The 1,051,545-nt window shown below is 40.7% G+C and overlaps 1 protein-coding gene across 1 annotated transcript; it reads right to left on the reverse strand.

Moving 5' to 3' along the window:
* Positions 1–16,888: 16,888 nt before the first annotated feature.
* Positions 16,889–776,119, reverse strand: AFF2 (ALF transcription elongation factor 2). The gene is made up of 21 exons (XM_089684953.1): positions 775,844–776,119; positions 569,432–569,552; positions 554,936–555,808; positions 374,789–374,833; positions 357,780–357,866; positions 355,083–355,119; positions 352,258–352,309; positions 264,690–264,741; positions 238,273–238,313; positions 125,268–125,430; positions 114,219–115,226; positions 106,617–106,738; positions 101,238–101,430; positions 97,326–97,465; positions 94,524–94,587; positions 89,558–89,694; positions 63,141–63,212; positions 62,709–62,802; positions 57,436–57,485; positions 47,287–47,501; positions 16,889–30,417 (listed from the first exon to the last, which is right to left on the reverse strand). Exons 1-21 carry the CDS (start codon positions 775,888–775,890, stop codon positions 30,296–30,298), a joined length of 3,735 nt encoding a protein of 1,244 aa, XP_089541079.1. The 5' UTR covers positions 775,891–776,119; the 3' UTR covers positions 16,889–30,295.
* Positions 776,120–1,051,545: the final 275,426 nt, after the last annotated feature.

The raw sequence follows: 1,051,545 nt of genomic DNA on the forward strand, positions 1-1,051,545 counted from the left end.
AGCACAAATTCCCTTCCTTTCCCTCATGACAGGGTTCCAGATGTAATCCCAGACTCCGAACATTCCTTTCACCCCACATCCAATCACCATCCAAATCTTGCCACTTTTACCTCCCTAATATATCCAAAATTAGCCTGTACTTAACCGAAGACAGCACCAACTACTACATCACTGACCCGTTATTTCTCACCTTGACTATTGCAACTCCTTCCTCACTGACCTACCTCTACATAGACTACCTCTTTACCTGGCACTGATGGGTGACACTGAAAGGCAGCTCAAATGGGCACTGATATGTGGCATTGATGTGCACTGGTAGGCACTGATATGTGGCATTGATGTGGCACTGATGGACACTGATGGATAGCTTTAAGTAGTTAATTGAGCTTCATGTCAGAGTGTAACTGCCTGCCCATATCAGAAGCATAGGCAGACGGACACACAGACAGTTTGCAGGACCATGGCATTACAACTATGATCTGCTGATCATGGGTGTTTTGCTTTACAGGTCCCTAACAAAAAAACAAGAAATGCATATTTTTTTTGTCTGCAAAAAATGTGCATTTATTATCTGTTTTGTAAAAGTGAACTTATCCTTTAAGCACATGTGCAAATAAGGCATTTGCATGTGTGCAGTGTGCAACACAGTACCATAGGTACTTTTTTGTCTCCCCCTCTGGGGTCTTCATGGACCCTATCCGATGCCCTAAAAGAGAGGCTAGATGTATCAAAGCTGTGTATTAAACCAACATACCTAGTAATAGAGCTTTTCAGTTTGCCATTAATGACAAATCTAAGAGGAATCTCTGGGGGTAATAAGATTTCAAACAACAAACAGATTAGCTGTCAGGTTAGACATCTTTCCCCATTAGACCAAATCCCCTAACAAAAAACCTTTACAACAGTAGCCAGTGTAAATGCCCCAATCACACTGGTGGTCAGTGGAGATACAGTATGTCCCTGTTACCAGGGACGGACTGACCATTTTGGAACTCGGGCATTGCCCCGGGTGATCGAGTGATAGTGATAGTCAAAGCCAAGCTTCTGGAAAGTTGGATGGGTGGTGGGAAGCGGTCCCATACACGTTGAAGAGGAGGGTAGACCCTGCCATCCCAGTCTATGAGGTAGAGCCAATAAGGACTGGGGGGCCCTCACGAAACTTGCACCGTAACATGTTGAGGCGTTGTAATTTTGATGAATCAGTGTGCATGGAGGGGATGGCTCCTCCTGCTCAGAGTATTGAGGAAATCCCCTTAGAGGAGGGGGAGGAATGGTGGGTTGTCCCTGCCCCAGTACCCACAGAGGCTCCAACCATAGCAAGTTTGCCACCAAGGGAAAGTGTTGAGCAGTCGGCAGCTCCTCTCCCATTAAATGTGCCTGACGTCCCCAGTGCTTCTGAGCCTGTCACTCTATGAAGGTCAACAAGGCCCAATGCCGGTGTGCCCCCACAGCATTTTGCCCAGAATGAGTTTGTATGGGGAGGGTTGCCGAGGACGGCAACCTGTAGTGGGGTGGCATGTGAGATGGGGAAACAGCTCTCATTGTTTGAACACTGTTTGTGTGGAAGTAAATTCATGTTTTGACTGACATTCTGCGGTTTAGCCACAAGATGTCACTATTTTTCTAACACAGGCTCAGACTGCATAGATATTTGTATATTCATTCATGAAGAGGTGGAGTTTTCACACAGAGTTGGAGTTTTGTGAACAGGAAAAGGAGACTGCAGCCATGTTTTGGATGATGCTGAATGAAGGGGCCGTGTGAGCTGAGAATCCGATGACATCCATGTGTGAATGCGTCACTCACTAACCAGAGCTGCAGCTGAGTAAAGCTTATGATATTGCCAGGAGGCTGATAAGATTGCTGCCAGGAATGCTGATGAGATTGCTGCCAGGAAGGCTGATGAGAGCAGGGGAACTAAGCAACATATACGGTGAGACCGCATGATTGTTGGAGAGACATTTGTTCTGTTCAGAGTCACCAGCGGATACAAAGCAGACCCGGGTTGGTAAGATCGTGCACGCACCTCATTTCAGTGTTGGCGCCTTGAGACTGAGTCCAGGCCTATAGTTAGTTAGTTAGGGTCTCTGTTTGTGTCAGGCCACAAGTGTTGTTACTGGTTATTGGAAGGACTCCACAACTTAAAGTGATATTTCACATTGGAGGGCTGATAAAATCCTACAAACTCAAGCCAGACTGGCGTTTTGCTGAGAAGGAATACTCAGGCACGTGCTACAGGACCAGTTATGGGAGAGGGAATACTGTAGATTTGTGTAAGATTGTAAGCTGTTGTGCTGCACCGCAGGCTAGCCCATACCATACACCCATACACTGATTCCTGCTCTTTTAGGGTAATAACAGGTAAGGTGTGGCAGCTTATTTGTGCCAGCCAGTAGGTAAATTACTTCACTTTCTACCTTCATCCATCAGAAGGCACCGTGCTGTTCAGCACAAGGGTCTCAGCCTTTGGGCTGGGTGTATGTAACTTTATTGTATGTTTCCAGCACTTGTGGTTGTGTTTATTTTCCACATAGTAAAATTCTGTTGTGGCAAAAGCTGGTGTTGGGGTTGCTTTCCTCGTTCGTGACTTCACTGTATCCTGGGGAGCCCACCCCAGCACACGGCTTACAAGGGGGGTGTTGGTAAGAGGATTTGTCTTCGGGGCAACTTGGAAGAGGGAGATAATTTGTACTAAAAGTGGGGGTTGGAGGGGGGGGAATAAAGAAGGGGAATTTGGGGGGAGGATTTGTCCTGGAAGGGGAGATTTGGGGGTGAGTTCCAGAGATATGACACAGATTTTTCTACTTTGTAACGTATATAATTTCTCTCTGTATATATAGGTTCAGGTGGAAGGGACACGGGTTTTGGGGCGCAATACTTGCCTTGCCCTCGGTGGTGGCAACTCATGCTCAGAGTCTCTGATGTCTAATTTTCTAAATGTGTACAGCCCAGAACTGGGGAGGAGTTAATATCATATGGCCATCAGACTGGGAAGTCTCAGATGTGTTATGATTCCACTGTTATTTAAAGCATTATGATAGTATTATTTAATAAATAGATAAATAAAGTGCAGCGCTAAAGCATATCAAAAAAGTTATTTGTTGTCAAAACGTTCATAAGATGTCGCGATCAATACAATGGTATACACAGCTAGAAGAATCCAGTGGAAATGACAGAAATGCGCACTCACCGACTGCGCATAGGAAATGCGCATTTGTGTGTTATAATCACATGTATCAAGCTCCCTCAGGACGAGGTGTCATCAGGTGGTGATCTGCCAGGCTCACAGGACCTCCTTAGGATCAGGATTAAAAAGATTTTTTATACTGACCTGTCCTGTTATATGTGTTATCAAATAAACTTTTGAAATACTACACTATGGGCATTTTCCTGTTTTTTACCCCTTATTGAGGGGTTATCAGACTGGCAGACACAGCTATATCTGGAGGAGGGAGCCCTCACCTGGCCGTTTTTAATCCTGATCCTAAGGAGGTCCTGTGAGCCTGGCAGATCACCACCTGATGACACCTCGTCCTGAGGGAGCTTGATACCTGTGATTATAACACACAAATGCGCATTTCCTATGCGCGGTCGGTGAGTGCACATTTCTGTCATTTCCACTGGATTCTTCTAGCTGTGTATACCATTGTATTGATCGCGACATCTTATGAACTTTTTGACAACAAATAACTTTTTTGATATGCTTTAGCGCTGCACTTTATTTATCTATTTATTAAATAATACTATCATAATGCTTTAAATAACAGTGGAATCATAACACATCTGAGACTTCCCAGTCTGATGGCCATATGATATTAACTCCTCCCCAGTTCTGGGCTGTACACATTTAGAAAATTAGACATCAGAGACTCTGAGCATGAGTTGCCACCACCGAGGGCAAGGCAAGTATTGCGCCCCAAAACCCGTGTTTGATATGCTTTAGCGCTGCACTTTATTTATCTATTTATACAGTCAGAGGAGGTTGTGATCCCCTCTTGTGCCACTAGCTGCTTACTCATTGATACTTTCTCTCACTTAATAAGCGCTCACTTTGTTTTATATATATAGTATTATTTAATACCTTTTATTTACACTGTAGCGTGAGTGGATTATACTTGTAGAATGCCATTTTATGTACTGTCTGCTTAAAAAAAAAATTCTCATGTCCCACACGGAAACCTCTTAGACCCTTGAAATACTGGAAAAAGATCTGTGTATTTTAACCCATTCATTGTTCAAGCATTTGACATTTCTTTACAGCGAGATCAGCCCTGAAATAATTATAAAAATCCCTCAAGATTTAACACTCACCAGTAATTCTATCAACTAATTAGCCAAGTATCTTTAGCTTCTCAAGATTTCTATCCCACTATTTTCCATATGAAATGCCACAGTGAAGGTAAATGAAAGTAACAGCACATAATTAGACATTTTTTTCATTAAGCAAATTTTGCACCTGGTACCTGTAGAAATATAGCTGCAGCACTTGAAAAATTACTTCGACGGCATACAGTGCCATGAAAATTTATCTTGGAGATGATTTTATTGCATGGTTACCCGAGGCAATTAAATCAATAAATCTCAGCTGTCAGAGAGGCTGGCCCAGTGCCAGGTGCAAATGAAATGCATGAATATCAGTAAATAAAGCATCCTGACAGCTCATTTCAGGAATTATTTAGCATTTTGGACCTTTCACTTTTGATCTGAAGTGATCTAATTAAACGCTTTTGGGGAATCACTGACTGCAAAATAAACACATAAAATGAAAAGTAATCACACAACTAGATTATAGGTTTTTACATAATGAAGGAAAGAATGGCATCCTTCTGTTCGAGATGATGATAGTTGCACCACAAAGAATAAACATAACCGACAGGTAGTTTATGTTTGCCACTGTGTTCATGAAATTTCAAAACAAAATCACTTCAGAGCACAATTACTGTACATTGTCATCACACTCTAGTTTATGATGGCCATAGATAGAACAATGGGTAAAGAACTATGTCCATTAAGCAAAGCAAAAACACTGGGACAATCACATTCGTTTATTCCTAGCTTGGCTAATGGATACTGTATTTGCAGCATGTACTGTAAAAGGTCAGTTCCCTTCTCTTGTTTGTAATATACTGTGTGCCACTTATGAAGAATGTACTAGCTGTTGTGCAACTCTCCTTTTAATAATAAGCAGGTGGTCATTTTGTAAGACAAGTTAATTTCCCTAAAAGTATGATCTGTATATTTATTAATTATTAGGAATTACCTCTGGGGGACATATATTAGTAGAGCTCTTAGTGTTGAAGTTCATACTGTTTTGTTGATAATGGATATTTACTTTTCATTTAGATCGTGCATGATAAGAGTCTGTACAAAGATGTAAAGTTGTGCAAGATAAATCATAAGGAACAGGAGGGCAATCAGGGATGTGTGAGTTTCAATGGTCATTATGGTCACCAAATTAGTGACAGAACAGAACAGTAGTACATCAGGAAGAGGAGTTGCGTTCCATAGGATCTAGGATTTAAGGGAAAACAAAATAAGCTGCTTTAAGCAACGCATAAGTGACAAATTCTAGTTACTTTTGGGTAGGGGCTTTAAAGTTGTGATGTCCCAGTGAGTCAGCCAGCAGGACCAGGTTAAGAAGACCTCTTTGAACTTGTTTTATCAGCTGCTACCTACATCTTAATGATCATTATATTGTTTAGATCTTTGTCCACTTAGTAAGAAAGCGAAGTTCAGTAGACTTCCAGAGGCAGATTCTCACAATGCCTTTCTTGATTAACTGAGATGGTATCATTGACAGGAGAGCCACCTAGGGGGAAGTCATAGTGCCCGATATGCACATGCTGCTGTAGGTGATGGTATTTCTCTAAGAGGAGGCAGCTAATGGTAGACCCCAAATGAGAAGATGGTTGATAGGTAGATGTGGCTGAACTCTAGAGTAGTCTAGTACAATCAGCATGAGATTTTGTAGCTTTTGTAGCAGTTTTTAAGTAAACACATAGCTATTCCTTCAGAATATGATATAATACTGGTATAGCTCATCCATCAGCACCACATCCCTAGATATAAGTCAACACAGAAGAAAATAAAGAAATACGTGGGATTTTTAAGGTGCTTGTAGTACCCTCAGGAAGAAATATTCAGACAGGCCGGTATATAGAAAATACCAAATTTTATTACAAAAAATGTAGCACATAACAACATAGGAGTAAATCCTCCCTTACAATATTTAAACAAAATAAATGACAACCCTTCGGTACAATGAACCCCAACACCTCTCCTATATTTTGTTCAAAATAATACTCATGATGTCATGTGTTGATACATAATGGAGTAGTCTGAAGTTGGAGAGATGATGTGAAAGTTCCAATGCATTTTGCCGGATATGCTTCTTCAGAGGTGCAAAACACCAGGGGAGAGCACTATAAGTACAGAAGGTGTCAGGATGAAATGCCACACAAAAAACTAGCCAAAGCATGCACAGAGAGCTAGAAGCATCTGAAGTGCTGGGAGGGAGGAGAGATGAGGCAATAAACGGATAACCAGGAGACCAATCTCAAAAAATAGAGCCTACTTTCTAGAAATTATGCTGTTATATGGATACCTTAAAAGATGCTAAGAACGGAGATACTATCCCTTGAAGACAGTATTCTGCCGGCATGTGCGGCCGGTGGGACAGACATGTCTCCCTGAGGCTCCGTCATACACAGATCCCAGCCCGCACAGTCAAATAAGCGTCTCCGGTCTCCGTGGTAATCCCCCTGGCACATACCAGCATGGTCAGGGGAGCACCCTGACATCAAGCTCCACCACCCAGCAAGCCCATCAAGGAGGCCCTGGCTCGAGTCTCCTCCAAGATGGCCACCGCACCCTCTCCTGGCAGCACAGACATATGCAGCCCTGCAAACAGCGCAGCCTAGCCATTCCTGCACAACTGAGGGTGAGTCAGATATTGACCCAGAGACCCTTACACATGCCTCTACTCCTGACCTTACATCTTCTGACCTTCTCATGCGCTTTGAAAAAATGCTACACAAAGCCCTGAAACAAACCTCTGACCGCATCACAGACAAGCTGTCCAGAGAATTCCGCAAACTAGGGCAACGCACTGCTGACTTGGAACAGAGAGTGGATGACCTTGACGCCTCATTTCAGACACATGCAGATGACCTTGGCCTTCTGCGTGACAAAAACCCGACACTGCAAACACGTCTTGAGGACTTTGAAAATCGGACTAGGTGCTCAAATGTGCAAATCCGTGGCCTCCCAGAATTGGTCATCGATGTCCAATCAACCGTCACAGCGTTGGAAGCTCCAGCTACATCCACCAACAACACCGTTAGAAGGCTCCAGATGACGATCTGCATCTTGCTCACCACAGAAATCCCACCCCCCACACCTCGCCAACGGTCAACTCAACACCCACAAATGAGGGTGTTTCTCATCACCTGCTCCATCTCCACAAGATTCCATGGACTGAGTCTCACCAATCAACTTCTACCTTACCGCCTACACATGACAACGCGGAACTCTTCCATCACGGTAGTTGACACCCATGGTGTCTGTTCTCCTTACCTCTCACTCAGATGCAGACGTTAAGTACCCGTATCTTTATGTTAGCCCTCAGGGCCCATTTTGTCATTTTGTCTTTTTTCAATTTTCTTCTTTTTTCTCAATGCATTTACACGTATTGGGAAAACTCATTCTTGTTTTTCCCGCAAGTTAAAGGTTATCTTAACTCTTCTCTCTCCTATGTCGTTGAGAGCTTGTTGTGCCTTACATGCTACTTGTTGAACTATTTTTTAAACGGTTATGTTTGAACATAGGTACGGAGACCTCGGTTCTGGCGGCACAGGAGATCACATCCTCTCATCTATACTGGCCTACCTAGATGGCCAATGCCGCCCAGACCTAGGACCTCCTGACTCCTTCGGGAACCAACTTTACTGTTTTTTCCCAGGATCTCATCACCATATATTTGTCCATATGCTGTCTTCCCCACGGTCCGCGTACCTGCGCACCCACCACTAGCTCCTGTAGTATTGTAATTTTGATACTACTTGGGCTACTACTGTTCCCTAGACCACCCTATTTTTGGGTGACTCCGGGGACCACCTCCTTGGCCTAGTATGGCCGCCTACACCCTCCTCCTGATACTTTCCCCTAACTCTATCCTTCCGCCCTCCATCCTACATGACTCCACAACTCTGTCTGCTCCTTATGCCACCCAACTGCTTCCTAATGTGACTACCAGATTCCCTTCCAGCTGGTAATACCTTATTATCTAGTACGCTATACACTCTCCCCATGGGTTCTTTAAATATTTTCACCCTGAATGTTCAAGGCCTTAACATACCACAGAAACACAACAAGACATTCCACTCCTTTGCATCGCATAAAGCTCATATAGTTTGCCTTCAAGAGACACACTACACTCCTACCTCTACTCCTAAATTCTTTGGCCCCCGCTACCCACAGGTCTACACAGCCTCTGCCACAACCAAACAGAGGGGTACCCATTTCCTTCCATTGCAAGACACCTTTTACACTGCATAATGAGATTAAAGATCCTGAAGGTCGTTATCTCCTGCTAACAGGGCAACTTTTGGACGTAGAAGTCACCATCGCTACATACTACGCCCCGAACCAAGGTCCCTTACCGTTTCTCTCTCACCTATTATCAGTCATTGACCACCATAAACGTGGTACACTATTAGTTTGCGGAGATTCAAACTATACCTTATACCCCTTCCTAGACAAGTCCCCTCAACCCCCCCCCCCCCCCACCTCCAAACAAACCTTCCAAGCCATACAGCCATACTACAATGTTATTCCATGAGAGATACCTGGAGAGAACTCAACCCGATAAAGCGCCAATATACTTTCTATTCTCATCCTCATAAGACATTCTCAAGAATAGACCACATCCTCATGACTGCTAGCTCTTCCCCCCCAATTGGCCTCTGAAATCCTCCCAATTCCCTGGTCGGATCATTGTGCTGTATTTACTTCCATTGACTCTTTGGCTCCATCTCTCCTGACTCCTCCTGGATCATCAACGACAACCTATTATCAAGCCCGACACATTGCTCAGATATCGAAGCTGCTCTCAAAAACTACCTATCTCTAAATCAAACCCCAGACATCTCCCCTCTCCTACTTTGGGAAGCACATAAACCTGTGCTATGTGGGTTCTGCATTAGCAAAGCATCCTTTTTAAATAAAGAGAAAAGACAACAACGCCTTCTCCTTGAACAAACCTACAACCAATCTCCTCAAGCCTTCCAGGTGACCCCTTCCCCAGCCAAACGAGAAGCCCTGGAACGGTCTCGATTGGCCCTTGATCTTCTCCTCACGGATCAGGTGGAGCTCTCACTTCACAGATCCCGGCATAAATATTACACAAAAGCAAATAAACCTGGTACTTTTTAGCTCTTTCGCTCCGTAGGCTTGATCAGATCACCAAACACATTCGATTACGCACATCCTCTGGCAACCCTACTAGTAACCCGGAACGCATCCTACAAGTCTTCCACAAACAACTCTCATGACTTTATTCTTCCTCTACACCCTTTGACCGTTCTCAGGCTGACACCCTCTTGGCCCCCCTCTCTCGAAACTCTTGGAGCACCAACTGACAGCACTGGAGCGTCCCATTACCCCAACTGAAAACTTAAACGCTATCAAATTTTTAAAGCCTCGTAAACACCCAGGACCTGATGGCTTTTCCATCACATACTACAAAACATGTGCCCACCTCCTTACGCCTGTCCTTACTAATGCCTTCAACCCAGAAACAGTGCAAGCCAACATCTCAATGATCCCAAAACCAAACTGGGACGACACACAGTGGTCCAATTATAGGCCAATCTCCCTCCTCAATATAGATATCAAATTACTAGCTAAAATTTTATCCACGAGCCTCAACTGGTGTATAGGATCCCTAATCCAAAATTACCAAGTGGGCTTCATTCCAACCCGACAAGCCGGGGACAACGTCAGACGCGCAACTCTCCTAGCACACATAGCTAAATCCTAACAGTTATTCCTGCCTGTTTCATGTCCTTAGACATCCGGAAGGCATTTGACACAGTCTCGTGGCCATACCTGCACTACATTCTGAGTCGGTGGGGCTTTGGCCCTCACTTTTTAACCTGGATCTTCTCACTCTATCGTGAGCCCTAGGCCAGAATCAGGTATCTAGGACATAGGTCTGCTCAATTTCCAATTTCCCGTGGCACCAGAAAGGGCTGCCCCCTGTCCCCCCTGCTCTTCACCTTGGCCATAGAACCATTGGCCCTTCTGATTAGGGCTAACCCGGATATTCGTGGACTCGAGATAGGTGGCTCCCATCACAAATTATGTCTTTTTCTCACTTCCCCCTTGACTTCTTCTCCTTCTCTCCTCCGGCTCCTTGAGAGGTTTGGCTCACTCTCTGGCCTTTTAATTAATCCCCAGAAATTAATAGCACTCAATATCTCCCTCCCCCCTAGAGATCTGGCCCATTTGTAACTGATACTTCTGTTCTCCTGGTCACAATACTCTATTCCTTTCCTGGGTATAAAACTGACCTCCAATATATCAGATCGATATGCAGCTAACTACCCTCCTATGTTAACCCATCTAACTGGCCTTATGACCAAATGGTCCTCTCTACCACGTGCATGGCTAGGCAGCATAGCAGTCGTTAAGATGTCAATTCTCCCCAAAATTTTATACCTATTCAGAGTTCTCTCAATCTCGGTACCCGCCCATTACCTTCGCACCTTAAAGCACTACATTTTTTCCTACGTCTGGGGCACGGTCCGCCCCCGAGTACCTCACTCAACCCTGTATCACCCCAAACTTATCGACGGTCTAGGTCTTTCAGATATTAGTAAGTATTACCAGGCGGCATACTTAGCACAATTGCCAAAATATTACGTGACCTACGAAATCCCTCAATGAGTTATCCTTGAATCCATAGAATGAGACCCCTTGTCTACTGCTAACCTTCTATGGTTAAGACCTATAGACCGCCGCTCGATAACAAATCCCATAACATCTCACGTTCTGTTGCTTTGGGATAAACTGAAATCCCGCTATCTCTTGCAATCACTACATAATCCCCTGCTCTCATATCTCCGAAACCCAGCCTTTCCCCCAGCATGGTCTTCACCACACACATTCAAACTATGGACCTCAGCCAACCTTCTCCGGGCCCATCACTTCATGCTTAATAATAAATTTAAATCCTTTACCTCACTGCGTGAAACTTATGATCTTCCAGCCTCCGAAATATTCCGATACTTACAATTGCAACATTTTTACACTCCATACACTACAGCAACCAACCAAGCGAACACCATGTCTCCCTTTGAACAGGCTTGTCACAAAGACCCCCATAGATGAGGACTCATTTCATGCCTGTACTCCCTTCTTACAACCTTGGTCACCACATCTCCCTCATACACTCGCAAATGGGAAACGGACCTTGGCCAGCAACTAGACCCTTCTGACTGGGACCATATCTGGTCCAACACCAAGTCATCATCACAAATATTGTAGCTTTAGAACCAATTATAAAGTTCTAAACCGCTGGTACCAAGTCCCAGCAAGAATTGCAAAGTATACACCAAATTATTCCCCCACGTGCTTTAAAGGCTGTGTGGACCTGGGTACATATTTTCATATATGGTGGGATTGCCAATCGCCCAAGCCTTTTGGGCTGATGTCTTTGGTATACTGTCTAAACTTAGCGCAAAAAACGCTCCAGCTGAACCTGGTTACAGCTCTATTCAACCTACGCCCCCCTGGCGTAACTAACTCACAATTCAAACTTATTCTACAAGTTACTATGGCAGCCAAGCAGGTCATAGCTAAGTCTTGGAAATCTCCCTCCCTAAGCATTGCAGTTGTTAAGAATAAAGTTACCCAGGCTATGATTCACGCTAAAGTGGAAGCCACAATCCTAGATACTATCCCTAAATTCTGGAATGTTTGGAACCCCTGGGTAGAGTGTTTTCTCCTGTCAAACTTTGACAACTCACTTCTTAACCCATGATAAATACTTTATACTACTCTGGTATAATTTCCTACCGATTTCACATACTATTCCATTCACTGTTGCCAATTGTGGAGTCATTTACCCCATCTCACCCCTCCCCACTCTCCTTCTGACCTCCCCAGCCTATCCCCCCTTCCCCCCCCCTCTTGTTTTTTTTTGCTTTCTTTCTCCCCCCTGACCCCTTTCCCTCTAACCATCCTGCATAACTCTATACTCCTATGTTATGATTCCCTTATGAAACATTGCGGAGCGCGTTTCTTCACCTGTCAAAATTCTGTATGTACTTAAGCCTATAGATTTACCAACCTTATGTCATATGAAATATCATATTGTTATACCACCATTCCCCTCCCCTTCTTTGTAAAGACATTATTGCCATCGATGCCAATATCTACGATTTCATGTCTGAGAAATGTCTATTATCAATGTCTTTTTTTTCCCTGTTAAAATGCCAATAAAATATTTGAACAAGACGACAATATTCTGCCAGTGGGTAAAGCAATACTGCTCCCTGTATGAATCCAATCACAAAATTCACATTTACCACATGGAAAGGTACCTCTCCATCTAACATTGAACTTATGTTCCTGGAGGGGTAGTGTTGCATTGGTCCCCTTGGAGACATGTGGGTGCACTGACAGAGAAAGGTAAGAGCCAAACTGTATGGACTGTGTGAGAGGTTATTTAACTATATGTCTTTGGTAATGTTGTTGGGACTCCTCATTATGTTATGCTTTTTTGTATTAGATGCCTTTATTCATCTGGCTCTCTTGGCCTTTTGGACATTAAGGATGCATTCTATTTGTGACACTGCTGGGCTATATAATGATTGGAGCTAGATATGTCTTCAAGGGATATTATCTCCATTCCTAGCACATAATTTCTAGAAAGTAAGCTCTATTTTTTGAGATTAGTCACCTGGTTATCCGTTTATTGTATCTATAGGTAGTAGCTATTGGATTTTGCCTCATCTCTCCTCTCTCCCAATGCTTGAGCTGCTTCTAGCTCTCTGGGCATGCTCTGGCTGGCCTGTTTTTTGTGTGGCATTTCATCCTGTACATACCCATTATTCCTCCTTAGGGTTGGTCCGGATGTGCAAATAATCATCAGTATGGGTAATTGTACTTATTTATCACATTTTTCAAGGTTATTGTGTGTATTTTGTTAATTTACAGATACTAGTGCAAGATCATTGTTGATGTTTGAAACAATTGAATTTGTATAACAATATGTACAGACTAGATTTCTGACACCTTCTGTAGTTATAGTGCTCTCCTCTGCTGTTTTGAACCCCTGAGGAAGCCTATCCAGCGAAACACATTGGAACTTTCACATCACCTCCCCAACTTGAGACTACACCATTATGTATGTAGGCGAGGTGTTCGGGTTCACTGTACTGAAGGGTTATCATTTATTTTGTTTAAATATTGTAGGGGATGATTTATTTACTCCTATGTTTTTATGTGCTAATTTTTTTGTAATAAAATTTGATATTTTTTATATACCTGTCTGTTTCAATATTTCTTCCTGAGGGTACTACATGTACCTTAAAAATCCCACATATTTATTTATTTTCTTCTGTATTGACATATCTATTCCTCCAGACATTGTCAGAGTAGTCTGTCCTAGGTAATGTCTCCATTTTGATGCAAAGGAAGGTATACTCTTAGACCCCCCCATACCTCTCAGCAGTCGGTTTAATTGAGAGATTGCATGAGAAGGTGGTGGAATAGAAGAGTCTCTGGATTTGTAACTTCAAGAGAAGGCGCTAGGTGTCCCTTAAGTGTATGTAGAAAACTGATGAGTTGTGTCAAAATCAGTCAGTTAGTGGGTTGGTGAATTGTAGCAGATGTTTCCATAGAGGGTATTGTTTGCTTAGATAAAAACTAGGGCTAATACATTCATTGCACCAGTTTAAGGGCCAAAAGCTGAATTGCCAGATAAGGGAGTGAAGGGGCCTGTGGGAACAATGAAAAACTCTCTCATGTTCTTGGGCTTAGTAAGTAAGGAGTATTTCAATGCAGATATTTTATGGCCTCATATGAACCTAGAAACCCAGGACTTAAAGTAAGGAAAGAAGGTTTTGTGTGAGCAAATTGGGGTATGATTAAAACATTGCTACGGCCAGATCAAGATACTTTCCTAGTGTTCTTTCTATATACAGAGATCTTGAGATAATTAATTTAGGACTTAATAGTAGTTAAGGTACTAGAGGAAGTTCAGATTGGAATGTGTGTATCTGCAGTAAGTTATGAAATACATTTTCCATTAGAAGGGGTAGTTCATTTGTAAGTGTAGTTGAGTATTTTAGATAGCAGCATGGTTAGGAGGAATTTAGGTCTTAAAGTTGCTAAGGCTGCAGAATAGGTTGATTCCCTGTAGAGTGCTGGGAATGAGCTGTTGGGTGATAAACAGCAGCATATTTTCAGCATACAGTCCTAACTTGTGGCTTTCTGTTCCCACCCGTAGGCACTTAATAGACTCAGTGGCCCTCAAGGCTACTGCCAGGTGTTTCACCACCAGTGCATACAATAGAGAGGTAAATTGGGCAGCCCTGGCATATGCAATTCTGGAAACAGAAGGGCTCAGAAAGAACACTATTTGATTCAATTCTTGCTGTCTGGTTCTAATAGAGTACCATTATATTTAAGGAATAGAATTTCCTATATCAACTTGCTGAAGATTAGTTTCTACAAAGGGACAGCTAACTAAGTCAAATGCTTTCTCAGCAATCATAAGAAGGCAAAGAGGGGTCAACAGGGAGTGGGCATGGGCATAAGGGTTGATAACTTGAGATATGTTATCTCTACCTTCCAAATTTTAAATGAAGCCTACCAGTTCACTGATTTACCTAGGGTAGATGGGGCCTTAATCATGAGGCAATCACCTTAGGGAGAATTTTAGCTTCCATATTAATGAGGAAAATAGGTCTATAAATACTGCAGTTAGTCAGGTCCTTTCTGGGTTATGAATAAGGGTAATACAGGCTTCAAGTATTTGAGGTTGAAAAGTTTGGGTATGTAGGAATGCATTCAATATTTTCAGAAAGGACTGTGTTAGGGATTCCTTGAACATTTTGTAAAATCTGGCTATAAAGCCATCTGGAACAGGAAACTTGCATGTTGCTATTTTTATTTTGCCATGAAGAAGGTCCTCTGGGGTGAATGGGGAGTCCAGGCTTTCACAAACTTCAGTGGGAAGTGTGGGGAGGGCTGTAGCTTGCATATACTGTAGGTGGCAAAGTTTGAACATGTTCAGGGCAAGGTTTGAGGATTTGATTTTATTTGTCAGTGTAGAATGTTTTAAAGGCTTAGAGAATGGATATTTCAAAGTAATATGAAGCACACACTCCTTAATTTACATTACCCTTTTTATCTGTATGTGGATGATGGCTCTGTAATTTTAATAAAAAAAAAAATCTAAGTACTTTTTTTTTTAACCAATATACAGCTGTCATATGACCCAGCTCTTTCTCAACCTGTCTGCAGGAAACCATAAGCAGGAGGAGTGTCTGGTCCTCTGCTGCTGTTAATCACATGTTCAAAATAAAAAAAAAATAAAAAAAAGCCTTTGGGATACATAGTAAAAATAAATAATTAAATTGTAATACAAATATATATATTTACTATTTTTGGCAATAACATGGTGTGGGCAGATTTCTGCCAGACACAGGATATGTCACACTCCTCCAGCCTGTGTCTTATAAAAACAGGAAGGTGAAGCCTCCATCAATCAAGATATACTGTAATATCCCACCATATTGTGCTTAGTTGGTTAGTGGACATTTAGGAGGAAGTTGGGTGTGGGCTGTCATGTGGGCTATCTGTGTATACGCCCACATGTGTGACTCTATAGTCAGATGTGATAGGGAGGAAATGCTCAGAAATACACTGAAAACTGCATGCCTAGCTGCTTGATTTTTTTACACCTGTTGCAATGGAGGTGATTGGCATACCTGAATCCAATGATTTGGAGGGGTGTCCGAATACTTTTGGCAATATAGTGTATCTCGCAGTCCTCCTAGTTCTTATCATGAACTCAGAACCTCTTTGTTGTGGAGATAGGGGATATAGTAGCTTAAAGTGTTACTAAACCCACAACAGTAAAATCAGTCTATATTTGCAGTAAGTCATGCTTGTTATACTCACTGTGGAACCTACGGGTCTAATACTCCGCACTGTGTAAAAAGGCTGTTTGTTCCTGTCTTCTCTGACCTTCCCCTTCTACTCTCCCCAATCCATCTGCTGATTGTACAGAACTCTAGGAGTCACTCTGCACATGCTCAGTTTAGTGTGTATGGCTAGAGGTTTGTTTTTTTTCTTTGGAAGAGTGCATGTGATCAGCACAGGGCCAATCAGCACTGTCCAGACAGAGGGTCAGGGGTTATGCAGCCTCATTGTACAGTCAGAGCAGAATGAAAACTCCTCCTACAAGATAAATCAGTGCTCAGCGTGACACTGATAGAAGTCACAAGACTGCTATTTACTACTGATGAGAAAAGGTATTTAGCAGTTTATAGTTACTAAAATAATTGCATTTCCATGTTGTGTGTACTGTGGGAGACCATATATAGTGAATGCAAGGTCATGGGTTTAGTAACACTTTAATAACCATTTTTACACAATTTTCTGTTATTTGCATGCTGCCAGCCTACAACAAAAAATTAGCAACTGAGTGAGTAAACCTTAGAGAAATATGCATCTACCTAAGAGATGTACTGTGTTGTTAGCAAAAGTGCTAACCAGTTAATCACAGTACTACACTTTGGTTTGTGTTATGCAACTTAATAAGATACATATATAAATAGAATGCTGAAAAATGATTGAACACAACATACTATACTTTCTCTTTAATAAAAATTTTATTTGACCATTTTTTTAAATAATTTGTTGCTCCGGCAGCATAATTAATCTCTCTATGAGAGACACAGACATACCAGGTTAGACAACATTATTTATACAATGACATAGTATTTAAAAACATTAGAACTGCACTTAAGCCCCCAGCTGTGAAAGGAACCAGCACTGCTGAATTAAGCAAAGCGTTGCTTTATCCTCTTACAGCCATCAGGTAAAAACCATTTTAGAACATGGGAGTCTTTCGCTCTCACCCTAAAATGGTTACAATTTTATACACTGGAATTACAGGTTTCCTTTGTCTTGAATAAAATAAGAATAAAAAAGCAATTTGTGCAACACATTAAAATACAAAGCAAAAAAAAAAGAAAACAAAAAATAGAAAACAGGCAGGATACATTTTTTACATTCAAAGCAAAATAAAAATAGAAAAGCAAATAAAAAAAAGAAGCTCATACTTCAGTACCACAGCATGGTAATAGTTGTTTAAACATTATAACAGTTAAACTCTGTACAAAACATTTTAACTTACGAAACCTTTACAAAGGATAACATGCTCGTTAAAACAAGGATACCTTGTGGAATTATTAAGAGTATGTATGTATAGGTGGACCCCGTGTAAAAAAATACAAAGTTCTTATCTGAAACAGATAAATGGAAGAAAACAATGGCTGTACAAAATGTGGCAATGACAATGCTTTATTAAAATTAACTAAAAATCAAAAAGAACCCCAACAATCTGTTGGTATTTGTGTTAATACAAAAAGACTTTGAGCAGATTTAAAGTTTTTTTTTGAAGATTATATGCAGATATTTTTGGTATCTGTAAGGGCAATAACCCTTTTGTGTTCACAAGAATCAACTGTGTTTGTCTATTTAGCAAAGGTGGCCATATATGGAAAGTGAAGTTTATGATTTTTATGCCTTTGCACAACCATCATCAGGGTTAGAGGAAATATTTGGATGAAAAGCTCAGTGTCCACAATGAAAGTGTTTGGCCAGGTCTCATCACCATATGCTAAACACATATAAAAAGTGGTGCAGTCCACAGCCTATGGGGTGGTTGTGCAACATCGGTTGAACTGTAGATGTAAATACTGACGATCACAATGGATCATATTAGTAAACTACACCCTCACATGTGGCCAGCTTTAAATTTAAGTTATTTAACCACATTTGATATAAAAATCAAATATACAGTTATGTAACAAGCTGATAGACAATGCCAGAAATGTAACCTGATGATGGATAGAATTATGACTAGACTACTTCTTCGGCAATCATGCACATATGTACATTTTATATTTATACTATGTACAAATGTCACAGACCTTATTATGGCCGCTGGTGTATTCTCTTTCTAAGAACAAGCTTAGAAATTCCTTGCACAGCTAGAGATCACTCACAGCTAGCAGGGAAAATGCATTGTTACATTTGAAATGTGTGTTCATCTGTAAAGAAAAAAAAAAATCTTTGGCATGCAAAACTTAATTTGTCCTTATAAATTCTACAGACACATTTGTGTTGGAAGTTAGAACTAAGTGTCAATCTATTTCTGTGTTCTGCTAATGCTACAACTAGCCCAAGTCAATAATGCTTAGTTGTTTGTATGGAGAACTTGTATTATGTTTAATAGCTTTTCTCACAGTTATATAGGTAACAGCAACTGGAAACTTTGAAATGCTTCTGAAATAGAAAGTACATATTATTCACAATTGCACTGCCACAGTCATGAACGTGAACGGATTTGTTAAGCGTGAGCTAGGTTTACCAGCTACCTGAATAAAGCTCATATTAGCAGACTTAATGGTATACCCAGTAACAATGCTGGTTAGTATTCTCTCTTGGACCTCTAAAAGAAAATGGAGCTTAGCAAAACTGCTAAGTTTTCGCTTAAATATTTATATAATGGGGCAAGTCAGAAAACGTTTAAAAAGATTCAAAGTGGAAGTAAAGGCAAATCCTAACTAACTCAAAACCAACTCTCAGCCACATTTTAAGCACTATTTATTGTACCTAGCCCTGTAAATCGCTATACTTACCTGTTCTGCAGCCGCTTCAGTCTGGTCTCCAGTGGTGCCCTCTGTGTGCTGGAGACAGTTGACAGAGGCTGGGAAATGCCCGGGAACTGACGTCACCCATAGAGTTACTATGGGGCTTCCATTGTCGGCTGCTTCTCCTGAATTCTCCTATATGCTGAAGCCGTTGCTGACAGCGTGAGATCTGACTAGAGTGGCTGCAAAACAGGTAAGTATAGTGATTTTTTTTCTTTACAGGGCTAGATAGATTAGGCTTAGAATAGGTTTAAACTTAGTTAGAATTTGCCTTTACTTCCAGTTTAAGTCAAGCATAATGGTTTTTGATGGTCATGTACTCATATGAAATTGTAACACAGCCCTAGAACATAAATGTATAATAAAGTTTTGTCTTGCTCGCCAACATGCATCTCCTAGCTTAAAATGTGTTACTGATTCCAAGAATTATACTGGAATAACTTTGTTTTATAGTTAAATATTTTGGAATTATTTGATATTGAAAATGTTGCCTTGCATGGTAATTGTACTTAGTCAAGCAGAAGCGGCTATAAGCACATATAATTCTTACGTGTATTTAGGAAAAAACTATCATCAATACATCTGGACTAGACCTAAAAAAGGGGAAAAGGGTATTTTACCAAATTACCAAGCACCTGCAGTAGGAGGAAAATTCGGTCTGGTCATATGAAGCATACTAGCCCATATATGTGCCCAAACCTTGCCAAACCTATTGGAGCAATGCATTGGCACAGAATTAGCTGAACTACCAGCCAAGCATATCATACAATTCCAGAAATACTCTGACACAACAACCCTTCTGGCAAAGGTCAGAATTGTGAGCTTGCCAGTCTCAGCTTGCTGCTGCTGACAAAAAACAAATCTGAAGTATGGAAAAGTGCCCATTTTATGATCAATAAAATACTGGTGTGCACACCGCAATAATGAATGGGTTCATTTCCAAAACACAAACAAATACTGTATACATTCTGAACACTGATCACCAGTTAATAGGTTGTATTTGATTTCAGAAGAGAGGTTTGCCAGTTTCCAAAATATTAACATAAAAGCACATTGTAATATGTTATTAAATGATTAAGCATTCAGTATAACACTATTCCTATGTTATCTGGCTTTCTCTTATGAACGAATACATAATTCATTCCTTTCTTTGCAACAAAATTGAAGCTAATATGAATACTTTTGATGCTTTAAAGGGCCTTGATGATGAATTTGTAACAATTGCGCTTTCATTTTGCACATTTTTACTATTCAATTGCAGTCAAGAACAAAACGTTATTTCATCTGGAAATAATAGACTGCGTTTAATTAAAAATACAGTAAGTTGGATGAAATCAATGGTTGGTAAAACTGCATCAGGAATGAAAAGTATCAGTAAAATATTTGGACAGCCATACGTTATTTATGTTTACTGTAACATGGAAAATGCAAACTGATAACATAGGATTTGCATGCACATTATTTAGATGTAATATCACATCACGATCAAAGCTAGGATTCATGTGACCCTCCTAGACTGACAATAACGATTCCTCAGTACTTTTTTTTTTAAACTCCAGAACAAGTTTCTGGAATATAATGCAAAACCCAGCTTTACAAAAATGGTTTTGCTATCCTGAAGTGGATTTTATGTTCCTTGGCACTTCAGTCGTATTTTTTTTTTACTTTAAACATTGGAGATTATTTACTAAAGGCTGTTCACTTTGCAAAGAAAATTTCCCTTAGTTAGTGAATGTTCACTTTGCAAATAATACTCAATATTGTGCATGGAAAATAAAAAAAAACATTATTGTTACTTGCTCATGTATAGTTGGATAATGGAAGTCCACATAGCTTTATTACTGGGCAATGCTGGAGCAGGGTCATGGAAAGAAGTCACATTACAGGTTTGACTACTCTTGACAATAGTTTTCTTATCAGTACCTGGGTCATTGTTCCATATTTTTGCTTTTACTTTGCTTCATAGGTTTCATCTCTAACTAGTCTCAAAACAGAATTTTACATGAAAACAGGTTGGCGTCATCCTGACCAGCAGGGACGTCTGTTCTGTAACCCAGAAAAGAAGTGAGCAATGTTTTCTGTCCAACCCAAAAAAAAAATTAAAGCAGAACCCTGGCACAATAGAAAAGTGTTTCATGAGCACTGATACTGTGGCAAACCAGTTGCCATAACTTGTTGAGCCCTAGTACTATTACTCAGGACAGTGTAAATTGATAGAAGAAAATGTGCACTATGTGAACTATAATTCCTTTCATAAATCTTCAAGACTCCAAGTTTGTGGTCAACTGTTACCTTATTTCTGCCTGTACAATGAAAATATTACTAAAGAACAAATGTACATTAAATTCTTATATTTTAAAGAACTTATATGACTTATATATAACATTACAGTCAAATAAAAAAAGTCTTAATCCTGTGATCATGAACAGATGAATTGCCTATATTTGTGAGACATTGGGGTTGATTTACGTAAACTAGAGAGTGAAAAATCTGATGCAGCTGTGTATGGTAGCCAATCAGCTTCTAACTTCAGATTGTTCAATTAAACTTTGTCGAAAAACTGGAAGATGATTGGTTTCTATGCAGAGCTGCACCAGACTGTGCGCTCTCCAGATTTGGTAAATCAACACCATTGCATTATGCAGGGCATAGTGTATACCATCTTCAAAACTTCTCTAAAAACCAATCACATTGCTTCTGTAGTTTTTTTGAGTGTTGGCAGAAAATTAAAGCAAGTAATTGATTATTATTGGCAATACTAATTTTCCAAAATGTTCTTATGAACTTCCAGTTTATTTTCCTAATAATTTAACAAGTGCAAAAGAGCAGTTTCCAGTTTATGGGTAACACACATTTAATGTTGCACAATCTGTATTTTTTCATATTAAATACAATATACGTAGCTTGTGTAGCAATTGTATATGATATATTTTTTCCACAAAAGTGGTTTACTCTTTAAGTATAGAATATAATTTAATTTTATTCATGTTACTCTTTTTTCTATGTTCCTATTCTTGCATCACACAGGCAAGACTAGGTTGCCTAATGTAGATACATGGTTTCACTGAACTCTCAGTAACCAGGTTCACCTTATAAGTTGAAATCAGAGATTTTATTGGTTTAAGGGGTCAAAAAAGCAGTGTAGAGAGCTAATCTATCAATGCACACTGCACTATTCAAACTTATTGCACACAGTTATAAGCCAGAAGTTTACAGAATTCTACAAACTGAATAGTAAAGTTTCTCATTTAATCAACCCTACCTAAATATTGCATTTGATACCAGTTCAATCCTTGTGATAGGTTCAATATTAAAAGGCATAACAGTGAAATTAAAAGTATTTATCACCCATTTTGTACTCCTATGCTTGTATGCAGGGATGTATTTATTATTAAGAATTTATAATCTATTGCTTAGAGCAACATGCCTATACTGTTATTTCTGCACTGGCCACCTGTGGCCACCTCTAAACACCTGAGGGTAATTCCATTAGCCCAGCCAGAAACAAGAAATGCCAGGTCTCCTGAGGGGAGACTTAAGGCTTTATATTAAAGTAGACCAAGTACCAGATAAACATTATTTTCTGTTTAAGTATAACTACAGTCAAAACTTTTTTTTTAGTTTTGGATAGAGTGGAGAGATATTAGAACACCTATTAGGTTTGTATTGATGTCTGTGCCCCTGTTAAGGAAATTTACCCTCTCTATTTGTCCTGTTTACCATTAATATCAAAACTAAAAGTAAAGAAACCCCCAAATTTTGGATTGTCCTGAAAAAAGTAATAAAGGGGGATTTTCCAATGGGGACCCCAAGGAATTCCCTTAATATGTATTGATTATCTCTCACTTCCTGTTTTGGCTACAAAACAGGATGTGAAGGAAAATCTCCCCAATAGGACAAAGATGGCAAAAAAGAATCAACTGACAGGGGTTACAACCCTCCCTTACTCTATCCAAATATCCAAAAACATAAAAAAAAAGATTTGTCTATAGTTCTACTTTAAATGCATGTATGTGAAGTAACTCCTATAAAGATCACACTATCCTTGGCAATGCCTTTATTTGCTATTTTCCAGAAGGACATCACTGCATTTGGGCACCATCTAGGGTCAGATTTACTTCTACGACTGCTGGCTCATAGATGACACAGTAGTGTAACTTTCTGGTGCCTTTGCAGTTCTTGGCTGTGTTCAAAGGTCTGACATGTATCACTTCTCTTCCAAAGCCTCTCAGTTTGAGATTTGCTATTAAATGTTTCAATCAGATCACTGGGGAGGAAGAGACTGAAGAAGTGTTTCCTCTGCTGGCAGCAGATTGAGGACACATTACTGGTGTGATATCTTGTGAAATGTCAGCATGCATTTAAGAAAACTAAACTTACTCAAACATCCACTTTAGGAAGCATGCAACCAATGCTCATTCTTTAAAGTGGTTGCAAAGGCAGAAGGTTTTTTACCTTTATGCATTTTTATCCTCTCTCAAACTCCTCATTGGCTTAGATACAGCAGTGGGAATCATTGGCTCCTGTTGCTGTCAATCACAGCCAGTAAATAGGGAGAAGGTGTGGGGCTGAGCTCTGCTCTGTATGTCATATGGATACACAGGGCCAGCTCAGCATCAAGCATGCATGGTTGCCCCCAGAGCAAGCATCTTGCTGTGGGGGCACTCAGCAGGGGGTGGAGGTTGGGGGCAGAGAGTCAGGAGCACCGGAGGGAGACCCGAGAAGAGGAGGATTGGGGCTGCTCTGTGCAAAACCACTGCAGCATTTTTGTTATTTTAAAGAAAAAAACTAACTTTTAGTATCGCTTTAAAATTAAAAGATTTATGAATTGTACAGTTCAATACAAGTACTGTGTATTTACCTCCTGCATGCATAGTCTCCAGTGAAAAATGTGAATTGCTGCCTGTAGGACATTTTGAATATGGTATTGATGGTGTAACTTTTTAGGCTTAGATGTAGATGACATTTTTAACATCAGAAGACAACTCTTACCACGTTCGTTTGCCAGGGGTCCAATTAATTTAGCTCACTGCTTTCATGAAGAATAATATGGACCAGGATTACCTAGCACAATACATCTAGATAGTTTCTTGAGTCATAAAGTCCTATCTGGACATTTATACTCCCATACATTTTCATTAGCTACACCAATACAATGAAGAAATTATCTTCAAGAGTATTAGACTTTCTGAAGAAAAACATGGCATGGGTATATGCCAGCCTGCGTGTTCCAACATTACAAATATGGCACTCTTCAAAAGAACACATTGGGCTTCTTGTGCCATAGTGCATGGAGATAAAATGGCTGTTTACTGCCCATAACAACTTGTTTCAATACTTTACTGGAACGTATAAAAGAAATTATTGGATGTTTCCAACTGGGTACAACTAAAACCCAATATAACCACAAGGAAACAAGATAGGTGATAAACATTATCCAAAAAGGTAATTATTTCACTGCATTGATGTAAAATATACGGTTTTTTTTCACACTGATGAAGTCAGGCTATTAAAGCTTAACTCCAGCCATACTTTCTATCTTATAGAGTTCTATAGGTTCCTCTTCTGTACTGAATATGCTTGCTCTGATTTCACTGTACACTGTGGACTTCTCATTAAAAGCAGCAGCAAATCAGAAAGGGCTCACCTCATTTTCTGACTGAAGAACATCTGCCTCATTTAGTTCTTTCCTCCCAGCCTTACTATCCCTAACCCACCATTTCAATAATTGGATTTCAGTTTTTCAATCGTAGAGGCTCAGCATCATATGTGGGCATTGTCTTGGGCAGTTTGCTTGAATGTACCATTTGCCAGCTCAAAAGGAGTTAATGTAAAAACAGAGAGGATGCATCATACAGGCTAATGTGTAACAGACTCCTAATTTGTTATCACAACCATTCAAAAGGGGATCGTATACATTAAAAAAAAAAGTAAAGAAAATATCATCTGCCTAGGGACACCAATTCTCCAGAATGGCATTCAACCACCAAGACATTTTAGCATTTGAATAGCTCTTCACAAGAGCATCAGGTCTGAGAGCTCTTGAGAGTAGTACTGAGTCAGGGTGCTGTGTGTTTTCAGGAAACTAGGTACAGCACCCTGCTGGTCCCTCCCAACAGCCATGATCTGCCTGCATTTCATAGAGAAGCACAGCAACCCAGCAATGTCATTGCTGGGTCTAAAATAAGTCATGCTATAAAAAAGGAAGGTTTTATTTAATAATTTCATTAGAATGCTAATGAGGTGGGGAAGGAGGAAACAGGGAACGCAAATATAAGCAGATTAATCATCAGCTATTAAATTTGGACCATTTAACTTCACGTTTAACATGGAGAAAAAAAAAACTTTATATGACAATGTGCTGGCAAGATTTTTTTATACTCAACACTAAAATAAATATAATAGATAATAAATAACAACAAGAAAAGACCCCTCATTGCAAATACTGATAAAACAGTTAACAGCATAATACTAAATACAGGGAAGCAGGAACTAAAGTTTGGTGGGTGATTTTGCACATCTGTTGCATTCATGAAAGCAGCAGTAAACCCAGCCACATCATTGCACTATTACTTATTACCTAGCATATTTTATTAATACATTTTACCTTTAATCATAATTTCCCCAATTTAGTCTAAATTTGCTCGTGCATGCACCACTTGTACATCTATGAGGTGAGGTTAGTCAATGACCGCTATCACTGCCAAAGGAGAATGATATAGCCCAGGCACAGAGTACAGCTCATGTGCATAGATATCATCAGTTCTGTATTAAGAGAGATGACAGAAAGGATGATGTATAAGTGCATTTACTGCCTTATCCACGGCTGCATTGACTGCTTTTTCAAATATTTTATGGGTGCTGCAGTGTGCATGCTGTAAGATGGGCTAATATTTGATTGAAAGTGCATTTGGTGACTTTACTTCTGCTTTAATTACACCAATGAGCTTTATTTAGTAATAGCAAGAAACAACTGATGTGCAATTGTGTTTGTGCAGTAACCTATGGCTGCTGTATACATACTGTCTGTTGATGTGTACAACACAATCTGTATCACTTCATTTAAACCATTTTCTTTCACTCCCTGAATAAAGAATATTAACATTTAAACTTGTAAACATAATGGTATGTCAGTCGTCCATGTTTCCACTTATTTAGTTAAAAAAAGTGTAATAAATAATATACATGGCTAAATTATCCAGCAGAAAATGGAATATTTTCCTTAAATGCACAGGCACTTCCAATACAGGAAAAGAAACAGTCTCTGAAAATGTTACTATTGCTGTGATTACCCCTTTGGTTGCTACAGTAGCCAGCAATGCATTAGAGGAAATGCACTTAACTCCAATACAAGTGAACAGTACCATATAATATAACATAATACGACCTGTCAGTCAGTGATACCTGACAAAGTGCTGGATTTGCAACTTACCATGGTAGGTATGGCCCTACAAGACAATAACTATATGTATAGGGTATTTCTTAAAATGCTAATGTATTTCTTAATAATGCAAAGCTGAACTCCAGGAAAACAGCTAATTACAGAGCCAAAATACATATACATGAGTATTTATACCTGTCAAAAGATTTTGTGGACAGAATTACAATTCTGTCCACTCAGACCTAAGATTTATATGGCCCTTCCAGATTATAAAGTCAGGCTGGTGACCAGACCTTTCTGCTTAGATACAATAAAGCCAGGTCATCTCATGTCCCCAGTTTATGTTTGCAGAGTCAAAACAAGTTTAAACAGTGCAGGCAGCACTGGACTTATAAATATACATAAACCACTATAAAACAATAATAAACAAGCAGCGCTCAAAAACTAATGTACAAAAAGTATATATATATCACAGTAAACCGCATATATAAAATGTGCTCTAAATTTACTAAAAACAGTCCAATAAACAGAAATTTGGCTATGAGCATTAATTTTGAAGCACATTTTGTATATGCATTCATTATGATTTATATGTATTTTATGTACGCCCTTTTTTTTATGTTTACTAAAAGTTGATATTGATCACTATTTTTACTATGGTTTTATAGTGATTATACTGTATAGTTATACTGTAAGTCAGTCACTACCAGCATTGTTTAAAACTGTTTTGTTTTTATATTCTATTACAGAGGTACACAGCTGACGCAGATGGTTTTGGGTGTGATAGCTTATGCCTGTACTTTTTTCTCCTCTTAGCATGTTTCTTGCCAGTACATGTGCTTGCAGCAAAGCACAACTTCCTCCTAGTGCTGCGCTCCCTCTCTCAATCTGAGTGTTGCTACACAGGGGATTACAAGAGGCTGTAAATTGCAGTTAAAAATAAACATAATTATTTTTACTAATTACATACCTGCATTTATTAGGTTTTTTTTTTTTTATCTCTCTGGAGTTCAGCTTTAAGGGACACCAAAATGAGATATGTACTATATAGCACTCAGTTACCTCTTCCCATCTCTGGTAAAAAAGATTAATTGCATCTCTGCTATGCTTAGAGCATATGAATTCATGGGATTTTCCAAGTCACGAAAAGTACCATGAAATACCATCATTGTCATACTGATACCCATGATAAAGACCTCCTTTCAAATTCATAAGCAGTGACTTAAAAGAATACTCATAGATGTTGGATAGTGGTCATTGCTTAGGTGGTGATCCAACTGACTAAGCATGCTTTTATCAGTCATACATGAAGATGTGCACTTCCATTCTACCAAGGTGAATGGCTTTGATTTACTTATCACTGCTTGAACATATGACAACAGTAGGGTTATGGCTAAAATTTTTTTTTAACTTAGCAAGAACCTTTTCTTATTATGATGGTTCCCCTAGGTAATTTGATGCACAAGTCTGTCTCTCTATAAGAAACACTCTATAAGTAATTGCTACTTATCATTTCAACCTTTGTTCTTTCAAAGTTCCAGCAAACAATGAGCTAAGTCAGAATATTTATTGCCTTTGTTCCTCACATTATTTGGTGCTTGGAACCATTCCTTTGTTAAATTCAGTACTAACAGTGCCTTGCTAGCAGCAATATATCTCCTAAAAGTCCAAAATACAAAGTTAGGGAATACTACTAAAGCCACACCCCTGATTTGCCCAGATATGGCCCCAGTTTAGTTTGGGTAAACCATGTTTAGCTTCAATAAGCCCCTATATTTGGAAGCTTGAATCTCTCACCAAAGCAGACAGTTAGGAGGTATATAGTGACATTCCTACAAGCAATATAAGTCTAGCTTATGGCATTTGTCCTTGGTCCATATAATAAAATATGTAGCTTTATAATTCAGACAACGGTGTATATGGGAATAAAATAATACCCCAAACACTTTTGCATGTGTGTGTTTTTGTTTTTAAAGCCCAACTCCAGACTTTTTTAATGTTTTAATAGACTTAGAAAAAGTAAATATTTTTGTCAAATATGTATTGCTGTCCATGACTGTTGGGGAGATTTCAAGTTTCCTATCCTTCTAATAGCCTGTGACAGTAGTACAAAAAATCAGGGGAGTTGTGGTCACTGGGACAGAAAGACAACTTACCTATATTAATAAAAATGTATTGTTGCAGTCTTTGTGCCCACTGAAGATAATTCCCACCATTTCCTATCCCAAAAGGAAGGAGAAGACATCTCTACAATTGAGACACAGACCTAAATACAAACTTGACATGGGTTCTATGCCTTCCCCACTCTGGTTCTTTGCCTTCCAAAACTGGAATAAAAGTTTCTGAAGCTGGGCTAAAATAACAAAAAATAAACTAACGTATATAGAATCTTGTTAAATTACATTAACATCTTCAGCAGCAGACGGTATGGGATCGAGCATATTTGGTATTTAATCTGAAATCTGAGGTCATTTTAGAATACACTGGTTTAATTTACTCAATTTAATTTGCTTCATCAGGGAGGTAGCCAATGTGAAAATAAATAGAAATTCAATATTTTCTATAGAATTTAGCTCCAAACCCTATCTATGCTCATCCTATTATTGTGCATTTGTGTCAAACTACTGATAACCCCACATATTATAGTTTTAATAAATTAATTTTAAATTATTAATACATCCAATGTCTACACTTCTAGGGACCTTTCAGTATAAATAATACACTAAACATAATTACAACCCAAAAAAGGATTCTTGAAAAACAATAGTTAGTTGTCCCTTAGAGGTATCCTTTTCTTTATACCATTTGAATAACCAGTATAATTTATTTCTAAGAGCATCACACTTATTTAATACAATTGATAATGCTATGCCCTTTAATTAGTTACATTGATCAATGATGCTCAGTAATCCACAGCAACCAGTCAGGGTTTGAGGTTTTAGCACTTTGTTGTAGGCAGTGATATTGTACATTATTTCTAATTAGTGATTATGAATCACAACAAAGTTTAAATGATTGCAACATAACAATGATATGCAGTAGTTCAAAGCAATCAATTAGATTTTGGATTTCTGCTGGCTAATGTAATATGACCAATGAACAATTTCTGACTGGTTGCTGCAAGCTAATGAATTTGCACATTGCTGTACCTTATTAATGGCAAATGTTAAAATAATACAATCTGCGTTATTGTCCCCTATGTGAAAATCCAGTTTATACCTATAGTTTCCATTTTGCTGATTTTATATTATAACTTAATATTCACGATTTCCAAAAAAAAAGTTTTCAGTTACACGAAGAAATGTGCAGTGCAATAAAATGGATATGAATTGAATGAATATTAAAAAAAAAACACATTTGAAATCATTTAAACATCAAACTGTTCCAGTTGGTTTTGGTTCAGTGAGTTCTACCATAGTAAACATGGTCATTCTGGCCAAATGGCTTTATTGTAATACTGACTTATCTCTTGTCGTTCAGCAATATTAAATATATTGTGTAGATTTTATAGTATGAGGCTTAATTAGTATTTGCTTAAATTATTACTAGGGAAAGTAACCTTTCGGCAAATGTAATATTCCAAATCCAATTTTCTGAATTAAAGTGATTTCACAAAACACTTGTGTACCAAAAAGGTTTTGTTCCAAATCTTCACAAAGTGCATCACGTTCTTAAGTAAAGGCAGTGAAGACTAAAACAATATTTTTAAAAATGTACCGCTTTATAAAGCACATAGGTATGGAGATCCAAGAGGTGGAAAGGCATAAGATTTGAAAATTAATGGTTAAATCAATTAATGCTACGATGTGCTATGAATTCCCAATGATGTTAAAATCCACTTCCAAGAGACATATTATAAAAAGCTAAAATTACGGTACATGAGTATATTTCCACCAGCGACTGTCTTTTTTGCCGGTAGAGGTAGAATCCAGAAAATGTATGATGAAAAGAGTAGACACTACAATAACTGCGCTTCAATGCGTAGCCAGTGAAGTCCTTGTCGAACATAGCGCACCAAGTCGGTCATGGTGCTGTGTTGTGTTAACGGCTCCATTACCGTATCAAGGTCAATAAAGAATTCTGTAATGACAAAAAATGTTTTTTAGTAACACAGATGCATGTAATTACACATACTGTATTTCCGTGATACCAAATGAATTGCTAAAATTCCGTTTTTGAGTAATTACAAGGTTATATGATGTTAAAAAACATAGTATTTTCTTTAAAATACAACAATGAGTATTGGGCAATAGTTTCTTTACTGCTAAAATTTAGAAAAATTATGCACTCAGTTTAAGGTTTTTCTTTGAACACTGTGTTTAGGAGATTTGTTCCTTAATGGCAGTTCATTTGATTTGCCTTCTCTTGTCCTTGAGCTTTTATGGTTGGCTAATAAATAGAAGTGTTTTTTTAAGCTACACTAAGAAAAACATGCCCTATTTCCTGAGACAACTTAGCTGAGCACCCTATGCGGACACCTTAAACTGCATTTATTATAAGATACCAAGTTTTAGGAACTCTTACACGTGTATTAAAAAGTCTAACTTATAAAACATGGAGAAGGTTTTTCAAACTCTTGAAAGGCAGGCATTCTAGTATGGTCAATTGTCAGAGAATTTTAATCAGGTATATGATTTTATAATATTAACCACACAGGGCCTATTTACGTTCTCTTTCATTTTCCCAATGTAGCATCAGGTATTGAGATTGGTTGTTATGGACATAACGGTAAACTACACATTTTTTGTGAGACAGATTGAAAGCAAACTTCAACAAATGTAGCACACTGCTTTGAAACCATATGCTAACCAATCGAAGATTCCTAAACTTCATTTTTAGATATTGCTAATAACAGAAACATTTGTATGTACAGTAACATATTAATAATATTTAAAGTGAACCAGCCAACTGACAGTCCCATGAGCTGTCACATGGCAGCTGTGGGGGTGGGGTCTTCAAACCTGTCAAGGCACAAACAAACCAGCCCAGTTTTGAGATTTCATGGGGCTTTGTTGCTTGACTCTGGCAGTGGTATGGACAGTAGGATAACGTGAAGAAGGCAGATATAACCAGGAAAGCAGAGGTGGCATATTGTAAGCTTGAAAGAGCAGGGCCTTCGAACCCCTCGTGTAGTGTATTGTTACTGTCTTGTCTCATGTTATGTCCCCCTTGCTACTGTACAGCGCTGAGCATACCCTTTGGCGCTATATAAATACTGTATAATAATATTAATAATAATAATATTAAGTGAACCTATTGCATTGCCTTAAATGAGCAAAGTGCAGGTTCTCCTTAATTATATTACAGTCTCACATAACGTGTTAGTCTTTAATAGAGATGAGCGAAGAAATGAAAAATTCGATTCGGCTGATTCGGCGAATTCCAGTGTGAAATTCGATTCGATGCGAATTTCTCCGCTACGAAGATGACTTATTTAAAGGGTTTCTAGGCTTCAGAGAGCCTTTAAATTAGTGCAGAACACTGTACCTTTAATTTAAATGCCCTTGGAGATGAGGAAGGAGAAGGAGAAGGAGAAGGATGAGAAGAAGGAGAAGGAGAAGGATGAGAAGAAGGAGAAGGAGAAGGGTGAGAAGAAGGAGAAGGATGAGAAGAAGGAGAAGGATGAGAAGAAGGAGAAGGAGAAGGATGAGAAGAAGGAGAAGGAGAAGGATGAGAAGAAGGAGAAGGAGAAGGATGAGAAGAAGGAGAAGGATGAGAAGAAGGAGAAGGATGAGAAGGAGAAGGATGAGAAGGAGAAGGATGAGAAGAAGAAGGCTGAGAATAAGGAGAAGGATGAGAAGAAGGAGAAGGAGAAGGATGAGAAGAAGGAGAAGGATGAGAAGAAGGAGAAGGAGAAGGATGAGAAGAAAGAGAAGGATGAGAAGGAGAAGGATGAGAAGAAGAAGGATGAGAAGAAGAAGGATGAGAAGAAGGAAAAGGATGAGAAGAAGAAGGATGAGAAGAAGGAGAAGGATGAGAAGAAGGAGAATGATGAGAAGAAGGAGAAGGATGATAAGAAGGAGAAGGAAGAGAAGAAGGAGAAGGAGAAGGATGAGAAGAAGGAGAAGGATGAGAAGAAGGAGAAGGATGAGAAGAAGGAGAAGGATGAGAAGAAGGAGAAGGATGAGAAGAAGGAGAAGGAGAAGGATGAGAAGAAGGAGAAGGATGAGAAGAAGAAGGATGAGAAGAAGGATGAGAAGAAGGAGGAGAAGGATGAGAAGAAGAAGGATGAGAAGAAGGAGAAGGATGAGAAGAAGGAGAAGGAAGAGAAGAAGGAGAAGGAGAAGGATGAGAAGGAGAAGGATGAGAAGAAGGAGAAGGATGAGAAGAAGGAGAAGGATGAGAAGAAGGAGAAGGAGAAGGATGAGAAGAAGAAGGATGAGAAGAAGGATGAGAAGGATGAGAAGAAGGAGAAGGATGAGAAGAAGGAGAATGATGAGAAGAAGGAGAAGAAGGAGAAGGATGAGAAGAAGGAGAAGGATGAGAAGAAGGAGAAGGATGAGAAGAAGGAGAAGGATGAGAAGAAGGAGAAGGAGAAGGATGAGAAGAAAAAGGATGAGGAGAAGGAGAAGGATGAGAAGAAGGAGAAGGAGAAGGATGAGAAGAAGGAGAAGGATGAGAAGAAGGAGAAGGATGAGAAGAAGGAGAAGGAGAAGGATGAGAAGAAGGAGAAGGAGAAGGATGAGAAGAAGGAGAAGGAGAAGGATGAGAAGAAGGAGAAGGATGAGAAGAAGGAGAAGGATGAGAAGGAGAAGGATGAGAAGGAGAAGGATGAGAAGAAGAAGGCTGAGAATAAGGAGAAGGATGAGAAGAAGGAGAAGGATGAGAAGAAGGAGAAGGATGAGAAGAAGGAGAAGGAGAAGGATGAGAAGAAAGAGAAGGATGAGAAGGAGAAGGATGAGAAGAAGAAGGATGAGAAGAAGAAGGATGAGAAGAAGGAAAAGGATGAGAAGAAGAAGGATGAGAAGAAGGAGAAGGATGAGAAGAAGGAGAATGATGAGAAGAAGGAGAAGGATGATAAGAAGGAGAAGGAAGAGAAGAAGGAGAAGGAGAAGGATGAGAAGAAGGAGAAGGATGAGAAGAAGGAGAAGGATGAGAAGAAGGAGAAGGATGAGAAGAAGGAGAAGGATGAGAAGAAGGAGAAGGAGAAGGATGAGAAGAAAAAGGATGAGGAGAAGGAGAAGGATGAGAAGAAGGAGAAGGAGAAGGATGAGAAGAAGGAGAAGGATGAGAAGAAGGAGAAGGATGAGAAGAAGGAGAAGGAGAAGGATGAGAAGAAGGAGAAGGAGAAGGATGAGAAGAAGGAGAAGGAGAAGGATGAGAAGAAGGAGAAGGATGAGAAGAAGGAGAAGGATGAGAAGGAGAAGGATGAGAAGGAGAAGGATGAGAAGAAGAAGGCTGAGAATAAGGAGAAGGATGAGAAGAAGGAGAAGGAGAAGGATGAGAAGAAGGAGAAGGATGAGAAGAAGGAGAAGGAGAAGGATGAGAAGAAAGAGAAGGATGAGAAGGAGAAGGATGAGAAGAAGAAGGATGAGAAGAAGAAGGATGAGAAGAAGGAAAAGGATGAGAAGAAGAAGGATGAGAAGAAGGAGAAGGATGAGAAGAAGGAGAATGATGAGAAGAAGGAGAAGGATGATAAGAAGGAGAAGGAAGAGAAGAAGGAGAAGGAGAAGGATGAGAAGAAGGAGAAGGATGAGAAGAAGGAGAAGGATGAGAAGAAGGAGAAGGATGAGAAGAAGGAGAAGGATGAGAAGAAGGAGAAGGAGAAGGATGAGAAGAAGGAGAAGGATGAGAAGAAGAAGGATGAGAAGAAGGATGAGAAGAAGGAGGAGAAGGATGAGAAGAAGAAGGATGAGAAGAAGGAGAAGGATGAGAAGAAGGAGAAGGAAGAGAAGAAGGAGAAGGAGAAGGATGAGAAGGAGAAGGATGAGAAGAAGGAGAAGGATGAGAAGAAGGAGAAGGATGAGAAGAAGGAGAAGGAGAAGGATGAGAAGAAGGAGAAGGATGAGAAGAAGAAGGATGAGAAGAAGGATGAGAAGGATGAGAAGAAGGAGAAGGATGAGAAGAAGGAGAATGATGAGAAGAAGGAGAAGAAGGAGAAGGATGAGAAGAAGGAGAAGGATGAGAAGAAGGAGAAGGATGAGAAGAAGGAGAAGGATGAGAAGAAAGAGAAGGAGAAGGATGAGAAGAAAAAGGATGAGGAGAAGGAGAAGGATGAGAAGAAGGAGAAGGATGAGAAGGAGAAGGAGAAGGATGAGAAGAAGGAGAAGGAGAAGGATGAGAAGAAGGAGAAGGATGAGAAGAAGGAGAAGGATGAGAAGGAGAAGGAGAAGGATGAGAAGGAGAAGGATGAGAAGAAGGAGAAGGAGAAGGATGAGAAGAAGGAGAAGGAGAAGGATGAGAAGAAGGAGAAGGATGAGAAGAAGGATGAGCAGAAGGAGAAGGATGAGAAGAAGGAGAAGGATGAGAAGAAGGAGAAGGATGAGAAGAAGGATGAGAAGAAGGATGAGAAGAAGGAGAAGGATGAGAAGAAGGACAGTTCTGTGACAGTTTCTGTCTATTTCTGACAGTTCTGGGACATTCACTCCATACAGCGGTTTCAACCGCTGTATGGAGGGAATGTCATAGAACTGTCAGAAATAGACTATTAATGACAGTTCTGGGACTGTCCTTCCATGCAGCGGTTGAAACATTGTATGTATTTGTTTCCATAAATGGATCCATTTATGGAAACAAATACATACAATGTTTCAACCGCTGCATGGAAGGACAGTCCCAGAACTGTCATTAATAGTCTATTTCTGACAGTTCCATGACATTCCCTCCATACAGCGGTTAAAACAGCTGTATGCAGTGAATGTCCCAGAACTGTCATAAATAGTCTATTTCTGATAGATCTGGGACATTCACTCCATACAGCTGTTTTAACCGCTGTATGGAGGGAATGTCATGGAACTGTCAGAAATAGACTATTAATGACAGTTCTGGGACTGTCCTTCCATGCAGCGGTTGAAACATTGTATGTATTTGTTTCCATAAATGGATCCATTTATGGAAACAAATACATACAATGTTTCAACCGCTGCATTGAAGGACAGTCCCAGAACTGTCATTAATAGTCTATTTCTGACAGTTCCATGACATTCCCTCCATACAGCGGTTAAAACAGCTGTATGCAGTGAATGTCCCAGAACTGTCATAAATAGTCTATTTCTGATAGATCTGGGACATTCACTCCATACAGCTGTTTTAACCGCTGTATGGAGGGAATGTCATGGAACTGTCAGAAATAGACTATTAATGACAGTTCTGGGACTGTCCTTCCATGCAGCGGTTGAAACATTGTATGTATTTGTTTCCATAAATGGATCCATTTATGGAAACAAATACATACAATGTTTCAACCGCTGCATTGAAGGACAGTCCCAGAACTGTCATTAATAGTCTATTTCTGACAGTTCCATGACATTCCCTCCATACAGCGGTTAAAACAGCTGTATGCAGTGAATGTCCCAGAACTGTCATAAATAGTCTATTTCTGATAGATCTGGGACATTCACTCCATACAGCTGTTTTAACCGCTGTATGGAGGGAATGTCATGGAACTGTCAGAAATAGACTATTAATGACAGTTGTGGGACTGTCCTTCCATACAGCGGTTGAAACATTGTATGTATTTGTTTCCATAAATGGATCCATTTATGGAAACAAATACATACAATGTTTCAACCGCTGCATTGAAGGACAGTCCCAGAACTGTCATTAATAGTCTATTTCTGACAGTTCCATGACATTCCCTCCATACAGCGGTTAAAACAGCTGTATGCAGTGAATGTCCCAGAACTGTCATAAATAGTCTATTTCTGATAGATCTGGGACATTCACTCCATACAGCTGTTTTAACCGCTGTATGGAGGGAATGTCATGGAACTGTCAGAAATAGACTATTAATGACAGTTCTGGGACTGTCCTTCCATGCAGCGGTTGAAACATTGTATGTATTTGTTTCCATAAATGGATCCATTTATGGAAACAAATACATACAATGTTTCAACCGCTGCATTGAAGGACAGTCCCAGAACTGTCATTAATAGTCTATTTCTGACAGTTCCATGACATTCCCTCCATACAGCGGTTAAAACAGCTGTATGCAGTGAATGTCCCAGAACTGTCATAAATAGTCTATTTCTGATAGATCTGGGACATTCACTCCATACAGCTGTTTTAACCGCTGTATGGAGGGAATGTCATGGAACTGTCAGAAATAGACTATTAATGACAGTTCTGGGACTGTCCTTCCATGCAGCGGTTGAAACATTGTATGTATTTGTTTCCATAAATGGATCCATTTATGGAAACAAATACATACAATGTTTCAACCGCTGCATTGAAGGACAGTCCCAGAACTGTCATTAATAGTCTATTTCTGACAGTTCCATGACATTCCCTCCATACAGCGGTTAAAACAGCTGTATGCAGTGAATGTCCCAGAACTGTCATAAATAGTCTATTTCTGATAGATCTGGGACATTCACTCCATACAGCTGTTTTAACCGCTGTATGGAGGGAATGTCATGGAACTGTCAGAAATAGACTATTAATGACAGTTCTGGGACTGTCCTTCCATGCAGCGGTTGAAACATTGTATGTATTTGTTTCCATAAATGGATCCATTTATGGAAACAAATACATACAATGTTTCAACCGCTGCATGGAAGGACAGTCCCAGAACTGTCATTAATAGTCTATTTCTGACAGTTCCATGACATTCCCTCCATACAGCGGTTAAAACAGCTGTATGGAGTGAATGTCCCAGAACTGTCATAAATAGTCTATTTCTGATAGATCTGGGACATTCACTCCATACAGCTGTTTTAACCGCTGTATGGAGGGAATGTCATGGAACTGTCAGAAATAGACTATTAATGACAGTTGTGGGACTGTCCTTCCATACAGCGGTTGAAACATTGTATGTATTTGTTTCCATAAATGGATCCATTTATGGAAACAAATACATACAATGTTTCAACCGCTGCATGGAAGGACAGTCCCAGAACTGTCATTAATAGTCTATTTCTGACAGTTCCATGACATTCCCTCCATACAGCGGTTAAAACAGCTGTATGCAGTGAATGTCCCAGAACTGTCATAAATAGTCTATTTCTGATAGATCTGGGACATTCACTCCATACAGCTGTTTTAACCGCTGTATGGAGGGAATGTCATGGAACTGTCAGAAATAGACTATTAATGACAGTTGTGGGACTGTCCTTCCATACAGCGGTTGAAACATTGTATGTATTTGTTTCCATAAATGGATCCATTTATGGAAACAAATACATACAATGTTTCAACCGCTGCATTGAAGGACAGTCCCAGAACTGTCATTAATAGTCTATTTCTGACAGTTCCATGACATTCCCTCCATACAGCGGTTAAAACAGCTGTATGCAGTGAATGTCCCAGAACTGTCATAAATAGTCTATTTCTGACAGTTCTGGGACATTCACTCCATACAGCGGTTTCCGGCAAAAAGTGTATGTGCAGAGTTCCTCTATTCTGCAGATACACTTAGAGGAGCTCTGCAGATACACTTAGAGGAGCTCTGCACATACACTTTTTTCCGGTTTGGAATTATTCTTATTTTCATCCTACTTCTTCTTCTTCTTCTTCAACCTCATCCTCATCCTCTTCTTCTTCTGAGGATGAGGATGAAGAAGAAGAAGAAGAAGAAGAAGAAGTAGGATGAAAATAAGATTAATTCCAAGCCGGCAAAAAGTGTATGTGCAGAGCTCCTCTAAGTGTATCTGCAGAGCTCCTCTAAGTGTATCTGCAGAATAGAGGAACTCTGCACATACACTTTTTGCCGGCTTGGAATTATTCTTCTTTTCATCCTACTTCTTCTTCTTCTTCTTCTTCATCCTCATCCTCAGAAGAAGAGGATGAGGATGAGGATGAGGATGAGGAAGAAGAAGAAGAATGAAAAGAAGAATAATTCCAAGCCGGCAAAAAGTGTATGTGCAGAGTTCCTCTATTTCTGACAGTTCTCTCACAGCTTCTTCACATGTACAGCGGTTGAAATATCTGTATCCTAAATGGAAACTAATAGATACAAATTGTATCTATTAGTTTCCATTTAGGATACAGATGTTTCAACCGCTGTACATGTGAAGAAGCTGTGAGAGAACTGTCAGAAATAGAGGAACTCTGCACATACACTTTTTGCCGGCTTGGAATTATTCTTCTTTTCATCCTACTTCTTCTTCTTCTTCTTCTTCTTCTTCTTCTTCTTCATCCTCATCCTCATCCTCTTCTTCTGAGGATGAAGAAGAAGAAGAAGTAGGATGAAAAGAAGAATAATTCCAAGCCGGCAAAAAGTGTATGTGCAGAGTTCCTCTATTTCTGACAGTTCTCTCACAACTTCTTCACATGTACAGTGGTTGAAACATCTGTATCCTAAATGTAAACTAATAGATACAATGTTTCAACCGCTAAACATGTGTTCCTTCTGTCAGAGAACTGTCAGAAATAGCGGAGCTCACTGCAGGGACACTTTTGCCGGCTGATCGGGAAATGTTCGATTCGCGCACCCGAAGTAGGCAAAATTTCGGTTTCGACACGAATCGAATATTTCCTGAAATTCGACTCGAATTCCGGTTCGCCTAGTTCGATTCGCTCATCTCTAGTCTTTAATCAACATGTGTACATTGGTGCAGTTTGACACTATCAAAAGTGTAAACTGTATATTCTGTTCAAATTCCCATAAGGAACCTAGCTGAAAATAACAGCCACTACTTCATAATATGTCAGTGTATAATATTATTGGATACATCAGTCTGACAATGCTAAGGTTGAGTTAATGCGATGTATATATCTTGCTACTTTTCCTATGTTTAACGTGTAATTTAGAAGAGAGGGGCTGCTTACTGTGTGACAGATGAGAGGTTTCCTGTCTGCTTATGATAAATGTGCTGAATAGCAAAGCAGATGGGTCTCTACAAACAATACATTTATTCTTCATTATTGCCCTTAGTTGTTTTTTGTATATAACAACTACATTTTATTTTCATTACATGATACACTGAATACGAAGCGTGAATTGATGGCATATGATTCATTTTATTATACTGGGCTTAGGGTGGCATATTGACCTGCATAAGTAATTCCATGTTACCAACCAGCTGATGTAACCATCAAAAGACCAAAGCAGACATTAAATGACAGCATTTTTACATACCTATGGCAATCAAACCAATAAGCCCAGATCCAAGAAGACAAATTATGTTAACCAACAACCAATACAATTTTTATCCATTTTTATGGCAGTCTAACTCAGTCTAGGAATACAAATCTTCTTGAGAGGATCAGTACTAAATCTGGCAATTCAATGGCCACCTGACAGATTAAATAATCATTTTAGGTAGCAGCACATGATGGAACTGAACTGGACGAGATGCCACAAATTGGCTACTTGAGTGATTTTCTCATAGTTTGTGCTGTCTCAGAAGCCTGTTTATGCAGTCATTTGATCTATCCACACAGAGAGTTCCTACCATACATTTGTATATTACAGTTGTGCTCAAACATATGCATATTCTGTCAGAAATAGTGACATTTTGGCATTGATATTGAAAATATAACTGATCATGCCAAAAACCTGTATTTTATTTAAGGATAGTGATCATATGAAGCTATGTATTATCACATAGTTGTTTGGCTCCTTTTTAACCACTTGCCCTCCTGAGGATCTATCCCCCTTCCTGACCAGGCCATTTTTTTGCATTACGGCACTGCATTACTTTAACTGACAATTGTGAGGTCATGCAACGCTGCACCCAAATTAAATTTATGTCCTTTTTTTCCCACGAATTGAGCTTTCTTTTGGTGGTATTTTTTTGTGTTTTTTTATTTTTTGCGCTAGGATAAAAAAAAGACCGACAATTTTGAGAAAAAAACTACATGTTTTACTTATACAATACAGTGATCAGTGCTAAAAATAAAACACTGACACTGTACTAATGGCACTGGGCAGGAAGGGGTTAACATGAGGGGTGATCAAAGGGTTAACTGTGCGTTGGGAGTGTTTTACTGGGGGGGGGGCAGTGTGTTGGTGCTTCACTGTAAGCACACTGCTCTGGATGACTGTGCTGTGCACAGCCATCCAGAGCAGTGTGCCCGAGCCGACAGGTAGGAGGACTGTTAGTAAACAAAGCAGTCCTCTTTCCCGTTGGAGATCGGGCACCAGCAAGTAATCACTTGGACCCGGTGAATGACAGCCACGGATGGCCCTACCTAGAAATGCAAAATCACGTATATATACGTGATTTTGCGCACCCCTGCCATTCTGTATCAGTATATCTGCTATAGAGCGCCGGGAAGCGGTTAAATCATAATAACAGAAATCACCCAAATGGCCCTAATCAAAAGTTTACATACCCTGGAATGCTTGCCTTGGTACAGACACACAAGGTGACACACAAGTTAAAATGGCAATTAAATGTCATTTTCCCACTTCTGTGGCTTTTTAAATTGCAATTAGTGTCTGTGTACAGTAAAAGTCAATGAGCTTGTTAGCTCTCACGTGGATGCACTGAGCAGGATAGGCACTGAACCATGGGGAGCAGAAAAGAACTGTCAAAAGACCTGCGTAACAAGCTAATGGAACTTTATAAAGATGGAAAAGGATATAATAAGATATCCAAAGCCTTGAATATGCCAGTCAGTACTGTTCAATCGCTTATTAAGAAGTGGAGAATTCGGGGATCTCTTGATACCAAGCCAAGGTCAGGTAGACCAAGAAAGATTGCAGCCAGAACTGCCAGAAGAATTACTTGAGATACAAACAAAAACCCACAGGTAACTTTAGGAGAAATACAGGCTGCTCTGGAAAAAGACGGTGTAGTTGTTTCAAAGAGAACAATACAACGATACTTGAACAAAACTGAGCTGCATGGGCAAGTTACCAGAAAGAAGCCTTTACTACATCAATACCAGAAAAAAGTCTGGTTGCAATATGCCTGACAACACCTTGACACACCTTACAGCTTCTGGTACACTGTAATCTGGACAAAAATAGAGCTTTATGGTCACAACCATACGTGCTATGTTTGGAGAGGGACCAACAAGGCCTACAGTGACAAGAATACCATTCCCACTGTGAAGCATGGTGGTGACTCACTGATGTTTTGGGGTGTGTGAACTCTAAAACCACAGGGAATTTTGTGACAATTGATGGCAAGATGAATGCAGCAAGTTATCAGAAAATACTGGCAGACAATTTGCACGAAAGCTACGCATGGGACGCTCTTGGACTTTCCAGCATGACAATGAATAAGCACGAGGCCCAGTTAACCCTCCAGTGGTTACAGCAGACAAAGGTGAAGGTTCTGGAGTGGCCATCACAGTCTCCTGACCTTAATATCATTGAGCCCCTCTGGGGAGATCTCAAACGTGTGGTTCATGCAAGACAACCAAAGACTTTGAATGACTTAGAGGAATTTAGCCAAGACAAATGGGTAACTATACCACCTGCAAGAATACAGGGTCTCATAGACAAGTATTACAAAAGACTGTATGATGTCATTGATGCTAAAGGGGGCAGTACACAGTATTAGGAACTAGGGGTATGCAGACTTTTAAACAGGGGTCATTTCAATTGTTTACTTGTTGCCATGTTTTGTTTTATGATTGTGCCATTCTGTTATAGCCTACAGTTGAATATGAATCCCATAAGAAATAAAATAAATATATTTTGCCTGCTCACTCATGTTACAAACATTTGAGCACAACTGTATATTCATAAATTTGTCAGCATGTCTAATCATTTTCCCACTGATTTTGGACAAATAATTATAACATATTTGGACCTTTTTGTATTGTATCATATCTTTCCAAAGACCAGAAATAACCTCCTATAAAGGGATGGAGATGGATGGGGATCAGGTTGTTTCTGATCTAAGCTGCCAATTATAATACTGTTTGCTAAAAGACATTGATTTGAGTGGCCATGTTATGTACATGTCTATAGGAACAACTGAGTAGAAAAGCAAGTTACAACCACTCCTATTTTACCTATTTTACCCATCTGGTCCAAATTAACTAAACATATGGATTTCTGATATTTGGCCATAAGTTGAGCACACAGAAATGCTCATGTAGAGATACAATTAAATATACAGCATAGCTGTGAAAGTTTCAGAGAGTGAATTGATAATATACACTTCTTAGGTTTGAAATTAGTCTAATTAAAATTTTTCATTCTTTGTTTTAAAATCTAAGGCTATATTTACATGCCACCGGCCACAGAGCCACAGTGTCAGCTATTATTATTATACAGGATTTATATAGCACCAACAGTTTGCACAGCGCTTTAAAATATAAAGGGGGACAGTGCAATTACAATACAGTTCAATACAGAAGGAATAGGAGGGCTCTGCTTATGGCGCTTTCAATCCAAAGGAAGGGGAGGTGATACAAAAGGTGATAGCTGTGGGGGATGATCTGGTGGAAGTGATTCAAATACAATTCTTAGGTGGAGGTGGGGTAACTTCCCTGAATAAGTGAGTTTTCAAAGATCACCTAAATGCAGACAGGGAGGGGGCTGACTGGACATACTGGAGTAGTGAGTTCCAGAGGATGGAAGAGTTTCTGGAGAAGTCCTGGAGGTGGGCATGGAAAGAGGTGACAATGGAGCTAGAGAGCAAGATGTCTTCGGAGGAGAGGAGAGGACGATATCTGCGGATGAGGTCGGTGATGTAGCTAGGGGCAGTGTTGTGGATGGCTTTGTACATTGTTGTTAGTATTTTGAATTGTATATGTTGGGCTAGTGGAAGCCAGCAAAGGGATTGGCAGAGAGTGGCAGCAGTCGCTGATCGGTTGGTAAGGTGTATAAATCTAGCAGCAGCATTCATAATGGACTGAAGGGGGATAGCTTGTGTAAAGGTAGGCCAGTGAGGAGGAAGTTGCAGTAATCAATGCGGGATATAACCAAGGTGTGGATAAGTTGTCTTGTGGTGTCCTTAGTCATGAAGGGGCAAATTCTGGAAATGTTGCTGAGGTTGAGGCAGCAGGATTTAGCCAGTGATTGGATGTGGGGTCCGAAGGAGAGGTCATCTATTTTTTATATCTTTTATGTGAACGTCATGTTTGGAGCTCTGTGCTAGCTATTTGGTAGGAATAAGGTTGTTGTACATTAATTAGGTGAAATGAGGCTTTGCGCTTGTGTCTATAACATAATATTGAACACTGCTGAGATAATTTAGAGTTCATTGATGGATGTATTTGACCTGTAGTTTACCTCCTTCTGACTTATATTTGACCTGCTTCAAGCTATTTTTTGTTATGAACCAATATTGATATGTTCTGTTAGAAAGGTTAATTTCCAATGCTTGGTAGGTCAGTCAGTCCTACCTCAAACTTTATGTATTGAAATCACAATGTCCTTTTAATGAGCACCTACTAAATAAAGATCAGTTTAGCCAACTGTGAGATTTAGCATTGTGAGAATGGTTTAAAGCGAAACTGTAATGTTGATGAGTCACAGCAGCTGTTGCCATTATGTGCAAGCACGCACAGCACACTTGCACATTATGGCAAACCTACCTCAGGGGTTTGCTCCTTTTGAGTTCTGACAGGTCTGTACTTCCTGTCACCACTGCTGCCATCTTCTTCTACATGTGCATCTATTTTCTGTGCCTATTGGGTGGCTAGTGATGATGCTACTCCTGCGCATGCGTGCTGCAGTTACATCATCCCATCAATCAACTCAATTCTCTGCATCTTATAAATTCTGGGAGTACGTTGGGAGTGTATACTGCAGTGTGCATTTACCGCGGTCAGTGTGCACAAAAAAAACAATTGCTCGGAAAAAGGGGAAAGAGCATTTTGGCAACATTTTGGGCCTCTTTTGCCAAAAGCTCTACTTACTGTCATTGCTTAGGGTTACTCCTCCACTTTCGTCTACTTTTTCCATGCTATCCAAAGCTAACAAAAATGTTGGCAGGAGTCATGTCTTCATTTTACTGTTACATTTATAAGCGAACATAAATGTATCTAATAATACTTTATCCCAAAAATATACTACTAAATAAGTAACAACATAATCAGTGCAAGCTCTGGATTCAAGACTCTAACACTGAAACAAATATTTTACCAGGTGCTTTTCTTTTACTGTAATATTATATTTTAATTAATTTCAAGCTAGATATTTAGCACTATAACACACTGTGCTAATTACTAGATTCATAATATTTCATTTTAACATCAAAACACCCTACTGTGGAAATGCTTCTAGGTTTACATGGGAATTTTAACAATTCTGCATAATGCCTATAATTATGTCATTAAGAAGATGTAATTTTAGATTAAGTCAGTTTTGTCTTTTTTTCTAAATAGTTATTAATGAAGACAAATATAATTATTACTTTGAATGAGGGGCTGTGTTGAATACATAGCAAAATATTGATAAACCTGTAATCCATTCCTCTTCAGTAATTGTTGCCAGTCAAGAAATTCTGCTGTCTTATTTGAAGCCTTTAAAACATTTGCTCACAAATTGAAAAATGTACGTAGGCTTTTGGAGATGTGCAGAGTCCATTATTTTCAATCAGTTCCAGAAGACTCAGACCACTTTACTCTGGAAGAGAAAACTACTATTGCACAATCACTGTGATGTATTTCTGAGGAGGATTTACAGCTTGTGTGTGTAATATGCAACTATGGCTGCTGCCACATATGATTGCACATCAGTACCATGACTTGCATTAAAGGGTATATAAATCCTGACAATTATCTTCCATTATTTGCTCCCTTTTGGTCTGCTAAGTACACTTTTGAATGTGTTTTGTATATCTGTTTCATAACTGCAAAAATACTGTGATTCTACAAGAAATATAGTGAGCTGATAACTTCCTGTGCTTTCTGCTTCTGCTGACTTATCAGGTGGCAATGTTTCCAGCTTTTTCTGTGGACTAAAGAACACATCTCTCTATGTTATGGAGAAGTGGGAATTTAGATGAGATCTGTAGTTCTAAAGTATTTCTTGTCCTCAGGAGGCAATGCTGTTGCTCTGTTGATACAGCACAGTGAGAGAGCCTTGTTACCCTTGGACAGGATTACCAGGTGAAAATAAAGGGAAGAAGCCTGAGATAGAAAACATATGCAGCCATCACAAATAAGTTCTGGTAAGCTGCAATATATTACATTTTTGGTCTTGGTTTAAATATGATAGATACTGTAGATAGATAGATAGATAGATAGATAGATAGATAGATAGATAGATCGATAGTAGGATGTGTGTATAGTTTGAAGAGGAGCTATATGATGATGTTGGCTGGTTTTATTCAATTAAAAGAGAAGTATGGGGTTTGTTGTTTCCACCAAATTATACTTACCTAGGTGGATGCAGCATCAGTCTGATGCTGCATCAGTCCCCCACTGGCTCTAAGTGTGAGAACTCAGTTCTCACTACCGCTCTGAGCAGAGAGTAGTGACTGTCAGTGGATCGCTGGGCTGTGAAGGAGGAGAGAGCAGCTGGCTCAGGCTCTCAGTGGCTCGCTGAGAGACTGAGTCAGGTGCCGCTCAAGACTCTGGGGTGGATCCCAGCTTTGAAGTAGGGATCTTTCCCCAGCCTGGACTGGTGACATCAGCTAACAGTGGGCTTCAGCCCGCTGTCAGCTGAAAATGGGCCACAGGAGTGCAGAACAAACTGCAGTCCTGTGATCCACAGGAGAAGTACAACCAAAAGGGCTTTAAGAGTTCTAAGGTGCAATTTAAGCCTAAACCTATTTTTTAGTGTGTCCTGTTGGCCATTGGACTGCCTATCATGTCGGCAGGAGAGATGAGGCAGCTCAACAGCCAACACAAGAAGCATGCCTGGCAGGCTCACAATGCTGCTACTGACTGCAAGGCAGTCACTTAGATTTGTCAGCCTGTCCGGCAGTGCTATTACTCACAGGATCTCCAGGTAAGACATTTTGCAAAAACATTTAAGAGAAATTATTTTCTTGGCAAGACTATATAAAGTAAGTACCGTATATAGTACTGTAACTACAGTATATAGTAAGGCATACCAAACATACTGAACAAGAGACTTAAGCCTGGGTGCACACGGGCCGGTTCAACAGAAACTGACTGACATTTGGCCAGTGTGTACAGCAGCCAGTCTGGAAAACCAGCATCTGATCAGCGCTGGCAGCCAATGCCTGCCAGTGCTAATCAGTGTGAGTGGTCTATGACTATGCAATTTCTTGCCGATCTCTCATTGGTAATACTGACACTAAACTGACAATACATGACATGGATCTAAACACTGCCAAAACAAGGGCATGACCACAATTATGATTTCTGCGATCCCTATTACTGCATTTATTGTTAAAACTTTTTACTAATTTAAATATCACACTGTCGTGCTTTGGGAATGTTAACAGTTCTAAAGTTCACGCAGTTCAGAAAAATCAAGCATGTTTCAACATCTACCTGGTCCCCCAAAGCTAGTGGATTTTCCAGAGGAAAATACAGAAATAACACTTTTATAGGGGTATCCAGTAAGACTGGATCCACAGTTTCCGGTGGAGCTCTACTTTCAGTAAAGGGTGGCTTACACAGACATTTGGATTTGGGACTAAATGTAACATATGTTTGTGCTCATTCAACACAAATTCTAACTTACCCATATATTGGCTGTAAAAGAAACATAGCCGAGATAGAGAAATTGCACAGTCAAAGGGCCCGCGATGAATTAACATAAAGCCTACTAGACTGTTTCTTCTTCATTCAGACCCCAAGCCTACTGCAAACAGTTAGTCTCCAAGATGTCATGATTTGTAGTGAATAAACAATAATAACACTAATAAAAAAAAGGAAAACTGTACATATCTTTACAAAAGCATTAAACAAGTTATATGAGTTGACTAGATCAATACAGCAAGAACTAGAGCGTGTTGGGCGCACCTTTATTTTCTCTTGCAAGCTTGTCGGCCATGTCCCAGTGTTCATAACTACGCAATACATTGTTGGTGATATTTACATGACTAGCAGCCATGTGGTGAATTCGCTGTGGAATAGACACTGTGCCTGTAGAAGAGGAGCCTGGGGCCACATTGCTGTTCCCAGCCGATCCTATTGGAGATGGGCTCAGTGACATTGGAGAAGGGGTCTCTGTATTCCTGAAATAAAACAGATTCATGTGTTCAGGTTTGTTGTCATTTAACAAAAACATGGCATAAATGTTTTGTGATATAGAAGAGAAAATCAATACATTCAGCAGTCTGGCGATGATAGGGTCGCCAGTGCTGAGAACAAAAGTCTACAGCCTCCATTAAAAAATCTAAAGTATTCCTGCGCTGGCACCCAACCTCGCCTTAACAATAATTAATAATTAACAAGAATTATTTAATCATTATAAAATTAAGCCATTAACACATAACAGCCTGCTGATTGCCATACACTTAATTGTTAACTTGTACCTAATAGCTTTATCTTCCATATCTATGAAAATTATATAAAAAAGCTTCTTTTATTTACTTTCTTAAATAAACTATTAAAAGCTTTGTTATATCTGCTTGAAAACCTTGTTATATCTTCCTCACTAAGTTTGAAAAAATACCTGTTGATTCTCCTAGAAATTCAGTGCTGTCTTATCCTAAACAATGTCAACCGGAAGTTATGGAGAAGAGGAGAGGGGGAGGTGTTATGAAGTCATAACACTTCCTATCCTAGGGCGACAACACTTCTCCACCATGGATACAGATTATTGTCACTCTAGGATAGGACGTGTGTTACTGGCAGGATAACCATGTTAAAATAAAGGAAGTACAAATGCAGGCACTACATATAAGGAGAGGCAAGCTTGAATATATAATATTTATTTTTTTGAGTTTAGGTAAACTTTAACCCAGCCTTTTTCAATCTTTTCAACAGAACCCTTGAAATTATTTTCTCATGGAACCCCTGCTAAAAATTACTGTAGGTAAAACTCATTATACATTAGTGTGATGGTTAGTGTGAGAATGCTCCTTACACTTGTGGTCATTGGGAAGAATTACCCCCTTACAAATAGCTACAAAAATCAACAGTGTCAGTGGGATCTATATTGAGAGACAGAAATTGCTCATTGCTCAAGGATCCCCTGGCAACCTACGGAGGATCCTTAGGGTTCCATGGCACCATGACTGAGAAACCCTGCTTTAGCCTAAGCCTCTAGAAGGAGCCATAACACTTAATCTCCCTTCAAACTTAACATGCTTCCCAAAAATTGAACTGTTAACCTGCCCATTATCACTGAACAACCCTAACACAGCCCAACCTCTAAAGTGTGTCTTAGATTTTAACCTCACCCTCTTACAACTTACCCCTAAAATACTAGGCAATTAAGACTAACACTAGCTACGTAAACCCAACATTTCATATTTATGATATGTGCCTGCTGTACCATATACTTTTATGAAAATGTATTGTGTTCTCTTTGTATTACTTCTTTTGTGTGAATTCCCTGGTGTTCCTCTAGTCCCTCTCCTTTTCTATTAAAAACTGACTACACTAGGCAGAAGAACAAACCGTGGTCAGTCCTCTAGAAGTGCCGGGAACTCAGTGTGCTCTCCTCCAGTAATCAGACCTGTCCTGACACACACACCCTCTCCTGCACAGCCATTCACTGGTTCAGTGTTCTGCTGTTTCTTTTCCCCAAGCTCTCTTTGCGTAGCTGTATAAGAAGCGTAGAGGGAATGTAATCACTTATAAAACAGGAAAAAAGGTTTTTCACCTTTTTTCATATCTATACATAAATGTTTTCCCTCTCATTTCTATTTTAAACTGAATGGATTGTTTAAGTGAGGGTTTACATATACTTTAACCTAACTGATAACATTAAATAACCCCTATTCTGCTGTATACTCAGCTCTTCCTGTGCCAGAAGCCTCTTCAATAGCATGAAGGTCCTATGCCAAAATATGCTGCATAAAGATCCTAGAACCTGAAAAATTGGCTTCAAGAATACAACCAAGAGTAAACATGCTTGAACTGGCAGTGGCAGAGAGGCAACATCAGGAACTTGGCTGAAGTCATTTAGAGATTTAAAAATATGTGACATTTGAAAATTCTTCTTTGCAGTGGGACTGCACCCACACTATAAGGGTTAATTGCTTGTTTATTCTAGTCTATTTTATATACTCAATACTCAACAGACAGTGCTCCCTCATGCTGTGGTGGTGGACTGTCCATCAACATCCTCACATCAATACAGGGCTGTGGACCTTGCATTGGTCTTGATAATGCCAGGACCATAGACCAGTGTTTTTCAACCTTTATTCAGTCAAGGCACCCTTTGCAATTCTTCACAATCTTGAGGCACCCCATTCTAAAATGTAAAAACCTAAACTTATAGTTTTACATAATGCAGACATATCCACAAATGTAGGTCACCCAATGTTAGAGGTGATTTATTCTTCCAAGGCAAATAAACCTTTGCACATTGGAACTGACTAGTATTCCAATGTTTCTCTTCTCCCTCACCCAGCCAATGTGACCCCAGTGTTGATGAAGAGGGGCAAAGAAGGATACCATGCAGGCGCCCAACGTCCTTCTTATCAATTGATGATGTCAGCCTGAAGGTTGTAATGGTGCACTATGAAAACCCTTGGCTTTGTATAACTAAATGACAAGCTGGCTTGTATACAATTATTGGGCAATTTGTTGGCCTTTTGCCAAGGCACCCCTGAAGAAACCTGAAGGCGTCCTGGTTTAAAAAGGCTGCCTTAGACCACTGGAGCATAGGGAGACAACGCTTTGGGAACTAGTCTTGCAGCACAGAACAGATGATCGGGTAAGTAAATCTTCTTTTCTATGCCCTCTAGGCCTACATGAGCAGCTAACATTTGTAATTTGAGCACAACCCCACTGCAAGAGAGAATTTTCAAGTTTCCCGGAGTTGGGCTTTAACCAAGTCTACTGCTTTATAAATGAGATGTATCTGTTTTTCTGCATTAGCCAACATTTAATGAAGAGATCCCCTTTAAAATTACTCAGTAGATAAAACATGCAAGCTTTCTTATGACACATAGCACAGTTTAGCTACAAAACAGAACAAATATATTTTTAATATTCATAACACCAGCATCAACAATAGTTTATCAATCCTGACCAGGTGGTGCTATCCAGCACACAGAGCAACAGTGCCAAAGTCAGTAAGTCCACCAACTTTATTCTATGGTTTATGTAAACCACTGCACCTAGATTTTGCAAAGCTTCTCAAATGTACTGTAGGTAGATATGTTTACTGAGGCACAGCCTAAACCTCATTAAAGCGGAGCTCCTCCTAAAAGGGGAAATTCCGCTTTAAGGACTGCTCCCTCGCTCCCCATTAAGGATTGGCACCTTTGGGGGGCAGGGGGGAGCGGGTACCCGAATTTGACAGGTTCCTGCTCCCACTTCCGGTTCGATCGCCTAGGCGATCAGAAGCGGAAGGTGTCCTCCCTCTCTCCCTGTAGTCTTTTGGGATACATGACAGGTCCCAGAAGACTACAGGACCATTCATGAAGCACAGCGCTACTCGCACATGCGCAGTGGGTACCCGGCTGTGAAGCCGCAAGCTATCACAGCCGGGTGCCCACACGGAAGATGCCGGCCTCCTGGAATACAGGACGGCCAGTGAAACGGGCTACAGGGGACACACCACAGGACCGAGGGACAGGTAAGTGGCTGTTTTTTAAAAGTCAGCAGCTACAATTTTTGTAGCTGCTGACTTTTATTTTTTGACAGCGTGAGTGGAACTTTGCTTTAAATTCAGCTTCTCATGTCTCAGTGATCAAAGAGTGGAAAAAAACTTTAGACTGTTGGCAGCTGAACAAAACCAAAGGTGGTAATTTATATTATGGGCAGGTTTGACCTGCAATTCTGGATTCTGAATTTGAATCCCACTAGAGAGACATTCAGCTTTGAGTTTGCATTTCCTATGTCTGATTAAGTATGATTTCCATCCAAATGTTCTGAATTTCCTCACAAATAAAAACTGAAAGGGTATTTGGGTTTCCTCTTTAATTAGCTCTAGTGTATAAGAGTGTGGCAGCAAGATTAGATTGTGAGCTCCTTCAGAGAACAGAAATAGAGGTTTTTAATGCTATATTTTTTTTTAAATATTACATAATATGCTGGCATTATATAAAATAAATGAATAAAAAAGCCAGTTTCAGAACTCTAGGCAATAAACTATTTCACATATTTTCATATTTGTTTTAAATACTGTATTCTATACTATACATTTTGAAAATTAATCTTAATATTACAGATATTAGTATATTAACTTGACCGCGTTCCCTATTTCCACCATGAAAGCATTTTAGAACACTTTTCTTCCAAAATCTAATAATGATACTGAAGTGCCCTCCTACATTTATACAGCAACAGCTTCCAACGGCATCCATGTAGGTAACCATGTAGGTAACCAAATGAACTCTTGAAATCTTTTCTGTCTTTTATTTTTTTTTTTTTTTAAATCAGAACCAAAATAAACATGTATTATACATTTCAGCAAGGTGCCTCTTTTCAATAATGTTATGAAAAGGCTGTTGGTTTCTCTTCAAATTCTATGGCTGTGTATAGATGATTCACATACTAAAAGCTTTAGCATTTTATTTTTAATCGCAGTTGATAAAGGTGAAATAACAAAAAAATCCCTTTAAGGGGTTATTTATTTCCCTTTATTCTGCTTGTTCTATGTTAAAGAGAGACCTCTGGGTTTTTGATAGTTATTGTGAATTTCTACCTGCTGCCAAATTCTATCAGTGCTATTGGTAGCCAGGAAAAAAAAAGATCTCAACAGATAATACAAAGTCTATTATTTTAGCATTTTGGGAAAACCACAATGGCAATTTCCTCCAAACACAGCCAGCATGACCGTCATCGCGCGACTCATAAAAGGCCCCTGCTGTGTCTTATTGTCAGCAGAAAGCAAGCAAGAATTACGAACATTTCTATACAATTCCTTCGGAAATGGTATGGGAAATTGTTTGTAATTACAGATGAGTCTTTCCATAGCGTTTAGAAAAGAAAAAAAAAATTAAATGAAAGGCGTGTATTTGGTGCAGAACTAATACTGATTACAGAGAGGCGCTTAATTCCATACAAGGTGATTAGCAATCACCTGGTGCCAAGAACCCGCTGGATATTAACAGGCCTTCGCTCTCATACACATAGACAGCGGGATGTCAGCAGTGTAGAAACTGCTTTTGAATTATACTTGATAATCCAACTCCCTGAAGAAAGCCAAGACGTTCTCTATGTTTCACTTTTATGCTGCAGCTGAACGGTTTCAGCAAGTTTTTAATCTATGCTCATATTTTCCATATGCATTCGATTGATTGTTACTTGAAACTGATAAAGCATCTTCTAGAAAGATCAGGTTGTCTTTAAAGCCCCTCCTCAGGCAAATATTCAGACTCTCTTGAAATGTGGCAAAAATTGTTAGCATGCCCTCATCAGAGATGTTATAGTTGTCACTTTGAAAATCTCAGCTTTGTTGTAACCTTTGATGTAGCCTTAATGTTCTATATCTATATCTATATATCTATATATATATATATATATATATATATATATACACAGTGGGGATCGAAAGTTTGGGCACCCCAGCTAAAAATTTGTATTAATGTGCATAAACAAGCCAAGGAAAGATGGAAAAATCTCCAGAAGGCATCAAATTACAGATTAGACATTCTTATAATATGTCAACAAAAGTTAGATTTTATTTCCATCATTTACACTTTCAAAATAACCGAAAACAAAAAAATGGCTGGGGTGCCCAAACTTTCGATCCCCACTATATATATATATATACACACACTATATTGCCAAAAGTATTGGGACGCCTGCCTCTACACACACATGAACTTTAATGGCATCCCAATCTTAGTCCGTATAGTTCAGGATTGAGTTGGCCCACCCTTTGCAGCTATAACAACTTCAACTCTTCTGTGAAGACTGTCCACAAGGTTTAGGAGTGTGTCTATGGAAATGTTTGATCATTCTTCCAGAAGTGCATTTGTGAGGTCAGGCACTGATGTCTGATAAGAAGGCCTGGCTTGCAGTCTCCAGTCTAAGTCATCCCAAAGGTGTTCTATCGGGTTGGAGTCAGGACTCTCTGCAGTCCAGACAAGTTCCTCCACCCCAAACTCACACATCCATGTCTTTATGGACCTTGCTTTGTGTACTGGTGCGCAGTCATTTTGGAACAGGTAGGGGCCATCCCCAAACTGTTCCCATAAAGTTGGGAGTATGCAATTATCCAAAATGTCTTGGTATGCTGACTCCTTAAGAGTTCCCTTCACTGGAACTAAGGGACTAACTCTGCAGACAGTTGGCGACTTCTGCGCACTGTGCGCTACAGCATGCGCTGACCCTGTTCTGTAATTTTACATGGCCTAACACTTCGTGGCTGAGTTGTTGTTGTTCCCAGTTGCTTCCACTAACAGTTGACCATGAAATATTTAGTAGCAAGGAAATTTCACGGATGGACTTATTGCACAGGTGGCAACCTATCACAGTACCATGCTTGAATTCACTGAGCTCCTGAGAGTGACCCATTCTTTCACAAATGTTTGTAGAAGCAGTCTGCATGTCTAGGTGCTTACTTTTATACACCTGTGGCTATGGAGGTAATTGGAACACCTGAATGATTTGGAGGTGTGTCCCAATACTTTTGGCAATACAGTGTATATACCAGGTAAACGGTATCAGTTTCTTAAAGCATATCTATGGTCAAAATGTGCAATCACATATTCATTTCCACATTGTATTTTAATTATTTCTGGCCTCCTGCTATTAATCTGAATGATCTTTAAATTTGAAAACTCACTCATTGAATCCCATACTCATATTCACCCCTGTGAGTAGCACTGCTGTGTCACATAATTCACAGAGCCTGCCTTCTTAACTACAGAGGTGCTGAGAAGAGGAGTTCCAAAAGGCACAATCATTACAGGAGTCACTGCTTGCAGACAGCAGGCAGCAAGGTACCATGGGATATTTACTCTATATAATTTGAAAAAAGAAAAAAAAGCAGAGAAGAAGCTGCAAAGCATACAGGAAATTCAGAAAGTTGTGTAAAGAGCAAGCAGGCAGCACTCACAACATGAAAGGAGATTTTTCAAATAATCTTACATCGGATTGTCAAAAGTAACTATTGCTTGTATTTCTATTAAAATGCTGATTTTATAAAATTAAAGTGTATGCTGTGACTATGGCTGTTCTTTAAAATAAAAGTCAGGTCACGTAACTAAGTACATCACTGGGATGCATACAGGGGACATGCTCTAAATGTCAAAAAATTGCAAAGTAATACATATACTCTTGTAATTCCTCAGTGTACTATATGGCAATACAGCATAAACTGGGGAATACCGGTTTTCAGATGCTACAAATCTGTATACCTGATCAACTTATATACCTATTAAGCAGTATTAACAACCAGGGGCGGACTGACAACTCATGGGGCCCCTGGGCAATAGGGGATCATGGGGCCCCCGTGTCCTTGCCCAAACTCAAAAAAGCCTATGAAAAAGGTATCAGGGGCATCTCATGGGGCCCCCTACTGACCCCGGGCCCTTGGGCAGTGCCCGAGTTTCCAAATGGTCAGTCCGCCCCTGTTAACAATTTGCCCTCTGGAGGATTTACCTCTCTTCCTGACCAGGCCATTTTTTGCGATACGGTACTGCGTTACGTTATCTAACAACTGTGCAGTTATGCAACACTGCACCCAAATGACATTCACGTCCTTTTTTCCCACAAATAGCGTTTTCTTCTTCTCAGAAGCCTGTTTATGCAGTCATTTGATCTATCTACACAGAAACTTCCTACCATACATTTGTATATTACAGTTGTGCTCAAACGTTTGCATATCCTGGCAGAAATAGTGACATTTTGGCATTGATATTGAAAATATAACTGATCATGCCAAAAAACATTTATGTAAGGATAGTGATCATATGAAGCTATGTATTATCACATAGTTGTTTGGCTCCTTTTTAACCACTTGCCCTCCTGAGGATTTATCCCCCTTCCTGACCAGGCCATTTTTTGCGTTACGGCACTGCGTTACTTTAACTGACAATTGTGCGGTCATGCAACACTGCACCCAAATGACATTCACGTCCTTTTTTCCCACAAATAGCGCTTTCTTTTGGTGGTATTTGATCACCTGTGTGTTTTTTATTTTTTGCGCTATAAACAAAAAAATAAACAATTTTGAAAAAAACAATACTTTTGACTTTTTGCTAGTAAACATGTCCAGGAAAAAAAAAATCAAATTTCATCAAAAATTTAGGCCAAAATTTATTCTGCTACATGTCTTTGCTAAAAAGATACATGTAAATTAACTGGTTTAATTGAATTTAAGTTATGGCGTTTGCAGATGGCAGTATAGATACTGGAATTGACTGCAACGGGCTTTCTGACACTGGGGGGAACTGATTTGGTGTCATTGACATCCCCAGTGACACCAATACAGTGATCAGTACTAATAAAAAGCACTGACATATGTACTAATGTCACTGTGCAAGAGGGGGTTAACATGTGTAACGATCAAAGGGTTAACTGTGTGCTGTTTTACTATGTGGGTTGTGTTTGTGTTTCACTGTAAGCACACTGCTTTGTATGGCTCTGCTGTGCAGAGCCATACAAAGCAGTTTGCTGGAACTAACAGGGGAGATATCTATATTGCTTACATACAGGCTTCTCCTCCGTTGGAGATTCTCAGCGATCACCGGGTGGCGGTGAGTAATCACCGTCCAGGACCCGGTGATAGGTAGCCGTGGCCGTGAACGGCGGTGCGATCAGGGAGCGGACATGGCTTGCGTTTGCCCTCTACACATGATTTTGATTTTGCACACCCCTGCCACTCTAGCAGTATTTCTGTTATAAGGTGGAGGGGAAGCGGTTAAACCCAAAAACAAAATATATTATATAGTACAGCTTACTATTCCTTACATGTGTTGGCTGCATGAGTTTTCTTTTTTTAGGCTTTTTTATTTTCATCTGATGATTCAGCCAGTAACATAATTCCTGTCTTAGAGGGAGCAACAGAGACACCTTTGGGCAGCAGCACTGTCAGTCACGTTTGCACGTTTAGGAGATATTCCGTGTACTTACAGGTAAACTTTATTATAATCTGACCTTTAGGTACAATGCCTATGCACGGGGGTGACATTATCATGGCTCGGTCATTCAAACAGCCAGAGCCCAGGAACCCAGGACAAAGACTGGGTGACGATGGAAGCCCTGTCAGCGGTGGGCTTCGTTTTAAGGCAAGTCACTCATAATGTGCTGGTATGCATAAAGATGCATACCAGCACATTATGACTTAAACTTGCAGGGGGATAGGTTTTTTTTAAACTTTACTACTGCATTAAAACAATTTCTCAAGTTTTAAATATATTTACTGGGCCCTCTTTTTAACATGTTTTTACAACAGAAAAAACAAATAAGGTAACAACTTTCCACTTGTTCCTTAATTACAATTTATTAGTCAACAATGGAAATTATGGCACTTTTCAATATATTTTGCACCAGAGCTGCCCTAGTTGAGCTTCCTTTTATTCATTTTTAGCCAGCAGAGCATAATTGCATCCTATTAATTTTCCAGATTATTTTTAAGCATGGGTATATCATCAATAAAATAAAGATTGATTCATTTGATATCTGGCTGATTAAGCATCTTCACATTTTAACCACAATTTAAGTTTAGTTCTATTTCATAGTACTGGCCGTATATCAATGAATTATTCATTGTTCTTTCATTACAGAACCAATCGCTAAAAAAATCACTGCTATGGAGGTTAACTTTACTTTGACTTTCTGAAATGACATAGTACTTGCTATCTAATTAACAGTGGTTTTATGACTATCATTTGGTTTAAGGACCAAATTGTTCAAGAATTTTAAAGCAACCCTGCATTAACTTTTCAGACATTTTGGGTGGTTGACTTTGACTTTCTGATATATTTGTCTATAACCTGAGAGTTGACCTTCATTCCTCCACCATAAATGTTGTATTTTACTCAGTAATAATTCAGTTTTATGAACGACCACTTAGAAGGAAAAAAATCCACTTACTTTCCATTGCCTCCCCATGGAGATGGCGCTTGTGAAGATTTGGACGAGTTCTGTATTAAATGAAATGAAAGGTTAAGCAATAAATGCTAATTTTCACTGTCACTTGATCTTAGAATTGTCTGATAGGGTAATACAGGACTACAAACGACATACAGCATCCAAAAATGGAAAAAATGCTGTCCTATTAGCTTCAGTGTTACCTTGATTACAAATCACACATTTATTTTTGCTATACTTTTTAAATCTATAAATCAGTATACTGTATTGAGTTAATAATAATGTTTAATAAAAATGTAAATCACTTACAGTATCTCACAGAAGTGAGTACACCCCTCACATTTTTCCACTGGCAACCTGTGAAGCTCTGGTGAACTTCATGCCCAAGACAGTTAAGGCAGTGCTGGAAAATAATGGTGGCCACACAAAATATTGACACTTTGGGCCCAATTTGGACATTTTCACTTAGGGGTGTACTCTATTGTTGCCAGCAGTTTAGACATTAATGGCTGTGTGTTGAGTTATTTTGAGGGGACAGCAAATTTACACTGTTATACAAGCTGTACACTCACTACTTTACATTGTAGCAAAGTGTCATTTCTTCAGTGTTGTCACATGAAAAGACAGAATAAAATATTTACAAAAATGTGAGGGGTGTACTCACTTCTGTGAGATAATGTATATGGATGAGAAATATTAAGGGCTCTCTACCACACAAAATAACTTTTAATGGGGTGTTCTTCCCACTGTTGCTTAATTTTTGTGGTGCAGTGGAGTCCAACCAATAAAATACAGTGCTTCCAACAGAGAAATACCATATTTCAGAGTGGCTAAACGAAGCAAACAGAAACAACATATGCATCTCAAAGCAAGCACTATATGATGTCAGAAGATGCAACTACTTTATATCTCCAACTATTTACAAAACTCATGTAGCCCTATGTAATTCCTTAGCTATCAGTCACTTTTTTGTTGTGATAGATAGACCATTCATTTCACAGAGCAATGTCTGGCACTGGCAATGTCTGGCACCTGAAAAACCTATCACCAAAATCACACTGTCACATAGAGGAAGGGAACATAACTAAAAGGCAATTTGTGGTGCTGTTGATAGACAGACTCAATGTGAAATCTCCCATTTTAAACACTTAAAGCTAAACGTACCATAAGATGCTTCATAGTACATCTACTGGGCAAAAAAACCTTCCTCTCTGCACTTCTGCAATTGAGCTTTCTGCTGTTGCTAGAGGCTTGATATCTTTTCACTAACTGCCTTTCCCCATCCAATGAAAGCCTTTCAGTTGTCTTTTAGAGGAGTATTACCTGACAGGGGGGGTGACAGGTAGGCTGGGCGTAGCCCAGAAGTTAAGGACATTAGGACACTACTAACAGAGGTAACCATACAACAGAAGGGCACATAGTGGTTTTCTGCCTAATTAATTACCAATGGGGAGAGGGGTTGCAACTGAAATCCATAAGAACAGCACTGTCCTGAAAAGTCTTGGAGATGCACTGTTGTAGACACAGTAGAAGGTAATATCTATGCGGATACTTAATAGGCAGCTGAAGATGGATAGTTCAGCAACAAGTACTATTTGATCAGTCCAAAACCTGGACAGTCATAGCTACATAAAAATAAATGAATAATGTTTGCAAAGTTTAAAATTTCTCCATTTTAAACTAAATCATCAAATTGCAGGGTTCTGCATTTATAAAAGTAAGAAACATCAGTAGCACATAATAATCAATCATGAATTGACTATTAGTTTAGACAAATGTAAGCTGTTTTTGTTTAATTGCCATAGGCTACTTAACAATGTTACATTTCTGTCTCCATACATTAGAGTACCATTAAAAGTTTAAATTTACAACAAAAATATTCTCTATAATTAGCAATAACTGGAGAATCCCTAATTTCCACAGCCATATGTGTGGGCATATGGTGAATAATTTAACAGCTTAAAGGGTTATGACCCTGTCAATATCTGTTTATTATCATAGCATGGTTATATACTGTAATTCCTGAACCAATTTATCTAGACCTGGGCAACTGTCTACTGTAAGTAAAATCAAAAAGCTTTATGGGTTTGCAGTCCTTAAAATAGAAAGGACTACCATTAGGGTATTAAAAGTAATAAAGCTGTTTGAAATGTAACAATACCACAATTTAATGCACAACTCAGTAGTTAGTGCACTTTCTTTACAGAGCTGAATCCTTATGTTTACTTCCTCTGGGTACCAAAGTTATAACTCAAAACCCAAGAGCAGAGCCATAGCTTAAAGACCAATTGTAGCTTAACCTCTTCACGCCGATGTAACACAAATATGTATATTTTGTGTGGGGCCGCATATTTGCGTACCTGTCTTTGTGCTGGGAGCGCGCCGCACAGCGCGCTCCCAGCTCAAAGACCGCGGTGTCACTGAGAGTCCTGGGTCCCGTTCTAACGATCAAGACCCGGGACTCCTGATTCCGGGTCATATGATCTCTGTGATAGCCTCTGATTGGCTATCACAGTCATCAGTCACTGTGAAGCCCACCCCCCTTGGTTTTTTTCTCTCTGAATGGAGGAGAGAGATACATTGTATCTCTCTATCTCCTTGCAGAGAGAAAAAAAAAGACAGATAAATAAATAAATATTAAAAAATAAAATAAAAAATAAAGAAAAAAATACCTAGATCAAGGTTTGATCTAGTTCAGTGTCAGGGTTAGTGTTTGGTTACAGGTCAGGGTCAAAGTTCAAGGTCAAAGGTCAGGATTTTTTTCAATTGGTATCAATGGTTTTTCTGGGCTGTAATACAGGTAAAAAACCACAAATAACATACACATGTATGGTATCGCTGAGATCGACAAGAGCTGGAAAATTTATTTTGGGTTGCTCTTTGGTGGTAGGCTATCGTAGTAACAAGAAACACACAGCTAAATTAAAAAGGAAAAGACTTTTTTTTACTATTTTGGGCCAGTTTTCCTTTGATAATAAAGAAAAAGCAAGAGATATCCATTATTATTTACCACCAAATGAAAGCCCAATTTGTCCTGAATAAAACAAGATATAATTCACTTGGATGTAAAAAGTAGTTGTGATGATATGTACGGTTTTACTAACACATGTCAAACTTGTAAAATTTTACTTAGGCTTTAAGATTTGTTTTACCCTTAGGAGTGAAGGGGTTAAGCTTTTACAGCTTATTCAAAGTCAGTGAGCATAAGCAGTCAACTTTTTAAAAAGTAATTCTTTTTTCTTTAATAACACTTCAGCCACAAACTCCCATTCGTTGACAGTATGCTGCAGATGCAGATCACTGTGCTTGAGAATGGCAGTCTATTGTTAGCAATCTGCCTACACAGGTACTCTAATAAGCAATGGTAACAATTTCTGTATTTGTATTTTTGACTGTACATGGGGTACATCAGGCCAATGCAGATAGACAATTACTCTTCAGCAGGCTGCACAGGGAAGCCCTGTATTCCTACTAAAGAGAATACAAAAGCAATGCTTTTTCACTAATTGAGCTCCCCACCTTTACCTAAGTCATAAACGTTTAAAGTAGAACTCAAGGCTCAAGTAACAAGATCTGAGCAAGCACCCAGTCACAAGCCTTATAAAGTAAACAAAATACTTCCTTTACATTCCCTAAATTAGTCAAATCCTTCTTTATAGTTGTCTTACATGTGGCCAGTTGCTGATTGCCAAGCTACAGGCCTAATAATCAGCTTTGACATATTTTTTTCATCACTTTGCAATGCAAGCAGGTACAGGCTACATGACAGTAACAACTATGCTCCCAATTTGGGAGTAGTGTAGCATCATTGCCAAAGCAGCACAGACTTCATGTTTGTGGAACATTACAGAAAACACTGTACGTCCAGGTGAACTTATAATTAACATATTTAGTTTTAATGTGAGGTCATATTTCTACTTTAAGCTACAAGTGGACTTTAACTGCCCTCCACCCTAATATGCCCCAATGTATATGTATTTGCAAAATTGTGGAACGGATTTTATACTGTAAGCTCTTTCTTGAACAAAGACTGAAGTAAATTGTTTATATACTCTGCAAAGCACTTAAGACCTTCACAATGACATATACGGGAATACAGTAAGTATTCATGTTCATTATGCTATAATCTGGCATTTTTCATTTTCACCTAATAGCTGGGCCAAATAATATGGTTGGATAACCTGCACTCATCTAGATTTGCTTAAATTGTTAACTTTGTTCACAAATTGTTAAGGTTTGTAATGATAATTCAAAGAATTATCCTACTTGCAATGTTATCAGCCAACAGCTAGGTGATAGACTTCTTTCTGAAGAATCTGTCTCTCTTTTAACTCATTCTTAAGAAATACTTTACAGAGTTACACTAGGAGAAGCACTCAGATTAATGTTTGTGTGCATATTACTCTCAAAACCACCAGTCATATATGATTGTCTTGATGCATCCTAGAACAAATAACATTTTCCAGGTGATGGAAACTGTTATTCAACAATGTTTAAATGATGAACCGAACACTTTGTGGTAGCTCAAATACTGCAGTTGAGAGAAGGTTATGAAAATGTTGTGTATGATTGGCCCTGACGGTCTGAGAAGCTATTTTTCAGTTTTTTGCCTGCAGAATTTAACTCTCCTAAAATGTTTCCAAACTCTGTAATAGTAAATGAAAACAAGATGAGGTAGAATTTATACAAGATGAGACCAGTATGAGACCAAGATGATGCATTATGTATCAGTCTTAAAACACATATCTTAATAATAAACAGATTTCTCCTCTACCAACATCTGCTATCTTGCGACTAATACCAAATCACTTTTAAGCCCATTTTCTGCCAAACCTTCATTTTGAATTGTATAAAGGGTGTAAGGATTTAACCTGTGTTAGGTTTTAAGTGTTTTTTTTTGTTCCTGTTGGGAAGATTTCTTTTTACCTTTTTTTCTGACACCTGTTGCCTAGACAGGAAAGGAATGAAGAACAATGGAGATGCAAACAACAATCAATAAAGAATAATAGTGGTCCTGACCCTCCCCTACTATACAAAAAAAATGTGTTCATGTTTTCCTTGGGTAAATTTCTCCTCTGTTACTTCTCTGACACCCATCAAATATACAGGTGAAATCTTCACCACAGGAACACAGACAGCAATGGTGACGTGACACCTCATGCAAATGTAAAAATTTAAATTTTTTTGATTAGAGATGAGTTTTAAATGCTTCACCATAAATAGTAAATATCTACATTAGTTATTTCCTTCTCAGAAACATATTACACAATATTTACCTTAAAATACTCCATGAGCGATCTGGAATATTTCATAGCATGGTCCTTCTTTAACTTAAACATTCTCAAGTAGAGCAAAGATAGGCATCGGTAACTGTAGTAATTAGTAAAGGATTATGTTAATTTCATCATTTTACAAAATCTATAAACTGTGCAGAAATCGGCTTCTTAAAAATTCTCTCACAACAGAAAAAAGTGGAACGCATGAGTAAATGAAATCAAAATGGAAAAGACATTAAAATGCCATCTTGATAACAATATGAATCGGAAGAATAAATGTTTAGTCAGCTGCTAAAAGAAGCCATTAGTTATCCTTTAATAGTTTAATGGAAAACAAGAATAATGATCTTATGTAAGCCGCTTATGCGTTTCTGTAGTTTTAAAGTCTTCGAGTGGATTTTAGCTTCTTTGACACTGTCTCTGTGGACTCACCATAATACTGCTAGCTTTTTCTCTCCTTCATTGGCAGCTGAGCCTGTGAAATTCTTCAGTCTCATTGCATACCTGTAAAGAAAATAGTGTAATATGAGGGTCAAAGTCATGATAACTTTTCTCAGTAAAGATGAACATGTTTAATTCATCTCTTGCAGCTTTTGCTCATAACACATATGCATCATACAACTTCTTTTGAGTTCCTGATTGGGTCAAGTTGGACATTAATGAATCCTCAACTCCTTTTGCACTAGGATGGACATAAAAGAAATATTATAGGCAACTAACATGATACAAATATACATTTACAGATTACAAAACTAAATCTAACCAAATAAAATATAAAGATCTGCTGAAGTGTATGTAAAGGCAATTTTTTTCTAGCTTTAGATAGACTGTAAAGGTTAAAACTACTGTATCCTCACTGGGAAGATTTCTCTCACTATTGGTTCTAGAGACCATTGTCTATGGTACAAAAAGGACAGGAAATCATATGTTTTGTGAGTTGTCATAGGAGGAATCTTCTAAAGGAGACAGCTATTCTGGTGACAACTACCTAAAATTGGATATCTTTAGAGAGATCTCCTCTTACTTTCTGTTGTGTCTCTAGGAAATCTCCTTGTGGGATACAGATAGTAAACTAAAATTGACAGGGGTCCTAACCTGTTGTGGACCTTTTGAATTATGTCTCAAAAATATGACTTTATCAAGACATAATATTATATGGCAAACAGCTCAGTATAGCCGGATGCTAAGAGTTAATTTTGTCTTGGTTGAACCATCAAGGATTCTAGTTAAGAAATGGAGAAGGGGGGAAGTGAGACTTTTCCAAGACAATAAGACTGTTTGAACTGTCAACAAGGACTATTTGTATATTGAGGTTGAGAAGAATGCAGATACAGAAAGTCAAACAAATAGCCAGATAGGACTTCGACTTTCAAACATTTTAACAATAATGAGACGGGAACTCAACTGGTTGAAAGCTTAACCAAAACGTGCAGAGTGTGATGAACCAACAGACCTCTGAAATATACTATTGTTCACCAAGGGTGAAAGCATTAACAGTTGTTTACCATGAGTCCAACACAAGGGCCAGGCAAACAGAAAGTTTTTTTTCTACACAGAGAAAATGTTGATTCTAAAACAAAGGGGTGAAATTTAGGACATTTAAGTCTAAAAGTTGACTGTATATAAAGTCTAAAAGTTGACTGTATATAATTACAAAAATATATTACAAAAACATATTATAAATGAGATGTTATGGATTTTACACACCACTAAATATTCAGAAATGGGAACTATATATCACTAACTTGAGTATTGAGATGATGGGAAGTAAGATGTATTATAAACTAGCATTAGTTACATGTCTTATCAGGAAACAAACAGGATGGTATTTCAAGAAGGAATAACTGAATATACACCTATATTCCATGGTCCCTATTTAGAATATCATAGGTATGATCACTTATATCTGGAAAAAGACGTATATTTGATTCCTGAAATTACCTTAAGATTCCACCCAAGGTATGAGTCATCTCAAATACTCAAATTGTTCTATGATACATGACCGCCACCTGGCGGGCAGGTGAGAAATAGCTTATGTACACACATTTCTCAACTAGCCAATCAGGAAGCCTGGTGGGAAGGTATCTTAGAACAATGGATTAGTGGATATAAAAGCCTTTGTACCTTTAACAAGAAAGATCATCAAGAAAAAGCTCAAGAAGAGACCTCATCACAAGAAGACCCTGACATCTGAAGAAGATCTCTGCTGAATAACTACTCTTTCATACTTTCAAACTTCCTAAAACTTTAACTAAATTTCTAAACCTCTAACCTTATAACTTCCTACATTCTCCCCTACTGAATATCTATCACTTGCCCTATAATATCAGTCTAAAGGCGTTCCACTACCAGCTAAATCCACGGGAGAGTTGCCTAGTCTGAATTCCGGGTGTGGTGAGATGTTTATTTGATTTTGTATTACCTATTTTTTTCCGTTGTGTGGAATCATAAAATTACCTTAGTGTATCACAACAATATTGGGTAGTTAGATATATGTAGAGAGATCCTGTTTTACTGTTAAAAATTGTTTGTTGCCATATTATAATTTTTTTTTTCTCATATTTCATAATTTATTGAATATTAATAACCAGAGTATCATATATCAAGGGCTTGCTTCTTGCAATCCTATGGCCACGGCTTGTGAGAATATAACCTTTGAGGTATTCGAAATTATTAATTATTAATAAATTTAATAAATAATCATATCATTTAAAAATTTGTGATATTGATGTAATTAGTTAGAGACCTTATTATTGTGTCTTACATTGGTAGGATATATTTTTGATTGTGTGTACCAATATTCATTTATCACCAGTCTTTTACGTTTTGTGTTAATATATATATAATTTTTGTACATAAATAAATTTTTATATTTATCTATTATAAGGCAAATTTTGTGTGTATGGTACGAAATCATATTGGCTAAAAGAATTCAAGGTATAATAATAAGTGGTGATCAAATTATCAAGGTGTCCAAATTATTGGTTTATTAAATATTTGCCGTATTTTAACGGCTGGAGGCACTGTAATATTTCATCTAAGGGAAAGGGACACGCCCTTTATAAATAATATATATCCTTACATAAACCACCACAGGATAAATTTGGAGGCACTGCTGAGATCCATAGAAATCGTACCATAACACAAAACGCACTGGTGATTGTATATTTGTACACTTGGTCAAACATATATTTTATATCAAAATGGCATCCAGTAATCACGGATCCACCTCTTCCAAGCATAACGAGGAAAATATGGCGGCTCAAGGCATTGAGCAGGAAGCTATGAAGCCAGCTCGGAAAGCTGCCAGTGCTTGGCAGAAGTATGTTGAATGTGAAGTAATAGATTATCTCCGCAAGAGATTAGGTCTGGGGGATAGCAATAATGAATTTGTGGATGAAGAGAAAAAGCAGGCCATGAGCACCTTTGAGGACCTGTTCAACCAAAAGGGCCAGGTTGTTGGGTTTTTAATAGCATTTGCTGGAGCAGAAAGTGATAGAAGCCGTGACAGACTTCTCCTAGAAGCTTGGCCCATGTTATGGTTCATGACCGCTGGAGCTGCCCAGCGGACCATGACTCTAAGGGAAGAGTTGTCAGAGGCCCGCCTCTTGTTAGAAAGCAAAAATCAGGACATTGAGTCTTTGAAAGGGAAGCTTGGTCATGCCGGTATTCGTTTAGACGAATCCGAGAAACATTATGATAGATTGGTCGGAGACTTTCGAAGTGCTCAGGACCTGTATGAAAGAAACTTTCAGGAATTAAAACAACTTCAAGAGAAGTATCAGGACTTAAAAGATGAGGTGAAGTACTTCAGATCAGAGAGGTTATCTCCTGTCAAAATTAAAGTTCACCCAGGGGATAAGCATGACCAGTCAGAACTTACCTTGATAAAATCTGAGCAGAAAACTCTGGAGGAGCAGATTATAAGGTTGACGGCCCAAATAAATTCTGGGGTCCAAAGACGGACCAACCCAGTCAAGCCAGAGGCTGATGAGCGGAGATACCCGCATCACAGCGAAGTATCTGATAGTGAGTCAGGGTCAGAATATAGGTCACCTCCTAAGCTTTCAAGATACACTCCAGAGCGCTCTGAAGAAAAATATGAGGTTTCATATAGGCAGGAAGGGAAATCCCAGGGGTCATTCAGGAGACATGACACCCCAAAGGTCATTAAGTTCCTGAAGGACACTGTTCCTATGTTTTCTAAGAAAGGGTCCCTTGAGATCACCGAACACATGAAAACATATGAACAGACGTTAGAGATTCTGGGCATTAGAGATGACCACACCAAAATAGAATTGCTGCCATGGGTGTTTGAAGAGAAATACCGGCAATTCTTTGAGACCTTGAGGGCCTATTCCAATCAGTCCTGGAGAGAGGTTAAACATAAGTGCCACATGGAATTTGGGCCTTATAAAACTGTAACATCTGCCAAGGCTGCGGCCTACAATTTAAAGTGTGGTCCTCACCAAAGCCCTGCAGAATTTCTGGCTGTCCTCAGAAATGCCTATTTCCTGGCTGAAAAGGATCCCAATCCTAACCAGCCAGAATTCAAGACCCTATTCTATGAAGCATTACCTGCTTACATAAAATTGGGACTTGCAAAGGATTACAGAAAAGGACGCTCTCTTGATTGGTTGGTGAGAGAGAGCGACTATTTATTCTCGATCCAACAGTCCAGTGAGGGCGGGATAAAAAGAGAACCTAAAAATAGCCCCAAGATAGTAGCAGCCACTACCGTTTCCCCTCCAAATCCAAATTTGCAGGCAGAGAAGAAATCATATGCGGAAGTAGTCCGTGGGGGTAAAACCAATGGTTCCCCTAGATTTGTACCTCAAACCCAGCAAGTGAAGGAGGTCCATAACTTTGCACCCCAAAACCAGTGGGTGAGAAAGGATAGGCAAAAGCCAGGAAACTACGGTAGTGGAAGTGAGAAGAATAAAAAGTATGGTAAGGGTCAGTACAGTGATGAGAATCAAAGGAGGCAAAGGTATCCTCAGAGGTTCTATTATCCTCGCCAAAACCAACATGGGAATTTTTATGGGAACCCCAATTTCAACAGGAACCATAATTACAATAAGAATCCCAATTTTAATAAGAACTCAGATTTCCAAAGATTTCCTCCACGCCAAGAACACCCTCAAGCTCAAAGGGGGGATACAGTACCCCAGGCTCCCTTTAATGACAGGGAGACCCCAAAACCTCAGAGAGAACAATGGCGTCGGGACCAGAGCAGTAGTTCTGACTCTGAGTCTCATTACCAGTCTCGTCCAAAATACAAGCGCAAGTATAGGAAAAGGGAGAATCAACAGAATGACTCCTCTGAGCGTATTGGACAAATAGAGGCACAGGTCAGCAAAATGGCTGAACAAATGGACAGGCTTGTCACTCAATTTCCATCCAATCCTTTTTTAGGAGCAGCTCCTGTGACCAACCAAGGGTCACAGAATTAACAGGCAACCAAGCCTTAAACCAACAGGGGAGAACACTGAGTCGAATGACAGGAGATGTGTGTACCGTCCCTGACACGCCTACTAATAGAGAATCTAGTTCTCAGGCAAAGGGGGACCAGTTGTTGGGTATTAACGATTCTCCTGTTTTTCAGTGTCCATCTATTGCCCCTAATATAGTCGCGGCATCGGAAGTCGTCGGGATTGACAAGCCAGACGGAGCACCAACTTCTAGTTGTGCTTCTGTCTTGAGACAGTCCAAGAATCCCACCAGGGAGGATAAGGGTAATGTGTCCACCACATGCGGTGAGATAAGAGCTAGTCATATGTTATTGAAGGGCCCACAGATCTTCAACCACACTAATTTCATGTGTGAGCTGACTGAATCTGATGGGAGATATTAGGCCACAGTACAGGTGCAGGATGCCAGTGATCTTTCAATTGTCGGCTTAATAGACACTGGATCCCAAGCGACCATCATGTCACAGGAACATTTTGATAAAGTGGCGAATGTCATGCCCACCAAGCCGAGACTTAAAAGCTTTGACAGCTCATTGATTGGTGTAGGTGGAGACCCTTTACAGGTCATGGGTACCGCCTGGCTTAAACTGAAACTGGGTAATAAGGAACTGAGACACCCCATCATCATTGCCAGCATCTCCCGGCACCACATGATAATTGGGATGGACTTCCTAAAAAGGCTGAACACCATAGTTGACTGTGTGAACCAAGTACTGTGGTCACAGGTAAATACCCCGATTAAATATGGGAAACTTAAAACTCCCCATTCCCGACAACACTGCCACCTGGTGGAAGAAAGGCCTGGATCATTAGAAATCCATTTCAGGAACAGCCAACTTCCTGATGTAACGGTTATCAAACCTGATGACCATAACCCTATCAGAAGAGATGAGGAACACATTTTTAGAATTCCCCAAGAGAAAATAAAAGATATTTCCCTCCAAGATGACATCCTTACGATATCTTTTCATCAGGAGGATAAACCAAGAAAAGGGGGAGATCATACCCAATTCTTGACAGGTATTGAAAGGGTTAACAGCGACTTGTTTATCCCCATCCGGATAAATGGTCTTAATAGGTCAAAATATGCCAAACTAGATTTGAGACAGGAACACAGCTTTGTAAGCCATGGGCTGATAAAACACCTGACCGAAATGGAAATGATCCGTTTCTCCACACCTCAGCGTCATTGGATTTCAGACTCCCTTGATGACTCTGATGATCACAATTCAATGGCTAGGTGTCTCTTAGACGTCACTGTAGGAAACAAAACAGCCACCCATGTGTTCCTAGTCTTGGATAATCCCCAAACTAAAATTTATTTTGGCAACGATGTATTACATCGCTTTGCAATGCAAGTCGACCTAATTAATGACTGTTTATGGAGTCGACTAAAGGGGGACCCCGAAAAATACCAAAATCTGGACTTAGCTTTAAAATCCCAGCAACAGATGCCTTATGCTGTTGAAGTCCAGGTAGCCCAAAAGATTACAATTCCTAAGGGCATAAATAATTTCATACTCCCCATCCAAGTTAAAAAGGGACATAGACTGAAGGGGTCAGATGCATTAGTATGCCTCTCCCATAAAATGCAGGGGGAGGGACTGAACATTACACACACGCCCCTAGTCAACACACATCAATCCCCGATGTACATTTACGTACATAATCTGTCCAATCAGGACATCGTCTTACCCAAAGAGACCCTTATTGGTCTAGCGGTAGAGACTGAATATTACACCTTTGGGGTCACTAACCAGGTGATTGGACTCATCCCCGATGAATATTTGTCGGAGGAACAATTAATTGAACAAACATTCCATTCATTACCAGAGGGTATTTTCACCATAGAGTCCATTTATCCATTCGATTCTAAAGATGGCACCTGTCGAATCGAAGAGACATCAATTGTCTTTGATCACCCAATCAAAGAACAAGAGTACCCCAAAGAACCTGGATGGCAGGAGAACACACACACACATCACATACCCAATGACCTCACCACAAAACTTGAAGAGGCATATGAGATAGGTCAGCCGGAAAGCTTTCCTGGATTCAAGGAGTTAGTGGAAGAGATGGTGGCCCTCGCCGATGCGTGTTCCAATGATATCGACCGACAATTGCTCCGAGAGCTTCTCCTTGAATTCCAAGAAATCTTTGCCAAGGATTCTTACGATTGTGGAACTACTGACCTACACATCGCTAGGATCCAAACAGATCCAGATGCCCCACCAGTATTTGTAAGACAGTATAGGTTACCATTAGCTTCCTATGAATCTCTAGCTGAGATTATCAGGAAGTTACATGAAAGGGGTATAATTCGGCCCATCCACAGCTCCTACAACCACCCGATCCTGGGTATCTTAAAACCCAATGGACAATGGCGTCTGTGCGCTGACCTCCGTCAGCTAAACAAACGTGTGTACATGTCAGGATGGCCTGTCCCATACATAGACCAATGTCTCGCCCAGCTCCAAGGATCCCAAGTTTTCACAGCCTTGGATTGTGCACAGGGGTATTGGACCATAAAGGTGAGTGAGGAAGACCAATACAAACTGGCCTTCAGTTTTGGGAATCGACAATATTGTTGGGTGAGAATGCCTTTCGGATTCATAAATTCCGGACATGAATTTGCTGTGTTCATGCACAAGGCCATGCCAGACGCCTTCGAAAGGGGGACGTTGGCATATGTGGACGATATCCTGATCAAAAGTACTGATATGGCCAAACACATTACAGAACTTCGGCATGTCCTGGGCCAATTAAAAGCAGCAGGAGTTAAACTGTCCTTACAAAAAGCCCAGTGGTGTCGCACGAAGGTAAACTTCCTAGGCCATGAAGTTACTGCTGAAGGTTTGAACCCACAAAAGAAGAAAGTTGAGGCGGTTCTGAACTGTAAAGTCCCTACTAACCTTAAAGAATTGAGATCATTCCTAGGTATGGTAAACTACTCGCGTAAGTTTATTGATAATTACGCCGAGATAAGCAAGCCACTGCTTCACCTACTGAAGAAGGATGTCGAATGGTCGTGGGGTAAGAAACAGGAGGACGCCATGAAGGAATTAAAGGAACGTCTCACACAAGCCCCGTGTCTCGGATATCCCGAAGGGGGTAAAAATTTCTATCTAGAGACAGGGTTTACGCAGGTAAGTATGAGTTCTGTTCTTTACCAGAAACGTGATGATGTCAGTAAGGTGATTGCCTATGCCAGTAAAAGTTTGTCCCCGGTTGAAGTAAAGTTCAGTGACTGTGAAAAAGCTCTATTGTCCACCGTGTGGGCATTACAGAATTTCCGCAGTTACATTCAGGGAGAGAGAATCATTGTTGAAACGGCACACCAGCCTTTACAGTATTTAAAGAGTGAACGTATCAAGGGAGGAAATGTGTCTAATAGCCGCATCACTGCTTGGACTTTGTCTTTGCAAGGGTGGCCTCTTGAAATTCGGTACAAACAGAACAAGGAAAGTCCAGTAGCCCAGGGCCTAGCCGAGCTCCATGATTGTTCCGCAACTACGCCTGCTATGGAGGGCCCGGACACTGACTTTCTGGAAGAACAACTGTTCTCTCCCTACAAGGTTTACGATGAAGAATACTGTAAACAGCTGCCGTGTGTATATGTGGATGGTTGTGCTTTTCATCACAAGGATGGGGAACAGCTCCAACTAGTGGCAGGTATTGGAATCGTTTGGACCCAAGGTGTCACCCCAATTTCTGTGGGATACAAACTTGGACCAAAAAGCAGTCAGGTTGCTGAACTTACTGCAATTCTTAGAGCAGTTGAGATGGCTATAGAGTTCAACATCAGAGAGTGTGCCATCATAACCGATTCCAATTATGTCAGGAATAGTTTTGTGGAGTATTTCCCTAGGTGGAAGCGAAACAACATGAACAAGAGTAATCACAAACCCGTGAAACATGGTAAGCTCTTTTGTCACATCGATGAACTGGTAAGGTCCAATGATCTCACCCTGCACTTCAAGAAGACCAAAGGCCACTCCAAGGTTCTAGGTGCCGAGAAAGAAGGGAACGATCTGGCCGATTCTCTAGCCAAGGAAGGGGCAATCACCGGTGAACTGTTAGACATTGATCAATTTTTAGGTACCGTACAGGTTGAAGCTGTCACCAGGCAACAGGCCAGAACAGCTGGTGATCCGAATGCATTACAGTGGAGTCACGATTCTCCTAGTGAGGATTTAATTACTGCCCAAAAAGAAGACCCAATAATTGGCTTGTTTTATAGTCATATGGAAGATCCCAACCAAAATCCCATAAATAAGGAAGTATGTAGTGGGAAGGAGGATTTACGTATCTTAATGAAATCCAAATCCCAATTCTCTTTATACCAGGGATTGTTGATACGAACCTCAAAGGGTGGCGTACAACAATGGGTCGTCCCACTTAAATTTAGAGGTTTGATGCTACAGCATGCCCATGATGCTCCCACTTCCGGTCATCGTGGAGAGAAGATCACGTATGAGATCCTGCGGGATTATGCCTACTGGCCTCATATGTTACGTGATGTGAAGGAGTACTGCCAAGGTTGCCTAATATGTCCCCAATTTCAACCTACCAAGCCAACTCACAGAGCACCTCTCCAGAAGAGGGGGATATGTATGCCTTGGTCAGACCTTCAGATGGATTTTATTGGGCCCGTAACAAAATCTTCACGAGGAAATCGGTATATGTTAACAGTTACATGTTTATTCACCAAGTATGTCGAATGTATACCAGCACCAAATAATAGCTCCGAGACATGTGCTGCATTGCTAATAAATCATGTATTTTCTCGTTTTGGTCTCCCACAGAGGATAGAGTCTGATAGAGGATCGCACTTCACTAGCGAAGTGATGGCCAAATTGTGGAAAATTTTGGGGGTTAAAAGGAAATTGCATATCGCCTATCGGCCAGCCTCTAGTGGTGGTGTAGAACGATACAATCAGACCATCGTTAACGTCCTTAAGAAATTTGTTAAGGAAACAGGCAAAGATTGGGATGTCAAACTCCCGCTGGTCCTGATGGCGTTGAGGGCTACTCCGAATACAGTTACAAAAATGTCATCTTTTGAACTGATGACAGGTAGACGGATGGTACTGCCCCAGCACTTATTGTATCGCACTACAGATCAAAATTTGATCAATGCTACCACCACACACCAGTACATAGAGGATCTACGTAAACATCTGCAATATGCCTTTGCCTTTGCCCAGCGAAATTTGGAAAGAGCTGCAACTAGTGCTAAGACATACTATGATCTCAAAACCTCCAAGAAGGAATATGAGATTGGTGACAAGGTCTATCTATACAACTTTGCAAGAGACCAGATCAAGGAACGGAAATTCCTTCCATCTTGGAAAGGTCCGTTCTCTATCATTGATAAAATCTCTCCGGTCGCATATAAATTGCAGGTTACCCGGTATGGTGAAATCAGTGATAGATGGGTGCACATCAACCAATTACGTGCTTGCCATCCAAAGTCTCAATTGCAGTTGTTGGAAGACTAACCCACCAGTTCCTATCTGGAGATATTGAGATCATTATTAAATTTCCTTTGAACATATTACTCATCTTTTGCCTTACAGGATCCAGTAATATAATTGTATGTATATCCGATACTTAAACTGTTCATTTTAATAATTTAGAAAGGAAGGCCCAGACTATGATCAGACCGGCGATCGGAGGTGTCAATGACCAGACCCTAGAAGGAAGCTATAATGTCCTGTGGGAAAGACCAGATGCCAGAGATCGATCCGGAGACGATAACCTGATGTCCCAGGCCACCAAGGGCCAGTCCAGAGGAAAAGACCCGCCTAGGAGACCGTCTAAGAGACCTGTCGTGCGGAGGACCCATGGACCCCAAGGTGGATGTGCCAGGCCAGGCCGGCCTCATCACAAGACCAGGATCGTCATCAGGAGTGTCCATCTAAAGACGCCGAGTCAAGTTGAGGACCAACCAGCATCACCGCTGCTATTTTATTATAAAAAAAAAAAAAAAAAATTATATATTTTTTTTTGTATTTCATTCACTTCACCGGAGAAGACGAACGACCACTCTAACCAAAAGTCCCACTCGTGTTTTTCGATACAGACACCCCTCTACACGTGCCTGTACCCCAAAAAAAAGGGGGATTTGTTGTGGACCTTTTGAATTATGTCTCAAAAATATGACTTTATCAAGACATAATATTATATGGCAAACAGCTCAGTATAGCCGGATGCTAAGAGTTAATTTTGTCTTGGTTGAACCATCAAGGATTCTAGTTAAGAAATGGAGAAGGGGGGAAGTGAGACTTTTCCAAGACAATAAGACTGTTTGAACTGTCAACAAGGACTATTTGTATATTGAGGTTGAGAAGAATGCAGATACAGAAAGTCAAACAAATAGCCAGATAGGACTTCGACTTTCAAACATTTTAACAATAATGAGACGGGAACTCAACTGGTTGAAAGCTTAACCAAAACGTGCAGAGTGTGATGAACCAACAGACCTCTGAAATATACTATTGTTCACCAAGGGTGAAAGCATTAACAGTTGTTTACCATGAGTCCAACACAAGGGCCAGGCAAACAGAAAGTTTTTTTTCTACACAGAGAAAATGTTGATTCTAAAACAAAGGGGTGAAATTTAGGACATTTAAGTCTAAAAGTTGACTGTATATAAAGTCTAAAAGTTGACTGTATATAATTACAAAAATATATTACAAAAACATATTATAAATGAGATGTTATGGATTTTACACACCACTAAATATTCAGAAATGGGAACTATATATCACTAACTTGAGTATTGAGATGATGGGAAGTAAGATGTATTATAAACTAGCATTAGTTACATGTCTTATCAGGAAACAAACAGGATGGTATTTCAAGAAGGAATAACTGAATATACACCTATATTCCATGGTCCCTATTTAGAATATCATAGGTATGATCACTTATATCTGGAAAAAGACGTATATTTGATTCCTGAAATTACCTTAAGATTCCACCCAAGGTATGAGTCATCTCAAATACTCAAATTGTTCTATGATACATGACCGCCACCTGGCGGGCAGGTGAGAAATAGCTTATGTACACACATTTCTCAACTAGCCAATCAGGAAGCCTGGTGGGAAGGTATCTTAGAACAATGGATTAGTGGATATAAAAGCCTTTGTACCTTTAACAAGAAAGATCATCAAGAAAAAGCTCAAGAAGAGACCTCATCACAAGAAGACCCTGACATCTGAAGAAGATCTCTGCTGAATAACTACTCTTTCATACTTTCAAACTTCCTAAAACTTTAACTAAATTTCTAAACCTCTAACCTTATAACTTCCTACATTCTCCCCTACTGAATATCTATCACTTGCCCTATAATATCAGTCTAAAGGCGTTCCACTACCAGCTAAATCCACGGGAGAGTTGCCTAGTCTGAATTCCGGGTGTGGTGAGATGTTTATTTGATTTTGTATTACCTATTTTTTTCCGTTGTGTGGAATCATAAAATTACCTTAGTGTATCACAACAATATTGGGTAGTTAGATATATGTAGAGAGATCCTGTTTTACTGTTAAAAATTGTTTGTTGCCATATTATAATTTTTTTTTTCTCATATTTCATAATTTATTGAATATTAATAACCAGAGTATCATATATCAAGGGCTTGCTTCTTGCAATCCTATGGCCACGGCTTGTGGGAATATAACCTTTGAGGTATTCGAAATTATTAATTATTAATAAATTTAATAAATAATCATATCATTTAAAAATTTGTGATATTGATGTAATTAGTTAGAGACCTTATTATTGTGTCTTACATTGGTAGGATATATTTTTGATTGTGTGTACCAATATTCATTTATCACCAGTCTTTTACGTTTTGTGTTAATATATATATAATTTTTGTACATAAATAAATTTTTATATTTATCTATTATAAGGCAAATTTTGTGTGTATGGTACGAAATCATATTGGCTAAAAGAATTCAAGGTATAATAATAAGTGGTGATCAAATTATCAAGGTGTCCAAATTATTGGTTTATTAAATATTTGCCGTATTTTAACGGCTGGAGGCACTGTAATATTTCATCTAAGGGAAAGGGACACGCCCTTTATAAATAATATATATCCTTACATAAACCACCACAAACCATGTCCTACTTAATGCAAAATAAAAAGATGGCTTTATCTACACTTTAGGGTACTCATCTGAGGTGTTATTAGAGAAAACAGTTCATTATTCTTTTTATTTTGCACTAATGACCAAAAGAGGCTAATCTCTACATTTTACTCGTGGCAATAACACAACATTTATCAGGTGTCTGTAAGTTCCTTCCTGTGTAACAACAACTTATCTGAGGTATGCAAAAAAAGTAAAGTAAATGGATATATATCCATAGAACACATATGCAATAGGCGTGCATCTTGAAGAAGCAACTTTTTCGAGAAACGCATCGATTCTAGACATCATATTGGAGAGAATAGCTTATACTTAATGAACTTACATCCTTTTTTGATTACACATGATTATATTGTATGTGTTTCCAACTCATTTTGTTTCCTCTGCTTTTTAATTGTATAACAAAGAATGTATTGCTTTTTAAATCAATGTATATAGTCTCTTAGTGGCAGATGCAAAGTCCCAATTTTATGGCCCCCAACCATGGGAGGTGTTCTGTGGATATGCAAGTAAAGGATGGTGCCCATAAAGCCATAGATACCTCAGGATAGGATGATTCTACCTTATTTATTTTTGAATAAATATGTATTTACTGTAAGGAGAACCAGCCAACTTGCTAACATGTTTTTAATAGGTGCTAAATTATGAATTCTTGCAACACAACCTAGTGAATCACTGACAAAGAACGCGTGTGCTGCACATGGACATATAGTTTAGGTTTTGTTTGCTGCATGCTTGTTTTGGGTCAGTGACTCTGAAGGTAGTAAAGCCAAGATCCCACGATAGCCATGAAGCATAAACATTTTAAAAATGCCTGCAATGTCAGCTACCAAATTGCTATCTTTAGAAATTCCTTTTAAATCATGTTATCCCTCATTTGGGTATGCTATTTTTTTAAGCTAAGAAGGTAAATCAAATCCTTTTAAAAAGGGAAAATATTGTTTACCTGCTGCACTAGATTTGTTTTATTCTTTACAATACTCTATAGAATTTAGAGTGATACCATGTTTCATACAAAATGTCAGTCTTTAACAAATTCTCTTTTATTTTTCAATGCCTCCAAGAGTGCCAATGGCAGGTATGGAGATTTAGAAGGGCAAGATCACCCGCCACTCAGTCATGCAGTTACCCAAAGGCAAGCACAGATAGAACATGCATTCTCCAGAGGACCTTCACTGTTAAAATTCCTTGTTCGTATTATTCATCTAATGATTTTTACAGTTCTTGTTCTCCTCTTTCATTGTAATACAATTTACACATAATACATGGACACAGAGTTATATTTAATTTCACCAGTAACTAAGTATAAGCTGAGTTATACAGTATTTAAACCCTGTCCCAGGACAACTATGTATGTGCAAAAAAAAACTAGGTTAAAAATACTAACCTACTTCTCTATAGATTGCAATGCGTGTACTGGTAACTTTCAAAATAGTTGCTAAATTTGGAGGGTCTTAGGATTAAAATAGAAGTGTTATTTTTAAAAAACGTTAAAATCCAGAACAGGTTACATAGAATAATATAGTCTATGTCCATTTTTTGTTATATAAACAGAAGATTTAATTTACAACTGAATAAAAGAAAAGATATTTGGAGGAATTCAATAAATCCCTGCCAATACTTTTCTGGAGCTATGGCCTGCTACTTGTTTAAAAATCCCTACTGCTCATTTCAGTAACTTTACCAACACATGTGGCAAATCCAGGTAGTTCTTTATAGTGCCACTTTTACAAAGTGACACAATCAATGCACCATATAAAATAATTACCTCCAGTTCATAGAAAATGAAATGGGAGATAATTAGGACCTACTTTAAGTTGGCATACAGAAACAGGAAGAGAGCCTGTCCCTGTATGCAGTCTAGCAGAGTGGCATATTTGCCTCTGTTCCCCTCTCCTTGTTGCTGGTTGTTAAAGGAACTGTTGGCATCACAGCTGATGGTCTCCCAGCAACCAGTGACGCTGCATTGGGCAGAACCTGATAGTGAAGCTGAGACATTAGTTACCCATCAAGTCAGCTCTCTACATGTAATAGTGGGTGGATTATATAGCTAATAGCAGACTCTCTGTTGACTAAGGATCCGCCTACTGCCTGCTGTCAATCACAAGGGGAGTAGACCTGAAGAGGAACTTGTACCTGCAAATTATCATCAGGCTCGACCCCCTACATACAAAATTCCCTGCCACTTTGGTATGCAAAAGATTCAGTGGCGGGGAAGTAGCACAGTTGCACTGAGGCCATAGTACACTTCCAAATGTGGTGCGTGCTAGAGAATCATGTACCTGTCTACCTGTCTTGGACACCCTTTAGGAATTTCCTTGAATGTTCTTACTTGATTTGGATTCTACATTGAGGTCTGAGTCCCATCAGTTGCTGTTCCTCAGTTTCCTCATTAGTCAGGGGAATAGGCAGTTGTCATGGCTTAATCCTGAAGTTAGGAATGCCAGACCCCTAGCAACAAATTAAATGTGCTTCATAGAGGCACAAAGGAGAGTTTTCTGTCTACAAATGCAGTTAGTTGGCAAATCCCACTCTGCCTACCTTTAGACAATCTGTGAAAATTCATCGCTCCAGGAAAGCCTATTCTGCCTCCTATCTAAAAACTGTACTTCTGCTTTCTCCATCAGCACATCCCTCCCAGTTATTACCTATTGTACCACTTGCCTATTCCTTTTAGATTGTAAGCTCCCTTAAGCAGGGCCTCCTCTTGTATCAAATTGTATTATAACTGTCCAGTCTCCTTGTCCTGCATAAACTGTTAGCACTATATGAATCGTGTATAATTATAATCTTGTGGTATGTGCTGTTAGACAGGGAATTTACTTTAAATTGGCTTAGAAGTTAATAATAAGCCGATTAGTGGAATTAAAAATTGGCAAGACATGCCATCATACATACAATGTAACTGCAAAAACAAAACGCATCAGGAGACCAGACTTGCATATTGGCTACTACATGACCAATATAAATCAACTAAGTACCACATGTTCTATGTATCACAAACAAATGGCATAACATAAAGGCAAAATGTAAGAAATAATTCGCTAATAGCATATCCAACTATCAGCGAATCTTTAGGGTAGATAGGACAAAGTAAACTCACCAGGAAAATAAAGTAAAATTTAGACAGGGACCCAAAGACAAATGAAAAGTATACAAGAGTACCTCAATAAGAGGTCCAATAATCCCATTCCTTTCAAAAACTGGCATGGTGTCATAAATTGTGTGGTATATACTAGCCATAGTTTGAAATGGATTCCATACACGCTATTGCTTGGGGCCATGTTACAGATTTAGAGCGCCAATTAATTGCAACAGCCCACCGAATAGCACTAAAAAGAGAGTGTGGTAACCTTTCACAGGGAGAAGACACATCTGGTATGAATGCAAACAAAAGGCACATTGGCATTATCAAGGTAAGTTGAGATCCTATAATTTGGGCTGTTTTACGAACAGCCTGTTGCTGCAAAGGGCATAATACTTTACAGCTTCAAAAAATGTGAATAAAAGTGCCTCGATCTGGGTACTCCCTAAAACAATTTGCAGGGACTATCGGGAAACAGAATGCAGGTTAGAGGGGGTAAAATACCATCTAGTGTATAGTTTGATTGCCATTACCCAACTGCAACTAAGAAGTTAACTATGATGGGATTCTTTCTTTGCGTCATGGTGGAAATGTCAAGGCTTAAATCATTTGTTCCAAGATGCAGTCATTGGCAGACATTTTTTACCAGCAACATGAGGGAAAAAAAATCTTTTAACTGGAGTCTATTGATATTATTTTGCAAACACGTTGAGAAGCAATATATAGAAGGTAGTCAATAAATCCTTTCGGCAAAATGTCCATTTGCCTGCCCATGGAAAAATGTTTCTCCATAGATCCCCCCATACAAAACAGTATTTTCAAATAATCATGAGGGAAACACAACATTGTTTTTATTAAGGTTACAGCATGCAAACTGTCTTTTTGCTATTTTTAAAAAACTAAAGACTTTCATTAATTTATAAGCACAAATTATGGAGGACACAACTTTACTTTCACTATATATAGGTTTGCCTTCTAAATTGTTATACTGTTAAATGGGCATCTTCTGGTTATTGGCAGCTTCATGTCACTTATTAATTAGAGTAACCATATGTTTTAGTGCACTGTTCAATTAATTTGGCTTACTGAATGCACTTCTCGGTATGCACTTAGTGCCAAGGAAATCAATTCATCACATCTGATCAGTGGTTTGCAGGCCTAATGTGATTTCACAGGCACTTGTGTTGGAATAAGTAATAGTCTTGTGTAAGAAGACTTTAAGACATCCAGACAGGCTAATTTAAAAAAGTAAGAGAGAACAAAAACATTTACAGAGTTTGACTTAAGGATGTCCTTATTCAAATGAGATCTCCAAACAGTCAGTGTTATTGGCAATTCTGTCTCACTGAGTTGGAATGTGAATGTTTATTAACCTTTTAGATACCAACAAGTGAACAACAGATTCAAGAACAATTCCATTCAGCCAGCAAAATGTTTCCTATTGTTTCTAACAACAGAGCTGTTTAAATATTCCAATACAATCATGAACAATTTTGTCCCACACCTGTGGGGCTGCTAGTTTACAAATGAGCTGACTACACACTGGCCCTAATGTTTTGAATTTATCCACATCTGTCTCACTGTTTGATCCAAGGATATCCAACTAACAGAAAAAGTTTTTTCCAATCTGATTTTTATGTGATGCTCACAGTGGACCCTCCAGTAACTGTGCAAATCTGTAGAAACACATTGCTGGCACGACACAATTTACAACAGTAAAGTTTTTCTGGAAAGTAAACCTTGAGCTCTGGTCCAGCGACTTTGTTTAGTCTAAGATGACATCATAAGTCTGTTGCAAGCAGGAGAAAACATTTTCTCTGTACCCTCTTTCCAAGTAATCAGACTTCAACCCTATAAGACCTCTTTTACAAGGATGGCTGGGGGGAAGTACAAATAAGTGAGGCCACTCATTGCAAGTGTAAAATACACCAGGAGGATATTTTCTAAATCCCTCAGGCCCAGCAAATATAATTATCATGCGATAATGCCTGTAAAACTTGGCCATTCAAGTCAATAGGAGGGGCCATGCCACAGCTGTGAGCCAAACACTTGAACCATTAGCCCCAGGCATTCAGGTGTTGGCAGCATTGTCTTCTGAAGGTCTAACAGAGGCTGATTAGTTCCACTCTGAAAACTGATCCACCTAGGACCTCTTTTCAGAATATTGGCTAATGTGAACATAGCCTTACTTTGCAGCAAGCCAAGAAAGACTGTAGCAAGAAAACTGGTCTATTTTAGAGAGTTTAACATAGACAATACGTGTACAGTGATAGCAGGATTTACATGATTGTGTTATCTGTGAGCCAGCATATTGGACAAGAAAGTAGATGCCAACTCTGGATGATTCCAAAACAAAGACAGTGCCCTTCTTCTGGAGAAAATACAGATGAAAGCATTGTCAGGAAAAGTACTGTGATCTATGTGAGATAATAAATAACTGTACATGTTACACCTTCATATTACTAGCAGGCTATGTTAATTTTTTCAGAAATCCTGTGTTTTTGGTCCTTTCATAGTATCAGAGGCATACCAGGTTTACCATTTTATTTATTTACTTATTTTTAACAATTTTATTTTTTATTATTTTTTAAAAAAATTTTAGGAGCCCTGTTGAAGGGTTTTGGTGAAATATCAGGGGTTTAAACAGACCTCTGATGTTCCACTTTTGAGACAGAGTAAGGAAATGGAGGACACAGCCCTCAGCAGTACAGAATGAATGGACAGGAATAGCTCTGTACAGAGCTCCCTGTTCATTCACAAACTGAAGCATAGTACACACAGTTATGCTTCAGTTATGAATGAACAGTCAGCCATCAGTACCGATCACTGACTCTGTTCATTCAGAAAAGGAAGGGGCCTGTAAATGACATGAAAATAGAGAGGATTGGTTTCTCTATATGCCGCCTCTGCTGCCCCTCCTATCCATGTGTATAGGGGAGCACGGGGCTGGGTCGCAATTTTGACCCCTGTAGTTAGGTCCCTGGATAGTATGCTATTATACTCAGGGCTGCGGCTAGACTGAGACCCACAAGATACACTGATTATTAAAGCTGAACTCCAGACAGATATGAAGACACATATTAATGAAGCTCTGTAATCATTAATACATTATTGACCACTTCAGTACTCTACACTTTCACCTCTTTCCTGCTCAAGCCAATTTCCAGATTTCAGTGCTGTCACACTTTGAATATTAAAAATCAGGTCTTCTGCCCTGAGCTGTGTGGCAGAGATGTGTAAATCTCAGGACTGGATGGACAGAAGTGCAAAACCTTTGGCAAGTAAAACAGTTCTCAAATATGTTTTTGATCTGTGTATGTAGCTGTTTGCCTGGTGTTCAGCATTAACAATGCAAAATCTACACACATCTTTACAAAATATGAAAGCCACTTTTAGACATAATGATAATGTTATCTATGGTTAAAAAAGAAAATGTTTTTATAGGTTAAATAAGGGGAAAATGGGAAAATAAACATTATATAATAGAGTCATTGCTGGGCTTTGGTAGTGATTGTTACTTGTGTTCCCCCTACAACATGCCAATGACTTAAAATGTCCCACATCCCTATAGTAAATAATGATATTAACAAAATAATAATAATAATCAATCAATAAATAACAACTTCTCTGTTTAGCACAGAAACTAACTCAAAGTAAAAACCAACCACATTGGCAAGCATGTATCTCTGATAACCCCAGCATGTGCTGAGTATAAAATACAAAGTATAAAGTCTGTTGAAAACTAGGTTCAAATAACAATCTAGTTTGATAGCCAGCTGTTCACTGAAGAAGACTGCAGTCATTCAAGTTCAAGTTCTATTTACTGCATTTAGTCAGATATCATAGCTATGTCATTATGGACTTTGAATAACCCAGCACAAAGATAATAAGAGAACTAGCACCACTTGAATGTCTGTAGGTAGTTTTCTACCAGCTGATGAAGTGCCTTCCAAAGGAGACAAATGCTTTTGCAAGGTCACCAGATGTGTGAAATATTAATCCATTCCTTACTGTGTTGATAACATCTGTTAGGCAGTTTTGGTAAAGCGGGTGTACGATACAAGCTCAACCACACTTTGTAATTAGACTCCTGAGTCTTATTACTGGAAAAAAATCTCTGTGCGGTTATAGAGACCTTTCTTTCTGCTGCCTGCGAGGTCAATGATAACCCACTTTACAGAGGGCTCCCCAGGTGAATATTGTTAATATTTATGCTAGTACATGGCCTGGAAAATGTTTGGCCTGATCCATGTTTATGAAAAACTTTCTTAAGAACCAATAAATTTAATTTCCAATACGATACACCTTTATGCAGAGCAGGAGCTCATAACATTTACCCTGGTTCACATTAATGCATTTTTAGTGCTTTTTAGAGAAATGCACTACAGTCCATTTAACATGGTTTCCTATGGCACATGTTCACATCTATGCTTTTTTGAGCTGTCACGTTTTTTGGAAAGCGTCAGGGACTTTTTAAAATGCAAAAAGCAGAGTTTTTGCTACAATAGAGTTCAATGGAGAAGCTGCTGAAATGCATGTAGTGTGTTTTTGCTGTGTTTTACAGTGTTTTGCATTTTTTTTCTGTTAAGCAACAAAAAAATTTCCACTATAACCAAAATAAAAAAGCTGACAGAAAACGCAAAACATGGTAAAAACGGGGCAAAAATGCAATTCACAATGCAAAAAGCATTTACAAATGGTTCAGAGCAAACCGCATAGGTGTGAACCAAGCCTTACACACACACACACACACACTGTATCTATCATTATCTATCTATCTATCTATCTATCTATCTATCTATCTATCTATCTATCTATCTGTGTGAGTTTATAGTTGTATACAGTATATATTCAATATATATATATATATATATACTGTATATAGTATATGCCATCATAACCTTTGATACTGTACTTCATATCATGGCAAATAAATTGGAAACTTCAGTCACAGAGGCACCAGCTAAGCGGGCACCAACAAGTGAACGATGAAATAAGGCTTACCCCCTTATAGCTAGGTGTCTCACCAAACAGCAGAAGCAAAAGAATGTTGCATCATTTCCGCTTTTAATGCAAAACATCATTACTTTCGAAGAAGTCGCCAACTATCTGCATATCTGAGTCAATAGCTAAAGACCTCCAAACTTCATGTTGCCTTCAGATTAGCACAACAACAGTGCACAGAGAGCTTCATGGAATGGGTTTCCATGACTGAGCAGCTGCATCCAAGCCTTACATCACCAAGTACAATGCAAATCGTCAGATGCAGTGGTGTAAAGCATGCAGCCACTGGACTCTAGAGTAGTGGAGACATGTTCTCTGGAGTGATGAATCACGTTTCTGTCTGGCAATCCTGGGTTTGTCTGGTTTTGGGACATGTCTGGGTTTGGCGGTTGGCAGGAGAACGGTACTTGCCTGACTGCATTGTGCCAAGTGTAAAGTTTGGTGAAGGGGGGATTATGTTGTGGGGTTGTTTTTCAGGGGTTGGGCCTGGTCCCTTAGTTCCAGTGAAGGGAACTCTTCATGCTCCCAACTTTGTGGGAACAGTTTTGGCATGGCCCATTCCTGTTCCAACATGACTGTGTATCAGTGCACAAAGCAAGGTCCATAAAGACATGGATGAGCAAACTTGGGGTGGAGGAACTTGACTGGCCTACACAGAGTCCTGACCTTAACCCGATAGAACACCTATGGGATGAATTAGAGCAGAGAATGTGAGCCAGGCCTTCTTGTCCAACATCAGTACCTGACCTCACAAATGCGTTTCTGGAATAATTGTCAAACATTCCCCTAGACACACTTCTAAACCTTGTGGACAGCCTTCCCAGAAGAGTTGAAGCTGCTATAGCTGCAAAGGGTGAGCCAACTCAATATTGAACCCTACAGACTAAGATTGGGATGCCATTAAACTTCCTGTGCTCGTAAAGGCAGGTGTCCCAATACTTTTCGCAATATAGTGTGTTTGTGTATACCGTATATACTCGAGTATAAGCCGACCCGAATATAAGCCGAGGTACCTAATTTTACCACATAAAACTGGGAAAAACTATTGACTCGAGTATAAGCCGAGGGTGGGAACACCAGTGGGAAGAATCGTGCCTCATCATTGGTGTCAGTGGGAGGAATAGTGCCCCATCATTGGTGTCAGTGGGAGGAATAGTGCCCCATCATTGGTGTCAGTGGGAGGAATAGTGCCCCATCATTGGTGTCAGTGGGAGGAATAGTGCCCCATCATTGGTATCAGTGGGAGGAATAGTGCCCCATCATTGGTATCAGTGGGAGGAATAGTGCCCCATCATTGGTATCAGTGGGAGGAATAGTGCCCCATCATTGGTGTCAGTGGGAGGAATAGTGCCCCATCATTGGTGTCAGTGGGAGGAATAGCGCCCCATCATTGGTGTCAGTGGGAGGAATAGTGCCCCATCATTGGTATCAGTGGCAGGAATAGTGCCCCATCATTAGTATCAGTGGGGGGAATAGCACCCCATTATTGGTGTCAGTGGAATAGTGCCCCATCTTTGGTGTCAGTGGGAGGAATAGTGTCCCAACATTGGTGTCAGTGGGAGGAATAGTATCCCATCATTGGTGTCAGTGGGGGGGGTGGAGGAATAGTGCCCCATCGTTGGTGTCAGTGGGGGGGGAGGAAAAGTGCCCCATCGTTGGTGTCAGTGGGGGGGGAGGAAAAGTGTCCCATCGTTGGTGTCAGTGGGGGGGAGGAATAGTATCCCATGATTGGTGTCAGTGGGGGGTGGAATAGTGCTCCATGATTGGTGTCAGTGGGGGGTGGAATAGTGCCCCATCATTGGTGTCAGTGGGGGGGGGAGGAATAGTGCCCAATCGTTGGTGTCAGTGGGGGGGAGGAAAAGTGCCCCATCGTTGGTGTCAGTGGGAGGAATAATGCCCCATCATTGGTATCAGTGACACCAATGATGGGGCACTATTCCTCCCACTGACACTTGCTGACCCCTGTTCCAGTATGGAGATGCTGCAGCCAGCATATGTGGTTGCAGCAGCACCTCTGCACGGCACACTTACCTGCATCTCCTTCACTCGATTTTCGCGGGGCCGTTCAGCTCCGCCTCCTCGCCGGTGATTGGCCGCCTGTGTGCCTTTCCTGAGCTACAGTTCTGGCGGCCAATCACCAGTGAGAAGGCGGAGTCGAGCAGCCGCGCGAACATCCAGTGGATGAACCGAATGAAGGAGCAGCCGCGCTTCCTGGACCGGATCGTCGTGGGACCGGAGCCAGGTAAGAGACAGCAGCCCCCTGCCCACCCCTGTACTTACCGTAGTTTCCCTTCTGTTGGAAGGGGGGGGGGGAGCCATCTGCAGACGTTGACTCGAGTATAAGCCGAGGGGGGCGTTTTTCAGCACAAAAAATGTGCTGAAAAACTCGGCTTATACTCGAGTATATACGGTATATACAGTGGGGATCAAAAGTTTGGGCACCCCAGCTAAAAATTTGTATTAATGTGCATAAAGAAGCCAAGGAAAGATTGAAAAATCTCCAAAAGGCATCAAATTACAGATTAGACATTCTTATAATATGTCAACAAAAGTTAGATTTTATTTCCATCATTTACACTTTCAAAATAACAGAAAACAAAAAAATGCCATCTGCAAAAGTTTGGGCACCCTGGAGAGTTAATATCTTGTACTGCCCCCTTTGGCAAGTATCACAGCTTGTAAACGCTTTTTGTAGCCAGCCAAGAGTCTTTCAATTCTTGTTTGAGGTATCTTTGCCCATTCTTCCTTACAAAAGTCTTCCAGTTCTTTGAGATTTCTGGGCTGTCTGTCACGCACTGCTCTTTTAAGGTCTATCCATAGATTTTCAATTATGTTGAGGTCAGGAGATTGTGAAGGCCATGGCAAAACCTTCAGTTTACGCCTCTTGATGTAATCCCCCGTGGATTTCGAGGTGTGTTTAGGATCATTATCCATTTGTAGAAGCCATCCTCTCTTTAACTTCAGCTTTTTCACAGATGGCATCAAGTTACCATCCAAAATTTGCTGACATTTTATTGAATCCTTTTTTCTTCTACTCGTGAGATGTTCCCTGTGCCTCTGGCTGCAACACAACCCCAAAGCATGATTGATCCAACCCCATGCTTAACAGTTGGACAGAGGTTCTTTTCATTAAATTCTGTGCCCCTTCTTCTCCAAACGTACCTTTGCTCATTCCGGCCAAAAAGTTCAATTTTAACCTCATTGGTCCACAGAACTTTGCAAAGTTCAAACGATGATTTTTGTGGTGAGGACGTAGAAGAGGTTTTCTTCTGATGACTCTTCCATGAAGACCATATTTGTACAAGTATCTCTTTATAGTGGATAGTGTACCACAACTCCAGTGTCTGCCAGATCTTTCTGGAGGGATCGTGCAGTCAAACGTGGGTTTTGAATAGTTTTTCTCACAATCCTGCGAGCTGTTCTGTCTGATATTTTTCTTGGTCTTCCAGATCTTGCTTTAACTTCCACTGTTCCTGATGACTGCCATTTCTTAATTACATTCTGAACAGAGGATATTGACATCTGAAAACGCTTTGCTATCTTCTTATAGCCTTCTCCAGCTTTGTGAGCGTCAACTATTTTCAGTTTCAGTTTTCTAGACAACTGCTTAGAAGAACCCATGGTGCTGATTGTTGGGGCAAGGTCAGATGAGTCTGGGCATTTAAAACCTTTGAGATTGACATCACCTGGTCTTCCTAGACGATGATTGAGAACAATCCATGACACTGGCAGGTCTCAGCTTGGCAAAGGGGGCAGTGCATGCTATAAATTCTGCAGGGTGCCCAAACTTTTGCAGACGCCATTTTTTTGTTTTCTGTTATTTTGAAAGTGTAAATGATGGAAATAAAATCTAACTTTTGTTGACATATTATAAGAATGTCTAATCTGTAATTTGATGCCTTTTGGAGATTTTTCCATCTTTCCTTGGCTTCTTTATGCACATTAATACAAATTTTTAGCTGGGGTGCCCAAACTTTTGATCCCCACTGTATATATATATATATATATATATATAAAAATAAATAACATATGTAAAATAACTATGCATGTATACACTGAAAATGCACAATATTTGAACTATTATAATTTGTCAAATGATCACTGGTCTTCAGCTTCCTTGAGTTTGTGGGTGTCAACTAAATATAGCTAGAAGGGCAAAAGCTATCTTCAGGGCTTGAAATCAAGGCTATGAACTACCTTGTGGGAGCCACCAGTTCTAGGTCTAGTTGTTGTTGAACTGCACCCTCCTTGTGCTATATGGCAGGAAGTGAATAGGTATACTGGCAAATAGAGCTAAATACTAGCTAAAGATTGATAGATAGATAGATAGATAGATAGATAGATAGATATAGATACTGGCCAGACAGCGACAGATTTATAGATAGACAGATAGAAAGATACACAGACAGGTGTGTGTGTGATTGTGTATGTGTAAATATCCCAATTGTATTTAGCTCTACTTTCCAATTAAATGTAAGATCTTTAAACATGTACTGCATATTAGTATGCAGACTCCATCTTTTGTGGTTGATGGCTACTGAAAAAATGATAACATAATTATTTAACTTTCATTATGAGGGAGGTTAAATTCACTAAATGAATCAATTGATACTTCAAACGAGATGAGCTGCCTAATATCTGTAAGACAAAAACGGCTATAATTCACTTTAACTTTGTTGATTAAAGTTCACTTTTCTTCTCATCGGCCTTATAGACCAAAGAAACAGAAGAAAAGAACATTTTTCTTCATAGGAAAAAAAAATGATCAAAAACCTCTTGAACGTAATTTGCAGTCTAATATTGCACCCTTTAAAGGCAGGCTTCTGTGCCAAATATTATAATGACTGTGCTTTATAGCCACCCACTACATTTCAATTTGAATTTTATGAATATTGCAAATTATAACAGTCACATTATAACCTCTAAAGGGGCTAATTTATAAAAGCACTGTCCATCAATTACACATTTTCCATCACATTAATAAAATGGCAAGAAGTAATTACGCTGACTTCAGAGATGAAGATGCCTTGAACAAATCATTATGCTGAAATTATTTTCTTTAAAAAACTTAGCAGGTTCTAATTACGACCGAAATGAGATAAGGAAAATGATCACAAAATAGACATTAACCTGATGAGTTCCACAGTCTCTGAGTACATGGTGTATGGAGATTTTGCTTCTAATGGATCTCGCTCCATAGCATTGCCACACTCGATGAAAGAGAGGGCAGCGTCAGCATAATTCACAGCTTTGCCAAACTTTTCTATCTGAAACATAGTAAAAAGACATGGTTATTATAAAACATAGACATGAACAAAAGACCTCAATGCACAACACATGCACAAGTCCTTGTCTCTGTACAAGCAACACTTAAGAAGTCAGGTCAAAAATAAGTGACATTTCAGCAGATACTGGAGAGTTAAAAATTAACTCCATCCAAAAATTAAAACACATTGCTCTTAAAAATAAAACGTTGGTTTTTGCTGTGATACTCTCCTTCAATAAATAGCTGCCCCTGCAGTACTTACTTTCCACCATTAGATGTCCTCAGTCTTCTGGACTGAAGAACAGCCAGTGTCATTCAGCCCAATACCTCTAAAGTTTAACCGAGGCTGTCATGGACCCAACCCCAGGGGCAGCGTTATCATGCAGCCTGATTACTACTACCTTGAGTGCAGGAGAAATGCCACTAATAGTAAAAAAAAAAAAGAGAAAACCCTGTGGCATCATCAAATCGTCCAATTATATTAAATCCTTAAATCACTCAGTGGTTCCTTATGTCTGCTAAGGATTCAGTGTTAAGAACACCCAGGTGTTTAAACTGCTAAAAGCAACAGGGGAGGGAACACAACTTTTGTAGCAGGAAGAGTGAGGTTTGGCGCCCAGCTGGGAAGTATAACTGAAATCTGAAATAGAGAATGTTTAAAGTGGTTGTGAACCCTTTCATATACCGAGTGAAAGAAGTGGCCTCAGGTGTTACACAGAGATGAAACAAATCCTCCGACAAAAGCTGTACCTGCTTGTCTGCTGTCTTCTCTTCTCTACATCTGTTCAAACTCCAGAACGTAAAGCTTGTTAGAGTTAAAAAAGGGGACAGAAAGCAGAAGTTACACTCTGCAGAGCTCAGTGAGGAGAGCTTTGAGAGCTGATTGGAGGGAAGAGACACAACCCCTCCACACAGCTCACAGGAACAGAGCTGAGGCTATCAATCTGCTGGAGGTCCCTCCCGTCACCATTTTTCTCTTGGCGTCAGGACAACTTGTCGGAATTGACTCATGCTGATAGCAGAGGAAGGATGCAGCAGACAGAAATCATACTTATTGCTCTTACTTAAATTATAGAGGGATATGCTTTGTTCATATTTCATGTCTGAGGTTTACAACCACTTTAATGTAGAAGTTCTGTTAAAAAAAGCTGAGCCCATCCTTAGCCCTCTAATCTAATCTATGTTAGAACTCATCAACGTGTTTACTGACCTATGTACAACAGCAGCAGTTTTCTCCTCAATAGACTTAAATGAAGATGTACTGCTAGCATCTCTTGTGGTGATGTATGGTCCCATACAAGCCTATAGGAGTTACTATGCAGATGCAGCCAGAGCAAGAAGAACACCAGTGGTTGCTGTTGTCATTGAGAGATAAATAAGCACCTGGGTCAGGGTGGGTGGGGGGTTCTAACTTAGGTTTTGTTTAGGGGAATAATACAAAAAGGAATACAAAGACGAATGGCGAAAAACAAGCATGCTAAACCTCACACCAAGTATTACTAAATGTCCATACAATCTATGTACATTTGGGCAAAAAACACAGAGGAGTGTAAAAACATTTGTTAGATAATGAGCTTATGTGAAATCTCCATTATCACTGTAAATAATGTTGTAATTATGAATATATTTCAGTTAGAGCTGTATCAGTGTGGGTGTGTAATATGTCTTTTCATAAATCCCTGCTCTACAGATAGTGTGGGATGGTTTAAGTTGCCAGAGGGAATATTTTATCAATTACAATTTCTTTACTGTGTAACAGAAGTCTAGATGCTCCTCTGCTGAGAATCCTCTTTCAGATGGTTCGGTGCCAGAGTTAATTTATCTAACAATGGGACCCAAACCTGTTGTCTTCACAAATATCCACATCAAAGGATCCCTCTTTTAGATATGCAATGAAGGTGGCCAGCCTTTCATGAATACTTAGTTTCCTAGGAAAAGGTCATGAACTGGCATACTCAAATTTCATAAACGGCGTGCCAAGATTTGACTTAAAGAGGGTTGGTGTATGCTGAATACAGGGTTTGAAGTTAGCCAATTATGAAAGTAAATAGATTTGCCAACCAATCAGAGCTACTCTATGAAAACTAATAGAGGAGAGGCCTATAACAATAGACACTAGATGGAGAGAGGTCCTTTTTGGGAACACCAGTTAGGAGAATGGAGCCCTTACATGCAGTTCCATGGTAATTATGGGATATATCTCTTGCACTTATATGTAAATGTTTGTCTTATGTCTTTTCTGTCTCACTGTTTGTATTTTGTAATATGTTAGAACTATCTTAACCGCTTCCTGTCTGCCCTATAGCAGAAATACTGCTACAGGGCGGCACGGGTGCGCAAATCACATATATATATATGTGATTTTGCATTTCTGGGTAGAGGGCACGCTGTCAATCACCAGGTCCCAGCCGGTAATTACTCGCCAACGCCCACTGATTTCTAAAGATCTCCGATGGGGAGGAGGACTATTTTGTTTAATAACAGTCCTCCTCCCTATCAGCTTGGGTACACTGCTCTGCATTGGCTGTGCACGACACAGTGTGATTACAGTAAAGCCACTGACACGGCCCCATAGTAAAACACTCCCCTGCACACAGTTAACCCTTTGATCACCTTTCCTGCCCAGTGCCATTAGTACAGTGTCAGTGCTTTTTTTTTTAGCACTGATCATTGTATTGGTGTCACTGGGGATGCCAGTGACACCGAGTCACCCCCCCCCCCCAGTGTCAGAATGTCCACCGTAGTCTTGCAGTCCCGCTATAAGTCGCTGATCACCGACATTACTAGTAAAAATTTTAAAACAATTACAGTATATATACTGCCATTTGTACATGCTATAACTTTCATGTAAACCAATTAATTTATTTGTGATTAAGGTATTGTGATTCTTTTTAGCAAAGACATGTAGCAGAATACATTTTGGTTTAAATTTATGACAACATTTGATTTTTAAATTTTTTTACTGGACATGTTTAATAGCAAAGAGTCAAAAATATAGTTTTTTTCTCAAAATTGTCAGTCTTTTTTTGTTATAGCGCAAAAAATAAAAAACGCACATTTGATCAAATACCATTAAAAGAAATCTCAACTCATGGGAAAAAAGGACGTACATTTCATTTGGTTGCAGCGTTGCATGACCGCACAATTGTCAGTTAAAGTAACGCAGCGCTGTAAAGCAAAAAATGGCCTGGTCAGGAAGGAGGGTAAATCCTCAGGAGGGAAAGTGGTTAATAATGTTTCTTTTATGTAACTTGATAGATTGTTTGTGTTAGTTTAGACCTCCATACTAATCACTAATAAATTTTGGTTGGTGTAATAAACCTTTCACTTTCGGGTAAGAACTCTTAATTTACCAAATCATATAAGACTCCAAAGACATGCTACGTTAATTGGATCCTGTCTAAATCAGCCCTAGTATGTGTATATATGAATGCGAGTTAGGGACCTTAGATTGTACACCGCTTGAGGGTTAGGGACTGATGTGAATGTACAACATATATGTAAAGCACTATGTAAACTGATGGCGCTATATAAGTACCTGAATATCAGAGAAATATTATATTTAAAAATCAATAGATTTGGTCAACACATTCCAGGATATTGCAACTCTGTTTCCTGCTACAAGCACCGCTACCAAGTCGGGACCATCATGTGATTCAACTAATAAGCAATCACCCACAGCTGAAATATCAATATTCTGTGGAAAAGGTTACATTCTCTTTTTTTAAGAAAACAGCCTAAGCACAGAAGTAGTGCCTGTAGGTTAAATATATTGTACATATTTGTAAAATGTGTTTACTATAATGTCATACTCTAAGGCCATTTGCACCTGTCCCCCCAGAAGCCTGTCCAAAAAGCTTTCATTTAGTGTTGATATATCCTGGCCAAGTGCTAGGGCACTGCAACCATTAGAGACATGCTCCCAGCATCACAGGAGCGACCAGGGCACCCCTAGGGGGATTCCAGCGGCTTTGCCACAGCTTTGTTGTGGGGATTTGAAGGAGGACTACCGCTTACTTCTGTGATGTCGAGAGTGAGCCTCCAACATCTGCAGTCCCAACACTTCTGCAGGACATATCAACACTTACTGGGTTTTTTTGCCGAGCTTCTGGGAGGGCAGAAAGGGCCTACAGGTAAGCACTTACATTAACTCATGAGACTGCCGTGATTGGCTGTCACAGGGGTCACATGATCGGAAAGGTCCCATTCACAAGTAGTGATCGGGACCTTTCCATGAGGTGGCGGTAAATGTGTTCACACTGAATAAATATTTTTAAAGGTTGGATAGCAGAGGAACCAACTGCACAGGCTGGCATATTTGTCTTGATTTTATATTATTATAAAGTATATAGTATATTAGACAAACTGGATCTTTGATGAAAATTATCCTTATTTTTTTAATTACAATTCTCATTATCATTTGGGTCTTACTGAGCAAAGTAACAAATCAAACCTAAACAAACTGATGTGGCATTGATATGTGTGTTGTTGGGAAGGAATCCCTTTGCTCTAAACTGAAAATAAAAAAGCTTTTCTTCAAGACAAAGTAGATGTCCCCTTTAAATTAGGCACACTCCTCATGACTGTATAAGCAGTCATCATACAAATGCATATATTGTCATCATGTGACTAGGAAGTTTGGCTTGATTGGCATACAACACACAGTCAAATCTGTTTTGGGTTTATAATCTGTGTAGTAAAGGCAGGTTATGAGCTGTGTACATTGTAGTGTACAGTGTAGTGTAGGGATAAATACCGAATCATTGCGCCTCTGAAACAAAGTGAATAGGGAAAAGAATCCCTGTGCAAAATGAAGATGTGCAAACTTACCAAAGCATCTGCTTTGTGCTTCAACCTTTTAGCTTCCTGCATGTAATAATCAGCATTATGTAATCTGAATGGCAGAATTAAAGAAAGTGAAAATTAATATACAAAAGATGAGTAGAAAGACTGTATTTTAAGTACATTGTAATAATTTATTCATGTGCAATCATACAGAAAGCAAGCACAGTCCATTTACATTAAAACAGTATTAAATCCAAAAGCAAATATTTATTATATTGCAGCTTGCCAATTCTTAGATGTGATGGCTGCATTAGGTTTCTTTCTTTTAGCTTGCTTTCTTTTTTTTCACCAGGTGATCTGGCCAGTAAGCCTGTTTTTTTTTCAACAGAACATGCTATCCTGAAGATGTAGCAGTTTAAGCCTTTTTTTGTTTTCTAACAGTTGCGTAAGATTAACTGCTTACCCCTGACAGTGGTGCTTACAATGGTCAGCTTTTATTTATTTATGTAAAACCTTTATCCCAAAAGGAAAAAAACTGTTGCTGTAACTGCTTAAAAATGAACAATGCTTCAGTCCAAAGTCCAAAGGTGTCCCTGTTGCTCCTTCATCCAGAATGCAGGCACACGTATACAAGAAGTGTTACTGGTCGGATCACCAGGTGAAAACTGAGGGGAAAAGCCTATAAATTTAGAGTTTAAAATTGTTTGAATATCAATATTACTATTAGACATGTACAATACAACAGAAAACTTAAAAAGGAAGCTTTTTCTCGCACACGATAATTTGCATTTCTGAGTTTCCTGTTAAAATACATAAGGCAGTATGTGCTACAAAAGAACACATTTTGTGTTATTCATTTTTTCTTTCTTTTCTTATTTTAAATGTATGCAGAACATCCCATGTAGAGACACTGGTTTTAGCAAGCAATAAAACTGTCATGTGTTGAGTAGTACAAGACAGCGTAATGATGAATGACATAAACAGAATCAATGCTGCGCTGCACATACATAAAACAAATAAACAAAATTAACAAACAAAGTGTGAATAAGAGTGTGGTGATACAAATCAATAAGATAAATAAATGTTCATGAACCAAGTACATAGTATGTGAAATAATCAATGTATTACAGACAATCCAACTCTTCACAGATCATTTGCTTCTTCATGTGCTCAAACCCACACCATCAGATCAGTGCTATAAACATGCAGACAGTGTCACCTCACTGCTCACAGAACTCTAGTCTCCGAGCAATCAAATTGTGCTTTGTAATGCCAAATCGGTAAGGATTCCTTCAATCTCCCGATCATTAACCATGTAGAAGTGCTATAGCATCTTTTAACTTTTAAAATGTTCTCAACAACCTCTGCTGTCTGAGGACTCTTCCTCCTCATTGGCTGAGACAGCAGCGGGAGCCCATTGGCAATCACGGCCAATGAGTCAAAGAGGAGAGAGTGTGTGTGTGTGGGGGGGGGGGGAGCTGCGGCTCTATGTGTCTTCTGGACACATAGAGCAGCGGCTTGGGGATGAGCACGCAGCAGTACCCCCAGGGCGAGCAGTTTATTAAACAAAAAAAACACAAATTACTTTAAACTTTAAGGACAGCTATAATAGTTTTGATTCTTTTTTTTTAAGTTTATGTTTAAACATATGTTTGAAATATGTTATAAAATATACACAATCTTTGATATAAACATTTATAACTTGACAAAATATTCTCATGGCACTATGGGTTATCTAAAGAGGCAGCAAAGCAAGAGTTGTCTGCTTGCTGTCTAATTAAAACCTCTGATGGAGACATCTGATAATGGTTGAGTCTCTTCTTTCATTCATTCACTAGCGTGTAAATTAAGCTTGTTTTCTGCAAAGACAGGAGGATTGATTAACTAGAGGCAAAAGGCAGTTCACTTTGGAAGGAAGTGGCACTTTGCAAGGAAATTTGCCAAGGATTAAAGGAGAAGTATAGCCAAAGCTATTTTTGGTATACTTCTCCTGCAGGTCCCAGAAGTGCAGTTCATTCTGCACTCCTGTGATCTGTTTTCAGTCAACAGCTGTCAATGGACATCACTCAGCAGGTCCAGGCTCTGAAAAGATCACATATGGTCCACCCAGAAATCTGGATAGGTACCTGGCTCAGCCTCTCAGTGATCCGCTGAGAGCCTGAGCCAGCAGCACCCACCCCCTCCACAGCCCAGTGCTCCAGTAAGTACTGGAGAGGCAGAGTCAGAGAGGCAGTTGCGGCTCTCTGCTCAGAGTGAAGGGGGAAAACTGAGAATTCAGCGATGTTTGATTGCTCAGTTCTCATTGCATAGCCAACAGGGGACAGATACAGCATCAGACTGATGCTGCATCCACCTGAGTATATATATATATATATATATATATTGCACATACTTCTCTTTTAAGCTCTGGGTAAACTTCCCTTGGAATGTGCAGCTTCCCTTGCAGTGCAAACATCCGATTTGCCTTTAGATCATCAACTTCAGGGTTTTTACATCAGGTGGTAAGATGAATCAGGAAAACATTAAAAAGGTGCTAAAGGCACCACCTGCTGGCTAACAATAAGAATGCATCATATGTACTATTTAAAAAAATATATACAGTACTTAAGTCCTGACCATGATAAAAACAATTATTACAAAACCACTTTATCTTCCCTGTAAATCCACTTTAACTAAAAGGCTAAAGGTGCCAATGTTATCTATGGGGGGTTGTTAGACAAAAGGAGCATCATCAATTACTACAAAGAGGTGTTTTCAGGCAAATTGGAAATGTCATTTCCACAATTAAAGTATAAAGAAAAACATGACCCACATCTATTCACAAACATTCATTAGAATACTACATACGCTTCATCAAACATTATCTTCGTTCTTCGAGAATCGGTATCGCCATTGTTTAATGCAGGTATTGATGACCATACATCAGGCTCTATGTGATGCAGGATAGTTTCAAGGCCACTGCTTTGTGGTCTCCTGTGCTCATCTTCCTGTAAATACAAGATAAATGGCTCAGAGTACAGAGAATGCATCTGTCTGAAAAATAAAGTTTTTAAAATTACGGAGCAGACAAAGCTAAGTAACAACAGAAAAAGAAACTAAACATATGAGTATGTGTGTCACCTTGGCAGAGTAGAGTACTTTTCAGACATTGGGGCTTTGGGGTCATTTTGCCTTTTTCCACCTGCACTGAGATTTGCAGCACCTATTTAAATCTGTTTCTTCTTTTAGACTGGCAGTGATGGCAATGATACCAAGTTTAGTAAACACCATAAAATAATTTCAGTCTGATAAAACTTCTAAACAACAAAATGATCCCCATGCAACATTACAAATTGTATGGACAATGTACCTACTCCCTGCTTTAAGGAATAAGGACACTTTGATGTCTGAGAATAAAAAAGCTAATGCAAAGAGCAATAATATGAAGTAATCAATAGCAACTACTCAAAGTCAGCTTTAAGCAGTTTAGGCACACTAAAATTAACTTTAATTTTGATTGTAAGCTAACTTGTACAGATCATCACTTGGTTTACTAAGTAGCTGAAGTATGAGTCCTACCCAAACGTCTTTTAAGGTTTGGAAGCAATAGGGAAAAGTTAGAGCTTTTAGCAAAATGTTATTCCTATCTGTGTTACCTACAGTTGTGTTCAAAATAATAGCAGTAAGACATCACTAACCTGATCAATCACTGTTTTTGGTAGAAATTATATTTCTACATGGCAAATAATTTACTAGCAGGTGTAGTAGAGTAATACAAATCCAACAGACCCAACAGTCATGACATGCATGCTGCTGATTCTGTGTAATTAAATCACTAATTGAAAGGTGCATGTCCAAAATAATAGCAGTGTGGAGTTCTATTAGTGAGGTCATTCGTTCTTTGAAAAACAGGTGGCAATTATTGCCCTTATTTAAGGAAGGAAGGCAGCAAATGTTGGACATGCTGGTTACAGTGCATTTCTCTCTGAAATTCTGAGGAAAATGGGTCGTTCCAGACATTGTTCAGAAGAACAGCGTACCTTGATTAAAAAGTTGATTGGAGAGGGGAAAACATATAAGAAGTGCAGAAAATGATAGGCTGCTCAGCTAAAATGATCGCAAATGCTTTAAAATGGCAACCAAAACCTAGAAAGGCGTGGAAAAAAGTGAAAAACTACCATTCAAATGGATAGAAGAATAGCCAAAATGGCAAGGACACAGCCAACAATCAGCTCCAGGAAGATCAAAGAAGGTCTAAAGTTACCTGTGAGTACTGTTACAATTAGAAGATGCCTATGTGAAGCCAAGCTATCTGCAAGAAATCCCCGCAAAGTCCCACTGTTGAAAAAAAGACATTTGCTGAAGAGGTTACAATTTGCCAAAGAGCACATTGACTGGCCTAAAGAGAGATGGCGCAACATTTTGTGGACTGATGAAAGTAAGATTGTTCTTTTTGGGTCTAGTGGCCAGAGACAGTTTGTCAGACGACCCCCAAACACTGAATTCAAGCCGCAGTACACTGTGAAGACAGTGAAGCATGGTTGCGCAAGCATCATGATATGGGGATGTTTCTCTTACTACGATGTTGGGCCTATTTATCGCATACCAAGGATCATGGATCAGTTTGAATACATCAGAATACTTGAAGAGGTCATGCTGCCTTATGTTAAAGAGGAAATGCCATTGAAATGGGTGTGCCAACAAGACAATGACCCCAAACACACCAGAAAACGTGCAACATCTTGGTTCCAGACCAACAAGATTGATGTTATGGAGTGGCCAGCCCAATCCCTGGATCTTAATCCAATAGAAAACTTGTGGGGTGACATCAAAAATGCAGTTTCTGAGGCAAAACCAAGAAATAGAGAAGAACTGTGGAATGTAGTCCAATCATCCTGCGCTGGAATACCTGTTCACAGGTGCCAGAAGTTGGTTGACTCCATGCAACACAGATGTACAGCAGTTCTCAGAAACAGTGGTTATACAACTAAATATTAATTAAGTGATTCAAAGGAAAGCAAAATCTTCAAACATTTTTCAGTTTATATAGTAAATGTTTGAGTTTGTAAAGAAGAATACAAACACTGCTATTTTTTTGAACAGTCTAATATTCACTTTTCTTCAATTTTTTTAGAGGAACAACACAATTTGATATATTTTTCTTCAGGTTTTGATTTAGAATAGAATGTGTAGTGTTCCCAATGCATTTGTGTGTATATAAATAAAAGCTATTAGAAGGATTTTGAGCTTTATTCACTTTTTTTCAACACACTGCTATTATTTTGAACACAACTGTATGTTCAGAAAACTCATCCATACTTTCAAACAGATGTTATAATTCTATGGATTGTAGGTCAATCTAGAAGTCAACAAGTCCTTGTAATCTGTTCTTTGTGTGATCTGGCATAAGGTCCCAGCTCCTATCTAACAGATACTTAGAAGGTTTGTGAAACATACTTTTAGCACATATGCCAATTAATGGAAATTTTGCTAAGGCTGCTATGATTTGGTATTAAATGATCATAACCCATAACTCAAAAATACGCTATATTGCCAAATGTATTGGGACACCCCTCCAAATCATTGGATTTGGGTGCTCCAATCACCTTAATGGCCACAGGTGTATAAAATCAAGCACCTAGGCATGCAGACTGATCCTACAACCATTTGTGAAAGAATGGGTCACTCTCAAGAGCTTAGCGAATTCAAGTATGGTACCGTGATAGGTTGCCACCTGTGCAAGAAGTCTGTCCGTGAAATTTCCTTGCTACTAAATGTTCCATGGTCAACTGTTAGTGGTATTATAGCAAAGTGGAAGCAATGTTAGGCCATGAAAAATGAGTGGGGTGAGCACATACTGAAGTGCACAGTGCACAGAAGTCACCAACTGTCTGCAGAGTCAATCACTAAAGACCTTCAAATGCCATGTGGCCTTCAGATTAACACAACAACAGTGCATAGAGAGCTTTGTGGACTGGGTTTCCCAGTCACCTTCATTCACCAAGTGCAATGCAAAGCGTTGGATGCAGTGGTGTAAAGCACAACTCCAATAGACTCTAGAGCAGTGAAGACGTGTTCTCTGGAGTGACGAATCACGCTTCTCTGTCTGGCAATCCGATGGATGTGTCTGGGTTTGGTGGTTGCTAGGACAACTGTACTTGCATGACTGCATTGTGCCTAGTGTTAAGTTTGGTGGAGGGGGAGTTATGGTGTGGATTTGTTTTTCAAGGGTTGGGCTTGGTCCCTTAGTTCCAGTGAAGGGAATTCTTAAGGCATCAGCATACCAAGACAGTTTTGTCAATTTCATGCTCCCAACGTTGTGAGAACAGTTTGGGGATGGCCCCTTCCTCTTTCAACATAACTGTGCACCAGTGCACAAAGTAAGGTCCATAAAGACATGGATGAGAGAGTTTGGGGTGGAGGAACTTCTCTGGCCTGTCCTGAGCCCCATAGAACACCTTTAGGATGAATTGGAGCAGAGATTGCGAGCCAGGCCTTCTCGTCCGACATCAGTGCCTGACATCACAAATGTGCTTGTGGAAGAATGGTCAAACATTCCCATAGACACACTCCTAAACCTTGTGGGCAGCCTTCCCAGAAGAGTAGAAGCTGTTATAGCTGCAAAGGGTGGGCCAACTCAATATTGAACCATATGGACTAAGACTGGGATGCTAATAAATTTCATGTGCATGTAAAGGCAGGCGTACTAATACTTTTGGCAATATAGTGTATCTTTAATCACCTTTCTTAAATCTTAAAAGCAAAACTCACATAACTTACTTTAGTGTTTGTTGTGCTCCCATTTTTTTTGTGTCTTGAAGAAGTGACAGGAACTTGCACAGCAGCAATACCCCCCTCTTGATTAAAGGAATTGTTGTCATTGGAATGTAATCTGTGAACTTGCTCATCCCCCAAAGGTGACAACAAAGGAGGGGCAATTTTTTCTTCTCTTTTTTTGGCTGATTTCTTCGTCCTAGATAGGAAAAGATAAAAACATATTGGTGTTCTCTAAACCAACCCACCAACCAACAAGGTGTTGAAATTCGCTATGTACTAGAGGTACAACTACTCATAAAATGCTCACTTTTTATAACATATGCTATGCACTAGGGGTTCCAAGTTTTTTTTACACCTTTAAAACTAGCCAAAGAAGAGCAGATGTGTTATGGAGGTGGGAAGACATCTGTTCACTTCCATTTCAATCAGCAGTAAGTCAGGTGGCATAAAGATCTTCTTCTGATGCATATGGTGTAAAAGTACCACCCAGTTTTTACCCAAAGGCAATTAAAATGTCATTCATGCCAAAATTAATATTTCAGCTGTAGGATGGGCCTATGGGACAGATCCCCCCTCTTGTTGCTTATATATTTTGACAACTCCATTGACAAGATCTTCCTGTCAAAATGTGTGTCTTTGTTCCTGACTAACTTGAAGTTTTAGGTGGTCCTACCCAGCTAGAGATGTCCATACTTTTATTGTTTCATTCTATATAATTTAAACAAATAATAATTCAGGGAAATTGAAAATTAGCATCTTACATCTCCTTTTAAATATCCAGTACCTTTGTCCTTCATTCTTAACACTTCATGTTCACAGAAGGTCCTTCTGGTTAGTTATGTTAATCACACCTAATCTTTAACTCATATTCTAAATAAACTTTTTCAGCTAAACCACATCATTTTGACACCCTTCTAAATGGTACTGTAGGGAGGAAATTACCCCACTCACGATCTGTAATATCTACGTCTACAGGGGATGCAGCACTTCCTGAGATTATTTCCAAAGAATCCATTTCTGCTACATTCTAGGTTAAAACATTGCAAACAGACAGGCTCCTTATTGCAGGAGTGACATGCTATGTCTCTTCTGCAATAAAACATACTTAACTTCACATTTGCAGTCTGTGTTAGAATGTCCACTGAGTTGCACAGCTCAGTGTATATTCTTTGCACACCTCTGTGCCAGAATGAACTCCTGTATACATTTATGTCATTCTGGCTCAGCCAATCAACATGGTTGAAGATTTCAAACCCAGAGGAAGATCAGGTGAAGATGTCACGAAGGAGTGAGAGGAAGTGAGTTAAAGAGGTACTAAATGTTATTTTTTTTTCATTTATGCATGCCAACATCCACCACAACTTAACATGCATGGTATGTGTGCACAAACATTTACTTAGTTCCTATTTACTGCCACCAGTTCCAGGTTTCTGGGTGCAGCATCTATAACTTCCTTTTTAGGTGAGAATGCACATTCACCCAAGTCAAACAGAATAGGTGACAGCTGTCAGTTAGCTTGCAGGAGTGGGCAGTAGGGAGATGGCTTCCAAGGGTTGTGTGTTTGAATGGATGCACTTTCATGCAGTCCACATTCTGGCTGAAGGTGTGCATGCAAAGAAGTCTCTAAAGAACCCTTCAGGGGAAAAAATAAACCCTTAATTTGAATATTGTGACCAGCACTGGTGCTACCAGCTGAAGCAGCAGAAAAAAAGGACTTTGGAACAACAGCAGTCAGCATATCAGCTAAATATTCACCCTAGCAAGTGATATTTATTTTAAAAATGTATACTTGGTTCTGGTTTAACTCTCTAATCTACATGCTTACTCTGGGTCAGTGGCTCAAAAAGCACTTAAAGCGGTAAAGTGGAGTTCAGGCCCCCGCCCCCCCAAAAAAATCAGTAGCTACAAATACTGTAGCTGCTGACTTTTAATATTAGGGCACTTACCTGTCCAGGGATCCAGCAGTGTCCTAAACCCAATCCAATTCTTCAATTCAATTCACAAAAACGGCCAAATGTGGCAGTGGAGGTGGCAGAAAAAACGGAGCTTCCACTTTTGGGTGGAACTCCGCTTTAAGCCAGGAAAGTATTTTTACAAGGAGGTAACAATAATTTCCCCTGCATTTCCCTAAGTTCTGATTTCCTTTAAACTAACCCAGTATTTGCCAGTGTGATAACTTAACTAGGACTGCTCTGAAATTAACATAAAACAGAGAAGTAAATATTTATTTTGCATCTTTAAGTAAAGGTTGGGGGATCCTTATGAACTATAAAAGGTTTTTTTCTGTCCAGGAACTGAAATGTGTAGTATTGTAAGTCAAAAGCATCTGGCATTAGTGAATAATATTGAAAAAGTGTCAGCGCTCAGTTGAACTGAGTCACATTGAAGTAATATTATTAAATCATTATTTTTTTCCTATAGCATCCAACAATGTTTACAGTATACTATGTAAGAGAAATAGACCATGTGAAGATCTCTCAAACTATTCAGCATTGTAAGTATCTCTGTCATTTACTACCTCCAACTGGATTTAAATACTCCCAGTGATTTATAAAAGTGACAAACCTTTCCTCTCCCTTTCATGAAAGGAAAAGCATCATTAGCCGACATTAATTGTAACATATCGTTGAACTGATTGTTAGCTAGCTTTGGGCTGTAACTACTCTAAAAATTGAGTTTTAATTGCAATAATAACCAATTGTGAATGAATTTATTGGAATAATTAAACATGTTTAATGGCTTAATTTGCCAACATGTTTTGCTAATTGAAATGCAACGACAAACAGTTAATAAAGCTGAAGAAGCAGCCTTTCCTTCGATGGATTTATGTATGGAAGGCAAAGAGCTGCCACATACCTGCATGTCATTTGTGTACAGTAAAATTTATTTAATATGTATGACAATTATCAGTCTGTGAATTCATACTAGTCAGAGACCTTTACTGGCAATGGAATGCATTAAATCATTCCCTGCGCTACATTAAATTTTTTATTAGCTGTTGATAACAGCAGCCAATTCTAATACCATCTTTCTCACTACATTGATCTATGTAACGTTAAAATATATCAAAAGCCAAACTTTTTGTTTAGTTTTGGATAAAAGAGGATAATGGTCAAAACCTTTGTTAATTTGTTGGCTGTCTGTGCTGTTGGAGAAGTTTCCCATCCTATCCTGGAGACCAAGTAGAAAGTGATTGGAAACCTACCTAAAGTGAGGGTAAATCCCCACTTAGATAGCCAGTCATCCCTGTTACAAGGATTCTCCTCACCGCCAGTTTCAGTTAAAACTGTAAAGTTTTGAAATTCCCCCCCACTTTCTGTCCCCGATGGGAACACAGGAAGCAATAAAAACCTGACATAGGTTCTACCCTTCCATACTTAAGTCTAGCCAAAACTTAAAAGAAAAAATGATGGCGTTAGATACACTTTAATTTTTATTGCAGTCTAACAAGTCAGTCAGAGCATAGGCATATTCACCTTAAAAACATTTATGGGTCAGTATTTAAGCCACTAGGGTTAGAGGGACAGCACTAAGACTCAAAAGCTACAAACTATGAAAATGTTTTTTCTCTCTTCCAGCCACCTTCTTTGGCAAATTTAACAAGAGAACTGTAGGAGTAAAGGGTTCCTATAGCCGCTAGCAGTAATGGCATATTAAAGATGACATGCTGTTTGTACCCAGCATGGATCGACTTGGGTACTATTAGCCTGGCCATAGATGGATCAAATCTTGGCTGGTCCCTGCGGAACAAGATTTGATACATCTATAACTGGCTTAAAAGATAGCAGTGCTGCCCATAGCAATAATGTATTGTGTGACCAATAATTACCATTCAAATTCCAAGCTACATAGTTAGTCTGGCTGAAAAAAGACAAAAGTCCATCCAGTTAAACCATTAAAAAAAAAAGTTATAATCCTATACCCACAGTTGATCCAGAGGAAGGCAAAAGAAACCCAGCAAAGCATGATCCAATTTGCTCCTGCAGGGAATAAAATTCCTTCCTGATCCCCCAAGAGGTAATCCGATATTCCCTGGATCAACTTCACCTATAAATGTTAGTATCCAGTTATATTCTGTGTATCTAAGAAAGATTCCAGGTCTTTTTTAAAGCAATCCACTGAGCTGGCCAGAACCAACTCTTGAGGGAGTCTATTCCACATTTTCACAGCTCTCACTGTGAAGAAACCTTTCCGTGTTTGGAGATTAAATTTCTTTTCCCCCAGATGTAAAGAGTGCCCCCTTGTCCTCTGTGATGACCTCAGGGTGAATAGCTCTACACCGAGTTCACTATATGAACCACTGATGTATTTATAAATGTTGATCATATCCCTCCTTAATCTCTTCTCAAGAGAGAATATATTCAGTTTCTCTAAGCTTTCCTTATAGCTGAGCTCCTCCATGCCTCTTATCAGTTTGGTTGCCCTTCTCTGTACTTTCTCCAGTTCCCCAATGTTCTTGTGAATTGGTGCCCAAAACTGAACTGCATATTCCAGATGAGGTCTCACTAATGATTTGTACAGGGGTAATATGATATCTCTCTCTCTGGAGTCTATACCTCTTTTAATACAAGAGAGGATTTTGCTTGCTTCCGTTGAATTCTTTGATCCAATCATGTGCATGCAAAAATGCTGTTTTTTTTTTCCTTGCATGTTCCCCTCAGATCTAGAGCAACTGCACTTTCAGTGCACTTGCAGTGCACAGCCTATTTGCCTTTAGGAAATCAACTCCTATAACGTTCCTACCAACAAAATAATAAACACTGATTTGGGTTATTTTCATAAAAGATGTGGCAGAATACATTTTGGCCTACTTTTGTGTAGAAAGATTATTTATTTGCAAAATGTTATAACAGAAACGAAGAAACATGCATTTTTTTTCAAAATGTTCACCTTTTTTAATTTATAGCGCAAAAAATACAAAAAAACACAGTGGTGAATAAACACCACCAAAATAAATCTCTATTTGTGTGACAAAAATGATAAAACTTTCATATGGGTACAGTGTTGCATGACTGTGTATTGTCATTTAAAGTGCAACAGCGCTGAAAGGTGTAAATTGGCCTGGGCAGGAAGGGGGTAAAAGTGCCCGATAGGCAAGTGGTTAAACAACAACTACTTTTATATCATGTGATACATCAGATGTTAGGTACATTATTATATCTTTAAACCACATGTATTTTCATAAGTCTTTATTTATAAACAGGCTAATAAGTACACCCAAATAACTGGACATACTGCTCTTATTATAAAACAAAATATTATATAAAACATATTATAATGTAACAATAAAAATAATATTAAAAATTTCAAGAGCAAAAACTACTCTATGACATGCAAATAAACACTGTCGAAACACATATTTAGGAAGAAAAACATACTCACTCTTTAGTGCCAGTTGTCCTATTAGGAATAGGAGAGATGCATGGAGGGAGTAGACAGGGGGTGATAGAGTCATCCAAACGCTGTTTCTTGCTGTCACTCTGTATGTCACTGCTTTCAGATTGCTTTAAATTAAATCGGTGAGACAGTTTATTAAATGCATTGCCCCCAACCCCAAGAGTTGCTTTGTTTTTTTCACATGAATATATTGATGGAAACTGGAAGCATACTAGAACTCATTCATGGATTTTTGGAAAGCCAACAAAAGCCAAGGCCTAGGGAGACACGACTTAAGGGAAATGTTCTTTTAATCAGAATGCCCTTTCTTATTTTTTTTTCACATCTTTTGTTTATAAATTGCAGTTGCTAAATGCAATTACAGTATCTGAGTTGTACATGACTGTGAATCCAAAAAATTGTGTGGTTGTACAGGTAACCTATTAGGATTGTAATTTGATTGCAATCCACCTAATGCAAACAAGCAGAATATTTCACTGTTAGGTTTACAGGAAAGGTTTGAAAACTAAAGTTAACACAAAAAAGAGAGCTACTGTACCATCTGTTCGATTTGAATCACAGACTTTTTAAATTTTGATTCAACATTTATAATGATTCTCACAATTATACTATCATATATTAAACTAGCATGTAAAGATAACAAGCCTCAAGGCAAACACAAGCTTTAGTTCGCTAAGTGGTTGCTTAATTTATTACACTGAAAAACATACAAGTACAGACAAGCATTTTATAATAGCTACTGTGTATGACTGGTTAAAATTCAGCACATATATAGACTTACATTTTATTGTAGCTAACCGGCAATATTTAACAAAACCAAAACTAATATTTATGTTTCCACTAGAACATAATGCTGGTGCCAATCTATTGGCCATTAGGTTCTCCACCTGTTTTTTCTACATTATGGGTGTTGCATTGGGAGGCTTTGAGCACCATCATCTGGTTGCCATAATGGTGGAATGGTTGAGTGGAATTGGCTGCACTGAGAGATACATCTCACCAAAGGTATGCCCATATGACCAAACTTACATGCTCAAAAAGACTTGATTACATGGCTCTATATAATAAATGTAAGAATCACTATCAATAAAATCCAAAGAACATTTCTATCCAATCAAATTAAAAAATAAAATTGATTATCAAGGAGATATTATAGGAATTGTACATTTCACATACAAAATGTTATTTTAACATCCTGTTCATTAAAACCAATTAATACCAACCCACCTTTTAGAATATATTCCTCTGGGGTAATAATATATGTAGATTAGCAATATACTATGTCATACACTATGGGGTTGATTTACTAAAACTGGAGAGTGCAAAATCTGGTGCAGCTGTGCATAGAAACCAATCAACTTCCAGTTTTTTTGTCAAATTTTAATTGAACGAGCTGAAGTTAGATGCTGAATGCCTACCATGCAACCATGCACAGCTGCGCCAGATTTTTCACTCTCCAGTTTTAGTAAATCAACCTCTATGCCCCATATACCAAACAAGGAATAATATACAACATAAAACAACATATTAAAGGTTATTTGTAACAATCTTAGAGCACCACTCAAAGTCAAAGAAAGGTCAATCCCTCTGGTCCTCTGAGATAGGGGTGCCAGCTCCAGTGTTCACTCATCCTGCAGTGATTGAATCATGATGAAGGGAAAGCCACACTCCCAGCCTGAATGAAGTGTGAGCAAATTAAATATCCTCAGAAAGTTCTCCTACACAGGCCACACCCCCTGATGTATTTTGGCACCCACTAGGGCTTAGTCATAGAGGTCATAGATGCATCAAGGGGGATGTGGCCTGTGTAAAAGAATTGCCTGAAGCAATTTCATATACTCACGCTTCAGTCTACCTGGAAGTGTGGCTTTCCCTTCATCATGGTTCAACATAGTAAAGGTGTTCAAAATGTATAGTTTCAAGATTTATAATGCTTGCAGTGATGTTATATCCACAGTGTTGGTAAAAATATCAACTCCACTTTTTGAAGAATGCAGGATAATTGTTGTCCACAGTGAGGCACATTTGGCAATTGCTATTTAATAGTTGTTGCAAAATATAACCAAGCACAGCAGCTCTATTGTGGCCAGGAATGTGCTGACACACTCCAGTGTGGTAAAAAAAACGAATTATTGTTATGTACCCAAGTTCACATGTGGTCAGCCAATCATCTTGGGGAACATAAGCTAAAGAGGGAACTAATACTTACCAATATCCTACTACTTTCCCTTGGATGCTGGTGATTCCTTGAAGAAACTAACCACATTTGCAGTTTTGTTTATACATTTGGATAGAAACTTTCTTTAAATATTGAGATTTTATCAGTGTTGATTTTTATATGTATTATTGTCAGTCACGTAAACAGACCTTCTAGAGCTTTTCTTTGGTTTAATGGCATAAGGTGACTTTAGATAGCTGAGCCTTGCACTTTCAGTTTGTTTTAGTTTGCTTTCTAAATATGCTGGCAGTCAAGATTAGTCAAGATTAGTCAGTCTTTCTACAGATCTGGAATACCAGAAATACTTTTTTTTACTTAAAGTGCATCTAACACCAATCATTTTTTTGGGAATGGATAAAAGCCCTGTAATTTCCTTTGTCATCTTAGTGTTATTGGACGGTTTTCCTTAATTTCTTGTCCTGTAGACACAAAAGGAAGTAAGAGGATATAAATCCAAAATGAGTCAACTCCCCTCTTAGAGAGCTGTCACTAAAGCAAGGGTCTCCATTTAGATGTCCTCTCTATTTCTGTTACAATGACAACTCAGAATTTTAGATTTTCCCTTACTTCCAGTCCCAGAGACAGTAGTCACCAGGAGAAATAAAGAAGCTGAGTCACCGCAGTGGGGACACAGTCTGTAGAAAAATTGGATGGAGTTCCAATCATTGTATACTCTTTTCAAAATAGGAAACGTTTTGACTCTAGAAACACTTGTAATTTTGGTGCCTACAGGGATTGGCTGTTAATCCAGGATAAAGCCTAAATTACACCAATGAATATTGATCACACTACTAAGCAAATAAAAATCCCTGCTGCTCTCTGATGATGAGCACTACAAAAACTGAAATATACAAGATTGTTTTTGTTGGGTGGGTGGGGGTAGAACTAGGAAGGGTTGTTTCTAGGAGTAATCCATCCAATCAGTCACATCTACTTGTTGCTGCACAGCAACAGCAAACGTGAATATCACATTGTGGTTTAGGCCTTGGCAATACACTGCATATAATGTGTATACATAGAAAAAAACATGTTTTACATTTTAGATTAATATGAAAGGGTTAGAACTCCTGTCAGCTTTTTATTGTCCTCTGTGTTCCCACTAGGTACTGTAGATCTACGCTTTATGTGTGCCTTAGTTGCCATTGTCGGAAAGACAGAAAGTGATGAGAAATCTAAAATGTTATACCTGTCACCAGAACAGGAGGTGAGGGTTAATGGGGACACCTGTTCTGGTGACAGCTGTCTAAGAGGTGAATTCCCCCAACTTGACAGCAAAAGATAGCAGGGCAGGGGTTTTTATGCTCCCACACGCTATCCAAAAAAAAAGAAAGAAAAAGTTTTAACTATTGGCTATACATAAAACATGGAACTAAAAAGTCTCACTCTCTGTACCAAACTCAGAAGTTATGTCTGCTTTTTTATTTAAAAGAATGAAGAAAATTCAATCAGATATTATAATTTTGTAGACAATAACAACTTAGTGAGGTGCTATGTTGAATTAAATCTAATAACCACTTGAACACTGCCAATATAATTAGCTTTTTTGAGCCTTGGGTTCAGAGATCTTCTTTCAGTGTGTTACAGTTAACTGGTTGAAGAATGTATACCATTCAACTAATGGGATTTAATGAGTCTCCAACAGATTTGACCTTCTTTTTGTGTATGTAGGTCAGCTCTGCTCCTTATGAGTCAGGTAATGAAACACATAACATCCATATAATCTACTGGAGATACTGTTCAGGGATACTGTAATGCTGTCAACACTAACATTTGAGACCTGGAGGCACAGTCACTTAAGCACACATTGCCCTTCTTTGGCTGTGTGCACAAAATATAGTATGCAGTATCACTTTTCACTAACTCATTAACCTCGTTCATTATGATAACTAATCAAAAGGATATTACGCTAAAATGTGGTTGTTCAATTCTTGAACATATTGTACATACAAGGGCCATATTGATGGCCATATGGTACAAATACGTTTCTCTCATCCAGGTCAATGCCAGGCCTTATTTTATTGTTATGTATTATTACTGAACATCTCTGTGAGAAGTGCATAGTATAACTCAACTCTCTAAACAAAAAATGGCAATCAAGATCTATGGTTTGCATGGTTCTCCAATGATTGACAATTTGTTACTTCTTTATTTAGGAGATTCACAGTTTATCTAGAAAGTATTGGGTTTATTTAATACTGTATTCTGTTAATTCAACCATCTCTCATTATAAGCAGCAAGGCAATTCCTTCTTTAGATTACATACATATTCAAGTGATATAGCATTTGTCTTGCCAGTTCCCTATCAATAATCTAATAAAATTTGGTTATAGAATGTATGGGCAAGCATGAATACAAGCTGGGCTTATTACCAATTCGTTATTTTAAGGACATATAATTGTGAGAACATAAAAAACGTAAAAACTTTTCATTATATTAAAAAATAATATTTACAGTCAGCTACTGTATTCCAGAAGTACCAAACAAATCTATATTGCCCTAGATCACAGTTATCAAAATGGTGGCCCTCCAGCTGTTGCCAAACTACAAGTCCCATGAGGCATTTCAAGATTGACAGTTACAAGCATGAGGCAAGATGGGACTTGTAGTTTCACAACAGCTGGAGGGCAACCAGTTTGACACCCCTGCCCTAGATCAATGTAAGATTTTATATTAAAAAAATTAATTTCTATAAGGTCATAACATGTCATTCCTAATTAAATTTGGTACTTAATAAAGTATTTCTAATGAATTTTTTCACATTGAACAGAGCAAAAAAAGGGTTAAAACTCCTGTGCATTTTTATTATGTTCCATTGGAGAGATTTCACTTCCTGTCTGGTAGACACAAGTAAAAAGTCAAACTTAGTTGTCACTAAAACAAGTGTCCCAGTTGTAAGATTCCTTCTCTACTGCTGCTATGGCTGCATGTCAAACTTTGGGATTTTTCCTAACTTTCAGTTCTGGTGTCACAGATCACCAGGAAAATAAAGGGAAAATTTTCCTTACCAAGACACAGACAACAATAAAAACCTGTGAGAGGTGGAAGTAGGAGTCACTGAATGCAAATGTAGATTGATTTCAGAGTCAAGATATAAATTATATTTACAAAAGGCTCGGGGTTAGCAGGTCATATAAACTGAGAGGATTCTGAGGGCCACCTTAGTTAAATCCAAGTGGTAAAGAAAAAAAAAACACAGGCCAAATCCAGGCCAATTAAGAATTAAAATAAGAGCATTAAGAGCAGGCTCCAGCAGCTAACTTAAAATCCTTGACAATACCTAGATTCTTATCAGCTCTGATAAATCTGGTAAGAAAAAAGCTGCTTTTAATTCCAAATCCCATGGTTTTATTAGTTTTTCTAACTTTTTTTGTATTGATTTTTTTTTTGTATTTTTCAGCTTTAAAATAATGTTTTTGGAGATATTGTAAGCTTTTTTTCCCCTAATATCCTGTTCATAGGTTTTTATTGCTGTCTGTGCCTGTATCCTCCCCAGGTATTTTAAGCCCTTTAGAACCCCTAAAACATGTTGGCTTGTCCTTTTAAAGTGTAATGAAAAAAAGTGTAATGAAAAAAAGACACTTCATGATATTTAAGCAGCCCATCAGCTGCACTGATCGAACGAGGAAGATCAGACAGGGCGGTTGTACAGAACTGTACATGCTGTATTAAAAACCTTAGGTTTGCTCTGTAATATAAGAGTTTGGCCTAGCCTGGAAACCTCCATGTATTTAAAGGATACAGTGTCATGTGCCCTAAAAACTATGTTATGAAAGGAGCGCAGGTAGAGAGCTTAGTGTTTAACCTCTTTCCCCCCACCCTATAGCAGAATTACTGCTACAGGGTAGCAGGGCTGTGCAAAGTCATGTATACATTCATGATTTGCATTCCCGGGTAGAGGGGCTGCACTGCCCTACCCGCACCGCCATTGGCGGCTATGGATGTCAACACAGCACTCTATTCTGCAAGCAAGGACATGCCGCTGTGTATTTCTCTGCACAGCATATCTCCCTAGTAAAACAAGGGAGAATGTTACCAGCACACCGAGGATCAGGAATATGGGTCCAAAAGTTTAAATGAACGATCACATAGTTACAGCAAGGCAACGTTTCGGAGTCTCGCAAGACCCCTTCATCAGGGTCACATGCCTGCAAGACTCCGAAATGTTGCCTTGCTGTAACTATGTGATCGTTCATTAAAACTTTTGGGCCCATATTGGTGATCCTCGGTGTTCTGGTGACATTCTCCCTTGCTAAGGTGCGGGCTGTGTTCTCCTCTCCTGTTCGTGGAGTGATCCTCCATAAAGCAGATGGCACATCGGCATGTTCAGTGTTTGATTCATTTCCTGGCTCCCTGCTGCTGAGAAATTAGAGAAGATGGGGGAGGGGTAATCAATTGCGCACAGACTAATCCAAGAGCAATTCTGTGTCATCTGCTGTATGGAGGATCGCTCCACTGACAGAAGAGCACAGTACAACTAGCACCTCTATCTGGTTTCCCACCTGTAAGTTTGGGGGAAGAGAGCTTACAGACCGGGGGAACAGTACAGAATAAAAGGAGGGGGAGAGGTACCAATCATTTGTGCTGAAATGAGAGGTTTGTGCAGGAGGGGGGATGGGGGCTATTCGTGCTGGGAAGGGTATTCGGGATGATTGTGTTAGGAAAAGGGGATTGGGGGGATTTGTGTTAGGAGGGGGGGATTGGGGAGGGAGTTGTGCTAGGAGGGGGGATTGGGAGAATTTATGCTAGGAGTGGGGGTTTGGGGGAGAGGACTTGAGCTAGGGTAAAAAATGTGAAGGGAAAGAGGATGTGTGCTAGAAGGGATGAAGTAGAACTACAGGTGAAGTTTTTTTTGGGGGGTTGCAAGTAGTTGGTCTTGCCTAGGGCACAAAATAGTCTAGCACCGACCCTGTTTACTGGACAGCATTCTGTGGGAGACCGAACCCTGGGAAAGGCAAGTATTTGAGCACTCCCCCGGATAGCAGATAGAGCACAAAGGTTTTCTAATAGGCTTAGGTTTGCTTTAATGACCACAGAAAAAGGAAAAGGAACCAGAAAAGGAACATGAAGAATATACAATGGATATACACTGGTAACTGATAATTATGATTTCTATCCTTCAGCTAAAGTTGTGTTGGCAGCTGCCAACAAGTAAGACAGAAAATTACATTTTAACTGGGATTAAGATGGTTGCCCCCACTAATATATAAAAAAACACTATTCATAAATACATACTTTTTATATGGGCATTATATTTTACATCTGCTTTTTGAAAATACTGTTATGTAGGAATACATTTCATAAGTAAATATGAAATACACTTGTTAAACAAGGTGTCAGCACATTAACTCCACTTTCTCTAATGCACTTACCTTGTGCTTCCTTCTTGATTTTGTAGCATTTTTCTCGGGGGCTGTAGCTGGTGTTTGAGGCTTATGTTTAAAGCCTGTGTCTCTTGCTTCATTCTTTAAAGCTTCACTCTCAAATATCTCATGGCCTGGTATTCTGGTTAAAAGACTAAGATCTATTTTCACCCATAATGACTTAAGCTCTTCAATCTCTCTTAAAGGGGAAAGCAGTTCACTCTGAACAATAGGCAGTGGTGAAAATGGCTCCTCCAGATCATTATGTGTCTGGTCTAGTGATATGCTGCTGCTATTGCTTGTTAAGCTGCTCACACTTAAGATGTTGCTGCTGCTGCAGTCCTTTGGCTTCACTGGATTAATGGGCCCAGTCGTTGATACCTTAACTTGCATGACTTCATCATGGTCAGTGTTGGAATCTGATGCAGAATCTGTTTCAATAAATTCCCTTGATTTAGGAACAATTTTATTTGCCCCTCTAGCTTTCTTTTTTTCTGACGTACTTCCAGTACTAGTCCTTTGTTCCTTTCGTGGTGCTGTTTTAGCAACAGTGGTTTTTGTCCTTGCTTTTGGTGGCTCTTGGATTTCTCGTAAGTCCTTCTCTTTGGGAGTGCTGCTGGTGGGGTTTGGTTTGTTCCATGTGTAGTCTTCACCGCTGGAAGTTCTTTCAACCCTTTTTGGTTGTTTCTTGGCAACAGCCCTTTGTGTAGTAGGTTCATTGTGGGCTGGTGATTTCTGCTTTACGTTTTTTGCTTCCTGTGGTTTTTGGGTTACTCTAGTTTTGCCTTTTTCTCTCACAGGACTCAACAACTCCCTCTCTTTGGGCAAAGAATCAGGCTGAGGGATAATATTGTCAAGTTCTCGCTTACTGTCTCCCTCAATCTGTTGGTTGTTCGGAGCCTCAGAATTGTTTTCCGAATGCACATCATTTTGGTTGTTAATTATGGTTTTATTGTGTGGATTGACTTTATTTAACCACTTATCCAGCTGCCATTTGTTTGTGGAAGGTGGTTCAGGCTGTAGATTAAACCAAAATTATATTTCAGTGTTTCAATGAAATGCATACCATGAAATACTTTATTTTAGATTAAACTGATACTTTTCACAGAAACGAGAGTCTATTTATAGTAATAGCTAATTAGTGAGCATGCTGGATGCGTTCATTTTAATTTACATCTCTGCCCTAGAGAAATCTAACAAAACAAAAATGCTAAATAATCCCAATAAATGATACATTTTTTATAATGTGTGTTTTATATAATTTCTCTCCTGAATACTAGGCAAATAGTGTTCAATGCTTTTATAGTATATTAGATACATAAATATATTTCAAGAGAATGTAACAACAAGGTTAAAATAAATACTCTGATAATTAGATCTGTTTTGGAATGTGGAATTTATGTACTGTATATAGCATAATTAGCACTGTTTTTGAACAGTTGCAGCACACAAAAATGCAAAGATTAGGGTAAAACAAGTATGAAAGTCAAAACTGTCAGACGTTTTAATTAGAGCTTAAAAATATCCTAGGGTACATTGGATTTAAACTAAAGAATAACTCTGGCTTTATTATTTATTATTTTTTCAAGGGACAAGAATCATTTAAGCAATTAGCGTCTTAGAGTACTTTTAGGTGGAGGATTATTAGGGATGTATTACATTCTCTTAAACATACATTACAGTCTTTTATACATACATTCTGCTGAAATCCATATATTGTTGAAATCTTTTTTTATTAAGCTCTTTCTGGCATCATCTGAATTCAATGTGAATGACAACAAATTTTGGCAGGCTATAGCAAAGCAAGTGGTAAGAGATGGAGAACCTCTCAGTAATCTGATGATGGTAGATATGCATATAGAAGCTGCTGAGGAGAAGTGTAAATACATACTTATCCTGCAACCATTTTCTTTATACAGAGTAAAATAAACAGATTTTGATGCAGGGAGACTTTAAACAACTCTTCAAATAGTAAAGAAAGATCAATATTCTACCTATTCTTTTACAGGTTTGTGTTTTTTTTAGAGTCACATAATGGGAAAAAAAACTGGAGTGGGACAGGAAAAGGGAGGAAAAATGGGAGAGGAGATGAACCCCTAGGACCCTTAAAGTGGTTCTAAAGTCAAATCATGTTTTACCGTAATGCATTCCCTGCACCGAGAGAAAAAATATCCCACCAGTTGTTTCCCTGCCCACTCTTCCCCCAACATGTACCCAAGTCCCCTCTCAATCCCGTGCTATCTGCAGAAGTGCCAATGTCTCTTCCTGCTCTCACAGAATGGACCCAGAGTAGTAAGAGCCATAGGCTCCTCCTCTAAGGAAGGAGCGGGGGACATGGCCAAGATGTGCTGTGTGTGTGTGCATTGATGCACACAGCCCAGCTCAGGAGCATGCCCTCATAAGGCCCCCATAACACAAAGCTTGCTATGGGGGCATTGGGAAACAGAAGGAGTGGACAACACTGACAGGGACCGCTAAAGAAGAGCTATAAGGCCACTCTGAGCAATTTGCACAAAGCAGGTAAGTATAAGCCTCTTTTTTACTTTAAGAACAAAATAGCCTTTAGAACCAATTTAAGGGATCGTTCAAAGCACAATGTGGTGCACTGAGATGCAGTCTTTTTAGTGCTATGTCAGGTAGCCCGTTAATTTTGAATGAGCTGTCAATGGACCTCAAAATATATCATGCCCTTTTTTACATTTCCAAATGTAGTGCATTATAACATATAATAGGGCTTTGCTCTAAATAACATATGCATTGCAGTGCACTGTAAATGTTCTTCAGTGTGCAATTGAAAATGAATGGCAATGCACCTTCACATAACCAATGTGTTTCTGAGAGTTACAGTAACATACGTTGTTGTGTGAGGGAGCCCTTATGAGAAGTAAGAGACATGTCTCGTTAGCTCTAGCTGTAGTAAGTGTATCAGTATTTTATGATTGTTAAAAATAACAGAAATTTTATTTTTTTTAAATTAAATTCACTTAAAGTGGTTGTAAACCCTTACATATACCCAGTGAAGGGACCAGCCTCAGGGAATACACACAGATGAAACAAATCCTCCTACATAAGTTGTACCTGTCTTTCTGCAGTCATCTCTTCTCTGCATCCATTCAAAGTCCAGAATTTATACAGCTTGTCTCAGCATTCAGAAAACAAGGAATGGTTAGCTGAAATTACACACTGCAGAGCTCAGTGAGGACAGCTCTGAGAACGGATTGGAAGGAAGAGATACACAGGAACCGAGCTGGGACTGTCAATCTGCTGGAGGTTCCTCCACTGTCACCATTTTTTTCTTGGTGTGAGGAAGACTTGACAGAAGTAATTCATGCTGACAGCAGAGGAACAAAGCGGCAGAGAGAAATGATACTTAGTCCTGTGGATAGAGATAGGTACACACTATAGAAAGATATGTTTTATTCATATTTTATGTATAAAGTTTACAACCACTTTTAAGTAAACTTCACTTCACTTAAATTATATATGGCATGGACATATAAAGAGTAATAAAAGGCCCACATTGCTTACCTTGGGACAACCACTGCTCAAGGATCCCTCCTTTGCAAGACAGATATTTTATTGTCCTTGATTATATGATCCTTGTAAAAGGTTAACATTAGCCTTCTGCACTCTGATCCTCCCCTTTAACACTGCGGTCCCCAACCTCCCCAGCACCAGGGACCGGCCTAGTGAAACACAACCCCGCCATGGGCCTGTGGGGGTCAATGGATGGTTGGGTGCAGCCTGTCACCTCACAGCACGGGGTGGGGGTTTACAGCCTGTCACCTCATCTGCCACTCACATATTTATGTTTTTTTTTTATATTAACAATTTTTATTGGTTTTCAAGTAAATCAAGTGTTACAGAAAACAAAGGGAAAATAAAACAAGCAAAACATAGAGGTACATCGATGGCTAAGATTACATTTGGTCAAGACCAGTGGAGTCATATAGTAACAATGCAAAAAAAAATCATGGTCTTACAATTTGGGCTGGCATAGAGGAAGAGAAGGTATCCCACGGGAGCCAAATCCTCTCAAATACAGCAAACGAACCACTATGTGAAGCAGTCAAACACTCCATCTGTCTTACATCGGTAATAAGTTTATACAAAGTTGGCAATGAAGGTGGGGTAGAGGATAACCAACACATAGGAATACTTCTCCTGGCCGCGGTTAGCACATGTGCAGCAAGTTTTCTGGCTAGTTTAGAAAGACCCGGGAATGGCAAGCCCAACAAAAAATGCAGTGGGTCAAATGGGAGAGAAACTTGCAACAATGATTGCAACAAGGAGCGGACCTCTTCCCGAAAAGGAGCAATGGAGCTGCAGGTCCAAAAAATATGATAAAGAGAGCCAGAAGCTCTACTACAGCGCCAGCAGGCAGGAGAAGCACTCGGATTATAAACATGAAGAACTTCCGGTGTTTTGTACCACAACATCATAATCTTGTATATGTTTTCCTTAAAAACCACACAAATAGAGGATTTAGATGCATTATCCCATATTTTCTTCCACGTTAATAAGTCAATATCACGTTGTATAAATTGAGACCACCTACGCATATAAAGGTGAGCATCATTGGACAAAGGGGGGGCCTCCATAAGAAGTTTATAGGTGCTAGAGACAATACCCCTTTGATGGGGACCTTCCATACATAGACGTTCGAAGGGGGTAGGTTTCCCCAAGCTCAATGAGGGTGATAGAGTAGAGAAAAAGTGGCGTATTTGAAGGTATATATATAGATGACGAGAGGGTAGAGAGGCTTTCCTCTGGAGATCCGAGAATGAATGTAACTTACGAGTCACCGGGTGTACCAGGTGACGTAGTTGAAAAAGGTTAGATACTACCCAGAGAGACATCCGGGACATGGCCATATTGTCTGGAAGATTAGGGTTATAAAGGATATTTGTCAGTGGGGAGCATTGAGAAGCCAATGTGAATTTAGCCTTACATTTCTGCCAAACAGTCAATGAAAAAAGCATGGGGCCTAGGAGTAAGTGGCGAAAAGAATGGACATCCACCGCCGAGGTCGACCAGAGAAGGGAACACAGATGAACTGGGGACAATTGTAAAGACTCGATCTCAGTCCATGTATTGGGAGGGTAGTGAATGGACCAGGACATAAGAAAGCGAAGGTGGGTTGCAAAATAGTATGTTATTATATCCGGTGCTCCCAAGCCTCCCCTAGAACGTGGGGAAAGGAGAACAGAACGAGCAATCCTGTGCCGCCTGTTGTGCCAAATAAAATGTAAGAAAGATTTCTGAAGGGAGTGAAGCTTGGACATAGGAACGGGTACGGGGAGGGTTGCAAACAGATATAAAAGTTTGGGTAGCACGGTCATTTTTAAGACATTAATACGACCGAGGAAAGAGATAGGCAAGGCATCCCAGTGTTTCAGGGAGCGAGAAATTGCTATAAACAGTGGGGGAAAATTGGCGTCGTATATGGATTGGTAAGAGGAAGTAAGGTTGGTGCCTAAATATTTTAAAGAGTGGGTGCACCACCGGTAGGGAAAGGCTGCCTGAAGGGAGGAAAGAACAACAGGAGAAACATGTATTGGAAGTGCCTCAGTTTTGGACGTGTTGACCTTATAACCTGATAAAGCCCCAAATTGTTTAAAAATTTTGTGCAAAATGGGTAAAGAGGTGTGGGGACTCGTAAGTGTGAGGAGGATGTCATCTGCAAATAATGATAATTTGTACTCATGAGAATGGGATTGTATCCCCCGAATATCCGGATTCGACCTGATGGCAACAGCCAATGGCTCCAGGCAGAGAATGAACAGCAGGGGAGAGAGTGGACATCCCTGACGAGTGCCATTTGACATCTGAAAGGGGGGTGAGAGAAAGGAAGCTAATCTGACCTGTGAGAAAGGGGATGAATAAAGGGCCTTCAAAGCTGCTACAAATGAACCCCTAAAACCAAATCTCTCCAAAACCATGAACATGTAAGGCCAGCTTAAACGGTCAAAGGCTTTTTGGGCATCCAAGCTCAATAACACAGTAGGGGTAGAGGAACGGTTGACCAGATCAACCAGATCAATAGATCTCCTGGTGTTATCTGCAGCCTGTCTGGCAGGTACAAAGCCCACCTGATCTCTGTGTATGAGCTTGGAAATAATACCGGATAGTCGATTGGCCAAGATTTTAGTAAAAATCTTATAATCGGAATTAAGTAGGGCAATAGGGCGATAGTTATCTACGATAGAGTGATCCTTATCAGGCTTAGGAATAACCGAGATATATGCAGGGGAGAAGTCAGTCTGGGGTATGATTCCCTTAAATAGATCTCGGTAAAGGGATAGGAGATGAGGGGCCAGAGTACCAATTAAAGATTTATAGTAGGAGTAGGGCAGTCCGTCCGGTCCCGGGGCTTTACGAGAAGGGAGGTGTTTAATTGTATCCAATAATTCCTCTAGCGTAATGTCCGCATTAAGAGCGTCAATGTCTGAGGGTGATACTCTCGGAAGTAGCAAGGGGTCAAAAAAATTATCAAACGATGGTTGTGTGAGAGAAGGGTGAAGGTCCGGGGTCAAACAGTTATACAATTTCCCATAGAATGAGCCAAAAAGGGTTGCCATGGCCCGAGGATCATAAGTAGGGCTTCCATCTGGCTGTATTAGAAGGTCGGGCATCGTGGAGGGGGACTGGGCTTTGAGACGGTTGACTAACATACGGTGTGGCTTGTTAGAAAATTCATAACATTTCTGTTTAACCCAAAGGAGGGATTGTGCAGTCTTACTGGAGTCAAGGGCTTTAATTCGGTCACGTAGAAATGTTACCCTCTGAAGCCCTGAAATAGATGGCTTATTCAGTAACTGACGTTCCGCCAACGAGAGCTGTTGTATGAGAGAGGCCCTAGCACTCGCCGAGGACTTTTTTAAACGAGAACCCATGGAGATACAAAGTCCACGAAAAACCGCCTTGTGGGCCTCCCACAGAGATGAGGAAGAAGTTACGGAACCGACATTAAGAGTAAAGTATGTATCGAGTCCCCGTGACAATTCATCCCTAAGATGGTCCGTGGAAAGAAATGTCTCATTAAGGCGCCAGTGACACGGTTTGGGTATAGCAGGGGGAAAAAAAAGATTTAAGGTCAAAGAGGCATGGTCAGACCAAGTGATGGGATTGATTTCAGAGGAAACCAGAAGTGGGAGCAAAGAGGCAGAGATGAAAAAATGATCTAGGCGGGAATAACTACGGTGAGGGTTGGAGTAAAATGTAAATTGTTTATGAAGAGGGTGTTTAATCCGCCAAGCGTCAAAGAGACGATGCTCCCTAATCAATTTACGGAAAGATTTTGAAGAGGAGCATTGCCGCTTCAAGGGGGTGGACTCAAAAAGCACTTTCCTGTCTTTATGGGGGGAAACAATCAGATTAAAATCTCCCCCTACAATCACCTGTGAGGTAGTAATAGAGTCTAGATTAGCGAGCGTTTGGGATAGGAATTGCAGATGACCTGTATTGGGAGCATATAAATTCAACAGAACAAGGGGAGTCTCGCCATGCATACACTTTAAAAAAAGAAAACGACCCTGATGGTCAACCTTGGAGGAAACAACCCGAAGGGAGCAGTGTGACCCAATAAGGATTGCCACCCCGGCCTTCCCAGAAGGATTAAAGGCCGAGTAGGCTTGGGGAAAAAATCTCGAGGCAAAACGAAAAGAGCCAGTTGATTTAAAATGGGTTTCTTGGACAAAAATAATGTCTGCTCCAGAGGATCGGAATTCCCTCAAAGCCATCCACCGTTTTTGAATGGAGTTGAGGCCCTTGACGTTATATGACAGAAACCTCAACGCCATTATGAAACAACGACAACTGACCTACATGTAATAGCATGAAACATGAATGGAATACCATTGATGTAATATAGTGAAAAACAAAAAATATAAAACAGTTGAATAACACAGTACAGTGCAAAGTAATAGTATAAAAAACAAAAAACAGAGAACTAACACTAATAAGTATCCGCAAGGATATAAACTCGGGGGTAACAATGGGACCCAAGTCGTCTAGGCCTATGGCTAGACAAAGTCGGGAGCAACACAACAACCAGGACATCGGAAAGGTCGTCAAGCCCGGCCAGAAAAAAAAAAACAATCAAACATGAAAAACACCCGACAATTTGGCCGGACAGATAAGGTAAACCTGTGGGAAACCTGTGGGAAAATTATGTAGAGACAAAAAGAACCAAAAACCCAGGAGGGAAGGTTCATCACCGGATTCAGAAGGGCGCCCCAGAGAATCGTCAAGCAGGTGGATCAGTTGACCGAGGAAAACGCGGACGTTGTGGGGTACGGGAAAGTCTCTTCCGACCTCTGCGAACTGGGGTCCAGATCTTGTTGGGGGTGGTGGATGGACGAGACGGAGTTGGTGGCAGTGGGGATACATCTTCAGACAGAGGTGGAAGTCCCAGGCGTTTTAAGAAGGAGTCCGCCTCATGAAGATCACGGAGCACAACTTGGGTATTGTCCCTAGTTACGATCAGCCGAAAGGGAAACCCCCAGCGGTAAGGGACACGGTGTTGTTGAAGGTGTGTGGTGATCGGTTTCAGATCTCGTCGCTTAGCCAGTGATATCGGGGACAGGTCGCAGAAAAGTTGGAGTCTGTCCCCCTGAAATTCCAGAGACGATTTATGGCGAACAGCAGAAAGTAGAGCTTCTTTGCTTTGAAAAAAATGAAAGCGAACAATAACGTCGCGAGATCTGGTGCCTTCAGCAGGTTTTGGGCCCAAGGAGCGGTGAGCCCTATCCATACGCCAATCTGCCTCTGGAACCAAGGGGGCAGTCGCGGTAAAGAAGGACAGAAGATGACGGTGCAACTGTGCGTCTGCAATAGACTCGGACATACCGCGGATACGGATATTTTGACGCCGTTCCCTATTTTCCAGATCCTCTTGCTGGAGCTGCATTTGGGACATGGAGTGCTTCAGATAAGCGTTATCCTCCTCCAGCACGTGGACGTATTGTACCAGATCATCAAACTCATTTTCCAGTCTGTCCGTGCGGTCTCCAATCTGGGTAATTTCCCCTCTAAGATCCAAGGCCAGCTTTCCAATTTCAGCGTATATGGACGCGGTAATGTTGCGCAAAAAATTTTGTAGCTTGTCATCCAATGCTGACAATGTGAGGGAAGGTGACTGGGTGGCCTGTTGAGATGCCAGGGTGGAAGGAGGATGCTTCTCTGAGGCAGAGTGCTCCGCAGCCCTTGCAGTAGCATGCCGGGGCTCATAGTCCTCCAGCAGGGAGTGTGTCAGGGCAGAGGCTGGAGTGTCTGTGGGTGCAGTACCCTCCGTGACCACCGGGGGGCCGCGATCCCTCCCTGGGCTCTCAGTCATACTTGAGGCTGGGGATTGTGGCCTGGAGAGGAACCTCCGGAGCGGCGAGGGCCGTGGGTCATGTGGTCGCGGGGAGGGGGGCCTCCAGCGCCCTATCTTCCCCATCAAGCCTCCTCTCAGGTGCCGGGCCAGGTGCAGAGTACGGGTGACTCACCCGCAGTGGAAGAGGAGCGGAGGCGAGTGTCGGGTGAGTCTTCGCTGGCCGGGATGAGCGGAGCTCACTTAAAGTGCGGCCGCCATCGTCCCTGGCCACGCATGCGTCCCCAACATATTTATGTTTTATTCTTTATTTGTATTTCTTTGGCTGACCACATGAGCTCAATTTATTATCATTATAAGAAAAGCAATATTATTAAAAAAAGAAATTTGTTTTAAATCTTAATTTGTATTTGTTTTGCTGATCACATGAGCTCTGTTTATTATTAATAATATTGAATTGAGCTCATGTAATCATCCAAACAAATGAAGATTTTAAAATTATATATTTTTTTACATAATAACATATTTTTCTAATATTACTAACAAAAACAAATCAAGCTCATGTGATGTGAAAGGGAGCAGGTGCCCTCTGGTGGTGAGAGGGTGGCAGTGCACTAGACCCCCACAAGGATCAAGACCCTCCGCATGTACAGCCCACAGCAGGGCACCTGCCGCCGACCCGACAAAAGGCGAAGCCCAGGTGGCAACATGAGCGGCTGCCGATAAAGATGGAGACTCACTCCCTGCTTCTTGGCCCAGCCACCAATAGGCCATGGACCAGCACCCGGGGGTTGGGGAACTCTGTTTTAACAGATACCATGTGACAGACTACCTAGGTTTTAAGAGATGTGACCAGCAATAGAAGATGTTTAGGTAGGTATTTGTGCCATTCTATCACTCTTTATTTATTCATCTAGGCCAAACTGCAGACATAGCTTTATGTTAACATTTGAGTTTAGGTCCACTTCACCACAACCTCTGCAGCTAAAAAACAAAACATAAACATATCTCTGCAATTGTAACATACAATTACTATTCATTTACAGACTGTTGTTACCATAAGTTATTGAATATCTGTAGCCAGGAAAATGCCTTAAATAAGAAGAGAAAGACTATTAGCTGGCTACAAGAAATGTTTGGCAGTGGTGACTTCTGCAAAGGTGTGTGTAGAGGGTTACAAAGGAGTGACTAAGGAATGAACCTTTGCACATGTCGCATTTTTTTTTTCAATTTTAGAAAACAAATAGCAATTGTGTATTAAAATTAGCAGAAATGTGTTTTATAAAATGTATTCCCTGGAAAGGCGGCATTACTTTCTTTTCACTTAGAATGCTAACAAAACATGCAATTTGACCAGGGGTGCCAAAACGTTTGCAAATGACTGTATTGTTAATATGTTATCCACTCATTACATTCCCTTTATAGCACTATAATAATAACTGCAGAGCAGTTCTCTGTAAAATTCACATCAGTGACTGTACTGTGTAGTATGATAATCACTATTTGTACAGAACAAACTTACAGCAAATAGGAAGTAGCACAATAGACATGGACCATTAATTCTAAGGTTGTGTCAGCTGGAGTATATTTGTAAACCCTAGAAGGATTCTAGTGAGTGCTGAAAGCTATGATAAAGATATTCATCATAAAATGTGTATAGTGTAAGATTATTGTTTTTCAAAGTATAGATGAGACATACACAAGATTCAGATAACTATATACTGTCCCACTGTTGTTTTTACCTCTGGGGTTACATTACGATTTTCTTCATTACATTCGCTGTCACTAGAACTGCTCTCGCTGTCAGAATCTGATTCAGAGCTTGTCTCCGACTCACTGGAACTTCCAGAGGCTCCACTGGAGTTCACCAAGTTTGAATTATGAACGGCAGGCAGGGGAAGGCCGCTGGGGGAGCAAACAAACTTTCTATTAATGCCTGAAGAACTAACAGGGCTTTGTGGTTGATGCAAAACCAAACAGTAAACATGTCTCTCTTACATATGGAACAAAATCACAAAGTAAAGCAATGCAGAATCATGTTAACTTTTACGTAATGTTTCTTTTGTGGCACCTTATATTTACAATACCAAGATAGACATGGGCCCAGAAATGTTTTTTCTGTTTTAATATGTTCATTAAGCTTTTACATCTCTAATAACAAAGTTGGAAATTCTTAAAGTAAAGAAATTGCATAGTAGTCCCGCAACACAGGTGAAGCATACAATCTAGACAGACAGGCCAATAAGGCACAGGTAATATTCAGTATCAATACCGAAGCCCATAGTAATTCTTATATCACATTGTAGAATGATTCCAGACATTATCAGGCTTGGAATACCTGAAAAGCAACTTACGTTAGCATTAAAGTGAACCTGTAATGGACAAGGTAACCTCAATATAAGATCTGTGTTTTAAGAGGATACTACAAGGTACCTTTCATTCATCACTTTATAACCCCCCCACCACCACAGACTACTGTCAATGCAACCCTGCTATTCAGAACTTCCTGCTATAGTGAGAATGAGCATGCCAATCCTACTTGCTCAAGCCGCTGCAGTACAGTTACAGTGTGTAGTGGTGGTGGTTTTGGGGGGCTGACTAAGCCAACAAAAAAAACTGGCTTTCTTTGCAAAGGGTTTTAGAAAGATTTGGCAGTGTGTGTTAGGATACTTTTGATTACTTGGTCAGTAGATTATCCCCTTCAAAAGAGTCCTGCTAGTGTCAATCAATGGTCCCACACAGCCATATGACTTTTGTACAAACTTGTTTAATTAGCACATAATCATCCCATGTTTGGTAGTTTTAAAAAGTGTAAAGTTCTCTTCGGAAAAATGTACCACATCTATTTACTCTATACACCACATCTTAAATCAATAAAGATAGAAGAACTCTCTTAAATCAACTAAACAAAACTCTGCAGGTCATATAAAATATTCAGGTTTATTGGAATGTAGAACTGAATTTAAATCAATTGGCAGAAATAGGAAATAAACACCAAAGTGTGTGATGCTCATGCCATGTACTTTGAGACTGATATATAAAGAGCCTCTTAGCGTTTGATGTACAAAAAGCCTCACCAACACTTTACATTTAATATTTTATGGCTGCACTGCTTACATGTAAATCTCCCATATTTCAATATTTGAATGAAAGAAACAGCTGCTAACACTTTCTTAAATTTTAATCGCTACAACTTGCTATAAATTGTCTGGAACATTGTCAGAAGTGTCATTTTAGCAGCATTAAAAGATTATAGGAAGAGACAGCCTTCTCTGATAAATACACTGGAACAAGCCATATAAAGCATGCATATGATGTATTTCACTGAAAATCATATTTGTCAAGATCATGTTTTACAAGACATAATAATAATCTGTTGCATCCGGTTATTAAATGTGGCATTACTCCAAGTTGCCACAGTCATGAATATGCCATTTGGAATGCAAACTTGTGAATGCACTGAAAGAGGTTATAGTTAATAGGAAACCATAACTTTAGGCTTCAATGACAAAAAATAAAAGTGAAAATTCAATGTAAAATATCCAGAAAGTCACAGGGGTTACAATAAAAAAAAAGAAAATCAAACTGCTTCAGGCTTTAGGTCAGCGTTCATGACTCTATAATTAGGAATACATTCGATAAAAAGGGGCTTCATTGGAGAGTAGCAGAAGTCAATGCCAACCAACAAGGACAGTAAAATTCCTCTTTCTCATTTGTCTGGAAGCCCCTGAATAAACTCTAATACATTTTAGAGAAAGGCAAAATAAAAGTGGAACTTCATGAAAAATATGGATCCTATAATTATATCATATATGTAAATGTGAAACGCATAAGCATATTATATCAACAAATATGGTGGTTTATTGATACTTTATCATACTTGAAGTAACCATTGATTTTTCTTTATGTCTGCTAAAGGATAATATAGGACACAGCAATAAATGGTGATGTGAAATCCATACAGCAAGAAAATTAAGCAAACAATTTGGAATAAAATGAATAGCTTTATTACAATGTATTAAAATTATACCCATGCAGCTGTGATATGAACTAAAATATGCCTCCTGCAAGAGCAAATTGCAAATGGGTCTGTATTAAGGCAGATGAAGATTGTAAAACCTGCCATCAACAAAAGGACTTGATGCTTGAGTTCATCAGTACATTGATCAGCAGGACTCCTTTGGGCATTTACTGCCCAAACCTGTTTAGTATTGCAGCGTGTTTATTGGGGGCAGACTCATTATGGTCATTCTGTGTAATCATATGCTGGAAAACTCAGTTCTGAGCCTGAGATAGGAATGAACTTTTGTAAATACTTTAAGGATGGATCAAGGACTGAGACCCAACTAAGGGTTTAAGAAGCTCAAATGTAAAAGATTCAGTCAGAATGAATGTGTGCTAAGCTGGCCATAGATCGATTGAAATTTGGCCACTTCAGCAGGCACTGGATGGACTTTTGGTCCATGTGTGGCTGTCTCTGCTCAACAGAAGTCGATTATTAGATTATTAATTTATTTCAGGTAGTTATATAGCGCTGTCAATTTTACGCAGCGATTTACATATATATTGTTCATTTACATCAGTCCCTAACCCTCAAGGGGTGTACAATCTAAGGTAGATTGATTAGATTAACTTCTGTTGAACAAAAATGTTAGAAAACTTTTGTCAATCAGAAACTGCAGTTGCTGGTCAGGGTACTCTGACAGCGGAGATTCCTGCTGTCAGAATACAATGTTCTGGCAGGGTGGGTGGGGGTTGTTATTCCTCAATGTAGCTTATTTATGTGGATGACGAAATCCATTTATTTTTTTTTATTCAGCCTCTGATGGATGAATAAATAAAATAAAAAGTAACACCTTATCCCCTTTCCCACTTTCCTTTTTTGTAACTTAAAATGTATTCATGTCCCTATTTGTAAATAAATCCAACCCTTATTTTACAATCCAGTTCTCCTTCATTAAAATCAAAACACCCCTAACAGAGCACATTCTACATGGTCATTATATACTAATAAATTGTTAAAGCATTCTTATCCTACTTTCTTGCTTTTGATCTGTTCAATATACCATTAAAAGCAGTTGTCCTGTGTCCTTTTCACACTTCTTTTATTACCATAAATTGTCTATTTAGCCCTCCTAATTCTTATCTTGAAGTACAGAATGATTAGCCTTTATGTTGTAGGTATCTTAGAGTGGGAGTAATTGAGTAGTTTACCAAAAGACACTGAACAGAGTTTGACACCACTCGGTTCATAACAAATGAATGCCTTTCTGGCAAACCAACAAGTATTTTTATGTACCTTCAGCATCTTTAAAAGGATAAACATAGGGAAAGGTGCATGTATTGCAAAATATAGGGAGTTATTTACTAAAACTGGAGAATGCTAAATATGGTGCAGCTTTGCAAAGAAACCAATCAGCTTCCAGGTTTATTTCAAAGCTTAACTGGACAATCTGAACTTAGAAGCTGTTTGACAATCACGCACAGCTACACCAGATACTGTGTGTAGAGATGAGCGAATTATTCAAAAATTCGGTTCGGCTGATTCGCCGAATTCGCTGATTAAATTCGCTTCGTGCCGAAAATATTCGCTTGAATTTAACTTATAAAAAGGGTGTTTCTAGGCTTCAGAGAGCCTTTATATTAGTGCAGAACACTGTACCTTTAATTTAAATGCCCTTGGAGTCTGCTGGGGAAGAGAAATAATACTTTCAGTCAGTATGACATGCAGATGAGTGCCGTCAATCTTAGAATCACCGCACACTTCACTCATTTGGGCAGTCACGGGGCCAAAACCAGAGTGTGGAGCCACAGTGTGGCGGTGGAGGCAGCAGCAATGGGAGGCCATACAGCACCCTATGACAAAATGGAACCCACCAGCAGTGTGAGGAGACCTGAAAGTGGCACATGGCAGAGTGTGGCGATGGAGACAGCAGCAATGGGAGGCCGTACAGGGACCCATGACACACTCTGGACCTGGCAGCAGCATGAGGAGGCGGTACAGGGGCCCATGACAGATTACGGGCCTGGCAGCAGCATGAGGAGTCGGTACAGGGGCCCATGGCAGATTACGGGCCTGGCAGCAGCATGAGGAGGCGGTACAGGGGCCCATGGCAGAGTGGCGGAGCGTAAGCAGCTAAAATTGAAGGCCATACAGAGGCCTAAGTTAAAAAGTCCCCCCAGCAGCAGCGTGGGGAGACGACTATCAAGAGTCCAATGGCAGAGTGGCGGAGCAGAAGCAGCTTCAATTGAAGGCCATACACAGGCCTAGGTTAAAAAGCGGAAGCCGTCAGCAGCGTGAGCAGACGACAGAGACACATGGCGCAGGGTGGCGGTGGATGCAGCAGTATTCGGAAGCCAAACACAGGCCTCGGTTAAAAAGCGGAAGCCGTCAGCAGCGTGAGCAGACGACAGAGGCACATGGCGCAGGGTGGCGGTGGAGGCAGCAGCAATGGAAGGCCATACAGCACCCTATCACAAAATGGAACCCACCAACAGTGTAAGGAGACCTGAAAGTGGCACATGGCGCAGGGTGGCGGTGGAGGCAGCAGTATTCGGAAGACATACACAGGACTAGTTTAAAAAGCGGAAGCCGTCAGCAGTGTGAGCAGACGACAGAGGCACATGGCGCAGGGTGGCGGTGGAGGCAGCAGTATTCGGAAGCCATACACAGGCCTAGGTTAAAAAGCGGAAGCCGTCAGCAGCGTGAGCAGACGACAGAGACACATGGCGCAGGGTGGCGGTGGATGCAGCAGTATTCGGAAGCCAAACACAGGCCTCGGTTAAAAAGCGGAAGCCGTCAGCAGCGTGAGCAGACGACAGAGGCACATGGCGCAGGGTGGCGGTGGAGGCAGCAGCAATGGAAGGCCATACAGCACCCTATCACAAAATGGAACCCACCAACAGTGTAAGGAGACCTGAAAGTGGCACATGGCGCAGGGTGGCGGTGGAGGCAGCAGTATTCGGAAGACATACACAGGACAAGTTTAAAAAGCGGAAGCCGTCAGCAGCGTGAGCAGACGACAGAGGCACATGGCGCAGGGTGGCGGTGGAGGCAGCAGTATTCGGAAGCCATACACAGGCCTAGGTTAAAAAGCGGAAGCCGTCAGCAGCGTGAGCAGACGACAGAGACACATGGCGCAGGGTGGCGGTGGATGCAGCAGTATTCGGAAGCCAAACACAGGCCTCGGTTAAAAAGCGGAAGCCGTCAGCAGCGTGAGCAGACGACAGAGGCACATGGCGCAGGGTGGCGGTGGAGGCAGCAGCAATGGAAGGCCGTACAGCACCCTATCACAAAATGGAACCCACCAACAGTGTAAGGAGACCTGAAAGTGGCACATGGCGCAGGGTGGCGGTGGAGGCAGCAGTATTCGGAAGACATACACAGGACTAGTTTAAAAAGCGGAAGCCGTCAGCAGCGTGAGCAGACGACAGAGGCACATGGCGCAGGGTGGCGGTGGAGGCAGCAGTATTCGGAAACCATACACAGGCCTAGGTTAAAAAGCGGAAGCCGTCAGCAGCGTGAGCAGACGACAGAAACACATGGCGCAGGGTGGCGGTGGATGCAGCAGTATTCGGAAGCCAAACACAGGCCTCGGTTAAAAAGCGGAAGCCGTCAGCAGCGTGAGCAGACGACAGAGGCACATGGCGCAGGGTGGCGGTGGAGGCAGCAGCAATGGAAGGCCATACAGCACCCTATCACAAAATGGAACCCACCAACAGTGTAAGGAGACCTGAAAGTGGCACATGGCGCAGGGTGGCAGTGGAGGCAGCAGTATTCGGAAGACATACACAGGACTAGTTTAAAAAGCGGAAGCCGTCAGCAGCGTGAGCAGACGACAGAGGCACATGGCGCAGGGTGGCGGTGGAGGCAGCAGTATTCGGAAACCATACACAGGCCTAGGTTAAAAAGCGGAAGCCGTCAGCAGCGTGAGCAGACGACAGAAACACATGGCGCAGGGTGGCGGTGGATGCAGCAGTATTCGGAAGCCAAACACAGGCCTCGGTTAAAAAGCGGAAGCCGTCAGCAGCGTGAGCAGACGACAGAGGCACATGGCGCAGGGTGGCGGTGGAGGCAGCAGCAATGGAAGGCCATACAGCACCCTATCACAAAATGGAACCCACCAACAGTGTAAGGAGACCTGAAAGTGGCACATGGCGCAGGGTGGCGGTGGAGGCAGCAGTATTCGGAAGACATACACAGGACTAGTTTAAAAAGCGGAAGCCTTCAGCAGCGTGAGCAGACGACAGAGGCACATGGCGCAGGGTGGCGGTGGAGGCAGCAGTATTCGGAAGCCATACACAGGCCTAGGTTAAAAAGCGGAAGCCGTCAGCAGCGTGAGCAGACGACAGAGACACATGGCGCAGGGTGGCGGTGGATGCAGCAGTATTCGGAAGCCAAACACAGGCCTCGGTTAAAAAGCGGAAGCCGTCAGCAGCGTGAGCAGATGACAGAGACACATGGCGCAGGGTGGCGGTGGAGGCATCAGCAATGGAAGGCCATACAGCACCCTATCACAAAATGGAACCCACCAACAGTGTAAGGAGACCTGAAAGAAGCACATGGCGCAGGGTGGCGGTGGAGGCAGCAGTATTCGGAAGACATACACAGGACTAGTTTAAAAAGCGGAAACCATCAGCAGCGTGAGCAGACGACAGAGACACATGGCGCAGGGTGGCGGTGGATGCAGCAGTATTCGGAAGCCAAACACAGGCCTAGGTTAAAAAGCGGAAGCCGTCAGCAGCGTGAGCAGACGACAGAGGCACATGGCGCAGGGTGGCGGTGGAGGCAGCAGTATTCGGAAGCCATACACAGGCCTAGGTTAAAAAGCGGAAGCCGTCAGCAGCGTGAGCAGACGACAGAGACACATGGCGCAGGGTGGCGGTGGATGCAGCAGTATTCGGAAGCCAAACACAGGCCTCGGTTAAAAAGCGGAAGCCGTCAGCGGCGTGAGTAGACGACAGAGGCACATGGCGCAGGGTGGCGGTGGAGGCAGCAGCAATGGAAGGCCATACAGCACCCTATCACAAAATGGAACCCACCAACAGTGTAAGGAGACCTGAAAGTGGCACATGGCGCAGGGTGGCGGTGGAGGCAGCAGTATTCGGAAGACATACACAGGACTAGTTTAAAAAGCGGAAGCCGTCAGCAGCGTGAGCAGACGACAGAGGCACATGGCGCAGGGTGGCGGTGGAGGCAGCAGTATTCGGAAGCCATACACAGGCCTAGGTTAAAAAGCGGAAGCCGTCAGCAGCATGAGCAGACGACAGAGACACATGGCGCAGGGTGGCGGTGGATGCAGCAGTATTCGGAAGCCAAACACAGGCCTCGGTTAAAAAGCGGAAGCCGTCAGCAGCGTGAGCAGACGATAGAGGCACATGGCGCAGGGTGGCGGTGGAGGCAGCAGCAATGGAAGGCCATACAGCACCCTATCACAAAATGGAACCCACCAACAGTGTAAGGAGACCTGAAAGTGGCACATGGCGCAGGGTGGCGGTGGAGGCAGCAGTATTCGGAAGACATACCCAGGCCTAGGTTAAAAAACGGAAGCCGTCAGCAGCGTGAGCAGACGACAGAGGCACATGGCGCAGGGTGGCGGTGGAGGCAGCAGTATTCGGAAGCCATACACAGGCCTAGGTTAAAAAGCGGAAGCCGTCAGCAGCGTGAGCAGACGACAGAGGCACATGGCGCAGGGTGGCGGTGGAGGCAGCAGCAATGGAAGGCCATACAGCACCCTATCACAAAATGGAACCCACCAACAGTGTAAGGAGACCTGAAAGTGGCACATGGCGCAGGGTGGCAGTGGAGGCAGCAGTATTCGGAAGACATACACAGGACTAGTTTAAAAAGCGGAAGCCGTCAGCAGCGTGAGCAGACGACAGAGGCACATGGCGCAGGGTGGCGGTGGAGGCAGCAGTATTCGAAAGCCATACACAGGCCTAGGTTAAAAAGCGGAAGCCGTCAGCAGCGTGAGCAGACGACAGAGACACATGGCGCAGGGTGGCGGTGGATGCAGCAGTATTCGGAAGCCAAACACAGGCCTCGGTTAAAAAGCGGAAGCCGTCAGCAGCGTGAGTAGACGACAGAGGCACATGGCGCAGGGTGGCGGTGGAGGCAGCAGCAATGGAAGGCCATACAGCACCCTATCACATAATGGAACCCACCAACAGTGTAAGGAGACCTGAAAGTGGCACATGGCGCAGGGTGGCGGTGGAGGCAGCAGTATTCGGAAGACATACACAGGACTAGTTTAAAAAGCGGAAGCCGTCAGCAGCGTGAGCAGACGACAGAGGCACATGGCGCAGGGTGGCGGTGGAGGCAGCAGTATTCGGAAGCCATACACAGGCCTAGGTTAAAAAGCGGAAGCCGTCAGCAGCGTGAGCAGACGACAGAGACACATGGCACAGGGTGGCGGTGGATGCAGCAGTATTCGGAAGCCAAACACAGGCCTCGGTTAAAAAGCGGAAGCCGTCAGCAGCGTGAGCAGACGACAGAGACACATGGCGCAGGGTGGCGGTGGAGGCAGCAGCAATGGAAGGCCATACAGCACCCTATCACAAAATGGAACCCACCAACAGTGTAAGGAGACCTGAAAGTGGCACATGGCGCAGGGTGGCGGTGGAGGCAGCAGTATTCGGAAGACATACACAGGACTAGTTTAAAAAGCGGAAGCCGTCAGCAGCGTGAGCAGACGACAGAGACACATGGCGCAGGGTGGCGGTGGATGCAGCAGTATTCGGAAGCCAAACACAGGCCTCGGTTAAAAAGCGGAAGCCGTCAGCAGCGTGAGCAGACGACAGAGGCACATGGCGCAGGGTGGCGGTGGAGGCAGCAGTATTCGGAAGCCATACACAGGCCTAGGTTAAAAAGCGGAAGCCGTCAGCAGCGTGAGCAGACGACAGAGACACATGGCGCAGGGTGGCGGTGGATGCAGCAGTATTCGGAAGCCAAACACAGGCCTCGGTTAAAAAGCGGAAGCCGTCAGCAGCGTGAGTAGACGACAGAGGCACATGGCGCAGGGTGGCGGTGGAGGCAGCAGCAATGGAAGGCCATACAGCACCCTATCACAAAATGGAACCCACCAACAGTGTAAGGAGACCTGAAAGTGGCACATGGCGCAGGGTGGCGGTGGAGGCAGCAGTATTCGGAAGACATACACAGGACTAGTTTAAAAAGCGGAAGCCGTCAGCAGCGTGAGCAGACGACAGAGGAACATGGCGCAGGGTGGCGGTGGAGGCAGCAGTATTCGGAAGCCATACACAGGCCTAGGTTAAAAAGCGGAAGCCGTCAGCAGCGTGAGCAGACGACAGAGACACATGGCGCAGGGTGGCGGTGGATGCAGCAGTATTCGGAAGCCAAACACAGGCCTCGGTTAAAAAGCGGAAGCCGTCAGCAGCGTGAGCAGACGATAGAGGCACATGGCGCAGGGTGGCGGTGGAGGCAGCAGCAATGGAAGGCCATACAGCACCCTATCACAAAATGGAACCCACCAACAGTGTAAGGAGACCTGAAAGTGGCACATGGCGCAGGGTGGCGGTGGAGGCAGCAGTATTCGGAAGACATACCCAGGCCTAGGTTAAAAAACGGAAGCCGTCAGCAGCGTGAGCAGACGACAGAGGCACATGGCGCAGGGTGGCGGTGGAGGCAGCAGTATTCGGAAGCCATACACAGGCCTAGGTTAAAAAGCGGAAGCCGTCAGCAGCGTGAGCAGACGACAGAGACACATGGCGCAGGGTGGCGGTGGATGCAGCAGCATTCGGAAGCCAAACACAGGTCTCGGTTAAAAAGCGGAAGCCGTCAGCAGCGTGAGTAGACGACAGAGGCACATGGCGCAGGGTGGCGGTGGAGGCAGCAGCAATGGAAGGCCATACAGCACCCTATCACAAAATGGAACCCACCAACAGTGTAAGAAGACCTGAAAGTGGCACATGGCGCAGGGTGGCGGTGGAGGCAGCAGTATTCGGAAGACATACACAGGACTAGTTTAAAAAGCGGAAGCCGTCAGCAGCGTGAGCAGACGACAGAGGCACATGGCGCAGGGTGGCGGTGGAGGCAGCAGTATTCGGAAGCCATACACAGGCCTAGGTTAAAAAGCGGAAGCCGTCAGCAGCGTGAGCAGACGACAGAGACACATGGCGCAGGGTGGCGGTGGATGCAGCAGTATTCGGAAGCCAAACACAGGCCTCGGTTAAAAAGCGGAAGCCGTCAGCAGCGTGAGCAGACAACAGAGGCACATGGCGCAGGGTGGCGGTGGAGGCAGCAGCAATGGAAGGCCATACAGCACCCTATCACAAAATGGAACCCACCAACAGTGTAAGGAGACCTGAAAGTGGCACATGGCGCAGGGTGGCGGTGGAGGCAGCAGTATTCGGAAAACATACACAGGACTAGTTTAAAAAGCGGAAGCCGTCAGCAGCGTGAGCAGACGACAGAGGCACATGGCGCAGGGTGGCGGTGGAGGCAGCAGTATTCGGAAGCCATACACAGGCCTACGTTAAAAAGCGGAAGCCGTCAGCAGCGTGAGCAGACAACAGAGACACATGGCGCAGGGAGGCGGTGGATGCAGCAGTATTCGGAAGCCAAACACAGGCCTCGGTTAAAAAGCGGAAGCCGTCAGCAGCGTGAGTAGACGACAGAGGCACATGGCGCAGGGTGGCGGTGGAGGCAGCAGCAATGGAAGGCCATACAGCACCCTATCACAAAATGGAACCCACCAACAGTGTAAGGAGACCTGAAAGTGGCACATGGCGCAGGGTGGCGGTGGAGGCAGCAGTATTCGGAAGACATACACAGGCCTAGGTTAAAAAGCGGAAGCCGTCAGCAGCGTGAGCAGACGACAGAGACACATGGCGCAGGGTGGCGGTGGATGCAGCAGTATTCGGAAGCCAAACACAGGCCTCGGTTAAAAAGCGGAAGCCGTCAGCAGCGTGAGCAGACGACAGAGGCACATGGCGCAGGGTGGCGGTGGAGGCAGCAGCAATGGAAGGCCATACAGCACCCTATCACAAAATGGAACCCACCAACAGTGTAAGGAGACCTGAAAGTGGCACATGGCGCAGGGTGGCGGTGGAGGCAGCAGTATTCGGAAGACATACACAGGACTAGTTTAAAAAGCGGAAGCCGTCAGCAGCGTGAGCAGACGACAGAGGCACATGGCGCAGGGTGGCGGTGGAGGCAGCAGTATTCGGAAGACATACACAGGCCTAGGTTAAAAAGCGGAAGCCGTCAGCAGCGTGAGCAGACGACAGAGACACATGGCGCAGGGTGGCGGTGGATGCAGCAGTATTCGGAAGCCAAACACAGGCCTCGGTTAAAAAGCGGAAGCCGTCAGCAGCGTGAGCAGACGACAGAGGCACATGGCGCAGGGTGGCGGTGGAGGCAGCAGCAATGGAAGGCCATACAGCACCCTATCACAAAATGGAACCCACCAACAGTGTAAGGAGACCTGAAAGTGGCACATGGCGCAGGGTGGCGGTGGAGGCAGCAGTATTCGGAAGACATACACAGGACTAGTTTAAAAAGCGGAAGCCGTCAGCAGCGTGAGCAGACGACAGAGGCACATGGCGCAGGGTGGCGGTGGAGGCAGCAGTATTCGGAAGCCATACACAGGCCTAGGTTAAAAAGCGGAAGCCGTCAGCAGCGTGAGCAGACGACAGAGACACATGGCGCAGGGTGGCGGTGGATGCAGCAGTATTCGGAAGCCAAACACAGGCCTCGGTTAAAAAGCGGAAGCCGTCAGCAGCGTGAGCAGACGACAGAGGCACATGGCGCAGGGTGGCGGTGGAGGCAGCAGCAATGGAAGGACATACAGCACCCTATCACAAAATGGAACCCACCAACAGTGTAAGGAGACCTGAAAGTGGCACATGGCGCAGGGTGGCGGTGGAGGCAGCAGTATTCGGAAGACATACACAGGACTAGTTTAAAAAGCGGAAGCCGTCAGCAGCGTGAGCAGACGACAGAGGCACATGGCGCAGGGTGGCGGTGGAGGCAGCAGTATTCGGAAGCCATACACAGGCCTAGGTTTAAAACTGGAACCCAGCAGCGTGAGCAGACGACAAAGACGCACATGGCAGAGGATGGATCTGGCAGCAGTATGAGAAGGCGGTACAGGGGCCCGTGGCACAGTGTGGTGATGGGGGCTACAGCAACTGGATGCCAGAAAGTGGCCGATAGGGCTATATACTGCATGACTACATAGGTGGTTTTTATAGTACTTTATTTTGGCCTCCCTCTCAGCAGGTGTGAAAAAGGCCACCATTTTTGAACGGTAGCGAGGGTCCAACAAGGTGGACAGCCAAAAGTCATCCCTCTGTCTGATGGTTATTATTCGGCTGTCGCTACGCAAGCAACCGAGCATGCTATGGGCCATTTGTGCCAAGGAATGCGAGGGACTCCCTGCCTCCATCTCCACAGCATACTGCCACGGTGCGTCTGGGTCCTCTGTCTCCTCCTCCTCCTCTACCAGATGCTCCTGCTCCTCCACTCCTGTCCACTGAGTGGAAAAACCACCCATTTCACTCAATAATTCCTGAGCACCAATGTCCTCCTCTACCTCCTCCTCTTCTTCCTGTCCTGCCCCCACAGGGGTCATGTGGCGTTGAGATCTGTGCGCCACGTCTACCGCACCCTGACCAGCCATTGTTAACAGCATTTGTTCCAGGACGTGCAACAGAGGAATGACGTCGTTCATCCCATAGTCCTGCCGACTCACGAATAGCGTGGCCTCCTCAAAGGGCCTGAGCAAGCGGCAGGTGTCACGCATGAGCTGCCAATGGCTGACATCTAAGTTACACAGGGGAGTACCTTTATCCGCTTGTAACATCAGGAAATCGGTGATGGCCTTTCGCTGTTCGTAAAGGCGGCCTACCATATGTAGGGTTGAATTCCACCTTGTTGCAACGTCGCAGATCAGGCGATGCTGTGGAATTCCGTTCTGCCGCTGCAGCTCAAGGAGGGTGTGCTTTGCGGTGTAGGAATGGCTGAAATGCATGCAAAGTTTACGTGACATTTTAAGGATGTCTTGCAGTGGGATGGTGGATTTTAAGAACCGCTTGACAACCAGATTGAACACGTGAGCCATGCATGGCGCATGGCACAACCTTCCTTGACGCAGAGCAGACACCATGTTCTTTCCGTTGTCGGTCAACATGGTTCCGATTTTCAGTTTGCGCGGAGACAGCCATCTGTCGATTTCTCTGTTCATTACACTCAGAAGTTCCTCCCCTGTGTGACTACGTTCGCCAAGGCATACCAGGTGCAGCACAGCGTGACACCGTTGCGCCCTGCACATGTGATATGCCGGTCGGGTAATGGGACTTGGCACGGGGGTGGCGGCTGAGGACACGACGGAAGAAGAGGTGGTAGAGGCGGACAACTTTGCTGGACCAAGGACGTGCAAACGTGGAGGCAAAAGCGGCGTGACCTGTCCAAGTTGCTGGTGCGGCTGTGCCGGCACCACGTTCACCCAGTGGGCCGTAAATGACATGTACTGTCCCTGACCGTAGTTACAGCTCCACACGTCGGCGCTGCCGTGCACTTTGGCAGAGACCGACATGCTCAAAGACTGGCCCACCATCTCTTCTACATGTGAATGCAGGGCTGGCACTGCCTTTTTGGCGAAGAAATGCCGGCTTGGCACTCTCCACCGCGGCTCAGCACAAGCCATCAGTTCTCGGAAAGGTGCTGAGTCCACCACTTGGAAAGGGAGGGACTGCAGCACCAGCAACTTGGACAGGAGGACGTTCAGCTTCTGCACCGTCGGGTGCGTGCTCGCAAACTGTTGTCTCTTGGAAACGGATTCCAAGAAAGACTGCTGACGGAATCCGTGAAGAGGAGTAGCAGGAGAAGGAGCATCTGAACGAGCGGAAGATGCAAACGAGCGACAACTCCCCTCAGCAGAGGTGTTGGAGCCTTGACTGGCTGATAGAGGGCGATTGACGTCGGGTGACGGAGCAAGTAACGGAGCCGGTGATGGAGCGGGGGCTGGGGCAGGCAGAACCGCCGTATCTTTATCACGGTTTTCCCAGGCCACCAAATGGCAACGCTGCATATGCTGACGCAACGCTGTAGTCCCAACATTGGCCCCCTGGCCACGCTTGACTTTCTGGCCACATAGTCGACATACGGCTACGTTTACTTCCTCGGGCGGTGTGACGAAAAATTGCCACACCGCCGAGTAGGAAACTTTGCCCCCGCTACTCCTCACTGGCTGACTGCTACTTCCTCCGTGCACACCGGCACCACTACTGGCCGTGGTGGTAGGCTGCAGTGGAGCTGGTGCTCTACTCCGTGGCCGTTTGGCTCCACTGACACTGCTGCGACCCTGCTGCCTCCTGGGCAACCCACCGACTGTTTTGCTCGCTGGCAAGCTGGCACCCTCTTCTCCTGATGATGCGGAAGCAATAGCCTGATGACGACGAGGCTGCCAAGTGCGATCAGCCTCATCATCATCAATTAGGGTCTCCGCGTCACTACTAGCCCCCTCGGCTGCGTGTGGGTCAGGACACAGACCTGTCTCTAGACCGGCTACCGAGCCACTCTCCTCGCCAGTACTTCTTCGCTTGGCTGCTGAAGAGGCGGATGTCTCCCGCCGTTCCTGACCGCCCTCTGTTAGCTCTTCCTCACTGTACAGTGGGGCTGAGCCCACAGCATGCGATACTTCGCTTGGTGAGGGAACACCAAAGGACAGGGGCAGGTCGAGGACACGTGATTTCAGTGGGCTTGCTCCCGGGCCATGCCAACTAACGGTTGTGTCTGACGTACCCACCGACCGTTGGCTGTAGGTGTCAGAGGTGACCTGGGAAGAGGAAGACGACCGAGTCAACCAATCGATGACGGCAGGGTTGTCGGTGGAGACACGACCGCTGGATGACACCGGGAGCACTGGCCTCTGGCTGCGACTAGTGCTGCCTCGACCCCTTCCTCTGCTGCCACGTCTGCTCGCTCCTGAAACATTGCCTCCTCTGCCACTCCTCTGCGTGTTGTCTGACATACTCTTTAATTCAATAAGCACCCCAAAAATAAAACCGGATTTAACTCTTTGAACGTACAATAGTGGTTGTGAAGCAGAAAGTCAGTTTATTTAGCAAAATCGGTCAATTGCAGCTTGCCGTTGGATGTAAACTGTACGTTTATATCACTGGAATGCACTAATCACCCAAAAAATATTACCGCCAGCCGGCGTGTAAATGGATCTAACTCTTTGAACGTACAATAGTGGTTGTGAAGCAGAAAGTCAGTTTATTGTACACAATCGGTCAATTGCAGCTTGCCGTTGGCTGGAAACTGTACGTTTATGTCACTGGAATGCACTAATCACCAAAAAATATTACCGCCACCCGGCGTGTAAATGGATCTAACTCTTTGAACGTACAATGGTAGTTGTGAAGCAGAAAGTCAGTTTATTGTACACAATCGGTCAATTGCAGCTTGCCGTTGGCTGGAAACTGTACGTTTCTGTCACTGGAATGCACTAATCACCCAAAAAATATTACCGCCAGCCGGCGTGTAAATGGATTTAACTCTTTGAACGTACAATAGTGGTTGTGAAGCAGAAAGTCAGTTTATTTAGCACAATCGGTTAATTGCAGCTTGCCGTTGGCTGGAAACTGTACGTTTATGTCACTGGAATGCACTAATCACCCAAAAAATATTACCGCCACCCGGCGTGTAAATGGATCTAACTCTTTGAACGTACAATGGTGGTTGTGAAGCAGAAAGTCAGTTTATTGTACACAATCGGTCAATTGCAGCTTGCCGTTGGCTGGAAACTGTACGTTTCTGCTACTGGAATGCACTAATCACCCAAAAAATATTACCGCCAGCCGGCGTGTAAATGGATTTAACTCTTTGAACGTACAATAGTGGTTGTGAAGCAGAAAGTCAGTTTATTTAGCACAATCGGTCAATTGCAGCTTGCCGTTGGCTGGAAACTGTACGTTTATGTCACTGGAATGCACTAATCACCCAAAAAATATTACCGCCACCCAGCATGTAAATGCATCTAACTCTTTGAACGTACAATAGTGGTTGTGAAGCAGAAAGTCAGTTTATTTAGCACAATCGGTCAATTGCAGCTTGCCGCTGGCTGGAAACTGTACGTTTCTGTCACTGGAATGCACTAATCACCCAAAAAATATTACCGCCAGCCGGCGTGTAAATGGATTTAACTCTTTGAATGTACAATAGTGGTTGTGAAGCAGAAAGTCAGTTTATTTAGCACAATCGGTCAATTGCAGCTTGCCGTTGGCTGGAAACTGTACGTTTATGTCACTGGAATGCACTAATCACCCAAAAAATATTACCGCCACCCGGCGTGTAAATGGATCTAACTCTTTGAACGTACAATAGTGGTTGTGAAGCAGAAAGTCAGTTTATTGTACACAATCGGTCAATTGCAGCTTGCCGTTGGCTGGAAACTGTATGTTTCTGTCACTGGAATGCACTAATCACCCAAAAAATATTACCGCCAGCCGGCGTGTAAATGGATTTAACTCTTTGAACGTACAATAGTGGTTGTGAAGCAGAAAGTCAGTTTATTTAGCACAATCGGTCAATTGCAGCTTGCCATTGGCTGGAAACTGTACGTTTATGTCACTGGAATGCACTAATCACCCAAAAAATATTACCGCCACCCGGCGTGTAAATGGATCTAACTCTTTGAACGTACAATGGTGGTTGTGAAGCAGAAAGTCAGTTTATTGTACACAATCGGTCAATTGCAGCTTGCCGTTGGCTGGAAACTGTACGTTTATGTCACTGGAATGCACTAATCACCCAAAAAATATTACCGCCACCCGGCGTGTAAATGGATCTAACTCTTTGAACGTACAATGGTAGTTGTGAAGCAGAAAGTCAGTTTATTGTACACAATCGGTCAATTGCAGCTTGCCGTTGGCTGGAAACTGTACGTTTCTGTCACTGGAATGCACTAATCACCCAAAAAATATTACCGCCAGCCGGCGTGTAAATGGATTTAACTCTTTGAACGTACAATAGTGGTTGTGAAGCAGAAAGTCAGTTTATTTAGCACAATCGGTCAATTGCAGCTTGCCGTTGGCTGGAAACTGTACGTTTATGTCACTGGAATGCACTAATCACCCAAAAAATATTACCGCCACCCAGCATGTAAATGCATCTAACTCTTTGAACGTACAATAGTGGTTGTGAAGCAGAAAGTCAGTTTATTTAGCACAATCGGTCAATTGCAGCTTGCCGCTGGCTGGAAACTGTACGTTTCTGTCACTGGAATGCACTAATCACCCAAAAAATATTACCGCCAGCCGGCGTGTAAATGGATTTAACTCTTTGAATGTACAATAGTGGTTGTGAAGCAGAAAGTCAGTTTATTTAGCACAATCGGTCAATTGCAGCTTGCCGTTGGCTGGAAACTGTACGTTTATGTCACTGGAATGCACTAATCACCCAAAAAATATTACCGCCACCCGGCGTGTAAATGGATCTAACTCTTTGAACGTACAATAGTGGTTGTGAAGCAGAAAGTCAGTTTATTGTACACAATCGGTCAATTGCAGCTTGCCGTTGGCTGGAAACTGTACGTTTCTGTCACTGGAATGCACTAATCACCCAAAAAATATTACCGCCAGCCGGCGTGTAAATGGATTTAACTCTTTGAACGTACAATAGTGGTTGTGAAGCAGAAAGTCAGTTTATTTAGCACAATCGGTCAATTGCAGCTTGCCATTGGCTGGAAACTGTACGTTTATGTCACTGGAATGCACTAATCACCCAAAAAATATTACCGCCACCCGGCGTGTAAATGGATCTAACTCTTTGAACGTACAATGGTGGTTGTGAAGCAGAAAGTCAGTTTATTGTACACAATCGGTCAATTGCAGCTTGCCGTTGGCTGGAAACTGTACGTTTATGTCACTGGAATGCACTAATCACCCAAAAAATATTACCGCCACCCGGCGTGTAAATGGATCTAACTCTTTGAACGTACAATGGTAGTTGTGAAGCAGAAAGTCAGTTTATTGTACACAATCGGTCAATTGCAGCTTGCCGTTGGCTGGAAACTGTACGTTTCTGTCACTGGAATGCACTAATCACCCAAAAAATATTACCGCCAGCCGGCGTGTAAATGGATTTAACTCTTTGAACGTACAATAGTGGTTGTGAAGCAGAAAGTCAGTTTATTTAGCACAATCGGTCAATTGCAGCTTGCCGTTGGCTGGAAACTGTACGTTTATGTCACTGGAATGCACTAATCACCCAAAAAATATTACCGCCACCCGGCGTGTAAATGGATCTAACTCTTTGAACGTACAATGGTGGTTGTGAAGCAGAAAGTCAGTTTATTGTACACAATCGGTCAATTGCAGCTTGCCGTTGGCTGGAAACTGTACGTTTCTGTCACTGGAATGCACTAATCACCCAAAAAATATTACCGCCAGCCGGCGTGTAAATGGATTTAACTCTTTGAACGTACAATAGTGGTTGTGAAGCAGAAAGTCAGTTTATTTAGCACAATCGGTCAATTGCAGCTTGCCGTTGGCTGGAAACTGTACGTTTATGTCACTGGAATGCACTAATCACCCAAAAAATATTACCGCCACCCGGCGTGTAAATGGATCTAACTCTTTGAACGTACAATGGTGGTTGTGAAGCAGAAAGTCAGTTTATTGTACACAATCGGTCAATTGCAGCTTGCCGTTGGCTGGAAACTGTACGTTTCTGTTACTGGAATGCACTAATCACCCAAAAAATATTACCGCCAGCCGGCGTGTAAATGGATTTAACTCTTTGAACGTACAATAGTGGTTGTGAAACAGAAAGTCAGTTTATTTAGCACAATCGGTCAATTGCAGCTTGCCGTTGGCTGGAAACTGTACGTTTATGTCACTGGAATGCACTAATCACCCAAAAAATATTACCGCCACCCGGCGTGTAAATGGATCTAACTCTTTGAACGTACAATGGTGGTTGTGAAGCAGAAAGTCAGTTTATTGTACACAATCGGTCAATTGCAGCTTGCCGTTGGCTGGAAACTGTACGTTTCTGTCACTGGAATGCACTAATCACCCAAAAAATATTACCGCCAGCCGGCGTGTAAATGGATTTAACTCTTTGAACGTACAATAGTGGTTGTGAAGCAGAAAGTCAGTTTATTTAGCACAATCGGTCAATTGCAGCTTGCCGTTGGCTGGAAACTGTACGTTTATGTCACTGGAATGCACTAATCACCCAAAAAATATTACCGCCACCCGGCGTGTAAATGGATCTAACTCTTTGAACGTACAATGGTGGTTGTGAAGCAGAAAGTCAGTTTATTGTACACAATCGGTCAATTGCAGCTTGCCGCTGGCTGGAAACTGTACGTTTCTGTCACTGGAATGCACTAATCACCCAAAAAATATTACCGCCAGCCGGCGTGTAAATGGATTTAACTCTTTGAACGTACAATAGTGGTTGTGAAGCAGAAAGTCAGTTTATTTAGCACAATCGGTCAATTGCAGCTTGCCGTTGGCTGGAAACTGTACGTTTATGTCACTGGAATGCACTAATCACCCAAAAAATATTACCGCCACCCGGCGTGTAAATGGATCTAACTCTTTGAACGTACAATGGTGGTTGTGAAGCAGAAAGTCAGTTTATTGTACACAATCGGTCAATTGCAGCTTGCCGCTGGCTGGAAACTGTACGTTTCTGTCACTGGAATGCACTAATCACCCAAAAAATATTACCGCCAGCCGGCGTGTAAATGGATTTAACTCTTTGAATGTACAATAGTGGTTGTGAAGCAGAAAGTCAGTTTATTTAGCACAATCGGTCAATTGCAGCTTGCCGTTGGCTGGAAACTGTACGTTTATGTCACTGGAATGCACTAATCACCCAAAAAATATTACCGCCACCCGGCGTGTAAATGGATCTAACTCTTTGAACGTACAATGGTGGTTGTGAAGTAGAAAGTCAGTTTATTGTACACAATCGGTCAATTGCAGCTTGCCGTTGGCTGGAAACTGTACGTTTCTGTTACTGGAATGCACTAATCACCCAAAAAATATTACCGCCAGCCGGCGTGTAAATGGATTTAACTCTTTGAACGTACAATAGTGGTTGTGAAGCAGAAAGTCCGTTTATTTAGCACAATCGGTCAATTGCAGCTTGCCGTTGGCTGGAAACTGTACGTTTATGTCACTGGAATGCACTAATCACCCAAAAAATATTACCGCCACCCGGCGTGTAAATGGATCTAACTCTTTGAACGTACAATGGTAGTTGTGAAGCAGAAAGTCAGTTTATTGTACACAATCGGTCAATTGCAGCTTGCCGTTGGCTGGAAACTGTACGTTTCTGTCACTGGAATGCACTAATCACCCAAAAAATATTACCGCCAGCCGGCGTGTAAATGGATTTAACTCTTTGAACGTACAATAGTGGTTGTGAAGCAGAAAGTCAGTTTATTTAGCACAATCGGTCAATTGCAGCTTGCCGTTGGCTGGAAACTGTACGTTTATGTCACTGGAATGCACTAATCACCCAAAAAATATTACCGCCACCCGGCGTGTAAATGGATCTAACTCTTTGAACGTACAATGGTGGTTGTGAAGCAGAAAGTCAGTTTATTGTACACAATCGGTCAATTGCAGCTTGCCGTTGGCTGGAAACTGTACGTTTCTGTTACTGGAATGCACTAATCACCCAAAAAATATTACCGCCAGCCGGCGTGTAAATGGATTTAACTCTTTGAACGTACAATAGTGGTTGTGAAGCAGAAAGTCAGTTTATTTAGCACAATCGGTCAATTGCAGCTTGCCGTTGGCTGGAAACTGTACGTTTATGTCACTGGAATGCACTAATCACCCAAAAAATATTACCGCCACCCGGCGTGTAAATGGATCTAACTCTTTGAACGTACAATGGTGGTTGTGAAGCAGAAAGTCAGTTTATTGTACACAATCGGTCAATTGCAGCTTGCCGCTGGCTGGAAACTGTACGTTTCTGTCACTGGAATGCACTAATCAGCCAAAAAATATTACCGCCAGCCGGCGTGTAAATGGATTTAACTCTTTGAATGTACAATAGTGGTTGTGAAGCAGAAAGTCAGTTTATTTAGCACAATCGGTCAATTGCAGCTTGCCGTTGGCTGGAAACTGTACGTTTATGTCACTGGAATGCACTAATCACCCAAAAAATATTACCGCCACCCGGCGTGTAAATGGATCTAACTCTTTGAACGTACAATGGTGGTTGTGAAGTAGAAAGTCAGTTTATTGTACACAATCGGTCAATTGCAGCTTGCCGTTGGCTGGAAACTGTACGTTTCTGTTACTGTAATGCACTAATCACCCAAAAAATATTACCGCCAGCCGGCGTGTAAATGGATTTAACTCTTTGAACGTACAATAGTGGTTGTGAAGCAGAAAGTCCGTTTATTTAGCACAATCGGTCAATTGCAGCTTGCCGTTGGCTGGAAACTGTACGTTTATGTCACTGGAATGCACTAATCACCCAAAAAATATTACCGCCACCCGGCGTGTAAATGGATCTAACTCTTTGAACGTACAATGGTAGTTGTGAAGCAGAAAGTCAGTTTATTGTACACAATCGGTCAATTGCAGCTTGCCGTTGGCTGGAAACTGTACGTTTCTGTCACTGGAATGCACTAATCACCCAAAAAATATTACCGCCAGCCGGCGTGTAAATGGATTTAACTCTTTGAACGTACAATAGTGGTTGTGAAGCAGAAAGTCAGTTTATTGTACACAATCGGTCAATTGCAGCTTGCCGTTGGCTGGAAACTGTACGTTTATGTCACTGGAATGCACTAATCACCCAAAAAATATTACCGCCACCCGGCGTGTAAATGGATCTAACTCTTTGAATGTACAATGGTGGTTGTGAAGCAGAAAGTCAGTTTATTGTACACAATCGGTCAATTGCAGCTTGCCGTTGGCTGGAAACTGTACGTTTCTGTCACTGGAATGCACTAATCACCCAAAAAATATTACCGCCAGCCGGCGTGTAAATGGATTTAACTCTTTGAACGTACAATAGTGGTTGTGAAGCAGAAAGTCAGTTTATTTAGCACAATCGGTCAATTGCAGCTTGCCGTTGGCTGGAAACTGTACGTTTATGTCACTGGAATGCACTAATCACCCAAAAAATATTACCGCCACCCGGCGTGTAAATGGATCTAACTCTTTGAACGTACAATGGTGGTTGTGAAGCAGAAAGTCAGTTTATTGTACACAATCGGTCAATTGCAGCTTGCCGTTGGCTGGAAACTGTACGTTTCTGTCACTGGAATGCACTAATCACCCAAAAATATTACCGCCAGCCGGCGTGTAAATGGATTTAACTCTTTGAACGTACAATAGTGGTTGTGAAGCAGAAAGTCAGTTTATTTAGCACAATCGGTCAATTGCAGCTTGCCGTTGGCTGGAAACTGTACGTTTATGTCACTGGAATGCACTAATCACCCAAAAAATATTACCGCCACCCGGCGTGTAAATGGATCTAACTCTTTGAACGTACAATGGTGGTTGTGAAGCAGAAAGTCAGTTTATTGTACACAATCGGTCAATTGCAGCTTGCCGTTGGCTGGAAACTGTACGTTTCTGCTACTGGAATGCACTAATCACCCAAAAAATATTACCGCCATCCGGCGTGTAAATGGATTTAACTCTTTGAACGTACAATAGTGGTTGTGAAGCAGAAAGTCAGTTTATTTAGCACAATCGGTCAATTGCAGCTTGCCGTTAGCTGGAAACTGTACGTTTATGTCACTGGAATGCACTAATCACCCAAAAAATATTACCGCCACCCGGCATGTAAATGGATCTAACTCTTTGAACGTACAATAGTGGTTGTGAAGCAGAAAGTCAGTTTATTTAGCACAATCGGTCAATTGCAGCTTGCCGTTGGCTGGAAACTGTACGTTTCTGTCACTGGAATGCACTAATCACCCAAAAAATATTACCGCCAGCCGGCGTGTAAATGGATTTAACTCTTTGAATGTACAATAGTGGTTGTGAAGCAGAAAGTCAGTTTATTTAGCACAATCGGTCAATTGCAGCTTGCCGTTGGCTGGAAACTGTACGTTTATGTCACTGGAATGCACTAATCACCCAAAAAATATTACCGCCAGCCGGCGTGTAAATGGATTTAACTCTTTGAACGTACAATAGTGGTTGTGAAGCAGAAAGTCAGTTTATTTAGCACAATCGGTCAATTGCAGCTTGCCGTTGGCTGGAAACTGTACGTTTATGTCACTGGAATGCACTAATCACCCAAAAAATATTACCGCCACCCGGCGTGTAAATGGATCTAACTCTTTGAACGTACAATGGTGGTTGTGAAGCAGAAAGTCAGTTTATTGTACACAATCGGTCAATTGCAGCTTGCCGTTGGCTGGAAACTGTACGTTTCTGTCACTGGAATGCACTAATCACCCAAAAAATATTACCACCAGCCGGCGTGTAAATGGATTTAACGCTTTGAACGTACAATAGTGGTTGTGAAGCAGAAAGTCAGTTTATTTAGCACAATCGGTCAATTGCAGCTTGCCGTTGGCTGGAAACTGTACGTTTATGTCACTGGAATGCACTAATCACCCAAAAAATATTACCGCCACCCGGCGTGTAAATGGATCTAACTCTTTGAACGTACAATGGTGGTTGTGAAGCAGAAAGTCAGTTTATTGTACACAATCGGTCAATTGCAGCTTGCCGTTGGCTGGAAACTGTACGTTTCTGTCACTGGAATGCACTAATCACCCAAAAAATATTACCGCCAGCCGGCGTGTAAATGGATTTAACTCTTTGAACGTACAATAGTGGTTGTGAAGCAGAAAGTCAGTTTATTTAGCACAATCGGTCAATTGCAGCTTGCCGTTGGCTGGAAACTGTACGTTTATGTCACTGGAATGCACTAATCACCCAAAAAATATTACTGCCACCCGGCGTGTAAATGGATCTAACTCTTTGAACGTACAATGGTGGTTGTGAAGCAGAAAGTCAGTTTATTGTACACAATCGGTCAATTGCAGCTTGCCGTTGGCTGGAAACTGTACGTTTCTGTTACTGGAATGCACTAATCACCCAAAAAATATTACCGCCAGCCGGCGTGTAAATGGATTTAACTCTTTGAACGTACAATAGTGGTTGTGAAGCAGAAAGTCAGTTTATTTAGCACAATCGGTCAATTGCAGCTTGCCGTTGGCTGGAAACTGTACGTTTATGTCACTGGAATGCACTAATCACCCAAAAAATATTACCGCCACCCGGCGTGTAAATGGATCTAACTCTTTGAACGTACAATGGTGGTTGTGAAGCAGAAAGTCAGTTTATTGTACACAATCGGTCAATTGCAGCTTGCCGTTGGCTGGAAACTGTACGTTTCTGTCACTGGAATGCACTAATCACCCAAAAAATATTACCGCCAGCCGGCGTGTAAATGGATTTAACTCTTTGAACGTACAATAGTGGTTGTGAAGTAGAAAGTCAGTTTATTTAGCACAATCGGTCAATTGCAGCTTGCCGTTGGCTGGAAACTGTACGTTTATGTCACTGGAATGCACTAATCACCCAAAAAATATTACCGCCACCCGGCGTGTAAATGGATCTAACTCTTTGAACGTACAATGGTGGTTGTGAAGCAGAAAGTCAGTTTATTGTACACAATCGGTCAATTGCAGCTTGCCGCTGGCTGGAAACTGTACGTTTCTGTCACTGGAATGCACTAATCACCCAAAAAATATTACCGCCAGCCGGCGTGTAAATGGATTTAACTCTTTGAATGTACAATAGTGGTTGTGAAGCAGAAAGTCAGTTTATTTAGCACAATCGGTCAATTGCAGCTTGCCGTTGGCTGGAAACTGTACGTTTATGTCACTGGAATGCACTAATCACCCAAAAAATATTACCGCCACCCGGCGTGTAAATGGATTTAACTCTTTGAACGTACAATGGTGGTTGTGAAGCAGAAAGTCAGTTTATTGTACACAATCGGTCAATTGCAGCTTGCCGTTGGCTGGAAACTGTACGTTTCTGCTAATGGAATGCACTAATCACCCAAAAAATATTACCGCCAGCCGGCGTGTAAATGGATTTAACTCTTTGAACGTACAATAGTGGTTGTGAAGCAGAAAGTCAGTTTATTTAGCACAATCGGTCAATTGCAGCTTGCCGTTGGCTGGAAACTGTATGTTTATGTCACTGGAATGCACTAATCACCCAAAAAATATTACCGCCACCCGGCGTGTAAATGGATCTAACTCTTTGAACGTACAATAGTGGTTGTGAAGCAGAAAGTCAGTTTATTTAGCACAATCGGTCAATTGCAGCTTGCCGTTGGCTGGAAACTGTACGTTTATGTCACTGGAATGCACTAATCACCCAAAAAATATTACCGCCACCCGGCGTGTAAATGGATCTAACTCTTTGAACGTACAATGGTGGTTGTGAAGCAGAAAGTCAGTTTATTGTACACAATCGGTCAATTGCAGCTTGCCGTTGGCTGGAAACTGTACGTTTCTGTCACTGGAATGCACTAATCACCCAAAAAATATTACCGCCAGCCGGCGTGTAAATGGATTTAACTCTTTGAACGTACAATAGTGGTTGTGAAGCAGAAAGTCAGTTTATTTAGCACAATCGGTCAATTGCAGCTTGCCGTTGGCTGGAAACTGTACGTTTATGTCACTGGAATGCACTAATCACCCAAAAAATATTACCGCCACCCGGCGTGTAAATGGATCTAACTCTTTGAACGTACAATGGTGGTTGTGAAGCAGAAAGTCAGTTTATTGTACACAATCGGTCAATTGCAGCTTGCCGCTGGCTGGAAACTGTACGTTTCTGTCACTGGAATGCACTAATCACCCAAAAAATATTACCGCCAGCCGGCGTGTAAATGGATTTAACTCTTTGAACGTACAATAGTGGTTGTGAAGCAGAAAGTCAGTTTATTTAGCACAATCGGTCAATTGCAGCTTGCCGTTGGCTGGAAACTGTACGTTTATGTCACTGGAATGCACTAATCACCCAAAAAATATTACCGCCACCCGGCGTGTAAATGGATTTAACTCTTTGAACGTACAATGGTGGTTGTGAAGCAGAAAGTCAGTTTATTGTACACAATCGGTCAATTGCAGCTTGCCGTTGGCTGGAAACTGTACGTTTCTGCTACTGGAATGCACTAATCACCCAAAAAATATTACCGCCAGCCGGCGTGTAAATGGATTTAACTCTTTGAACGTACAATAGTGGTTGTGAAGCAGAAAGTCAGTTTATTTAGCACAATCGGTCAATTGCAGCTTGCCGTTGGCTGGAAACTGTATGTTTATGTCACTGGAATGCACTAATCACCCAAAAAATATTACCGCCACCCGGCGTGTAAATGGATCTAACTCTTTGAACGTACAATAGTGGTTGTGAAGCAGAAAGTCAGTTTATTTAGCACAATCGGTCAATTGCAGCTTGCCGTTGGCTGGAAACTGTACGTTTATGTCACTGGAATGCACTAATCACCCAAAAAATATTACCGCCACCCGGCGTGTAAATGGATCTAACTCTTTGAACGTACAATAGTGGTTGTGAAGCAGAAAATCAGTTTATTTAGCACATCGGTCAATTGCAGCTTGCCGCTGGCTGGAAACTGTACGTTTATGTCACTGGAATGCACTAATCACCCAAAAAATATTACCGCCACCCGGCGTGTAAATGGATCTAACTCTTTGAACGTACAATGGTGGTTGTGAAGCAGAAAGTCAGTTTATTTAGCACAATCGGTCAATTGCAGCTTGCCGTTGGCTGGAAACTGTACGTTTATGTCACTGGAATGCACTAATCACCCAAAAAATATTACTGCCACCCGGCGTGTATATGGATTTAACTCTTTGAACGTACAATAGTGGTTGTGAAGCAGAAAGTCCGTTTATTTAGCACAATCGGTCAATTGCAGCTTGCCGTTGGCTGGAAACTGTACGTTTATGTCACTGGAATGCACTAATCACCCAAAAAATATTACCGCCACCAGGCGTGTAAATGGATCTAACTCTTTGAACGTACAATAGTGGTTGTGAAGCAGAAAGTCAGTTTATTGTACACAATCGGTCAATTGCAGCTTGCCGTTGGCTGGAAACTGTACGTTTGTGTCACTGGAATGCACTAATCACCCAAAAAATATTACCGCCAGCCGGCGTGTAAATGGATTTAACTCTTTGAACGTACAATAGTGGTTGTGAAGCAGAAAGTCAGTTTATTTTGCACAATCGGCAAACTGCAGCACCAACTGTGCACGACAGCCACCAAAAAAAAAAAGGGTGTATGTCACTTTAAATTTTCGATTCTTTGATAGCTGTGGCCCTGAGTAATGATTCTGTGTCCCTGAGTAACGATTCTGTGTCCCTGAGTAACGATTCTGTGGCCCTGAGTAACGATTCTGTGGCCCTAAAGTCTCTGTGGCCCTAACTCTGTCCCTTAATACAGACAGGTCTGTCTCTCTTGAATGACCGGAGGCTAATGGAGAATTCTAAGATGGCCGCGATTTATAGCTCCACCATTACACAGTGCTGGCTGGCTGCTGATTGGCTAATGCGATCACATGTCATGATTCATGACTCATGAATGCATTATGGGTCAGCGCGCCTTTTCTGCGCGCCTTCCCAGAGATCCCCGCCCCATCTTCTCTGTCCATTTTCTCCTGTCGCCACACATGTCGCCGCCATTTTTGGGAAAATTCGATTCGTGCATCCGAAGTTTGCTAATCTTCGGATTCGTCGCGAATCGAATTTTTCCAAATCTTCGGAACGAATTCCACTTCGTCATGTTCGATTCGCTCATCTCTAACTGTGTGCTCCAATTTTAGTAAATGCCTCCAATTGTTACACCCCTGATAAGCACATACGGGGTGAAGCACTGAATATTGCAGCCATGCACATGTGTGTTCTCTCTGCAAGCTACATAGGCTTTTTATATCAAATTAACCACTAGATAGAGTCAGTAATACATTTACTGTTTTACAAAAACTAGAGACTTTAAAGGATAAGTTCACCTTTGGAACATGTTACATGTTCCACCAATTTTTAGGGTGGAACATGTAACATGTTCCCATAGCCACAGCTGCCCCCCTCTCCGTACTATCTATAAGATTTTAAAACAGCGCGGCCATGCGGAGCTCTGCCCACATGGCCGTGTCACTCATTCACAGTGTTCCGTGAATGAGTGCCTACAAGTCCTGACAACCTTAGCAGCTGTGGGCTTGTAGTTTTCAATGAACTACCATGGTGCTTTGGAGTGCCGTGGTAGTTCATTGAAGCTTCCTCTCAGTATATCTGCTTGCTTGTACATTCTGTACGGAAAGCAGATATACTGACAGGTCTACAGGAGACCTGCATGGCATTAACGATCTACTGATCACTAGTGCAATGCTTTCCAGGCTCCTTTGGACAAAAATAATAAATGCACATTTTTTTACCTGCAAAAAATGTGCATTTATTATTTTTTTCCAAAAGGTAAACTTATCCTTTAAGTTAAGATTTTAAAAAATTCCCATAATTCTGAGAAAAAAGGAAACAGATGATCTTGGGAGCTGAGGCTCCATCTTTGAAACTGTGAGATAAGGAACCAGCTATCAGAACACATGTTGGACATCCCTGAAAGGCAGCATCGCTGGTGAGAATCACTTATCGCCATCTCGTTTAACTATTCACTGTTTTCTCTATGTTCTTACATTGATTGAATGTATGTATTTCTCATCTGTTTTTTTCTTAATAGTTTCACCCACACTGTTTTGTTAATAAATGATTACACTCAGTCTGGCTTATTGCAGAATAGGAGGGTTCAACAGCATGTTGAGCGAGGACAGAACAGACACCATACACTGCACACATTTTAAAACTCTTATAATGAGTGCTTTCTAATATAAACTGGCATTTGAAGTAATTGGGACTAACCACTTATCAGAGCTACAACAATCATATTGATTTTTGTGCATTTAATTCTACCCTAAAGATGTTTGAGGATTAATGTATTTGGCGTTTAATCCCCTTTGAACTAGTTACCTTGTGTTTCAACATTTACCATTCATTTTTTTCCTCTGTCAGTTAGAATGCTGCAATTATAAAGACAATTAGCTTACAAGTTCTAATTACGTGGGTAATTCTAATTACCAGGTGAGATGTTTAGATGATTTTATGCAAACACCTGAAAGACTGCACTGCATAAAAATAATAAAGAACAGAGTATATAAAAATCTTAGAGTAAATATCTAGCATACATATTTTATTACATAGGTTGATTCAGTTCAATTTTCATATAAAAAGGTATAGTCATGCTGTACATCCTTAGCAAACTAAAGCAAATATTGGGATGCATAATAAAATATTTTAAATAGAAACATAAACAATTGAGTACTGTCCATTTGCACTGACATACAATTTTTTATGCAAATAAAAAAAATATCACGGACAGTACTCAATTGTTTGCAAGACAATTTTGCCAAAAAGTCTAGTTTATCCCCAAAAATACAATGAGGGCAAATTATCAAAACAGGAGCAGGCAGAATCTGAAGCAGCTGTACACAGCAACCAATCAATTCAAGCCCAGGGGCGGACTGACCATTTGAGCACACTGCCCGAGGGCCCAGGGTCAGTAGGGGGCCCCATGAAATGCCCCTGGTACCTTTTTTATAGGCTTTTTTGAGTGTGGGTAAGGACACAGGGGCCCCATGATCCCCTATTGCCCAGGGGCCCCATGAGTTTTCAGTCCGTCCCTGTTCTAGCCTATATTTTCAAAGGTTAGGTGAACAAGCTGAGGACAGAAGCCGTTTCTGTGGTCCTCGTCATTTAATTCCATTCAAACAAAGTATTTTTTAGTGTCTTTAGGGCACCTCTGGCATACAAGAATGTGTTTTGTCATCGTTGTAGCATTCATAAAAGAATATTTCTTTTGACAATATTTGCAAATTGCAGCTTTGCTCTAGCAAAGCCAAATTACTGAGCAGACTATACATTATGCTGTGATGGTGGAGAACATTAATAGGAATCAATTAAAGGTTAAAAAGATATACTAATTTGTCAGATAAATTTACCCTCTTACTTGTTAATTAAGGCCTGAGAGGAGGTCAGAAACGATCATCTACTGTATCCCAACAATCACTCAACTGTAGGAGGCACCAGATGGGGCCCACAAGCAAACTAAACTGGGACCTTTCCCCTGCAGTGACCCCTAGTGGCAGAAATGCAGAAGCAGAGTGTTACTTGACTTGTATTCCAGGATTTGATTGCCTTTGGCTGACAGCATTTGCAATTATTTAAGACTTTACATAAAGTCTCAGAAATTTTTCATTAAGGTCTTCGTGTTATATAGTTTGAATACCATGATATAGATATATTATTTATAATTGTAAAAGAACATATTCCACACTCCTTTTGTTTTGTTTTTTTATTTTTGCTTGCTGTATCGTTGATGAAAACACACCAAAAACATGTAACCTAATAAAAAGTCTATGGGACTGCAGCTAAAACTAAACAGGTGGGTAAAACAGGCAAAAACCATGAATGCACCCCTGCTGCAGACAAACTACAGCACAGCAGTGTGAAACCAGCCTAAAGCCCCATACACATGCTAGTCTTATATCGAAAATGAAGAGGTTGCTAAAGTTACGAAAACTCTCACATGACAGAATACAACTTTACAAGTGATGTAACATATATTGTATTGTATTGTAATGTATTATTTTGTTTCCGAGCATGTGCGGTCTTGGTCACTTTTTTCAGACGAATACTGTACTGATTAAATGAAAATTGTTTGCTCTGATATCATAATAAAATGTTTGTGCTTGTCCCTTTGGATAATTTCACATGAAATGATCAGATTGATCAGATTATCAAGCAAACACTTTGAAAGCGGTATTTGTTGTCCAATTTTCTCATTGAGTGTACTAGGCATTACTCCAGTACACATATACTCCTCCTGGGCTCTTGAAGAATTGTGACTGCAGTATTAAAAAGAGCTTCCAAACTGGCAGCCTTAGGGTGAAAGTATAATCTATTTTCAGTGAGTATATATTTTGTGTTACAATTATTTTATATTGTTATAATTGTTATAAACCAATGAAGGGGTCTGCTGAGTAAGCATCACCATAAACAATACACACATTCATTGCCTTTTTATTTACTTATTTTGCGGTGTGACATTTTTCTGTTTTTCCGAGAATTAATTGCTATGGCAATTTTATTTTATCTTGGATAGTATGGGGAAGGGTTAAAACTCCTATTAAGTTATTTTTGCTGTCTCTGTCCCACTAAGAAGCTTTCTCTTCACTTCCTGTGTGACAGAAATGACAGGAAGTGAGAGGAATCTCCCTAAAGTGAGGAATATTCCCTCTTGGACAGTTGTCACTAGAACATTTGTCCCATTTGGAAGGTTTCCACCTCTTGCTCTGGTGACAACTTTCAATTTTGGACTTCACTTTCTGTAACCTGTAAATTATTTCTTGGAAAACCAATTAGTAAGACAAGCCGCTGTGTATAGCCAGTTCAACTCTCTCCTCTGTTATACTCTCCTCTGTTATAAATAGGAAAGGTGGTGGTGTCTGTCTCTATGTGTGAAGTGATCTCAGAACGAGTGTGAAAGAGGACCTAGTTGATGGAGAGTGTGATGAGGCTGAAGCGTTATGGATGGAATTGCACATGGGGGTGCGTACTACAAACGTAATCATTGGAGTTTGTTATAGGCCTCCCAGTGTTAATGAGGAGGTGGAGACTCAGCTCCTTGCACAGATCAAAAGGGCTGGAAAGGTTAGGACAGTAATAATAATGGGGGATTTTAACTACGCGGAAATTGACTGTAATGGTACAACACGAACAGTTAAAGGGAACACATCTTTAAACCTGGACCAGGTACTCTCAAACCATGCAGAGCTTATTATGAATGTTCATATAAAGAACATCTGGGTAGCAGTGACCATAGCATGATTTCATTTATTGTTAGCTGTAAACAACAAGTACATACAGGAAAAATAAAAATGCTCAATATTGGCATCAATGAACACAATACAGAAATTGGAGTTCTACAAAAGGACTGTATGTGAACACACTGCAAAATATATTCCCATGGGCAACAAGTTTAAAAGGCTAAGCATCAAACCTATGTGGCTTATGGCCAAAAAGAAAAAAAGCTATAGATAATAAGAAAGAGCTTCTAATAAATATACCAAAGAAGGAATGCTATCAATGTTTAAACATTACAAAGAATATAACAGAATATGCAAAAAGGAAATAAAGGCCACAAAAACTGAAAATGAACGACAGATTGCAAAAGATAGCAGGACCAACCCCAAAAAATTCTTCAAATATATTAATAGTAAAAAGGTCCAGTCCGAGCATGTAGGCCCTTTACAAAATAATGTAGAGTGGGAGAACAGGGACAAAGAGAAGGCAAATTTATTAAATACCTTCTTCAGCTCTCTGTATACAAAGGAGCATGGAGGAGCTCTTGTCCATAATGGGCATGGCATTGACGCAGCTCCAGATGATCCACATTGGCTCACAACTGATATGATCCAAAAATATTTAGACAGAATAAAGGTGAATAAAGCACCTGGACTGGATGGAATACACCCATGGGTCCTTAAAGAAGTGAGCTCTGTCATTTCAAAGCCATTGTATCTAATTTTTAGGGACTCTTTAATGACTGGCATAGTACCACTGGATTGGCGTAAGGCCAAGGTGGTGCCAATATTTAAAAAGGGGTCAAAATCTATACCAAGTAATTATAGACCTGTTAGTTTAACTGCTATAATTGGGAATAAACTGGAGAGTTTAATAAAATACCACATATATGAGTTCTTGCTGGAAAAAAAAATTTTAAGCAACAGACAGCATGGATTCATGAAAGACAGAAGTTGTCAAACAAATCTTATTTCTTTTTATGAGGAGGTGAACAAAACCTTGGAGAGAGGGGTGGCGGTGGACGTGGTATACTTGGATTTTGCAAAAGCGTTTGACACAGTTCCCCACACATGGCTAATGTATAAGGTAAAGTCTATGTGCTTGCAAAAATCTGTATGTAAATGGATAGAAAACTGGCTAAAAGACCGTATTCAAAGAGTAGTGGTTAATGATTCATAGTCTGAATGGTCCACGGTTGTCAGTAGTGTACCCCAAGGTTCAGTGTTGGGACCCTTACTTTTTAATATATTTATAAACAAGATAGGGTCTGGGATTAAAAATACCATTTCAGTCTTTGCAGATGACACCAAGCTATACAGTGGAATAACATCCTTACAGGATGTCTTCAACTTACAAGCTTACCTCAATGCACTTTTTAATTGGGCAACTATGTGGCAAATGAGGTTTAATGTTGATAAATGTAAGGTTATGCACTTGGGGGCTAAGAATATGCATGCATCATACATACTCGGGGGGTACAACTGGGGGAATTAATGGTGGAGAAGGATCTGGGAGTTCTGGTAGATCTGGAAGCTTAATAGTGGCATGCAATGCCAAGCTGCGGTTTCTAAAGCGAGCAAAATCCTCTCTTGTATTAAAAGAGGTATAGACTCCAGAGAGAGAGATATCATATTATCCCTGTACAAATCATTAGTAAGACCTCATCTGGAATATGCAGTTCAGTTTTGGGCACCAATTCACAAAAAGAACATTGGGGAACTGGAGAAAGTATAGAGAAGGGCAAGATATACCAAGATCTCAAAATCAGAAAACAATGTTGAGAACAAACATTACTGCTAAGCAACAATAAAATAAGAGTTTAACAAATGTACTCACTAAATGTTTACATGATAATCAGAAGCCAATATTTAATAATAACTTTTTTCAATGTGTGTTAAGTTGAAGTATAAACCCAGAGTCTGTTATTTACAGTAGCAAATGAGGTCTTTACTACAGACATCCATATCTATTGTAAATAAATCAACTTAACAGATATTCAGTTACTGAAATTATCAAGAAAAAACACTTGCCAAGAGTTTTGACTGCAATTTGGCTCCCCGGCTGTTAGCAGTTGGCTGTTCTGCAATTTCTAGTGTAGCTGTTCCTTTTGAAAAAATGCCAGAATCTCGTTATTTTTGCCTCCGAATCCAATTACAAAGACATAATGTGGTCTATTATTGGGGGGATCTTGACACCCTTCGTTCTGTTGTTCTGAGCAGATCTGTAATTGAGGTAATCACAGGTGCTGCTCATTATGGGCCATTGTGCACAATCTGATTTCTGGGAATTGTGGGAATTTAGATGGTTTTCAAACTATGTTTGCATGAATAAAAAACAGGCGTGATTCCGGGGCTGTTTGTGCATGCTTGTACACAGCTCATCTGGAACTTTTATAGCACCTGCCTAGCCCTGCAAACCAGCGCTGCATTTCTGCAGGACCATTCCAGATCAAGATTTTGCAAGACCACATCAACAAATGCAGACTGTCAAATTATAAATGTAATTCTTAATCTACTATAAATCTTTATACAATGGCCACATGTGATATATTTTAAAATATTGCTGATATAATATTAATAATATTTGCTTGCAACAATTATTTTGATATATTCCCCCCAAAACTGCTCTGTTTTTCTGAAAATATGAAAGAGTATGTAAAAGCTGTCTTATACTAACTAATGTATATATATCATCAACTACTAAAGTGTGGTGATGTTTAAATATTGGTAGGTAAAATGACCTATCAGCATCTATTTTGCAGGAGTCCCCAGCTATGTCCTTCAGCCACTGGGGCTAATTTATCTTTTTACAAAAAAAAATATAACATTAATAGAATAAAACATCACATTGACACCTTTTTGTTCAAGCCATAAGTAGGTAAGGTTGAGAACTGAGTATCCAGTAGATACTCTGAAAACGTAAACTTGGTAGTTGAATTAACCCCTATGAATACATCCAAAAACAAAATATCAGTTTTATTTGTGCTGATTTTTTAAGTTATAGTAGTCAAACATTAAACATAATACAATGCTGTAGGTTATCAGATGATAACATTGCTAAATCTCTTATCTTGACCCACAAGATGTCTATTACCAGTCGTACAAAGGAAAGGAACTTTAAAATACTCACTGGGTTACAGACTCCACACTATTTTTCCCTAAGAACCTGATTCCTGCTAGAAATGCCATAATCCCCCGAGAACACTAATACATACAGTATCTATTGGTCATGTCCATGCCTCGCCTTCTCATAGCTGCAAGATTAGTTATCCTCAGACACCAGAAATCCACATCACCCTCCACACGTTAATTGGTAGATGAAATGCAGTTTCTGAAAAGAATTGAGGAACTAACCATGAATCTTTATAATAGATATGCTAAATTCTCCCATGTCTGGGGTCCCTGGATACTTTTCTGTACTTCCCTAAGATTCACAAAATTGCTGCCACAAAAAAGGAGATTAAATCAACAAACCTCATTCCGATAATGGGAGGCCATAAAATTCCCCCCCCCTTTCCTATCCTTATGACCCTCTCATCTTCCTCCCCTTGCTATATCTATCTCTTTCACTTTCCATTTCTTCCTGTTCTATGAGTTGAACATGAGGATATTTAGTCATTATTTTAGTACTTGCAGTGCTTAAAGTGGAACTTTAGGCTCCACAATGGAAATGGGTGGACAGGAAGGAGTTTTAATGCATTAGAGACATGCTTTGTCTCTTCTGCAATAACGCTACTTACCTGCCTGTCCGCCCTTGTACAGTTAGCTGCGCAACCACAGCTCACTGCACAAATTCGGCAATGTTGAAACTGACATCATCTTTGCCTGGCCAATTACAGCAATCAAGGCTGGATTCTAAATGAGCATAGTTCCACTTTAAAAAGCTATGTGAGACTACAAATACCTTTCTTATTGTACCCGAAGACAACATATTAAGGTTATTGCTTTCTCAGAAAAATAAAGAAATACTTTATAACTTACTGTGTGTTCCGTCTGATGGATTCTGTATTGCTTTTAAAATTTTACTTTTTAATAAAACATGGCACAAAAAGTAACATAATACAAAAAGTAACCATGCTATACAGTATTTGCTATAATAGGTATAGCCCAAACTTGTTTGTTTTGTTTTTGGATAAAGTAGGAATGGGTTAAAATCCCTACCAATTTTTTTTTTGTCTGTGTAATGGTAGAGGTTTTTCCCTGATATCCTGTTCCAAAAAAAACAGGGGATAAGAGGAAATCATTTCTACTGTCACCAAAACAGGAATCCCTTTTTGAAAATGAAACCTCAACTCTTGTCCTTGTGATAATAGTATAATTCTGTATTTCCTATCACTCTCTGTCTCGGTGACAGCAGTCACCATAAATAATAGAGAGGGTTAGTCTAATCAAAGGATAAATGTAAGCAATAAGAATATTGTAGGGGGTGCCTAGGAGCCCAAATGATTGAGCACAGCTGTCTGCTGATGTTTGGGAGTGATCTCAGAGCAAGTGATTGCCTGCAGTTATGGAGAGATGATCGCCCCTGGATGTAAGCTGTATCCAGGGGTGATCATCTGTCACTAATTGCAGGTAATCACTGGCTGTGCGATTACATACGAACATCAGGGGAGGGCTGCTGTCAGCCTGCCATTGCTATATACACTCTTGGCAGCCACAGCTATCTGCACACACCTAGGCTCAGTTTTTTGCTATATACTTACCATACCACAACCCATTTGGCTGTGAGAATGAGGCCTTACTTTATCTAAAGCTAACAAAGCATGTTTTGGCTAAACATATACTTTAAAATAATAATAATGGTTATTCTGCCATGAATATCCCTGTTCTGGTACTCTCTGTGATGCGCTCTTAATGGAAACATGAAGTAGACATTTCAACACACAATGCATAGGCATGGTCTACTATTGCCAATATTAGGAAGCCACGCCTGAGGAATGATGTGTAACCAGTTCCGGAATGAGTGTGTATAGTTTGCACAGTGAGTATAGATGAAAATAAATATTAATCGCTGTTTATGATTAGCGGTGTTTTGCAAACAAAGTGTAATTTAGTTAGCATTTAAATTGACTTTAACCTCAACAAGCCTTACATTCACATGTATAACCTTTCTCAGCTTGGTTTCCTGATAACCAAGCAGATCACAGACTGTACTGTTCCAGTTCATGCTCTTCAAAACTATGTCAGGAGAAAATTCTTAGGTTTGTATCTCTAATGACTATGATGATTATTATTATTATTATTAATAATAATAATAACAATAATGACAGTAATAATAGAACACTAATGCAACTAATTAACATGTAACAGACTGCAGATAAGCAATATATAAAGACTTTCAGCAGAACTCTGCCAGGTCAGTTTGGGACCAGTTGTCCTCTGGCTATGAGATAATGCTGCACTTGAGATGTTCAGCCATAGGCCGGCGCTGACATTTATTATGCATTTAATGCAATTTGTTTATTCTGAAGTACTTTATATGTCTATAGGAGCATATGGCAGAGGATATATTAGTTCCCATTAGTACTGAGTAATCACACACGACTACTAAATTTTTCAGCTGCACAGCTATTCAGAGTTATCAGTGATCCCAATTAGTCAGATTGCCTAGTGTTTTCTTATTCAGGGACATTGAACAAGAAGCAATTAGCACAGGCACCATAAAAGCAACACCTGACATGTGTATAATGCATAAATGAGAAATGGATGTCAGAATATTAATGGAACACTTTAGACTGTGATTGGAACTGCCATATATTCAAGATGCTGTAAGGTTTAAAATGTACCTTAAATCAAGTTTATTTACTCATTTTACTTAGACAATTGGGTGTTCTGCTTACTTGTTAATTATAAGTCTAATTAAACACATGAGGATATTATTCTTTAGAAAACATAGATGCATGCTCAGGGTGTATCGTCAACTTTTTAGCTACAGCCAGTACTAGACACATGTACATGATAGAAGGCATCAAAGACCAAACAAATACTGGGCTAGATGGCAGGGGGGAGAACTTGCCCCCCCCCCCGGGCCATTACAAATATTATATGTAGGGCTGGTGGATCTCAGTGGAGGTACCTTCCCATTCAGACCTCAATCAGAGCAGACAGTTAGTGATAACTGTTGCAAACGTGCGCACCAGAAACTGACACAGTCCGCCATTTTGTTAAGAATCTCCATTTTCTCCCCTCATTCTCCCTCCCCCCTCACTCTGAAGAGGCACAGTGACAGTGTATGTGTGTGTCAAAAAATGTCACAGGAGGGTCATAGGAGCTATAAAGGCCACCCTCAGGGAGCCGGGGCCTAGCTGTCCTAGAGCCTGTGCCATTTCACACCTCAGAAGAGATAAGGCAAGCTTTCCCAAGAGTTGAAAGAGATCCCCACCTAATAAACCTAACAGCATAGGTGACAGAATCTGATAACATTTCTCAAAATCCATTTTTTCCCTATGTCTCATATCTTGGAATATGAGAGACTTACATAAAAAACGGACATATCGTCAGATGGACGATGAGCAGGTGAACAGTTTGATGGGTCACTCGCCTTGTCTCGGACACACAGGAAAGCAGAAAAATAGATCTCGTGAACCGTTCAGTGTACACTTTCATAATTCATATCTAATCAATCCTCAGACTTGTCTGCATAATAATCTACCCACGGGTGGAATGTCACCTGTGCAGATGGAAAGTTATATGCCAAAATATGAGTTAGGGGAGATTTTGGCTCTAGTTTAGGTCAACACCCAGACCTCCACGCCTACACGGGGTATTGGTCCCTGACGTCAGCGACACCCCCTGCTGGGGACTACAACATAGGCTGTCAGGCCTAAGAGTAAGAAGTTGAAGACGTCTCCCATTTTTTAACATCAATACCACCTGGGGGAGACCCATGCCCCTTCTGCTCAGAAACTTGATCTGCTTACATCCAAGGCTAAATGGCAAGTACCTTAACCCTTTAACCTCTCTCTGTTATCTCTTTGCTGTGCTGTTATTCTCTGTATGTTTATATATATATCTTAGTTACATATTTTTTCTGTAAATGTTTTTTATTGCACCCTTTGACCTTTTAGTAATAAATCTTTCTTTCTGAAAGTGTTGAACTGTTTCCATAGCTCTGTATTGCAATTTACGAATCCCTGTCTCTAAAGAGAACGCTACTGTTTGTTTAACCCTCTGTATAACTGGCCTGTGTTATGACCGTGTTATGCAGACGATTATTTCAATCATTATAGTGTTTTAGCTGAGATCGCCGAGTTTCCTCTTTCTCTAACAAAAAGGAGGTGGTGGCAGTGTGAAGGGTTAATTGCATAATTAACCTGACCCAGTACCAATCGCTCAGGCTGCCGGTACATCGATCTGTGGTCCATTAGCTGGAAAATCATTGTGCAGGGTGCAGCTGGGTGTGGCATTGTTACGCACGTGACATCGTGGTTTTAGATTGGCTAGTCCTTCGGTCCTTTGGTGAGAAGGGCTGGGGTCTGACGCCGCATTCATCACATATTGGACGTCACAATCGTGGGATCGTCGCACGTTGGTGGCAGCGATCTTGCGATCATGACAATAACCTTGACTTCTTTTGCAGCTATATGAGACTGGATGCATAGAATTGCAAATGAAAGTCCAAGTCTGAAGAATACAAAACAGTGATATGTGCTGTGCTCCTTTGTTAAAGATAGCTGATAAAGAATATTTGTGATGATGGAATGGTATTTTATTTCATATTTTAATTTAGCGAGTGCATTTCATTTCCACAAAGTAGTGGTCAAAGTATTTCATTGGTCCAACGTATCCCTTGTAATACAACTTTTCTATCCATATTTGAAAGGCAGAGTCACAATAAACCATGCTCTTTAAAACCACATCTTTATTGTGTCCATGGACCACTGTGGCACCTCAGTTCACTTTTAGCCACAGGATGTTGTCCCTACCATGGAATGGCCAGTTGGTTGTGTTTACCTCGCAGGCCAAAAGTTTCTATTACCCCTCTGCCAAGAACACTGCTCTTACTTTGAATATAATCAACAGATTGTTTGCATAAAAATTTGAACTGAGAAAGCACATTAAAAGAGACCTTTCCCTTTTCAAACACATAATTTATGACATTTTCTAATATATATTACTGACAAGAAATGGTATTAGCAATAGCAAAATGATTGGGTATTCAAAGTGAACACATCCACAATATACTGAATGAAGATTTCTGCTCCTTTTAGTAAATCAGGTTAATGCTGTCCCTTTTAAGACATCAAACCTACATAACTTAATTCTACATTTTTCTTCCTTCAAAGGCCCTTTTCCCATGAGGCAGAATATGCTTTTCTCAGCAGAGGATCTGTCTGCTGATCCCATGCTTATCAGAGAAGAGCAGACGGATGACAGGTCTGTGTCCACTCAGTTTATGCAGAGCGGACACAGACACAGCCTGTTCTACTCTATGGGCAGTCAGATGTAAACGGACTGGTTGTCCATTTATACCCGATTGCCCTCTGATTCGATCCGCCTAGAGAGAGAGGAATGAATCCCCTTCCATTTTTTTTTTTAGCAGATCAAAATAGATTACATTGCAATGGCCCATACACAACAGGTTTTTTTTATTTCAATGAGGATGCAATGACAGATTTTAAAAAATTATCTGTCAAAATAACTAAGCGAATGATATACCATATATTTTCTCAATTGTTATATGCCACTAATATAATTTTAGCCCAAATAGGCAATGTTTCAAATCACTTGCACTTTGAGCAGTAACAGATATACAGTGGGGCAAAAAAGTATTTAGTCAGCCACCAATTGTGCAAGTTCTCCCACTTAAAAAGATGAGAGAGGCCTGTAATTGGCATCATAGGTAGACCTTAACTATGAGAGACAAAATGAGAAAAAAAATCCAGACAATCACATTGGCTGATTTGGAAAGAATTTATTTGCAAATTATGGTGGAAAATAAGTATTTGGTCACCTACAAACAAGCAAGATTTCTGGCAAGATTTCTGGCTCTCACAGCCCTGTACCTTCTTCTTTAAAAGGCTCCTCTGTCCTGCACTCATTACCTGTATCAATGGCACCTGTTTGAAGTTGTTATCAATTTAGACAGGAGCTAATTAACCTGTCAACTCTGAGGAAGTCACGTGGATCGTGACGTAAACGCGTTAAAGGTACGCACTGACATTTTTTTTTCCGGTGGCGCGGTGACGTCATTTCCGGCGTCTGCGCCATTTCTGGAGGGAGTGTGGAGCTAGTGGAGCTGCATGCATTTCTTAGCATGAGAACCATGGAAACACACCCATGATATGGGAAAAAGCTGATCTTCGTCATTTTACATGTGAGTAGGCAATTTATTTTTATTTATATTCATGTTATTATTAAAACTGGATTACACTATGGAGGATCTTCTTTGTTTTTAATGGTATCTTAAACGGTTTTGTGGAATCGAGTACCTAGGAGATAGGAGAAGATATTGGAGGGATCTATCCATACGTTCCATCCTTTGATGATACCTTATTGGGTGTATAAGGTCACCTACATAGCTGTTTGGCCCAGTGGGTCGCATCAAGGAGGTGAGGGGCCATCTTGGCCATCTGTGGATTGACCGCACACTGAGTGGCACTGTGATCACCTCACGGAGTTTTGCTGTGATTTTTCACCATCATTGGCATTTATGGACTGCTGCACATAGTATTCATTTTATGAGCACCTAACACTGAATATTTATTGTGCATTCTATATGTGATATTTCCATTTATCTCATTTGTATTTTAGTATAGGTTGTTAGCGCTGCACTATTTTTTGTATTTTTATGTTCTTTCCTTGTGGTTGAGGCGAGTGTGTGCTGCTTATTAATAGGTGTTCCATTGAGCGCAGGAGTTTTTTTCATTAACCTGTCAACCGGTCCTTGGAGTATGAAAGGAAACCTATGCAAGCAGAGGGAGACCATGCAAACTCCAGGCAGGTGGTGTCAAGGATGGGATTTGACCCCATGACCCTAGGGATGCCAGACGGAAGTTCTAACCATTTAGCTACTGTGCTGCCCACAGTCCTTTTCATGCTGTATTTTACATTTTGCAATTCTTTATTGTGTTTTTTTTTTTCCCCAAAAAATATTTTAGTAGAAGAAAAAAGGCATATCAAGGCATTTACAACTACGGATCACAGTCTGAGCATAAACACAGTAAATAGCCTTCCGTGTTGCAGACGGGTCATAGATTTAGACTACAGTGCAATCAGAGTAGGACAATACATTAGGAGAAGTGCATATAACATATCTGCAGATGTAAAGAGTATATTAGATAAAGTAATATATATAATGGATATTGACCCATGTAATAATAAGCTCTTATGTTGAGGGAGTGTAAGGTGTTGGGTAAGGGTATCCTTGAAAGGCGTGTATGTTCTGTGTTGTGCATCCGTATCAAGAATGTGTGAGTTACATAGAAGTAGTCGCTTAACACCAACAGAATGCTATATTCTGTTGGTGTTAAGTGACTGATGAGAAAGTATACAAGAAGAAGAATAAAGATAAGTCCGAAAGAAGAATAGGACAGTTAGAGAAAGGAGTGAGGAGTGGTGTAGTGGGGGGAGAAGAAAAAAAATTTTTTTGGGGGGGAAGGGGGATTAGGGAGATGGAGAATGGGTAATTGTGGATAAATAGATCATATCCTTATGTAGAGGCCGAGCCAGGAAAGTCTTCATTTGACTTAGCATACAATACACATATGGTCAGTCAATGGGGCAAAATGTGGGTCAAAAACTCAGACGTCACATTATGCTGCAAACTTTCAGCCCATCCAATTGCGAATCAAAAACATCTTCGATGAACCGGGCATTCCCTAGTACAGCATTGTATCTAATCATTCAGTCAGGGGGTCTAAGTTGTTCATGTACTACTGTGTGATGCAATTCTTTATTGTGCAACAAACAGGATGTTATCCCTTAACAAATGCCACAGCTAATTTTATACTATACTTTATAGTGGGATCCTTTACTAAATAAACCACACATTTTTGCAGTATTAACTGTGTCGCTGGCTAACCCCCAGGCTTGCTGCAGAGTGCTTTCATGTACACAAACTACAGCTATGCAAGATTTATGTTACATAATAAACAATTACTGCAATTCCCCTGTCTGCACACACAAAGAACTGTTTTGCAGTGAGCAATCAAAAGCTAATAGCTGTTAACACTTCCATTTATTTTGAAAATCTTATCACCCTTCATACATGACAAGTGCTAATAAATTCAATAAAAGTAGTGATCAGACAAGAAGAACTCAACATGTCAGCTTAGTAATGTGATTAACAATGTCTAACATTCTTCCATGAAAAGAGACAGGGAGTTCCCTCTTGCTGCAATCACAGAAGAGAGAAGAATATGCTCTGCAGGAATATAAATAATTTGGAAAGTCTTGCAGACAATATTCCACTCTGAGCCTCATTTGCACTTTAGAAAGGCTGCCCTACAGACCTTATGTACTTTTAAGATTCATCAGAAAGATACATGAAGCAGGCTCACAGCTGAAAAAATGTACATATTTAATGCGATCAGATCTCTAGGTTAGAAAATATCTAACAAAATAGAGGAATATTAGAGAGCATGCTTTAGTGACTTCTTGCTTTGATAAATATCTTCTGGCATGTCATTTACTAAAAACGTAGGACTTACCAAAGAGATGACAAGTAAATGGCTCTTATGTGCATAAATAAAGAGCCTGTTGCTTTTTCATTATTTTTCTTTCTCAGTTATCAGAAGTTCTAGATCTCTTGTACACGCACATAATTCATGACTTTTGTTTTCATGAAACCTAACATTTAAAAAACTATTTGTTTGAATTCACATGCACGCTTGATAAATAGATGCTGGGGCATCATTTGCTATTCAGAAAAAATACAGAGATAGACTGCTGTTTGCTTGTATATTTGCTGTTTCAGACATTGACAGGTCCCTGTATTTGAATGTTTGTTTCTAATTTTGTTCTCTGCAATATTTTGATAATTGTTGTTAATGAGAAAATTAAGCATGTGATGATATTATAACAGTGGCTGCACACATTTCTGCTTATTGGAAGCCTTGTGGTCTTGGGTCACTTCTTTTTGTACATGTGCTTCAGTACGAAACTGGAAAATATGTATTGTCATGTTTAACAAAAATAAGGAAGATAACCATAATTATATAATCATAACACATAACCATATTTCAAGCAAATTGGTTCTAAGCTCTATGATTTTACCTGGAGGACACCATCCGACCATTTTCCTGGTCCTGTTTCCATCCGACCTATCATAGTTTATTATCCCCAAAATATAGTGCCTTTCTATCTAGTTTTCCACGTGTTTAATGTGAGGCACAGCCACTGTGCCTTTCTTAACTTACCCCACCAGGAATCTCTGGAAAGATATTTTAGCAGATTTTAACTGTGTGTGTATGCCACACAGAGAAAAAAAATCCTAGAAAACAGTTTCCATATGACTTTGCATTGTGTTTCTTTATGGAGTCAGCACTTAAATTCTTCATGGCATAATGGTCCTCTACTTTGTAATCTAACGACTGGTGTCATAATACTGAAGAAGCAACAGAAGAGTTGTAGGGAGCACAGATTCACAAACTAGATAAAGCAGAAGTTAGGAGATCCTTAAACTGCAGGTTATCATCAGGTACAGATTCCTCTCCAGCAAGCAGCAGAGTAGTGTAATCACAAATCCTCTCCAAATCTTGTGAGAGTAGCAGTTGCAGGTAACAGTGCTTCTCACACTGCGTTTTTCAGTTATGAAGTTGTCCGTATAGTGCACTGCTTTTTAGGTGGAATTCAAGACAAAGGGCAATTGGTAAATCATAATAAACACTTATAGATATTCCCTATAAGATAACAATTCTTCACATTTAGAGTTCAGGTCCACTTTAAATTTAGGTTAGACTTGGCAGGTATGTTGATTTATCCAAAACCTTTACTGTGCATGAACTGTACCCACTTAGCTATTAGAGCTGAAAAAATATGCACATGATCTGATATAGTCTAGCCCTACTGAGAGGTTTTAGGAATAATATAGACCACTGAAAAAAAAAGTCTTTTAAGAGCTTGGCTTAGAGTGAAATGATGTGAAATAAAGAAAAAAGCCCAAAAGAAAGCTGCTGTCATGAGAGTTTATTCTGCAAGTCTAACATACTTTACATTCTGTCTCGGCTCTAGAATCAACATTTCAAGCAGAATTGCTACTTCATTCAGCATGTCATTTCAGGACTGAAAACTGAGATTCAGCAAGTACTGAAATTCTGAATGTTCTTTTTCTCTAGTGAGCAGACACATCTATATGTCTTATTATTTTAGCTAAAGATATATGTGACAGTCACAACCAGTCACAATCTATACTAGCATATCATAACATATGTATATTACTCTATATATAATATATATCACAACAACAGAATGTTAAAGCATATTGACTGGAGGAAATAAGAAGTTAAGACATTGGCCATATAAACCAATCACATACATACATATACTTTCTAAGCAGAAGTTGGAAAATAATGCAGTCAAAATCACAACTAATTTTATAAAAATAACTCAATTTTTATTATACAAACATTAACGTCCCCCCTCTCCTGCCGCATGCAGGTGTTTCTCGGGCTTAAACTGGAGTGCCCGAGAAACAATCTAATGGTGCAGCCGGCTGGTCACAGAGGCAATGAGAGACTCTACCATCTTCTCGTTGCCTCTATCGTGTTGGAGGACCAGAGTGATGTTATAACGTCACTTCCGGTCCAGGGTGGATGTAAAAATGTTTTTTTAAAGCAAAAGATCAACATTTTTTTAAAATATTTTGCTTTTACAGGTAAAAAAGAGATTTGAGGTCTTTTTGACTTCAGATCTCTCCTTAAAGAGGACCTGTCATGCTTATTTCTATTACAAAGGATGTCTACGTTCCTTGTAATAGGAATAAAAGTTATCAAAAAACAAAAAAAAAGATAGTGTAAAAATAAAAAATAAAATTAATAAGAAAAAAAAATTAAAGCACCCCCACCCCTCCATGCTCCATGCTCACGTGTAGAAGTGAACGCATACATAAGGCACGCACGCATATGTAAACGGTGTTCGCAGAACACATATGAGGTATTATCATGAACGTTAGAGGAAGAGATATAATTTCTGCACTAGACCTCCTCTGAAACTCTAAACAGGTAACCTGAAATTTTTTTTTCAAAGCGTTGTCTATGGACATTTTTAAGTTCCATAGTTTGTCGCCATTCTATGAGCATGTACAATTTTAAAGCATGACATGTTAGGTATCTATTTACTCGCCATGTCATTCTCTTTCATGTTTTACAAAAACAAGGGGTAAATATTGTGTTTTGTTTTAAAATTTATTAAGTGTATTTTTTCCAAAAACTGCTGCGCAAATACCACGTGACATAAAAAATGGCAAAAATCACCATTTCATTCTCTAGGTTCTTTGCTAAAAAATATATATATATATATAATGTTTGGGAGTTATAAGCAATTTTCTAGCAAAAAATATGGATTTAATGACCCACCCACCTTGTTTGCGGTGGAAAATAATAGCTGAAATCTGGTTACATTGACAAGAACTTGCAGTTCCCTAAGAAAGGGAAAAGCAATTCAATGATCTGGTTTTCTCTGTTTAGAGGTGGAAAGCGTAATGTTCCAGAAAGTCATAGGCTTATAGAAGAAAATTAAAAATGTCTCTTAAAATATCCTCCTTATGTGGTTTACTGACAGCTAGCCACTGCATCCAAAGCCAATCCAACAATGAACCCCAATATCCACAACTTACACCAATAACAATCGCAGTGGGTAGGAACTGATTTGCAATTCTCAGAGCAAATGATATTGTAAAAAAAGGCAAAGTAAACATGAAAACTAAGATGATAAAGCACGTGATTCTGAAGTTGACATTCAATAATCATTTACTGCAGTTAAATCAGCCAATGTAATTTAAAACAAATGCACCAGGAAGATAAACTGCAGTGAACATTTGGTGAATGTCACGTTCACTGCTTTATAAATATACCCCATCGTGTTTACAAATACATAATTGCATGTGTAAAAAAGGTATCCCCCTGTCACATTTGGCAGGCAGTACTTTCTGCTAAACTCAACCCATTCAACAGAATAGAGATGTGCAACAAATTCCCCACAAGCACGTGCAGTGCACACAGTTGCAGCACATTGGAGCAGTACTTGTAGGGTAAAAAGCTTGTATAACTAATTTGAATGTGGATCACTTTATGAGTGATCATTTTATTAATGTGGAACTACTCTAGGTCAGGGCTGCAATGATTTCTTTTTATGCTGAGCCAGGGCAGACATGAGGAGAGGACTCCAAGATGGAGCCGGAGGGGGAGAGGGATTGCAATGCTGCAGCTACCGCCCAGCCGTTGCACTTTATAGCTGCATCTCCTATACCATCTGCCAGGCTGGTGAGTGAGATGGCTCCCCCTGCTTCCCCCCGTTCCACTACCTCACATGACCTGGGCTCCAACATATCCAATATCATTGGAGATAAAGACCTCAAACAGCATATCTTGTCTTTCCCCGCTAAGGATGACCTGGAACACTTTGCCACCAGAATAGAAAAGGCCTTCAAAGAAGACATAGAGCAGCTCAAATCAGACACCTCTCAGCTGGGCAATAGGCTAGAGACCCTTGACCAAAAATTTGAGGAGGCACTCCCTGCCCTCTCCATATTCAGGGATCGGTGTGTGGTGCAAGACCAGAGGATTAAGGCCCTTCTTTGCCAACTAGATGACTATGAGAATTGTAGTCGCAGATCTAACATCTGTATTAGGGGACTACCTGAGATGACAGCCACCAGAGACATCGTCCCTATGCTTCAGGGTATCTTCTGGACCATCCTAGGCCTCTCCTCGATGGATCCCTTCGAAATTGATCGAGCTCAACCCCAGGGATATGATTTGCAAGTTGCACAAATATACCTTCAAGGAGCAAATAATGCAACATATGTGGAAAAAGCCTTTTTTTTACTTTAATGGCACACACCTTTTCTTTTACAAGGATTTATCCAGGCGCACTCTGTTGCAATGTAGGAAGCTCCTCCTCCTTTAGGAGTCATTACACAAGGCGGACATCCCCTAGTTGTGGTGGTTTTCTTTTATCTTGCAGGCCCGGAAGGATGGGCAGTTTGTTACTCTCCACACTAAGGATGACCTCCCCCACTTTCTTAATTGGGACTTGAGACGGTTGACTTTCCTGATTGGTGCTTTTCTATGGCTGTTCAAGTGCCTGCAGCTCCTCCGCCTTGACTTCCTGCCCGATCGAAAGGTCATTCCAGAGGCCGTAAGTGGTAGTCATCCAACACCATCCCACCACTGCCTCCTCCAGGAGATTGAGGCTCTTCACCTCTTCACTGGGCCTTGATGGACAGTCTCTGCAATCTAAGATGGATGGTCCCTTCTCCGGAGGACATTCCTGTGTTACAGTATTGCCTCCCTTTTTCTTTATAGTACTAGGTGCTCAGAATGTTCACCACTCTAAGGTTTGAACCCTCATTACGGCCTCACCATGGTCAAGACCCCTATTTGGGGTGGCGCTTCTTCCTACTATTTTTGCCTGGAGGGGTGCAGTGGGAGTTTTGCCTTAATGCCCTGGTTTGAAAATATTGCTTTGATTTTGTGGAGCTATAGTTCTGCTGTATCCTGATGTCTGACTACTTTCCCCATGTAGGATCACCCCGTTTTGGGGACTGCCCCACTAGAGGCAACTTGGTCGCCCCTGGACCCTGTGCCGCATTTGGTGTGGGGTCCAGGTTGACCATGCAATTTTCTTTGGCCTATGGTCGGTTACCTAAGTCATATGTGAATATGTTAATGTTGTTCTGTCTTTATATGTTACTCGTTGCTTATGTTCTCTTTGTGTTTCTAGGACGCAGCCTATTTCTTCACCACACTAGGCTCGGGGGCATCTGTTTGGTTGCTTATCAACTTTCCTTCCTTTCTTCCCATGGCTAAGGTAGTGTCCTATAATGTTTGTGGTCTCCGTTCCCCTAATAAGCAAAACTGGATGTGGCTAGAACTCAAGTAGCTGGGATACTGTTTCTGCAGGAAACTCATTTTACTCCCACCTCTGTCCCTAAACTTCCTACTCACCTATTCTCACAATGATTCCTCAGTACTTCCCCGATAGCGAAGTCTTGTGGCATTGCCATTGCCCTACATAAAAATTGAGCTTTCCAACCCATAGACCCAGGGTAGATTTGTCCTTCTGAAAGGGACTATTCAGGGACAGAAATACACTTTTGCTACCCTCTATGCCCTGAATTCTCTTCAACTCACTTTTATAGATTTGGTTGTGGACTGTTTGGCAGATTTTAGAGATGATAATTTAATTCTGGGTGGGGATGTCAGCCTAGACCCCTCTTTGGACACTTTTCGCAACCGCCCCACACATTACTCACATTCCTACACTTTCTTCAAACACTTCCACAAATCTTTACAGGCTCACTCTCTGGTAGATAGTTGGAGGGCTATGCATGCATCTGAGAAAGATATTAGTTATTATTCAAAAGTCCACGACACTTAAACTATAATTGACCTGTTGTTTGTACATCACCATACATTGGAAACCTTGATTGACTCCTCCATAAAATGGATTACCATCTCTGATCACGCTCTGATAAGTCTCTCTCCTGTTCCCTAGTTTAATTGCTAGAACTTGGTCATAGAGGCTCAATGAAAATATTTTAGATGACGTTTCAGTTGTGGTGAAAGTCACGGAAACTCTTGCACACTATTTCCCTGAAAACATCACGGGGGTCAGTGATGGTGTCGTCTGGGAGGGCAACAAGGCAGTAATGTGTGGTGTACTAATTTCCCTTAGTTCTAAGCTAACAAAGTAGAGGTAGGCAGATTTCCACGGCATTACAGCAGGCAGATTTACATCACAAACATCAGGAGATGCTGGAGGCATTACAGCACCTCATGGAACTTCAGAAGCTTTTTTCACAACTTCTTGACCAACACATTCACCGTCACTTGCAGTTTGCCACTCACAAATATTATGAATACGGCAATAAATGTGGTTGGATGCTGGTGAGCTCCAGGCTTTGTCTGGGATGGAAGTTATGCATACTTCCAAAATTACATTGTTGTTTCCTGATTATTACGCCACACTCTATGATCCAGACATTGCTCGCCCCCCTGCTGACGCAGTCTTGAAGTTATCCTGCATACATTCCTACCTCTGCTCCTCTGGGCTTCCCTCCTTTACCCCCGAGCAATGGGCTGATTTAGAGTTACCTACAACCCCCGAGGAATTGTTACTTACTGTCAAATCCCTTCCCAACTGGAAAAGCCCCAGCCCTGATGGCTATACTAAGGCCTACTACTTAACGTTTTTCTCACTGCTCCAAAAACATATGTGTAGGTACTTCAACTCCCTTGCTTCCGAATGCCGCATCCCTCAGGACGCCCTCTTGGCACATGTTACGGTTCTCCTGAAGGAAGGGAAGGACCATACTTTACCTCAAAATTATCGGCCGATTTCCTTATTGAAAACTGGTTTGAAGATATTTTCTAAGATCCTTACCAATCGGCTGAAACACCTACTTCCTTCGATAATCCACCCTGACCAGACTGGACTCATAGTTGGTTGGGAAGTGAAGGATAATTCAATTAGAGCAATCCAGCTTATTCATTGGGTGCAAATGTGACATCAACACCCTCCCTACCTAGTGCTTTCTACTGACGCTGAGAAAGCTTTTGATTGGGTCAATTGGCACTTATTCATGGCTGTACTAGAGAAGTTGGGTCTTGACCCTCATATATTAAATTGGATCTCTGCACTTTGTGTCTCACCTACAGCTCAGGTTAAGGTTAATGGTTCCTTGTCCTCTGCATTTCCCATCCGGAATGGCATGAAACAGGGGTGTCCCCTTTCGCCTCTCTTGTTCGCCATTACCTTAGAACCCTTGCTCCGCAGGGTTTGAGCAAACTCAGACATCAAGGGTGTTGCGGTGGGAGCCATGGAACATAAGCTTTCTGCATATGTGGATGACATTTTGTTCCATATCACGGACCCCCTTGTCTCATTGTTCAACTTGATGGTGGAATTGCAGGCTTATGGCTAGGTGTTCTACATTAAAATAAACTACACTAAGTCAGAGATTCTACTGATAACCGATATGGTCAGAGGGGTACGTTCCTCCATATGTTGTGGGAATGTTCCAAGATCAGGCCCTATTGGGAAAAGATATGGGACTGCATAGCTGAGATTCTGGAGGTAGACCCCCCCCTCTCACCATCTCACTTCTTGCTCCAGATCCCCACAATTCCGCTAGCTTGTTATAAATGTAGTGCTCTTCCTCACATGCTTATTGCAGCTAAACGTTTATTCCTGATACATTGGAAGAGAGTTCTAGTCATGGGGACTGGATTAAGAAGGTCACTGAGATCATGGAGGTCAAGAGTGTGTGGTTACATGTAGGGGCACAAAAACCCACTTTGATTCTATCTGGGCACCCTGGCAGCGGTATACCACTGAATTTGACACGACCCCCTCTAGCGTGGATATTGCCTTACTAGTTCTAATACTAGTTCTAGCTGATCCTTCCTTCCAACAACTTGTCCAAGCAAACCACAGGACTTAATTTTATGCTCTTGCTTTTGGCTCTATGTGGCGAGCTGTGGTGGGAGACTAGGTAAAGTTCAGTTTTGTTAGTGTCCTCTCCGGGTACACTTTAGTTCCACTGACTTTATCACTGTCTCCTTAATGTGACTAAATGGGCACATTTCGATGGCCAGTCATTTTGAGGAGGTACCTCATGGCTTAGCTGCCCTATTCACTGGTGGGGTGGTACAGCTGAGGTCATGCGAATAAGATGAGTTGGTTGTGCCCCCTTCTTTTATTTAATTATTTTATTTATTTCTTGTGTGTGTGCTTTTACTGTTTCTTTGTGGCATTCCATTCCTACACTCAGGTATGCATTGGAATTTCCCTGGGGGCTGTCTGTTCCCTTGTGTGCAACTCAAGTGTATTATATATGATACACCTACTTCTATACTTTTTGGGACTGTGAATTTCTTTGATGCTGCATTACATATTGTAACTGATGTGATGAGAATGTCTACTCCCGTTTATGTGACTTACTGTTTTATTTTCTATTATTTGCTTTGTAATTTGAAAATTATAAATAAAGATTACATTAAAAAAAAAGAAAACAGTAAAAATTTCCATCAGTGAAAAGGTTTCTTTATTGTAAGTGCTTGGAAAATTTGGAATAGTCTTCTGTGGGAACAAGTTACAACAGATTCCATAGATTGTTTCAGAAAAGGGTTGGATGTATTCCTAAGAAGAACAAAATTTAAAGCAATACTTAAGTTTAAAAAAATAAATAGCAGAATGTTGAACCAGCTATTTATCTTTCTTTTCTTTCACTAGATGTTGCCAGTCTTTTCTTGAGAAGCATCCCCATAACGCTCAGGACAGAACCATGCCGCAGAGCGTGGAACTGATGTTATCAGTTTTATCTCTACATTCTGCTCCACTGAAGTCCACAAAGCCTTGAGAAGGAGCAGCGGACCATGCATGCCATGTGACCAAGCTACAAATATATTAGGTAAAAAGATATATAATATAAAAAAAACTGTATAAAAAGAAAATAATGCTGGAAGTATGTGGGGGAAGAAGATGCCAGAATTGGGCTTTACAACTTTATTTTCAGTGACTTCTTTGGCTGGACCTAACACAAAATTTGGGTGTGCAAGGTGAGCAGACAACAATGTCCAACATGGATGCTGGTTTAGCAAACTTTTAGTGCTGACTTGACTTTATGAACATCTTTTCTCAGTCTCCCTCCATACTGCTACTTTATAGTGGCAGTTTCTAAACCAGTTGCCTTACTTCTTTATTCCAAAAAAAGTGTATAACACAACTGCAAAACACATACTAAAGAGTGGCAATGGACAGCATCTGGCGAATAAATGCCTTCGTTATGATCAAGATATATCCACATAAAGCAGCTATTTAGTATCAGCAATAGAGGAGATATACAATATGTTTGAAGAAGCATTTTGCTGTAACAGTAGTAAGAGGAACTGCACATTTTATGTGCTTGTAAAATTGACAGCCAAAGCTAAGAGCACAAATTGCTGGACATTTTTCTCTTCTCTCCTGCTTCCCTTTGTCTTCTCCACCATGAAATCTTACTTATACAAAACTTCTTATACTGTAATGACTCTCTTTGCAGCTTAATGGGCATCTCTTAGTGTCAGTAGCCATTCAAATTGCTTTTGGAGGAAAATTCTATTTTATAACTTTTGTCCTCCATTTCTCAGCTATACAGTACTAATCCATCTTCTATATTTGCTTCAAAATTATTATATATTGCATGGTTATAATTAAAGCCCAATTGAACCTGCAATTTAAAACACATTTTAGGTTATTTACTAAAGGAGTAAAGAATTTTTAAAGTGAATATCTTTAGTCAATAACATGAAACTGCATGTATGTCAATCATCCAGTAATGTCCCTGCAAAATCCAACTTTTGAATTTATAACGTGCATTATTGCATATTTAAAGTAAACAAATTTCACTATACTCACTAAGCTAACTTAAAATGGAACTTCAATCTCTCAATCAACATTGGATATTTGTAATCCTTATGCTGATGGCAATAGAAAATAGATAGTATATCATATTTACTTGTTTTTAAACTTTTTTTTACATTTCTTCAATTACTTCCTAGGTTTCATGCCTAGGCAAATGATGTCATACAACTGAGGAGGAGGGGTTTTCTCAGATAAATACACCCTCCTGATTGCATGCCTGAGCTGAGTGCAGATGGATTCCAGGAGGTAAACGCTACATGAATCATCAGCCCTTACCCAATATGGCCATGGCCATGGGGTTTTGTGCCAAGTGGTTGGCCTGCTGCTTACTGAACACAGGAAACTGCCTGCTCAGTATGGACTCCATTAACAGAATGCTTTGCATTTTCAATGAATGTCAAACATTACCTGATTGGATGAGGTGGGGATTGTGACATCATTCCTCTCCAACTCATCAAATCAAAGAACACTTTGCATTTATTGAGAAAATGCAAAGTTCCAACTGAATGGTGCCTGTGCAACAGTGCAGCCACTCATTATGGGACCTGGAATCTGGTGAGGATTGTTGCAGTAGTGGTGTCTACTACTGTGATTTCCAGCTTCCAGGAGGATCCCACAGATATGGTATAAGCATATAAATTATATTATGTATAAATATCCATACCTAGAATCCATCTTTAAACTTTTATAAGTGCACATTCTCAACTAATTTAATAAACCAACCTCAATGAATGACAGGTCACACTTGCACACATAACATTTTCACAACCTACTCTGTGACAACAATAACATGGTATGGAGACATAAAGGTTTTACCTGTTCTTTTTTTTTTTTTTAATACACTAAAACGCTCATACCTGGAAATAAAAAGTATTATGCTTATCTGCCATATGTGTTCCCACTAATCTCTAGTTTATTGCTGATGCATAGAGCTTTCCTTTTTGAATAAAATAACATGCCATGAGCTTATCACAGACAGGCTAACTTTGACCAATGTTTTTAAATGTCTTAATCACCAAGACATCACATTTATAGATGTAAGAGTGACTATATCTATCAATTTGAAAGGGTCTTGAAAAATGCTAGCACTTGACATAAAAAAAAGAAAAAAGTTGATATGACCTGAAATCTAGAAAAGAGATCGGATAAAAACCACTCATCCTACAAGCATGCAAATACACATCATGTGGGTCACATTATTTCAACTTTAGAATCTAATGAGAAGATAAGTAGATATTAAGGTGTGTAATGTCAATTTCCAGGAACGTATCACATCATCAAAGTAATCTACAGCTGTTTGGAGAACTAGAATTAGATTTGATATTTTTAAGAGGTTCTATTTTTTAAGAGGTACATGTATAGAGGATTATAATTTTACATATGAGTGCTACCTGCAGGTGAAACTGGCCTGTTCATGCAGATATAATGGAGTTTAATGGAACACAATTTTATCTAAATTGATTTAGTCCGCTAAACAATGCAATCACTAGAGGAACAAGGGTTTTAGTTTGCTTAAAAAGAACGAATAGAGATTAAGACATTTCTCTGTTTGAACATGGAAGGTGAAAAATTGGAGAAAAGATTTTTATTCACGCTGGAACAACCATTAAATTTGTAGTTCTTTTTAAACTTTAAGGTTTTAACTTGCTCATTATTGCTTAGAGTAAATTATTTTGGAAACAAGATCTGAAAATATTTCACGTGTTATCCGTACTACAAAAAATATATAAAAAAGGAGCAGAAAATGCCAAAAGTCAAATGATGCTTCAATTGTAAAAAAATGTGCCATAAAACAGCCAATGTTTACAGTTGCAGTAATAAAAATTCTAATTTTTTGCTTGGATGATCACAAAGAAATCCATAGGCACATGTGTTATAACACGGGCTGAAACTATAATTGAAAAAAAAAAAACTCGCTGCAGAATAAATATAGCAAAAAAGGAAATGTTCCATTTATTTGTGACATTGTCAAAACAAATTCAGCATTCACATATTTATACTAAACCTGACAAACTAACTGATCTTTAAAATATTACTAGATTTAAAAATGCATATTATTGCTTTATAAAACAATTAGACAGGCAAACATCAGGCAAATAATTTGTGCTGGATTTACAAGGGAGCAGAACGGCACTTGCCCTAGCCAACCCAACAGAAGAGACCCACTCTGTACAAAAATATTATAATAAATAAAATACTTTCTTATATTGAAATTTAATTTGGGAAGCTTATTTTGCCTGAAAGTATCTGTAATAGTTTTTTTGTCAGTAAACTTTGTTGTAAATTTTGTCAGCTTTAAATTAATAGGGTATAGAGCATGGTGACTGCATGCACCCACCTCATTATGCCATTGTGTCATGCATTTTTAACATTTGTTATTGTCTTTGAGAAAATAAACCAACTTCATAGTTATTGATTAGTTAGTGAGAGCAGTCGATTACAATTAAATTTATGTAGAGGTAGATGTAGTCAGCACTACCAGGCTAGATCAACCTCTCCTTTTGCTTTATATATTTATGTAGACAGGGGATGTAGATTTAAAGGTTTTAGTACTGCACTTGTCATGTTTGTTATATCATTTATAAAATGCTGCTATTCTGATCATTTTTCCTATTTTATTATTCCCATTCATCTCTTTTTACTGTACTTAGCTTAAATAAACCTAAATCTTTTGCATTCATAGATTCAAAGTTTAATTTTTGTTGTGTAAGTTTTTGAGTGGGTCAATATTCTCTATGGAAACTAAAAAGTACATAGCTAAGTGCTTTGGAACTATTCCTAATAAAAATCTACTTGGAGTTCTCCTGGCATGTATTTACTTGTACATATTAATTTGCCAGTTAATATAACATACAATAAATGGAATTTGATGTTTAAATTTGGTGATTTGTCATGTTTTTCAATTGCTGTATATGGGCGGCTTACAAAACCTGAAGTGCCCCTGGCACCAAGCTCTAAATCCAGCCCTGCCAATAATTCATATAATATAAAAGCAAAATGTATCTTAATATGTCCTTCCTATGTCTTTCCAACGTGCAACTAATCCCTACCTAGCCCTGAGGATTCTAAACCTCCCCACCTATTTTGAATTTTGGGATGAGTGAAGAGGACATCTGTGTTTCCCTCAACTGGAAGAACAATTAGAAAGCTAAGTGCTATTTATTCTTTACGTGCTTTTTCTAGAGAGTGTACAGCAGGCAAAAAGACTAAAAAGACAAACCAAGAATTTACTTGAATTACCATGGACTTAGATCAACCACTTGACAACAGGGCTATAGCTGAATGATGGCTACAACAAGGTTATCCAGTTCTGGGAGTGTGTCATATGACGTACTCCCAGAACGCACCCTCTCGCGGACCACCAGAGGCGCGCACCTGGTGATCTCCATGATCGCTGTGTCCTATGGACACAGCTGATCACATGATGTGGTAAAAGGCTGTCTTTTACCACATCACGTGATCAGCTGTGTCCGTAGGATCAGTGATCAGTGCTGCCTATCAGTGCCCATCAGTGCTGTCTATCAGTGAAGCCTCACCAATGCACATCAGTGAAGGAGAAAAATTACCTGTTTGTAAAACCGGCCGTGTACCTCAGACACAGCCGATGACAGATCTGAGTACCGGCCCCTGTTGCCGGTACCATGTGACCTGTTGTGACCAATTACAGCAGGTCACATGACAGTTGTATACAATGGATGGCTTCATTCATGCCATCCATTGTATACTAGTGTCTAGCTGTGAATGGTCACAGCAGGTCACATGCACATGTCATGTGATTAGCTGTGGCCAAATCACAGCTAAGCACAAAAAAAAAAAAAACCTGAATGAATCGATGTCATTCAGGTAAATGCTTGCTTATAGCAAAGTAATTCTTTGCTATAAGCAAATTGTGTAAAAAGAAAAAAAAAATACTGATCACTTCCCCAAAGTAGTACAATGTTACTATGGTAACATTGTACTACTTTGGTCATAGTAAAATATGAAAAAAAATCTTAAAAAAAAAATGTAATAAAAAATTAAAAATAATAAAAAAATAAAAAAGTATATATATTTTTTTTTTCATACTGTCACCAGTCAGTGTCCCTGTTCACCGCCATGCCAGTTATATGATGATGCTGTACTGCACTGGTGACAGTATGTAAAAAAAAAATAGTGAAAATAATTGTTTTAATTTTTTCACTTTCCGAAAAAGTTTGACAAAAAAATACAACTTCAAAAAACTCGCCATTCCTCTTATAAAGTACGTCGGACTGTCTACTTTACAAAAAGGGGTCATTTGGGGGTTATCTGTACTGTTCTGACATTCTTGGACCTCAAGAAATTAGATTGACTGTCAGTACTTCAGGACTGATCAATTTTCAGATCTATACCATAGTTTGTGAACTCTATAACTTTTCTACAAACTAAAAAATACATCCTAATTTGGGTTATTTTCACCAAAGACATGTAGCAGAATACATCTTGGCCTAAATTTATGAAGAACAATTATTTATTTGTAAACTTTTATAACAGAAACAAAGAAAAACGTGTTTTTTTTTCAACATTTTTGGTCTTTTTTTGTTAATTTAGCAAAAAATAAAAACCCCGGCGGTGATTAAATACCACCAAAAGAAAGCTCTAGTTGTGTGAAGAAAATGATAATATTTTAGTTTGGGTACAATGTTGTATGACCGCGCAATTGTCATTCAAAGTGTGAGAGCGCTGAAACCTGAAAAATGGCCTGGGCAGGAAGGTGTAAAATTGCCCGGTATTGAAATGGTTAAATACCACCAAAAGAAAGCTCTATTTGTGTGAAAACATACAAAAATTTCATATGGGTACAATACTGCATGACCGCAAAATTGTCATTCAAAGTGCGACAGTGCTGAAAGCTGAAAATTGGCCTGGGCAGGAAGAGGGTATAAGTGCTCAGTAGGCAAGTGGTTAAGTGGAATAATTTAATTTATTCAACTGACATCTTTAACTGATAGAAGTAAACTACAGGGGTGCTCTTTTGTGCTAATTTTGACTTTGGTAAAAAAAAAGTTAAGTTCCACCCCACTCTTGCACCTCTACGGTGATAAGTGATAGCTGCCCATTCGCCCATTACTGTTTTGGGGTGGGGGGAGTGCAAGAAATAGGAAAGGACAGGTCTGAGCCCAACTGCAGTAGTTGAGGTTTGCATAACAGACTGCTACTGGGGTGCTTGAGCAGATAACATGCTCCACACCTGTAGGAACTAGCTTTCAGATGCATGATGCCACCTACAGTGGATATAAAAAGTCTGCACACCCCTCTTAAAATGTTTGGTTTATGTGATGTAAAAAAATGAGACACAGATAAATAATTTCAGAACTTTTTCCACCTTTAATGTGACCTATAAACTGTACAACTCATTTGAACAACAAACTGAAATCTTTTAGGTGGAGGGAAGTAAAAATAAAAAAACTAAAATAATATGGTTGCATAAGTGTGCACACCCTGCAACTAATACTTTGTTGAAGCACCTTTTGATTTTATTATAGCACTCAGTCGTTTTGGCAATATTGCAAATATTGACTTGACAATATTTGCCCACTCATCCTTGTAAAACACTCCAAATCTGTCAGATTGGGAGGCCATCGTCTGTGCACAGTTCTCTTCAGATCGCCCCACAGATTTTCCATCGGATTCAGGTCTAGGCTCTGGCTGGGCCACTCCAAAGCTTCCATCTTCTTCTGGTGAAGCCATTCCTTTGTTGCTTTGGATGTATGGTTTGGCTTGTTGTCATGCTGAAAGATGAAGTTCCTCTTTATGTTCAGCTTTCTAGCAGAAGCCTGAAGGTTTTGTGCCAATATTGACTAGTATTTGGAACTGTTCATAATCCCTCTACCTTGACTAAGGCCCCAGTTCCAGCTGAAGAAAAAAAGCCCCAAAGCATGATGCTGCCACCACCATGCTTCACTGTAGGTATGGTGTTGTTTTGTGATGTGCAATGTTGCTTTTGCGCCAAACATATCTTTTGGAATTATGGCCAAAAAGTTCAACCTTGGCTTTATCAGCCCATAACACATTTTCCCACATGCTTTTGGGAGACTTCAGATGTGTTTTTGCAAAATTTAGCCGGGCTTGGATGTTTTTCTTCATAAGAAAAGGCTTCCGTCTTGCCACTCTACCCCATAGCCCAGACATATGAAGAATACGGGAGATTGTTGTCACATGTACTACACAGCCAGTACTTGCCAGATATTCCTGCAGCTCCTTTAATGTTAATGTAGGCCTCTTGGCAGCCTCCCAGACCAGTTTTCTTCTCGTGTTTTTACCAATTTTGGAGGGACAGTTCTTGGTAATGTCCCTGTTGCGCCCAATTTTCTCCACTTGATTTTGACTGTTCACTGTGTTCCATGGTATATCTAATGCCTTGGAAATTCTTTTGTACCCTTTTTCTGACTGATACCTTTTAACAATGAGATCCCTCTAATACTTTGGAAGCCCTCTGCGGACCATGGCTTTTGCTGTAGGATGCAACTAAGAAAATGCCAGGAAAGACCTACTAGAACAGCTAAACTTTATTTGGGGTTAATCAGAGGCACTTTAAATAATGGCAGGTGTGTAGTGACTCCTATTTAACATAATTTTGAACGTGATTGCTTAATTATGAACAAAGATACATCCTCAGTTATAAGAGAGTTTGCACACTTATGAAACCACATTATTTTAGTCTTTATGTTTAATTCCTCCCCCCCCCCCCCTTCCCAAAATGAATTATTTTTTTCAAATTTTTTTACATCACAGGAACCGGACATTTTAACAGGGGTGTGTAGAATTTTTATATTCACTGTAAATAACTTCAGTGACTCATCAGGTTTACTTTAGGGTTTGACCTTCAAGCACAATGCAGTTTTGGGAAATATCTTTTTTTTTACATTTTTAAATTTATATCTATGTTGCTCAAGCATGTAATTTTGTGATATAGAGTGGGAGCAGAAATCTCCAGTCCTTACTCATGTGATGGGAAACAACGGCAATTGGAAAGTGCCCTCAAAGTTGTCATATGAAGCCCTTGAATGTGATTGGTTGTTAGTACAGATAAAAAAAATTGTCAAACTCATGTACAGCAAGTTTAATTTTTTTTTTGTAGACTATGGTCCAAGGTCAGCTGGAAGATAAAGTCCCATAAAGGCTGGTTAAAAAAAATATTCTCCCTGCAAGTTAACAGCATAACAAAGCTTACCATAAAATGAAGCCCTCCAGCGGTATGCTGTCACCGTTGACAGTGCTTCCATCTTCACTCTGTCTTTCTTCTGGATTCAAAGGCTCCACCCCTTTGAATGTCTTCATTCCTGTGCATGTGCATAGGAGTCATGACCATGACACAGAGCTCTAAAGGGACAGCATGCTCTCCCTTTAGAGCGCAGTGCACATGCGCCAATGACATCACCGGCTGCAAAATGAATGAATATCTCCTAAACAGTGCACAATTAGGAGATATTCCGTGTACCTACAAGAAAGTTTTATTATATGCTTACCTATAGGTACAAGGGAGCAAGCAGTGTTTACTACCACTTTAGGGGAATTCTGGATTAATGGGAATTTTCTTGGTTAAGGGTAAAGCAGTTGTAACAAATACTATTCCAATCATATAATCCTGACACCATTCTAAGATCCAGTGCCTATCTCCTTTAAGCTGCAGGTGCTGGCAATCTTTGGGCTTCCTTGTTTCCCCTAATGCTGGCCATAGACCGTTTGTTTATCGGCCGAATTTTCGTCCGAAAGAATAATCGGCCGATATTCACACCCTTAGTGGGGCAATGTCATTGGTCGATTTTCACGGTTCCTCCTTATTTCTTTATCGGTCATGCTGGAAAATTTACCAAAAACGGACGATTTTTGTAATCATTGGTGGCAACAGAATGACCGATTTTCGTTTTTCCGCCAAAAATTCGGCCAATAAACAAACTGTCTATGGCCTGCATAACTGTCTGTACCTGGAACGTAGTGAAGCCACACACCACTGATCCCTTACTTCCAAAAAGCTTTATTCCTCCTAGCAGTGACAGAAACAAGCTACCTATGACTTTTCTCTGACATGTTTTTCCCCTTAGTGAAGCTTAATCATAAAGCAGCTCTATGATCACGGCCCAGTAAGTAATGAAATGCATCAGAGGAAGGTTGTGGGTAGAGTGGCTGTGTTTTTGCATGTAAAAAATGAAGTGTTGTGTGGCTTCGCTGCAATTCAAATCCTGCTCCAAGGTGCATCTGGTTCATTGGGTTAACAGACTTTTTTCTTCAACCAATTCAACAAATCAGTATAATTTCTTTGTGCACATATGCAAATCTAAGTAATAAAACAACAAAGGACTTTAAAGACAGACTGTAACACTGCAAAATAGAGCTGAACAGATGCATGCCAGTTCTTCAACAATCATATCCTTTTGATACCACCCCCTTATCACTTCTACACTGTTTGGTTTTGTGCCAGACGTTATATTGCTGCTGGACACAGTGAATGATATTTAAATGCAAAACGATGCATTCCTAGCTTGATTGCAATCAGAGATTTATTTTTTTGTATAATTATGCCTAATCTGATGCACATTTGTTTTAAGCCCAGTAGATTGTATTGTGCAGGATTGTAGTTAGTGTATTACCCACATTGAATTATTGCACATGGTTTACCTGCACAGTTAAGTATATACGTTTCGCATTTGCCTTTGAAGGTAAAGTATAACTAATGAGAAAACATTTTTTTTGGGTTTGGATAAAGTGGCGGGGTGTTAGAAATATTTTCAGGTTTTTATTGCTGTCTGTGTCCTGGTTAGGGAGATTCACTTTCTCTACTGTACTGATCAACAATGTAATAGGAAATAAAAGTGAGTGTATAACCAAAAATTATAAGATGACACTGGATGGACCACTCGGTCTTTATTCTGCCATCACTTTTATATGTTTCTATGTGACACCAGAATAGGAATAGAGGGGGATATTCCAATGGGGACACTCCTTCCTGTGACAACTGTCTAAAAGGGGATTTTATTTACATTGGAAAGGTATCCTTTAAGGTGGTGGTAAAGGTTTTTTTTACCTTCATGCATTCTATGCATGAAGGTAAAAATCCTTCTGTGTGCAGCAGCTCCCCTAGCCTCCCTAATACTCACCGGAGCTCCATCGCGATCCAGCACTGTGCATAAGAGCATCAGTTCTCTGAGGACTCTCCCTCCTCATTGGCTGATACAGCAGCAAGAGTCATTGGCTCCCACTGCTGTCAATCACAGCTAGTGAGCCAATGAGGAGAGAGAAGAAGCAGGGCCGAGCCTCGTCTTTGTGTGTGTGAATGAACACAGAGAGAAGCAGCTCAAGAGCAAGCCTGCTTGGACGCCTCCATAAAAATCTGCTTGCTCTGGGGGCATTCGGCAGGAGGGAGGGGTCAAAAGCTCTGGCAGGAGACCCAAGAAGAGGAGGATTTGGGCTGCCATTGCACATGGCAGGTAAGTATAGACATGTTAGTTATTTTTAGAAAAAAAAACAACCTTTCATATCACGTTAACTTCCTGTTGAGTCTACATGACAGGAAGTGAAGGGAAATCTCATTAATGGGACACAGATGGCAAAAAGAAGAAAACTGATAGCGGTTTTAACCCTATCCTACGCTATGCACAATTTTATAAAACATTTGGGCTTTAGATATACTGTAAATTTTGAGCATTTGAAATAAAATAATCTTGTTTTTATCGACAAATGTTATGTTACTAAGATTATAAACTCTGTTGGCTAATGACTTTGTCTCTTGCCTTATTTTATTACTTCCATCCTTGTTATGCTAAGCATTTTAATGACAATTTCCTCTACATCAAGAAGGATAATTGCCTATACTTCTCAGTATGGCCTTCACCTAGCACACACTGCTAAGTACCAGTTTCACTAGCAATCCCGAAACTTCCAAAGACCAAACAAATTTAAAGATAAGAAGTATAACAGAGGTGAAACTGTGTTTATTTTGCTAGCGGTAGGTGGATAAAGTAGTCCAGAAAGCCATAGATTATAGCCAATAAGAGACACCCAGCACACTTTTTAAGCTCCTAACCACCATTATTTGGCTAAATAATGTCTGTGAACTCTCAAAAATCAGTAATTTTCAATTGCTGTGATCTTTATAGGCTGTGGATATTTCAAGCTGCCAAAAAGACTGGAAAGTCTAAAAGACTGAAAATGATTAGAGATGAGCGAATCGAAGTATCCGAAGTGGAATTCGAGTCGAATATCGGAAAAATTTCGATTCGTGCCGAATCCGAAAAACAGCCTAATTCGGACGCGCGAATCGAAATTTTTCCGAAAATGGCGGCTGACATGTGCGGCGACGGAGCGGGGATGTCGGGGAAGGCGCGCAGACAAGGCGCGCTGCCCCATAATGCATTCCTCAACGACATGTGATCGCATCAGCCAATCAGCAGCCAGCCAGCCAGCACTGTGTAATGGTCGAGGTATATATAGCGGCCATTTTGGAAATCTTCATTTGCCTGCAGTCATTGAACAGAGGCAGACCGCTCTGTACTAGGGACAGGGACAGAGTTAGGGCCACAGAAACGAGAATTGGGGACAGAGAGAAGTTACTTAGGGACAGAGAACCATTACTCAGGGACACAGACTTGTTAATGAGGGCCACAGAATCGTTATTTAGGGACAAAGAAACGCTAGTTAGGGCCACAGAATTCATACTCAGGGACAGACAGAATTGTTACTCAGTGCCAGAGAATTGTTACTTAGGGCCACAGAAACGTTATTAGGGCCACAGAATTTTTACTCAGGGACAGACAGAATTGTTACTGAGTGCCAGAGAATTGTTACTCAGGGACAGACAGAATTGTTACTGAGTGCCAGAGAATTCTTACTCAGGGCCACAGAATTCATTCTCAGGGACAGACAGAATTGTTACTCAGGGACAGACAGAATTGTTACTGAGTGCCAGAGAATTGTTACTCAGGGACAGACAGAATTGTTACTGAGTGCCAGAGAATTGTTACTCAGGGACAGACAGAATTGTTACTGAGTGCCAGAGAATTGTTACTCAGGGACAGACAGAATTGTTACTGAGTGCCAGAGAATTGTTACTCTCACAGACACAAAATTGTTACTTGCACAGACACAGAATTGTTACTTGCACAGACACACAATTGTTACTCAGGGCCACAGAATTCATACTCAGGGACAGACAGAATTGTTACTGAGTGCCAGAGAATTCTTACTCAGGGCCACAGAATTCATACTCAGGGACAGACAGAATTGTTACTCAGGGACAGACAGAATTGTTACTGAGTGCCAGAGAATTGTTACTCAGGGACAGACAGAATTGTTACTGAGTGCCAGAGAATTGTTACTCTCACAGACACAAAATTGTTACTTGCACAGACACAGAATTGTTACTTGCACAGACACACAATTGTTACTCAGGGCCACAGAATTCATACTCAGGGACAGACAGAATTGTTACTGAGTGCCAGAGAATTGTTACTCAGGGACAGACAGAATTGTTACTGAGTGCCAGAGAATTCTTACTCAGGGCCACAGAATTCATTCTCAGGGACAGACAGAATTGTTACTCAGGGACAGACAGAATTGTTACTGAGTGCCAGAGAATTGTTACTCAGGGACAGACAGAATTGTTACTGAGTGCCAGAGAATTGTTACTCAGGGACAGACAGAATTGTTACTGAGTGCCAGAGAATTGTTACTCAGGGACAGACAGAATTGTTACTGAGTGCCAGAGAATTGTTACTCTCACAGACACAAAATTGTTACTTGCACAGACACAGAATTGTTACTTGCACAGACACACAATTGTTACTCAGGGCCACAGAATTCATACTCAGGGACAGACAGAATTGTTACTGAGTGCCAGAGAATTCTTACTCAGGGCCACAGAATTCATACTCAGGGACAGACAGAATTGTTACTCAGGGACAGACAGAATTGTTACTGAGTGCCAGAGAATTGTTACTCAGGGACAGACAGAATTGTTACTGAGTGCCAGAGAATTCTTACTCAGGGACAGACAGAATTGTTACTGAGTGCCAGAGAATTGTTACTCTCACAGACACAAAATTGTTACTTGCACAGACACAGAATTGTTACTCGCACAGAGACAGAATTGTTACTCGCACAGAGACAGAATTGTTACTCAGGGCCACAGAATTCATACTCAGGGACAGACAGAATTGTTACTGAGTGCCAGAGAATTGTTACTCAGGGACAGACAAAATTGTTACTGAGTGCCAGAGAATTGTTACTCTCACAGACACAAAATTGTTACTTGCACAGACACAGAATTGTTACTTGCACAGACACACAATTGTTACTCAGGGCCACAGAATTCATACTCAGGGACAGACAGAATTGTTACTGAGTGCCAGAGAATTCTTACTCAGGGCCACAGAATTCATACTCAGGGACAGACAGAATTGTTACTCAGGGACAGACAGAATTGTTACTGAGTGCCAGAGAATTGTTACTCAGGGACAGACAGAATTGTTACTGAGTGCCAGAGAATTGTTACTCTCACAGACACAAAATTGTTACTTGCACAGACACAGAATTGTTACTTGCACAGACACACAATTGTTACTCAGGGCCACAGAATTCATACTCAGGGACAGACAGAATTGTTACTGAGTGCCAGAGAATTGTTACTCAGGGACAGACAGAATTGTTACTGAGTGCCAGAGAATTGTTACTCTCACAGACACAAAATTGTTACTTGCACAGACACAGAATTGTTACTCGCACAGAGACAGAATTGTTACTCAGGGCCACAGAATTCATACTCAGGGACAGACAGAATTGTTACTGAGTGCCAGAGAATTGTTACTCAGGGAAGACAGAATTGTTACTGAGTGCCAGAGAATTGTTACTCAGGGACAGACAGAATTGTTACTGAGTGCCAGAGAATTGTTACTCTCACAGACACAAAATTGTTACTTGCACAGACACAGAATTGTTACTCGCACAGAGACAGAATTGTTACTCAGGGCCACAGAATTCATACTCAGGGACAGACAGAATTGTTACTGAGTGCCAGAGAATTGTTACTCAGGGACAGACAGAATTGTTACTGAGTGCCAGAGAATTGTTACTCTCACAGACACAAAATTGTTACTTGCACAGACACAGAATTGTTACTTGCACAGACACACAATTGTTACTGAGTGCCAGAGAATTGTTACTCAGGGACAGACAGAATTGTTACTGAGTGCCAGAGAATTGTTACTCAGGGACAGACAGAATTGTTACTGAGTGCCAGAGAATTGTTACTCAGGGACAGACAGAATTGTTACTGAGTGCCAGAGAATTGTTACTCGCACAGACACAAAATTGTTACTTGCACAGACACAAAATTGTTACTTGCACAGACACAGAATTGTTACTCGCGCAGACACAGAATTGTTACTCAGGGCCACAGAATTCATACTCAGGGACAGACAGAATTGTTACTGAGTGCCAGAGAATTGTTACTCAGGGACAGACAGAATTGTTACTGAGTGCCAGAGAATTGTTACTCAGGGACAGACAGAATTGTTACTGAGTGCCAGAGAATTGTTACTCAGGGACAGACAGAATTGTTACTGAGTGCCAGAGAATTGTTACTCGCACAGACACAAAATTGTTACTTGCACAGACACAGAATTGTTACTCGCACAGACACAGAATTGTTACTCGCACAGACACAGAATTGTTACTCAGGGCCACAGAATTCATACTCAGGGACAGACAGAATTGTTACTGAGTGCCAGAGAATTGTTACTCAGGGACACCTAATCGTTGAATTAAATAGTATGTCAGACAACATGCAGAGGAGTGGCAGAGGAGGCAATGTTTTAGGAGCGAGCAGACGTGGCAGCAGAGGAAGGGGTCGAGGCAGCAGTATTCGCAGCCAGAGGCCAGTGCTCCCGGTGTCATCCAGCGGTCGTGTCTCCACCGACAACCCTGCCGTCATTGATTGGTTGGCTCGGTCGTCTTCCTCTTCCCAGGTCACCTCTGACACCTACAGCCAACGGTCGGTGGGTACGTCAGACACAACCGTTAGTTGGCATGGCCCGGGACCAAGCCCACTGAAATCACGTGTCCTCTACCTGCCCCTGTCCTTTGCTGTTCCCTCACCAAGCGAAGTATCGCATGCTGTGGGCTCAGCCCCACTGTACAGTGAGGAAGAGCTAACAGAGGGCGGTCAGGAACGGGGGGAGACATCGGCCTTTTCAGCAGCCAAGCGAACAAGTACTGGCGAGGAGAGTGGCTCGGTAGCCGGTCTAGAGACAGGTCTGTCTCCTGACCCAGACGCAGCCGAGGGGGCTAGTAGTGAGGCGGAGACCCTACTTGATGATGAGGAGGTTGATCGCACTTGGCACTTGACTCACATAGCTGCTGCCAGGCCCCTAATCTGCCATAGGCCCCTATATACCGCCTCCTCATGCTGCTGCCAAGTCCAGAGTCTGTCATGGTCCCTGTACGGCCTCCCATTGCTGCTGTCTCCATCGCCACACTCTGCTGCCATGTGCCACTTTCAGGTCTCTTCACACTGCTGGTGTGTTAAATTTTTTGACATAGGGTGCAGGCAGATTACGGGCCTCACATAGCTGCTGCCAGGCCCCTAATCTGCCATAGGCCCCTATATACCGCCTCCTCATGCTGCTGCCAAGTCCAGAGTCTGTCATGGTCCCTGTACGGCCTCCCATTGCTGCTGTCTCCATCGCCACACTCTGCTGCCATGTGCCACTTTCAGGTCTCTTCACACTGCTGGTGTGTTAAATTTTTTGACATAGGGTGCAGGCAGATTACGGGCCTCACATAGCTGCTGCCAGGCCCCTAATCTGCCATAGGCCCCTATATACCGCCTCCTCATGCTGCTGCCAAGTCCAGAGTCTGTCATGGTCCCTGTACGGCCTCCCATTGCTGCTGTCTCCATCGCCACACTCTGCTGCCATGTGCCACTTTCAGGTCTCTTCACACTGCTGGTGTGTTAAATTTTTTGACATAGGGTGCAGGCAGATTACGGGCCTCACATAGCTGCTGCCAGGCCCCTAATCTGCCATGGGCCCCTATATACCGCCTCCTCATGCTGCTGCCAAGTCCAGAGTCTGTCATGGTCCCTGTACGGCCTCCCATTGCTGCTGTCTCCATCGCCACACTCTGCTGCCATGTGCCACTTTCAGGTCTCTTCACACTGCTGGTGTGTTAAATTTTTTGACATAGGGTGCAGGCAGATTACGGGCCTCACATAGCTGCTGCCAGGCCCCTAATCTGCCATGGGCCCCTATATACCGCCTCCTCATGCTGCTGCCAAGTCCAGAGTCTGTCATGGTCCCTGTACGGCCTCCCATTGCTGCTGTCTCCATCGCCACACTCTGCTGCCATGTGCCACTTTCAGGTCTCTTCACACTGCTGGTGTGTTAAATTTTTTGACATAGGGTGCAGGCAGATTACGGGCCTCACATAGCTGCTGCCAGGCCCCTAATCTGCCATGGGCCCCTATATACCGCCTCCTCATGCTGCTGCCAAGTCCATAGTCTGTCATGGTCCCTGTACGGCCTCCCATTGCTGCTGTCTCCATCGCCACACTCTGCTGCCATGTGCCACTTTCAGGTCTCTTCACACTGCTGGTGTGTTAAATTTTTTGACATAGGGTGCAGGCAGATTACGGGCCTCACATAGCTGCTGCCAGGCCCCTAATCTGCCATGGGCCCCTATATACCGCCTCCTCATGCTGCTGCCAAGTCCATAGTCTGTCATGGTCCCTGTACGGCCTCCCATTGCTGCTGTCTCCATCGCCACACTCTGCTGCCATGTGCCACTTTCAGGTCTCTTCACACTGCTGGTGTGTTAAATTTTTTGACATAGGGTGCAGGCAGATTACGGGCCTCACATAGCTGCTGCCAGGCCCCTAATCTGCCATGGGCCCCTATATACCGCCTCCTCATGCTGCTGCCAAGTCCAGAGTCTGTCATGGTCCCTGTACGGCCTCCCATTGCTGCTGTCTCCATCGCCACACTCTGCTGCCATGTGCCACTTTCAGGTCTCTTCACACTGCTGGTGTGTTAAATTTTTTGACATAGGGTGCTGCAAGATAACGGGCCTCACATAGCTGCTGCCAGGCCCCTAATCAGCCATGGGCCCCTATACCGCCTCCTCCTGCTGCTGCCAGGTCCAGAGTCTCTCATGCCATGTGCCACTTTCAGGTCTCTTCACACTGCTGGTGTGTTAAATTTTTTGACATAGGGTGCAGGCAGATTACGGGCCTCACATAGCTGCTGCCAGGCCCCTAATCTGCCATGGGCCCCTATATACCACCTCCTCCTGCTGCTGCCAGGTCCAGAGTCTCTCATGGGTCCCTGTACGGCCTCCCATTGCTGCTGTCTCCATCGCCACACTCTGCTGCCATGTGCCACTTTCAGGTCTCTTCACACTGCTGGTGTGTTAAATTTTTTGACATAGGGTGCTGCAAGATAACGGGCCTCACATAGCTGCTGCCAGGCCCCTAATCAGCCATGGGCCCCTATACCGCCTCCTCCTGCTGCTGCCAGGTCCAGAGTCTCTCATGGGTCCCTGTACGGCCTCCCATTGCTGCTGTCTCCATCGCCACACTCTGCTGCCATGTGCCACTTTCAGGTCTCTTCACACTGCTGGTGTGTTAAATTTTTTGACATAGGGTGCAGGCAGATTACGGGCCTCACATAGCTGCTGCCAGGCCCCTAATCTGCCATAGGCCCCTATATACCGCCTCCTCATGCTGCTGCCAAGTCCAGAGTCTGTCATGGTCCCTGTACGGCCTCCCATTGCTGCTGTCTCCATCGCCACACTCTGCTGCCATGTGCCACTTTCAGGTCTCTTCACACTGCTGGTGTGTTAAATTTTTTGACATAGGGTGCAGGCAGATTACGGGCCTCACATAGCTGCTGCCAGGCCCCTAATCTGCCATGGGCCCCTATATACCACCTCCTCCTGCTGCTGCCAGGTCCAGAGTCTCTCATGGGTCCCTGTACGGCCTCCCATTGCTGCTGTCTCCATCGCCACACTCTGCTGCCATGTGCCACTTTCAGGTCTCTTCACACTGCTGGTGTGTTAAATTTTTTGACATAGGGTGCTGCAAGATAACGGGCCTCACATAGCTGCTGCCAGGCCCCTAATCAGCCATGGGCCCCTATACCGCCTCCTCCTGCTGCTGCCAGGTCCAGAGTCTCTCATGGGTCCCTGTACGGCCTCCCATTGCTGCTGTCTCCATCGCCACACTCTGCTGCCATGTGCCACTTTCAGGTCTCTTCACACTGCTGGTGTGTTAAATTTTTTGACATAGGGTGCTGCAAGATAACGGGCCTCACATAGCTGCTGCCAGGCCCCTAATCAGCCATGGGCCCCTATACCGCCTCCTCCTGCTGCTGCCAGGTCCAGAGTCTCTCATGCCATGTGCCACTTTCAGGTCTCTTCACACTGCTGGTGTGTTTAATTTTTTGACATAGGGTGCAGGCAGATTACGGGCCTCACATAGCTGCTGCCAGGCCCCTAATCTGCCATGGGCCCCTATATACCGCCTCCTCATGCTGCTGCCAGGTCCAGAGTCTCTCATGGGTCCCTGTACGGCCTCCCATTGCTGCTTTCTCCATCGCCACACTCTGCCATGTGCCACTTTCAGGTCTCCTCACACACTGCTGGTGTGTTGAATTTTTTGACATAGGGTGCTGGCAGATTACGGGCCTCCCATAGCTGCTGCCAGGCCCCTAATCTGCCATGGGCCCCTATATACCGCCTCCTCATGCTGCTGCCAAGTCCAGAGTCTGTCATGGGTCCCTGTACGGCCTCCCATTGCTGCTGTCTCCATCGCCACACTCTGCCATGTGCCACTTTCAGGTCTCCTCACACACTGCTGGTGTGTAGAATTTTTTGACATAGGGTGCTGGCAGATTACGGGCCTCCCATAGCTGCTGCCAGGCCCCTAATCTGCCATGGGCCCCTATATACCGCCTCCTCATGCTGCTGCCAAGTCCAGAGTCTGTCATGGTCCCTGTACGGCCTCCCATTGCTGCTGTCTCCATCGCCACACTCTGCTGCCATGTGCCACTTTCAGGTCTCTTCACACTGCTGGTGTGTTAAATTTTTTGACATAGGGTGCTGCAAGATAACGGGCCTCACATAGCTGCTGCCAGGCCCCTAATCAGCCATGGGCCCCTATACCGCCTCCTCCTGCTGCTGCCAGGTCCAGAGTCTCTCATGCCATGTGCCACTTTCAGGTCTCTTCACACTGCTGGTGTGTTAAATTTTTTGACATAGGGTGCAGGCAGATTACGGGCCTCACATAGCTGCTGCCAGGCCCCTAATCTGCCATGGGCCCCTATATACCACCTCCTCCTGCTGCTGCCAGGTCCAGAGTCTCTCATGGGTCCCTGTACGGCCTCCCATTGCTGCTGTCTCCATCGCCACACTCTGCTGCCATGTGCCACTTTCAGGTCTCTTCACACTGCTGGTGTGTTAAATTTTTTGACATAGGGTGCTGCAAGATAACGGGCCTCACATAGCTGCTGCCAGGCCCCTAATCAGCCATGGGCCCCTATACCGCCTCCTCCTGCTGCTGCCAGGTCCAGAGTCTCTCATGGGTCCCTGTACGGCCTCCCATTGCTGCTGTCTCCATCGCCACACTCTGCTGCCATGTGCCACTTTCAGGTCTCTTCACACTGCTGGTGTGTTAAATTTTTTGACATAGGGTGCAGGCAGATTACGGGCCTCACATAGCTGCTGCCAGGCCCCTAATCTGCCATAGGCCCCTATATACCGCCTCCTCATGCTGCTGCCAAGTCCAGAGTCTGTCATGGTCCCTGTACGGCCTCCCATTGCTGCTGTCTCCATCGCCACACTCTGCTGCCATGTGCCACTTTCAGGTCTCTTCACACTGCTGGTGTGTTAAATTTTTTGACATAGGGTGCAGGCAGATTACGGGCCTCACATAGCTGCTGCCAGGCCCCTAATCTGCCATAGGCCCCTATATACCGCCTCCTCATGCTGCTGCCAAGTCCAGAGTCTGTCATGGTCCCTGTACGGCCTCCCATTGCTGCTGTCTCCATCGCCACACTCTGCTGCCATGTGCCACTTTCAGGTCTCTTCACACTGCTGGTGTGTTAAATTTTTTGACATAGGGTGCAGGCAGATTACGGGCCTCACATAGCTGCTGCCAGGCCCCTAATCTGCCATGGGCCCCTATATACCGCCTCCTCATGCTGCTGCCAAGTCCAGAGTCTGTCATGGTCCCTGTACGGCCTCCCATTGCTGCTGTCTCCATCGCCACACTCTGCTGCCATGTGCCACTTTCAGGTCTCTTCACACTGCTGGTGTGTTAAATTTTTTGACATAGGGTGCAGGCAGATTACGGGCCTCACATAGCTGCTGCCAGGCCCCTAATCTGCCATGGGCCCCTATATACCACCTCCTCCTGCTGCTGCCAGGTCCAGAGTCTCTCATGGGTCCCTGTACGGCCTCCCATTGCTGCTGTCTCCATCGCCACACTCTGCTGCCATGTGCCACTTTCAGGTCTCTTCACACTGCTGGTGTGTTAAATTTTTTGACATAGGGTGCTGCAAGATAACGGGCCTCACATAGCTGCTGCCAGGCCCCTAATCAGCCATGGGCCCCTATACCGCCTCCTCCTGCTGCTGCCAGGTCCAGAGTCTCTCATGGGTCCCTGTACGGCCTCCCATTGCTGCTGTCTCCATCGCCACACTCTGCTGCCATGTGCCACTTTCAGGTCTCTTCACACTGCTGGTGTGTTAAATTTTTTGACATAGGGTGCTGCAAGATAACGGGCCTCACATAGCTGCTGCCAGGCCCCTAATCAGCCATGGGCCCCTATACCGCCTCCTCCTGCTGCTGCCAGGTCCAGAGTCTCTCATGCCATGTGCCACTTTCAGGTCTCTTCACACTGCTGGTGTGTTTAATTTTTTGACATAGGGTGCAGGCAGATTACGGGCCTCACATAGCTGCTGCCAGGCCCCTAATCTGCCATGGGCCCCTATATACCGCCTCCTCATGCTGCTGCCAGGTCCAGAGTCTCTCATGGGTCCCTGTACGGCCTCCCATTGCTGCTTTCTCCATCGCCACACTCTGCCATGTGCCACTTTCAGGTCTCCTCACACACTGCTGGTGTGTTGAATTTTTTGACATAGGGTGCTGGCAGATTACGGGCCTCCCATAGCTGCTGCCAGGCCCCTAATCTGCCATGGGCCCCTATATACCGCCTCCTCATGCTGCTGCCAAGTCCAGAGTCTGTCATGGGTCCCTGTACGGCCTCCCATTGCTGCTGTCTCCATCGCCACACTCTGCCATGTGCCACTTTCAGGTCTCCTCACACTGCTGGTGTGTTGAATTTTTTGACATAGGGTGCTGGCAGATTACGGGCCTCCTATAGCTGCTGCCAGGCCCCTAATCTGCCATGGGCCCCTATATACCGCCTCCTCATGCTGCTGCCAAGTTCAGAGTCTGTCATGGGTCCCTGTACGGCCTCCCATTGCTGCTGTCTCCATCGCCACACTCTGCCATGTGCCACTTTCAGGTCTCCTCACACTGCTGGTGTGTTGAATTTTTTGACATAGGGTGCTGGCAGATTACGGGCCTCCTATAGCTGCTGCCAGGCCCCTAATCTGCCATAAGCCCCTATATACCGCCTCCTCATGCTGCTGCCAAGTCCAGAGTCTGTCATGGGTCCCTGTACGGCCTCCCATTGCTGCTGTCTCCATCGCCACACTCTGTCATGTGCCACTTTCAGGTCTCCTCACACACTGCTGGTGTGTTGAATTTTTTGACATAGGGTGCTGGCAGATTACGGGCCTCCTATAGCTGCTGCCAGGCCCCTAATCTGCCGTAGGCCCCTATATACCGCCTCCTCATGCTGCTGCCAGGTCCAGAGTCTCTCATGGGTCCCTGTACGGCCTCCCATTGCTGCTGTCTCCATCGCCACACTCTGCCATGTGCCACTTTCAGGTCTCCTCACACTGCTGGTGTGTTCCATTTTTTGTCATAGGGTGCTGGCAGATTATGGGCCTCCCATAACTGCTGCCAGGCCCCTAATCTGCCATGGGCCCCTATACCGACTCCTCATGCTGTGACATTGCAACAAGGTGGAATTCAACCCTACATATGTTAGACCGCCTTTACGAACAGCAAAAGGCCATCACAGATTTCCTGATGTTAAAAGCAGATAAAGGTACTCCCTGTGTAACTTAGATGTCAGCCATTGGCAGCTCATGCGTGACACCTGCGCTTGCTCAGGCCCTTTGAGGAGGCCACGCTATTCGTGAGTCGGCAGGACTATGGGATGAACGACGTCATTCCTCTGTTGCACGTCCTGGAACAAATGCTGTTAACAATGGCTGGTCAGGGTGCGGTAGACGTGGCGCACAGATCTCAACGCCACATGGCCCCTGTGGGGGCAGGACTGGAAGAAGAGGAGGAGGTAGAGGAGGACATTGGTGCTCAGGAATTATTGAGTGAAATGGGTGGTTTTTCCACTCAGCGGACAGGAGTGGAGGAGCAGGAGCATCTGGTAGAGGAGGAGGAAGAGGAGACAGAGGACCTAGACGCACCGTGGCAGTATGCTGTGGAGATGGAGGCAGGGAGTCCCTCGCATTCCTTGGCACAAATGGCCCATAGCATGCTCGGTTGCTTGCGTAGCGACAGCCGAATAATAACCATCAGACAGAGGGATGACTTTTGGCTGTCCACCTTGTTGGACCCTCGCTACCGTTCAAAAATGGTGGCCTTTTTCACACCTGCTGAGAGGGAGGCCAAAATAACGTACTATAAAAAACACCTATGTAGTCAGCTGGTCTCTGCCTGTCTGCGCCAACGTCCATCCTCAGACACTGTGGGCCCTGTGCGCTCGTGTTCCGCTGCCATGGCAGCAGGGGAGGGGTGGGGTGGTAGGAGCAGTGGCAGCTCCACCAGCAGCGGCTGCCTCAGTCTGCAGTCGATGATGAGTAGCTTTCTTCACCAGCGCAGTGAGGAAACTACTAACCAGCCGCAGCAGCAGCAGCAGCATCAGGTGGACCTGGAGCAGGACCTCAAACAACAGGCTTAGGCCTACTTGGACAGCACCCTGCCAACCGAGGTAGACAATCCCCTTGACTACTGGGCAACGAAACTTGACCTTTGGCCCCAACTAGCTGAATTTGCCCTTGAAAGGCTGTCATGCCCGGCCAGTAGCGTGGCATCGGAGCGCGTGTTTAGTGCGGCAGGAGGTATTGCAACTCCGCGGAGGACACGACTGTCCACCCAAAGTGTGGAGAGACTCACGTTTGTGAAAATGAATCAGGCGTGGATTAGTCTGGATTTCAAACCACCAGTTCCTGACACAACTGACTAAATCCGCCATGAATCATGCCCCAAACATGTGCCACTTTCAGGTCTCCTCACACTGCTGGTGTGTTCCATTTTTTGTCATAGGGTGCTGGCAGATTACGGGCCTCCCATAGCTGCTGCCAGGCCCCTAATCTGCCATGGGCCCCTATACCGCCTCCTCATGCTGCTGCCAAGTCCAGAGTCTCTCATGGGTCCCTGTACGGCCTCCCATTGCTGCTGCCTCCATCGCCACACTCTGCCATGTGCCACTTTCAGGTCTCCTCACACTGCTGGTGTGTTCCATTTTTTGTCATAGGGTGCTGGCAGATTACGGGCCTCCCATAGCTGCTGCCAGGCCCCTAATCTGCCATGGGCCCCTATACCGCCTCCTCATGCTGCTGCCAGGTCCAGAGTCTCTCATGGGTCCCTGTACGGCCTCCCATTGCTGCTGTCTCCATCGCCACACTCTGCCATGTGCCACTTTCAGGTCTCCTCACACTGCTGGTGGGTTCCATTTTTTGTCATAGGGTGCTGGCAGATTACGGGCCTCCCATAGCTGCTGCCAGGCCCGTAATCTGCCATGGGCCCCCGTACCGACTCCTCATGCTGCTGCCAGGCCCGTAATCTGTCATGGGCCACTGTTGTCGCTTGTTGGCATATTCCGCTCGTTCAGATGCTCCTTCTCCTGCTACTCCTCTTCACGGATTCCGTCAGCAGTCTTTCTTGGAATCCGTTTCCAAGAGACAACAGTTTGCGAGCACGCACCCGACGGTGCAGAAGCTGAACGTCCTCCTGTCCAAGTTGCTGCTGCCAGGCTCGTAATCTGTCATGCGCCCCTGTACCGCCTCCTCATGCTGCTGCCAGGTCCAGAGTGTGTCATGGGCCCCCGTACCGACTCCTCATGCTGCTGCCAGGCCCGTAATCTGTCATGGGCCCCTGTACCGCCTCCCCATGCTGCTGCCAGGTCCAGAGTGTGTCATGGGTCCCTGTACGGCCTCCCATTGCTGCTGCCAGGCCCGTAATCTGCCATGGGCCCCTGTACCGACTCCTCATGCTGCTGCCAGGCCCGTAATCTGTCATGGGCCCCTGTACCGCCTCCTCATGCTGCTGCCAGGTCCAGAGTGTGTCATGGGTCCCTGTACGGCCTCCCATTGCTGCTGTCTCTATCGCCACACTCTGCCATGTGCCACTTTCAGGTCTCCTCACACTGCTGGTGGTTTCCATTTTTGTCATAGGGTGCTGTATGGCCTCCCATTGCTGCTGCCTCCACCGCCACACTGTGGCTCCACACTCTGGTTTTGGCCCCGTGACTGCCCAAATGAGTGAAGTGTGCGGTGATTCTAAGATCGACGGCACTCATCTGCATGTCATACTGACTGACAGTATTATTTCTCTTCCCCAGCAGACTCCAAGGGCATTTAAATTAAAGGTACAGTGTTCTGCACTAATATTAAGTCTCTCTGAAGCCTAGAAACACCCTTTTTTAAGTTAAATTCACAGCGAATTTATTCGACTCGAATCGAATATTGTCCACGAATTCGCCGAATCAGTCGAATCGAATTTTTCATTTCTTCGCTCATCTCTAAAAATGATCACTGACTGGAGCTCAAGGACTGCTTTTTTAATCAACGGGCAACTGCAATTTGTATATTATTGTCCCAAGGCAGAGGCACCCTTGCTGAGGGATCGTTGATCTACATTCCCTGTTTGACAGTTGGGAGTATACACTGGTGAGTGTTCCTAGCTGTAAAACTGCACTGCCTCTGACAGCTAAGTCTCAACTAATGACCAAGAACCAATTATTGTAGTTCCTGATCATGTGATCATTATTACAGCTATTACATGGTGATCAAATGAGGTTTGCCAGAAAACAAAACTCTCTGGGCTCCAGCTTTCACAGTATTCCTTTCTCAGTGCACTGTTTTCACTCTCAGTAATGACTTATGAATTATTTATTTATACAAAATAGTTAACAGAGATATTAGTTGCAGATATAAGAGTGGGAAACAGATTGATAATATGGTTATAGGCTGTGGGTAAAGAAGACATAAAAGCTTTGCATACATTCCTTATCATAGGTTAGAGGAATAAGAAACTATATCAAGAACTTAACACAAGCAATAAACAAGATAATTTCTAAAAATTATATATATAATATATATGGCAGCAATGAAAATAAATCAAGTATTGAAGCTGGGGATCCCAGCAACAACAGTGGGTAAGAGGATAGCTGAGTATAAAAGCCCTGAGACAGAAAATGAAGTCCCCCAAAAAGCAATAATTAATAAAAAGAAGAAAGAGAGAGAGAGTAGTGAGAAAATGTTGAATTGATGTGGAGTAAGCTGAGAGAAAAAGACTTCATTTGGGCAGGTCCACCATATGTAGAAAATATCAAAGGTTTCATTACAGCCACAAAGGCAGACCAGGAAAAGAGTTTGGTAGTGTGAAAGTGATATCTTAAAATGTATTTTTTTGTGTCCTGGTGTTCCTGTGAATATTGGTAATTCTATACCACAAAACAACTTCTCTACGTCTTGGTTATATCTTGCCTTGATTACTGCAACTCCCTCCTTACTGGTCTACCGTTACACAGGCTATACCCCCTTCAGTCTATTATGAATGCTGCTGCTAGACTCATACACCTTACCAACCGATCAGCAACTGCTGACCCTCTCTGCCAATCCCTTCACTAGCTTCCACTAACTCAACATATAGAATTCAAAATACTAACCACAACTTACAAAGCCATCCACAACACTGCCCCTAGCTACATCGCCAACCTCATTCACAGATACAGCCCAAATTGCCCACTCCGCTCCTCCTATGATATCTTCCTCTCTAGCTCCCTCATCACCTCCCACGCTCACCTCCAGAGCCTTTCCCATCCTCTGCAACTCCCTAACACAGCATGTCCGGTCAGCCCCCACCCTGTCTGCCTTTAGGTAATCTTTGAAAACTCACTTCTTCAGGGAAGCCTACCCCACCTCCACCTAAGAACTGTACTTGAATCACCTCCACCAGATCATCCTCCACAGCTATCACCTTTTGTATCACCTCTCCCTTCCTTTAGATTGTAAGCTCCACGAGCAAGGCCCTCATATTCCTTCTGTACTGAAATGTATTGTAATTGTGCTGTCTACCTTATATTGTAAAGCACTGCGCAAACTGTTGGCGCTATATAAATCCTGTATTATAATAATAATAATAATTCTAAAAGTCACCTGCTGCATCACAAGCTTCTATCAGTGGTGCAGTAGGTTCCAGTTAGAATGATTACTGATGTTAAAAATGCAAGAATGGGGGGAACTAAGAGACTAAAAGTGAAGTTTTTAAAGAAAACCTGTCAAGAGAAACATAAGGAGGCTGAAATTGTTATCTTTCATCTGAAAATGCTGGTTGTATGGCTGCCAGGCTGACTTCTATTTTTCCCTAACCTGCAACAAGTATCAGAAATCAGAGAACATGCAAGGGCCCCCGAAGTGCACAACTGTTCTTAGTGTTTCAAAAAAATCAAAGCCAAAGAGTCAGAATTAGAGTGTGCTAACTAGTAGCCTCATTTGACATTAGTTTAGGATGCCTCAGAAATCAGCGTTTTGCATTGCCATAGACTTGTGTGGGAAATAAAGCACTTTTGAAGTTGACAAATCCTCTAAAAAATTGCACATTTATCATGTAATTATCAACAGGTCCAACAAATGACTAGATACAGCATTATAGTTATATAAGAATCACAACTGCAATATAAAAAAACATAAGCTCCATTCATTGTACTGGTGCACTTTTATGGACCAATCAATTGCTTTAGGGGTACGTCCTCAGAGTTTAATAGATGAACAGAGTTTTAATGGCACTTGCATAATAAAAAGACCAGAAAGAGATCTGATAGTAAATGCGTTTTCATTATGATGATGCTGTTAGAAGTGCTGGCATGGCTTATTGAAAATTGTGATAAAAAGAGATTAGAGTTGGAGCTGAGGATCTCATTTCTTTGAATGACAAGAAAACTCAATATATCTAATCACTTCACTGACACCTATTGGGAGCCAAACGACAGGCTGTTCTCAAAAGCTCAATACTGCTTGTTAAACACCAGTGTACTTAGCAAGGTGCCAGGTAAATTGCCTTTAAAAATGAGCAACACGACGGTGCAAACAAATTTCATTTTTTTAGTCCCTTTTGCAAAATGAAATGGAATGAAGAAACATTTGAGACAGGTGAATAATGGTTCTTCACTTGAATTATCACAAGTGTGTTTATTTCAAGCTCAGTAGGAAACATCTTTATCATTTGCGGCAAAATCCAGATGGAAAAATAGATGATGGTGACAACTGTACGGCAAGATCAAGGAAAAAATATTCATTACTCTGGCCTTACTGAATTAAGATGACATTAATTTTGTCTGCTCCCTGTGTGTGTATGAAATGACAGTGCTGCCTCACTGAACATTATTTGCAAGACAGCCACATCCCTAGGAATGATATAAAGAATAAGCATACCTAAATCTCTTAGGTACTTTATGTGTCATGTGAATACCGGTGAGCTGTATTTCCTGACATCTTCACATACATGTGTGGTATCTCTAAAGGGCAGACATCTAAAGACTCCCAGCTCTATTTTATGCAATGGCAATGTTAACTTTAGCATTTTTATCATTATATTTTTTACTGGATACTGTATCTATTCTACTGAAAAGGTACCTGAAAGATAAAAGAACCTTGGAGGTTATTCAGTCCAGGATATCCCACCAACAATTAATGGATCAAGTTTGAATGGACTTCCCACTGTCTGAGAATGGACACTGGGGGTTTATTTACTAAAGCTGGACAGTGCAAAATCAGGCTCATTTCTGCATAGAAACCAATCAGATTCCCGGTTTTATTGCCGAGCTTAATTGAACAAGCTGAGGTTAGAAGCCGATTGGCTTCTATGGAGAACTGAGCCTGATTTTGCACTCTCTGGCTTTAGTAAAGAAATCCCACGGTGTTCATGCTGATTGCCAAGATATGCATACCGTATGTGTTGAAATGCAGTTGGGCAGGAATTAGAGATGAGCGAATTATTCAAAAATTCGTTTCGGCTGATTCGCCGAATTCGCCGATTAAATTCGCTTCGTGCCGAATATATTCGCTGCAAATTTAACTTATAAAAAGGGTGTTTCTAGGCTTCAGAGAGCCTTTATATTAGTGCAGAACACTGTACCTTTAATTTAAATGCCCTTGGAGTCTGCTGGGGAAGAGAAATAATACTTTCAGTCAGTATGACATGCAGATGAGTGCCGTCAATCTTAGAATCACCGCACACTTCACTCATTTGGGCAGTCACGGGGCCAAAACCAGAGTGTGGAGCCACAGTGTGGCGGTGGAGGCAGCAGCAATGGGAGGCCATACAGCACCCTATGACAAAATGGAACACACCAGCAGTGTGAGGAGACCTGAAAGTGGCACATGGCAGAGTGTGGCGATGGAGACAGCAGCAATGGGAGGCCGTACAGGGACCCATGACACACTCTGGACCTGGCAGCAGCATGAGGAGGCGGTACAGGGGCCCATGACAGATTACGGGCCTGGCAGCAGCATGAGGAGTCGGTACGGGGGCCCATGGCAGATTACGGGCCTGGCAGCAGCATGAGGAGGCGGTACAGGGGCCCATGGCAGAGTGGCGGAGCGTAAGCAGCTAAAATTGAAGGCCATACAGAGGCCTATGTTAAAAAGTCCCCCCAGCAGCAGCGTGGGGAGACGACTATCAAGAGTCCAATGGCAGAGTGGCGGAGCAGAAGCAGCTTCAATTGAAGGCCATACACAGGCCTAGGTTAAAAAGCGGAAGCCGTCAGCAGCGTGAGCAGATGACAGAGACACATGGCGCAGGGTGGCGGTGGATGCAGCAGTATTCGGAAGCCAAACACAGGCCTCGGTTAAAAAGCGGAAGCCGTCAGCAGCGTGAGCAGACGACAGAGGCACATGGCGCAGGGTGGCGGTGGAGGCAGCAGCAATGGAAGGCCATACAGCACCCTATCACAAAATGGAACCCACCAACAGTGTAAGGAGACCTGAAAGTGGCACATGGCGCAGGGTGGCGGTGGAGGCAGCAGTATTCGGAAGACATACACAGGACTAGTTTAAAAAGCGGAAGCCGTCAGCAGCGTGAGCAGACGACAGAGGCACATGGCGCAGGGTGGCGGTGGAGGCAGCAGTATTCGGAAGCCATACACAGGCCTAGGTTAAAAAGCGGAAGCCGTCAGCAGCGTGAGCAGACGACAGAGACACATGGCGCAGGGTGGCGGTGGATGCAGCAGTATTCGGAAGCCAAACACAGGCCTCGGTTAAAAAGCGGAAGCCGTCAGCAGCGTGAGCAGACGACAGAGGCACATGGCGCAGGGTGGCGGTGGAGGCAGCAGCAATGGAAGGCCATACAGCACCCTATCACAAAATGGAACCCACCAACAGTGTAAGGAGACCTGAAAGTGGCACATGGCGCAGGGTGGCGGTGGAGGCAGCAGTATTCGGAAGACATACACAGGACTAGTTTAAAAAGCGGAAGCCGTCAGCAGCGTGAGCAGACGACAGAGGCACATGGCGCAGGGTGGCGGTGGAGGCAGCAGTATTCGGAAGCCATACACAGGCCTAGGTTAAAAAGCGGAAGCCGTCAGCAGCGTGAGCAGACGACAGAGACACATGGCGCAGGGTGGTGGTGGATGCAGCAGTATTCGGAAGCCAAACACAGGCCTCGATTAAAAAGCGGAAGCCGTCAGCAGCGTGAGCAGACGACAGAGGCACATGGCGCAGGGTGGCGGTGGAGGCAGCAGCAATGGAAGGCCATACAGCACCCTATCACAAAATGGAACCCACCAACAGTGTAAGGAGACCTGAAAGTGGCACATGGCGCAGGGTGGCGGTGGAGGCAGCAGTATTCGGAAGCCATACACAGGCCTAGGTTAAAAAGCGGAAGCCGTCAGCAGCGTGAGCAGACGACAGAGACACATGGCGCAGGGTGGCGGTGGATGCAGCAGTATTCGGAAGCCAAACACAGGCCTAGGTTAAAAAGCGGAAGCCGTCAGCAGCGTGAGCAGACGACAGAGGCACATGGCGCAGGGTGGCGGTGGAGGCAGCAGTATTTGGAAGCCAAACACAGGCCTAGGTTAAAAAGCGGAAGCCGTCAGCAGCGTGAGCAGACGACAGAGACACATGGCGCAGGGTGGCGGTGGATGCAGCAGTATTCGGAAGCCAAACACAGGCCTCGGTTAAAAAGCGGAAGCCGTCAGCAGCGTGAGCAGACGACAGAGGCACATGGCGCAGGGTGGCGGTGGAGGCAGCAGCAATGGAAGGCCATACAGCACCCTATCACAAAATGGAACCCACCAACAGTGTAAGGAGACCTGAAAGTGGCACATGGCGCAGGGTGGCGGTGGAGGCAGCAGTATTCGGAAGACATACACAGGACTAGTTTAAAAAGCGGAAGCCGTCAGCAGCGTGAGCAGACGACAGAGGCACATGGCGCAGGGTGGCGGTGGAGGCAGCAGTATTCGGAAGCCATACACAGGCCTAGGTTAAAAAGCGGAAGCCGTCAGCAGCGTGAGCAGACGACAGAGACACATGGCGCAGGGTGGTGGTGGATGCAGCAGTATTCGGAAGCCAAACACAGGCCTCGGTTAAAAAGCGGAAGCCGTCAGCAGCGTGAGCAGACGACAGAGGCACATGGCGCAGGGTGGCGGTGGAGGCAGCAGCAATGGAAGGCCATACAGCACCCTATCACAAAATGGAACCCACCAACAGTGTAAGGAGACCTGAAAGTGGCACATGGCGCAGGGTGGCGGTGGAGGCAGCAGTATTCGGAAGCCATACACAGGCCTAGGTTAAAAAGTGGAAGCCCTCAGCAGCGTGAGCAGACGACAGAGACACATGGCGCAGGGTGGCGGTGGATGCAGCAGTATTCGGAAGCCAAACACAGGCCTCGGTTAAAAAGCGGAAGCCGTCAGCAGCGTGAGCAGACGACAGAGACACATGGCGCAGGGTGGCGGTGGAGGCAGCAGCAATGGAAGGCCATACAGCACCCTATCACAAAATGGAACCCACCAACAGTGTAAGGAGACCTGAAAGTGGCACATGGCGCAGGGTGGCGGTGGAGGCAGCAGTATTCGGAAGACATACACAGGACTAGTTTAAAAAGCGGAAGCCGTCAGCAGCGTGAGCAGACGACAGAGGCACATGGCGCAGGGTGGCGGTGGAGGCAGCAGTATTCGGAAGCCATACACAGGCCTAGGTTAAAAAGCGGAAGCCGTCAGCAGCGTGAGCAGACGACAGAGACACATGGCGCAGGGTGGTGGTGGATGCAGCAGTATTCGGAAGCCAAACACAGGCCTCGGTTAAAAAGCGGAAGCCGTCAGCAGCGTGAGCAGACGACAGAGGCACATGGCGCAGGGTGGCGGTGGAGGCAGCAGCAATGGAAGGCCATACAGCACCCTATCACAAAATGGAACCCACCAACAGTGTAAGGAGACCTGAAAGTGGCACATGGCGCAGGGTGGCGGTGGAGGCAGCAGTATTCGGAAGCCATACACAGGCCTAGGTTAAAAAGCGGAAGCCGTCAGCAGCGTGAGCAGACGACAGAGACACATGGCGCAGGGTGGCGGTGGATGCAGCAGTATTCGGAAGCCAAACACAGGCCTAGGTTAAAAAGCGGAAGCCGTCAGCAGCGTGAGCAGACGACAGAGGCACATGGCGCAGGGTGGCGGTGGAGACAGCAGTATTTGGAAGCCAAACACAGGCCTAGGTTAAAAAGCGGAAGCCGTCAGCAGCGTGAGCAGACGACAGAGACACATGGCGCAGGGTGGCGGTGGATGCAGCAGTATTCGGAAGCCAAACACAGGCCTCGGTTAAAAAGCGGAAGCCGTCAGCAGCGTGAGCAGACGACAGAGGCACATGGCGCAGGGTGGCGGTGGAGGCAGCAGCAATGGAAGGCCATACAGCACCCTATCACAAAATGGAACCCACCAACAGTGTAAGGAGACCTGAAAGTGGCACATGGCGCAGGGTGGCGGTGGAGGCAGCAGTATTCGGAAGACATACACAGGACTAGTTTAAAAAGCGGAAGCCGTCAGCAGCGTGAGCAGACGACAGAGGCACATGGCGCAGGGTGGCGGTGGAGGCAGCAGTATTCGGAAGCCATACACAGGCCTAGGTTAAAAAGCGGAAGCCGTCAGCAGCGTGAGCAGACGACAGAGACACATGGCGCAGGGTGGTGGTGGATGCAGCAGTATTCGGAAGCCAAACACAGGCCTCGGTTAAAAAGCGGAAGCCGTCAGCAGCGTGAGCAGACGACAGAGGCACATGGCGCAGGGTGGCGGTGGAGGCAGCAGCAATGGAAGGCCATACAGCACCCTATCACAAAATGGAACCCACCAACAGTGTAAGGAGACCTGAAAGTGGCACATGGCGCAGGGTGGCGGTGGAGGCAGCAGTATTCGGAAGCCATACACAGGCCTAGGTTAAAAAGTGGAAGCCCTCAGCAGCGTGAGCAGACGACAGAGACACATGGCGCAGGGTGGCGGTGGATGCAGCAGTATTCGGAAGCCAAACACAGGCCTCGGTTAAAAAGCGGAAGCCGTCAGCAGCGTGAGCAGACGACAGAGACACATGGCGCAGGGTGGCGGTGGATGCAGCAGTATTCGGAAGCCAAACACAGGCCTCGGTTAAAAAGCGGAAGCCGTCAGCAGCGTGAGCAGACGACAGAGGCACATGGCGCAGGGTGGCGGTGGAGGCAGCAGCAATGGAAGGCCATACAGCACCCTATCACAAAATGGAACCCACCAACAGTGTAAGGAGACCTGAAAGTGGCACATGGCGCAGGGTGGCGGTGGAGGCAGCAGTATTCGGAAGCCATACACAGGCCTAGGTTAAAAAGCGGAAGCCGTCAGCAGCGTGAGCAGACGACAGAGACACATGGCGCAGGGTGGCGGTGGATGCAGCAGTATTCGGAAGCCAAACACAGGCCTCGGTTAAAAAGCGGAAGCCGTCAGCAGCGTGAGCAGACGACAGAGACACATGGCGCAGGGTGGCGGTGGATGCAGCAGTATTCGAAAGCCAAACACAGGCCTCGGTTAAAAAGCGGAAGCCGTCAGCAGCGTGAGCAGACGACAGAGGCACATGGCGCAGGGTGGCGGTGGAGGCAGCAGCAATGGAAGGCCATACAGCACCCTATCACAAAATGGAACCCACCAACAGTGTAAGGAGACCTGAAAGTGGCACATGGCGCAGGGTGGCGGTGGAGGCAGCAGTATTCGGAAGCCATACACAGGCCTAGGTTAAAAAGCGGAAGCCGTCAGCAGCGTGAGCAGACGACAGAGACACATGGCGCAGGGTGGCGGTGGATGCAGCAGTATTCGGAAGCCAAACACAGGCCTAGGTTAAAAAGCGGAAGCCGTCAGCAGCGTGAGCAGACGACAGAGGCACATGGCGCAGGGTGGCGGTGGAGGCAGCAGTATTTGGAAGCCAAACACAGGCCTAGGTTAAAAAGCGGAAGCCGTCAGCAGCGTGAGCAGACGACAGAGACACATGGCGCAGGGTGGCGGTGGATGCAGCAGTATTCGGAAGCCAAACACAGGCCTCGGTTAAAAAGCGGAAGCCGTCAGCAGCGTGAGCAGACGACAGAGGCACATGGCGCAGGGTGGCGGTGGAGGCAGCAGCAATGGAAGGCCATACAGCACCCTATCACAAAATGGAACCCACCAACAGTGTAAGGAGACCTGAAAGTGGCACATGGCGCAGGGTGGCGGTGGAGGCAGCAGTATTCGGAAGACATACACAGGACTAGTTTAAAAAGCGGAAGCCGTCAGCAGCGTGAGCAGACGACAGAGGCACATGGCGCAGGGTGGCGGTGGAGGCAGCAGTATTCGGAAGCCATACACAGGCCTAGGTTAAAAAGCGGAAGCCGTCAGCAGCGTGAGCAGACGACAGAGACACATGGCGCAGGGTGGTGGTGGATGCAGCAGTATTCGGAAGCCAAACACAGGCCTCGGTTAAAAAGCGGAAGCCGTCAGCAGCGTGAGCAGACGACAGAGGCACATGGCGCAGGGTGGCGGTGGAGGCAGCAGCAATGGAAGGCCATACAGCACCCTATCACAAAATGGAACCCACCAACAGTGTAAGGAGACCTGAAAGTGGCACATGGCGCAGGGTGGCGGTGGAGGCAGCAGTATTCGGAAGCCATACACAGGCCTAGGTTAAAAAGTGGAAGCCCTCAGCAGCGTGAGCAGACGACAGAGACACATGGCGCAGGATGGCGGTGGATGCAGCAGTATTCGGAAGCCAAACACAGGCCTCGGTTAAAAAGCGGAAGCCGTCAGCAGCGTGAGCAGACGACAGAGACACATGGCGCAGGGTGGCGGTGGATGCAGCAGTATTCGGAAGCCAAACACAGGCCTCGGTTAAAAAGCGGAAGCCGTCAGCAGCGTGAGCAGACGACAGAGGCACATGGCGCAGGGTGGCGGTGGAGGCAGCAGCAATGGAAGGCCATACAGCACCCTATCACAAAATGGAACCCACCAACAGTGTAAGGAGACCTGAAAGTGGCACATGGCGCAGGGTGGCGGTGGAGGCAGCAGTATTCGGAAGCCATACACAGGCCTAGGTTAAAAAGCGGAAGCCGTCAGCAGCGTGAGCAGACGACAGAGACACATGGCGCAGGGTGGCGGTGGATGCAGCAGTATTCGGAAGCCAAACACAGGCCTCGGTTAAAAAGCGGAAGCCGTCAGCAGCGTGAGCAGACGACAGAGACACATGGCGCAGGGTGGCGGTGGATGCAGCAGTATTCGAAAGCCAAACACAGGCCTCGGTTAAAAAGCGGAAGCCGTCAGCAGCGTGAGCAGACGACAGAGGCATATGGCGCAGGGTGGCGGTGGAGGCAGCAGCAATGGAAGGCCATACAGCACCCTATCACAAAATGGAACCCACCAACAGTGTAAGGAGACCTGAAAGTGGCACATGGCGCAGGGTGGTGGTGGAGGCAGCAGTATTCGGAAGACATACACAGGACTAGTTTAAAAAGCGGAAGCCGTCAGCAGCGTGAGCAGACGACAGAGGCACATGGCGCAGGGTGGCGGTGGAGGCAGCAGTATTCGGAAGCCATACACAGGCCTAGGTTAAAAAGCAGAAGCCGTCAGCAGCGTGAGCAGACGACAGAGGCACATGGCGCAGGGTGGCAGTGGAGGCAGCAGTATTCGGAAGCCATACACAGGCCTAGGTTTAAAACTGGAACCCAGCAGCGTGAGCAGACGACAAAGACGCACATGGCAGAGGATGGATCTGGCAGCAGTATGAGAAGGCGGTACAGGGGCCCGTGGCACAGTGTGGTGATGGGGGCTACAGCAGCTGGATGCCAGAAAGTGGCCGATAGGGTTATATACTGCATGGAATTATAAAGTTGTAAAGACAGCGGCCTATAAGGCTATACACACTATAACAATCATGACTTGATTGACCATTGGCCTATAAGGCTATACACAGCATGAATATCATGACTTATTCTGAGAGTGGTTTGGAAGGCTATATACAAAAAGTAATTCATGAGCTGTCCGGACAGCGGACAATAAGTACATATATACAAATCAATTCATCAGCTGTCCAGCCAGCGGCCTCTAAGGCGACACATATAGAAAGCAATTCATAAGCTGTTCAGACAGCGGCCTCTAAGGCGACAGATATACAAAGCAATTCCCGAGGTGTTCAGGGAGCGGCCTGAACGGCTAGGTTATTAGGTCAGTTGTGTCAGGAACTGGTGGTTTGAAATCCAGACTAATCCACGCCTGATTCATTTTCACAAACGTGAGTCTCTCCACACTTTGGGTGGACAGTCGTGTCCTCCGCGGAGTTACAATACCTCCTGCCGCACTAAACACGCGCTCCGATGCCACGCTACTGGCCGGGCATGACAGCCTTTCAAGGGCAAATTCAGCTAGTTGGGGCCAAAGGTCAAGTTTCGTTGCCCAGTAGTCAAGGAGATTGTCTACCTCGGTTGGCAGGGTGCTGTCCAAGTAGGCCCACGCCTGTTGTTTGAGGTCCTGCTCCAGGTCCACCTGATGCTGCTGCTGCTGCGGCTGGTTAGTAGTTTCCTCACTGCGCTGGTGAAGAAAGCTACTCATCATCGACTGCAGACTGAGGCAGCCGCTGCTGGTGGAGCTGCCACTGCTCCTACCACCCCACCGTCCCCTGCTGCCATGGCAGCGGAACGCGAGCGCACAGGGCCCACAGTGTCTGAGGATGGACGTTGGCGCACAAAGGCAGAGACCAACTGACTACATAGGTGGTTTTTATAGTACTTTATTTTGGCCTCCCTCTCAGCAGGTGTGAAAAAGGCCAACATTTTTGAACGGTAGCGAGGCTCCAACAAGGTGGACAGCCAAAAGTCATCCCTCTGTCTGATGGTTATTATTCGGCTGTCGCTACGCAAGCAACCGAGCATGCTATGGGCCATTTGTGCCAAGGAATGCGAGGGACTCCCTGCCTCCATCTCCACAGCATACTGCCATGGTGCGTCTGGGTCCTCTGTCTCCTCCTCCTCCTCTACCAGATGCTCCTGCTCCTCCACTCCTGTCCGCTGAGTGGAAAAACCACCCATTTCACTCAATAATTCCTGAGCACCAATGTCCTCCTCTACCTCCTCCTCTTCTTCCTGTCCTGCCCCCACAGGGGTCATGTGGCGTTGAGATCTGTGCGCCACGTCTACCGCACCCTGACCAGCCATTGTTAACAACATTTGTTCCAGGACGTGCAACAGAGGAATGACGTCGTTCATCCATAGTCCTGCCGACTCACGAATAGCGTGGCCTCCTCAAAGGGCCTGAGCAAGCGGCAGGTGTCACGCATGAGCTGCCAATGGCTGACATCTAAGTTACACAGGGGAGTACCTTTATCCGCTTGTAACATCAGGAAATCGGTGATGGCCTTTCGCTGCTCGTAAAGGTGGTCTAACATGTGTAGGGTTGAATTCCACCTTGTTGCAACGTCGCAGATCAGGCGATGCTGTGGAATTCCGTTCTGCCGCTGCAGCTCAAGGAGGGTGTGCTTTGCGGTGTAGGAATGGCTGAAATGCATGCAAAGTTTACGTGACATTTTAAGGATGTCTTGCAGTGGGATGGTGGATTTTAGGAACCGCTTGACAACCAGATTGAACACGTGAGCCATGCATGGCGCATGGCACAACCTTCATTGACGCAGAGCAGACACCATGTTCTTTCCGTTGTCGGTCAACATGGTTCCGATTTTCAGTTTGCGCGGAGACAGCCATCTGTCGATTTCTCTGTTCATTACACTCAGAAGTTCCTCCCCTGTGTGACTACGTTCGCCAAGGCATACCAGGTGCAGCACAGCTTGACACCGTTGCGCCCTGCACATGTGATATGCCGGTCGGGTAATGGGACTTGGCACGGGGGTGGCGGCTGAGGACACGACGGAAGAAGAGGTGGAAGAGGCGGACATCTTTGCTGGACTAAGGACGTGCAAACGTGGAGGCAAAAGCGGCGTGACCTGTCCAAGTTGCTGGTGCGGCTGTGCCGGCACCACTTTCACCCAGTGGGCCGTAAATGACATGTACTGTCCCTGACCGTAGTTACAGCTCCACACGTCGGCGCTGCCGTGCACTTTGGCAGAGACCGACATGCTCAAAGACTGGCCCACCATCTCTTCTACATGTGAATGCAGGGCTGGCACTGCCTTTTTGGCGAAGAAATGCCGGCTTGGCACTCTCCACCGCGGCTCGGCACAAGCCATCATTTCTGCTGAGTCCACCACTTGGAAAGGGAGGGACTGCAGCACCAGCAACTTGGACAGGAGGACGTTCAGCTTCTGCACCGTCGGGTGCGTGCTCGCAAACTGTTGTCTCTTGGAAACGGATTCCAAGAAAGACTGCTGACGGAATCCGTGAAGAGGAGTAGCAGGAGAAGGAGCATCTGAACGAGCGGAAGATGCCAACGAGTGACAACTCCCCTCAGCAGAGGTGTTGGAGCCTTGACTGGCTGATAGAGGGCGACTGACGTCGGGTGACGGAGCAAGCAACGGAGCGGGTGATGGAGCGGGGGCTGGGGCAGGCAGAACTGCCATATCTTTATCACGGTTTTCCCAGGCCACCGAATGGCGACGCTGCATATGCTGACGCAACGCTGTAGTCCGAACATTGGCCCCCTGACCACGCTTGACTTTCTGGCCACATAGTCAACATACGGCTACGTTTACTTCCTCGGGCGGCTTGATGAAAAATTGCCACACCGCCGAGTAGGAAACTTTGCCCCCGCTACTCCTCACTGGCTGACTGCTACTTCCTCCGTGCACACCGGCACCACTACTGGCCGTGGTGGTAGGCTGCAGTGGAGCTGGTGCTCTACTCCGTGGCCGTTTGGCTCCACTGACACTGCTGCGACCCTGCTGCCTCCTGGGCAACCCACCGACTGTTTTGCTTGCTGGCAAGCTGGCACCCTCTTCTCCTGATGATGCGGAAGCAATAGCCTGATGACGACGAGGCTGCCAAGTGCGATCAGCCTCATCATCATCAATTAGGGTCTCCGCGTCACTACTAGCCCCCTCGGCTGCGTGTGGGTCAGGAGACAGACCTGTCTCTAGACCGGCTACCGAGCCACTCTCCTCGCCAGTACTTCTTCGCCTGGCTGCTGAAGAGGCGGATGTCTCCCCCCGTTCCTGACCGCCCTCTGTTAGCTCTTCCTCACTGTACAGTGGGGCTGAGCCCACAGCATGCGATACTTCGCTTGGTGAGGGAACACCAAAGGACAGGGGCAGGTCGAGGACACGTGATTTCAGTGGGCTTGCTCCCGGGCCATGCCAACTAACGGTTGTGTCTGACGTACCCACCGACCGTTGGCTGTAGGTGTCAGAGGTGACCTGGGAAGAGGAAGACGACCGAGTCAACCAATCGATGACGGCAGGGTTGTCGGTGGAGACACGACCGCTGGATGACACCGGGAGCACTGGCCTCTGGCTGCGACTAGTGCTGCCTCGACCCTTTCCTCTGCTGCCACGTCTGCTCACTCCTGAAACATTGCCTCCTCTGCCACTCCTCTGCGTGTTGTCTGACATACTCTTTAATTCAATAAGCACCCCAAAAATAAAAACGGATTTAACTCTTTGAACGTACAATAGTGGTTGTGAAGCAGAAAGTCAGTTTATTTAGCACAATCGGTCAATTGCAGCTTGCCTTTGGCTGTAAACTGTACGTTTATGTCACTGGAATGCACTAATCACCCAAAAAATATTACCGCCACCCGGCGTGTATATGGATTTAACTCTTTGAACGTACAATAGTGGTTGTGAAGCAGAAAGTCAGTTTATTTAGCACAATCGGTCAATTGCAGCTTGCCGTTGGCTGGAAACTGTACGTTTAGGTCACTGGAATGCACTAATCACTCAAAAAATATTACCGCCAGCCGGCGTGTAAATGGATCTAACTCTTTGAACGTACAATAGTGGTTGTGAAGCAGAAAGTCAGTTTATTTAGCACAATCGGTCAATTGCAGCTTGCCATTGGCTGGAAACTGTACGTTTATGTCACTGGAATGCACTAATCACCCAAAAAATATTACCGCCACCCGGTGTGTAAATGGATCTAACTCTTTGAACGTACAATAGTGGTTGTGAAGCAGAAAGTCAGTTTATTTAGCACAATCGGTCAATTGCAGCTTGCCATTGGCTGGAAACTGTACTTTTATGTCACTGGAATGCACTAATCACCCAAAAAATATTACCGCCACCCGGCGTGTAAATGGTTCTAACTCTTTGAACGTACAATAGTGGTTGTGAAGCAGAAAGTCAGTTTATTGTACACAATCGGTCAATTGCAGCTTGCCGTTGGCTGGAAACTGTACGTTTGTGTCACTGGAATGCACTAATCACCCAAAAAATATTACCGCCAGCCGGCGTGTAAATGGATTTAACTCTTTGAACGTACAATAGTGGTTGTGAAGCAGAAAGTCAGTTTATTTTGCACAATCGGCAAACTGCAGCACCAACTGTGCACGACAGCCACCAAAAAAAAAAAGGGTGTATGTCACTTTAAATTTTCGATTCTTTGATAGCTGTGGCCCTGAGTAACGATTCTGTGTCCCTGAGTAACGATTCTGTGTCCCTGAGTAACGATTCTGTGGCCCTGAGTAACGATTCTGTGGCCCTAAAGTCTCTGTGGCCCTAACTCTGTCCCTTAATACAGACAGGTCTGTCTCTCTTGAATGACCGGAGGCTAATGGAGAATTCTAAGATGGCCGCGATTTATAGCTCCACCATTACACAGTGCTGGCTGGCTGCTGATTGGCTAATGCGATCACATGTCATGATTCATGACTCATGAATGCATTATGGGTCAGCGCGCCTTGTCTGCGCGCCTTCCCAGAGATCCCCGCCCCATCTTCTCTGTCCATTTTCTCCTGTCGCCACACATGTCGCCGCCATTTTTGGGAAAATTCGATTCGTGCATCCGAAGTTTGCTAATCTTCGGATTCGTCGCGAATAGAATTTTTCCAAATCTTCGGAACGAATTCCACTTCGTCATGTTCGATTCGCTCATCTCTAGCAGGAATCAAGACCCAAGCTCACACAGGCAAAACCTTTTCATAGATAAGGTTAGCCCACAGTTCTAGCTTGGGTGGAAATATGTCTGAAACTGAATACATGTAATAATGAAACTGTTTTTGTAATTGCGTAATGGTACACCATGCGGCATGTATTTATTTTGAAAAACATCACCCCAGAATGTAAATTGCTGATTAGCAGTTACATGAATCTAAATTAAACTGAACTGTTGGTGGCTAAGTGTAACTTTTGCAAGTGAAGGATGCTTTTAGTAAGCAGAACTTAAATACTACCATGATTCCAAAAAAGTTGGGATGCTGTGTAAAATCTACATAAAAACAGAATGCAATGATTTGCCAATCTCATTAACCCATATTTTATTCCTAATGTAAAATAGAAAACATATTAAATGTTTAAACAGAAAGTGTGAAAGTGTACCATTTTAAGAATAAAATAGGGGGCGTGACCAAGAGCGGCATGTGAGCAGACACATCTCACAGAGCTCCCGGTACTTATCCTGAACCGATCCTGTTCCCAGCACTGAGCTCTCCTGAAACCAGCTCCCATCTGCTCTGAACCTCCGGTGTACCTGGCTTTCACGTTGACACCATGGTGGCCTGTAAAAACAAGGAAGAAGGTCCACAGCATGAACTCCAACATGGTGCTGCGGAGGCCTTCCCACAACACAGGCCTCGTGGGCAAAAGGATGCTGTGAGTAAACCACCTAAAATGCCTAAAACCTCCTCAGGGGAACCCCTTAGAATGAGATTTTATGCCCAGAAACTAATGGGCCCTGAAGAGCATGGTACTCTACACACCGCTGTAAACTCTCTGGAGCAGTCTGACAATGAGCTTGAAGAGGCAGAGTGCCTGCATTATAGTCCAGCCAGACTCTCAGCCTACAGATACAGAGGAGGATAACGATTAAGAGAGAGCAGCCCACACTGGCAGAAATCCTAAGGGCAGTCTCCAATCGCACAGTCTCCGTTAACACTCTTAAGGAGCATTTTGAGGGGTTGAAGGAAGAGGTGGCCCTGATCCAGCAGGATCTACAAAAAATAAGAGAGAGAATCACGGCTGCAGAGAGCAGAATTAGTGACCTTGAGGACATACTATCACCCCTCATCAGAGATACCCAATCTACCAGCCGCCGTGCTAAAGCCACTGATATGAGAGCAGAAGACCTTGAATATTGTCTGAGGCGCAACAATATTCAGATTGTGGGGCTACCAGAGAAAGTGGAAGACAAAGACCCTACTGACTTTGTGCAATGCTGGCTGCTTGACATTTTTAGCCTTCACGCCTCTCTACATGGTGGAGAGGGCACACGCAGTCTCCTCTTGCCTTCTGCCACTGGGTCATCCTGTCTTGGCACTTCTCTTGAACTATAGAGATAAAGCAATTATCCTCAGGCTGGTTCAAGAACAGCAAACTATTCAATACAATGGCACAAGAGTCCCACGGTTCTCTGAGGTTAAAAAGTGTCTTCAGAAATTGCAGGCCTTATATGCTATGCGCTACTCTGCCAAGCTCCGTATCACCGTCAGGGGACAGGAACATTTCTTTGAAAATGGGGCTGAGGCTTCCACCTGGCTTTCTGCCAGGCTCAGAGACCAGCTGCAGAAGAGGACTGAGCTTGGCTATTCCATTGGTTCAATGTTCCTCTACCGTATGCTGGCTATGGGCCACCTACATCTTATTCTTGTTTGTACCAGTGTCTGGGAACGAATAGCTATATTCAATGAGAGAGTTGTACCCTAATTTTTCCATTGTGAATTCATTTTTCAACACTCTCTTCAGAGAGCCTTTTGTTCTCTACCTGTTTTTTTACAGTCCTCCAAAATATCCTATACCTATATATGTTGCATAGCTGCTAAACTATAGATGTTCTGGTTCAGGTTTGACCTAATGCTATATGATGTCTTCTGATACTACCTGTCATCTACTCAACCAGTTTGGACCTATTTTTCCAGATAACTACATCCTCTATGTCATAGACCATTTGGGACAGTACCTGGATGGCATGCTATAAGTCACCTACACTTCAGCCAGTAAACTATCCATTTCTATGATATCTGATTGGCTGCAGCACTGTTGTATTATCCTGTCATATACTTTCTTCTACTTATATAATGACTATGGTGACAATAGTGTCATTGAACATTAGGGGGCGTAAGCACTTACTTGCCATCTACGCCTTGCAAGAAACACATCCTACAGCTGACGCTATATCCTGTTTGAACTTTGCATGGGTGGGCAAAGCATACCACTCCACTCACACCACCTACTCATGGGGCATGACTGTACTGGTACACAAGTCCCTAGGATTTTCCAGGAATTTGACTATGTCATCCTGGCATTTATCTATATCCTATCACCTTTTAACAACCTATTCCTGAGAATTGTGCTAGAGTACCAGCTCCACCACCCAGATGTACCCTTATTTATAATAGGGGACTTCAATGGGTATTTTAATCCAGCTTTAGATAAACATCCCCCCTGCTACTGAGAGATACCATTGTCACTGCTCTTCCCTATCAAAGTTTATTGCAGAAATGAACTGGCTTGATCCTTGGTGTCACAGACACCCAGGAGAAAGGTACTTGTACCTGTTTTCCTAGATCCTATTTATCTTTACATTACTACTCTACCTTGTATAAATCTAAACAAAATTACTCTGAGGATTCCCTCTCAGAGTAACTCCATACTATACAATTGCCATACCTCACTGAGGCCTCTAGGAGGCAACTGGATGCCCCTCTGACTTTGGAGCAGCTCCAGCTGGTGACCAGTCAGTTTCCAAACTTGAAGGCCCCAAGGCAGGATGGCCTACACATGGAAGTGTATAAATATTATTCAGAAACTATATTACCACATTTACTTGAAGTGTTTAATGATGCAAAAGACTGTCATTGCCTTCCGGCTGTGATGACTAGGGCCAATATAGTCTTGATATTGAAGCCAGGTAAGGACCTGCTGGACCCTGGATTGTATAGACCCATCTCACTCCTTTAGAGTGATGTGAAAATCCTGGCAAAAATCCTAGCTTTCAGATTGAATAAGGTCATAGCCTCTATTATACACTTGGATCAATCCGGGTTTATTCCCCAAAAATCTACGGCCATTAATATACAAAAATTATTTCCAAATATACAGTCAAGAGGAGATAATATGAAGGATTGAGCCTTATTGTCCCTTGATGCCCATAATGCATTTGTTAGCATTGAATGGGCTTATTTTTGGGCCATTATGTGCAAATTTGGGTTCATGGAGGGCTTCATCTCATGGGTCCAACTTCTCTACCATACCCCTACTGCGGCTATGAGGGAGGCTGGAAGGGTATCCCCTTGTTTCCCACTCTATAGAGGCACTAGACAGGGTTGCCCATTGTCCCCACTCCTTTTAGCCTTCACCATTGAGTTTATGGCTGCTCTTATTCAGTTCAATTAGCTAATTCATGGGTTCCATTACGGCGACCTTCACAAAAAGCTTATATTATATGCTGATGATGCCATGTTGATGCTAGGAGACACCTCCTCTTATTTGCAAGAAGCCACGAGGGTCATCACAAACTTTGGTTTTTACTCTGGGTTGGTTATTAATTGGTCCAAGTCGTCCCTTATGTTGTTAGATAGCTAACTAGTCCTGCAGGCACTACCCCTACAAAATATTCCTGTCTCACCCTCCACTAAGTATTTGGCCATACAGATTACTCCAAGCCCTCTTGATTACATTCATCCTCTAGAGAATATCCTGGTTTATTAAACACAATGCGATATATGACCACTGTAATGGGATCATATAGGTCTGGTGAGGGAGCCATTCGTTTGCCTTTGCATTGAGGTGTGGACACATGGATTTTTATGTCACCAATATTGAGTTTTAAGAAGGACTGTTACACTTTGAGTTTATTCAGCACATGGTGGAAGCTCAAGGACTTTCTATGGAAATAGGAGTATATAGTTATCATTCTTATTGTTTTGTGAATTGTTTCTGCCATGCATCCCGAAGCTGACCTTGAGGTGAATCTCCAAGGCCGCGCTACTCGACTTTTAAAATTCACAGTCGGCGCAGGAAATAGCGGCTAGTTTGGAAACGTTACTTTTTAGCAAATCCAATAAGCTCTTTCCTATATATGTTTTGTTACAAAAAGTATGGAGCAAAGTTAGATCGATGCAGCAAGTTAAAGGCTTTACAAGATTTACCCTTATTTGGGATAATGCTCAATATCGGGAATATAGCGTAAAATGGAAACACTATGGTATTACTCATCTATGCCACATTTTTCACAATGGCAGCTTACGCCCTTTTTCAGACCTACAAGTGCAGTTGCAACTCCTTTCCCATCTGCAGTTTTACTATATGCAACTCCAGCATGTGGTGAGGGCTCAACAAGGAACAAATATTTGGGTTTATTCTCCTTCTCCTATCTTTAACTATATGTTTGAAGTGACTTCCTATAAGTGGTTCATATCACATGCTTACGCTATGTTATTGAATATTTTTCAACAGGATTATCCCTTTAGGATGGTCTACCAGTGGGAGAAGGATATAGGGAACCTAGAGGGGAAGGGGTGGGAGAAAACCCTCTTGGCAGTTCAACAATGCTCCTTAAATGTGACCCAATGCCTTTCCCAACTATACCTGCTTCTGAGGGCCCACTTTACATCAGTGAGGCTTTTTTGTATGGGCATAAGAGCAAAGTCTTTTTGCACTCATTGTAGTAGGGATCATGGTGACCTGACACACCTGCTGTGGAGGTACCCAAAGCTACATCTTTTTTGGAGGGAGGTTATTGCCACCATTAGTAAGGTTTCCCAGGTACAGATCCCAGAAGACCCTAAATACTGTATTTGGGGTATCCTGGGTGATCTCTTTGTTGAGGATATCCCTAAACAGGCCATAAGTAGAGCCCTCTTCCAGGTACTAAAGTTGATTTTGAGACACTGGATATCTGCTGACCCTCCCACACAGAAACAATGGGTAATCCAAATGGGGGATACCGCTAGGCTTGAAAAATATATATCAACATAGAGGCTGCACTAATAAAGTTGACAAATTATGGGCCCCATGGTTTAGCCCCAGTAGACCTGGTTATGGACCGCATATTGTAACAGCTTGATAAAGGTGATATTCTATTGCTAATTCTTCATATAGAATGTGTACTGGTTTGGTATTTGTGCCTTTCTCCTTTTCCTTTATTGTCTTTGAATATTCTGGCTCTCTTATAATTGTAAGTGATTCCTTACAGCAAGTTATGTACGTGCTTTGGTTTTTGTACAACTTTATGCTTTGTTTAATAAAACTTTTTTCTTGAGAAAAAAAAAAAGAATAAAATAGGTAATTTTGAAATTGATGGCAATAACATATGTCAAAAAATTTAGGACAAGGCAACAAAAAGCTGGCAAACTACAACCCCAATTCCAAAAAAGTTGTGACAGGGCCATGTTTACCATGGTGTAGCATCCCTCTTTTGCTAACAACACTATGTAAACACCTGGAAACTGAGGGGACCAGTTGCTGGAGTTTTAGGAGAGGAATGTTGTCCCATTCTTGCCTGAGCATATTCTGCTCTAAAACCTGGATATAACTTTCAGAATTGATGTTGCCTTTCCAGATGTACAAGCTGCCAATGCCATAAGCACTAATACGCCCCCATACCATCAGAAATGCGGCTTTTGAACTGAGCGCTGAAAACAGATCTTGAGACCTTAGTGTAGTAAAAATGAAAATATAAGTTAAGTTCTGAGCACATACTTTTGTTTAATTTGCTTCATTCCTTATTAAATTAAAACTGAGACTGTAGAACACACTAATAAATATGAGTGCTTTAAGTTCATCTTTAGCAAGAGATTTTATCAATAGGTACTTTTTCCTGGTTCTCTTAACTATAAGCCTGTTCAAGGATTCTTGACACAGGCAATAACCATACTGATTGTTTAGTTTTAATAATGTAATATCACCCACTTACAAGATTTCTGACCCTTGAAAATGTGTTTGATAAGACAAAAAAAGGTTCTGCCTTTTAAATGACATTACTGCTCACATGTCAAACTGATGTTGTATATTAGTAATATACAAGAATAATTATTGTTTCACTTTAATTGCCTATGATGAGATCATTAGCACATACACAAGGCCCATTAACTCTTTTAAATTATCTCTTAACTTACTGGTCCTTTAAGTAATACATTTTAAATGAGTAATGTGGAAAGTAATACCTGTGATTTAAGAGCTAATAAATTAGCGGCAAGAGCATGAATGATTTCTTATTGTGCTTTGTTTGTAAGATTAAACAACCTCCTAATTTGTGAGACTAATGAAAAACAGCCACCCTTATAAATCGACTTTTACATGTTAGATGAAAGCCTAAAGTTGGGCGTACGTAGATGGGTAGTTTTTTTTTTCATTCAGTCAGCAGGCTAAACAACAAAAACAAAACAGATTCCTCCATCCACACAAATTAGGTGGATGGAGAAATATCCAGCTCTATCTGCTGTAAGAATACACTGATCTGTGGCTGCAGCTGATTGGCTCCAGACACTATTCAACAAAAATATTCCAGCATGATACTTTGACAGATATTGATCAAATGATTGACTTCTGTCAATTAAGCATGGCCAGACATGGTTTAAAATTTATCCAGTCCCTGCTGAACCGGCATAATTTTGATCTGTCTATGGCCAGCTTAACTTCAGCCAAAACAATTATTTTTCAAGTTTTAGACAGAGTAGGGAAAGGTTACACCCTCTCCCTGGTTTTTGTTATTGTCTGATTTTTGGCGATTTTGTGCTCACTTTCTATCTTTCCTGTACAGATGTCAGATAAAGCAAAAAGTAAGATGAAATTACCAAAAGGAGACATGGACATCAATTATTTTTTTTCTAGTAGATAAAGATGAAATACTACTGGTCAGTAAGTTCACTTATCATAAAAGAAAGGGCAGGATTCTCCCCTAGGGCACATAGGTCCTGGCTTAGAGCAGTGCTGCCCCAGAGAGGTTTGTAATGGTCCTGGATCTAGTAAGACTGTTTCAAAGCCATTCACTACTCTCTTTAGAATGGCAGAATATTTGGTTATATTATTAAGCACACTCAGGAGACAATATATGCTATCTGCATGAAGTAAATAAACTGGCACTGCCACCCCTTATTTGAATTAAAATAATGGGGGTAATATAAATATTCTTTAGATAACCTTACACATTTATAGTAATTTAAGACAAAATAATAACATAATTGATAAACCCAATCATCATTGGCTCTCTTTAATACCATATACCCAAAAAAGAGCACTTGTTATGTGTACATGACATATTCTCATGTACCTACAGAGTTTTATTTTAATGTAAAAACCTACCTTCTACAACTAAAGCCAATTCCAAAGCATCAAATATGTCAAATGACACTCTGGTCATATGATAGAAAAAGAGAATTTTGCTGTGGAAAAATTGCATTGAAGGAAAGCTTTAGACAAATGTTGCCAGTATTTTAAATGAAGAAAAATTATTCACGAACAATCCAAATGAGCTAATAAGTTTATTTTGAGCACATGTATCTTTAACACACGTATATTTATGAGCTTGCCATTTTCTTGCCTTTTTCCGACCTCTCTAAGTAAAATCTACAGCTGTCTGCCATTCTTAATAACATCTTCAATACTAATGCCAGAAGGTGCAATTTGATTACTGACCTGTTATCCAACTAGTTCTAGAAAACAATTCAAACTAAATTTCCTTAATATGCCTATTTTTCTATCCTGCCAGAAGGGTTGCTAATGAATTTTCTGCTCGAATGCACAGACAGATTGAGAACTACGACTGTATTGGCCAGGGTAAACGTGGCACTGGCAAACACAGCTTATTTGTACCCATGGACGTGTTCTCTTGAGTATGTTCCTCATCCAGAGGTAATTTTGCAATAAAATCAACCACGATTATTGTGAGCGCCCGGAAAGATTCCTTCAGGAATACAACTGGTAATTCAATACCAGGAAACATCGTACTCGGCAAAATTAACCTTGTAAAAGTGCTATTTTCTTCAGCCAATTTTCATATTCTCTCTCCTGCCTGTTGGTCCTTAATGATTGAAGTTGAAAATATGTTACATCTTGATTTACTTTGAAGAAGATAAGCAAGCATAAATTATATAGATATATTTGATTTGTTAAGGAGGCACTTTAACAAATTTAGCACTCCTTTACAGAAAGGCACTTAAGTGTGGGTCCCTGTAGAACTGGAAAACCAGGGGTATAGATAAGTTCTGAGTGCAATTATAGACTAGAGACAGACTAGAGTGCAATGACCCTTCCTTGTAACAGTGGAGGAACTAAAGACAACTTTGCAGCAATAAGGCTTTAGTTTCATTGTAAAGCTAATGTGTTATCACCCTATTTTCAGACTGCAATATGAAGGTGGGTCCTACAGGATCCATACTATTCCCAACTGCCATCTTGTTGCAGGGAGCACCCACTAAGTGCAATTCCTCACCTTCTTTCTATCCTGTCACAATGGATAACCTTTAGTCTTTCTGGATAGCTGATAATGATCCAATCCTAAACCTTACTGATGGACCCTTGTCTTTTTTTAGGCCTCACATTCATATTTAGGATTTCACAGGCATTGTCTTCCCCTGTACTACTATACACAAAAGAGCTTTTTACAATATAGCAAAATTCTTACATAGTTATGTAGTTAATTTGGTTGAACAAAGACACAAGTTCATCCAGTTCAATTAACAGAAAAAAACACACACACAACACACACAAAAAGAAAACATCCATATTATTATCCATTACCCACAGTTGATCCAGAGGAAGGCAAAAAACCCCCCAGTAAAGCATGATCCAATTTTTTCCAGAGGAGGAAATAATCCCGATTTTTTAGCTAATGACCTCAGGTAATAGTGGTTGCTACCTCTATAACCCAGTTAAGGTAACATTTCCAAACTAATAACCTCTAACAGATACATTATATTGCCAAACGTATTGGGACGCCTGCCTTTACATGCACATAAACTTTAACGGCATCCCAGTCTTAGTCCGTAGGGTTCAGTATTGAGTTGGCACACCCTTTGCAGCTATAACAGCTTCAATTCTTCTGGGAAGGCCATCCACAAGGTTTAGAAGTGTGTCTATGGGAATATATGACCATTCTTCCAGAAGCACTGTTGTGAGGTCAGGCACTGATGTTGGAGAAGGCCTGCTCCGTAGTCTCCGCTCTAATTCATTGCAAGGGTGTTCTATCAGGTTGAGTTTAGGACTCTGTGCAGACCAGTCAAGTTCCTCCACCCCAAATTTGCTCATCCATGTCTTTCTGGACCTTGCTTTGTGCACTGGTGTGCAGAGATGTTGGAACAGGAAGTGGCCATCCGCAAACTGTTCCCACAAAGTTGGGAGCATGCAATTGTCCAAAATGTCTTGGTATGTTGACGCCTTAAGAGTTCCCTTCACTGGAACTAAGGGGCCAAGCCCAACCCCTGAAAAAGAAACAAATTTCACGGATGGACTTATTGCACAGGTGGCAATCTATCACAATAGAAACGAACTCTCCTGCACTCTGAGACCCAAAAGAGGTGGATAGATGGAACCAGAACTTGAAAAAATTCAACCACCTGTGCATATGGGGTTGTGCAGCTCCAAACAAGGCTGGGGAAGCCCGACCAATACTGTGAAGCAAAATCATAAAAAGAAGAGCACCAACCTTGCGCATTACCTCAGTAAACCAAATTTTTTATTATACAGAAATATACTCACAAACAATGAAGTATTTCAAGCATGTCAGTTCTCAAAGGAACTATGGAATGGTAAGACCTGCGCGAGTCCCATCATAGGGGTGGACGCTCAGGGAACAGCTGACGCATTTCAAAGGATGTTCATTCTTCATCAGAGCTTCTGAGCAAGCTCTGATGAAGAAGGAACATCCTTCGAAACGCATCAGCTGTTCCCTGAGCGTTCACCCCTATGATGGGACTCGCGCAGGTCTTACCATTCCATAGTTCCTCTAAGAACTGACGTGCTTGAAATACGTCATTGTTTGTGAGTATATTTCTGTATAATAAAAAATTTGGTTTACTGAGGTAATGCGCAAGGTTGGTGCGCTTCTTTTTTTGTTTTTGCTTCATGGCAACCTATCACGGTACCATGCTTGAATTCACTGAGCTCCTGAGAGTGACCCATTCTTTCACAAATGTTTGTAGAAGCAGTCTGCATGCCTAGTTGCTTGGCTTTATACACCTTTTGCCATGGAGGTGATTGGAACACCTGAATCCAATGATTTGGGGGTGTCCCAATACTTTTTGCCAATATAGTGTATATGTCTCACACAGAATCAAAGTATATTGTAAAGCAAAAACTCAGCACCTTGGACTGGCATAATATGGATATGTACAGTTGCAAGAAAAAATATGTGAACCCCTTGGGATTACGTGGAGTTTTGCATGAATTGGGCATAAAATGTGCTCTGAACGTCATCTAAGTCACAACAATAGAAGAACACAGTCTGCTGAACATAATACTACACAAACATTAGATGTTGCCATGGTTTAATTGCACATAACATGTAAACATTCACAGTGCAGGGAGGAAAAAGTATGTGAACCTTTGGGCTTAATAACTGGTTGACCCTCCTTTGGCAACAATAACCTCAACCAAATGTTTCCTGTAGTTGCAGATCAGACCTGCACAACGATCTGGAGTAATTTTGGACCACTCCTCTTCACAAAACTGTTTCAGTGTAGCAATATTCTTGGGATGTCTGGTATGAATCGCTCTCTTAAGTTCATGCCACAGCATTTCAATCGGGTTGAGGTCAGGACTCTGACTGGGCCACTCCAGAAGGCATATTCTGTGCTGCTGCAGCCACTGTTTTGTTGAATTACTTGTATGCTTTGGGTCATTGTCCTGTTGCATCACCCATCCTCTGCAGAGCTTCAGTTGGCGGACAGATGGTCGTACGTTTTCCTGCAAAATGTCTTGATAAAGTCTGGAATTCATTTTCCCATCAATGACAACAATCCGTCCAGGCCCTGAGGCAGCAAAGCAGCCCCAAACCATGATGCTCCCTCCGCCATGTTTTACAGTGGGGATGAGGTTTTGATGTTGGTGTGCTGTGCCTTTTTTTCTCCACACATAGTGTTGTGTGTTCTTCCCAAACAACTCAATCGTGGTTTCATCTGTCCACAGTATATTTTGCCAGTAGTGCTGTGGAACATCCAGGTGCTCTTTTGCAAACTTCAAACGTGCTGCAATATTCTTTTTGGACAGCAATGGCTTCCTCCTTGGTTTCCTCCCATGTACTCCATTCTTGTTTAATGTTTTCCTTATTGTAGATGTGTCAACAAACATGTTAGCATATGCCAGAGATTTCTGTAGGTCTTTAGCTGACACTCTGGGATTCTTCTTTACCTCATGCAGCATTCTGTGCTGTGCTCTTGCAGTCATTTTTACAGGACGACCACGCCTAGGGAGAGTAGCAACAGTGCTAAACTTTCTCCATTTGTAGACAGTCTGTCTTACCGTGGACACATGAACATCAAGGCTTTTGGAGATACTTTTGTAACCCTTTCCAGCTTCATGCAAGTCAACAATTCTTGATCGTAGGTCTTCTGAGAGCTCTTTTCTGAGAGGCATGGTTCACATCAGACAGTGCTTCTTGAAACCAGTAAACCCAAAACAGGTGTGTGTTTTTTAAGGGCAGGACAGCTGTCAGCAACACATCCAATATCATCACACTGATTGGAGTCAAGGTTGGCTCACTCCTGGCTCCAATTAGCTCTGGGAGAAGTCATTAAGCTAGGGCCTCACATACTTTTTCCTCCCTGCACTGTGAATGTTTACATGTTATGTGCAATTAAACCATGGCAACATCTAATGTTTGTGTAGTATTATGTTTAGCAGACAGTGTTCTTCTATTGTTGTGACTTAGATGACGTTCAGAGCACATTTTATGCCCAATTCATGCAAAACTCCACGTAATCCCAAGGGGTTCACATACTTTTTCTTGCAACTGTAATTGTTTTTCCGGGATTTATGTAAACTCTCTGTTTAAGTAGTACTAGACCCCAAAGCAAACATTTATTATTTTGCAGCTTGCCAGTTCTTAGATGTGATGGCTGCATTCCTTTTCTTTTTTAGCCATTCTTTCTTCTATTTTCATTTGGTGATCTGGCCAATAAGTCTGTTATTTTTCAAAAGAACACACTCTCTTGCAGATATATTAATTATAGGGATGCAACAAATTATTTAACTTTGGCAGGGGTGTTTACAATGATCAGTTTTAATTTACTTATGTAAAACATTTATCCCAAAAGGATAACTGTAACACTAAAACGTGTTAGCTGGACTTCAGCTTCAATTTGTTAGTGTATTTAAATCAGCTAGTACATCTAATTCTACCTCCTTTGTCCAAAGTGGGGGCACTATAACACAGGAGATGTGTTACTGGCAAGATCACTAGGTAAATACAGAAGTAAACAAGCTTAAAAAAATATATATGTTAGTAATAATATTCTTTATGCCAATGTAACATATAGTCTCTTTCATATTGGACCTTCAGTCATCTACAGTAGTGGATATACAAAAGCAAATTTGTGAAAGTTTCAAAGGATTTCTTTACCAGTTATCCTAAAGCTAATAAATCACAGTGTTTAATCAGACTCAAGATGTGAACCAGTGGCTAAAACCCACTAGAACCAGCATAAAAAAATCTGAATTTTAAAAAATCATTAATGAGAAAACACCACAAATAAAATCTGCATGTGGGGTTTTTTTTTTAAATGAAATAACAAATTGTCAGTCCACTCAGAACCAATATTTCAGGTTCTAGTAGAAAATAACATTCTGAATCCTGCATTCGCTTCTTGAGGAAGTCAATGAGGAGATATGCATTCTTTTTTTTTAAAGAAATCTATAAATGAAAAAATAAACTGCAGGCTGTGGGAAATACCCAGTGTTATGTACTTCTGTTAAATATTAATATTTGCTTTGAAGGTTACCCAACGTCCAATTACATGATTGCTCTGACAATAAAATTTCATGTAACAAAATAACATGCTGTATAGGCAGATGCTATGTATAGAAATGATGACATCTTTGGCCTCTCCTCAACTGGAACAGCTGTCAGCCGCTCTTAAAATCAACTCAACATATTAGCAGGTGGCCCTTTGCCAAAGATATTTCCATGTAAAGACTTACACTATCACATATGTTAATATAGAGAGTTACTTAAAGAATAATGTTTGATGACCTACATAACCTTTAGTCTATACATATTATTTCAATTGATATAAAATACAAAACTGCAGAAAGTATTAAATTTTTGTATGTATAAAAATACCAGCTGCTCTTTTGACCACTGGACGAATGCTCTAACAGCTGAAGCAATGTTAATATTGATTTAACATAGCTAACTATGTGTAAGCTGGTAATGATGTGGTGATTATGCAGCTGCTTAAACATACTTGTTACATATGTACACATAACTGTGCAGATTGTGAGCGGTTACTGGATTGTGATGCGTGTACTGTAATACCTAGGAATATTTGCCTCCTAATTACACAACCTCCTACTAGGGACACATTGATGTAAGAGAAACATGAAATATCACTGCAAATATATCCAGAAAATATAAAAATACCCCCAGTTATGCAAGTGAATGTCTTGCCTAGCAGAGAGGTGGAGCCAAGGGTTCCAGTGTTATACATCTGAACCTAGTCTCGAAACAGTAATGTGTTTACATGACCACATGTGATGCCATGTTGCAGTACAGGTAACAAGACTGAATATATAAATCTGACAAATCTGACAGACAGCTATGTAGTAAAAGCAAATCCACATTGTCAGCTTCTTTCCAAATTGAAAATAAAAAAGTCAATACAAGATCAATAGGCTGCAGCAATAGACAGCTAAAGGCCAACTGTGAAGGATATAAAAATCTCTCAATTGCTCCATTGAAAAGAAAAAATAACTAAATAGTGAATCATAAATTATATGCAATATCTAATATTGGCTTCAGTATTTTTATTTTTAAAGCAGAACTTTACTCCCTCATCATTGGCCATCCCTGCTCCCTCTTCTGCACTGCTATCTTGAAAAATGCAGCATGTGCGCAGTGCAGTGCAGGTCTCTTCTGAGGATTGGGCCCCTGCAGAGACCTGCAGTGCATTTGTACAAGAGTGGAGATTTCTGCATATGCACAGAGATGGTGCTAGTTTCTAGTATATGGGCATTGCGGAAGATGGTAGAATATGCATGAATATGTGCAGAAATCCCCCAGATGTGGATAAATACAGGGACCAGTCTGCGTGGGTGCTGAATCGTACAGTGCAAATGCATTCTCTATAGCACACCTCTTGAGATAGGTGTAACGGGGCAATCCAAGGAGACAGGTGAGAAATGCTGCCTTGCAGGACAAAAAAGTACTAATCTATGGAGATAATTGTCAAACTTTTTCCTGTTTTTTTAAGGGGGGAGAAACAAAAAGTGAAAATGTTGTCCTAATAGGTTCAATTATTATTATTATTATGCAGTATTTATATAGCGCCAACAGTTTGCTCAGTGCTGTACATTACAATGGGAGACAATACATGAGATAGTACAGTAACAATACATATCAATACACAAGGGGTTCGAGGGCCCTGCTCCTTGGAGCTTACAATCTAGGAGGGAGGGGATAGTGGTACAGGAGGAAATAGCTGTGGGGGATGGAGTGGTAGGAAGAGTGGAGGAGATCGGCAATTAGCTGAGGGCAGGGTAGGCTTTCCTGAAGAGATGGGTTTTCAGGGTGCGCCTAAATGAGAGGAGAGTAGGTGATAGTCTGATGGATTGGGGTAGGGAGTTCCAGAGGATGGGGGAAGCCCTGGAGAAGTCCTGGCGAGGGGCATGGGAGGAGGAGACCAGGGAACTAGAGAGTAGGAGGTCTTGTGAGGAGCGGAGAGTACATTTTGGGTGGTATTTGGATATGAGGTCGGTGATGTAGTTTGGGGCAGTGTTATGAACAGCTTTGTACGTCAATGTTAGCATTTTGAATTTTATCCTTTGGGCAATCGGAAGCCAGTGGAGGGATTGGCAGAGGGGGGTGGCGGATACGGAGCAGTTAGTAAGGTGGATGAGTCTGGCCACAGTATTCAGGATAGACTGTGGTGAGGTAAGCCGGTGAGGAGGGAGTTACAGTAGTCAGGTCGTGATATGATAAGGGAGTGATTTGCTTAGTAGTTTCCGGGGTTATGAACGGACGTATTTTGGAGATGTTGCGGAGGTGGAGTCTACATGAGTTTGTCAGTGTTTGGAGTCTAGGATGACACCTACTACTCTGGCTTGCGGGGTGGGACTGATGGTGGCATTGTTGGTCATGATGGAGAAGTCGGGAAGGGGGGGGGGTGGGTGCGGGCTGGGGGGAAAACTAGGAGCTTGGTTTTGGAAAGGATTAATTTGAGGAAGTGCAGTGACATCCAATCCGATATGTCGTTCAGTAGGCTAGTGATTCGGGCGGAGACTGAACGGGTGAGGCGAGGGGCAGAGAGATAGATTTGCGTGTCATTGATGGCATAGAGATGGTAGTTGAAGCCGTGAGAGTGTATCAGTTGGCCAAGGGAGGAGGTGTAGATGGAGAAGAGAAGGGGCCCAAGGACAGAACCTTGAGGGACCCCAACAGAGAGGGGGAGTGAGGGGGAGGTGGCAGCGTAATAGGTAACACTGAAGGAGCGCTGTGATAGATAGGAAGAGAGCCAGGAGAGAGCGGAGTCTCTGAGGCCAAGAGAGTATAGTTTTTTGAGGAGGAGGGGGTGGTCAACCGTGTCGAAAGCCGCAAAGAGGTCGAGGAGTAGGAGCACTGAATAGTGGCCATTAGCTTTAGCAGTTAGCAGGTCGTTGGTGAGTCTGAGTAGGGCAGTTTTGAGTGAAGTGTAGGGGACGGAAGCCAGACTGTAGGGGATCAAGGAGGTTGTTGTCGGTGAGGTGGGAACCCAAGCGATTATAGACTAAGCGCTCAAAGAGTTTGGATGTAAATGGCAGCAGGGAGATGGGTCTAAGGTTGTTCAGGTCGGTGGGATCCAGGGAGGGTTTTTTAAGTATGGGAGTGATGTGCGCGTGCTTCAGAGGGGAGAGGAATGCGCCAGTAGAGAGGGAGAGATAAAAGATGTGAGTGACGGAGTGTAGGATGGAGGAGAAGGGTGATCGTAGGAGTTGTGAGGGGACAGGGTCAATGGGGCAGGTGGTGAGGCGGGCTTCAGAGAAGACCTTAGTGATCTCTTCAATTATGCTTTAAAAGGCTTTTTGGCCATACTTCTCTTAGTCACAGAAATGCACTTACTTTAGAACTCTGTCAGCTTTCATCCCAGAGCCTCTCCAATGATGTTGGGATCCACCCAGATGCCTAACCAGCAGCTGGCTCTGCCTCTCAGCACACTGCTGAGAGCCTGATCTGGCTGTTCCCGCCCCCTCCCCAGCCTAGTGCTCCAGTGAGCACTGGAGGGGCAGAGCAGAGAGCCAGTGACTGCCTTTGATAGGAGCACATAATGCAGCGTGCTTCCAGCACAAACAGAGGAACACATATATGTAGTGCCCAGGATTAAAGTTCACTCCCTGGATGCCGTACATATGTGTTAAATGGGCAGAAAGGAGTTAGTCATTAAAACTGACTTTTAGTAACATTACAAATATAAAAATACTTTCTTGATATGTATACAGCAACAGTCTATTTTTTTTTTAGAAATGTTAAACCTTTTTAGTCATTAAAAAGCTTTCCTTAAAGCTCCATTCACACTTGGGGGGCTTGCCTTGTGACTTTTGGACACATAAAGTTGCATGAAAAGTCACAGCCCATTGTTTTTGCAGTGACTTTGAAAAGGTTCCTGCACTACTCTGATGCGACTTCAGTGTCAGAAAGTGTAAAGTTACATCAAAGTCACACTCCACAGTTGCAGTGGTCAGCTGGCTGTGAAGCCACAAAGATGTTGGTGCCTGGACCCGAAAACAGGCAAAGAGCCGAATTGTACACTGCGCATGCATTCTCTGTTAACGCAAAACCTCCTGGGATAGGTGTAACGGGGCAATCCAGGGAAATGCCGCCTTGCAAGACAAAAAGTCTCACTCTAAAGTCCCAGTTTGCAGCTGGCTGTGAACCCGAAAGGAGTCACAGTCGGCTGCCTTCAGTTAAAATGCTGTAGCCTGGACCTGAAGACTGACAAAGAGCAGGGTTGGGTGAGGACATCACTGGATCCTGGGACAGATAAGTGTGTGTTTTTTAAAAATTAGCAGCTACTGTATTGGCAGCTGCCGACTTTTAAATTTTTGTTTACTGGTGGAAGATCCTCTTTAAGCTCCAGACAGTGACTTTGCGTAAACTGAGATTATGTCATCAGACTACTACAGGCAAGAGGTAACATTTCCTTCAAACTAAACTCCTCATCTTAGAGTCGCCTGCTGGGAGCTGTCTCTCTCTCTCTGTAAACTCCTGGTACATACTGCATTGGAGGAGGTCAGCCATGTGTCCTTTAATAGCTAGAAAGGCTGAGCAGCTACATCTAGTACATCATCAATAGCTCAGCAATTTCAGCCTTCCCTTCAATGATCCTTCCCGCTCTCTCCCTCTCTGTCCATGCTCCTACTGTCATACATGGCAATGACAAAGGAACACAGGGAAGAAAAGCAGAAGCTGGAGTCAGCACAGAGAGATCCAACACAACTGGAAGTGTCCAATCCTTAAGAAAGCTTAAAGGCTTAAAAAGAAAATGTTTGGAAAAAACTCCATCCAAACACATGAGCACATAATATTTACTACTATTACAAAAGTTTAAAATGAGATTTATGCCTGGTGACAGGATCAGTTTAAACAGTCAGCAATTGCCAAGTACACATGTCCTTGAGTTTGTGAGATTTAACCAAACACCCATGTTGAACAAGATATTCTAACAACATGCAACGCAAGATTTCATTCAATATACTTAGAGAACAAAGACTTTCACCGTACATTTCTTCAAGGTTGCTTCTGAAGAACAATAGCTTTCATCAAGATTAAAAAAGGAGGTTACACCTCATAAAAATATCTTAAGGATGACCCATTTCCACATCTAGAAAAAAAGACTTTAAATATAAGCAAATGTCTCCAAAAATGTGTGGTTAAATAGGGTGGCCATAAAAAAGAATAAAGCTATATTTAACAGCATAAAAACTATATACTGTAGGTAAATAGTATTTTCTTAAATTGATACTTTTTTTTCACTAATTCAAAAAAATGCTACTGATAAAAAAAGGATGAAAAAAAGGAGGAAGAATTGATACATTTTATAGCAAACCCGTGCTATTGTCCGTGCAGTGTAAATCGACAGTTTTGCTTTAATTCAGTGCTTCCCTAGCAGTACATACCTATGGTGACTCCTTCATAGTTCTATTTAGCTGCCAGAAAAGCTTTGTACTTCCAGGTATGGAGGAGCATGTAAACCATTCCATGTGATAGCGCTGGGCAGGAGTGGCGTCTGCCCTGACAACAGAGGTTTACTGTAGGGATGGGGGCACCATGTGGTGAGCTCATGCTGATACAAGGCTGACAAGAGTAGTGACAGCAACATCACTACTCTTGTCAACCCAGTGCTGAAAGCATCCAGGAGAGAGCAGGGAGGAGGTGCTGGTTGTGTTTTCTCTCTGTGTATAGGAATACAGGAGTGCTGCACTGGAAGGAAGTGGAGAGAGAACACAACCTGCACCTCCTCCTTGCTCTCTCTTGGCCACTTCCAGCGCTGGGCTGACAGGAGTAATGATGCCACTGTCACTAATAATGAAAGGGGCACAGTTTGGCATCTTTGCCCTGGGCACTGTATGACCTTGTCCGCTGCCCACAACATACACAGAGAGGCTTTTCTTGCTGCTGACAACTGAACAGAGGTAGCAGTGAAGCAAAGGAAATGTGAGTATGTGATAAATGGGAGGAGGAATTAGAGTGAATATTTTTCTTTGCCTTACAATAGGCAATGCACATGCCTTAAAAAGGTATATAGACACGTTACATCTAAACAGTCTCAAAATTAAAATGATATATTCTATAAAAGTTATAGTACTTTAAATGTTTGAACAAGTCAGATGTAATGTTATTTTCCTCTTCCTAATGTATAACCTCTTTTCTGTACAAGTAACAGAACTACTCTTTACTATACAGGTTTGTATCTATCTATCTCAGCAGCTGTAGAATTCCCCATATGGGTGTCAGCTGATATGGCCAATCAAACAGAAAATAAGGAGGAACTGTGGCTCTTCCAGCTGTACAATGAGGATAGGTGCCAAGGAATCACCTACACCTGTGCAAAGAGGCAACATAGCTGAAGGCAGCGATATCCTGAATATAAACATAAACTAATGCAACAACACAGATACAAAATAACCACTCACTTTACTGGAACACTTCTCTGCTGCTTGGTCTTTTCACTGGCCTATGAACAAAAAAAAAAGATTGGGTTAATTTGTTTTCTTACAAATGAGTTGCACTAGGACATCACACAAGTAGAAAGAGACTTTATGTTTAAAACTGTATTTTAACTATTTGGTTTACAACATGCATAAGCTCATGACAAAGAAATTAGATCTCATCTTTCTTATTGTACATTCCATACTTGATGGCTGTCCTTGTCTGGGGGGGGGCACAGTGCTGGAACAGAAGATGGTGAATCTCAGTATAACACCAGCATGGGAGAAAACAGTTTGAAAAATTCAAAAACAGAATTAATGAGTTGGAAAAAGGATCACCCCCCTCTAAAAAATGACTTTTTAAACTCAGTCAGGTGCAGCTAATCACCTTCTCAAAGGCACACAAAGCCATTTGACTTTCAACTTTGATCAGCTGTGGTCGTTTTGAATAGTTCAGCATGAAAAGCACATTCCTGGAGCATTTCAGTCCCTGGTTGTGCAACTGAAGCAAATAATCCACTATGAGTGGCACGGCACTGTCAAAAGATCTCTGCGATAAAATTGTGGACAGGCACAAGTCAGGATATGGATACAAACAAATTATAATGACTTTAGCAATGCCTAGAAGTGCAGTGAAGCATAGTGAAATCTGTTATTAAGAAGTTGAAGGTATTTGGTACAATGCAGACTCTCCCTGGATCAGGATGTTGCTCCAAACTGGATGAAAGAGCCAGGAAAAAACTGGTCAAAGAGGCTACCAAGAGGCCTACAGTAACTCTGAAGCAGTTGCAGGAATTTATGACAAAGAGTGGTCATTGCGTGCATGTGACAACAATATCACAAATTCTCCACAGATATGGCTTGTATGGGAGGGTTGCAAGAAAAAACCCACTCCTCAAGAAAGGCCACATGCAGTCATGACTGAGCTTTGCCAAAACACGCCTTGAAGATTCTGAGGCCACATGGAAAAGGTATTATGGTCAAATGAGACTAAAATGTAATTATTTGGCCTCAACACTAAATGATATGTCTGGCGGAAATCCAATAGAGCTCACCATCCAAGTAACACCATTTCTCCAGTAAAGCATGGAGGTGGTAGTATCCTGTTATGGGGGTTTCTCCGCAACAGGGACTGGAGCACTTGTCAGGATAGAAGTAAAAATGGATGGGGAAAAATACCACCAAATGTTTGATGAAAATCTGCTGCCCTCTGCCAGAAAGTTGTCATTGGGTAGAAGGTTTATCTTCCAACAAAACAATGACCCAAAGCACACAGCAAAAATGAGCACACAGTGGTTGAAGGAGAACAAGGTGAATGTCCTTGCATGGCCTAGTCAGAGCCCAGGCTCAAACCCCACTGAAAATCTGTGGAATGACTTGAAGACTGCAATCCACAAATGGCCACCATCAAATTTAACTGAACTTGAGAAGTTCTGCAAAGAAGAGTGGAAAATATTGCAAAGTCCAGATGTACAAAATTAGTAGAGATATATCCCAACAGACTAAAGGCTGTGATTACAGCAAAAGGTGGTTCAACAAAATACTGACACAAGGGGGAGTCCCTTTTTCCAATTCAGCAATTCTGTTTTTTAATTTTTTCTTCTGACATTTTGGTGTTATATCTTTTCACTTGAATGTTATAAGTTGCACTGAGAAGTACAGCTGGATAAAAAAAAACTGTGTTTGTCTACATTTCAGGCTGCAAAGCAACAACATGTGAATATTTTAAAGGGGACCGATTCTTTTCTATACCCACTGTATAAACCGTCACCCATTCAGTTTAAAATAGAAATGAAAGAAAAAACATTTATGTATAGATATAAAACAAAAATTCTAAACACATTTTCCCTCTGTTCTCAGTGGCATAATAGCTAGGGGAGGTGAAACAGCAGCACACAATTTCCCAGTGAAAGGCTGTACACAAGGCAGTGTATCAGGACAAGTTTGATCTTTGGAGGAGAACAGGCTGGATTCCCAGAACAGCTAGAGAACTGACAATGCTGTGCTCTCCTGCTTAGTGTGGTCAGTTTTAATTAGGAAAGCAGAGGGACTGGCAGGAACACTAGGGATTTCACACCAAGGAAGCAATACAAAGAGAACAGGATACGTTTTCATACCAGTAAATGGTAGAACTAGCACATATCAGGAATATGAAATGTTGAATTTACATACTCTTTAAAGTGCATCTATGATCTTTACATATTTAGTATAGTTACATATTTGACATTTTATAGTACTACAGGAACACTAACATTCAGGGTGTTCATTTATGCAAATTAATAATGGATCTTCTAGATTCATGGTCTGACCTGCCAAACTCTGCCTGCACCTCCCTACTGACCCCAAAATGTAAAGGGAATGCATAAGGCTTCAAGTTTTCTTGAAGTGCAGCAAAGGGCCCCAATCAGTGGACTGAACTGCATTTGGCTTAATAGCATAAAGTCCAATAAATGTATTTACTGTATATTTGAGTGATCTATTGTACCCAGATTCTAGAGAGATTCTCATATGAGGGGTAAGTGGGTATTCTTTCTTACACTGGTCCCGTAAAACTTCCTCTGTCTGTCTTCACTATTATTGAACTAAAAACATTCAATGCAGTTTTAGGGCTCATTCACAATAACATGTGGGGAGCAATTAGGAACTGCCCCCCAACTGATACCTCTTTCAGCTGCAGAGGCAGCAGCCAGGGGTGTACACATGCCATGGGTACAATGATCTGCTTTGTGGCCATGACAGAAATTATATCCACTGTTGCTGTTGGTGGGCATAGCACCCATGGAAGTGAAATTAGCTGTTCTGCAAGCTTCCTGAAACTGTGTGCAATGCATTTGGTTTTGGCATGCTAGAGCGGCGACTGAAGGATTAAAGCAGGTGGTGAGACCATGCCTCCAAATCGCCTGTGAGGGGCGGCTGTGAGGGTTCTGATACGTAAAGATTTCTGTATGTGAGAGACAAAAGGCACTTTCAGCAGCTGTGTCTTGAAACCTGTTCCTAAATTACAAATAAGGTGTTCCAGTTATCCAGATTACTCACAAAGTCTATTTTCAGTTTTAATTGCTGCATACCTTTAGTTAGTCACATTAGTAAGCACAACCAAATCAATAAGTAAGTGCATAGATTACACCCACCGACCTCTTTATTAGGTACACCTGTTCAATTGCTTGGTAACACAAATTTCTAATCAACCAATCACATGGCAGCAGCTCAATGCATTAAGGCATCTAGGCTGATGAAGACTACTTGCTGAAGTTCAAACTGAGCATCGGAAATGGGGAACAAAGGAGATTTAAGTGACTTTGAACGTGGCATGGTTGTTGGTGCCAGATGGGTTGGTCTGAATAGTTAAAAAACAGCTGATCTACTGGGATTTTCATGCACAACCATCTCTAAGGTTTACAGAGAATGGTCCAAAAAAGAGAAAATATCCAGTGAGCAGCAGCTGTGTGGACGATGTCAGAGGTCAGAGGAGAATGAGCAGACTGGTTTGGGAAATACAACAGTAACTGATGCCAATATGGACCAAAAGTTCTGAGGAATGCTTCCAACACCTTGTTGAATCTATGCCACAAAGAATTAAGGCAGTTCTGAAGGCAAAAGGGGATCTGATCCAGTACTAGCAAGGTGTATGTAATAAAGTGGCCGAAAAAAATTAACCTTTAATTTTTCCTTAAAGCCCAACTTCAGGGAAAGTAAAAATTCACCCTTGCAGAGGGCTGCCCCTGTACTGCAGAATTTACATGCTCATCAAGAGTACAAGAAAAGCAGCTTTATTTATCTGATTCATCACTTCTACAGCAGTCAGTGTTCCCCCCATCCACTGCAGAGCTTTAGACTTGATGACATCAGAGGTCCTGCAACCTCCCCCCGAGCATAGGGGGAGAAATGGTTGTAGGGACCAGCGCTGCAGCGTGTTAGGAGCCTGCGAGAGTGGAGGTAAGTACGGTAAGTAAAACTGCTTTTCTTGTTCCCCTAGACCAGCGGTCGGCAAGCCGCGGCTCGCGAGCCACATGCGGCTCTTTACACACTTTAATGCGGCTCTTCTGTGTGCCGGGCGCCCGCTCCCCTCCCTCCTCTCGGGCGGCCGCCCCAAAAGTCAGGACTCTGCAGCTAGCCCAGCAATGGGCAAACTACGGCCCGGCGGACCTTTTAATCCGGCCCGCGGAGCGTGGCAAACATTGGCTGTCAGGATGTAGGCGGGGCAGCGTGACGAACTCCTCTCCTCTCACAGTCCGCCCTGAAGACCGGAACGGCGCGGGAACACGGCGAGAGGAACGCGCGGAGCAAAGGTAAGTGAATTGACACAATATGGGGAATGAATTACTATAGGGGGGATGAATTATTATAGGGGGGATGAATTACTATAGGGGGGATGAATTACTATGGGGGATGAATTACTATATGGGGGATGAATTACTATGGGGGATGAATTACTATATGGGGGATTAATTACTACGGGGGATGAATTACTATATGGGGGATGAATTACTATGGGGGATGAATTACTATATGGGGGATGAATTACTATGGGGGATGAATTACTATATGGGGGATGAATTACTAAGGGGATGAATTACTATATGGGGGATGAATTACTATATGGGGGATGAATTACTATGGGGGATGAATTACTATATGGGGGATGAATTACTATGGGGGATGAATTACTATATGGGGGATGAATTACTATGGGGGATGAATTATTATATGGGGGATGAATTACTATGGGGGATGAATTACTATATGGGGGATGAATTACTATGGGGGATTAATTACTATATGGGGGATGAATTACTATGGGGGATGAATTACTATGGGGGATGAATTACTATATGGGGGATGAATTACTATGGGGGATGAATTACTATATGGGGGATGAATTACTATGGGGGATGAATTACTATGGGGGATGAATTACTATATGGGGGATGTATTTTCAGTTTTAAAAATGTGGCTCTCAAAATAAATTTCAATCGTGGTTTTGGCGAGATTTGTCTCAGTTGAAAAAAAAGGTTGCCCACCACTGCCCTAGACCAGTGGTGGGCAACCTTTTTTTTCAACTGAGCAAAATCTCGCCAAAACCACGATTGAAATTTATTTTGAGAGCCACATTTTTAAAACTGAAAATACATCCCCCATATAGTAATTCATCCCCCATAGTAATTCATCCCCCATAGTAATTCATCCCCCATATAGTAATTCATCCCCCATATAGTAATTCATCCCCCATAGTAATTCATCCCCCATATAGTAATTAATCCCCCATAGTAATTCATCCCCCATATAGTAATTCATCCCCCATAGTAATTCATCCCCCATATAGTAATTCATCCCCCATAGTAATTCATCCCCCATATAGTAATTAATCCCCCATAGTAATTCATCCCCCATATAGTAATTCATCCCCCATAGTAATTCATCCCCCATATAGTAATTCACCCCCCAAAGTAATTCATCCCCCATATAGTAATTCATCCCCCATAGTAATTCATCCCCCATATATTAATTCATCCCCCATAGTAATTCATCCCCCATATAGTAATTCATCCCCCATAGTAATTCATCCCCCATATAGTAATTCATCCCCCATAGTAATTCATCCCCCATATAGTAATTCATCCCCCATAGTAATTCATCCCCCATATAGTAATTCATCCCCCATAGTAATTCATCCCCCATATAGTAATTCATCCCCCATAGTAATTCATCCCCCATATAGTAATTCATCCCCCATAGTAATTAATCCCCCATATAGTAATTCATCCCCCATAGTAATTCATCCCCCATATAGTAATTCATCCCCCATAGTAATTCATCCCCCCTATAGTAATTCATTCCCCATATTGTGTCAATTCACTTACCTTTGCTCCGCACGTTCCTCTCGCCGTGTTCCCGCGCCGTTCCGGTCTTCAGGGTGGACTGTGAGAGGAGAGGAGTTCGTCACGCTGCCCCGCCTACATCCTGACAGCCAATGTTTGCCACGCTCCACGGGCCGGATTAAAAGGTCCGCCGGGCCATAGTTTGCCCATTGCTGGGCTAGCTGCAGAGTCCTGACTTTTGGGGCGGCCGCCCGAGAGGAGGGAGGGGAGCGGGCGCCCGGCACACAGAAGAGCCGCATTAAAGTGTGTAAAGAGCCGCATGTGGCTCGCGAGCCGCGGCTTGCTGACCACTGCCCTAGACCTAAATGAGCAGATAATCCTTGCAGTACAGGGGCAGCCACACTGCAAGGGACATTTTTTACTTTTCCTGGCATTCAGCTTTTAGGTTCTAATACTTGATTTACATGGTTTATCGCTGTTGAGGAATGTGACAAAATGTAGTCAAAATACTTGACTCTAGAGAATCAAATTTTGTGTATTAAACACATGGATGAAAAATATATTTGTTAATTTTTCCAAATAAATGAATGGATTCTTCAATCCACAAAATGTATTACACAATTATTGCTCTTTTCTATTTTGCACATTACATGACAACATCTTTCCCAAAGATACTTCTTATTTAAATTTATATTTATGGTTCAAACTGCAATTAGTTTTTTTTATTGCATTTCAAAATTGTGAATAGGAAAAAAAGCTGCATCAAAATGAATGCCCTTAGTTTTACAATTTATTGGCACTCAAATGCAAAGTAATTTTCTTCTAAAGTACTAAAAGCAGAGACTGACAGTGTTAAAATACTAAACTGTATAAACGGCTTTGTGAAAATGACTGGTGGTCTGTACAGCTCCTGTCGAAATGTGTCAAAAATTACCACTGTAATTAGCATAGTGATTCCTTCTTTATGACAAGGGATCATGTCACTGTAAATGAACAGTGGAGGTAAAACGTAAAAAAAAAAAAAAATCCTATTCCTTGGGATGGGATTGGGAAATGTGACAACAGCAACCTACAGTGCTATTATCTGTGCACAGCCAACCATGTAGAAGAATATGACTAGTATCAAGACACCGCAGAGCTTCAATGTGACACTCTTTGGGTCTCAGACATTTTTGGCTAATTTTATATTCTATCATGTGCCAATTTTTTGTGCTGTTTTTTCTACTCTGCAGAAAAGTATTAGCGTGAGACGGTACTACAGACAGATAGCATAACTTCACTGCTTTGATGTTTAAACCAGTGAAGCTTGGTAAATGTTTATTGTACAGTAAAAGCTTTTTTTGTATATCAGCAATTTTAGGTAATTTTTTATTTGTTTATTTTCTATGCCCATACTAATAGTGTACTTCAAAACAAAAAGCATTTGGTCTAGCATTTCTTTGGCAAGGGCTAGCAAACATGCAACCTTCTGCCATGCTTATACCAGAATATACATATTTATCGATTTATTCATTGGTATTTTTTTATGTCACTTTGGTATAGTGGTGTCACTCTTTGAATTTTAATTTTTTTTCTATTGTATTTGGATTTATGATGTTGGTACACCCATCACATTTATTTTTGAAGACATTATCCTTTGTATTGGAATACATGTAACTAAGACACATGTAATTTAGTAACACAGCACAACATTTGTATTCTTTTAATTTTGGTTCAGCACTGGTATTATGTGTTGTTTGCAATTTAAACATATTTAAAACCTTAAAGGAGAAATAGGGACAAATCTCTTTTGACCCTACTTTTCCTATGGATCACAGGAGTGCACATTGTTCTGTACTCCTGTTACCTGTTTTCAGCTGACAGAGGGCTTTTTTGTAAAGCTGAAGTTTAGTATATTTTTGAGGGGATTATGTGTAATTGTATTACATTACATGTAGGCAGCTACTTCTGCTAAAAATATTCTATAACGGACTGCCTGACACCCCAACTGAGTATCTCCACCAAACTACAGCTTCCTTTACTCTGGAAAAGAATATAGCAAATTTACCCCAAGCATCAGACAGAACCAATGTTGGAGTAAAACAAGGACTGAATTTATTAACAAACAGCACAGCATTTATACACAAAAATCTTCCCCTTAGGGCTCGTTCACACCATGGTGCAGAGACATCAGTTTTTCTGCATGCGTTCTGCAAGGGCACAACAAAATCAATTGTTCTCCATGAGTCCGGTTCACACCCCAACACTAGTACCATGTGCAGACTTTTTCTGCACAGGAATCTGCAACATGTATAAAACTCATTGAAAGCACAAATCAAAACTGATGTAAACTGATGTCTCTGCAAGTTAAATCTTTGCGTCAGTTCCCATCAGGTTTTCTGCACGTATGGTGCGAACGAGGCATTAGACAAGTATGGCCCACATAAAAAGTGCTAGGAGAAAATTACATTACATAAACAAATAAACAATCAAACACAAGAAAACCAGCACCTGAGCAGTCTAGACTCTGGAGGTGATTAACTACTTGACCTCCTGAGGATTTACCCCCCTTCCTGACCAGGCCATTTTTTGCGTTAGGGTGCTGAGTTACTTTCACTGGAAATTGCGCGGTCATGCAATGCTGCACCCAAATGAAATTTACGTCCTTTGTTTCCCACAAATTGAGCTTTCTTTTGGTGGTAATTGATCGCCTGTGCGTTTTTTATTTTTTGCCCTATAAAAAAAAAAGTCCCAACAATTTTGAGAAAAAAAAATCAATATTTTTGACTTTTTGCTATTAAACATGTACAGTAAAAAAACTTTAAAAATCAAATTTTGTCATAAATTTAGGCCAAAATGTATTCTGCTACATGTCTTTGCTAAAAAAATCCCAATACGTGTAAATTAATTGGTTTACGTAAAAGTTATAGCTTTTAAGAATGGCGGTATAGATTCTGGAATTTATTTATTTTTTTACTAGTTATGGCAGCAATCAGAAATTTATAGCGGGACTGCAGCAGACATTCTGACACTGGGGGGAACTGACTTGGTGTCACTGATATCCCCAGTGACGCCAATACAGTGAACAGTGCTAAAAAAAGCACTGATACTGTACTAATGTCACTGGGGAGGAAGGGGTTAACATGAGGGGCAATCCAAGGGTTAACTGTATGCAGGGATTGTTTTACTAAGGGGCCATGTCAGTGTGCTTCACTGTAAGTACACTGCTTTAGATAGCTGTGCTGTGCAGGTCAGGAACAAGCCGGGTCAGCAACAAGGGGATCATACAAGATTACAGCAGGACACATTGAAACAGCTGAAGACCAGTCAGCACTAAACACAGTCAGAAGCATCCTTTAAATAGTCCTTCTGGCACCAATATTCACTGTGCATGTGCACGTGCCTGTGCGCGACTGCACATTTCTGTGCACATGTGCTTGTCTGTTCACGATTCTGAGATTGCTGTGCGCATGCGCATTTCAGGATGAAGTTGAAGGTAAGCTTGAACTAACCGTGGCACATGGACATTAGCAGATGGTTCCCAGGAATTATCCACTGGACCGTAGCCCTTCCATTTGAGGAGGAACTGGGTCTGACCACCCCTCTTTCTACAGTCCAGGATGGGCTTTACCACATATTCCTCATTACCTTCAATCAGCAGTGGAGCAGGAGATTCTGGACCTCGATCCAGGAAGAAATTTGGGACTGTTGGTTTTAATAAAGAGACATGGAATACCGGATGAATCTTCAGATTCTTTGGTAACATTAATTCAAATGCCACAGATTTAATCTTTCTTTTAATTTTTAAATAGTCCCAGGTACCTCGGACCAAGCTTCTTTGAAGGACTACTTAGTTTCAGGTTTGCTGTGGATAGCCAGACCTTCAAATTCCCCCTTCTTTTGCTATCAAAAAACCTTTTATTGCTCGCCTGGGTTTTTAAAATAGTTTCTCGTAAAAGCTGGCTGTTCCTATTAAGAAAATCCAGCATTTCTTGTACCACCGACACAACGGGTTCCACAGGCATCTCAGGAAGGAAGGATGATATCCATAGTTGGCATAGAAGGGAGACTGCTTGGTAGCAGAGTGGATGGAATTATTGTATGCAAATTCTGCCAATGGAAGGAGAGACACCCAGTCATCCTGCGAGTAAGATGAAAAACATTGCAAATATTGTTCAAGGGTCTGATTTGTCCTCTCAGTTTGCCCATGCGTTTGTGGATGGTAGGCAGAAGAAAAATGAAGTTCGATGTTTAGTGCTTCACACTGAGCCTTCCAGAACTTGGAAGTGAACTGGACTCCTCGATCGGACATGATATTGCTCGGAATACCTAGTAACCTCCCAATCTCTTTAATGAAAGCAGAAGCAGCCTCAGCAGCAGAAGGAGTCCCTCTCAGAGGTATGAAGTGTACCATCTTCGACAATCAACCACAGCAAAGATGGTGGTGAATCCTTCAGACGGGGAAGCTCTACAATGAAATCCAAAGAAATCATGCTCCATGGTTTTTCAGATACTGGAAGGGATTACAACAGGCCTGAGGATCTGGCTCTATCAGACTTGTTTTGGAGGCATACAGAGCAAGACCTAACATAGTCTTTACAATCCTTTGTTAAATCTGGCCACCAGAAGGAGTGGGAGACCAAATCTGAGGTCTTGTGGATATCAAAGTGACCCGCTAAAGGATGATCATGACACCTTTTAAGGATGAGAATCCTAAATTGTTCTGGGATGAAAATCTGTTCGTTATGAAAGTAAAGATCATCCCTTAGCTGAAGATGCATTTCCAAAGAAGGTAAATGATTGACAACCACTTCCTTTATTTGTGATACAAGATCTGTTTGCAGGAGCAAAAAGTGCTTAGCTGGCTAATAGTGTCAGGTTCGGAAGGTAAGACCGGGTCATGAAACATGCGTGAGAGTGCTTTGCCGTTCTTCGATCCTGGACGGTATGTTATGTGAAACAAAACGAGAAAAGAAAAGTGCCCATCTTGCCTGCTGCGGCCTTAGTCATTACAGTTCTTAAGTACTCCAGATTCTTGTGATCTGTAAAAATGAGGGTAGGGTGTGAAGCTCCCTCCAGCAGATAGTGCCATTCCTCGAGAGCCGCCTTAATAGCTAACAGCTCCCTGTCCCCCACATCATAGTTCCTTTCAGTGGAGCTTAACTTCCTAGAGAAGAAGGCAACAGGGTGAAGTAGAGATTTTGGTCCCTGTTGTTGAGATAATATGCCTGCAACAGCACTTTCAGAAGCATCCACTTCAAGAACATAGGCTAAGGCAGGAATTGGGTGCTTCAGGATGGGAGCAGAAGTGAATAGAGTTTTTAGCTGTTCAAATGCTGCTTGAGCCTCGGGGGTCCATTTGAATGAAACATATTGTCTGGTCAACTGCGTAATTGGTGCAATGATACTGGAACAATTCTTGATAAATTTCCTATAGAAGTTAGCAAACCCCAGGAAGCATTGTACAGCTTTTTTGTCTCCTGGGACAGGCCACTATAATACAGAAGTTACGTTTTGTGGATCCATAGCATTGCCATCAGGAGTAATGATAAGTCTGAGAAACTGAATAGTCTGTTTCTCAAATTAAAAAGGATAATCTCCTGCGCCAAAATGTAGATGTAAATGATTAGATGATTAAAGTAGCCTGTATTAGTAGTGCCACAGCCACAGCACCAAAATCAACAACTCAATATAAAACCAATTAATACGGCGCTAAATAAGCAAAATAAGATAAGATAAACCATATAAAATAGTGGCTGACATATATAAGGAGTGGCTGACATATATATAAAGAGTGCAGTGGACAGCTATGAGGATAACATGCATGAAGGTGAGCAAAAACGTGAATAATATCCTTAATGGGTAAACATAAGGTGAATGGTGTCCTTAATGGGTCACACAGACTTCATGCAGGTGTGAGCCACAATGTGCCAATCCTCTAAGGCTGGGGTGCCCCCTCACCTTCCTGCTCAGGCCCCCAGGGACCAAAGAGCTTATAATGCTGATTGTAATGATCCTGCTGGTCGGTGGATCCTGCTGGTAATAGTGGTGTCACTCACTCCTCCTGGTAGGTCTTAGTATGGAATAGTAACCTCAGCACTGCCCGTGATGTCTCTCCGATAGAGGCTCTCCAGTACGGTCTGCCGGTCTCTATGTGCATTCACTGACACTGAGCAGCACGAACCTCCTCCACCTCCTCCTTCTCTCACAAGTCGTCAGTCTCTTCTCCCAAGGGGAGGTTCGTGCTGCTCAGTGTCAGTGAATGCACATAGAGACCGGCAGACCGTACTGGAGAGCCTCTATCGGAGAGACATCACGGGCAGTGCTGAGGTTACTATTCCATACTAAGACCTACCAGGAGGAGTGAGTGACACCACTATTACCAGCAGGATCCACCGACCAGCAGGATCATTACAATCAGCATTATAAGCTCTTTGGTCCCTGGGGGCCTGAGCAGGAAGGTGAGGGGGCACCCCAGCCTTAGAGGATTGGCACATTGTGGCTCACACCTGCATGAAGTCTGTGTGACCCATTAAGGACACCATTCACCTTATGTTTACCCATTAAGGATATTATTCACGTTTTTGCTCACCTTCATGCATGTTATCCTCATACCTGTTTCTCAAATTCACACTTTTCTGCTTTAGCATAGATGTGATGTTGGCGTAGTCTATCTAGTATTTTCTTCACATGGTCTCAGTGTTGCTCCATTGAGCTGGAGAAGACTAGGATATCGTCCAAGTAGATAATGATAAATAAATCAAGATAGTCCTGGAATATATCATTGACAAAATGTTGGAACGTTGCTGGGGCATTACAATGGTTAAACGGCATAACCAAGTATTCAAAATGCCCGAAGCACGTTCGAAAGGCCGTCTTCCACTCATCTCCTTCACAAATTCTGACTAAATTATATGCACCTCTCAGGTCTAGTTTTGAAAAGACACATGCCCCTCATAACCTCTGGAACGGTTCGGGAATCAGAGGAAGAGGATAGCGGTTATTGACTGTTATCTTATTAAGATCACGATAGTCCACACATGGTCTAAGAGTATGATCCTTTTTTTCAACAAAGAAGATGCCAGCTCCTGCTGGTGATGTGGAGGGCCAAACAAACCCCTTTTCCAGGCTTTCATCTATGTAATTTTAAAGGGCCTCTTGTTCCAACTCGGAGCGAAGGTAAATTCGGCCACAAGGAATCTCAGCACTGGGCAGGAGTTCAATAGAACAATCATAGGGTCGGTGAGGGGGAAGAGCATTAGCACTTTTCTTGTTGAATACATCCAGGTAATCATGATAGGAGGTAGGAACAAGTCTCATCATCTCCAAATCAGGATGAATACTAAGAAGAGGAGTCGCTGTGCACGGCTTCTTTGGAGTACAATGAATCTGACAGTATTTGGATGAAAAGGTCATCTCCCCAGTGAGCCAGTTAATGGAGGGGTTGTGTGCCTTTAACCAGGGCATGCCGAGGTTGACAGGAAACATAGGTGATGTTATGACAGCTAGACATAGAAATTCCTGATGTCCTGAGGAAGAGTGGCAGAAGACTGGAACAGTCTCTAGTGTCACTGGGCCAGGCCTGATACCAGAGCCATCAGCCAGATGAACCAAAAATCCTTGTTTCTTGATACAGAGAGGAAGATAGTGCTGAGTTACAAAGGTAGAGTCCACAAAACAGCTACAGGCACCAGAGTCTATAATTGCTAGATCAGAATCAGTCTTTTCAGTAAGCTGCAAGGGAAGTAGGAGGGAGAGGTATGTTTGATTCGTTCCCTGTGGGTGCATCATATGGAACCAGTTAGGGGAAGTCTTGTGAGGTCTCACTGGACATGTCAGTATGAAGTGACCAGCATCACCACAGTAGAGACAAAGGTTGGAATGCTGTCATCAAAGACTCTCAGCAGAGGATAAAGGTGGCCTCCAAAAGCTCCTTCGAGGAGGGTTACAATGCCCCCCCTTTGCTAGAGGATGTTAAAGCAGTGGGCGAGGGAACAGGAACCTCAATTACTCAATTTCAACATCCAAAAAACTCTTGCTGATTCTTTCACCTGGCCTTTCCCATAGCTGTCAATCGATCTGGATGATGAGGTTTATCAGATCTTCTAGTAAGGTAGGCACCCCTACTCGAGCAAGCTCATCTTTAAGAGCATTGGATAGATTGAGACGAAACTGATGACAGAGTGCTGAATCATTCCATTGAGTGTCAGTACTCCACACACAGAACTCAGTCACATAGACCTCTACAGGCCTTTGGCCTTGCTGTAGCTTGCTAAGCATAAATTCTGCAGTCTGATGACAGAAGGGGTCAGCGTATAGCTGAGACATGGCAGAGAAAAAAAGAGTCTGTAGAAGTCAAAGCAGGATCATGTTGCTCCCGGAGATGATGGGCCCAAGATTGGGGTTCATTCTGAAAGACTGGGATAATGAACTCCACCTTGGTACTCTGTGATGCAAAGGTTCTAGGCAGCAGAGAGAAATATAGTTCACAAGAGTTACAAAAAGTTCAAAATGTTTTGTGGTCTCCAGTAAAACATTCAGGTATTGGCACCCGGGGTTCAGGTGGAGGAATAGTCCCATAAATCATGTTGAGCTCCGTTTGGGTGGTTACATCTGAGGCTGCAGAGGGACCCAGGGTCGATGAAACATCTGGCTTGTCTGGTAGTCGGTCCTCCATGTAATCAAGGTTTCTTTGAAAACTCTGCACAATGTAGCATAAGGCAGAGATTGATCGACAAATATCCTCCAATGCAGAGGCCTCCCTTTCAGAATCCATCACTGGCTGACTGATACTGTCACGTACCTGATAGTAGAATGAAATGATGAGGTTGGCTTCATTTGTGTCACTAGCCCTGACCCCACTGGAAGTGGAACAGAGGGTGCCGAGGGACCAGGGGAACAAGAGTGCCAGCAGATGTTGCCTGAAGAGCTTGCAGTTGGAGTCCTGAAGAGACTGGTGCATCACCGGTTCAGGAACGGTACAGGAACGGTAGCAATGTTTTGGAATCCCACTTGGGTTAAAAGGGCACTCCACTTGCACAGCAGGATCAGGATAAGTGACAAGTCAGATCTCCTAGTCGACCTGAAGCAGGAACAGTTTATGGTGAGCAGAGCTGGTATAGTAGACAACCAGGAGGGCACTCAAGGACAGGAAGCTGGGATCGGAGACAGGAGCAAGGTCACAGGAATAGTCAAGGTCATCAACAGCGGACAGCAAGGTGCCAAATCATGAGCAAGTCAACTTCAGGAACAGAGCCGGGAACAGGAACTAGCAACAAAGCAGGAGCGGAATCTGAAATCAGGTCAGGAACAAGCTGGGTCAGCAACAAGGGGATCATACAAGAATACAGCAGGACACAGGGAAACAGCTGAAGACCAGTCAGCACTAAGCACAGGCAGATGCATCCTTTAAATAGTCCGTCTGGCGCCAATATTCACTGTGCGTGTAAGTGTGCCTGTCTGTGATTGCACATTTCTGTGCGGATGTGCATGTCTGGTCACTACTCTGCGGTGCTTGCTGTGCGAATGCGCATTTCTATTAGCCAGGCATCTCACAGGAATTCCCTTACAGTACCCAAGCTGACAGGGAGGAGGACTGTTAGTAAACAAAACAGTCCTCCTCCTCATCAAAGATCCTTGGTAATCACCGGGTGCCGCCGGGTAATCAACAGCCTTGACCCAGTGATTGACAGCCGTGGCCGCAAATGGCGGCGCAGGTAGAGCTCACGCACGTGCCCTACCTGGAAATGCAAAATCAGTTATATATACGTGATTTTGCGCACCCCTGCCTCCCTGTAGCAGTATATCTGCTATAGGGCGGGGGGAAAGCGGTTAAACAAAGTGAATGCTTATCACCTAAATCTAATTACAGCAAACAATAATTGATGCCAGGAAATCTGTAACAGAAAGTAAACTTTGTTAACCCCACATATGCTGGAATTCACCCCCTGCACATAGTTCCACTATGCACAGTATGTCAAGGGGTTCCAGAAACAGTCCCTTTAGCTCTAACTGCATGGAAAGGGTAGCTGGTATAATTCATGGCCAGCCAGGTACCCAATGATGTGATATAACCCTCTAGGGAAAACCCCAAGTGGGAGGGGGGTCTCCTTCATCCTGGGAAGGAGTCTGGTCCCCAGGCCCCTCACGAAGCTCAAGTCACGGTGGTTTCCGTGACATCATCTCTGCAGTTTCTCCTTTATAGCTGCCTGATACTGTCCTGAACAACTGTCTTCTGGTGCTGTGAAGCTTAACAGCCATTGCTGCTACTGAGAGTAGTGCCACTCACCCGCCCTTCTTCTGCCCTCTCTGCCATTCACAGAACTCAAACTATTATTGTCCTACAATGCATCACATATTGTAAGTTGAAAATAAGTCATTAAATGACACACTCTTCTCTTCATATTTACAGAATGCAATGCATTTTGGGGCTTAATAACACAAACAATATAATCATGTGTTACTTTTCAGCAATCAGATAAAAATATAAGAAAAATAAGAAATTCTCTGCACCCCTGGGTGGGTAGTTTCAAAATGAGTAGAGGTATATCAGCACTTAAGTCTCCATATCATAGTCCTATATCATGCACATATATCGTCTTCGTTTATTGTGAAAATTCTTAAATGCTCACCAGATCCCATGACCCTAAATTATGTGCAGGTCAAATAAAACAAATTCAAAGTGTCTGTGACTTCCTTCCACTCCACTTTCTTCCAATCCGCTCCTCCAAAAAGTACAAAACTCTATAATGTGGTAGATTTTGAACCAATACTATTAAAATCTATCTATTTGTGCTCACATGTACCAGTGTTTGTATAGTGCATATCTCACTCTTCACCATGTGCCCTCTACACCCAGTTCTATATCTCACATGCAAAAATACTCTTATCAAGGTTTTTCAGATCACAAGACTGGACAACCATATGCCACAAATTCTCCTTGTCCTCCAATCTCCTCCTCTAATTCATATGGTCTTCCCCTTTAAATTATCTGATATTCCTATCTCCCATTAAAAAAAAAAAAAATTCTATTGCAATATGCTATGACCCGAAATAAAATAAAATAATCTATTTGTGCTCACACATAATTGTGTCACTAAAGCGCAAAATTCGTAATCCACCATGTGTCTCTCTCCCCACATGTAAATCCCTACAGGCCAATATAGTATTTCCAATTATAAATCTTTTTTTTTTCTTCCACTCCTCCTTTAAGGCAGCCACTCTTCACAGTATTATTTCACAACATCCAAGAAAATGTGTAGAAATGAAAAACATAGTGCAACAGATTCATCCACAAACTCTTTATAAGATAAAAAGGTGCTCACATATAAATAAATGAAAAACCTGAATTCAAGATGGTGGAAAGCTTATTTGCGGTTCTGGTTTGCATATGATGTCACTTACTGACATGTTTTATCTTTCTAACTTTTTCAAAGAATCCTTTGAAAAAATCAGAGTGACGAAACTGCAGGGAGGAGTGAAGGATCAGGTAAGTAAATCTCCTTTATTTTTCTCCAAATGCATAAATGAGCAATTAACCCTTCTGCCCCACTGTGAGAAATCATTCTTTATTTGTCTGTATTTGGGCTTTGGATGCACTGGAAGACAGTTGCTCAGGAATGATTTTTAGCAGAGCATCCACCTGCAGGTAATGGGATACACACTATTACTCATACCTAATGTGTTTAGTGCTGTATAAACAGAATATACTAAACTTCAGCTTTAAATACCATGACACCTATATTAGCTAATAAATGATCCCCAAATGTTAAGTGAGCTTAATTCATTACAAATAATCATGTGTACATGTGAGGAAATGTTATTGCAGGATTTTTGGTTATATGAAAGACAGCATTCCTGTCATTATTATAGATGTGTACAGTGTATTTGAATGCCAGGAATGCCTTTATAATAATTGGCAGTGCATTTTTCCCAGTAGTGCAATCAGAGCAGAGCAGGTGAAAAGGAAACAGCGAAAAAATATATCTGCAAACCTGCTTGATTGATCTTTCACTTTTTGTTCTGCTGGGTGTCAATGAGTCACTAATCACATTATAATCATCTTGGGCTGGACTTGTGAGGTCCCTGTCATTTGACAGATGCTAAAAGCCAGATTTGTGGGTTTGAATTTACACGAGTAAAAAGAAACAATTACTTATAGTACCTGTGAACTGTAGTTCAGCATTATCAAAAGAATCTGCTCTCCTAAGCCCATTCTAGTCCCTGACTCTAGGCACAAAAGCTAAATATGTACAGAAACCACTCCATCTGGAAGAGTATTAATATTTGCTAAGGCAAGGAAAGGCCAAGTTATGCCAAATGTTCAGATCAATTTCCCCCTTGTGAAACTGTTGAGAAAACAAACACCAAATCATCCAAATGAGTAAATTTCTGGGCCCCAGTGCTTGCCTTAGACATAGAGGCCAGATCCAGTTTATGTTGAACCCATTGATCTGTGTACAGTCCATTTATCATTCATGAAAAGAGCCAGTGATCTTCACAGTATATTAGAAGAAACAACTGAGATCATCTGTCAACGGCCCTCTTATTTCTGTTTCCCTCTCCACAGGGACTGCATCTCCTTCGATTCTTCTTGAATTAAAATGTTGCTAAGCAACACAGCTGGGGGCACTGATGGCAGAATAGCTTCAATCTATCAAACTGTTTAAGCAGCTGGAGTTTTCAGCAGTGATTTTTTTCTCCCCTTGAACAATAATGCATAATTATGGAACACAAGCCATGCTCAAATACCCCAGAATATCACATATGTTTAATGTAAAGCGGGACAAAACCCTTTTCTCATGCAAATCTGAGGTAAAATCCACTATAAGCTAGCTGGACTCTCCCCAATGGCTTATCTGGTGCTGTCATTTTCCCGAAATGATAACATGCCACAACGCATCGTGGGATTTACTTGTACAGAGCTATTTGGATACATATTCTAATTCCTTGTTTTGTTTATTTCTTTTATCTATTTTCAATGCCATCCTCTCTGTTACTAAAAAGTTTAGCAGAAATTAGATTTGGAAAAAAAGATTTGCTTCAGAGATCAATTTCAGAGAATATATTCATATATGTAGGCAAAACCCGATTTATGTGATTAAATCAAATGAAACCAGTTTATAAATTATAGATTGGATTATGCTTCTGCTACTTCAATTGTATTGTTACAATCTTTTATATAAACAATTTACAAACTGTCTAATTTTAAAACTAAACTGAAAAGCTGACAATACACTGATTTTATTGAGATAGCATTCACTGTGATTAATCAGCATACAAATTGTCAGAGATAATTTATAATTGAAAGCATACCTTTACTGAAGCATAGCCCACACAAATGCCTTTCCCTCTGTACACTCCTGTTTGTTGATCTAATTGCTGCAAAGGTCTGTACAAAAATGATCAAAGACTAAAAGCTAAAGCTGACTATGGACAGATCATTATATTTTGATCAGTCAACCAAATGGATTCCCCCATCCACACAATCAAGATAAATGGGGGAATACTACCCACCAAGGGCGGACTGACCATTTGGAAACTCGGGCACTGCCCGAGGGCCCGGGGTCAGTAGGGGGCCCCATGAGATGCCCCTGGTACCTTTTTCATAGGCTTTTTTGAGTTTGGGCAAGGACACAGGGGCCCCATGATCCCCTCTTGCCCGGGGGCCCCATGAGTTGTCAGTCTGCCCCTGCTACCCACTTCACTATTGTATTCTGACAGCGTGATTCCTCCCATGTTAGAACACAATAATCAGCGCTGCAGCTGAATTGGCTGCAGTGCTGATCAAACAAGAATTTTCCAACATTTCTGTTCAAGAGAAGCCAATCGTTAGATCAACTTCTCTCTCGTGGGAATGGTCATAGATGGATCACAATTCAACCAGTCTCTGCTGATCTTACTTACTGTTATGCATACCCCCTGCCCTACCAAGCATGGTAACTGTCTGCTCATGTACAAAACAATGCATCATGGTAGGCCTGGGGAGCCTGTGTACCATATTTGAAAGTACCAGGTTTTTCAGCAGGGCAATGATTGCAAATAAAATCAGTGGATGTAAGTGATCAGCAAAAGCAACCCAAGATGCCTACTGTACAGTGGGGATAGGTTTGGGGTGCATTATTTTTTGCAGGTGGGCTCCAAAGTTGAATTCTGGCTTAGACCATTCTATCTTCAAAGAACAGAAAACTGCCAAAGTTACCATACTGTGTTATTTTTGTTTAACTAAATTGAGTTATAACTAGATATACTGTATAATAAACTGCACCCTAGTGACCTAGTTGCAGACCTGGGATTGATATGGTTGACTCAGGCTGAACTTCTGCTCAGCAGTATTAAATGTTCATAAGCTACAGTTTACTCACAATTAGTCAAGGTACTGATTGTTTAATGGACTTTCAAGGTTGCTTCAAATCATAATAAAATTAGGTTTATTTATTGGGATATTGCAATGGCAATTTGCAAAGGGCAGAAACCCATGTCAAATATACTGTAAAGCCGATCTTCAGGTACAAAAACTATCATTTAACTATATACCTCAATAGCCTCAAATTATATACTATAAATCCACTTTGTGTGCACCAAATGCCTTACAAACCCTGACATTACCTTGTAGTAGCAGTGATATAAGCACTGTGCTGTACATAGTCTGTGCAGAGAATTACAGGCTGCCAGCAGAGCACTACAGGAGAGGGTGGAGACAAAACCAGTCACACTGCATAAAGACAAGGGGGAGCAGTGACTGGTCTTTATTACAGAAAGCTGGAAGAAATGCACACTTGGATAAAATACACATAGTACACCGATATTAAGGAAAGAAGTTACATGTCAGTGTCTGCTGAAGCAAATGCTTCTAAATGCTACATTCTCTCTGTTCTTCTCTGTGGAACATGAGCATTGTATCCTAATGGACAGAGGCTCTCCTGGGACATCACCTTGCCTGTTCATAATTAATTGCTTCACTTGAAAGACAATGATTTGATCCTTCGTGAAGCCTGCTCATAGGGAGATTTAGACTATGGCAACACTAAACTCTTCATCTTCCCTGAGAATTCTGTGGAAACCCAAAAAATTAAGAAATCATTTGATGTTATCCAAATCAAATTTAGAAAGAAAAGGCAATAAATACAGTATGATCTTCCCTGCAAAACTACACATTCAAGATGGTGAGATTGCTTCTTCACCTCACCTGGATAGACACTTTACTTAAGTACTGTTGTTCTAGTTCTCCCACTCTAATCTTATGGCTTGGACTGAGGCATTCCCCCTCACCAATGTTTGGAGATGGTGGAACCATTCTAAGTGGGTATTTACCTGCTACTCATCCACCACTAAAGCCTTCTCCTGCATTGACCTGGAGTTTGCAGGGAGTCTTGTCCTGCCCAGTGTCTTGGAAATCACCATTTTGTAGGGGGGAATATTGGACCAAGCTTCTATCCTTTTGTCTTTGGTTATGTCCAGGGTACCATCTGCTGTGTTACGGAGATTATCTAGATTTTGGTTGGCTGAACTGAAGGTTGATATGCCATATATACAAGATATGTCTGAATACTGGGTCCTTAATGGCCATACAGCTGCACATTCTATCACCTTGGATGCATTTAAAGCTTTTACAACTTGACCCTTCCAATCCATTGCAGGAGGGGTCAGGAAAGATTTAAGAGCTGAACTGGGCATTTTTTATTTGGATTTGCCATGTGTTCGGAAATGTGTGAACAATTTGCAAAAAAACTCTGAGCGGGAAAGTGTGTTGCTGCTATGCTCAGGTGTGAATAGGATGTGCTATCTTCTCACAGATCTGGAAATGTCCTGATAGCAACCCATAATCTCCTATGTGGACTGCTTCTTCACCATTGTTAACACTTCAAAAAGGTTTTGTACAATGGTTAATATTGTCTATACCTGTGTATCTCCTTTGTTATTCATATGACAATAGGCTGCATTGCTTGTACTTGATTTATCAATTTTTCAATAAACATCTTCTACTTGTAAAGAACTCACATACAGTATATCTTGTATTTAGACAATACTTGCTTATCCTTGAGTTCAGCTTTATGTTAATCCACTCATATAACAAAAATATGAAACCTTATTTGTTTCTATAGATTACCCCACTTTGTATATAGTGTGACAGTGCAAGTGTCACTATGGAGATGGCCAGGAAAAAGACAAAGAGTTTCCATGTCTGCTGACTGCAAGGCTACAGAGCATAGATTTTGAGTGTAGAAAACTGCTTTGCTTGGTATTTCCAGATGGGGCTCTGTAGTTTGGAAATTTCTAAGAGTCTTGGGCAGGATGAAATCTCCAACCCAGTGTCCAGGTGTTGTGGCCAACCAGCAGGGTGTGTGCCCAGGTGCATACAGCCCTTATAATGATGGACTGGGGAAAGCAGTAGAAGGAGGGAGTTGGAGTTGGTGCAGTTGCAGACATTTGGATTGAGAGCCCTGTCAGGAGACCTGGTTGTCTCTGAGACTGCATCCCTGGAGGAGGGAACTTCTTGCCCGACGAGGAAGGTTGGGACAGCTACATGGGCTTGGGAAGCTGGGAAAGCCGAGGTAGCTAGCAAGTCCAAGGGGACTAGAGGAAGTGCAGAAGTTTCAGGGAAAGTGAGCACACCCAAGGAAAGGGGGGGGGGGCTTGAAAATCCTGTTGAAGCTTGGAGTAGGCCTGTTCAGCTAGGAACTGCAAGTTGAGGCAGAGTGGACTTGATATTTTTCATTTGTTGTATTTTTGCTGTAGAAGTACCCCTGCGTAGGAAACTTTATAACTTTATGTTGGACTTTTGTTTTGCTTTCTGCCATTTTTAATAAAAGTGGGCTACCACACCCTAAAACTGAAATTTCTGTCTGCTGTAAACTCACTGTACAAATGCATCTACCACAAGCGATAACTACCCCCCATATCACAATAGTCATTGTACCTGTACTATTTATTAAAATCAGGCTGTATGTGTTTTGGCTACCTAGCTAATAATGTTCTCAAAAGGAAAGCAGAAGCAGGTCTCTCAAGTGGACAGTTAATGCTAAAAAAAGCTCTACTATCAAGCAAAAAAAGAAAACAATATGTAGTGAATGGTTCTTGAAAGTAGACCTGTCAGAAACCTAGTCAAATCAAACTGAGCATATAATGAAAAGTATATAAGCAGAGGTCACCTTCAGTAAAAGCCTATTCTCAACACATAAAAAAACAGATACTGTATATGTGTAAGGTAAAGTCTACAGGCTTGGAAAAATATGTAAATGGATAGAAAACTGGCTAAAAGATCGTATTCAGAGAGTAGTGGTTAATGATTCATACCTGAATGGTCTGGGGTTGTCAGTGGTGTACCCCAAGGTTCAGTGTTGGGACCCTTACTTTTTAATATATTTATAAATAATATAGGGTCTGAGATTAAAAATACCATTTCAGTCTTTGCGGATGACACCAAGCTGTGCAGTGGAATAACGTCCTTACAGGATATCTTCAACTTACAAGCCGACCTCAATGCACTGTTTAATTGGGCAACTATGTGGCAAACGAGGTTTAATGTTGATAATTGTAAGGTTATGCACTTGGGGGCTAATAATATGCATGCATCATACATACTAAGGGGAGTACAACTGGGAAATCAATGGTGGAGAAGGATCTGGGAGTTCTGGTAGATCACAAGCTTAATAATGGCATGCAATACCAAGCTGCGGTTTCTAAAGTGAGCAAAATCCTCTCTTGTATTAAAAGAGGTATAGACTCCAGAGAGAGAGAGAGAGAATTTTACCCCTGTGCAAATCATTAGTAACACCTCATCTGGAATATGCAGTTCAATTTTGGGCACCAATTCATAAAAAGAACATTGGGGAACTGGAGAAATAACAGAGAAGAAAGTACAGAGAATTAAACTGATACGAGGCATGGAGGAGCTCAGCTATGAGAAAGATTAGAGGAACTGAATTTATTCTCTCTTGAGAAGAGGAAAATAAGGGAGATATGATCAACATGTATAAATACATCAGTGGTTCATATAGTGAACTCGGTGTAGAGTTATTCAACCTGAGGTCATCACAGAGAACAAGGGGGCACTTTTTACATCTGGAGGATAATACATTTAATCTCCAAACACGGAAAGGTTTCTTCACAGTAAGAGCTTTGAAAATGTGGAATAGACTCCCTCAAGAGTTGGTTGTGGCCAGCTCAGTGGATTGCTTTAAAAAAGGCCTGGATTCTTTCTTGGAAACACTGAATATAACCAGATATTAACATTTATAGGTAAGGTTGATCCAGGGAATATCCAATTGCCTCTCGGGGGATCAGGAAGTATTATTTGTCCTCTGCAGGAGAAAATTGGATCATGCTTTGCTGGGGTTGTTTGCCTTTCCCTGGATCAACTGTGGGTGTAGGATTATAACTTTTTTTTTTTAATGGTTGAACTGGATGGACTTTTGTCTTTTTCAGACAGACTAACTATATAGGCAGGGAAACTATTTGCAAGCACAACTTTGGTTGCCTATAGTATCTCTAAATCTATTGGTCATTTTGACATGTGGTTTCCTTAAAGAAAACCCAGCACTGCTGCTTACTTTTACTGCTTCTTACTGACAATTCTTGCAGGTTTTATTAGCTAGGAGAGAGGCACGGTGTGCATCCTCTGACCCCTTCAGCTGTTTATGTGTTTTGAATCTACCTGAGTGGAAGAACATTATTTTAACAAACTATTTATTGCATTTTCAGCATTCTAATAAATGGCTTTACAGAAATGGCACAGAACTGCTACAAGTATACCACTTGCTGCTTGAAATATGAAATATTAATATGCAATAGTTCATATTTCCCAGGCCAAAAAGAAATCATCTTTTTCTTTCTCTTTTTCTCTATTTTTGCTCTGGCGGTATTAACAGGTAGTTTTTCTGTGCTTGGGGCATTTTTAAAATATGAGGAAATGGGCATAGAGAGATGTATTAAATTTGTTTTTTTATGCCCATGCATACATTTTAAAATACAGCTGCATATTCAGATAATTATTGAAAGAGAATAATACAGATGTAGGACATTATAGAGAAATGTTTAAAAAAAGTGCAATTTTTTTGGGTTAACAAAATAGAACACACATATGACAAACTTTTAAGATATGTGGCTTGCTGGCGTATGAATTATTGCTGTGCTTAATAATCTTGTCATAAAAGTTTAAAATCTGTACAGCGTACAGCCTAACAATGAAGGAATTCCCATCTGGAATGTTAAACAGATGGTTACTTGTTATAATGAACCTGCCCTATAAATATCCTTTGCCATGGTCAGCGTGATTTTGAGAGAGTAAAGGAAAAAAAAATCATTGAAACATTGCAAGCTGCTGATAACTCCGGACTTAAAAGACAGTTATTAAATAAAAAAATGTCAATACTCGTGTCTTGGCAAAAACATTTGAAACTGATTATGCTGCTTCTATTGAAAGAAAAACATGAGGTCTATATCTTTAGATCTTTTATTGAGCAGTGAGCCTAGCATCAATAGCTGCTGCTCAACTGTAAATGAAAATTGATTCCAGATCTAACCCCTCACTTGCAGTGCTCCTTCTAATCTAAACTAACCCCATTAAGCAGCAAAGGAAAGCATATTTAATGGAATGCCTGGAATAGCTATTAATATTTCCAGTGTAACACAGAAACAAGCAATATTTCATATATGAACCTTCAACATTTAAAATAAGTAAAATCCAACCAGACAATGGCAAGAGGAAATGTTAACTTGCTCTGGACAGCAAAGTATGGGAAACCTGTGATCTAACCAGACAAACCAAATCAATAATGTTTGTTTTGTGTGGGGATGGATTATACAATATATAGGTCTTACTTGGCATCTATTAAGCTGGGTTGCCAGCAATCTAGAAATATAGGAGTCTATAAGAATGTTAACTAATCAAAGTTGTCTACACAATCACTGAACAAATGTAAAAAGTATTGTTTTTGACTATTGCTAATCACAATATTTTGTTATATATTAGCAGGATTTTCTGCTTACTTGGTGATACCTTGCAAACAGCAATGTCAACTTTAGCATAGGATATTGTTGAATTGCCACAATTTGGCATCTGAAAGGAGGCCAGATGGTATAGTTATCCCCACACAGCTGTAACTGATCTTGCTGGGATTTTTTTTCCATAGAAATTTATGTTTATTAAACCAGTTTCAGGTGACCACATTGCTCAGCATAAATCAAAGCAAAAAAAGTAACAGCTATTGGAAGAAAGAGGTTATCTCCAGATGAGGATGGACCCCATAGAACTCCTACCAGTTGTAAGAAACAAGCAGGTAATGCAGCCAGCTGGCATGTGATTACAAGTATGGTTTAGGTGGATTTACTCTTTATTTTTGTTACAAACCAATCAGTAGAATTACTGAAATAAACACTAAAATGGTACCACTTATACAGCATATTTTCCTAATGCTTTTTTATTTTCTAGTAGGTATGCATGTTGTTGAAATAGCAAGTAGAGATAGGGCTATTAAAGATAAATAAAAATATCTACTGTAATGTTTGCAGATTTTTAATGCTCAGTGTAGATTACATGTTTTGAGCTGATAAATCCAATATAGCCTGCATATTTTCCTATATTTAGAAGTATATTTAGAATACCTGTTCGCTGTCTTCTTCATCACTGCTCAGCTTTAGGTCATCTTCAAGCATGCTGCAAAAAATGTAGAAAAAGTTATTTTATTATTATTATTGCTATTATTATTATTATTATATGGGATTTATATATCACCAACAGTTTATGCAGCACTTTACAACACAAGGGCAGACAGTACAAATACAACACAATTTAATACAGGAAAAATCAAAGGGCCCTGCTCATTAGAGCTTACAATCTAAGAGGGAAGTACAAGACATACAAGAGGTAATAACTGTGGGGAGATGGGCTGATGAAGAAGACACATGTACAGTTGTTAGGTAGGGGCTGGATAGGCCTCTCTGAAGAGATGAGTTTTCAGTGATCGTCTAAAAGTGGACAGAGTAGACAGTCAGACACATTGGGGTAGGGAGTTCGAGAGGATGGGAGAGGCTCTGGAGAAGTCCTGGAGGCAAACATGGGAGGCAGTGTCAAGGGAGCTAGAGAGCAAGAGGTCTTGGGAGGAACAAAGAGAATTATTTAGTTGGTATTTTGAGACTAGGGTAGTGATGTAGCTGGAGGCAGAGTTATGGATAACTTTGTAAGTTGTTGTAAATATCTTGAATTTCATTCATTGGGCAATTGGAAGCCAGGGGAGGGATTGGCAGGGAGGGGTGGCAGACACTGAACGGTTGGTAAGATGGATGAGCCTGGCAGCAGCATTCATTATGGACTGAAGGGGGGATAGCTTATGTAAAGGTAAGCCAGGGAGGAGGGAGTTGCAGTAGTCAAGGCAGGAGATGACCATGGAGTGATTTAAAAGCTTTGTGGTGTCATTGGTTAGGAAGGGGCACATCCTGGAGATGTTGCAGAGGTTGAGGCCACAAGCTTTGGACAGTGATTGGATATGGGGGCCAAAAGGATAATTCAGAGTCTAGGATTATGTGTAGAACCTTGGCTTGCGGGGACGGGTTGATAGTTGAGCCGTTGATTTATGTGGAAAAGTCAGGGGAATGGACAAGTAGGGAAGGAAATATTTCTAGTTATACATTTCTACTTTCAAACATGGCCTTACTCTGTAATTGATGACCTTTCCCAGTAAGATAATAAACTGAGGGTGATGCTGGCTTATTGACCTAAATAATCATATGTGTTAACACAAGGAAATGTTAAACTGAATTTGTCACAAAAACAGAATACTGATATGTGAAGTTTTACATGGAAGCTGCCATTTTTGACTCGTGGGCTACAGAGTAGTACTAATGCAGTGAGTTCACCTATAGTAATACTAAAGGCTTTGGCTTCATTGCTCCAGTTAACATAACAGTATAGAAACATTAGCTGAGGATAAATGTTTTTCATAACACTTTTATGGTTATTAGTCTCTCTTGCTTATTGGAAAGGTTGTTGACTGTTGGACAAGTACCATAATTGTGGTATGATACTACCACAGAGCCGCAGCCTTAATTTATCACTAATCACAAAGTATTTATGTCTAGTGGCAGCAAAGGCTAAGGCAGTCTTGCATGGTAATTGTTTCATTAGTTGTGAAAAACAAGTGATAAATCATAAACTGTAAATCAAACATTTTAATAATGCCTACACATTGATCAATTATGTCCTGTGAACAGTAAAAATAGCCCTGGCAGCAATTGCATCTATGGCAATATTGTTATTAGGAATGTAAGTTCAACCCAAACCCAGCCTATTCACAGTTTGACAAACTGCCAAACATTCTGGACATATATGGGCAATTCATCCGCCCATATCTCCAGCTTTTATATAGTGATTTGGCCAGTGTTGCCACCCAGGATTCTCAGACTGTAGTTTACATTACAGCAGTGCCAGGGGTTCTGTTATCATCCAGTGGTGGGTTACAATGGCAGTGGGGAAGCATCGGTAGGTTGCAGGAAATCATCCTTGGGAAATGGATTGCTGTGATTGACGATGGATCTACATCATTGAGAGACATGACTGTCAATTGATTTACATCAGGAGATGCTGTTTGCATTTTTTTTGCCTTTATTTGCTTTAAGTACCCTTACAATTTTTTCTTTTTTAATAATGTGTACTGTTTTTTAAAAAGCTAAGGAATAAAATAGTGTGGGGTCCACTTGAGGCTGCATTCACACTTGAGTGTTTTGTAGCTTGAAACTTGAAGCTCTACAAAAGCTCAAACTTAAAAAAATAAATTGTTCTCTATGGTGCCTGTTTACACCTGATCGCGCAAACCAAACAGGCACCATAGAGAACAATTGGTTGAGAGTTTTTGTAGCTTCAAGCTTCGAGCTACAAAACGCTCAAGTGTGAATGCAGCCTAATAATCCAACCATACTCTTAACTTGAAACATTGGATTGTACTGTATATATCATCCAAAGCCAACAGAATAAACATGTTATGCATTTTCAAGATGAGCTTAGTTGTATTTTTATTTTTAAGTATTATTTTGCCAAAAAGAGTGGTTGAGGCCTGAAACAGACTTCCAGCATATAGTAGGTAAAGGTAGTTGGTAAACAATAAGTGAATTCAAACATGCTTGGGAAAAACATAGCTCTATACCCATAAAAGTTAGAAAAAAGGAGTAAAGACATGACGGTGCATACTGGTGTATTCGAACATCAACTGAATTTTGGGGATTTAGGGATCATTTTGCAAGGGATTTTCCCTTTAGCTTAGTGAATGCTGATTTAAATTATCCAATCATGTGATAGCAAATATATATATATGGCTCTATCCTTCATTCTTTAACTCATATCTTCAATCTCTCCCTTTCTACTGGCATCTTCCCCAACTCTCTAAAACATTCGCTAGTCACCCCCATACTTAAAAAGGCCTCGCTGGACTCCATCAATCTTAACAACCTAAGACCCATCTCCTTACTCCCTTTTGCCTCCAAACTCCTTGAATGCCTAGTCTACAACCGGCTGAGCTGCCACCTTAGTGAGAATAACCTTCTCAACCCCCTTCAGTCTGGATTTCATCCATAACACTCCACAGAAACTGCTCTCCTAAAACTCACAAACGACTTACTAACCGCTAAAACCAATGGTCACTATTCCGTACTATTACTCTTGGACCTCTCCACTGCCTTTGACACAGATGACCACCCCCTCCTCCTCAAAAAACTCCATTTACTTGGTCTCCATGACTGTACTCTCCATTGGTTTGAATCTTACCTATGTCACCGCACCTTCAGTGTCACAACTCTACTTCCTCCTCTCCTACTCCTCTTACTGTTGATGGTTCTGTCCTTGGACCTCTCCTATTCTCGATCTACACTTCTTCCTTGGGTCAACTGATAGCTTCCCATGGCTTCCAATACCATTTCTATGCTGATGACACACAAACCTATCTCTCTACTCCTCAGCTCACCCATCCATTTCCTCACATATCACCAATTTATTAGCAGACATATCAGACTGGATGTCACACCATTTCTTAAAATTCAATCTATCCAAAACTGAGCTTATAATATTTCCACCCCCATGTGCCTCCTCCCCCGATTTCTCAGTCAGTATCAATAGCACTACTAACAACCCATCCCTGCATGCTAGGGTGCTAGGGGTAACCCTGAATTCTGAACTATCCTTTCAGGCCCACATCCAATCCCTGTCCAAATCATACCGCCTCAACCTCCGCAATACTCCCCTTTTTAACCAATGATACCACAAAGCTCCTAATTCACTCCCTGGTTATCTCTCTCCTTGACTACTGCAAATCCCTCCTCCCTGGCTTACCTTTACATAGGCTATCCCCACTCCAGTCCATCATGAATACTGCTGCCAGGCTCATCCACCTTACCAACCGTTCTGTGTCTGCTACCCCTCTTTGCCAATCCCTCCACTGGCTTCCACTTGCCCAACAAATAAAATTCAAAATACTAACAAGTTACAAAGCCATCCACAACTCTGCTCCCAGCTACATCACCAACCTGGTCTCAAAATATCAACCAAACCGCTCTCTTTGATTCTCTGAAGACCTTCTGCTCTCTATTTCCTGTGTCACCTCCTCCCATGCTCGCCTCCAGGACTTCTCCCAAGCTTCTCCCAGCCTATGGAACTCCCTATCCCAATCTGTCCGGCTATATCCTAATATATCCACCTTTATACGATCCATGAAAACCTTTCTCTTTAAAGAAGCCTATTCTGCTTCCCTAGTAAACTGTTGTTTATTTCCTCCATCAGCTCATCCCCCCACAGCTATTACCTTTTGTATCACTCAACCCTTCCTCCTAGATAGTAAGATCTAACGAGCAGGGCCCTCTGTTTCCTCTTGTACCAAATTGTATTGTAACTGTAATGTCTACCTTTATTTTGTAAAGCGCTGCAAAAACTGTTGGCACTATATAAATCCTGTATTATGATAATAATAGTAATAATAATATATATTTGTTTGTTTTTGTTTTTATTTTCTGTACGTGTAATTGAGTATTATTTTGTAGCACCCTCCTAGTTTAGCTAGGGGGGGCTAGATCCTAAAGGTTAGTCAGGAGCTGGTTAGCAGCTCAGGTGTAATAGGCAGAGTGGTCAAATTGCAGTCAGGGCTGAGAGACTCTGTAGGCCAGCCATTCTGGAATTTCACATGCCCTTAGGTTTTTGGAGGAGGGCCTTGGAGGCAGTGGGTGTGCCTGAGGAGTGGCTGGCTGCTCTCTTGAGAGACCTCAGCCAATCCTCAACAGAAGGCTTGGCAAGGGGCAAGGAATCCCTTAAAAGTGTAGGAGCCTGCTCAGTAGCAAGAGTGTTAGGGGTTGGGTGGAAGAAAGAGTAGAAAGATGTGAGGCTGGAGGAGGAAGGCTGCCAGAAGGCTTAGTAAGATGGGGCCTGCCTGCAAGCCTGGAGCTGGAAAGGAGGAAAGCTTGGGACTCACTGGCCCCCGAGCGAGGACCACCTGTATGGCAGGGATGGAGTAGCCCAGCTGATAGGACTGGTAGCAGCAGCCATCCCACAAGCGGTACAGGAGAGGATCTGAGTGAGTACACCTGCAACCCCTGGGCGGATAGGGGAAGAAGCACTTTGGTGGGAAACTAGAATAGCCCCCTACTAGTGACTGTTCACCTCATTTAAAGAAACAGGAGCCAGATCCCCTGCTCAGGAAGAAAGTCTCCATATTGCTAGGTGAAGAGAAGTTCATCTGGGGTCTGGGGTGGTACAACCAGGAGATGCTAGCTAGCACTCCAACAGAAACTGCATCAGAGAAGAGAAGCTTGTGAATAGTTCAGGAAGTTGTCCTCAAATATCGGTTCCTTGGACATCCCTTACTATATCCAAGTTCTAATCTCCTAAATAAAATAACAAAACCAATGATCAAGGACTGGTTTCTGTCTCCGGATGAAAGCTTGTGTGGAAAATGCTGAATGACTGACTGTGCAGGACTATAGGGAGACCCAATTCATCAGCAATCCATAAGGGGGTAGTGCTACACTTTTTTTGTGAATTACCACATCCACTAAGTTGAGGGGCAAATGAGCAGTCTATTTACCTTTGTTAAATAAATCCATTAGTTTCGCTCAGCAGTGAAATCTCTCCACTGTCTTTTTAGTCTTGCATTTTACCATGGATTCTTCGTCCACCTGCTGCTTTCCAACTGGGAGAGTAAGGCCCTGTTATAATGTATGCAGCAGGCAGGCACAGTTGGGAATTTCAGCAACATATATTTCACCAGTGGATATCCAGAATTATAAAAAAAACAGGGGAGCTTCAACCAACTAGTATCAGTCTAAAAAGATCATTATTTTTCTTAAATGATTATTTTTTTCACCACAGTCAAACTTGAAAGTGAAAGAAACTCGAAGACATGAATGTGTGTGAGTCCTTAATTGTACCAGTTATGGAAAGGCCTTTTTGATTTTCATATCCCATTCTTATTGAAATCAAACTCAATTGAGTGTCGCCCTGAAGGTGTAATATTTCTATTACAGTAGATGTTTGGTGGTAACAAAATGTTGATCTGTATTTGGCAAAGTTTGCAAGATGAAACCATTTCCTGGAATGATGTTTCGCTAATAGAGCTTTCAGTGGGGTGAGCCTCAAAAAAAAATAAATGTGTAAGGAGAAAGGCTACTCCTAACATTAATCTTATTGAGAATCCAAGTATTTCACATGTTAATACATAAAGTATATTTACTAACATTTTAGTAAAAGTAGAGTTTATACCAAATTAGCCCTCCATTGATGTTGAAGGTTTTGAGTTTAAATGATACTCTTCAATGGCTAGCAAGTTATTAAAGATGCAAGATGCACAAAATTCCACTTTTGGGTGATCCCTGAAAAACCAGTCTCCTCTGGGAAGTTTTTCCTGCCACAACCTAAAAACTGTACTTTTGCTTTCGCCATCAGCTCATCCCCCTAAATGTATCCCTTTTTGAATCATTTGCCTCTCCTTTTTATACTGTAAGTTCTCACAAGTAGGGTCCTTCTAACCCTCTTGTATTGAATTGTATTGTCACTGTACTGCCTTCCTTTATTTTGCAAGCTACTGTGCTCAAAAATCCTAAAATAATAATAATAATATACAACATCAATATAATAATATAATATATTCTATAACAATTACTGTTATTTCAACATTTGTGGTAATCGTTTTCCATAACAAGTGCCTACAGGACAGACAGATGACTGTTCGAAAGCTCTGAACCTTTCCTTTACAAACATAGACCGTACTGGTACTCTAAGATCTATCACCAACTAAAGCTGTCTTGATGTGAGCTGACAACAAGCTGAATGTATGCTGGATGTCAATACACTTGCAGTGTACAGATGTATCACCCTTTTGAATGTGAATGCTTTAAAAGCTGACTGAGTTAACTATAGTTTCTCTTGTTTGACTGAATCCTTGGCAGAACATTAAATCTTGTATTATTTTAGTCACACAAACCTACTGACTCTACAATACATCTGTACAGATACATCTGTATGTCAATGGTAAACAAATGTTAAAAGAAACACAGGGAACAAAAGCAAGTCAGGTTTCTACAGCACTTCATTACACAACGAAGAGCAATTAACCTTTTTGACTTGTATTAATCTGGAAAATAGGCTCATCGAGTAGGAAGGTTTGTAACGCTTTCACGCTACAATTTTTCCTAAGTGACGACAAAGCAAATCCGTTCATAATTAACATTTGTAGCAACTCCTGCATTTGTTTTGCTAACGCAGTTATTAAAGGGGGTTGTCAGCTCTAATAACTGGCCTTGGTGATTATTTCTTGATTTGTGATATATCTATGGAAGCCACAAATATGAAACCATGCAATGATTTGTAACAATACACTAAAACAATACAGAATAAAAGAAGCACAATGAAAAAAAAAACAAGTTTTTAAAATGTAGCACTTTGTAAATAGGTCAGAACTTCAATAACTAGACATTTTTTATGTGATAACAGCTAATATTGCCATGGATAGCATTTATTGCTGTTATAGTATGCATTTTATGTGAGCTTTACGATCAGTATTATGAGTTAGATTCAAGTTAAAGATTAATTTTAGAGGTCATCTTGAAGTTGAGAGTTAGATTACGAGTTAGGTTTTGGGGTTATAATGAACATTATTATGTCAAAAATGTGCTAAAAAGTTTAGAACCACAATCCCTGCAGCAAAAAACCTCAAGTCAGTTTTTGAAAGGTGAACTGGTATGGAAGAATAACCATTCAAAGAAGGCAACAGAATGTACTTAAAACTGTAAAGTAACACTATTTCTTAGGCCATGTCAATATACTATTTTTGCAAAGAATTTTGCAGAGGTAAGAATTCATGCTTTTAAGCTTCTTATAGATGCTCAGATCAGGGCCTTCCAAGTCCTCTTTGCCCATCAACCAGTGCCTTGATGTTCAACAGTTTTTGCATTCAATGATGGCAGCAAATATGATGGCTCCAGAGAGGAGCCAATTTCTCATCTCATGCATTGAAGTGATTGTAGCTATATTAGTGCACTTGCAACAAAAACACTTGAGTACTGCCTGGGAAACTTTGTTATTTGCACTACAGTAACATTCACATTTTCAGGAAAAGCTTTCAGGGTGTATCCCCTTCTTCAAGGTCCAAGCAGAATTCATACACAAAATTTTAGCAGAATGGTAAGACAATTTCTGAGGGGAATAAAAAAAATAAACCAACATACATAGCAATGGTAATTACACTTGGATAGTTAGTGAGAAAAGTAAAGGAGTGGGCTATGAACTGGGAGGGAAGAATTACAAAAACACACACAGGAGGGCACGAACAGTTAGTGCATTATCACCATAACATTTATTCAATTATAAAAACAATTGCACACTCACAAACATGAATTATATCAGGCATATCAAACAACGCCAGCTGTAAGTGATGTCATCTCATCGTACACTGCATGGATGGAAGCACTCTGAGGAAGGGGGCTTGTACCCTGAAACACATTAGCCTTCCAACCATGTCATGTATGATGAGATGAAATCAACTATGGCTGGAGCTGTTGGTGTTTGATATGCCTGTTATCATTTATGTTTGTGAGTATGCAATTGTTTTTGTATTTGAATAAATGTTAAGGTGGTAATGCACTAGATGTTTGCGCCCTCCTGTGTGTTTTTTGTAGTTCATTGAAGACTACCCAATCTGAGGAGGGCTGCATCTAGTAAAGCATTAATGGCCAGGATATTATGTGGAGTACCTTGATTTCAGCCCAAGAATGTGTGTGTGTCTGTGTGTATTACTATACTGGGAGGGAAGAATATCAAAAGTCATGCATTTAAAAAATTAAAAAAAAAAAAATCTACAGATTCATACATGTATCGATGCAGCCCTTGAACAATTGCATCTTCAAAGGTTTGATATGTAAAAAGATATCTTCCACCCTGTAATTAAATTATTATTAAATGAGTGTAATAAAGTGTGATTTATAGAATTGTTATTAATAAAATGCCAACACTACATAGCCTACTAGACGTTCACAGACAGTCATTATTTTAAGTCCTCATGCACACTGGATGTTTTTACAGCTGCTGTTTTTTGCTTTTGCCATTTTTTTTCTACAGCTAGTAAACCCGCCAGCATGTCCATGCACACATAGACTGTAATCAACATTTTTTGACAAGGTCGTTTTTTGGCTGGAAAGAAATTCCAGGACTAGTGGGTTTCTAGAGGTATTTTTTTAGCTGGAAAAAGGCTCTAACGCTGAAACACAGTAAAACGCTGCAAAACCAGCATTTTTGGACTTTTCTTCACCCAGAAAATGCTAAAAACGCAAATGTGGAAAAATGCGGGAAAACACAGCTAAATGTGGCAAAATGGCGCTAAACGCTCATGCACAAATGCTAAAAAAAGCTGACAAACTCACGTTTTTAACATGACTTTACACAGCTAGCATTACCAGCATTATCAAAACACCCAGTGTGCATGGAACCTTACATGCAAGAGCCAAGTGATGACAACAGCTGTAGCAAACGGCAAAAAAAGAATGTCTTCTCATACAATGTGTCTGGCTACATTTCAGTGCTACAAATAAAGTCATGTGAGCAAATTAGAATGATAGTTAATTGTTATTAAACTTATTTTATTTGGCGTTAGACTTCACCACCCAATGCCTATACTTGCCACCTACAACTTGGACCCAAAGATTCTTTTGCAAATGTAAACACTGCATGAATTTGAGCATATGTATGTCTCCATATTACCCCCCAATGCAGGAGGGGGGCTATTAGAAGCTCCTCAAGGCATTTGCATTGCTTTTTGTAATGCCTGGGTTCAACTTTTAGAAAACCCACATAAGACATCATGTAAATCAGCAAATGTTTTTAATCTGCACTGTTAGTAGTAAAAAAACAGAACAAATGATAGACGAGTTTCTGCAAAAGCTATAAAGTAAGTGTTTTAAAAGGCTTCTCTGAGACCATATTTTTTCTGGATTTTAAGGTGGATTAAATATACATACAAAACATACAGTATAAAGCTTTTGTTTTAAAGTTACAATCTTACACAGACCCACTGAGTGTTGGCTAGAGGAAGAGGACCTGAGGAAATGCTCCTTCTTCCCTTCTGATTGCAGAGAGGTGACATCATTTTCCCAAGATATTCATTTCAATCTAGGCAAAATCACAGTGGAGCCCAAAGACAGCTTTTTAATAATAATTATACTGTTACTGTAAATTGTGTCATGTTTAGGTAAGAATTAATTTATACAGACTATTAACATATAGATCTGCTAAGATGCAAGTTTTCAGTAAGACGATACATGAAACTGAAACAAAGTAGTATGGAACCCAAATTCCATTTTCGCACACATTCTGTTTTAGTGTGGCTTCACTCTGGATAGAGGAGCAACAGAGACAAATTTAGACTGCAGCATTGTCGTTTGGGAGAGAGGGAAGTGTTAGATGCATTAGCAGATTTAGATGGACTTGACTAAGAAATTAAAGCAAAACTCCTGCTAACACTGTTTTAAACGGTTACAACTACATTTTTTAAAATGTTGGGATATTGCTTTTATGGAAGTGAATGAAATGACCATTATAAGCACACCCATCTGTGTTAAGTGAATTGTTTAATCCCTCTAACTTTTACTTTTGCTTGACAGCTTGGTTTGTTAAAGGAAGGTTTAAAAAAAAAAAAGACTTAAACAAGTTCAAAATAAAGGGAAAAGGGCTTAAAAAAGACAATAAATGTAGCCACATCTAAGAATGTTTGCGTTTGGGTTTAATACCACTTTAAAGTGACAGCTTCAGCTCCACCTCTGCTCTTTGGACTAGGACACCGCCCCTTGGACACCATTTTTGCTAGCCTTGGCAGCCTGAAAATCTGACAATCCAGTTCCATTTCCGCTTTTACTTCTTCTCTTTTCTTCCTTCACCTCCCTTTTCCTTTTTGTATAGTTCAGATTCCCTTCTTCTCCTTGCTTGGTTCTCTGACAGGTTCACGGCCTACTATTAGTTGTTGTACCCGCCTAGCGTGATGTTCTACAGAGGCTCCTGGGGACACGACCACACCTCAAGATGACTCTCCCAGTTGTCACATTTATTTGCCTATTTTTACACATTTATATTGTGACATACTTCTTTGTTGTAGAGTCTGTTCATTATCTACGCTTCCTTTTTCTTTGCACTGTTTAGAAATTCAAATAAATATACATTCAGCAGAAAGTAACAGCTTCATATGAATGACTGCTTTACTAAAAATATTATATCAGTGTTTTGACCACATCAAAATACGTATAATAGTGTATTTGTAAACTATTTATACCCGCAAGATATCACATACATTACTTTTATTATAAATTTGTAAAACTACATTTGCTTCCATGATGAGGAGCCATTAATAAAAAAAAACACATCATACTCTGAAAACCAATTGTAATTTCAAGAAGGAAAATTTAAATTATAATACCAAAATTGCATAAAATTTTAAGGAAAGTAGTTTATTTCTGGAGTGGTGAGTAAGTAATTTATTCTGGGAGCAAAAGGAAAATTAAGTGCTGCCAATATAACCTGAGATCCCCTGTCACAAGTTAATAAAGGTTTGCACCTGACCCACAGTATGTATTTTCTGTGGTGAGAATGATCCGTGAATACTGGAAAAAGCAGATACTGGAATTTAAAAAAAGGTCTTTCAAAAGGTGGCTATAATTTTACTTGGTGGTTGGGCTTTAACAAATGAATAGACTGCTGAAGAAATGCACACTGAAAGTAGAACTAATGCCCCATATAAAAAAATTGGAGTCAGAGTTTTTAGGAAAAAAAGGCATGCAAAGGCATACTGAGAATAGAGTCAGGTGCCAGGAAAGTTCTGTATGCATATATAGGTGTTACATCATCAGGGCTGACTGCCAAAAAGGAGCATCAAAGGACCTGGATGAAGCTTTGTAGAAAAAAGAGACTGGACCTGTCACTGCTGGAGAAGGACATACTAGGAAGCCTTTGTGCCATAATGTGCATGTATACTGTGCACAGTATACAAACACTCACCTGCAACCAATAGAATTTAGTTCCATGTTAATTGATTGCTTAATTTACAAGCTTCCACCCCTATATGTTTCCTCCTTGCCCTATTCACACAGACCAGAGTTTCAAGGCTTCTGAATGTTCTGGCCTGCACAAGACCACCCTTTATCCTCACAGAATCCGGTTACTCTGTACTGCTTCTACTGTACATGCAATGGTGTGCCACTACAAGGTCAGAGAAGTCAAAATCAATTAAAAAAAACTTAAGTTTGATCTGAGGTCTGCGTTTTTATACACTGTTTGAAAAGGGGAGCAAATGGCCATATATGGTAAGTTAAAACAGAAGTCAAGGCACCAGATGCAAGACATAAAAACATAAATAAAAATAATTTGGGAAAGCGTTATAAAAGTGTCTCATAAAATCAGTTTAAATTATTAAAGTATCAAACTGCCCTTCTTCCTAATTAAAAATGCAGCCTAGGAGGAGACAATGTTCCATGGCATTACAAGAAAATTTGCCCTGCAAAAAAAAACTCAAACATTGTCCAAAATGAATTTTATCATCTGATATCTATTTTCCATTACCACTTGCTACTTAAACAAAAATTCATACACCCCCTATACTGTAACTGTATTTGAACTGCATTGCTGTACAATGTGTTTAGGATGTGCTCTTATACTGCATTATGGAATTATAGAAGACATCAGTGGTATCTCAATATGTATTACAGCAGTCATCTGAAGGATATGAAAAAAAAGCCATCCAAGAGAAGAATACCTACAGTCATGGCCGAAATTGTTGGCACCCTTGATATTTTTCCTGAAAATCAAGTATTTCACACAAAAAAGGTATTGCATTAACACATGTTTTGCTATACACATGTTTATTCCCTTTGTATGTATTGGAACAAATATAAAACAGAGGCAGAAAAGCAAATATGACATAATGTCACACAAAACCCCAAAAATGGGCTGGACAAAAGTATTGGCACCCTTAACTTAATATTTGGTTGCACACCCTTTGGAAAACATAACTGAAATCAGTCGCTTCCTATAACCATCAATAAGCTTCTGACACCTCTCACCCGGAATTTTGGACCACTCTTCCTTTGCAAACAGCTCCAGGTCTCTCTTATTGGAAGGACACCTTTTCCCAACAGCAATTTTAAGATCTCTCCACAGGTGTTCAATGGGATTTAGATCTGGGCTCATTGCTGGCCACTTCAGAACTCTCCAGCGCTTCTTTGCCATCCATTTCTGAGTGCTTTTTGACGTATGTTTGGGGTCATTGTCCTGCTGGAAGACCCAGGATCTTGGACGCAAACCCAGCTTTCTGACACTGGGCCCTACAGTGCGACCCAAAATCCTTTGGTAATCCTCAGATTTCATGATGCCTTGCACACAGTCAAGGCACCCAGTGCCAGAGGCAGCAAAACAACCCCAAAACATCATTGAACCTCCACCATATTTTACCGTAGGTACTGTGTTTTGTTCTTTGTAGGCCTCATTCCGTTTTCGGTAAACAGTAGAATGATGTGCTTTACCGAAAAGCTCTATCTTGGTCTCATCTGTCCACAAGACGTTTTCCCAGAAGGCTTTTGGCTTACTCAAGTACATTTTGGCAAACTGTAGTCTTGCTTTTTTATGTCTCTGTGTCAGCAGTGGGGTCCTCCTGGGTCTCCTGCCATAGCGTTTCATTTCATTTAAATGTCGACGGATAGTTCGCGCTGACACTGATGCTCCCTGAGCCTGCAGGACAGCTTGAATGTCTTTGGAACATGTTTGGGGCTGCTTATCCACCATCCGGACTATTCTGCGTTGCAATCTTTCATCAATTTTCCTCATCCGTCCACGACCAGGGAGATTAGCTACAGTGCCATGGGTTGCAAACTTCTTGATAATGTTGCGCACTGTGGACAAAGGCAAATCTAGTTCTCTGGAGATGGACTTGTAACCTTGAGATTGTTGATATTTTGCCACAATTTTGGTTCTCAGGTCCTCAGACAGTTCTCGTCTCCTCTTTCTGTTGTCCATGCTTAGTGTGGCACAGACAGACACACAATGCAAAGGTTAAGTGAACGTCTCTCCTTTTTATCTGCTTTCAGGTGTGATTTCTATATTGCCCACACCTGTTACTTGCCCCAGGTGAGTTTACAGGAGCATCACATGCTTGTAACATTCTTATTTATCCGCAGTTGTGAAAGGGTGCCAATACTTTTGTCCAGCCCATTTTTGGAGGTTTGTGTGACATTATGTCGAATTTGCTTTCTTTCCTCCCTTTTTTTGTTTTGTCCCAATACACACAAAGGGAATAAACATGTGTATAGCAAAACATGTGTTAATGCAATACGTTTCGTGAGAAATACATGATTTCCTGGAGAAATATCAAGGGTGCCAACAATTTCGGCCATGACTGTATGTCCTAGGCAGTAATACATATGATTAATGAGCATTGTCAAATTCCATCTAGGTATGCATTTTTTTGACCTTAGCAACCTTAGGGCTCATGTACAAGAATATTTCAAACATGTTTGTACAGACCCCTAAGAAGATGTAAATGACAAGGAACTATTAGCCTGCTATCCTTTAAAATGTTTCCACTTAAGTGTCTAGTGTATACTGTCAAGGCATGGAAATCAGGTAACACTATGGGGGAGATTTACTGCAACTAGAGCACTCAGAATGTGGTGCAGCTGTGCATAGTAGCCAAGCAGCTTCTAACTTCAGCTTGTTCAGTTAAGCTTTGGCAATAAAACCTTGAAGCTGATTGGTTTCTGCGCAGAGCTGCACCAGATTTTGCATGCTCCGGTTTTATTAAATCAACCCTTATATGTATAGTTTGACAATGTCATTGTAGTCGTACTGCAATGACATCCTCACTATACTACAACCTAGAGAAAAATAATACCCTAATGACAGCAATAGTTTCAATTTTTCAGTGAAGAGTACTTCCTTTTTTTCTAACCACATGCAAAGCTGAATTAAAAATTTTAAGAATATGCTGAATACAGTTAACCAGCTTCCCTTAAAAATGTATTTTATTTTTACCTACAATGATAATTATTGCTGTGTAACTTCAACTTACTGTTACTAAGTTTGACATTTTTTCTGAGCCTTACAACTATCCCTATAAAATCTGGGAAATATATTCAATCTTTTATAGAAAACATGATGCCTAGAGGGAGCACTGATTTTATATTACATTGAATAGATATTTTACCATAAATGACACATAAAGTAGATTCAGTGCATGCAAATATTTTTTGGTCAATTTAAAGATAAAAAAAAAGTTGACCAATGGAAAAGTATCATAAACTGCATTGGAAATCATAACCATGCAATCAGGTTGATGGCTTTCTTTATGGACTTTAAAAACTAGAATTTGATTCACATTCCAGTTATGCATTTGTGTTTCATAGCAGGGAGCCCTCATGCTAAAAGCTAAAGTTATGAAAGATAAATTGTGTAGAATAGATTCAGACTCAAGGGATATTTGACATGTTTACCCTGCATAAAAGTTCCTGTTATATCTATTTCTGTACAGAAATAAATGCACTGTTATCAGAGGAAAGAAAACTTAATATATAGAGTCATACACTAAGGGCCTGTTATACTAAAGTGTGGCATGGGGTGAAGTGAGGTGAAGAGAAATAAAGTAAACTTAGGTCTGATTTGTTAAATTCTAAAGCAAAGTGAAGTAAATTGAAGCCAAGAGCACCCGTGTGCACTGCAAATATTCAGTCAGGTGCACAGTAATTAAAAACAGAGAGCTGATTATTCACGATTGGCTGTTTGAAGTGAACAAATGTTTTAGTATCTAATATATCAGATTCCAAAGAGAGGACTGGGCTAGGGCGCAGGGGCATGAATAAATTATCTTACCCTGGGTGTACTTTAACCCCTTGGTGCCAAAGCCTTCCTGTTCTTTAAGGGGTTTTACGTGTTGGGAGGCGGGGCGGGGTTTGTGATCATGTGACTGCCGTGATTGGCTGTCACTTGATTGGAAAGCTCCTAATAGCATGTAGTGATTGGGATCTTTCCGTTAGCCACTAGTAACTGTTCCGGGATTGCACATGGTGCACGCTCTTTGCACAGTTCTGTTTTTGTTTGGGTATACATATATAAAGCCTCTCGGTGTTAAGGCCCACCTTCCAAGAGGCTGCATATATACGTGTGGCTGGTGGGAAGAGGTTAAAATCAGCTTGAAACCAGTTCACTCTAGTTGATCTAGAAAAACCCCATACTATTTTTCGAATGATGCTACAAACTGAATTTAGACTTGGGGTGTTGGATATTTCTTTAATATCACCATTTCAAGTACTGATACAGATCTTTGAAAAACTAAAAAACACCAATATGACCAATACTTTGATTTAAAGGACTGAAATCATACACAGGTTATACATGTATAGTATACACACCAGTTATGCACATTGTGTAGTATAAAAACTATAATAGCTAATTTACAGGAATAATAGTAAAACATAGGGAAACCTGTCCAATATGATCTTGTAATGTGATGCATCTTAACATCATCATCATCAGCACAGCTTAACTTGAGTTAGGATTTATATACCAGCTTGACAAGCTTTCAAATGCTTTAAAAAATTCAAATTGTGCACTCGATATATGGAGACATGTTTCATGTTCAGTGTCCGCTTTTTCAGGAACAAAGAGTATCTCCATACAGTTACAATCGGTTTTCATTATGATAATCTACAGTATATATTCAATAAACAATACACATACAAGCATTCAATATCATAACATGTTTATACACACATTTGGGGAGATATAGAATCTGGTGCGGCTGTGCATGGTAGCCAATCAGCTTCTAATTTCAGCTTGTTCAATTAAGCTTTGATAATAAAACCTGGAGACTGATTGGTTTCTATACAGAGCTACACCAGATTTTGCACCATTCAGTTTTGGTAAATAACTCCCTCTATGTAGCAGCCTAAAAATTTTCTTCCTTAATTTAATCAGCCCATCATTTATTATAACAAATATTTAGTACAAAATGCTTTATTGAATAGAATATACATCATAAAAACAAGGCCAAAAATTACTGTCATGTAGTTTATATTATACGATTGCACATTAAACATTTATTCATTACAAACTATTACAATCTCCTGTAGACAGTTGCATATTAAATAATAACTTGCTATATTTATTCCATTAATAGTTAATGGATCAACTCTTACCCAGCATTTAACACTGTAACACAGCTGTCTTTATGTAAATAAGCGGACAGTGAAAATGTTTTATGGTATTCTGAATTGGTAATAAGACATAATTTTATCAGGATACAATGCCGGGAGCTCTATGACAACAGACAATCCCATTGTGAGCATTTTAAAGTTCTAAACAGTTTCTGAGAATTTACATGTGAAGGTTAATTAGTCTCAGAAAAAGAATTTCACTGCACTCAGCAAAAGAAAAATGCAGATTACATGGAAATTTGCATAGGTAGAAAACATTTCATTCCAGGTTAGATATGATGCCTTTTAAAAGAGTTGATAGTATATTCAGCGTAGGAATTAATCAGCGTGATTTATGACTAGGTGTCAGGTAAAAGAATTTCTGCTTATTTTTTGTGACATCATGAAAGTCTAGATGGAAGAATAAGAAGTAATTTTAAGAATTCATAAAAACTTTGTGTCTAATATTAAATAGTGATTATAAATAACTGTATTTTCTCAAACAGATGATGCTCATTTATAAAATTTGTACAGAAGGAAGCAAGGCTTTGCTGGTAAGATCCAAATGAAGTCCAGCAAATATTAGAAATTAAAATGAAGATCCAGTTATTGTTTGTCACATTTATTTTCTGTTGATTTTTTCTTTTTTCTTTCAAGAGAGCAAAGGCTTAGTTGATCTATGCAACTCTGTCTTGCTACTGTATAATAAAAATTGCAGCTGACTGATCGCAGATCTTTCAAACAAACATACATTAATATGACCTGCTGCATGGCTTTCTGGGACCAGCTATCAACTTTAAATGACTGAACACTGATGCAATTGTTCAGGACTACTGAGATTCCCATTGATCTCTGCACTAGGCCACATTCCTGCATATACTCTTGTGTAGTAATAATGACTGTGCAATGAAATAAAACATTTAAAGCTCAAAGTGGCATTAAACCTTTACACAAGCCCATTGTGTAAATTGTGAAGCAAATCCTCCCACATTTGCAGTACCTCTTTGGCTGCGACCCTTTCTCTTCCAGAGCCCTCTAAAGTACACAAAGCAGATCACATTTCTCAGCTTTCAGGAGGCAGGGGATGGGGATCTAACTTTACATATTGCACAACACAGAGCAGGGAGCCGAGTGTAATCTGACACCTAAGTGGAGGGAGTGGATGCTCTACACAGCCTCACTAGGAAATATGAGTAACATCAGATTTGTGTAGCTGTCAATCACCTCCTGTGTACAAGACCAGTGGGTCACCATCACAGTAGATTGCTTGGTGTCAGAGATAACTGTCAGAAGTGACACATCCAGTTTTCAGCAAAAGAAAAGAGCAGTCAAGATCCACACTAAGTGTTATGGATTGAGACAGGCACACACAATATGAGGATAAGTTTTGTTTATTTTGCTTTTCAAAAGTTTAAAACCCCTTCAAAGGACCCTTCTTTCCTTGGCCCCAGATACCTGAATTAAATGGACATAGTCTTCTATTAGGCTGTCTCTCAGTAGAGAAAGTAGCCCTAAACAGGGGTTTTTGGTGATTGACTGTACAGCTGCGGCCATCATAAAGGTTTCGGCCAAGAGATGTGAAATTTATGTAGTGCGATTCAGATAAGTATACTGATAGGTGTATGTGTGTGTGTGTGGGGGGGGGGGGGGTCAAAAGGATAACTGTACTGTGTCTGAAAGTTACAGCTAAGGCAGCCCATAGATATATCAGATTTTTCATTCACCCAGCAGTCTGAACAAATAAACTGACCCAATTCCCCATCTATACATTCATTGTCAAAATAAACTGATCAAGACTGCATGCTATAGTCTGCGGTGCTGATCGGGTGAGGAAAAGCTGGCAGAGCACGATATAGAAGTCAATAAGTAGATCAACTAGTACAGAACCAGAGTGCCCATACATGGATTGAAATTCGGCCAGTCCTCGCTGAGCCAGCCGAATTCGATCCATGTTAGGCCGGTTTACGTGCAAATTTCCTTTAGAATGAAACAAATCACTTTGCAAACAGTAAATTCACTTAGTTTGTTAATGAGGTGAAGTTGTACTGACTTCACTCATTTAATTGTGTGCTTGTGTATGTTTGTTTTTAATTTTCCTACCACATTACTGGATATTCTTTGCAAAGTGAATTTTCACTTTAGCATACAAATATTGCTGCACCGTATTCAACTCCTGTCTGAAGTAAATAAGATATGGGATTTTGTTCAAATCCCTGGCCATCGGTCACACCCCTCTGATGTGTTTGACCTACATTGGGTTTAATCGTAGATACTTGTATGCAATATTGTATCTTGGAGCAAGATGTGCTCTGTCTCTGCCAGCAACTGAATATAGAGTGTAAACTTGGGAGACTGATACAAAGGACTTGGAGCAGCGCCAGTCTGTTATGCTATTTGTGAATTTTCACTTTGTTTCACCTCATTCGCTAAGATAAGTGAAAAGTAACTTTGAAAAGTTAAAATTCACTTTGAAAGTCAATATTTTCTTCTCGTTCATTAAATTAACTCTATGACATCTCTTTTTCTCACAGCTATAAAGGTATAAAAAACACTGACAAACAGCAATACTGCAATATTGCTGTTGTGTAAAAGATTAGAGCAATATTTGTGAGAGGCTTGTGCTACCAAGCTAACAGGAAGGAATATAGGAGGCATACTGATCTACTTCCCTTTTGCATGCTAACACTCAAAATTAGTTGTGAGAGTCAGTCACAGTGAAGCTGGCCATAGATGGATCGAATCTATGGGCAGGATGATTGTACCCAAAACAATTCAGCGACTACCTTGAGTACAATCTGCCTGTTGGGTTATTAGCATTCATTTACTGCCCATGGCTATAACCGCTAGCAGTAATCATAGTGTTTTCATGGCCGGGAAGGCACCCCATGCCCCCCCAACCAGCAGAGCATAATAGTACTGCGGGAGGCATTCTCCATCCACACGGACTGTGTTGATGGGAGAAATCGGGTGATTTTCTTTCCTTTCACCCATGGTAGAAGGAAAAAAAAATTGATGCATCTATGGCATGCCTTAGTGATAACTATAAAATGTGTATAATGTAGGAAGTGGCGCCTTTATCTTTTAAGTGTCAAGAGTTTCAAATAAAACTGCATATATCTACAAAGAACCCTTTATTTTGATTACACACTAAAATAATTCTTAATATTAATGTAATCATTCTCTTAAGTTAAAAATGCAAAACCAATTCTATAACCAATAAAAATAACTTTTCATTAATCCTGAAACTTCATAATGAGATCCTATATTACATTTGAAAATGCAAAAGAGAATCTGTAATAAAGGTATCGTAACAGGATTTTTATTTTGACCATTTTATTTTAGAGAGCTTTGTCATTAACAATTTTTTCTTTTTCAGACAGAATAATATGCAAGCATAATACGTTGAGCATCTGATTTCACAAAAATAGATTATCAGCAACGTTTAAAAAATAATAAGTGCATGCAAAAAAGGCAAAGAAAACATAAAAAAAAAACAGCTCACCTATAATAACTGTTTGTACATCATTTTTCTTTTAAAATCTTACTTTGACCGTTGCTTAAATACACAGTCATTATTTTTCAGAAATATATTGCAAAAAAAATAGCAGTTTAAATTTTATCCATCTTAACCCACATGGGAAGGTGAATTTAAAAGAAGTAGTGAGCAGGGAAGTCTTCTTTGTGCTGTTGCCAGTAGCCATACTAAAATATGTTTCAGTGCTCCAATTATAACTGTGTTCTACTGTCATGTCGACGTAATGGTAATTATTGTAATTAAAGCTCAATAGAGAGAACAATAACCACCGTGGTTATCTATTAGATTAACTCCATTACAGGTCAGGCTAGATTATGTAGCAAACACAATATCAAAAGTACTGGGGGTGGGGGCCACTCTGGTATATTATACATACAGTACTTGTGTTTACACCAAAAAACATAAAGGCTCTATAAGTCACATTGCTCAGGTTTATGATGATGCATCATTTAAAGTTAATATAGTCTTTTGAATGTTTTGTTTTTAATGTACTGTAAATATTAGAGCATGTGTACTCAAGATTTTGTTTCCTCCAAAACAGTTTTCTCTCCCTGAAACTCAATGAGAATGCAAGAGCAGCATGAAACAAGCTGATGCAGAAGGTCAGAAGGAGGTAAACTGCAGGTCAAGTGGAACTGCACATGAATACAGAGTGATCTCAGAAGCAAATCTAACTCAGTTGTAGGCTAACTGAGCTTAATAAGCACCCTGCATTTGTACATAATTACATAGTTTGAAAAAGGACACAGGTCCTTCCAGTTTAACCTATGAGTGTCTGTGTGTGTGAATTTGAGTAATAAAGAATTACAATACGTCTGTATATTGTGTTCACAGGGGAACACAAGCATTAGGTATTTAACTTAGCATTCTCAGCTAATACTACTAACTAAACCATTACTTATGATATTCTTATCACAGAAAAAAATCTTAGTCCCTTACCACTTCCTAAAATACTTTACATACTATTGATGTTAGGCTGATTTCTGTAATTTGCTGGTAGACATCTGGAGCCATTTTGAATACCACATTTGCTCTATGCCAATTATTTGGTACTGTTCCAGTCAGTAAGGTGTCTTTGAAAATTAAAAATAGTGGCTTGGCTATAACAGCACTAAGCTCCATGAGAACTAGATTCTAGTGATTTATTATCAATAAATCTTTCTAGTCTCTTTTGAAACCCTGTTTCTGTTTTAGTTCACATAGACATAAGTTAATTTTAAATACTCAATTATTTAAATGTAAATGTATTATTAGTCTCATTTGTCCACAGGCCCTTGTACACATGAGCTGACTGATGCTTAAGGCTCCCTCTCTTGCCTTCTCAGTTGTGGCAGCCTGCTACTGGGTGATGTCTATTTGTTTTGGAAAATCAATTAAGGGACAACCTGTCAATCTTTAGAAGGACAGCAGCAAGTGAACCTGTCTCCAGAGCAGCAGCTAAAGGTACTGTTAGAGAGACAGATGGTAGCTGACTTCTAAACCTTAATGGCTTGTGCAGAGCGCTTTATGGAAATGGCCCTTGCAATATGATGTTGAAGCCTTTCTTGGCATGTTTAAGAGTTATTGAACATATGAAGCTACACAGGGAGTAGTAGGCTGATGTGCTAGTCCCAAAGAGCCTACTTTGACTTACAATTTATGATGCCAAGGAGTGCTCTGAACATAAAGGAGAAATCCTAGGCAGTCATGGGGTTTCCAAGGCCATTCAAATGTAGCATGTGCTCACATGGGACTTTGATCCTGGGAAGCCTGCAAGGTCCCAGATATATGATTTTTTTTACCTTAAAAATAAGTGATTGCAACTGGAGTAGCATAAAATGGTTGCTAAACCACAAAAGGAAAGAATCCAAAGTGCCCTAAATTGTTTGCAATACTTTCAAATAAACCAATCATCGCTTTTCAGGGACAACAAAATCCCCCCTTCAACAGGGCTTAGAAGAATGTAATAAGGTTGTGAAGCTATAACAAATGAATCTATATTTGATTTGATGAAAAACCTCCTCCTTGAATTGGAATTATACCAATGTAATCAACAGCTATTATACTGTATTAAAGCCAATGCACCAGCATTTTAACCAGGCAACTAGCATTTATAGAAGTGGAGCCTTGAAATATGATAATGCATATCTATTTGGTGGCACAATTCATTTTAGTGGAAACTTTGATAGTGTTGGGTATATTTTAAGTGTTGATTTTTTTCTTTTCTTCTCTTTTTTTTGTAATTTTTAAAAACTTCTTTTTTTACTAATATATTTTTTATAGAGCATGCACTAATGCAAATTGGAGAAGGAGGGAGGTCATTCTGACTTCTTCAGTTGTGAGCTGAGGACATCAATTTTTGATGACGAAACATGTTGGGTGGTACTTCCAACTGATGTCATATCTAGAGCAGGAAATGCAAGGTGGCCATCTTGGATGAGGGCGATTGCGGGGTTTAGTGTTTGTTTTTGTTTTTTTAACAGAAGAAAGTAGTTTTTTTTAAATTAAACATATTTTTACTATGCGGAGCTCCTCTCCTTTGTATTGTCTATGTGGAGAACAACTGCTTTGAGATACAGTTTATGGTGCAAAGCTGTATACTTGTCACAGAGCTGAAGGAAGATTCATGGAGGAATTGACAGCCATTTATCCCTGGTCTTATACACACAAGCCTTTCTGACTCACTTGCTAAAAACAAGGGGTCAACCACATCTGGTGCGTGATGTGTGAATCCATGTGAGCTGTCTTTTCTTGGAGTAAAGTTCCTTTGTGGAAGCACTTTTTTCTTTGAAGCATTATAGGGTGTCACATTTGTCACTGGAGTGATCACAGCTACACATACACTTGTTTCCTGGCCTCTATATGTGGCGTTTTTTCACTTACATTATATGTGATATATAGGCAACGCTGTTAATTTTTTTTTTATTTTCTGGATCCTGTAAGCAACAGGCTCTTTTAGTAAAGAACAGCTAGGTAATCATATGAAAATGAAATTTTCCTGACTAAAAAATAAAATATTTATTTTGTTATCTATGACCTTTTATAATAGAAGGAAATATAAAACAAACACTTTATATATGTTACAAGGTTGCAGGAAGCAAGCCCATATGGGGTAGCAAAAGATCCCCTAGGGTGCGGAGTTTAAGCACCTGCTGGTTTTCACTAGAGCTCCTGATGGTGGAGATAGGTTTTGTTGCATCCTGATGCCAGGTTGCAACCTTGGGTTCCCTCTGTTCAATGTATGGGGGCTAACCAATGCAAACATTGGTACAAACTATGCAGGAGTGCAGTTTTAAATGGGCAGCAATGATAAAGAGGATTAAGGACACAGGCCAGGGTCACAGCTAATACATTAGCTAGGAAGATTAGTGACAATATATATGTTGTTTTATATATGTTTTCACTTTCAGATTATTGCCCAGTGGGGCAGAAATAATGTGTATCTGGCGCAGGGGTGGACTAACAACTCATGGGGCCCCCGGGTAACAAGGGATCATGGGGCCCCTGTGTCCTCACCCACACTCAAACCACACCCAAAAAAGCCTATGAAAAGGTACCAGGGTCATCTCATGGGGCCCCCTACTGACCCCAAGCCCTCAGGCAGTGCCCAAATAACCAAATGGTCAGTCCACCCCTGATCTGGTGACTTTCTGACTTTGTGTACAGTATGTTTAACATATACTGAACATCTCAGGGAAAATGCAAGCAATGTTCCAATTCAGTAAAAGTTAAGTGTTACTTTATAAAGATCTAACATATTCCTTCATCTGCATCGCATAATGGGTTGTTTACAAAGGTTCTCAAGCTAGGATTTACTTTTAATTAGAGTTTCAGTAAAGTCATTATTCAAGCTTATGTGATATTTTAAACTATTAGCATACATTAAAATAAAATGAAGATATCTTGAATTTCTTATTTAACAAGAAACATGCAATTTAGAAAAAGTAAAATCCAGTTACACAATTATATTTTTATTTTGAGGGATAACCAACCTATGCAACAACTGAAGGCTAAGTTCATCTTTTACATAAACTGGCCCATGAAGACAAGGGGCCCCAGTAGTGTAAAATGTACTGTGCTGTTTGTAAAGCTGCACATGTGTAGTGAGCTCTCTCTTCCTTTATCCCAGCAACACTAAGCTTGGCCACTGCATGGACAGAAAGAGAGAGACAGCACGTGCATTTGTACTGGGAAGAGTGCTTGCTCCTGTAATGCTAGGGGCAAAAGTCTAATGTCTGTCTGCCATGTCCTGAAACATTGGGAGTATTTTAGCCAGGCTTCATGGGCGATAGAAAAGGCCTACAGCTATGGTGTTTGCATTAAACAATATTTTTGCAAACAGGATAGTGTATTTTTAAATACTGGGGCCTTTTGGACCAGTTTATGTAAAAGGTAAATAGGCATACAGTTGCAAGAAAAAGTATGTGAACCCCTTGGGATTACGTGGAGTTTTGCATGAATTTGGCATAAAATGTGCTCTGAACGTCATCTAAGTCACAACAATAGAAGAACACAGTCTGCTGAACATAATACTACACAAACATTAGATGTTGCCATGGTTTAATTGCACATAACATGTAAACATTCACAGTGCAGGGAGGAAAAAGTATGTGAACCTTTGGACTTAATAACTGGTTGACCCTCCTTTGGCAGCAATAACCTCAACCAAACGTTTCCTGTAGTTGCAAATCAGACCTGCACAATGATCTGGAGTAATTTTGGACCACTCCTCTTCACAAAACTGTTTCAGTGTAGCAATATTCTTGGGATGTCTGGTGTGAATCGCTCTCTTAAGGTCATGCCACAGCATTTCAATCGGGTTGAGGTCAAGACTCTGACTGGGCCACTCCAGAAGGCGTATTCTACGCTGTTGCAGCCATTGTTTTGTTGAATCACTGGTATGCTTTGGGTCATTGTCCTGTTGCATCACCCATCCTCTGCAGAGCTTCAGTTGGAGGACTGATGGTCGTACGTTTTCCTGATAAACTCTGGAATTCATTTCCCTATCAATGACAACAATCCGTCCAGGCCCTGAGGCAGCAAAGCAGCCCCAAACCATGATGCTCCCTCCGCCATGTTTTACAGAGGGGATGAGGTTTTGATGTTGGTGTGCTGTGCCTTTTTTTCTCCACACATAGTGTTGTGTGTTCTTCCCAAACAACTCAATCTTGGTTTCATCTGTCCACAGTATATTTTGCCAGTAGTGCTGTGGAACATCCAGGTGCTCTTTTGCAAACTTCAAACATGCTGCAATATTCTTTTTGGACAGCAATGGCTTCCTCAGTGGTGTCCTCCCATGTACTCCATTCTTGTTTAATGTTTTCCTTATTGTAGATGTGTCAACACAAATGTTAGCATGTGCCAGAGATTTCTGTAGGTCTTTAGCTGACACTCTGGGATTCTTCTTTACCTCATGCAGCATTCTGCGCTGTGCTCTTGCAGTCATTTTTACAGGACGACCACGCCAAGGGAGAGTAGCAACAGTGCTAAACTTTCTCCATTTGTAGACAGTCTGTCTTACCGTGGACACATGAACATCAAGGCTTTTGGAGATACTATTGTAACCCTTTCCAACTTCATGCAAGTCAACAATTCTTGATCGTAGGTCTTCTGAGAGCTCTTTTCTGCGAGGCATGGTTCACATCAGACAGTGCTTCTTGAAACCAGTAAACCCAAAACAGGTGTGTGTTTTTTAATGGAAGGACAGCTGTCAGCAACACATCCAATATCATCACACTAATTGGAGTCAAGGTTGGCTCACTCCTGGCTCCAATTAGCTCTGGGAGAAGTCATTAAGCTAGGGCCTCACATACTTTTTCCTCCCTGCACTGTGAATGTTTACATGTTATGTGCAATTAAACCATGGCAACATCTAATGTTTGTGTAGTATTATCTTCAGCAGACTGTGTTCTTCTATTGTTGTGACTTAGATGATGTCCAGAGCACATTTTATGGCCAATTCATGCAAAACTCCACGTAATCCCAAGGGGTTCACATACTTTTTCTTGCAACTGTATATTAAAAGGTCTCAGCATATCGGCGATTAAGCCCTACTTTCAATCCAGCCAAACTCTATCCCAAACCCCACCATATGAAGATACAACAGGAAGAGGTATTTGGTCGCCTGTACGTTTTTTATTTTTTGCGCTATAAACAAAAAGTCTGACAATTTTGAGAAAAAAAAAACAATATTTTTGACTTTTTGCTATTAAACATGTCCAGTAAAAAAAATTTAAAAAATCAAATTTTGTCATAAATTTAGGCCAAAATGTATTTTGCTCCATGTCTTTGCTAAAAAAAATACCAATACGTGAATAAATAATTGGAAAGTTATAGCGTTTACAAATGGCAGTATAGATACTGGGATTTTTTTTTTACTAGTAATTGCAGCGATCAGCAACTTATTGTGGGATTGCAGGACTGCGGCGGGCATACTGACACTGGAGGGAACTGACTTGGTGTCAATGACATCCCCAGTGACACCAATACAGTGATCAGTGCTAAAAAATTTACCACCCTTCCTGACCAGGACATTTTTTGCGATACGGCACTGCATTACTTAACTTACAATTGCGCGGTCATACAACACTACACACAAATAAAATGTATGTCCTTTTTTCCAACAAATAGAGCTTTCTTTTGTTGGTATTTGATTATCTCTATTTTTTATTTTTTGCTCTATAAACAAAAAAAGACTCACAAATGTGAAAAAAACTATATTTTGACATTATGTTATTAAACATGTCCAGTAAAAATTTTTTAAAAATCAAATTTTGTCAAAAACTTTGGCCAAAATGTATTCTGCTACATGTCTTTGCTAAAACAAAATCCCAATACGTGTAAATTATTTGGTTTACATCAAAGATATAGCTTTTCCAAATGGTGGTATATGTACTGGAATTTTTAATTGTTTTTACTAGTAATGGTGGCGATTAGCGACTTATAGCATTACTGCAGCGGGCATTCTGACACTGGGGGGAACTGACCTGGTGTAACTGACATCCCCAGTGACACCAATACAGTGATCAGTGGTAATAAAAAGCACTGACACTGTACTAACGGCACTGGGCAGGAGGGGGTCAAATGAGGGGTGATCAAAGGGTTAACTGTGTGCTGGGTATGTTTTGCTATGGGGCCGTGTATTTGTGCTTCACAGCACAGCCGTGCAAAGCAGTGAGCCTGAGCTGACAGGAAGGAGAACTGTTTTGTTTACAAAAAGTTCTCCTCTCCTTCAGAGATGCTCAGCAATCACCACGCGCGGGCAAGTAATCACTAGCTGGGACCTGGTAATTGACAGCCGCGGCCGCAAATGGCGGCGCGTGGAGGACGCATGCCCCCATTACCCGGAGATGCAAATTAATGTATATATACGTGATTTTGCGCACCTGTGTTGCCCTATAGCAGTATATCTGCTATAGGACAGTTGGGAAGCTGTTAAAAGGTCACAGCATATCGGCAAGTGTGCATTCTTCATGCACATTGTGACACTGGAGTGCACTGATCCAAACAGAGGAATTGTGGAAGAGCACTTGAAGTGAACAATTACATTTGCTGTTAGGACACACTAACTATTTTGACTTGATTTTTGGACTTTAAGTTGATTATTGAAATTGTTTAGTGCCTTACCTTTACCTACCTTTACCTACATTTTTTTAGCTTTAATTTATTTTGCCATGATCTAATCTCACATTCTGCAGTAACATCACAGAGAACTAGAAGAAGTGATGACATAGCGTGGCCACATTACGTCTAGTGCCAGAGTCCAATGTAGTTTGCAATGAATATCACTGACTGTGGTTATTGTTTAAGATTTTTTGGCATTTCAGTTTGAATGATAATGTAAAAGAATGACAATGATATAAAAATAAAAATATATATGGTGCAGCGCTACTAATATACAGCCAGCAAAAAATACATGCAAATAAATAAGTCCAAACTGCATGGGTGAATGACCCCCTAAGTATATATATATAACATAGAATGACAAATATCAATCACTGATGTCAAGGTGCCAAAGTGCCACGCACTTAATAGGTGACTAAAGGGTGATGAATCAGTCCACTTTAAGCACACAGGTGAGAAAACTCTTCATACACGTGGATGTGTCATGCGTGCCAAACAAATCCCAAAATGGTCTGAGTGCCCCCTCACCTCCTTGCAATGACCTCAAGGGCCAACCAGCGTTTTCTACTAGTATTCAGACAATCTCCTGCAGATCCCCTCAATATAACCGGAATGACCGTAGCTTTATCCAGACCTCTTCCTGCACTCCACCGCTCCAGCAACACCTCTAGGGTCCACAAAAGAGTAGTGGATGCCTGGAGTAGACTTCAAGCTCGGTCAGTAAGTAAGTGGATTCAAACATGCATGGGACAAATATAGATCTTTTCCCAGAGGTTATGTTACTCCATGTGCTGGCATCCATCTTGGATTCCAAGATGGATGCCAGCACATGGAGTAACATAACCTCTGGGAAAAGATCTATATTTGTCCCATGCATATTTGAATCCACTTACTTACTGACCGAGCTTGAAGTCTACTACAGGCATCCACTACTCTTTTGTGGACCCTAGAGGTGTTGCTGGAGCGGGGGAGTGCAGGAAGAGGTCTGGATAAAGCTACGGTCATTCCGGTTATATTGAGGGGATCTGCAGGAGATTGTCTGAATACTAGTAGAAAACGCTGGTTGGCCCTTGAGGTCATTGCAAGGAGGTGAGGGGGCACTCAGACCATTTTGGGATTTGTTTGGCACGCATGACACATCCACGTGTATGAAGAGTTTTCTCACCTGTGTGCTTAAAGTGGACTGATTCATCACCCTTTAGTCACCTATTAAGTGCGTGGCACTTTGGCACCTTGACATCAGTGATTGATATTTGTCATTCTATGTTATATATATATACTTAGGGGGTCATTCACCCATGCAGTTTGGACTTATTTATTTGCATGTATTTTTTGCTGGCTGTATATTAGTAGCGCTGCACCATTTATATTTTTATTTTTATTTTGATTAAGGTATTTATTGGTACTTAGTAGGTGCTAGCAGCTTTGTTAGGACCATCTAAGCGCAGGGGTTTTTTTCACTATTTTTGAATGACAATGATATGCCTTCACTTCAGAAGCTTTATATTCTTTCTAAGTAACAATTTTCTTAGCAGCTTCGTCAACTAAAATCTTTAATCCACTGGAAACATCAAGAGCGCACAAATGGCAATTAACATGCACAAAATACCACAAAATACCCTAAAGTAATAACTTCTAAGTTTAGCATGACATGGGCAGAGATATTTATTATTTGGTAACCTGCTGAGAAGGGGATCAGAGCAAAAGATGAATTCTCTTATACATCTCCAAATGGGTTTGTTAATCCACTAAGGCAGCTTGCCAGGATTTCAATGACGTTATGTCCTGGAAAGTTCACAGAAATTGCAGGAACACTGCTTCTATTAACAATCTCTGCTGTGTCCAATGAGAAAACACTTAAACACATACCTAGTTATATAATACATGGCACAATGTGCTTGCTGTTGTCCTAGAACTCCATAGAGCTTCCTTGTGCAATTTTTTCCTTGTATAGTTTTGGCCCCTCCATGCTGTACATACCCTGCAGCTACAAGATGATTCAGGTTAATCCCGCACAGTGGAGGCTCTTATCTCCACTGAAAATACTACATATCCAAGGAAATCTTTGTTCTGTTTAAAAATCTGAGTACTTATTTAAACCTAAAGGCAGAATCAAAATTTAAAGAACTCAAGAAAAGACAAAAATTAGTAACTGTATTCTCTTCCATTTAGTATTATGTCATGACGTGTCCAGATGTACACTTGCTTGCTGCATCCCTTCTATAGTCACTAACATTTAAAGCACATTTATATTAATTTCAATAATGTTTTAGATAAACATATACTTGTTTCAATGTATATTTTGTAATTATATATGTATATGGGGGCAGACATTTGTGCTCACTGCACACAGCATTACATAACAGTTTTGTCTCATTGCTTCTTCTCACAAAGTAAGTATATGGGATTCATTTACTATACACAAATGGGCTATTCACTTTGTAAGAGAATTTTTCCTTAGCCTAGTGAAGGAGCGGGAGCTGTGCTGACTTCCATCATTCAATCATATGCAAGCTAAAATACTTTTTTTTGTTTTCCTTGCATGTGATTGGGTATTCTTAGCAAAGCAAATTTTCATCACATTCACTAAGCTAAGGGAAAATTGCCCTACAAAATGAAAATCTTGTAAAGCGAACAGACTATTTGCCAACTAATTGACAATAGTGCACACTCTGTATGCCTGATATGGTATCTCAATAATTGTTTAGAAAGGAGATATAGTGATTGCAGATTAACCCATTGCCGCCTGGCCTATAGCCAGATGGCAGCCGGGCGAACATCTTGTCCCTCCGAAGCTTTGCATTGCGCATGCCCACATGGCTGTACCGGCCCCGTTGCCAATACCATGTGACCTGATGTGACCAATCACAGCAGGTCACATGACAGTTGTATACAATGGATGGCTTCCTTTCATGCCAACCATTATATACAAGTGTGTCTATCTGTGAATGATCACAGCGATCACATGCACAAGCTGGGCCAATCACAGCCCAGCTGTGTCATGTGATTAGCCGTGGCCAAATCACAGCTAATCACAAAAAAAAACCCGGAATGAATCAATTTCATTCAGATAAATGCTTGCTTATATCAAAGTAATTCTTTGCTATAAGCAAATTGTGCAATAAAAAAAAAAATACTGATCACTTCCCTAAAGTAGTACAGTGTTACTATGGTAACATTATACTACTTTGGTCATAGTGAAATATGAAAAAAAAATCTTAAAAAAAGAGAAAAAAATGTAATAAAAAATTATCAATTTTTTTTTCGTACTGTCACCAGTCAGTGTCCATGATCACTGCCATGCCAGTTATATGATGACGCTGTACTGCACTGGTGACAGTATGTAAAAAAAAATCATTTTTTAATTTCTTCATTTTCCAAAAAATTATGACAAAAAATTACAACTTCAAAAAACTCGCCATGCCTCTTATGAAATACTTTGGACTGTCTACTTTGCAAAAAGGGGTCATTTGGGAGATATCTGTACTGTTCTGACATTCTTGGACCTTAAGAAATTAGATTGGCTGTCGTACTTCAGGATCGATTAATTTTCAGATATATCCCATAGTTTCCTACAAGCTAAATAATAAATACTAATTTGGGTTATTTTCACCAAAGACATGTAGCAACATACATCTTGGCCTAAATTTATGAAGAACAATTATTTATTTGCAAACTTTTATAACAGAAACAAAGAAAAACGTGTTTTGTTTTCAAACTTTTTGGTCTTTTTTTGTTAATTTAACAAAAAATAAAAACCCCAGCAGTGATTAAGTACCACCCAAAAAAAGATCTAGTTGTGTGAAGAAAATAATAAAATTTTAGTTTGGGTACAGTGTTGTATGACCGCGCAATTGTCATTCAAAGTGTGAGAGTGCTGAAACCTGAAAATTGGCCTGGGCAGGAAGGGGGTAAAAGTGCCCGGTATGGCAGTGGTTAAGTATTTGCTCACTCTTGAGTTTAAACCATAAATTGTTATTTACACCGCAACAAATTAATGTAAGAGGTAATAGCTAAAAATGTGAAAGTCATATCAAGAATGACTTTAACCACTTGCCCTCCAGAAGATTTACCCCCCTTAATGACAAGACCCTTTTTTGCTATTCGGCACTGCGCCACTTCAATTGGTAATTGAACGGTCATGCAATGCTATACCCCAAAAAAATGTATGTCCTTTTTTCACACACATAGAACCTTCTTTTGGTGGTATTTGATTACCAATGGGTTTTTACTTTATGAGATATAAATGAAAAAAGACCAAAAATTTCGAAAAAAAAATCAATATTTTTTACTTTTTGTTAAATATATAGTAAACTCAAAGTTAGTCATAAATTAAGGCCAATATGTATTCATGTCTTTGGTAAAAAAAATCCCAATACATGTATATTAATTGGTTTGTGTGAAAGTTATAGCATCTACAAACTATGGTATATATTTTGGAATTTACGCAGCTTTTACTTTCTGACTGCCTATTAAATTTCTTGAGGTACTAAAATGCCAGGGCAGTACAAAAAACGCATTCTTTTCTGTCATGCCCATGTTGAAAGTTAGGCCCAAAAAAGTTTTAAATGCAGAAACTGTGATAGATTTCCATGCAAATTGTCTGGCAAGAGCTGAATTTGGGTGGGCGGCCATGTATTGTGTGTATAAATTGCTTTGGCCCACAATCAATTGATACAAATTTTCCTCTGAAAAACAGTGGAGGGGCTAAACACTAGTGCTGACAGCGAATGGGGCTGATCCTGATAACACTGGATTTTTGGTGACACTATACTAAGGAGGCACTAGTATAGTTCTGTTTGTGATCAATATATTGATCTGTACAAACACTATACTAGTAATGGCGGTGTCCAGGAACCTATAGCATGAGTGCGATAGTGTGCGGGCAATCTAACGCTAGCTGACCCTGGCTGGGAGGGGTGCTAACTGACCCTGGAGCTATCTGCTAGTGGCAGAAATACAGTGATCAGTGAAAAATTCTACATACTGGCACTGTACTAATGGTACTGGCTGGGTGGCGGGGTGATGAAAGGATTAATATAGGCAATCAAAAAGTTAAATGTACTAATGTATTGTGTGCGTGTAAAATGTAGTGCTTTTACTCAGTGCCGTGTTCGTTCTTATCTCCCTGGACGGCATAGGGGCAGCATGGGGTGCACGCATGCACATGTACACCTAGAGATAGAAAGCAACATAATATTATGTAGCTTTGACCAAAGCCGCTGCTTTCCCACACATTGTTGGTGGGTGGGTGGGTGGGTGGCAAGTAGTAAAATAACTAACTAAATAAATAGTTCTGCAGTTATTATTATTTATTTATTTCAGGTACTTATATAGCGCCGTCAATTTACACAGCGCTTTACACACATATATATATATATATATATATAGTACATTCACATCAGTCCCTAACCCTCAAGGGGTGTACAATCTAAGGTTCCTAACTTACATTCATACATACACATACTAGGGCCAATTTAGACAGGATCCAATTTACCTACCAGCATGCCTTTGGAGTGTGGGAAGAAACCGGAGAACCTGGAGGAAACCCACGCAGGCACAGGGAGAACATGCAAACTCCAGGCAGGTGGTGCTGTGGCTGGGATTCGAACCAACGACCCTAGTACTGCCAGGTGGAAGTGCAAACCATTTAGCCACTGTGCTAACCGTAGTAACATTGTACTACTTTGGGGGCTTGATCAGGGATTTTTTTTTTAGACTTTGCATTGCATGAGCAATGAGTTTGATTGCTCGGCAATGCTAAGCTCGCTTTGAACTGTCATGAATGTGCTAAGTTCATGACAGTGTAATATAATAGTGATCTGTGATTGGCTCCAGCTGGTCACATGGTACAGGGTGCTATGATGGACCCATGTGTCATGTAAGAGCTGTGGACAAATCACAGCTCTCCAGGAACAGAAGCAAAGCTTTTATGAATCAGATTGATTCATAAAAGTTTTGTTGTCATTGTGATCATGTGATCGCATAGTGAGCACATGATCAACGGGTCCCTATTACCAGGATTCTCATTCTGCGGTGTACAGTGGACACAGCAGACGTGGGGGATAGGGTTGAGTGCTTGGCTGGGCAGTGCCCCCCCCCTTGTTGGCAAAAGACCAGCATTGTACGGGTATGTCATTGGTCTTGTAGCTGCCGTCTGTCCGCAGTACATTGGCTGATGCCAGCCTGTAGCTGCCGCCTGTCCGCAGTACATTGGCCAGCCCGAAAGTGGCTAAGGTAAACAAAGCAATAAAAAACTAAAAATACTCACTAACTGTAAGTACACATTTTCCCTTTAAAGAGCAACTAAACCCTTATATCCTTTACAGCAGTGGTCTCCAAACTATGGCCGGGGGCTGCATACAGCCCTTTGCTTGCCCTTATCTGGCCCTTGGGGCACTTTTTCTCCCACTGATACAAGATACTATTCCTCTCACTGACAACAAGGGGGCATAATTCCTGCTGCTGACATCAACAACAGGCACTATTCCTCCCATTGACACCTATGATAGGGCACTATTCCTCATATTTACACCAACAATTGGGCACTATTCCTCTCACTGAAACAAATCACGAGGCACTGTTCCTCCCATTGACACTAACAATGGGGCACTATATTTCTCACTGACACCGATGGGGCACTATTTCTCCAACCTACACCAAGAATAGGGCACTATTCCTCCCCCTAATGCCAAAGATGCATTGTTTACTCCCAATGACGCAGGACAATATCTACTCCCAAGGGCCACAGTGCGGCCCCCCTAAAGTCTGAAAGCCAGTAAACTGGCCCTTTAGAAAGTTTGGAGACCCCTGCTTTACAGCCATGGAAGCTGCCATCTTGGCCTCTGTTTGATCTGCATTTTCCATGGTGCTGCACAGTGATCAGTTATGACACCAGCCAATTGATGGCTTGACAATTCAGCTGAGAGTATAAAGTCACTGTGACAGTTAGCATTCATGGCATGCTTTGAATGTAACTGTTTCAACTACATTTATGTATGCATTCAATGTTGACAAAAGAAGACATTGGACAAAAATTTATTTTAAAACCCTGATGATTGTTAAAAGTGCATACTATTCAAATACCTTCATAGGATCAGTATACATTTTAAACTTAAAAATAGAAATTGTGAAAGATTGTTATGAGCACCATCATTAAACCCAGGACAGGGTTAATTTGGTTTGTTTGCAGGCTAGCTGGTAAGTGTGCTGGGAAATTCTTGTTTGCTTGTACAACTGCATAAAGCAGCATTTTTAATACATCTCAATTGGTGATGGTATGCAGCCGTTGCAGGTCCCGGAAGAGTGATTATGAAGGTTCTGTGGCCCCTAAACAGCTGTGCGTGTGTGAATATAAAAATGATCTGAGAGGCTTGAAAAGTTGTTTATACCACTCAGAAAACTTCTATGTTTAGAAAAGCTAAATACAGGAGTAGCAATGTGAACGAGGCCTAAATGTTCCACTTTAAAACATTATTAAACAGATTTAAATATAAAGATCTAGAAGCTAGGCTTCCGCATGTCAAGGTAAATCATTTTCATTGTGTCCCTTTTTGTCAGTGGGGAGAGACTGAGTTTTTTCTCATTTTAAATTGTTCATAGCTTGTAGTCAACCAGAGGACTGCTACAAAAAAAACACTTTGAAAAGTAAGAAATATTTTTTCATTAACTTTAAGTATGCTGTGTGAATAGAAACAAATTACCGACTTACGCTAGGTTCACACTATTGTGGGTGGTTGGGGGTGCAGGAATCACAGCTGCACCAACAGTCAAAACGCGCTACTCTTAGAGACATGCAGGACTACCATTCATTTTTAATGGCACTCCACCCATCTAAAACCATAGTGCATGTGTGGGAACCACAGGGAAATCGCATGGATTGCTGCAGTTTAATATTGCTGCAGAAATACAGGCACAGCAGCACAAATGAGGAGCAGTGTGAACCTAACCTTATACTGGGGTTTTCTCAAATTTGAGTGAAAAAGTAGAAATAAACTCATACTACCTGTGTTTCAGTTGCTTTTTTCTGCATCCAAAATGCACAGAAAGTAGGTTATATGGTTGTCAATGTCATAGATCACATCAGTGTTTGCAGTTCCAGTGCGTTCCAGTTGCAGAAGTAGAACATGCTGCATTTTTTCTGCACAGAACTTGTACTGGGACGTAGTAAAACACATAAAAAATATACAGGAACGCACCAAAATGCACTGGAACGCACATGTCCCTATTTATATTGAAGAAAAAGGAAAAAATGAACTGGAATTCATCAAAAATGCATCAAAAACGCACCAGAACACGTCAAAAACACGCATGCAAAAATGTATCCAGAACACATCTGGACTGCATTTCTATAGTGTGATCCGGCTCTAAAGAGTTTTCCATTCGTGTGTAAAAGAGTTAAAAGCAAGATGATCAGGAATTCATCTATTCCTATTTATGTACATGTATATATTTATTCTCTTTAATAGAGATGAGCGAAGAAATGAAAAATTCGATTCGACTGATTCGGCGAATTCGTGGACAATATTCGATTCGAGTCGAATAAATTCGCTGTGAATTTAACTTAAAAAAGGGTGTTTCTAGGCTTCAGAGAGACTTAATATTAGTGCAGAACACTGTACCTTTAATTTAAATGCCCTTGGAGTCTGCTGGGGAAGAGAAATAATACTGTCAGTCAGTATGACATGCAGATGAGTGCCGTCGATCTTAGAATCACCGCACACTTCACTCATTTGGGCAGTCACGGGGCCAAAACCAGAGTGTGGAGCCACAGTGTGGCGGTGGAGGCAGCAGCAATGGGAGGCCATACAGCACCCTATGACAAAAATGGAAACCACCAGCAGTGTGAGGAGACCTGAAAGTGGCACATGGCAGAGTGTGGCGATAGAGACAGCAGCAATGGGAGGCCGTACAGGGACCCATGACACACTCTGGACCTGGCAGCAGCATGAGGAGGCGGTACAGGGGCCCATGACAGATTACGGGCCTGGCAGCAGCATGAGGAGTCGGTACAGGGGCCCATGGCAGATTACGGGCCTGGCAGCAGCAATGGGAGGCCGTACAGGGACCCATGACACACTCTGGACCTGGCAGCAGCATGGGGAGGCGGTACAGGGGCCCATGACAGATTACGGGCCTGGCAGCAGCATGAGGAGTCGGTACGGGGGCCCATGACACACTCTGGACCTGGCAGCAGCATGAGGAGGCGGTACAGGGGCGCATGACAGATTACGAGCCTGGCAGCAGCAACTTGGACAGGAGGACGTTCAGCTTCTGCACCGTCGGGTGCGTGCTCGCAAACTGTTGTCTCTTGGAAACGGATTCCAAGAAAGACTGCTGACGGAATCCGTGAAGAGGAGTAGCAGGAGAAGGAGCATCTGAACGAGCGGAATATGCCAACAAGCGACAACAGTGGCCCATGACAGATTACGGGCCTGGCAGCAGCATGAGGAGTCGGTACGGGGGCCCATGGCAGATTACGGGCCTGGCAGCAGCTATGGGAGGCCCGTAATCTGCCAGCACCCTATGACAAAAAATGGAACCCACCAGCAGTGTGAGGAGACCTGAAAGTGGCACATGGCAGAGTGTGGCGATGGAGACAGCAGCAATGGGAGGCCGTACAGGGACCCATGAGAGACTCTGGACCTGGCAGCAGCATGAGGAGGCGGTATAGGGGCCCATGGCAGATTAGGGGCCTGGCAGCAGCTATGGGAGGCCCGTAATCTGCCAGCACCCTATGACAAAAAATGGAACACACCAGCAGTGTGAGGAGACCTGAAAGTGGCACATGGCAGAGTGTGGCGATGGAGGCAGCAGCAATGGGAGGCCGTACAGGGACCCATGAGAGACTCTGGACTTGGCAGCAGCATGAGGAGGCGGTATAGGGGCCCATGGCAGATTAGGGGCCTGGCAGCAGCTATGGGAGGCCCGTAATCTGCCAGCACCCTATGACAAAAAATGGAACACACCAGCAGTGTGAGGAGACCTGAAAGTGGCACATGTTTGGGGCATGATTCATGGCGGATTTAGTCAGTTGTGTCAGGAACTGGTGGTTTGAAATCCAGACTAATCCACGCCTGATTCATTTTCACAAACGTGAGTCTCTCCACACTTTGGGTGGACAGTCGTGTCCTCCGCGGAGTTGCAATACCTCCTGCCGCACTAAACACGCGCTCCGATGCCACGCTACTGGCCGGGCATGACAGCCTTTCAAGGGCAAATTCAGCTAGTTGGGGCCAAAGGTCAAGTTTCGTTGCCCAGTAGTCAAGGGGATTGTCTACCTCGGTTGGCAGGGTGCTGTCCAAGTAGGCCTAAGCCTGTTGTTTGAGGTCCTGCTCCAGGTCCACCTGATGCTGCTGCTGCTGCTGCGGCTGGTTAGTAGTTTCCTCACTGCGCTGGTGAAGAAAGCTACTCATCATCGACTGCAGACTGAGGCAGCCGCTGCTGGTGGAGCTGCCACTGCTCCTACCACCCCACCCCTCCCCTGCTGCCATGGCAGCGGAACACGAGCGCACAGGGCCCACAGTGTCTGAGGATGGACGTTGGCGCAGACAGGCAGAGACCAGCTGACTACATAGGTGTTTTTTATAGTACGTTATTTTGGCCTCCCTCTCAGCAGGTGTGAAAAAGGCCACCATTTTTGAACGGTAGCGAGGGTCCAACAAGGTGGACAGCCAAAAGTCATCCCTCTGTCTGATGGTTATTATTCGGCTGTCGCTACGCAAGCAACCGAGCATGCTATGGGCCATTTGTGCCAAGGAATGCGAGGGACTCCCTGCCTCCATCTCCACAGCATACTGCCACGGTGCGTCTAGGTCCTCTGTCTCCTCTTCCTCCTCCTCTACCAGATGCTCCTGCTCCTCCACTCCTGTCCGCTGAGTGGAAAAACCACCCATTTCACTCAATAATTCCTGAGCACCAATGTCCTCCTCTACCTCCTCCTCTTCTTCCAGTCCTGCCCCCACAGGGGCCATGTGGCGTTGAGATCTGTGCGCCACGTCTACCGCACCCTGACCAGCCATTGTTAACAGCATTTGTTCCAGGACGTGCAACAGAGGAATGACGTCGTTCATCCCATAGTCCTGCCGACTCACGAATAGCGTGGCCTCCTCAAAGGGCCTGAGCAAGCGCAGGTGTCACGCATGAGCTGCCAATGGCTGACATCTAAGTTACACAGGGAGTACCTTTATCTGCTTTTAACATCAGGAAATCTGTGATGGCCTTTTGCTGTTCGTAAAGGCGGTCTAACATATGTAGGGTTGAATTCCACCTTGTTGCAACGTCACAGCATGAGGAGTCGGTATAGGGGCCCATGGCAGATTAGGGGCCTGGCAGCAGTTATGGGAGGCCCATAATCTGCCAGCACCCTATGACAAAAAATGGAACACACCAGCAGTGTGAGGAGACCTGAAAGTGGCACATGGCAGAGTGTGGCGATGGAGACAGCAGCAATGGGAGGCCGTACAGGGACCCATGAGAGACTCTGGACCTGGCAGCAGCATGAGGAGGCGGTATATAGGGGCCTACGGCAGATTAGGGGCCTGGCAGCAGCTATAGGAGGCCCGTAATCTGCCAGCACCCTATGTCAAAAAATTCAACACACCAGCAGTGTGTGAGGAGACCTGAAAGTGGCACATGGCAGAGTGTGGCGATGGAGACAGCAGCAATGGGAGGCCGTACAGGGACCCATGACAGACTCTGGACTTGGCAGCAGCATGAGGAGGCGGTATATAGGGGCTTATGGCAGATTAGGGGCCTGGCAGCAGCTATAGGAGGCCCGTAATCTGCCAGCACCCTATGTCAAAAAATTCAACACACCAGCAGTGTGAGGAGACCTGAAAGTGGCACATGGCAGAGTGTGGCGATGGAGACAGCAGCAATGGGAGGCCGTACAGGGACCCATGACAGACTCTGAACTTGGCAGCAGCATGAGGAGGCGGTATATAGGGGCCCATGGCAGATTAGGGGCCTGGCAGCAGCTATAGGAGGCCCGTAATCTGCCAGCACCCTATGTCAAAAAATTTAACACACCAGCAGTGTGAAGAGACCTGAAAGTGGCACATGGCAGCAGAGTGTGGCGATGGAGACAGCAGCAATGGGAGGCCGTACAGGGACCCATGAGAGACTCTAGACTTGGCAGCAGCATGAGGAGGCGGTATATAGGGGCCCATGGCAGATTAGGGGCCTGGCAGCAGCTATGTGAGGCCCGTAATCTGCCTGCACCCTATGTCAAAAAATTAAACACACCAGCAGTGTGAAGAGACCTGAAAGTGGCACATGGCATGAGAGACTCTGGACCTGGCAGCAGCAGGAGGAGGCGGTATAGGGGCCCATGGCTGATTAGGGGCCTGGCAGCAGCTATGTGAGGCCCGTTATCTTGCAGCACCCTATGTCAAAAAATTTAACACACCAGCAGTGTGAAGAGACCTGAAAGTGGCACATGGCAGCAGAGTGTGGCGATGGAGACAGCAGCAATGGGAGGCCGTACAGGGACCATGACAGACTCTGGACTTGGCAGCAGCATGAGGAGGCGGTATATAGGGGCCCATGGCAGATTAGGGGCCTGGCAGCAGCTATGTGAGGCCCGTTATCTTGCAGCACCCTATGTCAAAAAATTTAACACACCAGCAGTGTGAAGAGACCTGAAAGTGGCACATGGCAGCAGAGTGTGGCGATGGAGACAGCAGCAATGGGAGGCCGTACAGGGACCCATGAGAGACTCTGGACCTGGCAGCAGCAGGAGGAGGTGGTATATAGGGGCCCATGGCAGATTAGGGGCCTGGCAGCAGCTATGTGAGGCCCGTAATCTGCCTGCACCCTATGTCAAAAAATTTAACACACCAGCAGTGTGAAGAGACCTGAAAGTGGCACATGGCAGCAGAGTGTGGCGATGGAGACAGCAGCAATGGGAGGCCGTACAGGGACCATGACAGACTCTGGACTTGGCAGCAGCATGAGGAGGCGGTATATAGGGGCCCATGGCAGATTAGGGGCCTGGCAGCAGCTATGTGAGGCCCGTAATCTGCCTGCACCCTATGTCAAAAAATTTAACACACCAGCAGTGTGAAGAGACCTGAAAGTGGCACATGGCAGCAGAGTGTGGCGATGGAGACAGCAGCAATGGGAGGCCGTACAGGGACCATGACAGACTCTGGACTTGGCAGCAGCATGAGGAGGCGGTATATAGGGGCCCATGGCAGATTAGGGGCCTGGCAGCAGCTATGTGAGGCCCGTTATCTTGCAGCACCCTATGTCAAAAAATTTAACACACCAGCAGTGTGAAGAGACCTGAAAGTGGCACATGGCAGCAGAGTGTGGCGATGGAGACAGCAGCAATGGGAGGCCGTACAGGGACCCATGAGAGACTCTAGACTTGGCAGCAGCATGAGGAGGCGGTATATAGGGGCCCATGGCAGATTAGGGGCCTGGCAGCAGCTATGTGAGGCCCGTAATCTGCCTGCACCCTATGTCAAAAAATTAAACACACCAGCAGTGTGAAGAGACCTGAAAGTGGCACATGGCATGAGAGACTCTGGACCTGGCAGCAGCAGGAGGAGGCGGTATAGGGGCCCATGGCTGATTAGGGGCCTGGCAGCAGCTATGTGAGGCCCGTTATCTTGCAGCACCCTATGTCAAAAAATTTAACACACCAGCAGTGTGAAGAGACCTGAAAGTGGCACATGGCAGCAGAGTGTGGCGATGGAGACAGCAGCAATGGGAGGCCGTACAGGGACCATGACAGACTCTGGACTTGGCAGCAGCATGAGGAGGCGGTATATAGGGGCCCATGGCAGATTAGGGGCCTGGCAGCAGCTATGTGAGGCCCGTTATCTTGCAGCACCCTATGTCAAAAAATTTAACACACCAGCAGTGTGAAGAGACCTGAAAGTGGCACATGGCAGCAGAGTGTGGCGATGGAGACAGCAGCAATGGGAGGCCGTACAGGGACCCATGAGAGACTCTGGACCTGGCAGCAGCAGGAGGAGGTGGTATATAGGGGCCCATGGCAGATTAGGGGCCTGGCAGCAGCTATGTGAGGCCCGTAATCTGCCTGCACCCTATGTCAAAAAATTTAACACACCAGCAGTGTGAAGAGACCTGAAAGTGGCACATGGCAGCAGAGTGTGGCGATGGAGACAGCAGCAATGGGAGGCCGTACAGGGACCATGACAGACTCTGGACTTGGCAGCAGCATGAGGAGGCGGTATATAGGGGCCCATGGCAGATTAGGGGCCTGGCAGCAGCTATGTGAGGCCCGTTATCTTGCAGCACCCTATGTCAAAAAATTTAACACACCAGCAGTGTGAAGAGACCTGAAAGTGGCACATGGCAGCAGAGTGTGGCGATGGAGACAGCAGCAATGGGAGGCCGTACAGGGACCCATGAGAGACTCTAGACTTGGCAGCAGCATGAGGAGGCGGTATATAGGGGCCCATGGCAGATTAGGGGCCTGGCAGCAGCTATGTGAGGCCCGTAATCTGCCTGCACCCTATGTCAAAAAATTTAACACACCAGCAGTGTGAAGAGACCTGAAAGTGGCACATGGCAGCAGAGTGTGGCGATGGAGACAGCAGCAATGGGAGGCCGTACAGGGACCATGACAGACTCTGGACTTGGCAGCAGCATGAGGAGGCGGTATATAGGGGCCCATGGCAGATTAGGGGCCTGGCAGCAGCTATGTGAGGCCCGTTATCTTGCAGCACCCTATGTCAAAAAATTTAACACACCAGCAGTGTGAAGAGACCTGAAAGTGGCACATGGCAGCAGAGTGTGGCGATGGAGACAGCAGCAATGGGAGGCCGTACAGGGACCCATGAGAGACTCTGGACCTGGCAGCAGCAGGAGGAGGCGGTATATAGGGGCCCATGGCAGATTAGGGGCCTGGCAGCAGCTATGTGAGGCCCGTAATCTGCCTGCACCCTATGTCAAAAAATTTAACACACCAGCAGTGTGAAGAGACCTGAAAGTGGCACATGGCAGCAGAGTGTGGCGATGGAGACAGCAGCAATGGGAGGCCGTACAGGGACCCATGACAGACTCTGAACTTGGCAGCAGCATGAGGAGGCGGTATATAGGGGCCCATGGCAGATTAGGGGCCTGGCAGCAGCTATAGGAGGCCCGTAATCTGCCAGCACCCTATGTCAAAAAATTTAACACACCAGCAGTGTGAAGAGACCTGAAAGTGGCACATGGCAGCAGAGTGTGGCGATGGAGACAGCAGCAATGGGAGGCCGTACAGGGACCCATGAGAGACTCTAGACTTGGCAGCAGCATGAGGAGGCGGTATATAGGGGCCCATGGCAGATTAGGGGCCTGGCAGCAGCTATGTGAGGCCCGTAATCTGCCTGCACCCTATGTCAAAAAATTAAACACACCAGCAGTGTGAAGAGACCTGAAAGTGGCACATGGCATGAGAGACTCTGGACCTGGCAGCAGCAGGAGGAGGCGGTATAGGGGCCCATGGCTGATTAGGGGCCTGGCAGCAGCTATGTGAGGCCCGTTATCTTGCAGCACCCTATGTCAAAAAATTTAACACACCAGCAGTGTGAAGAGACCTGAAAGTGGCACATGGCAGCAGAGTGTGGCGATGGAGACAGCAGCAATGGGAGGCCGTACAGGGACCATGACAGACTCTGGACTTGGCAGCAGCATGAGGAGGCGGTATATAGGGGCCCATGGCAGATTAGGGGCCTGGCAGCAGCTATGTGAGGCCCGTTATCTTGCAGCACCCTATGTCCAAAAATTTAACACACCAGCAGTGTGAAGAGACCTGAAAGTGGCACATGGCAGCAGAGTGTGGCGATGGAGACAGCAGCAATGGGAGGCCGTACAGGGACCCATGAGAGACTCTGGACCTGGCAGCAGCAGGAGGAGGTGGTATATAGGGGCCCATGGCAGATTAGGGGCCTGGCAGCAGCTATGTGAGGCCCGTAATCTGCCTGCACCCTATGTCAAAAAATTTAACACACCAGCAGTGTGAAGAGACCTGAAAGTGGCACATGGCAGCAGAGTGTGGCGATGGAGACAGCAGCAATGGGAGGCCGTACAGGGACCATGACAGACTCTGGACTTGGCAGCAGCATGAGGAGGCGGTATATAGGGGCCCATGGCAGATTAGGGGCCTGGCAGCAGCTATGTGAGGCCCGTTATCTTGCAGCACCCTATGTCAAAAAATTTAACACACCAGCAGTGTGAAGAGACCTGAAAGTGGCACATGGCAGCAGAGTGTGGCGATGGAGACAGCAGCAATGGGAGGCCGTACAGGGACCCATGAGAGACTCTGGACCTGGCAGCAGCAGGAGGAGGCGGTATATAGGGGCCCATGGCAGATTAGGGGCCTGGCAGCAGCTATGTGAGGCCCGTAATCTGCCTGCACCCTATGTCAAAAAATTTAACACACCAGCAGTGTGAAGAGACCTGAAAGTGGCACATGGCAGCAGAGTGTGGCGATGGAGACAGCAGCAATGGGAGGCCGTACAGGGACCCATGACAGACTCTGAACTTGGCAGCAGCATGAGGAGGCGGTATATAGGGGCCCATGGCAGATTAGGGGCCTGGCAGCAGCTATAGGAGGCCCGTAATCTGCCAGCACCCTATGTCAAAAAATTTAACACACCAGCAGTGTGAAGAGACCTGAAAGTGGCACATGGCAGCAGAGTGTGGCGATGGAGACAGCAGCAATGGGAGGCCGTACAGGGACCCATGAGAGACTCTAGACTTGGCAGCAGCATGAGGAGGCGGTATATAGGGGCCCATGGCAGATTAGGGGCCTGGCAGCAGCTATGTGAGGCCCGTAATCTGCCTGCACCCTATGTCAAAAAATTAAACACACCAGCAGTGTGAAGAGACCTGAAAGTGGCACATGGCATGAGAGACTCTGGACCTGGCAGCAGCAGGAGGAGGCGGTATAGGGGCCCATGGCTGATTAGGGGCCTGGCAGCAGCTATGTGAGGCCCGTTATCTTGCAGCACCCTATGTCAAAAAATTTAACACACCAGCAGTGTGAAGAGACCTGAAAGTGGCACATGGCAGCAGAGTGTGGCGATGGAGACAGCAGCAATGGGAGGCCGTACAGGGACCATGACAGACTCTGGACTTGGCAGCAGCATGAGGAGGCGGTATATAGGGGCCCATGGCAGATTAGGGGCCTGGCAGCAGCTATGTGAGGCCCGTTATCTTGCAGCACCCTATGTCCAAAAATTTAACACACCAGCAGTGTGAAGAGACCTGAAAGTGGCACATGGCAGCAGAGTGTGGCGATGGAGACAGCAGCAATGGGAGGCCGTACAGGGACCCATGAGAGACTCTGGACCTGGCAGCAGCAGGAGGAGGTGGTATATAGGGGCCCATGGCAGATTAGGGGCCTGGCAGCAGCTATGTGAGGCCCGTAATCTGCCTGCACCCTATGTCAAAAAATTTAACACACCAGCAGTGTGAAGAGACCTGAAAGTGGCACATGGCAGCAGAGTGTGGCGATGGAGACAGCAGCAATGGGAGGCCGTACAGGGACCCATGAGAGACTCTGGACCTGGCAGCAGCAGGAGGAGGCGGTATATAGGGGCCTATGGCAGATTAGGGGCCTGGCAGCAGCTATAGGAGGCCCGTAATCTGCCAGCACCCTATGTCAAAAAATTCAACACACCAGCAGTGTGAGGAGACCTGAAAGTGGCACATGTTTGAGGCATGATTCATGGCGGATTTAGTCAGTTGTGTCAGGAACTGGTGGTTTGAAATCCAGACTAATCCACGCCTGATTCATTTTCACAAACGTGAGTCTCTCCACACTTTGGGTGGACAGTCGTGTCCTCCGCGGAGTTACAATACCTCCTGCCGCACTAAACACGCGCTCCGATGCCACGCTACTGGCCGGGCATGACAGCCTTTCAAGGGCAAATTCAGCTAGTTGGGGCCAAAGGTCAAGTTTCGTTGCCCAGTAGTCAAGGGGATTGTCTACCTCGGTTGGCAGGGTGCTGTCCAAGTAGGCCCAAGCCTGTTGTTTGAGCTCCTGCTCCAGGTCCACCTGATGCTGCTGCTGCTGCTGCGGCTGGTTAGTAGTTTCCTCACTGCGCTGGTGAAGAAAGCTACTCATCATCGACTGCAGACTGAGGCAGCCGCTGCTGGTGGAGCTGCCACTGCTCCTACCACCCCACCCCTCCCCTGCTGCCATGCCAGCGGAACGCGAGCGCACAGGGCCCACAGTGTCTGAGGATGGACGTTGGCGCACAAAGGCAGAGACCAACTGACTACATAGGTGGTTTTTATAGTACGTAATTTTGGCCTCCCTCTCAGCAGGTGTGAAAAAGGCCACCATTTTGGACCGGTAGCGAGGGTCCAACAAGGTGGACAGCCAAAAGTCATCCCTCTGTCTGATGGTTATTATTCGGCTGTCGCTACGCAAGCAACCGAGCATGCTATGGGCCATTTGTGCCAAGGAATGCGAGGGACTCCCTGCCTCCATCTCCACAGCATACTGCCACGGTGCGTCTGGGTCCTCTGTCTCCTCCTCCTCCTCCTCTACCAGATGCTCCTGCTCCTCCACTCCTGTCCGCTGAGTGGAAAAACCACCCATTTCACTCAATAATTCCTGAGCACAAATGTCCTCCTCTACCTCCTCCTCTTCTTCCTGTCCTGCCCCCACAGGGGTCATGTGGCGTTGAGATCTGTGCGCCACGTCTACCGCACCCTGACCAGCCATTGTTAACAGCATTTGTTCCAGGACGTGCAACAGAGGAATGACGTCGTTCATCCCATAGTCCTGCCGACTCACGAATAGCGTGGCCTCCTCAAAGGGCCTGAGCAAGCGGCAGGTGTCACGCATGAGCTGCCAATGGCTGACATCTAAGTTACACAGGGGAGTACCTTTATCCGCTTGTAACATCAGGAAATCGGTGATGGCCTTTCGCTGCTCGTAAAGGCGGTCTAACATGTGTAGGGTTGAATTCCACCTTGTTGCAACGTCGCAGATCAGGCGATGCTGTGGAATTCCGTTCTGCCGCTGCAGCTCAATGAGGGTGTTCTTTGCGGTGTAGGAATGGCTGAAATGCATGCACAGTTTACGTGACATTTTAAGGATGTCTTGCAGTGGGATGGTGGATTTTAGGAACCGCTTGACAACCAGATTGAACACGTGAGCCATGCATGGCGCATGGCACAACCTTCCTTGACGCAGAGCAGACACCATGTTCTTTCCGTTGTCAGTCAACATGGTTCCGATTTTTAGTTTGCGCGGAGACAGCCATCTGTCGATTTCTCTGTTCATTACACTCAGCAGTTCCTCCCCTGTGTGACTACGTTCGCCAAGGCATACCAGGTGCAGCACAGCGTGACACCGTTGCGCCCTGCACATGTGATATGCCGGTCGGGTAATGGGACTTGGCACGGGGGTGGCGGCTGAGGACACGGCGGAAAAAGAGGTGGTAGAGGCGGACATGCTTGCTGGACCAAGGACGTGCAAACGTGGAGGCAAAAGCGTCGTGACCTGTCCAAGTTGCTGGTGCGGCTGTGCCGGCACCACGTTCACCCAGTGGGCCGTAAATGACATGTACTGTCCCTGACCGTAGTTACAGCTCCACACGTCGGCGCTGCCGTGCACTTTGGCAGAGACCGACATGCTCAAAGACTGGCCCACCATCTCTTCTACATGTGAATGCAGGGCTGGCACTGCCTTTTGGGCAAAGAAATGACGGCTTGGCACTCTCCACCGCGGCGCGGCACAAGCCATCATTTCTCGGAAAGGTGCTGAGTCCACCAGTTGGAAAGGGAGGGACTGCAGCACCAGCAACTTGGACAGGAGGACGTTCAGCTTTTGCACCGTCGGGTGCGTGCTCGCAAACTGTTGTCTCTTGGATACGGATTCCAAGAAAGACTGTTGACGGAATCCGAGAAGAGGAGTAGCAGGAGAAGGAGCATCTGAACGAGCGGAAGATGCCAATGAGCGACAACTCCCCTCAGCAGAGGTGTTGGAGCCTTGACTGGCTGATAGAGGGCGATTGACGACGTCGGGTGACGGAGCAAGTAACGGAGCGGGTGATGGAGCGGGGGCTGGGGCAGGCAGAACCGCCGTATGTTTATCACGGTTTTCCCAGGCCACCGAATGGTGACGCTGCATATGCTGACGCAACGCTGTAGTCCCAACATGGGCCCCCTGGCCACGCTTGCATTTCTGGCCACATAGTCGACATACGGCTACGTTTACTTCCTCGGGCGGCTTGAGGAAAAATTGCCACACCACCGAGTAGGAAACTTTGCCCCCGCTACTCTTCACTGGCTGACTGCTACTTCCTCCGTGCGCACCGGCACCACTACTGGCCGTGGTGGTAGGCTGCAGTGGAGCTGGTGCTCTACTCCGTGGACGTTTGGCTCCACTGACACTGATGCGACCCTGCTGCTGTCTCCTGGGCAACCCACCGACTGTTTTGCTCGCTGCCAAGCTGCCACCCTCTTCTCCTGATGATGCGGAAGAAATTGCCTGATGACGACGAGGCTGCCAAGTGCGATCAACCTCCTCATCATCAAGTAGGGTCTCCGCCTCACTACTAGCCCCCTCGGCTGCGTCTGGGTCAGGAGACAGACCTGTCTCTAGACCGGCTACCGAGCCACTCTCCTCGCCAGTACTTGTTCGCTTGGCTGCTGAAAAGGCCGATGTCTCCCCCCGTTCCTGACCGCCCTCTGTTAGCTCTTCCTCACTGTACAGTGGGGCTGAGCCCACAGCATGCGATACTTCGCTTGGTGAGGGAACAGCAAAGGACAGGGGCAGGTAGAGGACACGTGATTTCAGTGGGCTTGGTCCCGGGCCATGCCAACTAACGGTTGTGTCTGACGTACCCACCGACCGTTGGCTGTAGGTGTCAGAGGTGACCTGGGAAGAGGAAGACGACCGAGCCAACCAATCAATGACGGCAGGGTTGTCGGTGGAGACACGACCGCTGGATGACACCGGGAGCACTGGCCTCTGGCTGCGAATACTGCTGCCTCGACCCCTTCCTCTGCTGCCACGTCTGCTCGCTCCTAAAACATTGCCTCCTCTGCCACTCCTCTGCATGTTGTCTGACATACTATTTAATTCAACGATTAGGTGTCCCTGAGTAACAATTCTCTGGCACTCAGTAACAATTCTGTCTGTCCCTGAGTATGAATTCTGTGGCCCTGAGTAACAATTGTGTGTCTGTGCAAGTAACAATTCTGTGTCTGTGCAAGTAACAATTTTGTGTCTGTGAGAGTAACAATTCTCTGGCACTCAGTAACAATTCTGTCTGTCCCTGAGTAACAATTCTCTGGCACTCAGTAACAATTCTGTCTGTCCCTGAGTAACAATTCTGTCTGTCCCTGAGTATGAATTCTGTGGCCCTGAGTAAGAATTCTCTGGCACTCAGTAACAATTCTGTCTGTCCCTGAGTATGAATTCTGTGGCCCTGAGTAACAATTGTGTGTCTGTGCAAGTAACAATTCTGTGTCTGTGCAAGTAACAATTTTGTGTCTGTGAGAGTAACAATTCTCTGGCACTCAGTAACAATTCTGTCTGTCCCTGAGTAACAATTCTCTGGCACTCAGTAACAATTCTGTCTGTCCCTGAGTATGAATTCTGTGGCCCTGAGTAACAATTCTGTCTCTGTGCGAGTAACAATTCTGTGTCTGTGCAAGTAACAATTTTGTGTCTGTGAGAGTAACAATTCTCTGGCACTCAGTAACAATTCTGTCTGTCCCTGAGTAACAATTCTCTGGCACTCAGTAACAATTCTGTCTGTCCCTGAGTAACAATTCTCTGGCACTCAGTAACAATTCTGTCTGTCCCTGAGTAACAATTCTCTGGCACTCAGTAACAATTGTGTGTCTGTGCAAGTAACAATTCTGTGTCTGTGCAAGTAACAATTTTGTGTCTGTGAGAGTAACAATTCTCTGGCACTCAGTAACAATTCTGTCTGTCCCTGAGTAACAATTCTCTGGCACTCAGTAACAATTCTGTCTGTCCCTGAGTATGAATTCTGTGGCCCTGAGTAACAATTCTGTCTCTGTGCGAGTAACAATTCTGTGTCTGTGCAAGTAACAATTTTGTGTCTGTGAGAGTAACAATTCTCTGGCACTCAGTAACAATTCTGTCTGTCCCTGAGTAACAATTCTATGGCACTCAGTAACAATTCTGTCTTCCCTGAGTAACAATTCTCTGGCACTCAGTAACAATTCTGTCTGTCCCTGAGTATGAATTCTGTGGCCCTGAGTAACAATTCTGTCTCTGTGCGAGTAACAATTCTGTGTCTGTGCAAGTAACAATTTTGTGTCTGTGAGAGTAACAATTCTCTGGCACTCAGTAACAATTCTGTCTGTCCCTGAGTAACAATTCTCTGGCACTCAGTAACAATTCTGTCTGTCCCTGAGTATGAATTCTGTGGCCCTGAGTAACAATTGTGTGTCTGTGCAAGTAACAATTCTGTGTCTGTGCAAGTAACAATTTTGTGTCTGTGAGAGTAACAATTCTCTGGCACTCAGTAACAATTCTGTCTGTCCCTGAGTAACAATTCTCTGGCACTCAGTAACAATTCTGTCTGTCCCTGAGTATGAATTCTGTGGCCCTGAGTAACAATTCTGTCTCTGTGCGAGTAACAATTCTGTGTCTGTGCAAGTAACAATTTTGTGTCTGTGAGAGTAACAATTCTCTGGCACTCAGTAACAATTCTGTCTGTCCCTGAGTAACAATTCTCTGGCACTCAGTAACAATTCTGTCTGTCCCTGAGTAACAATTCTCTGGCACTCAGTAACAATTCTGTCTGTCCCTGAGTATGAATTCTGTGGCCCTGAGTAACAATTGTGTGTCTGTGCAAGTAACAATTCTGTGTCTGTGCAAGTAACAATTTTGTGTCTGTGAGAGTAACAATTCTCTGGCACTCAGTAACAATTCTGTCTGTCCCTGAGTAACAATTCTCTGGCACTCAGTAACAATTCTGTCTGTCCCTGAGTATGAATTCTGTGGCCCTGAGTAACAATTCTGTCTCTGTGCGAGTAACAATTCTGTGTCTGTGCAAGTAACAATTTTGTGTCTGTGAGAGTAACAATTCTCTGGCACTCAGTAACAATTCTGTCTGTCCCTGAGTAACAATTCTCTGGCACTCAGTAACAATTCTGTCTGTCCCTGAGTAACAATTCTCTGGCACTCAGTAACAATTCTGTCTGTCCCTGAGTAACAATTCTCTGGCACTCAGTAACAATTGTGTGTCTGTGCAAGTAACAATTCTGTGTCTGTGCAAGTAACAATTTTGTGTCTGTGAGAGTAACAATTCTCTGGCACTCAGTAACAATTCTGTCTGTCCCTGAGTAACAATTCTCTGGCACTCAGTAACAATTCTGTCTGTCCCTGAGTATGAATTCTGTGGCCCTGAGTAACAATTCTGTCTCTGTGCGAGTAACAATTCTGTGTCTGTGCAAGTAACAATTTTGTGTCTGTGAGAGTAACAATTCTCTGGCACTCAGTAACAATTCTGTCTGTCCCTGAGTAACAATTCTATGGCACTCAGTAACAATTCTGTCTTCCCTGAGTAACAATTCTCTGGCACTCAGTAACAATTCTGTCTGTCCCTGAGTATGAATTCTGTGGCCCTGAGTAACAATTCTGTCTCTGTGCGAGTAACAATTCTGTGTCTGTGCAAGTAACAATTTTGTGTCTGTGAGAGTAACAATTCTCTGGCACTCAGTAACAATTCTGTCTGTCCCTGAGTAACAATTCTCTGGCACTCAGTAACAATTCTGTCTGTCCCTGAGTATGAATTCTGTGGCCCTGAGTAACAATTGTGTGTCTGTGCAAGTAACAATTCTGTGTCTGTGCAAGTAACAATTTTGTGTCTGTGAGAGTAACAATTCTCTGGCACTCAGTAACAATTCTGTCTGTCCCTGAGTAACAATTCTCTGGCACTCAGTAACAATTCTGTCTGTCCCTGAGTAACAATTCTGTCTGTCCCTGAGTATGAATTCTGTGGCCCTGAGTAACAATTGTGTGTCTGTGCAAGTAACAATTCTGTGTCTGTGCAAGTAACAATTTTGTGTCTGTGAGAGTAACAATTCTCTGGCACTCAGTAACAATTCTGTCTGTCCCTGAGTAACAATTCTCTGGCACTCAGTAACAATTCTGTCTGTCCCTGAGTATGAATTCTGTGGCCCTGAGTAACAATTCTGTCTCTGTGCGAGTAACAATTCTGTGTCTGTGCAAGTAACAATTTTGTGTCTGTGAGAGTAACAATTCTCTGGCACTCAGTAACAATTCTGTCTGTCCCTGAGTAAGAATTCTCTGGCACTCAGTAACAATTCTGTCTGTCCCTGAGTAACAATTCTCTGGCACTCAGTAACAATTCTGTCTGTCCCTGAGTAACAATTCTGTCTGTCCCTGAGTATGAATTCTGTGGCCCTGAGTAAGAATTCTCTGGCACTCAGTAACAATTCTGTCTGTCCCTGAGTATGAATTCTGTGGCCCTGAGTAACAATTGTGTGTCTGTGCAAGTAACAATTCTGTGTCTGTGCAAGTAACAATTTTGTGTCTGTGAGAGTAACAATTCTCTGGCACTCAGTAACAATTCTGTCTGTCCCTGAGTAACAATTCTCTGGCACTCAGTAACAATTCTGTCTGTCCCTGAGTAACAATTCTCTGGCACTCAGTAACAATTCTGTCTGTCCCTGAGTAACAATTCTGTCTGTCCCTGAGAATGAATTCTGTGGCCCTGAGTAAGAATTCTCTGGCACTCAGTAACAATTCTGTCTGTCCCTGAGTAACAATTCTCTGGCACTCAGTAACAATTCTGTCTGTCCCTGAGTAAAAATTCTGTGGCCCTAATAACGTTTCTGTGGCCCTAAGTAACAATTCTCTGGCACTGAGTAACAATTCTGTCTGTCCCTGAGTATGAATTCTGTGGCCCTAACTAGCGTTTCTTTGTCCCTAAATAACGATTCTGTGGCCCTCATTAACAAGTCTGTGTCCCTGAGTAATGGTTCTCTGTCCCTAAGTAACTTCTCTCTGTCCCCAATTCTCGTTTCTGTGGCCCTAACTCTGTCCCTGTCCCTAGTACAGAGCGGTCTGCCTCTGTTCAATGACTGCAGGCAAATGAAGATTTCCAAAATGGCCGCTATATATACCTCGACCATTACACAGTGCTGGCTGGCTGGCTGCTGATTGGCTGATGCGATCACATGTCGTTGAGGAATGCATTATGGGGCAGCGCGCCTTGTCTGCGCGCCTTCCCCGACATCCCCGCTCCGTCGCCGCACATGTCAGCCGCCATTTTCGGAAAAATTTCGATTCGCGCGTCCGAATTAGGCTGTTTTTCGGATTCGGCACGAATCGAAATTTTTCCGAAATTCGACTCGAATTCCACTTCGGATACTTCGATTCGCTCATCTCTACTCTTTAATATTCAGGTATAAAGCTAACATTTAATAGACCCTAAAAATGTGTCTATAAAACAATCGGCAATATATATAAATATCATAGAGCCTTGTAAAAATAAGCATGACAGCATTAGCTTTATTATAAACAAGGCAGTTATTATATATAGCCTTAGAGACTTACTTAGAAATCTGCTGTGTGTCTTCACTAGAAAACCTGATTTATCTGCAGCATTAAAGAGCAGATTTAGAAAATTTGCTAGGAATTAAGAAGTAAAGTCAGTTAGCCTGAACTCTGTCAATAATCACTCAATAACGCGTATAAAACTCTTCAGACTCTGCCGGAGGGGAACATGTGATGGCAACCTTTTAAAATTAAATAGGCCCTATTTAGCTAAGACACTCTCAAGAGAAATGTCTAGCTCTTTAAAAAAGGATATTTTACTAATGATCTCTTTACAAATCAGCTCAAGATTAGCCTAAAGAAGTCAAGGATCTTGTTTTCTGTACTCTTTTGATTTGCTTTTCATATTGTTTTGCAACATGCATGAATAAACAGGTAACTTTCACTTTAGATCCTGAACCTGTGCCTAAAGGTTAAAGATTACAAGTAATAAACAGCTAACAAGACTGAAATGCATAAACTTCTAGAGCCCAGCAGCACAGAGCACCGATGTGCTCATTTCTGCAATCATGTCTACAGCTGCAATGTTGTGCTCTGGCCCACCCTTCCTGTCTCCTACTTATCACTTACCAACAGTGAGAAGTATACTGTAAGTCTAGGTTCACACCTATGCGTTTTCCACTGCGTTTTGTGTTACAGGTACGTTAGCCCACATTGGCAAAGCTTTCCATCTGCTGTCTATATGCTATGGATGGACGGGAAGAGGTTAAGGTAATAAGGCATATTAGCTTTCAGTTTATATAGTGAAAGATGAGTGCGCCAAGCTGTAGGGATTGGTTCAAATATAAATATTAATAATTACAATGAAAAATGTCTATCACAAGTTGACAGCCAAACACTTTTTGGGGGTCAAACACAAATCCCACTTAACCAGGGCTTGGATTTGTTATGCAAGAGGAAACTGCACAGGTGATTAATCTTGGATGTAATTATTTATGATGTATAGTTTAAAGCTTACTCTGTAAAGTTATTTTGGCAGACCCTCTTGCAAGAACCTCTCTTTCAAGTGTATCCCATAATCCCAAAATGTTGTATATTATTGTACCTCACTACTATCTGTTTACTTTGGGTTGGTATTTTCTGTTGTATAAATACTTTTGCACTTATCTTTGTAGACTATTTTGTATATTTAGCCACAAACATTACAGTATCTCTGACCTAAGCTCCTGTGTGAAGATTATGGGGTTGATTTTATTAAGGCAAATAGGCTGTACATTTTCCAAGATACTTTACTCTTAGCTTAGTAAATGTAGGTACAGCAGAATTCTGGGCAAAAATTTAATTTGAAAAGCTGGTTTTTGTTTAGGGGTTCGGAAAATGGAGATATACGTACCTAATCCGCTAAACCTCTGAGTGCAAGACTGGTCCCCACCGCTCCTGCCCCCCCCCCCGCACATTAGTGGTCTTGTGAATGGGCTGTTCCTGATGACAATAACAAACATTCGGTTTAGCCAAACCTAAAATACAATTGGTGCAGGCAGAGTGAAGCTGCAGGACATATGAGACTTCTCTGGGAGCTTCTGAGGACCATCCAGGCTGGGAGAGAGGGAATAGGATCCAGCAGAGACCAGGAGTACAGGGGACAGACAGCTGAACTCCAGGCAATCGGCTAAGTACACACAAGAAATACGTACATACATTGAGCAGCCATTACTTTATGACCACTGACAGGTAATACTGATGGGAGAAAAGGACGGTCTGGAGCACCAGTTTTTGTGGAACATTATGGAATGAGATTTAAAGTCATATACAAGTTTTGATAGGGTAAGAGTATTTAATACAGTCGCTTAGAAGTGGACACTGGGTGGCTTGGCACATTACCAGCACTGGGTTTATGTTTATTTTTGCCTTATGTAATAGAGTAATGCACTATGTAGAGTTTCTTTTTGAGGTACACATGGATATAAAGAATGCTTTCATGAAGGTGGAATGATTTAGGAGCACAAATGTATTGATTTGAGGATATCACAGATGCCGAAGAGAGTGTTACCTTGTTCCTGATGACATCACGCCCATAGATTGGCTCCGGACGTGAGGACGGCAGGAACAGTCCACAAGCCATTTGAATGATATACAGTAAGCCTTACCCTCCCACTACATTGCATATTTTATTACCATATGTTGACATTGGACTTCAACATCTCTTCAGATGCCCCTCCTGGCATTAAGCCACACTGTTATCCAGCTGCTAGATGCCAGAGCCTCAGTGGACAATAGTGAATCTAGCATGTGACAGCTGAATGGTACTTTTGAAGCTTAAGGCCAGGAAGGGTAGGACCTAAGGTCAACATTGGGTGAGGCCTTGCATACAGCCTGCACCTTGAAGCCAGGATACACCCCAGGCACATAGGGATAGACCTGAAGATTAACTCAGATATTATCAAGGGCCATAAGGTGTTTGTCATTACTTGGCATTTTAGTACCAGGTTAGGTTCACAATAAGTACTGAAATTATCCTTATGATTAAGCATTTCATGTTTGTGTTGTTTCAACAACTTTTGCCTTATTGAAGAAGCTCTTATATCTGGAAATCCACGCACATGTCATCTTAATTTGTACAGTTCATAAAAAGGCACATAGACCCAAGGGTAGAGGTAAGCCAATCTCCCTAGCAGTAGCACAAGTTTTGTACTACTACAGGCACAAATGTTTGTTTCTTACTTGGCATTCACACTTTAAGCACAAACATTGCTGTTACAATTTATGTGTTTTTTTAAAATACAGTATTTGAGAAGGACATTAACAATGTAAATGCTTGATTGGTATAATTTACTCACTATGCTCAAATTACAAATTTAAACATAACCACTGTTTTAATTTTAAATGAGAAAATGTAATCAATTAGGTTTCTAGAGCATGTGATGCATTTTTATATGGATTTAAAGAAAGAAAAAACATGTGAGCCCTTCGGGAACAGAAGATTATGGGTAGATTTGAATGATTGCTACTTGAAATGCGTTTTTCTAATTAGGAGCAAGCTTTAACGGAGCATGATTTCAAAAAGACGGAGACTTAGTCATCTAGTTCTCTGAAAAGGTCATGGATCTGGAAATTACTATAATTAATGGTGCCAGGAAAATGCATGCAACAGCAGAGAACAAACAGAGACTTAAGAAAACACGACAATATTTGGGAACTTATTCTGTATCAGGAGAAAAGCTAGTGTAACTGTTTTAGCATTTTAATTAATGCTACTACTTTAGTAATAGGCAGCTAAAGAGCAGTCTGAATATTTTTAACGTTTATACTGGATGCTTACCTGATTAAAAATGACCTACCATTGATTCATACAGAAGAAGTAATTGCAATACAGGGTAGAATAGTGATGTGCCTGCCTGCCTCCGTAACCATCTTGTGTGCATCCCCCAGAGATTTTCCCATTTGAGTAAGAGAGGGTCCAAAGATGACAGTGGGCTTTTTTACACTGTCATTTTTCAGATACAAGTACATTAGAAAAACAATTAAAAATATAAAAATATATATGTTCCCCATATGGCAATCTATTATAAAAAAAATCAAGACATATTTTTAATTAAACAGGATACCAAATAAAAGCCTTTTTGCCCTTAAAAATTATTTAGATATACAAATAAGTCAGTCAATCAACACATAGTAATGCTGCGAAATTTGGCCTGGACATCTAACTGAAAGTCCAGTCAGCCTTTAAATTTAGGGCCATTTAATGAAAAAAAAAAAATACACATATATGAGAACAGCCAAGTATAGGTGACAAATGCTGGCATGCAAATGAGAGTAATTCAGCAAGTAAGTATATATATATATATATATATATATATATATATATATATATATATATATATACACAGTATACTGTATGTCCCCAAAATTACTTCACATTCACAGTGTTTGAACAGAGTGTGCCTGTAGGACCCTTTCACACTGTACTGTGCCACCTGCCTGCCATTGTTGGCTGCTAATGCATGCAATGTAATCTGATAAAAGTCTTAAAGCGATATTAACCACTTCCGCTCTGCCCAATAGCAGAAATACTGCTACATGGCGTCACGGATGCGCAAAATCACGTATATATACCGCCATTCACGGACTTGGCTGTCAATCATAGTGTGATTCCCCACCGGTATCCGATGATCTCCGATGTTTTCCGACGGGGGAGAGACCTGTATGTAAACTCTCCCCTGATCTCTCCCCTGTCAGCTCTTGCACTCTGCTTTGTATGGCTGTGCATAGCAGAACCATACAAAGCAGTGTGTTAACAGTGAAACACAGACACAGCCCACATAGTAAAACAGCACACAGTTAACCCTTTGATCGCCCCACATGTTAACCCCTTCCTGCCCCGTGCCATTAGTACAGTGGCAGTTCTTTTTATTAGCACTGATCACTGTATTGTGTCACTGGGGATGTCAGTGACACCAAATCAATTCCCCCCAGTGTCAGAATGCCTGCCTCAGTCCTGCTATAAGTCGTTGATCGCCATCATTACTAGTAAAAAAAAAAATTATTCCAGTATATATACCACCATTTGTAAACGCTATAACTTTCATGTAAACCAATTAATTTGCATGTATTGGGATTTTTTTTAGCAAAGACATGTAGCAGAATACATTTTGGCCTAAATTTATGACCAAATTAGATTTGAAATTTTTTTTTTTACTGGACATGTTTAATAGCATAAAGTCAAAAATATTGGTTTATTTTTCAAAATTGTCAGTCTTTTTTTGTTTATAGAGCAAAAAATAAAAAGCGCACAGGTGATCAAATACCACCAAAAGAAAGCTCTATCTGTGGGAAAAAAAAGGATGTACATTTAATTTGGAAGTAGCGTTGCATGACCACACAATTGTCAGTTAAAGTAATGCAGTGCCATATCACAAAAAATGGCCTGGCCAGGAAGGGTGGTAAATCCTTTGGAGGCCAAATGGTTAAACCCAAAATCAACAACATAATACAGTGCAGCTTATCAATCAATAGATGAGGTGGCTGAATTATTTTTCTAGGCTTTACTCCCCTCTGTTTTCACCTGGTGATCTGGCCAGTAACACACCTCCTGTATTAGAGTGCCCCCCACTCTGGATGATAGAGCATAAGAGCACTTTTGTACAGCAATATTGTTTATCTGGGGGAGGGGAGTGTTACATGGACTAGCAGAATTAGATAAACTAACAAATTGAAGCCAAATCCCAGCTAACACTGTAATTACACAGGCAGTTGCAGCAGTTTTTTTTACTTTTGGGATAAAGGTTTTACATGAATAAATAAAAGCTGACCATTGTAGGCACTCCTGTCAGTGATAAATGGTTTGTCTCAATACTCTTAACTGCTACATTTGCAGGAGAGCTTGTTCTGTTAAAAACCAACAGACTTACTGGCCAGATCACCAAGGGAAAATAAAAGAAAGAAAGCCTGGAAAAAAAAACTAATGCAGCCAACATATATAAGAATTGGTAAGCTGTTATATAATAAATGTTTGATTTGGGCTTAATACGACTTCAAGATAGCCACACACCACTTTCTATGAAAACCCTTGTTAGCACATTCAATAATGCCAGTAGAGAATTGCCGAATGTTGTTCAAAAAGGCTTTAAAATGCTATTTGCTTTTAACATTGGATTTTGGTATGAAAGGAATTTCCCAAACGAAAGCACATACCGTATTAGAAATGCAATCATTCTGTTCATTTTGAAGTTTCTTAATACTACAATCAAATCTTATGACTACAATCAAAAACAAATGTTGATTTGAACCCACTATCCATTAGAAAATTGAATGAACGTTCTGAAAATAAAGATTTTCAAACAAAATTCTGCTAGCGTATGGACAGTTTAAGTTTGATAAAATCTTAAAGTCAGCTTAAAGTACAGTAGATGAAGGCACAGACATTTTAGAAATGCGGATGTTGCAAAAATGCTAATCATCAGCAAGTAATACACAGTGCACTAGGGGACGAAAAAGTATACCCAAAGGTTCTGCTTTGCAAAATCATCAATTAAATAATGCAAAGTATTGTTGTTATTATTATACATGTTTTTTATTTGCTTGGAACAATGATTACAGTCATAGTAGGCTATCATCTGGGAGTATTATTGTGATATTATAGCTGTGGTCTGGAGAAAATTAGCAATTTACAACAGATTTGCTATGTACAGAAGTGATCTCTCAGTATGTTAATGTGACTCTTCAGCTCTTTGCCTTGGAAAATTATATATCCTACCCATGGGCTCATGCATTTAATTCAGATGTGTACTGTATTGTAGGTCTTTATATTGTGGCTTTAGTTGTTTCCTGCATTATGTGATTCTATAGCCACATATTTTTTTTTTTACTTATCATATGTACATACGTAAGCATGGCAAATTAAAACTTTAGATTTCCCATGTGCATTGCTTCTTAAGCAAAGGTTACTGTTAACTACACTGTGCATTCTACGCAAAAAGAACTACGATAGTGTCCTCTTTTTCAGCCATTTCTATATATGTATTGCTAGAAACAATACAAAATTTGGAAACTGTATTTGGGTAGAGTGCTAATAGCAGTTTCTATCTGAAGCTTCACACATAAGTATTATATATTTTGTTCCAAACTGTCTTTAGTTTGTTCTGCTTAGATTCTGAGAAAGCAACAGTCAATGATATAAATATATATTGCCGTGCTATATTTTGTGGCAAGTGAAAAATCATGAAAACATTACATTCAAAATAAACCTACCAAAAAAAATGAAAGAAATATAAAACATCCCAATTGTGTTCAAATTCGTGAACAGTATAGTAAAAAAGTCCTTGCTTGTCCACAAACTTCCAACACCAAAGTGTACCACAGCCATAGGTTTAAAGTACTCTTATGGAACATATGGACTGTTTTAGTAAAGAAAGAGTCACAAAAACATGCGCGTTATTACGCCATCTGCTGCGGACCTATTATCACCTCCAAGTCTCTACATATGGTCACCAAGACTAAATAGCACACTTGGTACCACCTCCACATCTTTCTATATATTCAACAGTACATCATATATTCCTTTTGCGCCTACACCACTTCATTCAATGGATAGGTGAAAAAGAAAGTTCTGTTCAAACTATGAGTTGCTGGTAGACATGTGCAGAATGGAAAAAATGTGATTTGTTTTGTTTTGATTCGTTATTTAAATAATTTCATTTTGTTTAATTTTTTTTATTAATTTAATTTGTTTTCAGAATTTGTGTCGTTTTATTTCGTTTTTGAATGCGATTCGAATTCAGTTTGACAAAATTTGGAAATTTTGAATCGGCATTCCAATTTATTCTGTTCGAAATTCGAATTTCGGAAGATGGTTATATTCTTTCTGTTTTCTATGCTATTTTACTGTTAGTTTAGTTTAGTTCAAACATGTAAAAGTAAAAATAAAAAACATAAAAAATGTAAAAAGTAATCATACAGTAGTACACAGTCACAAAACAACTACAGTAGTTACAAGTGAAGACAAACAGCTAAAGACATTTTTTTAGTTTACATATTCGAAAAAGGAGTGGGAAGAAGTGCAAAGTCCCATCACTATAACGTTATACAATAATTCAGTTATAATATACTAATTGCCAATAATCTTGCTTTACAATTATACATACAGACAGACACACGTACACACATATATGCATAAATGCACATAGGCACCAAAACAAAACTGAAGGTAATACAAAAAATAAATCAATAACAATATTAATAAGCAAACAGTAAACACACAATAATAATTCAAACACCTTCATTCTTATACCTTGTAAAAATCATCTCTTTATAGTTCTTTTTAAACTTATTTATGCTTGGACATTTCTTAAGCTCCACATTGAAACTGTTCCAGAGTTTCACTCCGCAAGTAGAAATACAGAAGCTTTTCCTAGCTGTCCGCTCAGTCCTAAAATGTAATGTTCCCCTTAGATTATAACAGCCTTCCTTTACAATAATTAATTATATTGGTAGTAAATGGTAGTAAATTGCTTTTTGCTTTAAATATTATAATATTATATAATTATTTGTGCAGTCTGTAATTGCACCATATCCTTAAATTTTAAAATAATGAGTTTGTGTGTTCCGTATATCCTGCCCAATAAATGATCCATATTGCTTTCTTTTGTAAAGTGATTAATGGATATATTCTAGTTATCTCATTATTGCTGTAACCCTCTGCAAACAATTTATATATAGGATTACTATTGAACAATATAAAATACGAAGTGATTTATAATCCTGAACCTACTTTACTTTATTTAATACTGCTATACTTTTGGACACTTTGGACTGCACATGCTTATATTATCACTCCAAGAAATTTAATTTCATTAACTCTTTTGATATTACCCCTTCCATCTGAATATCTGTTTGTGTGTTAGTTCCACAGTTCCCAAACTGTAATCCTCTGGTTTTGTTCAGGTTTAATGATAATTTATTTCTATCAAACCATCATTTCAATTTACTCAATTCTGTATTGATCAACTGTATTAGAGACCGCAAATCACTGCCCGAACAAAAAATATTAGTAACATCAGCAAGTAACACCATGTTCAATACATTTGATACCTTACATAAATCATTGATTTAAAGAATAAACAATTTAGGGCCCAACACTGACCCATGGGGGACACCACAAGTAATGTCTACACATGGTGAACAATAATCACCCCACTTCACAAACTGCCTCCTGTCAGTCAAATAACTCCTCACCCAGTCCAACACTTTACACCTAATACCATTGCATTCTAGTTTATTAAATAATATGTCATGGTTTATTGTGTCAAATGCTTTTTCTAAATCTATAAATATTCCAACCATATACTGTTTCTGGTCTATTGGATTTGTGATTTCTTCAATTGAATCTATTAATCCCAGTGATGTTGCTCTGTTTGATCTGAATCCATATTGATCTTCAGTGAGTTATTTATGCTTGTCTATAAAATTGTTATTAAAAAGTTTTTCTTAAAATATTGGAGAATTGTGATAGTAATGATACAGGTTTGTAGTTTGTGAAATGGTGTTTGTTCCCCGATTTGTAAAAAGGTATGACTTTTGCTTTTTTCATTTTGTTTGAAAATATGCCAGTTTGGAATGACAAGTTACAGATACAGTGCTCAGCATAAATGAGTACACCCCAACAGATTTATCAGAAAACCTTTATTTTCCTTTCAGAATCAACATTTTCTATGGGACGCTATACTACAAAATATTGCCACAAACGCGAATCATTGATTGCAAACAAGATTTGTTAATTTGCATACACAAAAAAGTATGCATTACTTCAAGAAGAGCAGGGTAAAAGTGATTCAGTGCCCAATTATGTTTCCTGATCTGAACCCAATTGAACACCTATGGGGAATTCTGAAGAGACAAGTGGAGCATCACTCTCCATCTAGCATTTAGGTCATTCTTTAAAAATGGAAAAAGATAGATGTACAATATGTTGCCAACTTGTTCATTCCATGCCTAGAAAAATTTGCCATTCAGCTCCTTCAGATGTTACTGGATCAGGAATTTGTGTTGTTGAATTTGTGGAAAATGTGTTGAAACTATTAACGACTTCCTTCATCATATTATACTTTTCATTGCTATATTAAAATATTTTGGATAACTCACTTGTCTAGAGTAATTTTATTACAGTATTCAGTATATTCCATATACCTTTAATGTTATCCCTGGTATTTTCCAGCAATTCATTATAATATTCTTTCCTAGCTATTCTCATATTACTGGTTAACTTGTTTTTATATTTTTTATACTTGACTTCTGCATTCATAGTTCTCTGTCTTATAAATTCTCTCTATAGTGCATTTTTCTTATAACAGACATTTTGTAAACCATTTGTGATCCACGGGTGATCAATATATTTTAACTTCCTGTTAATTTTTTCTATAGGACAATTTTTATCATATAGTCTTTTAGATATACTTAAGAATTGATCATATGCACTATTTATTAAGTGTTTTTGCATGGCAAGACCACTTACTGTTATCTCACATATATATTCTTATTATTATAGCCAAATTTACCACCCTAACTCCTCCCACAGTATTTACACTACATAGACCGTAATAAATGGAAACGTGCGGATTGTTCCCGATTGGTGTGCTATTACTTTGTGGAACGTTTCGCCGAATGGTTCACAAAATGTCGGCATTTTTGTGGTGAAATTGGTCCCATAGGAATGAATGGCGGAATGTTCAAAACTAGAGTGGGAGCTGCCAAAAGCTAGAGTGTGAGCTGAAAAATCAGGACATGATTTCTAAACTGCCATCACTCCCTCATTTTCAAGCCCACCTACACAAATCTTATATCAAAACGTTCAGCTATCCCTGCTGCCACTAAAAATGTCCACGGCTAAGCCATAGTCCTGATAGTTTTCACAATATGACCATTTGTTTGCAACTCACGCCGCCCATTGACATTCATTGAAACTCCACTCTAGCCACCTCAAATTTGAAGGGCAATTTCTAAACTGCGACTGTGCCTTCAAGTTTAATATTTCAGAGACATACTATGCATCAAAATGTAGGTCTGGGTCTTGTGATTCTCACAATATAAAGCTCTTCACTGTAGGATTTATAGTTTTCAAAATTATGACCATTTAAAGATGCCAGTGAAGTGAGCAATTTGGAGCAATTTGTTTTTAACCGCTCTTCTCTGCCCTATTTGAAATCTAATTTTAAATTGGTGAGAATTTGGCCGGCTTCTGATTAAAGGTTTGGAAATAAGTTTTCTACAGTAGAGAGTATTTGAGGTGATAATGCGACTAATGTTTTTATAAATGTATGTTTTAATGTAACTGTGAAGCACTTTGGGCAACAGCATTGCAATTAAATGTGTTATATAAATAATTAAAAGTTGAAATGTATTTCTCACTCTATCAAGCTTGCCATGTGCACTTTTTAAATTTGATCAATCAATTGGTTAGTGTAATGTTTACCATCTTTACTCACTCCAAACACTCCACACAGTTACTCTGCCCACTCCATAAAGTTACTCTGCCCAGTCCAACCTTTTCACAGTTACTCCAGCCACTCCAACCACACAACAGTTACTCAAGCCACTCCACCCAGTTATTCCGCCCACTCCAGTTGTAGACTACTGGTGGAGACAAGAACACTTCACACAATTTCCCCAGAAATTGTAGCTTTTCTAGTGTTATTAATATTATAAATAATATCCCAGTTTTGTACTGTACTATTAAATCATTTTAAAATGCTGTTATTGTTTCACCTGTTCTCCTTCTTCTATATACTGTTTTTTTAGTCCTGTAGTTGTCATATACTACAAAAACCATCAGGTGGTCACTAACGTCACTAGTTAATAGTCCACTTATTATACTGTTTACAATATCAATCGTGAATATATTATCAATTAGAGTGGCACTGTGAGAAGTTATCCTAGTGGGTATGGTAATTTTCAGATACAGTATATAGTGTTAATAAAATTATCTATTTGTGTTTATTTGAATTAAGCAAATCAATATTAAAATCTACACAGAAAAAAAAAAGATTATTTTTTTGAAAACATTACCTTTATCCAGTCCTAAAAATCTAATATGTTTTTTTCTATTCTATTCTATCATCTTATTTTCTATTCTTTTTCTAATATATTATATTCAAATTTATTCTATTTGAAATTCAAATTTCCCAAAACAGTTATATTCTTTCTATTTTATTCTAATTTATGTTTTTTTCTATTCTATTCTAATGTATTCTATTCTTTTTTATTTTATTCTATCCTTTTATTTTCTATTAGATGCTTTGCTATTTCAATCTATTCTATTCTCTTCTATTATTTTATGTTCTATTCTTTTCAAATTCAAATTTGTTTCAAATTGAAGTCAAATTCAATTCAAACTTCGGCTGAATTTTGTCTAAATTTAATTTTGCTATTTCGGATTCATTACTATTGTAATTCAGAAATTTGGATACATCCAAAGTTCTGAATAATTTGTAGGAATTTAGATTCAGAAGGACCCAAACCACACATGTCTAGTTGCTGGCATTGTAATGTACACAGGGAGTATAAATAGTTTAAACAGAGCTTTCTTTTTCACCCTTCCATTGAATTAAGTGGTGTAGGAGCAAAAGAAAGTTATGATGTCCTGTTAAGTATATGGAGAGATTTGGAGGTGATACCAGCTGTGCTATTCAGTCTTTTTTGACCATATGTGGAGACTTGACGGTGACTTATTAACTCACATGCTTTTATGACTCTTTCTTTGTCCATACAGTATGTTCCAGTAAGAGTCCTTTAAGCCTATGGTGGCAGTATACTTTGATGTTGGAAGTTTTTGTACAAGCAATTACTTTTTTTTTTACTATACTCTTCACGGATCTGAACACAATTGGGACTTTTTATATTTGTTTCATACTTCTTTTTTATGGTTTATTTTGAATATTATGTTTTCATGATTTTTCACTTGTCACAAAATATAGCGCAGCATAAGAGAAGCTCAGCACATTTGCTTGTACACAATTTATCTAACTGTTTATTCCAGCTGCTACTATTAGATCTACCAACACGATTTCTGTGTGTATAGAACAGTCAATGATAATCAAAGTCATGGCCTCTTCTGTAAAAACTGGTCATGCGGAGTGGCAGTGGAGTGCCAGGTTCTGGAATGCTCTCTGTGTCCCAACACTTGACACTAAAAGAAGCCAGAATTATCACCCAAAGTGACCTCTGCCTGACAGTAGGACCATAGTACCAGTCCAACTGGAAAAGAGAGCTCAGCACATTAGTTTTAAGTAAACACTGAACAACAATGCTGATGGGGTTATTATTAACATTCCAGCCAGCTACTTAGCACTACTGTGGGAGGGGATGCTGTACTTCTAGCTTGCCACTGACCACATACATTATGCTGAGGGGGAAGGTTACTGTTCCAGCCACTGACCACTAATGCTGGGGAGGGTATTTACAACCATCCAATGACCACCAATGCTGGAGGGGAGGATTATTTTTTACAGCCAGCCACTGACCCCTAATATTGGGGGTGCAGATATTTTTACAGTCTGCCACTGACCACCAGTGCTAAGAGGTTGGGCAGTTTGATATGCTAAGTTCAATATTCTACATAAAGTTGCAACCATACTTTCAGCTGCTGCTCACTGGCTAATTCTGTTTCCACCTCCAGCATGACATTTAGTTTCATGTGTATTACTAAAAATAATTTTGATGTATAGAGAGTTAAAAAAAATGGTCCATTTGGGATATACTAAGTAGGTATGCCCTGACAGTACTCTGTGAGACACCACTGGCTCCATCCCATGCCTTTATTTTATGAATGAAACATAAATGCGGGCACAGTATGGTATAAGCACTGTGGTGTCCAGCTGATAGTGAGATCCACTTACCACTATAAATAGGCCCCATGGTGTGCTGTGTAATCAGGCAAGTGGAAGGATTATCAATGTCCTCTCTGCCTATGTTAAACACCTTGATGTACAGTGCACAAACTTAGTAAATGTCAGCCTCTTGCTGGTATTGAGATTGTGAAGTCATCTGCAGTGCAATTGAATGCTATCACTTTCACTGTCCTGAAATCTGTATGCACAAACTTGTAGGCATGTTAAGTTTATTTACATACTGTGTTCCAGGCTGATGAGTTAAATAGGACTCTTTAACATATGGAAATAATTGTGTAAATAAGCACAGACATTACTAAAAAACGTTTTGTAGTTGGCAATACTATTTTGACTCATTTGATTTTCAGATACCATTTTTCAAACTGTGTATGAAAAGATTGCAGGTGACCATTTCTTTCAACCAAAAACCTTGAAAAGTATCCCTTTTATATTGTGAATTAAAAGTGAACTTTTTTTTATCCAAAAGCAGAACTATGTTCTTTTAAATGCCTAATAGATATCAGGTATACAAATGTCAAAGAGATGTCTCTCCAACTCACTAGCTTAAATCTAACTGGTGGCTGTGGAAGCATGTAGACCATTTTTATGTCAGACATTAATAAATGAGTTTTAATCTTTGTCATGTATACTAAATAGAGCCTTTTGTCTAGTGTCCTCTAAACCAGTGGTCTCCAAATTGTGGCCCACAGAAGCCAGATGCGGTCCTATGCTTGCTTTTATCCGGGCCCTGGGGCATTGTTCCTCCCACTGATACAAGGCACTTTTCCTTCCACTGATACCAACAATGAGGCACCATTCCTTTCACTAACACCAACAGTGGAGCATAATACCTCCCACTGACACCAACAATGGGGCACTATTACTCCGAAGTACACCAACAATGAGGAACTATTCCTTCCACTGATACCAATGATGGGATACCAATACTCTCACTGACACCGACAATGTGGCACAATTCCTTCCACTGACACCAACAATGGGGTACTAGTGCTCCCACTGACACAAACAAAGAAGCAATATTCCTTCCACCTGTACAAACAATACTCCTGCTTACCACAGGCGCTTTGTGATTTGTTTTTCTCCCACTGACCACCAAAACTGAGGCATTGTTTACTCCAGCCTTTTCCAATCAGGGTGCCTTCAGGTTTCTTCAGGAGTGCCTCAACAAAATGCCTAAAAGTTGCCCCAAAATTGTATAGAAGCCAGAGGGTGGATCAAGTCTGTCTTTTAGCTACACAAAACAACAGATTTTCATTTTGCACCATTACAACCTTCTAGTCATCAGCGTCCAAACAACTAGTTACATCATCGGTTGACAAGGACGTTGGGTGCCTTCACAGCATCCTTGTTTCCTGTATTATGTAAAACTACAAGTTTAGTTTTTTACATTTTAGAATGGGGTGTCCTGAAATTGTGCAAAATGTTAAAGGGTGCCTTTATGGAAAAAAGGTTGAGAAACACAGGTTATCTCCACTGATGTGGGACATTTTATGTTATCACTTGCCACAGTTCAACCCTCCTAAGGTCTGACGGACAGTAAACTGGCCCTTTGTTTAGAAAGTTGGAAGACCCCTGCTCTAAACAGTGATAATGGGAAGTGCTGTATTTTATAGAACTCTTTGCAATAACAGGAAGGGGTCACATTTCCTGAGGTTTCCCTAGAGCAAATAAGGTCAATGAAATAAAAGAAAAACATAAAATATTATGCAGATTAAAAATCTGTTTGGCAAATGAGACAGTCGTATGTTATTACCCTCAAGCAATAGAGACATAAAGGAAGTGAAACATAAATTAAGTTACACTATTTTCCTTTTAATTAACCACAACAAATAGTCATGTTTAGAAAAGACCTAATTGGGTCCTTAAGTCATAAGTTTGAGATTTCTGAACAACGCGTGTGTTTCTCCTTTCAAGCCACAAGAGCAATCCCTAAGAAAATGTGGTATTTATAATATTAGTGCAAATAAAGCTTCATCTGTATATAGAGGTGCCTATATTGATAGACTTAGGACTTAAGCCAATACATACAGTGCCTTGAAAAAGTATTCATACCCCTTGAAATTTTCCACATTTTGTCATGTTACAACCAAAAACGTAAATGTATTTTATTGGGATTTTATGTGATAGACCAACACAAAGTCGCACATTATTGTGAAGTGGAAGGAAAATGATAAATGGTTTTCAATTTTTTTTTACAAACAAATATCTGAAAAGTATGGCATGCATTTGTATTCAGCCCCCTTTACTCTGATACCCTTAACTAAAATCTAGTAGAACCAATTGTCTTCATAAATCACCTGATTACCAAATAGAGTCCACCTTTGTATAATTTAATCTCAGTATAAATACAGCTGTTCTGTGAAGCCCTCAGAGGTTTGAGAACATTAATGAACAAACAGCATCATGAAGGCCAAGCAACACACCAGACAGGTCAGGGATAAAGGTGTGGAGACGTTTAAAGCAGGGTAAGGTTATAAAAATATCCCAAGCTTTGAACATTCCACTTCACAATTACAGTGGGGCAAAAAAGTATTTAGTCAGCCACAGCTATTGCAGATTCAGTCTTCCCAGCCTGGTACAGGTCTACAATTTTGTTTCTGGTGTCCTTCGACAGCACTTTAGTCTTCACCATAGTGGAGTTTGGAGTGTGACTGTTTGAGGTTGTGGACAGGTGTCTTTTATACTGATAACAAGTTCAAACAGGTGCCATTGATACAGGTAATGAGTGCAGGACAGAGAAGCCTCTTAAAGAAGAAGGTACAGGTCTGTGAGTGCCAGAAATCTTGCTTGTTTGTAGGTGACCAAATACTTATTTTCCACCATAATTTGCAAATAAATTCTTTCCAATTCAGCCAATGTGATTGTCTGGATTTTTATTCTCATTTTGTCTCTCATAGTTCAGGTCTACCTATGATGCCAATTACAGGCCTCTCTCATCTTTTTAAGTGGGAGAACTTGCACAATTGGTGGCTGACTAAATACTTTTTTTGCCCCACTGTATGTGCCACTTTGTGTTGGTCTATCACATAAAATCCCAATAAAATAAATTTACATTTTGGTTGTAAGATGACAAAATGTGGAAAATGTCAAGGGGTGCGAATACTTTTTCAAGGCACTGCAAGTGATAAATTATTATTGTGATTAGAATTCTATCCCTAAAAATGACTAACAGGAGCTTCATTAGCTTTGTGATCTTGATAGTTGGCCAGGGGCAGAATTAGGAGTTAGTGAGAGTGCTATTGTTTTGCACAATGCTTAAGTCAACAGTGTGAACACACTTAGGAGAGAAGTGCTGGACTTCTAACATTATCACTCTGTCTTCTTCTCTTGGTGATAACATTAGCAGTCAACTACTCCTTGGCTCACAGACTGGGAATATGGTGACCACAGTGTATTTAACAGCATAAAAAGAAAGAAAGGTTACTAACCCAGCTATGCTGTCTGGAAGAGGTTCCAGAAAATAATACTATGTGAACACAGTTAAATATTCCTTTGGCATTAAAAAGCAGTTCACATAAAAGTGTTTCAAAATTGCATTTAGCGTTTTGACTGTAGTAGTCATTTTTTTATCAGATGGGGCAGTAGGTGGCTCATTCTAATTATGCGTTACCACAAAATGGCAAAACCCATCAACAAGGTTGTTTAAAAGTTTTGGCCTTCTACTTTGTACAAAAACATTAAAAACATAAAATATGAAGATAATACATACCATCATTCCTATGAGACATAATGTTCATTGACATTTACAGAGACAATCTGTGAAGAAGTTTAGCTTAACATGTATTTTTTCAATTACAACCTCTTCACTGAACAACCACAACTTAGAGTTCACTGAAGTGAAGCAGTGTTCAGTTTCACAGGACTTCAATGAGACCTTAATCTTCCCAATCCCAATTACTGTACCATGATATCTGGGCAATTTACTCTAGGATGGGATAAAGCTGTCTATTTCATTCACATTTCATTAAAAGATAATACTTAAAGAGCAAAATCTTTTTCTGCAACAAATAGCAATGCATGAAATATCAAAATAATATTCAGAAGATCTGCAACAAATGTGCCTGCAAAAAAAAAAACACCTTTAGGCCTTGGTGCAGGGCCTTAGGACCTGAACTTTCAATAACAGGGTATTTGTTGCTGAATGATTTGTAAGACAATTCATACATGTTACAATTTCTGCTCTGTTCCTTCGTAACCAGCCACAAAATCTTGTCTTAGTGGATACAACTTCCTCGATAAACCTGATATGTCAGGCAAAGTGCCCACTGACTTTTTGCCAAGTATTTTGGCATGTACAGAAAGCTTTCATATCACACATTTGATCAACTGTAACTGGTGGGGTTATCTGAGGTTTTTGTCACTTTCTTGGCATATTGTACCTTTGAATAAAAATGTTTGTTGTTTATACAAATTTTTGGTGAAATATATTTCCTGTTTGAATGCAAAATAAGTCTTAGAATTACAGCTCTTTTAAAGAAGCTCTAACGTTATATAATATTTAGTTACAATTCTATGTTTTATGGAGCAAAGTGTATGAAGTACTTTGTCCCATGTTGCTAAGTGCTTTCTAACCATAGGTACAGGGTCCAACCTGCCCCTCTGTCCTCCTGCAGTGGCCAATCCAACAACAGCTTTGAAGGAGATGGCTGATTCAGAAGTACAGCTTGTCGTGGCTGTGAACACGTTCCACAAACGAGCAATGGCAAGTGCTATACAAGAGAAGGGGAAAGTGTCAGACTTTGCATTTCTCATGCCGCTGCTTGTCTATAGAAAGTGTCCACAGCAATGACAAGCTGAACTTATATACCTTCTCCTTTCAAGCTATTGTCGGATCAGCTTTGGAAGGAGGGGAGGGAGGCAGGTCAGAACTCATAACTAGTGGTAGAAAGCACTTAGCAACATGGGAAAGCTGCATGTACTATGTTCTATAGGGGACAGAACTGTAACAAAAATATGACAGATTTTCTTTAAGGAGTTCATATTAGTAACAAGGGATAGGATGATCTTTCAGATCAGGGTTTAGATTTCAGGTCAAATGGATAGGAAGAAGTTTCGGGTCATAGTTTAAGTATTAGGTTTAAGGTTATAGTTGGTAGTTGCATATAGTTTGAGATAAAGGGGTTAGGGTGGGATTTTTTTTTTATTTAAGGGATTCATATTAGTAATTAGGGGATAGGATGAGGTTTCAGGTTAGGGTTTAGATTTCAGGTCAAATTGATAGGATTAAGTTTTAGGCCAGGGTTTAGGTATTAGATTTAAGGTTACAGTTGGTAGTTGCATATAGTTTGAGATCAAGGGGTTAGGGTGGGATTTTTTTTTTATTTAAGGGATTCATATTAGTAATTAGGGGATAGGATGAGGTTTCAGGTTAGGGTTTAGATTTCAGGTCAAATTGATAGGATTAAGTTTTAGGCCAGGGTTTAGGTATTAGATTTAAGGTTACAGTTGGTAGTTGCATATAGTTTGAGATCAAGGGGTTAGGTTTTCTTTACTGTAAGGTGTTCATATTAATAACAAGGGGATAGGATGATCTTTCAGATCAGTGTTTAGATTTCAGGTCAAGTGGATAGGAAGAAGTTTCAGGTCATGGTTTAAGTATTAGGTTTAAGGTTATAGTTGGTAGTTGCATATATCAGATATATACTATACAACAGTATGAACTTACTGATGTATAGTATATATATATATATATATATATATATATATATATATATATATAGTATGTTCATGGGAAGATCTACTCTGTCACTATCTGGGGGATAAGTATGGTATAACTGGGCTGTGTACAATCTAAAATGTGATAATCTTTATCCAGCAGCCAGATAAAGCAGAATAAATGCCAATACAGAGAATCAAAAGTCAACCATAGGTGGATCGAGATTTGATCCATCTATGGGCAGGCAGACAGGCACTGAAGTTGGTCCACTGATACAACCAGCCTGTCGGATTTTTTTGCATGCAATTACTGCTGATGGCTAAAGCTGCAAGCAGAAATCATTGTGTTCTGCAAGCAGGAATGGCTCCCCGCTGGCAGAACACAATAGCGCTGTGGTAGGGATTCCCCAATCAACACTGACTGTGTTGATGGAGGAATCAAGCAATTACCCATGGTTGCAGGGAAGAGTTATTCAGCAGTTACTGTAGTTTAAGACACCTCATGCTTGTTAAAGAACTTCCTGAGGATGCCAGATTGGCAAAACAAGAGGAGGCAGAGGGTTGCGTCCAGCCAATACGGGTCCGTTGACGTCATATCCGCTTCCGGCTACTGGAACGCACGCTAGCTCTAATGACAGGAGCGGTGGTAGTGTAATTACAGCTGAGTGTATTAGTGCCGAGGATTGGGCACCGACAAATGTGAGTGCATTCTTGTTGTTCATATAGTTATTTTAATAAATTTACTACACTATGAAGGATTTTTCTCCTTTTGATTCATGTTGATTTGGAATTGCGGCATTAAATGGGGAGATTGTTGAGAAGATATCCACTGAGACTATAAATCTTGGTGACACAAACCGCATTGGACTTTCTCTTAATTAAGGGGCCATGGATGGTTGGTGAGTGCAATATATTGGTACATGGTGGTGGAGCACAAAGAGAAACAGCACAAAGCTATATTATTGGGCACTAGCAGATTATATACATTTTGGCACACTGGTGTGGAACTTTATGAACTTGTTATTCACTTTTTTGTGTTGGAGTTTTTGTGCTGGAATTTAAATGTTGGTATGTGCATGCATGTGAAGTGCCAACCAGTTTCTTAATTATATGATTATAAGTGATTTTGCACTTTAAAGGGGCAACTAACACATTTTAACTTAATGTTACAATTATTGGTACAATATGGTTGGCTTAGGAAAAACACACCTTTGCACATACAAGTGGTTGCATAATTTTTATGGGAATAGTCAATTTTGATTAATATATTTTCGGGTACTAAGTGAAGGCGCACAGCTTTTTTTACACCATTTTTCTCTTGTTGTCAGGAAAACTTGTCAGAAGTGACTCAAGCAAATAGCAGAAGAAAGAAGCAGCAGACAGAAGTGAAATTGAGGCGTTTACTAAAACTGGAGAGCACAAAATCTGGTGCAGCTCTGCATAGAAACCAATTAGCTTCCAGGTTTTTCAAAGCTTAAATGAACAAGCTGAAGTTAGAAGCTGATTGGCTACCATGTACAGCTGCACCAGATTTTGTACTCTTCAGTTTTAGTAAATCTCAAACACTTAATGTTCTTAACTGAGACAAGTACACACTACAGACTACAGAGAAATATCCACCTTAAAGTGTTACTAAACCCACAACAGTAAAATCAGTCTGTATATGTAGTAAAACATGCTTGTAACAATTATTAAATTGTATCTCTAGCTAAACCATTTTTAGTGTTGCATAGAGTGGGGGAATAGTTAGACACTCTGCCAAGTTTACATTTCTGTTTGTGTCCCCATTGGGGAGATTCACTCTGCCCATTTGTTCTGGTAATCATTGTCTCCAGGAAAGCAAGTGAGGGGAATTCCAAAGTTTTAGAGTTGCTCCCAGAACAAGAACAAGATGTAAGGGGAAATAAGGGAAAATCTTCCAATGGGGACTCCTGTTTCGGAAACAACTTTTTAGGAAAGGAAGTTCACTCCCTTTGGGAGGTTTCATTTAATTTCCAGTTGAATTTCTAGGACAGGAAATGAAGAGAAATTTCCCTATTGAACAGACAACTGTTTTAACCAACGGAAAGTGATTCCTTTTTGTTTATAAACTTTTATTGAACAGTAATAAAAAGTGGTACAAAAAAGAGCATTATAGGACTATAAAAAGAGAGGAGAAGGATGCTGAGTGGAGGGGTGGGGAGGGTGGGAGAGGGAGGAGGGTGAGGGGTGGGAAGGGGAGGTATGGAGTGGGGAAGGGAAGGGGGGGTTTGTATTTTTGTATTTTGGGAGAAAATAGTTGAATAACAGATGTTTTATAGATGGAATACATGAAATGTAAAAGTTAATAAAATATTAATAAAAAAAAAAAGAACATTATATGTCAAATACAAAAAATACCAGAACGTTGTACAGTACAATTTGAAGAGTACCTTTTATATAGGCAAAACACAGGTGAAAATAGCGTAATATATGTTATATTCAATAAGTAGGAAAGCTGATAACTTAACAACATGGCCTAAGTCAGGCAATTGGCAAAGACTCAATTAAATATTGATCTGTCAGATAACATATGCAAAATTAACAATCATTATATAATTAAAAAAGATTACTTTTTTCAAACCACAAATTCCATTTTTTGCTATGTGAAGGCACAGTACTGTATAAAGCGTGGAATATTTTTTTCCATCTGGCTAATGGAGTCAGCTCTCAATTTAACTGTGAAATAGGGACTAAGGAGGCTTTCCAGTTTAGAGCTACCAAACAGGGAATGGAAACACAAATGGTATGGATGAAGTCTCCTCTGTAATATAGAAACCTCTGTGATTGGGGCAAACAGTAAACAATTAGTAGCCATAAGGATAACAGGGTTACCCGATATAGAAGAGGCAAAGATTTCTAACTTGTGCCAAAATTGAAGAGACTTGATTACATTCCCAAAACAAACGACGAAAAGAGCCTGGTAAGGGACACCCCTTAAAACACACAGGAGACACCATAGGGAATAGAGAATGTAATTTGACCAGAGTCAGGAACCATCAGAATTTTCTTTTTTTTTAATGAGGCACTGTTATTACCTGTACAGTGTTTATTTTATTACTAAATGCAAGTATAATTATCACAGTTATGTAGCACCTCCAGGGAATCCAGCTCTTGCTATCTTGCCAAGTTGGAGGTGTCACTAGAATCCTCACAATGCAACATTTCTGTGTGCTCCTCTCTGCCCAGTTTGGCCTCCCTTCCCAATTGGTATTGCATTACTGTTTCCCTGTTCTAGCTTTGCAAAGAAACACTAGTGATTTAGCAGAGGGGATACAAATGCTTCCAGTACATGTAGAAGTGTCAGATTTTGAAGATTCTAGCAGCACCTATAATTCAGCAAATTAGTGAATGTTAAATATTCCTGAATCATTAACGGTGAGTATTATACCAGCACTTTTCAAACCAATAATAAAATAAGTATTTTAAGGCAATGATAGTTTCTCAATGGAATGAATGGATCCAACTGTATTCAGCAAATGTAACCATCTTGTGTAATTGTTCCAAGCCAATGCAATTTACCATATGAACCAAACTTCAACCATTTTGAAAAACACCAGCCATTCATAGGTCTAAAAATCACTATTGTTCTACCAAAAGGGGGAAGCTGGAACATCTGAATGTACAGAGCAGAGAACCTAAATCAGTGCACACAAGTTTAGGACATATTAGGGTACGTCTCCCGTAGAAATAAACATGTGTATCCTAAAAAAGCACTGTGTTGCCGGAATGAGAACATAAACATGTAAATATTGCTATTCATTGCCATATAATGAAAACAGTTACAAGAAAAAAAAGAAACAAGTGGCACTTATGTGCTGTAAAAAGAGTTAAAATCATTGTAGTTGTCACTGTCTTGACACCATCTCAGTAAGATTCCCATAAGACTTTAAGAAGAACTCAATCTTGCTGAATAAAATACTGTTTTCAAAAGTTCTAATAAAATAGGAGCGCTCACTTAGCATAATTTGCATGTGAATGCATGAACCTTTTCCATTCTGGACCTTGCTAAAAGTACCAGAGTGGTGTCTTGGGAACATCCTAAGGTGAAGAAACAGTCACTAGTTAGCATAATGATCAGTGCATGCTTCACAGAGTATGTGAAAATTAACATTTAAAAGAAATCCAGCAGCAGAAATTGAGCATTGAGTTCTGAGCAATGATGGTTTAAGGTATAGAGATTGCTGTATAAGCCAGACATGGGAAGAAAAATATGTCATATGGGTACAAATGATCTGTCTGTAGGTTAACAAGCACTCTCAAAAGACTTTTTAACTGACATGCCCCTTAAGCAAGCATTTAAAACAAATGCATTTATTGCAAAGGAAGGTCTGGAAACCCATGCTAAGAAATATATATATCTTTGGGGGCGGAAGCACCAGAGACACAATAGTGATACTAAAACCAGCCAATCATATTATCTTTATATCAAATATTACTATAGAAAACTTACATTAAGGTTCCATGCACACTGGATAAAAAAAATGCTGCTCCTATAGGAGTTTAGTGTTTTGCCTGTGGAAGCAACTCACATTATCCATGCACATTAGATAGTCTAAAGGCATTTTTAAGCTCAGTGTTTAGAAGCAGAAAAAAACCCTTGTTTTTTTAGAGCATTTCTGAAAGTGTTTTTCTGGCAGAAAAATTGGTAAACGCTCCTAAACACGTTTTTTTTAAGCCAGTGTGCATGGAACCTTATTAGGTTGCTATGGATGCAATCAGCTTATTGCATTCACGTTCGCTGACAAGCAGCATGGAAGGTGGAAAGAGTACAAAGATGGTCTCATTGGTTTTTTTCTGCTCCTTTACTGTCTAATCACATGCTTGGGGCAGGGTGGTGACTAGCTATGTTGTTTAACTGCAGTTAAGAAAAAGTTAGGTCACCAGACTCACCGTGGAGTCTGGCAGGGCTATGTAAATCTCAGAACTGGCTGGACAACAGTACCAATCTTTTGGCAGGTAAAACAGCTCCAATAAACATATTTTTAAAGTATATTCGGCTGTTTTCCTGGGGTGTATCTTTAAAACACCTTTCTGTGCAGCCAGTGCATATTTTCACAAGTATATACAGCTGATTAAAGCTGAACATAACCTTCCCTATCAACTTTATATAATTCATCTACTGCTCCCCTTTTCTAACAGAATTGGATATTTTTTTGGGGGGTGAAGGGAAATAGCTTATTCTGGGACCCTTCCCCACACTTCCTTATTTCTGGCATAGGCCAGAATGATGTCTACTGTGCCTGTAGCCTCCTGGTATACCATGCATGAGCATCATCATGGAGTCACTGCACAACCCAGAAGAGACAGCTGTTCCCTCGGTGATGTTAGAAGATAGCAACATGGAACCAGGTGTGCTTCTGTGAAGAGGTGGATCCCTAGAGAACATCACTGGATCACCAAGCTTGTGAGTATGCTTTAGGGGAACAACATGGCTATACAGGCAGGAGGGGAATGGGGGAAGTTAAAGCGTCATTAACCGTTTCAATACCGGGCAATTTTCCACCTTCCTGCCCAGGCCATTTTTCAGGTTTCAGCGCTCTCACACTTTGAATGACAATTGCACAGTCATACAACATTGTACCCAAACTAAAATTTTATCATTTTCTTCACACAACTAGAGATTTCTTTTGGTGGTATTTAATCACCGCTGGGGTTTTTATTTTTTGCTAAATTAACAAAAAAAGACCAAAAATTTTGAAAAAAAACCACATTTTTCTTTGTTTCTGTTATTAAAGTTTACAAATAAATAATTGTTCTTCATAAATTTAGGCCGAGATGTATTCTGCTACATGTCTTTGGTGAAAATAACCCAAATTAGGATGTATTTTTTAGTTTGTAGGAAAGTTATAGAGTTCACAAACTATGGTATAGATCTGAATATTGATCAATCCTGAAGTACTGACAGCCAATCTAATTTCTTGAGGTCCAAGAATGTCAGAATAGCACAGATATCCCCAAATGACCCCTTTTTGCAGAGTAGACAGTCCGACGTACTTCATAAGAGGCATGGCGAGTTTTTTGAAGTTGTATTTTTTTGTCATAATTTTTCGGAAAATTAAAAAATTAAAAAATTATTTTCACTATTTTTTTTTTACATACTGTCACCAGTGCAGTAAAGCATCATCATATAACTGGCATGGCGGTGAACAGGGACACTGACTGGTGACAGTATGAAAAAAAAAAAAATATATATTTTTTTTAATTTTTTTTTATTTTTTTATTATATTTAATTTTTTATTACATTTTTTTTTTCATATTTTACAATGACCAAAGTAGTACAATGTTACCATAGTAACATTGTACAACTTTGGGGAAGTGATCAGTATTTTTTTTTTTTTTTTACACAATTTGCTTATAGCAAAGAATTACTTTGCTATAAGCAAGCATTTACCTGAATGAAATCGATTCATTCAGCTTTTTTTTTTTTTTGTGCTTAGCCGTGATTTGTTCACAGCTAATCACATGACATGTGCATGTGATTAGCTGTGACCATTCACAGCTAGGCACTAGTATACAATGGATGGCATCATGAATGAAGCCATCCATTGTATACAACTGTCATGTGACCTGCTGTGATTGGTCACAGCAGGTCACATGGTAGCAGCAACGGGAGCCGGTACTCGGATCTGTCATCGGCCGTGTCCGAGGTGCACGGCCGGTGACAGATCGCACTGCTGCGCCACTCTGCATTAGCACAAACTGCGCATGTGTGGGAGCACGCCAAATGGCGTGCACCCGGAGTGCAGAGACAGTTTTGAAGCCGCCCATTGGCCGGGCGGCTAAGCCATTGGCCGGGCGGCTAATGGTTAAACCCACATCATGAAAAACTATCAATAAATGCTGTATTACATGCTGTTCATACTCACTCAGTCACTATGAGACTTATTTTCTGTATTCTGCAAAAAACCTGGTTGATCCTGCTGCTCTCCATCTCCACCTTCTGTTCATGTCCCCAACTCAGCTAGGGATTTTGCAGCTGTAGTGGCAAATCTGCACATGCTCAGTTTTCAGTGAGTTTCTATGCTGAAAATTTCCTCCCTTTCACACATGAGCAGCCCATGTGACTATAGAGTCACACATGTGGGCGTATACACAGTGGTAAATGACAGCCCACTCCCTCCTTCCTCCTCCATGACCACTAACCAGCTAAATACTGGAGGTGAGATATTACAAGTAGATTGATGGAGGCTTCACCTCCCTCTTATTTAAAGATACAAGCAGGAGGGGTGTGACTGGCAATAATCCCCCCACACCATGTTATTTCCACAAAATATTAAAGACATGAATTCAAATATATTTGTATGACAATTTAAAGAAGTATATTGATGTTATTTATTTGTTTTTACTCTATATGCCAAAGGATGTTTTTTTTGAACATGTGACCAGCAGCCTTGAGGCTCCTCCTGCTCATGTTTTCCTGCAGACAGGCTAGGAAAGAGCTGGGCAATGTGACAGCTGTATATCGAATAGGAAAAAGGTACTTAGATGTTTTTTTTTTTCATTAAAATAATTACAGTGCCATAATCCACATACAGAAAGAGAAGGGATAATGTAAATTAAACAGTGTGTTTAGTATCACTTTAAAGTGACACTAAAGCTTCAGTTTTTTTCTAAAATAACAAACATGTCTATACTTACCTGCTCTGTGCAGTTGTTTTCAACAGAGCAGCCCTGATCCTTTTCTTTTCGGGTCTTTCTGGTGCTCCTCCCCCTCGAGCAGTCCCTCCAGGGAAAGCCACTCACACTGGTGGCACCGATGCATGTTCATCCCTGAGCTGTTGCTCTATGCATCCATAAGAAACATAGAGCAGTAGATTGGCCCCGCCCCCGCTCCTTCCTCACTGGCTGTGATTGACAGCAGCGGAAGCCAATGGGCTCCCGCTGCTGTTTCAGCCAATGAGGAGAAAGAGTCCCCAGACAACAGAGGCTGTCGAAAATGTCACTGGATCAGAGGGGGCTCAGTTAAGGATTGGGGGGGCTAAGGGGGGCGCTGCACACAGAAGGTTTTTTACCTTCATGTACATAATACATAAAAGTAAAAAACGTTCAGCCTTTAGAACCACTTTAACTGTTACAGGCATGTATAAAATGTCCATGTATGGCTCAATCTGAAGAATAAGAATTTCTCTGACCTGAATCAGAACAGTACGAATGAGGATCACTGGAAAACGTAATTTGGGTTGTTCAGTCCTGCTCTATCTCCTGCTCCTTTGAGCAACAAGTGCATTTACAAAAAATTACACAGTTTAAAAGTTGCTCTCCACTAGAGATTTCTGACATTTGCCTTGAGTTTTAAATTGGAGCAAATGTATTGCCAAGATTATTTCACAGACAGCATTTCCTATTCAGATTTATGTGTTATTCTTTCTGTGATATTGCCATGCTGTGCATTCTGCTTGATTTACACATGCAAAGAGCCTGAATCCATATATATTTTCTTTTCTGTGAAGCCAAGATACAACAGATCATCACTTCCTGGCTAATAAAAGTCACTTTATTGTTGCTGGGATCTTTCATGTGTGAAATCCATCATGGCCCATTATGAGAAGCCTGGGCATAAGAGCAGAAATGTGATAGCGCTGTAATATACGATCATGCTTCAGCTGAGCACACCATTAGATGATACAGCACACATATGTGTTTCGTGTTGCAGTTCTTTACACAATTAAAAACACATACTTTCATGATTATCCTCCATACTAAAAGCATGGCTCATTTAGTAAACTGCAGACAAACACTGCTTCACGCTTATAAAAATGAAAAGGTAAATGTGTCATTGTGTCTGTTTTACAGTATATAGCCAATGAAGTATGATATATTTTATTACTGTGTGTACATATATTATATTTATACCTCCTGTAGGCACACTTTTCACACTAAACTAACACTGTTGTCTATGATTAGCAAAGCGTAACGCGTCAGCCCCTTCAATAAATATATCAAAAGAAGTAGCAAGAGTTCAGAGGATATTGAGAAGATTACCAGAACAAGGGGGCAGAGAGGTGACAACAGAAAAGCACGTGCAGCAGTTTTTAGCTGGTCATCAATGACAGGAATATGTTTTGCAGGGATAAATCAAATCATGAAAGTATGAGGAGTGCATCTGATATTAATGTGTTTACAATGTAGAAATAGCAACAGAAAGTGGTAGGTATGTCAATGAATGAAGTGGAAAAATGGTAAAGATTCCTCTGAAAAATGACCTTATGTCCATTCCATAGAAGTATATAACCAACAGATATGTGCACACCGGAAATTTTGTTTTGGCTTCAGATGCATTTGTTATGTAGAAATTTTGTATATTTGTTTTTGTTGTGTTTGTCCGCTTCATTTTTGGGACCAGGGAGCCCAGGAATTCAGGAAACAGCTTTCCAGAGTAAGCAGGAGGAACTCAGGGCACATCAGTTTCCTGTTGCCTTCTGCAACTAATGTCCCCAGAAGTGACATATATTACATTACGTCCACAGTCACAGCTGTCATTCCTTGGCTTGTGTAGCCAAGGATGCAGGTGTTTCTGCACTTGACCCCTGCACACACCCCAAATAAAAAGTTCAGGGTAGGGCAAGAATGTGTATGTAAACAATAATCCCACCTAAAATGTGAGTTATTGCCTTGAATGTTGGAGTGAGAGCAATAATTCTAGGCTTATAGCTCATGACGAACTCTAAACTGATTATCTGTATAGGTGTTTAAAGTGTCACCTATGGACAATTTTGGGTATCATAGTTTTTTGCAAGTTCACAGACATGCAGTTTTAAGACTTGACATGTTTGGACATTTGACCAACCAATGGTTATAATATTGTGTTTGTTGGCACTAAATTTCATTTTAGTGTATTTTTTTTCCTGAAAATATGTATCTGATAAATACAAGCACAAATATCATGCAACATAAAAAACTGCAACTACCACCATTTAATTATCAAGGGTCTCTGCTTTCAGAAAATACATACATTTGGGGGTTTACAGTAATGGCTAACAAGAAATGCAAATTTTACAATGTGTGCAAACCCCCCACCCCCCCCAAAAAAAAAAATTATATATATATATATATATATATATATATATAAAACCCCAGTCAGTAGATGAGTAAACATGGGGCAGGAAATATGGGATGATGCCTATACAGGCACATTTACTTTGCAAAACCCAAAGAATTTGTGAACAGACGACCAAGTGGCAATCTTACAAATCTATGAAAAAGTAGTCTGATGCTGACAAAATCAAGTACTCAAAGACCTTGTAGAGTACACCTTGATAAAATAAGGTGGAACTTGATGTTTAAGACTTTAGATTTGGATAATGATCTGTTTGAGCCACCTAGAAATAGTGGAACAAGAAGTAGGTTCCCCTTCATAAGGATCATCATGAATAACAAGGACAGAGTCAGTCCTTCCTAACACCTTCCTTCACCTGGCAGAATTGATGATAACAAGGAACACAAACGTGTGTATAAGTGGAGTAGGGAATATCTCTGATAGATTCAAGGGTGCTTTTTGGATAACCAAAGTAACAAGATCCGACAAGGTCATTGGGGAGCATACAGGAGAGAACCACATGAGAGGCATTCTGTACAAAAATATTAATCAGGAAATGGGAAGCTAGCAGTTATTGAAATAAAATTGCAAATGCCAATATCTGACCTCTGATGACCCTTTAGACCAAATGCTAATCCAGGACCAGGATCTGACATGTTGCACTGCAAGTCAAGGGCAATGTATCTCAATGTTCAAGGCTAGACTATGAATATTCAATAATCAACAGCTGGCAACACGAGAGGTTCAGGCAGCTGGAGGTGACTGTAGGAGGACTGCAAAGATGAACCAAAGATAAACTCATGTGTCTCATGCAGTCAGGTCAATGCTAGGAAGGTGCTGAACAGCGGGAATAAGACTGTGAACAAAAAGTAATCTTGATTGAAATTAAACAAATAATATCTAGCAAACTAATCAAACGTTTGTCACTAGAGCAGGAGAAAAGGTGTCTATCCTCCTAGGACATTAGCTGAGGCATACTGGGAGTAGGTTTTTACCAGGCTGGCCACAATTTTTTTTGTTTGCCAGTAGGCACCTGTGTCATTCAACGAATGAGAAAAAAATGATGCATGAGTATGGAAACTCAAGAAAAGGACCTCATTTTGAAACAATTGGACTGATTTACTAAAGGGGTAGTGGCTGTTCAATTTGAAATGATCACTTTGAAAAATGTATTGCAAGCAAATTATTAGCTGATTGAAGTAAACATTGCTTCATCCTACTTACTAAGCTTAATGAACATTCACTACACAAAGTGAACAGCCTTGTTTTCTTTCAGTAAATTCACATCAATATATTAATTGTAAATGTAATGGTTTTTCACCTTTAAGTATGTTTTTTGAGTTATTTATCACCATACAGTCAGTTAAGCATGCTCATAGTAGTGTTTGCTAACAATATAGTTACCGGTTTTAGTGTGAATCCTAACAACTAAAACTTTTGAGTGTGCAGAAGTTTCTCAATAACAGCTGAGCTGTTTCTTCATTTAATCACATTCCCCAGCTTCATCTTCCCATGAGCATCTCTGTGCTTTCCAGCTTATAATAATAAACTGTGCAGTTATAACATCATGTACTAATATGTACTGCAGTGTACTGTTAGGGCTGTCAAAGTAAACAACATAGAACTAAGTAAGTATAAAAAACCCTGGGGAAGATAGAACGAAACCAAAAAGTAGCAAAAACAAGTAACAAACAGGTACTATGCTAGTGGTCCTTAAAGTGGAACTGCACTGCATCTGAGCACCGCAAACCGAAAATGCTATTTAATTCATTGTTAATATTCAAAGCATATTCACCCATCCAGCCATGCCTCCATGCTTTATTTATTTGAGAAATAATTTTGAAAAACACCCCTTGGCAATTCTGGCAGTGGACGTCTTGAATAAGGGCAGATGATTCATGTAGCATTTACTTCCTGAAATCCATTTGCCCCTAGCTCAGGCATTGACTGAGCTGAGAACCCTCCCTGCCCTCCTGAAGACTCCTGGGATGTATGGCATCTCCTAGATTGTAAGCTCGAAAGAGCAGGGCCCTCGATCCTCACATGTTTTGCATTGTATTGTATTGCTATTGTTCTGTCCCCCATTGTAATGTGCAGCGCTGAGCGAACTATTGGCGCTTTATAAATACTGTATAATAATAATAAATTTGCCTGGGCATGGAAACAGGGAGTAACTGAATAAATGCAAAAAAAAGTTGAAAACATGTAAATATGATTTATTTTCCTATCCATTTACTAATGCTAGCAGCATAAGGATTAAAAATAGCCCATGTTGAATGAGAGAGTGAAGTTCCACTTTAAATATGTATCTATAACAATTCTGGACTGACAATTAAAGGGTATGTGTGTACAATTTTTGGATATGGCAAAGAATGGTTATGACCCCTTTCAGTTTCTTTTTTATTTGCTTGTTTCCCATTTGAAGATCCCTGCCTTATTCCTGTTCCTAAGTGGATTCCTCATCACTTGATGCACCAAAGTCTAGTTATATAATTTTTTGGTACACACACACACAGCTTATTTGCTATGCTAATAAAGTGTGTGTCCGATTTCTGGCTGTTGCTGTATAGAGTAGAAATCTTCTCTCAACTGCCGTTAGGTCCTCCCCATAGCACTAATCTTCTGGTGCTGCTGGTGTTAATATTAGCAGCTGCCAGTTTAAACTAGTTGCATTGCTCACCCATCCCTTCCTCCTTCCTCTATTCGCATAACTCATAGCATTCTTTCCCACAATGCAAAGTGTTCTGTGAATGGAGGACTTGAATCCATTTCTTCTAATTACAGGAAACTTTGCGTACTGGAAAAAAATAGTACAAATTCTATGAATAGAGGAGGTGAGCAAAATGGGCAGATAAGAGGCACATGGTGAGGACCTAGTGGCAGTGGGAAGATGGACACAGAATACACATCACATACTTAGAGGTAAGTTATGTCGCTGCTGGTCCATTTGAACGGGAAGCTTAACACGGCTGCTTAACACGATAAAACCCAAAAAGGTGCATAAAGCATTTTTGACAGCACATCGCAATGCACTGCATATTCACAACTTGTATACCTTGCGTGTTTTTACAGTTCATAGTGTGATTAACCCCTAAAACATCAGAAATGATGGGAGTATTGTTGCAATTTTGTATATAACAAAAAAAATTACACCACTGACACAGCAAGAGTTGGGTAAATAAGCATCTTTATCCTTAATTTTTACGTAAAGGAGGTGGGAAGAAAAAGTAAGGAATATCTTTGTTTTAATGAAAAGAGAATTCTAAGAACATGCAGTTCGTTCCTGTCTTCCAATACCAAGTCTGTTCCATTACCCATATCGATTAAGTACCACATTTTGCTATTAAATGCCCCCCCTTTCTATATAGCCTACTGTATGTTTAAGAGCCTGTGTCATGAGGCTTTGGTTTGTGTTGATGGAATCAGTTTAACATCAGTTTAAGACAAATTTGATATCATTCAAGATTCATTGACCGATGCATTCTCAAAGACTTGTATAGGAATGTGAAACTCGCTTGAAGTGAACAAAAGCCCGTTGGCACAGGTGCTAAAGATGTCTATCCCTTATGGTATTGTTTGGTGAAACTCAGATTCTTAAATGTTGACCACCAATAAACTTATCTATTATCAATGTCCATCTGGTATTACCCTTTTTTATGTGACCTACAGCTGTCTCTTTACAGAACAGTGTGTCCTCATGACATCATGCATATTGAGACTGGGTGGCATTAGATAATGGAAGGCTTGAATTGGTTCAGTCATCCTGATCCTACTAGACTGCCTACAGAGACTCTAGAGATTTCCAGCAGCTTATCCAAGAGTCAACCAAGAAGAAAATTCTTAGGCTACTGGAATGCTTTGATCTCCTAAAAATGACCTATTATATTTCCAGTCTCTGGGCTACTGTTTTTGACTCTACTTTACAACTAAGCATTAAGAGGTTTCTGGTTCAAGAAATTGCTTGTATTCTATTGTTGCATAGCATTTTGTGAAGTTAGTAATACATTATTTCACCTCAATTGTAAGTATTGCTAAGCTCATCCTCTGCCCCTATGTTGTGCCCTCTTGACTACTTTATACGTTTTCTAAATATTTTATATATAAAATCCTAATGGAACATTCATTCAAATATGATTCTCTCTTAATCTACACCAAAGAAAAAAAATAAAAGAGAAAAAAAGAGGACATACTCTACTAACTCTAGGTTCTTTCTTCACAGCATTATATTTTCCTATACATTAGACAACTTTATATCAAATCTGACAGAAAAAGCTGTGAAGGTCCTATTTAACACAAGGCTATTATCAGTTCCACACAAAAAAAAAAACTGTGCACCACTCTGAGCCTAGCTCCATTTTACTTTCCCATAACTTGATGGCTAGACCCCTATCTCAAACTTAACCCAACTCTCACAACATCCTTGTGCAACGAGAACTCCTCAGTCACCAATAAGTGGCTTTTCATTAGATAAAGATACGGAAATGGGTTGTGGGCTTAGCCCTCAGGTCAGCCCTTCATAAAACAAACAGATCTCTATGCCATATGATTGTGTTGCTTCATTGTGTCTGTGTCAGTGTACCTGTTGTTTTGTCTTTACATTTTTGCTAAGCGTACACATTTATATTTGTTGGAAAACACTGTGTATTGTTTTAGTTAAGTGCAGCACATGAATGTTTAATTTAATTCTAAAACTAATTTAAAAATAGAAATGTACATTAGAAAGCAATGCAAACAATAAAAAAGGAGTATTAACTTACGACTTCTGCGGAACAGATTTCACTGCAGGTTTGTTTGTAACATCACAACGCTCTAGAAAAGAAAATATGCATATTAAAATAGCATTCACCTTATAATGCATGATTCACTCTCTCTATTCATGTCTGTCTCATTTTGTCAGCTCCACATCATTTGTTCTTGGAACACTGTACAGGCCTCAATTATGCTGATGTCAATGACCAAGAACTATGTTCTTTCATACTCCTACATATGCCACTACAGATGCTTTATTTCTCATTGCTTACAGAAATAGAGATGATCATAAAACAGATGAAACCTATGCATGGGACAAATACTGTATATACTTAAGTCTGCACAGTTATAGTAAATTAAACTGAATGTAAAGGCAATTTTTTTAAGTTTTGTATGAAGTGTGGAAGGGTTAGACCCTCTGGTTTGGTTCCCTACTAGAAAGATTCACCCTCTTTATTAGCCTTGTTCACCATTAAAAGGCATCTATGGTCAAAATGTAAAATCATAAATTAATTTCCACATTGTGTTTAAATTATTTACAGCCTATGTCTATTACTCTGAACAATCTTGAAGTTTGTAAAACTTCCAGGAAGTTGTGGAAAGACATAACCAGCAGATAGACCACACTCACAACATAAAAGGACAGTTTTCCGGCAAGCTTATATTGGATTGTCAAATATTACTATTTGTATAGATTACACATAGGTCCTTTCAGTACAGCAACTTAGAACATACAAACCAACCAAGTTTACAAAAATATAAAATGTCTTTTATTACTATACAATATTCTACAAGTTTAAAAGGAGAATGTTCTCATTAATGAGGTATGTATGGTACACATCACAGATTCATTCACTAGTGTAAATAGTGGGTTAATGTCAAATAATATGTGATGAGCTTGGAATCTGTAATATTTACCATGCCTAAATCATTAATGAGGAAATGCTCCTTTTAAACTTGTAGAATATTGTAAAGTTATAAAAGAAATGCTGTATTCTTTTTAAATTGGTTGGTTTGTATGTTCTAAGGTGCTGTACTGTCCTATGCATAAACACTGAAATGCTTTGAAATTTGAAGATGATAGCATCTTTGAACACAGTAACTTCTTCTTATCCTTTTTTATTGTTTATATTGCTATAACAATGCTGATGTTATCAAATTAAAGTGTATGCTGTGACATTAGATTTCCTTTAATCCTGAGACAAAAAGTAATAGAAAATCTGGATTTTTTTAGAGTAGTTGTAAGAACATGAGATGAGGGGACATTTTCCAATGGAAATATAAGTTCTGGTGATAACTATCTAAGATTGCATTTCCCCTCACTTTGGCCAGACTTTCTTTCACTTCCTGTTGCTTCTCCAAGATAGGGACATTTCTCCAATAAGACACAGATTAAAAAAAAATAACCTGCTTTTCCTTTGAAAAGGTTAGTTGCTTGGCTCTCATATTACTCTTTCCTGTCCTCAGTACTGTAAGGGAAGCTCAGTGTTGAAACCAGAAGGCTGTCACATACTCATTTCTGAGCACATGCTATAATTCTGAGCATAGGCTAAATGCAAGATGGGCATTGGCACACATGTGCAAATGTATTAGCATATGCTCATGTGCACACACACAGTACTCACTCCTTCACCAAACGGTCTATATAAGCTAGACTATGACATGAATGGATTGCTGAGTTGTCTTCACCTAATTCCTGCTTTACTTGAGCCTTGACCTCCCATACCTGCATACCCATGCATGACCCCTTACCTCTCTGTGGATTTCAGCCTGTCTACTGTGACCTCACCTTCTATCCTGACTTTGTTCCTGTCTTGCGCTCCTGTACCATGATCCACAGCTGTGTACTGATCCTGACTCTGTCTCTACCTGCTGTTCCTGCACCTCACTGCCCAGCTGTTGATGGCCTTTTGGCTTGTGTTCTGGCTACGCTCCTATCTGCCAATCAAATGTCACAGTGTTCCAGTTCCTGGTACCTGCCTGGTGGTCTATGATCATCTACTTCCAGCGAACACCAGGACTGGCCCTCGTGTCAGTTGGTGCCCTCACGCTTTATGTCATCACTACCAGGGGTGTTGGACAAGGCGTGCAAGAAAGTACTTTAAGTTCCTGAACTAGAATCAGCATTCAGATTAGGAGTTCTGACTTTCTTCTTTCATCCATGTTCCATACCATTAAAGGCAGCCTATGTGTTTTTTCATATGATGGGTTTTCTTTAAAAAAGAACCAGTTATGATTGGGCATATGTAAAAATGTGACAAAAATATCAAAATATGACTGACACTCATATTCAGCTCCTGATTCTGATAGGAGAAACACAAATAAAATACTGTATATTTGCATCTCAACCATTTAAATACCAAAGAAGAAACAAGTGGGCCAAGAAATGGGTTTCACCCCAAAAGAAGGCTACTTTTATTATAAGAACTAATCAGCACAATTAGTTTAGGACAGTTAGTAAAACAGCTTAAAAAAATTAAATACTTCAAGTACATACAGTACAAGTACTGTAAATATATTTTATTACAAGTGAAAATCAAAGCTGTGTCTCTATTAAATATCACAGAGAAGTGATTTTGAAAAAAGAAAAGGTTAGGCATTATAAAGCTTATAACCCTGCACTGCAAAAAAAAAAAAAGAAAAAAGAAAAGAAAAGAAAAGCATAGCTTGAAAAGTCATATGAAACAAAAACAATATTATTCCATTCGTTTTTACTCCTGGCAAATGTTTAATGCTGTTCTCAACTCATAGTACTAATAAAACAAACATCTTGCAGCACAAATTACATTGTAATCCAGTACAATATGATTACGTAGGTGAGCAAAAGACATACTCTGAATGCTGTATCCTGAGGTCAGATGTTGAGAGTCCTGTAAAAATAAACATAAATAAATCAAACCAGTAATCCACATATCATTTAGATATAAAGATGTAGGTCACATAGCCAAAGGCTTGGGTGTTATCTCAATCACATTTTAACCTTATCTAAAATTCATAAGAATTGAGCAGATATTAAATGATAAGGATAAATAACCAACACATTGAAATATATAACTACAGTATTTACTGTGTCAATCATACATTATGTCCTGTCTTCCTAACAATATAGAGCCTTAATTATCTCTGTTGCACTGGCAACTTGATAAAGTGATGATTTTCCATTAGGGCTTTAGCATGTTGGTTTTGTGGGGTTTTTTTTCATTTGCATTAACAGAACAATAATTAATTTTGTATACATAACCTTAACATACCTTTGAGTCTTATAACAATACCAGTTATCACACCACAAAAAAAGTAGATTAAAGCCAAATTCTATTTTTCTCAAGTTGGGATAAGGGGGAAGAGTTGAAAGCTTTGTCAATTTTATATTGTCTTTCATGACCCTTTGAGTAGAATTCCCTCTTCAATTACTGTTCTAATATTCATCACCTCTAAAAAAAGGTGTGCATGGTGATATAGAAAACATTAATTGCCTGAATAGTGGTTCTAATTCTTCCCCACTCCAGACAATGTTTTATTGCTGTCTATGTTTCCTTTGAAGAGATGTCCTCTTGCTTCCTTTTCTGTCTGATACCATTAAATGAGCAAAAAGAAAGAAAACCCCAAAAACAGGGAACATGGGCAGCAATAGTCAGTATACAAAAAAAATGTATACCTTGAATTATGGGCCACACAACGGTTTTCAAACAACCTTCTATCTTACTTACCTATTTATACAATATGCAGCATTTACTATTCATTAACCATGCATTCCAGAGGTCTATTTCTATACTACAGTGATAAGATACACTACGATGAATAGGGTAGAAGCCAGTTGCTCTCTTTCATTGTATTATAGCACTCAGATTTTTTTTTTTTTTTGCTTCAATAAACAAATCTTTGTTACATTTTAGGCTTATGAGTTAGGTTGAGCATAAAGCAGGCAATAGATGACACAATTTTCTTTCCTGCAACTATGGGTTGCAGAAAAGAAAAATGCTTGATTCCCCCATCCATTCAGTTAGTGTTGATGGGGGAATCTCTCCCACAGACCTATTGTGTTCTCGCAGCGGGGAGCTGTTCCTGCTGGAAGAACACAGTGATTATTGCTAGCGGCTAAAAGCGGTTAAGACCATGTTTACAGTTTTTGGGGCTACAGTGAGGTACAAGGTCATAACTATTGTTTTTGGTGTGATACATTTTTTTCAGTTGTGAAGGCAACAAAAAAATCAGTGCTGAAATTGCAAGCTCAAAAACGTAATTCAAATTGATTCCACCAATTTTCAGAATTTACATACCTGTATAATTTTGAGTTGTAGAATCAAAATAAAGCACCTGAGGTAAAGCTAGGACCCTAGTCAGGTAAAGAAAGAGTGCTTACTACAATTTTGTTCTTTTAGTCATTAGTGAGCAGTAATTTCACCATGCCGATTTCCAATACATTAGGCATGTGTTTAGCCCTGGAGCTAAGAAGATGGATTTTTACATTCTACTGCTATTCAGTCTTAACCTAAGCAAAGACATCAAGCAGGTGGGATGCTCCTTAATATGTTACATTATTGTGAGTTTAATTAAGGCACACCCAGGCATACACAGACCATTTATATGGCCACAGGGTAAAAAAATTTCACGGAATCCTAAATACTTTCTATTAATGAAAGTATGAGTGCAATTTCAGAGAAAGTACACTTACCATGTTTGCCACTTTACATTGACCCAGGGGTGGACTGACAACTCATGGGGCCCCCGGGCAATAGGGGATCATGGGGCCCCTGTGTCCTTGCCCAAACTCAAAAAAGCCTATGAAAAAGGTACCAGGGGCATATCATGGGGCCCCCTACTGACCCCGGGCCCTTGGGCAGTGCCCGAGTTTCCCAATGGTCAGTCTGCCCCTGCACTGACCTAACAGATTCCCCCTCCAGAGATGCATACTTACCTCAATCTGTTAACTGCAGCCTCTGGGGATTGTTTTCATCCTACGCAAGAAGTTCTCTGTCTCCCAGCTGTGTCTGTGGGGCTCATTTCCCCATGTTTCCTGTCCAGAGAAAGAGGTAGACAGGTCCCATAGACCCCTATAAGGCTCTACTGTGCAGCTGCTGCCAGGAGACAAAGGACTTTCAGCACAGTATGTAAACAATCCCTAGATGCCATGGCTATCACATTGAGGTAAGTATGTATCTCTGGAGGAAGGGCAGGGGGGATCAGGGGCACACAGATTAAACAAGAAAACGGGCAAAAGGGGCGAGCAGGATAACTGCACTTATCATTTAAGGCTTTGTTAAGATTCAGTTTTCTTAGTACTTTGTTAATGTGCACTGCAACATTTTAGTGAGCTGTGACTGCCCTAATTCTTTTCTTCCAAAACTCCTGTAATTGTTCCCCTACCAGCAAGAGGAATGGTTGATTTTGCAGAATGAAATTATTTACCATAATACCACATACAAGCTTCATGGACACTCCCATGAATAGATGAACCCTAGTGAATGCCCTAAATATTCCTTTTAAATAATAAAAAATATTTCTTTTCTGTGTAAAAAAAATGTTAACTTACTTTGCTGGAAATGGGAAACTTGGACTGTTCAGTTTTGCAGGGGGTGTGGATTGCTGTCAGAGGTGGTGGCCATGAATGTGTCATTTCCTGTTTGGTAAGAAAGTAGACAATAGATGCATTACATGAGATTGATCCTACTATCTTAAATGAATTACCAACACAAAACAACTCTGTACTAACAAACAGTTAGTATAAGTATCTAGGAGGCCTGTAGGACATATTCAATGTGCTTCTAAAAACTCTGCTTGTCACTGAAAAAAAAGGATCTCACCATCTCCGTCCTATTTCCGAATTGTTACTTTCAGATTTGCAATGTAATTTTGCTTACTAAGAAAGGTGCTAAAGTGTATCTAAATCCAAAAACAAAACAATTATTCTTAAATGTGGCAGCTATATTAGTTTTTTATTTTCACCTGCTGCTCCTGCCAGTAATACACATCTGCCCTAGGGTATAAACACTCACTCACCATATGGTATCTATGGAGAAGAGTATTTCCATTTTTGCAGCTAAATTGGGATAACACCTACTTTATGTGTTACATGTTCCCATTTGCATAGCATAATATTATATAAAAATGTTTAAATAAATAAACATTGTAGCTCACATTTTTCAGATTATCTTTTCTGGAAACACCAGCACTGAAAAAATCCTACTTACTTATTTTTGTTTATGAGGCATCTGGAGATCTGTGCTTGCCACAATTAAACCTGTCTTTACTATGCTGGCAGATCTCCATTATCAGCTGTAGACTATATTTGAGCACTCTCTGTCATAACAAAAGGATGAAGATTTAGAAGCTTGTCCTCTTCATTGTATATTAAAGTATAACTAGGTGTATTTTGTCATAGTGTTAGCTAGAATGAAGAGGTAATGAACACCTCTCAGGTTTTCTTGTAGTCCAAGTCCCTGTTACAGGGATTCACATTCTCTAATTGCCTGGTGACTGTTATCACTGAAAGTGAAAGAAAATACAATTATCAGAACAAAAATAGAGGGGTGACTACCAGAGATTCCCTCACTTTGGGAATGGGAACACATTTTTAGGTTTGCTGCTTAAGTGGGAACACAAAACAAACATACAGTGGGGTTTTCTCAATTTTGTCTGCAAAAGTGGAATACAATTGAAACACACACTTTTATTTAAAGCCTTGCTGCCCAACTTGCAACCCTTTGGCACTTTTTGTGCAGCCATCAGAGTGACTTTTATTTCTTTTACTCTGTTACTTGTGTGTTTGCATCACTTTTCTCAGTTTATGCTTTTATAATAGGCTTTGGTGAGAATTTAAATTGTGGTATGAGTCAGTTATGTGTGCTGCATAAAATACAAATAAGGATGCATTGATCTATAAAGACGCTGTAAAAGTTGTGATCTCCAGTAGCCTCATATGATGCATTGTCAGTCTATAGCCCTATAGCATGTCCACAGTCTCTGATCATCTCCTCTAGCATGTTTCTGCCAGTTTTCTGTAGTAATATATTCAATGAATATTATGTGAGCCCCCTTGGTGATATCAGAGGCTGCATTTGAGGCCTCCTATATGAAATTAGTTGACTGTCACTGCTCTATTTTTCTCTAATAAGGCCATTTCATGCTAAATGATTCATGTATTTCTAGTACTCCACCATTAAAATGGAAATATATCTTCAAAGAAACCAAAGCACAGGAGAAATCTCTGCAATTACTTTATTTTCATTATAAAGACACACTAAGATATCCCCAGACTTAAACAAGTGGTGACACACAAAAACATATAGAGTGGATCAGAAGTGTAATGCAAGATCAGTCTTTTGTCAGAGCGATGACCTGAACTTTCATTTAGGGAAGAACTATAGCTGCTGAGATCAGATATAGAATCAGTGAATACACTATACTGTCTAGGATAGGAAAATGTGCTGACCTTGTCCATTACTATTCTGCTTAATAGTTTAAGACTCTATTAGAGAATTTTAATTTGACTCTAACGTCTGAGAAAAAAAAATTACAGTACTTCCAGAACTACAAAACTTTCCTTCATTTCTATTCTCATTTGTGTCATATACACTATATTGCCAAAAGAATTGGGATGCCTGCCTTTACACGCACATGAACTTTAATGAGATCCCAGTCTTAGTCTGTAGGTTTCAATATTGAGTTGGCCGAACCTTTGCACCTATAACAGCTTCAACTCTTCTGGGAAGGCTGTCCACAAGGTTTAGGAGTGTGTCTATGAGAATGTTTGACCATTCTTCCAGAAGGGCATTTGTGAAGTCAGGCACTGATGTTGGACGAGAAGGCCTGCCTCGCAGTCTCCGCTCCAATTCATCCCAAAGGTGTTCTATTGGGTTGATGTCAGGACTCTGTGCAGGCCATTCACGTTCCTCCACCTCAAGCTCGCTAATAGACCTTGCTCATGTAGGAACAGGAAGGGGTCATTCCCAAACTGTTCCCACAAAGTTGGGAGCATGAAATTGTCCAAAATGTCTTGGTATGCTGATGCCTTAAGAGTTCCCTTCATAAGAACTAAGGGGCCAAGCCCAACCCCTAAAACACAACCCCACACCATAATCCCGCTTCGACCAAACTTTACACTTGGCACAATGCAGCCAGGCAAGTACAGTTCTCCTGGCAACCACAAAACCCAGACATGTCCATCAGATTGCCAGACAGAAAAACATGATTCATCACTCCAGAGAACACATCTACACTGCTCTAGAGTCCCGTGGCAGCGTGCTTCACACCACTGCATTTGACGCTTTTCATTGCACTTGGTGATGTAAGGCTTGGATGCAGCTGCTCTTTAGCCATGGAAACCCATTCCATGAAGCTCTCTATGCTCTATTGTTGTTGTAATCTAAAGGTCACATGAATTTTGGAGGTCTTTAGCTATTGACTCTGCAGACAGTTGGCGACGTCTGTGCGCTGACCCCGCTATGTCATTTTACGTGGCCTACCACTTCATGGCTGAGTTGCTGTTCCCAGTTGCTTCCACTTTGTTATAATACCACTAACAGTTGACCATGGAATATTTAGTAGCAAGGAAATTTGATGGACAGGTGGCAACCTATCACGGTATCACGCTTTAATTCACTGAGCTCCTGAGAGTGACCCATTCTTTCACAAATATTTGCAGAAGCAGTCTGCATGCCTAGGTGCGTGATTTTATACACCTGTGGGCATGGAGGTGATTGGAACACCTGAATCCAATGATTTGGAGGGATGTCCCAATACTTCCGGCAATATAGTGTATATAGAAATCGTCTGTCTTCACAGTCAAAAAGGTAAATGATCTGTAAATTACAGGAAAACAGTAGCTAATTTAAATGTCTAAAATAGCCTTGGAAAAGACAGAAGAACTAATAGACTGGAGATCAGTGGAGCCACTTGGTTGCAGCAAACTGGCATATCTTAAAGTGGTTTGACAGTCTTTAGTAAAATCTTTCACTCAAGTCCATCCGTCCTTCCTTCCCTCCTACAGAAAACATATTTAGCAAGGAAAATATGAAATAATGTGAAAAAAGTTCCTTATTATATCTTTAACTGGCTAGTCTTAAATCTGACTTCCATTCTCTGATTGGATGAGTGGAGAGGTGTGGCAGTGATGTCATGATCTCCACCCATCCAATCAGAAAATGCCTTGTAATCATTGGGAAAAATGTAAAGTGTTCTCTGAATGTAGTCCATGCTAGGTGAGCAACCCCACTGTGTTCACTATGCTACAGGGGATCACATGACAAGGATCACTATAGTAGTGGTGACTTCAACAGTGATTCCCCGCTTTCACCAGGATCAGCCAGGTATGGAACATACATACATACACTGGTCCAAGCTGGACTAATGTGAAAAAAAATCAATACTTGGAATTCAAGTTTAATGATTTTCCAGGAAAGCCTGTTTACAGAGATCAACAACTTAAGCTGAAATTTGCACAACTGAATGAGTAAGAGAAGTGACTCTTTAAAAGGGTTTCATTATTTCCATCTACTGTTATGAATTCACCAGCCACGCTACCAAAGTAAATTAACATGGGCATAAAAAAAAAATAACATATCTTTAAATATGAACACAGCAGCAGCTGCATTGCATTGAAAAAGGTTGAAATAAACTATATCAATCAGATTTCAATTTAACATTCTCAGCATAGTAAATGTATTTGGAATTGCTCTTTATGTTATTGAACAAGCCCATACATCAATTCTGCAATGCGACATATGGCATTAATGAGCCAATCACATGTAAAGTTCAAAGAGTCCTCCAAAAACACGTACATGTCTACAATATAGCATAACAAAAGAAGAATTTTTGTGGTCATAGATCTACAATATTTTCCATTTATATGCATTTATTTGATGCACTGCAAGTAAGTCATCCATCTTTTTTTCTTTCCAGTGAGGCAGCCAAATATTTGACAATTAAATGTGAAGTAGGCCAAACACAACTCAACATGTGTAATGGTTTAAAGTGGAATTGGGTGGATGTCAAATCACTGCATAAAAGCTGGCCTTGATTTATTTCCACATTATTTGAACTTTACATAATTCTAAAATCATGTCAACTGATCCACAAGATATTTGGATTAGAGGGGCAGAAAGCGCTATTTTTATCATGCTAAAGATTAAACAAATACTTGATATCCACCAACTTGCTGGCTCCCATGTTAACAAAGTTTTTAGATGAAGTAATATCGGCATCTCCCTCTAAGCAAAATGTTCAAAAGCTATGTAATTAGTTGCACATGTTTTAGTTATTGCAGTTGGTCATGCTCCTTGTGCTCAGTTAAGAAGGCAATGTTTTGTTATTACAAGCCCTCAGGTACATACGAAAACGAGCAAATATTTTAAACAGATTCACACTTTTTCCCCACCCCCTATCTCTTAGGGAAAAAGTACATAGATTTACAAAAAGACCCCTGAACGGAATAAATTGAGGTACAGTGTAAAACTAAACTGAATATTTTACACTGAACAAAAAGTACTGAAGCTAATCTGAGAATTCCTGACAGAAAATGTTTTGCAAATGTTATACAGTTTTAGAATGATTGCCTGCAGCGATGTCCTTGCAAGCCACCTGGAGGTCCCTCAGTGGCAAATAAAAATGATATCAAAATTGAGAAAGCCTATTTTACAAGCATACTTTGCACTTAGGTCTTTGGTCTTAAAGGTGTAGCAGGGGTACCAACAGTGGTTTTATGTATTTAAAATTTTCTTATTTTTTCTCAAATGTTACATATAAAAAAGCCTATATTAATTTTAATATTCTACAAATATAATAGCTAAATGTTTATGGATTACTCTAACAAAATACCTTTTTTTTTATTAAACTAAAGCAATCATGTTGAGTTGAAGAAAAGGTTTGTTCATTCAACCACTAGTTGCAATCAATGATTACTTTAGACACTATAGTGTATTTTTACCAAGCAGATATTTAAATGTATTGTTTTACCTTAAAATGTGTATTTTTTATTTTTTTACTTTGGACCGAGTACAGAATGGCTAATCTCCTGTCATTTTCTCATTGCCATCCGTGTCCCATTGGGAAATTTCTCTTCAGGTTTCTGCAAAGTGAGGAAATGCCCTCTTAGACAGTTATCCGATGATCAACTGTCCTTATCGTAAGATCTCCACTCAACCATGTACAATGGTTACCAGGACAAATAAGGAGGGTGAATCTACCTAAAGAATGAACACACAGCAATAAAACCTGCCAGAGGTGTTAACCTCTCAGCCCTCTATCCAAAATAAAAAATGTTTAGATACACTTTAAAGTGATTTTCATGTAACAAAGTATTTTAGGTCCTCTAGAGCTGAACTATGAATAAAAGTAAATAGAAACCCCATCTTAAAAAATTTTCATAGGAACAGGTACCCATACTGGAGTATTTTATCTCACCCTTTGGTTTATTGACAACTCAAGGTTTTGGATTTCCTCTCTTTCTGTCTTACTGAAAGTGGTCACGCGAACAGAGAAGGGGTGAATCACCCAGGCTGGGACAAAGAGTGAAATGAAAAATTGACAAAGGTTCCAAACCCTTCCTACTCTATTAGAAATTATAAAAGAATTTTGCCTTTGCATACCATTCCAAGAAGATACATTTCAATGGATAATGTGTACTTGGTTTCACGATATAAAACGGTTTAAAAAAAACAAAAAAAAACCTCCAGAAATTCTGCTTAATTTCTCTCTATACTGTATTTTTATTTCTTATTTGAAAAAGTCAACAAAATATTATGGTTGCTGAAACTTCTAGCGGAAGATTCCATCTTCTTTAACCCCTTTACGATAGCATCATCAGAAGCCAATCCCACCGGCTCCCAATTGTCAGTAGTTGGCTCTCAGCTGTTGGTGAAAGCTCAGTCACAGTTCTAGGGATGCTGACTGAACACAACCCAGAAAAACACACTACTTCATATATGTGGCACATACAGTATACAGTATATAGTAGGTTGACGTAAAGGGATTAAAGGACAAGACTACAGGACCACCAAAAACATATTGTTCTGCAAGATACTGGCAGGTTCAGTCACCCATATGCCTCTTAAATTTGTCAGTGTTCTAGAGGGAATGTTCTTATGGAAAAATCAGCACAAATTTGGCAAAGGCTGAGCTGGCTATGGCACAAAGATAGGTATATTATGTGGCCGGTTAAAGTTATTTGGTACCAGCTGAAATGTAGTCAGAACATTCTTGCCCTAGTAACTGCACAAAGATAGAGATGTGATCTCTAAGCCAAGACAGTTCTCCTGGGCTATGCAAGAGATTTAAGAATTCATCATGTGATTAAAAGGACTGCTTCTCTACACCCTAGGAGCTGTGCATAGGGCACAGTTTTTTGCAAATAAGGTAAGTTTCAAAAAAGAACAAAAATTTAATATATTGCATCATTTTTAGGCTTTTTTTACCTTTATTTTCACCTGGTGATCCTGCCAACAGCACATTTTTATGTTTTAGGTTGACTACACTCACTCAACATACTATATCTATGGAAGAGCTGTGTTTTCACTCTAGGACATGAACAGAGACTACAGAACACATCCCCCTTTTCTCCTCTCTATAACATAGGAGAGGTGTTCTGTAGTCCATAGATGGAGCTCTAAATACTACCTAGAGCTGTGAACAAGATTTCTGGCAGGTTCAATGGGCATTTGTACGCACTCATTAAAAAGACATAAAACACTTTTAGGCCCTTTTTCTCACATGCATCAGGGGATTCCCCACTGACAGCAGAATGTACACAAAAGAGCCAACATTATTTTTTTTTTATTGCATACAGCCCCCCCTCCCAATCCATACCAAACCCTACAGTTCTGGTATAGATTTTAGGGTGGACCTCATGGCAAAAATTTAAAAAAAAAACCATTGCATGAGTCCTCCCCACCAAAATCCATCCCAGAACCATATCCGAGCATGCAGCCTGGAAGGCCAGATAAAGGAGAATGAGTGTTTGTCTTCCTTTCCTGAACCATACCTAACCACATGCCTGAAACATGGGGGTGCCTTGCCAGGGGTTTTGCAAGGAAAAGTGCCTCTTCCCACAATTCTGGACAAGTGATTGTGAGGGTGCAGGGGGTAACATCACCCTTGCACCCCCACAATCACTGAGCCAGTGTGATGGGGAAGAGGCTCTTGTCCTCATCAACATGGGTATAAAGTACTTTTTGAGTAGGTATAATATATATATATATATATATATATATATATATATATATATACATATACAATTGTGTGCTTGTGAGTTCAGATTTTATGATTATACACATATCATCACTTAGCATCAGCTTAGCAAAAATTTTGTAAATGGAAGAAGAGGCTTTTTTTTCAGTTCAAAAACCAAAGCATTATTAAAATGGCTTCAATACATTTTGTAAGTCTACTTTGATATCTTTTGGTTCTTCCAAAATGGAGTTTTTAAAGGCCTTTTCTGACATTCAGCAACTGCAATAATGTTCTATGTATATACAGTATAAGCTAAAGGGATATTAAAATGGTTGCCAAGTCTCAGTGGTACAAACAATTTCATCTCTGGAAGAGCACAATTTATGTGGTTTTTATAACTGCAAGTTTTTTCCTTGTCCGCTGGGAATTAGGCTGAGTTTGTAGATGTTACTAAGACAGAGCTTTGCAGAACACACAGAATTGTTTGTTCACAGAGATAGAAGCACAAATTAATCACTGGCATATGACAAGTGGAACATGACATTTGCCAGCATGATATGTATTAGAAGCATAAAAGCAGTGTATAGTTTTCCAACTAATGATAATTCTATAGCACTTTTTGGCTTACACTTCCTGAAATCATTGCCTGAAAATAACAGTTTACATGAATGTACTTGTTGTCATTTGAAATGTGTTTCACATCAAAGGAAATGCATAGTTTTAAGGGATTTTTTATCTATATATTATAATAGTTCAGGAGCAAAATAAATCTATTATTTATTTTCATTTATTTTCAATTTACTAATATTTCACATTTAATATTAATAACCAGGGGACGGCAAGGGTGAGTCTGCTATTCCAATGTTTCATATAATTGATTTACAGCTAAGATATGAATATAAACTTGAATAACAGGTTCTTGGGTTAGGCACACATGTACAGATCATTAGCCTGAAACATCAGTCAAGAGTTGCAGAGCCAGTGCTGGGCTTTCTTATTAGACAGTCCAGCATGCACTTTACATTCTTAAGGTATACCTACAGGCAAACGTTTAATTTTGGATAAAGTGGAGGGGGATTAAAACACTTGTCAGTTTCTATTGCTGTCTATGCCCCATTAGGGAGATTCAACCTTTCTATTTGTCCTGTTTACCATTGTCATTGAAAATGAAAGTAAAAGAAGTAAAAGAATATCTCAAACTGTGGGTTGTCCCCAGAAAAGTAATGGGGAGGCAATCTTCAAATGGGGACACTGATTCTAGTGACTTGGGGGTCCCAGAAAAGTAATGGAGAGGCAATCTTCAAATGAGGACACTGATTCTAGTGACCTGGGGGTCCCCAAAGAACTCCATTAATTTTCAGGGATTTCCTCTCTGTTTGGCTATGGGACAGGAAGTGAGGGGAAAGCTCCACAATGGGACATAGATGGGGGAAAATAAATCTGACAGGGATTATAACCCTCCCTTGCAAAAAAAAAGTTTTGCCTATAGTTCTACTTTAAACATGGAAGCAATATTACATGATTATTTGTAAAGAAGCTATTTAAACAAATGAAGCAGTTAGTGAAAGTCATGTGACCAATGTCAATGTACACAGTGTCAGTGTAACAATTTATGAGAAATCAAATGTCCTATTTTAGTCTGTGTTTCTATATAGTGTATAGGTGATTCTGACCTGCAATTAATGAGAGAAGGAGTAGAGTACTACAGATTACTTGCAATACTACATGTTACTTCTTCAAAGCCTGTCTACAAATGGAGGTCAACTATTAAACAGCATAATTATAACACATGTGAAGAAGTGCTTTATTTAATAATATAGAGTTAGGTATGTTAATAAACAATGAGCAAGCGATGAATAACACAAGGGCTAGGGGCTAAAGGAAGATTTAAGAATGTATTTGTGTTATCCAAAAATATTAATGTAATAATTCTCATTAGAAGTTGCATATTTTGAGGTTACACAATAGTAACAATCTCCAACAGTAGTTTAGTAATTAGAGCAACTCTGTTGCTAAATAAAATCTCACAAATATGCCCTTTGCAAAGAAAATATAATACGTCTCCTGTACTGCTGATCTCTGCTGTGTTGAAGAGTAACTGCTGTTTGAAGAATCTTCAGAATCTGGAGTGTTAGATTCGTGGTCCTCCACTGCACTAAGTGGTTACTCTTGCTGCGTCCTACTTCAATATAGGGCATAGTAGTGACATAGGTTCTGATATGAAAAATTATTGAGCACGGCAGGGCACCAGAAACTAAATATTTATTTCTTTTCTTTGCAGGGGCATTTGTGATCATTCTTATTTTAGAGACAGAGTCACTTTCAGATTTAAGGGTGAATAATCTAGCTACTCAAGTTTTTTAAAAGCAGCTTTCTAATTGTGAGTATTTGTTGGCCATCATTGTCCCTCAAATGCCTCTCAGCCTCAACTAAAATGTACTGAAACAAACAAAATTTAAGGAAACAAGTCTCAATTGTTTAAAGTGGCTTTATTAACCTCCCTGGCGGTATGATCATGTCAGGAATTTTGTGCTGAAAGCGGTACCATTTTTTTGCATGGAAATATGTAGTTTTTAATTGTAGGCTGTAATTTTTAGGAATAACTCACTGAAATCTATCCGAAAAAGAGTCTATTAAACATTCCGTATATGATAAAACTTGAAACACGAAATCATAAATTATAATTTAATAAATAATCATAAAAAATAATAATATAATAATAATAAATTTAATTCAATAATATAATCAAACCAAAAACACTTAAATTTGAAATACAGAGGCAAATTCGCACATCGCTGAGCAAAGTCGCAAAATCGTTTTCAGTGTCTGATGACGAATTTCCCCACAAATCATTATCACTCAATTCTGCAAGTGGTTCTGATTTACTATCGCTGTTCTAAAACCGCTTTTGATGTAAAGGGACGCCTTTTGGCCGCCATGGACTTTTCTAAGTTTCCAGGCAGAAAGAACAGTCAAAATGCAGGCAGGGCGCTGGACAAAGCAGTGGGGACACAATGTATGTGAAATGCAGTGAAAAAGCAATGACAGCAAAAATGTCATTTTTTAAAAATTTCAAATTTCCCGCCGGTTCCGCCGCCCGGGGACGCTGCAGGGGACACATCGTGGGAGCGAAGGACAAGGTAAGTGCTGCAGGGACCCAGAGAACGCTGCATAGTAAGCCCGAGTGTAGCTCGGGGTTACCGCTCTTGGTATAGAAATTCTACCCCGAGCTACACTCGGGAACACCGCCAAGGAGGTTAAAGTAAAAAACCTTTGGTGATCATCTCCCCCACTATCCCCCCCTAAATACGTACCTGAGCACCAGAAGAGGAGGTTCAGGGCTGCTCTGTGCAAAACCATTGAACCATTGCACAAAGCAGTTAAGTATAACATCATTATTATTTAAAAAAATAACCTTTTCAATCACACTAAAGTGTTACTAAAGCTAGATTTTTTAAAAATTAAAATAACAAACATGTTATACTCACCTGCTCTGTGCAGTGGTATTGAACAGAGTGGCCCTTATCCGCCTCTTCTCGGGTCTCCCACCGGTGATCCTGGCTCTTCCTATTCTTTGTGTATCCCCATAGCAAGCTGTTTGCTACGGGGACAATCAATGCGTGTTCACTCCCGACCTGCGTGTCTACATAGCAGCGCTCCATATTCCCATATAGGAGAACTTAGCCCCGCCTCCACTTCCTCTTCACCGCACTTAATTGACAGCAGCAAGAACCAATGGTTCCTGCTGCTGTTCAAATACCTGTGTGAAAAGGAAGTGAGGGAAGAAGAGATGTAGCCGTGCAGAGAGCTGATCACTTCTCCCCTTTCTTCCCCTTCACACAGGGGAGGAGGAGCACAGGGAACATAAAACCATTTTTACCTTACTGCAAACAATGCATTAAGGTAAAAAATGTTTTTAGATTTAGTATCACTTTAGATCACAACTATGACATGGAGCTAGTGCTTCTGCTATTTTTTTTAGAAATATTTGTGACTATTACATTTATAAATCTAAAGATAACTCAGAATAATACATTGTTATTACTATAATGGCAAAATAATGGCAAAGGGGTTTTGCTAACATATTAAAGCACACGTGTACTCTGTTTTAAACAGCTAGGTACCAACACCGCAAGAGGGTTAGGGACTGATGTGAATGTACAATATATACTGTATATATGTAAAAGTCCTGCATAAATGTATGGTGTTATATAGGTGCCTGTAATAAATAAATGCCTAATATTAACTTTATAGAACAGAAAGGTCTCATCTGTACCCCTCTCAAATTTGGTTGTGTTTTATCACAAAGATCTGGCTTTCAGAGACATCCTGGCATGGCCCACGATCTGCCATTTCACTGTCTAATTATGAGTGCCTTTACTGTCCACTAATGCAGTCTCATTATCCAGTAGAGGGCTTTCTGGCTAACAAAAGTTAGATTTGCTCTTGGGCAGAATGTTTGCTTTTAGTATAGAGTGCAGGTTCACTTCATATGATCACCTATGTTCTTTAGATTGGAAACAAAAATGTGTTGCCATTGTGTAAACTGCATGGAAATTACTGTTGTGTGTTTTACACAGTGATGATCAAGGTTTTCCATTTTTTTCCTTAACCTTGATGCATATTTGAATCATTTCTGCTATTAGACAGGCCTGGCATGCATTCTACTGTATATGCACAAGCATGAGGAGGAAGAAAGGATTCTGCAGCTCACTGCCAATACTATTAAAATTTTGGTTTAGCATTCTTTCTGAAACTGAGTTCTGTCTTGAAATCATTGTACATATTTATTTACTGCACAGTAATCCTGCAGTAAGAGATGCCAGTTACTAAAAAATATTATGGACTAAGAAAGTACATACTTCTTTTGTATGTACACAGCCTTTAAAGGATAAGTTCACCTTTTAGACAAAAATGATAAATGCAATTTTTTTTGCAGATAAAAAAATGTGCATTTATTATTTTTGTCTACAGGAGCCTGGAAAGCATTGCACCAGCGATCAGTAGATCACTGATGCCATGCAGGTCTCCTGCAGATCTGTCAGAATATCTGCTTGCTGTACGGGATGTATAAGTAAACAGATATTCTGACAGGAAGCTTCAATGAACTACCACAGTGCTGTGGAGTTCATTGAAGACTACAAGCCGAGATCCACTAAGGCTGTCGGGACTTGCAGTTCATTCATTCATTCACGGAAGTCTGTGAATGAATGACATGACCATGTTGGCGGTTTACGTTCTGACAGATAGTACGGGGAAACTTCTCCCTGTACTATCTGTCAGAGGGAGGGGGCAGCGGACAGCGGCTATGGGAACATGTTATATATTCCACCCTAAAAACAGGTGAAGCATGTAACATGAACTTATCCTTTAAGCAAAGCAAGAAAATGATTCTCAGTTACTGTAATTTCACATCTATTTTAAAGGTAGCCACAAAGCAAATGTCTATGTTGTCATTTATGATTGATTCCCCAGCTTTAATAATTAAGGAGCTGCTCAACAGCTTTATAACTGTTCTGGATTAGAAACCAAGATAATAAAGATTAAGAATCACCATGACATCCAGTGAAGTAGCTTTTTCAGCAGCAAAGGTCCAAGGTTTTCCAATTGCTTTACCTGTAGGCATCTCAACACCTACCTATTCAGCCCCAAGTAGCTTATTACATTTCAGATTGAATTTACTTATGCAAAGCAGAGAGGTTTTATTAATTAACAATCTAAAACTCTTTGATTGCATGAATTGCCACTTCAGACACTTGTAGAATAGAGTAACATCATAGAAAACACAATAGGTAGTTATTGCAAACGGCAGGTCTGATTCGGAGGGTACACTAGTATAAAAAGGGAACTGGGAACCTGCACTGATTAGCTAACTGGAAAGCTGTTCAAGGTTTCCATATCTAGCATGAATTTACCAGTAACTGTAGATGACTGGACAAACTTACAATTTAGGGCTGTCACCCAGAAAACACCAACATAAAACTGGGGAAATCTGTGCTCATTGGCCGACTGAAGAGATTCCTAGGATTTAACGTGCTCAGTCTGAATCTACCAGTACTTGTAGGCTAACGGGGAAACTTCCAGGATTTAACTTTAACTAAGCCTGAACAGCAGTAAAATAAATGGGTAGCGAGCGCAAGAAACAAATATAACCAGCAGCTGGCACAACGTGGCAAACCCTCCATCTCCACCAAACAAACGAATGATAATAATAGAGTGCAGCGCTAATGAAAGTGGATGAATAACGAAAAGTATGAATAAAAACATACACACAGCGTACAATAATAACATTTATTGTACGTTTGTACGTTTATATTCATACTTTTCGTTATTCATCCACTTTCTTTAGTGCCGCATTCTATTATTATCAGATGCTAACAGCAGCAAAAATCTTTCAAGCAGAGGACTCTAACAAAAACTAAGGCATGATGGTTGTGGATGGCGATGCTAAAGAAAAATATCTGTTGATCCTGCCAGAAATCCTGGGAGCTGATAACTTCCTGTACATTTATCCTCTGCTGTACTGTAATCAGTTCATTCACATTCCTGTATGTAGGCTACAGAATACTTACCCCTTATGTTATGAAAATCCTAACAAACTTCCTGTTCTAGGGCAACAACATTGCTCCTCTATTGAATATAAAGTACAGTGCGTGAAGGCTGTCACCACAGGACAGGAAAGTATGTTACTGGTAGGGTCCCCCATCGGCGATCCTGTGGCCACTACATCTAAGGACTGGTAAGCTTTAATAAATTGATTTTTTTGTTCTTGGGTTTAAATACACTCCTGAGAAACAGCAGAAAAAAAGAAAGAGCAGGCAAATGAGTAATCATACTTTAAATTTTATTGAAATTTAATCTTGCCTTAAGTTTTTTTTTCAGTATGTAGTTTTACCTTTAAAAACAAATTGGTAAGTATGTAACTTGCCTTGGCAGGTACCTGCTGGCCATAGCAGGTTTAATTCTATTTTTACTGAGCTTTATACTGTGCAGATAAACTCAGTTAAATCTAAAACAGATAACAATTTTATACTCCATGATTACAACCTCAACAATAGACATTTACTAGATTTGTTAAACCACTAGTACTGTGTAAAACACACAAAAGTACCTCTCTAATGTTTGCAGTCTAAATAACATGAGCATTGCCTTGTCTATTAAATTGTCTTCAAACCTCCTAATAGCCTCCACTGTCCTGGCTCTGACATGTGAGTGGCAGCCATTTTCTGCTGCTGTAGCTTTGTGTTATTAGGATTATTGACAAACGGCTTAGTAACAAAGACTGTTCTAACAATAAGCGCTATTGTAGTTCAAAAAAATGTGTTTGCAGAAAAAAGAATCTAAATGCTAACAGATTTCAGATAAACCATAGGTTTTCTTCACCACAGCTAATAATTCATGTCATGCATTTCATGGATTGCTGAGAGGAAAAAAAAATGCCATGTAAGTGGACAAGCGATGGTATTTTGAAGTCCATTTTTCCCAGCTGAGAAACAAACAGTAAATCAAAAACCTTAAGTACAAAATAAGAAGAAAAAATGCAAAGCTATTTTTGCCGCAAACCTAAGATATTTAAGATTCAGTTATTTACAGATCTTTTTAAAAAGGGTCTTCCTTTTCTCTAGACAGCCTAATGCCAGGTTGCTAAGTTACGACTGTTTGACATCATCTCCTCCCCAACGTGCTCCTCCATTTGGCAGGTCAACATGATTCACTAGGCTTTTCAGCTTGTTACTCACTTTTCCAGTGACGTCTGTATTATGAATTTCAATTCACATCATGCACACTGGTTTCCAGCTCCCTCCCCTCTTCCAGAATCCATATGAAAATATTTAAAGTGCTTGTCAGCTACTGAGTGGATTTGTAACCTCAATGGACAGCTTTACCTTTTTATATCACCATTACTGGGACCAAAATTGAGCATCTTCCTTAATGTCAGTTTCTATTTTACAGGGTAAAATTATAGAGGAGCAAATAAAGGTCGCTACCTGCTAATTGTGTTACACGAAACAGTCACATCACATCAAGATGAGGCTGATTAAATCCATTAGTGGCTTAAACAGCACACAAAAATGGAAATTGCACATGTAATTTCAACTGTCAGGGGTATTTTTTGGCCGTTGATATATATTTATAGAGTGCGAGGTTACTGCAGCCAGCCGAAGGGACACAAGGAAGGATGACTCTGAGCACATAGTTAATTGAAACTTTAATTTAAAGGCCTCTTTTCCCTGATGATATAATAACCCTTTCAAAGCTACTACAGTATAGCACAATTATGTATCTACATTATATGCTTTGGGTAGAGTTGCATTTATTAGGTTAAATTTAAGAACTCATAATGCATAAAATGTCCACATTTGCACAATAGTAATATTACTGTGCACATATGAGTTTACAGAAGAGACAATATAATCTTTAACGGTATTGTGGGTATTTAATATAAAAAAAAGTAGATAATGATAAAGATAGATAGATAGATAGATAGATAGATAGATAGATAGATAGATAGATAGTCATGAAATTAAAGATTTATAAAACAGTAAACATATAGAAAGATAAGATTTGCATTCATAACTTTGTAAGTATAAAGGTGGTTCCTGACTGCTTTCATTAGAAAAGATAGCTAGATAACCTGGGAAGCTGCTGGAGCATCATTAAGAATATCTACTTCACTGGTCTTCAGTCACAATGCCAAAACTAGTAACCACATACAATCCAGCACTAGATGGGATATGAAAGATCATGAAAGAGCTACAGACCATTGTAACAGAGGATGAAACACTGAAATAAATATGCCAATAATCAGCAGGAAACTCTGATTACAAAGTTGCAAATAAAGAAATCAAGCCTTGCAAGAAAAAACACTGCAAACTGTGCAGCCAAATCAACCCACCAAAAAGGGTCTCACACACACACAAGGGGCCTTCAATAATATAGAATATTGGTGAGATACTCCCAAAAGGAAATCTCTTCTAAAGGAATGCAGACCCTGCAATTTTCCTCATTAGAACCCTGCAAATGCAACAGATAATTGATATTTATGAAACCATTCCCATTCACATTCATTCCGTAAATGGACACCTACAAGCAAACAGCTATTTCTTCAGAATAACAAAAGCTAGGAATCAGAAACAAAGTTTGTTAAAACCCTTGCAATGTACATAGATCACCCGGAGGGGAATGTTTTTTTTCAACAAAAGTGGAGTTACTCTTTAAGACCAGTAGCCTTGAAAGTTATAAACTGAAATATAGAGGCAGAGCACATGCTGAAATTAAAAAAGTTACTAGTAACATGTTGAGTTTGGATTTGGCTTATATTTGTTATTTTGACATGACATGTGCAAATATTTTGCATTCCAAAATGTTCCAACTTACCCGTAAGATTTCTTCAACACAACTTGGATCATTTGGAAGACTGACCTGTGTAAAGAAATAGGAATGCTATAGTTAACAAATGACAATGCGGAAAAAAAACCCCTATAAAACATGTTGAAAACAATTTGTTGTTCAAAGACAATTCACTTGTATGCAACTAGTGTAAGCCAACAACATTGTTTCCCTAAAAAAATAAATATTCCCCAGATTACTGATTGACACCAAAGAGTGCTCCACTTGCTTCTATATAGTCAGAGAGTTTCATAAAAATGATTGTTTCATAAGCACAAATATAGTCACACATTCACAAAATACACGAGAAGGTACCTTTTAATATTGAAATGATGCTCCTAGGTATAGTGGATGGACACGTGTACTCTGTATTTCCCTGTAATTGCAATCAACTTTAACTGCACTGTTCTTAAAACCCCTGTTTTACTTATGGGTATGATTTCTTTGATCCTGGGCACTAAAATCCCATTAAAATGCATTTCCTTTTTGTTGTATCAAATAGTTTAACTCTGTTCATACACTTTTAATACCTACAGTATATATTACAGCATATATCACAACACTGAGATAATCATTTTCATAACTATTAAATCATAGTTTTTATTATTACCCTTATGTAATCCTTGGCAAACCCTTCACAGTCCAAACACATGCAGCCACTCAAACAATTTAAGACTAGGAAAGGGAGGTGATATTGGGAGAGTAATTTACAGCCCTTGCTCAGTGCAACACTCCCCGGCACTCAAACCTGATAGCCAAAGGGAGCCCAATAAAACCATTTTCAAATATTTTAAAGGAGAAGTATAGCCAGAGCTTTTTTGGCTATACTTCTTCAATGGACCAAAGGAGTGCAGTTCACTCTGATGTCGCCATCAACTGACGTCACGGAGAAGGTCCAGGTTCTGAAAAGATCCCAACCATATGGTCAGCATGTGTCCAGAAGCATGGACCGACAGCTGGTACAGCTTCTCAGCATGCCTCTGAGAGCCTTAACAGCTACCCCTGCCTCCTCCACAGCCTGGCGCTCAAGTGAGCCCTGGAAAGGCAGAGGAGAAAGCTGGTGGCTGCTAGTCACCGCTCTCTGCTCAAAGTGAAGGGGAAAACTGAGCGATCAGAGGTGTTTGAGTGCTCAGTTCTAACTGTAGAGACAGTGAGGGTCAGATGCAGCATTAATCCAATGCAGCATCTGACCCTCACTGTCTCTACAGTTAGAACTGAGCACTCAAACATCTCTGATCGCTCAGTTTTCCCCTTCACTTTGAGCAAAGAGCGGTGACTGGCAGCCACCAGCTTTCTCCTCTGCCTCTCCAGTGATCACTTGAGCACCAGGCTGTGGAGGAGGCAGGAGTAGCTGTTCAGGCTCTCAGAGGCATCCTACGGTAGGTGAGTATAATTTTTTTATTTGTGAATCCCATACTTTTCTTTTAATAAAATTAGGGTTACGTTACATACTGTACATTTGCAGATATACTGTATGTGGAAGTCACATATCATAAAACTATCAAAGAAAGTTACCACTGAGGTTATCCATTGTAATCCTATAGACAAGCAGGGTGGTGTACTTGAACATTTTGTATTGTGCACCTGATGTGAAATTTCCTTACAGTTGCACTTTCCTTTCTTTGTAATAAACAGTCTGGGCAGTGACCTGTTAGTGTTTTCTACTTAATAATACCTGGAGCAAGCTTGCAGCTAAAAAACTTCCAGTATACTGATTATGCATATGTTTCATGTCTGTGATTTACCGAAAGTGAAGGATAAGGATGGCACGTCTGCATCTTCAAATAAAAGTCAGCAATGGTTGCTGCACATTTTTATCTTGTCAAGTTTCATTTAAGGTAGAATGTCACTGCATATGAGTGTCACAAACAGGGGCGGACTGACCATTTGGAAACTCGGGCACTGACCGAGGGCCTGGGGTCAGTAGGGGGCCCCATGAGATGCCCCTGGTAACTTTTTCATAGGCTTTTTTGAGCTTGGGCAAGGACACAGGGGCCCCATGATCCCCTATTGCCGGGGGCCCCATGAGTTGTCAGTCCACCCCTGGTCACAAACCAAAAATTCTATTTAATTAATTGATTATATTCAGACGAAACTCGCCTATCCATCCATGTCTCCATGCTTTATTTTGCTGAGAAATCACTTTGAGAAACACCCCCCTACCCCAGCATTTCTAGCTTATGTCCACCTTGAGTAAGGTCAAATGATTCATGTAGCATTTACTTCCTGAAATCCACCTGTCCTTAGCTCAGGCATGCAGACAGGAGGATGTGCTTAGCTAAAAAAAACCCTCCTCCCCTATTAAAGACTCCTGGGATGTAGGACATCATTTCCATAAGCCTGGAAACCAGCAAGTAACTAAACAAGGTGTCCGTTTATGAACCAGCGGTAAATGATCACTACTCAGTTCTCCGGAATTCTAGAACACAGTTCTCCTGTGAATGCCTTTTATGAAGCTGTGTAGATCAGTTCTCCGAACGAAGGGAGAATGGTCTACAAACGCTGGAAAATGGCTGCTTTTACTATAATCTCGCGAGATTACAGTAAAAGATCAGTTTACTAAGCAGAGGTAAATTATTGCTGCCTAATTTGCAGTTCCTCCAATCCTCCAGCTCTGGGCTGGAGAATCTAGAGGGAGAACACAGATCTCCAGTGAAGAGCTGAACAGTTCTCCGCTGATCTCCTGAGTGTCATAAACTGTGAATGACCAGAGAATAGCTGCGATCCTCTGAATCGCAGCTATTCTCTGTGTCATAAACGGACACCTAAATGTAAAATAAATATTTTAAACAAACAAATATGATACTTTCCTATCTATTTGCAAATGCTAGCAGCATAAGGATAAAAAATAGTCAATGTTAAATGAGAGTGTGAAGTTCTACTTTAAAGAAGCATTACCATGAAACAGTTTTACTCTGATAAATGTATTCAGTATACGCATTCCTCACTTCCTAGCTTGTTTCTTTAAATTTCCCTCCCTATTTACACACATACAAAATGAGCAGCAAAAGTTACAGTGACAGGAGATAGGAAAAATGTGAAGTAAAGAAATGAACAAACGGAATACTATTATTACAATTATTATCTGTGTAGAGTTATAATATTAAAATATATTCTGTGACAGTGGTCATTCTAAATGAGCAAAACAATACAGAAGAGAAAATAAGAATGATGCACCCTGTCTTAGAACATGCATGCTCAATTTATTTAATTAAATGGAAGAGCTTCTAAATTGTAAAATCTAATTCTGACTTGCAGGTCACAAGAAAATTACAATTTTAATTGATTGTTTTAAAACATATTAAACCAGCAGGTACATTTAATCTTGTCCAACATTTGGCATTTACTTAATTCTACATCCAAGAACTCTTAGAATTCATAATTTACACTTTAAAACTGTGACAACTAGGGTCATGTTACACTGAAATTTATAGTGATTCATAGTGATCTTAAACAGAACATTTGATACCTTTTAATGATTTCCACAATCAGTGTCATAATATGCATTATATTAAAGGTCAACTTTGTCCAAATGTCACATTTCATTTTTGAGTAGGCACTACAATGAGAGATCTTGCATCTTCCACTAAAGGGCCATAACAGAGGTGTACAACTTTCACAACTGGACCTCTGAATTGTTTGCTTAGTGTATATTAGGAAGAATTATTTGTGAAGGATGTAACAGTGCAAAGAATTGGTGAATTCAGATAAGAGTAACTCAACATGTGAATTTGTAAGAGATAAAAAAGCCAGCATATGATTAACCAAGCAAAACCAATTTTATTTGACTGAAGCTGGCCTCTCTAAACAACGGATTTACCTATCTGCCACCACCCCCAGATTCTTTAGTTCCTTATTCCCTTTATTCCTTTATCATTCTGGTCATCCACAGAAGTTAAATGAAGAAGCTCCATGTATGCTGCATGTCGCTCTGGTTAAAAGTTATACAAGACTAGCAACTCTCTTTCTTCCAAGTGATATTGCTGGTGTTTTCTTCTAGTGGTAAAGTACAGAGGAAGATGAAATATCTGTGCTCATGAATGCAGGTGTGCAGGCCCAAGGGGCAACTGTGAACAAGTTATAGAAACATACAAAATTATCTATGGTCCAAGTAAAAGACAATCAATGCATGTAGAGTATATTACGTATTTTGTCCGAGGCAACTGATATATTGTAATCCTATTGAAATCCTTTTTTCTATATATTGTTTTATATTACTATTAAGAGCTGATTCAGACATGTGCGGTGCGGATTGAAGCTCAGGTTTCACAGCTAGATACAGTACTTGTTCACAGGTTCACGTCAGATTTACATCAGGTTCAGGACAGGATTAGCTCAGGATCTTATCTTGTTCACGGTTTAGACGCGGTTCCCATAGAAGTCAATAGCCTATAATCCACACCTGAACCGGACCGCACTGCTCAGAAATTGGACATTACTCTTTCTAAAACTGAATCCACACCGCCAGTGCACCAGACATTTGTGAAAAGGCACCATAGGAAGCAATGTTTTTTCACATGTCATGCGGATTGGATGCGGTTTTATATATATATATATATATATATATATATATATATATAGTTGCAAGAAAAAGTATGTGAACCCCTTGGGATTACGTGGAGTTTTGCATGAATTGGGCATAAAATGTGCTCTGAACGTCATCTAAGTCACAACAATAGAAGAACACAGTCTGCTGAACATAATACTAAACAAACATTAGATGTTATAAACCATATAAATGCTGCGCTACATTCAAAATTAAAGTGAATGTGGAATCCAATAATATAAATCAATATAGTGACAATATTATGTAAATAAATATATAAGTGCTTAATGATAACAAAAATTATCACATCAAACACCCCAAAAATTATAAAAACACAAACTTAAATCTATACGCATGTGCATAAATTACACATACATATAGTTATATCACACGTGCAAATGTGAAGTGAAATAATGGCTTATTAAACGCACAGAAAAACAAATCTATAAATATTGAAGGTGAAAAAAAATGTGAAGTGAATTAATTGCTTATTAAACGCCCTGATGAAGTCACGTGATATTGTGACGTAACGCGTCGGCGTAAGCGCGGTGACGTATTTCCGGCGTGGCGGCCATCTTGGTACACCTGTTATTCAGCTGTACACCCAACAACACAGATTTATCCTCATCTGAGAGCATGAGGGTCTCATGTGGACTGGCTGCTATGTAAGTGGAATTTTCTACCTACAAGTTTATGTTCCTATGTTCCTATGGTATAAATAAATAAATATACTACACTATGGGAGGATTCCTCTTTTTGTTCTGAGGGATTGATATTTCACCTATACCTGGAGAAGAGCTTGAGTGGGATTATTGAAATTTGAAAAGCGTTTCTGGAAGGCTGTGGTGCCTGGAGGATCTGTGAGAGGGATCCATTATTGCTCTTTGATCCGCAAGGGTCGAAGGGATGAGGTGAGAGGCTAATCCAGAAGGTGGTTGGATTCACAAGCTCTATCTACACTCAGATACCTGCACGTTTTGGTTCACCTGTGGTCACTTTGCAGTATTATTGGAAACACCGTTATCATTTTTGTTCACCTTCAACATTTAATTGGACTTTCTGTGCGTTTAATAAGCAATTAATTCACTTCACATTTTTTTTTTCACCTTCAATATTTATAGATTTGTTTTTCTGTGCGTTTAATAAGCCATTATTTCACTTCACATTTGCACGTGTGATATAACTATATGTATGTGTAATTTATGCACATGCGTATAGATTTAAGTTTGTGTTTTTATAATTTTTGGGGTGTTTGATGTGATAATTTTTGTTATCATTAAGCACTTATATATTTATTTACATAATATTGTCACTATATTGATTTATATTATTGGATTCCACATTCACTTTAATTTTGAATGTAGCGCAGCATTTATATGGTTTATATTCACTTGATCACTGGTATATGATTTAATGCTAGCAGCTTTTTGGGGTTCATATATTTAATTTGTATTATTTAAAAACACTATATTTGGAGCGCAGGAGGGTCACACCACTATTGCTAAAACATTAGATGTTGCCATGGTTTAATTGCACATAACATGTAAACATTCACAGTGCAGGGAGGAAAAAGTATGTGAACCTTTGGACTTAATAATTGGTTGACCCTCCTTTGGCAGCAATAACCTCAACCAAACGTTTCCTGTAGTTGCAGATCAGACCTGCACAACGATCTGGAGTAATTTTGGACCACTCCTCTTCACAAAACTGTTTCAGTGTAGCAATATTCTTGGGATGTCTGGTGTGAATCGCTCTCTTAAGGTCATGCCACAGCATTTCAATCGGGTTGAGGTCAGGACTCTGACTGGGCCACTCCAGAAGGTGTATTCTGTTCTGTTGCAGCCATGGTTTTGTTGAATTACTTGTATGCTTTGGATCATTATCCTGTTGCATCACCCATCCTCTGCGGTGCTTCAGTTGGCGGACAGATGGTCGTACGTTTTCCTGCAAAATGTCTTGATAAACTCTGGAATTAATTTTCCCATCAATGACAACAATCCGTCCAGGCCCTGAGGCAGCAAAGCAACCCCAAACCATGATGCTCCCTCTGCCATGTTTTACAGTGGGGATGAGGTTTTGATGTTGGTGTGCTGTGCCTTTTTTTCTCCACACATAGTGTTGTGTGTTCTTCCCAAACAACTCAATCTTGGTTTCATCTGTCCACAGTATATTTTGCCAGTAGTGCTGTGGAACATCCAGGTGCTCTTTTGCAAACTTCAAACGTGCTGCGATATTCTTTTTGGACAGCAATGGCTTCCTCCGTGGTGTCCTCCCATGTACTCCATTCTTGTTTAATGTTTTCCTTATTGTAGATGTGTCAACAAAAATGTTAGCATGTGCCAGAGATTTCTGTAGGTCTTTAGCTGACACTCTGGGATTCTTCTTTACCTCATGCAGCATTCTGCGCTGTGCTCTTGCAGTCATTTTTACAGGACGACCATGCCTAGGGAGAGTAGCAACAGTGCTAAACTTTCTCCATTTGTAGACAGTCTGTCTTACCGTGGACACATGAACATCAAGGCTTTTGGAGATACTTTTGTAACCCTTTCCAGCTTCATGCAAGTCAACAAATCTTGATCGTAGGTCTTCTGAGAGCTCTTTTCTGCGAGGCATGGTTCACATCAGACAGTGCTTCTTGAAACCAGTAAACCCAAAACAGGCACATACTTTTTCCTCCCTGCACTGTGAATGTTTACATGTTATGTGCAATTAAACCATGGCAACATCTAATGTTTGTGTAGTATTATGTTCAACAGACTGTGTTCTTCTATTGTTGTGACTTAGATGACGTTCAGAGCACATTTTATGCCCAATTCATGCAAAATTCCACGTAATCCCAAAGGGTTCACATACTTTTTCTTGCAACTGTATACAGTTAGGTCCATATATATTTGGACACAGGCACAATTTTAGTTTTTTTTTCAGGTATTTACCAAAACATATTCAAGCTATAGTTATATAATGGATATGGGCTGAAAGTGCACACTCTCATGTTTAATTTGAGGGTATGTACATTTGACTTGGAGGAAGGGTTTAGGAACTACAGCTCGTAAGAGTTGCCACCCCCCCTTTTTCGAGGGATCAAAAGTAATTGGACAATTGAATTAAAATCTGTTCCATGGCCAGGTGTGGGCTACTCATTATTTCTTCATCAATTAAGCAGTTAAAAGGTCTGGAGCTGATTCTAAGTGTGATATTTGTATTTGGAATCTATTGCTGTGAACCTACATCATACGTTCAAAGGAGCTGTCCATGCAAGTGAAATAGGCCATTGTAAGGCTCCAAAAATGAAAGAAATCCATCCATCAGAGAGATAGTAGCAACATTAGGAGTGGCCAAATCAACAGTTTGTTACATTCTGAGTAAAGACGAATACACTGGTGAGATCAGCAACACAAAAAGGCATGGATGTCCACAGAAGACAACAGTGGTGGATGATCACAGGATCCTCTCTATGGTAATGAAAAACCCATTCACTACATCCAGACAAGTGAAGGACACTCTTCAGGAGGCGGGCGTATCATTGTCAAAGTAAAACACAGAGAGTTCACCACAAGGTGCAAACCATTCATAAGCCTGAAGAATAGAAAAGCCATATTAGACTTTGCCAAAAAACATCTAAAAAAGCCAGACCAGTTCTGAAAAAGCTTTCTTTGGATGGATGAAACTTAATCTGTACCAGAATGACAGGAAGACAAAAGTGTGGAGAAGACTTGGAACAGCTCATGATCCAAAGCACACAATGTCATCTGTAAAACATGGTGGAGGCAGTGTGATGGCATAGGCATGCATGGCTTCCAGTGGCACTCAGTCATTAGTGTTTATTGATGATGTGTGTGTGTCACCTTGTGTGTCTGTACCAAGGTCAAACATTCCAGGGTATGTAAACTTTTGATCAGGGCCATTTGGGTGATTCCTGTTATCATTATGATTTAAAAAGGAGCCAAACAACTATTTGATAATAAATGGCTTCATATGATCATCATCCTTTAACCACTTGCCTACCAGGCACTTATACCCCCTTCCTTACCAGGCCAATTTTCAGCTTTCAGCGCTGCCGCACTTTGATTGACAATTGCGCGGTCATGCAACATTGTACCCATATGAAATTTTGATCATTTTTTTCTAACAAATAGAGCTTTCTTTTGGTGGTATTTAATCGCCACTGGGCACTTTACTTTTTGCGCTATAAATAAAAAAAGTGCAAAAAATTTGAAAAAAAAAAAAGTTTATTTGTTTCTTTTATAAAATTTTTCAAACAGGTATTTTTTCTCCTTCACTGATGTGCGTTGATGAGGCAGCACTGATGGGCACTGATAGGCGGCACTGATGGGCACTGATAGGCAGCACTAAAGGGCACTGATAGGCAGTACTAATGAGGTGGCACTGATAGGTGACACTGATTATGGGTACTGATAGACAGCACTAACTGGCATCACTGCTGGGCACTGACTGGCGGCACTGACTGGCACAACCCCTGGGCACTGACTGGCAGCACTGCTGGGATGCACTGGTGGGTGGCACTGGTGGGCAGCACTGGTGGGTGGGCACAGGTGGGTGGCACTGGTGGGCACAGGTGGGTGGGCACAGGTGGGTGGCACTGCTGGGCACATGTAGGTGGCACTTCTGGGCACAGGTAGGTGGCACTGCAGAGTGGCACAGGTGGGTGCACTGCTGGGCACAGGTGGGGGCACTGCTGGGCACAGGTGGGTGCACTGCTGGGCATGGGTGGGCGGAGCTAGTGGGCGCACTGCTGGGCGGAACTTGCGGGTGTCACTGCTGGGCACCGATCTGACAGCGTGAGGAAAGTGCAGCCGAGAACCGGCACTTGCATTTCCCTGTGATCAGCGTGTCATTGGACACCGCTGATCACGTGGTAAAAGGCCGCTGTGATTGGCCTTTTACCACATCACGTGATCAGCTGTGTCCGTAGGACACAGCAATCACGGAGATCGCCGGGTGAGCGCCCCCTGGGGCGCGCAGGAGAGCGCGTTCTGGGAGGACGTCATATGACGTCCACCCAGAACTGGCCAGCCGCGGTGAAGCCGTCATTCGGCTATGCACGGTCGGCAAGAGGTTAATAAAAGAGCATTTTTTGGCATGATCAGTCATATTTCAATATCAATGCCAACATTTCACAATTTCTGCCAGGGTATGCAAACTTTTGAGCACAACTGTACCATTCCACCAAACATCCAGGCAGGACCACTGAAATGTGTTATGTAAGATATGAGAGGCAATTGTGAAGTTACCCACCCATATAATTAACATTAATAAAGATGTCCTTTACAAGAAGAAAAACACATTCCTCCAATTCTTGAGGGGAGTCTTGAGGGAAGACCTAGCATATAGGGCATGATTTTATAAATGTTTGAGAGAAAAGATCAGAGGCAGAGTTAAGGTAGACTGGTGGCCAGAAATTAGCTGTTTTAGCATTTTTATTTACAAAATACTTGAAGCTATAGATATATTAGTTTAAAATTAACATCCACAGAGGATTTATTTTTACAAATCAAATTTTGACAACAAAAGGATGAATTATTTTCCTCTGCTTTTGGACCTCATGTACTGTATCTGGCATCAATGCAAAACATTGCTACAGACTTACCAGTAAGGGCATAGCAAACCCTCCAGGATGCCATATTATGATACCCTACAGTAAATTACAACAAGATGTACATTAATCTGTGCCTAAAACTAAGAGGAGGGATTGTTTTTAACTCATTTTTTATTTATTTATTTGATTTAATTATTTCTACTAATAATCTGTAAACAGCAAAGTGACACATATACCAGTCAGTTGCAGAGTTGCAGGAAGGGGGTTTCAAGTAATATACTGAAAAATATGCATGTTGCTATACTGCTTTCTTGGTGAAGTATACCATTACCCTTCAAGAACAAGTTGGTATTTTGAAAGATTTTTTATCATTTAAGATAAGCCTGATATTGGCTTACAATTAATGGAAAGCACAGATTAAATATCCATACTGTACTTATTGTACAGCTTTCAATTCAATATTGCCAATCCTACAGTCAGGAATGCCATTAAACATGAATGCCATTACACATGATGTCTCCTGTGGGAATTTCTTATTAATGCTGGTATTTCAGAAAGGCAGCTGATTGGAGGACCACTAAGAAGAAATGGGCCCTTCAAATATGGTGTTATTTGTTTTTCTAAAAATATAGGCAAAGTTGGGTTGCTGAGGGTTGGATTTGGTCATTTGTATCACAACTGTAATAGAGTGGGCAGATCAATCAGAACTAAAATATACATCATGGTTAGTGAATTGATCAAATACCTATTTGCCAAGCAATAGACAGATGGTTACAGTCTTGAGTTCATTAATTAAAAGGATATCTTAGCAGTGCATTCTTTTAAGTCCAAAAGAATATTATTGCTGAAATGGAATGATTGTTGAAAGTAGCTAGTTTTCTTTAGCTTTCAAAGCATTATTAATTAATTGTGCATTTACAGTGGAGCTAAATCCAGTGGCTAATGAGAAATCAAATTAAACTACTTAAAACACTAAAACTGAAACTCATAAGTAATTTGTAAGCCTTACATTAATGAGCAGTTTGCCAAAAGAAACAAGTCCATAAACTCAAGGATATTTGTATGTGTTTAAAATCTAGGTTGCTAATATTTTCCTATACTGAAGAATGAAGCTTACTTTAAATATATAAACTCATTTAGTTTAGTCAAATAACTGGCTTTGTTTAACTTTAAGTACACTTTTAATCTTGTCATACCTATATCCAACTAAAAAAAAATGTTTGCCTTTTTTAAAACCACTCCCTGGCACCATAAATGCAGCTTTTTTTACATCACTATGCTTTCTCAACATCCTCATATACTGTATGTACTAAAGGTCACATTTCACAACCACATGCTTACAGTATAGGAGACACCAAAATCCTCTAGATGATCACATTTGGGAGATTTTATGAAATGGAAAGAACATTGTTTAAAGATTAGAGCCAACATCCATACTGTCCCTCATTTGGAGGGACCATCCTTCTTTTTGGATCCACCTTGGAAAAAATATATCCTTCTTTCCTGATCCCTCTTTTGCTTTGAGATAGACAACACTATAATACCGTAGTAATTTACTACAAAAATTGTTATACTACACTGAACCTTTTGTAAGCAGTGTAATGGAAATGCATTGGTGGAAAAAAGCACTTGTCAACATTTGTAAATTAATTCTTCATAGACTATGTACTGTAATCAAGGACATGGCAGGAATGTGTCCTTTGTCTATGTACAGTATTTTGTCATCTAAGAAGGTTGGTAGGTGTGGCTCTGTCAAAGCTGCAGCCACATTGATCTAAAGTTCTGAAGATTTTTTTGTTAAAATGATTACAAACACAGGTATATAATAAACCAAACCATTGTCTTTAAATAAGAAGGTGCTCAGCTGAGCTTCCTGAAGATGCGCTGTGCATGAAATGCGTTGAAGCCAAGCTGTGCGTGTAATTTCCAGGTCTACCTACGACATCATTTCTGGTCTATGGACCGCACACTGGCTCTGTAGTGTGAGCGGTGTTGTTTAAGAAAGGTCCATCAGTGAGCTGTCTATGTTGGTATCTTTTATGGCACCTTGTCATGTAAGTGCAACTCTGGATATTTTTAATTTCTTTGTTTAATAAATATGTACTACACTATAAGTATTTTGCGCTTCACTGAGAGCCTGAGCCAGGTGCTGCTTCATAATCTGGGGTGGATCCCGACTTTAAAGTTGGGATCATTCCCCAGCCAGCCACAGAAGTGCAGAACGAATGGCACTCCCGTGATCCACAGATGAAGTACAGCCAAATGAGCTTTGGCTGTACTTCTCTTTTAAATTGGGATATGTGTATTTTAAAATAGAACTAAAGGCATTTTTTTTCATTTTGGATAGAGTAAGGGAAGGTTGTAACCCCTCTTACTTCTTGTCCCAGAGCAAAAACAGGAAGTGAGAGAAAACCTCCCCATTGGAATATATTCCCATTATTCCTGTTCTGGGGGCAACCCAAAATTTGGATTTTTCTTTTAATTTTACTGTCAATGATAATGGTAAATAGGACAAATAGAGGGGAAGAATCTCCCTAATGAGGGCACAGACAGCAATAAAAAAATGACAGGTGTTCTAATCCCTCTCCACTATCCAAAATTAAAAAAAGGTTTGCTTTTGGTTACACTTTAAATGTTTTAAATGCAAGTCAGTGCTTGGCAGAGGAATCAGCAAGAATAACTGAGTTTAGTGCTGTAAGAGCTGGCAGCCTTGAGCTTTCAACTGACCACCCACAGTGCTGCATTTTACCCTCAGTCTGCAAGATACAAGGGACTTCACAGAGGACCTATGATCCAGACAGAAGAAAATCAACTGACAGCTCTAGTTTATGTAAAAGACACATCTATATCCTGTACATCAGGATACAAAAGGTTATAACTGTTCCCCTCTCGATCTATATATATGTCTATTTTTGGAAGAGAACCCCTTTCTTCTTCCATTTAAATGGAATGTGGGGATTCTACTACTGCAGCATGTTTGTATATAAATTTGTGATATTGATTAATAACACATTTATTTTTACATGAGCACATAGTTTTGGAAGTTGTTTTTGTTTGTTTACAGCCGTATGCCATTCTGGCAGGCATAGGTTTGGCACTGATAATCTCAGCCCCTGCACATTTGTATGAGCCCATCACCACAATAAGCAGTCAATAGTAGGCAGGAAGGGGAAGCCACCAGGCTTCAGCAGAACAGCCTAAATCTGAGTGGTGACTGGAGGGAGGTTTTGTGGGCAACCGTGGGCATATGCAGGAACCTCTAGATGCCTGTACTTCATACCTGCAGAAGGTTAAATGAAAACATATTTTTTATTGCTGTTAGCTGAGTAGTAAACTATAACAAAGATATGCATCCAAAACGACTGGTGTTTATAAGATGAAAGACAATTAAGCATTTCCATTCACCAATTTTATTCACTACTACTTTCAATGTACTACTTAGAAATGCAAATTACAGCAAGCAGTCTCTAGTCTAAAATAGCTGGTTGCATTCAAGAGCCAACTACATCATATTAAAGGTAAGTAATAATCAGCTACTGGGGTGCAATTTATACAGAAACTGAGACTTGATACTTACAATAACAAAATCAATGTCACATTTAAAATCAACATGCACATGTAAATATGTAACACGATCAATCATCATCAATTGAAACTTAGAGAAGCATAACAATTTACCAAGTTTACTTCATATGCTTTTCAAATTTTCTATTATTTTCTTCCTTAAAAACAATTTCTTATGATAGTTATTATCCACTTTTAGGCCTTAATCCACACAGAATGTTTTAAAAATGCTCCTCCTCTAGGCAGCAGCATTTTGGCAGAAAAAAATGCCTGACGCTTGTAAAAGTGACTAATACTTTTACAAGCATTTAGGCTTGTTTACAGGCATGAAGCACATTGGCATTAATCCATTTAATCGGACAGAATAATAATTTATTCTGGCCATTGCAATTAATCAACTCTCAAGTGCGAAACGTTGACCTAGCATTGACACGCATTTACACACATTTAAACGTGTTTACATGCGTTAAGCATTTTAATCACCGAAACGCTGCTGCTCCTGGATGCACGGACCCTGAGTTTTTTTTCCTGCTGATAATCGCCCCCTGCCACTAAAAGCTTCTAAAAGCCTATGTGTGCATGGACACATAGGATAACATGGAGGGGCGTGTGATAGCATTGAAATATGTACACATAAAAGAAAACTGATGCATCTTCTTGAGCTCATGTTGGATATTTGCATGATGGAGATTGGTTATGCTTGCTGATCCTTCAACAAATCAAGTGTGTAGATCTAACAATAAAGCAAAAGTCTAAGCAGCCACAATTGCCTCCAGTAGCAAACAGCAAAACCCTTTGAATTTAGATGTCTTGTAACATTCAGGTTTGTGGCTCTCCAAAACTGCATTATATAGGACAGTCTATAAAAAGGCAAGTTTTCGCTATGTGCCCTCAAAATAAGGAAACTGCACTTATATTGCATTGTAAATAGAAAATTGAAGACATCACACAGAGAGCTGTGGTTTATGATGCCTAACTGATTGCCAATTAATCTTTACAGTACATTGCGTGTGGAGTTAGACAGTGCCCTGCAATGTGATCACTTTGAATATTTACTGAAAATGAAGGCACAAGACAAAAAGAACCTGTTAATGCTAATATATATTTGTATGCATGAACATTAAATACAGAAGCCAGCGGGGTTCACCTTCCTACCTAATTATTCCATTCTATTTCACAGATACTTGGGTGATTTTTGAGCCCTAATACCCAAATTAAAGAAGATTTATTTAAAAGCATTTAAAGTTGAAATCTGGGCAGATAAAAATTTAGTTAGGTAATCATTAAATAAATTTTGAATATAACTAATGTAAATACTTGAATTTGACCTGTAATTGCATGGACATAATGGAAGAAGGAGGTGCGATAGCTGGGGCCAGTCAGGTGTCTTGTAGTGTACATGAGCCGACAAGGAACATGCTGACAGGAGGAGAGAGCAGATATACAGTATGCACTTATAAGTCTACTGTTGTTCCTTTACTGTCCAATTACAGGTTGGGGGCAGGAAGGTGAGCGAGCTGTTTTGTTTCACTGCTGAAGCAGAGAAATGTCTGGTTACCCTGTCTGACAGGGCTGTGTAAATTTCAGGACTGAGTGAACAGAAATAGAAACCCTTCGGCAAAAAAAAACATATACAGTAGCTTCTTGCCTGGAGTAACCTCCCCCCACCGCCACCACCATTCTAGGCCCGGTATGACACTGTTCATAAATATACTTAAAATATTATTTTGCTCTGCATGTATAGCACAATTTTCTTAGAGCAGGACTTTGTACTCAATGGGCAACAGAAGCATATTTATATTAATGTGCATCATTTGCTATGTTTTGCATGCAGAAATTATGTTTTTTATTCCCTAAGGCCCCTTTCACATAGAGCAGACTCTGTTTAGATCAGAAGGAGATCTGTCCACTGATCCCCTGCTGATCACAGCAGAGTGGGCAGATGACAGGTCTGTGTCTGCTCAGTTTATGAAGAGCAGACAAGGAACGAGCCCACTCTGTTCTATAGGCAGCGGAGAGTAAGCTGGCTTTGCTGTCAGTTTACACCTGACTGCCCTCCAGTTTGATTTTTTTTTCAGCATACCAGATTGCATTGGTGGTAAGTGTGTGTAAACGAACACAACTCCTTTTAATACCGGCCAGTCCATAGGTGTGAATGGAGGGTCTGATCAGGTCCGCCTGAAAAACTGACGGGCGGACCTGTTAGATGGTAAGCGTGTGTAAATGGACACAAGTCCGCTTACACCCACCGGTCCATAGGGGTGAATTGAGGGTCTGATCAGGTTTGCCTGAAAAGCTGACAGACGGACCTGATCGGTGGTAAGCGTGTATAAATGGACACAAGTCCGTTTACACCCACTGCTCCGTAGGGGTGAATGGAGGGTCTGGTTAGGTCTGCCTGAAAAACTGACAGGAGGACTTGATCAGACCCTTCATGTGAAAGGTGCCTAAAGATTTCATCCCATGGCTCAACTGAATTTAGTGCATGCACATGCAATTTTTTTTTTTTTGCTGTATATTTTGTGTAAAATCACTTCAAAAAGACATCTAGGTCTTTGCTCTCTAGACTATCACTAGGTTCTAGCTGTTTTTAAGTTTGAGTTTCTATAAGGGTGTCTTTCAAAGAGCTAGTGCAGGTGTTGATAGCATAACCATTCAAAAGATAACAAAAAAAGCAGACTAATGATAAACAAAATAATAGTTTCATGGCTACAACTTTCATTAGAAAAATAGGTCCTCAGCTATTTAATAGTTATGTATGTGAATTGAACATTTTGTTGAGAAAATATGGTGTCACAAAATAACAAACATAGTTGAAATAACTCCTACAGTTCAGGAATTCGATTTTTCAGTCTCACAAAGATCAACAATTGATGAATCCAAGTAAAATAAGGAAGAATATAAAAATGCCTGTAAATACTCTGCAAAAACGTATCACATTAATTGTTTAATTAATCCAATCTGACTTCCAGGAGGAGGGATAATACTACAGCATATACTGTATGTAACAGGTGATGTGTAAGCATGTCTTCAAGCTAGATTTCCTGACATCCAATATTTCCTTTGATAAGGACAGGTGGCCAAACAAACAAACAAAAAAAAATTAAGTACAGTTATCCTTTAAATTTCCTTTTTATAAGGCACAATGTATTATTCAAGCTACAGTAAGCAAGAACAATTAATCAGATAATTATTTATTTATACATGCTCTAAAATAAGGTTGACCATAGATGGGAATTTCGTGTGATCTTACAGGCTCTGTGGCAGTTTCAGATAGGATTCTAGTAATCCACTGATTGAATTTGATTAACCACGGAATTTCTGTAACTTAGAGGTGTTGGTAATTAAAGGAATGAGCTGACAGCCCTGCTGCACATCCTCAGATTCTGGGCACCACATGCTGTGATTTTTTCCTGATTTGTGCAGTATTATACATGTTATGTTGTGAATGCACAGTGAAAGAATTACTTTAATCTCTTAGAGAAAATGGAATGGCTGAATGATATATTTTAGAGTTTGCCTACATGCTGGAAGATAACAACAATCAGCCCAACTCTCGTCCTGGCTAAACACTTACCAATGTTATGTCTATTTTGGATGGTTTTTTTTTCATGAGATTTTGATGATAAATGAAATAAACACTAACCACAAAAACAAGATCGGTCCATAGCAATCTGCCACCAATCACACAAACAAATGATAAAAGCTGGGTAAAATCAACAAAAAATGCATTTTTTTGGTGTTGTAGCAGTTTTTATCCATATAATTGAATAAATGAAGCATGTAGGTGTGCTGTGTTTGATATAAATAAATAATAATTTAAAGAAAAAAGAATATACAGTTGCAAGAAAAAGTATGTGAACCCCTTGGGATTACGTGGAGTTTTGCATGAATTGGGCATAAAATGTGCTCTGAACGTCATCTAACTCACAACAATAGAAGAACACAGTCTGCTGAACATAATACTACACAAACATTAGATGTTGCCATGGTTTAATTGCACATAACATGTAAACATTCACAGTGCAGGGAGGAAAAAGTATGTGAACCTTTGGACCTAATAACTGGTTGACCCTCCTTTGGCAGCAATAACCTCAACCAAACGTTTCCTGTAGTTGCAGATCAGACCTGCACAACGATCTGGAGTCATTTTGGACCACTCCTCTTCACAAAACTGTTTCAGTGTAGCAATATTCTTGGGATGTCTGGTGTGAATCACTCTCTTAAGGTCATGCCACAGCATTTCAATCGGGTTGAGGTCAGGACTCTGACTGGGCCACTCCAGAAGGCGTATTCTGTGCTGTTGCAGCCATTGTTTTGTTGAATTACTTGTATGCTTTGGGTCATTGTCCTGTTGCATCACCCATCCTCTGCGGAGCTTCAGTTGGCGAACAGATGGTCGTACGTTTTCCTGCAAAATGTCTTGATAAACTCTGAAATTCATTTTCCCATCAATGACAACAATCTGTCCAGGCACTGAGGCAGCAAAGCAGCCCCAAACCATGATGCTCCTCCGCCATGTTTTACAGTGGGGATGAGGTTTGGATGTTGGTGTGCTGTGCCTTTTTTTCTCCACACAGTGTCGTGTGTTCTTCCCAAACAACTCAATCTTGGTTTCATCTGTCCACAGTATATTTTGCCAGTAGTGCTGTGGAACATCCAGGTGCTCTTTTGCAAACTTCAGACGTGCTGCAATATTCTGTTTGGACAGCAATGGCTTCCTCCGTGGTGTCCTCCCATGTACTCCATTCTTGTTTAATGTTTTCCTTATTGTAGATGTGTCAACAAAAATGTTAGCATGTGCAGAGATTTCTGTAGGTCTTTAGCTGACACTCTGGGATTCTTCTTAACCTCATGCAGCATTCTGCACTGTGCTCTTGCAGTCATTTTTACAGGACGACCATGCCTAGGGAGAGTAGCAACAGTGCTAAACTTTCTCCATTTGTAGACAGTCTGTCTTACCATGGACACATGAACATCAAGGCTTTTGGAGATACTTTTGTAACCCTTTCCAGCTTCATGCAAGTCAACAATTCTTGATCGTAGGTCTTCTGAGAGCTCTTTTCTGCGAGGCATGGTTCACATCAGACAGTGCTTCTTGAAACCAGTAAACCCAAAACAGGTGTGTGTTTTTTAAGGGCAGGACAGCTGTCAGCAACACATCCAATATCATCACACTGATTGGAGTCAAGGTTGGCTCATTCCTGGCTCCAATTAGCTCTGGGAGAAGTCATTAAGCTAGGGCCTCACATACTTTTTCCTCCCTGCATTGTGAATGTTTACATGTTATGTGCAATTAAACCCTGGCAAAATCTAATGTTTGTGTAGTATTATTCATGCAATTCATGCAAAACTCCACGTAATCCCAAGGGGTTCACATACTTTTTCTTGTATATACTGTATATACAATATATATATATATATATATATATATATATATATATATGTGTTGTTTTTTTTCTCCTGATTTTTATTCTCAGACTTTACTGTACATGAAAGAATCTGTTCGTCTTGAAGAAAGACATCAAGCTTCTTGAAGTTTGTTTGAGGGGTATACTTCTCAAACAAATGCTGCTGGCTACAATGGTAACATAGATACTATTGTTGTATTTCACATGACATTTGGATCAGTCAATTGTTCTGTAACCATGGTCAAACACAACTTGACCTTTTGACATATATGACCTATAGCATGTATGATACCACAGTGCCATCTTGAGGTTGAATTGGAGAATGTTTCTTCCATTGAAACATGGTTTTGCAAAAGGGACCACACCCATGTGGAGATGGTAAACTTTCAAAATAAAAGGTCAGTAGGGTAGGCTGATGAGGAGGACTCTATGATGACTTAACACCAAGGAAGATCTCTGCCAGAACCAGCTCAGTTTCCTGCAACTGTTTTTGAGCAAGCCTTGGTTCCACGTTGGCTACGGAGATTGTGAAGCCTCTATAATCAGAGCTAAGTAACTTTTCAGCTTATTACTATTCTATACAGAACACAGTTTTGCTAGGAAGTAGGTAGCATTTTGCTTGTTATAGGTTTATCTTTCAATCTTGTATTGTATTCCTCTAATTGTAATTGTTTACAGAAGTTTTATTTTCATAACAGCACATTAATATACCACAAAGGTCTAAGCTGCTTTTCGTATTACATAAATCTTTAACTTTAACTAGACATCAAAGCAAAACAGTGGGCAATCTCTAAATTTTATTTGATATAGAAATCAAATCTTTAACTATCTTTAACTAGGCATCAAAGCAAAACAGTGGGCAATCTCTAAATTTTATTTGATATAGAAATGAATGCATTACTATTTATTAGTTCACAGTATACATGCAGTTACTCCATACACATGCATAGGATCAGAAAAAACACATGAGTTTCTTATACCAATGACCTTTTGAACTGTCAGGCTAGACATTTTTTATCTCTGTAGATGCATCAAAAAGCATCTGAAATTCAGTGCTAAAGCACTAATCCGTATCGTTGCCCAGTTCTTGAAATTATAATTTAAAGTCCACATTACTTTAGCATTTTCCTCCCAAGTTCCTTTGGCAGCCCTAGGCACAAAGTCATATACTGGGTTCCAGCTGAAATCAATTGCAATGGTCTGAAATACTGGCAGAAATAATTCTTTACAGCTTAAAGAGCTCTGTTGTTGCTAAACAATACTTGTTCATTTTCTGTGTGCAATTGCTGCTTTCTTTGTACTAGGCCATTTGCTTTCAGATGTATATAGTTTGAACTGGATTTTAAAATAAAACAAAATCTCCAAAAGTATTATCATGGCCTTAACTGGCTTTTAAATGTTTTGAAAGCTAATTAGCTATTTTGCTTCTTGCCGATTGTTAGTTATTTGCAAAGGGTTCTCATGGTCCTCTCCTCCTGCTTGCTGAACGCAAAACATAAATCTGGTAGTTACACATCTATGAATTCTCACAGACCAGTAACTTCTCAACTACAGTGTCTTTTACAGCTTATGCTACAGGACAGAAGTAGTGAACGATTTTGATGATGTGACCATGAGTGGATGCAAGGCCAAGGATAAGCGCATAATATGTGGTTCCCTAGTTTTCATGTCTACTTACACCCTTGGTTAAGAACATGCACACATACATAAAACAAAAATTGGCTTGTTTGAAATACACTGTACTTACCAGTAAGCTCATAATGACATAAAAATACATAAGTTATATTACTTTAGGAGTGTAAAAGGCTTGAACACAAAATGTTTTTTTTTTTTAAACATTCTATGTGCTCAGTTTATCCTGCATTCCCCTTTTGTGTTTTTTCTGACTTACATGTACAGAGTTTGATTATGTTTTATTTAATATCAGTCTACATAGAAAAAATGTGTGCAGCAAAATTAAAAGTATGTGAAAATAGAGGACTTATTTAATTTTTTTCCAGAAAAATAAAAAATGTGTTTTACTAATAATAAATTTTCTGGAGACCCTCCTGTCCAATTTTGGTAGCAATAAAAATAATGTTACTGTCATTGTTTATTATTATTATTATTGTTGTTATTATTATTATTATTAATAATAATAATAATAATAATAATAATAATAAATCCTTTTGGGTTAATTATTTTAAAAATAGAGGATTTCTTGACACTGCCATGTACTGGACTATCCTATTATTGTTTCTGCATGTGTTTTTTTCTGTATCCTTTTATGTTTTTAATGCTGTGTATTGTTTTCTTTTAATTTGCCCTTATCTTTTCATTTCCACCTGTTAAGGATTATATACTGTATAGGTGGGGTGTTTATACACTGTAGAGGTACTAGCTTGATGTCTAGTATGGTAAGATTAAGGCCTGTTTGGCTGAAATGCTTTAGCACTGCTGTCTTATATGGATTTTATACCCTGTCTTCAATAAAAAGCCCTTGTCCAGGTCCCACAACCTAGTGCCAGCTTTTAACCACATACCCATAAAAATATCACCACCCCCATAAGTCCTAGGACTGTGATGATGACTGCAATCAAATTTCAGCATACAGTCTGTTATAACAATATCTTTTATAACATAAGTGTGCAGGTGTACTGAGATTAGGTAGTGTTCCAATGCTCATAGCAAACAAAAAAAATGGTTTTAAGCAGGTAACTCTCTTCAACAAAGCCAAACCCAACCTTCAGGTTATCATAGACAATACATGGCAGTCAGGTATACACATACAAACTGACCAGCAAAAGTGTTTTTCTTTAGATTAAATCATGGACATCCAAGATCAGACCAAAGAGAATCCACATCTATACACTCTGCACAAGCCCCTTGTGGCAGTGGCATCTCAAGAAACACTAGTTGGCTCGAGTTGGGTAGATTCTACATACAAGTGCGGCCCCCCCATGACTACTGGCACCATAGCGCCACCCCCCCCCCACCCACACAATGCAGTCAGGCAAGTGTATCGTTCTCCTTGCAACCGCCAAACCCAGACACTTCCATTGGATTGCCAGACAGAGAAGAGTAATTTTTCATTCCAGAGAACACATCTCCACTGCTGTAGAATCCAGTGGCGGCGAGCTTTACAGCACTGCATCCAATGCTTTGCACTGTCTTGTTGATGTAAGGCTTGGATGCAGATACTTGGTCATGGAAACCCATTCCATGAAGCTTGCCACACACTGTTGTTGTGCTAATCCGAAGGCCACATAAAGTTTGGAGGTCTTTAGTTATTGACTCTGCGACAGTTGGCAACTTCTGCGGACTGTGTGGTTCGGCATGCGCTGACCCCACTCTGTCATTTTACATGGCCTACCACTTCATGGCTGAGTTGCTGTTCTTCCGTTACTTCCATTTTGTTATAATACTACTAACAGCTGACCGTAGAATATTTAGTACCATGGAAATTTCACGGATGGACTTATTGCACATGTTGCATGGAGGTGACTGGAACACCTGAATTCAATGATTTGGAGGGGTGTCCTAATACTTTTGGCAATATAGTGTATATATATATATATATATATATATATATATATATATATATATATACACACAGTATGTCTTTCTGTGTTTTATTTTTTATTCTGAGACTTTATTGCACATGGAAGAATCTGTTTGTCTTGGAGACAGACATCAAGTTTCTTGGAGTCAAACAAATGTAACTGGATACAATGCTAACATTGATATCATTGTTGTATTTCAGTTGACAGTTTTATCAGTCAATTGTTCTGTAACCATGAATATGTTTGACATATTTGACCTATAGCATGTATGATACCACAGTGCCATGTATCTTCCATTGAAACACAATTTTGCAAAGGGGACCACACCCATGTGGGGATGGAAACTTTTCAAATAAAAGGTCAGAAGTTAGGAGCCTGCGATTTTGCAAGTTCTCCCACTTAGAAATCTTGGAGCGGTCTGAAATTCACATTGTAGGTGCATTCCCACTCTGAGAGACAGCATTTAAAAAACATAATTCAGGAAATCAGATCAGCCAATAACTGTGTGTAAAGACCTGAGCAATGTTGAGTATAGGCGAGCAAAGGTGTGTAAGCGTATAGATGAGTAAAATTCTTCTACACTGACAGTATTTTGGCCCTTTGCACATGAGGGTCACAAGTTCCTGAGTAAACATCAAGGAATGTAGATGCTCATGTGCAAGGAGCCTAAACACACGAGTAAGTTACTGCACTCAAATTAAACATTTTCAGTTTTTGTTTTACTGCTCTGTACTCAACACTGTATTATTGATCTTAACTCAGCTGTGTGCAATGCCCCGTAGACAACAGTGCATCTTATTTCAGATCAGTAAAAAAACTCAGCATTTCTTACTCCTGTGTACAACAGGCCTAACAGAATAAACTGCACATGCTCAGGGCATAGGCAGCCAGAAGGATAAATGTCACTATGTACGTCAAGCAGATATTAGTGATGCACGTCCACCCACCATATTGATGGGCACCGTATCAAGATCCAGAACCCTACTGTCATCTTGGAGAAGTCCAGGGATGGGGGAGGTAAATCTTTACAATTTTCACTTTCTAAGTGCAAACATTTACTTAACCTACACATTTTTTTTACCTCTTACCAAATAAATTAATGAGTATAATATTATTTTAACATTCAGACATTCAGTCTGATATTTCAACATGAAACTAAAGGGGGGACACTATTTTACTTCCGTATTCTTCTCTTGCCATAGGATGGTCAGATTTTAGTTACAGGTACTACCCAGCGAATACAATACTGTCACAGCACCTACTGCTGTTATGACTGGAATAATTGTTTCCAGTGTTTAACATCCAGAATAAATGCCAGCTGATAAATACTGCCCCTTTCCATTTAACCAATTTATTTAACATTTTGTTATTACACAATTTATTACAGAGTCATAATCTTAGTGTTGGTTTTGAGAAGGAGTAAATCACAGCAAATCAGAGCAATACGACAGCAATTAGCTTTTATTGTGCACTTATTAATCTTGAAGAACATTTCCTCTTCTGGCAGAAAAAGGCCGTGGATTCCTCCTGACAGTCAGTCTTAAACTCCTTCCTGTGATGAATGGAGTCTATAATTGAGAGATAACTCTTTCTAATTTAATACCTTACGAATAAAGTAACCAGAAATGTACAACAGCTTTTGAGAAGGAAGTCAATTAAACACAAGACTGTTTGTGTTCTTTGTTTCGGTAGGGTGGGAGATCATTAATGGTATCACAGCTACCAGAAAAGAAGCCATGCAAAATTTATGGTTTACATGTTATGGTACTAGGAAAAACATAATGGAATCATCTCACTTTATCTTTATAGGCTATTGCTTTGCTGGCTTATCAGTGCTAGGTCCATTCTAGGACCTAGTAAAGCACAATAACACTCAAAACATTGTATATCTTTCTTAGAGCTTAACTTGGAAGTGGACCAATAAAACAATGTAGGCTGTAGGCTGTGATTATATGACACTATGTTAGTTGTAGTATCAGTAACAGAAAGGCAGATAATCTGGTAGCTATGGGTGAACAGTTGTGAGGTCGTAAACATTGGCATATATGACTTACTTTAAGGAAATATGTTGATACATACAACTTGTTTTAAAATACAATACAATGAACTTTGACCAATGATCCAAATATAATATTATGGCATTCATTTATTTTACAATAAATTAAGCACAACATTAGTTTTTAAAATTAGTAAATAGATATATGTTGTATAATTCCCAAAGTTGGCAATTATCCATGTCTCATCAGTATTTACAATGCAGCCAAGTCCAGGACATCAAACTCTTGTCACAATGCTAGTTGGGAAAACAGGTGTTTTTTCTATATTTAATTGCTGACAATTACCCAGTATAAAACCTGAATTTCCTGACATTTCATTTACATACAATATAAAATCAATGAATGTGATTTCATGCAGGTGATACAGACAGTCAAATCTGTTGCAAAGTGGTTGGATTACCATAGGGAAGCTAGAGCATCATATTGTATCATTTTCTCTTCCCTCCATTCTTTCCCTGAGTATTACTAATGTTTATTGCCATTCATGTTTTACTTTAATATTTTAAAGACAATGAGTGGGTCAATTTCTTACCTGGCCTATACTATTATTACTAAAAAGCTATGGTATTATTAATCTCCATGCAGACAGGTATATTGATAATATTTCTCTTGATGTGCATTTGTGCAGAGAGAACTTAAAAAAAACTAAGGCATATACTGTAGAAAACAATTTACTCTTAACACACTAACCCAGGTGTTCAATTTAATTTCATCCATCAGAGGTTAATATGCTGAAAGAAGTGAGTGAGAGCGGAACAGGGGATAAAACAAAGAAGACCTAATTACCATGCGAAGCACAACACCCTTCAGATGTGATGAGAAACCTGGCAGTATGGAAAGCTGGTCTCTGAGACATTTCACAATATGACCACCCAAGCATAAAAAAAGAATAAGGACAACACTGAGGAAGCTGCATAGCAGAGAAGTATTATAATTATCTGCAAACCATAGCAATGTAAAACAAACACTCCTTGATAACAATTTGGGATTTTTTTTTTTAGTGCGTGCTACATTTTAATATAATGACTGCTCCCAAAATGATTCCTCTGGCTAAAAATATAATTGTCTATCAGAAAATACAAAGTATGTGTTAGCTAGACAACATGTCACAATATTGATTTTGTTATTTACAAACCGCTTCTAGCAAAGTATGTAAGGCTTTAAAATAGATTTGTGAATGTTGCATGGGTAGAGTGTAAGAGAAACTAACAATTTAAGGCTGAAGTTAAGCTAAAAAAATCTCTAAAGCATTAGTGAGCTAATGAAGTGTGCCTCACATTGTATAGGCTGAAGAAATCTTCACTGCAGGGATGCCCTGTCCTCTTCCTGTTTCTGAACTTCTGCTGCTGCGGGGGGTTAATAGCTTCAGGTGTTCTGAGAAACTGCTGAGAAAATGATCTCTGACAAGGACCTGCTTCCTCTTCGCTCTTTTACTGAGAAATATGTTTTCATTGCTTTTACTGTTACATTCTGTAACATGATCTATAAACAGGGGAGAGCCTGATGAATCACAGGATTCTCTCTCCATTTATAGATCATGTTACAGGCAGGGAAAGCAATAAAAAAAACATTTCTCAATTAAGGGTGGAGAGAGCAGGAATTTTTTCACAACAGCTTCACAGAAAACCCAAAGTTGTTAATCCCCACAATGCAGGAAGCTCAGAGACAGGAAGAGGACAGGGCATCTTTGCAAGATTACAAGAACCAGTTGCCTGCATGATGTGGAACATCTTTAATTACTGGTAATTAGCTAATTAGCTCACTGAAGCAATAAAACATTTATTATTATTATTATCATTAATTATTATTATTATTATTATTATTATAATATACAAACTATATAACTCAAAAAGTCAAATTCATTATATTGTTTTACTCCATCTTTAGTCATCCTCACCTTCCGTTTTTGCCCAAGTACTGCTACATTTATAAAAAATATTTATTTTATTGAATCTTTTAACAAAAGGTATTTCCTACCTGCTTCTGTTCTTCATATAAGGACCAGTAAACTTTTCATAATTTGAGTATTACAGGTGGAATAAGGTTATTGCAAAGTTTTTCAGTGTATCAAATCAGCCATATAGAAACATCTCTTTTGAGACTTCAGGTCATTTTCCTAGCAGATTAATTTCAGTGCATAAGTCATTTTTTAAACAAAAAAACTCCACTGAAAACCACAATTACTATATTTGGTAGTAATAACGAAAACAGAAGACATAGGGAAACCATTCAAAGGTTTTTCATAATGTGATCGATAGATCAATAAATAGTGCTCATAGAAATTGAAAGGTGCACAGAAAACCAAAATGGACCCCAAGGCAGAGAACTTTTGTGCCATTTCCTTCATACTGGTTCAATCCTTCATTTTAATAAGAAAGGTTTTACCAGTTTTGGTGATAGTCAGACTAATAAAGGTGCTTTCTCCAGTTCTCAGTGTTTGCTGCTAAGGCTGCTACTACTACATGCACTACACACAGATTCACGTAGTAGTCACAAATGTGATGCAGAAAGCTCATTCGATTGTGAAAACATATCCTGGCATGGTTGCTTTCTACTGCTCTGTCTAAAGTTGCATCTTGCATATAGGAAGCTGTCCATAATTTTGGAATTTAACAGGCAGATTAGTACCCTCACTCTTTCCATTTAAACATCTGGGTGGGACCAAATAAGTAATATTTGTCAGCCAAGGTCTGGGCTCCTTCAGAGGGTAGCCCTCAAGGTCACTGTAACCCCTCCCCACTTTCTTAGAAGACCCAAATCTTGGAGTGCAAGCTGCACATACGATCACATGTACAATATTAGACATGAATTATCATGGACCCTTTAGGTAATGTATAATTCGGACAATACTACTAATACAACTTTTTGCATGATCCTGAAATTACATAAGCTAAATGTTACAAAACTTAAAATATCTATATATAGATATAGCTTGAATAAAATAAAGGAAAAGTTAATCTAATGGTTACATTGGCATAAGTTATGAGACATATAGATATACTGAAATATAGATTTGTTAACTAATATTTTATACAAATACCCACTGCAATGTTAAACCCATGTTTCACTATTGTATAGTGCATGTGCCCCAGTGAAAAAACACAAACATTTGTAAAAGATCATTGAAATTATAATTTATTAGCTTGAATATACCAAAATGTTCAAATTGTCACTCCATTGCTAAATAATTCAAAACTTTAAGGCAGCATATTGAAATAAATTAGCTATAAGGTATACTGCCAATTAGGTTCAAATATCATTTGTTTACTGTAGGACACTTCAAATACAGCTGTATTGTATGAGAAATGCTGCCACTGAACGAATACAAAAGTAAAAACCCCTCCAGGTATCAATGCAAAATATTTCCTAATTGATATGTAAAAGAAATCATTGATTTCTTGCCCTTCCAAACAATGCCAAATTTGCAAAAAAAAAAGTGCAGCTGGATACAAGATCACAATATCACAGAGCAAATAAAACAGAGATTTTTAAATTCATGTTGCTATAGACGGGTCATTTGCAGATGAAAAGTCAGCAATTTTGTCTTCATCTATTGAAAAGCTCAGTATCAGAAATCTGCACAGTGTCAAGGGCTGGTAGCACTGCTGGAGACCTGAATACTGAGGGAAATAAGTGTAAAATGGATGGGACTACAAAGAATAACACTGTAAAAGTAGTAATGATTAGACTTTAAAAAAAGGAAAAATAGCATTAGTCTTAGGGCCATCAGGAAAGGGAGACCAGTCCACAGATGTGGTAATAGTATGAGTTCATATTTAACCACTTGCCTACCAGGAACTTTTACCCCCTTCCTGTCCAGGCCAATTTTCAGCTTTCAGCGCTGTTGCACTTTGAATGACAATTGCGCGGTCATGCAACATTGTATGTACCCATATGAATTTTTTGGCATTTGTTTCACACAAATAGAGCTTTCTTTTGGTGGCATTAAATCGCATTTTTAATTTTTGGCACTGAAATTTAAAAAAGATCGAAAAATAAAAAAAAAGTTTTCTTTGTTTCTATTATAAAATTTTGCAAACAGGTGATTTTTCTCCTTCACTGATGTGCATTGAATAGGCAGCACTGATAGGCAGCACTGATGGGCACTGATAGGCAGCACTGATGAGGCGGCACTGGTGGGCATTGCTGAGGAGGCACTGATGATGCACGGATATGCATCAATGACAGGCATTGATAGGCGGCACTAATAGGCGGTACTGATGGGCACTGATAGGCAGCACTGATGGGCACTGACTGATAGCACCAACTGGAGGCACTAACAGATGGCACTGATGGGTGGCACTGATGGGCAGCACTGATGGGCGACACTGCTGGGCACTGATGAGCGACACTCCTGGGCACTAATGGGTGGCACTGCTGGGCACTGATAATCAGTGCCCTGATTATTAGTGCAGATCTCCCCTGTCATATTTGCTGGATGTCGGCAGTACTTTCCTCACACTGTGACAGCGTGAGGAAAGTGCAGACGATAACCGGCAACTGTATTTACATTGTGATTTGCTGTGTCATAGGACACAGCTGATCACGTGGTAAAAGGCTGCTGTGATCAGCCTTTTACCTTATCACGTGATCATATGTGGCTATAGCACGGTTGGAAAGCGGTTACATTAGTACAGCCAGTGCTTGTTTGGCTGTACGTCTTCTGTGAATCACAGTTTATTCTAAAGCTCACTGTCGGCTGATATCACAGAGCCTGTCCAGGCTGGGGAAATATTACAACTATATGATCGGGATTCATACAGGAGCCTGGACCAGCACCTGGCTCAGCCTCTTAGCGAGCCTCTGAGAGCCCAAACCAGCCGCTTCTACCCTCTTCACAACCAAACGCTCCAGTGAGTGCTGGGGGGAGCAGAGCAGGGAGCCAGAAACTGACAGTGCTGGCTCTCTGCTCAGAGTGGAGGGGAGAACGGAGCAATCAGTGGTTCCTGATCTCAGTTCTCAGCCTTAGAATCAGTGGGGGACAGATGCAGCATTAGATCGATGCTGCATTAGGCACGTATGATTTAAAAAAAAAAAACTTTTCTTTTAATAATTATAAACTCATTTCCCTTTTAATAATTCTAAATGCTCCTTTCCACTATGTCTACTTCCACCTTATATACTTTGCAGAAAAATGTATTGCTATTTACAGAGCTCAATAGCTCAAGCTGAAATTTAAATAAACAAGACACAGAGGAGTAACTCCTTTCCCTTCCTCCTCTCCTTGCTTGCTGTGTTTGTAGGAGACCCTACAACAAATTACAATGATAGAAAGAAGCTGAAAGCAAACAGCTTATCTATGCTGTCTTTGCAAAACCTATGAAGTTCAGTGAATCCTGAATCACAGGACTACTCTTCATGATGGTTTGTAAATGTATGTAAAGAAAATAATGTGTCCAGTTCTGGAGACCTCATTTACAAAAAGATATTGACAGGATAGAATGAGTCCAGAGACGGGCAACAAAAATGGTGAAAGGACTGGGGGATAAAACATATCAAGAGCGACTTCAGGAACTTAACATGTACAGTCTGGAGAAAAGGAGGGAAAGGGGAGACATGACTGAAACATTTAAATACATAAAGAGGGCGAATAAGTTTCAGGAGGGCAGTATTTTTAACATGAAACCAAAATCAAGAACACGGGCATGACCTTAAACTAACTAGAGGAAAGTTCAGAACTACTTTAATGAAAGAGTAGTTGCTGCTTGGAATAAACTTCCAGCAGAGGTAATGAGCCAGTTAACAGTAAATAGCTTCAAACATGCGTGGGAAAAGCATAGATCTATACTAGCACAAAAAACAAAAACAAAAACAAAATCAACCCCCCCCCCCAAACAAAAAAAAAAAGGGCAGACTTGATGGAGCACTCGGTCTTTTTTCTGTTGTCACTTTTCTAAAATTGACCAGAAACTATAATAGTTTCCTTTTAAAGTGTACCTGCGTCCTTGTCAAAGGTTGTAAATTGTATCAGTGCCTGTATTCATCGTTATTGTATTTACAAAGTACCCTAAACTTTAAACACATTATTATGCAGGTTTCTAAAACAGTTTACTTGGTTGCATTTGTACCTGTTCTCTTCTGCTCCACATTCCTCTTTATTGGCCAGAAAGTTTGACAGTCAGTATCACTGGGCAATATGGAGGCACAAGGGCTGGGAATAAGTTGACAAGAACATGGCTATGTAAGTTCTCATTAAATTTTCATACCCTGTAATATCATACCCTGGGTTTGGGGGATCTGGGGATACTTGAGTCACCTGCTAGTGGGGAGGTCAGTGAAAAACCTTTGATAAAAACACACATTTGCTTTAAAGCAGCCCTAATCATAAAATGGCTAACTTTGGAGGAAAATATTTTTACAAAAATGTGCTGTTGTTTTTTTTGGGGGGGGGGAGGGGGCAGGTTTTATTTTGGTAATTGCATGGTTCTTTTAAATAATAAAAAATAAACCCGTAGTTAAAATGTATTTTCCCTTTAAGAATGACTTGTGTTAAAACACTCTACATAGCACCCAAACCACACAGTTTTACTTGCAAAAAAAAGTTTACAAATAGCAGAAATACAAACACTTAGACACAGAGCACACATATATATGGATATTGCCACACAGATTTCCATCAAAGTTTACACATTGTTCCCAGATACACACAATCAAAATGTTAATTTACTGAGCTAATTTACATTCAGAAAGAGATCTGAAGATGGCATTCATAGATATGGATGAGTAAAATAACATTTCTCACTGGAACCTCAACAGTATTAAAATTGCAGCCATAAAATAAAGAATATGTTAAGAAACAAACAAACCCAAGCATACATGGGAGAAGATTACTTTTGCCTTTCAGTTTGTAATTTGAGAGTTTCGTGAAAAGAATATGTCCTAAATTGCTCACAAGGGTATCTTAAAGGAAAAGCACTGACCATAATTCTAAATAATATTAAATAATATAAAATATATTACTTATTCTTAAGTAACATAAAACTAAAACTGCTTTTGTACTTTACACTGCCAACTACCAAAATGCAGTGTTTGACATCCAACCAACCTATCACCAAGCCTGAGTACTGCCTCATGGGTGGCAGGATGAATATGTGTGTATGCAAATATCAACTTTCAAAAAGTTATCATTTGCCAAGGGTGAAAGGATTAAATGGAATATAACTGAATCCATTTTGTATACACTAATACAAGATGCTAGTTTAACATACATATATGAGATATGTACACACTAACAAAACTGTTTATGCCAGCTTCATGTAGAAATGAGTGTTTTTGCAAACTTTACAAAAAAACAGATAAGGTTTACTCTCATTTCTGAAAAGTTTTAACCACAACTTGGGCATTGGGTCAGATTACAGCCATGGTCTGGGCGTTAGACCAGATATGGCATGACAGATAAAGCAGAAGAGTGAAAATGTAAACCTCATACAAATAATTGTTGAGTTAAGGTAAAAAAATGTACATCTATTTCATTGGATGGTCTGAGGGTGTGTTTTCCCAAAGACTACAGTATAATAACCCTGATGTTATGCCAATAAAACTGAAGTGTTTTGCAATCGCAACTGAGGTGACTTGAGTGCATTCACTTTCCGAGATCTTGTAGCTGTGTCCAGGTGTGACCGTTGGTATCTTGAGGGGGCCCCCAAGGAACAAAGGAAAAAGACCACCTACCTACTTTCAAAGGGAGCTTTGGGGGAGCTGTGTGACACATGGGAGGCTTGGATAGGGGTCAGTTATCATGATAAAAGAATAATATGGTACCTATTTGTTGCCTACTGTACAACTGAACCCTTGGGGTGGTGAAATACTCTACAATCTAACAAAAACCCTGAAGGAAGTGTCGGGGGGGGGATCCTGAGGCTTTCTTCACAAAGGACAGTACCAAATCCAATCGCAATTGATCTTGTCCCAATTTGATTTCAGTCACCTGAAATTTATTTGGTTTCTATGGATAACTGCATGTTGTGCATGGTCATTGATTTGCTCCCTATACATACTTGTATAAGATACTGTAACTCAGCCCAAATGTTGGGAATCCAAGATTTGAAAAAGTAGCTGCAATCATCAACCTGATTAGGTCAAAAAGGAACAATGTAAGTGGATGCAGGATGACTGCATGAAGCAGAAAATTGCTATACTACCCCTTTTAAGTGATAAAACATAACTAAGCCATATAAAATAAAACACATTCACTTCTTAAAGTTGTACCAAAGTGTGAAACAAAAATTATAACACCATATTACTGATATAGTGAAAGTCTATATCAGTAATTTAGTGGTACAATTTTTGTTTCCCAAGTAAATGTGTTTTATTCCATGTGACTCGATTATGTTACATCACTTAAAGGGGTAGTGCATCATTTTTCTGTATTTTTGGATTTTTTATCCTGTGTTTAGATATCTTGTGGGCAGCTCCCCTTTTTGATCACTTTTTATACCATTTTTTGTGTAACACTGAGTGCAGAGTTGTTACATTTTACAGAAGGATGACTGCATATAATGACAGATATTATTATAGCATAAACACTTTTTCTGCTTTCCCCATTAAACTTCTGAATATATATACTACTTCACAGGGTGCAGAAATAATTACTCCCCAACACATTGGGGTTTATTATTAGATTACTTCTAAAGAAGCCTAACTTTCATGATTACTACCATAAAGTTTCAGTTCATTGTAAACAGACTATTTAGTCGTGGCTGGATGGTGGAAATACAGCCTGCTTTTTTAATGTACAGAAATGTTGGTAGAAAGGTGAAGCCCAAGCAGATTCTAGGAGGGGTTACAACTTTAAACTATTGTGTTAAAAAAGTATAGTATTTCTGCACACTGTGTATATATATATGTATATAGTATATATATATATTTTTTTTTACAGCTAGTAGGTGATGAGTATAAGGTTAATAAGGTTATTTCCAGGTTTAAGTAAGCTGGTTTAGGAATAACCTATGTTTTGACCTGCACAGCAGTATATCAATTACATGTACGCAGTCTTGGTAGAGATAATGTTTCTTAGGATTTTCTGTTGCCAAAATCAACCTACAAGTGCATAACTAGTGCTGGGTTTTCTTATTAGTAAGCCACGCATGCTCTACAAACACAGTAACATAGAAGTACCATTTAAATATCTATTTGAAAACTATATATATTATGAAAAAGAACATACGGTTGGTTATGGACTAAAACTGGAGAGTGCAAGGTTTCTTCACAGTGAGAGCTATGAAAATGTGGAATATACTCCCTCAAGAGTTGGTTCTGGCCAGCTCAGTGAATCGCTTTAACCACCTCCCGCCTGCCATATAGTAATATGACAGACGCAGGTGGTTCTCTCTTTCTGGGAGGACGTCATATGACGTCCTCCCATTCTCACCGCGCATGTGTGGCTCCCGGAGCACGCAGCGCGGCAATCAGCGGTGCGCTGTGTCCCTCGGACAAAGCGGATCACCAATCCACAGAAAGAACCAAAGATGTCGGCTCGGTCATGTGATCAGCTGTGTCCAATCACAGCTGATCACATGTAAACAGGGAAATGCCTGTTATCGGCATTTCTCTCCCCATGAGCTATCACGCTGACAGCTTGTGAGGAGAGGAGAGGTGGTAAATGGCATTCCTCAAAGGGGACATGTGCACAGATCATCATAGCACTGATGATCAGTGTGCCCTGATGATCTGTGTAGCCCCAGCAGCGCCACCTGTCAGGGTTCATCAGTGCCAGCTCTCAGTGCTCATCCATGCCACCTGCCGGTGCCCATCAGTGCCACATCAGTGCCACATTTCAGTGCCCATCAGTGCCACATCAATGCCACATATCAGTGCCCATCTGAGCTGCCTTTCAGTGTCACCCATCAGTGCCAGTCAGTACCACCTATCAATGCCAGTCAGTGCCACCTATCAGTGCCAGTCAGTGCCACCTATCAGTGCCAGTGAGTACCGCCTATCAGTGTGCATCAGTGCCGCCTATCAGTGCCCATCAGTGCTGTCTATCAGTGCTACCTAACAGTGCCAGTCAGTGCCGCCTATCAGTGCCAGTCAGTGCCGCCTATCAGTGCCATATATAAGTGCTGCCTTTCAGTGCCCATCAGTGATGCCTGTCAATGCCCATCACTGGCACCTACCTGTGCCTCCTCATCATTGCCACCTATCAGTGTCCATCAGTGCAGCCTATCAGTGCCCATCACTGCAGCCTCATTAGTGCACATCAGTGAAGGAGAAAAATCACTTATTTACAAAATTTTATAACAAAAACTAAGAAAAAAAATTTTTTTCAACATGTTCAGTGGTTTTTGGTTTGTTTAAGAAAAAATAAAAACCCAGAGGTGATTAAATACTACCAAAATAAATCTCTATCTGTCACAAAAAAATTATAAAAATTTCATATGGGTACAGTGTTGCATGACTGTGCAATTGTCATGCAAAGTGCAACAGCGCTGAAGGCTGGAAATTGGCCTAAGCAGGAAGGGGGTATAAGTGCCCCGTAGGCTAGTGGTTAAAAAAAGCCTGGATTCTTTTCTAGATACACAGAATATAACTGGATACTAACACTTATGGGTAAAGCTGATCCAGGGAATATCCAATTGCCTCTCTGGGCTTCAGGAGGGATTTTTTCCCTGCAGAAGCAAATTGGATTGTGCTTTGCTGGGCTTTCTTGCCTTCCTCTGGATCAACTGTAGGTATTGGATTCTAACTTTTTTTTATGGTTGAACTAGATGGACTTGTGTGGTTTTTTTTCAGCCAGATTAACTATATAGAAACCAATCAACTTCCAGGTTTTAAATGCTAAAGCTTAACCTATTGGCGCCGGCCGTATGCATACGTGAGCCTTAACGCTGAGCAGTCGCATGTATGTGGCCCTGTTAAAACAACTTACTGCTGAGAGTGCGCTTCCTGCATGCTTCCAGCAAGGGAGCTCCAGATGCATACTTGCAATCGGGAGCTTTCCAATGATGTGACTGCTGTGACAGCTAATCACAGCGGTCACATGACTCGAACGCCTTTGCCTCCCGGCTTTTAGAACGCTTAAAGGAATGGGAGGCGGTCAGCTCGAAGGGGTTAATTGAAAAAGCTAAAATTAGAAGCTGCACCATATTTTGAATGCACCAGTTTTCGTAAATCTCCCCCAAATTGTCAGTTTATACACTGTCATTGTTAGGAGTCTCTGATATTAAAAAAAATATTGGTGATGCAATCTATTGCTGAATACCTGCTCCTGAAACATGACAACATACAGAGTATGGCAACTTCCGAAGGGCATGTCATCATTTTGTAGAAAAATGTATTTATAAATATTAAAAAGCTCTCCAACTGTTCACCAGTTAGGACTCTGTTAGCTTAATTTTCCCACCTATCAAAGCAACTTTCAGTGTGGAACAATGGAGAAAATTGCCTAGCCTGATAAAAACGCATGTTCTGACCTACACACAGCTTTATTAAAGGGTGTAATTTAATGCAATCTAACTAAATTAGTGCCAATTAGACAGGCTAAATTAAAGGGCATGTCACTAATACGCTTTATGCTAAATATATTACTGACAGTGAGCTCACTAATACTTGTACAATCTGTGAAGAATTAAGCATTCACAACAGGACTCATTAAAAGAAAAAGTCGATGTTTTTTTATAAATCCTCCAACCTTAATAAAGCCTGAAAAGCATTTAAACAGGTATTGTAATATCTGGTGGATTTCCTATTAAATATTAATTACAAAAAAACAGTATATAACAGTATATCAAAGTATAATAATTAAAGTGAAAGAAAAACCTAACACTAACTATTCCTAAAAACATTCCCTCCCTCCTCTTTCTACTTACCCTCCATAACCTGTGTAAAAAGATCTGTGTACTTACCTTTTTTTTATTCTGTCTGATCCCGTGTAAGGAAATGTTCAACAAGAGCTGTGAATTCCGGAAGTCACGCTGTCATCCACAGGCTCCTATAGCCCAGCCATTGTTTGCCCTCCCCTCTGCAGCAGTTGCTCGCTGACACAGGGGAGCCCTCTGAGCTGCAGCATCATGTGACCAGACCAGATTAACCACATTCCCGACTCCCTACAGGAGATATACTGCTACAGGGCGGCAGGGGGGCACAAAATCACAAATATATATACGTGATTTTGTATTTCGCTGCTGTCAATCATTGGGTCCCGGCTGGTGATTACATGCTGGCTCCTGGTGATAGCCGAGCATCTCCGACATAGGGGAGAACTGTTTGTAAACAAAACAGTTCTCCTCGCTGTCAGCTCATGCACACTGTTTTGCATGGCTGTGCATAGCGCAGCCATGCAAAGCAGTGTGCTTACAGTGAAGCACACACACACACACAGCCCCCAGTAAAACAGCACACAGCAAATCCTTTGATTGCCCCACATGTTAACCCCTTCCTGCCCAGTATCATTAGTACAGTGTCAGTGCTTTTTATTAGCACTGATCACTGTATTGGTGTCACTGAGGATGCCCCAGTGTCAGAATGCTCGCGCAGTCCCACTATAAGACGCTAATCACTGCCATTACTAGTAAAAATTAAAAAAAAAAAATCCCAGTATATAGAGCGCCATTTGTAAATGCTATAACTTTCACGTAACCACTTAATTTACACGTATTGTGATTTTTTTTAGCAAAACCTTGTAACAGAATACATTTTGGTCTAAATTTATAACGAAATTTGCTTTTTTAAATTTTTTTACTGCACATGTTTAATAGCAAAAAGTCATACAAATTGTTTTTTTTTTCTCAAGATTGTCGGTCTTTTTTTTTTTATAGCGCAAAAAATAAAAACGCACAGGTGATCACCAGCAAGGTCTTTTTATTGTTGAATTACTCTTTTAGTTTTGAGCGTAAGTGAAGTTTAGAACTATCTTTTGCACTTTTAACAGACTACACATATATACTGTATGTTGGGTTATTTCTGATTTATTTATGTGATTATACTGTGGCTGGTGCCACATTTGCATACATGGTAGCACGTTGATGAAATTCTCAGCAGCACAACACATTTTTTTGTCTTTAACTATATATGTGTAATGAACACACAATAATAGTGGTTGCAGCAGCTGTATGAGTATTATAAATTATTTTTAAGCTTATTGTATTTTTTACAGGGGATACTATTAGTGTCAGCGTGCAATTTTTTGGTTTCAATTGTGATTCCCACAACATTATCAGTTATATCTACTCTACTGTTTCATGAATTCAGTGATTCAGCTCTCAGTCATACGTACCTTTAGATTGTTTTTTCTTTTTCATTCACATTTTATTTAGCTTTCACATATATTATCTTGCAGCCCAACTAATCCCACTATGACTGGTTCAAACCTAGCTGAGACAATGCCTATACAGTGACGGAGGCAGCAGTTATATTTTCGTTTAAATCTATGCATGACTCCATTTATTCTTATACTACAGGAGGTACCACTAATAAAAATATATCCCCTAGGACCCTCTGATCTCCCCTATTCCACTGATTGATCCTTATCCATTAATAACCACATTTTCGGTGACGCTCTACTTCCCCAGTTCCTCGCAGTACTAAGTGCAAGATTTTGGTTTTCAAAAGGCCTGAAATGTCAGCACCAATTGTTCCATGAGGGTAACATTAACAATTTTTCTACAATACAGGTATAATTTGAGGTTCCTGCAAAATATTGTCTTTTCTGTCTTACGCTACAGCACACTGTTGACGGACATTTTAAATCCCTCTTAAATGTTGCTCATCATATTCCTCCCGAGTAAGGTTCAAATGGCATGAGATGAACCCTCAGCTGTTTGTAGAAGATTGGGAGAATGTTGAGGAAACTCATATGACCTCAGTAATATTGTCCAAAGACAGACGTATATAACATAGTCCAAATACATGCTGGTATGTGTATGTATGAATGTGAGTTAGGGACTTAGATTGTACACCCCTTGAGGGTTAGAGACTGATGTGAATGTACAATATATATGTAAAGCACTGCGTAAATTGACAGAGCTATATAAGTACCGGTAATAAATAAATAAATAAACTTAAATTATACCACCAAACATATTATACGCTCCATTGTTTGTATAAAGTAAAAATTAGACATACCCCCTTATGCTTCCACCTTTTGGTGGGGGACTTCTACCATGTTTTGCGGGTATGCCCCCAGATACAAATGTTTTAGTCACAAATATTTGGAGTTCTTGAGTCAGCCATGGGTTTCCCAAATGCTATGTGTCCTACCAGGTATGCCCACTGAGGTTGGTGGAGGATCTTTCTGGTTGACTCTAACACCAAAAAACTGCTGAAAATACTTTACTTCTATTTAAAAAAATAATATATTGACCACCTGGAGAAGATCCCTTTTGCCAAACCTTTCGGAAAGGAAACAACTGATTAATGCAGCTCTTCTATTATAGCAACTTACATTTACAACCAGGGGTTCTCCAAAACGCTTTGATAAAATCTGGGGTCTCTGGATCCAAGCTTTCCTTTTCTTGACCTGACTGGGTTTTCTGTAGATTACTCTTTCTTGGTATAACCCCTTAACACTGTACCTTTCGACTTTGTATTTCTGTAATGAGGTTTTATTGTGTAACAGTTGTACAGCCTGTACTATTCAGAACACAGTATTTTGGGTTTTACATGACTTATTATAATTGCAAGTTTCTTATATGAAAGCAAAAACAAGACCCTAAAAAAGGTATTTATAATTTCCCACAATTATACATTTTCACATATACATTACAAAAAAGAACAAAACAATACAATCAACCATATCGTCCATCAAAGACAAAATGAAAAAATAAAAACTAAAACAAACCCCAAAGATTTATTTATCAGGCAACCCATTATACATTTGATAACCTCTATTTATTGTTCCATACTCAGTACCAGTCTCTACACTCTACAAAATATCATAAGGTGGATGAACCAAAGATACTTGTAACTGTGTCTGCTATGCAGTCTTTTACACTGCCCACTTTTTGTCCCACATACCTTTGAGGTTGTAAACTCTCATGAGTAGGGCTCTCTAACCTTCTTGATATATATTATACCTGTACTGTCTCATTTTATCCTTTATTTTGTAAAGTGTTGAACAAACTGTTGGTGCAATATAAATCTATAATAATAATAATGTACAATCTTTTCATATTTAATTCAATGTATACCATTATTATCTGAAATTGGTTGTGTTGTGTCCTATAAACACATTTAACCACTTTGCCTCTCACACTTGTTCAGCCCCTAGGAACCAGACCAATTTTTACATATCTGCAATGAACCTGTGTTCAGCCATACCTTTGTCATTACTTAAGATAACAAGGTAATGCATATAAGGATTGATTTGCTAAAGCTGGAGAGTGCAATTTGTATTTTATTCTGTAATTTGTCCTGTTCAAAATGACACTAAAGTTATGATTCTGGTACAGAGCATTGTAAAGTTATTTACAAATGAAATAAGGTGCTTGATTTTTTTCAATTTTGTGGGCTTTTTTTTTAATTGGAAATGTGTAAATATAGGTTAAATATCTAAAAATATTAAACAAATAAAACAGTTTAAATATTAATAGTTGATAAAATAGAAACAAACAAATAAATTAACTGGAAAATAATAGTTGGAGGGAGAAGAAGAAGTTAAGAGCGTTAATTAGGGCTGATAAGAGTAAACTAAGGGTTAATAGGGGTTAAAACAGTTTTTATTTTATTATTTTAGTACTATTTTATACAGTTTTAATTGTCAAGTTGTTTTAACTTACATCTTTTGCAGATCTAGTTCATTCCTTGATCTGCCGATGAATGAACAGAATGATACAAAAATAACATTGTTACTTTGTATCTTTGTATATTATTTTCCCTTCAGACGAAGTCCGGAGGTGACGAGGCGCGTTGGGGGAGTGACGTCGGGACGCGCGCGCGCCGACCGGGGGTGTCGCCACGGCCATTTTGTTGGTTGTACACATGTGGTTTCAACCAAAAGTTTGAGAGAGCAATGTTGGAAGCTGGATTTTCCTGTTTTCTATGTAAGTTAGAATTAAATTTGTTCCTTTAATATGGATTCTGCCTAAGAGCCTTTATGTCTTTATGAGGAGTTGGAAGGAATACCCCTGAAAATGAAGGATTGAAAGTTAAGGATTATGTCAGCTCATGCTTGAGAATTACTTCAAGAGGGTAATAGCACCTGGTATCACTTGTGGTTGGATTATAGAGGGTACTAGTACCTAGTATCACTATTCACAAGTGGTTGGAGTGATCACGAGTTTTCACGTTTTGGGTTTTATTTATTTATTTATTGATATTTTTTGCACAAGTTTTTTAAGAGTGTTTTGCACAGAGTGAAGTATATATATATATATAAAAGGATAATACACTATGAGTTTTCTTTTTTCTTTTTTTTGAGGTTATCATGGAATATTTAGAATCAATTTCCTTTTAACTGGATTGAAATGAAAAATTTGGAACTTGAATTTTGGACACATTGGGATTTTATTTTTTATGGAATTTTATTTTATGGAATTTTGTGATTTTTGAGACATAATTAGGAGTGAGTTTATCTGCACACAATTTTTAATTTGAGTGATTATTATTTATTTTGATTGTATCAATTGATTATATTTGTAGATTTTAATTTTGGTTGTTGGGGGATTTATATGTTTCATCACGAAAAGGATTTGTTGGATTGTATACTTTCTAGGGAGAAAGTGTGACTTTTGGTGAGGGTGGAAGAGAAGGAGTTTATTGATTGATCTTTGTATATTGGCGGCTGAGCAAGTGTTATTTCTAAAAACGTATTCAGACTGCTTTTTTTACAGCTACAGCTGCAGACGCCTTCTCTATATACAGCAATGCCAGGTTTGATTAATAAAAGCCGATGATTGCTGTATATTGGAAGGGGAGAGGGGGGTCCCAGAAGCAGGGCAGAGAGACTGAGTATGCTATAAATGCCAGGTGTACAATGATGATTTTTTGGGGGGCATGTGTAACATGCCCAAAATCTGAAACTAATTAAATAAAGAATTAATTTAAAAATTAAGAAAAATATTTAAGCAACATGCTATAGGTCTTAGTTGTGTTAAATCCATGTACCACTTTAAATGATGTGAACCACAAAAAAAAAATCATATAACAGTATATATTATGCAAAAGACTTACAGGCTACTATTTGGTATAGCATAACACAATAGGGAGCCATTTGTTCTTGTGTAGTGACTGTTCTCTACACTTCATGATTAATCACAAGTGATTTTAATTGTGACTTTAAGCTCCTTAATTCACCCACATACCTTAAGCCAAGTTTAGTGGCTAAGCTGATATATTGAGAATATTCATCACTGATTTAGCAGACAGGGCATAGTATGCTCTTACAATAAATTAAATAAAGAAGGCCATGTTCCCTCACTCTCCGTGAACCACAGGTTGAAACTATGTTGCCCTTGTGGGTATTCCGGACATGGACAAGAAAGGCTACATAAATGAATAATACATACACATTGCTGCCAAAAAACATAAAACTGTTATACATCCTAAATTTTAATCTTTACATTTTGTCTCTAAAAACATATTTAAAGTGAAGCCTATTAGAGGTTGGAACCCTGTGGCATAATCTAAGAGGTGGTTTTGCACAAACCTAAAAGCACTTTTCAGTTAGTAATAAATGCTAATGGAATTTAAGTAACAAGAATCGAGTTACACATATCTACAGAATGACAGGCTACCTGAAGTTTATGGGAAGATAAAGAGTTCCCAAGTAACAAAATGATTAACAGCTTAAAAGCGTTCACTTATTTCATGTATAGTAAATGTATTTATCATAGCTAGCACAAACTGGAAGCATGTTACAAGCTCATTTATTGAAAATCTATCAAACGCACCTAAAGTATGTCTGTCAATTCAATATTATATAGTGCAATATTATTCCAGGAATTTTTTTCTTGCTTTCATGGCCTGGGTTGGAACTGCAAGTAATGAATGTGAATCGCATATAGATTTAGCAAGATCATTATCAACTACAGCTGTACACATGCCACATGTCATAATCATAAAATAAATGTCTCCCTAAGTACATATAGCCAATAATGATTTAACAACATTGGAGCAAAATGATGATATCCTAGGAATCAAACCGAGAAACTGCTGGCTACTTTATCTTTTAGTAGAACAGAACTGGCTTTCAGTAGAACACTAGCTAAGAGTCCCTGTGTTCCAAGGACAGTGCAGAGATCATAAAATTTGACTTAGCATAAAAAGTTAAAAAAGTAAAATGTGAAAGGATAAGTTCACCGTTTGGTAAAAAAATAATAAATCCACATTTTTTTGCAGGTAAAAAACTTGCATTTATTATTTTTTGCCTGTAAAGTATTGCAGAAGTGATCAATAGATCACTGGTGCCATGCAGGGCTTCTGCCAGATGTAGGAGCAAGCAAATATACTGACAGAAAGAATCCATGAACTACCATGGCGCTCCACAGTGCCACAGTAGTTCACTGAGAACTACAAGCCATTAAGACTGTTGCGACTTATAGTTTCTCATTCAGAGAGGAGTGACATGGCCGGGTGAGAGGAGTCTGACATGGCCACGTTTTCTTAAAGATTGACAACCATGGTGGGGTAGAAGATCCCCAGCTAGCTGTCAAGGCAGGGGATTGGTGGGGAGTGGGGCCGGTGCTTTCATAACATGGTACATGTTACACCCTGAATATGTGTGTAGCATGTAACATGTTATGAAAGGTGAACTTATCCTTTCATTTTTCCCATGCCTCTGATCTTCATTCTCCTTAGGAGTCTTAAATTAGAACTAAAAGAAAAACGTTTTTCTTTACTTTGGATAGAGTTATACTGTAGAGAGTTATAACCATTGACAGTTTTCTTCTTTTTTGTGTCCCATTAGGGAGATTTCCCTTTACTTCCTGTTTCATATCTAAGACAGAAAGTGTGAGAAAATCCCTCCAAATTGAGGGAATCCCTGGTTGTCAGCAGGGTCCCTAAAACCAGTGTCCCCATTGGAAAATTCCACTTATATTACTGTTCTTGCACAACTCAAAATTTAGGATTTTTTTTCACTTTCATCAAACATAGTACACATGCCAAGTAGAGAGGTTAATTCTACCTAATGGGGGCACAGACAGCAATAACAGCATGATAGGTGTTCTAATCCTTCTCCACTCTGTCCAATACTAAAAAAGATTTGCAATTAGTTATATTTTCAACGTGTGAGACACTTCGGGGTATGTTGGATGTCTCTTCCCCAATTGTGCAACATTGACATGTGTTAGCAAAACCGTACATTTCAGGACGAATTGGGCTTTCATTTGGTGGTAAATGGTAATGGATATCTCCTGATTTTTTTTATTATCAAAGGAAAACTGGCCAAAAATAGTAAAAAATTTTTTTTTTTTAATTTAGCTGTATATTTCTTGCTACTACCATAACCTGCCACTAAAGAACCCAAAATAATTTCTCCTGCTACTGATGATCACAGCGATACCACATGTGTGTATGTTAGTTGCTGTTTGTACCCATAGTACAGCCCAGAAACAACAGTGCACAATTTGCTTTTTTTATCCTGGCACTAACTGACACTGATACTAATTTAAACATTGGAAAAAAAACCCTGACCATAAAAATAAAATAAAAAAACCTGGCCCTTGACCTTTGACCTTGAATTTTACCCTGGCCTTGGCCCAAACACTAACCCTGGCACAGACCTAGATCAAACCTTGATCTACGTATTTTTGTTTATTTATTTATTTTTTTTAATTATTATTTTTTTACACACACAATGTTTCTCTCTCCTCCATTCAGAGAGAGAAAACAAGGGGGGCAGGCTTCACAGTGACTGATCATTGTGATAGCCAATCAGAAGCTATCACAGCAATCAGGTGACCAGGAATTGGGAGTTCAAGGGCCTGATCATTAGAACGGGACCCGGGGCTCTCAGTGACACCCCGGATTTTGTGCTGGGAGCGTGCCGTGCAGCGTGCTCCCGGCAGAAAGACGGGTATGCAAATTAGTGGCCCCATGGAAAAAAGCCCAGTTCTGTGAGGCCGCTAATTTGCATGCGGTCAGCATCAAGAGGTTACTCTAGTAACAGAGTTGTTTTATGTGAAGTGCTTAATTGCAGCATCTCTGCTGGGAGGGATAACCCACTGATATTTACACTGTGGTTAAAATCCATGTGTGGTTGAAAAAAATAGGACAAGCACTTTAAAATGTGTACCATATATGTGTATGTATATATATATATATATATATATATATATATATATATATATATATATATATATATACCGAGACTGCAACAGTTATACTTTGTACTACTATCTTAACAACCCACAGTGCTCTTTTCTACCCTGACCTTTACTGCAGTAATTAGCTGTCAGGAAAATTAACTGGTGACTTTGATTGCTATTGTATTTATCATATGCAATTAGCAGGTGATAATGACTCATCCTGAATTCTTGAATAAACCTGCAATGCACTACAGATGGAAGTCATAGACTGAGATCGGAAATAAGGTTTATATAATAAATGTTGGATCCATGCTTTGGTGCTGAGGTCTTGGCATTATGAGATCTTGGCACAGAAGATTAAAATTTTGGCACTGACAGTGTAACAAACTGAGTTCTTAGTTTTAGGGGCTACTGTAGTATTCAGTACTTTGTTAAGAGTCCTTAAACTTAGGGTCAGGGAATGGGGAACCATCAGAACCTCAGTCAGTTCTAATCCTTTCCACTAAATCCAAAATTAAATAATAATTTGATGGTGTAATGGTAAATCATACTGAGCATTCCAAACGGGCGACCATGATGTTCAGACATCCTAAACATGGCAGTTTGTAACAATAAGGAGGCATAATAACAGCAGTGATTCTCTGAACATCCCCCAGAAGGCATTTGATACATGCCACAAACTATGCTGCATACCAGAATATCCGTATCAGTTCCATGAGAGGACACATGCAGATCTTCTTGTGCCTATTACCAAAATCCATATTTCATGCTATGTAAAGCCATCATATGTGCAAGCTTGAGCAGTCAGAAAAGCAAACAGACATCCTGCCAGATCACCCCCCATTGTAAATACCTTAGCTGGAGTCTTTAGCAATACACATTGATTGCTGTCACTCTTCCCTGGTAGAATCAAGAAGTTCAGTGTATTTCATAACTCATGAGATAACAGCAGTACAGCCAGAATAAGGGCATACTGTATGTACGTATATCCATTAAGAAGCAACATTTTAAGTCCAAACACCCCTAAATAAGATGATATGGGGAGGCAACAGGACACATTACCCCTCCTAGGTAAAGTAGACATGTGACCCCTCACATGTGTATATCTATTCAAAAGGTAATTCAATGCTGGACAATATTACGTAAGTTAGCAGACTGCAACATGTAGGTATTCATAGATATTAATACCTATAGAAAACTGGATCTGTGGCATGATCATAAACACAAGGACATCCCATGACCGCTCCTCCGCCGATTACTTTTTTTTTCCATAATACATTTTTATTTGGTTTTACAAATATGGTTACAACAACAAAAAAGAACAAAAACAAATATAGAACAGTGAAAAACTGCACAATATCACAGTATAGGTGTTGCAGTAAAGTCTAACAAAGAGAAAAAATGAAATATTGAATAATTCCTAACAGTCCTACTAGCTCCACGAAATAATAATTTTAGAGCATCCAAAAAAAAGGTTAAACATAAAAATATCTTAGGTTACAGTTCTGAACCAGTCGGACCAGGGTTTCCAAGCTTTGTAAAATTTAGTAATTCTAACGTTTAGGTAAGCTAAAGATTTCTCATAGGTGAAGTGGGTGTGGGCTAGCTCAATAACTTCTTTTAGAGAAGGGGCTAAGGTGTCCGTTTATGAACCAGCGGTAATAGATCGCTGATCATTTCTCCGGCATTCTCAGAGAACACAGTTCTCCTGTGAATGCAGTTTATGAAGCAGTGTAGATCAGTTCTCCAAACGAAGGGAGAACGGTCTACAAACGCTGGAAAACGGCTGATTTCACTATAATCTTTCGAGATTACAGTAAAAGATCAGTTTACTAAACAGAGGTAAATTATCGCTGCTTAGTTTGTGGTCCCTCCGATTCTCCAGCTCTGGGCTCTGGAATCTGGAGGGAGAACACAGATCTCCAGGTAAGGGCTGAAAATGTTCTCCGCTGATCTCCTGAGTGTCATAAACTGTGAATGACCAGAGAATAGCTGCGATCCTCTGAATCGCAGCTATTCTCTGTGTCATAAATGAACACCTAAGTCTTTTTTCCAGTGTCTAGTAATGGTAAGTCTTGATGCTAGAAGAATATGTGTCACTAAGAGTTGATAATGGATTGGATATGTATCTATATGTATATTCAAAATGGCTAGGGTAGGATCTGGTTGTTTTAATTTCCCAGTGTTTTCCGATATCATGTGGAAGACTTTATACCAATAGCTGCTAATATTTTTATGTCCATAATATATGTAATAGAGTACCAATCTGACCACAGTTTCTCCAGCATTTAGGACTATGTTGTTCTGAGAATTTGGCCATTTGGTAAGGAGTTAGATACCACCTTGTGGAAATTCCCAAATGCACATTCCCACTTCTCATTAGAGATTTCAGTCTCTAAGTCTTTTTTCGACTTGATTAAGGGAGTAGTCTTATTAAATTCTGATTTACATTGTAGAAGGTTATAAAATAGGGTTATACCACCTGATTTAGGAGTAGTGGAGCTATAGAACTGTAAAGATACTTTGGGTATATACAGTATATTGTTTTTACTGGATGTTTCGATAGGCAACAATTGATGCGTGTATAGGTTGATTTTTCAGAAGGGAGCTCCGCCGTTTAATTAAAAAAGGTCATTTTTGTCCATACCCCCCCTTCAGGGACAGGGAAAGGAGGGTTACCCTGTAGTTGACAGCTCTTGTGTACCATCAAAAGAGGGAAGATCTGTCAAGTTTCATGAGAACTACTGTACCATCTTGCTCATTGGTTTGCTCATTTGGCTGAAACGGGACTCAATAAATATTTTCATTTTTCAACCTTTTTGTTTTTCTGTCGCATTGCTATCTCTTTGTTACCTTTATAATACATTTGTTCTGTAAATGTTTTATTTGCACCATTTTTTACCTTTTCCTTATTAAACAATATTTTGAAAAGTGTTAAAATTGTCTCTAATGCACTCACACAAAACTTAAAGAAGTGTATGTACAGTTTACTTCGATTCATAATTGTCATTGCTGTTATTGTGAAGGGTTGATTGGCCCAAAGCTATCAGGTGGCAGTTTGGGGTTTAAAGGGTTAATTGCTTAGTTTACTAAACCCAGTGACAATCGACTCTGTTTTTCACCTAGATTGGTCCCGCAAGTTGGACATTTTTTGCACAGGGTGTATCTGGAAGTATTCATTGTCACGTAGCAACGACAGCACAGAGTGAGGTTGACCAAACATTTTCACAAGTTGTTAAAAGGGGCAGTGGGCTGACCCACGTTTGTCACAAATGGGTTTAGGGATTGAGCAGGGTCAAGTATCGGGGTTAGGATAACTATTAGGAACAGGTTACATATCAGGGACAATTTTGTGAAAGAAACATTATGGGTTTTTTCCATGTGTTTTTACATTGAAAGCCCCATCCTAGAACTACCAATGCAAGCGATCCTGGCATTGAAATCCAATAGCATAAGCCTCAGAGGCCAGGCTGCAGGCAGAACAAATAATGATTCTATATGGGAAGGCATGGAGATCTGTTTATAACCTCTGCAGTCAGAGTTAGCAATTAAGGTTGCAAATGTGCAAGTTTGCCATGGCTCTGGACCAGAAAGACTTACTAATACAGTACACCTAGGTCTGGAAAGCAACACAATGCAGAGCCCAGTGCCTGAAGGTCACATTCCAGGTGAGCTCTACAATAGTCCAGCCCTGTGGGTTCCAGGTATGACACTCAAAGTTGCTAAGAATAAACCAATCTGGACCGCAATTCAAAGAAACCAGCTCAGGGAAATCTTGACTGATAAAAAATAGTAACAAAAGTAGGAAAAATGGCTAGCAAATACAGGTAAACTTTTCTTTAACTGAGCATGGCTGGTTTTACCAGCCTAAACACTGTTCTTTGTTTACCAATGTCCAAAGCCTCCTGTAGGCAGCAGTAAAGCCCAATAGTCTAAGATTCCTGTGTGGAACGAGAAAGAAACATTTTTGTATTTTGAGTTTACATTAAACTCAACATCATAACTTTCCATTTCAAATAGGACAAAGTGTAATGAGTGATGAAAAGCAGCTTATTCTGATGATCTTTATAAATAGGCACAAGGAGTTAAACCACTGCAGAGGGATAGAAGGAGATAAATTGCACACTTAAAAGCTTTAATTTGTTGGACACATCAGGTGCTGAGTTAGCCATTATTCCTGAGGGACCAAGTAACCTTCGTGATCATAGCAGAGGTGAGAGTGTTTGGATAACTTATTAGATAAATCAACCCTTAGAAAACAAATATACCTTGGACTGAGTTATAAAGACTTCTTTTATTACTGAGATATTTTATGAATTGATTTGTAAAAGTTGTCCATATTAAAGTGGAACTAAACCCTAAAATAAAAATTGCTAGGAGGTAGCTTTTTGGTGGAAGATGATTTTCCTTTTTTTCTATTGTGACAATAAACATTTTACTCTGCAATGCATGTAGAGTACAGTGAACACTCTTGGCTCATTTTAGAAAGGTCTACCTTGGAACCAGGTACCAGAACAATGTAACGCCAGCATGTATGCACAATGCTCAGTAATTACATCATAAGTGGCTAATAGGCAAAATTCTTGAGTTGTCTAGAGCAGCCCCACCCTATATCACTTCTTTTACTGGCCAATGAAGCTGCTTATCATAATGATAGAGCAATAAGGAGTTGGGACAGGGTGAGGCAATAATAAACTTCACCAAAAAATGCCAGAATGTGTCTATTCAAGTGTCTCAGGTTTCTGGGCCTGCAATAATGTTTGGAGGATGTACAAGCTCCTAAAGGTGTTTGCATTTCATTTCTGAAAACATGTTATATTGTTTAATAAAGTGACATGTATATCTATATATGTTAGACATAGCAGGGTCTCAGATAAATCATATGGTTCAAGCCTGTGCAAAAAAACAAAAGTGATGCTATGTATAGTGAATAGTGAAAAGCCTGGCGATGCAACTGCAGTGGTTCCTCTTCCCACTGCATTTTTTTTACATTGTCTACACTTATTCTGTTTGATATTCTTGTTAAATCATTTCTATTATCTTGAAGATTTTATTGACATTGATCTTTGCTGTACTAATCATGTCTGCATAAAAACTAATAACAATTAAACTAGTAAAAATGCATAGGGAACACATCCCAATCATGACACAGTGAAAATATTTGCCAGCACACATTTTATTGAAGAATGACCACATCATGAATAGGAAAGTGCAATGATTTGGAGCCACACAGGACCCCTTCATCAGGCATGTGATGATCAGTAGATGTGTCCCATCACATGTGGGCACAATCAATTGTTAGGATCCTCAACCGGGGGAGCCATCAGGGGTGCAAGATGTGGAACCAATCACAGATAACCATCAATATTCCCATATCACACGTTTCTGGCGAAGGCTTTTAAATATTGGGTGCTGCAGCAATCACCAGCTGGAGACTGGATCATACATGACAAAGTGAAAATATTTCCTAGCACCCCACAAATCTTCAAAATGAGACAATGTTTTTTTAAATTGAAGAATGATGCATGTCAGATAAGAAAGTGCAGCATTTCTGAGCCACGCAGGACCTCTTCGGCAGGCATGTAACGCGGTTCCTCATCCCACATTACCATATTCTTTTACATTTTCTACACTTATTCTGATGTTTGATATTCTTGTCAAATCATTTCTGTTATCTTTAAGATTTTATTGACAATGATCTTCGCTGTAATAACCATGTCTCCATAAAAAACAAATAACATGTATAATTAAACTGGAAACAATGCAAAAGGAATATATCCCAATCATGCACACAGAAAACAAGCATACATTAGCTCTATTATCACAGTTACCTCATAACCCCAACCTTTTGAAGAGGAATATAGGGACATATATAGGATAAACTGAAGCCAAATGTTCAATGTATAAGATGTTAATGCAGCTATAAGTCAGGCCAAGTTTCACGTCTTTTTAGTAAACACAATTTACAGGGTGGAAAGCCAGCAACATAATCACAAACACACACACTAGATCTGAACGCATACTAGAGTCATCCAAAAGGCTTAGAAGCAATGAAACAAACTAATAACATCACCCATAATGGAATTTAAAGGGTTAGTTCACCTTTAACAAAAAAACTGCCAATATAGATAAGGGTCATCTGTAGATAAAAACAACTGTGCAGCTTTAAGCAAAATGAACAATAACACCACTGCTATAGGTGTCGGCCAAGTATGCACCTCATGAAACCTGACTGGAAAACTCCCGTCCCCCAGTAGGACTAAGGAAGGCCCAGCTATTACTGTTCACCTCCACCATCACAGGAGCGAGCTACCAAACTGTGAGCTCAGAGCTATTGTATCATGAAGAGCATGCAATGGTGGTGAACAGCAATAACTGTGTCTCTCTTAGCAACAAACTAGCAACATCCTGGGAATTTTCCAGTCAGTCTTCCTGTGATATGCAAATTGCCTACTCCTATAGCAAGGTTATTGTTTAACCTCCTTAGCGGTTTTCCCGAGTGTAGCTCGGGGTAAAATGTGAGTACCAAGAGCGGTAACCCCGAGCTACACTCGGGCTTACCATGCAGCGTTGCTCAGGGGGTACCTGCAGCACTTACCTTGTCCTTCGCTCCCGCGATGTGTCCCCTGCAGCATCCCCGGCCATCTCCTCCGGCCGATGCTGGCATCCGGCTTCTGTGTTCCGGTCCCTGTGATGTCGGGACGTACAGGCGCCGGAACAGGCGGGAAATTTGAAATTTTTTAAAAATGTCATTTTTGCTGTCATTGCTGTTTCAATGCATTTCACATATATTTTGTCCCTACTGCTTTGTCCTGTGCCCTGCCTGCATTTTGACTGTTCTTTCTGCCTGGAAACTTAGAAAAGTCCATGGCGTCCAAAAAGTGTCCCTTTACGTCAAAAGCAGTTTTAGAACAGCGATAGTAAATCAGAACCACTTGCAGAATTGAGTGATAATGATTCGTGGGGAAATTCGTCATCAGACACTGAAAACGATTTTGCGACTTTGCTCAGCGATGTGCGAATTTGCAAATTTCAGTGTTTTTGGTTTGATTATATTATTGAATTAAATTTATTATTATTATATTATTATTTTTTATGATTATTTATTAAATTATCATTTATGATTTTGTGTTTCAAGTTTTATCATATCCGGAATGTTTACTAGACTCTTGTTCGTGCAGATTTCAGTGAGTTATTCCTAAAAATTACAGCCTACAATAAAAAACTAAATATTTCCATGCAAAAAAATGGTACCGCTTTCAGCACAAAAAATCGGAAAGAATCATACAGCCGAGGAGGTAAACTTCAGTCAAAGCTGCAAGGTTTGTTTTTTATCTGCAGACACCACTTACCTGCAGAGGCAGTTTTTTTTATAAAGGTGAACTAACCCTTTAAACGCCATTATTCATTTGTAGGACTGGACATCTATAAATATACTATGTATTGGTTTCTAAGAAATTAGCATCACGTATTTCTGTTTACATCCTGCAAGATAAGATTTGGGTTGGGGTTTATTTTCCATAATCATTGTAATAATTGCCTTTATGATGGTTAAAGGTCATCTGCCTAATGGAGAAAAATAACTGTACAAGAATATTAAACTGTGGGCACTTGAGTTTGTGCACATAACAAAGAAGATGTAAAGTCTATGAAACATAGGTTAGTCACATTATTTATGCCTAGTAGCGGCCTATGACTATTAGCAGCTATATTAGCAGCATATCAAGTAGAGAATGGTAAAATCAGACCACACATGGTTGTTAAGTGCTTAAGAAAGCCAGCCTCAGCTCTGTGCTGCAGTTTTCTTCTTTCTTTTCAGTTGCAGTCCTCCTTTACATTTTCCAAGCTGAGATTAAGTCTGGTCTAGTAACATCATCTCAGGTTCACTGATCTAGAGCTGCAATGATATACTCCATGGATCACATCCCAGCCCTTGTCATATTATTAGTCCTGATGCTGTCCTCTTTACATCACTAAAAGCTAAACAACATGGGACATGCCTGAAGAGGAGGGGATTAAAAACTGGAGATATCTCAGCCAATTTTAGAGAGTAGAAAAGCATTTTGCCTGCTTTTAGCATTTGACCAAAGTTTTTTGATGCCTAGAAACCCAAGCCAAATATAACAGTGTCGGCAAGCACCCATTAACTTAACAACTGCTTTATGAATAATTTGCATACCAATATTTATTTTTAAGGGCATATAAGGCATTTATTTGGTACACTGCTTTTTAAAACCTTGCTCTGTTTTCATTGGCTGATAAATGTGCAAAACAATTCTTACATTTTTCTTTTTCTTTTTTTAATGCATTTGTTTTAATACTGTAATTGTATCTGACAATTAGAAGCACTACACATATTGCAGATGCTGCTGAATCCTAAAGGTGACAGTGTTCATCTGCAGACCTCAGGCTTTTATTTTCTCATTGAAGCCTCCAGCCTGCATGTGACCACTGTGTCAGTACATCACACATTTATACACAGATGGATCATCCTCTAGGTAGATTTTAGGTATTTCACCTTAAAAGATAAGTTCACCTTTTGGAACATGTCCATGTTCCACCCGCTTTTAGGGTGGAACATGTAACATGTTCCCAATGCTGCAGCTGCTGCTATGGGGAGAAGTTCCTTGTACAAGCTGTCACTTTTTTAAAATATTATAAGAGTTCTGTGAATGAACAAAGCACAAAGGTTTGTCATGTAACTATCCTTCATTGGACTAAAATTTTTGATGCCCACCATGCCCAATAATTTGTCTCTTCTTTGTGGATAATCTTATGTGCCCCCACACCCACTTGGGGATATAGGTACCATGTCAGCTTCCATGCCCCTGCTCATACTTCAACGTGTGTATATTTGCACCGATATGCACCTAAAAATCTCCTGAAAACATGTTGAGCCAAGAATTTCTGTGTTATGGAACCCCTATATTATTCCTATGCATAGTCATGATTTAATGTACAGGCAGTCCCCGAGTTACAAACATACGACTTACATCTAACTCATACTTAAGAATGGAGGCAGCGTGATGTCACACCGGTCCTGGTAGCCATCTTGCTGCTCACCGCATACTGCCACCTACTGTCTGGCGGACTTGTCAGCAATCCCACATTAATGCATGGCCAGTTAACCCTTTCCATATGTTATCCAAAACCTAAAAATTATTTTTACACTTAAAAAAGTACCTGTTCCAACTTACATACAAATTCAACTTAAAGCGGAGCTCCACTCGAAAGGGGAAGTTCTGCTTTAAGGACTGCTCCCCCGCTCCCCATTAAGGATTGACACCTTTGGGGGGCAGGGGGGAGCGGGTAATCCGAATTTGACAGGTAACTGCTCCCACTTCTGGTCCGATCGCCTAGGCGACCGGAAGCAGAAGGTGTTCTTCCACCCTCCCTCCCTGTAGTCTTTTAGGACATGGGACAGGTCCCAGAAGACTACAGGACCATTCATAAAGGACAGCGCTACTCGTGCATGCGTAGTGGGTGCTCAGCTGTGAAGCCGCAAGCTGTCACAGACAGGAGCAAACACTGAAGATGCCAGCCTCCTGGAATACAGGACGACCGGTGAAACGGGCTGCGGGGGACACACCACGGGACCGAGGGACAGGTACAGTAAGTGGCTGTTGTTTAAATGTTTTTGTAGTTGCTGACTTTTATTTTTTGACAGGGTGAGTGGAACTCCGCTTTAACCTCCCTGGCGGTATGATTATTTCAGATTTTTGGTGCTGAAAGCGGTACCATTTTTTTGCATGGAAATATGTATTTTTTTTATTGTAGGCTGTAATTTTTAGGAAAAACTCACTGAAATCTGTCCGAACAAGAGTCTAGTAAGCATCCCGGGTATGATAAAATTTGAAACACAAAATCATAAATTATAATTTAATAAATAATCATAAAAATAATATAAAAATAATAAAAAATTTAATTCAATAATATAATCAAACCAAAAACACTGAAATGTGAAATAGAGCGCCAAGTTCGCACATTGCTGAGCTCAGTCGCAAAATCGTTTTCAGTGTCTGATGACAAATTTCCCCCACGAATCATTATCACTCAATTCTGCAAGTGGTTCTGATTTACTATCGCTGTTCTCTAGCTGATCTAAACCGCTTTTGACCTAAAGGGACACTTTTTGGACGCCATGGACATTTCTCAGTTTCCAGGCAGAAAGAACAGACAAAATGCAGGCAGGGCGCAGGACAAAGCACTAGGGACAATATGTATGTGAAATTGGTTGAGACAGCAATGTTTTACTATGTAAAATGTAAAAAAAAAAAAAATGACATTTTTTAAAATTTTTAAATTTCCCGCCGCCGGCGGCGGCGCCCGTACGTCCCGACGTCACAGGGACAGGACACAGAAGCCGGATGCCGGCATCGGCCGAAGGAGATGGCCGGGGACGCTGCAGGGGACACATCGCGGGAGCGCAGGGTAAGGTAAGTGAAGAACACTTGCCGGAGCAGTGCCGCAGGGTAAGCCCGACTGTAGCTCGGGGTTACCGCTTTTGGTACTGAAATGTTACCCCGAGCTACACTCGGGAATACCGCCAAGGAGGTTAAGAACAAGCCTACAGAACTTATCTTGTTTGTAACTCGGGGACTGCCTGTGCTTTGTATAAAGTGTCTTGCCTTGGGGATAATAGTATTCCATCCCATAAAGTGCATTGTTTTATTTATTATGTTGATGTTCCAATTTTTATGAACAAAATGTTTTTGAATAAGAATTATTGGTTCTTTTGTAAAAATAGAGTGTATTTGCCCAAAAAGTCCAATATCTTTCCATTATCTCTTCAGTTTGCCTTAACACAAGGGCATGGCACAACTGAGTACCAGAAGTGTATCCACAGTACCATCCTTTGGTTACACTAATTGTTTTTGATCTTGTATATTTTAAAAACGCAACTCCAGCAAAACGTTTTTCTGGTTTTAAAGGATGAGAAATGTTTAGAACCTCTGTCAAATTTTTTATTTTCAATAATGTTTATTAAAGGATTTTATGACAAAACATAGCATGTAAATATGGTTCATTGTCAAGTATAACAGTACAACTTAGTGTGACATATATTCCCCACCAGTTGGCTGGGGATAATATAGACGTATATAGCGTTAGTATGGGAGGGATGCTCGGTTAGGACTGAACCGTGTTGAGGTGTGTAGGCTATGTGGAAGGGGTAAAGAACAGGGGTGGGGTAATGGTGGGGGAGAGAAAAGGGAGGGGGGGGGGTGGGTGCACCAGTCTAGGGATAGGGGTTTTGGTACTTTACAAATAGATTATCAGAATTTTACGGAACAATTTGGATTTTGTAGCCATCAAGACCATTGAAACTTGTGTGGTAGGTGGAATTGTTGAGGGCTGATCTTCTTTCCATGTCACATTGGAAGTTAAGATCTGTTATCAGTGAGGGAGGGAGTTTTAGAAGTGTTCCATAGTTTGGTAATGTTGATCTTAGCTGCTGTTAATGTGTGGATAATAATGGTACGAGAATCTCTAGGGAAATTGTCAATTCCATTGTGGAGGAGTGCAAGAGCAGAGTTTGGGGTTACTGAGGTTTTAGCTAGTGTTGAGAGCAGTTGGAAGACGCTATTCCAGAAAGATCTGAGTGATTTAATGTATGGAATGTTGAGCCTGTTTCTCCGCATTGTCTCCAGCAGGAGGAGGAGTGTTGTGGGTAGTACAGTGAGAGTTTAACGGGTGTTAAGTACCATTGATGTAAAATTTTCAGGTATGATTCCCAATCGGAGCTACATCGAGAAGCTTTATGGGTAATGTTAAAGGTTTTTTCCCATGTGTGAAGTGTTATTGGTTGTGAGATAATTTTCTCCCAGTTGATTAGAGAGCTCTGTCAAATTTTTGTTAGTTGTCCTCACCAACTGAACAGGATGTTTCTCTTAATGGGAACACAGACTGCTATAAAAAAAAGTGTTTTGGATGGAGTAAGGCTTTATAGGAACAATCTACTGTATGAGCAGCCAAAACATTTTTTTAAGTTTTGGTTAGAGAAGAAAGGAGGTACAACCCCCATCCGTTTCTCTCTGTCTCCAACCTCCCCCTGTCCACTCTCTATATATTAGAAAAAGAGTTTTACTGTCAGTGGAATCCATTATTTGTATGTTAAAACATGTCACCTGAATTACCGTATAGCATTGGTATCAACACTTGTTAGGATACTTTGTTTTCTAATTATACATCCATATGATATTGTGTCATTTTACAGTTATTATGCTAATTTCCATTGCATGTGAGCATGAAACAAAGGAATGTGAAAAAACCCTGTCATTTTATTTTAAACAGTCTGTGTCCTTTTTGAAAAGACTGCCCTTAATTTCCTGTCTTGGAGAGGCAAGTGAGAGGAAGTTAGACAGTTGTCTCCAGAACAGGTCTCCTCTTTGAAACTCTACACCTTTGGGTTTCTTTCATTTCTATCATGATGACAGTGGTTAGCAAGACAAATAGAGAGGTTTATTCTACCTAGCAGGGACACAAGCAGCAATAAAAACCTGACAGGTGTTCCGCACTCTATCCAAAACTAATACAAAAGTTTTGTCTTCAGTTTTGCTTTAAGACTTTATTTGTACATGATGGTCTTCACAAAAATAAATGATTTCATCATCAAGGGACACCTATCATTTTTTAATGCCTTTTGTTTAGAAGTAAATGTGCACTGTTCCGTGTTTGATTAATGCAAACATTCTTATTAATTTGTGTGAATGGTTTAATTACTTCCCGGCTGGCCCATATAGATACACCGCCAGATGGAAGCAACACTGATGTGTGTGGATGTACTCATTTGCCCCTCAAGCACTCTCTCTAGAGCAGTGGGATCTGTGACCACCATGTCCCTCAGACACTGTGAATCACAGATTGGGATACAGATCCACTGCGATTGGCCCTAGTAAGACATTTCCAGTACTAAACAATGGCGGTCATTGATTATTATATATTGTAATCTCTGTGATTGGCCACAGTACCATGTGACAGCTGTGACCAATCACACCTATCCCAATTGTACTTACTGGAGCAGCCAGTGTCAAAAAATGATTGCTTATACAGATGTCACACCCCCATCCCAGCCCCCACCCCCTCGAGCACTGCACTATGGGTTCACTGCACTGCTTTGGTGACATTATGTAAAAAAAGAGTATATATATATATATATATATATAACATTTTATTTTATTTTTTTTTACATATTGTCAGCAGAGTGACCAAGTGCAGTGTCACCATGGTGATGTACAATGTCTGGCTGGTCTAAATTCACTGTATTTCAATGCCACCAGCTGTTGTCTCTGATCACTGCAACATGAGCCACAGTGTCCCTAACCACCCTTGCACCAGTCACAGTGTCCCTGATCACCACACCAGTCCCAGTGTCCCTGATGAATGCCACACTACCAACAGTGTCCCTGATCACCACCAAGTCAGTCAATGTGTCACCATTGGGACTTTTTCACATATGCAATGCTGTCTGAGGCATGATCTGTGCTTGGATAGCTCTTCAGAGAGCATTTGACAGTGGCGCTGAAGCATTGTATCAGCTCCTCACCGCCTGCTATAACCTCTTGGATCCTGCCCAAGCTTCTCTATTTAGTTTAATGGGTTGCAGTTGGTGGGTTTACAGGAGGTATAAATACCCTGGAGTGTCTACTTTCTAAAAAGGGGTAATTTGGGAGGTATTTGTACTGTTCTGGCATTTTAGGATCTCAAGAAATGAGATAGGCAGTCAATACATCGGGACTGATCAATTTTCAAATATATAAACCATAGATTGTATCCTCTATAACTTTCACACAGACTAAATAATATGCACTGATTTGGGTTATTGTTACCAAAGAAATGTGGGAGAATACATACTGGACTAAATTTATGAAAAAAGATTATTTATTTGCAACATTTTATAACAAAAACTGAGACTAGTTTGTATTTTTTTTTAATTAAAAAAAAAAAAACAATAGTGATTAAAAAGAAAGCACTATCTGTCTCATAAAATTACATAAAATTAATTTGGGTACAAAAATGCTTAAAACTAAAAATTGCCAGGACTTGAAGTTAATAAGGTTTTCATACATAGCATGAAATACATAAGGACACTGGAGCATCCATACAGGATGTATTTTCATGTTTACTTGTACTTTACTTTTTCACTTCCTTTGCATATCTGAAGCATACCTGGCAGACTGACTCTCCGGAGATAAATAAAATAATTGCTGGTGAAGGGAATTTTTAATTATTTGCTCATCTCTAGTCATAGAACATCAACAAAGCCCAACAAGTGGATTGGGATTAGCTTGTGTCCCTCAGCTTCTTTTGATGTTGCTCATTCCATCCTCTGAGACAGAACACTTCTAAGGAATCTAAACATGTGCTGCATTGTTCTTTCTCTCAAGCTAATGTGACATTGCCTATACAGTTTCTAATACATTAAATAATCAAGGTTTGTTAACAGAGTTATTTCATGGTTTTGTGGTTAAAGTTAAAATTCATTATACCCTATAATCGCAAAGATTTAGGACGTTTGTGGAGCAAAAAAATTACTGACAATTTGTAATTTATTCCCTTGGGAATACACACCTTTATAGCTCATGTAAGCAAACCTGAACACTTAGCACACACAACTAAGTCTTTATATACACATACTATAAAAATATACTGTTTGCAAACTTCGAAAATCACAAAATTAATTGGGGGTGCAGGGAATATTTCTATGATGTTTTTCAAATGCTGTAAACTACAAAAAATGAGTCAGAAGGTGTTGACAGGAGGGGGAGTGAAGAAGCTGGGCACAAACACGGTTTGCAAGGTTATCATGTAAAGGATTGGATATTACATTAACACCCCGGTCACACCGATCCCGACTTACAGTGAAGTCGCACAATTTCAAAGTCGGATGACATGCTAATATGAGGTGCGATTCGCAAGACATCTGACACAGATGTCTATGCAAATCGCACCAAAAGTAGTGCATGCACTACTTTAGAAATCGGTGCAGTTCCGACCATGTCGGAAACTGCACCGATATGAACACTGTAATTGCGGACATTGGGGGGCAACTTGCCATGTGATTTGCAAGTCACATGGCATGCAAATCGCATGCCAAATTGCACCCGGTGTGACCAGTGGTCTTAATAAAAAAAATAGCTAATTACCGGTATGTTACAAAGTTTAATCAATGCAAAAATAAGAAAGTAAATACAGGAATGAAGAATGTTGGGCCTTGTTCTTATGGGCATACAATAGTGTATGCCTATGGGAATGCCATGTTTTCCTGCACAGGGATGCATGGAACACAGTCCTATTCATCTAAACTGGGATGCAGCTGCTGCACTGATACAGCTGCTGCTATCAATTTGATGTGGGTGTGCATGCATGGCCCCCGAATGCACACTATGTTCAGGGTCACGCTTCTGCACTCACACGGCTGTCAAATTGAGAGCAGTGGCTGTGTCCATGCAGCTACTGCATCTCGAATGGACATGAATGGTACTACCTTCACAGGGATGCATGGAACACCTTTGCATCCCCATGTGGGCAAACACAGCCTTCGCATGGGCATACGCTATAGTACGCTATTGCTAGTGTTTTTAGGGCACATTTGCATTCTTTATTTATTATGCTATGGACTTAAATACACTTTTAAAATATTTTTCTTTTAGTTGGTAATACAGTAAATAAGAAACATTGCATATGAAAATTTTACATTTTCAAAGTGAGCCAGTAGAAGAAACTTAGGACTACATCTTTTATTGGATTGCTCCCTCTAAGGTATTAATAAGATATGCTGTACTTAAAAGTAAATATCTACTGCTGCACACTCTTTAGAAAACTCATAGCACTCTGGGAATCATGTGTCACATGTAAATCTGGGTACACGTTGGCAAAATATCGTCCAAAAGCAGCTGGTACAGTACAAACCAGCTGATTTTCACCCTGTGTGTACGGCTCCTTATCCGACAGAAGCCGGTCTCAAACCTGGCTTCAATTCAATGGGCATGCTGTAAAACCATCCAATCAGCATCTGATCAGCACTGGCAGCCAATAGCTGCGAGTACTGACCTGTGTGTTCTGGTGGGTTGTGTCCCCCTGTCAGGACACAATAACACAGCATGGGAGGTGGCGGAACTAACATCACTTGTGTTAGTACTATAATCTCTCAGTTTTCTTCCATTCAGTCCACTAGGTTGAACGAAAAAATATATTGTTTGTACCAGGCTTAAAATGTTTATATGTAAAACAAAAATTCTTAACCAAATGACTCCATACAATTATAATCTCCCTCTGGTGTGACAATAAATAATAAAATGCCAGTACATCAGTCTTTATCACATTTATCTCTGTTCCATCAAAACCAGAAGAGAAAAGAACATTGTGTGAACAAATGAACCTGTGGTCAGACTATGGACATTCAATATTTACATATTTTAGTATACAGTAAATGAGCTTGAATACTGCTGCTGTAGTCATTGGGAAGTAATCCATCCTCATCGATCACAACGAAAGCACTAAAGCCACTCAGGTTGTTCTTTCAGCCTCTCAACCAGCAGTGGCTTGGTAACATTCTAGCCTTCTAACCTCTAATAAAAACCAAAGAGAGAGTTGGGAGCAGAGTGAACAAAGCTTCTGAGAGAGCCAACATGAACAGCTTTAGCGCTTCTGTTGCAAACTTTCATGATGAATTCCTCCACAGTGTCTGCAGATACAAATGTCCGTGAGTGCTTTATTTTAAAGCTCATTTACTGCTTGTTAAGCATACAAAAATACTTGAACATCAATAGCTTAGCCTTAGCCACTGGTTCACTTTGAGAGAGCAAAAGAGAAAGAAGAAACAAAAGTAAAACAAAAAGGAGAAAGCAAGGAGATAAATATTTATTATTTAATATTCATAAAAATATTTCCACTATCAACAGATGTACCAGAATGGGCATTGGATACAGTATATACAATATCAGTTGCCTTTATTTGCTTGTACTCAGTTATGTTTAGGAAATATTGTCAAAATTAAATAAAATATCATACAATGTATCTATGACAGAATGTGTGTGTTCCTCTGCCTCATTTGGGCATAATCCATTTCCACATCTCTTCACTGTAAAACAATACCAAGATTTCTAATTAGACTAGAGTTCTTTTATTGTTAACTTTTATAGAAACTGCTCTTGAGACTGAAGTTTTACAAGTTTGGCAGGATGAAAATACAGTGAAGTGCAGTTCAAGAAAGAAGACAATTATTTTCAATACCAGCCTGATGGTGCCACAGCTCTTCAAACAATTTCTGAATGACATTTCTGACTCCCTGAGGGAGCTCATATAAACAACCCAATGACCTGAGAAATCAAGACACAGACACTTACCACTCACTGACATTTAAGATTCCAGCTAGATCACTACCAAGCATCATCTTACATTCTAACTCCTAATACAACTGAACTATCCGGTTGTCACTTAACTACTACCGAGCAGCCGCTTTTGGATTCTTTATAAAGATAACTGACAAGACTGCAATAATGATATTATAATACTAAAGCCATTCAACTGTTTTGAAACTGCATACATAGAATGACAAATACACTTAGAGGGTTATTTACTAAAACTGCATGGTGCAAAATCTGGTGCAGCTCTGCAAAGAAACCAATCAGCTTCAAGGTTTTATTTTTAAAGCTTAATTGAACAAGCTGAAGTTAGAAACTGATAGATTACTATGCACAGCTGCACCAGATTCTGAGTGCACCCATTTAATAAATCTCCCACTGTATTTCAAAAGCTTCCATAAACAAGCCTGCAAAGAGACATACCAATGTGCACTGTCTTCAGCTCTTAAAGTTATTCTATAGTTTTATTTTTTTTTATAACAAATGTTATATTTATCTGCTTTGTGCAATTTTTGTGCACAGAGCAGCCCTGATCTGCTTCTTTTTTGGTCCCCCGCCAGCAGTCTTGGCTCCTCCCCCCTGCTGAGTGCCCCCAACAGCAAGCCTCTTGCTATGAGGGCACTCAAGCAGGTTCATTCCCGAGGCACTCTCTTGTGAAAGGACTTTGCCCATTCACATAGAGAGCGCCTTGGTCCCCGACTATCCTCATTGGCTCACTGGCTGTGATTGACAGCAGCAGGAGCCAATGGCTCCCAATGTTGTGTGAGCCAATGAGGAGAGATAGACCCAGGAGAGCCATGGCTCTCATGCACATCGTTGGAGCGAGATGGGGGCTGAGGGGTTAGCTGCACCCAGAAGCTTTTTACCTTCATGCATAGAATACATTAAAATATTACTAAACCCAGGACCCTGCATTCACTATATCTGGTCTTCCACAGTACACAGAACATAGAAATGCAATTATTTTAGTAAATATAAACTGCCAAATACTTTTTCTCATCAGCAGTATATAACAGTCTTGTGACTTCTATCAGTGTCCAGCAGAGCACTGGCTCATCCTGTAGGAGGAGTTTTCATTTTCCTCTGACTGTCCTATGGGGCTGCATGAACCCTGACCCTCTGTTTACTGTGGTAGGTTTAGTAACACTTTAAGTTTAAAACTCTTCTGCCTTTAGAGCCACTTGAATTAGTGTTGAAGCATGCAGTAAAAGATGTAATTTAGAAAAAAAAGTATGTAACCTTGATGGATATTTTTTTCTGCATCTACAAACTAAGCCCCTATTTCCATTGCACGTGGGCAAAGACAAACGTATATGTCACATCAGAGCTCAGGATTTTAATAGCTGAAACACAAATGTATTTTAACTGTACATTTATTAAATAATTGTAAGGAAGGACAGCTGTTCGTAGTGGCAAGTGTTCATGACTATTGCTGGTACCTGTTACCCTTGTAATAAGACAAATTTACCTGTATGTGTTCCACAGCCCACCAACAGTCATGGGAGAATAGGAGCAATGGTCCATTACTCAGCAGAACAAATAACAACCTCTGTATTAATGTGTAGAACCAATAAAAGGTGCACAAATTCCAATTGATAATAAGATAAAAAAATTAGAAACAGCAAGAATATAAAAACACCAAAAAATATAAAATATTACTTACTATTAGTCAGCAAGTGAACATGTTCCTGACGTTCATGAGTTGAAAGCAGAATAAATAGCAAAGCAAAAAGAATTGAGCGACTTTGACAAATTCCAAATTGTGATGGCTAGACAATTGGGTCAGAGCAACTCCAAAACTGCAGCTCTTATGGCATGTTCCCAGTCTATAGTGGTCAAGATCTACCAAAAAGTGTCGAACCAGGGTCAGCGTCATGGGCGACTAAGACTCATTGATGCACACAGCGTTGGCCCGTGTAGTTCAATCCAGCATAAGAGCTACTTAGTGCAGATCACTGAAAAAGTTAATGCTGGTTCTGACACAAAGGTGTAAGAAGACCCATTGCATTGCAGTTTGTTGCATATGGGGCTGTGTATCCCATGCTGACCCATGTCCACAGCCCAAAGCGCTTACAATGGGCACATGAAAATCAGAACTGGACAACAGGAGCAATGGGAGAAGGTGGCCTGGACTGATGAATTCAGGAATGGTTTGAGGAACAAAAACAACAAGTTCGAGGTATTGCATTGGTCTCCAAATTCTCCAGATTTCAATCCAATTGAGCATCTTTGATATGTGCTGAAAAAAAAAAGTTCAATCCTTGGAAGCCCCACCCCAAAACTTACAAGACAGGATCTGCTATCGATGGCTTGGTGTCAGATACTACAGCACACCTTCAAAGGTCTAGCGGAGTCTTAATGAGTTTTGATGGGTGGTCAAAATGTTATGGCTGATCAACATGTGTGTGTGTATGTGTATGTGTATATATATATATATATATATATATATATATATATATATATATATATATATAATTGTGTTCAAAATAATAGCAGTGTGCTGAAAAATGTGAATAAAACTCAAAATCCTTCTAATAGCTTTTATTTCCATACACACAAATGCATTGGGAACACTACACATTATATTCCAAATCAAAACATGAAGAAAAATATATCAAATTTGTGTTGTTCCTCTAAAAAAATTGAAGAAAAGTGAATATTAGACTGTTCAAAAAAATAGCAGTGTTTGTATTCTTCTTTACAAACTCAAACATTCACTATATAAACTGAAAAATGTGTGAAGATTTTGCTTTCCTTTGAATCACTTAATATATAGTTGTATAACCACTGAGAACTGCTGTACATCTGTGTTGCATGGAGTCAACCAACTTCTGGCACCTGTGAACAGGTATTCCAGCCCAGGATGATTGGACTACATTCCACAGTTCTTCTCTATTTCTTGGTTTTGCCTCAGAAACTGCATTTTTGATGTCACCCCACAAGTTTTCTATTGGATTAAGATCTGGGGATTGGGCTGGCCACTCTATAACGTCAATCTTGTTGGTCTGGAACCAAGATGTTGCACGTTTACTGGTGTGTTTGGGGTCGTTGTCTTCTTGGAACACCCATTTCAAGGGCATTTCCTCTTCAGCATAAGGCAGCATGACCTCTTCAAGTATTCTGATGTATTTAAACTGATCCATGATCCCTTGTATGAGATAAATAGGCCCAACACCGTAGTATGAGAAACATCCCCATATCATGATGCTTGCACGACCATGCTTCACTGTCTTCACAGTGTACTGTGGCTTGAATTCAGTGTGTGGGGGTCATCTGACAAACTGTCTCCGGCCACTAGACCCAAAAGAACAATCTTACTTTCATCAGTCCACAAAATGTTGCGCAAATTGTAACCTCTTCAGCACATGTCTTTTTTTCAACAGTGGGACTTTGCGGGGGCTTCTTGCAGATAGCTTGGCTTCACATAGGCGTCTTCTAATTGTAACAGTACTCACAGGTAACTTTAGACCTTCTTTGATCTTCCTGGAGCTGATTGTTGGCTGAGTCCTTGCCATTTTGGCTATTCTTCTATCCATTCGAATGGTAGTTTTTTGCTTTCTTCCACATCTTTCAGGGTTTGGTTGCCATTTTAAAGCATTTGCGATAATTTTAGCTGAACAGCCTATCATTTTCTGCACTTCTTTATATGTTTTCCCTTCTCCAATCTACGTTTTAATCAAGGTACGCTGTTCTTCTGAACAATGTCTGGAACAACCCATGTTCCTCAGAATTTCAGAGAGAAATGCACTGTAACCAACATGTACAACATTTGCTGCCTTCCTTTCTTAAATAAGGGCAATAATTGCCACCTGTTTTTCAAAGAATTAATGCCCTCACTAATAGAACTCCACACTGCTAATATTTTGAACATGCCCCTTTCAATTAGTGATTCAATTACACAGAATCAGCAGCATGCATGTCATGGCTGTTGGGTCTGTTGGATTTCTATTACTCTACTACACCTGCTAGTAAATTATTTGCCATGTAGAAATATCATTTCTACCAAAAACAGTGATTGATCAGGTTAGTGATGTCTGACTGCTATTATTTTGAAAACAACTGTATATATATTTTGTTTTTAATTTTTTTTTAAATATACAGGTTTTGCCATTTCAATAACCTGCATGTAGTAAACTCCTTGCACAATTAATTGAATATATACTGGTAGACTGCAGCTGTGATCTATTATTTGCATGTATTACGTTCAATTTACATGCTTTTAATTTACATGGCTAGACATATAGTATAAATCAAACCAGGTGGATTGACCCACAAGAGCTCTATTTATACATTACAGCCCCGTGGCATCACAGAGCTGCCGGACGTCTCAGGAAACACTAAAATCAAACATGTCATTCTAAATTATTGTAGATGCAATAATCCATTGCCGGCTTTTGATTACGGACAGCTTGTTCTGCAATTTGCACAGTAACACAGAGGATATGCTACCCAGTCAAATTTCACTGGATTACCTCAGAGATTATTGGCCTTGTCAGGCCAAAGAGTTCACATTAAGGTAACTTCACAAAAAGAAACATTCATTTGTGGTTTTATAAGCAGACTAGTGCAATAATCTTTTCTCTAAAATGTGTTTTTAAAAAAAACTGTGGTGGCTAGAATTAAACTTTCTGTATGCTATAAAAAGCAGCATTAAAGTTTTCAACCCAGATAGAAAATCTTTGTTTTAAAGCAGTAAAATGTTATTACAAAAGAATAAACCATTTTAAAATTGCAATAAAAAATACTAGGCAAAGAAAAATGATGCCTGAAGAGCAAAGAGAGAAAAATTTAATAAAATGGTAGAGCAAATATTCCTCTTTTGAAGAATATCTTTATTTTTTAAACACATTAGCACTTGTAACCTTTTATCTCTGCCTTTTCTTTTCCTGCATTTTGGGAGCTGTCATCATAGGCCCAGGCCCAACAATAAAATATAGACAGCAGGAACCTATCCAATTCTATGTCTTCAAGAGTCAGAAATAATGTTTTTTTATACTACACTGTACTAATATAATCATTTGAAAAAAAGATTGCAAAGTGCTAAGAAAAAAATCAATTGAGCCCTCTCTACCCCATCCCATATGATCATAGACAGCCGGTTGGGGAGAGCAGAGTGTACATTTTGAGAAATCTCTTAGGCATGCTGTACTTTCTACACTGCACAGTGTAGTCTGTATGACTGCAGACAGGCAGTGTATAAACAAAGCAACATTCACTCTGGTCTGAGTTAGCTATGACAGCTATTAGACCACAAGCTACAAAAGGCTAAAGTAAGAAGAGATTATTTTTGGAAAGTAGATTGGAGTTTCAAGAAAACATCATAAAAGCTGACTTTATTTACTAAAATATCACACAATGTTCACTAAAGATCCACTCTCAAAAGTGATTGTTCACCTAGATTAGCAAATAAAGTGAAGCTGAAAACTAAATATCCATTCATGCACAGAAAAATAAAAATAAAACAGGATTTTGACTTATACCTAAAGGGATTTACAAGGCTATCTTCATACACAATGCTATCTTTATTTACACTCTGTTTTCCTAGTAAGTCACCCATAATGTGTTTTATAGGTATAGATAAAACTTAAAATAAACATGTCAAAAACATTTAAACCTACAATATTGCTAAGTGTGGGATTAGATTATATTTTATGGTTGATCATATTGATCATGATTATGTGATTTCTAAAGGGTCACAACAAGACTACAAAAAATAAATAAATACATATATTCAATAAGCTAGTGAAACAAATATTCATTCATTGATATTCACATTTAATAAGACCATTTAGCACCCAGTGGATGGCTGCTTTTGGATCTAATGTTTGACCTGGGGATGTAGCTGATGGGGAAATGTCATATTTCCTTAGCATTATTGACTCACAATATCTAAGAATGAATTCTAAGCTTGATTACCTTAGATGACCTAATGTAATAGGAATGTCCTTGTAAACTGACCATATGGCCAAGCCCACTAATTTCCTTCCAAGGAATGTATGCCTTCTTCTTTAAAAGGTAATGTTATTTACAATTAGTCAAATTCTACCAACTAGTCTTCTATATACTACAGCTAAAACTTGTAATAGTCAGTCCTCAAACAGAACTGTGATATGCATGTGTCTGCCCCTGATCATCTGCCAAGCTGGAAACGGGCGGGGACCCTTGGGAGAGCATCTATATTCTACTTGTAGCTAAGTATTCTTGTAACATATTATCATATTACTACATTTGTTATCTGCATCTATCTTTACTTAATTAAATATAATACAATATCAGTGTTTGTGTGATCTCTCTTTGCACATCTCAAATAAAACCCCAAAAACGTAAATGTGTCTCCCTAAGTGCCAAATCTCTTGCTGTTTTTTGTTATCTATGTCCCATAGAGGAAATTTTCCTTCACTCCCTATCTTAAGGGTACAACAGGAAGTGAGAAGAAATCACTCCGAAGTGAGGGGTAATTCCCACTTAGCTATTTATCACAGGAGCAGATGCCCACAGGTGAAAGAGTTCTCTTGTGACAAGTTTAAATGTGTGAATTCCCTATTACTTTCTGCCCTAAGCAAATAGGCCACATCTTCCCAGCAGGGAGGCAGACAGAGATAAAAACCTGACAGATTGACTAGAGCAGGGGTCTCCAAACTATGGCCCTCCAGCTGTTGAAGTACTACAAGTCCCATCATGTTTTTGCCTCTGGGAGTCTTGCCTGTGGCTGTCAGAGTCTTGCAAGGCCTTATAGGACTTGCAGTTTCTCAACACCTGGAGGGCCATAGTTTGGAGACCCCTGGACTAAAGATACGCTCAAAAAATGTGCTTCTCACTGCACTGAAAACTGTCTGCTAAAAATGTTGCTGCAGTATTGCTATATCCTTAAAACTCAAGTTATATAACATATGCATCACAACTGATAGTTTTGGCACTTTTGGATTGTTTGGAAATGATGGTACAACCTGGAATTCACCCTTAAAGTGGAAAAAAACAGTGATGTAAAGGATAAATGGACTTTAAAGTATTATAAAAGGCATTTTTAGATTCAAATAACAAACATATAATACTATCCTGCTGTGTGCAATGATATTGCACAGAGAGACCAAAACCTCCTCTTCTGCAGCCCCTCACCGGCACTCTTGGCTTTTCCACTTCTGTGTCAGCTCCCATAGGAAGCACTTGCTGTGGGAGCAGACATGCAGACGTGACACACACAGTGCAGCTCACTCCCACCCCTGCTCTTTCCTGACAGGATTTGATTGACAGCATCAGGAGCCAATGGCTCCCACTTCTGCCCATGTGCCTGTGATGAGAGAAAGAGCAGCAGTGCTGCTCTTGAGCAAAGAGTTGGATTGAAAGAAGATCCAGGTAAGTATCTGGGGGGGGGGGGAGTGGGGGAAGTGGGCAGGGTTATATTAGAAGGTTTAAAAACCTAAGCCTTTAAAACCACTTTAAGGGCTGGTTCACACCAGATGCTTTCCAATGGGTTTTTAAACCCCATCCACAGGAGTTGATTTACCAAAAACGAAAACTATCAGGTAACCGTGATAAAACAGTAGCGGCATCACAAAACAATGTAACGGTACCTGGCCTCAGTTTTTCTGATCTTATTTACATAGTATTATACAAAAGAAAGTGCAATGAGAGCAATCAGTAATATTACAAAGCTGCACTGACTCTTCTCATATGGATTACGCTAGGTACCATTTTGACGTGTTAGAAGTACAATGCAATGGGCCAGTTTTAAATAACATGCTATTTTAAAGTTCTAAAGCTCCTCTGGAAGCTTTAGCTTAAAGTCATATAGCTGGTAACTATATTACAATGACTTTCTCAATGAAGTATTCACTGAAAGCCCTATGGCAGTATGTCAAATTCAGCATTTTAGTAGTCAATTAAAACGGTATAATTCAACAGTTATAATTAGAACCATATTTGCCTCAGCAACACAATATTTTGCCTTCGCTCTGCAACATAAACTATGCAATCAGTGCAAAACTTCTTACTTATTTTCAAGAAGACCCATAAAATAAAATGTGACATATCATAGCAATCTTTGTTATTTTTTCATAGTGTTCTAAAGTTCTGTTTTTTAATTAGCTGTTGCTATAAGTGAGGCATCATGAAGATAAATATTGTAGGATTCAAACTGCTGTTTGGGGGAAAACAGCACAGAGGGAATATATGTATTCTGTACTTCATGACAATTCCAAATTTGGCCCAAAAGAACATAGAGTGACAATAGGATAACAGTGTATCAAAATTACACACTTATTTTTCTTTTCTTAAAGCGGAGTTCCACCTAAAAAAAAAAAAAAAAGTCAGCGACTACAAAAACTGTAGCTGCTGACTTTCAAAATACAAACACTTACCTGTCCCTCAATCCAGCGGTGTCTTCATCATCGCTGGTTTCACCGGCCATCTTCCATCCCTGGCGCCGGCATCTTCAGTGTGGGCACCCGGTTGTGACAGCATGCGCGAGAAGTGCTGCGCTTTGTGAATGGCCCCGTAGTCTTCTGGGACCTGTCACATGTCCCAGAAGACTATGGGGAGGGAGGGAGGACAAATTCTGCTTCCGAATGCCATGGCGATCGCAGCGGAAGTGGGAGCGGGTACCTGTCAAATTGGGGTACCCACTCCCCAAAGGTGCCAATCCTCAATGGGGAGCGGGGGCAAGTGCTTAAAGTGGAACTTCCCCTTTTTTTCCACTTTTTAAGTGTTTTTTTGCTACTCTAGGTCAATGTCATATTGCCTGATTAGTAGCAATGCAATACTGCCTGATTAGTAGCTTTAACCCCTTGCAGCTGTCAGGAGCCAACCCTTTAACTAAGCTGTGGTGCCAGGAGCTTTTAGGAGGGTTCCCAGTCTTTTGCTCACTGTGATTGGCTGCTCAGTGGTGTAATTTAGTTGCCCTTTCGACCGTCTTCCTAAGTGTCTAATCCCCTGAAATGTTTTGTTGTCTGTGTCCCATAGGGGAAATATTCATTCACTCCCTGTCTTAAGAGTACAACAGGCAGTGACAGGAAATCACTCCAAAGTGAGGGGCAATTCCCACTCAGCTATTTGTCACAGGAACAGATGCCCACAGATGAAAGAGTTCTTCACACCTTCTTGTGACAAGTTTAAATTTCCTATTACCTTTTACCCTAAATGGAGAGACTGAGTCTCACCGGTAGAAAAGCAGGTAGAAATAAAAACCCAACAGAGGTTCTAACCCTTTCCTATTGACTAGAGACACATTTCAAAATTGTGATACTCACTGCTCTTAAATCTGTCTGTTAAAATGTTGCTGTAGTATTTCTATATCCCTATAAGTAATTTATGTAACATATGAATCACAAATTATACCTTTGGCATATTTGGATTGTTTGGAAATAAAGGTACAGCATGGAATTCACCCTTAAAGTGGAAAAAACCCTACTATGTTATTATTTAAATAGCAAACATATCTCTCCTGTTGTGTACAATGGTATTGCACAGAGCAGCCCCCAACCCCCTCTTTTGGGGTCCCCCACCGTTGCTCTTGGCCCCTCCTCTTCTGTGTCTGCCTTTATAGCAAAAGCTTGCGTGCTTGTGGGTGCATGAAACACACAGTGTGGCTTACCCCCACCCCCACTCTCTACTCACAGGATTTGATTGACAGAAGCAGGAGCCAATGGCTCCCACTGCTGCCTCTGTGCATGTGAGCAGATAGAGAACAGCGGTGCTGCTCTTCAGCACAGTGCCAGATTGAACGAGAAGCCAGGTAAGTATTTGGGGAGAAGAGGGGAGCTGATACTAGAAGGTTTAAAACCTTAAGCCACTTTAACCACTCACCTACAGGGCACTTATATCCCCTTCCAGCCCAAGCCAATTTTCAGCTTTCAGCGCTGTCGCACTTTAAATGACAATTGCGCGGTCATGCAACACTGTACCCATATGACATTTTTATCATTTTTGAGACAGATAGAGCTTTCTTTTGGTGGTATTTAATCACCTCTGGGTTTTTTATTTTTTGCTAAACAAACCAAAAACCACTGAAAATTTTGAAAAAAAAAGTTTTTTCTTAGTTTTTGTTATAAAATTTTGTAAATAAGTGATTTTTCTCCTTCACTGATGTGCGCTAATGAGGCTGCAGTGATGGGCACTGATAGGCTGCACTGATGGACACTGATAGGTGGCACTGATGGGCACTGATGAGGAGGCACTGGTAGGTGGCACTGATGGGCACTGAAAGGCAGCGCTCATATATGGCACTGATAGGCGGCACTGATGGGCAGCACTGACTGGCACTGACTGGAACTGTTAGGTAGCACTGACTGGCACTGTTAGGCGGCACTGACTGGCACCACTGATAGGTAGCACTGACTGGCATTGACAGGTGGCACTGACTGGCACTGATAGGTAACACTGAAAGGCAGCTCTGATGGCCACTGATATGTGGCATTGATGTGCACTGGTAGGCACTGATATGTGGCATTGATGAGGCACTGATGGGCACTGGCAGGTGGCATTGATGAGCACTGACAGCTGGCATTGATGGACACTGACAGGTGGCACTGCTGGGGCTACACTGATCATCAGGGCACACTGATCATCGGTGCCCTGATGATCAGTGTACATGTCCCCTCTGAGTAAAGCCGATTATCGGCTCTCCTCTCCACTCGAGCTGTCAGCATGACAGCTTGTGAGGAGAGAAATGCCGATAACTGGCATTTCCCTATTTACATGTGACCCTCTGTGACTGGACACATATGACGTTCTCCGAGAACGAGAGAACCGCCTTGCGCCCGTCATTACCTTATATGGCGGGCGGGAGGCAGTAAAGGGCTGGTTCACACCAAGATGCTTTCCAGGGTGCTTTTAATCTGCATCCGGACTGCATGCACAGGGGTTAATCTACTAAAACTGGAGAGTGTGAAATCTGGATACTGTGCATGGTAGCCAATCAGCTTCTAAGTTAAGATTGTTCAATTAAAGTTTGACAAAAAAAAAAAAAAATGGAAGCTGATTGGTTTCTCTGAAGAGCTGCACCAGATTTTGTACTCTCCAGTTTTAGTAAATCAACCTCATGGTGTTTGCCATGTATCCCAATGGCCCTAGTTCACCACACATTTCCTGTGCTTTCAACAAAAGTACAACCTGTTGAATTTTGGTAATCTAGAATACAGCAAAATGCATGTAAATGCATTGGACAACACTGGAAGGCACACTGGTCTCATGAAAATAAAGATTATTTCAATGGTCAAGGGAAAAATGTGCTGGCCTGCATTGAAAACGCATAAAAAATACATAAAAAACATGTGTAAATGCATATGCAAAACCACATCTGGAAAAATGAAACTGTGGTTTGAACAAGCCCTACCACAAAGCATGCTTATCCTTTTTGCCCCTTTGCCTTGATCTAGAATAACTCTCCCTTCCAGAGATGCATAGTTGACCTAATCCCAAAGCCCCAGTTCTGCTGTTTGTTTACATACAGCGCCGTATATCTCACTCTGCTGGCTTCGTCTACACATTATAGCCTGATAGACTTCTATAGTGCTGTGTCCCCAGGCTGGTGACAAAGAAATATGGCCTCATAGAAGTCTACAAGGCTGTAATTGACAAGTGCGGCCAGGAGAGTGAGACCTGTGGTGCTGGATGTAAACAAACACCAGAGGTTGCGGATCCTGGATTGAGGTAATAATGTGTCTGTGGAGTGGGAGGGGAGCTTGGTTTGGATCAGGGCCAACCTTCATATGTACACCTAAACTGAACTTCCAGACTGTGCAATGAGCAATGAAAGGAGTTATATAATATGTACTTAAAGAGGATTGGAGTTCTGTTTAGATGGTGCCACATGCATGCTTGCCATTTTTTTCAGGTTTAAGTAACTCCAGTAAAAAACTGTGATGCAACAAAAACTGAGATGCAGCAGAAAAAAAATGGTAAAAACATAAAATATGGACAATGCATATTTTTAATAAATTTCAAAAAATGTTTCAATGTTCCATCATGTCTCTGATTTTCATTGATTATGCCTTCTCCTTTAGCATACCCCAAAAAAGAAGTCGAAGTCAGGGGGGTTAAGCTCTGGTGAGCTTATATAGTGATATATTATATACACACTCGCACATATACAGTATACTGTATATATACACACACACTATATTGCCAAAAGTATTGGGATACCTGCCTTTAAATGCACATGAACTTTAATGGCATCCCAGTCTTAGTTCATATGGATCAATACTGAGCTGTCCCACCCTTCACAGCAATAACAGCTTCATCTCTTCTGGGAAGACTGCTAAGAAGGTGTAGGAGTGTGTCTATGGGAATGTTTGACCATTCTTCCAGAAGCACATTTCTGAGGTCAGACAATAATGTCGGACAAGAAGACCTGGCTCACATTCTCCACTGACAACTCATGGGGCCCCCAGGCAATAGGGGATCATGGGACCCCTGTGTCCTTGCCCAAACTCAAAAAGGCCTATGAAAAAGGTACCAGGGGCATCTCATGGGGCCCCCTACTGACCCCGGGCAGTGCCCGAGTTTACAAATGGTCAGTCCGCCCCTGGCTTATTCACACCAATTATCCATGCTGAATGCCCAGCTGTTGGTGTATGCTTTTCCACAGAACTTAATACAATTTCACAAGTTCCATGCAGTTCTATTCATTCGTCAGTGGCACTGGGATGTGGTCGTTGACACTGCAACACCCTGAGCTGAAAAAAAAACTGCTCGCAATACCTCTTTTTCAGCCCACAAGTCCACAGCATAGCATTTTGTTGTGTATGGGTTGATGCTGTGATGAAAATAGCTGCCAGCATAGCCCCAATGTATTTGGTATTAATAAGCCCTTAATGAATTCCTCTGCAATGCCTATAGACAAAGAAGTCAGTGAGGGCTTGTTTCAAAGTGATTTTACTGCTGGTTCAAAAATATGGGCAGAAATTCACTTTAATTAAAAAAGAAAAATGCAACTGTTTATCATAATAATAGTAGTAGTAATAATAAAAATACTATATTAAATAACATTTAGTATACAGTATGTGAACCCTCACCTTGTAAAAGAACCCATTCAGTTTAAAGTAAAAATGCTATAGATATAAAAAAATATTAATACCTTTTTTATAAGTGACCACAAGATCTCTGTTCTCAGTTGCACAAAGGGCTTAGAGAGATGGAGGTGGAGAGCTTGCAGGGGGAGGGAACATGTGAGAACAAGGCTGCTCACTGGATTACCGGCAGGCTATGCTCCCAAGTACAATGTAGGGATGGATGTGTTTCTATGCCCGTTGTGGTCAGTTTGCAATCAGAAGGCAGGGGGACTGGCAGGATCATCAGGTATTTTACACAAAGGAAGCAATGCAAAGAGAACAGGATACTTTTTCATACAAGTACATGGTATAACCTGCACATATTTTCATAAAAATATGAATTGACAGGGCAACATACCCTTTAAGGGTTTAACTGTTTCCCACCCAGCCACTGTACATATACAGCCTGGTGGGACACACGGCACAGGTACATCTTCCTATTTTTGGTGCTCATGCGTGGACTTGGGGTCACATAGCAGCATAATCTCTGATCGCTGTGTCCACCAATCACAGCAATCAGAGAAACAATAGTAATAAAAGGCTTTCATTTACGATGCCATCACGTTCTACTGTAAATTTTGTGATTGTTACAGAGATCACATGGTACAGGACCCATCACACTGATACTCAATGACTGCATGAATGCAGCTGAACAGTGTAAAAAAATATTGCTTATGCAGTCATAATAAAACAATCACAGTGTAATATAAAAAAAATCTTAATCACCCCCACAATCACTTGAATGGGTGGGGGTGATTGGGTTTATAATTGCCTCAATTTGTGTGATACACAAAAAAATATGTTTTCAAAGGACTCATCATTCCTCTTAAAAATATATTGGAGTGTTTATTATTCCAAATGTGGACATTTTGTGGGTGTTTCTACTGTCCTGGTGCTCCAGTTATGAAATATAGATGTGTAATTTATATCACTAGAAAGGCTAACACTGCTCCTTGGATTTTGGGTTTCTCTATGTGGTTAAGCTGTGAAAAGAGGACCATACTCAAGAGGAGTAGAAGAATATATTTTGGGGTGTGTTTCTAAGTATGCTCATACTGTGAAATATCTTATTAATTGACAACTTTGAGTAAAAAAATGCATTTTCATTTTCATTCTGCACTTTCCAAAAACTTGTGACAATAAAATGAAGTCTTCAAAAGACTCATTGTGCCTCTTACAAAATACATTGGAGTGCTCACACTGTCCTGGTGCTCCAGGGACTCCAAAAATGTGATATGCGTATTCAGGAGATTGAATGCATAATTTGTGCCCCGCAAATGCATAGGTGCTCTTTGTCTCACACATATGGTATCCCCATACTTAGGAGGCATAGCAGAATGTGTTTTGGGGTGTGATTCTAAGTATGCCAATGTCGTGTGCCTCTTAATAAATACCCTGTACTTTCTACTTTCCAAAAAAGGGGTGATATGGAGGTGTTTGTACTTTCCTGGCATTTTAAAGCCTCAAGAAATAGGCAGTCAGTACATCAGGATTGATCAATTATCAAATATATATATATATATACCATAATTGATAGGCTCTATAGCTTTCACACAGTCTAAAAAACATACACTGATTTGGGTTATTTTTACCAATGAAATGCAGCAGAAAGCATTTTGGCCTAAATTTTTTATTTGAAAAATAAAAGACCTTTTTTGTTCTCAATGATGTTTGGTCTTTTTTTCTTTATATAGCAAAAAACAACAACACAGTAGTGGTTAAATACCACCAAAAGTAAGCTCTGTCTAAAAAAAATGATATAAAATGTCACATGGGTACAGCGTTCCATGATCGAGTAATTGTCATTCAAAGTGTGACAGTGCTGAAAACTGAAAAATGGTCTGGACAGGAAGGGGGTGAAAGAGTCCAATCTTGAAGTAGTTAAAATGGAAAGTATTTAACTATTGGTTGCTGTAGCAAATACAGACAGTTCTGACTTTAAAAAGATTGCTAAATGAGACCCACTGTGCACAGACAGTAGCCAGCAAACAGGAGATATCCTTCGGAGTGTTGATTTCACCACCAAAATGGACATCTATAAACAACACTTGGACTCCCTAATCACTGGTTTTATTAAAATTTGCAAGAAAATATTATGTTAAATAAGGATAATCTCTATAATAACAAAGCTGTTATGTAAAGTAAGCAGTTGTTAACCTTGAAGCAGAAAAAACATCCCGCAGTGATCTAAAACGTCTGCACATCACACTCTGGTACTTAAGCATACATTTCCATCGTTAATTTCTGACAGGGTGACAACTGCACTCACTTGATCCTCTTGGTGAAAAGTAAAAAGTCAATTGTTATTCAGTGTATCGGTTACACTGGCACTGCCACCAACTGTATTTTATATAATGTGCTATCTGTAGAGAGGCAGATAAGAGTTTGATTTAACATCCAATTAAAAGCTGTCATTGAAAAATTACTTCAAATAAGGCTTTTATTTTCTTTAATCAGTCTTCAATTCAAGCCTTCCGTGGACCTACTGAACCAAGCATCAGGACTCATGAATTTTGATTAAAAAATTCGAGCCCATTTCTAACTTAAGCAGATTTTTTGTTGCACTGTTTGATAGAAATTTAATAAATCTATGAATCCTAGCCAGTGTCATTTATCATCTTTTTTTTTTCCCCAGCAAGACTGGCCTATTATGCCAAGGCAGTAAATTATGAGAAGCCAGCAAACCAAAACTCTGCAGGCCGTTTCTGAAGAAGAGATATAATCACTTGCATTGAACCATATAATTATAGTAGAATATGAATCTCTGAAACATTAGGTCCTGTTTTGAATATGTAATGTCTGCTCATTGAGCAACTACATGGATATGTAGCTGGTCATTCAGATAAAGGATAATTGCAACCTAAATCATTTACTTTTTACTTTAAATATAAAGATCTAAACAGCCACATAAACAACACATTTTGTGATACTATTAAACAACTGCAACATCTGACTAATAAAGGATCTACTTGGGTTCTCATCAGTAACATTCAGTTACATCTTGGGCCTCATGCACACAGAGCTTAAAAACCACTGTTATGAGCATTGAGCGTTTATTTTTTCAGCTTGAAATAGAACGTGTATATATGAATGGCAGTTAGGGACCTTAAATTGTATGCTCCTTGAGGGTTAGGGACTTATGTGAATGTACAATATATATATATGGATCGAGCCCTGGCTTTCACATCGTACCGGGGTGACTGCTAGAAATCAGGTGATTCCTGACCTGACGTATTCATGTGCATGATCCCCCTGGTGGCTGAGATCTGTGGACCTGGAGACTGGTAACCTGTCCTGGATGTATGACACCTGGTGGTTGCTTCTGCCCTGATGACTTCATCCGTTTGCAGTGTTTCCAGATCCTGAGCACCCAGGAGTAGGTCTTATATACTCCAATGCGCAAGGGATTGCGCTATCTGGTTAGTGCAATATATATCCATTTTTCACAGCCACAGGAATCACGGATGTTTACACTATATGGCTTGATTGACTTTTCCACAATTGTCACTTGATGCACTTTTCCAGGATTTTCACATGAGACTGTTCTGTTATGCTCTTCAGCGTTGCCGAACGCCATTGAAATTTTGCTTTATAGGTTTATATTATTATCACGGTCATTTGTGATTATATATTGTCTTTATAGCGCTGCATACTATATATTTATATACATTATTACTAGAGGTTTTAGAGGTTTTCCCTCTCTATGCTGGCAGCTATTTATACTTCACCTTTTACCCAGCGCTCGTATATTTCTTATTTTGGAATATATATATATATATATATATATGTAAAGGGCTGCGTAAATTGATGGCACTATATAAGTACCTGTAATAAATAAAATAAAAAAATAATAAATCTCTATGTCAGCTTTTGTGTCAATGCACACATTTGCATTTAAAATACTATTAGAAGAGGAGAGTTTTACTGCTTGCCGCCTGCCCACGGTAGTTTTACTGTGAGCGTGCTGCAGCTGCAGGCTGGGCGATGTACTGGTACGTCACAGCTTTTTCTCCAGGTTTGGGGCACAGGCGCATTTTGGCAGCCAATGATTCTGGCTGAAGTTAGCTGAACGATTGGCCTATCACACACAGAGTTCTGTGTTTACAAAAACACAGAACTCTGGGTACATGTAACAGTGATCTGTATGCTTAATCTCCCTGCAAAGGGAGAAAAAACAGACAGTAATGTAAAAGCAGCACATATTACATGCATTACACATTGTTAAGCACACAATTAACCCCTTGATTACTCCTAGCTTGTAATCCCTTCCCAGTCAGTGTCTTAAGTACATTGTCAGAGTACAGTATTATCAATGATCACTGTATTAGTGTCACTAGCCAGTGACAGTTCGTGACCCTCCCGGATAATGTCTCCTAATGCCAGATTGCACACCACACTAACACAGTCATACTGTAACTCACTTAACCTCAATTGCCACATAGTTGCCCAATTAAACAGCATATTGATGTTGGATATAGTTACATAGTTAGTCTGGCTGAAGAAAGACAAAAGTCCACCCAGTTCAGGCATTAAAAAAAAAAGTTATAATCCTACACCCACAGATGATCCAGAGGAAGGTATAAAAACCCAGCAAAGCATGATCCAATTTGCTCCTGCAGGGGAAAACATTTCTTCCTGATCCCTGGATATTCCCTGGATCAACAGTACCTATAAATGTTAGTATCCAGTTATATTCTGTGTATCTAGGAAAGAATCCAGGCCTTTTTTAAAGCAATCCACTGAGCTGGCCAGAACCAACTCTTGAGGGAGTCTATTCCCCATTTTCACAGCTCTTACTGTGAAGAAACCTTTCCGTGTTTGGAGATTAAATATCTTTTCCTCCAGACGTAAAGTGTGCCCCCTTGTCCTCTGTGATGACCTCAGGGTGAATAAGGTTACACCGAGTTCACTATATGAACCAATGATGTATTTATACATGTTGATCATAAATCATTAACTCCTGCCATCATAGTGTCATAGCTGTGTACATTCCAGTATAAACAGTATACCATAGTTCGCAGAAGCTATAACACAAACCATTTCATTTACACTTATTGGATTCTTTTTTTTTATCTTTACCAAAGACATGTAGCAAAATACACGGTGGCCTACATTTATAAATAAATGTGATATTTTATTACGTTATTGAATATGTTTTATAATAGAAACTAGAAAATATTGATTTTGTTTTAATTTTCGGTCTTTTTCATTTATGTTGCAAAAAATAAAAAACACATTGGTGATCAAATGCAACCAAAAGAAAGCTTTATTTGTGTGGAAAAACTGATAAAAAATTTAATTTGCATATAGTGTTGTATGAGCACACAATTGCCAGTTAAAGTAGCACAGTGCTGAACAGCAAAAAGTGCTCAAAGCAAATAAAGGCAGAAATAAAAACCACCAAAGGCACATTCAAGAGAGAAGCTAATGAGCAGAAAAAATGTGAAATGAGCCTAAACACATCTAAACACACACAAATGCCAGACACATCTAGCGCTTGAGTGTTAATGCATTCCAGTGGCCACAATAAATTAATATTTTGCCCAACAAAATGCATTAATGTGTGTGTGTAATATGTGGCTTTTACTGCATTTTTTTTTAAATGTTTTAGCCTTTTCCTGCCAGGAGTTCTGGAGTTAAACAGACGCCCTGTGTGCATGAGGCCTAACATGGTTCATGTATTAATCTGAGAAGCAATAAAAAATGGAAACACACCTTAGTTCAGTACTATCAAGGTAAACTAAAAATAGAAAGTAAAAATCTTTGTTACAATGCAACTCAACCTGAAGCAGATGTTGCGTGGATTCTGCCAGAATCTGATATCTTTCTGGGTTTGGGTTAGCTGGCATGGCAGGACTTTTTACCAAGCTATGGTTGCCACAAATATTTCTAGGAGAATCCATTGGAAAATACTTTATGCAGTGCTTCTTGTGCCTTTGGTGAATCCTTCAAAGGAATATATAGGGACGAAAAAAACTGAATCCTCCAGAGCAATATATAGGGTCGAAAAAACTGAATCTGCCTGTAGCTTGGCTAATAATCTATGTCACAGACTGATATAAGATCAAATTAAAAAAGCAGCTTCCAGTTACCTTCAGGGGCCATTTAAAGCCTACTGCACCCTTACTAACCACCAAAAACACCTTAGGCCTGGGTTCACAGTTGTGCGGTGCGGTATATCGCATGTGATTCGCACAGGAACCGCACCGCATTCCTGTGCAAATCAAATATGAATTCTGTGCTGTGCGATTTGAGCCATACGTTTTGTATGGCTCAAATCACACCACATCTGCACCAAAAAAGGTGCAGGACTTTTTTTCTGGTCCGCACCAGAATTGGATCGCATGGGTATTCACACCCATGCGATCTGATTCTACACATCGCGTCGTGTTTTGCGAACCGATGATTTTGGGGTGTTGTTAACTTGTTAACGTGGTTCGCATGAACGGGGTGTGATTGTGATGCGGTGTGGAATTGGCACAGAAACGGCTGCAAATTCCTCACAGCATCAGCGTGAACACGGGCTCATTTAGACCTCTCCATAAACTTTAAATCATTTAGTTAAGCAGCAAAAATTTTGATGAAATCTCCCATTTTCTAGGAAATTAAATTGTTCAGTTTTGTTTATACATAATTAAAAGCAACAAAACGTGGAGCAGAGAGGTATAATGTTCTTGAAAGCCGTTGGACTGGAATTGCTCCTTTGTTTTAGTTTAGAAAACATTGTTAATTCAAAGAAGGGATAATATTTTTAGCACTTTTTCCTCACATCTGTCCTCGCCGTCATATCTATCATATGATATTAATGAATGTGGCTATTAGGGCTTTGCTTATTCCCATAATGCTACCACATGAGAGCAGGTCAATCAATCAGTGGATGAGTCATTTTGACAAAATCACCTGCGCTAATGAAAGAAACACCTGTGTTCATATGGGACTGAAGCAGCAGCACTGGCCTCAGTCCTAGATCTACAAGCAGACGCTGTGCAGCTGAGTAATGCACATTTTATATAACCAGGGTAGACACTGCCAAAAGCCACACAAGACATTGAACTTGAATCAAACACCTAGATTTAACAAGCAGTTTGAAGATATTTATTCTAATTTCTCAATGCGCTGCTCCAGATGTGCTTGTGTTATATTACCCCATAAAAAGAATCTGCTGTGTGGCTTTTCTATAATTCGCTGGATGACCCTTAGGTGTGACCCAGATGCAAGTTTGTTACTTACATGGAGTGTTTGGCGACCAACCAATATAGTCAATGTTCTCTTTAATGTCATGGTGTCAGTATCAACAAATGCCACTATGACTTGTAGTATGAAGAACCCTGGTATAAACAATGAGGCTATTATCAGGACCTGTTTTTCTAACATGAGATACCTTCTTTAACACTTTACATTCTTTTACTTGCACAGAGTAACACACACACTAGACTAATTAATACATATAGTATAGTAAAAAGGTTTTAAGTAAACACTATAATGTAAAAGGTACATTCTCCCCCTAAAAGGAATATTACAGTTTTAGGTAGCCGCTGGTTATATGAATCACCTGCCAGTATTTAAAGTGTCACTAAACCCAGGACCCTGCATTTACTATATCTAGTCTCCCACAATACACAGAACATGGAAATGCAATTATATTAGTAAATATAAACTGCTAAATACCTTTGCTCATTAGCAGTTAGAGCAGTCTTGTGACTTCTAGCAGTGTCCAGCAGAGCACTGGTTAAAGCTTTTAGGAGGAGTTTTCATTTTGCTCTAGGAAGATGCAGAACCCTGGACCTCTGCCTGGACAGTGTTGATTGGCCCTGTGCTGATCACATGCACTCTCCCAAGAAAAACAAAAAAACTCTCTAGCAATATACACCAAACTGAGCATTTGCTCAGTGTCTCCAATCAATATGTCTTATCAAGAGATAAGAGGGGGACACTGGAAGAAGGGGAGGATCGGAGAAGTCAGGATCAAACAGGCTTTTTACACAATACAGGGGATTGACCCCTTAGGTTCCACAGTGAGTATAACAAGCATGCATTACATCATATGCAGACTGATTTTACTGTTGTGGGTTTAGTAGCATTTTAAAATTTCTTTTTACTAACCCCTGCAGCCTTAAAGAATAAGTTCACCTTTTGTAACATGTTACATGTTACACCCATATTCAGTTCACAGTATAATATGCAACATATGGACCCCTGCCCCTCCCTGATCCCCCTTGTGACAGCTGTGAAGCCCCATGATTCTTCCTGTAAGTATATTTGCTTGCCTGTCCATTCTGCATGGGCAAGCAGATATACTGACAGGTCTGCAGGAGACCTGCATGGCACCAGTGATCTACTGATCGCTGGTGCTATGCTTTACAGACTCCAGAAACAAAACATAATAAAATCAGATTTTTTTCCTTCAAAAAAAGTGAGCATTTATTATTTTTTGTAAAGTGGTGAGCTTAGCCTTTAAAAGCAGTGTTCTCATTGGAGATTTCTGCTGAGGGAGGCATCCATAATTTGTTCATCTCTAGTCAGCTTGTGATTTAAAGTGGAACTAAACTCTCTCAATCAGCATGAACTATTTGGATCCTTATGCTGCTAGCTTTACTAAATAGATAGGAAGGTATGTTATATTTACTTGTTTTAAATGATTTATTGCATTTCTTCAGTTGCTTCCTGGTTTCTGGCCTAAGCCAAATGATGTCACATATCCCAGGACACAGGACATTTTTTTTCTGTCACCCAGAGGAGAGGCTTTCTCAGATAAACATACCCTTATATCTGCATGCCTGAGCTAAGGGTAAATGGATTCCAGGAAGTAAAAACTACATGAATCATCTGCCCTTACTTAAGATGGCCGTGGCTAGAAATGCTAGGGGTTTTTTTTCAAAGTGATTTCTCAGCAAAATAAAGAATGGAAACATGCATGTATGGACAAATTTTCCCTAAATATTAAAAGTGAATTAAACAGTGTTTGTGGTGCTTAGATACAACAGAGTTCTCCAATTTAAACTGACAGCAGTAAAGCAAAGGAAAATGAAATATAGCAGAGTTAAACTAATCATATTTTCAATGTCCATTACCCTTGTAAAGTTCAAAAACCCTGGCATTGTGCTGTAGGACCCATTCACACCAGATGCAGTTGGATGCAGTTAGATGTATTTGCAGCTGCGCAGACAGTCCAAAATCTGGATTATCCTATGGGTATTGTTCACACCACTACGGTGCAGTGCAGTGAAAAAAGTACAGCATGCTGCATTTATCCACACCACAATAATGCAAAAATTCATGCAAACACATGTAAATGTGCACAATTGCACCACAACACACTGCAGTGCACATAAAAGCCCATTGAAAGTCAGAAGAACAAAAGGACCTCATAGGACAAAGGTGGATAAAAAAACATGCATCAACTGCTTGTAAATGCATATCAACTGTGTGGAAATGCGCATCAAAAATGAACATCAACTGCATGAAAATGTGCATGAAAAAACGTGCAGTATACATGGGAACAATGTAAGGCATTTAGAATAATTCTGAAAATGAAAAGGGATTTATTGGTTTGATACTGACCACAAAGCAATTTGTTCAAAGGGCTTCACACATGAAATGTGTGACTAAAGAACAGCCTCTGTTGCCTTCCATACAACCAACCAGTTTTTCTGCTACATATTCCAACTTGAAAGATCTTCAATTTCAGTTCATGAAGTTTATCACACACACATTTTTGTGTTTGTACAAATGATGCTATAAAAGTACATTTTTAAGAAGCCTTGTTTAAGAATGAATGCATCACAAGTAATTGTTACATGAGTGGTCAGACGAATGTGGCACCAATTCTATTATCTATTCAACGGGAAAAGCTTTGGGTCAGGCCAAAGTCCCTCCACATTGAGGACTTTGTTGTCAACTGTCCCTAATAGAATATTAGCAGGTTACTAGTTTTTATTTTTTTTTTATTTTTATTTTTTTACACTAATTGGCTAAACAGAATGCACCAACACCTTTGCAGCAGAGCTATGTAATATTTTTCAATTTGCAAATGTTTTCTCTGGTGTTTTAGTGGGGTACAAACTTGCTGCAGCTTCATTGACAGTTGCACTGGACAGCATGAGTAATCCCTACACTGGCTATTCAATAGCTAGCTTCAGCAATCCAAAAGACCTTTTATTGACTACAATTTACCTTTTCATAATAACTGCTAAGGCCAGCCATTCTGCAGCTGTTACTAATAACTACTACAAAATCGCACATGTGGCATGGACTGGAGACCCACGAATAGAAATTACCTAGGTGTCTTAATTTCACATTTCAGTGTTGTCAACCCTACTAATTACATGAATGTTCAATAAATGTTCAAGAAGACACAAGGATGAGATGTGAAATGTGGTGAAAATTCACTTCACGAAGAATATCCAAACACATGCAAGGAAAATATAAAAACTGTATTTTTGCTTGGGTATGATTGGATAATGGAAGTCAGTGAGCTTCATCTTATTCAAGTTATTTCCTTGCAAAGAGAACAGTCTATCTGCCTTTAGTAAATCAACCCCAATTCTCATGATTGCAAATGCCTGAAAGATGTGGATAAACAACATGATTCTTTCTTTCTTGCATGTAGTTAAAATAGGAGAATAAAGGGAATGGATCAGCCACTGTTGGCATCAAGGGTAATGCTTCCAGAATCCTTCAAGGATGAGGCCCCCTGTCCAGGATCTAGTCCAGTGCCCTATTTTCCAGCTAATATCAGAACTCTTACAGCATAAGGCTCAATACGCAAAGATAAGACTAAATTAACATTCCAAACACACACTATTTATTATGATTAGATTTGCACTAACCACTAGATATTTCTTTTCTAGCTGTTCAATGTTTTCCTTTTTGCTATAATTGGTAGAAGCAGCTCGTTACGGGATTTTCATAACGATGTCTCTGACACGGCGTTAACATCCAGAGAATCCTCGGGAAATTTACAGCTAAATAGAGCTTTCAGTCATCGCTAACATCTGCAGGAAGCACAGATCCTGATCAAAACATATCTTTAGCTTTTATACTGCCATTAAATCATTTTCCTCTTTTCATCTACCATGGATGGTTTTGAAAGGTACAGAATCGTCTCTATCACTCAAAATTGAATAACAACATCTGCTTGACAAATAGTGCTATAGAGAAGGAAAACATATCATTCATATGGCAGTTTATCATTTCTTGCTCCTGGTAGTATTTTCTTTTCTTTCAGATATGTAAAATAGAAGTGTGCTATATGTATAGCATTAACTGATTTATTTTATTAGCCTGCAGAATGTTATTTCACAGAACCAGCATTTAAACAGAGACAAAGGAGCTTGTTACTCACAGCATAAACATAAAAATATCCTGTAACCCTCCAACTTATTCAAAAGGTATCTAGATTTTGTTTTCCAAATGGTTTAAACACCGCAGTGGCTTGTAAACACTCATCTGTGCCCAATGAATTCCCTCAAGGATGCATGTCCTCCTTTCAAGACTCATGGCATGAATATGTTTCTTACAGTGTAAGGACAATAGGGTGGCATGGCTTCTCCTAGAATCATGTATGATAGGGTTCAGAGGGTTGCCAAATTGGACAAGATGAGTATGCAGCAGTGTTAGGTTAGGTGTTAAAGTAGTTGGAAAGGCTCAAGGATTTTTTACCTTCATGTGTAAAAACCCTTCTCTGTGCAGCATCTTCCCCAGCCCCCCCTAATACTCACCTATGCCCCCTCTCGATCCTGCAATGTGCACTGGATTCTCCGATATCCTGGGACTCCCTCTCCTCATTGGCTGAGACAGCAGCGGGTGCTATTGGCTCCCGCTGCTGTCAATCACAGCCAGTGAGCCAATGAAAAGAGAGACAGGTCAGGGCCGAGCTGCTGCTCCTTGTGTGGACTCACAGAGCAGTGGCTGGGGAGGGTACATGTTTGGGTGTCCCTGTTGCAAGCTGCTTGCCTTGGGGGCACCCAACAGGAGGGAAGGGCCCGGAGCACTGGCAAGGGACCTGAGAAGAGGAGGATCCGGGTTGCTCTGTGCAAAACCACTGCACACAGCAGGTAAGTATAGACATGTTTGTAATTTAAAATTGTATATTATTTAAAAAAAATTAAGCCTTTAGAATCACTTTAAGAGTACACTATGCAGGCCATACATGGGTTGAATTCAGAGTGAATTTTCTTTAGAAAATCTGAACTTTCGTGCGTTTTGTAATCCAATGGTGCCACCATTTATTTTGAAATTTAACCAACTAAGCCTTCAATTTCACCTTCAATTTTCAACTTGCCTGGTCACTCAAATTCGATGGATGCAGGACAATCAACCATTGCTGTGACCCACTAATGGTGCGAAATTCGGACAAAATTTTTTAGAAAAGATTTTCGAAAGAAAATTCTTTTGGAATTCAACCAGTGTATGGCCGGCCTAACTTTAGTTGGAGGGTTAAGTGTTTAAAAGGGCTAAGTACAAAAAACAGGTAAGGGTTTAATGTGTAGTGTAGGGGGTGTTAATGGCTCATTTTAAGGGTTAAATTAGGTGTTAAGTATTCAGTTGAGGGAGGGTTAAGTGTTGGGGGGTTTAGCGTAAGGAATATATATCCTTTTTTTACTGTTAAAAGTGCTGCAGTTTCATCATTTGTTCGTTGAGCTGAAAGGCCTGCACATTAAACTCTAAGCGCCCAACGTCCAGCACCAAAATCAAATGTTTAGCATGGGCAGATGCCTACTGGCTCCACCCAAAGAATGTAAAGGTTGTGAGTCCATCAGGATAGGGGTAGGGGAGTGTTACATTGTAGGGAATATAGACTATTGAAGAGAAGGTCTAGTGTAGGGAATACAGTATGATCATTTCTACTGATGTGAGTGCTGTTGTTTTATCAGCTTCACTCTGTAAACCCTACAATGTAAAACACCAGCCCCAGAATGTCTTCTGGCTCCACCCAGGAAATATGATGGTTGTGAGTCTATTAAGGATAGGGGAAGTGCTTAGTTCTCATTTAGTATTGCAGAAAGCCAGTTAATGGTTTTGCATATTTATTTGACTTTTAATATATTTATTTATAGTAGGAGAAGATATTTCCATTTTCCTCCCCTCAATGTACGCAATTTATTCTTTACTAAAAGGAGATTATCATAGGCTTCCCAGGGGCTATACTGTGCTGCTCATATAAAATATCTAGATGATTTCTAGCATAGTTTTTAATTTATTTATGTACTATCATGACAATATTTTATTTTATTATATTCTGTACGTGAGAAGGTGCACTCAGCATTCCTGCAGAACTGGTACCAACTAATATCAAGCAAACCAAAATAGGTGCAATCAGGCACAACCACTACACTGTAATATTACATGAAAAGTGAAATAAACACAGATTTACAGTATAAGAAAGCATGACCATTCCCACATTCATCAACCAAAAATATGGTTTAAAAGAATCATAAATATTCACAATAATATTACTTTAGCACATGTATGCGCATGGAAAAGGAAAGGAAGAAAAGGAAATATGGAGGTAAATTGTTATATACAGTATCCAAGGCCACAAGATTGGATTGATTTGTGGAAATATGTCATAGTCAAGGGTCAGACTTGAAGACCAGTAGCTACAGAAGTAGAAAAGCTCCCTCTGTTCATCAAGATAAGTATACAAGGGGGTCACCCTGGCAGATGACATGGGCTGACCCAAGGTGTGGGGTCTAAGCGCTAGCTGGTATTCACCAGAGCTTCTGATGGTGGAGATGTGTTTTGCTGTATGTTAGTAAAAGGGTGTGGTCCTCAGGAGAAGGTGAGCAAGCCAGGGTCCAGTAGCAGTTTTAGCAGCTAGGGACCAAGCAGAAGCATAGTCAGTAAACAGACCAAAGGTTGGTAACAAGTGGTTGCAGGCTGGGATCAAGTGGAAGCATAGGAACAAGCCAAGGTTGGATATGGAGCAGGAGTGACAAAAAATGAATTTCATCCTTTTACAAATAATCTTCCAAGTGTTCCATGGTTGCATGTACAGACCTTTCTACTAAGAATGGATATATCAACATGGAATCATGTTGCAGGAGGCTGTGGCCCCACCAAACCTGCAGAGTGATCTTCAGATCAGGCACAAATCAAGGAGATTTTTTAAAAACCTTTATTCATTTTTTCCTAGATAATATCTACAATTCACTTAATGGTATTCCCTTTTCGTAAAAGTTCCTTCTTTAAATCAACTTACAGGGGGAAAATGCATTACTCTAGTTCACTAGTGTAGTTGTATACCAAAGTGCAGGCTCAAAAATATCAGTGTTTCAAATTTAGATCTTTCTTCTTGTACAGTTGCTGTGCATCTCAAAAATAATTACATGAATTAATGCAAATGGAACATGAATTTTCTTACAAATTAAACAACTAATCGGCTGCTGCCACAAACAATTGTACAACCGTCTCTGTCAAGAATGTAATAATGGTTCTAATCCAGAATCACTTAACTTTTACTCGATATTGTTTTGTATTAAAGTAAAATAATCACTAACTATCTCACAAATGAGAAATGTTTTCTTTCGAGGGTAATATCTAGTGGTTCATAATCAGTTTCTTTTAAAATGCACACATGATATAATTGTTTTAAATGCAACAGTAATTGTTACACTGCTGGCAAATCTATTAACAAGGAAGAAATGCCCCATTTCTGAGCTATTTTATTTTTAAATGGGCAATAATGCCAGCATTGTTTATTGCGTGATGGCATCATCTCTCTGAATGTAAGCATTTTATTTACAAGCTTGAAAGAAAAACTATTGTGTGCTACTTCGTTCAAGTGTTCATTATGAATTGCTGATGCTAAAGCTTGTTGCGAATTTAACATATGTCTTAAAATATTCACACTGGATTTAAATTTCTATAAAAGATGTGTTCTAGGTTTCCTTACAAAATTTCATACATGCAGAATACTGTATTTGCAGCCACAAGGTATAACATATCGGGATGGGTTTACTTATACAGCAGTGCCACTTTGCAAATCAAATGTTTACTGAACCTAGAAAATAAGATAAAGCCGTGTAGGCTCCAATCAACCAATCATGTGCTAGCAAAATGCTTTTTTTAATGAAAAAAGGTTCATCTTACTGCTCACACAGCGAACTGGTTCTTGTTTAATATGTTTATTGTTTTACAGTCGTATAAAAGCACTCAGAGTACAAAGTAACCAAGGATCTGATTAACAAATCATCAACAACAGAGTCAATAGTATGGAGTAGTAGGATGTGGCTAAACACATCTAGATACTAATGGTGCTAATGAGAGGCTACTTGGAAAACACAGGTTGCCTAAGAGTTGGCAAAGAAGGTGGGAAATGGTGAGGAAAGAAAAAAAAAAGAAAGGGGGGGTTAAAGTCCGAAAGGCAGAGGGCCAGAAGCAAGAGAGTGGTGTTGAAGTGTGGGAGGGAGATGATTTACAACTTTATTATGTAAAACTGTCTTCCCCTTATAACCTTAGCATGTACCACAGCTTGCGTTACCCTGTTTTTAGTCTCAACCAGGTTCAATAATGAGGATTTTCATAAGTGAGCTCAGCTACGGACAAAAGTACTAACTCTCCAGCACCTCAAAGGGGTCAATACCAGGGAGAGGCCAGGGAATCAGGTGTGTGAATAACCTATGGTTAAAGTCCTGGAGAAGCAGCCCTCCTCAGATGGGGAGATCAACAAACTGGAAAAAAACACACAGGTGGCGCAAAAACCTAGTACATTCTCCAAGGTTTATTAAAATGTTTAAACAGGCAAAAGCATACAAACTAAGAACATAAAAAAAAGCCTGTTGAGAGTGTGGGCACAATGGCACATATTTGGTGGGAGTGTCCTAAGATATAGAAGTATTGGGGTGAAATAATACACCAAATACAGGGGATCACAGAGGTTAGTGTCCAGAAAGATCCAGGTACATATTTATTCCGTAAAACAGAGACCATAGTAGAAAAATATAAAAATACAGTGATGTTCCATCTTATAAATGCGGCAAAGGAACTGATACATACATTTTGGAAAGAACAAGAAGTATCAAAAATAAAGGACTGGATAAGCAGAGTAGATTATGTGTACAAGATGGAGGAACTCCGACATATGGAGGAGGATACAATGGTGGGATTTTGGGAAAAATGGGAGGTGTATATAAAATCATATAATGGAAGAGATAAAGAGGGATTAGGAAATTAAGAAAGGAAAAAGGGATAGGTAAACGAGAAAGAAGGGTTAGGAAGCTTTGAAAGTATCTTGAAAATAAATTGGAGCTGGGAACTAAAAAGAAAAAAAAAAAAACGGAGGAAGATGGGGCTGGGGGTGGGAAGGCGGGGGAGGTTGGGAATGGGAGGGGGGTACGTTTTTCTGGGGAGAACTGTTTAACCTCCTTGGCGGTATTCCCGAGTGTAGCTCGGGGTAACATTTCAGTACCAAAAGCGGTAACCCCGAGCTACACTCGGGAATACCATGCGGCGCTGCTCCGGCATGTGTTCTTCACTTACCTTACCCTGCGCTCCCACGATGTGTCCCCTGCAGCGTCCCCGGCCATCTCCTCCGGCCGATGCCGGCATCCGACTTCTGTGTCCTGTCCCTGTGACGTCGGGACGTACGGGCGCCGCCACCGCCGGCGGGAAATTAAAAAATTTTAAAAATGTCATTTTTTTTTTTTTTCATTTTACACAGTAAAACATTGCTGTTTCAACCTATTTCACATACATATTGTCCCTAGTGCTTTGTCCTGCGCCCTGCCTGCATTTTGTCTGTTCTTTCTGCCTGGAAATTGAGAAATGTCCATGGCGTCCAAAAAGTGTCCCTTTAGGTCAAAAGCGGTTTAGATCAGCTAAAGAACAGCGATAGTAAATCAGAACCACTTACAGAATTGAGTGATAATGATTCGTGGGGGAAATTCGTCATCAGAAACTGAAAACGATTTTGCGACTGAGCTCAGCAATGTGCGAACTTGGCGCTCTATTTCACATTTCAGTGTTTTTGGTTTGATTATATTATTGAATTAAATTTTTTATTATTTTTATATTATTTTTATGATTATTTATTAAATTATAATTTATGATTTTGTGTTTCAAATTTTATCATACCCGGGATGTTTACTAGACTCTTGTTCGGACAGATTTCAGTGAGTTTTTCCTAAAAATTACAGCCTACAATAAAAAAAATACATATTTCCATGCAAAAAAATGGTACCGCTTTCAGCACCAAAAATCTGAAATAATCATACCGCCAGGGAGGTTAAACAAAAATGTCTTTAGGTATGTGAATAATATGATTATTTATTGTTGTTAATTTGGAAAATTAATAAAATATTTAAATAAATAAATTTAAAAAAGCCTGTAAAGCCACAATGATGGCTGAAATGATGACAGAGTGTCTAACTGGTGGTGTGGTCAGCCTACTGACATGTTTCAGGGACGTGTCCCTGGAAAAGGGACACGTCCCCCGAAACACATCAGCAGGCCAACCACACCACCAGTCAGACACTCTGCCATCATTTCGGCCATCATTGTGGCTTTACAGGCGTTTTTATGGGCTAAGTTTGTGAGTATGTTTATTGTCTTTTTAAACATGTTAATACCTTGGATAATGCGCTAGGTGTTTGCGCCACCTTTGAGCTCAGCTATGGCTTGATTAGCAACCATATTCATTTGTAATAGTAAAAAAAACTGGTTCTTTGTGATATTATCCGGTTTATGGTTCATAAGGGCCACTAATGTGTCAGTGGTGATCGGTTTCACAAAGAGGGTAGAGAGGATTCAAAAAATTTCTGTCCAAAAAGAACAGGCTATGGAGAAGGACCACATCTATGGAGGTGAGAGCCGAGCTTCTGCGAAAACAAGCTGAAAAGTAGAGGGGAACAAATTTAGATATTCTGGTATGGACCAGGTACCATTGTGTCATAACTTTGCAATTTGCTTATAGTGCCGTAATGTTTTGGGATGAGGATTTATTTTATTTAAAATTTGTGAATTTTAGCATTACTTTCATCATCAGTATAATATCTTCCCCCTACAGGTTTTTCTTAAAAAACAAACAAACTGATACTGCTAAGAAAAGGCGGGGGGGGGGGGACTTAAAATGTAGACCTTGCTTTTATTTTAAAAGTAGATCTATGCTTTTATTTATTGAGTGATTAGGCAGGATGCAGATGTACAATAAAGCAAAAGTGTTATTTTATAGAATTTATTTTTAGATTTTTTCCCCAAGAATTAGTGGCATCACAGCACAGTAGCATTAGCAGCACAATCAGCATTCTAATGAGGAAAGCAGAGAGGAAGAAGAATAAGGCTAGATAAGATCAGCAATCAATCGCTTAGCGGGTGAAGAAAATAGCTCCCAATGGTGTATGCTACACAAGTAACATGTATCATTGATCATTCACACAGTTGGAGTATTATAGTATCATGCAAGATTAATCATGACTATATGCTTCTGGTGTAGTTTACACAAAAAGGAGTCATTTGCTTCATCTGTTTAGCAACTGTTAAAAAACCACAGGACCAGGGGACAATAAAAGCAAGGTCTTCTTTCTAAGTGTCCCCCACCCTTTCTTAACAGCAGTGTGTGTATATATATATTTATTATTTTAATAAAAATCTGTGGGGGGGGATAGTATACTTATCTTTCCCCCAGCTCCTGCCCACATCACCTATGGGTTGGTGATGTCATCCTTTTGGGTATTGAAGGGTACTCAAAATGTGCTGCAGAATCTTCTTGAAAGATTTGGACTACTCAGCATTCCCTGGGTTTTCATCAGCAGGAGGAAGAAGACACTTACTGTAGCACAGAAGCTGAAAATTGGTGAGTATAACAGCTTTTTTGCCCCCCTACAGCTGTTTTTTTAGCTTGGCTTTTAGCAAGAGGGAGTGGGACCAGCTAAAAAGTAGACCTTACTTGGAAAACTCTATAAATGGATAGTAAAAGTAGTAACTCTTTGTTTTTAGACTTTTTTTCTATGTAAAACAGATGCATCTGAATACTGCCTTCAACAAGCAGCGATACATAGAATAGTATAGTATGTATTAAGGAGGTTCATACAGGGGGTTGTGTTTGATAATGGCTGTAGGTATGAGGGAAGATGAAAGAACATCTAAATTAGTATGAGGATGCTTGTACAGGTCGCCATGACTCAAAAAAGTTTTTCGGTATTTGCACCCATGGAATTGTCATAATTACGAGGGATGTTCAAGTCAAATCAGAACTTTTGCCTTTATACAATAAAAGAACAAATTTCAAGGAGTGGAAACTGCAATTATTTTTCAACTTACTCCCCTGCTACATTTATACACTTATCCCAGCATTTAGCTAATGCATGAAAAGCTTCAGCACAGAAAGAGTTGTCAGTACACCTGAACCATCCTAGGACAGTACTGACATGCTGATGAATGAAGATAAGATTCATCTCTCGTGCAATTTCATGACCAGATATGCATTGATTATGCAGGATTAGGCTTTCCACATGCTGAATGTTCACAGGAATGACTGCTGTGGGCAGGGAACCACCACGGATGTATGGCCATCTTTGAAACATTTACACCATTCAAATGTCTTACTGTGGCTGAGCATCACCTTACTGTGCTTGAAGTCTTCTGTAGATATCCACAGGTTTTACGCCTTCGTTCACACAAAACTTCATCACCATATACTGTTTCATGCACACAGTAACACTGTTGCCTGCCATCTTGATTAACTCTCTCTGGACTGGCCCGCAACATTTGCTCTGCCCACCAGTAATAGGACCCACTTGCCATTTACCACTGCGTGTAGTACTGCCATCCCTTTTTATACCTGTAAAATTTAAAGTCTCGGTTTGATTTGAACCAGGGGCGGACTGACAACTCATGGGGCCCCCTGGCAATAGGGGATCATGGGGCCCCTGAGTCCTTGCCCAAACTCAAAAAAGCCTATGAAAAAGGTACCAGGGGCATCTCATGGGGTCCCCTACTGACCCCTGGCCCTCGGGCAGAGCCCGAGTTTCCAAATGGTCAGTCCGCCCCTGATTTGAACGCCCCTCGTACATATATTATTGCTTTCATCACTAGTCATACAGATGAGATTTGATAAGATGTGATATGATGACATTTACATTCAAGAAGTGTTGATGCAAATACATACTGTATACAGAACAGAAATGTATTGCATTCCAGACAATAGACCCAAGATAGAACAGTTCTGTTTAGTATCTCTCTCACAGCTTTCAATAAAATATTATTTTTTGAGCCCACATGCTTTGAGGTTAAAGAAGTGAAACAACAATTATTCTGATATACAGGAAGCACATAAAAAGCAAATGCAAGGCAGTTTACATATACAATTAAATCTATAACTATAAATAATGTTCTTCACACATATTATTTAAAAATACCTAAATATTGTAGACATCTTGTGCTCCGAATGAATATTCATAAGCAATTAATTAAATGGAAATATCATTTAGCTTACCATCATAGCTTAGTTCATGCATTAATGTATGCTGGTGTGTCGCATGTGTTGATGTGCATTGAAATGTGTCTTTGAGTGAATTCATTTCAATTGCCTTGAATTGCCTTGAATGGCAAAATGCTTGACTGATCTCCCAACATGCAGCAGGTAGTGCATTTTTTTTTTTTCAAACTGCAGTACATTGGTGGGTACAGGTGTTGCTGAAAGTAATGTATATTCTGTTATCCACCCATTTTATTTCATTGAAAAATACAGCATAATGTGTCCGTTATGAACAAGGTATCCAAAATCTTCATATCTGAATTGGCTTTTATTTAGACAAATTATGCACGATGCAAATTATATAACAACTACAAATTCTATGTCAGGTTATAGGGCCTGACATGTTCATATATGTCATGATATAGGGCCTGAGGTGTTTATATATCACCCATGTGATATACAAGAGATTATGACTTCATAAGTAGTTTTACTGGAGCTTCAGCCTACAAGAGCTATTTGCAAAGTTCAGCAACACACACAAACTCATTAAAATTCAGTTATTATTGACATGACTACTGTAAACCAAAATCTGATTGGTTGTTATGGCCTACTGCACAATACATAATTTACTATACTGTGCACTGCATTACTAATTAAGCACTTGCTTGCACTGGAAGGTTTTTACACCCTTCATGACCATTTTTTGCTATTTAGCAATGTGCTACTTTAACCAGCAATTGTGTGGTCATGCAACTCTGTACCCCAATTATTTATATGAATTGTTCACCAAAATAGAGTTGTATTTTGGTGGTATTTGATCAGCACTGGGTTTTTTATTTTTGTAACAAAGAAAAGAAAAGACTGAAAGTTTTGAAAAAAAATATTTTCTACTTTCTACTACATGTCTTTGGTAAAATAAAATCCCAATAAGTGTATATTAATTGGTTTGTGTTCAAGTTATAGCATCTACAAACTATGGAATATATACTGGAGTTTACGCAGCTACAACACTATATTGTTAGGGCAGTGATCACCAACTGGCACTGTACTAATGACACTGGCAGGAAAGGGGTTAAGATCTAGAAGCAATCAGGGGGTTAACTGTGTGCCTAACAATCTGTAATGTGTGTAATATGTCCTGCTTTTACTATACTATCTGCCTAGTTTTTCCCCATGCTTTGCAGGGAAAAGAAATGGGCAGATTACTATTCCCTGTACACAGAGTTGTGTTTATGTAAACACAGAGCGGAACTCTGTGTGATTGGCCACAGCCAATCAGCTGACATCAGCCAAAATCATTGGCTGAAATCAGCTGCCGAACTCATGCTGTGTCCAATGACAGCACCGGCTGGCAGAGGGTGAGCGCATGCAAACCCGGAAGAGATGTCGTGACATACCAGTATGTTACCTGGCCTGCAGCTGCCGCCTACTCACTGTACAAGTACTGTGGGTGGGCAGCAAGTGGGTAAAGTAGTTTTAAAGTCAAAATGTTTTCTTTGTACTTTAATGTACAGTATCTGTATATCGATGCACACAGCCCAGTTATGTAGCACACCCGCATGCGTGCCAGCTATGGGACCGCTTCCTATGGGGGCATAGAGAGAAGAGGGAGAGCAGAGAATGCTGATGGGGGACCACATAGGAGGAGGTTCAGAGCTGTTCTGTACAATTCTCTTGCATAGAACAGGTAAGTATAACATGTTTTATTTTAGTGAAAAGAAAAATGACTTTACAACTGCTTTACGTCAAAATATAGTAGGTATGTACCTAGTTAGGTAAGGAAATTATCAGAGTGATTTACTGAGGGAAATAGGCTGTTTATTTTGCTAGGGAATTTTCTGTTAGCTCAGTGGACGTGATAAAAAAAATCACTTTGCAAAGAATACCCAATCATGAGCAAGGAAAATAAAAAGGAATTGTAGTTTTGTTTGCACATGATTGGATGAAGGAAGTCAGCAGAGTTTCACAATGTTCACTAAGCAAAGTGAAAATTCCCTTGCAAAGTAAAGAGCCTTTATAAATCGACACTAAACAGGCTGAACTGCTGTAATACTGACACTCAGTGGCTGAATATCTCCTTGCCATGGAAACTCTGCCATACTGAAGTTTCTATCTGCCAAACCCAGCTCTGATGAAGAAGGGAGCACCCTTCGAAACGCGTTAGCCTTCATCCCCCCCCCTTTTTGATTTACCTGTAACCCTGTTTGGATTATGGTTACTTATGCCTGTTATACAATCATTTTGTGAGTATATTTCCTTATTAATAAAATTAGTCACTATTTATTGAGGTAGTGCCCAAGGTTTGTGCGCTCTTTCTTTCATCTTCCTTTATAAATCAACTCCATTGTCTCAGCTACACTTCTTGCCAATTTTAATTGTTAAAGAAAGCTGTTATTGAAAGAAACTCTAAAATGTATTTATTTAATCAGAGGTTAATTTGCACTGTGTTAGAGCATCTAACGGTGGCCATACATGGAACAAATCTATATACAGTATGATTGTATTGTTGATAGATTTACTGCCAAATCGAAAATATGATCAAAAGACTGAAATGATTGTTCAGTGCACTGTATATTGAATAATCATATTTATTTATCAACTTTCCTACAATCAGGTTTTCCATTCAGACCAATCAGAATAACTTCAGTTAAATTGGTCAGTTTTGCTCGATGACACAGTATATAACACGCTGGGCTTAATCATATAGACCTCTACAATTAGGCCAATGTGGGTGAAACATGTCAAAGGGAAGTGGCAAATGAGTGGTAACTTGAGCTGAAACCTGTCTTTCATTTACTTCACTCTGGAGTTGAATACAGTAAGATACTTGCATGATAAATTGTATCTTGGAGCTCTGTCTCTGCTAGCACCTGAATACAGTGCAGACCTGGGAGCTTAATACTATGGGCTTGGAGTGGTGCCGACTTGTTATGGTATTTTTTTGTTTGGTGCACAGCGCTGTGTGTTCTTTCCTCACCCTGCTCTGTCACCTCCAACAGTGGAACCTTTGGGGACCCCCCTGTGGAACCCCCATTGAGAAATCCTGCCCTAAACTCTCCAATGCGTACACCCCTTTCCCCAGCTGGTGGCCTTCTGATTTGTTTACATCTGTTAAATCTAGTGTAGCGCCAGTGCAGTGACATCTCATAGACTTGAATAGGATGTTGCTCCAACAATATGAGTATATTATATTCAGGTCTATTGGGATGTTACTGTGTATGCATGGCCAGTGTGCCAAACTCACTTTTGCTGACTATGATATAAACAATGCGGCAGGGCACCATTGTTGAAGGAAGTAAGTGAGGATTCAACATAGGATAGTTTAGGAGGGTAGGCATGAGGGATGGGAGGGTAGGTAAAAATTGAACTTGTCCTTTAAAGGCAAAAATATTACCCAGTAAAGAATTGTGCTTGGTGGAATAGTAGGCAGTAGCAGGACAAAGGCTCCAAGTTTGCTCTACTGTCTTCTGGTTAGGAAATAAAACGCTTGCTTTATGTTTTATCAGTTCATAAACTTGCTGTTAAAATGACCATGTTTTGTTTACAACTACAGCTGCTTGATTACTGGAGAAAATAGATGCCAAGCAACATAAAGCTGCAGAGAGAATATTATTAGTCTGCATCAGGTTATTTATGAAGTGATAAATGGGTAAGGAGATCCCAGATGATTATTATTATTATGCACGTGTTTGCCTGAACATTTCATACTCATTTGTGAGTCAACCTGTCTTGCTGACAAATCTCTTGTTTCAAAGAGGTCCTGAAGGTGATCAAGTGTCAGGGCTGAATACTTGTAGTTAACTGTGGAAAATGAAAAATGTTCAGTATTAGAGACAGACAAGGTACGTTCAAGTCAGAACCGAAAAATTAGTTTGTAAGAGGGACACAGACAGCACAGTTTACTTGCATGATACTTCTGCTTTTAATCCAGATATTGCTGCAGTATACTAGGCCACCCACTCCCCTTAGTAGAGCTACCATTAGATAAAGTTCTGCCTTGGTAGTTTGAATGTGAGTGATCATAGAGGATGCCTAAAGATAAGTTGCATGGCAATGTTTTAGGAAGTGCCCACCAATGGAACAATGAGAGGAGCTGAGTTAGGTCCGGCTGCAGAAGATTGCTAATAATAGAGATTTAAGGGAATGTACAGTATTTTCAGTGTTGCAATATTAATTTTTTTAAAGCATATCTATGGTCAAAATATAAAACCCCTCATTATATTCATTTCTATATTGTAGACTTCAATAAAATGGCGTCCATCTGCAGACACCAACTCCCTGCTAAAATATGCACAGAATAATCTATACTCCTGCGCTTCGGGATGGACTCAGCTAGGGTTATGGTAACATCACAGATATCCTGGAAAATGCACTCCTTGCTGCCTTCAACGGACCGGGATAGTTCAATGTCACTGGATACAAAGAAAAACAAAGGGAGCACCGGCCTAGTGCATTATTGTAAAAAATGTATTGGACTGACAAAAAGTAAGTATCGTACTCACAATAGGCAAACAGGTCAAAGGCATATCACACTAAACAGCGGTGTCCAGTCCACATAGCCTCTGAGGAAGAGGTTGAGACCTCGAAATGCATTAGCCTGTTGGACGTCCAGGGTTCCCTTTTTTGGACTTATATGCTATGTGGGCTGGACACTGCTGTTTAGTGTGACGTGCCTTTGACCTGTTTGCCTATTGGAGTACGATACTTACTTTTTATCCTTCCAATAATTTGCACTAGGCCGGTACGTCCTCTATTTTTCTTTGTATCCACCAACTCCCTGCTGCATGAGTGGGAATGGAAATGGTAAAAGATGGCCCTGAAAAGGGCAAAATGTGTCTGTGGAGTTCTCTACAGGTAGAGAACAGGAGCCAAAGCCATGTTTTACCCACACACATTTCAGCCTGTCTTCTGAACTTCAGAGGTGCTGGGAGGAGAAAGCAGAGCCAGTACAGAAATTACTGCTTGCAGGCAGCAAAATACTGTGGGACATATAGTCCTTAGAAATTAAAAGTAAACAACAGAGGAGAAGCTGCAAAACAGGAAGACAATCCAGGAATCAAGAATAGAGAGGCCAGAAAACAGGCAGAATTCACAACATTAAAATAGATTTTTGAAGTAAGCTTATATTGGATTGCTATGTATAACTATTGTTTGCATTGCAATCACAGTGCTGATGTTATACAATGAAAGTGTATGCTGTGATCATAGATTTCCTTTAAATATTGTTGTAAAAGAGATTAGCATGATGATTGCTATCGTTTTAAAGCGTAATACTGTAATGAAAAAATATAATCCTGTTCAATATATCTGAACAGTATGATAACCCCCTCCCTCTCTGATATCTCCCACCTAGGGATGGTGCAGATATAAAACATTTGACCCATATGTCTAATAATTGTAATATTTTGAAGGGATATGAAAACTATAGGCCTCGATGTTGTGTTTACCCTTCCACAGTCCAGCTATTGGCCTGATCTTAGTACTAAGATCATTTAATATACACAGGGTGTAATATATATATATATATATATATATATTAAAGTGCTTTGATCTATCTGTCTCATGCAGAGGTCACTGCGTTGTGGCAAGAAGCTATAGTGTGCTATAGTGTGCTATATAGAGTGTGGGGGTCTCTCTCATGACTAGCCGGAGTTTCCAGTTATTTCATTAACTTTTCATCAGGACTTTTGGTGTTGTCTTTTGATTAGGAAGGATTATCCTTACAGCACTTGAGAACTTTATAATTGAACTTTTAATATTGTTTTGTTGCACCTTTTGTATTCCTACAGCATATTTTTGATGGGGGCATTATTTTTTTATTGCACTTTTTCTTTTTTTACATTGTATTTATAAGTATTTGTGAGTTTATTGCAGAAGTCCAAATCACACTCAAGCAGAATTCAGTTCCAGAAAACACATCAAGAGTCTCCACCTTTTTATCTGTACATGTGCAGCTCTGTTTACATTCTGGCACACTATTGGTGCTCTGGGATGACTGCACTCCTGCGCATGCATGGGAGGGACATCATCCCGCACCGACAAATAAAGCTGAAGACGGGCAATTGGAAGAAGCCGGATAGAAAATGTCAGCAAAGGATTTCACAGGCATTGGACTGTTGGAACTAAGGTAAGTATTTTTAGTTTTGTTTACATTTAGCAATTGTTTACAAGAGCAACATGGATCAAAGAACATCATATGACTATAAATTACAAAAATACAATTTCAAAAACTCTGCAAACTTGTATGTCTTAATTCCGTCTGGGATTTTTGTTTGCTCTTGTCATGGAAATTTTGTATTGTTGGTCGAACTTTAAATGTGTCATATATTCGTGTTATTCATATGTCTCTCGTGTGGCTTAATTAAAGCTCTGAAGGCTGCAATTGGGCCATGCGCATGTACAATGTATGTATTACAGTACTCAGCTTGGTAATGGATGAGATGGCAGATCTGCGCTTATAGACCGGCGTGTATACCACCACGGCATTCCATGCGAATGCTGCTGTCAGTAGACCGTGGGCCTGTATCCACATATCAGCAGCATGGTACCACGTGGGCTTCATAACGCAAGGCGCAAGCGGTGTGAACTCCACGTGTAGGCTTGTGCATATCTTACAACCCATTACTAATCTGAACTGTATCTGGGATGGATGTGTTTTAATAAAGATCGTATCGGGCCCATCCAGGTACAGACTGATATTTTTAGGGAGATGCTTGTGCAGAGAATTTTACATACCAATAGAAGCTAGTAGGACAGGAAATATGACCTCAGATGGCTCATAGGGGGGAAGGGGAGGAAGTCTGCTGACCTCAGAAGACTCATGGGGGAGGACCAGTGATAGATAATAGCAAAGGCTATGCTCCAATTGGAATGTACATCCTCTGTATAGGCAATCCCCATTGTATTGTTCGGTGGGAGGGATTGACTTTATTCATGTGGGGGGCATGTGTGTATTCTTAATAAAACAGAGAGCTGAGCCTAAAGCCGGCCCTTATGTGGATTGCAACCAGCCTTAGAGTGTCGTGTGATCATTCTAGGGTAACGGAGCTCCAATCACCCACAAATTCAACAGAACCAAAGTATTTGGATGGGCAGGAATCGTGTAGTTTGGCTGCAGTCGTGGTAAGCGAGATTCGCACAGCTTTATGGGGGATTTCTGCGCATCCAACTGCGAGTACTCACGGTAAGGAGAAATTCGTTAAAGCGAATTTCCAAGACAGTTTGGCGAGCCTGGTGGATACTAACGCGTATTCTTGCGTAGCTAACCTAGAACGAGGGGGGAATGGCCATCATGAACTAGCAAAAAGTATGCCGGCACATTTCAGGTCTCTCTGCCATTAAGAGGATCGCTTTTTGCGTGTTCGTGTGGCTGATTTCGCTCTCTGTTAGCTAACAAGAAATACCGCTTGGCAAGGACCTCATTTTTTGTCCTAAACTCTTGATTTGTGGGTGAAAAGACGAGGGTTTGTCTCTGCTGAGAGCAGCAGGGGGGGTGGGTTTGGTTGGCTGGATTTGGTCAAGTTTAAAAATCTTCCAACCAAAAATTAAACGGGTATATGTTTTAGTGGGTAAAAGTTGTTGCATAGTGTTAGGTAAGTATTTGTGGGCTGTAGGTACTGTGGTGATTGCTTTACCCCCCTCCACGTGAGGTAATTATTACAGTGCTGAAAGGCTTAGGTTAATTGTTAACTGTTGTAAGATCTGTGTGTATGTAGTCTGTACAATGTTTTGTGGTACTACTGCTCCCAGCAAGCATGCAGCAGGGGGTCCTTTCTGTTACATGTGCATGTTAGTGTGATATGTTGGTGTTTTATGTCCGTTCTGTGATTGTGCCCAAATTGTGTTGTATGTGTACTTCATATTGTTGTGTAATTGTCCAGTGTATGTTCTGTCTAAAAGTCTGTTTTATGTAAGAGGCAATTTTGAGGCTAGAGTCTACCATGTGTTTCTCTGTGGGGGGTCATTTTCTTGACTAAACCACATGGACTCCTTTTGTTTGGTGGCCATTTTGTTGGCTACCAAATGTGCAGTAATCTCTATGCAATGTGCATGAAGTTTCCTATATGCATTTGACCCATATTGTGTTTTTAATCCAAATTTTTTACAGTTTCATTTGTTTGCTTTTAGCTTTAAATTTGCGTATTGCCAGCCAATTTAAAGTGTATTAAGCGAGTTTTCCCCTCACGTGTTCCACATTTAATGAGCGCGGTGTAGTCTGGGTTTTTGCACATAGATTTCTTGTATAGTGATTATGTTTTTCTTGTGTTTTTCCTGTTAAAAGTAGTTCCTTATTGTAAAGCGGGTTTGTTTTAAGCTGCTGTGTCGCGTGTTCCACGTCCAGCAGACTTTTTGTGTAAACGGTTCTAGGTGGTTGCAGTAAAGATTGCGTGTATAACGTGGATCGTTTAGCGGTGCTGATAGGAGTGATTTTTGAGTCAGCAACAAGGTTACTTTTGGCGCAGTTTTTCGGTTTACCTCTGTGTAATTGTTTTACTGTGAAACGTCCCGTGTTTTTCATAAGGATCCACTTTGTCCTTTTTAACAGTTTTTCAGGTTGAAACAGGGTTTTTCTGTGTGTATTAGGAAAGTTTTTTCTTTACACAAATTTCCTAAAGGTCAGTTAGTAGGTTTCTGCCCAACCAGTGACCCCTAAGTAACATCCAAGAACCCCTCTTTTTGTTTTGACTTGTGTTAGCTACTGTGTGCAGGGAGAGAAAAGCCACTTTCATCATTGTGCGGTGTGGCCTGCCAAACACAGTGGGTGATGAGAACCACATAAATTACGCTGTGCGAGTGGGCGGTCCAGGTAAGTATAACACTTAGCCTGGTTACCACAAACACTTCGGGTGGTCAGGATCACACAAATTGCGCTGTGGGAGTGGGAGGTGTGCTCTCAGTCTGACCGCCACTTGATGCGCTTCGGGTGATCGATAAGTATCACATAAATTACGCTGTGCTGGGAAAGTGGTGGAATCAGGCCTCTCGGTAGGATCCCACCGAGTGCTCCAGGGGGTAAACAGGTACCCGGACGCGGGATATATACCAGTGACTAGTCACGATGGGCAGTAGTCAGTCCATGAAGAGAGAGGGGGAACCAGCCCTCTTCAGGGTAAGGACAGCTGCACAACTGATGAAGGTGAGTTTGGGGGGGAAGTCTACAGAACCCCTCAAAAGGTGGAATAAATGGTCAAAGGGTACCAGATGGGAAATTCCCCGGGAAGGTACATTTGACGCATGGAGGTGGGAAAAATTCATCTCTGAATTTGGACCACGGATGCAGGCGTCAGAACTAGAGATCGCACAGCTATGGCTTCACAGGTCAATCCGATTAGGGAAGCAAGGCATACATAAACTGGTGTCTGTCCGGAAGAACCAGGTGATGTATACCTGGCCTCCAGAGGGAATAAAACAGGAGGATCCAGTGTCAGAGGTGGAAGAAGCTCTTTCAGGGCTGACTCTACTAAGGCAGGCAGGATCAGGGTCTGCTGGGGTCCCCCAACAACCAACAGTGGCTGAGATAAGTATAACTGCACCTGTCTCTTCTGTTAGTGACGTCACTCTTGACATACCTTCTGTGTCTTCTGTCTCTATGCCTCAGCCTCTGCCTCTACCTCTCCCTTCTCCCTGCTTCACCCCAGCTCCTTCTGTTTCCAACTATGAAGCCTACTCAACAACCGATTTGCAGACTATCTGTGAATCAAGGGGAATAGACACCCGGTTAAAAAACAGGGCGGATTGCATCAAAGCGCTACGAACCACTGATCAGACCCCTGCCCCCCAGCTATACCCTGATCTGAGGGACCTCAAACCTGAAGGTGCAGTAAGCGAGGTGGTTAATCTAAGCCCACCGATGATGCTGGGCCAGCCCTTGCACTCTTCCCGGACCGAGGCCTATCCAGTCAGGGTGCAGCAATTTGAAGGTCCTCCCAATGCACGGGGGGAACGGACTTTAGGGGAACGGGTAGTTTGGCATGTCCCCTTCACCCCGGCAGAGATCCGCACTATTCTGGCTGAGCTCCCGGACTATCGAGTCAATCCGAGAGGATTTGCTCGAATGTTTGGACAAAACCAGTTCAGCTATGGTATGAGCGGGTCAGATTGTGCACAGATCCTACGGGCAAAGGTGGGCATGGAAGTGGCCAGTACAGTGATTGCAGGGTGCTCTATAACCACGCATGAGGAGATGACTTCAGGGGGCAAAGAGTTCTGTACACAGCTAAAGGCAAAGCTTCCAGAAATGTATGGTGCTACCTCTACTACGGACATGATGAAGCTCACCCAGGGTCCTAATGAGGAAAGCGCCTGCTTCTGGCGCCGTCTCAAGCAGACGGCACTGGATGCAGATCTGGAAGTTGGACCTGATGCTCCAACTGAAGGGGTAAAGGTGACCGCGACGCACATTCTGTTGCGGGCCAAATTTTTGGAAGGCATCGATACTAAAATTCGGGAAAGGCTGGTTCTGGCCCGACCCGAATATAATGAGATGTCTATCCCTGCTATCCTTTCCACTCTTGCGGCAATAGAGAGGGAAATGGATAGAAGAAAACAAGACAAGGCCAAAGTTCTTATGTCCCAGACCCCACACGAAAAACCAAGGGATCTGGGTCACAGGAAGGATAGGCCCCCACCCAGGTGCTTCCAGTGCCACCAAACGGGGCACATGAGGAGGAGCTGTCCCCAATTACCTAAAGGTCGGTGGCAGTTCATTCCTGATGAGTCCTCCGCCCCTATGACCACCATGGTAAGTAACTCCTATGAATTCTCATAGGAAGTTGACAAATCGGTGTCGGCCCAGATCCATCTTTTTCTAGAGGAATTAAAATATCCCCTCCCTTGCCTCACTGACACCGGTGCAGCAAGAACGGTCCTGCGAAAACAGGACATCCAAGGCAAGGTACCCCTCTCAGGGGAAAGCCCTCCTAACCCCTACTAACCTCACTATCAAACGATGCACTATTCTTAACCCAGCTTCTCTTCTTCCTGTGTCGGAAGATGAGAAGGGGGGGGAGGACAGCAATGACAGTGCTGAATTTTGCAACACGACTAACAATACTAACACCTCTTCTGCTAACATGTCTTCTTTGTCCACTACTAATCTCTCTTCCAAAGGACACGACTGCATTTCTTTGGTGGAACTGGAGTCAGCGGCTACACACCCCGTATCACCCCGAGAGTAGCGGTAAGGTTGAACGTCTCAACGGAATCCTTAAAAACAGGATCTCCAAAATCATGGCCGATACAAAAAAACCTTGGCCTGAGTGTCTCCCCATTGCCCTCTATTCCATCCGGAATGCCCCTCGGCAACCACATGGGCTGTCACCCTACGAGGTGTTGTTTGGGGGACCTCCCAAAACAGGGTTGTACTTTCCTCAACAGTTGTCGTCTTTGCATTCACAGCTTACAGGTTATGTGCAATCTCTGCAACGGGAGCTGCAGAAGATACACCATCGGGTTCGCGAATCGCTCCCCGATCCAAATACAATAACAGGTGTTCTTTCTATTGAGCCAGGTGATTGGGTCGTCCTAAAGAAACATCAAAGAACCGGACTCGAGCCACGGTTCACCGGACCATACCAAGTCCAGCTGACGACACCTACCTCACTCAAGCTCGAGGGACGAGACAACTGGGTGCACGCAAGCCACTGCAAGAAGCTTCTCAGCTACACCAGAGAATGAGGGGTGTCATTTTCCTTTTTCTTTTTGTTTGTATGTCTTACATGTGTGTGAACGGAGGAAAAGATGGCAGATACCCCAACCTTTTATTTAAAATGCACCTGCGTTTAGCCAGAACCGCCAACAAAACCAACTGTTGGGTATGCTCTAAGCCCCCACCCAGTCATCACATGTCCGCAATGGCCGCTGTTCATGCCCTATATGACATCCGCGTCGGCATGAAAAAGCAAGGGACCCCTGGTCAGCCCCCACGTAGACATTTATCGGTAGAACTTAATGACACATTTTTAGCAGGTAACATCAGTTTCAGCACCAATATTAGCTCTAGCTCCTGTAGGGCCCTCGTCAGTCCATTATGGGTAACTGGACAGCTAGGCAGCCCTCAGGTGTGCTTTAACATCAGCTTTGGCACAGGTAACAAGTTTGTTGGGACTACCACCTGCGAGGGAGGTATAACTGTCAATCTGACTAACCAGACTTCCTTTCTGAGTAACCACACTGACCGACCAGACCACGTGTGTTGGAAGGACGGATGTGGTGTGCAGACTGAGGGAGCAATCCCCCAGTCTGTGCAACTGTTGCTCAGTGCCAGAGGCCGAACGAGGAACTCCTCCTGCTCTGCTCTGACAGGTCCATACTATTTTCTGTGTGGTTCGGCAGCCTATAGAACATTTCCCCAGAACGCGAAAGGTTCGTGTGCCCTCATAAAGCTAGTCCCCGCATCCTATGTAGTGATGGACCATGAAGAGTTGATGGTCCACAAGAAGGTAAGGATGGCAGGGAGAGTTCGCAGGGAACTGTTCTCTGAGGGCGACCAGGCATGGGCTTGGTTCCCCTCATGGACAGGATGGGGAATAGAACTTATGAAGCGCCTGAACAATTTTTCTGTCATCGTGGATAGTATGTTTAACGAGACCGTAGAGGCTGTCAGAGAAATTGCCCAAGAACAACGGCAGATGGGAATTTTAGTGCTTCAGGAGAAGATGGCCCTTGATTACCTTTTAGCCGCCAAAGGGGGGTTCTGTGAGTTCATCGGAGAGGATTGTTGTACTTGGATAGAAGACACCGATGACAAGGTCCAGGCCCATATGGACAAAGTTAGTGAACTACAGGGAAAAGCTAGAGCTATAGCTAGTGAGGGTTGGAATCCGTTCAAGGGTTTGGGAGGATTGGGAGATTTCCTGTTCTCCATCGGATCTTGGTTGAAGGAAGTGGGAGTGTATATCCTGATGCTTCTCTTTTTCATCTGCCTTTTATATGCCGCGGTGAGATGTTCCTGTTGCCTCATCGACCGTGTAAGCCAAGCTCGGGCAGACGACCACATCTCCATGCCCGCTCCGGGGATCCCACTCCAACCACTGATCGGGGGAAGACCTCACCAACCAACCACCTTCTCTACAGATTACGTCCTGGCTTCCCTCTAATTTATCTCTCTGAAGACCACATTCTCCAAGACCTTCAAGCAAGCTTCAAGCCTCATCATTGTTTGTGTCTGCGATTTGGAAAACTGTCTGGGTCGAGACCAGCCTTGTGTGGCCCCGTCTGCAGGGGCAATTTGAGAATCTATTGCTGGATCTCCCCAGACCACCGTGGGATCACAAGCTTTATTCATACCACAAGTCTATTTGTGGTTTTTGCAAGAGCCTTCCTGTAGTGAAGGTTCCAACGCTCTTGAGGATCATCGCTTCAATCAAGCCTGTTTGCGTCGAGTCTGCGTCGGGTCTTGTTGTTTCAGGTACCCCGTGGAGCTTTATTCTCAGGGACAACTACAGGAACTCTTTGAAGTTTGAGACTACACCCATCAAGCTGAAGAAGATCAAGAAGGGACACGAGGAGAATATGATAAAACAGGAGGGAATGTCATGGAAATTTTGTATTGTTGGTCGAACTTTAAATGTGTCATATATTCGTGTTATTCATATGTCTCTCGTGTGGCTTAATTAAAGCTCTGAAGGCTGCAATTGGGCCATGCGCATGTACAATGTATGTATTACAGTACTCAGCTTGGTAATGGATGAGATGGCAGATCTGCGCTTATAGACCGGCGTGTATACCACCACGGCATTCCATGCGAATGCTGCTGTCAGTAGACCGTGGGCCTGTATCCACATATCAGCAGCATGGTACCACGTGGGCTTCATAACGCAAGGCGCAAGCGGTGTGAACTCCACGTGTAGGCTTGTGCATATCTTACAACCCATTACTAATCTGAACTGTATCTGGGATGGATGTGTTTTAATAAAGATCGTATCGGGCCCATCCAGGTACAGACTGATATTTTTAGGGAGATGCTTGTGCAGAGAATTTTACATACCAATAGAAGCTAGTAGGACAGGAAATATGACCTCAGATGGCTCATAGGGGGGAAGGGGAGGAAGTCTGCTGACCTCAGAAGACTCATGGGGGAGGACCAGTGATAGATAATAGCAAAGGCTATGCTCCAATTGGAATGTACATCCTCTGTATAGGCAATCCCCATTGTATTGTTCGGTGGGAGGGATTGACTTTATTCATGTGGGGGGCATGTGTGTATTCTTAATAAAACAGAGAGCTGAGCCTAAAGCCGGCCCTTATGTGGATTGCAACCAGCCTTAGAGTGTCGTGTGATCATTCTAGGGTAACGGAGCTCCAATCACCCACAAATTCAACAGAACCAAAGTATTTGGATGGGCAGGAATCGTGTAGTTTGGCTGCAGTCGTGGTAAGCAAGATTCGCACAGCTTTATGGGGGATTTCTGCGCATCCAACTGCGAGTACTCACGGTAAGGAGAAATTCGTTAAAGCGAATTTCCAAGACACTCTGTAATTGTAAAAATGGAAAAAAAAACAATTTGCTTCTGGAACTTTTAGCAAAAGACTAAATATATTTATGTAAACTTAAATAAGGAAATCAACAAGCGTCCTTTTATTTATGAGGTTGATGGTAAAACATGAAAATCAAACTATCTGGGTCTTTTTATTTATTCTCAAAACAAATTAGCATTTTGTCATCCCTGCTGTCAAATTAAACCATTTTTTGTGTGCTTGGTAGAATAAAAGCCTTGGTTACTCTGCATTAATTATATCCACTGCTGGGGTGTGCACACATACTGATACATTAAAAACATGGCAGTCGTCCAAACATACCAGCAGCCAAGAAGCTGAAAACCCTGCACTGTAACACAAGAAATAATCACAGTTTATGAATATATGCACATGTGCTTATATGCAATTTATTTTTGTACAAGTGACAAAAGTAATATGAAATTCCTAATTCATTACAGGCTCTCAAAGGAAGAACGATGTTTCAAAGCCGAGCAGTTGCCCATTTAATAATGCTGAGATACAGTTTCTCTAAACAGGATAAGAGCACCAAATGGTTTGTTTTCCATTCCTAAATTTCACATTGTATGTTTTGTTGACAGCCTTAACACTGTCTGCATTTGCATAAAGACTAATACATGGTCTGTTTACCAGAAGCTTTTGCTGCTTTGTTCTGCTTGAAGCAGCATTTTAGATGCCACCTCTGCCATATCTCTAATGCTGGCTGTAGACATGGCAATTTCAGTAAAAATGCCAGGAAATACAAATAGGATTAAAAGTAATCACCAAAATTAGGAAATCAACAAGCCAAAAGATTAACTGACCACCAGAATTTGAAAGATTGTGAAAGATTGTGAAGCTAAAACTGTTCTTTGATCGAAAGAATGCACCTTTTGTATGCTAGAATTTAGTGCAATGGAATTGAAATTAAATTAAAAAAAGAAAACAACTACGGAAATCTCGCCAAAAGCTACCCCTCTTCATGACCAGGCCATTTTTTGCTATATGCTGCTGCACTATTTTAAGTGAAAATTGCACGGTCATGCAACACTGTACACAAATTAAATTTATATCATTCTTTTCACACAAATATAGTTTTCTTTTGGTGGTATGTGATCACTACTGGGTTTTAAATTCCTCACTATAAATGAAACGACTGAAAATTAAAAAAACAAAACATATTTTTACTTTTTGCTATAAAACATATCCCATGAAAAAAAAATTAAAAATAACATGGATTTATGAATTTAGGCCAACCTGTATTCTGCTACATGTCTTTGGTAAAAACAAAAAAATCCCAATAAGTGTATATTATTGGTTTATAAATTTATTTAAATGTATTTTTTTTTATAAAAAAAAAGCTTATAACCTACAAAGAAGAGAAAATACCCAAACCTCAGGAGTATCCCTTAAACAATTGTTGAGAAAAGGTTCCAGCCAAACACAGAGGGCGTTGATTTCAGCAGGTAACCAGTCTTGCATTGTTCAAAGGACCAGTAAAGCACAACTAATGCATAGCAATAAAACTGGAAAGTATATATGAGCAAACATGTAAACCTCATATACACAAACTTAAATAATTAAAACTGAACATATGCATAAAAAATGTATATGCTGAGATTATTTTTGTGAAAAGCTTAGATTAAAACAATCTGTACCTCCAACAGCTACCATCAAATGCAAATCTCAGCTTTTCATGAGCTTTCTTGCACTTCTTCGACCACCAACCCTTCGCATTGGTCTTTTAACTACTTTCCACCCAGGCCAATTCTGGCATTTCTATTCTACAAGTAAATAGCATAATTTAATTGCTAAAAAAAATACTCAGAACTCCCAAACATTATATACATTTTTATAGACCCTACAGAATAAAATGGCGGTCACTGCAAATTTTATGTCATATTTGCCCAGTAATTTTTTTAACACAATCTTTTGGGAAAAAATACACTTTAAAGAATCAAAACTTATCTATATATATATATATTTATAATACCCAATGTTTGGATAAAATATAAAATATGATGTTACACTGAGTAAATAGATATCTAACATGACACTCTTTAAAATTGTGCACACTCGTGGAATGGCGCAAAACTATGGTACCTGAAAATCTCCATAGGCAATGCTTTAAAAATTTTACAGGGTTCCAGCTTATTTATTTATTTCAGGTATTATAGCGCCGTCAATTTACGCAGCGCTTTACGTATATATTGTACATTTACATCAGTCCCTAACCCTCAAGGGGTGTACAATCTAAGGTCCCTAACTTACATTCATACATACACATACTAGGGCCAATTTAGACAGAAGCCAATTAACTTACCAGCATGTCTTTGGAGTGTGGGAGGAAAATGGAGCACCCGGAGGAACGCCACGCAGACACAGGGAGAACATTCAAACTCCAGGCAGGTGGTGCCGTGGTTGGGATTCGAACCGGCGACCCTAGTACTGCTAGGCAGAAGTGCTAACCACTTAGCCACTGTGCTACCCTTAGAATTACAGAAGAGGTCTAGGGCTCGAATTATTGCTCTCGCTATAAAGTTTGCAGTGATATTTCACATGTGGTTCAAACACCATTTACATATGCGGGCACAACCTACATATGCATTTGCTTCTGCGTGCGAGCACGAGGGTACTTTATTTATTTTTACACTGTTTCTTTAGTTTATTTATCACTTTTATTCCTATTACAAGAAATGTAAACATCCCTTGTAATGGAAATAAGGAATGACATGTCCTCTTTATGAAAAGATCTGGGGTGTATAAGACCCCACATCTTTCCTCCATGCTGGAAAGCATGAGATTAAATAAAAAAATTGATCTTGAGTTTTCCAGCGAAAAAATGGCAGTGTTTACATCTGCCATTTATGACATAATTTCAGACCTCTCAGAGTCATAGAGATAGCCAGGGACAATCTGGTCCATGGCCAGCTCTATGGCAAATTGATACCACTGGTGCATTGGTTCTCTGGCTCCCCGATTGCACAGGAGAGGAGAAGTGGACGTCCCCTCCCACTGCCTGTAAAAGCTATCCAGAGGCTACTGAGCCGCTATGATGGCTTTTACATTGCAGGGAATCGCCCGCTGAAAAAAAAAAAGATATCTGGATTATGTTTGTAGCTGCAAGCATCATCCAGATATCTCCACTCAAAATTCACAACGTCATATGACATCATGTTGGTGGTTAATGTGATAATCAGTCTCAATGACTGCTAGAGTAAATTTGAAACACAAGAGGGGGGAGTTTCTTGACTTACACAAAAAATGTAAGATTTGCATATAATTTAAGATGCTCAGTTTGCATGGCTAAGCTGTGTGACAGATTCCCTTTATCGTACAGTGATGCATATCTAACAGATACAAACTTATTAGGACTACTTACAATCATAATATGTCATTGTGTATATCTAGAACTGGAGTAGGACTTTTAAAAAAAGTGCTATAAAAACTGGCTTGTTGTAAAGACTTGGGCTCCTTTTATTACTGGGAAAAAGGTTTCCAGATACTGCCAAGTAAAATTTACAAAAACTCAAATATAGAATCCAGATTGGCAGCAGTCCAGACGAAGTGGAACAGTAACACTCAGCTTACTGCCAAGTTTAGGCATGCTATGCTGAGACATAGTGGTTAAGTATCTCCCCAGGTTTAATGCTACATAAAACACAGTATCGACACCTCATAAAGCTTTACAATTAAGGCCCCATGTGCTATGATTTTCTCCAGTTTAATCCTTTTCCTCTGAACAGTCAGGAAATGGACAGTATGTGAGGGAAAGGGACATATGTAATGTTTCATTATAAGTGGCTCATTGTGAGAAGTGAAGTCAGCCCATTTCTCAGTGGAGAAAGAGGAGAAGCCGAGACAAGTGCAGGGTTATAAGATATAGGAAACTGATCTCCGCTTTTTCCCTTCTCTATTTACAAGATGTCAAACAACCTAAAGCAAACAAACTTTCACTGCTCAAAATGTTCCCCCTGGAGAAACTCCACTGCTCCCTTTCTATTCACTATATTATACACGGCAGACACCAAAGTGACTTGCCTTGTATCAGATAAGTATAGAAATAGACACTACAGAAACATGGCGGTATGCTTCATACTTTGCATTTGTGAAATGTAGTGTGTAGTATATTTTACCAAAAATAAAATATCTGTTTAAAGCCAAAATGTATTTTTTAGTGTTGAATGGAGTGGAAATTAGTAGATTTTCTCTCATATCTTCCTTTGATGCCTATACAAGAAATAAAAGGGTGTTCTAACCCTTCCTCACTCTAGTAAAATGTGATTTTGTTTATGTCTGCATCCCTGCTGGAGAGATTTTCATCTAAACCCAAAGTTTGTCTGGATTTGTGATTCAATTTTATTCTTTTCACTATGGCCAAAAGCTGCTGGATTGCCCCTCCTAAGAGCGCTCTCTCTCTACGCAGTATCGTGGGGAGGTATAAACAGTTAAAGATGTCATAGTGGATACCTATCCAGGTTGAAAGTTTCCAGTGTACCACAGCCACATAGCTTATCAACATAAAATGTCTGATATAGGAATTGATTTAAATTTTTATATATATATATATATATATATATATATATATATATATATATACGGTATCATTATGATTTATAAAAGAGAAGAGTCTCCCACCACAATCCTAAAAATATGGAAGGACCTGGGATGATATTTCCATGATATGTCCAAGAAGGCCACTATTAGACCAAGTGTATAGGTATTTCCTATGTGTCATATCATACTGCTTGCATGGCATACACAACTGGTCTAAAGATACATGTAGGGTTCAGAAATGGTCATGTGAGTATCCTATGTGTCTTGTGAAATACGTTAAAATTTTACTTGCCATATCAAAGGTGTAGAAGGAATGAAATCTGTGTAAGTACCCTATTTTAGTTTACAACTGACAATATAAATAATAGTGAAATGTAACATTCCCCTTTGGCAAACTTCAACCTTTGCTGTCATTGGTAGAATAAAAGGTAATAAACGTTATTTACAAAGAGTATATACTTTTTAATAGTTAAAGCAGTATTAAACCCAAGAGCAAACTTTTATTATATTGCAGCTTACCAATTCTTAGAGTTTTCTTTTTTAGGTTTTCTTTCTTCTATTTTCATATGGTGATGTGGCCAGTAGGTCTGTTGTTTTATTTTTTTTTAAAGAAAAAGCTCTCTTGCGGATGTATCAATTACAGGGATGAGACAAACCATTAACACTGACAGGGGTGCTTACAAATATCAGATCCTAATAATTTAGGTAATACCTTTATCCCAAAAGGAAAACAACTGTTGCTGTACCTGCTTATAAAGTGTTAGCTGGAATTTGCTTCAATTTGTTAGTGTATTACAATCTGCTAGTACATCTAACACTTCCCTGCCCCCAGACTGACAATAATGCTGTCCAAATGCGCCTCCTGTGCTCCTTCATCCACAGTTATGGCATTGTAATACAGGAGGTGTGTTACTGGTCGGATCACTAGGTGAAAACAGAGCGGAAAAAAAGCCTAAAATTTTAAATGAATGCAGACACCACATCTAATGTTTGGTAAGCTGCAATATATAAATTTTTTGGTTTTGGATTTAATATTGCTTTAATTAATGTTATGTTTAGACATGAATGTTAAAATGGTTGTAAACTTTTACATATTCCTAGTGAAGTGACTTACCCCAGGTGATCCATAGAGAATAAACAAATCCTCCTACATCTGTTATACCTGTTTATCTTCAGCCATCTCTTCTCTACAGCCATTTATACTCCAGGATTTATACAGGTTGTCTGAGCTTTCAGAAGTGAGGGGGCAGGGAACTGAAGTAACATTCTGCAAAGCTCAGTGACGAGAGCTAACAGCTGATTGGAGGGAAATGACACCCCCCCCCTTCCCACCTTTCACGCAACACACAGAAATAGAGTTGGGAATGTCATTAACAGACTATGTGCTGGAGCTCCACTACCTGTCACCTTTTTACCACCTGGTGTCAGAAAAACTTGTTAGTGCTGACTCGTGCAGATAACAGAGGAACAAGGCAGCAGACAGAAATGACACTTAGTGCTCTGAATTGAGACAAGTACACACTATAGAGGTATATGCTGTGTTCACATTTCATTTCTAAGGTTTAAAGCTTAACTCCAGGCTAACCGATGAACGCACAAACAAAATAAATATATGAGGACTGTTTCATCTGTCAAAGGATTTTTATTTCTGGCAATTTAGCCCTATAATTCATGTAGTTCTTCCCTTCAGCACATTGTGATGATTATGCGAACTGGGCACCCCAAAATCTGTGGAGACACAGGGCAGCCATGTTGTTCAAAATTCATACTTTTGCCGTAACATTTTTTAGAATAGGGGAACAAGAGCATTTGAACCCCTTAGCCAGTGACCCCCTTTCAGAACATACCTCAGGAACACATGATTTTCCAGCAGGGCCATAAAACTACTTAGCGCAGACCTGTTATTAGCTATATCTGTAAATATCTAATTGAATGCCTTAACAGGAGATCTACATGTCTGTTAACATAACACATATAAAAAGATTATCAGCATTTCCCACTGAGTGAATTGGGATTAGCTCATCATCAACAAGACAATGCACATCCCAGCCCCAGTAAAAACTTCAAGCGTTCAGGCTTGAGCAACTAGAATCTTTGCAGATGTCCTTCCTAGCTACTTGTATCAGACTTATCACCAGTCGTAAATAGTTTGGCTGGAGTAGTTAGCGAATACACATTTCTGTCTATCTCTTCCAGGAGAATCAAAACTTCAGTGTATTTAATAACTCCTGAGATGATAATAGTACAGCCAGGATAAGGACATATTTGCCTTATCAATTGTTTGCAGCACTTTAAGCTCAAATGCCACTATCCTAGGAGGTACCGAAGACAGATCAGGTCCATTACATCTCCTAAGTGAAATAACCATCTAATACCCATTATATTTGAATTCCTGCTGAACAATAATATACACATTACCAGAATGCAACTCTAAGGTATTCCAAAGATATTAATACATTTAGAAATCTGTATCTGAGGGAAGAGCATCTGAATGATTGTAGACTGTGACATCCCATCGGCCACTCCTGAGACCTAGGGACCAGGGACCAAAAAAAGGAAGACTCTATCAGTAGTGTGGAGCTCTCTATTTATCACCAAACAAGGAATATTGGACATGATCTAGGACAGCCACTGATTCATCTTGCTCACTGACTGGACTCTAACGAACTCACTGAACCAGAATTTAAAGTGCTACTAAACCCAGGACCGTGCATTCACTATATCTGGTCTTCCACAGTACACAGAACATGGAAATACAATTATTTTAATAAATATAAACTGCTAAATACCTTTTCTCATCAGCCGTATATAACAGTCTTGTGGCTTCTATCAGTGCCTGGCTAAGCACTGGTTAATCTTGGGGGGGAGGTTTCATTCTCCTCTGACTGTCCTATGAAGCTACATGACCCTTGACCCTCTGTCTGGACAATGCTGATTGGATCTGTGCTGATCATATGCACCCTGCTCCTCCCAAAAAAAAAATTAAAAAAAACCTCTCAAACAATACACACCAAACTGAGCATGTGCATAGTGCCTCCTAGGGCTCCATCCTATCAGCAGATGGATTGGGGACTGTGGAAGAAGGTGAAGATCAGAGAAGACAGTCTTTTTACATAATGCAAAGGATTGACCCCTTAGGTTCCACAGTAAATATAACAAGCATGCTTTACTGCATTTACAGACTGATTTTACTGATGTGGATTTAGAAACACTTTAAAGTATTAATAAACCCAGGACCCTGCATTCACTATATCTGGTCTCCTACAGTACACAGAATATGGAAGTGCAAATATTTTAGTAAATATAAACTGCTAAATACCTTTTCTCATCAGAAGTTAGAGCAGTCTTTTGGCTTCTACAGCTAAGCTGTAGGAGGAGTTTTCTTTCTGCTCTAGGAGGATACAAATCCCCTGACCTCTGTCTGGACAGTGCTGATTGGCCCTGTGCTGATCACATACACTCTCCCAAGAAAAAAAAAACTCCCTAGCAATACACACCAAATTGAGCATGTTCATGCATCTACACCTCCTCCCTTGGTCACTTGATAAACTCCCATGGCTTTAAGTACCATCTCTATGCTGATGACACACAAATCTATCTTTCTCCCCTCACCTCACCCCTTCAGTCTCCTCTCACATCTCTAACCTACTAAGTGACATATCGGCATGGATGTCACTCCACTTCCTCAAACTCAATCTTTCCAAAACTGAGCTCTTAGTATTCCCCCCAGCCCGTGCCCCCTCCCCTGACTTCTCCATCAAGATCAATAACACAATCATCATTCCCTCCCTTCATGCCAGGGTACAAGGTGTAATCCTAGACTCCCATCTGTCCTTTCAGCCCAAATCCAATCACTGTCCAAATCTTGTAGACTTCACCTCCGCAACATCTCCAAGATACGCTCGTTCTTAACCTCGGAAACCACTAAGCAACTTATTCACTCCCTTGTTATATCTCGCCTTGACTATTCTAACTCCCTCCTCATTAGCCTACCTCATCGCAGGCTATCCCCTCTTCAGTCTATCATGAATGCTGCTGCCAGACTTATCCACCTTACTAACCGTTCTGTATCTGCCACCCCTCTCTGCCAATCCCTCCACTGGCTTCCTATAGCCCAACGGATAAAATTCAAAACACTAACAATAACGTATAAAGCCATTTATAACTCTGCCCAAAATTACATCACCGATCTTGTCTCTAAATATCACCCAAACCGTCCTCTCCGCTCCTCGCAAGACCTCCTACTCTCTAGCTCCCTTGTCTCCTCCTCCCATGCTCGTCTCCAGGACTTCTCCAGAGCTTCCCCCATCCTCTGGAACTCTCTACCCCAATTTATCAGACTATCACCTACTCTGCTTACTTTTAGGCGATCTCTAAAAAACCTCTCTCTTCAGGGAAGCCTATCCTGCCCTCAGCTAATACTGGAATCTTCTACTCTTCCAACCAGTCCATCCCCCACAGTTACTACCTTTTGTACTACTAGCCCCTCCCTCCTAGATTGTAAGCTCCAAGGAGCTCCTTTCCCTTTCCCTCTTGTATTGAACTGTATTGTTGCTGTATTGTCTCCTGTTATATTGTAAAGCGCTGAGCAAACTATTGGCGCTATATAAATCCTGTATAATAATAATAATAATAATAATGGTTGAGACTGGAGATAAGTGGTGGTCACTTGAAAAAGGGGAGAAACAAAGAAGAATGGATCAAACAGCCTTTTTACACAATGCAAAGGATTAACCCCTTAGGTTCCACAGTGAGTATAACAAGCATGCTTTACTGCATATCCCATGGATTAAATGCACAGACAAAGAACCCCCGTTACGATCACTCTCAGTCAGCTGGCACTTAGACTGTGGTCCTGTGCAATGGAAAAGCCTTGTGCAGGAGAAGGCTGAGAGTTTCATTGTCACATATCAGTGACAGTGCAATGTGAGTTTGACCAGCTATTTGTCATGAATTGGTGAAGGCAACCGGGGTCTGACATCATGTCCAACACATACACAGCCCTGTCTAGCAGAGGAGGGGATCTGACATTTGTCTGCTGCAGTTTTGCTTTCACTAATAAGTCCTCTCTTGACATCCAGCTTGTCACTTTTAAACACTGAAAGAGATTCTTGCAATCTCTTTCCAGGTGACACCATGTCAGAGCGATAGAACATGATAGGAAATCCCTCCAGTAAAAAAAAAACAAAAAACACTATTTTAGCAGCATGGAAACCCCTGTTCCCTTCATTTCTTGTCCTGATGTAATAGATGAAAACATCGCTAACAAATTTCCCAGAGACACAGAGCATTACACCCAAAAGAAGTACTAACTCTTCCTCACTCTTTAAGACAAAAAAAGAAAGTTTGAGTTTGAGTTTTAAATCTTAAAGTTTTAAATAACATTTAAATTACAAACAAAAAAGACACAAGAGAGACCAACCTGAAGTAGAAGCAGACATATACTGGTACTAGGTGTAGCTGTTTCCAAAAAAGCAAAATAATCTTCAGGGAATATACACATAGAAAAGCAAAATAGATTTTAGTTATCTACCAGTCACATCAAATTAAAGTCTGAGTTCTAATGTCCCTCTTGGTTTATATTCTCTTCCAGAACTGTAATACAATATGAATTTAAGTGTGAAAGAATTTTTATAAAAATATAAATGGTAAGATGTGTTGTTTTAGCAAAAAAAAGATCAAATACCTCTTTCACATTCTATTGAGATAGTGTATATACTGTAGTCAGTTATATTGTTCCTTGTCGTGAATGGGAAAATGACAAAAATTGGGCAAAGCATGAACTTTTTAGTCACCAATAGCTTTGAATTTACATTTTATTGCTTAACATGGACAAGGCAGACCCTGCTGTGATGACGTAGGGTCAATGTGAAAAAATGCTTCTTCAGGAACTTAAGTATATTTTCTGAATAAATGAGAATACACATAATAAATATACAAATATTCATATAACAGCATGAGTTAATAGAAACCAAAAAGAGAAAAAAATATCTCAAATTTACAAAAACCAATTTGATTTTTGTAAGTTTGATATATTTTTTCTCTTTTTTGGTTTCTATTAACTCATGCTGTTGTATGAATATTTGTCCATGCTAAGCAACAATTTCTAAGCTTGATGTTTTGCAATATTATTTTACACTGTTTTTCATACCAATGGTCTTTTATCTATTATGTAGTTCAATAAAATTTAAATCTTAATCTATTAGGTGCCTAAAAAGTCCACACTTTTCACAATTTTTGTTGTTTTTCAATATATGATATAGGACATGGCACAGTGTTACTTTTCTGTACATCCTCAGTACCACCCAGTAGTGGTGTACCAACATTTAACTAATAATGAATGGCTGGAAAATACATTATATTATTTCATACAAATTAATAAGTTTTAAAAACCAAATCAGATTGATTTATCAGGTTTTGGCAAAGATAATGCTGAAAGAGAGACACTAGGGCTTGGCAAATTTTTATCTTACAGAAGGAAAATACAAGAGGTCCACTGTTCTATGGAAAGGACAGTGGGAGTAAGAAACCCTTACAAATTACTTCAATGAAAAACCAGTACTAAAACAAACCAAATGAAATGCAAAAATTATTAGAGAACTTTAAGAATGATTGCTTTATTAAATATAATTGATACTTATAGAATATCTAAGCCTCACTGCCTTAATTAAGCTGTTTGCGCACCTTATCCATTGTATAATTCCCAACACAGATCGATTAGTTACTCTGTTCACATGTAGCTATCTACACTGGACCAGGTATCTGTTAGTGAGTTGGTGGGCCAAACAACCCTTTGAATGTGCAGCTCTTTTCCTTTAGGTGTAATAAAGAGCCCCGTGCCTTTCTATGGAAAAAAGACTGTTTGGCACACCAGCTCAATGGAGAAATGAAGCAATACACCTGACCTGGTGAAAGCTGTAGAGTTTAGACATGCTCACCAACTGATCTCTGGCCTATGAAGGGGGTATTCAATACAATATAATCCACAGCTATATATATTGCTTAAGCAAAGGAAGAGCTTGTTCTGTTCTGAAGGTCACCCAAGCTGCGCATGCTTAGTCAAGAACAAATCCATCTAAGAAGATCCAATTAACACATCTAAGGATATCAACGGTGAAAACATATAAGGTAAACTGTTGCAACCCAAGACTGTAGATGTGACAGGGTTTGAAAATTAATTTAGACTTCAAGAGAATTAAGTCATTGCCAGCACAGAATGAGCATCTTAACTGTAATCCCTATAATCTTTGCCAAAAGAGGTGTTGAGGACCAATAATATAAATGAGTTTAAATGACAATTAAGGTATCTTCAGCTATAAGAATTAGGATTCGTGAATGGAATGATTGATCCAGGAAGTTATTGATGGAGAACAAAACGCTTTTGCACCAATGTGAGAAAAAAAGTGAAAGTGACCTTATTTTGTTTTTCCTTCCTTTGGACCAACAGTAACAGTATGAGAATAGGTTTGAAGCCTTCAACCACTCAGAAATCACATGTTCTGGCTTTCAATATGCACGGCATCAATGCAGTTAACAAAATAATATTGGTTGGGGCTACATTGTAGGGCAATGATAATCACTTGATCCCCTATTTAGTTAATATTCAACAAGACGGCAGTTATCTATAGTAGCAAATCAGAATCAAAATCAGAAAATCTATTGGTTGCTATGGATAACTGCACTTTGCACTAAATTATTGCTTTGTTACCTTACTGATTAAGCAAGTATTTGTGGCTAAATAATAAACATAATAATAATAATAATACACTATTAAATTATTATTATTACTGTTATATATTCACATATTTGACAAAATTATACAGAAATAGCAGAATGTTTAATTGGCAGCAAACAGCACACTACCATTGTTTAAAAAACAGCTTTATATTGTTTAAGCAAATTTACCTTCAACCCCATATTAAAGTAATCCCATTTGTGTCTGTTTACCCAAAGCTTGTGCTAATGTTATGTTTCAGGTTATACCATAATCATCACATGATTTCAAAGCTCTCTATTCTAGTGTTCAAAACCATGTTTTTTATTAGCCCAAAATGAACGTGATTTAGGCTGCTGTTCTAAGCTGCTTGAAAGTGAATTAGCATTCAGGGTCATTTGGATCACTGACAACTAATTCGTCCAAGTTACATTGCAGTTTTATGATGTGGGCTACTGGCAACTAAGCGCTTATCAACTAAACTCATTTTGCTTCTAGCATGGAGACCTCCGCCAGCTCCCTGAAGGTAGTTTGGCCCAGTCTACACACAGCTGCTCAAAGGTTTCATTTATAATACCATTTGTCTCCTGATTTACTGCTATTGTTTGAAAAATCCAAAATGTGCAAAATGTTTTGGTTTCGAGTAGCAGTGAAAACAGCTTCATTACAGTGTCTGGGGCTTAATAAAAACAAAACCTCCATACTTCTAAATTCCGGCCAATAATTAGCATTTAGCAAGCAGCGGACACCAAATTAAATGCTGGGAAAAAAGTAACAGATTTGCATTTCATGCTTCAAAAATGATAATAGCTGTATTGCTGAGAATATTTTACCACACTGCCAAGTAATAAAAAGTTATACTTTTGCATTGCTCAAATGTTCCAAGAGACCCAAGTCAATAAGGCAGGGCGAAGAGCAGCAACCCAAAGCAATAAAACAGATATCTTCTTACAGTTAAGTGTCTACAATGTTCTAAAAATATTGGTCATTTGGTTTACCCCAAATTTTCTGCATCAGCATTGCGTTTTGCACTGCTTGAAAAAGAATGGAAAATAATTTTATTATATTGTATAGGTACATGCACCTGCATTTGGCAGCACATTCATCATACAATGCATACAATTGGTTTAAGTGGTAACTGCACACAAATATTGATGTGCTAAATATGGCACATTGAAAAAATAAGTTGATGTGAAAGGGTAAACTTTTCATTTACAAATCTTTTTTGTTAGATAATTCGCTAGAAGAGGCATGGCAGGATTTTGGTACCCTGCATTTCTTAGTGGATGTTCCATAAGCAAAATCACTTAGACTTTTGAGAGCTTGGCCTTTTATACCAGAAATGGTAGGAGATCTTAACATCAATGATAGTCCACAAAAGCATTGGACCCAACTATACTTCACCCAAAGTACTATGTACTGTATTTGTGAAGCTGTTAAGACACAAAAGCCCTGGGTCTTTATCTAAAATAGTTTCTAAACCATAATGGATAAAGTCCACCCAACAGAAGCAAGGGATCTGAATTTTAATTCATTCTAAAATATTAGAAAAAATACTGTACATTCACGTATAAAAATATCTGCAACTATTTTTTAGCCTAATGGTTTTTTAGGTGACATTTATATACAAAGAATGGTTTCAGACAATAAATACACATCATCAAGTACTACATATATGATACTTTGACCCAGCCCATTCCAGGGGTAAGTTAAAACATATTGGTTTTATGTATGGATACACTGTTTGCTAGAGAAACAATGATTTATAAGATGCTTCAACTGATTAACGAAGGGCTAGTTTACACCAGTATGTTTTACTGCCCCCCAATGACTCCCCCTTACTGCTGCAAAGTCAGAGGAGGGGGAGAGTACATACAGTATGCCACAGCTGCGATACTTTGCATCACAATGCAGAAAAAGTTATACCCACTGTCACATTCAGTGTATCCTCACTGCCTGTCAAATGCTTTATGACGAGCGATTGGAATGTGGACTGCTCTTCAGAGAGCAAAACTAGTGTAAACAAATTGTAAAGGTGTTGGGAGTTTTGTGTAAATATTCACTTTAGTTATCCAATCGTTTGAAAACAAATTCCCGTTTGCTCATTTCATCTGTAAATGATTGGGTATTCAAAGTGAGCAGAAATGTTCTTTTCACAAGACTGGATAACTAAAGTGAATATTGTCAAAGTGTTACATAGGTAAATACGTAGTTAGGCTCCATACACACTAGCTTAAAAGTAAGCTCCTGGCAGCTACGCCCCTAGAAAAAAACAGTGTTATCCTATGTGTCCATGCACACTATTGTAGTCTAGAAGTGTTTTTGAATCTTCAGCTTCTATTTTTTTTTTTTTGGCGTTTTTAGGAGCGATTTTCTGGCTGAAAAAAATGCTGAATGCTACTAAATATCTGTTCCAGTGTTTTTTTTTTCAGCTGGTTGTTAAGGATCAACAGTGTCCTTATCAATGGATGACTCATCTGCAGAACTGCTGACAGCTGAGTGTAAACACAAAATTTCCTGGTATGGTATGGTTACTAGCTGCCCCTTCCTGCATCCCTGGATAAGGGTCTGGTATGGATTTCAGGGGGAGGACCCCACACCAATTTTTTTTTAATTTTGGCATGGGGTTCCCATCAAAATCCATACCAGACCAAAAGGTCTGGTATGGATTTTGGGGGAGGACCCCACACAAGTTTTGTTTACATTTTGTCATGGGTTTCCCCTTAAAATCCATAGGTATGGATTGGTGATGGACTCCCATGCTCAGATTTTAATTGCAGGAAATTCTATTGTTTACATTCAGCAGTCAGCGGAGAACCCCACTGACAGGTGATGAATCATCGGCTCATAAGGACATGGGTGACTTAACAGCCCGCTCCTTAACAACCAGCTAAAAGCTGGTGAAACACTGGCACAAAATTGTAAAAATGCCATAAAAACATTAATAGAATAATATTAGTGTTTGTTTTTACAGCGTTTGTTTTTCACCTCCTAGTGTGCATGGAGCCTTAATCAGCTTGAAAAAAAAGACACAAGTCTATCTAGGTCAACAAACAGCAAAAAAAAACCAAACAGAATAAATAAACAGATAGAATGGATATACAGAATCCTATACCCAGAGTTTATCCTGAAGAAGGCAGAATAAACCCTATATAAAGCAAAGTCCAATTTGCTTCAGCAGGGGAAAAATAAATTCCTTCCTCATCACCCAGAAAAAAACAATCTGAATCAACAATCTCTGGTGTTATTGCCTATAAATATTAACATCCAACCATATTTTGAACATTTAGGAATGCATCAAGCTATTTTTTTAGAATAATCTACTTAGCTGGCCAAAATTATTTCTTAAGGGAGTCTATTCAATATTTTCCCAGATACAATACAGAAGTGCATTGCATGAACATGCTCAGATTCTTTAGAGAATCTGCCTTAAGAGTTATGTTATCTACCCATGCTGCATTCTGATCTAATATTGTGCTCAAGTTATACATTGGCCAGCATAGAACAAAACAACAGATCGACGTATGTGGAGTTAGTACAAAATATTCAAATCAAGTTTTAAAAAATGGGAGATATTTATACTTGTGTGGCCAGCACTGAGAACATAATGAAGAAGCTGGCTGTAGCAACCCATAAAATACAGAGAAATCTGATTCTATATGACTGCTGTGGGCAACGTTATCATGTTCTGTTTGCTCCAGTCTTATCAAATGCGCCCTACTGATTTCCAAGCTTGCACTGCATTGGCATACTATGTAACCATCAGAGTTGCTTAAGACTTTCCTTTCCCGCCTTGATGCTACATGACACAGAAGGAGGGGTTTAATTATGCAGACATTATAATGCGCCTGGCAATGTTATCCACTTACTGGAGATAAACGACTGATTATCTGAAAATTGTCACTGACTGCGCTACGTGTGACAAAATACTTCTTCAGTCATTCGTTGTATCCTGTCTCACTGACATAAAAATGCTGCATCCGATATTCATTGGCTTTTCTCTACAATGGCTACAGCCTTGACAGTTTAATTATAAACATTCACGTTTTACAGTCAATGTGCAGAATCCCATCACCATTACTGCCTCTGCATGCAGATTACACTGCTATAAGAGATCTTTTAAAAGTAATGTGCTATTCTTAAGGCATATAGGTCTCTTAACATCAACGTAAACTACCATGGTCACTTAGGATTATGCTATTCTATTCAAGACAAGCCACGTGTAAACACTGATTTATGCAACCTAAACATTTAAGCATTAGTTACGTTATAACTACCTCTTATTCTACTAGTATCTTCACCATTATTATAAATAAAGGCTCCATTGTGAGCTATAAAATGAAATCCTCTCAAAACACATTTTTTATGTATATGTTGGAACAAAAAAGATTTATTGCGTAGTTACTTTAACGAGACTGTTTAATGACCAAATTTTAACATAGGGCGATAGTACAGGCACCATAAGGTCCCTACCCTTGCCTTTGCAGTAACAACTGCCACCTTGGTTTGCTGCTGTAGTCCCATTATAAACATTACTTATGGATATAGGCACAAGTGGATACTTTTTTCTGCCTTCCCAAAAGAAATATTTGATGGCTGAGCAGCCAGTGACATGGAATGTAAATTGTGACATGTATGGTATCTTTGTTACATTAATTAGTTTTTTTGTCAGTACTTTAAATTCAGTCTTTACATGTGATGCAACAGCTATTTTTACTTGGAGCCACACAAGCAAAAACCGTACACATTTTTAAGCCTTTAACTTTTTTTTTTTTTACCTAAAGTATATCTAAACCTAAGAAATAGCCTAATGTATTGCAGCCCACTGGTACTTAGATGTGATGGCTATATTATTTTTCTTTTTTTAAGCTTTTTTTTTTTTAAATTTAAGATTTCAGTACTGTGCATAGGAAGTAACATGGATGCTGAATTTTATTTCAAGATCAACAGGTATTTTTCAGTACTATTCTTAAGGCATAAAGATCTCTTAACATCAATATAAACTGCTGTGGTCATTTAGGATTCTGCTATTCTGTTCAAGACAAGCCACGTGTAAAAACACTGATTTATGCAACCTAAACATTTAAGCATTAGTTACGTTATAACTACCTCTTATTCTACTAGTAACTTCACAGTTATTATAAATAAAGGCTTCATAGAGCGCTATAAAGTGAAATCCTCTCAAAACACATTTTTTATGTATATGATGGAACAAAAAAGATTTATCGCGTAGTTACTTTAATGAGACTAATGACAACATTTTAACATAGGGCTATACTACAGGCACCGTAAGGTCCCTACCTTTACCTTTCCAATGACAAATGCCACCTTGGTTTGCTGCTGTAGTCCCATTAAAAGCATTACTTATGGATATAGGCACAAGTGGATACTTTTTCTGCCTTCTCAAAATAAATATTTGATGGTTGAGCAGCCAATGACATGGAATGTAAAATATGACATGTATGCTATCTTTGTTACATTTTTTTGTGTCAGTACTTTAAATTTAGTCTTTACATGTGATGCAAAAGCAAACTTTACTTGGGGCCACACAAGCAAAAACTGTACACATTTTTAAGCCTTTAACTGTTTTTTTTTACTTAAAATATCTAAACCCAAGAAAAAACCTAATGTGTTGCAGTCCATTGGTACTTAGATGTGACGGCTATATTATATTTCTATTTTTAAACTTTTTTTTCATTTTTTTAATATTTCAGTCCTGTGCATAGGTAGTAACATGGATGCCGGATTTTATTTCAGGATCAACAGGTATTTTTCAGTACTATTCTTAAGGCATATAGGTCTCTTAACATCAATATAAACTGCTGTGGTCATTTAGGATTATGCTATTCTGTTCAAGACAAACCACATTTAAAAATACTTATTTATGCAACTTAAACATTTAAGCATTAGATATGTTATAATTCTACTTGTAACTTATCAGTTATTACAAATAAAGGCTCCATAGTAAGCTATAAAATGGAATCCTCGTAAACGCATTTTTTAAGTATATGATGGAACAAAAAATATTTATTGTATAGTTACTTAAATTAGACTGTTTAATGACAAAATTTTAACATAGGACTTCAGGGGTTAAAATTTCGAGTCCAGACCTACTAGCTGGTCACAAAACTTACTCTTCACCAGTTGCCCCACCCAACCTTGCCCAGGTCCGCCCCAAACCCCACCCCTGGCCCACCCCCAACCCTTCCCAGAACCACGATCCCCTTAAAGCTTATGAAATTACATTTTTCTTTAGAATAAAGAGTCCAAAATATAAAACTGTACACAGTAATGTATATCCCAGCTCCCCTGTACTCCTTTATAGTGATATGACATGTATACAGTAATGTATATCCCAGCTCCCCTGTACTCCTTTATAGTGATATGACATGTATACAGTCTGTATATCCCAGCTCCCCTGTACTCCATTATAGTGATATGACATGTATACAGTATGTATATCCCAGCTCCCCTGTACTCCATTATAGTGATATGACATGTATACAGTATGTATATCCCAGCTCCCCTGTACTCCATTATAGTGATATGACATGTATACAGTATGTATATCCCAGCACCCCTGTATTCCATTATAGTGACATGACATGTATACAGTAATCATTACTGTATACATGTCATCACTATAATGGAGTACAGGGGAGCTGGGATATACATTACTGTATACATGTCAGATCACTAAAATGGAGTACAGGGGAGCTGGGATATACATTACTGTATACATGTCTAATCACTATAATGGAGTACAGGGGAGCTGGGATATACATTACTGTATACATGTCATATCACTATAATGGAGTACAGGGGAGGGGGGATATACATTACTGTATACATGTCATATCACTATAATGGAGTACAGGGGAGCTGGGATATACATTACTGTATACATGTCTAATCACTATAATGGAGTACAGGGGAGCTGGGATATACATTACTGTATACATGTCATATCACTATAATGGAGTACAGGGGAGGGATATACATTACTGTATACATGTCATATCACTATAATGGAGTACAGGGGAGGGGGGATATACATTACTGTATACATGTCATATCATTATAATGGAGTACAGGGGAGCTGGGATATACATACTGTATACACATCATATCACTATAATGGAGTACAGGGGAGCTGGGATATACATTACTGTATACATGTCATATCACTATAATGGAGTACTGGGGAGCTGGGATATACATTACTGTATACATGTCATATCACTATAATGGAGTACTGGGGAGCTGGGATATACATTACTGTATACATGTCATATCACTATAATGGAGTACTGGGGAGCTGGGATATACATACTGTATACATGTCATATCACTATAATGGAGTACAGGGGAGCTGGGATATACATTACTGTATACATGTCATATCACTATAATGGAGTACAGGGGAGCTGGGATATACATTACTGTATACATGTCATATCGCTATAATGGAGTACAGGGGAGCTGGGATATACATTACTGTACACATGTCATATCGCTATAATGGAGTACAGGGGAGCTGGGATATACATACTGTATACATGTCATATCACTATAATGGAGTACTGGGGAGCTGGGATATACATTACTGAGAAATTTATATCCCAGCTCCCCTGTACTCCATTATAGTGATTAGACATGTTGTATACAGTACTTACTCCTAGTCCCTCCGAGTCCCCCGCGGCAGTGGAGAGGGTGTCTCCTCTCAGCGGAGGATCAGACCCCTCCTGCACCTGTCCCCTCAGTGGCGATGCCGTAGAAGTCAGAAACCGGAAGTTGTAAACTTGGCTTCACAATGAGGCTTGGAGCACAGGTGCAGTCGCTCCATGCTTCATCTGTGCTTGCTGCTCGCCGCTCGCCACAGAGAAATTTCTCTTCGCATTTGGCGAGCGGGCAAGCAGCTTTTTCAAGCCCTGGACTATACTAAAGGCACTGTAAGGTCCCTACCCTTACCTTTCCAGCAACAACTGCCACCTTGATTTGAAGCTGTAGTCCCATTAAAAATATTACTTATGGATATGGGCAGAAGTGGATACATTTTCTGCCTTCCCAAAAGAAATATTTGATGGTTGAGCAGCCAATGACATAGAATGTAAAATGTCACATGTATGTTATCTTTGTTACATTAATTTTTTTTTGTCAGTGCTTTAAATGTAGTCTTTAAATATGATACAACAGCTATTTTTACTTGGGGACACACAAGCAAATATTGTACACATTTTAAGCCTTTTACTGTTTTTTTTACCTAAAGTATATCTAAACCCAAGGAAAAAAACATTTATTACAGCCCAATGGTACTTAGATGTGTTGGCTATATTATTTTTCACTTTAAGATTTCAGTTCTGTGCACAGGAAATAACATGGATGCTTGATTTTTTTTCAGGATCAACAGGTATTTTTTTGGTACTTTCAGAAGACGTTATTAGGTAAAAGAAGGGAACAATGGCAGCTACTATATCTAAGGACTGGTAAGTGCGACTTTCCATTTTGCACATGCTAGTTGCCTGCTAATTAACTTTAAATCACTGATTTCAAAAAAGTATTTCCAACTTTACTTTACCTTTGTTTAATGTACATATTTATTCCAGGTCAATAACTTATAATGGATTGAAGGTGGTAGGTACTGAGCAATGTCAACAATGGCAGATGCTGTATTCCTATTAGAAAAGTTTACTTTCAGATGAACCTGGGATGATTTTGGGGTAGTGAACGTGGTTGACCACACATATTAGAACTCTATGAAAACTTAAAAGTGTTACTAAACCCAGGACCCTGCATTCACTATATCTGGTGTCCCACAGTACACAGAACAGGGGATTCCAATTATTTTAGTAAATACAAACTACTAAATACCTTTTCTCATCAACAGTATATAGCAGTCTTGTGACTTCTATCAGTGTACAGCCGAGCACTGGTTAAAGCTTGTAGGAGGAGTTTTCATTCTCCTCTGACTGTCCTATGAGGCTGCATAACCCATGACCCTCTTTCTGGACATTGCTGATTTGCCCTTTGCTGATCACCTACACCCTCTCAAAAAAAGAAACACACACTAAACTGAGCATGTGCAGAGTGACTCTTAGGGCTCTGTACTATCTGCAGATGGATTGGGAACAGTAGAAGAAGGGGAGGATCAGAGAAGACAGGATCAAACAGCTTTTTTTACACAATGCAGAGGATTAACACCTTAGGTTCTACAGTGAATTTAACAAACATGCTTTACTGCATCTACAGATTGATTTTACTATTGTGGATTTAGTAACAGTTTAACTATAGTGAATGCACCCCAACTGCATTTAAATGATACATCTGGCAAAAAGGACATAAAAAGGCATCAGAAAAGAGGACACATATTCCTAATATAAACCATATTATACATTAATCCGTGGAATATTAATATTATGTGTGTGTGTGCATATATATATATATATATATATATAAAAAAAATTAATAAATAAAATATATAAAAACTACCGTACTAGACATATCTAACAAGGTAGTGCAAAGGGCAATGATTGCACTTTTTTCCATTTTCAGAGAATTGGCTGCAGCAACCCAAGATCTGACTGGTTATTGGTGGTTATACTGTATTATTTTATAACAAGTTAAGCTATATATTTTTTATTTAATTTTTCTCAGTATGTAAAAAACTGAAGAGAAAAAACAGGGAATAAAAAAATCTTGCTAACCCACATAAATCATAGGGCCCCTCCTGGCTTTCAAATCCGGTCAAGGAGACAAATATGCAGTTAAAGTAGGGCCATTTCCTCTAAAAAAAAGTGCCGCAGTGCTTAAAGGATACGTTCATTTTTGGGAGCGGATTACATGTTCCACCCATTTTTAGGGTGGAACATGTAACATGTTCCAAATGCTACATCCACAGCCCGATACCCCCTCTCCCTGTGCCAGCAGTATGGGAAGAGGTTCCCTGTATTAGCTGTCACTTTTTAAAAACAGTTGTGGTGCTCCGCCCACAAGGCCGCATCATTCATTCACAGAGTTCTGTGAATGAATGAACTACAAGTACCAACATCCTTTGCAAATGTCAGCTTTTAGTTCTCAATGAACTACCACGGTGCTGTGGAGCGCTGTGATAGTTAATTGGTTCTTCCTGTAAGTGTATCTACTTACCCATACTTGATATAGGGGCAAGCAGATATACTGACAGGTCTGCAGGAGACCTGCATGGCACCAGTGATCTGCAATGCTTTACAGGCTACTGCAGCAAAAAATAATGAATGCACATTTTTTTACCTGCAAGAAAATACCCATTTATTATTTGTTGTCAAAAGATGAACATGTCTTTTAACAATAAGTGAACCTACTGTTTAGCCTTAATCGTTTGCATAGTCCAACAAATATCTGTTGAGCCTGCCAATGAAATTCACCTAATGCAGCTTTCTTTGATAATGTGACAGCAATGTTGCACTGCTCCCGAACTCAGAGTAGAGTTGTCATTCTCAAGTAGGCTGTGTCTGCATGTGCTACAAAGGAACGAGAATATGCTACTTGGGGTGTATCACTTCTCAATCAGCACCAGTCTAGCTAATACTATTGTAATTGACTGGAGATTACTGATTTATAGAAAAATCCTAATGAAAACTACATGAAAATGCAATTTTCTGTAAAGAATTCAAACTGCACTCACCATATACTGGCCCCTTTTGGTGCTGGGCCACACAACAGTTCCACAGTCTATCATGGCAACTGTTTTACTTTTGTACATACCAATATACTTGAAGTTAGGTGGCTAAATCAATAAAGGACAACAGGTACACATAACCAAGTAACTTTCTTGGTATTAAAAAGTTCAAACATTGCCAAAATAAATTTTCAAATGACTGAGGTCCAGCATAGTTAAAGTGGAACTTCACTCTTTCAATCAACATTAACTATTTTTAATCCTTATGCTGCTAGCATTCTGAAACCGATAGGAAGTTATATTATATTTACTTGTTTTAAAGTTTACTTACATTTCTTCAGTTACATTTCCAGGCCTAGGCAAATTATGTCATACATTCCAGGAGTCTTCACAAGAGGAGGAGGGGATTTCTCACCTAAGCACACCCTCCTGCCTGCATGCCTAAACTAAGGGCAGATGGCTTCCAGAAAGTAAATGCTACATTAATCATCTGCCCTTACGCAAGATGGCCACAGCCAGAAATGGTAGGGGTCTTTTTTTCAACAAAATGAAGCATGGATACATGCTTGATGAGGGTTGTTTGCTTTGAATATTAAAAAGACAATTGCTTTTGGTTTGTGGTGCTCAGAGGCAGTATAGTTGTGCTTTAACCAGTTCAATACCAGGCAATTTTACACCTTCCTGCCCAGGCCAGTTTTCAGGTTTCAGCGGTCTCACACTTTGAATGACAATTGCGCGGTCATACAACATTGTACCCAAACTAGAATTTTATAATTTTCTTCACACAACTAGAGCTTTCTTTTGGTGGTATTTAGTCACCGCCACGGGGTTTTATTTTTTGCTAAATTAACAAAAAAAGACTGAATATTTTGAAAAAAAAAAGTTTTCTTGGTTTCTGTTATAAAAGTTTGCAAATAAATAATTGTTCTTCATAAATTTAGGCCGAGATGTATTCTGCTACATGTCTTTGGTGAAAATAACCCATATTAGGATGTATTTTTTAGTTTGTAGGAAAGTTATAGAGTTAACAAACTATGGTATAGATCTGAATATTGATCAATCCTGAAGTACTGACAGCCAATCTAATTTCTTGAGGTCCAAGAATGTCAGAACAGTACAGATATCCCCCAAATGACCACTTTTTGCAGAGTAGACAGTCCGACGTACTTCATAAGAGGCATGGCGAGTTTTTTGAAGTTGTATTTTTTTGTTATAATTTTTCGGAAAATTAAAAAATTAAAAAAATTAGTTTCACTATTTGTTTTTTACATATTGTCACCAGTGCGGTACAGCGTCATCATATAACTGGCATGGCGGTGATCAGAGACACTGACTGGTGACAGTATGAAAAAAAATTATATATTTTTTTAAATTTTTTTTATTATTTTTTATTAAATTTCTTTTCTTTTTTTAAGATTTTTTTTTCATATTTCACTATGACCAAAGTAGTACAATGTTACCATAGTAACATTGTACTACTTTGGGAAAATGATCAGTATTTATTTATTTTTTACACAATTTGCTTATAGCAAAGAATTACTTTGCTATAAGCAAGCATTTACCTGAATGACATCGATTTATTCAGGGTTTTTTTTTTTTTTTTTTGCGCTTAGCTGTGATTTGGCCACAGCTAATCACATGACATGTGCATGTGATTAGCTGTGAGCATTCACAGCTAGGCAGTAGTATACAATGGATGGCATGAATGAAGCCATCCATTGTATACAACTGTCATGTGACCTGCTGTGATTGGTCACAGCATGTCACATGGTACCGGCAAGGGGGCCGATACTCAGATCTGTCATCGGCCATGCCCGAGGTACACGGCCGGTGACAGATCGCGCCGCTGCGTTGCTCTGCAGGAGCGCAATCTGCACATGTGCGGGAGGACGCCATATGGCGTCCACCCGGAACGCTGATGACATTTGCCGCCCGCCATTCGGCCATAGGGCGGGCGGCAAATGGTTAAAGTCCATTTGAACTTTAATTTAGTTAAATATTTTCAAGGTGCTTTTTCTTCCCAAGGCAAATAGAGACAGAGCCAAAAAGCAGGTCCCCTGCCAGTAACTTTCTCTGCAGAGATCCTACTAAGTTAGACCTAAATGCAAAGCTCATTCTGTCCACTGATTGGACAGCTGCAGCTCTGACTCAGCAGGGGACATGTAGAACCTCTGCAAACAAATCACTGCCTCCACAAAGAGAGAAAGGGATCTACTCTGCAGCATACTGGAAGGACAGGAGCCTTTCTACTCAAACTGTAAGACTTTGAACATCTTTTGCTTTAACACACCAAGAATTTATGAAGCAAATTTAAACTTAAGTTGAGTTGGGCTTCAAGCGTGAAATAGTTTCATTTGTTGGGGAAACAAGGGTAAGCTGTTGGCCCAGCTACAAATCTACACACACAAATCAAGCATCTCGGTCTCCCAGTTTGACTAACTCTTTGCTGGCAATTAATGGCATTAACTGTAAGCAAAAGAAATATATTTGGCATTGGTACATTTCATCTTAACAGTCAAGGCACTGATCAACATACCCAAAGTCAGCCAGCTGACATTGAAAGATGAACTCACATTGATTTGTATGTAGTTAACTTGTACTATGGTTGCCCGTATTCCTGTTTTATATCCTTTAACGCACTGAGAGGTTTAAGGACACTTACAATCTTGATGCTAATGAATTTTAATGCTAATAATTAAGTGTCTAGATTATCAGGAGGAATGTAGAAATGTTATCAAGTTGACCACTTAACATAATTGCCATTATTTTTCTTGATCATTTTTATGTATGCATCGCCATACACTACAGAAAATTAACTGTGGTGATGAAGCAGACTGTGGATAATCAGCTACTAGGGTGAGAATATGATCTATTTATCCTGCAAGTACTTGATTTAAAATGATGGAAATATGAATTATTTCAATTATCTGTTTGTCATTTGTAACTGACATAATCAATTCTATGCTTACTTAACTCCAAAAACACAGTATACATAAGTGACATTACAAAGTTTAGCCACCTTCCCCCCCCCCCCCCCCCACAATATGTTGGCTGTAAAACAGCTTAAAGGATGTCCCTTAAAATCTATTGGTTTTTATAGGACACCTTTCTATCACTGCCCAGCATAGCAGCACATCAGGAAAATGTCCTGTATGCTGCCCTTTGGTGAATAGTCCTGCATAATCCTGTATCAACCCAGTAAATGGAAAATATTTCATTGTGAGAAAATGCATAGCACCCCCACACCCCACAACATCACTACCTGTAATCCATATAATGAAAAGGATCTTGTGGACTCTAAAAGAACAAAAGGTTTCCATTCCACAACCACTGCACATTACAAATGCTAACTGCATGGATCAAGCTGCTCTTTGGGACTATCAGGGTAAACACAAAACCAACTTAAAGTACAGTTAAATGCTCTTAAATGACAGTCTAAAAAAAGAGTCCCATATTGTTACTATGTGATGCACAGGTCTCATAATGTAAACAAAAAAACTTTATCTTCCCTGAATGAGCCAAATCCTTCATCATTTGTGTCTCACATGCTCCCCCTCCCAGACACTGCAGCTTACAGTGGGACGGTTTCAGCAACTTATCACGTCCAAAAGATATTACACTATGATATGTTTTTCTTCGGAGGTATTCCTTATGAGAATGATGATGCGTCCGTAGGATCAGCCTTGAATGGATTCTTATGGGGAATGAGATGTAAAGCTATATAAAGTAATTTTAGGGTAAGAATATTTAATTCAGCCACATTTAGTGGACACTGGGTGATTTTTTTTACAAATTTTGAACACAAATAAACATTGAGAGTTGATTTTTGCTTTAATTTTATTTTTGAGGATAAAGCACTATATGTAGTTCTTTGTTCTTTTTGAGGTACACATAAGAGTTAATTTTTTAGATGGATCAATAAAAATATAATATCTTGAAGATTCGCAGATGCTGAGGACGTTTTTGGACTTTGGACTTTCTGGGGAGAAAGTGTGACTTTTTGTGCATCTGGGGTGTTTATTTAATTATAATTCAGATAGCAATTTTGTGGGCACACCGATTTCTGTATTCATTGGTTTCAGCAACAGTCAACCCAGAAATATTGGGCAGGACTAGGTGCTACTAGGGAGGACTAGGAGCAATGAAGCGTCTTTGTCACACCATCACAGGAAGTTGCATAAGGTGAAATTCACTGGCAGGCTCTACAGGTATTCATGAGTCTTTGCAAGGGGTCTATGGGAAAAAATGTGCAAATACATTTATAATTCAGTGCTGCAGCACTTTTTTGGGAGGGAAGCTATACTTTAACATCTATATATAGCTTATAGAAAGGGATAAGCTATACATGTTTCAAGCTTTACTGTTAGCAAAAAAAAAAAAGACTACAATTAGGAGTCAAAACGGTTTAAAATAATAATGGCGACTGTATTTTGCTTTAATTATAGATTGTTTTTTACAACAATCAATCACAAAGGATATAATAATAATAATATCAATAATATATACTGTTTGTATACTGTATATTTTAGTGTTATATATTGAGGCTGAAAGAGAGGCAGCTGACAGCAGTTGCCAGATAGTAAGTCTATGGGTAATCTCCTAGGCATTTCCCAGCCATTGGTTCTTTCCCGCACACAGAAGCCACAGCTGGAGACCAGCTAGTAAGTATAGTGATCTTCTCTTTATCGGGTTAGATAGAATTGCTTTAGAATAAGGGTGGGAGTAGGTTTAGCCTTAGTTAGCTATTGACTAGGTTCCACTTTAAGTCAACCATAGATAGAAATTCAGCCGGTTCACCATGGACCAGCCAAATTTCAATCCATCTATGGGCAGGTTAGTTTTAAGAAGTTGATTTCTATACACCAGCCTGTAGAGGTTTTTTTACGCTGATCATTGTATTCTGATGGCAGGGAACTCTCCCCACTGTCATAATACAACAGCTCTGCCAAAGTGGTTACCCCATCAGCATCAAATGTGTTGATCAGGTAATCAAATCTTTTTTTCCCCATTCAACCCGCTAGTTGAACAGCTGGAAGTACACAACAGTCACCCTAAGCATGGCTGTTCCAAACAGTAAAGGGAACAAACTGGTATGAGAATACCTCTTCTGTGTTACAGATAAATAATAAAAAGGAGTTTCCAGATCACCAGATTGCTCACAAAATGGAGTCAGGTAGACTGGTGAAGTACAGCATTGCCTGGATAAAACACTAAATCACTCTGCAGGCCAGACTTATCTCTATCCATTGTAAGGCTTTATTTAAAATTTTGACTATTGTGTATGTTTAATTCTTTAACGTTAAAAATCATACTGAACAATTGCTGAGTCACAGCTTTAACAACTATCACCCAAAACCTGCTTTAGCCTGTCTGTCACCTTTCAATATTAGATACACAATATAAAAGAAAACAAACTTTACAAGAATATCAGATCTATATCATAGTAATTATAGTGAAACATAAAATGGTTATTAATATTGACATTTCCATTATGTTGCTCTAAAATTACACAAAGGTACGCCACTTCACTGATGGAGCCCAGACATAGAAACACATAAAAAACATACTTTCATCTAGAACTAAGCAAAAATGTCAGTAAAATTGAATGATTATCTATTATTGCAATATGTTGGCATTAACATACTGTATACTGTATATAGATGTACTGTATAATTTCCCTAAAGTTTTATATTTAGCTTTGCAGTAAAATGTAAGATCTTACAATCCACGCAACCTGATATTTTTATCAAAGTGTTAATTCCCTTAGCTCTTACTTTTGCCAAGCAGCAAAGTGCTTATGTAAGTTTTATAATGTTTTTTCTTATTCAATCCTGAATGCCAGATGCTGTCGCATTTATACAGCAGTGTGTCCAAATATCTGTGTTCACTTATAAAGCCATGAGAAGGGAATTGGTAGGGCATGTTGTATCCATCATGCAGTCAAACAGTTTGAAAACCAGGAAGTTCTATCAACAATACTTGCAAGCCTGGGTAAATGTCTTTTAGCACCATGGCTAAAGGCAATGAAAAGAGAGGTCAAGTTACTTCTAAGTAAATAACAGATTCCACAAGAAAAAAAAAATAATGTTCTTTAAATGTGGCTGGAAAAACAATTAATTTTTCTTATGTTTTTACTGTTGTTTTACTGGTTATGAGTTGGATAATAGAAGGTTTAACCCTCCATAAGCATAAAAGTAATAATACGTTAAACAATATAGAGAGTATATATTTTGTCTTTACTAGAAAATAAGTGAAAACATATGGCATATGATTACAAAATTTAACACATGCAGTATAGTCTGAGGGCCCGTTTACACAAAGGGTCCAATCAGGTCCACCTGTCACTTTTTCAGACCCTTCTTTCTTCCCTATGGACCGGCGGGTATAAACAGACTTTATACCCAACTACCTCCAATGCGATCAGCTGAAAAAAAAAAAACTAAGAGGATCCATCACCCTCCATCTAAGTGGATCAGATTGGAGGGCAGTCGGGTGTAAATGGACAGCGGAGTAAATTTACACCCACCAGGCCTGGGCTCTTCCATGTCTGCTCTGCATAAACTCAGCAGACACAGACCTGTCATCCATCCAATCTGCTCTGGTCAGTGGTGGATCAATGGACAGATCTCAGATTATAACGGAGTCCGCCCTATGTGAAAGGGACCTAACAATAAGCAGCATACAGTATGGATACTTTTGCTACCTAATCCCCCTGGCCATCTTCCCCCTTCTTTTTGGTCTAATGTATAAAACTCACTAAAAATGCACTATTAAAAGAGACCCTGTCACCATTTGTACCCATAGCAAAGAATATAGACCTCATATTTTTAATCACCTGTAACACTGTGGAGTCTCTCTGTTCCGGGTGCTAGATACCTGCATCCGCATCAGTTTCAGACAATCTGCACAATTTAATAATGCAGATTTTCTCTGGTCTTTACCAGGACTTTGTCTGATGACAGGGCTAGGAACAGCTGCATGGGCTTGGAAAGAGTCAGAGGTGATTAAAAAGAATGGAAATATTGGAGGGCAAAAAGTTTACATGGATACTATGCTTAAGTTTATGCTTATGTGAGCAAATAAACTTAAGATGTAAGTATGGATTGGTGAAAGGATCTTCTTATCTATCAAATGCATTATAGTAGACTAAAACTTCCATCCAAACTCTGTGTTAATTTAAAAAGCAAGTACTAAGGAAAATGAATGATTAAAAAAAATTTAATTAACTGACCATTTTTGTACATTAATTCTTCATGGTCCACATAACCTTTTCAATTTTACGTTGCCTGAAGTTCTGTTTTAAAAGCCCATTCACACCAGATTGGTTTATTTTGGTGTGCTTAATAGATCTATATTAACGTCCCTTGCTGAAACTGAGACCATTATTTCAATGGGCTGCCTACTGCACTGCAACAGGCCAAAAATCACCCTTGTAGTACATTACACGGGGTCACTAGCGCATTGGTAAAGTGCATTGGGGTACTATTTGCAATGAATGGCACCACAGAGCACCAATGAATGTGTTCTTCTGCATTATGGAAGTGCAGTGGTGGCCAATCCAATACATACCGGTTTACAGAAGCAGTAAAAGAGTGTCTAACTTTAAGTAGTCACTTACTGGGATCCAGTATACAAGTGTATAACAGCTTCTGCACTGTAGATTTACATTATTTTTTTTCATACACACATCAACTGCAAATGCAGAAAACTAATTAAATAAGCACAGGAAGCTAAAATCCAGATCTGCAGGACATCCAGTGGGTGATGGTAACAAAGATGGTAGGTCTTCCACAAAAATCAATGATAAATTAAAAAAAACAAAATGATGAATCATTGATGGAAGCAATGAGTCGCCATCTGTAAATAATTAATGCTCAAACAAAAGATTAGAGATTGTAGCTGTAATGATGTTAGTGACGATTTTCAGTTGATGAACAGGAAAATTAGCTGTGCAGAGAAGTTTGGTGAATCTAACACAATTCAACTGGTGAATCCAAATTGCAATGGCCCCATAAAACTACTACCAGGATCAAACAGGGTTCTGGTGTCAAAAATGCAGAAAATGCTCAGAATCCTGAGAATTTCTTGATTTTAAATATTCCACAGAATAATATAAATGGAAATAGTAGCAGGAGAGAGCACGTCACTGGTGTTCAATCTTGAGCTCCACATCAGTGTGAAGACTAGCCGCTGCCAATATTACACCCCGTATTACACCACTTGGCCTCAAATAGATTTGCGTAAGCGGATCATGCAGGAAGTTGTTGGTTTATAACAAATGGAAAGGCAGTGGTCTCCTACCATTATTTATGAATTAGCTTGTCAACAGTTATATCTGAAATGTGCAATGGGACATACTGGTTCTTTCCATAAAAAAAAACATCAGCTGCGCATTTCTAATGCCCTGACCTGCCCTAGCAAGATCAAAAGAAGATGTCAGCTGGTTGCTAGAAAGCAACACAATCAGCCTGTCTGTGACTTTTATACGTACATGAGGTCCAGTCCTGTGCTACTTTGTGGAATAGGCTGAAGATTCAGATTGTAGGACACTGGTTTTAAAACTGGCAGAAATGTCAGGATATAATAGCTGGAAACATTGTTTTAATAATGCTTCTAGTGAAAGCTGTCAGTAAGATGAATAAATGAGACAAGTTGGAAAAGTGCATTTAATACACAAAGGACAGCGTCTTTTTTTCTTTCATAGGTTCTGTATTTTATTAAAAAGGTCAGTAATGAAACTTTGTGATTATATGAACAAAGCTGCAGTGCCCTCTTAATACCAGTTCTTTAATGATCTTCACACTGTTCCCTGGAGAGCAATCTCTTTGATACTGACAGAAAGCCAATATTATGTGTGACGATATTTGTCAGGCTGGAATATGCTGGTAAAAGGGTTTCAAAAGACTAGCATTTATTGAATGGAGTTATTAAAGATTTCAGCAAATATTTTCAATATGTACAGTATGTTGCACTGTATTTCTTTCTACTCTATTCAAGTCAAAAGATCATCAAGTTCATATATTTTTCTAAAAAAATTTAAAGTTACAATATCAGAGTTGATCGGGATAATATAACACGCGGTAATATTAGGATTTGAAGAGAAAGGCATAAAAGATAAATGCATTTATAACTAAATGCCTTCATCCTAAGCCTCTTGACCTTTTGATAAATTTTGTATACTTAATTACATCAAAAAGACAACTGTTTTTTATTTTTACCACATGGACTTCCAAGTGTGTGCATCTTGCAGTACACTTTGCACTGCTAAATGTCCACATTACAATACCCATGTGGCAGGCCAAGCCACAGAGATTAATGTTGGGCTTTCAGTTATAACTGCAGATTCTTTTAAAATTCCATCTCCTATCCATAACAAACACTCGTATTACATAGTTCATCATACCTGCAGATTGTTACACCAATTTTCTCTGCCCTCCATTATTTTTTTTACATAACCCCACTTCTTCAAATTGCAGCATTACAACTCATTAGGCAAGCTAATTAGCTTTTTTTTATATAGTTTTAAAAAAAGTAACTTCTATCTCAGTGTTTTCAATTTCGTTTATTAAACTTACAGAGCATTTCCACATTTGCAGCCAAATTGGGACAACACCTCCTTTACACTGGTTACATGTTCCCATTCTCGTAGCACAATGTAAAAATTGCTGCTTACCATTTGAAGTGTTTTTTACTTGCTTAAAAATCCTTACATGTTCTTCCTTGCTTTGTAATGTTTAGGAGGGGGCTGGGAATAATGTTTAACATAATTAACCTTGTCTGTACTGAAATTTAGAAAATGCCTACTGCATCATGTGTTGTTGAGGGACAGCTTGAGTCTGTGTGGGGACAAGACACTGTAAGACTCTCCATAATTTTTTGATTTTTTTTTTTAGGTCATGTGAATGGGAACACATAACAAATATATAGTGTTTTTTTTCTCAGTTTTGACTGCTTAAGTGGAAATACATTTTAAAGTTCTATTTTTGAGTGCTCAATTCAAACCAGTGTAAAATTGTTTGTTTTCAATATATTGGTAATTATTTTAAATTGAGTCCAATAAGATTTCAAATTAACAGTCACACGTCTAAAAATAAACATATTTTTTCTTGTGCAAAGCTTTGTGAATTGAGCCTTTAGTATTTAAGTGGATTTAACTTTCAGGTCAGATCATAGCACTGCGACTGAAGAGAGGGATGGAAGACTGGTTGGCCTCCAGATTCAGAAATATGTAGACAGTATTTTATCTGGAACCTCCAAGGGCACAAAAAGGGATTTCCAGGCTAAAGCGGAGTCAAATATATATTATAAAATTTTTAAGTAGTTAGGGTTTTATGGCAGAAGAGACTCAGCGGGGATGATTTATTAAAACTGTAGAATGCAAAATGTGGTGCAGCTGCGCATGGTAGCCAATTTGCTTCTAACTTCAGCTTGTTCAATTAAGCTGTGACAAACAAAATACCTGGAAGCTGATTGGTTTCTATGCAGGGCTGCACCAGAGTTTGCACTCTCCAGTTATAGTAAATCAACCCCAGTATGTTTATCCAGAAACTTTTAAAAAATGGTATACTGAATTCTGGCCTCTTCCCAACTCCATATGCACAGAAGTGTCTCCAGCTGATCAATGGTTTGAGACAGAGGACTCCAGACCCCAAGGAAGACCAAGAGAAGATAGCAACAGAAGCTTGAAGTGACATGGAGCACAAACCTTGCATCGCTGGTGGATGTAATTGTGACAAAATATGCTATACATTCTTACACAAGTAACAGCAACAGCTGAAACGGATACAGTTCAGCTTTCATAAAAACAATAGAAGGCACATATGTGCTCCTACACAGTACTTTTGGTCACACAATAAATAGATTTATCATTAAAAAATATTTAAAAGTGAAAGGTGCTTAAAAATTAGAGCATGCCTAGTCTTCTCATTCTCCTGCAGAGACATCATAAGAACTGACAGAAAAAAGCAGATAATATTGACAGTTACTGTCCATGAATTAGCATAACTATTAAAGTGTGGATGTGTGACAGCAGCATTCATTTCTAGAGATCTGAACAATCCTAGTCTAGTCACATCATTTATCTGAGAGATAAAGTGCATGTTAGAAGGCAGAAATCCACTGAAAAGGAGCAGCCCACATAAAATAATCTTAAATTAATGAATAATAATAGAAATAATATGGAAGGGAATGTTTAAATCTGATTTAGACACTGTAATTCACTTTTTATTGGTTTTACCTGAACATAGCTATATTTAGAAATATTACAGTTTGAAAAGAAGCTATTATAAACACTAAATATAGAAACATTTAAATAATTAAATTGTACAAAGGACCGTTGATTGCTTGTAGACCTGAAAGGTGTTTGTTTTTAGCTGTAAAACACTTTGGAGTTTGTGTATTCTATTACCAATAAACAGATTTACAATGCACATTTACCTTTTTGCAACCTGTTTGGTACTGCATACCTCAATACATTACACTATGACTAAAGTACCCCTTTTTGGTTTCCTCATTATATAAGAAGGCCACAAAAAATGTACCTAGGTTGCATAGAAAACACCCCATAAACATGTCCATCCTGATCCAGCACTACCATATAACCAAAGAACAATGAAGAAAGAATTAACTCTTCCCGATGGATCCAAAACAAAAAATATATGCCAGGCTAGAATTTCATATAGATATACACTATATTGCCAAATGTACTGGGACACCTGCCTTTACACGTATGAACTTTAATGGCATCCCAGTCTTAGTCCGTATGGTTCAATATTGAGTTGGCCCACCCTTTGCAGCTATAACAGTTTCAACTCTTCTGGGAAGGCTATCCACAAGGTTTAGGAGTGTGTCTATGGGAATGTTTGACCATTTTTCCAGAAGCACATTTGTGAGATCAGGTACTGATGTCGGACGAGAAGGCCTGGCTCACATTCTCCACTCTAATTCATCCCAAAGGTGTTCTATTGGGTTGAGGTGCAAGTCAGTCAAGTTCCTCCAACCCAAACTTTCTCATCCGTGTCATTATGTACCTTGCTTTGTGCACTGGTGCTCAGTCATGTTGGAACAGGAAGGGGCCATCCCCAAACTGTTTCCACAAAGTTGGGAGCATTAAATTGTCCAAAATGTCTTGGTATGCTGACGCCTTAAGAGTTCACTTCACTGGAACTAAGGGGCCAAGCTCAACCCCTGAAAAACAACCCCACACCATACTCCCCCCCCCCCCCCCCCTCCACCAAACTTCACACTTGGCACAATGCAGTCTAGCAAGTACTGTTCTCCTGACATCCACCAAACCCAGACACATCCATCGGATTGCCAGACAGAGAAGCGTGATTCATCACCCCAGAGAACATGTCTCTACTGCTATAAATTCCAATGACAGTGTGCTAAGAGTAACAATATAGCTTAGATTACAAAATTTTTAGTTTTTCTCAAATTAGTTGATGCAAAATTGAATACACCCCACAACAAAAACTACTACATCTAGTATTCTGCATGACCTCCATGATTTTTAAGGACAGAACTAAGTCTTCTAGGCATGGAATGAACATGTTGAAGACATATTGCAACATCTATCTTTTTCCATTCTTCAAGAATTACTTCTTTTATGATGGATGCTGGATGGAGAGTGATGCTCAACTTATCTTTTCAGAATTCCCCATAGGTGTTCGAATAGGTTCAGATCAGGAGACATACTTGGCCACTGAATCACTTCTTCAGAAATGCAACAATGGCTTTAGATGTAAGTTTGGGATCATTGTCAGGTTGGAAAAGTGCACGACAACCAAGGGTATGGAGAGCCGGTAGCATCTTCTCTTTCAATATAGAGCAGTACATCTGTGAATTCATGATACCATCAATAAAATGCAGCTTCCCGACAACAGCAGCACTCATTCAGCCTCATAGAAGTGACTTTTGCGCACTGTGCACTTCAGCATGCACTGACTCTGCTTTGTCATTATATGTGGCCTACTACTTTGTGGCTGAGTTGCTGTTGTTCCCAGTTGCTTCCACTTTCTTATAATGCCACTAACAGTTGACCGTGAAAGATTTAGCTACAAAATTTCATGGATGGACTTATTCACTGAGCTCCTGAGAGTGACCCAAGCTTTCACAAATGTTTGTAGAAACAATCTGCATGCCTAGGTGCTTGATTTTATCCACCTGTGACTATGGGGGTGATTGGAACACCTGAATCCAATGATTTGGAGACCAAAGGGTTAGGAGCACCCCTTTCTTCCTTTTCTTGCCATAAAGACAGCACCGTCTTTTTCAGGTTTCATTAAGGGTCAGCATCTGCTTCCTGAACTAAGTGTCTGATTAAAGTTGATATGATCATGTAAATCGCTTTGCTGTTTCTTGGCTGTGTTGGCAAATGTCTGACATAGATTGGCCCCTACTGCAGCCTCCCATCTTGATTTGTTTTAAAGTTACAATGTTGTTCACTGGTGGGATCAATGGGAAGAAGAAAACCGAAGAAATGATTTCTCCTGCCTAGAGCTGACTGATGACATCCTCTCAGCCTAGGCAAATTCACCTGCTTCTAGAGCAAGACTGTTTTTAAATTAAAGTGGTTGTAAAGGCTCAAGGTTTTTTTTACCTTCATGCATTCTATGCATGAAGGCAAAAACCTTCTGTGTGAAGCAGCCCCCCCAAAAAACTTACCTTAGCCCCACCTTGATCCAACAATGTGCATGAGAGCCTCATCTCCCCCAGGTCTCTCCTTTGTCATTGGCTGATACAGCAGTGGTAGTGATTGACTCCTGCCACTGTCAATCACAGCTAATGAGCCACTGAGGAGACAGTGGGGGCAGAGTTGAGCCATGCTCCATGTGAGAATGAATACGCAGAGCAGCGGCTCTGGAGTGAGTCTGTTTGCATGCCCCCATAGCAAGCTGCTTGTTCTGAGAGCACTCTGCAGAAGAGAAAGGCCAGAAGCACCAGTGGCGGACCAGGGTTGCTCTATGCAAAACCACTGAATAGAGCAGGTAAATATGACATGTTTGTATTTTTAAACAAATACTTTATTAGCACTTTAAGAAAGTACAGTACGGTTATTTTTTCTATATATAGAGACATGTCAGGAATATATTAATGCATATTGTAAGGAATACTCAAAGGTCAACTTTGTCCATTTGAGCACCAGGCACTATTTTAAAAATATACACATCAACACATGATTCCTATATAGAGATAGGAAACTGCAGTGCATTGTCATAGCTTAATTGAAAACAATATTTTTTCTCTTTACATGTAGAATACCCGAGATCAATCACTATTTCATCAAGAGAAATAAATCATACTGAGAGAGAAAAGAACAGTTGATAGGTTGTGATACAAAGTGAACTTGCAGGTGTGTTAAAAAGTGACTGCACAAATCTCTATTCCCCAGCTAAACCAAGTCAGTGATGAATCGCTCTATGACATTTTTATAGCTGATGGAATACCATCTAATATGCAGGTTTTAAAACTCCAAGAACATGCAATTATTTCAGGCATTCCATGCACTAATTTTCAACTCACTTTGGGACAACATGTGGGAAATAAAGGGAGAAACTCAAAAATATTGTGGCTAATAAGGTGTGTATAAAACTACAGAGCTGCAAGAAACGGCCCTCTTAGGGATTGTATAGGGAAGGTTAAAACCATTGCTAAATCTTAAGGGAATCTTATACTACATAATTTCAAAGGTCCAATGAAAAAGATCATATCTATATGTTCAAAGTGCGTATTCAGAAAAACAAACTCTGGTTTAAGGGTGAACAATTGTTATCATATTATTTTTCTGTACCTCACATGACTGAAACATAAATACTTAATGGATGTTCAGGGTTTCTGCACACAATGAGGCCAATTCAACGAAGACAGCCTCTAATTGTGAATATGCAGGCTGCCAAAACAATCTCTAACAATGTAAAAAAAAAATCCTAGAACAAGTATGCAGATCAGAAGTTCTGATCTATGACACTACTTGCTCTAGGTTAGTGACCACAAAAGTATTGAAGCTAGAGACTGCCAGACAACTAGAATTTATAAATAAAAAAGTGGCACTTCTTTGAGGAAGGCCAACAAACAACTGCTGCAAGAGGTTAGCATAGGAGATCCCTGCTTTTTTTATTTGTTTTTTTAGGATTAGACCTGTAATAGAATTGTTGGAAAAAAAAATCAAAAGCAGGGACAATATCAGCAAAATATCCATTTTATTACAACCTTTGAGAAGGCTATAAACACACTTAAAAGTCCAAACCAATCACAGCTTTACTCGCTAGATGTAGCAAACCAAGCACCTTAGGAAAGTGTGCAGTTAGCATGCCAAATTCATTGGCCACATCTTTGAGTATTTTCAGCCTTGTTAAAGTATTCCACAAAGAGTGATATTATGCCAAGACTGCCCCCAGGTTGAATCTTCTTTCCAAAAACTAGCATTTCCAGACAGGGTCCAGCGATGGTAGAACTTGCATTTTTCCAGAGAATTTCTTTGGGCAAAAAAAAGATTTTTTTTTTTGCAGATTGATTTTTAACCATTTTATTACACTTAAGAAGTAAATGCACAAAATTAGAAATATATAATCCAAAATTCCAAAGTCTGCCTAGATTTTTAGAGTAAAGCTACACCGCCACTGTTTGACCCATTCTGTCTGACAATATATGTGCTATGTATACTGTAATATATATATATATATATATATATATATATATATATATATGTTATGCTAAACCAATTCTCATTTATAGCAGCCACAAATTTTTATTTTAAAGGAGAAGTATGGCTAAAGCAATTTTGGCTATATTTCTCCTGCAGGTTACAGGAGTGCACCTAGTTCTACATTGGCCCAACAATAAGGTAATGCTGCCCAACATCACAGAACCGGTCCAGGCTCTGAAAAGATGATTGGGATCCATCCAGATGCCTGGACTGGCAGCTGGATAAGCTTCTTAGTGATCCACTGAGAGCCTGAGCCAGCACCTCCCACCCTCTCCACAGCCCAACACTCAAGTGAACACTGGAGGGGCAGAGCAATGAGAGCTGACAATCACAGTTCTCTGCTCAGAGCAGAGGGGGAGAACTGAGCGAGCAGCATTGTTTGATTGTTCATCTCTTAATGCAGAGTTGGCAAGGGACATATGCAGCATCGGAATGATGCTTCATCCACCTAGGTGAGTAAAAATGTTTTTTTTTTTTAAATCTATACTTCTATTTTTATCTAATGGATTTTCCTTTGAGCATGAACAAACAGATTGCAATGACAACAGTGACCAGCTAGCAGAAGTGCAAAAAAACCCACAATTTTCTGTGGTGCAGCAGGAGTGCAATCTCTCTGCTAAATAAAATTAATAAAGACAACTATTTTAAGTAATACAAGCACCAACCTAAACAATTATTTCAATTTATATGCAATAAGGCAGTCATTGCGCCGCATTGTTACTACATAATATGCTTTTTAATTATTTTCGTTTATTTTTTTTACATAAATTTTACTTTCTACATTACCATACATTAATGATATATAGCAGTGTGCTTTAATTTGTTTAGCTACAAATATTTTATCAAATATTGATTTTCTTAATGTCACTTCTTGTCCTTCGTCATGTACTACCGTGGACAACTACCAATTTTTAGCTATGGACCTTGGCTGTGGTAGTAGCCAGTCCTTGGGTTTAGAGGTTGTTAAACTTTGGCCATAGGAATGGCAATCCTTCAAACCCAGAGGGTGATCACACCTTAGGTTTAGTGAAGTGAGCTGCGTGCAGTATGTGTCTAGCAGCAGTCACTTCCCTGATTGCTTAATGAAAGGTTAAGTCACATATTCTCCCCATTTACTATACTAGTGTGTATTACTCATCAATTTAAAATTTACTTAAGTGACCAAATGTTTTAGTAAATGTAAAAGATTATGTTATTCCAAGCAAATAGATACCTAACATGCCATGCTTTAAAACTGTACCCATGGAATGGCGCCAAACTAAAGTACCTAAAAATCTCAACAGGTGACACTTTAAAAGCCTTTACAGGTTACCAGTTTAGAGTTACACAGGAGGCCTGGTGCTAGAATTATTGTTCCTGTTCTGGTGTTTATGACAATACCTCACATGTATTGTGCGATCACAGTTTACATATGGGAAAGGGGGTGCTTTAAAAATCTTTTACATTTTTTTTTCATTTAAAATTTTTTTTAAGCAACTTTATCCCTCTGGATTGACCCCAGATCTCTACTCTGGAGTTTGATGCAGCCAATCAGACACAGATTGGTCTGCTCGGATGCTTCACTAGCAAGTAACAGGCCAGAAAACAAAGAACCGAAACTGGATGTGACGAAATCCACATTGCTTTGAGTTTCCGATCTTAGAGAGGGAGGAACAACAGCAGTTCTTTTTTGTGCTGTGTACAGGATGCAGGAGAAGCGGTCCCGGGTCCCGGACAGGAGAGCCCAGGAATGGAGGGAACCCGCCTGTAGAAGTTATTTAGTGGCTGTACAGCCACTCGAATCACTTCTACATAGAATAGCATTGGTGGATGAAAATTGTGATACCAGGATGATGCCAGCAGTCATTATCCTGGTACAACCACTTAAACCCCAGATCATCATATGACATAAACCCAGGGGGACGTGGTTAACATAGTTCAGGCTTTAAGTAAATGTGTGCACCCATGATGATTTTAAGTTTCTAAACACGAAAATGGAGATGTAGGAAACAATAAGGTAACGCTGCGTAAATGTGACGCTAGTATAACCAGCTAACAATGTCTCCTTAATCCCTTACTGTAAAATGGAGCATTCTAGTTTGCTATATCAGTGACAATCATGATGTGCATAACACATATATTTTAGGAATAAAGTTATTCTATAGTTGAATTATTGCAGCACATAGCAGCAGATTTATTTGACAAACACAAGAGTGATCTTGCTCGACAGAGAAAAATGACCTGTTCTTAACATATACTTTGAGGCCAGAATGAGCCAACAATATCATTCCATGGCCTCAAAATAACAAACTTCACATGAAAAATGTAGCAGAGGTAATATTTTCTAAGCCTGAGTTTCCTGTTTTTTGGACTGTTGTTCGTTGATGATTAATACTGCATGAGGCAATGTTCCAGACGGGATTGATGAAACAGTTTTAATTCCTAAACCTTTATTGCCTTTTTCTTTCTTTCAAACCTCAAAAACAGCAATATTATAAATTCTGTGGCTTTACAACTTTATGTGGAAAATTCCAAAGGTCACAGCGGAAAAAAGGAAATAAGAATGCCAAAATAAGGGTCATGTCACTTTGTCAGGCATTATATATAATGTAAGGGACATAAAAACATAGAAAGTAACAGCACTATATTTACTGTGCTTGACCCATCAAAAAGGGCCTACGCATGCAATTGTCTATGATACATGTGCAATGATAAAAAGTAAAAAGGGAGGAAAGAAATCTCTACAGGGTGCCCAAAGCAACTACTTAGAGGTTATCTTTACTCTTCTAAGCCTCAGTCAGAAAGGACAGCAGAAATATGATTTGTTTCCAATAAACAATGGTATTTATATGTCAGCTGATGAATTGAAATGTATTTGAGTACAAGTAATTTGACTGCTCTTCCATCCAAATCTACTTTTAATATTTTTCAGTGTGGAACAAAGTATAATGCTCCACAGGGTCTTAGGGGCTTAGGGGACCTAGTAGGGAGGTCTTTCCCGATTCCAGGCATGGCTATACAGGCAGCACATGGCTTTTAGGCTGAGATATTTATATCACTATTTGAATATTCTTAATAAGCATCCAAAAAACAATATGATGTTGAATTTTCACTAGAACGTAGCATTATGTACACCATACCTTTCTAGTTTTTTTTCTGAAATTAATAACAAGAATGGAAATGTCTTATAGAAGTAAATTTTGGTGGAGGTCTTTACTCTGGTGTTCCCACAGTTTTTGCCATCCTTGCCTTCAATTTGTTGAAAACCTATGTCCATTATGTTCAGGCACTCACAAACTTCAGCAGTTCTGGTACTGAAAAAGCTAAACAACATCCCTGGGCAACTGTAGCAAACTCTGTCTTACTGGTTAAAAAAAAAAAAAAAAGAAATCCTTATTCCAGGGATGGCTGCAAATATTGTGTGGGTGGGTTTCCTGATGGTGTTAAGAGTGAACCATATCTGAACCAGTAGACTATGCCTGTGTGATGTGCGTTGAAATGACCACATGACCTCTCCATGAGACAGGGAACAATGAAGGAGTGTTGTTACCTTCTAATAAGAAGTACCTAAACAAAGACACACATGACAGGGGCAGAAAAGCATACTTTAATGAAAGTTAAAAAATATTTAAAATGGCTTTAAAATAATGTTAATATATTAAAGCATATAAAACATTTATGTATGTAAACCCTAACAATGAACTTATATTGCTCACTTCTGGTCTGGTAAATATACCACTGAAAGTGTTCACTGGAATATATGTTAAAAAAGTGCAAATAAAAAATTTTGATCCTGTCAGAAAACTTGGGAGCTGATGATTTCCTTTGCTTGTTCCCAGCTACAAAACACTTCCCCTTTGATATATGAGAAGTGAGGGAGGTGTTCTCCAGTCCTGTACAAGGGTGACAGTATGGTGAGTGAGCGTTGTCACCCTAGGACAGGAAGTGTGTTATGATATGATGCATGATGATCCTGCAAAAAACTAAATAATTTAGTCACTACATAGAACTGGTAAGTAACAATGGGCACAATTCTCTAAGCGGTATCCTACCACATCCGAGTATACGGTAGGATACCGCACAGCATTTTTAAAAAAAAAGTTTGAATCCACTAAAGAAGTTACTAAAATACCGCATGAGTTATTTTACCAATGCAGGTGGCATTTTAGTAGTGAAAACATATGTTAATGTTTCAGCTGTCAGCAGGCAGCTGGCACTGTGATTGATGTTGGATCTACTTCAGGGACATTTTTTATTGTTCTTCTTTTAATAAAGGACTTGTCAAAATCTCCTGTCTTTTTTCACACTACAATTTGTTTTGTTTTTTTTATGAGTGGGTAGCGGTACCATGCACACCATACTCATTCACATGGGGAGGCGAGATCTGGGGGACCCCTTGCTAAAGGGGGTTTCCAGATTCCGATAAGCCCCCCGCCTGCAGACCCCCACATCCACCGACCAGGGTTGTGGGGAAGAGGGCCTTGTCCCCCTCAACATAGGGACAAGGTGCTTTGGAGGGAGCCCCCCCATGTTGAGATCATGTGGCCTGGCATGGTTCGGGGGGGGCACTTGCTCATACCCCCTTTCCTGACCTGCTGTGCTGCATGCTCGGATAAGGGTATGGTATGGATTTTGGGGGGCCCATGCCATTTTTGTTTTTTAAAATTTTGGAGTGGGGCTTCCCCTCTAAATCCATACCAGACCTGAAGGGCTTGGTATGGATGGAGGGGGGATCCCATGCCAGTTTTTAAATTATTTTGATTGCTGACAGTCCTTTTTTTTACATTCAGCTGTCAGTGCGGAACCCCGCTGACAGCTGATAACTCATAAGTTGTTAAGGACTCGTCGGCTACCCACTTCTTAACAACCCATGACAATACTGACAGATACCAGTACATACCGTATGCCTGGACCACTACTTAATTACTGCATGCATTTAATTATTTATTTCCTTTTGTGAATTGACTTTAAGGTTTTTTTATGCGGTATTCACCGAGCGTTTTTGCTATTGCATGCGATATGTGGTTATGTGACTGACTCATGTGATAACCTTTAGTGAATTGTGCCTAATACATTATTTTTGATCTTAGGTTTGGATACACTTTAACCACTTTCTGCCCGGCCAAAGTACATAAACAGTCAGGCCGATGCTTTCTAGTTCCAGAAGCATGTACCCGTACATCCTCCCAGAAAAGCAACCTGCTTGCAAAACGCTGGACCACACAGCAGTGCAATCTGTGACTGTTGTGTCCACCGGACACAGTGGATCACTGATCATGGTACTGGGCCATTGTGAGCAACCTTGGTACCATGTGATCTCTGTGACCAATCACTATGATCACAGTTACAGTAAAAAACAAGGCTGCCATTCATGATGCCTTGCTTACTACTTTGTGATCTATGTGATTAGTCACAGTGACCATGGTACCAGAGCCAATCACAGCAGCTCTGTATCATGTGATAGTCATGACCAATCACAGCATCACAGTAGTAAACAAAGGTTTCCTGAATGAAAACTTTAAACAATATTCATGATTGCTTATACAGTGATCATCACTGTAGCAAACGGAGTTTAAAACAAAATCCTTGCAGAAATATAGGGACACTGCATTGCTCTGACTTATGGGTAAAACAATGGGAATTGTAAATATATATATATTCGTTTGGTTATTTTTTACATGCTATAAACTCACCATGGCTCTTACTAAATACTTTGGACTGACTACTTTCCAAAAAGGGATCATTTGGTGGGTATTTGCACTGTCCTGGCATTTTTGGGCCACAAGAAATTAAATAGACAGTCAGTACATCAGGACTAACCAATTATCAAATATATATACCATATTTTGTATACTCTATAACTTTTACACAAATTAAATAATGTACACTGATTTGGGTTAATTTTGTCAAATAAAAATGTAACAGAATACATTTTGGACAACATTTATGAAGAAAAATATTTATTTGCAAAATTTTATAACAGAAACAGAAAACATTTTTTCAACATTTTCGGTATTTTTTTGTTTATAAAGCACAAAATAAAAAGCCCAGTTGTGATTAATGTCACCAAAACAATGCTTTATGGCTTTAAAAAAAATAACAATTCCATTTGGGTTCAGCGTTGCATGACTGAGTAACTGTGATTCAAAGTGTGACAGCACAGAAATCTGGAAATTGGTCTAGCCAAGAATGGGAGAAAGTGTCTGGTACTGAGGTGGGTAATCAATGGGTTTACATATACTTTACTGTTGTTCCAAATCTACAGAAGGCACTATCTTACACAGGCTTCTTTCCTGCAATAGGTTTGTAATATTATGATTTATATTCCCTATATAGTTGCATTCAACGATAAAAAGCAAACACTGACCAAAAAAACTTCACATTTTGATGTTTTATAACAGAAATTTATAAATTAATATATTTAAAGTGGGGCACAGCTTAATCCTTTTCCAGATTTCCTATCCTCTTACTCTGTCTTTAATAACTTCAAACATGGCAGGAGCCTACACTGACATTCCACATACAAAAAATGTTGATGTTTTATAGCAGAAATTTATTTTTTTTTTGTCTGGAGTTCCTATTTAAAGTGGGGCACAGCTTAATCCTTTTCCAGATTTCCTATCCTCTTACTCTGTCTTTAATAGCGTCAAACACTGCAGGAGCCTACACTGATCTTCCACATACAAGAAAAAAAGATAATTGCTTTCCTATAAAAATTACATACAGATGATGGAATTTCAAGCATCCATTTGAGGCTAAAAAAAAAATAATCTAATGCTGCAAATATGGGGCTAATTGATGACAATGCTGCACAATAGACTTACAATATATATCAAACATACCAGCAAAGAAAGACAAAGAAACATGAGACACTCTAAATCTTCCCCTCTTACATTACTCTTATTCCCCGAATTACATAGATTTATTTTTATTCAAGGCCCGCTATTCTGCATAAATATTTCTGCATGCATAATTCAGGCATGCACGATATATAATTTTCCATTCGGTTGTTTAGACGAAGAATATAATTTGAATTTTTGTGTCTTTCCCTAGTTGTGCCACATACTCCTATTATTAATTGGTCTCTCAGCTGATAAATAGGGCTCTTTATTTATTTCTGATAACCTTTATATTATGTCTTAATTGATTCACTTGCTGCTTTAAACCTCTCTTTAGACGTGAAATATTACAAATCCGCACCTCTGTATATAATTAACATAGGCCAGGCTCTGCTTGACATGCAGGTAAAAACCGCACTGAGGCAGTTTTTTAACAAGGTACGGTAGATATTCTGAAGATGCGAATGGCATCAAAAATAAATTAAAATGGATAAAAGACCAATTTCAAGCTGCATTTCATTGTGGTGTAGCGCCTGGAGTTATTTTACATTTCTAGTCAATTTCTAGTCAATGAAAAAAAGTTGTCCCAATGACAACTGACAGTTGTGGAGAAAAAGTTATTAAACCTAAAGCAAAATAATTAATAAAACTACTATAATGTTGAGCTTAGAAGACTAGCATATTGATGATATATATAAAAAGCAACAAGTAATATTGAAATATCAGTTGCCTACATTACTAACTAAAGTTTGGTTAGGTTGGCAAGGTAATCTAAATGTTTTCCACATTTTTTAAATCTCATGTTAACAGATTAAAGTGGTTGTACAGGTTCAAGTTTTTTTACCTTTATGCATTCTAAGCATGACGGTAAAAAACCTGCAGGCAGCAGCCCCCCCAGCCCCCTCCCAATGGGGCCAAGCTGTGGTTCCATGTGAAAATGGGCACACAGAGCTGCGGTTGCCCCAATAGCAAGCTGCTTGCTGTGGGGGCACTCGACAAGAGGAGGATCCGGGCTGCTCTGTGCAAAACCAATGCAGAGAGCAGGTAAGTATGATGTGTTTGTTATTTATAAAAAAAAAAAAATAAGCCTTTAACACCTTCCTGCCCAGCCTATAGCAGATTGATGGCCGGGCGGGACACTCCTCCTTCTGAGTGGGCGTCATATGATGTCCTGTCAGAAGGTACCACTCACGCAGCAGAGGGGCCGTGCAGTGGCACGATCTGTCACCGGCTGTCATTTTTTATGTCATTATGTTGGGTGCCCTCAGAAACCCTTTAATAACCTGGAAAAACTATATAAGGCTGTCCAATATACCATTAGTGCTGAATATGTATAGGTACATTCCTATTTACAAGAACATATTATTTCTGTTATCTCATATTATTATAAATGAGGTAAATTATGCACATGGTTTCACCATGAAATCATTAGTTTATGGCTGGTAAATATGAAACAATATAATATATTCAGATTACATACACTGGTGGCTTTTTAGCATTTAGCCAACTATACCGTGTATGTTTCAGAAATGATTTCATATAAAAGATACTGATTGTAACCAATCAAACATAACAATGTAAAGACATTCCTCACTCATCTGACCTAGATCTTGAGGGGGGTTGTTTTTTAGCTGTCACAATTAATTCCTCATTTAAAACACACCTATGCACAAGCCATGCATTCATTAATATGAAAACACTCTCAGTATTAGATATCCTTGCTTTGTGTGAGGCTGATCACTGAACACTAATCTGATTTACTCATATGCAGAGATTGTAATATCTTTGGGGTAAGTGAGTCCCTCAAAGACTTTTTCAGTTGCATGTATGTTCGAGGTTTCAGAGGTAGCAGTCAACAGAGAAAGGATTTCACTATAAAAATTATCCATCATAAAATACATGGCTGTTTGGGAACTGATGAGGTGCTTGGACAAGCATAACATCTTCAGCATTGCAGAACAAGCCAAGTTGAATTTGCATAACTACTACTAGCTATACCATTACCTGGGTAAAGGAGAACAGAAATGGCTGTTTTCATATCTCCTATTTTACACATACACTTCCAGAACCTTGCTTGCTGCATTACCACTATGACCCTTTGGCGCGTGTCATTTTAAAGAAGAAGATCAGATGAATTCGGGATAAAAAGAAATTGTATGAAAATGTAGTTTCTGTTATAAACAAAGGAACTAGCACTAATTATATTGTTATGTACCTCTTGTTATATTTGGAACGTTGTACAGTGGCTTATTTTGTCCTTATTTCTGGGAAGTATAGGATAAGGGGTAATCATGATGCACATGCACTGCTGTTTGTTTACCTCACTCCGTAGCTAGGGGTTGCTATGTGTAGGTAGTCCCACGCTTCTTCTTCATGCTTTAGCCTCCATTCATCACATGTACTGCATTCTGTAAAGAAATGCTATGATTTTCTTTAACCTGATGTTCATCTGTTGTGATCTGCACAAGTTTGGATTAAGGATTTCTACAATCTGCAAGATGTCATTTGGATCGAGTGACTGTCTGCCAAGCAACTGTGACTGTAAGTGTAGCTATCTTACCACATCTGGATCAGTTATGAAGATCACACTTTCAGTGTTTAAATTGTGAAAGCAGAACAATGACATATAGTATATGAGACTTTAATCAAAAAAGCTTATGCTTTGCTTTGTACGGGCATTCCAAAATGTGATTAATATATACACATGTGGGACTTTTAAGGTACCATAAATAATCTACCAAGTCACATTAAGGTTACAAAATACTTTTGTTTAAATGTATTATAAAAAATGTTAAAAAGAGGTGTACGTATATTAAGACATTAATGACTGGTTGGTAAAGTACACCAATAATTAATTATTTATTTATTTTGCTAAATAATATCCCTAATAAAATGTGTTTTGTTTTTATAGAGTAGGAAAATATCAAAATCCTTGCCAGGCTTTTATTGCTTTCTGTGTCCCCTCTGGGGTGATCCCTCCTCTCCATTTGTCCTGGTGACCCCTGTCTCCAAGACAGAGAGTGTTGGCAAATCCAACATTATAGCGCACAGAACAAGAGGAGAGGGTAAACCTTTGGAACACCTCCTCCGAAGAAAACTGTCTATGAGGGGTATTACACCCTCATTTTGTTTTGATTTATTATCACTTTATATTCAGGGCAGGAAGCAAAGGGAAATCTGCCCAATTAGACAAAGACAGCAAAAAAAAACTGAAAAAAAGTTTAAACTCTACCCTACTTTATACAAAAAAAAAATGGTTTTGGTTATACACACCCTTTAACTTTGTACTTTTTTATATCCTATTGATATCACTATGTATATATAGGTTATAGTACATAATTGTGTCATTTTTGGAAAAAAGATACCAGACCCACTATTAATGTTTAGGTCAAACAAGACAATTTGTTTGTAATTTACATTTGTGTGATATTCAGTTAGTGAGCTGTTGCAGTAGATTTGCATATACATGGCAAATGTTTGACCAAAAGCCCTGTTCAGCAGAGTTCAGGCCATTAGAATGCTTTCTGTGTCAGAATTTAGTAATGTGCATTTGTTGTATACTTTTATCAGTTTTACAGTAATCACCATAGCAATGCACATTATGAATTTAAATGTAGATATGTTAGTAGAGTGTTGGATTTTAATAGACATTTAGATCTTTCAATACTCTTGTTAAGAGTCTGTCCTCTATGATCCAATAGATTCGAAGAGGAGGTCCTTGGAACAACATTAGTTATACTGACAGAATGAAGAGGGCCTCAAATATATGGATGACAGTCCAATTTAATTTCTATTCGAGTACTTTTATTATAATAATTTTTATTATAAGTGTTCTCTAGCTGCCCTTCATTAGGGCTACAAATAACATGTATATACAGTATCATTACATGAGATAAATGAGGTAAAGTAGGATATTGAAAAAAGGTTTACTGTAAAGACAAAAAAAAATTAATAAGTGACTCAAATCCATTATATTGCCAAAAGCTCATGAGCGCAGTCAATTCAAGCATGGCGCCGTGATAGGTTGCCACCTGTGCAATAAGTCCATCCATGAAATTTCCTTGCTACTATATATTCCACGGTCAGATGTTAGTTATAATAAAAATGGAAGCAACTGGGAACAACAGCAACAGGCCACCTAAAATGACAGAGCTGAATCCTTTTTTTGCAGCATCCTATGAAACCACCCTTGCATACAGGGATCAGAGATTTGTGACCCTACACTGCGTGCATCAATATAAACACAAAGCCGTATAGACCAGGATGCCAAAGCACTCCCCTGCCCCCCCTCTTCCTTCTCCAAGTTAACACACTAGCTCCTGACTGCACTGTCCACTGTTAACTCTTTCCTGTGAAGACTGGAAGTTCAGGGAAGAATCACTGAGAAAGCAAGAACTTGCAGCATTGAAAGTTGTAAACTGCAAGTGCTGGAGTAAGAATTTTAATAAATAGCGTACAGGGGAATGTTTATTTCATGGTGCTCAAGGTGTTAAGCTAAAATACAATGACCAATTAATACTAATATGTCCAGGATTAGAGAAATCAGACTACAAATAATGCTTTGAAGCAATGTGTGAATGCTTCTATGATTTTGGACTTTTTTCAGGGATTCGGGAGAATTCTTGGTGGGGAGTTGATAAATGAAGAATGAAGAAGGCCCTTACCCTTGTGTAAAGCTTTGTGATTTGAGTATCTTTTATTTCCTCTGAAATCTGTTTAAAATAAATGAAAATACAATTTATAATACTAAATCCGAAGTAAACAAAGATAAATCTTGAGCATAGAGACTTCTATTACAATGGGGTTCAGGGAAATTGCGTTCATTGCCTGAACTCAGAATGAGCACAAAATGGTTGCGGAGCAGCAGGCATCACAGAGTACAATACATAATCAAATCCTTTCAGTTAGGCCAATTACAGCAACCCACATTTTGCATTGTTTTTTTATATTTCAAAAATCTGTATATTGCCATTACCTTTTGCCTTTTCTATTGAATAAACCTGATACTGAGCAGATACAGATGTATTTGCTGGAAAAAGACCAGCTCTAGGAACTGATAAAAATTGAAGAGATGGTTTAAGGTGATGCTGATAGAATTTCATGTCTGGGAAGTCAAACACAAGGGCTTATTTATAGATCTGTGATTTGTACACAATTTCTACTCCACTCTTTGTTCTGTAAATACGCATAGATTCTTCAATAGCCAACATGATGTCTGAGACAACACACAAGGATCGATACTGTCATCATAAGGCAGAAACACAGAGATCCTATTATCTTCCTTAAGGGATTTGTTATGCAGGTAAAGAAAGAGAAAGAGATACAGTTATATATAACTATAAAACATCCTAAATCAATACGCAATACAATCAAAATGCCATACACTTGGTCTTCTGCCCCAGTGACAGGGAAAACACTGGTGACAAGTGATAAAGGAGCATTTACTAAACTGGTTTAAAGGTTTTTTCTCGACTATTTTTCAGAAATTCAGCACTACGGACAGTTCTGTGCAGTAACACAAAGGCAATATTCTTCTTCCACTTCTATTTTACTGGGACCTATTTTTTTGGCAGTATCTCTTACCTAGAGAGTAAATGTGGCACAACAGCCGGGCCATTCAGCTGTACTATTGCTCCATAACCCAAGTGTCAGAATAGGCAACACAAAAAGTGTCCAATAGGCTCAATTTAACAAGATTTAGCACATTTTTGAGTAGCAAAGAGATTTAAACACCATTGTAGCCTTAAAACTAGAGGGCATTTAACAACTTTCAAGTTTGCTACTCTGGTGCACTGAAAGGCTCCCAGGATCAACCTGGTGTACGATTTGAAATACACACATATGTGGAAACATATATATATATATATATATATATATATATACGGTAATATACACACTTTGAATGCGGTGGCTGAATGAGTTTTTTTATGCGCTTTTCCTTTATTTTCATCTGATGATCCCACTGAAATATCTGCTTTAAAATGGTTGTAAAGGCTGAAGGTTTTTTTTTACCTTTATGCATTCTGTGCATGAAGATAAAAATCCTTCTGTGTGCTGCTCTCCCCACAGCCCCCTAATATTCACCTGAGCCCCATCTCGATCCAGCAATGTGGATGGGAGCTTCGGCTGTCCAGGGTCTCTCTCTCCTCATTGGCTGAGATAGCAACGGGAGCCAATGGCTCCCACTGTTATCAATCACAGCCAGTGAGCCAATGAGGAAAGAGTGGGGGCGGGGCCACGCCACAAATCTATGTATCTTATGGACGCATTGAGCAGGGCTCTGGGGTGAGTATGTACCAGTGCCCCCATAGCAATCATCTTGGGGGAACTGGTCAAGGGGAGAAGCCAGGGGCTACCCAAAAAGAAGAAGATCAGGTGCAAAACCACAAAGCGGGTAAGTATGGCATGTTTATTTATTTATTTAAAAACGCTGAACCTGTAATATCACTGTAAACTTTCTTTAATAGAACAAGCTGTCCAGGAAAAGTAGCAGTTAGAGAGTTGAGACAAACCATTTAACACCGACAGGGGCACTTAAAATAATCAGCTTTGATTTATGTAAAACATTTATCCCAAAAGGGAAAAAGCTGTTGCTGTAACTGCTTAAAACGGTAGTAAAGTTTGCTTTTTCACTTGTACCTACAGGTAAGCCTATATTATGGCTTTCCTGTAGGTACAGTGAATATCACCTAAACAAGCACTGTTTAGGAGATATTCACTTTTGTAGCAGCCTATGATGTCACCGGCACATATACACTTTTCTCAACCTATTTTTAGTCAAGGCACCCTTTAAAATTATGGACAGTCTCGAGGCACCCCATTCTAAAATGTGAAAAACTATTTTAATAGTTTTATATAACACAGTAACATTCACACATGTAGGACACCCAACATTAGAGGTGATTTATTCTTCCAAAGCAAATACATTTTTGCACACTGGTACTGACTAGTATTCCCATGTTTCTCTTCTCCCTCAGCCTTTTTCCATCACTGAGTTAATGTGACCCCAGTGACGAAGAAGAGTGACAGGGGAGGGTAAAACTAGGATGCTGTGCAGGCAGCTGACATCCTCCTTATCAACTGATGGTGTAATTGGTTGTCAGGATGCTGGCGGCTAGAAGGTTGTAATGGTGCACAATGAAACCCTGTGGCTTTGTGTAACTAAAAGGCAAGCTTGTTCCACCTCCTGGCAAGTATACAAGCTTTGGGCAATTTTTAGATATTTTGCCAAGGCACCCCTGAAGAAACCTCAAGCCACCCCAGGGTTGAGAAAGGCTGCTCTAGGCTGACAGTGTTGCTGTCCAAAGGTCTGCACCAGTTTTAGTAAATCTCCTCCAAAGTGTGTTACTGGCCAGATCACCAGGAGAAAATAAAGGGAAAAAAGTAAGGACAGGTAAGCTGTACTATAATACATTTTTTGTTTTTGGGTTTAATACCATTTTAATTGAAGCAGGAAAACTGTTAAATCAAACATTCACTGATAATGCAAGGGTAATATAAGTACCTGTAATAATAATAATTACCTAAAACACATTATTCATGAAAATGTAAATATGACATTACACTTACATTTTTACTTTGAAATAACAAGATCTTAACTTCTCAACCAAACCTACTACATTTCTTCAAAGCACAGGCAAGCATAATGGCACAGAATGTTCTTTAAGCTTGAGATTAATGACTGAAAAGTTAAAAGATATTCGGCACACAGAAATATTCATCTAAGCAGTCTGGAATAACAGAATAGGACAGACACAGCAGAACTGACAGATTTATCTGATGTGATTTAATGGGGTCTGGAGTAGCTTGTGAGGGTGAGAGGGTAAAGCACACAGGCGCACGCTTTAAAGACGTTTGTTGCAGAGCTGTGTTCTGCACACAAAGGAAACAATAGCAGCAGAAAGCATTATACAAAGATCTAAGAGTAAGGAAAACATTAGATGTACATTGATGTGAAAGCATCCTAGGACCTGCACATACTTCATAAAGAGATTCCTGTCTAACCCACCACCCAGAGTACTCTATAATCTTATGCTGGCAAAGAATGTCATAATATAAAAATTAAGTGATCGTAGATTCAGACAATGTTTCCCCCACAAAAGATTTGACAAAACAAATACAATATTGATTTGCTTTCATTGTATTGCTACTTAGACCAATCATTCTATTTTAACCGTTTGCCACCCCGCCACAGTACATTTAATGAGGTCGAGCGACAGGTGCAGGCACAATCGTGGGATACGTGATCGGCCTCCTTCCAGGTTTGGAGTGTGTGTATGCATACCGCCTGCTGACCCATGCTGTAGTTGAACACAGGACACGTTTAGCTGACTTCAGCCAAAATCATTGGCTAAAATCAACTGCCAATCAGCTGTGATCAACCACACAGAGTTCTGTGTTTACTTAAACACAGAACTCTGTGTACAGTGAGCAGTGATCCAGCAGTTTTTTCTCTCTGCGAAGCAGGGAGAAAAAACATCACTATAAGTAAAGTAAAAGCAGCACATATTACACATTGTTAGTCACACAATTAAAGTGTTACTAAACCCACAACATTAAAATCAGTCTGTGTATGCAGTAAAGCATACTTATTATACTCACTGTGGAACCTAAGGGGTTAATCCTCTGCATTGTGTAAAAAGGCTGTTTGATCCTCGCTTCTCTGCTCCTCCTCTTGTTCAAATGTCCATGTCTTATCTCCTGATAAGACAGACCAAACCCTAGCCATTCTGCATATGCTCAGTTTAGTGTGTATTGCTAGAGTTTTTCTTTCTTGGAAAAGTACATGTGATTAGCACAGACCAATCAGCACTGTCCAGACAGAGGTTCAGGGATTCTGCATCCTCCTAGAGCAGAAAGAAAACTCCTCCAAAAGCTTTAACCAGTGCTCTGCTGGACACTGATAGAAGTCACAAGACTGCTCTAACTGCTGATGAGAAAAGGTATTTAGCAGTTTATATTTACTAAAATAATTGCACTTCTATGTTCTATGTACTGTGGGAGACCAGATATAGTGAATGCAGGGTTCTAGGTTTAGTAACACTTTAACCCCTTGATTGCGCATAGCAGTCAGTATCATTAGTACAGTGACAGTGTACAGTATTATCTCTAATCACTATATTAGTGTCACTATTAATGTTAGTATCAGTTAGTCAGTAGGTGTACCTCCCAGCCAGCGTCAGCTAGTGCCAGATTGCCTGCAACACTATCACAGTCCCACTATAAGTTGCTGATCACCGCCATTACTAGTATAATGTCATAGCTGAGTAAATTTCAGTATACATCATAGTTTGCAGACGCTAAAGCTTTCGCAGAAACCAATTAATATACACGTATTGGGATTGTTTTAACAAAAACATGCAGCAGAATACTTTTTGGCCGAAGTTTATGAAGACGTTTGATTTTTTTATTTTTTTATTGACTATATTTTATAACAAAGTAGAAAAAGGCTTCTTTCTGGCAACTCGACTATGCAGCTCATTACTGTTCAAGTATTGCTATATTATGCTCCCTAAAAAAAAGGGGTTTTCTTTGTATCTCGAACAATCCTTCGGGCAGTTGTGGCTGCAATCTGTCTTGGTATGCTAGACCTTGGCTTGGTATCAAGAGGTCCCCGAACTTTCTACTTCTTAATGGGTGATTGAATAGTACTGCCTGGCATATTCAAGGCTTTGGATATCTTTTTATAGCCTTTTCCATCTTTAGAAAGTTCCATTACCTTGTTACGTAGGTCTTTTGACTGTTCTTTTTTGCTCCCCGTGGCTCAGTATCTAGCCTGCTTGGTGCATTCACATGAGAGCTAACAAACTCACTGACTATTTATACACATACACTAATATCAATTTAAAAAGTCACAGATGTGGGAAATTAACCTTTAATTGCCATTTTAACCCATGTGTGTCACCTTGTGTGTCTGTACCAAACCGAAACATTCCAAGTTATTATTATTATTATACAGTATTTATATAGCGACAAAAAGTTTGCTCAGCGCTGTACATTATAGTGGGAGACAGTACATGAGACTATACAGTAACAATACAATACACGAGGGGTTTGAGGGCTCTGCTCCTTGGAGCTTACAATCTAGGAGCGAGGGGATAGTGGTACAGGAGGAAATGGCTGTGGGGGATGGAGTGGTAGGAGGAGTGGAGGAGATCGGCAGTTAGGTCAGGGTGGGGTAGGCTTCCCTGAAGAGATGGGTTTTCAGGGTGCGCCTAAAGGTGAGGAGGGTATGTGACAGTCTGATGGATTGGGGTAGTGAGTTCCGGAGGATGGGGGAAGAAGGAGAAGTCCTGGAGTCGGGCATGGGAGGAGGAGACCAGGGAGCTAGAGAGTAGGAGGTCTTGTGAGGAGCGAAGAGTATGTGTTGGGTGGTATTTGGGTATCAGGTCGGTGAGGTAGTTTGGGGCAGTATTATGAATAGCTTTGTACATCAATGTTAGTAGTTTGAATTTAATGCGCTGGACAATCGGAAGCCAGTGGAGGGAATGACAGAGGGGGGTGGCGGATACGGAGCGGTTGGTAAGGTGGATGAGTCTGGCAGCTGAGCTCAGGATAGACTGAAGCGGGGATAGTCTGTGGTGAGGTAGGCCGGTGAGGAGGGAGTTGCAGTAGTCGAGTCGTGAGATAATAAGGGAGTGAATGAGTTGTTTAGTAGTGTCTGTGGTTAGGAACGAACGCATTTTGGAGATGTTGCGGAGGTGGAGCCTGCATGAATTTGCCAGCGATTGCACATGGGGCTGGAAGGACAGTATGGAGTCTAGAGTGACGCCTAGAACTTTGGCTTGCGGGGTGGAACTGATGGTGGCGTTATAGGTCATGATGGAGAGGATAGGGGGGGAGTTATACAAACTTATGATCAGGATCATTTGGGTGATTTCTGTTATCATTGTGATTTAAAAAGGAGCCAAACAACTATTTGATAATAAATGGTTTCATATGAGCACTATTCTTAAATAAAAGAATGATCAGTGATATTTTCAATATACATGCCAAAATTTCACGATTTCTTCCAGGGTGTGCAAGCCTTTGAGCACAAATGTAATTGACAAATAAAATGTAATTCTGGGGAAGTTTGGCTTGTGCAGTGCAAAAGCCCAACTTTGTCTGGTGCAAGGAAGGCACAGGTGTAGCGTACAGCAGCCTGTCAAAATCAATGACAGGCTGAAATATGGAGAGGCTGTATTTGGGTTATATAGAGTGTTGTTCTGAGTGGTACATATAAAGCCAGGTTTTTAATCTGTAGAAGCCAAACTTCCTGTGTGCATAAGCCATTTAAAACATATCTAATGATATCTACATTCATTTTTGGAAGAAATCTGAACAACCGTGTTCACATTTGTTCTTTTTGTAAAACTCATTGAGATTTCCAAAACTATCAACAAATGTTGCATTTTTTTTGTTTTTGAAGGTACTATAAATAAAGGTGCAGTAAAACTACACATGAAGGAGTGATGAGCTCTGTACATGGAGTCCTCAAAGTGGTTGGGTGGCTGGCCATCTTGTTTCAGAGCAGTAAACTTGCTGTGATATGTGCAATAACGGCGATGATGCTGGAGCATATCCATAGTACCCTACCTATTTTGTTATTGCTGTGCTTGCTTTTCTGCTTATGTGCCTTTGTCCTAACTGCGGCAACTGTTGCTTTCTGCCCTACATGTAGTGTAGATTCCCCTGCCATTTACTTTAGAACAGCTGCTCTTTTAATGCATAGATAAGGCAATTGCCATCTGAGTGGATCTCCTAGGAGGCATATCCACGACTCCATCTGATCAGGGATTTATTTCTGTTAGGAATTTATGCTATTTCATGGATTATTTGGTACGTGTGAGCTGTTGAAGTCCAGACTGTGTGTTGTTAATGACAATGTTGTAATTCTTTAACTTCATGAATGGTGGACATTTTATATTTAGAGAAGTTTGATAATTTTGTAGCACGTTAATAAATTGTGCTTTGGCTATACTACCTGGTCCTCTATGGTAACTACTTATTTGAGGTTTCTCTTATTCTCTGAATTTTTGGATTTCCGTGGACTTTACAACTGTAGGCTGTATTGAGTGATAACAGTATAACTAGTAAAAAAGAATTTCCATCATATGCTTTTTTTAATTTCCAAATGCCTTACATGGCAGCTTTTAGCTTACTAGTCAGAGGCACAACTCAAACACATCAGAATGTCAGGGTCCGGATTTGAACTCTGTTGTATCTGACAATGTCTCTTCTTGCTTAAAGTGGGATTAAACTCCCACTGGACACTTGTACCTACAGGTAAGCTTATAATAAACCTTACCTGTAGGTACAAGGAATATCTCCTAAACATTCACCGTTTAGGAGATATTCAGTGTCCCTGCAGCCAGCGACGTCACTGGCACATACGCTCTTAAGGAACAGCATACCCGTGTCGTTCCTTCAGAGCCCTGTGCTGCGGCAGAGTCTCCCATGCAGTGCGGGAGTGACGTCATTGCGGCTTGGCCAATCAAGCGGCTACACCCCTCAGACCCTGAAGGAAGACCATGTGAAGATGGAAGACCTTTCAGTGGTGAAAGCGGGCCGCTGAAGGGCTTCGTTCTAAGGTAAGTCTTTCATAATGTGCTAGAATGCGATGCATTCTAGCACATTATGACATTACCTTGCAAGAAGAATATTTTTTTTTTTAGGGCAACTTTACTATCACTTTAACCAACAGGAATGCTGGACAGCTCCCTGGGCAATTCATTGACTGATCTTGCCTTAAACAATGTTTGTCTTGAACCTTGAACCCTTTGCTCCTCCCATGAACTTCCTATTAAAGCCCTGCCTTTGCACTTCCTGTTTGCCAGATTATCCAGCCAATATCTCGCTCTTGTCACTCCTGCTACCACCCATATATTCACTGCCACTCGTTACCGCCCCTTGTCTTATTCCTTCACTATGCTTCTGCTTGATCCCAACCTGAAACCACTCATTACCAACCTTAGACTTGTTTACTGACTATGCCTCTGCTTATTCTACCTGCTATATCTGCTACTGGACCCCAGCTTAACCACCTCATGGTGGGGCAATCCTGAGGACCGCAACCTGGTACTAACATGCAGTAAAACCCATCTCCACCATCAAGAGCTCTGGTGAACAGTAGTTAATATGTAGACTCTGTACCTCAGGTGAGCCCATGTCATCTGCCAGGGTGACCCGCTTCTGCACTTATCCAGCTGTTTGGTGGGTGCCTCGCTACTGCTATAGCCACTGGCCTCTAAGCTTGATTGTGATAAAGAAATGCTCCCAAAAGTGCATCCAGGTAGGTTTTGAGAACTCTCCTAGATTGTAAGCTCCAAGGAGCAGGGCCCTCCTATTCCTCTTGTATTGAACTGTATTGTTGCTGTATTGTCTCCCATTATATTGTAAAGCGCTGAGCAAACTGTTGGCACTATATAAATCCAGTATTATAATAATAAAAACTCTTCTTTTAGCACACAGGAGACGTTTGAACACCTTTTTTTCAATGTCAATTCTTAAGCAATTTGTTGAATGAATCAAGAACTACAACAGTCCTTTAAAATGAATCAGTGGCTATGGACTATCAATTATTTACATATTCAGTAAATGAGCTTTAAAACAAACCAACTCTGTAGTTGTAGGCACTGTAAAGTGATTCATCCTCATCAACAGAAGTTGATTCTAGTAGCTTTCTCCACAACTATGCCCTGCTCCTCTCTCACAATACCTTTCTAGCCTTCTAATTTGTTAATGTAAATGCAGAGCGGAATTTTTTGCTTCTAGAAGGCACATCAAAACCAGCTTCAGAGTCTTTGTGAATGCTATGAAAATTTGTGGATACTTACTTCACAGAGCCTGCAGCTACATAGGTCACTAATAGTTTGATTTAAAGCTTATTAATTGCTTATTGAGAATATATAAGTATATGTCCATACCCAGCTTAGTATAGGTTCCAAAGTGGGATGTGGCACAGAATCTAAGAAGTTGCAATCACCAGTACACTCCACACGTGGTTATAAGCTTTGCTGTTGGTACCTCCAAGGTTTTTCTCTCAGAATCTCCCACACTGGCTAACAGCAATGAGACAGGTCAAGACAGACATCAAGCTGGGGTGGTTAAAGAACAGCAGAGGTATTTTGATGTAATCAGAAACCAGAATAGAGGTCATGGGACCAGAAGCCTGCAAACAGAAACTCAGAGAAGTATTTAGTCCGGGAATTCCCAGCTGAACTGAGCAAGTTTTAAAAGGGAAGATGAACAAGAATCAATCATGGGTCATGGCTGAGAAACAACAGCCTGATCCTGCAAAGACTCTGAAGACGCATAACTGTGACAAATGGCCACTGGTCCACTTTAGGTATAAATACTAAAGTACGAGGCTATTAAAGGACGCTATTGAAAATGTAGTTTGGATGGACTGATATTCTATGCCTGTGCACAACAAAGAGCACTATATTTGTGAACTACATACCAAAAAGAGGAAAAACATTAGATACCGTATGTTCTGGGGATTGTGTAGACTTTTTTAAATTCCCCCCACACTAAAGCAGGGAAGGGCACCCATTACACATATATACCTTTCTTTGGCTCAGTAATTGGGCAGCCCTTAGTTGCGCTTTCACTTGACTACAATGTAATAATACTGTAGGAATGTATTCCTGTATAATATATTCTTCAATATTTAATTTAAAATGTATAACACTTCACTTTAATAATATTACTGGTAATCAATTAAATAAAGAGAAGATACAAATGAATCCACTTGGAGTTTCAGTAATAAAGAGCCTTGTTTAATTTCATATCATTTTCTCCACATGCCTGAGAGTTGATATATTCTAAAATTGCATCTTGCAAACTTGATGCTGTATTTCCCTACTAATTTATTCCCCAGCTAATATGTGTATTAATGCTCTAAAACATTTCTCATTAGCACATGGAAATGTTTTACTTGGGTTATTTGATTAATATAATTTACAAGCCAACCCAGTGCTGCAGCATATGTGATGTTCCGGCTTGGTCTACTGAGGAATGTTCTGACATTACATTTATCAATACTCTTAGATATGGAATTCTAATTTTATTATGAATATGGGAAAAAAAAGAGGTTGAAAAAGACTGGTTTCCTTTATAATAACGTTAGCTTAGTGAGAATTCCTTGATGTTATGATCATTGGTTCAATTTCTGGTCCTCCAATTCTTAAGTATTAAATAAATATTGTTCTCTACATACAGTATCAATCCATCAGGAATAATTTCTGTGTCTTTTTTTCAAAAACTATGTATTTTTTGTTAAATCCTGTTAATAAATTCCTTAGGTTAAATGTTAAAAAAATAAAGATGAACTTTGGGCACAAAAAACTTTCATTAACCCTTCTCCCCTGTGGATGTCATATGACATCCTGGGGTTTAACCCTTTGAGGACCAAGGGATGTATTTGTCCCATGTTTGTAATTGCGTGTATCATCTGATTAAGAACTTAAAACTCTTTTTTTTTTTTTTTGATTTGAGTCAAAATATTAGTTCTTATCAACAAACAACAAATGGATGTAGCTTTTTGCCAATTATTTCAAGAAATGGCATAGTTACAGCAACTGAAGTTTATGAACTTTAAAAACAAAAAAATTGATTCTTTTGGCGTTCCAAAACCTTACGGTCCTCAAAGGGTTAAGTGGTTGTAAATGGATGATGCCTGCAGCTAAAGGGATCATCCCAGTTCTAAAAATTGCAACCAATGATTTTCTTTGTTGCAGAAGTGATTCAGGTGGCTATACTACCACTCGATCACTTCTACAGGTGGTGGAAGGAGGTGCCCATGCCACTGCCCTTACCGGGCTCACTTTTCCGATCAGGGAGCCCAGGACAGCTCCGACCAGCATCATCCTGTTCAGTGAACAGAGATAGAAGAACTGATGTTGTTCCTCTCTCTTTGGAACCAGAAGCGACAAGAATTTTGTCCCATCTGATTTTGGTTCTTTGGTCACTGGCCTGTTACCAGCCAGTGAAGCATCTAGTCAGACCAATCTGTGTCTGAGGGGCTGTATTGTAGACAGACCAGAGGAAATATCTGCCATAAGGAGGATAGATTCTCATAAAGAGGACTTGTCAGAGCCCCAAAAAAAAGGTAAAGAGACAGTGTAAAAAAAAAGTTTTAAATTAAAAAAAATAATGTGCCCCCGTGCTCAAATGCAAATGCATATGCAAGTCTTGCATGCTTATGTAAATGGTGATCACTCCACGCATGTGAGGTATCAATGTGAACATCAGAGCAGGAGCAATGATTCTAGCAACATACCTCCTGTGTAACTCTAAATTGGTAACTTGTAAAGACTTTTAAAGTGTTGCCTATGAAGATTTTTAGATACCATAGTTTGGCGCCATTCCACGGAAGTATGCACATTTAGGTATCTATTTACTCGGAGTAGCATAATCTTTTATATTTTACAAAACAATTGATATTTTATTGTGTTGTGTGCAATAAAATTTATTAAAGTGTATTTTTTCCCCAAAAAAATCAATTGAAAAACGTCTGTGCAAATAACATGTGACATAAAATACCCCAACACCCACCCTTTTATGCTCTAGGGTCTCTGCTTAAAAATATATAATATTTAGGGGTTCTAATAATTTTTTTAGCAATGATAATTTTTATATGTATGTGAGAATCGTTAGAATTAGCTTAGTAGGGAAGTAGTTAAAATATATTTCTCTGTGCAGAGAGAAGAGGTAAAGGATGGATTCAACAGGTTATCCCTCTATTGGTTATCAGCAGCATACTACAGGAGAGATGGACACAAGACCAGTCACCAATCAGCAGTAATTGGTCTATATTAGTGGAAACTCCTGCAGAGAGGCAAAATTTGGAAAGTGTTTCATGCTGGATTACTACACAGACATGAAAGAAATACACAAAGAACCCCAAGATTCAATCAAGAATATATATAGCACTTACATTTAGGCAATATTTGTTAAGCTTGGAGTTCAGCTTAAACTTTCTCAGAAGGGAGAGTGGGACAGTCATTCTCTTGATCTCAAAATTGAAGGAAATATATAATATTTGCTATTTTTATATACATTATATATAAAAGATCAGCTTGATGCAACTATTCGTATATACTTATATATTCTGATATAGTTCAGCTTTACTGCTACTTCTCTCAAACTAAGCCTCTGTGAGCTCCCTCTAGTGGTTAGTAGAATAATGAAAATATACGGTAAAATGCAAAAATATATAAATCATACGAAAAAATATTATTGGTAAAGACTAAATTCATTAAATAAATACATGTGCTTTCTATTCTAAAACTGACCCAACACCATTTTAGTTTATTTTTAAATGATCAGTAGCCTTTTCCATGTACAAAATAATTATGCTGCAGTAACCTGTTCTGGTTGTGAAAGGGTTACTTCCTTTTTTTCATTAACAAAAATAAATATATATCACCGCCAGAGCCACACACATTAACTGTCTGGACTAAATCAATGCAGCCATTTTTCTGTCAATTTCTGGAGATCTTTAATGGAGAATTAGAACGTCTGTCCTTCTAGCCTGAGAACTACTAAGCTGATCAATAGAAGCGGTAATAGCTGGATGATTTGAAACACATATAACAAAGCTTATCGTTTTGCTGAATATTATAGCCATCAAATACATCTAAGAAGGAATGGGAAATGGAAGTTCTCCGTATTTCAAGACTAAAGTGGCGATGACAAAGGTAAAATTGATTTGTTTCCCCAGATCAAGGAACGTCTTGGTGAAATGCGTAGTAACTGCTGTTTAGTACATTATAGTATGCCAGTACCATTCCGCAAGCCTTGGAAAATATCAATAAAAGTCTTTATAACTCAGATGTAATAGAGCATTGATTTAATCTTCTTTCCATAATTATTAAAGTTAATTCACATAATGCTATGCTTTAGAATTGCCTCATTACCGTGAGTTATACATCACAGCATTATGCATTTATTTGGTTTGTTCATTACTACCACAGCTGGAAGCATAATAGTTAGCTAATATACAATGTCATGAATGTGGTCCAATGTTTTAAATGTACACACACTGTACAGTTTTTGCAAATTTGAAAGGTTAGTCCCAGTTTTATCAAGCCTTTACAAAGATCAACACATCAAACCTGGCATAAGTTAAACAAATTCTAGCAAAATGTTGGTATTTGGTGGATTACGGGTGGAGCGTGCATTATCTAATGTTGACATTAAATGTTCTCTAAATTTGATCAGATCATTTCAAGTAATAGCTGTACCTAACCCATTTAACGTAGAGAATGACAATATGGCCATAGATAGGCATACAGTAACTTAAACAGCAGAATCTCAAACTACTGCTATAAGGCACAGGGCATGCCACACAGAGAAAAGGCTCACCAATATGGCCTTTTTGGCTGCATATATTGTAAGGTTTGTTGCATTAATATGTCTATGATATATTTGTGCATTGTTCCCATTTTAGTAATGATGCTAAGGCAAGAGTGCAAACCGTGCTCTACTGCCAATAACGTAACAGTTTAAAGCAATTGTATATAAAAGTCCATGTTTCTATAATTATCACAAACACTGACATTTTTTGAGATGCCTTTTATCTGGGGAATATAACTTGCCAAACGAATACTGTAATTTTTAACAGCTTTGCAAAGAATTTGGTTGTTTTTCTTGTTAAACTGAAAATGCACATACTTCCATGTTAACTATATAACTCAGAATATATACACTTTGAAAATGCAGCACAGCTTCTCTTCAAATGTATATCAGGAGCACAGGAGAGTCACACCTGTCTGTGTGTGTGTGAATTTTGCTTTGAGATATTGAGCTCTGTAAACAACAAATTTTCTACAACAAATAGAAAAATGACAAAAAAGAGAAAAGTTCTACCTTCTGCTTAGACAGAAGACTACATAATATTAATATGAATATTTATCTGACTAGAGAAAAAATGCAAACTTATTTTTTATAATTGTACTTTTTAGTCCACACAATAAGCTGTCCACTTGAGCAATATACCAAACACTGATGATCTAAAGTTATTACTTGTATTAGAATACCAAACTTCACTTGGCCGATTTAAAATGCTCTTTGTTCTGCTATCATGAATGTATTAATTTCTTAAACTTTGCCTAATACACTGGATTCATGTTCCAAGTAAGGTTATCCATATATTTATTTCTTTTTACAATTGTGTAAACATGAATCTAAATATTTTAGAGCACTGCATTTTAGTACTGGATGTTCAATAACATAGTAGATATCATCACAGAATGTCCAACATACACAAGTAGATGTGAACTCTACATGGATGGAGAAGTGTTTGGAAGTCTAGTTATGCAGTTCTCTAATCCAGGTGTTGTGTGAATGGCCAACATTACCATAGCTTCCAACTGTCCCTCACCTAGAGGGATTGTCCCATTTTTGGAGCCAAATCCCTCTGTCCCTCATTTCTCTTTAGTTGTCACTGATATTGATCTGAGGTATAGCTCTATAACCAAGTGCACTGTTTAATTACCAGATGTGTTATGCACCATGAAAACTTTCACACAACTTCAAACCAAACTAAATTACTGTGTTTTTATTTTAAGCCAGTACAAAAAACACACAGTGGTGAAAAGCACTTGTGCATTTACCCAATCATTTTCTACACATTCATTTTTTGTGGTCCATGTAACTGGAGATGTGGTATGGGGGTGTGCCGTTTGCCTACATGCATTGTGCTATAGTAATTGTCCAAGAACGTGATCTGCACAACCTATGTAGCATTTATTAGAAAAACCACAGCGTAAAAGTTACTGTAACAGTCAGTTGAAGCGTTTCAGCCTACATGGCTTTAGTCATAACTAGTTGTGCAGATCACGTTCTTTTACAATTATTCTCAGCTGTGCGACTGGAGATCAAGCACCCACTAGCTCTATGGATGGAGGTCTGTATGGGTAGCAGCACCATATTCTCTTTTTTTACAATATTGTACTATAGAGTGTCTCTCTTTCTCATCTTAGGTTAGGAGATATAATTACTACAAATTGGTTTTGTGGCCAGTTTTGTTGGTTCTACCTTGTACAGAACAGATCTGGGCCCGGAGGCTGTAAGAAAAATATTAAAAGCCTATTTAGAATGTCCCAGAGTTCTTTTTTTATTATTATGTATTTTTTTTTCTAAATCTACTTTTGCCAAAAGCACAGCCTTGATGTTTCAGGATATCCAACCACTAATATAAACAAGAAGATTTACTGTGCTGAAAAAATATTTTAGAATATAGCAAATGGACATGAATTTACAGTTTCCTGCTAAAAGCTTATTACAAGCTATACGAATAGATCACCATAAGAGTGTCCATAAATGTTCTACAAGGGGATTCAAACATTAAAAATACACATTACGTCTAGCCAGTACCTCTGACAGTAGCCTTTACTGTTTACTTCATGGGAATAACAAGAATTCACAGTTTACACACAACTCTTCAGAAGTTACTGCAAGTGTTACTGCGAAACACATCAGTCTTTGTTACACCTTGGAATGTTAATAAATAACATGGAGCTTTAAAACAGACAAGTACATTATTTATGTAGAAAGAGGAAAATCTGATATAAGCTGAAGTATTTGATATATTTCCTACAGTTTATTATAAAGAAAAATAGACGTTTTGCTAGGTAATCGGTCTGGGAACTGGAAATGCTGAAAAATGAGACCATAGGACTCTGCTTTCTCCTTTACTTGATACATGTAACTGTAATATGGTACAGTAGTTTGCTCAGTTTGCACCTTTTTGGAACTCTGTCAATGGTCGTGGTTATAGACCTGTCTTCCACACATGTTGCAGCTCTTTTGTGAGTTGAATCTATAATGACCAGCAAAGCTCTTGGGAAGCAGTTGTTTCATTAATACTTAAAGAAAATGTATACTCTTGTACAAATGCATATCACATAGCCATTTGATTGATCTAGGTACAAGCAAATCAAAAACACAATCTATCATTCCTAAATCTAAACAATCTATTAACTTGATTGTTTAATCATTCTGTATTAAAATTGATTATCCAATACATATGTAGATATTTGTCCAGTTGATCAGAATTGATTAATGATTTTTGAATGATCTTCTCATTATCAGTATAGCCATCATGGAGGAGAATATTTTAAAGTGATATTAAAGGCAACTTAAAAAAAAATTACAAACATGTCATACTTACCTGCTCTGTGCAGTGGTTTTGTGCAGAGCAACCCCAATCCTCCTCTTCTCAGTTTCCATGCCAGCACTCCTGGTCCCTCCCTCCTGCCAAGTGCCGCTAGAACAAGCAGCTTGCTATGGGGGCACCAAAGCAGGCTTGCTCCTGAGCCACTGCTCTGCATGTCCACTCACATACAGAGCCATAGCTCAGCCATGCCCCCTCTCCCTCCTCATTGGCTCACTCGCTGTGATTGACAGCACATCAATGGATTGCGATGGAGCTCAGGTAAGTATTAGGGGGACTGGGGGGGGGGGGGGGTTACTGCGCACAGAAGGTTTTTTACCTTCATGCATATAATATATGAAGGTAAAAAACCTTGTGCTTTTACAACCACTTTAATGTGAATATTTTAATATATGTGTGTTAATGTTTAAAAAAAAACTGTTTCTATTTATAGTTTGTAAATATATGCTGTATATAGTATGTACATTGGAGCAGACATATTTGTTGAATACATATGAGGGCTGTGCTCCCTGCATTTCTCCACAGTGATTTTGCTTTTCTCACAGCTGGATGACAGGCTTTTAGGCAGCCCACTGCAGAGGATCCTTTAACTTGTATCTAGTGGATAATCTACAAATCTCAATCTGTGTCTATGTGTCAATGAATGGATTGTGTACTAAACAAGAACTACGAATATAGGTGTCCGTTTATGACACAGAGAATAGCTGCGATTCATCGGATCTCAGCTATTCTCTGGTCATTCACAGTTTATGACACTCAGGAGATCAAGTCAGCCCTTCACTGGAGATCTGTGTTCTCCCTCCAGATTCTCCAGCCCAGAGCTGGAGAATCAGAGGGACTGCAAACTAAGCAGAGATAACTTACCTCTGCTTAGTAAACTGATCTTTTACTGTAATCTCATGAGATTATAGTAAAATCAGACGTTTTCCAGAGTTTGTAGACCGTTCTCCAGTGTTTGGAGACCGTTCTCCCTTCGTTCGTTCGCAGAAACTGCATTCACAGGAGAACTGTGTTCTCCGAGAATGCCGGAGAACTGAGCAGCGATCTATTACCGCTGGTTTATAAACGGACACCATAAATAGGCTGTGTGTTTAGAAACAACAATTCAATGCATACAATTCTTAAGAGTCAAATAAAGCAGAACTTCACTCTCTCAATTAAAATTGACTATTTTAAACCGTATGCTGCTAGCATTACTAAATAGGAAAGAATATCATATTTACTTGTTTTAAACTTTTTTTTTTTTACATTTCTGCAGGTACTTCCTGGTTTCCAAACCTAGGCAAACTATGTCATACACCCCAGGAGTCTTCAGGAAGGGAGGAGTGTTTTTCTCAGCAAAGCACACCCTCTGCCTAATGTCTGAGCTAAGGGCAGATGGATTCCAGGAAGTAAATGATACATGAATCATCTGCCCTAGTCAGGATGTCTATGACTAGAAATTCTGGGAGTGTTTTTCGAAGTGATTTTTCAGCAAAATAATGAATTTGTGTTTTTGGATTGTGGTGCTCAGATGCAGTGTAGTTCTGCTTTAAGTGTGCTTTCATTTTTAGTTGTAAACAAAGTTGCCTTAACCCCACTGAGGGAGCTGTAATTCTTATCTTAGGTCTGTCTTGTTTGGCTTACGCTCAGAAACCCAATAACTTGAGCTCTCTATGCCAAAAGTACACTTGTTCTAGTGCCAGCTAAACTGCAAATATATTAACACTGAGCATAACAATACTTGAGGCTTATAGAAAAGACTGTGCCAATTCCAGCCAAAGAAGTGAACTTGTGAAACACATATAGCTTAACTCCAGACTTATACATGTGTTAATAAATTGTTTACTGTTTTACCACCTGAAGGATTTGTAGTATTATTTGCCAGGCAGGTCACACAGTTATTTCCTGGTGGAGCAATGTAGTATCCCCTGCAGGGGTGGACTGACAACTCATGGGGCCCTGGGCAATAGGGGATCATGGGGCCCCTGTGTCCTTGCCCAAACTCAAAAAAGCCTATGAAAAAGGTACCAGGAGCATCTCATGGGGCCCCCTACTGACCCTGGGCCCTCGGGCAGTGCCCGAGTTTCCAAATGGTCAGTCCGCCCCTGATCCCCTGTTACCTCTCCAGCTACCACCAGCCTTGGTCACTGGACAATGTACCAGAATTACCATCTCTGACAAAACAGCAGAAAGCAGATCAAATAAACAGTGTAGATGAATCAGTAAGTATTAAACCCAAATCAGTAAGTAACAGGATGCTCTCTTTGGCTGTACACTGTGTCAGAATTTTGGAACCACAATAGTGATGGGGTCTTTGTGAAAAAGGGTAAAACAGCAAATATATATTTCAACTATGCATTTAGCGGTTTGTCTGGAATGCCATTTTAAAATAAGTCGATCAGTTTTAATTGTACAAGTCCTGCCTTGAAGCAAATACCACAAGTTGTCTACTGATGCCTTTATTAACCATGAAACCCTTCTAAGTGTGCCTTCCTGAAGTTAGTTTTAATTTGCTGCTAACAGCCTGGCATCCCAGACTTCATGGCTAAGCCCAACTCATTGCCATTTCTCTTACAAATAAGAGAGCCCTTGCTGAACACTAATGCACTTTAGATAGTAAAGTGGCTTTTGGAAAAGCTTAGCCATTAAGTCCAGCTCCTTGAAACAAAGTGAAACCAATTTCAGAGAGGTACACAAGAGGGGGGGTTCTGGCTTATGCCACTAACAGCAGATATACTGCTGTTTCTAGAAAACAATTTTCAGATGCCTGACAAGCTCATTTTAATCATGTTTATCGCACTATTATTGCCCATGGTACTGCAAGTGTGGTAATGTATAATTTAATTGTAACAGTAACTGTGATTATATTAACCCTGAGAAAGAAGATACTACTGAATGCCAACAAAAATGTAATTTTTTCCCCAGAAAACTGTAAGGCCCCTTGTGGGGCGGACCCGCCAGCGGGTCTCCGCTGTTCCCCACTGAGCAAATGGATGACAGGTCAACAGGACACAGCCCACTGTTTTCTATGGGGCAGTCTGATGGAAACAGGCCCCCGTCCATTTCCCCTCTAAACCGATCCTATCCACCAGATTGATAGGGAACAGTTCCCCATCTATCTGCTTTTAGTGTACAGGATCGGATAGGATGCCGGCGGGTGTCAGCAGACACATGTTTGCTGACACCCGCCTGAAAAACTGACAGGCGAACGTGATTGGACCATCAGTATGAAAGGGGCCTGTCTGCCTTTAGGCAGTTTTAAAAGTTAAAAATGGCTGACAGGTTCAAGCTCACAGCCTGAACTAAAAATAAATGGAACATGAAAAATTTGGTAAAAATGAGCAAATATACATGATGAAATGAAAAATATGGACTTACTTCACCAGTCTGGGGAATGCTAAGCTTTGGCAGTTTGTTCTTGGTGACCGGTGCATTAAGCTTTCCATCCAGTATTGCTCCTAAAGACTGGTTGATAAATCCATCTTCAATCTCTGTTGGTGGTTTCAATTCAGGTGAGTCATTAGGTACTTGGTCCTGACCATCCATTGGCCTGACATAGGCTGTTGGCTTCTGTTGCATAATGCTACTTTTACTGTGAAGTCCTGGGGGGAAGTTTTGAGAGGACAGACTGTTGCCTGCTAGAAGTAGGGATGTAGAAGGAAGTGGAGACACAGAACCATGTCCTGAAAGTTCTAAGTCAACTGGAGACTTTGAATGAGTGGTTTCTTTGTACGTATGTTCCCCACTCAAAGTTTTTGAGTGATTATGTCTTCTTGAGTGAGATGATGAAGTTGCGGGCACTGGGTCCTCCATATTTACACTTTTATGCTGTTCATTTTGGCAGTTATAAAGGTCTTCATACCTAATTTGTGATAAATCATGGGATGAACTGTGTTTTGATCGGCTTGGTTGGCTCGATTGTGTACAAGTAGAGTTATGTCCACCATGTGGCCAATCCATTCTTGACTTTCTTGTTCCTTCATGTACCATTGTGGACATTGGAGCCAAGCCTGAGGGTGGTGGCATTGATGTGGATGAGAGGTTATTACTCTGATGGCATTGTGTCACTCTATTCCTTTGATCTGGAAAGAAGTTTTGCTCGTTTTTCTCAACTGGTGTTTGAGGGACAGAATTTTTTGGGATTCCTACAAGATGGCTCTGGTTGGAATGGTTGGTCAGCAGGTCTTTCATCTCATCGTAGTTTCCCAGGGTATTCTGGACACGGTTTGCAAGAGCGTCTCCTTTATTTGTCTATATTATAACAAATAAAAACAAACATTTTAGAATAAATGTTCACATACGTACAGCATATAAACACTACATATGGGCACAATGATAATAAAAGTTGTAGTTTTCCGTTTATGGTGCTTGCTAATGCATAATCTGGAAATATAGATTGACTTAAAAGAAATTTTGCATAAATGTTACGTTAAAAAATAATAACAAAAAAAAAAAAAAAAATATATATATATATATATATATATACAGTGGGTATAAAAAGTCTACACACCACTGTTAAAATGTCAGATTTCTGTGATGTAAAAAAATTAGACAAAAATAAATAATTTCAGAACTTTTTCCACCTTTACTATGCCCTATAAATTGTACAACTCAATTGAAAATCAAACTGAAATCTTTTAGGTGGAGGGAAGTAAAAAAAAAAAAACTAAAATAATATGCTTGTATAAGTGTTTACACCCTTAAACTAATATTTTGTTGAAGCACCTTTTGATTTTATTACAGCACTCAGTCTTTTTGGGTAAGAGTCTATCAGCATGGCACATCTTGACTCTTTCTTGCAAAAACACTCCAAATCTGTCAGATTGTGAAGGCATCTCCTGTGCACAGCCCTCTTCAGATCATCCCACCCCTTTTCGATCAGATTCAGTTATGGGCTCTGACTGGGCCATTCTAAAACTTTAATCTTCTTCTGGTGAAGCCTTTCCTTTGTTAATTTTAATGTATGCTTTGGGTTGTTGCCATGCTGAAAGATGAAGTTCCTATTCATGTTCAGCTTTCTAGCAGAAGCCTAAAGGTTTTGTGCCAATATTGACTGGTATTTGGAACTGTTCATAATTCCCTCTATCTTGACTAAGACCCCATGTCCAGCTGAAGAAAAACAGCCCCAAAGCATGATGCTGCCACCACCATGCTTCACTGTGGGTATGGTGTTGTTTTGCTGATGTGCAGTGTCGTTTTTGCGCCAAATTATGGACAAAAAGTTCAACTTTGGTTTCATCGGACCATAACACATTTTCCCACATGCTTTTGGAAGACGTCAGATGTGTTTTTGCAAAATTTATCTGGGCTTGGATATTTTTCTTCGTAAGAAAAGGTTTCCGTCTTGCCACTTTACCCCATAGCCCAGACATGAAGAATACGGGAGATTGTCATCACATGTACCACACAGCCAGTGCATGACAGATACTCCTGCAGTTCCTTTAATGTTGCTGTAAGCCTTTTGGCAGCCTCCCAGACAGTTTTCTTCTTGTCTTTTCATCAATTTTGGAGGGACGTTCAGTTCCTGGTAATGTCACTGTTGCGCCATATTTTCTCCACTTGATGATGGGTGTCTTCACTGTGTTCCATGGTATATCTAATGCCTTGGAAATTCTTTTGTACCCTTCTCCTGACTGATACCTTTAAACAATGAGATCCCTCCTGATGCTTTGGAAGCTCTCTGCGGACCATGGCTTTTGCTGTAGGATGCGACTAAGAAAATGTCAGGAAAGACCTACTAGAACAGCTGAACTTTATTTGGGGTTAATCAGAGTCACTTTAAATGATGGCAGGTGTGTACTGACTCCTATGTAACATGATTTTGAATGTGATTGCTTAATTCTAAATGCAGCTAAATCCCCAGTTATAAGAGGGTGTGCACACTTATGAAACCACATTATTTTAGTTTTTTATGCTTACTTACCTCCTAAAAGTTTGTTTTTCAATTGAGTTGTACAGTACAGTTTGTAGGTCACATTAAAGGTGGACAAAGTTCTGAAATTATTTATCTTTGTCTAATTCTTTTTACATCACAGAAAACTAACATTTTAACAAGGGTTTTATATATATATATATATATATATATATATATATATATATATATATATATATTATATGTATAAACAATTACACACAATCTTTGCTTTACAAATAAACATTTAATCAATGACTAACAATTCCGCCTGACTTATATGCATGGGAATACATTTGACCTTGAGCTGTTAAACTCAGTAAACAACAAGTTTTTTTTCCTTTTTTTTTCAATAGAGACTAAAAAGAAATTGAATTACTATTTACTCCCTTAATTTTATTCTTAAATCTTGAGCATAAAAAACATGTACAAAATTAAAAATCCACTTTAGGAGAAATATAGACATAGGCATTAGATGGAGACTATATCAGAGCCAGGACATGGTCATCTAGCACCCAAGGCAAAGATGGAAAACAGGCAGTGTAACTTATTTTTTTTTTCAGTTCAGGAGCTGGGTCGATACAGTTGAAGATGGGGCCCCAGCAGTGCGCTTTTCTCCCCTCAGCATAAATGCAATCTAATGCAACCTTTCAATTATTTTTCTTGTTGAATCAGAAAATGATCTACTGTCTACATACACCTTTAAAAATTACACTAAAACTTTATCACATATTGCATTAATTTCACCACTGCTGGGGATTCTCTAATAGCTGTAGGACCCCTAGTTCAGGCCATACAAGCAATGAAATGATTGTATTGTTCATAATTTGAGGACATTAAATGGGCTGTCAAATAGAAAGCAATTTTTTTAAAGTAAGAACGAACAACTAATTCCTGCAGAAAATCCAACACCAAACTGATCTTTTTTTTTTGCTGCGTAGGAAAGGTGCTTTCATGTCACAGTTTGAAAGGATGGGCATCTATGATCCATCAAGCAATTATCATTACATATATGGCCGGCATAAAGGTGATGTCTGGCACACTGCAACCATCCCACTGCGCACAAAATAGAGAACGATATGGCTTATGAAGTGTGATAGTTGTATATGGAATAACCCTAGGAGAATCGGTTGAATATAGTTCAAAGTGTGTCATGCTGTGCTAACTTCTGTAGAGGGGTTTGCTGGAATATCAGAAAAGGACCAGAAAAGAGGACTATCACCATGGTTTTAAGCTAATCAAATTATTTAGAGAAGGGAAGGGAATAGTCTCTTCTCAATACGTGTTTTAAAGGTCACGCCTAAAAAGGAAAAGTTACATTAAAGTGTACCCAAACCTTCAGAACAAAAATGTAATATAATTGCAATTTACTAGTCTTTAGATGTTAGAACTGCATTTGTTTTCTTTTTTAAATTTGTTTCCCTTTTTCACTCAGTGATCCTGAGAGTAACACATTTCCTGTCCTAGGATGACAAAGTTACCTTGCTGTATTGCATCTATAGAGAACTACAGAGCACTTCACCTCTATAAAATGGGGGAATGTTCAGAAGTTCACTGAGGTAAACTGGGTAGGGCTGATAATTGCAGCAAACCATATAACACAGAAAGTCAAAGAGTTTGTAAAGGCTCAGTTTTTTTAATAACAAACATGCTATTCTTACCTGCTCTGTGCAATGGTATTGCATAGGGAAGTTCCAAACCCTCTTTTCTCATTGTGCCCCCATAGGAAGCTGCTACCTATGGTGGTGCACGTGCGGGCTCCATTGACATACACAGTGAGGCCCCCTCCGCTCTCTCATCTCACAGTCTCACAGGATGTGATTGACAGCAGCAGGAGCCAATGGCTCCTGCTGCCTCAGCAAAACCTATAAGAGTGGGAAGAGGTGAGAGAGCCGCTACAACATGACATGTTAGGTATCTATTTACTCAGTCTAACATAATTTTTCAAATTTTACAAAACAATTGGGTTATACAGTCAGGTTCATAAATATTGGGACATCAACACAATTCTAACATTTTTGGCTCTATACACCACCACAATGGATTTGAAATGAAATGAACAAGATGTGCTTTAACTGCAGACTGTCAGCTTTAATTTGAGGGTATTTACATCCAAATCAAGTGAACGGTGTAGGAATTACAACAGTTTGCATATGTGCCTCCCACTTGTTAAGGGACCAAAAGTAATGGGGCAATTGGCTTCTCAGCTGTTCCATGGCCAGGTGTGTGTTATTCCCTTATTATACCAATTACAATGAGCAGATAAAAGGTCCAGAGTTCATTTCAAGCGTGCTATTTACATTTGGAATCTGTTGCTGTCAACTCTCAAGATGAGATCCAAAGAGCTGTCACTATCAGAGAAGCAAGCCATCATTAGGCTGAAAAAACAAAACAAACCCATCAGAGAGATAGCAAAAACATTAGGCGTGGCCAAAACAACTGTTTGGAATATTCTTAAAAAGAAGGAATGCACCGGTGAGCTCAGCAACACCAAAAGACCCGGAAGACCACGGAAAACAACTGTGGTGGATGACCAAAGAATTCTTTCCCTGGTGAAGAAAACACCCTTTACAACAGTTGGCCAGATCAAGAACACTCTCCAGGAGGTAGGTGTATGTGTGTCAAAGTCAACAATCAAGAGAAGACTTCACCAGAGTGAATACAGAGGGTTCACCACAAAATGTAAACCATTGGTGAGCCTCAAAAACAGGAAGGCCAGATTAGAGTTTGCCAAACAACATCTAAAAAAGCCTTCACAGTTCTGGAACAACATCCTATGGACAGATGAGACCAAGATCAACTTGTACCAGAGTGATGGGAAGAAAAGAGTATGGAGAAGGAAAGGAACTGCTCATGATCCTAAGCATACCACCTCATCAGTGAAGCATGGTGGTGGTAGTGTCATGGCGTGGGCATGTATGGCTGCCAATGGAACTGGTTCTCTTGTGTTTATTGATGATGTGACTGCTGACAAAAGCAGCAGGATGAATTCTGAAGTGTTTCGGGCAATATTATCTGCTCATATTCAGCCAAATGCTTCACAACTCATTGGACGCCGCTTCACAGTGCAGATGGACAATGACCCAAAGCATACTGCAAAAGCAACCAAAGAGTTTTTAAGGGAAAGAAGTGGAATGTTATGCAATGGCCAAGTCAATCACCTGACCTGAATCCGATTGAGCATGCATTTCACTTGCTGAAGACAAAACTGAAGAGAAAATGCCCCAAGAACAAGCAGGAACTGAAGACAGTTGCAGTAGAAGCCTGGCAGAGCATCACCAGGGATGAAACTCAGCGTCTGGTGATGTCTATGCATTCCAGACTTCAGGCTGTATTTGACTGCAAAGGATTTGCAACCAAGTATTAAAAAGTGAAAGTTTGATTTATGATTATTATTCTGTCCCATTACTTTTGGTCCCTTAACAAGTGGGAGGCACATATGCAAACTGTTGTAATTCCTACACCGTTCACCTGATTTGGATGTAAATACCCTCAAATTAAAGCTGACAGTCTGCAGTTAAAGCACATCTTGTTCGTTTCATTTCAAATCCATTGTAGTGGTGTATAGAGCCAAAATGTTAGAATTGTGTCGATGTCCCAATATTTATGGACCTGACTGTATGTTATGTTGTTTTTTTTATTAATTTTTTCCCAAAAAATTGAATTTGAAAAACCGCTCCGCAACTACCGCAACGATCGCCATTTTATTCTTTAGGGTCCCTGCTAAAATATATATATATATATATATATATATATATATATATATATATTCTAAGTAATACAGATTTTTACTTGTAAACAAAAGGTGCCAGAAAATGCTTGGTCTTCAAGTGGTTAAGTGAAGGAGCAACTAGCACTAAATTTACAGCATGTATTTAATTGATTCTACACATCTCAGGAAATGTAATTAAATACATTATGCTAATTTTTCTATTTTTTGTTAGCTGTCTTGTTAAGCAAAAAGACATACATGGCTGAGAGACGGACATTTTTTTTCTTCAATATATTTTATTTTATAATTTCATTAAAAAGTATGTGTATCTATAAACAAACTTTTTTTTTTGTTTTATAGTGTATCTAAACCCAAGAACAAGCCTACTAGTTCCGAGATGTGGTAGCTGTATTAGATTACTTTTTTCACACATTTTGTTTTTTTACACCTAGTGATCTTTCCAGTAACACACTTCTAGTACCAGTGTGGCAACGCTCATTCATTGCACTTTATCTATGGAAGAGCAGTAATGTCACTCCAGGACAGGACAGAACACCCATCACTGCATCTCCATAACATAGGGGGAAGGGGATCTGTAGTTCACATAGGTAAACTGGGCAAGCCTAATAACACTGCTTGAGCATTCCATACAACAAAGACAGATTGCACAGGAAGTTAGGGGTCTACTGTATTTCTGGAAGAATCAACAGGTATTTTTTCACCAATCCAAGTGTTTTTAAACATCTCTCTTGTGCACCTTTCTGTTCTTCATGTGCCAGCTGAGTTTATATTTAGAGTGCCCAAGGATCCTTAAAACTCACTGTAGTTATTATAGTAGCTAAGCTGCCTCTATTGAATAATCTACAGAACACTATGTTTAATACAATGATAAACATTTTGAAGAGTGAGTACTGAAATATACCTGCAGTAAAAATCATGCCTACAGAATGTGCACTTGCTAAAACTCACAAAAAATTGGGTCAAGTAGGATTTTATAAAGATGCACTAAAACACATATATTCTGTATGTGAACTCTGCCTAAGATGTGCCTTACAGTTCTGCTGTATATTAGATTTGCTTCTCAAGCCATTCCTACTACAGCGTGCTTAGCTGCATTTCCAACACAAATCCAATTTTCCATGGTTTAACCGTATGGATGTTACATCTAAAACACTGCCCTTTAATGCTTTAATGCTTACGGCACTGCTCACATCGCAGGCTGAGCTGTACTGCAAAAGTATCTTTTTGAACTTTCCTTTGGTCTAGCCGCACTCATATACAGCATATGAATGATAAACAAAATTAGAGATGTTGCCAAAGAAAGTTAACAAATGAAGGCAGAATACTGCCTAGTTAAAAGGGACGTTCTAACATTTGATTTAATGATAGTTTTTATAAATGAAGGTAAAAATGGCTGATTGTTTAGCCCTAAAATAATAAATTCCTCACTGACAAATAACAGTGGAACAAAAAAGGGTAATATTGCCCCAGTGGTAATAACACCATTAAAAACCTGATAGGGTTGCAAACCCTTCCCCACAAAATCCAAACTGAGCTTTTTTTTAACCTCTTTTTATCTAGGTCGCTCACTCCCTTCATTCTTACCTAGGTAAGAATGACATTTACTTGGCTCCAGCAGCGTACTTGGCTCCGGCTGTGTCCATGTCTGATTTCTCAGCTTACAGAGTGTGGCTGGAGAAGGGCAGACCCATTGGTGCATCATCAGGATCTGCCTGCAGGAACCTGGAAGAGACAGTCAGCTCCCAATGATGTAAAGAAAATAGAAGGTGACATGGGACCCAGCATGCTGTGATGGAATGACAGATCACAGCAGGACAACACTGGATTCTTGAGGCATGTGGGTATGTATTTTGAACATAACCCAGTAGACAAGAAAAGAGGTAAGTTATAAGCAACAGTAACATTGGGGTGGAGGGGGGATGTGAAGTTCCTCTTTAACTAACTTTAAAGTTGAATTATCTACAAAAGGAATGGAGGCACAAAGGACAATAGAAGGCCACAAGCATTATGGCCAGGGTCATTGCGCCTTTGTTTGTATCAGAACTGATTCTCTCACCACACAAGTCTATAGGAATACAAAAGCACCTGGAAGCAGTTCAAACACACCTGCAATGAATTCTTAAGGATCTTAGAAGTTTTTCAAACTAATGCAAAAAAGGTTACATTTGCCCATCAACGCCCACTGACACAGGTAATAAAAACTTCATAAAATCAACCTGAAGTGATAGTGTTGGAAAACTTTGATGGAGTTCCAAAGTAACATGGAACCTTTTCTAAACCAGTAGGAAACTTCTGGGTACATTGAATTGCACTGTGGGATGCAGTATGGGTGTGCTGCTATCTGACTTTCTGAAAAGTCAAGAACTATACGTAAGTTTAAGGGGCTCCCTAGGGCCATTACTTTTTCAAGTTAGTTTTTTTTAGTTCAAGCTCTTGATGTGTATTTAAAGAGAAATTTCAGTTTGTTTACTGTAGCTGCTGACTTTTAATAATCAGGTAGCCTAACAGTGGCTTGAGTCCAGCGCTGTCTTACTACAGCCTGTTCTTGCTACCGCTGTGGGTCCCCGGCACCACCATCTTGGATATGGGAGCTGGATGTGACTTCCTGAGGAACAACAGCTGTTTCTCCACTACTTATGTGCAAGCTGGCACAGCCCACTGTAAACGGTCCTGCATCCTGCTAGGACATGTGACGTGTCCCAGGAGGATGTACGAGGGGTGGGAGCGGGCAAGGGATGTCATCTTTTCCTAGGTGAGAATTATGGAACTGGGAGTACCGATAAAAATCAACACTCACTCCCACCAAAAAAATCTATAACTCAGTTACAGGGTAGAGGGAGTGAACCAGTGGGATTTACTTTTTTACTCCTTTCACCGCCCAAGCCTTTAACAGGATCTAAATGCTGGGAGGCCGAGGCAGGCATTCTGATCATGTAACCGTTGTGATTGACAGACACAGTGGCCACAGTGGTCACAAGTATGCATCAGGAGCTTTCCGGTACTTGCTGGTTACTGTGCGCAGAGCACACTCTCAGCACAGTAAACGGTTTACCTAGGAACGCATATATATATACAGTGAGGAACAGAAGTATTTGAACGCCCTGCAATTTTGCAACTTCTCCCACTTAGAAATCATGGAGGGGTCTGAAATTTACATTGTAGGTGCATTCCCACTCTGAGAGACAGAATTTAAAAAACAAAATCAGGAAATCACATTGTATGATTTTTAAAGAATTTATCTGTCTTGCACTGCTGAACATAAGTATTTGAACACCTGAGAAAATTAGTGTTAATATTTGGTGCAGAAGCCTTTGTTTGCAATTACAGAGGTCAAACAGTTCCTGTAGTTCTTGACCAGGTTTGCACAAACTGCAACAGGGATTTTGGCCCACTCCACCACACAGATCTTCTCTAGATCTGTCAGGTTTTGGGGCTGTCGCTGAGCAACAGCTCCCTCCAAAGATGTTCTATTGGATTTAAGTCTGGAGACTGGCTAGGCCACTCCAGAACCTTGATATGCTTCTTACGGAGCCACTCCTTGGTTATCCTGGCTGTGTGCTTCGGGTCATTGTCATGTTGGAAGACCCAGCCACGACCCATCTTCAATGCTCTGACTGAGGGAAGGAGGTTGTTGCTCAAAATCTCACAATAAATGGCCCCATTCATCCTCTCCTTAATACAGTGCAGTCGTCCTGTCCCCTTTGCAGAAAAGCACCCCCAAAGCATGATGTTACCACCCCCATGCTTCACAGTAGGGATGGTGTTCTTGGGATGCAACTCATCCTTCTTTTTCCTCCAAACACGACGAGTGAAATTTAGACCAAAAATTTCTACTTTGGTCTCATCTGACCACATGACTTTCTCCCATGCCTCCTCTGGATCATCCAGATGGTCTTTGGCAAACTTCAGACGGGCCTGCACATGTGATGACTTGAGCAGGGGAACCTTCCATGCAATGCGTGATTTGAAACCATGACGACGTAGTGTTCTACCGACAGTAACCTTTGAAACTGTGGTCCCAGCTCTCTTCATGTCATTGACCAGCTCCTCCCTTGTAGTTCTGGGCTGATTCCTCACCTTTCTTATCATCAGTGATACCCCACGAGGTGAGATCTTGCATGGAGCCCCAGTCCGAGGGCGACTGACAGTCTGTAGCCGCTTCCATTTTCTAACAATTGCTCCAACAGTTGATCTATTTTCACCAAGCTGCTTGGCAATTGCCCAGTAGCCCTTTCCAGCCTTGTGGAGGTCCACAATTTTGTCTCTGGCTCTTTTGACAGCTCTTTGGTCTTGCCCATGGTAGTAGTTGGTGTCTGACTGACTGCGGGGTGGACAGGTGTCTTTAAAGAGCTCAGACAGGTGCTACTAAGTTAGATTAAGGAGTGGAGTAGAGGTTGACTTTTTAAAGGCACAGTAACAGGTCTTTGAGAGCCAGAATTCTTGCTGTTTCTTAGGTGTTCAAATACTTATGTTCAGCAGTGCAAGACAAATAAATTCTTTAAAAATCATACAATGTGATTTCCTGAAATTTTTTTTTAAATTATGCCTCTCAGAGTGGGAATACACCAACAATGTGAATTTCAGACCCCTCCATGATTTCTAAGTGGGAGAACTTGCAAAATCGCAGGGTGTTCAAATACTTCTGTTCCTCACTGTATGTGTATGTATATATATAAATATATATATATATATATATATATATATATATATATATATATATTAAACCCCACTCACCGAAAGGCTGTACAGTATATATGCAGGAAGTGGTTAAGTGAACATGTCATTTCATAATAATGTATAACATTTATCTTTGTGAAAGTGTCTATCTAACCTACCCTTCTCCTTCACAGCATTATGTTTACTTTTGTACGCTTATCTCCCATCATGCACTGCAATATTCATAGCTAATTAGTGTTCTATTTGCACGGCATACATTAGACTACAAATAGTAAATCCTGTCCAGTTTTCTCTACCTATAGCATCCTTCATTGAGTATTAGTAAAAACAGATACCTTCTACGGGGTAAAAACGCATCCATATATAAATAAAAGTACATCCATATATCAATAAAGGACATAGACTACAAATAACAAATCCTGTCCAGTTTTCTCTACCTATTGCATCCTTCATTGAGTTTTAGTAAAAACAGATACCTTCTGTGGTAAAACACATCCATATATAAATAAAAGGACATAGCTATTACAGTTCCGGTTACTGCAAGCAATGCTGCTCTGGTTACTTTAAACAATATACTAAAATGCCAACAACAGCACAGCTGTAGTAATTAGAATGATCTCAAGCGCACTTTTCTGTAGTATGATTGTATGTATGCAATTGAACATAATTACATAATCTCGGAAGATCTAGCAAACATTAAAACATAGCAACATATTTATAATTTACAGTTGAGAGGACAAAAGCAAGAAATCACAGTTACTTACTAACAGTGCCTAGGTTTTGTCATTTTTAGTGGCAGAAATTACATTTAGCTAAGCCAAGAATAAGCTCTTTGTTTATAAGCTGTCTCCTTCAACAGAGTTGCACAATGTACCATTTGGGTATCGGCCAAACATAGGCTCACTCTCACTCTCTCTTTTCAACCTCCACGCTGAGAACAAGAGGACACTATTGTGCTCTGGATATAGCCGGAGGACTTATGATGCACTTTTTAAACACTTGAATATTTGTTCTGCTGCCTCACACACAGTTTAACTCATTATCACAAAGAAAAACAACCATCAATAATGAATCAAACTGGCATATTCTTTGCTATGGCTAATTCTGTGTAAATATTTCAAGTGCATGTCTGTAGTGTTTAATTGTATTGCTGAATTTTCTCGAGCACTATGAATACAGTCGGGTTAATTCATTAAGAACTGGAAATAGCAATAGTGTATGCAAGTGGCACTAAACCAAAGAAAGCATCCGAATTTCAGTTTATTGCAGTCGAATGGTTAAAGTGCCTCTAAACTCAAAAATGAAAATTTCATATAGTACAGCTCATCAGTCCTTAAATGTGGTGGCTACATTCTTTTTTCATGCTTATTTTCCTTTATTTTATTGTTAAAACAATACTTCCTACTTTAGAGGGACAATGCTCACTCACTGTACTGTATCTATGAAGGAGCAGCATTGTCACCCTACACTATTCTCCTGATTTGTACTACCAAAGCATCCTTCTCCTCATTACATAGGGAGGAGGTATTTTGTAGTTCACATACATTGTCTGGGAGAGCTGATAACATTGTCTGAGATATCAACTTAGTGCACAGAAAGTTACAAGTACACTGAAATTCAGGCAGCAACATGTATTTGTATTTACTTGCAGAAGATGTACTTATAGGGACACTAATACAGTGATTATACTGGCTGTGATGATACTGGCTGTGATGGGGTAACATCTAAGCGCAATCAAGGGGTTGAAGTGTTACTAAACCCATGACCCTGCATTCATTATATCTGGTCTCCCACAGGACACAGAACATGGAAATGCAATTATTTTATTAAATATAAACTGCTAAATACATTTTTTCATCAGCAGTATATAGCAGTCTTCCATCACTGTTTGGCCCAGCACTGGTATAAACTTATGGAAAACGTTTTCATTCTTCTCTGACTGTCCTATGAGGCTGCATGATCCCTGACCATTTGATTATCGCTGTGTGGATCAAATGCACCCCCCCCCAATAAAAATAAAAAAGGTCTCTAACAATACACACCAAACTGAGCATGTGCAGAGTGCCTCCTAGGGCTCTGTACTATCAGCAGATGGATTGGGGACTATAGAAAAAGGGGAGGATCAGCTCTAGGAGGATGCAGAACCCCTGACCTCTGTCTGGACAGTGCTGATTGGCCCTGTGCTGATCACATGCACTCTCCCAAGAAAAAACAAACTCTAGCAATACACAGCAAACTGAGCGTATGTAGCTTGCCCCAGAGACTCTGTTCTATCAGGAGATATTTAGTAGATACTGGAAGCAGGGGAGGATCAGAGAAGTCAGGATTAAACATTCTTTTTACACAGTGTGGAGGATTAACCTCTTAGGTTCCACAGTGAGTATACCAAGCATGCTTTACTGCATATACAGACTGATTTTACTATAGTGGGTTTAGTAACACTTTAACTTGAAAAAGGAAAACTAATTCAGCCACCCCATTTAATGACTAGTAAGCTGCAATATATTACACTTTAGGCCCTGTATTTTGGGACAGAAATTTCATTTTCAGAAATTCAGATGTATCCAAATCTCTGAATGGACACAGAAACAAATGGCAACTAATCCGAAAAAAGTTGTAATCAAATTTATGAATGCATCCTTTTCATTTGGATGACATCACATGATGTGATAGTAGTTTGGGCCAACGGGGAAATAAATTCAATTTTCGAATTGTTCGCTCATTCGGATAACGAATAGATCTAAATTCAGTTCTATTCTGGAATTCAGATGCACATAATGTCAGTCAATATTGTCCAATCAGCTAATGCCATTTCTCTTGATGAGTTTGACTAGCTTCTGAAAATATTGAATCCCTATAATAATATATCGAATCAATTAACTAATGCATCCGATAAAACAAAACATTCCCCCATGCACATGTCTTTTTAAAACCAAACAGGGTAACATTAAGTTTGCAAAAGCACCATAACCCCCTCTCCGTCCAGACATTTTTAAACCACTTCCTGCATACACAAATTCATTATTATCTGTACATTATTGTTCTTGACTGTCTTCCTGATACAGAGACGAGTGTATCAAGCCTGTGAAATATGTGTTAGGACAGCCTCCATTAGGGGGCAGAAGACAGGGTAACAATATAGGGATACAATTGATTGTCATCACATAACAGGTTCCTGGAAATTGACCCTAACGGAAAGATAATTAATTTGTTGAAAACCCCTTCACGCTCTGACAAGGGTCTGACCAGGTCCTCCTGTCAGTTTTTCAGGAAGATATAATCAGACCCTCCATCATCCCTATGGACCGGCAGGTGTAAACGGACTTGTGTCCGTTTACACATGCCTACCTCCAATTCAATCCGGTCCGCTATAAAAAAGGAAGATGATCCGTCCCCTTCCATCAGTGGGCAGTCGGGTGTAAATGGTCCACCTTGTGTGAAAGGGACCTAAAGAGGTCTGAAAACAATGTTTGAAATGTTATTAACCTGTTAAGTATTATGTATATGAGTATTTAGTGATGGGATACTCAATGGGCAAGGTGACCATGCTTACCTTGTAAGGCTCACCAAAAAGATTAAACCCAGAGGCAAAGAGATCTTCATCCTGCTGGACTTCTTGAGTTCTTCTCTCCCATTCTTTTCTTTTCAGTGCGTTCCGCTCTTGTTCGTAATGACTGGAAATGAGAAACAAAGTGTTATTTGTGCTGAAATATGAATCATACCTTCAGAAGACTTTTAATAAAACATTTCTAACTTACAATACGCCTCAACATCAACACTACACAACTGTCAAGCCTTATTATACCGGCAAACATTTTATCTATTCATTTCTTGCCAGTGGCAAACACCAGAAATGTCTGTAAAGGAGACGTCAAATGAAATAATGACTGCGTACAGGACCAAGCTTTTTAAAATGCTACTGTACTAACACTGAAATATTTAGTGTTTACTGCTAAAGTATGCTGAGATTAACTGAAAAAAACTAAACTTTTTGCTAGAATGCTACTATTATTACTATATCAGTACTATACTATTACCATATTAGGATGGTTGTGGTAAATACAAAATGAATTAGTGAATGTACAGTTAAAATGCAATCCCAGCCGTATTTGCAGAGCAACCCCTGTGGGCTTGTAGGCAGGTGCGGTCTGTTTTCTCCACTATAGGTGTCACTCAACTTGAATGGTACCAGAGATGGAGGGGAAGTCAAGGGAAACAAGGTTTCCCTATGGTTTTCTGGGTCTTGAAAGTAGCGTTCTGGTAGGTTACGCTGCATCCAAGTGACCCCTGACAGCCATCTTGGGTCAGGAAATACTTTTTTTAAGTCCCTGTCCCTGTGTTTTGGTGTGTGTTTGCAGTGGATAGAGTAGTGAGAGAGACACCACCTGTCAGGGAAAGTGATTAGTGTCAGGAAAAAGTTCTATATTAAAAGGGACAGGTGAGGGACTCCCTATTCTGCAAGGAAACCTTCCCTTTTGGACCAGATCAGCCAGTTTGCACTCTGGCCTCTGAACAGATGCTGTCGGTATATCTCCTCCTCCTTTTTTTTAGTTTGGAATTTTCTTCAATACAAGTTTCACGTTTTATTGCAACCGGACTCTGTGCCTTTACTGCCACCGGACTCTGTGCCTTTACTGCCACCACAACACGCTGTACCTCCCAAAAGGCTATTTATTACTGGTTGTGTCTTCCTGTCCTGTGAACCTCTCTCATTTTTTTACTGATGCCAAAAGAGAAGAAGGTAGGGAAAATATGCCTAAGGGCCATTTTACACTAGGTTACTGCACTGCTGGTACTACGATGAACAAATACAGCAGTGGTGAAACCTCCCACACTTCAGCACACCACAGCACGAATATCATGTATTGTGCTGTGCTGCATCAGAAAAAATTGTGCATGTCTGTTTTTGGCTGCATTTTGATGTGTCACCCATTCAAAATTAATTGTCTTCCTTAACATAGGGCACATTCATGTGCGACACAAGGCATATTAATACATGTTCATTAATGCCCCCTAAAGTGTTAATGGGACCTAAGTGAAGTTACAAACAGCAATAGGGACTGCATCAGGGTGCACTAGAACTGCAGATTACTACAACACAATCACTTGTACTGTAGTTAACTTCCCAAGTTAATTAAGGGGAAACTCTAGAAGATGTTTGCTGATTCCTTCTCCTGAAGTGTCAAAACTTGTTGCATAATTTCCACAGACATCTTACCATCATAATCTGAAACAACGGGCCACATCATGCAACAGTCAACTTGAGCCTATGGGCATTTTAATGGGTTCTTTATGACGGAGAAGTCAACAGGAGAAACTGGAACATAAAAAAGGGGGCAGTAAAAGAACTGAGCAATATAGCAGACTTCTCACTGAATCTAACTCAGTCTATCAGCCTCCTCCTACAAACAAAACATCACTTTTGAATTAAGAGACTCATTAAATGGAACTGGTCAGGATAAAATATGGGAGCTGCCGTCTTGCCTATGAAGGCACATACTCCAAAGTTGAGTTGACGAGAACAAACATGTGCATATCAGGTATCCCTCTAAGGCTCCTTTCACATGGGGCGGACTCCGGCTGCGATCCGCTTGTTCAGCAAGGGATTTGTCCACTGATTTCACTTTGCAGGCAGATAAAAGGTCTGTGTCCTCTCCACTTATGCACAGCGGACATGGAAACAGCCCACTCTCCTCTATAAATGGTAAGATGTAAACAGACCACCTGTCCATTTACACCTCACTACCATGCAATCTGATCCACTAGATGGAAGAGGAACAGACCCCCATCGATCTGTGTTTGGCGGATCGGATTGAATGTAGGCTGGTGTAAATGGACATACAAACATTTACACCCACCGCTCTATAAAGGAAAATGGAGATTCTCATAGGGTCCACCTGAAAAACAGACAGATGGACCCAATCGGAACATCCATGTGAAAGGGGCCTAATGCAAATACTTATTTGAGATCAATAACTCATCAGCTAGTAAAGGAAGGCTAAAGATAATAGTTCTAGAGCTTGTTCCTTCAAAAACAAGTCAGCAATGGTAGCTCCCATATTTTTTATATTTTATCATGACAGATTGTATTAATCTTCTTACTTTTACACATAATGACAATCATAGGAAGTCAATTTACTAAAAGAATGAAATTATCATTACTGTGAATTATTTGCCAATTTTTATGATTAATGAAATGTTTCCACTCACTAAAGGATTTTACTGCCTAGAACACTTAAATGCAACACATGCACCTTACATTAGTGATTATTTGCATTATGTTTTGTGTTATGTAGCTGCTTCAACAAGGCAAGCAATGGGTAATTATTACCATTCTCTTTTACAGTGGAAGTTTTTATATGAATGTAAAATTTTCAGACAGGGTTGCTTGAAAATAACATAATAAAGGTTGTCACACTGCCTTCCACTGCCTTCTGTCTGGTGTTAAGTTTGAGGTTTTCTAAGGTGTCTATTGTGGAGTGCGAAAAAACGGAGCCGTTTAAGGTAAAGATAAAATATCAATTCATGATGAAAGAAATGATTCACAAAAACTAAAAGCTTTTGATGGTAAAATAACTATTTCATGTGAAAAAATAATGGTTCTACAACCATGTAATATTTTTGTAACTACAACAAGGTAAAAACCAGGGACTTTCTAAAACGGCACCCAAGAGTATAGATTCAATACATAAAAAAAATTTCACATCATATAAAAGTTTAAAAGAATAACATATGATGCTCAATGTATGACTTTTTTTGACAAACAACAAAGACCACTCATATATTTGCACAATACTGAGTGTTCCATTTCACAGATAGCAAGTTGTGGTCAACACATTTCATAGATAGCTCCACTTCATCAGGACCAGCAGTGAAAGGGTTACAAGACATCCATACACATCCATTGATCTCAATATAGAGGTTACAATTAGTCTATGGCTACATATGGTTACATAAATCTAAAGATACACTTATTTCCACAATGGAATAGTTAGTGGGTAACTCCTATATGGGACTAAGAGTTAGCGAGGTCCAGGAATCGAAGTGCCTCTAAAGTTTTTTTTTTACCTTAATGCATTATATACATTAAGGTAAAAAATCTGCTGGGTGCAGCTCCCCCTTATACTTACCTGAGCTCCATCTTGATCCAACAATGTGCATAAGAGCCACAGCTCTCCTGGGTCTCTCTTCCCACACTGGCTAACACAACACATTGACAATCACAGCAAGTGAGCCAATGAGGACAGAGCAGCGGGGGGGGGGGAGGGGGGTCACACTCTGTGTTAATGGACAATTCATTCCATTCACTGGAGCACACTTCAGGAGTAAGCCTCCTTGAGTACTTCATTGAAAGAGGTTTGCAATTGGGGGCACTCGGTAGGGGGAGGAGCCACAACCATTGCACAGTGCAGATAAGTATAACATGTCTTTTTTTTCTTTTTTCTTTAATTACAACCTGTAGAATAATTTTAATGAGATATCTACTGTATGTGTTAATTGAGCTAGTTCATGAGAAAGATGCAGTAAATATTAGTTGAATTAACTCACACAGTTAAAATAAGTCATCTCGCTACTTTAAAGAGGTTGTAAAGGCTGAAGGTTTTTCTACCTTTCTGTATTCTATGCATGAAAATTAAACACCTCGTGTGTGCTGCTCCCTCGACAGCCCCCCCCAATATTTACCTAAGCCAGACCACTCCTAATAATTACCTAAGCCCAATCCCACTGGCTTCCACTGCTGTAAATCACAGCCAGTGAGGAAGAATCTAAGGGTGGCATGGAGCAGGCCGAGGCTGAGCTGTTCTCTGTGTGTCTTACAGACACAGAGCAGGGATTGGGAGCGAGCATGCACGAGTGCCCCAGAGCAAGCGGTTTGAACTGGGGGTACTCAGTGGGGGGAGGGGGCAGGAGCACTGGTGGAGGACCTGAGAAGAGGATAATCAATTGCAAAAACAATTGCACATAGCAGGTAAGTATACCATGTTTGTTAATTAAAAAATAAAAAAAAACCTTTAATATCACTTTAATGTCCTTGAAGTGAACCAGCATAAGAGGGTTCTATGTGGTAGAAGCTTTAAAACTTAAAGACCGTGTGCTGCCTGTCACGGAGCTGGTTCCCCCCCCCATCCTCCAGGCTTGCTGCCTGCCACTCCCCACCCACCAGCAGCCCCTCACCCCCCTGTCGCTGGCAGTCTGGCCCCCTGCTGAGGGAGCATCCTGCTTCCTGGCTGGACCTGGATGCCAGAAAGTTGCCCCCCCTGCAGTGGGAATCCACAAACAGGCCTCCTCCTGTCACCCCTCCTCCCTGCCCCAATGCCCGCAGGGACAAGGGCCGTGTTCCCTGGGCAAGTCCAGAGACACGGGGGACGGGGCCCGTTACCACTGCAAAAGCAACGCACCCCTCCCTGTACTTAAGGCAGAGCAGGGCAACTGGCCAGTCGTTCTCCTGTGTGCTTTGTCTGATAGAGGACTGGGCTGCGACCAGCTTTTCAGGACTACCATCCCCCCGCTCTTCTCTCCTCTCTCTGGCTGACCTGACTGCCAGTCTGCTGCTGGATCTCTCCCCTGTGTGGGGTTAACTCTCTGCTGCTGGTAAGTCCCTGGATTGCTACCCTGAGAACTGCTTTCTGCTGTGTGCCCGGATTACCCTGCCTGCCTGAACTGCCTTCTATGTGCCCGGATTACCCTGCCCACCAGCCTGCCCCCTGCTGTGTGCCCGGATTACCCTGCCTGCCTACCTGAACTGCCATCTGCTGTGTGCCTGGATTACCCTGCCTGCCAGAGCTGCCTTCTGTGTGCCCGGATTCCCCTGCCCGCCAGCCTGCCCCTACTGTGTGCCCGGACTAACCCATTGCCTGCCAGCCTGCCCTCTGCTGTGTGCCCAGATTTACCCATTGCCTGCCTGAACTGCCCTCTGCTGTGTGGCCGTACTTACCCATTGCCTGCTGAACTGCCCTCTGCTGTGTGCCCGGACTTACCCATTGTCTGCCTGAACTGTCCTCTGCTGTGTGCCCGGATTTACCCATTGCCTGCCTGAACTGCCCTCTGCTGTGTACCCTGACTTACCCATTGCCTGCCTGAACTGCTCTCTGCTGTGTGCCCGGACTTACCCATTGCCTGCCTGAGCTGCCCTCTGCTGTGTTGCCTGTGTGGACTGCAACCCTCCATGTCCAGCTCCCCACATCCAGTAAGTGGTTTAACCCTGTGCTGCCAAAGACTGAGCCCAATTCTCCCCATGAACCTGAAGTCCCACGAAACCGCCATGCCCCTGTCTTACTGAACACTGTGGACTACCAGCCCCCTGTCGTTCCATATTGCCTTCCAAAGAACTTTACTGTGTTGCTGTGTCTGGTGTGGATCTGTAGACTAACGGATCTATCGTCTATACCCCAATAAACGCCCACACGTCGGGTTCCGTGCAATCTGTCTCCGTGTGCTCTCTCCCTGCGCTCTTGTTTCTCATGACAGTGCCCCTCTCGGCCTCCCACCCCAGAACCCACACAAAATAAATAATTTTGCTTCGGCCACTGTCTTACAAGCAATCCTATCTCTGGCAAGAAGTGGATTGCTAAAATGTGCAGGGAAAATACTCTCCTGCTTGCATATGTTGCTCCCTGGCTGGCAGGATGAAGTGTCTAACACTGCAGAATGTAAGTCATCAGCAAGAAAGCAGCATCATGAAGTTGCCTGGCTCATTCGTCTGGTGAGGGAACTATGAATATAAGCAGGTGAGTGTTTCTATCACCTGCTGTATTCTGCATCACAATCCTGCCGTTAGAGAGCTTTTACAGGTAACAGGATTGCTAGGGTGACATTGGCCATATGGTTAAACACTTACAGGTTTTTATTGAAATCGCATACAACCATATGGTTGTGACATAACTCTTAAGATTAGCAATTAAACAATAGTTACATAGTTAATCTGGCTGAAAAAGTCCATCCAGTTCAACCATTACAAAAAAAAGATATAATCCTATACCCACAGTTGATCCAGAGGAAGGCAAAAAAACCCAGCAAAGCATGATCCAATTTGCTCCTGCAGGCAAAAAAATTCCTTCCTGATCCCCCAAGAGGCAATTGGTTATTCCCTGGATCAACGTTACCTTTAAATGTTAGTATCCAGTTGTATTCTGTGTAATAGTTAAAACAAATATTTTATTTTTATTTTTTTGTACCTCTTTTGTCTACTTGTTTGCTGTTGTGTTTTCAAAAAGCTTTAACTATGAAAACATAGTTTGGAATATCTCTATTTTACATGAATAAAAAAATCATATAACTTGAATTACCCCCTAGAGTAGAGAACCCGCAGACACTTTTCCCCTGTATTTGTAGCCTCAGGCCCTAATTGAGGACATTATAGACATGACAGCAAAAAACACCGATTGTAATATGTTAAATTAAAAAAAAAGAAATGTAATGGTTATCCAATAAGGCAAAAGCCAAACACACTCAGCATGCAATTGTAACAATCTTGTCCTTAGGAAATTTTTATATCAACACAGTCCTCAATTGCAGCATCAAGTGATATAATCCAGAGAAACTAAGTGAACTAAATCATTCAGTGCCTTGACTATTGTAAACTGCAATTTGATTGGCTATCAGGACTTAAACAGGGGGTCACTACACCTTTGCTCTTTTCATTGCTTTATCAAACAGGCCTGTGCGTGCGAAAAGCCATCTGTCCTATTAAACCAAATTAAAGAGTAACACATGAATCAGAATCCCAGTCAAGATGCTAGATTCGGTGGAAAAGGTTAGATGACAATATTCTTGTAGACAGCTCGCCTCTGGATTAAAAGTGCAGACAGCTAGATGTCACTTAGCCCTGTCTCACTTTATTCCCTGACACGGAGAGACCATCACATTTACATTACGCTTGACAGGCAGTGGATAACCCTGCAACACCTGAACAATCTGTGCTCATATGCAGACACAGATGCATACAGAAACAGACACTACAGAGCAAGCCGTACATTCCAGAGGAAACAATGACAATGCCATATGCATTTGTGTGTTCTTTCTTACATTTTATTTAACTGGTATACCACTTTATCATTATTTTCTAGTTCATATTGTAGCCTCTCAGTACATGTGGAACTCACAGGTCAATTCCAAGCTGGAAAATGAGCTAAGGATCTGACAGCCATTAGGATCATTTAGTTATCTGCTCTCCAATGATACAGATTTTTCTGAATTTAGTACATGACAACAAGCCAAACTTGAACATTTGTCATTGGCACAACGGACACCCGAGATTTACAGATCAGGATTGACAATATTTGTATAGCTGGTTACTTTACTTGCTGTAATCTGGCGAAGAGCCTGTATAGCAGGAAACCTTAAAGGTGAAGTACAGCCAAAGTTCCTTTGGTGGTAGTTCTGTGAATTATAGGCTAGTGCAGTTCGTTCTAAAGTTCGCTGTTGGCTGACGTCACTCAGCCAGTCCAGGCTGGTGAAAGATCACAACCATAGCAGCTCCCGCCCTAGTGAGTGCTGGGGGGAGGGGGCAGAGCAGAGAGCCGTGACTGACCACTCTCTGCTCAGAGCACTGGGAAGAACTGAGATCACTCAGTTCTCACCCCTACAACCAGTGGGGGACAGATGCAGCATCAGATCGATGCTTCATCCACCTAGGTAAGTATGATATTAAAAAATCTCATATGTCTGTTTTAAATGCACATGCATCTTTTGTTCAACCCCACCGGACCTTCCAGAAAAGTAACTGCATCTTGAGTATTAGCTAACCAGGCACACACTGCCTCTTTCCACATGGTAACAACTGGTGTCCAAGTGAGGATGCCATCATAGGGATTATATAGGAGGGTTTCTACTAAAGTTTACTTATTCTTAAAGTGGTGGCATGACTGTGAGTCCATTAAAAGATAAGTGCAGGATATGAAAAAAACAAACACACGTACTCAACTAGGTGGATTCAGCATAGGATCAATGCCCCCTGCTGCCTCCACACCTAGAAATGAGTGATTACAGACCATTGACTGCTCAGTTCTTGGTCTTCAGTGAGCAAAGAGCTGGTGACTGTCACTCTCCAGCACTCTGATCTGTCCTTCCACCGCTCCCTCGAGCACCATGCTGTGTAGTGGGTGGGAGCAGCTAGCTCAGTAGTGCACTGAGAGCCTGAGACTGCTGCCTGTCATGCATCTGGGTGGATCCCTATACAAGTCAGGATCTTTCCAGAGTCTGGACTGGCTGAGTGATGTCAGTTGACAGCAGGCTAAAGCCCGCTGTTCCCTAAATGTGGGTCTCATAGGCCTAGGGAATGAAGTGCACGCCTATGATCCCCAGGAAACGTACGGCTAAAAGAGCTTTGGCCCTACTTCTCCTTTAATGAAGGTATTGTCAAATTATAGCACTAAGAGAGCAGCTGAAACAAATGGACAGCTCAACTCCAGGTAAAACTTTTGTTGAATTTTGGGCAGACTTAATAAATAGGTCTGCTAAGAATTTTATTGCTGTCTGTGATCCCCTTGGGAAGATTTCAGTTCATTTCCTCACATCAGGACATAAATAACGGAATCTTTTGTCACTGGAATAAAAAGACACAGAAATAATACTGACCAGACTGGAAAAGGGAAAATCTCTCCAGTGGGAGACCACACAGACAGCAAATAAAAATCTGACAGAGGCTCTAGTGCTCCCCCAAGCTATCCAAAATTTTTTAAAAAAGTAACGGCTGGAGTTGGGCTTTAAAAAGTAACTCCACTTTTGTTGAGATAAAACATATCCTCCTCTGGGTGACCCATGTACATTGCAAGGATTTTAACAAACTTTGTTGCAGATTCCTACCTAATTCTGAAGCTAGAGCTGTTTGTCTGCGTCCCTGTGCAGAGTGAATGTGTATGGGTGTGGGTTTGTAATTATCAACCAGATGCTGCACCTGCAGGGCTCTAATGAGAAAAATGGCAAGGCCTGTATCGCTTTAGATGTTATTTCCCTTTGGGAGTACTAAACATGATATTTTTGTTGCAGAGGATGCTCAAAATCAAATTTGCATCTTAGTGCAGACTTCTTGGAAAATCAGTAAGCAAATTACACAAGCATAAAATGGCATATCTGGGGGGACATTCTGTATACCAACTGTGTACAGAACACCTCCAGGTAGTCATTTTAAAGAAAATTACAGAAGTGCACATTGAAAAGGAAAGGTCATTTTTAACAACATGCAATTAATGACTTGTGTTGCAATTATATACACTATATTATTTTATTTTTTTATTTGCTAATGTTTTTCCGAAAAAAAGTGGAGTTACGCTTTAATGGAGCTAAGAAATAATTGACAGTGATACTTACAGACTTGACCTACTTTAGGAACAATTTCCCAACAAAACCGAAATTTAGTCAGGTGACATGATGACACATCCATATTGGAAATTATTTACCTTAAAAATTATATAAAAAATGGGCAACAATAAGAACAGAAGTACTAGTGGTGTTTACTAATTTTCCATTTTCCACCAATCCCAACAATACAGTTTGCGTTGTAGCATAGGCCACCAAACTCAGATGACCTCAAGGCAACAAGTTGAGCATCCCCACTTTAATGGTTCAAGCCATTCAAGTTTATATACATATATATGACTGAGCAGGATGCCCACCATAGATTTGTAAGGTGAGTACCAGAGCCCATCTATCAAACACAGAGCATTTTGCTGATTTTTATATGTTTTATTATAGTAAACAAATGTTCCCTGAGGCAAATGGCTTTTCTTCACCAGTCTTCACTTTTTTTTTTTTGTCTCACGTTTAACAAAGAACAGTTAATACTCATATCTTGAGCGATAATAATTTTAATCTCCATAGATCTCTGCTGCTGTTGGAAGATAACCAGTGTGGAATACACGACTATTCCCTTCAATCTCAGCATGGCGTGCTCCTGAAATCGTTACATGGAGAGATATAATGAGGAATGAACTGCTCATTGCTGAGTCTTTAACTGTGTAGAAAGTCACTGATTTCTGACTGAAACCACAATTACTAATTTGAAGCACTAGCTAATTAAAACCACAGCTATGTATTTAGCCTCTTGTTATACCTACTGCAGTTTATAATTATGAGGACCTCTTTATCTACTCAATTAAAGTTCTTATGATTCAGAAAACCTGTATTTGATCCTGTAAACTGTACTGCGTGAGGGAATTAATGTAATGTAACATTTAATGGCTTATGTGTCTGTGCAGCTTAGCTGTTGGAAGCTTGCTCTGTGTGCATGTTTACTTATATATCTGGGTATTCAGTTAAATCTTGAAAACCCAACTCAGAAGATTGAGATTTAGTAATAATACTGCTAAGTGCTAACCAACAGCTTAAGCTGCTGCTAGCCAGATTTATGGCTACCAGTTCTTTTACTGAAAACTTGCTGACCGCAAGGGTCTGTTGCAGCTGGTTTGGTAAATTGTTGTTCCATAAAGATGGAGCAAATGAACTTCAAATGAGTGAAAATTACTGTATATGTGGGATTCTTAGAGTACAACTTTACTTTTAGTAAAGGTATAATTTAGAGCTCCGACTTCAATGTAATCCACAGAGGAAAGTGCTTACCTTCAGCTGTTTCGGAGATCTTCTCTTGGTCTACCTGCCCCACACAGCTTTTACTTGAAAAAATTCAGAGCTAAGCCCGCATCACTAGTGCACTCCCAGCCTGGCCTTATTTAATCTTTAAAGCAGTAGTAAAGTGCAGGTAAAAAATAAAAAAAAAAGAAATCCCTTGTAAAGTAACGTCATAATGTGCTAGTATGCATTGCACACTAGCACATTATGAAGGACTTACCTTAAAACGAAGCCCTCCATTGGCGCGCTGTCATCGCTGACAGGGCTTACATCTTTGCCTGGTCTTCCTTCTGGGTTCACAAACTCTGGCCGTCTGACTGGCTGGGCCACGATGACGTCACTCCAGGTCAAGCGCATGGCCATGGCACAGTACTCTAGAGGAACGTCACAGGAATGCCACTCCTTCAGAGCGCATGCGCTGGCTATCAAAAGAAGCTAATATCTCCTAAACGGTGTACGTTTAGGAGATATTAATTTTACCTACAGGTAAGCTTAAGTATAGCTATGTAAAACTTTAAAAATAAGTGCTTATACTGTTTAAAATCCAGCAATACACAGTCTCACCCTGCTCTTAAACAGTCTCACATAATCAGCTGCTCTTTATTTTTTGAAAATTCAGAGGCAGATCTGCTGACAGCCTAAACATTTACTGCTGCTCAGGGGCTCTGGGCTGGGCTTCAACAAAATAGCAGACTCCAACAATAAGAAACAGGAGCAATGGTGGAGGCAATTTACAGCAAACACTATAATTTGGTAGCATAATTATTAATGTGGAATGTATGTTCCTTGCTAAAGAACATTATTTTTTAACAAGTTGTTATGGGTAAAGTTCCAGTTCAAAGTTGAGATATTTCTCCTCTGTGGGCGATGTCCACTGCGAGTACAGACCAGCCACAGGAATGAATGAACGTATATGTAAACTCTCACTTTGTAAAACAACCCAATCAGTTTAAAACAGAAATGAAAGGCAAAGCATTTGTGTTTATTTTTTGATCACATATCCTCTGTTCTGAGCTACATAAGAGCTGGGTGAGGAGAATCAGCATTACACTGATCTTCCCAGTGAATATCTGGGGGGGGAGGTGTCAGGACAAGTCTGATCATTAGAGGAGAGTAGGCTCAGTTACCAGCATAGCTAGAGAACCAACCACAGTGTGTTCTACTGCTTAGTGTGGTCAGTTTTTTTTATAGGAAGGCAGAGGGACTGGCAGGAACACCAGGGATTTCACACAAACGAAGCAATACAAAGAGAACAGAGAACAAGTACATGGTACAACAGGCACATATCAGGAATAGGAAAAGTTAGGTTTACATATTATTTAAAGGAGAAGTACAGCCAAAGCTCTTTTGGCTGTACTTTTCCTTTAGATCACATGAGTGCAATTCGTTACGCACTCCTACGACCTGTTTTCAGCTGACAAGGGACTGAAGCCCGCTGTTGGCTGACGTCAAACAGCCGGGCCTGACTTTTAATTTGGGATTCACCCCAGAGTCTGGAGAGGCACCTGGCTCAGCCTTTCAGCAAGACACGGAGATCCTAAGCAAGCTGCTCCCTTCCCCTCCCCATCCCAGTGCTCCAGTGAGTGCGGGGGGGGGGGGGGGTCAGAACAGATAGGGGTGACTGACAGCTCAAAATGAATGGACAAGAATAGCTCTGTACAGAGCTTACCATTCGTTAACAGACTGAAGCATAGTAAACACAGTTTATTATGCTTCAGTTACAAATGGACAGGGTCATTGATCGGTACCGGTGTCCATTCAGTCAAGGAAGGTAAATTACATATTTACCGGCCCCTTCTCTGCTCTCTATCGTGACACATCTTGGCAGAGAGGAGAAAGGAAAACTTGGCAGAGCTGCAAGGGAGGAGGGGGGCCAGGAGAGAGCATGGGAGCCAGAAGAGCACAGGGTGGCCAGGAGAGAGCAGGGGGACAGGAGAGAGCACAGGGGCCCAGAGCACCAGAAATAAGGAACCGATCCCTCCGTTTTCCTACTGCAGTTGCTGAATGTCTACAGGAGGGAGAGAAGAAGCTGGAATTCAGTGGCTGCAGAAGAATAATGGAGGGATCAGTTCCTTTATATGCCACCCCCGCCGCCCCTCCTATCCAGGTGTACATGGGGGCCACATGGGCTCCCTGAAGCATGGGGCTGGGTTGCAACTGCGACCCCTGTAGTTATGCCTCGTTGCTATTATGTCTCTTTGAGATAAGTATGTGTCCTCCTCGGCCACACATTGAAGAGAATATGTAAGGACAGAAATACCGGAGGTGCAATTGCTGACCTGGTTTCTAAGGAGCAGGGATCATCTTAGCTTCACTACATAGTGAGTCTTATACCTCAAACAATCATGCAGGATGTTTCCACTAGGCAGTATAGTCAAGGTCAGAATATCAGCTCTGGAGCTTGCACCTTTGAAAAGCCACAAATGACAATTCCTATATTTCAGTCCTCACAGGTTCACTTCACCCCCTCACAGGTCCTTCTGTCTCAACTGTTACACATCATTTCCCAGGGTGTCAGGCAAAGGAAAGCTCATCATATCCTTTCACAGGGAACCTAGGCGAAAGTGATAATTGAATATCTTTAGTGATATGACACCTTGCTTTAGAAAAATGTCAGAATATTGTTTGAAACATAGTTACATAGTTAGTCTGGCTGAAAAAAGACAAAAGTCCATCCAGTTCAACCATTAAAAAAAAAAAAGTTATAATCCTATACCCACAGTAGATCCAGAGGAAGGCAAAAAACCCCCCAGCAAAGCATAATCTAGCAAAGCATGATGACAAAAGGGGAGGAGCCTTTATTAAAAGGTGTTGTCCACATGTCTAATGGTATGTAAATACAGACATGCACGTAAACTGAATAAACTGCAGATAGTCCAAGGGCATTTTGAATGCAGCCATATAAAATATACCATATTTCAGACACCTAATTCCATTTTATGGGAGGGAATGAACAAGAAAAATAACATGAGTAATGGCAATGGGAGAACTGAGAAGCCATTTCAAAGAAAAACATTATGTGTCTCCTATATGATAGCCTTCTCTTTATGTGATTATATATATATATATATATATATATATATATATATATATAAATGCTATAGCATAAAGCATTTATGCAGTCAGGCTTCATTGATGTCAGGCAGGGGAGCATGAAAATCTCTACAAGGATATGTAATTGATGTGTAAATCAGGGCTGAATCATTCTGTAATAGAAATGGTCCCTAGGAAAATAAGCATCACAAACCCACTACAGAAAGGACAGCCATCAGTAGTCAAAATGAACAAAGATAAGGCACATTTATTACAAAATAAAAAAGAAAGAAAGATAACAGCCATCAATTTACACATTTTTTTTCTCATTTAAATACAGGCAAGCTATCAAAAATATTTGCTAGCATCTTTCATATCCCCGATACTCCCTTATTTGGTCTGGAATGCGATGCTTGTCTCTTTTTTATTTTTTTTTTTGTTTTATTAAAATGCTTAGGGACATTATTATAGATGTGTATGAAAGAGTGCATTCATCTTTTGAAAGCAGACACATGTAAATGACATCAATGATTGTAATTTGGTTAACAATGTGTTTTCAAGGTGCATTTAAATCACTATTATAATCCCCTTGTCATGTCGCACTAAGCGTGCGAGGAGCGGCAAGATAATGACTGAAAAATACAGCATGACAAGAATAAACAGAGAGACGATTGTGGCGTAACTGCACATCAAATTAAGACAAGAATATACACCATTCCGGTCCTCTTAATGGCCCTCAAGAAGACATAAATAGCAGAAAATACATAGCTCCATAGGGATAAGATATTCATACTGAATAGGTTCTGGAAGTGGCAGTTGAATAGTCAATAATGTGCAACTTAAATTTGAAAAAGCCTTGAAGGGTTAACCAGGAGCGGACTGACCATTTGGAAACGCGGGCACTGCCCGAGGGCCCAGGGTCAGTAGGGGCCCCATGAGATGCCCTTGGTACCTTTTTCATAGGCTTTTTTGAGTTTGGGCAAGGACACAGGGGCCCCATGATCCCCTATTGCCTGTGGGGCCCCACGAGTTGTCAGTCCGCCCCTGGGGTTAACATATCTGGCTTTTTCTTTGCTTTTGAAATTTGTTTACCTTGCCTATGCTTTATATTGATGATCATTTACAATGCTGAAAACTATTGGGTTGATTTACTAAAACTGGAGAGTGTAAAATCGGGTGCAGCTCTGTATAGAATCCAATCAGCTTCCAGGTTTTTTTTTGTTAAAGCTTAATTGAACAAGCTGACGTTAGAAGCTGATTGGTTACCATGCACAGCGGCACCAGATTTTGCACTCTCCAGTTTTCGTAAATCAACCCCTATATGTATTAATATTCCAGTTCTGCGCAAAGACTGGTGGGCTATGTTCATGTGGCTTTCAGAGGTCTTTCTGTCATAGGGCAAGGTGAGTTGTATTGCTTTATAGAGGTAAAAGAAAATTAAATTTTCACCTCCTGAAAGCCAGTGGTCCCCAGTGGCCATGAAAGCATAGATGCTAGGGTACACTGGGGTTCAGGAGGTGAAAAAAAGGGGTCTGGAATCAACATCCCTGTATGGTTTACCCTCTAGAAAAAAATGGCTGCAATTATGAAAGAGTAGTTTATAAGTGAGGTAAAAATGTACAGATTGCCACATTGTGCATACACATCGAATGGCTTTGCATAAACAAAACAGTTTGAGGGAGATTTACTGAAACTGGTGCACAAAGAATCTGGTGCAGCTCTGCATAGTAACCAATCATTTTCCAGGTTGTATTGACAAAGCTTACTTGAACAAGCTGAAGTTAGAAGCTGATTGGCTACCATGTACAGCTACGCTAGATTCTGTGTGCACCAGGTTTAGCACATCTTCCCCAATGTAACAAAACTAAAGCAGATAGAATGTTAGAAGCTGTTTGGTTGCCACGCACAGCTTTCCATCTTCAGCTTGTTCACTTAAGGCAGAACTTCACTCTCAATCAACAATGATTACTTTTAATCCTTATGCTGCTAGCATTAGTAAATAGATAGGAAAGTATATCATATTTACTTGTTTTAATTTATTTTTTTACACTTCTTCAGCTACTTTTTGGTTTCCGTGCCTAGGCAATTGATGTCATACATCTCAGGAGTCTTCAGGAGGGGACAAGTAGTTTTCTCAGCTAAGAACACCCTCTTGTCTGCATGCCTGAGCTAAGGACAGATGGATTCCAGGAGGTAAATGCTACATGAATCATCTGCCCTTACTCAAAATGGCCACAGCAAAATAAAGCATGAAGACATGGATGGATGGGTGTTTTTTCCTTTAACATTAAAAATAAATTGAAGAGCATTTTTTGGTTCTCAGATGCAGTGTAGTTCTGTTTTAACTGCTTTCCATCTGCCCATTGCCTATAGATGGTGGATGGGAAGCAGCGTCGATGTGGGATAACGTACTTGTGTGTCAGCCTGCATCTGAGGCTCCTGTGCAGCTCACAGAGCATGCACCTGGGAGCCAAGTGATCCATGTGTCACATTACCGCTGTGTCCAGGTGGTCACATGATATTGTACCATGTGATTACTGTGTCAAATCTCAGCAATCACACTCTGAGAGCAGGCAGAAGCGATGCTGCAGCCTGTGAGTGCACAGCAGCCTATTAGGCTGCTTGTATACTCATAGACTGCAGTGCTTGCCAGTCAGCCCAAGTGTCCCTGATCACTGCCCCAGTGTAACCATAATACAAAATGCAGACAGCACCTCAGCACCTGTCACCTCTCCCAGTGCTCACAAAAACTCCACTATACACCATACCAATGTCCTGTTCACTGCCATACTGGTATCCTGATCACCGTCATATGCCATACCAGCATCCTGATCACCACCATATGCCATACCAGCGCCCTGATCATTACTGCCATACATCATGCCAGTGTCCAGCATTTTAGGGTCTCTACTGATCAATTTTCAGACATATTGTATGTCCTATAGTTTGTAGACACTATAACTTTCACACAGACTAAATAATATACACTATTTTTAGTTATTTTTTTACCCAAAAAAAGTAGCATAATGCAATTTGGCCAACATTTATGAAGAAAGATTATTCATTTGCAAAATTAACATAAAAATAACAAAAACTAAGCAAATATATATATATATATATATAATTTTTGGTATTTTTTCATTTATATAGCAAAAAATTTTAAACCCAGTGGTGATCAAATACCACCAAAAGAAAGCTCTATTTGTGTGAATTTTTTTTTCATTTGGTTACAGTGTTGCATGACCGCGCAATTGTCATGAAAAGTGCGACAGTGCTGAAAGCTGAAAATTGGCCTGGCCTGGAAGAGGGTGAAAGTGTCTGGACTTGAAGTGGTTAAGTCTTGAAAGATAGAAGATGATTGGTTGTCATGCACCATTGCTACAGATTATGGCTGCTCCAGTTTTGAATTTCCTAGCACACTTACCACTTAGATAGCAAAAACAAGAAAAAAAAAGCTAATTACAAACAGAGAATCGTTATGTTCGAATAAATATAACAATGGATAAATAAAGGGCCTAAATAAAGGTACCTGAAAGGAGACATTCCTCCTCAAAGGCACAGGGACACATCAGAAGCCCAGCAGAGCACAATGGCAGGTGACAGTGTCTAATGTGTCCCGGCACCAACTGAACAAAATAAGTCACTGCAGTGCTGGTCCTTATACACTTCTAATGCAATGACAGAGACTGGAAACTAATTAATGGTAACACTATGCTGGCACCAGGATTTTTGGAGAGCTCAATCTCCAAATGGACAGCACAGAGGTAAATATAATTAACACATAGCAATTACCGTATGCAGTCCTTTTCAATGAGTATCCTCAAAGTTCTTGTTTAACAAATATGTTATAGTTTCCATTTAATTTTTCCTTTATTTTACTACATTAGGTAATGTAGCATGAGAAATGAGATATATACTTTATCATACAATCTCTTGGATTCAGTAAAATCTGAATCCTAAAGCACAACTAAAGGCAAAACTTTTTTGTTTTGTATAGAGTGGGGAGGGATAAGAACACCTGTCAGGTTTTATTGATATCTGTGCCACCGTTAGGGAGATTAACCCCCTCTATTTGTCCTGTTTACCACTATCACTGAAAGTGAAAAGTAAATATAAATCCCAAATTTTGGGTTGTCCCCTGAAAAGTAACAGAGGGGAACCTTCCAATGAAGTCACTAGCTCCGGTGTCCTTGGGGGGTTCATGGGATTTGCTTAGTTTGCAGGGATTTCCTCTCACTTCCTGTTTTGGCTCTGGGACAGGAGGTGAAAATCACCCCAATGGGACACAGATGACAAAAATGAACTTACATGGGATATAACCACCCCTTACTCTATCCAAAATGACACAAAATTGTCTATAGTTCTACTTTAGTTCCAAAATGGCTTAATAAATGCATCAGCTCTCACATAGTACATATTGGCCAGGTTCTGACTCGAGCATGTCAATATATTAAACAATAATAATGAAATATACAGGGTATGATGGACCTACAAAAAAAGGAAAAACCAGTCTGCCCTGAGCTGCTGGAATGTGCTACCAGTCTAAGACCACTGTAATGTTCTTCCTAGACCTCACCAATCTCTAGTTATTCAATAAATAAATAAATAAAATGAACAGTTTAATATGATTACACTGTGCCTGATTCATTAATTAGGGATAAAAGAAAGAACACGCACAAAACTACGAGTTTAGGACTTGTATTGATCAGAACAAGGCGGCAAACCATTAGTGCAGAATGTGAAGTTAGGGAAATATATTTGAATTAAAACCACTTGCCAAGATGAATCATTTTGTATTCTTCAGAGGAGAGCGGAAATCTCCATATTGATTTCACTGTCCTTGAATAAATGACCGCAGACCACAGTTAAAAAGGACAGTGTCTAACCTTAGAAAGAATAGAGGTTAAAGCTCCGGGGGGAAAAAAATATCTTTACCCTTGCAGTGGGTTTCCCTTCCCGCTAGAAGGGTTAACTACTCGATATGTTTAACAAAGTAATATACTTACCTAATTCCTTTCTTCCAGAGCTTCCTCTTCTTTGTGCTACCAGTCCGTGAAGCCTCTTCCCTTTGCTGCCTGAGCAATGGCAGCTTTCTGGTGTCAGCCTGTACAATCATGTACAATGTAGGACCAACAGTCCTTCACTGCAGGTGAAGAACTGAGGGCCCACCTACAACCTAAGAGTGTTGGACAGGGGAAGAAGGGATGCTGACAATAAGGTAACAATATCACCCTATTCATCATCTCATACACAAAATGGGCAGGTAATCCTGAAAGGGGACCCACTCAAAGAGTAAAGGTTTTTCTTCCCTGAAGTTTAGCTTTATGACAACTTTAAAGAGAATTACTATGTGAGTACAATAGAAATAAACAACACATGTATATAGTATTTTTAGGTTAAAAGTAAAAGTGGAGTCATTTGGCTTATTTATGAGCATCTTTTTTGGTAAAGCTTTTAAAGTTGTAGCTGCCGCCTCCTTCCATCACCCACACTATTTTCTTAAAGGTTGAAAGCAAAACTTTTGTATTTTTTCTACAGTCCCACCTGCAATCATGCACAGATCACGTCCTTTTTTTCCAAAAGAAATAAACGGCTGCTGTAGGCTCAAATACACAATAAGCCCGACTATTATAGCCTTCTTGATATACTCATTATAAACATTACCTCTGCCCCGTTTCCAATGTCCCCTCTCATAGGAGACCCTGCCTTTGACCCCGGGTTGACTGACCCTGGCTTTCAATCTTTGATGCAGGCTGACCACACTAAGTTGTTAACATTTTGTAACAGGGCTACATAGCCCTCTTTGCTTAAAGGGATAGTTCTACTGTGTGCTTCTACTGGAATATCTTAACATCCACAGCAGATTACACTGATGCTCTGTTGTCAGGTAATTACAGAATGTTTGCCTGGCCCAGAAGCTTTCTGATAAGTCGGTTGGGTTCAGACTGACATGTACTGAGCAAAGGTGCCACCTCAGAGATGCCTGACTATCACTTGTCTTTGCTTGGCCCCTTCTATATACTATGACCTTTCTTTCATTTCAACCCCCTCTTCTTTACTCTTATCTTCTATTCACCACATCCCCTTCCTACTTCCACCAACCCCTACCCATCCTCCCTACCTTGTTTTTTTTGGATGGCGACTACTCTTCCCTCCAAACCAAGTCTCATCTATAGTTCACATCTAGGTTTATATAATCTGTTCTGCTTGGAATAGACACGTTTTTCTACTTTTTCAACTATTTTGCAAGGTAAATGTTCCCTACATTTATAAATTAAACAATAATACAGCGCTCAGAAAAACTGTCAGATATCAACAAAGGATACAGTTATGACCCTGATAGCTCAGTTGTTGCCTAATAACTATGTTTTAGAGAGTGACTCTATACTTTGCAAGATGTTAATCAATATTAACACTGAGTTTTGCCCAAAGCCTATGTGTGGATGTCCTGTACTGTCCCTGCTGTCTACTCATAAAGAATCTATAATAAAAGAATTATTGTTTACCTAGAGTTTGGTTCAAATCCCAACCATGGCACTACCTGCCTGGAGTCTGCATGTTCTCCCTGTGCCTGCGTGGGTTTCCTCCAGGTACTCAGGTTTCCTCCCACACTCTAAAAACATGGTGGTAAGTTAATTGGTTCCTGTCTAAACTGGTCTTAGTATGTGTATGTATGAATGTGAGTTAGAGACCTTAGATAGTAAGCTCCATTAGGTCAAGGACTGATGTGAATGTACAATATATATGTAAAGCGCTGTGTAAACTGACGGCACTTTATACTGTAAGTACCTGGAATAAATAATTAATAAATAAATAGTAAAGTCCAATTAAAACTACATTATAAACTACCCTGTCCACAAGATGACAACACTGCGGTGATTTCACTTGCAGACCAAACAGCATTGTCACACTATTATAAGAAGTAGAAAATCAAAGGAATCACTGGCAGGATCAACAGGCTTATAAAACCAAAAACTGTCATGTTAATTCTATTGACAGGCTGCATCATATAAGTCATTTTTACCTTTGCCCTTATTTCTACTTGATAGTACATGACTAAGGATTGCCAGAGCACTATGCTATTACTCTATAGAGAACACAGCATATGTTACTTTCTTTCAGGCTCAGTGTCTTTCACTGATATGTCAGAAATAGCTGTGCAAGGAATAAGAGAAAGAAGAGTCACTGCTTTGACTCCTTTATTTAAGCTTGATAAGTAATATGTACTTGAAACCGGAGGAAAAGAGAAACTGGAAAAAGTGTGAAAAGGAGCCTAACGCTCCACCTTCTAGCTGCAACTTGGAATATTTTATATTAATGTGACTAAAACACAAAAAGAATGTAAAATAAATATTTTTAGTCCTGGCCATAAAACAAAAAAAACAAAAATGTATGTAAAGCCAGTATACATTCCCATTAAAATAAGTCCCTTCTGTTATGACAGGAACATTTCACCATGATCTCTGTGAACTCTGGTCTGCTTTATAGATGAGCCTTTTTTTTATTCTTTTCAATAGTACCAACTTTAATGACACCTTTATTCGGTACAGTGCACATAAACTCTTTGCAAGATTATAACAATGTCTGAATCCCATTAGCAGCACCTTCTGTCTCAATAAGACATAATATGCATTTTCCAGTGTCCTGCTAATGGTCTTCAAGGCTTCTCTATTTGATCCTTTGACAAGACACACTATCACATACAGAACTGAGAACAAAGACGTCTTGTCACTTACTATCTCAGCATAAGCTTTCAGCTTTGACTTTTTCACCATCTGTGCTGGCTGCATTCCACTGCTTATATTTTAACTAGATAAATTAAGCTCATAAATATATATTTATATTAATAAATATAAAATACATTAGGCTTTCATGACATTTTTTCAATTGCAGCACAAAACAGCCTTCAACAAATTTTGACGCTCTTCTTTTACTGCTGATTAATCGGGTTTTTCTTTGAAATTATTTGCTGCAGAAGCCATTAGTGGTGGATTAGATGCCGGCACAGTTCCAAAAATAACCTTTATCCTTTTATTTAAGGACAAACTTTTCACATCTGTAGTAAATTGTGCACCATGTGACTTACTGCTCTGGTATTGTATTACTTTTACAGAACAGCTTATTCTTGGCATTGATTGTACAGTATGAGCCATTAAGATATATGAAACACCATATGAAAGAAATAATCAGCAGGGGGCAAGCTAATAGGCTATGTGACTCTGCAGACAGGCTAAAATATCTGCAGCTACATTTTGCTTTACAAATAGGACACATAGCAGTTAATTGTTGGTGCAGCAAATGCACCCCTAGAGTTACTTACACACATAAATCTGATAGAACAATTTATTTTAGATTTAACAGCAGCTAAGTAGCATGAGAGCTGTTAAGGTAGGTCTTTGCAAGACTTAGTTGTTGGTAAACCAAAAGATGAACATAAAAGTATTGTACTTTTAGATTGTCATATGTGTGACTATCTTAATATATTTATTTCTTCTCCATGTACACAATTATAGGCAGAAATTTAATCAGTTACTATAACCCACAGTAGCCAAACTGATATTTCATCTGCTTTTACAAAGTTTTTTTTGGTAAGCAAATGAAGTATAAAGTGATTGAACCGTGGAAAGGCAACAATATATCAAATAAAACATTTGTTTTACATTAATGCATTCCTTGCAATAAGGTAAAAAAAGTTTTCCAGCTTGCTTTGCTCCCCCACCTCCCTACACACTTACCTGAGTCCTCAATTAATCCAGCACTGAGCACAGCTGCATTTTTTCTCTCCCCACTCCCTCTATTCACAGGGACTGAGGCAGTAGTTGAAGCTATTGACCCCTGCATCTGCCAGTCGAATGATGTAAGAGAGCAGTGGGGTGGGACAGAGCAACACTTTGTTGGTCTATGGATGCACATAGCCCGGCTCGAGGTTTAAGCAAGCACATCTGCTCCGATAGCATGTGGCTTGCTATGGTGGCAAGGAAAAAATGTCACCAGCACACCGAGAATCACCAATATGGGTCCAAAGGTTTTAATAAACCATCACATAGTTACAACAAGGCAACATTTTGGAGTCTCGCAGGACCCCTGATGAAGGGGTCCTGCGAGACTCCGAAACATTGCCTTGCTGTAACTATGTGATGGTTTATTAAAACCAGCCATTTTTAACGCAGGAACGTGTGCGTTTGGATCATACACTTGCTATGGTGGCAGACACAAAAAAGAGGAGCCAAGAGAGCCAGCAGGGGACCCCTGAAAAGGGGCTACTCTGTGCAACACCATTGCACAGAGCAGGTAAGTATAACATGTTTATTATCTAAATTTTAAAAATGTGACTTTAAAAATGCTTTAAATATTACAAAGAAACAAAAAATGTTGAATCAAGAGACCCCGACATAGAAAAATAAGTCGTTTTTTTTCAGTTGAAAAATCAGCCGATTTTCGACCCGTCTATGGCCGGCATAACTCACATTCATACATACACATACTAAGGCCAGTTTAGACAGGAGCCAATTAACCTACCAGCATGTCTTTGGAGTGTGTAAGGAAACTGGAGTACCTGGAGGAAACCCAGGCAGGCACAGGAAGAAAATGCAAACTCCAGGTAGGTAGTGTCGTGGTTGGGATTCAAACCAATCTTTAGGTAAATACTTTAGGTACGTAACAATAATTGTATTATAGCTCTTTATTTATAAATAGACAGCAGGGACAGTACAGGACATCCAAACATAGGCTTTGGGCAAAACTCAATGTTCTTGCTAAGCTGGGATTCGAACCAATGACCCTAGTGCTGCCAAGCAGAAGTGCTAACCATTTAGCCACTGTGCACATATATATACAGTTGTGTTCAAAATAATAGCAGTTTGCTGAAAAAAGTGAACAAAGCTCAAAATCCTTCTAATAGCTTTTATTTCCATACACACAAATGCATTGGGAACACTACACATTCTATTCCAAATCAAAACATGAAGAAAAATATATCAAATTTGTGTTGTTCCACTAAAAAAAATGGAAGAAAAGTGAATATTAGACTGTTCAAAAAAAAAGCAGTGTTTGTATTCTTCTTTACAAACTCATTCACTATATAAACTGAAAAATGTTTGAAGATTTTGCTTTCCTTTGAATCACTTAATTATTATTTAGTATAACCACTGTTTCTGAGAACTCAAAATATATGTGAATAGTGAAGCGCCATAACAATCTAATCTAACGCTGGTGCAATGTTACCATGCTAAATTAATAAAAATTGTGCCAACATAATAGTGCTCAGTGGAAAATTCAAAATGAATTAATTTTTGAACAATGCAAAGTGAACAAACCATTAAAATAAAGTGAACATCCAAATAGTGATGGTGATTATTCAAAATTGAAAGGATAACATCACATGCTATTTTGCCAATATATATAACCACACAATTATAAATAATAAATAACTATATGATGCATCAAAAATCATCTGTGAAATTCCAAAGCATAAAGTCCATGCAAGTGTAATTGTGCCCACATGATCTTCACTCTAGTGAAAAAGAAAAAGGGATCCTCTAATGGCAGCAATGCCTGCTCACCTCCACACCCTGACCCACACAGGGCCAAAAGGCTAGAATTCACAATACCAGGTCCTCTCAATTTCGCTCCTCATCAAAGGGACCATGGAATGTGATAAAGACGTCTCTCAAGCGCACCTTATCCACTCCACCTCCACTCAAGGTTGTCTGCATAGGATACAAAACAAAGATCCTTCCATAGTGCAGTAATTTATTATTAGAAAACAAATAAAACTACTATTGCACTCACATGTATTCCCAGCAAAAAAACAACTGTCACCACATCCTATGGGTGTACTGCATGGTAACTGGGTAGAGCAAGATGGCCACTGCAACCAGAAATGCGTCACCTCGTACTGGAAATGACGTGCCGACGCATTGCGTCACATGCCTCGTGACTTCATCAGGGTTCATTTCCGGTGATGCATTTCTGATTAGATTAGATTGTTATAGCGCTTCAATATTCACCTATATTTTGAGCATACACTTATTGGTCTAAGTTGAGTGGCAGCAGCTATAAGTAGATTTAATAACATCCATTAAAGCGCAGGAGGATATCCACATTTGTTTCTGAGAACTGCTGTACAGCTGTGTTGCATGGAGTCAACCAACTTCTGGCACCTGTGAACAGGTATTCCAGCCCAGGATGATTGGACTACATTCCACAGTTCTTCTCTATTTCTTGGTTTTGCCTCAGAAACTGCATTTTTGATGTCACCCCAAGTTTTCTATTGGATTAAGATACGGGGATTGGGCTGGCCACTCCATAACGTCAATCTTGTTGGTCTGGAACCAAGATGTTGCATGTTTACTGGGGTGTTTGGGGTCGTTGTCTTGTTGGAACACCCATTTCAAGGGCATTTCCTCTTCAGCATAAGGCAGCATGACCTCTTCAAGTATTCTGATGTATTCAAACTGATCCATGATCCCTGGTATGCGATAAATAGGCCCAACACCGTAGTATGAGAAACATCCCCATATCATTATGCTTGCGCAACCATGCTTCACTGTCTTCACAGTGTACTGTGGCTTGAATTCAGTGTTTGGGGGTCATCTGACAAACTGTCTCTGGCCACTAGACCCAAAAAGAACAATCTTACTTTCATCAGTCCACAAAATGTTGCGCCATTTCTCTTTAGGCCAGTCAATGTGCTCTTTGGCAAATTGTAACCTCTTCAGCACATGTCTCCTTGCCATTTTGGCTATTCTTCTAGCCATTCAAATGGTAGTTTTTTGCTTTCTTCCACGTCTTTGAGGTTTTGGTTGCCATTTTAAAGCATTTGCGATCATTTTAGCTGAGCAGCCCATCATTTTCTGCACTTCTTTATATGTTGTCCCCTCTCCAATCAACTTTTTAATCAAGGTACGCTGTTTTTCTGAACAATGTCTGGAACGACCCATTTTCTTCAGAATTTCAGGGAGAAATGCACTGTAACCAGCATGTACATTATTTGCTGCCTTCCTTCCTTAAATAAGGGCAATAATTGCCACCTGTTTTTCAAAGAATGAATGACCTCACTAATACAACCACACACTGCTATTATTTTGAACATGCCCCTTTCAATTAATGATTCAATTACACAGAGTCAGCAGCATGCATGTCATGACTGTTGGGTCTGTTGGATTTCTATTACTCTACTACACCTGCTAGTAAATTATTTGCCACGTAGAAATATTATTTCTACCAAAAACAGTGATTGATCAGGTTAGTGATGTCTGACTGCTATTATTTTGAACAAAACTGTATATATATATATATATATATATATATATATATATATATATTTAAAATGTGGGGGTTGAAGGCCAGAAAATAAGGCTCATAGCAAAGGTGGGAGGTGGGTTCAGAAGAAGGGGAATAAAAAAAAATACATAGGAGACATAGGGGAAAGGAAGAAGAAGAGAAGAATAGGAGACATTGTTATTTCTCATGTACACATCATTAAATCAAATCAATTGCATTTAGTTTCTAAGGATCATAAAATACTCTAGCACAGATCAAATTTCCCACCCACTCTGACACAGACATCATCTTTGTTGGATCAATGCAAACAACTGATTTTCCACATTAGAATGATTTTGCACAAATGTCACCAGTTGGTAGTGAAATGGATATCAATCTTTATTTCAACCTAATGGTACAGTGTAAGTCTTCCTGCTCAGGGCATACACATACAAATATTTATCAACTATTTCATCAGATATATTTCTCAAATAATTACTACTAAGAACCACGAGGACCAGAATAATGAGACTAAAAAAATGGAAAATTCTACCCAACCTCTATTGCTCTCTATTGGCATATCCAAAGAGGTACAACTGTGTTGATGCTACTTATATGAAACAGCAGATTGTGACACAAACACCAGACAGCGGATGTTAGAGGTAAAAAGAATTCCTGTGAATCTAGTCAGGTACAAACCATTAGATTCCCTCGAGTACTGGCAGCTTTATAGCAGTCTGTTCTATAGCCAATTTGGCCAAAAAAATCGTATAAGTACACAATCATCCAAGAGGCTGTCTGTGCAGCATAACTGGGCAGCAAACATGATGAATAACAATCAGGAAAATGCAGATTTCAAATTTTAACTCCACAAGGCTTGCGACAATGATCATTCTCAATGCAGATCATACAAAAGCACTAGATATCCCTCATTAGGAAGAGGGAAAGAGAAGAAATCTGTGCCAACTCACAGTATAAAAATCAGCGTTAGCATTGGTTTAGAAAAAACATTTTATGTCATGAGTTTAATGAGATAACATAAAACCACACATACAGGTTGATTTATTAAGGTACTGCTCAACTTGTACTGCACTAGCTACTCTAAAATGATAACAGTTTGATCCTGATTGGAAGTTATGAGTTGATGCATTTACTTCAAGATCAACATTCCCTGTGCTGCTTCGGAAAACAAACCCATGAATGCATTATTATCTTTTCTTCTAGCTGTAGCTAGGATAATACAGTTGCTAAAATAGTGGGTAAGTACATTATGCACTTGAAGCCTTACAAGTGAAAGGCTATCTATTCTTGCTCACACCATTATATAAAGGGTGTACTACCAGTAATCCAGTGCATCAGAGACTCTTCAGCAGAAACAGTAATCACAGTGCAGCATGACAGGGAAACTTAAAGGACAATTGGTCTCTTGTGTCATTGATTTACAATGGATATAACTGAGCAAACAATCAATATTACAGGGCGATCACAGTTTTTTTTATAACATCTCAAATAAAAAGTGCTGATACGCTGCCAGATTATTTCATCACTAGTAATGTGTGATGGTTGCCCAAATAGTCACACTGTGTTACTCCAACACTCTAGATCAATGCCTGACACAGCATCCACCCCTCTTAATTACAACACAGAGAGTTCTGCCAAGGGTGAGTAAACTTAGACTCGAAACTATAGAGACAAGCTTGAAAAAAAGCATTGCACAGTCAATCAGTTCTACTTACTGGTGAGCCGGAAAATACGTTGGATGAAAAGGTATTCATATGTAGTTTCACAACTAGGATTGAAAAATGACAATCCCTGGCAATAGTAGGTAATTGGAAGTCGTAACTGTTGAAACTTCCCAATGTTAACAATTACAGCTTGTATATATCTCTCAGCACATTAACAAACATTTAATGATTTCATGAGTATAGCATGTACTAGTACAGAGTTGTCTGTTATGAATGCATATCAGCTTTACATTCTGCATTCTATTAAACCCCCAACTCTGGCTATTTTAAAAAGAAACAAAATAGGCTTCCGGCTTACGATGGATCTATTGCTCATTGTTAGAAGGGTATGGGCTAGTATGTTGCAATGCTTAGCTTAATCCACTGTCCTGCAAGCTTCTCCCTGCTAGTTTTCATTTGTGACGACCTATCTGAGGAAGTCAGTCTTTCTTTGGTTTTGTTGCCCCCCTCAACATCTTTTTGCCTGCCCTCTGAGTACAGGATCATCGACCATGTCATCAAGTAGGGAAGTGGCCTCCCGCAATCCAGCACAGTAGAGTGGAGGACCATACTACCGGCTGTCTTCTAACCAAGTATTGCTGGGTGTTGGATTTATTTCATCAAGTAAAGGAGATCCACTTTATTCACTGATTCAAATTGCTACACATTTTTTTTAAATACTCCATTTGAAATTACTTAAATTAGATCAATGCACCCAGGATGCAGCAATGTACTCCATTGCAACGTAGGAGATGCCCTTAGATCACACAACGCATTTTGTAATGTCCATACCTGCGATAGGAAATGCAGCAAAACCTAAGAAAGCACATCTGGTGGAAACAAGTCCCATATTATCATTACAAAATTGGAACTAGAGCGCAGAAAGTGGGGGACAGGATTCTGACTTCCATCACTTGAAATAAGATTTGGTGTTGATCGTTTTCATTGAGTTCACTAATGATACACTTCCATTACGGGAAGGAGCAGTAAAGCACAACCATGGGTGAAGCGCTACAAAGCAAAAAGCAGAGCCTGCATCTGTAATACGTAAATATGAGTCCCCATGTACATATATAATTACAAACCAAGCATGGAAACAAGTTTGTTAAAGCATTATTGCACTTTTTAAGGTCAACTTTTTTTCTAAATTGCAGATCTAACAATATTAAAAAGACTAAACTTTGCTTATAAATATTAGTAAAATGGCATGGTATACCTCATACCCATTGAACCCTGTCAGGTAATGAAATAGTGCAAGGTAATTTGGATCCTGAACAGACAAACAATACTAAGGTGGGTTTAGTGAACAGGATGTAAATTGAAGGCATACTACGTACTATAACGCATTCAACCTTGTCCTACTTGATAGATCCCACTGTCTTTATACATTTTTTAACCTTGTGCTTTCTCAAAATCAGTTAAGAATGATTGAAATTAAAATATCTGAATTGAGTCTGATCTTTCTTGGTGGTTGATCTCTCCTCAGGCACCAACAAAATAAATAGAAATTTCAGGACCTGAGTCTGAATCTACAATCTCTGCTGAGTCTAGTGATGTTTCTTCTTGCTGAGCCACCTGGAGTGCTGGACAGCTCCCTTGACAATTCCTTGAATGACCGTGCCTTAAACCTTATTTGTCTTGAACCCTTTTCCTCCTCCCATGGACTTTCTATTAAAGGCATGCCTTCGCACTTCCTGTTAGCTAGATTGTTGTGCTTTCTCTAGCCAATATCTCACTCTCCTGCTGCTGTTCATATCCCTCCTACCACTTGTTAGCAACCTTTGGATTGTTCTTTGAACACGCTTCTGCTGGATCTCAACCTGCAACCACTTGTACCGACCTTTGGCTTGTTTATGGACTATGCTTCTGCTTGTTCCCTACTTGCTATATTTGCTACTGGACCCCAGCTTGCTCACCTCCTGGTGGGGCGATCCTGAGGACCGCGACCTGGTACTAACACGCAGCAAAACCCATCTCCACTATCAGGACTTCTGGTGAACGGTTAGTATTTAAACCCTGCATCTTGGGTGAGCCCACCTCATCTGCCAGGGTGTCCTTCATGTATACCTATCCTACTGGTTGGTGGGAGTCTCTCTACTGCTATAGCTACTGGTCTCTGAGCCTAACACCTGACTGTGACAAAAAAATGTGTGCTACCACAATGGGGGAGATTAACTAAAACTTGTACATTCAAAATCTGGTGGAGCTGTGCATGGTAGCCAATCAGCTTCTAACTTCAGCCTGTTCACTTAAGCTTTGACAATAAAACCTGGAAGCTGATTGATTTCCATGCAGAGCTGCACCTGCTTTATTCAGTTTTAGTAAAAAAAAAAACATTAAAAACTGCCATTTTTAGTTTGGTTGAATAATCTGGAAAATATAAAAAAAAAGAGGTATTATTAATAATACAGTACATAAATGCACAAACTGTCTAGAACAAAAAAATATGTTTTTTCCATCAGTACTATGTAACATAGCTAACTGTGTATGAGCTAACTTATATGTAGACAAGCTTTAGATATTTTTAGGAGTGATATTTCACCTGCTTTTTAGAAGGTGTTATTATATTCAAATTTAAATGTTATGTTACTGAGGTAAAATATAGATGCAAAATGCGCATTTATTTCTATGAACGTACTGTATAACCACCTCATGTAGTCAGAGTACTGCAGCGTCAAAGCAAAGTCACATGCTATTGAAATAAGCCTGACCTTTTATCAGCACAACTGAATCTAGATATCAAACGCCGACAATGGATCTGCCAGGGCAGATTTCAGCTTCACGGCAAATTGCAGTTGTTGACATAGGAACCAAGAGTGTCAACCTGCCTCACTGTAAGCAATTGTCTCTATGTTCATATTCAATGCATCATATTGAGTTAACATTTGGAAAGCTGCACAGAATATGAGCTTTACAGTGTTTGACTCCCATATCCCTTTATTCTTTTCTTTTTCCTTTTTCAAAGGGAGCTTTGCTACTATGAAGTTTATTGTTGAGAAGCAGGGCAATGAGATAAGCAATCATCATTTATAATTTTAACATCTTTTTAAAGTACTGTATATTTAAATCATCAATAGAAATTAGCTAAACACACTTGGGTTCAGTTCGAGGTGGTCTTAGCAAGGTTTGGGTGCCAAATCAGAGCCCCAGTCAAGTGAATGGGAGCTATATATTACAAATCAGTTCTGGCCATTTGGTAAGATGTTGTCAAACAAATGACATACTAGTGGGGGGGGGGGGTTATGAGCACTTTCCTGGGGCCAGAAACTGTCCTGTGCACTTTGCAATCTTATTTTAAACAGTGTTTTAGGATGTGTGTTTGGACTAAAAAACACCTCCCCTGTTATGGAAAGCATGAGCTGTTCTGTAGCCCCAACACACTTCTAATCCTAGGGTGACAACACTGCCCCTCCATAGATTCAGTGCAATGAGATAGTGTTGTCACCATAGAGCAGGAAGTGTGTTATTTTCAGGATCATCAAGGAAGAAAAAAAACTGAAAAAAGGAAACTAATGCAACAACTACATCTAAGGATTGGTAAATTGTAATATATGGAATTTTTGTTCTTGGTTTTAGATACATTTTAATTATTTTTATCACTATGTCAGGGGTCCCCAAACTTTCCTAAAAAAGGGACAGTTTACTGTTCTTCAGACTGTAGGGAGCCGGGCTGTGGCTAATGTGAGTAAAACATGCCCCAGCATAAGTGGAAGTAAAAAAAAAATAGGAGGAATAGTGTCCCATCATTGGTGCCAGTGGAAGGAATAGTGTCCCTTCATTGGTGTCAGTGAAAGGAATATTGTCCCATCATTGGTGCCAGTGGAAGGCATAGTGTCCCATCATTGGTGTCAGTGAAAGGAATAGTGTCCCATCATTGGTGTCAGTGAAAGGAATAGTGTCCCATCATTGGTATCAGTGAAAGGAATAGTGTCCCATCATTGGTATCAGTGAAAGGAATAGTCAAAATGTGGTAAATGATACTCGTGAGCCAAAATGAGATACTCCCCTTAACGTGATGAATAATAAACTGGGACCATATATAGCTACTGGTGCATCAGCACTTTACACACTGCTCATTATCTGTGTTAAACCTTAAACATAAAACAAGATATGTATCTATTTATACATATACGTGCCGCGCTCCAAATTAAACTAAATAACACATATACAAGTGATAGTTCAAATAATACCGTGAACAACAAAACTGTGCTTCAAAACAGGTGCAACATATAGTGCATATGTGAAAGAATATTTGATATTCTGCCGATTGTGTGAACAGTCCTCTTTATACTTCTATAGTGTTTCAGTGACAGGTGAGATATATAGTGCCACACTTCCCGTGCTCTGTGGATAGGTGTGCGCTCACCTCCTTGTTAGCCAGACAAGCTGGCTAAACACACTTTTTTGTCCTCACTGGACAAGGTAGGGATCTTTACTTTATATGCATGCCTCCATCCAATTCTGAGTTGCCTTATTTCTGCCACCAGGGGTCTCCCTCCTTCCACACTTAAATCTCAATGGATTTCTTATAGGGGTGCAGTTTCCAGCTGACATGTATTCAGATCCTGTTTGCTAGCGCCGCTCGTCCACCGCGGCGTCGTGACGTCAGAGCCCCTCCCCTACGCGTTACGCCACAGGGTCACGTGGCTTCATCAGGGGGAATATGATGAATCATATATGGAAACTGCATTGATGGAAGCTATGTGAGTGGCGTTTTCCTACTAATAAATAGGCTCTGGCCTCACAAAAGATAAGGCACCATTTGTGGTTTCTTGTTTTACATGGTGCAATTGAGAGGAGGAAAAATCATCTTTACCACCCCTATAAGAAATCCATTGAGATTTAAGTGTGGAAGGAGGGAGACCCCTGGTGGCAGAAATAAGGCAACTCAGAATTGGATGGAGGCACGCATATAAAGTAAAGATCCCTACCTTGTCCAGTGAGGACAAAAAAGTGTGTTTAGCCAGCTTGTCTGGCTAACAAGGAGGTGAGCGCACACCTATCCACAGAGCACGGGAAGTGTGGCACTATATATCTCACCTGTCACTGAAACACTATAGAAGTATAAAGAGGACTGTTCACACAATCGGCAGAATATCAAATATTCTTTCACATATGCACTATATGTTGCACCTGTTTTGAAGCACAGTTTTGTTGTTCACGGTATTATTTGAACTATCACTTGTATATGTGTTATTTAGTTTAATTTGGAGCGCGGCACGTATATGTATAAATAGATACATATCTTGTTTTAAGTGAAAGGAATAGTGTTCCATCATTGCTGTCAGTGAAAGAAATAATGTCCCATCATTGGTGTCAGTGAAAAGAATAGTGCCCCATCATTGGTGTCAGTGAAAAGAATAGTGCCCCATCATTGGTGTCAGTGGAAGAAATAATATCCCATCATTGGAATCAGTGGAAGCAAATGTGCTACATCATTGGTGTCAGTGAAAAGAATAGTGTCCCATCATTGGTGTCATTGGAAGGAACAATGCCCCATCATTGGTATCAGTAGGAGGAATAGTACCTCCATCACTGATGTGAGTGGGAGGAATCTTGGTGTTTCTTTGTTGTAAGTGGGAGGACTAGTGCTCCTTCATAGGATTGTGTAGGAGAAATAGTACCCCATCGTTGGTGTCTATGGGAGGAATTATGCTTCACTGTTGGTGTCATTAGAGAGAATTGGGCCTCATCGTTGGTGTCAGTGGGAAGAATAGTGCCCCAAAGGCTAGAAAAAAAGCAGGAAAAGGTCTGCATCCAGGCCACAGATAGCAGTTTGAAGACCACTGCTCTATATCATCACCAGTATTCTGAAATGATTTACAGGATAATAGACCTCTTTACACAACACTCTGAATACGTCAGTTCATAGAAGTCCCTGAGCTAGAAGTTAATTAACCAGCTAGCATTCTTTTTTGGATTGTGAGAAGAAACCTAAGAGGAAATTCATGCAAACAGGAGGGGAACATGTAAACTTCACGTGTATAGTAAACTCCTGCGGTTCCTTTTGTACTTGTACAGGTTTTTGAAGTATTCATTGCACTCAGCTGGTAATGGTCAAATTATATTTCTTGACTTGGGATGCAATCCTCAGATGGCATTGTAAGAACTCATTTTGTGTCATTATTCCACATTCATCTTTATGTATTTAATGTTCCTTACACGTTTTACATGCTTGCTGTATTTTTGTACCTGCATCAAATATAGAGATTTTTTCAAATGTAAAAAAAAAATAAGGATCTTACAAAAAATAAATACATAAGGTTGCTCTGTATATTACTGCAATCACTATGCTGTCTAAAGTGTATGTAAACCCCATCAATTAGTAGATTTTTGTACTCTCTGCTGACTGGTATTAGTTAGTACTGTTCCAGTTCTCTCTGTGGACTATTGAACACCTCCTTCTAGTGATCTGGGGAAGGGGAGAAGGAGATGTATTCTGTAGTCCTAAACGCTTCCTGTCCTGGAGAGACAACGCTGCTCCCTCATAGACATAGTACAGTAAGTGAGCATAGTCATCAGAGGTCAGAAAGTATGGTACTGGCATAAGAACAAGGTGAAAATAAAAGGAAAAAAGCCAGAACAAGGAAAATGTTTGCAGTCACCATATCTAAGGACTGGTAAGCCTCATAGGGAGTGCATTCTTTTCATTTGATCACCATTGAGTTTAATTTTTTGCTATATAAATTAAAAAATAATCTTTTTTCATAAATTTAGGCCAAAATTATATTTGAAAAATTGATCAGTCCTGGTGGCCTATTTCATTTCTTGAGGCTCTAAAATGCTAGGACAGCACATATACCCCCCAAATGACTCCTTTGAAAAGTAGACAGTCCAAGGTATTTAGTAAGAGGCATAACGAGTTTTTTGAAGATGTAATTTGTTGTCAAAATGTTTTGGAAAATTAAGAAATTAAATAAATTTTTTTTCATAAATTGTTATTTTTTTTTACATACTCTCATCAGTGCAGTACAGCAGTATGTCATATGACTGGTGCGGTGATATTCAGAGATACTGTGACAGTCAAAATGTTTACTTGCTTTAATCAGAGTAGTGCAGTGTCACCATTACTACTCTGGGAAAGGGGGATCAGGGATCTTGTTTACACTGTTATTACTGTTATAAGCAATAGTTTTAGCCATCATGGATTCCATTCCATTAGTTACTGTTAACTTGCTGTGATTGCCTACAGTTAATCATATGAAACAGCTAACCAGATACCATGTGATAGCTGTGGCCCAATCACAGCATCACAACAGTATTCAAATTGTGAGTTATAGAGCTTGGATTTTAAGCTCAAGGTCAGGGACTGATGTGAATGTACAATAAATATGGAAAACGCTGCGTAAATTGATGGTGCTCTGAAATAAATGAGCAAATATAATTGCTCTCATACACATACTATATAATACATACCTTTACACAACTTACAATAAGGGCCTGTGCACACTAGAACGCGTTGGGGGTTCAAAATGAATGGGCTTTCTCAGACCCCTGCTCTTGGTCTTGTCATCTTTTTTCTTTTGTACTCCTCCTTCCTTTTCTTTTTTTTGTTTGTTTTTGGTGTGGCAGTGGATAGCTGCCTTTAGTTTGAGATACTGTACATGTTATACCAATGTTTTTGTCACTTACCGTATTTTTCGCTCCATAAGACGCACTTTTTTCCCCCAAAAAATGGGGGGAAAATGTCAGTGCGTCTTATGAAGCGAATATAAAGCGGCCGGTCCGATATTTCCGCCGCCACCATGTCAGAATGCCAGGCCGCTGACATGGTCACTTCCTGTACTATGTCTGCAGTCCATTGGTTCAGAATATTTTTTTTCTTGTTTTTCTCCTCAAAAACCTAGGCGCGTCTTATAGTCAGGTGAGTCTTATGGAGCGAAAAATACGGTATGTGCCATTGATAGCCCCTGCGTGGGCGCACCTTTTGCTCTGTTGGTGTTAGAGCACTGTTTTTTTTATTTTCTTTTACGTGCAATTGATAGCCCGTCAATTTTTTGTTGCTCCTGTCTTCATAAACTGTTTTTTTGTTGCTCCTGTCTTCATAAACTGTTTTTTTGTTGCTCCTGTCTTCATAAACTGTTTATAAATTAATAAAAACATTGAAATACAAAATGAATGGGCTGAAATCACACCACACAGAACTGCATGTGAAGCACATAGGAAACAAAGCACACTTCTGTACAATTCAGTTGTAGTTCCTAGTGTGAATAGGCCCTAAAACAGGATTTTTTTCTACATGAACACAAACTAATGAGATTATTTACATCAGCAGTTTTCTTCTATGGGATTACTTTGTGCTAGAAAATGTCACAAAGCAACCCCGTATTAAAAATGTCCTAATACCTTACATGTGAATGTGATCAAAAAACTATTTTATGGGTTTAAAAATATGATATAATTTAGGCAGTGGGTATTGTATAGAAAACAAAAAGCAGAGTATACTGCAACAGAATAGACTGAAAAGCATCCATGAATGCTTTTGACCGATAATACTTTTTTTATATCAGTTCAGAAAGAAAACCCAAAGTGTTGCCTATATAGTAGTGAATATGCTTGAAATGGATTGGAGCTTATTGAACTGTTTCGGTATATCGCTCAAGTTAGCAAACGTCTCAATCAGCCTCAGCACACAAGGGAGATCAATCTGTGGGAAACAGATGGAGTAACTCATCTGTTCAGCACTGTAAGCAGCGGCCACAGCTGAGTTCCACCAAACATGACCCAAGTCCAATGTGAGGACAAAATCACTGTCTTTCTGTGATCTCATCTACTTTTTTTTTTTAACACCTGCAGATGAAACTTCATGCCTAATGCATTTATAAATCCATCTACCTGGGGAATAATCTGGCAGAATGCAAGATTAGTGTGTATATTTTAAGCATAAAAAGGCAAAAACATTGGACTCGATTTAAATTATGGGAACTCCTTTTGATAAACAATGCTATTGAAGCATTCCATATGCAACAATGTAAAGCTCTCAATAATTACACCCCAGTCCCCCCTCTGTAACCCCCCTAAATACATTAAACTATATCCCACCCCTTGCTTACATGCTCTGATGGTGGCGGCCTTCCATGTTGTCTACAGCCCAGTTGTTAAATTTTAGTGGCAGGTTAACCGAACCTGCACACTATCGGTGTATAGACTTGAATGGAACACACCCCTTCTGCCATAGCAATGTTCCATTCAAGTCTATGGGGATATTAGTATGCAGGCATCCCAGTACTAGATTTCTTTGACTGGGCTGTAGACCATGCAATAGGCTGCCACCGTTGGGAATGATAAGGACCCATTAGACAGCTCAGTTTAGTGAATTGAGGGTGCTACAATTTCACTCCTACAATAAACCTTGGATAATGCACTAGGTGTGTGCGCCACCTGTTTTCTCTCTGTCATGTGCTAGGGGGAGGGGCTGGGGAGATGTTTATAAAGTCCCATACTTGCCTGTTAATCGCTTTACAACCACCCTATAGCAGAAATACTGGGGTCCCGGCCAGTGATTACTTGCCGACACTCGGTGATTACCGAGGATCTCTGACGAGGAGGAAAACTGTTTTGTTTACTAACGGTTCTCCTCCCTGTCAATTTGGGCACACTGCTTTGGATGGCTGTGCACAGCACAGCCGTCCAAAGCAGTGTGCTTACAGTGAAGCACACAGACTCCGCCCCACATTAAAACACCCAGCACATAGTTAACCCTTTGATCGACCCTCATGTTAACTCCTTCCTGTCCAGTGCCATTAGTACAGTGTCAGTGCTTTTTTTTAGCACTGATCACTGTATTGGTGTCACTGGGGATGTCAGTGACACCAAGTCAGTTTTCCCCAGTGTCAAAATGTCAGCCGCAGTCCCGCTATAAGTCGCAGATAGGCGCCATTACTAGTAAATATTACAAAAAAAATCCCAGTATATATACCGTTATTTGTAAACACTATAACTTTCACGTAAACCAATTACTTTACATGTATTGGGATTTTTTTTGCAAAGAAATGTAGCAGAATATATTTTGGTCTAAATTATGACAAAATTTGATTTTTTTTTAATTTTTTTTTACTGGACATGTTTAATAGGAAAAAGTGAAAAATATAGTTTTTTTCTCAAAATTGTTGGTCTTTTTTTTTATATCGCAAAAAATAAAAATGCACAGGCGATCAAATACCACCAAAAGAAAGCTCAATTCGTGGGAAAAAAAGGATGTAAATTTAATTTGGGTGCAGCGTTGCATGACCGTGCAATTGTCAGTTAAAGTAATGCAGCGCCGTAACGCAAAAAATGGCCTGGTCAGGAAGGAAGGTAAATCCTCAGGAGAGCAAGTGGTTAAAATATGATCACAATGAATAAAATATTTATATGCTGTTTCAGCTCTATATATATATATATATATGCTGTAACTATAGAGCAGAGTTGTTAGTGTTATTCGGGGCTTTTTTTTTTAAAGAATAGGAGTAGGTACTCCCCTTTCTGAGTCACCCCTTGTCTTTACCCCCTTCTCACCTTCAAGCTCTGTCCCTTGGTTCCACACCCTACCCAACTCCCAGTACCTGCCTTTTAGAGGTTTTAGAACCAAGTATCATTTTGTGGTGATAAGTAATTTGTATGGAATTAGTTAATAACAAGAAAAACAGTAGAATGTATCCCCCGTAGTCAGCAACAATAGACCCCCCTCCAGCAACAACAGATTCCCCCAGCAACAATAGATCCCCTCACAGTAATAGACCTCCCAGCAGCAATAAATACATCCCAGCAAAAATAACCCCCCTTGCCAGCAACAACAGATCTCTCAGCATCAAGCAACAACAGGTCCCTTCCTCAAAAGTAGATCCCCCACAGCAAAATATGACCCAACCAGCAAGAATAGACCTCCCTGGCAACAATAGATCCCCCAGCAGTTAGCATCAAAAGACCCTCCAGCAAACCCCAGCACCCCTTGACATTACATACATTCAGTGCTGGAAGTGGTGGAACTGCGTTTCCCCACGTTCCCGCAGAAAAAAAGCACTGGTGTTTATTACCTGTCCCACACATGGTCTGCATTGATTTGGTAATCTGTATAGGACTATGTTTAAGCTGCATCCTGGTTTCTGCCTAAGAAGTCTAATGTAACCAGCGTGCAGACCATGGCTAGGGAAAAGGAAACCTGTTACCATCACATATTACATCATGACCAATGAACCAGCGTGTCTGGGATGCCTTATAAGTTTAGCATTTCCAAAACAGAATTGAAATGTAACACATTCCATAGATGGGGCTAGGTTACATCTTCATTTCTCAAGTTTACTACCAGCCTAATATGACAGTATGTACTGTTCTTTGGCGTTTATACCAAACATGAAAACCTACAACAAGTGCACATTAATTTAAACTTTTATATATTGTTGACAGTTTAAAGCAGTATTAAACCCAAGAGCAAACAGTTTTTATATTGTAGCTTACCAATTCTTCCATGTGATGGTCATATTAGTTTCCATTTTTAGGCTTGCTTTCTTCTATTTTCATCTAGTGATTCAGCCAGCAAGTCTGCTATTGTTCAGAAGCTCAAGCTCTCCAGCAGAATGTATCAGTTTACATGGATGAGACATTCCATTTGCCACTGGCACAGGGCAATTAAAATGATCAGCTTTTATTTATTCATGTAAAACCTTTAACACTAACACCCCCCCCCGACTGACAATGGTGCTGTCTGCTGTGCCTCCTGTACTCATTCCTCTAGAGTTGTGTCTCATTAATACAGGAGGCGTGTTACTGGCCAGATCACCAGGTAAACAAATTAGGAAATAAGTCAAAGAAAACTGATGCAGCCACCACATTTAATGATTGGTAAGCTGCAATATAATACATTTTTGGTTTGGGGTTTAATAACGCTTTAATATGTAGTGATTTTTAATAATTTATTTTAAAAACATAAATGGAAGAAAATAATCAACATGTATTATGAAATATTCTACACTTATCCTGTAAACAACAAGTAAGTGTCCATGGAATGCCTGGTAAATTCTAGTTAAACTGTTGGTTATTTATAGTACCCTAAGAATATGAACACATACTGTACACGCAATGTACTTAATCTCTGTTTAGTTAAATTTTCCACTTCAAAACATGCACTGATTCAACAAGTCTCTTTGGAAATGTCAACTTGGAATTAAATATCTGGCAACAGAAAAGATAATGACAAGTCTGGCTCAGTGCTGGACACAAAGTACAGAAAGTGTCTAAGCAGTATGGCTGACCTCATGATTCTTACCCTTCTTTTTTGACCTTTAAAAAAAGAACTTTCCAATAGATATCCAAGATGTCACTATTTTAAACTGTAGACTTTTTTTTTCAATCTCACAATTACACTGGACTAGACTTTGTATAAATTGCTAGAAAATTATTCTATGAATATAATTGTGTTTTTAGAGCTTTTATAATATAAGCCAGAAATGTCCATGACTATATAAGATTTTTGTACACAATCTACTGCATTGTTTACTATTTTATGGGACTTTGCCTTGTTTACTTTCGGCTCCATGCACACTAGCATTTTTTTATCAGCTCAAAAACGAAGGAAAAAAAAAAGCTGGATGAAAAACCCTGATAATAGCATTTTTGTACCAGCTTGTAGAAGAGGTTTAGTAGTGTTTAGAATCATTTAGGAGCATTAGCATTTTATTACTGTTTTTACAGTACATGTAGAAAAAAAAGTAGTTTAGCAGTGATCAGGGTTTTTTTTTCTGCTGGAAAAACGCTCCCAAACACTCTACAAAAACATTTTTTTCTGTTTCTAAATGCTGAAGCTTGAAAAATGCTACTAGCCTAAAATAGTGTGCATGGACACATAGGATAGCACCATTTAGCTTCAGGGAGCAAAAAAGAAATACTGAAAACAACTTCTAGGAGCTTAACCACTTGCCCTCCTGAGGATTTACCCCCCTTCCTGACCAGGCCATTTTTTGCGATACGGCGCTGCGTTAACTGACAATTGCGCAGTCATGCAACACTGCACCAAATTAAATATATGTCCTTTTTTTCCCCACAAATAGAGCTTCCTTTTGGTGGTATTTGATCGCCAGTGCATTTTTTATTTTTTGCGCTATAAACAAAAATAACGATACTTTTGAGAAAAAAACGTTTTTTTTTTACTTTTTGCTATAAAACATATCCAGTAAAAAATTTTCAAAATCAAATTTTGTCATAAATTTAGACCAAAATGTATTCTGCTACATGTCTTTGCTAAAAAAAATCCCAATGCTTGTAAATTAATTGGTTTACGTGAAAGTTATAGAGTCTACAAATGGCAGTACATATACTGGGATTTTTTTTTTTATACTAGTAATGGCGGCGATCAAAGACTTATAATGGGACTGCAGTGGGCATTCTGACATTGGGAGGGAACTGACTTGGTGTCACTGACATCCCCAGTGACACCAATACAGTGATCAGTGCTAAAAAAAAAACTGACACTTTACTAATGGCACTGGGTGGGAAGGGGTTAACACCTGGGGCGATCAAAGGGTTACTGTGCGCTGTTTTACTATTGTGTATGTGTGTGTTTTACTGTGTAAGCATACTGTTTTGTATTGCTCTGCTATGCAAAGCAATACAAAGCAGTGTGCCCAAGCTGACAGGGGAGAGATCTGTATTGTTTACATACAGACCTCTCCCCCATCAGTGATACTCAGCAATCGCCAGGTGCCTGCGCGGAATCATCATCTGGGACCCGGTGATTGACAGTTGAAGCTGCCAATGGTGGCGGGGGTAGGGTGCGTGCACCACCTACCCGGAAATGCAAAATCACATGTGAATATATGTGATTTTGCGCAGCAATAACGCCATGTAACAGTATTTCTGCTATAGGGCGGCGGGCAAGCGGTCAAAAAACACTAGTGTACATGGAGCCTTAGATTTATGGGGCACATTAAAGAGCTTCCAAGTTCCAAAAAACTAAAAAAAAAAAACATAAATTACACACAAAAGTACAAACTCAATCAACATTGGCTATTTTTAATCCTTATGCTGCTATCATTAGTGAATAGATAGGAAAGTACATTCTATTTACTTGTTTTAAACTTTTTTTTACATTTCTTCAGTTATTTCTTAATGTCTAGGCAAATGCTGTTATACATCCCAGGAGTCTTCAGGAGGGGAGGAGGGGATTTATCAGCTAAGCACACCCTCCTGCCTGCATGTCTGAGCTAAGTGCAGCTGGATTCCAGGAAGTAAATGTTACATGAATCATCTGCCCTTTCTCAAGATGGCCACATCCAGAAATGCTAGGGGGGTGTTTTTTAAAGAAATTTCTCAGCAAAATAAAGCATGGAGAAATGGATGGACGGAAGAGTTTGCTTTGAATGATAGAAATGAGTTAAGTAGTGTTTTTAGTTTGTGGTGCTCAGATACAGTATAGTTCTGCTTTAACATATCCTGATTGCAAGGAACAATTAATACCCCTGTTGTTTTTGTTATGTCTGTGGTCCAGCTTGGGAGATGTTTCATAATTTCCTGTCCAGATAACAGCCTCTCTAAAAGCAGAACAAAAGCAATAAAAACACTTTTTATTAGTAGGGTGGGAGAAATATAGACTTCTGTTAGCTTTCTGCTGTCTGTGTCCCCACTAGGGAGTTCCTCTTACTTCCTGCCACACTGACAACACTGATAACATTGGAGATTTTTTTTCACTACCATTGTTACCGGGTCCGAAAGTGAAGGAGGAAACCTCACCAACAGGACACAGCAAAAATAATGAAAGAAACACTATTGTTTCCTAACCTGTCCAAAGTAGAGAAAAAAGAGTTTGGCTAGAAAACATTTTAAAGCTGAGCTCTGGGATACACAAGTGTTGTCTAAATATAAGAGACATTTGTGTTCTTACTTGATTCTTGGGGTGCCTTGTGCAGTTCTTCAAGGTCTGTTCAGTAACCCCACATAAACCTTTGCCTCTTTGCACCGTCTTCCTTTAAAAAAAGACCAGTCACTTCTGAACTCCATCCTTGTGCAGGGTGATTGGTCTTATCTCCTCCCCCCCACATAGTTTTCTGCAGGAGACATGTAATGAATGGACCTGCTAGGCCCCTCCCACAGCTCTGCTCTCTGCACAGGCTATGTACAGCACAGTGATGATGTCACTACTACATTTATATGGTAGTAACTGGGTCTGTATAAGCATTTGCTGCAGACAAAGTTAAAGTGGCTGTAAACTTCAGACGCAAAATATAAACAAAGCATATCCCTCTATAGTTTGTACTTGCCTCCATCCAGAGCATTAAGCACATTTTATATCTGCAGCTTCATTCCTCTGCTTTTAGCATGAATCACCTCTGACAAGCTTTGAGGACACAAAGAGAAAAATGATGACAAGGGAGGAACCTCCTGCAGATTGACAGCCTCAACTCTGTCCCTGTGTGGAGGTGTGGGGGGAGGGGGGGTCTCTTCCCTGCAATCAGCTCTCAGAGCTCTCCTCAATGAGCTCTGTAGAGTGTAATTTCAGCTCTCCACCCCCTTTTTTCTGAACTCTCAGACAAGCTTTAGAAATTCTGGACTTTGAATGGATGTAGAGAAGAAAAGACCGCAGATAAACAGGTACAACCAAGGTAAGGGGATTAGTTTCATCTCTGTGTTTCACCTGAAGCCAGTCACCTCAATGGGTATATGGAAGGGTTTACAACCACTTTACTTTATATCCTTTGTTATAGTTATTGACAATATTTAAATGAAAATGTTGTGCACGGTGGAGCTCAGCTTCAAAGTGCATGTAAACATTTTAGTGCTACTTCCTCCTTCACTTAAAGTGTATGTAAATTCTAACAATGTCATTATATCATTTGCTCCTTTTTAGTCTGTAAAATATACAGTTTAAATAATTTAGTTATATTTGTTGCAAAGAATACCTGTTGGTCCTGCCAAAATTCCAGTGGCATCCTGTGTATCTTCAGTTTTATCTCAAATAATGTTATAAACTCTGCCTAGTTCAGCTCAGTGGACTACAGAACACCTCCGCCTATATTATGGATATGAGTAGAGGGGAGACTTTTTAATGTTTTAGCAGACTTCCTGTCCTAAGGTGTTAACTCTGTTCCTTAGCTTATCTGACTAGACACTGAAAAGAAAATTACCAAAAAATATGTATTTATTCACCGGGATTGGTATGCTATGCAAAAGAAAGGCAGACGTCAGATTCAGGAGGCATTTAAAGCACACCTGTCATCTATGTATTAAAAAGATATTTGGGCAAATTGCACATAACCAAGCATCTGTTGCATTTATTGTTTCTTTGTCATTTGCATATGCTGTCTATAGTTGCCTTTTCTACTTGTCTGCATGAAATGGATTGCAGAATCAGTTTACGGAAGAAGCTCCTTATGACAGTCACTATTTGGAAGTTATAATTTAAGTTATTCAGGGATCATAATAAAAAATATTTGGATGTACTAACAGACTTTTTGTGCTGTACAACGATTGATCATAATCAAGGTGATTGGAATTACATCATGACAACCAATCAATAGTTTGCATTACCAATAAAACTGCCAAACATTGGGGAAGGGTTTATAGTCAAACTGAGCATATGAAGAAAATAAATCAGAGACAAGGTCACATTCTGTAAAAATCACACATAAAAATGATCAGGAGATCCAAAGATATAGTTACCTGCAATTGTATGCAAATCTTGACTTTCCTGGAAGAACAGAGTTTGATCATGCCCCTCCCATCTACTGATCTGCTCTACTAGACAGTGAGGTTGTCCTTTAACCACTTAAGCTCTGAAACATTTTGCATCTTTCATGACCAGGGCATTTTTCATTCTTTGGGCACTGCGCTACTTTAACTGGCAATTGCGTAGTCATGCAACACTTCACCCAAATTCAATTGTTTACATTTTTACACAGATATAGCTTTCTTTTGATGGTATTTCATCACCACTAGGTTTTTTATTTTTTATTATATAAACGAAAAAAGACTAAAAATTTTGAAAAAAAAACCCATTTTTTTACTTTCTGCTATAAAACATATCAAATTTCTTCATAAATTTAGGACAAAATGTATTCTGCTACATGTCATTGGTAAAAAAAAACAATAAGTGTATATTGATTGGTTTGTGTGAAAGTTATAGCATCTACAAACAATGATATATACTGTATTATTATTATTTTTTATACTAGTAATGTCGCTGATCAGCGAATTGTAGCGGGACTGTGATAGTGCGGAAGGCAATCTGACACTACCTGACACTGGGTGGAAACTGACATTGACATATTCAGTAAAACTAATACAGTAATCAGAGATAATGCACAGTAAATCACTATACTAAGAACACTGACTGGGAAGGGGGTTAACATCTAATGGCAATCAAAGGGTTAACTGCGTGCCTAACAATGTGTAATGTGTGCTGCTTTTATTAAGAGATGTGGTTGTTTTTATCTCTGTCTTGCAGGGAGTAAAAAACAGCCATATCTCTGCTCTGTGTACAGAGCTCTGTGTTGTTAGTAAATACAGGGCTCTGTACTGTGATTCGCTAAGCTGATCAGCAGGTCCCAGCCACAACTCTATTGGTCGGGACCTGCCAATTCATCAAATGACAGCACAGATAGGGCAGCGCACATACATGCCCCCCTACCCAGAAATACTGGATGTACGAGATCCAGCGCAGAGCAGCAGCTTTGCCGCAGTATATATACATGGGGCGGTCCTCTAGTAGTTAAATGACAGGACCACTAAGGAGGAGGTGGAGATGAGAATCAGTGGACCCAAATCAGATTTACAGGAAATGTTAAAGCTGAACTCCAGGAAAGAATGGATTACAAGAAAATGTAACCCCACCTCCTCCAGACACACACTGCAAGGGTTAAGAGCTGATTCACACACGTGCGGTGAAGATCAGGTTTCACAGCTAATTGATACAGTAGTTGTTCAGTGGTTCATGTCAGGTTTACATCAGGTTCAGGATGGGATTAACTCTCAGGATTATCCTGTTCACACATATGCGATTTAGATGCGGTTCCCATAGAAGTCAATAGCCTATAATCCGCACCTGAACCGGACTGAGCTACTCAGAAATCAGACAGGACTCTTTTTCAATCCGCACTGAATCCATACCACCAGTGTACTGGACATATGTGAACAGGCCAGTGGAAATATAAAGAACACTTCCTGTGCTCAGGGACACAAATCAAGGGTGAGAGGGTGGGTGGACCACTTATGGAAGTTTGTCAACCAATGGATCAAAGGTTGTGTAGCTCTTAACAAGGCTGGAGAAGCCCGACCAGTACTGCAAAGTGAAACAAAAAGAAAGGGCACCAACCTTGCACATTACCTCAATACAAAACTTGATTTTATTAAAATGAGATATATACTCAAAACCTGATTAGCTCTGAGGAAGAAGGGACCCCCTTCAAAACGAGTCAGCGGAACTTTTGAGTCTCCCCCCTTGATGTGACTTGCACTGGTCTTGCACTTTAATGCTCCTTTGAGGATCTTGCACACTTGTTTTACTGCTTTGTTTGTGCGTATATCTCAATTTAATAAAATCAAGTTTTGTATTGAGGTAAATGCGCAAGGTTGGTGCGCTTTCTTTTTGCTTCATTTTGCAATATGTAAACAGGCACCATAGGAAGCAATGTTTTTTTCACATCATGTGGATTGAATGCGGTTTATGTGAACGAGCACTAAATGCTTCAGTCTGTTGGTTGACATATAAGCTGTAATACTTACCACCTTGTTTCCAGGATTCTTCCATGTTGTGTTTATGGTGCCCCAAAAGCCTCTTCTCTAAGGCTCTAAGGTGCTTCCACCAGTGGTCGTACTCTGACGTCATCATGACAACCAAAAGTCCTTCAAGGGGTTTTTTTTTTCATTCCCAGAGTTCCTCCTTAAGACTTGCATATAATGTCAGCTGTCTATATCTAGATCTACAGATTGTTTTGATGTACAATTTTCACCTAAAGTAGGCTCTGCTTATGCATCATATGCTCAGTTTTATCTGAGTGGGAACACCTAGGGAATTTCAGCAGAAGTGGGAGCAGCTACCTGGTAGAAATAGGTACCCACTCCACCACCAAACAAAAAGTCCCAAATGTGTTAGAGGAGGGGGAGCAGGAACTTTCCCCTTTTACTTGCCTCAGTCTATAGCACTTAGTGTGGATCCTGGCTACATTCTCATTCTTCTGCTATCTGCATGAATGACTTCTGACAGTTTTTCCAGATGCCAGGCAATCCTCGGTGAGCCCCCCTCACACAGTAGGTGAATGGCAGCCTCCGATGTGTATGTTTCCCACTGAGACTGTGCAGACAGGAGTCTGTCCATTCCCTCCACTCAACTGTCAGATTACACTCAGCTCTGTGCTGTGCAGTGTGCAACATCAGATCCCCACCTGTCAACAATAAATTAATACATGTTCAACTATCGTCACCATCTGCAATCTCGCCTTGGAAAATGCCATGCAGCCAATCGCTGGAGTGCATGCATGTAGACATAGAACGGTTGCAAAGAAGTTGCAGGAAATGAACACTGGCAGGATACAACAAACAATAAAACATGTTAAAAATAGTATTTTATTATAACAAAAAAGATAGTTGTTTATGACACAAGGGTGTTGATTCACTAAAGGCAAATAGACTGACATTTTGCAAAGTGCAGTTGCTACACAGCTAAGTGAACAAGGTAAAGCTTCACTTTGCAAATAATACCCAATCACATGCAAGAGAAATAAAAAAACAGAATTTTTGCTTGCATATGATTGGATGATGGAAGTCAGCAGAGCTTCCCCTCATTTACTAAGCTCTGGGGCAACTGCTCTCGCAGAGTGCAATCTGTTTTAGTAAATCAACCCCAAAGAGCTTTAGCAAACTGCATGGATTACATCTGACTGGGCAAACAGCTATTATGTCTTCCACTGTTGTTGACATATGCAGTACAATATTCCTCATTCATCTTTCCTCAGATGAACTACACATAGAGGATTACCACAAGGTCTCCAAATAGCTCTAGACATTGCATTTATTTATATCCATTATAAATTATATGGTACAATTGGATTACTTTCAAGACTCATGCCCCTATAAACAAATGGGTTTGTAATAGCTTGTATTATAAGTGACTATAAAATATGTACATGGGTTCACTCCTCTCTACTTTACACTGCACATTCTTTTTCTATTTGCATGGTTATGTATCATTCATCATTGTACTATTAATGTTACTGTTAATGTTTCTGCTTCTTCATTCATGAATACAGCATAATGTAGTTACTTTAGCCTTGGCTCTATTTGATTTGCATTGTAAGCTCTTGATTTCATATATGTTCACTTTTTCTTTTTCCTTTTTCAATTGTTACATACAGGGCTTTTTTCTCAGAGAAAAGGTGCAGGTACTGCCCCCTTCCGAATAACCCCTAGTCTCTATCCGCTTCCCACTTTCAAGTGAGATCCTTTGCAGCCAGCAATAATAGACCTTCCCCCAGCATCAATAGACCCCCCAGAAACAATACATCTTCATCAGCAACACCAACCCCCCAGCACCAATAGATCCCTCCGCAACAACAGATCCCATCAAGAAATAATAAATTGTACCCATCAACAAAAGAACCCCCCAGCATCAATTTCCCCCCCCAAAAAAAAGAAATACCCCCAGCAACACTAAACCCCCTATGTAACAATACAGTACATCTCCCAGCAGCCAGCATCAGTAGACCCTCCAGCTACAATAGACCACTCCCTCAACAGTAGATGCCTCCAAGCAACTATGGACCCCTAGCAACATAAGATTCCTCCAAGAAAAACAGATTCCTCACCAACAGCAATAGACCTCTCCAGCAACAAATGTTCCCCCAGTTACAATATATCCCCCAGTAACCAGCATCAATAGACCCTCCAGCACCCCATTCAGTGCTGGAAGTGCTGCTACAGCATTCCACCTGCATTCTCACTGAAAAAAAAGCCTGGTTACATAGCTGATAAAATTTAAAAAAGACAAAGGTCCTTTCAGTTTACCCCACAGTATGTGTATGTGTGAGTTTCAGTCTATAAGAATTCCTGTACCCCTGGATATTATATTCACTGAGGAAGCCATCTAAAAGTTTTTTTTTCAATTAGGTGAAGGTGGTATCTGAGGGCTCTTTAATTATTAAAGGGGGCTTCAAAATTCTAAAAAGCCCCTGCTCTCAGACCTCCTTAACCACTGGACAAGGATCGTGGGGATGAAGCCCTTGTCCTCATCAATATGGGGATTGATGGGGATAGGGTGCTTTTCCATTGGGGTCCCCCTTGCAGGGCACCCCCTTTCCTGGTCAGCCAGGATCTATGCTCAGGCTAAAGGTCTGGTATGGATTTTTACGGTGACCTCACACATTTTTTTTTTTTGCTTGGAGTTCTACTTAAAAACCATTCCAGACCTGAAGGGTCTGCTATGGATTTCCTGGGGGAGGTCACACATTGTTTTGAGTGAGGTTCCCTCATAGCAGAGCATTGGAGGGGTCTGTGTGCTGTTTAAAAAAGAAAAAAAAAACAAGCAATTATAGCTGTCAAAGTCATTTGTTGGAAAATGTTTTCTTTTTCTTTGTAAATGCCAGTGCTGCTGCAGCACTTTCTGTACTGTACATTACAAAGATGCACCCCACAGGTAGGATTAGGGCACCCTCAGACATGTTATATAAAGGAAATGAACATCATTTTTTAAATTTACCTGTTTATTTAAAGAAATGTTTTCAAGTTTTTAAAAAAAAGAGCATCAAAAACAAATCAAGAAAATACTGCATGACAGAATTGGACATTTTGAACCTTATCCCATCGAGTGGGCCTTAACGCCAAGAGGCAGCATATATGTGTACCAAAATGTAAACAATCCTGTGCAGAGAGTGCGCCCTGCAAGCTCCCAGCACAGTTACTAGGTAGGTAACGGAAAGCTTCCTATCTCTACTTGCAATCAGGAGCTTTCCAATCATGTGACCGCTGTGACAGCCAATCAGAGTGTCACATGACCGAAATGCCCGCCTCCACCTCCTGGCATCTGAAACCTCTTAAAGGGCCAGGAGGCACCAGCGGGAAGGGGTTAATGTTTCACTTTAAGCATTTAGAAAATCACTGCTCTTGGCCGAACTGAGATTTTGTTTGCATTCATGCATGTTCCCCAGAGCAATGAACACCCTCATGCTATTTTTTGACACGCTCTTGCATATTAGCCCAAAAAATGGTTATTTTTATTTTGAAGGATTCGGCTTCCATTGATTTCAGTAGGGTTCACATTCAACATCTGAACTTGAAGTTGGGCAAACCCTTGCCAGACTGAACCCTGGGCAGTTCAGCTCATCACTTGAAATATTAAGAAATGACAGGCTGGACAAGGAAGGAATATATTGAACAAAGTAAGTGCCGAGGTCAAAAGAATTATATGTGTTTTAAATAACTGGCATAATATCATGCCACATCTTATCATAGTGTACGTACAGAGAACCCTGCAACATACTCCAAGAGCAGTTTGGTCTCATCATTTCCAAGGGGTGTGGCTAGTATTTAGGGAGAACATAGGAAATGCCTGACTGCCATAGAACTTCAATAATCATTGAGTAATGCAGCAAATAGATAAACCATCTCTGGAAGCAAAGATCAGACAATTTGTGATGCTAATTTGGCCCCCAAGGACTATTCATGGCTGCAACATCTTCATCCCATTCCCTTGACTTTGTAGAGAATTCTATACTGTTGGTAAAGCCGTTCATTTGGCTGTATGAGTGGTATCACCTTTGTGCATTTGTCATTTATACCCCAGTGCCTGTAACCCTATAGTGAATCCAACTCCATTTATAAAATTTCATTACAGATCTCAAGTACTAAGACATCTTTAAATGCTGATTATTTTCTGAATACAAACATATGCAGATGGCCTTTTGGTTTTTTCCAGTCGCTGAGCAGAGGCAAGTCAGGAATTCTTCCAACACCGTGATATAAATAAATAAGCCTCATAGGCAGTATGCTATTGCTATAATAAATCAACATATTTAGACAGAGCCCTACACAAAGCCAGCCATTTTTATTTACAAGGTTGTCAGAGCGGAAGAAGATTTATGTTATATAATTCAAAGTATTGCTGTTTGCTCATGAGATTTTGTATCTGCCACTTTGAAAATAGAGCCCTGAATCTGAATATGACTGACAAGAAAAGTCAAATTATTGATAGTAAACATAACAAATTGTTTGTATCAAATACCAAGCATAGTTGGAATTCAAATGCGTGAATTAATCGGGAGAGTGAACAGTGCAAACATAACAAGATAAGTATGAATTATGTAGTTATTTTAGGACCTGACTTTGAGAGGACGCCTTCAGTCTGTTTGGAAAACAGTGTGTAATTGTTTTTTTTTTTTGTAACACAGAAAATAATACCCTGCATATTTATTAATGTTCTGCTATTTCACCTTCCCATTTATACAGATAATGTTCAATTTAACCAAGAATTCTGTGAAGAGGATCATTATGCAAGTTGAAGAGTCAAGAATGGTTAATTAAAAGATCTTCGCAAGCATTATTTCAGGTATCTGGAGACCACAGGATTGCTTGAATGTGCCATTATTGAAGGTAGTGGCAGAAAAGCACAGCATGAGGATTCTTTGCTGAAAGATAACTTAGGCACCCCTTTAATATCCAGTCCATACTTACAATATGGGCACTCCCTCCACATTACTACAACATTTTTATTTCTACCTCTTGTTCACTTAGGACCATCTACAGGTTTCTAGGAGCATACAGCATACACACTATACCCTAGGATGAGTATGACATTGTGTTTTTGCACAATTGAGCATTCTCATGTTTGCCCTATACAGGGGCTAGTATTTTCCCCTTCAACACACTATTATATATAATAGTCTAATTCTCTATGATGTCCCACAGTACTCTCCTGACAAGCTGGCAACAACACAAGCATGGAGTCTGCACCTTGGTTTAATGGATGCATATTCCAATAGGTTCCTCATACCAAGATCTCTTAAGGTTTGTGGTAGCCAATAAGCATTTTCATTTTACTAAACTGCCCTTGGGGCTTTCAACATCCTCATGCACCTTTACAACAGTATTAGTGCCTGTGGTCAAGTTGTGGAGAGAGAAGTTGGTAAGGTTGCACATTTATCTAGACAAAGTGCTCTTGCTGGCCCAGTCTTAAGAGATTTTGCTTGAACACAGGGACAAAGTATTAATGATACTGAATCCTTTTGGTTAGTATGAAAAAATCCACCGAAACCTAATGTTTGGCCTGATATATTTAGAAGCCTGCTTCAACACCCTCCAAAATACAAATTGAAGAACAAAAATGTCTGGTCGTCGGGAAGAGAACAGCAATAGCTCTCTTTGTATCATTTCTGCAAGCGATACAATATCCTCAATGTTACTGAGAATGTTTGCAGCAACAATCCCTATGTTAAAGTGGGTACAATGGAATGTACACTTTTTCCAGCATCAGTTCCTGTCTCGGTGAATGTCTTGGATTTATGTCAGAAAATTCAGATCACCAGGGACATGAAGCAAAGGGGGAGATTTACTAAAGCTGGTTCACGCAAAATCTGGTGCACCTGTGTATGGTAGAAATCAGCTTCTAACCTCAGCTTGTTCAATTAAGCTTTGGCAATAAAACCTGGAAGCTGATTGGTTTCTTTGGTTTCTATACAACAGTGCACAAGATTTTGCACTCACCAGCTTTAGTAAATAAACCCCAAAGTGTCCGGTAGGGGACACACAATGAACATCTGTTTCAGGGTCACTCTCTACTGCTCACCTCATGGACCATAGCTACAGCATAAGCAAAAAGTACAAGCTGAAAAGTCTGGTTGAGACAGATCTGGGATGCTAGCCATTCATGAAGTATGTTGTGTTCAATGTACTAGAATTGAGATCAGCATTCTGCACCCTGAAGATTTTCTGAATCCTTCTCCTGGGTCAATCTGTCCAACTGAAGTTGGACAACAGGATGACTGAAGCCTATGGCTACAAGGAAGAGGGTGAAAGGAGCACAACTCTGCTACAGGAAGTAAAAAACATATTGTTTAGGAGCACAGAAGCTGTAATTTCTTCTCAAACCCAACAATAGATATCCAGAATTCTTTCAGTAGATAGTCCATATTTGCATCTGCCTAGTGGTGGACCAGTTTGTGAAATCAAGACATTAATGAGTGCTAGGAAACCCAGCACTCACAAAGTCTACAAGAGTATCTGGATGTTTGTTCACCTTGCCAGAGGAGTGGGTAAAACCACAGGTCCAGAATACTCTTGGCCTGGTCAAAGACCTTACCGATTAGGTGAAGAATTTATTGAATTGCAAATTAAAAATATGAAATGTATGCACTCATTGGAACAGAAGATATAGTAAGCATGTCCAACAGCCTCAGTCTTGTCTATCCCTCTAGCCTGTGGTACTGACAGCAGATGTTAAGGAGACTGGTAAGTTGCTGCAGAGCCTGACAGGGAAACAGGCAGGCTGGAAAACTGTGCACTCAGAATCTGATGCACCTGTGCATGGTAGCCATGGTAGCCACTTAGCTTCTAACATCAGCTTGCTCAATTAGGCTTTGACATTATTATTATTATTATTATACAGTATTTATAAAGCGCCAATAGTTCGCTCAGCGCTGTACATTACAGAGGGGAACAGAACATGTGACAGAACAATACCAATACAATGCAAAACATGAGGGGATCGAGGGCCCTGCTCTTTCGAGCTTACAATATAACCTGGAAGCTGGTTTCTAAGCAGAGTTGCATCAAATATTGCACTTTTCAGTTTTAGTAAATAACCCCCATTGTGCATTGCTACCAAATCTTATTGTTTTATTTTTCTTATACATGTGAGCTGTGGAATTTCTCTTTTGCGCCATTTGTTTTTTATTAATTTGGATAAATGCAATAGTCTTCCAGCTATAATGGTCCAGGTATCAGGATTATATGCCCTTACTCTGTTCAATGGGCCACACAAGATCTTGTGGACCAATTCCAGTGAAGAGCAAGAAAGTGGAGACACCTAGGCATTCACTGTTTCTAAAATGGGACCTTCTTTTCATAACAATCAAAATAGTACATTGTGGAAGTTAACAATTAAGTCAGCCTTCCTGGTCGCAATCACTTTTGACTTAATGATTTTGGAACTGAATGTTTTGATATGTGAAGAACCATTTGTAATTTTTTTTGCCAACAGGGTCATCCTGGTACCTATCTCAAATTTGTTTTACTGAAAGCCTCTTAAGTTTTTCATTTAAACCAATAGTTAGTTATACCCACATTCAAGGATGTAGAAATACAGCTGACACATCCTCTGGTTTTGGGAGTCATACGTGCCTACATTTAAGCAACTTAGGAATTCTGACTCTCCGATTAACAATTTTTCATTTCCTATAGAAACAGCATAAAGAAGGATGCCTCCATTTGTTTCACCACTTTGTGGATATTCCATACTATTTAAGTGGTTTACAGGGCTAAGTCTTCCTTCAAATGGGCACTGACACCCAAACTGCATGCAGACAGTGTATGTTTTGGCATCTGAAGCTTCATAAAGCCCATGAAAGTAAATGCAGACACAGTAGCATGTCACAATTTGACAGTACTGCAGAAATGGATGCACAGTCCTGAACACAAAGGCTAAGTTCATATTGGCATTAAAAGCAAGCGTTTGAGGGACGTTTTTTACACTCCTCAAACGCCGATGCAAATGATACCATGGACATCACACAGTGTTGTTTACATTATCAAAACATGAAGTGTTAGCATTGCTTCACTTCAAAATTGAAGCCTCCTGTAGAGTCTGCAGGAGTTTCAACACCTCCCATGCAAGTCTATGGTAATGCACTGACAGGCGTTTGGGAATGGTCAACAACATTACAGTTTATTATAGGCGTTTGTGGTGCGCTTGAGTAAAGTGCGAACAAGCCCAATCTCTGTGATGCAGACACCAAAACAAACGCTTCCTGTACACGGTACAGGTGCCAGCACCCTATGAGTGAGATTTAAAGATTTAGTACTACCTAAGGTGACAATGGGGAATGTTGAACTTCCTGAGTGTATTTTGCTAAACTTTGTCTCTAAATACATTTATAATGCATTACTGTGTTGGGCCTGCCTCCACTGACCACAGTAGAAGTTGGCAAAAGAATGCTGGTAAGTGACCTATGGATATGTGACCATAGAGATAAGTCAGGAATGGAAACTTACAGTAAATATTAAACAACAATTTTAAATTTTTTATAAATTAAGCAGGAATCCCTGTCAGGTTTTAGTTGAAGTTGAATTAAATCTAATCTTAAAGAATAAAATGTTAATATATTGCAGCTTACTGGTCCCTAGATGTGGTGATTGCATTATTATTTTTCAGGCTTTATTCCCTTCATTTTCACCTGGTGATCCAGCCAGTAATATCTCCTGTCTTATGGTGGCAATGCTTCCTCTACTCACTGTATTGTAGTCATCCTAAAACAGGAAGTATGTTAGGGCTACAGAACACCTCCCCGTTTCCTCATCTTCATAGGTGTTCTGGAGTTCACAGATGTAGGGCTAATAAGACTGCTTTGATTTCAGAACCACAAAAGCGCATAGCGTTGTCAGCTGACTAAAGGAAGTTACAAACTCACTGGATTACTGGCAGGATAAACAGGTATTTTTTGCATTTATCAAACAGATAAAACAAATCACTTTCAATGTTATATTTCAAAGACCAAAAGGGAGAAAATAAGAGAAGTTTGGGCTTATGCTTTAACTATTGGGAGGGGAATCCAATGAAGCAGGGTATGCAGGTTTCTGAAACGCGTGAGCTAATAAGTCACACTAAGCAGAATGAGGGCCCCTTTGTGGTTCAGAACCTAGAGGAGAACATGCATGTGCCTAAGTTAATGACTAAATATGTTTAAAGCCCTGGAACCCCTTTAATATCCAATAAATATGCTGTCAACATTTCATCTCATATATATTTATACCGAACACAAGAAGGAAACCCTGTGGGGAATTAATTTTGTCATTGCCTTGATGTTTTGCTTTCCACGCTGTACCGAAGATGGAGAACATGCCCTTTACCTAAGTTATCATGTTTTGAACGCTTTCATGTTTAATTTTCAAAATAATCTTGATTACTTACCCGTGCGAGCTGACTCAAAACTACTTATTTCAAAAGGGGTCACTGAGAGTTCACAATACGTGGTAAGTCGCACTTAGTATTCCAGCGACACTCTCCTCCGCCGCAGCTTTTCCACGGCCTTTTATTTAAACAGAGAAACTCATATTTCACAGAGTGATGATTTTAAGGTGGGTATGATGAAAGCTCATGTAGAAAGAGACTGTAAAATAATTTCAGATTAAGTTCCTGCTTGGGAATGATTTTACATATAGGATATTTAGGAGACTGGAAAAAATGTGTTTTTCTGCTAACTTGCATATTAACAACTAGCTACTTTAGAGGGAAATTATACTTCCCTAAAGCCATTGAAATGAGCAGTGTTATACCACACAGAGATTGGAGTGTTTCTCATATTCCGAGGCAATTAACGGCTGTGAGTTTATTGCTTTTATCTCCATTAAGCCATGATTAAGCATTAGCAAGAAGTTATACATACACATGCTTACACATGTACAAACAAATACATACAGCTATATATTGTTTTGAGAGAAAAAAAAAGGGAAGGAAAAAGACACATACACACTGTAGCAGTACTGTGCCCTGCCACAGTGTAAAAAGAGGTTATGACCCAGGATTCTCATCTAGGCAGGTTGAGGAGCTCCAGGGAACTTGTGCCATATAGAGAAAACAAACTTTTCAGTTTCTTCATTGGTTGGTAAAACCTGGTTTGGGATCTGGAGCCTGGAGATTTCGTAGAGATCTTGGAAGGATGAAATCTCCAATCATGGGTCCGTGTTTTGAGAACCTCCGGCACACTGATTGGGCAGGTGTGTGCTGGGCTTTTTGTAAAGACCATGGTTCTGGGCTCCAGCCAGGCACAAAGGCGAGGTCTTTGCTCAGAGAAGCTACACCAAGGAGAGAGGTGGGAGCCAGAGCAGCAAGGGGCTGCTAAGTGTATCATCTAAGCATTTGTGAGAGGATAGTCTGTAGGAGACAGACAAGGACCTGATGAGTATGGCCAGAACTAACAATCTTTTTTTTTTTTGCAAACCCCTGCATCAATTTGTTTTATGTACTCTTTTAACCTCCTTAGTGGTAATCCCGAGTGTAGCTCGGGGTAAAATTTCTATACCAAAAGCAGTAACCCCGAGCTACACTCGGGCTTACCATGCGGCGCTGCTCTGGGGGTCCCTGTAGCACTTACCTTGTCCTTCGCTCCCGCGATGTGTCCCCTGCAGCATCCCCCCATCCCCGGCCATCTCCTCCAGCCGATGCCGGCACCTGGCTTCTGTGTTCCGGTCCCTGTGACGTCGGGACGTACGGGCGCCAGAACCGGCGGGAAATTAGAATTTTTTTTAAAAATGTCATTTTTGCTGTCATTGCTTTTTCAATGCATTTCACATATATTTTGTCCCTACTGCTTTGTCCTGTGCCCTGCCTGCATTTTGAATGTTCTTTCTGCCTGGAAACTTAGAAAAGTCCATGGCGTCCAAAAAGCGTCCCTTTACGTCAAAAGCTTTAGAACAGCGATAGTAAATCAGAACCACTTGCAGAATTGAGTGATAATGATTCGTGGGGAAATTCATCATCAGACACTGAAAACGATTTTGCGACTTTGCTCAGCGATGTGCGAATTTGCCTCTGTATTTCAAATTTCAGTGTTTTTGGTTTGATTATATTATTGAATTAAATTTATTATTATTATATTATTATTTTTTATGATTATTTATTAAATTATAATTTATGATATCGTGTTTCAAATTTTATCCTACCCGGGATGTTTACTAGACTCTTGTTCGTACAGATTTCAGTGAGTTATTCCTAAAAATTACAGCCTACAATAAAAAACTACATATTTCCATGCAAAAAAATGGTACCGCTTTCAGCACAAAAAATCGGAAAGAATCATACCGCCAAGGAGGTTAATAAAATTAGCAAGAAAAGCTATTAAAAAAGCAAAAGAAAGTAAATGACTGAGTCCTTAAAGCTCTACCAACTGAAGCTATTCTCATAACACACATATGAAAAGATGTCACAGCACATAGTAACTCAGTGTTTAACATGTTCAAACAGAGAAAAGAGAGTAATGCAGCCATTCAGATGAACCCCAAATGGGCCACCTGGTAATTATAACATTCCGCCCAAGTCAGCACTCAAAATATTGCTTTTTTTCAGTTATTGGCAAAAAGTCTTACCTCATCTCCACTGTGTATGGTTTTGATAGCATACATTCTAAGAAATAAATACAAAATTTTTGGGATACTATACACAGGTGCCAGACCTAGAAGCAAAAGTAACATGGAACCTTCTGCCTTGATTTTGTCTCCGCCAACATTGACTTTTATATGTGTACAAATGGACCACTTTTTTTTCTTAGGTTTGGTTAGAATGATGAAGAATCGGAACACGGTCACTAGGACAGGTATGAAGGGCAATTTTTAATAGAGACATTGCCAGCAACCAAAACCCAATGGAAGTTCTAAGCCTTTCCTACTCTAATCAAAACTAGAAAAAAAAAGTTTGCCTGAAGTTCCACTTTCACTCGCACTTATAGTGTATACAAAAAATACTTGTACACCTTAATCTCTGGGGTTTGAGATCTATAACATCCTTTGATTACATTTTTAAGAACCTGCAATTTTCTTCAAGAAAAAGCTGCTTTCTAGAATGCAGACCACAGAAGGGATAGATGGTTATGATTGGGATGTTTGCCCTAGAAGAGCTAGAGTAGGCATGTATGTCTTGTTAAAAATGTCCCTTTTAGGTGCTATACTACACATGGATCATGCACATTTCATGGTCCAGCTGTACACGCTGCCTGCATGGAGGAACCAGCACTTATGAAGGCATGCAAAAATCTGTAAATGCAGTTATTTTTTTAAGAGATTATAGTTGGGCTTTAATAAAGCAGGCCAGGGGTGGACTGACAACTCATGGGCCCCCCGGGCAATAGGGGATCATGAGGTCCTTGTGTCCTTGCCCAAACGCAAAAAAGCCTATGAAAAAGGTACCAAGGGCATCTCATGGGGCCCCCTACTGACCCCCCGGGCAATAGGGGATCATGGGGCCCCTGTGTCCTTGCCCAAACTCAAAAAAGTCTATGAAAAAGGTACCAGGGGCATTTCATGGGGCCCCCTACTGACCCCGGGCCCTCGGGCAGTGCCAAAGTTTCCAAATGGTCAGTCCACCCCTGAAGCAGGCAGATGGACGTACAAGAACCATCTGATTGTCTAGAGTTTTATATATGTAAAAGATTGCAAGAGATCACCTTATATGTCAAAACCTTTTTTTTTTTGTTTTCTATATGTAAATGCCCTGCTCTTTTTTTAAAAAATAGCAACTACCCTGGTAAATGGCATTTCTAACATTTCTAACATGCATAGAATACACACCTGGCCATAGATTGTAGTCTAATGTGCTTCTATGAACCAAGGTTCTATTTTTTTAATCAATACACAAATGTGCATGGTTATGCTTAGCAATTTCCCTGCTTAACACAATGTAATTTTTTAGCCAGCTAATAAAACACCTATACCCTGTGACAATGCAATGGTCTGAAAACTGATCCCGATCCTGCCAAAACTGTCAGCATTCAGGGTCAATAATCTGATGGTTTTGTGTATCTTTAAAAAAAGCTCCTAACTCATGACATTTCCCATTAGCTACCTGTAATTGTACTTCTTAGCTGCCTTTCAACAAGTTGTCAGAGCTAGAGTCCAATTTAGATATCTGTGGTTTACCAGCAATGTGAAACCAGTAAAAAAAATGGTTCATGAAATTTAGGATTGGGACTTATTTTCTATTTACTTGACAAAATGCATCTTTAGGAAAGGCCTGATTATCATTCAGCATGTTAAGTTCTAGTTACATGTAATATGGGAACAGTAGTTAATGGTCTCTTGTGACATAGCAATAATGCAGCCTCTTTTAATCTGGTGGTTCTCCCTTGAACGTTGGATGAGATAGTTCTCTTACAAAATGATATCTTCTAATACAATGAAAGAACTGACCCCAATATTTGCTATTTAGATTATGTAAAACAGAGGAAGGCAACAATAAGATTAGAATAGTTTGAATAGTCAACACTACAACTGACACAATTACTTTTTGATATTTTTTCATAGTTCCTATGGTTCACCACCACTTGATTAAGTGTCTCCTAAGAAGTAAAAGGTTGAAGACCTCTGGTCTAAAGAAAAGTTCAACCCATAAAATGGCAATTTCTTCTGTTTAACTGGATGTTAAGGGATGGATCAGCTTTAATAAAGAAGTTACAGGCCGCACTGACAAATTAATCAATAGTACTAAGCTGACAGGGCAGAAACACATTTAGGTAATTCTTGTCTCCTGCTCATGCATTTACAAATAAAGCGTTCAAGATTTAAAATGAAGCTTGCCGACTTGACTGGAAAATATAAGAGTTCTATTTAAATGACATTTACACATAGTACAATTTTATCTTGGTTGCTTCGCCTTATCACTAATAATAACATCAGATTAACGGATTTAGGCCAGCTGAATAGCAATGCTTTTCTGATCCTCTCTTCAAGCAGATCTTTCCATCTGCCTTGTTGAGATTTTCCTTTCATGCTTATGGTGTTAACAATTACTAATAAAGTTTTAACCAGAGGTGTTAAGTGTTACTGGGATTCTAGGAATAATAGATTGTCAGTTGAAGTACTTGTAATTGATAATAGGAATGAATTGTGAGGAATGTACCTATATAAACAGCGGGCATGTCTGCAGATTACATTGAGCTTCTCTGATAAGTACAAGCAATGCAACATACATGACCATCACTTGCGATAATCAATGGCAGTAGGGCACTGAGTGGGAGAGAAGACGGTGTGAGGTTCAGGCGGTGTGAGGTTCAGGCGGTATATTATCCAATATGCAGGTCTCTCATTTAACAAGGTTTTCAGTAATTCTATCTATCTATCTATCTATCTATCTATCTACCTCTCTCTCATCATGAAAGGAATATTCTGACTCTATCGAGCTAATCTTTTAAAGCAAAACGAAACTCTACTATCGTTTTGAGCCAAGGAAGCAGCCATCTCACCCGTTTAATCTTCAACTGCCATGATGCTGCACATGTGATCCGTTATGACACCAGCCATTTGATGGTTTGACAGTTTGGTTGAGAGCACAAGCAATTGTGACAGTTAGCATTCCCAACATGTGCTGGGATTGTAAGTGTTTTCTGATACTGTTAAATGGATGGCACAGCAAACAAATCGTTTAAATACATACTCTCATTTTTATTATTATTATATCCTCATTAAAAGAAACATACTATAAAGCATGTCTGAGCATATCACATACAAACAGTATAAGATACAGAAGCCAAACATGTGTCATCTAAAATTATTATACATAATGCATAACTACCCCTTATATTTTGTCAGTATTACATATCACAAAATCTCTCTTTTATGACTCAATGCGTTTCTACCTCAGAAGCCAGTATGGGGTTAAAGATAGATCCTTCTAGGTAAAGCATATACACATAATAAACAAAGCACATCATGACAGGGTATGGCTACATGTCATCTATGTATATATATATATATACAAAACAATACAATGTGATACATTACTATGTTTCTGCTGGTTACCTTGGCATACACAGAAAGGGGGTGAGTAATTCTTCACAGCAACCCTCAAAAGGCAAGCACCCGTGGGGTTTGCACCCCACCCACACCACATGTAAGGTTGGTGATCCAAGTACATAAAAGTCTTCAAAAGCAAGGCATTTAAAAACTACAATAGGAGGGATAGAAAAAAATACCTAAACAGTCTTTGCCTTTTAAAACCACCCACTCAGTTTAGAGTAGAAATAAAAGGGAAAACGTTTGTGTGTATATATATATATATATCACATAAAAAATTCCTTTTATTCCTTTTTTTTAATGTGATCTTATACCCTCTGTTCAGCTACATAGAGGAGGAAAAACATCAGTACACTGATCTTCCCAATGAAAGACTGTGTGGGGGAGAGGGTCAGGACAAGTCTGATCATTGGAGAGCAGGATGAGTTTCCAGCACATCTAGAAAACTGACCACGCTGTGCTCTCGTACCTTGTTTTTAATAGGAAAGCAGAGGGACTGACAGGAACACCAGGGATTTAAAAAGTAGATACAAAAAAATCCAAAGAGAACAGGATACTTCTACATATACCTTCCTAAAGTTTATTTTTTATACAAGACCATGGTACAGCAGGCACATATCAGTTAAATGAAATGTTGGGTTTACATATTCTTTAATAAGCAATGATTTACTTTTCATCTAAAAATACTATTTTATGTATTTAATATATTACTAAATATTACTTTTTCATTCCTAATCATTGAAAAAAGAAACAAATTATTTATTTAAAAAATGGAGGCTGCCACTGCAGCCTTCCTTTTGAAAATGATGGTCTCCTGGCTGTCCCAGGCTTTAATATTTTGAGATGCCAACCTAGAATAATCAGAGTAAAGTCAGGGCTCCGATTCCTAATAATTCTTATGAGTCAGTAACACAGAGAGTCCTGATGTCTTTGGGTCACCTTGACAGAACTAATACTTCAAGGAGAACTCAGCTATTATTATTATATTATTATACAGGATTTATATAGCGCCAACAGTTTGCACAGCGCTTTACAAAATTAGCTATGGCAAATTTCAAACTTTCTGAACAGCAAGCTGCGGCGGAGCACCCTTCAGAGGGTGTTTGGCAGACGGTGAGGATGCATTATGTTGTTGTCTGTTTTAACACCTAAGAACTCGTGCCACTATGCCACAACGGCAACTCAAACTGCAAGTATAAACAAGGTAATGCACAATATTTATTTTCACTTCACTATGTAAATTCCACTTTTACTCTTATTTTGTTTATACCGTATTGTTACTATTATGTTGAGTATATTTGTTAAATTCCATTTTTATTGAATGTTTCATGACTGGTCCTCTTTAAGGGCAGCACACTGGCTAAATGGTTGGCACTTCCACCTAGCAGTACTAGGGTTGTTGGTTCAAATCCCAACCACGGCACCACCTGCCTGGAGTTTGCATGTTCTCCCTGTGCCTGCGTGGGTTTCCTCCAGGTACTCCAGTTTCCTTCCACACTCCAAAGACATGCTGGTAAGTTAATTGGCTGCTGTCTAAATTGGCCCTAGTATGTGAATGTGAGTTAGGGACTTTGAACTGTACGCCCCTTGACGGTTAGGGACTGATGTGAATGTACAATATATATGTAAAAAGCACTGCGCAAACTGATAGCACTATATAAGTGTCTGAAATAAAAATAAATAAAGACTTATATTTTCATGACCTCTGCCATGTCATCACCTGCAGGATTCTGTAAAATCCTGCAGTGAGCCTCTGAACAGTTTCAACCATTTATTAAATAAATAAATAAGAAAAGACGCAGGGAGTATGGATGGCTGAGCAGTACATCAGAAGACCTATGTAGGCACCTAATGTCAGACTGATATCAAACTTACTTTTTTCACATCACCTGCTGTGCCCTATAGTAAATATTCCTTGAGCAAAGCTGTCTACTTGGCTTGAGCCGTTTTCCATTGGCCTCTTTAGATGAGGGAAAATTGGTGTCGGCAGGCTCCTGAGCACATTTTAATAATCAGCCTGATCATGGGTGCATGGCAGCTGCTCGATTGATGGTGTTAGACAGCGAATAAAGGGAGATGCCAGTAATGCCCTTAGATCTGACATAACGAGGGATGTATCAGTCATTCGGCTAAAAAGCTCATAAGGGCTCTATCAGCTGTGACACAGGACTCTGTCTTATGGGGAGCTAATGAGGAAACGTTAGCATTCTCTTCAGACACCACCAAGAAGTGATCTGCATTGTAGATGAAAACCTCTTATGCTACAGACTACTATATGTGTGTCTTATTGAAATAAGTTAAGATATGCCAACGCTAAATTATAGCATGCGAGTTGTTAAAGCAAGATGTTAACCAGCCTTGCTCCTTGCTGGGAAATAATGATTATAGTTCAATATGCAAAGTCACATTCAGTCCTTGGGAGATTGTGTAATGAGTACATCACCGCTAAGAGAATAGCTAGCTGATTTCTTTGTTATTACTACTGAACAATGAACAGTTTAATTGTGAATTCTTTATGGATTATGCCCTGACACTTCAAAAACTAGCAAAAACATGATCTTTACTATACTAGTTTGTGCTGCTTTCAGAGGTTTTTAAAGGGAGTATTTACTGAGAAAATTGTGAGGGCTTAATTCTTTCTTCTGAAAGTGCTAGTTGCCTTGCTGTCTTTGGCTTTCACCCTTTCTAGGTCATTGATCTAAAAGATCCATGCTTGAAGAATTACTAGAAAGACAAAAACAGAGGGTGCAGCAGTCTTGTGCATTACCTTTGTAGATCCTTTTTTTGAAATGATAAAATGGATGTATACTCACAAACAGCATACAAACTTAAGCTCATCAATATTCAGTGTTCTGGATGACCTGGTCCACTGCGCGAATTCCAATCATGGGAAGACACACTTAGAATAGCTGATGTGTTTCATGGTGGGTTCCCTCTTCCTTGTCTCTGAGGGAGTGAGGGCCCCCCTCAAAATGCATCAGCCATTCTAAGTGGCTTCCCATGGTTTGGATTTGCTCAGTGGACCAGGTCATGCTGGAAGAGGCTCTTAGTGGTCACTGCTGCCTTAGACTTGGCTCTAAAGAAGAGGGGACCCCCCTCGAAATGTGAGATCCTTAAAATAAATAATTCAATAAAAGGATCTACAAAGATAATGTGCAAGACTGGTGCACCCTCTGTTTTTGTCTTTCTGGTGTTTCTGTTGGGCTTTCCCAGTAGTCAGGGGGCTGAAAAGTATTGGCAAAACTTGAGTGGTTGAAGATCCAAGGCCCTTCATAGCTGGAACATTCACCTGGAGCACAGGATGTTGTTCTTTTTGGCATACATGAAGAATGCCGGAGTGAAGTCAGAATTCCTGATCCACATACTTGTTCCATGGTAGTGACTATATCAGAATGACAGACAGGTAACTGTCATTTTCAGAAGGAGAGGTCAGTAATGGCAGCATCCCTAATCACTCAATAAAAGTTTCCTCTAAAGGAAAATTTCAGCAAGCATGTTTGGCATGAGGTTATTGTAGCCTGGGTATAATGATTTATTCCCTAAATCTGAAAGAGCAATTCCCAGTAACAAGTGAAACCAGAACACTGCTGATGCTATCCAAAAAACATTAGAGCTGCGCTTAAGCCCTCAACCACATGGACCTCCTGCATTTGTTGTATTTAAATGCATTAGAAACTGATAAGGGAAGTCTAAGGCCCCATTCACACTTGCCAATGGGACCATTAACCAATAGACGTGGTAGACCGGCAGAGGTTTCAGTGATTAGCTGTGAGTGGAAGCCCCATTGAAAGCAATGGGAGGCTGACAGTCATAGCAGCTAATTGCAGCCACTCACATGTAGTTGCTAACACAGTCAGTCTCCATTTAGGGCTGATCATTTGCAGGTAATCGCTGCTTGAGCTTAGGCCCACAGATAATCACCAGAAACCTTCCGCTGGGTTTCCAGCATTTGATCGCTAATGGCCTCATTTCAAAATGTGAATGGGGACTTGGGGCCCATTCACACAGCCACAAAGAGCCATTCAATGTTAAATATGAGCAGCTGCCTGTACAAATCAATGACAGGCTACAGCTGTATGTGGGTAAGTGGATGCAAACTGTCTGCATCCAGGAGCACATATATATCTCGTACGCATGTAAATGCTCAGATGTTTGGTTTCTAGCATACAGCCAAAAGCTGCCATTGACAGGTACGCAAACATGTGTCACTCCCATTTACAATGATACTGTATGCTTGTTTTTCACAGTGTGTAATGAACCTTTATACTTCCCAGATCAATTTCTCCTGTTTAAATAAAACAAATTCAGGAGGCCCATGTGAATCAGTGCTAAGTCAGAATGTCTTGGGGAGTCTTCTGTCCTTCTATGGCCAGTCTTAGGGCTTGCATATAGCTGCATTCTGCTAGAATTTGAGATTGGTTTGAGAAGCTTCTGAGATCATACACAATTCACTGACAGGCACATTGAACCTTCAGTTCATTTTCTGACCTACATATTTGACCTTCTTCTAAGCTGCACCAACCTGCTTCTGCATTCCCAAAGTATGGGAAGAAAAACAGTTCTGTCCTGAACAAAAGCATGTTGACATAGGTCCTTACTGTGCTGTTGGACATAATGCAGGACTCCATACTGTAATGAAGACCAGTCACTGCTGCTTTCTCTACTTATGCAGGGTGACTGGTCTTGTATCCACCTGCTTTGTAGTTTTCTGCAGGTAGGTTGTAGTGCATGGGCCTGATGGGCCCCTACCACAACACAGGCTATAAACAGCACAAGGTAATAACTTATTTTGCAAAGGCATTTGGTGCTTACAATGTGGATGTATTTCCTTTGTGACTATTTAGGAAAATATTAGAAAGATTTTGTGCCCAAAGTTTGGCGTTCTTTTAATTTATTATTAACTATGCAGCATCCCTCTCTAGCTCCTGTACGTGTGGTCAGGAAAGCAGTAAGTTTAAGAAAAACAATGATTGAACTGAGCTTTATTTTTACACATTGGATTCTGAAACCTGCTAAGAATGACATAGAAGGGTATTTAGGCTCCAAAATACTGTCTCAGAATGAAAATCAAGGCCATGCAGAAGGCAACCTGTACCCCCTGTGAGTCTAATTGGGCTAAAAGACATATCTGATTAGAGAATACATTAGGGAGTACATGTAAACTGGCAAATAAATAATTGGACAGGAACATTGGAGTGGCTGATAAATACATGGAATGTGGAGCTAAACAAATAGTAGACACTAAGCATAAAACAAATATTTATTTTGCCCCTTCACTGCAATTCACCTTTCATCCTTCCTTGGTACCTTTAACACTGCCAGCTGGATTGTGGGTTGCTGCTGCTGCCAAATGACTAACAATACTGGCAACCCTGGGCACTAGAGAAATGTCAGTGCGCTCGTCCCATATAACATACAACCCAAAATTTCGTAAGTGTTCACAAATACAAGTGATAAAATACTAAAATGAATGGAAATTTGAAAAATGTAAACAACATTTGTTGGATGCTTCCAACACAGCTGCCAAATTTACAACACACAAATTTTCTGAGGGAGTGTGTAGTGATTCTATGATAATTACTAAATGTTTATCTGATAAAATACAATAATGACAGTTCAAGAACCCTGCTAAATCAATTATTTGAAGTGCCTATATGACATAACCACAGAGCATTTTTTGAAAAATACTTGTCAGGCAACTAGCATTTTCAAAATGGTAGGTCAGCAATGGAAGGTTTTACCTGGCAATTTCCCCCTGCACCATTACAGAAAAGTCTTTAACATTTTGGAACATAAGTCCAGGCCTGTCATTATGTCACTTAAACATAAGGCATTGCATTCTGGGATGCAAGCCGGTTAGGATTTACACTTGAAACCTTCTGCAGAAATATGAGTTTATCATGTTTAAAGTCACCACAGGTTTACTTTAGTAAACTTCTCCCCAATATAACATTCATTAATAAGGTGGATGTTTCAAGTGTAAAATCTTACTGGTCTGCAGATTTAACTTGATTCATAATTGTTGTGGCCTCGGGACCTGTTCACACCTGCAAGGTTAATTTACGCACTATAAAGCAGGTTTTACTATGTGTTACCACACATGAACAGCAACACCTGTACTATAGTGTATAAATACAAAGAGTCCAGCACAATACATAGAGCAATAAGACAGAGTCATAGGAGGGAGCTATGATAAAATGGCACCGAAAAAGCATAAATCCAGTCCAAGATATCACCAGCAGCATGTTAAGATAAACAGACAGGACACTTTAATGTCATGAACTGAAAGCAGTTACCATTAGGGGCCTCATCTTCCAGCAGCAGTGACCTCTAAAGGCTTCTTTCTTAGACAGCAGTGGCCACTAAGGGCCTCTTCTTTAGGCAGCAGTGACCACTAAGGGTCTCTTCCTCAGAAAGCAGTGATTACTAAGGGTCTCTTCCTCAGAAAGCAGTGATTACTAAGGGCCTCTTCATCAGAAAGCAGTGATTACTAAGGGCCTCTTCCTCAGGCAGCAGTGACCACTAAGGACCTCTTCTTCAGACAGCAGTGACTACTAAGGGCCTCCTCCTCAGGCAGCAGTGACCACAAAGGGACTCCTCCTCAGACAGCAGTTACCACTAAGGGCATTTTCCTTGAGCAGCAGTGACCACTAAGGGCCTCTTCTTCAGACGGTCGTGACCACTAAGAGCCTCCTCCTCAGGCAACAGTGACCACTAAGGGCCTCCTCCTTGGGCAGCATTGACCACCAAGTGCCTCTTCTTCAGACAGCAGTAGCCACTAAGAGCCTCCTCCTCAGGCAGCAGTGACTACTGTGTGGGGAAGACGCCTTTCTTGGCCTCGAAACATTGCTGCTTTCTGCTGGTGACAATAAAGTATCCCTTCTGTTTATCTGAGCATAGTGTACTGGTGTGTTAAGAAAATTGTGGCATACAAGATCTTTGATGCATTGCAGTCCATTAAAAATGAAAGGACTTATTAATGCAAAACACGTAAAACACATGCATGTGTGTGAACACACTCTTAGTACTAGCACACATAGCACATATCTTTACTGTAGTTTATTCATTTATTACTTCACCAGTCCTGCCTCATAGAAGTCTGTTGTTTCCTGACCTCATGGAATGGGTTAAGCACTGTGCATTTCTCATTGCGTGATACATTATTTGGAAGTGCTGAATGCTGAGAACTCTAAGGTGGAACCCTAGAGAATGATATCCTGCCAAGAATAGAGCTGGGAAAGCCAGCTCAAATAACTTACTCTTAAAATATAAATACCATTACAATTTTTGAAACCATTATGCTCGGATTGAAACCTCAACTGTGTATTGCTTTTACTTTATCTCAGACTTGTCTGGAACTTATCAGTGCCCTGTGTATTAACTTGTCCTCAGAAAGGGGAGAGAAGGTTCAGAGAAGTGATAATCTTATCTCTAAAGACAAGCTAACAAGTCCAACAAACTCTACAGCACTGTGTACTCAAAGAAACAGGGATATAAAGCTTGCTGTCAAAGCAATAGCAATATTTATCTAATGTTTAAAACCATCAAAGTTGAAGTATAATGGTTTCTGGTCAGATTTAATTTTGTTGAAAGTTTATATCCTAATGTTTCAAATGGACTTCAATTTAAACATATATTTTTAAAATCAAACATTTATTACTAAGGGCATTGGGGACACTCAATTTACAAACATGCTGGGCTTTCTACAACAAAGTCTAGCAGTGATTGCACTTCCTCTGATAAATCATCAACAATTTCATTTTCTGCTCTGAATGTGTGGGTATAACTTGATTTTGGATAAAGAAGGTTTAGAGAAGGATTAGAGCCCCTATCTGTGTCCCTACTGGGAATATTCAACCTATTTCTCTTGGTGATGATCGTCACTGAGACAGAAGTTGATGGAAAATCCGAAATTTCAGAATTGTCATCCAAACATTAGGTGGCATTAACCCAAATCCAAGGGTAATAGCTGTTCCTGCGATTTCCCCTCACTTTAGAGGAATTACCTCTTACATCCTGTTGTATCCCAAGGATAGAAAGAAAAGGGAAATCTTCCCAAAGAAACACAGACAGCAAAAATAATGTGATAAAAGTTTAACCCTTTGCTGCCACTAAAACTAAAAAGAAAATGTTTTATTTTGATATTAAAATAATAAAATTGTATCCTTGTAAACACACACATATACCAACAGATAGAAATCAAGTACAAATGCAGGTAAAACAACAACATGTATTACTGAAGTTGAAGAGTCACACCTTAGGCTTCACTTCTCATTTTATCACACCTTACTCAAGCCTACAGTAAGTGAGAAAACTGTACTTATGTGAATGACTACAGCTGTTGAAAGTGTGTTGTGAGACTGTCAACTTTGTTCACAAGCTCATCTACAGCAATGCACTGATATTTATGTACTTCAGTAACCAAAACCCATATATACAGTAAAAAATGACTACAATCAGTTGTAGTACTACCCCCAAAGAAGCAACTGTAATTTAACCAGTTCTCTCCCATGATTAGAGCATAGCAATATGGGATACTCCAGAAGTCTCGGCAAGAGGACACTTTACTTTTAGTAAGTCTCTCGGATCAGTCTCTATGTACGAGCCAGTACCAATAGTAGGACTGAATCTCTTTGCAGGAGCAATCCCATTCAGGAATATTACTATTTCTCTACTCCAAGGTACAGCACATAGTCACAAAATCCCTGGGATCAGGTCTGTACTCACAATGTCACAGGTTCACTGGATACTTCCTTCCAGTATCCACCTGAAACTCTTCAGTGAGGGAGAAGTTAATGCTCACAATGCCACAGGACACTGAGACTCCTTCTAACGACCACCGGACACTTTTCAGTGAGCTCTCCAGAACAGATTCCAGATGAAGGTTCACTGACTAGCTCCAAAAAAGGATCCTGGGAAATAGCCCCCCCCCCCAGCTCTGCCAGAGAAGGGACCTCGATGCAAGAAAGCTGAACTCAAGTAAGCTGTTGCTGCAGGTGGGGGTGGACACCCTCCAGCCAAACGGGTGGATTCTCTCCAACAAGTTTAAGAGCCTGAATGCTCCAAATCACAGCTTATTTATATGCCTCTCCAACCACCTTCTGGGCACACTTCCCCAGGGATTGGCTAGGGCACAATAAATATTAAGACTGAGATCTGCCTTGCTCTATATTCCAGAAGCCTCCAGAAGGCAGGGAGAGCAATCAAACCCACAGTCTGTGAGACCCAGAGCAGCCAGAAGTAATCAAGAACTACTCCACTGAGTACAGAGGAGCCACAAAGAACTAAATTTACCTATACAATAAAAAAGGCAATAATAGTTTTTCTTATCTTTAATACAGTTACTTCATAATATGACTGTAAATTACCCAATTTTAGACTGCCACAGAAAAAAATTACAGTTCATCTTTATACACGTTTACACGTGCTATGCAAGCACATAGCATTTCTAAAAGCTGAGTATCTGAATAATTGGTGATCAATACCCAAGAACTCTGAAACCATTCATGAAAATGACAGCTGGTTAGGTTGCTGCTCATTTGACAACAAATCTTTTCAAACTTTTTTATATACCTGAATTGTCACAGATTATAAACAAGCAGTGGATTGGCTTAGCAAAATAGGTGTGATTTGTTTTTTAAAACCACTTCCCAACCAGGCCATAGTAAATGTACGTTCTCAGCTGGAAGTGAATTATTGGGGCTATGGCTGTGGCTGCAGCAATGTGCCAAAACCTCGGTATTTTTTTTTTTAGCCGGCGATTCCCTTTCACCTAAAAGTGGCCTGAGCGATGGATTCACCATTAGATCACTTTTAGAAACATCGGGCTCCCCCCACCCCCCATCACTTTCTGGTGGTTTTCAGGCTTTGCTGGAGGATCAGTGAGCCCAAGAACCCATTTCCGGCCTAATGTAAACAAGGCCATTTTTTCCTAAAGCATTAGATCAATGATTTTTTTTTTTATCTAATGCTTACATTGTAGAGGATGGATGTGAGTTCTTTTTAACCCTAGATCTCTTCATAAGAGGACCTTTCACTGCTTATTTCTATCACAAGGGATGTTTACGTTCCTTGTGATATGAATAAAAGTGATCAAAACATGTATTTAAAGGGACAGTGTAAAAATAAAAAATGTAATTAAATAAATAACAAAAAAAAAATTAAAGCTTCCCCCGTGCTCCCGTACAGTGGTGAACGCATGTGTAAATCACGCCCACATATGTAAATGGTGTTCAAAGCACACATGTGAGGTATTGCTGCGAACATCAGAGCGAGAGTAATAATTCTAGCACTAGATCCCCTCTGTAACTCTAAACTGATAACCTGTAGAAATTTTTAAACTGTCACCTATGGAGATTTTTAAGTAGCGTAGTTTGGCATCGTTCCACATGCGTGCACAAATTAAAAGCATGACAAGGAGGACCCCTATGAGTAAGTCAGAAGTGATGAAACACATCAGGGCTTAACGGTTGGAAGTGACGTGGACCGTGACCGGAAGTGACATGACAGTGTCAGTTACCAACAAACCAGAGGTGGTGAGAGAACCTGGTCTATGTTCACTTCAGGCCTATCAATGGATACAGCATTTAGGCTTATTTTATCAGTTTTTTATGAGTAAGGTCAATTCATTTAATTAAAGAATCTGGTTGTTCATACTACACCATTGGAGCGTTTTTTGTTTGTTTTACATGGTCTATCTGGATGCAGTGGAATCTTTGTCTCACGCAATTTATAAGTCATCTTTAAATGGGAAAAGTATCCCAGGAAGCTTTTTTGCCAACCATGAGAGTGGAAGGCAAATATCTGTGGTAAGTTTACATCCATGTGGGGGATTCCTAAGAAGCACTTGGTCAGTATATAGCACACGGTGAAGGAGAAGAATTGATTTTATGGACTTTGGATCACTTTATTATGTGTTTTCATTGACTGTGGATCACCTTTAATTTGAATTGATTTTTATCACATTAATCACGGGCAGTTTGTTTTTTGTTTGTATTTGTTTTTTGTTTTTATTTTGTGTCACAAATATTTTTTGGTATTCACTTCATATTTTATTATTTATCATTATTTAATTAGCACTACTAAAAAACTATATCAATTGGGTGTTTTAGTATATTATTTCATGACAAGGAGGGTATCTATAATGTGGGTTTTTTTTATAAATCATTAAAGTGTATTTTTTCCCAAAAAATTGTGTTTGAAAAATCGCTGCACAGATACCATGTGACATAAAAAAGTGCAGCAACCACTATTTTATTCTCTAGGTCCTCTGCTAAAAAAATAAATAATTTTGGGGGGTTCTAAGTAATTTTCTATAAAAAAAAATATATTTTTACATATATGAGTGAAATGTTAGAATTGGCCCAGTAAGGAAGTGGTTAAATCCAGTTATAATTGGGATAGACAATTTCTTCTCAATAGATATTGGGTAGATTGGCAGAGATTATCTGGAATCTATCAAGTAATGTAAGTAACAACAATCGTTAAGTCATTCATTCCTCACTGCTCTCTATAAGTACAAGACACATGCAATTGTTACATGCAGATGAAGTTTGAAATATAAAACATACAAATCAAAGTGGCTCTGCAATTATCAATACATCGTTAAATGTATTTTTAAAATAGAACTATTAAAGTAAAACTAAAAGGCAAACCTGTTCTCTTTCCTTTTTGGATACAGTAAGGGAGAATTATAGCCCATCAGTTTTTTTGTCATCTGTGTCCCATTAGAGAGATTTCCCTTTACTTTCTGTCCATAGCCAAAACATCAAGTGAGAGGAAATCCCTCCCAAGAGAAAACTGAAAAATCAGCACAAGGGACATAACTTCCAGTCAATAGGATGCGTTCCTGATTCCTTTTTTTTCAGTAGACATTCTTTTTTGTCCTTAACAACTCAATTGCATTCTTCTGGTACAGTGGGGGTTAATACAACTAAGGTGCTGTCAAAAGCTATCATCAAGGATGCCTGACTATGCACACCCTTTCTGCCCAGCTCCTTCATTCATAGAAGCTGCACTACAGCTTTTATGAATGAAACAGGATCTTTGAATGGAGTACGGGTGGAAGATTGATAGGTCTTTCTCCTCCAATCATAGACATGTCATTCATAGAGGCTATAGTACAGCATCTATGAATGAAGGAGCCTGGAAGAAAGGGTGGGCATAGTCCTGTTTTCATGATGAGAACCTTTGACAGCCCCTTAGATTTATCAAACCCCAACACATCAGAAGAATATGACGGTGGGGTTGGGGGGGAGGCATGGAAGAAGAAAAATTTCTACTGACAGAAGTGGCATAAGAACAATGGACACATCATGCCATTGTGCTGATTTTTTAATGGTTTTTGTTTTAGTTACACTTAGAGGCTGATTTAATAAAACTGAAGTGTGTAGAATCTGATGCATCTGTGCCTATCAGCTTCTAACTTCAGATGGTTCTAAAGGCTCAAGGCTTTTTAACTTGATGCATTACCTTTAAACCTTCTGGGTGCAGTTCCCCCCCATATACTTACCAAAGCCCCATCTTGATCCAGTGATGTGCATGAGCACAGCGGCTCTCCCGGGTCTCTCTCCTAATTAGCTCACAAAGCAGCAGGAGCCATTGGTGCCTGCTACTGTCAATCACAGCCAATGAGTCAATGAGGAGAGAGTGGGGCTGAGCTGCGCTCCATGTGTGAATGAGCACACAACAGCACAGCTCAGGAGCAAGCCTGCTCAAGTGCCCTCATAGCAAAAGGCTATCGGGGGCATTATGCTGGGGGGGAGCCAGGACCCCACCAAAAAAAAAGAGGATCAGGGATGCTCTGTGCAAAGTCATTGTACAGAGCAGGTAAGTATAATGTTTGTAATTTTTTAAAAAATATTTCCTTTAGATTTGCTTTAAGCTTTGAAAGCCTGGAATGTAATATTCTAACTTCACCTTGGAGATTGACAGGTAAGGTATGGTAATAACCAACATCGTATATATATATACAGTAATCACATCAAGGTAATTTTTTTGTTCGATCAAATTGCCACACACACAGCAATCCCTGACATTTGTTAAGGCACGGACTGCTAGTAAGCTTTTAGGCCAATGTAAAAAAGGTTAAAACAGATGTTAGTGTCTGTGAAAAGGTGTTCCATGGGTGAATAAACTCACTTTATTGCGAATTCAATGTACCATGTACAGAGTGACAATTGAAGAAGCTAATTTTACTCTGTGCAAGCTCCATTAGCTATAGACTGCTTTGTGCATATTCTGCTTTCTAAAATGTAGCAGGTAATTCCACTTGCAGAATCTACTACTCCTTATTTCAACAATTATGTAAGTTAATCACTTTAACCTATAAGGTTCCCTGAGAGTCTCACTCTGTTCATTTTCAAGGCTGGATAAAAAAAAACGAAAAGGAAAAAAATTCTAATCGTGTAGAGAAAGGCGACGCAATCTGAGACAGAAAAATGTCCTTTATGCCCTGCAGCTGTTTCTAGGAAATACAGGCCGCAGTACAATTACAATATTTAATCTATGCTACATGTTTACAGCACCATGTATTATGGAATGACACGCAGGCCACTGACAGAGCAATATCTGTACATAATGTATTTAAAGCCATATTTCAAAGCTTGTAACATGACTACATGCAAATTAATAAATCCTGCTTTCCAAATGTCACCGGCTAGGTGATTTCCAACCAGCCGGCATCATTTTACCCAGGCGGTGGAAGTAACGCAGTCAATCTCGGCTGAATTCTATCTCCCCTGATTCCTGCAGGGTCCCCGCAAGTTTATAAATTATATTCAGAGAGCTGTGCACAACAGCCCTTTTGGGAAGTGCTTTAATGAAAAAAATTCCCTGTGCCAAAGCTTCGTTATGCTCTCGAGTAAGAAAGGTACAATCTGTTCTTTTCTGCATTTTAATTTCTCATAATTAACAATGTCAGGATGTACATCGGTGACAGAACATGGCCGCCTAACAACAGTGTCCCTCGTTTGTTTTAACCCCGTGAGCTACGATAACAAGGACTCAGCAAATTAATAAAAAAAAAATATGCTTTGTGATCTAATTTGATTTGATAACACATTCACGCTTATTCACCATGAAAATACAATGAGAAGCATCCCATCCAAAACCATCTCATATTTTTAGGACTGCATACAATTAAATCTGATTGGTTGCTATTAGTGTTACGCTTTGAGCTGCCTTTTCTTGTATAGACTCAAATGTCCAATTTTAAAATAAAAATTTTCAGAGGTGTTTGATGTTGTCTCCTCACCGCCTGTTTTATTTCACAAAGTATTTATTGCTTTTCAAGGCAGAATGCAGAGAACAGTTGTACAAACTAGAATAATGTAGAAGAATGACAACAATAAAGGATAATAACATTCCAAAAAACAACTGATACATACTGTATCTGTAAGCATGTAAAACATGTTGACAGGAAGAGCCATAGGCTTACTATGCTTGAGAGTAAATGTGAGGTGTATGGCCCTATGGCAATTTCTCAAGCACAATTTATATGAATTTCACCGTATGAGCCGTAAAAGGAGGGTGGGGACTCGTAAGATCCAACCATTAGCTGTACTCTACCAGCGCAGTGGCTAATCACAATGACAGCAGAGACCAATCTATGCGTAAAGGTTCGTTGTAATCCACCATGGGCCCCAGATCTTCAGATATGTTACGTGAGTGTCTCTAAGTATGGAGGTTAGCTTTTCATGTACCATAGTTCCCAAAATCTTCTGCTTAACCTCAGCATAATTAAGTGATGGTTGCCTCCATGCTTTGGCTATGGTAAGCCAGGCCACCAGAAACGCAAAACCCACCAACTTGCCTGTTTTAACCATGTAAATGCTACACCACCATGCTGCAACTGCTAGCATTACACATGGTTGCAGAGTAGTTTCAACACCAAATGTGACAGGGGTATAATTTTTGCCATATTTGCAACCCCATCTGGCTGCCTTTGTAGCTTAAGAGGGGAAGAAGAGGGGCAGTTGGGAGGGTTATAAAAACCACCATATTGCAAGTGTAACATTTGCAAGTATGTTTTAGGTTATATGCACTAGCCTCATGTGTTTGACTAGGGGTTGAAGAACCAATTTTCTAATGCTTTTGTTTAACATGTCCTTGTTGGCTCCGCTTCCAGGAGGCTGGAATCTAAACCTATGCCTGTGAAAACTGGTGCCCTCGTTGTGAGATGATTTTGATGCTGCACTCTTCTGCATCCTGGGAGGAACCCACCACTGGACAGCTAATTTGAAAGGTCTCTGTCACCCAGATAGTGATGTGAGAACCTGAAGATGGCCGCTATCAACCAACAGTAAAAAAAAAGTGAAAGTTTGAGATCCAGTGCATCATGTGACCATTAATTAAGGTGAGTGTTTTGGGCTTTTCAAATAGGATATTTTTGGCTGCAGCGGCAGGTTGAAAGGGAAGGAGGATACACAACTACAGAGGCCAAAGAGTTTTCAGCAAGCCTAGTCTATGGCCTAGCACTATGGTTCCACCTCCCTACTGTTATGCCCTTACAGTGTGCATATTATTCGCCTTCTTTTGCAGGGTGCTTTTTTTTTTCAATAATCTTTAGTGGAATTTTCTGCAGGGTGCTTTTGTTTACTTTTGTTTTTGCAACAGAGTCACTTGAAAGGCTTTGAGATGCTTTCTTCATATAATAAGAAAGTTATTCTGTGTATGATAAGAAGGATAATATATTTCTACAAAAATGCTCTACTAGTAATATACAACTCTGTTCTTTTATTGTAGAAAGAAAATTCAAAATCTGTCAAGATGACTGTCTTGTCATTGCATAGTGAATCCTGCTGATTAAGGTATGTGTCAAGCATTGTTGTACTACCCTGCCGCTCTCAATTGGCCATACTCAGTGAAAATAGGTGGCAAAGCTCCATGATTTCACTACCTTTCTCAACATGAGATACAACCACTCATCTGCTCTTCCCCTGAATACTGACAGAGTCCTGATCTAAAAGATGTGTGATGGAACACCCACAGGTTCTAATACCAACAATTGCTGCAAGAATAAAAGAATACAATCTACAAGGTATTAAAAGACAGGTCTGTGATGTCTACAAATCTTTCTACTACATCTGTCTGACAGCCATTCATCATGAAAATCCTCAAACTAAAATAACCATTACTCCCTAGCACCCCCACCCCCCATGCACAGTGGGTTGTATGAGCTTATATGTTCCTACTTAATCTTGAAACCAGCATTTGTTTAGCACACTGGACAAGATCTCTACAAAATTCTTAAAGATGAACTCCAGGGGAATATACACTTTCACGTAATCATATTCCACAATTGTCACTAAGGATATAAATCCTTTTTGTGTGCACCATATATCTTTACAAATCCAAAAATTACCTTGTAAAAGTAGCAGTGATATAATCGCAGTGCTGTACATAGCCTGTGCAGAAATCTGATTGGTTGTTAGGGTATTGAACTTTCCTTATTACTATTATTCTTGCATTGTCTTATTGAAAGATAAAGTCTAGGTATGATCTTTATTGCATAGTTACATTGCTCCAGCTTGGACCAATGCAAGCACGCATATCTTATACCTGATGGACCACTGTGGAAGGTGACAATCTCTCTGGTAGTGGGTGCTACTACAGGCAATCTTCTGGGTCATGTACCGAGCAGCTTCCCTTCTGCACACTGATCACAGTGGGTCGGTTGCTTGGCATTGACGCAATTCACAAAACACCTTGTATTTTTTGTTATGAACACATGGCAATCTCTAATTGAACAAGGTGGAGATGTAGGGTAGTGATGTCATGATATCCATCTTATTACTGCATACCACTACCATTTGCCCAGTTATTAAATCAACTCTAACGTTTTACAATGTTATTATTAGTAGTGACATTACAAAGTATGCTTATCCAAGTACATGAGTAAAACAAAGCTTGACTGAGGATTCTGTGTACCCTTTAACATGTTCTTGTAACAGATGGCTCAGAAAGAGACAGAGGCTGGAAGCACCATATGTGTCTAACACAGCTAATAATATGGACAATCCATATGAATGAGATGTAAGCTTTACCCATTTTGAAACTATTGACAAGTGAGGCAGATTTTGTGGTTTGTGCTACATTTATTGTAATTTTTTTAAAAAACATTTTTGAAGTTTTTGAAAAATATATATTTATTAATTTGTATATGAACTTTAACTGTCTTGAAACTAATAACAGATGGGGCACATTTTTAGCCTGTACTATACATATTTAGGATTGTCTTGGAACACCTTTTTTGAAGGCTTTGATAATTATATCCAGTATTGAGTACATACTTGCCAACAGTCCCAGATTCAGAAGGACAGAACTGCCTTTTAGTGAGTTGTCCCGACACTGCTTTTCCCAGAATGTGTCCCAAGATCCCTGTGGAAGGGACAGCTGCACTTTCCCTGTTCTTGCAGCTTTTTAGTAAATATGGTAAATGCAAATTTGTGCACTGTCCGACTAAACCAGTGATCAGGCCTGCTGGTGGCTTAGTGGGGAGGCTGTCTAAAGCTCTACCCTGCAGCCTTACAGAACCATATCTCAATTTTCTAAGTCTTTCAAACACCGATTGTGCAGCCCTGGCTGGCAGCCTCTAACCTGAATGTTGCAGCCACACTGCAGTTTGTCACTGTTCCCCGGGATATTTGATTTAAAGGCCTGCATGAGAGAACAGGGAGGCAGGAGGACCCTATCTGATGGCATCAGCGGCCTGGACCTATTCCCTGCTGCTGATAAAAAAATGAATTTCACAACCTTTATAAGTTAGAGCTATAACATGTATAAAGAGCATTTCCAATTTTCCTGCATATCTCCTTTAAAAAGTAAAATAAGTTTTAAATTAAGTTTGCTTTTAGTCAGTTATATTTTTCATACACGTTTTCACAGATTATTGCTGCCATGTTTCAGTTTTTCTAACACAATAAACAACCCTAATCAGTAGATTTAAACCCAACTCCAGGTTGAAAGACATGCTTTTGATTACCCCCTGGACAATGTGCAGGTTTTTTGGGCCCTCCATAAGTTAATGTTTATGAAAAAAACAAGAAAGATAGTAATAATAAGTGAATGATACTGAGCTGAATCCACCATTCACCATCCATGGAGTCTTACGGCTCCAACTGTAACCAGAGGACTCATGTTTGCAATCTGTTTACAAAAAATAAATTTATAAAACAGCAAAAATATATAACAGAAAATATAATACAAATATAGAGCATTATAGATATAATTAATAGAAATAACAGCAGAAGCTGTTTCCGTTTAGACACTCTACCTGAAACTTAAAGGAGAAGTAGAGCAAAAAAAGAGCCTTGGGACACTTCATTCTACACTCCTCTGACCCGTATTTAGCTGACAGCTAGCTAAAGTCACAGAGCCAGCCCAGACTGTGGAGGGCCACCTGGATCTCAACTGGCTTAGCCTCTCAGCCAGCCACTTCCACCCCCTGCAAAACCCAGCGCTGAAGGGGCACAGCTAAGAACCAATGACTGGCAGTCACTGGATCTCTGCTCACTGGAGACCAAGAACTGATTGATCATTGGTCTTTGGTTTCAGAAGCAGCAGGGGCAGATGATCCAGTCACTGGATCTCTGCTCACTGGAGACCAAGAACTGATTGAACATTGGTCTTTGGTTTCAGAAGCATCAGGGGGCAGATGATCCAGTCACTGGATCTCTGCTCACTGGAGACCAAGAACTGATTGATCATTGGTCTTTGGTTTCAGAAGCAGCAGGGGGCAGATGATCCAGTCACTGGATCTCTGCTCACTGGAGACCAAGAACTGATTGATCATTGGTCTTCGGTTTCAGAAGCAGCAAGGGGCAGATGATCCAGTCACTGGATCTCTGCTCACTGGAGACCAAGAACTGATTGATCATTGGTCTTTGGTTTCAGAAGCAGCAGGGGGCAGATGATCCAGTCACTGGATCTCTGCTCACTGGAGACCAAGAACTGATTGATCATTGGTCTTTGGTTTCAGAAGCAGCAGGGGCAGATGATCCAGTCACTAGATCTCTGCTCACTGGAGACCAAGAACTGATTGATCATTGGTCTTTGGTTTCAGAAGCAGCAGGGGGCAGATGCAGCATCAGACCGTTGTTGCATCCCCCTAGGTGAGTATGATTGTTTTTTTATAATCCCAAACTTCTTTTTTTATTAGGGAACTATCTGAACAGGGCAGGTTAACAGTGTTAAGATTTGTACACATGAACATTTTTAGGTATTTTATTTGCCTAGCATACAATTCCTGGTGTTTTCCTGTGACCAGGGAGCCATACAGTGGGGATCGAAAGTTTGGGCACCCCAGCTAAAAATTTGTGTTAATGTGCATAAAGAAGCCAAGGAAAGATGGAAAAATCTCCAAAAGGCATCAAATTACAGATTACACATTCTTTTAATATATCAACAAAAGTTAGATTTTATTTCCATCATTTACGCTTTCAAAATAACAGAAAACAAAAAAATGGCGTCTACAAAAGTTTGGGCACCCTGCAGAGTTAATATCTTGTACTGCCCCCTTTGGCAAGTATCACAGCTTGTAAACGCTTTTTGTAGCCAGCCAAGAGTCTTTCAATTCTTGTTTGAGGTATCTTTGCCCATTCTTCCTTACAAAAGTCTTCCCGTTCTTTGAGATTTCTGGGCTGTCTGTCACGCACTGCTCTTTTAAGGTCTATCCATAGATTTTCAATTATGTTGAGGTCAGGAGATTGTGAAGGCCATGGCAAAACCTTCAGTTTACGCCTCTTGATGTAATCCCCCGTGGATTTCGAGGTGTGTTTAGGATCATTATCCATTTGTAGAAGCCATCCTCTCTTTAACTTCAGCTTTTTCACAGATGGCATCAAGTTACCATCCAAAATTTGCTGAAATTTATTGAATCCATTTTTCCTTCTACTCGTGAGATGTTCCCTGTGCCACTGGCTGCAACACAACCCCAAAGAATGATTGATCCAACCCCATGCTTAACAGTTGGACAGAGGTTCTTTTCATTAAATTCTGTGCCCCTTCTTCTCCAAACGTACCTTTGCTCATTCCGGCCAAAAAGTTCAATTTTAACCTCATCGGTCCACAGAACTTGTTTCCAAAATGCATCAGGCTTGTCTATATGTTCATTTGCAAAGTTCAAACGATGATTTTTGTGGTGAGGACGTAGAAGAGGTTTTCTTCTGATGACTCTTCCATGAAGACCATATTTGTACAAGTATCTCTTTATAGTGGAATAGTGGACCACAACTCCAGTGTCTGCCAGATCTTTCTGGAGGGATCGTGCAGTCAAACGTGGGTTTTAAATTGTTTTTCTCACAATCCTGCGAGCTGTTCTGTCTGATATTTTTCTTGGTCTTCCAGATCTTGCTTTAACTTCCACTGTTCCTGATGACTGCCATTTCTTAATTACATTCCGAACAGAGGATATTGACATCTGAAAACGCTTTGCTATCTTCTTATAGCCTCCTCCAGCTTTGTGAGCGTCAACTATTTTCAGTTTCAGTTTTCTAGACAACTGCTTAGAAGAACTCATGGTGCTGATTGTTGGGGCAAGGTCAGATGAGTCTGGGCATTTAAAACCTTTGAGATTGACATCACCTGGTCTTCCCAGACGATGATTGAGAACAATCCATGACACTGGCAGGTCTCAGCTTGGCAAAGGGGGCAGTGCATGCTATAAATTCTGCAGGGTGCCCAAACTTTTGCAGACGCCATTTTTTTGTTTTCTGTTATTTTGAAAGCGTAAATGATGGAAATAAAATCTAACTTTTGTTGACATATTATAAGAATGTGTAATCTGTAATTTGATGCCTTTTGGAGATTTTTCCATCTTTCCTTGGCTTCTTTATGCACATTAATACAAATTTTTAGCTGGGGTGCCCAAACTTTCGATCCCCACTGTAGCTGGCATGTACAGTAAAGCCTGCCATTCAAGTGGAAGTTTCAAGTTCAGGAAAAACATTTTATACACAAATGTAAGTAAATGCAAACAAGCATTAGCATTTACAAGAGTATAGTCACATACAGCCATTCACCTATGCAGGCTGTATGTGATGACTGTGGCTCCCTAGGCATGGGAGAGCGCCGGGAAATTTATGTTAGGCATATAAAATGCCTAAAAATGTCCATGTGCATGAACCCCAAGGAAAGAGTGCAATATTTTATATTTACCTGATTTACAGAAAATACGTTTTTAAAACCATTATACAGTTCTTTTAGCTGTGGAAAGTGGGTGGAGCTGCCAGTTCAGAGGCAGAGATCTTACTGCCAGAATCCTTTAGAAATAGAAGCCAATGGGTAATTCAACTACCAGCATCCATCGAAACAGAAATCTACGTTATAAACAAAATAGTTCTTTAAAAATGAGTGATTCATAATTACTTAATCAGCCCTGAAACAGCTTCCTTTTCTCATTTTTTCCTGCACTCCAGATGCATGTGAGACATTACCAAGTATCCGCTTCCAGTGCTTTGCTCTTCTTTCATAGATGAACTGTCCTTAACTTGAACCTGCCATTAAAAATTAACTTGCACTAATCTAATAGAGCGTGTTATTTTCAGCTATGCATTGCACTGCAGAAATATTTCTAATTGGGAAGGTCTGAATTGGAACAAAAATGACTGCAACAGCCTGGCTTCATCAAACTGTTGCATCATACGAATTGTTGTTCTATATCAGTTTTTGGAACCTTTGTTTCATTAATAAACATTCAATGCATTACAAAGCACTCTCAGAGCACTATGGATTATTTAAAGAGGATGCGTATCAGTAGCACCCTGTCTCACAGCTCACTTTGCCTGAAACTGTTGGCTCAGACCTTTAATATTGGTTTAAGGCACTATCAAAAATTGTTCAACTGTGACTGTACATTACCATGGTTTGTATACAATTACTGTACAGTTAAAAAAGACAAAATTTTCACAATATATTAGCCCGTAGAACAATACATGTGCATTACATGTGTATAATCCAGGTAAATGGTTGCTTTTTTACATGCGCTTATACGGTATGTGCTAGTGCATGTTTTTTTTCCAGCATGTATTATGCAAATTATGTAAGGAAGGGGAGTTTCCATGGTGCTGATGTGTTAAAATCATACAAAAAATGCAAATATTATTTTTTTATTTGCATTACACTCATTCCTGTTTCTGGAAAATGCACCGTATCCAATATTTCAAAGCTATGTGCATGCAGTAAGGCATAAACTCTCATTTTCTCACTGCAATAAATATATTGGCAACAGTAACTAGTGAGTGCTGTACCTTTCCTTGTTTGGGTGATGCCTTGAACTTTCTGAGTCTTGCAATAGAGGCCAGACAGTCATGGACACACTCCCAGGCCTTCTGGATGACAAGTACATTGGTGGACATTACTAGTTCACTCATAAGCCTGCCTTGTAAAGACCCCAAAATTCAGTGATACTCAATTGCTATTAATACTGAGCCTCTGGCTGCATGAACTAATGTAGCGCATGGCTACATCCCAACCACAGCGTGGCACCAGCTCTGTTGACAAATTGGCTCTATGTTTTTAGCTCCTCCAAGCGTGCCTGCTGAAGTTCAAAGGATATGCCGATCAAACTACCCAGACTATGCAGAGATTTTTAAGGATTTTGACTATTTTTGAATATTGTGTACCTACTGCCCCAATGCTACAGTACAGTTACTCTGTAGTATGCCTTCAGCTATTATGTCCCAACAGTTAGAGGGGCAGTGTTGAACGTATAGATAATACATGTTAACCAGCTTCTGAATGTAAACAAAATACACACTTTTGTACACTCTAAGAAAGCTGTGGTATTATCCTTATTCTTTCCAGTGTAACGTTTGTACTTAGAGTGTAATTGTTAAGCCATAAGATTTTACTTTAAAGCATCCTCTGCTCTGCCTCAGAGCAACAGCTTTGTTCTGACCCCTCACAGGGCTCCTGATGCTGTCAATCAAATCCTGTGTGGAGGGAGCAGGGGGTGAGGCTCATCTGCACTGTGTGTATCAATAGATGTGCACAGCCCAGCTCGGGATCAAGTCTGTAAAAGTGCCCCCAGAGCAAAGGGCTTGCTATGGGGGCACTTGGACAGGAATCGGAGCCAAGAGCTCCGATGGGGGACCCCAGAAGTGGAGGAAAGGGACTGTTTTGTGTGATACAATTACACAGAGCAGGTAAGTATACTATGTTTACTATTTTAAGAAAAAAACTGAAGCATTACAATCACTTTAATGTCTCTGAGTTTGATTATTTTTTCCCTAGAAACTGTGTACAAGAAAAAGCATATAAAGTCAATTTTTTTCACTGAATGGATTGCTGAAATCACTTGCATACAACACCTAGAAGAGCTGGTAGCACAATATGACAAATTCCCTGCATACATGGCCACCTGGTGTATCTGGATATACTTTTCGATCTCTTCCTAGTTTCAAACCATTTTCTCCTGACTGTGCATTTTCCATGTATTAGGTTTCCAATCCCTACACCAGTCTTCTCCCTTCCTCTTTCTTCACCTTACCTGCCCTTCCCCTAATCTCTCTCTCCTCTTCTACTCTTTATATTGCTTCATTGATAGTCTTACTCTCCAATGAATTTGATTTCCCCCTTGCATCTATGATCCACTTTTGGACTCTCCATCCAGCCATTGGTAGCTTTCTCCAGGAAAAGGATGATACCCCATCATTCATCCATTAGCTTCTGCTAAGCCCCAAGAACCACACAGAGAGACGTTGATGCTAAATCTTCTCATGTCCCCCATCATAGGGCCTAGAGTAAGATTGTATGTCAGTTATCTTCTAGTACATTCACATACCCAGACTGTTCCCCTTTTATTGATTTCTTGCTCTTGTTGTCTTATTTAGTTGAGTGTATCCGCCTACTGAACATTTTAACTGGGGATGTTACTTAGGATTACCTTGAAGCATCTTCTTTTTCTATGTCTGTATTTGTATACTTGAAAATAAAAAAAATGTTATTAAAAAAAAAAAATCAATTTTTACACATATGCCAGGTTGGAGATTGCAGATTGCCATGATAGCATTGCAAGTAAAGTAGGTCAGGAAAAAATCTTCAGTAATTAACTGTCCCTGGCAATGTTTTTAGAATGTCAGCAGCCAATATACAATGCATGTGTATGACATACTGTAGATTATGACGACCTAGTTTGAGAGTCATAAATTGTTTGCCCTAAAACAAAGTGTCAATAGCATAACTGGAGGGAAAAAGACAGGAATTCCCAGTATTCATCACTATATAATTGTCTCCTAAGTTACAAGAGAGCAATGCCGTTTAATGCGTCCCTCTAGAAATGTCAGTATTTCAATATCTATCTCTAGACCTGCATTAAATCAGTAACTGTGAGCTATATCAGCTGTTTGTGGAATATATAAGTGAGAAGCTGGCCATACCTCTCTGGCATTATTCTGCTGTGATGACTTCCTGAAAATAATCCCAGTCTGCCATCAACCTATTCATTAGCTGCTGACAGTTTTGAAGCCTGAGGCATTTAACATTTGGCATATGCATGTAAAGATGTAGTTAAAGATACTGTACCTTCTGGATTTAATGAATTAGTGTCACAATGCGACAAACATGGTTTTCAGAGTCTTTTCTCCTAACAAGGCCGACTCCTTGTCTGGTCTTTTAAGGGTAGTTTTGCTGTTTACTCAGAGCTCACAGATTTAACATGTACCCATTGCTATAAACACAAAATGACCAACAAGCTAGTGCATATCAATGTGTTAAATATGAACTACATGTGGATATAAAATCATCGAAGTATGAAGTCGATGTATATATTCCTGAAAAAAGTTTTTTAATGCAACTAGTATAAGTACCTGAGATGGTCTTGCTATACTCTGCAAAGCACAGCCAATCAGGCTCTTTTGCTTTGCACGTGTGCTGAAAACAAGAAAGAGTGAACAGAAGGGTGACTCACCAGTGTGCTGCTGCTCATTAAGTCTCCAGTAAGCTTTTTGTTAGGCTGCTTTCACACTGATATGTTTTTCTTCCACTTCAGAGTTAAAAAAATCAGAAGAAAAACGTGACTGTAGTCCTATGGAACTCTTCACACTGATCCATTGCAAATCTGCTGCATTTAGGTAAATCCTGCTTGCTGCATTTTTGGTACAGGTTTGGTGTAGTAAAAAAGTGCACCTCCTCATTGAAAAGCATGGAAAGAGTAGCAAAAACGCAACAAAAAAGCACCCACGTCTCGTATTTAATGCAATTTTTCAGTCACATGTCATTTGCAAAACACACCACACATATGATCAAAATGCAACAAAAATGTGGCAAAAAATGCAGTTAGTGTGTTTTCCTACAGATCAATGTGAAAGTTGCCTTAGCCTAACTGTACAGATGTTGCGGTTAAAGTCAACCACTGAACTGTGCTGGAATGTTTGGATCTCAAGACTGTCTGAAAAGATTACCTGATACTTTGATGGGTATGTATACAACCCATATATCCATATACATATTACAAATATGTAATTAGCTGCTTGTCTGGAGTTTAACTTTAAAGTAGAAGTCCAGTCAAAAGTCTAACTAAGCTTAAACCTACTCCCAATCCCATTCTAAGCCCTAGGTAAATTACCCTGAAAAGGAAGGATGCTTACACTTACGTAACATAAGGGCACTCCAGTCTGACCAAGTGATTGGGTCCCAGCAGTGGCTTCAGGGGAGAGAAGAGACAGCAGATTACAGATGTCGCACAGTAAGTCTATATGTAATATCACCACCCAGGCTGGGTTCTGCAGCCATTGTCGCTGCTCTGTCCTCTTCACTCAAGCTGGCCGCTAAAGAGATCACATGACTGGACTGGAGTGCCCTTTAGGTTAGATTAGGTAAGTATAGACTTCTTTCCTTTACAGGCTAGTTAGCATAGTGCTTAGAATGGGGATGGGAGTAGGTTTAAGCTCAGTTAGTTTTTGACTGGACTTCAACTTTAAGAGTTAAATATGTCACCAAAATCTGAGAAGCCTAGAATCTAATGCCTTGGGGTAAAATAAGAAAAATAAAAGATCACAGTTTTCAAATAATATTGTTAATATTTCTAGAAGAATATTATCATAACTATATGTTCAGGTTATGATTGCATTCAAGCAATAGGTAAATAGAAGGATAATATTTGCAAGAGAGCCCTTAGGCCTTACTTCCACACTTAACACCTTATTGATGTAGTTATAAAGAGAGATAATTCAATAGGGAATGCGTCAGATTGAATACACAATTTTCACTTGTGATTTTATCAGATGTGTCAGTATAGATTTAAGAGGGAGTTGGGTACAAACTGGAGGCTTTTTTTATTATTTTAGTTGGTTTTCTATACTGTACCAAAAGAATGTACATATGAAACCATGTTGAGATTAGCTAGTAACAACAAATATATCCACTCTGTTCCTCCACCTGCCTCCATATACCATGGGACATGGCCTAGTACATTCTTATGCACAAATAAATCTCTGATCTGAAAGAAAGTTGGGAACAAATCAGAGGCTTTTTTTAAAATCATTTTAGTTTCTTTTCTATGCTGTACAAAAACATGGCACAAATGAAACCATGTTATAAGGAGTGACTTAATTGTCAAACTTACTGGGTACTTGCTATGTGACAAATGTGTCACCACACAAGTTATTGTGAGATGGGCTACAATGAAAATGAACAAGTTTTCCAGTAAAGCAGCTTTAAGCACACTCAACCCTTCTCAAAACAGGAGGAATCAGCATTTCTTGCATTGAAACATGGCAGATTTGTTATCCCCAAGCTGAAACCTTGTATGGAAGCCATTGTTTCTATTCGGATAGGCCACTTTGCTTTTCCACTGCTTCCATATACCATGGGACATTGCCTTAGCACACATTGTGGTTTATGGTCTTCAACGCAGTTGTAACCCTCAACTGTATTGATATTTTCTTCCATTATGTCCTTTTATTTTTAATCATTTTGCATATTTATATAGAAAGGCTAGCACTAAGAAACAGGTTATAATTAAAGAAAGATGGCAAACAAACATTTTAAAATAAGCAAGGCTGGAAAAAATTAGTGTAGATACTACACTTTTTATTTTTAGTTTTGGACAAAAAATGATAATTTATTATGACAAGCTCAGGTTAAAATAGGAACAAGTAGCTGGAATTTACAGTTACAAGGTAAAGCTGGAAATTTATAGTTACAAGGTGACTAAAACTTATACTATAAAAATCGGATGCCAAGTTTCATATTTTAGCAGACGCATCATTCAGTAAATGACAAGTACTCTGGAAAAAATTGCTGTATCTACTGTTCTTCAAAGAACACAAGGGAGGGTTTGCTGCAAAAGAGGGTTTTCAGCACATAATACTGATTTAAATAAGCCTATCATTTTAAACATAGCAACATATACTTTACATCAGGGTTGGACATGTCACAGTAGCTAGGCATCCTGTACACCTAAAGAATTTCAAGACTTTTTGAGTTTATTCTGTGGCTGTCAATGGAAGCACATTTTATGGCTCCCTAAAGTCATTCTGTCATAAATTTACACAGAAAAATTAGGGAGAAGTAAGAAAGCCAAACCAAGAGATTACAGTAAAACATGAGGTTAAAGAGCCAATGTATTTTCATGGGGCTCTAAAGTGCCCCATTTATCAAGGTTATAATGCTAGTTATGATGAGAAGGTGGACTCTAGAGGCTTAACAGAATTCAAGAACTGGTTGATTTTATTACAAATTTAGGCAAGTCAAACTGAACATATGTAGAAACAATGCACAAGCTTAGCTTCAGTGCAAACTGCATATCAAAGGAATCAGTCGTTACAGAGATATAGAGAGCTCAAAGTATATGCAAATATAGACATTTTGTGCAATGCATCAGGCTTTGTCTGACGCATTCCACCTCCACAGGCTCCCTAAAGTTCAGTAAAGCTGCTCAACATGTTAGAAACCAATAAGAAAACTTGAAAGGTAGAAGGAGGCTGGTCAATGATCAACATTAAATGCTTGTTATAAATTAGGAAATTTTCTTGCTAAAAGATTCAGCAACCTTTGACAATTCCTGTCAAAATATTTACTAATCATTCTCATTTGTGGTCCCTACTGAGAACAATGATAGGTTGACCTAAAAAATCACTAACTCCTTTGATGATTCCATCGGTCAATGCCAACATTAGATGTTTTGAAGGTAAAATGGATGATTAGATTCATTGTTGTGTATTTTAATTTTATCACTATCTATACTTGGAATGTAATTTGTATTAACCTCAGAGGTAAATAATAAAGTTAATTATAGAAAATTTAGTAGAAAGGATGAAAAAAAAACCCTGCTGTAATAAGGAGAAAACAATGGAATATGTACTTCTCAATGTTTGCTTTCAGCTTGACAAATAGATGGGAAAGCTCATGCCGGAGGACAGCACTGCACCAGTAATGTTTTATTAATTTATTTTCTCCTATAACACTTTTAGGGGCCAGTAAATACATCATCAGTCTGCACTTCAATCACAAAATGTTTTCTGCACTGACAAATAAAATGCCGTATCAATCATAAAGCAAATCAACAGAGACTTTGTTGAGACAGTCGAAAAATTACAAGCATGGTGAAGGATACTGATTTCCTTCAACAAAGAAATAACTAGGAAATGAGATCCAGATAAAGCCGCTGAGCAGTAACACATTTTGATTTTAATAAGTGGAATAGAGAATTACCAGGCGCTTTATAGCACTCACTTCCTTATGGTATGCGTGGAAACAAAGACAATAAAGTACCTGCTTATCAATAGCAGTGAGCAGGAAGGCGTGGCACAGGGTTTTTGAGGTAGGGCCCCCAAGTGTTGCTAAACCTGACTATATCTAAGTCTGACTATATCAGCTCCACTTTTACTTACAATGCCAATAATATGAGTAGGACTGTACAGGTTGTTCAGAGCCTGGTAATATTATATCTAAAACTGAGTGTACCAGTTATGCTTCTACTAGTGATGCCAATATTCTGAGTAGGACTGTACCTAAGGTTTGCCACTTTTTTTGAAAACAAAAGCAGCCTTCTGATCTATTTCCTATTATTAATATTGGTTACAGTGAGTCTGGAAAAATACCAGCCAAGTAGAAACCCTAATTGTAACTGGCATTTAATATCATGAAAATATTATAATGCCATCACACCATTACATTGCTTGCATTAATATTAACAATTTTTTTATGATCTCTTAGCTTATGAACCATATTCCTGCACTGGACATACAGTAGCTAAGTTGTAACCAACCATATTCACAGCAAGAGTCAACTTGACCATTTAAGATGATGAATTTAATGCACATCAAGTGAGAGCTAGTGATGAGGAGAGATGCCCTGGAAACCCTAACATATAGAAAGAGACTGCAATATTGAAACTGATCTTATTACCTATAGCAATAAGTTGCTTGCTCTGTACAGCTAGGAAATTAATAGTTATCCAGTGGTTATCTCCTGTACTGTCAACAATGGCTCAGTGGATTAAGGAGGCTAACTCCAGTCTTGGGTTTGAAAAAAATGACCTACCAACATTTGGTTGTTCAAAAAACTTTGAAAAAATATGGGAAGCATGTTTGGATATTCCTAGTGTTGCACCTGTGGAGTTGGTGAGAGACCAACTACTGTCTTAGTGCTAATAACTCAAACATATCACTTATGTATTATTCCTTGCTGAAGCTGGTTTTCTGTTTGATGACAGAATTGGGTCTGTTAATTACTCTATTACACTTATAATGTTTGAGGGCTAAGGTTCGTGTTTATGACATGCATGGTGGGGTTAGTGTTGTTGCCATAGTTACATTTCTTGTTTCTTTTCCTTTTGATTGTCCTTCTTTTCCTCCCTTTTCCTTACCCTACCTTTTGCTTCCCTTTTCTACTTTCTCTTTTTAATTTTTTTTGCCATAGTGTACTGTTTATATTGGAACTGAGATACCAGGACGATTATTTGTAGAGTTATGCTCCGACTTTTATATATTACCATCATATTTTTTGTACATTGTGCTTTCTTTCTGTAAAATATTTACTTTTTTTAATAAAAAAAATTCTATAAAATAAAAAACTGGTCTGAAGTTATTAGGAAAAAGCCCTAAAAAGAGAAACACCACAAAGCCCTACCTGGAGGGAAAAAAACTGCCCTGGACAGCCCTGTGAAGATACTGGGGTTGACAACTCAAACTTATTAATGTGACCAATGATGTTTTTTTTTTAGAGGACTGAATCTCTGCCATAAATCCAGGCTCTGAAAAAAAGCAGTAAGCTTCTTGCTCAATCCTGCAACTCAGTAATATCCCATGCACCAATAACAATTTTTTAAGTAACTTTAGCAAGTTCTGCATCACACACACCTCCAGTCCACCGGCCTAAGCTGCTATGGCTGTAGTTATACGCTAGTTACAAGCCAATCAGTAACAATGAATTTTGGCAAGTCTGTCTAGTGCTGTGCAAATAGGTTTACCTGCAAGGGTGGCATTCTGACTACCACTTCAAGGGGGACATTCTTCCCATTAGCTACCAAGCAAAATTAAGTTTTTTCCCACTGACCACAAAAAATTGTTTTTTGCAAAGGATCCCTTGAACCTGAAAATATTGTATGGGTTCCTCTGGGGTAAAAAATGGTTGACTAAGGTTGAAAAAGGTAAAAGAAAAACAAAGTTGGATGCCATATTTTTAGTTACACTGCCTACTGGAATGTCTTCAACCTAATCTTAGCACATATAGTTTATAAATAAACTGTGTTTTTATAGTAATGGGGTCAATACTCTAAGCCACAGGAGTTATTTTAACAGCTTTACATCACAAATATTTGTCATACAAATGTTCAGTTTGCATAAATAAATATACCATAGCTAGAATTCTTAATTTATTTCAGATAGTATTATTTTATCGCAACTTCACATTGACTCATTTTTAAGTTCTCTTAAACATACACCACACATAACGTATTATTTTATGAAATAAGCCCATATGGCAAATTCAGCGAACTGCCCTATACATAAAATACTACAAAAAGGAGAAAAATTGGGTTTATAAAAAAAAATAAAATGCATACTTCCCTCCAAGCCGCAGCATCCATGTGACACTGTAGCTGTCTATGACTGGGTGGTTATATGACTGCTGATCAGTCAGCTCTTGGCCTCCTCGAAGCTGAGGGCAGTGACTCTCAGTCACTATACTTAGCTCAGCTCCTCCAGCACTCACTGAAAGGAGGAGGTAGCTGCCAATCAAGCAAATGACTGGATCCCAACAATACTGTTGTGATCCTTCCAAAACATGGCTTGGCTTTGCCCTGTCCACTGGTAATGGACAATAGCCCAATACCTGCTTCTTCTAGGTTTGAGAGAACATGAAAATCCCCCCTTCCTACCCAATTTGAATTCAATCCCCAGGCATGAGTACTGCCACATTTGGGTTGGGTCAAGTCCTTAGTTCTGTGTAAGTTCTCTATGAGAAAGCAGTTAAAGTGGATCTGTGCTTTTTTCAATGCAAGGTGAGTATAAGCAACGGGTTGAGGACAGAGAAATACACTCACCGGCTACTTTATTAGGTACACCTATTTAATTGCTTGGTAACAGAAATTGCTAATCAGCCAATCACATGGCAGCAACTCAATGCATTTAGGCATGTAGACGTGTTCAAGACAACTTTCTGAAGTTCACACCGAGCATCAGAATGGGGAAGAAAGGGGATTTAAGTGACTTTGAATGTGTCATGCTTGTTCGTGCCAGACAGGCTGATCAGAGTATTTAAAAAACTGCTGATCTACTGGGATTTTCACAAATAACCATATCTAGAGTTTACAGAGAATGGTTCGAAAAAGAGAAAATATCCAGTGAGCGGCATGTGTGGACAAAAATGCTTTGTTGATGTCACCATCAGAGTAGAATGGGATAACTGACTGCTGCTACATTCAGATGGTAGGGTTGGAATTTGGCATAAACAACATGAAAGCATGGATCCATCCTGCCGTGTATCAACAGTTCAGGCTGGTGGTGTAATGGAGTGGGGGGTATTTTCTTGGCAGTAGCAAGGTGTATCTAATAAAGTGGCTGTTGATTGTAACTGAACCTGTTACTTTGATGTGCATGGGCAAAGCAAAGGTTCGCGTAAAGCAACCAGGGGATGTGGGGGGGGGGGGGGGTCAGAGCAGCATAAGCCTCTGAAAGAATCAGGTCTATAGTTACCTCTGTCAGCTGATTTTGCAGAGTTCTGTGCATCAAGAGTTGTTGCAAACATGCGCATCAGAGATGGACACGATTCAACCATTTTGTTAGGCATCTCCATTTTCTCCCCTCATCTTTCCACCCCTCCCTCTCACTGAGAGGAGACCTGGTCAGTGTGTGTGTATTGTGTATGGGTCACTGGCAGGGGCAAGGCATCCCTAGTTAGGTGACGAGCTGTCTGCGGAAGTGTAGCCTTTCTCACCTAGGCCAGGATAAGGCCAGTGTTCCCAAGAGAATTGGAGCCTCACTGACCAATGTGCCTGTGTAGTTTCACACCTCGTAAAACAGATAACGAGCCTTCCCAGAAGTTGAAAGAAATGCTGACCTGATGAGCCTAACTCAGTGGAGGTGACAGAATCAGCTAAACTCTGTTAAACTCCATTTTTCCACTATGTCTAATATCTTGGAATATAAGAGACTTACATAAAAACCAGACATCCCATCAGACTGGCTAGGAGCAGTCGAACAGTTTGATGGGTCATTCGAATTATCTCGGACCATCAGGGGAGCCGAAATATAGAACTCGTGAACCGTGCAACATATAATTTCATAATTCATATCTAGATAATCCTCAGACTTATCTGCATAATAATATACCCGTGGGTAAATTGTTGCGTGTGCAGCTGGGAAGTTATAGACCAGAATATGAATTATGAAAGATGTTGGTTCCAATTTTGGGTTCCGCCTGCCGATCCCTCCCTAAACAGAGTATTGGTCAGTTACTCAGAACCACCCCCCTGCTGGGACACTTTAAAACAGGCTATAAGGCCTATGAAAGCAAGTTAAAGACATCTCCCATTCTTAACATCAATATACCACCTGGGGAGACCTTTCGCTCTGAAACGTGATCTGCTTCTATTCAAGGCTTAATGGCAAGTAACTTACCCCTTTAACTTCTCCTGCTTATCTCTTTGCTGTGCTGTTTTCTATGTATATATATATATGTCTCAGTTACATCTTCTCTGTAAATATTTTTACTGCACCTGTTTGACCCTTTTAGTAATAAATCTGTCTTCTGAAAGTGTTGAACTGTTTCTATAACTCTTAATTGCAATTTACGAATCCCTGCTTTTAAAGAGACGCTACTGTTGGTTTAACTCTCTGTATAACCGACCTGTGTCAATGACCGGGTTATGCGGATGATTATTTCAATTATTATAGTGTTATAGCGATATTGCGAGTTTCCTCTTCCTCTGAACCAAAAGGAAGTGGTGGCAGTGTGAAGGGGTTAATTGCGTAAGTAACCAGACCCAGTAACAATCGATTCAGGCTACTGGCACATCGATCGGTACCAATTAGCTGGAAAATCATTGTGTAGGGTCCTGCTGGGTGTGGCATTGTTACGCACGTCACATTGCGGTTATAGATCGGTTAGCCCTTCGGTCACGAGTTTGGTGAGAAGGTCTGGGGTCTGATGCTGCGATCGTGACAAGAGTAACTCCCATTTCTGAGTGTATTGAATACCATGTACCACGCTGGTGATTGTGGTTCTTACTATTGACCCCCTACATAACTTCTGAAGTGACTAGGGGTTGGAAGAAAGAACCAGAGCAGTGCAGGCTCACTTTAAACAGATTACATTTAAAAAATGTTTTAAAAATGTTAAAGAATTACAGACTCCATTTGATCACACCCAACTATTTTATCAATAGTTTAAAGTAACTAGGTCAACTTTAAAGACACAAGCTTAAAGCCATGAAATTTTCTGTTATAAATCACAGACACAATATATTAGAAATACATAACCAAGAGCTTTTAACCTTCTATTTTATTCTGTTACTGTCTGTGGCAGAGGATCATCGTTAGAAGAAAAAGAATCCTTTATTAAACGGCAAATGAATTAATCCTGTGGAATTTTATTTACAATATGACATGATGCATGGCTGCACTGCAGGTTAATGAACAAGCACAATGTGTTTAGCAACATATTCACACTTGAGCAGATGATTGTATAGGAAATAAATAAAATTACTTCTCCGGAGAATTATTCAATTCTCTGGATTTGTGGTGCAATGAACTTACACCTCGACTAGTGGAAGAGAAATAATAATCTTACAGCATCCAATTCATTCTTCTCCTAGCATTTGATATTGTCCATGCAAAGTGTTTGCACCGCTCCATGGCAATATGTACTGACCTACGTTGTGGCTTGCGAAATGCAAGAAAAAATAGTGTGAAAAAAAAACATATTAGGGATACACAAGCCTCGGGAAAATAAAATCAATATTCTGTAACCAAAGAGGCATGAAATGACCTATTGAGTATAAGTGATGAGATGTACATGTGAATTTTATGGGTATGGCCCTGTCACACAGACATGCCAACCATCAGAAAATTTACTGCTGGAAAAAAAGGAAAGTCAAGCCCTCATCTGTCATTACAGGTCAGTAAAATATGACATCCTCCAGGGACTTGCAATATACACATGTATGAATGTAATTAGCTATGTAAGTAAATCTCCTTCAAAACAGCAATGGAGAAATTCTGTATACCTAAAATTATGGCTGGACATACACTTTTTTCCACTGTTGTCAGTTAAACCAATGGTACCCTGGCTCCATAAAAGCATTTAGTTGTGCCTAGACTGGACTGATTGGCTGAATGAAGAACAGTATCTAGAGACTGTGTTTGTTTCACTCTCTGGTGGGTAAAAAGCAACAGCCAGACTGTCCATCCATAACGCCCTACTGACCAACTACTTACACAATATCAGAACATGGCCTTAGGTCACTTACCAGGGGACAGAACTGCTTGTCAAGTGCCCTTTATAAGCATCTGTCTTAAAGCGGAACTTCACCCTCTCAATCGGCATTGACGGTTTTAATTCTTATGCTGCTAGTATTAGTAAATAGATAGGAAGGTATACTGTATATACTTGTTTTAAACTTTTTTACATTTCTTCAGTTACTTCCTGGCTTCCAGGCCTAGGCAAATGATGTCATACATCCCAGGAATCCTCAGGAGGGGTGGAGGTGCCTTCTCAGTTAAGCACACCCTCCTTCCTGCATGTCTGAGCTAAGGGTAGAGGGATTTCAGGAAGTGAATGCTATACAAATCATATGCCCTTATTTATTGCTCGGGGGGAGGGGAGAAGGTCTCCCAAAGTGATTTATCTGCAAAATAAAGCATGGAGACATAGATGGATGGTGAGTTTGCTTTGAATATTAAAAATTAATTAAATTGCACTTTTGGTTTGTGGTGCTCAGATTCAGAGTAGTTCTGCTTTAACTAACCCTGATATTTCCTACCAGGAAAGTCTCCCTTATAACATTCTTAGAGCTTCACACCAAAAGCACTGTTCTGTGTTGCTTATTTCAACCTATGAACAGGTAGGTATAAATGTACTTGTGTCCGTTTACACCCACCTACCTCCAACATGAAGCGGTCTGCTAAAAAAAATAAAAAAAAACAGAAGGATATCAGTTTCTATTCATCTAGGTGAATTGGAGGGCAGTTGGGTGTAAATGGACAGCGGCTGTGTTTACACTTGATCTCACATAGAACAGAGTGGGCTGTGCCCGTGTCCGCTCTGCATAAATAGACCTGACATGGACCTGTCATCCAGCCGCTCTACTCTGATCAGCAGGAGATCAGAGGACAGATCCCTTGCTCAGCAAAGTGGATTCCACCCTGTGTGCAAGGTGCCTAAACCTGTCATACGCAGAGTAAATGTTGTCTAGTTCCCAATGAACAGGGCAAAATTCACTTAGTGGGTGGATCTTGTAAATTTAAAATCAAAGGAATTGTGCTGAAAAATGGTCAGCTAAACAGCACCTGCATCCAATTAAATGAAAGCACTGTTTAGGTACTTTGACAACTGGTGGGGGCTGGCTGTCCAAATACAATAGCTGCAGTGGGAGAGTCATCCATCTATGATGTGTAGCAAAAGGGAATAAAATTATATATTTGTACAGCCAGCATATGGGAAGCGTATAAACCTTGTCAATTTTTTTTGCCATGCCTGTCCTTTGGGGAGATTTCCCTTCACTTCCTAGGAAAAAAGTGAGAGGATATCCCTCCAAAATGAGGGAATCCCTGTTTGTCACCAGGGTCATCAGAATGATTGTCTCCATTTGAAGATTTCCCTTCTATTCTTACTCTGGTGGCAACCCAAAATTTGAGATTTTCTTTTTCTTTCATTCTCAGGAATAACAGTAAACAGGACAAATAAAAAGGGTAAATCTCCCTAAGGCCTGGTCCACATCTATGCAGCTCTGCGTGTTGCATTTGTGTGGACATGACATACTAATCATTTGAATGGGCTGCTGCGCCTGTATTTCCTACAGGGAAAGGTCCCTGCACCTTTTTTTAAAATGCAACTTCACAGAAATTGCATAATGCTCTTGCACCATGCGTTTCTGCATTAAGAGGAAATGGCACCTCCGCATGTTTCCTTTAAAGCATGGAGTTTTGTGTGTGGCTGCCTGTGGATGTGGGAATGTGTGTGATATATATATATATATATATATATATATATATATATATATATGCATTCCCACACCTCACATATATGTGAAGGGAACACAGACAACAATAAAAACCTGTTCTAATCCTTCTCCAAACTATGCAAAAGTTTAACCTCTTCAATACCGGGCACTTATACTCCCTTCCTGCCCAGGCCAATTTTCAGCTTTCAGCGCTGTTGCTCTTTGAATGACAATTGCACGGTCATGCAACACGGTACCCATATAACATTTTTATAATTTTTTTCACACAAATAGAGCTTTCTTTTGGTGGTATTTAATCACCACTGAGTTTTTTATTTTTTGCTAAATAAAACAAAAAACACCTGAAACATTTGTAAAAAAAACGCACTTTTTTTCGTTTCGGTTATAAAATTTTGCAAATAAATAACATTTCTTCATAAATTTTGGTCAAAATGTATTCTGCTACATTTCTTTGGTGAAAATAATAATAATAATTGAATTTGTATTTTTTTTCCAAATGTTTCTATTTTTGTTTATTTTTTATTACATTTTCTTTTTTTTTTTACTATTTAATTTTTCAGCACACTGTGACCAAAGCAATACAATGTTACCATAGTAACGTTGAATTACTCTGGGCAAGCGATCAGAATTTTTTTTTTCTAACATTATGATTGCTAATGCCAATGTATTTCATTGATTTTTGCAATCAATGTTACGGAATGAAACTGATTCATTCAGTCTTTTGTTGTGATTAGCTGTGATTGGGCAAAGCTGATCACATGATACAGATGGGCTGTGATTGGCCCTGTCTGTATCATGTGACTGCCTTGACCAGTCACAGCTAACAACACAACTGTATACAATGATTGGCATGACAGGAAGCCATCCGTTGTATACAATCGATATGTGATCTGCTGTGATTGGTTACAGTGGTCACATGACACTGGCAACGGGCTGGTGTAGTGATGTCATTGGCTGGACTCAGCCGGTGACAGATTGCGCGGCCCTGTGGCTCGTTTTGACACGACGTCATATGACACCCAGTCACAACGGCAAGTGTCTCACCCGGCCGTCAATCTGCTATAGGCCCGGTGGGAACGTGTTAAAATAGCATGCAGTGTGCTGGTGTGTGCTGCAAAAAAAAAAAATCTATGTGTTGCATTCAATGCATTGAAAGTTGGGTTTGATGAAATGAAGTTGTGAACAAACACAGATCAGTATGGAGCAAGGATGCATGTCAAAGGGTGTCATTGCTAACATGTCATGCATGCGTTTCAGTAGGTTTTCTGGTGATGATAAACCCTTACACACTATTGAAGATTGAATTGAGTGGAAAGAGAAAATGATGCTTATAGCCACCAGTGAAGTATTGGAGTCTGTTTTCTAACCTACAGCAAAATGCATAATAGAACTGAATGCTCTGGGCTACACTTATTCATTCAATACAAAATCACATTTAATTAAACTTTTTAGATACACATGGGTAAGAACTCAACTTGCTATAAACAACCTGATCTGTATGTACTCACAACTGTGTTTCTGCTTGCACGGGGTAAGCTATTTTGTTATTTTATTGTACTACTAATTTAAAAAAAATAGACTCTCATCAGTAATGATTGGAAGATCAACACTACATGAAAGAGGAAACTTTACTTTTGAAAGTGATATGGTAAATCTGACATGTGCCCTAGTAATGTGCGGTGTGAATTTATAATGACAGGTCCACTTTAACTGTTGGAAACTGATTACTGTGAGGTTTCTACAGCGTTCTGTATATTGTGGCTAACTGCAGTTGTTGCTAAAAAGGAACCATAATCAAATTTAACTTAGGCCCAATAATGTGGTAAAATGAGTGTTTTACCATGCATTCTTAAAATGGCATCCCAGTGAAGATGCAGCAAATAAATGAATAAACCTCCCAGTAATGCTATTGCTAGGCTGCAGCAAGAGGAAGCTGTAATGATTTGTAGTGTGACTTCAGGAGACTAACAAACAAGCTCACAATAAACTCGGAATGAGCAAGTGAACCATGTATGTTTTCTGTCTCCTCTTTAAATACAGGTTAGTCACACCTGGTTTATGCTTTCTTTCTTCAGTTTTGTTCTGACACTCACTTCCTCTGTTTAGTTTCAAACAATAACTCTGTAATACAAATTGATGTGCTTTTCCATGTGGCCTATACTGCCACTATAAAGAAAGTCATTATCTGTATAATGTGATCCATTTCTGAGCAAGTTAGCAACATGTGTTTCTGTTCTCCTTTTTGATACAGATACTGCAGGCTGCATCTTTGTCATACCTCGCACTCACCAGATAATTCTGTAACACAGGTACAATAGCAGGCAACCCAACTGCTTTACATCACACCACAAGAAATGTAAATGCGCTCCGAGAAATGTGCATGGGTCCTCAAAGATTTGTTAACAATTTTGCTGAGGTGAATAAATAAGTGATAAATATGGCCGAAATACTTATCAAGGTGGAAATTCTGTTTTTCATTGTAGCTTACAAAATATAGGAGTTTGTTTGTTATGGGGATCACTGAGACTTCATTTTAGATACTTTTCATACTTATAGAATATGTAAACCCAACATTTTATATTTCTGATATATGTACTGTACCATGTACTTGTATGAAATAGTATCCTGTTTTCTCTGCATTGCTTCCTTTGTGTGAAATCCCTGGTGTTCCTGCCAGTCTCTCTGCTTTCCTATTAAAAACTTGACCACATTAGGCATGAGAGCACAGTGCGGACAGTTCCCTAGCTGTGCTGGGAACTCAAACTGCTCTACTCCAAAGATCAGACTTATGCTGACACCACCACCCTCTGCACAGTCATTCACTGGGAAGATCAGTGTGCTGCTGCCCCCCCTTTCCCCACCTCTCGATGCATCTGAAAACATAGGGTAAGTGATCACTTATAAAATACATGAATACCTTTTTTTATATCTATACAGAAATGTTTTATCTTTTATTTCTATTTTAAACTGCATAGATTGTTTTGCAAGGTGAAGGTTTACATATACTTTAAAGCAAAACTATAATGTGCAGTATTTTCCTCTGCTCTAACAGACCAAGGTCCCTCACTGGCACAAATATCTTCTCCTCAGGTTCGGGTGCCACTCTCTGTCTGCCTCGATTGACCAGCATGGGATCACTGCGAATGCACAAGAGTACAGCCGTCCCTGAATTTAACCTGATATGAGACTCTTGCAGTCCCTGTGCAGCAGAACTGTAATGTGGGTAGAAGCAGCAGAAGGAGCCAATCGGTTCATGTGCTGAGAAGGAGCATACTGATAGGAGGAGAAAGCAGAGTGACAGAGGGATGAGCTCATCACTGTGCTACTTCTCCTTACACTGTCTAGTCATAAGCCAAGGAGGATCCAGGATGACCTGAGCTCATGCTAGGTATGTTTAGTGCTTAAGCATTCATTCATTTCAATATCCAGAATAAATTCATTTTCTGGCCAATAAAATTAATGTCCAAACTCTTCACTCTCCCGAACGTGTCTAAACACACCTAAAAGTGTTCGAAAAATGTGACTTTAGGTGCATTTTTAACACTGATTTTCTCCTGAAAGTAGAAAGGTGTTCAGAAGAGGTTGAGAGGTTGACAGCAACTATGGCTGGATGGCGGACTGAACAGTATTTACCATTAGAGCAGTGACCATTTCTTGGAACACAAGTGGTCTGAATGCTGGGCATTCATCTCTAGGTGCATACTGCTCTAAATGTAAGTACCCCTAGGAGCACTGTCCAGCCAAAGCAGCTGTCAGTCTGTCATAGAGTTTGACAGGCTGTTGGTAGTGGGGCTTGACAGTGCACCTGTTCCTGTCCTCCGCACCTAAATACCTGAGTGTCATGAATCGAGGCTATATGCCCAGTGTGTATGGGGCCTTGGTATACATTTTTAAAGTGGCAGAATAACTAGGACTTGTTGCTATGGGAGAGAACAATGCTTTTCCTCTACAATGGAAACAACTGAAATGATGTGTAATAATGATAATCCAATTTTTGTCATTTTTTTGTTCTGTAACACAAATAGCTCCAGCACATACTACAGCGCTGCACAAGCGGAGACTTTTAAGCGGACATTGTTGAACAAGAATTCCCGTATTAAAAGTCACTGTGGCATATCATTTTGTCTGTTTGTCTTTCTTCCTAGTATGAGAATTGATCCATGCCGCTCCTCTAACAGTTAGGTGCTTGATTTCAATGATTATGTCTCCCCTGGAGGTTTATTCTCCACAGGAGCCTATTGCTCTTCAGTCAGGAAAAAAACCCTCCTCGCTCCGTGCACTAGGAGGAAGCAGATACTCTCATCTGTATGTTATCCTCTTACTAAACTGGTATCATGCAGGCGTGAACACACAATATCCAGCTACTGAGGGTTTCTACATTAGCCCTGTTATGAACCAAGCCGTTCTCTCAAACCAACACTAGAAAGAAATTCCTTCTCACGCTGATCACCCCTGGTTTCTATAGAAACAAGAAAGGATCGTAGTCCATTTTCCTCATTTTCCCCTCAAGCTTTTTTTTTTTTTTTGCGTGCTACAAAACATCCCCAGCTATCAAGCTTGTGCATTCATGTCATCACTTTATGCAGTCTGAAAAAACAATAAGCTTGACAGATGACATGTAGACTACATATGCAATCACAGCTAATGATTGTGCTCAATATAAATATTATACTTCAAAAATATACATGGCATTGTATTGTCCAGTCAATAGACTTTAATTAATAATTTGTAGAAGTATTCTCATGGCCCGTGCTCTAAACCACTCAAAGGTGGGAACTGATTGGTTATTTAAATCAATATTCTTTCTGCACCTGTATAAAACAGGTAGTACAAGGTTCTACTTCACATATTTTCGTGAAACCTTTTTTACAATGCGTTGAGTGCATTTTGTGGCTTCATTTTAGGATTTAGACTATATGAATTCCACATAGCATAATATGTTCATATAAAGCAAAGGTGTCTTAGTGAAGTCAGCATTTCAAAATAAACTTTATGAAGACAAAAAAATAAACTGCTATTCACCAAATTCTTAGACAATGTTATTAGCCCACCCAGTACTGTGGACTACTGAACATCCTATGTTGGGGAAAAGAGTAGAGGGGGATATGTTATACAGCGTGAATCATAAGGTGACAACGCTGCTCTTCATTTTGATAAAATAGCTGGAAATGTATTATTGGCAGGATGCCCAGGTGAAAAGAAAGCAAAAAAAACCTGAAAAAACACAAATGCAGACACATCTAATACCTCCTATAACCTAATATAATATGGCGGAATCACCAACAAAATGGTACCAGGTTTATATGCATATAAAGGATTGAAGCATTTCGTCCAATCAGATCTCCCTAAGGAAGTCACATGACCCTGTGATGAAATGCGTAGGACAAGGGCTGGATGACGTCACAACGCTGCAAATCGGTAACTGTATACTAAACGTGGAACTGCGGCGAGAGCTTTGTGCCACTTAGTACAAAAAATGACCACTGCCCCAGTCTATAACTGGCTTTTACAGCAAGGAACACATGGATGGACAAAACATGTCAAAAAAAAAAGAAAAGAAAGTTCCCAGCTCAACTTGCCAACAACAGAATTAACCTAACAGTATGCGTTAAAAACAAGGGTTTAGTTAGGACAGATTTGCAAATACATATGTAAGCCACAGAGCCTCGTCATGGCACCCCGATATTCTGTGGTCCTAACTCTACAAATTTTGAGAGCCCCCAAAGTAGAGGCACATGTATTTAATGGATAGATCAAGGATTTGTAGAGTTAGGACCACAGAACATAGGGCTGCCGTGACGTGGCTCTGTGGCTTACATATGTATTTGCAAACGTGTGCTAACTAAACCCGTTTTTAACGCATTTCTTTGCTTATTTTTTTTACTTTGTGTCACTTTTACTGATGTTATATGCCTGTTGCTTGGTGTAGTGGTCCAAGGTGGGCCTTGGGAATGTGAGTGCAATTGTATAAGCTGGGAAGGAGGAATAAACCTTTTTAAAGATAAAGCACTATTTAGTTTCCTTTTTTTAACATGTGCACTGCAGAGCGGGAGGTGAAGACTGGAGAGTGCTCCTAAAGATATAGTGTGCTTATACTCCGGAGGAGGTTGCTGTTGGAAGTGCATCTAAAGTGTTACTAAACTCACAACAGTAAAATCAGTCTGTATATGCAGTAAAGCATGCTTGTTATACTCACTGTGGAACCTAAGGGGTTAATCCTCTGCATTGTGTAAAAAGGTTGTTTGATCCTGATTTCTCTGATCCTCCCCTTCTTCCAGTGTCCCCCTCGTATCTTCTGATAAGACATATTGTGTGGAGACACTCTGCACATGCTCAGTTTGGTGTGTATTGCTAGAGAGGTTTTTTTTTTTTTTTCTTGGGAGAGTGCATGTGATGAGCACAGGCCAATCAGCACTGTCCAGACAGAGGTCAGGGGTTCTGCATCCTCCTAGAGTAGAAGGAAAACTCCTCCTACAAGCTTTAACAAGTGCTCTGCTGAACACTGATAGACGTCACAAGACTGCTATATACTGCTGATTGGAAAAGGTATTTAGCCATTTATATTTACTAAAATAATTGCATTTCCATGTTCTGTGTACTGTGGGAGACCAGATATAGTGAATGCAGGGTCCTCGGTTTAGTAACACTTTAAAGGAGAAACAGCCACTGCAGGGAATATCTGGATTGAGAGCAGAAAATCTATAAAACAGTCCATTCTTAAGGACAAAAGCTTATTCTGACCCTACATAATTTGTAAGGTCATTAAAACCATGTGAGAGCACAACTGGTGGAGGTCACATGTATGTTCAAGCACATCGAGTGATTTATGAATCACTATGAAGGACAGTTAAGAGACTGTTTTAGTTTGTAAATCACATTACAGAGACTGGATATTGTTGATACTTGTTTTTTATTATAATTATTTATCTAGTGGACATTAGCTTGCACAATTGATGATCATATTTATATGAGATATGGCATATGGTTAAAACGCACCATATTTTATATACATTATTATTATTATACAGGATTTATATATATTGCATGTTAGTTTATTAACTTTTGAGAAGGTGTAAAGGTAGTAGCGGCTGTATATAAGTTTTTGAGTGATTTATTTTTACATAACAACTCACAAGTCACATATACGTATATTTTAGCTTTGTAAAAACATATTTTATTTTTATTCTTAGATGGATCTTTAGATCCACGGGTACAAATGCAGGGCATTAACAGCACAATAAAAATAAAAAGTAAAGTAACACAAATGATTTTACTATACATTTTCTTTACTTTTAATAAAATAGGTAAGTACCTGAGCAATTATGCAAACTTTGTGCAGAAACTCTCTCTTAAAGAAGCTTAAAAAGTTAGAAAATATTCTGTTTTCTGGAAATGACAAAGCAAACATGTCATTCACTGTGTATCCACTTCTTTTGCTGCTGCCAATGCAGATTAATTGAGGATTATGTGAAAATGTCCCAAAAGATTGAACTGCCATTGTCCAAACAGATATGTCACAATCAAACAGTTCACATACATTTTGTGAAAATGTAGCATTTGAGCTTCTGGTCTCAAGATGATGATGGAGAAGAGAGCAGATAAGTACAGTACAGTCCAACTTTGTCTTTTTTTTTCTGGTGGAACGCAGCTTTAAAGCGGCCCATAGATGAGCCAGTTTTTTTTTCTGTTCAACCAACAGTTTGAACAAAAAAAACTGACTAGATTCCTCCTTACTGAGTCCTTGTATTCTGACAGTGGGGAGACTTCCCCACAGTCAGAATACACTGATACACAGTGCCTGCATCGCTGATTGAGCAAGGAAATCCCAACAGGACAGTTGCACAGAAGTTGATCAGTAGATCGACTTCTATATGGTAAATTGATAGACTGACTTCTGTACAACCTCAGTGACAATATATGGATCGAAATTTGGCCAGCCCTTGCTGAACCAGCTGAATTTCAGTCCATGTATGGCCAGATTTAAGGCATGACACACACCATAAATATAAAACTCCTTTAAAGTGGTTGTAATCCTCAGCCATGAAATATGAACAAAGCCTAGTCCTCTATAGTGTGTGTGTGTTTGTCTTAATTCAGAGTATAAAGTGTCAATTCTGTCCACTGCCTCATTCCTCTGCTATAAGCATGAGTCACTTTTGATGAGTTTTCCTGACACCAAGAGAAAAAAGGTGACAGGGGAGGGCAAAGCTTGTGATTGACAGCCTCATTTCTGCTCCTGTGTACTGTGCGAAGGGGGGGGGGTGCCCCTTCCCTCCAATCAGCTCTCACAGCTCTTCACTGATGGAACTTCAGCTCTCCGCCCCCTGCTTTTCAGAGGTGAGAAATTCTGTGTAAATTCTGTACTTTGAATGGATGTAGGGGAAAGACAGCTATAGACAAACAGGTAAAACTTATGTAGGAGGATTTGTTTCATCTCTGTGTATCACCTGAGGCCAGTCACTTCACTAGATACATGTAAAGGGTTACAACCACATTAAGTACATCTTTTTGACTATAAACTCACAGCACAAAAGCAATGTGCTGCAACTTATTAAAAATCTATATGTTATTAAGTGCTAATACATGCACCATTTGTTCTCAGTGAGCACAATTACACATGCATAACTCACATTTTAACTTGCCACTAAGGCGTGTGATATTTCGTGTTTTGAAAAATCCATAAAAATGAATCAGTAGTCAATTACAATGAGTTGTGATTCATTAAATTATTATTAATGTTACAAGTAAAAAATAATTTACCGGTTGAGCCCCATAACTTCAATCCTGTCCACTCTAATATAATATCAATAATTGCTTTCCGAATGCCTTTTTTTTTCTCTGATGCTATTTAAAAATTGTACAATGAAGCTGGCTTCTTTTATCCAATACTTCAAGCACATTACAGCCACATGAAAATATATTACACATAATTCCATTTTAACTGTGAATACAATAAACAGTAGGACAAACTGCACTCATAAGAGCAGATTAATGGTTATATACCTATGGTGATTATTAGCATTGCACTTATTGTAATTTCGCTTGTCAGAATTCTGCTTGTTTAACAGAGACAGCGAGTAAACAATTAAGGCATTAGTGCTTCTTTTTCCTTGGCGCTCCATGCCGGCTTATGTTTCTGTAACAGAAAATGAACAATACAAAGCGCTGAGTGTCTTGATGAGCTGTCATAATGTCAATATTAATTGGTGCGCTTTTTTAAAGACAAAGTGGAAAATCACATGTGTAACAGGTGACAGTGCTCTAAGCTACAGAAGGATGACTATAGTCAATGCAGATTCGCCTTTTTAATAATGTGCAGTTCATGTAACAGATGACGGTATAAATTCCTGGGAGAAGTATTATTAAATACATGTTTGTTTTTTATGCGGTACATTTTCCAGTCTTGGATTAGCTCTGACATCAAACTCAAAGTTCATCAGCCTCTACTACAGCAGGCTAAGTTCTTCCAGACCCCTCGGTACACCAAAAAGCTAATATATTCAAGGAAACAATGTTGCAAAGCCTCATGCCAAGGAGATATCTGTAGAATGATTTAGACCAGTGAACAGTACAACAGGCTGCATGTGGCACACTAAAGAGTTTGTTGGATATAACAATTTGCATTGCAATTGTTTACCTTATGTGGCATGCAAAATGAAATTCATAAAAGTGTGTAATTGAATTAGAGTTTTTAATTATTCTTAAATTATATCCATAGTCTAGACCAGGCATTCTAACCAGGGTTCTGTGGAACCCTAGGGTTGCCCCAGACATTGCTTGGGGTTCCTTGAGCTGTTCTTTGAGCAGGTTGACTTTTCATTTGAAGGTGGCTGCATAATTCCGGGTCTGATACCATTTGGCAGGCCAGCATCATGACACCATGAAGTAATATCTGCAAAAACAACCCAACTGTGAGTAATCCAAGATGGGTATGTACTCTATACCAGGCATTCTCAACCAGGGTTCTGAGGAACCCACAACCCTGGGGTTCCTCCAGACAATACTTGGGGTTTCTTCAGCTGTTCCTTGAGGTTACATATGCTGGTTACCTTTTTATTCGATAGTGCCTACACAATTCCAGGTCTGACGCTATTTGGCAGAGCCAACACCGTGACACCAATTATCTTTTAAGTGGTCTGTTAGGGTGGCATTTTGACCACCATTGTAAGAGGGACATTGTTCACACTGACCAGTTAATTCATTTTAGCAGGGGTTTCCTCAGATCTAATAAATTATTTCAAGGGTTCCTCTGAGGCAGAAAGGTTGGAAAAGGCTGGAAAATGCTGCGGGCATTCTGACACTGGGGGGAACTAACTTGGTGTCACTGACATCCCCAGTGACAACAATACAGTGATCAGTGCTAATAAAAAGCACTGACACTGTACTGATTGCACTGGGCAGGAAGGGGTTAATATGTGGGGTGATCAAAGGGTGTGCTGTGTGATGTTTTACTGTGTGCTGTGTGTGTGTGCTTCACTGTAAGCACACTGCTTTGCATGGCTCTGCTATGCAAAGCCATGCATAGCAGTGTGCTGGGGCTGACAGGGGAGAGAACTGTATGTTTACTTACAATTCTCTCCCTCCGTCGGTAATCCTCCTTGATCACTGGGTGCTGACAAGTAATCACCGGCTGGGAGATGGTGATTGACATCCGAGGCCGTGTCGAGCCGAGGAATGCACCCCCTACCCGTAAATATGAAATCACTTACACATACGTGATTTTGCGCACCTATTACTGCTACTAATACTATTGTAGTATTACTGCTACAGGATGGATGGGAAGAGGTTAATCACTTCAATACCGGGCACTTTCGCCTCCATCATTCCCAAGCCAAGTTTCAGCTTTCAGCTCTGTGGGAATTTGACAATTGCACAGACATGCAACACTGTACCCCAACTAAGTTTTTATCATTTTGTTCACACAAACGGTTCTTTCTTTTAGTGGTATTTATTCACCACTGAAAATTTTTTTTTTTGCTAACTGAACGAAAAAAAATTGCAAATAAATAATATTTCTTTGTAAATTTAGGTCAAAATGCATTCTGCTACACTTCTTTGGTGAAAATAAACCAAATCAATGTTTATTATTTAGTATGTGGGAAAGCTATAGAGTCCACAAACTATGATATACAGTATATTTCTGAAAATTAATCAATCCTGATGAACTGGCTGCCTGTCTCATTTCTTGAGTCTTGAAAACACAAGGACAGTACAAATATCCCCCAATTGACCCCTTTCTGGAAAATAGACAGTCCAAGGTATTTAGCAAGAGGCATGGCGAGTTTTCTGAAGTTGTAATTTTTATTGTCACAATTTTTGGGAAAATGAAGAAATTTAAACACATTGTTTTCTGGCTGATCAGGTATGGAGCAATGGGTATGTGTAACTTACTCCACCATAAAAGGAAGAACTTTCCTTGGGTGATCTGGCAGCTGTTAATGAGGGGAGGTAAATACAGGCTACTTAATGTACCACCTGTAAAGCACCTGATACTTTGTCAAGTATAAGGAAAATACTTGTTCACATTAAGGTTAGGGTAAAACAATGGCTTACATGACAGAGGGGGTCATACTATTGGCCCTGAATAAGTTCTAACACCGTGCTATATCTGTTTAGATGCAGCTGCTGATTGCTGGACTATTTTCTGCCTGGCTTCTTCGGTTTTCCAATCAAGGGATGTCAGGCAGGAGGGCCACCCACTAAGTGGATTTTGGCCAGTTCATCTGAAGCCAAATGAAATTCGAACAGTGTATGGCCAGCTTAAAGAGGAACGTGACAAAGGGGGAAGTTCCACCTGACTGCCTCCTCTCACCCTCCTCTTTAACATTTGACAACTTATTTTTTTCTTTTTTGGGGGGAGCAGTTACCTGGTTTTTGACAGGTACTCGCTCTTACTTCCCATCATATCACCTAGCCCCCCCCCCCCATACGCCCGCTGCCTTTTGGGATATGTCTCAGGTCCCAGAAGGCTGCAGGACCATTCATGAAGCAAAGTGCTGCTCACACATGCTCAGTGAGAAGTCAACTGTGAAACCGCAAGGAGTCACAGCCGCCTTCCCACACTAAAAATGCTGGCACCAGGGACCCGAAGACTGGTGAAGAGCTGGCCTAGGTGAGGACAGTACTGGATCCTTGGACAGGTAAGTGCCCTATTATTAAAAGTCAGCAGCTACAGGATTTGTAAATGTTTTGTTCCTAGGCTAAAGAACCTCTTCAAAATAACATTAATCCTTCATTTTTTTTATTAAAATAACAAACATATCATACTTCATACTTACCTGCTCTGTGCGATGGTTTTGCACAGAGCAGCCCCAATCCTCCTCTTCTGGGGTGCCCTGTCTGCACTCTAGGCCCCGCCTCTTTGGTCAGTTCCCCCATGGAAAGCTGCTTTCAATGGAGCACCCATGTGGGCTTGGTCCCAAGCTGCCCTGTCTGCTCCCATTGACATAGAACAGGCTACTTGGCCCTGCTTCCTTATCACAGCATTTGATTGGCAGCAGTGGGAGTCAATGGCTATCAATCTACCCAACGAGGAAGAAGACAGTGGCAAGTGCTTATGCTCTTGTGCACATCGCTGGATCAGATCAGGCTCAGGTAAGAATAAGGGGGGCTGGGGGGATCCCACAGCACATAAGGTTTTTTTACCTTAATGCATAGAATGCATTAAGAAAGAAAAAAACCTTAAAGCAGAGCTCCACCCAAAAGGGGAAGTTCCGCTTTAAAGACTGCTCCCCCACTCCCCAATAAGGACTGGTACCTTTGGGGGGCAGGGGGAAGTGGGTACCCGAATTTGACAGGTATTCGCTCCCACTTCCGCTCCGATCGCCTAGGTGATCGGAAGTGGAAGATGTCCTCCCTCCCCATAGTCTTTTGGAACATGTGACAGGTCCCAGAAGACTACAGGACCATTCACAAAGTGCAGTGCTACTCACCCATGTGCAGTTGGTACTCGGCTGTGAAGCCGCAAGCTGTCACAGCTGGGTGCCCACACTGAAGATGCCGGCGACCAGGAAGAGAAGACAACCGGTAAAACGGGCTGCAGGGGACACACGGCGGGACCGAGGGACAGGAGAGTGTGTGTTTTTTAAAAGTCAGCAGCTACAGTTTTTGTAGCTGCTGACTATTATCTTTTGACAGCGTGAGTGGAACTCTGCTTTAAGTCTTTGGAACCACTTTAAGAGCAAAGTGATATAACAACCTCCAAAACTGAATACATTAAATAGCTGTGTTGCTCTCTGGCTAGAGATTATAGTATGGGATAGGTGTATAGTGTACAAGAAAGGATGAACAAAATGACGAATACTTTAAGAGCAGAGCACTTATTTAACATACTTTTAAATGGGATTTATCTTTTAGAAAGCCATGCTGCTTTAATGGGAACAAAAAAAAAAAAGTTCTATTTTCCATGTCACCAGCAATGTACCAGAGACGCGTGCCAGTCTTTACACTTTACACTGAACCAACCTTGTCGAGTTAGCTGGTGGCACCGCATGAAACAAACACAGCAAACAAAGAACAACATTGGAACAATGTAAAACAGCAGCAAAGAATGTTTTCTAGCCAGCCAAAAATAAATAAAACATGAAAACATTTCCCAACATGAATCGAGAGGCAGTGTTATTTTCTTTCCCCTTTCCCGTTCTCTTTAATTATGAAAGCTGTGGAAGAAAACGCCAATGGAGACTGGGGAACCTCTAGCAGTGGCTTTTCATAGCTGTCCTTGGGCAAGGAATTCTTGTGACTAAGATTTACTGCTACAGGAGGGGATATAAATCTTACAAGCTTTTGCTGCCTGTGGCAAGAGGTTTTCTGTTGCCTTTCTGGATGGGGTTTTCTCTGAATGCAGATTCATTGAAAGTGTATAAGTAACGACGTCGATTGATGTAGTAAACAGAATACGGGAATAGGAAGAAGAGGGGCAGACAACATGAGCTAACCACGGAAACCCATACCACTTAAAGTGTAATATTTAACAGGTCGTTCTACAAAAGAACATTCGTTATGTTATTGGATATAATACATAGACATTTTGCAAACTAAACTTTAAAATGCAGTTTTCTAGTTAATTGGTTTTGATTGCTTTCATTTCAATAAAATATATTTTTATAAATACAAATAAACCACTTCAGGACCATCCAGCCACATTGTACTGCGGACAGCGGCTCCTACAGGTACAGCGATGTACTTGTATGTCATTCACTGCCTCGAAGTTCAGGGCACGCAGAGGACGCAGAGGGATTTTGTCAACAGGTCCTGGACAATGATTCATGGCTGAGACCTGCTGATTGTGTCCAATCACAGCCAAGAGCCCTGTGTTGACAAACATACAGGGCTCTGTACAGAAAAACAATCTATTTGCTTCTTCTCCCTGCAAGCAGGGAGAAGGAACAAACAATTTTTTGTAAAAAGTAGCACATAATACCCACAAATACTTGTTAGGTGCACACTTACCCCCTTGATTATCCCGAGCTATTAACCCTTTCCCAGGCAGTGTCATTCATGTAGTGACAGAGTATTGTATTATCACTGATCACTGTATTAGTGTCACTGGTGATGTCAGTGTCATTTAGTCAGTTCCCACCCATGATCAGTTAGTGTCAGATTGTCTTCCACACTCTCACAGTCCCACTATAAGTCGCTGATTGCCACCATTACTAGTGAAAATAAATACAAATTCTAGTATATATACCATAGTTTGTAGACTCTATAGCTTTCACACAAATCAATCACTTATTGGGATTTGTTTTTTCTTTTTTACCAAAGACATGTAGCAAAATATATTTTGGCCAAAATGTATGAAGAAATTTGATTTTTAAACATTTTTTATTCGATATGTTTTATAGCAGAAATGAAAAAATAATTTTTTTTTATCAACATTTACAGTATTTTTTTCATTTATATAATAAAAACATCAAAGCAAAAATACACTACTAGGCATAGCACATGTTCACTTTAAGCTTTGGTTCACACTATGAACCACATGTGAATCACACAGGGACTGCACTGTATTCTTGTGCAATGCACCTTTTTTGAAGCCACGCCACAACCAGATCGTGTGGTCGTTTTGTACCATGCAATCCAAAGCAAGCAAACGCACTGCGTTTGCAAAGTTGTTAACTTTGTATTGATACCTGTAACAGATTGCAAGGGCAGTGGGACTGGAATGCAGCGTGGGAAACACCACGGTTTTTCCTGAACCGCATTTGTGTGAACCCAGGTTAACTTTTAACCTAATGTTTGAATTTAACATTTAAAGTGATACTAAACAAAGGAGTGTTAATTGCCATAATTCATTTACATAAATTGTATGTATCATGAGACTATATTTTTTTTATCCTCTAAGTACCTTATTCCTGCAGCCTTCTTGTGTGATCACGACATTTCCCTGTTCTCTAGCATCTTCAGGGATAGATCCTTGGGAGGGATTCTATTACTCTGCTGATGTATGCTCTCTACAGTGTGAGTCTGTGTCTGGCCAGCCCTGATTGGTTCTGTGCCAGTCACATGACTAAACAAATGGTTACTAAAGAGCAATTCAAATTCAATTTTAAATATCAAAAACTGTTTTATAGCTATAAATCTTTACTGAACATCAAATGTGTAATTCATTAAATACAGTAGTTGTGGAGTCAAAGATGATTGACACTAGCTTTCATTTTGTTCAGATGGCATCTGCTTCCAAGGCTCTTTTTTTACTTTACAAAAAGTGATATACATGTTTAATGCTGATTTATATTAACACTATGTTTTTTGTGCATTTATTAGCGAATGTAATAATCAGCATACTATATCCCACCCCCCATAGTGTTTAGCAATAAGAGGACATGGAGGAAGAGGGAGGGAGTGTCATTTACCACTGTGTATACGCCCACATGTGGGACTCTATAGTCACATGAGTTGCACAGATAAGAAAAAGGAGGAAATTAAGCGTTTAGAAGGGATCTCCTACTCAGCAGATGGCAACAGCTGGTCTACACATTCTCAGGCTGCACTGGGGACACAGAGAAGAAGGGAAGGACAGCTGAAAGCCGGGGTCAACCAGGCATATTTCGCTCTACACAAAACAAATGCTTTAGTGGCTTTGTGAGTATACACACTTTGTTATATAGCATGTAATGAATGTTTTTCATCGTCTGGGTTTTATGACACTCTAATGCCTAAATGTGAAACTTCACTCTCACAATCAACATTGACTGTTTGTAATCCTTATACTGCTAGCATTAGTAAATAGATAGGAAAACATATCATATTTATTTGTTTTAAAATATTTTTTACGTTACTTCAGTTACTTCCAGGGTTTTTGCCTAGGCAAACTACATACCTGTACAGGTACACCAGGAGTCCTCTGGAGAGGAGGAGAGCTTTCTCACCTAAGCTGCCTGTATGCCTAAACTAAGGGCAGATGGATTCTAGGAAGTCAATGCTATATGAATCATCTGCCCTTACTCAAGATGGCCATGGCCATAAGGTGCTATGGAGTGTTTTTCAAAGTGATTTCTCGGCACAATAAAGCATGGAGTCCTAGATGGATGAGGGAGTTTTCTTTGAATAATAAAAATGAATTAAAAAGCAGCATTGCTTTGTGGTGCTCAGATACAGTGTAGTTCCCCTTAAAAGTGAAGGCCTCTTCCTTACCATGTTTCTTGTCATACCCATATTTACAGTGGACACAGTCTTCCCCATCAGAATCTGAGGAATCTTCTCCCTGCTGGCTCCTGTCATCATTTGAATTTGGTGCAGCTGTGCATACCTCCACTTGCATAGGTGCTCCTTTCATAGGGAATCTGCAAATGAAAAAACTACCCATAGTAGTGAATGAAAAAAAGTCCCATATACCACTGCAGCACAAGAACTCATAGTCCTCATTGAAGCACAAGTGCAGGGATGTCACCTCACTTTTAGCCATCCATACTTCCTCAAGTCTCATAACTGAAGGTTTGTACCTCAGTATGGACCTGTGGCTGGAAGAATAGTCTGCAGAAGCAACAGCATTGAACCTGAAATGCATTGACTGCAGCTGTTTTAATGCAAAAAAAAATGTAAATAGATCAATAATTGCACATTTGTATTAATCAGTGCAGGTGGCTTTATTTATTTATTTTCCTTGTTCCTGTAGCAAGAAAAACCTTTTATTACTCGCTGCAACATCATCACCAGGCTTTTCAAATTATTGCAGAGTCACCTGCTAAGCGCGCATTCCTTTTAACATAGACATGCCCCAGAACTACATCTCCCAAGAGCCTTTCCCATATTTTTTTTTTTTGCTGAAAAATAAATAAATAAATATAGGCATGTAGAAAGTTTCATCACCAGGGGCGGACTGAAAACTCATGGGGCCTCCGGGCAATAGGGGATCATCGGGCCCCTGTGTCCTCGCCCACACCCAAAAAAGCATATGAAAAAGCCAATGAAAGGTACCAGGGGCATCTCATGGGGCCCCCTTCTGACCCTGGGCCCTCGGGCAGTGCCCGAGTGCTTGAATGGTCAGTCCGCCCCTGGTCATCACTATATTTCTGGCATTTAAATTGGTATTTTTCTGTACTTGCAAAATTTCTATAGGGATAAAACATGGGGAAAATGCATGTATTGCAGAGATGCACTGAATATATTTGTTTAAATTTTACCCTGACATACACTTTAAGAGAATCTATACAAAAACACAGTGAGTTTTATTACTAAAGCTGGAGAGCGCAAAATCAGACGTGTGGCAGGCGTACACCCAGAGATGGACGCGGTTCAACCATTTTGGCTTCAACCTCCATCTTGGCCAAGGGGTTAACTATCCTGACAAACTCCCCCCTCATATTCCCCCCTCATTCCCCCCTCCCTCTCTGAGAGTCACAGGGACATTTGGCCAGTGTGTGTGTGTGTGTTAGTAGTGTCACAGGAAGCCAGGGCCCAGCAGGGGGCTAGGATCTATAAAGTCCCCAAGGGAGCTGGGGCCTCTCTGTCCAAAGAACCTGTAAAATGTAACACCTCGTATAAGATAAGGCAAGCTTTCCCCGGAGCTCAAAGAACATTCCAAGGAAACAGGACCAGATAACCTTTGTTAAAATCCATTTTTCCCCTATGTCTCATATCTTGGAATATGAGAGACTTACATAAAAACCGGGCATATCGTCGGATTGGCCACGAGAAGACGAACAGTTTGGTAGGTCACTCACCTTGTCTCGAATACATAGGAAAGCAGAAAAGTAGATCTCATGAACCAGGCAGTGTATAATTTCATATTTTATATCTAATCAATCCTCAGACGTGTCTGCATAATAATCTACCCGCGGGTGGAATGTCACTTGTGCAGATGGAAAATTATGGGCCAAAATATGAGTTAGGAGAGATTTTGGCTCTAGTTGAGGTATCCGCCCAGACCTTCACACCCAAAACAGGGTATTGGTCCTTGACTTCAGAGACCCCCCTGCTGGGGAACTACAAATTGGGCTGTCAGGCCTAAGAGAGGGAAGTTGAAGACGTCTCCCTTTTTAACATCAGTACCACCTGGGGAGACCCGTGCCCTTTTGCTCTGAAACTTGGATCTGCTAACCCAGGACTTTGGCAAGTACCTTAACCCTTTCACCTCTCTCTGATATCTCTTTGCTGTGCTGTTGATCGCTGTACGTATATATATATATATATATATATCTTAGTTACATCTTTTTCTGTAAATATTTTTATTGCACCTGTTTGACCTTTTAGTAATAAATCTTTCCTTCTGAAAGTGTTGAGATGTTTCTATAGCTCTTAATTGCAATTTACGAATTCCTGCCTCTAAAGTGAACGCTACGGTGTTTAACCCTCTGTATAATCGGCCTGCGGTGACCGTTTTATATAGACGATTATCTCAATCATTAAAGTGTTATAGCTGATACTGCCGAGTTTCCTCTTTCTCTGTACAAAAAGGAGGTGGTGGCAATGTGAAAGGTTAATTGTGTAGTTAACCTGACCCAGTAACAATCGCTCAGGCTGCCGGTACATCGATTGTGGTCCATTAGCTGGAAAATCGTTGTGCAGGGTGCGGCTGGGTGTGGCATTGTTACGCACGTGACATCTCGGCTTCACATTGGCCAGTCCTTCGGTCACAAGTTTAGTGAGAAGGTCAGGGGTCTGACGTTGCGTCCGTCACATATTGGTGACAGTGATCGTGGGATCGTCGCATTTTGGTGGCAGCGATCCCGCATCCATCACAAGACGCACTTCTGCTTAGAAACCAATCAGTTTCCAGGTTTTATTGACAAAGCCTAATTGAACAAGCTGAGGTTAGAAGCTGAATGGCTACCATGCACTACTGTACCAGATTCTCAGTGCACCAGTTTTAGTAAATCTACCCCAAGTGTGCACATTAAAATGTTACTTCAGTATACATTTTGTGGCTGGCTTCTTTTTTTTCTCAAAGACTAATAGTTTCTGGCTCTGTTCCCACTCATCTTGGGATGTTACCACAACTAAAGCTGCATGCCCTTCCTTGTTAAATAAATTAAACCTACACCAATAATTACACTGTACTGGCTCTGCATGGTGTGTAGACTTAGGATACTCTACCTCAAATGTCTCATCACCAGAGTCCCCAAAAGACACGAGGAACCGCTGGATGAAATAATGCTTCAGCATCTACTAAACACTGAAATATCAGTCTTTAATGTACTGACTTAATGGAATACTTTATACACATTTTCAAATGCTTTAAAAATATAGGCTTACAAATAAAAGGTGAAAAATACAAGCTAAAAAGCTTGGCACATTGTCCAACATGTATGAGCTAAAAACAAATGTTCGAGAATGTACAATCAGCACATTGTTTTGCTTTCTCCTTTAACGCTACATAGCTGTGCTGCATTTTTCTCCTTTGAATAAAAGAAAGTATTCCATTTATGTATTACCCTTGAAAAGTGCTTCTGACTTTCCATTTTTTTGAAAAATGGTCTGTGAATAACCCAATTTCATGTCATTCTGTGCCAAATGAAACAATTTAAATTCTTATTTTTGCCTTTACTACAGAATCAGATTAAACCGGAAATCGTTTTCAGTAACTACACAATGGAAGAAATTTTGGAGTTTTTTTAGAGAACTGGGATTGCAATCTGTGCCTGTGTGACAACATTTTTGCGTGAATTTTAGACTGTGTGAACAGAGTTTCCAAAAGGGAACTTTAAAACAAACAGTGTGCAATTATATTAAAATATTTACAATCAATATACACAGTTGTCAGTGATTAAATACATGTACTTTTACATTTCCTGCAAGCTCCAGAAGCTTGAGCTCTCTAATATTCAAATATTGACTTCAGCAAGGAAAGTAAAGAGATGGTCTGAACTCTCCAGCCTTTCACATCTTGCTATCAGTCACTGAGATTGCCCATCAAAATGATGAACAAAAAGTTTAATGTCGAATTTTAGAAAAAAATGGCTAGTTCTTAAATTTACTTGCAGAATTTCAGCCAGCAACTGAATAAATTAGTGAGCTGCTAAATCCATTCCGGAGACATTACATGTGTCCAACAGTTCAGCCAGTTTTCCCTAAACGGACTTCTGTGTGCATGTCAGCCCTCTCACGAGGGGTAGATATTGCCAATCAGTGATGAGACATCTCCTCAACGTGGCTAGGGCCTGTCAACCGACATATTGGAAATCCTTTTCTCCACCTACACTGGGACATTGAATCAGAGCAATGAACACAATAATGCATGTGGAGGAGCTTACAACATTGGTGAAAAGACAGGAAGTGTGGTGTCAAAAAATATGAAGCTGGTGGATCCATTTCACCTCCACAGTAAAATATAAGGCAATTTTCCCCTGAACCTGTAACCAAAAAACAGGGCAGTTTGCAATATTTTGGAAGGATTTTTTTTTTCTTATAATTTCTTTCTCTATTTTATTTTTTAGGTTTTTGGTAGAAATAGGAAAAATAAATTGGGAGAGGTTCTGCATTGCATCCCCACAAGTGACATATAGCTATGGGTATTACGTAGAAAAGGATGACATTAAGTAGTTTTTTTCTTGTTCTTCCATGAGCCAAGCAGACACGCCAGGTACATGTAATGATATTGTAAATGTGTGCAACGCTACCGTCATGAGGGCCGTTGTGTTGTGGGGATCCCCAAGCTTCCCTCCACACAGCCAGGCAACTGGTATTTTCACACAGACTTGCATCCAGAGACAGTGACCAGTCCGTGAACTTGGTTTTGTTGTTTTATTTAGGGGAATTTAACTTGGATAGGGAAATAGGGATTATGGGATGTCCAATTCGACTTGAAAAAATGGAAGGGGGGCACTTCCTTCCTATGTACAAAGCAAATCCTGGAATGTTCTTTTCCTGAAAAAGCAGTTAGTCGCTGCAGACCAATAGTAGCTGGTCCTTACGGGCGAGGAACTACCAGCCCCTCAAAAATCACTTTGCTTTCTGTAGCTACATGCAGAGATGTCTTCTCTCCCCCTACGGAGCTGCTCCCAGTTCCCTGGCCTGCAGAAACTACCAACCCTCCTGGCTCTCCCAGACTAAGGATAAAACAATTTAGCACAATGCTGTCCTTGGCAGTCTTCCCCCTTGTAGATCCCAAAATGTGCTGCTGTACTGACATTGTTCTCTTTGCTCCCTGCTACTCCAGGCTTGATCCCATCCACGCCTCTCCACAGCATGTATCCTCCTGAGCCAGCCTGAGCCCAGCCTAGAGGCCGCCCCCCCTCCCAGGCCTTGGGGACCCCTCCTAGACTCCGACAGTCTCCATCTTCCACCTGACTCCCCTGTCAGCATGACTCTCCCATACTTGTAGGCCAGTCAGCCACTCTACCAGGGCCTGCAAACCTGGGATTGGTCAACACTCCATTAATATGCAGATTAGGCCTCCACCCCTCCTTCTACCAACCTCTGGAGGGTTCTAGTCCTCTAGAGTCAGGAAGAGGCAATAGAGCCACAACCTGTAGAGTCATCCATCTGATCTGCAATAACCCAACCTTAATCACTTGAGCCACACAACTACCATGAGTCGCACAACGATTTTTCCTATAATATGCTACGCTATTCTAGTAGCACACTAAAGAGGGTGCTACATGCATATGTAGTATTTGGATTATTTGCACCTGAATTGTAATGTATATTGATATCTTATCATTTCCGGTACAGTAAGGTTCATGAATGTATGGATTTTCTTTAATTACTCACTTAAAAATAAGAATTTATAAAAACAAAACTGACTTCTGTTTAACCTACTGAATCCAGAGTTCACAGAGCTCATCACATGTAGGCAGGACAGATCTGATTCCTATGCTGTGTAACTTTTCTCTTGCACCACTGGATTTATCACCAATCATATTCTACCAGCTGAAGCAGTTCTGAATGTGTTAGCTGTGCAGAACTTTTTGGTAATGACACTTTTATAGCAAGGGTGGTGCAGTGAGTCTGTGGGAGCACCACTCCTGTGTTCTAAAGAGGTGAGCAAAATGAGGCTTTTGCTGACCATCTTCCCTAACTGTTCAATATCTATGGGAGCCAAAAGTAAACACGTTTCATATTAGCTAGAATGCAGCATAAGGAATACACTGATGAGGCCAAGTTCTAATTGTATGAAAAGTAAAAAAATCTTCAAAGGCAGAATAGGACCATTATAGATTTTCCTTTTTATGACTGACATATCTTTTGAACAGAACTGCTCAGGAAATATATACAAATAGGTGTTAGGTACGGGCACTGTGAAAAAAAGGATCCTATTCTATAAATTACAGAAACATACTCATTAGAAGACTTGCAAAATTACCGGTACTTTAGGCACTCCATATGCTGGTAGAATGATGCCTACTTCTGGGATAACATGAAGAATTACCTTGATCAATCAAGAAGTACAGCTGTAGACTGACCACTGAGTTGAAGTAGAAGCGGATTGATTATTAAGTACAAGCTCTTATGGCTAAGTGGAGTCTTGTAAAGTAGTAATTTAAGGATAAGCTGCTCATGAGAAGAAGTTCTTAGGGTGAGGCACAAGTGATCTAAACATAAGAAATGATTTTAAATAAATATGTGTCCTAGAAAATGTTACTCTACACATTTTGAAAATTTAAAACTTTGTAAATGATATGTTATGCACCACTGTTCATGTATGCACACTAGACATTAGTTATGCTTACACCTAGGTGTATATTTATCAAAGATTCACTGGAGAAAAATTGCCAAGTCAATATTCACCAAAAAAAGACAATTGAGAGGATTCACCAATCAGTTTCAGCCAGCATCATACAGGCAGCAAATCTTACAAATGTAACACACTGCACTGTTACTGTTTGAAGGATGTTGATTAACTACAAGATGGCAGTGTTCCACAGTTTAGCTATTACAGTCTTGAGTATAGTAAAGCATTGTTGAACTTGTATGCTGAAGGCAGAACTGTTTTGCACGGACAGGCTGGAAGCAGACTACATTTCCCATAGGAGCTGGCGAAGGTGCAGGAACCTATATAACTGAAAGCCAAGGAATTTCTGGGTGGGAGGAGAGAGATTGCGTGAGAGGGAAGGCATGTGTCGGATGATTCAGAGAGCTAAAAGGAAGGACTACAGAAAGCTGGCATTGCTGACAAGCAGGAGAACTGACCCTGCAGGCAGAGAGATTGTGGAATTGCGCTTGGTATCGTTCTGTTCTCAAAGGGACCAAGAGGACAAGGGGGTCCCCCAACCAAGAGATCGCTCATTTTGTTCGGACTACAGACTTGGTGAGAGGGTTCCACAACCCAAACTCTCCTTAGTTACCAGATATCCTGTTATTTTCTCAGTTATATCAGTGCAATACACTTTGCATCACAGTTAACCACCTGCAACACAGACGTCATGATGCGGACTACAGGTTCAGTACCCCCTCTTTGCTCTGAAGGCAGGACTACTCCTGCAGTACATGTGTCTTTGTGGACAGTGACACTGTTAATATCTCATCTCCAACATATTATAGCCATAAAGAGCTGGCTTCATCAAGACAAATTGCTACCTATTGGAATACAAATTCTATTGGAGTCTACTCCCGTCCCTTCTTCATCTATACTGATCCTTGCCTTTACCTACTTCAACTAAGGGACCCTTTCTCTTACTTTGCTACCATCGGACAAGGGAAGAATGTTTTCTACTATTGTGCTTTTCCTTCTTCAGTAAGGCTTGCTCTCACGTAAAAAAGACCTCTACCTTAATGTGCATCAACTAGGGCCCTAACAAACGCACAGAAGAGTTGTTTTTCTTTTTCTTATCCTGGGGTGGTATTAAAGGGGACGTTAACATCTGTATATTCATCTTCTAGTTAAATCCTGTTCCCAGACAACTGAGAATCCAAAAGTGTGGTAGCCCAAATACTTGATAGCCTTCTACAGTTCACTCTTGGGAAAAATATCTCAGCGTGGGGATTGGTGTTTAAACTCTTGTCCTGCAGGATATTTTGGGTTTGTTTTCACAGGGGTACTGTGTTTGATCACTGAGCCTTGTAGAGTGTCAACTACTTTATATGCTTACTGTTATCTCTTTTGTGCTTGTACTATTTATTTTACTTTGATCTCAGTACAGTCAAAATATTGGTTCACCTTAAACTCGTGTTGTTACTTTGTGTTCCAGGTCCAGGGATTTCTCCTGGTAAAGGTTTTATGGTGGTGTCAGCAGGGGCTGTGCTTCCAAATCAGGCTCGGAACAGACAGGGACCCCAAAATATTTAGCGGCTCTTAATGGGGTAGTGCTACACATAATTATGCGTATAACTTTTTGGGACACAGCTTTGCTGTGCAGTGCAGTGCCCATGCCTAGCGGCCAACCTCCTGTGTTTAGAATGCAGCAGGCTAACCGCTCAGCACAGAACCTGTAAGTAAATGGAGATCACAGCTTCCAGGCGCATTGGCCAGGAATGGTATACACATAGTTATGTTAGTCCAAGATAGACCAATATAATTGTGTATAAAATATCCATACGTGGAATTCCTCGTTAACTTCCTTTCTCCTTTCCGCCTTCAGGTGCCCTAATTAAAAAGCAAATTAGCATCATCACCTCTGGTAACTGAATATAAGCTGATTTATGAAGCAGTAAGTAATTGTCTGGATGGGCTTTGTTTGTGAATGTTACATTTGCATTCAAATGCATCACTTCTGCAATGCATGCATTTTAATGCAAAAGGTGCCAATGACTGTGTTGCATCTGCTTTGCTGGCAAAGAGAACAGATCTCAGCATGATCTGCTGTATTCAGGGAAATGCAGAATACAGCCTCAGAATGGTCATCCATTTTGTCAACAATAAAAGCAGGTGTAGAACACAACATCTTGACACAAGTTGCAGGCAATAAATGGAAATCTGTAGACCTGCAATTAATGTATGCTTCAAATGCAGAAAAGCAAAGCTCTTCTACAAAAGCTCTGAAACTGACTTAGGAGGCAGTAATGTCAAAGCAAGAAAGCAGTGAGATCACAATTGTTCCACGTGGCTGTCAGACTGCCAGCTTTCCATGTGACCAGGTTAGAAAATCCTTTTCAAATGCCATTACCTACTCCACCCAACAAAATTAAAACACTTGAACCTTTAGAATTTGAGCCCCACATTTAAATTTCGTCGACACTTCTGTTTTGGTGTAGTGCTGATCCAGTTTGTTTAAAAGAATCCAGCTTACTACCTGTTTGATGAAGTTTCTTAACAACGTAAATGCAACCTTGATATGTACTTCAGACCATTTATCTGATTGAGATGACCCTAACATAAGTGTATCATGTTACATGATTATTACACACTAATTCCTGGTACACACGATGAGAAAATCAGAAGAAAGAAAATGCATTCGGAGCGATCATCCGAATATCTGATCATTAGTGCACAACTTTCAAGATACGATCACAACAGTTCATGCGATAATATCCGAAGGGACAAGGACAAAAATGTTTCTCATAAGATAACAGAACAAACTAATTTCATGTACCATATTTTCCGGCGTATAAGACGACTGGGCGTATAAAACGACCGGGCGTATAAAACGACCCCCTACTTTTCCTGTTAAAATATAGGGTTTGGGCTATACTCGCCATATAAGACTACCCCTCTTCCAACGCACACCAAATAAAAATTAAAAAACATCAGATTTGATTTCAATATGGTATGGTATTTCAGTATGGTATTCCAATGATGGGGTGCTATTCCTCCCACTGACACCAATGATGGGGCACTATTCCTCCCACTGACACCAATGATGGGGCACTATTCCTCCCACTGACACCAATGATGGGACACTATTCCTCCCACCGACACCAATGATGGGACACTATTCCTCCCACTGACACCAATGATGGGGCACGATTCTTCCCACTGACACCAATGATGGGGCACCATCATTTAGTGTCAGTGGGGAGGAGTAATAGTGCCCCATCGTTGGTGTCAGTGGGGGGGAGGAATAGTGCCCCATCGCTGGTGTCAGTGGGGGGAGGAATAGTGCCCCATCGTTGGTGTCAGTGGGAGGAATAATGCCCCATCATTGATATCAGTGACACCAATGATGGGGCACTATTCCTCCCACTAACACCAATGACACTTGCTGACCCCTGTTCCAGTATGGTGCTGCTGCATCCAGCACACTTACCGGCCACTCCCTCACTCGATTTTTGCGGCGCCACTCGGCTCCGCCTCCTCACCGGTGATTGGCCGCCTGTGTGCCTTTCCTGAGGTACAGTTCTGGCGGCTAATCACCGGTGAGGAGGCGGAGCCGAGCGGCCGCACGAACATCGAGTGGCTGAACTGAATGAAGGAGCGTCCGCGCTTCCTGGACTTGATAGTCGTGGGACTGGGACCAGAGCCAGGTAAGAAACAGCAGCCCCCTGCCCACCCCTGTACTTAGTGTCCCTTCCGTTGGAAGGGGGGGGCTGTGGCGGCACCGCGCCGCCCCCCTAAAAAGTGCCGCCCTGACACCAAGTGTCAGCATGCCGTATACCAGCGTATAAGACGAACCCGACTTTTGAGAAGATTTTCAAGGGATAAAAAGTCGTCATACGCCAGAAAATACGGTAATTAGTATAGCATTTGTATGAAAAAAAATGAATGACCAAGACCTCACATGCTTGGAAACGAAAGTATACATTACAATACAATATACAGTTGCAAGAAAAAGTATGTGAACCCCTTGGGATTACGTGGAGTTTTGCATGAATTGGGCATAAAATGTGCTCTGAACGTCATCTAAGTCACAACAATAGAAGAACACTGTCTGCTAAACATAATACTACACAAACATTAGATGTTGCCATGGTTTAATTGCACATAACATGTAAACATTCACAGTGCAGGGAGGAAAAAGTATGTGAGGCCCTAGCTTAATGACTTCTCCCAGAGCTAATTGGAGCCAGGAGTGAGCCAACCTTGACTCCAATCAGTGTGATGATATTGGATGTGTTGCTGACAGCTGTCCTGCCCTTAAAAAACACACACCTGTTTTGGGTTTACTGGTTTCAAGAAGCACTGTCTGATGTGAACCATGCCTCGCAGAAAAGAGCTCTCAGAAGACCTACGATCAAGAATTGTTGACTTGCATGAAGCTGGAAAGGGTTACAAAGGTATCTCCAAAAGCCTTGATGTTCATGTGTCCACGGTAAGACAGACTGTCTACAAATGGAGAAAGTTTAGCACTGTTGCTACTCTCCCTAGGCGTGGTCGTCCTGTAAAAATGACTGCAAGAGCACAGCACAGAATGCTGCATGAGGTAAAGAAGAATCCCAGAGTGTCAGCTAAAGACCTACAGAAATCTCTGGCATATGCTAACATGTTTGTTGACACATCTACAATAAGGAAAACATTAAACAAGAATGGAGTACATGGGAGGAAACCAAGGAGGAAGCCATTGCTGTTCAAAAAGAATATTGCAGCACGTTTGAAGTTTGCAAAAGAGCACCTGGATGTTCCACAGCACTACTGGCAAAATATACTGTGGACAGATGAAACCACGATTGAGTTGTTTGGGAAGAACACACAACACTATGTGTGGAGAAAAAAAGGCACAGCACACCAACATCAAAACCTCATCCCCACTGTAAAACATGGCGGAGGGAGCATCATGGTTTGGGGCTGCTTTGCTGCCTCAGGGCCTGGACGGATTGTTGTCATTGATGGGAAAATGAATTCCAGACTTTATCAAGACATTTTGCAGGAAAACGTACGACCATCTGTCCGCCAACTGAAGCTCTGCAGAGGATGGGTGATGCAACAGGACAATGACCCAAAGCATACAAGTAATTCAACAAAACAGTGGCTGCAGCAGCACAGAATATGCCTTCTGGAGTGGCCCAGTCAGAGTCCTGACCTCAACCCGATTGAAATGCTGTGGCATGAACTTAAGAGAGCGATTCATACCAGACATCCCAAGAATATTGCTACACTGAAACAGTTTTGTGAAGAGGAGTGGTCCAAAATTACTCCAGATCGTTGTGCAGGTCTGATCTGCAACTACAGGAAACATTTGGTTGAGGTTATTGTTGCCAAAGGAGGGTCAACCAGTTATTAAGCCCAAAGGTTCACATACTTTTTCCTCCCTGCACTGTGAATGTTTACATGTTATGTGCAATTAAACCATGGCAACATCTAATGTTTGTGTAGTATTATGTTCAGCAGACTGTGTTCTTCTATTGTTGTGACTTAGATGACGTTCAGAGCACATTTTATGCCCAATTCATGCAAAACTCCACGTAATCCCAAGGGGTTCACATATTTTTTCTTGCAACTGTATTACATCACTTCTGAAATTGTATTCTGTCTTACGAGAATTTTCATAACTTTAGTAACCTATTTGTTTTCGTTATGAGACTAGCATCCAAAAAACCCCAGAAAAAAACGGACGATCATTCATCTGATATTCTCATCGTGTGTACTAGGCATAAGTATGACTATGCAACAAGAAAAGTGAAGAGCTGTTGTTGTTAGAGCTGAAATCAGGTAGACCGCTGTTATCTGAAGATGGCCTGTCTACTGAATGAACATGACCCATGTCTAATACCCATTTTCCTACTGCACGAAGATCTGCTGGAGCAAAGTAAAGAAAATAGATCTGACCTACTAAGTCAGACCACCTAGTGACAGTATAAAGGTGGGCTTTGCTTATCCACGGTCTACTTAAATCTGCATGGCATGGGGGCAAACTGCATTATCTCCGTGCTATCCCAGGAGGACTGGATAACTTCAAACTATCCATCTTTAAATAAATGCTTTGAAGATCAATAAAGGAGCTGACAAGCGTGCAAACATATCACTTTGTAAGTTTGCTGCACACTATGGCACCACAGCAATCATCAGTAAAATAAAACACTTAAAGGTTTTAGAGAATTAGCAGTGTCTAATGTCCTATGAGAGATGTGAAACTGTGAGCTAGAATATGCACGGCTGGATACCATACTCCGCCGTCCTGTTTAGCTATTTACAGGCACATCTATCTCGCCTCCCACCTACACACCTACACTTTATATGGCCATAAACCAACAGTGTGATGTGTAAATTATACCCTCAGAACGCCAGGTTGGAAATAGGTTATATGAAAATTCACCTCATGTGGTGTGTTCATTTCACTGCAATAGGCATCTTTAATCCCTTTAGGTTAAAACTCATTTCAACAAAGACCAATAAGGCTGCCCCTTGACGTGCGGATTCCACTGTGCATGGCTCCGAAGAAAGTAAGATGGTAATCATGTTGACAAAATAAAACATTGTGCAAAAAATTGTAGTTAAGGAAAAATTATCACCCAGATGTGAATATGCATTAAAATAGATATGACAGGTTATAAGAACAAGTCTCAAATGTTATGCCAGACATAGATGGTTTACATCTTGGAAGGGACTGACCAAGATTCGATCTATGTATGGGCAGGCTAATTGTGCCCACGTTGGTCCATTTATCAACTTGGGCACAATCAACATGTCGGATTTCTAGCATACCATTATTGCCAGTGACTATAGCCAGGGTTTCTATGGTCAGGTATTTGCATATACAAGCCTGGGATTCTATGGTCACTCATATACACAGTAGAGGATCCCTGGATCTTGTGGTTCTCGTATAATCATTTCCTGGCTATAGGTATTAGGACTGGCCTTATAAGTCATGCACCTCTTTGAAATGGAGTCCTTCCCAAGTCCTTCTCAAGTTATGGATGTAGGTACAGTATATGCTTTGCCTGCACATATAATTACATCAGGGTAATGGACAGTGCAGTGTATAACTGATTTTATGCTGATTTTATATAGTGTGTCTATTTTGTATATGCGTATCAATAAAACTGTATTTGGATGGCGCATTGGTTGAGCATTTACACTATTTTGGGACCTATTTTGTGCAGAGAGATATAGCTGAGTATAAACTAGATTATGATTAATGTTCTTCACAGCAATAATCACTGTATTCTCTCGGCAGGGATGGTGCCCTGCACAGCCCCGTTGGGAGAACTGTGTTGATGGGGGAATCAAGTGATTTTCTTTCCTGCAACCCTAGTTGCAGGGAAAGAAATCGCATCATCTATGGCCTGCCTTAGCGTCTATGTTTTTTGTTCAAGTGAAGCATTTATGAATAATTATAAATAAATAATTGTAAATCGACTTAAAGATATTAGATGGCGGTCAGACATAGAGGCCTGATCTGATCCCCAAAAACATGCATGGCCAGATCTTTCAAAAATGCGCTTGTAGGTTTACAGAGTAGCTAGGTCTATGCAGACACCCCTGGTGGTGGCATAATTCATGTGAAAACAAAGGACAGGCTTGGAAAATCCAGATAGTCAATCAATTCTTTAATTCTTTCAACAAGGCTCATCCAAAGGATGTCTGGCAAGATCAAGGGGGAGCTTAAGGACATTTTTTGCTGACCAGCCTAACACTTTAAACTCTGTTGTAGAAATGTTGCTATTACGTCTGCAGGCCATATTATTATACAGTATTTATATAGCGCTAAAAAGTTTGCTCAGCACTGTACATTATAGTGGGGGACAGAACATGAGACAATACAGTAACAAAACAAAACACGAGGGGGTCAAGGGCCCTGCTCTTTCAAGCTTACATATAGTGCTTGTCATTTCTATTAGCTGGTAGATATAAAAAAAGGAGGCCATATTTCCTTTTCCAGGGAGTAGGTGGAGCTCTGGGTTTCTTTTCACAGGCTCACTGGGCTATTCCTAACTGCTCTTCTGCCAAAAGCTTGATGCTTATAAACATCAACTATCAACACTCAAATGTAAAAAGCATGAAATTTCAATTAGAAATAGTCTGGGAGTAACCTTTCTTCCGTGCTGTTTTTTAGGAAAATCCCTAATGCTCTGTGAATCATGTGTAATAGGTGTGACCCTGTATCAAACGCAGATTAGCAAAACTGAATATACATTGTAAATATACTATTTCAATTTATTATACATAGTAAAAATCTGAAATAAAACTGACCCAACACCATTATATCTCAATTATAACAATACCAGAGGTATTTTTCTATACTAGGTTCCTTGTAGTGCTGGGCCCTATAAAAGCTTATGATCCCTTGTACACATTGTTTTTTATTTCAACTCCTTTGAAAGATGATTTACTGTATTTCTAAGGTTGTTTCCACCTAATGTTGAATGTTCAGTTTTGCTGGTTGCTGGCATGCATACTTACTTTTTTTCTCTTGGGGACTTCAGTACTAAGAAATTCCAGCTAGAATTCCAAGTCTACAAACTCCCTGCTGCTATTTCAAAGCTGAATGGTGGTGTCACACTTTCTCCTATTGCAGAATAAATAAATAAGAAATCCATTGACAAATGTGTGACACCTTTGTGGGAGGCCAGAGACACAGCCACCTGTGTAGAATTTCAATACTGGAGAGGAGACAGTACAGCAGCGCTCAAGGGAAGTATCAGGATTTAGACAGTGTTGATAGCCTAATGTAAGAAACATGCGGATAGCTAAAAGACAATACAAATACCCTAGTCAATGTACTGCTGTTATTTACTTGACAAAGGTCCTTGGCTTAGCATTGCCTAATGTACACCATGCTATTCTCTGTCATGCTCCTTTTCTAATGTCACAGATCTCCAGCAATCCCTAAATAGCAGATGTGAAAACTAATGCCAGTCATAGATGAGTTGAAACCAGAACGAAAATGGTTGTTGGTTGTCGAATCGTTTTTCCTATCATTAGTCTGCCAGCTGCAAAATGCAATTTTTGTGCCGCGATCGAAAGTGCCTAATCCAAAATTCAGGGTATTTTTTTTAAATGAAAAAATGATAGCACAATTGTTTGAAATATTTTTGTTTTTTGATCAACAGATTGTTCAGTTGTCGACTCCTCTATGGTCGGCTTAAGGTAGGCCATACATGATGCAATTTTCTTCCCTGCAACTATCTTTAACATGCTATTAGATAGACCAGCAGAGTGGCCCATTGAAATGGATCGGTACCCCTGCACTCTACATCCCCAGGGCAGGGACAAGGATCCACCTTGGGATGTCATCTGCGGCCTCCTCAGCTTCCAACTCAAGGAGGAAAATCTTAGAAAAGCTTGTGACCAAGACTGACCTGCAGTGCTACTGTGTTCTTCCGGTGAGGGGAGACGTATCCGCCGGGAGTACACAGTGATTACCACTAGCAGCTATAATAGACTTTCTTACTAGAATTTTTTTTATTACTTAATTTTTTTACTAGTAATGTCGGCGATCAGTGACTTATAGCGGGACTGCGGTAGGCATTCTGACACTGGGGGGGGGGGGGGGCTGACTTGGTGTTACTGATATCCCCAGTGACACCAATACAGTGATTGGTGCTAAAAAAAAGCACTGACGATGTACTAATGGCACTGGCCATGAAGGGGTTAACATCTGTGGCAATCAAAGGGTTAACTGTGTGCTGTTTCACTATGAGGGCTGTGTGTGTGCTTCACTGTAAGCACATTTCTTTGTATGGCTCTGTTATGCAAAGCCATACAAAGCAGTGTGCAGGAGCTGACAGGGGAGAGATCTGTATTGTTTACAATCAGTTCTCTCCCCCTGCCGGTATTACTCGGCGATCACTGGGTGCCGGCGAGTAATCACAGGCCGGGACCCGGTGATTGACAGCCAAGGCCATGAATGGCGGTGCGGGTAGGGTGTGCGGGACCCGGACCGGGACCTACCCGAAACTGCAAAATCACATATATATATACTTGATTTTACGCACCTGTGCCACCCTGTAGTAGTATTTCTGCTATAGGGCAGACGGCAAGCGGTCAAAAAGGTTCCTGCACTACTTTGATGTGACTTTCTTCCGACTTGAGTGCCATAGAGTGTAAACGTATCACAAAACTCACAACGTAAATCTCTCAACTTTGGAGTCGCACTAGTGTGAACTGAGCCTTAGTAACTGACCTGTACACATAGTGTGGTAGGAGTTCCTGAATCACAAGACTGGCAGAGCGAATCTTGAGGTAGTAAAACACTTTTCAGATATGCACTTGTGTTTAGCAGTTTTCCAGAAGTTCATCTTTAATCCTCCATCTATGCTAAATACTGAATTCTGTTTTGTTGGCATAACTTACAGCACAGTACTGCTGTTTACTCCACTTTATTAAAGTCCATATATCATATGTGATAAAGCAGCTATATAATCCATTCGCTGCTCTCAACAACGCATGAGTCAACCTCAATTTGCATTTTTGAAACATGAGAGCATAGTGATTCTTGATGAAAAACATATTCCAGCACTACTCTGAGACTCAGAACATGGGAGAAAATACTTCGCGTTTGTAAAGGTTAATCAAATATTTACAGAAGTATTGATTTCTATTTAGACTTGATCACAGTGTTGCCTGGCCCAAAGTCTTGATTCAATACAAATAAGTCAACACCAAATGCAATGCAAACAAAACGCAAACCACAAGTGACACCAACTCTTTCCTGCCAGGCTCCACCGTACATATTCTGTGTTGTAACTCAGCACTGATGAAAAGTTAATGATCTGCAATCAATATTTAGTATCACATATTGCTTCAGGTTATATTCATAATACAGTCTTAGTATCATCAATAAAATTGATCTTTTATGTTCACTAAGGTTGTTATTTATGCCTCTCCATTGTGTTGTCGATTAAATTAATACAGATACTCATATATATGGCAATACAGAGCTGAGAACAATTTCGGCAATATGAGCTTTCTGTAATGTGAAGCAGAATAAAAGAAAATAAAAAAAGACATAATAAAAGTAAAAGATAGTTGGTTTTATGGGTGCTTGTTGTGCTTTAGATTCTTCTGCTAAGTGCAGCTATGGAGCAGGGAGGTTTTAAATACGGTATGGTTCCCCACAGCAACACTATGGCTTTGACAGCTCATGTTTTAATGATTGTCAAGTCCTAAGTGGCTTTATACAACTGACCATCAGCAGGCAGAGGTTGTAACTTTTCTGAAGTCATTGCTTTCGGCATGTATTATACGGCTGTCCATAGAGCTATAGACGCCAGGCCGAGGCAATTAATAATTTTTATTATAATATCCTCTATCTCTAGCATGTTTTACTTGCAATTTCTCTTCTCAGGTTTACCCTCTCCTCTGATTTTCCTTTCCGCTTTATTTAAAGAGTCCTGCAGCAGTAATTTAAACTACCTCCATTGGTTCCCATGTATTTTACCACTGTCTTGTGGTTTACCTTCAGAGAGATGTGCGCTCAACTACAGGAAACCGCAAGTTTGAGCATACCCTCACACATGGAAAACTGCGATGTCTCGATCAGTCAAATGATAAGACATTTGGCTGTAGAAGAGTAAAATCTCACTACTCTAGCAGTATTTAAAGTATAACTACATTTTTTTGTTTGTTTGGACAGTGCGGGGAGGGATTAGAATACCTGTCAGCTTTTATACATGTCTGTATCTCCATTAGAAAGATGCACCCTCTCTATTTGTCCTGTTTACCATTATCATTGAAAGCAAAAGTAAAATAACATCCCAAATGTTGGGTTGTCTCCAGAAAAGTAATAAAGTGATAGCTTCTAATGGGTAGTTTTTGTGACTTGGGGGTCCCCGAGGATTTGCCATAATTTGTAGGGATTTCCTCTCATTTCCTGTTTTGGCTATGGAGCAGGAAGTGAAGGGAAATCTCCCCAGGATGACAAAATGGCAACAAATAAACCTTACAGGGGTTATAACCCTCCCTTACTCTTACCCTTACTTACTTACCCTTGCATATATGCACCTCTCGGCGAGTGGGTCTTAACGCCAAGGGGCAGCATATATGTGTACCTAAAGGTGAACAGAGCTGTGCCAAGACAGCGCACCGTGCGTGCTTTCGGCACATTTACCAGCAGCTAATGGAAAGCGCCTGATCGCTACTTGCGATCGGGTGCTTTGCAATCATGTGCCATTGTGAGAGCCAATGAAACCCTTTAAATTGTCGGGGCCAAGTGGTTAAGCTGATGCAAATCTAGACAGTTACATTTTACATTCTAGAGTTTCTGAAGTGTGTCATGTGACCCAAAAGTATAATTCTTCCAGCGTTGCATGCAGATCAAATTGAAACCTGTGCATGGCATGTCCAAAACAACCAAAGCATCTTTCAGGTTTTATTGCTGTCTGTGACCCCATCATGGAGATTTCTCCTAACTTCCTGTGTGGTCCCTGAGACAGAAAGGGTTGATTTACTAAAGGCAAACAGACTGTGCATTCTGCAAATGCAGTTGTGCCAGAGATTAGAAAATGAGGTAAAGCTTCACTTTTCAAAAAATATCTAGATATATGCAAGGAAAATTTAAAAAAAATGCCTTTTTGCTTGCACTTGATTGAATGATGAAAGTCAGCAGAGCTCCCCCTCATTTACTAAGCTCTGAGGCAATTGCACTTGCAAGGTGCACAGTCAATTTGTCTTTAATAAATCAACCCAAGAATGTAAGGGAAATCCACCCAATGGGGACAGAGAACACTCTCAGCAGCTAATTTTAGAAGAGTGGAGAAAGTCTTAGTAAAGTGCTGTCAGTTTTTAAGGCCCAGTTTTAGTGGAATGAAATTTAGTGCATTGTGCGTCACTGATCTTTCTCCTCAGTCTTAATTATAAATACCTCTTCCTAACCCACCCTTCAGTGTAATGGATCAGAGTCACAGTTTTCTGGGTACCATGTGTAGTGGACATGTCCCAAGGTCAGGCGGTAGTGCATACGAATTGACGACCTGATTTCAATGGCCATGAATAACGTTATTAAAAACCCCAGAGTTGAGGTGCTTACTGAAGCCATAGATGGCAGTTCCTAGATCCACTCAGACCTTGATATACTTCATGTTCCTAGCAGCCAAAATTGCCATTGTGACTGCTTGGAAAAGCCCAGTGGTGGACTTAAAGCAGTAGTAAACACTCTATTTTTATTTTCACCTACAGGTAAGCCTATAATAAAGGTTACCTGTAGGTAAAATGATAAACATGTAGTGTTAAAAAGATATTCCAGTGAGCAGCAGCCAGTGACGTCTCTGGCATATGCGCTCGGAAGGAACGGGATACTCATGCCATTCTTTCAGAGCTCTGTGCAAAGGCCATGACTCCGGCACACATGTCATAGCGGTTCAGCCATTCAAGTGGATGCAGGCAGCGAACCCAGAAGGAAGACCAGGTGAAGATGGAAGCCACTGGAGAGCACAATATGACTTTACCTTGCAGGGAGAGTTTTTTTCTTCATTAATTAATATTTACTACTGCTTAAGCACTGATGAAATGTGAACTCTCATAAATTATGATCAACAAGAAAATGGTCAGCATCCTGCATGATACTTCTACAAGGTTTGCGTTGATCTGGAACCCGTGAATTTGCTGCTTCCAAACTCCGTCTTGATCATTTTAGGCCAGGGTGGGTGGGTTTGGCATGTAGATGGCTTGCTCTTCTGTTCTAGCTCTCTCTTTCCATTCCCCTCTTTTTTTCTCTTCTTGTCTCTTCTCCCTATGATGGGACCATGACCTTTTATTCTTTGTGATGAGTCATGCAACAACATGTTAGTTTTGTTGCTGTTGTTCTCCGGAGCTGAATGGAGTGACTAGGTTATAATCTATCTGACCAAAGCTCTTTCCTGGAATTAGCATACTTACTGTTCTGTCTTTGACTTGACCCTTCCTGGTTGGCTTGGTTGATCTACTTAGATCCTTAAGAGTTTTCTGTACTTGCTGTGTTTGCCACTGTTATATGTTTTAGTCAATCATGTCTTGCCTACATTGCGAGTTCTACCTTCTGCCATCAAAGATCTATGGCTGTATTGTTCTGTTTGTACCTAAACCTTTAATGAAAAATAATGAAACAAAGTCACAGTTTCCTCTATTAGCCAAGCTAATATTTGGACAATGGCCCCCCCACTGCTCCAAAGAGTTCTCTGGCCTCTGGAGCCTATAAGAGAGGGCCTGGTCATTGGAAGTGTCAACAGGAAGTGTCCATATCACACAGGTAGTGATGTGAACACCCAAAGAAGAATCATAAGAAGTAAATAGAAGAACAGAGAAGGACTGTGGCTTCAGTTAGAGTAGAACTGAAGGCAAAAAATAAAAAATTGTGAACAGGCAGGCTCCTTATTGCAGAATGTGATACATCATCTCTTATGCAATTAAAGACACATACCTGCCTGTTCACAATACCCTGCAAAATTGCTGAGTGATGTCATCCTGAAGAGCCTGGGGAGAGGATTCTGGGTGCTGGGGAGGCACCTAGGCGGCGTTGGCCCATTGGAGCATAGTTGAATATATATGTCTTTAGTTAAAAGAGAGGTATGGTGGTTTTCTTCCCCCAAATTATAGTTACCTAGGTGGATGCAGCATTACTCCAATCTTGCATCTGTCCCCCACTGGCTTTAATTGTGAGAACTCAGTGATCACATGATCCCTGACCACTGATTTCTCACCGTCGCTTTGAGCAGAGAGCGGTGACTGTCAGTCACCACTGTCTGATGTACCCCCCCGCTCACTGGAGAGTTGGGCTGTGGACGGGGTGGGAGTGGATGGCTCAGGCTCTCAGCATATCTCTGACAGACTGAGCCAGGTGCCACTCCAGATTCTGGGGTGGATCTTAACTTTACATTGGGGATCTTTCCCCAGCTTGGACTGACCACAGGAGTGCAGAACGAACTACACTCCTGTGATCCACAGGAGAAGTACAGCCAGAAGACCATTGGCTGTACTTCTCCTTTAAATGGATATTCAGGTAGTTTTTTTTCAAACCAGCAGTTACTTAGAGGAAGGTAGAAAGGAGGAGCAAGAGGAGGGTTGCTTATATCCTGGAGTTGGACTTTAAGTGCTGTCTGGGTCACTGCTGAGAGTAATTCTCATCAGTTCCTCTTTAGTCTCTAGGTCAGGAAGTGAAAGAGAAATCCCACCCAATGGAGACAAGGATGGCAGTAAAAACTAGACAACAGTTCTGATCTCTCCCCTCTCTATCCAAATCTATATAAAGGTTGCTAAATATATCTGGGGTTCACCTTATAAATGCGTCATTACTACACATGTAAAATGTTAATTGACAAATACAATTTAATTTACAGATCATGCAATTTAATGAAATAGGCCCAGGAAGGACATGGCCTTTTTATATAAATGCTGTACAATTTGAATTGTATGGCAGCTATGCACAAAATAATGAACACTGTATTTGTGATTAAAATTTCAAAAGTGTCCTCATCTCCACTACAGCATTAATGAACTAATATATCTTCAAGAGGCAGCCAAAAAAGCTTTTAAAAACAAGGTGTTGTTCTGAATAAAGTTAAAACCCTGCAGATTACAACTTAATGGCTGTGAAATAATGGCGATTTTGTATTTTTCAGTTGCCATCGCTAAGCTAATGGCTTCATTAAAAACATACATTCGATGAGAAGCAACAGACAATGAGGCATCAGTCACTGTCATATTACAAAAAAGAAAAAAAAATACATAACATGAAGCAGATACCCAAAGGCTCACTGTTACATCGAATAAAGCAACATATACTTTTAGATATTAATTCAAAATGTCAAGTACATTCAAGTGAAATATTTTAGTGACCCAATTGTCAGGATACAATTTTAAGAAGTGTACATTTAATTCTCATTGATGGCATTGTGGATTTCCTTAATATGATACTGTCAAAAACTAATGGGCTTATTGAAAGCAATGCGAAAAAATAAAGATGATGTGTAGAGTGTGTTAAGGAATATGTAAACCTAACATGTCATATTCCTGATATGTGCCTGCTGTCCCATGTACTTGTATAAAAAAAATATCCTGTTCTCTTTGTATTGCTTCCTTCATGTGATATTCCTGGTGTTCCTGCCAGTTTCTCTGCTTTCCTTTCACAAACTGACCACACTAAGCAAGCAAACACACCAGGGTCAGTTCTCTAGCTTTGTCCTGCCCCCCCCTCCCACACACACAGTCTTTCACTGGGAACTCAGTGTACTGTTTCTCCCCCCCCCCCCCAGCTCTTATGCAGCCAGAGAGAATGTGATCACTTATAAAAAAAAAAGGGAAGAAAGGTATTAATAATGTTTTTTTATTTCAATACACAAATGTGTGCCTTTCATTTCCATTTTAAATTAAATAGGTCATTTTGCAAAGTGAGGGTTTACAATCACTTTAAGCCAAAGCAACCAATCTGATGTTACTTTTTACCTGCTTATAGCAGTCGCAATAATAAAAGCAATTGATGTTTGATAGCTGCTATACTCTGTCTTAATATTTAAACCAATTCTATAAGACATTGGTCTCCAAACGGTGGCCACAGGCCAGATACAGCCCTTTATCAGACCCTTGGGGCACTTTCTCTCCTACTGATATGGAGCATTATTCCTCCCACTGACACCAATGATGAGGCACCATTCCTCCCACTGACACCAACGATGGGGTACTATTCCACTGACACCAATGAGGGGCACAAATCCTTCCAATGACCCCCAATGATGAGGCACTATTCCTTCCACTGGCACTGATGATGGGGTACTATTCCTCCCACTGAGACCCATGATGGGGCACTAATCCATCCACTGACACCGCTGATGGGGTACTTTTCCTTCCACCATTACCAATGATGGGGCACAATTCCTGACCACCAGCGATATGTAATTTTTCTACCCCCACTGGCCACCAAGCTTGAGGGATTATTTACTCACAATTGCACTGGGAGATTTTCTACTCTCACTGGTCACAGTCCGGCCCCCTCCAAAGTATGAAGAACAGTAAACTGGACCTTTGTTTAGAAAATGTGGATATCCCAGCTATAAGGAAAAAGAAGTCCTTCAGGCATATCAAGGTGTTCCCATTGATGTCCATGGAACCAAAAATGCCTGAATACACTAAAAAACAAAAACGCATACACTTTTTTGAGCATAGGGCAGGCATAAAGCAGTGGTGGCCGACTTTCTTGATACAAGGTGCCTTCAATACGGTAATGCTACAGAAAGCTGTCAGAGGCAGCAGACAGGCAAAAGGACATGGTTAACATGTTATAGGACTTTTTGGAAACTAGGAACATGCCTCAGGAATTTGTCATAGAATTGAGGTACATTACATGAGACTGCTAGAGATCACTGCTATTACAAGACAATAGAAAACATAGATTAATGCATGCAGGCTCCCTGAGGGCTGCACAGAAAGTGTCAAAAGGCTGCAGGTGGCCCCCAGGTTGCAGGTTAGGCCTGAGGAACATAAAGCATAGGGCCACCGAGATTACAAGTGTGAAAGAATAGAATGTTCCATGTTGAGTGTAGTCGGGTTTAGGGAAACAAGCAGAAAAACACTCTGCTGCTTTGAATGGGGGCTAAATTCCTAATGTGTTACACAATACAACATACTTTTTCAAAGAATCTGTAACATTCACCATTGCAATGCAGTACTTGAGCTCCAGTGAGGTAACTGTGCCTAGGCCTGACAGGAAGAGTACCTTGGGAGAATGATGTCATTGTCTGCTGTAGGAAGGATGGGGTATTCCCTCTGTTTCACCTCCGCCAGTGATCATTCACTCAGACTGTGTTTACCTTGTAACCTTGTAGCAGCCTACAACATGAAAGCAGCAGGGAGATTGATCTGTGTCAAACATCTTATATGCCCTGTCAGGGACAAAAAGACTTCTGTGCAGAATTGTGTATCTGTGGGCCAGATTGATGCAGGCCATGATTGATACAAATGTCATTGAAGCCATGCTTTTACTGAAATATAAAATTAACTGCTCCATATTTATTTATGTGGCACCTCTGTATCTGACAACCTGGTGTCTTTGTCCTTGATAAACATCTTTTTTCCCCATGGCCCTGTTAAGCAGTATTCTGGGAAACAGCCTTAAAAGTGATTGGAAAAAGTTTTAGATTTCATTTCATCACTGCATTTCAACTCTCATTTAATAAAAATTGGAATGTCAGAATCCATTATCTTTTACAATTACCGGTGTAAATTAGCTGTGTACTAAAGGTTTCTTCAATAACATGCAGATTAAACGTGCTGCAGGTTTCCTTGTTATAACATGGTAATGCGATGTTAGTTACATGTTTAATTAAGAACACAGTGATAATGAGCATTGTTGCACATTTACAGTCCACCACAGCAGCAGGTTGTAAATTGAGTCTAGGCCCAAGACATAGTGCTTGACAACTACACTAATGTCACAGAAATTAAACCTATTAGAATTGCTGCTGGTGAATGCTGGAGAGAAGAGCCACACAAATTGTTTACAATAAATGTTCAAAACGTATGTCTCAGTTTAAAGACTAATACTGTCTTGTAGCGGGATAGAAGACATATTATATAAAGATTAATTTCAAATATTTTTTAAATGAGAGATTTTGATACAATACAAAATAATATATATCAGTACGGTTCACAATCAGGTGCATACATACTTATATGAAAGAGAAAAAGAAAATCCCCACCATTTGGCTGAGGGTGTATGAACAAATATCTAGTGTTTCAGAAAGTGTTATTTATTTAGTGTGAGCTGTTAGGTGTAAAAACATTGTATAAGGTGGAACGGGATAGGGGGACACCAGACTAGGATATAAGGTTGCAGTGTTGTTTATTTATGAATATATTATCTTATGGAGCAGTTGGGGTATTGTAGCCATAGAGACCATTGGTTATTGAATTTGTGATGAGAAGACTTATTATTAAGGGCTGATCTTCTTTCCATCTTACATTGGAAGTTCAGGTCTGCTATAAGGGCAGAGAGAGAAGGGGTTTTGGAAGAGTTCCATAGTTTAGTGATGTTAAGTTTTGTGGCTGCTAATATGTGGATAATGATGGTACGGGATGTGTTGCTGAATTTGTCGATTCCTATATGGAGGAGAGTGAGAGCAGGATTTGAAGCCACTTGGGCTCCAACAACTATAGAGATCAGTTGGAAGATACTATTCCAGAACGATCTTAGAGATTTGCAGGTCCAAAGAATATGTAGGGTTGATCCTGTTTCTCCACATTGTCTCCAGCAAGCGAATGAGTGGTGGGCGTAAAATAATTATATAAAGATTTAGATAGCACCTCCTGAAGACTGCAGACTGTGTTTAATTCAAACTATTACCTCTAAACCCTGAGATACCAAACTTGTCCTATGCAAATCTTGGTTTTTAAGAAAGCCAAAAGCAGACCTGCCTTCATCGCCACCCCTAATGCAATGCAGGACCTCAGATGGACAGCTGAGATGCTCACATTGTCTATTAACTTAGAAGCTTCTGAGACAGAGCAGTGGTATTTTCAATTTAGTAGTTCAGTCAACAGGCATTGGCTGACTCTAAGATATACCTGGTTGAAAAAGTAATTTCATTTTACTTTAATTACATATTTATTTATTTTGCATAATTTAAAACCTGATTATATTTCAAAGAAAGCAAAGGCATCAACGTTTTTAAAGAAAAGTGGTGCTTGTCATACATTAAATAGACATGTCACCCTTGCACAGTGGTACTTCGCAGGTGACTCATATTTGGACCTACCATTTCTTAGGAATGACAAGCATAGATGTGTGACTTGTTTCAAACAAACCGATTTCACTTAGGTGACCCATGATGTCCCTCTTGCTATACCATCTAACAGTATCTGTTGATTCCTTTTTCATATCACAAGTTTCTTAGATCAATTGTGTGAAAACTTTGTAAAAGTCAATGTTGGCCCTGAAGTAAATGTGTTGAAAGCAGAAAAAATGAGCATTATAGCTGGTTGTGTATGGGGCTACACAGCCGCAGACCAGTCAGGATGTCTGTGCTGATCAGTGTTCACAGCCAAAAGCTCCTACAATGGGAAAGTGAGCATCAGAATGGACTATGGAGCAATGGAAGAAGGCGGCCTAGCTTGATGAATTCAAGAGTGGTTTGAGGAACATGACAACAAGTTTGAGGTGTTGATTTGGTTCCAAATTCTCCAGATCTCAATCCAACTGAGCACCATTCAGATGTGCTAGAAAAACATGTCTGATACATGGAGGCTTCACCTCACAACCTACAGGGCTTAAAGGATCTGCTGCTGAAAACTTGGTGTCAGATACTATAGCATACCTTCAATGGTCTAGTGGAATCTATGCCTCAATGTATCAGGGGTTTGTTTTGGCAACAAAGGGAGGCCTACTTAATATTAGATGGGTGGTCATAGTTATGGCTGATTGGTGAATATACTGTATACTCTATATCAGCATGGTCCACAATGCTTGTGTACAGAAAGTCTGTCCACATACATGGACACTGTTTCCTCCTTTTCTGGCTAGAATTATTTTTTTATTATCTGACCTCAGCCTTGGTATAGGGAAGATAGATTTGTCTCCTCTATGTAAAGGTCTATTATTCTTGTGGCTAACATGAAATGCTTTTTGAGTGTGTTGTCTATCCTATAATCATAATATGTAGCTGGGTCTCAAAAGAGCTTTTAAAGAAAGAATTGAACCCTGGCTTCCATGCTCTTTTTTTCTTCCAGCCATGATACAGAGAAGAGGTAACTGGTTGTATCCATGCTACAATATGTCTACTCCCTGATGGTTTATATATGTTTGAAGCTTGTGAATCATGATGCTTCATCATCACAAGCTCACAAGCCATTGTCAATATTTCTAGAACAAAGTGGATGTTTATTCATACATATCAAAGTCTTGTGACAGAAGACCTGCAATGCCTTACTTGCTTATCATTTTGCAAGGAATGCAAGAAACAATTAAAAATAAAAATTCCCAAAATAACCTAGATTAGTAAACTTGTCTGGTAAATGTGGTTAAAACATTTTCACTTAGTACTTTAACCTGGAATTTTCCTTTAAATGTGATATCCACTAAAACAGAATTACATTCGAAGAAGCAATTGTCCGCTATTCTTCAATTATGGTGTCGTACTGAAAATATTGTTGAATTCCTAAATAAAGTTTCTCAGATGCTCCTATTTAATGAATTAGATTAGTGTTCCGGCAACTGGCTTGCACTGAAAATATATTGTTACGATCAGCCTGCGTGCATGACAAAGAAAGAAATGTACTATGCATAATTCACAGATACGGCGTTCAGATTTCATTACAGTACCCTGTGTATCGTACAATAGAATTTTATGCTTTTCTTTCTTTAAAAAACACATCCCGTGCCAGCTTTATTACCTTATTTCATGTACCTCTAATTTTACAAACGATCGCAAATCTAAAACGGCGAAATAAATAGTAACTGCGCGCTTTAGGCAGTAAATCCGGGATGGAAGCAAATTAAAATGATAAAAGTGACCATTTTACATATAATTAGTTCTTATTGTGATTTGCGTGTCTGCTTCCAGGAGCTTTGTCTGCTTCAGCTTAGCCATCTTCAGCCCCGATTAACCCTTTCAAATGCAGGAAGAATAGATTCTTGACCTTGTGCCTTGCCCATATATTACGCTGCGTGTGGTTGCGCATTCAATTCATCTTGAAAGCTCGCTACTGATTCTAAAGACTTCGTAAATTATAGAATAGCAGGCCTTGCCTACAGAAGTGATAAATGGAAGAGTTGGCTTTTCCATTTATTCAATGTCCTAGCCTGATATCATTTGCAGGCTTTAATTTATATATGGGGAAACACAAACAGTGGAGATTTGTAAAGTCAACTTCAAACTGCCCACGCCAACATTCCTCAGGCTGAGTTTAACATGACAAACTGCCTAAAAATGAAGAGACTGAAAAGTGCAGGCTTTTTCGTTTACACTGCTCATGCCGCAAGCTCTGAAAACAAAAATTGTATTAGTCAACATGCAACTGAAACAGCCTGTGTGCAGGATCTCAAACAGGAAGCACGACTCAAAATTTGTAAAGCAAGACTTGGTTGACAAGCTTAATGAAAGCCAGCTGCAGTGCAGGTGGCTACAAACACCAGTTTTAGGAAACGTTTATAAGTATCTCAGTCTCTAGATTGTGTTTTCTTTAAATAGGCAATCTCTCTAGAGTCTTGTTAACTTAAGGCACCCATGGAGCTTTTCCTATTATACAAGCCGAATTCCAATTTCAAGTCCACTTCTAACGATGTGGATAAAATTATTATTATTATACAGGATTTATATAGTGCCAACACTTTGTGTAGACAGAACAATTACAATACAATTTGTTACAAGACGATTAGGAAGGCCCTGCTTGTGAAAGCTTACAATCTTAAAAAGGAGGGGCAATTGGTACAAAAAGGTAATAGCTGTGAGGGATGAGCTGATGGAAAAGGTCGAAGTACAGCTGAAGTGGAGTAGACATCTTTGAAGAGATGAGTTTTCAGGGACAAAGTAGAAGATAACCACCACACAGATAGGAGTAAGGAGTTCCAAATTATGGGGTTTTTATGGTACCCCCTTCAAGAGGAGGGTGTACCATACATGAACGGACTGTACCTCCTATACTTTACCATATAATGGATGTGATCATTAGAAAGTTTTCTTATTATCAAATGTAAGTGTACTCCTCTTTATTTATTTAAAGTGGAAGAAAGGCCTAACAATGCCTATTTTTAAAAATGTTCCCACCTCCTTCCTTCTACCCATTCTGCATAGACTGTGTAAAAAAGACATGTGTACTTACCTATTTTTAATCAGGTCATATCCTGCAGCTCCAGCTCCCCTTTGTCAGTGAGCAGCTGCTGCAGGGGAGAGAAAGGACTGCTGAAAACCACTGAGAGCCTCTTGGTAATGAAATGGCGTCCGGAATTCTCAGCTGTTGTTGAGCATTCGTTTACACAGAGGAGCCAGAGCTGTAGGATCTTCTCACCAGATCAGACTAAAAATAAGTGTACAGATCTTTTTTACACAGAGTATGCAGGATAGGTAGAAGGAGGAGATAGAACATTTTTAGGAATAGTTAGTGTTAGAATTTTTGTTCAATTCAATTCAATTCATGGACACTCCACTGCAGTCCTTCACACCAGGGGCGGACTGACCATTCGAGCACTCGGACACTGCCCGAGGGACCGGGGTCAGTAGGGGGCCCCATGAAATGCCCCTGGTACCTTTTTTATAGGCTTTTTTGAATGTGGGCAAGGACACAGGTGCCTCATGATCCCCTGTTGCCCGGGGGCCCCATGAGTTGTCAGTCCGCCCCTGCTTCACACTTTAAATGCTACATTTGCAAATCATGGGCATTAGACTTTCACATGGGTCGGATTGAGTACTGATCAGCAGGAGATCTGCTCACAGATCCCCTGCTGATCAGAACAGAGCAGACGGATGACACATCCATGTCCGCTCAGTATCTGAAGAGTGGACACAGACAGAGCCCACTCTGCTCTATGGGAAGCTGGGGGTAAATCAACTACCCTCCGATCTGCCTAAACGAAAGAGGATGGATCCCCTTCAATATTTTTTTTTCAGTGGATCAAATTGGACACGGAGGTAGGCGGGTGTAAATGGACACAAGTCCGTTTACACCCATCTGTCCATAGGAATATAGGAATATGTGACCACTTGTTACTGTTTACATTTGAACAATTTCCAATAAAAAAATGTAATATTAAAATAAATATAAATGTATTAAATAAATATAGTGTCAAATGTGACTTGTGTAAGTGCATGAATTTGACCTAGTATCAGCCTCCTGTAATCCCTTGCACAGCAAAACTCAAACTAGGAGAGGGAAGAGCAGCACTAGCAGCCAATCAGGTATGACCATGCCAACAGGACAGGGAGTAAACAAAGGGATGAGCCCATCAGTGTTCTGTTGCTTCTTCACTGTTCATTTACAGTCTGAGGGCAGGAAGGTGACCTAAAAGTATCTACAACACAGAAATATCAGGCCCCTAACCTGGCTGTGCTATCAGTAGTGACGTATATAACCAAGAAGTGGCTGGATAGATTTAGCAGGTAAAAAGCTTAAGCTTAAGTATTCAATTAAATATACACACCTATGTAATTATTTTACTGGGTTATTCAACTACATGCCAGTAGAGTCCCTGGTGGATAATGAGACAAAGACCCCAGCAAAGCAAGAAAGGCATGCTAAACATTCAGCCATGCTGTTCCTGTTAACTTCTATGTGTTATACCCAGAGGCGGACTGACAACTCATGGGGCCCCCGGGCAATAGGGGATCATGGGGCCCCTGTGTCCTTGCCCAAACTCAAAAAAGCCTATGAAAAAGGTACCAGGGGCATCTGACCCCGGGCCCTCGGGCAGTGCCCGAGTTTCCAAATGGTCAGTCCGCCCCTGGTTATACCCAATAAGTGAACCTAAAGAATGATGATAATAATAAAAAAAATAGACAGTAATAAGTAATTCTAGTGAGTCTTGCAGTAAACAGCAGCAGAGTACTTGACCTGACTGTTTACATGAATCATTGGATTGAAATTTGTACAGACATGAGAGCAAATATGGGCTGTGATATAAAAGCCACCTGAAAGTGGTGCTGTATGTGAAATTCAGACTGTAGAGGGCATTTCCAAAAAGAGATGTCATAATCTGGTAAGGTGCAATTGAGGAGCTCCAATACAAATCAACATTAATTCAGGGTATTTGTAAACAATAGCACTTTAAATCCAATACTATTGAGCTTCTTTTGTTAATTGACCATTAACAATATCAGGAATGACTAAAACAACATCAGCACTGAGAGTCAGATGAAAAGGCAGTGTTATAAATTTTTCCTCCATCTTTACAGTTCCGTAATTGTAGAAGTCATAAAACTTCTATTGACAGCTTCACAGTAGCCACAACCTAAACGCAAGCCAATTTGTATAATCGTTTTGGACAGAAAGGTGAAGAAGTATGTATGTCAGGTTTCTGTTGCTATCTGTCCCTTGCTACTAGGTTGGTAGCTTAGAACATCCTTGTAAGTCAAAGGTCAATGATATCTCAGACTTGCTTAAGCCGGCTATAGATGGTTCCAACGGGCAGGCTGATTGTACCCACATGGATTGCTGTATGACTTGGGTACAAATCAGCCTGTTGGATTTTGCATGTGATTATTGCTATAGCAGCTAGCAATAATCAATGTGTTTTCCCAGCAGGGACAGCTCACCCCCCCTTCATGCCGGGAGAACACAGTAACTCCGGGAGAGGGATTTCCAAATCAACCTATGATTGCAGGAAAGAAAATCGCATCATCTATGGCTGGCTTTAGTTTGTCTGATGAAAGCAGAGTACATTGTTTAACTGGATGTCAAACAATGAAAACGATGAAAGTGTATAGCATGCACATACTACCCTCCTAAACCTTTAATGAACAGCTAAAGATCTAAAATGTGCAGTTTTGAACATAATTTACTAATAAATATGGTATAGTATCCCTTTGTCCTTTACATAACCCTAGTAACTAGAATCATCTCAATACCAGCGCATTTCTTCAAAATCAGCTCTATATTTCTTTCGGCAATGTAATTTCTAGCAATTAATGTAGAGCAATACCGAGGGAGTTTTATTCCTAATTTTCGAAATGCAAATTAATAAGGAATCAGTTATCTGGCACAGCACAGATGATGGTATCTAACATTTCTGCTCCTAGCTTAGACATTTTAGGGATTGTTTATTTGCTGGCTAGCTTACAAGGTTTCTTAGCGTTTCATAGCTGCAGAAGAGGATCTTACTCATGCCTCTTCTCTAATGGGTTTTGCCCTTATTAACTCAAAGGGTGCACTGCCTGTGGTGTGCAGACGGATAGTTACAGTCAAATTAGGAATGGCAGATATCCGACAGGTAATTATACTTACCTGGGTGGATGCAGCATCAGTCTAATGTTGAATCTGTCCCCCCTCTGGCTCTAAGTGTGAGAACTCAGCGATCACATGACCAATGATCACTTAGTTCTCACAGCTGCTCTGAGCAGCGAGCGGTGACTGTCAGTCACCGCTCTCTGCTCCGCTCCCTTGATGCTCACTAAAGCGCTGGGCTGTGGAAGGGGCAGCTGGTTCAGGCTCTCAGCAGATCGCTGACAGGATGAGCCAGGTGCCACTCCAATACTCTGAGACAGATCCCGATTTTAAAGTCGGGATCTTTCCCCAGCTTGGCGGAGTGATGTCAGCTGAAAGCAGGCTGGAGCCTGAAGTCAGCTGAAAAACAGGTCACAGGCGTGCAGAACGAACTGCACTCCTGTGATCCACAGAAGAAGTACAGCCAAAAGAGCTTTGGTCATACTTCTCCTTTAGTTCTCATGCACACTGTGCGTTTTGATAATGCTGGTAATGTTAGCTGTGTAAAGTCACGTTAAAAATTAGAGTTTTTCAGCTTTTTTTAGTGTTTTTGCATTAGTGTTTAGCGGCGTTTTGCAGCGATTAGCAGTGTTTTCCTGAATTTTTTTGCTTTTGCGTTTTTTACCAAGAAAATTATTTTTTTTTCGTAAAAAGAAAAATCCAAAAACACTGCTTTGCAGCATTTTACCACGTTTTGCAGCAGAGCATTTTTACAGCTAAAAAACTCCTCTAGAAACTTACTAGTTCTGTTTTTTTTTTCCAGCCAAAAAACGTTGATTCCAGTCTATATGTGCATGGACACATAGGATAACATGCTGGGGGGTTTACTAGCTGTAGGAAAAAAAATGTCAAAAGCCAAAAACAGCTGTAAAAACGTAAAGTGTGCATGAGGGCTTAATCCTCTGTCAAACCACTGCTTGCAGTTACGTTCAGTCTTCAATCCTTCATTTTGACTTACATTCTGTGTAATTGCTCAAACCCCCCAAAAAAAGATGAAATACAAAAAGAAAGTGAATCCTAACTGGAAACCAGCAAGAACAGATCTGCAACATGCTGTATTTGAAAAAAACAGTAAAGCTAAAAAAAATTGTAATAAACTGTATTGTGCTGCAGTTCACTTCACGCTTTCGGACAGAAGAGAAGCAATAAAAATGTATCAAAGTCTGAAATAAAAGAGATTTGTTTGCCCAAACCTTTATTATTAACAAAACTACTTTTCACCTGGGGAATATATTTGCTCTATTACTTTAGGGTGAATTCTTTCAGTGACAGTTGTCCTTAAGAAGTTGTTTACACCAGAAGACATGACTGCGGACTGCAGTGGTGAGAATAGCTATGTAACTTCAGATGCATTTCATTTTTGAAAGACGCTTTTCAACTGAATTAAATGACATGTTAAGTCAGTAGGGCCTACCTTACTAAAGCTCACGTGTGTATGCTGGCAGAGGAATTGTGTGCAGACAACCAAACGGTATCCGGAGCACATGTGGTAAATTTGCTGGGTGGTTTTACCAGTCCATGTATTCTCCATCTCCAGAATGTCAGTTAAGTAATGGCAAGTCCAGGGGCGGACTGACAACTCATGGGGGCCCTCGGGCAATAGGGGATCATGGGGCCCCTGTGTCCTTGCCCAAACTCAAAAAAGCCTATGAAAAAAGGTATCAGGGGCATCTCATGGGGCCCCCTACTGACCCCGGGCCCTCGGGCAGTGCCCGAGTTTCCAAATGGTCAGTCCGCCCCTGGGGAAGTCTAAGATGAAAATGTAGATTTCTCTAGTGTTTCATGGTCTAGCTACTGTTAGGAATATTACGTGTGCATTCCATGTAATGATGGGGCAGCACAGTAGCTAAATGGTTAGCACTTCTGCCTGGCTGTACAAGGATCGTTGGTTCAAATCCCAACCACGACACCACCTGCCTGGAGCTTGCATGCTCTCCCCGTGCCTGTGTGGGTTTTCTCGCACACTCAAAAACATGCTGATAGGTTAATTGGATCCTGTCCAAATTGGCCCTAGTATGTGCATGTATGAATGTGAGTTAGGGATCTTAGATTGTACACTTCTTGAGAGTTAGGGACTGATGTGAATGTACAATATATATGTAAAGCGCTGCATAAATTGACAGCACTATATCAGTACCTAAAATAAAAAAATAATAAAACTGTGTAAAAAAAATGTGTTAATCTGTCCAGTATGTCCATTGTGGCACCACCATGGCCAGTAAGCGTACACAATTAAAATCACTTGTGACCTGCAGTCAGATACTACTACATAAATGCTAAAAATTGAGCTGCTGCTCCTATAAAGGTACAGACCTTTAAATTAAATGTTATAGCAATAAAGTGCTGCCCAATTAAACATGCAAATACCTCAAAATATACATGTCAATAAGTTCCTGCAATGTGCTCTCTCTAACAATATTCTACAAGATACACCATCATCATAATTGTGTGAACAAATAATTCATTGATTTAAACTAATATAGTCACTTAATGTGCAAACATGCAGCTTTGAGAATGCCCAGTGCGAGGGGCAGAACACATCAGCTGGGAGCCATTAGTGAAATCACATCCGGTCGGTGGAACACACACCAGTGCACTACTTCCAGTCCAGTGTTTGTATGCTTTTTAATCTGTCAATACATGTGAGTGAAACACAATTTTACCTTTAACTTATATATTTCAGGTACTTATATAGCACCATCAATTTACACAGCACTTACAATCTAAGGTCCCTAACTCACATTCATACATATAAATACTAGGGCCAATTTAGACAGGAGCCAATTAACCTACTAGCATGTTTTTGGGGTGTGGGAGGAAACTGGAGTACCCAGAGGAAACCCACACAGGCACAGGGAGAACATACAAACTCCAGGCAGGTGGTGCTGTGGATGGGATTTGAACCAACGACCCTAGTACTGCCAGGTAGACGTGCTAACAATTTAGTCACTGTGCTGCCCAAATAAACCTAAATAAACGGTATTTCACTATGTGGGCCCCCTTTTTCTCTTTATATACAATCTTATACTCATGAATGGAAGCTGACAACTGAGGATCAGAATACGGATTGGACCCACAGGAGGACTACAAATCCCAGATGAGACCATTTAACACACAAACCCGACAGACTCTTGTTCTCATAAGAGTCCATGGGAGTTGGTGAGTAAGTGGGACCACCAGAGGGGCGCACCAAGGATTCGTTGCACTTTATGAAGAATAACTGCAGGTTTGCACAGTAAGAGACTATATATATGTTTAATCAATGAATTGTTTGTTCGCACAATTATGGGGATGATGTAATTTGTAGAATATTGTTAGAGAGAGCACATTGCATGAACTTATTGACGTATATTTTGTGGTATCTGCACGTTTAATTGGGCAGCGCTTCATTGCTATAACTTTACACAATGCTGCATCTGAACAGTTTCCAATTATAAATACTGTACATATGATTTCCTTTCTGCTTAATCAGCACTGTGTACCATTTTTTGACCTGCAATTTGCATGGCACATGTGCATTTTACTGCTTTGTGAGTTAATTGAGTCATTTTTTTTTTCAATTTTTTTTTTTTAATTTTAAGTTGTTTACACGCTCATGGCTTAGTAACCTTATCAGAGACACAATGTAGCATTATATGGCTGTTCAATTCACACAACAGACTTGGACTACACTGTACTCATCGAACATTGGTTTTATGGGCTTATGTTATGTGTGCATACATCCCTGCACTCTTGTGAGCGAACAATAAATGCATACCATAATGATTCATCCCTGCTCTTGTTAACCTCTTCAATACCGGGTACTTATACCCCCTTCCTGTCCAGGCCAATTTTCAGATTTCAGCGCTGTTGCACTTTGAATGACAATTGCGTAGTCATGCAACGCTGTACCCATGTTAAATTTTTATAATTTTTTTCACACAAATAGAGCTTTCTTTTGGTGGTATTTAATCACCACTGAGTTTTTTATTTTTTGCTAAATAAAACAAAAAGCACCTGAAACTTTTGAAAAAAAAAACTTTTCTTTGTTTCTATTATAACATTTTGCGAATAAATAACATTTCTTCATAAATTTAGGTCAAAATGTATTCTGCTACATTTCTTTGGTGAAAATAATAATAATTGAATTTGTATTTTTTTTCAAATGTTTCTATTATTTTTTATTAATTTTTTTCTTTTTTTACTATTTTATTTTTCAGCACACTGTGACCAAAGCAATACAATATTACCACAGTACTACTCTGGGCAAGTGATCAGGATTTTTTTTTAACATATTATGATTGCTAAGACTAATGTACTTCATTGATATTTGCAATCATTGTTACTGAATGAAACTGATTCATTCAGTCTTTTGTTGTGATTAGCTATGATTGGGCGATCACAGGATACTGGCCGGGGTAGTGATATGTTATCGGCTGTGGACACAGCCAGTGACAGATCGAGACGCTGGGCGGGCCCACGACCGCGTTAGCTGCTCGTTTTGATAGGATGTCATATGACGCCCAGTTACAATGGTCAGTGTTCCGCCCGGCCGTCAATCTGCTATAGGTCAGATGAGAAGGTGTGAATTTCCTTCATGTATCTGGCCCAATGAGTTGGCAGGCAATGGCCATTGTTGAAAATAAAGATTTTTCTCACACCTGAGCATTCTGCTTGTACTGGAAAAGGGGAAAAAAAATTATGACTACACATTTGGTGCGATTAAGCACTTAATCAGTGAAGAGGGACCAGAACACTGAAAGCCGGCTCCTAATTGGCTGTGCTTGGTTACTATACTTTGGCTTAGGCTGGCCATAAATCGCTTGATGTTTTTCAGCTAGTTTAACAGATTCCTCCATCCATGCTAGTAGCACAGATGGATGAATCCTGTCAATCTATTGTTTTCTTACATGTACCACCAGAAGCTGTCAGAATACCTGAAAAGTGTCTGCGTATGATTGGATGCAGCTGCTGTCTGGTCAACAATTGCACACCCAGCTCCTTCGATTTTTCAAAGGATGATAGGCAGAAGGGCAAACAGAGCCACCTACATAGCAAATTTTAGCCAGTTCACCAGAAATAGGACACAATCCCTCAGCTTATGGCTAGCATTATTTTATTTATTTATTTCAGGTACGTATATAGCACCGTCAATTTCCACAGCGCTTTACACATATATATTGTACATTCACATCAGTCCCTAACCCTCAAGGGGTGTACAATCTAAGGTCCCTAACTCACATTCATACATACACATATCAGGGCCAATTTAGACAGGAGCCAATTAACCTACCAGTATTTCTTTGGAGTGTGGGAGGAAACAGGAGTACCCAGAGGAAACCCACGCAGTCACAGGGAGAACATGAAAACTCCAGGCAGCTGGGATTTGAACCAACAACCCTAGTACTTCCAGGCAGAAGTACTAACCATTTAGCCACTGTGCTGCCCTTTTTATTATTATATAAGCCCATCAGTCTTCCAAAACAAAACAGCACAAGGCAAATCGTATACTCAGCAGTGTATATCGTGAAGCCCCCTCCCACCCCCCTAAAAAAAAAAATCACAAAAAAAGTGTAGATGCCAGATGTCGTTATGTTATGTTTTATTCATATCGCCCAACTAAGATGATTAGCAAACATTGTTATTCCTTATCCCACTCCCGTCTGGTTGAAGACAATATGTAAATTTCATTAGTTCCTCTGCAGTCCTCACTGAATACTTATACAGAGCGCAGAAACTTCATTTCGACAAAACGCCTGTCTGGGCTGCCCTGCCTCCCCATATGAGTGAACATGACAGGGATACAAGAATTCAGTGCTTCTGAAGCAAATCAGTTAAAACAACTGAAAGGTAACTATTGTGTGAAAAATGATTAAAACATATATACTGTAAGTGCTACACACTCATTTAGTAATTAGGTGTTATTACACATTTCTTTTTAGTTCAATTTGCAGCCAGCTACAATTTTGTAAAATTGGCAAAATGTCAGATATGAATTCCTTGTATGGAGGGGTTCTAATCACTGATGGACAGATGTAAAACAGCACACAGTTAACCCTTCAATTGCCCCAGATGTTACCCCTTCCTGCCCAGTGGCATTATTACAGGGTCAGTGCTTTTATTAGCACCGATCACTGTATTAGTGTCATTGGGATGTCAGTGGCAGTTAGCCAGTTTCCACCCAGTGTCAGAATGGGAGCAAATCACACTGCACTGAACCACATGTGAATTATTGAACCAAATGTAAAAGGCAAAATGAGTTCCAAAGCCAGAGGGTGTTTTATGCATGAAGTTAAAAAAACCTTCTGCAAGCAGCTCCCCCCGGCCCCTCCTTACACTTACCTGAGCCTAATCTCAATCTAGTGATGTGCATGGGAGCTGCGGATCTCTCAGCTCTCTCCCTTCTCATTGGCTTATGGACACAAAGAGCAGGGTCTGGGAGTGAGCTTGCACAAGAGCCCCCCATAGCAAGCAGCTTGCTATGAGGGCACTCAACAAGAGGGAGGAGCCAGGATCACTAGTGGGGGATCCAAAAAAAGGAGGACCGGGGCTGCTCTGTGAAAAAACATTGCATAGAGCAGGGAAGTATACCTTGTTTGTTATTTTTTTTTAAAATAAAAGCTGAGACTTTAGAATCACTTTAGTTCCCTGCACTGATGCCCTGCTATTCCCTGACAATGTCTCTCCAGAGCTTTGGTCCCTAGTAGTGTAGTGACAAAGCTGACAGCTCTCCTGCTACCTGTCCTTGATTTAGACATATCTTATGTTGAGATTAATGACCATAGAACGGCGGTCGGTGCGTCTCATTAAAATTTTGCAATGGGGACCCCATAATTTGTAGTTATGCTGCTGTTCATGCACCAAGTAATGTAATCCTTTTTGTTTGCATTGAAAATGTATTAATATAACAAAATTATCAGTATCTTGAGGCAATCAAGGTGGTCTCAGCTCCCTGAGATGAAAAAGAGGGAAACCTTTTAGCAAAAAAAAAAAAACAAATAAAAATAAAGGTAAAGTACATACCCTCAACATTATTTAAAATTGATTGGATAAACCCACAAGTGTAAACCTTGGAAGTTAATATATTAAATTCCCATGTTTAACCAGTTACAAAGTACACAAGACTGTGTCTACAAAACTAATATGATCCTTACTGATTATTGAATCTGGTACAAAATGCTGTAAGGCATGGACATGGGCCTAGTTTACATTGAAGTGAATGTTAGGGCAATTTTTTTTGAATAATGATTTTTTAATTCATTTTCCAGTATACATTTAAAATATAGATTGACAGATAAAAACATACATTAATATACATAAATATGTGGGAAAGAGAAAAAAAAGGTGAGAAAAAAAAATGTAAGGGCAAATCAAAGCAGATTTCCACTCAAAAGGGGAAGTTCCACTTTAAGCCTTTGTCCCCCGCTCCCCATTAAGGATTGGCACCTTTGGGGAGCAGGTACCCGAATTTGACAGGTACCCGCTCCCTCTGCGATCAGAAGCGGAAGTTGTCCTCCCCCCCCTCCCTCCCTGTAGTTTTCTGAAACACGTGACAGGTCCCAGAAGACTACGGAGCCATTCACAAAGTGCAACGCATGCGCAGTGGGAACCCGGCTGTGAGGCCGCAAGCTGTCACAGCCGGGTGCCCACACTGAAGATGCCGGAGCCAGTGAGAGAAGACGGCCGGTGAAATCAGTGGTGGTGAAGACACCGCTGGACCAAGGGACAGTGTATTTTAAAAGTCAGCAGCTACAGTTTTTGTAGCTGCTAACTTTTATTTTTATTTTTTTAGGTGGAACTCCGCTTTAAAAAAACAACAACACATAGATGTAGTACAGATGTGCAATAGATGCATATTTCCCCAATGTTTTATATTTTGAAGGAACCTGCAAGTACAGAAATATACAAGATGTTATGCCAGAAATGCACTCAGCTCTTAAATCATGTTATGGGCTGACAACACAATGCAATTTTCTGGACTGAGAGGTGTCATCCATGCACAGTTTTCCTTTGCTATGCTACTATTACCTCTATCTCATCTCTATAACATAAGCAGTCATTGATCTGTATTCAAAGAATTTGGAGGGCTAATCAGACTCCTTGAGATATGACAAGAATTCTGGACAGGGCACAGAAGAGCTTTGAATTTCCGACATGATCAACAAGTATTTTTGAACGTATTGCATACAATAAGAAAACACTGTGGCTGTGCTATATTTAACAGATCAAAAGGAATCAAATACAATAAGTTCATTGCTAGGATTTGCATATAACAGGGCTTGACAAATTTACTTGGAATCTAAAAGCAAGCTAAAATAAAAGGTAGGAGACAGTTTTCTTTTTTTAGTGTGGGTTGTCAGCGCCCAGGGCAACATTTTGGCTACAAGCTTCATACGATGCCATTTGCTGGGCATCAATTATGGCAAAACCACTGAAAATAATGGCACCTGAACCTGCGTTTTGCAATCACAATTCTGGCTCAATCCCAAAACACCCAGGTGTGAATGGAGCCGCCCTGGTTCATACATATGCGATTCTGGATGAGTTTTCAAATTCACAGATTCCCATGACAGGCTAGATCAAACCTGTGGTGCTTTGAGGTTTCTTCAGGAGTGCCTTTGCAAAATGTCTAAAAATTGCCCAAAACGTGTATACAAGCCAGCGGGTGGAACAAGCCTGCCTTTTAGTTATATAAAACCACAGGTTTTCATTGTACACCATTATGACCTTCTAGCCTCCGACATCATGACAACCAATGACATCATCAGTTGATAAAGAGGATGTCAGCTGCATGCACAGCATCCTAGTTTTACCCTCCCCTGCCCCTCTCCATCAATGCTGGGGTCACATTAGCTCAGTGATCGAGAAAAACTGAGGGAAAAGAGAAACATGGGAATACTAGTCAGTACCAGTGTGCAAACGTGTATTTGCTTTGGAAGAATAAATCAGCTCTAATGTTGGATGTCCTACATGTGTGGATGTTACTGTGTTATATAAAACTATTAGAATAGTTTTTTCACATTTTAGAATGGGGTGCCTCAAGATTGTCCATAATTTAAAATGGCGCCTTGACTGAAAAAAGCTTGAGAAACACTGGGCTAGATAGCATGTGTTCCTATGGAGGTGGTTCACACAGATGCAATCCACACGCATTGTGATTTGAGTGCCATTACAAAAAGGGTCCTGTGCGAGGTTTGTAGTGGTGCATTTCAGACTCGCAAGTGATGGAGTCAATGGGAGGCATTTTGTATTGAAGTCAATGGGAGACCTTTTTGCATTGAAGTCAATGAGAGGCATTTTTGCATTTAAGTTAATCCGAGGCAGTGTGAACCCAGGAGCCAGAACGCAATTTCTAGTCACCATGGTAACCTGGTGCCTGGGCTTTGTCAAGCCCTGGCATACACATTAAACTAGTCCGATGTCTCATTGGCAAGATGGAGGTATTTGTATGCCACCATTTCACTTATATATCTGTGCACTTTCTATAAAATTGGTTTATGGTTGTAAAAATAAAAAGAATCTTTAGAGCAATAAGTACTTGGGAGTTCTAGTGATTACACTTCACAATTGACTTACTTTCTTAGGGGCTATCGTGTGAATTTCCAAGCTAAACAGCAGACTAATAATTAGCCAAAATCCTGGGCCACAGGGAAATGAGCAGTTAAACACATAAAGCTTAAACAGTAGAAAACTATTATGCTTGAACTTGATACACTTTGCCTATGGCCTCAGCTGTCCTCGCTAAGAAAAACTAAACACTTACAGTGCTTGTAAAGCATTTCCCATTAAGTACAGTCATTACAAGACCTTTAAAATTAAATATGTTCAGATAATCATAAGGATTTCAATTTCTTATTTGCATGGTTCCAGTTTGAGAAACTAATACTTCTGAGATGCATACTAACAAAGCCTGATGTAGTTCTTTGTGAAGCTGCGTCTCCCATCACACCTTGTATGGCATTATGGCGGGGTGTTAGTGCTTTGGGCGGTCATTGGGAGTTCCTTTGCTATCATTGCTGCCAATTTCCTATCACATTATTAGGGGAGATAAATCTGTGTATCTGTTTGCCAGTGAAAACCTTCTATGCAACTCCGCTGTCGTAGCATATGGCTGGGAGGAAAGTAAAGGATGAAAGCCTTAAGGGCATGTTTGGGGGTGTTTCTATGCCATCAATTACACTGGTATAACACTAACCCAAGCATGTTGGGTGTCTTTTCCTCCCAGCTGTAGTCATACCTGAAACAAAAGGGTTTTGCAGCATTTTATCACAGTGCCAAACAAAAAAAAAGGAAAATGTAACCATACTTAAAAAAAAAATCTGACATTTGGACAATGCTTCAAACATAAATTGAAAGTGATATTAAAGGCAATAAAAAAAAATAACAAAGATGTTATATATACCTGCGCTGTGCAGTGGTATTACACAGAGCACCCCCTATCCTCCTCTTCTCAGGTCTGGTAAACCAGACCTGACCCCTCCCTCTTGTTGAGTGCCTCCAGAGCAAGCAGTTTGCTTTGGAGGCACCCAAGCAGGCTTGCTCCAGAGCCGCTGTTCTGTGTCCATTCACACAGTCAAGGCTCGGCCCCACTGCTTCTCTCTTCTCATTTCCCCAATGGCTGTGATTGACAGCAGCGGGAGCCAATAAGGAGGGAGAGTCCTCGCTGAGCTGAAGCTCTCATGCACATCACTGGATCGTGATGGGGCTCAATTAAGTATTGTGGGGGCTGGGGGGGTTTAACTTCACACATACAGTATAATGCATGAACGTAAAAAACCCTTCAGCCTTTACAACCACTTGAAGCAATGTTTAACTATTTAGATGGGGAAAAATGAGGGTTGGCACCCATGTTATAGCTGAGCTACAGTCAAAATATGTAATTAATATACATACTGTCTATAGAGGATTTTAATCTCCCTTTTAGTTTGTAATGTCTGTCCATCTAGTGCTTATATTTACCCAGCACAAGCAGGTGAAATGAACAATCAAAACCAATCAGACCATGCTGACCAATCAGAATCGCTCTGATCCATCCCAGGGCCCTTAGGGAAAGAAGAGGAAGAACATTGCACATTTAAAACCCCAGGACCACTGCACCGGGCTGCATGATCAATGAAACTATCACCCACAGAGGTACGTACAGCATAGATTGGGGGGGGATTTGTAGGATGTGAGTTCACCTTTTCAAGGTAACCTAATCCTTTAAATGGTTGTAAATCTCAGACATGAAATATGAACAAATCGTATCGCTCTATTGTGAGTGCTTGTTCCAATCCAGAGTACTAAGTGTCATTTCTGTCTGCTGCCTTGTTCCTCTGCTATAAGAATGAGTCACTTCTGACAAGTTTTCTTTACACCAAAAATTGGTGACAGGGGAGGGTAAAGCCTGTGAATGACAGCGTCAGCTCTGTTCCTGTGTGCTGTGTAAAAGGGGGTGTGTCTCTTCCCTCCAATCAGCTTTTAGAACTCCCCTCACTGATGTAACTTCAGCTCTCCGCCCCTTGTCTTTTACAGCTGAGAGATCCTGTGTAAATTCTGCATTTTGAATGACTGTAGGGGTAAACAAGCCTGTAGATCACGGGTATCAAACTGGCGGCCCTCCAGCTGTTGCCAAACTACAAGTTCCATGAGGCACTGCAAGATTTACAGTTACAAGCATGACTCCCAAGGGCAGATGCATGATGGGACTTGTAGTTTCGCAACAGCTGGAAGGCCACAAGTTTCACACCCCTGCTATAGATAAACAGGTACAACTTATGTAGGAGGATTTGTTTCATCTCTGTATATCTCTGAGGTCAGTCACTTCACTGCATATATGTAAGGGTTTACAATCACTTTAAGCAAAACAGCTCATCTTCTTGCCCTAGCCTGTGATTGGACACTGACAGAGAAGAAGCTCTGTCAGTGTCCAATGTAGGAGGATTTGTTTCATCTCTGTATATCTCTGAGGTCAGTCACTTCACTGCATATATGTAAGGGTTTACAATCACTTTAAGCAAAACAGCTCATCTTCTTGCCCTAGCCTGTGATTGGACACTGACAGAGAAGAAGCACACTGATGAGCGTATTTTTCTGCCACTCTGCTCCCTCCTTCTGTTAGCATGTTCCTTATCAGCCACTGTGCATACAACACATTTTACAGAAGGCTAATACCGTATCAAAAATACACTATCTGCATTTAAAGGACAAGTTCACCTTTGGGAACATGTTCCACCTGTTCATTGAAGCTTCCTGTCAGAATACCTGCTTGCTCGTACATCCCGCATGGCAAGCAGATACTCTGACAGGTCTGCAGGAGACCTGCATGGCATCAGCGATCTACTGATCACCGATGCAATGCTTTACAGGCTCCTTTGGACAAAAATAATAAATACACATTTTTTTACCTGCAAAAAAAAATGTGCATTTATTATTTTTGTCCAAAAGGTGAACTTATCCTTTTACAAAACTTTCACAGCTAGTTCACCCTAACCTCCACGGTAAAATGCAACATTTTACAGTACAGGCAGCATCAATGTGAGGTCTGAGAGGGAGTGCAAAATGCATGTGTCAGTTCATCACATCATTTACTTTTTTAACCTCATTTGAATGGCCATATAGTGACTTTTCATTCATGTCTCCACACAACAGATCAGTGTGTCGCGCAGCAGTGCAGTAATATAAAGTGGCATCCAGTACGCTGCTGAAAAATGCTGGTAGGGATAGGACACACAGAAACCAATTGTCTTCTATGTGCCCTTGTGGTGGCTAGTGTTTATCTAGTGGGGAAAAATGCCAATCACCGCACACAGTGTGAACAAGCCCTTAATTATTTTTAACAAACACGTAACTGACCTCATTGTTTTTTTTTTATCTGCCTGAAGTTCAACCTTAAGCCCAGGCTGTTATCCATGACATTACACAAGAAACCTGGAACCTCACCCTTTCTACAAGCACAGCTTCAGCCAAAATAAATGCCATTTAACTGAACTGCCTGTTGGAAAAGAGCTTAATAAGATTGTTGATTTTCACTTTACGGTATATTTTAAAAGGCCTTCAATTTTAATTTTACTGGGAACCTATTCTAACATGGTGCCTGGCTCAGAAAGGCAGTTCATTTATTTTTTAAAAACTGACCATAAAAATAAAACATTGTCAATGACAATGTCATTCACTATTACAGTTGTTGGGTACTTCCCTACGTATTTACAGGATTAATGTACTTTTATGCAGTCCATACATGGGTCGCATTCCGAACTAATTTACTTTAGAAAATCAGATATTTTGTGCGTTTTATAATCCGATGGTGCCACCACTGATTTCGAAATTTGACCACCCAAGCCTTCAATTTCACCACATGCTGCTACAGAAAAGAATTGTCGTGGCCAAGAATTTTCTTTTCTTTCCAGCTCACAGCTCATTTCTTTTTTCAATTGCATTTCTCGCATGATTCTTCCATCATCGATTAGAAATTCATTAATTTTTTTAAAAATGGTCCAACACGTTTAATCACTCAAACTTGATGGTTGCTCGAAAATTGGCTATTGCTATGGCCCACTAATTATTATTATTATTATTATACAGTATTTATAAAGCGCCAATGGTTCGCTCAGCGCTGTACATTACAAAGGGGGACAGAACATGTGACAGAACAATACCAATACAATGCAAAACATGAGGGGATCGAGGGCCCTGCTCTTTCGACTAATGGTGCGAAATTCGAAACTAAAATTGTTAGAAAAGATTTTCAAAAGAAAATTCTTTCAGAATTCGACCCATGTATGGCTGGCTTTAGAGCAGTTACTAACCGCCTTTCGCCTTTGCCCCCTGCAGCAGACTTCACTAGCCTTACACTTACCATTTGGGATCAGCACAGCCACTTCACTGAACGTTCCTTGGCTTGCCTGCACAAATGCAGTAGAATCCCCATTAGGACCGATTTGCTCCAGGACATATTTATTAGTATTATTATTCAAGATTTATATAGCACCAACAGTTTGCACAGTGTTTTACAATCTAAAATGAGACAGTACAGCTACAATACAATAAAATACAAGATGGTTAAGAGGGCCCTTACATTCTAATAGAGTAGGGAAGTAAGGTTGTAACTGTGGGGAACATAGTTCACCGCAACACGCATTTTCCTGCATTAAGTTGTATTCAGGCATGTTGCGTTCAGAATGTGGGGAATCCAAATGCACAAAAATGAAGGTTCTTTCTGTACCTACAATGCAAGGCACTCTGAAAAGAGATGCAATCAGTTGCTATTTAAAATAAATGTCACCACATTACATTATCGCAAGCACTGGCCCTTAATTTGTACAGAATGAAAGAAAAGGGGAGCCCATTTTAAGGCCTCCCATACTCATGGGATTGTGGCAGTAGGGACAGATTCAAGGCTCCCCTTTGATTTTCAGTAAGCTGGGACCTGGGAGGAGTTATACATGAGTCAGCTGATCCTCTGATCAGCTTACATTTAGAAATTCTCTGGAAGGTTACCTGACCTTGGGGAAGCTTCTGGAAGGTGAGGTCATATAACCTTTTAGAGGCTTCTATAAGGGATTTAGACCCTATTTAAACCCAGTTCATCTGAGCTGAGACCACCAGTCTCCAGAACCACCTGTCAGGGAGCTTCCCCTCCCTTTGTCACAGCTTAAATTTATTATGTGGTATAATCAAGGCTTTTTTTCAGTGGGAATGCAGTTCCAGAACCTCCAGCACTGAATGCATTTACTGATAAGGGGTGCTGGAGGGACTATTGATGTTGGTTACTGGAGGATCTATTGTTGCTGGGGACATCTCTTGTTGAGGGAGGGGTCTATTGTTGCTGAAGGGTCATTTGTTGCTGGGACGGATCTACTGTTGAGGGAGGGTGTCTGTTGTTGGCCGCTGCTGGAGGGTCTATTGATGCTGGCTTCTGGGAGATCTATTGTTGCTGACAGGAGTCTATTGTTGCTGGAGTGGATCTATTATTGCTGGGGGGTATTTTTTGTATCTAGGGGGATATATTGCTGCTGAGGGTGCTAACAGCTGGTGATCTATTTTACTTATTTCCTTGTTATCATTAAGACATTCCATACAAATTATTTAGCACTACAAAATGATATTTGGTTCTTTCTCTAAAAGGGGCATTACTGGTAGATGAGTAGGCAGTGGAACCAAAGATGGTGCTTAGGGGGGGGGTAGGGGACAGAGACAAGGGGTGACTCCGTGAGGGGAGTACCTGCACCTATTCTTTGAGAAAAAATCCCTGGGTATAATCATCAAGGGGGACAGCTAAGTAAATTGATGTTTATAGTAAACTGCAACCCAAGTTGTGGTGACTGGTTTGTTTACTGGTTATATCTGTTGCTTGAGAAGATTTTTGATTCAAGCAGACCATTGCTTAGGCTAGGAAAAAGCCTACAATATACATTCTTGAAGCTAAACACAGAATAACCCAATGTATGATACATAGCAAAATTGAGGCTACCTTACTTGACTGCGTCCCAAAACATCTAAAAGTTTGTCAGCAATGGGTGGACCATTACTTGCCTCCCGATTTTGACCAATCATTACTGGAACCCTGACTGCCTTCTGTAGGGTCCGAGAGACCGCCCCTGGTTGTTAGGGCTTTGGGCATCACCTGGCCTATGTGTGAGACTCCACACACTCCCCTTTCCTCTCCTTTTCTTCTCTTTCTCCTTTTTCTTTTAGCTTCACCCTAACTTTCATTGTTGGTTGCATTTTTTACCTTAAGGCTTGCTACCATTCACTCTATGTGGAGCATTTTGGAGCTTTTAAGCATATCACCTCCCCTGTAGATTGGGGAAACCATGCATGTTACTTTAGTCTTAATGAGCTCTATGTATCACCTAGTTCTGGTCATCACAACTGTACACATAATACAACTCGCAAAATTTGTTTTGTTAGGACAATGGAGTGTATTGAATTGTAATCTGGTTTATGCTTTATTGATGCCTGTAAACTGATGGTTTACTATCAATAAAATCTTTGAAGAAGAAAATTTTTTTGATTATTTAATGGTCAATTTACAGTTATATGTTTTAGTGATTGCATTAAATTATTTTAAAGCCAATAATAAAAGGACGTGGCCATTTAACCTTCAGTTGGTGTTATGTTTCTTTATTTATTTGGGCCTCTTGCTGTCTACATTCCCAAATACATAGTTTACCAATTTTGGAAGGCCTTTCTAAAGAAAAATAGTCTCTAATAATTGGTAGCATGCAACCATGTGACTTAAATGACCTGGGTTGGGGGATACAGTAGTAGCATTTCATTTGACTTGCAAGAGGTACTTTCTTTTACTAAAAAGTAGTACTATGAATTATTATTGCTGACATGCACCCACTTGATTCAATGAAGTATACATTTTAATGATCTGTCCCCTTTAATAATTTCCAAGCAGTGGCAGGCCATTCCAGTACAGACTCAGCACCATGTTTAACAGTTGAATTACTCATCGGGCTGTGCTACTTCTTACACATAGTTGGTCCACACATGGTCATCATATGCTTCACAGAGGTGATGATTCACTCCAATGGAAATCTCAGAGCCTGTTTTTCTAGGCATTTTGTCAACTTTCCTGTTAAGTGTTCATTTATCCCTGATAAGTTTTAAATTGTGACTTCTCCTCTTTGCTGATTCAGTTTGTTTTGGGTGGCATGCAGGGGCGGACTGACATCTCATGGGGTCCCTGGGCAATAAGGGATCATGGGGCCCCTGTGTCCTCACTCACACTCAAACCACACCCAAAAAAGCCTATGAAAGGTACCAGGGGCATCTCATGGGGCCCCTTACTGACCCCAGGCCCTTGGGCAGTGCCCAAGTTCCCAAATGGTCAGCCTGCCCCTGGTGGCATATAATTTCATTATTTTTGAGAATATACAATGGGGTTGATTTACTAAAACTGGAGAGCACAAAATCTGGTGCAGCTCTGCATAGAAACCAGTTTTTTGTTTTTTTAGTCAAAACTTAATTGAACAAGCTGAAGTTTTTAACTGATTGGCTACCAAGCACAGCTGCACCAGATTTTGCACTCTCCAGTTTTAATAAATCAACCCAAATATTTATTTGCATTTTATGCTGGATTCAGCAGCAGTTAGTCAATGTGGCTTGTTCAGAACTCTTTTATTTGCCTCATGCTTCTTTCAAGTTCACATATTTGCATGTGCTGTTTCTGTTCTGACAACCCCCTTTATTATTAGTGCAATATAGTATAGATAAAAATGCACTTAGTTAAAGTTATGTAAAATTTGTACGCAAAATAAAACACATTCCAGGAAAAAAGTAACATCGATCCGACCAGCCTAGCAAAATCAAATACATCTAACAGCTTTTAGTTACAGAATATGAACGATCACATTAGGGTTTCATCTTTCCAACAAATACTTCATGATACAAAGAAGATAATGTAAAGAAGATTCAGATCTTTATAAAATCAAATTAACAGCGTCCAATAAACTTGCAGATTTAATGTGCTATTTTATCCAGAATGACTAATGTTGTATTTGTATTAAGCTTAAATGCCGTTTTGGAAAACTATGAAATAAATCAAATGATGTTCTTCATGTAATCGTGAAAGATGGATCCCATTAGACTTCCAGCAGGCATACTTGTTGGTTACAATCATTGACCAGAATGCTTATAAATTAATCAACTGAGGTAATGCTAGCCAAGCTGTCATCGTTTTTTACTAATCTACATTTTGAATTCACTTAAACTTTTCAAATCCTTTGGAACAGGTTCATCAATTCTCAGTGCTACAGACTAAAAAGGAAAATGTCTTGAATACTGAGGTTGTGCAGTTGTTTTCCCTTGAGTCATTTGAAGAAGGACTGAAAATAAAACAAAATGTCTCAGAATGTTAGCAAGTATTTTGCATTTTAGGATAAGACACGTGCAATGTCCAGAGCCTCAAGTGATTTCCTGGCTTCATCTTCAATTCTCAGTCTTCTCACCACCTCTAGGTACCTGCACATCAGGTCTGTTTTGAATTTAAGCAACTATCTTACCCTAATATACAGATGTTTTCTGATCAGTAGGTTAAAAGGTTAGTTTACCTTTACAAAAAATTGCCAAGACAGGTAGGGGATGTTTGTAAATAAAAACAAATTGTGCAGCTTACACTAAATTTGAATAATGCTCTTGCTATAGACGTAGGCCTTTTACATACCTTCCAAAACCTGACCGGAAAACATCCAGGGCATTTCTGGGTGAGGTCTATTCATTGCTGCTCACCTCCACCATCACAAGAGAGCATTTTCTCTTATTCAAACCTGCTCACATGCTCTTTTTCTCCCGATTCAGTAGCTCTAAACTCAGCATTTGAGAACTGACTCCTTTGATGTCTGACTTGGGAGTATTCTAGTATGGCTTCAGGAGGTATGTATATGGCCTACACCTATAGTAAGGGCATTATTCAACTTTAAGCCTGGTTCATACCTATGTGGGTTTTCAGTTCATGTTTGCACGGGCATGGCAGCCCATTCAGTTGAATGGGGTGCTGTGCCTGCATTTCCTGCAGAAAAGGTGCATGTGCTTATTTCAAAATATGGCTGCAGTGAAATCCCTGCAGTTCTGGCACTTGTAAACCCACTGTGGGGTGAGATGCATGGGGGTGCCATTAAGAATGAATGGCATTCCTGCGCATCTCTACAGCGCAGTGCGATGTGGTTGCGGTTCTGGAAACTGCTGCAATTCCCGCACCTGCAACCACCTGCACAGGAATGAACCAGGCCTATGTCAGAGCTTCACAGTTTTTTATCTACAGATATCCCTTACCTACATAGTCAGTTTTTTTGTAAAAGTGAACTAACTGTTTAAGTTTTACCCGACTGTGTAAGCTACGAAGTTGGCCAGTGCAGACCCAATCACAAAAAGAAGGTTTAAGAAGTGCAATGGGGCTAGATTATACTTTAGGCTCATTGTCCAGGAAAGTATCCACATGTCAGAGCACCTAGAGAATCCAAGCAAGTTGATCATAGATCTTATGTTCAGATTCATGCTACAGTATATGCTGACACAACAATAAGGTAAATGATTCACACTTCAGGTTCATACAGTAACTGCAAAAATTGCATTGTCTGTTTTGGGGAGGGGGGGTGAGTTAAATCACCAGATGGGTTGTTAAAATCTTCAAACCCTTGGATAATAAATCTCTCTCTGCTGTCTGGGCTGTTTGGCTTTATTCTAATGACTACAGTCAATAGGTCACACTCAGTTTACTATATATTTCTGGGGAAATCCAGCAGGTCAAAAGTCATATGACAAGGAACATTTGAAGAACCTGGAAACGTGACATTTCTGATGTATATCTATGTGATCTGTTTTGGTCAAAGTGCAGGATTTTTTCAATGGGGCTCTGGAAACTTCGATAAAACTCCATTGTAAGCTAATTCAATATGATTTTTAACTTCTTATTTTAACAGAAAATCTAAGCTCTGGAAACTGCCGTGCAAAATGGTGATGTAACTTAAACGTCATACATTGAAATCCACGAAAAACCTTCATAACTGAATAATACAAGAATGTCTTTTAACGCCTTTTTCTTCATTGTAGTGGATTTTTACTACAGAATAGCAGATAAACACAAGCTTAACACCGATAACCCATTTATATATGACGAAAAATGAATTGATCATGCTTTCCTAATGTCCGCCAAGCATACAGCATGCATCACTGATCCAGAATAATCCTGGATACATCTGGGAAGTTGGCAGGTTGAAAACTATAGCGTATTCTGCTTATTTTTATTAGTGCTGTAAATAAGATGTGGGATATAAAGCATAGAAAGTTATAGTGAAGGGATTGTGCTAAATCTCAAAAGAGTGAGCTATACATGCAAACATTACATAGCTGGACATGCACTGTATTAAGAGTTACAGGTTTATATTAAAACAAGAGTATGTAATAAAATCTGTCATATAAATATATTTCCTATCTCATAAATCCATAGCACCATTGGAAACACATCATTAAAAAGTCTAGTCAAAATTGGTGCTCGGTGAAGGAAAGGACATTGGAGGAACTTTATTTTTAACACACTATACGTTTAAAGTGGAACTCAAGGCCACAAGCTCAATACACAGTTGAGCATTTTACGGTTTTACCCGTAAGTTAGTTTGTAATTTAGTACGCATCTCTACCACACTGCCCAATCAGAAAGACGACGCCACTACTTTTTGGTTTAGCTTTACTGTTTCCTGGGTCACCTCCCTGCTTGCTGGACATAGGAGATGTGACTGATTCTTTGTCCAATGAGTAAGAAGGAGAAGGAAGGTAACACAGAAGCTGCAAAGCTAAATCAGGGAATATACTCAACTTCATTGTGCAAGTGTGTGAATTACAAGACTGACAGAATGGAATTACAAATCTTTGGATGGTAAAAGTAAATATACAGTATGTTATTTTTCTTGTAGGCCTTACATCAGCTTTACAGGTCAATATTTTGTTTTTACACATTTTTAAAAAGAGCTTTTTTATAGTTGTTTTCAAGAAAATGTTATGTTTATTTTGCTACAGCCTAATGATACTAGCATTATATGAGGCACGGCCATACACATCATCTCCTGGTGAAGGAACTGACAACAGATACGACTTAATTGACCTCTGTGGCAGAAGGCACTGTGGAAAAATCAGCTTAAAAGTTTACAGCAGGAAGAACTGTCATTTTCATTTCAACAGCTCAGCTCATTCTGCCTACACCTCTCAGCAGTGACCCTGTAGACTTTCTTGCTTTGAGAGGTGGGGAGAAAAGCACTAAAACCCACGATTAACTACTTTCCTACTTGTTTCTTGAACATTGAGGATAAAATGTTCAATAGTGCCTTCTTCTTTGAACTTCCACAGGAAAGTCACACAAACACAGAAAGAACATACATACAAAGCCTGCAAAGAAATATTTCTGATGGTATATTAACCTAGGACTCAGCCCCACATGGGAACAGTACTGAATTCGTAGCCACCACACATCTACTGGCCTTTCTATATAATAACACTGAGGGTTTTTAACTTCTGCCTTACAACAGAAAGAGGAACCCTTTTTTTCTATTGGATGTCTAAAGTGTGCCATAGAGATAACATGACTGTGGAAAGATTTGAACATGAAAAGAGAGTTTGAAAAACACGTATGACTCTTTCAGGTGAACGTGTATGCCGGTGCACTAGAAAAGCTCCCCTGGGAAGTATGTCATGAAAAAAATACAGATTGTGCAAACCTATTTTGTATGATCAGTTTTGATTCCTGGGATTAAGTACTAAAGGTATATGCGGCAGTTCCCAAAAATAATTTGATCATTTGATAATTTTTCAGTACATTCTGCAACTTGATGAATGTCATATGAAAGTATTTCAAAATTTGTTTTGCTTTCAACTTCTATTTGGGAAAAAATGAGCTTTACCAAGCAAAGACCATATACATTGTTAGAAATTTGATCATTCGAAGAATAATGTCCATCCTACTCCTTCAAATTTTCTTGTCACTGTGGTTGAAAAATTACTGATTTGACCCCACTAACAATTAGAACGTTCTTAGAACAAACCATTTAGAATACAATTCTATTAGTGTATGGCTACCTTACATGAAATCTCTAGGTCCATTAAAGGGAACCTGTGATTAAAGAAATATGCAGAAGGTCATAGCCAACCTGGAAATGCTAGTTTTCATGCTGACCCTGTGACTTCAGAACTTTCTCTCTCCTAAAACAAATATGCAACCAGTGAAGTCAGAACATCTGATCTACATTCTTCACATGAATCGTTGATTCACAAAGTACTGAAACCATCAGATCAGCATGACAGCCAGGCTACAAGCATTTTTGTTAGGGAGAGGTCAGAAGCAGCAGCCCAATATTAGCAGCCCAATATTTCTCCCAACACCGATTTTCTGAGAAAAGCCCACAGGAAGAAAGACCTACATGGAAGAACCTGTGTGAAGAAATAGGATGAAGGTGTTGTAATTCAATACATTTATAAAATTATGAAATGTATAACCTAATACAAGAAAAACATAGTGAAGTGCTCTGATATTGCACATTTCCTGGACTAAAACATAGCAATATAAAGGAAATTATATTATAAAGAAAAAATGTCTTTTAAGAAAACATAGAAAAAATTGTTTCACTGGGATTTTTCTACATATACCCACTAATATGTTAACTCCATTTTTTGCTTTTAATATTCTCTCATTTATAAATGCTTTATTCCAAGTTCTCAATCCTTTCTCCTTATGGCCATTCTCCTGATGTGTTTTCCAGATGTCTGCAGTGAAACAATATTAGGGTTTTCATGTTAACCAGAGTAACCTGTATGATTTCAATTAGGTCTGAAAATGCATGGTGCAAGCCTGCAGTCCAACCGGCAATAAATATATCATAACGACAAATTAAAAATACACCACGTGAAAGCAAGAGCATATTGTGGGATTCATTGGGATTTATTAAATAAAACCAGTTTTAGGTAATCACATCAGAGACCAAGACCCTTTGTAAGATGAAGGAAATATATTGCAGAGTTCACAATGTTTCAGTCTTCCCCGGTGGCTCTGGTGCAGCTGTAGCTGGTACTTTTAGTCATTTCCTGTATCAAACCTATGCAAAATGTCAAGCAAAACTAATTTTTTTTTAAATGCTCCAAATAATCAAAAACAGACCCTGAGAAAAATAAAAGCAAATACAGCTTGGAACTTTCCAGTGTTAAAAACATACAGAAACTGGTTTGGTCATTTCAAAAATACAGTCAGGTTATCTGGCAGGCAACAAAAAGAATGTGTACTTTCGGCATAATAAACTCTGTGCACTTCCAGCAACAAGCTAAACCCACTCATCTGGGGTTCACATCAAAAGAACTGGCAACTAAACTGAGCATGACTTTTAGGGGTTGCTTTATTAAACTGTAGAGTACAAAATCTGGTGCAGCTCTACAAAGGAAACCAATCAGCATCCAGGTTTTTTCGGTCAACGCGTAATTGAACAAGTGGAATTTAGAAGCTGATTGGCTATCATGCACAGCTGTACCAGATTTTGCACTCCGCAGTTTTAGTAACTTAAACCTTCAGTCTGCATTGTTTTACCACTTGCTCTGTGCAGTGTAACCTTCCTTCTTTCCTTGGGCAATCATATCTTGACATTTATTGTTTGGTAGACACATTTTCAAACCCTGTGTGATGGTGCGCTATGAGTCGATACTAAAGAACTGTTTGTGCCTAAATCATTAGAGGTTTTAATTGAACGTGTGGAGAGTCATTAATCACAATCTCTGTAAGAGTGTGGTTATAATGTAATGAAAGTAGTGTTTCCTAGTACACTAAGGCTGGCCATAGATGCCTTGTTTTTTTAGGGGGGGGGGTTTTGATCATCCAGAAGGCTGGTTAAAAAAAAAAAAAAAAAAAAAAAACAGATTCCCCATTCACACATGCTAGGTGGATGGAAGAATCCTCCCTGCTTCTCTATTGCATTCTGACAGTGGGGCTCCACTGAGCCAGCTGATTGAGAAAAAATTTCCAACAGTTTCCTTCAAAAGAAGTTGATTCTTAGTGCAGGAAAGGCCATAGATGGACCAAAATTCAGCTGGACAAATTTCGATCTATCTATGGGCAGCCTAAAGCTATCTATTAGAAGGCCTTCATTCCTTCATTTATGCTTAATTCAGTGGGACCTAACAGGAAATCTGAAAACTAGGCCATTTATTGGTACATTTGTTATTGGGCTGTTGCTAATATCCTGGCAAATATCTTCTATACCAGAGATCTCCAAACTTTCTAAGCAAAGGGTCAGTTTATAGTCCTTCAAACTTTATGGGAGCCGGACTGCGACCAGTGGGAGCAGAAAATGGCCCAGCATCAGTGGGCATAAACAATGCCCCATCATTGTTTGAATGGAAGGAATGCTGCCCCATTGTTGGTATCAATTAGAAAAATAGTGCCCCGTTGATGGTGTCAGTGGGAAGAATAGTGCCCCATCTTTGCTGTCAGTGGGAGGAATAGTGCCCCATCAATGGTGTAAGTTAGTGGAATAGTGCCACATCAATGGTGTCAGTTGGTGGAATAGTGCCTCAAGGGCCAGATAAAGGCAAGCCAAGAGCCACATCTGGCCCGCGGGCCACAGTTTAGAAACCACTGTTCTATATAATTGAAGATTATGAAGAAAATTCAATTATTCACTCATTCAACTTGTGTTTTTTCATACTCTACACACCTGCCCAAACAGGTTGCCCCTTTCCAAAAATGAAAGGAAACCCACGTTATATTCCTGTGAATAGGAGTACATAATGGTCATAATTTTGCTATTTATAGTATTTGGGAAAAGAGTTATTTTTTGTGGACTAAATCAAGTGATTCCCTCTATGCATTGGTTGTCTGTAGTATAAATAACTGGGGCTGGTTCCTGTAAAGCTTCATGCAATGCACACTGCCCTAATTAACTAGAATACACTACAAACAAATTACTTGGCATTTCCAGACAGGAGGTCACCAGTAGTCAAAATCTAACAGTTACTTCAGTAGTCTTTGTAGCAGGATAGATTAAAGTCTGACAGATACAATTCATTAAATAATAATTACACAACTGAACATCTAATCTCCATTAAGCTGCTAAGTATTAAAATAACTACATGAGACTGTGGTTAGCACCTGTAGTGCTAGACGTAATGATACACTATGAAGGAGGCGATATAGGAGGAAATATAGATATTACCCATATTATTTTCAATTACAATGGATTTAAAAAAAATCTATATTCTAGCACTAGGATCCCCGTTTTGGTATCTGTCCGTGCATGAAGGGTTGTTTTTGGCACAGGAGATATGTCTACATCAGGATTGAAATTACACAAAGCGTTTGTGTTGGGGGTTCAGATCCCAGTAGTGTTAGGGTTACAGGGAATGTTGATTTGAGGTTTATAGGGAGAAATAGTGTGAACATTTGTGTTAAGATGGGCATTGCAGGAACGGTTTTCTGTATCCAGCATCTGTGTGGACTTAGCCTAAGACTTTCTGAAAATTAAAATGTATTAAATAAAACACCTAAAATACACAAACAAACGTTTAGTATTATATTGCAGAAATTACTTGAAAATGTTTACCAGATTTAAAAAAAACATTTTTCATGTGTTAAATTGGAAGCAACAATGATGTTAGTTCTACCAACATTCAGCAGAGAACATTGAGTACTACTTCATAGCAAAAGGAATGAATCTCATGAAGAAGGCCTACAGGCTACAGTATACCTGAACAATTATAAACCCTGCCATTATCTTCTACCCCTTCAATGGATAGGATCTCTGTTAAGGCAGATATCCTCATTGACAAATTCTCCCTGAAGTGTACACATGACCCTCTGACATGGCTGAGGAGACCCTTGAGATGCTAACAGATATTTCAAAAGTCTTGTTATCAGAATAGGTTAGGGGTTAGGGAATGTGGTGGGTGGGTGTTAAAACTGCTTAGCTCTATATTAGCTTTAGGTCTAAAACCTAAGTCATCTATAGATACAGTATATTATATGGACATCCAGCCACTGTAGCTCAACTAAAAGAAGCAAGCATGATACATTCAGTATTAGTTACGATTGGAAAAGGTCATACTTTAAAGGGTTAGCCCTCCACCCTTCCCAACCTCCTTGTCCCACTGCACTTATCTCCATAGGTGATACTGTTTCACCATTCACACAGCCCAGTGCATGGGGTCCTGTGATTTGAAATCCACACTATTTTTCCTTTTCTTTCCCTCGTGACGCTGGGCAGTCATTTGCCAGCACTGACCAATCAGAACTGCACTGATCTGTCCTGGCATCTCTACGAAAAGAAGAGGAAGAACAGCACATTTTTCAAAACCTCAAGACCACTGCATTTGGCTGAGTGGACTGTGAAACTGTATTCCCCGTGAAGATAAGTACAGGGGGAAGGGATGTTAGTTCACCTTTTTATTGTTTATGAAAAGGTGAACTTACACTTAAAAAAAAAAGGCAGACGAAAGAAAGCGGCAAGGTTTTGAAATCCTTGCTGTATTCTTTCCTTTTCTAGCAGCAATGACAGTTCGGGCTAGAGGACTATTGATTGGTCGGCACCGTCACTTGGAGGGTGCTGACCAATGAGATCCTGTCGCTTTCTCTCCTACTACTGAGACTCGGCATGGAATGCCTGCAGGGAGGTTTCCCACACCACTCCTGTGTGAACTCAAGCTACGACAAACCTGGGTTCACACAGGAGCAGTGGAGAAACCGAATGAGATTTAAACAGGAATTGCATTCCTGTTCAAATCACATGCTATTATTTGCGGTGCAATTTGCGTCCATTAACACAAATCGCACCACAAAGTATCCGTAATGGGTACTGACGAGTACTTGACTGAAAGTATCAGTACTTGTATTGATCGCATCCCTACTACAGTATATATTACATACAAACAAAATATTGCTAAATGATATGTCAGGTCCAATGTCTAACAAAAGACTGTCAGTGGTACATAAAATATTCCTTTATATTTCCAAGTGCTAAAACCTCACTTGCGTAGTCTAAGATTTGTATTCTAAATAAGAACATATTTAAGTGAGCCTCACCAGCTTTAGTCAATACCCAGCCCCCAACACAGACTACCAAATTACTAACAGTTAATACAGGGTCAAAGGGTTCATGGAAAAGAGATACAGAGAGACTCAGTTTCAACATCTGATTACCAGGTCCTCCACAACATACACTTTGATAAAAGAAAAAGTGCACTACCAACAATGCCCCTTAAAACAAGGTTGCCTGTTCATTTATCCAACAGATAAATATATCTTAAACAAAAAAAATGTCTTTCTTTTACTCCCTGAAGGAGCCTGAAGAAGTCCGCACACTTAACAAAAGGATCACATTATTTTTTATTTTTCCAAGAGAAAATAAAACAGGCATTGAAAATACATTTAGTAGTTTCAGAATATCGAGTTCTGCTAATGGCACTCTGCCACAATGTCAGAAAAGTAATAGGTATCTTGAGTACTCATTATTTATCCAACTTACTTGAAATTGCGCAGTCTGTAACTGCAGACAGATTTATTGTCGCAAAACAAATGTTTTAAAAATTGTGTTCACTTACAAAGTAAACATTTGTTTAACACAGCTCTCCAGTACAAAGAAATGAAATGGCATCCAACCAAAACTTTTAAGCTAATTGCTCATTTTTTCCAGTGTTTTTTTTTCCTCTATTTAAATTTGATATTGATACAAAGCTTAAGACACGGTTGCTGAAAAGGAAAATCACCAAGCACAGTTTGAAAACAGCTATCAGATAATCTAGTTTAATATTGAAATAACAAAATAATCAAAGAAAACATAATAAGCTTTCATTACGCTAAGTGGCACGTTTATAAAACCACTTAGAGCACATTCACCTATCAGCTCATTTGCCGAATTACAAAGCATATTCACCTGCACATTCATTGGATTGGCTTACAATTGCTATATTCAGATTTCCAGTTCTTCAATAAAAAATACAATTCTCAGTAATAGTCTCAACATGTTACAGCAGCCAAACCAAATGACAAGTTGAATATCTGCCGCTTTGACAAAGAGAATGAAAAAGCATTTCAATGCAGTGGCCGCTGTATGTTCCAAATGGATTCTGGATGCTCACCCACCACATACATCTGCTGTAGCATCAGCGTGCTGCAAATTTGGATGTGAAACCTACAATATTCATCGGCATTCATCCCCGTAACTTTATTATATAAATAATATGTGACAAACATGCTGGCAAATCAAGGGCCCAGGAATTGTGCCTATAATCAACTGCATTAATAAATGCATCCCCATAAAAATCATTAAAAATATATTTTTTGTCTTCTTGTCAAAAGAACAAACACATACTGTACATGGTCCTAAAATAAATATGGTACAGCAGTCATTTACAAATGTATTTAGCAAGCTTTGAGCAACGTTGTTGAGGACTTTCAGTTTGGGACTGCTGAATATTATTTATTTATTTATTTCAGGTACTTATATAGCGCCGTCAATTTATGCAGCGCTTTACATATATATTGTACATTCACATCAGTCCCTAACCCTCAAGGGGCATACAATCTAAGGTCCCTAACTCACATTTATACATACACATACTAGGGACAATTTAGACAGGAGTCAATTAACCTACCAGCATGTCTATGAAGTGTGGGAGGAAATCGGAGTCCCAGAGGAAACCCACGCAGGCACAGGGAGAACATGCAAACTCCATGCAGGTGGTGCCATGGTTTTGAAATCGAACCAATGACCTTAGTACTGCCAGGTGTAAGTGCTAATCATTTAGCCAATGTGCTGCCCATACAAATACAGATATTGTGTCAGGGCTCCTGGTAAGACCAGAGATGCGTGAACTGACACAGGGAAACGCAGGCTCAAGTATGGTGTAACAATATAATTTATTAAAGGTTATACACAAATATAAACGCACAATATAACAAAACCAAACCTCCAACTGATAACGGAATGTACACAAACAAGAGCAGTCAGGGTTGGTGAGGTGGAGTGGTCAGGCGGGCCGGGTCAGAAACCATCGGGCAGACAAGACACAAAGGAGTAGGCAGAGTGTAGTCAGACGGGCCGGGTCAGGAACAATCAGGCAGACAAGGTACCAAAGGAGCAGGCTGGAGAGTGGTCAGGAATAGCCGAGGTCAGGACAGGCGGAGTTCACTCAGAGTCAGGATCAAAGCAGAATCAGGCAGGAACAGACAGGATGCAGGCACAGGGGCTCATGGGAAACATACACCAAGGCACTGACTGCAGGTCTGGCCATTCCTTAAATACACCTGCTGCAACCAGCCTGATGGCTGATTGCAGGAGTGAGCTTCTGGTTGCTGAGAGCACCCGCTGGCCAGCCCTGGTACTGCAGCCCACAAAGCAGGTGAGTCCCACCACCATTGGTGAGTTATTCCTGACATATTGATTGTAGTCTGTCACTTTAAAATACTGTCTTTAGGCTTTCATCAAGCTTAAAGTGGAAATTTAATGTATAAAAGAAGAAAATTGCTAGCACAAAGGCTTTTATTGTAGAAAAGACGCTGTGGGGGTTATTTACTAAAACTGCATGGTGCTAAACTGGGTGCAGCTATTCATAAAAACCAATCGACTTCCAGGTTTTATTGCCAAAGCGTAATTGAACAAGATGAACTTAGAGGCTGATTGGCTACCATGTACAGCTGCACCAAATCCTGAGTGTACCAGTGTTAGTAAATCTACCCCTGTATGTCACTTCATCAGTACATATTTCTCATGGGCCTGCTAGCAAGTCCCTTTAGATTGAACACTGAGCCATGCCTTGGGTGCCAGGATGCACTAACTCCTGTGTGCATAGCGGCCAAAGATGCCATACCCCAAAGAAGACCGGTCGTAGATGTCAGTGAAGACAAAGGAAAGTGTGGATGTCATATAGCTGGTGGAGAGGTAAGTATAGAGGCTTTAGTTCCACTTTAAGCACTCCATGAAGCTTGCCGCGAGCCTGCTGAAATCTTCTAACAACTTGTTTAAAGCAACATCCAGTAATTCTGTTAAGATTTGTGCTCAACACTCTTAGGCTTGTGATGAAGGGTGCTTGAAGGACTCAAAAATGAAAGCTTTGTAAATGTCTGCTGCACTCATTGCTCTTCATACTACGTAGTGTTTACAAGCTAAAGGCTGTTTAGGATCAGCTTAAAATAGCCCTTAGCTGTTCTAAATGATCACATTCAAAATGTCTTCATGTACAAGGCAGGGGAAGAATTATTGTTAATTGCAGCCAATGGAGTTGTATATAAACGTATAGTTTTTTAAAAATTGTATAACTGAACAAATAATATCTTACACTATAAAATGATATATTACATACAATCAGTGAAAGTACAGTATAACAGTCCTAGACAAATGCATTCGTCCTATTGGTTGGACAAAGTCACTTGGCGACCCAACAATCCTGCCCATAAGCTACCCTGCTAACATTTATTTATTATAAGGTGAGAAACCTGTGGCACTGTGTGCAATGCAGGAAAATAGGGTCTAGCTTTCTCTACGCTCTTCAACATAGGACTTTCCTGTAGCATGATGTGGAGGAGAGGGGTATTCATGTCTCACTCTCGAAGTGTGCACATTCATCTGATCATAAATAGGTCTCAGTTGATGGAAATACTTAATACGTGTTTCCACAAAACATGGCAACAAACCCTCTCTATGTATTGTGAATGGCACCCCAACACAGTATCATAAACCTTTTCTACAATCCTTCCCACAAAACTCAAATTCTTTACTACAAATTTCCCAAATAAATTCAGAAAAATGTCCACATTATAAAGTCCACAGAATGTCCACACTATTCAATCTTCCAAACGTGATAAGTATCCAATTCACCACTTCAACTTATCACCACTTATCACGTTTGGAAGATTGAATAGTGTGGACATTTAATTTATTTGGGGAATTTGTAGTAAAGAATTTGAGTTTTGTGGGAAGGATTGTAGAAAAGGTTTATGATACTTGTACTTTCAAGGGTGAAAGATTTACTTTTCTTTGGGGATACACAGAGATTTTGGTTTGACCCCAACACAGTGTACAGTAGTGCAATGATGTACTGCAGTGTACCACAACACATACACCACAGAGGAGATTTACTAAAACTGGCGCACACAGAATCTGGTGCAGCTGTGCATAGTAACCAATCAGCTCCTAGGTTTTATTGGCAAGGCTTAACTGAACAAGCTGAAGTTATGTATTTATTTATTACAGGTACTTATATAGTGTCGTCAATTTACGCAGCGCTTTACATATATATATATATATTTTGTACATTCACATCAGTCCCTAACCTTCAAGGGGTGTACAATCTAAGGTCCCTAACTCACATTCATACATACACATACTAGGGCCAATTTAGACAGGATCCAATTAACCTACCCGCATGTCTTTGGAGTGTGGGAGGAAACCGGAGTACCCGGAGATAACCCACGCAGGCACAAGGAGAACGTGCAAACTCCAGGCAGGTGGTGCCGTGGTTTTGGATTCGAATCAACAACCCTAGTACTGCCAGGTGGAAGTTAGAAGCTAATCGGTTACTATGCACAGCTGCACCAGATTCTGTGTGCACAAGTTTTAGTAAATCCCCCAACATGTTATGGTGTGCTGCATTTTGCTGCAAAAGGGTCATGCATATTTTTCCATCCATTATGGTGCTCCCTAATGCACTTCACATTAAAGCATGCAATAAGATGCGTTAATGTACCACAATGGATCACTTTAGTGTGAATGGGCCTTTAAAGATTAGCGCTATGGCCAGCCAATTTAAGGCACAGTGGTAACTGGCTGCTGGCTCCTAACATTGTGCAGTTGGCTTCCAGATTTGTCCATGCCTGCTGTTTGCTTTAGCCCTCATTAATTGAAAGATAATAGTTCAGCACTTAGAGCAATCATTTCAGAGCTGTAAATTGTATATATACTAAACACAGGACTACCCAGGCTATGGATTTCTTTGGATTTCTATTTGCTTCAGGCCTTTTCTGGCAGTAAAGGGATTAATACTTCATTTCATTTCATTCTTGTCTTAACAATTCATGATTTCTTACTATGCCAGATAATTTCTTTGTGCTAGTGAGATCTTAAAGACTATCTGAAAGAGCATTTTCGTTCCTGCTAGATCATTGTTTAAACAAATATAAAATTTTGAGCAAAACCATAAACTTAAAATCATATGTATGGTGTAATAAAGTTCTTTATTTTAAAATGTACAATTCCCTCCCTTTTTTTTAAAAAAGGCTAAAAGGTAGACACCTCAAATACTTGCCTGAAACGGAGGTCACATGATAGGGTGGGTACCATTCTTCTCCCCTGCAGAGTATGAAGGTCCTTCTTGCAGTACCCATGTGGGGATCTGGGCCAATGCCTATTTGATGATGTAGTTGTTCATCATCTGGGTCCTTGTAGGAGTCCTTTAGTCCTAAAAGACTGGTTCTGTGATTCAACAAGGAGCAGTATTGAGACCAGTCAAGAGAATGGTGGAGACCAGAGCAGAGCAACAAGAAATCACCACTGGAAGAGGAATTGCAGGCAGACCATGAATTCAGGTGAGAACATTGTAGGGTGCAGGGGGTAGGTGTTATAATGGAATACTTTAAAGATGTGCTGGTAGGTTAATTGGATCCTGTCTAAATTGTCCCTAGTATGTGTATGTATAAATGTGAGTTAGGGTCCTTAGACTGTACGTCCCTTGCGGGTTAGGGACTGATGTGAATGTACAATATATATGTAAAACGCTGCGTAAATTGAAGGCGCTATATAAGTACTTGTAATAATAATAATCAGGGGCAGACTGACCATTGGGCCTGAGGGCCCGGGGTCAGTAGGGGGCCCCATGAGATGCCCCTGGTACCTTTCATAGGCTTTTTTTGAGTGGTTTGAGTGTGGACGAGCACACAGGGGCCCCATGATCCCCTACTGTCTGGGGGCCCATGAGTTGTCAGTCCGCCCCGATAATAATCTGTTTTCCCGAATAATTCCTTTAATTCTAAATTCTAAGCAAACAGCTAAACGCATTTGAAATATATATATTAAATAAAATATTTTACCAAAGAATTGGTAATTCTGTCCAGCCTGGTTTGTGATTCAGGTACTATTATCAGATTGCCCTCCTGGCAACACGGACGCTAAAAAATAAAGCCTGGTCCACAGCCCGCCCCAGTCTGTGATTGGACAATAAAGGAACAACAGCATATAGGTCACTCTGTGCTCCTACTCATATATGTTCTATTTGTTAGATTAACAGAGCTGTGCAATACAGCAACGCCTCAGAGTGTTGACCCATCCTCTCCCTGACTAGTTATGTACATGAAAGCCAATATCAAAGCAGATTCTGGCTAGTTCTATGTAACATACATTTCCGTAGCCAAAAACTTTTCTTTTTATAGAGTAGAAAATGGTTTTATCACTCTCAGGATTTTTGCTCTATGTGTTCGGTTGGAGAAATTTCCCTTCACTTCTTGTGCCAGATATCCACTTCCTCAAACTCAACCTTTCCAAAACTGAGCTTCTAGTATTCCCCTCAGCCCATGCCCCCCACCCCCGGACTTCTCTATCAAAATCAACAACACTACCATCAGTCCCACCCCTCACGCCAGGGTACTAGGTGTAATCCTAGACTCCCATCTGTCCTTTCAGCCCCAGGTCCAATCACTGACAAGCTCATGTAGACTTCACCTCCGCAATATCTCCACGATAACCTCGGAAACCACTAAGCAACTCATTCACTCCCTTATTATATCACGCCTTGACTAATGTAACTCCCTCCTCACTGGCCGACCTCATTGCAGGCTATCCCCACTCCAGTCCATCATGAATGCTGCTGCTAGACTCATTCACCTTACTAACCGCTCTGTATCTGCCACCCATCTCTGCCAATCCCTCCACTGGCTTCCAATTGCCCAGCGGATAAAATTCAAAACACTGCCCCTAATTACATCACCGACCTTGTCTCTAAATACCACCCAAACCGTACTCTCCACTCCTCGCAAGACCTCCTACTCTCTAGCTCCCTTGTCTCCTCCTCCCATGCTCATCTCCAGGATTTCTCAAGGGCTTCACCCATCCTCTGGAACTACGTACCCCAAGCTATCAGGCTATCGCCTACTCTGCTCACTTTTAGGCGCACTCTGAAAACTCATCTCTTCAGGGAAGCCTACCCCGACCCCAGCTAATACTGGAATCCCCTACTCCTCCTACCACTCTATCCCCCACAGCTAATTACCTCTTGTACCACTATCCCCTCCCTCCTAGATTGTAAGCTCCAAGGAGCAGGGCCCTCTAATCCCTCTTGTATTGAACTGTATTGTTACTGTACTGTCTCCCTTCATAATGTAAAGCGCTGAGCAAACTGTCGGCGCTATATAAGTCCTGTATTATTATTATTATACAGTATTTATATAGCGCTAAAAGGTTTGCTCAGTGCTGTACATTATAGTGGGGGACAGTACATGAGACAATACAGTAACAAAACAAAACACGAGGGGTTCGAGGGCCCTGCTCTTTCGAGCTTACAATCTAGGAGGGAGGGGATAATGGTACAGGAGGAAGTGGCTGTGGGGGATGGAGTGGTAGGAGTGGAGCAGATCGGCTGTTAGGTGAGGGCGGGGTAGGCTTCCCTGAAGAGATGAGTTTTCAGGGTGCGCCTAAAGGAAAGGAGGGTAGGTGACAGTCTGATGGATTGGGGTAGTGAGTTCCAGAGGATGGGGGAAGTCCTGGAGAAGTCCTGCAGTCGGGCGTGGGAGGTGGAGACCAGGGAGCTGGAAAGTAGGAGGTCTTGTGAGGAGCGAAGATTACGGGTTGGGTGGTATTTGGATATCAGGTCGGTGAGGTAGTTTGGGGCAGCGTTATGAATGGCTTTGTATGTCAATGTTAGTAGTTTGAATTTAATGCGTTGGGCAATCGGGAGCCAGTGGAGGGAATGACAGAGGGGGGTGGCAGAAGCGGAGAAGTTGGTAAGGTGGATGAGTCTGGCCGCTGAGTTCAGGATAGACTGAAGCGGGGATAGTCTGTGATGAGGTAGGCCGGTGAGAAGGGAGTTGCAGTACCCAGACGTGAGATAATAAGGGAGTGAATGAGTTGTTTAGTAGTGTCTGGGGTTAGGAATGTACCTGCATGAGTTTGCCAATGAGTGGACATGGGGTTGGAAGGACAGGTTTGAGTCTAGAGTGACACCTAGGACTTTGGCTTGCGGGGTGGGACTGATGGTGGCATGGTTGGGTGTGATGTAGAGGGTGGGGGGAGGGGTGCTGGGGGGAAAATCAGGAGCTCGGTTTTGGAAAGGTTCAATTTGAGGAAATGGAGCGGCATCCAGTCTGATATGTCATACAGTAGGTGGGTGATACGGGCGGACACTGAAGGGGTGAGGCGAGGGGTGGAGAGGTAAATTTGCATGTCATCGGCGTAGAGGTGATAGTTGGGAGTGTATCAGTTTGCCGAGGGAGGAGATGTAGATGGAGAAGAGAAGGGGCCCAAGGACAGAGCCTTGGGGGACCCCAACATAGAGGGGGAGAGAGGGGGAGGTGGTAGCGTTATAGGTAACGCTGAAGGAGCGTTGGGATAGATAGGAGGAGAGCCAGGAGGTGAGACTTTAAAAAGCAACTATATAACACAATCCACTTCCCAGAAAATAAATAAACACAAGAAAATGTTTTCCGAGGAGAGAAAGAGGTCACATCTCTTTGTTGAAATATGACTTGATTCTAGCACAACACAAGTTTGAAGTAACTTCCAAAGATTATCGATTATCTAGGCTTATTAGGCAATCTCCAGCAACCCTTTTTTTCTTTGAAGAAGTTGGTTTTATTAAGCCTAGTTCACACAGGTATACTTAAGTATTTGCATGTACAAGGGCTGTGTTTGACCCAACCACAGTGTGGGTTAGTGAACATGCACCTGCACCTGCATTGGGAGCAACAGATGTATCTGACTGTCATGTTGTGCCGGAACACTTGAGGTTTCCTATGCAGACAAAACAAAGTCCTTGAACAGATGTACGCCTATATGAACAAAGTCTTAGGCTAGGTGCACACTTTGTACGTGTCAGGAATGTGCTCAAAATGATGCACTTTCCTGACACGCATAAGTGTGCTGCCCTTTAGCAGGTGGTTGACGTTGCTATTAACTGTGGTGCTACAGTACCATGCGTTTTGGTGTGATGCGATTTTACAAATGAGTCAGAAACTTTGTTTTTGCATTTCTTGCATATAGGGCAGCCCATTGTGGAAATGCATGCATGCTTAATCGTACACAATCTATGAATCTAGCCCTAAAGGTGAATTCTGACTGGCTGCCATTGGAAACGTCAACCTGACATTTATGCTAAACCTTTTTTTAAAGAGATAGGACACATTTTTATTTAGAATCATTTAGTTCCATCTATACATTAAAAAAACACATGAAAGGGTAGCATAGAAGTATATTCATTGATGATGGAATCTCATTAAAAAAAATAAAATATTATCTCTACATACACATCAATCATTACATGGTGGGTTCCTTCAGGGGACAGACAATAACATGAATGGTTCCATGTACTCTGTAATATGTCAGCATTATATTAATACTGGAAATAAAGAAAACAATATAAACATAATGGGTGGATATATAACTAAATTAGGTTTAAGTACATTGCTGGGTTTCTAGTCATTTCAAAATGTAATAATGGTATGATATATGACTTGAAGTTGTGTATAAAGTTCAAAAGCATTTATATTGACCAATGTTGAAAAATTGCAAAGGTTTTAAGTAAAAAAAAACAGTTCTCACCTGCCTTCACTAAACAGAAGATGAATATTTTCCAATTTAAATAATTAAGTAAGCTGAACTGAATGCAGTTTCTAAGCAGGTGACAACAATCACAGTACTGCTTCACTCGCAGATTATTGCAATTAATTAGGATGCTGGCACGCCAAAATGGCATCTGTCAGGATTTTTTTCTCTTTGGAGAATTTTAAATGAAGTCCTCATATGTGGGAAAGTCTTTATTTGTAAGCTAAGGCTAGTAATGCATAGATTTCTCTTATTCAGTAGATTCCTCCATTCATGTTAATAATGAAGATGGGCGAATATCCATGGAAGCTATTGTATTTGCAGAATCTGTGGCTCTCTGAATACCCAAATGGTGACTGCATCTGACAGGATGTCATGGTTCAGCCAATAATTTTCCACCTGGCTCAGCTGATTTTATCATTGGCTTTTTTCAAAATGGGTGGTGTCTTTTGACACTGCCAAACACTGCTGCAATTTCTTTCAATTCAGCAGGACTCAGCTGAAATTCAGGCCATGTATGGCCATATAGGTGGCCACCTTTTTTTTCGATCATCACTCTTCATAGAAATATTTTTGCAAGATTACTTTTTTTTTATTATCTGCATCCTAATAAACCTTTATCAGAATGTTTGTGCATGCATTGCTTCTTCATTATCTTCTGAAGTGGCTCTAAAGCACTTAGAACCAGGGTGCTCTAGTAACCAAACAATGACTTGTGCTAGAAAATTATACAACCCCTTACACTTCTCATTCTATTGTTAGTGAGGCCCCACATGATGTTGATGAACCAATAGAAAGTTGAATATGACGTTGATGAATCAACAGAAAGCTGCAAAAGCCATGAGGAGTTTAGGAAGTGCCAACTTCTTAGTACAACTCAATGTTTTGCATACCAAACTGACCTCAATGTACAGACTCTTGGGAGTGCAAGAAGATAGTTATTAGGGTGCCTTCATGGCGCTTTAATGGTCTGGTGCCAATGTAAATGGACTAATGTTAATAAGTACATGTAACGTTAAAGAGGAACTTGGTCTATGGAAAAGTAAGACATTGTTTTAAAACTAGGTGCTAGCACTTATACTTGCAACAGGAGAGCAGATATTATGCCTACCACAAGGAAAAAGTTGGTGTATGACCATTTAAGCCGTACACACGATGGCAATATGGTCGTCCATTTTTTTTTTTTTTGCATGCTACTTTAGGTTACTAAAGTTTTGAAAATTCTTGTACTTGGAAGTGATGTAATGTATTGTATTGTAATGTATTCTTAGGTTTCCGAGCATGCACATTCTTGATCACTTGATTTTTTTGTACAAATACTGTACTGATTAAAGAAAAATTGTTTGTTCTGATAACATTTAAGTGCTTGTTCCTTGGGATATTGTTGCATGAACTGTCGTAATCAGCTCTCGAAAGCTGTGTACCAATGATCAGATTATCCGACAATCGCTCTGAAAGTGGTATTTTTTCTTCCGATTTTCTCATCGTGTCTATGGGGCATTATTCAATTATCTCATAGTGACAACAGCTTTTTCTGCCGTCACTTTTCTATGTTTCTAATAAAAAAAAAAATCTTAAAAGGGAGCTGAACCTTTCGTCTTGATCCCACTTATCTCCTACATGCTGTGTCTGATTAACATGACAATTAGATTCACAAAACCAGCTGTTTATTAGCCAAACAACCCTTATAATTTATAACTGTAATTCAAAAGTGATTGTTTTTATTAGTCATGATGTATTTTTATGTGCAGTGTTACACTTACACCCTACATTAGTTTTGTGTGGTGTTTTGTGTGCAGGACGTAATTGAACAAAGGCTGGTTTTGTGAAACAAAGTATGCATACATGTATGTTATGACAAGTTAAATGTGGCAAGAAGACGGCCTCCACAATGATAGCCATGATCTGTCAAAGTGAAAGTGGAAAGGAAAATGATGTGTAAGACAGTTTCTCTCTTTGAATAAGATGGCAAGCACTAGTTTCAAGGATGATCTGTAATGGAAATGACTTGGTACAAATCAGAGCAATCGTATCTTTGGTGTATGGCCTTTGTTTTTTCCAGAAGGCTTTACAAATGGAAGCAATTCTAAATATGAAAGGCATCCGAGGTTTTAACTTTTGACTCTTGAAGCTCTAGCTTAGACTTCTGGAAGTACTTCACACAGCTAGTACCATGTTGTTTAGCAGTATGCCTTTAAAGGGAAACTATAACCTTTTCACTATTTTTAAAAATATATGTAAAAGATGAATGTAAACAACTAAAACAGCCAGTGCTAATGTCTTGCAAACCCCATTTATTTATTGATGAATGCACACAAGGAGCAGCCATATTTACACATACACAGGATCTGCTTTGTTACCATTTTGGAGCTGTGCCAATTTAATGGGCTTCTCATAATGACACATTCTTTGACAAACCTGAGCAATAATGACCATTTGATGAGAAAGTACATAAACAGAGGTCATACCATTTTGAAATGCTTAGCATTTCAAAATGGTGTGTAGATCTAGAGATATAGGCACCTGAAATCATACCAAAATCGTGACTTTACATGTAAAAATTGAGCTGGACATTTCCCCTTCCTAGACTCTTCAGTGATCGTTGAAAACGTATTAATAGCCTATTTACAAATATGCTTCTTAGTGTACACATTTTATTACACATCATTGCATGTACACAGGTGGCCAATAGGAATATTGTGTCTGGTAATCTGTTCACTGCTAACAGTTACTTGCTCAATGATTTTATGGAACCCAACAACAGTTCCCCAATGGCAATGCCAAAATTTAAATGTTTGTCATTTGGCACAAATGATATACTGTACGTGCCTAATGGAATACACCTATTGATATTTTTTACAGAGCTGATAATCTCATTGCCCTGATATTAGATATGGTAACATATGAAGAAATAATTATGTTTTAAGGTGGGAATATCCTAAAATTACAGAATATCTGAAATGAAGTGGCACCTCATGTCATACTGGCAAACACTACTTCTGTTTAGAAAAAGAGATCCAGGTTAATTAAAAAAATAGACATTTGTTCAAAAAAAATATCTGTGTAGCTTCCCCTCAATATCAGTCTTGTGTTCATTGTACATTGCCAGGAAGATAAATATTAACAACAGTGTTGTTTTAATATTCAAGTGCAGAGTACATTTTGCACCTACTGCGCTATATAACTGTGCTTCCATTTCGTGACTGAGTGTGGGAAGCTATAAATGTTAGAATGAATAATGGAATGAACACATACAATACAAATTCAACTAGGCCAATGTTTATCTAGGAATTAATGAGGGCTTGGCTGAGATTCTATTGTAGTTCAATACATAATATTATGACGTGCTTTGAACAAAATAGGGTTTTTAGAGACTGCTAAGAAAAGCAAGACTGATCTTTTCTGTAGATTTATATATCATATTCTCAAAGTAAAAGCTTCTTACAGCAAACCTGTCATAGGGTCACACAAAGCAAGTGAACCTAAGCCAAAGAGTAGTCACGTTTCAGGGCCACACAGTATCGGCATTGACAACCCCAAAAATGATTAGGCTTCTAGGTATGGAGAAAATGTGCAAACTTGCTCTCTTGTCTAGCAATACAGTACTAGATGCCTTCACTACCTTACATAGTTAGTCTGGTTGAAAAAAGACACAAATCCATCGATTTCAACCAACAGAAATTACGCCATCCTAAATACACAATTCTATACCCACAGTTGATCCAGAGGAGGGCAAAAAACCCCCAATAAAGCATGATCCAATTTGCTCCAGCAGGCGAAAAAATCCTTCCGTTACCTATAAATATTAGTATCCAGTTATATTTTGTGTATCTAGGAAAGAATCCAGGCCTTTCTTAAAACAATCTACTGAGCTGGCCAGAACCAACTCTTGAGGGAGTCTATTACACATTTTTACAGCTCTTACTGTGAAAGAACCTTTCCGTATTTAGAGGTTAAATCTCTTTTCCTCTAGATGTAAAGAGTGCCCCCTTGTCCTGTGTGATGACCTTAAAGTCATCACACCGAGTTCACTATATGGACCACATATGTATTTATACATGTTGATCATAGCCTTCTTAGGCTCAGTGCACATTGGGCATTTAATAACTTTGGTAATGTTAGCTGTGTAAAGTCATGTTAAAAACATGAGTTTTTCAGCATTTTGCATTAGCGTTTAGAGGCGTCTTGCCACGTTTCTTTGCTTTTGCGGTTTTTAGTGGGTTTTTTTTTGCTCAAAAAAGTCCAAAAACGCTGGTTTGCCATGTTTTGCCACGTTTTTTCAGCGTTAAGAGCGTTTTTATAGCTAAAAAACTCCTCTAGAAACCCACCAGTGCTGGGTTTTTTTTCCAGCCAAAAAACGCCCCTTCCAAAAAATGCTGATTCCAGTCTATGCATGCATGGACACATAGAATAACATGCTGGGGAGTTTACTGGCTGTAGAAAAAAATGCCAAAAGCCAAAAACAGCAAGTTGTAAAAATGTCCAGTGTGCATGAGGACTCAATCTCTTCCTCTCAAAAGAGAATAAGTTCAGTTCCTCTAATCTCTCTTCATTTGGTTGCCTTTTTCTGCTCTTTCTCCAGTACCCCAATATCCTTTGTGTGAACTGGTGCCCAAAACTGAACAGCATTTCTAGATGATGTCTTACTAATGATTTGTACCTATCAGAAGACAGTACACTATCGAATGAGGATTGCAATCAGCAGATGTTTGCATAGTACATTTGGGATTGCTGCAGTGGTGGATTCAGATGTTGGCACACTTAAGGTACTGTGCAGCACCAGAGAGTGCCTACACTAAGCTGCACAGTCACTTTGATCTATGTGACTTGGGAAAAGGTGTTCTTTAAACCAGACCAGGGGCGGACTGACCATTTGGAAACTCAGGCACTGCCTGAGGGCCCGGGGTCAGTAGGGGGCCCCATGAGATGCCCCTGGTACCTTTTTCATAGGCTTTTTTGAGTTTGGGCAAGGATACAGGGGCCCCATGATCCCCTATTGCCCGGGGGCCCCATGAGTTGTCAGTCCACCCCTGAACCAGACCCAGACCCCCCCAACACTAAAATTGTAACCGCATACACCTGAGAATGATGTCCACAACATCTCCAGGTCATTTGTTGAACCAAACATATATTGTGTTACTTACAGTTACTTGTACCCCAACTCTACTTGTATAGCACTTTCTGGTATATTGAGGCACTGGTGACGTAGCCAGACCCTCTCCGCTGCCCCCTGGAAAGGCTGTCACCGGTGCCTTGTACCCACTTGTAAATGGCAAGATCTCAAGAAATTTTGCCAAGGCATTTTATTTCCCTTAGATGATGTGTACTGAGGTCATTTTTGGGGCCAGAAAACTATTATGGCAAGCAGGTTATGTCCGTGTCTGCTCTACATACGTGGAACAGACATGAAGGTTGTCCTCTGCCCTTAGTGAAAATGACCACCAAGATAACAGCAAGGGAGATAAAAAGGATATGGTCTTCAAAGTAATTAGAAGACTGCATGTAACTGTACAAATGTCCTTTTTAATAGCCATTTCAAAACTTTTTTTCACAGGTGCTTCTATTTTATCATTTATGATCCAAGTGAAGGTATACTTTAAGGACTGGGTGACAACATTCTGGCTAATTAACTAAGGCAATTAAAAGTACGATAATCTATAGCAGTGTTTTTCATCAGCATTATAGTATATCTAAAGCCACCATGTTTTATTTAACTTTTTTAGAAAGTAAGTGGATGTGTTAAAGTGATTTTATAAGGTGTTTTTGTTTAAAGAAACATGTTATACTTACCTGTTCTATGCAATGATTTGGCACAGAGCAGGGCCAATCCTCCTCTTCTGGAGTCCCCCACTGGAAGTCCTGGCTCCTCCCCCTTCCAAGTGCTTCCACAGCAAGCCACTTGCTATGGGGGCACTCTTACGGGCTTAATCTCGAGCTGGGCTCTGTGTGCTCATCGACACACACAGCACAGCTTGGCCACACCCCTGATCCCTCCTCACAGGCTGTGACTGACAGCAGCAGGAGCCAATGGCTCCCGCTGCTGTCTTCATGTCCAGTGAAGAGAGCCCCTGCTCTCAGGCACAGTGCTGGATCGAGATCGGTCCGACATGTATTTAAGGGGGCTGTTGGGATGATGAACGCAGAAGGTTTTTTACCTTAATGCACAGAATACATTTAGGTAAAAAAAAAACTTCTGCATTTAAAATCGCTGTAAAGCCTTACTTCATGTGTAATGTTCCTTTAAATAGTTAATGTGGGCCAAGTTGGGCAAACTGACTATTTACTGTAGGTAGGCCCAAAACAAACTGTTTAAGCTCCTTTCACATGGCTCGACTCTGCCTGCGGATCTGCCTGCTCAGTAGGGGATCTTCCGTTGATCCCCGCTGAGCATGAAGATGACATGTCTGTGTACACTATATTTATATAGAGCAGACATGGACAAATCCTGCCTCTATGGGAAGTCGGATGTAAATAGACCTCCTGTCTGTTTACATCCAACTGTCATGCAATCTGATCCGCTAGACAGATGGGGAACTGATCCCTCATCTGTGATTAATGGATCAGATCAGATGCAGGCAGGTGTAAATGGACACATGTCCATTTACATCCGCCGCTCCATAGAGGGCAATGAATAGTCCCTTCAGGTCCGCCTAAAAGTTAACAGGTTAACAGGAACATTAAAAGGTGGAGATCAGCTTTAAGGCTAGGTTCACATCTCCGAGTTCCTGCGGGACGCGTTTTGAGCGGGCACGAGAGCCCATTCATTTGAATGGACTCCTGTGCCCTGGGACACGCAGGGAAGAAGTCCCTACACTCGGTTCGCAGTACTTTTGCGATTTCCAGTGCAGGCGGCATGCCATTAGAATGCGGGACCACATTCCTGTGTGGGTGGTGCAGCTGCACGGATTTTTGTGCGGATCCGCAGCGGCACCACCGCATAGACGTGAACCAGGGGTAAAGCAGTATTAAACCCAAAAGCAAACATTTATTATATTACAACTTACCAATTCTTAGATGTGATGGCTGCAGTAGTTTTCTTTTTTAGGCTTTCTTACTTCTATTTTCATCTGCTGCTCCAGCAAGACCCTCTTTAAGCCTAGTACACACGATCAGAAAATCGCACGGAAAATACAGCTCTCAAAGCAATCGTTTGATAATCTGATCATTAGTACATAGCTTTCGCCTGAAATTATTAGAAGGGACAAGCACGAAAATGTTTTTTCGTATGATACCAGATTGTACAATATTCATTTAATTATTACAGAAACGAAAATACAATACAATACATTGTTTCCGAATTTTTATTCTTGTATGAGAATTTTCATAACTTTAGTAACCGCTTCATTTTCAATATAAAGACTAGCGCACAAAAAAAGCAGATGATCGTTTGCTCAATATTCTCATTGTTTGTACGGGGCTTTAGGTTTACACTTCAGTTATCACTTAAAGTGCTCATAAATCAGGTGATAAGACCATATTTCAAAAACTCTTGATAGATTGCCATGGGATGAAATTATATTGTGTTTCATTCATCCTTTCTCATTTTCAGTGTTTACAAGGCAATCATTGGTCTCATATCCTGCTAGTCTTGCCATGGACTACTACAGCGCTTCCCCCATCCTTTGGAACTCTCTACCCCAATTTATCAGACTATCGCCTACTCTGCTCACTTTTAGCCAATCTCTGAAAATCTATCTTCAGGGAAGCCTATCCTGCCCTCAGCTAATAATGGAATCTTCTACTCTTCTTACCAGTCCATCCCCCACAGTTATTACCTTTTGTACCACTAGCCCCTCCCTCTTAGATTGTAAGCTCCAAGGAGCAGGGCCCTCCTATCCCTCTTGTATTAAATTGTATTGTTGCTGTATTGTCTCCCTTTATATTGTAAAGCGCTGAGCAAACTGTTGCCGCAATATAAATCCTGTATAATAATAATAATACAAAGAGAAAAAGCAAAGCAGCAGAGATGCAGCAGTTTATGTGACAAAAGGGAATTCGAGGACAGTGCTGCTCTAGTATCAGACTCCATGCAGTCTGTTCATTCTGAGCTTATTCTCTTGCAGCATAATGCTGTCTACCTCTTCACTTAAAAAATTATACTGATACTCATCAAAGGTTAATGTATTCAGTTTACTAACTCCCCCTCTACAGTAAAAAGTATGTTATCTGATTTATAATGCTGAAAATGAATTAGGAACATAGCAAAATGTATGAATAAAAATAGGTTGGGTCAGCCAGTTATTCCAAGTCTACTGTAGCCTGTTCTGTGGACTCCCATGGTATGCAGCATTAGCTGGAAGTGAAACAGTCCACCCTTGTCTAGCAGGCAGAATCATCCCCTCTAGGTTGAGGAAATATGTTAAAAGTGCACGTTGCTGTGGTGTGTACTGCTTTCACACAGGCAGACAACGCAGAAACCTGGCCTGCAGATGCCTTTCTCTGGTCTCTGACAGCCACACAGAGACCTTTGAACTTTCTATTTATATAGTGTTTAGAGAATTTGTGTCTCTTCCTGCACAACTGCCAGTTTGCAAAGCTGCACTGTAATGAGGCCACTTGCAAGACATTATATAGAAGTAAAACCAATCGATGTGATCTTCTGGCAGAACGAGATCCTTCCTCTCATTTAACAGTCGTTGATGCGGCTACAAGTTCTCATTTTGGTTTGAAAACCAAAAGACACTTTGGAAACAATTATGAGTTTTTGTTTATTTTGGATTGTTTATTTTGGGTTAATGTCATACAACTGTGTGGACTTCTCAGAACAGTCTCTTTTCTAGTGCTAATCCTTAAGAGCAGTTACATGTGGCAACCAATCAGAATTCATTTTGTACTGGGATAACTTAATGAGAGTACATTTTGATTGGTTGCTATGAGTTATCACATTTAGCCCCTATTCACACTTAGATGAGTGTAGCCAGGCGATCTACAGGCGATTTTTGTGCATCTGTACATCCCTGTTTTGCACATTTTTATGTGCGACTTGTATTACAGGAATGAAATTGCATGTTTTTGGTCCTATAGATTTTTAAATGTGAGCGTCTGAAAATTGCACTTGCTCCCATTAAAGTCTATTGGGACAATAATTTGCATATTTGCTCCAAAGACCTTCATGTACTTTTTCAGGCTTCACATGACAGGTGACACAATGCTTAGGTGTGAATGGGCCCATTTTATATAATGGGATTCCTCATCTTGAGCTTTGTAGCGTTTTTGGAATTGGGTGACAAAACGCTCAGGTGCAAAAAGAATTAGCACTTAAGAATAAGAACTCCTTAATGGGGAGTACAAATCACTCTGTAAAAAAATAAAAGTCAGCAAAAAAAAAACTGTAGCTACTGACTTTTAGAAAACAGCCACTTACCTGTCCCACGATCCTGCGGTGCCCCCCCCCCCGCAGCCCGTTTCACCGGCCGTCCTGTATTCCAGGCGCCAGCATCTTCAGTGTGGGCATCCGGCTGTGACAGCTTGCGGCTTCACGCGTGAGTAGCGCTGCGCATCCTGAATGGCCCCATCGTCTTCTGGGACCTGTCATGTGTCCCACAAGACTACGGGGAGGGAGGCTAGGAAGACAACTTCTGCTTCCGATCACCTAGGCGATCGCAGCGGAAGTGGGAGCAGGGGTACCTGTCATTTTCAGGTACCCGCTCCCCAAAGGTGCCAATCCTTAATGGGGAGCGTGGGACCAATTTTTAAAGTGGAACTTCCCCTTTTGAACAAAGCATGTCCTCTCTAGTGTGTACTTGTATCAATTAAGGGCACTAAGTTTAATTTCTGTCTGCTGCCTTGTTCCTCTGCTATTAGCATGAATCACTTCTGACAAGTTTTGACATCAAGAGAAAAATAGTGTCAGGGGAGGGACCGCCAGCAGATTAACAGTCTCATCTCTGTTACTGTAACTTGTGTGGAGGGGGGGTGTCTCTTCCCTCCAATCAGCTCTCAGAACTCTCCTCACTGAACTCTGAAGTGTAATTTCAGCTCTCCACGCCCTTTTTTCTGACATCTCAGATACACTTTATAAATTCAGCATTTTGAAAGGATGTAGAGCAAAGAAGACTGCAGACAGACAGGTACAACTTATGTAGGATGATTTGTTTCATCTCTGTGTATCACCTGAAGCCAGACATTTCACTGGGTATATGTAAGGGTTTACAACCACTTTAATGAATGACCGATTTATCACTGCACTGAAATTATTTCAGATCAATTTTGGATTCAAAACATTTCTATATACAGTAATCTGGGCCTGATGCCTGCATACATATCCTGAGTGCCCAAGGGTCTCATATGCAAATTTTGACCTAAACACCCCAAAGCCTGTCCCCTCACTATGCCCCCCAATGCAGAATATTGGCCTTATTCAGTAAAGCATTTTATTCTTTAACGCCAACTCAAACACACTGATCAATAGTAACCTATCAGAATCCATCTTTTACTGGTTTGACTACAACAGAATGTATTCTGTTTGGCAGTTTTAGATCTCTTATTTTCATCCTTGCATTCAACTTCTGCACCTGTCCACCAGTCTCTAAGGTTGATGCTATTCATTCTCTCACCTACTTACACTGGTGTATGAGATGAAGGCTATATAGCAGAGAATCATATGATAAGAGGCTGCTGTTCTGTCCTGAAGACTTGTAAGAAACCTTAAAAACCTGACTGTGCTTGACTTGATGAATCTCTCTTTGAAGGATATCTAAGGCTGCATTCACACTTGAGCGTTTTGTAGCTTGAAGCTCCAAAAAAGCTCAAATCTCAAAAATCAATTGTTCTTTATGGTGCCTGTTCACACCTGAACGCATGAACAGGAACCATAGAGAACACTTGATATTTTAAGTTTGAGCATTTTTGGAGCTTTGAACTTCAAGCTACAAAACTCTCAAGTGTGAAAGCAGCCTAAAAGCTTTCAAAGCCAAGGCTTCCATGCAATGCTGTAGGCTGCCATTGGCCAACTCCCAGAAGTGGCGATAGTTTTAGGGTAGCATCTGTTCTCTGCAGCCTCCAGCACAGCGTGGAAGCCTCAGCTGTCACAGGTAACTGTCATAACGAAGAGTGTGGGTACCATACAGCTGCTGTGAAGCTTTGAACTATATAAAGAAAGATTTGCTCCATAAAAGCTGATATATATTTATTCATTTGCAAACCAAATACGTTCTATATACCGTTTATATTCATACATACATTTAAAGGGGGGGGGGGATTTACTAAAACCAGTGCACTCAGAATCTGGTGTAGCCAACCGGCTTCTAAAGTCAGATTGTTCAATTAAGCTTTGGCAATAAAACCTGCAAGCTGATTGGTTTCTATGCAGAGCTGCACCAGATTTTGCACTCTCCAGTTATAGTAAATCTCCCCATAGTTTCTAAGGGTAGACAGCACCAAGAAAGTGTAATAATCCATGCATAGTGTCCCCGAAAACTGTCAAAATAAACAAAATGTGGGTTGCAGCACAGAGAACATTATTTATTGTATTTTGGGACTCAACAGTAATCCAGCAATGTTTTAGGCATCCCTGTCCTTTATAAAGCCAATCATACAATACAAATAGTTAGCATATAAGACATATAAAACTGAAAGTGACAATGAAGGGATACAAAACAATTATTGGATAACACAAGAAAATCAATAAGATAGTTACAACATTGTGCAGCAGGGTCTCAGAGGAAGTCATATCTAGGAAGAACCGACTGACTGCTCTTGTATCAGTGGTCACACCAGCTGCATAATGTTACAGCTGGTGTGACCTTTTATGATTTTTTGTGTCACCCAATGATTACTTTGTATCAATTCCTTGTTACTCCAAGATTCACATGTTAGGCTCCATGTACACGGGACACTTCAGAACAATGGAAACGGACTGCTGGAAAACAAAAGTTAAAAAACGTCTGTTTAGCCTCGTTTGCATATCGCGTTTTTGCGTTTAGAAGCGTTTTTTAAAGATAACCTCAGGAGACCTTCCAAAATGCCCAGAACGCACTAAAAAACAGTAAAAAATTTACTATTTCAGACATTTTGATAGAAATAGAGAGAGCAGAAGCAGAGAGAGCAGTATGTGTTGAGATTACCGGTCTTTTTTTTTTTGTGGTGATTGGATGTGTTCCAGCTCATTTCTGTGCAGAAGTTATTGCAGCAGTGTCTGAGGTTTTGCATGAAAGAAAATATGTTAAAGTACCAAAGTGTACCAGGCCCATTTGAGTACCGGGAAAATGCTTTGCATGCATTTTTCATGATGAAAAAAGGCTCTGGACAGCATCTGGAAATGGAAGAGTTAAAATAATTTTTCAGACGCAAACGCTTATAAACGCAGTTAGCTGCGTTTACAAGCGTTTGGAACACTGATAAAATCTACTCCAGAACGCAAGTTTTCTGCATTCAAAAAAATGACTGTAAACTCAACTGCCTGTAAACGACTATAAACGTCTATGTGTACATGAACACATAGGAAAACATTAGGGAGAGTTCAGGGGCTGCTGAAAAAAACACTGAACAGCTCCTGAACGTCAGTTTATCAGATGCAGTGTACATGAGTCCTTATGTTAACTATTTATATTGTATGATTAGTCTGATAAAGTGCAGGGATGCCTGAAATGTTGCTGGATTATTGTTGAACCTAGGCCTGGTACACACGATGAGAAAATCAGATGAATGATCGCCTGTTCTTTTTTGGATGCTAGTCTCACATTGAAAATGAAGTGGTTACTAAAGTGATGAAAATTCTCATACGAAAAATAACTTTAGAAGTGATGTAATGTATTGCATTGTAATGTTTATTTTCATTTCTTAACATGCGTGGTCTTGGTCTTCTGTTTTTTTTTTCAAACAAATACTGTACTGATTAACCACTGGCCCTCCAGAGGATTTAAACCTTGTGTGCTTGTCCCTTCAGATAAATAAGCGTGATCAGATCTTGAAAGCTGTGATTATCAATTGCTTTGAATGTGGTATTTTTTGTCCAATTTTTCATCTTGTGTACTAGGCAAAGGAGTACATTCACACCTGAATAGTAGCAACCAGAGGCAACCACCAACAAGAATCAGTAGATTTTTCCCAAGAGGTTGTAAATGCTGAATGCACACACTGCGTACAACCAACAGAAGCTGTCAGCGGCGGCTGTCAGATTTGTACTCTGCACACATCAGGGGCCGGTGCCCCAAATGTTCACATACAACTACTCATCTAGGCAGACAGCCTCTGACCGACCCTTCTGCATAGAAACCAATCAGCTTCCAGGTTTCATTGCCAAAGCTTCATTGAACAAGCTGAGGTTAGAAGCTGATTGGTTTCTATGCAGAAGGGAGTCTGATTTTGGACTCTCCAGCTTTAGTAAATAAACCCCTGTGCATCCAGGGTCAGCGTTTCTGCAGAGATCTGTATGCACAAAAATGGACACAGCTAATCAACCAGTTTGTATGTGGCTATAGGAAGTGGCATTCCACAGACACTCACCCATGTAAATGTAGCCTTTCTGTATATAGTCTTTTTTCAGCAGGAACGAGGAGGAACGCACTGAATGTATGTAATGCCAAGGGGTGCTGGGGCACGAAGGAGGGTCTATTGTTGCTGAAGGGGATCTATTTTTGTGAGGGGGGTCTATTGTTGCTGGGGAGGTCTATTATTGCTGGTGGATAATCTATTGTTGGTGTGAGTCTTATGTTGTTGGGGGGGTCAGTTGTTGCTGGGAGGGATCTACTGTTGAGGGAGGGGTCTACTGTTGCTGATGCTGGCTGTGGGGAGATCTGTTGTTGCTGCTTGTGGTCTATTGTTGCTGGAGGGTATTTTATTGTGAGTGGTCCACTGTTGCTGGGGAATCTATTGTTGCTGGGAGGGGAGGCATTATTGCTGGCTGAGGTTGCTCAGAAGTGGGTAGAGGTGGAGACAAGGGGTTACTTGGAAAGGTAGAGTTCCTGTACCTATTCTCTGAGGGAAAAAAAAGTAATACATACAGTATCTCCCAGAAGTGAGTACACCCCTCACATTTTTGTAAATATTTTATATCTTTTCATGTGACAACACTGAAGAAATGATACTTTGCTACAATGTAATGTGGTGAGTGTACAGCTTGTATAACAGTGTAACTTTTTTGTCCCCTCAAAATAACTCAACACAGCCATTAATGTCTAAACCACTGGCAACAAAAGTGAAAATGTCCAAATTGGGCCCAATTAGCCATTTTGCCTCCCAGGTGTCATGTGACTCATTAGTGTTACAAGGTCTCAGGTGTGAATGGGGAGCAGGTGTGTTACATTTGGTGTTATCGCTCTCACTCTCTCATACTGGTCACTGGAAGTTCAACATGGCACCTCATGGCAAAGAACTCTCTGAGGATCTGAAAAAAAGAATTGTTGCTCTACATAAAGATGGCCTAGGCTATAAGAAGTTGCCAAAACCCTAAAATTGAGCTGCAGCACGGTGGCCAAGACCATACAGTGCTTTAACAGGACAAGTTCCACTCAGAACAGGCCTTGCCATGGTCAACAAAAGAAGTTGAGCGCACATGCTCAGCATCATATTCAGAGGTTGTTTTTGGGAAATAGACGTATGAGTGCTGCCAGCATTGCTGCAGAGGTTGAAGGGGTGGGGGTCAGCCTGTCAGTACTCAGACCATACGCTGCACACTGCATCAAATTGGTCTGCATGGCTGTCGTCCCAGAAGGAAGCCACTTCTAAGAGTTTGCTGAAGACAAGCAGACTAAGGACATGGATTACTGGAACCATGTCCTGTGGTCTGATGAGACCAAGATAAACTCTGGTGAACTCCTTGCCCAAGAGGGTTAAGGCAGTGCTGGAAAATAATGGTGGCCACACAAAATATTGACACTTTGGGCCCAATTTGGACATTTTCACTTAGGGGTGTACTCTTTTGTTGCCAGCAGTTTAGACATTAATGGCTGTGTGTTGAGTTATTTTGGGGGGACAGCAAATTTACACTGTTATACTGTACGCTCACTACTTTACATTGTAAGTGTAATTTCTTCAGTGTTGTCACAGAAAAAGATATAATAAAATATTTACATAAAAATACAAAAATGTGAGGGGTGTACTCACTTCTGGGAGATACTGTATATATATATATATATATATATATATATATATATATATATAGATAGATATATAGATATGTGGGGCAGCACAGTGGCTAAATGGTTCGCACGTCCGCCTGGCTAGGGTTGCTGGTTCGAATCCCAACCCCGGCACCACCTGCCTAGAGTTTGCATGTTCTCCCTGTGACTGCGGGGATTTCCTCTGGGTACTCCGGTTTCCTCCCACACTCCAAAGACATGCTGGTAGGTTAATTGGCTCCTGTCTAAATTGGCCCTAGTATGTGTATGTATGAATATGAGTTAGGGACTTTAGATTGTACACCCCTTGAGGGTTAGGGACTGATGTGAATGTACAATATATGTATGTAAAGCGCTACGTAAATTGACAGCGCTATATAAGTACCTTAAATAAATTATATATATATAGTTGCTTATAGTATGTTAGTATGTCAACGAATCCTAAATGCATCTCAAACTGATGTCAGACTTAGCTGAAAAATGAGCCCTTTCAATGCGTTTTACTTTTTTCTGCCTGAGTATACAAGCCCTAACAATTCATTAAGGGAAGCAAATGACCCTTTGATTTCATCACACAACACACAATGGTATCATTACATTAGCTAACATGTTATTATATTGCAGCCACTAATTTGATTATTTTATCTATCCATGAGCACAAATTATCTTTCAGTACTGACCATTCCAAGTGTTTCAGGTGACTGACCATGTACTTAAGCAAATATCAGATCACAGCATGATAAGCTAAATGTTTTTCTCAGTATTTGTTAGGCTAAGATATTATATGTAGAAACCTTCTAAAAATGCCTGACCATTATCTGCAATGCCCATGTGCACACTGTTGGGGTTAAAGTGTTAGTAAAGTCTTTTTGTATACTTTTACATATAGGTAAGCCTATAATAAAGCTTACCTGTAGGTTAAAAGAATAACCCTTAAACGTGCACCGTTTATGAGATATTCGTTCTTTTTGAGAGCCGGCACATACACTCTGAGGGAACAGCATACCTGTGCCATTCCCTCAGAGCACTGTGCCATGTCCTGGAATTCCCACACATGTGACGTCATTACGGATCATCCAGTCAAATGGCTGGAGCTCATGAACCCGGAAGGAAGACTGGGTGACGATGGAAGCCTCTGCAACGATGACAGTGCACTGCTAGAGGTCTTCGTTGTAAGGTAAGTCCTTCATACGATGCATAGTAGCACATTATGACGTTACCTTGCAAGGGATTTTTTTTTGTTAATAGGTGTGGTTTACTACCCTTTTAAAGTATATTAAAGGAATGTATAGGTAATTTGTACATAGTGTATATATCATGGTCAGAGCTGAAAAAACATATACATACATCTAAAAATATTTTAGTCAGGTGCACATTAATTTTTAGCATTCTTGTCAATGAGAAGGTATAGCTTCAGGCGCCTGTTCAGGTGTTCTGGGATCTCAGTTTGCTCCTTTGTTGTACAGCTTGTTGTTTGTAGCTAGTTTTGTAAACAAGTGAATTAGAGCAGTGGCATCACTTTCAGTTCAGTCCCAAGCGTCAGTTAGAAAAATCACAGCCAAAGGAGAGGAAGCTCTGCTGCTCAGCCATGCTGTCACTTCAGCTAATCACAGTACTCTGGGAATCCTTTGTCATGTATTTAATATTTGATTGTAAAAAAAAGATAATAAAAAGATACAAAACAGTTAAAAAAAGTAAAGAAGTGAAAAGAGCTTCACCAATCCATGTTAAAAGCTTATCCTCCTCAGCACATGTAGCCAAATCAAAAAACAATGCCAAATGCTATAAACATTACACCGTGAAGTTTAATTGTTGTAGTAGGCTTCCAAAACGCTCCCCGTGATAAGGCGCACCTTACTGATGCATTTCCCTCTGACTGGACTCATTTGAAGAGGTTTCCTTTACGAAAAAGCCCAATCGGGATGAAACATGTCAGAGAGGTGTGGTATAGGGTGGGGACTATGTCGAAAGCCAATTACATCGTTTAAACTTCACGCTGTGACTTTTATGGAGCGCAGCCTTGTCTCTTAAGTTTAAAATGTATTTAAAAAGGTAAAATAAAACTGCCATTAAAGTTTGACTTTAAAGTGATTTTTACCACTTTGATGTTTATATATGCAACTGACAACCATTATGTAGATAAAGTGGCCATAAGAAAAGTTACATAACCATCTGGCTGGCACATGATGAACAATCATTTCTAGACAATTTATAGACCCTTAGACCAAAGTGCAGATGACCCTATATAGTGTTGAAAAATTACCAAATTTCCTGCAGCAGTATTTCCACAGCCAGACTGTCTTGTGTATAAAAAAAATGGTAAAGTATAAAGAAGAACCCAATGCATTGCAGCTTGCATCCATTCAAGTTTATTCAACAAGATAAAGAATACATCTTTTAGTAAAAAGTTATTATCTGTAAACCAAAGTCCAACTGGCTGTTACTGGTTATTTTATTTTGCACATCACTGAAAACGCCCATTAAAATAATACACTGACAATAAAATCCAGAATATGTGTATCCATATAAAACTATCAAGCCTACATCTTAGGGTCCATGCACACTGGCTTTAAAAAGGCAGTGCTCTTGGCATAAAAAAAAACACTTATATTTGAGCATTTTTTTTGACTCGCGTTTAGCAGCGTTTAGGAACATATAGCAGCTTTTAGGAGCATTTAGCATTTTTTTCTGCCAGAAATCCGCTCTCTAAAAACGCAAAACAGAAGGGTTTTTATTCTGCCTCTAAACACTGGGCTTAAAATATGCCTCTTCACTACCTAATGTACATGGACACATAGGATAATATTAGTTGTTTCTACAGGCAAAACACTAAACTCCTCTAGGAACAGTGTTTTTTAAGCCAGTGTGCATGGACCCGTAGCCTCCCTGGCAGTCTGATTATGTCAGTATTTCTGTGCTCAAAGCGGTACATTTTTTTGCAAGGTTTTTTTTTCCATTGTAGGCCTGTAATTTTTAGGAATAATTCACTGAAATCTGTCTGAACAAGAGTCTAGTAAACATCCCGGGTATGTTAAAATTTGAAACACAAAATCATAAATTATAATTTAATAAATAATCATAAAAAATTATAATATTAAATTTAATTCAATAATATAATCAAACCAAAAACACTGAAATTTGAAATATAGCGCCAATTTCGCACATCACTGAGCAAAGTCGCAAAATCGTTTTCAGTGTCTGATGACAAATTTCCCCACAAATCATTATCACTCAATTCTGCAAGTGGTTCTAATTTACTATCGCTGTTTTCTAGCTGGTCTAAAACTGCTTTTGACCTAAAGGGACACTTTTTGGACGCCATGGACATTTCTCAATTTCCAGGCAGAAAGAACGGTAAAAATGCAGGCAGGGCACAGGACAAAGCACTAGGGACAAAATGTATGTGAAATGGTTTGATACAGTAATGTTTTACTATGTGATTTTAGTCTATTTTGTGAATGTCACTTTTTCACATTTTTAAATTTCCCGCCGTTCCTTCCCCCGTACGTCCCGACGTCGCAGGGAACGGAACCCAGAAGACAGATGCCTACATCCGCCGGAGGACATTGCCGGGGACACTGCAGGGGGGACATCGCGGGAGCGCAGGACAAGGTAAGTGAAGAAGAGATCCCGAAGCAGCACTGCAGGGTATCCCCGAGTGTAGCTCGGGGTTACCGCTTGTGGTGCTGAAACTTTAGCCCGAGCTACACTCGGGAATACCTCCAGGGAGGTTAAAGTAGAACTTCACTCGCTCAATCAAGATTGACTATTTCTAAACTATATGCTGCTAGCATCAGTAAATAGATAGGAAAATATAGCATATTTAATTGTTTTATACTTTTTTTTTACATTTCTTTAGTTACTTCCTGGTTTCCCAGCCTAGGCAAATGATGTCATACATCCTAGGAGTCTTCAGGAGGGGAGGGGAGGATTTCTCAGCTAAGCACACCATCCTGCCTGCATGCCTGTGCTAAGTGTAGATGGATTCCAGGAAGTAAATGATACATGAATCATTTGCCCTTACTCAACATGGCCTTGGCGAGAAATGCTAGGGGTGTTTTTTGAAGTGATTCATCAGCAAAATATAGCGTGGAGACATGGATTGATGCTGAGTTTGCTTTCAGCCTGGGTTCACACTTCTGCTTTGCGGCATATTTCTTGTGATTTGCACAGGAACCACATCACATTCCTGTGCAAATCACATGCAAATTCGGTGCGGTGCGGTATGGCTCAAATTGCACTGCATCCACACCAAAAAGGTGCAGGACCCTTTTTTTGGTCTGCACTAGAATTGGATCACATGGATATTCACACCCATACGATCTGATTCTGCACATCGCAGCACGTTTTGAAAACCAAACCAATGGGTGTTGTTAACCTAACATACACATCCGCAGCGGTTTGCATGAATGGGGTGTGATTGTGATGTGGTGCAGAATTCGCACAGAAATCGCTGCAAATTCCGCACAGCATCAGTGTGAACCCAGGCTGAATATTAAAAATAAATGAAATAGCGCTTTTGGTTTGTGGTGCTCAGATACAGTGTAGACAGAAAGCAATGTGCTAGGTTTGGCAAACCTTAGCAACCAATCACAATTCATCACTTGCTCATCTAGCTTCAGCAGACTGAAATCCAATTGGTAGCTGTGGGTTCCCATACTTTGCACACATCATTGCTCAGTGCTTGCCTTATTAATTAGGCCCGTAAGTCCCTGCTGGGCGTGCTGAGAAATAGAAAAGCACAGAATTCTGTTCATGGGATTCAAGAAATTGCAATTACGTTGGCTAATGTAATGATTTTGGTGCAGAATTTACACAGATACCTCCTTGCATCTAATAGATATTACACCTGCTTAGATAAGCAAAACCAGCTCATTGTCGACCCTAAAATGTATTAAGATGAAATCAGAAGTTGCACACTACAGTATACAAAGTGAGTTTGCAGACGGTTTTTGTGAGTAGTTAAAGAGGCCTTAAAACTTTACAATACAGTCAGTGAAGGTCACAGATGGGTTTCGAAAATAACAAATCTTAGAGAAAACTGCAGAATCTAAGGCACAAAAAAAAATGAAAGCAATAAAGACCATACCAGCTTGTGGTAATACACACAGGAGCAGCATGCTAAATGGTTAAATAGAAGCTTTGATGAGGATCAATGAATTCAGAAAAGACATGTTCGATGTCCTTACAAATAAATAGCACTCGCAGCATTACTGGAGCATTATGGTAATGAGAGACAGTGATTTCAACAGCCAGCGCTTATTTGTTATCTATATATACAGTGATCGCAGGAGCATATTTCTTGCTACAGTCACTAAGTCAACACAATAAAACAATGACACTCCACTTGGACCATAAACAATACAGTCGTGAGTGGGGAAAGAATGCAGAGGGCTATCCTGCCAGATAGGCTCAGTAATGAATTACATTGCCATATACTCACAATACCTACTGAATAAATGATCTGCTAGGTTGATGGAGCACATTGTATGCCAAAACTAACGTTTATTGCTGGAACTTTGCAGTATATTAGACAGCATTATATCACGTAATAAAATATTGGGATATAATCAATGTCCTCACTGAAAACAGCAAACACAAACAATGGGATCCAGTCCAACTCCAAGCTGCAAACAATAAATGCATATAGCAATACATAAAAATAGCATATTGTAAAATAATGAAGCCTGAAATATAAATGATATGGATTGATATTTTATCATCTGTAGGATGACTTTGTTTCTGTTTACAAAGAATGAATGTCAATGAAAAGATACACAAAAGATATGTCATAAATGCCTACTATAATCAGAGCTTATCAATGAAAGGTATGGGGGAAATGTGAAACAAACATAACCTAACATGCTTTATAGGAGACATCATTAATCTTACTTAATAAATCCGGCCAAAGTGCCACACAAAGAACGATCACCAGGGACAATCACAATTCACTTTCCAGAGTCAGACCACTGAAACAAAATTTCTGATTGGTTGTTACAGGTTGCGACAATGTACAAATTGATTTTAGCCTTAGTAAATCAGCCCAAATGAATGACATTACCAACGTCAGCATCAGACCGCAAGCATGGAAATCCATTCACTATAACCGACCATCCCCATCGCAATGCGTTAATCAGATAACTGATTTTTTTTTTCCACATTAATTCTGTTAAATAATAAACTCTGTATCCTCTGGTCTTTTTTTAATTAAATCAAGAGGAGGAGCACGTGAATTCACAGCTATGCAAAAGCCATTCAATCCATTTACCTGACAACACACAGTGCTGGCATCTCAAACATTTCAACAACCTGTCAAGCAGCCCTTCAAAGGGGAAACGTGCACACTTTACAAGAAGTTTTTCAGATGCTCATTTTCAGATGGACAAAAAGGATGAGGTGATGACCATTTCTACAGGGCAGCTGCTGTGCAACTCTGACCCTTCACATCATCCAACAAATACTTCCTACAATCGAAGGAATACACACAGTGAACAGAGCTAGACATATTTACAAATATACATCACGTTTAATAAATAACATGCAACTGTGTTATAAAAATTGCCAATCACTCATAATAAACCAACAGACTGCTGTTGCAAAAAAAAAAAAAAATCTAATCAATAGCTCAAGTCAAGTCTTTTAAAGTGTAATAAAAGGTCTGCTAACACGTTAAAGACTGCGCCATTGACTGAACGATTATAAGTACATTAGACACACTGATGTATGAGTGTATTTTAGTAATTACTGAGTTCATTCACAGCAGCCTGTATGATGATGAGTAAAATAGAAAGAATATGTAATATTCTAAATATTATAGACAAGATTATATAAAAAAAACACTAAAATATTTAAAAATATAAAATGTTAATATATATATATATATATATATATATATATACACACATATCTAAAAGTATTTATTAATATATACACATCTAAAATATTTGTTAGTACATATGTACATATCAATATAAAAATTATATAATGAATACACAATTATATAAAAAAACCTCTAAAAATATTTATTAATATATAAAAATATAAAATGTTTAAATAGACATATAATAATAAATACATACATATATATTCATAAATATTTTAAGTGTTTATACATCAATAAACACTTTAGTTGCTTACATACATATCTAAAATATTTATTGATATATAAACATCTAAAATATGTATTAATAAAATATTATATGTATATATATATAACTAATGAACAATATATTAAAATATAAAATGTTTAATAAATAAAATGTTTATAAATAAAAGGCTATAAAATAATATATATAAAAGTATACAATGTTCAATAATATGTAAAAATTAAAAAATGGAGAAAATGTATTGAGTAATATATAAAGTATAATATATCAATAACCTAAAATGCCCTATAGGTCAGACAGAGAAGACCCAGCGAATCTTGCTGACAGCCCCCTACGTGCAGAGAGCCGATGCCCCCCTAGGTACAAAGAGCCGGCTGCTGCCCAGGTTGAAGCCATTGACGTGCTCCCTTGTAATGGCATCTGGAAAACTTAGCCCATGGCTTTGAATAGCTCCGAGCTGCCACCAGCAGCACATCATCACATGAGAAGGAAGAGGCAGAGGGATCGCGGGGAAGCAGCTCAGTGACAGCTCGTACACACCAGGTAGATCCGGGAAACTCGTGGAAGTGTGCCGGGCACAGCTGATGCCAAGCCGGAGCTGGGCTCCTCCATAGGGGCACCGCTGGGGGATGTGACACCTAACAAAAGGTAAAATCAGGACAGAAGGAGAATTCCTACCATTGCTGATCCAGGTCCCAGTCCCGGAAAAAGTCGAATAGATCCATAGCAGTGGAGGGTCAGGAGTGGTGCGGGCACAGCCGGGGCCGGGGATCGCACAGTGCCAGTGTCCGCCCCGCTCCGGCTCTACACGGGGAGAAGGCTGCGAGCTCCGGCTGCCTGGCTGGCTGGACGAGGCAACAGCAGCAGCAGCTCAGCAGCATCACAGTGCGAGAGAGAGACGGAGCGAGCCAGAGACATGGGGGGAGGAGCCAAGGAAGCCACAAGCCACGACATGGAGCCAGCCAGTGATCAGGCCCGGGATCTGCTGCCTGCTCCACCTATGGCACCGGGAGCCCGGCTCGGCGGACCAGACTCAGCGCGGAGTCCCACGTGTGCCGCTCGCTGGGGATCCCCCGCACTGTCCCTGGAAGATCCCACGCACTGTCCCTGGAAGATCCCCACACAGTCTCTGGAAGATCCCCACACTATCCCTGGAAGATCCCTATACAATCTCTGGAAGATCCCCCATACTGTCCCTGGAAGATCCCCCACACTGTCCCTGGAAGATCCCCACACAGTCTCTGGAAGACCCCCGCACTGTCTCTGGAAGAACCCCACGCTATCCTTGGAAGACCCCCGCACTATCCTTGGAAAACCCCCACTCTGTCTCTGGAAGACCCCCCCCGCACTGTCCCTGGAAGACCTCCACACTGTCCTTGGAAGACCCCCGCACTGTCTCTGGAAGATCCCCGCACTTACCCTGGGAGACCCCCACACTGTCTCTGGGAGATCCCTGCACTGACCCCGGAAGACCCCAACACTCTCTGGAAGACCCTTGCACTGTCCCTGGAAGACCCCCACACTGTCCCTGGACGATCCCTGCATTGTCCTTGGAAGATCACCACACTGTCTCTGATAGACCACCGCAATGTCCCTGGAAGGTCCCCACACTGTCCCTGGAAGATCCCCACATGGTCCTTGGAAGATCCCCACACTGTTCCTGGAAGATCCCCCGCACTGTCCCTGGAAGATCCCCACACTATCCCTGGAGGATCCCCACACAGTCTCTGGAAGACCCCCGCATTGTCTCTGGAAGATCCTCCGCACTGTCCCTGGAAGATCCCCGCACTATCCCTGGAAGATCCCCATACAGTCTCTGGAAGACCCCCGCACTGTCTCTGGAAGACCCCCACATTATCCTTGGAAGACCCCCGCACTATCCTTGGAAGACCCCCCACACTGTCTCTGGAAGACCCCCGCACTGTCCCTGGAAGACCCCTGCACTGTCTCTGGAAGACCCCTGCACTGTCCTTGGAAGGCCCCTGCACTGTCCCTGGAAGATCCCCGCACTGCCTCTGGGAGATCCCTGCACTGACCCCGGAAGACCCCCACACTGTCTCTGGAAGACCCCTGCACGGACCCTGGGAGACCCCCACACTGTCTCTGGGAGATCCCTGCACTGACCCAGGAAGACCCCTGCACTGTTTCTGGAAGACCCCTGCACTGTCCCTGGACGATCCCGGTATTGTCCTTGGAAATTCCCTGTACTGTCCCTGATAGACCCCCACACTGTCCCTGGAAGATCCCTGCACTGTCCCTGGAAGATCCCTGCATTGTCCTTGGAAGATCCCCGCACTGTCCCTGATAGACCACCACACTGTCCCTGATAGACCACCACACTGTCCCTGATAGACCACCGCAATGTCCCTGGAAGATCCCCACACTGTCCCTGATAGACCACCACACTGTCCCTGATAGACCAACGCAATGTCCCTGGAAGATCCCCACACTGTCCCTGGAAGATCCCCACATTGTCCTTGGAAGATCATCACACTGTCCCTGGAAGATCCCTGCATTGTCCTTGGAAGATCACCGCACTGTCCCTGGAAGATCCCTGCACTGTCCCTGGAAGATCCCTGCACTGTCCCTGATAGACCACCACACTGTCCCTGATAGACCACCACACTGTCCCTGATAGACCACCGCAATGTCCCTGGAAGATCCCTGCAATGTCCCTGGAAGATCCCCACATTGTCCCTGGAAGATCCCCACACTGTCCCTGGAAGATCCCTGCATTGTCCCTGGAAGATCCCTGCATTGTCCTTGGAAGATCCCCGCACTGTCCCTGGAAGATCCTTCACATCCAACAATGGTCTCATTCCTCTGCATTTCATTTAATGTAGGAGAACAATGATTTCTCTGGAGCTGCTGTGGGAATCCACAATGATTATCACTGTTGTGGAATAACAAAACTATTGGAATCCCTCTAGAGTGCTACTAAACCTAAAAACAACAATGTAATAGAATTTGCTCAACAATTCTTAGACTGCCTTAGTTTTCTTTTTTTTCCCGGGTGATCCAGCTAGCAAGTCTGTCATTTTTCAGCTTCCTTTAGCCCGAGTTCACACTGATGCGGTGCGGCACATCACATGTGATTCACAGAGGAACCGCACCGTATTCCTGTGCAAATCACATGCGATTTCTGTGCGTTGTGATTTGAGCCATACATTTTGCAGCACATCCGCACCAAAAAAACGCAGGACCCTTTTTCTGTCCGCACCAGAATCAGATCGCGGGGATTCGTTAACTTAAAATACACACACGCAGTGGTTCGTATGAACGGGGTGTGATTCTGATGCGGTGCAGAAATCGCACATAAAACGCTGTGAATTCCAGACAGCATCAGTGTGAACCCAGACGTAAAGCTGAAAGCTAGCCATAGACTGATTTTTTTAGTTTTCCAATTTTTACTGATGGAAAAAAAAAACAGATTCCCCCGTCCACACAATGGAGGTGGATGAAGGAATCCTACTGGCTGTGCCATTGTGTTCAGGCAGTAGGGAGTCCTCTGCTTTCAGAATTTACTGATCAGCTCTGCAGCCGATTGCCTGCTGCTGCTGATCTAATGACAAATTTCCAACGTTCCCATTTGACACAAGTCGATTGTTAGATCAACTTCTGTAGAGCAGGAATGGCCAGAGATGGATCAAAGCTTGGCTGGTCCCTGTTGAAGCAGCCAAAGTTCAATCCATCTATGGACAGCTTACAGGAGAGGTATGGCTAAAGCTCTTATGGCCCTACTTCTCATGTAGTCATAGGAGTGCACTTTGTTCTGCACTCTTGTCACCCATATTCAGTGGATAGCGGCTTCTGTCAGCTGACATCATCTAGCCGGTCCAGGCTCTGGAGAATCCCAATGTTATTGTCAGGATCCACCCAGATGTGTGGGCCAGCAGCTGGCTCAGCCTCTCAGCTAGCCACTGCGAGACAGCCAGCCGCTCCTACCCTCTCCACAGCCCAGAGTTCCAGTGAGCACTGGAAGGGCAGAGCAGAAAGCCAGAGACTAACAGTCATGCCTCTCTGCTCTTTGAAGACTGAGAACTTATCAGCAGTCTTTGATCGCTCAGTTCTTGCAGTAGCAGCAGCGGGGAACAGAGGCAGCATTGGACCAATGCTGCATCCACCTAGGTGAGAATGTTATTTTTGTTTTTTTTTTAACCTCTTTAAATGTACTGCGGGCAGCAACTCCAGGCTAGGCAACTTACAGGTACATCACTCAGAACATGCACACTGGTGCGCCCCCTAGGTGGACACAGCAGATTACCATGCTTGATACCCAGCCCCTGAGAGCAGCGTGCTCACTATGATCAATCATAATGATCACATGATTGCAGTGTAAACAAAACAGTCATGAATGGCCTCCAGTCATGACAGCTTGCTTAATATTGGGATTCTGTGATTGGCCCTCAGCTATCACATGATACTTGGCCCCCTGTACCATGTGATTAGATGTTGCCAATTACAGCATCATAATAGTAAGCAAGCTGTCATGAATAAAAAGCCATTCATGACAGATAAAACATTTGCCTATAATTAAGCAATGTGCAAACTGTTGGCACTATATAAATCCTGTATAATGATAATCATCACCGTTATAAGCAATAACTGTAAATCCCCCAATCCCCAGAGTAGTGCAGTATCAGTAGTGACACTAAACTACTCTGATGACAGCATGTAAACAAAATGTTTAAAAAAAATAAAGAAAAAATGTTTAAAAAATTGAATAAAAATATGTAATCATTTATTTATTATTATTTTTAACATACTGTCACCAGTCATCCCTGATCACCGCCACACCAGTCATATGAGCACGCTGTAATACACTGGTGACAGTATGTAAAAAAATGTTAAAGAAAGAAAAAATGTTTAAAAAATTGAATAAAATATATTTAATCATTTATTTATTATTTTTTAACCACTTCCCGACTGGCTGTTGCATATAAACGGCCGGACGGTGGCACTGCAGGGTTGGGTGGCCGTTTATAAACGGCCTCCCCGCACCGTGCTTGTGCGTGCTCCCCGGGAGCGCGCAGCACCGCGATCCGGTGCCCACTGTGTCCGGAGGACACAGTGAAACACCGATCGTTGGACGGGACCTCTGTACGAGGTCCCGATCATGTGATCACTGATTGGCCAATCAGTGATCACATGCGAAGTAGCAAGCAAGATGTCACTTGTGACATCATTGCTTACTACTTGTGAAATCTGTGAATGATCACAGAGGTCACATGGTACAAGGCGATTCACAACAGCCTTGTAACCATGTGACAAGCTGTGACCAATCACAGCTCACTCAGTAGTTCTCAATGGCTGCAAGAATGCAGACAGAGAGAAAGAGAAATGATTGCTTTTACATCCTATATGGGTGTAAAAGCAATCAGTGTAAAAAAAAAAATCTTCATCACCCCCAAAAGTAGTACAGTGTCACCATGGTGGCACTGTACTGCTAGGGTGACAGTATGTAAAAAAAATAATAAATAAAATTAATAATAATATAAAAAAAAAACTAAAAATGTACAAAAAAAGTTTAAAAATTATAATTTTTGGTTATAAACTAATTTGGCTTATTTTTTTTTTTACTAAAAAGATAATGGAATACATTTTGGCCAGGATTTATGATGAAATATTATTTATTTGCAAAATCTTATAAGAAAAACACTTTTTTTCAAAATTTGTGGACATTTTAAATTGCATAGCAAAAAAAAATAAAAATCCCAGCGGTGAATAAATACCACCAAAATAAAGTTTTATCTGACTCAAAAAAATGGTAAAAAACTCATATGGGTACAGTGTTGCATGACCGCGCAATTGTCATTCAAAGTGTGATAGCGCTGAAAGCTGAAAATTGCCCTGGTCAGGAAGGGGGTAAAAGTGTCCGGACTGGAAGTGGTTAACATACTGTCACCAGTCATCCCTGATCATCGCCACACCACTCATATGATCACAATGTACTACATTGGTGATAGTATGTAAAGAAAAAAAAATTATTTCTTAATTTTCCAAAAAATTGTGACAATAAATTATAACTTCAAAAAATTCACCATGCCTGTCACTAAATACCTTGGACTGTCTAGTTTCCAAAGAGGGGGTCATTCGGGGGGGGGGGGGGGATGTACTCTATCATTTTTACACAGACTAAATATTATACACTGATTCGGGTTATTTTTACCAAAGAAATTAAGAAATGTAGCTGGATACATATTGGCCTAAACTTATGAAGAAAGATGATTTGTTTGCAAAACAGTATACAAGAAACTAAGAAAAATATGGGTTTTTTTTCAAAATTGTTGCAAAAAGGGGGAACCCCACACCACCACCACAGGGGCAGGACTTTAACGGCAACTAAAAGGAAGTGCCGAGGTAAAATATAACAGAACTATTACAATATATTAAAAACCACGCAATATTCTGGCATTCATAAAAAGACGTTTAGATATTTAATACTTAATACCTTATATACACCAATAAAGGTTTTCATAAAACTAGATCTAATATATGCAATTTTTGTGTGTGTGTTTTAGTATGATCTCTTAATTAGTAAATCTATAAACCATGCAGATCTTGTTCACTGTCCAGCAGGTTATTTGTCACTCTATAGTGTACTGGGATCTAATTTGGCGGTCTCAGTGGAAGCACCTTTGGTCCAGGCGCGCACAATCCTAGGTGGCCCCAGACGATGACAGATGAAATGTTTAATGATATAAGGCTACATTTGACCCAAATGTATGTATACAGGATGGTTTTGCATTTTTTACATTTGATGCTTTTTTATGAGTTTGTCAATATTGTTTGCACTTACTGTGATATAATATATTATAGAATATCCCATCCCCCTCCACAATTCACCCCTGATGAAAGGGAGTAATCTGAAATGCGTCGGGTTGTCTACTGGTGATATTTTTACAGCACTTTACACTTTACAGCTATTGAGCTTATTATCTTGGGGTTTTGTAACAATGTAGCCATAGCACTATATTGCTCTGCTTTTTATTAACTGCTTCCCCGCCACCCTATAGTACACATACTGCAACAGGGCTGCGCAAAAGCACGTGTATATATGTGATTTTGTATGGCGGCTACAGCTGTCAATCACCGAGTCCCAGCCAGAGAATCCCCGCCGGCACCCGGTGATTGCCGACTATCACTGACGAGGGAGAGGTCTGTAACTAAACAATACAGATCTCTCATCTGTCAGCTCCACCTTGCTGCTCTGTGTTGCTTTGCATAGTATGCTTCTGCAATAAAGCAAAGGAAGAACAGTACTCCCCCTTGGAAGCGGCAATTGACTTCTGTAATGCCCTTTTAAAGCACTAGTCACTATTAGATCTAAAGCAGTGAGATGTTAAGCTGGCAGAAGTGATTGTTAAGACAGAGTAGCTCCTCTGTAGACTGCAAGACTATCGTTGCAATGGGAGATCTCTTTAAAAGAGTAAGTTGATGATGGTGGTGACACAACTGTGGTGCAGCCTGTGGAATGGTTCTGTGTGCGCCGGCATCACAAGGGGAGGGAGCACTTCCGCTCCCCTTCTTGTCCTGACCCGGAAGTGACGTTATGACATCACTTCCAGGTTCCTGTTCACAGATTTCCTGGTCATTGAGGCCGGGAAAGAATGTAATGCAGTGTGATGTACACTGCATTACATTCAGCGGAGCACAGGAGAGACATGCAGGGTCTTTTGGAACTTGGATGTCTTAATAAAGAGAACCTGTCAAGAAATAATCATCACGTAGGGGACTTTTTGTCCCCTATGTGACGGAAAAAAAAGTTAAGTAAAAAAAATTTTTTTTAATAGTAAGTTGCACCCAAGCACATAACATCCCCTCAAAAAATGTTTTAGCCCCACACCCACATATACGCAAATAAAAAAGTAAAAGAATGCGGCGGGGTGCCTACGCATGACAATGTGGATTGTGATACGCATGTTACATATCGCCGTGCACGCCAGAATGAGAGCAATAATTCTAGCACCTACTAAGACCTCTTCCCTAACACTATACTGATGACCTATAAGGGGCTTTTAAAAAAGCGTTGCCTATAGAAAATATAGGGTACTGAAGTTTGTCGCCATTTCATGAGCGCACGCAAATTTAAGGTTTGACATGTTGGATATCTATTTACTCGGTGCAACCTCGTCTTTTATATTTTACCTAAAATAGGGTCATTTATTGTGTTTTTGTGCCCTAAAATTAATCTACGTGTATTTTTTACTAAACTTTTGCGTTTCCTAGATCTTTGTGGTAATATCGTGCAACATAAAAAATTGGAACTACTATTGGAACCACTATTTTATTCTCTAGGGTCTTTGCCTTTAGAAAATATATAATGTTTGGGGGTTTTGTGTAATCTTCAAGCCTAAAATCATTTTTTAAACATGTGCAATAATGCAAAAATGGCTCTGGCAGAAAAAGGGATAAAGGATAAGCCTGACACTTCCCTTTCCTGGCGATCACCCAGTTAGTGCTCATTACAGTGCAAGGGCTCTCTCCTCCCTGCTAGTCCCCGGGTGCAGTGCTGGATACAGGCAGGGAAGGGAGGAGGAGATGTACAGTGCAATGTTAAAAAAAAAACATTTAAGTCGCCATAAAGCCCCTTTTGATTTTAAAAGTCCCAGACATTCCTAACAGCACCTCAGACTTAAATACGGTTTTGGTTAAAACTGATTTTTTTTTTTCATCTGGAGAAATAGATTGTCATGTGGGACAAGAAGATTTTGTCCCTGGACAAGTAGTTTTTTCAAACATTTCTACACCCCTGATGTACAATGTCTGCAACTGTGTGCAGGGAAAATACCAATTATGGAGCAAGTGTCAGTGTTCTCTTTCCTTGGTAATGCTTGGGACTCTCTCTCCACCAAGGGATGGCATCTGGCAGTCTCTTTCTCTCCTCCGATGAAGCCTCTATGCACTCTCTGGTCCAGCCTGCAGTGTTCTGTCCGGTCACCTGCTAGCAGATTAGCTTTCTCCACGATGCGGCAAGGTCAACGATCATCAGACTCTCCTTACCTCCTCTGTTTCTCTCTTTACATGGCCTGTTCCATCCTCCTGCAGTCGGTGCACTCCTCTCTCCAAATCTTTCCCCTCTCACTTCCTTTCTCATCTCCCTGGCTTTCATATATAGCTCTAACAAGCAGGACCCTCTGTTTCCTCTTGTATCAAATTGTATTGTAACTGTAATGTCTACCTTCACTTTGTAAAGCACTGTGCAAACTGTTGGCGCTATATAAATCCTGTATATTAATAATAATAATAATAAAATATTCTCCGGACCACACGCCAGCTCCTCTGGGAAATGTAGTTCTTTATTACACTGTTCTTTAGCAAAATACAAGTTCCATGGGGCTGCTCTATAGAGTGTGAGTGCCACTGTTCCACAGGACACTGCCATCTTGTGTTTGTTTTAACATCCTGCATCCACTTATAGCAGGGTGTTACACATGTGTTTTGCTCAGCTGCATATAGTCAGCAGTTTATATGACATGGTGACAACACTGGAGCACAGCTGGGAGACAGTTTTCAACTGATAACAGTTAACAGAACAATGACCTTCAATACTCCTATGTACACTTGATTTTGCAGACAGGAGCTGGCACAGAATTCAGCCTAAAAGATGCTCATTTTGGCACATGATTATGTGCATTAACAGGCGTATGGCATTTAAAAGCATATGTGCACAAACTCATTCTATAGAGTAGTCAGTTATTCTAACTACTAGAATACGTTTGCTTTTATATGCGTTTGTGATCATTGATACCGGTAAGCACCTCTCCAAACAAAGGTTTGGAGCATTTTTTTATGCCCTTAAACTTTGCTTTAAAATACGAGTCCAAATGCCACAATATACATAGACACACTAAAATCCCCACAGACATTTTCTAAAACTTCTAAAGAGCTCCTAGCTCAGGCAGGACTTATAAGGGGGCAAAAGGGGCAACTGCTCTGGGCCCCCTCTATACAAAAATATTCTAAAACAATAAAAAAAATATATATAATATGAAATAAATAATAATAAAACATTACTTTATTTGATTAAATGTATCTTGGGAAGTATTATTTTGCCTGGCATCATCTGTTAAAGTTTTTACTCTGGTATATTGTATCTTTTTTAAAAACAAATTTTACCAGCTTAAGCGAACCATACATAGGGGTTGATTTACTAAAGGCAAATATGCAGTGTAATCCAAGTGCACTTGCTTTAGATCTGAGGGGAAGCCCTGAAATGAAGCAAAGCTCTGCTGATTTCTTTCATCCAGTCGTGTGCAAGCAAACATGTTTGTTTTTATTTTCCTTGCACGTTCCCCTCAGATCTAGAGCACCTGCACTTTCAGTGCTCTTCAAAGTACACTAGGAGTGCACTTGCAGTGCACAGCCTATTTGCCTTTAGTAAATCAACCTCATAGAGTGTTTGCACTCTTACCACCCCGGTCACATCAAGCCCAACCTTGACACCGCCAAGAGCACCACATAATTATGACTCTAACAGAACACCTCAGGTGCATTTTTTAGGGGAAGGGGGGTCTCGGAAAAGAAGCGGTTCCGTAGAGGGAAAAGGGGTGGTAAAAGGATCAACAGAAACAGCCAAGAAAAGGAAAACGTAGCTGGCCAAGGTATTTTTAATTTGAGTAATATAGTACTTACGCAACCTGAATTAAAGCTTCTGGATAAGGGGTTGAAGTTTGCCCCAAAACAAAAGTTAAATAAGTTCCAAACTTACATTGACATTCACAGATTTTCACGACAGCTTTCTCTAAAACGATATTTTTATTCAAACCCATATAATTATGATCAGAATAGCACTACCAATTATTCAACATTAAAGAATGCCTCAACCTTCAACCCCCCACCCCAATCCAGATCCTATGTGAACATCTTTAAGGAATTGGTATTAAAAGATCTGGAAGAGTTAAAAATCAAAAAAACCCTCGATACAGATACCACGAAAGCAATTGATCTCCTTTTAGAAAGGAAAGATCTGGTCATCAGACCAGCGGATAAGGGAGGAGGGGTGGTCATACTTAATAAGCCTGACTACTTAGAGCAGTGGTTCTCAACCTTTCTAATGCCGCGACCCCTTAATACAGTTCCTCATGTTGTGGTGACCCCCAACCATAAAATTATTTTCATTGCTACTTCATAACTGTAATTTTGCAGTGGGAGGAGTAGTGCCATGTCATTGGTGTCAGTGGAAGGAGTAGTGCCCCATCACTGATGTCAGTGGGATGAATAGTGCCCCATTGTTGGTATCAGTGGGAGGAATAGTGCCCCGTCACTGATGTCAGTGGGATGAATAGTGCCCCATTGTTGGTATCAGTGGGGGGAGTAGTGCCCCATCGTTGGTGTCAGTGGGGGGAGTAGTGCCCCATCGTTGGTGTCAGTGGGGGGAGTAGTGCCCCATCGTTGGTGTCAGTGGGAGGAGTAGTGCCCCATCATTGGTGTCAGTGGGAGGAGTAGTGCCCCATCATTGGTGTCAGTGGGAGGAGTAGTGCCCCATCATTGGGGTCGGGGGGGGGGGAAATAGTGTCCCATCGTTGGTGTCAGTGGGGGGAGGAATAGTGCCCCATCATTGGTGTCAGTGGGAGGAATAGTGCCCCATCATTGATGTCAGTGTGGTGGAGGGGAGAATAGTACCCCATCATTGGGGTCGGGGGGGGGGGAAATAGTGCCCCATCGTTGGTGTCAGTGGGGGGAGGAATACTGCCCCATCGTTGGTGTCAGTGGGGGGAGGAATACTGCCCCATCGTTGGTGTCAGTGGGGGGAGGAATACTGCCCCATCGTTGGTGTCAGTGGGGGGAGGAATACTGCCCCATCGTTGGTGTCAGTGGGGGGAGGAATACTGCCCCATCGTTGGTGTCAGTGGGGGGAGGAATACTGCCCCATCGTTGGTGTCAGTGGGGGGAGGAATACTGCCCCATCGTTGGTGTCAGTGAGGGGAGGAATACTGCCCCATCGTTGGTGTCAGTGGGGGGAGGAATACTGCCCCATCGTTGGTGTCAGTGGGGGGAGGAATACTGCCCCATCGTTGGTGTCAGTGGGGGGAGGAATACTGCCCCATCGTTGGTGTCAGTGGGGGGAGGAATACTGCCCCATCGTTGGTGTCAGTGGGGGGAGGAATACTGCCCCATCGTTGGTGTCAGTGGGGGGAGGAATACTGCCCCATCGTTGGTGTCAGTGGGGGGAGGAATAGTGCCCCATCGTTGGTGTCAGTGGGGGGAGGAATACTGCCCCATCGTTGGTGTCAGTGGGGGGAGGAATACTGCCCCATCGTTGGTGTCAGTGGGGGGAGGAATACTGCCCCATCGTTGGTGTCAGTGGGGGGAGGAATACTGCCCCATCGTTGGTGTCAGTGGGGGGAGGAATACTGCCCCATCGTTGGTGTCAGTGGGGGGAGGAATACTGCCCCATCGTTGGTGTCAGTGGGGGGAGGAATACTGCCCCATCGTTGGTGTCAGTGGGGGGAGGAATACTGCCCCATCGTTGGTGTCAGTGGGGGGAGGAATACTGCCCCATCGTTGGTGTCAGTGGGGGGAGGAATACTGCCCCATCGTTGGTGTCAGTGGGGGGGAGGAATAGTGCCACATCGTTGGTGTCAGTGGGGGGAGGAATAGTGGCCCATCGTTGGTGTCAGTGGGGGGAGGAATAGTGCCCCATCGTTGGTGTCAGTGGGGGGAGGAGTAGTGCCCCATCGTTGGTATTAGTGACACAAATGATGGGGCACTATTCCTCCCACTGACACCAATGATGCTTACCTTGCTGACCCCTGCTCCAGCCTGGGCTCGCTCTCTCACTTACCTGTCAGCTGTCTTCCTTCTCTGGCCGCTCTCCTCTTCACTCGCTCCCTCGGTCTTCTTTGATGTTCGCGCGCTGCCGCTTGGCTCCTCCTCTCCAAGCTCCACCTCCTCGCCGGTGATTGGCCACCTGTGTGCCTCTCCTGAGCTACAGTTCCGGTGGCCAATCAGCGGCGAGGAGGCGGAGCTGCTGAGCGATCTTGGAGGTGTGGCCGGGTGACAGCAGCGTATCATCCCGCCCACACATCGCCGGAGACTGCAGCGGTGTCTCGGTTCCTAAGACCATCGGAAATATGTGTTTTCCGATGGTCTTAGGCGACCCCTGGGAAATGGTCGTTCGACCCCCAAAGGGGTCGCGACCCCCAGGTTGAGAACCGCTGACTTAGAGGAAGCTTACAGAATCCTTAATGACACTACTACCTACACTCGCTTATCTGGCAATCCTTTACCAGCCCTGAAAAAAGGTCTGAAAAGCATAATAAAAAAGGGATTTGAGAAAGGTATAATAAATAAAAAAGAAAAAGACTTTCTATGTCCATCAGCCCCTAGGCTTCCAGTGTTCTATATACTCCCAAAGGTACATAAGAATCCGACTAAACCACCAGGACGACCTATTATTAGTGGAATAGGTTCGCTATTCTCTAAAGTAGGGGAATATATAGATTATTTTTTGCAGCCACTGGTCATACAGACTCCGGCTTTCCTAAAGGATACGAAGCATATTTTGAATGATATCAAAGATGTTAGAATATCATCTCAGACCTTTCTAGTCACAGCGGATGTTACATCCTTATACAGTAATATTGCACATGGAGATGGGTTAGAAGCTGCAAAATACTTTTTGGACACTCACAGCACTTTATCTCCCCCACATATTGAGTATATTATAACATTACTACAGTTCGCAATGCAAAACAATTATTTCTGGTTTGATCGCAACTACTTTTTGCAAACCAAAGGCGTAGCGATGGGGGCTAAGTTTGCCCCCAGCCTCGCAAATCTTTTTATGGCATATTGGGAGGAGTTTTTAATCTATGCCAGAGAGTGGCCGGAGTTAATATTTTATAAAAGATTTATAGACGTGTTTTTATTATGGAATGGGGAGGAGGATTCCTTACATAACTTTTTTAAAACATTAAATGATAATACACTTAACATTGAATTTAGTTATGCATATAGCACTACAGATATACATTTCCTGGACTTGACCTTATTAAATGACAATGGGATGATTATTACTAAGTCTTTTTTCAAAAAGACTGATAGGAATAGTTTCATCCCTCTGGAAAGCTGTCACCACCCAGCGTGGCTAGCAAATATTCCGAAAGGTTAATTTACCAGAATCCGGAGGAACTGTACGGAACTTGATACTTACTATGCACAGGCTGAGACTTTAAAAATTAAGTTTTTGGAAAAAGGATACCCCCAGCACAGAATTGATGATACTATCCAACAAGTGGCTAATATAAACAGAAACATATTATTAGAGGATAAAAAGATGACTAATAAATCATTATCTTGCCCTTTCTTAACCACATATTCCATACAGCACAGGGCCATCAAACACATTATTAATAAGAACTGGAATTTTTTGATGGCGGACCCCATCCTGTCCAAAATCCTTCCAGAAAGACCGGAAGTGATTTATAAAAAAGCTATGGCGTTGAGACATCGACTAGCACCGAATGTTATCAACCCCCCAGATAAGATCTCTTTTGCACCAAACATAAAAGGCTTCTTTCCATGTAATAAATGCGTCATCTGCACAACGAATAATGTAAGGAAACAGAAATTATATACTTTCTCTTCATGTACTACAGGAAGAACATACAAGCTAGATAAGTGTATAACATGCTATAGCAAAAATATAGTTTACCTCCTTGAATGTTCTTGCAAACTCCAGTATGTGGGACGTACTACTAGACGTTTACGCGATAGACTGAGAGAACATATTAATAATACTAAAAAGGGATATAAGGATCACTCACTATCTTATCACTTTAAACAGAAACATAATAATGACCCTTCATCTTTACAATTCGTTGGGATAGACATAATACAACCCCATTGGAGGGGGGTAAATAAATTGCAGGGAGTCTCACAACTCGAAACACGTTGGATATACGAGCTCCAGACCCTGCACCCAAAAGGTCATAATATAGATATAGATCTAAATTGCTTTATCAATAATAGTTAAAATGTCATGGAACATATAGAGTTTGATCGCCATATTGTAAGAATAAAATAAGATGATGTCATTCTATTTTTTCTATTTACTCTTTTCTGTTATCAACAATATGCCAATGTTATAGATTGTGACTGGCTAACACTATATTTGTATCAATTAAAGATGCGTATTTATTTGTACCACTTTTAATTTTAGTAAAGACTTTTATATGTTACTATTTTAATTACATAACATGGGATACACTGTTCCTGATTTTTATTAATATATTTTATTTTTGCATATTTTTAATGTATTTTATGTATATTTTTATGTATTGTTTTATATGCTAGTGCCATATACAATATCTTATACCCTATTGGATCCGTTTTCCATATTTATTAGGCTAATTGGAATCTATACTATACGGACTAATATTATTCATTAATCGGTCCCCGGGTTTCCAAACATTCAGCATAGGTTGTCACGGAGTCACATTTATATATCCGACAATGACAGCCGGCCGATTATACGTACTGTTTTATTATAGTGTGTATACGTAGCAAAGCTAACGGAAAATGGCGCCCGTATTAGTATCCGGACGTCTGTGGTTCAGACTTCTAAAACATGGCGCCTCTTTTATGCGCATGCGCCTAGCATATAAAAAGACGTCGCACGGCTCGGCGTTCATTGGCAAATCCCCCCAGACGACGTGCGTGTGCACGAAACGCGTAGGAGGAGCCAGGAACGCCGTGATGTCACGCCGTCGGAGCATCATGGAGCTCCGACGGCCATCTTTAACATTGGACGGTCAGTCCACATTTCTCTCATACACACTGTTGTGTATTTGCGATAGTTTGGTATGCCAATAAACCTTTTATTACCTACTACACTATGGATATGTCTCTGTCTTGACTCCCTTGGGGAGTATCAATTTGCAGCCACTCTTCTCTCTGCTGGGTAAGGAGCGTATGTAAGCTGAAAGGAGAAGTCCACAGGCCACCTACTGAGTGATCATACAGGAATATCCAGGAGCCCTGGAGGGAGGTTGTCATACTGCAGATCTCATCCTTAACCAGCTGATGACCCAGAGGGGAATTTATTTTAACAAACGCTCATTTTACTGTGCGTTCTGGTGAGTGTGCATTCCTTCAGCACTATTTCGCACAGCGCCTGAGTATCAGGAGGATATGAAATAGAGGGGAGCACTTGAAGTCACCTTATATTATGAACTGTTGCATTTACTGATTTCTTCATTTATGTATTTTTATTCATCTGGTAATTGATATACTCATTCGTCATATGTAGTATCCCTTTATGTAGCGCTGCATTCTATGATATACAACCTTGACATCGTTTGACTTAAAGTGAAGTCACACAATTTCAAAGTCGGATGACCTGCTGATTTCAGGTGTGATTTGTAAGACATCTGACACAGATGTATATGCAAATCGCAGCAAAAGTAGCGCATGTACTACTTTAGAAATCAGTACGGCTCTGACCAAGTCAGAACCACACCAATTTAACTGCTGTAATTGCAGACAATAAGGTGCGGCTTGGCATACAATTTGCAAGTCGCATGACATGCAAATCGCATGCCAAGTTGCACCCGATGTGACCGGGGTGTTAAGGAGGGTACCCTATGACTGTGTGTGTGTATGTGTAAACTCAGAATGATGTGTCATGTATTTTGAAAATGTATGACTGTCATTGAGAATGGAAACCAACTCTGTGTATTTGGGGTCCCCCAAACCCGGAGTGCCTCAGTCCCCCCAAGGTCTACTTTGGCCCTGATCTCAGGGGTTGCCAGCAGAGAGATGCTTAGTCGCGCTTAATTGGAAAAGACAGAAGCCTGTCTCTTTGACTGAGTTTCATACCAAAATCTGGGACGTACAGAAGATAGAATATCTAACTGCCTCATTGAACAACTCTGTAGACATCCACAACCAAGTTTGGGAACTGTGGGATCGTTTAGAAACTCCCCTTTCCTTGTTCCACTCCCTCTGAGTTATGACACTATTTGATGTGAGTTTCGAGGTAGCGGCCATCTCTGAATTGGATTAAGAGCCAGTGCCAACGGAAGCCATACTCTACCCCTTCCCCTCCCTTAGCTTCCTTCTCTTACCCCCCGCTCTTTGATTTTTTTTCTCTTACTCTTTTATCATTGGTACAGGCATTCCCCAATGAGAGCTGAATATTCGGCAGTAGACCAAGATAGTATCTTCGAGACTACTTGCTCCTTTTTCTGTTGTAAGTTGCTACTGAAAACAGCTAGTGCCAATCTTAAGTGATATATATAGTGAGTGACTTCATCTTGTGATTTTTTTGTATTGAGTCATTTATTGGGTTTACACGCTCTGGGATCTGTGTGTCTTGGTACTACAATTGTCCTGTACCTTTTTCGAGAAAAATACCTACAAATGCAGCGTTTTTCATTGTGTTTGAGTTCTTACAAGGTATTTTTCAGTGAAAGCTACAGATTTAAAATAGCAAAGACTTCCAATTACATTAACATAGATATGTAAGATTATAGTGATGGGGTATGATTAATGTATACTCTCCCAGTGCTGAGCATTCTTCATATAGCACTGTCATACAAAATCCCCACAATAGTGACACAAGAGAGCATAGGCTATAGATAGACTGATCTAGCACTTTTCACAGGTTACCTTCACTTTTCAGTTTGAAAAATGATGGCAAAGAAAATCCAAAGGCCTGTTACTTTTGAGGACATATGTTCTGTTAGCTAATTCTGAAAACATATCACAAGTACAAAGTAAAGAGAAAAAACAAAAGGCTTATCAACACTGCCTCCATTGTTCCAAGTGTAAAAATGCAGCATTGGAACTGCAAACAAGACACAGACATCAGCAACAAACAGTGAAAGTGAAACGCCACATACTGAAGTCTGAATCTGTTTTTGGATAGAGTGCTTGAAATAAGAAACAGGTTCTGCAAAAGTTGTGGTTTGGAAACTGGAAATGAAGCCCGTCTGCAACATGATCCTGTGTATAGTCATGACCCCATCTAGCCATTACACATTATAAAGCTTGACATACTGGGGGAGAGTTACTAAAACTGGAGAGTGCAATTTTAATGAGAGTGCAAAATTTAATGAAGATCTGCATATAAACCAATCAGCTTCCAGGTTTTGTTATTGAGACTTAATTGAACAAGCTGAAGTTAGATGCTGATTGGCTACCATGCAAAGCTTCACCGGATTTTGAGTGCTCCAGTCTTAGTAATACTGAGACCTTCCACTCATACTGCCATCAACAAACCGCTTATAAGGACTCTTGGGGACATGAATCAATTCTGTTGCACAACAAGGTGATCTTAAACAGACACTGCAAGATAGATTGTGTAGATTGTGAGACAGATTTATTATGCCGACCTGTGAGTTAGGGACCTTAGATTGTACACCCCTTGAGGTTTAGGGACCGATGTGAATGTACAATATATGTATGTAAAGCGCTGCGTAAATTGACGGTGCTATATAAGTACCTGAAATAAATAAAATAAATTTTGCAAAAGTATTGGGACACCCCTCCAAATCATTGGATTCAGGTGTTCCAATCACCTCCATGGTCACAGGTGTATAAAATCAAGCACCTAGGCATGCAGATTGCTTCTACAAACATTTGTGAAAGAATGGGTCGCTCTCAGGAGCTCAGTGAATTCAAGCCACCTGTGCAATAAGTCCATTCGTGAAATTTCCTTGCTACAAAATATTCCACGGTCAACTGTTAGTGGCAATATAAAAAAGTGGAAGCAACTGGGAACAACAGCAACTCAGCCACAAGGTGGTAAGCTACGTAAAATGACAGAGCGGGGTTAGAACATACTGAAGTGCACAGTACGCAGAAGTCGCCAAATGTCTGCAGAGTCAATAGCTAAAGACCTCAAACTTCGTGTGGCCTTCAGATTAGCATAACAACAGAGCATAGAGAGCTTCATGGAATGGGTTTCTATGGCCAAGCAGCTTCATCCAAGCCTTACATCACCAAGTGCAATGCAAAGCGGCGGATGCAGTGGTGTAAAGCACGCCACCACTGGACTTTAGAGAAGTGGAAATGTGTTCTCTGGAATGACGAATCACGCTTCTCTGTCTGGAAATCCGATGGACATGTCTGGGTTTGGCGGTTGCCAGGAGAATTGTACTTGCCTGACTGCATTGTGCCTAGTGTAAAGTTTGGTTTAGGAGGATTATGGTGTGGGGTTGTTTTTCAGGGGTTGCGCTTGGCCTCTTAGCTCCAGTGATGGGAACTCTTAAGGTGTCAGCATACCAAGACATTTTGGACATTTCATGCTCCCAACTTTGTGGGAACAGTTTGGGAATGGCCCCTTCCTGCTCCAACATGACTGCGCACTAGTACACAAATCAAGGTCCATAAAGACATGGATGAGTGAGTTTGAGGTGGAGGAACGTGACTTGCCTGCACAGAGTTCTGACCAACCTGATAAAACACCTTAGGGATGATTTAGAGCATAGACTGCGACCCAGGCCTTCTTGTCCGACATCAGTGCCTGACCTCACAAATGCACTTCTGGAGGAATGGTCAAACATTCCCATAGACACACTCTTAAACCTTGTGGACAGCCTTCCCAGAAGAGTTGAAACTGTTATAGCTGCAAAGGGTGGGCCAACTCAATATTAAACCTTACGGACTATGACTGGAATGCCATTAAAGTTCATGCTCATCTGCTTCTGACTGATTCTTAAAGCAGGCCTTCACCCAAAAGGGGGAAGTTAGTCTTGTTTGCAGTCCCCCCCCCCTTCACTGCCACATTCCGCACTTTTTGGGAGGGAGGGAGGGCGGAGCTAGTGTCTGGTTTTGACAGGTACCCACTGCTGCTTCCAGTCAGAATGCTGCAGTGATGTCAGCAGATGTTCGGCCCCCTCTCCTTCCCCCTGCAGCCTTCTGGGACACATCACACATCCCAGAAGACTGTGGGACTATTCACAAAGCACAGCATGGCTTGTGCATGTGCAGTAGGAATCAGGCTGCCTTACTTAAGATGCAAGCATCTGGACCTAAAGTCAATTGAAGAATCGCCTTGGGTGAAGACATTGCTGGGTCCCTGGAAAGGTAAGTGTCCCTTTATTAAAAGTCAGCAGCAACAGTATTTGTGTAATTTCTTTGGGGGGGGTAGGAGATTGGAGCTCCTCTTTAAAGAATTCCAGGTATACTGTAGATATTTTATAAATAATTACATTGGTCCAGCTTGGACCAATGTAACTATGTATATGGCATACCTGCCCGATGCCCTTGGAAGATGGAAATTAGTGAAGCAGATTCCGTTACCCCAGTGATCTCCACTGGCTTCTAGGTCCTGTGCTCAGCGGAAGGCCTGCTGCATTCTGAACACAGGAGGTTGGCTGCTCGGCAAAATCACCATTCAGAAAATAGTTTACATTTTCTGAATGAATGAAAAGTGTTCTCTGATTCAATGAGGCAAAGAGGCAGGGTGATGACATCACACTCACCCCCTTGTCCAATCACATAATGCTTCATGTTTATTCAGTAAATGAAAAGCATTCTCAGAATGGTGCCTTTGCTGATCACCTGAACTCGTGTTCACAATGCAGCAGGCTGGCCATTCAGCACGAGACCTGGAAGCTAAGTGAAGATCACTTGAGGAATGGTGTTTACTTGTAAGCGGGTTGCAGTTTAGCCTAGTTAGGTGCTGCACCGGATGGGAAGGTTAAGGATTAACTATTTCATGGGTCTTTTACTTGGTGGGCTTTTTTTGGATCAACCCACTGGTCCTGTGCCTATAAAAAAGGCACAGTGGTCCATAGCCAGAGCTCTTAGGTGCTCAGAAGGGGAGCAAGTCACCCATAGTCCTGCTGAAGGAACCTGCCATCCAGTAGGGGAGACCGCTGGGACATGTGATCCTCCTCGAAAACACCAACTGCTGGACTCTGCCAATAACTATGGACTTTGCCAATACCTATGAACATTACCTTTGCAGGTGTGCCGGAGCAGCATACAAGCCTGAGTTAGGGTTTAGGAACACAGGGAAAGAACTGTTATGCCCTTTGAACAATGTGATATTAAGAATCTGTACAGTAAAGCTTTCAAACTTTGCCTTTTGTCTGGTCTGAGGTTACTTAAGGAGTGTATTGCAAGTAACCGGAACCACACATAGTCTTCTGCTTGGGTCAATAGGGGTATGAAGACAACAAGTGGTTAATAAGAGTACCAGAAGCCAGCAATCAATCAAGCAGCCTGATGCTTGAAGCTTTCTCTGAATAGATTATTCAGAGGTTGTGACATCATCAGCCCGCCTCTCTGACTCACTTTCTATGAATGGCTGAGTGCCACTCACTATTGTGTTCTGAGTATGAGAAAGAAAGGGCTCACACCAGATGCATAGTGAAGTATGTTGTATGTAGCCTAAGCTACATACTATTTATACAGCACATCCAGCAGCCTCACATGCTAGTGAGGGACATAGTTAATTTTAGCCAGCTTGGCCCAAATGAAGTGTAACAAAAGCTGGAGATCAGCTTTAAGCATGTACTTATGGCAGGTGGGACAGTCTCTAGCAGTGTGAGGGATGTTGTCGGCACTCCTTCCACCAGCAGTCTGTCTCCCATAGTAACTGGACCAGACTCACAATGCAGAGGTCCCTATCCTGTGCAAAGGTACAGGAGGTCAAGAGTTAAGTCAAGTGCAGGTATAAAGCATGTGTAGAGTATTGAAACATGCTGGAGGACAGTTACAGTGCATGTGTACATGTTGCACATTCATCTCTGAGAGTAGAGATCCATCTTAAGGTTGAGTATTCCCTAACGGCAGCCTCAGCCTTGTCTCAGGGCTTTGATGGAAACAGCACAGATAAATGTACCCCATGTTCATGAGAAAGTGACCCTGTTACAGGTGCCTAATATATCCCAGAAGAACCCACCCTTATATCACCCAGACTTGGTGCCCTCTACATACTTCAGTGGTTTCCAGTTTCCATGGGGATTGGCCATGTATGGTATATACTGTACATAGTTACTTTGGTTCAAGCCCAATGACCAATGCAACTATGTATAAAATACTTTTTTTTTCTTTTTTTGACATGTGTTGCTCGTCCATGTGTTCCTTGCTGTAAAAGCCAGTTAGACTGGGGCAGTGGCCAGTTTTTGTACTATGTATAAAATACCCATACCTACAATTCATCTTTAAATTTTTGATGCAGACAGTACGCAAATATGCAGCCTCTCAGTGGCTGGGCCTTGATTCCAGGGGGCTGCATATTTGCGTACCAAAAAGACCAAACATGTGCTGAGAGAGCGCGTCCTGCGTGCTCCCGACATATTTACGGGCACGTCACAGAAAGGTCCTGATCACTACTTGCGATCAGGACCTTTCTGATCATATGACTACAGTGACAGCCAATCAAAAATCCTGCCCCACCTTCTGGCGTCATAAACCCCTTAAAGGGCAGGGAGGCGCTCGTGCCGAGGGGAAAAGTATAACTTCCAGCTGCAAGACCTGTGGATTTCTGTGGCTGGAATGGACAGATGTGTGAATAGCTGCATCCGCTGAGCCAATGAAGAAAATACATGTTGTGTCCTTTCAGGTTACCTCCAATCTGTCATGTTTAGGTCCGGAAAAACAGAAAAGGTTGCAGTCATTTTCAGTATTTTTTTCCAAACCTAGATGAACTCAGGGGTAGGTGTACACATGTAAGCAAGGATCACTATGTTGGCACTTCTTTAAAAATCCTTCCAGGAAGGAGAATAAGTTCATCTTCTCCTGGCAGATCACAAAAAAATATTTGGAGTGGAGCTCAGAGAGACCTTCCGGGCCAGTGGGAAATATAGGAACCAGAAGTGACAGAGATGACCTAAGAAATTATTATTTTTTTAACAATACTCTAGGGATGCTCCTGCTACTGGACACACAAAGGTATAGTACCATCCAAAAACAAAGCTACTAAATGATTTATAGAGAAGATGTTTATTTAATGGAATAAACTTGGTTCAAATAAACTCAAGTTTGGTCAAGCCTATGTCTGCTTCTTGTGTCTGAAGTGGATTCTAGACTGTACAGCTCCTGAGGTACTCACATAGGATGCCAGGGTACCCAACTGTGTGCAAACCTAGTCATGATAGGGGATGGTGGTGGATGGGGAAGTGAGAGCCTGTCCTGGAACCACGTATAAGATGTTGAGCTTGCTACAAGAAGTGTCCCCAGTCAAAATGGCAGTGTTGTCACCCTAGTGACCATAAGTATGGTGAATGTCCTCATTGAGCGCACCTTGTCTGTGATACACTGTACGTGCTGGTGTGTGAGAGGAGTGGAGTACTAGAGGGCTGTGATCTGCGAATATGGATGTGTGCTAGGCCAGAGCGAACCCTGATACAGGCGGGTCCCTGGAGGAGAACATGTGGGTGATTCAGTCATGTTTTGGGACCCGCCCACAAACAGATATGTCTGTTTATATCAGCCTGCCCATAGAGTTGCATGGAGTTTCTAATCAGGTCTGCATGGAAAACTGACAGGCGGACCTCATTAGAGGGCCCAAGTGAAGGGGCCCTGAGCTAGAAAGTGTGTTAGGGTCCCATCACACGAGTTGTTGAATCAGATCTCTCTGTCAGTCCATGGCATGTATATGGCCTTGTGTACGTTACACCCACTTACCTCCAAGTCTAATAGTGGCTATACACTAGACAAAAAATCATCTGAAAATCCATCATTTGGACTGTTTGTTCATTTTTTATCCAGCAGGTACGAATAGAAAATTGTTTTATACTTTGTGGAGTCAAAAAATCTAAGGAAAAGTTTGGCAAAATTCTGCCAAACAGATGATAATTTGAAAGGTGAATGTGTTTCCCACCCATTAAAAATTGAACTGTTTCTACGGTGCACGTGTGACAAAACAAATGAAAAACTGATTCAATTATGATCATTGAAAATTGTATCATTTGAAATTCAGTTTTTATATGATGGCAATATAATTTTTTTCTCATTATTCGAAAACGAGTTTGAATGATTTTTTGACCAGTGTGTGTAAAGATCCAGAATGTTTCACATGCACACAATCTAGAGAACCTTTACCCCTCTGGGACAATTATGGATATCACTTCAATACCAAAGAGCTCTAGGCCCTCCATACTAGGGTTGAAGATAACACGGTGTGGCTGGTGCATTTTATATTAATACAAATTGCCCCTACTTCTCTTCCTTATATTTACATTACCAATCTGTTCCAAAGAAACAACTAGAAATGTAAGAAATATTTTTTTAAATATTATTTTTAGGTATGCTATGGGGTTTCTCAAATTTAAAAAGCAAAAGTGGGAATACACTTTAAGTGTTTAGATGCATAGAAACTGTGGATGTGCATGTATTGCATCTGTTTTTTTTGTTTTGTTTTTTACATGCGTGTTACAGGACCGACGGGAGCTAATTCTAAGTATCAGTTCTTATTCTGTATGTATGGACCCTGCATGTTACCATTTCTCTTCTTCTGCATGCTTGTTGTAATTCTCAGCATCCGTTCTCATTTAGTATGTATGGAAGCTACACGATACCATTTTTCTTCTTTTGTAAGCAGGGTGTGATTCTCATTATCTGTTATAATGTCTGCATGGTACCACTGCATGATTTCTTCTCACTTCCTGTTACAATGACCACTGTCACTGGCAGGAAAATGCCTCCTAAGGAAACAAAGATGCATACAACTGTATTGAAAAGCAACTTGCAAACATTTAAATCTGATTCCTTCAGTTGGCTGTTGGGCTGCCTATTAGGTCTATTAGATAGGAAGCCCAATAACCCAGTAAATAAGCATGCACGGCAGGCTGCCAACGTTGCTGCTAATTGGCAGACAGTGACTTAGAGTTGTCAACCTGCAACAGAAGATGTTGTTATAGCAAGATCTTCAGATCAAAAACTTATGCAAAAGTTAACAAAACATTTTTTTAGTTAAGAAAAATAGAAACAGTAAGTACAATTCCCAACATATTGAAAAATAATTTGAGTTTACATATGCTCTACATTGTTTAAATGCTAATATAAATACCTGAATTTGTCTTTAATTCAGCTTCTTGTAATCTCAGAACAGCATTACTTTAACTGAGAGAAGGAGAAGAAGTACTCCAATCAGATGTCATATATTTTCATGTGTTGATATGGAATATGCTCAGTGGAAAAAAGAACATAAAAATTAACTCATGTGTAGAGATGTGCACAACAGAAAAATTTGTTTTGTTTTGGATTCGTTCATTAATAATTTAATTTCGTCATATTTGTTATGTTAGAGTGATTCGTTTTCGGAATTTGTTTTGTATATTCAGATTCGTTTTATATATTCATTATTTTTAAATCTGTTTGAAATTCACATTCAAAATTCGAATTACCAAGTTCAAATTTCGGAAGATAGCTATATTCATTGTATTTTATTTTATTCAATTCTAATCTATTTTTTCTATTCTGCTCTATTCTAGTCTTTTATTCTTCACTCTAGTCTATTTTTTTTTATTGTATTTTATTCTTTTATATTATATTATATTCTGTTTTATTCTATTCTGTTCAGTTTTATTCCATCCCATTCTATTTTATTCCAATCTGTTCATTTCTATTCTATTTTATAAAGCAGCCTAAGTAGTAATCATCATCTTATTTAACTTTTATACCTTACTGTATTTATTGCAATATGTCTTCATTTAGAATTCAAATTCTATTTTGAATTAGAATTCACTTTCAAATTCATTTTTTAATTCAAATTTCTTTTCAAATTTGGATAATCTAATTTAATTGTAATTTAGTTTGGATTAGTTGAAATTCATTACTATTGTGATTCAGAAAATTTTAATATATCCGAATCTCCGAATAACAAAAATTTAGTCTGAATTTCGATTCATAACGAAATGAGTCACACTTGTCTACTCATGTGTCTGCTGCATCTCCTTCAATGTCCAGTCATAGGTGGGGTTTTGTGGTGATTCTTCTATGTTGCTTAAAGTTGATCTTCACATTGAAATCAAACTTTCCTTCTCTCCAATCCTTCTTTCCCTAAATGAAATCCCTCCCTTTTTTTGTTTTCCTTTGCCTTATTGTTTCTGTGCCAGCCTGCTCCTGCCCTCCCTTCTTGCCTAGGTGAGAATGACGTGCTGTGCATATCTCAGAAGGCATTGGCTTCCATTCGTGGAAAGAGGAGGGAACCTAGTGATGCATCATTGGGAGATGGCTGCCTGAACCTGGAAGAAAAAGATGCCTTCCAATGGTGTCATAGAGGAAGATGGTGGTGCAGAGTCTGAGCTGTGGATAATGCTGAATCCACTGGGTGGGCAAGTATTTAAATTGAGTTTAGTGGTTGGAGTTTCTCTTTAACTGCAACTGAAAAAAAATCAGGCTTGCCTGTCTGGATGGACTGGATGGACAGAAACACAAATCTTTTGGCTTGTAAAACCTTTCCCATATATGTATTCCCATGATATATTTAGCTTTCTCGTGGAGTTCAGGTTTAATTTATAGCCCGTTGGAAAAAAATCACTACAGGTCTTCTATAAAACAGAACCTTAAAATATAATTCTTCATTTTTAATCTGTATTAAGCCTGTCTTTGTTTAGTATATTTCCTTTAACCTTGTTATGCAACGTAAACCTCAACTTGCCACATTAGGCGTGAATTAAATGTTGTTTCCTTGTCATTATTAATTCCGCGTTATTTATTTAGCCAATTTTCTAACATCCTCTATTACCGTTATCTGTGGCGGTCATAATTCTAAAGTGGCCCATATTCTTTAGCTAGAGAGAATGTGAGGCATCTGCGAGCGCTGATACTTTCACCTGTTCCTGGGAAGTGACTATGACCTTGGACAATTTAATGGGTCTGTTTGTAACAACATATATTACTTGCTCACTTGGTGTTAGGGGGCAATGTCATTGCAATCAATTTGTTTCTGTAACATGCTTTGGTTCAGGGCCTAGGCAGTGACTTACGGTTACAGCCATCTGAATTTTCTTGTATATTTAATTGTAAAAGATAAATCTAATTCACTTAAAGACCTAAGGGATTGATTTTTCCTCAGACCTCAGACACAAAGCACTGTGTATGTGGCATCAATGCCATTGACTTAAGCATTACTTGGAAGTTCTCATATTACTGAAGTTGGCAGATCATTTTATGTATTAAGGGAGAATAGCAGTTGTTAATAACTTTCTACTGGCACACATAATGGGAGGCTGCCATGGCTTTTTTTTAAGCTAAACTCTAGTTAAACTGCTAAATACACAAATAAAACACATAATGGAGCTGTTTTACCTGTAAAAGAATTTGTATTTCTGTCCATCCATTCCTGAGATTAACACAACCCTGCCACACAGTGCAGCCAACCTGGAGACTTGACTTTTCTCTGGTGCATTTAACATGACATTAAATAATATACTCATTCCCCCAAAAAATTATCAACACATATCCATTACTTAAAGTGGTTCTAAAGGCTGATATATATATGCAGCTCCTCCCGCAGCCCCTCCTAATACATACCTGGCCCTGAAAATACTAACACAACTGCCTGCTATATATACTCAAATATGAAGGTTCCAAATCTGGCATGTACACTTATTTGAACTGAGAACAGGGGTGCATATGCTCACACACCATAGGCCAGTAGAAGAGACAAATGACCTAATTTATAGTTAGGATTTTTGTAAATAAATAGGATTCACATGTGTATTAGTTTTCTAAGGATGGAGATCAAACAAAATCACCAATATTCCTCAAAAGAAAATCGAAAGAGAGCCAAGCATACTGAATGCAATAAACACCATGGTGAAGGAAAGGTTAACATCACATAATTTTTGGTGTGAACATAGCAATGGGGGATAAGAAATTCCCCACCAATCATTTATGGTCCTCTATCTTGTACCAATTGACCATCCACTGCACAGTTGATTTATCTGCAACTCTACCATATATATATATTTCAACGGTACAAAACAGTGGAAATTTTCTCTCTCAAGTGCATACAGGTCCATTCACTACTGCAAGTGGCATTTACTAAAATGTTGTCCCTGTCTAGAGACTAACATTGTGGGCTGCTGCTAAAGGAAGGAGTTATTGGTCTTCTACTACTGTATGCTGAAGCTGATAACAACTCCCCCCCCACCAAAAGGGTAAACTGATAATGGCTATTAGTCGTGCATGGTCTATCCCAGGAAGTAGGCATTATCAGTTTACCTTTTCTGGGGGTGGGGAGTTGTTATCAGCTTCAGCATACAGTGGTAGGAGACCAATACCCCCTTCTATTTAGCAGCAGCCCACAGTGTTAGTCTCTAGACAGGGACAAAATTTTAGTAACTGCTGTAGCAATCGTACCCACAGAGATGGATGCGGACCTCCATTTTGTTAAGAATTTTCCATGTTGTACCATTTCTCACTCCCAAAGCAGGCTTTCTCCTCCACTCATCCCCCCTCCCTCGCTGTTGAGTGGCATGTGGTTGTGACAACAGAGGTCACAGGCAAACCAGGAACAGCAGGAGAGCTCCGAGCTATGAAACCCCCAACGGAGCTGGGGCCTAGCTGTCTAGTAGCTGTGCAATCTGGGATATCGTAAAAGCGTAAACCAAGTCCTTCACGGGAGTTCAAAGACATTCCAGAGAAGGCAAAAAAACAAGACACCATATTCAACATCCATTTTCCTGATTTCATGTCTTGGAATGTGAGAGACTTACATAAAAACCAGGCATATCGTCAGATTGGTTAAGTTAATACAAACCGTTTGGTATATTACATTCCCTAGCTGGAATATATAGGAGGGCAGGAAAGTATATTGCCTGAACCATTCAAGTGTATATGACATGTTTCATCTCTAACCATTCCGCAGATGCGGCTGAGAATTGATATACTAGTGCCCAGGCTGCCAAATGCCTCGAGAATGAGTTATGAATCATAATAGCAGCTATGAGAGTTTCTAGTCATAACTTAGGGCTCCACCTACACCTCCCTCCCCAAAAGGAGGCGATTGGTTTACTGCTCCAGAGAGACACCCTGTGGATTTGCTAGAAAAGCTAGGTTGAGTTGAGCTGTGACACAGAAGAGAAGAGTCTCCTGTTTTTTTAACATCGAAACTGACAGTGAGAGACAAGAAAAATCCTTTTGGGCTCATAAGACTTGAAACTGCTTAAACCAAGGCTGACTGGCAAGTACTTTAACCCTTTAAACTCCTTTCTGTTATCTCTTTGCTGTGCTATTGTTTTCTGTATATTTATATATATATTGGCTACATCTTTTTCTGTAAATATTTTTTATTGCACCCTTTTGACCTTTCAGTAATACATCTTACTTTCTGAAAGTGTTGAACTGTTTCTAACACCTTTAATGCAAACTACGAATTCCTGCCGCTGAAGAGCGCTACTGTGTGTGTTTAACCCTCTGTATAACCTGCCTGCGGTGACAGTGGTATACCGACGATTATTTCAACCATCAGAGTGTTATTGCTGATATTGCCGAGTTTCCTCTTTCTCTGTACAAAAAGGAGGTGGTGGTAGCGTGAAGGGTTAGTTGCGTAATTAACCTGACCCAGTAGCAATCGCGCTCAGGCTCCCGGTACATTGATTGTGGTCCGTTAGCTGGAAAATCGTTGTGCAGGGTGCAGCTGGGCGTGGCATTGTTACGCACGTGACATCGCGGTTGTAGATTGGCTAGTCCTTTGGTCACGAGTTTGGTGTGAAGGCCTGAGATTTGACGTTGCGATCATCACAACTGCCACTTCCAGTAGTGGATAGACCTGTATGCACTGAAGAGAGAAAATTTTCACTTTATTGTACCGGTTGTAATATATTGTAGATTTGCAGATATATCAACTGTGCAGTGGATGGTCAATTGGTACAAGATAGAGGACCATAAATGGTTGGTGGGGAAATTACGTGATATTAACCTTTCCTTCATCTTGGTGTATATTGCCTTCAGTATTCTTGGCTCTCTTTTGATATTCTTTTGAGGTACCTGAGCCTGATCCTGATCCAGTGATGTGCACAAGAGCAGCAGCTCTCCCAGGACTCTCTCTCCTCACAGGCTGAGACACAGCAGCAGAAGCCATTGGCTCCAACTGCTGTCAATCACAGCCAGTGAGCAGGGAGTGGGGGTGGGACTGATCCGCACTCTATGTACCTCATATGTACCTCATAGACATACAGAGGCAGTGAGCACGCATGAGTACACGCATGAGTACTCAAGCAGCTTGCTCTGGGGGCACTCAGCAAGGGGGAGCAGCCAGAAGCACCAGAGGTGAACCAAGAAGAGGAAGATCATGCTGCTCTGTACAAAACCATTGCACAGAGCAGGTAAGTTTGACATGTTTATTATTTTAAAGAAACAATAAATAAGGATTTGGAACCACTGTAATGGCCCTGTTTTTAATTAGACTGTTTCTGTATTTTTCTGCCTCCTTGCAATGTCCTCCATGAGCTCCTGAACTCTCATTTCCCCCCTCACTTCTGTTTGTTTTGAATGAGCAGTGAACATTAGTTGTGGTCCTATTCACTTTTCTATGTGTACCACACATCCCATAGTCCATACGCCATCTTGGGAGCTAGCAAGAAAGTATGGCTACGTTTTTACATACAGTGGGACCAGGGAGAACGAACATAGACACCCTCTAACAGAAAGTCAAATCGCAGTACCAAAAAAAAGGAATATGGAGATTTGAAGGAGACTGCTTTCAATACGTCCTTTTTAAACTAAATTGATTGTAAACCTAAACATTTTTTTTTCAAATAGCCAACATGTTATACTTATCTACTCTTTGCAATGGTTTTGCACAGAGCAGCCCCAATCCTCCTCTTCTTGGATCCCCCGCTGGTGCTCCTGGCACCTCCCCCTGCTGAGTGCCCACCATAGCGATCCGCTTGCTATAAATGACCTTAATGGTGCACCGCTGATAATTTATTGGTCCCAATGTGTCCTTAATGGGTATTTGAAAAATATTGCTTATAGCATAATATATGCCACTTTTGAAGATTATATTAGCCCTCTCTGAACCCTTGAAAACAATATTTCATATGTTATAAGAACCATCAGTGAAGTTATTCAATTCTTTTTGATGCATGGTGTACTCTATGTAATACTGTATGTATTATTTTAAGGTCCTAATATAATCCATGAACCCTTGTATTTTATTTATTTTGTAACATGATGAGAAAGGTGAGCTTATCCTTTAAAATCACATGGCAATAATGAGTAGAGATATTGGTGTTTTCAGAAGCTAATAATTCTAAATGATACATGTAGGGCTTTGAATACTAAAAGGAGGCTTACACCTCTTTTTCTGCATTCTACATAGTGAAATATCAACAGGTAAGAGAAGGACTCTCCTGGTGGTGGTTGAGAAGGTCAGTGGAGCTGGCAACTTGGTCCAAAAAATTGTTAATCTTTTTATTATTCAGCCTAAAATATCAGTTGTAATTATTTTAGGAATATGGTCACATTAGGCAAAGAACATTTTGAGGGATGTGGAACTTTTCCTGAATAGGTTGAAAATCATGGGTTAAATCATGTTTTAAATTTCACACAAGATGTCTGTCCCACTCTCAGAAAACTTCTCTTTTCTAATCTCCGGTTGCAATGTGCTCATTGAAGAGTGAGATAAAAATGACTGCAGCTAATAGATAACAGCACTACTGCTTGACTGCTTGTATTCATTTGCTTTACAGGTTTCGCTGTTTTTTAGGACCTTAGGCCTTATATTCACTGTCCTGGTCCAGTTATTATTTTTTTTCACAAATGGCCTCTAAAAGTGGTTCGGAACATTTGAAGTCTTGCTCTTATGGATACAAATCTGTGCTCAAGAACAAACACTTCTCATGCTGAGAATTAATAAAGAAATCCTGTGTAATGGACAAAGCTAGATCTAACGGCAATGCACTACTGTGCACTGGTAAGAGATACCGTTTACTCTACAAAGATACTGTTAATCAGTTTGTGATAGTCAGACCATATAATCCCCTGAGCGTTAACCCATGAAAGTCATTTTATGGGCCCTATCTGTTATACAGAGTTGCACAGGGATATGATAAGTGCTGATATGTGCTAAATGAGAATAATCAGTTTATTAAAAGTAAACCAGTCAAGAATTTATTTAATCTCAGTATGGGTTACAAACAAACAACTCAGAGGCTGGATGTAGGCTTTAGGCCTCTCATTTAATTTAATAAAGTGGAGCAAAGTCTACAAAATAAACATTTTCTAGTAGGTAGGTTTTTGATAGAACAGACTTTGTATGTATGTCTATAGTGCAAAAACCTCCTTCACCTTTTTCTTAGAAACCTGTTACACTACCTGTGGTGCCCCTTTTGCTGTGCACTATATAATCTCTCTATTCTCAGCATCTGGGGAAAGCCAAGAATGGACCCAGTTGAGGGGAACTACATCATCAGTGGTCACCAGTGGTCTTCATGGATGAAGTAAGGTGAGGAAGATATGGAAGAGGTCACAGAGAAGATGTCAGCGGTGACCACAGGTTGCACATCTGTCCAAACTGGAGGAGGGCAAACTAAAAAAAAAATACATGTATGTTCCAGTACCTCATTTTAACCCTTTCACCTCATACGGACCTGACTGCAGGGAGTACTGACAGGAAGACTCCTGCCTGTTAGGTGGAAACAGTCAGGTGTCTGCACTGCCACTACTTCCACAGCCCCCGGTACCCAGAGGATCCCAGAGGAGACCCTGCATGTCTCAATAGAGAGAACCTGTCAAAAATCATCACACAAGGGACTTTGTGTCCCTTATGTGATGAAAAATTATTTTTTTTGTATCTTATTGCTAACAAAGTAAAACCAAGGCATATAACATCCCTCCCTCAAAAACATCTTTGAGGCCCCCGCCACATGTATGCATGTATGAATGTAAACTCCTGCGTTGGAGCTCCTACACATGAAAACGTCAATTGTGATGTTATATTTCGCTGCGCACGCAGTCAGAGCAATAATTCTAGCAAAAGACCTCCTCCATAACACTAAAATGATGACCAATAGGGGCTTTTGAAGCGTCGCCTATAGAATATATAAATGTAAAGTTATTAAGCGAGCGCTCTATGAGCAGATAGCAGCTAGAACACTAAAGGAAATCACAATAACCTCAGAAATAGCAATAGGTAAGTAAAGTCCAGTGCTAAAAAAATAAGTCTATAAATAAAACAAAACTAAAATAAAAGTTTGTTCAAAAAAAAAAATTTGTCCACTTGACTGAATTTCGCAAGTGACACCAATGATAATCTCCACAACTGCAGATATCTCTAAAAGCTTGTGACAGGGAACAAATGGCAGAAATGCACATTCACCGACTGCGCATAGGAAATGCGCATATAAATAACTGCCAGATGGATTTAAAACAGCAGGCAGATGGTGGGCTTCCCTCAGGAGAAAAGGTCATCAAGCTTGGGTGAAGTAAAATCTGCTAGGTCCAGAGGTCTCCTTTAAGGATATATTAGTATTCAGCCTGGGTACAGGGCTCCCTCCTCTAGATACTGGATGTTACTGGGAATTGCTCTGTGGGTTTAATAGCTCCTCCAATAAGGAGCCAAAGAAAAAGGGGGTGCCAATAGTGTAGTAACTTCTGGAACTTTATTGGATAAATATGATAAAAAGTAATAGTAGGGTGCAGGTACAATAAAAAAGTGCCAAGGTGTGATGTAAAGCAGAGTACTGCAGCACTGACCCTTAAGCAAGATGGCCGCCGGACCTCCTTGTGGTCTCAGCGGCGATGACGTCACACGCTGTCAGCTCCTACTGAGGCCTTTCGTGCTAAGGCACATCGTCAGAGGGGAGCGCTGTTTACAAATCTGACAGATAGAGGAATTTTCTCCCTGTACTATCTGTCAGAGGGAGGGGTGGCGGAGGGCACAGCTGTGGCTATGGGAACATGTTACATGTTTCACCCTCAAACCTGGTGAACTTATCCTTTAAAGCATGTGGACAGCATGACCGGTGCTCATGCATAGAATTGAGCAGGAAATGTGATGCACAATGGGATTGATTTACTTAAGGATTAAAGATGGTTTCCTTAGGAAAGTGAATGTTCACTGAGCTTTGGAACTAAGCCAAGGCTGCGTTCATTTCAAACAACAAATCATGTACTAAAATGTCTTTTTTTTATCTTTAAATTGCCTCACTCTTGATTGGGTATTAAGAGTGACTGCAGCGTTACCTTATTTACTATGATTGGCTATGCGAAGTGAACATACATTTTGCTAATAAAAAGAATCTACTGCTTTGGTAAATCAGTCTCAATGACTAAACAGTATACATGGTGATTACTAGTAGAAAAAAGAAACACAATGTATTGTTTTCCATATTTATGTAATATTATTATAGTAGATCAGTGATGCAAATAACAGGCAAAACACTAGAATACCTTAATCAGCAAAACAATTTACCTTTGAAAAACTGTAATTGAAATAGGCATATTTTATGTGTTAACTCTAAAATCCATGCTCGATAATAAACAATTTTGTCATGTGATTTTCCCAATCTCAAAGTTAGATCTTTTCCAATTAAAGTTAATTATGTCTCTGAGGTAGTGAACCTTAGAACTGGTAGATGTAATCTTTGAAAATTAATATTAGTTATAACTCAAGTGATACTTTTTTCCTTTTGACATTAGGTAAGATAATTGCATGTTCAAAATATCTATATGCATTCTAAGTAAATAAAAAAAGTGTTTTTCAAGCAATAAATTCTGCAAAATGAGATTTGATTTGAATACAGAGGAGGCAACATTGCAACACTGAATAATGTTTAGTTGTTTGTATTATATGGGGTAAAATAAATGTGTGACTATTATTAAACATGAAATATCATTGGGACTGCCACTTTTCTTCATCAAATCGGAACAAAAACACATTCCTTATGATGAATTTGTGGTAGTAAAAGCATATACAAAGTCATGGCCAAAAATATTGGCACCCCTACAATTCTGTCAGAAAATGCACCACTTTGCCTAGAAAATTGTTGCAATTACAAATGTTTAGGCATTCTCATGTTTATTTCTTTTGTTTGTATTGGTATGATACAAAAAGTAAAATCTGACACATTCCGTGCAAAACCCCAAAAATGAACTGGACAAAATTATTGCCACCTTATTAAATTTGCAAGAAATAATTGCATTCCAAGTTTGTGATGCTCCTGTAATATGTAATTAAACTCCTGTATCAATTAACAAATCTTAATGTTCCTGTGCCCACTGTGCACAACATTGTCAAGATGTTTACAGCCTATGACTCTGTAGCTAATCTCCCTCGATGTGGACGAAAGAGAAAAACTTGACCATAGATTGCAAAGAAGGGCTGTTTGAATGGTGGAAAAAGAACCTCGGTCAACTTCCATACAAATTCAAGATGACCTTTAGGCACAGAGTACAACTGTGTCAGCTCACACTATACGTTGTCCTCTGACTGCAAAGGGATGCCATGGTAGGAGACCCCACTGCTGACACAGAGACAGAGAAACATAAAAAAGCCAGAATGGAGTTTTCTAAAACTTACCTGAGGAATCCAAAATACTTTTTGGGAGAAAGTGCTGTGGACAGACGAAACAAATTTACAACTTTTTAACCACTTTCGGGCTGCCTGCCCGCAATGTATTGCGGATGGGCGGCAGCTACAAGACCAGCGATGTACCCATACATCACTGGTCTTTTGCCAACACAGGGGGGCAACCCTACCCCACCCGACATCTGCTGTGTCCACTGGACACAGTAGAATTAGAATCCAGGTAATCGGGACCTGGTGGTCACGTGATGATCATGAAGACAAAAAGCTTTTATGAATCTATGAATCAATCTGATTCATAAAAGCTTTGCTTCTGTTCCTGGAGAGCTGTGATTCATCCACAGCTCTCACATGACACATGGGGCCAATCACAGCGCCCTGTACCATGTGACCAGCTGGAGCCAATAACAGATCACTAATATATTGATCTGTCATGAACTTAACACATTCATGACAGTTTAAAGCAAGCTTTGCATTGCAGAGCAATGATCTTCATTGCTCCTGCATTGCAAAGTGTAAAAAAAAAAAATCCCTGATCACCCCTCCCCCAAGAGTAGTACAATGTTGCTATGGTAACATTGCAAAACTTTGATGAAAGTATTTTTGAAAATATACTAAAAAAAGAAAAATAATGTTTAAAAAAAATTAATGAGATATTTTTTTTTTTAACTACTTGCCGCCTACACACTGTTGGCATGGCGGCACTGGACAAAGCAACGTAATCTTACTTTGTTTCTATTTCTGGGTGTGCGTCCCCCGCTGCCCCCTACTCCATCCAGAAAGAGAAGAACAAACACGCCACTGAGTAAAAGCACTACATTCTACATGCATACATTAAATTAGCATAGTTAACTCTTTGATTGCGCCTATTAACCCTTTAATCACCTGGTCATCCAGCCAGTGCCATTAGTACAGTGTCAGTATATAGAAGTTTTCACTGATCACTGTATTACTGCCACTAGCGACATCAGATAGCATTAGGGTCAGTTAGCGCCCCTCCCAGCCAGGGTCAGCTGGTGTTAGATTGCTCACACACTTTCACACTCACACCATAGGTCGCTGATCACCACCATTACTGTTATAGTGTTTGTACAGATCAATGTATTGATCATGAACAGAACTATACTAGTGCCTCCTTTGTATAGTGTCCCCAAAAATGCAATGTTAGCAGGATCAGCCCTATTCACTGTCAGCACTAGCATTTAACTGTTTTTCACAGAAGATTTGTACCATTTGATTGTGGGCCAAAGCAAGTTATACGCACAACAATACATCACTTCTCACCCAAATTCAGCTCTTACCAGACAATTTGCATGGGAACCTATCACAGTTTCTGAATTTAAAACTTTTTTGGGCCTAACCCTCAACATGTGCATTACAAAAAAGTTTACAGACCCGATTGAACATACAGTATGTCAATGTTCTCTGCTGTTACATATATGGCCAACATGGACCAGGAAAGTACTGGTACGTCTCCGGACTTTAAATAGTTATACTGGGATGATGCCTGCAGCTACAGGCATCATCCTGGTATCATTTTTTTCAGCTGGCAGTCGGCTTTCATGTAAAAACAATCCTAGCTGCTAATTAGCCGCTGAATTGCTTTTACAAGCAGCAGGGACTCCTCCATCCCTCCCGCCGCCTTTCAAGGTTTTCATCTATTCCGTTTTACCAGATATAATCAGCGCTATTTTAAAATTGGGAAAGCATCTGATCACACCTATCTTGCTGTGATCAGATGCTTTAACCTCCCTAGCAGTCTGATTATGTCCAGATTTCTGTGCTCAAAGCGGTACATTTTTTTGCATGGAAATATGTATTTTTTTTATTGTAGGCCTGTAATTTTTAGGAATAACTCACTGAAATCTGTCCGAACAAGAGTCTAGTAAACATCCCGGGTAGGATAAAACTTGAAACACGAAATCATAAATTATAATTTAATAAATAATCATAGGAAATAATAATATAATAATAATACATTTAATTCAATAATATAATCAAACCAAAAATACTGAAATTTGAAATATAGCGCCAAGTTTGCACATCACTGAGCAAAGTCGAAAAATCATTTTCAGTGTCTGATGACGAATTTCCACACGAATCATTATCATTCAATTCTGCAAGTGGTTCTGATTTACTATCGCTCTTCTCTAGCTGGTCTAAAACCGCTTTTGACCTAAAGGGACGCTTTTTGGATGAAATGGACGTTTCTCAGTTTCCAGGCAGAAAGAACAGTAAAAATGCAGGCAGGGCACAGGACAAAGCACTCGGGACAAAATGTATGTGAAATGGCTTGATACAGTAATGTTTTACTATGTGATTTTAGTGAATGTCACTTTTTGTCATTTTCCAAATTTCCCGCCGTTCTGTCCTCTGTACGTCCCGACTAGAGATGAGCGAATTATTCAAAAATTCGATTCGGCTGATTTGCCGAATTTGCGGGAGAAATTCGATTCGATGCAAATTTATTCGCCGCGAATTTACCTTATTTAAAGGGTTTCTAGGCTTCAGAGAGCCTTTATATTAGTGCAGAACACTGTACCTTTAATTTAAATGCCCTTGGAGTCTGCTGGGGAAGAGAAATAATACTGTCAGTCAGTATGACATGCAGATGAGTGCCGTCGATCTTAGAATCACCGCACACTTCACTCATTTGGGCAGTCACGGGGCACGACGAAGAAGAAGAAGAAGAAGAATGAAAAGAAGAATGAAAAGAAGAAGAAGAAGAATGAAAAGAAGAAGAAGAAGAATGAAAAGAAGAATGAAAAGAAGAAGAAGAAGAATGAAAAGATGAATGAAAATAAGAAGAAGAAGAATGAAAAGAAGAAGAAGAAGAATGAAAAGAAGAATGAAAAGAAGAAGAAGAAGAATGAAAAGAAGAAGAAGAATGAAAAGAAGAAGAAGAAGAATGAAAAGAAGAATGAGAAAAAGAATGAAAAGAAGAATGAAAAGAAGAATGAGAAGAATGAAAAGAAGAATGAAAAGAAGAAGAATGAAAAGAAGAATGAAAAGAAGAAGAAGAAGAATGAAAAGAAGAAGAAGAAGAATGAAAAGAAGAATGAAAAGAAGAAGAAGAAGAATGAAAAGAAGTAGAAGAAGAATGAAAAGAAGAATGAAAAGAAGAAGAAGAATGAAAAGAAGAAGAAGAAGAATGAAAAGAAGAATGAAAAGAAGAAGAAGAAGAATGAAAAGAAGAATGAAAAGAAGAAGAAGAATGAAAAGAAGAATGAGAAGAATGAAAAGAAGAATGAAAAGAAGAAGAATGAAAAGAAGAATGAAAAGAAGAAGAAGAATGAAAAGAAGAAGAAGAAGAATGAAAAGAAGAATGAAAAGAAGAAGAATGAAAAGAAGAAGAATGAAAAGAAGAAGAAGAAGAAGAATGAAAAGAAGAATGAAAAGAAGAAGAAGAAGAATGAAAAGAAGAAGAAGAAGAATGAAAAGAAGAATGAAAAGAAGAAGAAGAATGAAAAGAAGAAGAAGAAGAAGAATGAAAATAAGAATGAAAAGAAGAAGAAGAAGAATGAAAAGAACAAGGAGAATGAAAAGAAGAAGAAGAATGAAAAGAAGAATGAGAAGAAGAATGAAAAGAAGAATTAAAAGAAGAATGAGAAGAATGAAAAGAAGAATGAAAAGAAGAATTAAAAGAAGAATGAGAAGAATGAAAAGAAGAATGAAAAGAAGAAGAAGAAGAATGAAAAGAAGAAGAAGAAGAATGAAAAGAAGAATGAAAAGAAGAAGAAGAAGAATGAAAAGAAGAAGAAGAAGAATGAAAAGAAGAATGAAAAGAAGAAGAAGAAGAATGAAAAGAAGAAGAAGAAGAAGAATGAAAAGAAGCAGAAGAAGAATGAAAAGAAGAAGAAGAATGAAAAGAAGAAGAAGAAGAATGAAAAGAAGAATGAAAAGAAGAAGAAGAAGAAGAAGAATGAAAAGAAGAAGAAGAATGAAAAGAAGAAGAATTCCAGTACAGCAAAAAGTGTATCTGCAGAGAGCTCCGCTATTTCTGACAGTTCTCTGACAGTTCTGACAGTTCATTTACAGCGGTTGAAACATTGTATCTATTTATTTCCGAATAAAAACATCTGTATCCTAAATGGAAACAAATAGATACAATGTTTCAACCGCTGTAAATGAACTGTCAGAACTGTCAGAGAACTGTCAGAAATAGCGGAGCTCTCTGCAGTGACACTTTTGCCGGCTGATCGGGGAAAATTCGATTCGTGCATCCGAAGTTTGCTAAAATTCGGATTCGATGCGAATCTAATTTTTCCTAATATTCGAAACGAATTCCACTTCGCCAAGTTCGATTCGCTCATCTCTAGTCCCGACGTCACAGGGGATGGAACCCAGATGACAGATGTCGGCATCCACCGGATTACATTGCCGGGGACACTGCAGGAGGGACATCGCGGGAGCGCAGGACAAGGTAAGTGATTGAGGGATCCCGGAGCAGCACCGCATGGTATTCCCGAGTATAGCTCGGGGTTACCGCTTGTGGTACTGAAACTTTACCCTGAGCTACACTCGGGAATACTGCCAGGGAGGTTAAGGGCATAGGAGAGATCTAGAGTCTGATAGACCACAGATTTCTCAGAAAAGAATACCTGTCACTGCCTATTGCTATCACTGGGGATATGCATGTTCTCTGTGACAACAATGAAAGTGATCGAAAAAAAAATGAAAGGTTCAGTGTAAAAATAATTTTAAAAAGTGAAATAAGTGATTAAAAAAAAAATTCACCCCCATTCCCATGCTCGTGTGTAAAAGGTAAACGTAAGCAGCAATCCCATGCTGGTATGTAAATAGAGATTGCACCATGCATGTGAGGTATCACCACGAACGTCAGATCAAGGGCAGTAATTCTAGCACTAGACCTCCTGTGTATATCTAAAGTTCTGACCTGTAAAGTCTTTTAAAATGTCACCCATAGATATTACAAATTTACGTAATTTGTCGTCATTGCATGGGCATGCGCAATTTTAAAGCATGTCATGTTTGGTATCCATTTACTTGACGTAACATCATATTTTATACTTTATCGAACAATAGTGCAATATATTGTGTTTTTGTGCATTACAATTCACCCACCGTTTTATTCTCTAGGGCCTTTGCTTTAACCACCTCAATACATGACACTTTCACCCCCTTCCTGCCCAGGCCAATTTTCAGCTTTCAGGGCTCTCACAATTTGAATGACAATTACTCAGCCATGCAACACTGTACCCTTATGAAATTTTTATAATTTTTTTCACACAAATAGAGCTTTCTTTTGGTGGCATTTAATCACCACTGGATTTTTATTGTTTGTGCTAAAAATGAAAAAATACCAGATAGTTTGAAAAAAAAAGTTTTTCTTGTTTTCTGCTATAAAATTTTGCAAATAAATAACTTTTCTTCATAAATTTTTACCATCATTTATACAGCTAAATTGCTTTGGCAAAAATAACCCAAATCAGTGTATATTATTTGGTCTGTGTGAAAGTTATAGCATCTACAAGCTATGGTACAATCATTGAAAATTGTTCACACCTGATCACAACTGATATACTGATGGTCTATCTCATTTCTTGAGACACTAACAAGACAAGATAGTACAAATACCCCTCCCCCCAAATGACCCCTTTTTGGAAAGTAGACATTACAAGGTATTTAGTGAGAGGTATGGTGAGTTTTTTGAAATTATAATTTTTTCCTACAATTCTTTGGAAAATAAAGTAAATAAAATGTGTTTTTTTTCACAAAAACGTCATATTAACAAGCTATTTCTCACGCACGGCATAGGCATACTTGCAACTACACCCCAAAACAAATTCTGATATTTCTCCCGAGTACTGGGATACCACATGTGTGAGACTTTTTCTCATTCAGGCACCTTCAGGCATAATCCACTTTAAGACCAGGCCTTCTTCTGACACTTTTTTTTAACCAAAAAATTACTAAGAACCCCCAAACATTATATATTTTTTAGCAGAGGACTTATAGAATAAAATTGTGGGTTTTGAAATTTTTTATCTTACACGTTATTTGCGCAGAGGTTTTTCGAATGCAATTTTATTTGAAAAAATACACTTTAAGGAACTTTAATGCACATAAACCCAATGTAATACCCACTTTTTTTGTAATATAATATAGTGTTACACTGAGTAAATAGATACCAAACATGTCACGCTTTAAAATTGCGCACACTTGTGGAATGGTGCCAATTTACGGTATTTAAAAGTATTCATATTCGATGCTCTATTAGCTTTTTACAGGTTATCAGTTCAGAGGGGGTCTGGTACTAGAATTATTGTTCTCGCTCTGACGTTCGCGGCGATACCTCACATGTGTGGTGGGATAGCTGTTTACGTATGTGTATGAGACCAATGCGTGCATTCACTTTTGCACGTGAACAAGGGGGGACGGTGCTTTAAATTTTTTTTTATTATTATTTATTTGTTTTGTGCACTGGTACAATGTGACAGATATTTTTGTACACTGCATACTGACAGATGCTATTGTACACTGTGACAGATGTTGACAGATGTTTGTGGGACACATTGACAGATGCTGACATGTGGACAGGGACAACTGGTGCTTGGTGCATTGGTGTGGGATGGCTGCAGATCTGTGTAACTGATCAATAAAATAATCAGCTACACAAATCAGCTGTCAGTTTGCAGCATCCTCCACTCCCCCCCCCCCTCACTGAGCTCTCACAGTGCTCAGTGGAGGGAAACAGCTACAGAGACACGTGTCATTCAGAGATGGCTGAGATTAGACGCAGCCATCACGTGATCAGGAGGGCCAATCAGAGAGCCCATTTCCCAATCTGTGATGTGCTGTGTCCGAGGGACATAGCCATCACAGAGTCACGCTGCTGCACGGCCTCGGGGCCATGCACAGGCACGTGCCCTGAGGGATGTACAGGAACATCAACTCAGAATGGGGAATCTCCCACCTGGCCATTTATGTACATTGGCCTGGTGGGAGGTGGTTAAAAAATACATATAATGAATGGGGGTTCAAAGTAAGTTTCTAGCAAAAAAATGTTGGCCCTGAAATGCCAGGATAGTAGAAGGCCCCCCACCCCAAATGACTCCTTTTTGGAAAGTAGACTCTCCAAGGTATTTGCTAAGAGACATGATGAATATTTTTCAGATCTCATTTGTTGCCACAAGTTTTTGGAAAATGAAGAGAGAAAATGAAAATGTATTTTTACTTTTCTTTTACTTTTCTGTGACAAAAATGATATCTGAAAAATACTCACCATGCCTTATAAAATTCCTTGGGGTGTCTACTTTCCAGAAAGGGGTCATTTGGGGGGGGGGGGTGTTTGTACGATCCTGGAATTTTAGGGCCACCAAAACTGTGAGGTAGTGAGGAAGTGATATAAGGAAATATGCTCTTTGAAAGCCTGGAGGTGGTCATTATATTTTGGGGGCATGTATGTGACTAGGCTACCAACAAGTCTTTCGCATATGGTATCCCCATACTCGGGAGAAGTAGCAGAATGTGTTTTGGGGTGTTATTCCACATATACCCATGACATGCTTGAGCTACATATCATTTAACTGACAACTTTGTGTTAAAAAAAATGTCTTCATTTCCCAAATATTTGAGGTAAAAAATAAAATGTTCCATGGACTCAAAATGCCTCTTATAAATTCCTTGGGGGAGTCTACTTTCCAAAATAGGGTTATTTGGTGTTTTTTGTGCTGTCCTGGTATTTTAGCACCTCAAGAAATGTGATCAGTCAGAAAGCCATGTGATCAGTCAGAAAGAAAAAGCTCTGTAAATTCTACTATATATCATAGTTTGTAAACGCTGTAACTTTCACACAAACCAATTAATATACATGTATTGGGATTTTTTTTTAATAAAGACATGTAGCAGAATACATTTGGCCTAAATTTATGACTAACTTTGAGTTTGCTACATATTTTTTTATAACCAAACGTAAAATAAATAGTTTTTTTTTTTAAATTTTCAGTCTTTTTTATTGTTTATATCATAGAAAATAAAGAAACCCATTAGTAATCAAATACCTCCAAAAGTAAGCTCTATTTGTGTGAAAAGAAGGACATAACTTTTGTGTGGGTAAAGCATTGCATGACCGCGCAAATACCAGTTTAATTATTACAGTGCTGAATAGCAAAAAATGGCCTGTTAATTAAGGGGGTAAATATTCCGGAGGGCAAGTGGTTAATAAAGTTCATTCTACTGTTTTCAGAAAAAGAAATTAGGCTTTTTTAAAAAAAGAAAAGAATACATTCCATACAGTCAAACATGGTGGAGGTTCACTGATGTTTTGGGGTTTCTTTGCTGTTTCAGCCATTGGGTGTCTTGACCGTGTGCATGGCATTATGAAATCTGAAGACTACCAAAGAATTCTGGGGTGCAATGTAGGGCCCGGTGTCAGAAAGCTGGGTGTCCATCCGAGGTCATGGGTCTTACAGCAAGACAATGACCCAAATCACATACCAAAAAGCACCCAGAAATGGTTTCAGACAAAGCACTGGAAAGTACTGAACTGGCCAGCAGTGAGTCCTGATTTTTTAATCCCATAGAGCACCTGTGGAGAGGTCTCAAAACAGAATTTGGGAAAAGGAACCCTTCCAATCTGAGAGACCTGGAGCAGTTGGCAAAAGAAGAGTAGTCCAAAATTCCAGTAGAGAGGTGTAAGAAACTCACTGATGGATACAGGAAGCGACTGATTATGTTTTCCAAGGGGTGTGCTACCAAATATTAAATTGACGGTGGCAATCATTTTGTCCAGTCCATTTTTGGGGTTTTGCGTGGAATGTGTAACGTTGGATTTTTGTTTCTCCACTTTTTTGTGTCATACCAATACAAACAAAAGAAAAAAACATGAGAATGCCTAAACATTTTTAATTGCAACATTTTTGACCATGAATGTAACATGGCTTACATTAACTCTCAATGATCTTTAAACACAACTCCAGGTTGAGAAGCAGCCCCAACCAGGGGCGGACTGACAACTCATGGGGCCCCCGGGCAATAGGGGATCATGGGGCCCCTGTGTCCTTGCCCAAACTCAAAAAAGCCTATGAAAAAGGTACCAGGGGCATCTCATGGGGCCCCCTACTGACCCCTGGCCCTCGGGCAGTGCCCGAGTTTCCAAATGGTCAGTCTGCCCCTGGCCCCAACATTAATTATTTTTTCTTTTACAAAAAAATTATTAATTATTTTTTTGGAGTTGTCAGCACAGAGCATAATGTACCAATACATACAAATATAACAGAGACAAGAAAGAACATACTGCAGCCATTGAAAGCAACAGGCAACAATGCGTAAAAATAATGGGCCACTAGTCAATGAACAGCAGATAGAACAATACGTGGTGACTGCACTCATTGTCATTAGACGAGGTTGGGGCCCCAATCAACGGGGTCTGCTCCTCGCCAGCCAAAGTTTTGAACAGACACGATAAAGAATAGAAGAAGGAATAGTAAGAAAAGAGAAAGAAAAGGAGTGAGAGGGAAGAGGGGAAAAGGATGGAAATAAAAAAATGGGGGAAGGGGGTAGGAAGGGAAGAGGAGGTTCCTCAGGGTCCAGATGGAGGTGTCAGAATAGAGACACAGAGAGAGTCTTATTAAACTGAGAGTAGAGCATGGTCCAGATTCAGATCAGAGTTGTATGCTGTGCACGGGTCCCAGACTCTCAAGAACTTGGCATGAATGTTATTAAGTATGGAAGTAAGCTTCTCATGTACTATGGTCCCCATTCTCTCTATACCAGATTAACTATTCTCCCCTGTTTAGGGATCTTCTTGCATCTTGGAAGTTGTTGCCGATTTTTTTGTTTGGAAATGCATGCTGTGCATATTGAAAGGATCTAGATAACCTCCATTTTGTTGAGGTACACCATTTTAAGTATTAAGTTAGCTTTTTGCAGATATATTAGAAGTTTAATTAAACTGTTTCAGCTTGCTATGTATAAACAAAGATAAGATGGCCCTGAAGCTTTCTTTGTCCGGCTAATTCTCAGAAAGCTATCAAAAACAGTTTATACCAAGAAATGTATATGTCATTTTTCCAGTAGTTAGCTCATGATGGAAACTTACAAGTTACAGTTTTGAAACTCGCCCCCCACCCCCTTATTTTTTCTGTATCCTATATAATCTTAGTAATGTCTAATAAACTTTGAACATCTTTGAACATAAGCTGCCTGCTGGTATTCCGTGTTCATATGGTGTCCCCAGAATTCTGCTGATAAACCAGTAATCTCTCCACAGATCGGGGGTCTCTGAGGGGATAAAGAAAATGGATCATTTCACATATGACTTATCTCCCAAACCTCAGGGTCCTGCCTGTAGCAGTACTGAACCATATTTTGTACATTGGGCAATGCAAACTGTTGTGCTTCATTTGGCACTACCATCATCCGACACTGTCAGCATCCGTGTTTTATCATTGCAGGCTGGCTGGCAAGTTGGCGGTACCCAATATTAAACTTTACTATATCGCTGTACAACTTTCCCCACTGGCCGCCCTCCACGTTATTTATTTTTTAACATGGAATTACCGGATTTTCTTCCTCTCCTCCTTGTGGCAGCAGTGAGTGGTCCTCTATGCTGCAAGGAAAGACACTCAAGCTGTAAAAGGAGCACTGTTCTCTCTGTTCTCTCTAGGCCAGTGCAATCAACTGACTCCCATTGGACCCTAGGACAGAAATTGGGATAAACTATGCTTGGCATTATTCAACCCAGAGGAGGAAAAAATGGTGCTCCAGGGAGGTGTTTATTGCAGTAAAAGCTGCAGTTTCTTTGAAAGATTTATTCAGTGGCCATTAAGGATGCCGGCATCAGTCTTCTGGGTTCCGTTCCCTGCAATGTCAGGATGTAAGGGGATGGAACGGCGGGAAATTTAAAAATGTGAAAAAGTGACAATTACTAATAACACTAAAATCACATAGTAAAACATTACTGTATCAAACCATTTCACATACATTTTGTCCCTAGTGCTTTGTCCCTAGTCCTGTGCCCTGCCTGCATTTTTACTGTTCTTTCTGCCTGGAAACTGAGAAAAGTCCATGGCGTCCAAAAAGTGTCCCTTTAGGTCAAAAGCGGTTTTAGACCAGCTAGAGAACAGCTATAGTAAATCAGAACCACTTGCAGAATTGAGTGATAATGATTCGTGGGGAAATTCATCATCAGACACTGAAAACGATTTTGCGACTTTGCTCAGTGATGTGTGAACTTGGCGCTATATTTAAAATTTCAGTGTTTTTGGTTTTATTATATTATTGAAATAAATTTATTATTATTATATTATTATTTTTTATGATTATTAATTAAATTATAATTTATGATTTCGTATTTCAAATTTTAACATACCCGGGATGTTTACTAGACTCTTGTTCAGACATATTTCAGTGAGTTATTCCTAAAAATTACAAGCCTACAATAAAAAAATACATATTTCCATGCAAAAAAATGTACCAATTTGATCACAGAAATACTGACATAATCAGACCGCTAGGGAGGTTAAAGGAACATAAATGATCTTATTTTCTGAAATATATTTTGCTGTCAGGTATACCGAGCTTAATTATTTTTTGGCAGTATTCACCTGTTTTTTTTTCTTTCCACCCTTGGTGGAGTATAGTTATATATAACCCCCACGCTTACATTTTAGGTAAAAGTAATGGGTAGAGAGACATTCCATGGTGGTTTCTCTATATTTTGTAAGAGTTTTTGGTCCATGCTTCTCAGTTCCCTCTGATCTGTTTTCCCCTGTGCCTCCCCACAGCCTAGGTTAGTGCTGATGGCTCCGTTGGGGTTCACCCTTTGAGTGCTTTTATGTCAAGTATGTACCTATTGTTATTATTTTTTGTTATTTCTTCTGTGGCCAGCCTTTCTAATATTTGCGCACAATAAATGTTGTTTTATTAGAAAATGGAAAGTGGATAAAGATGTATTGATTGTATTTCAATTGTGAAATATTTTGATAATGTAATGGTTTTTCAATATTGTTAACTGTGTTTATCCTTATAGATGTAATTTGCTTTCAAGCCACCTTGTAGCATGCAGTAAAGCAGCAAAACTGCTGCTTGAAGCTGTTAACATTTTTACTATATTACACACATAGAGGATGAGTGTTCTTAGATGTCATTTTAACAAATAACTGTAATACTTTGTTATTTTTAATCATCAGATGTAAACCAATGTTAATTTCGTTGACAAAAATATTTTTGTCAGCGGCATGATTTCAGTGATGAAAACTAAATGAAAATCAATTAAAATTTTCGGCAACTGAATGACAACAGAACAAAAATGTGAGGATGAGATGTGTACCCACGTGAACTTCCACTTTGAACTGCTTTTACTGTGAACAGTAAACTGATTCTTATTATAGAAAGAAGCATTACCCTCAAGTATTGGTTTGGTTATGCTGTGCCTGTGCCTGTGCTTGTAGCTGCAGACATTTTTTGTTGTGCTCAGTTACTTGAACTGTTAAAGTTCATGTAATATGTGTAATGGCATTACAGGCAATAGAGTTCATATTTTTCTATATTTTACAGTTGCACTTCTGTCAAAAAAGCAATATTTTTGTACTGAAACTTGGTTTTACCCACAAAGATGTTATATATCACGACGGCTAAATCTGTGTCTGTAGTGCATGTTCAAACCTTAATACCATGAATAACGTTATTAGATTTTTACTCCGGGAGTATTTAATAAGTTTGGAAATTCTTAAAAAACGCATTACAATTTAACTAAACCCATTAAATTAACTAAAAACTAAATTGAAATTTGATGTCAAAATTAACACTGATGTAAACTGCTCATTCCTCAATTTGGGGTAGTTAATTTATAATCCCATTTCTATATATTTTCTATTTGTTTTGGTCAGGACTACTGTTGTTTGCTGCACTGGTCTTGTGTGGCAATCAGGAACACCGATTCTAGCTACACTGGTCTGGCTACACTGTAGCTGGTGTGGTGGTGATTGGAGAACTGTGACTGGCTGCACCGTTAGGACTCACATGTGAAGTTGGGGGTGGTAAAACCTTGTGGTTGAACCACTGGCTGGCTAAATGAAAAAACTGATCCATGTGTGCTCAGGTTAAGGGTCTGTTATGATTTGTGGAGGATCTTTGGAGGGGGTCTGTTTTTTTTTTTTAAAGGCGGCAATAAAATGTCATTTGTCAGCAATTTAAACCATGTAATTTTTTTAAAAATGTCACTTTTGCTGTAGCACATCCTACAGGAAGAATTTTATTATTTAAAATAATTGTGTAGAGTCCCCCCAAAATTAGCCTATAAGTGTGTTATGGATTTTAAGGAGGTACCTCGTGCAAAAAAAACAATTGAGGTCATTTGGGTCTGGTATGGATTTTAAAGGGAACTCCATACAAAAAAATGTGTGAGGTCCCCCTGAGAATGCAGCCTGGCTGGTCAGAAAGGTGGTGGGGGGAAAAGAGCTGGCAAGGACAATGGACCTACAACTCTGGCTGGTGGTAATGGGGGTCTGCAGCCAGGGGGCTTAACAGAATCTAGAAGCCCTCTTTAATAACGAGGGCCACCCCAGATACTGGCCCTTCCCCCCAGCATACTGATTCACAAAAAAACCCACCTAGAAATAAAGACACCCAATTGTTTGACAAGTCTCAAAATTATTGTGGTCAAGTGGCCTTGTGTCTTTCAGAAGTCTGTATTGTACAGTACAAATGGATATTGCACTGCACCAACCTGGTTTCACTGGAAAGAAAAGGCCAGGAACTGTATGCGGACCATAAGTGTAGGGCCTGCATGACTGAGTTGTCTGGGGAGGCTGCAGTTAGGTAGTTTAATTGGTTAGTTTTATAGCTTACCTTAATTGTGTAAAAAAAATGTAGGCAGGGTGTGGCTGGGAGTGGTAGCAGTGGTCTGGTAGAAGAGAGGAGTTTCTAGTGGGTCAGTGAGAGCCTGGTCAGCGGAGAAAACACTTGTCTGCCCTCCCTCCCATTATATTTTTATTTTTCTGAGGTCGTTAAGGGTCCTTTTCTGGTGTTGTATTCCCTGAGGACCTCAAGGGGTGAAGTGGGCTACGGGTTGGTTATCAGCAGGTGGTTAGGGCTTTGTTTTGTCATAGCAGTAGGCAGGGGTCTCAGGTTCTTGTTGGCCGGCATGGTCAAAACAGTATGTGGAGTGTAATGGGTAGGGCCCATCTCAGTATGGGTGTACCTTCCCCAGGGACATCAGTAGGGGCTATCAGTCATCGGGCTGCATTGGGTGTTAACATGGTTAACAATTTGTTCCTGAGTAGGTGTAACTGCGGCTAGGGGCCAGAGTAAGAACGTGGTGGGTGATACAGTCGATGCGATAGTAAAACGGACCTTCATTTCCCTGAGACAAAAAGGAGATGGTCAGTTAGGTACTTTATAGGTCAAAGGTTTATTTTGTAAAGTTTTTTGTTTACGAATTTGGTATTAAAAGTGATTCTGTTATTTTATGGTTGTTAATAAAAGGGCTGCTATGGCCATGTAAATCCAAGATATGTGGTTGCATCATTCTTTAAAGAAGCTGGATGGTACATGGGTTATGGTTGTAATGGGTCATGCCAGCCGCATCATCAGCAATACTTCAGTCAAGCAGGTACTGTACAGTTAATCTACCTGTAATAGATTGTTTTCTGCTGAGTTGTGAATTTCAAAGCAACTTTAAGTTAAATAGCAAGAAGTAATACAACAAACCAAATTACATTAGTCAGAAACCTTCATTGCTCAATATTTTGTATAATGAGTTTCCACTTATCTAGAAATGAATGTAATTTTAACAAAAAAGCAACTGACCTCTTGGTTTTTGCAAGGTGAGTGACAATTGTAAACTTTAATATGATAATCTAAAATAATCTCTTCTTTCTGGCCTCACTGCATTTGATTAGTTTCATTCAAAGAAGGAAGGATTTTAAAAAAAAATTCTCCAGTCTACCATTATATAATGCTTATGCAACAAATGTATTATTAGTGCTAAATCAGGATGCTAAGGTCTTGTAACAGTAAATGAGAAAATCATTTTTTCCCCTGCCGTTAGGATCTATTTACAACACACACACAGTTGAATAAGTCAGGAGAATGACATCCTCCTTCCTTCTTGCTAGCGTATATGTACCTAAAGGCCTCAGGCACACTGGAAATTTTTACAGCTGCTCTTAGGGATGTCAGGCATTGTTATTTACTGCCTCTAAACATCCCTGCATGTTATCCTATGTGTTCACACACACATAGGATTTTAGCAGCGTTTTATGGCAGGAGAGTTGAGTTGCAGAAAAACAAACACTGCCAGGGCATCCTGGAGCAGCGGAGTTTTGTCTGAAAAAATGCCTGTAGCTCTTAAATGCACCTAAATGCGTGTTAAACCTAGGTGCATTTAGCACTTGAGTGTTAATTTATTTCAATGGCCAGAATAAATTTATTTATTCTGGCCAATGAAATTAATTAATGCCCAAACACTTGATGATGGTAAATTCATGTAAATGTTGCTGGCTTCTAGGGGAGTTAAAAATTATTGTCAGTGTGCTTGAGGCCAAAAAGTTTTGATTAGCCAACCAACAGTCAAACAGTAAATAGGTAGCTCTGGGCTTTCTATTTACAGCAAAGAACTACAGAAATTAGCAGTTGGCAGATTCTAGAGCAGCACCTGGTGTCTGCATATGGTACATATGGACTATTGATATATGATAGCAATATCTCATATTTACTTCATTAAGCTATGAATGAAAACAATGGATTTTTAAATGTTATCATTATAATTAAACGTTAGGCCATTGTCAAAGGCTGGGAGAGCCTCTAATATGCAAAATATTTAATCTAATTATTATATATTTTATTATTTCATATGTTTTATTTATAGACAGATGTAGAAATTGTAACCTCTCTTCACTGCATTTTTTAATGTTTGTGCTATGAGTGCTTCTACTTTGCTAACTTTCAGGTGCATTTATGATCTGACTCCATTGGTGGCATCTCAACTATAGCACACTGTGCATCTGGTTAAAAGTGTAGATAGCATAACTGTAATATTAGGCTATAGCTATTGGGAGCACCAGTTTAATGATTATTAGGAACCTTAATTCTGAATTTTTCTAGTCTTCCAATTGAGGCCTCCACCAAGATGTGATCTTGTATCATACACAGTTACATTGTCCGTCAAATGCATTAGAAATATTTGGGTTAAACTTTGATGTTCCTGATTGCCCAGCATTCTTCTTCCTGCACCACTCATCGATACCTCTCAAAACATATAAGAAATCCATACTCTGCCACCTATTAAAATGCAGCAAAGGCCCGCATCCCTTTGAAATGGAAGGATCCTATGCAACTTTGATGACTATCCTTGGCCACAGCCCACTAGCTCATTGGTCACTACTTGTTTGCTGTTAACGCTGTTAATTTATAAGCTTTCTTGCCATCCTTTTATATATTGTGTTTATGTACTCCTCTTCTCTCCGTGTTAATACTTCAGTGCATTTGTTATGTCCCTCATCAGAAGAATTGTACACCTTATTTTTTTGTGTCAATGAGCTTGCTTTTGACTGTTTCTTTGTTGTTGTGTTGTCTATAATAAACTTCATTGTAAAAGAAATGGAAGGATCCTGACCTCCCTACCATAGCCCTCTGATTTAGCAAAATAGATGATATAAACCACATGGAGACTTGGTGCTCTCTGCCCAAAATAAATATGAGACCTACAAAAACACCAGGTTCCACTGGAATTATCATACCTTCTCTGACAAAGGGAAGGCCCTGCTAGCTGAGGACCTTGTTACCTGGCAGGGGACTCCACACTCAACCAATCTGGTGCCCTCCGAGTGTGATGTGCTTCTTTGCTGTACCACTTCCTGCCTCCCCCACCCCAACATTTTCTTTTCCTTTTCCATTTCCTGTCTTCCGCCTTTATTTCCCATTACCACTACTATAACCTCCTCTTCATAACAATTAAAAACAAACACTCAGGACTTGTACAGTGTTGGATCTGTTATGGATCTTGCTTATCTCACCGATGAATAAGGACGTTTCTCCTCTCACCTACGGCATGTTGTGACCCTTACATCTGTTGTGAAATTGAGGTTTTCAATTTTTCATATCCCATACTGTGCCTTATCTTTGTAAATGTGACCTTCTCTACTTGTATGCTCATGCTCTTATAAATAAAGAATTAAAAAAAAAATATTTGCCTTGTGTGATGCGTAGCATACTTCCATAGGTACACTTAAAAATATTGCTGTTATTAATATTGTCATTAGAAACATCAACAGCAATTATCTCAATGTTACTAGCAGAGTAAGAGTGGCCCTACATGGCCCAATAATTACAGACTTTTGACTTTGAACAGCACTTGTGATTATTGGGTTATTCTTAAACTCTTAGAAGGTGCTAGCAAAATCCTCTGGCCAGTTGAAGTCTTTGATATTGCTGAAGCACTTAGGAGTTGGAGCACTTGGTGGTTATTACAGTGTGCAATTCCATGCATGTCCTTAGTGTCATCATTGCTGGGGGTCTGTGATAAACTCTACAGCACTTCAAGTGCTAAGTGTAAATGCCTATTTAATAAAATTGCATTATATTGCTAAAATTAATTACATTTTGTGTTACATGGGAAAACTACAATCATTCTCCTAATAGCAATGAAACTCTTCTTACTGAGTTTTCATGTGTAAATTACTATACTATACTATGGAAGCTATTGCTGATTTTATTTATTTGTCCTTTTACAATTCACTGCACAGGGAGTATTTGAGAGAAAAACGTGTGTGAAGGAATCATTTGCATTACAGTGATACACTGCACACCATAACTGCTAAGTATGTTAATAGATGTCTTGCTGGTGCAATAAACAGTATACTAATAACACAGTTTCAATTCATATTTCATCCAGTTAAAATGTAAACTGTTTGCAGATGATTTTAATGATCTAATGAGCTATTGTAAGCTAATTACAGTAGGGTTTTCAGTTTCTTTTACAGCATTTTAACAACTATAACTGCCAAATCCACTCTGGTCTAATAGAAAGCGTCAGTGAATTCCCTTTTAAATATTATGAGATCTCGCTGTGATTTTATTAACAAGCAAACGCAAGGGCTGAGAACCAAGAATAAATGGGCCTTTATTAACTTCATGGTTGTTTTACCCTGGAAAGACGCCTTTAAAAAGATTTTATATTTGAATAACAGCTCGTGACTGGAATCTGTCTTGTTAAACTGCAATGGAACGCTGACTAATCTTTATAGAAGTGATATACCCAGATAAATTGGTTCAGAAGAAATACAACAGAACCCTGCTCATAAAATTGAGCCAAATGACATAATGTAAAGATATGATTGAATCCAGATTTCATGTAAAATCTATTCCGTATCTTGTACACGCACTGTAGGCGCCAACAGAGTCAATATGTTTGACTTCTTTTGATACCAGTGCATCAATATTAACATAATGGTATTGGAAACAAACCATTTTCCTTGTGTTATCTCCATATCAGATAACAGTGCTGCTCTGAATAGTAAAATATTACTTAATGCAAGAAAACACTGACATTGTGAAGCATTCAGTGTTCACCATCTATTTTGTAGATATTACAAGTTTAAAGAGAACCTATCATTGCCAATCTAATTGAAATTAATAAAACAATAATATGTTTGCATGATGTATCAGCCATAATGTAATGCATTCCCTTTGTTGAAGTCTCATAAGGAAATCTTAAACCAAACTTCTGTACTTCTCCATGTTTTCCTACATTTTACTTTAGAAATCTTAAGATTGCAAACAGTTCAACCAATTGTAAATATCAAATGGCTGTACAAATGGAGGAACAGATGTTTGGAGCTGCAAATCCCACGTACACCACCTTTTGCAAGTTGCTAATCAGTAAGTATTATGATTGCCCTATTCACATTTTGATGTGTTCAGTTTAGAATCTAAAAGATAGACTGGAAATTTCCTAAAGACTGTAGTAGACACTCTTTGGAATTCCCTCCTTGCATGACTAACATCAGTGTGGGCGATGGGTTCATGTACCTGTCAGGAACAGCTACGTTAATCTGCTGCATGGAGGGGGCAGCACTGAGGGTGGAGTGTTCATACCACGACAATTCATCCTGAGTGCATGTTTATCCCCTTGCTAGTTAGGATATTGTTGACTATGCAGCTAATATCATCATAGCAATGGGTGACTCAGCCCCTACTCCATCCAGTTGGCAGCTGGGAGATCCTCCAACCAACAGCCGAAAGTAAACAAAATGGTAAGGATGCTGGCTGATGTCGTTACCCAAATATGGCCAGTGGTGTCAGCCAGCATTCTTGAGCCCTGTGCAGGGAGCTTCCCAGCACATATACCCAACTGTGAACACATTTCTCTGTTTGGTAACTCGGAGTTGATCTTAATTGCCATCAGTTTGCTTATCTAAGAACTGGCCTGTTTTGTTTTTAATCTGCTGCAGCCATAGCCGCAGGTTCTAAAGGTTGCAGTATTGAAAACTACCTGAATATGACACACATGTCAGTGTTGGTACTGAAAGCGGTGCAAGGCTTTCATGAATTGTGCAGGTGCAGGCCAAGGTAGAAGGCCATACTACCAGAAAAGTGTCCTAATCACTTTAATGAATTCCTCCCAGTGTGCATACTGTATGTCTTTTTGGATACCTGATACTAATATGAATAGGAAATGGTGTCAATACTGGGTATACATGTATATATTTAGAGAGTTATATTTCTCTCTCTCTCTCTCTATAGAGAGAGAGAGAGAGAGAGAGAGAGAGAGAGAGAGAATTTAAAATTTTAGCCAATTTTTATATGTGTTTTTTGTAGATATTTTTGTATATTTCATCGACTTTTATATGTTTAGATTTTTATGTCTTTATTTTTGAGATGTATAATGGTTGATATAGGATGCCCTGTAAACATTGTGGTTGTTTAAGGAATAGGGGGGGGGGGGGTATTAGGTCATATTGTGATTAATAGAGATGAATTGGTAGTTGCTGCTAATTATTGTTATTTATATATTAATTATTTTTAGTTAGAAGTTCTAGATGTATTAGAATGCATGTATCAATTTTGTACATTTATTCTTGTGGTTTTTACCAATGAATTATGAGTTGGGTGTAGTAATAAGGTAATCGCTCTTATCCCAATCCCACTGTGAACTGATATACACTTCAATAGACTTCAATATGGCCGAAGGAGAAAGCAGAAATGGGGTCATAAGCAGGGTGTACAGCACGGTGATAAGGGAGGAGTGGGAGCGTTGAATGAAATATAAGATGAACAAATCACTGACATCCCTAGCTTCTGAAGACTTCCTGTGGGAGGGCGAAACATGTTAGGAGGGGACTTCCAGTGACGTGAAATCTGACCAGTGGAATGCACTCCATGGCGGCATTTCTGGTCCAGCATTTTGTGCCTTTTCTCATCCATGTTAGCGAGTGTAACATCTATTCATTTTTTTTTAATAATAAAAATGGAATTATGCTATGTGGATCTCTTTTGTAATCCTCTCTACATATAATGAATGCACTTGTGAATCCTGTTGTTTACTGGAGGAGTGGTGGAGGACAGTGAGAAGAGCTGACGATATTTCCATTCAAACACATCTTAACCTTATTATAATAAATAAAATATGATCTGATGCACCTGGTGGTGTGCCTCCATCCTTAAATATACGATCCATAAAACCAAAAAAATGCCTGTGGGACTTTACATGAAGCACAGCACATATAATCGTAAATGATTCATATAGATTTACCATTTTTTTATAAATAGGTACAATTGTCTTGAGTTACAAAGCACAGATAAAATAGAATAACCAGCTGAGTTGTGGTAATTACATATCAGAATTCACCGTACATGTACTAATGGAAATTTCCATAACCATTCTAGGCAAATACATATTAAATAGAGATGCATCCAGAAAGACGATACGTTTTGTGCATCAGTGTTCACCTCTTTAGGTATAAATGCACATAATAATATCTGTAAGTAAAACAACAATTGTAATGTATATGGCACATGGCTGATGTTAAGTAATGGAGCTATTGTAACCTCAAGGGCCATCATTCTGGCCCAATACTTACAACTCAGCTCTAAATAAACATGGCAATGTTTCCAAATGGTGATCACCAGGGACCTCTGACCCGGGAGCCGTGGAAGTAAGACCAGCAAAAACCCAAAGGGGCAAACAGGAGACAGATTTCATATGGAAGAAATGGAGATGCATATGATCCATAGTATCACCCAACGTAGTGGCTATGGGAAGAATGTAGGGTCTACAAAATTAAAATCCATAACTAAGTCCATGTGAAAAAATACCAAGAAACAGGTGAGACAATGGCAGCAGTGTCTAGTAGACAAGATTTCAAACTTGGAAGTGTTGCTATTAGAGACTCCAAAGCGTAGCAGAAAGATAGGACCCACAAAATAAAGGATACAAACCAAGAGAGGAAAAAAGATTTAAGTGTAGATACACAAAGAAAAGAGAAATAGAAAATGAGAATAGAGCTCAAACACCAGAGTGATGTGTGAATGCAAAATGACCAAACATTGAAGTCCGCTATATGTCTTACATGTGAGAACGGAACAACCTAAGTCAAGCAGTCTTGACTCTTAATGATTTGCTTAAGGTTCAACACCATCTGGGGTTGAGTACAGCACTGTGGTTCCTGCACCATGATAATATTGGCACTACAGCACATTATTCTAAGGACTACACTATTTTTTCATCTTATTTGTTTTTTGATTGGACTGTTGAGCACAAGGACTTGATATTATATGTATTGTAATAAGACACTTGGCAGAGGGTAGCGCTGTTAATATATACTATATATGTACAATACTCTGGTAGGCTAAAAGAATTCAGAGTTGTTTTACTTTAAACATATTTCTAGTTTTATAGTAGCAATTTCTAAATTTGCTGTATATTTCATAACTCCAATTCTGGCAGTTTATTCCTAAGGTACTCATGTATCCCTATTTTTAACATAATAATGCAAAAAGTGCAGTGAGTAACCAATCATATTTCATTGAAACTATACTGAAATCTGTCTGCACAAAACAGATCACTCTGCTTTGTCTGTTAATAGTACTGTTCGCACTAATGACACTTGCAGATGTTGGAGAGAAGTCAAGGGTAAAGTAACTATCTGGTCCATTCAAAGTTCACATATATGCATACTGTATACATATGTTGTTGTTTGCTGAAAACCTCAGCACTTGTAAAAAATGAGTCATACAAGGAATCAGGCTACAGGCAAAAAATGTCTATGGGCAGTTTTATACATAAATAATGCCATCTCTGTGCCTGGCTAAAGAGTTCTTTCATGTATAAACTGAAATTTTAGGTTTTGATCAATCCCAGTGAGTCACTCACTGTTCTTTTTTATTACTCAGGTAAGAAATTTTTCCATAAAGTTCTTTGGTTTTCCTACTGAAATGTCTTCGGCCAAGCAAGACCTCTTACTACTAATGCTATATTCCTTGTAAAATAACATGTAAAATGATCTATAGTAACATAAAACTAATATTAATGTGCACAGACTAACACCAACAAATTAAAAACACAGCAGCAAAGCAAGCAGGTAAGCTTAGGTATAGGAACACAATATTAGTATATAAAATACCTTTATTTTTTATTATGTAAGCTTTTTGAATTTAGAAATATACATGGAATGTATTATGTTTTGCAAAGTATAGTCCACAATGCCTAACAAAGGATGCCTTACTAAAGTTTTGAAGTCCAGAATAAAATAATCGCCTTCACGCTTGTGATTTGTAAAAGCAATGGCCAGAGAGTAGTATTAAATCTTTGCGATACAGTTCTTTCTTATATTCTTATACATTTTCCTGCATAAATTAAAAGAAAAATTCTACAGTGAAAGTGGACACACCATGTAATAGATGCAGTAAAAGGCAAAAGTGGGAACTCAAATACATTCACCAAGGCTCCAGGCAGCAGAACACAATAGTGCTGTGGGAGAGATTCCCCCATCAGCACTGACTGGTGATGGGGGAATCAAAATCAAGTGAATTTCTTTCCTGCATGGTTGCAGGAAAGATAATTGTATCATCTATGGTTTGCTTAAGATGTCTTATAGATCACTAAGATACCACTCCCAGTGAGCATTGCTAGGATCCTGTTCAAGGTGATCATTACTGAGTAGGCAATGCATCACAGCCCACGCTGAAGCAGAAGCAGCAAAGGCAGAAGCGTATTGCATAGAGATGGAAACAGTCATTGAAGCACAGTCTGCCCAGGCAGAAGCACAAGCTGCCAAGGCACATGCCCCAGTACCTGTCGGCTGCCCGCAGTTCACATGCTGGTGCTGAGGACCAAAGACTGGTGAAGAAAGCGGCTCCAGTGAGGACGGTGATGGATATATGGATAGGTGAGTGTCTGTTTATAACCACTTTACTACCACGTTATAGCCGAATGACAGCTACAGCATGGTAGTCCCCCCCACGTGCCCCCCCACGCACCCCCAGCGGCGCACACCCCCAGCGGTCTGTGATTGCTGTGTCCTTTGGACACAGCTGATCACATTGCATGGTAAAAGGCCAATCACAGCGAACTTTTGTCACATGATCAGCTGTGTCCAATCAGCTGACCTCTATGTAAATGCACTTGACGGTTATCGGCAGTACTTTCCTCATGCTGTCACAGCGTGATGAAAATACTGACGGTAACTGGCAACTGTCAAAGCAGACATCTGCACTGATAAGCAGGGCACTGATTATCAGTGCAGCGCCAAAAGTGCCCAACAGTGCTGCCCATCAATGCCCAACAGTGCTGCCCATCAGTGCCCAACAGTGCTGCTCATCAGTACCCAATGTAATGATTGTGTGCAATAGGGACATGGAAGCTATAGGCAACAGCCATCTTGTTAAGGTCTCAGCCATTTTGTTTTCACAAGCAGTGATCCTATTCCCTCCCTCCTCATGCAAACTATGGAATTTGTAGCTTTAACTTGTAACGCACTTCAGAAGAGCTTCTTATCTCCACTAAAACACACCCCAGAGTCCAGGCCTGGATGTCAGCTGTGAATAGCTAATTAGTTTTGGCAGGATGTCTGATTCCATGAACCATGTAAAACTCTTCCCCCTGCCCTATCGAAAAACCATAATAACTCAGTCAAGCCTGTCACAGATGACCTGTAAGGCCATTTAAGCTCTCCTATTAACATCAACCAAGAAGCACCCAAAAAAGCCATGGCAACATTTTTGATTGGACAATTGGACTCTGCTAAAACCAAGGACTTTGCAAATATTCTCCATTTTCACTTCTTTTTATTTCTCTGTTGCGTTATTGTTCTCTTTATGTCTTTGTAACATCCTTTTCTGTAGATTTGGAATTGCACCATTTCACCTTTTCATTAATAAACCCTATTTTGAAAATGCAAACTAAAGATTCCCTGAAGAATCTTGAAGAGTGCTACGGCACATAATAATCCACTGAATATACCTTTCTGTGGTCACAGTGTGTGTTACAGATGTTTATTGTTCACATTTGTTCTTGCTAACATTGTGAAGGGTTGATAGACCCAAAGCTATCTGGTGGCAGTTTGGAGTTTGAAGGGTTAATTGCTAATTAACCTAACCCAGTGCCAATCGCTCTCAGGCTGTTGGCACCTAGGTTGTGGTCCTGCAAGCTGGAAAATCTCTGTGCAGGTGAGGGTGGCATTGTTACGCAAGTGACAGCGCAGTGTGAGATTGGCTGGTCCTTTGTCAAGAGTTGGTGAGAATGGAAGAGGTTGGGCACCGCATTCATAACACCCAACAGTGCTGCCCATCAGTGCTGCCCATCAGTGCTCAACAGTGCTGCCTATCAGTTACTAACAGTGCTGCCCAGCAGTGCTGCCAATCTGTGCCCATCAGTGCCGCCAGTCAGTGCCATCAGTCAGTGCTGCCAGTCAGTGCCCTTCAGTGCTACCTATTAGTACCCTTCAGTGCCGCCTATTAGTGCCCATCATTGCCGTCTATCAGTGCAGCATCAAAGCGCATCAGTGAAGGAGTAAATTTACCAGTTGCAAAATTTTATAATAGAAACAAAGAAGACCTTCTATTTCTATATGTTCACTCTGTGTTTGTTAATAGTGCAAAAAATACACCACCCTGTGGTGATTAACCACTTCCAGACCGGACACTTTTACCCCCTTCCTGACCAGGGCAATTTTCAGCTTTTAGCGCTATCACACTTTGAATGACAATTGCGCGGTCATGCAACACTGTACCCAAAAGAATTTTTTACCATTTTTTGAGATAGATAAAGCTTTATTTTGGTGGTATTTATTCACCACTGGGATTTGTATTTTTTTTGCTATGTAAATTAAATGTCCAAAAATTTTGAAAAAAAGTGTTTTTTTATAAAATTTTGCAAATAAATAATATTTCATCATAAATCTTAGCCAAAATTTATTCCATTATCTTTTTAGTAAAAAAAAAAAAAATCCAAATTAGTTTATAAGCAAAAATTATAATTTTTAAACATTTTTTTTTACATTTTTATTTTTTTATATTATTATTTTTTATTTTTTTATTTTTTTTTTACATACTGTCACCCTAGCAGCACAGTGTCACCATGGTGACACTGTACTACTTGTGAGGGGTGATGAAGATTTTTTTTTTTTTTTACACTGATTGCTTTTACACCCATATAGGATGTAAAAGCAATCATTTCTCTTTCTCTCTGTGTGCATTCTTGCACTCATTGAGAAGAACTGAGTGAGCTGTGATTGGTCACAGCTTGTCACATGGTACAAGGCTTTTGTGCATAGCCTTGTACCATGTGACCTCTGTGATCATTCACAGATTTCACACATAGTAAGCAATGATGTCAGAAGTGACATCTTGCTTACTACTTTGCATGTGATCACTGATTGGCCAATCAGTGATCACATGATCGGGACCTCGTACAGAGGTCCCGTCCGACGATTGGTGTTTCACTGTGTCTGGAGGACACAGCGGGCACCGGATTGCGGTGCTGTGCGCTCCCAGGGAGCGCGCACAAGCAGGGTGCGGGGAGGCCGTTTATAGATGGCCACCCGACCCTGCACTGCCACCGTCCGGCCGTTTATATACAACGGCCGGTCGGGAAGTGGTTAAATACCACCAAAAGAAAGCTCTGTTTGTGTGAAAACAATTATAAATATCTAATATGGGTACAGTGTTGCATAACTAGTATATATACCGCCATTTGTAAATGCTATAACTTTCACACAACTCAATTAATTTACACATATTGGGATTTTTTTTAGCAAAGACGTAGCAGAATACATTTTGGCCTAAATTTATGATGAAATTTGATTTTTAAAAATTGTTTACTGGACATGTTTAATAGCAAAAAGTCCAAAATATTGTTTTTTTTCTCAAAATTGTTGGTCTATGTTTGATATAGTAAAAAAACTAAAAAATACACAGGCAATAAAATACCACCAAAAGAAAGCTCAATTTGTGGGAAAAGGACGCAAATTTCATTTGGGTGCAGCGTTACATGACTGCGCAATTGTCAGTCAAAGTAACAGCACTGTAACACAAAAAATTGCCTGGTCAGGAAGGGGGGTAAATCCTCAGGAGGGCAAGTGGTTAATAACGCTTTTTGAAATTCAATGACCACCCAGAATACTACAGGACCCGAAGGTCCACATTCAGCTCAGTAGTTCAGGACTTCAGCACCCCACCTGTACAAGAACTTTATATGTTGATCAAATAGTTAGACCCTCATTAATCAGTCCCTAAGCCTTCAGACAGTGTTAAGAGACTTAAAACTGTTTAAATCCACAGACTGGACAAGACAAGACCCTTAATGGGAGAGACTAGAACAAACTTGTGGCAGTCCTAAAGTAATAGAGCTTTACTTATTTAGTCATTTGACTGTGTTAAGATAATTAAACTGTTTAAATTCATGAACTAGAAAAGACTCCTTTTTTTTTCTTTTCAATTATTTTTTATTAATTTTTTCAGAAAAAGATTACAATTAACAGTGAAAGGTCTAGACAGAGAATATACAGAATCAGTATGCATAAACACATCTTAGCACCACAATGTCACTACGCACCCAGGTCTGGTGGAACCTCGGAGTAATGGCCCATGCCTTACAATTGTATACATAATAGATTACCTCAAAGTTGTCAGTACCTGTAATCAACAATTGAGTTGACTTTTAAGGGCCATAGTGCATACATAGTGCCAATTATAGACAAGAATAATGGGAAACAAAAAATAAGGGAAGGGTGAGAAACACTATAAAAAAAAAAGAGCAGGAGCAGAGAAAATTAGAACTAGAGCGCAGATGCAGCAAAAACCAAATCAAATCACTATGATAAACAAAACAGTATTTTCATACAGTTACATCATGGGATAAAAACATATTTGTCCAACAAGACCATTTCAGGTCAAATTTCCCCATATGTTGCCACTGCTCTCTCGCAAATATAATTTGAGCTAACTCTGTGGATGACTTCTAGAATATTAGGGATCCTCACTGATTTCCAAACAGCAGTAATAGACATTCTAGCAGCAATGAGTATGTGACCAACAATTGTTCTATATTGGGAGGGGAATAATTGTAATGTAAAATTGAGAAGAGCTAGGTGAGGCGCTGGGTTAGTGGTTGTGCCAGAAACCCGTGAGATGAGTGCAAAGACTTCCTGCCAGAAATTCTTTAATAGGGGGCATCTCCACAGAATGTGGAGTAAATTGCCCTCCTCTCCGCAATTCCTCCAGCAAAGGGGCGACGTATTGGGATACATTTTAGCAAGAGTATACGGAGTGAGGTAGCTATGATAAAGGATTTTTAGAGAGCAATTCCAATGATTTGTACATTTGGTAATAGTTAAGTTGTTGCCCAGTGCAGCCTCCCATTCATCTCTCGTGAAAGACCTATTAAGATCAGTTTCCCAGTTATTTATGTTGCAGGGGTAATGAGGTCAGTATCATAATGTAGATAATTATAGAACCACAAACTCCCTTTTCTTAGTCGAACGGGATTCGCCATGGCTTGCCAGAATTTGGCGTCGATTTCAACCCACTTCTTCGGATGCACTCCATGATAACTTCTGATCTGTAAAAGGGAGTATAGACCTCTGCTTGGGGTGGCATTGCCTATTTCAGTAAGAGTAGTATAACTCAACTCCCGTAAAGGTCTGGAGTCGAGGTTAGGGAAAGTGTTCATATGCTAGAAGGGAAATATCTATTTGAATCTTAGATGAAGAGGGAATAATTTTATTTATGCCAAATAACCATGCCGCAAGTGATGTGGCAATTGATGGCGGAAAGGTATTGAGGAGTTTGGAATGGACCACTTTAGCCAATACTAAAGCCCGAACATCTCTGTCTGGTACTACAGATTTCTCGATTTGTACCCATAGTTTGTCTGAAGGGATGAACCACTCCGGGAATTGATCCAAAATAGAGGCGTAGTAATAGTTGGAGAGCACTGGAAGTCCAACCCCCCCTTTAGATTTATGTTTAGAAAGGGACAAGAAAGATATTCTCAACTTCCTCCCTTGCCATATATAGTTTCTAAGAGCCACCTCCAATTTATTAAAATAAGTATGTGGAATAACGATTGGAATTGTTCGAAAGTAATATAATATTTTGAGAAGAACCAGCATTTTAAAAGCTGCTATTCTGCCTATCCAAGAAATTTCAAATTTATTGAGTTGCTGTAACTCCGCTAAGACAGACTGGTATAGCTTTTCAAAATTATCCTTAAAAGTATTAGAAGCTGGATACGAGATTAATATACCAATGTAGTCTAATGTTTTCTGAGTCCAGTTATATGGGAATTTAGCTTTAAGCTCTTTCAAAAGGGTCTTTGTTATAGCTATTGGTAGGGCGGATGATTTTGCAATGTTAAGTTTGTAATAAGAGACTGCACTGAAGGATTGCAAGGATGAAGTAATTTCTGTAAGGGATTTCACAGGATTAGTAACCGTAAGTATAACATCGTCAGCAAACAAGCCAATTTTGTGGGATGTATCCACAACCTGAATGCCCGAGATCTGGGAGTTATCGCGTATTGCCGTTGCTAAGGGTTCCATTACTAGAGAGAAGATGATAGGAGATAACGGGCAACCCTGACGTGTTCCATTAGTAATGCTAAAGGGTTCTGATAAAGCATTGGATGTGAAAACCTGAGCAGTAGGAACAGTATAAAGTGCCATAATAGCCGATTTTATATATCCGGTAATACCAAATTTGTGCAACGTAGCGTATTGCCAGTTAACCCTGTCAAAAGCTTTCTCGGCATCCAAGGCCAAGAACACCACCTGTGATCCACGAAATTCAATTAAGTGCATCAGGTCCAGTATTCTACGAGTGCCGTATGGGGCCTGTCTACCTTTAACAAAACCTACTTGATCAGCCCGAATCAGAAGAGGAGTAATATTAAGGAGAGGGGTCGCTAAGATTTTGGTGTAAATTTTGAGATCAGTATTTAGTAATGATATGGGTCTAAAGTTTTGTGGGCGGTCCGAAGGTTTCCCTGGTTTAGGTAGGGTAACAATGATAGCCCTCAACATTTCCGGTGGGAATGTAGATTTAAGAATAGCTTCATCAAATGTGCATTTAAGATGGGGAACTAATATGGTTTGAAATTCCTGATAGTATTCATTTGAAAAGCCGTCCACACCCGGAGATTTTCCCTTTAGATAATGCTTTAATAGCCTCAGAAATTTTGCTTTCCAAGATGGGTCAATTGAGACTTTCTAGTTTTTGAAAGTCTAAGTTGTGCAATGACAGCTTATTCAAGAATTGATCAATCGAATCTGGGGTGGGTTGGGGAGTAGAAGGATCATCCTTGAGGTTGTATAATTGGGAATAATAAGTGCGGAACGCTTCTGCTATTTTATTAGGATGATAAGTCGGTGTATTAGAAGTAGGGTCTACGAGAGAAGAAATTTTGGATTTTGCTTGTCTAGTTGTTAAGTATTTTGCTAACATTTTACCCGCTTTATTTCCTTGTGTGTAGAATTTAGCCTTGGCCTTTTTTAGGTATTGACCGTGTCTTCCTAAAAGTAGAGTCCTAAGTTTCAGTCTAGTGGTTTGAAGCTCCTGAAGAGTATCAGGAGATAAAGTTTGTTTATGTGTGTGTTTAAGTTTAGCTATTTGCTCAATGGTGTCAAAGAGAATGCGGCTCCTATCCCGTTTAGCCTGCGATGCCAGCTTCAATAGTAACCCTCTACAGTATGCTTTATGAGCGCACCATACATTGGTTGCACTAGTATCAGAAGGTAAATTAACAGCAAAATACTTCTCTAAGGCAGCAGTAATAACAGGGCGAGATAAATTATTACAAAACATGGAGACATCGTTACGCCACAAGAATACTGGGGTAAATTTCAAAGTCTCCTCAATGTTTAAAGAAATAGGAACGTGGTCCGACCACATCATCGGATGGATCTCAGCTTTAGAAATATTTTGTAGCAGTTGGATAGTAAGAAAACAATCTATTCGAGAATATGATTTGTGGAGTGCTGAGTAATGTGTAAAGTCCTTTTCAGAAGCATGGAGACATCTCCAGAGGTCATAAAGGTTGGATGCCGTGATGGTTTGGGCTAGGGACTGTCTCAAATGCCGTGACAGGTTGGAGGTATCCAGTGAGTTGTTAATAATAGTGTTAAAGTCTCTACAGTAAATCAAAAAACCCCTTTGTATTTTTGCTACTTTTTTCCACAGGGAGTTGAAAAAATGGACCTGATGGGTATTAGGGGCATAAAGATTAACAATAGTGTAGGTAATGTTGTTGATTTCACAGACGATAATTATGAATCTGCCTTTACTGTTGGATACTTGGGAATGTAGAGAGAAAGCGACAGAGTCACAAACAGCAATTACTACACCACACTTCTTAGTAGGGCCATTAGATGTAAAGATATGGGGGAACAGGTGGTTAGAGCAGTATGGAGCTTTAGATATCGAAAAATGGGTTTCCTGAACACAAAAAACATCACCATGTAGTTGTTGGGCTTCTTTCCACATCATCTGACGTTTGAAAGGACTATTAAGGCCGTGGGCATTCAAAGAGACAAATTTTAGTACCATGAGGAAGCTTGGTAAAGTCATATGTGGTCGCCCTCAAGTGGTAGAAACAAAAATAGCATGGAAGCATTTGGAGGCCGTAATTGTACTCTTATGTGAACCATGATTTTCAAACGTGGGCAAAGGAGGTGCGTCCCTCCAAAAGCAACATAAGATGACTTGTCGAGAACCAGTAGTATAAATGGTGTTTCTGCTCTGAAGAAAAACACACAAAAAGAGGGGAAAAACTGGGGAGAAAAAACAAAACAAAAAAGTAACACATAAGTTCACGTGAAATTAATCACTCGATTGGATGGGGGGAAGTACCGAGGCAAGCAGCCTAAAATGCCGATATCCAAACTTGCAGCGGGGAAAACATGAGGCACCGGAGATTGTGGGTGGAATCAGTTGCGTGTGTCATTCTGCTACTTGTTCCCATTCTGAGGGGATTTTTCTGGGGGCGGATTTTGTAGGCACGATTTCCTCATCTGCTGGGATAAGGCCCCATTTTTTGGCAAGTTGAAAGCCATCTTCTGCCGAAGTGACCGTAAGAACTTGATTGTCCTTTGTAATCAGCAATTTGGTAGGGAACCTCAGCTGATATTTGATATTGTTGTTGCGCAATAATTTTGTGAAAGAAATCAACTTCTTGCGGGCTAGTATGGTGTGTTGAGAAAGGTCAGCAAACAGAGAGATCCCGCTGTAAGGCGCTGGTAGTGGACTATTCTTCCGTGCATACAGCATAAGTTCCTCCTTCACATGATGGCAATGGACTCTCTCAATGATGTCCTGAGGGACATGAGCTGGGAGAAAAGAAGGTTTCGGCAGTCTATGCGCCCTATCCACCACCATTTCCCTATTTGGGGTATGAGGCAATAGTGAGGATATCATATGCTGAATAAATTTGCGGAGATCCACGATGGGAGTATCCTCATCAATCCCCCTAAATTTAATGTTATTTCTGCGGGAGCGGTCCTCAATATCCACAATATTTCGCCTTTAATGCTTTCAGCTCATCCTCAACTTCGTTGTGAGCATCCACTAATTCGTTATGAGCAGTGACGAAATCCCCCATTTTAGTTTCCACATGTGACACACACTCTCCTAGGTTTTCCACCTCTATATTGATCTGTGTCATAAAGCTCATCATATCTTTATGTAGGGATCCCTTAAGGGTAACTAACATATCTTTCATAACAGTAGCAGTAGGCGGCATAGATTCTGCTGGATAATCCTCCAGATTCTCTGTAAATTCTCTTGTAGTGTTTTGAGAAGAGGAATAAAAAAATTGCTCACCCCTCTGCTGCACCTCTGGAGAGAATTTCTGTTTATTCTTGAGGGGGCTGCAGGATGGAGTTCTCATATGAGAGCCTGTCAGCTCTGTGTGCACAGCAGGGCTGGAGGCATGCAGGGGGAGACTGTGGTTGTCTCCCTCCTCCTGTCCCCATGGGTCAGCAGAGGGACAGGGATCAGCGCCATTTTGAGAGGAGGGGGGACCCACCGGAGCAAAGAACTCCGACAGTTTGCGGGGCCCCTCCTTTATCTTTCTTTTCCCTATTCTCTGGGGATGTGCCCCACACCTCCCTGGTGGCAGCGGTGATGTCAGCGGGGTTTCCCGCTGTAGTCCGTCGCTGGATGTTGCTGCTGTTCTCAGCGTTCACAGAGCTCCTCTACACTGTGGCCATCTCCATGTCAGGGAGCGAGGAGCCAGACACACAAGGAGGTGCAATTAAAGGTAGGTTTATTATTATAAAAATAAGACAAGAGTCTATGCAAGTCCAACAGCGGAAATCGTAGCCAATGCCGGGGTCAAGAGCCAGGAAGAATCATCGCCAGAGCCGGGATCAGGAGCCAGGAAGAATCGTCGCCAGAGCTGGGATCAGGAGCCAGGAAGAATGGTCACCAGAGCCGGGGTAAGAAGCCAGGAGGAGTTTTAGCCAAAGCAAAGTCGGTATCCAGGAAAGCAATGAGTAGCTAAACAGGAGCTTGCTGTTGTGCAACAGACAGGACACGAATGCAATGGACAGCTACAAACAGCAGACTTATATGTGATAAGCCGCCACCTCCTGGGGGAGGAGCCGCAGAGGGCTGAAAGCATAAAGGATCCCACAATGCTTTGCAGACACCTAAGATGGATGCCAGCACATGGAGCAGCACAAGGTCTGAGGAAAGGTAGGACCTTGACATTCCATCCGCGGTGGGCCACGCCCCCCTAGAAAAGACTCTTAATGGGAGAGATTTGAGCAAACTCATACTACTATAAGACTTGTCTTATTCAAAAGATCATAGAACTTTCCTAGACTGTCCAACAGAGGCATCCAGAAGTTTTAGGAACTGAGTGAATTCTTTCTTTAGCTTGAAATCACCAGGGAAGACTCACATCTACCAGGTCTGGGTTTTCTAGACTGTGGCTGGCTGGCTGCAGTCACTGTTCAGCTGACTTTTTTTTCTGAATGGCTCCCTCTAGTTTTTGGTGGAAGTTTGTCAAGCTGAGTGGTGCTAGCAGCTGAATAAAATCAGATGAAATCTGAGCCATGCATGGCCAGCTTTAGCCAAGCTTCTCAGTCATCAACATGAGCAGTCCATTCTATTAGAAAGACAGGAGTTACACCCACTACCAGTGATGAAAGTGAAGGAAAGCAAAAAGACTGAAACTCCCACTGTCTTATTTACAACAAACAACATCCTCCTAAAAGAATTGTGAATGCAAGGACTTTCTAAGAAGCCATACCATTTATTTCACAAGCTGTCCACAGAGTGCATCACCAGAAATTGTATGGTTACAGTTTTATATATTGCAGCATACCAATCCTTAAATGTGGTGGCTTCATTTGTGTTCTTTTTTTGTTTTTTTTTCCTGTTTGTCACCAGGTGAGCCTGCCAGTAGCACAGGAAGTCTTATGATAGTTGCATTCCAATGGAGGTGCAACAGAGAAAGGCCCTGAACAGCATTGTCAGTCTGGAGAGAAAGTATTGTTAGATGCACTAGCAGATTTAGATGGATTTAACTAACAAATTAAAGTTGAACTTCAGTTAATGTGTTTTAAGCAGTCAGAGCAACAGTTTTTTTTCTTTTTGTAATGAATAAACAAAAAGACGACCATGGCAAGCCCTCCTATCAGTGTTGAATAGTTTTGTCTCAGTCCTCTAACTGCCACTTTGCTGCACAGACTGGTCTGTTAAAAGAAGTTGAAAATAAAAGACATACTGGAAGGATCAACTGGTGAAAATAAAGAGAAAAAAAAGCCTAAAAAAGGCCACCACATCTAAGAATTGATAAGCTATAATATTTAAAATTTTGTTTTTCCTTTTGATACTGCTTTAAGTGCTGAGAATTTGATAGTTACAGGCACATATTTGTCTTACAATGAGGCCCCTTTAATCAAGATTTAAGAATATACTCGAGATCTCACATCTGCACCGGATCATGTAGGGGTTCTTGGTTTCTTTTGGTACACTCTGACAGTGCTGCTGGATGCCTGCTTGATGTGTATGTTGGAAGCCAGCAAGGAAATTTAGTATGCCCCCCACAGAAGCAAGTACAGGATCATTTTTGGAAGTCTGGCATACAGAGTGTTTTACTGTATTACAAAGGTTTTTCTCAATCTGGAGTGCCACTATTTTGATACAGATATACTGCTTTGGATGGGAGGAGGACTATAATAGATGAAAGATACTGGATCTTTCTTTTTTCTGTGTGAACATTTTTAAGTATTACCTTGCAGCCCTTTCTATTTTACACCAAGTGGATATCAGCTTAAGAACATACTTGCCATTTCCATCAGAATATTTTGAACATTCTATTGAGTGCACACTGAGCTGCAGATGCACAGCTTGGCATGCATTTGCATCTGCAGCTCAGTGTGCACTCAATAGAAGACTGTGAGCAGGCAGGACCCCAGGTGCACCACCAGGATTAGAGGAGGGAACCAGTGACCAGACCCCACTAAAGTTCACCCGTTCCAGGGCATTTAGGAGGGAGATACCTATTACCCGAATTGGCAGAGGAGAGGATCCTGCTTCAGGCTGTACTATCAAGGGAACCCCTGCTCCTTGTTTATCTTATCCTTGCACATCAAGATTGTGCTTCCGCTGAGTGGGCAATCTTTCTATATCCACTTTGGTCGCACGCCACCGGATTTCCAGATTTATACACACGGAGAGATATATATAATTGGTCTATCGTTCACCAGTGGGAATAACTACTACCATCTGATTGGCTAATTCTGGACATTATATTTTATATTGAATTTTATATTGTTATCAAAGAACTCCTGTGGGATGTAAGTGTAGAACAATGTTGATTATCAGTGAAGAGGGATGTGTTATTCCTCCAGAGAGTTACCGGGCTAACTGCCTGTTGCTCTTTTAATTCCATTGAGATAAGGGCATGATCTGACCAGGATGTATCATGGATGGATACTTTAGCTACTCTATCTAATAGGTGGACTTCTGATATAATTAGGTTGATTCTCGAATATGAATTATGTGGGTGGGGAAAAAAAAGTAACATCTTTTTCTGATGCGTAGTAGCATTGCCAAACATCATAGAGCCTTTCCCTGTGTAACAGTGCTTTTAAAGTTTGTCTACAGGTTGAGGTGGTGTTAGATCTGTCAATATTGTTTTCCACATTCGCGAAGAAAATATGAGAGAAGCTTCGATGTGAACATTTGTAAGGATTATCAGCCCAGAAATGTGTCTGTTGATGCAGATAATATCTCCCCTTAATTTCTGAGCTGCCTACCAAATTGTTCTGTGCTTATACAGACTGTTAAGCCCTTTAACATTAAATGACACAAATTTAAAATGCATTTCGAGAAATAAAAAAGATAAGTGGTCTAATGGACTATTATATCAATTTCTCCATATTGAAAACAGATAGTATTTCAAGAAGTGTCAGACCTTTGACATAGAAGTCAAAGAAGACACTGATGATTATGATAAAGCTCAGGGATCCAAAGTTACCTTGTGAACACATGTTAAGTGATAATAAGCGTTCTTTATATGGCACTGATAAAGAAAAATGGTGAGAACTGCCGTTTGGTGTTGATGATCCATAGGACACTAATGGGAGCAAAGAATGAGAGTTCAGTGTCCTCTAATAAATTGAATATACAACCTTATGTGTGCTTTGAGGGTACAACTTGGCAGTAGGAAAAAACAGAAAGAGAAAATTTACAATAACCATCAAAAATGTTAAAAAAGGAAAAAAATCAGAACTACATCGGTTCTTGCATGCAGCATTAGCTATGTCTTTGTTGGGGGTTGGTGGGATATTGAGGTGAGATCAAACAGCAACCGTAAGGAGTGCCTCCCGTCAAGGACCTGCGACAGAATAAACCATTGAGGTCTCTGTAAAAAGGTGAAATAAGACAATTAAGAACACTCTTTTCTTAACTTAGCAGGGCTCCTCCTGGTGTCAGGGGGAGCTTCTGGAGCCAGAATTTGCCAATCTTTTAGGCATTTAAGACCCTGTAAGGGATTTCCGGTGAGACAAATTGTGAATAGAAATGCGCATGCGCATAGAAACGTCCGGAGAAGAGTGATCGGTTGTGCGCATGTGCGCGGAAATGTGCGATTGCGCACGCACGCGTGCACATGCAGGGCGAAGATTAGCGCCAGACGGACTATTTAAAGGGTGTCTCTGCCCATGTTGAGTGCTGACTGGTCTTCAGCTCCCCCGTGTCCTGCTTGTTCCTGTGTGATTCCCTTGTTGCTGACCCGGCTTGTTTCTGACCTGACTCTGATTACTCTCCTGATTGATACTGGTTCCTGACTTCGGCTCTGCTCCTGACTTCGGCTTTGCTTCTGATTTTGTACCTTGCTGTATGCCTGTTGATGAACCTGGCTATTCCTATGACACTGCACCTGTCTCTCACCCTCACTTCCTGCCTTGCTCTGGTGCACACCTAGCGATCTACTAAACCAGCTCTGCATGTTACTACTGTGTCTGAATCAGAGGATCATCAGTCTTCCAAGGTCATCATCTGCAAGAGCTGCAAAAAACATCTACTGGTGCTCTTGTCCCCCTGGTCCCTAGACACCCTCTGTTCCAACTCCAGTGGGGTCAGGGCTAGTGACACAAGTGAGGCTGACCTCTTCATTTCAGTCTCCCATCAGGTACGTGACAGACCCGCTTCCAGTGAGTGGATAGTAGTGTCCTTCCCTTGGTATGTAATGTTAAGCTTAGTAGGGAGTCCCCATCTATATATGATATTATGGTTACGTAATGCTTTTCTGATGGTTAGAAATTTCTTTCTGTTTTGGATGGTGGCCTGAGATAAATCAGCATAAAGGGTAACACTAGCAAATTGATCTGGAAGGTGAGGGTTTTTCTTTGCTGCTTGCATGGCTTTTTCCTTGACATGAAAGTAGTGGATCCTCGCCAAGACATCCCTAGGTATTGTGTCGGCCAAATAATCCGGTTTGGGCAGTCTATGGGCCCGATCGATAAGCTCATATTCTTTTAGGTCTGGGATCAAACATTGTAAAAGCTTCCGTAGTTAATTGTGCAATCCAGAGGCAGGATTTTTTTTAGAGATGCTGTGGAATTTTATATTATTCCTTCTGGATCTATCTTCAAGATCCGTCAATTTAGGTGCATCCTCTGTATTTCTGTGTGCTGATCTTTGCATGTATCCACTAAAGAGTTATGGGCTGAAAATACATCTTACATTTTATTTTCAATATGCCCTACCCATTGTTGTACATCATTAACAAAGGCATTGGTTCCTGTAATCATATTTACCATTTCTAAATGTAAGGAATCCCTCAAAGAAATCAGCATATCGTTCATATCAGAAATGGATACTGGCTGGTTAGAAGCTGGAAATGTTTCCAGGGAGTTCTGTAAGGAGGGAGGAGGTGGTTGCACTGATGATCCCTGTCTGTATTACAATCAAAGGTTACATACATATTGCAGTGCATGCAGAAGATGTTGAACTGCCGGAATCAGAAGCAGTGTCCTCATACAGCATGAGACACATGGCGGCATCGGCGCCATCTTGGATGTCCGGCTCCAGCACAGGAGAGAAGAAGTCTGTCAAATTCTGTGGAATAGATCACTGGGAGCCCCGATTTGGCATTCTCAGGTTGTCAGGTAGGAGAAGCGCTACTCAGAGAGGTAAAGCTTTGCTGCCTCAGTTGCTCATACTTGTCACTCTGCAGGTCGGAGTTCTGGATCTTCTTAGACTGTGTCTGTCTCAGAAGATAGCAAGACACGCCCCTCAAAAACAAGTATTTTAATGCACAATGTTGTACCTCAAAATTCCCATTCCACAACGTTTTTCTATTTTTGGCACATTATGGTGGAGTGTGCCTTGAGCAGTCACCCCCAACAATTGTACTGAAATGTGGTGAGTTACATCACAAAGGACTTTCGAAGAAGATCGGTTCTAAAATGTGGTTAAAGGGTTTCCTCGAGGACATCCAGAGAAAGCTGTCAGGATTCTGTAAGAATAAAGCAGCCATTCATTTGCCACTTTGGAATTCTTCAACATATTTAATGTCAAGGGAAAAATATTGTGCTATATGTTGCACACATGTGCTAGTACAATAGAAAGAATTGGTCCTGCTGATGTAATCATCATTTCAGACAAAAGAGCAGCTGAAGAAATTCACCATTTCTGTTAGACTCACCAGATTGAATCCAATACCTAATTACTAAGAGGACATCTCTGTACTGCAAGACTCATGCCACAGGTCTGATTTTCAACACAAACCTATGTACCACCATTGGACAATTATGCCAAAATCATTCTACTGGGAAGAGACATCACTAAAGTTCACAACTTACAAGAACAAAAGACTGAACTAGGTTGAATCTTAATCAGTACTCCTTTCCAATAAAAAGCAGAATTCAAACAGTGTGTGCACTAGTAAGACTAATTTTAATAGAATTCAAGACGCCTTGTATTCCTTCAAACTCATGCTACCGGAGCTCAAAAGAGATGTCAACTCTGCCAATGACTTCCTGCGAAAGATTAAGTCTACATCAAAAATCATCTTACAGCAGCATTGCTCAAACAACTTATCAAACTACTACTGACAGCAGCAAGACTGAACTTTGGAAAGTTTACCAGGTGTCTACTAGTACCAAGATCCTGCACAATATTAATGCTGTTTTTCACTTTGTGGATTGTGTAACTCTAACTCACCATCTATCTCAGTAGATGCTACAACATTTCCCACAGAGAACCAGCTGCAACCTCAGACTAGTTCTGCCATTGATGAAACTACACCTGACAACTGCAAAACAGTAAGGTCCCTTCGCCTAGAGAACCTTCATAGGAACTTCAGAGACTTTAAGTGTTTAATATTACTGTAAAGCATAAGGTCGCTTTTAACTCATTATTCTGGATTTATGCTTTCTGTAGAAAAGATGTCAATACATCTATCTCTGATTTGAACTAGCATTACATTGCCCCCCTTCTTACCTCAGGGCAGCATAGTGCATCTTTCATAAGTTCACCACACATGTCACTTTAGAGATAAAATATGGCTCCTTTTTGCTAAATCCAGAATGTTTGTACTAGATTTTAAAGGTCACAGAAATTGCCAGAGGAGAGAAAACTCTGTACCAGCTCTGGCCACGGTAAGCAGTGTACACTTTGTACACAATAGAGGTGTATGCTGGTATTGAGAGCAGTGTAGGGTGGTGGGAATTCAGTGTCTAAATGTATACATATGCTTTGAAGGATAACAACTTTACAAATATATGAATGTAATATATCCATGAATAAAAAAAAAACTTTTGGAAATAGTACCTATTTACATCTGCCTTGCGCTTTCAGAACAATCACCAAAGGTTCAAGCCAGTGTAAACATATCTGCAACTGCAATTTCACGCAAATTCTGAGAACAAGTAAGGCATCTGTTTCATTTGATTCACTGTCTTTGCTGTTGGGAGCCATACATTGCCATTATTATGCAGCGATTCCCAATGCAATCACTGGAATTTGTAAAGTTCTTCAAATTGGCAGGTATTGCATATATTTAGCTACAATATATAATTTTATATCAACAATCTCTTAAGATACGTATTCTGATTTTCACAACTGTCTGCCTAGAATCATATGTAATGGGAAGGGCTTAGAAGCAACTGGAAACACCTTACCCCCCTGGATAAGTAGATAAATTAAATCAAACAGCAGTGCTCTAATCCTAAGAGCAATACTATACAGTATGTGCATAACTCATACTGCTATAAAATAATCTTAGTATTCATATTTTCATAAAACAATAAAGATGATATATAGTCCCAATCATGAGACAATTAAATCCAACCGCACACTCTCCCCTCGATCTTGTGTAAGAAAAAACTGGGTGACCACACTCACAAATGTGGAAATGTCCAGGCAATTTATTAAAAGGTTTTCATTACACAGACATCACTGCTCCACAGGCAGGGAACACAGTTGATGTGTTTCACAAAAGTCTGCTCTTAATCATATGTTCATAAGTAAATCATCAGTTATGATTAAGCGCAGGTTTATGTGAAACATGCCAACTGTGTTTCCTGCCTGTGGAGCTCTGATGTCTGTTTGTTAAAAGACTTTCAATACAATTTACATAGTTACATAGTTAGTCTGGCTGAAAAAAGACAAAAGTGCATCCAGTTCCACCATAAAAAAAAATGATATAATCCTATACCCACAGTTGATCCAAAGGAAGGCAGGAAACCCCAGCAAAGCATAATCCAATTTGCTCCTGCAGGGGAAAAAAAATCCTTTTTGATCCCCTAAGAGGCAATCGGATATTCCCTTGATCAACTTTACCTATAAATGTTAGCATCCAGTTACATTATGTGTATCCAAGAAAGAATCCAGGCCTTTTTTTAAGCAATCTATTGAGCTGACCAGAACCAGCTCTTAAGGGAGTCTATTCGACATTTCCACAGCTCTTACTGTGAAGAAACCTTTCCATATTTGGAGATTAAATCTCTTTTCCTTCAGATATAAAGAGTGCTCCCTTGTCCTTTGTGATGACCTCAGGGTGAAAAACTCTACACCGAGTTCACTATATGAACCACTGATGTATTTATACATGTTGATCATATCCCCCCTTAATCTCCTCTTCTCAAGAGAGAATAAATTCAATTTCTCTAATCTTTCCTCATAGCTGATCTCCTCCATGCCTCTTATCAGTTTGGTTGCCCTTCTCTGTACTTTCTCCAGTTCCCCAATGTTCTTTTTGTGAATTGGTGCCCAAAACTGAACTGCATATTCCAGATGAGGTCTTACTAATGATTTGTACAGGGGTAAAATGATATCTCTCTCTCTGGAGTCTATACCTTTTTTAATACAAGAGAGGATTTTGCTCACTTTAGAAACCGCAGCTTGGTATTGCATGCCATTATTAAGCTTGTGATCTACCAGAACGCCCAGATCCTTCTCCACCATTGATTCCCCAATTGTACCCCCCCTAGTATATGTATGGCCCATGTATATTCTTAGCCCCCAAGTGCATAACTTTAGATTTATCAACATTAAACCTCATTTGCCACATAGTTGCCCAATTAAACAGTGCATTGAGGTCAGCTTGTAAGTTGGAGACATCCTGTAAGGGCGCTATTCCACTGAACAGCTTGCTGTCATCTGCAAAGACTGAAATGGGATTTTTAATCCATGACCCTATATCATTTATAAATATATTAAAAAGTAAGGGTCCCAACACTGAACCTTGAGGTACACCACTGACAACCCTAGACCATTCAGAGTATGAATCATTAACCACTACTCTCTGAATTCAGTCTTTTAGCCAGTTTTCTATCCATATACATACAGATTTTTCCAAGCTTGTAGACTTTATCTTACACAATAGCCATGTGTGGGGAACCATGTCAAATGCTTTTGTAAAATCCAAGTATACCATGTCCACAGCCACTGCTTTGTCTAAGGTTTTGCTTACCTCCTCATAACAAGAAATCAGATTTTGTCTGTTGCTTAAAATATTTTTTTTCAAGCAATAACTCATCCATGTGGTCTTTTGTTAAACTCTCCAGTATCTTTCCAACTATAGAAGTTAAACTCACAGGTCTATAATTACTTGGTAAAGATTTTGATCCCTTTTTAAATATAGGCACCACTTTGGCCTTATGCCAATCCAGTGGTACTATACCAGTCAATAAAGAGTCCCTAAAAATGAGAAACAATGACTTTGAAATGACAGAGCTCAATTCTTTAACCTCCCAGGCGGTATGATTACGTCAGGAATTTTGTACCAAAAGCGGTACCATTTTTTTGCATGGAAACATGTAGTTTTCTATTGTAGGCTGTAATTTTTAGGAATAACTCACTGAAATCTGTACGAACAAGAGTCTATTAAACATTCCGGATATGATAAAACTTGAAACACGAAATCATAAATTATAATTTAATAAATAATCATAAAAAATAATAATATAATAATAATAAATTTAATTCAATAATATAATCAAACCAAAAACACTGAAATTTGAAATACAGAGGCAAATTCGCACATCGCTGAGCAAAGTCGCAAAATCGTTTTCAGTGTCTGATGACGAATTTCCCCACAAATCATTATCACTCAATTCTGCAAGTGGTTCTGATTTACTATCGCTGTTCTAAAACCGCTTTTGACGTAAAGGGACGCTTTTTGGCCGCCATGGACTTTTCTAAGTTTCCAGGCAGAAAGAACAGTCAAAATGCAGGCAGGGCACAGGACAAAGCAGTGGGGACAAAATGTATGTGAAATGCAGTGAAAAAGCAATGACAGCAAAAATGTCATTTTTTAAAAATTTCAAATTTCCCGCCGGTTCCGCCGCCCGCACGTTCCGACGTCACAGGGACCGGAACACGGAAGCCAGATGCCGGCATCCACCGGAGGAGATGGACGGGGACGCTGCAGAGGACCCATCGTGGGAGCGAAGGACAAGGTAAGTGCTGCAGGGACCCCCAGAGAACGCTGCATGGTAAGCCCGAGTGTAGCTCGGGGTTACCGTTCTTGGTATAGAAATTCTACCCCGAGCTACACTTGGGAAAACCGCCAAGGAGGTTAAGGACCCATGGGTGTATGCCATCTGGTCCAGGTGCTTTATTCACCTTTATTCTGTCTAAACATTTCTGGATCATATCAGTTGTGAGCCAATGTGGATCATCTGGGGCTGTGTAAATACCATGCCCATTAGGGACAAGAGGTCCCCCATGCTCCTTTGTATACACAGAGCTGAAGAAGGTATTTAATAAATTTGCCTTGTCTTTGTCCCCTGTCACCCACTCTAGATTATTTTGTAAAGGGCCTACATGCTAGGACCCGACCTTTTTATTATTAATATATTTGAAGAATTTTTTGGGGGTTTTCCTGCTTTCTTTTGCAATCTGTTGTGCATTTTCATTTTTTGCAGCCTTGATCTCCTTTATACATATTCTGTTATAATCTTTGTAATGTTTAAACGATGATAGCATTCCTTCATTTTTATATTTTGTAAAAGCTCTTTTCTTATTATTTATAGCTTTTTTAACTTTGGCCATAAGCCACATAGGTTTTATTGTTAGCCTTTTAAACTTGTTGCCCATGGGAATATATTTAGCAGTGTGTTCACATACTGTCTTTTTGAAAAACTCCCATTTCTGTGTTGTATTCATGGATGCCAATATTCCCTCCTAGTTTAAGTCTTGGAGAGCAGCTCTCAACCTTGGAAAATTAGCTCCCTTAAAGTTGAGTGTTTTTATTTTGCTCGTATGTGCTTGTTGTTTACAGCTAACAATAAATTTAATCGTGTTATGGTCACTGCTACCCATATGTTCTTTTATATGGATGTTAATAATAAGCTCTGCTTGGTTGTAAATTACCAGGTCCAGTAGAACATCATTCCTAGTTGGGGCCTCTATGAAGTGTACCATAAAATTGCCTTGTAGTAGGTTTATACATTTTGCCTGGACTTTTCCACATTCATGAGTGTGGTCACCCATTTTCTCCTTATATGATATTCTGTGGCTGTGAACTGGATAGACACCTTGGCATATGGGATTTATTTTATCGATCTGTGGACTTACCTTGAGCAGTGGTCTTTGTTTGCTTTTCATGTTTTGGATTCTACTCAATCTCATGATCCCAATAAAATAAACGCTTACCAGAAATTCAGACCTTTGAGTATCAGTTGGTCAAATCAAGCCTGATACAGTCATAATCTCCAGATGCCTCCCTTCTTCTCTTAAAAAAGTCAGATGAGGAAACACGTCGAGGCAGTGATGTCAGACATACAGGCCATAACAGAAAGTCAGGTATTCATAATCTTTGATTTTACATGCTGGTGTATTTTGGACTGATGTAAATGCATTTTAATTTAAAAAAACTAGCATTTTTTATTTTACTACACTACAAGCTCTATTCTTTCCCTTTATTTTTTCCTTATGTCATCTCTATGAGTGATTGAAAGTGCCTGTTGTATGAATGATCAGAAGCTTATGGAAGGACAGTGTCTCAGCATATAAAGCCTTAACAGACCCTATGAGATTCAAGTGTTGAATCTTCTGGTGAGAGGCCAGTTGCATGTGGTTCAGCATGTTGGTGAATTGGGTTGAGGAGGTTATTTATTTACATATGCATGCATTTCATGGTTTGGGGTACTTGATGTTTTATATTGATGTAAGTACATTTTTAATTTATTATTTTGGTTAACACAATTTGCTACACTATGGGTGTAATGTTTTTGTTTTTTTGCATGAAAGTTTTTAGAGGGCCATAAAGACAGAGGAATATCTGTAGAGTGCCTTGGAAGGAGGAGGGAAGCATCTAGAGATTATAATTGTATCAAGTTTGATTTGACCTATTGATGCACAAGGGTATGAATTTCTGGTGAGAGTTTAATTAATCTGGGCTCAAGAGATCGAGAAGAGAGTGTGCAGTTGGAAGAAAGTGTCACATGATTGGAACTGCATATTGTCTTTATTGTTTTATGAAAATATAGACACTAAGATTATTTTATAGTAGTGAGAGTCATGCTCACACTGTATAGTTTTGTTCTTAGAATTAGAACACTGGTTTAACATCTTAGGGCAGAGTTTACCTAAAACAAATTCCTTTAAGGTGAAAAATGCCATCATGATATATTGTAATTGCCTTTATATAGATTACACAGGATCAAATAACTTGAAAATTAGGCAATTATCCATTAGGCCACACACTGCACGGTTATTATATATACCAGACAATCACCTACTACCTTATTTAATCCATGATGGGGTTGGCAGGGGACTTACACTGGCTTGGGTTTGAGCCCTCTGCCTACCATGGCCCAGGTCCCCTGCCCGCCATGGCCCAGGTCTCCTGCCCACCATCACTAATATCTTGGAAATGGGACCTACTTTTACAATCTTCAATGAAGGTGAACTAGTACAAGGTCCAAAAACCTATTTGCTAAGTAACAAAAAACAAAGTGGTCCACTTCACAAGCAAAATCCTGACCTACAGCAAATATTCTGTTGTGGTGTTGTGGATCCGCCTGATTTGCTCAATCCAACTTTTTCATCACTTTGTGATGTGATACCACTCACAACTATGTCCAAAAATACCCACACCTATATAGAAATAAATATTTGTATGCTATGTTTCTGCTTGTCAGGCTGATTTACTAAAGATCTAGTATGCCAAGTAGGAGAAGTAGGAGTAAAGTTAGCCAGTACAAAAATAATACTCATGAGCTTAGAATTGTGGATTGCAAAAGATCATTCTTACAGATGCACTTGTGTTGCAATAGTATGCCCTCAACGTTTAGTACATATCTTATCATGATAGTTGTGGATCTTTTGCGTTTGCTGGGTTATGCTGCTAAAAATATGCTGTGGAGTAGGGGCATGACTTAGTGTCAGGAAAACTGTAGTGAGAACAGGCAGTGTAGTTGTAAAGGTAGCAACTAGAGGTCCCCAGAGTAGTGAGAAGGGTTTACCATAGACGGTGGTGCCAGCTCTGCCCCTGCTGGGTTGGAGTATCTTGGGTAAGAGGGCTCTGTATACATACAGTATAGTCTGGAGTCTGGTGGGATTCCCCCTGAGAGGTTAGAAAAGAACCAGGGCACACAAAGATGTAATCTTTGAGGATTTATCTCTGGGAGCTTTCCCTCAGAGGGGAAGGAAGGAAGGAGAGGTACAGAACTCATTAGAATACTTGCATCCCTATGGCTTGTGATGTAGGACAAAACCCTTAAGGTAAGGGCTGCTCCTTGATTAGGCTTTCATCTCTCATGTTTCCTATCTGTTTACAACCAGGGAATGTGCCAACACCCTCAAGATGACTGAAAGGATATATATATATACAGTCATGGCCGAAATTGTTGGCACCCTTGATATTTTTCCTGAAAATCAAGTATTTCACACAAAAAAGGTATTGCATTAACACATGTTTTGCTATACACATGTTTATTCCCTTTGTATGTATTGGAACAAATATAAAACAGAGGCAGAAAAGCAAATATGACATAATGTCACACAAAACCCCAAAAATGGGCTGGACAAAAGTATTGGCACCCTTAACTTAATATTTGGTTGCACACCCTTTGGAAAACATAACTGAAATCAGTCGCTTCCTATAACCATCAATAAGCTTCTGAAACCTCTCACCCGGAATTTTGGACCACTCTTCCTTTGCAAACAGCTCCAGGTCTCTCTTATTGGAAGGACACCTTTTCCCAACAGCAATTTTAAGATCTCTCCACAGGTGTTCAATGGGATTTAGATCTGGGCTCATTGCTGGCCACTTCAGAACTCTCCAGCGCTTCTTTGCCATCCATTTCTGAGTGCTTTTTGACGTATGTTTGGGGTCATTGTCCTGCTGGAAGACCCAGGATCTTGGACGCAAACCCAGCTTTCTGACACTGGGCCCTACAGTGCGACCCAAAATCCTTTGGTAATCCTCAGATTTCATGATGCCTTGCACACAGTCAAGGCACCCAGTGCCAGAGGCAGCAAAACAACCCCAAAACATCATTGAACCTCCACCATATTTTACCGTAGGTACTGTGTTTTGTTCTTTGTAGGCCTCATTCCGTTTTCGGTAAACAGTAGAATGATGTGCTTTACCGAAAAGCTCTATCTTGGTCTCATCTGTCCACAAGACGTTTTCCCAGAAGGCTTTTGGCTTACTCAAGTACATTTTGGCAAACTGTAGTCTTGCTTTTTTATGTCTCTGTGTCAGCAGTGGGGTCCTCCTGGGTCTCCTGCCATAGCGTTTCATTTCATTTAAATGTCGACGGATAGTTCGCGCTGACACTGATGCTCCCTGAGCCTGCAGGACAGCTTGAATGTCTTTGGAACATGTTTGGGGCTGCTTATCCACCATCCGGACTATTCTGCGTTGCAATCTTTCATCAATTTTCCTCATCCGTCCACGACCAGGGAGATTAGCTACAGTGCCATGGGTTGCAAACTTCTTGATAATGTTGCGCACTGTGGACAAAGGCAAATCTAGTTCTCTGGAGATGGACTTGTAACCTTGAGATTGTTGATATTTTGCCACAATTTTGGTTCTCAGGTCCTCAGACAGTTCTCGTCTCCTCTTTCTGTTGTCCATGCTTAGTGTGGCACAGACAGACACACAATGCAAAGGTTAAGTGAACGTCTCTCCTTTTTATCTGCTTTCAGGTGTGATTTCTATATTGCCCACACCTGTTACTTGCCCCAGGTGAGTTTACAGGAGCATCACATGCTTGTAACATTCTTATTTATCCGCAGTTGTGAAAGGGTGCCAATACTTTTGTCCAGCCCATTTTTGGAGGTTTGTGTGACATTATGTCGAATTTGCTTTCTTTCCTCCCTTTTTTTGTTTTGTCCCAATACACACAAAGGGAATAAACATGTGTATAGCAAAACATGTGTTAATGCAATACGTTTCGTGAGAAATACATGATTTCCTGGAGAAATATCAAGGGTGCCAACAATTTCGGCCATGACTGTATATATATATATATATATATATATATATACCAACTGGGTTTCCGCAAAAGATTTGTTTGGGCTCTAGATGTCATTGTGTAGACTCTTCCTTCTCCTAAACCCAAGATGGCAATGTCTTTCATTAACAGGTGCTGGGCGAGGAAAGGAATAGGTGCTGGGTGTAGCTGCTATTGAGGTCCATGGTCATAAGGCCTGAGGAAAGTATGGAACGGGCTTCTAGGTTGCGCTGGTTAGGCCAGGTGGACTCCCAAGGATCCTCCCTCAGGGGAAGATCACATGTCCATAACACCTCAGTGAAACTGCATGTACCAATCTATGCCCGACAGGGATGGTTAAACTAGTACAGGTGTTCCCCCAATACTATGCACATGGAGGATATGCAGTCCAGAATGCAGCTAGGTTACAACACAACAGTGCTTATTTTTGTCTTTTTATTATATCCTCTTTATTCATTGAAATCTAGTTGACATTCTATACTTTTAGTATTTTTCTCTCATTTGTTGAATAAATCAGACTGCATGATTAGTAATGTTTGTCAAATGAACCTGAGGTGGATCAGATCATATATGGCTAATGGTATTACATTATTCAGGATGCCACACGTAATGTATGTATTGATGTAGTGCCAGAAATGTCTCATATAGCAGTGGGAATCTGTCAGGTACAGATTGTCATGCAGTATAACCTCATGATTGATGTGGCTTACATGAGACAATAATAGATGTTGGTTTAATGGTGTATTTACGTTTATTTGGTGTATTTTGTTTTATAAGTAAAAGGACTTTTGTAAAGTGTCTGTCTGTGTTTTGCAATTTAAGTCCTTCTAAAAATGAGTTATAAGGGGTCCTTATGTAATTTTTTTTGAGGGGGGGGTATTGCAGAGGTCTGTGGTGTCCCTTTTTCCAAAGTAGTATCCCTGAATATGAGACTTCTCCACAAACTTCCACATTCTTTTTGAGGCACAGAATATGAGATGGGTCCCTTGTCTCCTCCACATGGTGAAAAAGTGCCCTATGGAGGCGTAGACATCCCCCCTGCCCCTAATATTAACAATCATGTGGAATGTTTTGTGATAGGAAGTGGGGCAGCATTCTTGCTTTTGCTCCATTTTCCTGACCTCCCAATCTGCATGCTTGTACAAACCAAGTGTGTTATTTCAAAAAAAGATGGAACCTATTTTATTTTTTATTTCTCTCTTATTACATTGTACTGCTTTGTAACAGCATGTGCAGTTATAGGGCATTTCCAAAGAATGGTATTGAAAGTATTTGTGTTATAATAATGAGCACCTTCAAGCCATATGAAAAGGCCCGCTCTTTGCTGAATGATTTTGCAATTTAAGCCCTAAAAATATTTACTCTGACTGTATATGCTGATGTTTTCTTTAAACAAATAGACTGATAGTAAGTTCTTGGTGATCTTGCCATTGCATCACAGTTCCATATTCAGAGTGGCAATGGAATGCTAATTGATTCACTCTCTCCTGAGATGCTACTCTGTGCTTGCTCCAGCTTTTCCGCAGAGTGAAACCTAAAAATTCCTTCTAAAACTATTTGCCCCATTAGACCCTCCTGTACATCATGCGGTGCACCACAGTCATTTGACTTACGGTGTATAAAAAAGATTGAAATATAATTTAAGATATAAAAATTCCTTAATAAGCTTAGTTAAAAGCATACAATAGTCATTAGAATGATTTCAATGCTTGAGGCAAAGTTTATGAATACAAACTATGAGAGGGTATTTATGTTGATTGACTGCTTCTGTCACGCCCTGTAGTCAGTAACACAGAAACCCCACCTCATAGTTAATATTCATGAACTCCTCCTCAAGTGTTGAAATAATTTTACAACGTAAAGAGTATATCATGTTTTTAATAAACAGTGTTGCTAAAATCAATCAAGCATTGCTATTGCCTTTTGTTATATTATTTAAATGTTATTTCAATATTTTTTTTATTTACAACATGTCACGTGAAAAGGAGGTCATATGACTCACTATGAAAAGAAAGGAAAAATGGTATTTAGCAGCATTGTTGTTAGGTGTGCAACCTGAACTGTAGCTGATAACAGCTGTGAAACGTTTTCCTTTGTTAGTGTATTATCCTTCTATAGTATGGACAGAGTTAAACAGAACATTCATTAAGGCAGAAATACAGCAGCCATATACAGTATAAGGAGACCACTTTGTAATGTTCATCCATAGAGTGTCTTCAGTGCAGAGGGTAGCCATTTTTTGGGGGTCTGGATCCTGCCTGGAGGACTGTGATTGGCTGAAGACAAAGCAAGGGGGAGTGTGGCCTGCAGGCTGCTCAGAAGAAATGAGGACAGTCTTATCCTAGAGCAGATAGGGTGAGAAAAAGAGAAAAAAAAATATCTGGAGTCTATATCTCTTTTAATAGAAGAAAGTATTTTGCAAGCTTTAGAATTTGCAGCTTGGCATTGCATGCTATTATTATGTCTACATACCAGAACACCTAGGTCCTTTGCAGACTGAATTTTTTAAGCCTATAGACTTTAACTTACACATTAGCCATGTGTCAAATGCTTTTGCAAAGTCCAAGTATACTATATCCACAGCCACTCCTTTAAGTTTTTGCTAGTTTTTCTCCCAATAAAACGTTTTTCCTCATAAAAGAAATCAGAATTGTTTGACAAATTTGGTGTTTTGTGAATCCACGCTATTGCTTAAAATACTGTTTTCTAGCAAAAATTATTCTATGTGGTCTTTCATCAAACTCTCAAATATCTTACCATCTGTAGAAGTTAAACTAACTGGTCTGTAGTTACTTGGTAAAGACTTTGATCTATTTTTAAATGTAGGCACCACATTAGTCTTGCACCAGTTTAGTGGTATCAGTCATTAAAGATAACCAAAATATAAGAAAAAATGGCTTTGAAATAACATAACTCAACTCTTTGATGACTTGTGAGTGTAAGCCATCTTTGTCCAGGTGATTTATTCATCTTTATTTTGTCTGAATGTTTTTGGACCATATCAATTTTGAGTCATTGGAATTCTTTTGGGTCTATGTCAATATTATTCCCATTATGGACTTGAGCGCCCATTTTCCTTTGTATACAAATTGCTGAAGAAGGTATTTAATACAATTGCCTTCTTTTTCTCCCTAATCACCAATCTTGTAAAGGGCCTACATGCTCAAACCTGACCTTTTTACTATTAATAAATTGGAAGAATGTTTGGTGAATTATCCTACTCTCTTTCACAACCTGTGGTTCATTTTGAATTTCTGTGGTCTTGTTTTCCTTTTTGTATGTTCTGTTTTATGCTTTGTAACTTTCAAATTATAATAGTGTTTCTTCATTTTTATATATTCTAAATGACTTTTTTCTTATTCTTTATAGGTTTTTAACTTTGGACATGAGCCACAAAGATTTTTGTAAGCCTTTTAAATGTATTTTTCATGGGAATATGTTTTGCATTGTGTTTACATACTATCAATTTGAAACATTCCCATTTCTGTTCTTTGTCCTTTACTGACAATATTCCTTTCCAGTCTAAGTCTTGGAGAGCTGACTTCAGCCCTGCAACATCTTCTCTCTTAAAATGAGTCCCATGTCATTGACCAGCTCACCATGCTCTATTTCCTAATATACACATACTTTTTTTTGGAAAAGCCAGAATTGAACTTCGGGCTCGGCCTGATTTGCTCAGCTCAGCAAATGACAATGATGAAGAAACAAAGCAAATAATGTGTACAGACACCTACATTGGCATCAAATGCAAACACAATTCCAAGCCATAGTTTTGCTTTGGTGTCTAGTAAAAGTTACTTTGCGTTATAAGTAAGGAAACTTAGACCTCTACAGTGTATTAATGTATTTTTACTAAATGAAAATGCTGTACATATAAACAATTACAATTACACTTATAGGAATACAAGACAAGACTGACAGATATACCTATACCAAGCAAAATGCTACCTTCCTTTCAAAACTATGCACTGTATACAATAACAATATGCTGAAAAGGATACTTAACTCAGGTTAGAGTGGGTTCATGATCTCCATAGGCAACGCGAGGTCCCAGGCTTACTATACAGTAATTGCAGGAGATTGGGTGAAAAACCTCTTCTTCTTCTGTCAGAGATCTTCCGTGGTGTTAAGTCATCTTAGAGTCCTCCTTGTCAGCCTAACCTGCCGACCTTTTATTTGAAAAGTTTACCATCCCCACATGGTTGTAGCCCCTTTCACAATACAGTGTGTCAATGCCAGAAACATTCTCCAATTTGACCTCAAGAGGGCACTGCGGTATCAGACATGCCATAGGTCATATATGTCAAAAGTCAAGCTGTGTTTGACCATGGATACAGAACAATAGACTGCCAACTGTCAACTGAAATACAACAATGGTATCTTTGTTACATTGTATCCAGCAGCATTTGCTTGAGAAGCATCTCCTAAAACTCCAAGAAACTTGGGGGTTTATTTACTAAAGCTGGAGAGTCCAAAATCAGACTCCCTTCTGCATAGAAACCAATCAGCTTCCAGGTTTCATTGCCAAAGCTTCATTGAACAAGCTGAGGTTAGAAGCTGATTGGCTTCTATGCAGAAGGGAGTCTGATTTTGGACTCTCCAGCTTTAGTAAATAAACCCCCTGATGTCTGTCACCTTGACAAACAGTCTGAGGAAATCCGTACACATATACTGTATATGTATATATATATATATATACACACACACACACACTGCTCAAAAAATAATTAAAGGATAACTTTGAAAACACATCAGTTCTCAATGGGGAAAAATATCATGCTGGATATCTATACTGATATGAACTGGGTAATGTGTTTGGAATGTAAAGATGCCCCATCGTTTGATGGAAATTAAAATGATCAACCTACAGAGAACTGAATTGAAAGACACCCCAAAAATCAAAGTGAAAAAATGATGCAGCAGGCTAGTCCATTTTGCTGAACTTTCATTGCAGCAACTCAAAATGGTACTTTTGTATGGCCCCCATGTGCTTGTATGCATGCCTGACAAAGCTGGGGCATGTTCCTAATGAGATGACGGATGGTGTCCTGGAGTATTTTTTCCCAGATCTGGACCAGGGCATCACTGAGCTCATGGACAGTCTGAAGTGCAACCTGGTGGCATCAGATGGACCGAAACATAATATCCCAGAAGTGTTCTATTGTATTTAGGTCAGGCGAGTGTGGGGGCCATTCACTGGTATCAATTCCTCCATCCTCCAGGAACAGCCTGCATACTCTCACCACATGAGGCCGGGCATTGTTGTTCATCAGGAGGAACCTAGGACCCACTGCACCAGTGCAGGGTGTGACAGTGGGTCCAAAGATTTCATCCTGATACCTAAAGGCAGCCAGAGTGCCATTGTCTAGCCTGTAGAGGTCTGTGCGTCTCTTCATGGATGTGCCTCCCTAGACCATTACTGACCCACCACAAAAACAATCATGCTGAACGATGTTACAGACAGCATAACATTCTCTATGGCTTCTCCAGACCCTTTCACGTCTGTCACATGTGCTCAGGGTGAACCTGCTCTAATCCATGGAAAGCACAAGGTGCCAATGGCAGACCTGCCAATTCTGGTGTTCAATGGCAAATGCCAATCGAGCTCTATGGTGCCGGGCAGTGAGCACAGTGAGACGTTGGGCCCTCAGGCCACCCTCATGAATTCTATTTCTGATTGTTTGGTCAGAGACATTCACACCAGTGGCCTTCTGGAGGTCATTTTGTAGGGTTATCGGTCATGCTAATGGGTTAAGGACCTTTTACGGCCCTATCCAGCTCTCCTAAAGTAACTGCCTGTCTCCTGGAATCTTCTCCATGCTCTTGAGACTGTGCTGGGAGACACAGCAAACTTTCTGGCAATGGCACCTATTGATGTGCCACCCTGGAGGAGTTGGACTGCCTGTGCAACCTCTGTAGGGTCCACTTATTACCTTATGCTACCAGTAGTGACACAGACCCTAGCCAAATGCAAAACTAGTGAAAAACAGTCAGAAAAGATGAGTAGGGAAAAAAATGTCATTGGCCTCCACTTGTAAAACCATTCCTGTTTTGGCGGTCGTCTCATTGTCGCCCATCGAGTGCACCTGTTTTTAATTTTATTAACACCAAAGCAGCTGAAACTGATTAACAACCCCTTCTGCAACTTAACTTGACCAGATCAATATCCCAGGAGTTTGTTTGACTTGATGCTACACTCTGATTAAAGTGTTCCTTAAATTTTTAGAGTAGTGTGTGTGTATATATATATATATATATATATATATATATATATCAAATGGAACACAGTGTGATGTGTTTATTATTTTAAAGAACAAAGGCGTTAGAACAATTTTAAGCTATTGGGAATAAACTGGAATAGTGACAGGCTGTAGTTATTGCTATGGGCAACGTGCACCAGATATGGTCTCCTTACGCACAAGTCCTGTGCATCAGCACGTTGGGCTTTTACACTGCCAGAGATTTGCTAATATATTTGGGCATCGTAGTACAGGGGAAGAAAAAGCTAATGAAGGATTGTTGGCCAACTACAATGCTTGCGCATTGCCACAGTTTCATCTACCTTTCAACCAGCACTCTATTTGATGGAGGTATTGTTTGTCTTTTCTGGTCAAAAGGTAGCTAAATTTTCACTTGCTCAATGTATTCCACCTTGAATATTGCATTGCTCTCGGTTTTGTTTTTAAAAAGCGAATGGTTCCACTGTGTCTCACCATTACATAGCTAGTGAATCTCCAGAATCCCAGAGCATAGTCTGAATGACTGTCATAAATCTGACGTTGCTACAATTAACTGCTCTGGTGCTTTTGCTCCTGTTATTTGCTGCTTCATAAATGTCATGTAGATCCGATTTTTGCATTTGCCACCTAGCGTGGCTCTGGCATGTGTGTATGTGTGTGTGTGAGTGTATATGTGAACTGCCAAAATACCAGTTCATTAATTTACCTCCCACATATCCTGCAGTGGGACATGTTTGCATTAATTTACTAAAATGCTCTGCGAAATGGAGTTTTAGAGACAGGGGTAGGCTCAGTAAGTTCAGCACATTTATGGAATTCCATTTGACACTGGTCTTTTCTAATACTAAAGGGGACAGGGTGATCAGGATAGTGGAGAGTATAATTTAACTATAGGTTAAATTAGTATTAAATATGTTGTACAAATCCATCTAATGAGAGAGGCTTAATAAGCATAGCGAGCACTAAACCTCCATAATTCATAGAAGGCCTGTACCTAATCGGTAAAGACTTGTTATATGGAGAAGAAAAGCTGAGATTGCTCATTCATAATTATTTCTATTGATAAACAATGCTCCAGAGCAGCATGATATTGATCTGTTACTACATTATGATATTAGCATAGACTCAATTAAATGTACTTACCATTTTATCTAGTAACAGTGTTGGAAAATTACATTTTACTAAATATTATTAGAGTTACATTCATATTGTAAGAATTCTATATCAAACTATAAAGTTTAATACTTGAAAAGACCTCAGGACAGAAAATGTGTGGATTTACATTTTTATCAGTGTGAATGGACACTAAATGGAGCTCTGCATAAATGTATTTTTTAGTGCAAGCAGTATAGGTACATATATTTGACTTAGTATCAGTCTCTCACAGTATAATGTACAGCACAACTCATAGAAAGAAAGGGAGATGCACTAAAAGGAGCCTATCAAGTTCAAGGAGCATACTGACAGGAGAAGGAGCAGAGAGAGATAACATCATCCATCTGCTGCTTCTTTTCCAGTGACTAGTCTCAGATAGTGAAAGTGAAACTATATCAGAAAAGATCAGGTCTCCCTTCCAGATAAGATTGTGCTATGTGGCAGAGCTATGCATATCTCAGGAATGGATAGTCAGAAAGACAAATTCATTGACAGGCAAAACCGCTCCCTTATATGACTTGTATCAATGTATTTAGCTTTTTGCCTGTAGTTCAACTTTATTGGTTTGTCTCTGTTTATGTTCTGTTTATGTCCTGACAGAACACACTGATTAGCACTCACAGGCATTGGCTGTAAGCTCTAGTTGGATGCTGGTTCTCCAGCATGCTTGTTTGACAGAAGTTGGTTGGACAAAGAGCTGTACGCACATACCAAAAGTCTGCCGGTTCCTGCTGAACTGACCATTTTCGGCCGATTTGTGTAAAGTGTGTACCAGGGGCGGACTGACAACTCATGGGGCCCCCGGGCAATAGGGGATCATAGGGGCCCCTGTGTCCTTGCCCAAACTCAAAAAAGCCTATGAAAAAGGAACCAGGGGCATCTCATGGGGCACCCTACTGACCTCAGGCCCTCGAGCAGTGCCTGAGTTTACAAATGGTCAGTCCGCCCCTGGTGTGTACCCAGCTTAAGAGATAAATACAAAAGGTTCTATGAATCATGAACACCTTGGATAAGGTTTTACAACTCTCGACAGTATACAGTGCTGACCTCTTATCATAGATTTGGGACAAAAATTAAATCTTATTTTATAATCATGTTCATATAAGGAAGACAGGCTTGTTCATAATCATATTTTATTTTGGTTCATTTTTCCTGCTCATATTTATTATTTAGGATTACAAGGTTATATTGCATGGGGGTGACCCCTGGAATGGAACTTAGGATGGCTGCCCTCACCCTTGTTTTTTTTTGTGCTACCTACTCATTCGTGTATTGTATATTTGTATAGGTCATGATTTTGTTTGTATATCAATTCCCTGTGAACTGGAAAAAAAAAAAGATTTAATAAAACTGGACAGATGGAATGTTTTTCTTTAGACATGTTTGATATAAGTTTTTGCATTTCTAATATTCTTTAACTATTATACCTTTCTGCTGCCTCACAGTTGGCCATCCACTCCTCAAAAAGCTCCACTTCCTTGGCCTCCTCTTTCCTGGTTCTCCTCTTAACTATTGCAGCCCACCCTCAATGTCATCTACAGTTCTAACTCCACTCCCCTTCCTCTTTCCTTTGGGGCTCCCTAAGGCTATGTACTTGGACCCCTTCTATTCTCCATCCACACATCCTCCCTGGGTCAGTTGATAGCTTGCCACAGCTTCCAGTGCCATTTCTCAGCTTAAAACACCAAAATCTATCTCTCTACTCCTCAGCTCATCTCTTTAGTCTCCCCGCACATCAATCATCAATCAATGACATATCAATAGGAATACCAACCACTTCCTCAAACTCAAACTTTACAAAATTGGGCTCATAACATTTTCTTTGCTGTATTCCCTCTAGTCACTTGCCCATCAAGATTAACAGCACAACTATCAGTTATGATAAATGTATTGCAAGGTGCAAGCTTGTACTCTGACTTAACCTTTTGACCCCACAGCCAATCACTGTCCACATCATAACTTTTCAAAAACATGTACCAATGGCACCATGAAGCTAATCATTTACTCCCTTATCTCTCAGCTTGACCATTCCAACTCCTTTGTTGGCCTACCATTACAAAGCCTATGATGAATGCTGCTGGAAGACTTATCCACCCTACCAACCATTTAATGTCTGCTGACTTTCTCTGCCCATCCCTACACTAAGATTTAAGTACAATTAAAATTACTAACAACAACATACAAGGCCATCCACAACTCAATCCCAAGCTAGATCACTAACCCCATCTCATAATTTCACCCAAACCATCTTCTATCCTTTTCTTAAGACCCTTCTGCTCTTTAACTTCCTTGTCCTCTCCTTCTATGCTCACTGCCAATATTATTTCAGAGCCTCTACCATCCTCTGGAACTCTCTATCCCAATCTGCCCAGCTATCTCCCACTCTGTCTGTGTAAGGAACCTGTTGTCAGGTATAGTCCAAAATAGAGCTTTGGCTGGGGGTTGAGGTGTTGGCATAGTCAGGCAGGCCAGATCAACAATAAATCTTGGAGGCAAGGTAAAAAGTCAGAATCCAGAAGCGCGGCCAGAGACAGGCAGTGTCATACACAGTTTGGCAGAGTAATGTAGAATCAACAGGCAAAGAGAATAATCCAGGAATCAGGCAGAAGTCAAAATCCAGATGTTCAGTAGTTCAGCAGTATAGCATACCCAGGGAAATAGATCCAACAAACGGGCACAGTCCATAGGAAGTCCTGCAATTTAAGCTGATCTGATTGTGGATTGATTGCAGATTGAAGACAGGTGGGGCTAGAGAGTACTAGGAGTACTATGCAAGGTATATACTGTACGCCTCAGGTTCCCCAGTGGCAAAGCAAACAGAGCCACAGCCCAAAGACAGAAGTACACAAGCTCAGGCACATGCCCAGGCACATGACAGTCTGCCTTAAGGTGATGCCAGAAAACTAATCTCTTCAGATAAGCCTATCCCATCTCTATGCAAAAACTATGTTTATACTTTCTCCATCAACTCATCCATTAAAGTTTTTACCTTTCGTATCACTTGCCCCTCCCTATTAGATTGTAAGCTGTCATGGGCAAGGCTATCCTAAACCACTTGTTTTGAATTGTATTTAGACTGTGTTGTCCCATTTTATTTTGTAAAACACTGCTTATATAAATCCTGCATAGTCATATAATATTAATAGCAGCAAATATCAGAATGTTTGGCTATTTTGATTAAAAAGCAAAGGGAAAACTCAAACATGGGAATGTTGAGTTCAGTGAGTTTAATCATACAGCTTTGCTGTAGTGCTCTTTGAGATACTTTAGTTTAGGGACCAACTTTTTTTTTTTTTTTTTTGTATTTCAATGGTTTTATTAACTTTTTAAATGTTTTAACAAAGAAAGACTTGATCAAAAGGCACGCCCAGGTAAGGGCTACCAATGGCACATAAAAAATACAGAGAACAATGCTATCACACTAACAGTGCAAAAGGCACACCCACACAGGGGCTATCAATGACACATAAAACACAAAAACAGTGAAATAACACCAACAGGAACTCAAACCAAAGACAAATATCGACTGCCTCACAAAGATCAAGCAAAAATAAAGAGGAGAAAAGAGTAAAGAAGGAAGAAGACAAGACCAGAAGCAGGGATGCCAATACCGAACAGCATCATAAACCCAGGCTAGCTGGGGGGAGTGTGTGAAAAGCATATGTCAACCACGGGTCCCAGATTTTCAAAAATTTTCATTGGGAATCATTGCAGATACTCAACATTTGTTCATTGAGAATCAGAGTGGTCATACAGTCCTGCACCTCCTGAACAGGGACAGATGTACTCTTCCAGGTCTGAGCAATAGTTCTAGTTGCTGACAAAAACAAATAGGAAGCCAACTTCTGCTGGTGAGCCCACAAGCCTGGTATGGGAAAGTGAAGCAAGGCATACCAAGCTTCCCAGCATTATTACCCGCCTGCCTCCCAGAGATGAAACCAACTTGGTCCCTGTGGACCAGACTCTGCAAATATCTATTGATAAGAAGACTGGGAATCTTGTCCAGTATCTTCAGATCCTCATTAACCTCTTGCCGACCGCGCATAGCCGAAAGACGGCTTCACCGCGGCCGGCCAGTTCTGAGTGGACGTCATATGACGTCCTCCCAGAACGCGCTCTCCTGCGCGCCCCAGGGGGCGCGCACCGGCGATCTCCGTGATCGCTGTGTCCTACGGACACAGCTGATCACGTGATGTGGTGAAAGGCCGATCCCACCGGCCTTTTACCACGTGATCAGCGGTGTCCAATGACACGCTGATCACAGGGAAATGCAAGTGCCGGTTCTCGGCTGCACTTTCCTCACGCTGTCAGATCGTGAGGAAAGTACTGCCGAGAACCGGCAGTTGTCAGAGCGGGGATCGGCACCGATCATCAGGGCACTGATGATCAGTGCCCTGATGATCGGTGCCCAGCAGTGACCCCCGCAAGTTCCGATCAGCAGTGCGCCCACTAGCCCCGCCCACCCATTCCCAGCAGTGCCCCCACCTGTGCCCAGCAGTGCCCCCACCTGTGCCCAGCAGTGCACCCACCTGTGCCACTCTGCAGTGCCACCTACCTGTGCCCAGAAGTGCCACCTACATGTGCCCAGCAGTGCCACCCACCTGTGCCCACCCACCTGTGCCCACCAGTGCCACCCACCTGTGCCCACCAGTGCCACCCACCTGTGCCCACCCACCAGTGCTGTCCACCAGTGCCACCCACCAGTGCAGCCCAGCAGTGCTGCCAGTCAGTGCCACCAGTCAGTGCCCAGGGGTTGTGCCAGTCAGTGCCGCCAGTCAGTGCCCAGAAGTGATGCCAGTCAGTGCCGTCTATCAGTACCCATCATCAGTGTCACCTATCAGTGCCGCCTATCAGTGCTGCATATCAGTGCCGCCTATCCGTGACCCCTAATTAGTGCTGTCTATCAGTGCCGCCTATCCGTGCCACCTCATTAGTACTGCCTATCAGTGCCCTTTAGTGCTGCCTATCAGTGCCCATCAGTGCCGCCTATCAGTGCCCATCAGTGCCGCCTCATCAACGCAAATCAGTGAAGGAGAAAAAATACCTGTTTGAAAATTTTTATATAAGAAACAAATAAACTTTTTTTTTTTTTCAAATTTTTTGCACTTTTTTAAATTTATAGCGCAAAAAGTAAAGCGCCCAGTGGCGATTAAATACCACCAAAAGAAAGCTCTATTTGTGAGAAAAAAATGATCAAAATTTCATATGGGTACAATGTTGCATGACCGCGCAATTGTCAATCAAAGTGCGGCAGCGCTGAAAGCTGAAAATTGGCCTGGTAAGGAAGGGGGTATAAGTGCCCGGTAGGCAAGTGGTTAAGAAGAGACATGGGCAGAAAGGCTTGCGGTTCCAGTACGTCTTCTGTTGTCTTAGGAATCATTGAGATGTGAGCTCTAAGCGCATCTGGAGAGGGAAGAGAACCCTGTTGTAATTCATTAAAATAAGCAGCCAAAAAGGGAACCAACAGGGTTACAAATTTCTTGTAATAGAGACCTGAAAAGCCATCAGGACCCAGGGCCGCAGTGGACCATAAAGATTTCATAGCTTGAAGTACTTCTGATACAGTTACACCTGCATTAAGGACCACCCATGCCGCTTTGGACAATCCAGGGAGTTGTAGATCTTGAAAGAACGCTTCCGCCTGAGCTACAGGAAAGGGATCTGGTTTAGCATATAAGTGAGAAAGGAAGTCCACGAAACGACCTGCTGGGGATTGGAGGTGCAGCCCCCTGCAGGGAGCCACAACTGGACCTGTTTATGGGGTTTCCCCACAGAATTGAGTTTCCTAGCCAGCATCAGACCCGGTTTATTAGCACAGGTATTAAATTTATGTTTGGTACAACGCAGGGCCCGTTCAGCCTCTGAAGAGGCAAGTAAGTCCAATTCTGCCGCCAGGGCATCCCGTATTCATTTATGGGCTGCGGACAGGTGTGACTTCCAATGAGCATCCACAGAGGCTAGCTGAGAGTGAAGGTCCAAAAGACGATGCTCCCGCTTCCAAGCTGTAGCCAGCTGTATAATGAGACCCCTCACCCTTGCTTTATGTGCCTCACACAGGGGTACTGGAGAAGAAACAGATCCTGAATGCTCCGCAAAAATACGTTCGTATGAAAGATTCCATTTGCTGGCAAGTGGCCTGGGTGGTCAATGAAGACTCGTTAATGCACCAGTGAAAAGGATGCCATGTTAACCCCAAAAGTGCAAGAAGCAGAACTAGGGGATTGTGGTCTGACCAGGGTGAGGAAGGGATAGATATCCGCCTGACTAAAGGAAGCTGATGGACATGCATAAATACATGGTTGATTCTGCAAAAACTATTATGAGGAATAAAGTAGAATGTGAAGTCGCACTCAGTTGGGTGAAGTTCCCTCCAAACGTCCACTAGCCCCGCAGACTGCAGGAGAGAGCGCATGTGCTCCTCCTGCACTAAGTTGCAAGGAGAGGCCACCCCCTGAGCATAGCACCTATCTAGAGTGGAATTCAAGGTAACATTTGAATCCCCCAAAAGAAGAAGAAGACCCTTGGAGTGTCGGGAAATGATGGTACAAAGATGTGAGAAGAATTTGTGCTGAAAGCGATTGGGAGTGTAATAGGAAACAAAAGTGACCTCCTTATTCCAAAGGGTGACCTGCAGGAACAAGTACCTGCCCGTGGGGTCCGCTCTATGCCGAGCGCAGGTAAAAGGGAGGTTGCACTTGAAGACTATCAGAAAATCCCTTTGTCTCTCAGAAGTCGAGGACATGTAAAAAGTGATATAATGAGATAAGAGAGCAGTGGAGGACTAGGCAAACCTGGTTTCCTGCAACATACCACATCAATGTGTTGCAATTTGAGGTGATGAAAAACTTTAGACCACTTCTAGGTGAATTAAAGCCTTGGATATTTTGTGAATGTACTTTAAAAGGGGGCAAAGCCATGGCGGGGTTGGCGGAATCTGCTCACTAGAAAAGGCAGAAGTCGGCCAATAATGCCCACCCCGAAGGACAGCCGGTCCATGCCGGCCCGCAACCCTGCAGAAAACAAAAACAGAAAAACCAGGAAAAACAAAAAGACAAGAAAAAAAGGAAACACAGAGAATATGTACAATGGCATAGCCATATCACATCTATGGTGAAATGCATCCTACACTCAAAGGATACCAGTTGGGTTGGCTCTACCACCAAACACATGACTGCAAATTAATACATCAATAACATCAGAATGTTTTCCTTAGTGTGATAATAGGTGAATTTGATGATGATGTGTCTTGGGGGCCCCTACGGCCATCTGGGACCCATTGCACGAGCAATGTGGTCAAATTCCAGACAGTCAATGGGAATGGTGGGGGACAGCTCCTGAAACAGAGCAGTAGTGGTTGAGGTGAGATCCATAACGGATTCTGGAAATACCCTGTAAGCGTACGTTGCCGCAGAGGGAGCGGCTCTCAAAATCCTCAAGTCGGAGCAGCGCGTCTGCCAATTCTTTCTTAAGGTTGCACAGATCCTGCTCATGGCTTTCTATGGCCGTGGCTGCAGCATCCATCTTATCCTCAAGATTGTTCGTCCGATTGTCCAGCTTTCTAATTTCTCGAGAGAGACGTTTGGCCAGCTTGGAATTAGTGGAGGACAATTCTGTCTGCAGCACCAACTTGAAGCGATCCAAGAGCTCAGCATCCCACAGGGCTGGTGCAGGGGGTTGCAGGGGTTGCAGGGGTGTCTCTGACTCAGTGCCCACCTCAGCAGCGGGAGCCTGTGCACCAGTGGGCGAAGTCGGCGGTGAGCCCAAGATTGAGGTCGATGATCCAGATGCAGCCTCCGGCAGGTAGGCCACGGGTTCTGGCGCGGCCTGCCGAGCACTGGAGGAGCAGCCAGCCCCATTTTTTTCCCCCATCTAGGCAGTCAAGGTGGCAGCAATCTGGGAGGGGTTTGTGGGCAGCTGGATGACCCCCTTGTGAGCTGGTAAAATGGCTGATGTGTTTGGTGGGCGAGGAGCGCACCTACTGAGCAGCCATTTCGGATGCTGCTCACGATTGCCCCCCCAGGGGCCAACTTTAAACCATATACAAGTATATTTATTATATATTTATTTATTTAATTGATTGTGCATTGCAAATCATTCTGGATTTTTTTTATCAAATCAAACACAATTATTGTGCTGCACTACAAAAAAAAACACTGCATGCATTTGTATTCAATAAAATGGGGTTTCTATGACCACATATAATTACATACTATGTAAAAAAATGCATTTTTCCTTAAAGACAAAACATTTTAGATGTGGATAGAGTAGGGAAGTGCTGAATCTGGTAGAATTTTATTATTGATTGTATCCCTCTTGGTTGCCAACAGCAGTAAAAACATACCAACACAAAGTAATCCTTTGTTACAAATACTAGTATTGTTATAGTTAACAATCTTAATTACTTTATTTTTTCTTATACCTTAACATTTTTTAATATAATACCTACTAAAAGGCATAAACATCAGCATCAAAGAGGACTGAAAACAGCTTGAATAACACATTGTAGACCACTGATTTACATGTAAATATAACTAATTAGAATATATTAGGAATAAAAACAACTGACAGGTAAAATAATAATTTTTATTAGCTTAATAACTAGAGATGAGCGAAGAAATGAAAAATTCGATTCGACTGATTCGGCGAATTCGTGGACAATATTCGATTCGAGTCGAATAAATTCGCTGTGAATTTAACTTAAAAAAGGGTGTTTCTAGGCTTCAGAGAGACTTAATATTAGTGCAGAACACTGTACCTTTAATTTAAATGCCCTTGGAGTCTGCTGGGGAAGAGAAATAATACTGTCAGTCAGTATGACATGCAGATGAGTGCCGTCGATCTTAGAATCACCGCACACTTCACTCATTTGGGCAGTCACGGGGCCAAAACCAGAGTGTGGAGCCACAGTGTGGCGGTGGAGGCAGCAGCAATGGGAGGCCATACAGCACCCTATGACAAAAATGGAAACCACCAGCAGTGTGAGGAGACCTGAAAGTGGCACATGGCAGAGTGTGGCGATAGAGACAGCAGCAATGGGAGGCCGTACAGGGACCCATGACACACTCTGGACCTGGCAGCAGCATGAGGAGGCGGTACAGGGGCCCATGACAGATTACGGGCCTGGCAGCAGCATGAGGAGTCGGTACAGGGGCCCATGGCAGATTACGGGCCTGGCAGCAGCAATGGGAGGCCGTACAGGGACCCATGACACACTCTGGACCTGGCAGCAGCATGGGGAGGCGGTACAGGGGCCCATGACAGATTACGGGCCTGGCAGCAGCATGAGGAGTCGGTACGGGGGCCCATGACACACTCTGGACCTGGCAGCAGCATGAGGAGGCGGTACAGGGGCGCATGACAGATTACGAGCCTGGCAGCAGCAACTTGGACAGGAGGACGTTCAGCTTCTGCACCGTCGGGTGCGTGCTCGCAAACTGTTGTCTCTTGGAAACGGATTCCAAGAAAGACTGCTGACGGAATCCGTGAAGAGGAGTAGCAGGAGAAGGAGCATCTGAACGAGCGGAATATGCCAACAAGCGACAACAGTGGCCCATGACAGATTACGGGCCTGGCAGCAGCATGAGGAGTCGGTACGGGGGCCCATGGCAGATTACGGGCCTGGCAGCAGCTATGGGAGGCCCGTAATCTGCCAGCACCCTATGACAAAAAATGGAACCCACCAGCAGTGTGAGGAGACCTGAAAGTGGCACATGGCAGAGTGTGGCGATGGAGACAGCAGCAATGGGAGGCCGTACAGGGACCCATGAGAGACTCTGGACCTGGCAGCAGCATGAGGAGGCGGTATAGGGGCCCATGGCAGATTAGGGGCCTGGCAGCAGCTATGGGAGGCCCGTAATCTGCCAGCACCCTATGACAAAAAATGGAACACACCAGCAGTGTGAGGAGACCTGAAAGTGGCACATGGCAGAGTGTGGCGATGGAGGCAGCAGCAATGGGAGGCCGTACAGGGACCCATGAGAGACTCTGGACTTGGCAGCAGCATGAGGAGGCGGTATAGGGGCCCATGGCAGATTAGGGGCCTGGCAGCAGCTATGGGAGGCCCGTAATCTGCCAGCACCCTATGACAAAAAATGGAACACACCAGCAGTGTGAGGAGACCTGAAAGTGGCACATGTTTGGGGCATGATTCATGGCGGATTTAGTCAGTTGTGTCAGGAACTGGTGGTTTGAAATCCAGACTAATCCACGCCTGATTCATTTTCACAAACGTGAGTCTCTCCACACTTTGGGTGGACAGTCGTGTCCTCCGCGGAGTTGCAATACCTCCTGCCGCACTAAACACGCGCTCCGATGCCACGCTACTGGCCGGGCATGACAGCCTTTCAAGGGCAAATTCAGCTAGTTGGGGCCAAAGGTCAAGTTTCGTTGCCCAGTAGTCAAGGGGATTGTCTACCTCGGTTGGCAGGGTGCTGTCCAAGTAGGCCTAAGCCTGTTGTTTGAGGTCCTGCTCCAGGTCCACCTGATGCTGCTGCTGCTGCTGCGGCTGGTTAGTAGTTTCCTCACTGCGCTGGTGAAGAAAGCTACTCATCATCGACTGCAGACTGAGGCAGCCGCTGCTGGTGGAGCTGCCACTGCTCCTACCACCCCACCCCTCCCCTGCTGCCATGGCAGCGGAACACGAGCGCACAGGGCCCACAGTGTCTGAGGATGGACGTTGGCGCAGACAGGCAGAGACCAGCTGACTACATAGGTGTTTTTTATAGTACGTTATTTTGGCCTCCCTCTCAGCAGGTGTGAAAAAGGCCACCATTTTTGAACGGTAGCGAGGGTCCAACAAGGTGGACAGCCAAAAGTCATCCCTCTGTCTGATGGTTATTATTCGGCTGTCGCTACGCAAGCAACCGAGCATGCTATGGGCCATTTGTGCCAAGGAATGCGAGGGACTCCCTGCCTCCATCTCCACAGCATACTGCCACGGTGCGTCTAGGTCCTCTGTCTCCTCTTCCTCCTCCTCTACCAGATGCTCCTGCTCCTCCACTCCTGTCCGCTGAGTGGAAAAACCACCCATTTCACTCAATAATTCCTGAGCACCAATGTCCTCCTCTACCTCCTCCTCTTCTTCCAGTCCTGCCCCCACAGGGGCCATGTGGCGTTGAGATCTGTGCGCCACGTCTACCGCACCCTGACCAGCCATTGTTAACAGCATTTGTTCCAGGACGTGCAACAGAGGAATGACGTCGTTCATCCCATAGTCCTGCCGACTCACGAATAGCGTGGCCTCCTCAAAGGGCCTGAGCAAGCGCAGGTGTCACGCATGAGCTGCCAATGGCTGACATCTAAGTTACACAGGGAGTACCTTTATCTGCTTTTAACATCAGGAAATCTGTGATGGCCTTTTGCTGTTCGTAAAGGCGGTCTAACATATGTAGGGTTGAATTCCACCTTGTTGCAACGTCACAGCATGAGGAGTCGGTATAGGGGCCCATGGCAGATTAGGGGCCTGGCAGCAGTTATGGGAGGCCCATAATCTGCCAGCACCCTATGACAAAAAATGGAACACACCAGCAGTGTGAGGAGACCTGAAAGTGGCACATGGCAGAGTGTGGCGATGGAGACAGCAGCAATGGGAGGCCGTACAGGGACCCATGAGAGACTCTGGACCTGGCAGCAGCATGAGGAGGCGGTATATAGGGGCCTACGGCAGATTAGGGGCCTGGCAGCAGCTATAGGAGGCCCGTAATCTGCCAGCACCCTATGTCAAAAAATTCAACACACCAGCAGTGTGTGAGGAGACCTGAAAGTGGCACATGGCAGAGTGTGGCGATGGAGACAGCAGCAATGGGAGGCCGTACAGGGACCCATGACAGACTCTGGACTTGGCAGCAGCATGAGGAGGCGGTATATAGGGGCTTATGGCAGATTAGGGGCCTGGCAGCAGCTATAGGAGGCCCGTAATCTGCCAGCACCCTATGTCAAAAAATTCAACACACCAGCAGTGTGAGGAGACCTGAAAGTGGCACATGGCAGAGTGTGGCGATGGAGACAGCAGCAATGGGAGGCCGTACAGGGACCCATGACAGACTCTGAACTTGGCAGCAGCATGAGGAGGCGGTATATAGGGGCCCATGGCAGATTAGGGGCCTGGCAGCAGCTATAGGAGGCCCGTAATCTGCCAGCACCCTATGTCAAAAAATTCAACACACCAGCAGTGTGAGGAGACCTGAAAGTGGCACATGGCAGAGTGTGGCGATGGAGACAGCAGCAATGGGAGGCCGTACAGGGACCCATGACAGACTCTGGACTTGGCAGCAGCATGAGGAGGCGGTATATAGGGGCCCATGGCAGATTAGGGGCCTGGCAGCAGCTATGGGAGGCCCGTAATCTGCCAGCACCCTATGTCAAAAAATTCTACACACCAGCAGTGTGTGAGGAGACCTGAAAGTGGCACATGGCAGAGTGTGGCGATGGAGACAGCAGCAATGGGAGGCCGTACAGGGACCCATGACAGACTCTGGACTTGGCAGCAGCATGAGGAGGCGGTATATAGGGGCCCATGGCAGATTAGGGGCCTGGCAGCAGCTATGGGAGGCCCGTAATCTGCCAGCACCCTATGTCAAAAAATTCAACACACCAGCAGTGTGTGAGGAGACCTGAAAGTGGCACATGGCAGAGTGTGGCGATGGAGAAAGCAGCAATGGGAGGCCGTACAGGGACCCATGAGAGACTCTGGACCTGGCAGCAGCATGAGGAGGCGGTATATAGGGGCCTATGGCAGATTAGGGGCCTGGCAGCAGCTATGTGAGGCCCGTAATCTGCCTGCACCCTATGTCAAAAAATTAAACACACCAGCAGTGTGAAGAGACCTGAAAGTGGCACATGGCAGCAGAGTGTGGCGATGGAGACAGCAGCAATGGGAGGCCGTACAGGGACCATGACAGACTCTGGACTTGGCAGCAGCATGAGGAGGCGGTATATAGGGGCCCATGGCAGATTAGGGGCCTGGCAGCAGCTATGTGAGGCCCGTAATCTGCCTGCACCCTATGTCAAAAAATTTAACACACCAGCAGTGTGAAGAGACCTGAAAGTGGCACATGGCAGCAGAGTGTGGCGATGGAGACAGCAGCAATGGGAGGCCGTACAGGGACCATGACAGACTCTGGACTTGGCAGCAGCATGAGGAGGCGGTATATAGGGGCCCATGGCAGATTAGGGGCCTGGCAGCAGCTATGTGAGGCCCGTAATCTGCCTGCAACCTATGTCAAAAAATTTAACACACCAGCAGTGTGAAGAGACCTGAAAGTGGCACATGGCAGCAGAGTGTGGCGATGGAGACAGCAGCAATGGGAGGCCGTACAGGGACCATGACAGACTCTGGACTTGGCAGCAGCATGAGGAGGCGGTATATAGGGGCCCATGGCAGATTAGGGGCCTGGCAGCAGCTATGTGAGGCCCGTAATCTGCCTGCACCCTATGTCAAAAAATTTAACACACCAGCAGTGTGAAGAGACCTGAAAGTGGCACATGGCAGCAGAGTGTGGCGATGGAGACAGCAGCAATGGGAGGCCGTACAGGGACCATGACAGACTCTGGACTTGGCAGCAGCATGAGGAGGCGGTATATAGGGGCCCATGGCAGATTAGGGGCCTGGCAGCAGCTATGTGAGGCCCGTAATCTGCCTGCAACCTATGTCAAAAAATTTAACACACCAGCAGTGTGAAGAGACCTGAAAGTGGCACATGGCAGCAGAGTGTGGCGATGGAGACAGCAGCAATGGGAGGCCGTACAGGGACCATGACAGACTCTGGACTTGGCAGCAGCATGAGGAGGCGGTATATAGGGGCCCATGGCAGATTAGGGGCCTGGCAGCAGCTATGTGAGGCCCGTAATCTGCCTGCACCCTATGTCAAAAAATTTAACACACCAGCAGTGTGAAGAGACCTGAAAGTGGCACATGGCAGCAGAGTGTGGCGATGGAGACAGCAGCAATGGGAGGCCGTACAGGGACCCATGAGAGACTCTAGACTTGGCAGCAGCATGAGGAGGCGGTATATAGGGGCCCATGGCAGATTAGGGGCCTGGCAGCAGCTATGTGAGGCCCGTAATCTGCCTGCACCCTATGTCAAAAAATTAAACACACCAGCAGTGTGAAGAGACCTGAAAGTGGCACATGGCAGCAGAGTGTGGCGATGGAGACAGCAGCAATGGGAGGCCGTACAGGGACCCATGAGAGACTCTAGACTTGGCAGCAGCATGAGGAGGCGGTATATAGGGGCCCATGGCAGATTAGGGGCCTGGCAGCAGCTATGTGAGGCCCGTAATCTGCCTGCACCCTATGTCAAAAAATTAAACACACCAGCAGTGTGAAGAGACCTGAAAGTGGCACATGGCAGCAGAGTGTGGCGATGGAGACAGCAGCAATGGGAGGCCGTACAGGGACCATGACAGACTCTGGACTTGGCAGCAGCATGAGGAGGCGGTATATAGGGGCCCATGGCAGATTAGGGGCCTGGCAGCAGCTATGTGAGGCCCGTAATCTGCCAGCACCCTATGTCAAAAAATTTAACACACCAGCAGTGTGAAGAGACCTGAAAGTGGCACATGGCATGAGAGACTCTGGACCTGGCAGCAGCAGGAGGAGGCGGTATAGGGGCCCATGGCTGATTAGGGGCCTGGCAGCAGCTATGTGAGGCCCGTTATCTTGCAGCACCCTATGTCAAAAAATTTAACACACCAGCAGTGTGAAGAGACCTGAAAGTGGCACATGGCAGCAGAGTGTGGCGATGGAGACAGCAGCAATGGGAGGCCGTACAGGGACCCATGAGAGACTCTGGACCTGGCAGCAGCAGGAGGAGGTGGTATATAGGGGCCCATGGCAGATTAGGGGCCTGGCAGCAGCTATGTGAGGCCCGTAATCTGCCTGCACCCTATGTCAAAAAATTTAACACACCAGCAGTGTGAAGAGACCTGAAAGTGGCACATGGCAGCAGAGTGTGGCGATGGAGACAGCAGCAATGGGAGGCCGTACAGGGACCATGACAGACTCTGGACTTGGCAGCAGCATGAGGAGGCGGTATATAGGGGCCCATGGCAGATTAGGGGCCTGGCAGCAGCTATGTGAGGCCCGTAATCTGCCTGCACCCTATGTCAAAAAATTTAACACACCAGCAGTGTGAAGAGACCTGAAAGTGGCACATGGCAGCAGAGTGTGGCGATGGAGACAGCAGCAATGGGAGGCCGTACAGGGACCCATGAGAGACTCTAGACTTGGCAGCAGCATGAGGAGGCGGTATATAGGGGCCCATGGCAGATTAGGGGCCTGGCAGCAGCTATGTGAGGCCCGTAATCTGCCTGCACCCTATGTCAAAAAATTAAACACACCAGCAGTGTGAAGAGACCTGAAAGTGGCACATGGCAGCAGAGTGTGGCGATGGAGACAGCAGCAATGGGAGGCCGTACAGGGACCCATGAGAGACTCTAGACTTGGCAGCAGCATGAGGAGGCGGTATATAGGGGCCCATGGCAGATTAGGGGCCTGGCAGCAGCTATGTGAGGCCCGTAATCTGCCTGCACCCTATGTCAAAAAATTAAACACACCAGCAGTGTGAAGAGACCTGAAAGTGGCACATGGCAGCAGAGTGTGGCGATGGAGACAGCAGCAATGGGAGGCCGTACAGGGACCATGACAGACTCTGGACTTGGCAGCAGCATGAGGAGGCGGTATATAGGGGCCCATGGCAGATTAGGGGCCTGGCAGCAGCTATGTGAGGCCCGTAATCTGCCTGCACCCTATGTCAAAAAATTTAACACACCAGCAGTGTGAAGAGACCTGAAAGTGGCACATGGCAGCAGAGTGTGGCGATGGAGACAGCAGCAATGGGAGGCCGTACAGGGACCATGACAGACTCTGGACTTGGCAGCAGCATGAGGAGGCGGTATATAGGGGCCCATGGCAGATTAGGGGCCTGGCAGCAGCTATGTGAGGCCCGTAATCTGCCTGCAACCTATGTCAAAAAATTTAACACACCAGCAGTGTGAAGAGACCTGAAAGTGGCACATGGCAGCAGAGTGTGGCGATGGAGACAGCAGCAATGGGAGGCCGTACAGGGACCCATGAGAGACTCTAGACTTGGCAGCAGCATGAGGAGGCGGTATATAGGGGCCCATGGCAGATTAGGGGCCTGGCAGCAGCTATGTGAGGCCCGTAATCTGCCTGCACCCTATGTCAAAAAATTAAACACACCAGCAGTGTGAAGAGACCTGAAAGTGGCACATGGCAGCAGAGTGTGGCGATGGAGACAGCAGCAATGGGAGGCCGTACAGGGACCATGACAGACTCTGGACTTGGCAGCAGCATGAGGAGGCGGTATATAGGGGCCCATGGCAGATTAGGGGCCTGGCAGCAGCTATGTGAGGCCCGTAATCTGCCTGCACCCTATGTCAAAAAATTTAACACACCAGCAGTGTGAAGAGACCTGAAAGTGGCACATGGCAGCAGAGTGTGGCGATGGAGACAGCAGCAATGGGAGGCCGTACAGGGACCATGACAGACTCTGGACTTGGCAGCAGCATGAGGAGGCGGTATATAGGGGCCCATGGCAGATTAGGGGCCTGGCAGCAGCTATGTGAGGCCCGTAATCTGCCTGCACCCTATGTCAAAAAATTTAACACACCAGCAGTGTGAAGAGACCTGAAAGTGGCACATGGCAGCAGAGTGTGGCGATGGAGACAGCAGCAATGGGAGGCCGTACAGGGACCCATGAGAGACTCTAGACTTGGCAGCAGCATGATTAGGCGGTATATAGGGGCCCATGGCAGATTAGGGGCCTGGCAGCAGCTATGTGAGGCCCGTAATCTGCCTGCACCCTATGTCAAAAAATTAAACACACCAGCAGTGTGAAGAGACCTGAAAGTGGCACATGGCAGCAGAGTGTGGCGATGGAGACAGCAGCAATGGGAGGCCGTACAGGGACCCATGAGAGACTCTGGACCTGGCAGCAGCAGGAGGAGGTGGTATATAGGGGCCCATGGCAGATTAGGGGCCTGGCAGCAGCTATGTGAGGCCCGTAATCTGCCTGCACCCTATGTCAAAAAATTTAACACACCAGCAGTGTGAAGAGACCTGAAAGTGGCACATGGCAGCAGAGTGTGGCGATGGAGACAGCAGCAATGGGAGGCCGTACAGGGACCATGACAGACTCTGGACTTGGCAGCAGCATGAGGAGGCGGTATATAGGGGCCCATGGCAGATTAGGGGCCTGGCAGCAGCTATGTGAGGCCCGTAATCTGCCTGCACCCTATGTCAAAAAATTTAACACACCAGCAGTGTGAAGAGACCTGAAAGTGGCACATGGCAGCAGAGTGTGGCGATGGAGACAGCAGCAATGGGAGGCCGTACAGGGACCCATGAGAGACTCTAGACTTGGCAGCAGCATGAGGAGGCGGTATATAGGGGCCCATGGCAGATTAGGGGCCTGGCAGCAGCTATGTGAGGCCCGTAATCTGCCTGCACCCTATGTCAAAAAATTAAACACACCAGCAGTGTGAAGAGACCTGAAAGTGGCACATGGCAGCAGAGTGTGGCGATGGAGACAGCAGCAATGGGAGGCCGTACAGGGACCCATGAGAGACTCTAGACTTGGCAGCAGCATGAGGAGGCGGTATATAGGGGCCCATGGCAGATTAGGGGCCTGGCAGCAGCTATGTGAGGCCCGTAATCTGCCTGCACCCTATGTCAAAAAATTAAACACACCAGCAGTGTGAAGAGACCTGAAAGTGGCACATGGCAGCAGAGTGTGGCGATGGAGACAGCAGCAATGGGAGGCCGTACAGGGACCATGACAGACTCTGGACTTGGCAGCAGCATGAGGAGGCGGTATATAGGGGCCCATGGCAGATTAGGGGCCTGGCAGCAGCTATGTGAGGCCCGTAATCTGCCTGCACCCTATGTCAAAAAATTTAACACACCAGCAGTGTGAAGAGACCTGAAAGTGGCACATGGCAGCAGAGTGTGGCGATGGAGACAGCAGCAATGGGAGGCCGTACAGGGACCATGACAGACTCTGGACTTGGCAGCAGCATGAGGAGGCGGTATATAGGGGCCCATGGCAGATTAGGGGCCTGGCAGCAGCTATGTGAGGCCCGTAATCTGCCTGCAACCTATGTCAAAAAATTTAACACACCAGCAGTGTGAAGAGACCTGAAAGTGGCACATGGCAGCAGAGTGTGGCGATGGAGACAGCAGCAATGGGAGGCCGTACAGGGACCCATGAGAGACTCTAGACTTGGCAGCAGCATGAGGAGGCGGTATATAGGGGCCCATGGCAGATTAGGGGCCTGGCAGCAGCTATGTGAGGCCCGTAATCTGCCTGCACCCTATGTCAAAAAATTAAACACACCAGCAGTGTGAAGAGACCTGAAAGTGGCACATGGCAGCAGAGTGTGGCGATGGAGACAGCAGCAATGGGAGGCCGTACAGGGACCATGACAGACTCTGGACTTGGCAGCAGCATGAGGAGGCGGTATATAGGGGCCCATGGCAGATTAGGGGCCTGGCAGCAGCTATGTGAGGCCCGTAATCTGCCTGCACCCTATGTCAAAAAATTTAACACACCAGCAGTGTGAAGAGACCTGAAAGTGGCACATGGCAGCAGAGTGTGGCGATGGAGACAGCAGCAATGGGAGGCCGTACAGGGACCATGACAGACTCTGGACTTGGCAGCAGCATGAGGAGGCGGTATATAGGGGCCCATGGCAGATTAGGGGCCTGGCAGCAGCTATGTGAGGCCCGTAATCTGCCTGCAACCTATGTCAAAAAATTTAACACACCAGCAGTGTGAAGAGACCTGAAAGTGGCACATGGCAGCAGAGTGTGGCGATGGAGACAGCAGCAATGGGAGGCCGTACAGGGACCCATGAGAGACTCTAGACTTGGCAGCAGCATGAGGAGGCGGTATATAGGGGCCCATGGCAGATTAGGGGCCTGGCAGCAGCTATGTGAGGCCCGTAATCTGCCTGCACCCTATGTCAAAAAATTAAACACACCAGCAGTGTGAAGAGACCTGAAAGTGGCACATGGCAGCAGAGTGTGGCGATGGAGACAGCAGCAATGGGAGGCCGTACAGGGACCATGACAGACTCTGGACTTGGCAGCAGCATGAGGAGGCGGTATATAGGGGCCCATGGCAGATTAGGGGCCTGGCAGCAGCTATGTGAGGCCCGTAATCTGCCTGCACCCTATGTCAAAAAATTTAACACACCAGCAGTGTGAAGAGACCTGAAAGTGGCACATGGCAGCAGAGTGTGGCGATGGAGACAGCAGCAATGGGAGGCCGTACAGGGACCATGACAGACTCTGGACTTGGCAGCAGCATGAGGAGGCGGTATATAGGGGCCCATGGCAGATTAGGGGCCTGGCAGCAGCTATGTGAGGCCCGTAATCTGCCTGCACCCTATGTCAAAAAATTTAACACACCAGCAGTGTGAAGAGACCTGAAAGTGGCACATGGCAGCAGAGTGTGGCGATGGAGACAGCAGCAATGGGAGGCCGTACAGGGACCCATGAGAGACTCTAGACTTGGCAGCAGCATGATTAGGCGGTATATAGGGGCCCATGGCAGATTAGGGGCCTGGCAGCAGCTATGTGAGGCCCGTAATCTGCCTGCACCCTATGTCAAAAAATTAAACACACCAGCAGTGTGAAGAGACCTGAAAGTGGCACATGGCAGCAGAGTGTGGCGATGGAGACAGCAGCAATGGGAGGCCGTACAGGGACCCATGAGAGACTCTGGACCTGGCAGCAGCAGGAGGAGGTGGTATATAGGGGCCCATGGCAGATTAGGGGCCTGGCAGCAGCTATGTGAGGCCCGTAATCTGCCTGCACCCTATGTCAAAAAATTTAACACACCAGCAGTGTGAAGAGACCTGAAAGTGGCACATGGCAGCAGAGTGTGGCGATGGAGACAGCAGCAATGGGAGGCCGTACAGGGACCATGACAGACTCTGGACTTGGCAGCAGCATGAGGAGGCGGTATATAGGGGCCCATGGCAGATTAGGGGCCTGGCAGCAGCTATGTGAGGCCCGTAATCTGCCTGCACCCTATGTCAAAAAATTTAACACACCAGCAGTGTGAAGAGACCTGAAAGTGGCACATGGCAGCAGAGTGTGGCGATGGAGACAGCAGCAATGGGAGGCCGTACAGGGACCCATGAGAGACTCTAGACTTGGCAGCAGCATGAGGAGGCGGTATATAGGGGCCCATGGCAGATTAGGGGCCTGGCAGCAGCTATGTGAGGCCCGTAATCTGCCTGCACCCTATGTCAAAAAATTAAACACACCAGCAGTGTGAAGAGACCTGAAAGTGGCACATGGCAGCAGAGTGTGGCGATGGAGACAGCAGCAATGGGAGGCCGTACAGGGACCCATGAGAGACTCTAGACTTGGCAGCAGCATGAGGAGGCGGTATATAGGGGCCCATGGCAGATTAGGGGCCTGGCAGCAGCTATGTGAGGCCCGTAATCTGCCTGCACCCTATGTCAAAAAATTAAACACACCAGCAGTGTGAAGAGACCTGAAAGTGGCACATGGCAGCAGAGTGTGGCGATGGAGACAGCAGCAATGGGAGGCCGTACAGGGACCATGACAGACTCTGGACTTGGCAGCAGCATGAGGAGGCGGTATATAGGGGCCCATGGCAGATTAGGGGCCTGGCAGCAGCTATGTGAGGCCCGTAATCTGCCTGCACCCTATGTCAAAAAATTTAACACACCAGCAGTGTGAAGAGACCTGAAAGTGGCACATGGCAGCAGAGTGTGGCGATGGAGACAGCAGCAATGGGAGGCCGTACAGGGACCATGACAGACTCTGGACTTGGCAGCAGCATGAGGAGGCGGTATATAGGGGCCCATGGCAGATTAGGGGCCTGGCAGCAGCTATGTGAGGCCCGTAATCTGCCTGCAACCTATGTCAAAAAATTTAACACACCAGCAGTGTGAAGAGACCTGAAAGTGGCACATGGCAGCAGAGTGTGGCGATGGAGACAGCAGCAATGGGAGGCCGTACAGGGACCCATGAGAGACTCTAGACTTGGCAGCAGCATGAGGAGGCGGTATATAGGGGCCCATGGCAGATTAGGGGCCTGGCAGCAGCTATGTGAGGCCCGTAATCTGCCTGCACCCTATGTCAAAAAATTAAACACACCAGCAGTGTGAAGAGACCTGAAAGTGGCACATGGCAGCAGAGTGTGGCGATGGAGACAGCAGCAATGGGAGGCCGTACAGGGACCATGACAGACTCTGGACTTGGCAGCAGCATGAGGAGGCGGTATATAGGGGCCCATGGCAGATTAGGGGCCTGGCAGCAGCTATGTGAGGCCCGTAATCTGCCTGCACCCTATGTCAAAAAATTTAACACACCAGCAGTGTGAAGAGACCTGAAAGTGGCACATGGCAGCAGAGTGTGGCGATGGAGACAGCAGCAATGGGAGGCCGTACAGGGACCATGACAGACTCTGGACTTGGCAGCAGCATGAGGAGGCGGTATATAGGGGCCCATGGCAGATTAGGGGCCTGGCAGCAGCTATGTGAGGCCCGTAATCTGCCTGCAACCTATGTCAAAAAATTTAACACACCAGCAGTGTGAAGAGACCTGAAAGTGGCACATGGCAGCAGAGTGTGGCGATGGAGACAGCAGCAATGGGAGGCCGTACAGGGACCCATGAGAGACTCTAGACTTGGCAGCAGCATGAGGAGGCGGTATATAGGGGCCCATGGCAGATTAGGGGCCTGGCAGCAGCTATGTGAGGCCCGTAATCTGCCTGCACCCTATGTCAAAAAATTAAACACACCAGCAGTGTGAAGAGACCTGAAAGTGGCACATGGCAGCAGAGTGTGGCGATGGAGACAGCAGCAATGGGAGGCCGTACAGGGACCATGACAGACTCTGGACTTGGCAGCAGCATGAGGAGGCGGTATATAGGGGCCCATGGCAGATTAGGGGCCTGGCAGCAGCTATGTGAGGCCCGTAATCTGCCTGCACCCTATGTCAAAAAATTTAACACACCAGCAGTGTGAAGAGACCTGAAAGTGGCACATGGCAGCAGAGTGTGGCGATGGAGACAGCAGCAATGGGAGGCCGTACAGGGACCATGACAGACTCTGGACTTGGCAGCAGCATGAGGAGGCGGTATATAGGGGCCCATGGCAGATTAGGGGCCTGGCAGCAGCTATGTGAGGCCCGTAATCTGCCTGCACCCTATGTCAAAAAATTTAACACACCAGCAGTGTGAAGAGACCTGAAAGTGGCACATGGCAGCAGAGTGTGGCGATGGAGACAGCAGCAATGGGAGGCCGTACAGGGACCCATGAGAGACTCTAGACTTGGCAGCAGCATGATTAGGCGGTATATAGGGGCCCATGGCAGATTAGGGGCCTGGCAGCAGCTATGTGAGGCCCGTAATCTGCCTGCACCCTATGTCAAAAAATTAAACACACCAGCAGTGTGAAGAGACCTGAAAGTGGCACATGGCAGCAGAGTGTGGCGATGGAGACAGCAGCAATGGGAGGCCGTACAGGGACCATGACAGACTCTGGACTTGGCAGCAGCATGAGGAGGCGGTATATAGGGGCCCATGGCAGATTAGGGGCCTGGCAGCAGCTATGGGAGGCCCGTAATCTGCCAGCACCCTATGTCAAAAAATTTAACACACCAGCAGTGTGAAGAGACCTGAAAGTGGCACATGGCATGAGAGACTCTGGACCTGGCAGCAGCAGGAGGAGGCGGTATAGGGGCCCATGGCTGATTAGGGGCCTGGCAGCAGCTATGTGAGGCCCGTTATCTTGCAGCACCCTATGTCAAAAAATTTAACACACCAGCAGTGTGAAGAGACCTGAAAGTGGCACATGGCAGCAGAGTGTGGCGATGGAGACAGCAGCAATGGGAGGCCGTACAGGGACCCATGAGAGACTCTGGACCTGGCAGCAGCAGGAGGAGGTGGTATATAGGGGCCCATGGCAGATTAGGGGCCTGGCAGCAGCTATGTGAGGCCCGTAATCTGCCTGCACCCTATGTCAAAAAATTTAACACACCAGCAGTGTGAAGAGACCTGAAAGTGGCACATGGCAGCAGAGTGTGGCGATGGAGACAGCAGCAATGGGAGGCCGTACAGGGACCATGACAGACTCTGGACTTGGCAGCAGCATGAGGAGGCGGTATATAGGGGCCCATGGCAGATTAGGGGCCTGGCAGCAGCTATGGGAGGCCCGTAATCTGCCAGCACCCTATGTCAAAAAATTTAACACACCAGCAGTGTGAAGAGACCTGAAAGTGGCACATGGCATGAGAGACTCTGGACCTGGCAGCAGCAGGAGGAGGCGGTATAGGGGCCCATGGCTGATTAGGGGCCTGGCAGCAGCTATGTGAGGCCCGTTATCTTGCAGCACCCTATGTCAAAAAATTTAACACACCAGCAGTGTGAAGAGACCTGAAAGTGGCACATGGCAGCAGAGTGTGGCGATGGAGACAGCAGCAATGGGAGGCCGTACAGGGACCCATGAGAGACTCTGGACCTGGCAGCAGCAGGAGGAGGTGGTATATAGGGGCCCATGGCAGATTAGGGGCCTGGCAGCAGCTATGTGAGGCCCGTAATCTGCCTGCACCCTATGTCAAAAAATTTAACACACCAGCAGTGTGAAGAGACCTGAAAGTGGCACATGGCAGCAGAGTGTGGCGATGGAGACAGCAGCAATGGGAGGCCGTACAGGGACCCATGAGAGACTCTGGACCTGGCAGCAGCAGGAGGAGGTGGTATATAGGGGCCTATGGCAGATTAGGGGCCTGGCAGCAGCTATAGGAGGCCCGTAATCTGCCAGCACCCTATGTCAAAAAATTCAACACACCAGCAGTGTGAGGAGACCTGAAAGTGGCACATGTTTGAGGCATGATTCATGGCGGATTTAGTCAGTTGTGTCAGGAACTGGTGGTTTGAAATCCAGACTAATCCACGCCTGATTCATTTTCACAAACGTGAGTCTCTCCACACTTTGGGTGGACAGTCGTGTCCTCCGCGGAGTTACAATACCTCCTGCCGCACTAAACACGCGCTCCGATGCCACGCTACTGGCCGGGCATGACAGCCTTTCAAGGGCAAATTCAGCTAGTTGGGGCCAAAGGTCAAGTTTCGTTGCCCAGTAGTCAAGGGGATTGTCTACCTCGGTTGGCAGGGTGCTGTCCAAGTAGGCCCAAGCCTGTTGTTTGAGCTCCTGCTCCAGGTCCACCTGATGCTGCTGCTGCTGCTGCGGCTGGTTAGTAGTTTCCTCACTGCGCTGGTGAAGAAAGCTACTCATCATCGACTGCAGACTGAGGCAGCCGCTGCTGGTGGAGCTGCCACTGCTCCTACCACCCCACCCCTCCCCTGCTGCCATGCCAGCGGAACGCGAGCGCACAGGGCCCACAGTGTCTGAGGATGGACGATGGCGCACAAAGGCAGAGACCAACTGACTACATAGGTGGTTTTTATAGTACGTAATTTTGGCCTCCCTCTCAGCAGGTGTGAAAAAGGCCACCATTTTGGACCGGTAGCGAGGGTCCAACAAGGTGGACAGCCAAAAGTCATCCCTCTGTCTGATGGTTATTATTCGGCTGTCGCTACGCAAGCAACCGAGCATGCTATGGGCCATTTGTGCCAAGGAATGCGAGGGACTCCCTGCCTCCATCTCCACAGCATACTGCCACGGTGCGTCTGGGTCCTCTGTCTCCTCCTCCTCCTCCTCTACCAGATGCTCCTGCTCCTCCACTCCTGTCCGCTGAGTGGAAAAACCACCCATTTCACTCAATAATTCCTGAGCACAAATGTCCTCCTCTACCTCCTCCTCTTCTTCCTGTCCTGCCCCCACAGGGGTCATGTGGCGTTGAGATCTGTGCGCCACGTCTACCGCACCCTGACCAGCCATTGTTAACAGCATTTGTTCCAGGACGTGCAACAGAGGAATGACGTCGTTCATCCCATAGTCCTGCCGACTCACGAATAGCGTGGCCTCCTCAAAGGGCCTGAGCAAGCGGCAGGTGTCACGCATGAGCTGCCAATGGCTGACATCTAAGTTACACAGGGGAGTACCTTTATCCGCTTGTAACATCAGGAAATCGGTGATGGCCTTTCGCTGCTCGTAAAGGCGGTCTAACATGTGTAGGGTTGAATTCCACCTTGTTGCAACGTCGCAGATCAGGCGATGCTGTGGAATTCCGTTCTGCCGCTGCAGCTCAATGAGGGTGTTCTTTGCGGTGTAGGAATGGCTGAAATGCATGCACAGTTTACGTGACATTTTAAGGATGTCTTGCAGTGGGATGGTGGATTTTAGGAACCGCTTGACAACCAGATTGAACACGTGAGCCATGCATGGCGCATGGCACAACCTTCCTTGACGCAGAGCAGACACCATGTTCTTTCCGTTGTCAGTCAACATGGTTCCGATTTTTAGTTTGCGCGGAGACAGCCATCTGTCGATTTCTCTGTTCATTACACTCAGCAGTTCCTCCCCTGTGTGACTACGTTCGCCAAGGCATACCAGGTGCAGCACAGCGTGACACCGTTGCGCCCTGCACATGTGATATGCCGGTCGGGTAATGGGACTTGGCACGGGGGTGGCGGCTGAGGACACGGCGGAAAAAGAGGTGGTAGAGGCGGACATGCTTGCTGGACCAAGGACGTGCAAACGTGGAGGCAAAAGCGTCGTGACCTGTCCAAGTTGCTGGTGCGGCTGTGCCGGCACCACGTTCACCCAGTGGGCCGTAAATGACATGTACTGTCCCTGACCGTAGTTACAGCTCCACACGTCGGCGCTGCCGTGCACTTTGGCAGAGACCGACATGCTCAAAGACTGGCCCACCATCTCTTCTACATGTGAATGCAGGGCTGGCACTGCCTTTTGGGCAAAGAAATGACGGCTTGGCACTCTCCACCGCGGCGCGGCACAAGCCATCATTTCTCGGAAAGGTGCTGAGTCCACCAGTTGGAAAGGGAGGGACTGCAGCACCAGCAACTTGGACAGGAGGACGTTCAGCTTTTGCACCGTCGGGTGCGTGCTCGCAAACTGTTGTCTCTTGGATACGGATTCCAAGAAAGACTGTTGACGGAATCCGAGAAGAGGAGTAGCAGGAGAAGGAGCATCTGAACGAGCGGAAGATGCCAATGAGCGACAACTCCCCTCAGCAGAGGTGTTGGAGCCTTGACTGGCTGATAGAGGGCGATTGACGACGTCGGGTGACGGAGCAAGTAACGGAGCGGGTGATGGAGCGGGGGCTGGGGCAGGCAGAACCGCCGTATGTTTATCACGGTTTTCCCAGGCCACCGAATGGTGACGCTGCATATGCTGACGCAACGCTGTAGTCCCAACATGGGCCCCCTGGCCACGCTTGCATTTCTGGCCACATAGTCGACATACGGCTACGTTTACTTCCTCGGGCGGCTTGAGGAAAAATTGCCACACCACCGAGTAGGAAACTTTGCCCCCGCTACTCTTCACTGGCTGACTGCTACTTCCTCCGTGCGCACCGGCACCACTACTGGCCGTGGTGGTAGGCTGCAGTGGAGCTGGTGCTCTACTCCGTGGACGTTTGGCTCCACTGACACTGATGCGACCCTGCTGCTGTCTCCTGGGCAACCCACCGACTGTTTTGCTCGCTGCCAAGCTGCCACCCTCTTCTCCTGATGATGCGGAAGAAATTGCCTGATGACGACGAGGCTGCCAAGTGCGATCAACCTCCTCATCATCAAGTAGGGTCTCCGCCTCACTACTAGCCCCCTCGGCTGCGTCTGGGTCAGGAGACAGACCTGTCTCTAGACCGGCTACCGAGCCACTCTCCTCGCCAGTACTTGTTCGCTTGGCTGCTGAAAAGGCCGATGTCTCCCCCCGTTCCTGACCGCCCTCTGTTAGCTCTTCCTCACTGTACAGTGGGGCTGAGCCCACAGCATGCGATACTTCGCTTGGTGAGGGAACAGCAAAGGACAGGGGCAGGTAGAGGACACGTGATTTCAGTGGGCTTGGTCCCGGGCCATGCCAACTAACGGTTGTGTCTGACGTACCCACCGACCGTTGGCTGTAGGTGTCAGAGGTGACCTGGGAAGAGGAAGACGACCGAGCCAACCAATCAATGACGGCAGGGTTGTCGGTGGAGACACGACCGCTGGATGACACCGGGAGCACTGGCCTCTGGCTGCGAATACTGCTGCCTCGACCCCTTCCTCTGCTGCCACGTCTGCTCGCTCCTAAAACATTGCCTCCTCTGCCACTCCTCTGCATGTTGTCTGACATACTATTTAATTCAACGATTAGGTGTCCCTGAGTAACAATTCTCTGGCACTCAGTAACAATTCTGTCTGTCCCTGAGTATGAATTCTGTGGCCCTGAGTAACAATTCTGTGTCTGTGCGAGTAACAATTCTGTGTCTGTGCGAGTAACAATTCTGTGTCTGTGCAAGTAACAATTTTGTGTCTGTGCGAGTAACAATTCTCTGGCACTCAGTAACAATTCTGTCTGTCCCTGAGTAACAATTCTCTGGCACTCAGTAACAATTCTGTCTGTCCCTGAGTAACAATTCTCTGGCACTCAGTAACAATTCTGTCTGTCCCTGAGTAACAATTCTCTGGCACTCAGTAACAATTCTGTCTGTCCCTGAGTAACAATTCTCTGGCACTCAGTAACAATTCTGTCTGTCCCTGAGTAACAATTCTCTGGCACTCAGTAACAATTCTGTCTGTCCCTGAGTAACAATTCTCTGGCACTCAGTAACAATTCTGTCTGTCCCTGAGTATGAATTCTGTGGCCCTGAGTAACAATTCTGTGTCTGCGCGAGTAACAATTCTGTGTCTGTGCAAGTAACAATTTTGTGTCTGTGCGAGTAACAATTCTCTGGCACTCAGTAACAATTCTGTCTGTCCCTGAGTATGAATTCTGTGGCCCTGAGTAACAATTCTGTCTCTGTGCGAGTAACAATTCTGTGTCTGTGCAAGTAACAATTTTGTGTCTGTGAGAGTAACAATTCTCTGGCACTCAGTAACAATTCTGTCTGTCCCTGAGTAACAATTCTCTGGCACTCAGTAACAATTCTGTCTGTCCCTGAGTATGAATTCTGTGGCCCTGAGTAACAATTGTGTGTCTGTGCAAGTAACAATTCTGTGTCTGTGCAAGTAACAATTTTGTGTCTGTGAGAGTAACAATTCTCTGGCACTCAGTAACAATTCTGTCTGTCCCTGAGTAACAATTCTCTGGCACTCAGTAACAATTCTGTCTGTCCCTGAGTATGAATTCTGTGGCCCTGAGTAACAATTGTGTGTCTGTGCAAGTAACAATTCTGTGTCTGTGCAAGTAACAATTTTGTGTCTGTGAGAGTAACAATTCTCTGGCACTCAGTAACAATTCTGTCTGTCCCTGAGTAACAATTCTCTGGCACTCAGTAACAATTCTGTCTGTCCCTGAGTAACAATTCTGTCTGTCCCTGAGTATGAATTCTGTGGCCCTGAGTAAGAATTCTCTGGCACTCAGTAACAATTCTGTCTGTCCCTGAGTATGAATTCTGTGGCCCTGAGTAACAATTGTGTGTCTGTGCAAGTAACAATTCTGTGTCTGTGCAAGTAACAATTTTGTGTCTGTGAGAGTAACAATTCTCTGGCACTCAGTAACAATTCTGTCTGTCCCTGAGTAACAATTCTCTGGCACTCAGTAACAATTCTGTCTGTCCCTGAGTATGAATTCTGTGGCCCTGAGTAACAATTCTGTCTCTGTGCGAGTAACAATTCTGTGTCTGTGCAAGTAACAATTTTGTGTCTGTGAGAGTAACAATTCTCTGGCACTCAGTAACAATTCTGTCTGTCCCTGAGTAAGAATTCTCTGGCACTCAGTAACAATTCTGTCTGTCCCTGAGTAACAATTCTCTGGCACTCAGTAACAATTCTGTCTGTCCCTGAGTAACAATTCTGTCTGTCCCTGAGTATGAATTCTGTGGCCCTGAGTAAGAATTCTCTGGCACTCAGTAACAATTCTGTCTGTCCCTGAGTATGAATTCTGTGGCCCTGAGTAACAATTGTGTGTCTGTGCAAGTAACAATTCTGTGTCTGTGCAAGTAACAATTTTGTGTCTGTGAGAGTAACAATTCTCTGGCACTCAGTAACAATTCTGTCTGTCCCTGAGTAACAATTCTCTGGCACTCAGTAACAATTCTGTCTGTCCCTGAGTATGAATTCTGTGGCCCTGAGTAACAATTCTGTCTCTGTGCGAGTAACAATTCTGTGTCTGTGCAAGTAACAATTTTGTGTCTGTGAGAGTAACAATTCTCTGGCACTCAGTAACAATTCTGTCTGTCCCTGAGTAAGAATTCTCTGGCACTCAGTAACAATTCTGTCTGTCCCTGAGTAACAATTCTCTGGCACTCAGTAACAATTCTGTCTGTCCCTGAGTAACAATTCTGTCTGTCCCTGAGTATGAATTCTGTGGCCCTGAGTAAGAATTCTCTGGCACTCAGTAACAATTCTGTCTGTCCCTGAGTATGAATTCTGTGGCCCTGAGTAACAATTGTGTGTCTGTGCAAGTAACAATTCTGTGTCTGTGCAAGTAACAATTTTGTGTCTGTGAGAGTAACAATTCTCTGGCACTCAGTAACAATTCTGTCTGTCCCTGAGTAACAATTCTCTGGCACTCAGTAACAATTCTGTCTGTCCCTGAGTAACAATTCTCTGGCACTCAGTAACAATTCTGTCTGTCCCTGAGTAACAATTCTCTGGCACTCAGTAACAATTCTGTCTGTCCCTGAGTAACAATTCTCTGGCACTCAGTAACAATTCTGTCTGTCCCTGAGTAACAATTCTGTCTGTCCCTGAGAATGAATTCTGTGGCCCTGAGTAAGAATTCTCTGGCACTCAGTAACAATTCTGTCTGTCCCTGAGTAACAATTCTCTGGCACTCAGTAACAATTCTGTCTGTCCCTGAGTAAAAATTCTGTGGCCCTAATAACGTTTCTGTGGCCCTAAGTAACAATTCTCTGGCACTGAGTAACAATTCTGTCTGTCCCTGAGTATGAATTCTGTGGCCCTAACTAGCGTTTCTTTGTCCCTAAATAACGATTCTGTGGCCCTCATTAACAAGTCTGTGTCCCTGAGTAATGGTTCTCTGTCCCTAAGTAACTTCTCTCTGTCCCCAATTCTCGTTTCTGTGGCCCTAACTCTGTCCCTGTCCCTAGTACAGAGCGGTCTGCCTCTGTTCAATGACTGCAGGCAAATGAAGATTTCCAAAATGGCCGCTATATATACCTCGACCATTACACAGTGCTGGCTGGCTGGCTGCTGATTGGCTGATGCGATCACATGTCGTTGAGGAATGCATTATGGGGCAGCGCGCCTTGTCTGCGCGCCTTCCCCGACATCCCCGCTCCGTCGCCGCACATGTCAGCCGCCATTTTCTGAAAAATTTCGATTCGCGCGTCCGAATTAGGCTGTTTTTCGGATTCGGCACGAATCGAAATTTTTCCGATATTCGACTCGAATTCCACTTCGGATACTTCGATTCGCTCATCTCTATTAATAACCTCTGATTGCATAATTACCCTTTTTGTTCAGTAGGAACTGTGGTTACTTGCGGTTACAGTGTTTTCTTTATAAATACCATAGTTTCTAGTGAAAGAATGAGTTCAATGGCCTTGATTCAATAAGCTGCATTAGTACTTAAAGGAAATCTTTCATGATGCAAACATATAGAGACATTACCTACTTCTGTAAATGCAAAATATCTGCTTTCATGGTAAACCTAATGCTTCAGATATTTAAGTGGCTAACCTGGATACATATGCAAGCAGGGAATTCTGACATTACTCTGACTTTGATAATATACATATTTGTTTTATGTCAATGGCTCACAAAGACTTTAAGTCATTTGGTCATCAGAATAGCCAAACAACTAGAATTTTCAGAAGAAGGTTAAGTTTGACTGCCCAGGTTTTTCTCTTTCAGGAAATGTTTACAATAAATTGTACTAAATAGCCCTTAATGTAGAACTACAGTATAGGCCTTTTTTCACTTTGGATAGAGTAATGGAGAGTTATAACCCCTGTACGTTTTTTGCCATCTGTTACCGTTGAGGAGATTTCCCTTCACTTCCTGTCCCATACCCAAAACAGAAAGTGAGAGGAATTTCCTGCAAATTAGGGAATCCATTGGAGCCCCCCAGGTCACCCGAACTAGTGTCCCTATTGAAAGGTTTCCCCTCTCTGGCTTTTTGGGGACAACCCAAAATGTGGTATTTTCTTTTAATTTCACTTTCATGATAATGGTAAACAGTACAAATAGAGAGGGTGAATCTCCCTAACGCAGGCACAGACAGCAACAAAAATCTAGCAATTCTAATCCCTTTTCCCTGTTTTCAACTGAAAAAAAGTTGTGCCTGTTGTTATACTCAAGGCATAGTAAAGTGGTCTTCCAATCAAAACTTTTATGCAGAATATTAGCATGCTTTAAAATACATATATGTAAACCCCAACAATGAACTTTTCATTTTTTCTCTATTTGATTTTTTTAAATGTTTTGTTATATCTGTTTGTGACTTCTTGTAACACACTGAACACTGACACTAAAATCTCAATATATCATGTTACACATCCATTGTTGTTTGTTTACCCACTAGCCTACAGGGCACCTATACCCCCTTCCTGCCCAGGCCAATTTCCAGCTTTCATTGCTGTCACACTTTGAATGACAATTGCGCGGTCATGCAACACTGTACCCATATGCAATTTTTATCATTTTTTTGAGACAGATAGGGCTTTCTTTTGGTGGTATTTAATCACCTCTGGAATTTTTATTTTTTCTTAAACATCTGAAACATTTGAAAAAAAAAAAGTTTTTTCTTAGTTTTTGTTATGCAATTTTGTAAATAAGTGATTTTTCTCCTTCACTGATGTGCGCTAATGAGGCTGCAGTGATGGGCACTGATAGGCTGCACTGATGGACACTGATAGGTGGCACGATGGGCACTGATGAGGAGGCACTGATAGGTGGCACTGATGGGCACTGATAGGCGGCACTGATGGGCATTGGCAGGCATCACTGATACATGACACTGATATATGGCACTGATAGGTGGCATTGATTGGCACTGTTAGGCAGCACTGACTGGCACTGTCAGGCGGCACTGACTGGCACTGATAGGCGGCACTGACTGGCACTGATAGGCAGCACTGATGCACACTGATAGGCGACACTGACTGGCACTGATAGGTGGCACTGATTGGCAGCACTGATAGGTGGCACTGATTGGCACTGATGGGTGACATTGAAAGGCAGCTCAGATGGGCACTGATATGTGGCATTGATGTGCACTGGTATGCGCTGATATGTGGCATTGATGTGGCATTGATGGACACTGGCACGTGGCACTGATGAGCACTGACTGCTGGCACTGATGGACACTGACAGGTGCCACTTCTGGGGCCACACTGATCATCAGGGCACACTGATTATCAGTGCCCTGATGATCAGTGTACATGTCCTCTCCGAGGAAAGCCGATTACCGGCCCTCCTCTCCTCTCGAGCTGTCAGCGTGACAGCTCAAGAGGAGAGAAATGCCGATAACCGGCATTTCCGTGTTTACATGTGAACAGCTGTGATTGGACACAGCTGATCACATGACCGAGCTGACATCTCCGGCTCTTTCCGTGATCCGCTGTGTCCGAGGGACACAGCGCACCGGCGATCGCCGAGCTACGAGCACCCTGAGCCGCACATGCGCGGTGAGAATGGAAGGACGTCATATGACGTCCTATCAGAATGAGAGAACCACCTTGCGCCCGTCATTGTACTATATGGCGGGCGGAAGGTGGTTAAAGATCAAAAAGTGTATTCTGTAAATATACAAAAGGTAGCCACTGTGTTAAAGTGATAAACACCTCAAATGCTAAATAATTCATCCCCACTCTCCCAGTGGGTAACAGCGCAGCCTATACACTTACATTGGTGAATTACTTATTACAGCAAAATCAAATACATAAAAAAACAACAATCCATAACTAAATTTAAAATATTCACATTTATGTCAGTGCTCCATGCCAGCTCTAGTCCATATGAATCATGGGTGATAGAAAACATGCTTCAGAATTTTTTCTCCAAGACAGGATATCACCAGACAAGGAAAGACCATATAGAATCACACCACACTCACTGAATGATATTGACCCCTCGATTTACCAAGTGATTTTCTATAACGCTCCAAATTTAAAACCTGCTTCCATGCATCAGAGCCTCTTTACCCATAACAACTTAAAAAAATTAAAGTGTTACTAAACCCACAACAGTAAAATCAGTATGTATATGCAATAAAGCATGCTTGTTATACTCACTGTGGAACCTAAGGGGTTAATCCTCTGCATTGTGTAAAAAGGCTCTTTGATCCTGTCTTCTCTGCTCCTCCCCTTCTGTCCCCAACCCATCTGCTGATAGAACAGAACCTTGGGGGCAACTTATCTTTTTTTTTTTTTTTTCTTGGGAGGGTGCATGTGATTAGCACAGGTCCATTCAGCACTGTCCAGACAGAGGTCAGGGATCCTGTAGCCTGATAGGACAATCAGGGGAGAATGAAAACTTCTCCTGCAAGTTTTAACCAGTGCTCTACTAGACACTGATCGAAGTCAGAAGACTGCTCTAACTGCTGATGAGAAAAGGTATTTAGCAGTTTATATTTACTAAAATAATTTCATTTCCATGTTCTGTGCACTGTGGGAGACCAGATATAGTGAATGCAGGGTCCTGGGTTTAGAACCACTTTACTCTTTAGCAAGCAACATACACATTGATAATTATACTAAAAGTAGTGTGTGCTGTAAATTGTTTCCAGCATCGCTCCTGTTTCTTCTTGGTGGAGGCTTCCATCCTACGGAAGCCCAGAGCCCCTGAGCAGAAGTAAATCTTTAGAATGTCAGTAGAATGGCCTCTAGTAGCTCTGATTTTAGGTACAAAAAAAGAGAGCAATGGAGCATGTGAAGAGAAGAGTGAGACAGTGTATTACTAGATGTTAAGCAGTATAAGTGCTTATTTTTAATGTGTTACATAGCTATACCCGCAAAAGGGGCTAGCCAGAAGTGTTATAGCAGGACTTAATTTTCTGACTAAAGTTTCAAGTTGCCAAACGCCATGCAGCAGAAAGAGAAAGAAGGCCCTATATAGTGAAAAGTACTGCTTTTTACTTAACTGAATAAAATATATGCACTTATAACATATATAAATTTGTCCCTTCCTCACTCTGTAGTGTGGAAAAGCTCTGTATGCCTAGTCCCATTCTTTTTGCAGTGTTTCTTTAGTTTCTGTTATAAGAACATGCAATTCCTGAAGCTAGACATACTATATATTTTTTTTTTATTTATCTGATGTTCCTCTGTAACGATCTGCACAAGTTTTCAATTAAAGCTTCCTATGATCTGCAAGATGTAATTTGGATCAAATCACTGTCTGTCAGTTCTTCTGAGGCAGTAAGTTACATTTTTCATGCCACAACTGGATCAGTTATAGAGATGTACAGTTCCAAGAAAAAGTATGTGAACCCCTTGGGATTACGTGGAGTTTTGCATGAATTGGGCATAAAATGTGCTCTGAACGTCATCTAAGTCACAACAATAGAAGAACACAGTCTGCTGAACATAATACTACACAAACATTAGATGTTGCCATGGTTTAATTGCACATAACATGTAAACATTCACAGTGCAGGGAGGAAAAAGTATGTGAACCTTTGGACTTAATAACTGGTTGACCCTCCTTTGGCAGCAATAACCTCAACCAAACGTTTCCTGTAGTTGCAGATCAGACCTGCACAACGATCTGGAGTAATTTTGGACCACTCCTCTTCACAAAACTGTTTCAGTGTAGCAATATTCTTGGGATGTCTGGTGTGAATCGCTCTCTTAAGGTCATGCCTCAGCATTTCAATCGGGTTGAGGTCTGGACTCTGACTGGGCCACTCCAGAAGGCGTATTCTGTGCTGTTGCAGCCATTGTTTTGTTGAATTACTTGTATGCTTTCGGTCATTGTCCTGTTGCATCACCCATCCTCTGCGGAGCTTCAGTTGGTGGACAGATGGTCGTACGTTTTCCTGCAAAATGTCTTGATAAACTCTGGAATTCATTTTCCCATCAATGACAACAATCCGTCCAGGCCCTGAGGCAGCAAAGCAGCCCCAAGCCATGATGCTCCCTCCGCCATGTTTTACAGTGGGGGTGAGGTTTTGATGTTGGTGTGCTGTGCCTTTTTTTCTCCACACATAGTGTTGTGTGTTCTTCCCAAACAACTCAATCTTAGTTTCATCTGTCCACAGTATATTTTGCCAGTAGTGCTGTGGAACATCCAGGTGCTCTTTTTCAAACTTCAAACGTGCTGCAATATTCTTTTTGGACAGCAATGGCTTCCTCCGTGGTGTCCTCCCATGTACTCCATTCTTGTTTATTGTTTTCCTTATTGTACATGTGTCAACAAAAATGTTAGCATGTGCCAGAGATTTCTGTAGGTCTTTAGCTGACACTCTGGGATTCTTCTTTACCTCATGCAGCATTCTGCGCTGTGCTCTTGCAGTCATTTTTACAGGACGACCACGCCTAGGGAGAGAAGCAACAGTGCTAAACTTTCTCCATTTGTAGACAGTCTGTCTTACCGTGGACACATGAACATCAAGGCTTTTGGAGATACTTTTGTAACCCTTTCCAGCTTCATGCAAGTCAACAATTCTTGATCGTAGGTCTCCTGAGAGCTCTTTTCTGCGAGGCATGGTTCACATCAGACAGTGCTTCTTGAAACCAGTAAACCCAAAACAGGTGTGTTTTTTAAGGGCAGGACAGCTGTCAGCAACACATCCAATATCATCACACTGATTGGAGTCAAGGTTGGCTCACTCCTGGCTCCAATTAGCTCTGGGAGAAGTCATTAAGCTAGGGCCTCACATACTTTTTCCTCCCTGCACTGTGAATGTTTACATGTTATGTGCAATTAAACCATGGCAACATCTAATGTTTGTGTAGTATTATGTTCAGCAGACTGTGTTCTTCTATTGTTGTGACTTAGATGACGTTCAGAGCACATTTTATGCCCAATTCATGCAAAACTCCACGTAATCCCAAGGGGTTCACATACTTTTTCTTGCAACTGTACTTAGTACTTAGTAGTTAGTACTTACTCAGTACTTAGATTGGAGAGGCAGAACAGTCAAAAAATCATTTAGCTCCAGCAAAAAAAAAATATTTTAACTCCAGGCAAAAAATCATTTATAGCTTCAGTCAAAAATCTTTTTTAGCGCCAGTCAAAAAAAAAAATCATCTATAGCCATGTAATGGGTTGTGAAAGGTGTCATGGAGTATATATGTGTATACAGCAGCTAAGGATAGTGCTGCCCATGCCTGTACAAGCCTGCATGGTTTTCACATCATCCTACAGTCTATAAGAGAGAAATAATTCAGTGTTTTTCTAATGGACATGTGTTATACAAGTCAATCTGTGCTTCATACATGTATTCAGTAGAAGGTGCCTGAATTACTACATGTCATTCTAATTTCTGCTTAGAATACCTTCTCAAACAAATGAGACAGAAAGTTTCCAGTGTTCACAAAGAACCTCCAGACATACAACTAAACAACTGATACATTTCTCAGAGACCACCAGTTAACTATTCCATTGTTAGCACACTGTCACACAAAAATATTCATTTTTTGGGGAGGCAGAAACACAGCAAGCACCAGAATTATTTCCAGATCAGAAACTAAGTAAACAAGGTAAACACTTTGTTAAACCACCTTGGAAAGTTCAGCAGAGACTAATATAGAACTGCTAATTAACCACTTGAGCTCCTGAGGATTTACCCCCCCTAATAACCAGGCCTCTTTTTGCTACTCGGCGCTGCACTAATTCAACTGATAATTGCGCGGTCATGCAATGCTGCATCCAAACAAAATTTACATCAATTTTTTCACACAAATAGAGCTTTCTTTTGGTGTAATTTGATCACCTGTGCGCTTTTTATTTTTCAGGCTATAAACAAAAAAAGGCCAAAAATTTTGAAGAAAAACAATATTTTTTACTTTCAGCTATAAAAAATATATAGTAAACTCAAAGTTGGTTATAAATTTAGGCCAAAATGTATTCTGCTACATGTTTTTGGTAAACAAAATCCCAATAAGTGTATATTGATTGCTTTGTGTGAAAGTTATAGCGTCTACAAACTATGGTATAGATCAGGAATGGGCAAACTACGGCCCGGCGGACCTTTTAATCCGGCCCGCGGAGCGTGATACAAAAAAAAAACAGCCAGGGCAGGCAAACATTTGCATCATTCAGCGCGCTCAAATGTAATGATTGGCCAGTCTCGCTGCCACTCACATCCTGATAGCCAGTGATTGGCTGTCAGGATGTGTGTAGGCGGGGCAGCGTGACGAATGTGAGGGGAGCTAGGCTCCTCTCACAGTCCGCCCTGAAGACCGGAACGGTGCGGGAACACGGCCAGAGGAACGCGCGGAGCAAAGGTAAGTAAATTGACACAGGGGGGACTTGGCTTATTACTTGGGGGGGAATAGTACTATGGGGGATGAAATGTTACAAATTTTAATTTAATTTATATTAATTCACACATACACATTATTCATCTACTCTTGGTCCGGCCCCCGGGTCCAATATATGAACCCATTGTGGCCCTCAAGTCAAAAAGTTTGCCCACCCCTGGTATAGATACTGCAATTTACGCCATTTTTCTGCTATACAGCGCTGCGCTAGTTTAATGGACAATTGCGCAGTCATGCAATACGGTACATAAATGAAATTTACATCCTTTTTTTCCCCACAAATTGAGCTTTCTTTCGGTGGTATTTGATTGCCTGTGCGGAATAAGTAACGGAATCGTTCTAAAGTAATATAAGAGTTTTGGCAAAACTAACATCTTAAAGGCTGTTAATCTGCCCATCCACGGGAGTTCATGTTCACCAATTGCTAATAAATCTGTTAATATCACCTGGTATAGCTTCTCATAATTAGCTTTGAACATGTGGGAAGAAGGGGAAGACACTCGAATTCCCAGATACTCCAGATGCGTAGTAGACCAGCTGTACTTAAATTTATGTTTAAGATATTGTAAAAGATCTTTTGGTATATTTATAGAAAGTGCACAAGATTTAGTAATGTTGAGTTTGTAATAGGAAACGCTGCTAAATGTTTTAAGTGTAGAAGAGATTGCTGGCAATGAGGTCAGTGGGTCCATTAAGGCAAGTATGACATCATCCATGAAGAGGCCAATTTTCTGGGAAATATCTGCTGTTTGTATACCCGAGATCAAAGGGTTCACTCTGATTGAAGTCGCTAGGGGCTCCATCACCAAAGAAAAGATAATAGGGGAAGGGGAAAGAGGACATCCCTGTCTGGTCCTGTTTGTGATGAGTAAGGGATCCGACAAGGCATTGGAAGTAAAAACTTGAGCGGAGGGCACAGTATATAAAGCCATGATAGCCGATTTGATATAGCCATTCAAACCAAAATTAGAGAGAGTTGAGTCGAGATACTGCCAATGTACTCTATCAAAAGCCTTCTCAGCATCTAATGCCAAGAAGACAGTTTGCGTTTTACGAAGTTCAGTAATCCTCAGCAGATTGAGTACCCTACGAGTACAATCCACTGCTTGCCTACCTTTTACAAATCCTACTTGATCTGATTGGATAAGAGAGGGAGTCACTGTTAGTAATCTGTTAGCGAGAATTTTAGCATAAATCTTAAGATCCGTATTAAGTAAGGATATTGGGCAAAAAGTTTGGGGGCAGTCTGGAGATTTACCCAGTTTAGGTAGGGTAACAATAATTGCCCTGAGCATCTCTGAAGGGAAAGTAGCATTTAGTACAGCTTGTAAGAACACTTTGTTAATATGGGGAATTAATATATCCTGAAATTCTTTGTAGTACACTGCCGCAAACCCATCTGCTCCAGGTGATTTCCCCTTCGGTAGCGCTTTAATGGCAGCTATTAGCTCATTATCAGTTATAGGCTGATTTAGAATATCCAGCCTAGACTGGTCCAATTTAGGTAGAGATAGATTCGCTAAGAAACTATTAATAAGGTCAGAGGTAGGTTGAGGAGCATGTGGGTCGTCTTTAAGATTGTACAATTGAGTGTAATAGGTCCGAAAGGCCTCTGCAATTTTATTAGGATGAAATACTTTTTCTTTAGATTGAGGATATATTATCGAGGGAATTATAGATTTTGCCTGCTTGACATTGATATGGGAGGCCAGTAATTTTCTGGCCTTATTGCCTTGGGTATAATAATTCGTTTTGACTCTTCTGAGATACTTTTCGTGTTGAAGTAGTAGGATTTTTTTAAGAGCCAGTCTATTAGACTGCAATTCCTGTAATACTCTAGGAGAAAGACCTCGTTTATGTTGGGTTTCTAAGCTAACAATCCTAGAAAGTAGATCTGACATGGCCTGTTGTCTACGCTTTTTCTCCTTTGAGGCCAGCTGTAGTAGTACGTCTCTGCAGAATGCCTTATGTACACACCAAACATTAAAGATATCCGCCTCTGAGGAAGCATTAAAATCAAAATACTCCTGTAAAGATTTAGAGATAGAAGAGCGAGTATGGGGGTTAAGAAACATGGAAGTGTCATTACGCCATAAGAATACTGGTGAAAATCGCAATGTCTCTTTAACTTTAATACTAATAGATATAGGTGCTTGGTCTGACCACGTCATGAGGTGAATTGTTGCCTTCGTAATATGTTGTAGAAGTTGTACATCGGTTAAAAAATAATCAATTCTAGAATAAGACTTGTGCGCGGCTGAGTAATATGTAAAATCTTTCTCAGAATCATGGAGACATCTCCAAGGATCACAAAGATTCGATTCTTGTAAAGTTGGCGCCATAGAGTACCTTAATCCACGTGACTGGCCCGATACATCTAAAAACTTATGGATGACAGCAGTAAAATTGCCACAGAAGAGTAAGAATCCCTTCTGAATTTTCATGATTTTCCTCTTCAGGAAATTGAAAAATTTGATGGACATTAGGGACATATAGATTCACAATTGTGTAGAAAACATTATTTAATTCACACACCATTATTATAAATCTGCCCTGCCGGCCGCTCTTCAGCAAGTGGAGAGAGAACGATACAGAGCTTTTTATGGCTATCAAAACCCCACGTTTTTTCACAGGGGCGTTAGCTGTAAACACCTGTGGGTACAATTTATATGAACAGCGTGGAGGTTTAATTGTAGAGAAATGAGTCTCCTGCATACAGACAATATCCCCCTGTAGTTTCTGTGCTTCTTTCCACATCATACTACGTTTGTAAGGGCTATTGAGACCGTGTGCATTTATGGACACAATATTCAGTACAATAATAAAATAAACAAATTAGATAGGGCATGTTCGCCATCTACTAGACTAAAGAACAATAGCAGCCCTCTATGGCTGGCAAGCCTAAAATCATTCACAATATTCACCTCTCCTTGAAATGGGTACCGAGACAGACCTAATATCAAGAACCTTTTAGTGTCCCATAGAAATTGCTGGGTTTGAGCAGTTGCCGATACTCTGTTGGAAAATCTAAGAACAAAAAACAGAAAAAATAAAACAGAAACAATGTGAACACATAACAAATAATTGCAAGTGAACCAAATCACTTTAACGTATTGGGGGAAATTCCAGGAGCTGTGAACAACAACGGTAGACAATAATTTGCAGTGCTAGGATAGTGAGGCATCCTTTCAGGCGCATAATATGGAAGTACAATGGCTATCCAGCCACTTTGTACCATTCCGAAGTAACTTTTCTAGGGGGAGATTTAGCGTCCGTCAGCTCCTCTCCTGTAGGTACAATCCCCCATTTTTCTGCAAGTCGGAATCCTTCTTCTTCCGAGCTGACAGTCAATAGATGGTTATCCCTGGTGATCAGCAATTTAGTGGGGTATCCCCATTTATACTTTATATTATTATTGGGGGGTAATTTTGTAAAGGAGAGTAATTTTTTGCGAGCAATGATGGTATATTGGGAGAGATCTGCAAAGAGAGATATTCCGTTATATGGCGCCGGTAGTGGATTGTGTGTTCTCGTGAAGATCATCAATTCCTCCTTTATGTGGTAGTAGTGGATTCTAGCGATAGTGTCCCTGGGAACATGATCGGGAAGAAAAGAAGGCTTTGGCAATCAATGCGTCCTATCCACTATCACATCTCTCTCTGGCAGATTTGGCAGCAGAGCATGTATCATCTGTTGTATATAGCGTCTGAGGTCTGCAGCAGGGACAGTCTCGCTCACCCCCCTAAATTTAATATTGTTCCTGCGTGAGCGGTCTTCCAAATCCACCACTTTTATTTTCAGAGCTTTTAAATCCTCTTCCACATCATTATGAGCATCCACTAACTCGTTATGAGCAGACGCAAACTCGCCCAATTTAGTTTCATCGTGGTTGACGCGCTCTCCCAAATTTTCAACCTCTGCGTTTACTTGTGCCACAAAACTCATCATATCTTTATGTAAAGAACTTTTAAGTGTAACAAGCATATCCTTCATAACTGACGTGGACAAGGGCAGAGATTCAGCTGGGTAATCTTCCAGGTTCTCAATAAACTCTCTTGTATTATGAGAGGAATCATTAGATTGCTCACCTTGCAGTTGATTGTCTGGGGAGCAGCGCTGCTTGGATTTTTGGGGGCTGCAGGTAGGTGTAGTTCCCTCTATAATTGCAGGCTGGTTATGCTGAGGGCTGGAGTGAGTTCTCTCCTCTGCCATGTGTGGCTGCACAGAGGGAGAGACACTGGGGCTGGCGCCATCTTGAGGGGAGGGGCAACCCACCAGAGTGAAGAACTCCATTAGTTTGCGGGGCCCCTCTTTGATCTTTCTCTTCCCCATCAGTAACTGTCAGGTCTGGGGACTACTGTGCAGCTGTCAGAGGTGAAGGGGTCACTCTCTGCTATCCCACATCGCTGGTATTTGCCTTGGTTTCCGGAGCACACTCACTATGCAGCCATCCCTCTCCTCGGCCGGCCACACCCCCCACAACAATGTTCTAAACGATTTCATGAGAGAAGCTATTCACACAGACAAATTAGAAAAGCCAAAAAGAAAGCACTTGAATGTGATAGAACCACCTTTTTTAAATTTAAAAAAACACAATTTCAAAAGAATATGGCACCAGTGAGATTTAGAACACAGTTTGGTACACAGTGGGGTGAGGTTAAGGAATTGCTTTTAAAACACTGAAATGTACTGACCCAATACCCAGTCCTGGCAAGAATAGGAGGTCTGAAACCATAAATAGTAGTGTGGAGAGAGAAAATCTTGGGTGATATGTTGATTTATTCAGAGTTCATTGAAACTTGGTTATTGGCATTCCCCAGTATGAACAGCATGTTCACTTGTGGTCATGGCCAGTTGTGCCCCTTGTGGAACATACAGATATGTTCTCTGATGCTAATAATTTAAAAATCACCTAATATCCATTATTTAATTAATTGTTCCATTAAGGCCAAATATATGTTAAAGTATAAATAAAGAAAAACGTTTTTTTTTTAGTTTTGGATAGAGTGGAGAGGAAAAAGAACTCTTGCCCTTTTTTATTGCTGTGTGTGGTGTCCTCGTTAGGGAGATTCACCTTCTCCATTTGTCCTGTTTACCATTATCATTGAAAGTGAAGGTAAAAGAAAATCCCAAATTCTGCACTGTCCCCAGAAAAGTAATAGAGGGGAAATCTTTTAATGGGTACACTAGGCCTGGTGACCTGGGGGTCCCCAAGGAATTCCCTAATTTGCAGGGATTTTCTCTCACTTCCTGTTTGGCTATGGGACAGAAAATGAAGAGAAATCTTCGCGATGGGACACAGATGGTGAAAAAATTCTGACAGGGGTTATAATCTCCATTTGCTCTATCCAAGATGAAAAAAAAAAAGTTTTGCCTATAGTTCTACTTTAAATTTTTGTTGGAAAAGGCCTATGAGAGAACATTTATGGGCAGTGATGAGGTAAATTACATATTAGACTAAGTTATCAAGTCAAAACAAATTTAAAGAGTTTGGGGGTTATTCTTACTAAAAGCTCTTGTTTTGCCTATATTTCTACTTTAACTAGTCCATGTAATTTTATATAAATATATATATATGGAAAAGTAAATGACAGCTACATATCTGAGTTGGAGAACATATGAGAGACATAAAGAGAACAGATCCAGACAGTCCACTGGCTCAACATATCACCAAGATGCACAATGAAAACATTGGGGGATTAAAAATAAAAGGAATTTATGCCTTGAATCTTTCACCTAGGAGGGGATTTTAATATGGTGCTGCTGAGAAAGAAGGTGTGGATTTATGAGCTGATGCCTTGTCTCCAAAGGGACTCAATACAGAGCTTAATTTCCAGGCTTTCCTGGAAAATTTAACATGGAGTTATGCCTTATTAAATTTATTCCCTTTGAATTTTAAAGATGACGCAAGTGTTTAACTTGCCCTATGGGTCTTTTTTGGAATACTGTGCCCAATAGATACTAGCTTCTCTTGTTTTTAATTTCTATTAATTATTATTTTTTGCCTTTGGATTTTTCGGAGTTGCTACCTTTCTTTTTTCTTCTCTCTACTTTTCCTCTATCTGGGCTTACTGGTATTCTTACATCTCTCTTTTAGCTTTGCCTGTTAAGATAAGGTTTCTATGGCTGATGATGTCCCCATATATGTAAAATACAGTATGCCAACACTCTTTTTCTGTATGTGTTAGGTGTTAGGTTACTGTATGTTCTTAATGTTAAGTTTTTTATAAAAAATTGTTCCACATTCACTGGTGCATATTAATGCTTGCACAGTGCCTTTGAAGGAGGGGTACAAACTCTGAGTGGGATGTATTCCCTTAAGTAAGTCTACATTTCAGTTGCATCCCTTTCCTGATGAAGCTTAGTTATGCTGTTAATGAAAAAACATTAAATTCGGCACGCTGTGATATCATGGTAGCCATGCCTCCCACCATTCCAGAAACCCCAGAAATATTTGCTTTAGCACAAGGCTGTAATACCACTTTGTGGATATTATGGAACTTGGAGGAACAGCAACTTGATGGTTGAATATATTCTGGAAACACAAAGCACCAGGATAAGGCGTGGTGAAACACTTGGATGAGCCAATTATATGGTGATTCTCTAGCTTGTAAGAACTCATCTTGCATTTATTTCTGCAAATCTTTACCACAATCTCTGCCAGTGATTGCTTTTGGAAGCTTTGCACCAATTAACTACTTCTGTCCAGCTTGCAGAAATGTGCCCTGTATCCAGCTAGCTGCTTACTTACAGCACTATTGCACTATTACACTGTGGGCTACTTGATTCATAAATGAATGAATGGATGTTTTTTTCATCAGGAGATATACAGTATATCATTACGGGGACCTTTATTTTATTGCTGGGCATTGCTGTGTTAACTTGTCCCCATGGATTTTGATAGCCTACCATTTGATTCATTTTCCACAGGCAATTTAGTAATGGATAATTTTTTCGACCCTGATATAGCAGTAGTGTTCATGACCGATTATTGGTAATACCTGAGAGAATTGATCTGGTGGGACCTGCAGTGACTGTATAGTACTTGATGGTATGTATGGCTAACATCATCCTGATTTGGATTGATAAGTAATGATATTGTAGCCATCAGTCTTCACACAAGCCACCATGACATCTGGAAAAGAAGGAAACTACCAAATACCACATCACTGCACTGCTTGTTCAACATCACCACGAGTAAGTTCAGCACCTTGCCCATGTCTTCTGGAGTTCTTGGAAGATGAAGTGCCTTTGCAATCTCAAGATCGTGCCAACTGGCAAACTAGTAAACCTATCCTACAAGTGGGTGACATAGTCCACTTGAAAGGAAAGAATGCCCACCACAACAATTGGCCTATGGGTCTTATTAAAAAAATTACACCAAGTAATGATGGAAAGGTTCAGAAAATAGAAGTCAAGGTAGTTAAGGAAGGATCAGCATGATTTTACTTCAGGCCTATAAACGAACTGGTACTTTTGCCAAAGCAAGACAATTCATCTACTACACCAACAACTTGATTCAAATGGAGGTAAGAAGGATTGTTGCATGTTGTTCATTCCCCTCAGAAAAAAATTGATTTAAAGAGAGGTAACCACCTCAATACCAGACACTTTCACCCCCTTCCTGCCCATGACAATTTTCAGATTTCATTTTTGTCACACTTTGCATGACAATTACTCAGTCAAGCAAAACTGTACTCAAATACAATTTGTATTGTTTTTTTGACACAGATAGAAATTTCTTTTGGTGGTATTTAATCGTCACTGAGTTTTTTATTTGTTTGGTATATAAACGAAAAAGTACCAACATTTGAAAAAAAAATTCTTTGTTTCTGTTATAAAATTTTGCAAATAAATGATCTTTCGTCATACATTTAGACCAAAATGTATTCTGCTACATTTCTTTGGTAAAAATCACCCTTAAACCAGTGCATATTATTTATTCTGTGTGAAAGTTATAGAGTCTACAAACTTTGGTATATGTGTTTGAAAATTGATCAGTCCTGATGTACTGATGAGCTATCTCATTTCTTGAGGCCCTAATATTCAACGATAGTACAAATACCCCTCAAATGACCCTTTTTGGAAAGTAGATAGTCCAAGGTATTTAGTAATAGGCAAGGAAAGTTATTTGAAGTTGTAATTTTTTTGTCACAATTTTTTGAAAAATGGAGGAATTAAAAAATATATATTTTTATGCACTGTTTATTTTTACATACTGTCACCGGTGCAGTACAGAATCATCATATGACTAGTGTGGTGGTGATCAGGGATACTGACTGGTGACAGTTTTTTAAAAAATAAATAATAAACATTTTAAAATATTTTTTTATCAAATTGTTTATCTTTTTTTTTTTTTGTAACACACAGTGACCAGAGTAGTGCTGTGTCACCATAGTGACACTATACTACTTTGAGAAGGAGATCTTGATTCTTTTTTTACACTGTAATTGTTTGTTACAGTGATGGTCACTGTAACAGCAATCATTTTGACTGTCATTAATGGCTACTATTGTGATGCTGTGATTGGTTACAGCTATCACATTGTACAAAGCCGCTCTGAATGGTCTTGTATTATGTAATAACTGTGACCAGGCACCATCCATGACAGTTTTGTTTACATGTTATCACCCCATAGCAATCACGTGGGTCATAGCAATAACATGATACCTCAGCTGCTCGCAGCGGCTGGGTACTGAACACTGTGATCTACTATGTCCACCAAGGAGTGTGAGCCTGGAGGGCATCCCTGGACATCCTCTCAGAATATAAAATATCATATATCGACTATACGACAGGGGGAAAGTGGTTAAGGACACCATTAATGATTTATTGAGTTTTACAGTATGGAAATGTTTGCATTATTCTTCATGTTCTACCCCTTTCTTCTTTTCAGGTGTTCCAGGAAAATTCTACTGTTGTGGTGTTTGAACTCGATTCTCAATTGTTTAAAATTTGAAATGACAGATTATATTGGGGAGTATCATGGCAAACATGCATTGTTTGTTTGCCTTTAACAAGTTTTTCCCCTCCTTACTCTCTAGCTAGGAGGTGCTCTCTATAGTTAGTCTCACCCTCTTTTTTTTTTATTAAATAGTTTTTTTATTAACAAGTTTTGTAGGTTTTACAAAAATAAATAAATAAAAAATGGAACACTAAAGGATTGCAGTGTGCATTGCCCTAAGCACAAGCATACGCAAGCAATGCTCAAGGTGTACAAAGAATGTCTCACTTCCCGTCTCACTCAGAGAATCCCAAGTACAGCAAGGTAAGTGGAGCAAGGCCTAGGGACTGCAGCCAAGGATCCCATAGTTTCTCAAATTTGTGGGGGTACCCCTTTGTTGGAGAATATGATGCTCTTTAAGAAGGGTAGAATTAACCTGAGTGCGCCAATTCTCAAATGTTGGAGGAGAGTAGATAGCCACTTGGTGGCAATATATTTACGCACCAGGACTAGCAGTCTGGTAATAGAGGTACTGATCGGCAGCGTAAAGGCTTCTTCATCCAAGAATCCTAACACACATGTCAAGGCATGATTGTTCAAATTTACCGGAAACAATTTATTTATAGTATCAATAACAGGATGTCAGTAGCAAAAAAACTTGGGACAGCACCAGATCATATTTAAGAGATCTGCATGGCATAGGCCATGGCATCTAGGGCAATCAGGGCTCTCCTTATGGTTCCACTGATGGAGCTTCAACAGCATTCTATATACCCTGTGTATTACAAGTAATTGAGACAAGTGTTGTGTAGGCAAAAGGAATACTAGTAAAATCTGCTCCAGTATGGCCCACCATGTCTCCTCATCTAGCTCCCCAAGATCTTTGACCCACCCTATCATTCCAGGGATATAAAAGTTGGACAGGACATTATCTGACAATGAGCTATAGATCAAGGAAATAAGGCCCTTCTTGTTTGTAGCAATGGTGAGGGAGTCCATAAGAGGATAGTTTAGCCTGAACTGTGAACGTATGGCATAACTGTAGGTATTTAAAAAAATCTATGAGAGGAAATCATTCTGCAGGTCCTGAAAGGATCTTAATTGATCTTGCTTAAACAATTGGTAGAGGAATTGCACCCCTCTAGAAAACCAATCATCAAAATCTTGTAGTTCACTCAACTCTTCAAAGCATCCTCCCTTCCATATTGGAGAGTAGTGATGGACTGAACACCCCCTTGTTCAGTTTGCGTTTGAACACTTGAACCTAACGGAAGTTCGACCGCGAACTTCGAACAGGGACCATTTACTGAGTGGTGTCATACGGCCGCAATGACAGTTCTTAAACAGTGGTCAGGTGCAATGCTTTGACCAATCACAATGCATAGTGCATTGTGGAGCTTGGCAGGGAACAGCCCGTCAAACGCCCGGACCATGTTCGACTTGAACTTGCGTTAGACTCGAACATGCAGCCCATCATTATTGAAGAGTAATGTGAAACCCCCGCATATCCCTTGATCTTTTCCATTTCTTCCCATACTTTATACATCAGTTTCAAGGTGGGGTACTGAGAGGAGTCTCTAAACCTACCTGCCTCCAATTGAGACAGCAAATGGTATTTGGGATCACACAGCAAGGCCCCCAAAATCGTAATTGTAAAATATGCAATTGAATTCTCGAATTCTTGCCATCCCAAATAAGAATTCAAAAGAGGGAGACTATCCTTTTAAACCAGCTGTTAAAGATCCATACTGGGGAGTTGTGCAAAATGTATAATAACTGGGGTGCCCAAATCATTTTGACCAGATTTGTTCATCCCACCACTGACTAAAGTAGTTTAAACCAGGCTTTGCTTTATGTTTAAACTTATCGAGGAGGGGCTGTAGAATATATTGTAAATAATTTTCCACACTATGATGAACCCAAACCCCAAGGTATATAAAAGGAGTCCACCTCTTTAATCTGCTGCGCTCATTGTGGATCACCTTTTTGATGTGTCTTTAGTTTCTGTACTGTGGTTCTCACCAGAGTAGACTGGAGACAAAAAAGAAAAGTAATACAGGATAGGGGTCTGGGCAAGCAGCAAGACAGAACTGACTTCAGTACATGGAAGTCACTCCAAAGAAGAAACAGACAGGAAATAAGCACACAGAGAAGGAGTTCTGAAGCAATCAGAAGCGTTGCTTGGGTACTGGAAATTGATGAAGGCTATTACTGGGACACCATCAAAGAAAAGTATAAGCAAAACCTTTATTCACCACCATAGGACAAAGCAACATTTCAGGACTACTGAGGACCTCTTCCTCAGACAGGCAGTGGTCACTGGTATAGATTTTAGGGGACCCAAGCCATTTTTTTGTGTGGTCCCTTTTAAAATGTACAATACACCTTATATTTAGACTAAAGGTACATACAACTTTTTGGTCTGGCCCCCCTACAAATCTATTCCAGATCCCTATCTAGGATAATGTTTTTGTCTTTCTTGAAGGGCATGTGGTCTGGTATGTTTCAGGAGGTGAATGTGCATGCTGGCTGCTCCCTCCTTTCCTGGCCACCAATGATATTTGCTTGCATAAAGGTCTGGTGTAGATTTTTAGGTGGACGACATGCACAAAACAAAGATAGCTTGACCCCCCCCCCCCCAAATCCATACCAGACCCTGATCTTAGATAGGGTTCTGGTATAGATTTTTAAGAGGGACCCCATGCAATAAATGTCATCCCCTTCCCTTTCCCCATATTCTATACCAGACCCTTATCCTAGATAAAGATCTGAAATCAAGTTTTAAGGAGGATCCAACAGAAAAAAGCAAAATAAAAAAAAAATAGTGTGGGGTTCCCCACACCACATCATGCCATCCAGTGATGCAGATCTATCATGAGTGCCGGCAACCTACAGGCATGACAACCCACTCCAGTAAACCTTTTCCGTCACACTCCCACCACAAATGACTGCTCCACAGCTGGCTGTTGAATGTGAACAATCAAATAAGGCCAGAAAAAATATAAATTCAGCTTCAACCTAATGGGGTTTGGGTACTACATTCAGAACTTGCAGGATTTAAGACTGGGTTTGCAAATCCTCTTGCAAACCAAACCCAGGGCAGTTCACTCATTACAATCCACCACTATCCAGACTGTGGTGGAGCTAGATGGAGTAAGATCAGTGATACAATTCTATGAAAATACAGGACCAAAATACATCTAAAATAGGCAGAGGAAGAAGCAATCCAGCTGCAGCGGAAGTGGACATCTTCAATTGCACACACACAGCACACGTTAGAACATAATCTTTGACTTCATTATGAAGAGATGGCCACTAGTAATAGTGTTAGAGGAAATCATAAATATGTTGCCAGGTTTATATAGTATACAAAATAAAAAAAGTAATAACAATAATTAAAAAAAAATAATTTTATATATATATATATATATATATACACACACAGTATATATATATATATATATATATATATATATATATATATATATATATATATATATATATAAAATAACCATGTTATACATCATTTTATTCCAAATGCTTAATACAATTTTATATTATTTACTATCATATCAATCCATACAGGAATGATATATGTGTTTATCTACGAATAATGTACATAGCCAAGCTGCAACATATTATGTTGCTGTATGATATGCACATAGTGGTGTCTGACAGTTTTAAATGTACATGTAGATATTATATTTAACGTATGCAGGAATAGACAGTGAAAAACTGTACTTTTCCTTTAAATCAGACATCCATGGAATGTATTATCCTTTTTGTATATTTATATTAATAATAACAATGAAAACAATTTTTGTCTTGCAGTCAGTAAATAGAACAGGCGCTGTCTCACTTTTCCTAACAGTTGGTAATATTCCCAGGTATGTGGGAGGTTGGATGCACTCTGCTCTGCTAGTTTGTTGGCTCTGCAGGAGAGCTTTCATTAGCCCCTTTTTTCTTAGGCAACATTCATAGGAATTGTACAATTACTACTGGAAACATTTGATATAATAATGCCACAATGCAGAGCTGGCTTTCTTGTATCTTTGTAAAGAATTATGTGGGAATTTATGAAACTCGATGTACAATGTGGATCTAAACAGACATTAAAACCATGTGACTGACTTTTTTATTCCAAGTCACATTATAATTTCTATAAAACTCTATGAAGGTTTTTACTTTGAAATGTACTGTAAAGTTTTACATTGTTTTAATACATTCATATACCTTATGTAATCAATGCATCGCAAACTCCTAATTTAGCTAGATGCTTTAGCATCCCTGTAAGAGAAAACTGAAGTACCAAGGAAAAGCCTACTTAACACAAGGGAAACATTGAGTCTCAGTTTATTATAGTTAAGAACTCAAAATGTATTAATCATGTGGAATGTCTTGCATATAGCATAAAAGAAACATTTTTGCATATTGTAAATACTATCAAGAGGACCTTTTTGTTAAGGGTACCTTTAATTGACGAGTTGTATACTGTATAAGCACAACCAGCTGAATTTTGCACAGGCAGTCACAATAAGAAAGCCAATTGAAACCAATGATGTGCAGATGATTATTGACAGATTACATTTTTGGCAGGAAATGAATAAAAAAGGCTGGGAGAGATCAACAGCACTGAGATGCAAAAATCTACTATCAGAAAATACTATATTCGATGAGTTTGCCTTAATTTTAACATCAGTCTGACATAAAAGTGTGTGTAGAGCAAGTGAAAGATCTTGGTATCGTGGCCTGTACTATTTACCCAACCATCAATAAACTTGGGGACCTATGAGAACTTGTGAGTGAAAGGAAGAAGGGGCAGTGAGAAGAATGGCAGCTACCCATCACGGTGCTTGAGGTTTACACAAGAGATTTGGTAAACCAGCTATCGTCATGGCACACTACTGCATAATATTGAATGCTTATACAACCTAATGCTATCTATACCTGGTGTTTTGGAGCACCAGAAACATGTGAGTGAGATTCTGTACGGTAAGATTAAGGAATAAACTGTTTTTAAAGATAAAGCACTATGTTTATCCATCTGTCTTTATGCTGAGTGGAGAAACAAGGAGGAGGTGCCATAGAGTATTGACCATTGCCCAGGAAGAAGTTTTACGTTTAAGATCTGTGAGCAGGATATAAGGTATTGGAATCTCTCAGTCCACATAGGGGGACACAAGTGTTATTTAACCTTACATTGATTTGTATGGTCATGTACTCCAGGTGAGAGCACATCTGGTGTTGGTGGAGGTCACATTTAAATAGATATGGAAGATGGTAATACCACTGGAGAGTATCTGCATGATTGCTGAATGATTACATTGACGATATCTTGGACTTTAATTATGATATATATATATATATATATATATATATATATACACATATATATAGGTGTATTTTAAATGATAGACACAGAATATCAATGAAAATCCAGAAAAAACACATGATTCAAATGTTATAAATTGAGTTGCAGTTCAGTGAGTAAAATAAGTATTTGATCCCCAAGCAAAACATGACTTAGTAACTTGGTGGAGAAACCCTTGTTGGCAAGCATAAAAGTAAGATGTTTCCTGTATCTGGATACCAGGTTTACACATATCTCAGGAGGGATTTTGGTCCACTCTTCTTTACAGATCCTCTCTAAATCCTTAAGTTTCTTGGCTGTTGCTTGGCAACGTGAAGTTTCAGCTCCCTTAATACATTTTCTATAGGAAAAAGGTCTGGAGACTGGCTTGGTCACTCCACGACCTTAATGTGCTTCTTCTTGAGCCACTCCTTTGTTGCCTTGGTGGTATGTTTTGGGTCATTGTCATGCTGGAAGATCCATTCACAACCCATCTTCAGTGCTCTGGCTAAGGGAAGAAGGTTCTCATCCAAGATTGTACAATACATGGCCCCATCCATTGGCCCCTCAATGCAGCAAAGTTGGCCCGTACCTTTAGCAGAGAAGCAGTCCCAAAGCATAATGTTTCCACCTCCTTGCTTGACTGTAGGGATGGTGTTCTTAGGGTCATAGTCAGCATTTTTCTTCCTCCAAACAAGGCAAGTTGAGTTAAAAGAGCTCAATTTTGATCTCATCTGACCACAGCACTTTCTCTCCAATCCTTCTCTGAATCATTTAGATGTTCATTGGCAAACTTCAGATGGACCTGTACATGTGCCTTCTTGAGGAGGGGGACCTTGCAGGCACTGCAGGATTTAAATCCATGGTGGTTTAATGTGTTACCAATGGTTGGTTTGGTGACTGTGGTCCCAACTATCTTGAGAGCATTCACAAGCTCCTTTGGTGTAGGTCTGGGCTGATCCCTCACTTTTCTTATGATCATCCTTACCCCATGAGGCAAAATCTTGCATGGAGCTCTAGACCAAGGGTGATTGATAGTTATTTTGTATTTCTTCCATTTGTGAAAAATCGCTCCAACTGTTGTCTCCTTCTCACCAAGCTTCTTGCTGATGGTCTTGTAGCCCATTCCAGCCTTGTGCAGGTCTACAATCTTGTCCCTGATGTCCTTTGACAGCTCTTTGGTCTTGCCCATGATGGTGAGGAATAATGAGATGCTGTGGACAGGTGTCTTTTATACACATAATGAGTTGTTATTAGGAGCACTTTCTTAAATTGACAGGACTAATATGTGTACCACATGAGTACATAGCCAGTCTGTGGGAGCCAGAATTATTGTTGGTTAATAGGTGATCAAATACTTATTTTACTCACTGAACTGCACTCAATTTATAACATTCGTATCGTGTTTAGACCCTTCATTTCTTTATTTCTTTGTAAATGGGCAAACATACAAAATCTGCAGGGGATAAAATAATTATTTCCCCACTGTATATATATATATATATATATATATATATATATATATATATATATATATTGGTCGGTTGATATTGTGAAACATGCGTTGCACTTTTATACACATATACTATGTTTATTGGTTTTAACACTGCAAAAGAGCAAATGGTACATAAAATGATCTATGAGCCAAGGTTATATGTAATGATCAATAGACTGAAAAAAGCACAGGATGTTCGTTATGACATCCTTGGAAAAATACAAAAGATGTAAAAGGCCGGCAATATTGTAACGTGGATCACAAAACCAAGAAAGGTATGTAAAATGGTATTGGCTTGGTGCTAACCAATGGTCAGCATCATAAAGAAGACAGAGAACAGTGTGAGGAAGGAGGAAGCTATTCTTTCTTGATTTACTGACTTTTAAGTCTTCTTCCCATTTAGCTGTATAGGTTTGCATATTGTTACAATAAGTTTATAATAAATAGTGGAAATCAATTTAAATGCCAGGGAACTATGGTGGCATATACTGTATGCTCAAAGATAGTAAAAGAAGAGAAAAGTTCTTTGCCACAGATAAGTAAGGTGAGCCAATGCCAAAGTTGGGTATATCAGAATAATTCAGAGGAAGCAGCCTTAAATTTTTCCCTGAGAGTTGGCCACAATATAATTGAGTCCTTCTTTCAGAGTGAGAAAGCTGAGGTGAAGCCATGTGTAGTCCACCAGAAAGAGCAGATGAGGAGTTGAGTCCTGGTTGGAAAAGGGTGTTGTCAATCAAGGGGAGAAACGGAAGATGAGTGGAGATCAAATTCATGTGTCCCAACAAATAACCAAACATACACATACTGTATGTGAAAGAAAGTTCATACATTAACCGCTTCCCGACCACCCTATAGCAGTACTACTGCTACAGGGCAGCAGGGCTGCACAAAATCACATATATACTTGATTTTGTATTTCAGGATAGAGGGCACGCATGCATTCCGCCATACTCACGCCGCCATTGGCGGCTTCAGCTGTCAATCACCGGGTCCTGGCCAGAGATTCCCCGCCGGCACCTGGCGATTGCCGAGGAACACTGACAGGGGAGAGGTCTGTATCTAAACAATACAGATCTCTCCCCTGTAAGCACCATCATGCTGCTTTGTATTGCTTTGCATAGCAGAGCAATGCAAAGCAGCATGCTCACATAGTAAAACAGCACACAGCACATAATGTGAAACACACATAGCACACAGTTAACCCTTTGGTCGTTTCATATGTTAACCCCTTCCTGTCCAGTGTCATTAGTATAGTGTCAGTGCTTTTTATTAACACTGATCACTGTATTAGTGTCACTGGGGATGTCTGGGGCAAATAGTCAGTCCCCTCCCCCCCACAGTGTCAGAATGCCCACCGCAGTCCCACAGTCCTGCTATAAGTCTCCATTGCTAGTATATAAAAAATCCAGTATATATACCGCCAATTGTAGACGCTATAACTTTCACATAAACCAATTCATTGGGATTTTTTTAAGCAAAGACATGTAGCAGAATACATTTAGGCCTTTTTTTAATTTTTTTTTTACTGGATATATTTTATAGCAAAAAGTAAAAAATAGAGTTTTTTTTCAGAATTGTTGGTCTTTTTTTGTTCATAGCACATAAAAATACAAAATACAATAAAATACCACCAAAAGAAAACTCCATTTGTGGGAAAAAAGAACATAAATTTCATTTGGGTGCAGCATCGCATGATCGCAATTGTCAGTTAAAGCAACACAGCACCGTATTACAAAAAATGGCCTGGTCGGGAAAGGGGGTAAATACTCTGGAGGGCAAGTGGTTAAAATTATATCTTGAACTACCACCAAAGACTGTGCAGAAAACCATTATTCACTGTCATCACCCTCTCTAAAGCAACACTTACATACAATGCTAGAAAGATCAAAATTCACTCAAATGCATCCACACAAATATTCAAAATATCCAATTCCATCACCAGTTGAATTGTAGTAAATTCTACATATTCTGAGCAACAAACATCTGGAGTGTATACCCAGAGAAACAAGACAATATGTATAAGAGGAAAGTACCACTGATACACATTTATTAAGATTAAAAGCAATACTCACATTTTTAAAGTGCAATATGGCACTATTTGTAGCACATTTGGAAAAAACAACAACTCTGCAGAATCTGGCTGAAGCAGAATTACTCTGTACAATGGGAAAAAAACCACTGGCAGTATGGAACAACATGGTGATGTCAGCCAGATCTGCCCTATGTGGATTTAGCCATTGGACTTTATCTGAGGCACCAAAGGACATTCAATGATAAAACCCCTGAGGAAGCCCAATGGTGAAACACAATTTATAGATTTATGGCCAACCTTGAATGTACCTAAACTTTCATCAACCATTAATGTTCAGAGGGAGCTTGGAGATTAAAAGGCCAGATCCAATGATAACAACCCATGAAAAGGTCACAAAAGACAGAAACGCAAAGCAGGAGCTTTTTGGTTTGTGTGCTTAACAAATACTCACTAACATCTAGTATTTATCTCTCATACTGAAATGTTTTAAACTATAGACCCAGCAAATTTGTCCATTAAAGCAATGTAGTACTGCCTGGACCCTGAAGAAGGGGACATACCCCAAAAGCTTGTCCTCGAAATTGTATGCTAGTGCAAATAAAAAAAGTATCACGTCAGTACTCAATTGTTTCTGCCATTAAAACAAGAAAGTTTTGGTCAGATGGAGTGATTATAGGAACATTGGTAAATGTCCACAGTTGAATACCTGGGAGTAATGTGGGGAAATAGGAAAACCTAGTTCAGTTGCTATACGCTAGCACTCCCCACTCCCCAGTGATGCTGTCCAAAGGTGTCTCCGTTACTCATCCATCAAGAGTGGGATGGCATGAAGTGCATTACTGGCCCAATCACCAGGTGAAAACAAAGTAAAAATCCTAAAAAATACTAATGCAGCCATCAATCTATTACCTTCTTGATTTTGAGTTTAATACCACTTTAAAGTGTTATATCCTCTGTTTTGTTTCACTAAAACAGCTTGACTCTGAAACTCTAGAGAACCTCAAATCCTAGCATGTGTGCTGTACTGCTGTTATAATCAAATACATTTGGATACATGAAAATATTAAAAAATATTTTCAAAATGATTTATAAATTTTGTAAACTGTCAGAAATTACATATTAAATGTAACCTCCAAAAGAATGTTACTACAAAATGTTTAAACTTAATATATTAATAATTTATGTACTGTACTTATAAATATTTAAGCTGTAAATAGCATACAATTGGCCCATGACTCTGATAAAACAAGAATCTAAATAGGAATATTGATACTGATTATTTTGACCCACATTTACTATTTTTTCTTATCAGAATTTCATATTATGTCCTTTCATTTGTTTATTTTTGTTTACACTTCTATATATCAAATAGATCTTTTTGCAGCAACAGTAAAACAGTAATATAACAGTAGATTCCTATTAATAAAATACATTTTTAAAATTATGTATTTTGCATGCTATTTAGTTGATTAGTGGTATATGGCTGAGTGCATGTTATTGCTGTAAATCATATGTTAGAATTCTCACAAATGTCCAAAATGTAAAATTTAAATTCAAACTTACATAACAATATGACCCCAACATGATCACAAATTTTTGCATGTTTTAACATTTTTAATTTCACATATTGTTTTACCATTTTGCTAGCAGTGTAAACTTACAACTGTAAAGTTTTTTATATTTTTTACCTATGATTTATTTATCTTAAACTAGTTCAAATGTGGCATTTGCACATTATATTTTAACTGGCTTGGTATGTTTTAATACAGCATTTATTTTAAAGGTGTTGAGTGCCATTGAGTTAGCAAATATGATATTGTCGTTTTTAAAATAGGTTTCTTTTTTTATTGGACCTAAAATATAGAAATACATGGAATTTTGTTTTTATCATAAGTTAATAGCTTTTTTGTTGTTAATCACTTGCCCTACTTAATTCATTCATTATAGTGGAAAGCTTTGAGATTAAGCCCTCAGGCTGGATAGCTTCACATGAAGTCTTCTTTTTTTATCTCTTCCAAGTTAGATTAAGTCTAGGTCTTGTTTAATGAGGTGCCACTTGCTGGCTTTTCATGCAGAAAGAATTCCTCGCACTCAGCGGTATGTATCTACCATATGAATTATAAAATATTTTGGATTTTTCAGAATTTCTGACTAATGTTTCCTGCAGGAAGCTCCATTCGGTGCTCTCTGGGATCTGGGCAGCAGGAATTTCTTTGATTTGGTTTGTTCAAAGATTCATCTTGTTATTCATTATTTCTCCAGCATAGTCTCTCAGATCGCTTTTCACAAAGAATTGTTTTTTTTTTTCTTTGGTTACAAGATGACGCCTCTGTCTCTTGTTATTACACTGTTAACTCCTTTATCTATGTAGAACCTGAAACACATTAGTGACCTGCAGCTCAATCCAGATTAAAAGGCATGCCCAATGTTAAATTGAATTTTTAATTATTGAATGTATTTCAATAGATTTTCGGTGATACCCAATTCTTACATGAAACTACATTTTCTCCAATTATCTGTGAATCAAATGCTAATGATGTTATAGGAGAAATAAATTATCCATGTCATTTGAAAATCACCAGCTTGCCTAATGGGAATCATTCAAATGCTTGCATTTATAGTCTGCTACATATGATTGTCATTCTGTTTTATGTATATTATTTTGATGAATCAGATGTTTAAAATCTCATTTTCTTTATTAATAAACTGGCCACAGACTGTAGACAGTCATACATGCTCAGCCTAGCCTTCTTAATATCTTGCATTCCACATGTTCTTACAATTAATATGCATGGTCAGATCACCCAAGCACAGCAGAGAATGGATGGAGAAATTGACTCTTTATCATTGAAGGGAAGTGGTCAAACTTTTCATACCTGTTTCAGTTGAGGTTGCTAATCAGCATTGGAGGCTGAAGGCTAACCTTATGAATTATCCACAGGTGTAATTGTTCTAAGGAAGTTCATGCTTTTGGAGCTTAATTCACATTGATGTACCAGTCCCAAAATAATTACGATTTCCAAAATATGGATGATAGCATCCTCCAGCATAGAAGGAAAGCTCTGTTTACACCATGTAGGTAAACTTCTAACATGTTTTCTTTAATCTAAAGGATAAATAAAAGTACTGCTCCAGGTGCTTTAAAAACTGGAGTTAGGGTTGCCACCTCATCCCTTTACAATCGAACATGTTAATTACACAGGTTCTGTGGCTGATTAACCACTTGCCATCCACCCTATAGAAGAACTACTGCTACAGGGCGGCAAGGCTGCGCAAAATCACGCATATATATATATGTGATTTGCATTTCAGGGTAGGGGGCGTGTGCGCACCACCCTACCCGTGCCGCTATTGGCGGCTCGAGATATCAATCACTAGGTCCCGGCTGATGATCGTCGTGTAAAGCTGACAGGGGAGAGACCTATGTGGAAACAACACAGGTATCTCCCCTGTCAGCACGTGTATTTCTCTGCACAGCACAGAGATAGAAAGCAGCATGCCTCCCTAGTAAAACACACACAGCACACAGTTAACACTTTGATTGCCCAAAAGTCAACCCCTTCCTGCCCAGGGTCATTAGTACAGTGTCAGTGCTTTTTATTAGCACTGATTGGGATGTCAGTGGCAGTTAATTAGTTCCCACCCAGTGTCAGAATGCCCGCCACAGTCCTGCAATTGCTATAGGTCGCTAATCCCCACCATTACTAGTATAAGCAAAAAAAAATTTCAGTATATATACCGCCATTTCTAGACGCTATAACTAAACCAATTAATTTACATGTATTGGGATTTTTTTTAGCAAAGACATGTAGCAGAATACATTTTGGCCTGAATTTATGATGATATTTGATTTTTTTAAAAAAATTTTACTGGATATGTTTTATAGCAAAAAGTCAAAAAAAAATTTTTTTCAAAATTGTCAGACTTTTTTGTTTCCAGCACAAAAAATAAAAATGTAAAGGTGATGAAATACCACTGAAAGAAAGTTCTATTTGTGGGAAAAAAGGAAATAAATTTCATTTATGTACAGCATTGCATGACCGCACAATTGTCAGTTAAAGTAACGCAGCACTGTAATACAGAAAATGGCTTGGTCAGGAAGGGGGGTAAGTGGTTAAGGTGGTAATTAAACTCAGTCAGTGCCTTATCTGCACTGAATTAGCCTCAGAACTTGTGTAATTAATATGTGTTTGGTTTTAAAGGGATGAGTTGGCAACCCTAACTGGAGTGCTTTTGATACTCAGAGATTTTTGAGACAGCCCATCACTATAAAGAGGATAGGAGGTTGGAGGGTGTGCTCCAAAGCAGGCTGCTATGGAAAGTGTTTCCACAAGAACAACAAGAGCTCTCTGATTTTCAGGGCTCTCAAGGCTGTTTAACCACTTGACCTCTGGAAAATGTATCCCCCTTCCTGACCAGGCAATTTTTTACGATATGACGCTGCGTTATTTTAACTGACAATTGGCGGTCATGCAACGCTATACATAAATGAAATTTATGTAATTTTTTTCTCACAAATAGAGCTTTCTTTTAGTGGCATTTGATGACCTCTGCATTTTTTATTTTTTGCATTATAAATGAAAAAAACAGGCATTTAAAAAAAAGATTATATATGTTTTTACTTTCTGCTATAAAACATATCCAAATAATTAGAAAAATCTATTTTCGTCATAAATTTAGGCCAAAATGTATTCTGCTACATATTTTTTTTTTATTCCAATAAGTGTATTTTGATTGGTTTGCACAAAAGTTATAGCGTCTACAAATGGCGGTATATCTACTGGAATTTTTTTTTTATACTAGTAATTGCAGCGATCAGCGACTGTGATACTGCGAGACTGACACTTTGTGGGAACCAGTGACACTAATACAGTGATCAATGGTAAAAATATACACTGTCACTGTATTAATGACACAGGGTGGGAAGGAGCTAAACATCTAGGGCAATCAAAGGGTTAATTGTGTGACTAGCCAGTGTTTTTGTGTTTTTGTGTGCACTGTGTACTGTTTTTACTAGGCAATCTGCTATATTTTATTCCCTGAATAAAACCGAGCAGATTGCCTTTGACATAACACAGTTATGTCAGTCTCCTTGGTGATCAAAGGGTGCCGACTCTCCTCCATTGGCCGGCACCTGTTGGTCGGCTTCTGCTGTGTTCAATCACAGCTGAATCTGTACTCTGGCAAAAGGCACATGCCCCTGGTGGCCAAAGTGCAAAATTACATTTATATACAGCATGTCCATCCTGTAGCAGTAAATTTGCTATAGGGCAGACAGAAAGTGGTTAATTCTATTTGGCCCACAGCCCCAAGATTCTGCTATATTTAAACAAGAGGGTTAGAACCTTTTCATGTGTTACCATTTAGGAAATGTACTCTCACTTACAGCCTTAGGGGCTGTTGCCACTAGATGGAAAAGAGGGAACACCAAACATTTTGTCATTGTTCCTGGACCAAGAGTAGAGGGAAACTGCGTATACTGCTCCTGGGGACAAAATCTTAAAAAGGGATTTTCTCTCGCTTACTGCAGTGTATCCATGACAAAAAGTCTCCCTGGGGAGGACATAGACAGAAGTGAAAGCCAGACAGGCTCTCCAAACTCAAAAATACCAACATTTACTGGAGTTCCAATGTAACCATTTGCCTACAGGGCACTTTTACCCCCTTCTTGCCTAGGCCAATTTTCACCTTTTAGCACTGTTGCGCTTTAAATGACAATTGTTGTACAACACTGTACCCATATGAAAGTTTTAGCATTTTTTTCACACAAATAGAGATTTATTTTGGTAATATTTAATCATCACTGGGTTTTTTATTTTTTGCGCTATAAACGAAAAAAGACTGAACATTTGTCTTTCATTTTTTTCATCTCTGTTATAACATTTTACAAATAAATAATAATTCTACACAAATGTAGACCAAAATGTATATTTCTACATGTCTTTGATGAAAATAACCCAAATCAGTGTTTATTATTTAGTTGCTAGGAAAGTTATAGACTCCACAAACTATGGTATATATCTAAAAATTGATAACTTCTGATGCACTGAAGGCTGATCTCTTTATTGAGGCCCAAAAATGCCATGACAGTATAAATACCCCCAAAATTACTGCTTTTCAGAAAGTAAACAGCCTGAGGTATTTAGTAAGAGGCATTGCAAGTTTTTTGAAGTTTACATTTTTTTGTCATAATTTTGTGGAAAATTAAGAAAGGAAAATAACATTTTCACAATTTTTTTTTTTACATACTGTCACCAATGCAGTACAGTGTCATCATATACATTTTTTTTACAAAATGTTTTAATTTGTTTTATATTTTTTATTACTTTTTTAAAACTGCTTAATATTTTTTTCTACTCCTGTGACCAGAGCAAAACAATGTTACCGTAGTAACATTGTATTACTCTGCGCAAATGAGCAGAATTTTTTTTTTTTTACACATTAGGATCACTTATACCAACAAATTACATTAGTATAAGCAAGTATTTTTACTAAATGAAACCGATTCATTCAGTAGTTTTTGTTGTGATTAGCTGTGAGTGGCCATAGCTGATCACATGCTACAGATGGGCTGTGATTGACCCAGTCTGTACATGTGTTCACAGCTCACAGCACAGTTGTAAACAGTGAATGGCATGAAAGAAAGCCATTCATTACCTACAACTGTCACGTGATCTGCTGTGCTTGGTCACAGCGATCACGTGAGACTGGCAGCGGGCTGGTGTAGTGATCTGTCATTGGCAGTGTCCCGTGGACACACATGGTGACAGATTGTGCCAGAGCACTACGTCATATGATGTCCTCCCAGGATAATTGGGTTCCCACTCGGCCGTCATTGTATAGTAGGCTGGGTAGGAAGAATTAAAAGCATATATAATCCCAAAAACAAAATATGAATATAATGCAGTTTATCAGTCCTTAAATGTGGTGACTCCATTATATACACAATTCGAGGTGACAGTGATAATAAAGGTTGTTTTTTTTAATAAAAAACATGTCATGCTTACCTGCTTTGTGTTTTGCACAAAGCAGCTCAGATCGTCCTCTTCTTGGCACCCCTATCGAAGCGCCAGGCCCCTCCTGCCTAGCGCCCCTATAATATGAAGCTTACTATGGGGGCACCTGAGCAGGCTCGCTTCTGAGTCAGTGCTCTATGCATCCATTCACACACGGAGCGTGACTCGGCCCCCCCCCCCCCCCCGCTCTCTTCTCATTGGCTATGATAGTGGGACAGTAGTGGGAGCAGATGGCTACTGCTGCTGTCTAAGCCAATGAGGAGAGAGAGACCCAGGAGAGACGAGGCTCTCATGCACATTGCTGGATCGATATGGGGCTCAGGTATGTTTTAGGGGGACTGGGGGCACTGCTGCACACAGAAGATATTTTCCCTTCATGCATTTACTGCATCAAAGTAAAATACATTGATCCTTTACAATCACTTTAATTTACTCAAACTGGAGAGTGCAAAATCTGGTGCAGCTGTGCATGGTAGCCAATCAGCTTCTAACTTCAGCTTGTTCAATTAAGCTTTGACAATAAAACTGGAAGCTGATTGGTTTCTATGCAGAGCTGTACCAGATTTTGCACTCTCCAGGTCTAGTAAATCAACCCTTTCCTGTCCAAGTGTGACAACGGTCACTGCTTCACACTTTATTTATGGAGGTGCAGAGTTGTCACCCAAGGTTGCTCTCCTGATCTGGGCAAGAAACACTTCCTACTCAGCTCTTCGCTGTTAAATAAAGGAGTGTTGCTTTATAGCCCACAGAAGATAGCAGAGAAAGCTAATTATATTGTTTGGAAATTTCAGTTTGGTGCAAAGGAAGTTACGCTCAATTTCTGAACAGGTATTTTGTGCACTTGCAGAAAAAGTACTTAGTCTTAAAAAAGAACATTAATGCAGCCACTGGACTGGCAATCTACAATGCATTATATTTAGTTTAGATATATTTAGAGGATTAATTGGGCTGGGAAGACCTTTTTATTCAGTAAAAAAAACCCCCAAAAAATCCCCATTTAATCCATTGGAAAACTCGTTTTATTATTAAAGAAGGAAAGCGTTTCAGCAGAAAAAAATATTTTTAGCGTCATGCAAAAAATGTTATACTGTGGATATTACACTAATTGATGTGTTTCCCACCCTTATTAAATAAATAGTATTTGTAAATTGTTATAATTATGATTTATTACAGATAATTTATCATTGACGCACAGTCTGGCAGATGGCAACATTAAGAACTCTGTATAAGTTCTGCTTAGTTAATATTAATACGCCATTTACATAGCATTAAAATTTCAGAGAAGTGCCACACTTGCATCTCTTTGCAAATTAAAATATCTCATTCACACAAGAAATATATATTTTATGAGTTTAAAAGCAACCCACAACAAATTAAGCTCAATCAAGTGACTAAGAGATGAGTGTAATGGTGACAAAATTGCATGGCAACATTAATACCCTGTGGGTCAGTCAAGGTTCAGTTAAGGTTCTTACTTTTTAGTTTAAGGAGGAACCGGCAGCAACAATACCCCGTAATGTCTGAAATATACTGGATTCTGTCTATACAAATATTTTCGATTTGTTGCAGAGACTCATTTTTGTTATTTCATTTGACCCCTTTCCTTTGTCTAACATGAATGATACAGTACAGTCATCTGGCATTGTCACCCTCGAGCAGGAAGTGTATTACTTGGCCATACCACCAGGTGAAAATAAAGGGAAAAGATTAGTCAAGTGAAAATAAAGCCTAAAAAAACGAATGCAGTTACCACATATTATGGAATGGCAAGCTGCAGTACAGGTATATTACATTTCACAAAATACTCTTTAAAACACACTTCAATTAAAAATGAAATGGTGCATTAGAAACAGACACAGGAGGCTATCCACACAGCTCCTGTATTTTCAATGGTTCTCAAGCCTGAAAACCTTTCTGATTAACTTTCTTTTTATCTACAAAAGTCAAGGGGAATGGGTGCGGACATTAGCAAAATCAACCCAATACTAGCTCTTGGTAGGGTCATCTATTTATATTACCACATCTAATTCCCTTATCTTCAATATATGGGGGTGGTGGGGTTAGTAATTTACAGAAGAAGGATAACAATCTTTGGGGGAATTTCCAGAATCTGGTGCAGCAGTGCATGGCAACCAACCAGCTTCTAGCTTACATTTTTAAAGTGCAGCTGAACAAGCTCAAGCTAGAAGCTAGAAATGGCAGTCACACCCAGTGCTCAGAGGTCCTCCACAGAGAGATAAGACAGGCAACATATCCAAGAACATCCTAAATGCTAGGTGAATGCAGCCTTCCTCAGATAGGGAAATCCAATGTATAACTAAATAAAAAAATGGGAAAGACACAAACACCTAGTGCATTACCAAAACTTTATTGAAAAAATGTAAAACCGATAAAATTGAGTACTTATAAAAGTACAGAAGATAAAGACATGTAAATCAGAAGACACCATGTGGTGCAGGATGCAAGTGTTCCAACAACACCGCACTGGACTGGCTGGCTGATGTGTTTTGGGGATGCACCCCCTTCCTTAGAGCTGAGCAGCTTTAAGGAAGGGGGGTGCCCCCGAAATGCATTAGTTCGCCAGTCCAGCAGGGTGTTGTTGAGGTACTTGTATCCTGAACCACACAGCATCTTCTGATTTACATGTCTTTATTTGCTGTACTTTTGTGAGTACCAATTTTTATCTGTTTTACATTTTTCCAATAAATATTTGGTAATGCACTAGGTGTTTGTGCCTTTCCCATTTGTTTTTTGTAGAATTGATTGGTTACTATGCACAGCTGCTCCAGCTTTTGTCTGCTTTTTACTACTCATTTCCTCCTCTATGTACTGGAGATAAGGGGGTTGATTTACTAAAGGCAATCGGGCTGTTCATTTTGCAAGGAAACTTTCCCTAGGGCTGAGTGAATGTGGTGAAAATGCACTTTGCAAAGAATACCCATTCACTTGCAAATAAATAATAAAAAAAAACTCTGGGGAAAATTTCCTTCCAAGGTGCAACTTCCTTTTCAAGATTAACCACCTATTTCCCTTTAGTAAATAAACTCCCTAAAGGGAAAGACATGTTTTAGAGTCTGGCCTAAATGACAGCCATGGCTTCTTCCATAGATATAGAAGGAGTATAGCCACCCAAAGATTGGAAATGGTTTCTTTTGTAGGATCACCGGGTGAAAAATAAGGTTAAAAAGCTGAAAACAACAAATACAGTCATCTCATCTAAGAACTGGTAAGCTGACACATATTCAGTTTTTCTTTTGGAGTTTAGATATGCTTTGAAATCCCATCGTGCCATTTCTGTCTTCCTCTACCTGCAAACAAAAAACACTAACACACTGGGTGGAACTCCTATACCATTTGGCAATATTTTTTGTAAGTTTCATTATTTTACCCAAAAGCTATTAGTCAATGATCTACCAAACACCAATCCCACTTTTTTAAGAGAACTTGCACCTTCTAATATGAGCTTCTAACTTTTATTAAAGTATGCCCCTTCTTATTAATGGTAGAATTTGCTATATGCCCTCCGGATTGGGTCACCTTACAGTATTTCAAGAACCCATTTGTGAAGTGTTAATTTAATAAAAGTAATCCCAAATGTGTGGAAATGTTTCAAAACCATCCCTTATACTTTCATATAATCAGGTTTGCCTAATAGGATGTGTTTTATACATAGTTTTAATGTGAGGATGTATTTACTTCAGAAATCAGACGTTCCCACTTCATTCCCAGTCCAGAGAGAGAGATATCATATTACCCCTGTACAATTCATTAGTAATACCTCATCTGGAATATGCAGTTCAGTTTTGGGCACCAATTCCCAAAAAGAACATTGGGGAAATGGAAAAGTGCAGAGAAGGGCAATCAAACTGATACGAGGCATCGAGGAAATCAGCTATGAGGAAATATTAGAGGAACTGAATTTATTCTCTCTTGAGAAGAGGAGATTAAAGAGAGATATGATCAACATGTATAAATACATCAATGTTTCACATAGTTAACTCGGTGTAGAGCTATTCACCCTGAGGTCATCACAGAGGACAAGGGGGCACTCTTTATGTCTGGAGGAAAATAAATGTAATCTCCAAACATGGAAAGGTTTCTTCACAGTGAGAGCTGTGAAAATGTGGAATAGACTCCCTCAAGAGTTGGTTCTGGCCAGCTCAGTGGATTGCTTCAAAAAAAGCCTGGATTCTTTCTTAGATACACAGAATATAACTGGTTATTCACATTTTTAGGTAAAGTTGATCCAGGGAATATCCAATTGCCTCTTGGGGGATCAGGAAGGAATTTTTTTCCCAGCAGCAGCAAATTGAATCATGCTGTTTTTTTGCCTTCCTCTGGATCAACTGCGGGTATAGGATTATAACTTTTTTTTTTAATGGTTGAACTGGATGGACTTTTGTCTTTTTTCATCCAGATTAACTATGTAACTATTCAATTGGATGTATCCTACACCTTTCACATAAGACCGACTTACAGCCAATTTTCTAAATAATAGTACTATTTGCAGATTTCATGCAGTCCAGGAAAAATTTAAGCACATGGCTGCTTTGACTACCCAATCTATACGAGGCAACTTCGATCTTCTTTGTTGGCATTTACAGACAGTGTTGAGGTCAGAGGAAAAGCATTCCTGGAGCTACAAGTCAGTTTCACACATAGATGGGACATTAGGCACAGGCATACCAGTCATTCTCTGGAAAGAAGTAACGGGCCCTGCACAACATACTGGGCATTTATTGTGTTGTGCTGTGTTAATGTGCCTATTGATGGACCCTTGCTGGAAAATGCAACAGGTGTACTTGTACCTTGCAGAGTTTTGTATACTGTTAATCTTTATACTTCAGGAAACATTATTTTACCAGTTGCAAACCTTCCCCAACATCTCAGTCTGTCACCAAATGCCTTGGTATGGGTTCTAGAAAATATGCTCCTAATGCAGCAGATGTTTCAGATAAGATGGCAATTGTGCAATGGAAACCTAGACATCTTTTGAACTTATCAAGGATGCTGTGCATAGGGAGGGCACATACAAGTACTCCAGCATATTACTGAAGAAATAATAAATTACTATAATTAATGTGGTACAAATGTGGTTAGCTCCATCAAAAAACAAAAATATATGTACCATTCACAAGGTAAAGGATCTTCAAAGGTAGTCATTAACTGACAGAGCATCCTGAGGATATTTGATTAAAGGATTTGTACCACAAGGTATGTCACATTGACAAGCCATGTTTTTCATTAATTAGGATCCTTTCTTTGCTACTTAGTTTATCCTTGTAAAATGTATGCTATTAGTGCTATTTGAGGACAGGATGCAGAAAACATTGATCTGATACCTATGGGTCCCTTTAGAATTTGAACTGAAGCAACTGATCAGCAAATTGGTTTGATCTGCTTTGCATGATAATGACATTAAAAGTCTAGTTAGTACTGTAAAGTACAAATTTATACCCCTTCCCTGTTTCATTAAATAACAGATGAAAAGGTTGTGTTGAATAAACCTTTCCATTTCCATAATGCAACATAATAATTATAAAGCATTGCATATGCTAATATTCAGGCATTAGTTGAATTAACTGCTCTGAATTTCCACTTAACTGGAAATAATTGCATTTAAATGGGCCAAATAGGAATGTGTCTAAGTGCAGTTGAACTGCTCCTTTAAAGCAGAGATTAATCCTATTTGATAATCAGCTACAGTGGCTGTTGTCTGCTGACAAAGATAAGTTCCCTTATTATCTGCTGTTCTTTATTGTGTTGAGACTGCAATTTCTTCTTGGCCAAATGTTGCAGCATTTCCTGTCTTGCATTTTATAATCCAGGGAAATAAATTAGAATGCTTTCTCAAATGACACAACCAGCTCTTCCCATGAGTGGGATTCAGCTTGTATTGTCTTAGTAAGGATTTTTAAAAAGAAAAAGAAACTTTTAAATGATAATTTAAAGTTGATTAGCCTGCATTATTCCTGAATTTATATATAAACCAGACCATTATAGTAGATGACAATCATTACATAAGACATAACTCTCATGTCTGTGGGGTTCAGTTAATGCCTAAGGACCAGCTATTCCCATAGGCAATGATTGATTGGACAGTTTCAATAACTTCTGTGCCCTGCTTAGATAGGAAGTGGTGCAAGCATCTGCCCTTTCCTTCTTCCCTACTCCTTGCTTCATAGTCATGACACATAGGGCCCCTTTTATATTGGGGTGTGTGTCTTGATGCCCCAATACACTTTATTAGCCAAGCTGAGGGCTGATATTAATAGAGTAGTCTACAGGCTACAGGGTACAGGGAGGTGTTCTGTACACAGAATGTGCACAGAACGCCACCCAAAAAAACAAAATAAAAACAATACATAATGTCCTGCTTGTGTGATTGGCTTACTAATTTTCCCAGAAATCTGTACTAAGATACAAGTCAGATTCCAGGCATGCCCTGCAACAAAAATGTCATTTTTGGTGAGATACTCCCAATAGAAAATTACTTCTAAAGGGATGCTGACCCTGCAATTTTCCTCATTGGAGCCCTGCAGATGCAGCAGCTGATAGATAATTATGAAATCACTCCCATACAGATTCACTCTGCACATGGACACATACAAACAAACAGCTCTTTCTTCAGAATAATAAATCCTTGCAATGCACATAGATCACCCAGAGGGGAATGCTTTTTTCTCAACAAAAGTGGAGTTACTCTTTAAAGCAGGGGTGTCAAACTGGCAACCCTTCAGCTGTTGCGAAACTATAAGTCCCATTATGCCTCTGCCTTTGGGAGTCATGCTTGTAACTGTCAATCTTGCAATGCCTCATGGGATTTGTAGTTTTGCAACAGCTGGAGGGCCACCAGTTTGACGCCCGTGCTTTAAAGTATATCTCCAGCCCAAGGTTTTTTCAGTTTTAGATGGAGTGAGAAAAGGATGGAACCTGTCATCACAACAGGAACCGAGAAGAAAAATGTGGACACAGGCAGCAATAACATTTTTTTTTAATTGGAGTAGGGGAATGCTAGAAAAAAATGTCAGCTTTTTAGTGCTGTCTGCATCCATGTTTGAAATTTTTCCTCAATTTCTGCAACATTGTGACTTGGACAAAAAAATCAGGGAATGCTCTCAAATACCACATCAGACAACCATAAAACATGCCAAAACTTTCTTATCCAAAGTTAGAAAAAATTGTCTAGAGTTCTACTTTAAAGCATATGTCAAGGCAAAAACACACGTTTAGTACATTTGTGGAATACGTGCACATTTTCCCATGTTTTTTCCCTTTAAACTCACTAAAAGTATAGAAAAATAACTGTTGTAGAAGAAATATAGGGTGCTTCTACCTTTGTTTTTGACATGACAATACAGTGTAATTTTGGCTCTGAATTCCAAAGTACGTGGTGTCAGCCCTGCCCACATGATTTCTGATACATTACAAAAAATCAAGACCTGTTCTCATATCCTTCCCTCTTATCATTTCCATAACTATACTTCTATCTGTTTTGTGCATGTGGAGAAATCTAGTTTGTATTTGAATACATCTGCCCCATGGAAAAGCTTCTGTAGTGCAACTGTGCTTCTCTTCTCTTTTTAAGGCAGTGGACTAGGTGGGAACCTAGATGTCTTTGTTCTCAGGTACTAGGCACCTAGCTGTTACATTAAATTAAAACAGAAGTAGGGACAAAGCTCTCTTGACCCTATTTTTCCTGGGGATCACAGAAGTGCATTTCATTCTGTACTCCTGTGCCACATATTTAGCTGTTGGCTGATGTCACTCAGCCAGTCCAGACTCTGGATAGATCCCAACTTTATTGTTGGGATTTATGCAGATGCCTGGACTGGCAGCTGGCTCAGCCCCCCAGTGAGCCGCAGAGAGCCTGAGCTAGCCGCTCCGACCCCCTCTACAGCCTGACACACTCACTGGAGGGGCAAAGCAAAGAGTGATGATTGACAGTCACTAGCTCTCTGCTCATTGAAGACTGAAAACTGAGTGGTCAGTGGTCTTTGATCACTCTGTTCTTGGTCTTAGAGCCAGCAGGGGACAGATGTTGCATCGAATCAATGCTGCATCCACTTAGGTGAGTATAAATGTATGGGTTTTTTTTGTAATCCTGATTTTCTCTTTTAAAATGGGAAACATGTTAATTGGTTGGTGCTCTCACTGAAATGGGATCACATGATTTAAATTCTGATTTCACTCTGGATGTGTTTTGTACCATGTCACGTGTCATGCAATTCTCATCTTGATTAATAAGATGCTGATGGGAATTTTGATATCTTGCCTTTTAAGCACCAGCTCTATTGCACGCTGTCCATGTCAACTATTTTGTGTTTGCCAATGTGTACATAATCTACATAGATGACCCTTTGGTTTTAGGATTCTTTGTATCCATTATTCTTGTTGAGTTTATGATTGTGAGTATTTTTAGTGCTGAAATATTAGAACTATAACATATGCTGTAAAAGTATTTGATGTCTTTCTGTAAATGTACAGTATGTACAAACTTTCCAAAAAAAGTTTTAAAATGCTGCCAGTTTAAATAAATCCTGACACAAATTTACACTGTGATAACTTTTTTATTCTGGTTGTTGGAATCCTGCACATACAAATCCAAAACAATGTAATATGCAAAGAAGGAAATGCAATTTAAGCACCCCGAATGCCACTTTGAACATAGCAAACTATAAAATGGGATCATACTGGATTGCAATCTTTCTCCAAAATAACTAAATAAGAGTGACAGCCTGGGAGGCAGAAAATCAAATTAGCTCCACATTTTCCATCTCATTGTTTCCAGGAAAATAACAATTCTGTAATGAACATACTTCTTGCAAGCTGTGCAAAACAGGTCTCTCATCCAAAAACTCACACACCAGTTGCGAAATTCAGACAGGAACTATGGGACATCTGCTCTGGCGAAGCTATCACATACAATCTTTTTGACACATATTGGTAATAGTCTTAACTTACTTTTTTTTTTTTTTTTTTTTAGAAACATTAATTTGTCCGCGCCTGAAATCTGGCATGCAGAAACTGACAGATGCTTCTGTCTTTACCTTGTCCTTAACTCACAGTTTTTTATTAAACCAGTACATCTACTAAAATCGCTTCTCTGTTCTGGAACGAAGACAAAATGCCATCTGTCTTTAAGTGATTATCCAACCTAATGCAGTGATAAAAAAAAGAAAATATAACAGAAAGTAAGAATGAGGTATGAAATAATCATGGATCCATTGGCTGCATGAAAGCAAAACAGAAAATCAGTTAGTATTTTCATGGTTATTGTTTTAAAAATAATGTCTAATGCTCTGGAGAAAAACTATAGAGCATTTCCAATAAGTACACATTTTGATGTATTGTAATATCATAATATTTTTACATGTTTGCTGTGCTATATTTGATGACTGTATTATACATGACTATTTTATATCCTCCCTGTAGTGGAGAGCTTTATACAGTTAATACCTGTTACATGTAGACAAAGTAGATGTGTTTAAATAACAGACATGTTACTTACCTGCTCTGTGCCATGGTTTTGCACTGAGCAGCCACGTTCCTCTGGTGCTAGCACTCCCGACTACTTCCCTCTGTCAAGTGCCTCAATAGTAAGCTGGTGGTTATGGGGGCACTCCCAAGATGCATATACAGAGTATGGATTAGCTGCCGCCCCCCCCCCCCACTCCCTCCTCACTGGCTGTGATTGACAGCAATGGGAACCAATGAGGAGGGAGAGAGCTGCTGTTCTTGTACACATCTCTGGCCTAAGATCAGGCTTAGGTAAGTATAAGAAGGGGCTGGGGGGAGCTGAGCAATGAGGATTTTTTGTTACCTTAATGCAAAGAATAAACCACTTTAACCATTTCCATATCGGGCACTTTTACCCCCTTCCTGCCCAGGCCATTTTTCAAGTTTCAGCCCTCTCACACTTTGAATGACAATTGCACGGTCATACAACACTGTACAGAACTAAAATACTATCATTTTCTTCACACAACTAGAGCTTTCTTTTGGTGGCATTTAATCACCGCCGGGGTTTTTATTTTTTGCTAAATTTTGAAAAGAAAAACACGTTTTTCTTTGTTTCTGTTATAAAAGTTTGCAAATAAATAATTGTTCTTCATAAATTTAGGCCGAGATGTATTCTGCTACATGTCTTTGGTGAAAATAACCCAAATTAGGATGTATTTTTTAGTTTGTAGGAAAGTTTTAGAGTTCACAAACTATGGTATAGATCTGAATATTGATCAATCCTGAAGTACTGACAGCCAATCTAATTTCTTGAGGTCCAAGAATGTCAGAACAGTACAGATATCCCCCAAATGACCCCTTTTTGCAAAGTAGACAGTCCGACGTACTTCATAAAAGGCATGGCGAGTTTTTTGAAGTTGTATTTTTTTTGTCATAATTTTTCGAAAAATTAAAAAAATTATTTTCACTATTTTTTTTTTACATACTGTCACCAGTGCAGTACAGCATCGTCATATAACTGGCATGGCGGTGATCAGGGACATTGACTGGTGACAGTATGAAAAAAAAAAATATATATATATTTTTTAAATTTTTTTAAATTTTTTTATTATTTTTAATTTTTTATTAAATTTTTTTTCTTTTTTTTAAGATTTTTTTTCATATTTCACTATGTCCAAAGTAGTACAATGTTACCATAGTAACATTGTACTACTTTGGGGAAGTGATCAGTAATTTTTTTTTTTTACACAATTTGCTTATAGCAAAGAATTACTTTGCTATATGCAAGCATTTACCTGAATAACAATGATTCATTCAGGGTTTTTTTTTTTTTGTGCTTTGCTGTGATTTGGCCACAGCTAATCACATGCCATGTGCATGTGATCGCTGTGACCATTCATGGCTAGACACTAGTATACTGTACATTGGATGGCATGAATGAAGCCATCCATTATATACAACTGTCATGTGACCTGCTGTGATTGGTCACAGCAGGTCACATGGTACCGGCAACGGGGGTCGGTACTCAGATCTGTCATCGGCTGTGTCCGAGGTACATGGCCGGTGACTGATCGCGTCGCTGCGCGGCTCTGCAAGCGCAAAAACTGCGCATGTGCATGAGGACACCATATGGCGTCCACCCAGAAATCTGCAGGTTTTCCCGACCGCCAAACGGCTTTTGGCCAGGCGGCTATTGGTTAAATAAATGGAATAAAAATAAAACAAGAAATATTCTATATTTATTAATTACAAATTTTTTATTTGATTTTCATTTTAATCTGTCTGCTACATACTGCTCAAATTGTGTGTACTATATTTGACATCATTTTACTGTTAGTACTGATCTTTAGTCCTGATAAAGATGCAGGTCCCTGAAGTGCATTGACATTCTGCATAAATTGATAAACTGACTGAGCCCTATAAGTATCTGTAATGAAAATAATAAACTTTCATATACACCTGAAGTTAGTGTTACACCAGTAAAATTTCATTAAAAAATTATTATTTTTGGAACATTTGTTGAATCTTCTTATGGCTAAGGGGGTCAAATTGATGTCTATTTTCAACCATAGTGATTAGGAAATTTGAATGAGCAAGATGGAAAATGTTTCTCGAATGAACAAAATTCCTTGAAAGTGGTTTCTGTTTAGGAAAAACTAGAATTTCATATGATTGGGATTAAATTTAAATAGCAGGTCTTGCTGAAATTTTATGTTTTTAACTTTTGAACAAAATTAGTTGACTCTGTTCTGGTGAATGTTTTTTCTTTGAAGATTCAATCAAAAATCTAAGCATGTATTCCCAGTTCAAGCATACAGCATTGTTAACTTTTTCTAGTGGTTGCCCTCCACAAAGAGTGAGATGTGCTTGCATTTTTTATCTCTTCCAGCTAAGGTTTTATTTTCTGTATGTTTCCCTGTTGGGTAGATTACCCTTCTTGTCATGTGTCCGTGTGATGGGGACCAGAAGGGACAGGAACCTTGTCTATGGTGAATAGAGACAATAATGTAAAGGAGTTGGAATTTGGGAGGTTTTTTGTTGCTGTCTATATCATTCAGTCCAAGTCACATCGATTCCCCTCATTTCTTGTCCCGGTGTCACATGGAAAAGAAAGTTAGAGTAAATCTTTTCACTGTGGAAATAAAAACATTCCACAAGTTCTAACCCTTCCCCGCTCAATTAAAAAATAATGAACTTATATTTGATCACCTGATATTGTATACCAATGGTCTCCAAACTGCAAGCCAGAGGCCAGATGTGGCCCTTTGCTTGTCTTTATCCAGCTCTTGGGATATTATTCATCCCACTGAAATGAGACACTATTCTGCCCATTGACACCAACAATGGGGCATAATTCCTGCCATTAACATCAGCAATGGGGCACTATTCCTCCTACTGACACCAACAATGGGGCACTATTCCTCCCCCTAATACCAAAGATGGGACACTATTTACTCTCACTGATTCCAGGAAAATTTCTGTTCCTGCTGGCCACAATCCAATTCCAATAAAAATCCGAAGGACAGTACATTGGCCCTTCATTTAGAAAGTTTGTAGACCACTGTTGTATACTATAATTAGATATATATATATCTATATATTTATTCATATGAGGACAGTACAAAAAAATGCAATCATTACAATGAATGTATTTTTTTCAAATGTAAATATTCAGTAGCAAGGATAACTAGGAATACATTGATAGCTGCAATTTTATTAGAAACCAATTTTTTTTTAAGTTTACAGGTGTTTGTAAAATATGATTTTACAAATGCTAATAAATGTTTTTGAGTAAAACTATTGGACCAATAAAACTGTACTGGGAGCCAAATTGTGACAGCGTAATTTATTATAATAAACAACTAGTGGGCTTGCTGGTAAATAATTATCAGACATAAAATGTCTTTGCAGTTAAGCATGTAAGGTCAGTGGAAGGATCCCAGTTGTAATGTGCTGTATTACTCTTTATTCCTGACATTCATCCAGTTTGGCTTGGGTGGTGGTAAGCAGCTGGAGTGCAAATATGATAATGAAGTTGTAGATGTGTACCTTTGGCCACTTATAGTAACATCTGTCTCAATTATACATCTGTGATTAATAATGAGCTTTGTACTTAATTAGATCACGACATGCCCTTAAAACATGACTCTCCCAGTTGCTGGAACCTATCCGAAGAATAAATACTATCTTTGGAACATAAATCTGCAGCTGTAGCAGAGATGTGTAGAGCAAAATGAAAGTTGCAGAGACTATGTGAAGTGTTGTGAGCTACCTGTGGAGATTTTAATGAGGATGACAGATATAAGGCTGTAACCCCATTTGCCTAGGGTAGATCTGTCTGTACTATAGTGTGAGACTTGTAACACACGGCGTTCCAAGGCTAATCAAAACTGTGTAAAAAAGCCACTTTACTGTAAGATATATATCATGACTTCATAGTTATGTGGCTGTATTGTGCATTGTCTATACCGGAAATGAACTTGCATTGTATGCCAAAGAAGACATGTCTAAAGTAGAGATAGAAATCTTTGTGTGTGATAAGTAGATTATTTCTGCTTACAGTGTTAAATCAGACTTTTATGGTGGTAATGGAGACCTTTAGGGCACGTTCATACCAGCAGTTGTATTAGAAAGCAGACCCTGGTATGTGGCGGGAAGGCTGCAGTGCCAAAGCACTGCAAACAGTGTATTGCATGGCAACTTTTTTCTTCTTGAACTTTGAGGTAGTCCTAAAGACTAGACATTTTTTACCTTAAAGTGATATTAAAGGCAAAAAAAAAATATCAAAAATGTAATACTTACCTGCTCTGTGCAGTAGTTTTGCACAGAGCATCCCTGATCTTCCTCTTCTTGGGTCCCCACCAGCGCTTCTTGCCCTTCCTCCTGCTGAGTTCTCCCAGAGCAAAAAATCTTGCTGTGGGGACACCAAAACAGACCTGCTCCTGCGCCACTGCTCTGTATGTCCATTCACACACAGAGCTGTGACTCGGCCTCGCCTCTTCTCTCTCCTCATTGGCTCACTGGCTGTGATTGACAGCAATGGGAGCCAATGCTCCTGCTGCTGTCCAAACCAACAAGTAGGGTGAGTCCCTGGAGAGCTGAGGCTCTCATGCACATCACTAGATTGCAGTGGGGCTCAGGTAAGCTTTAGGGGGGCTGCTGCACACAAAAAGTTTTTTACCTTCATGCACAGAATGCATGAAGATAAAAACCTTGAGCCTTTATGACCACTGTAATGCACTTTCTACATTAACCACTTGCCCTCCTGAGGATTTACCCTCCTTCATGACCAGGCCATTTATTGTGTTATGGTGCTTTGTTACTTTAACTGACAATTGCGCGGTCATGCAATGCTCCACCTAAATGAAATTCATGTCCTTTTATCCCACAAATTGAACATTCTTTTGGTGGTATTTGATCGCCTGTGTATTTTTTTAATGACTGACAATTTTGAAAAAAAAACAATATTTTTGACTTTTTGCTATTAAATATGTCCATTAAAAAAATTTTAAAAATCTAATTTTGTCATAAATTTAGGCCAAAATGTATTCTTTGAAATGTCCTTGCTAAAAAAAAATCCCAATACTTATAAATTAATTAGCTTACCTGAAATTTATTGCGTTTACAAATAGCGGTATAGATAATGGGATTTATTTTTCTACTAGTAATGGCGGTAATCATCAACTTTTAGCAGAACTACGGCAGACATTCTGACATTGGGGAGGAACTAACCTGGCGTCACTGACACCCCATTGACACCAATACAGTGATCAGTGCTAAAAAAAAGCACTGACATTGTACTAATGGCACTGGGCAGGACGGGGTTAATGTGAGGGGCGATGAAAATGTTAACTGTGTGCTGGCAGTGTTTTACTAGGGGGCGGGGGGGTTTTCTTCACTGTAAGCACATTGATCGGGATGGCTTTACTGTGCACAGCCATCCCGAGCAGTGTGCTTGAGCTGACAGGGAGGAAGATTGTTTGTAAACAAAACAATCTTCCTCCCCGTTGGAGATATTTGGTAATCACCGGGGACCAGTGGGTAATTATCAGCCGGGACCCGGTGACTGACATCCGCGGGTGCAAATGGCAGCGCTGGTAGGGCGCGCACACGGCTCGTGAGTGCCCCCTACCCAGAAATGCAAAATGACATATATATATATATATATATGTATATATATACGTGATTCTGCGCACAGATGCCACCCTGTAGCAGTATATCCTTAAGCGGTTAAGGTATAAAATGTCCCACTGGTTGTAATGCCCCCTCACTTCCCTTATTACTTACCTGAGTCCTGCAGCGGCACTGGTGTGTCTCTCTCCCCTCACAGGCACAGAGATAGCAGTGGGAGCCATTGCTGCTGTCAATCAAATCCAGTGAGAAGAGAGTGGAGTGTGGGGCCAAGTTGCACTGTGTGTGTCTCAGGAGGAGCCAAGAGTTTAGGCAGGGGACCTCAAAAGAGGAGGTCCGTGCCTGCTCTATGCAATACCATTGACTGAAGCAAGTAAGTATACCATGTTTTTTATTTTAATTTAAAAAAAAAATATTTAATAAATTGTCACAAAGTGACATTGTATTCAACACATGCAGCGCTACAAATGGTTAATATAAAGTAACATATAAAGTAATAAGTGATGGGCTACTGGTGCTTAGTAGTGATTGATAAGTGTCCTCATAACATGATACAATAGTCCCAATAAGCCGTGCAAAAATGGTTGACTCCGTGCTGAAAAGTGTCTAATATTATGCACTCACCAGAAAGCGCATAATATGCGCATTTGAGTTGTCAGACCACTACTGGTCCTAGAAAGCTGAACCTGTGTGGATCATCTGGCAAGCTGTCACTCTGATGGGGATAACCTTTTCCTTGGCAAGCAGGGGGATTCCAGACATCCAGAGACCCTTAATAGCACTGATCCAGGTTCCTCACCCAGGGCACTCATATGAGGTATCCACCTTAAGAGAGGGGGGGCTTGACCACAGGGGGGCCTGCAACAAGAAGTGCTGTTACTGACAGGATCTGCAGCAAGCCTCCACCGTACCACAAAATGGTCGTAATACTGGAACTTGTGGAGAATTAGTGTTGACTGAAGATGAAAGGAAACTTCTTTCAAAGGAAGGAGTAGTATTGCCCACTCAGCTGCCACTGACAAAGTGTTTTTTGGGGTGGGCTTTTTGGTCAAGCCCCCCCTCTCTTAAGGTGGATACAGGTGGATAAGTGACAGCTTGCCAGATGATCCACAGAGGTTCAGCTTTCTAGGACCAGGAGTGGTCTGACAACTCAAATGCGCATATTATGCGCTTTCTGGTGAGTGCATAATATTAGACACTTTTCAGCACGGAGTCAACCATTTTTGCACGGACTATTGTATCATGTTATGAGGACACTTATCAATCACTACTAAGCACCAGTAGCCCATCACTTATTACTTTATATGTTACTTTATATTAACCATTTGTAGCGCTGCATGTGTTGTTATTATAGTGTGAAGGTTTGAGGTTTGTGCCTTTCATGCCAGCTGCTTGCTATCCATCTCCAAGCGCTCGTTAATTATTCTTTCTGCTGACATTGTATTCAGTTCTATGGACTGCAGCAAAATTAAAAAAGTCCCCATGCCATACAATTTTTAATTCACACCAACACATTGTAGACTGCCCAAAACAGCCCAAATGCACGTGGTGTGACATGTCCCTTAAAGCAGATAATTTCCTAAGTATAACTGTACTTTTAAAACACATTAGCTCCTAAAATATATCCATAAATAAAACAAAAAGTGCAAAAATAAAACATCTGGCTTTGTGTTTCCTGGTCTTCAAGAGCTGACATCACAGGACCAGTGTAAACATTGTTCTTATGAAATTCAAATTTTCAATGAACTGCACAGTAACTGCACACAAGGACTGGGAAAAGGTAAAGTATTTGCACCACATAAATGTCTGATTCCATGGGATTTAGCTGTATCTCCCTCTCACTTCCATTATTACTTGAGGCCTGCAGCTGCTCTGGTCTCTCTCATTACAGGCTCAGAGATGGTAGCAGAAGCCATTGGATTCTGCTGCTGTCAATCAACTCAAGTGAGCAGAAAGAGTGTGTGTGTGTGTGTGTGTGTGTATGGGGGGGAATAATCACGCTGTGTGTGTCATTGTATGCATACAGCCTGGCTCAGGAGCGAGCCCGCAGGTGTGTCACTATAGGAGCGGCTTCCTATGGTGGCATGCAGAGAAGAGGAGGAGCCAAGAAAACCAGCAGTGAACCCCAGAAGAGGAGGTTCTGGCCTGTTCTGTGCCATACCATTGTTCAGAGTAGTTAAGTATAACATGCTTGTTATTTTAATTTTAAAAAACCCTTTACAACTGCTTTAATGAATTGTCACAAAGTGACATTTTATTCAGTTCTATGGGCAAAATGAAAGAACAAAATGTGCATACCATACATTTTTTAATGCACACAAGCACATTGCAGATTGCCCAGAAAAGTCCCAATAAGTCCCAATGCACCTAGTTTGAATGGTCCCTTAAAGCAGATTATTTCCCAAGGATAACCATACCTTTAAAACACATTAGCTCTTAAAACATATCCATACATTTTTTAAAAAGTGCAAAAATATAAAACATCTGGCTTTGTGTTTCCTGGTCTTCAAGAGCTGTCATCACAGAACCAGTGTAATTGTTGCTCTTATGAAATTCAGATTCTCAACAGACTGCACAGTAACTGCACACAAGGACTGAGAAAAGGTAAGGTATTTGCACCACATAAATGTCTTATTCAAAGGGGTTATTTTGCTAAAATAGTAGAGAATGTTCTTTGGAATGCTGTGAGCCCAGGAGGATTTTCAGCATATATCTAAAACAGAAGGTGTTCAAAAGAACCATTAGAACTTACTGCATATGTAGGAGCAAAAATAAATATTTATGCTGTCATTGCACGTCAATGGACCATGTATGCAGATCAGGATTACCCTGAGTTCACTTGCTGTATATTTCAGGTAAGTGATTGAGAACATTTTGTTCCTAAAGACAGCCAGGCAACTAGCATTTCATACTCTCTGTCAAGGGGCGGACGGACCATTTGGAAACTCGGACACTGCCCGAGGGCCTGGGGTCAGTAGGGGGCCCCATGAGATGCCCCTGGTACCTTTTTCATAGGCTTTTTTGAGTTTGGGCAAGGATACAGGGGCCCCATGATCCCCTATTGCCCGGGGGCCCCATGAGTTGTCAGTCCGCCCCTGTCTCTGTCCAAATGAAACTTAGTCAAGAGTCAATTTAGTAAGCATGAAAAGGAGTCCTTCCTTTGACTCATTCATTGTGTGTGCAAACTTTAGTTTGAGCTATTGAGTTCTGAATATAATGGGCTTTTTCACCAAAACAGATAAGGGGAGTCTAAATAACATGCAAATAAAGCCTAGAGCTCTACATAAGCTGAACATGATACTATAAAATATCCAAATACAGTTTTTAAAATAATATTTTTAATTGAGCAAAAAAATTAAAATAAACTTTTTCTATTGCTCAGTTTTAACAATTAGGAGGGACGCTATATCCACAGAGTTGATATGCTCTCTTTGTGTTCTCCTGGATTTACAATGTCTTTCAACATATGGGGCATATTTAAATATTTACTATGAAAATTAAAAAAAAATCCACCACTGTCACAAATAATCTTTGACCTAAAAAAATACATAACTGTGTATTTCAAATGGAGATTATTCTAACCAAAGTGTAAGTGCTAGGTCAGACACTATAGTACAAAGGCTGAGTCATGAAAGTATAATAAGTCATTTTTACATGTTTCTCCAGTCAAAAGAGTTTTGAGTAATGCTCTTTTAAAACACTCACATACAGTATATAACAGCTACATTTTCTAAAAGACACATCTAAATGGTAATATCTATAGCCAACTACCTTTTTTTCTTTGACCTTTTTATGTTGTATTTTGCATGTAACCACTTCAGCTATCACACCTGTTTAATCCCTTTGGACCAGACCATATTTCACATTTCCACTGTGTGTCTATTTATGAGGCTATAGCTTTGTAATTAGTTATGATACATAATCAATAGATATGTCATTTTTGGGGGACAAATGAGGTTTACTTGTGATCCTAAGGTTTTCTGAGATTTTGTATTATTGGTTTGCATTTTAAGGGGAAAAAGGGAGTACAAATTTGAAAACACAAGTAGCATTATAGTGCAGAAAACATATACAGTTGCAAGAAAAAGTATGTGAACCCCTTGGGATTACGTGGAGTTTTGCATGAATTGGGCATAAAATGTGCTCTGAACGACATCTAAGTCACAACAATAGAAGAACACAGTCTGCTAAACATAATACTACACAAACATTAGATGTTGCCATGGTTTAATTGCACATAACATGTAAACATTCACAGTGCAGGGAGGAAAAAGTATGTGAACCTTTGGACTTAATAACTGGTTGACCCTCCTTTGGCAGCAATAACTTCAACCAAACATTTCCTGTAGTTGCAGATCAGACCTGCACAACGATCTGGAGTCATTTTGGACCACTCCTCTTCACAAAACTGTTTCAGTGTAGCAATATTCTTGGGATGTCTGGTGTGAATCGCTCTCTTAAGGTCATGCCACAGCATTTCAATCGGGTTGAGGTCAGGACTCTGACTGGGCCACTCCAGAAGGCGTATTCTGTGCTGTTGCAGCCATTGTTTTGTTGAATTACTTGTATGCTTTGGGTCATTGTCCTGTTGCATCACCCATTCTCTGCGGAGCTTCAGTTGGCGGACAGATGGCCGTACGTTTTCCTGCAAATATGTCTTGATAAACTCTGGAATTCATTTTCCCATCAATGACAACAATCCGTCCAGGCCCTGAGGCAGCAAAGCAGCCCCAAACCATGATGCTCCCTCCGCCATGTTTTACAGTGGGGATGAGGTTTTGATGTTGGTGTGCTGTGCCTTTTTTTCTCCACACATAGTGTTGTGTGTTCTTCCCAAACAACTCAATCTTGGTTTCATCTGTCCACAGTATATTTTGCCAGTAGTGATGTGGAACATCCAGGTGCTCTTTTGCAAACTTCAAACGTGCTGCAATATTCTTTTTGGACAGCAATGGCTTCCTCCAAGGTGTCCTCCCATGTACTCCATTCTTGTTTAATGTTTTCCTTATTGTAGATGTGTCAACAAAAATGTTAGCATGTGCCAGAGATTTCTGTAGGTCTTTAGCTGACACTCTGGGATTCTTCTTTACCTCATGCAGCATTCTGCGCTGTGCTCTTGCAGTCATTTTTACAGGACGACCACGCCTAGGGAGAGTAGCAACAGTGCTAAACTTTCTCCATTTGTAGACAGTCTGTCTTACCGTGGACACATGAACATCAAGGCTTTTGGAGATACTTTTGTAACCCTTTCCAGCTTCATGCAAGTCAACAATTTTTGATTGTAGGTCTTCTGAGAGCTCTTTTCTGCGAGACATGGTTCACATCAGACAGTGCTTCTTGAAACCAGTAAACCCAAAACAGGTGTGTGTCTTTTAAGGGCAGGACAGCTGTCAGCAACACATCCAATATCATCACACTGATTGGAGTCAAGGTTGGCTCACTCCTGGCTCCAATTAGCTCTGGGAGAAGTCATTAAGCTAGGGCCTCACATACTTTTTCCTCCCTGCACTGTGAATGTTTACATGTTATGTGCAATTAAACCATGGCAACATCAATGTTTGTGTAGTATTATGTTCAGCAGACTGTGTTCTTCTATTGTTGTGACTTAGATGACGTTCAGAGCACATTTTATGCCCAATTCATACAAAACTCCACGTAATCCCAAGGGGTTCACATACTTTTTCTTGCAACTGTACATTTTATTCTGCTACTTGTCCTAGTTACCATAAGGTTTCACACTGATCTGTTTTTCTTCTACTTCTGTATTTAAATAAATCGGAAGAAAAACTTGTGACCATGTAATCCCATGGAACTCTTCACACTGATCTGTTGAGGGTCAGGTGCATTTTTAAAAATCCTGTTTGTTACATGTTTGGTGCAGTAAAAAATACACACCAAAAATGCACCTACCCATTAAAATAAATGGAAAAATGCGGCACAAATGCACCCATGGTGTCCTTTAAAAAATGCAAAAGTGGTAAAAACACTGTAAAAATTCAGCAAAAACACAGTAACAATTCAGCAAAAGCACAGTAGGCAAAAGTAGGCAACTGGGTTGTACGTTGGAAGTACTTCAGGGCAGTGCTGGACCTTGCTGTGAAGTCCATTTCTATTGGACCTCTAGCCAAAAAGAATGCACAAAGAGGCAAAAAGGGCTGCATAAGCTTCAACCTTAAAGAGACCCAGCAGGTCCTAAAGGTATAAAAACACCAATGCTTGCAAAAGCAAACACAAGATATTCATGTCTTTAGCAGCCTGTGTCCTCTACCATTCCTCCATTCTATGGCTGCAGCCTCTCTTAGTATCCACATCATTCAAAGATTTCTGGATTGTCCTATCTCTGTCTTCTCTGCCGCACACAATGTTTCCATCCTCCAACCCCTATGTCACTGCTGAGTCTTGTAGTGGTGTTTTTGAGGCCGATGCAGATATTTGCAGGTAACTGTAGGTGCATGCACATTGTATTCAGATTTTTTTCATTTCAGAGATATCCTCCCTAGGCATATCCAAATCCAACCTGCCAGCTATGACATGTATTGAGGCACTATTTTTCTTACCTTCGCTCCTTTGGTCCCATCCCTCACTGGCGCCAGCATCTTCCGTTGTGTGCCGGTCTTCAGCCATCTTCATTGGCCGGCACAGCATGACATCAGTCCTGAGCAAGCATACACAGGAATCCGTCATTCTAGCACACAGAGACTCACCCAACACTGTAAACTGAACTGTGCATCTGCATCTCAGTTTATGTGCCAGAGAGGATAGAGAGCAGGCAGGTAGTTGCACCTTATTGCAGAAGAGACATTACATGTATCTTCTGCAATAAAGATGCTTGCTTTTATATAGAAAGGGTTTAATTTCTAATTTTGCATAAAAAACAAATAATAAAGCTGAAGCTGCTAGGTTCTGTTATAGATAATTTTCCAAGAAACCTTACACATAGTTACTTTAACATATGCCAGTAGTAGTGGGTGAATGCAGAATTCTAGGAATTCCATTATAAACTCCAGTAACTCCACAAAAGCATAATTTCATGATTAATAGATTGTCTGCATACGTCTACCATATAAATACAGCCACCCGTTCACATAAACAGCATCATTATGCCTTATATTGTGTTTCCATATTTGAAAATATGAAGATATTTAGTACCTCTTACAAATGCTAAAATTGTATTAAAAAATCTAATTTAACATTGTATTAAAGTGGTTCTGTGGGCTTAAGGTTTTTTTCCTTCATGCACTCTATGCATAAAGGTAAAAAAACCTTCAGGGTGCAGCTCTCCTCTCAGCCCCCTTCCCCCCCAATGCTTACCTGAGCCCCATTGCGATCCAGCGCTGTGCACGGGAGCCTTGGCTGTCCCTGGTCTCTCCCTCCTTATTGGCTGAGACACAGCAGTCAGAGCCATTGGCTCTTACTGCTGACAATCACAGCCAGTGAGGTGGGAGTGGGGACTAAACCATGCTCTGTGTGTCTCATAGATGCACAGTGGCAGCTCAGGAGCGAGCATGCACAAGTGCCCCCAGAGCAAGCAGCTTGCTTTGGGGGCACTCAGGAAGGCCTAGAAGTGCCAGTACGGGATCCGCGAGGAGGGGGATTGGGGCTGCTTTGTGTAGGTAAGTATGACATGTTTGTTTTTGTTTTTTTTTTAATTGTAACCTTTAGAATCACTTTAAGCTGATTATAATGTTATAAGAATTCTCACCTAAAGGAATTTTTCCTTTCTGAATTCTAGACAAGAAACAATTTGTCTGGGATCAGAAACCAGCATTTAGAAGATGGAGGGGATCACTGGTAGTGATTTTTAACTGTTTTACCTGAACCACGATTCACAGGGAATTGGGGCTATTCATAGCAAATGGATACTCACCGTGGTTCACTGATTTTTCACTGGGCATACCAAACCACTCTTTGAACTATTAGATTCATTTTTAAACCCCTAACCAGGTCATGCTTGGGCACCATTTGAGGAGAGGTCACCAAGTAAGGAGCCCAGCAATTTAGGATCAAACCCTGCTCGCATCTTCACCCAGTTCAGCACAATGTTACAGACAGGTGGCACAAAACAGCCCCAGGCACTTTTAACTTCAGCCAATGCCTTCTGGCTCCACTGACTTCCACATCTGCAAGCTGAAAACTGCTTTCCCGAGTCCCAGCCCTGCCGACTCAACTCCTCCTCTTCCTCTCTGCCAGATGCAGGGCAGAGAGAGCAAGATGGCCTTCCTCAGACTTGGAGACATCCCCTCTCCCTTCAGCCCTCGAGGCTCACTGTGCTAGAAAAAATCCCTGCTCCCACCAGGGCAGTAGCAGAGAGAGGAACACAAGCACTTCCAGTTAAGCAGCACACAGAGACCATTGCCACTGAACTGGAGGGCATGTGAGAAGAGGGAGGGCCCAAGGCCAGCAGAAGGCACAGGAGGAGAGTGAGTGGTACTGACACAGCATGGATGAAGATCATCACTGTGGAAGGTAGGGCAAGTAAGATCGATGCTGCTTTTAGCTTTTTGATATCTGAGTGCGACTGACTGTATATTATTGTACTGGCCTTGCCCTCTAGAGACACATGATCTGTCCGCAGTCTCTGATCATCTCTTGTGCCATGTCCATAGCATACAATGGAGTCAGTCATCCTGGCACAAAGACACTGACCCAGTCTCTGACCGTCTCTTGTGCCACATCCGCAGTTTCTGATCATCTCTTGTGCCATGTCCGCAGTCTATGATCATCTCTTGTGTCATGTTCACAGTCTCTGATCGTCTCTTGTGCCATGTTCACAGTCTCTGATCGTCTCTTGTGCCATGTCCGCAGTCTCATATCATTGCATACCACATCACTCTTGTATCTTGTAATCTTAATTATATATACTTATTTAGTTTTTCCAGTGGTACGATTTAGTTTTGGAAAAGAATAATGGCCCCCAGTTTTGGTTGTTGTATCTTATGTGCCCCCCTATATATTGTTCCTAAAGTTGCCACTGTCTTATATAGAAAACCTAATAAAGAATTACTTTACTATCCTACTAAATCCTACCCTAAAGGTAATATAGTGCTTTCTTTTTGACATCACAGGACAGAGATAATATGGAATGGAGCACAGGTGAACTAGTAAGAGGTCCAGGAAACTGATTCATTAAACACCAGGCTGATGACCCAAAGACTGAACTCTTGTGAGCTTTGCTCATCACAGGCATTGAAATTTTTCTCATTCAAAAGACAGTGATATAAAAATGTGTTATATTGCTTCCACTTGCTATCTAGTATGTATGCTAAGAGTGTTGGAAACCCAAAGGCACTTTCAGATAAAAAAGAGTAAAGTGAGAGTGCCAAAATGTGTTGATTAGTCAACTGATCCAGAAGGAAAGTTGGTCAAAGCATGATTTTATTAAGGATAACTGAAAGGAATACTGTACATCTTAATAAAGACTCACTAGTTTTTCTAACTGAATTGAGTTTTGTCTAAAAAAAATCAGAAGAGCATTCTACACTGTAATGAAAATGACTGGTAAGCCTTGTGTCGGGCTAGCGTTCTGTCTATGCAATTTAAGCACAGTTTAGCATGTAAGGAGTTTCTGGCCAGATGTGAGGTACTGACTGGCAAGATTGTGGATGTGGAGTTTCTCACCCATCCATGGTAAGGGGTAGAAAAAATAGTAAGGAGTTCCAGGGTTGAGGGTTGATATGGAGAAAACACACTTGATGTTACCTCTAAATCTTTTAAAGTCTGTTCTAGGTCCTGGAGTCCAGAGACTTTGTAGAGCTTTGAGTGGAAATATGCCTTCACTCCTTGGCCCATGACATACTTGGCAGTCAGAAATCCTTATCAGTCAGCCGTGCTTGGGTGTTTTTGTGAACTAAGACAAATGACTCCTCCCTCACTAGGAGACGGCTGTAGGACAAGGGAGCAGTCTGTATCCCTAAAATTTCATAAAAGCTCTGTGGATTATTTGGCTGAAGTAAGGCTAGCAATATCATCCAACTTTACTATACATGGTCATTACATTTGTAAGTGCTATGATGATATCTCGTTTTTTGTAACTTTGGTAACAGATTTGACTAGAGGACAGTGTGTGATATGTAACTGGATAATATTTGCACTAGAGTCTCAGTACTAGGTGGGGTCAAACAATAAAGCTGGATTCCAGACAAATATCTGAGAACATGGTTGAAAAATATATATGTAAACTGTTTTACATGGTAATGATTTGCAATTTTGTTCAGCCACTTTGGTGACTCTGGAACCCGTGTCATAAAGAAAATCAGTTTATTGACTTCACTTTTTTCTACTGCACTTAAACAATACAGCTTGGTCTCATCCCAACAACCTGCTAACTTGAGCAGTTACACATTAAAGTAATTATACAAAATTCAACTAGTTTTTAAAAAAAAATTAAACATGTCATACTTGCCTGCTCAGTGCAATGGCTTTGCACAGAGCAGCCCCAATCCTCTTCTTCTGGGGTCTCCCACAGGTGCTCTTGGCTCCTCCCCTCCATCAAATGCACCCATAGAAAGAAACTTTCTATGAGGGCACTCATGCAGGCTGCCCTGTCTGTGACTATTGACACAGATAGCATGGCTCGACCCCACTCCCACTGCCTTGTCACAGAATTTGATGACAACAGTGTGCCATTGGCTTCTGTCGCTATCATTGTGCCCAGTGAGGAGGTAGAGAGTGGAGAGATATTGGATGTCAAAAAATTGATAGCACTCTGCAATGCAGTACAAACTGATTAGCTCACACTGCTGTCTAGTCCCCCCGGGTAGCACTTTCTCCTAGTCGGATTCTTGCCATGTAGGAGATTATGGAAAGATAATATAGAGACAGATTTAGGTACCTTTCCAAATGAGCAGCAGCTCTCATGACCTTTTCTAAACCCAAATGCCAGATGTTCTGAACATGCAAAGCTCCAACACATCTGGATAGAGTAGTATCTTTCCTGCCTTCCTCATGTACATTCCCACTGTGATGGGCTGCCTCATGGGATAATATGTATGGCAGCACATGGTGGGCAAGGTCCATCTCTACCAGAAATACCACTAAAATAAATCATGAGAAACTATTTCCTATTCTAAATAATAAAACATTACTCTATTGTCATCTGTTTTCTCTCCGTAGTAATTTATATGTCTTTTCAGATCTTTTTACCAGCTCAATCCAACTCACTGCTAACTAATATTACTACTCTTTTTTTCCTGGCCTGTCCCCCATAATTGCATGGGATTGTACACCCCATTAACACCCATCATACCATAAGAACCTGGTAAATAATAAAATAAACACGCAACAAGGATTGTGGAAAAATTTAGTCTGCGGCCCCTTTATTGGGTTTAACTCAATTTTAATTATGAAATGAACTTTAACACCAAACAGAACCGCTGTTAACCATTACCAGACCAACATTCTTAGTCACTAAGACTCAAGCAGCAATATCTTATACCAACCAAATAACAGCGTACCAACCACTGTCCACCCACAAAGTGGGTGACATTACCTCATAAAGATGGACCGTCAATATCAAACAAAACTGTTGTTTACCAGTAACAGACCAACATGCTTAGTCACCAAGACTCAAGCAACAATATTTTATACCAACCAAATAACAGAGTACCAACCACTGTCCACCCACAAAGTGGGCAACATTACCCCACATAAAGGTGGACAGGGATGAGGGAAAAAATAACAAAGGGGAGGGATAATGGGAGGGCAGATCAAAAGATCCAGAACGAAGGATAAGGAGAATCCAGAGGTAAGGCCAGCTGACAGACCTGAGGTAAATGCTGACTCCGCCGAGTGACAGCAGAGGATATAAGTGAAAGGTTACACTCATTGGCTAGATGTTTCCCGCCTAAAGATTTGGCACCAATCCAGCACTCAGCAGCTAAGGAAAATGTTCCTACCAACAGGCAGCTTGTTACCTGAAACACAAAGCAGAAAAAAACAGCACACAGGCCTCAGTTTTCATTAGATAGAGATGGTGGAATAGTGGGAGACTTGTGTAGTTAATATCTACATACAGATGGTAACCCTTCTCAAACAGCGGTTCTATAAGTTATCAAACAATTTTGCCACTTGTTCCCATATAGGTAGTGCATCCAATGGGGTGTAGCTGACTGTGCTTTCCCTCATAGATTTTGAAATTGTAGGTTTACCTTGTGGCCCTGTCACATGCCTTGTAGAATTTTATCCCATATTTGGCTCGTTTACTAGGGATGTACTGTTTAATGACAAGCCTTCCGGTGAGCTGTACTAGGGATTCATCCACATAAATATTTTTGTTGGGAGTAAATATTTCCTTGAAGGTACAGCAAAAAAAGTTAATTAGTGACTGAATTTTGAATAGTGATGCCATTGAGAGATGCCATAGAGAGACAATCATCATAGCTGTCTATTAGGAGTGAACTTTATATATAAAACAAATGGGTGATAGAGGTGACAATCCCATGGGGCCACTTCTCTTATTTTTTTCTTTTGTGACAATGACATTCTTGTTGATGACTTCTTGTATTGTCCACTATGTCTTGGTTGGCCCTTGCAGTATTGGCCATTCGGGCCTATTGTTTGCTCTTTATGGGTAACCATTTTGGGTGGCTGCAAAGATACGATGAACAACTGCAGTATAAATGGAAATATAATTTTTGTATTGTGCTTTACAGTTTTTTTAAACATTTTTAACTAGCTCTGTATTTTCTGTGTTCATATAATGTAACTTTTAACAGATGAAATCTTTGATTCAATAATCATAAATAATAATAATATAATATCAATAATAAAAAATACATTTAGAAAATATGTGAAGTAAAAAAACACGCCTATGAATAAAAAAAAAGAGAAACCTGTTTGACTAGTTTACTGAACATCATTTTTGTTTCATATTTAGTGTAAAAAAAAAGTCTTTTTATTTCACCTGTGGATGGCATTTTATCTGATAGATCACCTTAAGGCAAGCTTATCGCTGTACTACAAATGGGCTTGCTTTTTCTCTCAATATATCTCTTTCCATCGATCATAATAAGCTTTGTAAAGCACTAAACTGACTGTTTTTGTAATGCACTTGAAATAAAGTTGCAAGATAGTGTAAATTTTTATTATAATGTTCACATTTTAGAGAGGCTGCTTTCTTTTAAATGAGTTTTCCACCTGTCAGAACACATTGTTATGCTCAGCTGTCAGGGGGTAGTCTTGCTGATCTCCATGGTAACAGTGCCTGCTGCAAATGAGAAGTAGGACCTTCTTCATTTTAAAATAGTGTAATAGGAAAACTAGCCATTTATGCTTTGCATGAGAGTGAGCCACAGTCATGCTGCAGTGCTACAGCTCTCTTGTGAATTACCAAGACTTTATATTTCATTCATGCTTTATTTTATATTTCTTCTTAAGATTTCGCACAGCTTTATATACATCAAAGTTTTAAAGAAGAACTCCTCCAAATACAGTTGGCACCTTAACAACTTAACAATTCCAGTGCAAATTCAGAAAAATAAACAATCAACTTTGTTTAAATAAATATGCCATGTACTGCTTATTGAGTCAACAGTCAGGTACAAGAGGAAAAAATATGTGTTTGACAATTCCTTCTGCTTGTCACCATGTCATACTTCATCAGCGCTGATCCGTGAAAAAACTTTGCTCTCTAGATCGCCTATTTTGTTTTACATAAGATGTCAGTCAGCAATGAGCAATGGAAGGTGTGTGCAGGGACACCAAATGTTTTAGGGTTTCAGGTCTTGGGCTATATGGAAGCTGTTCTTTTATTGCAAAGAAGGGATATGAATGTCAATTTTTATTGATTTTTAGAAGGTTCTTATTTAACCACTTCAGCTCCGGAAGGTTGTATCTCCTTCATAACCAGGCTATTTTTTGCTATTTAGCACTATAACTGGTAATTGTGCAGTCATGCATTGCTGTACCCAAAGGAAATTTATATAATTTTTTTCACAAAAATAGAGCTTTCTTTTGGTGATATTTGATTACCACTGGGTTTTTTATTTTTTATTATATAAATGAAAAAAGACCAACATTTTTGAAAAAGAATAACAATATTTTTTACTTTCAGCTTTAAAACATATCTAATGAAAAAATCAAAACATCTAATTTCTTTATACATTTAGGCCCAAATGCATTCTGCTACATGTCTTTGGTAAATAAACAAAATAGCAATAATTGTATATTGATTGGTTTATGTGAAAGTTATAGCATTTACAAAAAATGGTATATGTGTTAAAATTTTTATTTATTTATTTTTTGTACTTCTAATGGCGGTGATCAGCGACTTATATTGGGACTGTGATAGTGTGGACGGAAATCTGACGCTAACTGACACTGTTTGGGAACTGAATAAATGACAATAATACAGTGATCAATGATAATACTATACACTGTCACTGTACTAATGACACTAGCTGGGAAGGAGTTAACATCTCAAGGTAATCAACCATCTGCAGTACATTTTGGGAGGGTGGCCTTTAGGTGGTTAAAACTGCTTAAAATACATAATAAATAGCATAAATAAATATCAGAAGAAATTTGAAATGGATGTAGTGAATGTGAGGTCCTATACATACATGTTGCTTAATCTTAGCTTTTAAATATTAGTCTTAAGCATCAGATTTAGCAAGTATTTACAAAACAATTTATTACCTTTCAGCAGCTTCCTTAAAGAAAGTAAAAAGCATTGATTTAACTTCTGGTCTGGAAGTAGTAAATACAGCTTATGAGACACGTAGGTTTCCCACCTACACATGGTGAGGGGCTTCAGGATTTGTTTTCTCAGATCTTAATAAGTTCCCGTGTAGGATGTGGAACCCAAAGACTTTGTAGAGTTTTGGGTGGATAAAGCCTCCAGTCCTAGGTCCACGTTAGTCAGACTTTCCAAATTAGACAGTTCTGTACAAGCCTGTAAGCCTGTATTTTCCAGCACTACTTTGATGTGACTTGTGGTGCGACTTTGATCTGACTTTACATTCACTGAAGTTGCATCAAACGTTGTACCAAAGTAGCGCAGGAACTGCTTTCAAGTCCTTGCAATTTGAAGTTGCACAGATTTGAGTAGTACTCATTGGGGAACATGGGTGCAACTTTGGACCCCAAAAGTCGCATGGCAAGTCACACAAGTGTGAATGGACTCTAAGGCTCAATGGCTCTCTTTCTCTCTCTCATTCTCTGTGCTATGTGAAAGTCTGTTGCTGGGTAAAAGTCAGAATACTGACAGTTTACTGTAGCCACTAATGGTAGAATCCACCCCCCTTGCAAACTCTTAATGAAAATTTGGGCTGTAGGTTTGAATAAATTCTAAAGCTTGCTTAAAGCTTCAGTAAAGCCACAGCCTGAGCACCCATTAAGAACTATATTTAGCACCCATGGAGTGGACTTACAGAAACTAGTAATGGGCAAGAAGGAGGAACATCTACTAGCACTTACGCACCCCCCATCATCTCCCCTTGTTCACCCAGCAACTACCCAAGGCCTCAAAAGACATAGGGAGATCATGGAGGGACAACTAAAAAGTTGGGCCTGCACTGGAGGATGGGTCTCCCGGGCAGTGAAAGGCCCCTGTTTTTATGGGGGAGTGTATGCAGAAAATTGTTTACCGTTAGGGGATGGTGCCTTAGCAGTTATATATAGATATAACTCCACCTACATAGATCGTATTTTGTGGACTTGAAATAAGCTTTAAAGTGGAAAAAACACTGACAGCCAGGATATTTATGACAGAAGAGACCCTATTGATCTCTTCTGTCATAATTGCTTCTCCCTGCCTGTCCTCAGTAATATATACTGATTCACACATGCACGCATCGGGTCACAGCCAGTCAAGCAGCCGAAGAGTCCTTACCCAGAAGGAAGACCTGGTGAACATGGAAACACCAGTGACAGCTGAGAGCGCAGACATTGGAGAGGATTGTTTGGCAGGTAAGTCTGCAACAATGTGCAGTGCATTATAGCATAAAGCTCCTGGGGGCCATTTTTAACATTTTTCTTTGCATTTTAAAGGCTGGTTCACACCTGATCTAAATCACGCAGGAACGTGCTGTGTGTTCCTGTACGATTCATATGGGGTTCTGTGCAATGCAATTTCAGCCCATTCATTTTGAATGAGATAAAATTGCACCGCACACCACCAAAAGTAGTGCATGCACTACTTTTTAAAATGCACTGTACCTGTATCACATGGTACAAAAATACCATGCGGGCAGGTGCAGGCAAACACACCGCATTTGTGATTTGCGTTTGGGGTGTCGTTAATTTATTAACCAACCCTAAGGGTTTCAAGACAGGTGCTGAAAACTAGCTGAATGCTTCCTAAAAACTGAATTTATTGATCTTCAGACTAGGGCCTTTAGTGTAAGTTTAGACAAATGCTCTTGTGTACAACAATATATTGTTGTATGTTACAGTGTGTGGGCAAATCTACTGCAAGCAACACTGTGCAACTGACAGAATTGCTAAAACTAATTTTACAGTGTCTTACGGAGTCTCTCCCTAGCTGTCTGAACCAGAAACATTTATTCTGTCACTGCTTCTTTGTCAATGATATATTTTCAACTGTATTACAGGCAGTAACAGGATGACTTCTACTAGTGATTGTGAGTCCACACTAGTCTGCCTCATATTCAGGGCCACTAGAATGTTGGTAGATTATTATCAACCATGGGGTCAAGCAAGCAGGGCAGCTAGATCCATAAATCGAACATCAGACGTTGTGCATAACAGAGACCTGAATGAGTTACACGAGGGATAAACCTCTTATTTCCCTTCATAAAAGTGATTCTTGCAAAATAAATGCCAAAATAAAAGATTTACCTGAAAAAAGAAAGTGATACTAATCACATTGCTCCACTGAGAGCTACTTAGTTACATAGTCTGGCTGAAAAAAGACAAAAGCCCACAGTTGATCCAGAGGAAGGCAAAAAACCCAGCAAGCATGATCCAATTTGCTCCTGCAGGGGAAAAGATTCCTTCCTGATCTCCCCCAAGAGGCAATTGGATATTCCCTGGATCAACTTTACCTATAAATGTTAGTATCCAGTTTGCATATCTATGAAAGAATCCAGGCATTTTTTTAAGCAATCCACTGAGCTGGCCAGAAACCTTTCCATGTTTGGAGATTAAATCTCTTTTCCTCCAGATATAAAGAGTGCCCCCTTGTCCTTTGTGATGACCTCAGAGTGAATACCTCTTCACTATATGAACCGCTGATGTATTCATATCATATCCCCCTTAATCTCTTCTTCTCAAGAGAGAATTCAGTTCCTTTAATCTGTCCTCATAGCTGAGCTCTTCCATGCCTCTTATCAGTTTGGTTGCCCTTCTCTGCATTTTCTCCAGTTCCTCAATATTCTTTTTGTGAATTGGTGCCCAAAACTAAACTGCATATTCCAGATGAGGTATCACTAATGATTCGTATGGGGATAATATGATATCTCTCTCTCTCTCTGGAGTATATACCTCTTTTAATACAAGAGAGGATTTTGCTCGCTTTAGAAACCGCAGCTTGGCATTGCATGCCATTATTAAGCTTGTGATCTGCCAGAACTCCCAGATCCTTCTCCACCATTGAGTCCCCCAGTTGTACTCCCCCTAGTATGTATGATGCATGCATATTCTTAGCCCCCAAGTGCATAACTTTACATTTATCAACATGAAACCTCATTTGCCACATTGTTGCCCAACAGTTGCCCAGTGCATTGAGGTCGGCTTGTAAGTTGGAGACATTATTGCACTGCAAAGCTTGGTGTCATCTTCAAAGGGCTGATTCACACGTGTGATGCTGATTGAAGCTCAGGTTTCACAGCTAATTGATACAGTAGTTGTTCAGCGGTCCATGTCAGGTTAACATCAGGTTCAGGACAGGATTAGCTCAGGATCTTATTCTGTTCACACATATGCGGTTTGGAAACAGTTCCCATAGGAGTCAATAGCCTGTAATCTGCACCTAAACCTGAATGCACTGCTCAGAAATCGGACAGGACCCTTTTTCAAACTGCACTGAATCCGCACCGCCAGTGCACTGGACATATGTGAACAGGCACCATAGGAAGCAATATTTTTTCAGGTTATGTGGATTGGATGTGGTTCAAAATGCATCCAATCCGCACATATGTGAACCGGCACTGAAATCTCAGCAGAAATATCTGAGGTGTTGATCTCCAGTGTCTCTTTCGGCACTTAGTGGTTCATCCCACCAACTCTAGTATCACTACCATAAATCACACTCCTGGAAGAGACTTCAGGAGACTATTTCATTTCACTGGAGCAGTGTATTTATTATTAACTTTCTTCTTTGCAGGTGACGTTTTTATTTTGGCAGATATAAAATAGCAGTGACTTATTTTATATCTATATAAATATTTTATATCTAATTGACTATCTAAGGTTTTCTAATAGTTAATACTTTTCAATGTGACATAATTATGCTATATCAAATATACTCATTACTACTCATTCAATAATGTAAAACAGAGAGCTAAAAGAGTGTTCTTAGGGTAGTTTCCCAGCTAAATTTGCAGCTTTCTGTTATTGTTTAAAGTAGTAATTTATTGTTTAAATTAGTAACTGATTTCTGTAGACTACTGCACTTTAAACATATTATGTTTCTTTTTATGCTTTTTTATTAAAAATCCCCCAAATGTGTATATCTAAATAAAGTATCCTTTGTAGGTTGTTATCAAAATCCTGAAATGCTGTACAGAATAGAATAGTCTGAAGTTTCAGCACTTTGGACAGCACCCACTTGCTGACATGTAACTCAAATAAAGAAAACCTAAGCAGTTTTAAACTCCAAAACACATACTTAAAGTGGTTTTAAAGGCTCAAGGTTTTATACCTTCATGTATTCTATGCATGAAGGTAAAAAAATCCTTCTGTGTGCAGCAGCCCCCCAGCCCCCCACCCCCAATCCTTACCTGAGCCCCCTCCGATCCAACAATGTTCATGACAGCCTCTGCTGTCTAGGAACTCTTCCTCCTCATTGGAAGAAAAATCTCATTGTTGAGCCAAGACTTTATGTGTCTTATGAATGCATAGAGCAGAAGCTTGGGGATGAGCCCACAACAGTGCCCCCAGGATGAGCGGCTTTCCATGGGGGCACTACTCAAGGGGGAGGAACTAGGAGCTCTGGCGGGGACCTGAGAAGAAGAGGATCAGGGTTGCTCTGTGCAAAACCATTGCACAGAGCAGGTAAGTATAAACATGTTTGTTATTTAGTTACTTATTCTTAATTGTGGTGGCTGCATTAGTTTTTTACTTTTTTTCTCTTTTTTTCACCTGGTGGTGTGACAGTAACACACTTCCTGTCTTAGGGTGTCTCCACCCATGGAGGAACAACAGAGACAGCAGCATTATTTGTCTGGGCAAAGGGTAGTGTTAAATCCATTAGCAGGTTTTGATGGACTTTACTAACAAGTAAAAGACAAACTCTAGCTAATGTTTTCAAGCAGTTACAGCAATATTTTTTTCTTTTGCAATAAAGGTTTTACACATTGAACTTTTCAACAAGTAAAAATAGTTGGAAGAGCTTTTTGTTGGCAATGAAGGTGGTCAAAACCACTTCATCTTTCACCAAGCTTTCCACTCGGATCTCAAATCAGGTTTGGGATGTTTATAAAACCTTATTGAGAATCGTTGTCAAGTAGGAAAGATAGACAGCAATAGTCAAAGTTCATGAAGACTAGGAATGAAGAAAACTGACTTTTCATTTCTTCAAAATGTTTGTATAATTTTGCTAAATGAATTCAATGGGGAAGGCAAAACTAAGGTTTTTTTTGAGGTTGTAGGGTACAATTGGCCTTAACTGGCTTCTTGGGGATACAAACGCTTCTTCTTGTTCACACACGGCCAAGGCAACAAAGGAGTGGCTCAGGAAGAAGCACATTAAGGTTCTGGAGTGGCCTAGCCAGTCTCCAGACCTTAATCCAATTGAAAATCTGTGGAGGGAGCTGAAAGTGCAAGTTGCCAAACATCAGCCACCAAACCTTAATGACTTGGAGAGGATCAGCCAAGAGGAGTGGGCCAAAATCCCACCTGAGATGTGTGCAAACCTGGTGGCCAACTACAGGAAACGTCTTACCTCTGTGATTGCTAACAAGGGATTTGCCACCAAGTACTAAGTCATGTTTTGTGAAGGGGATCAAATGCTTATTTCTCTCATGAACATGCAAATCAGTGCATAATTTGTTAGACATGCATTTCTTTTGAATTTTTTCTTGCTATTCAGTCTCTCAGTGTTACAATACACCTACCATTCGATTTTTAGACTGATCATTTTTTTGTGAATTGCCAAACATTCAAAATCAGCAGGGGATCAAATACTTATTTCCTTCACTGTATATAGCTGAACATTAGGTGGCTGTTAATGTCCTCCACTTCCCTAACCTGACCTAATTTGAAATATTTTATTTGAGGTGATAAATGTGCTAACATTCTGGACTGTGCAGCATTACATATATATTTATACATTGATTTTCTAATGGAATTCTTGATGTTCAGTTTTACAGCAAAACCAGCTTCATTTTACCTAAAATTACAAGTTGTTTTCATGCAATAGATTGATACAGAATTGCTAGCTTGGGTGTAAAAATTGCAATAATACATATTCTTTATGTTATGTTTTCCCCATTTGCCAGACTGAAATCTGAAACTGCTTCGGCAGAAATCACCAAAGCATTATTTCTTTCAAAGTGTGGTTTCTACAAAATAACATTGGTATTGGTAAACAGGAGAGCACATTTAGCCAAACAATAATTGTTTTGCTTCCACTAGCGTATATTTGCTTATTTGCACTAAACACCTCCTTGACAGCAGACACTTGAAATATAAGTAGTTGTCACTGGCAACATCCCGTTTTCAAGTCTATATATTTTTTAAGTCAACCTAAACATTCTATGGTGTTATTTTATCCCTTCAATGGAATAGTTACTTTCGTCCAACATAGACCAGATCATTTTTTTGTTATTATTATATTAGTTTACAGGATTTATATAACGCCAACAGTATGCACAAAGCTTTACAAAATGCAGGTAGACATTACAGTTGCAATACAATTTGCTACAAGAGGAAACAGAGGGCCCTGCTTGTTAGAGCTTACAATCTAAGAGATTGATAGAAGCAACTTGTATCAGCATAGCTTTTGACAAGAAGAGGTGCTGTTTACTTATTAACCAAAGTTAAAACTAAGGCATTCACTATTTAATCATTCGATATTTTGTAAATGTTTCTACTATCCATGTCACCGTCATTCCTAAACAATAGGATAATCTTGAGATGGGTCACTAGATTCAAGATAATTTCAGACTTTAGATGGAGGTCAGACATCCAGGCATAATATAACTACTGAAAGCCACTTTGTACAAAAGATCTTTCCTTAACCACTTGCCCTCCAAAAAAGGTTTTACCCCCTTCATGACTAGGCCATATTTTGCTATTCATCACTGCGCTGCTTTAACTGGCAATTGCTCGGTCATGCAACACTGAGCTCAAATGATATTTTTATCATTTGTTTTCACACAAAAAAAGCTTTCTTTTGGTAATATTTGATCACCACTGGGTTTTTTTTATTTTTTTACTATAAAATTAATAATGAGCAAACATTTAGAAAAATGTTATAAAACATATCCACAGAAAATCCAATTTCTTCATAAATTTAGGCCAAAATGTATTCTGCTACATATCTTAGGTAAGAAATAAAATCCCAATAAGTGTATAGTAATTGGTTTGTGTGAAAGTGATAGCATCTACAAACTATGGTATATACTATATGTTTGAAAACTTATACATCCTGATGTACTGACACATTTCTTGAGACCCTTTAAATACCAGGACAGTACAAATAAGCCCCCCCAAAATGACCTCTTTTGGAAAATACACAGTGTGAACTATTTAATAAGAGGCATGATATGTTTTTTGAAGTTGTAATATTTTGTCATAATTTTTTGGAAAATTAAGTAAATTTTTTTTCACAATTTTTTCACATACTGTCACTAGTGCAGTACAGCGACATCATATGACTGGTGTGGCAGTGACAAATGAAATAATTTATTAGATTTTTAAACATTTTTATTTTTTTTTTAAATTTGTGTAATTTTTTTCACTATATAGGGGGCAACATTAAACCCATACAAAGAAATCCTGGCCAGGATCAGTATTGGTTATGTGGAGGTTGAGGCCAGTCCGAAAAAGGGAGTACATGAGTTCATTAAAAACAGCCTTGCAAGAAGAGAAAAAGAAGAAAGAAAGAAGAAAAAAAGGGGGTGGAGGGTGGGGAGGTGAGAGGAAGGAAGGCAGAGACAGGGGAATAACAGGGGTAGAGGGGATATGTCTTCCCTCCTCTCCGTAGAAAAGACAAAAAAAGGGGGGGAACAAAAAAGAGATAAAGCTAATCATTCCAAAACCAAGTGCAGTTTAGACTACCTAGTGTATCTCTGTGTATGCCTTGGTTCTTCTGTAGTGTGACCAGCAGTACCAGGCTTTAGAGGAATTAGAAAGTCTTTCCTGAGAGATACTGACAAGTTCCTCAATTTCTTCTACTATTTTATCTGTGAAACCTTTCCCCTATCGTTGGAAATTTAGCAGAATGCCAGTCACAGGGAATGCATTGTCTGGCAGTGTAGATCAAAAACATTGCTAAAGACTAGAGATGAGCGAATTATTCAAAAATTCGATTCTGCTGATTCGCCGAATTTGAGGAAGAAATTCGATTCGATGCGAATTTATTCGCTACGAATTTAACTTATAAAAAGGGTTTCTAGGCTTCAGAGAGCCTTTAAATTAGTGCAGAACACTGTACCTTTAATTTAAATGCCTGTGGAGATGAGGAAGGAGAAGGAGAAGGAGAAGGATGAGAAGAAGGAGGAGAAGGATGAGAAGAAGGAGAAGGATGAGAAGAAGGAGAAGGATGAGAAGAAGGAGAAGGATGAGAAGAAGGAGAAGGATGAGAAGAAGGAGAAGGAGAAGGAGAAGGATGAGAAGAAGGAGAAGGATGAGAAGAAGGAGAAGGATGAGAAGAAGGAGAAGGAGAAGGATGAGAAGAAGGAGAAGGAGAAGGATGAGAAGAAGGAGAAGGATGAGAAGAAGGAGAAGGAGAAGGATGAGAAGAAGGAGAAGGATGAGAAGAAGGAGAAGGATGAGAAGAAGGATGAGAAGAAGGATGAGAAGAAGGAGAAGGATGAGAAGAAGAAGGATGAGAAGAAGAAGAAGGATGAGAAGAAGGAGAAGGATGAGAAGAAGAAGAAGGATGAGAAGAAGATGAAGGATGAGAAGAAGAAGAAGGATGAGAAGAAGGAGAAGGATGAGAAGAAGAAGAAGGATGAGAAGAAGAAGAAGAAGGATGAGAAGAAGGAGAAGGATGAGAAGAAGAAGAAGGATGAGAAGAAGAAGAAGGATGAGAGGAAGGAGAATTCCAAGCCGGCAAAAAGTGTATCTGCAGAGCTCCGCTATTTCTTAGCGGAGCTCTGCAGATACACTTAGCGGAGCTCTGCAGATACACTTTTTGCTGGCTTGGAATTCTTCTTATTTTCATCCTACTTCTTCTTCTTCTTCTTCTTCTTCTTCTTCATCCTCATCCTCATCCTCTTCTTCTTCTTCTGAGGATGAGGATGAGGATGAAGAAGAAGAAGAAGTAGGATGAAAATAAGAAGAATTCCAAACCGGCAAAAAGTGTATCTGCAGAGCTCCGCTAAGTGTATCTGCAGAGCTCCTCTATTTCTGACAGTTCTCTGACATTCACATTTACAGCGGTTGAAACATTGTATCTATTTGTTTCCATAAATGGAAACAAATAGATACAATGTTTCAACCGCTGAGCTCTGCAGATACACTTAGTGGAGCTCTGCAGATACACTTAGCAGAGCTCTGCAGATACACTTTTTGCCGGCTTGGAATTCTTCTTATTTTCATCCTACTTATTCTTCTTCTTCATCCTCATCCTCAGAAGAAGAAGAAGAGGATGAGGATGAGGATGAAGAAGAAGAAGAAGAAGAAGTAGGATGAAAATAAGAAGAATTCCAAGCCGGCAAAAAGTGTATCTGCAGAGCTCCGCTAAGTGTATCTGCAGAGCTCCGCTATTTCTGACAGTTCTCTGACATTCACTCCATACAGCGGTTGAAACATTGTATCTATTTGTTTCCATAAATGGAAACAAATAGATACAATGTTTCAACCGCTGTATGGAGTGAATGTCAGAGAACTGTCAGAAATAGGCTATAAATGGAAACAAATAGATACAATGTTTCAACCGCTGAGCTCTGCAGATACACTTAGCGGAGCTCTGCAGATACACTTAGCGGAGCTCTGCAGATACACTTTTTGCCGGCTTGGAATTCTTCTTATTTTCATCCTACTTCTTCTTCTTCTTCTTCATCCTCATCCTCAGAAGAAGAGGATGAGGATGAAGAGGAAGAAGAAGAAGAAGAAGTAGGATGAAAATAAGAAGAATTCCAAGCCGGCAAAAAGTGTATCTGCAGAGCTCCTCTATTCTGCAGATACACTTAGAGGAGCTCTGCAGATACACTTTTTGCCGGCTTGGAATTCTTCTTATTTTCATCCTACTTCTTCTTCTTCTTCTTCTTCATCCTCATCCTCATCCTCAGAAGAAGAAGAAGAGGATGAGGATGAGGATGAAGAAGAAAAAGAAGTAGGATGAAAATAAGAATTCCAAGCCGGCAAAAAGTGTATCTGCAGAGCTCCGCTAAGTGTATCTGCAGAGCTCCTCTATTTCTGACAGTTCTCTGACATTCACATTTACAGCGGTTGAAACATTGTATCTATTTGTTTCCATAAATGGAAACAAATAGATACAATGTTTCAACCGCTGAGCTCTGCAGATACACTTAGCGGAGCTCTGCAGATACACTTAGCGGAGCTCTGCAGATACACTTTTTGCCGGCTTGGAATTCTTCTTATTTTCATCCTACTTCTTCTTCTTCTTCTTCATCCTCATCCTCAGAAGAAGAAGAAGAATGAAAAGTAGAAGAAGAAGAATGAAAAGAAGAAGAAGAATGAAAAGAAGAAGAAGAAGAATGAAAAGAAGAATGAGAAGAATGAAAAGATTCTTCTTCTTCTTTTCATTCTTCTTTTCATTCTTCTTCTTCTTTTCATTCTTCTTCTTCTTCTTTTCATTCTTCTTTTCATTCTTCTCATTCTTCTTTTCATTCTTCTCATTCTTCTTCTCATTCTTCTTTTCATTCTTCTTCTCATTCTTCTTTTCATTCTTCTTCTTCTTTTCATTCTTCTTTTCATTCTTCTCATTCTTCTTTTCATTCTTCTTTTCATTCTTCTTCTCATTCTTCTTTTCATTCTTCTTCTTCTTTTCATTCTTCTTTTCATGAAGAAGAAAAGAAGAATGAGAAGAATGAAAAGAAGAATGAAAAGAAGAAGAATGAAAAGAAGAATGAGAAGAAGAATGAAAAGAAGAATGAAAAGAAGAATGAGAAGAATGAAAAGAAGAATGAGAAGAATGAAAAGATGAATGAAAAGAAGAAGAAGAAGAATGAAAAGAAGAAGAAGAATGAAAAGAAGAATGAAAAGAAGAAGAAGAAGAATGAAAAGAAGAAGAAGAAGAATGAAAAGAAGAAGAAGAATGAAAAGAAGAAGAAGAAGAATGAAAAGAAGAATGAGAAGAATGAAAAGATTCTTCTTCTTCTTTGCATTCTTCTTTTCATTCTTCTTCTTCTTTTCATTCTTCTTCTTCTTCTTTTCATTCTTCTTTTCATTCTTCTCATTCTTCTTTTCATTCTTCTTCTCATTCTTCTTTTCATTCTTCTTCTCATTCTTCTTTTCATTCTTCTTCTTCTTTTCATTCTTCTTTTCATTCTTTTCATTCTTCTTTTCATTCTTCTTTTCATTCTTCTTCTCATTCTTCTTTTCATTCTTCTTCTTTTCATTCTTCTTTTCATTCATTCTTCTTCTTCTTTTCATTCTTCTTCTTCTTCTTTTCATTCTTCTTTTCATTCTTCTCATTCTTCTTTTCATTCTTCTTCTCATTCTTCTTCTTCTTTTCATTCTTCTCATTCTTCTTCTCATTCTTCTTTTCATTCTTCTTCTCATTCTTCTTTTCATTCTTCTTCTTCTTTTCATTCTTCTTTTCATTCTTCTCATTCTTCTTTTCATTCTTCTTCTCATTCTTCTTTTCATTCTTCTTCTTTTCATTCTTCTTCTTCTTTTCATTCTTCTTCTTCTTTTCATTCTTCTTTTCATTCTTCTCATTCTTCTTTTCATTCTTCTTTTCATTCTTCTTCTCATTCTTCTTTTCATTCTTCTTCTTCTTTTCATTATTCTTTTCATTCTTCTTCTCATTCTTCTTTTCATGAAGAAGAACAGAAGAATGAGAAGAATGAAAAGAAGAATGAAAAGAAGAAGAAGAATGAAATGAAGAATGAGAAGAAGAATGAAAAGAAGAATGAAAAGAAGAATGAGAAGAATGAGAAGAATGAAAAGAAGAATGAAAAGAAGAAGAAGAAGAATGAAAAGAAGAAGAAGAATGAAAAGAAGAATAAAAAGAAGAAGAAGAATGAAAAGAAGAAGAAGAAGAATGAAAAGAAGAATGAAAAGAAGAATGAGAAGAATGAAAAGATTCTTCTTCTTCTTCTTCTTTTCATTCTTCTTTTCATTCTTCTTCTTCTTTTCATTCTTCTTCTTCTTCTTTTCATTCTTCTTTTCATTCTTCTCATTCTTCTTTTCATTCTTCTCATTCTTCTTCTCATCCTTCTTTTCATTCTTTTTCTCATTCTTCTTTTCATTCTTCTTCTTTTCATTCTTCTTTTCATTCTTCTCATTCTTCTTTTCATTCTTCTTTTCATTCTTCTTCTCATTCTTCTTTTCATTCTTCTTCTTCTTTTCATTCTTCTTTTCATTCTTCTTTTCATGAAGAAGAAAAGAAGAATGAGAAGAATGAAAAGAAGAATGAAAAGAAGAAGAATGAAAAGAAGAATGAGAAGAAGAATGAAAAGAAGAATGAAAAGAAGAATGAGAAGAATGAAAAGAAGAATGAGAAGAATGAAAAGATGAATGAAAAGAAGAAGAAGAAGAATGAAAAGAAGAATGAAAAGAAGAAGAAGAATGAAAAGAAGAAGAAGAAGAATGAAAAGAAGAATGAAAAGAAGAAGAAGAATGAAAAGAAGAAGAAGAAGAATGAAAAGAAGAATGAGAAGAATGAAAAGAAGAAGAAGAAGAATGAAAAGAAGAATGAAAAGAAGAAGAAGAATGAAAAGAAGAAGAAGAAGAATGAAAAGAAGAATGAAAAGAAGAAGAAGAATGAAAAGAAGAAGAAGAAGAAGAAGAAGAATGAAAAGAAGAATGAAAAGAAGAATGAGAAGAATGAAAAGATTCTTCTTCTTCTTTTCATTCTTCTTTTCATTCTTCTTCTTCTTTTCATTCTTCTTCTTCTTCTTCTTTTCATTCTTCTTTTCATTCTTCTCATTCTTCTTTTCATTCTTCTCATTCTTCTTCTCATTCTTCTTTTCATTCTTCTTCTTCTTTTCATTCTTCTTTTCATTCTTCTTTTCATTCTTCTCATTCTTCTTTTCATTCTTCTTCTCATTCTTCTTTTCATTCTTCTTCTTCTTTTCATTCTTCTTTTCATTCTTCTTCTCATTCTTCTTTTCATGAAGAAGAAAAGAAGAATGAGAAGAATGAAAAGAAGAATGAAAAGAAGAAGAAGAATGAAAAGAAGAATGAGAAGAAGAATGAAAAGAAGAATGAAAAGAAGAATGAGAAGAATGAAAAGAAGAATGAGAAGAATGAAAAGAAGAATGAAAAGAAGAAGAAGAAGAATGAAAAGAAGAAGAAGAATGAAAAGAAGAAGAATGAAAAGAAGAAGAAGAAGAATGAAAAGAAGAATGAAAAGAAGAAGAAGAATGAAAAGAAGAAGAAGAAGAAGAATGAAAAGAAGAATGAGAAGAATGAAAAGAAGAAGAAGAAGAATGAAAAGAAGAATGAAAAGAAGAAGAATGAAAAGAAGAAGAAGAAGAATGAAAAGAAGAATGAAAAGAAGAAGAAGAGTGAAAAGAAGAAGAAGAAGAATGAAAAGAAGAATGAAAAGAAGAATGAGAAGAATGAAAAGATTCTTCTTCTTCTTCTTTTCATTCTTCTTTTCATTCTTCTTCTTCTTTTCATTCTTCTTCTTCTTCTTTTCATTCTTCTTTTCATTCTTCTCATTCTTCTTTTCATTCTTCTTTTCATTCTTCTTCTCATTCTTCTTTTCATTCTTCTTCTCATTCTTCTTTTCATTCTTCTTCTTCTTTTCATTCTTCTTCTTCTTTTCATTCTTCTTTTCATTCTTCTCATTCTTCTTTTCATTCTTCTTTTCATTCTTCTTCTCATTCTTCTTTTCATGAAGAAGAAAAGAAGAATGAGAAGAATGAAAAGAAGAATGAAAAGAAGAAGAAGAATGAAAAGAAGAATGAGAAGAAGAATAAAAAGAAGAATGAAAAGAAGAATGAGAAGAATGAAAAGAAGAATGAAAAGAAGAAGTATTCCAGTACAGCAAAAAGTGTATCTGCAAAGAGCTCCGCTATTTCTGACAGTTCTCTGACAGTTCCTTCACATTTACAGCGGTTGAAACATTGTATCTGTTTCCGAATAAAAACATCTGTATCCTAAATGGAAACAAATAGATACAATGTTTCAACCGCTGTACATGTGAAGGAACTGTCAGAGAACTGTCAGAAATAGCGGAGCTCTCTGCAGGGACACTTTTGCCGGCTGATCGGGAAAAATCCGATTCGCGCACCCGAAGTATGCTAATATTCGGATTCGACGCGAATCAGATTTTTCCTGAAATTCGAAACGAATTCCACTTCGCCTGGTTCGATTCGCTCATCTCTACTAAAGACTTAAGGTAGTTGTTCTGAAGAATGGAGGCGTGGTGAAGAAGGTATTGGGCAGGGGAAAAAGTGATGTCACAAGAGGTTACTTGAAGCATCGTTCCCTTGTCTTCCTCAATATTTTTTTTTTTACATACTGTTATCAGAGTAGTTCAGTGTCACCATAGTTTTTTTCTTTGATTGCTGTTATAGTGATGATCACTGTAACTGCAAAGTTTTGCACTGCCAGGAATGGGTTATATTTATAACAGCTGTGATTACTATTGTGTGCTGTGATTGGCCCACAGCTATCACATGGTACAGGTGCTGTGACTGGCCCATATTTCTAAAAGAGTACACTAACCCACTCTTTCCAGCCCTCCTGAGTTTAAGCATATGTAAACCCAATTACTATTATTTCATATATTAACATGTTTTTAATGAAAGCTGCAGTTTTCAAACCATTAAAAAAGGTTTTATGAAATTATAATAATATCTGGCAATCTGCCATCACGGTCCTTATTCAGGAATGTCCTGTTATAGGGTGACAATGGTCTGTCCCTTTCTACCAATTCTGCTCCTGCATTGTGACCCTTCCCCAAAAGCCACTGATGGAGACAGCCATAGTCCGGTGTTGTCACCATCAAGAAATCCACCCTGAGAAATGCCATGGCATCAGAGCACATGTCTGTAGAGAGACATGGATGCAAAAAGAATAGATGAAGAAGGTAAAAAAAAAAAGAAATACAAAAAAGGCAGTTATTTATTTTATGATTTCAGCATCATTCAGTTAGGGTTTGCATTTACTTTAAAATGTGCTAAATAAACTCTAACTCGACTGTTAAATGACCTCAGTAGGACAGTCTTGGCCAGCTGTGAGCCATGGTTATGAGTCTGGTCATAACTGTTTGCTTTGTGGTATAAAGGAATGACTATCGTGCTCTGCTCTCTAAAACAGTTATGCACCCTCAGGAGCTGAGAAGGTGTGTAAAGTCAGGTAGTTAATATGGTAGCAACTGTCAGACTTCAAATGACCTCTGACCCCAGGCCTAGTGTATATAAAGCTAAATAAGGAAAAGATATAAAATTTCCATAAGTAAGCCTGCATGTCTATAACCTAAAGTAACACTTTTCATTAAAAGAGAAATTGTAAAGCTGGAAAAGGAATACTAAGTATTCCCCCTCCAGTGCTTGCACATAAATTACCTTTCAATAAACATATGGTGATCTGATAGGAAAATACCAACCTAGTGTGGTATTGCATAACTCTTGCCTCACAATTGGTTACTGAACTCATCCATTAACTTCAGGAACCATTAAAGACACAGGAAAGGCAGTAGAGGGCGGGTCAGCTGTTGACTACCCTGCTCAAATTATTATTATTATTATTATTACATCGAGTTTATATAGCGCCAAAGGGTTTGCTCAGCGCTGTACAATAGAGGGGGGGACAATACATGAAACAGTACAGCAACAACAAACAGCACATGAGGGGTTAGAGGGCCCTACTCTTTCGAGCTTACAATCTAGGAGGGAGGGGGTAGTGGTACAGGAGGAAGTGGCTGTGGGGGATGGAGTGGTAGGAGGAATGAAGGAGAGCGGCTGTTAGGTGAGGGTGGGGTAGGCTTCCCTGAAGAGGTGGGTTTTCAGGGAGTGCCTGAAGGTGAGGAGGGAAGGTGACAGTCTGATGGATTTGGGTAGGGAGTTCCAGAGGATGGGGGAGGACCTGGAGAAGTCTTGCAATCGTGCGTGGGAGGAGGAGACCAGGGAGCAAGATATAAGGAGGTCCTGTGAAGAGCGAAGGGTACGGGTAGGGTGGTACCTGGGAATCAGGTTGGTGAGGTAGTTAGGGGCAGTGTTGTGAATAGGAAACCAATAAAATAGATCAATTGGTCAATTTATATTCCTGTTGCTAGGTTGTAGAAATGGTTGGTGACTAATCAGATTCTAGTATGCCCAATAGTAACTGTTTTTTTTGTAATGCCTATGATTATAATTAGTGTATATATTGTGTTTATAGAATGTTCATAAAAAAACTGGAACCCAAACTGAAGAGGACAGCTGGACTAAGTCAGTGTTTCTCAACTTTTTTTCAGTCAAGGCACCCTTTAAAATTCTGCACAATCTCGACCCACCCTTTAAAATTCTTCACAATTTTAAAGCTACCCATTACAAAATGTAAAAACTAAACTAATAGTTTTACCGAACACAACAGCATCTGCCCATGTGGGACACCCAACATCAGAGGTGAGTTATTCTTCCAAAGCAAATACACCTTTGCACACTGGTACTGACTAGTATTCCATTGTTTCTTTTCTCCCTCAGTCTCTCTCCCTCACTCAGCTAGTGACCCCAGTGCTGATGGAGAGGGGCAGGGGAAGGATAAGCAAGGATGCTATGCAGGGACCCAATGTTCTTCCTATTAACTGATAACATATTTTTTATTATGTCATCGGGGGCTTGGAGTTGTAATTAGAGATGAGCGAATCGAAGTATCCGAAGTGGAATTCGAGTCGAATATCGGAAAAATTTCGATTCGTGCCGAATCCGAAAAATAGCCTAATTCGGACGCGCGAATCGAAATTTTTCAGAAAATGGCGGCTGACATGTGCGGCGACGGAGCGGGGATGTCTGGGAAGGCGCGCAGACAAGGCGCGCTGACCCATAATGCATTCCTCAACTACATGTGATCGCATCAGCCAATCAGCAGCCAGCCAGCCAGCACTGTGTAATGGTCGAGCTATAAATAGCGGCCATTTTGGAATTCTTCATTTGCCTGCAGTTATTGAACAGAGGCAGACCGCTCTGTACTAGGGACAGGGACAGAGTTAGGGCCACAGAAACGATAATTGGGGACAGAGAAAAGTTACTTAGGGACAGAGAACCATTACTCAGGGACACAGACTTGGTAATGAGGGCCACAGAATCGTTATTTAGGGACAAAGAAACGCTAGTTAGGGCCACAGAATTCATACTCAGGGACAGACAGAATTGTTACTCAGTGCCAGAGAATTGTTACTTAGGGCCACAGAAACGTTATTAGGGCCACAGAATTTTTACTCAGGGACAGACAGAATTGTTACTGAGTGCCAGAGAATTGTTACTCAGGGACAGACAGAATTGTTACTGAGTGCCAGAGAATTGTTACTTAGGGCCACAGAAACTTTAATTAGGGCCACAGAATTTTTACTCAGGGACAGACAGAATTGTTACTGAGTGCCAGAGAATTGTTACTCAGGGACAGACAGAATTGTTACTGAGTGCCAGAGAATTGTTACTTAGGGCCACAGAAACTTTACTTAGGGCCACAGAATTTTTACTCAGGGACAGACAGAATTGTTACTGAGTGCCAGAGAATTGTTACTCAGGGACAGACAGAATTGTTACTGAGTGCCAGAGAATTGTTACTCAGGGCCCCAGAAACTTTACTTAGGGCCACAGAATTTTTACTCAGGGACAGACAGAATTGTTACTGAGTGCCAGAGAATTGTTACTCAGGGACAGACAGAATTGTTACTGAGTGCCAGAGAATTGTTACTTAGGGCCACAGAAACTTTACTTAGGGCCACAGAATTGTTACTCGCACAGACACAGAATTGTTACTCGCACAGACACAGAATTGTTACTGAAGGCCACAGAACTGTTACTTAGGGCCACAGAATTGTTACTCGCACAGACACAGAATTGTTACTCGCACAGACACAGAACTGTTACTGAGGGCCACAGAACTGTTACTTAGGGCCACAGAATTGTTACTCGCACAGACACAGAATTGTTACTCAGGACCACAGAACTGTTACTTAGGGACAAAGAAACGCTAGTTAGGGCCACAGAATTCATACTCAGGGACAGACAGAATTGTTACGGAGTGCCAGAGAATTGTTATTCAGGGCCACAGAAACTTTACTTAGGGCCACAGAATTTTTACTCAGGGACAGACAGAATTGTTACTGAGTGCCAGAGAATTGTTACTCAGGGACAGACAGAATTGTTACGGAGTGCCAGAGAATTGTTACTCAGGGCCACAGAAACTTTACTTAGGGCCACAGAATTTTTACTCAGGGACAGACAGAATTGTTACTGAGTGCCAGAGAATTGTTACTCAGGGACAGACAGAATTGTTACTGAGTGCCAGAGAATTGTTACTTAGGGCCACAGAAACTTTACTTAGGGCCACAGAATTGTTACTCGCACAGACACAGAATTCTTACTCGCACAGACACAGAACTGTTACTGAGGGCCACAGAAACTTTACTTAGGGCCACAGAATTGTTACTCGCACAGACACAGAATTGTTACTCGCACAGACACAGAACTGTTACTGAGGGCCACAGAACTGTTACTTAGGGCCACAGAATTGTTACTCGCACAGACACAGAATAGTTACTCAGGGCCACAGAACTGTTACTTAGGGACAAAGAAACGCTAGTTAGGGCCACAGAATTCATACTCAGGGACAGACAGAATTGTTACGGAGTGCCAGAGAATTGTTACTCAGGGCCACAGAAACTTTACTTAGGGCCACAGAATTTTTACTCAGGGACAGACAGAATTGTTACTGAGTGCCAGAGAATTGTTACTCAGGGACAGACAGAATTGTTACTGAGTGCCAGAGAATTGTTACTCAGGGCCACAGAAACTTTACTTAGGGCCACAGAATTTTTACTCAGGGACAGACAGAATTGTTACTGAGTGCCAGAGAATTGTTACTCAGGGACAGACAGAATTGTTACGGAGTGCCAGAGAATTGTTACTCAGGGACAGACAGAATTGTTACTGAGTGCCAGAGAATTGTTACTTAGGGCCACAGAAACTTTAATTAGGGCCACAGAATTTTTACTCAGGGACAGACAGAATTGTTACTGAGTGCCAGAGAATTGTTACTCAGGGACAGACAGAATTGTTACGGAGTGCCAGAGAATTGTTACTCAGGGCCACAGAAACTTTACTTAGGGCCACAGAATTTTTACTCAGGGACAGACAGAATTGTTACTGAGTGCCAGAGAATTGTTACTCAGGGACAGACAGAATTGTTACGGAGTGCCAGAGAATTGTTACTCACGGCCACAGAAACTTTACTTAGGGCCACAGAATTTTTACTCAGGGACAGACAGAATTGTTACTGAGTGCCAGAGAATTGTTACTCAGGGACAGACAGAATTGTTACTGAGTGCCAGATAATTGTTACTTAGGGCCACAGAAACGTTATTAGGGCCACAGAATTGTTACTCAGGGACAGACAGAATTGTTACTGAGTGCCAGAGAATTGTTACTTAGGGCCACAGAAACTTTAGTTAGGGCCACAGAATTGTTACTCAGGGACAGACACAGAATTGTTACTGAGGGCCACAGAACTGTTAATTAGGGCCACAGAATTGTTACTCGCACAGACACAGAATTGTTACTCGCACAGACACAGAATTGTTACTGAGGACCACAGAACTGTTACTTAGGGCCACAGAATTGTTACTCGCACAGACACAGAATTGTTACACAGGGACACAGAACTGTTACTGAGGGCCACAGAACCGTTACTTAGGGCCACAGAATTGTTACTCGCACAGACACAGAATTGTTACTCGCACAGACACAGAATTGTTACTGAGGGCCACAGAACTGTTACTTGGGGCCACAGAAACGTTAATCAGGGACACAAAATTGTTACTGAGGGCCACAGAACTGTTACTTAGGGCCACAGAATTGTTACTCGCACAGACACAGAATTGTTACACAGGGACACAGAACTGTTACTGAGGGCCACAGAACCGTTACTTGGGGCCACAGAATTGTTACTCGCACAGACAGAATTGTTACTCGCACAGACACAGAATTTTTACTCGCACAGACACAGAATTGTTACTCAGGGACACAGAACTGTTACTGAGGGCCACAGAACTGTTACTTAGGGCCACAGAATTGTTACTCGCACAGACACAGAATTCTTACTCGCACAGACACAGAATTGTTACTCAGGGAAACAGAACTGTTACTGAGGGCCACAGAACTGTTACTTAGGGCCACAGAATTGTTTCTCGCACAGACACAGAATTGTTACTCGCACAGACACAGAATTGTTACTGAGGGCCACAGAACTGTTACTTGGGGCCACAGAAACGTTAATCAGGGACACAGAATTGTTACTGAGGGCCACAGAACTGTTACTTAGGGCCACAGAATTGTTACTCGCACAGACACAGAATTGTTACTCAGGGACACAGAATTGTTACTCAGGGACACATAATCGTTTAATTAAAGAGTATGTCAGACAACATGCAGAGGAGTGGCAGAGGAGGCAATGTTTTAGGAGCGAGCAGACGTGGCAGCAGAGGAAGGGGTCGAGGCAGCACTATTCGCAGCCAGAGGCCAGTGCTCCCGGTGTCATCCAGCGGTCGTGTCTCCACCGACAACCCTGCCGTCATCGATTGGTTGGCTCGGTCGTCTTCCTCTTCCCAGGTCACCTCTGACACCTACAGCCAACGGTCGGTGGGTACGTCAGACACAACCATTAGTTGGCATGGCCCGGGACCAAGCCCACTGAAATCACGTGTCCTCTACCTGCCCCTGTCCTTTGGTGTTCCCTCACCAAGCGAAGTATCGCATGCTGTGGGCTCAGCCCCACTGTACAGTGAGGAAGAGCTAACAGAGGGCGGTCAGGAACGGGGGGAGACATCCGCCTTTTCAGCAGCTAGGCGAAGAAGTAGTGGCGAGGAGAGTGGCCCGGTAGCCGGTCTAGAGACAGGTCTGTCTCCTGACCCAGACGCAGCCGAGGGGGCTAGTAGTGAGGCGGAGACCCTACTTGATGATGAGGAGGTTGATCGCACTTGGCAGCCTCATCGTCATCAGGCAATTTCTTCCGCATCATCAGGAGAAGAGGGTGGCAGCTTGGCAGTGAGCGAAAAAGTCGGTGGGTTGCCCAGGAGACAGCAGCAGGGTCGCAGCAGTGTCAGTGGAAGCAGTGTCAGTGGAGCCAAACGGCCACGGAGTAGAGCACCAGCTCCACTGCAGCCTACCACCACGGCCAGTAGTGGTGCCGGTGTGCACGGAGGAAGCAGCAGTCAGCCAGTGAGGAGTATCGGGGGCAAAGTTTCCTACTCGGCGGTGTGGCAATTTTTCGTCAAGCCGCCCGAGGAAGTAAACGTAGCCGTATGTCGACTATGTGGCCAGAAAGTCAAACGTGGCCAGGGGGCCCATGTTGGGACTATTTGGGCCATGTTGGGACAATGGGAGACCTCCCATTGCTGCTGTCTCCATCGCCACACTCTGCCATGTGCCACTTTCAGGTCTCCTCACACACTGCTGGTGTGTTGAATTTTTTGACATAGGGTGCTGGCAGATTACGGGCCTCCCATAGCTGCTGCCAGGCCCCTAATCTGCCATAGGCCCCTATATACCGCCTCCTCATGCTGCTGCCAGGTCCAGAGTCTGTCATGGGTCCCTGTACGGCCTCCCATTGCTGCTGTCTCCATCGCCACACTCTGCCATGTGCCACTTTCAGGTCTCCTCACACTGCTGGTGTGTAGAATTTTTTGACATAGGGTGCTGGCAGATTACGGGCCTCCCATAGCTGCTGCCAGGCCCCTAATCTGCCATGGGCCCCTATACCGCCTCTTCATGCTGCTGCCAGGTCCACAGTCTCTCATGCCATGTGCCACTTTCAGGTCTCCTCACACTGCTGGTGTGTTGAATTTTTTGACATAGGGTGCTGGCAGATTACGGGCCTCCCATAGCTGCTGCCAGGCCCCTAATCTGCCATAGGCCCCTATATACCGCCTCCTCATGCTGCTGCCAGGTCCAGAGTCTCTCATGGGTCCCTGTACGGCCTCCCATTGCTGCTGTCTCTATCGCCACACTCTGCCATGTGCCACTTTCAGGTCTCCTCACACACTGCTGGTGTGTTGAATTTTTTGACATAGGGTGCTGGCAGATTACGGGCCTCCCATAGCTGCTGCCAGGCCCCTAATCTGCCATGGGCCCCTATATACCGCCTCCTCATGCTGCTGCCAGGTCCACAGTGTCTCATGCCATGTGCCACTTTCAGGTCTCCTCACACTGCTGGTGTGTTGAATTTTTTGACATAGGGTGCTGGCAGATTATGGGCCTCCTATAGCTGCTGCCAGGCCCCTAATCTGCCATAGGCCCCTATATACCGCCTCCTCATGCTGCTGCCAGGTCCAGAGTCTCTCATGGGTCCCTGTACGGCCTCCCATTGCTGCTGTCTCCATCGCCACACTCTGCCATGTGCCACTTTCAGGTCTCCTCACACTGCTGGTGTGTAGAATTTTTTGACATAGGGTGCTGGCAGATTACGGGCCTCCTATAGCTGCTGCCAGGCCCCTAATCTGCCATAGGCCCCTATATACCGCCTCCTCATGCTGCTGCCAGGTCCAGAGTCTCTCATGGGTCCCTGTACGGCCTCCCATTGCTGCTGTCTCCATCGCCACACTCTGCCATGTGCCACTTTCAGGTCTCCTCACACTGCTGGTGTGTAGAATTTTTTGACATAGGGTGCTGGCAGATTACGGGCCTCCTATAGCTGCTGCCAGGCCCCTAATCTGCCATAGGCCCCTATATACCGCCTCCTCATGCTGCTGCCAGGTCCAGAGTCTCTCATGGGTCCCTGTACGGCCTCCCATTGCTGCTGTCTCCATCGCCACACTCTGCCATGTGCCACTTTCAGGTCTCCTCACACACTGCTGGTGTGTAGAATTTTTTGACATAGGGTGCTGGCAGATTACGGGCCTCCCATAGCTGCTGCCAGGCCCCTAATCTGCCATAGGCCCCTATATACCGCCTCCTCATGCTGCTGCCAGGTCCAGAGTCTCTCATGGGTCCCTGTACGGCCTCCCATTGCTGCTGTCTCCATCGCCACACTCTGCCATGTGCCACTTTCAGGTCTCCTCACACACTGCTGGTGTGTTGAATTTTTTGACATAGGGTGCTGGCAGATTACGGGCCTCCCATTGCTGCTGCCAGGCCCCTAATCTGCTATAGGCCCCTATATACCGCCTCCTCATGCTGCTGCCAGGTCCAGAGTCTGTCATGGGTCCCTGTACGGCCTCCCATTGCTGCTGTCTCCATCGCCACACTCTGCCATGTGCCACTTTCAGGTCTCCTCACACTGCTGGTGTGTAGAATTTTTTGACATAGGGTGCTGGCAGATTACGGGCCTCCTATAGCTGCTGCCAGGCCCCTAATCTGCCATAGGCCCCTATATACCGCCTCCTCATGCTGCTGCCAGGTCCAGAGTCTCTCATGGGTCCCTGTACGGCCTCCCATTGCTGCTGTCTCCATCGCCACACTCTGCCATGTGCCACTTTCAGGTCTCCTCACACTGCTGGTGTGTAGAATTTTTTGACATAGGGTGCTGGCAGATTACGGGCCTCCTATAGCTGCTGCCAGGCCCCTAATCTGCCATAGGCCCCTATATACCGCCTCCTCATGCTGCTGCCAGGTCCAGAGTCTCTCATGGGTCCCTGTACGGCCTCCCATTGCTGCTGTCTCCATCGCCACACTCTGCCATGTGCCACTTTCAGGTCTCCTCACACACTGCTGGTGTGTTGAATTTTTTGACATAGGGTGCTGGCAGATTACGGGCCTCCCATAGCTGCTGCCAGGCCCCTAATCTGCCATAGGCCCCTATATACCGCCTCCTCATGCTGCTGCCAGGTCCAGAGTCTCTCATGGGTCCCTGTACGGCCTCCCATTGCTGCTGTCTCCATCGCCACACTCTGCCATGTGCCACTTTCAGGTCTCCTCACACACTGCTGGTGTGTTGAATTTTTTGACATAGGGTGCTGGCAGATTACGGGCCTCCTATAGCTGCTGCCAGGCCCCTAATCTGCCATAGGCCCCTATATACCGCCTCCTCATGCTGCTGCCAGGTCCAGAGTCTCTCATGGGTCCCTGTACGGCCTCCCATTGCTGCTGTCTCCATCGCCACACTCTGCCATGTGCCACTTTTAGGTCTCCTCACACACTGCTGGTGTGTTGAATTTTTTGACATAGGGTGCTGGCAGATTACGGGCCTCCCATAGCTGTTGCCAGGCCCCTAATCTGCCATGGGCCCCTATATACCGCCTCCTCATGCTGCTGCCAGGTCCACAGTGTCTCATGCCATGTGCCACTTTCAGGTCTCCTCACACTGCTGGTGTGTTGAATTTTTTGACATAGGGTGCTGGCAGATTATGGGCCTCCTATAGCTGCTGCCAGGCCCCTAATCTGCCATAGGCCCCTATATACCGCCTCCTCATGCTGCTGCCAGGTCCAGAGTCTCTCATGGGTCCCTGTACGGCCTCCCATTGCTGCTGTCTCCATCGCCACACTCTGCCATGTGCCACTTTCAGGTCTCCTCACACTGCTGGTGTGTAGAATTTTTTGACATAGGGTGCTGGCAGATTACGGGCCTCCTATAGCTGCTGCCAGGCCCCTAATCTGCCATAGGCCCCTATATACCGCCTCCTCATGCTGCTGCCAGGTCCAGAGTCTCTCATGGGTCTCTGTACGGCCTCCCATTGCTGCTGTCTCCATCGCCACACTCTGCCATGTGCCACTTTCAGGTCTCCTCACACACTGCTGGTGTGTTGAATTTTTTGACATAGGGTGCTGGCAGATTACGGGCCTCCCATAGCTGCTGCCAGGCCCCTAATCTGCCATAGGCCCCTATATACCGCCTCCTCATGCTGCTGCCAGGTCCAGAGTCTCTCATGGGTCCCTGTACGGCCTCCCATTGCTGCTGTCTCCATCGCCACACTCTGCCATGTGCCACTTTCAGGTCTCCTCACACTGCTGGTGTGTAGAATTTTTTGACATAGGGTGCTGGCAGATTACGGGCCTCCTATAGCTGCTGCCAGGCCCCTAATCTGCCATAGGCCCCTATATACCGCCTCCTCATGCTGCTGCCAGGTCCAGAGTCTCTCATGGGTCTCTGTACGGCCTCCCATTGCTGCTGTCTCCATCGCCACACTCTGCCATGTGCCACTTTCAGGTCTCCTCACACACTGCTGGTGTGTTGAATTTTTTGACATAGGGTGCTGGCAGATTACGGGCCTCCCATAGCTGCTGCCAGGCCCCTAATCTGCCATAGGCCCCTATATACCGCCTCCTCATGCTGCTGCCAGGTCCACAGTGTCTCATGCCATGTGCCACTTTCAGGTCTCCTCACACTGCTGGTGTGTTGAATTTTTTGACATAGGGTGCTGGCAGATTATGGGCCTCCTATAGCTGCTGCCAGGCCCCTAATCTGCCATAGGCCCCTATATACCGCCTCCTCATGCTGCTGCCAGGTCCAGAGTCTCTCATGGGTCCCTGTACGGCCTCCCATTGCTGCTGTCTCCATCGCCACACTCTGCCATGTGCCACTTTCAGGTCTCCTCACACTGCTGGTGTGTAGAATTTTTTGACATAGGGTGCTGGCAGATTACGGGCCTCCTATAGCTGCTGCCAGGCCCCTAATCTGCCATAGGCCCCTATATACCGCCTCCTCATGCTGCTGCCAGGTCCAGAGTCTCTCATGGGTCCCTGTACGGCCTCCCATTGCTGCTGTCTCCATCGCCACACTCTGCCATGTGCCACTTTCAGGTCTCCTCACACTGCTGGTGTGTATAATTTTTTGACATAGGGTGCTGGCAGATTACGGGCCTCCCATAGCTGCTGCCAGGCCCCTAATCTGCCATAGGCCCCTATATACCGCCTCCTCATGCTGCTGCCAGGTCCAGAGTCTCTCATGGGTCCCTGTACGGCCTCCCATTGCTGCTGTCTCCATCGCCACACTCTGCCATGTGCCACTTTCAGGTCTCCTCACACACTGCTGGTGTGTTGAATTTTTTGACATAGGGTGCTGGCAGATTACGGGCCTCCCATAGCTGCTGCCAGGCCCCTAATCTGCCATAGGCCCCTATATACCGCCTCCTCATGCTGCTGCCAGGTCCATAGTCTGTCATGGGTCCCTGTACGGCCTCCCATTGCTGCTGTCTCCATCGCCACACTCTGCCATGTGCCACTTTCAGGTCTCCTCACACTGCTGGTGTGTAGAATTTTTTGACATAGGGTGCTGGCAGATTACGGGCCTCCTATAGCTGCTGCCAGGCCCCTAATCTGCCATAGGCCCCTATATACCGCCTCCTCATGCTGCTGCCAGGTCCAGAGTCTCTCATGGGTCCCTGTACGGCCTCCCATTGCTGCTGTCTCCATCGCCACACTCTGCCATGTGCCACTTTCAGGTCTCCTCACACTGCTGGTGTGTTCAATTTTTTGACATAGGGTGCTGGCAGATTACGGGCCTCCCATAGCTGCTGCCAGGCCCCTAATCTGCCATGGGCCCCTATACCGCCTCTTCATGCTGCTGCCAGGTCCACAGTCTCTCATGCCATGTGCCACTTTCAGGTCTCCTCACACTGCTGGTGTGTTGAATTTTTTGACATAGGGTGCTGGCAGATTACGGGCCTCCCATAGCTGCTGCCAGGCCCCTAATCTGCCATGGGCCCCTATACCGCCTCCTCATGCTGCTGCCAAGTCCAGAGTGTGTCATGGGTCCCTGTACGGCCTCCCATTGCTGCTGTCTCCATAGCCACACTCTGCCATGTGCCACTTTCAGGTCTCCTCACACTGCTGGTGTGTTGAATTTTTTGACATAGGGTGCTGGCAGATTACGGGCCTCCCATTGCTGCTGCCAGGCACGTAATCTGCCATGGGCCCCCGTACCGACTCCTCATGCTGTGACGTTGCAACAAGGTGGAATTCAACCCTACATATGTTAGACCGCCTTTACGAACAGCGAAAGGCCATCACCGATTTCCTGATGTTAAAAGCGGATAAAGGTACTCCCTGTGTAACTTAGATGTCAGCCATTGGCAGCTCATGCGTGACACCTGCGCTTGCTCAGGCCCTTTGAGGAGGCCACGCTATTCGTGAGTCGGCAGGACTATGGGATGAACGACGTCATTCCTCTGTTGCACGTCCTGGAACAAATGCTGTTAACAATGGCTGGTCAGGGTGCGGTAGACGTGGCGCACAGATCTCAACGCCACATGACCCCTGTGGGGGCAGGACAGGAAGAAGAGGAGGAGGTAGAGGAGGACATTGGTGCTCAGGAATTATTGAGTGAAATGGGTGGTTTTTCCACTCAGCGGACAGGAGTGGAGGAGCAGGAGCATCTGGTAGAGGAGGAGGAGGAGGAGACAGAGGACCCAGACGCACCGTGGCAGTATGCTGTGGAAATGGAGGCAGGGAGTCCCTCGCATTCCTTGGCACAAATGGCCCATAGCATGCTCGGTTGCTTGCGTAGCGACAGCCGAATAATAACCATCAGACAGAGGGATGACTTTTGGCTGTCCACCTTGTTGGACCCTCGCTACCGTTCAAAAATGGTGGCCTTTTTCACACCTGCTGAGAGGGAGGCCAAAATAACGTACTATAAAAACCACCTATGTAGTCAGCTGGTCTCTGCCTGTCTGCGCCAACGTCCATCCTCAGACACTGTGGGCCCTGTGCGCTCGCGTTCCGCTGCCATGGCAGCAGGGGAGGGGTGGGGTGGTAGGAGCAGTGGCAGCTCCACCAGCAGCGGCTGCCTCAGTCTGCAGTCGATGATGAGTAGCTTTCTTCACCAGCGCAGTGAGGAAACTACTAACCAGCCGCAGCAGCAGCAGCAGCAGCAGCATCAGGTGGACCTGGAGCAGGACCTCAAACAACAGGCTTAGGCCTACTTGGACAGCACCCTGCCAACCGAGGTAGACAATCCCCTTGACTACTGGGCAACGAAACTTGACCTTTGGCCCCAACTAGCTGAATTTGCCCTTGAAAGGCTGTCATGCCCGGCCAGTAGCGTGGCATCGGAGCGCGTGTTTAGTGCGGCAGGAGGTATTGCAACTCCGCGGAGGACACGACTGTCCACCCAAAGTGTGGAGAGACTGACGTTTGTGAAAATGAATCAGGCGTGGATTAGTCTGGATTTCAAACCACCAGTTCCTGACACAACTGACTAAATCCGCCATGAATCATGCCCCAAACATGTGCCACTTTCAGGTCTCCTCACACTGCTGGTGTGTTCCATTTTTTGTCATAGGGTGCTGGCAGATTACGGGCCTCCCATAGCTGCTGCCAGGCCCCTAATCTGCCATGGGCCCCTATACCGCCTCCTCATGCTGCTGCCAAGTCCAGAGTCTCTCATGGGTTCCTGTACGGCCTCCCATTGCTGCTGTCTCCATCGCCACACTCTGCCATGTGCCACTTTCAGGTCTCCTCACACTGCTGGTGTATTCCATTTTTTGTCATAGGGTGCTGGCAGATTACGGGCCTCCCATAGCTGCTGCCAGGCCCCTAATCTGCCATGGGCCCCTATACCGCCTCCTCATGCTGCTGCCAGGTCCAGAGTCTCTCATGGGTCCCTGTACGGCCTCCCATTGCTGCTGTCTCCATCGCCACACTCTGCCATGTGCCACTTTCAGGTCTCCTCACACTGCTGGTGGGTTCCATTTTTTGTCATAGGGTGCTGGCAGATTACGGGCCTCCCATAGCTGCTGCCAGGCCCCTAATCTGCCATGGGCCCCCGTACCGACTCCTCATGCTGCTGCCAGGCCCGTAATCTGTCATGGGCCCCTGTTGTCGCTTGTTGGCATATTCCGCTCGTTCAGATGCTCCTTCTCCTGCTACTCCTCTTCACGGATTCCGTCAGCAGTCTTTCTTGGAATCCGTTTCCAAGAGACAACAGTTTGCGAGCACGCACCAGACGGTGCAGAAACTGAACGTCCTCCTGTCCAAGTTGCTGCTGCCAGGCTCGTAATCTGTCATGCGCCCCTGTACCGCCTCCTCATGCTGCTGCCAGGTCCAGAGTGTGTCATGGGCCCCCGTACCGACTCCAAATGCTGCTGCCAGGCCCGTAATCTGTCATGGGCCCCTGTACCGCCTCCCCATGCTGCTGCCAGGTCCAGATTGTGTCATGGGTCCCTGTACGGCCTCCCATTGCTGCTGCCAGGCCCGTAATCTGCCATGGGCCCCCGTACCGACTCCTCATGCTGCTGCCAGGCCCGTAATCTGCCATGGGCCCCTGTACCGCCTCCTCATGCTGCTGCCAGGTCCAGAGTGTGTCATGGGTCCCTGTATGGCCTCCCATTGCTGCTGTCTCTATCGCCACACTCTGCCATGTGCCACTTTCAGGTCTCCTCACACTGCTGGTGGTTTCCATTTTTGTCATAGGGTGCTGTATGGCCTCCCATTGCTGCTGCCTCCACCGCCACACTGTGGCTCCACACTCTGGTTTTGGCCCCGTGACTGCCCAAATGAGTGAAGTGTGCGGTGATTCTAAGATCGACGGCACTCATCTGCATGTCATACTGCCTGACAGTATTATTTCTCTTCCCCAGCAGACTCCAAGGGCATTTAAATTAAAGGTACAGTGTTCAGCACTAATATTAAGTCTCTCTGAAGCCTAGAAACACCCTTTTTTAAGTTAAATTCACAGCGAATATATTCGACTCGAATCGAAATTTTTCCACGAATTCGCCGAATCAGTCGAATTGAATTTTTGAATACTTCGCTCATCTCTAGTTGTAATGGTGCACAATGAAAACCTGTGACTTGTCTAACTAAAAAGGCAGTGTATACAATTTTTGGGCAATTTTTAGGCATTTTGCCAAGGCACCCTTGAAGATGCCTGGGCACCTGGTTGAAAAAGATTGGACTAAGCTATCAAACATGTTAGACATAAAAACCTTCAATCTTTCAATCTACTCCAGGTATCAGATACAAATTTGAATTGAATAGGCTGTTTTGAGCCAACATACAGTAGATGCATCTTGTTTCAGACATCATGATGAATGAATCTCACTTATTTATAGAAGTGCCTTTAATAAGAATTTTAATTCAGATTTGTCATTGTAAGTAACACCAAAGGTTTCTTGATTTAAAGTAGAAATCTTTTTTTTTTTTTAAACTCTCTCCCCTGCACCTAAAAACATAAATATTTACAAGGTTCTTACAGATGGCCTAATAGCATCAGGGTGCTTTCTCTTTTCCCCCGGGGGCTGTTGGGGATGGTACTTACTACTGCACTAAACAGAGTTCATATAATGAAAAACATTCAATGCACTAGTACTCTGAGGTCATGCTGTGCAATGGTGCCACTCCAGTGGGTGTGCCCACAACAATCTGGGATCAGAGGAAGTAGATTGACTAATGCTGGCCATCATTCATCCCATCAGACTGAGGGCATGTAGTAGCAGAAAAGTATTAAGGCAGGGGACAGCTCTTGATTTAAAGTGAGAATTGCAGCAAAAGAGGCTTTTTTTAAAAAAAATTATTTAAACAGATGATTCAATTTCATTTACATGTAATTTCTAATCTATATACAGTATTGTGCAGCGGGGAACTGATGAAGTATGGGAGGTGGAGCCATGTTGATGACATCATCTTCGGCTATCTAAGACTGGTGTTTATTGTACACAAGTGCTTTTATATGCACTGGAGACAGTGCTGAATAATGTGAGTGTGATTTTGTTCAATTAAACTTTTAAAATGGAGAGCACTGTTCTGTTGCCTTTCTGATTTTACATACATAGCATACTTTGCAATGGAGTCCAGTACCTGAAGCAGCAGTCCCAGCAGTCTCATCCAGGATTTACCCCTTAGGGCAGTGTTTCTCAACTCCAGTCCTCATGGACCCCCAACAGGTCATGTTTTCAGGATTTCCCTCAGATGAAACAGCTGTGGTAATTACTAAGGCAGTGAAACTGATCAAATCACCTGTGCAAAATGGAAATCCTGAAAACATGACCTGTTGGGGGTCCATGAGGACTGGAGTTGAGAAACACAGCCTTAGGGGAACGCTTGTCAAGACTTTCCCATTGGTTCAGGGGTCATGCTGTTAAGGTGAGATGGTTTACTCCTTTGTGGTGGGATCCAACACAGCTGTCACACTGATACCAAGCATGTCACTCTTCATTGGTTATCTTTGCTGAAGACATCTTTGGACTGAATATATCTCTAGTGACTTTGATTTTTTTTCTATTGGTTTGACCTGAACTTTTTCATTTTATATGTAAATTAGGTATGCTTTCAGAAATAGCAGTGTTAATAGTTTGTTTTTATCAATTAACAAAATGGAAAGTAAATTAACAGAAGGGAAATCCAAATCAAATCTATATTTTTACTTTTACAGCATCTATTCACACCTGCCTATAACATTTGCACAGTACTGTATAATAAATAAATTCCATTAATAATTGAAAAGAACATTCTGCATAATATCACACAGAAAAAAAAAAGCTTGCTTGAATTGTCCGTTGTTTATTTTGTGAACACCAGCCTTTCTTTTCTTTGCAAAAGTCGAATTCATATTACCTTGTTTTTGCATTTCATCCATTATACAGTCTGCAAGAGGTTTTTCTTATTTGCAGGACTGTAATCTCTGTGTTGAGTTTCTTTATTGCATCAATCCATAACATATTTTCCAGCATCAGCTTCCATCTGTAGTTTAACACACACATCCTCAGCTATGTGCTGAATAGGTAATATGCATTTAACTGATGACTTATGCAATTTGTGGCACTCTGCGCAAACATCACTCATAGATTAAACCAACATCCGGTAATAACAGCTGAACAAATTTAAAATATAAACTAATATTTCAAACACCTTGAAACAGTCAGTGCTCTCCTGCAGACAGATATAATGCCTGTTTGTCCAGAGTTTAGAAATTGCAAGTTTTACTTGTAGCAGAAGTAATGTATTTCTGCTATTGTGAAATAATCTAAGTACATTTGTAAGAAATTCACTACAGGTGAAAATGAACGTAGCTGTACTCATACTGACGTATGATAATGCCACCTCTATTTTATTGCACGTGTCAACAGCAAAAAAATGTGAAAATGCAAACAGAACCGCATGGTTTAGTGGTAATACGGATCTCCAAGGACTGTTATAGGAAAGGCTGGTTTTTAAACTTGATAGGACATTTTGACGTGAGAGCAAAAAACAACTGACCATAGTGCTGTTAACTGCAAACTTGCAAAGTGCCATTTTTATTTATGTATTTATTTATTTTAATAAAAGGCTTAAAGGGTTAGGTAATACACATCACAAAAACAAACCCCTAGACAAAAGGACTAATTTGGATTTAAATGTACCACACTGTTGAACAGAATAAAAAATAAAAAAATGTATTGTTAAACAATCACACATAAAATATTTGAATATGTAAAAGACCCCAAAAGAAAAACTGAGAATGTCTAATGCGTTTTAGCATGCAACACACATCCGTCGTACATATATAGACATCCTTGGACAGGAGCGGTGATATCTTAGTCATCGCTGCAGCAATGATCAAGATATAATTTTTTAGGGCCAGCAATTCTGCACAAAGTAAAAATGATCTGAGCGGCTATACAGCCACTCCATCCCTTTTACAGGCCATTCCTCCCCTCCCACTGCCTTTTCCAGGCTCTCCTATCCCACCCGCCTGCCTGGTACCAATATGACCAGCCACATCTGAAACTATACACAGAGTGAGAGGAACTGCCTTGATGAGGATTTTATCACTTCCGGTTTCAGTCTGTTTTTTACAAGACAGTACCCGAGGATGCTTTGGAGGCCAGATGGGAGATATAGGGTCTAATAGACCCCATATCTTTCATAAAAGAGAACCTATCATGGCTCATGCTGTCACAAAGGATGTTGTTCATCCCTTGTGATAACAATGAAGTTCAAATAAAAAAAAGTACAGTGCAATTATTTTTAAATAAAATAAATAATTACATTTTTAAAAAGTTAAAAAGCTCCCACGTGTGCTCACACACAAATGCGAATGTGAATTTAGGTTACAGGTACACACACATACTTAAACAGTGATCACACCACAAATGTGAGATATTGTTGTGTACATCAGAGTGAGTGCAAAACTTTCAAGCCAGACCTCTTATGAAAATATAAACTGGTAACCAGTAAAAGCTTTTAAAATGTTGCCTACGGAGATTTTTAGGTAATGTGGTTTGTAGCTGTTCCACAGATGTACACAATTTTAAATTATGATATGTTAGGCATCAATTTACTTGGTCTAACGTCTTCTTTTATATTTTGCCAAAAATTGGGTATTGTATTTTGTTTGTGTGCACTAAAATTCATTAGAGTGATGACATCATTATTTTTTCCTGAAAATGTGCATTTGATAAACCCCTGTGCAAATATCATATGACATAAATAATTGCAACAGGTGGGGTTTCCACTTCGCTCAGAGATAAAAGAATTCTCCCACTCTTCGTAGAAGGGAAGGGACTGCACCAAATGTCATTACAGCCCCACAGAGATCAGAACTTTGGCAACAAGTGATCCCGAGGCCACAGAGACTGATGCAATAGAGACCATTAACAGAGAGGCAAAAGTAAAAAGGGAAGGAAAAATATTTTTTTTTTTTCTCCAAAGGATCTTTCTGTTGTCTACATATAAGTTTAACATGTAATAATTCCTAATGCTATTTAGCATCAGATAGGGAAACAAGATGGATGGCTACACGGGTAGACTTAAGAACGCTTGAGGGGTCCTGAGTTTTGGGCAGGTGGTGGGGGTCATGGTTTCAGGTTTGGTTTTGGTTTTTGCAGATTTAAAAATATGTTATGTTTAGCTCAATTATGGATAAAGGATTGGCGATTGAATATTGATCATTAGGGGTGATTTGTGAGAAATTACTTGATGATGATTTTGTAATTAAAAAAAATCACAACAGCTTTAGAAGAATATTTTTTCCAATAACCCTTGGGGTTCTACCACATTGCAGGCTATTTGGGAAGGACATAAGGCAATGATAGGAGGGGTAATAATTGAACACGGCACATGTAATAAAAAAGCAAATCAACAAGAACTGGATAGTCTAATTGCCAAAGTTAAAATCTATGAAAAAAAGCATAAATCTGGACATAAAGCTTCTGATGAACAGAAACTCCCAGAACTTCGAGAAAGATTGGCAAAATCATTAGAATGTACAGTGCATTCATGTACAGTGCATCCAGAAAGTATTTACAGCACTTACCGTATTTTTCGCTCCATAAGACGCACCTGACCATAAGACGCACCTAGGTTTTAGAGGCAGAAAACTGGAAAAAAAATATTCTGAACCAATGGACTGCAGACATAGTACAGAAAATGACCAGAGACTGAAGACACAGTACAGGAGATGACCAGAGACTGCGGACACAGTACAGGAGATGACCAGAGACTGCAGACACAGTACAGGAGATGACCAGAGACTGCGGACACAGTACAGGGGATGACCAGAGACTGCGGACACAGTACAGGGTATGACCAGAGACTGAAGACACAGTACAGGAGATGACCAGAGACTGCAGACACAGTACAGGAGATGAGCAGAGACTGCGGACACAGTACAGGGGATGACCAGGGACTGCGGACACAGTACAGGGGATGACCAGAGACTGCGGACACGGTACAGGGGATGACCAGAGACTGCGGACACAGTACAGGGGATGACCAGAGACTGCGGACACGGTACAGGAGATGACCAGAGACTGCGGACACAGTACAGGGGATGACCAGAGACTGCGGACACAGTACAGGGGATGACCAGAGACTGCGGACATACTACATCATATAAAGTCCCAACAGGGCCCCTTCACCCAGAATATCAAATGATCTGACACCATACATCAAGGAAAAGGACTACAACTCCCAGCATCTGTCGTTTTAACTTACAGAAGGCAGGCTATAGAAGGCAGGGGGCACACTGAGCTCCGAGGACAGGCCACACCAGCAGACCGGACCGGACTGTAGAGCAGGGAGCACACTATGGACACATGCCAGGAAAGGGGAGGCGCTGTAAGGACAGGCCACACTCGCAGACCGGACTGTAGAGCTAGGAGCTCAGTACATAGACATGCCAGAAGCGGGGAGGAGCTCCGAGGACAGGCCACGCCACGCCTGCAGGGCGGACCGGACTGCAGAGCAAGCTGGCTGGGTTCGGCGAGGGGACTGCCTGCTATGAAGAGCTGCGGGACAGCCCGCTGAGAGAGGGCAGGGTGAACTTCGGTGACAGCCTGCAGTGGGATGGGACAGGCTGCACTGGGATGGGACAGCCGCTGGCACTAACACGGCGGCGGTGACAGGTGGAGGACTGGTTAGTATTCGCTTCATAAGACGCAGAGACATTTTCCCCCATATTTTTTGGGGAAAAAAGTGCATCTTATGGTGCGAAAAATACGGTAACTTTTGCCACATTTTGTTCTGTTACAGCCTTATTCCAAAATGGATTAAATTCATTTTTTTCCTCAACATTCTGCAAACAATACCCCATAATGACAACATGAAAGAAGCTCATTTTGAAATCTTTGCAATTTATTAAAAATAAAAAACAAAAAAAACCACAGGTACATACAGTAAGTATTTACAGCCTTTGCCATGACACTTAAAATTGAGCTCTGGTTCATCCTGTTCCCACTGATCATCCTTGAGATGTTTCCACAACTTGATTGTCGTTCACTTGTGGGAAATTCAGTTGATTGGACATGATTAGGAAAGGCATAAACCTGTCTATATAAGATCCCACAGTTAAAAGTGCATGTCAGAGCACAAACCAAGCCATGAAGTCCAAGGAATTGTCCGTAGACATCCGAGACAGGATTGTATCAAGGCACAGATCTGGGGAAGGGTACAGAAAAATTTCTGCAGCATTGAAGGTTCCAATGAGCACAGTGGCCTCCATCATCCGTAAATGGAAGAAGTTTGGAACCACCAGGAATCTTCCCAGAGTGGGCCGCCTGGCCAAAATGAACAATCGAGGAAGAAGGGCCTTAGCCAGGGAGGTAACCAAGCACCCTATGGTCTCTCTTAAAAAGCTCCAGTGTTTCTCTCTGGAGGGAGGAGAACCTTCCAGCAGTACAACCATCTCTGCAGCACTCCACCAATCAGGCCTGTATGGTAGAGTGGTCAGACAGAAGCCACTACTCAGTAAAAGGAAAATGGCAGCCCACCCGGAGTTTGCCAAAAGGCACCTGAGGGACTCTCAGACCATGAGAAACAAAACTCTCTGGTCTGATGAAACAAAGATTGAACTCTTTGGCCTGAATGCCAAGCGTCAAGTGTGGAGGAAACCAGGTACCGTTCACCACCTCACCAATACCATCAGTGAAGCGTGGTGGTGGCAGCATCATGCGGTGGGGATGTTTTTCAGTGGCAGGAACTGGGAGACTAGTCAGGATTGAAAGAAAGATGAATGCAGCAATGTACAGAGACATCCTTGATGAAAACCTGTCTCAGAGCATGCTGGACCATGCTGGACTGGGTCGATGGTTCATCTTTCAACAGTATTACGACCCTAAGCACACAGCCCACATAACAAAGGAGTGGCTATGGGCCAACTCTCTGAATGTCCTGGAGTGGCCCAGCCAGAGCCCAGACTTGAACCTGATTGAACATTTCTGGAGCGATCTGAAAATGGCTGTGCACCAACGCTCCCCATCCAACCTGATGGAGCTTGAGAGGTACTTCAAAGAAGAATGGGAGAAATTGCCCAAAAATAAGTGTGCCAAGCTTGTAGCATCATATTCAAAACAACTTGAGGCTGTAATTGGTGCTAAAGGTGCTTCAACAAAGTATTGAGCAAAGACTGTGCATACTTATGTACATGTGTTTTTTTTTAATAAATTGCAAAGATTTCAAAATTAACTTCTTCCACGTTGTCATTACGGGGTATTGTTTGTAGAATATTGAGGAAAAAATTAATTGAATCCATTTTGGAATAAGGCTGTAACATAACAAAATGTGACAAAATCTAAGCACTATGAATACTTTCTGGATGCACTGTAAAATATTTTAAAGCATATAACGCCTATGAACTAGGCAGTAAGATGCTTGCAAATACAATAAGAGGGAACAATAAGAGGGACTAGTGTTGTACATACGGATGAGATTTTCCAGATCTTTCCAAGATTACTATACTTCTTTATACAACATTAAACCATTATTCAACTGTGTCACTTGAACAACGACAGCAGTTAATTAAAAATTATTTGGTAGAGGTCAGCTTCCTGAAGTTATGCAGATGTGAGAAGCTTAGAAAAGACAATCATAGCCGAAAAATTTGGGGAGGTATTCTCTTCCTCTTTAAATTTCCTCTTCCTCTTTAAAAGTCTAGGCCCAGAAGGCCTTACTTACATCTATTATAAAAGATTTAGGACAATCTTATTAGGCCCTATGGTTGAGTATTTTAATTTTATCAGAGCTGACTCCCCATTACCTAATGAAGTATTATTATCTAGCATTACTGTTATTCCTAAACCAGGGAAAGATCACACATTATGTCAAAATTATAGACATTTCTTTACTTAACTGTGATACAAATTTTTTTTCTAAAATTGTGGCTCGAAAATTACAGTCTGTTATCCTCTTTCTGGTCCACTCTGATCAAACAGGGTTTATCCTGGGTGGGGAGGCAAGAGATAACACCATGCAGGCCATCAATACCGCCTGTTGGGCCACTCATCAGTTAACCTCCCTGCCCTCTTTAATCCTCTCTACGGATGTGAAAAGGCCTTTGACAGGGAGGACTGGACTTATATTGAAGAACTATTGCGGTTCCTGGGATTAGGTAACTGTATGGGGGGATGAGTAAGTTATATCAGAAACCAGAAGTTAGAATACGGTTAACTGAACTTTTTCTGGCAGGTTTCCAATTAGAAAAGGGATGAGACTGGGATGCCCCCTGTCACTTTTCTTGTTTGCTTTAGTGTTGGAACCCTTACTCTGTTAGGGTAAAGTTAGGCACAATTTGGATATAAAAAACATCAAAAGGACTGAAAATAACCTTTCAGCATATGATATTCTCTTTTATATAATAGACCCCTTATATCACTCCCTATTTAATGACAGAACTGAATGAGCACGGAAAGTTATCTAATTTCAAAATAAATTATAATAAATTTGAAATTCTTGAGATTAACCTTCATACAGATATCCAACAACAATTGCAGGCATCCTTCCCATGTGTATAGGTAAAACAGTCTGTGCGCTATTTAGGCATATCCATCTCCACAGATCAGAAAAAAATATACTTAGAAAACTATGAGCATCTGCTGAAAGCCTTACAAATAGGTCTGCTTAGGTGGTGATGGAGTGCTCTTACATGGTTTGGGAGGACAAACATTCTAAAAATGAATGTCCTCCTCCAAATTTTATATTTTTATCATAAAGTCCCATCTATCAGCAACATTATTTCTTTAGATGCATGCGTAAGATGTTTATAGACTCTGTATGGTTATAAGAAAAAAACAAGAATATCTTTTTTTTCCTAATGATGTGAAAATCGAAAAGTAGAGGGGTTTGGGACTACCGGATCTTCACTTATATTACAAAGCTACTAGTGAGGATCCTAAATAGAAATTCTCATGGCTGAATGCAATTTTATCTCGAGCCCCTTGGGTACCGACAGTGCATAGGGGTTTGTTGAATGGGTCCTCTCCACTATCAATAGCCACATTGAAAGTCGGGACATACAGTATTAAATAGAATTGTGAAAATTGACTCCTGAAGTGTCCCCGCTTGGACGTTAGGAGGATTTCCCTGGTTTGCCCTGGGAGAGGATATATCTGTTTTTGGTACCTGGGGCGAGTGCACGGTTATAAGTCGTGGTGCACTTGCTCCGGGAAGCAACCTAATTACTCTCCTTGACCTACATCAGCAGTTTGGCTCCATCCAAATGGATTTCCGAAGACATCTTCAGCTTTCACATTTCTTGAAATCTCTTGATACTCCCCCTTGATCAATAAACTCCTTAACAACATGGGAAAATATGTATACCAATAAACCTAAAGACTCACATCTTTTGTCAAAATTATATAAATATCACTTATTGTTATACCCACCCGAGGAACTGCCCTTCTGGAATGAGTTGGAGAGAGAATTAGAACAAGAAGTCCCACTCAGTAATTATTTACAAATCTTTACTCCCACTGCATCTAGTAGTACAAAAATGTAAGAACTTGGTTATACATTTCTTTCCAGATGGTACAGAAACCCAGTTAAATTAGCACATATGACTCTGGGGATCTCCCTAAATTGCTGGAGAGGCTGTACCCAAGTCTCACAGATATAATTGAGGAGAATGTATAAGGTTGTTAAACTTCGCTAATGCTGGTTTATACTCCGCCAAGGAGGTAATTGTTCTTATGGGCTGAAACAGTTATCTTGTATATCCCCACAACTGGCAAAACGTTTATCAGTAGTGCACAGGATTTAGAATTATGTATTAACTTGAATGTATAGTGACAATTAATTTCCCCTTTTTTTCTTTTGCATTTTTTTTCTCTTTCTGTAAAAAAATAAAAATATAAAATGCAACATCAACCATTTTCTTCTCCTGGGCTTCTGCTTTATAAAAAGTATATCATATTTGAGGGTTCGAAGTATTTTTCTAAAATAAAAAAATGCAGATTTTTCCATGCATTAGAGAAATGTCAGAACTGGCCGGACTCGAGGTAGTGAAATATAGTTCACTTTTATGAGATTATTATTATACAGGATTTATATAGCACCAACAGCTTGCTCAGCGCTTTACAATATAACGGGAGACAATACAGCAGCAATACAGTTCAATACAAGGGTTAGGAGGGCCCTGCTCCTTGGAGCTTACAATCTAGGAGGGAATATTATGATTATTTATGAGTTTTTTAAGGGAACGTTTGTGTCCATAGATAATATGCATTCATTTAAAAAATTCCATTGGTGTTTAGTCAAATAATTAATTGGATAAGCATATAATTATATAGACGCTGCAAAAATGCACGATTTTATTGAATTTATAGCTATAATATTTTTTGTTCCTCTGTTAATTTTTAATACTATCAATATTATTATTTCTTTTACAAAAAGTTTTATTATAGAATAGATAACAGCAGAGAATCAGTCAAAAACAGATGCATTGACCGACAGGAATAAAACATACAAGGTTTTCGATGAATAATACAGAATATGTGCTGATGGAAAGAGAAGAAAATAAACTGCGTACACAATTGCCATATATAAAAAAAACAAAACAAAAAAGTTGCAAAAATGGTAGACATTTAGCAACCAATGACATTAAATTATAAGGAAAAGTTGTCACTATATCAGCATACAGAAGGTGGGGAAGATAGGAGATGGAGCCTCACTGAATGCAAATAGATACTCCACATGCAGGGCTCTTGATGGAGTCGAGCATATGGATATAGTATTGCTGGTACGGCACTCAAAGCAGAAATCACAATCAGCACAAGTAGCATAAAAACAGACTAAACAGAAGGAAAGAGAGGAACGAAGAGAAAGGAGACAAAAAAAACAAAAACAAAGAAAAGGGCTCCAGGGGGACCACAACAGAAAAAAAATAAAAATAAACTGATATGTAAATTTTATATCGACAAAAGAGACTGGTCGAATCTCGAGGGTTGGGCTATATCAAGCCAGGGACGCCATGTCTGTAGAAATTTTGTGTGGGTGTCTAACAGTATAGCTGTCAGCTTTTTGTTAACCATTATAAAGTTCATCTGGTTTTTGACAGCCTCGAAGCTGAGGAGGGGAGTCTTCCAATCAATATTATTATTTCATATCATTATTAGCTTCTGATTATATCCAACTATTATTGTCATTCCTATTATTATTTATATTTATACTATTATTATCAATAATTAGAAAAAAGGTATAATATAGTACCACATGAAATTTGCCATCACATCCTAAATTAATTTACCAAAAAGTAGTGGGTGTCTGTAACCTCTTAAAAATAAAATCTCTGCATATGTTCGGAAGAGGCTTCTGATAATGTATGACCACTATGAGGGTCACAAGAATTATTGTTGTTGTTGTTATTATTTTTATTTATACTATTATTTTTATCATTTTCATTTTATAATTTTTTTCTTTTTATACATTTTTTCTATAGTTTTATATGCATTAGATTGTCATCGAATTTCTCGACATATGAGCTTATAATGCAACTTTTTATCATATGCATTTCATCTTACATTGTCTTCTGACAAATGTTTATGTATAGTATATGTTGCATCCTTCAGTCCAGGAGAAAGAGAACTGGTGATGCCTTTGATACTCCTGTGACCAGGGGCGGACTGACCATTCGAGCACTCGGGCACTGCCCGAGGGCCCGGGGTCAGTAGGGGGCCCCATGAAATGCCACTGGTACCTTTTATAGGCTTTTTTGGGTGTGCTTTGAGTGTGGGCAAGGACACAGGGGCCCCATGATCCCCTATTGCCCGGGGGCCCCATGAGTTGTCAGTCCGCCCCCGCCTGTGACTCTCCCGTTTGCAAATTAAAATCAGCTGGATCTATTAAAACTAATTGGCACTCTCACTTTGTGACCATATTTTTTCCATCACTGCTACAAAAAACCTCTGTTGGGTTCACCTGTTTTACAGACTGCTACTCTCACTGCATTCCTGCATATTATTTTTTACTCCAGTGTCCAGCGCTCCACTAATACTTCAATTTCTGCTCTTAAGACAAGCTTTTGTTCCCCACGTTTAGTGGATTATTTGACTAAGGGGACCTGACATAAGGAACACAGAAGTTCCTGAATATATTGCTTATACAGAAATGATAGCAGGAATTTCCTAATAACATTTTGTTATTAATTCAAATTGCTATGTACAGCTAATTGGGCCAACGTACCCATTTAGAGCTGAAATCTAGGTAGATAATGCTTAGGAGGGAGTAGAAATGTTCTGACTCCACAAGAGATGTGTAATTTGGTCATAAATCCATTCTCCTTGGCCACAAATGGTCTTCTAGTGTCCTTCACTAATGCTTTGGTAGGGATGACCCATTATTTGTGGTAGCCCCCTCTTGAAGCACCCACCTTGTGATGAAGGATTTATACACTGGTATATAAATAATACAGAGGGGGGGGGGGCAACACAATAACAACCCACCAATCATACAGATTAATATTATTGGTGTCCCAAACTGGTATCTCTTGGGAGCAAGGTTTTGCTATAGTTTGTTAAAATATAAATAAATAAAATAGCAATTACACTGCTCCAATAACAGTGCAGTATCAACGTTGAACATTGAAGTTTTGGCTCTTTCCCTAAAGCCATACAATATCTGACATGGAACTGAAACACAATGCTTTCTGCTTGTAGGATGCTGTCAGCTTAAAAAGTGGTGTACACTGCTGCTGATCGCAGAACAAAGGCTTAATAAACAGCCTATAAAGCCAAATAATGATGAAATGCAGTGTTCAGTGATGTGCAATAGTGACACGTAGGACACTTTCATAATGTTACAGAGGTTTCTTAATATTTATATCACATTGAAATACAGCTGTTCTAAGATTACATTCACTATGTCAACTACAAGCAAAAACCATCTTTGTGTAAACTCTGTCTTTTAAAATAAGCACTGCCTAATGTATTTATTTTGTATAATCCTTCTCAATACAAGGCATAAAGGCTGCCATTAAACCAGTGCCTTAGTGCTCTCTGCTGGTAATGAAATATAAAGGACTTCAACAAACACATTCTCTGAAGGCTCTTGAGATGAGTGGAATCTATGCTAGCTATACACCATCATTAGGCTTGATAAGGCAGTGCAAAGTGCAATAATACCACACAATGTGTACTAATCCTTTGCCTTCAATCAGATTTATTCTGTTAAGAGGAAACTATAGTTTTACTACATTTTAAACACCATGCAAGCCTGTATAAGAAACAAATATGATACCAATATGATATGGTAATTAGAAAAAAAAAGAAAAGGTATAATCTAGTGCCACGTGAAACTTGCAATCACAGCCTAAATTAATTTACCAAAAAGTAGTGGGTGCTTGTAACCCCCAAAAATAAAATCTCCACATATGTTGAGGAGATGCTTCTGATAATGTACGACCACTATGAGGGTCAGAAGAAGCCATTCTGATCACAAAACTAATAAGAGGGTTAACAGCTTCCTGTGGCATAATAGAGGAGACGACATGGGTGCCAGAAGCCTTCGGGGCCCAAAGGAATTGGTTCAATGAAATAAGAATGTAGTAAATCCACATTCAGTTTTTTTGCTGTCTCTGTTCCATTAAAATATTTCCCTTTACTTGCATCCCAGGAAATCTTTACCAAAATCTAAGTTAGACAGTCATCACCATGCAGCAACAGGTGTCTCCATTTGAAAGGTTTCCCTTGTCCTCTGTTATGCTGACAACTGTAAACATTTCTATCATTTTCTATTCACCTTACAAGATTCCCCAGGACAACCTGACAGGGGTTTCAATATGTTTATCCAAAACTAAAAAAGTGTTGGCTTTAGATATACTTTTAGAAGTCCATTTATAAATATTTTCATCCAATGTTCACACGCCCCGCAGTGTCTGCATACAAATCTGTGCACCCACTCCTGCCCCAATGTCAAATTTTGACACGTAAATTTTGTCTGTGCAGCCATTGCATCTACATCCACTGCAATGGCCTGCCTGCATGCAGCTCCAAAGCCGATTTACATGCAGCAGACAGCAACTCAGATCAAAGGATGGGTCTGATTGCTGAACGAGCTGTAAAACATTTAGAGATTCAGCAAAAGGATTTTAAAATACCATTGAAATATAATAAAAAGAAAGGAAATGATGTGGAAAAAATACAAAAAGATATTGCAAAACAGAAAACAGCAATAGTGAAATAAGCAGTATTATAAGTGAAAGCACTGCAAAATTCTCCTGGTCTTTTGGTTCCATTAGTAACTCCAATTGCAGTCACTTGAATGACTCTTTCCTTCATAGTTGTGATGGAGACCAGAGCTGGAGCTGCCAACAGCAGCAGTTTTTTTGTTGACCCTCTAAAGCAGGGTTGTCAAACTGCAGCCCTCCAGCTGTTGTGGAACTACAAGTCTTATGAGGCATTGCAAGGCTGACAGTTACAAGCATGACTCCCAAAGGCAGAGGCATGATAGAATGGGGTAGTTTTGCAACAGCTGGAGAGCCGCAGTTTGATATCCCTGCTCTAGAAGGTGCTGCTAGGCCAACTCCCACCAAATGAACAGAGATGTGGGGTGTAATGTAGAAATGCTGAAGTGTTTATTATTAGCAATCACTTCCTTGATGCCAATTATGGAAGCTTTATCTATATTTATTGATGACAAGGATTTACAATTTGGCAACCAACATATCACACAGAATGAAATTACAATTTGACAGAGACCAAACATAGCACACATCCCATGTATATTTTGCCTAGATGATTAGTATTGACCTTCTGTTTCTCATAATATAGGCATGCTTGGTATCCACTTGATTGGCATCTTCTCATACATCAGTGTAATTGCATGCGATAAATGTAGCTCCATAGTAGCACTAAATATGGATTATGAATAGATTCCGGTTCTGGTAGTAAAAAAAATCAGATCAGGATATAAATTTGCTTTAAACCATTCTTTAGACTATTTTATGATTATTTACAATAGGGCTGTGTCAAGAGTTTTACAACAGCCATTATAAGGCTCTGGCCTGCTAATGGAGTTTAATGACACTGGATCTGTGTCCTCTCAAAAATGCTGTAACTGGAAATTTGTAATGAGATTTATGATGGCTCTGCTTGATGTAATTTGTTCAATCTGTTCTGCACTTTTTAAAATTGATGTTTTGCTATCACAGACCTAAGATCTGAATATGATTAATTTGTTGTGTCTTGACTTGAGAATTTTGAAGAAATGAGGGTGGCACTGTTGAGCATGACTCCCCATTCTCTCCACTTAGTTTGTAGTTAATCAGACTTCATTATTGACACAGAGGAATTTTAGTAGGGGAAATTTTCACTTGGGGTAAAGGGAAAAATGTTTGCATGGGAGAGATTTTTGCAGTGGCAATTTATTTTAATTTTTTTGCTTTTGGGGTGTTGTTTGAGGGAATTATGGGTTGTTTTTGGTTGGGGTTTTGCTTGGTGTGGGAGAGGGGAATTTTTAATGGAAAAGATTTTGCTTAGGAGTGAGAGAGTTAGATTTTTGCTTAGTAGGATTGCTTGAGGAAAGGAAAGTTTGCCTAGAAAAGGAGTTTTGCTTGATAAGGGGAGTTTTTTTATGTGAGATTTTTTTACTTGGATAGGTATATTTTGTTTTTTGGGGGAGGGATGTTGATTGAGGAAAGGGTGTTACATTTGGTGGGGATTTGTAATAGGGAGATTTTTGCTTGGGGGGGAGATTTTTGCTATGGGAGGGAATTTTTTCTAGGGAGGATTTTGTACATTCTTTAATTTAGCTTCATTCTTTAATAACAATTTCTCCCTGCCCTCTTCATATCTTAAATGGGGAACAAGATCCAAAACATTAAAAAGAAGTTATGAAGTTGTATGTCTCTCCTGCACAAATAATGTGCAACAGCCTGATCGTGAAATGATTAGGTATAGTTTACTAAATTATAAAAAAAACAACACAAGGGGTCAATGATAGAATTTCCTCTCATGCCAGCTATATGTAATCCACTGATGGGCTGATTGGGCTAGCGTGGTGTGTACACTAGTTGATGTTGAAATAGTAGCACCATCAAGTCTGAGTCCAAAAAAGGTGTGGAGACATCAGGTGGGTGAAGGCCGTATCATATTTTTGTTTGTTGTAGTTCCCTATCAGATCTACTCTGACAGCTGGTGGATGGTTATTAATATTTGTATGGCACAATTTAAATAGCTCCAGCGATTTTTATCAGTTTTCTATCAGGTCTGCTATGAAAATCATTTTTTCAAGACAAGACCTCAAGTGGTTTAAAGTAGAGCTGATGGTTTATATTTCTAATACAGCATTTAGGTATCTATCACATAAATTTTTGGATGTGGTATTTTAGTCCTTCTTACATAGGTTTTTTACAGTGGATGTTGCAAAGAATTACTTCATAATATTTGGTGTTTAACAGCTTTTATTACATTGGTGAATACTTAAAAAGGCAGATACATTTCTGCCCAAGAGGGCCTATATAGTTTCGACACTGATGTCACTTATCACGCCTATCAAATCTAAAGCCAGCAGTGTGGGAATAGGAACTTTTTTCTGGTGAGAAACACACTGACACAGTTAAAGCTTTGGTCAGTGTCATTACTGGGCTAGGACCTCTTTGAATGGTTATACTTGGTTACTTTGAGTCACCACTAATACACTACCACTCCATCCCCCACAGCCATTTCCTCCTGTACCACTATCCCCTCCCTCCTAGATTGAAAGCTCCAAGGAGCAGGGCCCTCGAACCCCTCGTGTATTGTATTGTTGCTGTATTGTCTCATGTACTGTCTCCCACTATAATGTACAGCGCTGAGCAAACTTTTTGGCACTATATAAATACTGTATAATAATAATAATAATATAATAATCTATTTTGTGGAGGCCCACATACATCTCTCAGGGTACGTTAGGAGATTTATCACATGTTTTCCTTGGGAGGATACAGTGGGGCAAAAAAGTATTTAGTCAGCCACCAATTGTGCAAGTTCTCCCACTTAAAAAGATGAGAGAGGCCTGTAATTGGCATCACAGGTAGACCTCAACTATGAGAGACAAAATGAGAAAAAAAATCCAGACAATCACATTGGCTGATTTGGAAAGAATTTATTTGCAAATTATGGTGGAAAATAAGTATTTGGTCAATATCAAAAGTTCATATCAATACTTTGTTATATGTCCTTTGTTGGCAATGACAGAGGTCAAACATTTCCTGTAAGTCTTCACAAGGTTGGCACACACTGTTGCTGTTATGTTGGCCCATTCCTCCATGCAGATCTCCTCTAGAGCAGTGATGTTTTGGGGCTGTCGCTGGGCGACACGGACTTTCAACTCCCTCCAAACGTTTTCTATGGGGTTGAGATCTGGAGACTGGCTAGGCCACTCCAGGACCTTGAAATGCTTCTTACGAAGCCACTCCTTCATTGCCCGGGCGGTATATTTGGGAACATTGTCATGTTGGAAGACCCAGCCACGTTTCATCTTCAATGCCCTTGCTGATGGAAGGAGGTTTGCACTCAAAATCTCACGATACATGGCCCTATTCATTCTGTCCTGTACATGGATCAGTCGTCCTGGTCCCTTTGCGGAGAAACAGCTCCAGAGCATGTTGTTGCCACACCCATGCTTCACAGTAGGTATGGTATTCTTTGGTTGCAACTCAGCATTCTCTCTCCTCCAAACACGACGAGTTGTGTTTCTACCAAACAGTTCTATTTTGGTTTCATCTGACCATATGACATTCTCCCAATCCTCTTCTGGATCATCCAAATGCTCTCTAGAAAACTTCAGACGGGCCTGGACATGTACTGGCTTAAGCAGGGGGACACGTCTGGCACTGCAGGATCTGAGTCCCTGGCGGCGTAGTGTGTTACTGATGGTAGCCTTTGTTACGTTGGTCCCAGCTCTCTGCAGGTCATTCACTAGGTCCCCCCGTGTGGTCCTAGGATTTTTGCTCACCGTTCTTGTAATCATTTTGACCCCATGGGGTGAGAACTTGCGTGGAGCCCCAGATCGAAGGAGATTGTCAGTGGTCTTGTATATCTTCCATTTTCTAATTATTGCTCCCACAGTTGATTTGTTCACACCAAGCTGCTTGCCTATTGCAGATTCAGTCTTCCCAGCCTGGTGCAGGTCTACAATTTTGTTTCTGGTGTCCTTCGACAGCTCTTTGGTCTTCACCATAGTGGAGTTTGGAGTGTGACTGTTTGAGGTTGTAAACAGGTGTCTTTTATACTGATAACAAGTTCAAACAGGTGCCATTGATACAGGTAATGAGTGCAGGACAGAGGAGCCTCTTAAAGAAGAAGGTACAGGTCTGTGAGAGCCAGAAATCTTGCTTGTTTGTAGGTAACCAAATACTTATTTTCCACCATAATTTGCAAATAAATTCTTTCCAAATCAGCCAATGTGATTGTCTGGATTTTTTTTTCTCATTTTGTCTCTCATAGTTGAGGTCTACCTATGATGCCAATTACAGGCCTCTCTCATCTTTTTAAGTGGGAGAACTTGCACAATTGGTGGCTGACTAAATACTTTTTTTGCCCCACTGTATATACAGGGGTAGGATTCATACTAGCTTTCATACCTATGCATTTATGTATATTTTTCTTTAAAGGTTCATATTTGTACCGGTAAGGTTTACCAGGCTGATGCCCCCAGTGTTCCTTGTTGGGGCAAGTGGGTTCCCCATGTGTCTAACATCCTTTGGTAGATAATGTTATACTGTACCATATATGGTATATTTGACACCCTCTGATGTGGACACACTACAATATCGCACTGTGTTCTTATGCATTATTTACATGCATTGTAAAGCAACAAGCAAAATGTGTTGAGAGAGAACTCATCCATAGTTAACATTTCTTCATACAGTATGTGTTATATATATTGATGTTTTGAGTATTCTATGTTTTGATGCTCTGGGTGGTTTTAAGACACTGGGGTTGATTTACTTAAGGCAAATAGGCTGTGCACTGCAAAGTACTTGTTTTATATCTCAGAGGAAGCTCTGAAATGAGGTGAAACTCTGCTGATTTCTTTCATTCAATAATGTGCAAGAAGCAAAAATATAGTTTTTTTATTTTTCTTGCATGTTCCCCTCAGATCTAGAGCAACTGCACTTTTAGTGCACTTCCTAGTGCATTTGCAGTGCACAGCCTATTTGTCTTTAGTAAATCAACCCCATTGTGTCCTCCTATTTGAGCGATATATACTGTACTATGGATGGGTCAATGGGAAGTGCTCGGGGGATGTAATATGTTTTTATACACATGATTTTTAAACATTTTTATGTTGGTTATATATCAATTAAAAAAAATATTTTAGAGTGGTTTATGCATATCTTTTTAAAAGGCATACACTTATAAAATCCTGCTTATTTCTTTTTGGACACACAGACTTTAATTCACCTTAAATATGTATCTTTATGCCAACAGATTTTTATCAAATAATCAAACTGATATCTCTGAGTCACTGAAAGATGGCAATAATTTATTTACAATAACTGTGATATATCTACCCTTTTTCCTGCATAGATAATGCCATGACCTTAACAAGCACAAGAATGTTTGTGGTGGAAGGCACAATATAACTTGCAGTCTACCTTAACATCATGTTGTTTGCTGAAGTTTAGATGCAAAAGCAATATCAACAGCTGTTCAAAGATCTCTGTTGGATATGCAGCTTTCCACAGCCAAATTGCCAGAGCTCCCACTAAGGAAAAAGCTATTTATTTTATGCAGCCATCTGGGCTGTGCACAGTAAGTTGGTTACTTCACAGTTTTTTTTTTAGTATTCTTTATCATTTTATATAAAATATGCATACTAAAAATGCTGATTTCACGTCTATGGATTTGGATTGCTTTGTAGTCTTTCTGTATCATTTTTATATTTGTATTTGGAAAGTTTTAATTGTTACACGTTGTATGTAAACCATCTCAGAGGAGCAATATTGTGAATCTATGGCACTTACATTTAGGTGAAACAAGCCATCTTACACTCCCCGGGACCCATATGGAGCTGTCTAAAGATATCTCTTTTTGTGTGGCAATTTCAATCTGTAGTCTATTCTGAGCAAAATTGAAGTAATAATGAGAAGTACTCGTGGAGGATATTGTGTAAGTACAACCCTTTAAACACCAGGAAAAGTATTATTATGTGGCATTAAAGAAAAGATTTCATGCTAGAGTAATCAAGATTTTTTGTTTAAAAGGTTGCTTGAAAAAAATTAATGAAGAACACATTGGTTTGTGCTATCTGTATCTAAAACTTCCATAAAACATAAACCTATTATATGCTTAGAAAAAGAAAAACATTAAACATTCTTCTGAGCCAACTTTACGACTCTGACATTCACATAATGCAAGAATTGGATGTTGTGTTTCCATATGTAGTCATGCCTACTTCCAATCAGGTCTGAACCATAAAAAAAACCCAAATCTGCTCGCTCCCAAGATGCAAATGGAACTTATGAACTTATGTTGTTCTGTTCTATGTTGAATGCTGTCAGCATCTAGAATTTGGTCTGCATTTTCCTTAAATCATATTTTTGTGATAGTTGTCAGCTATATAACTGTTTACAGTGTGCTCTATCTCCACTCTTCTTCTTGGTAGTGTAGTGGTGAGAAGAAAAGTAACATTGGATGGTGCATGATGGAAGTAGATTTCAAATAGCTAAGGGTAAAGACAGTACATGTTTATTCTTCAAGCTTTTCGGGATGAAACTGTAAATGTGCTTTAAAATGGAGACTATCACCAGGGGGAGGGGCATGCCATGTCAGAGTAGCCATCAAACAATTCAGATCATAAAATTACTACATTTACAGTATTTCATGAAAGCCATCATTTCTGATTCTCCACTAGAAAAAAGAAAACAAAACTTTAGTAGGGTATTTTCAATACAATTTTTAATCTCCAGTGTGCTTGGAGTTTACATCTCTCTTTAGTAAAGTAATATTTTTCTTCCTTTTGTTGGGACTAGATGTATAGTTTGAAATGTTATACGCTGTAAATCATAGACATAGACATCTTAAAATGGGGACCACTCACTAAAGGAAAATAGGCTGTTCAGTTTGCAAGATAATTAGCCCCAGAGTTTAGTGAATGTGTAAAAAATGTTTTATTGTGCAAAGAGTATCCCATCACGTGAAAAGAAAATACAAAAAATGCATTTTTGCTTGCACATGATTTAAGTCAGCAGAGCTTCATCTTGTTCACTAAGCTCTGGGTAAAATTTTCTTGCAAGGTGCAATTCCCCTTTGCATTTAGTAAATCAACCCCAGTGCATCCTTATTAAAGCCATTATTATTGTGTACAAGGTAGTATCAAAAGGTTTCAAGACTAGTTTTGTCAACAGATGGCAGCACAAGTCTGCACGCACATTCACAGGGAACACTGACCTTCATGAGTCAGTGTGCCAAAAGACATCGTCCTGTGTAAATCGGTAGCTGTGCAACTGGTGCTATTCTGACCACGTGCGTTATCACATCTGTTATTTCATCTTGGACAGCAAGTTAGAACAAATGTGAAATTCTGTGTGAAATCTGTAATGCCAAATTTCGTAATGATCCTCGACATGAAGAATGGGTTGTCTGCAGCATGCTGACGGAGTTCTTGGCAGACTTCAACAAGGTGTTGCTTCTGCTGCTGGGTCAGCAGCCTGGGGATGAACTTGGCAGCAACACGGAACATGTTCAAATTACACATGAGGATTGCCTGGACTGTTCCGTATAACACACTGACAGTTGCAGCAATTTTGTGAATTGTTCTCCGGCATTCATTATGCATAAGTTGCTAAATGGCTTTAACATTTTCATTGGTTAAGCTCGTTGAAGGTTTTCCTGATCTCTCATTGGGTTCCAGTAATGTTCTTCCATTCTTGAAGAATGCATGTCACTCAAAACACCTTGAACGACTCATTGTAGTATCACCATAAACTTGCCAAATCATGTCAAACATCTCTGTGGCATATTTGCCCAGATTCACGCAGAATTTCATGTTTGCTCTTTGTTTTAACTTACTGTCCATAATAAAATAGGTGAGACGTGTTAACGCACGTGGACATAATAGCGCCAGCAGCACAGCTCCCGATGAACACAGGATGATGTCTTTTGGCACACTGACTTATGAAGGTTGATGCTCCCTGTGACTGTATATGCAACCTTGTGCTGCCATCTGTTGGTGTGTTACAAAACTCTAAACTTTTTGATACCACATTGTAAGTAGTGTGCCAAACTCTGTAAATTACGAGAAAGCTGTGAACAGCACTCCGCACACTCAGAGGAGTCCCAAAGCAAACAAGGGAGTTCCATCTAAGTTTAAAATTTCAGGTTAGTCTAAAGTAAAACCAGACTGTTATAAATATTTATAAATACATAGACAAATATCTCTTTATAAATACTGAGGTATTAAAAAATAGAATCAGCTATCATGTCAGTGTCATACTCTGTTCTAAAAATAGTTTAAGTAGCATAGAAAGTAAAAATGATTAATTTACAGGTTCCATCCAAAGAAAATGTACATTTACACCTTTGAATGCTTACAGGGAACACCTGGAGATCATGGATGAGCTCAGGTGTGTTTGGACATGAGCCCGAACCAGGGGCGGACTGACCATTTGGAAACTCGGGCACTGCCCGAGGGCCCGGGGTCAGTAGGGGGCCCCATGAGATGCCCCTGTTACCTTTTTCATAGGCTTTTTTGAGTTTGGGCAAGGACACAGGGGCCCCATGATCCCCTATTGCCCGGGGGCCCCATAAGTTATCAGTCCACCCCTGGCCCGAACCCACCTGACCTAACCCACCAGTAAGCTGTTAAAGCCGACATCTAATCACAGGCGGTGGAGGAATTCCCCAATCTATATCTGTACTTAAACACAACCCCTGAAAACATGTGGCTGTGGGGCAGGGAATGCCTCTGCTGCCTATGATTGGCTGTTTGCTTTGACAGCTTCCTGGAAAGAAAGCTCAGGCTGGTTCAGACTTGTATCCAAATACACCTAGAATATCACCTACTACTGATTAGTTTAGCTTCATCAATGTATTGTTGTAATGTACCTGTAAAGACCACTCTCTTTTGTCTGTAATTTGGTGATCTTGGAACAAACCTACTGGCAATGGGGGAACACCCTTTCAAGGTTACATTCTTCCTTTCATATACAGGAGGCCTGATGCAGCGAACATTGCCAGAACTAAGAATGTTCTCACAGCTAATAATCAGATTTAGTTCTGTCTTGAAATTCTGAATGACTGGAAAGTAGAGGTGCTGTCATATACCTGATTACAGAGCCTGGCATGAAGAGGAAGGCCTCTCTTACAACTCCGGCTTAAGAACCACTGAGAGTGAGACAGTGGCTGTGAGAGCATGGTGAAGTCCAAGTGTCTGTAGTAAGTCCAGTAGTCTGTGCAGGTAGTTCTCTGCCGGGAGTGAGCCAGGTGACAGAGGCAGCTGACAGCAGATAGTTGCAGCAGACCCATAGCTGGCTGGTAGCAGGCTGGCAGGTGCATGGTTGGCTGAAGACAGAGTGCATGTGCTTGAGCCAGTGGACAAGAACCAGGCAAGAGCGTACTGCTCAGGAGGGATTCTGGAAGACTGGATGACAGGATGCAGGGTCAAGCATGCCGGGTCATAAGTAGACAGTCAGATCAGGCATAAAGACAGGCAGAAGAATAGTTAGGTCACAAGTCAAGGTCAGCAACGGTGAGGCAGATCAGGCAAAGATAGGAGGCAAGATCAAATTCTAGGAACAAGCCAAGCTCATGGCAGGAACAGAAGTCACGAACAGGCAACAGAGTGCATGGGAACGTTGTAGGTCTAACAGCAATGAGCCAATACAGCAGCCGTGTTCAAATAGCCCATTTGGCACCAGCATTAGCGTTAGGCATGAGCCCAGGCAGGTGAGTGCACGTACATATGCACACACCTGCGCACATCTGTCTGGACATTTACATTGCCTGCACTGTGTTCCAGCCTTCCCCGACAGGTGCAAAAGATATAGGAAATATATTTCTACTGCTCTCCTAATAATTCTGTATAGAGGTGCCTACATACATATCACTTGTCTGAAAATTCTCTTTGAGGTGCTTGATGGTTCAGTAACTTGGACTTTAGACAAATGCAGTGCAGAGCTGTAGATGAAATGGCCCTAATGTTGTTGATGCAGTTACACACAGATGGTACGTTTACCAATAAATGGATTTCAGCCTGAGGGAATCATTTGCACTTGGATGGAATAGAGAAAGAAGAATTAAAGAGGTGGGAGTTGTTTTCTGAAAACGTTTTCAGCAGAAACATTGATACTTTACATAACAAGTTCAACCAATGAGGTTACAATTAGGTATTAAAGCTCAAGTTATTTTCTTTAATTGCCAAGATTATTTATCTTGTTTATTGTGTACAGCCTACTAGCTCACTGGCCTGAGATCTTTCTTACTTGGGCTTGTACCCACAAGCACACACACCATTTGTACATGTGCACACTGTAATACTTAGGAATGCTTTTGAAAATAGTTTTTAGCATTTATTCACATACAGTTGGACTTGTTCTGTAATGTTGAGGATGTTTACCTGGATAAAAAAGATGACACTGCCTCCTGGGATATGTGGCATGCGTGAAAGCACTACAGTCATTCCATTCAGGAGTGGGTAGATCTAGCAGCACGTGAATGGGAGGCGGTGCCTGCCTGAACCCAGAAGGGCCAGCAGCCTCCCAATGATGTCCCAGAAGCAGATGGCCCCTGAGTGGCGGCTTTAGATAAGAAGATCTCACCAGGACAACACTGGATCCGTTGGGTGGGTGACTAACTTTACTGTGCAGAACACAGGTAAGCAGGGGAAAACAATAATAGGAGGGTGAACTTCTTCTTTAACCACTTACTGTCCGGTCCATGTACATAAACGGCCAGACAGAAGCAGTGCAGGAGCAGGTGGCTGTTTATAAATGTCCTCCAGCTTCCCTGCCTGTGCACGCTCCTGGGAGCACATGGCACCGCAATCCAGTGCCCGCCGTGTCCGTAGAACACCGAACGCTGTACGGGACCTCTGTGTGAGGTCCAGATCATTTGATCACTGATTGTCCAATCAGTGATCACATGAATAGTAGTAAGCGAGATGTCACTTCTGACATCATTGCTTACTACTAGTGAAATCTGTGAATGATCACAGAGGTCACATGGCTCACAACAGCCTTGTACCATGTGACAAGCTGTGACCAATCACAGCTCTCACAGTATTTCTCAATGGATGCAAGAATGCCACCAGAGAGAAGGAGAAATTATTGCTTTTACAGCCTTTATGGGTGTAAAAGCAATCAGTGTTCTGCTAGGGTGACAGTATGTTAAAAAAACCCATAAAAAATAATATAAAAAAAATGTAAAAACATTTTTTTTAATTATAATTTTTGGTTATAAACTAATTTGGTTTAGTTTTTTTTTTTACTAAAAAGATAGCTGAATACATTTTGGCCAAGATTTATGAAGAAAGATTATTTATTTGCAAAATTTTATAAGAAAAACACTTTTTTTTTCAAAATGTTTGGACTTTTTCATTTATGTAGCAAAAAATAAAAAAATTAAAATCTCAGTGGTGAATAAATACCAGTGATTTTATTTGTCTCAAAAAAATGCTAAACAATTCATATGGGTACAGTGTTGCATGACTGTACCCATATGAATTGCATGAACTGCATGACTGTACCATAACAATATATATTGTTTGTATATCATTAATCTTGAGATCCTCCATTTTCATCTACTGGATCACAATCTTACTTCATGACTGTTGTAAAACAATATGATTACCCTGCTGTCTATTGAATTTAATTACATTATATCTGTTTCTCTAGAACGTGGGCATGAAGTAAACAAGGGATACTCTGAAAACTCTAGTATAACTCTAGTATAACTTCCTATTGTGGCTATGCCAGAAAGACAGATTTTACAACAATACACTATATTTATAACAAGTGCCCTCATAAATACATTATGTACAGTGTATTTTAAGATTTTACAAACAAAAGCAAAACCTAAAAATTTTATTTTTTTCCATCATAGTTTGTGATTCAAATCCTTCCTGCTATCAGTATGCACTGAAACTTCCAATACTTTCAGTACACATTGAAGCATGGTTCTCACTGTTCTTTCACATGACTGTGCATTGTGGTGTGCTCCATTACAAAAATAGATATGCAGCTTTTTTCATGTGTCAATCCATTGTAAATGCAGTATTTACATTTTTCTTTCATTTAGAGCTGAAATTTAATCTGTTTATTGCCTTTTTTGGACCCATGACATCATCAATGCATCACTGTGCTTCTCCATTACATGGAGGAAGATCATGGCTGGTGTGGGGGACATATACATAGCTTCAAAAAACCTTCACCGCACCCAGCCTCTGTTCTCCTCTCAAGAGCCACTGGCCATGATGTAAGCGGTGGGCTAGCTCTTTGGAAGAATTATGCAGATATCAAAATGCCTTGATTTGTGAATGTCAGCCTAGAGGAGTGGGTCTTCCTAGGCTGGCTGCATTTGATGCACGGATCCTGAGCTTCAATGATAGAATCTGAAATCCAATTAATAAAATGGTAGGCCACTAACAGTAGGGCTAGGAAGGAAAGAGATAGACAATGCTGGATGTTCTCCAGGAAATTAAGGGAATTGCTATAGCTCCTAATGCATAATGTGAAAAAGCTCACAGTTTTTTAGATCTCTTTTACTTGTTTTTTTTTCTGGGGTTATCCACAATAATCATATTCTCATGCCCCGTGAATCCAGCATTGTCCTGCTGCGATCTGCTGATCAGCTGCCGCATGCCAGATATTAATTTCAGATGTTGTCAGGTGTTGGCTGTCACTTCCTATTTTTTGCAGCTGACCTCCAATGATGTGCCACCAGGTCCGCCTTCCTCCAGCTGCATGGAAGTTGATGCTTCCTGGAATATTTGATATATATGTTTCAGGGGGCTTCAGGATTGAGGGACATGTCATTCTTGTCTAGGTGAAAATAGTGGCAGAGGGCGGGCTGGAGCATTAAAAAAATCCCATAAAAAAACAAAACAAAAAACCTCAGATTTTTAGATTGTGTAGGGGGAGGGATTGCAGTGATGTAAAGCACCTTGAGTGAAGGTCCACTTTAAGGTAAACATACCTCCCAATTTTTGAACATGACAACAATGGACATTCAGCAGAATGGATGTATGTGGTGTGTTAAGCATGCAGTGGTAAAATACGGGGGAAAAAGGAGACAACATGAATGGGGAGGGGACATGAAGATCCCAGGACTCGGGATGGGACATGGAGATTGAAGGGCTCAGGGGGGACACAGAGACCGCTGGACTGGGGAGGATACACAGAGCCCATAGGACTGGGAAGACAGAGACCACATGATTGAGGGTGGCACAGGGACCACATTACATTCAATCAACACAGAACTTTCAGCCCCCGATCTCAGCACACACACTATAGCAAAATCTGCTTTAAGCTAGTCTTTGTCCTCATCCTGCTACACAGTCATGTGGAAATGAAGTAGATGTCATTGTGACTGCAGCCTGAACCAAGCATCTGATTGGAAATGAGTGATCAGTTAGACTTTGGGGACGGGCTTAGTTTCCAGAAATAAGAAGAGAACGTCCTGCTTTCTGCCATCTGCCAGAACATTGCCAGGGATTAAAGAGAATTGTCTCAGGCTGAAACTCACCAACTTTCCTCCTTTCCAAAGTTTTTCTTGGGCTTCAGCATAGAACAGGATCTGACTCTACCCCCTAAGCAGGAGGTAGTTGCCTACTCCCCTGCATCACACAAGTAAAGAGTAGCCAGTTACAGATGTGGAACCTGTGAGCTTTATGCTTTGAAAAACTCTATCCTGTAATTGTGAGCACCAACATTTATGCGCATAGAACCGCATACAGAGTTTTTTGCAATGCATGTATAGGGGCAAAAATATGCTACAACTGTGGCTCTAAGGCACTACAACTACATCAGTAATGTACTCTGTAGGCCTATATAGCTTAAATACAACCTTGAGCAAGAGCCACAAAATTTCACGGAAGGTTTTAGCTTTCCCTCACTCTAGTGAACAAAGTGAACAAAAGCCTACTTCCTTTCTGGTGAAACTATTGTCCCTGGGATAGTAAAAGGAGGGAACTCTCTCTCTAACAGAGCTCTAGACAGAAGTATAGCATGGCAGGGGTCCTAACCCTTCCCAACACCACACAAGGCTAAAAAAAAAAGTTTTGGCTGGACATAAATTTTAATTCAGTTTCCTTAGCAGGCACTGCTTAAAAGATACATAGGAAAGTATAATGTGGTCACCAGCTTTGCAGCCATATACATTAACTATTGGCACAACATATAATTTTGAACAGTTTAGAACAGAAGAAAAATTGTGAAATGATACAAAAGAGGCATCCTAAAAAAATATATCTCAAAAGTCATGTAGCAGAACTGACAATCCCAATCTGCAAACATGGAGGAAATTGAGCCGGGTATATATCTCACAAAATTAATGTGCTGTATACTTTTTCCTTTTTAGTCATATATTATCTTTTTATGAAAAGACAATTTAGAATTATTACAATGGAAAACAATTCCAGCCGATATACATCATTAACATCCAAGAGCTATTATGAAAAATAGACATGTTCCATCCTTTGGCAGCTTAGCTGCAGGGGCACTGGTTTGAAAGATGACAGCTGACTTTTCAATTGAGATTGCTGTGAAACTTCTGCTTGTACAGGGCACAGATTGCTGAGGTCTCATTCAATTTAGGCAGCATGTTTTGCATTTGCAGTTAAAGCCATTTGCAGAGCCTTGGTAACAGCTTCATTTTTGTATTAAAAAATGTAATGTGGAAGGGCTACGCACGCTGCCTAATCCTGCAATGACATTACAATATTATTGCTGAAAGGGATGACAGAAGGTTAGGTGCAGAACTTGCCACCTTGTTAATAGTAATCCAGAATGTGAAAACTTCAATCTTTCTAGCTAGAAATTAAAGGGAAAGGGTCAGTTAATATTTAAATTTTAGTGTAAAAAATGTTCCAAATGCTTTGCGGTATAATCAACCATACCACCCAAGTTGATATATACGCCCATCATGAAGGGTAAAAAGTGAATGCCCTAAAATGCATATTTCTGAAAATAGGTATTAAAAAATGGGGAAGAAATAGCATACTTGTCAATTGTCAAAGAACAGATCAGAAAACAGAAGGTGGAAAGGCTGCACACTGGAACCCAGCCAGTAGAGAGAGAGGGAAAGATGCAGCTTCAGCCTAAACTCCTCCTGCCTATATTCCTCTGACATGTTTATCCCCACCTACGGGGCTTAATCATAGAGATAACCTAGATGAGCTTGTTTGAATGTTGCCAATCTGTGCTTTGGACTACAACAGGAAGTCTTGCAATGCTTTGGGTGGTGCTCTAAATTTTTGTATATGGGTCAATGTTTTGTCAGGAATGAAAAAGTCCAGTGTTCAATGATTTTAGGAGTGGTTAGCCTCTTCCTAGCATAGTGGACGGTGGTCAGGTCTTTTTAGTTTTCCAATTTAAAATGAAATGAAGATCCTGCTTTGCCCAGAGCTATAATTGAACGATCATAGTTGAAATCTGTGGAGTACTGTATGTGTCTGAAAAATTCCATTTAGTTGTTAATTTGGATAACACCACCAAAGAACAGTATGTCTTCTTTTACACTCTAGGCCAGGGCTCTCCAAAATTTCTAAACAAAGAGCCAGTTGACTATCCTTCAGACCTAAGGATGGCTGGACTATTGGGAATAGAAAAGGTCATGACTTCTGTGGAATAAACAATGCCCCATCTTTGGTGTAAGTGGGAGGAATAGTGCCCCATCGTTGGTGCCATTGGGCTTTATTGTTGGTGTCTTTGAGAGGAATTGTGCCCCATTTTGGTGTCATTGGAAGGGATTGTGACCCATCATTGGGAGTTATTCTGCTTCTTCATTGGTGTCAGTGGGGGGAATTATGCCACATTGTTGCCATCAATAGAGAAAAATAGTGCCCCAAGGGCTGGATAAAAGTGAGCAAAGGGGCTTCATCTGGTCCCTTGGCTGTCATTTGGAGACCACTGTTCTATGCTATCACCATTTTGCTCCATATGTACTAAATGTAATAACAATCTTATATACAAATGACTGTGCCCCAAGGACTACACCTACCATGAGGCGAGAATTTTATTTCAGGCTACACTCCCTAGTGGTGGAATGGAACACAATTTTTACCTTACCACCTGGTTCTTGTTAGACGTTAGTTAACATGAAATTTCTGGGTTTGGGAGGGGGACAGGGAGCTGAGGTAATCAGCATTATGCAGCATACCAAGACAAATTACAATGGAACATGAGTAAAATGTGTGGTTTGATAGTGATAGGTCTGCAGGAGAATAAACTATAGTAATATGGTTCTCTAGACACACAGTGCAGACTTGACAATAAATACAGAAGGCAAAAAAGGTCTATACTGACAATAATAGGCCAACAAACAGGCAATTGTTAAAACATTCTGACAGCAAACTGGCAATGATTTTAATGCAGAAAACAATTGAGCAATTGTAATATGCAGAACACAAAAAGGCAATCTGTTGCCCAGGAAATCATTATTTTAAGCAGTCAACACATAAGCAATTAATGCAGCACATCCTATAGCCCTTGGAGGAAGGGAAAGCACAGCCCACACCTTTTCTTGGCTACCTTTTCCTTCCAAAAACAGTTCACTGCTCCTTCCACTGGTTGACAGTGATGTTACTGAAACCCCCATGATTCAGGTTAAAGTGGAATTTTAGTCAGAAGATTAAGTCCTGCTAGATCACTTCATACTGGCCACTTTTTTCAGGCATAGCTGTGTAAAATAGCGATTCAAATAAGTGCCTATACTGTTTAAAATTCAGTAATGCACTGTGTCACCCTGCTCTGCACATGCTCAGTTGCTCTCTATTTTTCTGCACTGTGTCAAAAATATAGAAGCCAATTTGCTAACATCCTAAAGATTTACTGCTGCTCAGGTAAAAAAGGAAAGAAAAATTGTTTTTTTATAAAAAGTAACTGCAATTTAAGGTGAATAATACAGTATACTGCATTACAATTACTGATATGTCACTATATTCACACATACTTTAACAAATAATTATCCAAACCTATTATTTAATCAGACCATAAAAGTGGGCTCTTAACCTTGCGGCCCAGAGCACAGACGCCTATGTTTTCTAGCCAGCCAACTAGTGTCACAAATTCTATGCCAGGTAAAACAGTTCCTGTTAGCTTTTTAGACTATTTGTCTAGAAAACCTTGATATGTACTTTTGTTATGGCTATGAAATAGTTTTTTTCCTTTCTTGATCTATCTGTGTAAAGACGTTTTTTTTAATGCCATGTGGCCTGATTTCCGCTAATTTGTTGAATGCAATATTGCCTGAAAGGTGGAACTTCTCTTTGTTTACTTTTCAGTTTGTCGGCTGTCACCAGTGCAGCAAATTTCAGAATTTCAGCAAAGAGAATCAACATGAAATCTATACCTCCTTCTCTGGGTATCTGACAAAGACTGAACACTCCTAAGACTTTGGGGAACCACTGGTGGCATAGACCATCCACACCAGTCTGTGATAAAAAAAAATTAAATCTTTGAACTATCAGTTTCACTCCCTTCGTGACCAAGGCATTTTTTTACATTTTACAGTTGTGTCCAAAATTATTCAACCCCCACTGAAATTGAGTGTTTTGGCCAGTTTGACATTGCTTTTGATCATTCAGTCATCTTGCTTACATTTACATTAAAGAGGCACTTGTAGGTCAGACAAATATAACATAACAGTTATAATGAAATAACCACAAATGTCTTTTCTGTGCTCACAGCATTATCAGTTTTATTCAACCCCCAAGTGACATTCAATCTTAGTACTTAGTACAGCATCCTTTTACAGTTATAACAGCTTTTAAACGTGAAGCATAGCTTGACACAAGTGTCTTGCAGCGATCTACGGGTATCTTCGCCCATTCTTCATGGGCAAAGGCCTCCAGTTCAGTCACATTCTTAGGCTTGCGCACTGCAACTGCTTTCTTTAAGTCCCACCAGAGGTTCTCAATCGGATTTAAGTCTGGTGACTGCGATGGCCACTCCAAAATGTTCCAGCCTTTCCTCTGCAACCATGCTCTAGTGGACTTGGAGGTATGCTTGGGATCATTGTCCTGTTGAAAGGTCCAACGTCTCCCAAGCCTCAGGTGTGTGACGGACTGCATCACGTTTCCATCCAATATCTCCTGGTACTGAAGAGAATTCATGGTACCTTGCACACGCTGAAGCTTCCCTGTACCTGCAGAAGCAAAACAGCCCCAAAGCATGATTGACCCTCCACCATGCTTCACAGTAGGCAAGGTGTTCTTTTCATCATAGGCCTTGTTCTTCCTCCTCCAAACATAGCGTTGATCCATGGGCCCAAACAGTTCTAATTTTGTTTCATCAGTCCACAGAACACTATCCCACAACTTTTGTGGTTTGTCCACATGGCTTTTGGCATACTGCAGTCGACTCTTCTTATTCTTTGGAGACAGCAAGGGGGTACGCCTGGGAGTTCTGGCACGGAGGCCTTCATTACGCAGTGTGCGTCTTATTGTCTGGGCTGAAACTTCTGTACCCACATCTGACAAATCTTTTCTCAGTTCCTCAGCAGTCACACGGGGACTTCTCTCCACTCTATGCTTCAGGTAGCGCACAGCAGTCGAAGTCAGCATCTTCTTTCTGCCACGACCAGGTAGCGTTTCAACAGTGCCCTTTGCCTTGAATTTGCGAATGATGCTTCCTAAGGTGTCTCTTGGTATGTTTAACATCTTTGCAATCTTCTTATAGCCATTGCCCTTCCTGTGAAGAGAAATCACCTCTTCTCTTGTCTTCCTGGACCATTCTCTTGCCTTCACCATGTTTGTAACCACACCAGTAAATGTCTAGAAGGAGCTGAGTATCACAGTCATTTTAAAGCTGCCTAATTGGTGCTTATTATGCTTGATTGCTGCTCGGTGACATCCACAGGTGTTTTCAATACCTGATGGAAAGCACCTGTATGAACCTCTGTTCTTCAGAGTGGTAGTCTTTAAGGGGTTGAATAATTGTGGCAATGAAGAAACCACATAAGAACCATTTACTACTGTATTACATAAACAATTGATGTCATTTTAGTTGCATTTGGGTAGTTACAACGTCCTTGTAGGATTTGATTCTGAATACAATTCCAAATGTACACTATAGTCCCTAAACCCCTTTACAGCATTGGGGGTTGAATAATTTTGGACACAACTGTATATATATATTTCATTAAAAATAAATAAATATATATATCTATATATATATATAGATATATATACACACACTATATTGCCAAAAGTATTAGGACATCTGCCTTTACACGAACATGAACTTTAATGGCATCCCAGTCTTAGTCTGTAGGGTTCAATATTGAGTTGGCCCACCCTTTGCAGTTATAGCAGCTTCAACTCTTCTGGGAAGGCTGTCCACAAGGTTTAGGAGTGTGTCTATGGGATGTTTGACAATTCTTCCAGAAGCACATTTGTGAGGTCAGGCACTGATGTCGGACTAGAAAGCCTGACTTGCAGTCTCCTCTCTAATTCATCCCAAAGGTGTTCAATCGGGTTGAGGTCAGAACTCTGTGCAGGCCAGTCAAGTTCATCCACTCCAAACTCACTCATTCATGTCTTTATGGACCTTGCATTATGCACTGGTGCGCAGTCATGTTGGAACAGGAAGGGGCCCATCCCCAAACTTTTTCCACAAAGTTAGGAGCATGAAATTGTCCAAAATGTCTTGGTATGCTGACTCCTCAAGAATTCCCTTCACTGGAACTAAGGGGCTCAACCCAACCCCTGAAAAACATCCCCACACCATAATCCCCCCTCCAGCAAACTTTACACTTGGCACAATGCAGTCAGGCAAGTACCGTTTTCCTGGCAACCACCAAACAGACACATCCATCAGATTGCCAGACAGAGACACGTGATTCATCACTCCAGAGAATACATCTCCACTGCTCTAGAGTCCAGTGGTGGCGTGCTTTACACCACTGCATCTGACACTTGGTGATGTAAGGCTTGGATGCAGCTGCTCGGCCATGGAAACCCATTCCATGGAGCTCTCTACACACTGTCACGGCCACATGAAGTTTGGAGGTCTTTAGCTATTGACTCTGCAGACAGTTGGTGACTTATGTGCACTGTGTGCTTCAGCATGCGCTGACCTCGCTTTGTCATGTTATGTGGCCTACCACCTTGGGCCCCCTCCTACGCATGTGTCCGCCTCAGCTACAAGGGCTTTGATGCTCCTTGACCATGTATAACTACAGAATCCAATGATTTGGAGGGGTGTCCCAATACTTTTGGCAATATAGTGTTTGTATATACTGTATGTGTGTATATATATATATATATATATATATATATATATAATATATACACACAGCCACTTTATTAGGTATACCTGTTCATTTGCTTGGTAACACGAATTGCTAATCAGCCAATCACATGGCAGGAACGCAATGCATTTAAGCATCTAAATGTGGTGAAGACAACTTGCTGAAGTTCAAACCGAGCTTCATAATGGGGAAGAAAGGGGATTTAAGTGACTTTGAACGTGGCATGGTTGTTGGTGCCTGAGAACCATGCCACATTCAAAGTCACTAAAATCCCCTTTCTTTCACATTCTGATGCTCGGTTTAAACTTCAGCATGTCGTCTTCACCATGTCTACATACCTAAATGCAATGAATTGCTGCCATGTGCTTGGCTGATTAGCAATATGTGTTACCAAGTAATTGAACAGGTGTGTCTAATAAAGTGGCCGATGAGTGTATGTATTGTGTGTGATATATATATATATATATGGGTTAATAGTGGATAACAAGGCATTAATAGGAAAAAAAACAAGTGTTAAGGAGTGAACAGGAGATGAAACTGTTAAAAAAAAGGCTTATACAGGTGATCTACTGAAATGTATGTAGTAAATAATAAAAAATACATGGGAGAATGTAAGGGTTAATTATGGGTTAACTGATGCTTTGTGCACACAATAAACACTTCTTTGACAGGACAGACAGCTGCTGTGTTACTTTTGTTATTGTTTACAAATGTTACACAGAGTGATCAATGTGATTGGCTGTGACAGTGATCATTCAATCAAGAAGGCTTCTGATTGGCTCCCGATCATAGGATCAGGAGCTCTACTTTCTACAGACATTGGGTTGCATGGGGCTGTGCAGGGGAGCATGTAGGGGAGAGAAGCTGCAGGCAAATGTATAATCCAAACGTTCACATTCCTGCGTTAAAAATGGCTTTGTGTCAGCAAAGGAAAAAATGTCACCAGCACACCGAGGCTCACCAATATGGGTCCTAAGGTTTTAATAAACCATCACATAGTTACAGCAAGGCAACGTTTCGAAGTCTCGCAGGACCCCTTCATCAGGCACGTGATGTCACATTCCTGATGAAGGGGTCCTGTGAGACTCCGAAACATTGAGAAGCTGTAGGCAGTCTCCTGGGTTTACTGGAGATGCCTTGTGTACAGTGCAGGAGCTTTTTTGGAAGTATCATCCCCAAGCAGGCAACGTTGTGAATGCTGCTTATCTGCTGGTCATCTCTTTCCACAACTTCCTAGATTCTCTACATGCTTTGCAGCTTCCCCTCTGCTTTTCGGTTTCATTTCTAAAGACTACATACCCCATGGTACCTTGCTGTGTGCAAGCAGTCATTCCTGTACTGACTCCGCCTCCTGAAACTCCTCCCATCCACACGGCAGGCTGTTTGAATTCTGTAACGCAGCAGTACCTACCAGTGCCAGCACAAGGTCATCCAGTGCCCAGGCTGAGGATGACAAAGTGCACAAAACAAATGAAGGAAGGGATTGGGGCTAATAGTGGATGTCTGGAACAAAATGTATGTAGTGTCTGTGGCATGTGCTGAAATAGTACCAATAGTTGTGGTACACTGCAGAAAAAAATTTCTTGCAACAGTGGTGTTACTGGAAGGAAAACATGTCCCTGCATTAGTGGTGTCACTGGAAGAAAAAATCTGTCAGTGGTGTAACTGGCAGATAAAAATGTCTCTGAGTCAGTGGTGTTACTGGAAGAACAAAATGCCCCAGAGGGGGACTGATTGTCATCTCAGTTGGATAAAAGAGGAAACGGGAGGTGAGTTTTGAGGGGTTCATAGAACTAAAGCTATCCAGGGGGGCTTTGATGTAGGAAGAGGGGCTGAAAGGACTTTAAGAGCTCTTTCAGACATGCTTCCCCTCTAAAAAAACTATCTATGGCAGATCACTTTTCAGAGGGCAATTGGCATGTGGGGGGAATATGTCACCTCCTTGCTGCCTGTTTTAATCCTACATATGCTGACCCACTGTGTTGCAGTCATGCATTGCATTCAATTGCAGCATAGCCCCATCCCATTTAAATGTTGATATTTCAGCAAAGCAAACAATGGCATATGTACTGAGCCCTGAGCAGCTGCATCTCCTTGTTCAAGTGAGAGGTCGGGGGGGGGGGGGGGGGGTAAAAACGCGATTCAACTGCTTGCTTATACCTCTCTCTGTCTGCCCATGTGAATGAGCCCTAAGGCTTTGTTTACACTTGCTGTTGGGGGAGGTAGGAATTAAAAACAAAGGCAGCCATATGGGAGCATACACATGTGCATTAAAAACGTTCGCTGCCATAATTGAAGGGCAGTACTGTTCGCTGACTGCAACCCATGCGGGTGAAAAGGGCCAAGCAGCAACTGTACAAAAACACACATGTGCTCTGTCTCACCTACCTAGGTATACATGGAGCCTTAGGTCTAGTTTATATTTGCAGTAGTCCTCTGAAGAGCGATAATAAAATCCTGCATCACTGCGCCAACACCGTGTACATTGCATGTGGTTGCTGGGCAGTTGCAGCTCTGTCCTACTCACATGCATGAGTTGCATTCAGCAGTTGGTATTGCTTATCGAATGTGATGGGGGATCATGTGTACACCCCTATACAACTACCTTTGTTTTACCGCCTCCCCAACCACAACTGTAAACAAGTTCTTAGGGCTTGTTCCTTTATGAATTAATGGCACCACTGCACACCTGCGTTTTCATGCATTGCGGTACTGTGTGGGATTTTGCATATGTGAACCTAGCCTAAGAGAGGAAGAAGTCTAGGGGGGGACTGACAAAGAAAATTGAGATCTGGGGCTGAGGTCCCCCTCCCCCCCCTTGTACTCACAGATTACACAGCAACACACGGTGCCCCCCCCCCCCCCCCAACTCCTGAATAAAGCCAGCTTTTCTTTCTTCCCCTCTCCGGTCATGTGATATGTCACATGACAAGGGGAGACAGGAAAAAAGGCAGTCTGCCCTCATTCTCCAGTGGTGTCGTGCTAAGATTGAGGTGTTTTCTCAGTCTCAGCACCAGCTTTCTTCCACCCACAGCAGGCTGGAGCGAGAAGAGAGCAGAATCCTCTCTCCAGTAGCTATTGGCTCCTGCTCCTTCTGACAGGAGTGACACTGCAGTTATTTCCCATAGTGCAGAGTGGGACAAGCACCCAAAAAACCTAGCATACCTCCATGCAAAATCGTGTCCAGCGCACGTGCCCCTTTTGCCTCCCTTCTCCCAGTCCTGGTGCCTATTCACAGGACATAGTGAGGAAGTGTTACAGAATTCAAGGGAGTATGTGTGTAGGGATCGCCACAAAATACATTTAAAAACTTCAAGACTATTCAGATTAATACAAGTAGGAAATAATGTGGAAATGAATATAATGATTTTAGAACAATTACACTTTATATTTGCCATATGCAGATGCAAAGGCTTTATTGTTTAAATAAATATATCTATATTTAAATATTTCACTTAATTGAAACGCTGGCCAGTTAGTCTATTTACATTATGATCGCTATTACCTAGCACTGAATATTCCAAAACATACCATTAACATTTTCCAGATGACTGTCTAAAATTCTAGACTGTGATGATCTAAATTGCAGTTAAATAGAGCATTATTTTAAGCAGGATAATATTTGTTTTTAATGCCACAAACTGTCAGCAGAATTCCGCTTTGATTGTCATCATAAACATTTGGAAGTCTTCTACTGCCACCTGATGGTCATAGCAGGCATGTGAAATATTCTATTTCTCATCTGATGCTCAGGCAAGCCCCTGGGTTGGGGTTTTTAAATTTCCTCTGACAGCGACCAAGGTGTCTGTTAATAAAGGAAGATATCATTTATTTTGTTTTATATAGTTTTATAGCTGCTCCTGCCTGTACTTATTCTTTGGGAATGAAAATAATCCAGCAAAGATTATTTTGAACATACATTTTCCAAGTTATAAAGACTCCCCACTTTTATATCATAAAAAAGGTTTGCTTGTAATTTATGCCACAATAAACCAGGTGAGGTCATGCCCAATGTGTTTTGCTTACCATTATGAATTTATACTTTCACCTTGACATACTGAACCAGAGAAAAATTTAAAGTAATTTGATCTTGGCCTAAAAAGCAGTTAAAGTCCTTATTTGTGTCCTTAAAGCAGTAATGATGGCCCTATTGAGTCCCCCAAATACTAGGACAAGGCTCATTAAGCCCCACCCTAAGCTTTCAAATGCCAGAGCCTATACCAGGGGCAGACTGACAACTCATGGGGCCCCCGGGCAATTGGGGATCATGGGGCCCCTGTGTCCTTGCCCAAACTCAAAAAAGCCTATGAAAAAGGTACCAGGGGTATCTCATGGGGCCACCTACTGACCGCCCCTGGCCTCTACTACCCAAAGGCATTTGGCTATTGAATAACAGTGGGCAGAACTTAGCACCAGAAGGGGCAGGCTTAACCTAAACTTGAAGAGCAGTTGGGTACACAACCTGGGTCTAGGATCCACAGGTGAATTGATTTGTAGGCTTAGGGCATACAAGTCTATAGAAAATGCTAAACCTGCTTGAAGCAGGTCAAATGCAGGCTAGAAGGAAGTCAACTGTAGGTCAAATGCACCTGTCAATGGATTCTGAATGATTTTGGAAGCATCTCAAACTAAGGTTACCAGGTTTTTAGAATTAAATCCTGGGACTCTGTACTGACCTCTCCCACTTTTAAAGTACATGCCCATTTGTAGACACACCCACAAAAGCACATGTCTATTATTAACACCCTGAAACAACTGGTCACAGACTTTTGGAACAAGAGGCTAAGAGGTAGACAATGAAGGTATGAAGATAAAAAGCCTTGGGCACTGTGAGTAGGAAAACAATGGAGTTGGCTGTAACATATAGTTGGTGTGGCCAAATTGTGATAATGTTGGAAGGGTCTTAAAATGATATAGTTAAATAAAACCTTAGCATACTCTGAGTGCCTAAGGCCAAGACTGCAGGGGTAGGAGTGTACATCACAAAGTGCTGGGGTCACGAGTATGTAAGGCACATAGCACAAGGATCAGAAGTGTGTAACACAGAACACAGGGATCAGGAGTGTGTAGTGCAGAACACAGGGGTCAGAAGTGCACAGCACAGAGTGTGGGGACCAGGAGTATGTAACATATAGAGGGCAGGGATCAGGAGTATGTAATGCACAGAACAGAGGGGTTAGTAGTGTGTAATGCATAGAGTACAGGGACAGGGAAGGTATAATGCACATAGTGCAGGGATAAGAAGTATGTGATGCTTGGAGTACGAGGGACAAATAACACACACGGTGCAGGGGTCAGGTGTACATAGCGCAGCATGTAGATGGCAGGTATATATGACATACAGGCCAATGAACACAATAGAACTGGAAACCCCCCCCCCCCCGAAGAAAATCCCCACATTACAGATCTCTGCCTCCAAAATCACCCCCAGTACATATCTCTCCCCCTAAATCCCTCCCAGTACAGACCCCCCCTCCCATTCCAGACCTCTCACCATAGTACAGACTTTTCCTCCTCAGTACAAATCACATACCCCCCAGTACAGACCCCTATCTATAGTATGACCTTTCCTCCTTAGTACAGACTCAGACCCTCTAGTACAGACCTCTCCTTCCTTCTCCACAGACCTCCTAGTACAAATCTCCCTCCTCACTATGCCCTTTCCTCCGTAGTAGACACCGCACCCCTAGTACAAACCATAGACCCTCCTCCCCATTACAGACTTCTCCTTCAACTATACTCTTTCTTCCCCAGTACAGACCACAGACCCCCCAGTACATACTTCTCTTCTCTCTCCCCAGTACAGACCACAGACCCCACCTGTACAAATTTCCCCCCATTTCCCTCCCCCCCTCCAAGTTCACTTACCAGACCTCTGATACAGTGGCACAGCACAGTGAGGGGGAAGCCCCCAGAAGTTCCACATGACACTGCACATCACAGGTGAGACAGAGTATAGGGGGAACCTTCCTTAGTATAGATAAATAAATTAGCTTGTCATAGTGGGGTCCCAGGTCAACCAGCAAGAGATGCAATTGCCCAGCACATGTGATGCCCCTGCACTGCAGCCAGGGGCAATTCTGGGGACACTTGTTTCCCAGGGACTGACCTCTCAAACTGGGGACTTTTCCCAGTAAACAGGGATGAATGACAACTATATCTCAAACTGATGTCAGCAGCCAGTATCAAAAGCTCCCCCCCCCCCTCCCTAGCCACCAGCATCAATAAATCACCCAGCAGCCAGCATCAATAGTCCCCATCCACTCCAATAACAGGTACAGGCTTCCTACAGGCAGATGACATTTCACTCCACTGGAGACTAACTGAGTTGGCACAATGGCAAAACTATACAGTAAGTGTTGGCAAATGCGGACACTGTGGGATAAATCCTTGGCCTGACTGCAATTGAGCAGTCCCACTGACATCTGCTAATGCTGATATCCAAGTGCCAGCTAAGGATCTAATTAAAAAATATTAATAATAGTCTACATCTTTATGGCAGCAGCTATTTGGGATTGCTTGCCTGCACCCCCTGCCATACATACTGCCACATTCCAGATGAAAATAAGAAAGTCACCTATATCTCTAAATAGCATTAAAATATACCTTCATAAACATACAACATGTACGTAATTGTAAAAAGGTCATTGTATTTTTCCAAACCTAATATATTGGCTAAGTAAAATAATTGATTTACAGTACAAAAACACATCAGCTAGTTCTGGGTTCTGGGTCTGGGTTCTGGGTCTGGTCTATTATCCCTATAAGAGATGTTAGGACACATGATACAGTAGGTACTTGCTTGTCATTGTTAAGCTGGACATACATTTTTTACAATTTTCTTGTTCAATTTCCTTTAGATTTACCTTCAGCTATGTAGTGCAAGGGCCTGCCTGATTGCATACAAATTGAAAGTGTTTAGGTTTGACCTCATATTACATGGTTTTGGTAAATCTAAAGGAAAATAGTACAAGAAAATTGTATAATGTATGGCCAGCCTTATCGTCAGACAAATATACTGCTATAGAACTGTGGAGATACTCACTTAACAGTACAGAATAAAAAGTAAGGATTAAAAAACAAGTCAGCAGATTTTTAAATATATATGTTCCATAAAAAAAATTAAAAAAGAAAAATCACCAATGAAAGCAGGCATGTGTTCACTAAAAAGTTATTATACTATTTTTAAATGCAACAAGTGTCAGTACATTATTTTGATGTGGTAGCACCCAATACCCTGCACTTTAGTATCTGGACTAGAGTGGAAGGGACAGCACTGGAGGTCAAACAGTGTTACTGCATGCAAATGTGCTGTCACAGAAAATGTTAGCAGGAGGAGAAAGCAGACTGATCACTCATCTATCTGCTGCTGCTCTTTTACTGTCCAAACACAAGCTGGGGCTGGGAGGTTAGCAGGCTGTATTGTATAACTGCAGTAGAAATATTAGGCCATCACCCTGGCCCTGCCGGCTGATAGGGCTGTGTATATCTTAGGACTGAAAAGACAGAAATACACTGCATATACAGCCAATCGTTTGTAGTCATCTGACCACCACCCGACCACTACACCTATATGAGCGTATATGAGTGTCCCCTGTCCTCCCATTTACAAATATAACAACATCCTCCACTCTTCTGGGAAGGCTTTGCAAAAGGTTTTGAGCGTGTCGGAGGACATTTGTGCGCATTCAGCAAAAAGAACATTTGTGAGGTTGGGTGCTGATTTTGGATGAGAAGATCTGGCTGACAATTTACATTCCCACTCATTACAAAGGTGTTCAGAAGGATTGTGGTCAGGGTTCTGTCCAGGCTACTTGGGTTACAAATTATAAAACTTAAGTCACGCTAATACAAAAAATGGTGTCACAAGTTTGGAAGTGCCCAAAGGTCTTTGTATGCTTTAGCATTAGGAAAACCATTGCATGGCTAATTGCTTGATTTTATGTACCTAGGAAAGTGATAGTACAGTCTGTTTTTGTACTTGTACCTACAGGTAAGTCTATAATAAAGCTTACCTGTAGGTACTGGAAATAGTGCACGTTTAGGTAATAGGTACATGTTTAGGAGATATTTACTTGTGCAGCAGCACCGGCGCGACAGCGTGCCGTTCCTTCAGAGCTGTGTGCCATAATAAATTACTCCTGTGCACATGCGTGGTAGTGATGTCATCACGGTTCGGCCATTTAAGCCAAGCTGAACCCGGAACCGAGTCCGCAAAACTGAGAAGAAGGGCTGAGTAAAGATGGAAGTCCTGTCAGTGGTAACAGCGCGTCGCTGGATTTGTTTTAAGGTAAGTTTCACATAATGTGCTAGTATGGGATGAATGCTATTATGTCTTTGCCTTGCAGGGGAATCATAGAAGGTTTACTACTGCTTTAACAATGGATGTAGTTGAAGCACCAGGACTAAAAAAAAACAACAAAAAACTGAAGAGGTATCAACATACAAAATGTTTGGCCATATAGTGAAGACATGTAATGAAGAAAAGTAAAACAGCTCTCATGTACATACAGTATACAGTATATACATACATAGCTATTTTTTCTGGAATTCAGCTTTATGCCTTCCTTTGATAGCCTAATTATACCCCCAGTTTGACCTTAATTGAGCATCAGGGAAATTGTTATAAGTTTGGAGAAGCTTGGGTTTCAGGTTCTGATGGCTGAAACCGCAAATTCAGACTCTCATAGCAGGAACCACATACAGAAAATTGAGGGAAATTTCAGAACTGTACTGAGGCAAAAGGCAGAAACTAGCTTAGGCAAGAAAGAAGTCCTGGACCTCAACCTCATAAAAAAGGGTTCCTTTCAGGATAAAGCCATCAGTTCAGAAACTCAAAGCAAACTCACAGAGGTAATGGCTACAAGAAACACTACCTTTTGGGCGAGAGGAGAGAGGAACATATTTAACTGGTTAAAACAATGGTTTCTGGAGTGCAGAGAAAACCTGATTAAGACTCCATGGCATCACAGGAGGACAGAAGAGGGGAGGAACTACATGGGAGACTACCTGTAAAAAGCTCTTGTAGAGAGAGAGAGGCCTATTGTCTCTGAAACAGAATACAAAAGGGCAGAAACCTGACCATTGATAATGCTTAAAGCCAGACACTGGTCCACACCTAACTGTAGGAAGGATAAAATATGTTCCACTGAGAAAATCCTGGGTTGAAAGCCCCAAGACTTACATCAAGTCAAATATGCTTACTGTGTCTGATGATAGACACTGGGAAAAGTAGGCTTTCTAGCTTTTAGCATCATAAGAATCACAGACTCAGAAAAGCCCCTGTCCCTCAGAACCTGAGCTTAAACAACCTTGCCATTAAAACCAGCATCCGAGTATTTCAAACCTTAAAGTTGTGCACACTATGGTACCCAAAATTGCCCATAGTTGAAGCTTTAAAGTCCCTTACATGTTATCAGTTTACAGTAAATTAATTGTGACTTGATAAAGCACATGCGCACGAAATGCGTTGTTGTGGTAACTAGCTTGATTGCGGTTCATATTGGTTCTTGATAGCCGACTTCTGCTTCCTCCCGGGACCCATGACATCAGTTCCGGTGCACCGTGGTCCCTGGTCCGGCCAGCTTTTTCCATCCATCAAGGAATCACCTTTGCAATTACCACTCAAGTTTGGGGGCTCGTATTGCTTAGGCGAGCGGATATTCCATCATGGCCACAATTGGGTGTTAAATACTGCTGTTATTGGATGATTGTACTGTTCTTTTATTGGAATAAATGTATATATTTTATGGAGTACACTGCTAAGTTATTACAACTACAAACCTATGTCCCTTGAGCACTGTTCCTCTGGACTCTGTAAATCAAGTATGGGCCTAGAAGTATTGCTCTCACTCCAGCTTTCGCACTGATACTTCATGTTTGGCGTGATTTATGTTTGCACATGTGTGTTTGGATTTGGTTGTGTATGTGGGCAACAGGGGTCCTTCTAAGTTTTGTTTTTCTTTCTATTTAGTTATAGCGGTATTAAACCCAAAAACAAAAATATCACAAATGAGATGTGATGGCTGCATTAGTTATTTTTAGGTTTTTGTTTTCTTTATGTTCACCTGGTGATCCTGCCAGTAATACACTTTCTGTCTTAAGGTGTCTGCATTCTGGATGAAGTAGTAAAGTAGACACCTTTGGACAGCAGCATTATCAGTCCCAGGGGAGGGTAGTGTTCAGCTAGTAGATTTAAATGATCTTGACTAACAAATTGAAGCTGAACTACAGCTAACATTTGCATTACTAACACTAAGCAGTTACAGCAGTTTTTTTTTACTTTTGGGAAAAACGTTTTTACCTAAATTAATAAAAGCTGACCATCGTAAGCACCCTTTTCAGTGTTAAATGGTTTGTATCAACCCTTTCACTCCTACTTTGTCTGAACAGTTTGGGCTGTCAAAGGAAGTTGCAAAATACAGTTGCAATATCTGCAGAAGCTGTGCATGGTAGCCAATCAGCTTCCAGGTTTTATTGTCAACGCTTAATTGAATAAGCTGAAGTTAGAAGCTGATTGGCTACCATACACAGCTGCATCAGATTTTGCACTCTCCAATTTTAGTAAATGAACCCCCAGGTGTCTACAAGCCCCCCAAAGTCTCTAATCAAGTATGTATGGTTTAAGCTGTAGTGATCAATCTAGCAATGGTGGACTTGGAAGCAGGATGTCCCTTTCAAGGTCCTGAGGATAGGACAAATAGGTAATTCGTCTTCCTGATAGAAGCTGTTGCTTTGAAGTACACTCTTTGGCTCTGACTACATTCAGGCAATGAAAAGCAATTTCCTTTGAGTTCTTTGGAGCAGAAGGATGACAAGACTATGACTTCATTGAGATGGAAGACTAAAAACACCTTAACAAGGACTAACTGATACCTTAGGAGAGGTCATCTAAGGGTGGTTTCTGTAATACAGCGAGAAACAAGTTGATCCCCCAAGGAAGCACGAGGGGATCCTGATCCGAGATACACCTTGAATAAGGGTTCTCACAATGGAAAGTGAAGTCAGGTGTTTTTGAAAAAGAATAGACAAGGCTAAAACCTGTCCTTTTGGAATTCCTAAAGGACAGGTTCAGTTTTAGTAACATATTAAATGCTACACCCGTACAATATTTAGGGTGCAGCACACTCCTTAACCCTCTGAGCCACCTTGTGAGAGTGGACAGGTGATCCTCTCCCCTGAAGCCGCTGTCACATTTAAAATCAGTGCAACTGTGCTTAGCTCCTCTAGTACAGCCACATCATTTATTGCCAGAGATCTGTGCATGAGTAAACTGAAAAGTCCTGTCTTCCACTATGGCAGACGGCTTTAGTCGTCAATAAAGTATGAGCATGCTGAACAGCATGCTTGTATTCTATTCAATCTTTCTGCAGCTCTGAAATTCGCAGTCCATAGAAAGGTACAGGCACGGAGCTGTAGGAAGAGTTTGCAGAAGCCTGACATTGCACCTGCGATCTACTGATTGCAAGTGCAATGCTCCTGAGAAAAAAAAAAAATTATAAATGCACATTTTTTTAACTACAAAAATAAAAAATGCATTTATTTTTTTTTTTTAAAACAAACGTGAACTTATCCTTAAAGTGGAACTTTACCAATAACAACTTGATAAAAAATTCCATAGCAAGGACCATCCATTCCACATTAATAATTATGGTACCCAAATGAGTGTGTGATGTATATTGGCTTAAGCATTGTACCTGTTTATTCTTGCTGGAGGCTGCCATTTTGCTGAACCCCAGAGCCCAGAATAGCATAAAATTGCAGACTGTCAAAAAGGGCGGAGGTGCCAGAGCTAGAGGGAGAAGACTGAGAAGATATATGGGATTAATTGATATAATTTAAAATACTGCATATGGCCTATCTAACTCAGCAACACCAAATCTACTCTGGGGTTGCACCATACTACTTGAGATGTGTCAGTACTCTGGCTGATTTCTTTCATATGTCTTGGTTGTGTCCACACATTCAAGACTTTTGGTCTTAGGTTGTAATGGTAAACTAAACAGGTTGCGCTTTACCACAATGTAAACCGAATATAAATAGTGACCAAAAATAATATTGGATATATAATGTGAAAAATAACAAATAAAGTCCAAATAACAATATTGTGTTGTGATGAAGAAAAACGTATTCGTGTCCACCAAATTTCACCATGTGCCAATCCACCACCAAATAAATTGAATGAACTCACCAGAGCAATATGCTGATCAAATTATAAATCAGCAAAAGTGCTATCTGCTCTGGGAGCAATACTCTGCGGAAGGATGCAATAACTCTGAAGGTAGTATCCATATATTCAAGGAGCAATACTCTGCAGGGAATACTCGGCAATATAGATCCACTTCTTAAACAAAACCTCTTCCTCAGATGTTCAGACCAACACTCGGGGTATAAGAAAACAGAGAACTCATGGTGCAGTACCTTAAAATCTTCTTATTTACTTATTTATTTAAAACTCATTGCACTTACACATAATGGTGTCCCAGCCGACACCAGCAAACAAAGCATGATAACAATCAATGCAACGAACCCAGCCTCGTCCTGCATGTGCAGACACTGACAGCTTGGGAACGTAATGATGTCACATCCACAGACTTTTTTGGTCTTAGGTTACCTGTTTTTTATATGGCCTAACTACCATTTCTAGTAGGCTGGTCAACTCGCTGGCATTTACTAGAGCAACCAGGACCTTACGTGGCCTGTTAGTCTTCTATGCGAGGAAAGCCATTGTATTGAACTGGAAGTTGGTTAGGCACCCCTCTCTTGACTGCTGGAAGGCTTTAATTAATTCTATAGTCCCACTTTGTAAAATTACTTATCTTTCTTGTGGTTATCTGGAGAAGTTCCACAAGGTGTGGGATATATGGTTTTATTCAACATCCATGTCTGAAGCAAGAACAGATCGCTCTTCTGGTTAAAAACCCTGACTACTTTTGCATAATTTTTGTGAGAGAGCACTGAAGGTTTCATGATACTTTGTATTTTACTTTTTTATGCCAAAATAATAGTACTTACCTGCTTATTTGTCTTTTGAACTTAACCCATCTTCTTAGATTGTTAGCAAGATCACCAGATTTTTATCTTGGTCTATTTTGTGAAGCAGATGAGGAAAGATTCACACTGGAGGGAAGACATAGATTAGCCTGAAATGAGACCAGGGGATTATCAAGGCATCTGATGCCAGTGCCAGATGATCCTTGGTCCTGGCCACAAGCAAAGGTTGCTTAGTGTTGTTTCTGGGGGCCAGGATATCTACATCCAGAGTCTGCCATCTAAGACTTATTAGGTTGAAGATGTTGGGGTGAAGGGCTCATTCCACTGGTTCCAGGCGGTGAGAGCTGAGGTAATCCCTCTTCCAGCTGTCAACTCCTATGATGTGGACAGTAGAAATAACTGGATAGTGAGATGGTCTGGCTTGCTTCCACCATGGCTGCTTGACTTCCAGCACTGCAAAGTGAAACAAAAATAAAGCACACCAACCTTGCGCATTACCTCAGTAAACCATAATTTTATTAAATTGAGAATAATACTCACAAACAATGAAGTAAATCAAGCATATAAGTCCTCAAAGGAGCTTTAGGAGTGTAGAGCCTGTGCAAGTCATATCGCAGGGGTAGACTCTCAAAGTACAGCTGACGCGTTTCAAAGGGGGTCCCTTCTTCATCAGAGCTCTGACTTCCAGCGCCCCTATGGTGTTTGATGAAGGCTGAAGCTCTAGCATTGTCTGACTGCATCCTGATTGGATATCCTTGCAGAAAAGGGTCCAGAGGCATTCTTGTTGCTCTGAGCCCCTGGATGTTGATGGGGTGTCTTGGCTTCCACCGATGACCATGTTTCCTGGATGGTTAGCGAATGGAACACTCCTCCCCAGCCTGAAAGGCTGGAATCTCTTTTTATCACTTTCCAGTGATAAGAAAGAAAAGACTTCCACATTGTTAGAAATGGGCTGGTGATCCTTCAAGTTAGTGAGTTAATTGCTTTGCTGGACATTTGCATGGATACGTTTGGAGAAGAAGCATGTTAGTTCCACGTCAAAAAGATGTTATGCTAGATAGGTCTTGAATGAAATTGAGTAAATGGAAAAGCCTTGAAGGAAGCTATCATGAGGCCTAAAACCTCATGGAGAATCTCACAGAGGGATGTTTCTTTGACCTCAATTCCTGAACGTGAGCTCTGGGATACAGCACTTTCTTCTCTGGAATGAAATACTTTGTTTGGCATGTGTCCAGGATCAGACCCAAGTATTTCAGGTGAAGCAAAGACAGGAGAACAGATTTTTGGAAGTTGATCATCCATCCAAAATCAAATTGTCCTGTGGATGTTTGCAGATAGCTGGAAGGAAGATGAGTTCTTTAGGAGAAGGTCCTCTAGGTAACTTGCGACCTGGATGCCCTGAGTTCTTGTAAGAGCAAGAACCTTGTCTCAGAGAGGCAATAATAAACCTGGTGAATTGCATGCAAAATTGTGGAATGTGAAGGTGTTTATTGAGCAATTGTAAGCCCAGAATAAGATGAATACCCCCGTTGGTCTTTGGTACCATGAACAGGTTTGAATAGAATCCTTTAAACCTGTCTTGTGGGGTACTGGTACTCCCTGGGACAAGAGATGGTTAAGAGCATTCTGCAAATTTGACTGTCCTTGGGCAGATTTTGGTTGATTTGAAGGAAGAGCAGGTAGAGTTTGAACTCTATTTTGTACCCCTTTGAAACCAGTGATTGAACCCACAGGCCTGGAACATCTATGACCTAGAGAGAAACAAACTGTAACAGACATCCCCCTTAGGAATGAGTAAGGGCTAAACTTTAACTTGGGTTTTGAAGATGTTGAGTGAATAGGTTGCTTAGGTGCTCTGCATTTTAAGCATGTAGAGGATCCTGAGGATAGGGGTTTTTGAAATCTTCCACTGTGCAGTAAAAACCTTACCTCCTGTAATATCTTTGATGAATTTGCCAAGTGCATCACCAAAAAGACGTCCTCCTTCAATGGGCATACGTGTGTGGTGTCTTTTGTATGCAGCTTTGGCTGACCAGGCTCTGAGCCACAAGATTCTGATTAGAGGCATTCTGGAAATGTGGGTCATTACTTGTTCTAAGACATCCACACAAAAAAGCAGAGCAGAGCAGAAGGTAGTTGCTGTAATTGATCAGTTAAGGCATGGAACTGGAATGAAGGATTGCGTTTGTTGTTCATTACAAAGGTTTGACAATGCCAAAGCTTTGCACACAGCAGAAATTAGCATATCAACATTTGCAAACTTTTTTCATGAAGCTGCAACTTTAAGTGTATAGGAGTTTGGGAGTGAGGGATCTTCGACACGCTCTTCTAACAATGTCTTCCAGTCCTCTTGATTCCCTTCTATGTCTTCCTCTTCTAGTGTGGGCATATCAAAATCTGACTCAGGTAGTAAAATGTGCTACCTGTGGTGTGATGTAACAACTGGTCAGCCACCTGGGACTAAGCTCTGAGTTATCAATTTTAATGCCAAGTTTAAAAAGGTTACACTGTAAAGTGAATACATTCCAGACTTAGCCCCTGCTTTAATAGTAAGATTTACAGGGCGACCGTCCTATCTGCCGGTGATGAAAGTCCCTGTAAAGAGTCCAGGCTATGCATATCACAGTGGGCATTCCATCAAAAAGGGGTCTTCAGGGTCTGGTTTCTATAGGGATGGACTGTAGTCCTGGACCTGTATAGCACCCTGACTCCACACGATGAAGTGCCCAAACCAATATTAGAGGTCATCCCCCACTGCGTGGGGTTCAGGTACAGCTCCCAAAGTTTTACTGAGGTTGTACCAGTCTGGGTGCAATGCTTCTGTTGTTGTATTACAATACAATGAAGAATGGATTGAAGAATCTGAATAAAAAATAACTAAATTAGTTAAGAGCGACTTCTCCATAGAGGAGAAAAGGTCCATCACCTTAGAACACTAGCAAAAAACTGAAGACTAACAGAGTGGGGTAGAGTTGTGGGGAAGTGCCCAGGGGTTGTGTCCTCAAAAGCTTTGCCAGTATCCAATAACTGAAAGGTACAAGTCTATAACCCAGGGTCTATGAATACTCTGCCTGTGTCCTGTACTGTAAGATTAGGATAGTGTATTAATCAGGCAAAAGAAAAATGCGACACAATGATACTTCTGGGATACAGGGAGCATGTGACCTCCTCCCCTCTCTCAGGCCCAAGAGGAGAATTGCTAACTGCAAAGATTGTGAGGAGAGCAACATTGTCATCCCTGTGTAAATTCTAGGGGCTGGTTTACATCAGATATAGTAGAACATGTTTTAAAGGCAGTACAAAAGCATGCAAGAAAAAATAATGTATTTCAATAAGCCTAGTTGCTTTCATTTGCATTTAAAAAAGTACAAAATGCTGCATACCCGAATGCATGTAAATGCACATGAACGTACCACAAAGGCATGTAAATATATCCCACTGAAATGTTAATAAAAAAATAAAGATTACTTGGATTCAATAAATTCCTTGAAATAGCAGTGAATGCTTATACATGAGTTTGTCGCTGTGTCACAGAATACAGATTATTATATAATAGAAACACATATACAAATCACCACAAATTATTGACCTACAAACTTATAAGCTTGGAAAATATTTCATGTTTTCTATGCACGCAAGTGAAAACAGATTTTTCTTCTTTAGAAAACTATGTCAATCTTAGACTGAGTTAGAAAATTACATACCTTGATAAATTGATGGCAATTTGTATAAAATGCGCTCCATTTGGATATAAAAGAATTCAGAAAAAAAGATCTAATGCTAATGTGACGTCCATTCCTATTTTCTTTAAAGTATATTTTTCTGTTTTAAGTTGCTAAGCAATTCACTATATTCTCACCTAGTTGCCACAGCAACTAATGAACACAATGAAAGCACAATGTAGAACAGAGTCTGTAATGATTTAGCCTTTCAGTATTTCACACTAATATGTATTTTCTTTTCTGAAAAGGTAGTTAGTAATTCAGATTCCCCTCAATTAAAACAACCATTGCTATGCTATAATTAAAACACATATAATTGCAACTTACAATTTACATGCAATGTGTAATCAAAAATTTAAAAAAATAATTTCTATTTTCAAAATGTATGAAAAATATTCGCTAGCAGATTAGACATACCTTAGTGGACTGCATTATATTTCACTGCTTTATATTAAACCAAGACACTGGGAACATACACACCCTAATCCAATGACCCATTCATCAAAAATACCTAAATGTATTTTAATTAGTGCACATGCTTTTTTTAGCTTCTCATAATCCCCTGTAAACAATAGACATTTGCACAATGGAAATTTTCATTTAGTTTAATTTTGGATGCATTTGTTCATTGAAGAATTGCATTTTGTCATATTCGCTATGCTGAACTGATTTGTTTCAGGGATTCATTTCGTATATTCATTGGTCTGGGTGGTTTAACACAATTTAGCATTTTTCCAGGAGATTGCTTTATACAGGTGAAACTCGAAAAATTAGAATATCATGCAAAAGTTAATTTATTTCAGTAATGCAACTTAAAAGGTGAAACTAATATATGAGATAGACTCATTACATGCAAAGCAAGATAGTTCAAACCGTGATTTGTCATAATTGTGATGATTATGGCTTACAGCTCATGAAAACCCCAAATCCACAACCTTAGAAAATTAGAATATCACATGCAATCAATAAAACAAGGATTGTACATAGAACAATATCAGACCTCTGAAAAGTATAAGCATGCATATGTACTCAGTACTTGGTTTGGGCCCCTTTTGCAGCAATTACTGCCTCAATGCGACGTGGCATGTTAGCTTTCAGTATGTGGCACTGCTGAGGTGTTATGGAAGACCAGGATGCTTCAATAGCGGCCTTCAGCTCTTCTGCATTGTTCGGTCTCATGTCTCTCATCTTTCTCTTGGCAATGCCCTATAGATTCTCTATGGGGTTCAGGTCAGACGAGTTTGCTGGCCAATCAAGCACAGTAATCCCACGGTCATTGAACCAGGTTTTGGTGCTTTTGGCAGTGTGGGCAGGTGCCAAGTCCTGCTGGAAAATGAAGTCAGCATCCCCATAAAGCTCATCTGTGGAAGGAAGCATGAAGTCCTCCAAAATCTCCTGGTAGACGGCTATGTTGACCCTGGACTTAATGAAGCACAGTGGACCAACACCAGCAGATGACATGGCTCCCCAAATCAACACGGACTGTGGAAACTTCACACTGGACTTCAAGCATCTTGCAGTGTGTGCCTCTCCATTCTTCCTCCATACTCTGGGTCCTTGGTTTCCAAATGAGATTCAAAAGTTAATCCAATCAGATAAAACGAGCGCTGGATAAACATATGAAAAGGAGCAGTTAGCATGAAAAGGTAAAAACCTCAAACCCTCTTATTAATAATAAAATAAAACTCATGCAGTGCTAAAAGTATGATAAAACACATAAAATCGTAAATTATAAATTATATGATACCAATATAACAAAATTAAAAAATATGAAAGTGACCAAGTTCAATGACCTTATCTGTTATAGTGACATAAATAGATAATAATATAAGATGACAAGTTATAATATCCACAAAGGTTTAAAAAAATGAATGTGAGTTTATTTCATCTTTTCATTTTAACCTTGAGAAAAATAAAAGTTACTACACTATGGGAAGTCTTTTTGTTTTGGCTCACTTCTGGTGAGTCTTTTCCACAAGGATACTCATTGTGACCTGACTGAAGTTACTAGTGTGATTCCCCTGGTGGCTAATCCATCCTCGGTGCCGAATACTACCTGATGGTGTGCTGTCTGCCCCCCTGATGCTCACCAGATGACCTGATGTTTTAAGTAACCTGATGCTGATGACCAGGAATTGGTCCTTAATACTCAAATGCGCATTCATTTGCGCTCTCTGGTGAGTGCAATCTACGGCCATTTATTTTATTTTATCTTTCACCATCACGAATTTACACTAATCAGAGACTAATCACATATGCACCTGGAAACGCCAATTGGGGACGTTCTTATCACATCTATACTTCACCATATGTTTATAGTGCGTATATTTGCACTTCACCATACGCCATAGTGCGCGTATTGATTTCTGGCACCTTAAATTTTTGCGGATATTATATCTTGTCATCTATTTATGTAATTATAATAGATAAGGTCATTGAACTTGGTCACTTTCATATTTTTAAACCTTTGTGGATATTATAGCTTGTCATCTTATATTATTATCTATTTATGTCACTATAACAGATAAGGTCATTGAACTTAGTCACTTTCATATTTTTTAATTTTGTTATATTGGTATCATATAATTTATAATTTACGATTTTATGTGTTTTATCATACTTTTAGCACTGCATGAGTTTTATGAGATTCAAAAGTTGCTCTCATCAGAAAAGAGGACTTTGGACCACTGAGCAACAGACCAGGTCTGTTTTTCTTTAGCCCAGGTAAGACGCTTCTGACGTTGTTTGTTGTTCAGGAGCGGCTTGACAAGAGGAATGTGACATTTGAAGCCCATGTCCAGGATCCGTCTGTGTGTGGTGGCTCTTGATGCACTGACTCCAGCCTCAGCCCACTCCTTGTGAAAGTCCCCAACACTTTTGAATGACCTTTTCCTGACAGTCCTCTCCAGGCTGCGGTCATCCCTGCTGCTTGTGCACCTTTTTCTTCCACACTTTTCCCTTCCACATAACTTTCTATTAATGTGCTTTGATACAGCACTTTGGGAACATCCAACTTCTTTTGCAATTAGAAATGCATACGAGGGAGAGGTGCAGCGCTAGCTGAACAAATATACACTTATATACTTAATAAATATACACTAATATAAAGTGCTATTAAAGTGCAAAACGGTGACTAAATGACAAGTATAGTCCGTAGTGTGCTCAAAAATCCAAGAAAGTCCTTAAAGAGCTCCAATCCCTGGATTCGTGGATGAGGTGATAAAGATAAGAATTGCGCACTCACCAGATACGCAATTCAAGTGCGCATTTAAAGCTGATAATTCCAGGGTCCTCATATGGATCTGGTCAGATCTGGTCACAAAAGCCTTTCGCCACCTGGTAGTGTTTTCCACACATGGAAGAAAGGGGCCGCTCTGCAGATGTAAAGGACTCCCACCAGGAGAGCCCCAAGAACAAAGGAGGCCAGATAGTGTGATACCTTATACACAAGGGGTGTTTTATTCCCAAAGACACATAGTATACAGGCAGAGGCAGGGAAGATACTGACCATACATAGGATAATAAATGGCCGCCGGGGCCCTCGTGGCGCCGGTCGGCGTGACGTCACACCGCTTGTAGCCGCTCCCTGACGCGTTTCGTGCGAAGGCACGTAGTCATAGGGGGTTAGCTTACAGCAGTGGACGTCAGTGTAGGACCTAAATAGGGAAAAAGGCGCATGCGCTGTAATCGCGCGCCATTTTCCCTTTGACAAATGTCTCCGTATCGGGCGCCATTTTCATGTAGCCCGCCGAACTGCGCATGCGCGAGCGCTGTCCGCACGGAGTAAACGGCATACCAATGATCACCAGGGAGAGGTGTGTTGCCCAGCAACCTGTACGTAAAGATGATTCAAAACAGCCCCATGAGCAATCTAATAGAGCAATTAGTACCAGGTTACTCATCCATGGCATAATGATCATCGAGGGGATATTTTACCCAAAACCTTGTATATAGATATAAAAATATACTAACAAATTAGTCAGCATATGCATAATTAAAATATGTATAATCAAAAAATTAAAATCAGATTAAAACCAATCAGATCAATGTAAAATAAGATTATATCTGGTGGTCATTGCTAATGCCACATACTTTAATAAACTCACATTCAGAATTTCAACTATAAAAACATGTAACATATTAAATATAATACAAAGCATATATAAAAACCACGTAATAAAACAAATTACAACCATATATAAATATATAGAAAACCTTTTTATATAGAGGAAAAATCCCCTCATATATAATATATATATAAAAATATATATATATATATAAAAACGTTATAATGTTCCTTTATAATGTCACTTTATTGTCCATCACCCTTCCTATTGCGTATTTGGTTTTAGGTCATAGTGAAATCGTTTTTATAAAGTATTAAAGTAAAGTAAAGTAAGTATTAAAGTATTAAAGTATGTGGCATTAGCAATGACCACCAGATATAATCTTATTTTACATTGATCTGATTGGTTTTAATCTGATTTTAATTTTTTGATTATACATATTTTAATTATGCATATGCTGACTAATTTGTTAGTATATTTTTATATCTATATACAAGGTTTTGGGTAAAATATCCCCTCGATGATCATTATGCCATGGATGAGTAACCTGGTACTAATTGCTCTATTAGATTGCTCATGGGGCTGTTTTGAATCATCTTTACGTACAGGTTGCTGGGCAACACACCTCTCCCTGGTGATCATTGGTATGCCGTTTACTCCGTGCGGACAGCGCTCGCGCATGCGCAGTTCGGCGGGCTACATGAAAATGGCGCCCGATACGGAGACATTTGTCAAAGGGAAAATGGCGCGCGATTACAGCGCATGCGCCTTTTTCCCTATTTAGGTCCTACACTGACGTCCACTGCTGTAAGCTAACCCCCTATGACTACGTGCCTTCGCACGAAACGCGTCAGGGAGCGGCTACAAGCGGTGTGACGTCACGCCGACCGGCGCCACGAGGGCCCCGGCGGCCATTTATTATCCTATGTATGGTCAGTATCTTCCCTGCCTCTGCCTGTATACTATGTGTCTTTGGGAATAAAACACCCCTTGTGTATAAGGTATCACACTATCTGGCCTCCTTTGTTCTTGGGGCTCTCCTGGTGGGAGTCCTTTACATCTGCAGAGCGGCCCCTTTCTTCCATGTGTGGAAAACACTACCAGGTGGCGAGAGGCTTTTGTGACCAGATCTGACCAGATCCATATGAGGACCCTGGAATTATCAGCTTTAAATGCGCACTTGAATTGCGTATCTGGTGAGTGCGCAATTCTTATCTTTATCACCTCATCCACGAATCCAGGGATTGGAGCTCTTTAAGGACTTTCTTGGATTTTTGAGCACACTACGGACTATACTTGTCATTTAGTCACCGTTTTGCACTTTAATAGCACTTTATATTAGTGTATATTTATTAAGTATATAAGTGTATATTTGTTCAGCTAGCGCTGCACCTCTCCCTCGTATGCATTTCTTATTATGAAGGTTTATATGGTACCTTTTGGTGTTCAGCTGCTTTCTTCTTATTTATTCATTTTATTCACTAATTGATTTTATTAGTTGTTTGAAGCGCTCACTTATTCTGAGATTTATCTTTTGCAATTACCTTTTGAGGCTTTCCCTCCTTATGGAGGGTGTCAATGATGGTCTTCTGCACAACTGTTAGGTCAGCAGTCTTTCCCATGATTGTGATTCCTACTGAACCAGACCGAGAGACCATTTAAAGCCTCAGGAACCCTTTGCAGGTGTTATGGCTTAATTTGAGCCGAGGATATTGCACCTTTTCACAATATTCTAATTTTCTGAGATTGTGGATTTGGGATTTTCATGAGCTGTAAGCCATAATCATCACAATTATGACAAATCACGGCTTGAACTATCTTGCTTTGCATGTAATGAGTCTATCTCATATATTAGTTTCACCTTTTAAGTTGCATTACTGAAATAAATGAACTTTTGCACAATATTCTAATTTTTTGAGTTTCACCTGTATATTGTTATATGATTGAATCAGACTGATTCAAATTGGAAGTATTCAATATTTTTGAACGCCACTTCAACCCACCAAGAGAAAATGGCATGAACTGATTGGACATTATCGACTGGCATCATGTACATCCGAATTAACAAATGGAACAAAATTTGGATCCATTCATTATCCAAATCTGAATTATCAAACAAATTTGAAAATTGAATTAATTTTCCCATGGGCTAGAACTACTATTGCATCATGTGACATCATCAGAATAAAACAAATGCATTTGTTAATTTTATTATAACTTTTTTCTGATCCGTTGACATTTGTTACTATGTCCATTTGGAGATTCACATACATCCAAATCTCCGAAAATAAAATTTTCATCTGAAAAATAATTTGTAACGAAATGAAATGCACATGTCCAGTAAACAAAAGTTTGGCCTTCAAGAGAGAAGAACCAATCAGGAGTCAGTCAGCCTCTCTTGCATTGCATAGTAATATCAGACTAATACTGGGACCCTGTGTTCATACTACAGAAGAGCACAGAAAGTACCTAATTAGTGACCTACCGCCCCTCCATTTCCCTATCAGTGGAAAAGTGACTAAGAAAGCAGAATTTTTACAGCAATTATGGGTAACATCACTACATTTTGGGTATCAGGTAAGACACACACATAGGATACACTGCTGAAATCTTGATAATGGTTTGTGCTTGGAATAACATTTTAATGAGAACACTTAAAAGTCTTACTAGCCATATCTCATGGCACGGCTGTTTATCAAAGTCATCTACACATCTTACAATCTACTTTAGTTTAGCAGCAGAAGTAAATTCAATAAATTAAATGGATTATCAAACTAGGCTCTACACTACAGTTTTAATAAAATCTAAGGGAGATAAGGGAAAAAAATGGTACCTTGTATGGTCACCCTAAAGTGGACCTAGCATCAAATGTATGTTTGTATGTTATGTGCATGCATCTTAGGAGAGTGAGGCTCTTGCCCTGGCAACACATTATTTTGCTTTTAGACCCAGGACAGAGCTGTCTTAGCTCAAGCACTTTTAAGGGTCATAATCTACATCTTGTACAGGTATGCTGGCCCAGAGATGACACAGCCCTGTAAATCCTTGGGGGTATACAGTTCATGGCATGTTCACAAACATCTGACAATGATCAGCTTCTGCTTTAGTCTCTCTCTTTGTTAGAAAGTTAGAAAGTAGCAGTCTAAGCATTAAAAAAGGCTCCATTCACACAGGCCCTCGAGACCTGTAGACTGTAAATGGGCCATTTATTTTTGTGGCTTGAACTGCCAGGTGCTGCATGCAGACTGCCTATGCAAGTGAAAGGGGCCAGAGGAAATGCTTGCAACTGCATGCAACAGTCCTGTAATATAATTTCAGTCTAGGAATACTGTTTATGTATATTGTGACATGTCTGGAATTTTTTACACAGACTTCCAAAGTTGCTGAGATGACTATTTTAGCAATATGCATGCATATGAATGGCAGACATCCCTGGCACCAGTTATTGTCCAATGGAAAAAAAGAAATTGGCTGAAAAAAAAATTCCCCTCTTCCTCTCACTCTCAACAGAGGTTGGTTGCAGAAATCCTGGGTAAGGACATTGCAGATGTGCATAAATCAATAAAGCGTATATGTGGAGACATATGATGCAGAAGTGTATATGACCAACACTTTGAAAGGAGATGGCTTGGGGGGTCTGGGTGAGGTGGTGGAGTGGTTCCAAAACACTGTAGTGCAGAACCTCTCAAGCTACTGAAGATTCTCTACAGTAATAGATAAGGACAGCAGAGGTTGCATCCGAGTGTAGCAGTACAAAAACTAATTTATTCACACAATTGGCAACTTACAAGACAATGTGGCAATATTAGGCATATGCATATAGAAATATCATTCAGGGTCATCTTCCAGGGATGGACCTTTGCAGAACAGGGTAAGCTTCCTTAGGAGGCATTTCAGTACCTGTAGCTGTAATGCAAAGAAGACACCTCCGGGGACAGCAGACTAAGTGTATCAAGAGGTGAATGAAAAGCTAGCTATGTAAATAGCAACTCACAGAGGTAAAGGGTTAAGAGTCTTATAACATGTGGGTCTTTCATCTCACATGGGTCCAATCGCCCATTCATCATTTAGATGTACTGTAGGAGAGCCGAGCAGGGTTCAGCTGTCGTCGGAGCCTAAGGATGTGAATGGAAGACTTGATCTGCTATCCTACATCTGGATGACTAATGAACGATCGAACTCACGTGAGGGGGAAGATGCACATAAGATAAGATGTTTTGATGGTAAATCAGAGCTGTCAAGCTGCAGATGTAACAGCTTTTTGTGAATCTTCTAGAGCAGGGATATCAACCTGGTAGCCCCCCAGCTGTGCGTAACTACAAGTCCCACCATGTGTCAGGGATTGCCGCGGCACTGGTCCCGGCGCAGGCGCAGGGCGCAGCCCTGCACGGGGATACGGGCACTAGGTCCAGGCCGGCCACGGTGACGAACTTGCGCATGCGCACTAGGGTCCACGGGCGCGCGCCTTGCACCAATGACGGCGCAGGGTGCGCTATTTAAATCCCCCTGAGCAGTCACTGGTTGCCGTTTGGTCTTTCCTGTTCCCTGATCTGTGTGTACCTGTGTTCTGATAAGTTGCTGACCCGGATTGCTCCTGACATTGCTGTACTCTCCTGCCCTGACCCTTGGCTTGCCTGACCTCTCTCCTGGATGCCCCCTGTTGGTTCTGATCTACTGTTGCTGACGTGGCATGTGACCCGACTATTCTCTGCCCGCTGTTTTGTACCTCACAGACCCCATGGCTCCTGACTTGGCTCGTTTGACCCTGCACCTGCTCAGCCATCCATCCCGTCGGGATCGCCGACCTCCTCATATCAGGCTCTTACTCTGCGGGAGCCCTCGGCGGACGCCTCTACCATTGGTAAGTGTGCCCAGTAGTCGCGACCTGGTCTCGGTGCGCTCCAAGTCCATCCCCACCATCAGGGGCTCTGGCGAACAAGTGCTCCGGGACTTAGATTCCGCACTCTGGAAGCACCTGACCAGTGGAGTGCTAGAGGTACCGCCGGGCGGTCCCTTACACCATGACTCTGCCTTTGGGAGTCATGCTTGTAACCGTCAATCTTGGAATGCCTCATGGGACTTGTAGTTTGGCAACAGCTGTAGGGCCACCAGATTGACATCTGTGTTCTAGAGGGAGTCACTAAGACCTCCTCACAAGGTTTATGGGGTGGAAAGGGGGAGTGCTGAAATATTTTATAATATTTTTAAAGACCTTCTCACAATGTCTATGTTGTGCATGCAGACATATTTAACCACATGACATAATCTAGTGACCCATATTTTATCTTGTTTTGTGCTCTCACAAATTGCATAAGGTCAGACTTGTAATGTGATGTAATGTATCTAATCAGCCTTCTGCATCATTCAACTTACTTAATTTTGATGTTGGATTCTCCATGATTTTCCTCTAAACGCCTATATATTATTGAGTAGTTTTACCAGATCAGGATTTATAAAATTTGTTACAATTTTGTTCTGCAAAGCCCAGACAAGAATGTGAATTTCCTTAAAGCCTAAGTTTAACTAAACAAAAACAAGATCAGCGCAAGGGACGTTACTTATCTTCAGTAGAATGTGTCCACTGTGCTGCTGTGTCCTCCTTTAGATTAAATCTTCCTTTTCCGATGACCCCCCTCCTTTAATCCATCAATACAGCAGAAGTTAATACCACTAAGGGGCTGTCACAGACACTCATTAAGAAAGCCTGACTATGCCCATTTTTTCCGCTTAGTTGTTTCATTCATAGAAGCCATGCTACAGCTACTATGAATGAAACAGGATCTAAGCATTGAGAAAAAGCAGATGATTGATAGGGCTGCCCCTCTATTCATATTCATTCGCTTTACATTCAGCTATGAATGGAGTAGCTACACTGAAAGGGTTATCATAGTCAGCCCCTCTGTTATACTAACCTCTGCCATACTGGAAAATTACGGGGATGAGGGAGGGAGGGAGGGAGGGTATCAGAGAAGGAAGATCTAAAGAAGGACACTACAGCACAAGCTAGACATCCCTTATTTTTTTTACTTTTTCATTTTTTATATACACTTAGACTTTACTTCCTGATAAGCTAGTTACAACTGGCATAACCCAGCTCTGCTAAAGAAGTTAAATATGACATGGTAACTTTATGGATTTTAATTAGATATCTCTGAAGCTTTACAGACTCTGAACAAGAAGTGTTTATTCCACTTAAGCCATTTAAGAAATACCTGGCTTTATATGTTCTATATCCCAGTCCTGTGTAAAAATCTGCAATAGGATGTACTGTATGATAGGCTTCATTAGCAGATATTTGGTTATCGGTGGTCTGGTAAGGATATACGGTAAGCCTTTTGAAGTTTACTCACTCTCTTGGAAAAGTTTAGTTTAACAGCCTATCTATTTTTATGGAATTCTACAGGCATGCTGGGTTGTATAAGTTCTTACACACATAATTTGTTTGTATGTTTTAAATTGGATGGAATGTCACAGAGTTGCAAATTCTAATGTCACAGAGTTGCACCTCATTCACCACCCGGACCTCATTCACCACCCATCAGAGGAGGCTGGAATATCCACCTGGTAAACTTAAGAGAACGTGTGAATAGAAGACCAGGTGGCGGCCTTGCAAATCTGTGAAAAAAGTGTCCAGATGCTGAAAATCCCAGGAGGCGCTTATAGATCTAGTGACCTGTGCCTTGAAAGGAAAAGGGTGGCACCCAATCCTTAATATGATCAGCTTGAATGATGGTCTGTCTGAGCCACTGAGAAATGGTGGAATGAGAAGCTGTTCACCCTTATAGGGGACCATTAGGAATGAGAAAAAGTCAGTCTTTCTAAAGGAAGCAGTGGCTACAAGATAAACTCTTACAGCTCTAACATTCAAACAATCTCTTTATGATGAACTGGAGCTGCACATTGGAACATTAGTACAATTTCCTGGTTAAGGTGAAAGGCCCAAACTATTTTAGATAGACAGACATTCTGGGCCTCAGCATCACCCTGTCCAAGACCAGAAAAGGGTTCTTTACAGGATAATGCTGCTATCTCAGATACTCATCTAGCAGAGGAGATGGCAACATAAAATGCAATTTTGTGAATGTGAATGGAAAGGGAAATATCACAGGAAAGTGAACAGGGAAAACCACATTGTAGACACCTTGCACAAAGTTCTTGTTTAAAAGAATGGGAAATCCGAGATCTCTGAAGCAAGATTGCAAGCCTAGACACCTTACCCCCCTTGAAAGGTGCAGAGGGCAAAATGCTGCTCTAGATTCATCTATAAGAAGGCAAGTATTCATGCCACTGAGAATTTGCTGGGGCAAAAGCCTTTTCTCACCAAGCGAAGTATGCCTTCCACATAATTGATAGACCTTGCGAGAATTTGACTTTCCTGACTTCTAGCATTATGAAAATCACTTATTCAGAAATGCCCGTCTCTCAGAGCCTGAGCTTCAACAGTCCTGTTAAAACCAGTGACAGTGAGAGGATGGAACAGCCTATGGAGCGTCTGTCATAAGTCTTAGTAGGTTGGATTACCATATCCCCTTGGGTCAGCCCAAAACTATTAAGATCGCCGGAATGTTCTCCATCTCAATCCTGCAAAGCAGACAAGGAAGGAGTTTCAGGGGAGAAAAAGTGTAGAGAGTGTAGGGGAGAAAAAGTGTAGAGAGGGGAGATCCCGCTGAGCCACCAGAGCATCCACTGCTTTTGCTAGAGGATCCCTGTAATAATAAATAAAATAAAAAAAAATAATATAGCATATGCAATTGCTACACATGCCATATTGTAATTTAACCACTAGCCTACAGGGCACTTATACCCTCTTCCTGCCCAGGCCAATTTCCAGCTTTCAGCGCTGTTGCACTTTGAATGACAATTGGGCGGTCATGCAACACTATACCCATATGAAATTTTTATCATTTTATTGTGACAGATAGAGCTTTATTTTGGTGGTATTTAATCTCCTCTGGGTTTTTTTTATTTTTTCTTAAACCAAAAACCACTGAAAATTTTGAAAAAAAAATTTTTTTTCTTAGTTTTTGTTATAAAACTTTGTAAATAAGTGATTTTTCTCCTTCACTGATGTGCGCTAATGAGGCTGCAGTGATGGGCACTGATAGGCTGCACTGATGAGGCATTAGTAGGTGGCACTGAAAGGCAGCACACATATATGGCACTGATAAGCGGCACTGACTGGCACTGCTGGGTGACACTGAAAGGCAGCTCAGATGGGCACTGATATGTGGCACTGGCAGGTGGCATGGATGAGCACTGAGAGCTGGCAGTGATGGACACTGACAGGTGGCGCTGCTGGGGCTACACTGATCATCAGTGTCTGATGATCTGTGTAGATGTCCCCTCCGAGGAATGCTGATTACCGGCTCTCCTCTCGAGCTGTCAGCGTGACAGCTCGTGGGAAGAGAAATGCCGATAACCGGCATTTCCCTGTTTACATGTGATCAGCTGTGATTGGACACAGCTGATCACATGACCAAGCCGACATCTTCGGCTCTTTCCGTGGATCAGTGATCCGCTGTGTCCGAGGGACACAGCGCACCGCCGATCGCCGCGCTCCGGGAACTGCACATGCGCGGTTAGAACGTGAGCACGTCATATGACGTCCTCCCAGAACGAGAGAACCACCGTGCGTCTGTCATATTACTATATGGCGGGCTGGAGGTGGTTAAGGTTATCAAAAATTACCTTTTTCAAACTGCAGTGCTATCATGTTCTGTAAAATCCAAGCAATATGGCAACCTGGAGACCTTCTGTAGACAGTTGGTG

This window comes from Staurois parvus, unplaced genomic scaffold, assembly GCF_062004578.1.
Source record: "Staurois parvus isolate SC_StPar_1 unplaced genomic scaffold, SC_StPar_1.0 ptg000361l, whole genome shotgun sequence".
In the NCBI taxonomy this organism is placed as follows: Eukaryota; Metazoa; Chordata; class Amphibia; order Anura; family Ranidae; genus Staurois; species Staurois parvus.

Excerpts from the sequence above, each read along its gene's own strand:
- AFF2 (XM_089684953.1), bottom strand. The coding sequence starts at position 775,890 with ATGGATCTATTCGACTTTTTCCGGGACTGGGACCTGGATCAGCAATG. Across the intron at positions 555,809-569,431 it reads TTTTTGGTGAGCCTTACAAG|ACAAATAAAGGAGACGCTCT; the intron begins GTAAGCATGGTC and ends GTTATAATATAG. Across the intron at positions 101,431-106,616 it reads AGGACAACTGGCACTAAAGA|GACGAAGAAATCAGCCAAAA; the intron begins GTGAGTATGTTT and ends TTTCCTATCTAG.